At 40.2% G+C, this 1016235-nt stretch overlaps 3 protein-coding genes, 1 long non-coding RNA gene, 2 other non-coding genes and 2 pseudogenes across 6 annotated transcripts; 5 read left to right on the forward strand and 3 right to left on the reverse strand.

Moving 5' to 3' along the window:
- Window positions 1–7183: 7183 nt before the first annotated feature.
- Window positions 7184–8597, forward strand: LOC125358013 (annotated as a pseudogene).
- A 16717-nt stretch (window positions 8598–25314) lies between these two features.
- Cacna2d3 (calcium voltage-gated channel auxiliary subunit alpha2delta 3) lies at window positions 25315–954695 on the reverse strand. The gene is made up of 37 exons (XM_048355814.1): window positions 954460–954695; window positions 953724–953805; window positions 720398–720514; window positions 646100–646159; window positions 566670–566832; window positions 522075–522206; window positions 516924–516984; window positions 516587–516737; window positions 497357–497431; window positions 458718–458807; window positions 453576–453689; window positions 340077–340155; window positions 327158–327291; window positions 255801–255872; window positions 254432–254512; window positions 247391–247465; window positions 222074–222157; window positions 214355–214426; window positions 214037–214098; window positions 212642–212709; window positions 208508–208553; window positions 208257–208354; window positions 205421–205514; window positions 202520–202615; window positions 200064–200185; window positions 197013–197093; window positions 118152–118213; window positions 116822–116866; window positions 107361–107423; window positions 104430–104500; window positions 90276–90351; window positions 87759–87811; window positions 86313–86368; window positions 75839–75950; window positions 28845–28957; window positions 28016–28098; window positions 25315–25727 (listed from the first exon to the last, which is right to left on the reverse strand). Exons 1-37 carry the CDS (start codon window positions 954579–954581, stop codon window positions 25635–25637), a joined length of 3258 nt encoding a protein of 1085 aa, XP_048211771.1. The 5' UTR covers window positions 954582–954695; the 3' UTR covers window positions 25315–25634.
- LOC125358573 lies at window positions 157943–158466 on the forward strand (annotated as a pseudogene).
- Lrtm1 (leucine rich repeats and transmembrane domains 1) lies at window positions 167782–178246 on the forward strand. Its single transcript, XM_048355813.1, has 3 exons — window positions 167782–168898; window positions 171744–172340; window positions 177686–178246. The coding sequence occupies exons 1-3, from the start codon at window positions 168868–168870 to the stop codon at window positions 178120–178122; spliced, it is 1065 nt and encodes a 354-aa protein (XP_048211770.1). The 5' UTR covers window positions 167782–168867; the 3' UTR covers window positions 178123–178246.
- LOC125358354 (ribosome biogenesis protein BRX1 homolog) lies at window positions 373249–400183 on the reverse strand. The gene is made up of 3 exons (XM_048355448.1): window positions 400158–400183; window positions 399653–399760; window positions 373249–374343 (listed from the first exon to the last, which is right to left on the reverse strand). Exons 1-3 carry the CDS (start codon window positions 400181–400183, stop codon window positions 373290–373292), a joined length of 1188 nt encoding a protein of 395 aa, XP_048211405.1. The 3' UTR covers window positions 373249–373289.
- LOC125358917 lies at window positions 779276–779382 on the forward strand. The gene has a single exon (XR_007212436.1). It is a non-coding gene; the product is annotated as a U6 spliceosomal RNA (small nuclear RNA).
- Window positions 781971–803886, forward strand: LOC125358576. The gene is made up of 3 exons (XR_007212334.1): window positions 781971–782223; window positions 783700–783702; window positions 803851–803886. It is a non-coding gene; the product is annotated as an uncharacterized LOC125358576 (long non-coding RNA).
- A 21771-nt stretch (window positions 954696–976466) lies between the features above and the next one.
- Window positions 976467–976573, reverse strand: LOC125358913. Its single transcript, XR_007212433.1, has one exon. It is a non-coding gene; the product is annotated as a U6 spliceosomal RNA (small nuclear RNA).
- Window positions 976574–1016235: the final 39662 nt, after the last annotated feature.

Raw genomic sequence — 1016235 nt, forward strand, 5'->3', positions numbered from 1 at the left:
GAAATTCAGAAAATAATAAGGGACTATTTTGCAAACCTTTATGCCAAAAAATTCGAGAACTTGGAAGACATAGATTATTTTCTAGAAAAAATTCATATCCCCAAACTCAACCATGAAGATTTAAACCTTCTAAACAGACCCATATCCAGTTTTGAAATAGAAACGGCAATAAATGATCTCCCATCCAAGAAAAGCCCAGGTCCAGACGGATTCACAGCAGAATTCTATAAGGCCTTCAAAACAGAACTCACACCAATATTTCTCAAATTCTTCAATGAAATTGAAAGAGAACATTCACTACCAGACACATTCTATGAAGCCAGTATAACCCTCATCCCAAAACCAGGCAGGGACTCATCATATAAAGAGGACTATAGACCGATTTCCCTGATGAACATAGACGCAAAAATTCTCAATAAAATTCTGGCCAATCGACTTCAACAGGTCATCAAAAAAATCATACACCATGATCAAACTGGATTCATCCCAGGGATGCAAAGGTGGTTTAATATACGCAAGTCAATTAACGTAATCCACCACATCAACCGGAGCAAGGTAAAGAACCACATGGTTTTATCTCTGGATGCGGAAAAAGCGTTCGATAAAATCCAGCACCCATTAAAGCTAAAAGCCCTGGAAAAACTGGGATTCCAGGGAACATTCCTGAATATAATCAAGGCAGTTTATGACCAACCAACAGCAAGCATAACTCTAAATGGTGAAAAACTGAAGCCATTCCCTTTAAAATCAGGAACCAGACACGGATGTCCATTCTCTCCCCCTCTCTTCAACATAGTACTAGAATTCCTAGCCAGAGCAATTAGGCAAGAAGAAAATATAAAGGGGCTCCAAATAGGAAAAGATGAAGTTAAACTTTTCCTCTTCTCAGATGACATGATCCTATACCTAAAGAACCCCATAGACTCTACCCTCAAGCTACTAGAGCTGATCCAAAACTTTGGCAAAGTTGCAGGATATAAAATAAACCCTCAAAAATCAATGGCCTTTCTCTATGCTAACGGCCCGAAGACCGAGGCTGAAATCAGGAAAGCAACTCCTTTTGCAATAGCCCCCCCAAAACATAAAAATACCTAGGAATAACCTTAATCAAAGAAGTGAAAGACCTCTTTGATGAGAACTTTAAAAGCTTGAAAAACAAAATTAAGTCAGAACTAAGGAAATGGAAAAACCTCCCAGGCTCCTGGATTGGGAGGATTAATATAATCAAAATGGCAATATTGCCATTGGCTATCTACATTGCCAAAGGCTAACTACAAATTCAATGCAATATCCATTAATATCCCAACACCATTTTCTAATGAAACAGAGGAAGCAATCCAGAAATTCATATGGAACAATAAAAGACCAAGAATAGCAAAAAAAAAAATCCTAAGCAGAAAGAACAGTGCTAGAGGAATTACAATACCCAACTTCAAGCTGCATTATAAAGCTATAGTAATAAAAACAGCTTGGTATTGGCACCGGAACAGGCCTGAAGACCAATGGAACAGAATTGAAGATCCAGAAATGAACCCACAGAACTACGCCTACTTAATCTTTGATAAAGGAGCTAAAACAATAGTCTGGAAGAAAGATAGCCTCTTTAACAAATGGTGCTGACAAAACTGGTTCAACACATGCAACAAACTAAAACTAAATCCTTATATATCACCCTGCAACAAAATCAATTCCAAATGGATTAAAGACCTCAAAATCAAAACAGACACCCTGAAAACACTAAAGGAAGGAGTAGGAGAAACACTTGGGCTCCTTGGTGCAGGACGGAACTTCCTTAACAAAGACCCAGAAAGACTACAAAGCAAAGAAAGGTTGGACAAATGGGACTGTATCAAACTGCAGAGCTTCTGCACAGCAAAGGACATAGCTCACAAGATAAACAGAAAGCCCACAAACTGGGAGAAGATCTTTACTGGTCATCAATGGACAAAGGCCTCATATCTAAAATATATGCAGAACTAAAAAAATTACCTTCCTCCAAAACAAAACCACAAAGAACCAATAGCCCCCTCATCAAGTGGGCTAAAGACTTAAAAAGAGACTTCTCTGATGAGGAAATGAGAATGGCCAAGAGACATATGAAAAAGTGCTCTACATCACTGACCATAAAAGAAATGCAAATCAACACAACATTGAGATTCCATCTCACCCCAGTAAGAATGTCATATATCAAGAAAACTAACAATAACAATTGTTGGAGGGGATGTGGCCAAAAGGGAACCCTACTTCATTGTTGGGGGGAATGTAAACTGGTTCAGCCACTCTGGCAAGCAGTATAGAGATTCCTCAGAAGGCTCAATATAGAACTCCCCTATGACCCAGCAGCCCCACTTTTGGGTATCTATCCAAAAAACCACAAAATCACAGTAAAACCACCAGCACAACAATGTTCATTGCAGCGCAATTTGTCATAGCTAGAATCTGGAACAAACCCAGATGCCCCTCAGCAGACAAATGGATCAGGAAAATGTGGTACATATACACAATGGAATTTTATGCCTCTATCAGAAAGAATGACATTGCCCCATTTGTAAGGAAATGGAAGGACTTGGAAAAACTTATACTAAGTGAAGTGAGGCAGATCCAAAGAAACATGGACTCTATGGTCTCTCTTATTGGGAATAATTAGCAAAGTGTTAGGCAAGTCACTGCGGAGGATCACAAGAGCCCAATAGCTATACCCTTATGATCACACAAGATGATGCTAAGTGAAATGAACTCCATGTTATGGAAAAGATTGTTATATCACAGTTGTAACTACTTTCAATGTCCCATGTGTATCTGTAGCTTCTACTATTGATGATGTTCTTGTATCACCTTCCTGTGGTTGTATCTACACTATCTTTGTAATCTTATCTGAGTATATTGGAAACCATGTATACTGGTATTAGAACTAGGAAATTGAAAGGGAATACCTAAATCGAGAGACACATGGTAAAAAAAAGACAAACAACTACAAAAGCAATACTTACAAAACTGTTTGGTGTAAGTGAACTGAACACTTCATGGGGGGAAATGGAAAGAGGGGAGGGAGGGAGGAATGAGGGACGATGTAACAAACAGTACAAGAAATGTATCCAATGCCTAATGTATGTAACTGTCACCTCTCTGTACATCAGTTTGATAATAAATATTTGAACAATAAAAGATGCTTTGTGTGATGTGTATAAGTACAGAGAAAACTCCAACTTCTATAAATTAATGGCAACTTGCAAACAAATGAGCCAAATTAATTTTAAACTAGCAATTTCAAATATTTACAAAAGTTTCCTTTCATTTTTGTCAAAGTGGAAAGCCATGTTCTGAAGGACTTGTTGAGTCATGCTTGCATAATGGACCCACATGTTAGGTTCCTGGTGAGTGGAAAGAACTCGAATTAACTTGAATCCCATATGCTTAAGAGTTTACAAACAAAGGTTGAATTTTAATCCTGGCAGGTTGAGGAGTTTTCTTCTAAAGGCATTGCTCTTTCAAGAATAATAGCACCCATCATTTCCCACACTAGCTGACTTCCTATCTTTAGATCTCAGAATAATTTCATTCTTTTTAAAATCAGAAGGGAGTCCTAGTTTCAAACTGAAATTCACTGGGCCAGTCACAGGCCCTGTGCCACATGCTTTCACCAAAATGGGTTTCATACGTGGCCATGGGGTAGTGGCCTGTGTTCACTTAAGATGCCAGCCTTGTGGTTGGCATCTTGAGATTTGGATGGAGCAGTGTGAGGCCTCATCCAGGAGCTCTATGCACTCGAGGCGTGGGCCCCAGGGGTGGGAAGCACAAAGCTTGGGTTTCCAGAGCTGGAGCACAAGTAGGGATCTCAGAGCTTCACTTGGTGGACACAGGAGCTGCGCAAGGGTTTGTTTCCTTTTGTGCTTCTATTTTTATTATCTTTAGTTGTAAAAAAGAGGTTTCAATTCATCATGTCTGTTTATGAGTTCATTGCATCTTGATCATTGCCACCCCTTTCATACTTCTACCCCATCTCGCTCAACCCCACCTGTCCCCTCAATTTCCCTAGTTTCATTTGCACATATATACTTTGAATATTATGATTGCATTCTCCCTTTTTCTCTTCATTCATCTACCCAGCTCCCCTTGACCATGACCTTGACTTCTGACTCCTTAAGTTGCAGTTTCCTGCTAATCATTCTATTCAACAGTAAGTTGTTCAAAGGAGTTATACCACTGGAGTACTCCCTGAATATACCATATTTTAATCTATTACTGTACTTTAATATTTGTGTATATCTTCATACAACCCTGTATGTGTTTATATATATATATATATATATAATTTATTTATAAATTAGTTCTAATGTCCACATTGGAGAGAAAAACATGTATCTGTTCTCTCTTTGAGTCTGATTTACTTCACTTAATGTGAATTTTTAGAGTTTTTTTCTGTATCCCTCTGTGTGTGTGTGTGTGTGTGTGCGTGTGTGTGTGCATGCGCATGTGTGTGCGCGAGCGCCCCCCTACTGGGTCTTGAACTCAGGGCCTCTTGCTTATTATGCTTTTTTTTTTTTGCTCAAGACTGGTGCTTTACCATTTGACCCACACCTTCACTTCTGGCCTTTTGCTGATTAATTGTAAGTCTGTCAGATTTGTCTGCCTTGTTGACTTTGAGCCACAATCCTCATATCTCAGCCTCCTGGTAGATAACAGGTATGAGCCACCAGCACCTGGCGGCATGAAGTTTTTAAAAAAAAAAAAAAAAGTGGACTCGTCAGTAAGACTGCTAGTACAATTTATTTATATTGACTAGGCTGTAACCCCAATATTGAATAGTGGGTGGTAACCACAAGTGCTTCCTGTAGACCAGGCCCATTCTTTACACTTGACCCTAATGATTTCAGTTTACTCTCTATAATTGCCTTGTATGCACATTGTCTACTCTCCCAGATGGGCCAAGGAAGTGATCCAAATCTATGTAACCAGTAAGCCACAAAACCTGGACTTGAATCCCACTGCACCCCCACAATACACATGCACACATGCACACACCTCAAAAGACATGTGTCTCTAGGTCTGACCTAGAGAGAATTTACTGGAGAGGCAAGTGAAGTCAAATGGGGGGAGTTGGAGCAGAGTGGGAGGGATAGGCCTGGGTGATTAACCAAAGAGGCTTGAGACATCTTCTGTTTCAACCACCCACCATGGAGAATATGAATCTATAACAGAGGCTCTTCCCTCTTATCCTGTCTTGTCTTTCTTTCCTCTTCAGTACAGTCAGGCAACATGGCATCATGTTTCCTGCAGGACTGGGAATGATGACAAAAGCCGGAAGGGCAGGTCAGAGCTTCGTTTGTGAGGCCAGTGTGGGAGATGTATAAGATAGAAGGTTTACTAATGGGGCTGGTGGATTCAAACCCTGCCCTGCAATTACATCAGTGATCATCATGAGCACTCAGCATGTTGGGAATTATCCTTGGTACTTTATAATCACATAGCAAATGTTGATTTCTGTTATTCTTATCCTCGTCACTGTCATTTCCTTTGTTTACCTTTGTTTTAATGCAGAGCTATCCTTGCAGGCTTTTAGAATCCCCACATCCTGAAGCTACCAGGAAGGAGACTCCATTTCAGACAAAACCTTGAAATAAGGAAGATGTTCTGGATATTTCTTTTTTATGAGCCTCATTGGTATGCACTGTGTAGATGAGCTAAAACAGGATAAAAGTTGTGTTTCTAAGAAGGAAGTAGACAGGCAAGGGCAAGGCCTGGGAGGGACAGGGAAGATAAAGCCAGGGGAGGAGGTAAGGATGGGACCGTGTGGCACGAGCTCCTCCTGTCGATGGTGGGCAAGGCAGGAGTGAGGGAGGAGGCATGGAAACCCAGGCTCTGGTGCTGCCTGATGGATTTTGAGCCTGACTGTGCCTCCATATGCCTTGTCTTTCTCTCCAGTAAAATGGGAATAAAACTAACCTCACCAAAGCTTTCTAAGGCTAAATTCAATGTTGGCAATGTTGGAATAATGCCTGGAATATAACCCATGTGTAACAAGTGAAAACTATTTTGAATGTGACTCCAGATCTGCTGGGGAGTGACATGGGAGACATCCTTGCTGTGGATGTTGATACTTTCTTCATAGTGGTGACGCTTGTGACAGTTACTCACAGACATTTAATTAGTACTGGGCCCCAGGGGTGAATAAGGCAAACCAAATTCCTGATGTGTGCGTGTATGTGTGAGGAGGGGGGTGGTGAGAGAGAGTGCATACATGGGTATGTGTACTCATCCTGAGGCTTGAACTCAAGGCCTGGCTGCTATTTCTGAGCTTCTTTTGTTCAAGGCTGACCATCTACTACTTGAACCATAGTTCTGCTTCCAGTTAATTGAAGATAAGAGTCTCATGGACTTTCCTGGCTGGGCTGGCTTTGAATTGTAATCCTCAGATCTCCACCAGTACATAGCAGTTTGTGTTTTTTTTTCTTGGTGGCAGTAAAACAACGAGGCATACAGGATGGCACAGGGAAGGGTAAGGGCTCTAATAAGAATGCAACAGAATCATATTCATTGGCAGCATTTAGACATCACACAAAGATGCCAGCTACAATAAAACTCTGAGAATATTCCAAGCAGAAGAAAAAAGCCAGCACCTAGGCCCTAGGGCAGAACAAGGCTTGGGTGTGCAGGATAGAAGGAAGTCCTTTGTGGGTGGAAGACATAGGTGCTGGTAGATTACTTAGCAAGGCAGAGGAATAATTTATAGATTTTATAGCCCAAGGAAAGAGACTTAGGTTTATTTCCTTATTACAGTGAGATTTACTTTGAAGCTTTTTTCTTAGCATCTTATTTTTAAAATGTTCAAATATACAAGAGGCAAAATTTATTTTACAGTTGAACCCCATACAGCTACCACCTAAATTCTCAGCAAATGTCCCACTGAATTTTATCATCGATCTAGTTATCTCTCCATCCACGATTTGTCCATCTTACATTTTCTGTGTGAGTCAGGGTAAACGGGCAGATGCAGTACAGCTCCACTGGCCAGGTGAGCGTGGCGATGCAGTGTGAGGAGGGTGGACACAAAGGTACCAGGGTTGCCAGTGAGCTATGGCAGAGACCCATGAACAAGTTGTTGAGTCTGGCCTGGGCGCGGAGCTCCGAGTGCGGGGGAGGCTGCGCGGGAGCCCTGGCTGGACTGGGCCCTGGGCAGATGTGAATGGAGCGGACCAAGATGGTGGTGCAGGTAGTGCAGGTGGTGCAGGTGGTTCATATCGCGTCTGATGCTTTCCTAGTGTGTATCAACCATGCTTTGAGCACAGAAAAGGAGGAGGTGATGGGTCTATGTATAGGGGAGTTGAATGATGACACAAGGAATGACTCCAAATTTCTATGTACTGGAACTGAAACACGCATAGTTTCTGAAAAGGTTGACGCCGTCCAAATTGTACATATTCATTCTGTCATCATCTTAGGACATTCTGATAAGAGGAAGGATCGAGGAGACATTTCTCCAGAGCAGCTGTCTGCAGCCTCACCAGAGGCAGAGAGGTTAGCTGAACTAACAGGTTGCCCCATGAGAGTTGTGGGCTAGTATCATTCCCATCCTCATATAACAGTTTGGCCTTCACATGTTGATGTTCATACACAAGCCATGTACCAGATGATGGATCAAGGCTTTGTAGGACTTATTTTTTCCTGTTTCATAGAGGATAAAAAGACAAAGACTGGCTGGGTACTCTACACTTGCTTCCAATCCATATAGGCCCAAAGGAGTTCTGAGTATGAGAGAATTGAAATTCCAATCCATATTGTACCTCATGTCACCACTGAGAAAGTGTGCCTCCAGTCAGCAGTAGAGCTACCCAAGATCCTGTGCCAGGAAGAGCAGGATGCATAGGAGGATTCACAGTCTTACACATCTGGACTCAGTAACCAAGATACATAACAGGCTCAGTGTTTACCAAGAACCTGTGTAGTCATGTCAGCAGTCAGTGGGCCTCTTCTGCAATGTTTGGAAGACAGACTGGAACAAAACCAACAGCATTTGCAGGAGTTGCAACAAGAAAAGAAAAAGATTATGGAAGAACTTTTTTTCCCCTAGAGTAAAGTAAAAGACAAAATGGGGGCAGGTGAAAATACTCAGAGAATAATTAAACTTAAATTAAGCTAAATTGATTTTGATGAACAAAAAGTTGGAGTGCTTACATTACCCAACTTCAAGACTTACTGTAAAGCTACAGTAATCCCAACAGTGTGATATTGGCAGAGGAGTAGACACATGGATCAGAAGAACAGAAGAAAGAACTCAGATAGGCCCAAGTAAGTCTGATCCAGTACAAAAGTGACTCAATGGAGAAAGGACAATCTTTTCAATAAGTCATGCTAAAGTAACTAAATACCTAAAAGCAAAAGAAAGAACTTCAATGTAACCTAATATCATCTATAAAATTTACGTCAAAATGTATTACAGATTTAAATGTAAAACTATACAAGTTTAGAAAAAAATACCATAGAATAAAAATCCTTAGGAGATAAATTCTTAGACCTCAAGTCAAAAGCATAATCCATAAAGAAGAAAAAAAGTTGTAACCCTGGATTTCATCAAAATTAATATCTTTTACTCAATATAAGAAGAAAGAGGATTGGGAATGTGGCTGAGCGGTAGAGTGCTTGCCTAGCATGCACGAAGCCCTGGGTTCAATTCCTCAGTACCACATAAACAGAAAGAGCCAGAAGTGGTGCTGTGGCTCAAGTGGTAGAGTGCTAGCCTTGGAGCAAAAAGCTCAAGGACAGCACCCAGGTCCTGAGTCCATCAAGCCCCAGTACTGGCAAAAAAGAAAAAGAAAAAGAAAGGACAAGCTACAAAATGAAAGGCATTATTAATATCTAATCAATGTGGGAGACAGTGTTCAAGACTCAACGATAAGTATATCTAAAAAATGAGTAAAAGACCTGCATAGACATTTCACCAAAATATGTGGTATGCAGATAGCAAGTCATGACATGAAAAGATTTTACAAGTACAGGAAATGCAAATTAATACCACAGTGAACGTACTTGCACTTACCAGAATGACACATTATTGAGAATACAAATTAATTGGTTTTTCCATCAATGATGGCAGGAATATAAAATAGCATATCCATGCTCGAGAAGACTTTGGAAATTTCTTATGAAGTTAAACACACATCACCTGTGACCCAGCAGTTGAATTGCTGGACATTTATACCAGAGAAATGGAAACTTGTATTTTCACAAAAGTTTTTTCAAACCTTTATTTGTATTAGCCAGAAATCAAAACAATCCAGATATCCTACAGTAGATAAACAATTAAACAAATCTCTACTATAGAATAATGCTCTTTAATGGAAAAAAAAACACAGGCTACTAACTGCATAGAATTTATATGAAAAAGCCAGTCTCAATAGGTCACATACTGTGTGATTGCACACATTACTGAAATGTCAACATTACAAGAATGAAGACCAGGTTAGTAGTTTCCCAGTACAGGGACTGAAAGGTATGGCATATGTATGATCTTATAGGAATACAAAGGTGATGTGGTGATGGAATAGTTTTGTATCGTGATTGTAGTGTTGAGTGTGTGAATATATACCTGTGTTAAAATTGTATGAAACTATACGTATACAAATAAATGCATGCAAAGTCTGGTGACAATTAATAGAGTCTGTAGTCTGCTTAGTATTATACCATGTACTATTTTTGCAACATTCTATAAGTCTACAATTACTACAAAATAAAAACTTGGAAGTTAAAAAAAACAACAAGCTGTTGTAGTTGTTCTGTCTTACCTTATACTGGGGCTGCTGGTGGAGATAGATAAAACAGAAAAATTCGGAAGTGTATTGGAGGGCTTGTCTGAAGGACTTTGGGGGAGGTTTCATGCGGGGTGGGAAGAGAAGGCTCAGGCGATTCACAGCCATTTGGCTTATGCTACTCAGTGATGACACTGTGGTTGGTGAGACTTTATTGAGACTGAAAAAATCAGGGGGGAAGCAGGACTGGAGGAGAAGATAGAGATCTGTTTGGGGCATGTTTTAACAATGAGATGTCTGAAATACATCCAAGTAAGTGTGGACACATCTGGGTCTGTGCACATGGAGTCCGTGGGATAGTCTGGGCAGAGAGGTGAGCCCAAGCATCATCAGCATCAAGTGGCTTTATGTGTGTATGCTAGTCCTGGGACTTGAACTCAGGACCTGGGCGCTGTCCCTACTACTTGAGCCATAGCTCTAGTTCTACCTTTGTGTAGTTAATAGATGAGAATCTCTCAGACTTTTCTTGCCTGAGCTGTCTTTGAACCTTGATCCTCAGATTTCAGCCTCTCGAGCAGCTAAGATGACAGTAGTGACTCACTGGCACCTGACACATAGTGAACTTTAGGGATAGGATTCTGGATGTGACATGCCAATAGGACAAGTGGGGCGAGGAGGAATGAACAGTTATAGGGAAAAGGGTGAAGAAGAGATAATTACAGGGAAGAAGGGTAGAGACAGGTGCCATGAAAGCCAAGTAAAGAAAATGTGTCAAGGACTCCTGGCTGAAGGACTGAATATGATGGGGATAGGAAAGTAGGTGGCAGCTCAAGCTGTCTCTCCTCAGAGAAGAATCTACTTTGGCGCATGTTGAGGACAACTGAGACAGGAAGCCCTGGTGCACAATTTGGGAGGTTTTACTGTTCAAGAGAGAAAAAGAAGCTGCTAAAGGTTGGAGGACATGCATCAGTGCGCATTTACAATGAAAGCATGAAGGACTGTGTGCAGAGATGATTCTTTAGGGAAGCAGGAATTCTAACTGTGTGCGAGAGGGAGCTGTACACCAGGAGCAACATCCTTGTGCAGGTAGGAGAGGATTAGAAGCAGTCATGTTGAGGAATGCCTTTGAAAGAACAGAGATAGTTCATGGTGGTATCCCAAGGGAGGAGAGGCAACAGAGACATAAATAAAGCATATATTGTGGGAATTGTGCAGATATGGGAAGACAGCAGCATCTCTGTTGATACTTCTCTTGTTCATGAGGAGAAAGAAGCTCATGAGCTGAAAAGGTGTGGGGGGGTGTGGGGGCTGTTTTGGAGATCAGGAAAGCTGAGGGTTAGTGGGAGGATAATGAGTTCATTATGTTGAGGGCGGTGATAGTCATATGGGTGGAGAACCTTTCTCCTGCCAAGGGCCATTTGTATATTTATAACTTCATACAAGCCCTAAAAAATTCTCAATATAAGCAGACTCTATAATTTTTGCTCACAAGAAGCATTGCAGTACATGTCAGTCTCTTCATGGACCAAATGAGTTTGGGGGTCTTATATATACATCCTGAGGGCCAAATACTCCCTACATCTTAAATTAGCATGTATAGTCATAAGCCAGGGGTGGTGGAATGTGCCTATAACCTCATCACTGGAGAGACAAAGGTAAGAGGAGCACAGTCTCAGGGAGCCTGGGCAAAAGTAGGAGATCTTATCTGAAAAACCAAAGCACAAGGACTGGTGGCATGGCAGAACACTTCCTGAGCAAGAATATGGCCGTGAGTTCAAATCTCTAATATCTCAAAAATGCTGTTTATAGATTCAAAGTATGACAAATGAACTGAATGAATGTTTTGTTTCAATCATGCCCAGCTGCAGAGTAAATAAAAATCTATATTGAAGCCAGAGTTCAAGCTGAATGAATAGGTGTGATTAAGGATGGAAAGAAAATGAAATGGCATTCTTTTTGGGTCAGGTACCCTAGATTCTGATTGACCCAGGTGCAGCCTTTGACTTCAGAAAACTTGCTTATCCTCTCTTTTGTCCCATGCTCCATGAAGTTGAGACGGTTGTGATGTCTATATCAGAGGCATGTGATGATTAGGCGTGTAAAGATTTAGCCCTGAATTTGGTTCTTACTATCCCTTCAGTAGTATTGTCTAGTTATAATTAGGACAGAAATGTTTCCCAAGGGCTCAAACATTGAAGGCTTAGTCCCTACGGTGGATCCAATCAGAAGTGAATGGCCCACCAGGGCTCTAACCTAACCAATGGATGAATCCATTTGGTAGATTCATCAGCCTATGGGCATCATTGAGGGGTGGTGGAGTCTGGCTGGAGGAAGCAGTCATTGAGTCATGCCTTGAAGTGACATATGACATATCTTGTCTCTCTGCTTTCTAGCAGCTATGGGGTAAATAGTTTTAACTTAGCACATGCTGTCTACCTGACATTCAGTCTCATCTCAGATTCAATGCAATAGGACTAGGTGGCTGTGAATTGACACTTGATACTTTATTTCTTTAGATTTTTTTCCCCTCAGATATTTGTCATAGTGACCAAAGAGTGACTAACACAAGCCCTCTTCCTCTTCAATGTCATCATCATCAATATAAGTTTGATCATTGTGGAATTATTAGTACCTTGATATAAAAATAACTCAGATACAAGTTCAAGCTGTGTTGCTGGTATTTCATATCTGTAATCCTAGCTACTTAGGTGGCTGAGACCTGAGGATTTCAGTTTGAAGCCAGCACAGGTAGAAAAGTCCATGAAACTATTATTTCAAATTAATCAGCAAAAAGCTAGAAGTGGAGCTGAGGTTAAAGTGGTAAAATGCTAGCCCTAAGCAAAAAAAAAAAAAAAGAAAAAAAGAAAAAAGAAAAGCTAAGACACAGCTTCCTGGTTCTAAGTTCAAGCCTTAGTATCAGTACCCATACACACACACACACACACACACACACACACACACACACACACACACACAAAATCGGTGCAATCATTAGATCCTTAGACACATGATTTGTATGAGAGGGCTAATCCTGCCAGTAGGATTTGGGAAGGTTTCTTTACATGCAGAGAGAAAAGCTGTAGATACAGAATGCTTGTAGTAAAAAATATTCTACACTGAATTTTTGTGTCTCCCTCCTTCATTGTTCATGTGTTGAATCTCTTATTCCCCATGAAACTTGCTATACATAGGGTCTTTGGGGAAGTGATTAAGATTAAATGAGGCCACAGGCCAGGGCTCTCACATGATAGAACTGACAACCTCACACAAGAGGAGTAAATACCAGAGACCACTGTCTTCCGCATGTGAGGACATGAGTGGCCATCTGCACAGCACCAGAGGGCCCTGCCACAAGTCCACACTGCTGGACTTCAGTCAGAAGCTCTCATCTTCCACAACTGGGAGGAAGGAATGTCTGTTGTTTTGGCAACCATCTGTAGTGCTTGGTTGCAGCTGCCCCAGTGGACTAAGAGGGACTCTAGAGCCTGGGCCAAGTACTGCTCAACTTTGCGGAAGTGGGTGACCAAATAAGGAAGCAACGCATGTGAGATGCTGGCATTGGAAAAGGACACTATTAAGACCATTAGTCCCTGACTGCCTTGATTTAGGTTTTGTTTACTTGCTTTACTGTATTCTGAAATACGGATCAGACCCTTTCTTTTTGTGATGTGTGTGTGTGTGTGTGTGTGTGTGTGTGTGTGTGTGTGTGTTAGTAGTGAAGCTCAGAACCTCATATTTTTGCTTGCCTTTTTTTACTCAAGGCTAGTGCTCTACCACTTGAGCCATAGCTCTGCCTCCAGCTTTTGGCTGATTAATTGGAGCTAAGAATCTCATAGAACTTTGTTGCCTAGGCTGGTTTCAAACCCCTATCCTTAGATCTCAACCTCCTGAGCAGCTGTGATTACAGATGTGATCCACCAGCACCCAGATCAATATAGCATGTTTCTAATACTACATCCCAACTTCAGTTCCTTACTCCTGGCCACCTGTCTTGCATTCCTCTTGCCATGTTTTAAGGTTACTTGAATGTGTGCTTTCTGTCATAGCTGCTTTAATTTGAATATCAGCATGATGATGTACTATTAAGTATGTCCTTTATGTCCTACAGATGATGAAGGGGCCATTGTGGCTTCGAACTCCCAACACATTGAACCTCTTAAGCCTCAGGGTTTTGTTGTTGCTGTTGTTAAGTCTGGCTGCCGCAGTTATGGCAGAGTTACAGTTCACTATGTGAACTCCTCTGATCACAGGTGCGGAAATCGAGTTGTGGTGAGCGTTAGCTGGTGGCTCTGTGTGGTCCTATGGCCACCTTTCTGGGAAGCACAGCCCCTTTATTTTTACAAACACTGTTTGGCCCAGTGCATTTGCACAAACACATTATTGTGATGTATACACCCTCGAATCAAGATGTAGCAAAGTTGAACTTGTATGTTAAACTGAAGATACTTTGATAAACGTATTATGTGCAAGTCAGTAGTTGATAAAGTAAGATGCAGAGATGATAAGTCTGGTTCCCCCTCTATCATGATTTAACTGAACATGTAAGTGCAAGTTTTTCCTTCCTTGCCTCCCCTGAGCTCTGCTTTCCTCTCTTCTCTCCTTGTCACCTCTTCCCCACTATACACTCTTGCTCTACGGAGACTATGTCTAAACCCTGGGATAGGTTTGATTTAGTAGCTCAGGACTGAGGCTTATAAACAAGTGTTATATCACTGTTGTAATTGCTTTCAACATGCCGTGTGAAATGGTAGCACTTTTTTTGTTGTTGATATTCTGCTTGTATCACCTTCCTATGGTTGTCCCGTGCTATCACTGTATCTCATCTGAGTACCCTGGATACTGTACATACTGGTATTAGAACTAAGGAAGGAAAAGAGAATATCAAAATTGAGAGATAAAGGATAAAAAGAAAAATGACTCCAAAAGCAATACTTACAAAACCATTTGGTATAAACCAACTGAACAACTCATAAGGGAAGAGGGAAAAGGGAAGGGGGAGGGGGAAATGAGGGAAGAGGGTGACAAATTGTACAAGAAATGTACCCACTGCCTTACGTGTGAAACTGTAACCCCTCTGTACATCACTTTGACAATAAATAATTTTAAGTAGAAAAAAATAAAAGGGTGTTTGTTTTTTCCTTATTTATTGTCAAAGTGATGTACAGAGAGGTTACAGTTCCATACGTTAGGTCTTGGGTACATTTCTTGTACTGTTTGTTACCTCCTCCCACATTCCCCCTCCCCCCTTGCCGTTTCCCTCTCCCCCTCCATGAGTTGTTCAGTTGGTTTACACCAAATGGTTTTGCAAGTATTGCTTTTGGAGTTGTTTGTCTTTTTATCCTTTGTCTCTCGATTTTGATATTCCCTTTCACTTTCCTAGTACTAATACAAGTACATACAGCTTCCAATGTACTCAGATCAGATACAGTAATAGTGCGGGTACAACTACAGGAAGGGGATACAAGAGGATCATCAACAATAGAAGCTATGGTTTCACAACGCCCGTTGAAAGTAATTACAACAGTGATAGAACAGCCATTTCCATAACATGGAGTTCATTTCACTTACCATTATCTTATGCATTCATAAGGGCATGGCTCTTAGGCTCTTGTGAACCTCTGCTGTGACTAGCCTAAACCTGTGCTAATTACTCCCTATGAGGGAGACCATAGAGTCCAAGTTTCTTTGGGTCTGGCTTACTTCACTTAGTATAATTTTTTCCAAGTCCTTCCATTTCCTTTAGAATGGGGCAATGTCATTCTTTCTGATAGAGGCATAAAATTCCATTGTGTATATGTACCACATTTTCCTGATCCATTCGTCTACTGAGGGGCATGTGGGTAGGTTCCATATTTTAGCTAGAATCTATGGAGAAAGATGAAAAAACAATACAAAATCAATCCAATTGACAAAACAGTTTACTCCAGGAGCTCCAAGATACAAACAGGAAGCCCAATTTAAGGCTAATAGATATTGAGGAAAACCTAGAGAAAGAAGTTAATGGAATAGGCAACCTATTTAACATAGTATTAGCCAACAACTTCCCAAATATCCAGAAGGATAGGCTTATCCAGATACAAGAAGCATTTAGAACCCCAAACTGACCAGACCAGAATAGGACATCCCACCAACACATTGTGATCAAAACAGGATCGATAGAGTCCAAGGAAAGAATCCTTAAAGTTGTTAGGGAAAAGAAAAGAATCATATATAAAGGAAAACCAATCAGAATTACCCCAGACTTCTCAGCAGAGACCATGAAAGCAAGGAGAGCCTGGAATGAGGTATACCAAACCCTAAATAAAAATAACTATCAACCAAGAATACTGTACCCAGCTAAACTCTCATTCATAGCCGAAGGTCAAATAAAAGTCTTCCACAGTAAGGAAAAACTGAAACAATGTATCTCCACCAAACCAGCTTTACAGAAAATTCTCAAAGATGTACTATCCAGGGAAAATAATCAAGATCACAATACAGCCAGAGAAATGAACCCTAAATAGAAAACCAGAATATTAGACCAAGAATTGGGAAGACACAGCTTTTAACAAGATAGCTATAATGAAAGGAACAAACAATCATCTCTCAATCCTAACTCTCAACATTAATGGACTTAATTCTCCAATCAAACAACATAGGCTCATAAGTTGGATCAAAAATCAAGATCCATCTTTCTGCTGCTGCCAAGAGACACATCTATCCAGCAAAGGCAAACATATTCTAAAAGTAAAAGGCTGGAATCATAGCTAAAAGGATGTTCTTAGAAGGCTGTCCCAATGTTCTTGAAGTACTGGAAATAGTGGCACAAAATACTCTGTAATTTATGTTTGTAGGTGTCATTATATTCTTCAACGGGTACTCGAACACTTGCTAAAAGCCACTTTCACCCTAACTTTACAACTGTGTTTACACCAGTAACCAGTGTCTAAATGGGAGAGCACAAAGTGCGGTGCTGGAGCATGGGGTTCAATTCCAGTTGAGTCATCCTAGGATGATATAGTGGCTCCATTATTAAAAATTGGCTTAGTGGTGGTATAAGATGTTATTTAATATTATCTCTATGTACTTGGTAGTGCTTGTATTTTATTGTTACTAGAATAATTATAAAGTACCAACATAATAGAAAAATACTGACCTCACTATATATAATATCCCCATACAATTAGGTTTATCACCCATGGAGATTTCTTTTTATTTCTTTCTCATATTTATTGTCAAAGTGATGTACAGAGAGGTTACAGTTTCGTACATTAGGCCTTGGGTACATTTCTTGTACTGTTTGTTACCTCCTCCCTCATTCCCCCCTCCCCTCATCCCTTTTCCCTTCCCCCCCCCCATGTGTTGTTCAGTTCATTTATACCAAATAGTTTTGCAAGTATTGCTTTTGGAGTCATTTGTCTTTTTTTACCCTGTGTCTCTCAATTTTGGTATTCCCTTTCTATTTTCTAGTTCTAATATCAGTATATACAGTTTCCAATGTACTCAGATCAGATACAGCAATAGTGCGGGTACAACCACAGGAAGGGGATACAAGAGGATCATCAACAATAGAAGCTACGGTTTCACAACGCCTGTTGAAAGTAATTACAACAGTGATAGAACAGTCGTTTCCATAACATGGAGTTCATTTCACTTAGCATCATCTTATGCATTCATAAGGGCATAGCTATTAGGCTCTTGTGATCCTCTGCTGTGACAGCCTAAACCTGTGCTAATTATTCCCAATAAGGGAGACCATAGAGTCCAAGTTTCTTTGGGTCTGGCTCACTTCACTTAGTATAATTTTTCCAAGTCCTTCCATTTCCTTTCGAATGGGGCAATGTCATTCTTTCTGATAGAGGCATAAAATTCCATTTTGTATATGTACCACATTTCCTGATCCATTCGTCTACTGAGAGGCATCTGGGTTGGTTCCATATTTTAGCTATAACAAATTGTGCTGCGATGAACATTGTTGTGCTGGTGGCTTTAGTGAGTTCTTGTTTATGGTCTTTTGGGTAGATGCCCAAAAGTGGGGCTGCTGGGTCATAGGGGAGCTCTATGTTTAGCCTTCTGAGGAATCCCGTGGAGATTTCTTGACTCATGTAGTGACCCAATGTGACAGGCTCAGTTATGAATGCCATCTTCCAAATGATCAAACTGAAGCTTGACACTCCGTGTGGTCATGACAAAGATGGGAGAAGAAATAATCTGGGGTACTCTGACATAGACCCATATAATCCGCATATGATCTGATCTCACAAACCCTTAGTTGTGTGGTATTCATTGTATTCCTTTTGGTGCTGTGAGAGTGGAAGGCTGTGTGTGGTATAGTTTATCATGGCAACACTAAGCAGAAAGTAAGTAATGAAAACTAAAATAATCATAAAAGTTAGGGCTAGTGCTTTGCTCTTATTGGTACAGATTAAGTAAACACTATACTTTAGCATATATTATCTGGGTAAAAATTAATACCAAATAATTACAATATAGCTCAACTGACTATAATTATGCCTATCCATTTGAAAGATATTTATTAATGGCATCATTATTGCTTATAAATCACATATATAAAACAGTATGTATTCTGTTCCCCTTGGTCAAAGAGGTTGTACATTATAGTGGAGTATTGTGTTTCTGCAAATAAGATAAATGATATATTTCAACATACCACCCTGCTCATGAATGCTACGTGTACACTATCTTTTGGCACTGTACCTATTATATTTGGTATTACCTATTATAGCAAAGAAAAATAACATGATGGCTAATTGGGGCAATATAATACATTGAAATAAATATTAGGACTGGTAATATGCATGTCAAGCAGAAAGCTGTTTTATTTCTATACTAAAGTAGAACTCAGGGTGATGTATGAGCTCAGTACACATTTCAGTGCTTTTTAAGACACCATGCTTAGTGGGGAAGCTAGTGGCTCTTTTTTTTTTTTTTTTGGCTAGTCATGGGGCTTGAGCTCTGGGCCTGAGTGCTGTCCCTGAGCTCTTCAGCTCAAGGCTAGCACTCTACCACTTGAGCCACAGCACCACTTCTGGTGTTCTGGTGGTTAACTGGTCTTATGGACTTTCCTGCCCTGGCTGGCTTTGAACTGTGATCCTCAGACCTCAGCCTCCTAAATAGCCACCAGTGCCCAGCAAAGCTAGTGGTTCTTACATGCAACTATTTTTGAAGTTTAGTGATGTAAAAATGAAGAGGCCATAGTCTCTAGTCCTGCTTTTGAGCAGTGATGTGTCTGTATTTTACTGTAAAGCTACAGATACAGATATATACTGTGGTGTAGACTGGTGGGCTCCATACTAGCACTTTTGTTGTTGTTACTAAAACTTTGGGTGACATTAGCATAGTAGCTATATTTCATGCCTAACTAGTGCTCTATATTGCACTCATAACTAGGGCTATGTCCACAGGAGAGTGGTGTGATTTTTCAAAAATGTTTATGAATTGGAATTCTGTTGCTACTGACATGGATGAGTGAGTAGCATTGGTGAGCCATGTTGCAGGTTAGCATTACTGCCAATCTCCATGAAAAGCTTATGAAGAAATACAGCAGAAGTAGCCCCCCTGCAGCAGGTTAGATGGCAAGGTAGAATGCAATATGCCCGAGCACAACCATTGTTGCTTGAATCTTTTGTAACAAGAAGAAAGCACAGATTTGTTAAAAGCTGACATGGTGGTGAACAGAACAGAACATATTATCTGGGATCCATTAAGTTGACTTCAAATTCTGGCTGTGTTCATCACTGTTCATACAACTCAACCAGCTGATACTGTCTCTCTAAAGCAAAGAGCTGTCATCTGCAATATGTGCCTTCTCCTGGGGAATTAAGGTGAAGAAATAATTGGCAAGGGCTTCGCAGCAGTCACTCAGTGAGTACCCCCTACCCCTGTTACCCCATGATGATTCCACAGCTTGAGGATTGTGGAGTAGCATAACTGTGTAGCTTTTTTGCGGCAATTGTCCCATCATGAATACAAGGACTGTGACATAATTCAGATCTCATTTGGATGCATCATGCCATAGAGGTAATAAGTTACTATTAGCACACCAATCATTTAATGTACTATGTCAATTTTTTTCTTTTTTCTTTCCTATGGTTTATCCCCTGTTGTTATTGTATTTGATTTTAGTACCTTGGGTATTATATATAACTCTATCTGAATTAGGGAAGGGAATAGGAACATCAACATGGTGAGACAAAGGATAAAGGGTGAACCAATCCAGTAGCAACACTCACAAGACAATATGTTGGAAATGAACTGTACAACTTGGGGGGAGCGGGGGAGGAGAGAAGGTAGGAGAAAAATGGGGGGTAACAAGTATGACAAGAAACATAATTACTACCTTACATATGTAATTGTAACCCCTCTGTACATAACCTTGACAATAAAATTATTTTTTAAATTCTCTTTTCTAGAGATAAGTACTTCTCACATAAATATACCAATCAAACATTTATCTTGGTTCACTAGTTTCTTGTAAAGATTGTGTGTGTATGTGTGTGTGTGTGCGTGCACATGTGTGCCAGTACTGGGGCTCAAACTAGGGCTCTATGCCATCACTTGGCTTTCCCACTCCAGTCTGAGCACTACCACTTAGAGCCACAGCTCCATTTGCAGCTTTTTGCTTGTTCATTGGAGAGAGAGTCTCATGGATAGTTTTTTTTCCTGGACTGGCTTTGAGCTGTGATCCTCAGATCTCAGCCTCCCAAGTAGGGGGTTGAGGCAGGATCTTTGTTAACAAGATTCTTGGCAGCCTAATGTAGTGGTATATGGCAGTAATAGGACATAAAGTATTATAATTTAGGGCCACACAGCACATAATAGGTTTCTGGTGGTCAGTACTGGCAGCAGAAATGTCATTTTATGCCTCAATTTATAATATATAATTTTGGGAAGAAAAATGATAACATATTGCACTGAACTGCATTATGTCAGCCTGCGTCCTGTGCCATACTATTCAAACAGCAGCAATGCCAACACAACATAGTGAATTAGGTTCTTTATATTTGTAGTTGCATGAGTATGAAGACATTACATTGCAATATGTACTTACAGTGCTTGAAATAATGCGTTTGCCTGGCGTGAGAGAAAAATGTGTGCAATCACACTGGTACTGTCATAGGTACACGTCTGCAGTGTGGCAAGGGTATAACCAATCCATCAGAGAGAGGGAGCTTGGAAAATTGGCAGCAGCAATGTTGTATTAGGGAGTCAACAGAAAACTACAGAATTCAGTTTCTGTAGTTGCCAGGCTTAGACCATTGCTTATATTTTTAAATGTTTGAAAACAACTCAGAGAAGAATAACATTTTTAAAAATCTTCAAATGGTTGTATTAAGGGGGTCTTGGTGGGGGGGCGGGGGGGTTGTCTGTGTAGATGTACTGGGGCTTGAACTCAAAGCCATATATATGTTCTAGCTTTACTTTTTCGTTAAAGACTGGCACTCTACCACTTGAGCCACAGCTGCACTTCCAGCTGTTCGCTGGTTAATTCAAATATGATTCATGGACTTTTCTACTTGAGCTAGGTTCAAGCCTTGATCCTCAGATCTCAGTAGCTGGGCTTATAGGTGTGGGTCACCAGTGCATGGTGGAATAACGGGTATTGAAATGTGAAATGTGTGCAATTAACATTCTGGTATACTTAGAAAAGTTTCATTGGAAAACAGCTGCTTCAATGGCAAGTTAAATAATTGCAGGGAATTATACAGAACACAAAAGCAAGCTACCTACTCCAGTCCTTCAAAGAATAAGTTCACTAATCTCTAGCTCAAACCCCTTGTACTAGCAATCATTAACCTTGATCTGTAGAAATAATATTGGGTGGTCTGAGTGGATGGTGGGTTTGGGAAATATAGGACAGAATAATGGAAAGAGTGACATTGAGAGAGATGTATTGCACTCATAAACTGAAATGTTGAAACCCCCCTTTTTGAATTGTTATTGTAAAGGTGATTTACAGAGGAGTTACAGTTATATAAGCCAGAGTACATTTCTTTTTGGACTATGTCACTCCATCCCTCATCCTCTCCCAGTGAAACACCATTTTTTACAACTACTTAAACCATAATAAAAATTATATATGAAAAATTAAAACTTTTAAACTGGCACCAATGGCTCATACCTGTAATCCTAGCTAAAAAGGATACTGAGACATAAGGATCATGTGTTAAATCCAGCTCAGACAGAAAAGTCCATGAAACTCTTATCTCTAATTAACCACCAATAGTGCCAGAAGTGGAGCTGTGGCTCAAGTGAAAAAGCATCATCCCTGATCAGAAAAACTAAGATATTTCCCAGGCCCTGAGTTCATGCCCCAGTACCAGCATCACAAAGAAATTTTAAATTTAGAATTCTAGCCCAGTATTATATATAAAACTGGTTATAGGATGACCTTCAAGTATTTTTAACTTGAATTATAATTTAATGTTTCTTTCAATGTTGAATTATATATGTTGCAGTATTACTACCAAGAGAAGCAGTGAAAAGTATACTACTTATGGGTTGAAAGAGAATTCTATGTCTATGCTTCCCAAGAAAATGTATTTGGAACTAGTGGAAACCATTTAAAGTTCTCTGTTAATGAGCCTAGCAGGCAGATGGATGAGTTTTGGATAACTTCTAATAGCTTATTGAATTACAGAGAAATTCTAGTTGTTAGAAGAGTGGATAGGAGAAAATTTATAGGGTATTATTGCTGACTTGCAGAAAAGACTTTTCTATTAATTCCAATAAAACAGACTAGTTTATAAATCAATATATTGTTTGTAATCATAGTAAACAGAATTTTCCAAGACAGTGGCTATTACTTTTCATGTGTCCAAACACTGCTGAGGTATAGCATCCTAAAACTAAAAAGTATTGTCGTGATTTACACCTCTCAGGTGTGTGCTTCAGGGAAGAACAATGGCCCCTGGCTGCATAAGGTAATAGGTGAGCAGGTATGAGTTAGGCCTTGTTTCTTACCACCTTTGGGATCTAACTTATTGAGCTTTAGTTTCTTTAGACACAATGTGAAAGTTAGGGATTTAGTTTCATTCTTCTATATGTGGATATCCAGTTTTCCCAGTGCCATTTCTTCAATATTTTCTCCAAAATATGTTTCAGTCTAGCATTTTATTGAAATATTCTTTTGCTGATGATCAGCAGTATGCTGATCTTACTAGGGTGGCAAACTGCTGATCTTCAAATTCCGCAATGTGACCTTGGGAACGTTAATATTCCTTCTTGCCTCCATTTCTCATTGTAAAATGGAGACAGTAATGACATTTGTCTTCTAGGTTGTAGTAAGGATGACTGGAATTATATACACTAAAGTGTTTCAAATGGCACCAGGCAGTCAGGTCTTATAAATAGCAGCTGCTAGCTTTGTCATTGGTGGTAGTGGTTTTAGTTTTATTATATGCATTGTTCTACAAACACCTTCCAACAGCTCAGAGAAGCCTGTTCTTGTGGAGTTGTGATACAGTAGGAAAAACTGACAATAAAATCCTTCCAATTATTCATGTGAAGCTAATATAAAACCAGAGTCATGGAGCTGTGGAGGAAGAGCTGCTTTCTCAGGATCTGGGTGGTGAAGATTGAAGTGGTTCCTAAACAGTGAGAAGAAACCAGCCTGGAGGCTTCCAGTCAGAAGGCAAAAGAAGGGCAAAGCCCTGATATCTTCAAGTGACAGAAATGTGGGCCATTGGATGGCAATGAGGGACAGCAGCCAGGGTAGGACTAGGAAAGGAGGCAGGGCCCTGACCACAGACCTTTCAGGGCCTGTAGGCCATTGACTCTCAGATTCTGCTTTGTGTAGAATGTCTAGGGAGGGGTGTGTGTGTGTGTGTGTGTGTGTGTGTGTGTGTGTGTAACTTGCTCCTAGTGTCAAGGTTTCTGAAAGCTCCCAGGACAATACTACTACAGAAAAATCTTCAAGAACCATCATTTTGGAGTCTGGAAAGGGATCGCTCTGGAAGCTGTTTTAATTGCACAGGGCAAGAGTATAACTCGATGTTTTAGTCCTAAATGTTTCTGGTTGTGGTGTGAAGAAAGGACTCTCAGGGGTGTGTGGTTGCACGTGGAATAGAGGAGACCAGTGAAGGGATAGAGTAGGCTGGCTCTAGTTGTTGACAAAGGCTTGATGGGGAATGGTGGGTGAAGGATATGGACAGGCAGGATTGGTGTGTGGAAGGCAAAGCTACTAAGATTCACCTAAGGATAATGCTTCTTATTAGAAGCACTAATAAGAGTAATTGGAGATGCTAAGGGAGTGGTAAGGAAGGAGCTTGGTAAATGGTGATAGAAAGTTGCACTCAGGATACATGAAGTTAGAAAAAAATCATTATCTGTCTAGAAAGATGGAATGACAAGTTGAGTTGTCATTGTAACAAAGAGTGTTATGAGTTACCTGGCAAGTGAACTACATGAACCTGGTGACTGTTATAATCTCCAAACATGGTGTGACTCAACTATGCCATCTATTTGTCATAGCATAGTATAAATGATGCCATGCTAGTAATAAGAAATAGGATAGGGAATCAAATTTTATGTCATGTATTTTGCATCATTACATTGTTAGATGGTCTGTTTTATAACATTCCTGCCTTACTGCTACCATTTCTTCAGAATTGTATTGTTTTTGCTAAGTCACATTATAATTGCTTATTGTAAATAGAATGCATGTTGTATTTTGTATGAGCAGAAAAGTCACAATTCTAAAATCACATGGTTGTAAAAGTTTTGACCTTTAAGCATGTACAAGTATGGTTTCATTGAGAATAGCTCTGGAGACATTGTAATTTTTTAAAAATATAACAATGTGGTGGTGGTATTCTCAACACTGGGATTATTTTAGTAATAAGTAATAAGTATCATTAAAGTAATAAGTATAGGTTTTTCTGAAATAACCACAGGATAATAAGTCCCATTTTGAGAGTTTTGGTGGCTTTCTCCAGATGACTTTTACAAAGTCATCTGTCTGTAAAGCAAGACATTCTTTACCTAGGCATGAAAGTTATTCTACTTTATTTGGTTACCAGGACCCAATGGAATCTGTTTTCATTGGTCCAGGATATAGTATTTTAGGAATGGTTACAGGTCAGGGTATTTTCACATTTTGTAATATTTGAGCTCTAATTTCACCTCATATTTATGGGGAGAGCCAAATGCTCAAGCAATAAGTTTAGGAGTTTTTCATAGCCATTTTCTCTTCCTGCCACATCTTTTCAGAATAAATGTTTAGGATTTATGACTTATTTCTATTCTTAAATAGTCCAGTGTTTAAATATTATGAGAGCTGTGTTCTTACCCAAATTATGATTTCTATTGAAGTTTAATTCAACAGAATTCAGGATCCCATGTAATAAACTCTTCCTATGTAGATGAGATTTTGATTTACTTCTGTAAATATTTTTACATTTGAGTGGGACATTTAAACAATTGTTAAATATTTGTCTAGAATCTGCTTTAGAACAAATTTTCTGCCAACAACCTTCCTTTACTGGTTTCTGGAATGGATGACTTTTCCCTCCCAACCATTTTTTTTAGACTCAGCCCATAAAATGATGATAGATTCCAAACAAGGAGATTGTGATTTTAATATACTTTATTTAAAAAGTACATAGTTAAATTGATTTCCATGGGTTTCAAGCAGAAGGGATGCTGCCTACCACTGGCAGTCCCATGTCTGATGAAGAATGAATATCATGTGGCAAACACATTGGCATGACTGGCAAAGTAAAAAGATAACTTGTTTTGTCAACATATCTTTAGGAGTTTATATCACGCACAGTTTAAAATCATGAGATGCTGATGGCTGGACTATATTTTTTTATATCTCCTATGTCGCACCATATTTGGGTTCACAGTTTATCCATGATTTAGCATGCCAAGAGAGTATCTCAGTCAGTGTCACCTTGAGAAGAGGATCAAAAGCAAAGGGAGCAGAAGAAGAGCCACTGGGGCTTGGAGAGTCGGCGCGTCCCCACACTCCCTTGCATTCTCCTGTGGGGAAACAGGCTGGTTAGAAAAAGACTAGCTCTACTCTGTCCTCAAGTTTGCAACTTCTGAATCATAGTGAATCCCCAGGCCTTTCTTCCCTTTCTAATCTAAGGACAAATTATTCTGGGACCTAAATGATATGATAGTATGTATCAATGAAAATCTCATAAAGTTAGAGATTAAAAAAAAAATCTCTGATTTCTCCCAACCAGGGTGGTTTATGCCTGTAATCCTCGCTCCTCAGGGGGCTGAGATCAGCCTGGGCAAAAAAGTCTGCGAGACTCTTACCTCCAATTAACCATCAGAAAATAGGAAGTAGTGGTGTGGCTCAGAGTGGTAGAGTACCATCCTTGAGCAAAGGAGCTCTGGGATAGCACCCAAGCCTCATACTGGGGAATTTTTTTTTAATCTCTGATTTCATTTGTCAACTCATGAAATTCCTCTTTTAAAACTATTAAGTAGAATACTCAAGAAAGAGGTAAAGGCCAGGTGGTAGAGATATCTGCTTTGATTATTGAAAAATACTGGTCCTCTATGTTTCAGTATAGAAAGATTATGAGGGCCTAATTGTTTCAGACCCTTGTCCATGTATGTATGTTTGTATGTATTTCCTTCTATCTTCTTTTTTGATGTGTGAGAAGACTCTGTTTTAAATAAAATGAAATTTTATTTCTTTCTTCAGATTGGTTCATATTCACTAACGGATGGACATTTCTATATTATTGAGCTATGCTGTTAGTGGGCATTCATTTTCTCATGTGTTCTTCATTGTTCTAAAGACTATTGGTAATAGGCCATTCTAGCCAGTGGTATTTCCCATTTCTCTACCTATGGCAAAGATACTAATCTCTAGAATCATTACCTAACTTCCTGATCTCTCAGTGACTTGTGCTTTTTCAGGTTCCATAAAACTAGCTAATGATGGTAATGTGCTTGTTTATAGTTACATTTTGTCCAGTTAAATTGATCTACTTCCTTCAATGGCTTTCTGGTCTTGGCTAGTGAGGTTTCCTCACTCCTGGAAACATACCCCTCATGATTCCACCATTTTAACATGTAAAACTAGTCTATGTGTTACATATACATTTTTATGCTGTTACACAGACCTCATCTCATGACTATAGAAACTTAAAAACTAGGCTTTTGTATGTTTAATTCTATCCAGTTACCTAAGCAAATTATCTTATTAACTCCAATAAAAACTACTCTAGGGAGCTGGGGATATGGCCTAGTGGCAAGAGTGCTTGCCTTGTATACATGAATCCCTGGGTTCAGTTCCCCAGCACCACATATATAGAAAACGGCCAGGAGGGGCACTGTGGCTCAGTGGCAGAGTGCTAGCCTTGACCAAAAAGAAGCCAGGGACAGTGCTCAGGCCCTGAGTCTAAGCCCCAGGACTGGCAAAAAAAAAAAAAAAAAAAAGAAAAAAAAGAAAAGAAAGGAAAAGAAAAAAAGAAAAAAGAAACTTACTTGTTTAAAAAAAAAAAAACTACTCTAGTTACTGGGGTCTTTAAGAATCTAGTTCCCGATTTTAACTGGAAGTTTTAGTGTTTGGGATTTTTATTTGTACCTATACTTTTTACACTTTCAATTTTGATCATTGTGGAGTTGATCATTGAATTTTCAGGCCATTTAGCATGTACTTGTATAGTATACTGATACTGAATTTACTTTTTGATTACAAAAGCAAATATAACCAACATTTAATAACTTGTATTTTCTTAAGTAACATTAAATTCATTTGCTTTTTAAAGGTAAGATTAACCAGCAATTGGCTGCAGTACCATTTTCAAGAGGTAAATATCCATTCACCATATGGTAATGGATCTGAGGGTAGAAATGGAGTTAATTTCTAGATTTTTATTTGTCTGGACTTAAAACCATTGTAAAGCACTACTGGTAGTATTCTTTCTCTGGATTGAATTTATTTTCCTCCAACCAATAGTTGTAAGTAGAATGTCTGTGTACTTCTGATTTCATGATGAGTAATATTTATATGAGTGAATTTCTTAACAAAAGGCTGCCTAAAAGTAAGCATAGAAAATTAATATTAACATGGAGAGAGCCACAGCCACATCACATATACCAACAGTCCTTTTCTGTCCTATGCCTATTCTAATATAGGGCTGAAATAAGAAAGCATTGAAGATCACCTTTCTGTATCTTCCTCTTTTTTTTTTTTTTTTTTGTTTCCTGATAGGGATTTTCTCATGAGTAAACTTCTCAGCTGTTATGAGATTGTCTTGCTAAATCCGATGAGAAAAGAGAATAGAATCAATTCTCACACTTACCTCAGGATGGAAGCCATGACATGATTCCGGACGCCTTCTGATCTTCTGAGCCTTTAAACGTTCACACTTAAGTGATTCATTATGTTGACTGTAGTTAAGGCGTGTTTCAAAGGATTACTTTTCCTACTCTGAATTTCAGAGGTCAAAGCCTGGTATTAAACTGCCTTGATAATTTCACTCTCTAATGAGTGAAAATGATAAAACGTTTTCCCTCAATACTTCTCCCACAGTATTCTTACTGTGGATCTAGTACTACAGGGACCAGATAGCCAGGCATGAGATATTCCAAGGGAGCAATTGCCTTGGGCTTATGACTAATGCACACCTTTCTGCAGGGGCATATTTTCATTCAAGTCCAGTGTGCACAGAAGCCACCAATGACCACCATATGACTTCCATCAGTAGCAGATGAAGAGATTAAAAACAAACATGTGACTTTACTCTCCTCATTGAGCAGGCATTTGCCATCCCACAAGGAGGCAACATGTGCACTCCTGTTCCCTGTAGAAGGAGTTAAGGTGTGGAGGGGGAGGGGAGGGCTTAAAACTTCATGCTAACTGATTTTCCATCTCTGTTGCCTGACAAAGGACTCAGAACAGTGACAATTTGGAACAATGGGACTTCTCTCTCCACTGCCTAACTCACATATCCAGGTGTTCTTTTGCCTTACTAAACATTTTTTGCTTTCCTCATCTTTCTGCCAGTGTTCTAACTTTAGTTACTAAAGAATGGAGGCCATTACAATGTCATGGACCACTGCCAACCAGCAGTAACACATCCCCCTTCCTGATGTTGGCACTAGCAGCTGGAGCTGCACACCAAAGGATATACCTGATTTCAATGGGCGCCATGGTGATGGGAGCCACGGACTCACACAGGCAGCTGCTGTCCACCACCACCATGAACAGATTGCTGCTTGGGATTTGCTGGATGACAAAGGACCTGTAGGAACAATGCAAGATTGAAAGGTCATTTCATGCCCCTCAAATGAAGGGTTACGGAAGAGGAAAAATTCCCCCATGCTTGGTGAAAACTATGTTTTATAAAACAAGTTTTGGCAACTGCTTTTACTATAAAGTTGCCTTGTTTGAAGGGGTAATTTACTTAACTATTGAGCTCTAATAAGAAGAGCTATAGCCATATGAAGTTAGTACAATATGTACAAAACAGAAATGTTAGATGTGTTGGCTAAGTCACCTCAGTTTTCAAGATCTGGCTTTTCTGCACCTGATTTCTTTGTCCCAGAGCCAAGATGTAATATCCCAGCCTGCATGTGATCCTCTAGTAGGTGGGGTTTTACCCCCTCATTCCTCAATGGGACGACATTATATGTGTGGCAAAAGATGTTATGAGTTTCTCAGAATTACACCTATATTACTTTGTACAATATCTGTCCCAAATAAAGGAAACATGTTGAATGAAGTTAAGGGAGGCTCAATTAGTATACAGCTAAGGTTGAACAGAAATCCTGGGTCCCTCAGTACAGCATTAGTGCTGGTGCCACATCAAGCTTTGAGAAGATCTCTATATTGAAGATCCCACAGTGTGCTTGAACCTACATGACTGGAACATACAGACTGTGGAAAGAAGAAATGTAGTAGGTTGAGAACCAAACTTCTTAGGCTGTTTAAGCCATTGAAGTTTTGTGTTGAACTGAACATTGTTGTGACTACTAGATAAGTTTCTTACAGTGTATCTCTAAGCTGAGCACATCTGTAGCCATCAACACTAAAGCTAAGAATGGCATAAGATAAGTTCTGAAATTTGCTTTACTGTGGAACATGCCATTCAGGGTAACCTGAATCTATGCCCCAAGCCACAGTCTCGCATATTTAACTCAACATAGACTATTTTTCTTATATCCTTTAAGTCAGAGCCATTTTACATCAATAATTTTGTGCTCAACCTTGAGGCCAGAGATGATTCACTTTCACAGACAATCGACTTCTGCAATTGGTAAATCTTTCCTGCACTTTGCTTCTTCCTTTCCTTTCATTTGTGCTGTTGTTTGGTTTTTTTTTTATATCACTTAGAAAGCATTCGTTGAGATTTTTGTTTGCTAGCCCTGTGACCTTTTCTCCTACCATCTATTACCTACATTTGCATTTTTGCTTTTCTCCCAAAAATTACAACCTTGCCCCAATTTTGGTATAGGAGTTCTCAGAGTGCCTAAATATAAGGAAGCCAAAGATAGATGCTCATTTGTTCTATCTGAAAAGACACAGCTAGGAAAATGAGCTGCATCTTACAGAGCTGCCACAAGTACTCCAGACCTGCAATGGCATCAATAGGGAAAGTCTGAAGATACTACACAGCTTTCCTGGGTCAGCAGAACTTTATTTGCTTATCCAGGAAAATACATTTGTAAAGGGTATATTTCATAAACTTCTGGGATAAACACAAGTCACAGAGGGAGGAACTGGCTTTGAGATTGTCATAACCAGCACCATACACTGACCCAAAATACAACACCTATGAGTTAGGCTGCAATTCTGGGGAGAAAAGAAGCCTCAGCTAAAGGGGAAACAAATTCAAGAAAGAAAGGTTGGCACTCCAAATTAGGGAAATTCAACTGGCCAGTATTCAGAAACATGGGGAAACGTGACTAAGAAAGACTTGGCTTTTTGTTTCCCTCAATGCAGGACATTTCATCTTCCTCAACTGGATTTCCTACATAGCAAACCAGAAGCCTTTGACCAGGAGAGAGAGGGAGATTCCTGTCTTGCTTGGCATTTTTATTATGGTCCTAAAATCTGGTTGTAGATACAGCTTCAGGTTAAAAACACCTACCTTTGACCACCCAGGATAGAACTTGGGCCCAGGGGAAATGTCATTCCAGTCCTCCCCTGCTGCCTACTGGGTTAAAGTAGCTAAAGTGGATGATTTTCCTTTGCAAGGTTGTTGCAGTGGTGGCTAGCCCTGCAATCTTCAGGATCAGAAGAAAGAGCTGGGCCTGTTGACAGTGCTGCCAATGTGATTAAAGTCCATCCAGGTAAACTGACACTGGCAGTCCCTAAAAATAGTTTCAGTGGGGGTTCCCAGTGCTGCTTTCCTCATGCTTGCCTGGGATTTCTCTTGTAATCTTTGAGGTCATAGTAGTACCATACAACCTTTCTTGGTCAGTTCACTTTTTCATTTTGTCACATAGTTCCATATTTTATTAGAGCTAACATGCCTAACTTAAATATGAATATCTTTATGCAATTCTTTCATTTATTTTTGACAATATTAGGATCTAAACTAAGAAATTCATGCATAACTAGGCAGATGTTCTACCACTAGAGACACCCTACCAACCCTTTTGGTTATCATTTAGATTTTAACCTGGAGTTGGGCCTATGCCTCCATATAGCTAGAATTATATGTATGAGCCACCACACCAGTTTACTGATTGGAATGGGGTATTACTAGCTTTTTCCTGGGCTGTCTTCCATTCATGATCCTTTTGATCTCTGCCTTCATATAACTAGAATAACCATTAGGACAAGTGTGTGTGTATGTGTGTGTGTGTGTGTGTGTGTGTGTGTGTGTGTATGTGTGTGTGTGTGTGTGTGTGTTGCCCCTGAGCGTTTTTGCTCAAGGCTAGTGCTCTACAACTTGAGTCATAGCTCTACTTCCAACTTTTTAAAGTACTATATTGGAGAAAAGAGCCTCACTGACTTTCCTGCCGAGTATGGCTTTGAACCACAATCCTCAGATCTCAGGTTCCTAAATAGCTAGGATTACAGACATGAGCCTGGTCTAACATTAGGGTCATTTTGAAATCGGTTATAAGGCTAGCATTTAAAAATGTTTCCTAGCTTTCTTGCTTAAAGGAATAAAAAGAACTAGCTGAAATGTAAACATCTATTGGGGATGAGGGAAAAAATTGGAAGAGAAGGGGTGACATTGTCCAAAAAGAAATACATTCTTTACCTGACTTATATAACTGTAACCTCTCTGTAGATCACCTTTATAATAACCATGTTTAATGTAAACATCTAGAAGTTAAGGCCTGGATTGAAATGAGAAGGAAAAGAGGAAAATGTCTTTAAATTCAAACAAAGGAGAGCCAAATTAAACAAGCTATCTGGGACCTGTTTCACCCCCCAACCAAACAATAACTTTTTCCATAGCCTATAAATGAAAGAAAAAGTTATGCACATAATTTATTTCAGAACCTGATAAAAATTCATGTTATCATATTTTGTGTCATTCATTTGTTAGAAAAATGAAGCTTTCTTCAAAACTTAGTATTTCCTCTTGCAGCAGTAACCAACGTACTTCAGCAAGTTCCTGGTTAGGAATAGTGCTCTGCCACCTAGACTGTGCTCTGTTCCTTGTCAGGGCACCATGATAATCTTCACTGATCCATGTGGAAGCTGTGGCTCCCCCTAGCTGTTGAGCTAGTCTTTTTTCACAGGTATCTTTCCTTTGCACCTTATTAGCACCTCTGGAGAACAAACCCAGGCTGAAATATACTGGCTAAAGTGACTCTTTCTCATGCTACAAATTTCAATTTTCCCCTTCTACAGGCACCAAATCCATTCAGAGTGGGAGTTTGTAATACTCCTGTGACCTTTTGTAAGTGGGCGTTCTTCTTCATGTTTGTCCCATCTAGACTGGACTCATATTTGGGAGGGATTTCTTAGAAACTCAGAGCACACATTGCTTTCTCTCAAGATTGGGTAGAATTTGTTCTTTCCAAAATGACTGGGAGGGCTGGGAATATGGCCTAGTGGCAGAGTGCTTGCCTTATATACATGAAGCCCTGGGTTTGATTCCTCAGCACCACATATATAGAAAAAGCCAGAAGTGACACTGTGGCTCAAGAGGCAGAGTGCTAGCCTTGAGCAAAAATTACTCAGGCCCCAAGTTCAAGCCCCAGGACCGGAAATAAAAAAAATTATACACACACACAGACACACACACACACACACACACACACACACACACACAAAATCACACACACACAAAATGCCTGGGAACCTGAGATTCTTGAAAGCAGGAAGGGAGAGAGGCCAGAAATCTCAAGGAAGCTTTCACAGGTTGCTTTGCAGGTTGGCTGGCTGTAGAAAACACTCTTTGCACTCTTGTTCAAGATTACATCTGATTAGAAAGCAAGGGAGATCTGAAAAACTTAAGTCCTTAGGTCTCCAAATTGTGGTCTCCCGACATTTTAGGTGGCTTTTTTAAAAATCTTTGTAAATGAAATTTACATTTAAAGGTGGTTCCCTCTGTTGACTAGCTTTAAGCTTGGAAAAAATCATATTAAGTGAGCCAGACCCAGAGAAACATAGATTCTACATTTCCCCTCATTGGTAATAATTAGTACATGTCTAGGATAGTCCTAGCTGAGGATCATAATAGCTCAATAGCTAGTACATAAGAACACATAAGATGATGCTAAGCTAAATGAACTCCAAGATATAGAAGTGAGGCTTTTCATTGTTGTTGTTATTTTAATGTACTATGTGAATTTATTTGTTTATTATTTCATTTTTATTTCCTATGGTTTATCCTCTGTTGTCACTCTATTTGATTTTTTTTTTTTTTTTTTTTTTTTTTTTTTTTTTTTGGCCAGTCCTGGGCCTTGGACTCAGGGCCTGAGCACCATCCCTGGCTTCTTCCCGCTCAAGGCTAGCACTCTGCCACCTGAGCCACAGCGCCCCTTCTGGCCATTTTCCATATATGTGGTGCTGAGGAATCGAACCAAGAGCTTCATGTGTAGGAGGCAAGCACTCTTGCCGCTATGCCATATTCCCAGCCCCACTCTATTTGATTTTGATACGCTGGGTATTGTATATACATTTATCTGAATCAGTGAAAGGAAGGGGAACATCAAAATGGTGAGACATTGACAAAGGGTGAACCAATGTAACAGCAATATTCACAAGACAATATGTTGAAAATTAACTGTACAACTTGGAGGGGAGGTTGGGGGGGAAGGAAAGTGGGAGAAAAATGAGAGCAGTAACAAGTTTGATGAGAAATGTACTATGTTATGTATGTAGCTGTAATCCCTCTATATATCACCTTGACAATAAAATAAAATTTTAAAAGGAGTAAGGGCTAGGTCAAAGGAGAAAGTTTCTTTTAATAGGGTTTAACTTTCTCTGTGGTTGAGATAGATGAATACTCTTACTTCATTTAAAAAGATATGATACTGCAGTGCAAATTTGGATTAAAGATTGCTTTAGTGATGAAAGAGATGACCAGCAGTATCATTAAAAATTTTTTGGAAACTGAAAAAGAATAAACTTTAAAATAGAGCTGGAGAATCTGCTTTCTGTATTTCTGTCTGTGTTTGTCTAATGATGCCAAAGTAACTGAGAAATAAATGTGTGTTCAAAAATTAAATAACAATATCCCAAACACTCTTCAAGGTTTATAGGACTTGGGAAAATCCTAAGTAGCTAAGACTTGTCTGATATTTAACTTAGAGTGCTTGCTTAGGTAGACTGCCTAACATTCACATGCTATTAAAAATGTTTAATGAGGGCTAACAAGCTTTGTATAATGCCTCAAAATTTCCATGAGTAATTTGGATAATTGTTAGTAATGGGTAGATTATGAAAAGGTAAATAGAACAAACATAAGTAAAATCCTCTGAACTTCAAAGTAATCTTCAGTAGAACTGTAAGGTCATGCCATAGTGCTAAGTAAAATTCAGTAGAGGCCTAGGTGACTTCTAAATAAAAATCGATGTCTATGACTCTGGCATTTTTATTTTATATAATATAAAGCTTAGAGGAGTCCTTGTTGGGACAAAGGCTGTAATCCTGGCACTTGGAGGCTGAGGCAGGAGGGTCTCAAGGCCCATCTAGGGTACACAGTCAGACCCTCTCTCAACAAAACAAAACCCTAAGTATATTTGGCTATGTTTTTTCCATTCTTAAAGCTTCATCGTGAATATATATTAGTATTAGTCTATGCAATTGCTAAGGGTTGATTATGAAAACTGAAAATAGGAGGAGAAACAGCTCTGTGAGGGAAATGAGACATGTCTTATAAAGAAAAATATAAAATAGAGTCTGTTGAAGAGAAACAAAGGTAAATGTTTGTTCTAAAAGTGACTAGTTCTGCTCAGCATGGTGACTCAAGACACCATCTGTGCCTACTCAGGAGGCAAAGATCGGGAGATAGCAGTTCGAGGCCAGCCTGGGCCTAAAAATTCATGACTATCTCAATTAATAGCTAGGCATAATTGGTGCACACCTATCATCCCAATAAACACACCCAAGAAGCACACATAGGAAGATCATAGACCAGCAGGACAAAAAGAGACTGTAGAAAATAACCAAGACAGTCTAAGAGCTGGTGACTCACACCTACAATCCTAGCTACTCAAAAGGCTAAGATTTCAGGATCACTATTCAAAGCTAGCTCAGTCAGACAATCTAAGAAAGACTTCATCCTCAATTAAACAGCAAAAAGCCAGACATGGAGGTATGGCTCAAATAATAGAAGACCAGCCTATCAGTCCAATCTCTAGTACTGCCAATAAAAGACTTGTTCTAGTACAAGTACTGTACATATAAGTCAATGAAAATGGTGAAGGTATTGTGAAAAGGTTTCACAAATGAACTTGTGGGAAAACTTACATGCGGTCAAGGTAACGAAATTATTTATAGGATTTTCTACAGGTTAAGCAGATATCAAAGGTATACTGATTGGTACAAGCTTTAAATCTAGGTTACAGAGTTGGCTGGTCCAAGAGCAACTTGTACTACAAAGAAGAAATTCACTTTGGACATCCCCCTTACTACTGTTCAGACTATGACAGAAGCCACTAATTCATGCCATATTGCTTTAAGAGACCAGAAGTCAAAAGCTTGACCATGTCAGAAGCCTTAGCCCAGAATGTACCTCACTGGGTAGAAGATAGTTGTTTGGCATGCTGCAATGTCAGGACCAACATCTGTCATAGCCACAGCCGAGTCCATCTATGTTTACCTTGTGGGAATTAGGAGAGGTCTCCACTTGTGCTTGTCCTCTGGGATGTGCAAAAGGCATCATCTGCCTCTGCCCCCCCCCCCGCATTTTGTGTTCCAAGATCTTTTATAGATGTTTTTTTACAGTTTTTTGTTCCATAGCTGAGGACTTGGCATCACTTCTGTGATTCCTGATATGGCAGAGCCTCAGTAGCATCGGTGCTTGCTTCTGTGGAGTCTGAGGACACGCAACTTTGGAAGCCTACATCCAGTGCCAAGTCACAAAACTACTTCCACGAGCCACTTCAGTCCAGACCATGGAGCCACTCACAGACAATGCTCACATCAATTAAAGCCAAAGAAGCAACAGAGACCATGCTTCCAATCTCCCATATAACCAAACCCAAAGCACCTATCCAACTGACACTTCATATCCCATTGAAAAAATCTTTCCCTACAAAAGCTGCTCCATTAAATGGGAATAAATAACACTGTGTTGATTTCTATGTGTCCTATTTAAGGACAGAGCATGAAATAAACATGATTCTTCCAAAGAAAAAGAATTCTTCAGGCACAGATCTCAATTTTAAGGAAATCTTTGAAATGCAAGAGAATAAAGATAAATTATATAAAGCAACATGGAAAAATAATTTATGATATGAAGCAACGTGGAAAAATAATTTATGATATGAATAAGAATGTCACCCAAGACAGAAATCATAAAGAATCTCTGAAATTAAAGATAAATCTTTTCATTTTTCAATTAATTTAGAGGAAAAGAAGCAAATGAATATTCATATTATGGGAATTCCAGAAGGTGATTCCAGGCATTGATAAGATATTCTATAAAACAACAATACCAAACTTTTCAGGTCACTGGAGGGATATGGAAACCCAGCTAGAAGTTCAAGGGCTTCCAGATAAATTCAGCCAAAGCAGAAGACCAAGGTATATAAAAAGCATAAGACAAACACAACATGTTAAAGACAGCAAGAGAAAAGTGCAAGTCATATGAAAGGGAATGTCCATTATTCTTTTATATTTTTCAGCAGAAACCAAACAGGCCAGAGGAGAATGGAGAAAAATCTGCCATCCAAGAATAGTATATTCAGCAATATTATCCATTAGAACTAGAGGAGAAATAAAGTCTGCTCTCAGGTATTCATGAGTATTTATCACCAGAGCATCATCACAAGAGAAAAGGGAATCAAACAGCATGACAGAAAACTACCATATCACAAAAATAAAAGAAGTGGAAGTTAATAAAATATGTATAAAAACAAAACAAGTCATAACCTAACAGTAACTGAGAAAAAATAAGAATCAACCAATGCAAGACTGTAAGAAATAATTTAAAGATCAAAGAACATATAAAATGAAAAATAAAAATAGATGATAAATTTTTCTTTAAGTAATAAGATTTGAACACATGCTTCCTAAACACTCTACCACTTGATCCATGAATCCACTATCTTTTTTTGCTTCAGTTATTTAGTTGAGGATGCAGAGAAAAAGGAAGTCTTATGCACTGTTGGTGGGAATCTAAACTATTATAGTCTTTATGGAAAAGAGTATGAATATTCAGATGAAGTACTGTTCATAACAGTAAGGTGGCTTAGACTTTTGAGATGAAGCCATTGCCTACAGAACACATGGCATCAACCTTAACGATGGGCCCCAGATTCTTTCCACAGAGAGTTCCTTGGATAAAGAGGACTGAATGAGGAAGAGTGAAAATCAAGTAATTTTGCCTACTGGAAGAGAGAGATATGCCTTCAAAGGTGCAGGTATGGGGAACCTTGTTTTCTGCTAAGGGCTATTTGGATATTTATAGCATCATTCACAGACCTAGATTTATTGGGTTTTGAGTCCCACTTGTAGTTGCCCAGGCAGGGTGAGACTAAAATGATTTCGTGGTTCTTACATGGCCTGCAGCCCACCTCTGTTATGAAACCAAGAATTTAGCCCAGGTATGATTAAACACCTTCTGTCCAACAAAACCTCAGGGGCTATAAATACTTGATTTTACCATTCTCCCCTTGTATGGGTTCTGATTCCTGATAATGTGTGTGTGTGTGTGTGTGTGTGTGTGTGTGTGTGTGTGTGTGTGTACCTAGAAAACAAAGGGTGATATTCATCTTCACTGTGCTGATAAATAAACTCACAAACTCCTCTAACAACTATTGTACTTGCACTTGTTTATTTAGAATGTATTTTTTTTTACAGTCTTACCTTCAGAGCATTTAAAAGACTTGGGATTTGCTTGTTATGTTGTCCCTTTCCTGCCTTAATTTTTTTGAGCTAGGGTATCCCTGTACTGCTTTGTACTGCTGATCTAGAACTCACCATGTAGCCCGGGTTGCCCTTTAAATTGTGATATGCACTTAGTACTTTCCTAGTGCTGAGATTACAGGCATATGCCATTATACCATACTTTTGTATGTTTTCTTAAATAATGAGGATAATGCTGAACTGGATTTTAAGTAAACTGAAAATGATGTTATTCCATTAACTGTGTCTTTGTTATGATTGTTTGCTTATTTATACCCTTGCCTTCCTTGGATACAGTCTTTATAATCGCCACAGAAAATTTTAAAAATTATACCAAATAGAGAATGAAGAAAAACTCCAGGTTCTAGACTGGTAAAGGCTCTTTAGAACCTAATAAAAATAAGTTTCTTTTGGGGATCCCTCTATTTCAGACCAAACTTCCATATCCAACACAACAGAATTATTTTTAGGGAAAAAGAAATAACATTAATTGGATCCAGCCAATTGGATTACTATGCTGTAGTTGATATTGGATATGACATTCCCAGATAAAAGTGTCAATTTGTTGCAGCAATCTGTGTTTCATGACAGCCATACACCTGGTAAGTAGGGATGGATACTCTATAGTATGAGGCCTGGCCATACCTGTCAGTCTTTTAAAAGTCTTTTAAAAGAAATTTATGTACTACAAAGAAAATGTATTAAGTTCTAGGTAAACTATACAGGATTATTCCTGTACTAGAATGTAGGAAAGAATGTACTTTGACTCAGCAGGGTTCTTGATATTGTTAATAGAGACAGAACCAAAAATGGCTATAGGATTTTAGAAAACAGTATTATAGAAAAAAGTTAATATTTCTATGGAAATACTATGGAGGACATCAGTTATGGAAAATAATAGATGGGACCTCTAGTTGGTACCTTTAAAGACCATTTTCCACCTACAGTCTTTGAGATGCACTGTAGTACAATTAACTGGCATCAGAACACTAAACCATACCTGTGGGGTTTCTGGAATTACATTTCCCTGTTCTGATTGTCAGCTTAGAAATAATGTCAGGATTTTATAGATTTTTAATAGGCATAACCAAATTTCCACAAATCTGGCCTTCTATCTCTACCACATTTGGTACAAGGGAAGGTCAAAATAACTACTTTTGCCTGACTTCAGTAATGTGACTGTTACTCAAACCAGAACCTGGTATAACATCAAAGTTGTAGGAAAAAAACAAGTATTAGCAACAAATAAGCAACAAATACATTTGACATTTAAGACCAATCTCTGTTAAAAGATTAGATTGAAAGGAAATAATAGATTAGATTGAAAGGCAATAATAGATTTCATCAAGCACTAAACATAGAGGAGGAAAACATATTGTCATTTTGATTAAAGAGCATGATAATAAATGTAAAGTTTTTATTTTTTGGTTGGTTGGGATATCTGCTTCATTCATCTGCTTTTTTTTTTTTTTTAGCATACTAAGTTCCTGATCATCACAACCAAGTACAATACTCTTTACATGGAAATGTTGTTTCAGATGAAAAGAATGGGAAAAGAAGGAAAATGAAAACTGGATCGTGACAGTCATAGTGTAACCCAGGCATGTCTTGAAAAGTCCATGGGGCAAGAGAACATTTGGTCTGTACATGCACACTGTGAGCGGCATTGCCAACAGGGGAGGTGGAGAACTCACGTTCTCTACAGATCTTGACTGACTAAAACATGGAGATTGAGCAAAAATGTCTTGGGCCCCTTCGTAGCCAACTTACATATCTGATCTAACATTCTGGGGATTGTTAGGTAAACTTCTTAAGATGTAGAGTTTAGATTTACAGAGCTCTACACCCCAGTGGCTATCTAGAACATTTGAAGCCTAAGGAAAAGATTTCCTTGCTTTTCTGTAGTCTACCCATCAGAAGCTCCCACCACCATAGTGATTTGTTCAGTGGCTATAACTGAACCCTTTCTATGGTGAACTATGTAATTCCAGGTAACTTGAATCCATGTTCAAGAGTGATGGTCACTCAGGTTTGGCTCAGAATGAACTGTTTCCTTTAAAGCAGGCTCATTACTTTATATTAGTGAAGTGGCATGGTGAGGCCATTGTAGAAATGATCTTTTATCAAGAGGCCTCTTGGAGGAAGAAACCAGAGATCAAACTCCCCTTTCTCCCTCACCACAGGCTCACAACCCATGTTTCATGATATTTCATTAAATTCATTTCTTTGGATAAAATATGGTTTAACATGACAAAAAACTCTTGGTTAATAGGGGAATACAGCTTCCTCCCAATCAATTTGTTGTGTTTGCTGGAGTTTATCATTATGGTGAACTAAATTTATGCAATGAAGAAGATTCTAAAAACTCCAAGATTCGATCCTTCAATATGTGGCTTCTCAGATAATTTACTATAAAACACAGATTCCCATACTAAAAGGAAGAGACTCACAAGACTTTACAAAAGTACTAGTATTATGCTGTTTGCCACAACATTCCTAAAACAGAATGATGTAGGAGGGAAAAGGTTCTATGAAAAAATGCTAACAACAAAAGAGAAAAGGCTATTTATTAATGTTAGTACACAAATAGTCACAGATTAAAGTATCATTAAAATGTAACAAAACAGTTCATACTAAGCCACTATCAAGATATGAGATGGATCTTTGTGCATGTAGTGATCACAGTAAATAAACTGAAATAGCAAAAAGGAATGGAGAAAAATTATCTATTAAAAATATGGAGTGGAAACTCAGACTAAACAAGATACAATATAAAACACTTTGAAACATGGGAAACTGCAGCACATTCCGAGGATCAGAAATCTTTGGTTACATGTTCTTCTCTAGTAGATACTTCTGGGAATCATAAAAATACATAACCCAGTAAAAATGTAAAAGTTAAAAAACATATTTCATCCACTCTTGAGAATTTTAGAGTGACTCAACCAAAAATTTTGCAGTATGTCCTTAAATATGGTAAGAAAACAAAAGGCTTACAAATCATTGAACTACATTTTTCAAATTAAGGAGCTGGGAAAATGAGAGCCTAGACACACACCTTTCCCCTCACTTTCTCCTCCCTGTCTGCCCTGGAGTACTGATGCTCCTCGTGTTGTCATGTATCCATGTCATGAAAAACAACTCTCTGTGGGTCTTCTAACGACTGCTTGATTCCCTATTCCCTGTAGTCTAAATCCTAAGCAGAATTATTTATCAGGTGCCAGTAGGTCGCAACTGTGATTCTGGCTACTTGGGAAACAGCAATCTAGAAAAGCCAGTTTCAAAGCTACCTTGGTAGAGAAATCCACGAGACCCGGTCTCCAATTATTTAAGGCTGCAGGCATGGCTCAAGGCCTAAATGTTATGGTGGCAGCCAAGCAAGCAAGCTAAGCCATGTGAGGCCCTGAATTCAAACTGTGTACTGCTAACATAAAACTATTTGTCTACATTTTCTGTCTTGCCTCTCCTCCTCCTCTGTCTGTCTTCCTCTTCCCTTATTTCCAGTGATGACAGCTATGCTGGAAACAGAGAAGGTTCCCAGGAAATATTTGTGGAATTAATGGCAGAATTTATAATAATAAAAGCAAAAGATTAAGGTACAAATAAAGCTGAATAAAAATGATCAAATCAAATTATGATTTAAGGAAGTACTATCATAAGTCAACTTTTGCCAATACTGATTAAGAAGGAAATCACAAAGTAACATCAAAACCCAAAAGATAATGAGGCATTTTAAACATTTTCAGTGACTCTTAGGCATATGGCTGTAAACAGTTTAAAAACTTAGAGTAGCCACACCTTGGAGGAATAAAACATAAATTATCTACCTTTGGCAAAGCTATAAACATGGGCAGACCAATTGCTATGAACAAAACTGAAATGCTTATTGAAAATCTACTCCCAGGTGAATACTACCACATCACCAAAGAACAGATATGGCTATGTTCTTAGAGAACCCACACAGTCCCACTGACGAGCTATCGGAACTAATGAAAGAACTCAGCAAGCTGACTAGTTACATAATCAGCATAGAAAGCCTGGCACTGGTAGTAACCAGTGGGAACCATTTATAGCATAAAGAACCATTGATCTGACCAGTCATCACCATACATGCCCAAGAGTAAATCTAAAAAAGCACATACTTCTGTAAAGATGAAACTTCACTGAAGAATATAAAATAAGACAACATTAGAGCAGGAGAAAAAGAGCACTCATTTTAAAGATGTCATTTCTACCTCAATTACTTTGTAATACAAAGCCATTGCATGCACAATCCAAATATGATTTGGGACAGCATTTGAGGTGATGATTCTAGGGTACTTTCAGTGTAAAGAGTTAAGGGGGTGGTCTTCATAAAAAGAGAAGGGAAGAGACTTAACTTTATTCAACATAAAAACCCACAAAGTTATTCATGGATGAGTAGACACAGAGGAGGGATAGATATATAAGAAGGGGTGGAGGTTGGGGGACTCGATCTCTAAAAATTATAGTAGTATGAATAAAGAATGCAAGATAACAGGCAGAGCATAAGTGGTAAGGCATGGCAAATATAAGGCCTCGAGTTTGATATTGATCACTGCAATTCAGTAAAATAAAATCTGTGGAAAAGTTGTTAGATCGATAGGGGGTTAGAGGGAGGAGAAAGAGGAGCAAGCTCTATTGGGAAGAAAATAAGTACTTTCGAGAGGGAGTTGGGCTAAGGAGAGTAAAAGACCATGAGTATAATTGGAATAGATTGTCAGCATGGACAAAAATAGAACAATGAAACTTGTTAAATTGTTTTGGCAAGTGGGGAAGGAAGAATGACAGAATACATTGCACACATGTATGGAAATATCACAGTGAAATACACCCCCTTCATATGCAAATTAAAAAAACAATTGCTGACAGTCAACTTGAACTTACTCTGTAACACCAATAAGAATCATCATAAGGATAAATGCATTCTTATCTTCTTTAAGTATTTACAAAGTGAAGTCTATGCAAGCAACTGTCTGATTATACTGATTGTCTTGGAGAAAACTGAAATTCACAGAGAATGAGTAAACTTATAGCAGTTGTATGCATAAGACCATATTATACCCATTTTAGAGACAGAGAAGCAAGGGGCTAAGTAGCTTCCCAGAGTAACCAGCACAGAACTAGAATTCAATCAAACCCAGAGCTGTGAACTTGCCTGGACCCAGGCAGCAGATTCTGTCATGCACTGGAATTACTAGAGCACAGATTCCCTAAGGCACAATCCATTGACATCACTCCATACAGGCTGCTTCATGACAACTAATGCAAGATACTGATGTTAACACACCTCACAGGAAGTCCACCAAAGCAAACGTCCCTGTTTCTTTTCCAAACCCTAGGAGATGAAAAGCCCTGCATGTGCCTGCCCTGAAGCCCAGGAAAACCACCCCTCACGAAGGATTTGCCAGCAGAAAGATTAACTGCTTTCCCATATTTTAAAGACGTACTGTCTGCTTATTAACATGGTGTTTCAGAGGCGCCTGGGCAATGTTAGCTGTTACGTGGACAGCATGTATTTATGGCCCAGGGTGCAGGGTTGAACTTCATAAAGCACACCTTCATCCAGCTGGACTCTGTAGCCAGGCTGACGTCATAGTGCAAGGAGCAGAGCCCGGTGGGTTTGCCTGCAGCAAAATAAAAAATCCAAACAGGGAAATGCTTCATAGAGCATTGCTGTGGCGGTTTCTAGGAAGAGATAGGTCAAAATGTGTGAAAGAAATTAGGTCCTCCAGGGAAAGGGAGTTGCAAAGAGGAAAGCAGTTTTGATGTGTACGGTGCCAGAATGGAAGTAACCCAGTCTTCCTTTTCCATCCACCACCAACTGAGCAAGGACGGACCAGGATATGTTGATGTGATCTCAAGGCAGCCTCCCAGGCCAGAGAGATGGTGTGCAACATGCTGTCTATATAAGGAGAGGTGCTTGGCTGGGCAAGCAGCAGATATGCTCCTGCTTCCCTATTCCCCAATCTTATGGGGGCCAAACACATAACATGGAGGGATCAAAGGGCTGGCTTCACAGAGACAGGGGAGAACACAGCTGGCTTGTCTTCATTGCATAGGTACACAACCCTGACCTTAAGAAAATAACCGGGTGGGATAAAACCTTCAGATGTTTTAAACCTAGACTCATTTACTCTTTGAGGATTTTCCCCTTTATAGATTTACCAGACTTTTCCTCCAAAGATAAGATGAGAAATGATGAGTCACAGGGAACTATTTGGATTTCTCTACTGCATTAACATCCACCTGAGTTGGGCCCATCCAATGGGTCTGGTAGAGGACTTTCTTCTCTTTGGAAGAAGGAAAGACACCCCCTACATCCCCTGCAAAAAAAGCATGCGCCAAAAGGCCCTGCACTTACCCAGGCCAGTAAGTTGTGGATTGCAACCACTGGGTGATGATTTAAATTTAAACTAAAATTTTTTTTTTTTTTTTTTTTTTTTGGCCAGTCCTGGGCCTTGGACTCAGGGCCCGAGCACCGTCCCTGGCTTCTTCCCGCTCAAGGCTAGCACTCTGCCACTTGAGCCACAGCGCCGCTTCTGGCCGTTTTCTGTATATGTGGTGCTGGGGAATCGAACCTAGGGCCTCGTGTATCCGAGGCAGGCACTCTTGCCACTAGGCTATATCCCCAGCCCTAAACTAAAATTTAAACACATGGTAGGCTCTGTCCTTCCTCTACCCCACACTACCAATGATGTTCAGGAAGGTAAACAAAGGGATGACCAGCTGTCCTGTTCAGCCCAAAGAAAGAACAAGACTGAGCAGCATGGCCTCACCTGCCCCTGGCCAATAAAGTGAGAGCCTAATAAATTTACAGGTTTTAACATGTCAGTGCATATACAGTTCTCAAATACCTAAACTGTTTCAGAGCACAGGGAAAGAAGAAAATACTACAATTTTTTTTTTTTTTTTTTTTGCCAGTCCTGGGGCTTGGACTCAGGGCCTGAGCACTGTCCTTGGCTTCTTTTTGCTCAAGGCTACTAGCACTCTGCCACTTGAGCCACAGCGCCACTTCTGGCTGTTTTCTGTATATATGTGGTGCGAACCCAGGGCCTCATGTATACGAGGCAAGCACTCTTGCCACTAGGCCATATCCCCAGCTACAAATTCTTTATATGAAGAATATGGATACCAAAGTGAATAATCTCTCTTCCTGATGACTGCTGCGCAATCAGAATGCTAATGAACAACCTTGCTGATTTGTTCCAGCTTAAAGAAATAGGAACATGAAGTATCTCTCAAGTCTTCTTCCAACTTTCCCTCTCTCCCTTCCTCCATTGCTCCCTTTCTTCCTCTATCATTTCTCCTTCCTTTTCTTCTTCTATTCGTCTCTACTTTTAAACTTTTGCTTTCTCATGTCTAATGATAGTTACATAGATCCTAAAACTTTCTGAATACTTCAGGTTTATAAATTTAGTGCGCTCTAGAATACTCTAATTTCAACTCAATTGCAAAGCTCTTTTCATTTTTTTTCCTCCAAGCTTCTAGATTCTACCTTTCTCCCATAGCTTGGAATCAGAAAAATAGCAAAGAGGTATTTCCACTGTCAAAACAAGTACCATTCTGTCCTACAGCTTTCGTTATGACAAAACTTGATTAGTTTAAGGTCTCTGCTTTGTGGCCCAGTACTCAAATGCAGGCTCTCTTGTGAGATTATTATGTAGCCCAACTTGACCATCTGTGTGCTTCTACTATCAGAAGTTACTCCATAGTCTGCTGTTGCCTGAAAACAGTCAATAATGATGGGTTTAGGCAAGAAGACTCAAGGTCAGCCATCTTCATTTTGTTTCCTAACCCCTGGTGAGCACATGCATCTTAGCCTGGCCCAACCACAGACTAGATTAGTGTTAACTCCTTTCCCAACCCTGATGTCCTGCTCAGAAAAGCACAAGAACACATTTTTGTAGCTAATGCCTAAAAATGTTCACTTGGGCTGGGCTTCCTTTCTTCAGATATCTCAAAGGAAGGGTCTTTGTGAGCATTTCCCCAACCCATTTGGCTCCCAGGAAACACACCCCTGTAAACAGTGTTCCTCTGTGTGCCTCCTGTAACTACTGATGCTCTCACGAGGGCCCCACCTCTCTTCCCACAGTCAACTGAAAGTACCCAAATAAACTTGAAGGTTTAAATTAGTGCCAGACAGATGGCTGCTCCACCTAGAACTTGTGGTGCTTAGTGTCATGGCATCGTCCTATAAATCTAGCCTACAAGAAAATCCCTACTTGACATCTAGTTCCCATCCTCCCAGTACCTCTGGTCTTATAAGACACCCTCCACAGAATTGGAAACTAGCCCGTGCTGTGGGATGAGTTCACTGGTATCTAAGAGACACTTGACCTAAATCTCATGCCTGAAAACAGTCTTTGAAAGAGCAGTAGGTAGACACATATAAATTAAATTTAACATCATATTTAAGCATAAAATACTCAAAGCAGGTTAATTAACTCAGAAGGAACCTCATACTCTGTCTGTATTATTCATCCCTATTCTGAAAGTGCCAGTCAGTGCAGTTAAAGCAGAGAAAAGAAGGATTAGGTGTTGGATCAAGTGAAGTATTTATTGTTACTTGAAACTTACTACTGCCCACTCCCCATAATTTTTTCTCCTGTACCCATGGGGAATATGGTAGGTCCCAAGCAGATCCCTGAAACCATGGAGAGTGCTGAACCATAGATCTGGTAAACCATAGATCTGGTAACAGAAGATGTTACATGATTGAGAGTTAGGAAATGGATACAATGTGGGTACCCTGGGCAAAGCAAGGCAGGATGGGATAGTATAAGATTTCGTCACACTACTCAGAATGCTGTCCAACGTATAACTCAGGAACTGCTTATTTCTAGAATTTTCCACTTAACATCTGGGGATTGCTGGTGATCACAGGTAACTGAAATTGCCACCAGTCAAGCCACAGATAAGGGGAGACTAATGTAAGCTTTAATGATGTCACCATCTATTCCAGTCACATAGGCCATAGGTATTCTCAAGCATGTTTATTTCAACATTGCTATGCCCTAATCTGACTGTGACCTTATACTCCTCTAACCTGTCTTCTGGTGCTGGTTTTAAGGGCATGTAGGACCAATACCAGGAAATGCTTCTCACTTAGGAGCTCACTAATGGTCACTCCTTGTAGTGTTGCCACAGAATTTATGTCAAACTCCAAATCCAAGGGACAGTGGAACACACAGAGGGTCAGAAGGAAGGCCAAGTGAGAAGGGAAATGCTAGTGTCTCATCCAAAGATTAGTCCTACTCACCAGCTTTCACTGCCCAGCCCCCTTCTGCCCTCTGCCTCACAGCTGAAGTCACCCTTTAACATTGGCAGGGCCTAGGCACAGATATGTAGTCCAGGCTTGGTGATGCCTGGAAGAACCATAGCATATCCAGGGGGATTTGCAAGGGCAAACCTCTCATCCACCTCAGTGTAAATCAAGGGATTTAAAACAAGGCTAAAATAAAAGCAAAGGCAGTTTTGGGGGGTATGCAATATATTTGTGAATCAGGAGACACAGGTCCAGAAACCGCATGAGTTCCACCAATCCAAGAAGGACGGGACCATTAAAGGGAAAGTGGGCAAGGATTTGAAGTAAAAGCGATTTGTTTTGAACCATTCTCTATTGGTCTTGTTAGTTGCACAGATTTAGATCACTGCTGAATATCTGGAATATCTGTCCATGTATTAATTAAATCCTCTCCCCAGGGGGCCATAAGTAATCACTAAATCTTTGGAGACAGTCAGCAAGTCATTAGATATCTGATGGCCAGAAACTCTTAATCTGGAATATGGCAAGCACTCCTTGGCCCCCCTACCTAACATTCTTCATTATCCACAAGTTTAAGGATTGAGGAACTTGTTTCTGTGAGGTAAACTGTAGCCTGGAAAATGTGATTTGGACACTCCCAGGAGAATTTTGCTGAAATTTGACTGAATTGAAGTCATCTTAATTTTTATGTTCCCAGCAGGTACTAAGTATTTCTTGGTGCAAAGGCTGAAATTCCCTTGGATTCAGGTATCCATCAAAAAAAAATAAGGCTATGAGACTTTTGGGAGATGGTGATTGGGTCTACTCTCCCAGCAAGGATGAGGCAACTCAACCCAGTGGCTAGACGGATAGTGATCCCAAGAGCTAGTGAGTCCAATATCCTGCTGACTGATGGGGTGAAGACCCTGAGAGACCAGTGAGATTCACTCTTCTGTAGTGAGTATCCAGTGTCCAAGGGAACAGAGTATTCAATAATGAATTGAAACATGATGAGAGGACAAGAGCGATTACAGAAAGAAGGAAATGGTACTATCCTTTAGCACCTCTAATGACATTTCTTTGCTGCTTTTTTTTGGTCAGTTCTGGGCCTTGGACTCAGGGCCTAAGCACCATCCCTGGCTTCTTCCTGCTCAAGGCTAGCACTCTGCCACCTGAGCCACAGCGCCCCTTCTGGCTGTTTTCCATATATGTGGTGCTGGGGAATGGAACCAAGAGCTTCATGTGTAGAAGGCAAGCACTCTTGCCACTAGGCCATACTCCCAGCCCTCTTTGCTGCTTTTTTGAGCACATAATTCATGTTTTCATTGCAATGAATCCAAGCAGACTATGTCACAGCTATCACTGCTGACCACCATCCTTTCTGGTGGACATTGTGGCTGGTCTTGCTTGGCCCATCTTGAGGTTGTGGAGAGATACCACAGTGAAGGCCAATCATGCATTTTATTCCTTTTTTATGCCTTTTTAAATCTCCTAACATCTATCTCGTGGTCTGATCTTAAGGAAGAACAGGAATGTAAGGTCCACCTGACCCCTCTCTCCAGCTCAATGCCTACAAATGCCCACCTCCTAAACTACTTTCCTGCCCAGCAGTCAGCTTTAGTCCGGCAACACCTCTCCCACAATTGCGGAGATTCTGTGTCGCTATTTACTAGCCTTTGCTGCTCCCTGAAATCACTGGGGGAGTTTTTGTTTCATGTTGCTGTCACCTGGGCCATCCCCAAAACAAACTATAATAAAATTACTGTGGGAAGTCCTAAGGGACCACATTTTTTTAAACCTTGTTGAGAGACCACAATGTACTGTTATGGCTGAGACCTGCAGATCTAGAATTGTGTTTCTCAAACCTCTACTTACAGGAACATTAGTAATGTCCATATTATGATGATAACGGCCCAGGAAGGTTCTAAAGCCACCTTACTCTCTCCTCTTGGAAAGGTCCAAGCATTTCTAAATCACCCACTAAATGTCACTGTCTCCATGAAGCTTTGTCATACAGAGGGTGCCCTCCTCATTCTCCCATGACATGACGAAACCTGTCACCCCTGTAAAGTACATATAGTTACAAGTGGGTGTAGAGTTCAGAGCTCACTTAAACTACACCCTCCTTGTACTTGGAAATTGTTGGAGGGGAGTGACAGTACATCTCTAGGCAGTCTGAAAACTTAGCTTACATGCCAAATGTTCTCTTGCTAACTCAGGGAAATATGTGACTAAGTAACTGAAAATGTGTTTCAGGCCACCAATAAAACAAAAAAGAAGACATCAAACTGCTCTTCCAATAGGAGCTCACATCAGTGGTCATCAGGGCAGATTTTCCCACTGGCCACCATGCTGCTCCTCCATGGGCTCTCCACTGTAGTAGAACTGATTTATCTCACAGCACAATAGTGGCTCAAACAATTAGTGCCTTTTCTCTTGCCACTTTTCTACAGATAAACAGCTATTTTGTTTTCAGTTTGGGTAATTTTGTCTCCTATTGGATTTCTAGGAGCACAGCATAGAGTTCCTATATCATTTTCATTTGTAATTTTTTGTGCTTGTCCTGGGGCTTAAATTCAGGGTCTGGGCACTGTTCTGGAGGTTTATTTTTGCTCCAGGCTAGTGCTCTACAACTTGAGCCGTATTTCCACTTCTGGTTTTTTTTGGTAGTTAATTGGAGATAAGTTAATCATGGACTTTTCTGCCAGGGCTGGCTTCAAACCATGATTCACATATCTCAGCCTCCTAAGTAGCTAGGATTACAAACTGGAGCCACTGGTGCCTAGCAAGTGCCTTATATTTATTTATTCAATTTTATATTTGCCATCTTGGGGCTGAAACTCGGGGCCTGAGCACTGTCCTTGGCTTCCTTTTGCTTCAGGCTAGCACTCTACCACATGGGCCACAGAGCTACTTCTGGCCTTTTCTGTTTATGTGGTGTTGAGGAATCGAACCCAGTGCTTCATGCATGCTAGGCAAGCACTCTACTGCTAAGCCACATTCTCAGCCCCACGTCCCTTTATTTTTGTTTTCTATGCATTAGCTTAGCACTAATGTCTACTTAATGACAATGGGGGGAAAAACTAAAGGTAAAAATACAATTCAAATTAGCACAAGCTCCCCAGAAAATGAGTTTTACAAGGGTTATGTAGCTTAACACTTTTTGCTACTCTCAGAACTCTTCAAGGTCAAGGATTTTTTTTTTTTTTTTGGCTTCTGGTTGACTTAAGAAAAAACAGGGCCCTGCCTAACCAACATTTATAGAAGTCCATAGTAGCTCCTTTTGATCTCTAACCTCCTTTCTTTGGGTACCAATATCCTCCTCTTTGTGCAGAAATCCACTCTTCCTCCAGGCAGCTCAGGTGCTGCTAGGAAGCAGATCTGTCTAGGCATGTCATCTGTGTTCGAGTGCTTGTGCATGATTCCTTCTCCAGGAGAAAGCATCGGAGCTCAGTGATTCCAGTCAGACTAAACCCAGAACTCATGTCTACTGCCTACATGAGAGAAGGGTTCAGCCTCAGGAGCCACTTGGCAGCTACCCTGTGCTCAGCAGTGGAAATGTCTATAGAAAACTAGGGCTTTGGCACTAATCCCTGAGAACCCAGAGTAAGCCAAACCTGAAACCTACTTCTCAACTTTTCCCCTAATTGCATTAGCTTATTGATTTGAGCTTTGATTATTTGTAAATGAAAAGACATTGGGTGATCGACTCCTAAATTCCACATGAAGGTCATTACACTGGCTGCTGATCATCTCACAACCGGAAAATTTAGGTCATAGAGATCCAATCCTTAGAAACCTTAAGCAGCAGTCCTAGCAGATATACTTTAGACAGTCTGCCAAGGACCACATTGGTACAGGCTTCTTCTTCATTTCACTAACATTGGAAATATGTCATATTTTCACAGTTAAGTGCTAAAATTAAATAGAACCAGTATATTGTTTTGTCTATAGTTATTTATTCAAAAATGCTTATAAAATGGACACATTATGGCATTTCCTTTGTGATTTGTGGGCAGGAGCAGCACACAAAAAACCTGAAATGATCCTTTGTCTGCAGGGCAGTGTCTTCTGGTGGTATTTTTTATACTGCAGACAGAAAGGATCAATAAAAACCATCATAATGACTCTCACTCATCCTCAGCACACTAAGGGCATGGTAAGATTTATGGTGCTGGCCCAGAGCTTGAAAACCACTTGGGCAGGAAGTTCTTTGGCACTGTCAGCCTGAGGCAGGTGGCAAGGAATAAGACTACGGTGGAGGCAAGGCACTAAATGAAAAAGAAAATGGGAATACAATTTTCTTATGTCAGAGATACGGAATTTTAAAAGTGCTGACAAGAAAAGATATGTTCAGAACTTGGCTATTATTTTAGCTTTGCAAAGTTTTCTTTTTCTTTTTATACTAGGGTCGTCAGTAAATCCTCTTAATTATGACATGAATCATTTTCTTTTAATCCCTTAAGAAGAGTCAGGAATTTGTTAAATATTTTCACTGGAACTATTAATGTCTTTTCATATAAATAATGACAATAACATTTATGGAGTATTTACCTAGTGCCAAGCAGTTTTACAAGCAATTCCCTTTTAACCATCACACCAACTCAATGAAACCTCATTATCTCCAGAATTTATAGATGGAAATATTTAAGTTTCAGAAGCTAAACAACTTTTCAAACTCCTAAAGACTATCCAGTGTCAAAATGTCAAAACTACAAAGCCAGGTTTGTTTGACAGGGGTTCTTGATTACAACCATCACACTCTGTACTAACTGGTCATCATCATGACCCCCACCATGGCCATCATCATCTACCACTCACCAAGTGCTTCCCACTTGAAGGCATGACTCGCTGTGAGACAGGGCAGGAGAACCCTAATTCTTTATCCACTAAGATTTCTCGATCCAATGCCAGCAATATTCAAAACTGTGCTTCCATCAATGACAGGGTTCAGAAGCTGCTGACTCCTTCCAGAGTTAGCCTCCCATCTTCCCTTACTTAGAATCCTCCAAATATGCAATAGGCCTGAACTTGATGGATATGTGACCCTCATGGAGTGGCAGTAGAAAAAGAAGGGAGGAGGTAACAAATTTGACAAGAAATGTATTATCTTATGTGTGTATTTCCCTACATGTGACATCTGAGTATGAGTGCATGTGTACAATTCCTTCTCTAGGAGAAAGCAATGGAACTCAGTGATTCCAGTCAGGCCAAACCCAGAACTCATGTCTACTGCACAGGAGACACTGTGCCTTGTAGACAAAGTATTTAAGCTTTTTGTGTGCTGCTCCTGCTCATAATCACAAATGAACTACCTGATACATGTATGTCACTGCCTTATGTATGTACTGGAACCCCTCTGAATGTCACCTTAACAATAAAATTAAACTAAAAAAATATAGACTGAAACATTAGGAAGCCTGAATATACTTAAAATGATGAAGAATTGACCATCAGGTCAAGCATCTCCTTTTAGGTCATCTAGCAAAATCAAATTCTGATCATCAGTACTTGCTTTCTAAAAGGCTATATAGCTTCTGGGATATGATTGTCCCAATACACTGTGCTAAAGGTAAGAAAATGATTGGAATAATAATGGGAATAGTTTGCATAGAGAAAAGATACAGGAAATATAGTAGCATTAAAATACAGCAGCTGGGCATTAGTGCCTAACACCTGTAATCCTAGCTACACAGAAATCTGAGATTTAAGGATTGCAGTTCAAAGCCAGCCCAAGCCAAAAAACAAAAACAAAAACAAAAACAATCTGAGAGACTTATTTCCAGTTAACCAGCAAAAAAACTGGAAATGGAGCTGTGACCTAAGTAGTACAGCACTAGCCTTGAGCAAAAAGTTAGTGGGGAATGCAGGTCCCTGAGTTCAAGCACTAGTATCAGCACATACACACACACACACACACACACACACACACACACACACACACACACATACACACTTGTAGCATCATCAATTTACAGATATTTGTCCAAAGCCACAGAACTAATATAGTGAGATGGACTTGAAATTCAAGGCTGTGTGGCTTCAGAGACTAAACCCACAACTTTTCTGCTCCTTAGCTCTGAGTGGTGAGATGATGTCTAATGTATACTTTGCTCTTCATACATTTTTCTACAATGAATTTTCTATAAGGAGTAAGCGTTATATGTTAGTAAGAACTAAGAAGCATGGAATAAAAACTTTCTATTTTGTATATAACATACATACAAATTTAGACATCTAAAACTCTGTGACTACCACTATACTTTATAGTTGCAGTTGCTAACCAATAGAAAAATGTGAAAAAGAACCAAGAGTTTTTAATATCATTAATGGAAAAGAACGAATAAGCATCTCATTAATGGTTTTACTATCTTCTTCAGTATGCACATTTTATATATCCTTGGAATGAGTACCTCTGAAGGAACCTACTCTGAGTCTTTCTGTAATAATAACAGCTTCAACACTTGTCTGCTGGAGCTTAATATACCTTTCCTGGCTCAAATAAAAACTGAATGTATGACTTTTGTGTTTGGATGTGTGTGTGTGTGTGCATATGCACATGCACATACACACAGTACTTCAGCTTAAACTCAGGGCCTCAAACCCTAACTTGTACTTTCCACTCAAGGCTGACACTCTACTCCGTAAGCCACATATCCACTTCTGGCTTCTGGTTTTCTTTTTTCTTCTTTTTTCCCCCAGTGATGGGGCTTGAACTCAGAGTCTGAGTGCTGTCCCTGAGCTTTTTTCACTCAAGGCTAGCACTCTACCACTTTGAGCCACAATGCCACTTCTGGTTTTCTAGTGGTTAATTGGAGATAAGAGTCTTATAGACTTTCCTGCCTGGGCTGGCTTTGAACTGTAGTACTTAGATCTCAGCCTCCTGAGTAGCTAGGATTACAAATGTGAGCCCCCAGCCCCCAGATCTGGTTTTAATTGAAGAGTTCCATGGCCTTTTTTGCCTGGTTGGTTCAAACCATGATTCTCAGATCTCAGCCTCCTGGGAAGCTAAGACTATAGATATGAGCCACCAGTGCCCAATTGAATGCATGACTTATTTTGACTTTCCCCCAAATTTCTAAATAATGTAGTTTGCAACTCTGAATTGATGGCCAAGGGAAAGAATAAGACAAATCATGTAGTTTTCTGTTTTAGGATCTGACTTCTGAAACTTTCCCTTCTCTTTATCAGAAAGACAACAGGATCATTCACTTGGACTATTAGAAATACTGAAGTAAAACTAGAATCTACAGAGATATTCCAAGTCATAAATAAAGATGCATCCTAGATATTGCATATGAAAGAAAATGTTGGAGATTTAAAATATTCTAGTTCTCACAGATTTTTTTTGAAAGATTGGAAACATAAACCAACACAATGAAATAACTCTCCTACAGCAAAAACCTGAGCTACTCTTATTCTCTGTGTACTTCACCACTTCAGAGAATATCAACATGGAATGAAGGGGAAGAATAAAATGAAGGAGGTGGGATATAAGAAGGGGAGGATCCCAGAAAACTGGCCAGTTCAGAAGTCATTGAAAATAAACCAAGCTCCCAGTGAGAAATTTATGGGCAAACCACCTTAAGAGGTGTCCCTCTGACCTCTCATCCCTAATTTTCCTATCTTAAAGTGATTTCTCCTGTCTCTTCCCAATGTGACAATCTAAATTATTTGTCTTTCACATCACTGCTTCCATCTCACAAAAAAAAATCTCAAATTTCTCCTTTTGTTCTGATAGCAGACTTAGATCATTTGTTACATTGCCTTCTCTTTCAATTCCTCTAGTGCCAACCCTCTTTGTCAGTTAGCATACATAATAATGTACAAGGGGGATTCATTATGATATTTCCATACATGTGTGCAATGTGTCCAAATCAATCTCACCCTTTCCTTGTCTCTCCTTCACCCGCTCATTGCCAATCCTTCTTAACCAGCATTTGTCTTATATGTGAGGATTGTTTCAGTTTTGAAAATTAAAATTCAAAAACTCATAAATGTTAAGTCATCTTACAGTAATACTTATACACTATGTCAAGCTGGTACAAAGAAACTATACACGATCAAGGAGAAAAGTTTTCAAGAGTAAATAGTTTATCCCAGGGCTAGGGGAAAATCTGAAACAGATTTGCCTTCTAAAGCCTAAAACCAAGCTTTCAAAGAATAAAGTAATCCTCTGATAATTGAAATGCATAGTACAATAAAAGTTAATGTTCTCTAGAGGAAAAAGCAAAATCCTGTGCATGTACAATGTACTAGCCACAACATTGAATGTATAAAATTTACTATTCATATGAAGAAAAAGTACAATGTGACAAAACAATTAAAAGAAAAGTCAGAAATAAAAGTAGATCAACCGCTGGGCACTAGCTACTCAGGAGGCTGAGAAGTACCAGATCTTTGTTTGAAGTCAGCCTGGCAGATAAGTCTGTTAAATCCCATCTCCAGTTAAACACCAAAATGCTAAACTGGAATGGTGCCTCAAGTAAAAGGACACAAGCATTAAGCAAGCAAACCAGACAATGGAACCCCCAAGTTAAAACCCTGTGTCCCTCAAAAAAATAGAGTAACGAATATCTAGGTATTAGAATTAGTAGCTAAAAAGATATTTAGTTTTATACTGTATATTTTAATGAGACTTAAAACATGGATATATTGGGCTAGATTTGTTGTCCAGATCAGCCATAGAATAAAAGTGAAGCCTCGTGGAAAAAATAAAATATAAAGCATTAGGACATGTACAAAATGGTAGAGTGCTCTCCTGGCATGTGCAAGACCGTGAATTCAAACTCCAGTGCTGCCAAAAATAGCCAATTAATAACTTCCAAAAATATAACAGTGTCTTTTCTGCAAAAGACACTTTTAAGAGAATGGAAAGAATAAAATATTCTTGTCACATATTTTTATTTAAACACATGCACTTAAAAATCAACAAAAATGTCTCATCTCTCTGAATAATCAAGAACTATTCAAATTCAAAATTTGGAGTTGTACAACGAAGCACAATGGCTCAAGCTACTGGAGAGGATTGAGGGATTAAGTCTTGACCAATGGCTAGGCTCAGTGACATGAGCCTATCATCTCAAAATATGGGAGAGGGGGAGAACAATGGTTGGGAGCAGTAGCATAAACCTGTCATCTCAGTGATGTGGGGGAAATATAAATAGGAGGATCACAGTCTAGGACAACCTGCAAATACAGAAAGAATCTATGTTAAAATAACCAACACATAGGGTGATAGAGTGCTTAGGTAGCAAATGCAAGGCTAAGCTCAAACCCCAGTACCACTGAAAGAAAAAAAATTAACTTATACATAAACATCCAACATGTTTATGGAGTACCTGTGATGTTTTGCAAACTACATAGCTCTTAAAAATTGACCAAATATTTGAACAGGAATTTGACTGAATAAGATTGTAGATGGCAAACAAGCACATAAAGGCAAACCTAAAATCATTGTTGATTGCAAAAGTGAAAACTATGAGATACCACTATTTTACTCTTAGAATGGTTAAAATAGAAATAAGTATATATAAAGAGGAAAACTAATAATGGGTGAAGGTGAGACACAACTGGAACTCTCCATGGTTGCTGACAAGAAGGGGAATGTTCCAGCTACTGTATAGTGGTTTGCTCCTACACATGAAGCTCTCGGTTCTATTCCCCAGCACCACATCTATGGAAAACGGCCAGCAGGGGTGCTGTGGCTCAGGTGGCAGAGTGCTAGCCTTGAGCGGGAAGAAGCCAGGGACAGTGCTCAGGCCCTGAGTCCAAGCCCCAGGACTGGCCAAAAAAAAAAAAAAAAAAAAAAAACGGGGCTGGGAATATGGCCTAGTGGCAAGAGTGCTCGTCTCCTGTATAGTGGTTTGGAGTTTCTCATATAGTATGTATGAGTACTGTATAGAAATTTTTGGTGTTTGTTTTTTTGTTTTTTGTTTTTTGGCCAGTCCTGGGCCTTGGACTCAGCCTGAGCCTTGTCCCTGGCTTCTGTTTTGCTCAAGGCTAGCACTCTGCCACTTGAGCCATAGCACCACTTCTAGCCATTTTCTATATATGTGGTGCTGGGGAATAGAACCCAGGGCTTCATGTATATGAGGCAAGCACTCTTGCCACTAGGCCATATTCCCAGCCCTGTATGGAGTTTCCTATAGCCCTACTTTCAGGTGCTATCCAAATGAAATGAGAACTTACAATTATACAAGCACCTGTCTGTGGATGTTTATAAGGTTTTACCCAAACCTTAATTTCCCCAAGAGACTCTCAGCTACAGGATGGACATACATCTATAAAATGGGATACTACTCAATAATAAAAAGGATAACTGGTAAAAAGCAATCACATAAATAAATCTCAAATGTATTATAAAAACAGTTACGTTAAAAGAGCTACATTCTGAATATTCCACCTAGATCACATCTAGATAAGGCCAAAGTGTAGGGTGAAAAACTGTATTAGTGTTTCATAGAAGCTATATTTAGGGACAGGGGTAGACAACAAAAGAATGCTTTCACAGGATTATCTAAGTCAATGTCTTGAGTATGGTAATGGATGTGCAACTATAAATATTTGCCAGAACTCACAGATGTCCACACTACAGTAAAATATACCCTAACAACAATACAACAAAAGGACAAGATCAAATGTATACTGTTTCAAGAGGTGCAAAGTAAAGAAATGGTAAAAGATGTACTATTAAATATGGGGCAGAATAAAGCTGATTTGGCTGTGTTCATTTCAAAGATAGAAAAGGTAACCAGACATAAAAATGGCCATAATGTAGTAAATATAGCACACCTAATTAAAAACTAATAAAAATTCTAATATGTGTGCATCTAATAATGCTCAAAATTAGGAAAAAGTAATTTGTAAACTGAAAGGAGACGTAAAGTTACATAAACCAGCAATCATCAAGAACAGTATTTGGTAAATAAAACAATTAGGCCATAAGTCAACTAGGCTTGCGAAGATTTCAAGAACACAATCAACACCTTGATGGAATTGACACAGGGAACAGTCAAGCAACTGCCAAATACATATGCTTTTGAAGTGCACATAGAATATTCCCCAGGAGAGAAAAAAAACAGAATAATGTGGCTTCATTTAAAAGGAATCAAATCATAGGAGGTAAGAACTCATGGTCTGTAACCACAAAAGAACTGAAAATAGGCACAAAACAGACACCTTTCAAATAGTGGGAAAATTAAGCAACATGCTTCAAAATAATAAATAAATTAGAAGGAAATCACAAGTCAGATTAGAAAATATTTGTAACTCATTAGCTGGGTGCATGCCTGTAATCCCGAGCTGTGTGGGAGGCTGAGATCAGAGGATTTTGGTTCTAGATCGACCAAAGAAGTCCACAAAACCATGTCTCCAGAAAGAAAAGATGGCTGCAGTGGTGTGCACCTGATGTCTCAACAGTGCAAGGAAGCAGATGACACCTTATCCTAAAAATACCCGGTGAAAATCAAGGATGGAAGTGTGAATTAGTAATAGCAATTTGACAATTGACCCCCAGTTTCAAATCCAAAGTAAAAATAAAATACTCATAACCAGAAGATAGTAAAAAGGCCACACTGACATATGAGAAACAAGTTTGTAAATTCTTTGTCAACTTTTCTTTGAAAGCAATTCAAGTTTTAAGGATTCAGTTGGGATGCAGAAGAATTCCATGTCCTTTGTTATAGAGAAATGAAGAGAGGAATGGGCCAGTTAGGAAATGGCTGGATCTGAGTATTAGCAGAACTAATGTCAGAGATTTATCACTAAGTGAAATGAGCATTCTGGAATACAGGCTTGCTCAGAGCTATGCTACTTTGTACACTCTGGGCACTTTATCCTGTTTTAATCAGGGTTTATTAATCTCAACCATTTTTCATGTTGCTTTAATTTCCCTGATTAGCTGTACTTACAGCTACACTCATATATTCAAAAATGTTTCTGAAGTTCATTTTTCTGGGACCCCTTCAACACGTCTGTATAATGTCATTTCAGTGTTGCTTATTATTAAGTTGAAATAATTAACTTGGCACCCTGCTAGAAGTCAAGACCTTTTGTTAGCACTGGATTTAAAAAAAATCACACAAGGAGGTTTATAAATAATTATCCATGAAAGCATTAAATGTGTCAACCTGTCACTACTGTATTCACCATTGTGCTTAATGTCTAAGGTGAAATTACAAACAGGCTTCGCCGCTCACCAGGTATGAGAATGAGGAGCCTACATCAGGCTGCACTCTAAGTGGGCAGTCAAGCTTTGCACAATAATTTCAACCAAATAATTGGATCTTTTTACAAGTTACCTCTTATTCTCCACATTGGCCAAGAGAGAAAGAAATCAAAAGAAAAGAATGGTTCTAAATTACTTCTCTTAAAAAATGATACTAGAAAGAATAGAATAGATACATAGGAAGATATTCATCTTTGGTGGCATTGCTATTTAAGAAAAAAAGTTTTAAACAGCCTAAATGGTATGCCTTAAGAAACTGTGTGTGTGTGTGTGTGTGTGTGTGTGTGTGTGTGTGTGTGCATGTACGTGCATTACACTACTGGGGCTTGAACTTGAGGTCTCATGCTTCCCTTGGCTTTTTCAATCAAGACTAGAACTCTACCACTTGAGCTACACCTCCACTTCCAGCTTTTTGCTGGTTAATTGGAAATGTAAGTCCCACAGGTTTTTCTGCCCAGGCTAGCTTTGAACAAATTTTCCCAGATCTTAGCTGCCTAAGTAGCTAGGGTTACAGGTGTTAGTCACCAAACCCACCTAAAGAAAAAGTGCATACTGTGTGGTTATTAAAAAAAACACAATTAGGTTGAGGAAATACAGGAAAGCAAGGAAACCGATGCACGCATCATGTTTTTAAGGCATATTCTTAAATGATTTTTGCAGTGTTTTGTTTCTGAAAAAAAGGCACAAACAGAAACTAATGTAACAAAATGTTATCAGTAGTTTTATTTCTGGATGATGAGACTGTAGATAATGCTCTTCCATTCCCAGGGCTTGTATAATGAGAAAATAATTGCTGTGTTTTTGATGTAGTACATAGGAATATGTAGTATATAAGCTCAATCAGAATCTAACACCTTCAAAGATTAACAAGTAAGTCTAACAAGTGAAAAGAAGAGATAAGGGCATAATTAGAATGAACATGGAAAGGGAAATATAAAGGAAATAAAAACTGATGGCGTGTATTCAACTTTGCTCATAAAAAGTAAAGCTAACATGGTACTCTATTTTTCACCTATCAGATTGGCAAAGGACAAAACATTTTGATAACACACAGTCTTACTAACAGGATAAGTAACATATATTCTCATAAGTTGATAGAAGTGCAAATTGATTGAAAGTCTCTGGAGTATACTTCTTTGGATCCCTTAAAATTACAAATATGCATGCCCTCTGACCTATCCATTCTTCTAGTAATTTATCATAGAGACAAATTACATATTATAGAAGGATATTGTTTCTCCTTGTTTCAAGCAGCCAATGTTTTGGAACAACCCCAAAGTACAATTTGGGATAAATGAAAATGTCCCCCCAAATGAAATTTCAGGAAATCTTCAAAGAAACAAACAAATCTATATAATGATGTGCTGATAGCTTCAGATCTAGAAAGTCAAAGACAAGTACAGTCTATATTGTACGTGTCATTCATGTAAAAAAAAAATACCCAGAGGGGCCGGCACTTGTACTAGACACCCAGGAGGGGCCCTCTGGGACCTGGAAGGAATGGCTATTTATTTCATCTTTTTTCTTTTTTTTTTTTTTTTTTTTGGCCAGTCTTGAGCCTTGGACTCAGGGCCTGAGCACTGTCCCTGGCTTCCTTTTGCTCACGGCCAGTACTCTGCCACTTGAGCCACAGCGACACTTCTGGCCATTTTCTGTATACGTGGTGCTGGGGAATCATGTATATATATGAGGCAAGCACTCTTGCTACTAGGCCATATCCCCAGCAGGAATGGCTATTTCTTTAGGAGAGAGAACACAGGGCTTATTGGTAGGACAGAATTCTATTGTTCATCCCTTATATACAACTTTAATTATTTACCTTGTTTGTGTTTCATACTTTTTATGAATTCAGTTAGATACTAGTTATTTAACATTGTAGTAATGGTGTGAAGAGATTCCCAAAGGATGGGTTGCAGAGTGGGCTTTTTCCCTTACAGCCTTCCCTTCCTTCCCTTCCCTTCCCTTGAGCATTCTTCTCTATTCATAGTGAAAATAAAGCTCCCTGTCAGCTTTTGGGAATCTGAACTTCTACTTGTTTTCAAAATAGACCCTTGTTTTAAAATATCATAAAATAGCAGGTGTCTCAGCTACTAGAATTTTATTCTACTTCACTCCACCTCTCTCTGCTCTCAGGTGCTTACACTGCATAAAGTTATTCTTATAGAAAATCTTAGCTCAACTAATAATTTTCTATTTTATACATGGGGTCCTATGCCAAATTCCAGACCTACAGGACTGTCCCTATCTTCAGTTAATTCAGTGTAAGAGCTCTCAACTATTAAACACTCAGTGGCCAGGCTACAGGCAGACCTTTCTGTAAGTGATTAACCTCCCGCACTTAAAGCTCTTCTGAGCTTCAGTTCCCTACTTGGTGAAATGTAAATGAAATAGAGAAAGTGGAAGGAAAAGGGGAAAGGTGGTAAAGGACACAAACCTTTTGGCAGAACAACAGGCATTGAGGGAACAACAACTATATATGAATTCTCACAGAGGCTGAGGTCTCTCAATGTGACACGCTTTCCACAGAAGGGGGCCATTCACGAATACAGACTCTGCCACCTAGACGTCAGTGTAGCAGTGTTCTGTTTGAGAAGCATCTTTGATCATTGTACCCCAGTAGCTTCTCCCCACCCCCAACTGTGACTATTCACCCTCCTGATGACTTTGAATCATGCTTGAGTCTGATTCTCATGAGAACCCTCTTCACCCATTTTTTCCTTCCATAAAAACTTAATCATTGGCCCATGGTGGTTGTGTTTATTTATTAAAGTCCTTGGACTTCATCTTTCCAGGCATGGAAAACGTATTGAACGGATACCTCATAAGAATGTTGAAAATGGTGGCACTGATCAAGATATACTGCATTCATAAATGGTTTTTTTAAATGACAACTCCATTGTACAACTAAAGAAAATTTTTAGAAAAGAAACTGATATCTCCCTAGAAAAGTTGATCATTAATAAAAAAAAAAAATGGATTCTCAGCCAAACAAGGGTGGTCCAGGCTTGTGATACTAGCTACTAAGAAAGTGGAAATTTGAGAATCATAGTTCAAAGCTAGCCTATGTGTAAGAGCCCATGAAACTCTTCTCTCAAGTTAACCAGCAAAGAGCCTGAAGTGGAGCTCTGGCTCAAGTGGTAGAGCACTGTACTTGAGTACAAAAGTTGAGACCCAAGCCCTGAGTTCAAGCCCCAGGACCAGCATATGTGTGTATGCACAAGCGGGTGCACGCACAAGTGGCACACACACAAACGGATTCTTTTCTTGAGTGTATAAAATGTCCCTTGAAAAAGTGGATTGTATCTAGAAATTATGTGACGATACCCAATGGGCTGCCTTTGGTCAGCATTGCTGCTTTGATCCCTGGATCTCCTTTAGTACTTCGCATGGGGCTTAATAGCCATAGGGATGTATAACCCTTCCCAAACTAAACAGAGGACAAACTGGAGAAATAATAAGCACACATCTGTAGGGTCTTGGTGACTTGCTAAGCCTCTTCAGGTACAGTACTAGGCAGAGCAAGGCAGGGAGCACAGACTGCTCTTTGACGTAGGGATGGTGGGGGTCACAGCACAAACCACCACTGAGAGGGGGACAATGCTCCGCACAAATGCAGTCTCCAAGCATGGATGGTGTGGATACAGCTCTGTGCTCCTCAGTCCACATGCAAATAAACATTCTAAAAATACGCCTTGGCTCTCCTGATATTCTAACCCTCCGGCATGGAAGAGGAAAGCCGCCCCATGTTGTGAGCTCAGCCAAACTTCCATACACTCCCACCTCTCTTTCCCACCCATTAAGAAATGGACAAACGGGAAATTGTTTGTGAGACTGATTCATGTCAGGTAGAGACCTGCCCAAATCGTTCTACATATGTGCCCCTTTTATTTTCCATCACAGAGTTGGAAGGGAAAACAGTAATTTACATTTCCTGGACTAAAACCTCTCCAAGCATGGCAAAGAACAAGATAGCAACACCTACACAACAACATCCACACTCTCTGCCATCTCCATGTTGTGATCGCCTGGAAATAGGGCCCCCCTTTTTTTTTTGGCCAGTCCTGGGCCTTGGACTCAGGGCCTGAGCACCATCCCTTCTTCCCGCTCAAGGCCAGCACTCTGCCACCTGAGCCACAGCGGCCCTTCTGGCCGTTTTTCCATATATGTGGTGCTGGGGAATCGAACCGAGAGCTTCATGTGTAGGAGGCAAGCACTCTTGCCACTAGGCCATATTCCCAGCCCCTCTTGTTTTTACTCTTGGAACATCTGAGGAAAGTCAGAGAAGCTCTAGCCGTAGCACAGGGCTCCCCTGAGCTGCTCTTTAAAAGGATCCACACAATCCTTGATGAGAAGCTTGAATCCCAGGTTCAGTGTACGTTTGAACCACATTTCCACCTTTTGGCAATACTTCACCAATCAAACTAAATTCCTAAGATAAGCAGGTTCCTTCTCTTCTCTCTTTTTTGAAAGTTTAAAGCCAAGACCTTTTTTTGTTAGTAACCACAAACATACAGCACTAATTAGGCTGTGCATTGTAGGAGCTCGTGTTGAACTTCCTCAATCTTGGCCTCAATTCCATCTTAGGAAAAAAAAAAGGGGCAGCCTTTTATTATGGGCTGAGTGGCCCAGCCTCAATATTATTTTACAAATTATTGAAAAAGTCTGCATTTGCTGAGTCTTTTTAGAGCATCTCTTAAGCTGGAAAGACACTTTTCTATGTAAAAGTCACCCCTGTCGAGCTTCTGAGATGCAGAGCATGAAGAATAGCAGGAAGACGCTGCAGGAGTAGCCTGCTGCACTTCCAGTGGCACGTGGGCAAGACAGGAAATCCCATAATGAACACACTGGCCTGACAGCACTGCCCATTAACACATGGCAAGGCAGAAGGGTGAAAATGATAGTAAGAGACAACTGGGGGAAAATGAAGAGATATATGGCCCTCTGTCTCTGAAGGGAAGAATCTAACCTTCAGTGCCTTTCATGGAATAGAAAGTTGACCATCCAGTGTTAAAGCTGATCCATTTGAAAAGGCCACTGGAAACACACACACACACACACACACACACACACACACACACACACACATAATTATGCACTAACATTTTTAAATTATATTATTCATAGCACTAGTGTTTTCCCATGGAAAAGTCTATATCCAATTTGAGTAACAAAGTATCTGATCACTAATGAATGTACATAACTTGGAATTCAGAATTCTAAAATTTTTCTGAACCTGGAGCTCTAGTAAACTGAGGAAGGGGCAAAAATTTAAGAGCTACTTAATCTATGACAGTCTTGTGGAAGCTAAACCTTCACCATCTTCTTTTCCAGAATGAAAATGAGTTTTGCCTGTGGACTAAGAAATCTAGGATAAGAGCTTGCCTGATGTTCTGTGGTTTTCCTGAATTCCAGAATAGATTGGTTGGTGGACTTTGTGCTGTAACCAATCTTTTCAATTTATAAAGCATTTCCGCTATGGTAGCGCTGTGCTCAGTATGGGGCTTGTACATATTGTTTTAGCCCATGCACAAATCTTAAGTAGAATTATTATTATTCCTATTGTAGAGATGAGAATACTGACACCATCCCTGAACATTTAGATAACTGGTTTGTATGGTGCCCAGGCTGACTTCCAGTGCCTGATGTGGGATGAATATAATTTACAGGTAGTTTCCAGAAGACTGCCTTTGAAGAAACACTTGCAGGGTGCTCACTGAGAGCAGGCTGAGGACTTGCTAAAGCACCCACCAAGCCTGAGACTTCCACAGGAAATTAGAGTCTTTAGTAAGAAAGTGGAAGCCCTGAACTATGGTTATCTGAACGATAGCCCAGGAAACACGTTAACACTGCTTTGTGAGCGATTGCTTTCATTCAGCCTGGTGGACAAATGAAAGGCGTGTGGAAAGAGTATGTCACTAGCAGTTTGGGGCTTCCAGGAAAAGTAGTGGAGCTGTGTACATATCCTGAAGAGAAATAGAGGGCAATGTCGTTTTTATGAAAAGTGATGAGTGATATTATCAAAAAGAAAAGCACACACTATAAACGAAAACAAAATGAAACAAAAAAATGAATTGGCCTTAGATATGAGCATCTTGCCAACATTGAAATGTGACAAGACTTTTAGAGCACTAGCCTAGAAAAGGTCATGTTCGTTTAAGATTTTGTTTTTGATTAGTTACTTTGAACTGGCTATAGGTATTAAACTTTGCAATGGATGCTTTTACCCAGGAAACCTTTGTGGATCTGAAAGTATATGAGTGCGGGGGGGGGGGGGGGGAGGAACGGGTGAAGAGGTGGTGTTAAGGGTCTGAGGTTATCAGGAGGTAAAGAACATACTGGAGGATCATAAAACATTACATTCTTCTTAGACATCCAGTTTTGTAAACTTGTTGACAGTCACAAATGCCCAGAAAATACGGGCTGAGTTGCTTTCGATTGCTGTTTGAATAGCAGATTAATTTAATAATCAGTGGAGTAGCGAATGACGAAAATTATTGGTTAAGTCAGCCAAACCACCAACCCTAATGACATTCTTATGTAAATTCTTATTTTCTTTTAGGCTCCTGCATTCTTAATAAACCCTATATTTTGAAAATCCTTTTTTAAACATTGCATACTATCCATCCATGCTATAATATATATCTGTCTGAACTATACAGATAAATGTCCACTTTGGGAGTTGCCAGTTTGAAGGTTTATATTTAGAGCAACTGAGTCACTTGTCTACATATTTTCCATTAAAAAAAGAAATCTAATGATGCTGGAAACTGCACACCGTGATAGGGTCAGGAAAAGACAGGCTTTGTTGAAGACCAAAATGACTTCTATATGCCTATATACCTGCCCTGGTATCCTGAGGTGAGCAGAATGTTCAGACACAAGGTTTGCCCAACCTCTCCTAAGAGATGAATAGATTGGGGATACCCATGAGAGTGCCAATAGTAGCTGAAGCATGTCCCTGAGGGAGGGGCATAATTTGGGGGGACTATTGCTCTATGACTTACCATTGCTTGTGGAAGAAAGTAATCGCTGCCTTGAGACTCATTTGTAATGGACACAGTGTTTTATGTTCCATTGCGGAAGGCGAGATGTTTTTCCATGAAAAAGATCTTAGTGCATAATTTCTAAAATACTATAATTTTCACTAAACTCAGTTTCCAGTTCACTACTAGCCAAATGTCATAGTGCTGTGTTATTTTTGAACGCCATTACTCCTGACCTGAAGTTACCTACAAAACTAGTCAATTAGTAAGTGTTTTAAAAAATTAGACCCAATAAAGCTCATTACTTCTGGGACAACATTGACAAATTCCCACAATAGATGCAATGCACATATGCAGATAAGGCCTTCTGACTGCCACCAATTGAGTAAGGCTGTTGTTCTGAATTCTCTTTAGGCCATTGGAGATAAAAGTCAAATAATATCCTTTTCCTCCTTAACATACTGCATCCCAAGAATGCAAAGCTTACACAAAATGTTAAGTGATATCTTCACTGGCACGTCTATGAAGACTCACATGCATAGCCCAGTAAATTACATAAGGGAGCAATGAAGAATATAAAGGGTTAGGCAAGACAGGTCTTAGAGGAATCAGTTCTTCAAAAACACCCAAAGAGACTATGGTATATCAGTCTAATTTTATATTGTATGTACAGTATACCATCATTTTATCACAAAAATTCACAATGAATTTTGGGTTAGAAGTGTAAGAACAAATCATCATGAATTGATTTCCCATTCCACTAGTTATGTAATCTACTGGATTCTAATCCTTCCCAAACAAGAGGAGAAGGGAGAGAAACAAATGAGTTTTTGCCTCTATTAGGATGAGTGTGTGTGTATGTGTGTATGTGTGTGTTTGTGTGTGTGTGCACTGTGGTTGTGAGGGACAGATATATGACAAATGGCTGGTACGAATGATTGAATGACTAGCTGATCTGTTTTAGGGACCCACCTTGTCACTGTGGTAGCTATGTTCTCTCCCATTATTTAGAATATGATCATTTTCTTCCCACTTGCAAGCCTTTTTGTTGTTCCATATCAATGTCAAGAAAGTATCTGAGGGGCTGGGGATATAGCCTAGTGGCAAGAGTGCCTGCCTCGGATACACGAGGCCCTAGGTTCGATTCCCCAGCACCACATATACAGAAAATGGCCAGAAGCGGCGCTGTGGCTCAAGTGGCAGAGTGCTAGCCTTGAGCGGGAAGAAGCCAGGGACAGTGCTCAGGCCCTGAGTCCAAGGCCCAGGACTGGCAAAAAAAAAAAAAAAAAAAAAAAAAAAAAAAAAAAAAAAAAAAAAAAAGAAAGTATCTGAGGGGCTGGGGATATAGCCTAGTGGCAAGAGTGCCTGCCTCGGATACACGAGGCCCTAGGTTCGATTCCCCAGCACCACATATACAGAAAACGGCCAGAAGTGGCGCTGTGGCTCAAGTGGCAGAGTGCTAGCCTTGAGTGGGAAGAAGCCAGGGACAGTGCTCAGGCCCTGAGTCCAAGGTCCAGGACTGGCCAAAAAAAAAAAAGAAAGTATCTGAGGTCCTTTGCAGACTGGTTCTTCTTAAGAAGATCAACAGGATGATACCATTCAGCCCTCTGCTTCCTTCCCTCCTCCCTCATCTCTCCCCGGCTTTCCTCACCTTCCCACAACTGAGGGTCTTTCCTCTGCCTGGATGTTTGCATATTTCCTCGTGTGCCCCCCACCCCATATAGTGCTCTTGCATAGGAACTATTTGTTCCAAGGAGCATTTTGCTTGTCTGCTTCAAACTAGCCTCCTGAGCTCCTGGGTTCCACTTAGTTCTACAAGCACTGTGCAGTGGAACTGCCAGGAGGCTCATCTACAAAGGCTATGGGGGCAGGAATGGCTTGTGCCTCCTTCTCAAAGTCTAGCCCAGGAAGCTATTTCTTTGACTTAAATTATTTAATTGAACTCCATCTTTGGTTTCTAAGTATGAGGTAATAAGGAATAATACTTCCTGTCTTAGTAATCCTCATTCTATTTTACTGGTTTTCTCAAGTGTAATGGAATAAGAATCCTCAATTATTCTTCCACATATAATTAGATTGTAGTTGTGATGACTCCAGTTAGAGTGTGATCCAAAAGCAGTTATAAAATTGGTGGAATCAACTTCACACAATCACAGTTTTCCTTTGTCTATGGGAAATATGGGTTAAATGTTGGTAGACTATGAAAAGGAAAATTCACATTTCAACAGAGTACTGTGGGATTAACATGTTGTAAGTATGTGTATATGTCATACGTCTCAGTCTACTTGGAATCCCTAACAACATACGTTAGATGGAGTAATCTTCTGACAACAGAACTACAGTGCTCCCAGTTCTGGAGGCAAGGGAGTTTCAAGATGAAGGCCCAGAACATTTAGTGTCTGGTGAGGGCTCCCTTTCAATGATGGCTCCCCCTAGCACTGTCCTTACAGAGCAGGAAACCCAAACAGACCCCCTGAGCTTTCTTCTCCAAAAGTGCTAATACCAGAAGTGGCAGTGTGGCTCAAGTGGTAGAGTGCTAGATTTAAGGGGGAAAAGCTAAGAGAGAGTGTGAGGCCCTGAGTGCAAACTCCACTATGAAGAGGAGAGAGAGGGGAGGGGAAGGGAGAAGTAAAGGAAAAGGAGAAGGAAGAGGGAAGAAGGAGGAGGAAAACGAAGAAGAAAGAGGAAGAGGGAGGAGGAAAAAGGAGGAGGCAGAAAGAAAAGGAAGAGGAGGAAGAGAAGAAAAATGAAAAAGGGAAGAGAAGAGAGAAAGGAAGAGGAAGAGCAGAAACACCAACATAAAATGGTCTGGAGCCATAGTTCAGTGGTAAAGCATCTGCCTAGTAACCACAAAGCCCTGAATTTAAACCCCATTACCATGAAAAAGAAAAAAAATTGCAAAACCCCCACAAAATATAGAAGTCCTAATCCCATTCATGTTATTAGTACCCTCATGACCTACTGTTCTGCAGAGGACTTGCCTATTAGCACCAGCACACTGAGGATTCCACTGTGACTTTGTAATTTAGTGGACATTCACATACCTACAACTATTCAGCCAATTGAATTATGCATGCAGCAAATGTGGCCATTAAGTTCTTACTCTGTTCCAGACATTGTTCTAAACTCACACACAACTTTTCTCTTTTAATTCTTGTGATAAGCCCAAGAAACACTACTATCATTTCTGCGATTAAAGGGAAAAGATGAGTTTTACAGAATTAAAACTTTTCTTGCCAAGGTTACACAGTAATTAATGAGTCAGGACTGACACTCTGATCTCTGTATCCCCTGTGCTGAGCCACCATCGTCCAGTGCTTTCCTGTGTGGCTCTAGCATATCCCCAGTGAGAAGAGTAAACTATGACATGGCAGACTGAGCAAATATGCAAGCCATGCACTGTGAAGGCACAGACACGCTGGATAGCACAGGAAACCCAAACAAACATGTTTAAATACAAGAGAACATACAAGGAAAAAAAAAACAACTCCTGAAAGCCAACTTGTACATTCATAGTTAAGTATAAAAAAGCTGATAATCTGCATCTGAACAGGAAAAGCAATACTGCCTGTGAGAAATCACTTTTAGCCTAAACTACACACTACTTAGGGAAAATATGTACTATAATTACATGGTACAGAGTCTCCTAAATAAAAAAAAACTTGCATAATAGTTATTCCTAGGTAGTCACTGCTAATAGGATGCACTAGAGATGTCCAAATGCAAATGTACTGTAAAAAGAAATGGAAGCTCTATGCTTTTTTCACAGAAATAATAATTAATAGGAAAGATCACTTCCTAGTAAAAAAGCAAAAAATTATACTAGCAAATAATCTGCCATAACAGTAAGTAGAAAGAAAGAAAAGATCATTATCCTTAAACTTAAACTACTTGAACCATCAAAAAAAGGCTGCTACAATTTAGTGCAGAGATCTAAGATGACTGAGTAAGAGAAATGCCTATTTTCAAACGAAGCAAATAAAACATTTAGGAAGTCATCTATACTGGAGAGTAATCAGATATTTTAAGCAGCAGACCAAAAGGAAACTAGCAAATTTCAATGTGAATTTAAACATATTATACAGAATAAAGCACATAAGCAAACAAATAAATGTGTATCTACAATCACATCAGTGAAACATCAGATTACAGAAAATGAACAGTATAAACCCATCAGTGAAGGGGAAAGCCAAGCTACAAAGTCAGTAGACAATGAAGGAATACCTTCAAAATATTCCAATTTAAATTCTGGCCAATGAAATCATTACTGCAGAGTACACGTGCAATTAAATAAGTCATTTTAGCTACAGAAGGAGGAAGTTTACCGCTCCCAAATAATTCCTGGTGAAGCTTCAAAAGTACTGTTTTTTAAAAATCATTTTTTGCAATGGTGATTAAACAACTGTGGCAACAGAGATAAACATGTAATTTACCATATTCAGCGGTAAGAGCAATGGATTACTTTTGGACTAACATGCTAAAATATCTGAATATAATGAAAATCAATTCAAGTTAGAGGACTCTAAGTTCTTGTTTGTTTTGGAGGAGAGAAGGGGCTCTACTAATAGAAACATGTTAAACTTTAAAAAGGTAGGAGGGCAGCTACTAAGAGGATTCAGGGATATTTTGCATAAATACAAGTAAAAAGAATAGAGAAAACACTACAAATTCAGATAGAAGGCAAAACACAACAAAAAGTCAATAAAATAGAAAAGAACAAGGAGCATAGAAAAAAAAATGGGAAACAAAAAGGCTATAAACTGATGGTAGAAAGCTGAACTTATCAGTAAATATAGGAAATTTTAAAAGATTAAAACTAGCATATAAAGGAGACAATCAAAATTTCAAAGCCAGCTATCTCTAGCAAAACCTTAATGTACAAACAATGAAAGAGAGGAAAAGGGAAAATATACCTAGGAAATATTTCCTGTGGAAGAGCTACTTTATCTGTGCAATTAGAAAACTGAATACATGTGTATGTAAAGAGGGTAATTAACACAGGGATGAAAGGAATTGTTAACTAGGAAGATTAATACTCTTTTAAAAGATGAACATGGTAACTCAAGTACAAAATATAGAAAGCAAGCAGAAGTGAATCTCCGGAAAAATCCATAGCTTGGGTAAAAGACTGATATCTAAACTGGAAACCTCTTCCACCACCAAAAAAGAAACAAAGAAAATAAGAAAAAGGAGAAAGGAAAGTTTGAACCGAATCAGCACAACTGGTCCAATAGATAAATATTGGTCCCTGTACCCCACTATTAGGGAGTGCAACTTGTTTTCAAAACCATGTGGACAAGTATTATAATACGAAGTAACTTTCCACATACAGTTAAAAACATGTAGCTATCAATAATAAAAAAGATAACTAGTGTATTAGGAAAATGAAAACACTACTTAAACCTTTACAGATCAAAAATGTTTTAAAGTTAGAAAATTTTTAGTACTGTTAATAGTGAAAGCTTATATATTAAGTTGATGGAGATAAACTAGAGTGCAGAAACACACACATACATAGGGAAGCTGAACATCAAACACAGAAATGTTCAAAAATGAAAACAGTAAACTCAAAGCATAGAAGACAAAACAAACATATTTCTGGCAATCTGGAAAGGAAGAGAGAATTGGCAGAGAGAGAAGCAGGAAGACAGAAAAAAAGGAGGATATAAAAGCTCACAAGTTTGAAAAAGGGCCATGTAGTATATATTTCATCAAACAAATTAGAAGAAAAAATTGTTAGTGTTTTCAACATAAAGAAAAGTTATAAGTTAGGGAGATAGACGTGTTTATCCTAGTTTGAATATTACACAGTTTATATCAGTATCAAAACATCATATGGCATCCCATAAATGTGTACAATTTTTGTATATCAGTAGAATTCTTTTGAAAGAAAAGGGGCCAAAATCACAAATATGGTATCATTTCAGTCAAAAAGGAATGCTAGTTATAAATGCATTCAATAAATCTGAAAAGTGAGATGAAATCAGCAACATTCCAAGAAATATAATAACTAGAATCATTTTCAAAAGAAATAAAAAATTTAGAGATATCTAGCCACAAAAGAATCTGACTCAATAATGGTAAATTACACACTCACAACTCTCAGCCCTTCGGAGTTGTATGGTCTCTACCATAGCTACAAGAAATATATAGTCTACCTTAAAATAAATGCTTCAGATATTACAGAATGAAAGTCTCCATGTGTTTTTTGTCACAAAAAAGAGATCTTAATAGAAAAGACAAGTGATAATATAATAGGAAACTTTTGATTTTGACCACAAATATAAAATTTATAACATATAACCAGCTAATTTATCAATATACTTTTGATTTTTGTTATATTGATAAGTTTCAGTCAGGGAAATCAAGTGTGTTTCATCTATCCAATACTGAAGGTCCTTAAGAGCATGCATATACTCACATAGTCATGCATTCTTAGTGACATTCTGAGATATTGTCATTTGGTGATTTCATCACTGAGCATCATTGAATACACGTAAAGTACATCACTAGGCAATATAATCTTATGTGGCCCTAAACATATGGGTGATATATCATCACTGACCAAAATGTCATTATGCAATGCATGATTATATATCTGTCTGAATGTAGTATCTATTTTAAATCGTGAAATGTACATATTTAATCATAAAATGTGTACATTTAATCAATGTAAGGACATATTTAAAAGAAATTATTTTTAAAATAGGTATACAAATATTTTTTCATAAAATTCAATATCAATTCCGGCTTGAAGTAATAACCATGCCAACAAAAACTCTTACAGAAGTTTACCTTAAGTGAATGAATGGCTAACAAAATTCCATGGCAATTTTAGAAATAAATAATAGAAACAGCAATGGCTGAAGTGGCAAATTTTACATTCTTTATATTTAGCTACAATTAAAGAAAATAAATGCATGCATAACATGATATTATTAGAACAATTATTAAAATCAAGAAATATTCATGGTGGACTACTCATTGCATCTATTCAGTAATGTATCATGTTGAGTGCAACAAAATAATTAAGTATGGAAATTAGAAAGGAAAATTATCATATATGCCATAACTGCTTATGCAAGAAGTCAAAAGTATTAGATCTAAAGTATTTATCCATTTGTTGGCTAGAAGATATTTAATATAGATAAACAGTAATTTTCTCACATACTTGTGTAACACATTAGAAAACTACATTTAAATTTATCCTTTCTCAAAAAGTGTAAGCTGTCCAGGTATAAATGTAATATAAATAAAATTATAAGGTGAGTGAGACACATGGAATTGTACATATAAATAAGGAGATATATTTATTTTATGAATGGGAAGGTCCAGTATTATAAAAAAAATTAAGTTATCTTCACATTAGTCTATAACTAATAAACACCATGGAATTTTAATGAAAACCTTAGCAGAATTCATGGATATTAACAAGCTGATTCAAAAATATGAAATAATATAGAGCCATAGATTACCAACCAATTTAGGAGAACAAAAAAATACGGTAAGGCTATGTTGTCTCCTATCAAGTCATATTATAAAACTCTAACAACTAACAATACATGATATGATATTGATGTACGTATTGACAAACCATAAAATCAGGAAACATATTTGCATAGAAATGGGCTATGAATGTCATTATAAAATGACTGGAAATTAAAACTATTCAATAAAAAGTACAGGTTAATAGGAGTGCTTGCCTAAAATATACAAGGCCCTAGGTGTGATCCCAAACACTACCCCTCTTCAAAAAAAGCACAGGCCAATTATTTCAAAAAGGACCACATCAGCATCCTAACTCATGCCACTCCCCTGACACAAAAGCAAATTCGAGAGATGATAGTTCTGAATATGAAGACAACCTATTAAAGTACTCAGAATAAAAGGAGTAACCTTGACCAAGATATAATGTATTTGTAAACTGCTTTGTTAATTGACAGTTCCTTCATACAACTATTTAAAGACAATTTTAAAAATTTAAGAATAGGGCTGGGGATATGGCCTAGTGGCAAGAGAGCTTGCCTCGTATACATGAGGCCCTGGGTTCAATTCCCCAGCACCACATATACAGAAAACGGCCAGAAGTGGTGCTGTGGCTCAAGTGGCAGAGTGCTAGCCTTGAGCAAAAGGAAGCCAGGGACAGTGCTCAGGCCCTGAGTCCAAGCCCCAGGACTGGCCAAAAAAAAAAAAAAAAAAAAAAAAATTTAAGAATATATATTACATATATATGTTACTAGAGAAGAGAATAATTTCTTAAACAAGAAACCAAATGCATGAATCACGGAATAAATTACACTACATTAAAAAATAAATGCATTAAAAACATACATAGAAAGTGAACAGATAAACCTAGGAACAGGAAAACACATATACAACACAATGAGTCTAATTATAAAGAAACACAGAACACCCAAATCAGCATGAATAGATCAAATTACTCCAACAGGGAACTACCCAATGGGAAGGAGGAAATCAGAAACTCCAAGATGATCAATAAAACTAATAAAATACACTCTATCACATGAGTAAACAGGGAAAAACACCTTAGATCACTGAAGAAACCATTTCCACTACAAGGGATTCAGCTGAATCTGAAACCTTGATACCTGAAATAAAGACACCTAAAGATATTGCTTTGCCAAGTATCACCTGGAAAAACACCAGTTAAGGCTTTCTCCAGACATCAACAACAACTGCAATCTATGTTCTGAGGTGTCTGTCATATGCTTTGAATGCTTCTGAACAAATCCTGGACACACCTTACAAGACCAGAGGATGCCTCCTCCAAGCTGCTAGAAACAAATGTCCATGTAGGAGGACAGCCATGTTTTGCTTGCTCAGTGTAACAGTGTGTCCTGTGGCTGCCCATCCAGAAAGTTTTTTTTTTTTTTTTGGCCAGTCCTGGGCCTTGGACTCAGGGCCTGAGCACTGTCCCTGGCTTCTTCCCGCTCAAGGCTAGCACTCTGCCACTTGAGCCACAGCGCCGCTTCTGGCCGTTTTTTCTGTATATGTGGTGCTGGGGAATCGAACCTAGGGCCTCGTGTATCCGAGGCAGGCACTCTTGCCACTAGGCTATATCCCCAGCCCCCCAGAAAGTTTTATACGAATCAGCAAGGGGTGTGTGGCAGGGAAGGGGAAGTGGAGCTGGGCATGGCTTACTTGGTGCAGTCTTCACAAGCAATGTTTCCAGTGGTCTCCTTGATTGTGCGCTCAGAGACAAAGGCAGGATACTCAGTATCACAGGGCTCCAGGGTCTGTTTCAGTTTCTGGGCTAGAGGAATAAAGGGGGACAACAAAAGAAAACAGATGAAGGATGCAATTCACAGGCTCAGTGTTGTGCCCAGCAGCCCACAGCAACTCAGAATGCAGTTCTGCTTCTGCTGCTCTGTGCTTTTTCTAGGCACAGCATAATGCATTATTTTCTAATTAGTCAAGTGATTTTGTCTGCCAAGCAACTCTATAAGCTATAATTCCTGAAGCAGTTGTGTTGGCTTGATCAGCTATCATTTATGCATCATAAGAATTCTATTTTCTGGAACTTCAGTCATGGGGTCTCTGGCGTCACTCACTCAGATTTAGCAGCCACACATATGCACATCTGAATAAATGTATAAAAGCTATGGTATATTATTTAAGGTGAGACAAAGGTCATGATACAATCACATCATTTTATTATAGAAAGAACATTGAGATTTGTAATAGTAAAACACATATTGTCTTTGAAGCACAGCCATGAACCAAATCTTACTATTTATGAATTCCTTGTCCAATAATAGCATGTCAATTTCAAAGCACTAAATAGCCCTGGCACATGGATGTGCACACAGTAGGTACACTGTAAAGACCTGGTGGTTAAATAAATTATGCTAAACAATTTACACCCAGTGAATCTGTTCCAAAAATGTCTGTTTTCTATTTGTAAACTATAAGATCATGAGGTCTTCTCTCAGAAGTTGATGTGAGGAGTGAAACACTATGTTTGGGGAATTTAGTATAGTACCTGGAACACAGTAAGTAAACTCAGATAATAATGAGAGCCATGACAGGAACAGCGTGAGCATTGGAATTCTGCCATCCTGAGTATGACGATAATGGATGCTACCTCAGAGTGGTTAAGGGTGAAGACAAGTTGGAAACAACTCTCACTGTGCTCCTTCTTGCTAGGCTTCAGTATTCTTACCTATAAAATGGGGATGCCACAGGTAACAGGTACACTTCACAGGAAGCCTGCTCACTAATATTTTCTCAGTAGAATGCTTGTCGGTCTCCAACATACAAACTTTGTACAAAGTTTATGGATGTCCACATAGAAATATATGGTTTGCAATTTAAAAATAAAAGGATTTTAACTAAGTGATGTGTGATTATAACTTCTAATTACATTCTGGATACCACTAGTTGAAGGTCAGAACCATGGTGAGCTGTCTATCCTGCATACTGCTTTGAGAGTGCTACCTATTGCCTAGAAATTAGATAATTGTTGGGTGATCACTGAAATACATTTGAAGTATTTATATACTAGCATGACTGTTTCTTATGGATAGGCTTTTTCTCTTAGCTTTCCTTATTTGGAGATAATTGTTTGTGGCTTGCATGTAATAGAATTTTTCTTAGTGTAGTTAGAGCATGAGACTTCAAGAAAGGGTCAGAGATCTTAAGGAGAGATGTTTATCATCACCTCAATTGGAATGGCATGCATGGACTAAAGCCTGTGCATCTCCTGACAGAGGAAAGCAGATATCCACACACATGCATGCACATATATACAGACTGCACAGAATGCCAGAGGCTGGGCTATGTAGTAACTAGGAGCATGCATTTTGTTACTGCTGTGTGATATTAGGTGAGTTGTTAACCTTTCTACCCACCAGTGTCCTCCTCTCCACCAAGTTCATGTGGTTGCATGAGAACCATTTGGAAGTCACAGGCACACTGGGAGTGCTGTTTAAGTATAGGCTATTGCTCCCCATGACTTTTATTGTTCCTCCTCTGGTCTTTTCCAGCCATTTCTTTTTTGGTAGTAATTTCAAGCAAATGGCTGTCTCTCTGCTTCCATTGGTTATAAGGACCTAGCAGTCAGTATTGTCCTTAGAGGCCCCAGGACCCAGCAGTGCTATTCTTTGAAGGCCTACCAAGCTAATGATGCTCCCAAATGGTACCTTACAAGTGAGTAAACAAAGATTGAGGAGCCTCAGTGCTGTGGCAAGTTACCTTCCTCTCGGGTGACCCAGGCGCATGTCACAACCCAGAGGGACATGTAGTGTGAACCTCATTCTCCCAGCTCTCAAACTATGCCTCTGTTTTGTGAGGAGGGAATTTTTACCACTTACTTTTTTATATGTTAGAGATAGCTTTTACTTTGAAGCAATGTCAAACTCATGGAAAAGCTCATAAAAGTTTTAGATTCATGAAATTATGAAAGAGTTCAGAATCCTGAGCCATTTGTTAAGTTGCCAACACGATGCCCCTAAATATTTTTTATTTCTTTTTCTTTTTGAATGAGTATACATCAGTGATGTGTTCAGTGTTCTATGAACAATTTCGCCCCCTCTATTGTGTCCCTTAGCTGCCATCCCTCCTTCCTTTTCAAAGTTGTTTCGTGGGATTCGTTACGCTGCTTTTATATGTATATGTGTACTTTGATCCTCTTCACTCCTCCATATCCTTTCTTTTCCCTTCTCCCTTCCAGCAAATTCCCTCCAGCAGTCCTTCTACCCGTAAGTCTCATCATTATCATCACCCCCATTACTTTAACTCTAGATTCCATACTTGAGTGATGCTTGACTTTTTGAACTCGGTATATCTTGTTCCACATGATGTCTAGTTCCATCCATTTTTGTGCAAATTGTATAACTGCATTTCTCATCATGGATAAGTTAATATTCCATGGTATACACCATGCTTTTTAAAAAATCCATTCATCTGTTGGGTACCTCAACTTCTTTATTTGCTTTTCTTTCTTTTTAACTTGGAGAGGTGAAATTAAAACCTCATTGGATCTGGCTACAACTTGATAACATTTCCTCAGTTTTTATTTTTATAATCTCATTGTATGGAGAGTAATTCTGATTTTGAAGTAAGAAGTTCTCTTTTATATTTAAAGAATTTCAAAAGAATGAATTGAAGTAAAGGTTAACCACACAAAGTCAGAGTATAAGTATATAGGCCACATGCAAATAGCATATAAAAATGTATACACAGTAGAAACTGTATTATGGAATTTCTGTGTGCCAGATGCTGTTCTGCTTTACATGTATTAATTTATTCAATAATAAAATATTATGATTAAAAATAAACTGAGGTAGGAACAATTTTGATCTCTGCCTGCAGATAGTTCAGTGGAGGAACAAGGAATGGAATAAACTGCCCAAATTTACCCAGGGACTATTATAGCAAAGAGAAAATTTAAACTGGAGCTATTTGTTTGTAGCACATATGTTTTGCTGCTTTATGGAGTTGGGCCAATGAAAGAAAGAAATAAGGAAAGGAAGGAAGGAAGGAAGGAAGGAAGAAGGAAGGAAGGAAGGAAGGAAGGAAGGAAAGGAAGGAAGGAAGGAAGGAAGGAAGGAAGGAAGGAAGGAAGGAAGGAAGGAAGGAAGGAAGAAGGAAGCAAGGAAGGAAAGAAGGAAAGAAGGAAAGAAGGAAGGAAGTGTCTTTGGGGCAGTGAGGCAGCACACACACATACACACATTCTCCTCTGTCTTTTTCTTTCTCTTTCTCTCTCTCTCTCTCTCTCTCTCTCTCACACACACACACACACACACACACACACACACACATACATGCACACACATGATTTAAATAAGCACAATAATTTCACCATCTCTAATTCTAATTGCCTGGGCCTCGTTTCAGTGGAATGAGTCCAATCCTTTCTATGGCAAAACTCATTTGGCCATGATGCTTTCTGGAAATGAATTTCTTTTTCCTTTGACAATTGTAGGGTACCCGTGCTGATGTGGTGATAAACATTGAGTTTATTTTCAGCATGACTACAGATTGGCTGGAACTTATTTGATGTGCTTTTGGGGAAATGTACAAATTATGTAAAACCATGGCCACACTGGATCTAAATAACATGGACCTTTCTTTATCAAGAATGCTACAGAAAACACCACCCTACACATTTTCCAGGCACAACTATTCTGATCATCTGTGGAACTTTAAACCAATAGCCAAATTTGCCACGAGCCTGTTGGGATTATTTAATTCTGGGCATTCAATAGTCACAGTCCTACAAAAGTACAGATACACAGTATGGTGCTCTAGTAGGCCAGTTCCTTCTGCTCCCAAAAAGAACTGAAAGTTAAAAGTCAGACTGTCCTAAGTCTCACAGAGAGTGGTACATCACGTACTTTTCTTTTGTTCTTCCAGTGCTGGGGATTGAACCTGGGATCTTATTCATGTACATGTGCTCTACTAAGCTATACCTCAGCCCACCACCCTCATTACTTGAGCAGTTGAAAACCAAAAACTTTATGGCCAATACTCTCTAAGCACTTGCTACACACTTAACACTGCACATTTGGAGGAATGAATCTTCATCACTACATGGTAAGTAAGATTCTGCTGTTCCATTTTACAGATAAAGAAACCAAAGCTTGGTGAAGTTAAGGTACTTTGCTCAAAGTCACTGTGAGTGGTCGAGTCCAGATGTGAGCCTGGGCAGTCACATCCAGAAGCCAACAGTCTTTACCATCACATCACTCTGTTTCCTTCCCTGATGATACTGGATAGCTAAAGCCAAGGTCATCATGACCTGCAACTCACTGTGAAGCATCCAATAGAGTATCCACACAATTGGATTTCTTTAATTTTCCCTTAGCAACAAATGTCTCTAATGAGAATCGCTGATGGGTTCACAGCAATTATGTGCAGACAATTGGGAATGAATAGATTTGCCATTTGAAAAGCCTTCCTCCTTTTTTGTCTCTGTGAATGTATCCTCATTCATGACTGGGTGCCAGCAAGCTCCCATTCCCTTTGTGCAACTGCACAAAATGATACCTTTGTGATAATCAGGCAGAAATGGGTTTCCACAGTTCCCTTCATTAAGGAAACAAAGCAGATAAACAGTGTAATTATGGATTCCATTTTTAGCTGAAACAAAGATGTATGTCTTCGTTCAGAGTTTTTATCTAGTGAGAGGTTTTTATCTAGATTTAGGATGAAGAGATCTTACAAGTGAATATGGAACTTTTTTTGAAACTTTTCCCACCCTACACTGGTTTATGATTTACTTTTCCTTCAAATAATACATCAGTGAAAGCAGGCCTGTGGCTAAGTTAACTTACCTCCACCTATCCTATCTGTCTGTTCTATTTCTGCCCAGTAGATGTCTGTGGGTCTGAATGACAATTTTTGTAGTAGAGCATCCAGCTCAACATCTAGGCTCAAAGAAAGTAATTTATGACTCTAATCAATATACAGGTGGAAGGCATGTTTTGGTGTAAGTCTGAGTTGCTATCCATCCACCTGCAGATACCATACATCTGTCATCTATGAAGCTGAGCATCCACCTATCTGCATAACTTAGAAATTATGACTAGCTCTCTCTGAAGTGCCTATTAGTGCCACTGCTCTGGTATGTTGAAGGGGGATTACCAGCTTTCTGGAAATGCTAAACCATTCTGTATTGCTGTGCCACATGACAGCAATGTAGTTATTGGTTAAGGGCATTTTGTAGTCTATGGGAAGAAGTTCTCACAGTATGGCAGTGGAGTAAGGTGTTTTGGAATTATCTGTTAGGAAGCTTAAACCCTTATGACAGAAAACAGAATTAAAGCATCACAATACCCCTTTTCAACAACTAAAATTTAGACAAGTGTTGGACTAGTAGTGGTGGGGTGAGAATCATGCAAAATGTAAAATGTGTCTAGAATTCATGCAAAGACTATACCTTTCTTATCTTTTGCCCTCTGCCCTGCTTAGTCCAGACAAGGGCTTCTCAACAGTATATGAAGACACCCGCACACACACACATGCTACTGATATTCTATTGTGGATTTCAGCATACTTAACAGAATGTGTGGCCTCCACTCACTAAATGCCAGTAGCAAGTTATAAAACAAAAATGTTTCCAGAATGTTTCCAGATATTCAGGGATTCTTGGTAGGCAGAACAGATAGCTCCCTGTTGAAAATCACTGGCCTAGGCAAAGGTCACAGTGACTATAACTCCACAAACACTCAAAAATAAGCACTGAGTTTATAAGATCAAAACAAGAGTGTCAGGAGATGTCTAAGGAGGCAAAAAGCCCACCTTAAATAAAACAAGTCAAAGTGAGTATTTTGTTCATACCCTAAGACTTTATTGGAGGCTGGAATTAAAGGTGATAAACTAGGAATGGAAAGTTGGGAGAGGAGGTGTGTGTGTGTGTGTGTGTGTGTGTGTGTGTGTGTGTGTGTGTGCCACACTTGTGGCATTTTGCTGTTTAGAAGTATGTATGAGTCTCTTGGATCGGCCTGCCTGGGCTGGCTTTGAACTTCAATCCTCAGATCTCAGCCTCCTGAATAGTTAAGATTACAAGCATAAGCCACCAGTGCCTGGCTGAAGTAAAAGTTTGAATATGAAATGTTTTCTGTAACACTATTAAGTAAAGTTGGTCATGATGATGTCTACCTGAAACTGCAATACCTAGGAGGATGAGATAACAAGCTATGAGGTTGAGACCTGTCTGCACAGGTGTACACAGCAGCCTGAACTGCATAGCAAGACCTTGTCTCAAAAAAGTATTTCATCTTAGAATTGGAAATGGTTACTGTTTTCTATGCTGAACTCTTTCAAAAGAAACATTTTCTCCATATCAACTTTATCAAACCATGATGATAGTCTTGTATGCCTTCAGCTGTGTAATTAGCAGGTGAAAATTAAAAACCTTGTGCTACCATGGTGAAAATGGCTTCTGAAAGTATAACTTCAGCACTGAAATTTATTGTTTATGAAAATGCCATGCCTCAAGCACAAATTCAATATGAATTCAATAAAAGCCAAAATACAAATAAAATTGAATGAAACATGAAAAAAAAAAAAGAAATGGCTGCTGTAGACTCATGTGTTAAATGCTTGGACCCAGCCTGGTGGCACTACTTTTGGAAGTGCTGGAAATTTTCAGATGTAGGTCTCAACAGGAGGAAATGGGTTACTGTGGGTGTCTCCTTGGGGGCTATACTTTGTCTCTGATCCTTTCTGTTCCTCTGTCATAAGGTGAAAGTCTCCTCCACACATGTTCTTGCTACCTGGCTGTCTTCACCTCAGAGCTAATGTCATGGTGCCAAATAACTATGGAGTAAAACCTGTGAATATGAGAAAAACAAATCATTCCTTCTTTTAAATTGTTTCTCTCAAGTACTGGGTCACCATAACAAAAAGACTGACCAGCACAGCACTGAAGACAACCAGCTTATTGCTCCTCAGCCCTGAGTGCACTAAGAAATAGCCAGGTGTTTTAGTCAAAAACCACCACTGTCCACCCTAAATGGGTGCACCCATCACTACACCCAGAGGACTAATCCATTTTATCTCACAAGCACATTATGTCTATTGTTATCCCCACTGACAAATGAGGAAAATAAAGTCCACAGAGACAAGTGATCATGCCCAGGACTTCCACTTAGCAAAGAGTAGAAGAGGGCTGCCTTACTTCAAAGCCAGAACATTCAGTCATAGGCAGAACAGCCATCCTGGCTTCTGAGTGATCACAGTGGTATTTGGAAGGAGTGGAGATTTATCCCCAGGTCACTGGTAATCTAGACAGGGCTGTCGTAACCAATATATAACCCATTCCCTTGACCCACTATTAATTTATTTCTTCCTGTAATCTCATTTGCCTTTAAAAATTTAGCCTGTTCAAGTAAAATTGTGGGAAAGTTAGTCCAATAAAAAAGAAAAGATAACAAGTACCTATGTAATAGATTCTTTCTCAAACTATGTGCAATTTTGAATCAAACTAAGCTTATATTACAGTAAAATTTCTTTTCATGATAGTCTTCCTACATCTTCCTTTGATCTCTGTCTACTGGGCCTCTGTTCACCCAACTGATTGAGAATCTTACTTAGCTCCACATTTTTCTTCTCCCTCCTCCCATTAGAGGGAGTCATGGTGCATTGTGCAGTCTTATATATTAGGTTTCATTACCTGATTTGGCGGGGGGAGGCTAGGGGGTGAGCTAGCATTATGTACCCCAGGCTGGCCTCAAACATCTAGGCTTATGCTTCAGCCTTCCAGTTAGCAGGTGCCGGGCTCGGTCGTCTCCCCTGGCACGGGGGTTTCAGGCTCTACTCTAATCGCTCCCTTTCTCACCCTCTCCCCTGGTCACCCGACCCACAGGTAAGGCCAGAGTGGAGTGGGGGGCTCAGGAAAGACCTCAGGTGCACGTGGCCGTAGGAGATCCCTTGTCCTCCCTCCTTACCCACGAAGGAAGCCAGGCGCAGACAGATCTCGGAGACGCTTCAAGAGCAAACCTGATTTAATAAGGGAGTGGCTAACAGTTGATATAGTAGGGGTGACGAGAAAAGGGGTGATTGACCAAGAGCTGGTGATAGACTGGCAAGCTTGTTGTAAGACCCCCTCATGAGCTAACGTCACCTGGATAGCACCACCCCATGGGCAAAGCCCACGAAGATGGGGAGCACATGGGCTGGTGAGAAAGTTGGGGGGCTGGTCGCAAAGCCAGTTCTTCTGGTTCCGGACCCAGAGAATTGTGGCCTGCTTCCGCATTCCCCCAGGGTTGGGGGAAGGGCAGCCTCTCGGGAGCGCTCTCCTCTGCCCTTCCCCCTCAAGGCCAAAGCTGAACCCCAACAAGCAGGGACTATAGATACATGCCACTTCACTCAGCTACAAGAGAAATGTTTTCAATGTCATTAAAAAGTCTGCAGAGACAGGAGTTAAGTGTATACCTACAACTGGTTTCTAGAGCAGGAGGGTCAAGAGTTCAAGACCATACTGGGATAAAGTGTTCTAAGTCAGCCTGCGGTAAATAGCATGATCCTATCTGGAACAAAAAAACAAACAAACCATAAAATCCCTTGCACAAATAACATAGTATGCCTTCTATGGATGGGCTGTAATTTTAAGATAGCCTATTGGTAGACATTTAGAATCACCATTATTTGCAATCATAAATTCCCTAATGACAATTATCATAGAAAGTTTTGTTGTCACTCAGCCAATTCCTTTAAGCTAAATTTCTGAAATTGGGATTCTGAGTACTCACTGTCATTCAAAATAGATACTGACCCAGCAAGGAGAGGCAAGAGACAATAGTGGTCATGTGTGACCCAAGAATGACTTGTTTGCACATTGAAGAAGTACCAATTAAGTAAGTGCTGTAACATTTTTATAATGAAATTCCAGTTTCATGTAAAACAAGTAAACAGTCAATCACTATAATGCTAAGAAACATCTGGGATCATGGGGAAGAAGATGGAGGGAAGAGCAAGAAGGAAGTGTTGTGTGTGTTTCCTGGGTTATTGCTAGAATTCTTGAACCTGGGATCAAAAGCAGGAAAGGAAATTCTAGGATATACCTAGCATACCCTGGTCCTGGGTGAATGCTGATACACTACTTATTTATTTATTTTTTTTGGCCAGTCCTGGGCCTTGGACTCAGGGCCTGAGCACTGTTCCTGGCTTCTTCCCGCTCAAGGCTAGCACTCTGCCACTTGAGCCACAGCGCCGCTTCTGGCCGTTTTCTGTATATGTGGTGCTGGGGAATCGAACCTAGGGCCTCGTGTATCCGAGGCAGGCACTCTTGCCACTAGGCTATATCCCTAGCCCCGATACACTACTTATTGATCTCAATTTTTTAAAAAATGTCACGCTACTAAACTGTAAATCTCAAGCATCTCAGGTTACATAAAAAGAACATGAATGGGTACACACACAAAGGAAAGAAAGAAACCAAGTGTATTTTTTTATAAATAGCAGTTGACTGAGCAAGTGTGGGAAAGACCATTGGGAGAAAATGCTTATTATGAGTGCATTGGTTTCAAAGGTAATCATCATTGTCAGAGTTGTCTCTGTCATCACCATTATCAGGAATTAACTACAGCTGACATTTAATGTGCCATTTTCTGTGGTGAGCCTATAACACAATGTATCCTCTCATTGCACACACATACACTCCCTAAGGGATGTGCTTCTTCCCACCATGAGGAAACTAAACTGAGGAAAGACACTGAAAGTCCATCCTCTAAGCCAGACTCAAATGCATACTGACCTAACTCCATAATTTACGCATCTAAGAAGTCCCTACTAACTACTGCTTAAATTATTGGGGGCTTTTTAGCAGGGAAAATAATATAATCCTATTCATGTTTTCATGAGAGTTGTGAGAACAGGAAAAGTGGTCATTTATTCATTCAGGATTGCTCCCCAGCTTTCTGAAGAATTTACCTGGGCCCTATATTGGGCCCCGAAGACTTAGTTAAGAAAAACAGGACAAGGTATACACTCAATAGGGCAGACTGGATGGCATAGCACTCAGCACAATGGACAGATTTTTGCTGACAGAGCTTAAAAGTCATCAAGTTGTCCAGCGTGGTTTTCTGCAAGCCAGCACATCCCTGATGAAAAGTAGGCAGTGAACCCTGGGTTTATCACTCTGGGGAAAGAGACACCAGTCTCTGCTTACCTTTAGTTGTCATATCAGAGTGCCACCAACTGCAGAGGTTAAATTCCACCAGGAACCTAAACAGATGGTGCAAAAACCCCATGTTACTTGGTCATCCACCTCCTGGCTGGAACAGTGACATTCTCTGTTGTCTGGTGCTGCTCACCTCATTTGCAAAAATAACATCATACTTTGGAGACTGCAACATGGCTGGTGTGTTTCCACTGAGATTCCACCAGACGTTATCTTACTGAGTGAAAGGCTGTTTAACCATCAATGCCAGCCTAAACCCCAAGTCAAGCTCATCTAGACTCAAGGACTCCTAGTTGAGAAATATCCTGTGGTGTGTATAAAACCATTTTCTAGTTGCTATTAACTTCTCATTTGCTCTTAATACCATCAAGTATGATTTTTACGATAAACAAGGACATTTCTAAAGGAATTTGTCCTGCCTCAGTTCAGAAATACAGATGGAATGTTCTTTTCTCCCTAGACCACAGTCTGTAATAACGAAGGATGTTTACAAAATTCATGCTGCAAGTTGAACTTGACAAAGCCTTGTGTGTAAGAGGAGGGGGAGACAAACTTCTTTTTATGAAGTGGTAATGCAGTCTGATTTCAGGAAAATCAAAATTTATTAATTTGCTACTAAAAGATACAAAATAATATAAAACATCCTTCAGATGGATAAACATAGGCCCAATTTCATTCATTTGTTTTTCAGGTTCAGGTAAACTTGGTTAAACTAACATAAGTTACATTAAATGGCAATAATGTGCCTTAAATTCAAAGAATTGGTGTCTTGGAGGGGAATGGAAGGAGAGAGTTTTGTGCAATTTAATCAGTCTAGTCCACATGCTTGTCCACTGGAAATCTCTGCTTTGCCATTACCAGTTTTGTTGTAATATGTCCAGTATCTGCTCTGGAAGTCAAGTCTTTCATCTTTGTGACACTTCAAGTCTGACCTAAGTCACAGAAGCATCCAACATCTTCCAAAGAGGACCAGAATTTGACAAGGTAAACAATTAAATCACACCTGGGAAAAGTCCCTGGTGCTCTCTGGCTCCCTTGTGAGCAAGCCCCCTCCCCCACTCCTACACAGAGCAGAGGCACCCCAAGTAGCTGTGGACAGCCACGGCAGTGTGTTCTGACCACAGCCCACCCAAGCTGCATTAAAAACATCCAGACATCCATGTTAAATTTAACAGTAACCACAATAAATAAATTCGGATTGTGTATTGCAAGCTGTTAGTCTGCTAAACAGTGACATAAGGGCATAGGATTGATCCTGAATAACAACAAAAGATAATTTTTTGGCCTTCATTATTTGAGATGTTCAGTGAGACTTACTTCAGAGTATTATAAAATCTAATGGTTATTGAAAGTATGAAACAAATCACCCAATTCACATTAGAATACAAAAAGAAAATACTACATCAAAATCAAAACCCAGAGGACTATACTTACAAGACAAGTTCTGTCATTATCCACTTCACTGCAGAAAGGAAGGCATTATAAGGCTGGAGGGAAGAATTCAATCCATTACAAACAATGTATCACACACAAACTTTGCAGTCTGACTTAAGGCTTTACATAAAGACAATGTTATTCTTCTAGAGAGATTGATATCAGGTTAAAAAACAGAGACTCTCTAGCTAAAGGAAGAAAATGGTTGGATACTGTATCCCAAAACTAACAGTTTAAAACTTTGAACTCTCCTGTAGTGAGATGTGATTTACTAGTAAAATAAACATGCTCTAATACAAGGGTTATCACTGGGAGGAAAAAGGAAGTTCAACAAACAATGCTTAAACCTTTACCCTCTGGGGGCTAATATTTCGCAGCCTAATGCTGAGGGGCTGGAATCAAATAACTAATTTCAAATGATAATTCACAGAGCTCCCTTTTGGAAAGGTGATTCTGTGTTCTCTATCACTGTATGTCATTCATAGAAATAAGCACAAATACCATATATTTGATTTTTAATGCCTCCTATGAATTATGGAGGATTTGAGCTAGTTTTTCTTGCACTTACATATTGGACTTAAAAAATGATAACCATATAAACATGTGATTTTTCTCCTTGCAGAAAATCTATAAAAGAAGGCATTGACAGCTTAATCTTTATTTCAGAATATTTTAATTAAAAAAAGCAGTCAGATTGTTTACTCTGTGACATTTCCTATGTGGATAATTCAATTTCCTGAATTCTGGAAAATTCCAAGTCTCCCCTTCAGTTGGCTCTTTGTACCTAGGTATGCCAGATATGTAACTGGTGGGTGGACTGGAGAGACAGGCAAAGATATTGGCAAACTCTGGGCTCCCGATGTCAGTGCCAGAAAAATCTCAGAACCTTTTGTGGCTGTGTTTAGGTATCACGAAATTGAAAAGCATGCCAAACTCTGGTTTCTGAGGCAATGCTACTTAAGCCTATTCTCTGGACATTTTAATTGTAAGAACTAGAACTGGGAAGAGGGGGACTTTTAAATAAAACAAGAACAATCTTAGATTGCCTAGCCATTCTTGAAGTTTTCTTATTTGGGGCCAGAAAGTAAATGAGCAGGAATAACAACAACAACAACAACAAAAATCTGAGGCTAGTCCCCATTAGCCCACCCAGATTTCTGACATCAAGTATCTCTCACTCTGATTTCACTATTTCAATATCTTTCTCTGAGTCAGAGGGCTCTTGGGCCCTGAGAATTAGGGTCAAATAAGCATGTGAACTTTTAACTATTTTTTAAATAAATGCATTCTTGCAGAACCATGGTTTTGCCATTATAACTTAAAAAAAAATCATATTTTCTTTCAAGAACACCCAGGTGGTCAGACCACAGGACCATGTCCCTTTAGGTCCATAGCCTGGGGCAGATCTAAGAGGATAAGAGGACAAACAAAGGAGGAAAGAAGCTATAGAGGCTTGGCATAGGAGCAGTTCATCCTGGGGCCAGGGAGAAAAGATGCCCTCCGGAAGGCCTTAGCTAAATACATGCTAAACAAAGAAATTATAGGAATATGAGATAGGAGATTAAACATTTAGATGTACATTTGCCACTCAAAAGAATAAAGCCATTGAGCTTTATAAGTTGAATGGTGAAACTTAGCTTGGGAATATTTTAAAGTCTGAAAGCATTACTGCTAAGGTTAGAGAAAGACACCATCGTAGTAAAAACTGGTATTTTTCAAAATATCCAAATCTGCATTGCCTCAGAAAATTTCCAGCTCTGAACTTCTCTTGCTCTCTCAGAATAGAAAAATCACATTAAAAACTTGCTTTCTAAAGCACCTCCTTCTATGGCCTTTCAGAAGACAAAGGTGTATATATTTGGAAACTAAAAATGGTTTTTGAATCTTGTTTTTAAGCTAAATTTTCAGATAAGTTTTGGCATTTATAAAGTCTAAACACTGCGGGTGTTATATTTATACATACATGTGGATTATATGAAAGTGTATCATTTTTTTCTTTCTGTGTTTTAGGTAATTGGTAGTCAAAGTGACACTGTCAGCACTTTGTAAATGGCATTTTAAAATGTGGGAGTAAATTGTATCAATGAACTTTTGGCAGTTTCTAGCGATACAATACTTGGTTTTTTGATCAGAAATCATAGCATCATCAACAGACCCAGATCCAAGAACATGCTAAAAATCATAGCTTTATCAAGGAAGAATGTTTGTCATCAAAATATGAATTCATTTATGGGCTAACAGTTCCATTATAAACCAAAAGGGAAGATTTCTGCTGAACAAAAGAAAAAACTTAACAAAGCAGCAAGTTGGAAAAAATATCCCCTTTTCTTCTCCATCGATATTGGGTTATTGCATTAGCAATCAAAGCCTTCAGGTTGGGCTTAAACAGAAGCAGCTTTTCTTAATTAAATATCTTTAAATACTCATGGTCTTGAAAACTTGACTCATTTAAAGAGGGAGCTATGGTCTCACAGAGGGAAAGACCAAGGCACAGCTGGGTGCCAGCACTATACTTACATCCAGGAGCCCATGGGCACTGTCACTGCTCTCCTTGTTGGCTCTGCACATGGCTTGGTAGTCATAAAGGGTAATTCTAGAGCAAAGAATGGAAAGGGTTCACAAAATAAGAAAACACAGGCCAAAGATAGTGCTATGTGTCAGCCTGGGGAGCTGTCAGGAGCACCAGGTACCACAGTCATGAGTGCAGTGTACCCTGGGGAAGAAGGAGGATGGAAGACTCGTGTGACCATCTAGGATGTGAAAGGAGGTTCTTGGGAAAGGTAGAGAGATGAGAAACCTCACAACTCCATAGCCGTTTTGGTCAACTTGATAGTCAAGGCTGATATGCTGGAAGCAATGTAGTCCAAAGGAAATATGGGTTCTAAACTGGACATGGGTCCTGATCTCCATGGTGGATGATCCCCAGGGAAGAGACTGGGCTAAGAAATAGCAGAATCTTTAACTTTCTCAAGGACTAGGAAACAGCTGACTATTCTAGCTGGTTCCTCACTGGCCTACTGTGCCACTGTCCCCAGTCTTGTCCTACAGGTCTCCCTCCACAGTGCAATTTCTTGGCAAGAACTGGCATTGACTTCTGTATTTCCTTCTGTTTATTGTTTGTGCCAGAGTCAGGTGAGAGGACACAGGGCTGAGAGCAGCACCTGTGGCTAGAAGATGGTAGCTACTAAGGCAGGATGCACTTGATTTTAGAAGTTAGTGCTTTTACATAATATATACAGTGTTTGATCTTAAATTGCTTATCATCTTGCCGTGTGTGTGTGTGTGTGTGTGTGTGTGTGTGTGTGTGTGTGTGTGTGTGTGTGTGTGTGTGTGTGTGCTGGTGCTGGTCCTGGTTCTACAGGCCTGGGCCTAGGTGCTATCTCTTAGCCTTCTTGCTCTAAGCTAGCACTCTACTACTTGAGCCATGGCTCCACTTTACAGCTTTTCGGCAGGTTATTGCAGATATCAGTTTCATGGACTTTGCTGCCTGGGTTGGCTTTGAACCATGGTCCTCAGATATCAGCTTCCTGAGCAGCTAGGATTACAGCATCTAGCTTCATGCTTCATTTTTTCATATGTCAAATGACATATGAGATGCTCAGACAGCCAAATAACTAGTAGTATAGGGTCACCATTCAACATAATGGCCTTGTTAAGATCTTTATAACAGAAAGCTTGATTTTGTGCTTTTGAGTTTAGGCTCTTAAAGTTATATTGTCCCCAAAGGAACAGCAGTGGGACATTATCACTGGAATTGGAACTGATACCAGAGGTCAAACCCTAACTCGTTCATTTACAATGTTTATTCTTTTCCTTTTATTTTAACGTTTGAAACCTCCATTTTATATTGTGAAATGGTGAAAATGATGGCTTCTTTGAAGGGTGCTCCTCAGGGTTAAAGATGGTAGCCTGTGTTGAATCTAGTATATATAGTACTTGGTGCACAGGAGACATTCAGCAGAAGGCGGAGCTGCACCTGCATCTATTCAGATATTTTCATTGCCACTGTTAATTAACGGGATGGTGTTTAGAGCAAAGGGAAGAAACTCAGGTTTTACCCAGATGCCTGGAGGATGGCCAAGCCTGTTTCCTCAGCTCATTGGCATGTGCACTATAGAGGAAAACTCCCACTTTGCTATGGTAGCCACAGGTGCACTCCGGAACTGTGAGAAGTTACTCCTGCAACTTCTACACATGGGCATTTTAGCCAAGGACCATAATGACAATATCTGATGCCTGCTGAATTCTGCAGAGTAAACTTAAGCAAAGGATTTGTCTTAGTACATCCTTAACAAGATAGATTCTGATCATCTTGATTTTCCAGAGAGGTAATCCAAGTGCTATCTAGTGCAAATATTATGCCTAAGTTCCCCTAGCAAACCAGTGGACGAGCCAGAATGAGTTGGGGCCAACTTGGATCAACTTTAGCCTGCTTTCTGCTCAGAAATACAATGAGATTCGCAGAGATGCTTTGAAGTAAGACCTGTGCCCCAGCCCATTGTCTCATTGGAAGGTCACAGCAGTGTTGCCCAAGATGAGGTCTCATAACCAGAATCAACTCACAGCTCAAGAAGAAAGACCGTAGGGAAAGTCCCCAGCCATGCTGAGCCAGCTGGCTGGCAAAACCAGCTGGTTAGGCTTGTGAGGGGCTTTTGCCATGGTAACCATCCAGGCACAGATGGCAGAGAGCTCAGGATTTTCATTTCCCAAAGGCTTTTGCTTTTAAGCTGAGGCTAAATTAAATTGCTCCAGGCAGCTCCCAGGCTAAGGCTCCTGTTTTTCATTGCAAAAGGGGGGCTTTATGATACCTCTGTTGCTGAGGAGGTTACAAAATGAACCTTCCTTGTCTTCCCCACATATAGATACCCTTAACTAGATGTTGCAGAAAGAGAAATTTCCAGATTATTACCCTTTTTGAAGTGATGTTGTTACTGTTTTAAATAACTCCATTTTGTGGCTACCTGTATCCTGTTCAGCTGATTATAGAGAACATGATAATTGCTTGCTTTCATTGGGCTCTAAAATAGGCACCAAGAATCATGCCCAACCCAACAGTGGTGTAGAACTCAGTGGCCCTCAGCTGTAGGAATTTATTCTCATTATAGATAACATGCCTCAACCCCCATGGCATCAACCCAGCCACTTTAACCATGTTTGGTCAAAAGCCGGAAGCTTGAGACCATACGATTAGCAGCACTGTGCTTCCTCCATGAAACTCTTTGAAACTTTGACACAGGCAAGCCCAGGCTATGAAGGAACAGCTCAAAGTAAGGCAAACAAAGTATGGAGACTTCTTTACAATCAATTCACTGATGCTTTTCTTAGCTAGACAAAAATTTCAAAAATATTTTGCTAAGAACTAGAAAAGATTACATTTAATATTACTTACAATTTAAATTTATAAAGGTATAAGCTCAGCTCATAGACTGGTTAGCAACTGTAGAGACCAGCATTATTAATCACTATGTAAACATCTCCATATTTGTAAATACAGCCCTACAAGGAGGAACAGGGAGACATTTGACATAAAAACCCATCACAGAACATAATTGAGCAACTTGGAATCTGATTTTGAAAGCAAAATGACTCACTGAAGTAGCATGGAAAAATATGGGCTCCTTGTTGACCTATTAAATATACTCTCTGGGGGCAATATGAATGTGCAAGGACATGAAGCAGAAACCAGGGAGCTTCTTAACAAAGAGACTGTCACAGTGGGAAGTCCCAGCTCATACATCCAGAAAAGTTGGGCTTGGCGAAAGCAGGAAGTGCTCAACTATAGAAAGGCCCCTTGATCCTGCTGTGTCGTCAAGACCTCAGCCCACAGTCACTTCTCAGCACAGCATAGCACAACATCTCTCACACTGCCCATGGCAGTGAGCTTCTATCACTCTAACCAGAAATCACTAAGAATAAGTGGAGTTGATGAGCATTAATCATCAGCAGAGAATTGGCTTTCACATGACTATATCGGCCAGGAGCCCAGCACTTGGTGGCTGTGCAGAACACCTAAAAGAGAACCAGGAGAAGGCTTCACTGGTTTGCTAGATTAGGCAGAGGGCTCTATCAGCAGCTAATCAACACCTTTCTCAGTCAGGTACTAACAATATAAACATTTTAAAGAAGAAAGGAAACACTTATCACATCAGTACCTGGTCTAGGTAATAAGAGCAAAAACATTAACGTTTGCTTTCTGTTTGAAACAGTTATTACTATTATATCTAATAGGATAGGAAACTAAGGCTCAGAATGGTCAAGTCATATGTTAGGATATTACTCTATATGTTGCACAGATTCTGGTCACTGTAACAAATTACCCGAGACAAAGAATTAAGGAGGGGGAGCCTGTTATTTTGCCTCCTAGTGTCATAGGTTTCAGTCCACAATTGGCGGTTCTATTACTTTCAGGCCCCTGTTGAGGCAGAAATACCATGTGGAAGGAATAAGCAGAAAAGCTGTTTACCCAGTAGCAGCCAGGAAGCAGAGTGGAGTAGCAGGAAGGGGTCAGTCCCCACTCCCAAGAGGCCCCACTTGTCACAGTCTATCACCTCCCAAAAGTCTATTTAAATTGTGAATCTGCTGGGCACTGTTGATTCACACGTAATGTCCTAGATACTTGGGAGGCTGAGATCTGAGGATCAAGGCTTGAAGCCAACACGGGCAGTAAAGTTGTGAGACTCTTATCTCCAAGCAACCACTAAAAAGCCAGAAGTAGAGGTATCACTGGGTAGCAGAGTGACTGTTTTGAGCAAACAAGCCAATTGAGAGTAAGAAGCCCTGAGTTCAAGCCCCAGTAGCAGCACACAAACAAACAAACAAACACAGATATTGAATCCATCAAGGTAATGAAAATAACTTCCTGTTATTCTGAACTTGATTGAGAGAAGCCCTGACTTGACAAATAAGATGAACATCCTCAGGACCAAGAGAAAGTCTTCTGAGGGAATGTGGTCCTAAGTGCAGAAACCTCCAGCATTGCAGATGTTTGCCTCCACTCACAACAGAGTGTTGCTCTGCCAGCCATATCTGCTTCACTGAGGATCAAATTCACAGAAACTGTCAGCTTGTTTGCTCATTCACCTGGTCCATCCACAAAAGTTACCTTTCCTTGGCTTAAGTGGTAGACTGTCTGCCTAGCAAGGGCAAGCTTGAGTTGAAAGTCTAGTATCACTACCTACTCCCTAGCCAGAGATGCAGGGGATCACATTTTGTGGTCAGCCTGGCAAAATGAAAATATGAAATTTTCTTTGCCTCTTTGAGAAACATCTGAATTCTGCTTTGGGAATGAGTTAACAGAAATGCACCTGAGTGGAGAAACTCGTAGGCTGGGGTAGCATTCTTAGGCTCTGTTGTGCTCAGAGGTCATGTCTGTTCCTAGGAACTGCATCATAATAATGCCTGTGATGTGTGGAGCACAGGCACTGCAGAACTGCTGAGATTGCTGATGGCATTAGTAGTAGTAGTAGTAGTAGTAGTAATAAAACCCAGCAGCTATTAGAATGTTCTTATACCTTCCTTGTCTGGGCCAGGCAGGCACACAGCCCAGTGGCTACATCTTCTGTGGCCATGTGTGCTCAGATGGCATTGTCACATGGCGTGCTGGGGACCTCAGGAGTTGGGAACATAGCCCAGCTCCTGTGTTGCTGACATGGATATTGAAGGAAAAGGTCAATATTCAGAAGATCTTCACTGTTGGAAGCAAATTGTGGTGTACTGGAAGTGGTAGAGACTTTCAGTTGTCTTCTCATACTTAGTTTTCTCTTCTGACAAGCATAAACCTGACTTTTCTTTTTCTTTAGTATTGGGGGTTTGAACTCAAGGCCTCTTACTTGCTGGGCTGCTGTGGTATCAGTGAGCAACATCTCTAGCTTGCTTTTCAATGGTTACTTTTAGAAAAGGATTTTGCTGTCTACACTCAAGCTTCAATTCCACAATCCACTTACTTTTAGGTTTCCTGTCATCTTTGGGTTCATAGGCTCATGCCACCGTGTTCAGCTTCCCTCTATGGAGTCGGAGTCTCATGAAATTTCTACCATGGCTGGCCTAGCCCTAAGATCATCTGATCTCAGCCTTGCATGTAGTTGGGGTTGGAGAAGGGATCTCACAAACTTTTGTTTCAGGGTTGGACTTGAACCACAATCTTCTTGCCTCAGTCTTCCAAGTAGGTAGCTTTACAGGCATGAGCCACTGCACCTGGCTCTGACATTTTAATACTACTTTTTAGTAGCATTTCATCAGTGAAATGGCATTTATAACAGAAATAGTATTTCATTAGGCTACTTACTATGTTTATTAATTGCAATTAGTTTATTAAAGTGACCTTTGTACAGAATTTGAGATTTGACATTTTGGATCTTCATGAATCCTTCTGCCATCCTAAACTATATTATACCTGGAACTCAGTAACTATTTTATACCATTAACCTTGAGTTTAAAAATCAACTTGTAGAGAGGTAGTTAAAAAAGAAATACTTAAGCATAGTGGTTCATGCATATAACTTCAAGTACTTTAGGCAGAGAGAGAAAATCACAGTTTGAGGCCAGTCTGGACAAAAAGTTAGTGATATCTCATCTCACCACACAAGCCAAGTGTAGTGGTTCAAGTCTGTCATTCCTATCTGTGCAGGAGGCATCAGTGGGGCAATTGTGGTCTGAGATCAAGCCTGTACATAAACAAAAGACCCTCTCTAAAACTTAGCTTAAAGAAGAAAGGGCAGGGGGTATGGCTCAACTGATAGAGCACTTGCCCAGCAAGTATAAGCCCTGAGATAAAACCCCAAGTATGTCAAAAAATAAAACAAAAACAAAACAAAAGCTGTATTGTTGGATACATGATGACTAACATGAAGCATTCAAGTCATTATTTTACAAAGGTAAGATAAGCATAAATGTAAAACAAATACTGAAAATGTTTTAGCCTGCTCCAACCATAGAAAAAGACTAATTGAGATGATCAAGAAAGCAAAATCTAGAGTCTGAAAGACATGAATTCAAGTTCTATCCCCCTGATTATTACCTTGGATGAATTTAACAAGTCACTGAGATGCTCTGACTTCCATGTTGATTCCACTTTGTCTAATGAAATAATAACTAGATACTTCATGGATGTAAGCTTATAGAATGCCCCAGCCCAGACATAAGGGCAGAATGACATTGCCAAGGGCAGATCTTATCAGAGGGGCAGGTAGGGTACCTCCCACCCTAGCCACATGAGGGTATAAAGGTCCTCCTGGGAGACAGTTTTGGCGCCATTTTCCTTACTCCTTTATGGGAACTTGGCCTTGCTGGCTCTGCTGGCAATAAACTTCTGCTCTACTGTGACTTTGTCAGTGGTCTGTGGTCTTCTGGGATAATTTCCTTTCAATGGACTTGTCATGGGAATTAACTAAGGTAATTAATGTCAACTCCTTGGAATACATCTCACCTATAATTGGTATTCAATAAGTAAGGTACCACCAGAGTGAAGATGACGGCAGAATTATTGTTACTGTAGTTGAGATTATCTGTCTAGCAGTAGCTTCAGGGTTTTGCAGAGTAGTTCAATGCAATCTCCATGTCTGTGCATTGCAGAATGCTTGGCCCAGAAACTCACTTGTCCAGGCCAATCTGTCTCCTTGCTCTCTTGTTCCCTTCAATGCCACCTCTGACAAAGCATACTTCTGTGGAAATGGCCAGGCCCACAGGAAGCCAAGAAGCCATTACATTCATTACACGAGTTGTTGAGTATTAGACTTCGGTAGGGCAGTCAGCATTAAAGGAGAGCAGCCATCCAAACATAACAGACTTCTCCTTTCACACTCTAGACTCCAAGGCCAGGGCATTTGCTGAAATGTAATGTGATTACCAAAGACAGGGGGAGGGGCGCAAGCTCCCCCCTCCACTATCCAGGCAGGGTAGACAGAGTCCAAGTATGGACTTCTAGCTGGAGATACCACTTTTTAGAAAGGTGATTTCAACAGAAAAACATCTGCCACAGGGAATTCCACACAAAGAAACCACACTTTAATGAGTGTGTGGAGTGAGGTGATGAGTATGTTTGCCAGGCCCCATGGGAAAAATACCATTGACCTTGGACAGAGGAAAGCCCAGGGATCTTACACTAGGCACAGCATAAAACCAAGCCAAAACAGAAAAGCCACACATACACACAACCACATTGGCACAAACAACAATGAAAAAGAAATAGAAAAGACAATGGCTGAGAATGATAACTACTATTGGTAACTCTAAGCCAAAACCAACTCCATTAACCATCTACTTCCCTGCAAGCTACGTGTACTCCATTGCCTTTTCTGTCCTGAATCATAGTTAGATATGCAGCAACAAAAGGAAGGCTAGGCATAGCGGCTCACATCTGTAATACCAGCTACTTGGGAGGCAGAGATTGAAAGGATTGCAGCAGTTTGAAGTCAGCCTTGGCACACTTTGTGAGACCTCAGCTCAGCCATGCTGTCATCTCAACTCTGCAGGATGTGTAATTAGGATGATTTTGGTTAAGCGCAGACTAAGCAAAGAGTGAGATCCCCTGTTGAAAAATAACTTAGGTACCAAAAAGATTGGGGGTCTGTCTCAAGCAGAAGACTGCCTATTACTCTATCAAGCATGAGGCCTTCAATTCAAACCCCAGGATAACGAAAAAAAAAAAAAATAAAAACAAAAACAAAAGACCCTTTGACCTCCTGAGAAACCACAAAAATATTTTTGGCAAGAACAAAAAGCCCAGAGAAAACTCTCAAGTTCTGTGTACTTGATAAAAAGCAATAGCTTAGCCAGATGTGGGTGGCTCATGCCTGAATTCCTAGCAACTTGGGAGGCTGAGATCTGAGGATCACAGTTCAAAGCCAGCCAGACAGAAAAGTCCTCATGAGACTATTACTTACAATTAACCATTCAAAATCCGGAAGTGGAGGAGCTGTGGCTCAAAATGGTAGAGCACAGGCCTTGAGGAAAATTGCTCAGGAACAACACGCAGGCCCTGAGTTCAAGCCCCACAACGCAAACACAGACACAGACACAGAGACACACAGACACACACACACACAGATACAGACACACAGACACACAGACATACACACACACACACACACACACACACACAGCGCAACAGCTCTCTTTAAGCCTTCAGTGAGGGTTTATTTCATTATCTGTTTTTGTTTTTAGCACTGGGATTTGAATCTCATTTGAATCTCTGTCCTCGCCAGCAGAACTGCAGTCCTCAGCATCCAACATAGGTTGAGATGACAGGCATCTACCACTCCATCCAGCTATGGGTTAAAAAAGGGTCTCACAAACTTCTTTTAGTCAGGCCTCAAAACACAATCCTACTCTCAGTCTCCCAAGTAGCTAGACTTACAGGTACTAGCCACCAGCATCTGGCTCTTTATATGATTTGGGGGGCATATTGAACATTTATTTGGCTCCATATTGAGCTCTCTTCAATGTTCAATGTTCACAATATTGCCTTCCCTCTTCCTGGCTCAAAAATTGTAAACAATTGTAACAATTGTAACAATGTCAGGCTTATCCCACTTGTATAATCACTGGAGGGGGGATGAGGTGGGAAGAGGTCTGTCAGGATTTGGCCACAGTAGGCTTCCCTTCCTGATGTGAAGTCTGATGCTTGTTCTTGCTGTCTCTGAGTACAGTGGTCCCCTCAGTATGGACGGGTGGCAAATAATGTCCCTGGGAACTCTAGGAGAGTAAATCACCAGAAGCAGGAGAGGTCCATCTCCCCACAGCACAGCCTAAGGCAAGGATACAGGTACTGGAAGATAATCTAAGAAATAGATCCAGAAAGATGGGCATGGGGCTCTTCTGTCTAGAAAGGTATCAATTCAGACAATATGTTTGTGTGCAAGTCTGAAAGGAGGAAGAGGGACAGAGGAAATGGAAGAAGGCAAAGCATGGTTCAGAGAGCTGTCATGCACAAGCCTCCATTTTTGTGATGTGATCCATATACTGGCTGATTGCACCCTGTGGGGATTCTCTCCTGCCGTCACCACTGGCAATGTCCAAGCAGGAGACTGCCACATACTCAGGACAGGCTGTAACGTGTGCAAAATGGTAACCCCGTAGTTACTCATGCATTATGCCAGTTACTCCCTACTTTCAGGCTTATACATATTTCTTTCAGTCCTCTTTTGCTGTTGAGAAACACTAAAATTTAGTAAGTGAAAGTTGCCAAAACTCAAGCAACTCTAAGGCAAGCAGCAGCTAGCCTGGTACCCAGGTGCTGTTAAGTTGGTATTTCATGACCCTGTCTGCCCAGGAGAACCACATGAAAGCATTTAAGAGCACTGATGCCTGAGCTTGCTTCCCTGCTTTCCTATGAACCTCTTGGGGCACAGGTGTGAGGTATGTTTTCAATGCCCCCGCAAGAAGATGCTATGAAACAGCGAAGCCTGATGCTCTGCTGTGAAGGGAACATCTGTATGGTAGTCACCTTTGGGGGAGAGGGGTTGTCCTTTGATGACAAAACAGGAGAAAAGTAATGAAAAAGATCCCAGGCATTTGGAACTCTCACTCAAAGGTTAATTTGACCACATAGCAATACCACTGCAGTTTGAAAATCGTTTCCAAGTATTTTAGTTAATTCTCAGTTTCCAGCAAGGTCCCCCTTGTGGTGATAAAGTAGCTGATGTAGGCTCAGAGAAGCTGAGAAAACATTCCAAAACACACAGTTGCAGACCTGATGCTCTATCTGAAGTCTTATTTCAAAGCCAGAGTGTCGCAGAGGTTCAGTGGCTGCCTCAAACTCTCTCCTATGACTGACTCTACTTTTTCTCACTTCTCCCTAGATATTTGACAACTGAATTTGTATCTTTGAGAGTAAAATGGCAAAGAGGGAAGATAATAATTATTATTATAATTATAATATTATTATAATTATAATTATTATTATGAAAGAGTTTCTCTTCAGTGGGGACAATGTCATAGCCGATGACAATAAACAGAGAGTGCCAGTTCTGAGAACTAAAGGTACTAATCTTTCACTAGACATGAACATGAGTGAAAAAGATGAATAGCTAGAGCAAGAAAGCCAAACGAGTCACTACTCAGTCACTACTTTCAGCAATAAGAACAAAGAAGAATTTGAAGTTCTGTGTTTGAAAAACAAAAAGCCAACTCAGCACCTGCTATCATGTAAGAAAAGAAGAGCAGCCTGGGGACTTAGCAGGATCTTTGTCAACTATAACTACCAGAAATTTGGCCCATCTTATTGCTCAGCTAGCTTCCTACTGGGAGTTACACCATCCAGATAAGACACTGCTGAGCTAGCGCCTTTCTCAGCTGCCTGTCATCTCTCACTGGACTGGGGAAGCTCTGAGTACAGCAAGGTACAATTTGACGATGAGCAGGTGAAGGGCAGAGGTAGTAAATTCCCTGTGTTCATTCATACTCCAGGATAATCGAATCTAACTTGGCTACACAGACATAGGGGCAGCTCTTAACCACTCTCCACCTTACAATTTTCATCCAGAAGATGAGAATGGGATATGTTTATACTCAAGACTGGTCTCACAGGCCTAAGGACTGGTATCAACACATACCCCTGAACTTGAAAAGGTCCATTTCTGATCTGATATTATGCCTTCAGTGTTTAAAAATTCTTGAGACATGTGAATAAAATATCCCCTATTTACAGTTTGCACGGAGTCCTGCTATTGTACAACTGGCCCTGATTTCTACCTGTCTCACAGAGTTGTTAGAGGTCTGTAGAAGGTCTGATCTGTCATGCCACCCAGCCTGGCTTGTGGCAGTTGCTTAGGGAAAATGCATACTATTATTTCCACACTGCTAAAGGTTCAGCTCTGATATCTGGCCTGTGGGTTATAGGTCAGCAAAGGGGAACAGATTCAATTAAACTGACCAATGCTAGCTTCAATAGTTTTACACTTTGCCACAGGATTTTCTGAGAACTTTCCAGAGTTGTTCATTTGTTCACAGGAATTAGTCATTTTCTTCCCACAGGGTACTGCTGCTCCAGATCCGCACATTCTTTCTGTTCCTTGGCAATGGCTGGTAGAAGTAGTATTGAGTCACCAAGTGAGTGGCCAGAACACTGATGCTGAGGCAAACACAGCTGTCACTTCCTCAGACCCAAGGAGGCTGGCTTCCTGAGGGAAGGAGATGGGGATCTCCTGAGAAGCTCTTTATTTGAGGTGGTTTCAAGGGCTCTTGCATAAGATCACTTCCTTTGCACAACATATGTAAACTGATGAAATCAATAAGCCTTGTCAGCCAGCACCATCCAAGGTGCTGAGAGGTCATTTCATGAACTGATCCAATTTACCTGGGCTGATCATATCTTCAAAGTGGCCTAGCCCCCAGGGTTCTGACTTACTCTGGCATCTTGGGGTCATAGCTTAATGGTGCATGATTTCTGTCCTTAAAGACTGGCAGTTACTTTCACAGGTACCTTGTTTCAATGTTTCTGCGATGCACATCTTCTCTGAGTAAAGGACTGTCAGCTTTATGTTCTCCATAGCAGGACATGTAGAAATGACCACTTGAGTCTGATACAAGGACTGTGGCGCTTCCTGCCATAGTTTCATCACCAGGTGTCATGGGTATGTGAACATCATCTGGTGCCCGCAGTAAGCAAAGCCAAGACCGAGCCAAGATCCACAACAAAAATCACAGTGGCAGCTGGCAATTACTGAGCCCTTAATATATGCCAAGTACTATGCTAAGAACTTTATGCTTATATTATCTCCTTAGCTCTGACAGTAACCCTCAGAAGTGATTTATTATCATCATCATCATCATCATCATCATCATCATCACCTCCGTTTTCCTGGTAAGAACTAGTGCTTGGAGAAGTAACTTGATTTGCTCTAAGTCACGCAGCTAGTAAACATCAGAGGCTGGATTTGACTTAGTCTGACTCTAAAATTCAAACTTAAATTGCTCTCTTTGTTCCAAGGAGCTCACGAGGTTCATCCAGCTCTTGATGTCAACAATTAATGCCATAACTCCCAGATCTGCCTTTTTCTCAAATTGGTTAGTCTTATAGTAAAAGCAAGTTCTAGATTTACCCACATTAAGGAGACCAGAAATTCAAAATTCTATTACAACCTTTCTCTTTCTTCCACCAAACAGTTTGAATGCACCATCCAAGAAGGAAGGGGGAAATAAGTTTGTTAAACCGTTGAAATATATACTTTCAGATTAGAAACATATGTACTATTTTTCTTCGTCTTTTGTCTCATCTGCCCAATGGAGCTGAAAACAAACTGACATGATACACATCTACAGAAAGGTAGGAAAAGCTAGGCTAGTCTTGGATGGTGGGCAACCTAGGAGCTGCTGTGCCAAACTTGAACAAATCCTGGAAAATCTGCTAGCAGCCCAAAGTCAGGTCCAAGTAGTTTTCATGCCTGAATACAATGACTGCTAGAGAAGAAGTCTGGACTTGAATAGCTGAAAAGGAGTTGGGAAGGGGTGAATATCTGCTACAGGCAGGCCCGAGAAGGAGTATGTAAGAGATCGCAGAAGTGCTGGCCTCCTGCCAGATTTTTATATCATTTCTTTTCTCCCTCCCTTCTGGCATAAACAAGTTCTGGAATTTTAAAAACTAGGTCATCATTTTTTTAATTCCCTGCTTTTAGTGCAGAGCTCAGTTAGTCTTGTTGACTGGCTTAAAAGTCTGATTTCCTGAGTGAACATTTCTTAGCCATTCAGCTTTAGGGGAGTAATGAACCCACTGTGCCTTTCTTCCTGGCAGCAGATACACAGTGAATCCCACCATCGAGCTAGAGGACCATCCTTTGCATGCCTGCCATTATATATTTAAATAGCAGCATTAATATACCTATTAAAGCTTCACTTCAAAGACAGCAGTTCTTCCCTGGAGGTAAGGTCAGAGGATGGCACTGAGCTCCTGAGCTCCAGGGGACCTTCTGATACTCTAATCTCAAGAAATGATGATTGGCAATAGGGAAAGTGGGAGAAGAATGAGCGAGGGGGGAACAAGTTTGACAAGAAAGGTACTCCCTACCTTACATATGTAATTGTAACCCTCTGTACATCACCTTGACAATAAAATTAAATTTAAAAAAATGATAATTTTCAATAGGCTTTGGTGTTCCTAAGATCAAGACTGGCCTTGCTTGGAGGGAGAAGGAGCCAGGAGGGAGCTACCTAATCTGTGCTCAAGTTTACCATGGGTTCTCACAACTACCTAGAAAATTGGGCCTCCTCTGGGTTTTCTTCCAGCCGTGGCCTCAATTTATCTCTACTGGGAGAAAATCTTAGGTTTCCCTCGGTTTTCTGAAGAAATATCAGTGACTTTCTAAATTTCTCCTTCCATTCTTGAGTTCCAGATTCCCAGGAAGCTTGCCTGATATTTGGGATAGACAAAAATATATTCCTCCTTTCTGACCAGGTCAGAACTTCTCCTACTCCTTCCCAGTCGCTTCAACCTCTCAGTGACTACTCCCACTTCATATTGGCCTCCAAACTCCATGCTAGGCGAACAGGAAGCTCATTGTGAGTTGAGTTTCTAAGACTCATTTGTGAGGCATCAGATTTCAGTGAGATTTTTCTGGAGTGTGAACAGAAGTAGGAACCACCTATGAAGTCAAATCTGGGCTTGCTTTATTTAACCTTGGTTTGTTTCACCTTATTTAGGTAAACTTTGGAGGGACTCAGGGGCCATAAAATTCTTACCTTTTAAAGGAGCCCATAGTTAACAATTTGTTCATCACAGCTCCTTCCACCTCACCAAAAAAGTCTCCAGTCTGTAGGGAAGAAAAGAAGACACATGAAGAAGCATAGATAAACAATGAACCAAATAGCAGAGTAGAAACATAAACAGTCTGGGTCCTGGAGTTGGCAAGGTCAAAGGCAGAGTTTTTGGCTTTCTGTTATAGAAAAGCAGAAAGGGCACCGATGATCAAGAGAAGCCTAGGAATTTTAGGGAAAACTGTTGAACAGATGGGACTGTCCCCAAAACACATGGGGTTTGCTGAATACTGAAACTGAAACACACACACACACACACACACACACACACACACACACACACACATTATCTTTGGAGGGAGTCAGCATTAATCTGCACTTAATCCCTTGTGATTAAAATGCTACTCCAAACAGTCAGAATAAGGCTGTGAAGGGGCTTCCTAAGCAGTAACAAAAACAATTGTTTATAATTCCTGGATGACCTGTTTAGGAAAATAAAGCACTCCACTTCCCCAGTCCTATAAATTTCCAGCAGTTGAGAACCCATCCTTTCTCAAAATCACTTTCTGATAAACAGTCTCAAATAAGGGTGCTCGTATATTGATAAACCCTTGACCAAGCATGAGATTATCCAGGGAGACAGCGTGGCTGCTTGGTCTTGCAATGGCCTAGCCCTGCATCCAGGGCTGTCTTCAGTTCATTGCCAGGTAGAAGCTGTGGTGAGTCCACTTTTTGCTGCTGGATAGAATTTGCAAACCTTGAATGCTCTCCAGATAGCCTGGACCACTGCGAGGGGGGTGTCCTCACACCCTGCAGGAGAGCACAGCTCCTCCATATTACTATGATAATCACCTTCTGCTAGCACCCTGAGCCTGTGCAGAGCAAAAAAGAGCCCATTTCTCCTCTGAGTAGAAAGCTATGAACATTCATAACATGTATGTGAGTAGGAAGAAGGTGTGACAATATCTAATGTCCAATATACATTAGACATTGTATTAACTAAACCTTAGTTGATTGATACTAAATGAATGGATAACCTCGATCACACTAACAAAAAATTCTCAGCTGTGAGGCAAATTAACAGACTTCATCAATAAGTTAGGAAGGAGGAAACATTTCTTTGAATATCAGATACTTCCTTTGTGATGAGAGAAACATTAGCAAACTGTGGGTGTGTGCTGCAGCTAGGAGCAAGAAGGACATTTGTGTTTTGTGTGGGTAAATATGCCGGTGTCAATGGAACTGGTTGTTAGATGAAGAAGAATTAACCTAATTGGGGGGCAGAAAGCCAAACATTAAACAAGTCCAGGCTGAGCAGGCTGGCAGCCCTCTTGCCTAATGTTGCAGAGGAGAGGGAAAGAGGGAGAGAGAGGGAGAGAGAGGGGGAGGGACAGAGAGGGGGAGGGAGAGAGAGGGAGAGGGAGAGAGAAAGAGAGAGAGAGAGAGAGAGAGAGCGCGAGAGAGAGAACACGCAGGGTGCTTGTGGTGGCTTTGTGTGGCTTTGAAAGAATGGGTATTTCCTGTTTCCGTGGTCTGTTGGCTGGTCCAGGGCTCAGCATAGGAAGACATTAACTCCAACTTCCTGTGTCCCAGGACCTGGCCCTCTCTCAGCTTTCAGTGGCTTTGGCAGAAGGACAGAACTCCTCTCAGGTGATGTGTTTGGGATCTTGCTGCACAGATCCCTTCATTTCTCAGGGTACACACATGACCACAAACTGATGGACTTGTCTGTTGCCGCAGAGCCTGGTTTTCATCCTACCTCAGGTCCACCAACTGTACAATTCCCAGTGATGTTCAGTATTTGCGGTGACTGCATGCACATTTTGAGTTTTGAAGGCAAATTTACATCCAATTCTACCGTATTCCCATGGATAAGAGGAGAAATAGAAGCACATATCTTGTTTCTTGAAGTCACTGTTTATAAATCAACAAACCATTGAGCTCAGAACTGAAAGATCCACTCTTAAAGACAATTAACTAACTTATTAAGCATTAATGGGCCTATCATACTGTTGACTTTTAGGGAATTTACATACATTTCAGAAAGCATTCATTATAGAATTCTAGTATTCTCAAATATTAGAAATCTCCCATAGTCAACTACCCTTGTTTTCCAAAGTCTGTCCTGAGGCTGGACAGAAAACATCTGCCTCTCCTGTTAATATTACTTTAGTATACTAAGCTGCAAGACGTGTATTTTTTTTCTTATTTTAATATGCCAGTTGAATTTTGAGTTGAAGTTGGTTGCCTTTCTCATTTTGACTTTGGAATAGTAGAAATTCCTGTGTGCAGACTCACAACTTGCTAGCTTTCTTCTCTCCCTTTCACTGTACACAGTCCAAGCAAATGGAGAAAATTCTTCTCCTGTCTCTGGACACCAGTCCCTCAGTGTTGTGAGCTCAAGTTAATCCTTCAACTTAGATGCTTGATTTTTAAACAGCAAGAACTACAATGAAAACTGAAAACAGTAATTCAGTAAAAGTGTGTGTGTGTGTGTGTGTGTGTGTGTGTGTGTGCATATGTGTGTAGAAAGGTAAAATATCAGAAGGAAAAAGCTCCTTAAAGTTATCCAAACACTAAGGTACCTCCACCCTTCAGGCAAAAATCCCTCATGTAACACAGGCAATTCTGAAACAAAGTTCTATATCATGAGCATTTTATGGGTATGAGAACAGACCATGGGCTCTGGCGCCTCTCCACCTGCCCCCTCCCTTCTGGGACGTAAACACTCTTTGGGGCCTGCTGAGAAGTCTGCTGTGACAGTCTTGGAGGGATAGAAATAAGGCTTATAATCAGCCTCCTGCCTTTTCCCTTTAGATCATTGTCTCCAGGTTGTCTTCAGCACCGTAATTAGCCTTACCTGATCCAAGCTCATTCCAAGCAACCTTACTTGGAGCTGAGGGATTTTCCACTCACCTGCATGTAGTCTTCAGACACCAGAATAAACCCATTATTGTCTATGAGGTAACAGTTCACAGTCTAGAAAACAAAAACCACAGTTTCAACTTCAGATCCTCGGACTGATTTTACATGCAATGATGTACTTCTGGCCTCAGAGAAGCCCATTTTGGGGGTAGAGAAGTTGAATTCAGGAGATTGAAAAGGCTTGCTGGCTCTGTAAATTTAGGCCATGGTTAAGCTAACCCTAGAGTTGACTCTGCAAGATAAACCAAGATGGAATTCCAAATAAGACTTAACCCAGATTGGGATAAAATGAATATGCATTACAAATGACAATTATAGTTTGTCTTCTTTTTTTTTTTCTTTTGTAGGGCCTGAATATTTCCTAGGAGCTAAGTGTCCAGAAGCCCTTGACCTTGTACTTTTGGTGGGTGAAGTGCATGCAGCTTGGAGAGTAAATCTCCCGCACAATGCCATTACTCTAATGATGTATTAATGAAAACACCTTGTCAGCTTGCAGGACCATCAGGGGACCAGGTAATATTTTTTAATTTGTACATAGACTGAGACAGGGGGAAGGGGTAACCTTCTGCAAAAAGGGGCCCCTCAGGCCTCCAGAGGTTTTCAAACTGTTTTTAATTGGAGCTGGACTTGGGGGGCAGGACTGTTAGCTTTGGTAACTTAGACTTATAAATTGTGGAAAGCAAGGTGAGTCTGAACATCACTTCCCCCATATTCCTTTAATCTAAGTGAATGGTTTGCTACAGGCTAAATTTTAATTATAGTGCTGTAGAGTTTAAACTTAAGGCTTAATTCTGTCCTTGATGTAACTCAGTTTCTATTTATTGCAGCTTTACATACCTATTGCAACATTTAATTTGTAACATATCTTTACCCTGAGTTAAATTCCTGCCAGCTCCAGGCCACCACAGGGTTGGGGTTTTCTGGAACATTGGCCTATGCACAGGGTTGGCTTGAATCAAGGACAAAAGGACAATAGTGAGTAGGTTGGAAAGGTCTGGCCTTTATTTCTAGATAGTGACTGCGTTGGATGGACAGAAAATTAAAAGCCTTGCTAGCACCTTTATATAGAGGGTCTGGCTGCTTTGGAGAACAGAGCTTAGCTTGTTTATAAAACAGGGTCAGATGAATGACTTCAGTAACCTTGTCATACTCTGGCTGTTTCCAAAAACCCCTGGCTTCGGGAACCCTAATTTGGTCCTGGAATCTTGATAAACTACTTTTATTCTCAAGAAACAGCATAATGGCAGCAGTCCATACAGCAGTGCTTCTACAGAGGGTGTTACTATCCTTACAGAAATTTACATTTAATTTTAATGTTAACTTGATTAAATTTGGAAACAACTAACACTTCCATTCTTAAACCTAGGATGACTCGTATTTCAGGTATTCCACATCTAACCCTACTAGTGACTACACTTTTAGACATGTCGATACTTGCACAAAGTAATTTTGTTGTCCAAGACAGCAATGTCTTTGATTACACTAGGAGCTGAACACATGTTATACCAGGCTACACTGGATTGCATTTCATAAATCCATATGCTTGTTGACTTGAATGCCACGATGTTTACTTTGGAGATACAAATACCAGCAAAACACCCCATAAATGCAAGTTGAATACAAAAGTAGACGCTATTTCCAGATATTGATTATCTAACTCCTCACAGCTGCACAGAGTCAAAAGTTATCAGGAGTCCTCTCCCCAAATTCCAAGTTATAAAATAAGTTCTTACGAAAACATCTGTAACTGATTAATAATCATGTAGTAAATCCTATATCATTGGTTACTATCTCTCTACTGTAAATATTGGGTAAGAAACAAGGCAAACTGGTATCACAAACACTGCAAATCTTAAGAAAGAGGCAAGACGTCATACACAGTCCATGATGATGAGAACATCTTCTGTCTTAAAGGAAGCTATTGACACATAGGATTAATCAGAATTTAGAAAAACTCACAAGACATGAGAAGTACTTCCAAAGAGAATGATTTCTAAAGCAAGTAATCAAGGAAGGTCAGGGAAGATTCATCAGGTCCTTTACTGTAGTTGACCCTTTATGGGGTCACTCTGAGAAAATTAGTTATCAGGATCTCTATAGTTGGCCATTTAATAATTTTATTAGAAACATTAAAAGTCTCTCCCCACCCTTTGGGAAATACAATACAATACAACTACAACTAGACACTGAATTGGTTAAATAAACATTCACAATTCCTACTTTAGAACAATATTCAATAATGAAACTTTTCATTATTAGTTGTGAACATTTGGCTCTTCTCAGACCTCCCTTCTTGGATGTGAGGAGCCTCTGACACTGGCCAGTGCAGAGTGGAAGGGAAGTCAGACTTGTCATTAGGGGTTCCCCTGGCTTTCCCCTCTCTTCTGTCAGAAACAACAGAAAGTGTGAAGCCTGTGTCAACACGAAACCTAGAAAACCAAGCTGGAAAAATGGATGGGTGGCAAGCCTGGGAGATCACCAGATGACAACTACCACACAAAGAAATTTTGTGTAAAACTTTGTTGTCACGAAGGAAAAAGAGCAGTAGGGGTAGGGGCTGAGGAGAAGGAGGGAAAGGCTGAGGAGGAGGAGGAAGAGCAATTATAGGAGGACATTGGCCCAAGCAAGGCTTACTTTTCAGAAGTCAATGGTTATCCTCTTGGACACTGGGGAAGAATGAGGCCCAGAAATATATCTTCTCCAATGTCACACAGTTAAGCAAAGTGGAAACCCAGGGCCACATGACCCCAAAGACCATACTGAACTACTGGCTGTCTCCTCTACCCTCCGGAAGACACAGGACATACTATGAGCTTAGGGACCTGCCTCCTTAAAGAAAGTCCTCTTTAGAAGAGCAATCCCTTAGCCTACAGCTTGCTAAGGGTGGATCTTTCTGCTACTGCTTATCACAAGATACTACTACAGGTGGCAGAAAAGTCAGCCCAAAAATGCATGCACCAAATGCTTCGAGTGCTATTTTTATGGTTGAATGTAAGAGTAACAACAAAAGTGGCTGTGTTTAGGTTAGTTTGCTCAGGTGGTTGTGACCATAATTACAGGTTCCTGAGTTCCCTCAGCACAGCAATTCTTAAGCTAATATCTGAGACCAAAAGACTAAATCAGACATAATTTAGCAGGGTTCTGTATATATCTACCACTTGTTAAAGAAGAATTAATGAAAGAAAACAAGCCTAGGATAGGCTAATACCTAAATTACACTTGAAGACCCAGTCACGTGGCCAAATTAGCTTACATCCTACAAGATAACGCAGGGGAAAGGGAGAAAAGAAAGTCTTGCCATGGTCTATAAGGATACAGTGCTGCTACCACTTCTTCAAAGGTGCCTCAGGTTGTGTCTGCAGGTGGGCATGCACTGCTGGAAACAGGCTGGGAAGCCTTGGCTTTTCCTACGCTTGTACAAATGCATGAGAACACTGGCATTTCTTCCTAGGACTGTTTGTAGTTAATGTTCTTAAAATGTACCCCCCCCCCCACACACACACACTTCCATTAGAATTTCAGGACAAGAAGTAGCAGCAGAGAGATAGATGTCTTTCTGGACTTGCTTATGGAAATGTTTCTATTTCAACTGAATAATGCTGAACTTTAAAAAAATCTGGTCAGCTTTTTAAGCAAAAAGCTAGAACTGACTGACAAGTCACTAAGAGGATCATGTCAAAGTCTGTGTGCTAAGTCACTGATGCAGATCTGGGCCACTGAATCTGAAAGGTATCATTACAAGCAACACTCTGGTGTCTACCTGTAAACACTGAGATATAAATTAAGTGACTAGATGACTACTTAAACAGATCTCCTGTCAACAACCACTAGAATTAACTTATTACTGAGAAGTGTGGTAAGTGGAGTCAGCCCACAGAGTTAGGGGACAGATGCTTGGAGAACAACTCAGCAAGTACAAAATTGGTCACTTTATGAAAACTATTTAATTGCCTTTTCTCTACTCTCATTCCATAACAGGAAATGCAGGAGATATTTATTCTACTTTCCTTCATTATGCCTTAAACCTACCTTCTCAACCCCAACTCCTTGTGACAGGGGCCTATCCATCACTGAATCCCAGAGGACCACTAACAGATTGATGGGCTGGGAGAAATCAGAGCTTCCAAAACAAAGACTCTTATTTCTGATTATCCAGCAAAAGCTAGAAGTAAAGGTGTGGCTCAATTGGTAGAGCACTAGCCTTCAGGGACAAATTGAGCTAGAACATGCCCTGAGTTCAAGCCCTAGTACTGGCATTAGAGAAAGTAAAGGAAGGAGGGAGGGAGGAATGGAGGAAAAGAAGGAAGAAAGGAAGGAAGGAAGGAAACAAAGAAACAAAAGAAAGAAAGAAAGAAAGAAAGAAAGAAAGAAAGAAAGAAAGAAAGAAAGAAAGAAAGAAAGAAAGAAAGACAGAAAGAAAGAAAGAGTCAGTATTACTTAGGGAAGACATTTTAGTTCACAAACGCAGATGTCTTGACGTTAAATCCTAAAACCTAAATCCTTGTGTGAGAACTATGCAATCACAGACTGGGAGGCAAAAGATTCTAGGGAATGAAAAACCCACAGAGCTGATTCTGGTGTTAACTGGAAGAACAATATCAACTGAGGCTAAGGCAGGCTTTAGAACCAGAAGCTCTAGCAGTTGGTATCAGTGTTACCTTGAGCCAAGTCTTTGAACCCTAGAAGTCTCAATGTTCTTTTGTGGACATAAAAAGTAGATAGCAAGTACTCCCCAACTGGGTGACTGAGAAGGTGCAGTGGGAGGTGCATGGTAATGCTGGGAACAGTTAAGTCTTCAAGAACATGTGCTCAGGGGCTGGGGATATAGCCTAGTGGCAAGAGTGCCTGCCTCGGATACACGAGGCCCTAGGTTCGATTCCCCAGCACCACATATACAGAAAACGGCCAGAAGCGGCGCTGTGGCTCAAGTAGCAGAGTGCTAGCCTTGAGCGGGAAGAAGCCAGGGACAGTGCTCAGGCCCTGAGTCCAAGGCCCAGGACTGGCCAAAAAAAAAAAAAAAAAAAAAAAGAATATGTGCTCACATCCCTTGGCCAACGGTTATTGGCCATCTGTCACATGTCCAGTTCTACAATTCTAACATTTCTCAGGCAGAGAAGTGGTTAAAATCAAAACAAGGGGGCTAGGAATATGGCCTAGTGGTAAAGTGCATGCCTCGTATACATAAAGCCCTGGGTTCGATTCCTCAGCACCAAATATATAGAAAAAGCCGGAAGTGGCGCTGTGGCTCAAGTGGCCGAATGCTAGCCTTGAGCAAAAAGAAGCCAGGGACAGTGCGCGGGCCCTGAGTTCAAGCCCCAGGACTGGCAGCAAAAACAAAGCCAAACAAAATAAAAACAACAGGCCCTTGCTGGGCACTGGAGGCTCAGGCCTATAAGCCTAGCTACCCAGGAGATCTCTGAAGATCAAGTTTCAAAGCCAGCCAGGGCAGGAAAGTGAGTGGCACTGTTTTTCTCCAATTAAAGCCAGAGAAGTAGAGGTGTGGCTCATGTGGCAGAACACTACACTTGAGTGAGAAAGCTCAATGTCCCAAGTTCAGGTCCACAGGTTTGGTGATTTTTTTTTCTTGGTTTAGGGAGATGTCTTTGTTTATATTGAGGTGGGGTGGGGGTTGGTTCTTTCACCTAAAATTGAAGCTAGAGTCAGTATGTCTCATCCCAAAACAAAATAGTGCAACTGCTTAGTACTCTTCTTCAGGTCTCCTAACCTCATCTCTAATATGTCTGTTTTAGGATACCTTGACCCTTTGTTCTCACCACTTGCTTTCTCATTTCATTATAGGTCAACTATAATATCAAAATATCATCTATATGAAATAATTTTATTGCAAAGTAACCACTTTGGAAAGATATACTTGGTAGCAGGGACCTGTGTACCCATGAAAGATATTCAAAGCCACTCCCATGGACTCTCTGGCCAGGTGGGGTAGCTCCAGATACAGAGATCCCACCTATGCAGATGTAGCTCTGCTCCAAGGGCTGTAACAAGTCAAGGTGTCTCCTATATGACAGTGGAGTGCCTAAGGACTCTCAAAGGCTTAGAGATGGTAGATACTATTAATCTGTAGTTCTCTAGAAAAAGAAAGAAAAGAACAGAATGTATTAGGAAGGTTTTGGCCCCCTCATCCTCCTCCAAATGTCTTAGTTAGAGGACAGCCCTCTCACCTTCCACCGTCTTTGCAGAGTACTGCTTCTCTCAACAGGAGTTGGAGGTTGGTGATAGGTAATTGAGAAAAGAGAGTGGATGCAGTGAGGAAATGCTAGCTGGGTCAGGCTGAGATGGGAGGCAGACATGGCTTTCCTCCTTCCTTTATGTCCTCAATGCCAACCAGGTTTGCTTTGTTTCCTGACAATGCTACAGACTGAACCAGGGCTTTGTGCATGCTGGGCTAGTGCTCAACCACTATCCCACCTCCATGCCTTACAGGGCTATTCTCTACCTAGGAAGTTCTTCTCATGCATCATACATCATCATCAATGTCCCTTCCTTTCTTGTCTGCCAGTGGCTTGTGTGTCACCTCTTTAAAGTAGCCTCTGCTACCAATGAGTGTTGGTCACTCTGTAGCACTTACCTAGGACAGTGATTAGATGTACTTGCCTCCCCTGCCACCCAGTAAGCTCTAGGAGTGCAGGGGTCTTTTCTAAATTAGTTTCACACTGTATCTTTCATGGTCAACCAGGCATTCGTCCCTCAGAAGGGCCCAATAACATCTTTGAAGGAGTGAGCATTTGAGACTTCCTCTAATGGGCTCATAAGCTAACATTTGCCCCATGTGCAATAGAGAGCTTTTTAAAACTTCAGTCAGCACTATGGCCAGATCCTCCAAGTCACATGGTTTGGGCTCTGCCTGGACAACTAAAGATTCACACTAGGCCACACTGACCCCACCCACAAGCCTCTCACACTCCTGCTGAGGCCCAAGGAGAGTGCTGGTGGGGAGACACTGGGGCTGGAGGGACTCTAAGGCAGGCAAAGCATGTCTAACCAGTCTGAGGGAGTGAGGCAGGTCTTCAGTGCTGTGGATAAGCCAGAAGCATATGAATTAGTGAACTCCTGCAGCTGTTTAATGGGCCTCTGATTGATTACACGAGGGCAGCTAGGGATTGGAAAGACATGGTCTCATAGACCTATTTAGGTAATACTGAAAAGAGAAAAATACCTGGAAAGAATCTCCTGGGAAAATTGAATTGGGTCTGGGTGAGAAGGAAGGTTGGCATTTCCATTAAAACAATGACAATTACTTGCCTGGAGCCAAATTGTAAGGGTCAAAGAGGAAAATAGATGATAGTTTCAAAGTGCAAACTGAAGACATTTGAGCATCAGATCAAGTTAAAAAAATCAGGAAAATGCAGGGCTTAATTTTCTCCCTCTCTGCCTTCCTTCTTTGTCTATGGTTGTTAGGTGATCTACGACTTGAGTCAGCACTGTTTGCTTTATTTTTTTTCAAATTTTTATTATCAAAAGCACTGTTTGCTTTAGTTATTTTTCAGATACAGTCTCATACTTATGTACAGGTTCAGCTTTAGACTTTGATCCTTTTTACTTCTGCCTCCATGTCCCTGAGATCATAGGCGTGGACCTTCATCCTAGGTTGCTTTTTGTGACAATCTTGCTACCTTCCTTACCAACACTGGCATTGAATTTCAATTCCCCCATCTCTGTCTTCCATATATCTGGGATTATAGACACATACCACCACATCAAGTTTAATTTTCAAAGTATGTGAACCTTTAAATGACAGTTGCCTGGGTTTCTCTCAAGGCTGCTGAAAAGAGATCATTAGTGATAAAGAGAATATCACCAGCCTGTACTTACTGTGCCACAATATATGTGCCATTATTGTCTAAGGCTTCAGATACAGGTGAATCATTACTCAAACCTATTAGGCTTAGAGCTAACATTCAATGTTTGCCATTTGCCAGGAGCTCTGCTAAGCATTTTTAAAAAATATTTTCCCCCCTCATTCTTCATCATTACTCTCTATGTGCATATTTCAATCTCTATCACTGTGTAGTTGAGAAAACTGGGTCATAAAGAGGCTCAGAGAATTGTCCAAGGTCACAAAGCTTATTATTTGTTGTCAAAATCACAGCTCATCAGTCTAATTGTATGACCTGTATTTACTCATCATTCTTCATCACCTGTAATACCAGTCACTCAACAACAAATGATCAACAAATTGGAGACCTATTTCCAGTTGCTCTTTACGTAGATGTACTGAGCTGGTTCCATCTACCAACCACCCACTTACCCACCCAACCAATGAACCAACTAATCAACCACCCAGCTACCCAAACTGCCATCCATCCCACCACCAACTAAACAAACTTGATTTGGTTATTATAAATTTGGGTTAGTAATTGTTCCCACTGAGCAAAGTGAAGAGCTTAACACCGGGCCATATTGACATTGGCTAATTGCACTCTTTCTCTAGTCCTTGTGCTGATCATTGCAATAAGATATTACATGTGAAAGAGAGAGGGAGTTCTGAGGCCCACTTGAATATCCTAGGGAATTGTCCCTGAACTTAACAAAGAACTCCATCCTTTTATAGATATGAGATTGTTTCTCTTTTGCCTGCTTTATTTTGAAATCAACTTCTAATCTGTTGAAATTTGTTTGACTAGGGTTTCTTATAACTTAATGTAACAAAAACTGTAAATATGTAATTATTTATAAAGTTTAGTTTGGGAACCTACTGATGTTTAAATAAGACAGAGAGGAAAAGCTACTTAAACTGGAGTGAAAAGTCCACTATGATTCTTTTACTTGTACTTAAGTAGAGGGGACACTGGATTTCATGTTATAAAATCCTGTTTGATGGGCAGACTTAGGGCCCATATTTTTAATTCTACCAATGATGTTTGGGATTCAAATTCCTTTAACCACACAGAGGAAGAAGGAGAAGAAGAGACGGAAGAGTTCCAAGAGGAAAACACTAGAATGGAATGAAAATTCTTGAATTTCAGAGCTTTCACCTCTAGATTTTCTGAATATTTATGAAATGAAATTAACCAAACCACTCAATTTCTCTCATCTTCTATTTTCTTATCTGATGAATGGGCCAAAAATTCCTACCAGTTTCACTGGATGGCCATAAGGCTGGAAAAAAGGTAAAGCTTTAAGAATTGCATGGCTTTCAAAGGGTAACAATGTCTATTACTTCCTAGAAACAAATGTCCACATTCCGATAGTGCTATCCATGAGATATTAAACACATTTCTCTAGCTCTTATAATCGAACTGTCTTATTAGAAGGGGGGGAGGAAAGAAAAAGAAAAAGAAGCAAATGTCCTTGTCTTTATTTCTTTGATTTTGTTTTTTTTTTTTTGGACGTTGGCCCAGAGTGATGTGTCAGATTTGGTGCTCTGTTCACAGCTGGATTCTCTCCTTCTGAAAGCATGTCTGTCTGTCACCTCCCCTCAGCCATCTTACCTCATCATCACAGCTGATGGAGCACTTGCCATCCAGAGAGGCACACTGTGGGGAATGGGGGAGAAGCAAGGAAAGCCTGTGAGATTCTCATCTCCAGTTAAGAACCAAAAAGCCAGAAGTAGAAGGGTGGCTCAAATGGTAGAGCACTAGTTTTGAGTGAAAAAACTAAGAGACAGTGTCCAGGCCCTAAATTCAAGCCTCGATGTGGCGTGTATGTGCGCATACACACACACACGCATGCACACACACACACACACACACCACCACCACCACCACCACCACCACCACCACCACCTCCACCACCACCACTACCACCACCACCACCACCAGCAGCACCACATACACACACAGAAAAAGATGGAAAAGAGCCAGTCCTCCCCAAAGTTTGAATTGAGAGGCCTCAGATCTCAGCCTCCATTTGGCTTTCTTCCATTTATTTTAATTTATGTTGTCATTCAATGTTGATAATATCTTTTAAAGACTTTACATCTTTTGGTAACAAGAGACATAATTATGTAATTATTTAATTTAAAATTATTTCACAGTGACCTAAAACAAAAAACAAACTCTTATCTATGTTCTTAGTTTACAGCTTCCTAAAGTGTTATTAAGAAATGATAAATCAGCCCTATTTCCTCCCTTCATCCTTGATAGGCACTTGGGTTGCTTCCATATCTTAACTGTTTTGAACAGTGCCCAGTAAATCTGGGAATGCAGGTATCTATCTCTTTGTTATTCTGATTTCATTTTCTTTGAATAAATACATCCAACATTTAGAACACAAATGAAAGCAATGCATGACTTGCTATTTCTGGTGAATTACTGAACAGATACCATGGTTGCCCCGTAGAATAAATAGCATAGTAAAGGGCAAGCATTTTCCCAGATTCTCCAAGTGGAAACAGCCAGAGAAACCCTTTGGAGAGGAGGGGGGCAGAGGGGAAAGAGCAGATACCCCCTTTGATAAATCTCATCATCTGAAGGCCTTCTAAATTGCAATGAACAGATTTATAAGTAAATGGCCGGGCATCACAATATTAGGAGAAAGCCACTATAAAATCAGAAAAGGCTCCAATACAAAAGCAAAACCTTCTTTTGGAGATAAATATCTTGACCTTATAATTCAAATTGTTCCTGGGAGTAAATGCCCTGCTCTACCCAGCATGTGGTGTCTTATGTGCTGACAGACCTTTATTTTTCAGTGGAATGAACTGTAATCTGAGCAGCTGGCAGTTCATCAGAGACCTGGCACTTTTCAGATCCGGGTACCCAGATGAGAACACCTGTATAATAGTAAGGCTGCTGCTTCGCGTCGCTGATTCCGCCTCACCTGTCTGCTGGCAGTCCAGAACTTCCTTTGGAAAAATTCAAGTTTCATCTGAATGCCTACAGCTGGGAAAAATGATAAATAAAACAAAACATCAGAGATCCCTTTACACAATTATTTAAGATTAACATCGACAATAATCCATCACAGTGAGAAGCCAATATAAGCATAGCAGAAAAAAAATTTATAGTGAAACATACAACTAAGACCTTTATTAAACTTTATGGTAAGGAATTCTTGAGGTTCTCTTTATAGAAGTCTTAAAATAAAGCAAGCTGTATGCAGGGCAGATAGAACTTTGGAGATATATCACTTTAATTATTTGAAAATCCATATACTTGCAGTAATATCCCCCTAACATGAGCTAAAAATAAGAAAGAAATACATGGGAAATATTAGTATTTCTTCAGGTCCTGATTCAGCTATTACTATATGAATTTCAATGTCTAAAAGGTATATTCTGCTTGTGTTTTTGAAATCTATCACTTGAAAAGCACTTTGAGACTGCTGTTTTGAAGAGAGTCACTTTGCTCTGACATTGCTTCACAGGCCCCCTAGTGTCCACAGCTCAATTCTTTTCTTTCCCCAGGAACTGTGTTAAGACTATGACAGCTCTGTCTGTGCAAAGCTTTCTAAAGCAACAGCTAATGTTGGCTCCACTACTAGACACTGAAGAGGAAGAGGTTATAAAAGTGACCGGAAGCTTTGGGAAGTAGAATTTGGTAGAACCTCAGAACCAGAACATGAACAAGCTCTTCATACTTCTCTCCATGGTGCCAGTTCAACATAGCTCAGAACCAGGCAGAAATCTCATCAGATGATTTTTGAACAGTTCAGAAGAATGACACCGCTGGACTCATCAGAGGAGGCAATTTACTCTGGTATACTCTAGCAAAACCTGTCCCACCAGCACTACCATTTATCTTTCCATATTTCTTTCTTTTACTTAAAACCCTATGATAATTTCAAAGTAAGTACTAACATCTATCAAAAAAAATAGACAGTTACAAGAGAAAAGTACCCTTATCTACTCCTGGAGTTTTGCATCATACCATGTGAGACATTCGACTTGGATAATCATTGCTGTGTTGGCTTCATGAACTATAGGAGACTTAAGGACGTCTTTGGTTATTGCCTTCATATGATTAGCTGCATATCTTTTTTATTTTATTTTTATTGTCAAGGTGATGTACAGAAGGCTTACAGTTACATATGTGAGGCAGTGAGTACATTTCTTGTCATTCTTGTGACCTCCTCCCTCATTTTTCTCCCATCTTCCCTCCTCTCCACCTCCCCCCAAGTTGTACAGTTTGTTTACAACATATAGTCTTGTAAGTATTGCTGTTGCATTTACTCTTAGTTTCACCATTTTGATGTTCCCTTTCCCTCCCCTGATTCAGACAAACATGTATACAATAACCAGGGTACCAAAATCAAATACAGTGACAACAGGGGCTAAATCATAGGGAAGGTAATTCCAAACAAAATTATTTCAGCAATGCCTGAGAGCAAATGTTAACTGGGTTTGCACATTTGGAAAGGCTTGGTTATCAGTCATTGGGGTTAGGTTTTCAGTTCTCAGGTGGGATTGGATGCAAGCAGTGCTGTAGTGTGCAGATGGGGTCCATCTCTGCACTGGTCTTTTTAATGCATAGTGCTCATCTCATTCTGCCCTAAATTGTGTCCTCTGCGTTTGGGACTTAACCTCCCCAATAACAAAGGTCCTGTCCTTCCTCCCTGTTGGACCTCTGTCAGCCCCCTCCCCCCCCAACAAGGTACCAAGTACATAGATGATCCATCAAAAGTAAATGAATCATTTAAAATAAAAAATCCAACATGTAGTTAGCATTTACAGAGAAGGATGGAAGAATAATCAAATGACAATAAGGGGTCTTCAGTGGATAGTTCCCAACACATTAGAACCACCTTTGGAACTTTAAGAAAAAGTAATGACATCTGGGTGACATCCCAATTCCATTTAAACCAGAATTTCTGTGGGTGCTGGGTAGGCACAAGTGGTTTTTAATGAGCATTAGGTAATTCTAAGATATAGCTAGGGTTGAGGATGAATGTAGTTCTTTAGGAAATTTAACTTCTGTAGAATATACTGTGTAGAATATGGGCTACTTGGTGAGTCTCTATGACTCAGCTTCTCTTCCTAGATTTGAAGAAAATTGCAGAGAACATCTGAAGGAAGGTGGAACCCAAGAGTTATTTGTAGTATTTCAAATGGAGTTCATTGAGCAAAATGTTCTATAATTCAGCATGCAGGGTGCCCAGCAGAAGCCCACTAGGGTTGACTCTGCTGCACTGGCAACAGGGAGGAGGGATGGAAATTTCATGAAGAGGGCTTGGGATAGTTATCTCTGGTTTTACCAAAGGCAAGTAGGGGAAGATAGCAAACTGACTTCAAAAAAGAGAGCCTCAACATTTCCATAACAGCTAGTAACTCATATTCAAGAAAAGGAAAGTGGGTTTCTCTGTTGTCTTTGTGGGTCTCTCGTCATAGCTTCTCTTTGGCATTGCTCTCCAGCCACCTACCCCAGGCTAGCAGTCAAAATGATTTTATTATTCATGTCTCATGGCCAAAGTCAACAGCCGGGCAAGCTTTGGGTGCCCTGCAGGATGAAAACATGAGCATTGCTTGAGAGAGTTGCCCCATGGCAATGTTTTTATGATGTTTCTCCTTCAAATAGTCAGCTTCCCTGCCCCTCATCACCTCTTTAGTTTCACCATCAGCTCCATGTAACCTTCTTGAATACTTCCCATGCCCTTTCTGAGCACATCCCATTGTCTGGTGGGGCCCCATTTTCACCTCCCTAACGAAGCTGGCTGTTTCCTCCAGGGTGTTTATGCATTTCACATACTTGGAGCCTGCTATCATCTGCCTCTGTCCATCCTATATCCCAGCTCTGCAGGGCGCTTTCATCTTTCCTGGTGAGTCAGTCCCTCTGTCCCATTAATCATGTGGGCTGCTTTTCTCTGATCTCCCTCCAATGGGCTGTACCCTCTCCCTGGTCCCAGTGCCCTAACCTAGACACTGTTTCCCTCACTCCTCACTCTCTGTCTGGGTTCACAGGGCAACTGTAATTGGTCTGCTTGGTTTCAACCCAGCTATGTTCCTGCTTGCTGATCCCTGTGCCTCCTCCAGAAACTTGGGCTTCCCATTCACATCTGGGCTCACTCCCAGTATTCTCATCTGTAAGTTTGCTTATTTCTTTATGATTATGAGATTCACAAACCCATTGTTAAATCAAAATCGTAATTATTTGGTTTTTTTTCTGTAGCCTTCTCTATACTAAACTCTAGCTAAGTATTTATAGGAAAAAGAGTATAACACCTCCTTCAGTGACTACTTGAGAAGCAGCTAGAAGGTAAATGCTACACTAGAGCAATAAACAAAGAGCTGTGGGGTACAGGGTTGTTCTAGGAGAATTTTCAAGAGCTTTGTGTACGAGAAGGCACAGAGATCTGATTCATAGCAAAGAAAGAATCATGAGAAGATGGAGACCAAAATGGAGGGAGTAACGGGCAAAACATCATGCATTTAGAGTTCACCTTATGTTTGGAGGCTTCAGAAGAATGGGCATGGGGACCGGGGTATACAGGCCAAAGTTAAATGAAAAAAGGTATTGAGTGACATCTAAAAGATATTCTGTAGGACAGGGCTCACCTTTGGGTGAGGGTCTAATCTGTTTGTAAATAAAGTTTTACTGGAACCCAACCATGTTCACTTGTTAGATGTGATTATAATGACAGAACCAAGGAGTTGCAACAGAGACAGAATGGTCCACAAAGTCTAAAACATTTATTATCTGGTCCTTTACAGAAAAAAAGATTCATATATTCTCAGGTGTCATTAAAAATCTTTATAGAAGTGATAGGAATAGATTTGTATTTTAGAAGGTCCATTCTGAAAGCTAGCAAGGGAAGTGCTAGGCAGAGAGCCCAGGTAGTGGGACACAAGCAAATGAAATAGATTAGCCACTGGTACATTGAGATCATTATTTGCTGGCATGAAAATAATTTAAAGCACAAAACACTAACAAGCAAAATAAAACACCAAAAACCCACCACAAACATTACTGTTTTCCTGTTTTGTTCCACATTTTTCCTTTTCAACTTTTATCAGAGAAAACATTTTTACTTCAGCAACTCCACTCCTTTTCCATCCCCCACAATCTACATGGAACCTGAGATCTTTGTCATGCCCGTCTGTTTTGTTCTTTCATCAACATTTCAGGCTATAATAGTATATTCTGCTTCAAGTCAGTCTTGCTAATTTAATAAGGAGGAAAAAAAGACAGAAAATGCTCTAGTGAAACTCAAGTCCCAAGGAGAGTGCAGAAAATAAAAACACCATTCCTGGGGTTTGAAATTTTTTAGACAGTCCAGAAAATCATCAACATATTTTCCCTGGTGTGGTACTCCTCACTTCCAGGGCTCCCTGCTAGGAACCTCTATCCTTTGTATGTTGTTGATATCTTGTTCACCTCACAGGAGCTGAATAGATCCAAGTAACATTACTCCCTCTCTATATCATCTCTATTTATCTATCTATCTATCTATCTATCTATCTATCTATCTATCTATCTACTATCTATCTGATCAATATAGAGTGAGCCTCCAGGACAGGAGCACAGCAAAACAACAAAATTATTGTTAAGAAAATTGTTACTCCAGGCCCCTTCACATGGAATATTTATGTATTCCAAGCATGAGCATCTCTTTGGGCTTGAATTATCCATGAGAGACTGTTCTTCAAACTCATCTCAATGCAGTATGAAGACCTGGGTACATCTATTCAGCTTAGAAATACAGAACACAGGCCTTCAATGGAGTGTCTCCATCTATACCTCTTCTTTTTCCAATCTTCTGACTTTCTATCCTACTTTCCCCTCTCTTATTCCTTCTTCCCATGTTTGTCAGAAACCCTTTGTGCTCCATGGCAGGTGTGTTGTATTCAAGACATACCATAAGAGCCAAGCATTGCAAACTGGGAAGGACACTCAATTATCTGAAGATGTGCACTGAAGTATTTCAGAGGGCTTCAACAGAGCACCAGAATGATAGGCCATTTGACTTACAAAATGTCTGTGATCGATTCATTCAAATCTAGGGGCAGGCAACTGACCTCCAATCTTCTGAGTCTGTGTTGTCCAAACCAGTAACCATTAAAATGATTAAGTTCATAGCTTCATTCTTTAGTTACCCTAGTCACATTTCAAGAGCTCAATAGCCACACATACTGAGGCCACTGCACTGGTCTATGCCCACCTAAACAATTTCCACATTGCACAGTTTTATTAGACAGTGGGCAGTACTCCCAGAAGGGATCACAGAGAACTGGTTACCAGCACTCCTTAGGGAACAAAGGTAGAGTTCCCTATAGACTTGCTCATGTTTCTACCCCTCAGAGGCGAACGAAATGAGGATGAGTTGGCGGGGGGGGGGGGGGGGGTGGAGGGTTGAGATGAGATTAGATAGGACTGCCAGCATGAGAAACTTGGATCAGCAATGGGAAGTTGGTAATTAGCTTAAGAGAACCCTGAAGAAATCAATGCAATATGCTCAACGTGGCTACCACCCCCCAAGATTTATTTATTTTGCTTTATAAATTTGAGAATACAAATTACATTTCCAGTGCTATTATATTCAAAATGCATTCAAGATGAAATCATGCATGCATCTCATATCACGTTAATAGACATGCATTCAAGTGTAATCCAAAACTCACGAAGTAACAATGTTACATGTAAAATTAGAAATAAAATAACTTTTTCATATTGTATTCATTTAGAAATAATTTTCTGTGGGCTTGGCCTCAACTTGCAACATACCCTTAGGAGCACAAATCCGGTTTATAAAATAGTGCTCACCATGCCTGGCACAAAAGTTCACAAAAACGCCCCTGCTTCCAAACATGCCCAGTCCTCCAGCCATAAGATACACCCACATACACCCCGAACACATCCAGGAGACAGAAAAGCACTGCTGCCATCAATAGTGAATTACAACCAGAAATGTTTTCCTGGGAAACAGGCTGTGAACATTGTCTCTAGAACTACTCTGTGCACCCCAAGAATATCAATTGACCTCCATCTCCATAGGAGAGTCACACTGGCTCTAGTTCCTGGCCAAATTTTCCTGGAATGACTCTGAAACAAGGGTAAACAAGATTACATTATATGAAGTGTATCTGAACACACATAGGTTGCTAGTTTTGTCAACATTCATGCTATGATTTGCTTCTAGAGCTTTTGTTCTCCTACTTCAGGGCCAATATGCCAGGGATGCCAATATGTGGAGACTGGGCAGAAATTTTGCCCACCAAAAATACCAACTGTTCTTTAGGGTGTAATATTGGTAAGTAAATCTTTTCCAAAATCATCTCAGCTAAGAAATCTCTTACAATGGATTGTTTCCCTGTGGGATCAATGCAAGTGGGCTTTCCCATTCCAGTGCTGCTGCTTGCCTCTTCTGAAATTGTGATCACCTACGTTTACTCAAAACACGCGAAACAGGGCAGGTACAGAATCAGACAATGCTACTGTCCCTGACACTGTGGTGCCAGCTCCTGTGCTCACCTGCCAGGTGCTTGGTCACAAAGCTTTTCAATGGCTTGGCCATTCTTTCTGATGCACAGGCATAGTCAGACCCTAAAACTAGCCTGCCCCAAACAAGGGATGTTTCTTCGAGTAGATTCCAATTGATGGCTAGAAATCTACAGTTTAAAAAATCTGCCTCTTGGGCTGGGAATATGGCCTAGTGGCAAGAGTGCTTGCCTCATATACATGAGGCCCTGGGTTCAATTCCCCAGCACCACATATACAGAAAATGGCCAGAAGTGGTGCTGTGGCTCAAGTGGCAGAGTGCTAGCCTTGAGCAAAAAGAAGCCAGGGACAGTGCTCAGGCCCTGAGTCCAAGCCCCAGGACTGCCCCTCCCCCCCCAAAAAAATCTGCCTCTTTATGAGGGACAGTAAAACCAAAGTGTGTTAATAATAAGTACTTCATGCCAATGATGTTCCATATATCTCCTCCCTTAGGGGTAACCTTTCCTCTAGACCCAGGCTCTGTGAACTAATGCCCATTCAAGTTTTCTCCCCAGAAAATTAGCTCCCTTGCTGGTTATACTTCTCAAGCAGGGTAGTGGCTATTTTTACATGGCTGGGTTAATATCTCCCAGCCAGTCTTAGCCCCCTTTGAGAGTGCCCCTGGATTTTTATTGCTTTGTACACAAGATTGCTAGCAGTGAGGGTAACAAGGCCTGGCACATTTGGATCCCAACTTGCCTTCATTAACAGTCAACCATAATAGCTGTTAGCCAAGCCACATTTGTTTAAATGTTTTCTTCTGTTTGTTTTCAAAATAGTTAATTGCAAGTAGAACTAACAACAAATCTGAATGTCACTTCTTTGGAATATTTCATGATTAACCCCAAGTTTGGAATCAGGCCACTGTATTGAGTGTTGAAGGAAAGAACTCTGACCTTCCTTACATCAAATGTGGGCCTATTCCAGGGGTCTGCTAATGTCCAGGAGAAATGACTTACCACATGAATAACAATTTAAAATCGTAATGTGAATTATGTCATAACTCATCTGTTAAATATTTCATGTGAAGATTTTAATGAATTGCATGATGGAATGTTGGACAAAAAAGACAACTGAAATCCTGGGACTAATTTGGGTGAAATTGAAAACTGAGAGTACCCTCATGAAGATGTGGGGGGAGAAAAGGCAGCTGCTCCCCTGTCCCTTCAGCGTTGGGCCGGCAAACCCCAATCTTTTCTTAAAAGATTATAAACTAGGGAGAATGAGCAGCAATAACCTTTAGGAAAAATGTTTGGATCAAAGCAAAATGCATTTGTTATAATCTCTGCAAAGCTTGAACATTAATCTCCAAGGTATGGTATTATTTCAGAAATTAGGAGTGTGTAGGGACGGAAATCTTATAGCTGTAGACACACCTCATATTTTAGCTGATGCCAAGTAAAGAAATAGAATGATAAAGGGAAAAAAGATATTTTGAATATGACCCAAACAGATTGCATATTTCTTTCCTGAAGTATTCCCTATGGTGTATGGGGTGATCTTTCTTATATGTACATGCTTTTAAATAACAAAGAGCCACATGATGTATGTCTGTGGTGAGAGGAGGGAGGAGAAACAGGGCTCACATTATCCCTAGATTGACAAGGTGATAGCAGAAGATTTCCTTTGAAGAGTCATGGCTGTAGAGCCCTATTTAATCTGGAAGTATTCTTGCCTGCTGACTAAGCCTGGCAACTGTGGATAGGTAGGTGTAGGAAGACCTAATGTCTTTCTTCAATGATCACATTGTGTTTGTCTCATCACAGATTTTTGAGAATAGTCTCCTTTCGTAGAAATGTAATAAATGGAAATTATTCATATTTCCTCCATTTGGGTTTTAATGACTTGTTGAAAAGGATTAGTAGGGCTGTGGAGTAAAATAATATTCCTCTCACCCCTGAGGTAATCTGGAAGTCCATTTCCAGAATTCGTCTAAAGAAAGCTGTATTTCCTCAGCTTTCTAAGGTCACTGTGAGCTGGCATTGAATACTTTATACTCACAAAATTCTGAATAATATTATTTCAATAAAGATTTTAAGTCAATACATTTTTAGATTCAATTTCCATCCTTTTCATCCTTTCAGAATAAAACATTTAAGCCTCAGGCTTCATTGTATTTTAATCAGGGCTGCAAAATCAATATCCACTAAGAAAATTATAAGCTCCCAAATTATAGCTCTCCAGTTAATCATTTCTTATTAGGTAACCACTTACTAATGTTTACAAAGACATTATAACAAAATAAAGGGTCTAATTTCTAAGCATTCCAAATCCATAATAGAATGTCCACCTCTAGTTGCCCAATACCTCTGAGCTGAATGTCTGTCATCTCATTTAATACAAAGCAGCAGTAAAATATTCTCATGGGCTACTCACAGAGCTAGAGATGCCTCCAAGTCCTCTGACACTCAGGGCACCTAGAGGGAAAGGGATTTGTCCATGCACATCTGGCTCACTGGAGGGACCCTGAGCCCATTGCAAAACTCCTGAACTCAACTTCCCTCAAGAGCTGGGTGAAAACCGTAGTGACTCCAGGACTACCCCATGCCCAGTATAAAGGGAGCTACAGGACTTATCAACTTCCAGTTATCTAATGCTAGAGTATAAGCCTAAAATGAAGTAGGATTTCCAGATAAAAACATTTTTCATTTGCTCAATCTGGCAACCCTAGGTGGGGCAGGGTCACATGGCACAATCCCCAGGCAATGCCACAGTGACCTCTGTTACACACTGAAGACTGGAAGGGCTGGGACAATCTGTGTCAACAGTTAAGCCAGCTGCATTCTTCTTCACAGCATTTATCTACAATTGCTCTTTCATCCCTTTCCACATGGGGAGAGAAAAAGTAAGCTCCTGGAGGACAGCAGCTCTTTGCTTTGCTTGTGTTGCCTGTGTCTGGAAAAGGACCCAGCTCAGGCAGGCCCTTCCAAAGCCACATGGAGGAAGCAACTGTATGACTGGATGCTATGCTGACTGCCATGTCTGTTCTTCTCAGTTTTTCTCTCAGGAGACCACATGTTTCCGTGCAGGTGGTTTGAATTCTGTCCAAAGGGTAATAGAAAGCTACAAAAATGTTTTCAACAGGAGAGGGAAAGATGTGAACAGATCTGTGCTTTGGAAATGGTAGGTAAAGGTGGTAAGCCATCGGGTGTGTGGAAGGGGAGATGCGGAGGAGTAAAGATCATTCATCCAGGCAGGTGTGAGATGACGCAAGGACTTGATCTTGTTTCTGATCCTTCATGAGGGGTGAAGACAGGAACCCCTAGTTTTGCCAAATGGTCATGTCCCTTGGACCTGATATAGTCTCCTCCTGACCCTCCCCAACACACACACATGAAACTTGAAGGCTTCATCATTTTAGTGTGATAAATTCCAACATGCTTTTACTTTCAAAGAAATCAATTAATGAAACATCTTTCTCTGATTACCAGACCTGTCTCCAAATAATATTACATATTCCACAATAAAAATGATTTTATGAGTTAGATAGTACAAGTGCTTATACCTAATAGTAGTAGTAAGAGTAGTATTAATACCACTTGTGAAGACCCCTACTATATGCCACTTGCTTGCTAAGGGCTTTTGATACTGTATTGCCAATCCTCAGGACAGCGTGGGGAGTTTTATTCCCAGTGACACTTCATGTCACAGAGGACCAAGGATAATAGAAAGGAGGCCCAGGCTGAAGGTCTTCTAGTAAGACTTGTGTTTTCATCCTTGATTCTAATACCTATAGCAGTCACGAGGTTTCCTGAACTGTGAGTTCTAGCATGCTTTCAGTATTTTGTTTTTACTGTCAGACAAAATGCATGCTGGTGCTATCAGGATAAGTCCTGGTTATTCTCTAAGTAAGAAATCAAGAATATTTGTACCAATTATCTAAATATTCATTGGGGCTCTGTTTATTTCACTTGATAAGTGATTGGCCTGGGTGACTGAGACATTACTTTAAAATTACTATGTGAACGACCAATCCAATCTGGATCCAATCTGGAAGTAGGATCCAGAAACTTTACTAAAGAGGTCTGATGTGTTGGAATTCATAAGGATCCAGTGACCCAGAAGAAGGCGAGTGGATAGAGCTCTTTAGGCCAAGCTGGCAAAGCATTTAGACACTGAGAGCTTGATGACCATCTATCTATATGGCTGATGCAAGTAAGAAGGCGAATGTCTCAAGCTTTTACAAGCACCAGGACTCAACAAAAGAGTGCAAACAAAGCTGGTGCTTATTCGGGAGACAGATGTCACAGAAAAATTGCCCTCTTCATGGCTGGGTCAAGACCATCACTTTCTAGCTTTATCCAGAACTTCTGCTCCATTTACCATGGATGGAAAGGATGACTACAGCAGAAAAAGCCAAGGGAAGACATGGCCTTAATGAACTAGGCCTGGTTCCCTCTGGCCATCCAAATATTCACTCCAGAGTTAAACACCTGGGTGGCAGATGTGTCCAGCAGCAGCAGTCTCTTCCAGAACAGCTGTACACAAGGCGATTGTGAGTAGGGAGGGCGGAGGGAACGGGGACCCATTAGCAAAAGGGGCAAAGGAACACTCTGGAGTAATCAAACACATTGTTTTCTCCAACCTCCTGGAATCTCAAGACTTTGCAATATTTGGGAATCAGCCTTGGAGTGAAGGATACCAGTTTTGTCTCATAGTTTAATCAGGCAGATGTGGAGGCTGGAAAAGCCATCTTCTGTCATTAAATGATTGCTCTCACACACATGTTTGGCAACACCTGAGACTGTCATCTGGGTTCCCAAACAGTCTGGCTGGTCAAGTCTCCTGGGGGTGGAATGTAGGGCGGGGCCTTTCTGATTTGGCAGGCAACTCTAAACCCTTCTCAGCAGGGTCTACACCTAAGAGCCAGTTCTCAGCCTCACTGGCTCAGAGGCCTCACTGGTGAGGTCTCAGTGTTCCTCAACTCAGACCTTCCTCTGTTCCACAATGAACTCTCAGGCACAGCTGGACCCCAAGAGACATTGCATAAAAACTAAATGATGAAGAATTGAGCAAACACACTGTATTCCAGACACTAGGGAGTTAATCAGCGGCCTCTCAGCTTCCTTTGGGGCATAAGAGTTTGAAACACAGTTGTAACCAACATTCTTCCTCCCAGGGTTTCCTGGCACCCCCTGGCTCCTCTCCATTTGCTCAGCTAAAGCATTCCAGGCTCACAGCCTCAGGGAAGGGAGGACAGGAGGAACTCTGAGAACAAAGGAGCCAAAGCTGGATTTTTGAGTCTCTAAAGTTGAGGCCCTCAGGAATCTCTAGGCAGGAAAGAAACCCCCGGAACTGCTGGAGCCAGTGCCTTTGCCTCCACCATCTCTCCTTCTCTGTTACTTTTGAGACCACTGAGAGAAGGGTCCAGAAACATGGACTGGAAAGGGAAGAGGTATCTGTTAGGTCCTCTCCCTGAGGGCTCCATGCAGATGCCCCCACCTCATTAAGCCTCCACCCAGTTACCTGGGTAACCAGCAGACCTGGAGGCAGTTACCTCCCCTTTCCCTGAGGTCACCTCCTAATCCACCTGGCCACACCCCTTGCCCCTGCCCTAAATAAAGCAGGGCTGGGTGGGGGTCTCTCTCTCTCTCTCTCTCTCTCCCTTCTCTCCGGCCATGGATCATCTTGACCACAGGCCAGCAGTTCGGTAATAAACTTTCTTTCCTGCCTGAATACCGCGTGGCGTTCTCTTTTACCGGCTACCTACTTTAAAAACCTAACAATATCAAGGGAAGCCTAGGTACTGAAAGCTTGTGCTAAAGACAGGAGCTGGCCATGATGTGCATACCACCTACTTACTCTAGGTCTAATCCTGAGTTCAAGGTGGGGATATTCCTAACCTATACTGTCCTTCGAGTGCTAGAAGGCTGGAGGAACCCAGGTTTCCCTTTGCCCAACTATGCTGCTCATTTTAAAGGAGACAATCTTCCAAAAGCCACAAGCAGACAAGCTAGCACAAGGAAGTTCCTTGCCCAGCAAACATGTCAGGATGAGGCCTAGGAGCTGCCCACTGACTCCAAGGTGACCTTCCTTTGGAATGAGGAGGCATGGCATTGATCTGTACATGGACTGATGACAGAGGACCAGATGGGCCTGGGTGCCTCAGGAAATGCCTGCATGATTGGATGATTAAGTGTCTCCCACTCCCCTCAGCTTTAGGTAAGCCTTAGGAAGAAAGTGAAAAGAGATTTCAATTCACCAAAAGTTCACAACAATCTAGACAATGAAGGCTTCTGCTAGAAATGAAGCTGAGATCAAATAAAACTGCACTGATTAAATAACTGAAAAGTGAGAAGTTAAAATTGTGGCCAATATTTGCTCAAAACCCAAGAACATAAACAATGGAGCACTTAACTAAAATTGGTGATCTCGGGAGTAGACACAAACACTGGGCTCTAGGCTTTTTCTCACAGCAACTCAGGACCAATCTTGGTAGACATCCCTGGGCTCAATCATTGAGTTCAAGCTACCACTGCACTGTGATTAAAATGGACTGTTATGGTCTTATGGATAGATCTCAGGGGCTGGCCCACAGGCAAGGGAAAAACAGTTACAGCTTCATCTGTGCCCACTTTCCCTGCAGCTTTTATGGAAACTGGACCCATGGACAGGAACAACTCTTCAAAACATAAAGGAATATAAATGCCTAAGCATCCAAGAGAAAATGGAGGCTTCTCAGGATCCCATTGCAAAGACTAATAGTTTCCCTCTACATTCAGGAGGGGATATCTGACCACAGCATGCTGGGACCTTAGCGGTATCCCATGACTTTGTTTCAATCTTGAATGTCCTAGGGGTACAGGATTTCAGAAGTCCCAACCATACAGGCAAGAAACCTCTCAACAATGTTAGCACTTTCTTAGTAACCTTCTGGACTTGTTTACTTATACTTGTGTCCAGATTGCAAAATGACAAAGAAGCTTGGGTTCTAGCCGTGTCCACTTCATGCCTTTCTCATATGCAAGCCATGTGCCTTCACAGTTGATTTTCCTCTGCACAATGGGAATAGGACTAGTGCATACCTTATAGGTTTGGTTGTGAGCCTTCAATAAGTTAATGCATGACAGGGACTTAGCAGAGTGCCAGACACATAGTACATATTCAATAAATAACACATGTACATATTGACAGCGATGTACATTAAACCCATACATTATTTAATTCAATCCAAGTCCTATTTCCTATCCTTAACTGAGTTGCTGAGCCTAGAAAACTGCCAATGCTTACTAATCCATCTTGCAGAGAGTTAAGGTCCCCCTAACCAGAGACATTGTGTTAGTTTTCCATCACTATACAAGATACCTGAGAAAATCAACTTTCAAGGAGAAAAGGTTTATTTTGGCTTGTAGCTTCAGAGGTTTCAGTTCACAGTCAGTTATTTCTATTGCTTTGGGACCTGTAGAGCCCCATGATGGGGAGAAAAGTTGTTCACTTCATGGCATCCAGAAAGCAAAGAGAAAACTAGGAAATAACCAGGGTCCCAATAACCCATTGAAGGGCATATTCTGGAGGCTTAACTCCCTTTCACTAGGTTTTGCCTCCTAGTGATTCTACCACTTTCCATCAGCAGCAGAAGCTGGGGACCAAGCCTTAAAGCATATGAGCCTTGAAGAACATTTAAGATACAAACCATAACCACCCCCAGATTCTTTGCCTCTGGTACCCTGGACCTCAAGTTCTCTCTGAACCTAATTTGGTCACACTTATAGATAGAAGATGACTGACCTGAGCCAGTTATCATCTCAACTACTCTCAACAGCTCCAACTCTGTTGAGAATATAAAGCTAAAGAGCCACTGGAGTCTCCACAGGTAGACATTCCTCTCATCTCGTGTTTTACAACTGAGGACACAGAGTTGTCCTGAGGGCCTGTGCTGGAGGGTGGGAAATGACATCTCCCATCTGGAAGCTTGGGAGGGATGCTAAGGATGTCAGAATTTGAAACCAACCCTTTCTAACTTCAAAGCAAGAGAAAACAACTATATAACATGAACGAGCCAGAGGGAATCATCTAAAATTACTTTAAAAGAATGCACATTTAATGAATGTAGCCCCATACAAAAGACTGACACTCATCTGCTTCATAGGAGACTGGTGAACCCACATTTTTCTCACAACAGTTTGCTTTTTGTTTTATTTTCCTCTCAGCATCTGTGAACTGACTTGTTTTCTGGAGGCATCAATAACTCCTGAGATGTTTTCCTTCATGTTTTCTTCCTCAATTTGAAAAAAGAAAACAGGGTCTGGATATGGTGGTATAGACCAATAGTATCAGCAACAAGGGAAGTAGAGGTAGGAGGATCATAGGCTGAGAGTAGCCCAGTATGAAAAATTACCTGAAAGCACAAAGAGAAGAGGTTGTTGCTAAAGCGCCTAACTAGCAAGCACCAGGTCCAAACTCCAGTACCATTAAAAAAAATGTATGCCAGTGCTGGGGCTTGAACTCCTAGCCTTGAGCTCTCCCTTACTTTTGCACTCAAAGCTAGCACTCTACCACTTGAGCCACATCTTCACTTCTGGCTTCTGTTTGGTTAATTGGAGACAAAAGTCTCATGGGCTTTCCTGCCTGGATTGAATCATGATCCTCAGATCTCAGGAATACAGTGTAAGCCACTCAAATTTTTTAGCTTAGTTCAAAAAATATTTTAATGAAAATACGTAAAGAAAAAAGCCAAAAGAAGATTCTTGGGAAAGCAAGCAGTTCCTAAAAGAGATTCAACAACCCATGCAGTGAGGGAATTACCATGCTCATAGCAAGTTCTAGAGGGAGAAGTAGCTCAAGGCACATGAATACCAGAAGCAGTTTACAAGCTGATGACCTAGCAGAGAGCATTAATTGAGGACCCACTGGGTCCTGCATTATTCCTTTTAACCATTCTGTCCTCCTTAAGGAGAAGATGTTTTCTCCATTTTGCAGAAAAGCTTCACAATAGTGAAGGAACTCCCTGGACTTGGTGGAGCTGGGATTTTGAGTTGCAAGCCTGACTCTTTTCTCTCCCATTGTATGGTTCTCTGGAGCGGCATCACCCCCTAGGGAGATGTTTTGGAAGTTTGCAATGATGTTCTGATTGTCACAATAACTGGATGTCCTACAATTCGCAGGCTGGCCCCTGACAATAAATTGATTCCATGTGCCTTGTGGCTTCGAGCACTCTTCCTGGGATTGATGTGCTTGGAAACAAATCTGGCCCTTAAACCCAACTCTGCTTCACATCTATATTCACAGAGTCTTGCACATGAGATTCTCTAGAGATGCAACTACAGCCTTGTGAGTGAGTGAGATTGAGTCTATTTTACCTGCAGCTTTGCTGTCAAAGTAGTTGCATCAATGGGTACAAGGAGAATTCTGGTATCACTGACTTAGAGACCCTACTGCAAAGTGGGATATGAGTTTCCAGCCCCTTGCAGTTATCCCAAGACATTTACATATTAAGACATCTATTATCCTCTTATGAATTATTCTCCTTTTATGTCTTGTTATTATAGTTGGAATGTTGTATAGATTTTCTTTTTGGCAGCATGTTAGGAAATAGGTTAATATTTTCCAGGAATTTCATTTTGAGATAGTAAAGAAGATATTACAAATTACTATTTTTTTTTAAAAAGTGCCTTAGGCAGGATAGAAATGAGAACTGTCTTAGTTTCACTGTCCCCTCTGTCACTTAGTCCAGTGAGTGTTGTCCCTTTCCAACTCCAGGCCCACTTCTGTCTGTAGTTTCCCTGTGTTCTACTTCTTTTACCTTGAAATAAAGATTTAGCTTAGCCAAACCTTCTGTGTAACCATGGCTTCCTTTGTGCTTCCCTTCCCATTTGTTTTGGCTCTGATCAAGGTGCAAGACACCAATATCTGAGGCTCAGCTCCACTGATGGATTTCCCATCTCAGAGCCAAGCAGTCAAATTGTGGATCATTCTGTGCTTAAAGAAGCCAGGTCTAGGTAAGGAGCTGCATCTCTGAGGTCACATTGCAACAAGAAACTATGGGATTGTCTTGCTGGGAGGATTTTCTTCTGTTAGGCAGCTTTGTCTCTGGATTGTAAACAGGCTCGGAAAGGTTATGGATGAAATCTTGAAAAGTGCTCTTTTCTTGCACAAAGCATCTTAATTATAATTATTGTCAGCACTTATGTGGTCGCCTTGGGAGACAAGGCGGGAAGGAGAGAATACCTTACATTTGCACTGCATAAGCCAGCTCCCTGCAATGAGCGGGAGGTTAGCAGAGAGGAAAAGAGCAAGGAATAAAGCCCTCAGTAGATTAAAAGGGGCCTTTGTAGTGGCTGCATCTGTACATTAAAATAAATCTCCCCTAGCACTAAAATAACATCTACATTCATTTGGGCCAGTGCCACATTCAGCATTTAAGAAATTTCACAAAACTTTGCTTGAGCATGTTGAAGTTTGCCAGCTCACAACAAAACAAAAAAGCGGCACGGAAATACTTCTCCTCGATCCCCAATTTTACTACTGACTCCCATTTTCCGGCTGCACTTGAAAGAAAAAAAAGACTTTGCTCTCTTTTCAGGTGCCAACCACTTAGCATGACCCTGAAATGGGCAGCCAATTGCCCTTGGAGGTGGTAGACTTCAAGAAGAATCTTTTTCTTTTCCCCTAAAGGAAACTGCTAGAGACTCTGTGCCTGATAAACATTATTTGAGGTGGCCCTCAGGTAGACAACACAGAAATAATGCCTCATAAAAATAATTACTTCTAAGTGGTGCTGTGGCTTAGCTAGTAGAGCACTAGTTTTGAGCTGAAGAGCTCAGGGACAGCACCCAGGCCCAGAGTGCAAGCCCCACAACCACCACCACCAACAACAAAATAACTACTTCTAGCCAGAGCTTATCAATTGATAAACTAATTGGGGGGCCATATTTCTCAGAGAACTGAGGGAAAATGGAATCTTCCATCAAGGAACCCAATTCAATGGAGCTATCTGTGGCAGGGCTTATGCTCACTTCTGTGGAGTATATACCATCCAAAGCAGTTATAGAATTATGTGACCTTGAACAACAATGTTAAGAGGTTTGATGTTTTGCTGAAGACTTTAGCCAATCCACTTGTTGTGAATGTTTACAATGAACCCTAATTCTAGGGTAGTCCAGTTGTCATGGCACAGCTGTGTACAAGTTGAGAGCTAGGATGGTGGAGTGGATCACTGACCACAGATGACTTAGCTGTTAGGCCAATAAGCAGAAAGCCACAGGGCTTACAAACTTGCCTCCATGATTAAGAGACACCCTTGGCTAATTCTTACTCTAGCTGGGTGGCAAGAAGAGATGACATTCCTTTGGCAAGCTGGACATGCATATCACCTTTTCCGGGGCAGTAGAGCCCTTCCTCTCCTATCCACATCCCACATTCTTTAGAGAACTGTACTATCTATTGAGCTGAAACTTTCAGGAAACAGAAGGTTTCATTCCACTGAGTTTCCAAAGCTGACCATAGGAGTTATAAGAACACTAGTTGGAGAATATTGGCCTGAGAACAGGACTGACAAAAGAAAAGAAAAACCAGACCTTGTTGACTTCAGCTGCCCTAGGTTCAACTATATTGGAAATCAGATGTTATTTTGGACATTTCAGTTACATGGGACAATTCTTCATAAGTCAAATAATTAGTCCCTTTTAATTTACAGATTTTGCTGAAGTCAATTTAAGTTTAGTTTTTGTTGCTTGTAATAGGTGGCATTCTGACAGGTACAACTGCTATCTAGCTTAACAGCTTCACTTTATACAAAGTGGATATTTACTTCACATACAGAGATCCATCATGTAAGCACCTAAACTCAGTCAGTATGATGTGGTTGACAGCACCAGCATGGAAGGTATGTTACCTGGTATGCATGGCTGCCTTGCCTACTTCATGGCAAGTGTCACTCATGAGTCCTGGTGCTTCTTCCTAAAGAGACTGGGCATCGTCCCAATACAGTGCTCTAGAGGACCTGGCTATCATTCTTGGTACCATGCATGGTGAAGCATGTTCAAGAACATGGTACCTTTGCCCATATTGATCATTAAGCACACACAGGATCTTTAACCATTGCTCTTAAGTAACTGAGTTCTGAACAATTCACAGGAAGAACCTGGCTTCTGATGTTGGGGGAGGAATTCCATGCCCCTCCCCCCAGTGACAGATCAGGAATATGGCAGTTTTTACTGAGTTATGAGTGAGAAGGTACTGTGAGTGACCACTGGGGTTAATGAGCTCTTGAGAGGACATTTTCTAATAGACCTCAGGTTCATATCATACCTAAACTTTACCACAAATAAAGTTTCCAGGTTTATTTTTTAGTCAAGAAAATTAAGGGCAAATGGACTGGGTGGCTAGAGGTCATAGGAAAGTCTAGAGTACTGGGTTGTATTGAACTGGGCTATGCCACCTGCTCCAGAGGCAGTCTGCTTTGCAATGAAGACAAGAGGGCAGACCTGTGTTTCCCAGAATCATATGCATGTGTGGTTCCAGATTACAGCTTGCCAAAAAATTTAGAAGGCAGCTGAGACAGAGGCCCTGTTGCTCTGCAGGCAGTAACAGATAGATGTGTGGGCAGATGTTTGGCTTGAAGGTTTGAAACAACTCTCATGTCCATTCCTGAGAACCATCTGCATAGATGGTTTCTAACCCAACTCCCCTCCAGTTTCAATTATTATAAAAGCTCTTAGTTCTCTGTGTTTGCGACTTACATACTTAGATATACACAATGTAGCCTGTGTTTTCAAGACCTAGTCCTGACTATTGGTCATGCCCTACAACTAAAGCAAAGGTTTCCTTTGCATGCTACTAACATTCAGCTATTTCCACACTGTGAGTCACCCTGTTCCTTGCACAGGCCTGGAACCCAGATGAGGACCCATAGCAATCAAGATGCTGCTGATCTGGTGGTGCTAATCCATAGTCATGGGATTATATTTCTTCCTGCAGGCTTTAGGATTTTCATTGACTCCTGCAAAGAAGCCCCCTGTAGTTGTGTTCTAGTCACATTTAGAGGGCCTATATCACCCCTACAATGTAAATTCTAGCTCTAGCTCACTGTGTTTCTTCCTTTCTCTTAGATTTGTATTAGCACTACTTGAAGCATTATTCCATTCCTCTTTTGTTTCTTACTCTATTGCAAAAGCTGAGGAACAGAGAGAACAATGGTGGGTTCAGGATTAGAACCCAGATTCCCACTTATCAGTCATGGAAGGAATTCAGACATTATTTAATCTCTCCTAGTTTGTTTTAAGGCTTTGATAATGTTAGATCAAGCAGTGTCTGGCACACAATGAAAGCTCAGTAATGGTTATCTGTGGTATGATAGCATTTTCCTAAATGGAAGATCACTTTACTTATGAGGTTCCAGAAAAGATTAATGAGGACCCGTTTGCTGGCCAGAATCAGTCATTTTCTTTTACTCACCCCAGTGCCATGTTCTCAGAGCCACAGAGTTTTCTTAGAGCTAGATCTCACTGGCTTATATCACTATCTCGCTCCAAATACTCCTGTAACAAGTCCTTTTAAGTCTCCCTTAAGTTGTTGTTGCTTAAAGTAGTCAACAGCACAGAGCTGCCATTCTCTGCCTAAGGTTCTCTAAGCAACTCTACTCATCTTAAATGCACTATGGCCATGGAACAATTAATCTTTTGACAATGTTTTCCTAATTTTATTCATATGGTAGTATGATTGCAGATACAGATAACAGGTGCTAGAGCTCTCTACCATAAGAATAATACCATGTCATGTAATCCCAGCTACTCAGGAGGCTGTGATCTGAGGATTGTGGTTTGAAACCAACCTGGGCATGAAAGTCTATGAAATTCTTACCTCTAATTATTCATCAAAAACAAGTGGAGATGTAGCTTAAGAGGTAGAGTGCTAGCCTTGAGCAAAAGCTAAGGAACAGCATACAGGCCCTCAGTTCAAGCACCAGTGTGCACGCACTCTCTCTCTCTCTCTCTCTCTCTCTCTCTCTCTCTCTCTCTCTTTTCTCCTTCCCTCCCTCCACCCTTTTCTCTCTCCACCCCCCCCCCCCCGCACACACAAACACAATCTTAGTTGGGACTAAATGGTTCAAGGGATAGTTGTTTATTTCTTGTACTGGGGCTTGAATTTAGGGCCTCATGCTTTCACTTGGATTTTCCACTAGTACTTTACCATTTGAGCCACCTGCAATTCAGGTTTTTAGGTGGTTAATTGGAGATAAATATCTTATGAACTCTTCTGTCTACTTTGGTTTCCAACCTTGATCCTTAGATCTCAACCTCCTAAATTAGTTAGCATTATAGTTGTGAGCAACTGGTGCCTGGCTCAATGTTGTATTTCTTATTTTACATTTCTTTCTTAATTTCACATGTTTAAGAAAGACTGGATTCTTTTCTTCCAGTGGAGAAGCGAGTAAATCAGTGAGCTTCTCCAGTGCAGGACAAACACTTGCCCTTCTTCTCTAGGCCCCAAATGAGAATAGTTGGTATAGAGTCAAGTATATGGTTCTCTGTCATTATTGGGGATTCTAGAACAAGCCACTGGTTGTAAGTGACTCCATTTTTCTTCTCTGTTAAAGCAATCTTTTAGTTTTCGCTACGTAGTGCAAGTGTTATTACTAAGAGGCTTCATCTTCTCTTTTGCTTTGCATGGTTCCCCACAACGCCTCATCTTTTTCATCCATCCCTCTCCAAATTCCCTCCAACAAATAGGAATCCTCTGAGCTGGGGATTCAGTGAAGAGTGTGTTAGCTCATGTAATCCAGACATTCCTTAAAATCTCTTATGGCATAGAAATAGTATGCAATCAGTGATCTCTGAGTGGAAAAGAACATACATTTAGGATGGTCATGGAAGGATAACCCCAACACATTCCTTGTAACCAGCAGGGAAGTCTTCCTAATGTTGAAAAGAATGAAGGGGTGCTTGTGTCTCCTACAAATACCCCCTCTACTGGTCATGACATCCCCAGCTTGCAAAGCTCCACCATGGAAAGTCTGGGTGAAAACCACCTCCCAAACTTCCTAGACTACCAGGAAGTCAGGAAAGTTGGTAGAGAGTGAAAAGCCCACAGCTAGTCCACTAAAAAACTCTGCTACACCGAAACTGGCTGTTCTAAGAGCCCCCAAAAGGAAAGCACCATTGCCATCCATGCTTCCCTTGCCACTGCTGCTGCCACTGCCAGTACCATGGGGTCTCAATGAGGTTCCCCCCCCCCGCCCCCGCCGATAAACTTCCTTGCATGGAAGTCCAGAAAGACTTGGACATTTGATTTTTTGTTTTCAGTCATGGGACTTAACTCAGGGTCTGGGCCCCATCCCTGAGTTTTTCTGCTCAAGCTTAGCACTCTACCACTTTGAGCTACAATGCCACTTCTGGTTTTCTGGTGGTTAATTGGAGATAAGAGTCTCACAAACTTTCCTGTGATCCTTAGATCTCAGCCTCCTGATTAGCAAGGATTACAGGTGTGAGCCACTGACAACCAGCAAACTTGGGAATTTGAGAGAACACTGTTTTGTGAGAGGAAACTCTGTAAGACAGAGCCTTGGAGGGTCGCACAGAGGCAGCGACACATGGCAGTGAAACCAACACTGTTGCTTCTGTTCACCCATCTGTTGCAAGGACTGGTTGCTTGCTCTCCCTGTCTATCTGAACATCAAAGATGCCAGCTCTTCCCAACACCACTAATGTGGAAGAGCAGGATGCTAGGGCTGATGTCCTATCAGCACCCTCATCCAACACTGACACCTAAAATCCCTAGTTCCCTTTTGGTTCCCATTCCAGACCCTCTTCCTTCCTGTAACCCTTCCTCTAATTTGGGGGTTCTACAAGATGAGAATGAAGACCTTACTCATTTACTGAATACTTTGACCCCTCCTACCTTTCTCTTTCCCAAACCTCCTACTCCTGAACATTTGCCTATCTTCTGAACAAGGGAATCCTCCACTCCTACGTGTCTAGATTTCCTTCCTCCTCTTTCTTTCTCTTCCCCTCTTCCTCTTTCTTTCCATATTTCTCTTGTAGTTCCACTGACCAGGAACAATGTGAACAGTGGCACTACCATTGTATTTGTTAGGCTTGCCCCCAGGGTATGCTTTCATGTGATACACAGTCAGCTACAGATGATAATGTTGATATAGATACCACAGCACTTTCTGAGGTGGTCATTCCAGGTCGCCAGCACTGACCCCTTTGTGGATCCTGTAACCTCCAACAAAGACACATGCTGAATGGGCCAGTACCTACCAATCTACCTGTATCCATTTCCCCAGGGGGTCTGTGGCCTGCACCAAGAGTAGTGATGGGCCCAGTCTCCACCAACACCCCTACACCCTACTTTTAACCATTTCTATGGTTACTCTGTGGCCTGCACCAGGGGCAACTTGGGATTGGACCAGCATCCACCAACCCACCTCCACCCAGGGTCCCTAGTTTTTAATCAAACCTTGGTTCTTCAAACCAGTACTTGTCATGCAACAGCACAGTGTAGTCATCCCGTGTGTGCTTTCAGTTCTTCCCAATATGGGTCCAGCTATTTCCCCCATTCTCAGAAGCAGTGCCTCCCTACCATCTAAACCATCCATGGACAATGATAGTTCTATGGATACAACACCACCTTCAGAGGCACTAATATTTTGATCTATGCTGATCTTGATAAATAATCACTCTGTTGAACCAAGTGCCTCTTATTTCTGAACACCTGCCTCATAATTTCCACCATGCAGGATGCCAACTATAGTTGTTGTTTGTTTGTTTTTTTACAGTTCCAGTCCACCTAGCACTGGCTATATATCCAGTACAAAAGCCCTTCCTCATCCCATATTAGGGGTCTTCAATGGGCAATATGATAACAGTTTGTCTCTGAGACTTCCAGAAGCCATAGAAACACCAGCTGTTGGCCTAACTGCTTCTCCAATGTAATCACTTAGTGCCACCATCATGCAGTTGAGACATAAGGTTATAATATTGCCCTTGTCTAGAGTGAACCCAGCTGGTCCTCTCCAGTAGGACCGTTGAAGGGACTCACACAGTGTTTTGAACATTGCCACACCTCCAACACTTGGCATAAAAAGCTCTGGGTTGGGGCTGGGAATGTGCCCTAGAGGTAGAGTATTTGCCTAGTATACATAAAGGTCTGAGTTCGATTCCTTAGCACCACATATACAGAAAAAGACAGAAGTTTGTGCTGTAGCTCAAGTGGTAGAGTGCTAGCCTTGAACAAAAAAAAAAGCCAAGGACAGTGCTCAGGCCCTGAGTCCAAGCCCCCAGACTGGCCAAAAAAGAAAAACTCTGGGTTAACAGGCTCTGGTGACACTAATTCATCAATGAACCAAGATACTCCTGCATTGTCAACCATAATGGGAAATGGAGTTCGGCCAAATGTAAGAGATTTGGAGTCTGGAATATCCACCAAACACTCATGTTCTAAACCTAGAACATCATGTCCACCAAAGGATCATTTTTCAAATGTCAAAAAACCAATTTTCTAACAGGATTTAGAGGATCTGTCAGCATGATTTCTCCTTTTCTTCCTACTTAAACAAACTTGGTCTCATCTACAGCATGATTGCTATACAAGGGCTGCATGTGACTCATCAGTCACCTTCCCTGGATTAAGGACCAGTTTGACTCAGCCAAGAACTGGTCTAGTTTTCTGAGGCCCTACATCTGGCAAGGTGACAAGATACTTCCTTGAAGGTATTGTTCCTGTTTATTTTAACATCCATCTCTTTCTCCAGTTCAACACATAAAACCCCAGTCCTTGTTAAAAAATGTTAGACACTAGGCTGAAAATGAACTATATAACTTGTGGGTGGGGATAGGAGGGAAAACCTGAGAGAGAATGAAGGAAGGGGTGAAATTGTCCAAAAAGAAATGTACTCATTACCTGACTTAGGAAACTTTAACCTTGATCATAACCTTTATAATAACAATAAAAAATAAAAACTCCCTGGAAAAGTACAGAGACATACATGAATGTGTACATTTTGTAGAATGCCAAATCTGCCTCTGTGAAATTTACATTGCAACCTGGTTATGTGATATGCACTTATATACTACCTCAAAAGTTGTTTTAAATAAAAGTTAAAGTCAACTGGAAAAAATAAAAGTTACAATGACTTTGGTAAAATTAAATGATTTGTCAATCTCTTCTTCCAGGGATTGTATCTGAGTGTGAATCAGAGAGAATGATGAAGGGTCTACACAAATAGCAGTTTGGAGTGAATGGAAGTAGGAGTAGAATCAGAACTCTAGAGTGAATACAAAAAAGTACATTGAATAAAACTATGAGGATCCCTGAATCTCCTCAAGCCTATTTTTTTTGGAATTTCTTCCCTAGATCTACAAACATCCATGTGTATACTTTCGAATGTTTTAGGGATTACGTTTTCTGGCATAAGTCAGAACATGGCACACATTGTAAGGAAGAAAGTAATGCCAGCAAAATAATGCAGATTTTTAAAGAACTTTTTGAATAGGGAAATGTGGGTGCTTTAGGAAAGACTTGTTGAGGTTTGAAGATCAGCTTGGGAAAGGGAGTATAAGAAAAATAAAAATATTTCATGGCATTCCAACAGAAACAAAAAGATTCTGCATAAAGATAGAAGTATTTACAAAATCTTTTGGGATTTTGGATCCCTAAAGAAAAAGATGTTATTGGCTCTGAGTTTCCTTTTTGTTTTTGTGGAGTCAGGGATTTGGAAACACATGGGATCCCCACAAGGTCTACTTCCTTCCCTCCAAATTTCATGAACTACTTCTTTGGTGAATCTAGCAAGCCCTCCTGCTGGCAGGGATCTGTGAGCATCTGAGATACCTCTGGCTCCCAGATCTTGTGGTACGAGGCATGGGGCTCAGTTGCCTGGAGAAGACCTCACTCAGTGACAAAATACTAGAGGCAATCAGAGAATCTTGAGTGTCTAGAAACAGACAAAAAGCTAAATCCATTGAAGGCTCATAGTGTTGTACTTTAAAATTAGAATAACTAAATGAGGTGCAAATAGGTTTTAAAATTCTGGAGGCTGAAGATCAGAATGGGCTCAGGTAGTCAGTCATGCTGACTCAACTGGAGGATTGTGGTTCAAGGCCAAGCTGGGCATGAAAGTACATAAGACTCCATCTCAACAATGGCTGTGTGTGGTGGCACATGCCTGTTATCTCAGGCTATGGGGAAAGCACAATAGGTGGGCACAGTGGCATTTGCCTGCCAGCCTAGTGACAAAAGGAAGCACAAATAAGAGGATCACAGTCCAGGCCAGTTACAATTGAGAAATTATCTCTAAACCAACCACTTTAAACCAGGAAGGAGAAATGTGTTCAGGGGACAGGAGGGAAAAAATGAGTTTCATGAATGGAATGAGAAAAGGTGAATTTTCTTTTTTTCAAAAAGGACAACATCTGGATGGCAGTGTCTCACATGTCTCACACCTATAACCTTACCTACTCTGGAGGCTGAGATATGAGCATAGTAGTTCAAAACAATACTGGCCAAGAAAGTCCATGAGACTTATCTCCAATGAATTTCCAAAAAGTCAGAAGTGGAGCTATGGCTCAGGTGATAGTATTAGCCTTATCACAAGGCTCAAGAACAGTGCTCTGGCTCTAAGTTCAAATTCAAAGAATTGCACATACATACACACACAAAAATTGTAACCCATCTACAAGGTGCAGGACACATAGCTCAAGTGGTACTTGCCTAGCAAGTGTGAGGTCTGAGCTGAATCTCCAATACTAGAAAGGAGAGAGAGAGAGAGAGAGAGAGAGAGAGAGAGAGAGAGAGAGAGAGAGAGAGAATCAGAGATGGAGAAAGAAAGAGGAGGCAGAAGAAGCAGAATAAACAGAAGAACAAGAAATAAAAACAGAAGAAAGAACAGAATAAGAAAAGAAGGAAGAGGAGGAGGAGGAAGATACACACACACACACACACACACAATCTTAGGGAAGGTAATTGTACCTTCAGGCTTTTCTTTTTTTTTTTTTTTTTTTTGGAGTCCCCGAGAAAGCCTCTGGGGCGTTCTGGTTTATTCAAATGAGCCAAGAGATATACCCCCAAAGGCGGGCACAGGAGAGGGGCCACTGGTTGGCTACAAGGACTGTTCCTCAAGTGATGTCACGGGACTTCCTCTCCTTCAGGCTTTTCAACCACCATCACTAAATTTCAGTGAGTTTATGGACAGTTCTCATCTGTTATTGTTGTTAAGCATTAGTGGATGGATCTAGTGTCTCTGTGTTTCACTTAGTCTACTGTCAGTTTCTAGTCACCCCAATTATTTGAAATATGATTGACAACCTTCCAAAATTCCTATGGCTGCTGGATGTCAAACTGTTGTCAAACTGTTGTCAGATTGTTCATTGAAAACCCCTAATATGGGGTGAGAAATGCTCCTGTACCGGATGTATGGCCAGTGCTGGTGCTTGGTCCCTACACGGACTGCAACTGTAAAAAACATGAGTTGGGGTCCTGCATGGTAGAAATAATGCCACTATGAGGCAGGTATTCAGAAGAAGGAGACATTTGGTTCAACAGAGTGATTGTTTATCAAGACTAGGGTAGAGTGAATGATTTATGCCTCTGATTCCCAGGGGTCAACGAAGATGGTAGTGAGTGAAACACCTACAGCGAGTACACTAGCAAGCCCTGCTCACACCGTCTGGCAGCTCACAGAGCCCCCAAAAGGAAAGCAACCTTGCCATCGCTGCTTCCTTTGCCACTGCCAGTGCCAATGCCATGGGGTCGCAGTGAACTTCTCCCACCTCCTAAACTTCTATGTATGGACACTGAGAAAGACTTGACCCCACTACTCCCCTTGCACCCTAGGTATAACCATTTCCCCAGGTGCCCTGCAGCTTGCAACAGGGACAAATTCTGAATGGCCATAGTGCACCTATACCCCACCCATATCCACTTGCCTAGGTTGTGCGCAGCATGCATCAGAGGCAGTTAATGATGGGCCCAGACCCCACTGTCCCTCACCCTACTCCTACCCAGTTCTGCTTGTACCAAGGACAACTTAGGATGTGGCCAGCCCCCATCAACCCACTTCCAACCAGGGTGTTTTGTCCTTCTCAACCCTGGGTCTCTGAAAATGATCCTCAGACAACCAATGTCATCCCTGTTGCACAGAAGCAGCCCAATGCATAAGTTCCCACATGTGCTGCTCCTTCAGTCCTTCCCAACACAGGCCTGGCCATTGTCTCCATTCCTGGAAGTGGTGCCTCCATGCAAACTAAGCCATTCATGGATGATAATACAATGGATACAATACCACCTTCAGAGGCATCAACCTTTCCATCTATTCCAATCTTGACAAACAACTGCTTTGCATTGAACCAGGCCTCTCTTGCTTCTGACCATATGTGACATAGTGGCATTTCCAGCATGCAAGATTCCAACTGTTGGGGATTCAGCTTGGCCTTGAGGGGGGAAGGGCAATGAGAGTGCTCCCGAGATGCTGCCCTTCCCCCAGCCCTGGGGCAGTGTGGAAGTGAGCCACACCTATCTCCTTCTGGGCCTGGAACCAGAAGGGTTAGCTTTGAGACCATCCCCCACCTTGCGCCAACGAGCCAACGAGCACATGTGCTCCCTTTTCGAGGGCTTTGCCCAGAGGGTGGTACTATGGGAAGTGAAGTTAGCCCATGAGGGAGGTCCTTGGGAGCTGCTCTTGGACGGACAAGCTCGCCAGGCTATCGCCAGCTCCTGCTCAATCCTCATCATCTTCACTATATTACTGTAAGCCCCTCCTGAATAAACCAGATTGCTCTCCGAAGCATCTCCGAGATCCATGTGCACCTGGCTTCCTTGGTGGGTAAGGAGGGAGGAAAAGGGGATCTCGTTCGACCATGTGCACTGTTAGGTCCTCTCCCTGAGGGCTACATGCAGATGCCCCCACCTCATTAAGTCTCCACCCAGTTACCTGGGTAACCAGCAGACCTGGAGGCAGTTACCTCCCCTTTCCCTGAGGTCACCTCCTAATCCACCTGGCCACACCCCTTGCCCCTGCCCTAAATAAAGCAGGGCTGGGTGGGGGTCGCTGGATCATCTTGGCCACAGGCCAGCAGTTCGGTAATAAACTTTCTTTCCTGCCTGAATACCGCGTGGCGTTCTCCTTTACCGGCTACCTACTTTAAAAACCTAACATGCACCTTAGGCTTGCCCGTGTCTCTTCGCTCCACCTTGGCTGCTCGCGGGTCGGGCGCCCAGGGGAGAGGGTGAAAAGGGGAGCACTGATAAGGGAGTAAGCTTAGCATTCCTGCACCAGGGGAGGTGAATCTAGCCCGGCATCCAACAATCAGTTTTAACAGTCCCAGCCCATTCAGGGACTAAGCCCCAGTACTGGCTCTGTGTCCAGAACAGGGGCCCTTCCTAGCCCCACATTCTTCAATAGACAATTGGAAAACAACTCCTCTCTGAGCTATTCAGCATCCCTACCAATACCAGCTATTGGCCTAACTGCTCCTCCAGTGCAGTGGAGGTGACACCTGGTGACACCTTGCAATCAGGACATATGACAATGACAACGCCCTTATCTGCTGTGAACCTACCCAGGATGCCCAATTCTTCCCAACCCTTGGTCCCCCAAAATGATCCCTAGACCACCAATGTCATCCTTGTTGTGCAGCAGCAACACAGCACTGATCCTTTGGTTCTTACCAACACAGGCCTGGCCATTGCCCACAATTTCTGAAAGTGGCCTCCATACAAACTAAGCCATCTGTGGACGATGATAATACGATGGATACACCACCACCTTCAGAGGCATCAATCTTTCCATCTACTCTGGTCTTAACAACCCCTCTGCAGTGAACCAAGCCCCTCCTGCTTCTGAATATGTGCCACACAGTGCCACTATTTCCAGCATGCAAGGCCCCAACAATATTCACAGCCCTAGCCCATGCAGGGACTAAGCCCCAATGCTGGCCATCTGTCCAGTACAGTGGCCCTTCCTCACACCACATTACGGGTCTTCAATGAACAATCAGAAAACAATTTGTCTCTGTGCCATCCAGCGCCCCACCAACATCAGCTGTTGGCCTAACTTCTCCTCCTATGCAACTACCTAGTGCCACCATCATGGGCATGGGCATCACCATGACAACACCCTTGTCTGCAGTGAACCTCACCATCATTACCCAGCAGGCCTCTTGTAACAACTCACACAGTGGTTTGAACACTGCCACACCTAAAACACCTAGCATGAAACTCTCTAGGCCAATAGGCTCTGGTGACTTTATCTCCTCATGAACCTAGCCACTCCTGCAATGTCAGCCACAATGGGAAGTGAAAACACATCAAATGCAGGCCACTTGGGATTTGAAACATCCACCAAACATTCACACTCCAAAATCTAAAACATCCAAGGGCTGCTGAAGGCAGCAATTTGAAGTGTAGATGATTCAGCTTTCTGACAGGATTTAGGACACAGGTCCAGCTTTCTAACAGGGCTTAGAGGGTCTGCTGTTTTCTCTTATTTAAATCAGGACTTCTCTACACACAGCATGACTGCAATAGCAGGAGTTCCAGTTGAGAGTACAAGAGGGGTGGCTGTGACTCACCAGTCACAGTCCCTGGTGTGAGGACCAGCTTGACTCAACCAAGAGCTGGGCCAGTTTCCTGAAGTCCTACATCTTACAAGATGACAAGATACTACCTTACAGGTGCTACTTGTTGTTCCACTGTTTATTTTTAATATCCATGTCTTTCCCAGTTCAATACATAAAAGCCCGGTCCTTGTTAATAAATAAAATTTAAAGTGAGTTTGGTAAAATTAAATGATTTGTCCATGTCTTCCTTTGGGGAGCTTCTACAAGAACATAAACAATATGTTTGAGTGTGAATCAGAAAAAAATTATGAAGGGTCTATGAGAGCAAGCAGTTTGGAGAGAATGTAAATAGCCATATAGTCAGAGCTATAAGGTAAATATAAAAGAGGACAAACCAAATTTTTAAGGAGGTACAAGCTAATTCCCATAGTTACATATTTTTGTTTGTTTAACTTAAAATACCAAGGTTTGTATTCAGGGGCCTTGTGCTTGCTATGCTTGATTGCTTGGCTAGTGCTCTACCACTTGAGCCATGTCTCCTGTCCACATTTTTGCAGGAGTTAGAATGTTTTGGACTTATTTGCTAGGATGACCTTGAATTGTGATTTTCTGGATCTTAGTTTCTGGAATAGGTAAGATTGTCAACACAAACACCCTGTACCCTGTTTCTAGAAATTCCTTAGATGTTCCCCATTCTGTCTTCACTTTTTAAAAATGACATTGTTTCAGAGCCTAAAAACATTTGCATTTCTCACTCAGTACCAACATATGCACAAAAAATATTGGATCTAAGCTAGACTATCTCAAGTTTGTATTTCTTGAACTAAACCAGAGAAAAGACAATATTTAGGAAGGAAATATTTGTAAATGGCATGAGCAATCTATCCTGTCAACTGCTCCGTATTATGTTTTATGCCAGGCACCCTGAAAAAAAAAATAAAATGATATGTCTTATAGAAGAAAATAATGCCAAAAAATAATGCAGGTTTTAAAGGGGAAGTTAGTGAATAAGGAAACATGGGTGTTATAGGAGAGAGAACTTTTGGAGGGTTAAGTATCAGCTTGGGGACAGGAGTGTATGTATGGCAATATAGATGTCTTAGTTTATAAGATGAATAGAAACATCTCATGGCATTCAAACAGAAAAAAAGATTCAACCTAAAGATTGAGGTATTTGCAAAATCTTTTGGGATTTGGACTATTAAAGAGAAAGCTGTTATTGGCTCTGAGTTTTCTGCTTCCTTTTGTGGAGTCAGAGAGTTGGAAAAACATGGAATCCCCAGTAAGTCTACTTCCTTTCCTCCAAATTCCATGAAGTATTTCTTTGATGGAATCCAGGAAACCTCTTTGTTAGCAGGATGCTGTGAGTATCTGAGATACCTCCGGCTCCCAGTCCCTACAATGGGAGACATGGAGCTGAGTCGCCTACAGAAGATAACCACTCAGTGACAGAATGCAAAGAGCTACATAGAACCAGGGCATTTTGAGTTCCTAGAAACATGGACAGAAAGCTAAATCCATGCAAGGCCCATGGTATTATATTTTAAAATTAGAATAACTAAATGAAATTAGAGGCACAAGTAGGCATTACAATTCTTGAACCTCACAGTTGGCTCAGGCAGCCAGATATGGTGGCTCAAGTCTAATACTAGCTACATGTGAGGCAGAGATTAAAAGATTGTAATTCAAGGCCAGTCTGAGCATAAAAGTACATAAGACTCTGTCTCAATGATGGATAGCACATGTCTGCTATCCCCAAGCTATGGGGAAAGCACAGTAGCTGGGCACAGGGGCATTTGCTTGTCATCCAGTAACAAAAGGAAGCGCCAGGAAGAAGAACAACAAAAAGAAGGAGTAAAAAAGAAGAAACAAAAGGAATGAAAAGTAAAGAACAGAAATTTAAAAAATGGGCTTAGGATAGATTAGAATTAAGGATATTTAGAATGGATATCATTCTGGGAATGGGAGAAGGGAGCAAAAGGAAGCAAAAGGGGAACAGGACAGAGAAGTCAGTCAGAGGGAAAGAAGGAGGAGGAGAAAATGGAGGAAAAGTAGAAGACAGAAGGAAGGGAGGCAGGGAGGGAGGGAGGGAATACAGGCAGGCCAGCAGTCTCCTTTTAAATGCTATAAAATGCCAGAAGCCAATGGTTCATGCCTTTAATCCTAATATCACTGTTCAAAGCCGGCTCATGCAGGAAATTTCATGGAACTTTTTTCTCTAATTAACCACCAAAACCTGGAAGTGGAGCTGTGACTCAAGTTGTAGAGCATTAGCTTTGAGAAAAGAAAAGAAAAGAAAAAGCTCAGGGACAGTGCCCAGGCCCAGCACAAAAAGACAAAATCAATCAAACAAACAAAAATGCTATAAGAAATGGAACTTTAGAGTTCCTTGAAGGGAATACCATGAGACAAGGTTAAAATACTCAGACCTACTATAACAAAGTTATCTCTAAGATTAGCACAATGTTTTAGCCCAGCTAGCCTAGCATTTTACTTTCTATGCAAAGAAATTTTAAGTGGAGTTTCTTCTGTTTAACCACAATTACAATAAACGCAGGCAGTAAAAAATAGCTGATTTCCTTTGACTTTGAGATTCTTCAGACATTCTAAAGGCTGAAAATGTTCTGAAAAAGGAGCCATTTTCCCACTGTGTCTCAATGGAAGCTTTCTCAGGAGCACATAACGCTGTGTACTGCAAACTGTATTGAATAAGACAAAAGGATTCTCATGAAACTACTTTGATGGTTTATCTTGAGAACAGAGAAGTGCTTCTCTATACTTCATCCTCTGGAAATGTTGAGAATCTAAAACTTTCATATAACAGCTTAACTAAGGAAGAACTGTTTCCACTGTTGCCATTTTGCTTGAAGAGAAATGAGCTATTTGTTTGCTCTGATCTCTTTAGTGAGACTATCAGAGCTGCATTAGGAGGTTTTGAGGGGTGGAAGTCACACAGTTTTAGCAGTCTATGGCTTTGAGCTTGACTATGAAAATGAATTTCAGCCAAGTAGTGGTTAAAAACAAACAAAAAAAAAAAACAAGAAAAGAACCCATAAATCAGAACTCAAAAGAACTGGGGCAAGTTATATATATTGTCTCAGGCAAGTTAAATTGTACCTTTACTTTTCTTTCCAACTTAGAAAGTAACAGCATGCATCCTACCATCATTCTACATTTCTGTGAGTTTATAGACACCTTTCATTTTTTGTTGAGTGTGAACCTGGCGTCTCTGAGCTTTGTTAGTCAGTTTCTAGTCACCTATTGGTTTGAAATGTGACTGCAAACCTTCCCAGACTCACCTTGGGGTCCCACACAGAAACTGAAGGTTGGGAGCAGCCATGAAGAAACAGTGGCACCACAAACAGATTTTGCATCAGTCTTGTTGTGCCAGGATTTCAGCTCACACTCTCTCTCACCTCGTGTTTGGCCCTCTACCACTTGAGCCACTCACATAGTGTGGCTTTTAGCTGGTAAATGGGAGGTGAACATTTACAGGCTTTTCTGTCTGGGCAGCTTTTGAACTGTGATTCTCCAGATTCTCCTGAGCAGCTGGGATGGCAAGCAAGAGCCACTGCTGCCTGGCTTGTCCTGTATTTTCAGCCCTGCAGCGCACTTGTGGCTGAAGGAACAGTTTCAGATTTTGACCATGGTTCTTCTAAGGTCTATGGCCTCAGAATAAGTAATGTCCCATAACTAAGTGCTAGAAGAACCACTTTTGTTCTCTTTCCCAGGAAGATGAAAGATATAATCCACTCCAGGTACAAACCATACTTAGACTTTTCTTTTAGAAATATTTTCATATCACTAATTTATTTTAAGACAGTATTTTGATACTACTTCTATGGAATTATACTTCAGAGTTTTAGAAAAATATTTGTAACTTTATATTGTGATTTTTTAGTCACTTGTTAGACTGTAATTGTTTCACAGAATGATGAGGACAATACAAACAGAATGCACTCAGCCTGTCACTATTAAAAACAACACTAGTGCATTTGGTTGATAATTCTCAAACCTATCAGATTCCTATTCCCCTGAAGTTGCCTAGGTAGTTAGTTAAACTGACCTAAAATCTTTAATTGCTTGCTTGAGTGACTGTTTTTAATAGGCATAAGGTTTAAAATGAATTCTTAATTCTTTAATTCTTATAGCATATGCTTGTGGAAAACTTTTTGGGTGAAGCATTATAGTAGGAAAAGTAAAAATGAAGAAAAAATAGAAAGTAATTAGATGAAGATGATGGGTTTCCTTTCCATAATGATGCAATGAAGTGATATTTTGAAAGAGAAGGTATGTATGTCCAAGGATGTAAGTTATCATGCAGTGAGGAAAGTGCTTGGGGGAACAGTGCTTTCATTTAGCTGACAAGACTCCCATTTTACCAACTGTAAGTTCAATACACACCATTAGTAGTTATATTCTTCATCTTCTCCTCTATCAATCCTTTTTAAGTGTACCTGCTTGGCCCAGTACTTTGAAAGGAATGTTTGATTGTTTTAGATCTAATATTAAACTCTAGGCCACAAAACAATTATTGACTTACATTTTTCTCTTTAAGTCTTCATAGCCTGCCAGTCTAAATATATTCAATTCCATCTTAATGATTACTTTCTGGAGTGGTGGTAAGTGGCCATACTATACTAACATAAAGAAAAGAATACTTAAAAATTTTGTAAATTAAAAAAACTGAACTTTCCTCAATCTGGGTAGTCATTAAGAGGAAAAAAAAGTGTTGTGAAGCATGCCTGTAATCAGAAATGCCTGGAAGCAGAAAGGAGAGAATGGTGGTTTAAAGTCAGTCTGGACAAAAGAGTCAGAGAGATCTTATCTTAAAGCACAAGCCAGGCATGATTGTTCATGTCTATAATCCTCACTCTCTGGAGGTAAAGTGGAAGTATGGTAGCTCAAGGCTGGCTTAAGAAGAAACTGTGAACTTGTACATGAATATTAATTAAAGCAAAAATGGCTTCATTTGTGGCTTAAATGGTTGAGCACCTGCCTAAAAGCACAAGGCCATTATTTCTAACTTTAGGATACACAGAGAGAAAGAGACAGAGAAATTTGAGCATCAGTGGAAGAAGCAAACATGAACCAAATTCTCTTCCTTTGTCTGACATATGTTCACTCTTCATCTATTGTTATAGCTGAAAAAAAATCCCTCAATCTTCTAACCCCTACACTTCTGAAATTTCCTTTGAATTAAACTATTTGAAAAGGACAAATACAATGTCCTTATATGCTCTCCCCTCCCCCCCCAGCAAAGAGAAATCATGTGTACAAAGTATGTACAGTATAGCTGAAGAGAAAAAGCACAACAGGGAGGATTCCACATCACAATGAGAGTGGTGGAAATACCTTCCTTTTACACAACACAAATAGGCACTTGAGATACTGAAGAAACCTAGGGATGACAACTTCTTAATTAATAGAAGAAAAACTAGGCCAATGAAAGGCTTAAGAGGGGGCTTCATTCCAGGGGAAATGTAATTTAAAAAAGGAAATACATGATAACATATTATTTAACACAGTAGGAAATACATGTAGAATATGCTAATGATATAATCACTGTCTAATTAAGTGTTAATTAATAGTATTAGTACACTAGAGAAGCCAATGAGAAACAAGATGCTTTATCTACTTATTTGTGTGATTAAGTCAGAAAGAGAGGCATTGAGAGGGAAAAATGATCACAGATTTAAGCTCTTGGCACCAAGATTCAGACTTGAAGCTATGTCTCTTTTTACTTGTTATTCTGTTTCTACATCAGCAGGCAGACATGGAGGGTATACAGTTGTGGAGAGGGGCAGGAGAATCTAAGAGACGTGGAGGGTACAACCACTGTGGGAAGGGGCAGGAGAATCTTAAACGGTTTCAGTCCCTACTCCTAGGGTCAGAATCTGAATTTTGCATGTTTACTCTACCTATGGATGTCAGCCACAATGGGAAGTATGAAATCACTAATACACTTATGCAAGTGTGTTGTCCTTCTATAGACACTGTAAGCTGTTGGAAATAAAGTGTAAATGATTCCCTGGTTCTTATAAATAATCATTTGGTACAGGTTATTGGAATTTTTTACCTGACTGAAGAGACATTTGTGAATGTGTGCTGGCACTGGGGCTTGAACTCAAACCTGTGCACTGACCGTTAGCTTTTTAACTCAAGGCTGGCACTCTACCACTTGAGCTACAGCTCCACTTCCAGGTTTTTGGAGGTTATTGGAGATAGTGTCTCAAACTTTCCTGCCCAGGCTGGCTTTGAACTGAGACCCTTAGATCTTAGCCTCCTAAGTAACTAAGATTATGAAAATACATTTTTGCAAAAGGAAATTGATCCTGTGAATACTACCTGTGGTCATAGATGGTTTGAACAATTTTCAGGTAAATCCAGCAGTTGTGCTCAAAGATCTCTTTCTTTCCCGCTCACCATGTTGTGTTTTCTCCCATGGTAGACACTTCCCACCTTTACTACAGCCTAATAGTTGCAAGCTGAGTAACACAACTGTGTGGTAGGGAGGAGGGAGGGGCCAGACACCCATTTGGAAGCTTCTGCCCCAGGTCTAAGAGACCTTCATGCTGGCCCTTGACTTATTGTCATTTTACTCTAGAGGTCAAAGGCATTCGTGTGAAAACTCATGGTTGGAATTCTATCATTCCCATTAGCAGGAAGAAATTATTACCTTAGTAAAACGTAATCTTATCATGTCCCACAAACCATTAAATATTGTCATGGGTTAACTTCTGTTGTCACAAAGCACAATGGAAACAATATGGAGTGTTATGTGGGGATCAATGCTAGATATTGAAAAACCTAAATGTCATCTATTTTATTTGCTGCTTGCCTACATAATCCTAGCATTATAAAAATGAAGAACAATGCATGATGGGGGCGAGCAAAGACAGACAAAACTGGAGTCTTAAAGCTCCATGCCTATGCCAGTAAGTAGTTTGAAAATAGTGTCTGCCAGGATCCATATGTTTTCTGCATGTGTAAGAATACTCTTACACAGGGGGCTTACTTCATAACTGAGATTCTTTTTCATTTAATTCAGTCATATTAGATTATGGGGCTGATTATGATCATATCCACAAATCAGTATTTTAACAGAGTTTCCATGGAAACACTATATGCCCCTGTTTTTTAACTTTTTGGACAAGGCTTTGCCTGTTTAACAACTTGAACAAGTTTGACGAGGACAACATGTTTTGTTTAAGTTACATTAACTGGGGCCAATATTTCCTAATTGCATTACCAGGAGAAACATTCACAGCATTACTCGTACCATGGAAAACCTCCCCAAGTCCAGTGTTCGATTTGCTTTAATCAGTGGAGAACAGGAAACATACGAGGACTGCCTTGTCTTATCAAGTTTTAAATGTGTTAACTGGTTTTAAATCTGTAGAATAATCTCCGTTATTAAATGACAAAGTTAGTCTTGTTAAGAGGATCGGCATTTATGGCTGTATCCATTTATTTCTAAAATGCAAACACACAGATACCTTGGGCTCCTGCTAGAGGTGGATTCATGGTACATGAACGTGTATGCCCATATGGTTTCAGAAAAATTCCACTGAAAGAAAGCCTCTTCTTTCAATAAAAACCACCAATAATAATCCTCTCAAAACAAAACAAAACAAATCAATAATATTAAGGGAAAAAACATCAACTGTGAAGTCCAGGGAACGAGGACTTTACCATAAAACAACATTTTGTTTGTTTAAGGTTTCTAAGCATTTCAACAAAAGATATTATTTCTAGTACTGGACAGTTTGAGAGCAGCCTGAAGTATGATTTTGAAAATTCTGTAATATATATATATAAATATGTGGGGGAGGTGGTTTACAGACTGATGTCAGAGTTCACTCTGACAGCTTATAAAACATATGGCCCAAGGTTCTGTGAGATGTCTGTATTTGAAATACTGTTGGAGCTTAATAAAATATCAGTGAGGAATAGTTTAATTTTACAGCATTAGGCATTGAGGCAGTAATTTGAGTGGGGTGAGCTGTATTTTAATACATCAAAGTATACTATACTACAGGGAAGCTGAACATATATATGTATATATATATGTATATATGTATATATGTGTATATATATATATGCTCCATATTCAGAGTTACTTGAGTTAAAACCTTCTTTGCTGAAAGAAGGTAAGTAGAAAACAGTTCCACTCTTCCAGAGCTACCTGTCTTATTTTTTAAACTACGGCATGCCCCAAATCTTGGCTAACCTGTTTCCAGGCAACAGCTTTCCTGAGGATGCAAGGCCGTGGATGGAGCCTGGGAACCTAGCTGGTTTGTGGGTGGTTCCCTCCTGGCTTTAGAAGTCCATACCATTCTATGCAATGGCTGTAGGGTCATCCCTGTCACCCGCATCTCCTGGTGCCCTTTCTGAAGGTCTGCTTGATTAGAATCCCAGCACTCTTCCCTGTGCACGCAGACCTAGAATTCCTCCAAATGAAAGGCTTAGCCACTCCACTTCCATGTCTTCCAGAAGAGTCTGGATGCTCTAAATCAAACGTGGCAAGGGATTTTACTCTTGCAGTTGTCCAATCAATCATCTGGAGGGGTAGGTCCAGGGGATGCTTTGCTTTTCCTACAACTGCTCTACAAATCAACAGGATTCTCTCCTTCCTGCCCAGGGATGAAGAGAGGGTAGCCTACAGAGGCAGCTTTTGAAGAGGGTAGTCACCATGCAAAACATACCTGATATCTGATTAATGGCACTGTTGTGGAGAATGATCAAACCAATGTGCTTTCCGTGCACTAACCTGCCCTGCTTTCCTCTCCTACCCTCATCCAGCTGGTGGCTGCAGGAGATGAACAGCAGCTCTCCTGGTGGTGTGGTGGCCCCCACAAGCATTGTGAAAGTCTTATGGGGAAAAGGGGTCATCTTCCTAGATGGCTGGATTATTCCCACCAATTCTGCTTCATCTGTGAGAACTTTCTTTTGCTTTCCCTCAGATGCAAAAGGAAGAGTAAGCTGAGATAAAAGAATACAGTAGCTCAAAGGTTTTGAAGTCAAGCAGATGTGGGTTCAAGTTCTAGGCTCTACCACATACAAGTCTCTGATCATGGGCAAGGGAACCAATCTCACTAAATCTGCTTCTGCTTTTGGTTTTGTAGAATACAGAAGGTAATAGCTACTTCCAGGCATTGCAGAGGAGTGAGTTGATGACTTCCAGGTAGAGCGTCCTGTGTCTGAGAGCTTTTGAGTGTTCTATGAGCTTTAGATACCATTCAACCCTGAGAATTTGGGGACTCACTGTGTCAGTGAGAGCAACTTGAGTTTCTAGACAAAGAAGCAAAGAAAGGGTAATCTATACGGACATTTTCCCACCACCTCAAGTGGGGAGCTGGCTCTCAGCTTCCTGTTGGTGTCAGTTCCCTGTCTGACATTTGCTACTCTCTGGGATCACCTTCCTTTGCTTTGGCCAAACCATTTCTGGCTTGACATGGCACACGTGAGGCCCAAGGGCTGACCTGCCTCTGTAGATGATCCCTGGCAGTCACAGTGAACATTCACATGCCCAAATTAAAAAACAGACTGCCAGAGGGGCTACACCCAGACTTTTCTGGAATCATGTATCTAGCACAAGCCCTTGATTTCCTGTATGAATGCATGGACCACAACTTCTTTTTCACAGGTCCAAAAACTTTCTCATTTGAAAATCATTAAAGACTAGGCCCTGCGGTCGATCATGGCGCTGCGAGTGGCCTGGAGCCTGGGGTCCACGGCCGGCGGCCTGCACACGTCCCTGGCGCCCGCGGTGCCCTGCCCGCTGCGGCCCTGGCGGCCGAGAACGGACGCCGTCTGGACGCTGCGCACGGGACCTGCTCTGCTCTTGGTGCATAAATTCACAGAGAAACATGAATGGATAATGACAGAAAATGGAACTGGAACTGTCGGAATCAGCAATTTTGCACAGGAAGCTTTGGGAGATGTTGTTTACTGTACTCTGCCTGAAGTTTGGACAAAATTGAAAAGCAAGATGAGTTTGGTGCTTTGGAAAGTGTGAAAGCTGCCAGTGAACTCTACTCTCCTGTGTCAGGAGAAGTAACTGCAGTTAATGAAGTGCTTGCCGAAAATCCAGGACTTGTCAATAAATCTTGTTATGAAGACGGTTGGCTGATAAAGATGACACTGAGTAATCCTTCAGAACTAGATGAACTACTGAGTGAAGAAGCATATGAGAAATACATAAAATCTATTGAGGAGTGAAAATGGAACCATGAATAAATTAGACTGAAGTAACTTACTGCAGCATAGTTGTCTATATTATTGGTGGATGAAAATTTTAACATTTTGCAGCAATTCAACACTTTATGGTAGGAAAAGCAACGACAACACTACTATGAGAGAAAATACCCTTCACTTTCCAATGATTGCAGACAAACATATGTTCTTTTTTACAATAATGAGTTTTAGACTAAACTCTAGGATTTGGTATTCAGAATATGTTGCCCAGGGTAAAATCTATAATTATGTATCTCAAGGATAATACTGTTATCATACTTCCTGTTGTAACTTTAAATCCACTTCTGTATTTGGATTGACCCAATGACCTTGCCATTTGAAGTAACTGGGAATGGAGGAAAGTGCTTGTTGGACAACCTCAGATGAAGAATTCTAGCTCCATTTTATAATGCACTGCATTTGCTGGTGCTATTTTTATACAATGAAGCAACAGGTTTGCAGAAAGTAAGAAAATAAATAAAACATTAAACCTCTTTAAGAATAACTACTTGAACTTTTTGTTAGCACTACAAAAACTGACCAGGCTCATGAGAATAAAGCGAAGGCACTAGGCATACATGGGATTTGAAAATGGAGTGAAAAGCAAGCTCAGCCAGATGCTTCCTGAGCCCATTATATGATGCTTGCTTCTGGATTATAGATTGTAAAGGCATTTAGGTTAAGTCAAGTTTGCAAGTTGTAAGAGTAGAGTTCAGGAATGAACACTGAGGCCATGTTAGCATGATACATGGGGATATCTAATGCTGTCTGCCTCAAGTGTTACAATGGAAAGAATTCTGAGGCCTGTTTGGCCCCATAGGAATGATGAGTGAGGCCACAACACACCTCAACGGTTGCTTCTGTTGGGTATCAAATCCACATTAGCATATGCAGTTTTCATGGGAGGGAAAGTTCTACTCCGCTGGCACCATCTCTGCCAATTGGGGCTGTCTGTTCTTCGGCCCACACTAAACTCAAGCACTAGTATACCAGAGAGGATAGCTCCCTGTTCAGCTGTGGAAGTACACCAACGGTATGGAATGCTCAAGTCTGATAGATTTGTAATGAGGTTCTGTAAGGTTTGCCAAATCACCATCTCTCCCTCCTCCACAAACTATCCAGACAGCAGTATCCCTGTAGTTATACAGTGTCAGTCATATGTACCTCTCAAGGTACTGGCAACATTCTTGTGAGTGAAGCAAAGTTTTCTTTTGTATCTTTTCTTTCTTTTTTCTGCTAGCCTTGGGATTTGGACTTAGGGCCAGGGCACTGTCCTTGAGCTTTATATTTCAAGGCTAGCACTCTACCACTTGATCCATAGGTCCACTTCCAGATTTTTGGAAGCCTAATGCCATATCTTTCTCTGGCATGACATTGTTCTTTCCCCTCCCTACAGTAAATTCTAGCTCATTCTTCAGAGTTCAGCTTGAGTATTACATCCAAAGGGATGACTACTCTAAATGTCCATCTAAGATTTCCTGATTATGTATTATTACAGTTCCATGGACCTCTCTTCTTGGTACATTTTATGGCTATAAATTTTCATATATTTATGGTTCTACAATGACTATTATTTCTATATTGTTGAGATAATCTGGACTATTAATTTGTTTTGCTGTGTCTTGTTCTGAAGCCCATATATTCCTAAAGATGGAACTTAGCAGGTCAGAAACACTCAGGAGATGCTCTTTCAACAAAGAAACAATCTACAATATGGAAATCCACAATGAAAATCCAGCTGATTTTCATATAAGGATGCTTTCACCTTCCAGACACATATAGAACACAGGTAAGTACAGAGATCAATTACTAGGAAGTATCAACATTGTTCATGCTCAGGAATGTCTTAGTGGGGGGCTGGGGATATGGCCTAGTGGCAAGAGTGCTTGCCTCATATACATGAGGCCCTGGGTTCGATTCCCCAGCACCACATATACAGAAAATGGCCAGAAGTGGCGCTGTGGCTCAAGTGGCAGAGTGCTAACCTTGAGCAAAAAGAAGCCAGGGACAGTGCTCAGGATCTGAGTCCAAGCCCCAGGACTGGCAAAAAAAAAAAAAAAAAAAGGAATGTCTTAGTGGATCTAATAATATCTCATCTTTTCAACATACACACACACACACACACACACACACACACACCACCACCACCACCACCACCACCACCAACAGCAACAACAACAACAACTGTATTTGAAATGCCTTGCTGGTAGGAGCAACTAGAGGCCATGGGCAGAAACTTATAAACATCAGCTGTAGTGGGGAGGGCATACATGAGTTTATTTTCTCCTGGGAGACCTCATTAGAATCACAAATGAAATGTTGACAACACTTGAAGGAGCCTGCTTGTTGAACACAAATGTTTCCACTCCTATCAACCTCCAAGCTCCGATAGTCATGCTTCATGATGAAAGCTAAACAGCCCTGGGGAGATGACTACATGCTCTCTCTAATTATATGGGGGATGGGGAAGAGGGCCTCCTACCAACCAAGGACCTGACTGGGGAGAGATCAAGATCAGCAGAGAAACCTTAACAAATAACAGCAGGAGCTTAGAGTAGGTGGTCCAGTATGGAATTCTAGAATTAAAGGAAAGGCAAGAACTCTGCTAGTGAATGCATGAGAATGAGAAGCTGACCTTCCTGAACCTGGGTAGAAGCAGGGCCTTTATTTGCCTACAAAGGTCTCAAAGGAAAGTTTTATTTGCATGACACTAACATCAGCCCTTCTTTGTTTGTAGAGCTACTTTGATGACAGGCAGAACTTGGTAGAGCACAAACTAGGGAGATTTGCAACTGCTTCTAGGCAATCACACTTCACTGAGTGAGCTTTGTCTGCAGGCAAAATGTTCCTTTGCTTTGAATTTTCTCTTATCCAAGAACATCCATGCAAGTAGACAAATAGATCCTAAAGCTTTACTTAGTATGCCATACGGACACAATAGAGAAGACTCTAGCTAATGTACATTGCTACATGCAAAGGTATGCTTTTTTGGATTTTTTAAATAATCGTTTAACCTTTCCCACAAATCTGCAAGTTGGGTCCAGATGATGAGATTGGAGACCAGAGATGTTAGATAACTCATTCACTGTCACACAGGCAGCATTAGAGCCTAGATGATTTTATTCAGGGTTCCAGGGATTTAATAAAGGTACTGTTCTGAAATGGAGCTGTAAGGGAGATGAAACTGAAATAGCAAAAGTTCAAGATGTGTAATTGTTATGTTGCAAGGTATAATCTTCGGGACAACTGTTTTATTCCAGAACATTTTCAACTATGTGTATCTAAAAGCTAAGGGACAGTAAATCTTAAAAAGAAAAAAGACATAGATTTATTATTATATCACAATGTGCATATGCTAAGCTATAACTTAACAATGTGAAACATACATTGTAATCTATTACAGAAATGAGACTATCATATTGTAATAAAAGTTAAAAAAAAGCCAATAAAAATTCATCAAGAAGAACATAAAGCACTCATTTTATGTGTAACATGAGTAAACAATCAAATATGAACACAAATTTGATTCCAATTTATATGCTTGGGGCAGGGACAAAAGTAGCCGATCAGAAGATCTAAGTAAAACAACGTGTCAATGTGAGGCCCGGGCCAGGCCTTTCCATGCTGCCATGTTTCTTAAACCTTTTGTTTCTTTCATTAACTTGATGTCCACAGCATCTGCCTATGTTTACTGCACCAGCCACATGAGCCCACTAATTACCTTTAATCAGACTTATCTGAACTGCATCTTTCCTTCCACAGACATCTTGTGTACAGGAAAAGTGATGGGAGACTGTGGCTGGAGGGGCAGTGGAGGAAACATGTGTTTTCTCTGACCCTGACAGTGCACAGAGGATGTCTCCCCCCCCCCCCCAAAAAAATTTTTTTTTAATCTGGTTTGGCCTCTGCTGCCTTTGGAAGGACCACAGCAGGACTTCCTGAGAACTGGTTCCTTTAAGAACTGGATAGGGTTAGAGAAGTCCACTTCATTCAAATATGGCATGTAGGCTTTATATGGGAAGCAGGTTCAAGGGGATGGGAAGATCAGCATCAACCATGATGTAATAAATAAGTGCAACTAGCACCCTATAAACCCATTAGATCTTCGAAGGTCAAGAGCCAGCATGCTAAAACATAGCATTCTGGTTCCTAGTTCCTAACATCCTAGTTCCTGCAGCACCTAGTTCGGGCCTAGGCTCTGTAGATAAGCAGTTGTTTAAAAGCAATTACAAATAACCTGACCACTGCCTTCCTTAGCTTTAAGGAAGATGGTGGCATGTGTTTCTTACCCATCACACTCCCCTGATTTTATTTTGGTCCCCCAAGTCCACTATTTTATCAAATGACTTACAACTTGCTAAAAGGAGTTTAAATTACATTTTTACCCATATTTTCACCTTATTAAAAGAGCAAGAAAAGGCAAGGGACTGCATATGTGCTTCCTACCTTTTCATTAGGCAAAACATATGGCACTCTTGAGTCTACAATGAATGACCCAAAAGTGACTGGCTCCTCATTTCCTAAGTAAGAATTTGCAGATAATTAAACGCAGCTTATTGGCAAAAGAAGTGTCGTGTGTGTGCATGTACGTGTGTATGTACACATATATGTATATATAAGTATAATATAAATAAATATATACATATAAGTATAAAGACCTTAAGGGGCTGAGTGTGGTAGTGCACACCTGTAATGCTCAGCAGACGTAGGGGATCACTGTACAAGGCTAGGCCAAAGTTCAAGACCTTGTCTGAAAAATAAGCTAAATACAAAAGGATCTAATGTGTGGCTCAAGCAGTAAATTACTTGCCTATCAAGCATGAGACACTTAGTTCAATCCCCAGCACTGCCACAAAAAAAAAGACCTTAATGCATGTAAGTAAAACTATATAGGTTCTCTGATACTGTGCAAAACATAGGTACTCACAATCCATGCTTTAACCATGCTGAAGACCTGAGACAAGTGACTTAACTTCTGTGTCTCATTTTTGTGATCCATACCAAAAGTAAGAATAGCACTCTCATTCATTCAACACTTAAATAATGAATCTACTGTGTGCATATTGTAGAAAAATGGCACCAGAATTTTAGAAACTTGTCACTGTCAAGTGAAATATCGCAAATAAAATGCAGAGCCAGACTGCTATTGATCTCTGATACTGATGTGTCCTTTTTTCCCAAAGAACATAAATAAATTATGGTTCCCAGTCTCCTTTGCAGCTAGTCATGTGATTCCTTCTGGCCAATGGCATATAATAGGAAATTTTGCCAGGAGTGGCTCATGTCTCATTTTTATTTTTCTTTCCTCCTCAGCCAACTGACAGCAGTGGCCTGTGAGAACCATGAAGCACTGGAAGGAAGAAGCCCAAGTCTCTGAATGACTTCGTGGAGCCCACTCCTCCACCAACCTGAAATTTCACTTGACAGCACCATGGATCAGCTGTTGTTGTGTTAGGCCACTGAGATTTGTGGGTTTATTACACTAGCTAGCAAAATTTTAAGCAATACGAATCTATAGCAAGGTCTGGGCCATCGTATGTCCTACATAAATGGTTGAAATTTTAAAATGTAATATGAATTCTCTGGCTTTTTCATAGAGTAAGGCAAGGGGTTGGGATGAGGGTGAGGAGAAGCTGAAAACAGAGGAGAGTGTAAGGTTGGGTCAAAAGGAGACTGCCACTGGATCCTGCAGGAGGGAGTTATACTAGAGTTATCTGAACTGCCAGGCCACACAAGTATAGCTATGTAGAGACTACTTAGGGAGGCTGGAATTCAGGTAGGGAGAGGCAGGGAGGAGGCATGGCCAGGGCTGATGGGATGTGGACTTGACCTCAGAGCAGGGGCAACCTCTGAAGGAGCTGTGATAGCCTGATACCCCTGCCCCCAGGTCTACGATATGACCTCAGAGGGAGGGAAGTGACTTCCACACCTGGGGGAATTTCCCACTGATCCCAGGTGTGCCAGTCACCTGGATTAGGCAGGTGCTGGAGGAAGACTTCTAGGGAAGGACATGCTACGTGGGGACCATCATGGAAAACAATGGGGGTGGGAGGGTCTTTGTGCAGCATCACTTGAAGAGAAGGAACCATTTTCCCAGGTGGACCTACAGAGGGAAAGAGGATGAAGAGGGAGATAAAGAGGAAAAGGGGAGAGAACAGGGAGGAAGGAGGAAAAAAGGAAGGAAGGGAGAAAACAATATTGAAGCCTTTTACATAGTTTGTATACACTTTATAACTAGATACATTTAGCCAACCACAAAACCCAGTGAAATATTTTCACCATTATCAACATGGTTCCAAATGCTAAACTTTTTTTCATAGCCAGATAAAATTGCTGCATAGATCTGTGATGCTCAGGGCAAACCCCGCCCCTTCTCCACCCCCCACCCCTGACACACACACACACACACACACACACACACACACACACACACACACGGCTGTCACTAGGCCTGGCCGCCTTCCTTCAGTTTCAAATCAACCCAGCACAAGCTCTGGATGGGCACCCAGGGACAGGAATAGAGAAGTTCTTTGTCATGATTTTACTGAAGCAGATATTAAACCTGGAAGAAAAGCCCACATTTGTTATAGGTCTTATGGCATGCAGAGACAAACAAATGCAGACAAACAAATGCTAGTTCTGGAGATAATCCGCTTAGAGTGAGCAGAGGAGAACTCTAGGCATGCTATATTTTCACAAAACTCAGCCACTGGAGGAGAAGCTATTTCAATAATCCAATGGGTGATAGATGATTCTCTCTGCACTTAACAAAAGGCAGTTCTTACCCTTCATACATTTTTAAATTACAGATATAAAATGTGTTGGTTGTGGCAAGTTAAACATATGCAGAGGTACAAGTAGAAAAGTTAATAATCAGCTCTTTGAGCTCAGTGACTTCCCTCTTCATTTACCGCATCTTTAGACAAACAAAAACACATTGGTAAGGTTAATTCCTCCACATTTAACTTTTTTTGGAGGCAAAACAAATAGGATTATATAATATATGTTCCTGTTCAAATTGGTTTGTTTCACCTAATAATTTATTATAAATCTCCTCCCAGTTGAATACATTCAATACTACTTTAGTTTTCTTAAATAAATGGGTAACACTGCCCAGAAGAAAGAGCTGTTATCTGTTGGGCTTCAAAACATTACAATTTTAAGAGTTAATAATGGTTGTTGATTACTTTCAGTGGAAAGTTACATGGTAAGTATACCAATGTATACTATTTTAAATGGGCAAGGGAATGTCTTGTTAGGTAGGGAGTGTTTCAAAACTTGGTGTGACAAGAAGCAGGATATTTCTCTGAGGTGAACCTGAAGTTAGCTCCTCTTGGAGAAACTTTGGGAACTCTTGTCTTGTGCCAGAAGCCCCTCACTGGGCAAGCCTCCTACTAGGGAGAGGATTTTCCCTAAGCAGACATTCAGCATCCGCCCTGGGCTGCTCTTGGCATGCACAGTTGTCCTGCCACCTCTTGGACCTGGCTCCTCTGACAGAAAAAGGAAGGCACAGCCAGCATTAGCATGCGGGTCACGCACTCTCCCTTTGTTCTCTTGGCTGGGGTCAGATGGAATAAATCAATCAGCCTCAGCATCCAGAGTCCTTCTATGTGCCCCCGGGCCTCCCAGTCCACGTGTGCTCTGCCCATCTTTTAACTGCTTCTTTTAGAGTCAGCAGGAACAAATAAAACTGAAAATAGCCCCTTGGGGTAGTAAGCAGCTGCTCCCAGGAACCATCCATTGTAAGAGTTCTATTTGTGTTCCTGAAGAGTTCATGTTTTAGGTGGGAGAAGCTAGCTCAGATTCTTTGGGGTCTAAGAATGCACACTGCTAATATGAACTATCACTTTTAGTCATTTGCTCTACCAGACCAGACACACTGAACACATAGCACTTTGTTCTCCCTGCAGTCTACTGATTGGAAGCCAGGCTCAGAGAGCCAGTGATTTGCCCATGACCACCAAGCATTAAGGTACAAGCATCTAAAAGAGTTATCTTCTAATTAGTCACATCTGCTGGCTGTATCTGAAGGTATCCTTGATCCCCTACAGTTCCCTGCATGTATCCTGGCTTCCCATACTCAAGTGTGTTGTCAATGAATATATTTCTATTTTTCAAATCTCGAGTCCAACAGATAGACTCTAGATGGGTCTTGCAAAATACAGCTAAAATACGTTCACTGTAATTCAAAGAAACTCTCAGGGTTCCTGTCTGCCCAAGCTCCCTAAATTGGTATGCATGGTACTTTTTAGGCTGCCTCATGATATTTCACTAGAATGACCAGACAGTGGATTTATCTGACGGAGAGGTGGGAGTTGGAGGCAGGTGACAGGCAGCATAATGGAACAGCGACAGCTTCCTAGATGGTGGGGTTCACAGGGATTGCAAACTGTAGCCTGTGGGCAGATCTAGCCCTCTGTCTGTTCTTGTCAATAAAGTTCTAGTGTAGCACAGGGATACACATTCATGCACAATATCTCTGGCTGTTTTTATACATCAGCACAGTTGAATAGTTATAACAGAGACCAAATGGTTCTCAGTGTCTGAAGTACTAACTGACCCTCTACAAAAAATGTTTATTGAACACTGGGAAAGAGAGAAACATAGAGACAGAGGTAGATATGTAATTTTCTAGTTCTTAGAGGAACTAAATTCACAGGTTTTGTAATGTCACAAGGTAATACTGACTGGATGATGCATAATATAGACATATATCAAGAATGATTGCTATTATTAAATTATGTGTACCTGAAACAGCTAAGTAGAAGGGCAAGAAGGGACCGTTTAGCTGTTAGTACAATTTAACTTTTTTTTTTTTTTTTTTGCCAGTCCTGGAGCTTGAACTTAGGTCCTGAGCACTGTCCCTGGCTTCTTTTTGCTCAAGGCTAGCACTCTGTCACTTGAGCCACAGTGCCACTTCAGGCCTTTTCTATATATGTGGTGCTGAGGAATTGAACCTAGGGCTTCATGTATACAAGGCAAGCACTCTTCTTACTAGGCCATATTCCCAGCTGTTAGTACAATTTAAATGGTTCTTTATCACCTGACCTACTTTGTTACCTGCACCTAGCTTTCCCTTGTTTATCTGTGATGTTCAAGTCTTGGAAGCATTCTCATTGGGAAATGTGAACATCCATAAAGACAGTAGGGGTCATGGCAAGTATTTCTTTATTTAATCATGGATACCATCTTATAAAAGAAGAACTGCCATTATCCACATATGTGATATGAGGCTCCATGTACGCAAGTGGAATTCAAAACCCATACTTGACCAGCTGCCCAGTCATACTTCCTGGACCTGCCATGTGCTTGCCAAGGATGTGGGACATGCTGGAGTATTGTAGAAAGGCCACTTTAGGTACTGAAACCTCATTTCAGTAAAGGACGGGGGATTTGCATGTTCAAAGAGATGGTTCCAGTCTCTGGTGGGAAAATTTCTAGCAACTTCAATTAGAGCATAGTCACAGTTCATTGGTGCCCAGTGCTCACAGTGGAGAGGGTTGGAAGGAGAAGCTTTATTGTTTTATAGTGAAAAATGAGTCAAGGAGTCTGAACCTGAGCATTGGGAAAATGATGCTAGATTGAGAAGTATTCCGTAGTCATATTCACCTAAAGATCAATTTGACTAGGGAATAGAGGGAGGGATGAGCAAGCAAGCAGCTGAGAAGTATCTGTGGCACCAGGGAGAAGGGGTTGTGATGTTCACTAAAAGAAACCATGGCTATGGATTTCAAGGCATCAAGACCCTGTCAACACAGCTAATCCCCACGGATGTTGGCTGAATAAGCCCTGGATGACCAAAGACGTGCACTGTGGAAACCGTGTCAGCCTCCAGCAGGCCAATTTGTCCTCATATTACACACTCTGTTGGCTCTGTTGCTAGACCCCCAGACTGAGGAGCTGTGTTGCGCGTCCCCCACCCAGTGAGGGTTGACAGAGCACGGTTAATAAGTCAACAGAATGCAGAAGGCACGACCGGATTAAGAAGGCTGTTTTATTTTGGTGCCCTGGACTTCAAGCAGATTAAATAATCAAAAAGGCCGAGCCATCGGGGTCATGTTTGAATGCTACAGCTGTTCCCCAAGGTCTGACAAACATTCTTTATGTGGTTTGCTGTCTGAATGGGAAAGGCAGGAATGATCTCAGGGAGGCTGACACTCTAAGAAAGAAGCGAGACACAATCAAAAGATCTTCTTATGGAAACTGACCCAAGCCAGATGGAGACGAGGGGACCGGCTGCTTAAATAAGTGGTCTACTAAAATCCACAACTGTTTTCTGCATCAAAGGAAAGGCCAAGCAAGATTCACAGAAAGCAAATGAAAAGTTTGCCATGTCCTCAGTTTGTTGATCTGCGAATTTAATAAGGGTGGGCTACGTGTTCAACCAAGATGCTTGCTTGTGGAAAATCAGCCATGAAAGGTGAGCAGGGATGAATTCTCTCTCTCCTTACTGAAGTTGCTCACAAAAGAGAGGGAGGGACTCCCTCAGAGGTATCCCTGGGAAATCTATTTTCAAGCTGTTTTTCTGAAAAGCTCAGACAAATGTAAAAAATATTTCTGGATGGGAAGGTTTACGTGTTCCATGCTGGGTGCAGTGGAAGGAGCTGGAGACAGATGTATGTAGCCCTGATGTGAATATGTGGCATCACAGGCCGTTTCGTAGATATGGTATTTGGAGCTGGAGTTTATATACTATTGCCCTTGGGTTAGGGAAGAAAGCAAAGAAAGCATGAGAAAAGGAGCTCAAATCTCAGATAGGTTTGTTGTTACTAGATTAGAGAGGAGTCTATGGAGGACACATTGTCTGGTATAAGAATTGATTTCCTCCAACTAATAGATGTGTGAGCACCATGTCTAAAGTAAAGGGGGGACAGTTCATTTTGAATGGGAAGATGTTTTGGGGTTGAAGGAGTCATTTAGATATTTGTGAAATAAATAGGGGAAAAATGAGGACTGTCCTCTTCTATTTCAGAAAGAAGGAGAGGACTGTGCTGTCCTTGAGCTAAATTAAATTGAGGAGCATCTCATTGGGAAGGCTTCGCTTACGTCTGTCTCCTGGCCCAATGGCACCATCAACTAGAAGTCCAGGAATAAGGGCAGAATGAGATCCAGGGCAGTCTATATAGATTCCTCCAAACAACTGCCCTCAAAACTTCTTCATGAGTAAATTGCTATTTTGAGTTTTGAATATCACTACTTGGTCTTGTGATTTTTCTACCAATCTAACAAAATGTCCTTGACAGATGTTTACATGTTTTGACATTCAAGCTCAAGTAAAAAGAAAGGAGAGAAAAGCAACTTTGTAAGGGTGTTTTGGCAGTATCTAGGATATCTCCATCTAAGACTTACAAGAAGACCACATTCAATTGCAAGAACTTTCTCCAACTCAGCCAAGGAGCTTGTACAAAAATATTTTTAGCTCTATCCTATGTAGTGAAGAAGAAAAAACACAGTAGCTCAAATGTAAGATAAATAAATATCAGTTTGACATGGTATCACCATGCAATAGTCTAGTAGTTCAAAGGGAAAATGAATTTTCTTGTGGCTGTGTAGATAAATGAGTTTTAATAAGACACACTGAGAATGAGACATGATGATTATACTTATTAAGATTTTTCCAAAAATCTCTAGGCAAATCTGTATGTATGTGTGTGCATATGTGTGTGTATGTGTACTTATGGCTCTGGAAGCACACTGTGGGGATTCAAATCCTGGCTGTACTATTTATGTAACACAGGTAAGTAATTTAGTTTCTCTGTGCCTTACTTTCCTCTCCTCTAAGATGAAAATATAACTATGTTTATACAGTTCTGAGGATGTGTGTACATGTATATATATGTGTGTATGTAGATGTATGTGTACATATATATAGTATGTGTACATATATATGAGAACACATGCTACATGAGTATTATTTATTGCTGTCTTATAACTATTGTTCTTAGCATGTCTGGAGAGATAAATCACAAGTACAGAGGTAAGGGGATTTATGGTGAAATAAAAGGGGGGAGGCCAGAGGGGGACTAATCAAAGAGAGTTGAGCTGAATCACAAATACATTGGCCTTTTATTGAAAAGAAAAATGAAGGGAGTATGATATCACGTGGATGGCTGGAACACTGTTTTAAGAATGTGAAAGTTTATTATCTTTTTAAAATGTTGTAGATATTATTTGAATTGTTTTTAGAAAAGAAGTAAAAAATACCTAAACTTTCTTTTTACAAGGAGTTTTTATAAAAGGAAAGTAGTTTGTTTGTCCAAAACAATTTCACAAACAGCATAATTCTTCTTATCTCCTCATATCTGTGCAAAGAGGCAGAACATTAATGTATTTAGAACTTTTGATTGAAAACTTAACATTTATATTGGCATAAAACATTAATACTGTCAATCATGCATGAAAATTCCAAATTATCAGAAACCCAGACTGCTATTCAGGCAATGTGTGAGTTAGTGTAAGAAAAAGAAACAATTCTATCAAACATGCTTTAGCAGAATATTAGAAATATAGATTTAAGCTTTGTTCTTCATGTTATTATCTTATTCTTAATATTTTTCTGTACTTTTAAACTGTCCTGAGTTGAAAGGAATAGAATCATCATTCATAGCATAGACATCAATTATATAGCTAGGTCAGACACTAGTTTATAACACTTGTCCTATAGCCAATGCAATAACCTGTAGCCACATGTGGACATTTAAATGTACATTAATTTAACTCAGTCCCCTGTTTGTAGCTGTCACATTTCAGGAGTTGGTAGCTAGTCATGGCTAGGACTCTCATATTAGACAGCAGATAGAAGAACATTCCTACCATCACAGAAAACTCTAATGAGCCATGGTCTCTGGAAAATATTTGATGAAAATGTAAATACCTAAAATCTCTGCCATTCTCCTACATGTTAGGATCCACATAATTCAGCTGTACCCTACAAAGAGCTTCTGAAAGACCTTTTATTGTCCTTTTAGCTGATATTGTTAAGCCTTCCACTATCTGATTACTGAGACACCATGGGAGGATCCTTTCCAAGGCTGCTGACAGCAGCTAGCACAGAATTTTATAACAGTTACTGGAACAGATATACTCTCTCAGTCCATTCTGTTTTTTCTTTAAAAAGATAAATAAAGCAGGTGGAAAAAGGTATTACCTGCTCAGAATTAGCTTGCCTATGAATTCAAAGGGTTTGGGGGGCGGTGGGGGGGGAGGAAGGAAAAAGATATTGATGTCTCCTCAATATATCAGCTCCTTAAACCTCTCTGTCCTAGGTTTGCTGCTGCTATTTTCCAGCATGACTTTCCTGCTCCAGGGAGTAGATAACTGCCCAGAGAAGTGCTTCTGTCACCCATCCTCAAACTCTGTGGACTGTAGCCACCAAGGACTAGCTGAAATCCCTCCTAATCTGCCTCCTCAGACACTAATCCTGCACTTACAGGATAACCAGATCCACCAGCTTCCAGCTCTTGCATTTACGTCAGTATCACAACTCAGAATCCTAGATTTGTCCAACAATTCCCTTTCAAGTCTGGCCCCTGAAGCTTTCAGTGGCCTTCATCACTTGCAAGTTTTAAACCTAACTCAGAACTCCTTGCTTTCTCTGGAAAACAGACTTTTCCAAGCACTCCCTCAGTTGAGGGAGCTGGATTTGTCATTCAACAACATAAGCCATCTTCCTGTATCCCTGGGCAAGCCCTGGGAGAACCTAACCATGCTTGCAGTGCAACAAAACCAGCTTCAACATTTGGATCGGGAGCTCCTGGAATTCATGCCTAGAGTGAAGCAGTTACTTCTCAAGGACAACACCTGGAAATGCAATTGCCACTTGCTGGGTCTGAAACTCTGGCTGGAGAAATTTATCTATGAAGGTCAGTACCAGCCTAGCATGGCCCTCTTTTGTTCTCTGCACCAAGAAGCACAGCAAGCAGAAGGAAAGGGAAGTTTTAAGCTTTCTCTCAACCATGCCATTTTGTGGGGCAGCCAAAGAGGTGAATGTGCCATGCAGGTGTTGGGGATCCATTTTTTTTCCTGCCGAAGGCCATTTGTATATTTATAACATAATTCATAGGCCATATAAAATGATCAATACAGGCACATGGTTATGGGCAGGCTGTCTACGTCTACAAATCTGGTGCATAGAGACATAGCTTGCTGCAGGAACAGAACATGAAGTCAGTTATCTAGGGAACTGTGTCCTTAAGAAGAAGGAATTTCAGTTGCTCACGGAGTAAAAAGCCTAACTCCAAAGCCTAACTTCCAGTCAGGGACATGACTATAATTTCTCCTTTTGTCTGCTTCTACTCATTTCACAGCTAGAAATCTTCCTTGAGATATTCCCTTTTGTATGGCAAATGCTGATGTTATTAAAATTGGGTAGCGTAGTTACTATTTCTTTCACAAGAAAAACAAGAGTGTCCGAATATTAAAAATGCAAGACTCTGGGTATCATCCATGGTCTAGAAAACTTGAGCACTAGGCCAAATCCAGACACTGTTTTGTAAAAATTATTTTATAAAAAGGTATAGCTATATCACAGCCATGCCTATTCATTAAAAACTAAGTGGCTGTGGCTGGGGATATGGCCTAGTGGCGAGAGAGCTTGCCTCGTATACATGAGGCCCTGGGTTCGATTCCCCAGCACCACATATACAGAAAACGGCCAGAAGTGGCGCTGTGGCTCAAGTGGCAGAGTGCTAGCCTTGAGCAAAAAGGAAGCCAGGGACAGTGCTCAGGCCCTGAGTCCAAGGCCCAGGACTGGCCAAAAAAAACTCTATAATGTTTGAATAGTTGTGATAGAGATCTACAGGTTATTATATTTACTATGTGGCCCTTTAGAGAAAAGTTTGGTAACCCCAGGTTTGAATGTGAAATGTTGGCCCAATATATTCATGACTTGCTCAAGATCACACAATAGAAACACAGATGACAATAGAAAGCATGGCTTTTGGGCCTTGGCCCAATGTTCTTCAGGAACAACATTGTACTACTCTGAGCATCATTCATTTATTCATCAAAGAGAGTGCCTTTGATATGCCAGGTACTATTCCTAGTGTTGAGAAAAGTGTGGTCAATAAGAAAATCCTTCTTGTAATGAAGGTTGCCTTGGAGTTCTAGCAATAACTGTTAAATATGGAAATAAAGATATGTCTTCAGACAGCAGAGCTATGAAAACAATGAGAATATACCGAAGTATAGAGAATGAGATGAAAAAAAAGGCCCTGTTTTAGAATGGATGATCTCTCCTAGGAGGTGACATTAGTGAGCATAGTCAGAGAAATAAGGAGAAATGATCCAAGAGATAACTGAGGAAAAATGACAGCAAGTTCTAAGGTCCTAGTGAATAAAGTAGCTTGGCTTGGTAAAGGACAAGAGACATTGCATCAGAGGAACGCAGTGAGGGAGTGGTCACAGATCAGACAACCCAAGTAGTCAGGGATAAGACCACATGGCAGGTACAGAGCAGGTACAGGTATCTGGGTTGTACTCTAAATGAGATGAGGAACAGTATGACATGATTACAATAAGAGGTCAATGGGGTAACTGCTAGGAAAGCAAATCAGAATTGTAGGATAAGAGACAGAATGTTGGAGAAGGTCATTTTAGTCAGCTAAGGATGAGTTGATGATGGCGTACACTGGGGTGGTGAGAAGTGATCGACTTTGGGAAATATTTGGAAAATTAAGCTGACAGAAAAGGCTAATGGGCTGGAATGAGGAATTCCATTTTATTTAGTCTTTCAGGGATATGGAATAAACGGTGATACCTTTATCAGACAGAGTATGTGGGGGAAGCACTCACAAATTCAGTATGGGGGCACATTGGAGTTACCATTAGGTAGCCTGGGAGAGATGCATTGGTTGTTGTATATTTGAGCTCTGGAAGACATGAGAGCTGCAGACATGAACAGAGCTTCTCAACAACATAATAGCAAATAATGTTTCACTAACCAGCCAACGATGTGCAAGTTAACCAACAACAGCAGCAATGTCTTTCTGATAGGAGGTTGTGAATAAAACCAATTGCATCTGGAGGTGAAGCAGCTTCAGATATTATGTTCTGGATTAAATTTTAGTCATAAACCAGACCAACACAGAAAGAGACTTTTCAAAGAACATTTCTTGATGTTAAAAAAAAAATCATTCCCAGGCCCAGGACATTAGAAGCTATGTGGGATAGGACACCATTCTCCTGTTCAGCCACAAACTTGCCAGTGGTCTTTGGCCAAATTAATGCCTTTCACTAACATTCAATGTCACTGGATGGAGACTGACAGTATTAAGACCCATCCTGATCCTGGGACTGGGTGCTGCAGATCACCCTCTCCTCATGGCAGAACTGCCAGAGCACAGATAATAGCTGCTTGTCAGGGGAAAATGAAATCAATTTGGGAGTAACAGGATCTGGATGTCATACAATAACTTGAAAAAAATATCCTCAAATAGATGCTAAACCTGAAGACAGGCTGTCTGATTATGGATGTATTGCATAAAATAAAGGAGCAGATGCTAGTCAATAACTTGATAAACCAATGCAAACATTAAAGGTATTAGGGCAGGCTGATTTAATACACCAGATGATACTGGATCTCAGTCATACATGTAGCAAAAGTCAAGAGTCCAAGGGCTTTGGAGAGAAGGTTTGCATTCTTTGAAATCATTCAGACTGAAGTTCCTTCTAGCTTGTAATACTACCCACTTTTCCATGTGGCCCATTAGGTCACTACCAAAAGAGAACACAGTACACAGAAGATTTCCAGCCCTCCAAGTTTTGCTTCCAACCCTATGGCCGCAGTTCCTGCAAAGAATTGGAAATTCTAGTCTTTTTGTGGGTCTAGGACACAAATATGTGCTTTAGTTTTTACACAGTAACGTTTCCTCTACAAAAACAGGAACTCTCATGACTCTTCCTCTTTATGCAAATGTAAACACATCATCTTCATGTTCATGGTTAAGTATGAAACACTTAGCTTAGGCTTGGTATTGTTCTAAATGTTTGATACACTTTACCCACTTGAGTCCCCAAGGCAATTTTTGGGAGTGAATTTTATTAGTGTCTCCTCTCCCACTTCACAGGAATATTGTGGTTAAGGATCTTTTCCAGGATTGTGCAAAATAATATGCACAATCAAATTCAAATCTAGTTTTTTTCTGAAAGAGTTTAAAAGGTCAAGTGGTTCAGTGCTAGAGTGTCCCAACCACCAATCTGTGAATTTCTTTTGTGAAGAAGGCTATGGGTCCTAAGGTTGTGGATCTTAGCCTAATGCTGAAAAGCCAGAAATGTGGGGCTGGAGAATTGCAATGCTGTACCTGAAGTGGTTTAGCAAACCACCCCACTTCAAGAATAAGTCAGCTGTTGGAACTGCCTGGCCCCTGGCAGGCAGATTTTGTCCTCTGGTGGGAGTCTCCTGGCTTGGTTAATTAATGCACTTACTACACAGAGCTTTATTTTGGTCTCTCTAGCCTTCCTCCTTGCAATAAACTTCCCAGGTACAGAGGACTGCAAGGATCTGGAAAGTTAAGAGTTCTTAATGTCAGCACAGCAGGATGGTACCTTGGGCTCACCTTGGAGCAGCCACCTTGTACCTCTTGCTTTATTGAAAACACTGGCTCAGGAAAGTTTTTAATTTTTTTAATCTCTTGCTCTTGAGTTGGGACTCTTACCTCAAAGGAAGCCAAAAGGAACTCAAGAGATGCTGGTAGTGGGTGACTAAGCTTTAAATAGTAGAAGTCCAAAGGGCACAGGGTTGAATTTTGCCACTCCCACCAGCCTGGGAGTGTGTGGGCCATGTGATTGCACTGGCACTGCAGGATAATGCTATCTATTTACAGTCCACTTGGGACTTGACTTGAGAGGGCTAGACAGAATGGGTGTGTGAGAGTATCCTCTGAACTCTGAAGTTCTACATAAAAGCAGGTGTCACTACTCAAGTGATGACCTTTGCATTTAGCTTTCTGGTACAATCTCTCAATTTACTTCCTGTGTGTGTCCACTATGACTTGGTTGGGTGGTGGAGTGTGTGTGTGTATAATTCTGCCTAAATGTTCTAAGGAAGATGTTCATGGCAGCCCAGGAGAACTGAGCCTGAGCCACAGGTCATGGGGGTACAGGGGCCTGCCCAGTCTAAGAGCTTTATGAAGGCTTTCTCATCACTCTCCGGTCCTAGGACTTTCTAGGGGAAAAAGGGGGGTGGTTGAGAGAGGGAGAGAGAGGGAGAGAGAGAGAGAGAGAGAGAGAGAGAGAGAGAGAGAGAGAGAGAGAGAGAGAGAGAGAGAGAGAGAGAGAGAGAGAGAGAGAATGTGATGGGAAATATTCGGACTGAGGGAGGGAGGGCTAGGATTGGGTCTGGATTTGTTCATTCATGAATTATATGAATTTGTAAAAATAAATTACCTGTTTTAGTAGAGTGAGAGGATTTAGCTAACAGTCTTTAGTGAACTGTCAAGTCAGATACAAATATGAATTTTTTATGGCAGAAAATTTAGTAAGAGGTATTTATTTTCCTGAAGTGTAGGTAAAGAATGTGAATCCAGTGCTCTTTCTAGAAGGGATACTGAGTACCTAAATTCCCAAGGAAAACTGAAGTCCATGCACTTGAGTAAATAAATCACCTTGTAGGGAAAGGAAACTGCATTTACTAACCCATGAGAAGATTTGATCCAAAGTAGCAAATGTTTTGAGACTTAAGGAAACCTGAGAAAACATATTAGTTATACTTAATCTCATCAACTAAACAAACAGCATTGTCAAATCCTCAGATACATGCACAAAACATTCAAAAGGCCTCTCCATTTTTTATCAATGAAGTATTGGTCTTACACATTGGGTCTTTGTAATGAATGCATAACACTCCACAACAGACAGTTGTTTTATGCTTTCTTAGATGTCCAATGAAAATTGAAACAAAAGAGTTCTTGTCTAAGATTCATACAGTACCCTCAGTAGTAGCCCCCAACACTCTTTCCTGTTAGCTGTTACATTGTTTTCTCCTTACATTTATATAATGTAAATGAGTTCTTGGTCATAACCAATTTCTACTTTAGCATGTGGCATTTTTTAGGATTTAGCCAATTTAGAAATCTTGAAATCATAAAATATGGTGGTTAAATTCTGTGACTTCAGAGGAAGAAAAAGGTACTTTATAAATTCCATCTGCTTAAGATTTTGCATTCCATCGTATCAAAGGTCTGTTATCCTTTGTTTTTGTCTTTTGAAGGAGGAGTAACAGATGGTGTCATCTGTGGGTCACCTGACACCTGGAAAGGAAAGGATCTTCTTATAATCCCCCATGAGCTGTACCAGCCCTGCGCGCTTCCTTCTCCAGACCTGACGTACTCACAGAATCAGCAGCCTATCTCTGCTTATGGAGGAGAAGTCACAAAGCCTCCTGACAACCACAGCTTGAGACATCAAGTTCCCTTGGAGTGTGAGGCCAAACCCAAGCCCAGGCCAGCCAACCTGCGTCATGCTGTGGCTACTGTTGTCATCACGGGGGTTATATGTGGAATCGTGTGTCTCATGATGTTGGTGGCAGCCATCTATGGCTGCACATATGCAGCAATTACAGCCCAATATTATGGTGGATCCTTGGCCCAAACCAGTGAGTCTGAGAAGACAGGAGGAAAGGAGCTGCTTGACAGCTCACCAGCCTGAGAGCTTTCATCTCAAAGAGATCAGTGTAGGCCAGAAGAAATATCTGAGTGGGACTGATATATTTGCCATTACTATTTCATTTTGCTTCTTTCCAAAAGAAGGAAGAAAAATTAATATATGTCTGTGAAAAAGTAATCCCAGGAAGAAAATTTTTTGTTGTTTTTGTTTTTTTTTTTGTTTTTTTTTTTGGGGGGGGGGCAGTCCTGGGGCTTGGACTCAGGGACTGAGCATTGTCCCTGGCTTCTTTTTGCTCAAGGCTAGCACTCTGCCATTTGAGCCACAGCGCCACTTCTGGCCGTTTTCTGTATATGTGGTGCTGGGGAATTGAACCCAGGGCCTCATGTATACGAGGCAAGCACTCTTGCTACTAGGCCATATCCCCAGCTCCCCAGGAAGAAATTTTTGTTGAAGTTTTTAAAATACCATAGATGAAGTATAAATAATACTTATACCCTGTGCCTGAGTAGTTATGTCAATGATTCTGCATAAGGTGGCCATGCACAGAGTGAGGGAAGATATCATGTCATCCAGGTACTCTTCCCTGGATAAAGTTACCTTTGCAATGCAATAAGAATTCTAGTGTGCATGCCAACAGGCATTCCTACAAGCTTTAGGACCCACTGGAAAACTGCCTGAGTTTGAGTGTATGGGAAGAGACGGGCACCGAGTTCATGCTAGATCGTTAGATGTTGGGTATGTTACATATTTAATGGGAGCATCTGTTAGTTGGGAATTTCATAGCTTGCCACAAGAGTCAGGTTACATTTAATTTTCTAAATCAGAAAACCATTGGGGGCTTTTTAGAATACAGAGGAAGAGAAGAGTTCCATGTATGGATAATGGAAATCAGGCCTGGATTTGGGGGAAGCTTTTTGATGCAAAGGTAAAGAACATATAAGCAAACACTTAAGAAGATGGGGAACTGAAAGTGAGGGCAGATATTACCAAAAGGCCAAGTCCAGTAAGTGACTAGAACCTTCTATTCATAATGATCAGAGCAAGAATGAATGTAGGTTAGGCTACAAGCAAGGTACATAATTACTTTTGTGTCTCTGCATCTGCATTCATAGTACATGGACTTCTACTACCACACCCACATATAAACATGCTCAGAGCAATCAGTTCCCACTAATGAAATGCAGTCTTGTCAGAGTGGGAGCCAGCAGCTGTTGATCACCACCCAGACTGTCTACTCAACACTCCAGGAGAGGAAGTAAAGAGGGAATTCTGAAGAGAATGGGAATTACCAAGAGACAAGAGATACGTGGTGGCAGCCATCCTGAATATGACCGAGGTGTGGCTTAAAACAAAAAAAAATCAGGTGTGGTTTGCTTAGTACACAGACATGGTTCTGAAGAGTTGCATGCAGAGTGAATTTTTGTAAATTGAATCATCGTTTTAATGCAGTAGGGGAGCTCGCTATTTAAAGGAACCTTTCATGGAGTCTTTCTGTAATGGAAATAATTGACTCCAGATTTGTAGATTTTGCAAATTTGCATTTTCTCATGCTAGGTTTACTTAAAGTGGAACATACCTGTTCTCTCTCAGCTTATTCTTATAGTCACCTTTTAGAATTAAATTTATTTTACACAGGAAGAGAACACAGAGGAGTTAAGGACATGTTAAAAACAGAAGATGGCAAATACTGGGCAAGCTATCCTTCAGAGGCCATAACAGACATTGCTAATCAATCCCAGCATTCCTCCCAATGGAGCCCCAATGCACCACATATGGTTTCTTAAGACAGCACTGTAGGCAACCAGAACAAATCAATTGGAATTGGTTCAAAGGATAAAGCACATTTATGATTCAGGGTACGGGTTCTACATTTACCCCTTAAGGCTGTGTAAAAAATTGGTTTGGATCCTAAGTTAGTAGTCCTCTCCCTGACTGGAATGTAGATGAAAGTTTTGCATGTATATAGGATGGACAGAGTAGCCTAGCCTTGTTCAATAGTGTAAAGAAGCTATAGGGAAAGAGATGGAGAAAACTACCCTCCTTACCATGCAGGATTCACACCAGTGCATCTCTAATCCTCTCACAGGCAATCTACACCTGCCCAAGGTATATTGTAACTTAGGTGCCCCCTATGTAACAACCCTACACTAAAGATGAGCCAACTTTTAAAGCAGCAATTTTGCTAGATAATTTTTTTTTCTGGTGGAAAATCTTAAACATGGACAACAAAGATTTTTTTCCCCTGCATGTTGAAATAAACCTGGACACATTAAAGATCAAAGCGCATACTCTATGCATGTGTGGAAATGTGACCGTGAAACCCATTAATATGTACAATTATTATGCATTAGTAGTTATAACTTTAGAAAGAGTAGATCAACATGAGGCTCTGGGAAGCCCTGGTGGCTGCATGGACTGCATCCCAGGCCATGGTGCTCTTCTCCACCCGGCCATGGTAGCCATTGCAAGGCATGCACAGCTGAGCCCCCACTCTAAATATGTAGCAACTACTTTCCAGCTTAAAAAATAAGAGTTCCAAGACAATAATGCAATATGATAGGGTAAGGGAGAAATTGAAGACCTTTTCTCCTCTCAATTTCACCAAATGTTTTCTGAGCTTACATTGTGTACCAGGCATGGTGCGAGGTGTTCTTGTGAGCATTCTGCGTGCATCCTGACACCCACATGTGAGATGCCTGAATTGCTCTCATGTAAGCTGAGAACAACCAAAGCCAACAGCACATGCTTCCTGTAGCTACAGTGATTTAGTGCTCTGCCACCCCATCCCTACAGAGATACAATGGGCAAGCTCGTGGTATCACAGAACCCCTTGTCAACACTCACATTCTATTAGATTTCCCTGAACACATGAAAACGCCAGCAAGCTGATACTCAGCTTTATGGCCAGTCTTGAAGGCCAATGATTAAAATGATGCTGATTTACATTCAGATTTCTATCATTTATGTAGTTATAGGCAAACAGAAGTTGGAAATGAAATACCAACAGTTTCTCAGCACAGAAAAATAAAATCAAACTGTTTATAGGAACAAATGTAGAGTTATAGTTTGTTCAGAAATGAAATGTACTAACTGTAAAAACAGAACAACAACAACAAAAACACTGCATATTTAAAGACCCAATTTGCAGGATATTCTGTAAGAACCACAGAAGTATCTTAATCACCACAGCACATAGGGGTAATTTGCAAATGCCTCATATATTATTCTTAGCTGTTTATTGCTGCTGTCATATTCATAGATTCCCCTATAAAATGGCCTTCCATCAGAGCCATGCTGAGTATTCACCAAGGACAAAAAATGTTTAGTGTTATTTCTGAGAAAATTACATAAAATATTTTTTCTCATCAGATTTAGTATACCTGGCATAACCATAGAGGGAATATTTGCACGGTCAGAGATCACAAATTTATAAATAGACTCTAACTGTGAAGGATTTAAAGAAGGCACAAGAGGAATACACACTGCTTTAGAGGAAAAAAGATAACAGTATTAAACCCACACCTAAAGAGCTTTTCCAACTAAGGCAAATATCCCTGTTATTCTTGTGCTTAAAATTCTACCTAAGTATTTTATTTTTCCTTAGAAGATGGGAAGACTAGGTGATTCACACATGACTTTTATAAGGTTCACCAGAATTGAAACCTGCCACATGGTTCAGGCAGAAAGGAGTTTATTGGGGGAAAAGCAAACTGCCAGCCCACACAAGATGGAGGTGTGGGGAGACAGAGGAGAAGGAAGAAGGGAAAAAGAGAGAAAAGAGCAAGAGAGTAAGAGAGAAAAGCAAAGAGCAGGGACTGTGTTGAGCTGGAATATGTAGGAAAGGGTGGGAGGTATGGCCAGGTAGGTTGGATGTGACTTCGGAGGAGGAGGTAACTGCCTCCAGGTGTGCCAGGTGTGCTAGGTAACTCAGGGCCTGGGCGCAGACTAACAGGTAGGGGAGCATCTGCATGGAGCCCTCCCGGGGGTGGACCTTACATTCCAGCCTTTTAATAATTATGAAAAAGGGCAACGAGTCTCTCTGGCTACTTCCTTCTGGCAAAGGGTGTCGACATTGGGGGTAATAGGTGGAGATGTGACCCCTCTGGGAGAAGGCAAGCAACAGCTGTCCCTTGGTGGTAGATGCCAGTCCTTGAATGAAGCCTGGAAGAAGTCTCATGAGGCAGGGGCTGTAACTTATTAGGAACTGACCACAAATACTTGTCAGAGTTCTCTAAAACTGCCTGCTTTCTCTTTTGGCTTGTGAAATGGCTAGCCTTTGAGAGGGAACCTAGACAGGGTTCCCTGGAGCCAAGCCCGTGTCGCACTCTCAAGGGCACAAGCCAAAAGGTTGGCCTATTGAGACCAATTTTGTAGCTCATGAGGTGTTTTGACTTCATGGAGTAGTCTGATGAGAACAAAGGAGTCTATGGGAAGTAGATGGGGGTCCACAAGGACATAGACGGGGTCCACAAGGATGTAGAGTCAAATTCTCGATTCAGACATCCCTGAAATCAGAACAAACTGGCCAAAAAGGCATTTGGAGTCCCTCTGGCATGGTCAGAGGAGCTGTAGACAGGAGTCACTCACCAGACGTAGGGGAGATGGTGTGGTGGATGTGTAGTCTCATAAAGAAGAGAAGTCCATAAAGAAAAAAGAAAAAGAAAAGAAAGAAGAGAAGTCCAAGGTGAGTTTCCTCTGGCTTTTGGCAGTTTGGTCCAAGGAGGGGCCATCAAGGAGGCAGATCAACCCTCAAAAGAGCCGAGGGAGGAGGGAATCCAGCTACTCCTGACTCTATCCCCTCCCAAGTCATGGCTCCAGATTTAAGGTTCACCAGAAACTAGAGGAAAGCTGCCACATGGTTCAGGCAGAAAGGAGTTTATTGGGGGGGGGGGGTGAGGGAAGGAAGCAAACTGCCAGCCCACACAAGGTGGAGGCTGGGGAGACAGAGGGGAAGGAAGAAGGGAAAAAGAAAGAAAAGATCAAAACAGAGTAAGACAGAAAAGGAAAGAGCGGGGACTGTGTCGGACCAGATTATATAGGAAAAGGAGGGAGGTATGGCCAGGTGAATTGGATGTGACCTCAGAGAAGGAGGAGGTAACTGCCTTCAGGTGTGCCAGTTACCTAGGTAATTCAGGTACTGGGCGCAGATTTAAACAGGTGCAGGGTATCTGCATGGAGCCCTCCGGGGGGGTGGACCTTACAACTTCCTTGATGATTCATGAAGGTTCAAGAAAATCAAATCTTGTTACTCAAAGTAACCAAATACTCCTGAAAACGGGCCTTTCTCTTAGACCATAAATATCAAAAGAAATGGCTAAATCAATTTCCAAAATACTCACATTCATATAATTACATAACACATTCATACAATTATATTGCTGCAAGAGACCTGTAACTTTCTGTTCAGGTTAGGAAATTACTTATTGTAAAGACCCATCCGTTCATCCACTGAATCATGTTGCAATCCTATGGGGCATCACTGGGTTGTACTCAGAATGCAAAACATCCCAGAACCATTGTGTTGATGAGAATATTTTGTTTTTTAGTGCAAAAATTGCAACAAGGCCTGGAAGAAACCTTTATCCCACTCAGAAGCTGTTTTGTAATCCAGACCCTCCTTTTAGATTCTCTTTTTTAAGTATTATTTTTGGGTTGACATACATTTGCAATCTAGGGGGTTTCACTATGATATTTCCATACATGCACACAGTGCTCTTTGAACAAATTCATCTCCTCTATCATATTCTGAATCTTCCCCTCATTCTACCTTTCTTTTTAAAAAGTATTTTGTGGGTTTCTTTATGTTATATTCATATGCATATGCACATTATATACTGTAATGACTTTCAATCCCCTAAACCCTTAGTACCCCCTCCCTCTTCTATTAGATTCTTGAGCAGACATTTATACCCACTCACTCAACAATCATCTGATACACAGGATGTCTCCCCGCCACAGAGGTCCAAAAAAAGAATCAAAGGACTGAAGCATCAGGAAAGGCCTTGAAGAGCATTTAATCTAGGCCTGGAAAGTTTTAGAATAGCTGCCACCAGCCGCCTTAGCCAGTATGGATACTGCAAGGCCTCAGAATACTGTGAAATCTCTTTTCCAGGTACCCACAGTGAAATCAACTAGAGTTGACATAAGAGATTAAACCTACTTTCTGTCCTGATTTCATTTAATTCCCTCATTTTGCAGACAGAAAATAGAAGCATGGAAAAGGAAAGGAATATTCCAAATGTCACACACACATCATTAATTACATCACTGATAAATGCAGCCACAGAAGCACTAGGTTAACAAGCATATAAGTGGACCCTAACTGTCCTGTCATTCTGCAGTGATCCTCAATGCCGAGGCTGTGACATTATTATAGTAATTATCTAGATAAAGACAATTATAACATCACCATCACTGTCACTAATTGAGTACCCCATTTTGTATAGATGTTTTAATATCATTTATTTTCTAAAAGCTTTATTTTCACCAAAACATGTAGATATTTTACTTTGATATATCAATGAGACATGATCAGCGGGCCTAGGCCCAGAAAGCAAATGGCCCTGAGGGCACACCACCAGTTAACAGTAGAGTAGAAACTTGGAGGCAAATCTTTCCAAGGCCCAAAGCTAGGCACTTTACAAAATGTGACAGATTTGAAGGGATCAGAGATAGGACACTTTTCTGGTACCACCACTTACCCTACACCTGTCAGGGAAGAGGAATCCAACCAATAATTAGTATGTCACTATCAGATCTCTGGCCACACCAAGAATAGGAGGACAGCCAAGGGAGCCAAGGCATATCTCAGACTGATATTTCTACCTATGTTTCCCATGTAGTTGGGATGAGAGATGCAAACTACCATACTTAGCTTATTGGGGTGTCAATGTGCCTGAACTATGATCCACCTATTTTATGTTTCCTATAATGGCTGGAATGACACATACAAGCCACCATGCCCAGTTTCTTCCTTTGAGATGGGAGTCTTACAGACTTTTCTGAAATCTACAGGGACAGAAATGATCATAAAATAATAATGAATAAAACTAGCAAAAAAAAGTACATAATAAATAAGTGAGGAATAAAATAAAAATTACCAGTCATCATCAAGGGTATAAAAGTACTGCAACATAGTGGCACAGCAAGTATCCTGGAGAGCTCACTCCCAGATGACTGAAGGAAATAAAAATGCAAAACAAATTCAAAACAATGGGAAGGAATAGACATGAATGAGTTAAAGACTCAGTACATAGATAACCTGATTTCCTAATACACAGATTAACATATCAAACAAACATCAGATTTTTAAATCTAAGAAGCGATCTTTCTAGACTTAAAAAAAAATAAATCCAAGTTTTGTAGGTCAGCAAAGTCTTTATTATAAGATAGACTAATGAAAAAAAATCAAAAGCTAGCCTAGATCAGTACCTGACACATGAAAAAATTAGAGGAGTGCAAATAAATGAAATAGATCCATGTACAATTTTCAAATTAAGAAAAAATATCTATGATTTGGAAACGAAACAAATAAAAACAAAATAAAACTTCAGTTTTCAGATGTTCAAGGGCTCATAGAATGCTACATATACATTCCTTGAAGAAAAGCAATTTATCACACAAAATGGTCAAACAATAACTTAGAAAAAGCAAAAGGAACTGGGTGCTAGTGGCTCATACCTGTAATTCTAGCTACTCAGGAGGTTGAGATCTGAGGATCACAGTTTTAAGGCAGCCTAGGCAGAAAAAAAATCCAGGAGACTCTAATCTCCAATTAAACTATCAAAAAACTGAAAGGAGGGGCTGGGGATATGGCCTAGTGGAAAGAGTGCCTGCCTCATATACATGAGGCCCTGGGTTCGATTCCCCAGTACCACATATACAGAAAATGGCCAGAAGTGGCGCTGTGGCTCAAGTGGCAGAGTGCTAGCCTTGAGCAAAAAAAGAAGCCAGGGACAGTGCTCAGGCCCTGAGTCTAAGCCCCAGGACTGGCCAAAAACAAAAACAAAAACAAAAAAAACCTGAAAGGAGAGTTGTGGCTTAAGTGGTAGAGCAACTAGCCTTGAACACAAAAGCTCTGGGATAGCACTCAGGCCCTGAGGTCAAGCCCCAGGAGTGGCATAAAAACAAAACAAAAAGAGGAAGACAACAGGGGGAAGGGAGTAAGAATGGACTGGAAAGGCCCGTGAGAAGCCATAAAAGTCAGTAAAGTCTGTATGATTTTGCTAATATGGTTATAAAACAATGTAAAGTCACTTTGGTTATGAAACAATGTGAAAACACTATTTGGCAAGTTTCCAAGCAGTAGCTGCAATTTCCCAAGTATCAAGGATAAAGGAATTAATAATTGCTATTGTAGGAAGCAACATCTAGCACAGAAAGAAAACAGACAATTAAAAATATGTTAGTGATTAACCAGGCTCCAGTGGCTCACACTTCTAATCCTAGATACTAAGGAGGCTGAGATCTGAGAAAGTCCATGAGACTCTAGTCTCCAATTAATCACCCAACAAGCTTGGAATGGAGATGTGGCTCAAGAAGTAGAGCATTACCCTTGAACAACAAAGCTGAGGGATAGTGCCCCGGCCCTGAGTTCAAACTTCAGGACCAGCATACACACACACACACACACACACACACACACACACACACACACATTTATATTATTACTATATAATATACATTATATAATATTACATTATATATGGTGGTGAATATGTGCATATATATACGCGTAATATGTATATATGAGTGGTGATATATTGGATTGGGGTGGTAAAGGACTGATGGACAGAGAATACCAAGGGTGGAAGGAAGAAGAGTTTTGGTGATGGGAAGCCTCTGAGAACATAATTGAACAAAGATCTTTGAGAAATTATGGCAGCAGTGGTAAAAGTATCTGGTGGGCCTGTAGATCTGTTCTGTCATCTATGAACATAGCTGGAGTCATAGGAGACACATGGAGTCACAGATAGAAGGATTACGGTCTGAAGTTGGTCTTGGGCAAAAATACTAAGTTGGGGGTTAGCTCAAAGCACTTGCCTAGTAAGTAAAAGGCCATGAGTTTAAACCCCAACACTGCAAAAAAGCAAAACAAAAACAAACAAAAAAAACCCACAAAACACAGAATACTAAACACAACAAAATGGTACAATGATCAAGATTTGATTTAAAATAATATAGGGATGGAGAGAATGATGAAAGGGTGACACTGATGAAGAGGCATTGTACTCGTAAATTGACAGGATGAATTGAAATCTCTTTGGCTACTGAGGTCAGTAGAAGACATAGAGAAAGCAGTTACCTTTTTCTATCTTTGGGGGTATATTCAGTATTTTCCATAATGAAATACTGAGGAAAATACTACCAACTTTTGGAATAAATAATGGGATAATGAGAATGCCTGAGTTGCATTCACCTAGGTCAGAAGATGGTGTGTGTGTATGTCTGTGTGTGTTTGCATGTGTATGTGTGTGTATAAATGTGTAAGAACATAATCAGCAGCACTTTATCCCACAACATGAATGTGACAGGACTACTTGAGGAAGAGTGAAGCTGCTGAACTATTCAGGGAGAGCCAAATGATACAGGGATGGCTTGGGAGTCACCAGGAGATGGAGCGGGTTTGAAGCCTTGAATAGAGAGGACACAAGGGGAGACCACAAGGGAATGCCAGCATTTACAAGTCAGAGAGATAGTGAGTCAGAGAGGAAGGTGCCCAGAGCAGGTGGGCAGCCACGGAGGCCAAGAACCAGGAAAGCCGTCAACATCGCCAAAAGCTGCTGGCAGAACAAGAAACATCAACATTTGAAGTTTGACTTTGGACTCAGTAATGTGGAACTTATTGGTAATCTGGATTAGAAATATTTCCCTGTTGTAGGTTCCAGAGAGAATGAAGGAGAGGATGGGAGAGGAGCATAAAGGGATTAGAGGATTTACAAGATGGGGAGGTGTGTCCCAGTGGTGGAGCATCTATCAGGCAAGGACAAAGCTTGGAGTTCAACCCTCAGTCCTACTTAAAAAAAAATAAAAACATTAAGAGAATAAAGCATAAAAATTAGTAGAAAATAATATAAATAATGTAACTGAAAAGTAATTTTGACTTGAAGACCTAAGTAACTAGATAAGCTAAAATTTGAAAGGTGATAGAAGGAGACTAGTGGAGGAAAAGCAGATAAAATGTCCATACATTACACTTCCATTCTGAAAGTTCCTGATATTTAGAGCGGACTACATAGACCCATCTTCCCCAGCTTCCCCATTACACAGGTTGACCTTGAAGTGGGGCTGGCATTCAGACACTGATTCTGACCTCATTTGGTTCTATTGACTCAGATGAGGTGCCAGGAGCTCTTGGTGAGTGTAGACTTCGGGAGGTGATGGCGACAGTATAGTGCTACTCCCATCTTAGACGGACTCAAGCCTGTACTATGAGTAACACAAGTGCCAACACGTGTACACAGGCTCCTGCCATACGCCCTACTCGCATCTGCTGCTCTCATTCCAGGGAGGGGAAGTGCATGTCAGCTCCTTTATCCTTTACAAGCCCTTTAGTGTGAGTCATATATATTGTCATCTTAACTGAGATCAAAATCCCAACAAGGTCACTAGGAGATTTGCTGGGATAAAGGCAGTTAAATAAATCCCCAAATCTCTCATGAGCCATGCTAGAAAAAAAAAAATCCCATAAACTGTTTTCCACCAAATCAGGTGAGGCATTTCCAAAGCTGAACCAAGCTTTGCGCCGATTACACTTTCAGAGCTTCATAAGCTACAGTGGAGATTAGCTAAATCACTGTCTTGACTGACAACAAGAACATATATTTTTAGAGAGTTTAGGATCTTTGATTGGGATTTCTGTGGAACCACATGTACAAAAATGGTAGGCACAACTATGTCCAACTTTGGGTACTCAAAGCTTGGTCCTCAACACTCACACAAACTCTGACTTAAACATCCACTTCATTGTCATACAAGTAGATGAGTTTGGTATGTGAACAAATCAGTATCTCTTTCTGTTTTAAATAGACTACATGATATACTTAATAAAACATGGGATTCAGTGAGTCCTTTCCATGACAATCCAGGAAGTACTTTTGTACTGCAGTCCATTCGGTTTATATCTGCCTACTCAGCCCTTTCATTTTAGCCAGGTATTGCCTACAGATGGTGTGGGTATTGCTGCTGTTCAGCACAGTGTCATTTACAATAATAGGTAACAGATAGCTGACCAGAATACCTAAATAGCTCAACAGTAACACAAATAACCTGATTTAAATATGAGAAGAGGATCTGAATAAATATTTCTCTAGAGAAGACATATGAATAGCAAGTAAGCACATGAAAAGATTCACAGCATATGTCAGTGAAATACCAATCGGTTCATACTTACCAAGGTGGCTGAAATTTACAAAGACAGGTAATAATAAATATTGGCTAGAATGTAGAAAATTATAGTTCTCATACTTTGCTGGTGGGCTTGTAAGATGGCACAGCCATATTAGCAAACAGTTTTGCAATTCTTATAAAGATACCATTACCATATGGCAAAAACATTCAACTCCTAGTTATCTACCTATGGGAAAAGAAAACATATGGACACAACTTGTCAACATATTAACATTATTAATAGCTACAAATGTGTATAACCCAACCATCTATTAAGTTATGAGTGGCTGAATAAAATGTGTATTCTTAAAATAGAATATTATTTGGCAACCAAAAACAATTCCAATTCATGCTACATACATTATATTAAATGAAAGAAGACAGTCACAAAAGGTTGCATATTATATGATCTGAAATTTCTCAAAATAGCAAAAAGGGCAGGAGGGTTCATGCGAAGTTCTGTTGGGGATGTTGAAATAGATCTTTCTAAAGTCAGATTGTAGTGACAGTTGCACATTCTACCATATATTAAGAACAAATAAACTGTAGATTTATTTATTTATTTATTTATTTATTTATTTATTTATTTATTGCCAGTCCTGGGCCTTGGACTCAGGGCCTGAGCACTGTCCCTGGCTTCCTTTATTTGCTCAAGGCTAGCATTCTGCCACTTGAGCCACAGTGCCACTTCTGGCTGTTTGCTATATATGTGGTACTGGGGAATCCAACTCAGGGCTTCATGTATATGAGGCAAGCACTCTTGCCACTGGGCCATATTCCCAGCCCTAAACTGTAGATTTATAACAGGTAATTTTTATTATACACGATATGGATCAATAATACAATGGAAAACCAAAACAGCAAACAGATGGCAGACTATATCTGACTCTATGGCTTATAGTTTCCCAACCAGTGCTCTAGAGCATTGGTTCAAGTTGTTTTTTGTTTTTTGTTTTTTTTTTTGCCAGTCCTGGGCCTTGGACTCAGGGCCTGAGCACTGTCCCTGGCTTCCTCCCGCTCAAGGCTAGCACTCTGCCACTTGAGCCACAGCGCCGCCTCTGGCCGTTTTCTGTATATGTGGTGCTGGGGAATCGAACCTAGGGCCTCGTGTATCCGAGGCAGGCACTCTTGCCGCTAGGCTATATCCCCAGCCCTGGTTCAAGTTTTAATATAAAACATATCAAGATACTATCCAGTGGTTGTACCTACACTATCTCTATAATCTTATCTGAGTATATTAGAAACCGTGTATACTGGTATTAGAAGTAGGAAATTGAAAGGGAATACCAAAATTGAGAGACAAAGGGTAAAAAAAGACAAAAAACTACAAAATCAATACTTGCAAAACTGTTTGGTGAAAGTGAACTGAACACCTCAGGGGAGGAAAGGGAAAGGGGAGGAGGGAGGGGGGTATGAGGGACAAGGTAACAAACAGTACAAGAAATGTATCCAATGCCTAATGTATGAAACTAACCTCTCTGTACATCAGTTTGATAATAAAAATTTGGAAAAAAAAAGATACTACCATATTACCCTCACACACAAGGATTCACAGAGAATGATGTATGGCATAAAGCACTAGCTAGTGAGTGGTAGTGGGCTTAGCAAATAGCAGTCATTCATAACAATGAATGTGACAGCAATAGTCATTTGAGAGCTAAAGATTGGCAAGCACTTATATGTAAGTATTTGCTTTCTCTCTCTATTTATATATTATATATTATATTTATATATTTATATATGAGGTTGATATCTCTCTAAATCTCTATTACTTATTGAGAGTAGGAATCAGAGGATTCTCCAAGACAAATGCTCAGTTCATGTTGACCTTACTTCTAATCTACCATGACCCCAAACAGAGTACTTTGCCATTTCAGAACACAAATCTGTGAGGCATGAGAACCTATTTACCCAGAATTCTACTGCTGAGGTTCCAGTGGAGGATGTGCTGGGACCCTGACTATTGGGAGTGAGTGCCTTGAACAGTTAGTGTGGTGGATCCAGTTTCTCAGGACTTGGGCTATTTGTATTCCTAGAACAATAATCCTCAGTGTGCCCTTGTCATTGGCTACCGTGCCTTTCTGAACAGCTGCTCTAACCCTGAAATTCTGTTGTAGACGGCAAATATAGCACAATTCTATAACTACATTAGTATTCCATTTCCATGAAATTTTCCATTATCAAGTTTTACTAACTTAGACTTACTTCCTTTTGTCTCTGAATTGTGCACAGGAACAGTGGCACTATGTTGAAAATGAGCACACACTGCATTACCCATCAGCCTATGTACTGCCTTCTGTACCTGTTCACAGCTGCAGCCTCAGCGCTAGGTACACAGTAGGTATGAAATACACATATTTATTGAATGGTTTTAATCATGATGGATGATTATTTTGAAAACTAGTCTATATGAGAATATACTAAATTGTAAAATACCAGGAGTTGAAGTTTGCCTGTGACTTGAACCTAGAGTTTCTTGAACTCTCCATGACTGACATTTTGAACCAGACCATTCCTTGTCACGTGCTTCACAAAATGTTTGGTACCATTCCTGAACCTTCTCCCAGGAGATGCCAGCAGCAGCCTCCAACCAGTAATGAAAATAAAACGTGGCTCTAGACAGTGACAAAAGTCCCTTAGGGAAGACCAACCCCTGTGTAGAAAAACTACTTGTTTAATCAGTAAGTACTAACTTTCGTGAAGATAAAACAATGTATTTGCCCACATTTCACAAATTAGACAGTTGTGAAACTTGATACATAAGTCCTGACATGCTAGTTAATGCACATATCTCAAATATGTGAAATCCCACCAAAAATATTTTGCAATATTATTCACTCAACTCTAAAGAAGACTCACATTAAACACTACATTTAGTTTAACTGGCACATACCTAACAATTGCTAATGGTCAACAATGTTAACCCATCACTTTCTTAACCAACCAATAAAAATTAAGGCTTCACCTTCATTATACTGATTTGAATTAAGCAAATGATACCACATAACCCACATTTTCAAATTTTCTCCATGAATGGATATAACACAATCTGTGTTCCTTATGAAGGAACAAGCTAATGGATCAGGACCATCCCCAATATTACAAAAATATCACTCAAATCTGTAATTTAAAAGAATAAAATTGGGGTATGTAAATCACCTCTCAATAAATCTATCTTAAAGGAGCTGTTTCTTTACAAAATCTGTTGATAATCAACTGTTATTCTAAGCTTTATGTCCAATGCCCAGAGCTTAGATAACACTACATACTGATGCAAAGATAACTGCTGGTTCTACAGAGTTGACATTACAATGAGATCCCAAACAATTTTTCTGTTTCTTGAATATATTGTATTGAATGTATTGTACTGTGGTGTAGATTAAAATTCAGCAGCTGAGAATGTCAGAGTATTAGTTTGGTACAGTATCTGTATTGTCTCAATAGTGAATTCTGTCAGCTTTTGTAACTACATATACAAATGACAACAAAGGTCAGTTTCCTTAAATCATTTATCCTGACAATATTTCTCACCCATCTACTATGTGGCAACAACTTGGCACTGACAATAGAAAAGATAATTGGAGAGTCCTTGCCCTAGAGATTTTGTAATTATTTAAGAAATCAAAATGGAATATTATTAAGAGTGAGTTTAGATTTTGATATGTAAAAATGTGCACTTTAAGGCAAATAATTCAGAAATCATGATGTATTACTTTAAAAGTTGCTTAATAGAAGTTGAGATTGGGCATTTTCCATAGAGACTCTAGAAGATGAGCAGGGAGGCCAGAAGGGAGGTGAGTTGAGACAATGAAAAAGCTTCCTGCCTAGCTACAGCTTCTACCCTAGCTCAGACTTCCCTTCCCCCAACACATTTTAGAACCTTCTCTCCATTAGGATAGAAGCCTAGAGGGCTTACAGCCTCTCATTAAGAGGACAGTAGAGAATTACTACTATGATCTGGGCAATTTGTGGAACTCAAGTCAACATTAAGGAAGATGGGTTTGTATGAGTGCCATTCAGTTTATAAAATTTTTACTGAGGTCAAACTACCAGTGTCCAAATACCCACATTAGGCTATGCTTTGAGGGTCAAAGTTTTAAAAGAGGGGCTGGGAATACGGCCTAGTGGCAGGAGTGCTTGCCTCATATACATGAAGCCCTGGATTCGATTCCTCAGCACTACATATATAGAAAAGGCCAGAAGCGGTGCTGTGTCTCAAGTAGCAGAGTGCTGGCCTTGAGCAAAAAGAAGCCAGGGACAGTGCTCAGGCCCTGAGTCCAAGCCCCAGGACTGGCAAAAAAAAAAAAAGGTTAAAAAAGAACAAACCTCTAGGACCTTTCAGATAGTCATTACATTGTTTAGTTTACTAACTTTTATTAGACATGGCTTTTACTTATCTACTAATTTATAGACCTGTGCGGGAGGGGTATCAGTTACAGAGCCTGGTTATCATTCATTGATACAGTGACCAGCAAAAACTGGAGCTCAGGACATATTTACAGAATGAGTGAGCAAATGAATAAATATGAACTGAAGATAAAAATTGCTTATCTCTAACATTTTTTATATACCCTCATCTCCAAGTATTTTCTTATTTATGCTTTCATTTTATCCTCAAATTCACACAGAGTAACTCAAAGAAGCATCTATTTTCATGCATTTGTAAAGAAAAGATCACACATTTAGTAACTTACAGAGCAAGTGGCAAATCCATGTGGACTACATAGTCTAAGGTTTCAACAATATTAGAAAAATAGATTAGTGGCCTAGCATCTATGGAAAGTTTCAGGGCTCTGAAGAAACTGAGGAGGCCAAAAGGAAGGTACTGCCACTTCTCTGTAGTGGGAAAGCAATTAAGAAATTAAAGCACTCTTGTGACAGCTGGAGCGTTGGCAAGGTCCTCCAGAGGAGGACAGAAGCAATTCCATAGGCTGAGAGGATGGATGGGATTCGTTCGTGCACCAAGGCTGACTCACAAATGGAATCCTGCCCAGTTAGACTAGCCTTTCATCAAAGGTGTTGCTAACAGATGAGCATCTAAATGTTTTTGTTTCAAAAAGCAACAAGGAAAATAAAGGGGAAAAGAAAAAAAAAGAAGGAAGGAAATAAGGGAAGAGGAAGGAAAGAAGAGAGGAAGAAGGAAGAGCTGAACTTTCTTTGTATTCCCAACAGGCATATACAGCAATGAACAGTGAATACCAGCTTGAGCTGGGGAGTCTGGCAGGCCTTTCATAAGAGTCCTTGAGAATTATTTGCAAAATTGTACACCTTTTCTTTCAGGTAAGTTTCAACCGAACACAAGGATTTAATTGGAAACTCCAAATTCCTGCCAGTCAGCTGTTAGCCCATCTGTTGTGAGGGGTATGCTATGGGAGAAGCCTGTTCACACATTCATTTTCATCTGCCAAACAAGGAGTTCCCCAATTAAAATGGTCCTTTCTGTTATAGGGAAATTTGAGGGAAGTACACGGAGGAATGCTGTATAACCTAATCACACAGGAGCATGATGGGAAAGTCAGTGAAGCACGGGATATGCAGGAGAGGCTGCCCTACTTTGGGGGGGGTGGGTGGAAAGGTCCACCTAAAGTCACTGCCTTCACAGGAGCTGCATCCATGGAAGCCTTCAAGATCAAAACTAAGCAATGCGGTTTTATCTCCTGTCTACCAAACAATTGGGAAAAGAAGGTTAATAACCACTAGTTTTAAAAGGTTCAAAATATATACATTTTCTCAGATGTCTTCTTGGTCTTTCTCTGTAATTATCTTCTAAACATGGGGACCAGTTGAAGCACACTTAGCATGGACAAATAGAAGGATGCCTCTCCAACACACTCAAGGTGAGCCAAACTCTGTCTTGTGACTTGTCTGTGGTCTGTGGCCAGCTATGTAACCCAATAACAATGCAGCAAGCCGTTTGTAAAATTCATGTTCTCCACTAGCCTGGATACACAGTGCCCTGGCTGGGTTCACATATCACTCAAGCTCATCCAAATAGGTATTTATTAAAAAGAAGGTATTTGGTAACAGTGGAGAATAGTTTGTAAACTTGAACAGAAGTAGCTGGAGTAAGCATTGTGACTTTAGGATATAATCAGAGCATCTTTAATCACTGAATAAGAAACCCACAAAAAGAGTTTTAAAGAGAAATTATGAACCAGATAGACAGCTATGGCCCAACCACATCTTTGACAGTTGTTGCTTAGGGCTCCAGCCCCTGGGAGATAACACGCCTCTAGAATTAGCTGGCTGGGACAGCCTGGAGGTAAGCAAGTCTGACCTTCGTTAAGCAAAAATAAATCTTGCTGAGTAAAATGATCCTGTCTCCTTCTTTCCTCAAGGAACATGAAGCATTAAGTGACAAAATTTGAAGACAGCAGTCATGAATCCTCAGAGCCCATATCTCCTGCCTGATTAATGATAGGTCTGCCTAGTTCAAGATAAGCTCCAGGTCAGATATATAAGACTGTCTTCCTTGTCATGCCCAATAACCAAAGAAAAACCAGGGTGACTATCCCCAGATCTTTCAATCCCTATTAATATAATTATGATGCACAAGCTAAGTCAGGAAGAGAGTGGAGGAAAAAGCAGCATTTTCAAGCCAGAAAACAACCACTTCAAACAGGTCTGCTCCTCTGCTCCATTCAAATTCCTTTCCACAAGTTATCATGATATGCAAAGACACAGGCGTTGATGTTCAAAGTCATGCTAAAGAACAACTTAATGAGGGAGGCTACCCAGAAACTAATGCCTCCCTTAGGTGAACCTAGCCCACATGAGGAGAATGCTTGGAGCGCCCCACTCATCCATCAACCAGTGAATCCAAAAATTATATATCAGAAAGAGACTGTGTGCCAGACAGGCTCTTAGGCTTTGTTTTTGTCAACAGCTGTCCTCAAAGGAGGGCTTGTGGCAGTTTTCAGCCCTCTAGGCCAAAAACCACTAATGAAACTCTCCAGCCAGCAATAGATGTCTGCTGACACTCATGGGAGATGAGAGAAATAGGAAAAGCCAGAAAAAGGGCTGTTCTTCTCTCACAATTCAAGACTCTCATTTGCAAAATGTTTTGGCTTTCCACTGTTCACAAATCTAGCACCTGCAGACACATCTAACTCTAATTCCCCAGGGAGAATTCTTGGTTTCTCTGAGAAGGGCATATTTCAGCTAATTTGTGCCTACAACAAACTTGGAACATCCTTATGTGTCCATTGTCAGTCTAATGATGCAGAAGTTGAAGATCTGCTGTTCATTTAAAGAGCATTACCTACTGTCAAGAAACTCTTTAGGTGCATAGTCCAACTCTTTCCTATAGGGTCCAAGTTTAACAGAAACCCTGGGGGAAAATTCTGCTTTTATTTCAAACACAGCAATTCTTCACAGCTTTGGACTGGAGAGGTGATACCACAGTGAGTAAAAAAGTAATTAAAAAAAATTTTCCCCTTTTGAAACTGGCTGTTGGGAGAATAAACATGTTGCATAGAAGCAATTGACTGGATAGGTGAATGGAGACTGGGCTTAAGTTCTACTCACTGAGAGCCATTGTTTACCTGCTACCACAGGAGATTTCCGTTCATCCAGGAGCTGGATAGAGGTACTTGCTGTCACCACATTGCTTTTGTTGACTGTTCCTATAAAAAGAGAAACCATCACAACAAAAATGGAGATGCATATAGTCTACCCCTAATAATAGTAATCCTAGCAATTCTGCAAATAGATCTGGAGTTCCATTCCCCAAGTCCAGAGTAATCTGGGCTAGGGACATTCTGCTTATTTGATCAGGCCCATATTCGTACTAGAAGAAATGTTCCAAGTTCCAGCCACCAGCACTGAGCAAGATCCAGCTCTTCACGTTAAAATCTTTGACCTTCCAGGGAGAACACAGTTTTCTGACATCTAGGCTTACTAATTGCAATGGTTACTATGTCAATGGTGCTACAGATATCAACTCTCTAAACACAGCCACGGAGAGCTATATGAAATAGAATTTTGAAGTTATTACAATAATTTGGCAACTGACTCATAGGGTAAATCTTAATTGATCAATTACAGTCAATTTTCAAACCTAGCTTTCCTGAGCAAAACCATTCTAAGCACAAACAGAGCTGGAATGAAATCTTTATTCCAAATTCTTTTTAATGCTGAGAATATAGTATTAGTGTCAAGAGATTTCTTATTATTCGCAATGGTTACAATATTAATGAGTTCAAACATGCTGAGCACAAATTCTAAAGGTCCACAGTCAATCCTCATTAGCCCAATGCCTACATCAGAAAAAAAGAAAAAAACAAACAAACAACCCTCCAAGATTGTGGGTTGAATGGAATCCAATTGAATTGTAAAGCAGAGAAGGCAAACCTGAGTTTGAATATAATTATGACCATATTAATTGGGAATTTTCTCACTGACCAGGCAATAATAAAAGCTTCTTTTCCAAATATAGGTATTCACAGGGTCATATATCATAGCCATGTTGGCTAAAGTATGGTATATACAGAGGAGGATTATAATGGTATAACACCTCTGATGGTATAACAGTGAACTTGAAGATGAATACCAGGATGCTAAAATACATTAGGAGAGGGCTGAAGGGGTGATAAAGGCAGACAAGTGAAGAGAGGTAGGGTGAACAAATGCAGTCAGAATATTCAATGAACATATGTGAAAATGGAATGAAGTAACTTGAGGGTATGAATGGGGTTGAGTGAGACAGGGTAGAATGATAAAGTGGTGACATTGATCAAGACACATTGTACTTCTAAATTGATTTATTGAATGATAACTCCATTGTACAACTACTTAATGATAATAAAATATAATTTTTAAAAGATGCATTGCTTTTATAAACTGACATGTTGAATTGAAACGCCTTTGTGCAATTACTTAAATAAAAACCATACAGGTAAAAAAAAAAAATACAAAAGAAATCAAAAGCAGGGGCTGGGGATATGGCCTAGTGGCAAGAGTGCCTGCCTTGGATACACGAGGCCCTAGGTTCGATTCCCCAGCACCACATATACAGAAAAACGGCCAGAAGCGGCGCTGTGGCTCAAGTGGCAGAGTGCTAGCCTTGAGCGGGAAGAAGCCAGGAACAGTGCTCAGGCCCTGAGTCCAAGGCCCAGGACTGGCCAAAAAAAAAAAAAAAAGAAATCAAAAGCAAAACAAATATAGATATGCAACATAAAGGAGAGAGATCTTTTACCACAACAACTTGTACTTAGTGACTTTCAGGATCTCTAGGAGCCATGAAACATTCTAAGATGTTACATTATTTATAACTTTAATATAAACAAGGTAAGTTTCTCTGATGACACAATTAAATTATGAGTTTCATGAAAATCTCAGTTCTCCAAAACAAATATAACAAAAATTTTAATGAATTAGTATTTGTTTTTCTCAGTGTCTTAGTTGTTATTTCCAGCTATAGTGTGATGCAGATGAACATTTACAAAGGGCTCAGACTACTGGGCGGGAGCATCTGTGCCCAGGGGCCTATCAGCACTTTGATCACACTCAAAGACTCAAACTGGAAAGGACCTCAGTAGATGATCTAATCTCAAATTGCACCCAGCAAGAGAAATTTACCTGTGATGTTCAGCTTTCCCTTGCATATCTCCATTAATGAGGGATTATTTTCCTAATAAGCCCATTCCACTAACTCTTGTCAACATGGCTTTTATGGATTTCAAAAGCATTCTTTCTGAAACATTTCCATTCATGGAAATGAGAAAACACCATGATGAAGAGAGTAGGTAGTTGATACTAAGCACTGGCAAGCTTTCATTAGGGCTACATTAGGGATGCATAGAAGAGATTAACATAAAGAATCCTAATACAAAAATTCAACTATACATTGAACTTTTCAAAGTTTATAGAACTAGATATCATTCATATCTGAAATTTCTAATGCCCAGTAGAGAATGTTACACAGGATAAACAGAAAAAAAATAAAAAGCCAACTACAGGAGAGACAAAGTGAAAACTGTAAAGCAGTTTCACTGTGACTTGATTCTTATACTAACTAGTTGGAATAAGATAGCACTCATCTTCTTTAATGGGGAGATGACTTTTTTCATGATATCATAACATTTAAAGAATGTAAAAATCATCAGCTACATAGCTTTCATTGGTTGCTGCAGCCCTCAGTCAAGAAAGCAGATTGTGCACTTAAAAATCTCTGGTCTTCTGCATAACAGTTTAGATCAGATAGGGAACTATGAACCTTTGAAGTGATGAAAGTGACTGACAGTTCTGGCAAACAATGTCTAAACTTTCTCTTACATGGGGCCAAACAGCATTAAAAACAAATCAACTAAGAAGATTGCACTCAAATTCCACAGGGTTGCAAAATACCAGCCCTGCTTACTGAATGCCCTTCGCAAAATTTGGTAAAGTACAACTTTATTTAGAGATGGGACTATCATACTGATGGAATGGGTCACCAGTATGGAGCTGCCTTGGTATTCAGCACTGGCTCTGGAGGTTGATCTTGGCTCCTCCAGGCATTTCAGCACCATCCCCCCTCCCCCTGACCCCCCGTACAATGCCCAGGTACTGCTGAGTACCAAACAGACACTCTTGTCTCCCAGAAGGACACGCACCTGTACTGAAAGGGATTGAGTAGACGAAGCTCCCCGGGATCTGCTCAGCAGCCCTTCGGTACCAGAGAGGGAAATGGTCTGCATTAAAAATATTTTCTTTGTCTCCAGCTTTGAGGAAGTCCCTGGAAATGAATAAGCAGAGCACTATATTAATCAAGGTCAAAGTGGACATAGGACATCTAACAATCTTTGTCAGGATAAAGCAGGGCTGGCTTTTAGAAACCCAATGTCTCTTTTTCAGCACTGAGGGGACCTGAGTCAACATTGAACATCCAATGTTACTCCAAAGCATGTTGGGAGAGCTCTTGCAGACAGTCTCTGAGGGGAAAAACGATCTGCCCCAGTGTACCTAGCTAACTAATTGGAACAAGCATAAATGTAGCAAAGCAGGCCATGACAAAGTGCCTCCGTATGAACCAGTAATGTGAGTTTCCAGGAGACAGATGACATATTCATCCACTCAGTCAGTCAGTGAGCACATGTTATGGATTGCAGCAATGCGACAGGGAAAGAACTCAGTTGTAGGGAATTTTCCTCACATGGTGTTCCTGTCTTAATTATTTGAGCTTCACATAAACCAAAGAATATGGTGACCCTCATTTTGCAGGTGTTAGAGAGGGCATATAAATGTATATCCTAGCAGCCTCATGTGCAGTCCTGTTATCTTTTAAATTCATAACAATAATGCAGATATTAGACTCAAAAAAGCCATGTTTTGTTGTTGCTTGCCTGTTCTTATTTGCTTGTTGTAACCTCAATATTAGCAACAACCTTCCCCTTGGACATGTGAAGATCCATTGTTTGGATCCTAACAGGAGAAGGCATCCTGCACCTCAGTACTTCTAGACCTTCCTATGAACTTGCTCTCTGGAGAAAGGCTTTTGTGGGGGTAAAAGGCTAAAAAGGGCTTTAAAATTCAAGTTGCAGGGGCTGGGGATGTGGCTTAGTGGTAGAGTGCTTGCCTAGCATGCATGAAGCCCTGGGTTTGATTCCTCAGCCCCACATATACAGAAAAAGCTGGAAGTATTGCTGTGGTTCAAGTAGTAGAGTGCTAGCCTTGAGCAAAAGGAGGCCAGGGACAATCAATGCTCAGGCCCTGAGTTCAAGCTCCAGGACTGGAAAAAAAAAATCAACTTGCAACAGCAGTGAATTTCATTCAGAACAAATGTGAGATACTCAGAGAAGAAAAAGAATTGCGAATTCAAAGACAGTGTCTAAAGCCACTTTAAAAATCTATCTGTCAGGGCTGGGAGTGTGACTTAGTGGTAGAGTGTTGGCCTAGCATGCACAAAGCCCTGGGTTCTATTCCTCAGCATCACATAAACAGAAAAAACTGGAAGTAGCACTGTGGCTCAAGTGGTAGAGTGCTAGCCTTGAGCAAAAAGAAGCCAGGGGCAGTGCTCAAGCCCTGAGTCCAAGTCCCAGGACTGGCAAAAAAAAAAAAAAAAAAGTCTATCCATTTGTCATCTACCAGACTTGGTTTAGGGAGGTTCTCTGGTTAGCATAAGGGCTTCATCTAACAGGCCAGTAACATCATTAAATTGGGACTTGAAGGGAGGTTACACCTCCTCTTTGGACATTCCCTTAGATCAACCCTTTTTAAGTTGGCAGCCAGCTTGTGTATTGGTTATTCACTTCTGGTATCCTGAAGTCAGGAAACATGATGTTTCCTGATAAACTTTAAAGTCACACACTCAGTTGCAAATACACATTTCAAAATCTTAGACTCCATTTGTCTTTGACCTAATAATGCCTGTGTGTCAAGGGAAAAAAAGGGAGAAAATTTATTAATGGGCTCAGAAAATACTTGATACTATGAACAGCTCTGCTGAAACACCTATCCGATGAGTAAAGGGCCTGTGGCTTCTTGAAGATTCAAGGCTGAGCAGTGATGGCATAAGCAGGCAGGTGCTGGACTCAGTCACTCTTAGCCCCTGTTGCTCAGGGATCCTTGCCAACCACTCCACCTCCAGACAGCCCTCCCCTCTATGATTGGGGTCCTGCAGTCCCTCAAGCTAAGCACAGAGGCACAGAGGTTTATTAAAATGTAAACAAACAAATAAACAGCAATTCTGAGACCCAGGCAGGAATTCCTGGGCACAGCTGCAGAACAGCTGAAAGCCCAGAGCCCTGGGTTGGGAGCCCAGAGCTTCCTCCCTCTGGCGGCCCCCACCCCAACAGCCCCATCATCTCCCAGGCTCTGAAATGACTCACCAGGCAGGAGAGGCCTCCAGGATGGTGGACAGAAGCCAACAAGTGTGAGTAACAAAGGGTTGTGAATGGGCCAGCAGGCAGGTGAGTGCATGTGTTGGGGCCCCCATGGTAGAACAGAGGAAAAATCTCAGCAGGTTTAGGGTGGCCTGAATTTTGTTTCTGCCAGTGGTAAAATAAGCTTCCCTTTGAATTTTCCATGTCAGGAGCTCACTGGGCCCCTAAAGAGGAGAGCTCCTACTTACTGGTTGGTGAGCTGCTCAGCGCCAACGAACAGATTGATTCTTGAAAGACCGGTGCGAGTACCGAGGAAAGCGACCTCTACGCCCTTGTCAGAATTCCTGAAATAGAACAGCAGACAAGAGGGAGATGCTGCAAGATGGTAAGCAGATAATGGATTTTGCATTTCAAGACTCACAGAATGTTTTACAAAACAGTAGCTTTGAAGCTTGAACTTTAAAAGAAATTGTAAACTGACACACACATACATGTACACGCACACTCAACACACACACAGAACACATAGGCACACATATAACATTCAGGCATGCACATGCACACCAAGCTCAGCAAGCAACCTTCCTCTTCTCCCTGGACAATAAGTTCCATGGTGATACTTGGAGGAAAACATGAAGAACATCTTGCCAACAAAAGCATCATGAGAAAACTTTACTTTCAATACATGCATTTTATCTCAAGGATCTGCAAGCAAATTCAGAAACAGTAGGCTGAGGATGAAGGACTTTGAGAAAAGATAGGAGTCCATAGAGATAACTTTACTTCTCAATTCCACCAAGTATACTCTAGGCCTTGAGACTGTAAGTAGACACTGCGGTGAGGGGAAAATCCTCTAAACCAAGTTTGCAGCATCCAGCAGCCTGGAGTTCTACACAGCTGGAACAGGATCTGACTTCCACACAGTTGTGGGGAGACTAACATAAATACTGCCAAAACACAAGCTTCATTTTCACCTTATTTAAAGAATAATTCCTTGGGGGCAACCCTGTAGAGTGCCATGTACAGGAACTCTAAGGATAGCCTTCACAAGGAAAATGCTTTTAAAACTTACTAACATAATGTTGTTTTAATTTTCAAGGCAATTCTGTATTTGAACATGTTCTTTAGAAGATTTTTCTCCCATGTATAGAGCAAATGAGTTTCTCCACAAACACAATTTTATCTTACACTGAAGTATGAAGAGAATGCCCATTTTTGTGCTTACTTCTCTATCCTTGATGTTAATAGCAATTTGATCTGAAGCACTATCCATGTCATCCTCAAAATAAAATGGTTTGGTTATTGGCCTTTGGCAGTACTCACAGTGGTCAATATGACCTTTAAGTATGTGAAGGTGAATAAAAAACAACAGGATGCATTTGGCTCTGCTTATAGCCTACATCAAATTGGAAAGTCAACTGTCCGATCTGTTACAGATGTGGACTACAAAGCAAGCCACCATTTTAGAAATCTCAAGCATGTGTTAGGGATGAATTGGCAATCTTGCTCAAGATATTGAGTTTCATGAGAGCCTAAAAGAACTATATTCATATTCATGAGAGAAAGAAATCCCAGGAAATGCTTTGATGATCCCCAGTCTCCCAGGGGAGAAGGTCCATGTAGGTAAAAAGGATTTTTAAAAATATAATGAACATGCAGTCTCCCTTTGGCACTCCAGACCACGATAAACTGCCCACAAGACGTCTCCACTGGGCAAACCTGCAGTCATCATAGGCTTCGGTCTCTACAAGGGACTGTGGCCATGCCCAGTCCCAACCTTGCTTTTCTTTGTGTCTCCTATTCTAGGAGAGGATACCATTTTCCCTGGTGCTTGATATGCAAATGTGAACATGAACCTGAAAGTTCAGCCCCTCTGTCCTTATACCACAAACTCATCAACAGGTCTCAGAGTCTTACCTTCAAAGCAGGCCACATGTGAACCTCTTGGTCCAAGTGGAAAATCCCTTGGAATGTACTAGAAGCCTCTACTGCTATTCTTAACCAATTATACTCTTCTTCATACAGAAGTTAGAAAGAATTTTTTTTAGCAAATGTGGTTATATTCCTTCCTGTTCCACAAATGTCATCTTCAGTTGTCTAAGTATACAACATAAATTAACTGGACTCCTGAGGTTCTGAGCCACCTGACATCTCTTTTGCACCCTCATCTTCTGACATTATTTAGCCTGACTTCAATCTTTCAACTAAGTTGACAGTCTTTAAATGTCAATGTGAGCTTTCTCCATTCAGGGTTTTTGCATGTGCTATTCCGTCTTCCTAGAATGTATGACAACATTAGATGTTGTAATAGTTTTATATGCTTTCAATTTTCCTTCAGAGTAGTTATCAACATTTTTAATAATACAGTACACTGCATACCACAGGTACTGGATAGCAAGTCCTCCATCTGAACTCTATTTCATCAGCATGCAATTCAGTGCACATAACAAGTGAATGAGTAAATGAATACAGAGAAGAAAGAATACAAGAACAGAATGATTCATAGACAAGAAGAAAGGAAGATAAGACAAATCACATAACTAATGAAGAATAGTAGAAAGAATTAGATATTGTACCATTTAAGGTATAAAGTAAAAAATGATTTTCCTCCTATTTTTAAAAGCCTACTCACATTAATAGTAAAATTAATTTTAAAAAAATAAGCTGCTAGTCTCTGACATCAACTACAACTGACTTCCCCCTCTCTTATCATCCACTTAAGAAATAAAAGCACAAGACTGTATCTGACACTGCTGAGATACCTCACATCAGGGTCCTACTCACAATTTCACCTGGCTCCATCCCAAGTTCTCTCCAGTCTGTAATGTCTGTAAGGCCAAGGGAGCAGTGGCAAGGCAGGAAACGGAATGCTGCTTCCGCCTCCCTCCCTCTCTCGGAAGTGTCACCCTACCTCCACATACTGAATTTCATGTAATGTTAAAACTCAAGCAAATTACATGTCAAGCCCAGGAGCCTGCCATTCAAGCCCGCACCACTAATCTGCTCTAGCTCTTGTGGTTTGGAGCTTAGGGGAAAATTAAAGAACTTTAACACCAGGCTCCTAAAACAGTTTAGTTCTTTAAACCATAACCATATTTTGGAGCCTTGGTGCGGAAATGGCCATGAAGGGGACACGTGCAACCACTTACTCAGATTTGTTGAGGGCGAGGCTGGTCCAATACGCTTCGATGGGGGCACTCACCACAGCATCAAAAAGGACTTCTTGGATCAATTCCTTGTCACCTGTTGGGAAGGATAGAAGACAAGCTGCTTTGGCCTGCCCCCAAAAAGGAGCTTGAGAGGCACTCTCCAGGCTTAGTTTGCAGTATCTGCAGGATACTTTCTCATACTGTGTGTTGCTTTATGAGTTAACCTCCCACTGGCCAAAAATATAAAACAGTCTGACATCTGATATGCCGGTAATACCAGGGCCCTCAGCATTTGGACTAGACAGAAGTAAATGGAGAGACTCAGGCCTCTTACTCTCACACTTTGCTTCCCTGCTGTCTCTCCCCATCTCATAGCTTATACCAAGCACTAGTATGCTGATGCCAGAGCTGGAGAGCGGAAGCCAATACTCTATTGGGAAATTGGCTCTGGTAATGATCATTGCTGTCCTCTTTGAAAACCTGCACTTCTCCAGCACTCTGTTCTCAGTGAAATTACAATATGGTTGATGACTGTGGGGACTTTCAGCCTGTGATTCCTTCCATTTATTTTTCATTTTAAGGGAGGTATCTGTCCCTATTTAAAAGAATGGTGGGTAGAGCTTTGTAGAAGAGGCCAAGAAATGAGCAGAAGATCATGAATCTGGGAGAAGTTTTAAGGGCCCTCCAGTGGGCACCTCGTCATAACCTGGGGCAGGCCAGCCCTCACTTTTGGCCAAGGACAAAAATAACAAAAGAGTGGTCTTGAAAAGCAAAAACTAGAAGTGTCTTCATTTATATCAAAGAGACAATGGGTAAGTTAAGGTACGGTTAAAGAATGGAATTCTATGTAGTAATGCAAACAAATAAATGGACCTAAGGGATTAACATGGGTTGTATGTGTTATCACACGTAGTGATTCATATAACATACAATATATTATATATACAGATTGAACATACCTTATCTAAGATGATTAGGACCTGAAGTATTTCAGAACCTAGAGTTTCAGGGCATGGGAATGTTTGCCTATATAAAATGAGATATCTTGAGGATATGACACATGTATAAACAAAATTCATTTGGAAAATACACATGAATACCATACACATAGCCCAAAAGTAAATTTATGTAATATTATTATTAACTAATTTTGTTCGTGAAACAAGGTTTCATGATATGGAATTTTCCACCAATCAAAATGTTTTAGATTTGGAGTATTTCGGATTTTTGAATTAGGGATGTTCAATGTGTATATAAAGTTACCATATAAAATAATGAAAGTAATGGTACATAGTTTTATGTATTATACTAAAAGTGCATGAGAATGATAAATGGACACAGGCTGGTCATTCTCTATGGGAGGAAAGTGAAACAGGACAAGGATTTCAATATTCCCTATAAGTTTTGGCTCCTTAAAGAGTGCTTGAGCCAGCCCTATAATCCTAGCTACTCATGATAATGAGATATGAGGTTTGAAGTTCAAAGCCAGCAGAGGCAGGAAAGTCCACGAGGCTCTTATCTCCAGTTAACCACCAAAGAACCAGAAGTGGAGTTGTGTGTTCAAGTGGTAGAGTGCTAGCCTTGAGCAAAAGAGCTCAGGGACAATTCCCAGGAACTGAGTTTAAGCCCTAGCACCAGCACTCTCCCCACCACCCCCCAAAAAAGGACCTAAAGCAAATCTGGCAAAATATTACAAAGCCAAATGTTAACTAAAGGAAGTTGAATGATAACATAAAAATTGCTTCTCATATTATCTCCATAATTGAGATAATCTGTTCCTTAAAATACATCATGAAAATTTCAAAGACAAAGAACAATTGGACTCAGAGGATGAACATCTGATCTTTTCCCTACCAGTGCATATCTGCAAAGTAAATCCATACATGAAGCTGTCAGTTAGCAGCTGGGTAATCTCCTTACACTTTCCTTGAGATGGCTGCGATTACTCCATAAGATAACACATGTCAAGCACTTTGCCCATCATCGAGAAGTGATGCTCATTAGTAGGAGAAGCAGGTGCTGTGATTATTTTTGATGAATTTCTCTTTCTTAAATTGAAGCTACTGGAACCATCTCTTGATATGAGAGGATTTCCTCCTTCTTTAGGGAGAATCCAGACCAGCTGGAACTACCTCTAGCTTAGACATTAGTCAACTTATTCACTGAATGCTTTCAGATAATGCCTGGTAGAAGAGGCAGAATATAAGCTACCATGAGAAATGACTCCTCTCTCAGAGAATTAGAAAACCTAGGTTTATGGACTTGCATGAAATAGTTCCTTTCCCACTCTACACTATTTTTCTGGTGATAATGGGACTTGATCATGGAGCATCACACTTGATAGGCAAGTAAGTCCTCTACCATTTGATCCATGTCCTCAGTCCAGCTTTGTTTTAGTTTATTTTTTGATTCGGTCTTATCCTCTAGTCCAAGATGTGCCTCAGACAACAATCTTCTTATCTCCACTTCTTGAGTAGCTGATATTGCAGTCACGAATCAACATGCTGACCCTGAGAAAATCCTTTTTCCAGTTTCAGTTTCTCATTTGTAAAATAAGGGAGCTGGATAAGCAAATATCTGCGGTCTCTCCCCAGTTGTTACACCCTATTTAGCTGCTTAAGTAGATGGCTTAGTAGAAAAACAAATCCAATGTAATGGGTTAAAATGGTGATTGGGAATTCTGGGTTTGGTGACTCACATTTGTCTCCAAAAATCAGATGGTTGACTGGGGTTAGCCTCAGCCAAACAAAGCTTCTCTTGATAACAAAGGCACAAACATAAAGTTTGGAGTTGACCTTCCCCACCATGCAAAGCATGCCTCTGAGAGGGCACTTACATTGCAGTAGAGGCTCTTTGCCCTTGAGGTAGAGCTTAATAGCTTCTAGTTGAGACAGGTGACGGTGCTCAGGGTGCAGGTCAGTGTTGCAGTAAGACCTAGCCCATGGGAAAAAAGCATATAAATAGATGTATTTTCTTCTTTTGCATTTGAACCAGGAAAACAAGCAAATAGGGTACAAGAACACAAGCAATGAGAAACCAAAGTTGGCTACAGATATTGCTGGCCATGTTGGCCTGGTCAGTTCTTACCATTCATCTGCCAACGACACATCAGGGTGCTCTAAGTCATGCAGGCCTGGAGATTAAGGAGAAGAGGTCCATGAATAACCACTTCCTCGCCCACCTTTGTTTCAAGTATTTTAGGGTAGAACTGTGGGGTGAGTTCACAGTATATATCAACCCCAAAAGAACTTGCCTGGGGATCAGGAACTTCAGAAGAATGGAGCAAATCCTTTGTCTAGTTGTCTCTGCCCTCATCTTCACTCACTACAATGGCACTACCACCACCTTCCTGGCTATATATCCCAGACAGAAATTCTAACTCCATGGGGCTAAGAAACACGTTAGTACTGAAGCAGACAGCTCAACAGGACAGTTAGAAAAACTGGCTCTGGATCCCTGTGTAGTCCTAGCACTGGACTAGGCCACAAAACTCCATGCAATGTTACCAGGTTACTTTACTTCTCTAAATATTGGTTGCTTCCTGTGCAAAACAGAAATGATAATAGTCCCTAAGTGATGGATAGTTGTGAGGTGAAATTATAGGTTGAATGATACAAAATTGTCAATACTCAACTGTTTCTGACCAGCAAAAATTGCTAGTTCTTACAGGTTCCTAAGTAAGTAAATCATCAGTCTAGTCTAGGAAGGTAACAAGGGGAGCTGGAGTTTTGGGGGAATTAGGAAGTTTTTAACAGAATGCTCCAGACTGTCTTAACTCTGTGATATGGTTTGTTCTTCAAAGGCGCCTGTGCTGGAAGCTTAGTTCTCATGTAATGATATTTAAAATAAATGGATCTTTAAGGTGTGGGGCTTAGTGGAAGGTGATGAGATCGTTTAGCACCAGATACAGAAGGGATTCACATACTTCTCACAGAACTGGGTTAGTTTCTACTAACCCATGCTAGTATGTTGTCATAAAAGAATCAGCCTAGCTGGGCACTGCTGGCTTATACCTGTAATCCTGGCTATCCAAGAAGCTGAGATCTGAGGATCATGGTTCGAAGCCAACCAGGCATGAAAGTTCATCAGACTCTTACCTCCAATTAATCACCAGAAAAGCCCAAAAGTGGAGCAGTGGCTCAAAGTGGTAGAGTGCTAGTCTTGAGAAAAAAGCTCAGGGACAGTGCTCAGGGCCTAAGTTCAAGCCCTATGACTGGCAAAAATAAAATCAGCCTGGCTCTTCCCTGCTCTCTTGCTTCTTCACTTGTACAGATACCCCTACTGTGTATGGCTATTTCCCTTCTGATGTCTCTATCATGTTGGGAAGCAGGCAGAAGAACCTGGCCAGAGGCCAAATAAGTGGGCCAACCAACCTTGGACTTTTGGCCTCTCAAACTAAGAGCTAAATAAAACTCTTTATAAGATTCCTAGCCTCCCATATTCTATTACACAACACAAAACTGGATAGGACACACAGTGAAGCCACTCCCTCTCTTTCCTTGACTCTTCATGTGCCTTAATCAATGGGTTTTAGAGCAGACATGCACTTCTGAATGATGCCTTCATGAACTCTGATGATGATACAACTCATTTTAAAAGTCTTCTCCGAAACGACCAGTAGTATTTCACTGCACACAGGACTCCAATTTCCTCTTCAAATACGGATGTATAAAGCAAATACAGAAATATTGGATCTATCACATCTTTCTTGATTTTACATAGTCAAGTAGGGAATAAATTAGATTGAACATCAAGTTATTGCATCTGCTAGTTGAATGACCTTAGGAATGAACTGAAGTTATATCAACCATGTGAAACAGAAAAAAAATTGTATATCTACTAGTTAGATATGACTATAATCAGCCTTAAAACAATCTAGCTATCCATGTATCCTTTCTGCCTTTTCTCTTCCTCCTTCCCTCCTGTTCTCCACTTTTATCTTCCTTCCTCCCTCCCTCTCTCCCTTCCTTCCTTCCTTCCTTCCTTCCTTCCTTCCTTCCTTCCTTCCTTCCTTCCTTCCTTCCTTCCTTCCTTCCTTCCTTCCTTCCTTCCTTCCTTCTCTCAGTATTTTTGCCAAGCATATGCTATGTGCCAGGTATTCTATGCCAAAGAATTTGGCAGTGAACAAAACATAAACCCCTGTTTTGGTGATGTTTAATTTTTGGTGACTGAAAAGAGAGCAGCAGATCAGCTTGAAACTGAAATATATAGCATATCACTCAGTGGTGAGGGCTGTGACAGAAAAGAGGGCAGAGAATGAGGAAAGCGTAATAGATTTCATCAGTTTCATTTCACCGAGAAAGTGACTTTTCACCAAAAACTTAAAAGAGGCAAGGGAAAGTCATGCAGGTGGCAAAGAGAGTGCTCAATATAGAAGTAGTAAGTGCAAAGGCCCAGGTGTGGGCCTCCCCATAATACTGAGTCAAGGATGCCAATTATATTTAATTTTCTACATTCAGTTCAGTCAACTTTTATCCACAAAGCCCTCTCAGGAAAAATGTTACAGGAAATACAGATGAGTTCCTAAGGGTAGAGCTTTCTTTAAAAAAATGTTTCTATGAGTTTCTTGGCACCAAAAGCACTTAATTGTGCTCTCTTTTGCCTCTGGTTTTGATTCTTTGGACAAAATTCGAATCTACTGATGACTGACACTACTTATAAAACCTCTAACAGGTTTTGTGTACAGTACATATAAAAGATACAAAGGAGAGTCAGAAGAGACACAGCCACAGTAATGACTTCTTATGCTTTGGAGCAGTCTACCTATTCACCATCTTGACAGTATCTGGCATTGGCAAAGCACTTGGAAAATCCCCACATTTTGCAGGGGTGCATTCCTTACCATAAAACCTATACAAGTGTTGCTGCAATCCCCAAAGAACTCTTTCCTTCTCCAAGAACATAGAAGAAAAAGAAGCATGCTGTGGCTCTTAGAGACGGCAAGACCCTGAACCAGTTAGCCTAAGGGGATGCAGCTTTTCTGGACTCTATTACTCAGTGAAGTTGGCAAGATTGTAAGTCCTTTTATTTGCAGAAGACCAACAGAGAGAGGAAGATCTGACCTCATTTGTGTGGATAACCAGACATTTTCCCCCTTGCTGAGGATTTAACTAATTTCTTACATGGTGATTATAGTTAGCTCTGAAATTCTCTATGACTGTTTTGCCTAACAGCTGGAGAACATACAGGGAGAAGATAGTAACCAAAAAATACCCAAAAGACAATGCAAAACAACTGTGTGGAGAGATTAGAAGGGGAGACAGAGAGGAATAGGTCTATGTTTTGCAATCAAGTGAAAGGAACAGACATATGAGATATAGGGGTCCATTAATCCATCTATTGTTCTGACCCTGAGTCTTTCTCCACTTGATTTTCGATGGCTTAGGAAATAATTTTCTTGTATTAAGGGCTCTGAAATTCATAGAGGCCCAGAAAATTTTAGGAGTTAAAGCATGATCTCTGAGAACACTTCCTATAGAGTATCTTCTTTAAGTCACAAGTTTCCTGCATTCTCTCATGACAGAAAAGAGAGAGCACATGATTGGCTCTTGGGTAGGCATAGGGAAAGTTTTACCCCATTCACATCTCTTTTTCTCTCTCAGTCTCTTGGAAGACAAAACCCACACCTCTGAGACAGGGGAGAGACAGTCAGCCATTCATGGAACATGGAATCTCAGGAGCCATAGTTCTCATGATTGGAGGGAGCCATGAGTAGTCCACTTTGGGAAGTTTACTACATTCATTGGCAAACAGATCTAACCAACTAAAACTTGGCTTATAATTAACTTCTTTTTCTTCATTATCCCTGTCTGTGACAGCTAGAAATAGTCCTAATCTGGTCTAACTCCTTCTCTGTGAAGATGGAAAGCCTAGAGGCTGAGCTGGACTGCCTTAAGGTCACTCTGGGAGTAGATGCCCTCCAAGACCAAGGCCATCCCTCCAGGTGTGCTTATGACACTGAGAAAGACTGAAATAGTGAACTGCAGGGATGAAAAAGATAGTATGAGTGAGACCATTTCCTCTTTCTGACCTGTGCCTCAACAACTCTGTGGATAAATCCAGGATATAAATAAATCAGAACAATGGCTACAAGAAAAGGTAACAGCAAGTGGTCAGTTGATGGAGTCAGGTGCCCAAGGCTCTAGCTAGAGGGTCTTCAGAGCTGGTTCCAGAACTTCATCTCAATGATAAAAGATGAGTGGAGCCATGGCCACACCTTACCTTCTTCAATGGTCACGTTCCCTCGGAAGAAATATTTCCCATGGCCTCTGGAGAGCGCCACACCTAAACTGTGCAGAGAAACAAAGCAGATCTTGAAGTCCATGGCATTGACAGGAATAGACTGGTGGGTTAACATTTTTATTTTCCATTTTCACATTTCCATTTCATGTTCTGTAAACAATTTTTCCAACAGTTTACTTTTAAAACCTCACTGATTATAGTGGGTGTTGGTTTCTCTTAGGTTCAAGCAGCAGCTTCAAAGTCAGTTCTGATTGGAAATGCCAGCAGCAATTGGCTGCTCTTGTGTTTTCAAGACTTGTGGCAAACAGCTTGGTCCTTCAGTGTGCCCTTCCCTTGGATGCCTTCCCAGGGGCCACACACCCCTCTCCTTGCTACTGCCTTACACACCTCTGCCCTGCTAGCTAGAGATGGGTCTTTTCAGACCCCAAAGATTGAGATGAGGGAAAATGGACCAGTTCCTCAAAGGCAAAAATAACAACTTCTACTCAAGTGCAGCCACAGTACTCTGTGGTGGGCTGAGATTAAGATTTCTCCCAAGTCTTAATCAGTCTCCCACACGCACTGGCATGATGTAAGCTCCTGTCTGCTTTGGCCTGAGAAAGAGACTAGACTTTAAAGGCAGGCTCTTCATTTGGCAAACCCACTTACTAGTGTTTCATGTGTGTGCCTTAATTGTTCTCAGTTCCAAATGTACTCTGCCCATGATCCCAGGCAGTGTGTATGACAGAGATACTAGACTTTATTTTTTCAGTTAAATCTATACTTAGGAAACTCTCTCCTTAGTTCTGGGAAATACCAGTTCAGAAACATGAAGCAGCCCTGCTGAAGTCCTTTTTAACAAATAATAGCAGCCAAATTTAGAACACTACATACACATTTGAAAGCAAGCAATTGAGGCAAAACCATTGTTTAGGACTATAACAAAGAGACAATAGGATTCAGAGGGAGACAAGTACAGGACAGCTCAGAGAGGTAGAAACAGAGTAACATGTGGATATGAAATGCTGCCTCCAAGTTTGAAGGATTGTGTTCTGGTCATGAAATAAAAAGGTGAAATGGATCTTGGGGGACAGTAAGTTAGATGGTTAAGGACCCTACAAACCCACCTTTGGTGGGAACCCCTTAGCTTTTTAGTTGGTAATGAGATGCAAAGCTATGACAAATTGAGGGAGTTCCCCTAGGTGGGCCTGAACCATCTTCCCCCTTCTAGAAAACAGACAAAGGCAGCCTGGAAAAAGCCCCTTCCTCACTCTTTCCAGCCTTTTGGCAGGGTGTTTGTTATCTTCAGATGACGAGCTCTGAGAGCCTCAGCAGCTTTTGTACAAACACACTGATGGGTCGGATGGAATGTCCATGTATTATGGTCAGCTCTACCTGAAAGGAGTACCCTTGATGTCTGTATAATAGTAGTCATTTGTCATCACCAAAACCCGTTTCTAGATTGAAAACAAAAAGTCATAGAGAAAAGAAAACATGGTTAGTCTGCTAGGTGACGTTTTCAGAAATCAATAAAAATAAATGGACACACTGTGATCAGGTTAACAGCACTACATGAATCTTGCTTGAGATAAGTACAGACAAGAGAAAAATGATCTCAGCGAAAGATATTTATTCCAGATAGAGCTTTCGAAGCTAATTTTTCACAGTGGTTTGTTTTAAATTAAGCGGCAAGAATGTTTGAGAAAAATATACCCCTTTGTCCACTGTCTTCTTCACCTCCATGGAAAACTTCCCTGTCTTTCTATTCACCATGGCGTTTCTTAACTGAAACGAGAAAAGGAAATGTGGGTGTTAGTTTATCTCTGCATGACAATGCTATCTGGGCACCTTGCATCTCTACATGGGAGCATGTTTGGTGGCCTGTGCAAAAGCAAGAGGCCCTCGGAACCTGAGTGCTTTGGCAAGGGAGGAAGCATGGCACAGAACTGTACAAATAGCTGCCACAGAATGAATGCTTGCTCTTTAAATAAAGAATACGGTTATTCTTGTTTTATAAGAATACACTCCCCTTCTCTGACAAGAGGATAGAGGTAAACAACTATACAGAAATGACTTTTGCATTTGACTGGAGGTGCTTGTACAAACCTCAGTACAACAACAAAAATGCCTGTACCATGTTGAGGAATCTTTTTTTTTTTTTTTTTTTTTTTTGCCAGTCCTGGGCCTTGGACTCAGGGCCTGAGCACTGTCCCTCGCTTCCTTTTGCTCAAGGCTAGCACTCTGCCACTTTGAGCCACAGCGCCACTTCTGGCCGTTTTCTGTATATGTGGTGCTGGGGAATTGAACCCAGGGCCTCATGTATACGAGGCAAGCTCTCTTGCCACTAGGCCATATCCCCAGCCCATGTTGAGGAATCTTGAGATTCAAAAAAGTGTTCCTAGATATCCACTAAGATACTCAAGAATCAAGAACGTGTCCAGGAAAAAGTAACATTTTCATAAGGGTACTTTTGATTCATCATGAAGAAATCATTTTCTTTTTACAAGATCAAGTTAAAGATCTTTCCCCACACAGTAGTGTTAGTTGTTTTTGTGTGTGTGTGTGTGTTTTTTTTTTAAGAGGCCAACTGTTTGGGTGACTGAGATTCGCTTGCTTTGTGTAGCATGAATCATCTTCAAACACTCAATGGGAAATCTCAAGCCAACTAATGGCCTTGTTGACAAGACATTGAACAGGGGCGACCCTGTCTCTCAATTTTGGAAGTCCCATCTAGGCCTAGTGAGGCCAGCTCTCCTCCCCAGCCCTGGCTGACCTCGATTCATTATGTGTGGCCTCTGCAAATGCTGAAGAGGACAGCAGATGTGGCGATGAAGGACATGCTATCCTGGATACTAAGGACACAACAGGAAGGCGATTTAGCAGAGCAGGAGCCAATGCTCACATGCCACAACTTGTCAGGAAAGGCTCTGTCCTGGACCAGGCCTTGGCTTGTTAAATCCATTCCACTCTTTGCTCTTTTGAGGTGTATGAGCAATCTTGGGCCATAGAAAACTGCAGTGATTGCAAGCAACCTAAATTTGATTCAGGGCTGCCTAGATTTGGGTTCACATTCCCATCTTTTGCAAAAGAGTAAGAACATAATTTTTTAGCTGGAGGCATGTATAAAATAAAACATATATTTTACTTTAGATATTTTCTAACAACACATAATGGGCATTTCTGGAAATATTTTCCTATTTTAACTTTTGTGGTTTTGGATGGGGAGAGCTGGCCCTAATTAAGTCTACTTTCTAACTTTTAAGAATGGCTCGATTTGTCTGTAACATGGTTTTCATTTTTCCTTTTTCTGGTGCCTGCCTAAAGCCATTTGAGACTTTCCCCTCTCACATTCCCCAGGCAAGTTGGAGATTAGGTCAGCTTCTCCTTGCCTCTCTGTAACCCCACTCTGCTTGTAGTAGCACAGCACAATCTGCACAGGCACATGAGGGCCCACGACTAGGGCCCTTGACACTTTCTGGAGGAAAAAAGCTAAGATAGTTAAAGCAGTCTTGCCCTTTTGAAAAATAATAATAAAAATAAATTTTACTTACTGAGTACCTAGCCGTGAGGCACGCTAGTAAACTTTAATGTAGAAATAAACTCTGAAAGCCAGAACTTTATGATCTTTGACAAATTTATTTGCCTTTTCTGAGTCTCAGTTTCTTTTTCTGCAAAATGATACTACTAATAATGTCCATCTCATAAAATTGCCATGAGGACTAAGTGGGTCAATGTTTAGTAAAATGCCTAGTATGTGCTAAGCAATCAACATGTGCTAGCCTTCCACCATGATCATCACTCCCATCAACATCACCACAATCACCATAAACATCTTTCTCTTCTTCCTCTTCATCATCATTCTCATAATTTTCATTTATTATCAAACACCTTTCAACAGCTTCAGGAATCAGGTTTCCAGGTCCAGATTCTTTGCACAGACCCAATGTTTTTCAAGGTTTTTGGACTATAAGCCACATGAGAAATGTATCTTACATGGAGAATGCCCCCAGCATCTCCTATCTCAGTAGATTCCATTGCTTTTCTCTGCTACTAAGGAACTACCAACTGGCTTTGGTGATTTCTTTCCTGGTTGAAAAGTTCTCTTCAGCAACTGTGACTTGGCACAGACTGAGAAGCTGGCAGCCAGGTAGGAATACTAATCCAGGCTCAAGCTTGCAAACTGACACATACCAGCTTCCTTTGACTTTCTTCTGTCCCTTTGTTTCCTCTCTCAATCTGACTGAAGATCCCAGGAACCTTGTCAGATGTGGTAAAACACCATGCTCATAAAATTCTTATGAAACTCACATTATTGATAGATATTAGTGACTGAGCTCTTACTATAATATGTATTAGTTACCAGTTGTAAACCTCAAAATTTCACTACCAGCCCTGTTTAAAAAGTGGAGAAACTGAATTTAAAAAACTTAAGAAAGATAACATAGTCTCTTTCTCAATCTCTCTCTCTCTCCTTCTGTCTCCCTTTTTCTCTCTCTGTCTCTCTCATGAGGCCAAGCTCTTAACCTCTATTTCCCAGTCCAGAAGAAAAAGTATGTGGGTTAAATTAAATATTTTAGCATTTATGTAAAACAATAGGTATTATTATGCCTTGGCATTTTAAAAATTAAAGTATGTTTTTTAATTGACCACTTTTATTTTTAGTGTATATTTATGATTATTTTCAAATAACTAAAAAAGAGGGCTTACAATTTGACATGCCCATGTATGTTTAAGATGCATCTTGATTACAGCCAGCCCTTGCATTGTCCCCTCCCTATACTATCTATACCTTTCCTACCAGTCTTATCAAGTTTCTTAGTTAGAATTTAATCACTTTTAATATGGTCTATAGTTCACTTCCTAGTAGTTTTTTTCCTTCAGCTACAAGTACTGGGATCTGGTGCCCATGGTTCTGTCTGTTACCAAAAAAGAGCAGATTTGGTCATTGTTTTCATAGGCCAGAACACTCTTGAAATATTCCTTTCTATGTTAAGAGATTGAGGCTCTAGAAGTGGATCAATATGCTCAGTCACATGACCAGGAGTAACACTGTCAGGTCTCTACTCAGAGGTCAGGAAAGTAAGATGGAAGGGGCTGCTCTGAATAGCCTTTAAACAGTACAAGAAATGTATCCAATGCCCAACGTATGATACTGTAACCTCTCTGTACATCAGTTTGATAATAAAAATTTGAGAAAAAAAAAAAAGACATGGTCTCAACAGAGGAAAAAAAAACATTTGGAAAATAAAAATAGTCTTGCAGAGAAGACTTCCAAACTCTTTTTGGTGTGCCCATGTGTTAACATATTATATAGACATTAACAATCACAGGCACAGATATTCAACTTGACACATATTCAAAGAAAGGCAAATAAGTGCACCAAGGACACATACATGATACCTTTCTTCTGCCCATAAGATGCCAAGCATCTACAAGTGTGATCTTACAACAGCTCTCACCACAATGTACATAAAAGGTAAAACATCTTCAAGGTGAAATAATCTCAATGCAGCAATCAGCCTCCCTGGTCTCTGGGAATTGCTCTGTGGGTTTAGTTCATATTTCCTTTAAGGAGACTCTGGGCCTTAATGACCAATCAAAGTACCTACCTTCCTAGCACCACAGCTGCAGGTAGGTGCTCTCTGTGAGCCTGCTGCTTTTACCTTCTGGGCACAAAACAGTAGAGGAGCCTCCCCCAGAGATCCAGTGACCAGCTTTGGGTATGTATGGAATTACATAATGAAAGCCCATTCTTTGAATGGTTGCTTTCTGTCCACATGAGAACAGTAGATTCATCCTCCCAATGTTGAGGCAGCTTGAATGTCCAAGCCCCTAGTGACATGCCATCAAGCCAAGCCCACAAAATAAAAGGGATGCAGTAAACAATTTGATCCACCATGAACACAGAACAGACACAAGGCACCTCCACTACATGTCCCCCCTTATGCATCTGCTTGGACTCTTAGGGTGAGCTATTCTTGCTTTGAGAGCCTAGGGCTCATGCATGCATAAGGTTCAGAGAAATGGGAGAGGATATAAAGGAGAAGAAAATACATGGTTGAAGGACTCAGAAATATGCTTCAGGCAAGACGCCATAAGGCTTGTGAAAGAAAGGGCTTTAGGGTAACTTTCTATGAGCGTCATTGTGGTAAGATGAAATGTGGACTGACTGGGGGCAGTAGGAAAAAAAAGCTTAGAATGTACTAGAAACAATTCTAGTTGGATTCAGTATAGATATGGGGCGGGGCAGAATTTATAGTACTGTGTGAACAAATACTCATTTAGTAGCTACTATGTGCAAGGTACTTCCAATGTCCTGTGTTCCTCAGAGAGAGATAACTTATGTGCCATGAGACACTTAAGTAGTCTTCAAGGACTCCTGGACTCCAGGTCTTTTTCCATGACACAGAGAGTGTCAAGAGCATGACTTTGCAGGAATCCACGTTGTATGCCTTTGGACCATTATTGCAGTTCTTTGCCTCAGTTTCCTTATTTGTAAAACATGAAAAACAATAACCCCACTTTATAGGATTTCTCTCTATGAGTCAGTTCACACAGAACACTCAGCTCAGTATAGACACAGAGCAAGGGTTCCATATATGGTAGTTATTCTTACTTATGATATGAGTTTTTTCTATATATAGAAATAATCATGTTCATGTGGACTAAATCATAATAGGAACAAAACAAACAAAAAATCATGCCTAATTCATTTAGCCATCTTCGAGAATTTCTAACCAAAGAATAAGCACTGTTTTTAAATGTAAATTTTCTTTTCCAGAGTTGATCCAGACTGGTATTCCTTACTGGATCTTGTGTGTCCCAGGTCCCTTGATGACATATGGGTCTCCCAGAGATCTGTCCTATTTGGTGCCTAACTCATCCCATGGACTGGGACAGAAGTCCTCCCCATCCTCGAGGGTCTGCCTTACTCTTTTCATTATTTCCATTTTAGTCAGTCTATCTTAATAGTAAATATAATCTTCCATCACTCTTGGATGTATACTAGGGTCTATGGTATAAATGTGGTCCTTAAATTCAACAAGAACCTAACTGTCTGTGAGAAGTAAGATTATCCTTCCAAGTTCTCTAAAGCTGAGTGGACTCAGTTACTTCTTCTCAGTGGCTTTGCTCACAGTCTTTCCCACCCCTTGATCTAAACCCTGACCTTTGCTACTATGGGCAAACCACTATAGACAGCCTATGAACAACCTTCCTGTGGATTCCAGAATCTACAGGAGAGAAATGATCTTCCTAAGTTAAACATGATAGTGAAGGAGTTTACATTTCAAAGCACTGGCTTGCAAGAGGACTAGACAAGAGACCCAAACAATGAGATAATCAGAGAATTTGTGTATGATGAGAACATTGGACTGGCTTGAGAAGTGGGAACTCTGAGGACAGACAGCCAGAAACCAGTCCAGTGGGTCAGATGAAACTGATGACCATACTCATGAGGCTTGAAATTTGATCCTGCACCTCTGATGAAAAAGCAAACTGGGATGAGGATATTCAAAGCATTTCCAAACCACGATCAATGAATCTCAGATCATTGAAAACTAGCAGGGACACAGAGGATGACTAGAATAATCATGGTAATTAATCGCTTTCAAGTAGAACTAGAAGGAGAAATGAGTGTGTCAGCAGTGTTGAACAGTGGTGGGTACACCAGCTCCTGGTGATGGGGACTCTGAAGTAAGTGTGAACATAACCAAATGTGGCTTTCAAGCTGATTAAAATGGAAAAGGCAGTGGAAAACTCCTCTGGGAAGGAAAACAAAACAAAAAATCCAGTGAGATGGAAAAAGTGAAGATAGAAGAGAAAAAGAACAATGGCAAAGACCTGAGATAAGCTAGCAACAGTAAAATACACTGGACACGTTTGGTGTTTTTTTTTTTTTCATGAGAAGGTTAATTGAGAACCAATAGCAATGATAAGCATACTGAAAATGTTTACTTGGAGAATGTCCATGTGCCCACAAATTGAGGAAATACTTGTATAACTTCCAATATATTAATCCATCAAATTCTTATAACAGCTCTTTTTGGTTTCAAGGTGGCTATTTCACCATCATCTCATGTTATTGGGGAAATAAAACCACAAAGACCATGAGCAATTGTGAAGTACAGAGGTCACAGCTGTTCCCTGGAGAAAAATTGCCAGCAGCACCAGCAAGATTCGAACTCCTCATAACAGTGTGGGGCTGTACTGTCCTCAGTGCCTAGCAGGATCCTGGTAACCACATTTAACAAATAAGAAGATACCAAATCCTACCCAGTCACTGAACTGGCCTGATGTCAGACCACTGGCATGTGGGTGAAGGGACTAGATAAGGAAGTCATTTTTATCACACAGCAAAATTATTTTGTGTGAACTTGGGTTTAATTAGACTTGGTACAGATGAAGAAGGGAAAGGGGTTAAATTTCGAAAGCAGATATAACTCACATTATACAAGGCAGGAAGAAAATCCAAGATTTATGCTTGCCAAGACATCCAGGGAGCAAAGAGGTAAAAACAAACAAAAAAGCCATAGCAAGGGAGCCGTGATGCGGGCCCCATTTCTGAAAGGTACTAGAACCGAGGCTGGGATTACAAATAGTTCTCTTTAACACCCCTTTGCAAAGCAGAACAGAATGTGAGCTAGAAACACTGCTAACACAATGACAAAAGTTAAGAAATGATCCTAGACAGTGGTGAGAAGGCAGGGCAGAGAAACAAGACTATAACATAAAGATACCATAAGAAAACATGAAGAGAAATGCCTCAGATGACTCTACCTGGGAAATCACGCTTTAATTAAAGAAGTCTGCCTGGATTCACAAAAGGAAGCTATGTCTAACAAATCTGATTTATTGAGGAAGTAAGAAGACTTGGTTGAGTTAAGTCACAGGCATAAGAAAACCTTTTGATATAGTCTCAAAGGCTGAATTTGAGGGGGTGCAAAGGATCCTGTACTCACAGAAGCATAGAGCCACAGGAAAGAGTGGCCAACCACACAGGAAAGTAGGCAAACATAAGCCCTAGGTTTCTCTTTAGAAACAAGAGTAGGCTCACAGGGTCCTGACAGGTAAATTCTGGCTGCCCAGGAGCCTGCCTATTTGTCCTGCAGGTGCCTGATTGCAACAGGCTTCCCTGAGGGTGGCATGTCGCAACAACTGCACTGCAGAGGAGACTAGACCATGAAGTTACACAGGGGACCAGAGTCTTCAGAGTTGTTTTAGCAGACTGCTCAAGCAGGTGGGATGGTGGTTGGTCTGCAACTGATCTGAGCGACTGGCAGGGGACTAACAAAATTCCCACTGTGGTAAAAAGGATCCATTGTCTCCACATCTCTCCAGTAGCCAGGGGTCCCTCTGGTGGCCTTTTGGCCAGCTCCTAGCTTCAAGTCAATGGAGTGCTCTCCTCAGAAGACTTGAAAACGAGTCACTTACCACATCATCCCGGTCTTCCCACTCCACTTCTGAGAGGTCAACGCTACTGTAGTTGGGTTTCCTTCGCTTTTTTCCTTCTTCATACTAGCATTGTGAAGAAGGGGAAGAGAAAGAAAACAAATGTCCATGACAACTTCTAGCCACGTCAACCTTTATCCTTTCAAGTCCTGTTTCATGGATGAGGACTGTGAGTGCACAATAACACAGAACAGCCTGGAGGGGGATTGAAATCCTTGATCCCAAGGACGTTGACAGGCATACCAAGGCCAGATGACTTCAAAAATTTGGTCTGAGCTGAAGAATATACAAGCCAACTCTTTGCTTGATAGGAATTTGCCTAGTATACTCCTTGGTTTCAAAATGCAAGGTACAAAGGGAAGTCCGCCATGACATAGATGAGAAGATTCCATTTACTCCCAAACCGAAATCACCCCTCAGAATAAGAAGGGGCTTCTTAAACACATTTACCAAAATCTCATGCTTTATAAACTGTGTTTCAAGCTTAACCTTGTGCTTCTTGGGTGAGAAACAAAACTACTGATCTGTAGGCTTTTGATTTGGGCTCAATTCCTGGAAACACTTTATAAACAGAATCTTCTGTTTGCTATCATGCAGGCCATAGCAGTAGTAAACTAAGCATAGCTACTTTACTGAGACTAGATAAGGGTACTGGGAATCATTGCCAAGTTTAATATCTGTTAGGATATTTCTATGGAAAAGCTGATAAGGGTATTAATACGTTAGGAAGTGCTTCTAGTTTCTTTCCCCAAATCACTGGTGTTAGCCTACTATTTTATCAACTAGACATTCTTATATCTGGATGTTCCTGCATCTTGATGTCTTTAATATTGATTGTTGGGCTGTTTATAAGATAGGAAAGTCTGCCCTCTACTGCAGGCTAGGAATAAGCAATCTCTTTATAAGTTCAGAATGTAGGAATGGTAGCATACTGGAAAACATATAAAGTGTGTGTGTGTGTGTGTGTGTGTGTGTGTGTGTGTGTGTCTGTGTGTGTGTGTACTTTCTTTGAAATCTGTCTCTTCATCCATTATCTCTTGGTTGGATGGTAATGTTCTAAGAGAGATGTCAAGTGAGTCAAGTGCTTTTAGACCCCTCAAATTACAGATTGCCATTTTGGACACTGACTATTATAGACATCAAGGCACGTTGGACACAAAGGAGAAACAAATACAAAATACAAAATACAAATACAAATACAAAAGCAAACAAGTCTACATTGGAATGTAGGGGACAGAAGCCAAAAGTACAGATCTTATGTCATTGTGACACCAAACAGGACCAAGTGTGTTTCCTCTACTTTTTTCTTCCCTGTCAACTATATTTCGGGAACTCTCTGCCATCTCAGCACTCTTCTCCTTGCCACTAAGGGGCAATGGGCCTCGACCACCCTGTCAACCATGCTTCCACTTCCTCCTTTGAGGTTTCCAATTAACAGACATTCATGGCCCCTTTTATAACATCAGATCCACTCCAGATGAAGAGGAAGGGAAGAGGTTCCCTCAGAAGCTGCTGTAAATGATAGCAGACTAGCAGTTGGATCGTGTTATGGAAAGTTCCTGTGTGTATGGGCCTCAGAGCGCCAGGCTGCTCAGAGCAGGAGGAACTGTGGAAGGTCAGTGTAAGGTGTCATCATAGGCAAGAGCAATGGGGGGTAAAGGGGCAGCAGATGCTAAAATTCAGGACTATCCAACTGGGGACCTGGAGTCAGACAGCCATTATAGAGCTGGGCTACAAGTGCCAGTGGCCCCAAGTTCTGTTTTGGAAAGAACCATTCCTGACAGCTGTTAGGCACCTCAGATTCATATAGCTCAGATCTGGAACTTCAAAGGCAGACTTCCACAGTTCCTTGGGTAGCCCACCTTGGGATGTAAACTGTTTATTTTGTTTGAGGAGAATTTTTTGGGGGGTGGGGGAAAGTGTTTCCTTTGATGATTTCAAAGTAGTCTTTTACTCCTTTATTCAATACATATTTACTGGAGACCTACAGAGAACAAAACACTTAAACAAAGAAAGTTTTTCACTCTCAATTCCCATGGATTTACTTATAGTTTATCACCTTTAATTCTGTCTGCTATCATCCATCTGGCAATGGAAAAATGAACTCTAACAGGTAAAGTAACAACTTAACCAGGAAGTTAAAGAAGATAATTTAGGAGAAGGATGTCTAACCTACCACTAGCCCCTGCCCCAGTTTTTATGTCTAGGCCTCATGTTATTTGTGAAAAAATAATGTAAAGCCCACCAAATGTGTCTTCATATTCAGAAAAAAAAATCCATATGTTTTTGTGAGAAGATCATGGTAGCTCTGCCAATGCCCACCTCCTGCTGACCATGAGACCTGAAGCCAGGTGTCAAGCTACTCCAGACATTCTTACTCAGTTCCCAAAGTGGAGCAGTGAGAATACATGCACAGGAAAGGCAGGATGAGAAGACAGATTGAGGTATCCAATACAAAATGGCACCCAGCTGCCAAGGACATTCTTTTTTTTTTTTTTTTTGGTCCTTTCTTTTTTGGTACTGGAGATCGAATTCAGGATGTTGCACTTGCTAGGCAAGCACTTTGCCACTGAGCTACATCCCAGTCCCCAAGGACATTCTTAATTTCTGGGTAACAGGATTGCAGAGAATCATCGTGCTCTTCCTGGGAAGACAGGGGCTTCTTGCATGGAGTTTGTTACTTTCTATGGAAGGTGACATAATTTGATGCTGCAGCCTACCACCAGGCAGAAAATGTCTGTCAAGGATGATGGTGTTAGACCGTTGTAATCATCGGTCTCCTCCTCATGTGTATATTACAACTTGAGACTTAAGGCTGTTCTGGCAGAGAATCATTCAAGAAATGCAGATCATTGCACCCAAAAGCTATGAAGAAACTTGGTAAGACTAGGGAATGAAGGAATAAAGATTTCTCAGCATCTGGCCCACAAGCTACCATATTGCAGAAAGCCTCTATACATTAATTTCACTCAGGGAAATTGGAGCCAGTGGCAGGGGGCACACTCCCTAGAAAACTTCCTTTTAGGAATGCTCCTCCACAATGTCTGCTTAGCTAGGATTATGTAACAGATCTGAACCACTTTAAGCTGGATCTTGATTAACAGGTGAACTCCTTTAGGATATAAACATTAGTGTAACTGATGGATTAATTTGATTGAGAAAAGAAAATGTCCATGGACTGTTACATAGAAAGCAGGCCCAGGGCTTTAGCAAACTACTGCACTGACCCTCAACTTGCTTTTCCCTGTTTCCATTTGGAAGGTATATAAGAAGGCGAGAGCCTGGAGCTGCATTTGCAAGATACTTGTGGCTTCCAGTGCCATTTCACTTTCCAGGCTCAGCACCTTGGTTTCCCCACAGCCTCATTCTCAGTGAACATGGCACTAGCAGGGACTGACACGTTGCCTGTGAGGAAGGCTCACAGAACTCCAGAACACAAGGATTGGTTCAGAGGTGGGCACATAATCCAGGCCAATCCAAAAGAGACTCCAGAGATTCATTGAGGCTGGCATCCCTGGGAGAAGAAGCTCTATAGCCACCGGCATTGCTAAGGTGGTAGAATGTGAGCCTCTGGGCCATTTTATCAGTACTTGGACAGTATCTATTTTGAGAATGAAGCCACAGCAGAGAAAATAAGGGAAAGATATGAAGAAAGTCATGAAGACATATGTGCAAATCTGAATTAAACCGTGCTGAAAATCTTTCTGTATTTGAATGTGTCAATATTTCCTCCTTTTATAACTTTCTTTACAGATTATTTTTAGCAGCCTGGAGTTTCAATCACTAAGTCCACAGAGTTCTAACTGGAATGTATTTAATGCTGGTTTTCTCTTTCAAAAGAACTACTTTTTATAGCATATTTTACATAAAATATTTGTAAACTGTGGTACTTCAATGATTATCCAGTGACATGTGCTTTATAAAATCCTTTACTGTTCAGAAGGATACCCTGCTATATTTGAGCAGAGCTAGTCTCCACTTGATTTACTAACACCTCCCAAGTAATGGAAAAAGAACTAAGCTCTTGCATCTCCAGTTCCCAGGCCAGCTCCCTTCCTGGAGTAGCCCAAGCATGGGACAAACCCCAGGTCCCCCAGCTCCAAAACTTCTTCCTCTTCTCCTGCGTAAGGAGCTTGTTATGGGGCTCAAGCCATATACATTGTGTATGGCAATTGTTAGTATATCTATAATCTGTAACTTCCTTTGAAAATGTGATTAACGAATTGCAAACTATTTCCAAAGGTTTATAAACAGATTTTGAGAGCCACAGGTAGGTTTGTAGCTTTGGGTGCCTGCTTTATGAGAAAAATATGTACAGGAGAATTTAATAAGGAAAGATATTCTGTGCTATGAAATACTTTGAGGTGAGGTTCCAAATGAAGGCCAGATGTGGTGAACACAGACACAAGCCTGGGGGCCAGGAGGAGGGTAGGACAAGAAGGCACCCATCCCAGGAGCAAGCCACAACCAGCTGAGGGCTTTCCTGAAGGACCAGACATTCTTAACAGTATTGAGTATTGAATATTCTGGATATAGGTACTCTTCTGTGTCACCTGCAGACTTTGGAAGCATCATGGGTGGACCAAGGTAATGGTCATGCTGAGTTATAAAAGACAACAATGACATTACCTCTGCATTCTTCTAGGAAAGGCCTGAGGGGGAGGAGATCACACGCACACATCCAGAGAGGGACCCAGAGTGCTGTGTCCCACTAATGGGCCAACAAGACATGGAGGGCCTTGTGACCAAGAGGAAGGGAGGAAGGAGGAGAGGGTAGGGATTCCTGACTGGAGGGGAAGAAACTTTGCCCTTGGCAATGGCATCTGCAGGAAGAGCGTAGCTGAGGTTCACAGCCAGGCATAGTCTGCTAAGTTATTTCTCTCCAGGGGAAGCCACAATCTCTGTGATTGAAGGCCATTATCACCTCCTCTGAGGCCCTGGTCTCCTCTCCTCTGAGAGGCTAAAGCTACTACTACAGAAAGGATATGAGCCAGGAGCTAGTGGCTTGCACCTGTAATCCCAGCTACTCAGGAGGCTGAGATCTGAGGATCACAGTTTGAAACCGGCCCTGATAGGAAAGTTCATGAGACTCTTTATCTCCAATTAACCACTAGAAAACTGAAAGTAGCGCTATGGCTCAAGGTGGTAGAGTGCTAGACTTGGGTGAAAGAGCTCAGGGACAGTGCCCAGGCCCCGAGTTCAAGCCCCACAACCCTCCAAAAGGAAAAAAAAAAAAAAAAGGAGGGATATGAGCAAGCAGATATCCTTCTTTCTTGCAAATGGCTCCTGGCACTTTATTCTTTCACTCACTTACCATTAATCCAGTTCACTATGCATCCCCAAGTAAGTATCTAATATTTCCCACACCCTGTGCCAGGCACAGCAAGTCGGGAAGTCCTGGAGAAGCTTCCCAGAATGATAAGCTCCTGTCTTCAAGTCTGTAATAATCACTCACAACCGGTGGATCAGATAGGTCAAGGGAGGCTTTTGGAGAAAGTGGTTAAAAGCTGGAATCCTAGAGTCAAACCCAGATTCCACCCCAGTCTACATGTCCTGTGTTCCAAGGGCCAGCTGTGCACTTCTCTGAGCCCTCAGTGAGATGGAGGTGGCAGCACAGAAGCAAATAAGCATGGCAAACTATACACACAGCCCAGCACTTGGTCTGTCATAATACATACAGCCTGTAAAGGTCTCCATTCCACCAGTGCTGAGCCCACTGTGTCATTACTGATCAGATTTGGCAGCCCTGATTTCACAGAGCTCTCTAGTAGAGAATGAGGGTGATCATGCCATACATTGGTTCTTAGTAAAATCACTGCAATAGTAGCTTTCAATTTAATTGCATTACGGTATTTATTTATTTATTTATTTATTTATTTATCTATCTATCTATCTATTTATTTATTTATTTATTTATTTATTTGGTGCTGGTGCTCTAACTTGAGCTCAGTGCTCTGAGCTCCTGCTTGGTTTTTCTGCTCTAGGCTGGCACTGGACCACTTGAATCACACACCTCTAGTTCCATGCAGTCTTCTTTTTTGAAAGAGATCTTTCATCCTGGCTTGGTGGCCCATGCTTCTCAAGGTCAAGGTGAAGACCCATTGCTGCCTCTTCCCCTACAATCTGATAGATGGATTCCATCTTGCCCTTTACAAATCAAGGTCTCTTTCTGTGACATACCCAGAGGTGGTGGTCCTGAAAGAGAAGGGGGCCCATGCTCACTTTGGCCCTTTTTGTTCCCTTAAGGATCAGATGTGTTACAATCCCCATCGCTTGAGGGCTTCTGTTTTGCATGCAATAACTGCTCCTTGTCAAAAATTTATAAAAGGAAAGAGGGGAAAAAAAAACAAATAAAAGCAATACTAGCTATTCTCACTACCTCAATCCAAGAATCACCACCTGCCACAGCTGCTGCCTTTCTCAAAGACTACTTTGAAGCAGTTCCTGCCTTCAGTCTTCAAAGTTCATTGTTTCCTCACCAAGAATTTATAAAATGCAGCAACCAGTCTGTTCTGCTTACCAAATGACTGCCTTTAAAGGGGGTGGGGGTTGGGGGGACGCCTTTTCTCTTCTGCCAGCCAGCTTTGCCCCATCTCCAACCATTCTTCATAAAGTGTCAATGTGTCTCGTGCCAAGCACTGTGCTGCATGCTGAGTGTTTCTTGATTAGTTCACATAACTTCCACTTGAGGGTGCAGGAAGCTGAGAGTGTGTGACCAGCTTGGTCTCCTTCTGAGTCTCCCTTCAGTGGTCTGCTGCTGACTTCGCCCTGGCTGCCGTCCTGCACACAGTGGGCCCATCCACAGTCACAAAACTATGTTGGAGGCCAAATCCCAGAAGCCAGTTGTATGTCTGTTAAGAGCCAACTCATTAGGGCAGTTTGGGAACTGGCTCTAATGGGTAGGGATAAAACGGTCCATTTTAGATGAAGGACATCTAAAAAGGGCCAGGTGTTACCCTCCATTGCCAAAGTGACAGTATCTTACTTGATTTCATAGTAGCCCTCACACCCTTTCAGACTTGAGGATATCAGTTAGCTGTGATTCCCACCAATACGCTACTGCCCCTTTGGTTGTATGACTCCACAATAGCCAAGACTTCCTCAGAGAAGCTGCAAGCCTGGATGAGACAGACATGACAACAAGACAGAAATTCCCATGAGTCTGTCTTACAGATGAAATCCTCCTTGTCATGGGAAGATGAGAAGCCCAGATGTAGTGCAGGAAAACAGGGCCATGAAGGTGTGTTCAAAACCAGCACGAATATGGGAGAGAGGCAACAGGGCATGTCCAAACAACCAGCCTTTTCCTTTTTGTAAAAGGTACCATGTTCTTATTAATTAATATTTTAAGTGTCTACAAGATAAAAAGTAATATGTGCTCTCTGAGCATGATTACAAAATCCTTTTGATCACTGTAAAAGTAAAACACCTTGGTTATCTTTAAAACAACAACAACAACAAATTAACAAGCTGCTTTGAAAAATCCAAATAACCTTAATGAGTGTCCTCCACGTAGCTGCTGAGTAGTCTTGAGTCACACACAGCCTGTGTAGACAGAGGCAGTGGCCTTGTGCCACCACTGATTTGTAGGTCAAATGTGGCTTACTACACTAAAGCTGGATTCAAATTCAATTGTCAAGATGCCAGTCTGTCTTGTAATAGCAAGCTAGTCATAGAAATTAAAATCATGCTGAGTGGCTAGAACAGTAAGTAGGAAGCTTTTTGTGCTCACAAAGGGAGAGAGAGAACCGGGACTCTGAAGGCTGGGAGGAAGGAGATAGTAAAGCCAGGCCTACTGATCCAGGCAGAGGGCAACACTGAGGAGCAAATCCTACTCAAAGAGAATAAGGGGGACAAATGGAGTGGCATCCAAAATAAAGCTGCACATGAGTGCCTAGGGATATCTGTTGTAATAAATTTTAACACATTGAGACAAAACCCTCTCTGAAGTTAGAGGTAAACAAGCTTTCAGAATAAATTTCAAAGTTTCAAACAGAGTTGAACTGAGTTCTTTTTAAGTATTTAATGTGCATTATTTCTTTTTTGTATATTTCATTATTTTAAGTAGCTAAACAAAGAACTGTCATTCAACACAGCAGTTTATGAATACAATGAATGTCAAGGTTACCCCTTTCAACATTCTCAGCCACCTCTCTCATTCCACCCCCCTCACTTTTCATAATTTTTAGGATATGTATTGAATTTTTTGCCACTTAACAGGCAATTTATGTATACAATGCATCTTGATCTGCACTAACTTCTTAAGTGTGGGCATATGCTTTATTCCAAAGCCAGTTTCAGGGGCTGGGGATATAGCCTAGTGGCAAGAGTGCCTGCCTCGGATACACGAGGCCCTAGGTTCGATTCCCCAGCACCACATATACAGAAAACGGCCAGAAGCGGCGCTGTGGCTTAAGTGGCAGAGTGCTAGCCTTGAGCGGGAAGAAGCCAGGGACAGTGCTCAGGCCCTGAGTCCAAGGCCCAGGACTGGCCAAAAAAAAAAAAAAAAGCCAGTTTCATACAAAATTTCAGATACCACCATGTCATTAGGAGATAATATCTAGGAAAAAGATAGCCTGTATAATTTGGAAGTTTATCTGTGATATCTGGCAAGTAACTTCTCTTTTAATTTAGATAATTTCAGTTAGCATTATCCCATTGCACAGTTATCTATATCACAAGGCGTTTGGGTATAAGCAACCATCAGACCATTTTAACCAGGGGGTACAATCAGGCTTAGCAAATTGATTTTAGTGTTGCAACCACAATGAATTTTTCCTATTCACGCAAGTCAAATCAGAAAATACTATCAATCAACAATGCAACAAAACATGCCTTTTTTCAGGGGTCTATGGTTGGTCAGTGAGTTTTCTTTGTGGCTGGGCCTCCTGTGGTCAGATCCTTACACCCACATTCCCAATGTCTTTCCCTAGCACAGTTACTAAAAACAAGACTCTAGTCTCACCATCTCCCCTTGGGAGGATGGCTGTCAGACACAAAAAGCTCTCACTGCACACGTTTTTATGTTAAACCCAGCAATGGCTGCAGGAGGGCAGTGAACTGTAAATGAAGTAATATAGGGATGTTGAAAAGATAGCATAAGAAGGGAGAGGAATCTTCCTTCCAAACCTACTGTTATAACCTGATTGGTGCTGAAATAGCAACAACTTACTTGAAAATGGGGAGCCTTTGTCTGATGTATATGTATGAGTGTGTGTGTGTGTGTGTGTGTGTGTGTGTGTGTGTGTGTGTGATTTTATTTAGGGAAGATGATAGCTTTCTTTTTATCTACAGCTAAAAGAATTAGAGGTACATGTCCAGGAAGAGGAAACATGAAATGGCAAATGACTCATCCTTCTGTCCTCATGAAGATCTCTTCCTTAAAGTTTTCTGGATCCTGGCAAATAAAAACTCTTTCCTTCCTTACCTGGAATAGCCCCGGGGGCATGAGTTAGCAGCATAAATGTGCATGTGACTACCTTGTCACACACACACACACACACACACACACACACACGTCTGTCTGTCTTCCAGATGAAATCCTCCCTTGTCATGGGATATGAGAAGCCCAGACACAGTGCAAGAAAACAGGGCTGTGAAGGTGTGTTCAAATCCAGCAGGAATATAGGAGAGAAGCAACAGAGTATGTCCAAACAACCACATATATATATATATGTGTGTGTGTGTGTGTATACACATATATACACATATATGTATACACACACATATATATACATAAATATATACATATGTACATACATACATAAACACCATAGCCACATCCTGACCACCAGTCTGCTGGTGCGTACGTGTGTGTGTGTGTGTGTGTTAATTAGAGTGATGCATCTTTTAAGAAATGTTTCTGGATTCATAGTGGTCTGAATAAACCCAAGAGAGATTTCTGATGTGATTCATGACCCACAGGAAAACCAAAGATCCCCTGCAAAGTTAGCTGAGTTCTCTCAGTCTTGTATTTGTCTATGACCATGGAAATGTGGACAGAGGAAGGAATGGGTGAAGATAATCATAGGAAGGGCCAGTAGGACAGCAAAGCAACCAGGGCCCATCAAAGCAGCATATCCACAGATTGCTTCTAAGTGTCTTGCAGTTGAATCACATCGGGCCTGCCCCAGCTTAGTGGTAGCCACCAATATGATACCTCCCTGGCTGAGGGCAAGTGTCTCCAAAGTCTCCCTGCCTGGAATCTAGTTCTCCATCGCATTCCCACTGGAAATATTTTTCTGCAATCCAAATCAGATCATATCACAGCTTGGGCTAGAGTCTACCAAGTTCTTCATGAACTCATGATACAGATGGTCATCCAAACTCCAGAATTCCTCAAGTCCCATCTTGTTTCCTATACTTGCTGTTCAGACTTCTTTCTCACCATTTTCTGCCTCTTACTGCACTCCTGAGCTACATAAAGCAGGCTACTAAACATGTTATCATTCTTGCCTTTAGGACTCTACATATGCCATTCCGTCTGCTCCTAACACTGTTTTAACCCCATTCAGAGCCAGGTGGTTCCCTCTGGACGTAGTGGAAACATCTGTCAAGTCTGTGCTGACCTGTCCGGATTGGGTCAAGCCTGAGTCAGTTCAGGCCCTTCCTCTATTCTCCTCAGTCTTTCACAGTAGTCCCATCTCCACACTGTACTGACTTAGGTGCCTTCTTGCTCATCATCAGATGTTTATCTCCCCATGAAGAGGAGACAGGTGTATGAGCAAAGTGAGTAAACAAATTAGTACACGTCTCATTTCATAAGCACAGGTGTAACACTAGGTGCCTGGTCAAGGTACTTTCTAAGCATTTATTCACTTATCCTAATCACAATCTCCAGGTAATGTCAGTCCACATTTTTCAGTGGCAGAAGCAGAGACCAAGTTCACACAGCTTACACAGCTGATACAACCTCAGAAATGTTATTTGGAGAAACACATCCCAGGGAGCTCCCTATACTGGAACTGAGACTGCCATCCAGTGCCTGGGAGAAGGGATACAGGAAGAGGATAATGACTGGCTCACTCCTGGCCATCAGCCAGGTCCCTAGGGTTGAGCAGAACTTAGTTCAAAATGATCAACTCACAATAAATTTTCCCTGGGCAATGACACCTAAGTGACAGTGGGCTTCATCTAAGGGACTCCAAGCTATTTTAATACAAAACGTGTTGCAATATAGGAATTAGTGCTATAATTCCTCCCTATTACTTCCAAATGCTCTTTTTGGAGTGTAGTTGGAAATGCAGCCTATAGGAAAATCTTCTGGGAGAATCAGAATACTTTAATTGACTTTGATATTCAGGATACATTTGTTTCTGAAATCCCTACATTTCTTCACTGGGGAGAGGTAATAATACTTGGTGGTGTCTTGAAGTGCCAAATAAATACCTTGCTCTGATTTCTCTCTCTTTCATGTGTTTATACTTCCTCTCCCTGAGGAATTAAGCTTAACTCACTGAGCAATCCTCTCTGCTTGGGCACAGTTCTGCCAAGCCAGGTCCTGCCTCAATTTAAATCTGCCTTGAGCATTCCTGAGCAGATGGGCCTTGGGCTTTTGATGTACTTTGGAATGTGTGTGTGTGTGTGTGTGTGTGTGTGTGTGTGTGTGTGTGTGTGTGTGTGTCTGCCTCCTAGCTGATGTTCTTGATTTGTCTCATGAGGAGGAGTTGTGTTTAGGCTTGGCCTGGTATGAATTGTGTGCCTTCATCAGGTACACTTACTTCAGTTTTACCATTCATCAGGTACACTTCGGTTTTACCATCACTGGATCCATGTTGTGGTTTGGATATGAAATGTCTCCCACAGGTGAAGACTTGTAGCGAGTGTCTATTTGGGAAGATTCTGTACATTTTAGGCCTAGCTAGAGGAAGTAGGTCACTGGAGTGAGTTCTTCGGAAGGGCAATATTTTGTTCCTGGCCCTTGTAGCTCTTCTTTACTGCTTTGAGACCACTAAGAGGAGAGTGCTTTTGCCCGTCCATACCCTACTGCCATGACATTCAGCCTCAACTAACAGAAACAATGGAGCCAGTCAGACTGAAACCTCTCAAACTATGAGCCAAAAGATATCCTTCCTCCCTTCAGTTATTCCTGTCCAGTATTTTGTCACTATGACAAAAGGCCAGATAACATTGTTCAAATGGGAGGGGTCATGTGGCTTTGCTAAATGTCCCCTGACCCTTCCAGAGGGCTACAGACACAGGAAACACTGGAGCCTCCCTGCTTGTAGCTGGCAGATCAGTTCACCTGCAGCTTCTTTCCCTGTGACAGATGGTGTGCAGGTACAATCAATCCAAGAAAATCATCAGCCACACAAAGAAATGTCACCAGGTACAATTCTATTATGCCACATAATGGACGGAGCTGGTGACTCTAAGGACAGTCATTGTGAGGAAAAAAGAGCACATGTGGCTAAGAATTTTTGTGTGAAAGCCAAACTACTTATTTTCCTGCCTCACTAATGTGAATGTTTGAATGTTTCCTTTTCCCAACAAACACCCAAGGAGAACAAAGTAATGGTTCTTGGGAGTTATATCTTTGGAGATACACTTGCCTCCCATGTGATTAATGGAAGTGGAGCGCAAGGTTTAAGCATGCTCCACCATGAAGAGCAACAGTCAGCTCCATGGTGTGATGAGGATTAAATTAATGTGCCAAAAAGTCCATGGTTGCAACATTTTTATTTGCATTCTTTGGGTCTTATCATTTAGGATTATGTAAAAATGACAGCTGCTTATAATTATTTGGGGGTTTGAGCTGCAATAATTAAAAACATCTGCCTTTATCTTACTGCTACCAGACTTAACCCTGTGAGGTTGGGTCTACTGAACTTCAAAGAGAGAAGCAAGAAATAAAAAGAAAACTCCACAGATTACTAACAAATTTCTAGTGATTCATTTAAATGTGTAACCAGTTATTCCAACAGCCTTCAAACCCTTCATTATCTTTTAAATGTATATAATTTGGGACTGCTAATTAGATATCAATTTAATGCTCTCATGGGGATTCAGATGCAAGGTCTTTCTAATGCTTAAACTCCAAGGAATCATCATTGGCATTCAAATGACGAAATCCTTCAGTTATTCAAATGAATGTGGGCATTCACACAGAGGGATCCTTGGAATTTTCTGCTGTCTCACCTAGCTGTTGAGTTTTATAGGCCCTTCAATTCTGGAGAAGCAGGACTGGATTTTCTCCTAGTCTACTCTAGCTCGATGGAGAAAGCCTGGTTGGTTTCCTTGGGAAAGCCTAGCATCCCTTGGTCTCCTCTCAGAGGCGATGGCTCTGGTTCCTCTGTGAAAGAACAGTAAACTTTCCTGGAATCTGTAGTTATGAAAGCCTTAATACTTGTTGTGCAGGCTTTCTCTGCACTAGTCTGCTTGCCATTGTCTGGGCTAACATCTTAATTAATAACTCTCTCTCTCCATCAGGCTGCTACAGATGGAGGAGGGAAAAGCTTCATTCTGCCTTGAGCTTTAACTTCCTGTGTATTCCTACCCCCTTGGAGATAGTCCCTTAAATCATATAAAGATGTGCACTCCACAGAGCAAAGTAATTGATCAAGGAGATGACACTGGGCAATGATGGAAGCCAGCACTCACATGTCAGCCTCACAGTATGGTCAGACTTTGCATTCCTGAGCTGGGCCAGTAGCTAGCAGCTGAGGCTCATTTCCCCCACAAGGGGAAGGAGGTGCAGACAAATCTATAGGAATTTTTAAGAGATCATTACTCAACACATTGCCTGTAATTGCATTTTGATGAGCTTTTTATTGCTAATTCATCATCCAAGATGGGGCATTCTAGATATGAAATTAATCTACTAAAACAAAGGTCAGAGTGTGTCCAGCAAAAAGAAAAGAGCCTTTTCCTCATCAATTCCTTTCACCAAAAAAGCAAAGCAGTAAAGACTCCTACCTCTAATCCAAATTTCCTTTCAGTGCCTGATCTTTTTATTAAAAACATGGAAGTCAATGTTCACTAGTAGTCCTAAATACAAATGTAGATAATTCCAGAAGATTGTTTCGATGGAAACACACACACTGAAATAGAATGAAAAGTGGCCTGTTGCCTTTGTGTTAAGCCATGTCTATGTAGGAGTACTTTAAACCATAGGAATCTCTAATGTAGAGCAAAGCAGTTTTCTCAGAGAAATCTCAATGCAGTTCTTTTAGGAGCAGAGCCCAAGACAGGACCTCAGTGCAGTGTTTGCCTCTGAGAAGGATTTCTGAGAGATACCGACAAGGACATGGCAAAATAATTCAGCATCACGGAGTGCACCATCATCATTTGTGTCACCATAGCCAGCAACTTACACCCCATCACAGAGCTCTGAAGCCTGAAGAACACACACCTGGGAGACATCCTACCTGAGACAGTACACATTGGCCTGTGGTAGAAGGATGGTAGTCTCACATCTGGCCTGCTGCCTGCTAGAAAGAGTTGACATTAGAAGTGAGAGCACATCTTTACCCAGGAGTTAGGCAGCTGTGGGCCAGGCTGCACTGATTGCTAAGAGGAATGTGGAATGGTAAGGTAAGGGTGGAAAAGCAGGCCTCATTGATCACTATGAGCTTGCAGTACAAGTAGAAATCTGTCGATAAAATTTCTCCTTTGAAAATCTGTTGCAAATCTATGTACAGATTCCAGCATGGCATACAGGACAGCTCCATGCCTCGCGCTCTTCACTCACATCATTCCCTTGTCCTGGTCCAGTCTGTATAATCTGTGCAAGAAACTTTATTTCTCACTTAAAATGTCATGCCTAAAGAAGCTCTCCCTGAATAGTCAAATAAGGCAGATCTACTCTTTATTCTCTCAGATACTTGTTTGCTTTGGGGAGCTTTATCCGACATGTATAATGCTTCTTACTTAGTCATTAATTTATGAGCTTAAGGATATCTTCTCCATGAGATTGTAGACACCATCATCAGTGGTTGCTCAGTATCTAGTGGAGGGCCTTGTGTTCCATGAATATATGTGATACAAAGGAGGAAAAAGAGGCCCTGAAGGAGAGAAGTGGCAACAGGGGAAGACAGGGAAAAGGAGGGAAGAAAGAGGAAGGATGTAGAAAGAGTTCCAGTGGTGCAGGGGTAAGCAAGCATTCACTCAGTATTGCAAAGGGCTTCTACTGCTCCCAACTAGGCACAACTAGAGCAAAAACCATGGTTTCAAGCACAGGTGGCAAATCAGTTCCTTGCAGTTTTCCATAGCTACAAACCAAATACATTGGTAAATCCTGCTTATCAGTCCTCCTACCCATAGAGCCTAATAAAACGCTGTTATATTGTGTGCTCGATTTCCCTATATGCAGGTCTTCCCTCACCATTTATTTATTATTCTACCTCCTCTGCCAGGCCCATTGCCCAGCTCTTGGATATGCAGGGGTAAACAGAACGCTATTTGATTGGTCTGCAGGTGACCTGCAGCACAGTGAGGGGCAGGGAGAGGTGTCCAGATGATTCTGCAATGCAGTTGGGAGCCTAAATGTAATGGTCCATTGAGAAGACTTGTGGGATGAGGGGACACTGCTTTGGGGCAGGTGGGGTGGGGAGTCAGGATGTGAACTCCTTGAGAGCCAGGGTAAGAGCTATGTCCAATAGTCGGTGCCAGAATTTAGGGTTTCATTGCTATGTCAGCCAGGCTGCTTTGATTTTAAATAACAGATGCCGATGCTTAATTACTTGAGGTAAAGGGAAAATTATTGGAAAGGTATGTGGAACTTTTCCACTCCTACTAAAATGAGAGATGAAGAAATAAATCAAAATGATAGTAAAAGAATAAATAAGGGAAACCACAGGTCTCTCAATTATTCTTTCTTTCCTCCCTCTTTTTTCCTTTCCTTCTTTCTTCTTTCTCTTTTTCTTTCCTGATATGACATAAAAACATAAACCTCCCATCTTCTTCTACTTTTGTATTAGTCATGGTTCCAGTAGGGAGCATAGGGCATAATTAAGCTGGTTAATTTAGGATTTAATAAAGAAACTATTGTAAAGATGTGTGTAGGGTGTAGGGAACTATAGAAATGGCTTCAAAGCTAGAAACAAAAGGGATATAGGGAGAAACAGCTGCAGGAGCAAGAGCACAAGAGCCACAGAGCAAGGCAGGCTTGTGGACTTTAGATTAGGTGCAGCCAGTTGTGGTGGACAAAGGAATAAATACCTGAGCATGCCCCCCTCCTCCACAGCTTTCCTCTCTCCAGTTTTTGGTGGGTATACCCACAAACCCTACCCATAGCTGGAAGCAAAGAGCCACGTTTGTGTTCCATGCTTGTTGATATCCAAGAGCCAAGGAAGTGTGTCAGAGAGGCCAAGGGGCTCTCTAAGCCAGCAGGCATGTAAAAGAACCTGAGAGTACAGCTCCTGACTTGAGGGAATTTCCTTCAGTTGAACGAGTTGTGAACGAGTTGAACGAGTTATAGCAATCCATACTGTGCACAGCCAGTTTTGTTTTTGTGAAGACTGGCACAAATTTACTTTCTGATGGATGGGCATATTCCTTAGCTTAAGTAACAGAGACTATCTTTTGTGGGTGTTTTCTTTTCCTTTTGATGATTCTTGACTTCATTTAATTTTTCAAACATTTTTTGGTATATGGAAAATTGGTAGGTAGCCTCTCTCTGATAAGGAACAGCAGGCAGGGTATTATGGGAATGTAAGAAGACAAGAGAGTGGTCAACAGAGCCCCTAAAGCCCCAAGATAGAGTTGCATTGTCATTTCAGGTCCCCTGTGCATCACTCTGCCAACCACCCAGAAGATGTTAGTAAGGCCCACTGAGCACACTCAAAACCTACCTACAACACTTATTCCTTCCTGCACATGAATTCCTTAGAATTGGGGTCCAAGCTCATACCTAGTCCCAGCACATCGGGCCCTGGCTGCTGAGTTTCATAGAGCTGAGCACCACTTCACCTCACAGGCATCCATCCACTGATCTCCTTAGTCCCCAGATCATGAAGTGTAAAGGGAGGCTCCACCTCAGTGTCCAGACGAGGCAGTTCCCACAGTGTCCTCAGACTTCAGTAAAAGAAAGCATGCAAGACGCTTGTTTTTCCTTTGCCAAATGATTTGTTTCAACTCGAACAGGCTCACTCTCTTGGGGGTCTCAAAATCTTGTTTATTTTTTCTCAAAGAACGTACTCTTTCTGAGCAGATGCACTTACTAAGCATCACTTAATTCTTTCTTTTAAACTAAAGAAGAAAATTCGGAGAAGGCTTAAGCAGGGTTGCCTGGACTTTGTTCTGAAGTTGGGCACTGGCAGGCTCGGCTGTGGGGAAGGCTCACAGCAGTGCCCGGGCGCCACCTACTGGGAAGTTTCTTTTAGTCAGCAGCAGCCTGAGAGCAGAGGGTTAGGGTGAAGCAGATGGAAGGGACTGGTGCATTTGCTCACCCCCAGGTTTTCGAATGATGCCAGACCTTATAGTTCCCGGCAGTCTTCACCCACAGAACACATGGTCTTCAAATCAGAAGGAAAATGTGTCTGGCCTCATTTAGGAAAGTGGTTCTAAGGAGAGTGGTAGGTCACTTAGCCCAGAGCAGGGCTGTAGAAGCAGTCTTCCTCCACTCCCCTGGAGAGGACCACCAACATCGCAGAGCACCTTTCACTAGGAAGAAGGACACTTCCTCTGAAAGCCTGTTGCTGTGTTTTTGGCCCCTTGTGCTATGGGGACCAGTTTGTGGGATGAGCTTCTCCTGAGCAGAGACATCCTTCTACTTGCCTTGGTGTCTCTAGAGCTAACAGCACATTGAATGCAAAGAACTCTGATGAACATTTATACGCTAGGAAGGCAGAGGAGTTGGGAATGTGGCTTAGTGGTAGAGTGCTTGCCTAGCATGCATGAAGTCCTAGGTTTGATTCCTCAGTACCACATGAACAGAAAAAGGAGGTAGTGGTGCTATGGCTCAAGTGGTAGAGTGCTAGCCTGCAGCCAAAGAAGCTCAGGGATGGTGTCCAGGCAAGAATAAAGAAGGAGGAGGAGGAGAAGGAGGAGGTGAGGAGGAGGAGAAGGGGAGGAAGAGGAGGAAGAGGAAGAAGAAAGAAGAGGAGGAGGAGGAGGAGGAGGAGGAAGAGGAGGAAGAGGAGGAGGAGGAGGAGGAGGAGGAGGAGGAGGAGGAGGAGGAGGAGGAGGAGGAGGAGGAGGAGGAGGAGGAGAAGGAGCAGAGGGATGAGCAAAAAGACAAGAGCATTTATCCAACCATACCTGTACTTTATATAGAACGGACTGAATGTGTGATGAAAAGATGTGTGGAGCCTGAATGGCTCATTTGTTGTAGGAACTTGGTACTTAGATTCCACTCATCAGCATGATCCAACATCATCAAAGTCAAACTCTACTGACAAAATCCCACAAAGAACAACAGGGAAAAGTTAAACACACAGACACTTTCTAGGAGTAGTAAGTAACCCAAGGAAAGCAAAGCAAGGGATATGCTGGAGAATGATGAGGAAGAGCCTGGCTCCTCTGAGGCAACAACTGAGCTGGGAAATGGGAGCATGAGTAAAAGCCAGTCATGGAGTATCTGTGACCAGTTTCCAGGTTTAATGGGAGCAAGCACAAGCATTCAGAACAGAAAGGCTCTTAGGCTTTCTGAGGGAGAGTCAACAGAGGTACTGAGAATATGCAAAACTACATTAAATCCTCATGTAAACTGCATATCTAAATATTTTGGAATTATACACATTCTGGTCACATGGCTAATTGCTCAAACTAAGTCAGATGAATTTAGGCAAGAATTTTAACATGTCTCTAACTTTCAAACTCCTATTTCAGTTAGTTTAGACATATAATCTCTAATTATATATATTATATTTCATATACACATAACATATAATAAAATATACATTATAAATCACATGTAATTTATATCTATATGGGAGTGTCTACCTCATTTTATATGAGAAGACTAAAAGAGGAGAACATTTACGTTTATGCACACATCCAATGCCACTCCATGTTCTCAATGTGCAAACAGGGCACAGAAAAACATGAACTGCTTGGAGTGGGAAGGGGGCAGTCAACAAAAACCACAGGGAAGGGCTGGTGCTGTGAGAACCTGTGGCTGGGAAAACTGTATGGAATTCCAGAGGGGGGAGGATGCTTCAAGGATTGGAGAAAGATGTTGCCAATTATCTCAAAATCTAGCCTTGTTAGAGAATTGGCCTAAGTTTTCCAGAACAGCAGAAAAGGTTTTGATGTCTAAATATCCATATGTAAATAACCTGACTGCTCCAGCAGACATGCCTCCACCCCACCCCACCCGCTGGTTTCTGTGCCACAATCTGGCTTAGAAAGTCAATGTGGTTTAGGAGCAAACCCACAAGGCTGAAATAGCCAAAGCTCCAAGCCAGACGAGGGAGCCCATCTGCCCTGGACAGGGAGCTGACTTCTCCGGAATTGTGGGCATCCCTGACGTCCAACCCCAGAGCCTGCAGAGGACACAGTCTGGAGTGGAGGTGAAGAGGCGGAAGTTGACTGACCACTGACGCAAAGAACAGGGAGAGCTGAGACTGCCATCTACATTAAATCAGAGTGGCTCCTAACATCCATTTTGTGTAGAGAGGTGTAAAACGCGTCATCACATTTTATACTTGTGTTCTGCCCACAGTCACATAGGACCTTTCAGAACCTGAAATACTACACAAAGTTGATCTGTACTCTAAGTGTACAAGATATAGCAGCCTTTACAGGACTGTGTGAAAAGAATGCAAAATATCAGATTTAAAATTTTTATGATTATATATGGAAGCATCATATTTGGGGTAAATGAAATATATGAAATATATTCTTAAACTGAATTTTACCTGCTTCTTTATTTTTTCTTTTGGTTGTGGCTAGTAGGAAATTTTAAATTATAATGTGCCTCATGTCTGTGGCTCACATTATTCTGTTACAGGACAGTGCTAAGTCTAGACAGATTCTAACTATAACCATCAATGGGCTGCAGAGACCAGGCATCTTAGCCACTCCCACCCTTCCCAACCACTTCGTTTCCCATTTCCTGAAGAGTCAATGCAGCTAGCTGAACTTAGTACATATAAAGTGATCTGGGCTATGGTTCCAGGTTCCAGCACTTCCCAGCTATTTGATTTGGGGGGGAATCACTTCTTACTTGGAGACTTGGCTTTCTATCTGTAACATAATGACCTCCTTTACAGAGCACCCCAGCTTGTCAGCCTACTGGTCACCACAGTCCAGGATACCTTCTAGATTTAAGTCTTGTGCAGACCTTCCCTTCCTTCATCTTCTAAACCGTTAGCCCTTTCTAAGGTATCTGTGTCCAAGGTTGGCTATTTCACTCATTACTAATCAAAAGCACTACCACAGGAGAAACAGAGCAGTTTATGTCCCATAAAGAGGAATCAGGAGCATAAGAAAAGCAAGGGCAACAAAAACAAACAAAAGATGCAACTTTCCTAGTGTCTGTAGCTCCTTATTCTCCCATTTTCTCCTCCTAAGTAGATTTTTATGTCTTTGAGGCAAGGCATATATCTCAGTAACATCGCCAAGGCCAACATAATGACTGTTGAAGGAATGAATGTAAATTTCTCACCCTTATTCTTACCTCCCACTTCCTTGCACAGTGGCCCTAGAACAGAATCCCACTAGCAGTTTTCACTATCCTGGGCCTGTGGATACAGAGCAGACAACTTTGGGCAGATTTTGACGTGGGCTTTGTGGAAATGAGCCCCAGGCTTTGCCTGTCCAAGGCTCTTAATGAAACCCTGTCATGGTTGTGGGAAGGAAACCTACTTTATTCTCTTGGAGATTTGACCACCTGATCACATTGCAGGCCTTCCTGGGGGAAGGCGATAATCAACTTAAATGTCTCTTTGTTGTCCTGCAAGGGAGAAGGAGATGGATCACCAAAATCTCACCAAAAATATAGGTCATGCTAAAGATAGCCTCTTCTTGGTCCTCCCTTTCTCCTGTTGGGTAAATAAGAAACATTTAAGAAACAAAGGAAAAATAAAAAGAAGGAAAATGAAATTTAGGCAGTACTCTTTGAAATATTTTTAACCTGACCATTAAAGAGTGGTGAAGAATGAGAAAAAATTTCCACTAATTACATTAACTATGCAAGAAACATTTCTCAGGGTCTAATGTTAATGTGGTTTGCTGTGTGGGGGTTTTATCTACAAACCACCCAGACAATAGGTGCTGGTCCCCATCATGGAAGGCCCCTAGCTAAATACCCTTCAGGCGAGTGCAGGCCCTGAACACCAGGAACTCAGCAAGGGTTTGTCACAGGGACCTCAGTGAATCTATCAGGAAGTCACAAGCTGGCAGCATGAAGGCAGTGGTTGAGAAACATGAAGCAGGACAACGCAGAGCCCAATTATCACAGGAAAGTATTACTTTGGCTACACTGCCAATTAGACCTAAGTGAGTCTGCTGAGTAAGGCTCCTAATTCTGAGCTGTTTTTGGAGGCCTTTCATGATTCACACCCAAATCATACAAGATGAAAGAAAAAATACTGGATAAAATCAAGCCAAACACTAAGTTCAGAAAAAGATTTTATTAGACAAATTAGAAAAATATTGGTATTGTGCTTCAGAGAAACCTACTTCCTTCATCTAGCTTCAGGGGCAGTGACAGCCACAGTGGCAGCTGGAGAGGAAACATGAGTTGTTTAAAGTAAGCTTGCTCCATCCTCCCCATGCTAGCCACAACCCATGCTGACACCCACTGTGCTAATCTGGTAGCTTTGGCCAGAGTGAAGGGCAGTGTCCATTTATATAAAGCATTCATTGTATGGCTGGGCTTGGGAGGAGGTTAAGTGGGGCTTGAATGAGAATTCTCTGCCTAAGTAGATGGGGAAGTTGCTAGCAGCTGGCTGGCTGCTCCTAGCTGTGCTCTTGAGTGTGGCCAAGATAGATCAATGCCTAAAACAGAAAGTGGATTACTAGAGGAAGTATACAAATCACTAGATCCTCCAGAAGGTCTCAAAGTAAGTGGCAATGAAAACAGTGTGTATGAGTGTCCCTCCATTCATTCATATTCTTTTTTTAACCTTCCGGGGCGGGGGGCAACTACGGTTGGAAATCAGGGCCCATGCTTGCTATGCAAGTGCTTTACCACTTGAGCCAAACTTCTAGCCAGCTGTTTGTTGGTTTGTTTTTGCACTGGTTACTTTGAGACCAGGTCTCACATTTTTTTTGCCAGTTCGTGCATATGCCTGGATCACAACTCACCTATTTTATGTTTTCTGCCAGGACATTTCTGCCCAGGCCAGCCGGAACTCTGGTCCTCCCAATTGCAGCTTCCTACCTAGCTGGATGACAAGCACATGCCAACCACACCTATTGACTGAGAGGGGCTGTCATATGACATAAGTGCTCAGGCTATCTTCTAACTCATTTGCCCAATCTCAGCCTTCCAAGTAGTTAGGATTAGACAGAATCACCAGGACCCAGTTCATTCATTCACTTGTGAGTCCCTACTATGTGCTAATCAGACTGGTGGTGAGGGAGAAGGGAAAAATACAAATATGTGTGATCACACAGTAATAAACCATCAACAGCCTTTATACATTATCTACAAAGGCTGACTTTTAACTATCTTGCTTCAGTTTCTGTGGCTTCTAGTATTGTTATTGTTGCTACCTAGAAACAAACAAAAACCTTTGGCTTCCGCACACAACAGGGTTTACGTGTCGCCTCACACTATATTCTGGACAAGACAGGTCAAGATTGTTATGGAACAAAAATGAAAATAGCTGAGTGTGTGTATACGTGAAACGTCAGACCTGTACTCAGTCCTTCGCGAAGGCTTATCATAGCAAGTTGAACCAACTAAATAATCAGAATGTGTCCTTTAGCTGTCTTTAAGCATCCAACATCAACAAGTACACCCAACGCTTATAACAGTTGAGCACAGATCCACAGATCCATGAAAGGACAAACAAGATGCAAGGAGAACCAGCACTGCCCCCAAAATGCCAGGGGCAGATTTTTCCCTTATATGACCCCACTTCCTCTAGGGACTAAGCTGTGACATGACACTAAAGTGATGGGAGAATGATCAGGACAGAGAGGCTGCATGGCTTGTCCAAAGCCACAGAGCCAGGATGAAGCAGGACTAGAAGTTAAAGACAACCGCTGGGACGCTGAAGGTGAATCCATTTCGTTTTGCAGTTGTCTTTTGCTCAGAAGGAAAGCACAAAACTCAAAGTGGAGTCCATGTACATTTATTGATCACCTTCAAGTGGGTTAACTCATGTAAATCCCAGTGGTGACATCCCCTAAAATAGCTCCTAAGAATCTGATGGTCTCAGAGTCAAAGCCAGATGACTGGAACATTTAGATGGCTCTTAGGCCCTGCCATTCTTTATGGCCTTGTCATGGTTTCCATTCTAGTAAGTAAGATGTAAGGTGTTTTCTTGGGCCCCTCCACATATAGAAACTTGACTGGGGCTATGACTTTTGGTGAAGTCATTCAGCCAAATGTATGAGCAGTAATAAGAATAGAAATTTCTTGAATCTATAAGCATTCATACTATCAGGAGATGGACTGTCAGCTGTGTTGATCTGCTTTTCCAGAGGCCTTTTGGCAGCCTCTCTGTGGTCAAAGCTCTGGGAAATGCACTGAATAGCTCTCGTATTTGCAAACTGACCATTTGCACCGTGATGCGGAGATGTAAAGGACCGGAAGGACACCGTGTGAGTGGACTGTGGAGGACTGCTAAGTATTTCCATGTCTGCACAGACAGGAAAGCCATCGTGATGACTTCTGACATCCTTCATTCTTTAAAAGCTGATAAACAGGACATAAATTCACTAGCAGAGATTTGGGCTTAATTGTTTTGTTGACTCTGTCCTTTCCAGTTGGGAATAAATAATCCCTGGGAGCCGGTACTCAGCAACAACCAACACCAGAATCCCTACTGTGTCCTGCAAGCAATACCCTGGGACCACCCCAAGGTGGCTCATGCTCTAAGCTTTTGAGACTCAACTGTCTATTTAGACTTATATGTCCTTAAAAAGTCAATGGTCTTTTCAATTATACATTTCAATAATTTAGAGTCACATTTGGAATGAGCTAATTCCATCCTTTACTGATAAAAAAAGACTATTACAATCAAATATTACCATGTCTCATCTGAAAGCATGCATATGGGGCCCACATGATGTGGTCATGACTCCATTAATACCAGGGCGATTAGAGCAAAGTTGGATGATGATGGCTCCTTCACATGAAATGTTTTTAAACAATGATGCAAGCGAGAAAGGAACTGAACCCCAAGACAGTTTGCCAGCAAGCATTTGCACAACATGCTCTGTTGCTATTTTCTAATTCTGATGAAAGGAATCAAGACTTTGGGGGTGTGGGGATGAGCCCACATGCATTTATACGCATGCATGTGTGTGCATCTGTGTGTTGTGTGCGAGGATGACATACATATCATCAATTTAGAAGGCCATGTTCACTCTGTTACCCTAAGTATGTTGTTTTCTTTAACATTACCTAAATATATGTAAGACCAGAAGGCTGCCTTTTGCAACAAAATGTAACCCAGGGTGGCAAGTCGGTGGCACGCCTGCTGCCACTAACTGCGCCTGCAGTGGGTAAGGTCCCCTCCAAGGAAGCTAGCTGCTCTTTCGGAGTCCTCACTGTCTGTCCTCAACACAGCACTCAAAGCAGTCTCTACCTGGGAATCAGGCTTGATGCAATCTGTCCTGGAGAACCCTAACCCACTCTCAGAGAAAGTGGAAAAGAAGCTGAGAGAAGCGAAGAGCTTTAACATCCTCTCTGTACTACTGGGTGTGGCTTAGGTAGGAAATGGAGACTGACTTCCCTTGTTTGAAATTCAATGAAAAGGGTGTTTCATAAGCATTGGGCTTCTGTAATGTAATTTGAAGGCAACTCCCACTGTGATGAATTTTCCGGAGTCTCACGTCTAATTCCTATTATCAGGTATGACTTGTGGAAGTAGGTTGAGGGTCAGAGCATGTGAGTCCACACACTTGTTATATAAAAGTATCCTTTATAGAGAATTTAAGTTGTCGAGAGTTAAATATTTTCCACACACATGGATATTTTATCCATACTGCTAGCTATTTACTAAAATGCATTTAAATACATGGTTTTACACATGAACACATAGAGGAAAATATATACCTATCCTAAATTATTGATATTCAGTCAAAATACTAGTTATGTGCCATTAAAACAATCTTTACAATACTATGAATTGAATGATTTTCAATATAAAAACGGCTCAAAGTACTGCTACTATATGACTGAAGAAAATCTTTTAACATTCATAAAAGGAGAAATGCAAGAATGAACATTTCTCTTACCAGCGGCCTGAGTTCCGGGTGTGTCAGGATATATCCATTATTTGTGATTGCAAAGGCATAACCATGAATCCCTAACTGTTAGAGAAAGCAGGAAAGAAACCTTCATTAGTTTTCTCCCTGGTGAATTCACAAAGCATAAAGCAGCCCAACATTTAGTAATTTACAGCTTAAACTTGGCATTCATAACCCTTATCAGTACAATATTTCATTAAAATGAATGAAAGGCACTGATCCTTGACATTTGGTAGAAATGAAGACCTGTCACAGATAAGCTCAGCAAATAGCACAATTTAAAATGTCACATCCCCATGTTGGCATCCATGGGCTTTATTTTTACTTACATAAGACAAAAATAAACTCAATTATTTTCTTTAACAATAAGTTGACTAATGCTTGTGGAAAGGCTGTCCGTCTAAGTGAGCAGAATGTTTTCAATCAGACTGTCTCCTTCCGACCAGGAATAAGGAAATGGGACCCTCACTCTGCCCCCGTGTCCTTCAGTCCGACACCCACAGGCATCATGTCAAACATACTCTCTCCTGGCCTGTCATTTTCCATAATTTCCAAGGATAAAAGTGTCCCCAGCAGCCTATAGACGAGCCAGACAACCCCTTTATATCCTCTTGTCTTTAAATTGTGTGACTGCCAAGCTTTTCCATACAGGCTTCCTCCAACACAAAGCCTGGGTAATTTTCTATGAGAAGCTTCACTTCATTTATGTTTTCTGACTACATGGGACTATGGGAAATAGTTTGCGAGCAATGAAATGTTTTATTAGCTTTAAAAAGTATGTAATCAAATTTAACACTGCACTTATTTAAATAATAATCCCAGCTTTTTGACAATATTTCTATTACACAGTTGACTGCACCCATTGGCTACAATAAATTTACCTACAAATCATTCATGTATTAAAATGGCCCCCGGCATAAAACCCATACTGATCTCTTTCTCTAAAGAAAGAAAATGTAACCTACTTTTGCTAGATCGGTAGAAAGGGAGAGGAAGAAAATTTCCTCTTTTTTTTTTTTTCCTGAAGAGTTATTTAACACTTCTGAACCCTCACTGTTATTTTTCTTTAAATTCTCTGCCACTCACATTCTTGAATATGATACTATTAAATGATCCAGACAAGAGAGTTTACAAACCAGGAGTGACCCTGTCTGCTTGTTAGCTTAACGTCAAGGTGATGTGAAGTTAACTTCAGAGAATTTAACACCAGCAATTAAAAGTTTCCGTTGCATTACATAAAGCAAATATGCACATGGTAGTCAAGGGCAACAGACATTTCTCCCCAAGTTACCTTGCCCAGCAAGTCTTAATAAGATTTTACTTGTCTCTAACGATAAAAGTATATTTCATTATGCTGTGAAAGATAAACCAGAGATTTCCTATCCTTTGAGATGTATATCATCTCTTTCATCTTGTCTCTTAGAAAAATGTCAGACATAGTCAACATTGCATTAATTAACATTATTAAGTCCCAGTTTAATATGGGCTGGAGGGGTCAAAAAGGATTTTGAGAGTTTGACTTATTCCATTAAAGGCAAAAGTAGGATTTGATTGAAATTTCAAACTTCACAGCAGACCAAACAAATGATATTTTATAGTTAGCTAATGTAGTCAGTGTCTTGTTTCTCTTTTTATTTTTTATTAACATACATTAATTGGTCTGTTCTAATGTATATGACTTTGGTTCTTGTTTGGCTTGCAGGTTTCACAAGAAGGTAAGACTCTTTTTAAAGCCCTGTATTTTTCTTCTTATAGTATTTATCAAAATAAAAATAACTACATCATGTTGGTTATTAGTAGTCAAGATATCAGACAATGTGTTTCGTAATTTAATGCCTGACTATGACCACCAGAAAATAAGTTCCATGGCAGGCAATTTCATATCATATGCAAGGGTGTTGGGACAAAGGAAGGTAGAGAAGGGGAGGGAGAAAAAAGAGAAAGAAGACACAGGAATAAGAAAAGACATGGAATTTAGCATAGGTTCTATAAAACTAAGTCTACTGTTTCCTTTTCTGGAATGCAGGAGAGCTAATCTTCATTCACTGTCCATTTTCCCACTCTGCTTCCTTACTGTCTATAGTCTCTCTTGCCTCGTCCACAGAACTCTGCCTCTAGCCTTCCACCACTCCCACGATGTTACCTTAACTCCGGTCCCCACAGTGCCAGTGGCCTGTTTTAATTGCCTATTCCTAGAGTGTTCGCTCTTGAGTGCTCCTGGTTTTATTAGCTGACTGTTGCTCCTCCTGACCCTGTTACCTCAGCCTCCAGGCCCCATCCTCCTGAGCTTCCCCCTTTACCCTACACCATTCCTCAGTTACTTACTTTTCCACAGATCTATCCCAGAGGCCCTGGTCTGCCTTAACTTTCCTATTTCTGGATAAACTAGCAGCCACCATCATTTCCAGAGTTCTGACCCAGTCTGACCCCCTCAGTGGAAGTTCATATATTCAGTGGGATGCTGGTCCTTTCTTTCTGGCCATATGTCAGGCTCACCCAGAAGAATGGATGCTATGCCCCTTCCTACTCTTCTTCCTTCTTAACTCTCAGTAAGTGACACCATGCCATGCCCACCCCCCAAGCTAGAGTTAGTAACTAGAGCATCTTCTTAGTCTCTTGATTTCATCTACTACCCTTTAACTCAAGAAATCACAAAATCATGCTAATTTTCTCAGACATTTCTCAGACTCAACTCTGCCTCCTCATCTTACTACTACTATTTTAATTCAATAGATTTCTGCAGTGGTACTAAGTGCTCTTCCAGGCTCAGACCGATCAAAGTCAAAAGTAACTCTGACCACGAACAGGCCCTGGGTAAGACCAACAAAAGGCCCCTTTGTGTATGAGGCAATTTCTGAAGCTGGTCCTTCCCTGAGTCCACATACTACCTTTCTCCATCCATTGCTTCTCAGGGCATGGAACAGCAACAAGGCCTCCATTGTTGCTTCACCCCTGCTAACTTACAAGTGAATTCTCATCCCTGCTATAAACCCAGACTCAGGATCATTGGCTGTGAAGTGTTCCTGTGAGCTACTTTGGAGGCAGGGATCATGGTTCAAAGGCTAACTCAGAAAAAAAAAAGTTTGTGAGACTCCTTCTGAATTAATGGCTGGGCACAGAGGTACATGCCTGCCATTTCCAGTTAAACAAGGAAGCATATGTAGAAGGATTGCAGCCCAGGCTGACCTGGCCATAAAGCAAGACCCTACTTCAAAAATAAATGATTCAAAGAAAGGGCTGAAGGTATGGCTCAAGTGGCAGAGTGACTGCCTAGCAAGCATTAAACATGAGCCAAAAGGGCCAGGTATAGGGGCTGATGCCTGTAAACCCAGCTAATTGGGAGTTAGAGACCAGGAGGATCATGATTCAGAGAAAGTGTGGGCAAGTAGTTAGGAGTAGGGATGCACATCTGTAATCTTAGCTGCATGGGAAGTACAAGTAGAAAGACTATAGAAAAAAATGAGACCCCTTGAGGGAGGAAATGTGAGACCCTATCTGAAAAATAATCTAATAACCAAAAGGTCTGGAAAATGGTTCAAACAGTAGAATGCTTGTCTAGTGAGCACAAAGCCTTGAATTCAAATTTCAGTATAACCCTCTCCCCCCCATGTCCAAAATAAGCTGACTCCTCTAGAACATGCATAACCACACCTTACCTTCTTAACCCTCTACCTGACATTCAGAAGCCATGGAGTTAAAATCTTTCTCATAAGAATATTCTGGAAAAATGACATCAGATTGTTATATGTGTTGGTGGGTGATTCTTTATATCACCTTAGAAAGGTATAGGAGGAGAGTATGCGCAAACACCTAAATACATCCCATGGATGAATTTAAGAATCAAACCTTAAAATGACAATGACCAACATTTGGTTTTGGCCACAAATTAATACGCTGATGAAATCCCTAACTCTTGTTTCATCGGAAATGGAGCCAGTCTTCCTGTCCATCGCATGTGCAGCCCCGTGAAGTAATAGAGAACAGATTGGACACAAGGCCCTCCAGCATATAGTGATGGGCTGCCAAATGGGCCCTGAACCTGAAGCTCACTCCCCTGGAGGCCGGGAGCTGTGCGGGGGCCCCAGTCTGGAGAAGAGCACTTCCCTTCCAAGTGGAGAGCCTTCAGGCTAGCAAAGTGAGCCCAATTATACAATGGCTCGTTATGGTAACAGAGGCCATGGTGTCTGGAAATTATTGTTGGGGTGTCTGGAATTCTTAATAAAAATTACAGGAAGTCTGATCGCTTGTGGGAAAATCTATGAAGCTAAGGGAGAAAGAAAGAATAATATCTTCTGGGAAAACCCCAAGAGCCAAGAGCTGACTCATCTATACAAGGTGTTAATGAGGAGGGCAAGGTGTGACCAGGACTCTTCCCCCGAGCTCTCTTCTCCTTTATTTTTGGCCATTGCAATCCCTGGCAGACATGCACATCTTTCTCAAGGATCTTTATGGGGCAAGAGGAGGGGGAGATGTCTTAGGTCAATGTACCACATATTAGTGTCTCTGGTTCCCATCCTGGCACTTGGAAAAGCATAAAATCACAAGTACCTGTACTTGGAACTTTGCTAGTTACTTTCCCAAAGCTGATCTACATCTATTCTGTCATCACACTTTGTTTCATTCATCTCTTGCTCTTTGAGTGATGTTGAGTCATCTTAAACATTCTCAAACAAATGGGGCAAATGGGGCCCACTTCATGGGAGTGTAGTAAGGATTCAGTGAAATAATGCATGTAAACTACTTTAGACAACACTGACCACCCAGTGACAAGCTAATTATGTATCTCATCATATTGTAATTACTACAAATGGCTTTATTTTAACATTGTAACTATTGTTTAAATTCTCACTAATATTATTGTCACAGTTCTTATTGTTCCTAGTGATCTTGGGGCTAGGGAAGCTAAAATTATGGTTTCCCCATTTGCAAACAGAGAAGTATAGAAAGATGCTTAAGCTTTCTGTGCCTCCAATTTTTAGTTGTAAAATGGAGTAAAATATGTCTACCTATTCTTTTTTTTTTTTTTTCCAGTCCTGGGGCTTGGACTCAGGGCCTGAGCACTGTCCCTGGCTTCTTTGCTCAAGGCTATCACTCTACCACTTGAGCCAGTTTTTTCTATATATGTGGTGCTGAGGAATTGAACCCAGGGCTTCATGAATGCTAGGCATGCACTCTACCACTGGGCCACATTCCCAGCCTCTACCTATTCTTAATAGATAATGTAATAAAGAACTCACTGCCTCATCTTGTGGGAAACTTTAAGGAACTAACCCATAGAATAACTTATTATTTTATTTTATATCCATTCTTTTTATTTATTGGACATATATCAAGGAGTATTCTGTTATTTGTGTTTCACATCTCCTTGTGAAATAAGAAAAAGGCAATGAATATTTGGAAATATTCTCTGTAGCTAGATATCTTAAACAGTGGGATATCCGTTCTGGAGCTTCAGGAAATGTGAAATCTAATATCATTAGAGGCCATAAAGCCTCCCTCCTCTCCAACTTTGGTTTTCTTTGCTTTTCTTTGTTTCCTGGTGCAGGTGCTCAAGGACTTGGGCTTTGCCTTGGCTTTTTCACTCAACAACTGGCATTCTACTTATAGCATTTTGCTAGTCAATTGGAAATAAGAGGCCCAAGGACTTGTCTGCCTGGGCTGATTCTCATATCTTAGCCTCCTGAATAACTAGAATTATAAACGTGAGCACCAGCACCAGGTATCATCCTTGGCTTTTCTTTTCTGAGGACCTACCATTCCCAATACTTAATTATGCAAGTAAGGACCAAGTAGGAGACCTGTCGTCCTGCTATGTCTCTGGAAGTTTAACTCTAATTAGTGGGTGAGGCTTTCTATATATCCACAAAATAGAGCCTTAGAATTTGAGGTACTTGTATCTATTAGCTTAACAATGGGGTTGGGAACTTCCAAGGTTGAACTCTAGAACCACTGTCTTCCTCTAGCTGAGGCCAAGCAAGGCTGATGGGTGACTGAAACATCAGCAGGTCAAGTATCTGGACCTCAGCACAAAAGGGAAGGTAACTTAGGAAGGAGTCTCCAGCATCCAGAAATACCAGATTCCTAGCCTCCCTCTTCATGGAGGCAGATAGAGCTCACATCAGTCTGAGTAGGCCTAACTGGGGGGCATGCTATCCAGGCTTGAATGAAATGGTCAACCCCTGTGTAGTTAGTACAGATCTTTTTAGCCCATGGATCATCATAACCTGGAACAGAGGCTACACTGTAACCCCTCTCACACCCCCACACTCAAAGCGGCCTGGGAGAGTTCTGTGTGTCTCTATCGGTTCTTCAGGGTCCTTTCCTACTTATTGATTTGCTTCCTTCTCCACCAGGGAGCAAGAGGGAGTTTTCTGCAAGGATTCAAGGACTCTCCATTTTTATTATTTATTTACTTATTTGGTTGTATTGGGGCTTGAACTCAGAGCCTTGTGTTTACTAGGCAGGCACTGGAGTGACATACCCAAGCCCTTTTTTTACTTATGTAATTTTTCTGACTAGGGGCTTGTGTTTATATTGAGTGTGCCTGGACTGTGATCTTATTTACGCTTCCCGAGTCACTGGGATGACAGGCAAGGAGTGCCACACTCAGCTTTCTATTTGTAGGGATGGATTTCATGAACTTTTTGCCTGGGTTAGCCTTGAACTATGATTTTCCTGCTCTTTGCCTTCCGAGTTGTTAATATTCACATGTTTGAGCCACCATGCTTACTTTGGGGCAAACCAGTCATGTCAACACCTGTATATGCCTCTAAAATAAAATAATCACATAAAAACTCAAACTTCTACGTGAATCTGTAAACTGAGGTTAGTGTAGCTAGTAAAGAAAAATAGTGTCAATTTAAATTTTAAAAATACTTTCAAAAGAACTGCAGGTAGCACAAAGAGAGGTTTTGGTGGAGACAGGAAGAACTCTGCTGTAAAGGCTGGTAGAGCTTGGGACCTGACATCTGGGGAAGTGATGTTCCTGGTCTCTACTAATCTGACTGTGCTAGTAAGGTAGTGCCTTACCTTGTATTTGGGAATGGTCTTCAGAAGTTCCTTCACTGGAACATCAGTGCCAACCACACCTAGAAGAATGCCCTTCGATCTCTGTTGAGAACAAACATTGAATAGAAAAAACAGGAAGTTAATTGAGCCAGATACAGGAATTCATGAAAAGTCACTTGCCATACATCACTGATCAATGCCTCAGCTAGGCCAACAGAGCTTGAGATTGAGGATTTACCCATGTCTCCAAGAAAGACTTCTATCCTCTACCCACCACCCAATATATTACTAGCCAAGATGGGTAGTGTGTCAGATCAAACACTAAAACATCCACAACACCAACTGTGATGCCTTATTTTTCTCCTACCTAAAAATTTAAAAAAAGATGGAAAGGAACATAACAGATACAGCAGTTGACGGACTATGATCATATGCCAGTTTCTTTTAGACATGTTTTCTACAGAAAAGATAGCATGGTAATTTCTTTCTCTGTTTATGCTGCCTAGTAATTTCACCACTGAGTTGGAACCAAGGATCAAGATGAAGGAACAAGCCTCCAGGATCCTAATTTCTCAGGCAGAGACCACTATGGTTTGCTGTAATTTCCAGTGTCAGAAAGGCCATCTGAAAGAACACACAGATTGCTTCTCTTGGTTATTTCTTTAAGGCTAGTCAAGTTTGACTAGTGTCTCAGTAAATCCCTGTTTACTCAGAACCTCTGAATGAAAAGTGATGTGGAAATAACTAAGATGAAATAACTAAGGATTGTAAGTTGAAATTGCCCTGGGTTTAGGGTAGTACCTAAATTAATAACTAGCCTCCTCACAAGAGAAAACCTACAGAGACATGAGAGAAGAAGCCATGTGCAAACAGAAGCAGACACGGGAGGGAGGCTGCCACAAGCCAAGGGTGGCATGCAGTCCCAGAGCCTGGAAAATGCAGGAAAGCGTTCTGCCTCGGAGCCCTAGGAGGGGATGCAGCCCTGCCGACACGTTGACTTCAGACTTCCGGCCTCTACAACTGTCAGGGAAGACATTTCTAATTTTCAGTTTACCCCAACTAGAAAAGTATACAACTTTGGGAAATTAATACAAAGGAGATAACTATAAACCAGAGAGGTCAGTCTACTATGATCAAGCATTCTTGAGTTGCTTCTTTGATCACGTAACATTTGTAGTTGGAAAGGGCCTAAAACAGCTAAGAACTCTAAAATGATGCCACTGGAAATTCCTTTCATTTCTGATCTGATTATTCTTCTAGTAGGATAAAACAGTAAGAAAAGATTCTCTTCAGTCTATGCTGGGGGAATAGAAGTGGGTAGAGCCTGACTGAGAAGGAGTCTGAGAACAAAGCCTCTGTGTTGAGCAGAAAGCACAGCCCTCATACTCACGGTTTCGTTCTGCTTACTAAACACGGGCATGGCCACGGTGGTCATCAGGACGAGGCCCTGATCATCAGCAAGCTGGATGGAGAAAGAAAAGATAATGACTAATGATTCTGTAGACCTTCGGGGTAGGGGAGGTCTCTGCCCGCCATGTCCTCTCTGTTCCGAGGCTGTGGAGGAAAGCTAGCACTCACAGGAGCCTTTAGTGGGGAAGAGAAAGGTGCCTTTTGCCTCATATTTCAGATAATAGACCTGATTTGCAGCAGGGGCTGGAGAACAGCTTCCATTAGTCAAAAAAGCTGATCTGTTCTCCACTTTGAGCTGCCTCTAATAAAGCTTTGTTTCTATCTTAGTGATTTGTCTTATTAGTACAGACTGATTTTACTGTTTTACTTCCCAGACATTTATGTTTAATATGTGCACTAATAATATTTCCTTTTAATCTGAAATGAAAGATCAAAAAGGGTGAACATTTGCCAGGCACCGGTGACTCATACCTTAGTTACTAAGAAGACTGAGATCTGAAGATTGTGGTTCAAAGCCAGCCTGGGCAGGAAAAGCCCAAGAGACTCTTAACTCCAATTAACCATATACGTATGCACATGTCCACATATGCACATGTGTGCATGCATGTGTGCACATGTGTACACACACACACAGAGGCAAAAGTGGAGTGGTGGCTCAGGTGGTAGAGCATTAGCCTTGAGAAAAAAGGATCCTAGGGACAGCACCCTGGCCCTGAACAATAAATAAATAAGTAAATGCATACATACATTAGTTATTAATTAATGGTAGGCATCAGGAGGTCTTGTGAGATACCCCTGTAGGAAATTGCAGAATTCAGGAGCTCATTTTCCCCAAGGTAGGCAAGTCACGGCCTTTTCATGTCTACAGATTGTTGTACACTAGTCCCAGATGGAAGCAAAACAAACAAAAATGATATAAACCTGAAAATCATAATTAATCATTTTTACTGAATAATGACCATTGAAAATGGTACACGGTACATGTTTGAAATCCTTTGGATCACATACTCTAACATCCGTGCTTTTATCTACATTGGGAGGGAGATAAGCAAGAGAAGTAAGTAGACTTGGGTCCATCCACACAAACGTGGTTTTAATTTTCAGCTCTGAATCTTTGTAACAACGCCAGCTAAGCCTTCATGTTCTTCGATTAAATAATGCCAACTCTTCTCCAACTTCATCATGAAGATGAGATATGATACCACCCCACATGGTATCTGGAATATGGAGGTACTAAAAGGATGAAGAGCTTCTGAATTTGCTTTGAAGGTCACACAGTAATGCAACAGAGGTCACACCATGCAAAATAGAATGAGACAGCAACCTATGGTTCTTAAGGATCAGGAAGTCATAGTGTAGCCTTGGCTAGATTAGATTATATGTCCACATCAATCTCTAATCTAGATGGTTTCTGAGAAGGTATACTTTAGATGCAATTTAGATTTAAGTCAGTACACTTCCAGGAACGCAGATTACACTGCATAACATGGGTGAGTCTCATTTAATCAGTTGAAAGTCCTAAGAAAAAACACAGGTCCTGCAAGGAAGAAGGAATTCTGCCTTCAATTTGCCTTCAAATTCAAGACTGTAAAATCAGCACTGGCTGGAATTTCCCACTTACCAGCCTTCCTTCCAAATTCAGATTCATCAGACTGTACAGTCATGTAAGACAACTCTTTGACATAGCTCTCTTTCTTGCTCATTGTATATACCTCCATGCATATCCAGATACCCAGAGGTATTCTCTATATTTACATACATATGCATGTATCATCTCTACATATACATCTATGTGTAGGGATATGTGTGTGGTGAGCTTTCTCTATATAAGCTCTTCTATTGGTTCAATTTATTTGGAGAACACTATGTATCCTATTAAGTACTTGAACAAGCACTTTTATTTTATCAATATTAACAAGTAGCAATAAGACTATTTAGACAATTACTTTTGCCAGGAACTAAGTCAGCCAGTTTGTGCTGTATATAAGAATGGGTGGCAACACAATTCTAATGTTTTGCTAACAATATTTAAAGTATACTATGGTTGCCACTGAAGGTTAGTAAGGTCATTTCAAAAGCAGAACCAACCCACAGTCAACACTGTCTTAGAATCAGAACTCTTCCCATATTCCAACTCCTTGATTAATCCTTAATACTATACAGAAAACTGATTTGAGCTGATCCATAAACCTGTATAACTTAAACTTTGCAACCCAAATCAAAATTTCAAGCAATGCCAAAATGTACCATGGATGAAATAAAAACATAGCATTGACAGTAATGAGAAATGAAGCTTTTTTTTCCTGCAACCAGGAAAAATCAGTCATAAATCACTAGTAATTGTCCTGGCAAATACGAGATCATAGGGAATGGGCTTCCAAATAGTAAGCCGGAATATAGTATCAACTTCACTCAGGGGCTAATTCCAAATGTAATGAACGCATCATTACTCTAAAAAATTCCCTATCCTATTGCATTTGTACTGAACCACTCCCTTATCTGTAACAGCCCCAGGCAAACAAAAGGAAATGCAGCAAATCCAAGCTGGCAGCATTCATGTGCAGGACTACTATATCATGTATTCCTTTCCTAAGGACAGTTCTTGCCCAAATTCCGACTGGAATGACTAGAACCATGTATACCATGCTAACTCTCAGGCCACAAGGACTCATAAGAGCCCTAAACAGTACTTGTACAACATCAAGACCTCATCTGGCTGATATCTGGTAGATCACAGCTGTATCCTGATCAGAAGACTGAGATCTAAGGATCACAGTTCAAAGTCAGCCCATGTAGATAAATCTGAGAAATTCTTATCCTAATTAGCCAGTAGAAACCCTGGCCTATAATGTGGGTCTGGACCCTGTGAGTTTTAAACACTTTATGGAGAAGAATAGCAACAACAGTTCCTTGGCATGGCCAGCATGTTATGATCAAAAGGCATTCTGTACTCTTGCTTAGGAAATAGCAACCAGTGGCAAGCTTTTTTCCTCCCAGACCACCAAGCAGAAGTTATGTAGTCAACTAGGGACAGAAACCCTCTGTCCCTCCTACTCACTAGGGGGTCCCTTCTCTTCTGTGGCCCCCCAACCTGAGGTTGCTGCTGAGGTAAGAGTATAGCTTCAAATTCATACACATGGCTTCCAAGAAAAATGCAGATGTAAGACAATGCTCATTTTTCAAGGGGTAGGAACAGGAGATGAGGGTCACTATCGTCCATCTGGGCAAAATCCCATTAACTTAAGTCCAAGTGGGAATCTTCAAATGAAACTACTGTTCAATTGCACTTACCCGGGCTTTAAACAGGCCTCCAGAATGCTTGGTTGTGGTGCTCTGTTGTATAATAAGTGTATATTATTCCATATCCTTCATTTCCTATTCTACATAATGGAGACTGTTCTGGTATCAAAGGAAATGATGAATAATAATACTGAACATCTGGTTTATAAAACACAAACTTGCTCAACGGATTGACTGCTTCCTGTCAGCTTCCCAAGTTAATCATGCATGTGGGCTCATATGAATATGCATTCGGACTTATGTGCGAGGTCTGTGCAGCCAGGCCAGGCCTCTGCTCTCAATGCCTGATGAGTTTCCCATGGATGGCACCAGTCAAGAATGTGGCCAGCCCTCGGGTGTGGCCCCAGCTAGCATAACACCACCAGATTTGCGGTCTCTCCACTTTGCTGCCGGCTCGTCATTACTATTCATTGATTTCCTTACTGAACTTCCCTTAAGCCTTGGCTATGTGCCAAGTTTCATGTCATGAGTTGCAAAGACAATTAGGAATAAGACCTGGGTCTCATTCCCAAGGAATTTGAAGCCCACTTGGGGTGATAGCACAGCTAGTGAGGAGAAGAGCTGGTAGGGGTTGGCATACTGGTTCTCATATTCTTCAAGTCTAACTTGAACTAAAGTCAACATTTCTGGTATTTATTGATATCTGTCAAGGTTCATATGACACATTCAGAATGCTTTTCAGAAGCAGATTAAACAGTAGGGAAAAATTCCATGTCATTTCATTCTTCGTATACTAGTGGTATTTATAAATGAAATGATGTAAGATAGTCATGATGAAATTACTCACACCTTTTTCTGAAGGCATCACCCTCCTTTAGAGAAATCCTCTTGAACCCCTCCAATCACATTATTTCTATGGCAGTTAACCTTCCTTACCCTGGACGGGTAGCTACATGCCCAACCCAGCTGCTCCATCCAGCGCAGTATGTGTGTGTGTGTGTGTGTGTGTGTGTATGCACATATATGCATGCATGTATGTGTGCACACATACAACTACACCATCCAGGCGACACAGGTTGGCTTAGTAATTAGATTTATGAGTCAAGCCAAGTTCTTTGGGATTTCTTTTCGTTTCCTTTGTTTTCTATCTAGAGCTAATGGCAAAGATTCTCTACTCAGTTTTTTGGGTGCCTCTAGAAATATAAGTCTAAGCTGAGAGTGGAGGTTCATGCCTGTAATCCTAGCTAGTCAGGAAGCTAAGGCTGGAAGTATTGTGGTTCAAGACTAGCCTGGGAAGATACCACCAATACAATACGAATTGCGGATACAAATCTCAGTACAGTGGTGCATGTCTGTCATCCAGATATTTGGGAAAAAAAAAATAAAAGGATCAGAGTTCAGGCTGATTTGGGCAAAAAGTAAAACCCTATTTGAAAAAATAACAAAAGCAAAAAGGGCAGGAGATATGGCCCAAGTGGTGGAGCACCTGCCGAGCAATCATGACACCTCTGAGTTCAAACCCCAGTCCCATCAAGTCAGATAAGGAATATAAACTGCATACTCATGTATACTCACCAGAGAGGGAAAAACTGAAAAAAAGTTAACACCCACAGAGAAGAAGAGGTATATGTTTGTGTGTGTGTGTGTGTGTGTGTGTGTGTGTGAGAGAGAGAGAGAGAGAGAGAGAGAGATAAAGGGAGAAAAGAGAATATAAAGGATGGAGAAAGGAGAATATAAAGGATGGAGAAAGGGATCTCCAGCTGGCTTATGGTCATTGACATCCATGCCTTTCTGTTATTGGGTTTCTTTACGTTTTTAGCCAGAAGAGTCTCGAATCTCACAGGTGGCAGTTGGTTTCATAAATGACCCACTGAGGTTGTCTTTGTTCCATATACAAGCTACACATGAGACCAGAAAGGCTAGAAGGAAAACAGTCCTAACATTTTTGCAGTACATCTTTCCCCACAAGAGAAGAAATTGAGCTACTCTCAAAGCAGCAAAATACTACTAGGTAGCTTATGGGGAAATTTTATGTGATGGTATTTAAAAATAAACAACTCATTGTCATTAGTGTTTATGAAAATTCTTGATAATGAGTAAAACGTTGGCGCTTTGGTGAAAAGTTGCAAAACTAGAGACTGTTCTCTCTCTCTCTCTCTCTCTTTTTTTTTTTTTTGGCCAGTCCTGGGGCTTGGACTCAGGGCCTGAGCACTGTCCCTGGCTTCTTTTTGCTCAAAGCTAGCACTCTGCCACTTGAGCCACAGCACCACTTCTGGCCGTTTTCTGTATATGTGGTGCTGGAGAATCAAACCCAGGGCCTCATATATACGAGGCAAGCACTCTTGCCTCTAGGCCACATCCCCAGCTCCAAGACTGTTCTCTACTCATACCCAGGTAGAGACATAAAAGCCTGTAGGGAGGACTGGAGGCAGACTGGAATGCCTGTGCGGTGCTCATTGGGCCCCTGGCACTGGGAGCACTGGTGGCTACTGGGCTGCCCAGGGAGCTTTGAAGAACACCTGTTTTCTTTGCCTTCTTCAATCTCCCTTCAGAGGAAGATTGCCAGGGCTAAAGAGGACCTGTGTTTCTTCTGCAGCTGGAAGTCTCTGGGGAGATGCCAGCTCTCAGTGAGGACTGGGGCTGGGCCTGGCCCAGCAAAGCCATTCAAGCGAGTTAAGGGCCGCATGCTTGGCAGCCCATTTGGGAGCTGCCAGGTGGTTTTCAGAAGAGCCTTCTGCCAGATCTGCTCAGCTTTGGCAGCTGGGACTTGATGGGGAAGGTTGCTCACAAATGGTGGAGGCAAGATTGCTTCTAAGCCAAGAAGAGCAAAAGCTAATTCACTGTCCTTAAATTGCTTTTGTAACTTCCTCTTTTTATGTTTGTATGTTTTTCTTATTAAAGTTGAATACCACATGGATGCTAACAGGGAATATAACATAAATACCTGCATATAATATTTTCATGCATATTTTGTATAGATGTATATTATATAACTACACTGCTGTGTTTCTATTGTTTCCAATATCTGCAAATGAGAATCGACTTGCATTCCATAAAAAGGCACTATCACCATCTAGTGGCAGTACTGTGAATTGCAGGCATACTGCAAGGCCATTTTCTATGTATGTGATTTTTTCATGAAAACAAATTTAAGAAGAGGGAGAGAATGCAGCCAAAACTTCAATGTTTATCCTACTAAATTAGGAAAAATTATGTGGACAGGACGGGAGAAATGGGTAAGAATGATGAAAGTGGTGACACTGGTCAAGACACATTGTATTCATAAATTGCTTTTTTGTTGTTGTTGTGGATCCTGGGCTACAGTCCCTGAGCTCTTTTGCTCAAGGCTAGTATTGTACTACTTTGAACCACAGTGCCTATTTCCATTTTGGAGTGATTAATTGGAGATAACAGTCTCACAGAGGGACTTTTCTGCTTGGGCTGGCTTTGAGCTGTGATCCTCAGATCTAGGCCTCCTGAGGAGGATTACAGACCTAAGCCACCAGCCATAAACTGCTTTTTTGAATGGAAACTCTTTTGCATAACTACTTAAAGATAATAAAATATTTAAAAACAAAAAAACAAAATTAAATAGAAGACAGTGCCACTTAGATATCTTTCCAACTGAAGCACAGGCTACGCCAACTACTCATTTTGTCAGTAACCCACACCTTGACAGCGAATAGTGCTAAGAAGTAGTATTTCTTTTATGAAGCATTTGGACAGGCAACTCTTTGAAGCATTCAGCCTCTGAGAATGTTACTAAGATATTCAGCAATGGATGAGTCCTTTCAGAACCACTTTCCCAAATGCAGCTTGAGCAGAAGAGAAGCTAATTCCTTGCCCACAGAGTGTATCAATGCTCCTGGGTTCCCCAAGGCCAGCCTCTGAATGACACATAATAGGAGCTATGAAAATATGTGCTATGCATAACCTCCATTTTTATACTCCAGAGCCTGAGGAGCACAGCATGGTTGAAATACACTGAAATAACCTTCTCTACAAATTAATTAGAGAAAAGGGAAACATAGACCAAGGAAAAGAAAACATATGCAAAATATATAGGCAAAGATTCTTTTCCACTAAGATTCTTTCTCTCTTACCATCCCTATCCCTTTTTATGGCCACCTCTCACCACATCTCACCCTCCTATCATCAAAACTTCATTATCCCCAATACCAAACAAAATAGAGTGGCTGAGGGAAAGAATTGGGTAAAGATTAGCTGAGTATGCACAGTATGGTATTTTGGTAAGGATACAGAGCCCCAGTACAGACATGGTGGTAAACCCTATCACATCCCCTGCTTGCCTGCTGTTAATGGTATCTGACACAGGCTATTTCATTTTTCTTCTCATATTCTTTGATATCCACTACTGTTATGGATAAACATGACATTTGCTGGCTGCTATAAAAGTGGACAAAATTTTTGATATGCTTTACCCAAAAGTGAAAGTTTAACAATCTATTTACTCTGAGGTCTAAAAGCCACTTTGGAATGATAAGAGAAAGAAAGAATAGCCTGTTTCATTGGCAGGACCAAAAACACTTGTGTAGCTGGTGGCCATATGGATGTGTATATATACACATGTATACCATTAATGAACTAAAAGAGTAATTTGCCAGGATTTTTTTTCTGAGAATTTTTATCCTAATTGTGGAATCTCAAAGTCCATATGCGATCTTTCTTATAACCAAAATAACTAAATCTTCACAAGGCAACCTGGATAAATCTCAACAGTTGGAAAATAGAGAAAGTTGTGGAAGGATACATGTATACATAAAATATTTTATATACAAATTTAAACAGAAAAAATGATTTTTTTTTACCTTCTATGCATAGTTACATGTATTTGATGCAAAATAGAATTGACCTTACCAGGTAGAATGCAAACCCTAGCTATCAGGTCTAGAACAACTCACAAAGCACAATCCAAGAAGATGGTCTAAGGACTGTTTCATAAAGGGCTCAGTTGCAAAGCCATAGGTAAATACAGGGAACCTCCAAGGAATGGCCCTGTGTCTTGGTGCTAGAAACACCCAGGAGCCCTACCAGACCAAAAAACAGGAGTAGCCAGGGACAAGAAGCAGTCTCTGGAAGCCAAGGCAGAAGCTATGCTTGGAACGCTACTTGACCAGTGCTCTAATCTTTCAGGAATGAACAACCAGCCCATGGCAACCCCACCAATGACTGCAGTGCATCATTCCATCAAAAAAAAAAAAAATCAGAAACTCTTAAGTAAAGATAATAAAAAACATTTTGTTTTAAAATCTAGTTTGTGGACACATGTATGTTTTTCTTATCTCTTTTTGTACAGTAGAAATTTTTAATTAGAATAGCCCCTATCAATTTTATCCATAGAAAGCATTTTATGAATAAAACCAGATAAATAGAATGTGCTTATGTTGATTAGTGCCTAAAAGTAAGTAAAATAATGATAAATATGAAATCCTATTTAAAAGATGCTTTCTACACAAATATCAAATAGTCTTTTAGACAAATCATGGCAACACTTTGAAATTGAAAATATGATCAGAATAAGTTTTTATGGTCTAGGTTAAACATATTGTATGACTATTAGCACTTGAATGCTATTTATAGGGAGGGATGTAAAAGGGGCAGGCATCATTTTTTAATTGAAAAGCCGATCCTTTCAAAGTAAGCAATATGAATGATCTTTTATGATATGCTTTCCTCAAAAATTGAGACAAGAACAACAATTATTTAGATCTATATTATGTACTGAGTATTTGTGAGATACCTGCATCCCAAATTAGAAGAGCTAAGAAATACATGAACATGGGCTGGGAATGTGGCTTAGTGGTAGAGTGCTCACCTAGCATGCTTCATGATGCCCTGGGTTCAATTCCTTAGCACCACATAAACAAAAAAGCCGGAAGTGGCGCTGTGGCTCAAGTGGTAGAGTGCTAGCCTTGAGCAAAAAGAAGCCAGGGACAGTGCCTAGGCCCTGACTTCAAGCCCCAGGACTGGCAAGAAAAAAAAAGAAATATGTCAACATTTAAAGGAACACTTCTTTTTGTTTTCCCTTGATTGTCTTGGTAAAGTGAAGTTACTTAGCAGTGAGAATATTCCATAAATGTTATTTGGTTTCTGTCTAATACATTTTCTCTCTTCTTACTGCATCATTATTACTTGTATCTGAGATTTGGAGATTTTAAATTCTCATGAGATACCGCTGTATTTTAAGTCATTTAAATGTAAGAGGAAACAGACTTCCCTCTTTGAACTTTAACTGCATCTTGAATGAACTGGATTACTTAATTTGTTTTCTCTCTCTCTTTTAAACAAGTAGAAAGCAATTTTGTGAATGGCGATGCCAGATAATGCTGGAACATCTATAGGAAAGTATAGAAACAGCTTTCTAAAATAAAATATTTGAGAAAATGTTGAGTGGAGCTTCCCTCTTTCCCAGTGATTCTGAGATGTTTTCTGAGGACAGGCTGGCCGATGAGTAAACATCTTGTTAAAGAGATCATGCTGTCCTTGAACAGGGACACAAATGTAAATAAAGCCATGGTCAAGAGAATATTAACTGATTAACATATCCGAAAGCTGTCTTGGAAACTGCTTTGTTTGTTTATTAGGCTATAACCTGCTTATTTCAAGAATGCCCTGTAATAATGACAACGAGAATTATCATAATGCATTGGATTATGGCCAATATTCATGATGAGCTGACACATAATTGACCCCCTGTTGTGGCCAAACATTTGTATTTTCACAAACGTGGTTTAGACACCTCCCAAAGAGATGCCTAAAAATGCAGCCAACTGCCGGAGCTTTGGGGCCCTGGGATAAAAACCTTCTCCTTGTTTAAAGACCCCCTGAAACGCTGCTTCCTCCATAAACCCTTCCCTAACTACGTGGAAATGAGAACCAGATGTTCTCAAACTTCACTACAAAGATAATCATATTTATTCTAAAACCAAAGATACCATCTAGGACCATATTTGTGCAAACTGTTAATACAGCAAAGTCTCCAATCACTGTGACTGGGTAGGACCTGTGAGCTCCCAGAGCAGAAACTAGGAACGAGTCTTCCCTTCACCCACGGTATTAAACAGAGAGCCTGGTACACAAGAGGTGCTTGGAAAATGATCCTTGAGTTAATTCCAACATTGTCTTTTTACTTATTTTATAGAAGAGGCCTAGAGAGGAAAGGATTCACAGAGAACTGGCACTGGAATTCAGACAAGATGTGGAGACTTTGTCAAGTAATAGCTTTGTGGATTGTGTCTCCATCAATGTGGACAGTGGGACTGTAAGGAATTCTGAGGAAATTGTGCCTCCATGTTGCTGACAGGGGCAAAGGCTCATGATATCCAGCCAGTGTCACAGTGAGAATGGAAATAGGGACTTCATTTTTTAAAGTTCAGCTGAGCATGATAACTTCAAGTAAAGAATTAACTGAATTAACATCCTCAAGCAGGTTACTCAAATTTTAGTCACTTTTAGTTATTTTTGTTTATCCATCCTTCTGTTCCTCCCCCACACATCTACTACATCTACCTATGCATATCCATTGTCAGGGCTGGTTGCCACTCAGCTTTGCTGGAAATGGTTCACATTTATGTAGCCTTATATCTAACCCTGACATAGATCTTGGAAATTGTGTCCATGAAACAGGTAAAGGAATTAAAGGTTAAAAAGGTCACAGATAAACGGAAACTTGAGCCTTAGCCTACCTGTTGCCACAGCCCATGTACAAATAATTCTGCCCCCAACCTCCTATTTTGGAATGCAATAACACATGCTATATGTTGGAACTTAAAATACAATAAAAGAGGCAACAATAAAGCATCCTTAAAATAGGCATAGAAGCCAGGAACTGATGGCTCCCATTTGTAATCCCAGCTCTTCAGGAGGCTGAGAACTATAAGGATCGAGGCTTGAAGCTAGCTCAGACAAGGAAGTCTGTGAAACTCTTACCTCCAATTAACTACCAAAAAAAGCTGGATGTGGAGCTCTGGTTCAAGTGGTAGAATACTAGCCTTGAGCACAAAAGATCATGAACAGATGGATAGCACCTAAGTCCCCAGTTCAAGTCCCAGGACTGGAACAACAAAAGGTCTAGTCCTTGAAGAGTTCTAGGAAAGACTCCACAGAATTATCAGCAAAGCACCTAACTTACTGCTTTACACACCTGCTCATAAGGGGAGAGAAGTTTGTATGCTTCTTTGAAATCTATTCTTCACTACCGAATTTGAATTTTGTCAATCTTTCCATGTGAGACAGATGAAAAATACAATAGTTAATGGCAATGTTATCTATTCAAAGGAGGTTAGGATAAAGGGAAGAGTGGGGCTAGAAGGGGGTCAGCAAAAGTCACAGATGCATTACAATGCCACCTAATGTGTCCTAGGCCTGGGCAAATTAGGGATGAAGCCAATCTAAGCACACAGAGCTCATGATTCAGCAAGTGATTTGATTCTGTGAGTCATTTCTAGAAAAAGAAAAAGCCCAGACCATGGCATTAGTCCTTTGCTTGACATTTTTTCTAACTCATGAGACTTGGTTGGATTTTCTAAAATCCTTCAAGTCAATTCAAAGGGATAACATCTAACTTTCTGTCTTTGAACTCATTTCTACCACTGCCATATGTGATTGTGCACTTGCTTTAGTTTACCCCCGAGGGTCATTTCAGTTGGGTTCTTTGGCAAGAGATGTCTGGCAGCTGTTAGGGGGCCATCCCTTCAGTTCTAGTGGAAGTGGGCTACATGTAGATTAGCAATGATTATAGATCCATTAATTGGAGCATTTGACAAATGAATAGCAGGACTGGAAAAAGTTTCAGGGAGTTGACCAAGAAAATGTGAGTCCTCTTAGTAATAAAAACTGGAAGGTGACTACATCATTAGAATGATTAAGATCCAGTTTTAATGATCAGAACCAATACACAGATAGATAAGTCCTGTCAATAAAACTTAGATTTATTTTGTAAAAACAAAATGCCAGGAAAAGCAAAGGAGGTTGTGTGTGTAAGTCAACAGAAATGGATGTTTAATCCTGAGTCACTCTCAGCATTGAGGTTATTTCTCATAAAGGAAATGCCCTCTGATGAGGACTAGTAAGATTAAAATCAATTGTGCTGATTGGACATTGATTTGATATTGATTGGATTTATATCCATATTTTGACAGAGCTTTGATTTTTCAAACCAGCCACTGAATTGTACTGATTTTGATTTGTCCTTGCACTGAATGATGTTCTTTTATATGTTCTCTTTCTAGTACCATCAGGAGGAAATCTACATCTGACTCAAGTCTACTTGAAGAATTTACTGTTTAATCATTTCATTCAGGAATCCCATGCAAAGTGTAGATTCATAAACCATTTTTCAAAAAAACACATCTAGTGTATTAAGTGATGGACACTGAGTGTACCATGATATGCAGAAAAAAAATGGCAACCCAACTCTTGAAATTCAAGATTTCCTTTGGACCAATAAGAACAACCTATAGAATTGTATCCTGAAGGAAGGAAATCAGAATTCCGAACATTCAGACATGTTCCTTTCAAACCTGCTCCAGGTTCAATGGTGGGGATGCTGACATTAATGCCTGGATGTCCCAATCCACTGAGCCTTTTGATGTAAGGTCCCTCAGTTTTCTGTCTTCCTTTTCATGTAGGAGAAGAGGCATGATTATATTCCTTTGAGGATATAATAAAAATTTAGATAAAACTATCTTAAAATTTCTATTGCTTCTTTTAGTTTGATGTTCCTTTGACTTTAAAGAAGAAAAGCAGTTTGCCTTTGGCAATGTTATAAGTAGAACCCTATTATCTCAGTACCTCAAGAGAATAGTATTTTATGATTGATTATGCTTGATTAAAAATAATATACCTTAAAAACTTATTTTATTGTAAAGGTTATGTATGGAGGGGTTACAGTTACATAAGTAAGGTAATGAGTACAGTTCTTTTTGCACAGTGTTACCTTTCCCTGGTTTTCTCCTATTTTCCCACACCAGTCAGTATAGCACTCTCCAAGAAGCAAACTGCAAAAACACCATCCGTACCCAGCTTTCAACCCACCCCTAAGCCAAGGCAGACTTTTCCTCCCATCCAGAAATGTAAGACAGTGCAGGATGCTCAGATGCCAACCACACACGGGTAGTGATTGTGGATTGTCCCATGCAGGCTAAGCTACTGTTTTCACAAGCATTCAGCTTTCCAAGTATGGTTGTCTATACAATCAATGCAATTGTATACTCATTTCCACAACTGAGTTTGGGGTTCCCACTTTGTTGTTTATTTCTGAGAAAATATAGGCTTACAAACAGTTGTTAGTTTAACCCTTAGCAACCTATCGCGTTTCATGTATTTAATTTAGTAATACAATTAGTTCATGGATAAACACATATAATGCTTCCTTATAAAAATAATGTGTTCACTGAGTTCATCACAGATTTGAAAACATGGAAATGTATTTAAAAAAAAACTAAATAGCTTCTTTCAGCCATTAAGAAATACCTAATTACCTAATTAAACATATCACTTCATTTATTTGCAACACTGTGTTGTGATACCTATTTGTTTATGCACATTCTCAGAGGGTCAAGGACATAAAACATAGCAATTTGATTTTTTCAGTGCCTCTGCCTGTACCTTGACTTGAACTAGTAGCTTTGAAGTCTTGGGCAGATTTCTTGTTCATAGCTGGTGCTCAATCACTTGAGCCACACTTGTAGGTCAGCTTTTTGCTAGTTAATTTGAGATAGAATCTTTTGGACTTTCTTCCCAGGCTGGCTTCAAATCTTGAACCTTAAATCTCAGCCTTCTAAGTAGCTAGGATTATAGGCATGAGCCATTAGTGCTCACATACACTCTGTTATTAAACCTAATTTATTTTTTTACATGAAATTGACCCATAAAAATGTAATGTTTTCCTAATGGTCGATCATTTGGGAGGTCATTGACTTCTGCAGTTTTTTCTGTTTCTAAGTATTTTGGGTCTTCTTTCCCTTTGTTATAAATAAAATTGCAAATTATTGACTCATTTACATTAAATTCTGCAAAGGAGAATACTAGGTCACAGAATGCAAGTACAAAAGTTTTTAATATGCACTGACAATGCATTCTTGAAGGCTTTTTACCAATATCTACATATAATCCTGTAGATGCTATTTTTTAAATTCATAATTAAATTGAATCTCGTTTTTACCTTGCTTATATCTTGAGTCTAAAAATAGTTTACAAATACTTCAAAGGTTCACATAAATATGAAAATAGAAAAAACATTTTTAAAAAGAAAAAAATGAAATGGTGTATAGCCACAAGTCAGGATATACTATGAGATTGTTGAATTTCAGCAATTGTTTCATTTTAAAAAGAAATGCATACATCATAATATAATAAAATTTCAAACATATACATTCAAATACAATAAAAAAATAAGTAGTACTCTGCTTTCAAACAGAGGTTAGTCCCCTGTAGATCAGCATGAGGCTTTAGCTGGAATGTCTGTGAGCTTTTCTGTGGGGTGTCCCACCATCAGCAAGCCATGCTTTGAATCATTTACTTTAGGTTCAAGCGGAGGGCTGGGCAGAGCTACAGCAAAGGGGTCAGCTAAGACTCACAAACTGCATCTTCTTCCTCAGCAGCAGTGTAGCCTTCCTGGACTGCCCCAAATAGGCTCACTACAGGATGAGAGTGAAGAACAAACTACTTGGTTAAGTGGCCATCACGGTGGTTAGGGAATCCAACACTGCTCAGATAATCTTGGAGTCCCTCACACTGGCTACCAGAAGAGCTTAAGTAACTGGGCCTGTTCTGCTTTCTATTTATCTTGCCTTACTCACAAACTAGATTTAATAATTTAAATTCAGCTGCTCTCATCTTTCATCCTGCAAGTCTATTAGTCTTAATAGCCTCAGCTTAGAAATACATATAAAAGGTGCCTGTATGTTCCTGTAAGATAGTAAATGATAAAGAAAAAAAGCACATTTATCAAAATAAGAAATAATAGTTTATATGCAAAGCAATACAGGTAAAAAAATTGAACTAGTCCTAAACCAAAAGCAAACATAAATCACCACTCACTTTGCGTTAATTTAGCTGGTTATATCAATACAATGAAACACTAAAATCACTAGGTCTGCAGTTCTATGAAGGCAGCAGCTTCACAAATGTTCAATGTTCTATTTTCAATGACAGATAATTCAATTGCTCAATGTATGAAAGGTAAATGAGGCCAACAATGAGAAATGTCCCATAATTGCTGAAACTGATAAGTGGCAAGCCAAATAACTTTGTATATAAAGAGATGATGTGAGATGATAGAAAGTAAGAAAAGGGAAGGAAAGAAAGGTGGAAGGTAGGGAGAGTAGGAGACTGGAGAGAGAGACAGAAAGGGAGGGGGAGGCAGAAAGCTTTAGATAAATGAATGCTTCCCTTTATTTCCCCAAAATACAATGTAAGAAAGGAAACAAAGAAAATGCAAATGGATTTAGCCTCCCATTTACACTGGGGGAGGGGGGGATTAATAAAACAGTTTATCCTGAAAGACCAAAAACTTCAACTTTCATTTAAGAATTTAATTTATGCAGCCCCAGCCCTCATACAAGTAAAAGCAGCACAGAATATCCCAGCAGGCGTAGAACAACAGATCTTGAACCCTGCTGTGTTTGTTCAAGAAGGCAAGTTAAGCTATTCCTAACAGGAAACAAAACACGCGGTCAGGCTATTAAACAGAGATCATTTTGCTGTACAGTGCAGCCTTTGAATGCATCAACTGCCATTCCAAACAGGATTAGAGAGATGTGGTTTGCTTTAACTATGGTTTTGAGAGGGAAAAATTGTTTATGCCTTCTTAGAATCTTTAGGCTGATATTAATCAACACAGAGTCATGCAAGACAGACAGCACCAAGGAAAGTGTCAAGAAATTGTCTTTGGCAAACTCCAAAGTGGTGAGAATATAGCAGAAAATGAAGGTGTGGGGTACTATTGTCCACACAGGTAGCTCATCAGGTCAGCTACATTGTGAATTGCTAAAAGGGTATTCCTGAGTAAGTATCCAAGGCCTGCTCCACACGAACCAAATCTACTTTGATAAAATTAATCACACGATTATCAACTAATACATAGGCCAAGCCTACTTGAATGAAAATGCAGTTGCAAAATGTTTTGTTAGTCTGACTATTGAACATACATTTATAAATCGCTTTGGGTGGTTCTGCTATGTTGTTTAAAAAAAATCTCTTCTTTTCACAGAAGTCAACAGCTAGCACAAAAAAGAAAAGGAAAGGAAAAGAATGAAAAGAAAAGAAAGAGCAAAAAGAAGAGAAAAGGGAAACCTTGTTCACACACAGATCTCTCTTTGTGGAATTCAAAGATAATCTAGTGGGAAAACTGGCTTGATTTCCACCCAAAAGAATACATTTGTGAGGATCAAAAGCATAAGACCTAAATTTCCACATTTTTTTAGTCAAAACTTCAAACACGACCTCTACAGTTGGTGAAAGTATTGAACATTCATCAGGAGCACTGTGGCTAGTACCACCCCAAGGCTGTAACAAGGGTTGAAACTTACCGGACCTACCAATTCTCTTAGAGGTGTTTAATGACTACAAGGCATTTTACTGCAAACGATTGTTCTAGAAAACTGCCATTATTATGATTGAGGCATTCTCCACCACTCAAGATAGCTATGGAGCCCCTCACTGGCTACAGGTAGAACTGAAGTGACTGGACTTGCTCCATTTCCATTTTGTTTGCCTTTGTCACAAACTAGGTTTAATAATGTAAATTCTGTTACTCTCATCTGAGAAGTTTTGGAAGACCCTCAAAATAATAGAATCATGAAAACTATCACCTATAGAAAATAATCAGTAATGTCTGCCACACATTAGGCACCAAAATGGGACATTTTTAGTTGTAGATCAGCATAGAGATTAAAATAAGCATGTTTACAGAGACATAGCTATTTGAAATATTTATAGAGAAAACAGTTACAGATGATACAAAGATACATTCCAATAAAAACATAGCAAAAATGCAGACAGCAGATGGTCCAATGTATATGCTCATGACCTCATATGAAAAGTGGGCCAAAGACAGAGCGTCTGGGATGTCTCCCTTTTCCCCAGAGAATAACAAGCTTTGGGGGTTAGAAGGAACTCATTATAATCCTATCTATGAATGGCTGAAATAAATGGGTAATGTCTGAAACACTGGGGGAAAAAAAAATCTCTCAACTGGCTTTACCCTGGAAGTTTTTGCTTTGTTGGGGTTTGAAGTTCATTCTTTATTTGTTTCTGACTCGATATAGCAGGCACAGCTGGTTAATACAGCATTTCTAATGAAATAGGAGGAGTATCACATATCTTTTGGGCCCCATCATTTCTTCATAACTGGTTAGTTTGAGTTAGGTCCATGAAACATTGTACGGAGGTCCCTGACTGCCCCTTACCACATAGCTGCTCTGTTGATTTGTTCTGGGGCATCAAGACTAGACCAAACTTGGAACTTCACATTTTGGGTGTATCTACTATGTCAGACTCTGTAGAAGGCACAGAGAGAGAATGGTCCTCATCCTAAAATTGGAAAAGTACTGTATCACTCTTATTAAATAGCTATGAGCCACAGGGTTAGAGAGGCTAAATGTAATGACCACAACCATGGCTGGCAAAACCAACACATTCCTTCATTGGTCAAGCAGGAAACATGATATCTGAGAGAAAATGATGTTTGTAGGGACTTAGGTCATCTAGAAAAGCCTCTACACATGTTATTGAGGCAATACTGAAGAGGGGGACAAGAGGAAAAGAGGTTAAGAGGTATGCCAAGCCATTTCATCACCAGGCAGAGTCCTGCAGTCCTGAGCAGGATGCCTTTCATCCATGAGGTACTCTTCCCAATGTCCTGTGCCCCCCAACTGGACTCCTGGAGTTTATATACAAAATCCTTCTCCAGCATCCTGAGAATACCCACCAGATGGTTTTAAGACAATTCACAGAGCATTCTTAATAAACACACACACACACACACACACACACACACACACACACACACACCAGTTGTAAGGATTGAACTGAGGACCTGAGCACTGTCCCTGGCTTCTTTTTGCTCAAGGCTAGCATTTTACATCTTGAGCCAAAGAGCCACTTCCAGCTTTTTCTGTGAATGTGGTGGTGAGGAATCAAACTCAAGGCTTCATGTATGCTAGGCAAGCACTCTACCACTAAGCCACATTCTCAGCCCTCGGTTCTTAATATTTTAAAAAGATAAACCTTCTCTTTTTGAGTAGAGAACAAGACCTATTAGTAGGTATGATAGGAACAGGAGGCAGAACTATTCCTTCTTAGAGAGAGCTATAGAACAAGTTGCTTAGATTGACTGCCTCTTCTGGGGACAGAGAAAGAATTAGGAAAGCAATTGAGAAATCTTCCTTGATTCTGAACTTTATACGACCATGGTAACATGCTCCACTCTACATGGATTGTGATTTGAGTCAACATATGACAGAAAAAATGAATACGCTATGTGCTATGGAAAAATCATATAACCCAGCAATGTTTATTCGTACCATCTTCTATCCTGGTTTGTTTGGACTTTGTTTTTACACATGGGTGATAGCACCTCCAATTCATGAGGAAACTTCTACAACAGGAATACTCTTGTTTATGAATCAGTAGCACTGTGATATGTAAATGCTAGTAAGTAAAGGAGGTCAATTTTTGAGTACTGGGTTTGTTAAGTCTTTTTACAGAAAAGAAAATTAGGCAATGTAGGCAATTAAGAAAGCACATTCCATCAAAGACAGCAAGTCTTCCAAACAATATGGAATTCAGACCACTTAATTACCCTAGAAGCTGTTGCTATCCTTGAATACTTTGACTTTTAATGAAGTTTTCAGTCCTTTTGTAATGGCTTTCAAGTGTAATCAAACATCAACAAAAGCCCGTCACACACTAGCATGTCTCGCCTTGTTTAGATATCTTAAATATGTTTGAGTAATTGTGTCATGATTTCTAGGCCTCTGGTTGTCCATGTGGCCATTCTGGCCAGACTGTATTTTGCACAGTAGTTATGCTCCATCTCCATGGTGAGGAATCTAACCATTCTTGCTCCAAAATGGGAATCTCGAGAGATGCTGCTTAAATTTCAAAGTGGTACCATACCTTAACTCTTGAAGTAAAATCAACCCACATCTGGTCCCCAGAAATTTCTATTGTTTCCAGAAGTCTTGCTTATGGTTGTGAGATACACAGAAATAATGCAGCAAATATGGTGCGACAATTTTTCTTTCTCTCTTTCCTTCTTTTTAAAAAAATCATAACTATTTCTAGGATACAATAACATGCCATGGAGACGACACAGTAAAGCCATCACTGAAACAAGATGGAGTCTTTCTGGATAGAGGACATTCTAGATGGCAGAACCAGATCATCTCTGACAGACAATGACAACCAGTGAAAGGGTCTTGTCATTGGCAAGAGCTCTGCTCTAGCACTCTCTGGGTGTCACAGGCAATGAGACAAACAAAGTGATAGACTGGTAACAAATGAAACCCATGAGAGTTTTCAGAGACTTGCCTTAGGAACCTAGAATTTAAACTTGGTCATTAGACCTTACATTATCTGCCTCCATGGGAGAGTATTCCAAAGAAGGTCTGGAATGCTATGTTTGACAAAATGTGCCAAATGTACTCCTGACCTAAGAATTTTAAGAGAAATTGAACATAATGGATTCATCCCTGAGCCACTGGCCATGACTGTGTCTTCCAGTGGGATGAGCATGGCAAGAGCGGTGGACAGAGCCCACTGTGTCCCTGTAAACTTCAGGTTTCTGAGACCATAACAGAAAAACCATTTCACTGGTCATGAACAGTGCCAAATGCACAACACCATGGACACATGCATGACTTGTGAGTTTTGAGAATGACTAGGATGTGACAAAGAGGACTTTACCTTTTGAGCCTGAGGGAGCTGAAAAATGGGAGGGGGGACAAAAAAAAGAAAAGAAAAAGATTCATTATATTAGAAGTTGAAGTTAATTGTAAAACTTTATCTTGCATCCATGGGTGATTACAAAAATCAAAATGAGGAGAAAAAGAGTGCTATACTATGAAACCTAACGTATTTTCAATATAAAGCAATGCTGATGACTAATTTGTGCTATCAACAGATACTTGGACTTCTGTAGGACATGTTTAGGAATCACCATGCCCAAATCACTTGGTAGATGTCTACAGAGTTGGCCCTGAGCTTCTTCTGATCACCAGCCCAACAGCACAACTGCATGACCCAGCTTCTTCCTGAATGCCAACAGTCTCAACTGGATGAGGGCTGCCTGGAGGTAGTTGGGGTCATCATAACTGGGAGGGCAGAAGGAAGGGAGAGAGAGCTATTTGCCTCTGATGGTAGAGGTGAGGGTGCTGCAAACACATCCTACAATTTGTGGCATAGACCTTACAACAAAGAATTATTCAGTCCACGTGTTAACAGTGCCAGAGTTAAGAAATCCTGCTGTACATAAAGATACATGGTTAGGAGAACATTGTACTTTTTTGAAAGTCAGATTTCCTTGCTTATATTAGCGATTCCCCTTATGGATGGTTAAGAAGCATGTACACAAACTGGTGCATTGAAACTAAAGCTAAGAGTCTAGAAATAAAAACACCATCAAGACAAGACAGCTTTCTCAATGACACAAACCAAAAGCTGTTTCCCAAAACAGCTTTTCCAACAGCGTTTCAGCACGGAGACTGAAATTAATGGGAAAAGATGAACATTTATGAGATCTACATGTCTGTTTTTCTACCTGTTGGTTGGGATGATTAGGCTATGGGTTTTTTTTTGTGGCCAGTCCTGGGGCTTGGACTCAGGGCCTGAGCACTGTCCCTGGCTTCTTTTTGCTCAAGGCTAGTACTCTGCCACTTGAGCCACAGCACCACTTCTGGCCATTTTCTGTATATGTGGTGCTGGGGAATCGAACCCAGGGCCTCATGTATATGAGGCAGGCACTCTTGCCACTAGGCCATATCCCCAGCCCTAGGCTATGGTTTGACATCAAGGTATTGGGATTGCCATATCTGTAAGCTTTGAAAATTATTTTTTTCTATTAACATTATCCATGTGTTAAATACTTAGGAACAATATCATTATGAAGCCTAAATTCTCCTTTTCATCATAGAGACTGACATTCAGTGAATATGAACTTGTCCAGCATTGTATTGAAGTCCTTTATATTATCCCACGAAATCACAGCAACCTAGTGTTAGACACTTTCATTTTACAGATGGAAAAAATGGAACTTAGAGCATATGTAATTATACAATGTCTTTAGTGTGTATATGTATGTATGTGCTACCATCAGAGCTTAAACTCAGGGCTTAGTTTTCTTGATCACAGATGGTGCTCTACCTCTGGAGCCATGCCTCCAGTGTGGCCTTTAGCTGATAACTGGAGATGGAGTCTAGCAGACTTTTCTGACCAAACATTGAAATGAGATCCTCTAATCTCAGCCTCTTGAATATCTAAGATTAGAGACAGATATGTGACCCACAGATTCCAAATTTATATAAGTTGTGTGTATATGCCTGTATGTGTACCAGATTTATACAACTTGTGCATGTGCACACGTGCATGCACACACAACAGTCCTGAGACTTAAACCCAGGGCCTACCTGGGCACTATCCTTGAGATTTTTTGCTGAAGGCTAGCAGTCTATCACTTGAGCCACAACTCCACTTCTAACTTTTTTCATAGTTAATTGGAGGTAATGGTCTCAGACTTTCCTCTTCCAGCAGACTTCAGACCATGGTCCTTAGATCTCAGCCTCCTGAATTTGCTAGGATTACAGGTGTGACACTTGGCTTTCTACAGTATTTCATATATATATGTATATGTATATACATATACATATATATATTAGTGATGGGCTTCTTGAATATAGACGGAATATGCACGGATTAAATTCAACTCACAATGAACAAAGCCCCAAACACTTCAGAATTTTGGCTACAGACATTCTCCCTATCTGTCTGGACTTTATAAATTCAAAAGTGCTCTAAGATGGGGCTGGGATTATGGCCTAGTGGCAAGAGCGCTTGCCTCTACTACACATGAAGCTCTCAGTTCGATTCCCCAGCACCACATATATGGAAAACGGCCAGAAGGGGCGCTGTGCCTCAGGTGGCAGAGTGCTAGCCTTGAGCGGGAAGAAGCCAGGGATGGTGCTCAGGCCCTGGGTCCAAGGCCCAGGACTGGCAAAAAAAAAAAAAAAAAAAAAAAAAAAAGTGCTCTAAGATATAAGATAACTAAATTGTGACTAGGCCCAGTGGGTTATACCTGTAATCCTGGCTACTTAAGAGTTGGAAAGAAAGAAATCATGATTCAAGGCTAGCTGGGTAAACGTTAACAAGATCTGATCCCCAGAACAAGTAGGCATGGTTTTAGAACATGACTGGAATCCCAGCTGCAAAAGAGATATAGATAGGGGGAGGCCACACAGTCAGAAGCCAACCTAGAAAAAAGCACAGAGCCCTATGGGAAAAACAAACTAAAGAGCCAAGGGCTTGATACAGCTCAAGTGGCAGAACACTTGTCTAACAAGTGTAAGGCCATGAATGCAATACCAGCACTACTAAAAAAAGAAGACAACTAAATCAGATATTTCAGAGTGTCCATTTGAATTTTCTGCATTTATCCATTCTTTTAATATTGGGAAGAGCACGCTCTTTTATTTGTACTAAAACCAAGGCATCCATAAATCTAATCTTATCCCTTGCCCCAGTAGATGGAACCCAGTAAAGGTTAGAGGGGGAAAGGGTAGAAGAAATGTCTCCTATTTCAGAGATGTCCCTAAAATAGCATTAGACTCTCCATGATCTCTTCAGCACTCCATTTCCAACATTCTTACCCCAAACAATTCTATTTTACAAAGAAAGGAACATAAGCATGTTTTTAGATTCTTTCTTCTGAGTTAGGAATAAAACTATTCAGAAAGGAAGTTTGCAAGTCCCTCTAGTGTTTCTCAAGAGCTCATAAAAGTGCATGAAGAGGTGAAAAGTTGAGCCTAAAATGAGGGATCACTTAGCAAAAAGTTTCTGAAATCTTAAACATCTTTTCATGAAATGAAAAAGAAACTTTGGACACATGAACATTGCAGAGTAGTAACAAATCCATGTTGAGGAATGCATTGGTGTTAGATCACAACCTATGTCCCTATGTCATATGAAATGCACAGGGGGCTTTGAGAAATACAAGTGTTTGATGAACTGTAAAATAAATACTAAAGTGAAACCCTGCACAAGCGTCTAGATTTTACAGGCCTCTTTGACAGACGAATTGTCCTTTCTCTCCCTCTCTCTTTCTTGAAATTTTATCTTGGTTGAACAGGAAACAAGACTCAGAACGACTCATCAATTTAAGTACATGAGAAGAAATGCTGGAAAGGAAAATAAAAGACTAGGCCTTTGTGGTAATGTCCTCAGTTTAAGACTGGCCTCAAACTCTCCACAAAACATGTACTTTCCTCATGAAATAACTCATGAGAACAAAGAGCAGCCTTTCTACTGGAGCTCTGAAATAATGTAAATTATAGCTTGCAATGCCCTAACCAGGTTGGTCCCCCAAAACGAGCTTTAGAATAGAATATAACAAATTTAGATCAGATCATCCACAGCCACAAATACTACTGCTTGTGAGTCAAGTCTAAATTCCTTCAGCCAACACTTATGAATGGTGTGCAGAGCCTGGAAATGGAAGCCATACCAGTCAGATCCTGAGTCCATAGCATGGGAGTCCTCAGGCTGAGACTCTCCAGCCTTGGAGTAGTATGTTGGGAATGAGCCAGGTCTTGGATGGCCAATAGGTTTAGATTCCAGGACAACTTTGTGTGACTAGTTATGGCTGTCTTTAGTCAGTGTTGAGAAGGACTCTGAGTTTAACTGGGAAAAATTATAACCAACTACCAATATTTGCTGTAGGCTAAGAGTGAAGAAATGACAGAAGATAGACATGGAGGTTTGGCTTAATTGGTAAAGCACCACTCTTGAGTGAAAAATCCAATCCAAGTAATAATATGAAGCCCTGAATTCAAGCCCTAATACCAGCACACACACACACACACACACACACACACACACACACACACACACACACACACACACACAAATGAGGGAAGGGAGGGAGGGAGTGAGAGGGAGGGCAAGCAATCTCTCAAGAGTTCTGAGCAATTGCCAGGTAGTTTACTTGTTTAAGATCCCTCTTCACTTCTGGGTCACAATCTTCATGACAGCATTTTCCCTGAACATATTTCTAACATTCTCATACCTGTGATTAGTTTCTTCCTTATTAAGTAGAGTGTTCCATTACTGGAAGATATGCACAGCTTCTACCAAGGAAAGAAACATTAGGTAATAGCCTTGACTCTACATCTCCACACCATGCTAATGCCTTTAGCATTAATTAATGACATATATTTCTACTAGCACCAAAATAAACTTTTATAGCCCCTATACCATGCCAGGAATAGATTTTTATGCATAGATCTTCAGAAACCAACTTGGAAACTGCTCACCATCACAGGACCCCAGTGGGGGCAGTGGGGGGGGGACTTCTTTCCACATGATGGGGACCTTTTCCACTTTGTTAGTCAAAATCAACCAGGCCCCACCAGGCCATTTCCTCACCTACTACATGAAGGTCTGGATAGGCAGCCTCAGATGATAGGATCCTATGTACAGCTCTACACAGACATTTTCAAGTTATTTTATGTATATTTAATTGTACATGTATACATGAATATACTGTACTCCACCCATATTTACCCTTAAACTTTCCCAGTAGTTCTCACTCAACTTTCATGTCATTTAAAAGATATCTAGATTCCTTAATCAACAAAAGTGTAACATTTGTCTTAATCTGGCTTATTTTGGTTAACATGGTGATCTCCCTCCAGTTCTATCCATTTTCCTACAAAGGCATAATTTTACATTCTTTTTTTGTCTTTTACTATTTCTTTTTTTTGGTTTTTCCTTTATTGTCAAAGTGAAGAACAAAGGTGTTACAGTTTCATTTGTAAGGCAGTGAGTACATTTCTTGTTCAACTTGTTATCTCCTCCCTCATTCCCCCCTCCCCCTTTTCCTCTCCTTCCCATGAGTTGTACAATTGGTTTACACCAAATGGTTTTATAAGTATTGCTTTACTCCATTGTGTAAATATCTCATAATTTTTATCCATTCACCTATTGAGTTACATTCTATGATTTAGCTATTATGAATAGTCCTGCAACAAACATGGGTGCCCAGATATCTCTGTTGTATGCTGACTTTTATTCCTTTGGGTATATACTCAGGAGCAGTATAGCAGTGTTATATGGGATTTCCATTTTCAATATTTTTGAGGAAACTCCATAATGATTTCCATAGTGGCTCGACTAAGTTTTATTCCTACCAACAGTGCATAAGGATTCATTTCCTCAAAGACCATGTTGTTGTTTTTTATCTTGATGATAGCCATTCTGACTGGGGTCAGATGAAATCTTAATGTAGTGTAGATGTGCATGTCTTTCACAAGTAAGGATGTTGAATGTTGTTTCATATAGTTATTGGCTATATGTACTTCTTTTGAGAAATTCAGTTCAATTCACTTGCCCATTTATTAATTTGTTCTCACGGTGTTTAAATGTTTGAGGTATTATGTATTGTGAATATTAAATCTTTGTCAAATAAATAGTTGGCAAGTATTTTCTCTTATTCTATATACTGCCTCTTTGATGTAATTATTTCCTTTGGTAGTAGAAATTTTTAATGTAATGTAATCTCATTTATCAAGTCCTGCTATAATTTTCTGAACTATTTGAGCTTTTTCTGAAAGTCATTTTCTTTTCTTTTTTTTTTTTTACATTTTTAACATAATTTACTCAAAATGACCATAGGTTAATAAAAGGCAAAATATTCAAACCATCAAAGATTACATAAGATCAACTTTTAGTGACCCTGGTTTTGGTGTTGAGTTTTTAATACCCTAATGGCATCATCTGTCAAAAAATTGATAATCTGATCTTTATTACAGTAAAATCTTCACACCAGGCACTGGTGGCTCATGCCTATAGTCCTGGCTTCTCAGGAGTTTGAAATTTGAGAATCTAGGTTCAAAGCCAGACAGGCCAGGAAAGTCTATGAGACTCATGCCCAATTAGCCACCAAAAATAAGCTGCACGTGGAAGTGTGGCACAAATGATAGAGCCCTAACCTTAAGCATAAAGGGAGTGGGGAAGCTCAGGGGCAGTGCCCAGGCCCTGAGTTCAAGTTCAAGGCCCATAACCAGCACAAAATAAAATAAAATAAAAAATTCTGCTCTTAAAACACAATTTGTTAGAGATTATGAAGATAAATCACAGATGCAGAAAAATTATTGGCTAAACACATATCTGATAAAGGACTTGTGTCCAAAATATAGAAAGATCTTTTAACAATAAGAATACAAACAACCCAGCTGACAACAGAGCAAACAATCTGGACAGAAGATACACAGCTATCAAATAAGTACACAGGGCTGAGCTGTAGCTCAGTGGAAAAGTACTTGCCCAGCAAGTGTGGAGATCTCATGCTCCTCAATTCATGTGAGCAACATTTTCTGATCTATTTCTGTTCTCTAAAATTGTACTTTATCTACATTCAATCATTGTGTTAAAAAACATATTTGCCTTTGCTAACTAGATTTTGAGGCGTCAGAGAACTGTTCCACTGCTACAAATATTCATGTGCAGGTTTTAGTATAGATGTAAGTTTTCAATTGGAGACATTCTTCGGCTTTGTAAAACCTGCCATATTGTCTCCCAAAGCATGCCTACCATCTTGCATCCCCACCATAAGGTTCTATGTCTTCATTGTCAACGTTTTAGAATTTCAGCATTTCTACCATGTGTTTAGAAAGGCTAGAGAAGGCACAGTGTTATTGTAATCTGCATTTCTCTGATGGCATATGATGTCTGTCATCTTTTTCTGAAAGTCATTTTCTATGCTTATATTTTGAAGTCTTCTTTATGTTTTTCTGAGATAGTTTCAAAATTTCCTGATAGTAAGACTTTTGATCTAATTGTATAAATGGATGTTTCTGTTTAGTTATGATAGAAGGGTCTAGTTTCAGTCTTCTGCACGAAGATATCCATTCAGTGTTTCCTTCACCATTTGCTAAATAGGCTTTGTTTTCTCCAATGCATTGCATCTTTGTTGAAAATTAGATCATTGTTGTTATGTGGCTTCATTTCTGGGTCCTATCTTTCTGTGCCATTGGCATACAAGTCTGTTTTCATGCCAGTTCTAAGCTTGTTTATTTCTATGATTCTGTATAATTTGAAATCAGATATTATGATGCCTCTAGCATTACTCCTTTTACTCAGGATACCTTTGGCTATTCAAAGTCTTTTGTATTTCCAAAGAAATTATATAATATTTTTTCTATCTGTAAAGAATGTCATTGGAATTTTGATAGGGATGGCATTGAATCTGTATTTTTTTTGTAATTTAACCATTTTCATGATATTAATTCTGCCATTCCATGAACATGAGAAGTCTTCCCATATTATATTATCTTCCTTACTTGCTTTCTTTAGTGGTTGCCACTTCCTTGGTTAGGTTTATTTTTGGTACCTACCTGTCATGTCTATTCTTCTATCTGTCTATCTATGTATCTTGAGGCTACTGTGAATAGGATTGTTTTCCTAGTTTCTTTCTCACCATATTCAATGTTGGTACATAACGGGCTAATGCTTTTGGGGTAAATTTATATCCTATTACTGTGCTAAAAGAGTTTACCCGATTTAAGAGATTTTTCAGTGGAGTTTTTAAAGAGTAGAATTATACTGGTTAATTTTAGTTCTTCCCCTCCTATTTGTATCCCTTTTATTTTCCTTCATTTTTCCTATTTCTCTGGTAAAAAATTCAAGTGCTGGGCTGGGAATGTGGCTTAGCGGTAGAGTGCTTGCCTAATGTGCATGAAGCCCTGGGTTGGATTCCTCAGTACCACATAAACCTGAAAGTGATGTTGTGGCTCAAGAGGCAGAGTGCTAGCCTTGTGCAAAAAGAAGCCAGAGACAATGCTCAGGCCCTGAGTACAAGCCCCAGGACTGGCAAAATAAAAAATTCAAGTGCTGTATTGAATAAGTGTGAAGAGAGAAAAACACCTTTTCCTCATTTTTTTTTAATTTTAGAGGATATGCTTTCAGTTTTTCTCTACTCCATATAATGTTGACTGTTGTCTCATTGTATGTTTTGCCTATATTTTGTTGTGTATGTTCTTTCTATTCCAGGTTTCTTCAGGACTTTTATCATGGAAGCGTGTTACATTTTTGTCAGATGTCTTTCTGTATCCATTGGAATGACATGTGCTTCTTGTCCCCACTTCATTTACTGATTTGAGATGTTGAACCACGAACCACCCTTGCATTCCTGGAATGAAATCAACATGATCATGATGTTTTTTGTTAGTGAATATTGATTGTGCAAAGATGTTTCACCGTGACATTTCCTTACATAAATATAGACCATTTTGATCAAATGAAGCCCTCTGTTACACCCTTTTACTGCTCTATTCTTTTTAAAAATAGTTTTATGTATTTCATCATTTTATTTTCACATATGTATATGAAATATTTCAAATGCATTATATTTTAATGTGTTGCTGAGTTCATTTTTCAGTATTTTATTGGGAACTTTTGTGTTTACGTTCATTAAGAAATTTGATCTGCACTTTTTGGGGTTGCATCCACATCCAGTTAGGATGTCAGGATAATACTGGCTTTGTAGGATCTGCTTATTAGCATTCTTCCCCTTTTTATTTTAGGGAAGAGTATGAGGAGTGATGAGGTTGTTTTACAATTGCACTCCTGAGCTTTCCCTGATAACCACTTCTCCCTGAAGTCACACATCTAATGTTTTGTTTCAGATTCATGGGGTACAGGCAAGTGCTAGCATCTCTCATATACTACTTTCCATTCCTGCTGGAAGTCATTGTTCATCTAGAGAAAGGGGAAAGACAAAGCAGTGGTTTGCAATTGGCTTGTAGATTCTTAGAGAGAAGCTGAATGCAGGATGCACATGTGGGACATTGCATCTGAATACAGGAAGACTAAGATTGTACACTCAAAAGAGTCTGAAGAAAATGACACAGCAATGAGAGGCATATAATAGTTAGGACATGTTTTCCACCACTTTAAGTGCTTTATCTATGTTAACTTACTGAAAACTCACAGCAGTCTTATTAGGCTAGCTGTATTACTGCCCCAGTATTGAAGATAAAGAGACATAGCAAAAGAGCATGTCACATGTCACATAGCAAAAGAGCATCAAAGACAGGTTTTGAGAAGGAGGGCTAGTGAGGAGGGTACTGAGTGATCTAGACAGGAGCTGATGGAGCAACAGACTAGGTGTTGATGGTAGTGGTGGCAGGGAGTGTTCTTGGCCTATATAGATTTGAGAATAGAGATTAGTGATAGTATGAGGGGTGAGGCACAAAGCCTGTGCCTGAGAGTTTTTGCCTAGATAAATGTAAAATTGGAGCTGCAGTTTACTGAGAGATGGGGAATATGGGAACAACCTATCTGAGGAGATATCCAGAGTTCAGATATCGTTTATTCTTAAGTTTAAGATGGCTCTTGCACTTGTAGGCAGAGGTGAACATAGGGAGTTAGAGCCCAGGAATAAGCCTGTGATTAGTCACTGTCAACACATGGAAGCATTCCCTGAGGGGCAAATGCAGACAGAGGAGCAGTGCAGTCTCAGGACTAAGTTGTGCAGTCAATCAGTGGGAAGCTCGTGTGCTGAGAAAGAGTTGGTGAAAGGAGGAGTAAGGGTGAGGTGGAAGGAAGTTTGGATGCACTGGACCCTGATGTTATAATAATCAAAGTGTTTGAAAATGAGGCTGCTTCTATAAGAGGATGGGAGTGTTTTAGGCTTAACTACTGTCATTTACTTCATTTGTATCTCAGTGTTTGACACAGAGCCACAGGAGTAACCAAGGGCATATTCACTGGCCTCCTTCAACGATGTTTTAGACCCGAGTGGGATCTTTTTCAGAAATAAAACTCCAATGAAAGATCTATTGATCAAAACATCACATTTCACTATGAACTATGTAAAGACCAAGTGGGAAACAAAGCATTTTTCTGCCAAATGTGTAAAGCACAAAAAAAGCCTGGCCTGCATATGCTGATTCCATTCACAAAACTGGCCCTTTGCCTCAGGCCTTATGAATGAGCAATAAATCCCTGCTTTCTACAAAAGGTCTTTGTGTTCATTTTCTGATCCTTGTGGATGCTTACATTTATAATCTTCCATTATTCTTCATTAAGCAATGTGGATAAAGATCCCAACTCATCTCCATGGCAGAGGAGGCTCTGTGGATTGGCTCAGACTCCAAATCCATGGTAAAGAGAGGAAGATCTCCAAGGACCGAAGACTTAGTTATGTGAACTCCATCTCATTCCCCACATTTACTTCTGTTGCCCATGCTAAGGCACCAAGGCTATGTATCTGGTTTCTCAGTTGCACTCTGGCCCCAAATCATGTGCCCCAGTTCTATGCATTGCATCCATAATGGTCTAAAATATAAGCATAGTAATTGCCAGCCTATTGTTCAAGCCTCCCTGGCCTTAGCCTTTTTTTTTTTTTTTTTGTGATTCTTTCCTCTGCTTAGCTGATGCTTATACTCCACCCCATATCAACCACCCAATCTTCTCACTGAACCCCACACATCATACAAATAGCAGATCTAACAGTGCTTTTCTGATAGGAGTCACTACATTCACCCAAGTGTCTTTCTACGACATCAGTTTTCTTACCCTTTCTTAGCATGGGTTGCATTCTACAATATTCCTGCTCTCTTACTTACTTTCTTCTTACTTCTGCACATAAAGTTTCAAGATCCAGCCAGGGGCCAGGTCTGTTGGACTGTGTTGTTTCAAGGTGTTGATTTGTATCAGACATGTGATGGTAACTCAAAGTGCACTGTCAGATGGTAGGAGGGAAAAAGGAAAGGAAGGAAGAGATACAGGGAAGGAAGAAAGGAAAGAAGGAGGAAGGAAAGAGGACTTAAGGAAAAGAGGGAAGAAGAAAGAAGAAGAAACATGGAGGAAAAATAAAGGTATGGATATGGGAGACAAATGAAGTGAGAATGGGAGGAATATGAAAGAAGAAAAGGAAGAAGCAATGAAAGAAGGAGAGAAGGATTAGAATTTGGTACAGTGGGTTTCAAATGTAATCTCTTCCACTTATTAGACATTAGAAGCAGGACAACAATATGTCATTTCTGAGCTCTGCATAGCTCTATAATCTGTAAGATTATAATAATAATACTATTATGTGGGATTAATGTGAGGAGGAAATAAGATGATACATACGAAGCCCCTACAAAAGTAAACCTTGTCCTTGTAACCCTCAACATTTCAGGGTTGGCATTAGCTTGACGGTATATGAGAAGTCTGAGTAATAAATCACTTTCTCAGATGCTTCCATGGCATATCAGGCTCTCAAGCTATCACTTATCAGCCATCACTTCTGGGTTATATAAGGAAATGATAATGCTAGAATAAGGTATCTTGAAATATGGATACTGGTTCTAAGTGGCACCACCTTGGCATCTAGGTGGATGATAAATACTTTCTGAAAACTTGAGGTGAAATTCCACTTCCCCACCCCCACCCTGGCAAATTTCTAGAAGCAGATGGGGTGGGGTCTTGGATAATAGGTTCCTGGACCTGCCATACCTGTACCATGAACTCAGGAGACTCTGAACTCTCAAGTTCCCTGTGACTCTGTCCCCTTACCATGACCCTATTTAGGTCCCTTCACCCCTGCTGCCACTGCACCATTGCTTGTATCTCCTGACTCTCCTCAGGTCACCATGGCCTTCCTCTTCAACTCTCCATTAAAGTTGATCTGGTTTGATGAGATTGTTTTTTGCTCTTTCTTTACTACCCTCATGGTTCAGTTTCCTAACAGTATTAAGTGCATTAGAGGCTTAGCTTCTAGAGGCTTCATCTTAGTATGGGTCACTGGAGCATGCCAAGTGAACTGAGCTTTTGTCATAAAAGACCATGGCTAGATTTTATTTGTATAAATGAAAGGATTCATCAATATATTTCCATTAACTCATCATTCCATTTCAAAAATCCTCAGAAATAATTACCTCAAAACATTTCCAATTCTATTCATGATTTTTTTTTACAAACACTCAGGGATATCTCATTTCTCCAAAGTCTATATATTCTTGCCTTCCTAATAATATTAGAGAAATCAGCATTCAAAAGGGTCTCTCTAAACATTCTTTCCTGAAGCTCCTCTTTCTCTCTCACACTGGATTTCACACAACAAAGAGTCAGTTAACTATTCTTTCTGTTCCATACTTCTCCCTAATTGAGTTGCCATCCCTCAGTCTCAGGGCCCCAATTATCCCTTTGTCATGCAGGTGATAGTAAATAGAAAGAAAAGAAAGCAAATATAATTAACTTTTCTACTTTAAGATTATTCCAATAGAGCACTTTCCTAAGGAATGTGGGGACCTGAATTTAGTCCCCAGAAATGGAAAAAAACAAAATCAAAACCACACTACTATAGTTTCTAGTTTCTATTGCCATCCTTTCATTTTTATCAGTACTACAGTTTGAACTCAGGGCCTCATACTTGCTAGGCAGATGCTCTTCCAGTGAGCCATGCCCCCAGTCCTTTTTACACTGTTTATTTTTTGAGTTACAGTCTTGTTTCCTAGGTGCATATCTGGGTCATAACCCATCTATTGTAGGCTAACTGTAATAGCCAGGGCAACAGGTACATGCCACTACACCTAGCTTCTTCCACTGACATGAAGTCTCATGAAATTTTCTGCCTGGACTTACCTGGTATCATGATCCTCCCAATTTGAGCTCCCCATGCAGGTCAGATAACAAGTGATTGCCACTGTGCCTCAGCCATAGGTTGAGAAGGGATTTTGTAAACTTTCTCTCTAGACTGGCCTTTACTTCTGATCCTCTCACTGTCGGCCTCCTAAATTACAGGTGTGAACCACCAGCATTGCCTTCCATCCCAATTATCAACATACATCAGTAAGTTCTTCTGTCACTGTTGAAAGACTCATGGGGAAAACTGATACAATCCAAATAGTCTTGCTTTTGAATTTGAGTATTACCTTGTCATATAAAACATAATTTAAGAGTAATTTACCAACATCTAGTTTATGATCTAGTTTACAGCTAAAATTTCTACTTCTTTTTCTGACAGTAAATTTAAATGTAATAAAAAAAAGCTGCAAAGAACTATGCAACACATATATTTTAAAGGGTTTCTAAGAATCAAATAAGTAATGTAAGTTCCTTGCATAAAATTACATATGAAAGATAAGCAAAATAAGATATTAGCTAGGCACTGGTGGCTCATGCCTGTAATCCTTGCTACTCAGGGGGCTGAGTATCAGAGTTCAAAGCCAGCTCAGGCAGGAAAGTCCATGAGACACTTATCTCCAAGTAACCACTATAAAACTGGAAGTGGAGCTGTGGCTCAAAACAATATAACAGTAGCTATAAGAAAATGTGGTCAGGGACAGTGCCCTGACCCAGAGTTCAGGACCTATAACTGACAAAATAAGACACTAAAGCTATCTGTGATGCTAATATCCACTTTCATCTCAATTAATAGCATGTTAACTAACTCCATGGTATTTATATTATTTGAATTTGTAATTAATTACTTATTGAGCACCTTACCATTACCTACCCATGCTTTTGCATCTTCTCACTAAGATGACTGACACTGTAGTAAACATTCATATAGTCAAACAGATATACAGATTTGTATCTCTATAAACCTCTCAAAATGTTGTATTATTTGTTAAAATGTATTGCATATTTCAGCCTGAATGCACTCAAGAAATGTTATCTACCTCTTACACTCTCACAAAATCCTCTCTGATATCTATTTCACTACAATTATGCCCAAACTACATGTCATCTTTAAAAATCTTCCAGTAATTTTTAAATACAGATGTGATGGATGAGACTTTCTCATGGTCCCAATGAGGTAAGACAGAGTATTAAATCTCAAAATTCCTGAAGGGCCAACTGGTCAAGCTCAGCTGTTGGTTGACAGAAAATATCACACTGTCCATTCCAAATGAGCAGCACCAGGGTAGTTACTAGAAAAGAAGCGGGCTGATAAAGGCCAGATTTTTCAAACAAATTTCAGATGGAAAGATTTGGGGTTTTGTACTATCCATGGAGCCTTCTCTAGATGAAAGGCAAGCCTGCATAAATTATTCATTTGATGTCAGACATTCTTTGGGACATTGGAAAATGTGGATTATTAATGGGCAGATCAGAACAATTCTCACATTACATATCGCTAGGTCTATCGGCAGGGGAGGGGCAAAAGCCCTAGACATTTTGCTCACTACAACATTCTGAAAATTCTCACAATAAGAAGTCATTTCTCATCAGGCTTGAACTCAGCATTGTATCAGGAAAATAAGGTTCCAATTAAAATTGTCATTCTTCAGCTTATTTTGGGTGGTCATCCTGTTGAAAAGTGATCTGAATTGCAGTCTGGCAATGTGGGGGAGCCCACCGGCCTGCCAGTTCTCTGAGAGAAAATGGGTTGGTAGAACCAAATAGAAATTTGGCAGAGTCCAGTTAAACTGACCATGATGCATTTGTGTTTTCCGCTTTTAACTCATGGTGGCCCACATTGCAGTATAGGGGCTGGCCAGATAACATTGGAGGCCAGCAGTGTAGCTAAAGGAAGGTCCAATGGGGAAGGCAACTCTTTTCTGCAGCTTTCATGTGGGAAAAATCCAGACAGGATGCAAACCCACCCAGACCTTCTCCTTAACTCCCACCCTACCAGTGTCACTTTTCAACATTGTGACTGCTTCCAGTTGAATGCTCTAAAGTGCTGGTTTTAATTAAAACTTAATTTGCAAAAATGTTTCATAATTTATGCATGTCATGTAATTCCTCTGAGATGATGAATTTGGAGCCAACTCAGGGCCTTATAAGGAGAAACTTTGAGAAGGTTAGGGGAGGAATGGCAGAAAGGAAGAGCCAAGAGGAGTGCACAACAGAGGAAGGCACTGATAGATTCTTTCAGCCCCCAGCACGGGGATCTGAAGCCATATGGAAGAGACATGGATGTGGTTTGTTGGAAGCAGAAGAATCTGTTTGGCAGATCATATACATGGAGAACCAGAAGAATCAGGAATAGCTGAAATGGTCCTCTAAGGAAAATCTCCCAGGGGAGAGAAGAGCCAGAGAACTTGAAACTCTGAAACAGATGAATGGGCTTCCACTCATCCCACCAAAGGAGACATGAAGGTCCTCAGGAGTCTTACTGAGCTCAATGTATGTCTTCAAGGGAGACTCTATAGGGGTATTCCAAACTCTGGAACCACAGAGAAATTGGTGCAGCAATGACTGGAAATACTGGGCCCCAAAGAAAGGTGACTAGAAAGACACTTTTAGGCTCAACTCACAAACTTTGTTACTTGTAAAATGAACAAATCTCCAGTCACCCTTCCTAGTGCATTGGGAAGAGCATGTAGCCAGTATTTGTCATGAAGAGGATGTAAGGGACCAGCAATAAAGTAAAAACAAACTCTATTTACAAAGAATGAGGGTTAAACACCAGTGCTATATTTTTTTTCTAGCATACAACCTGTTATGTTATACATTGCATAGTCTCGAATATAAAAACAAGCTAAGAGCCATAATTGAGTATAATCACAAGCATTTCTGCTATGATATGATGCATATTTCCATAAAATTGTATGCTAGCAATAACAGAACTCATAGGAAAAACAGGATTTGTAACAGAAAACCCGCTGGCAACTTCACAACCATAGCACTACACAAGTCCCATAACAACCTTAATGAACTATTGGTGTAGTAATATGCATGTGTTAAACTCCTGATAACAAAACTGAAGTATATTATATGAAAAAGAAAGAAAAGGAGACGACAATACAAAAACAGGAGGTGTGAAGAAGGGTAGAGGTTGTTGATCAATGGAGACAAGAGTAAAATGTTTGTGGGGTGAGCTAGGTAAGAAATAATTCCAAAACTGAACATTAAGCCTAAAGCTCAGAGGACTGGCTCTGAGTGGGCATTTCCCTGTGCTGTTCTGAGCCCTCCAGGCTGCTGCTCTCTACACTGTCAGCACTGTGCTCCCACCACCTTGTTCTTAGAGGTGTAAAACTACTGGCCCAGGGAAAATGCCATAGAAGTCAATGAAATTATGTAGAAGCTATGAATTGCAGAAATGCATGCCTTTGTGGTTGATTCAATATTCTTGTTAAATTCTGACCCACATTTTCATCGAGACACTATTAAAAGCATAAGATAACATACCTTTAACATTAGTGATAGCCATAAAGGGTTAAAGAGGTTGCATTTTTTAGTGAAAATAATTTGAGGTTCAAAAGGAAGCTAAGTTACATATTTTCTGAAGCAGGTAACACTTAATGACTTTATAATATTGTAGCTGAAGTGAGCTATATTTCATAGGATTTTCAACTTCTAGGATAAAATATGATCATACACAGCAGATATTCCAGAGTTTTCAACATTCAGGAGTCATGTTTGCATCATGGGTTACTTATTTTTATTAACAATATTGGAGCTTTACCTATATATAATGATGTTTTACTTCCAGAAGCAAGAGCACATTGCTATCATAAGATTTCTGAGAGCTGTTTGTTTGTTTGAGGTGCAAGGGATGAATTTAAAGCCTCCTGGATGCCAGACAAGTACTTTATCATTGAGCTATATCTACAGCTCAAACTTGTTTTTTGTGTTTTTGTTTTTGTTTTCCTGGTTCTGGGGCTTGAACTCAGGGCCTGGACACTGTAGCACTCTACCACTTGAGCCACAGTTATACTTTTGGCTTTTTGGTGGTTAATTGAAGATAAGAATCTCAAAGACTTTCCTATCTTGGCTGGCTTTGAAAGGCAATCCTCAGAGTTTTTATCTCCTAAGTAGTGAAGACTACAGGCTTGCACTTTGTTTTTAATAGATTGAGGTAATGATTTTTTTTTTTTTAAAAAGGTGTCTACAACTTCTGTAACTCACCTTTAGGAAAATTGAAAATTTAAGAAGTCATAAAATAAGTAAGATGATTTTTTTTGTTTTTTTTTTTTGTTTTTTTTTTTTTTTTTGGCCAGTCCTGGGCCTTGGACTCAGGGCCTGAGCACTGTTCCCTGGCTTCTTCTTGCTCAAGGCTAGCACTCTACCTCTTGAGACACAGCGCCACTTCTGGCCGTTTTCTGTATATGTGGTGCTGGGGAATCGAACCCAGGGCCTCATGTATATGAGGCAGGCACTCTTGCCACTAGGCCATATCCCCAGCCCCATTTTTTTGTATTTTTATCATTATAGTTTATTCTTTGCTATACTACAAAGTCAAAAGTTCAAAAACAAAAACAAACCTGTCTGAGTAAAATGGCTCCCAAAGCCATTTGCATTGTTGTATGTTGCAACAACTTTGAATCCTGCACTTAGATTTAATGCCTATGTCTGTTTCTAGGACTAGAGAGGCTCTCCTGAAGACAGCCAATCACAGCAGAAGGGCCCTAGCAGCCCCTGGAATCACACCCTGGAAGCCAGCCATAGCAGACCAGCACTGTTCACCTTTGTGGTCTTCTATCTCCTGCACAATACTATTGGAGCATTCCTGAACACAAGAAGTTATAATTTTGTGAAGCAATCCCAGGACGGAGAAGAAAAAATCTCTTTGTCTCCTATTTGATCTAGAACTTACTCTCTAAATAAAACACATAAAGCACATTAGTTCACTTCAGTACAGACTACACCAATGGCTGCCCTCAAGATGCTTCCAATAATGCTGTTATGTTGTTTAGTTGGGGGGCACATGGCAGTAGTTTGTCTCTTACTGTCATCTGAAAGATAACTATCAAGAATCATGATAGGGCCAGGTCATTGTGATATTCACACCAGTAATACAAGCTACTTGGGAGGTAGAGACAAGAATCGTGGTCTGACACTAACCTGAACAAAGTAAAAGAACAAAACCATCTAGAAGCAAAATGATTAAGAGTATGACTCCAGTGATAGACTGTAAGCATAAGCTCCCGAGTTCAATTACACAGACAAAAAAAGAATTGCACAATTAAAGGCTGACTGATATGGCTTAGGGGTAAATTCAGAAGAGGGTTCCAAAGAGGGAGTTCCAGAACAATGACTTCTTGCTGCTCTGGGAGAAATAAAATCATTAAATGATTCTTTCCCTGAGCTTCGTGAGAGATAATGAACACTGTATTTAGCTCTAGCTCCATCTATCTGTACCCCAGGCATCACATACAACTTCCATGTGGTCCTGCCATTTCCTACATTCCATGAAAAATGTAGTAAGATATTAAATAAAAACAAATGACCAATGTAGTTCTTGTATCCTTCAAGCTTGTATCTCCCATAGATGAAAATATTAACCATAAAATATTAGTAGAATGTGAGCTCTGGGTGACATATTGCCCTATGTTCTTTATTAGGAAATCTTTCAGACAACTTCCAAATTCATGATTCTAGTCTGAAAAATCTGTCATTCTACTACATGAAAAGTACTTTACTATAAAAAATAGTATGACATTTCCTTTTCTTTCATACTGTTTTTAACTTGGCCCATCAGTGAATACATTTTATGTTTACCTGGTCAGAGGAAAAACTACCAAAGGCATCATTTGTCAGATGTCAGTTTTCTTAGGATCTTCCTAAGTCAAGACTATGTGCTAGTGACTAACCAGGAGAGCTCACAAATGCTCAATGTTTATTCTGAGGCAAGCCAGGGGCTCCTTAGCCCCTGATAAGCTTTGAGGAAGTCCTTCGCCCTACCCAACTCCAGGGTTTGAATGTGATCATCTGTATTAATCGTATAACAAAACTCAGATTGAGTCCAAAAATCTAATAGTCCAAACAAGTCAAATAATCCAGTTATTCTCCCATGATTTTAAATTTGCTAATTAATGAATGATAGAAGGAATAAAAATAAAAATGAAATAATCTCCTTGTCCACAGACTTGAGGACACCTCTGTTTTCCAGTCCAAACTACTAACATTCCTGACTGTCATACCATTTTGGAGCATGTCTGGAAAGGAGAAGGTCCTATTAATATGATGCTACTGCTAAGCCTCTTAGACTGCATTGTTCCCTGTCCCCTAGGGCTGAGAGATTTGCAGACCTTAAGCATTCTTTGCCAAACACATGTTCCAATAATTTTGAAACCTGTGGGTGTTTTTTCTCATGGTCTTAATTAATTTATAGTTAAATCATGAAATACTATTACCAAATATCTAACTGAAATATTCTATTACCCTTTCTGCTATTTTGCAGGATTTCTTTTCATCTTAAGCCATGTCTTAGCAGTTTGCTTGGGCCTGAACCCCTAAGAGGGATTTAGATTTGCATCTGATGTTCACATTTAAGAACTAGAAGGCTTGGTGCTGGTGGCTCATGCCTGTAATCCTAGATAAAAAAAAATGAAGAAGAACTAGAAGAATGTAAATGTCAAAGATTGCTCTCATTAAAAACAACAACAGATACCTTGTTAATCTAACGTGGAATCAAATAATAAAATTAATCTCTGATAAATCTCTAATGAAATAAACCTATAATAAAAGCTCTAACAAAATTAATCAGTAACCAAATGTTTTTCTCCCTTAACTATGAATGAATAAATGGAGCAAGTTAATTAAATCATCTTTAAGGTAAAACAAACCATAATAATGGTCTGTTATCTTTAGACTTCTGCTTATGACCACAGTGAAGTTAGAACTAGATTAGCTCTCCTAATATAAACAGCTAGAACTAAGTGTAATACAAAATTCAAATGTTTATTGATGAAAAGGTGATTTCCCCCAAAGCAGGCAAATGTGTAAAGTGAACTTCATAGTCATTCTAAGGCTCTACCTGGAGATATATACAATTCCACAGAGAATAAAGGATGAGCCCACATGGAACCTGGCAGTTGTATTGACCCGAAGAGGAATTAATTAGAGATCATATGAACTTAGGTGGCTGGAATTTGTAAAGTAGGGTACTGGAGAAAGAATGTTACATGGACAAAGAGCTCTAGAAACCAAGAAAGGTTGTCTTAAGTCTTTGATTTAATACACAAGTTTGTATAGAATGAGACTTGATAGGGCAAAACACGATTATAGAAGAGGAGGGAATTTCAGTGAAACTGTAAGCTGGGAAGAAAAAAAACCCACCTAAAACAAAAACAATAACCTGTGAACCTGGTTTTGGATTTATTTATAAGTTTCAACCAAATTAGAACACTTCACTACTCACCTGCAATAGCCCACAGAAAACTGGGAAAGGCTATGCCTTGGTTTGAAAGTAAATAGTTCCTATAATGAAAGATATACCAAACCATCCCAATAAAAGCTTCAAAACAAGCTTTTATGTAACTGGATTGACAGGCTATCAGAACAAACTCAATACTCTTTAAGGGAAGATAATATAATCAACACTTTCAAAAACCCAATGCCATTATTATACCATTTTGCCTACAGCTTAGTAATAATTACTAGATACAGAAATAGGAAAATATGGCCTCTAAGAGGGAAAACAATCAACAGATGAAAACATACGCAGAAGTGATACTGAGAAGTATTCTCAGAAATCAGTAAGTATAAGTAAACTCAGAAATGGTTAAATACACTTAGAAAATGATGAGTTTAGCAAACATGAAATTTAAAATAGCTATACAAATACGGTACAATATTTGAAGAAAACATGAACACAATGAAGAAGGAAATAAAAGCTAAAACCAAAAACCAATAAAAATCAAGTGAGACGTCTAGAATAAAAGACAAACAAACCACAATATTTAAAGCATCTGAGAGTCATTGTAGGACACTAAAAAAGAAATGATCAGTGAATCTGAAGACATAACAATAAAAGAAATACAAACTGAAGAGGAAAAATCTGGAAGAAAACGTCAATCATTTGTAGGATAATAGAAAGGACATGAAATTGTGTGCAACTGAAAGTCTAGAACACCTCAAAGCAAAGGAGATATTGAAAAAATATCTGAAGAAATGATGGATAAATAATTTAACTTGGTTAAAATTATAAACATATCAATAGGAATTTTAATGAACCTCAAGCAAAATAGGAAAAAAGAACACAATCCAAAACAGGTTACAGTAATATTGCAGAAAACCAATACTAACAACAAAATTGTAAAGGCAGTCAATGAAATAAAGACACATAGATGGCCATGGATAAGAATAGTCACTGACTGCTGATCAGAAACAATGCAACAACTTTTTTAAAGAAGTGTAAGAAAAAAATATAAGCCTAGAATTCTATATTCAGTGGAGCTGTCTCTCAAGAAAGCAAAATTAAAATGTTTTCAGATAAAAAAAACAAAAACACCTAAGACAACTTGATGCCAGCAGAGGTGCACTGCAAGAAAGAATAAAGGAAGTTCTTCATGTTGAAGAAAAATGATTCCAGATGGAAGCTTGAATCTATACAAGAGAATAAATAGCACCAGAAGTGGAAAATACGTGGGTAAACTTTTTCTCGTTTTTTTAAGTTTTTTGGTTTTGTTTTTTTTTCGTTCTTGTTTGCACCAGGAACTAGGCACTATCTATAAGTAATTTTGCTCAAGGCGAATTTTATCTAGAGTTTGATCCATAGCTCCACTTCCAGTTTTTTTGGTGGTTAATTGGAGGAAAGTGTTTCACGGACTTTCCTGCCCAGCTATCGTTGAACTGTAACCCTCAGATCTCAGCCTCCTGAGTAGCTAGGATTATAAGCATGAGCTATTGGTACCTGGTCAAGTTAACTGAAGTAATATATGAACAATGTATTGCAGGTTGGTAACATATGTGAAAGTGACACTTATGACAGCAGTGTCTCATAGGACGTTAGAGAGTGAGGCAATTATATGGTGTAATTTCCTTCCATTGTAAGAAGGTGCACTGTGATAAGTTAAAGATAAAAACAGTTAACAATACAGCAACTATGCAAAAGAAACAATAGAGATATAGCTAATACACCAATAGTGGAGACAAAATGCAATAGAAAAACACTCAATTCTTGGAAAGGGTTGACATCCAATATGCATTGTATTCATAAACTGCTCTGTTGAATGGCAATTCCTCTGGACAACTACTTAAGGATAATAAAATTATAATTAAACTGCTAATAATTAAACACTCAATTCTAAAGAAGACAAAATACTATTAAAAAGATTATTTATATATAATCTATTCTTTATGTATGTTACTTATATAGGTACCTATATTATACAGTCTTTTATAGCATTATGGTAAATTTAAGAAAGTAAGAGTAGAATAAACTATATGTATGTACATGTAATCATTATACAATTATATATAATCAGAGTATGATACATATGCTCAATTTTATATGGTTACATATATTACTTGTATCTGTATGTGTGAGTATAACATTAGGACAAACAAGAAGTAAAATAATAGAACACATATATGGTATATAATGTATGTGCTTATATTATATATTATATAATATGGGGTGTATGTATTATATAATATATATTATATATGAAAACTGTTCGACTTAAAACCAAGTAATATAAGTGCATTAAATGTAGATTCATTTAATCAAAACTAATCTATATTCTACTAAAAAAGAGAATGTTCTAAGTAAAAAGTTATGTATGGGTTTGGGAGGTATGGTTCAAGTGGAATAGCTCCTGCTTAGCAAGTATGAGGCCCTGAGTTCAATCACCAGTACAACCAAAAGACTAGTTATGTAGATTAAAAACAAAATAATAGAAAATATATAGTATTGAACAGTAATCATAAGTAAATTGGGGTGACTATATCAATGTCAAATAAAATAGACTTCCTGACTAGAAATATTATCAGAGATAAACAGTAATATTTCATAATAGTAAAACAGTCACTTCTCAAAAGTACATAATAATTTCCAATATTACATGCTCCTTAAAGATTCAAACTATATGATACAAAAAAATTGGCAAAATAAAAAAATAAAACCAGATGAATTTAGAATTGTAGCTGGTGCTGTCAGTCCTCTTGGGAAATCAGTGAAGATATGAAAGACCTGGGTACTCTACTAAACAGGTGTCCGTCACTGACATTTATAGACTCATATTCACGATAACTACATGAAACATATTCAAGTACAAAAGAAATACTCCCACAAAGTCCATATACTGGGTCATAAAACCATACTCTACAAGTAAAAAGTGACCAAAATCATACAAGGCATATTCTCTGATTACCAAAGAACCAAATTAGAAGTCAGTAACAGGGCTGGGAATATGGCCTAGTGGCAAGAGTGCTTGCCTCCTACACATGAAGCTCTAGGTTCGATTCCCCAGCACCACATATATGGAAAACGGCCAGAAGGGGCGCTGTGGCTCAGTTGGCAGAGTGCTAGCCTTGAGTTGGAAGAAGCCAGGGATGGTATGCTCAGGCCCTGAGTCCAAGGCCCAGGACTGGCCAAAAAAAAAAAAAAAAAAAAAAAAAGTCAGTAACAGTAATGTCTAGTAAAATCTGCCAATATTAGAAAAAAAAAAGGACATATTTGTAAATAACTTGTGAGTTACAAAATCCACAAATCACAGGAGCATTGGAAATAATCTGAGATAAATGAAAATGAAACCATCAAAACTTGTCAGGTATAGCAGGAAGTGCTTAGAGAGAAAAATATGGCTTTAAATGCTCATCACAAAAAAGAAGAAAGATTTTGAATCATTGTTGAAAGTTTCATTTTCTTTTTTGCTGTTGTCCATGGGCCTTGATCTCCAGGCCTGGGCACTGTCCCTGAGCTCTTCAGTTCAAGTGAGCGTACTACCACATGAGCCACAGTGCCACTTCTGGTTTTCTTGTGGTTAATTTGGAGATAAGAATCTCACAAACTTTCCTGCCTGGGCTGGCTTTGAACCACAATCCTCAGATCTCAGCTTCCTGAATAGCTGGGTGAGCGCTCAGCACCCAGTGAAAACTTCATTTTAAGAGGCTAGAGAAAGAACCAAATTAATCACAGTATATGCATAGGAAAATAAAAAATAAGAAGGAAAAACATGCAATGGAAAATGGTCAACTAAAAGAGTAAATAAAGTTTATAAAATCAAACTCGGGCTCCTTGAAAACATCAACAAAATTGAGGAAACTAAAACCTAGCACAAATTGCCAATATAAGGAAGAAAAGAAGAGGCTATCACCATAGAGATTTTAAGAAAACATTAAAAGGATAATAGGAAACATTATGAGCATGTTTATCCTGATAAATCCAGCAACTTAGACAAAATGGACAAATTCTTTAAAACACAAATCAGCAAAAATGATAGAAGAAACACAAATTTTAAAAAGCTCTATATCTATAAAAGAAAATGAATCTGGAATTAGAAACTTTCCCATGAAGACAGCTCCGGGCTCAATGATTTCACTAGTGAATTCTAATAAATATTAAAAAAGATAAACGGCAATCTTGCAAAAACATTTTTTTAGAAAATAAAGAAATTCATTTTACTAGAAAGCATTATCAAACCCAAACAAATCACAAGAAACAAAAACTAGAATCTGATTTAAAAAAATGTCAGCGAACAGAATCTAGGAATACACAAAAAGAAAAATACATCATTGTTAAACTCTATTTTAGGAATGTAGAATTAATATAATGCCTTTATACTCAGTATCAGTTGGTATAATTGGCCACATATGACAGGGTGCACAGTTGGCCATAACTCCCATATCATGTTGTTTTGCAGTGTAATGCTGGTATTTCACTTATCCGGTATTGGGGTTCTATGACCCCTGCATAATACTGGAAATACCATTGTGGTTGCCTTGATCTGGAAAGCATGAGAAACAATGCCATGTGGTTTCCAGGGGTAGATCCTAAAAACACCATGGTGTTCTGCCTGGCTCTGGCCACTCACCTGCTAAGCTATGAGGAAACTGAAAGTGGCCCATACAGTCACCACACAGAAAGAAAATCCAGGTATGGCTGATGTAGCTGTTCAGTTGATCACTGACTTAATTAGCATCCAGTATCAAACACCTGATATGTGAGTAAAGCTGTCCTCACTTGATACCAGTGCATAACGTAAAAGTTAGGTATGCTCATGAGCCCCCAAATTCTTACCACAGAACTTGTGAATGTCACAGCAACCAGTAGGTAGGTTTAGTCATGTTAGTAATCACTAGGCAGAGATAGGGACCAAAGTTAGGTATGATCACTGTTCTACAGGTGGAGCACAGTGTATTCCATGGGGATGACTTGTGTGAATAGGGTAGGGGGAAACGCACCAGATTTACCTACAAAGCCAATGCACAACAACGACCTAGAGATAGAGTAGGTTCTGCATATGGTACCACTGGGTTTCCTAGCAATCTAGCTCAGGGCAATAAGAAGGACTACTAGGAGTATCCAAGGCCAAATCAAATCTCCATCCTGTTCCATGAGATTTTTTTCTAGTCGGGAGGAGCTGATGGTGGAAATCCTGACTGTCAGTACCAGGATATTGCCTACAAGCATGAGGAAAGAATATATTTTTTCTAGGATAAGGGATGCTACTGGAAGGGTATAAATCTAGAGCTGTTGATGATAATCTGTGTGTGTGTGTGTGTGTGTGTGTGTGTGTGTGTGTGTGTGTGTGTGTGTGTGGTTTATTGGAGATAAAAGTCTCATGGATTTGTCTGCCCAAGTTGGATTCCAACTGAGATCCTCAGATCTCAGCCTCTGAGTAGCTAGGACTATAGGCATGAGCCACTTGCCTGGGTTTGTGGTGAACTAACCAATAACAAAACTCAATAGCCTCCCATGAATAGCCTGGGGCTCACCAGAGGAGCCTCTTTGTCATGGTGAGTAGAGTCACCTGCAGAAGTGCTACCATCCTGTTTGCCTAGGTGTGGGACTCAAGTAGAAGTCCAGGCATTTGCCAGGGAATAAATTTATTTCTGTACTGACTGCCTGTCATAGTGAAGGGTCAGAACTTCTTTTCAGTGCTCTAAAATAGTGGTTTGATTTCTGAAAAGGCTTTTGAAATCTATCATGTTTAAAATTTAAAATTAAAAAAGCAAAATCTGGTTACTTTTGAGACAAGTTAATTAAGTCCCATCTGTCTCAATGTGGCTGCCCTCTATTTGAAGTGGAAAAAAAGAAAGAGGATCCAAACTGGCAATAATGTCCTTTTAATTGAATAAACCAACAGTTTTCTCATTCTAATGAGCATAAACTGTTTACAGAAGAGATTTTATTTAAATTACCCAGAGTGATTACTTTAAATGCAGAGTCTGGTTAAAAGCTACAGTCATAAATAATTAATTTTTCTTTTTAAAAGAATTATGTAAATTTAAGCCACAAGGCTAAAAATGAAAAGTGTCTAATCACATATGAACTGAGCTTGCATTTCTCTTCCTTGCTAGTTCATCTCCATATTTCTATCTTTGCACCTGTTGAATACAAACCACATTACCCTCTTAACTTATTATGATCCACTCTGGGGGTGGTGTTCCCTCTGCCAGTTCTTCATATTCCCACTGAACATGGGGTGAGAATGAGAAATAGGTGTAAGTAGCCTTATGCCAGCCTCCAAATAGTGCTGGCAGCATGTATTGCTAGTGAACCCGTGAGGACGGACAGAATCTGTGGATCAGAACATATTTCCTAAGCATCTATAATGGGCTAACCTTCTGTGCTCAGAGAAATAAGTTTCTTTTGAGTTATCCACAATAGACAATGAGGTCAAAGTACAAGGAAGGTAATAATGGCTGCCCGGGAATATCTCCAGGTACACCTAGGTCAATGGCTGGTTATCGGTGCAGGAGACACCAAAGGAGCTTGAATTTCTCATCATGTGATGGAGGCTCTTCAGGATAGCCCCACTGAAGACTCCATGATCATTCTCTTTGGTTGACATTCCTAGCAATAAAGACCCCTCTGAGCACAGCTATGAAGAAGCTCCTAGACAATGAGATGCTGCCACAGGACTTAAGAACACAGAGGCCATGGCCCAGGAAGCACAAGGTCTGAGGTATGAGTGTCAGTGAACTTGAAGAGTAAGCTCTAAGTATCAACAATGAGAGGTGTTCTGTGGATGCCTGAGCTGCTGGAGCTCATGATCACAGGAAGAGAGGTATCCAGGGCTTTAACACTTTAAGAAAGATCGAAGTAAATTCAGATGGCAAAAGAAGGGACTGGGAAAAAAGCTGTGAGTGACACAATCAGGCATAAGGAATTCCCAGCTTCAGCAGACTTTCATATGGCCATGAGGTATGCATGAGGTGTACTATGCATTTCTCTGTAGCCCTCCTACCTCAGAACCCAGCCTTATCTGCATGCTGACTTTTTTCAGCCTGGTTCCTGCCAAACTTTTCATTCTGACATGGATGATGAGCAACAGGTGGGGGCTGGACTGTCACCTTGTATTAGCAGCAGACAACCCCATTGTGGCTGGCACAGAATCAACAGTTGATAGGGGATAAGGCATGTCCCAGGGGAAAAGACACTATCAGTCATCCTGACCAAAAAAAAAACCCAGCTAGAGTATCCACCATGATTCTTATTTTATACATAATGAGACAAGGCACAAAACATTAAAAAAAAAAAAAAAACAGTCCCAGATCACAGTTTATAGGTGGCAAAGTGAACACTCAAACCTTGGCTGTTGGGCTCCACAGTCTGTTCTTTGCTATCATGAAGCACTCCTGACACCTCCATAAATGACACAAATACCAGTGTAGGAAGGAAAGTGAAATCACTTTCACTATTCAGAAAAGCTATCTAATTCTTTCTGCAAGGACTGCATATTGCAGTTGTTTGGGTGATCACAATGGGTGGGTCTCAAGACACAGCGGAATGGCTCTGACCCCTGAGGTGCCTCAACTTATTTGGCCCAGTTTGGAGCACCTATAAGCCTCAGCTCAATGCAGATGCTTCAAACTGGCCTCACAAAACTCTATCATGATCCATGTCTGCTTCAGGGGAGATTTGGAGAAAGCTTTGATGGCTCAGAAACCTGGAACTGGTAAGCTGTTTAATGAGTCATGAGCAAGTGAATCAGAGACAAAGATTAAATTCCCATCAATTTATTTCTAAATGACCACAGAGTTCATGATTAAGCAAGGAGAGAACAAGCTTAGCCACAACCACCTGGATTTTCCTAGTCTACTTACAGGATATAAAATAACTCATTGGTCTTTTCTTAAAATATGTATATATGTATATACAGGAGGAACAGGTCCTTAGTTTGTGTTCTAAGCAATACTTTATCTTGCATGGTTGAGAGCTTATTTAACTATAGTTTAATTTTGTCATGGAAAATAGGGATAATCGTTGCATCTATCTTGTAAAACTGGTTGTGTGTGTGTGTGTGTGTGTGTGTGTGTGTGTGTGTGTGTATGCATTTTTTTTCATACTGAGGTTTGAACTCAGGGCCTCATGATAGGCAAATGTTCTACTACTTGAGCCACATTCCCAGTCCTTTATTTTGGTTCTGGTTATTTTTCAAATAGTGTCTTGCCTTTTTGCTTGTACTACCTCCTCCTACTTAGACTTCCTGAAAGGTTGGCATGAAAGTTGCACATCACAGTGCCCAGCTTTGTGATATGATCTCACTAATTTTGTGCCAAGGCTGACCATCAACCATTCTCCCAAGTTCTACATTCCAGTACCTAGGATTACAGATGTGGAGCAACCACACCAAGGAATGTTATGTGTTTATATCTAATCATAAATTACTAATGAATCTAATTACAATGTTAATCTCACATTTATTTATAATTGCATTTGACATATAACTCTTTGAACTGGCCCTATATAACAGTGAGTCCTGAGTAAATGTAGTTGTAATTACGACCATTATTTTGAGGTGTCCAGTTAGCAGTGTACAGACTTAGGGAAAGTTTCTTCACCAAATAAAATCGATTAAGTATCTTCTACATACAAGACTATGAGGATTTATGGAGAAAACTTTTAGAGTTAAATGCCTAACTACTTCCTGTGGGCAAATCCAATTTTTACAATGAGTCATTTCTCCTATGGTTACCTTAATATGGCTATTCTTAATATTCATAATATATTCGCTTATGTTGCATATTATCATTCATATATCATCTGGCCTGAGGAGACAGGGAAACTTGAGGCCCAGAAAAGGACATACTATATAAGAGGTGAGGGTGCAGTTTCACTGAGTAAGAATAGAGTTGAAACTTGATCCTGAAATCCGCCCCAACCCCCCTTTCCAGGAGTCAGTTCTCAGGCTTCTTCATGTGTGAGAAGCATTTTAGGAAGCACAAAAGTGTCAATTCCTAAACAACCTGAGGATTCCCACTTATCATCACCTGGAACACTTAAAAGTGATTCTGGAGACTTTTGACTGGCTTCTTGAATGGATCCAAAGACAATGGTAGTATACCACCAAAGACTTCAGGAGCACCAAAGGCACTAAGGTGGATAAGTGCCTGACAGATCTGTCCCAAACTCAGCCGCTGAACACATGAGCAGTGTGGGACTTGCCTGAACAACCATTTATAAAACCATTTGGGAAAATCAACCAAATGTGCTCACCTCAACAGGGCAAAGACAAGTATGAGACAATAAATCACTCTATTGATATAAAAAAAATTTCCCACCATCACCAATGACCAACACTTGTACAAAAAAAAAACAAAACAAAACGATTTTTCAACAACCTTAACACCAACCACTCTATCATGACTGACAGATGAGATGAGATGGTTCAAAAAAAATACAAGTCACAGAACACAGCAAGATACCCAGTAGTGAGGAAATGTATGTAAAAATCATTGTTAGTAAATTTTATACTGGAAATATAAAATGGCAGAAGCCAAGTGTATAGCTAGGTGTTAGTTCATGATTGAGGTTCATGATTGAAATATTGGCTACTGAGGAGGATGAGATTTGGAGGATAACAGTTTGAAGACAGCCCATGTAGAAATAGGTTCATGAGACCCCCCTTTCAACCAATAGGGGGAAGTGGTGGTATGTGCCATTATCCTAGACTAAAAGCAGGTATCTCATGGTCCATGCTCTTAGGAAACAAGATCTAAAATTAAAAAAAAATCATTAAAGACAAGGGCTTGGATTGTAATTTGATTATAGGTCACTTGCCTAGCAAGAATAATCTCTGTGTTGCGTTGATTTGCATTTCTTTTATGGCCAATGACAAGTTGGAGGGGATGTGGCCAAAAGGGAACCCTACTTCATTGTTGGTGGGAATATAAGCTGGTTTAGCCACTCTGGAAAGCAGTATGGGGATTCCTCAGAAGGCTAAGCTCCCCTATGACCCAGCAGCCCCACTTTTGGGCATCTACCCAAAAGACCACAAACAAGAACACACTAAAGCCACCAGCACAACAATGCTCATCAAAGCACAATTTGTCATAGCTAAAATATAGAACCAACCCAGAGGCCCCTCAGTAAATGAATGGATCAGAAAAATGTGGTACATATACACAATGGAATTTTATGCCTCTATCAGAAAGACTGACATTGCCCCATTCGTACAGAAAGGGAAGAACTTGGAAAAAAATTATACTAAGTGAAGTGAGCCAGAACCAAAGAAACATGGACTCTATGGTTTCCCTCATAGGGAATAATTAACACAGGTTTAGGCTAGTCACAGCAGAGCATCAAAAGAGCTATGCCCCTATGAACGCATAAGATGATGCTAAGTGAAATGAACTCCGTTATGGAAATGAGTGTTATATCACTGTTGTAATTACTTTCAACATGCCATGTAAAACCATAGCTTCTTTTGTTTTTGTCTTGTTTTTGTAATTATTTTAATTTTTTTATTGTCCAACTGATGTACAGAGAGGTTACAGTTTCGAACGTTAGGCATTGGATACATTTCTTGTACTGTTCTTTACCTCCTCCCTCATTCCCCCCTCCCCCTTCCGCCTTTCCTTCTCCCTCCATGAGTTGTTCAGTTGGTTTACACCAAACAGTTTTGCAAGTATTACTTTTGTAGTCATTTGTCTTTTTATCCTGTGTCTCTCGATTTTGGTATTCCCTTTCACTTTCCTAGTTCTAATTCCAGTATACACAGTTTCCAATGTACTCAGATGAGATACAGTGATAGTGTAGGTACAGCCACAGGAAGGGGATACAAGAGGATCATCAACAATAGAAGCTACAGTTTCACATGGGATGTTGAAAGTAATTACAGCAGTGATATAACAGTCGTTTCCATAACATGGAGTTCATTTCACTTAGCATCATCTTATGTGTTCATAAGGGCATAGCTATTGGGCCCTTGTGATCCTCTGCTGTGACTAGCCTAAACCTTTTGTATCCCCTTCCTGTGGTTGTACCCATGCTATCACTGATTTCATCTGAGTACACTGGACACTGTATATACTGGTATTAGAACTAGGGAAGTGAAAGGGAATATCAAAATCGAGAGACAAAGGATAAAAACACTAACCACTCCAAAAGCAATACTTGCAAAACCATTTGGTCTTTTTTTGAGGTTATTTTTCTTCTTTTTTTATTACTAACTGAAAACAGTGAGCAATGGCCCATCAAATTCTTTCAAAGTAACAATGATTTCCATATCTGCATGTAGGAAAATTTGAGAAAATCTAGCATAATAAAAGATCACAAGTTTAAGGCACACATTCATGAACTCATACACTCAATCACACAATGAGTATAAATACTGGGTGTGCTGGCCATATGCAAAGACAAATAAGATACAGGCTGGGTGAGGTGTCGCTGCATATGTTTCCAGTTTCAATAATCTAGATGTAAAATTTGTTTTGTCTTTTTTTTACAGTATGGTTGGATCAGATGGATGTGAATTTATATACTGTCAAGTGGGTAATAACTGAGTGACTCATGACATTCACAATTTTTTTAGCTTAAACCTGTCAGAATGAATAACAATGTTTTGCTTCCATCTCACTGTCACTTAGTACTCATTCAGGAAACTTCCCCATCCCCTGTCCCTCCTACTCCCCCCAGTACCTGCTAATCATCATTTCACTGGAAAGTTCAATGAGATTTTAAGTTTTTGAGATTCTACATACAAGTGATATCATGTAGTACTTGTATTTTTGTGCTGGCTTATTTCACAAAACATAATGATCTTCAACCATATTGTCAATGTTATCTATACTGCTGTGAATGGCAGGACTATTTTATAGTACATGGCAGAAATACACACACACACACACACACACACACACACACTGTATTTTCTTGATCAATTTATCAAGTGATATTTGAGTTGTTTCTCTCTTTTAGCTATTGTGAACAGTGCTTCAATGGATACAGGAGGGTAGCTATCTCTTCAACATACTGTTCTTATTTCCTTTGGATATACATCCAGTAGTGGGATGGTTGTTCTAGTTTTAATTATTTTGTGTGAAATCACCATATTGTTTTCCATAATGGCTGTAGTAATTTATATTCTGACATGTTGCATGGAAGTTCCTTTTTCTCTACATCACAACACTTGTTATCTTTCCTCTGTTTTTATAGTAGCCATTCTAACTAGTCTTGAATGCTATTTCATTGAGTTTTTGATTTGTATTTCCTTGAAGATTAGTCATGTCAAGCATTTCATCACATAGCTGTTGTCTATGTATATGTCTTCTTTTGAGAAACATCTATTTAGGTCTATTGTGGACTTTAAATACTGGACTATTTGGGGTTTCTTTTACTTATTTATTTTGTCAGTGCTGGGGCTTGAACTCAGGGCCTAAGCACTGTCCCTGGCTTCTTTTTGCTCAAGGCTAGCACTCTACCACTTGAGCCACAGCGCCACTTCTGGCTTTTTCTATATATGTGGTACTGAGGAATTGAACCCAAGGGCTTCATGTATTTGAGGCACGCACTCTACCACTAGGCCATATTCCCAGCCCCTTGGACTATTTGTGTTGTTTTTTTTAAGTCAAAGTTCTATCTCTCTATCCTGGCCTGTCTTCAGGTCATACTACCTTGTTCAACTAAGTATCTGAAGTTTTGATCTCCTTATTAGCCTACTGCATAACTTTCCTGACTACTCATGAAGGAAGCCAGACTTCCTCTGTGAAATCATTACAAACTCCCTCAAGGAATTTGGTTCAGGACACTCAATTTCCATCAGGAAAGAAGCTGTATATATAACATGTGATTTCAGATATAGTGACAACAGTTGGAGTTATACAAATTATAGGATATGATTACAGTGCTTTCTGTGATAACACCATCAAAATCCTTTTGTGATGTATAACATATTCAAAATGCAAATTCCAAGTTATTTAAAAGCCCATCAACTAGGATTGTTATGGCTGGAGATTTAAACCCAGGAATGCTGTGGTTTCTTTTACAAGTGTGATGAGCTGAGTTTTCCTTCTGTTATTTAATACAGCACAGAGAATTCTCCATGTAAGAGATACATGTTGCAAAATTTAAAGTTTCCTATCTTGGGTTGCCAAGGCTATGGGGAACACAATCTAGGACAAGTCAGGCTTCAGTGTCTTCATCTCATAAAACTGCCACTGCAGGAACTTTACAAAATTCAATACAAATGCTGTAACTCAGTCCTTTGGGAAAAACATTTCTCACTCCCCATCCGTCATTTTCAGACTTTGGTAACTTCAGAAAGCAGTCCATTGAATTTGTTCCCGAACAGAACACATACATGCATGGGGGATCTGACTGTGTATAACATCACATCTGAGAGCAGAGTCTTACTACCCAGGTGACCGGGAGCTGAATACCAGTTTTTAACCCCATCTCCTTAGGTGAAGTCTTCAATCTTCCTTAACCTCAGCTGTGTCCTGTGGAAATGGAGCAGAGCTGCCCCATGATGGCAGCTTTGAGCATCTAGTTATCCCTGGTTCAGATGAGAGCTGCCTGGCTGGGCTGATGGGAAGGATGCTCCTGAAGTGCACCACCAATTGCCACAGTTGGCCTTCCCTTTCTTGCTTCTTGGCCCACTATGAGCCATTGCCTTAAGTTTAGAGCTGAACAGATTCCAGCATTGTAATGCCATCTTAGTCTAATTGTTTCTAAATGCTAGAGCTATAAAGATGTCCCAGACAAAGGGCAGTGGCATTAAATGGACTTTGATCCTTTCCAAGGAATGGCACAGAACTTCCTGGCTGGACATGGTAGACCAGCAAGAGCAGGGAAGCCTTGAATGCAAAGAGGGTAGGTGACTCCAGAAAGGAAAGTGCATGCATAAACTAATCCTTTTCTCATTCTTTTGGAGACTGTTCCTATTTGACAAGTCCAAAACAAGAGGAAGGAAGCATTATTTCCAGAAGACAGTGCATGGAACAATAGTAATGTTATTTGTATTTATCAATCATTTGCTATGTACTTGGAATGGTGCTAAGCAATACTGTATTTTTTGATATTCACAAGAAAATGGGATCAGAATGATCACTGCTATTTCATTAAAAAAGAACAACAAAAACAAATCAAGAAAATGTGGTATATATACACAATGGAATTCTATGCTTCCATCAGAAAGAATGACATTGCCATACTCATAAGAAAATGGAAAGACTTGGAAAAAATCATATTAAGTGAGGTAAGCAGGACCCAAAGAAACAAAGGCTCCATGGTTTCCCTCATTTGTAATAATTAATATATGTCTTGGATAGTGCTAGCAGAAGTTCACAATAGCCCAATAGTGATGTATATATAATGATATAAAATGACTTTGTGATTTGTTTGTTAATCGCTAACATAGTATAAACCTAACGTTGATAATTATTTTTTTTCAAACTGGCTGGATTTTATATTATTTCACTAAAATCTGCTTAAAGATAAAGTAAAAAAATGATGCTAATTGAAATGAACTCCAAGATATGGAAACAAGAGGGTTTTTGTTGTTGTTTATTGTACTGTATGAAGTTATTTGCTTTTTCTTTCTTTTTTTTCCCCTTTGGCTTATCCCCTGTTGTCACTATTTTTTATTTTGATAACCTGTGTCTTGTGTATATGCTTCCTGATTTGGTGAAAGGAAAAGGAATAACAAAATGGGGAGACAAAGGACAAAGGACAATGCAACAGCAACATTCACAAGACACTGTGTTGGAGATGAACTTTACAATTTAGGGGAAGGGGAGTCAGGAGGGTGGGAAAGTGGGAGAAAAGGAGGGAAGGGGTAACAATGTTTGACAAGAAATGTACTCATTACCTTACTTACATAACTGGAACCACTCTGTACATCACCTTTCCAATAAAATAAAATAAGCAAAACCAACCTTAGCCATGTGCCAGTGGCTCACATCTGTAACCCTAGCTACTCAGGAGTCTGAGGTCTGAGGATCACAGTTTGATCCTTCCAAGTAGGAAGGTCCATGAGACCTATCTTCAATTAACCAGCAGAAAACTGGAAGTAGCACTGTGGCTCAAAGTGGCAGAGTGTTAGCCTTGAACAAAAGAACTCAGGGACTTCACCAAGGCCCTGAGTTCAATACCCACAACAACAACAAAAAATAAACAAACAAAAAAGAATACAAAGAATAAAAACCTTGAGTGTGCAAAACAGTACTGTTGTATCATATGTAGAATGTTCCAATGTGGATGGTGATATAAGTGTGCATGCTAATTTTAATCTATCACTCAAGAATACATTCTTGCTAGAATTTAAGGAAAAGTCTATACGTGATACAGACATTTGTCTCTAACACCAGAGGTATCGTCAATGACTATACTGGATATTAGACGTGAATTCTTTTTTTTTTTTCTAAATTTAATTTGATTGTCAAGGTGATATACAGAGGGGTTACAGTTACATACATAAGGCAATGAGTAGATTTCTTGTCAAGCTTGTTATTCCTTCCCTCATTTTACTCCTACTTTCCTTCCCCTAACAATCTAACCGCCCCCACCCCACCCCACCCCAAGTTGTATCTTTCCAATAAAATCAGAGGCATCTGCTCTGGGACCATTCAATATATTACAGAGGCTGTGAAATGTATTAGGAATTTATGCAATTTCTCTGCATGAACCCACATAAAGACTTTGAGGGTTCTAACTTTAGCAACAGTACCCTGGGCATGATTTTTAAATAGTCTTGCCTTCAGCTGCAACTCAGTTCCTTCACTTGAGTCTAAATAAAAGAAACTCCTACAAATAGCACATTTACTCTGATGCAAGGTACTGTGCTGTCTGAACACCAGAAAGGATAAAGAACTGGGACTTGCTTGAGCTTTCAGAACAGGTGGCTTTTGCTTACTAATAAATATTTACACAGATGGCAGAAACTTGTCTGTAGGACAATGCAATGATGAGATTGTAAGGAGAGGACTTATTCTCATTGCTCAATGTTGGGGGTACCAATAACTATCCAAACTAATTTAACAGTTACAATTTGCCTAACTGGCTTAGATTGTTGACTGCAGGAGCTTCAACTATATTTTCTAAAGACTGAAACTATGATAGCCTCATGCCCAGTATAGGGATTGATTCTTACTTAGCTTAGTAAGTGTCCGCTTAATAAACTAGTTAATCCTATATCTGGATCCACATGTGTCATTGAGAAAGTGATGCCCAAAAGTGGTCCCAGCTGTTTGCTGACTAGCTACAGAGAAGGGATCATCTAGCTCATTAAGCCAGTCATTAAGCCAGTACATTCTAAAAGCTTCTAACTCAGTCTTATGTTGAATTATCATTCCAAGAGAAATGGGAAATTGACACATTTGATCTAGAATCCATGAAGTCTGGGAAAGTCACTAGACCTTACAAAAATGCATAGCTCTGCCAATAAAGCACGGGCTGCTGTCAGTGTGTGCATTGTGGACACCAAGCAGCACTTACTGACCCTTTTCTGCATTCTCAGCCACTAACGTTATTTTCCAAGTCTGCTCTTGCTTGCCTTCAGTTGTATGTGGTTGAAAAATCTGTTTTTAATAGTATTAATAGTTAAAATTAAGATTATCTTAACCTTTCAGTAATATATGTTTAACCAAACCACAGTACTTTCTGAGTTTTAGAAAAAGAACCCACACCTCTTAATAAGAAAACACTAATCTTACTTTGAAAGCACAAGTTTTGAACAAAATAGTTGTTTCATATGGACTGTCATGCAGTGATCAATATTTCTAGAAAATTCTATGCTTTTACATAACAGAAAACTAAATAAGAAGCAGATTGTCAAGTGCTGTGATAGTAAACAGCTGCCAAGAATCTATTATTTCATCCCTTGCTCCTTATTCCCTTAGTGTTCTGTTGCAAAAGTCAAGATGCTAATTAATTAAGGATTTCTTAGCATCTTCTTCAGGAAACATACTACCATTATATCATGGTATCAGACTTTCTGGGAATTTTCCTTTCTAGCCTGGCCCAAAGTCATTAGCTTGGCCTGAATAAGAACAGTAATTAAAAGCAGATAACATTTATATTTTGATGGAGAATTGAGTGCTGATGCTAAAGAAGCTTTAAAAACATAAATATTTTTTCTGGCCTCTCCCAATATCAAGTTTCATTGGAGTCCACCTAAATTATGATGATGCCCTACCAAAAAAAATCACATTCCACACTTTATCCGAAAACCATATCTTTAGTAGTAAACCACTGTTAGGAACTTTTCCATCAGAACCAAGTACCTTAAGCAATCAACTCTTTCCCCAACAGACTGCAGTTAACAACATGCATAGTAAAGGAACATTATAGATATCTAGTTCACTCTGATTTTCCCAGTCCTTCCATCCAAAAATCAGTGAATTTGGTATTTATACAAACCAGTTGCTCCAGGCCTGAACTTGACTATTTATCCTGGTTTTCAAAAGGAAAGGCCAACGTGACAAATGAGTTTGAGAGACAATCATTTGAACAGCATTCTCTGTACCAGAACCTACATTTTAGCCATCTTTATGATTTCTCTAATGTTAGGCTTTTCATTATATAATTGTAGGAAAAGCATGATACAGAGTGAGAGAAATAAACTATAGGGAGTAGTTAATAGAGACAGTTGGTGTGATGAACAAGTCTGGCACCAGATTCCAAGCATTCGCTCCTACCCATTTCTTGTGTATTCTACTATCCATGGGCTTGACTAATGTGTTTCTATCATATGACCCTTCTGAGGATATAGTTGATTGGATGAGAAGTAGACTTCTGACCTCAGTGGAACTACAAGGCTACAGTGAGTTATGCAATTTGCTTAAAAAAATGAAATCTCAGATACACAAGCACTGTTTTCTGTTGGGTTTGAACTAGAATCTCATATAAAGCTAGGGCCCAGAAAAGACGAGGTTTTCCCTGTGGTTGAGGGTGGGGGCAAGAGAAATGGTCTATAAGGAATATAAGAAAATCAGACATTCAAGGGGAAAAGCACAGGAACAACAACAAGAAAAAGACTGCAAGCAAGCGAGTGAACAAGCAAGCAAGCAAGCAAACAAGAAAGAAAGAAAGATTGAAAGGAAGAAAGAAAGGAAGAAAGAAAGAGAGAAAGAAAGAAAGAAAGAAAGAAAGAAAGAAAGAAAGAAAGAAAGAAAGAAAGAAAGAAAGAAAGAAAGAAAGAAAGGAAGGAAGGAAGGGAGGAAGGAAGGAAGGAAGGAAGGAAGGAAGGAAGGAAGGAAGGAAGGAGGGAGGGAGGGAGGGAGGGAAGGAAGGAAGAAAGGAAGGAGAGAGAGGAAGGAAGGAAGGAAGGAAGGAAGAAAGGAAGGGAGAGAGAGAGGAAAAGGCAAAAAGAAAGAAGAGAGGCTGTCTGCTCTTGTTATTCTATTACTACTACTTGGTGGTCCTTGTCCCCAACTTAGATGCCTCTAAACCATCCAATAACTCTCCTCGAACAGATAAGAGTCAGGGTGGGGGGGGGGAGGGGATGAAATGGGGTGCTTTGTGGAACCTCCTTTGATAATTAATGCATGCTAACTAAAAGTCTTGATTTGGGGCTGGGCACAGGTGGCTCAGGCCTGTAATCCTAACTACTCAGGAGGCTGAGATCTGAGGATCACAGTTTGAAGCCAGCCCAGGCAGGAAAGGCTGTAAGACTTTTTAATAAACTACTCAGAAAAAAAAAAACAAAAAACAAAACCAAACCCATCCAATAATCCTCCAGGAACTTCAGTGGATTCAGTAGATACTCTGGCCCAGAACCAATTTTTTTCTAAGAGACGATAAAAAAAAAGTATGTCACTTTTGATTATCTGATGTAGTAAAGAGAACTAAGACAGACTTACTATAAAAAGTTGATATCACTATTTGAGTAACCTTTTCAACTTGGTTTTATGATACACTCATAAATACAACCTCTTCATCCCCATGACCATCATTCCTAGTGGAATGAACCTAGTACCTTGTTGTAAATATGAGGGTATAGTAGATAATCTAGGGCAGAGAATCCCACACTGTCACTATCAGCGGTTGATATGTGATTACTCAGATCCTCATCTAGGTTCTATATGCTAGGATGGAGCAAAAAGCTGCTTCATACTTTCCTTTAGCACTCAGGAAGTAGTCAAGCAACTTGGACCCCATGTCTCCACTTCCCAATCTCTACTAGAATAGTTCTGTTTCTATATGTTTTATATCTCAAGCGTCTAAGAGGATTTGACAAAATAAATATGCTACCACAATAAATACCATACTAGTATGACACATGACCTTGGGCATGGATAAGTTTTGGCTTTGCAGACAAGCTCTGTTCAGTTCAGAACTCTAAAATCTCTCAGTCATCTCATCATCAATTCATTTGAGATTTATCTCCCACTTAGTGAGATTCAGGTCATTAGTAGCCCCATCTCACCCCTCAGTGTGGGGTTGTGGGTTAAGTAGGTTCATCTATCATAGGCTTGCTATAGATGCTAGAATGTTATGAACATAATGAAAGACAGTGGACTGTGAATACTACCATTATCAATATGGAAAGAGAGCCTGCCTCAGAATTAAAACAGGAGAAGCCAAATGAAAAGTCAAAATAATTTTTCATTGATCCTTGAGTCATATTGAACTAAGGAGACTGGATCTAAGTAACATCACCTTGTTCTCACAGCCATCCTGGTACCTAGCTGGGTGATGAGGCTTTTCACCAGCTACAAAAGCCTGGAGATGAGACAAGCTTAGCCACGTGGTAGATGATAGGGGTATTGGGCTTAACTGGTACCATCTTGTCTTCATGACAGAAGCAGGGAAGTTCCACCTCCCAGGTGATGGATGTGCCTGAATTCCTAGATGCAGGGGCTTTGGCAATAGGTTACTAGACCTACCAGTCTTGGGTCATGACTTCTCAAGCTCCCTGTGACCCTGCGCCCTGATCTGACCGTATTTATGCCTGGACCAGCTGTAGCACCATTACACCATGTCTCATGTTTCCTGTCTCCTGGCTCTTCTCTGGTCACCATGGCATCCCACTTCAGCTCTCCATTGGAGTTGATCTGGTTGGTATTGTTTTTCTGCTCTTTCTTTGCTCTCCTGCTGTCATGGCTCAGTTTTCTAACAGTGTTAAGTGTATCCGAGGGGCAGGTCTTTGTTACAAGAGTCCACTTGCTTTCTAATGAAGACTGTCAATTTGGCCTCTCTGTGGCTTCTCTCTTTCTCATGACAACCATATGATCAGATTCAAGACTCTTTTCAAGACAGAAATACATAGACATCCTGGTTCTAGGAGTCAACAGATAGTCTTTCGGGGGTTTGCTTTTTAGTCTTTTGTTCTTTTTAGTTTTTGGTCTTTCATTATAGACAAATACAAACCAAGGAGCCATAAAGGTAGAGACAACAACGAATACCTTAAATCTAAAACTCTCTTACATATTCAGCTCTAAGCTTTTCTACTAGCTGATGACAGTTGTCTGAATAGAGTGCTAGAAAATTTTTCTAAAGATAATTTTATACCATAGTTCCATAACATAAACATTAAGAAATAAAGGAGTTTAAACTCAGGAAAGAAACAAAAACACTAAAGCTATTTAATAGGGAAATGTATCAGTGTATGGAAGAGGGTAATATTTAGATGGATGTAAGTGGTACCCCAAATCAGGAATGCACTCATACTTTGCCATCAGCATCTCCAGGCAAAAAAAATAATTATAATAGTAATCTGTTTCAATGGAAATAAAGTACTGTAATATTTATAGTCTGTGCCAGTGTTATAATGACTGTGGGGCCAGAAGCGAAGTGTCACAGCATGCTCCACATGTTTTTAACACGGTTTCTAAAGGCTCTGGAGGCCATTAAATTTAATGAACCCATCTGCTATGAAATAGAGGTCCCAATGTAATCTGTTTCCTCCATGCCAAGTAATGCAGATGGCAGTTTCTGTTCCACAACCCAGCAGGACAGTTTATGTTTCTCTTTACGTGTGTCTTTTTGTTTTGATGATAGGAACTTCTTTGATATGCAGCACTGTCTTGGGAAAATACTGTAAATTCAGTTACTAAGCTTCAACAACTTCCTTACAATGCCTTACCTCTCTGAATAATTGTTTCTAGGCACTACGAGGTTGTAACTTAAAGCAATCAACCAAAGGACTCCTAAATGCCCTAGGTGCCATTCCTACATGGGAAAGTGAAACAAAATGTGCAACCTATCAAATGCAAAGTATTTTCTCCAAGTTGGACTTAGTAGGGGGTGGGAGGAGGGATATATGTCCAATTTGCAAACACAACTAAATTGGTTTGAAAGTTCCTACAAATTGCCCACTGAACTGCATTACCACCAAATGGGAGGGGTAGGAGGGCTTGGTAATGAATTCACATTATTTTAAATGGTCACATTCCCACTGTTTCTAGGAGATTTCTTTGCTTCCCTTCTGTGTGTCACCTGTGGTCTGTGCAAACTCCCCTGATGAGACTGATCAGGATTGCTGATGCTTTCTAAGTTTGACACTGCTTCTACCCTACACAGAGAACTGGGTAGCATTCCTAAACTGATTAAGACTCAACTACAAAGCACAAGTCATTTGCTTACAAATGGAACAAATTCCAATGTTAATGATTTTTTGCTCTGTACCTAAGAGATAATGACTATGCATGACCTCTATTCAAATGAGAAGTCTATGACTGTTAGAATTCTGGTTTTGCTATTTTGCCAATTAATACATGAGATCTTATTAGATTAAATGTAATTAATGTTGTTAACATTAATTAGTTTGTTTGTTCTTCACCAGGAAAGCAAATTGAATAAAAGAGCCAAGCCAGAAATAGAATATGTAATCAGAGTGGTAGTAACACATTGGGAGAAAGGGTCTTGAAAGGAAGTTATGTCTTTCTCTTCTTCGAACCAGGCTTGGTTAAATGCAGCCTTTGGCAATCATGTGCAAGAATCCAATCTCAGCTCCTGTTCACAACTTTTACCTTGAACTTGACCAGACCCACAATGGTATGATTCAAAGTACTATATTCAAAGGTCATTTTAAAGCTACTCATTTAAGCATTAAATCAATCATATAATTACATTTGCTGCTGCTGGGTCTTCAGCCATAAAACTGCTGAGTCAAGCAAGCAGAGATTCCTCTGGCCTTAACTACCCAGATAATTAAGGAGAGAGAAGACTTCAGACCATATTAAGCAAGCATAGGATTAACTGTCCAGATTTGAAAGATAACCAGCAAATGCCTATTTCCTTAGTATCTGGTATAAATCATACAAATCAGCCCGGTCACAGGTCTTGTGATAGCATCAAAGTTACTTTCAGAGCAGGCTCTGGAAACTTATTTTGAAGAACATACACAGCTGCCCTAAAACAGCCTCTATCCAGAGAGCTTGACTTTATTTTCTGGTTTTATTTTCTCACTCAGACATGGAGTGGGTGGACAGAGGCTGCTGTGGTAGCCAGCATTATAACAATGGCTCGCAATATTATTGCTCCCACTCTCCAGGCATAGTGACCTACACCTGCAAGCCCAGGTATTTGGGCAGCAGAGGCAGGAGAATCTCCAGTTTAAGGCCAGTCCAGTCAAAACTAAGGAGACTATCTCAGAAACTAAATAAAAGCAAAAAGAGTTGGGGGACATGGCTCCAGTGATAAAGTGCTTTCTCAATAAGCATGAGAACCTGAATTTAATCCCCAGAATTGAAAAAAAACAAAAATTCTGCCACAACAAATACATCCCTACTAAACCCTTTCATCTTCAGTTTGACTATAATGAGCTACCACATGATTTGATTAACAATCAACTGTCCTTGAATTAATCAAAAGAGAAACTTACCTGGTGGGCCTGATCTAATTGGAGAAAACTCCAGAAGGAAAAAACCAAAAATAAAAATCCAGTAATACGCTCTGAAAGTAAATAGATAGCATTGTGTGCTGTATATTCTGGCCACATGGTAAGGAATTACAGGAGAACTTGGAGTATGGTCTCCAGAGGATAAGAAGATTGGACGGCCATCCTCTAAGAAACTGAGTTGTGTACAAACTGAATGAATTGGGAAGAGGACCCTGAGTTGCAGATGGAACTGTGAGCTAGGAGCTGAGGACCCCGCTAACCTGTGCTAAGACTCTTGACCCATGGAAACCTTGAGGTAATTCTCTGTCTGTTTTAAGACACTGTGTGTGGATTTGTTATCCAGAGCAGAAAATGAACACAACTGCCTAGATGATTCAGAAAGAAGAAAGGAATAGGAAGAAAGAGGGAGGCATTAAGAGTCAGAAGAAGAAAGGAGGGGAGGAGGCTATTAATTTTAAGTAACAATTTCCTCTGAATAGAAGAAAGGTAGTTTTTATTCTCTATTCGTTTTATGACTGATCTGTCTGTATTTAACATATTTCTAGCAATATTTCCTAAGGTTCTTGCCAAGTCATTCTCTTATCTTTGTTTATGCTCATAATCCCTTGGTTAAGATAATAATTAACTAATTTACACAATTGTGATAAAATCAAAACTTGTGTCAATAGGTGTGGGAATGACAATAGCTGAGTTGCCTTGAGATTGCAACTCAGGGTAGAAAGAGACCTATGTCCTGTGTACCAGAACAGCCTTCAACGCAAGCTTCCAGTGTGCTGAGAGCAAGTAGGCCCAGTTCCAGAGCAAAGAGAGGACACCAAGTCAGTGATGTAATAATTAGAAGGGCTGCTGTTATGTTTCTCTTTCATTGAACATGATAGAAAGTGCCCTTCCTCAGCCTTGCTGATGTAATCACAGCCCCTAGTCTTGCCTAAGTACCCCAACCCAAGTATTAGCACTAGACATTACTGCCTAGCTCACAACATATAATTATACCGAAATGAATTCCAAGCCACAAAAGCAAACCTCTCGATGATGCACAGTGCTTACATGCTACTCATCTTATTTAAATACAAATTTCTATTATCAAACAGGTGTGAGCAACATTCTAATTCCCAAAGAAAGAAATGTATTTTTTCAAAGACTTCCTACAGTCAAGGAAACGAATTCACATTGGATTTCCTGAGACTGGACAATGATGATAGGTAGCATTTACTGAGTTCATGGACATTTAATGCTTAGAAACAACCCTGGAATGTAGGTTCATTCTCACTATAAGTTAGGAAAGCAGCAGTTATGGAGGCTAGCAAACCTGCAGCAGAACTGGTTTGAAATATATATATATATGTATATGTATATATGTATGTATGTATATGTATATATACATATGTATGTATGTGTATGTATATATACATATATATATATACACACATATGTCAAAGCTAAACTGCTTTTAAAAAATGCTGAATAGAGTTCTTAGCTCATAATCTAAAATTCTAAGGTGGAATATCGATACATACTTCCTCCAGAAAGAACCAAGGCCCTTCCATAATGCCACCAGCTCTCAATAGTCTATTCAAAGTTTTTAATGTATCAGTAGATTAATCTCCTAAAGCTTTCTCAACCCAGTCAAGATTAACCATTACAGCAGTTATAAACTCAAAATTGTTGCTCTTATATTTTATGCTCTTAGTGGTTCCAAAGTCAGTGATCTCATCTCAGAATGTAAGACTCTATGGGTAAATTCAGTATCTAAATTCTATTTTTTTTGCCAGTCCTAGGACTTGAATTCAGGGCCTGGGCACCGTCCCTGAGCTTCTTTTGCTCAAGGCTAGTGCTTTACTACTTGAGCCACAGTGTCAGTTCTGGTTTTATCCAAGTAGTTTGTTGGAGATAAGTATATATCTAGGTTTCCAGGTCCCAGTGGCTCATGCCTATAATCCTAGCTACTCAGGAGACTGAGATCTGAGGATCGCATTTCAAAGCCAGCCCTGGCAGGAAAGGCTGTGAGACCCTTAGCTCCAATTAACCACCAGGAAACCAGAAGTGGCACTGTGGCTCAAAGTGGTAGATTGCTAGCCTTGAGCAAAGAGCTCAGGGACAGCGCCCAGGCCCAGAGTTCAAGCCTCATGACCAACCAAAAAAAAAAGTATATATCTAGGATAATCCTAGCAGAGGATCACAATAGTTCAATAGCTATGTACATATGACCATATAAAATGATACTAATCGAAATGAACTTTAAGATATACAAACAAGAGGGTTTTTTTATGTGCTATGTAAAGGTATTTTTTTCCTTTCATTTGTTGCCCCCTTTGGTTTATCCCCTGTTGCCAATGTTTTTGTATTTTGGTACCATGTGTCATATGTGTGTGTGTGTGTGTTTATCTGATTTGTGGAAGAGAAAGGGAATAACAAAATGGTAAGACAAAAGACAAAGGGTGAACCAATGCAATAGCGATATTCACAAGATACTATGTTGGAAATGAACTTTACAACTTGGGGTTAGGGAAAGGGAGAAAACCAGAGAGGTGGTAACAATGATGAGAAATGTACTCATTGTCTTACTTATGTAACTGTAACCCCTCTGACATAAAATAAAATAAAAGTTTCATGGACTTTTCTACACTACCCAGCTTCAAACCTTAATCCTCAGATCTCAGCCTCCTGAGTAGCTAGAATTATAGGTGTTAGCCACCAGTGCTATTTTTTTTTAATTTTAAAAGTATTTTTCTTCTCATTATTATCTATAGGTAGTTGTTAAAAGGAGTTGCCATTTAACAAAACAGTTTACAAATATCCAAATTCTATTTTGACCCTACATAAATGGGTCATGTTATAAGTACCTGTTGGGGAGTCAGCAGCTCTCTCTTCACCCATAGGGCTAGAAAAGACAAAGAGGGATTCGCCAACATTGCCCTGATACACTTCTCAACACCATCAAGATGCCAAGGATCCTCAGAATATTCTATGCAGGAGTTGGTAAATTTTTCAACTTTTCAATTTGAAAATATAAGCAACAGAAGGTTGGGAAGCACAGCAACCTTACTGAGCTATCATTTCAGGGGTAACCAGACCCTGGCCTGGCATTATGTGCCTCAGAGAACTCCAAAAAAGGCAACATGAATCCTCTTCTCATAGTGCTGCACCATGTTTACTCAATAGTAAGCTATTTACATTAGTTAATTTAAATCAAATTAAGATGGTTATAGCACAATAAATTTATTCATTTCATTGAAATCATGAGTTTTTGCAGGCATTTCTTCTGAAACTGCACATCCAAGTTTATCCCTAGACTACCAGCCATCAAGGATTTTGTAGTGAAAAGCTTGTGTACAGGTGGGTTCTGCCTCCTCTGTCTCTCTCTCAAAGTTCCCCCATACCAAAAAATATTTGTGTGTATGTAATTAGTAAGTTTAATACAATAACTGATTTAAATAATTAACATTATTTCTAGCAAGATATTTAATTAATGCAAAGCTTTATCCTCTTCACAAACTTGTGTCAGCTTGTGTCTCTCCAATACGAACATTCCATATGTGTGGTATCTCCTTCCCCACAGACACCTGTCCATTTGCTTCTCATATTGATGATAGTTTTGATGTCCTGCTCAAGATGTTACTGAGAAGCTCTTACTAGAAAGAACACAAGATGATGTATTCAACCTCCCTCTCTATGTGTTTTTTTTGCCCTCACAACCAATTAAAAAAACTTCAGAAGCACCTTAAGACAATAAAAATATCCTGCTTATCAGCAAACATCCCTAGATTTATAATTCACTAATGACCTTTCTAAGCTACTTTTTAGTTATCCTAAACTAAAATGGGCCATTTTCTATCTCTGTTATTTCCCTCTACACTTGTCACTTAGAATGACATACAGTGAATTTCACGGTCCACTCATTACTTCTTTTACTTTATTCTATCCATCTGAGAGTTGTTAATTTATCAGTAATGACAGGTGGATTTTGCTGTATTTACAAGCTCATATTCCATTATTGTCACTCTTTATTTTGAAGTCCCAATTGTCACAGATTTGATTACTGAAACACTAATGCTGAGTCTTTGTGTCCTTTTGACATGAGCACAGGATTCTTTATAGTACTTCCTTAATTCCCAGTACAAAATACCCCAGGAATTTTGGGAAAGTGAATATTTTAATGTATTCCACACTTGGGATCAGTGGTCTCTTTAATCCTAACTCCTTTCATTAGAGAAGGATCCGGATCTTGGATGGCTTCATTGCTATATGGGGCTATTGCTTCTGACCTCTTTCAATGGGCAGATTTGAAATTTCATTCTGATACCTTTGTTCTATTCCAATCCCACATATATCTTCTCTTGACCTATTTATACATGTAATCAATCCATGGGCACAAAGTGCATTCAGAACTGCTTTATCCATATTATTAAAAATCAGGCCAAATAAAATTTAAATTTATTTGAAGCTGTTTATTCTCTATAGATTGAGGGGTATACGATAGAAGTATTGTGTTCAAAATTTAATACTAAATCAAAGATGAGTTAAAAAATGGACTTTTGTATTCTCAGTTTCTGAAGAATTTTGTTATTTAATTGAAATGTAGTTGAATTTGTTTGGTCCTATTTAGATTTACTTTTAGATTTTCCTCCATTTTTGTTGGCCTAATTTGCTGTTTGAATACATAGAACACATACTTTTAAAAGTCAAAACTATGCAAAAAATGTATATTCAGAGACTTGTCCCATCTATTCTCTTCTGTACTCCCTCCTGCCTCAACCAATTCCATTAGCTCCTAACCCATTATGTTCTTGTTTTCTTTTTTTCTGTAAAAATGGCAACACATAAACATTATTTATTCTTTTTCACACAAATGGTAACCTGTTATATTTACTTTTGCATTTTGCTCATTTTACTGAGTACATCCTAGAAATCATTCCATGTTAATTAAGAGATACCACCCTCATTCTTGATGTTCACATTGATTCAATTAGATGTACATTCCATAAACTAATCCATCTTTTATGTTTGGGCACCTAGATTACTTCCAATATTTTGAAATTATATGTATCACTGGGTCCTGGTGGCTCATGCCTATAATCCTAGCTATTCAGGTGGCTGGGATCTGAAGACTAAGATTTGAAGCTAGCTGGAACAAAAAAGTTTATGAGACTTTTTAATCTCCAATTAACGAGCAAAAAGCTAGAGATGGAGGTGTGGCTCAAGTGATAAAGTAGAAGTCTTGAGTGAAAATGCCAAGTGAAAGGTGGCACACACACAAAAAGGCAGAAAGAAAAATACAAAGAGAGGAAAGAAGGAAGGAAAGAAGGAAGGAAGGAGTTATACATATTTCTGCAATGAACAAATTGTGCACTTGTATTTTTGTGTTCTTGGAGGTACATCTTCAAGGTTAATAATTCTTGAGGGAATTGACACCATTTGTTTTCAACTGTACTTCAATTATCTAAAGAAGAAATAATCAAGGAATTTTTATAGAAAGGCAGAGAGAGGGAAGGAGGGGGAGAGGGCGAGGGAGGGGGAGAGGGTGAGGGAGGGGGAGAGGGAGGGGGAGGGGGGAAGGAGAGGGAGAGGGAGAAGAGAGGGAGAGGGAGAGGGAGAGGGAGAGGGAGAGGGAGAGGGAGAGGGAGAGGGAGAGGGAGAGGGAGAGGGAGAGGGAGAGGGAGAGGGAGAGGGAGAGGGAGAGGGAGAAAGAGAGAAAGATTAACTCTTTAAAATTCCAAATAGGATTGCTGGGGCAAAGGGTAAATGCAAATATCCTTTCCCCCTAGAGATAACTCCACTCTGCATTCATCAGCTCCAGCAGAGCTTCCCTTTCCTACAGCTTCACCAACACAGTAGTGCATGGTTAAGCTTTTAATTTCCACCACAGTGAGGAAGGCAAAATACCTTGCATTTTTCTATGAGTGAAGCTGTATTTTTTCCACATGCTCAAAAAACACTTTTGGTATTTTGTGAATTATCTGTTCATATATTTTAATTACTTTTTTAAATAAAAATTTTGGAAGTTTCTCCTCAATTTTAAAAGGTTTTGATATATTAGGATGATTAACTCTAATGTACTATATGTTGTAAATGTTTTCTCCCTTTTGACTTTGCTTATGGTGTTTAGTGTTTGTGTTTGCTTTATGTTTGTTCTTATTTTAATTATAACTAATCTTTCTCTTTTCTGGATCTAGATTTTGATGTTAGAAAGCATTTTTGAACTTACCTAGGTTTTTTTTCCTAGTGCCTATATTTCCTTTTCAATAGTTTAGGTCTTTGATACACGTGGATTTCTTTCTCAGATATGTTGTGAACAGTGGGACTGATTATATATTTCTCTAAGTGGTCACTTGTTTCTTACAAGAGCCTTTATAGCAAAGCCCATCCAAGCCCAACTGATGTAAGATATCACCTTCTCACATATTAAATCACCATACACGTATTTGAGCTCTGGTTTAAAGCTTTTATTCTACTGATACATTCAACCAAGTTCTAGTATAATACTTTCAGACTGTTCATTGCTATTTTCTTCATATTGATGAAATTTGAAAAATGTCTTTTCAAACTTGTTACTTGTGGTTTGTATACCAAACCATTGAGTAGTTTAGTTACTTCAGCATAGCCAGCCAGCAATATTCTCGGCTTCACTCCCAGTTTTGTTTGCCTGGGTGAACCACACATTAGAAGAGATGGAGCTGCCTGTGATAGCACACCTATAGCTCCACCTACTTGGGAGGTGGAGGAAAGAGAATTGAGGTCTGAATTCAGCCAACCTTATCAAAAGCACAAGACTATCTGAGAAAAGCAAAAAGGGCTGGGGCAGGGCTCAAGCTGTAGCAAACTTGCCTAGCAATAGCTACTGCAAGCCCATGGGTTTATTCACTAGCACTAGAGAGGAGAGACAAAGACAGAAAGAGATAGTCATAGTAATAGTCATTACTATTAATACACTAATATAAAACCGACAGGGATGGGATCACACTCTAAGTGTGATACAAGTTCATACCTGCTGGTATTTTGGTAACTTCCTGGGTAGGTACATCCTTTCTGGACCAGGAGCCTACTAGCAAGCTACTCTGTGGCGTGGCTTGTATCAAGATGTCTCCTAGCCTGGGTTCCCATGTTGTTCCACATTTTCAGCATGTGCCTACAGCTGCCAGAAATGCAGTAGTAACAGGAGAGCCTGGAGAGATGAAAGCTGGCCCTCCATAGCCATCACGAGCACTCTGGAGCACAGCTGTGTCTGGGCTACAGTGATTAATGTGATGTGAATCCCAACAAAAGTGACAGCAGAGAGTTCCTGAGAGAACATTTATAATCAATAAATGAAACACACTACTCCCATCAGACTCATTATCACCACGAAAAATCATCCTGAAATTACACAAAAAAATGCAGCCATGGAGCCATTACTGGATGATTGTGAAAGCCTCTCCTTTTAGGCTCTTTCAGCATCACAGCCTGAAATCTAGCTTTGAATGGACCCATGACTGGAGTTCACACAACAGTACCTATAGAATCTCCACCCAAGCGTGCTGTCACATATCAGGGAGAAGAAGGCACTATCACAGACTCTGTGGTGGTTCCAATTTGTTATTAGAGCTGAGTGGTAGTCACATCTTGAATTGAGACCTAAGATTCATCACCAGGACTGGACCACCATGGTGGCTAAGGCTGAATCTAGGAACATGTTTATTACATCACTGAAGGAATATGAACATGTGTGGGAAGAGGAGTTATCACCCGAGCAGACACAAGCAAACAAGGAGTTTTCTTTGCTGACCAGACACCTTTCAGAAGCACACATCATTCTCAGATACATTTTAGTAACCTGGCTCGATAACTCTACATATACCTAAGTTTTATTATAAACAAGAGGTATTGAACTCTAATATTGATGAATGATATAATTACTTGTCTCTTGAAAACCTGCACTGTAGAATGGGGGGAAACCCAGCCTTCCCCAGGGGCCCTGTGGACTCACGGTGCTGTCGATGTATGCTTCAGTCCACACAACATCATGCTCTTGGTCGATGACTTTGGGACGGCTGAGAACATGGAGATATTCCATGACATTTTCTTGCACATCAGCCAACGTAGAAATCTGGGTGAAAAATCCTGCCAAAAGCCAGGAGAGGGCTCATTATCATGACATAAAGGAGCCTCTGCAAAGGAGAACATGCATATGCCAGGCCTTCTTACCCTCTAGCTAAAGTCTTCCTTATTTAATTTTCCAAGTGTTAGATCTCCTCCTTACCATCACTCACTCTATGGTTAGTATGTTCATGTGAGGAAAGAGTTAAGCAAAAGGGGTAAATTTTAAATTAACCAGAAACAACCCATTCCAACCCCCCAAGGAAATCTGTTAACCCTTTAGAGGAGAGCCTCCTAGTCTTTATGAACACAAATGAGAGTTCTTTCTCCATGGCAGTTTTTAATCTCTTTTTTCATATTAGAGAGATTATTTCAAAATTATAAGCCACACAAACAAAAGGCAATCTCATTTTTACAGTGCTAACAATATTAATTATGACTAATGTTTGAGTGTTTACTAAGTGCCACACATTTGCTAAATCCTTGAAAATTTTGTTTCATTTACTACAAAGTAATATGGGTTGGGGGTGTTGTATGTTAAAGACATGGGGCGGCAGATGGAGACCCAGGTTTTCCCTGGCCTTTGGTAGGAAACCTAGAAAGAAAACACAGGCTATGAGTCTCTTCTGTACCTGAAAAAATAACTTTAAGTAGTTGTACAATGGAGCTGCCTTTTAACAAGGTAGTTTATGAATACAGTGCATCTTGATCAATATCCCCCTTTCAACATTCTCACCCAGCCTATCCCTTCCCTCACTTTTCTTAATTTTGTTGGATGCACACTGAATTCTGGACTGTACCAATGCCTCTCCTCTTCATTCTTCTAACTCTTTCCTCGTGACCCCATCCCATCTCCTTTTCTGTTGAACTTTAACTTTAGCCCAGATGCCCCTCAGTGGACAAAGGGGTCAAGAAAATGTGGTATAAATACATATTAGAATTTTACTCATCCATTAGAGAATATGGTAACTGTAACCCCTCTGTACATCACCTTGACAATAAAAATTAAATTTAAAAAGAAAATATATGTATAATCTGTAAAGAAATGGAAAGATTGGAAAAAGCACAGTAAGTAAAGTAATTCAGGCCAGAGGAACAAAGAAGGCATGGTTTCCCATATCTGAAAGCTAGAATTAGCTTATAAGTAAATACGTTGGGTGGAATACAAGAATATATGAATATATTAACTGAAATATGAGAAATTCAAGATCTCAAAGAGTGTAGATTCTTCTGCAGCTTTTGTTTCTGTCATCCCCCAATCCCACCCCCGAATTTTTGAAGGCAGAAATTCCAGCTCAAACCTTCACAGTACTATCAGAATTGTCTTTTGCACATGTTGGGTATATGTGCTTTTTCAGTAACAGTAGAAGCTCTAAGCACACTACTATCCTGCAGAAGAGAATGTCAGTTTGATCTGAAGTCCAGGGCACTGATGTATTGTCTAATGTGGAGTCTATGGGCTTTGTTGTAGGTTAGAAGATGTAGAAAGGAAGGCAGGCTCCCTTGGTGCCCAGCATAGAAGGATCAAGATGTAACAAGATGAAGAAGGCCCTGCAAAGTAGGTCCTGGAAGACAGGAGTGAGCAGCCACCAAACAGCACAATCCACAGTATTAAATTCGAGAACACTACAAGGTAGTCAAAAGAACACATGGATACCCTGAGCCAAGTGTTGCTGAGAGCTGGGAGATGAACACAGTTGGGTAGCAGAGGAGGTACCAAGGAACTTGTTTGGCAAAATAAGGGGTATATAATGAGGCCCAAGGTAAGAGAAGATCAGGCCCCTTCTGGGAAATGCACACAGCTCATAACGGCTAGTGTAAAGGAGTAGGACAAAGGACAGGTGTGTCAGAGTTTATCCATTTTTATCATGGGAGAATGTTAAGGAGTGAAACACCTGATGGACACAGTATAACATTTTCTATGTCACTAAGTAAAGACCATGAGTTCATACCTGTTCCTATGTGCAAGCACACATTCACACTCTCACACACACAATTCAAGAGTACCTCTAAAGTCAGATCTGTCACAATACTGCACATTGTTTATAGAAAAATTTTCATGTCTAAACTAAGGCTCAGGGTATGGAAATAGCAGCCCTTTGTCCATGAAGGGTCAGGACCCTCCCAGAGCATTTCTAAACAAAGGCCAGCTGGTTTGAATTTGGTGTGCCATCCCCAAAACAGGTTGGGGCCATGTGGCTTCTGGGCTCCTGAAGACGGCTCTGCACAGTGCTAATTAGCATGCATTATCACTCTTGCCTGTCCCACCCTCCTGGTCAGGGCCAGAGCCAGGACCATTCTAGGGAACTAAGCCCCAAGCCAGAGTGTCTGCCTGTTCTATTAGAGAATTGGGGTAGGACCTGCGAGTAGCTCCCTGGGAGGTCTGGCCCCACAGTTAGTTAGAATAATACACTGATCTCTTAGTGCTCCTGGGAAGTCTCTCTTAGAAGCATGATAAAGTTTTAGGGGCGACAGACAAACATACCATGCCCCATGGGCATTATCTTCCCTGCACGGTGGCTGAATAAGACAATATTTCCGTTACCAAAAGTTTAGTCCTGGAGTCAATTTACAAATAAGAACAAGGTTTTAAGGAAATTTGAGAGTTTTGAAAATTAATTTGCCAGGTGAATGAGGGAGACAGTGAAATCCAGTCTAAAAGCCTGCCATCATACTCCTGAAAGAAAATGTCTGGTTTTTAAGAGAATATTCAGGGGCTGGGGATATAGCCTAGTGGCAAGAGTGCCTGCCTCGGATACACGAGGCCCTAGGTTCAATTCCCCAGCACCACATATACAGAAAACGGCCAGAAGCGGCGCTGTGGCTCAAGTGGCAGAGTGCTAGCCTTGAGCAAAAAGAAGCCAGGGACAGTGCTCAGGCCCTGAGTCCAAGGCCCAGGACTGGCAAAAAAAAAAAGAAAAGAAAAGAGAATATTCAGAAGTTGAACTCTAAGGATGTGACAGAGGGATGGCATGACCAGATGGTGGCCTTGGTACTTTATCTTGTCTGATACCTCATCTTTGAAGTTGTATGTCTTGAGAGAGGCTTATTCATTCCTGTGGTCAGAGAGAAATAAAATGTGCACGATTGCTTGGTTTAGTTCAGTGTCTTAATCTTCAGCTTCCGGCATGGAGAGAGAAAGTAGAAAATACTAGTTGAATCTTGGATAAGCAGCATAGCACGCTGACTACAAATAATTTTTTTTCTGTATTCTCCATTACATTTCCTCTCTACTTTAGTAGGTAAACCTTGGGTTTTAAGAGGAGAGTTCTGGAGCAGATGACAAGCTGAGTGAGGTACTACCACGCTGAGAGAAGAAGGAGATTGTCTGCTGGCTGGCCATGCAGGAGTATCACTGAGCATCTCTGATCACTGGGAAATGGAGCCAAGCATGCTGCAAAGCCAGAGCTTCAGAAAAGCTTTCCTTGATTGTCTCTATTTTTACATCTAATCCTTAAAGCCAAAAAAAATCTCTGATTTTGCTTTCCTAATGCAGGGCCAAGTAAAGAAAGGGGATGAGCATAAGTAGGAGGATGGGAAGACAAACTATTAGCATAGAGAGGAAATCAGGAGGACAAACAATCACATATTTGGAAGGAGACTGAGCTAATAAATTATCCTCATTTGGCCTGTGTATCAAAGTTATAGTCCTGAAAGTTACAACCATACCAACTTCCCATGGCTACAGACCCAAACCTAGTTGGATACAGGATACCTCTGCTGGTTAAGCCAACAGGAATCTCATATTAAACTAACCAAAGCTAGCTCCTGACTTCCTAACCAGACCCATTTCTCTCCATTACTCTTCCCCACCTTTGGAACAATATCACTGTCCAGTTAGGCCCCAAACATAACAATTATCCCCGGAACTCATCATTGCTTATCCTGCCCCAAGGCTAACTCATCAGCAGGTTTTTAGCACAGTCTCTAAAACACATCAAAACTCACTTCCCTCTGTCCAGAGCCTTTATTACTCCAAGATTTTGTCACATTTCAGTCAGAGGACAGCTCCCTACAAATCTCACATTGTCTAGGATCCTCACAGTAGAGCAGGAAGTAGAGTGTGAACATTATTCTCTGGCTAAAATCCTGCAACTCAATCCTATGTTGAGTTAGAATAAAATCCAGTTGTCTTACATTGACTGACCTTCAAAATCCTCCCTCACCTGGCCTCTACAAACCAGGTTGGGCTCCTTGACTCCTCTTCTCTCCCATGCACTGCTTCAGCTTGTCAGCCTTCTTTCTCCTGTTTGCAAAGGCTAAGCTCTTCCTCCTTTTTACTTTGGGCTTGCTGCACTGTCTCCCTAGAACACTCATATCTAGCTTTCCAAGTATGGTGTCTTTAAATCAGTGAGGATTTGATTCAGAGAGACTCCCCTAACACTCCTGACAGAACCCATTCCTGCTTCCATGTCTTCAGAACACTCACGCATCTGTCAATGCATCCTGACTTGCTTGCTTGCTTACTTGTCTGCTAACTGGAATGTTAGCCCTGTGCTGGGAACAGTCTTGTCAGAGAGGGGAGCACAGGCATGCTCACCATTCATAATGCCGAAGCTTTCCGCCTGGAAAATTCACCTTGCCTACTACCCTTGGAACACATGAAATGACAGCCAAACGTATGTGACCACTGTAGAGGGAAGGAAAGAGAAACTCTGAAAGTTAGTGACTGATTCTGTCCAGATTCATTGAGCTCCTAAACTTTTGCTCCCAACCCCAAGAGCCACTGCCTCTTCTCAGGATGGAAAGGATAGTGGGTCCTCAGAGCCCCTCCTCCAGGGGAGGCTTTAAATGAGTGATTTGTGTATGGCAGCTGGAATGGTTGAAGATGGGGACAGGAAACATACCATTGATTTTGGAGGCTCTTGGAAATGTGCTATAATTTGCACCAAGGGTTTACTCCAAATCTAAGACATAGTTTCAACTTATGTTTCAATATGGAGATGAAGTATGCACATATATAAAAGGTAAAAAAACTGAAATTATTTAAAAAGTAATATTAATAAGATATGCTATGAAGTTACATAAATTTGATCCTTACTCCTTAAATAAATTTTAAAACTTTCTTGGGCCTTTTTTGCTTTTAGGTGTTTTCATATAAACTTTAGTTAATGATTGCATAGATTAACTTAACAAATGATGGATAATAGGAAATTGCTAAAGGCTGGAATCTTTGCCATAACCATAGTCATGCCTTTTGTTTTCCCTCTGTATTCTTTGAGCTAGCCTGCCCTTTGGCCCATTCTCCTACTTCCCGCACCCCTGTTAAATTCTAGTTCTTGAGTGTTTATTCTCTTCTTTAATGTGCCTTTTTAGACTTCATATATCATGTAAGAGGACAGGATCAGCAATCATTCAGTAATTACCAAGAAGTAATTAATACTGAAATTAGCCATCTATTACAAATGGTCTGCTCATTTTTCTACATAACATCAATTTATTTATCTTATTCCATTTCAGAGTTCACTCTGGGTTACTCCTACTCAGTATAATAAGCCATGTGTACCCTGGTGCTTTGTATTCCTAAGGTTTTACCACCATGACTTTGGCATATCTTGGAGGCCCTTGTCTAAAAGCTGCTTTGGCTTGAGATGCTCTGTTGACACACTGTTCAACACTCCTCCTTGCAATGATAGCACATCTGAGGCCTCCTGAAGGCTGTCTTTGGTGAGTAGTCCCTTCTGTCTACCTCATAGGGTAAAGTCCATGTTCTACCTTTGGTGTAGTATGTATAGCTCTTGAAAATCCTTCCAAAGATTATTCCTTTTCATAAGTAAGGCAGGCTGAAAACAAGAGGGCTTGTGTCCAGAGGTTAGCTATGTTGGGGCCCTAAGCAGTGAATGACACGTACGGGGTAGGAAAGCCAGTGGTGACACTGTGCTGTGTGCATGCCCCGTGGAAGAACAGTGTAATTGGAAGATCCCTCCAAGGGTTTTTTACACCTTCTCCTCCATCAGAATCACACACAACCATACACTTATACCACACCACACACCATACACACAACTGGAAGTCATGGAACAATCTTGATAATTTGCTGATAAGGGGCTTTCTGCTAAAGTTCATAAACAAGAAAAAGGTCTGTTATGACATGAACATTTAAGGAGACATGCTCCTGGGGCAGGAAAGAGCCAACAAGAGGAAAAGTGACAACCAGGGCAGAACATCTTGCAGTCCTAGGGTGAGAAAGACTGGAACTTCTGAGGGAAGCCAGCAGAGCAAATGTAGAATTGGGAACCAATCTTTTCCTTTGCAAATACTAGTGTGTTTTAATTTATAATTCCATATTAGAAACAAAATAAACAGAAGAAACCTTACTTATATAACTATAACCCCCTGTTCACCACCTTGACAATAAATATGAAAGAACCAAATGCATGTAAAGGCACACGATGGAGAGCTAGTAGTAAAGAATTGTTCTTGCAAGCTCTGTGCTCATGTCCCCACCACATCCTACTAAGGCCTCATTCTCCATTAGCGCTTTAGTGTCCCTAGTCATCAAGTGTCCAGAACTGGACTACATAGCCCTGCAGGTGGAGATGGTATCAACTCCAGAACACAAAGGTTGGGGATAAACCCTAGCTCCAGTTTTTCTTACTCGGGCAAACCCTTAGTTAAGTACTTTCTCACCCCTTAGTTTTCCTTTCCTATATTATCTAAAATGTCTAAATACATCTAAAAGTATGCAAAGACATACCTTTCTTCTCCCCAAATACAAGAAACCATGTATCTGGTGAAAAGTTCAGGCTTTGGGACACCTGGGCCTGAATCCTAATTCTGACACCTGCTGGTTGGTAACATCGAGTGTGGCACTGGCCTTTCAATGCCTCAGCTTCCTCCTCTTGAAATAAAGATGATTAGAATGTGATTCATAGAACTTTCATGAGGATCTACAAGACTTTAAAGAGATATAGCACAAAATTATTTTGTATGGCTGTCGGGCACTTAGTAAGCAGTCCTGTGGCTGCTGTTAACAACAGAAAGGGACTCGGTGTTTTCATCTTTATTATATTGAAATCCTCCTGATCTAAGAAATTTAACTAAAGAACTACATAAAGGCATCTTAACAATTGCCATGGAGATTTTTTTCTCTTTGTCCTAAAATAGCAACTTCTTTTCAATGTTGGAGTTCAAACAAACCAAGGGCATTGTGTGTGCTTAGACAAACTCTCTAACTCTGAGTTACATGCCTATTCCTTGAATTTCTGAGACAAAGTCTTTCTATGTAGCCCAGACTGGCCTGGAGCTGGCAATTCTCCTGTCTCCACCTCTCAAGTGTCATGATTACAGATGTACACCACCATAGCTAGCTTAGCGAAGTATTTTGACTGCCATGTTTCTTCAACCCCTACCTATAACCATTCTGCTCATATAAATCTGAAGCCATTTGTAGGTGAGGGGGTGTGTAACACTTGAAAAGGTATACTGAAATAAGAACTTTCTGTTGTCAAAAGTTGAAGGCCTAGATACTCAAAGAGCTAGGCCATCAGTTCTCTTTCAAATAATGGATGAATGACCTTTAATGCCCTGAAAAGGGATAAGTGAAGGAGACAACATGAGGCAATTCCATTGAACCTAATAATAATGACTGATTGGATAAGAAGCCTTCTTTATTTGCACAGCTGGAAAACACTCCATTAACCATGACTCTTAAATGAGAATCAGCCACTGCTTATTTAAAATCTTGGCACATTGAATACTAGAGAAGGTCATCTTGACTTTTTGGGATACCTGGGTGTGTCAGTCCCTCTTTTCTGTTTTCCCAGTTCACTTGTTTATGCAATCTTGTACTTTACATTCTACTAGCTATTCTATAGTGGCAAGGATTGTTTGATATATTTAAAATGGCATATGCTTTGCCTCATTTGAACTGGTTCTCTCATGATAGAACCTATTTATGCACAAACTGAAACCAACCCATAAGTTCCAAGCCTCTGTGGATTTTACTAATAGATTGAAGAAAGCAGAGAACTACTTGAACCTGGCTAGGCACCTGTGGCTCACATCTGTAATCACAGCTACTCAGCAGGATGAAATCTGAGAATCAAGGATCAAACCCAGCCTGGGCAAGGAAGTCACTGAGAATGTATTGCAAATTAACGAGCAAAAAGCTGAGAGTAGAGCTGTCTTTCAATTGGTAGAGTGCGACCCTTGAGCAAAAAAGCTCAGGAACAGCACCCTGGCCCTGAGTTCAAACCCTAGGACCAGTATCAAAAAGTAAATAAATAAAAAGAACTTGTTTCTATGGTCACTAGCCTTGCAAGAGAGATAATGTGGGGCCCTTGACCTTTGACCAGGGATGACATGATGGCTTTTACATTTTTGATCCTTGCTCAAGTAATCAGGCTGCCCAATTAGCTAATGTGCTTTTTCTTGGCATCTCCCTGTGTCTGCTCCAGTCCCAGAATGCTGATGGTTAATTTCAGTGAATAAGTTCTCTGAGTCAGAGTGAAAATATGTAAGAGGGTGGGATTTTGGACCTCATGTCACTTGAGATGAAAAATGTTGTGCTGCCTCTATACTATACACAATGATTTAATTAATGACCATAGACGTATACTTGCTCACCAATGCTACGTGGATAAAAACCCTATGACTGATGCAATATGAAGCCAGTGTTTACGTGGGCACATATGAGTTGAACCTAACATTTTGATGGAAAGTGCTACTTTGAAGAGAAGAAAACAATGACATTTAATTCCCAAGCTTTCCAGAAGAAAAGCAGACTCAGGAAGAAGAATCCATCCATCAGGAGAGACTGATTGTGGTGGGGAAGGCAATAACTGATTTGGACGGGAAGAAGAGCCACACTGTGGAATCAGCCCATCATCTAGCGGGGCAGCTACTATTACCTCCTTGGATTTTCCAAGTCGTTGTACTCAGAGTGTAGAAATCTTAAAGGTTACATTCTATAGCCAGACCTTGAGTTGACTAAATTGTCTTCCAAAGGATGCTTCAAAGATTCTTATAAACAATGACTAAAACTACATTATGGTGCAATATTAGTTGATTAAGACAAGACTTCAATTTGAGTAATTTTCATCAGTTGGTAAAAACAGTAACCCACAACTAAATGCACACTAGCTGATGGGAAGAACAACATTCTGGTGTGGCTGGAATAATAACAATTTTTTTTTAGTTTAAAAAATGGAAATTAACTTTTTTTCCTAAGACCACAGAATAAAAGAAAGAAACTGGGAAAATGTAGCTCACTCAAATTTTCAAATGCCAGCAAAGTTCCAAACTATACGCAGGACCTAAAACTCAGAGGAAATTTGGGATCTAATTCAATCTCCCTTACCCATGCCTATGTTCCTCCTGAAATGAAGCCAAACACTTTACCCCAAAGTGAGCAGAATTACTGGTCCCTTCTCATGAGGTAAACCAGCCAATGAAGTAAAATAATTGTAGAATGTGTTACTTTAGAGCTTCAAGGCAATGTTAAAGACCTTCTATGCAGCTCTTCATTTTTTGACAATAAAAACATAAGATTTTAATATGGAAAAGTATCACCCATATTACATTACTAAAGTTAAGGCATATATTCTCTGATATATCAGTCAACAATCACAAGTCCGTGTATTATCACTAAGATCTGAAACCATTTAATTCTGATCAGTGAACTGTTTTCTTGTCAAGCCAATATATGTTTACGAGTTTCTCAGTGTTTGCAGGTCTGAAAAAAAAATTGTGACAAGAACTGTAAAAGGGACTTAAATATTAGTTTTGCACTCACATAAAGACACGTAGCTCTTCATTTTTGAGATGAAGAAATTAAATCTCGCTTAAAAGGTTTTTCTAAAAACAGTGACAAGAGGGGGAAAACAAGAGAAAAGAAGCACAAAAAGTAAAATAAAACACCTAGTTTCCATTTCTTGGAGCATCATTTTATATGATCATATGTGCCCTACTGAGCCCTTATGATCCTCTCCTAAGACTATTTTCCTTTGGTCTCACTGTGTGAATGTTTACAGTTCTGTTTAATTTATCATGTCCAAGTGTAATTTTTTGCCTTTTACTATCCAAAGTATGGTTTACCATACCTTTTGTCTTATATGGAATTTTATCTGATCTGAGGAGGGGAAGGGGAAAGACAGAAATGGTGGGACAAGGGGTGTACTAATTCAGTATATACACAAGATACTATGTTGGAAATGAACTATACAACTTGGGGGGAGGAGTGGGTTCAGGGAGGGGGTTTTCAGGGAAAAAACTGGGAGAGAATGAGGGAGGGGGAGACACTGTCCAAAAAAATATGTACTCATTACCTGAATCATGTAACTGTAACCCCTTTGTATATCACCTTTACAATAATTTTTAAAAGCTTATTCTAAATAGAAGAAAATTAAAATGCAAAGCCCTGAGTTTAAACCTTAGTACTGAAAGACAGAAAGGAAGAGTGACAGGGAGGGAGGAAAATAACAACAATAACAAGGATGCTATGGGCAAATACAGAAAACCCAAGAATAAGCCAAGTGTCAGTGGTATATGCCTATAATCCTAGTTACCCAGGAGGCTGAGATCTGAGGACTGAAGTCTGAAGCCAGCCTTGGTAGAAAAGTCCCTTATATTTTTATCTCTACTTAGCTACAAAAAGCCAGAACTGGAGCTATGGCTTAAGTGTAGAGCAATAGCCTTGAGCCAAAAGCTCAGAGACAGTGCCGGGGCCCAGAGTTCAAGCCCCAAGACTAGCAAAAAGAAAACCCAAGAATGAAAAGAAAAAGAAAAATACTCAGTCTTTCAAGAGACTCAAGCTTCCTTTCCCTCTTTGGATTCTGAGTCACTTTCTTTCCAAAACATTTTTTTTTAACTTTCAGGGAGCAACTTTAATTATATACAACTAAAATAACTTTTTCAGCAGCCTCCAAAACTGCAGCAAAGACTTACAAATCTTTCATTGATTCCTCTTTCTTCCAAACACTAAAAGTTTTATGAAGGCTGGCTTAGGAGACCAATAAATGAATCCATCAACACTAACTACTATATGACATGACATACTCTCCTTTGTTAGTATTAATAGTTAACTTATTTTTCAAGCATTAAAGGAAATCTATACTTTGAGTAATGTTCAAAGCTGGGCTCTGTTGGAGCAGCCAAGACAAAGTCAGAGGGCAAAGCTGCTCTTGGGGAGCCTGTGGTGTAGAGGCAGATTCACTGATCACTTGACCCTTGTTTGCTAGGGTAAACTACTGGCTTTATTTTCATGGCCTCATTCCGTGCCTATAATGTGTATGGGGGCAGGCATTGTCATTGCTCGTCTGTTAGACATACGGAGGTCCATCCAGATAGTTTGGGTAAATTTTGATGGATGGTGGAGGCTGGGTTTGAAATCTGGGGAGTTGGGAATCTACTGCTTTGCCATGCTTTCTCTTTCTGGCCCTGAAGTAAAATGAAAAGAAGTTCTCAGTAAACAGGAAAGCCTGTGGCTTCTCTTCCTATTCTGTCTCAACATTGTGCAACATTGTCACACTAGTTACCAACACTTTATCATATATCTAAAAATTCTAAGTGTTCTCATTACAAACAAATGGTAAATATATGAGGCAATGTATATTTAACTACCTTAGTTTGGCCAGCCCACCATGTATGTGTGTGTATATATAGATACATGTCTATCTCTCTCTCTCTCTCTCTCTCTCTCTCTCTCTCTCTCTCTCTCTCTATCTATCTATCTATCTTGTACAACATGTTTGTCAATTACAAAAGAAAAAATCAAAAGAAGAACTATTATTACCACCCCCACTGGTGATATTAGAATACTGGTTAGATTAAATTTAACTTAATTAGTCAGTGGGAACAGGTCAGGAATTTCAGTGGCTTACCACCCATAGTTATCACAGTCACATAACACACTGTTTAGCCTGGGGCAGGGGGTGGGGGGAGGGCCCGCATCTGTCCCATGATCACTCAGGTACTTAGGTGGGGAATGTTATTGCATCCTTTGACTATTTCATTGGAAATACGGAGCTTCTGTATTCCCAAGATCAGAAGAGAGTATGAATGTTTCGGACCAGCTTCTAAATGTCTTAGTCCAGAAATGCTTCAGGCTAAGTTCCCTCAGAGTGTAGCACCCAGAATGAGTCTCAACATCCTGCCTTCTCAAAAGAGGGCTGGGTATGGTGAGAAAACATTTATAGTTAGTGTCTCTGTCATAGAAATTCTCCCAAGACAACACCACCACTAAACAGCAGAGTGAGGAGACTTAATCACTCCACTTGATTGTGTCATCCAAATTTATGTACACATTTTGGGAGGAACAGTTATACAACTATTAATAATCAACTAGAAACGTTATTAGAGTCCATAGCCTTCTCACATATTATCTTTCATATGAAGAAGCTAAAAAAGATGATCTCATTTTAAATAGAGAATAGAATAATAGTTATTAGAGGCTGAGAAAGGCAGAGGCTGGGTAACAGGTATAAACATATAGCTAAGTAGGAGAATTAAGTTCAAGAATTCTACAGCACATCAGAGTACAGTTAATTTAATGTATATTTCAAAATAGTTGGGAGAGATTTTGAAAATGAAAACCCTCAACATAAAAATTGATAAATGTTTGTGGTGATAGAACCACTATTTATCTAATAATGTCTGCAGTGATAGATACACTATTTAATCTAATTTGACCATTGTGCATTGTGAAACTGTGTCAAAATATCACTCTGTACTCCAAGAATATGTACAATTCCTGTTTTTCAAAAAAAATGTTGTAGCCTTCTCTTACAGCTCTCATATTTTTAATATCTTTTCCTAATTCTACACAAGCAAGAGCAGTGATCAGAATAGAGGATGTCAAGGAGACCCACCTTTGTTGGCACAGGCCATCCATTTGAGGTTGTCTGCAAAAGCAGCCTCTCGTCCAATGAGGTACGTGAAGATGCGAACCTGAAAGGAAGGCAGACACAGGGTGAGAACTGTTCTGCCCAGACTACGTGCATGCCTCACACACATGTGTTTAACCTCTTTAATGCCCCAAGCTTCCCATCTGCAGGAACATATTTAAGACATTTGAAGTACAGTAGGCTAGAAATATATTCAGAACTGGGCCTTTGATCTTTGAAGCCATATGGCACTGGTGGTAGTTGTTTTTCGGTGTGCAGCTCACGACAGAGGAGGATGACTTGAAACGGGACACTGGCAGCATCACATGCCTAAGTTTTCTCCACATATGGACGAGATCATCCAGGTCTGAACTGAATCTCCAACTATTTTTGTCTTCTTACAGGAAAGCCAGTGTGCTCTTATTGAGAGTGAGAATGCCAATGAAAACCCTGGACATTTTCTCCACTGCAGTACACAGGCTGAAGGCACTTTCTTACCATCTGCAGGGGCTGGTGCAACTTTAGGAGGTGATCAACTGGAAGGGAGCTGCACAGCCTGTAGTCAGGAGACTAATGGGTACTCTCTCTAGTTGAGCTAAGATGTTGGTTCCCAAATAGCTATGAACACATGTGACATCCTGGCTCTCTCACCTTCTACTGCTTTCCCAACTCTCACTTGTCCAGAGCTCTGCCCACCTCCCCAAGCATTTAATCGTTAGATGGAAGAAAGACAAAGTATTAAAATAGCAATAGAGGGAATGAATAGGATCAAAGTACATTGTAGGTATATATTACATTAAATATTCATTATATACTACATATTGCAATAAGTCCCATTTCATTAAATTTAAAATGATACATGGGTCAACACAAGGCAGTTCAAACCAATCTCCTGAGAGGCAAGTGTTGTGCTTGGTCACCTCTTTGTGACTGAGCTCAACAAAGATGTGGCACTGAAACATCAAAGGCTTGACCAGTCTCAACTAATATCCTCTGAATTCAACCAGTCAGTGGGGAAAGACACCACTGCTGTTCTTCCAGGTCCTCACTACAATTTTGGCTAATTGGTAGCTGGTGGAATTAGGTATGGGAGGCTGATTTCCTCCACCAGACTGCTCTTTTGTGAAGAGATACAAAGAGCCATGTCTCTTTCACATATATCTTCCAAGAACATGGGATTTGGGACATCACAACTCAACACACAAATGAATGAAAATATACAATGTCTTACAGCAGGCTGTATAATGAAGAGTTTGCTTTAATCTGAGTATCACCTAACTTGGATATCATAACTGGTAGGCTTCTGGTGATTGTCTTACTTCCAAGCTGAAGAGATATTTAAATGCACACGTTGATGAAGCAGCCTCAGTCTGTCCCTATCTGTATTAGAGAAGGAATCATTCCATTTTCTGCAGCTCCAGCCCAGGGGCTTCCTGGGTGCACAGGAGGTGATGGATACACTATTGCGCTAATTTGACCATTGTGCATTGTGTACGTGGATCAAATTTGCATCCCATACCCCAAGAATATGTGCAATTACTGTTTGTCAATTAAAACATTGTAGTTTTCTCTAAAAGCTCTCATTTTCATATTTTTTCCGAATTCTACACATGCAAGGGCATGTGTAGACATGCTAGAAAAATGCCTTGGATTGTCTTTGCTCCCTAGGTGATTTCTACATCATTCCTGTGAGAGTCCATTTGGGAGCAGGAATATAATCCTTAAACAGAGGGAGATTCTACTCTCCCTTAGGGGAAAAAAAAGAAAGCAAGTATACAACCTCATACACATAGAACTGGTTACCATTGGCATTAGCCTCCAATATATACACAAAGAAATCTGCCTTTCCTTTGAATTGTCTCTGACTGGCTACTGTCTGTATATAGCTGGGCATCCCTGATTTAGGGAAAACGAAGGTCCAGTTAAGTAAAGTTTCATCAAGGGCGGACCCCACAGAAGAGGTCTTCTGAGGTCTCAGGATGGCCTTGAGGTCACCTCTCATACTCCTGGAGAGGCTAATTCTGCCAATACAGTTTATCTCACCTGCTCTAAAGTACACTTAATTTATCACCTATCGGAACTAGAACGAAAGTTCAGCCTCTTAAAATAATATTACATGCTTGTTCATAAACCTTTGTCTTTAATTTCAAATATAAGCCCTCTAAAAAGGAAAACACAAGACTGGTTAAATTATATCCCTATTGTCTCTGAGCTAAACAAGAAAGCATAAGTGATAACTCTGAGGATCTAAAGCCAGGAGTCTATCTTTGGAGGTAAAGTCCCATGACAAAGCATCTCGAAGGCAGCTGTGTGCCAGCCTGCTCTGCTGTCCAGATGAAGAAGCTTAGTATAAAGCAGTCCTCTCTTGGAGACATAGTTAAAGCCAAGAACAATGTACTGAATCACTGGAGAAACTTCTACAGTTCCTTATATAAAAGATGGCAACTGACTTGGAAAACCAGTAAGAGAGCATCGAGCTTCAGATCAGACACGATTGCTCAAAAATTGTGCTAACAACAGCCACAATAATGAAAACCAGCACCATTACCCCCATGCCATCACCCCTCCATACCTCGCTTCACAAGGAAAGATTAGAATCTTGTCTAATATTTGCATATAAGTGCAATCCTTGGCTTCTACTAGACTGATCTTTTTATCTGAAACAGTTCATAAATGATTTGTTACATCTTAGCCTATAAATAAGCATCATCAAATAAAAATTGGTTTATGATCTATATTTTCCACAATAATGTCTTCCAATTGATCACAAAAGGAAAGTGATTTTACTTAAAGTGCAAAACATTTTAGAGAACAATTATACAATAACTATGGCATTTTATACTTGGAATTTTTGACTGAATAATTCCCTATCTGTATATTTATCTTATTGCCAGTATTACAGACAAAATTCCCATGGAGATGAACAATTAACTGTGATGGCATGAAGTGGCAGAGCATTGAAGAGGATATGTCTTCCAGGAGCCCAAAAATTCACACTAAATATTTTTATAAATACACAGTGATAAAAGGAAAAACGTATTCAATCTCATTACTATAATGGTCAAAAATGAAACTTGAACTTTTCTTGATGGTTGATTGGCTAAAGAAATTAAAGTATGTTCAGGTAGTAGGATATCATGCAGAAATTTATTTATCCATTAAGATTTGGTAAAGGGAAAAAAGCAACTTGTAGGCTATTTTGTTGTGAAAATTACTATTTTCTTCCCAAAGAAGACACATTTTTTTACATATAAACTTTTACATCATTAAATGATAGGGTGGTTTTACAAAGAACCAAGTATTGGGCTGGGAATGTGGCCTAGTGATAGAGTGCTCGCCTCGTTTACATGAAGCCCTGGGTTTGATTCCCCAGCACCACATATATAGAAAAAGCCGGAAGTGGTGCTGTGGCTCAAGTGGTAGAGTGCTAGCCTTGAGCAAAAAAGAAGCCAGGGACAGTGCTCAGGCCCTGAGTTCAAGCCCCAGGACTGGCAAAAAACAAAACAAAGAACCAAGATTGCTTTAATAATTAAAGCTCATTTTAAATGAGAAGAAAGTAATGACACTGAGTTTGTTTGTTTTTTTTTAACAATTCTATGTGGAATATAAAGGATAAATGGGTCAAATATCAGAACAGATGACACTGAGACAACATGAAGTCCTGCTATGTTTTAGCTAAGTAACACAAATTCCCTCCTTAACAGATTCTGTAACTTGATGAATTATATTTCAATTGTTAGAGGTTTCTTCCTTAAAAAGTGAAACTATACTACTTTCACTGGTTGTCCTTTAGCCCAAAGGCTTTTCTGATGTGTTAAGGAGCCTTAGGAGGGCCAGATCTGGGGTAGTCCTGAAAGTCAAGGGCACAAGACAGTTACTTGTGGGCAAGAGCCACAACAGCTCAGTGTAGGCCAAGCCAGTTGTCAGGATATACCAAGCACCCATTCTCATGTCCAGAAAGCATAGCCTTCACTGGCAGGAAGACAGGCATAAAAAAAAGTCTGCATCAATCTTTTAGTTCAGTTTGTCTCCTATTGTTGGGGATTCTCACTGCCCTTCAACCAGCCCTGGGGCAGTGTGGGAGGGAGCCCCTCCCACCTTCCAGCCTCAACCAGAAGAGAAGCAAGCCCGGCTTGGCCTCCCGGCTAGGCCACAAGTCTAATGGTGGGGGCCTGGCCCATGGGGTGGGGGGCTGTAGTCCCCACCCACAGAGGAAGGTTCATGCCATCACCTGATGGGCAGCCCAGCTCATCCAATCAGTTAATCACCCCAAGTCCCTCCCCTTCTGCCTTTGTCACTGCAATAAATTCTTCTGCCCGCCCCCTGGGCTGGCGAGACCCATTCAACCATCAAGCTGTCTCCCCAAGATTCTCTTCCTGCATCAGACACGTGAGGGGGGCTGGTGGGGAAGGGGATTTCTGCATTTCTCCTCAACTTAGCAAAGTCCACAAAGATACGCCTTATTCCTTCTGCCGGTGGGAGGGATAGGGCTGAGTCTCTTTCATAGTTTTGGGGTTCAGGCATTTTCCCCGGGAGGTAGGGGAAAAGGGGTCCTCAGAGGCCTGACATATGGTGCCCAAACATGGGGCGGGAACGCATGGCCGAGAATTTCAGGGTCCAGTGACCCCCACAGACTCGCTGAGTAAGTGGGTTTCAGAGGAGAAAGCGCCCACCCAGAGAGGGAGCAAATGCATAGAGAGAAGGCAGGCATAGGCTCGTGGGGCTTTGCGAGTCCCGCGACGCGGCTTCACGCCGAGCAAGGGGGAGCGGGGCGCGTGTCCCGCGGAGATGAGGCAGGGGAGCGCAGGTGGCCGGGGAGCCCGGAGTGGATGTCGCCATCTTGGCCGGGAGCCCCCGCCCACCTGGCGTTTCCAGGTCCCGATCTGCGAATGAGTGGCGGGGCGTGTGCGGAGTTTGGTCTCACGCGGCCACAGGCCAGGGGCTGGGGGGAGGGGTAGGTCGCTCAGGTTCACAGGCGGCGGCATGCACTGGGGCGAGTAGCCTCGGGCAGCGCTGGGCGCCTAGTGCGGAAATCTTTGGGCCGCCGAGCGTGGCGGGTGGCGTTGGCGGGAGTGCAAAGGCGGCGGCCTTGGGCTAGGGTCAGTCCTGCTCCGCGCGCCCTGGGTTGAGCGCCCCCACTAGGGTTCACAAGCAGCGGCGGCTACACGCTTGGGAGCCCGGGCAGACGGCTCGGGCTCCGCAGCTGTGCTTGGGAGATGGTGGGTGGTAGTCGGGGGAGGTGGGCACAGGCGGCAGCGGTGGTGGCTCTGGGACGAAAACTGCTTTTGGGCCGAACCACCGGCTTCACAGCAGCTGGGCAGGGCTACTCCCTGCTGTGTTTGCCTGCACGCTTTCCCGGGGTTAAACTCGCAGCTATAGGCTGAGTGAGAGAACAAGAAAAAAGCCCCAGGCTTCCAACTAAAAACAAAGTAATTGGAGATATTTTTAAAAGGCAAACAATAGTTTTGATACAGCAATAAGTAATTGGGTTGGATTTCCTATAATTACCAGTTCAAAGATACCAAAAACTGGAGGAGTTTTTCTGGATGGATGAAGAAGTTTGCTTGTCTAGTGTGATTTGAAAAATCGTCATGTTGGGAGTCACAGATTTGTCTTGGGATTGGGTGACCATTTGCCACTGGAATTCCAGGAAACTTAAATGGCAAATCAGAAAAGCAATCTTAAGACCGCTCAGGGTTCATATATGTGTATGTGTGTCTGTATGTCTGTCTGTTGGTAAGATTTAAAAAATAGGTTTTCAGGGCTGGGGATATAGCCTAGTGGCAAGAGTGCCTACCTCGGATACACGAGGCCCTAGGTTCGATTCCCCAGCACCACATATACAGAAAATGGCCAGAAGCGGCGCTGTGGCTCAAGTGGCGGAGTGCTAGCCTTGAGCGGGAAGAAGCCAGGGACAGTGCTCAGGCCCTGAGTCCAAGGCCCAGGACTGGCCAAAAAAAAAAAAAAAAAAATAGGTTTTCAGCCCAAAGTTAGGATGCAAGCAAAGGTGTCTATGAGAAACTCCAAATAGGTTCAAATAATACAGCATGTGGTATAAGTACAATGATATAAAAGTAGTATGTTATTCTTTATATTCAGTGTGTTAAAAGTCAAGTGTACACCTAGTCCTGACAATTCTTTGGCATAAATTAAGATTTTACCTTCCCATTTTTATCTCCTGTATTCTCATAAACTTGCAAGATCAAGAAATTGGAATCGTTTCATACAAATGTGACTATTAATCTAAATTTTCCTGACCCAAAATTGACATTTTGCTTCCTAGGATACAGGTCCAATGCATGTGCTAGTTGTCTGTTCCCAAACTGCCTGATTTCACTAGTAACGATCCCTTGGTCTCTCTCTCTTGCATTGGAAGCTGCTCGAATGATTTATGAGCCTTGTGAGGATGTGAATAGTCCTATCCTAACAGTTACTCCAGGTTAAATCACCATGGTTATGTTAGTGGCCACAGAGCTAGCCATGTGGATTGGGTGATTAAGAAAATCCTTTTACCCTGCTTAAACCAGAAGGGCATCAGCCTACAAAAGCCAGGAATGCTGGAGGGATTTTAAATATCAACCAGTCTGTGTAGAAATCTTGCAGGTAACCCAGGACAAGATGTGACAGTCTATCCAGAGATGCCACTACAGCCTTGCCCAGATCTATCCATCACATGGCATGGAACCTGCCAATTTGGGATGAGGGACGCAGCCACTGCTGGGACTGAGGATTCCACACTGCTTTAACCCTTTGCCCTTGGTTGTCATTTATCTGTGTTCTCTCTCTCTCTTGCCAGTAAGATTAAATGGCGTGATTCAGGTTGATGGCGCATAGGTCTCATGTTCTCTAAGTGTTACAGCAAAACCTTAACAAGCAGTTTTTGGTCAGTTCTCAACAAGTTATAAATGGATTATCTCTGTTGTTTTCCTTGTTGCTCAATTGGAGATAAAAAGGGCTTGTATGACTAAGACTCCCTGGATACAGTTCAAAGCCAGCCCAGGCAAAAGAAAACTCTCTCTAAAATTCCACCTCCCAGTTAACCAGCAAAGAGCCAGATTGAGAGGTTGGCTCAAGAGAACCAGCAAAATGCTGAAAGCAGCACTGTGGCTCAAGTGGCTTAGCACTAGCCTCAAACAGAAGTGCTCAGGGACAGTGCTCAGGCCCCGAGTTCAAAACCCATAAATGTGGATGGGAAAATGCCATTCCAGCAACAAACGCTGGAAGTCCTGGGACTTAGCCAGTCCAGGAGATGGAATGTGGAGTGGAGTGAGAGGAGAATGATGTCATATCCTAAATGGAGCTGCCTTGTCTCGCCCTTTCAAAACGGATCAGAACCGGGAAATTGAGAGAGGTAATACCTGTCCATTTTCCTTTTTTCTGCCAGTTGTATATATGTATATGTATGTATGTATGTATGTATGTATGTATGTATGTATGTATTTATTTATTTATTTATTTATTTATTTATTTATTTATTTTTGCCTCTGACTGGCTTCGCCAAACCGGTTTTCTATCACTAAACACTTCTTTCAGTCATTTCTCCTTACCTGTTCATTTTACAATTGAGTTTATGCTCCAAATGGAACTTTTCTGGCTTATGCCCAGGGTGTGTTCTACGTCATTCATGCCAACCAGCTCTGAGAACTTGTCAATACTTTGCCTGACCTTTTCAAAAGCTTCTTTTAACAGAATAAAATCTCTTGCTGAGATCACCACCTGGGAATTTGCCGTTCATAGCCGTCACCCTAACACAGACCTGAACCCTGGAGGCCCCAGCATTGGAAACTTCTGGGTATGCCCAAGATGCAGGAATGGGCCAGAGGAGACCATAGCACTCTGTGGCCCTAGTGACCATTCTCGTGGTAATGATGGGAACTTTTGCCAGCCAAACTGGACGGTGCCAGGCTGACCAGATTTCGTCGCCCCTTTCAGCAGGAAGTAGCTACAGAAGAGACCTCCACCCATACTCCCTGCCTGGTGCCTGCCGGTGTCATAATTTTAAAAAACAAAAGGGGGGAGTAGCCCCCAGGATTAAGGATAGTTATGCTTATGTTAAATATCAAAAAATTTTAAATCATCCCGAATTAGTGTTGGATGGAGTACTGTATATGTGTTTTGCCAGACTGGAAAACTAAACCCAGAGCACCCGCTCTGGAGAAATGTCTCTTCTTGTTCTCTTCAGGAAAACAAGGAACACACTGGATTTCTCCTGCTCTTCTAAGAGAATACAGAAAACCTGCCTGCATGCAACAGTGGTAGCGGTAAAAAGGCAGTCAGCTTCCCTTCCCTGTTTGTTTGCTTTCTAGATTCTTTCTTGAGCATCTCATGGCACAATGTTTTGCCATGGCGATACTGCCCACAGTGTCACACAAGACTAAAGAAATTTTGCACCATGTTTCTTCCTTTCCTCTCCCCCTGCTGCTAGACTTGGGGAGTCCCGTTGGAAAGAAAATCAGAGCTGAAGGTTCTGACACCTTGTCTTAATATTTGTGATAATGTTTACAAAATAGGAGCTGAGGGTTTTGACACTCAACCCCAATGTTTCATGATAGAAATGTTTTGAAAAAAGTAAGCACAAAGGTCTTGCACCTTCGCTTCAATGTTTATAAAGAAAAAGAAATGTTTTTCTAATCACTTAAGTTTAAGTTATCAGCTACTATGAACTACCAGAGATGCCAGAGCTCCAGCCTACTTCTATTTCACCACCAAAAGAGGGTTGATGTCTGCACTTGGCGCAGAAACAGACTAAAGACTCCAACTTTTCTGGACTTGGACTGCCTTATATGTGCTATAAGTTTACAGCACCCCCTGCTAATTAAAAAAAAAAAAAAAAGGGGGCAGATGTTGGAGATTCTCACTGCCCTTCAACCAGCCCTGGGGCAGTGTGGGAGGGAGCCCCTCCCACCTTCCAGCCTCAACCAGAAGAGAAGCAAGCCCCGCTTGGCCTCCCGGCTAGGCCACATGTCTAATGGCGGGAGCCCGGCCCACGGGGGGGGGGGGGGCTGTAGTCCCCACCCACAGAGGAAGGTTCATGCCATCACCTGATGAGCAGCCCAGCTCATCCAATCAGTTAATCACCCCAAGTCCCTCCCCTTCCGCCTTTGTCACTGTAATAAATTCTTCTGCCCGCCCCCTGGGCTGGCGAGACCCGTTCAACCATCAAGCTGTCTCCCTGAGATTCTCTTCCTGCGTCAGACACGTGAGGGGGGCTGGCGGGGAAGGGGATTTCTGCATTTCTCTTCAACTCAGCAAAGTCCACAAAGATACGCCTTATTCCTTCTGCCGGTGGGAGGGGTAGGGCTGAGTCTCTTTCATAGTTTTGGGGTTCGGGCATTTTCCCCGGGAGGTAGGGGAAAAGGGGTCCTCAGAGGCCCCGACATCCTATTTAAGTTAGGATGCTTTTTCAATGTTCTACAAACCCAGTTAAATTTAATAAAATATTTGGATATAGATTTTCAAAGTTCCAAGTCACTTTCTTTAATCTACTTAGTATAAAATTTCACAAAGAAAAAACCCCAAAAATTTCAATACATTTCCCTCACCCCCACCCCAAAAGCAGATTATACTTCTTATTCATGTAAATGAATTCCATGAGAAACAGGCATCATTCCTCTGAACCTTAATGAACATAGATGAAATGAACTTGCTAAGTTGACATAACTGTTATTTTCATTATTACACCCACTCAAGTAGGGGAAGGGAAGTGACTGCCAAGGAGATGCTAATGGCAATGGCATCAAGGTAGAGTAGAGGCTGCTACTTGTGCAGCTACCCACAATAACCAAGGGGTAGGAGCAGATCATCCTCACCTGTTTGTCACCTGTCACTTCTGAGTGCATACCATAAGCCAAGGACTATTCCCATGAATACAAGGTGAACTATCCTGCATATGTTACATTCTTCTGAGGGTAAAAGAGTCATAATTCAAAAATTCATACATAAATTTTATTTACTGAATCAAAGGCTTGTGAAGGAAACAAAGCAGGAAGGTAAAGTGAGAGAGAGTGATAGGAGCTGCTATTTTAGAAAAGAGGGAAGGAAATGAAAGAAGGATTTGGACAGAAATGGAGAAGAGAAGACCTGCCATTTACCTTTTAAGAAGAATGAGCCATGTGCAGGTAACAAATGCCACATAGTTACTGAGGTAGGGATGCTGAAGTAATGTCAAAGAGGCCACGCTGAAAAGAGGGCAGTCACCCAAGAGAAGCATTAAAGACTCAACTGGAAAAGCAGTGAGCCTCAGACCTCATGGACCTTGAAGGCCACCATTAAGAGCATAGGCTTTTGTAAGCAAGAGCAGAACTACAGACGCTATCAAGGTGAGCATGGGGTGACACAGGACATAAAAGGGTGATTCCTGACTGCAGCATGAGCCACAGACCAGCAACTGTGCTCAATCTAGTTGCCCACTAGATCTTCCTCATGTTCTTACAATTCAGACCAACCATGCCCTAACCAAGAACAGTTCAATCAGATCATCTAGAATTCTAGTGAAACGAAGTTTAAGAAACTATGGCTTTAGAGGTATAAGGATATAAACAGAAGTACTACATAGGAAGCCACTTTGAGTTTCCAGATAAGAGGGAACTGTGGCTCTGGATAGGGTCATTAGAGTTCTCAGATGTCATTCAGCATTGGAACTACCAGGGCCTTGGAGCATATGCTAAAGATGGAGCCCTGGCACCTGCCCTCCAAAAATTTAGGTTAAGGGTGCCAGAGTACCTTTTTTAGGTCTCCAAGGGAGATCTGACACAGGTGGTTGAAGGCCAAAGCATGGAAGAGTTACCACCAAGAGCATGGAGCCTGAGTGAAGAAACGTGGACCTAGGAATTCAGAAATTAGCAGAGGCATTTCCAGAAAGCTGTTCGTACAGACTTCTTAAGGTAAAACTTAAGGAACTTTACTCTAGTCGGTGGCTAAAAATACTGCATATATAAAGATGGCATATATAAAGAATTTTGCGTCATCAAAAGAAGGTCTGAACATCAGACGGCAGCCAGACTTAGCAAGTAGGGCCAGCTGACTGCATTTTCTTCTTTTCCAAAGAAAGGGCAGGTTTGTGCCTGGCTCTCTGAACCTGCCATGCTGGACCTTCACACCATAGATGCTCCTAAAAAATATATTAATCCTTCATGCTCCCAGATGTAGCAGAAGTAGCTAAAGGACAGAGCGCTTACAAGCTTTCAAGTAACTGCAATCTGTGTCTTTTTATAAAAATGAGAGAAATTTTTAATTTTAAAATATAATCTAACTACAAATCTAATATTTTCACCCTAAAAACATGTAGTTTGCATGGGCTATATGTGTAAATGACACTTGCTATATGAATTGTGATTAACTGTGGGCACTGCTCACATTCATGGCTTGTAAATTTTAATTCAGTGAACTGGCAGCTTCCAATTGGATAGTTAGGTGGAAACCTCTTCATGAATTTTCATTTGTGTAGGTCTCATTCCATTTGTGTAGATGTTTTATTCCCTAAATTATCTCCAGAGTGTCTCAAAATGATAACCCATTTCAGCTTTAAAACCAATTCTCCTGATACTTTTACATTTTAAAGTTAATTTGATGCTACTGAAACATTTTTCATAAAAAAGTTCCTAACACACTTCTATTGTTACTTGTAGGCTTCTAAGAATAAAGAAACACATTTCTGTAAGCAGAATCTGTAAGCAGAAAATGAGAACTAGAACTGGATTACTCACAAAAATGCTTCATCAATCACTGCAAATATTTATCTTCATAAAAATGCTATGAGAGTAGAGGTGGGCCCAGAGAAGGGTAACTCCACAGGAAATAGTTATATTGAGCAAGCTGCTTAAACCTAGAAACCATTGTGCTCATAATGAAAGGAGAGACATCCTTATCCAGAAGGATGAGAGAGGCAACTTAGGTAGTACGACCCAGAGAAGCAATGAAATGGGATAAATTGAATTAGATTACAAAAGTAATAAAGTTTCAACAAATGAATATCATAGACCTTTATGAAAAATGAGCTGTCATTTTGGCAATGCTCTAAGAGTCTGTGTAAGCTCTTTTCTCCCAAGCACAAATGACCAATACTTCATGTGTGGTATTGAAAACATCCCAATTCTGAAAGAATGGTCATTTGAAATTTTCTGCCTGGGATGGAGAAATTTGCATTCCTTGGCTACATGCTTTGTCAAGGTGAAGAGAACTAAGCAGAGTTCAACCCTATGGTTGGGAAAAAAAATTACTCACTATCTGATGGAACAGTAATAGTCTAATTACAAGCATACTCAAAGTGGGTGACTCAATTAGGCAGTGCAGGTCAGCTGAACTAATTTAGGAAGAACAGCCAATGTGTTGGTATTGTTTTGCTATTCTCTGTATTTTAATATTCAGCCATCTGGGGCCTCGCTAACCTTGAAGGGTCTCTGTCTCCTCAGAAAAAAGTGCCTGGAAATACATCATCCATATGCATAATCCAATCCACAGCTCACAGACCCCACTAATCTTTTCATCTGGGATATTACAGGATTCCTCTCACATTCCAGGCCATTACCAGTGCCAGGCACCAGTCAGCGAGGGACAGCTCTGTACACTAGTGATTGTTGCAGCAATTCCCACTATTCGATTTTAAAGGTGCCTGCCCTGCTACACCTCTTTCCTTGGAAACCTCAAGAAAGGCTTTATCTCTCTGGTTCTTTCCACTCCACTCATTGCTCTTGCCTCTGTGTTTCCTTGTGTGTCCCTTTTACTATATGGCATGCTGCCTGGGTCTTGAAAACTACAAATAGAATGAAACTCTTCCTTCATGACAGTCATTATAGTGTCTGTGTGCTTTACTGACACACAAATTTTCAGACCCTCTGGAACAACCAGAAATCAGGAGACCACAGTTCCATCTGTGTCCATCTTCACACCTTCTGGCTTAGTGATCTTTATCAAGCTGAAGAATAACTTGGAGCTGAGCTTTCACCACCTCTATCATGTGAGTCACTCACCCCTGTCTTGTGATCAACAGTAAGTGAGCTGATACCAGGAGAAAGGACAGCAGTGAACTCCAGGAGCAAGAGTAGCATTCTACTTGTGTTCCAGACAATGTGCTAGACAAAAAGGTCATCTATCCATAAACATTTCCTTCACTGTGCCTTAAGATTTAGTTGAGGAGTAAAGAGATTTCTCCTAAAAGAGGTGCTTGACAAGCCAGTGCTGATATTTGCCATTACCAAGGAGAATGGGAATTATATTTCCTAAAGCAGAGTAACACTAAACAGTAGAATGATTACATTCTATTAACCTTTTAGAGAGTCCCAAAAGCCAATGAAAAATTTGCAGGAGCTACATATTTTCTCCTTTCCTACGAATTCCCAGTGCCACATATTCACAATTTTAATGAAGATTTGTGAGAGTTGGGCTATCTTCTCTACCAAATCCCAGCCTGAAATGGACTCTCCTGATCCCAGGTTAAGAACCCTTATCTAATATATATCACATAATCAGCACTGTAAATTCCTCAACAACAAATTGTCTTTGTATAATCAAAATAGGTTCTTTGAAGGAAAGTGCTTACCAAATTGAGAGATAAGTTTATGTACACGTTCATTTTTTGATGATTTGGAAAACACATGATATTGACTATCCACAATCAGACCCAGAAAAGTCACATGTGGAAGGAGTTCTCACATGGAGGTACAAGAGAAGAATGGAGCCCTGGAAGAGACTAGACATCACTTTAGAGCTTGGGTTTTTATTATGCCCATCATGTATGTCACAAAGACTTTGTATCCCAAATTTAAAGACGCAAGAATGGGAAGATTCCTAGGGAACTCAGTTTTAAATACACAGAATCAGCACAATGCTTGGCACAGAACCAGTACTCAAATACTTGTTCATAGACCAATAAATATCCACGTCTGTTTACACAAACCCATCTCCTAGAACCATGGTGCTGGCCATAGGCACAGTCTAGGATTTACATAGCTGAGGAGCCCTTCTTTATTTCTCTTATCCTCCCAGACATCAGAAGATGAAGTACAGGTATGTCCTTTATTCCGGAGTCAACATGAACAAAAAGTCAATTTTACACATACTAAAATGATCAAACTAAGCAAAACAGATGAGAAAATACACTTATGTAAAAAGTAAGCTATTGGTTCAACAAACTCCTATGTCTTCCCATTGCATCTTCAGTACTCTACATTCTAGCCACCTCACCACAGCTGAGATGCCCAGAGACTCAGAAACCCAACGAACTTGCTTTAAGGCTTTCCATTCACTTTCCCCACAACCTGGGATAACTAGCACAGAAATGATAACATCTGGGAGCTGGGGATGTGGTTTAGTGTTAAGATGCTTGCCTAGCATGCATGAAGCCCTGGTTCCTCAGCACCACATAAATAGAAAAAGCTAAAAGTAGCTCTGTGGCTCAAGTGGCAGAGTGCTAACCTTAAGCAAAAAGAAGCTCAGGGACAAGCTTAAGCCCTGCGTTCAAGGCCCAGGACTGGCAGAAAAAAAAAAATCACACCTTAAAGTTAGTGATACTTGCTCCCCAAAGAAACTGTTAATAAAAGTCTCTTCTCTGCTTCTACACTCAGTGACAGCAGATGGATGATATTTTTTAGTGGGAAATGGGGTCAGAGAGGCGCACAATTTAGCAGAATACATGGTTACAAAACAGGGTTGAGAGAGCTGGGGATATGGCCTAGTGGCAAGAGTGCTTGCCTTGTATACATGAAGCCCTGGGTTCAATTCCCCAGCACCACATATACAGAAAATGGCCAGAAGTGGCACTGTGGCTCAAGTAGCAGAGTGCTAGTAGCCTTGAGCAAAAAGAAGCCAGGGACAGTGCTTAGGCCCTGAGTCCAAGGCCCAGGACTGGCAAAAAAAAAAAAAAAAAAACCACACACACACACAAAAAAACAAAAACCAGGTGTGTAAATTAGATACACCTATTTCCAAAACGTGGGACTTCCTCAAATGAGTTAGAAGTACTTGGGAGATGATTTGAACTCTCTTACTTGTAAAAAGGTAAACTTCATAGAACTCAAATGCAAGGAAAGTTGCTAAACATCTGAATAAAGTAAAATGCTGCAAAAAGGAAATCTTTCTAAAAGGAGAGTTCATCTTGAAGCTCCTTGTGACTGGACCCAAAAGAGAGAAGTCTATAAGTCCTAGAGGTGTGATGCTTGAAGACTTGGCTGGGTCACTTCAGAGGCAGGTTTTTTTCAAATGTTCTCCTCCTGAGTTTGTCCCCCTTTACCTCCAAGGTTGAAGTATAAGATCAAAATTGTTTTGGCCTTGGGCTCAAATGGAGTCCATGTGAATGTGTGTGTGTGTGTGTGTGTGTGTGTGTGTGTGTGTGTGTGTGTGTGTGTGTGTGTGTGTGTGTGTGTGTGCTGGTACTAGACCTTGAACTGAAGTCCTTGAGTTCTTGCTTGGTTTCTCTGCTCAAAGCTGGCTCTCTACTACTTGAGCGACAAATCCACTTCTGCCCTTCTGGTGCTTAACTGGGAATTATTATCTCTCAGATTTGTCTGCTTGAGCCAGTTTTGAATTATGGTCCTCCTATCTCAAAGGATCCTGAGTAGCTAGGATTACAGTCATGGGCCACCAGTACCTGGCTCCTCTTGATGACTTACTGGTTGTAGAGCAAAGGCCCAGTAAGCAGTAAGCCTTGGATAGAGAGCCCCTCTGTGGACTACCTGGTGATCAGCACAGCAGCAGGTTGTAGGTCAAGGATTCTGGAGTTGGGAATTTTGCCCAAGTCATTCTCAAGCTCACTAAAAAGCAACAGCTGTTGTGGAGTCTAAGATAGCATAGTTGCTTCCTTCCAAGGTTCCTGTCATTTCTACTTCCCCAACCATTCCTTCTTGCCACTAAGAATTAGTCCAAAATAGTAAAATAGCAGTTTGTGCTTTTACTTCATCTACTACCTTCTGGGACTTAATGTTTTGAGAAAAGTCCAAGGACTCAGCACACAACTGCAAGGATACCACTGGAGAAGTGTTCACTCTGCTGTACCTGTCACACACTAAAAGGGCAGGTAGGTAGCAACAGGGCTCCTTGAAGAGAGGGCAAGGATAATTTGAACATCAGAGTTGCCTGGGCAGTTTTGACAGTTTACCTGCCTGCCTTCACACTTGCCCTTCCACCAAAAATTTACCAGATTCCTGCTCTCTACTAAAAAAATCCCTCTTAGAAACTGTAGACACAATAGGGCAAAAAAAAAAAAAAAACCCTTCCATGGTCTCTTCCCTCATGAAAATGATACATTCTTGAAATATGTTTTATGGAATGAGGAAAGCAAAGAACTATAATGCCCTAAAGATATATACATATGAAAAACGTTATTGGCCAGTCTTGACTTCTTAAAAGTCACAGGCTAGGCAGTGCACAATGGCTCACACTTGTAAAACCCAGCTACAAATAAGGCAGAGGAAGAAGCATTGCAGTATGAGGTCAGCTCTGGCCAAAAGCACAAGAACCTAACTAAAAACAAAATAACTAAAACAAAACAAAAAAAGTCAGTGACATGGTTCAAGTTGTAGAGTGATTATCTAGTAAGCATAAGGTCCTAAATTCACACCCTAGTACTAAAAAAGGCAATTAGTTAAAGATTCTACTCACTTTTTGGTACTGCTTCTGTCCTCATTTTGTTGCATGTTTTAGAGCATGCACCTGCTTCTCTCTCTGGTCAAGGGGCCTGGGTTAGAGTCTCCAGCATCATCTTCCAGAACTGCACCCATGCTTGTGCCGAATGTCTTAGATTCCTGAATATGACATATGCAATCTTTATCTCCAAAGCCCCAGCTCCAGTTGATAAGGAGTTTTGTAAGTGCTAAGTGGGTCTTCCCCAAGATTCCCAAAATGGTGAGGACATTTGACAGAAGAATCCTTCCTAACTTTTTAATAGAATTTTTCCCCTAACTCTTTGCCCTTTCAAAATGACCATTCCAAGGACTCTCACCTCCCTTACCCCAAGTCTTACATATAAAAGTACAAATATGAAGTCATACTTGTAATAGAAGTAAGTTGGTAGAAGAGGCATAGTAAAAGAGAAAGATGGAAGAAGGCAAGGTCCCATGGGATAACCTCTTCCTGACATCTTGGAGCCTGCCCTCCATGGAGTGGAGAGGCTAAGAACGGATATGACATGCACAGAGGTGAAGGTGAGGGATAGGATATGGGGGAAGTGAAAACCTAGAAGAGCTATGCATTGTGACTGCAAAGTGTAGACTTGAAAAGTCCAGTCTGAAGATGGTTTCCCAAGATTTTACTGCACATCAGAAGGAAAAAAATAATCAAAATCTGAGTCCCTGGTGGCCATTCAAAGCTTGCAATTTCCCATTTAAACACTATCTCTGGGTGACTGGAACATTCCATGGAGAAGTAAGATTAAGCACTTGTTTCTGCTAACCTTTAGCACTGGAACAAGGGGCCAGAATATCTATCACAGCCTGAAAACATACTCTTGTGGAGGACTGAGAGATTTCTGACAACTGCCAGTGCTAAAGGTAATCCTACTTCGTGGGGTAGAATGGAGAAAATATAATCGATTTGGAAACTTCTGCTAAATACAATTATGGTGATATTCATGTGCTTTAAATGTCCTCGCTCAAGCCACTAACACCTCTTACCTAGAGGAGCACCTGGGGTGCTTATCTGAGCATTTTCATTACTGTCTTGTCCCAGAAACCCAAAGAGTCACCCAGAATACTTCACTGAAAGCTCTGTGTGCCCTTTCCCTCTTTTGATACTGAAAACCACACTCAGGTCCCACATTACAGCTCTGATTCTTGGCCTGTTCTTTAATCCTCCTCAGGTTATCCTCCCCCATGCTGAACAACAAATTCCCATCCACATCCTTCCTTCCCTACAGAGCCTTAATTCCTGTTAACACCTGCCACAAGGCCTATGCACATCCTGCACTGAAACATACTGAAATGGCTATGTCATTCCCATCTTTTAGGCTTCATCATCAAACTTTTCTCCTACGAAGCTCCTTCATACTCATCTTACTTGTGACACGTTCCCTTTTTATTCTCTGCCTCTGTTGATATTATTTCCTACACAGTGATGAGTATAATTTATACTTATTTTGTCAGCTGCATTGTTTTTTTCTTTTCTCTCAACAGAAATGTAGCTTCATGGTGAAGTTACATCAATTTTGTTCACTGTTTCTCCAACTTCTAATCCACTATCTGGCTCATAGCAGTTATCTCCAAATATTTCTCAGAGAAATGAATTAATGTGGTTATTTCAGACAAAAGCCTGAGAATAATCAGCATTCTGTATGAAGTAAGAACGTGACTAATGAACAGAGGGATTCAATGAGCACCAGAGTATGAACGGTAAAGGTGTTGAGCACTGGTATTTACCAGGCTTCCCATGTAATGTGAGTGCCTTGAGTCGAGCAAGCTGAGGTTGCTGGGGTGGAACTTGTACATGATCTCACATCAGGTGAGGGACAGCTGCTGGCTTCTTTTAAGGCATGTGGTATTCAAATTGAAGTTTTGAATTGCTACACAAGTAAAGGTGAATACCACAGTGGGACACAGGACTTTGACCAGCAGATGACAGATGAAACACCCAGGGTAACAAAAACAAACAAAACACAGAGACCAAAATGTTCAATATAGCTTTCAAGCATAAATATAAAGAAGAGTTGTGGGCATTTTTTGTTTGCTTTTTATTGTCAAATTTAAAATGGTTTGTTAAGGGGAAAAAAAGGTATGGGAAAATTGCCTCTTTGCTAGCCAGAACATAAATTGGCAGAGATTTTCTGAAAATAACTTAGCCACATCTTTCAAATATTTAAAATGTGCTATGCCACTTCCAGGAAATGAACCCAATGAAACAAATACATTGTGAAATAAGGGTTTACTACAAAGTCCTTTCATATTAGGCAAAAATCACTAAATACATAGTAGAAAAAAGATGACATTTTCATGCAGCTTCAATAAACTTTTAGTGAGCCACTGCAAATAATGGCAAAGCTGATACTTAGAAAGAGTTTGATATATACACTAAATAAGTTCCAAAATAATAAACATTCCAATCCAAGTTACTAAAATATATGTATGAAAAATGATAACTATGTGCTAAGGTAATTAGTGCCATAATTTCTGTGTATTAGCTTAATTTTTTCCTAGGATACACTTAAAAAAACAAATTTTCTATAATTAATATATGAAACTTTCAGGGCCACAGTGCTTTTTCTGAGCTTTTTGTTGTTCTTTTTAGTGTTCTACCACTTGAGCCTAGATCTACTTCTGGCATTTTTTTTTTTTGGTGGTTAATTAGAAATAAGAGTCTCAGGGACTTTTCTGCTCGGGCTTTAGTGTTCAAATCTTAGCCTTCTGAGTAATGAGGAATACAAGCATAAGCCACCAGTGCCTGGCCTATAAAACTTTTTAATAAAAAAAATAGTCTTTAAGAAAAAGACAGATCTCTCCATTTAATTTCATTCAACAAACATTTGTAGGCCATCTACTGTGTGTGAGGCTCTATACCGTTACTAGGGATGTAATTGTGACCAATCCCTTATTCCACACACAGGGGATGAGGGTATAATATTCACCACTTACTGATAAGTACAGGTATGTAGGAACAGAAGCACAGGTTGTATAGATGCTATACTATGAAACAAGATTAAGAAATGTTCTACTGAAAATTAATTAGAAACAAGACCATCCCATAGTTCCTCAACAATGGGTTAAGCCAATAGCTATATGAAGGATCATCCAGAACTCTTGAAAACAAACTGGCAACTCCTCATTAAATCATGAAGATGAATTAGTTTCATGGAATTTCAGCTGCATTTCTATCTTTTGCAAAACTTCTGGCCTGAAGGATATCTTTAGCCCAACATGAAGTGTCAGCCCTAAAAGTAAATGTGGGTTTTTGAGATACTGCTGTAGAGCTTCAACAGGTGAGGTCTCTGGAAGGCTCAATGTCCATCTCTACTTTCTTAAAGGAATTATAGAACAAAATATGTTGTAGACTACAAAAAGTGCTGAAGGGAACCAGCAAATTCTATGCCTATAGAAGACTGGCTAAGACAGGTTGAGAAAATATTAAACTAACAACAACAATAATAATATACTTTGCAGTTCACTCTGGTTAATACAGTATATTTTGATCTTTTGGGGATCAAAAAAAAGAGAGAAGAATGCTAGAATGTACTCCCTGTTGGTCTTGATGCTAAGACCTTGAGAAGGACTGCACATGGCAGCTTGGGGGCTACAATTCAAGCCTTACAGCTACAGGCCCTAAGCCAGTCTCTTGTCTCAGCAGATAATGAGTTTGGCAATCTCTGATAGTCTTTTCTGGATGCTAATCCCCATCGCAGAAATTCCATAATGCATGATATAATTTAATACACCTGGCAGACTCACTATGCGTTCCCTCTTTTGTTATATAATAGCCCAAAGTGAAGCTGAGGGTGGTTAATATTCCAACAACCAGCTATTATCCCCCATAGCAAGCATTTTCCAGGGACTAATACCATCAGAAACCATTTTGTAATAACTGGCAACTGGATGCCAGTGTCACAAAGTTCTGTGGTGGCAGAGTTGCCGTTTTGTTTGCACAGATCTGCGGAGGCTTTCAGCACCAAGTGAAAACACCTGAGCAGTGATGGGTCTCATGAGCCAAGAGAATAATATGTGAAAGGTTCATGCCTCAGGATCAGCCCTTGGAATATTTCTACATAGATATGACTCTTCATCTTTTGCCCCATCTTTTCCCTTTCATATTATTCTGGCTTCTAAGTGCTTGCCTCCAGGGAAGATACAGTAGCACCGGGGGTGTTTCTGCATGCAGTGTTTGCTGTAGAATGCTCTCTCTTCTGTGGGTGAGGAGGGAAGTAAGGAGAGCCATCAGGAGATTGACCCTAGAGAATATCTTTTTTGATATGCATGTCCTGGCTTAACTGAATCCCACTCCAGGAAGTAAGTTGAGTTGGATATGACAAGAGAAGAATGACTTTCTGTCCTCAGCACACAAGGGTCTTGGGTAAAGGCAGACTTTATTTAACACAATGCTACCCTATTACTAAGTTGGCTTATCTTTACCTTGCAGGAGATTTCCTCTTGGGGAACAGTTTTGCCCAACACAAATCCTCTTTTATATATATATAAAAAAATTAGCCCACAAATGAGATATCTCCTTAGGATAGTTCTCAGAAATGCATTCCTATCATCTAAACTCAAACTTCAGATTCTGAAACATCAAGAAGGTAGGATTTTTTTTTATGTCACTGCTATGATAAAAATCACAGAGTTCTTTGTACTTTACACAGATTCCATAAATCCCAACTGTTTGAACTTGGGCAACAGTGTTCACTGATGAAATTAAATCGACATCATCTCCCTTTATCTTGACAGTTCAGATGACTGGAGGCAAATACAGCCCTGGCTGTCAGGTTAGGACAGTCAGTATGAAAATTATTATACTGCCTTTAAGTTTATCTTTGATTAAAAATTAAATTTAACTTCCCTTTATCATTTTCCATACTCCAACAACATGCATGTGTTCTCCCAGTTAAATCAAGATGAGCTAAATATTTAATACCCTGTTCTAATTAGCTACAACTGTTACCTGATTTCTCTCTGTAAATGAATGTGAAAGGTCCTGGGAGGCCTAACGTTAACCTTCATCCACTCTCGTTATAGGAGAGAAATTACGGGCTCTAATTAGGTGCTTTAAATTGCAAAGAAATAGAATTTTCATAACCAGCTTATTAAAATCCTAGGGCCCCTTTGGGATCGGGCAAATTGCTTATACGCTGAGCTGCTTATCCTAGTACAACAGTATACAGAAGACTCGTGTTGTCTGCCTTATGAAGCTCATATTTCTCCCAAATTAATAAGTACGCAAATTATTCCAGCTGCCCTCTTGGCACAAGGAAAAATTGAAAATCTATGACTGCCAAGTGACGTGGGAAATTCAGCTGCTAAATAAAATTCGCTTAAGGGGACACAGCTGCCGAAATGCCTATTTACATTAAAATTACTAAATCCATGAGCACAGAACAAATGTCCTAGGATAGTTAAACAGTGTTCAACACTTGGGCCCTCATTGTGCAAGGGTTTCCCACAGTGAATCAGAAACATAGATTTGTTTTTTTGTTTATCTGTTTTTTCACCAAATGGCTTTTCTTTCCTGGCTTGGATCTCTAGGTATCACCAGGCAAGACCCAATAGGGGCAGTCCCCAGTGAGTTCTCAGTCTAGGGAGCTCTGGTCACTTTTCCTTATACTGATGTCTGAGTATAAGTCAGTCAAGATTTCATTTTTACTGAGATTTAAATCTAACATTTCAAGATTCTTTCCTCTGGGCTCTGACCACTTCCACAAGGATTCACATAAAATGCTGACCACTACGATGTAATGGTTAAGGAAATGACTCAGCCGTGTGGTGGGCTCTGAATAATCTACTGATACTGAGAAAAGGAGAAATATTGAAGTTGAGAACAAAGATGGAGGGGCTCCAAGCATATATTTATTCTTTTTTTTTCTTTTTTTTATTATTAATTGAACATAAATTTTTTTACAAGGTGTTGTGCAAAGAGGGTGCCGTTACATAGTAGGGCAGTGTGTACATTTCTTGTGATATCTTACAACCTGTTTTTCCATCCCTTGTCTAGGTCAGGTAGACCCATATGCAATATACAATGTATCAAGCACATATACAGTGTTCACAGACTTGGTCTCTACTGTCTCTCCGTCTCCCTTTGTTAACAGTCATATATCAGGGAGATCATGCCCCTTTGTTTTCTGTGTTCTAGGCTTGTCTCACTCAACATTATTTGTTCGAGTTCTGACCATTTCCCTGCGAATAACAATATTTCACCATTCCTGATAGCTATGTAGTATTCCATCGTGTATAAGTACCATATTTTTTGGATCCATTCGTCTGTGGAGGGGCATCTGGGTTGTTTCCAAATTTTGGCTATTGTGAATTGTGCCGCGATAAACATGGAAGTACAAATGTCCTTTTGATATCTTGGGGTTTGCTGTTTAGGATAGATGCCTAGGAGTGGTATGGCTGGGTCATAGGGTAGGTCTATATTGAGCTTTTTGAGAAACCTCCATACTGTTCTCCAAAGTGGTTGTACTAATTTGCACTCCCACCAACAATGGAGAAGGGTTCCTCTTTCCCCACAGCCCCTCCAGCATTTGTTGTTTCCTGAGTTCAGAGTATAGGCCATTCTAACTGGGGTGAGGTGGTATCTCAGGGTTGTTTTTATTTGCATTTCCTTTACTAGCAGGGATGTTGAGCATTTCCTCATATGTTTCTTTGCCATTTTTATATCTTCTCTTGTGAAGTCTCTCTTTAGCTCTTTTGCCCATTTCCTAATAGGTTTATTGGGCTTGGAGGGGCTTAGTTTTTTGAGTTCTCTGTAGATGACAGATATCAGGCCTTTGTCTGTTGCTGTGCTGGTAAATATCCTTTCCCATGTGGTTGGCTGTCTTTCTATTTTGGTGGCTATGACCTTAGCTGTGCAGAAACTTTTTAATTTGTAGTAGTCCCATTTGTTGAGTCTTTCCCCTATTTGTTGTGCCCCTGGGACTCTATTCAGGAAGTTCCTTCCTGTGCCTATAAGTTCTAGTGTCTTTCCTACTCTGTCCTTCAGTAGTTTCAAGGATTCAGGTCTGATATTGAGGTCCTTGATCCATTTTGAGTTGATCTTGGTGCATGGTGATAGGTTTGGGTCTACTTTGAGTTTTCTGCATATGGCTGCCCAGTTCTCCCAGCACCAGTAGTTGAAGAGGCTATGTTTATTCCATTGTATGTCTTTAGCTCCTTTGTCGAATATCAGTTGGCTGTAAGAGTGCGGTTTTATTTGTGGGTCTTCAATTCTAATCCACTGGTCTTCCGATCTGTTTTTATACCAATACCATGCTGTTTTTGTTATGATGGCCTTGTAGTAGAGCTTGAAGTCTGGTATGGTGATACCTCCTGCACTATTTTTTTTTGCCTAGAATTGCTTTGGCTATTCTAGGTTTTTTGCTGTTCCATATGAATTTATGGATTGGTTTCTCTATTTCAGTGAAGAATGTGGCTGGGATTTTGATAGGTATTGCATTGAATTTGTATAACAATTTGGGCAATATGGCCATTTTCACTATATTGATTCTGCCTACCCATGAGCATGGGAGGTCTTTCCATCTCCTTGTGTCTTCTTTGATTTCCCTTATTAGATTTTTGTAGTTTTCATTGAATAGGTCCCTCACGTCCTTGGTTAAGTTGATCCCTAGGTACTTTATTCTTTTTTTTGGCTACTGTAAATGGAATCGTTTCCATAATTTCGTTTGCTGTTTGTCTATTGCTGGTGTACAGAAAAGCTGCTGACTTTTGTGGATTGATTTTGTATCCTGCTACTTTGCCAAATTGGTTTATTAGGTGTAGGAGTTTGGGTACTGAGTTTTTTGGGTCCTTCAGATATAAGATCATGTCGTCTGCGAATAGGGATAACTTGATTTCTTCCTTGCCGACGTGGATCCCTTTGATGTCCTCCTCTTGCCTTATTGCTATGGCTAGGGATTCCAGCACTATGTTGAACAGAAGTGGGGAGAGTGGGCATCCTTGTCTTGTTCCTGAGTTTAGGGGGAATGATTTAAGTTTCTCTCCATTTAATATGATATTAGCAGTTGGTCTGTTGTATATGGCTTTTATTGTTTTGAGGAATGTTCCATCTATTCCTGTTCTCTCCAAAGCTTTTAATAGGTATGGATGTTGTATTTTGTCAAAGGCTTTTTGGGCATCGACTGAGATAACAATGTGATTCTTGATTTTAGTTCTGTTTATGTGGTGAATTACGTTGATTGATTGACGGATATTGAACCATCCTTGTGACTGAGGGATGAAACCTACTTGGTCATGATGTATGATATTCTTGATCAGTTTCTGGATCCTGTTAGCTAATATTTTATTGAGGAGCTTTGCATCTGTGTTCATTAGTGATATTGGTCTGTAGTTCTCTTTTTTTGTTGGATCTTTGCCAGGTTTGGGAATGAGTATGATATTAGCTTCGTAGAATGAGTTTGGGATTTCTCCCTCCGTTTCTATTTCGCGGAAGAGTTTGAGGAGTATTGGAATTAGCTCCTCACTAAACGTTTTGTAGAATCGTTGGTGAATCCAACTGGGCCTGGGCTTTTCTTAGTAGGGAGGTTCTTGATTACCTCCTGTATCTCACCGTAAGTTATTGGTTTATTTAATTGATTTCTTTCTTCTTGGTTCAGTTTGGGCAGTTTGTACTTCTCTAAGAATTGATCCATTTCTGTAAAATTATTGTTTTTTGCTGAGTAGAGGTTTTGGTGAATATCGTGTGTACTTGTTGTAATTTTTCCTGTGGAGTCCCTGATTTTATGAATATGAGTCTCTTCTCTTCTTTTTTTTTGTGAGTCTTGCAAGGGGTCTGTCAATTTTGTTTATTTTCTCAAAGAACCAGCTTTTAGTCTTATTTATTTGTTGAATGGTCTTTCTATTTTCAATCAGATTTATCTCTTCTTTAATCTTTGTGATCTCTCCCCTCCTAGTCGTTTTAGATTCTGTCATTTCTTGTTTCTCCAGTTGTTTTAGTTTCATCGTGAGGGTATTCACCTGCTCTGCTTCCATTCTTTTAATGTGGGTGCTGAGTGCAATGATCTTGCCCCTCAGTACTGCCTTAGCTGTGTCCCATAGGTTCCTTTTTGATGTGTTTTCTTTGTCATTGTGGCTTATGAATTCGTTGATTTCATCTTTAATTTGATCTGTGGCCCAAGTGTTGGATAGCAGCGTGGGGTTTAGCCTCCAAGAGTGTGTATAGGCTCTGTGGTATCCTTTGTTGTTGAGGGTTACCTTTAATCCACTGTGATCAGATATAATACATGGGATGATGTCAATACTTTTGTATTTGCTGAGGTTTTTTGTGTGGGCTATGACGTGGTCTATTTTGGAATATGATCCATGGGCTGCTGAAAAGAAGGTGTATTAGGTCTCTGTAGGGTGAAAGGTTCTATATAGGTCTGTTAGATCCATTTGGGAAATGGTGTTATTTAGGTCCTCAGCTCCCTTACTAATCCTCTGGGTGTTGGATCTGTCTCTTGGAGAGAGAGGAGTATTAAAGTCACCCACTATGATTGTGTTTGCGTCTATCTTGCTCTGTAATTCTGTGAGAATTTGCTTCACATATGTAGGGCCTCTTTTGTTCGGTGAGTATACATTTATCACCGTGATGTCTTGATTCTGGATTTTTCCTTGTATTAATATGTAGTGTCCTTCTTTGTCTTTTTTTTTTTTTTTTTTTTTTTTTGGCCAGTCCTGGGCCTTGGACTCAGGGCCTGAGCACTGTCCCTGGCTTCTTTTTGCTCAAGGCTAGTACTCCGCCACTTGAGCCACAGCGCCGCTTCTGGCCGTTTTCTGTATATGTGGTGCTGGGGAATCGAACCTAGGGCCTCGTGTATCCGAGGCAGGCACTCTTGCCACTAGGCTATATCCCCAGCCCCCTTCTTTGTCTTTTTGAGTGGACTTTAAAGAGAAGTCCAGCTTGTCTGAGATCAGAATGGCTACACCTGCCGTTTTGGTGGGTGCATTTGCTTGGTAGATCTTGCTCCATCCTTTCATTCGAAGCCTGTTTTTGTCCCTTGCTGTAAGGTGGGTCTCTTGTAGACAGCAGATGTCAACTTTTTGTTTGCGGATCCATTCTGCCAGTCTGCTCCTCTTAATTGGGGAGGTTAAGCCATTTATATTTAAAGAGATCAAGGATAAGGGTGTTTTTTCTCCTTCCATTTTCTTGTTGGGCTGTTTTTTCCTGTTTTTTTTTCCTTCTTGTCTTTAGTGAGCTGGTGTTTCTGCTGGACTTTGGCTATTGAAGTTTCTTTCTGATTCTGTCTGTGTGTCTTTTACGATCTCTGTTGGGTGGGGTTCCCCTCTTAATATTCGCTGTAGGGCTGGTTTTTTATTCACATACTCCTTTAGCTCCTCTTTGGTATGGAAAGATCTGGTTCTCCCTTCGAATGTGAACTCCAATTTCGCTGGATATTTGATCCGAGGTTGTAAATTGTTATTCTGAAGTACTTGGATGGTGTTCTTCCACTCACTTCGAGCTTGGTAAGTTTGTGTGGATAAGTCGGATGTTATTCGAATCCTCTTCCCATTGAAAAAAGTTTCCTTCTTCGCTTTGGCTGAATTCAGAATTTGCTCTTTAATCTTGAGGTCTGTAGTCTTGAATATTATGTGCCTTGGGGTGGTTTTCCTGGGGTCTGGCCTGCCAGGTGTCCTATAGGCTTCGGTTACCTGGATGGGGTCCCCTGTGAGATTGGGGAAGTTTTCTGCAATAACTTTATTGAGAACATGATTAAGCCCTCTGTTCTGATATTCGGCTCCCTCTTCTATTCCAATTATGCACAGATTATATCTCTTGTCTTTGTCCATTAGTTCCTGGATTAATCTTCCCTGAAGCTTCACCTTTTCTTGGAGTGTGGTCATTTTCTGGTTGTTGTCAGCTGCTTCATTGTCCAGGCGAGAGATTCTGGATTCTATATGGTCCACTCTTTGTGTTATGGTTTCAATTGCGGAGTTTATGGATGTCAGAGAGCTATTCATGGTTGTCATATCAGCTCTGATCGTGGAAATTTCTTCCTTTAAAGAGTTGTAGTTTAAATCTATTTTTTCATGCATTTCAGTTCTCAGGATGTGGAGATTTTCTTTAAAGGCGGCTTGCATTGTATCCATTTTTGCTTCCATTTCTTTAAACGAGGCTTGCATTGTATCCATTTTTGCTTCCATTTCTTTCTTGGCTTCCTGGGTGTCCTTCCAGATTTCCGCTCTAAACTCCTGGAATTGTTTTCTGATTTCATTTCTGACGCTTTCGATCATTCCTGTTAACATGGCCTCATTTGCTTTTTTAGTCTCCATCTCCTCTTCAGTCGTGCTGCTTTTTGGAGCTGGCGAGTTGGCTTGTCCTTTGATGAACTGAGTTATGTTTCTTTGTGATTTGCGCATCTGGAGGTCTGTGTAAGTCTTCCCTCCCTTCTGTGTAGGTGTGTCTACGGCAGCAGGTGCTGTGGCTGTGGCCCCGCCCACCAGTGCAGGGCACGCCTACCAGAGCGAGCACTTTCGCCGGGGGCCCCGCCCTCCTGTGCACTGTGAGTCCTCTACAACAGGCACTTTAGCGGGATATGCCTCCCAGAGCGAGCCCTGGGTTGTTGGGTTGTGCTTGCGCCCTCCTGCGAGCCCGTTGCGGGAGGCAGTATGTGTGGGGCCCAGTGGGATCGAATGTCTGGGTGTGGCTTGGCACCCTCAGACCTCGCCTCCGCTGCGAGGAGGGGGGACGTGATCAGGCTCAGGTGACCCTGCTGGGCTGGTATTGCCCACCAGCGCCTGTGATTTTAGTTGTAAGAGTCCGCAAGGTCCAGACGCCTCGGGTGGGGCTTGCCCTGCCAGCCGTCCCCCGGCCCCTGTTGGGAAGGGGACGGGGCCGGTTCTGCCAGTTCAGGAACCTTTGGGGGCTTGGGGCTGTTCCACCCTTCCCCTGCTAAACTGGCTTCCCAGCGCCTGATGGGAGCTTCCCGCCTGATTTGGGGGTTCTTTGTTCCCTCAGGTGTGGGAAGGGGGAGGGAGGAAGATCTAGCTTCTTTTCTGGCTTGGGTCTCCCGTTGGGGGAAGGGATTATGGGGGACTCACTTTTGCTGCTTTGTGTGTGTGTCCCGCGCAGCCGTTGGCCCTTCAGGGGTTGGCGAAGTGTCGTGGTGGCTTCCCCCGTTCCCTCTTTCTGCCGCACTGGGTTCCCTTGTCTGAACCCGGTGTGGACCCGACCTTCTCGTCACTGCTGGTGTCTTGGTCTGCACCCTGCCTTGTGTCCGTGGGGTCTCCCACTATATGAATTCTGCGCTCCTGGCAGCCTGTCTGCCGATCGCCGGGTTCCCCTTTCCCAGCCTGGCCATGTTTGGGCCAGGGTCGGCTGGTTGGGGGAGGGTGTCCTGGTGAATCTCTGGCTCCGTGTAGGTTTTTGGTTTTTTTTGCTCCTTTTTGTTTTCCTGCGTTTCTCCACTGCTTCTGGATGTTGGTTTTGCTGGGTTCTTGATGGGGTGTTGGGTGTTGGAGTTCCCAGCTTGCTATTCAGTTGGTGCGAGTCGGGGTGCCTCCCTATTCTTTCGGCACCATCTTTCTCCTCCCATATTTATGCTTTTAACACTCATTCAAATGAAGCTAACATAACTTTCCATATTCCAAATTTAAGACACAAAGAGATTTTATTCAAAAATCTCCAAAATCCCTAAATATTATCAATGACCTGATCCTGATAAATAATTTTAAGCCTAAACTCAAAGGCTAAGCTTCATTCAGACCTATGTGTCAATTGCACACATGCCCTTCAAACAGCTCTCAAAGTAATTCTTGGGTCACCAGAGAAAATATCAGCCATGATTATCCTCTCTTGATGAATTTCTAAATAGAGATTAAAAAAAAAGAATCACAAACTTATAGCCTTGGTACTTACTGGCTAATTAGAAAATACTGTTTTGTTCACTGTCCTGAACATTCTCCCCTGAGTGCTTAGCATTGTCCAACTCATGCACGATTATGGGATGAGGTCATCAAATAGATCAGGCTCTGGGGAAACAGATGAGGATTCTATAAACACTTTTCACCCTTGAATACACAGCCTAAACAGAATGTTTCCTCTCCCCATAGGAGAAAACTGGCACCAAATGAGATTTTAAAAACAATAGGACATGTGAACATCAACCCACAAACATTTGAAGATGATTAAGGAAACACAGACATAAATAAAGATAAGAGGGGAAATGATGCTTTTTAGGATGAAGAAAAAGCCCTCCCCACAGAACAAACCCAAGACAGAGTCAGTTTCAATTACATGGTGATGCTGTTGATCTACACCATGGCCCTGCACATTTTGCTTATGTTCATGTTTATCCAAATACCTGAGCAATTCCATATAACGTATTGCTTGCCTTTGAACAGCTGCTTCACTTAGTATCTGAGAACTCGAACATTTTAACACACAGTCCTAGAATTCTGGGTGCTCCTGAAAACCCAAAATTTTGGCAAAGTGAAGTTTGTAGTATTTCCAAGAGTAGTATCACTCTGTGTCAATAAAGACAAATTCTCCAAAATCCTTACAGCTTTCTTCATCAGGACACTTCTGACTCTTTGAGGGCCTTATGATCTCTAGAAAGGTTCCCAGTCAAATGCAAAGTAAGTATGGTTTTGATATGTAGATCAGGAGAACTTTGAATGAAAAGGATATGGATATAGAATCAAGTACTAATGGTCTTTACCTACTAATAATAGCAATAGTCTCACAGTCTGCATAAAAATGCCAAACATTTCTCTTATCGATTTCAGAAGGCAACATGAATATTTTTGTGATGATGCATCTATCCTAATTATTAGGAAGAACTGTGAATCTGGCAATGTGAAAAAGTATATAGGAACAGATTTATATATACCAGTATAGACAGTCAGCTTCATAATCACACAAAAGCACATGACAGGTTTTTGTGCAATCAGTGACTAACTTCTAAGATATTTTATCATATTGATTCTCATAGGACAATGACCATCCCATCTCTGTATGGCAGATCAAATGCATTAACTGTCTTTAAAAATATAACCTTCTTATCTTTCTTCCTAAGGACACTTTTACTTGCTCTCTTGGCAGTTTTAATTTAGAAAATCAACCAAAAATATGTGTTTAAGGAGAATTTCAATTAATTTTGTTTCAGTAATGCAGTGATGCTTGTAGAAAGGTGTGACAATGCATAGCCAGGAGTCAGCTTTACTGTGGTTCATGAATATTTGCTTTTAATCTAATTAATTCCCAGGTGAAGGAAAACATCCAAAATGATCACTCCCATTAGGCATATTCTTATGTCTCCAAGCTCTCAGTGCCTTTTGAGCAGTCAGAGAACACTGAAAACAGAGGCCAGTCCCAGGAGTTCCAGACAGGAGCTCAATGTTTCACAGACACATTTTCTGAGCATTGCCATGGCTTCTACTAATTCAAACTCAGTGTTCAAGTTAGGTGCTCCAATGGATGTTTCCTGTCTTCATCCAGAACTGCAAAGTTGAACATATTAGTGTGGAAAGATCTGGTCTAAACAATTAACATTGGATTAATGTGGGGTAGACTGAGACTTTCTAATATTCCCAAACATATTTAGTAAATAAATACATAAAAATCCTCTCTGAGCATTAAGAGAACTGCATAGTCTGCATAGAAATATTTCATAACCATACTGAGATGAGGCAATCCTGCCACTGCTAGTTTGTGGATGGAAGAAAGCTGGCACTTTTCTGCAAAGTAGTCCATTAACAAAATCCTCACTACCTGATGGCTGTACATAGGCAGCCATGACAGGCAAAGTTCAACTTCCAGTGCCAAGAAAGTTTTTCAACTGAATTAAAAAGAGTAAAATGGAGATATTGTGGATTCTTAGAACTTTCTATTATTTCCCACTACCTATTAAGGCTTGAGGACCAACCCCCTCCCCCCCATACACACATTGCCAGAGAACAAGCAGCAAACAGGACGTAAGGCAGCAAAGTCTAAAGTGAAGATAATTCTGAGGCACAAAACCCTACATACATCCTATACCGTTTCTACCATCATGGTGTTTGCCAATTCATGAGCCAAGACATGAAAATCAAATAGAAATCAGCAATCTAGAATTAAGAGTTAGCCTTAGTAAAACAGGGAGACAAAAATTTGGCTGGCGAACTAGAAAAGTAGTAAAAATTTGTAAAGAACGGAAAACTCCAGAAAAGTACTTGATTGTGAAGGCAATTTCCTCTCAAAGCCATTTAATAATTCTGAATTCTATTTGTGTACAAGCAGAAATTGTCTGCTGAGAGAGTGAAATGTTAAGGAAATCTGATAGGCACACAATGCTGGGAAGTCAAAATTTAAAGTTAAAAAGCCTCTCCAGAAAGGAGGGGCCATAGATAGGAAGAAAAGACTTTGTTGAAACCTCTGAAACAGCTGGGCCGTAGCAGTGAACACAAATTATAAACAAACAAGTTGTAATTGGATCAAGATATTCTGCATGTATTCTGTCTGCCTGTCATGAAATTTATTTCTTTCAAGAGGGAGGTAAGAACATCCTAAGCCTCAACAAATTTTCATTTCATTGTCAGGCAAGCAATCAAAAGCAGGCATGCCCAAGCAGTCAGATAATCAAAATCAAGACAAAAAAGATCAAAGTAATAACACATTTGCAGGTGATCCAGATATGAAAGTAATCAGGCATAAACTTTAAAGTAACTATGATTGTAATACTAAAGAAAATAAATGAAAATATGAAGTATTAAATGTAATTGAAAGGCATTTCAAGGTTTAAAAACAGTAAGTTAATGATTCAGTGTATAAATTTAATAGAAGATTAAACACCACAGAAGAAAATATTAATGATCTGGAAATAATACTCAGATTGAACTTGAGAGAAAAAATAATAAGAAACTAAAACAAAGCAACAAATAAGACATAATTGTATAAAATTCCTAAGGGAATTAAGGGAAAGAACAGGGTCAGGAACAATAATAAATAAGCCAAAATTTTCACACTGATAACAATCACGCAGAGGTTAAAGAAGATAAATACTTCAAGTAAAGAAATGTAAAAGAAAAATATGTCTATAATATCATCATAAAAATTCTACAAACAAAACACCTTAATATCAGTGTAGCAAAACATAATGCCTACTAATGAGCAAAAATAAGAGTAACAAACTTATCAATAGAAATAATAGAAGGTAGGGAATAACAGAACACTTTTGTACATTAGTATTGAGGACTGAACTCGGGCCCTTGCACTCTCACTTGTTGTCTTTTTCTCTCAAGGCTGGCACTCTACCACTTGAGCTACATACACATCCACTCCTGATACTTTGGTGGTTAATTGGAGACAAGAGTCTCATGGCTTTACTACCCATGGTGGTATTGAATCAGGATCTTCAGGTCTCAGTCCCTTGAGTAAAGCTACCAGCACCTGGCCAGAACACATTTTTGAAAGACTAAGAGCACATAAATCTTGAAGCACAATTTTTTTTTGAATTCTGGAGATATTTTATTTAGAAACAGACAAGATATCACTGAATTTAAGATTTAAAATTTTCATTTAAATGGCACACTAATTAGATATAAAGTGGTCCTGGAAAATAAAGTATTTATTTAAACACAAAATACAAATATACAATAACTGAAAAACTAGACATCCATTGATTCATTTTGCATTCCCTCTATTCATCTTCTGTTGAATTTTCCTTTGCCTTTTGTAAGCCCTTTTCTTTCTTGCTTTCAAATCTACTTTGGGCTCTGGTTTTACCCACTGTATTTCTATTGTTTTTTCCTCAGCTGGTACAGCAAAAACATATTCAGTAGGATCATGTGGAAGAACAGTCTTTGGCTCTTTGTTTTTCAGTTTCTGAACATCCTTCACTTGTTTCTCTTTGTATTTTGCAGCTGTGATGGATCTTATGATACGTCGATGCATATTTGGTGACTGGTAGTGAGGATTTTCATATAAAGTTGGTCCTCCAAAACTTCCCTGGAAAATCTTTATGAGATTTAAGACAAAACGAGGTCCTATTTCTACAAGAGCAGCATCTTCTTCTATTATCTGAAAGTTCCGAAACCATATCCTATTATCCAAAATGGTGAAAGTAAAAACATGGTCCACAAATGGTTGGCTTTTGGGATGATACCGAGGTGTACTAAATATCTGAATTAAGAGTTCTTTTAACAAAGCATAATGTGGTAATTCATCAAAGGCAGGGTCAAAAGACAAAAGGGGCCTAGCACCTTTCAAGCAGTTGCCAGTCATCTTCAGTTCGGCTAGGGTATGAATATTCTGAACAAGGAATTTGGCAGATGGCCCATGAGGTGAATTTGAAAGCCACATATAGAGATCCTGCTTTTTCTTAGCTTCAAAATAGATATACTTATTGCAGTTTTTCATTTCACAGACCTCATTAATCACAAATAATTTATCTTTACGATCCATTTTAGTATCTGCTTTAGAATGAGGCATCAACATTCTCAGATCCTGCATTAAATGTCTTGTTCTAAAATTTATTCCTCTGGAAGAAAAGATGAGAACCCGTTCCTTATTTTTCCACTTGCCCTTGCAAACGGGGCCTGGGATACAATATCTATCCTCTTCCTCCACTTCTGCCTTGCCCGACGGCATATCGGGCTTCCCAGCATCTTTGCCGTCTCTTTTTGGCTTCTTCGCTTTGATCAGCAAGCCTCCACGCCCTTTCCTCTTGGTTGCCGCCCTTGCAGCACAATTTTATACCCAGTAAAACAACCCTTCAACCAGCAGTAATTTTTTTTAATAAAAATACAAACAAAAGAAAAAAACCAAAATATTTTCAGGCAGTCATTACCATCAGAATTTTTAAAGAATACAGTAGAGAGTCAGAAGGATTTCAGAACACAGAAAAAGGCAATAAGGGGGCTGGGGATATAGCCTAGTGGCAAGAGTGCCTGCCTCGGATACACGAGGCCCTAGGTTCGATTCCCCAGCACCACATATACAGAAAACGGCCAGAAGCGGCGCTGTGGCTCAAGTGGCAGAGTGCTAGCCTTGAGCGGGAAGAAGCCAGGGACAGTGCTCAGGCCCTGAGTCCAAGGACCAGGACTGGCCAAAAAAAAAAAAAAAAAGAAAAAGGCAATAAGTACATTATGAGTAAATCAAACTAAATAGTATCTGTTTAAAATGGTGATCATAACAACTTGAGAACTGAACTAGCACCAAAAGTAGGGTTATATAAAGTTGGTGCACTACTTATAGAGTGGTTGTAAAAATAATTATTTCAGGTAGATTGTAATAAATTGAAGAAAAGTAGTTATAATATCTACAGTAACCACTATAGTAAATAATAAAATAATGAATTAGTAAAAGCTAATAGAGGGGCTGGGGATATAGCCTAGTGGCAAGAGTGCCTGCCTCGGTATACCCGAGGCCCTAGGTTCGATTCCCCAGCACCACATATACAGAAAACGGCCAGAAGCGGCGCTGTGGCTCAAGTGGCAGAGTGCTAGCCTTGAGCGGGAAGAAGCCAGGGACAGTGCTTAGGCCCTGAGTCCAAGGCCCAGGACTGGCCAAAAAAAAAAAAGCTAATAGAGGAGAAAAATGAATAGTAAATACCCTTTCCTTCCTTCAGATTGATCAAGTAAGGGAAAAGATGAATGAGAAAAGAGGCAAGATAATAGGTAACTCATAAAACATAATTACATTGAATACCAATTATATCAATATATTTCCCATGTTTTTACTTTCAAATAATATAAGTACAATATAATTGTAAATATCATGATTTGTATATATATATATATATATATATATATATAATATGACAACCCAAAGTTTATATATTAATACTAACAGGATCAAAACAAGATATGAGAGATAAACAGAGAAAGAAATACAAAAGCCGAGTAAAAGATTTTGAAACCTCCCTCCAACTGATAGAATAAGAAAATAATGCACTGAGTAGAGACACAGACCAGATGTTATAATTAGCCAACTAGGTCCCATGGCACAAACAGTACACGAGACTCATCACAGCTCTTACTGGATGACCAACTAAAACTTGGCATGTTCTCATTTATAAAGCAAGGAGCATGGAAATGTATTCAATATCCCAGTGGAAGAAACAAAAAGATCACAGAATATTTAACTATAAAATCTGTCAAAATTAAATCATAGACCTTAAACACTCATGGGACAAAAAGTTCACAAAGAAAACTAAAATAATTGGGAAACAATGCTAATATAATATCATACCGAAAGTGAGAACACTACAACAACTATTGTACTTTAAAAATCAATGACTAGAGGTTGCTTTTGTACATGCTAGACAATATCAAGCTTAACTCAAAAAGGGAGAAGGGAGAAAATAAAAAATAAGAACTGGAATTAATGACACACAAAACAGACCTAAAATGCTAAAAGATACTTCTGGAAAAAAACGTGAGTTGGTAAGTGTTTATGAAGCAAGATACATTTAGAAAAAATGAGGATAAGCACAAATTAACCATAATAAGAATGAAAAAGAGAACAATTGTACAAACTTTTATATGTGAAAAAGGAGACTTCAAAAACAATTTTAGGTCAGTAAGAATGAGAATTTATGGGAAGTAGGCACATTCCTCAAAGAGCACAACTTACCAAAACTGACTCAAGATGAAATGTCAAAGTCAGAATGGCCTTCCATCTATTACAGTAATTGGATCTGTAACGTAAACTCTTCTCCTAAAGTAAACTACAGTCTCCTGTGGCCTCGCTATTGAAATTTTCCATACAATTAAGGAAGAAATAACAATTTTACACAAATCCTCAGAGACAATATAAAAATTTAAGAAAATGTAACACAACTCATTTTGAGGCAAGCATATCCTAATCAAAAACATTAAGAAAAAGAAGAAGCTAGATAGGACAGGAATAGTAGCTAATAATTTAGGTATTTGGGATTGAGATTTGAGGTCAGCTTAAGTAAAAGTTAGGGCCATTCCATCTCAACTCATAAGACAGGTGTGGTGACTCATACCTGTAATTCCAGATGTCAATGGCATTGGTAAAATAATTGTGATTCAAGGCTGACCTGGGCAGAAAGTGGTGAGACCTTGCCTGAAAAATAACAAAAGAAAAAGGGCTGGAGACATGGCTCAAGTAGTGGAGTGCCTGCCTGGAGAGCACCCTGAATTCATATGTCAGCATCACAAAGTAAAGAAAGAAGGGAGGAAGGGAGGGAGGAAAGAGGGAAAGAGGGAAGGAGGGAAGGAAGGAAGGAAGGAAAGAAGGAAGGAAGGAAGGAAGGAAGAAAGGAAGGAAGGAAGGAAGGAAGGAAGGAAGGAAGGAAGGAAGGAAGGAAGGAAGGAAGGAATTGTCTGTCATGGTGATAGATGGTTATAATCCCAGTTCTCAGGAAAACTGAGGCAGGAGGATTACAAGTTTGAAATCACACAGCTCTGGGTCAGCTTAGGCTACATAGCAAGGCACTGTCTTAACTAAGTCATCAAACAAAGAAGCAATAAATCTACAAAAGCATTAATTACAATAAAGATATTTTATTTGGTATTGCAGGAAACAAAATATAGTGCTCCAGAAAGGTTAAAATATTATGAAAAAGTGGAATTTGTTTCATTAGTGTAAAGCTATTTGAAATTCCTGGCATTAGAAAAGAAAAAAATATTATGAGAATAATAATAAAGGCATAAGCATTTGATAAAATTTCACATTCACAGGCTGGGGATATGGCCTAGTGGCGAGAGAGCTTGCCTTGTATACATGAGGCCCTGGGTTCAATTCCCCAGCACCACATATACAGAAAACGGCCAGAAGTGGGGCTGTGGCTCAAGTGGCAGAGTGCTAGCCTTGAGCAAAAAGGAAGCCAGGGACAGTGCTCAGGCCCTGAGTCCAAGGCCCAGGACTGGCCAAAAAAAAAAAAAAAAAAAAAATTTCACATTCAGTTAAAATCCTTGCCATCCCAGGAATACAGTAGCACTTCTTTAGTCTGAAAAAAAAAAAAAAATCAGCCGGCACTGGTGGCTCACACTTGTAATCATAGCTACTCAGGAGGCTAAGGTCTGAGGATTGTGACTCAAAGCCAACTGAGCAGGAAGGTCTGTGAGAATTTATTTCTAACTAATCACCAGAAAACTGGAAATGACACTTGCTCAAAGTGGTAGAGGACTATCCTTAAGCAAAAAGAGCTCAAGGACAGAGCCCAGACCCTGAGTTCAAGTCCTATGACCAACAAAATGATGATGGTGATGATGATGGTGGTGGTGATAAGATGGGGAAGATAATACACTCCTATAATTCTAGCTACCTGAGAGGTGGACATCAGGAGAATTGTAGCTCAAGACCAGCCTGGAAAAAAGTTTTATTAGATTCCTTTCAGCTAATAAAAAGCTGGGCTTGCTGGCTTGCTGAGAAGAAATGCAAGCCCTATTTGGAAAAGGTAGCACAAGTCAAAAGGTCTAGGGGCATGGCTCAATTAAGTAGAGTATCTTCTTAGCATGCATGAGGTCCTGAGTAACTCCAGTCTCACACACACGGGGGGGGGGGGGCAGAGGTTAAGGGAAATTAATACAATGCTTAACAGTAAACACAGTGAGAACATTCATCCTGAGACCCTGAAAATTAGGCTAAAATAAGAATACCTGCTGGTTTTATTTGTGAAAAACAGAAGAATGTCTGCTGATCCTGCTCCATACAGTGTGGGCCTAGTTGTACACCAAGACACAAAAGACCGGAAGAGAATAAAATCCACAAAAGTTGTGAAAAAGAAACAAAGCTGCCACCACTATCTGTACAGGAAAATTCAAAAGGTGTGTACATTAGGAGCAAGGATCAATATATGAGCTTAGTGAAATTGCAAATATAAAAATATATAAATATATATGGTATCTGTATAAGACATGAATGACAATGCAAAGAAAACATCTGTTGTGGCTTGTATAACTGTAATCCCACTGTACATCATCTTTTCCATAATCATTAAAGTGCATTTTAAAAGTCTATTATATTAGCAAACAAAAAGTAGAAATTTTATGACTTACAACTGTAGCAAAATCAGTCAAATACCCAGAAATAAACTTAATAGTATCAATAGGCTCAATATTATAAAGATGTGCCAGTTCTCTCCTCTAGTCAATTTTTGCATCCAACTCAATCCCAAAGCTCCAGTGGATTATTTTGTTGAAATAAACAAACGGATTTTGTAGCAATGCAAAGGACTGAGGAGAGCAAAGATAATTTTGAGGAACAAAGTCACACCAGAGGACACCCGCAAGCAGACATCACACATAACATTCAGGTAATCCTAACAGAATGAAACCAGCATCTGTGCTGAAAACTAGAGCAATCATGGGACATCAGTGTATCCATGAAGACCTAACTTTGAAAAAACACTCTTTAAAGGGCAGATTTTTCATAAGTGCATCCACTGACTATCCCCATAGAGAGAAATGCCATATTAATTCCAGAAAGGTCTGAACAACAAAGCTTAATGAAGTGAAGCTTAATCATGGACTACTGAAGAGACAACACTGGGGAACATCACCCATCAGGGATGGGAAATATTTAGCTGTGTATAAACAAGCACTATCCCAGGGGAAAAGATCAGCACACTGAGCTTTATCAAAATCAACAACCTTTCATTTACCAAGAGATAGTATTAAAAGAGAAGCAAAACAATCTAGTAGAAGATATTTTCCATATATATACATATAAATGTATATACATATACATACATATACACATACATATATACATAACATATATGTGTGTATATATATATGGACTTGATCTAGAATATATAAAGAACTATTATGAATCAATAGGAAAAAACTAACCACCAAAGCATTTAAATAGGCAAAAAACTTAACAGATACTTCACAGAAGAGGAAGTTATCACACACACACACACACACACACACACACACACACACACTGATCAACACTACTAGTCATCATAGAAGTGCAAATTAAAATGACACACACATACAATAGCTAATTAGGAGCACTGAGGATTCATGTGTTGGCTAAGCAATACTAGAACGTCCATTGTTGTGACCACTAAAAAGCTCTTTGGTAGTATCTATTAATGTCAAACTTATGATAGGATGGTAGTGTCAAGGGGAGAAGGGGAGAATGAAGAGGTTAAGTGAGGAACATGCAGGCAAGAATTCACTGTATATACCCCAGAATTGAGAAAAATAAGGGAAGGGGTGGGTTGAAGGGGAGTGAAGATGTTGAAAGGTAAAATAGTTCACGACACATTATATACATAAACTGCTTATTAAATGGCAAAAATTTCAATTCATAGCCTAAAAATTAGAAAAGTTAGGAAAGGAGTGGTTTGGGAGTGGTGGGTAAGAATGTTGAAAGGAGTGACTATAATCAAAATGCACTTTATTCATAAACTGCTTTGTTGAATGGAAACTCTTGTATAACTAAAGATAATAAAAAATATTCGAAAAATATGAGCTGGTAATTACCTGCTTTGGTATAGCTTCAACAGAAACTCACAAATATAGTCACTAAAACACACACAGAAGACTCGTATTGCTATGTAATTTGAAATAGCCCAAACTGGAGAGAACCATCTACAGTAAATACAAAATAAATGGGGCTGGGGATATAGCCTAGTGGCAAGAGCGCTTGCCTCGTATACATGAAGCCCTGGGTTCGATTCCCCAGCACCACATATACAGAAAATGGCCAGAAGTGGCGCTGTGGCTCAGGTGGCAGAGTGCTAGCCTTGAGCAAAAAGAAGCCAGGGACAGTGCTCAGGCCCTGAGTCCAAGGCCCAGGACTGGCAAAAAATAATAATAATAATAAATAAAAATAAATGGTGTACCTCCATCCCACAGAGTTCACAGCAGTGACCAAAGCAAATCCCAGCACATCCAAGAGCCTAGCTGAATCTCAGATATCACATTGGACAAAACTGGCTAGATGCAGAAGCATGTCTGTAGTATGGCTCTGTTCACACAATGTTTCAGTAACCGAAAACACTAAACCATAGAGATGGGTGAGAGCAAGACAAAAGAAGCATAATGAAAAGAGATCTAGAGGGGCTGCCAGCTTCTGACTTGCTCATTGTGGGGTTGGCATGAGATGGGAAACCTGGTAAGGATTCAAAAGTCATGCACTTAGTTTTACATGCCTTATCACGTGTTTTTGAAGCTTTCAATAGAAGAGGCCTTTAAAAGTTAACCGTAATCCCACCTTCTTCATAGATTACACATAAAATAATAAGTTAAAAAATAATAGTTAAAATGACAAATAATAGATTTTTAAAATAGATAAAATCAAAAGAAATTTTAGAAACTAATTAAATTCTTTTTTTCCAAATTTTTATTATCAAACTGATGTACAGAGAGGTTACAGTTTCATACATTAGGCACTGGATACATTTCTTGTACTGTTTGTTACCTCATCCCTCATACCCCCCTTCCTCCTCCCCCTCTCCACAAATTAAATTCTTGTGTGTGCATTACACAACCCAGTTGATGCTGACAAATCAGTTCTGAGTTATCATCAGTTGAGTGTAATTTGCTGAGTGTTTTCTTGCTCTTATTTTGTGAAAGCTTGCCTCCCTCAAAGCAAATAGGGCCCCCAAAGTATAGTAAGCATGAATGTGCTTAGTGTGTATGATAAAGTGAAAATATGAGATCTACTGAAAGGCATCCTGTCTTTAGCAAAAGTTGGACAGTGTTACAGGGAAAATGAAACAGGTATATGCAGTTTGGCATTGAACTCTACATATTCTGAGCATTTGTAGTTTCTTCTCAGTGGTCTCCTTGGAAGTATATACCGGTGGATGCTAAGGGTCTACTATAATAATGTATCACTATGGGAAGATGGGTAAGAGTACATGGAAACACTTTCGTGTTTATTGAGAGTCCAAAATTATTTCAAAATAACATTTATTTTTATTTAAAATATTTAATTGAGAAAGATTAACTATATTCAAGTTGCATAGATTGAGGAATGAAAAGTTGCATACATCATATAAGTACCACAATCAAGTTAGTATATCCCTTATTACCCATGTTATACATTTACTCCCCATATCATAAACATTTGATCACTAAAAAGTTTGTAGCCTTTGATCAATATGCTGTCATTTTGCCTATATGTAGTCTTATGTAACAACATTTTACCTTTTGCTTCTATTAGTTCAATGATTTTATATTCCATATGTAAGTGAGATCAGACAGTATTTTTCTGTGCCTGACCCAGCATAATGTCCAATTTTCTCCTCCCTTCATGAATGAATAATAGTCTAGTTCATAAACAGATATGCAGACATAAATACAACACCTCCTTTATTCACCAACCCATTTATAGACAGGTAGTTTTCGCACCTTGACTACTACAAATGATGCTGCAATATATATAGGAGTAAAGGTAGTTCTTCAAAATATTGATTTCATGTTGCTGTTGAAATGTTGTGTTGTCCTTGACACCAAAAAAATTCCAGCATCCTCTACCAAGAACATTCAGAAGCTATAATCAGACATAGAACATTCTTATTGAAATTCACCCACCTTTCTGAGCTCCACTTTCCAAGGGATTGTTCTAATCAATAAGAAGCAAATGAGTCACGGGATATCTCAAGTCTATAAAGGAATTTTGAGAATGCCTATGATGCAGAACAAGATTAATTCTTAGGCCTGGTCTCTGGGAAAACTATCCCATTCTACTGGTTCTGAAGGATGCATTGACCCTAGCATAGAACACCATCCAAGGAGGAAAGAGCTTCACTTTTCATGATTGTTCTTTTGAACTGTAATCTTGAATATATTACTGCCATTGCTAATCTCCCCTAAATGAACAAAGGCTGGCTACAAATAATAGTACCCTGTTTACAGGCTCAGTGCAATGAAAATATCATCTCTCTTTCATCATTTTTGCCTTTATCATCAGTTACTACTGACGTGCGGTAAAAATGGCTCAGACATCTTATTGCAACTGCTAAGTCCAAGATCTGAGACATCTTTCCTATCAAGAAATCACAGCTTTCTGCTCTCTGTTCTTTAGCCCACTCACCACAATATACTCTAACCAACAAACCCAGTATCTTCTTCACACTGAGGATTCAGAACTATTATCACTTATGTAAGACTTGATCAACAGCTACATTCTCCAGACATTTTCATCTCACAGTTACATATTGGGAGGGGGGTTGTCGCTAAACATTCACTCAAAGATTTAACTGCATGAGAGTAGGATTTCGAAAATAATGTTAAGAATCCTTGCACTCTGGGGACCCCAACCAGTAAGAGAATGGTTCTCTTAATTATTTTTCAATGAACTTCTCAGGGGGTACAGAATACGCCATAGCCATCTCAGGTCTAGAACTTGCTGCCAGGCCCTAACATTGCCAGGTACTTCATCTGTGTTAGCCCATGCCATAGTCATCAAACTTTGACTTAGGCACTATTTTAGCCACATCTGATTGATTGTAAGCTTCTCCGGAATGGAAACCTGCCACATGGTTCAGGCAGAAAGGAGTTTATTGAGGGGAAAGCACACTGCCAGCCCAAGATGGAGGCGTAGGGAGACAGAGAGGAAGGAAGAAGGGAAAAAGACAGAAATGAGCAAGAGAGAGTAAGAGAGAAAAGGAAAGAGACAGGCACTCTATTGGGCCAGATTATATAGCAAAAGGTGGGCGATATGGCCTGGTGGATTGGATGTGACCTCAGAGAAGGAAATGGTAACTGCCGCCAGGTGTGCCAGTTACCTAGGTAACTCAGGTACTGGGTGCAGAATTAAACAGGTTGGGGTGGGGCATCTTCATGGAGCCCTTCTGGGGGTGGGCCTTACATTCTGGCCTTTTAATAATTATGAAAAAGGGCACCGACTCCCCTTGGCTACTTCCTGTTGGCAAGGGGTATTGACATTTGGGGTAAAAGGTGGAGGAGCTGTGGCCCCTTCAGAAGAAGGCAAACATCAGCTGTCCCTTGGTGGTCCTTGAATGAAGCCTGGAAAAGGTATCATGAGGCAGGGCTGTAACTTATTAGGAATTGACCACAAATATTTGTCAGAGTTATTTCTCTAAAACTGCCTGCATTTTCCTTGTGTGTGTGGAATCAGGTGATCTTAGAATTGCTTCAAGATAAATTAACTGTGACTTCATCCACCATGTGGCCAAGATGGTGAATTTCTGAACAAGTATCAGTGCTAAGAATACTTAGGTCAGTGATTGCAATTATTTTGTTTTTAGATCAAACCCAGAATGGCTAGCCTTTGAGAGGGAACCTGGGGGGGGGGAGGGGTTTCCCTGGAACTGAGCCCATGTCACACTCTTGAGGGCACAAGCCAAAGGCCATTGAGAGTTATTTTCTAGCCAATGAGGCATTTAGACTTTGTGGAGTAGTCTAATGAGGACATAGGAGTCTATAAAGACATAGATGGGGGTCCACAAAGATGTAGAGTCAAATTCTTGATTCAGGCATCCCTGAAATTAGAACAGACTGGCCAAAAAGGCATAAGGGGTCCCTCTGGTATGATCAGACAAATGAGGACTTGTAGATAGGAGTCACTCACCAGTCTCAGAGAGGAGATGGTGTGGAGGATGCAAAGCCAGCAATGGTAAAGGCAAGAAGTCTGAAGTGAGTTTCCTCTAGCTTTTGGCAGTTTGGTTGGAGGAGAAGCTATCAAGGAGGAGGATTAACCCTCAGAAGAGCAGAGGGAGGATGAGATCCAGTGACTCCTGACTGTCCCCATGCGAGTCACTTCACCAAATGTGAGGTTCACCAGAAAAGAAACCCGCAACATGGTTCAGGCAGAAAGGAGTTTATTGGGGGGAAAGCACACTGCCAGCCCACACAAGTTGGAGGCATGAGGAGACAGAGAGGAAGGAAGAAGGGAAAAAGAGAGAAGAGAGTAAGAGAGAAAAGGACAGAGAAGGGGACTGTGTTGAGCCAAAATACATAGGAAAAGGTGGGAGATATGGCCTGGTGGATTGGATGTGACCTCAGAGAAGGAGGAGGTAACTGCCTCCAGGTGTGCCAGTTACCTAGGTAACTGAGGTACTGGGCACAGACTTAAACAGGTAGTGGGGGGCAACTGCATGGAGCCCTTCCAGGTGTGGACCTTATACCAATAAATGGGGAAACTAAGGTTTAAGGTCATCCAACTAAGTAAAGGAAAAGAGATTCCAAGTCTAGGGCCCATTACCTTAACTATGCTCCACACAGCTAATGAAATTGGTTCAGAGAGTGATAGATTCTAACTCCTTTCTATTAGTCACTGTTTTGTGAAGATAATGTTATCTTCTTAGATCCTGTCCCCTTTTCATTTTTATTACTCATACAGGGGACTCAGTACAAACCACATGTTTTCTATAAAAGATCAAGTAATTCCAAAGGCATCTCAGACCTTAAGCTTTGGCTTTATAAATAAAGAACTAATTGGCTCTGACTTATCTAGATTCTCTTATCATCACTTCTAGCAGTGAGAAAGGTAGCATCAGAATCTTCCTCAATACAGAAATGCCAATAACTTATCCCTTATAAAACAAATTTGTGAAATGGCAAGATATAATGAGGTCATAGTGGACAACTGTTGAGTATTTGTTTATGACTTGCAGATTTCTAAAGCAGAATAAGAATTATTTCAATTAGCCATTACACCATTCACACAGAGTAGTATAAAGGAATGCAAAATAATGCACTCTACCTCTAGCCCCTGTGATGTCTATGGCTTTATAATCATGTGGTACATTACAAAGAGGAATTGAGATTGCAGATGAATTGAGATTGCTAATCGATGGATCTTAAAAATAATCTTGCTGGACTGAGGAAGCCACAGACAGTGTAAGAAGAAGAGGGTGTGAGTCAGAGTGGTACATGAGAGAACTACCCAGCCAGCCAGGGATTGCTCTGCTAGTAGTAAGGAGCCTTTAAAGCTGCAATCGACAAGAAAGCAAATTCTCCTATAGAGTATCCAGAAACGAATACCATCCAGCCCACACCTTCATCCTAATCCACTGAGGTCTGTCTATATTAGATTACTGTCTTACTGAGTTGTAAGATAATAGTCTGAACTAATTTAAGCCACTGCACTTGTGCTAATTTTGTGATAGCAGCAATAGGAAACTAATACAAGAAAGTTTTATTATAGCCAGAATCTCCATTTTACAGGTAAAGAAACTAAAGCACCAAGAATTTTGGAATGTTACCTGAGGTCACCTAATTGGTAACTGGTAGAGCCAAAATTTCAATGGGTTGTCAGTCTTCCTTGTTATTATATTACACCTTCCTTGCAAGTCAGTTCCTATTACTCCTCAAAATAAATCAATCTGTATTATTTGTTTCAGAATCAATGGTATTGGCAGGTAGGAACTTCCTGAATATAGTCCCAGGGGCACAACAGTTAGGGGAGAGTCTTGATAAATGGGACTACTACAAAATAAAAAGTTTCTGCACAGCTAAAGACATAGCCACCAAACTAGAAAGACAGCCAACCATATGGGAAAGGATCTTCACCAGCACAGCAACAAAGGCCTAAAATCTGTCATCTACAGAGAACTCAAAAAACTAACCCCCTCCAAACCCAGTAAACCAATTATTAAATGGGCAAAGGAGCTAAAGAGAGATTTCACAGGAAAAGAGATTAAAAAAATGTCAAAGAAACATATGAGGAAATGTTCAACATCCCTGGAAGTAAAGGAAATGTAAATAAAAACAACCCTGAGATATCACCTCACTCTAGTTAGAATGGCCTATACTCTGAACTCAGGCAACAACAAATGCTGGAGGGGATGCGGGGGAAGAGGAACCCTTCTCCACTGTTGATGGGAGTGCAAATTAGTACAATCACTTTGGAGAACAGTATGGAGGTTCCTCAAAAAGCTCAGCATAGACATACCCTATGACCCAGCCATGCCACTCCTAGGCATCTATCCTGAACAACAGGTCTCAGGATATCAAAAAGACATCTGCACATCCATATTTATTGCTGCACAATTCACAATAGCATGGATCCAAAAAATGTGGTACCTATATACAATGGAATACTACATAGCAAACAGAAATGATAAAATATTGGTATATGCAGAATCAATGATGTTGGGTTGTAAATACACTATGTAATACTGAAAAGGGAGAGAGAAAAGTGAAGCAATCTCTTTTCCTTTACTTAGTTGGATGATCTCAAACCTTAATTTCTCCATTTATCAGTATAAGGTCACTTTATATTCATCTGCTTACATCTATGAGGGAGTTACACCAAGTGCCAACCTGTCATCAGAGCTCAGGTGGACTGGCACTAGAAGGTGAAAAGAGTCAGCCTTCTGACTCTGCAAATACAGTTTGTTTCCTTCAAATAGTCACCTTCCCTGTGTTCGGAGATGATGCCTCCTTTCAACTCCCAGTGAGGAATCATGATTGGGCTAAATTAAACAGGGTATGTCTATTTCTTTTGCCAGTGATTTGTTCTAGCATGAGCATGTGTTCATGGTTCTTTTGCTGGCCAAAGGGATCTACAGAGGTGCTGGCTTGGGGATGAGAAAGGTATCCTTTTAAATAAGACAGAATTAGAAAATGTCTGCTGGTTGCTCTTCAGAATACTGCTGCCACCTAAGATTCTGATGCTGTTACTGTTTTTAAGGTAAAAATGATAGAAAACAAAAGCAATAAAAATAGCTTTGAGCCATGGGGCAGGCCAGCTTCAGAACAGAACTGTTCTGTTTCCAGATACCAAGCTTTTCAAGTTGGCTAAAACAATAGATCCTCTTTGTTCTTCACTAGCTGTTATTTAGACAATGTGTTGTATCCAGGCACAATACTATGCACCCAGTACCCAGTGAATAATGATTATTACCCTTCTTTTTCACATGAGAGGAATTTGACTCCAAACGGTTAGTTTGAGAAAATTCCCTTATTTAATGTCAGATCTGAATAGAATTCAGTCCCATAGATGCTGAGTCTCCAGCTTGGGCTCTGCCCACCAATCTCACATATTTGATTTTACTTTGTTTTGTGAAGTTTTTTAACAGAATAGTCCTAGATGCTGTTACAAAAGCAAGCCGTGCCCTGCAGGTGAACCTGCTGTCAGAATGACAGTGCTTCCTGTTCGAGAAAAAATAAAACTAAGAATCACTTTTTCTCAGTTATTTTTCTAACTCTGTATTTACTGCCTTCTCTCCCCACCCTAAGACCACTCTCAAAGAAAAGAAATACTTACAAAATGCAGGAGTTTGCATTTCTTTTTTGTAAATTAATTTACTTTATTGTTATCACAGAGGTGATGTACAGATGGATTGCAATGACATGAGTCAGGTAATGAGTACATTTCCATCATAAGGTGTCTTCTGTTCCCTCACTCTCTCCCGGTCCCTCCCTCCCATCTCCACCTATGCACTGTATAGCTCACTTTCACCAGTGTCCAGTGAGCTCCACAGCTGTGCTTTTGCACCTTTTCCCTCAAGTTCTGTGCCTTCCCCCACAACCTCTAGAAGATGAACATTTTATGTATGGTGTTCTCTGTATGTTATTTTATGGCAAGAGTTTTACTTTTTATCAACCTATGTTACACAGCTATGGAAGAATGAAAAATTAGTTAAGAAAGTTGTTCAGTTTTCCCAGATTCCAAATCAATTACCTCCTCAGATGTTCTTCTAGCTTTTAAACATTTCCAATCATAGGTAAGGAGATTTAGTAATAACCTCCCAAGTCAGAGCCAATCTGTCTTACCAGCTCTAAGGTCTCCAAACATATTTAAAGTATAATGCACTCCCATTGCACTCTTAATGTAGCTAACAATTAATATTCTAATTACTGCTTAAAAATCATTCCTGAAAAGAGTTCCTCCTGGACTTCAGGTCTAAATGAGGTCTTTCATTATAATCAAGACTTTCACCAGTTGTTTCCTCTTCCATATACTCTCAAGGCTGTTTCCCAGATTCATTCACGTGACATAAAGGTCATGCGGCCATGTGTGGCCATCAGAATGAGAAGATATAATATGACATGTTTCAGTCCTTCTCTCTCCCCTGACACAATATTGAAGATCATATTTTGATGCCAATGATATTTAGGAACTAGAACTCTACCTCCTGTGAGAACTATCCAGCCTGTATTACATCAGGATGTGAGAAGAAATAAATCTCTGGTTTTTAATATAAATGTATTATTTATTATTATTACTGTCACTACAACATATTTCAGCCTAGCCCCATTAGAACCAATTTTTCTTCATGACATTACTTTCCTTCATGACATTTAAACACTCTGCTATTAAATATTTAATTTGAAGTTGACTTGTTTACTTTCTGACTCCCCAATTATTACTGTCCAGCTGTGCATCCATCAGCATCAGTTCAGTGAAAAACAGGTGTTCCACAGAGAGTTGTCCAATGAGTAAATAAATGGATATTTAGCTTATGAAGGAATCCATTCCACGAGTTTTGTCTGCTTATGTTTTATGAAAGCCAGAAGTGTCTTTGCTTTTAGAATAATGATAACCCTACCAGGTATGTCAGATTTTAGGGTTGATGAATGGATGTAACTAAAAGTTACTTAAAATTGGTCATATCTCCGCATACCAGAATTAGTGAAAAGCAAAAAAAAAAAAATGCCTTTCTTATTGATGAAATTTAAAGGAAAGAAAGAAAAACAACAAAATTAAGACCTAAGACTGAAGTTAAACCAAACTGGGCTAATAGAAAATAAGCATGAAAAGGGAGGCACAGAAACAGCGACCAAAGTGTAAACTAATTCAGCAGTGATACTGGACACTATGTTGGAAATAAGCCATACAATGTGGTGTAGGGGTGGGAAGGAGGCTGAGAGGGAAAATACAAGGAGAAAATGATGGAGAGGGTGACACTATTCAAGAAGAAATATACTCAATACCTGACTTACATAATTGTAACCTTTCTGTTTATTACCTTTACAATAAAAATTTAAATAAATAAATAAATAAAAAGAAAAGAAGCATGTATCTAGAAATCCTTGTCTAAGCTTGCTAGGGTCTAATCCCCTACCTACAAACTTTAGTGCAAGGATGGAAAATTTCTAGGCCTCTTAGGATTTGGGCATTTAAATTACAGCTTAACTCATAAATGTGCAATGAGAGCATTCTTCTATAAAAGACCCGGTTATCTGTCTCTTTTCCTCTTATATCCTCGGGCCAAAGCTGGGGTGTTCTGTGCTATGATTCCACCTTTCATGCAACTCTCCTCAATCAGCACACCCTATTATAAACAACCCAAAGTCTAGCTTGGCTCTAGTCCCAAAGTCTCTAATCAAAAGGATCTTGTTCACTTCCATTCCTTCACAGGGTGTTTATTTGGGTTACTTTTCTATCACTTCGTCTCTAGTATCTTTACAGAGTAGGTCAAGATGCTAGAAATCTATAACTTAAAACTTATCTCACAAGATTAGAACATCCATGTTTTATTAGCACATTCAAACCAAAGTGTGGTGGCCTGACATCATATTAGGTAACAGCTCTGTGTATATAACATGATACCATCCAGCTACTTCTTCTCAGACATTAAAGATCAGTAAACTAGAATGGAATATGCATTCAGTTGCAAATTCAGAAAAAGTTTCAGTGGATATTTTTATGTATACTGCACTTAACTCAAAGCCAAAGATATAAGATGAATTTTGGTTTAAATAATAAATTGCCTTGTCAGACCCTGACCCTTCCTAATGTTCAGATATACCTCAAATCTTTAGACAATGTACATCTATAGACTCTTTTGGGATACAGGTGGGCTAAAAGTCAGATACATAAGTCTTGATTATTATAGTTACAATCCAACTCTCACAGGTAAAGAAAGGAGTGAAAACAGGATGGGGAGGAACATTTCTACAAATAAACAGTTTCTCCAGCAGACAAATGGAATATGCCACCCTCCTTGCTCACTCCCCTGCTCAAGCCAGCAAACGTCCCCTGGAACCTGTCCTCCTCCTCCTCCAGCTACCTACACAGGGAAATTCTGGGGAAAGTGGGCCATGGTCTATTCAACAGTCAGCCTACATTACTCAAGGACTTTCTCTCAGTACGAGTTCTGGGTATGCTTTAGTACATCAGCCACACCTGGTCATAGGACTTCAAAGAAGAGTCCACAGAGGAAAGACAGACTCAGAGTCCTTTATATCCAACTATCACACAGTGTCATTTTTTACTTGGACCCTGCATTGCTCTGTGAATGCTTTGCATACAAGGGTATAGTTATTTTTACATGGATGCATTAAACTGACAGATGATGAGGCATAATTGACCAATTTATCTGACCACTGTCCAGGAATTAAAGGCAATGAACACATTCAATGAATGCAATGGACAAACTTCAATATAACGGAATTACACATGACAAACTTCAAATCAAATCTCTTCTCTGACCTTGAAAACAATGAGAATGCCCCCCCACACTGGACTGGACCATGGCCAATTAGGTCTGAATTCATTACATATGTTTTGGAGGATGGGGTTTTTGCCTGCACTCACCCTAATGTTCAGCCTTCATTGAAAGTGCTATAATGACAATAATTTTCTGGAAGTTGCTGGTTCTTGCTTTCTTTCATTTGCTAGCCCTTGATACACCTTCTATGCATTACTTAAAGAGTTTGTAAAGGAGGCCTTTGTAAGAGAAATAGCTCAGGCAACAGTGCAGCAGAGCATGAAATCCCAATCTGGATGGTTGGCTGCTTTGTAAAATTCATCCAGGAATCAATCGGAAGCCAAAAACAGAGGTAGGGAACAGAGTGGTGGAGTTCACAGTAGCTGATGGAAAGTTTCCCAACCATATCATGACAGTTGGCCTATGCAGGACTCCAAACGAAATCCATTATATTGCCTATGGAGCATGGGATTCTGGCAGAGTCAGTGCAAAACTGTTTCCCTCTGTGAGCTTTAAAAGTTATCAAGCTGCTTCCTACTGCTCCTTGTTCTGAGGCTGAGAACTGGGAGCTGGAAAGAGCATCACTTCCCACAATAGCCCTTATAAGATCAGTTTGGGAGAGAGTTGAACACAAAGTACTTTGGCAAAAGCATAATGCATTCTAGGAGAGCTGATTTCAATGGCACCATACTACTAATGAAAGTCCAAGAACCAAAGTGTGGAAATATGTGTTAAAATAAATAAACACGGATCTCAGCCATACTATTATAATGTCACCCTGCCCTCTTGCATCCCATACCACTTTCCTGAATCAAAGAGAAAGGGTGACATGGTCATTCTTGGTGACCAGTGGCATGATGACTTAATACATTGCTTCATTCATAGTTGGCAGCATCACTGAGAACTTCCTCTACTTTGGGAAGAAAAGTTCCTGGTCAGGAACAAATCACCCACTATCAGTGTTTGATAAAATATGAGTCTACTTGAACATGACAAAACAGTATGCCTAGCAAGCCTCCCTGGTGATGCTTCTAGTCAAAGGAATTCTGGATCTGGGGAGGTACTGCACCTAGGTGTGGCAATAATCCACTATTTGATTTGCTCTCATAGTGTGGGAATAAGATAGTTCTTATAACAGATGAGTTAGCCATGTTGTCACAAAGAAGGCAGAGAAACCAGGAACAAATTATCCTTTTGTGATTATTCTTTCATGAGAACTATAAGAAGAAAAAGGCATCTATAAATATCACCTTCAGAACTGTATTATGAGATATAATCTTGTATCACTGACATCTTGTTGAGCACAAAGTTCAATTGCAGGTATGATCCAGACCCTGGGCTGGAGACACTTAGCTTTGTGCCACATCAAAACCCGTGAAGTTAGCATCAGCAAGGTACGTGAGGCAATTTGTATTCAAACCAGAGAAGGTGTTCTGTTATTTTGTAATCATATGAGATCATGAAAATGGGGTTAATTCAAAAGTTTTCTTTTTTTTTTTTTGGCCAGTCCTGGGCCTTAGACTCAGGGCCTGAGCACTGTCCCTGGCTTCTTCCCGCTCAAGGCTAGCACTCTGCCACTTGAGCCACAGCGCCGCTTCTGGCCGTTTTCTATATATGTGGTGCTGGGGAATCGAACCTAGGGCCTCGGGTATACCGAGGCAGGCACTCTTGCCACTAGGCTATATCCCCAGCCCTCAAAAGTTTTTGTTATAGAAAGATTAGGAGGCTTGGGCTAGTGAGTTAAAAAAAATCTCATGTTAAAACATTCATAAAAAATACTGGTAACCAATTAAAAGAATGTTACATTGTTGCCTACAACTCTTGAGTTATGTTCTACTATGAAGTCATCAGTCACTCAAGATAAATAATAACATCAATAAACACTTCAGAACCAAGAGTAGCACTTGCCATGTTACTAAGGGTTGGGGACAGCAGCCTAGAAAATGTCAAGTGGGTATCCTCCAAGTTCAGTAATATCATTCCTACACCACGATGCCAACAGTACCATTTGGCAGCACCAGAAGCTAACTCTACCTGGGAAAGCAAGCCAGACAATATCAGGAAAAGAAGATGGCAATAAAGCCTGAAAACATGGCAAAATATAAATATTGGCTAACCCAGGTAGCAGGTATTTAGTATACTTGAAATGTCCAAAATGTTTCAAAACCTGCACACACTGCGCTGTATCTTTTAGAGATTGAGCCATTTTTGGAAACAATCAGGAGAGAAATCCTGTGTGCAGGACAATGTAGGGCTGTGTGAGCATCCCTTCTGGAATCCATGTGGCCCTGTGCCTAGGAAGCTCAGGGAAGACAGGAAGTCACAAGAAATGTCCAACATTGCTTTCACTCCAGCCCACAATTCATTCTTACAGAGATATTCTCCTTTGAAAAAAGAATCATTTGGGTTAAAGAAGAAAAAGTGTCCAGAGCTTGAGTTTGAGGAGCAAGGGAATTGCATTGGACATGAATACCTGAGTTTGTATCATGTCATTGGAAAGGTAATGAAGCTGTGGGCTGAAGCCCCAGTACCCCTTCCCCTGAAAAGTAAGTTAAGCAAGACACTGTATACAATGGAATATGCTTCCAACATCTGGGACAACTGCCTTTGGTTAGATGTGTGTGTGTGTGTGTGTGTGTGTGTGTGTGTGTGTACGCACGCGCACGTGCTTGGCCAAAATGATACTCGTTAAAGACTTTCCACTCCAGACAGGACCACATGCTATTTCTGATCTTCTCCATTGGAGTGATGAGGAAAACTATTCTCCCACCATGTCAAAGAAGAAAATAACTAGCTCAATGAGTTTTTATCAAGTCCCTGAGCCTACAGCCACCAACATACAGCAAAGGCAAAAATCCATTTGTCAAGTATCAATAATAGAGAAAAAGTAAGAAATGGAAACTCTGTGTGGACTGGAGATTCAGGGTCCTCCCCCCAACAGAAGATATTAGGTGTCCTTAGAAAAGTCAGTTAAAAATGTTTAAGGAACATACTTGAACTGCAGCATTTCTAATGCGGCTGTCACACTACATTTAATGCAGAAAAGATGTATTTCCAAATGATCCGGTTACTCCGAGGGCTTTGGCTTATAAAAGCCTTTTTTATTGAGATTCTAAATTCCAGTCTGAATAACCTTTCAATTTGTTCCAGTAATTTTTCCCCTCCTGCATTTGCATTGGCAATACAGCTGGAGTCATTTCAAAGCCCGAGCCCTGAGCACTGAGCCTTTTGTACCAAGTCTGCCCCTTCAGCACAGTCTGTGGGTGCCAGATTTGACATTTCTATGAAGCTGTTTGCACAAGAAAAACCACTTGCTTTTCAGAGATCAAGATTAAAGCAAGATTCATAAAAGAAAGAGAGCATGTAGCATTTTTCATCACTCTTGTGATTACCTGGGAGTTGAGGTAGGGGTTTCAACTGAGAATTAAGTTGTTTCAAGATTCCTGTAGAAGTTAAAAGTGTTGCAAACCAATGTTGCTCTCTGCTAATATCTGCCTACATCCCAATTGCCTGTTTCATTATCTGCCCATCACTTTTCTTTGTGTTCCATTGTGAGGTCTCTGAATATGTTTTCCAACTTGGCACTCTGGTGACATTCACAACAGAGCCTATTTCAAAGAGGGGCAATGTGTAGACTCTACTGCTCTTCATGTGACTATGGCTCTTTCTCCCTAAATACTCGCAGGGAACAAAGGATTTTGCCCAGATGTGAGGATTGTGAATGGTTTCCAGGTCATTCCAGAATTGGAAGGTTTATTAGGTCTCCACTATATGCCTAGCACAGAACAATGTGCTTCAGGAAATTTTTATCCAAAGAGACCACTGAGTAACAAAAGATGCCACTATTTCAATTGTGAGGACATCAGTTATTCTGAAGAAAATGTAATGCCTCCCAAGAATTTAAAACTACTTTTACATTTAGTTTATTGAGATAGGATGAGGCTTGCAAAACCATTCATTTTTAAATTTTATTTTTGCTTTTGAGATGGGAGGGTGGTCTCATAATGTTGTCTGGGCTAGTCCCAAATTCATGAGTTCAAGTAATCTTCCCACCACAACCTCCCCTACCCCAGCTAGAGGTATAGTCACAAGCCACTACACCCAGCCAGGTCTGTGTAATTTTTAAACATAAATTCAAGCCTTAATTGGATATAATGAATGCCAAAGAGATTAATAAGGAATGCCTCATGCCACTCTATTCAAACTAAACTTTTAAATGACCTTTAATAGGGAATGAACATTTGTACCATGTATTTTACATCTTTTAGTTTTTGTTTATGAGCAGAAGCTAGGAATACCAAGTATGGAAATAATAATTGGTAGCATTTTTGAAAATCCTTACAAACAGCAGTTATGCTTCCTACACATAACACATTTTATTTTCAATGCCCTGATAATACAATCTGAGTTCTCCTCGGGTTAGTTTTAAAACCATTTTGAAACATTAAGTGTTTGATGGTTGATAATATGTAAAATGTTGGTTGGTAAAATGTTTACTGTTGGTAATAAGCATACATTTTAGGTCTTAAAAATTAAGACAACCTGTAGACAAGGAATGATTTTTGAAAGCCTACAAGGAAATTCCAGCTGGTAACTAAATGGGTTTGTCTTGGGAATTGTGCTTGTTAGGCGCAATTGTCAAGCACAGAACCTTACTTCTTTCACCTAGTTTCCTTTATCTTTACAACAACGTATTGTATTGCCTCTGCTTTTGGACTGATTACTGATAGCTAATCCTCTGGTGTAACACAATTGTGTTTTGAGGGAAGCAGTGGAATGACTGAGGGCGATAGCTGTAAAGACTAACACACTGATGCTAGGGCTTTGCTTCTTTATTGAACAGTTCTGAGCTTTGTACCATGACTGCATATAATGCATATCCGGATACTGGTAAACCACACGGCCACACACAGCTTAAAGTCAACTAAGTAAACAATCTTTTCATAGTAAACCCACTTGTTACTCTTCTACCAAATGACCCTTTATTTAAAATCTCATACATACAAAGCATGAAGGATTTTTTGTTGTTGTTGTTGTTGTTGTTTGGCCAGTCCTGGGCCGTCAACTCAGGGCCTGAGCACTGTCCCTGGCTTCTTTGTTGCTCAAGGCTAGCACTCTGCCACTTGAGCCACAGCGCCACTTCTGGCCATTTTCTGTATATGTGGTGCTGAGGAATCGAACCCAGGGCCTCATGTATACAAGGCAAGCACTCTTGCCACTAGGCCATATTCCCAACCCAAGCATGAAGGATTTTAACCAAAGAACTAAAAATCTTAACTTGCTTGAAGCATTTTCTGGAGTAGCATTGTCAACAGGACTAATCAAAATGATGAGACTAGGTTTGTGCCATAAATGTATTGTTTGATTGTCACAAGCCGAATGGAACTATGCAAGACTTAATGAGTGGCCAGAGCAACAGGATTGAATTCCGAATTTCAGATAATTTTAATTAACTTAAATGTGAATGTAAATGGCCACATGTGTCTCGTGGCCACCACACTGCACAGCACAGTGAATCCTGGGAGTGAAAGGAAAACAGACCGAAGAACATAAAAGTAAATAAAGACATGAATGTTAACAGGGAAAGTCACATGTGGAGGAGAAAATTACTTAGCCCTTTCTCAGCAAGTACTTGAAACATCAAATGGGGTTTTGAAGTAGAGGTGGAGTTGACCACCAATTGGCCTTGAGTTCAAATTCAGGATCCATCACTCTGAACTGGGTAAGTCTGGGTAATCCACTTACTTCTCTGAGTTTTTGTGGCTCCTGGATGTAGTTGGGGGGTCCAGGTGAATATTAAAGGGGAGGATGGTTGTCTGCTTCCTAAGAAAACCCTGCATATAACTGTGTCATGTGCATAAACAACCACACAATCCCACAATTTAAATTCCTGGTGTACATGGACTTGGGTGGGTGTATTTTGTCATTTACCCAGCAGATATATTCACTGTTAAGTACCATGTGCTGGGATTTGAAAGGACAGAGGAGCTAAATTAACATTACTAAGCACATACTAAGTACTTTTCACACGTCCTGACCCTCCTGGCAGCCTAGGGCTAGATCAATATTATGGAGGTGACACACCACTTGTAGAGAGATTAAACATCTCATCCAAAGAAAATCAGCAGCGACAGAACCCAAATTCAGTACAGTAAAGTTCCAGATGAGAAGAAACACTGCTGAGAAATACAATTGGCAATAGAGATGATTGATAGGGAAGATAAGACACACGCACAAGACATCATGACACAAGTGAAACATCATTTTATAAGAGAGAAGTGCCCAAAAGGAAATGCTGGCTTCTGAGAAAGATTTTAGCAGCTAGATAGGCAAGTAGGTTTTCCAAAGGAGAAAAAGATTTTGGTTAATTATGACAAAAGTGAGCCAGGTGTAGTGACACATAACTTGCTAACTGGAAAACTTGATACAGAAGGCTATTTTTACCCCCAAGAGTCTGAGGCAAGCCTGGATAAAATAGTGAGACCACATCACAATAACAAATTTATTTTCAAAATGTCAAAAGTGAAGCCTGGTGCCAGTGGCTCATGCCTCTAATCCTAGTGACTCAGGCAGCTGAGCTCACAGCTCAAAGCCAGCCATCGCAGAAAGGCACACAACATTCTTATCTCCAATTGACCACAAAAAGACATAAGTGGAGCTGTGGCTCAAGTTGAGCCACAGGTAGAGCACTAGCCTTTAGCACAAAATCTCAGGGACAGTGACCAGGCCTAGAGTTCAAGCCCCTGGACCAGCAGGAAAAAGGATCAAAAAGGAAAAGAAAAGAAAAGAGAAGAGTGAACACTCCTCTACCCCACTTATTGAAGAGCTCACAAACCCTCACCTGGCTGAAAGTAATGAAGTGAGCCAAGAGTATGCTGGGATCACAAGCTCTCCTATTTCAAGGATCTTGCCCATTTCTATTCTTCCCTCTAATCTTCTGCCTCTACTCCTCCCAAGCATCCTATCAGGTGTTAGCTGGCATGGGCTTAAAGGAAAGAACTGTTCTTAACACTGGAAAACAAATGCCACCAAGTATCTGACTTCTGTGAGTTATGTTTTTATTCCTATGAATTCTGTCATGCCTGGACGCTTTTGCCTTATTTTCATTGGAAGCGTTTTAGGCAGTCTCAGAATCTTCTTTTATGTTTCCAATGAAACATACTGTCAGCACTCAGTAGTCACAAAATAATAACAGTAATTACACCCTTCTTACCTTAATGCCTCCTATGGTTTCAATAATCTTCGATTCCAGTTAAAACCCTTGCTGAGCTGCCTGCATTTGGGTGGTCATTAGTGATTCGTACAAGCTTTTGCTTACTTTCCAGACATCCTTGTACTCTATAAATTGTTCTATTTGGGGGGCCACACAAGGAAGGATAGAAATATATATGCAGGCCATTACCTGGGCATCAATTTGTAAAATGCATCCTGAGAGATGCATTTATAATTTCTATGCCATTTCCATCTCTCTGGGTCACATTGCATCTCCTTCTGCAAATGTTCTAGTCATGTTTTATTCTGACTGTACAAATTCTGCTTACTTGAACATTCTCATCTCTTCAAAGGCAAATCCCAGGCAGGAGGCATTCAGTTTTAATCCTCTACTTGCCCTCCCGAATGTAAAGTATTTAGGTTTAGCATTTTCAAAATCAGTAGGGACCAGAAACATATCAAAATGAATATCAGATTGTTCAGAGAAGAATATTAAACATGTCTTATGTTTTTCTAAGGCGAGTTTAAAAACAGGACTGGCAACAAAGCAAGTTGAAAGTTTATGAAAACAGACAACTCTAGCTGTATTCTATTTCCCTTTGTCTGGAAGCCAGTTCTTTTTGAAAGAGTTCAAAGGAGAACTGAATTGTGGCTCCTCTTCTAAACAAACAACATCCTCCTTGCGTGTCAATAAGTTTACCCCTCCTCTTGTCTCCCCAGCTCCTGATGGCCAAACTCACTCCCCACAACTTGCCATCCACATTCCTGAGACTCCTCCTGGGTTACAAATCTGCTATGGATGCTACTTAATTCTGCATCCACAGGCAGTTTCCTGTGAAGCAACCGTAAGTAATCAATTCTTGCAAGAATCTGACAATAGCTTGGAAATATTGTGTTTTTGGATTGTGTGCAGTTGATTATTTTAAATGAAAGTAAGACGAGAGAACAGAAAAAATGACAACACAGAGTTCCAAAAAGGGACAGTAAACATCATTTTCTGTTTGTGGAAAGTGTTGCTAAGATAACATATTGTGTATAATTTAAAAAATAATGAATGGCAGGCCAACAATGCAGATTACCATGCCCACAGGCAAAATGAGTCTCTGGAAGAAGAAAAAGGCTGGCTAAGGGAAAATGGAATTAAGTGCTCATCTTAAAGATATTTAACAAAGATCCCCCCAACACACACATACACACCCATCCACTCCCCCCCCCCCACACTTCCCTGCAGTGGCTTTGGCATCCATTAAAATGAAGAATTCGAGTGCACAGAAGGTAGTTATGGGAGAACTAGAAGTATCTTGCCTACAATGCTCCTGCTCCAAGTCCCTCTCTCTGGAATGCATGCAAAATAAGTTAAGTGTGCATACAGTTTCATTGCCTTCCAGGCCACAGAATGAGGGGCACCTTGTAGCCAGAGGGAGGAAAGAGAGGGGACCAAGAAAGAGCAGGAAAGAGAAGGGGCCAAGAAAAGGTACTGAGCATGTATTACTGTGAGAAGTTTCCCTCAGAATGATAGGCAGGGGCTCTCCCCACAAGCTGGCAATCACTGCTCACCCTGGAAAAAGAGGAGGAGCTGACAACAGTGCCCCCCAAGAACCTAGAAAGAGAGGAGACATCAAGTGTGGAAGAAAATTCAATTGAGGGCAAGAGCTTCCTAGAAGCAGAATGATTTCATATTTCTCTTGGAGTTTCAGGCAGGATTCACAAACAATTCCAAGGCAATCCCCATGGAATATACTTCATCATTTGTTAAAAACCACTTGTGCCATCACTTTGCAATGTCCTGAGGCCAGAGCGGATCCAAATGGAACAATTAAGAGATGATGTGTACTGGTCAATCAGTCTAACCATTTAGTGAGGGGAACTGGGCCCTAAGTGCTTTCCACACATAGCAAATGCTCTAAAGAAGCACGAAGGAAGAGCACTAAGGTCTCAAAGTACTCTGCTGCCCATCTATACTTCTCTGATGAGCTCCCACTTCCCCAGACACGCACCAGCCAAGGTATCGCATGTTATCCATCTTTTCCAAGAGGGCTTTGCTGTGTGGGAAACAGATCCCAGAGTGAGTAAGCCCTGTGGTTGAATGGGTTTTGGGGAGAATCCGGGCTTTGTAGTTGGGGAGACTCTGTCCTTTCTACACAGTCATCAACTGAGGTGATGAAAACCACCCTCTGGAGATGATCTCTTGTTGTCTAAGCTGTGATCTCAAACTGTTGTGTGGATCAGAATCACAGAAATGATGTAAATGGGACAGGAATCTAAAGAGAGCTCCAGGAGATTCTCAAACCAGGGCATTACAGATACCGCTTCTCACTACGGGCCATCAACACACATAAGAATTCTGCTCATGCTCATAGATCTGTAGGAAACAGCCAAGAAACACAGGTACTAAGAAATTTCAACATATTATTTCTGGTTAATTTAAGAAATGACTTCCATTTGAGCATCCTTTAAAATGTTCTCTGGAAATGAAATTGGTGGCTCATGCCTGTAATTACAGCATTTTGAAAACTGAAACAAGTGGATCACATTTGAGGTCAACTTGTGTCAAAAGGGAAAAAAAATCCAATAAGGCTAAGTGGGGCAAGACAAAGGGGTGCAGCTTAGTGGTAGAGAATTTTCCTGGAGTGCACAGACTGTGTTCATTACATAGCACTATAAAAATAAAATATCCTGGAGAGTTTAGTGCAGAGGCAGAAAATACAGTTTGATGAAATAGAGCCAGAGGAATGACCATGCTATGTGATGTGGTAATAATAGGTGATTATGAAGCTACTAGCTATGAGCAGAAAAGATCCATTAGTTCAAGAGGAAGCTCTACTCTTCCTTCAGTGGGCTTGGCACTCATGATTCCCTGACATACCTCTCTGATGATGATGCCCTAGAGAAGTGCCCACTAGGTGAGCTCTAAGGAAACCCAAGCTCTTTCCAAGGAAACATCCATGGCCAAAAAAAGTGACCAGCATGAATTATAGCATCAGATGGTGAAGGCATCTTTGGTGAAGACCAAAGCTGTTTCTATCCACCACAAATAGCACTGGGCCTCATGGGCATTTTAAACTAGTTTCTTAATATCAGTTGCTGCAGGCAGCAGACTTCTCCCCAAGACCTGAAAATGCCCCTGCTCCTGGATGGGTCTTGCTACCAACCATCTTGAGATGAAATGTGAAAGCTGCAGAAACCCTCCCAAACTGCTGACCAAGGGAGGCACTGGTCCAAAACACAGAGAACATCAATAATTATTTGTGAAGTTATAGCTGTCAACAGCTATAATTGAAGCTACTAAGATTTTTATCCGGCTATAATGATGGAGTTACTTCAATGCCAGACAGGAACATATACCACTTCTTGATCTCATTCAGCCTCCCAAACTCTTTCTAGTCTCTTGGCTCATGGTGAGAACAGAAGTGAAGAGAAAAACCAGAAAAAGGTGTGGGAGGAGAAAATTGGGGACCAGAGGTCTTTTCAGGAACACTAGCAAAAAGGCAGAAAGAAGACGGTGAATCATCTAAATTCACAAAATTTTAAAACCTTAAAAACGTTATAGATTTGTATTGTTATTATAAAAGTGATGTACACAGGGGTGACCAATCCATACGTCAGGTAATGAGTACATTTCTTTTTGGACAATGTTGCCTCTTCCTTTGAAAACTTAAATTTTGAAATGAAAAAATGCTACCATAAAAATTAGACGACAAACAGAACACTGAGAAAAATGGTTGTAAAGAATGACAAAAGTATCTCTACATAAAAAAGACCTCTTTCAAATCATGAAAGAAAAAAATGTATTCCTTGAGTTAATAGTCATTGATGGAAAAAGGAACAAGGAAACAAGAATAAGGTTAAACCCTTAAGAGGAAAGAAAACTTTCAAATGACAGGAGGATGGATGCCCATGTATAATCAGCAATCATAAAGCCTAAAGATTTGTTGAAGCTCATCTCTAGCAACAGCTGACAGATACACAGAAAGCAATCCCAGTACAATACCTAGAAACAACTTGTGACCTGAACACAGGTTATGAAGAAGGAAAAGAAGGGAGAGAGAGGGGGAGAGGGAGGAGAAGTAAGAAGAGAAGGAGGAGGAGCCTAACAAAATACTCACTAACTCTTTGATGTCCCCGTAAATACAAGTACTGAATCCAGCAGTGAGGCAGGACCAGGCAAAGGAGATGTGTAAAGTAGCAATGCCCTCCTTGTCAAAAGAGGAACTCTCTCAGAAGGGGAGAGAGAAAACCAAATCTGAAGATGGAATCACTGGCAATAGATACAGTATTCTCATTACTTGAACTGTTTGTTAGCTTCTTGTGATGGATGGCACTATGGCAACTTGTAGGCTGTTCATAACTGAAATTTTGAAGATAAAGAAAGATTAATGGAGAGCGCTACTGTATTTTTTACCCCTGAAACTGCTCTTGAGGCAAGAAAAACCACACAATTTTGCAAATATGAACATCTTGCTAAGCATACAGTAAATAAATTTAAAACTCTGTCCTACAAAAAATGGAGCAATTTATTCCCAAAAGCAGAAGCCACTGAGCTGTGCGCCCACACCCCTCCACTGGCATCTGAAGAAATTCAGCTTTTGCTCATTTTCATGTTAATAAAGGAAGGACTTGGGGTTACAGATCACTATGGTTACTTTTCTATTGAAAATATACTTCCAGCACCTTCTCTGGTGTTCTGATAACCTCCCCCCACAAGCAATCTAAACAGGGCCAGGATTCCCACACAACCTCCTTGTCTCTTTCTCACTGATTTCAGTGTTGCGGTAAAGTATGACTGGAAGCTATCAAGTGTTGGTTCTATCATGGGGATTTTTGTAAGGAGTCTGAGATTCACTGGGAGTCACCTGGTAGTAAAGTAAGCATCTGTTACCAAAATTTAGTCAGAACACAGCAGGGAGGGAGAAATGTGGGTCTATAGTTCATGTGCAACACATGCAAAGAAGGAGACTACTGCTATCTCCTGACATTTCCTCCCTCATGAGTTTTTCATATATGTAGATAAAATATCCAGGTCAACACAATTTAAAACAATTCCAAAAAGTTTCATTTTCTATTTCCACACATGCATATGAAGTAATTCAGCCTTATTCACTCTCATTAGTTCTCCTCCCCAGACTCTTCCACACAGTCTACATCTTTTAGGTAGAAATTCCACAAATGAGTGAAAATGTGATATTTGGCTAATCTAGCTTGGCTTATCTTGAGCTCAACATTATCACCAGTTGCACTCATGTTTCAAAGGTACTTATGGCTCTGTGATACAACTTCAATTTCTTTCATTCAGAGCTCAGCTATCACAGCAGTAGAAGACTTTGGCTGATTGGAACTTAGGAATTTTTTCCTAAGAGAAGATGAAATTTAACCCCATGAAAATAGAGAGCTAAGATCTTAGTGAAGTCATTTTCAAACACACACACAGGAAAGAATAAAAGAAGGGAGCAAGGGAGGGAGGGAAAGAAGGAAGGAAGGGAATGAGGGGAAAGGAATATGTCATCCGAATGTTTGTCTCTCAAAGGCCTGTATGTTAAAGATTTAGTCCTCAAGGTGGTGCTGTTGGGAGGTAGCAAAATCTTTAGAGGTGACCTAGAAGATCCTGAGGTGATAGGGAGTGTGCCAATCACCTAATGATTGTGTATCCCCAGCCTTTTCTTTTCTGTCTTTTACATTCTGGCTATGAGGTAAGCACTTTTCTCCACCATATGCTTCCTGGCACTTCATAAAAGGCCAACAGCAATGTGTTTTCCCAATCTTGGGTGAAACTTCCCAAACCATAAATTGATATAAGTATTTTCTCTTTATAAGTTAATTACCTTGAGTATTTCATAATACTGACAGAGGACAAAATATAAAGGAAGAGAGATTATTTCTCAACTGACAAATTTTATACATTCTTGCAATTGGAAAGACATACAGCACCATAAAACAGAACACTAATGATAGGGTAAGAAGGAAGGACAACGTAGCAACCAAGCAGGGCTTGGCTGCATCATCTCTGAGAGGGAACCTCCACTTCAGTCTTTCCAGAATCAGTTCAAGACTTTTCCCCTCTTATTCTAGACACTCTGAAAGTTACAAGGGAAAGCAAAACAAATGAAACAAAGTCAATTCCCTATACCCTGACAAATTAATTGCATTGATAAAGCAACATTTCCCCCAAAGAACATGCTTCCTATTTTTTTCTTCAGCTAGATATAATTCTGACTTCCCAAAGAAAGAAGCTACTTAGTTTAATTAACTATCTTTAAAGCCATGCCAATTTACTATTAATACAACCAGCTCAACAACTTATTTTGTGGAATGTAACCCAACTGAGCTACTCACACAGTAAAATAATAGAAGTGCTGCTGCTGCTTCACACAACAGATATTTACCGAACATTTGACATGTGAGCATTTTATCCGTGTGGGACTAAAGATCTATGGGAGATGATCAAAGAGGAAACATTGAAAATACATACATAGATACAGCACACGTGCACACACACACACACACACACACACACACAGATATGCATGCATTATGTGCATAGTGCATGAGAAAGTATTAGGTTAAAAAGCCATGAAAGATAGTAAGTAGAAGAAATGGAAAGCACTGGGAGTTTCCCAACTAATGTTAGGAGGGAGATGAAATTTTACAGAGGTGTTCCTGATAGCCCTCATGGAGAAGTCATATTTGGGCAAAAACTGAAGGGAGGTTAAAAAGTTTGCTGTGTTGTTATCTGGAAAAAGTGTCCTAGAAGAAGGCACAGCCAATACAATGCTCCTGGCACGGCAGAGTGTCTGGCTCATCTCAGGAGTGGTAAAGAGGTCAGACAGGCTAGACACACGTGAATGAAAGAAAGGATAAGGGCAGTTAGAGAAACAAAAGGTAGATGGGTAGAACAAGGCAAATAAAAATGACAGCTCTTTCTAAAGAATTTGCTTCCACTAGGGAGAAAATAGGAGCCAGCAGACTCCCCTTTGTGAACAGAGGGGAAACTTGGACCAACTCACTCTTCAAAAGAATCACCTAGCTACTGTGTTAAGAGAAAATTACGTGAAAAGAGCTGTCAAAGAGGGCTGGGGATTTGGCCTAGTGGCAAAGAGTGCTTGCCTCGTATACATGAAGCCCTAGGTTCAATTCCCCAGCACCACATATACAAAAAATGGCTAGAAGTGGCACTGTGGCTCAAGTGGCAGAGTGCTAGTCTTGAGCAAAAAGAAGCCAGGGACAGTGCTCAGGCCATGAGTCCAAGTACAGTGACTAGATAGACTACTAGGTCCAGGTGAATGGCCTATGCTGGACGTTGTGAGGCAGAGTGTGCATACCTCCTGGTTGGAATAGCTGAAAGTACAGCCCACCAGATGACTGGATGGTATGAAGTACAGAGAGGTACTAAGTATAATAATCTGTGACCTGCATCACTAGAGATTGGTTCTACCATCAAACACAATGGTAGAGGTGGAGGCGGCATAAGTTGGAAGATAGATGAGGCCTAGAATTCTGGGAGTAGAAGTCTGAGATGCTAATTAAACATCCAGGTGGATATACAATATCTGAAGTTCTAGAACAAGGTTCATCCTAGAGATAAGTAGACACTAGACACTTTCAAGGTACAGAATGAGCCTGGGTCAGATCACTGGCCATGGAGGGACTGCAGGAAGAGAAGACAGCATGACACTTGGAGCATGTGAAGTCAAAAGAATGAGAGCACCTGGGGCGGGGGGGTACTGAAAAGAATCTAGTAAGAGAAAGAAGACAGAGACAGAAAAGTCCTGGCAACCAAGAGAGGAAAATTCCTCAGAGGAAGGAGGAATGAATGGGCCAACTGCTGTTGTTAAGGAAAGATAGAGAAAGGCTGTGAATCTCATACAATATTTTACTGTGTGAGTACCTCAGTTGGGTTATTGATGATGGCATCATCATCAATAGTGTAGTAAGAGCAGTGGTAGCTTCTGTTCTCTTCTCTGTGTTCAAAATTATGACAGGTACTTTATGTATATTACTTCACTCATTTTCTACAACCAGCCTTAGCATCCGTTTTATTGTCACTTGAAAGCTGAAGTGGAAATTGATATTTGGAGAAATACAATGTACTTAGCTAGAGCAAGGAGGGAGAGAAAACTGTCAACTGCCTCGAGTCCAATGTGTCTGCCCTGGACAACTGTACACTGGCCTTTCTTTTTTTTCTTTCCTACTTTCCTTCCCTCCATTCTGTACTTCTATGAGACTCATAGTAAAGAGGCAGAAGGAAAGGAGAAAATAAAAGAGGTAACAAAAAAATGAGTACTGAGAAGAGGAACAATTGAAGGAAATAAATTAAGGCTCCTTATGGATACAAATGGCTTCTGTTTGGGCTATCATCAGCAAGCAATTTGGGAGACACAGGGTATTTGTATGAAACTTCTAAGAAATTAATACAATCAAGAATAAGAATTTGGAGTTCAGAGAAGGTGGCAGAAAGATAACAAGGAACCAACTAAGCTCTATCCGAAGAAGCACAGAGTTAGGGACACACCAGGCTTTCCATGTCTGCAGTGTTATGCAAAGTACGCTGTAATTATACAGAGATTTGTACAAAAGAAGAAAATTATAAACTGCCTTCATAAGAAGCCAGTACTAAGCACCCAATGTCAGCAGAGGCTACAACAGCAGTGGCCGGGCCTGCAGAAAATGGGAGCCCATAGCCAGTTGGCCACACTGAGAGAGAGACAACTTGTCACATTGCAGATGGTCTGAAATACCAAGGGAAAGTGTGAGTACCCCACAAAAGACATCCTCCCTCCCAGAAAACAGCATCTGGAGGGGGGACCCCTACCCCTAGCCCCAGAAGAATGCCATTTTTGAAAGTGGTAAAGACCCTGCCAGAGCACCTGGCCAGAAACAGTTGCCAGAGAAGCAGTGCCATTTTTGAAAAGGGCAAAGGAACCTGATATGCTTGTACTACCCGTCTGTGGTGGAAAACTGTGGTCTGCTCAGGGGGAGGCAGCCGAGTCCGTCCACATCAAGCAAAGACAAGCTTAGCATTCCAGACACATTGCAGTTCTGCTCATGGCCAGCCAAGCACCTTGGAATTACAAAACCAAAGTCTCTAAAATCACATTGGGAAAAAAACCTGAACAGGTCATAAAAGCTGAGAGTAGGTTCAGGCTGGGCTAAGAAGAGTGTCTCAGGACCTAGCAACCCTGCCCCCCCCCAAGACCACTGATGCCAGGCATGCCACAATACTGCCCATACCCAAGTTCATGGCAGATAACAGCCACCTCCTGCCTGTCCTATCACACAAAGCAACTCTCAGTTGCCACTTCAGCCTTAGTTAGACTGGGAAGAGGCCTAAAAAGACACCAAGATTATAAGGCAGAATTTTATTCTGACCATTCAAAGAAACTGATTATAGAGAATTCATCTACTCACTTTGAGTTATAAGGTTCGTATAGGCCTGAGTGAAGGAGTCTAGGTATCAGCCTCACTCCATATCAAGAAGGCTTCTGAATCCAACTGTGTCTCAATTTCATATATAAGCAGTGCAGATCCCAACCTACAAACACCACAGGGGCTTCCTACCTGTGAACTAAGGAACTTTACCCCTGCCTTTGCCCCCTCCCCAGTGCCAACCAGACCTTGGCCACAAGGAAATCAAAGACTCCACTAAGAAACTGCCTAACAGGCACTGGGAGACAGAAGGTCCCCCAAACAAACTGGAGAACCTTCTCCACTTACGTATTTTTCTTCTTCTTCTTTTCATTGCTATTATGTTTAGTCTTAGATATACATTCTATGGTGATTATTAGGCCTGTTTCTTAGTTGTGTGCATACTTAATTCTGATTCTATTTTTGTTTACTTAATTTTCTATTTTAAATTATTTTAATTTTTATTATACACACATAATTTTGGGGGGGGGTTATGTTTTAGTTTTCCTCCTTCTGTTCCTTTTCTCTATTCCTCTATCCTTATTTTCTCCTCCCCTTTTTTACATTATATCTCTTCATATTTCTTTAATTGCACTTTACATTGTTTTCCTTTATTTCTGGTCCTTCTCTCCTTCTTTCATTTCTTTAGTCTATTGATCCCTAGTTATCTGTCTGGAAGCTAGACTGTATTTGTTTCCATTTTGAATCTGTCTAATTGGCTCATCCTGTTATCCCTTCCATTAGGGTTGTTTTATCACTAACAACAGATTTGCCTACTGGCTACAACTATATACAATCTTTCCTAAACAACAATTCCCTTCCCCAAATAAAAGTGAAGGAGTATTTGCATAGGAGAATACCTATCTATGATTTTGAAACTCTAAAGGCTGTGCAATTATAGGACACTTGGTTGGCTTTTGACTTAAATTTCTGTTCTATAGTGGTATTGGATTTACTTTCATTTCCAAATAGGCAGAAAAAAACAGAAACACAAGAAAAACAACAATCAATGAACTTTAACTCACACACAAAATAACCAGGCAATAGAGCAATCAATGAAAGATCTACAAAATAGTTCCAAAAATGATTTAAAACACTGCTGATAAAAATGATGAATGAAGAAACAGAAAGCCTACACAAGGCTATGCTTGAGCATGTTAAGACCAATCAAAGATTATTAGAAGAGTTAATGGAATCTACAGAGAGACAACTAAATTAATTCCAAGAGAAGAAAAGGGATTCCACTGAAAAAATAGCCACTCAGCTAAAGGATATGAGAGTAGACATTGAAAATAAAATCAAGGACCTAAAGAAATGCATACAAGACCTAAAACAAATCTCCAATAAAGAAGTTGAAGACATCAAACATGATCAATTAGAAGGAAAAGAAAAATCTAACGTAGAAATCTTGACAGTGGATTAGATGGCATAGAAGACAGAATCTCTGGAATCAAATGAAGATAAACTAGATATTATGGAGAAAGAACAGAGAATTATTGAGAATAAATGTAAGAAACAATAAAAGTTATTACAAGAGCTATAGGATCAATCAGAAGTCCTAATTTAAGACTAATGGGTAGTGAGGAGGGGTAAGAGAAGGAAGCTAAAGGGATAGAAAATATATTTAGCAGAAATCTAGCAGAGAACTTCCCAAACATCCAAAACGATGGGCCCATTCAGATACAAGAAGCCTTTAGAATTCCAAACAGAGCAGATCAGAATGGAACATTCTCCAAACACATTGCAATCCACAAGGATTAATAGAAACCAAGGAAATGATCCTTAGAGCTTTCCGGGAGAAAAGATTAATTATGTATAAAGGAAAAGCAATCAGAATAACTACAGTTTTCTCAGCCAAGATTATGAAAGCAAGGAAAGCCTGAAAAGAGGTATGCCATACATTAAAGGCAAACAACTACCAAACAAAAATAGCGTCAAAGCTCTCCTTCATAACTGATGGAAAAATAAAAACTTTCCACAAGGAAAAATTGAAACAACTTATCTACACTAAGCCAGCATTACAGAACATCATTAAAGATATACTACATATAGAAAACCAACAAGAACACAATATTGGAAGAGAAACAGCCCCTTACCAAAAAAAAAACAGGTAAATTTAGTAAGAAGTGATGAGGCATAGCTCCTAAGAAGGTGGATAACATGGCGGGAACTATCAAACACACCTCAGTCCTAACTCTCAATATTAATGGATTTAACTTTCCAATTAAACGGCATAGACTACTAGTTGGATCAAGATGCATGATTCATCCATCTTCTGTCTTCAAGAGACACATCTTGCCCACAAAAACAAATATATTCTGAAAGTGAGAGGCTGGAAAAAGATCTATTAAACAAATAGCCCCATAAGCAGGCCAGAGTTGCAGTACTAATATCAGATAAAATAGTCTTCAAATTTAAATTAGTGAGAAGAGACAAAAAATGGTTATTACAGACAAATAAAGGGATTTCTCCTACAGAAGGATGGAACAGTTCTAAATATCTACACACCAAAGTATGAAGAACCCAATTTCATCAAACAATTACTACTTAATCTGAAAACACACACAGACCAAAACATATTAATTGTTGGTGGATTTAACACATCACTGCTATCTCTGGATAGAAAACTCCACAAAAAGTCAACAAAGAAACCTAAGAACTAAACAACTTCATTGACCAACTACACTTAACAGATATCTACAGAATATTTCATCCATCAGCAATAAAATATACATTTTTCTCAGCAGCACATGGAATATTTTCCAAAATACATCATATTTTAGACCACAAAGCAAATCTGTACAAGTTCAAAAATATTGAAACTGTTCCTTGAATGCTGTCAGATCACAATGTAATAAAATTAGAGCTCACTATCAAAAGCCACCATAGAAAATTCTTTAAATCATGGAACCTGAACAACATATTGTTGAATGACCAGTGGGACATTGAAGAGATTAGAACAGAAAATCAAATGTTTCTAGAATTCAATAAAAACAACATGCCAAATATCAGCTCTACCGGGACACAGAAAATGCAATACCCAGAGGAAAATTTATAGTTCTGAGTGGCTAGGTCAACAAATTGGAGAAATCTCAAATCAACAATTTAACAATGCACCTTAAGTTGCTTAAAAATGAAGGACAAGCCAAACCCCAAACCAGTAGACAGAATCAAGATTAATCAGAAATAATGAAATAGAGACCATTAAAAAAATAGCAAGAATCAACAAAACAAAAAGTTGCTTCTCTGAAAAAATTAATAAAATTGACACACTAAGCAACTCTGACCAAAAAAAAAAAAAGTGAATACATCCAAATAAATAAAATTAGAGTTGAGAATGGCAAACAAGCAAAATCCAGAACATTATAAGGAAATACTTTGCAATGTTTTATGTTAACGAATTTGAGAATTTGGAACAAATGGAAGAATTCCTAGCAAATATTGATATACCCAAACTAAACCAAAAAGATTTCTCCCAACAAAATTGACACATAACTAGTAATGAAATAGAAATGGCAATAAAAGACTCCCCCACCCCCAAAAGCCCAGGAACAGATGGATTCACAGCCAAATTATATAAAGCTTTCAAAGGAGAATTCACTCCAATACTCTTCAAACTCTTCAATGAAATTGAAAGTGATAAATCACTAACAAACTCATTCCATGAAGCCAGTATAACCCTCATCCTCAAACCAGATAGAGTCTCATCCAAGAAAGAGAACTATAGACACATCTCTTGGATGAACATCGATGTAAGACTTCTCAATAAAATTCTGGCCAATTGAGTTCAACAACTAACCCCAAAAATCATACATTATGATCAAATGGGATTCATTCCAGCGATGCAAATCTGGTCCAATATAAGCAAGTCAATTAATGAAATTCAACACATCAACAGGAGTAAGGACAAGAACCATATGATGATCTCAATAGATACAGAAACGTTATTTGACAAGATCCAACTCCCCTTTATGATGAAAGCTCTGGAGAAGCTTGGAATCCATGGAACATTCCTCAATATAAAAAAGGCCATATATGACAATCCTAAAGCTAGCATTATAGTTCATGGTGAAAAGTCAGAACCATTTACTGTAAAATCAGGAACAAGACAAGGATATCTGCTCTCTCCACTCTTCAATATAGTATTAGAATTTCTAACTAGAGCAATAAGGCAAAAGACAAACATAAAGGGGATCCAAATAGGGAAAGATGAGGAAGTAAAACTCTCTCCCTTTGCAGATGACATGATCCTTTACTTAAAGAACCCCACAGACTCCTCTCCCAAGTTACTTAGGCTGATCTGAAGCTTTGGTAAAGTAGCAGGAAATAAAATTAACCCACAGAAATCAGTAGCTTTTCTGTATGTCAACAATGGGAAGAGCAAGGCTGAAATCTGGAAAGTGAATCTATTTGTAATAGCTTTAAAAAAAAATACCTAGGATTAACCAAAGAGGTGAAGGACCTCTATGATGAAAACTTTAAAACCTGAAAAAGGAAATTAAAGCAGATTTAAGGAAGTGGAAAAACCTCCCATGTTCCTGGATTGAAAAGATTAACATCATGAAAATGGCAATACTTGTATTGCCCAAAGCTATCCTCAAATTCAGTGCACACCTATCAAAATCCCAACAACATTCCTCAATGATATAGAAAAGGCAATCCAAAAATTCACATGGAATAGTAGAATATTTAGCAGAAAGAACAGTGCTGGAGAAATACCAATAACAAGCTTCAAAGTCTATTATAAAGTTGTACTAATAAAAACAGCTTGGTACTGGCACAAGAATAGGCCTGAGGACCAATGGAATAGAATCGAAGATTCAGAAATTAACCCGCAGACCTAATATTTGATAAAGGAGCCAAAAATACAGGATGGAAATAAGACAGCCTCTTCAACAAATGGCAGAATTGGCTATACAAGTGCAGAAATCTGAAGTTAGATTCTTACATATCACCATGCACGAGAAGCAATTCCAAATGGATCAAAGACCTCAACATAAGACCAGATACAGGATATTACTGGAAAGCTTAGGGGAAACACTAGGACAATTCTAAGCACCATAGTAAAAAATTAGTCCCATAACAGCTGAGTAATTCAGTAAGCACTTGCAGACCAGTACTTGGGTATTGAAATGAAGCATATAGACAAAGGGCAGTCATTATCCTCCACTACTCCATGGTCATCATGAAAGCACAGGTATACATCAAGTATTGCTGTTTGGAAGTACGAGAGAGACTCAAGATTTTCACCTGCTGAGCTGAGGAAAGAATCTGATGACCACACTGAAAATACCCACAAATCACACAATGGCCAAGGGTGCCCTTTTTAGGAGCAGGAAGTCTTTCTGCAGTTGTCTAAAATGCTTGTTCTTTAGTAGTGACCCTGAGTCAAACACCTGGTAAGCACTGTCTATGTTTCATATTATCATCTCAGATGAGAAACTAGGCTATGAGTACATTATTACTAAGTAGCAGAAGCAAGATTCTAAGTCAGATATTCTTTTTTCCAGAATCTGGCCCTTTTGTCACTGAACAATTCAGCTTCTAGAAAAATGAAGGATCAGGAGGAAAATAATGAAATTGACTGATCTAGTCACTAGAGGTTATTAAACTATGTTCCAGGAGCCAAAGCTTGTCCTTCTGTTTTTGCAAATAAAGTTTTATCAGGATACTGCCATGTCCTCTGCTTACATATGGTCTATGGCTGTTGTTATGCTACAGGAAGATAGTACCTGAGACAGCACCTGCCACGGTCTTGAAAGCCTAAGACATTTGCTGTGGAACACTTTTGAGAATCCCAGATTCATTCATTCAATTCAAAGATTTGCTGCTACTCTTTGCTTTTTTGGTTGGGTTTTCTGTCCTTTTTCAGAGTTACTCCACAAGTTCCTGACCTCACATCACTGCAGTCTTGGCTCCCAAGTGGTCCTCTGAGACACACAAATAGGCGTTTGTTTTCTGTATCATTGTTATTTTCTACATTTGACCCTGACTGCCAAGATGCATATGCAGGCACTGATAGATTATAAGGTGATATTTAATCAGAGTTGCTAAGACTCGCTGAATCTAAAGGTAAACAGATAGCTTTGCAGAGTGAGGTGACTGCAGTGACTCCTCATATTTGGCCAATATTCACAGCAGCCCACTAGCACTCATCCTTAACCAACAGGGCTGCTTCCACCAATACAATGAATAACAGAGCTTCCCAACACAGGGGAGATTTTTCTGAACATGACAAGCATTTAATAATAGTTTTCAATTTTTTAGGTTGTCTTCTGGGCCTCACAGGAAATGAAAAGGTAAGAGTATCTCTTGCCATTTGATCAGATCACAAAATGTTTTGAGGGAAAACAAGACAGAAGAAGGTCAATGAGGTAATCACAAAGCAAATGTTAGTACTGTTTGCAAAGTCCACTTAGGGTTGTAGAAAACACACATCGGCTGACAGAGCAGGTGATCTTCCACATTACCTAATTCAAGATGAGGCCAAGGCTCCAGCCTTCTTAAAATAAAGATGAGGCTCCTCAGTCTTATGACATGACACTGGGTGTTAGCATTTCCCCTGCCTCAGGTCCTCAGCTCCTCCCATTAGCCCCCAGATCCACCCATACCTAATGGGCCACTCCTACTCACTATTAAGACCTACCTACTTCCTTCCCCTTTAGCCCCAGGAGAGAAGCTGCCACCTGGATAAGGTGTAGACACTATGCTGCTCCCTCTCCCCTGAGAGATATGGCCCCACTAATAAACCTCCTCATGAGCCTTCGTCTCCTATCAATGATTATCTCTTCATGGTCCCCTGGGATGGCCGGGACATATCCTTTCATTGGTGCCGAACCCGGGACAGGTTCCTCAGTGGATTTGCTCCCCCATTTCTGGGGGATCCAAGCTGCCCCTGGGACCTATTCTGCTGTCCTAAGCCCACCAAAAGGACCACCAAGGTAACTCTCTTCTGACCGAGTGCTCTACTTCCATCCACCACAACGACGGATTTGAACTTCCAACCATTAGCCAGGGGCTCGGATCAAATTTTTCATAAGGCCACAGGGTTGCTGCACTGTCTGAAATCTTGGTGTCAAGTTCCAAGCCCCACTCCCAGGGAATGCCACTGGGCCTCCAACCTTAAGCCACTGGGCTAGGTCAAGGGCTATTGCGGGTGACAGCTCCAATTAGCTGTTTATTCCCTCACAGTCAACTCTATTTTGGAGTCAACTGAACAGAGCCCCACTGGGACGCTGGTGGGCATCTCTAGTTCAGCTCTGCTGGTCACTCATCAAGAGTGGGGGACAGTCTAAAATGCTTCAGGAAAGCTGCTCAAGTTTGAGCCCAATCTTAAGCCTCATGCAAACAAATTTGACCGCAAATTTGGAACTCCATGTGGTCCCTTCATGGGACACTGGACCCCTGATAACTTCTGTGAGTGCTTGGGCAGATGGATTTCTTTCTCTCTCTCTCTCTCTCTCTCTCTCTCTCTCTCTCTCTCTCTCTCTCTCTCTCTCTCTCTCTCTCTCTCTGCCTCTCTCTAAACTCTGCCTGCCTTCCTGCCTGTGATATAGGATGAGCTGCTACCAGCTTCCAAAGGTACCAATGTTTGTTTAACATTTGCTTTGAAAGACACAAAGGAAGGCTTTCTGTTCTTTTTATTGATGTTTGTTAAGCTTGGAGATTCTGTTAAATTCTGCTTGTTGTTGGCTAAATCCTAAGTTTTCTCTAGCACTGACCACATGGTGGACAATAGAATTGGTTTTAAAAAGCGCCATCTTGGTTCCATCAAGATTCCAAAACTCTTGGAGGTAGAGTCCCCCCACCAGGTAATGGGTGTGCCAAATTCTTAGGAGCAGGGCGGGGATGTGGAAACTCAAGCTCCCTGTAACCCTGCCCCCTGAACTCTGTAACTGCCACCTTCCAATTCAAATACTCAAAGGTAAAGCCGTCTTGTGGTGGCCCTGTTAAGGCTCTGACCAGCTCTGCCACCATTATGCCATGCCATGTGTTTGTGTTCTGTTTGCCTCCTGTCTCCTGTCTCCTGGACATTCTCTGGTCATAGCATCCTACTTCACCTCCCCATTGGAGCTGAACTGGTTTCTCAAAATGCGATTTCTCCGTTTCCTCACTGTATAATCTGTGAAAATTTTTGTTTGCTGGAAAAGTATTTTTTGTTTTCTAACTGACTACTTGGTTCTAAAATATGGGCAAAATAATGTCATTTTGCCACTGGAATTCCAGAAAACTTACATGGCCAATTAAAAAAAAAATCTAAGCACACCTGAAAGCTCGTGCACAAGTATCTGTCTGTCTGCCCGTGTGTAAAATATGTAAAAACTGGCATCATGGTTTCAAAATTACTTGCTTTTGACTACTATTTTAACTTACTTTAAGTCCTGTGTTAAACTGATCCTTGCAGCCTGTGGGTGGAGTCACAGTGAACAGCCTGGAGGCAATCCTGACTCCAATCACCTGACAACAAGCCAAAAGGAAAAATACCCAGGTTTTAAACCCAAACTGATAATGTTTGGGTGCAAACAAATGTGTCTAAGAAAAACTCCAAAAGGTTCAAATATGCAGCCTGTGGTATAAGTACATTGATGTAAAACCAGTGTGCTATTCTTTATGTCCATCTATACTAAAAGTGAAGTGTACATCTGATCCTGACAATTCCTTGGTGTAGACTAAGATTTTACTTCTCCATTTTCTTTTTTCTTTTTTCTTTTTTTTTTTGGCCAGTCCTGGGCCTTGAACTCAGGGGCCTGAGCACTGTCCCTGGCTTCCTTTTGCTCAAGGCTAGCACTCTGCCACTTGAGCCACAGCACCACCTCTGGCCATTTTCTATGTATGTGGTGCTGAGAAATCGAACCTAGGGCTTCATGTATACGAGGCAAGCACTCTTGCCACTAGGCCATATTCCCAGCCCTACTTCTCCATTTTCTTTCCTGTGCTCTCATAAACTCTTTAAGATCCAGGGAATAGAGTCATTTTGGAATGAGTGTGCAAATGTGGCTGCTGACCTTGTTTTTTCTGACTCAGGATTGATATTTTGCTTTATAGGATGGAGTTAGTACAGGTGTGCTAGCAGTGTGGACTGTGGTGGTCCATGGCTACAGGAAGCTGCCACCATAATCTGTTCTCAAACTGCCTGGTTTCACTACTAGTGATTCCTTATTCTGTCTCTCTTGCATGGGAGACTGCTCAGAGAATCTAGGAATCACTAGTGTGGTGTTCCTGTGAAGATTTTGACAGGCCTAGAGCACTCCTTCCCTGGCTCTGCCTGCCCCAAGTAGCTCAGTTCTTGAAGACTCAAAACTGTGTATACTTCCAAGATTAGAGTTGGGTTTATAGCAGGCCTGTCATGACAGAGTTGCAACTGAGACTTCAAGCGTACAGTAAGTTAAGACACATGTCTGTGACTCTTACCCCCAGGTTAAAAGCATCAGAGTTGTGTTTGGTGGCCACAGGTTTGCATTGGGGTAGCATTGGTGTCTTCCCCCTCCATGTTTCAGAAACTGTCATGGTTGCTGCAGAGAGCAAACTTGGTTGGCCTTTGGTCTGTGTGAATTTTGTGACTATGAAGACAGTGAAAGGCCCAAGCCTTCTAAAATCTTTTTAAAGTTGTTATCCTGCTTAAACCAGTATGGCACCAGCCTGCAAAAGCCAGAGTACTCCGTGTAAGCAACCAGGGAATACTGGAGATTTCAAATGTCTTTAACCAGTCTGTGTAGAAATTTGCAGGCAACCAGCAGGAGGTGTGACAATATATCCAAGGGATACTGAGAGATGCCACTACAGCCTCACCCAGATCCAACCCATCTCTCCTGCCTGCCTCCATCACACATGACTAACAAAGCCTGCTGATTCGAGATGGAAAACACAGCCACTTTGGATCCACTGAAGCTGAGACTTCTACATTGTCCTAACCCTTTGCCCTCTTGATTATTATTCATTTGTGTTCTCTTCCACTTGCTGGTAATGTTAAATGATATAATTTGGGTTTTATGCTATTTTGCAGTTAGATGCATTTTGGTAAATAGCAAAAATGGTGCCAAGTTTGGCACAATGCTAGTGGTTAAATAGCCCAAGGAACTCTAAAGTGCTAATCAGTTGTTGTTTGAAGACTCCTATCACATCTACTGAGTTTTGTCATTGCAGAACTCTGGAAAGTATTTGTTGGTCAATTCTCAACAAGTTACAGGTAAGCTCTACTCCCATTGTTCTCCTGTTGCTTTAACTGGAAATAAAAAGGGCTTTTGTGCCTAAGACTCCTTTGATTTCAGTTCAAAGCCAGCCCCGGCAGAAAAAACAAAAAGTCTCTCTAAAACTCCAACTCCCAACTAACCAGCAAAGAGCCAGACTGGAAGCTTGGCTCAAGAGACTCATAATGATGGAAGCGGCACTGTGGCTCAAGTGGTAGAGTACTAGCCTCAAGCAGAAGTGCTCAGGGACAGTGCCCAGGCCTTGAGTTCAAACCCCATGAATGCCAACTGGGACAAGCTATCCAAGCAATGAGCACCTAGACCTTCAGGACGAGGTCAATCCTGACAATGAGGAACCGTGGAGAGGAATAAGAGGAGATGAAGTCTCATCTTGAATGGAGTCAACTTATACTTGCCCTTTCAAAATTAAACAGAGCCGGGAGATCAAGAGGAATAGTTGCTTGCACACCTAATATTCATACCTGTCCACTTTCCTTGTGGACAGGAACTTGCATTCTTGCCTTTGTTACTTGCTGTGTGTGTGTGTGTGTGTGTGTGTGTGTGTGTGTGTGTGTATCAGCCCTCTGACTTGTTACTCCCAACCAGTCCACTATCCCTAAACACTCCCTTCTTGCCCCCAATCCAGTTATTCCTCCTTCCTTGAAATGGGCCACAGTTGGGTTTATGTCCCAAATGGAACTTTTCTGGCTTGTGACCAGGGTGTATTCTCCTATGTCATTCATGTTAACTGGTCCTGTGAACTTGTCAGCCTTTTGCCTGATCTTTTCAAAAGGCTCTTTTAACAGGAACATCCTTCCCCCAGGATGACAGCTGGGAACTTGTGGTTCAAGGCCATCCTGCTACTACAGGCAACTGGAGGCTTCACTTACACTGCTCTGCCCAGCGCAGATCTGGATCCTGAAGACCCCACCCCCAGTGACTCCTTGATGTGCCTAAGCTGCAGGGGGTAGCCAGAGGAGACCATGATACCCATTGGCCCTGATAACCATTCTCATGGAAATGAAGAGGACTTTTACTAACCAAACTGTCAAGCAAACACTTGTTGGATGGTACCAGGCCAAATGACAAATCAGGGACTCCTGACTACTTTGCCCCTTTGCAGCAGGAAGTAGCTCTAGAAGAAACAACCTCCGCCCATACTCCTGGCCTGGTACCCCTCCCCAGTTATTAATAAACAACAAATGGGGGAATGTTAGCATTTCCCCTGCCTCAGGCCCTCAGCTACTCCCATTAGCCCCCAGATCCACCCATACCTAATGGGCCACTCCTACTCACTATTAAGACCTACCTACTTCCTTCCCCTTTAGCCCCAAGAGAGAAGCTGCCACCTGGATAAGGTGCAGACACCATGCTGCTCCCTCTCCCCTGGGAGATATGGCCCCACTAATAAGCCTCCTTATGAACCTTCTTCTCCTGCCCGTGACTATCTGCATGGTCCCCTTGGATGGCCAGGACATATCCTTTCACTGAGCATCTCACTTCAAGATTGAGTTTCCAGTTCTGCTCTTTTCTTTCATACTCAGGTCACTGAGAGTGGTTGTGGAGGAGGATGATATAATCTGTCTGGTGTGTTTATAAGACCTTTTATCTTTTTGCCTGCACAAGTTAACAAGAATTCAATTTCTGCTTTTCACAGTTTTATTGCATTGCTTTTGTCATATAATTTAATCAACTCAGGAGCCAAAATTAATAGTTTAGCTCCAACGATATCATCAGAGCGGAACCAGCTTGGAGAAGGCAGTGGGCTTTCTTGGGATGGTGAGAGCACAGTCTCACCTTTACCTCTCTAAGCAGCGCTTGGCCTAAGCCTGATGGTGGAAGGCCAAATCACCACCGATGATCTTCTGGATAGATTAAGTCTGCATTTTCAGATTTCCCAGACTTATTTGTGAAGGAAGGTATACTGAAAGGCCATTCTGAAAGCATTACTTACACTTAATTTTTAAACTTTCAATTCTTGAATTCCTTTCCTCCTTGCTTTGATCACCAATGTTGTAATAGTATAAAACACAGAACGACTTCAAGTCCACACATGATTATGCTTCTCCATTTCATTCATATATTATATTTAAATATTTTACTTTGTTATCACATTATTGATGTGTATATTATATTTTGATGTTTTAGTTTTGTATAAAATGGACACAGCAGGAGGCAGTCTGGCAAAAATAGAAACAACAATCTCTAATTATGATAGCTTTGAATTCAAATTCCAAATCTCCTACCTATTGGTTCTTGAGCAAGTCACTTATTTTTCTCGGAGCCTAAATTGTTTCCATTTCGAGTAGAGCATATAGACATCTCATTTTTCTAGCTGTTATAATTTGGATCTGGATTATTTCTCAGTAACTCTTGTGTTGATTGCTTTGTTCCTCTGTTGATGGCACTATAGAAAGGTGTTAGAAGCTTGAGGTGAGGCCACTGGATAAGTCACTTGGGGAAAGTTCTTCAAGAGTATAATAGGTCTCTGGCACCTATCTCTTCTACTGTTTCTCCTTTCTAGTTGCACAAGATGGGCAGTTTTCCTTATATAGTTCCTTCCACATATGCTTGTCCCCTTACTCAAAGCTCAGAAACAATGCTAAATGACCATGAACTGAAACCTCTGGAAACACAAGGAAAAATATACCATTGCTCCTTGTTAATTGTTTCTCTCAGAGATTTTGTCAGTTATGAAAAGATAACTGGCATAGCAGCCAATCCAACCTTTTACCTTCTGCATATCATTGTGTTTGTCTCTTTGCAATACTTTGACCATGCTTTCTATCCATATACATAATGACTTGGTATCATATGTTTAACAGGTTGGTCACAAGTTGGAGTTTTGTCTCCTCTGTCCACAGCCCATATGTCTAGACAGCTTATCATGCAAAACTGCTCAGAAAAAGTGTCAAAATAGGAACTTCATAAAGCTATACAATTTAAAAAATGTGTGCCATTAGGTAATAATCAAACACACTAATAAGACATGTCCTTTTTCTTAACACCAGAGCAGTCATACATAGAAGCTATATTCCAAAGATCAATTCTACGTCTTTTTTCCTACCACCCTGGGGCCAGCCCCACCTTCAGCACACAGACTGAATTCTCACCACACGTTGGGAAATGAGTGGTGAAGGAAGGACTCTCTTTCCTCTATCTTCTATTTTTTTTTTTTTTTTTGGCCAGTCCTGGGCCTTGGACTCAGGGCCTGAGCACTGTCCCTGGCTTCTTTTTGCTCAAGGCTAGCACTCTGCCACTTGAGCCACAGCGCCACTTATGGCCATTTTCTGTATATGTGGTGCTGGGTAATTGAACCCAGGGCCTCATGTATACGAGGCAAGCACTCTTGCCACTAGGCCATATCCCCAGCCCTCCTCTATCCACTATTAATTATAGCTCTATTTCTAAATGTTAACAAAAGAACTGTAACTCTAGAAAACCTCCTAAGTGTCCAAAGGCACTATGTGCAACTTAGAAGTGGTCAGTCTTCTTTATAGGTGCATGGTGAAATCGCTCATAGAGCACCTCCTCTGCTTATCTATTCTTGCCATGGGAGGAAATAACTATCAATAGTGAGTTCAGTGTTTTGTGGTCTTACTGCTAAGTTGGCAAATGCCATTTTTCCCTTTTGATATATTTTAAGTACAGTAGCAAATGGAAGTACAATTTGGGGAAATCTGAGGGTGCGGAGACAGTAGAACAAGTCTTAGACAAGATGCAGGCTGGGGATGGGGCAAGTTAAGATCTGTAAGCACATTTTTACTATCTGAGAGCTACATATAAATTCAATAAAAACTCCATTCATCAGCACAGCCTCAGAAACTTGCAAACATATAAACACACATGGAAAAATTAAAAACATCTGTGTAGCCAGCAGAACAAAAACCTTAAAATAAAAAGGAAGTATTGAGCTGGGCAAGATTATCAGCTTCTCCGTTCCACAATGTTGTGAATGTATATCTTTGGAAATATCAATATTTTTGGTCCAGAGACATAGTTGGTGATATTTTTTCCTAGTAAACAATTTTTTTGCTCCTAAATGTATTTGGAGGTATTTTAAATTCCAACCTTTTCCACCATCCCCTACAACCCCCTCTTAGAATAGTTCTTTGCATGAAGGAAACATCTTTTGTTCCTGAGTGAAAGATGCAAAACTAAAAGTGTCTCTTTGTTATTCATTTTTAAAAAGTTAAATTTTCCAATAATCAAATGTAATCATTATAGTCATATATGTTATGTGAAAAATGAACTATGTAATTCAAGTGTAAGGACAGGACGGGAAAAGTAGGGGAGAATAAAGGAAGAGGTTATGTTGACCAACAAGCATTGTACTCATAACCTGACTTACAGAATTATAACCCCTTTATACAAGTACTTAATAATAATAGCATGATAATGATAATAATAAAGTATAGGTTTTTGAAGTTAAACTAACAACAAAAATTGCATTCATATTTATCATACTAGACCAATATGAAATTGGATTCTGCATTTTAAAAAGTTTCACAATCTAAACTAATTCAAAAGTTTGTTAGTTTCCATAAAAGTAACTTTATTTATTATAGAGAATATTTACAGGAGGTCTGCTATTGTATTTTAAAATGTAAAACAATTTTTCAGTAGATCCTGTTCATTAACTTAATGATGATCTGATCTGATCTGATCTGATCTCATATTGTGTTGACCTTGAACCCATGATGAAGCACATTTTCAAATACTGGACTGCCAGGATGCCCCAATCTCTTTCCTAAGGAAGCAACTGCTAGAGAAAAATGAATTTGATAAAGCAATCAAAGGGATCAACCTAGGCAGAGGGTATGGTATTAAACAAAGACATGAAGGCACAGCATATGTGAAACTACAGGAACCTGAGCACATAGGAACTCTAGTACCCCAGCGCCCTAGGGACCCATGCACCATGGGGATGTTCTTTCTGAGGGAGGAGCCCTTGGTCTCTGCCTCAGGGTTCTTGAGCTGCTTCCCATTCATTTATCCTCTCTCTCCCATCTGTCCAAGGCAGTATAAGAAAGGGTACTCTATGTAGATTTGGGAAGAGACTGAGCCTCTCTACATATGATAACTCTGAAGAATATGAAAGGCCAGCCTAGTCTTGGAAGCCTGAAAGTTCTGAGCCTGAACCCAAGACCTCATGCTTAAGGGCTCAACCACTTTAGCCTTGCTCCCACCCTTTTGTTTCCTTATTTTGTTTTTGAAATAAGGTCTCCCTAGCTTTTTCCATACTGGCATCTAACTCACAATTCACCTGTCTCTGCTCCCTGACTGAGATGACAAGTGTGTATCAACATGCCAGTCTAGCACATTACTTCTAAAAGTATGAAGTTTATCTGAAGAGAATTTAAATACAGTTGTCTTAAAATGGAGGACAAGTATTTTGATTGTTGAGTACCATTTGTAAGCTAAGGTAATGAAAGTTAATTCTTTTCTTTTTTCAAGTAACAATTCAGTTTTGCCATTTTCTTAGGCCATGAAAAAAAGAAAGGAAGTAAGAAAGAAAAGTTGGGAGCTGTGCACTGGTGGCTCACTCCTGTAATCCTAGATACTCAAGAGGCTGAACTCTGAGGCTCATAGTTTGGAGCCAGCCCAGGTACACAAATCCTCAATTCAGGCAAAAAGCCAGAAGTAAAGACATAACTTTAGTAAGCAGAGTTCCAGCTATGATCAGACAAAGCTGAGTTAGAGTGAGAAGCCCTGAGTTTAAACCCAAGTACTGGAACAAGAAAGAAAAAAGGAGAAGACAGGATTGAAGTGGAGGGGAAAAGAAGAAGGAGAAATTATATTGAAACATCATATATATGCACAAATCTACCTTTTCTTTGTGTTTTTCTTCTTCTGTAAATTAAGTCTTCTGCAAAATTAAGTCTTCCTTGTATAAAATAAGTCACCTGAGTTTATCTTCTGGTATACTATGACTCTGAAGATTGGTAAGTCATAAGGTGATGGAACCAAGTATTTTCATTGCTTCCCTTTCAAGAACACCCAACATTATAATCATTTTAAGCTTTGGATATAAAATTGTATACTGTAGGGCAGGAAGACAGACAAGAAGGCAGGCAGGGAGGGAGGGAAGGAAAGAAGAAGGGTCTGTGAACTAAATTAGGTATGTTTTGTTCCTGAGATCTATTTATTTAACAGCAGTACTGTGCTCAAGGTCACATATGTAATGATTCTTTCTTGACTCTCAAATACCACATGCAATTTGGTAAAGCAGGGAAAATGCTTTAACTAATTGCCAACTCCCTAAATGTGCTGAACCAGACCTAAAGCAATACTGATGCCTAACTCCTTATCTATGACCAAAATAATCCCTTTATCTTAATCAGTTTACGGTTAAAGTTAGACTCAAGGAAAATGGTTTCCAAACGCTGAGCCCTGGTCTGTCTACCTTCCCTCTACTTACAAAGGCAATTCCAATCAGGGGTTTGTTTTTAGGTTTAATGAATCCTCTTCTCCCATTCTTTGGTGGGCAGCTGGCAGCGCTCCTTTGACCTTTCTTGGCTCACAACATCACTGGTACTTTCTTCTTAGAGAAAGTGGGTTGGCTCTATGTTCACTGGGATTCCTGCCAGCCCACTAGGAAGGGCAATCCTGATGACCTAGATCACCAGATACAGCAGAAGGGAGGTTTTCTAAATTCTACACATCTGTCTCCTCTATCAAAACCCCTTTATCTTGACCACAGCCCAGCACAGTGTACCCACCCACGCCCACCCCTGCCCAACAATACCCCCCAACATATACCCTGAATGGCCCAACAGTGACCATACATAGTCAGGATCGACTAGAGAACTGTTAAAACTCAGGCACTGCAATGAGTGTTGGAAAGATGTAACATTATGTGCAAACACAAGCTGGAAATGAAAACAATGCATCCATACTCCAAATCCCCATTTGCTATCCCTTCATTCAGCTCTACTAGTGCAAAAACTATGGTTCCTTCAACAGATGGAGTTTGCAACTTTAGTTTCAATGTCCAACTTCCATGGGACTCCTAGGGAAAAAAGAAAAAAAACTAATATGTATTGAAGTCCTGCACATGTTTTAATGCACAATTCTCACAGTCACCTGGTAGCTGATGCTCATGGAAGTAAGGTCACAGGGAACTGAAACCTAATACTTCTAGAAGTATGTCCCGGAGAATCTGAGTCTACAGAATATCAATAGGATTCGAAGGAAAGAAGTAAAAATGATCCAAAGCCTATGCTACAACCAGGCAAGTAGGTGACTGTAGTGGGACTGAGAACACCATAATTGGGAATAAAAGTGTTAAGGAAGTGAGAAGCCAGGTTTGGAAATGCAGAAGTAAACAACGCTGCATGAGTATGCCAACAGGGGACACGGAGACTTTGTCAATTGCCCCAGAGGCACCCTAGAGACAGCAGGCTGCCACACTTCCTTGACTGTTGACTGTTTACTCATAGTTTGTTCCAAGTAGGATCTGGAACTACACTGCTGTAGGGGCTACATTTGGACTGCTGCTATTGAGTGGTATCCAAGAATGTGCAACATGATGACTTTGATCCCCACCGCCCAAGGCCTCCTGCCTCGGCCTCAGCACTATCCTCAGCAGAATTTAATCAGACCCACAGAATCCCAGCTCATATGTGCTCACAACCTAGGCCACGAACTTCAAGAAGAGATAATTCCCTACTAGAGGCCACATTATTGTTCTCCTTCACTGCCAGGAAAGGCCCAGAACATAGACAGGACTATCCTGATCACCCAAATCCTCACCTCCAGAGTTTCCTTGATCCATCCCTTGCCCTGGACACATCTACCACTCTTGGTTGGCCCAAAGCTCTTGTCGGCACCTCATGCAATTCCAGGTTCAGCATCAGCAAAATTCACCTTATACTCAACCTCTTCTCTCAGCATCACCTCAACCTTTGTATTCTATCTGGCTGTCCAATCTGGTTGTTTCTGGCAAACTCTGCCTCTTTCTATCCTATCAAACAATGGCTCTAAATCTCCCACATTCTGCCTATCATAGAGCCTATAAGTTGCATAGGGTATCTTTCCAGCTACTTACAAGTTTTAAAAGTCTTCCTTTTCTTTTTTTTTTTTTAGATCTTTTTTTTTTTGGCCAATCCTGGGCCTTGGACTCAGGGCCTGAGCACTGTCCCTGGCTTCTTCCCGCTCAAGGCTAGCACTCTGCCACCTGAGCCACAGCGCCCCTTCTGGCCGTTTTCCATATATGTGGTGCTGGGGAATCGAACCCAGGGCCTCATGTATACAAGGCAAGCACTCTTGCCACTAGGCCATATCCCCAGCCCCAAAAGTCTTCCTTTTCAAGAAAAAGTCCATAGCATATGATTTGCTTTCCTGACCTGATCACTCATGAATAACTTACCACTGGGTTCACTTCCCCTCTCTCCCATATCTTCCAGTTGTCATTCTTGGTGGCATTAATATGGTGGCCCCTGAATTCCTTAACAATATCTTTCAAAATGGCAGTGTCCTCTCTTCTATTTCACCTACCCATTCCCACGGTGATACCGTACATCTTGCCACTGTCATTACTGAATTCCCTCCAAACCTTATTTTCCTCAATTCAGCTAATCAGCTCATAGTCACCAGAACCAAGAAACACCAGTTCACTTCCTTTCATTGTCTTCAAAATATTGATCCTCTGGAGTCTATCACTTCCTTCTATTCCTCCCTTCCCTCACCCTAGATTTCTAGGTACAATCCCTTTGAATCCACTCTCAATTCTCTTGACTTTACTTTCATCTATCTTGTGTCCAAACTCCAAACTCTAAGCAAATTAACTTCTCACTTCCTCTGTAGGACAACTATGCTAACCAATCTCACTTTAGACTTGTAACTAAAATTTGCAAGTGTTCATCCTCATTGCTGGACATCCTTCAACTTTTCCTTAGTCAATTCTCTGCCTAACCTTCTATGAACAACAGTTACACTCAATTATTTTCTCAAACTTCTGTTATCCTTCCTCTTCTCTTAATCTTCAAAGCTTCCTTCTCTCTTTTAACTCACTGGAGGAAACAAATGAATTAATGATATCAGGGCCCTATGGGACCCTTTTGGATTAAAAAGTGTGCCGTTGTCATTCAGCCAAAGAGAAGGTACTGAGGACCATGTGTTACAAGCATATTTGAGCTTTTTATGATTAAAAGAGAACCAAGTTATTGTAGGACAGTATTCCTAACAAAACAATTGTTTCAACAATCCTCAGAGGTGACTAATCACAAGTGAAAAACCAACACAAACTTGAAGATTTCCAGTTTCATCCTGGCTGTTTCTCTCACCCTTCCTCACCAGCCACCAATGCTGGCAGTACCCATGCAAAGAAAAATGTGAGCAAGCTTCAGCAGCTAAAGAGGTGCAAAGTCTAAAGTGAGAGGAGACATTCAAAGATCTTTTTACCTCCCCAGTTCTTTCATGTAAACCATCCCAGAGCAAGGTCAAACTCTGCCCAAAGGGTGAGCCAAACAATCAAAATGATTTACAATTGAAGCTGAAACTCTGCAAAAAGAATTTATATAAATGTTAAGGAATACTGTAGTGTTTTAGCAAATATCTTCGATAGTTTTCAAAAAATTGTTCCAAACAAAGAAAAAAGCATCATTTCAATGTGACCTATAGGCTGTTTCATTTCTTATTATATGTGAAAAGTTCATGGTAAAGAATTGGTATTCATTAAATCAACTAAGTTTTTGAGATTCAGATTTTGAGAATTTGGAGATAAAAAAATGAACATTAGGAATTGGCTAATTTTTCAAAGTCCATATTGTGTAAATTAGTTTCACAAGTTACTACTTGAAAAATAAACAATTTGGTACATTTGAGAAGAATAACACATTCGTCTTGGTATTTTCAAGCATGTTAAAGGTACTGAGAAGTCCCACAATAAAGAACCTGCCCTGATTTGTTAAGTTATACAGAGCATTTATGAATATCCAAGTAATCTTTTCTATTTACACCCTTAAACAGATTCAAACATTCAACTGAATTCTCCTGAAAAGAATGAGTCTGGTCCAACTTGCCATTTTTTTGCACTTATAGTATTAGGCTTGAAGATACGTGGATTTATCTTAAATAACACAGCTGTGTAGAATAGAAGGGAAATCTTAAAGTGATGGCAAATGCATGGTGCCTATTCTATTGCTCTTAGTTCTGTATCCAAAGTCTCTCTCTGAGCCCAAGTGAAGTCTCAGAAGCTTGCTCTCATTAAAATCACTATCAGTAAAAGTTGGCATTGTGGGATTACTAAACCACCTTTTCAATCTTTGACTTTCCAAAGACAAAATGTCCTTATCACAGCTGTTGTCTAGTTGGTATTCAACTGTGCCAGGTGCAGGGCTGTGAGTTTCCATGCATGTTGCTTTAACCCCTGCAATAACAAGAAAAAGCCCACATGATCTTCTCTATTGTATACACAGGGCAGCCTCATGCATCTTGCCTAAGGATTATCCAGTATGAAAGTATTTTAGCTGACATATTGACAAAGGGCAAACATGTCATCCCAGGTTATCTCTCCTCCTAAGTAATGACCAAACCAGAAGTGTGATACTGAGTTAAACAGCCAGCATTTTCAGGCCTGAGATATCCCAGATGATTCCCAACAAATTCATTTTGTCTAGCTTTTATTCTGTAAATGATCCATAAGATTGAAACCAGACAAGCCAAAGCAAATGCAACAGCAATACTTACAAAACTGTATGGTGTAAACCAACTGTACAACTCACTGGGGGGGGGGAGGGAATTGGGGAGAGGGTAGATGGATGGGGGGAGGGAGGAGGTAACAAGTTGGATAAGAAATGTACTGCCTTACATATGAAACTGTAACCCTTCTGTACATCACTTTGACAATAAAGGGGAAAAAAAAGATTGACGTCAGAAACTCTATTGATACATTTTAGAGAGGAGAAATGTGGATGTAAGTACAAGGTTAAGTATAGTCTACTCCAATCTCAGAAGAAGAAAAAGGCCTAAGTAGTGTTAGAACTTGCACAGTAGTGGTATGGTTAGAATACACACTGGGTGGGGAGTGGGGAGGACTGGGAGCCTTGGGCTGTTTTCTCAGCTGGCTTCTTGTCTCTGGGGACACAAGGCAACCCTTGCTTCTCCACAGACTCCATCCCCCTTTGATGAAGTAACTCCAACCAATAAAAGCACAACTGGTCCCAAGAGCAAAGGTGCTAATTACCTGCTGTGGCTCAGCCAGTTTCAAATGGAAACCTTAAAAAAGCAGTCATGTGTTCAACATCCTGTACCAAATGAGGTCTCCTGATACTCACTTGCTCTGCCCTACAGCAAAAGTCCTAAGCAGGGCAGGTGCCTCATTTGGTTCTAGAATTCCAGTATGCAGGACAATGGGAAAACGGAGCAAGTTTACTTATGAAATCCCTTTGAAAGGTAGTCTCATGTATTTTCCCCTTGGCAGGACACACTCATCTCAGTGAACATATTACTACCCTTCAGTGACCCCATCATGTCTCACTGACTTTTCCCATTACAGCAGAGGTAGGTGGGGCAGACCCATTTTTTGTCAATTTCTAGCTCTTTTAGGGTTTTACTTTCTCCCCTAGTCTTGGGTGCTGTGTATTGGCAACTCTCAATTTGCAAACAGCAGTTGCTTCTGGTCTCTGTTTAGAGAACTGCTTTAGTCAGGGGTTGACTTTGCTCCCACCTCCGCAGCTATTGCCTAAATCTGCTGGGAGATACCTATAGATCCCCCATGCCTGCCAAAGCAGCTACATTTCCTCTCAGAGTCCATAATCCTCACCTGGTCAGCTGCCGGAGGAAAACACTGGAAGGAAAGGTGTTATGTAAATAGGAGGGTAGCTGAGGGCTGATGGAGGAGCTCTGTTCTCCTTGTCACTTCTGATAAATCATGCCTTCCCTCACTTGCTCTCTCTGCTGACTTTCCAACAGCAAAGTGATTACAGAGGAGGAACCAACCAAGCCTGCACGGAATAGAAACAGGTCTGGCTGAATGCATTCCACACTCCAAAGGTTCACCAAAGCCCGTGTATGCAAACAAAGAGCAGCCCCCCTGCCTCTGAAGCCCCCTCCTCACCCTAACCTTGCCAAGGGCAGGAGCACGGATGAGTCACCCTGAAAAAAGAGAAACATAGAAGAGAGCTTCTTTGCACTTGTAAAATGTTATCCAATGGATAGCATATCCATTGGATATCCCAGCTACTATATACAAAGGAAATGGCTAGTATTTACTGATTTCCAAAATGAGCTTGGACACTGTTATGAAAATGTATAAGGCACACAAAATGAAATTCCTTTGCTTATTTCTAGGTGCTATTTTAATATGATTTGTGCTCCTCCTCCTTTAACCTTTATTTTTCTTTTACAACTAGTAAGCCTCCACTAGAGACAAGTTGATTTCCCAGCCAAAAACAATCTATTTCTGTCCATCATCACATCATTAGTAATTTCCATATTCACTTGGCTTTCATCACACTTCTCTTTGCACTAGAGAGAGAAGTCAGGGAGAGAGAGTGACCTGGGGTGGCTGGGGCAGAACTGTCCTCACTATACCAGGCCACCATTCCAATTGAGCCCAAAGCACACCTCATCAGGCAATGGAACAAAGCGTATATCCAAGTAAGAGATCTACATACCAGGCTGAGGTGTGTGTCTAATGCTCGGCTTGCCAGGCAGCAAACAGGTCTGAAAATTAAATGTGAAAAATCACAGAAGATCATGGCCCATCTCAGGAAGGGAGAACAGGCCCCTGACAGTCTAGCTAATGCCTATAATTACAGTGATAAAGGCTCCTAACCAGCTTCATTCCACCTTGTCACTCACAGCTCTAGTATCCACCCCTCACTCCTATTACCTACAGTGACCTTTGTGATGCTTGAGAAAGCAGCTTCCCGCTGTGAGTTCTCTCATAGAGCAGCCAGATGGGGCGGTTTTGCTCCATTATTTGCGTCTGTAAAAGGAAAATGCCAACAGAAAGATTCATGCCCATCCATCCCATCTCTGCAAAGCTTTCCTGATTTATTAGGGCATAAACTGCTGTACAGGCTGTAATGAGACATAAATGTTCTGCAAGGCCTATGACCTCCAGGAAGAAATGCCTCACCATCACACTTCTGTGCACCTAATTTATTAACAGCGTATGCCAGCACAGCCTGGAGAAGCCTGCCATCTTCACAGTCCACAGCAGTCACCTTTGGGATGGGTAGGGGAAAATCGAAAAATGTGTCCAACATAAACAAGTGATGGAAAACCTATGTGCAAGCTGCATAAAACCAGAAGGCTTGCAATTCCCTAAGCACTCCATGGCAGTCGCATGCCCGTGTTGACTGGTGGGGAGAGTAACGTTTCCCCAGCTATGAAATGGGCAGATCCAACAAGACATTTTGCTGTCTCAGTGTTTCCTTGGCCCTGAACAACTAAGAGAGAGAGAAAGAGTTTATATTTATTTCAGAAGAGCCCCAGTTACTGTCCTAACTTCCTGTATCATTTGAAGTATATTTTCTCCAATCCCATGCTTGCTCCAGCTCTTACAATATACTTTGCAAGAAAATCAACATTTTTTTTTTTTGCTTTCTAACCATTGGTCTCTTAGTGCTAAGTAAGAACAGATCAGTCCATTTTTATACTTCCTAGAGTTAACAATAATCTATTTCCCTTAGATCATAATATGTAGGTCTCTAAGTTTGGTTGATTTGTCACGCTCTATGAAATAAGTGAGGTTAAGTACTGAGTCACCAGGAAAATATAGAACACCCAGACTTGATATTAGGTATTAGCCTTCCTGCTTCATGCACTAATAGAAAAAGTTCCTTGGTCACTGAAACATTCATTTCCACAATAGTTCTTGAGCACATACCATATGTTGGAGACTTAGCAGGAACAGACATGGCCACATTCTGGAACCAGCTGCATGATTTGAAAAGCCCAGTAAAAAATGAAATCATGAAAGGCACTTCGGATTTTAGCTTTGTTTGGGTATAGTAGCTCACACTTAAAATCAGGGAAGTGGTGAAGTCAACTCAGAAAACAGCAAAACCCCAGTTAAACCAATAAATATGTTGGGTGTGGTGATCCAAGCTATACTTGAAGTATAAATAGGAGGATCAGGGTCTAGGTAGGCCCAGGAATCAAACAGAGAGCCTATTTGACAAGTAAAGCAAAAAGAACTGGGAGTATGGTTCAGGCATCTGCCTAGTAAGCCCAAGGCCCTGAGTTAGAACCCTAGTGGCAACAAAAAACAAAAGAGGGAAAGAAAGAAAGGGGGGGAGGGAGGGAGGGAGGGAGGAAAGGAAGGAGGAAGGGAAGAAGGAAAGAAGGAAAGAAAGAGAAGGAAAGAAGGAAAGAAAGAGAAAGAAAGAAAGAAAGAAAGAAAGAAAGAAAGAAAGAAAGAAAGAAAGAAAGAAAGAAAGAAAGAAAGAAAGAAAGAAAGAGGCCCAGTGTAGGGCCCCGCTGAGTGTGGAGCACTGTGAGATGTCACAGTAACACAGTGGTATTCCTGTGACTCTAGTCTTGACTCTAGCCCCTACTCCAACCTGTGCAATTGCAGTTAAAGGAAGGAGCCAATCAACAAGATTAATGAAAATGAAAGTAGCAGGTATGAATGCTCAGAAGGAAAGAAATACTGTCTACATGAACATATGATAAAGGAATTATGACTGTGGCTGGAGCACTAGAAGTAGTGAAGACATGCCCATTGAAACCCTCAAGATGTCTTGTTTTCGCTAGAAGAAAAGGAGCTTTGTAGGAGTTGCAGGGGGTTATGCAAAGTACCTCCTGGGGAGAGGGACCCACCTGTGCTTTGGTGCAAAAAAATCCTAGGTTTAAGGTGAAGCCTGAGGGAGACTCAATGCCATACCTCTGAAAGCCTTATAGGAGATCTGGGGACTACAGTCTGGAGGCAATGTTTGTAGGAAGCACAGAATTGAGGGTTTCTCTGTCTGTGGTTCCTTGTTACTAAGAAAATGTACATAAACCCTGCATCTTCTCTCTGTCCTGTAGCTATCTTAAAAATGACTAAAAGAGAATGAAAGGACTTGGCATCTCTGATTTTCCTTTTGCAACCTTAAACAAATTCTATTCAGTCTTGCCTTTAGACAAGTCCATTGCCTGCTACAGCAGGTCTTCTGCCCTCTGCATTTCCAGCAGCCATCAGCTTAAACACATACAGTCCTCCAATGCCTAACCTACCTCTGTTATTAAGCAGCTGACATCCTCCAGGCAAGAAGAGGACTACTCATTAGTTATACCAGAAAATCAAAAGCTTGTTCTCCCTTTGGTCAAAGAGCAACTCGGTCTACTCTGGTCTGTGGAGACTCCCTTCTTCTTGCTTTTGGTAGCCAACGCCCACACTGAAGTCTAGCCTATAGGCCCACACATGTGGCTCAGTCTTATTTCTATTTCATCTGAGCCCAAAGACACCAAATCTCTGGAACAGTTGTCTTCTATTGCTTGCATCAAGCATCACCACTACAACCATCCCTGTAGGCTGGTGAAGATATTTACATTTCTAATACCAGAAGTTGCAGAATGAATTTGCTTACTAATTTAAAACAATAAGAACTCCCGTTGCTGCAAAGCAAATGCCAAGAGTGAGCTCAGAGTATATTCTACACCTGAGCAATAAGCCTGTGTCAACCCTGACTGAAATTCAGTCAACAGAATTAACATGGCTAAAGGCCGATGGTGCTTCTTACACAGTGGTGGATGGGGCATACCCACACACTAACTGTGGTATTCTTGGCCCCCAGTGCATTGTATCCATTGTCTTAGCTGCAGTTTTAGTGGCTGAATCTGGCTCTCTGGATTCTGCCAGCTGGTTTGCATTTGATGAAATGTTATTGGGCAAATTCAGAATGAAGCCTAGGTAGGGACCTGTTAGTACTAATGACTACATGGAAAAATCAGAGAAACTCAAAGCACTACATGTTTAATTGATCCATTTTAAAATTATACCTAATTTATTACTAATATTTAAGGCCTTATCTCCCATGTTAACAGGATTTGTTTTTCTGAATCTTGTTTCCTGAGGTCTAATAGTGATATTTGCTCTTAAGATAGTTTTTCTTAAAACACAGCAAACATATTAAAATGTAGTCGTCAACATTTCTGAATAAAAAAATTCTCTTTTCATGTCAAATATACTATTTTGCATCTGAATTGATTCAAAATTCAATTCCAAAATGTCTACTTTGGCTATTTTAATATATGGTCTAAATATTTATCACTTTTCAACAAACCACACTGTATCTCTCCTTTAAGTCAGCAGAAAGTGTTCTATGTGTTGACAGCCAATACATCAATTTTCAGGATTCAGTACCCTGGAGTGATGGGAGGGAGGCATTTGGGAAGGCGCAGACATAAAAGGAAACATATACATCTCACCAAGCAAGCAGATGCACCTACTGGGCGGGCATCTGACCACCTCACTGCACCCTCAGGCTTCTGCTTTGTGTGCTGGTTTATTATCCAACTAGCACAACCAAACTGACCTGCAGATGTCATAATCCAGTCTTAAAAACCAACTCATATCTTTCAGTCTTTTAAAAAGGACATTCAAATTCTCAACTTTGTGTTGGAAAAAATAGTTCAAGGATCTTTTTTATTTGTCAGTATCCATTGCATTTACAAGGGATTTTTTTGAGGCAGTGCCCACACAATAATCACACTGCTAGGAAGAGTGCAAGTGAGAAACTTACATGAGAGGAGATTTAAGATAGAGTAGGGTATTTAAGCTAAAAACATGAATGAATGAACTTTTTAGGCAACAGAATGAATGTATAAACCTTTTTCTTTTTGTCAGTCATGGTGCTTGAACTAGGAGTTTGGACACTGTCCCTGAGTTCTTTTGCTCAAGGCTAGCATTCTACCACTTTGAGCCACAGCACCACTTCCAATTTTCTAGTAGTTATTTGGAGATAAGAGACTTATGCACTTTCCTCACAAGGCTGGCTTTGAACCATGATCTTCAGATCTCAGCTTCCTGAGTAGCTAGGATTAAAGGCCACCAATGCCTGGCTTCATGTATAAATCTTTTGATGGGAGGAAATTCCACCACAAAAGCCAGAGAACTACCCACAATCCAGGAGCCAGTGGCTCAAGCTCATCATCCTAACTACTCAGAACTACCCAAGAGGTTGAGATGTGAGGATCAAGGTCAGAAGCTAGCCTGAGCAATAAAGTCCCTGAGACTCTTATCTCCAATTAAGTACCAAAAAAAAAAAAAAAAAAAAAAAAAAGGCTAGAAGTGGAGCTGTGGCCCATATAGTATGATATAGTATGGTAGAGTGCTAGCTTTGAGTAACAAAGCTCAGGGACAGTGCCCAGGTCCTGAATTCAAGCCTAAGACTAGCACAAAAGATGTCCCACTGGACTTCAGCTACCAACCACATGGGCAGGTTCTTGTAAAGATTCTTCTGCCCCAGTAAATGGTGAGCTAAAAGGTGTTTGATGGCACCATGTTGTTCCAACCGAGTTGGAACTCCAGATCTTCTTTATACCAACAGGCAAACCTCAAGGCATTTTAATCATGTGACAATAAGCAACTCTGTCCTTTTGCATTAGGAAAAGTTGGCTTAATATCTTTCTAGGGTTTTGTGTATATATTTCAAGGGGAAAATTTGGACATAAAGTGACTTCATAGCAAAAAATGCAGTTAGTACCTGTAGTCATTGTAAGATATTTGTGAATCCTTATACCAGAGGAGGAGAATGAGCTGGCACCCTGATGCCTATCTTTATTGCTATTTCAGCAAATGAGCAATGTGAGCAATGCAGGAAGAGCGCTCTTGATTTTGTAGAATCTGCTTTGATGGATACAGAAATGGAGATTGAAGCAATTTTCTCTAAATTTCAATATGAACATCTCCTTTTGGAGTCAGGTCATTCACTCATATAATATGGAACCATCTATTTAAGGGAAAATTAGAGTACAATTTCATTTATCAATCAAGGGTATATTTTGCTAGTACCTGGGCTTCAACTCAGGGGCTTATGCCCTGACTTAGCTTTCTTGATCATGGCTGGTGCTTTTAGAATGTCTCTTTTCTGGCATTTTGCTGGTTAATTGGAAATGGAGCTTTGAAGACTTCTGCTTGGCTGACTTCAAACTGTGATCCTCAAGGTCTCTGCCTTCTGAGTAGATAGGATTTACAGGCATGAGCCACTGACACATGGGTAAAACTATATTCTATGCTACTAGAATATAAGGTTCAATCTTACTTCGTTTTTCTCTAAGGCATTTCCTCTAAGCCAACTTTCCCTATATCACTTGTGTTACTTTTCAAAGCTATCTATTGAGAAGTTAAAAGAATATTGAGGTTCCCTTTTTACAAGTAATGTGTTATGAAAAGAAAATGAAACACCCTCCTTTCTCCTGTTAACTTATGTAGTTATAGAATACAGAAAAATGTATCCAAAAGGAGATTTTGAGATAGAGCTCTTCCATCTATACTTTTTCCTAACTGAACAGTCATCTGTCCATTCAAACACCATCCTCCCTCCCATTCCAAGTATCCATTCACTCACCCATATACTCTTCTATCCGTATGCCCACCCTGCTACCCAGCTCTCTGTAAGTGCCAATGTCACAGTTTATAAAATCTAAGGACAAAGTACTCATTGTCTTTGGCTTCTGCCATTATTCTGTGCCTATCTCTGGAAGATTATTTTGTGTTATTATGAGTCTTACTACTGCATTTGTATGATTTGGGAATGGTAAAGCTACCTTATACTTGGCCATTTACTCAGATCTGAAGCTATGGGAAACTGAATTTCTTAGAGGGAATAAAAAAGAAGTACATCATAAAATAACTTTGTATTTCATTTCCAAGTTCTGTGGCTGTAAATAAAGCTTTGCTCTCTGAGCTAGAAGGCAAGCCCTGGAGGACTGAGAGCTCAATGCTAAGTGACAGACGGAGCACCAGAGAAATGAATGCATTTCATTACCTTCAGCTTATTCCGTAGGCATAATTAGAACTCCTTTGAGAAGTCAACTAATTATGTAATATCCAGCAAAGTATGTGAGGATTTCATTTTGGCATTAGACCGAACCTATCAAGCTCCCTTTTAATTTATGATTTTGTATTTGAAGGAGACCAAACAGGACAAGTTGTTTCCACAGCAATGGTTTCTGATTAGCACCACTGGCTCACATAAAGGTAGAATATATATCTTCCCCTTGGGGCATTGCTGCAGAAAAGGCAGCTTAGATCAGCCTGATATATTATCAGATGTCCCCATTGTCCTACAGAATCACAGCTGCAAGTACGTTATTTCTGGCTGGAACAATGGTAACACAAGGGACCAGCAGAGGCAAGCACCAAGTGAACAACCTTTATTAGCTGGCTGTTTTCCCTTCCTGACATTGCCTGAATGGAGCAGGGCCATCTGGTCCCAGTATCAGAGGATACAGCTGAATGTTCAGGTGTCTAAGCCCAGAGCCTTCACTTTCACCTCCAGCCACCGGTTGCCCCAGGTTTCTCCTTCCTTCTCAACCTTTCACACAGTCTAAGAGCTCCTTCCATCTTGCTGTTCTCCTAGAGAAAGGGATAGTCTTTGGACCCTCCAACTCTTCCTTTTCTTACTCCAGGAAGACTCATTTCCCAGTCCTGGACCAAGAAATGACCTTGGCATTTTTCAAAGACAAGAGGAACAAAGGAAATTTTTAACCATATGAAAATTAAAGGCACAACAAAGCAGCTTCACATGCAGCCAACTTAGAAAAATGAAATTGACAAACCCCAAGTTGCTCCTGAATAGATTAAATTCAGACAATGCTTTTAAAAATGGTGAGGAAGAAAGGTGTCTGGATAGTTGGCAGTAGCCTAAGAGTCAAAAGATAGTTCTAAAGATTTTTGATAATTTCAAGTGTCAGGCTATGTTGGAACAATTACACATGGATTTCTGAGTTCAAAAAGGCAAAGCTGGAAACCACAGGAAAGATAATGGCTAACTCTTGACACCAGGACCACCACAGACCTTCCTGGACTTGGGAGACACTGCCCTACCCCTGGTCCATTTCCCAGTCATGTTAGTCCCCAAAAGCCTTCCCAATGTAATGCTTCAATGAGCCATCTTGTATGCCTGAAGCTGGTCCTTGGCCTGGAACCTCTTCACTGTCTTAGAATCTGCATACCTCAGCTGGAGTTAATGAAAGTGTCCATTTAGTGTTCTACTCTCTCATTTGCTTGCAGGGATGCTGGGAGAACTGGCTAGCTCCATGCACTTTTAAGGAATGGAAAAATCTAACTCCACACACACATGAAAGCCAGCACCAAAAGGAATGCTGGAAACAAACCAAGGAAAGGCTGACCATGACTGCACCATCAGCTGTAGAAAAGCAGTACAGACCCCAGGAGGAAAGGATACATGAGGCACCATCTTCTTAGCTGCATAGACAGCCCCTCACTCTCACATCCAGATCCCATCCTCAGGGTAGCAGTTCAGGGCTGGTGTGCACATGGTAAGGAAGGGGCTCAGTCTATCCCTACACATCTCACAGATGTGTCAGCTGCTATGAGTTATCTAGCAGTGACCATATTTTGGGGAGAAATCACCATTGATTTATCACAGGGGCATAAATCATAAATGCATTTAGTTGTCTTCATCGCCTTTCTTGTCATCTTGCCCCTCTGAAGTGAAATTAAGAGGCAGATGTCTTATCTGGGATCAGTTCCAGACCCCATTTGTGTTTAAAAGAAGAAAACCAGGAGGGGTTTCACACAAACTTTCTGCCACAAGTTGATCAAAGTCTTGGGGCGCTGAAGGCCAAGTCTCCAGGCAGATACCTCTGAGAGGCCCTGGGACATGAAGGGTGGACACATCAGCTCACACTGTCCCCTTAAGTCCCAGGTAAGACTGAGTATAACAACAAGTTCTATATTATCTCTAAAATAAACCACCCCCTCTGTGGCTTGCAGATACCAAAGCCCACAGTGCTTTATGTACATGTAGGCAGGTCCTAAAGGCCATGTGAGAACAAAGGCTAATCAGCTATGACTGCATGTTTTCAAATTTAAAATCAACCACTGCAAGGACAAAGGAGGACCCTTCCATCTAGGTCCTGAGAGCTCCTCTCAAAGACTATCACTTTCTCAGGCTTTAAGTTCCATCAAGTTGTTTTTGTAAAGCGGACTCATTCACGCTTTCCCTTGCTTTAAGTTTTCTTGTCACATTTTGCTTTCTGGTCTCAAGAATTATTCTTGCAACAAATCTGGGAAGGAGTAATTTTAACAAGGATATTTCATAAGCCAGAATCCTTGACTGAGTCCATTATTTGAGATCACATGTGTCAAAGCTATATTGGACATCAAAATGGGCTTTTCCTGGGTTTCAAATACAAGCCTAATTTGCAGTTACTCTTTCTAGGTACACTTTTCTAAGTTAGCAATGATAAATTATTTTCCTTTCCTGTTTCTTCTAAGCACAATTAGGCATCTTACCAATGGCAGTAGCATGCAGGCTTGACTAGTACTGGACTCACTTAGAAGAGAAGCTCAGACAGCAAGTGCCTCACCTGAGACCAGGAGGCCAGACCCACAGGCCTGAGACCAAGAGAGCAATCAGGGAGCTCTTCACTTAAGGACGAAGTACAGAGAGTACTATGAACCCCTCAGTACCTCTTGGCTCTTTATATCTAAGGGGACTTCCTAAATCCTTCCCAACATTCAGAGTTATTTACTTTGTGCCTAAACCCTGCTGCTACATGTATAGAATTTAGTTTATTAGGATGCTCATTCTTTGTTCTGGTCACCTGGACTCCCAAGGATCACAAGTAAACCAGCAGAAAGGATGTCAGGTCTCACATGTAAAGGGTTCCTGCATCATTTCAACACCATAAGTTTATGTTTTGCTGTTTAGTCCTCAGTGACATAGAAGCTTGAGGAACTATCTCTTTCCTCATTCTCCATCATTTCTCATCCACACCCCCTACTCACCATCTACACACACACACACACACACACACACACACACACACACACCCTTACCTCACATTAAGAAGGTATTGCCTGTAAATTCTTGGTATACATTGGTGATTAAAGGACAAAGGTTATGGAGTTTATCATGAATGCAGTTAATACTGAGGTAGACCTCAGATTAATATCTGATGTTAACCATAAGTGATGGCGTCATTAAGGAACATAGCATATACAATGAAAATCTGTCACAGGAAGAGAAGTGGTAGTCAGAGGATGCTTTGCTGAGATGAAGACCTACATATTTTTTATCATATATATTCAAAACACATGGCTCAGAGGTCAGCATTCTGATCTGTAAGATATCAGTGTATGCTAACCAGCTGATCCGCTGGGAATGCATTCAAGGCCTGCAGTGCCCCCTGTGTCAGTTCTTGGCCTCCACTTGTAAAGCCATAACAGGAAACATCTTGTTTGCTTTAAGCATCCTGCATACAGAAGGCAGAAGCAAAGACCTGAACCCCAGTGTCTGTATCCTAACCCTTCTTCATCGAGTCAGAAAACTGTCAAACCCTGGCTGAAGACAACTCAGATTTCTTCCTTTGTTTGAGGGAACCTGGTATTTTGTTTAATGAGAAGAGATCGTAAGAGGCCTTTCCTACATTGAGAGGAAAGGAGAAGCCTAGTGCTTTAGGAAGGCTATCGCACGGAATCTGTGGAGAGACGCACATTTCATTAAGTATCACTTTGGCTTACACAGACATCCTTCTGTTTGGAGTTCTGATCCAGAACAGTCACCTTTGAAATTCTAAATCCATCACTTTCTGTGTCTGTCCCACTGAGGTACAAAACAAATCATGTGAAAGCAAAATCGAGGTAATCTAAATTTTAAAAGCCTTAAAGCTGCCATGGTTCTAAGGGTCAGACTCATAGAAGGAGGAGTTAAGTGTGCCAGAAATCCAGGCTTCTCATCCCCAAAGCTCTAAATGCCTAACTCCAGCCAAGTGAACCCTCCCCAAATCAGAGGACACCTGGGACATCCCCTCCATGGCTCAGGAGGCTTTGTGGCCATTTAGCTAATCCTCCCTTGACATCTCACTTTCGGTTCACATTCCAGCACCAATTTCCACATGGGCCTCTTCACTTTCCAACAAGGCACATCAGGCAGCAGGCAGCAAATTTATGCCTGACAGTTAGCACACAGCTCATACAAGTACCCCCAAAGAGGCCCATTAGTCACTATTCTCAGCTGTTTTCTTTTCTCAGTATGAATCTCCAAGGAGCAAAGAGAATAGAACAAAAATCTACTTTAATGTTATGGAAGAGCAAACAATGAGCCAAACTCAAGGAGAATATGCAGATCCCAGGAAGGACCATAAATGCTCTTGTGGGAAGCTAAGAGAAAGATCTAAGCAATGCCAATCCTGAGAAGCTGTGCTGCAGAGCTGTAATACACTCACTAAGCCCCAATGACTCTCTTCTCCTCCTATTCTTTATAGAAATGTAAATGTAAGGGTATCTGGGTGGACAATATAGGTTCACAGCCAAAATCATCTAGCTTTGGGAGCCTTAGGCTTTATCCCTGGATGTATAAAAAGCAATGCAAGAGCCAGCTTATAGACGATATCATACTTCCCAACATCTACTGGAAGAATGAGTCTCATTTATGAGGCATATGGGTGATCTTTCTCCCAAAACAGTTTGCTAAGAAAGCTAAAGTTTTCTCCGTGAGGAAAACCTTGCAATGTGGAAAAAGCATTTAGAATCAGAAGGTACAAGCTCACAGTCAAGCTTTGGGATTAGGAATCCTTCCTGTTTTACTGTTGGGATCAAGTTCAAAAGGTAAATCATTCTTCCTCATGTGTGTACAGCATCAACAAGTGAGGTAGCTGAGGATCTGGTGGGGGGGGATGCTGAAGCCTTGCCTTGACCTAGCTCTCCTTGTTTGTTTTCTTCTACATGTGCTTAACGTTCCCAGTGTCTACTATGCACTAGGAACTGTATTGGGTATAAGCTTAGGGGGGAGAACAAACAGGAACTAATTTTTGCTATTTGCTAAGATAGCAATGCCAGTGACCAGTCCTCATTGCACTCCATGCTTTGTAGATGCTCAGGGAGCTGGGAAATCCCTGTCCTGGAAGACTTTCCTGTGCAAGGCCATTCCCTGAAACCCAGACACTTGTCCTGAAAGAAGGTCCATCCCTTTGGAACTCAGAAGAATGGCTGGGCACCATTGAGAAGGTGGCATCTGTGTCAGGACATAAAAGAAGTGAGGAGTGAATTCATGTAGACAACTGGTGGCCAAGCTACATGTACATCCCTGAGTATATGCAAGAGCAGTGGGCTGAGCAGAGGGAATGAGGGGGTAGCAACAAAGTGAGGACCGGAATGAAACATGCCCATCAGACCAGGCTGTAGGAATAAAGTCAACTTTGGCTTACCATTTGCATAGTATGGGCCAGTGGAAGTTTGGGCTAGGATCTACAGAATCATTTGCTTTGAGTTTCCAAAGGCTCTCACCCCTGCTCCACATCTGCCTTGTCTGCTTCCTTTAGTATACAGATGCTTTGTTTGATGTAGTCCTACTCAACTGTTTTTGTTGAGTGCCATATCCAAGAAAATGCAAGACACATATAAAATATAACCAATAATGGTTTTATTTCCAGAGAATATAAGTAATTCCTAAAATTCAATAATAAAACTATACATATGTATAATATATATGTAAAAGATATATATGTATATATGTAATACATACATATTGCATACACATGTAATATATATATATATATATATATATCCTGATTAAGAAGTGGGCTAATGGCTCAGCTATTTCTACAGGGAAGACATACAGGTGGCCAATAGATATATGAAAGTGTAATAATTTTGCTAAGTTTCAGGAAAATGTGACTAGAAAGGACAATAAGAAATCACCTAATTGTTAGGATAGCTAGTCAAAATAACAACAGATAACAAGTGTTGATGAGATTGTAAGCTGATAGATTCATTATGAAAAACAATATGAAAGATCCTCAAAATATTTAATCCCAGAATTTCCATATCACCAGGAAATCAGGATTTCTAAGAGATATATACACTCCCATATTTGTGACAGCATTACACACAATCGCTAAGACACAGAAATAACTCATACTATGTACAAGTATGACGTTTTCATTTGTCTTTCTTCCCCATGGTTCTACTCCTGATGCCACTGTAACTGATTTTGGTACCCTGGTTATTGTATATATGTTCATTGTAACTAGGGAAGGGAAGGGGAACATCAAAATGGAGAGACAAAGGATGAACCAATGCAACAGCAATACTTACAAAACTATAAGGTGTAAACTAACTGTACAATTCATGGGGGGGATGGGGCGGGGGAAAGGTGGGAGAAAAATGAGGGAGGAGGTAACAAGCTGGGTAAGAAATGTACTTACTGCCTTACATATGAAACTTTAACCCTTCTGACATCACTTTGACAATAAAGAATTTTTTTAAAAAAAGAAAAAAAAATTAGTGCTCTGAAACTTACCTCGTTGACCATACTCATGCCCTAAGCAACATGCCAAATCTGGATCCTCCTTTGCCTTCCAGGAAACATGGTTTGCCTGAGGAAGCTAACTCAGATATATCTGTTGAATTTAGTCCAGAATCCTTCAGACCATAGCCCTCTTCTTAAAGGACCTGCTCATGAGCCCTGACCCCCACAAGAACCCGGTGGGAGACTCCATCTGTAATGTGGTTCTTGTTTCACTCCTATTTTCTAAATGAAGAAAGTTCAACATAAAGAAATCAAATCACTTGTCCAAAGACACCCAGATCAGAAACAGTAAAGCCTGGACATCAATGGGGGTGTGTGTGGGGGTGTCTAAACCTTGAGTACTGCTATGGAAAAGGAAACATTATCTAAACGAAATACTACTTTTCAAATCTTTTTACATTTCACTAGCACAGACAAATTCACCTTCCCTGAAGCTCTCCTAAATAAATCAACATCAGTTACTACTGATCACTAACTGTTAATACCAAAATGGTCAAATAAAGCTGGGATGTAGCTTAGTGGCAAAGCACTTGCCTAGCAAGTGCAATGTCCTGGGTTTGATCCCCAGTACCAAAAAAGAAAAGACAAAAAAAATAGAGTTTTATAAAAAAAAACAACCAAAACGGTCAAATATTTCTCAGTATAGTTGGATAAGTGCCAAAAGTTTATATAGAAAAGATAATGCTTATATTTTAATTCATTAAACAGGTAAAAGGAAAAGCCAAGAAATGTTTTCAACATATTGCTAAATACTTGAATTTTCTTGTGAGTCAACCAATACATCACATAAAACAGCTCTTCCTATTTCAACCAGTGTAACTAAACTATCTTGAATTCACTTGGTATAACTATTTTTAACCATAACAGAGAGTTTTAACGATGCAAGGGCCTGAAAATCATGGTGACAATGATGGCACAGGCACTATGCACTCTACTCACTGTACTACACATTGAGCTTGGTAGCACACTACCTTATTTAAGTTTTAACTCTGCAAGATGTGTGTAAGTAGTACCATTCTCTAGATGGAGGAACAGATTTGGCAGTGTCCCCAAACCACTCTATAGTAGACAGCCATTTCTTGATCCCACCCAATACTACTCTATCCTCACCAAAAAACAAAACAAAAAAAAAACCCACTAAGTAGTCTAAATAAAATAAAACCCTGGGACATAAGAACTTGACATATCATTGGCTTGCTAAGTATGTTGAAATTACTCATAAACCTAGCCCAGTTATCATCAAGGGTGCCAGTTAATAAACTAATGTGCTTCAACATCCAACCAGCAAGCTTTATAAGGCTGGGGTTCACTTAGAAGATCATGATTCTGCTTTGCCAGCTGCTCCTGGCTAGGGTCTGCTTAAAGGTCTGGTTAAAGAGGGAGGCTACATCGAGAGGAGAGGGAGAGGAAGTTGCTTTCTCACTGCTGCTTATTCCCAGGGCCTTCCCTGCAGCAAGCCTGCTTCACTTGGGTGAAGCTGGGTGACTATTAGTTTTTCCAACACTCACAGAACTGGTCTTATTGCATACCCTTCAGAGACGCCCATCTCCCCTTCCCAAGAGTCTGGGTCCTGGTCTGGTCTCACAGGACCATCCTTTGAGATCGGAGACTTCAGACTTGTTGGTGACCATGTCCTCCTGAGAGGTGTGGGGGCCATCCCAATGGGCCCTCTTCTTCCAAATTCCAAATGTCATCATTAATGTCTTTTTCCTCTCGTCTTTCACTTGTGAGGGCCAGGAACATCTTCCTAACTGAAGAGACAGTTTAGGAGCTAACAGCATTCCCTTCTAGAATTTTATCTTCCAGGAACAGAACCCTAGGAACATTTCTAGCAAGTTTCTCCATGTTGGCACACCACGGCGTGAGGATAAAGCATGCGGACAGAGTTTGACAGGGTTGGCAAAGATTCAGTAACTCCTGGTCCCATGCCTGTTCTGTGGCAAGTTCTCTCACATGTACAATGAGAGTAGCAATCAGTATGCTGCCCAAAACAAGGAGCTAAGCATTCAGCCATGAGATCAAGCAAGTGGAGTGCTGGACTCCTTTCCTAGCACTGGGAGTTGGAGAGGCCAGCCTGAACAGCAGCTACCTGAGCAATCATTTGCCAAAAAAATGGTGGGATTCACCTACTGGGAATGCATACTCCCCTGCCCTTTGCCTCCCACTTTCTGAAGACAAGGTTCTGAGATGGAGACCAAGGTCAGGAAGAGAAATAGGGGGGAAAGGGAACAAGATGCTGAGCAGCTGTCTGGGGCTGTGGACTTGAACTGATATTTCATTGGCTGGCAGCAACCATGCATCAGTGGGCCTTGTATCTAATGTGTCTTGTCATGTTCTTCTTGCTGTAGTCACTCTCTGTCTAATACCACCAGAAGTAATTAAAAATAAAGTGGGAGACAACAAACCATTTCGACTTTGCCTTTAGCTGTAAGAAAGGCCTGCATGAGCTCTCACCACAGTGACAGAAAATGCGTTTCCTGTCACATCCTTGACTGACCACGAGAAATAAATGTTCCAGTGCATTTTCTAAGACAGATTTAGGATTTATCGCCCTTGAGAAAATGCAGCAATAACACAAACTCACCCAAAACTTTCAGAACAGAATGTCACTTCAGTCAGGGAGAATGAGTGAGTAGAGAATACCAGAAAACTGCAACATTTCTTGTCTGAGGGAGCGGGAATTAAGAGGAGAGAGGCAGACAAATGGAAAGAGGAATGGTGAGTAAATATAGTCACAATACTCAACATACATAGAAGAATATGGAACCAGGTTGAGGGGAGGGGAGGAGGGGAGGGGATGATGGAAAGAGTGATCAAGATGTGTTGTACTCTTAAATTGACTTGTTAAATTGAAATCCTTTTTTTTGTTTAGCACTAATGGTAATTTTAAAGATTAAAGAGAGTGAACTGGAAAATATCAGAAAGGAAGTGAGTGGACCTAAGGAAGAGAAGAGGAGGAGAGAGAAGTACCAACTCAACGAAGCCCTGAAGTGAAACAGCAGCAAATAGGAGATGCACGGGAAGCAAGTCTCCCACCTAGACCCATCTTCCCAATTCCCTGAAATTGATGAGGAGGAGGATTAAGCCCCAAGTTACATACTTGGCCTTAGTCTTTGTTTCCAATTTTGTCCATTTCTGGTTAGCAGTTCTTAATGTTCAGCTCTCTATGTCCAAATAACTGGTAAATGTCTGGCTCTAATTGGGGATATAATTGTTTCAAGTATTGTTTTGAGCTGTCCACAGCTTCTTGTGGTACCCACTACCTTTGGTTAAGCAAGGATACCAGTTCCTTACTTTATTACAGAGATGATATCCCCCACTGATCCAGCCAGCCTTCCCCCAAGTGGTTCCTTTTCCTGACCCATTTTCCCCTTACAGAGACCACTGCTCCACTGTCTGTCTCCAACACATATTATGTTGTTTAGAAGATGTATCATTTTTTCTAATAAACAGGTCTTTCCCTTTCTTTGTTACTTGTGATCTAGTATTCCCCTCTGCGGTTTCTTTGGAGGTATCACATCAATCTCATACCCCCAGGCTCTTGTATAATGACCTGGGACACAGTGTGCCCCCACTAAATACATGTTGTTGAAATGAATGTCCCAGTAACTATTCTCTTCCCACTATTTCCTCTGCCAATAACTCCCACTATCCTCCAGCTTCTATATTAATTAGGTTCTGTGAGATGAAGAATGACACAGCCAATGTTGAGGGTGTATGGGTCGAGTATTTTGAGACCCCTACAGACATAGTATAGACTTCTTCCCACACTGCCCATTGTCTTGGGCAAATCCCTCTATATTCTGTCTGCTCAAAGGAAGGCAAAGAAAATGCTCTGAAAAGGTATTTGAAAATCATGGAGAATAATATTGTTTAAGGAAAAAAGCAAAAAGAAAGAACACAAAAACACTTTCCAATTGTTCAAGATTATTGAAGGATTAGATACATTCTTCAAAGGATAAACCCTGACCCTATTTGGATACTTAACTCCCCAGGATGGATGCCTGAGCTTTGCAAAACCATTCCAGAGGCCCAAGGGGCAGCATTGTGGCACCTTGAAGGTAACTGAGACTAGGTGGTCTTGAGAGGATTTGTCTTGCAGATTATGCCAACAGAAGAAGGTCTGCTTAGGGCAAACTCCCTGCATCCCCTCTTGCAGATACCAGCTCAGAGCGCAAGGATTTCCAGTAAGGTTTCTAGCAGTGCTGCAAAGTCATGTCCTTTTTAAAGTGCCATAAACCTTTCTATCAAAACAATTTCTTTATTCCCACACCAAGAGTTGCTTTGTCCCATATCCTTAGCCTTATAGTCCACACCAGGCCCCCCAAATTTTCTAAGGATCCTATCCTTGGGCATATCTGTGAAGGATTTCTGGGCTCATTCTCCCTGTTGTTCTTGAGATTAAGGATAATAAAACACAGTACATATGACTAAAATATCAGTTACTTTTGAAGTTCCTCCATCCTTTAAAAATGGAAAGTCATTTAATCAAACCCAGATGGCCTTGGCATGACTCTAAATAATTTGTTCTCCTCTTGTTCTGGGTGTACAGCTCTGGTAGGTTCTGCGATCACAAAATCCCTGTCATTTTGCAGATTCTTCTGCCTTGAGGGCAGGAAGGCTAAGGAAGTAAATGTGTTGTCCTGATGATGATGTGCACAATATGCCAGCTCTTCCTCTAACTTATTTTATTTTTGCTTTACCCTCAAGATGCCTACACTGAGGTTAAGGATCAGGCAGGCTCGTTATTTGTCTGCCTTGATCAATTTGACCAAATATTCATTGTGGAACCTGAATCACATATGAAATGTCTTGGTGCCTCAGTTTTCTTTTCAATGAAAAGGGAATAATAATATTCCCATCTCCCATGGTTTCTATGAGAAGTCAATGCTCACAAAACATTTATAGTTACACTTGATACTTAGATTTCAATAGAATCAGCCATCAGTTCTGTTTTATACGTTGAGGTACAAGAGATAAGGTTAATGCATTATTTATTGAAGGAGACTTGAGGAAATATAGAGAGAGCATTCTAGTACCATGACTATTGTTCATCACAGAGACACAGGAAAGATGAATTGCAACAAGTAGTCATGATCTATCAGGCTCACCCAGGCAGTGTGTCCCCATCCTAAGGGCAGTAGGAGCAAGTTTAATATGTGATCTATTACTTGACAGTTACGGGACAAATCTTAACACCTACTGAGTAACACAAATGAAAACAAAGTTCACCAACTCATGAGGAGGTTTATCCTGCCCCACAGTAACAGGGATTAGAGAGATTCCACCTTATTTGTATTCAGGGAGTATAATGAACTCCCCAGAATTCATATGTTGAAATCATAGTGTGACAGTGATTTGGGCCTTTGGGAGGTGACAGGATTAGATGTAGTCAGAAGGAAGAATTCTCACCGATGGGATTTTAGTGACCTTATAAGAGTCTTATAAGTGTCATGGGAGAGTTTGCTTCCCCATTCTTCTCTCTACCATGTGAGAAATCAGCAGCCTATAAAATGGAAACAGACCTTCAACAAAACATGCTGTCTCTCCAAGCTCTTATTTCCAGCCTCTAGAAACACCAGAACGCAAATTTCTGTTGTTAGTGAATAAACTCAGTCTGGTGCTTTTTTTTTTTTTTTTTCCTGGCCTTTGTAACTAATGATGGAAATCTCTAGTTTCCTAGTTCTGTGCAAAGAGGAAAACTGATTCTCTCCAGGGTGTCCCCTCTGCCACTCCAGTGACCTGAAAGCTGTGACCTCTGCCATGTGCTCATGGCACCACCCAAACCGAGATCAAGGAACACCATGTATTACATTTCTAAAGATCCTGCATCCTGGGCCTTGGGTTCTGGCTCAAGACTCATTGTGGAAAAGTGCAAGGGTCACTAAGCATTTAGGGAAGCAATTCCACAGTATGAAGAGAAATGCTTACCATCAAGCCTCCCTCTCCCTCCCTCTACCATTTACTCTGTGGCTCATACAATTCATTCAAGTAGAAAAGAAGCACTGCAAGGGAGGCAGATCTCACCACTGCTATCTTCTGTGGCACCACGATGAAACATGAAATCCTGAGGACGTCTCAATGACCTGTAACAACACACTAGTTGCTCTACTTTCTTCTTTAAAGACCTCTTTAGATTGGGAGTTTGTAAAGGTATTCTCAAAGATCCAGATTGTAAATTACTTCTGGCTTTGCAGACTAGTCAGTCTCTATCAGTAAACCCTGCATTAACTACAGACAAGATGAAAACCAATGTGTATTCCTGTGTTAAAATAACACATTGAAATGTGAACTTTACGTAATTATTTTGGGTCATGAAATATTCTCCAAATTTTTTTTCCATTTAAAAATGTGCAAGTCGTTTCTATCACATTAGGCCCATGGACCATCTTTTACCAGTCTCTTCATTACATCATTAACTAATCTTTCACCTGTTTATCCAGCCAGTGATTGTCTATCATGCATACATGGGAGAGGGTAATGAATAATGGTAAATAATTTCATGACTTCATTTTTGAGTTAGAAGAGAGAGTAGCTGATAGCAGGCCTAGCACTTTTCCTAATTTAAACAGGGACAGCTTAGTTCTTCACAAATCACAAGGTGAGCACCTTTTGTGTTAAAGAGTTCATATTTTATTTTAAATGTACAAGAGCTACTGTTAAGCCACTAACCAATGAATATTAAGCAAAAGTAAATGGCTTCCTATAAATAAATAAAGAGGTCCTTACTTCAGCTCTTAGGAATAAACTATTGGCAAGGGACACATTGTGAAGGCAATCACAACTCTGCCTTGATGGACTCATGGCTACATTAGCAGTAATGAATCCCTCTTTCCAGCTTACTCTAAAATGTCTTATAAACAGTTGCTTTGTGCAAGGCACTGGTTAGGTGCTAGGTCACTTTGAAGAATGGCACTCATGTAGGTGTTCCCTGGTACTGATGCCTCACTTCTTTCTTTCCCTTTCTTGGAACTGACTGCCCCTCTGCACAGAAGTCCAATCTGCTGTACCTGAGGAGGAGACACACTTCTCAGCAGAGCCAGTTCGTAGTGTAGGGACATGCAATTGCTCAGAATAGGAAACCTGTGTTTATAGACTCAGTACACAATGAAGCTAAAGAACAGGCTCAGAACCAGTTAAAGTACTGGACATGAAGCTATGCATCCCTTAAGACAATTTTTAGGGAGTCTAGAATTCAGGGTTCAGGCAAGGATAATGATGGCTTCTGGCTAGAAAAGAAGGCCCAGGACAAATCTAAGAGGAGTGGGGAAATCCCTGGTGCTGGGAACCACAAGCTCTGCCTAAGGAACCGTATGGAGCTGCCCCTCTCAAGATTCCATACCAATCTATACAGGTAAGGCACAGAGAGGTGTAGACTGAGAGCAATGATGTGTGAGGATCAGAAGCACAGAGAACATGTGCTGTCTAAGAGGGCAGATTTTTTCAGGCCCTTGCTGATACAGGGAACAGTGGCCTTAAAGTGGCAGGTGTGCCCATTATGCAAAACTAAAACTTAGGCACCAGTGGCTTACATCTATAATTCAAGTTATTCAGGAGGCTGAGATCTACGGATCAGGGTTCAGAGTCAGCTGGGACACACAAATCTGAGAGATTCTTATCTTCTATTAACCAGCAAATAAACTAGAACTAGAGGTGTGCCTCAAGTGTTACAGCATCAGCCTCAGTGAGTGAAAACCCTGAAGGAAAGTTCAAGGCCCAGCTCCCCTTCACCCACACAAAAGAATCAAAATGTTATATACTATCTCTAGCTTTGTAAATGTTGGACAGAAAATAAGTTTATGAAATAGAGTATGAGTCAAGAAATAAACATCTGCATGCTAGATAGTCCCAGGAAAAAAATCCTTTCAATGGTTAAAAAAAAAAAAAAAGGAAAGGATTGGCAAAGCCCATGTAGAACCAAACCTTATGTCTTGCTCTGCTTCTACGGCAGTGTTTCTCATGTGTGGGCCCCACAACAGCATCTACTTTACCTAGGGACTTCTAGGAACATACACGTTCAGATCCACACACACCACTCGGTCAGAAGCTCTGGAGTGGGCCAACCTGCTATATGGGAACAAGCCCTCTAAGCAATGCTGCACTTGTCCAAGTTTGAGAACCACGGTTTTACAAGAATTATGTTCCACTCTTAGGACCATCTTGCTCTTTCCTGAGCCCATTTCCTATTTTGGCAATCTTAAAGATTGCCAATTTCAACATGATAGATGCAACCCTGTACTAAAGAGCTAATGTTCAAAATAATGGAGAATGATGACTGCTTAGACATTCCATATCATCTCTCTTTATCTCAGTGCTAAATCAGAATTGGGTTTTATGCAAATTTATTACCTGCACCCTCATGAAGAAGTCCATAAAAAAAAGGACACAGTATATTTATCCAAATGTTGTAGAGCTCTATAGAATGAGACAGAAGGGAAGGTAACTAGTATTGGTTTCTAATAAAAATGTTCTCAAAAGATCTTCTACTGCTGCTTGATGATACTTTATAAATAAGACCTGATTCAATTAATCTAAGAATACATCTGGTATAAAATCAATATTTTTCCTTTGTCAAGGCAAACTAATATTTAAATTTTATCTGAAGGTTTGGAACTTTGCATTCATCATCCCATATCTCTTTCTACTAGTAGTGGCAGAATATTTCAATAACAATATTCCTAGGAGGCTGCTATTGACACAGCATCATCAAATAGGAATGATTCATGAAATACAACACCTAAGATGCAGGTGAGAACACATTTGCTATGATTAAAAGGACCATGACTTTGTGTGTGTGTGTGTGTTTTAACTTTTTTCAAAAAAACCAAGTGGTCCTAAGCACACCATGCATTGAGTTGTTAATGTTGTTTATTGGTCATGGGTCTTGAACTCAGGGTCTGGGTGCAATCCCTGAGCTTTTTCACTCAAGACTAGCACTCTACTATTTTGAGCCACAGTTCCACTTCTGTTTTTGTGGTGGTTAATTGGAGAAAAGAATTTCATGGACTTTCCTGCCCAGCTGACTTCAAACAATGATCCTCAGCTCTCAACCTCCTGAGTATCTAGGATTACAGATGTGAGTCACTGGCACCCAGCTTGCATTCAGGTTTTGAACCACCCCTTGCCTGACACTGAGCCCTGTATTATAGAGGTACAAGTGGGACCTTCTCCCTTCAATTAACTATGGCTTCCACTTGTCCCTGGAAATGATCACCAATTTACTGCTGGTAAGTTTTAAAGGAAAAATATCTCCCATCTATTTGGGAACCATGCTGTACAAGGTGTATATAACTTTAATCATCAGCACCCTTAGAGGGTGATGCCCTGTGTCAGCAGACATGTGTAATTTTAGAATGATGAAGGGAACATGGAACAACATCTTTTTCCTATCTCATTTTCCCACATGGGAAAATATGGATATGGTAAGGGCGCCCTTCACATCTGTCTTGTTTCTTAGGACACATATGCACTGTTTGTTCAGTGCCCAGAAATTAAACATACAATCTAGACAAAGGAGAAAGGACTGGGTTTGGACGATCTTATGTATCTAGAGGGCTGTCAGGGGAACACCTTTGGCAATGGAACAGGACAATGCTCACTGAAATCCCATCTCACCTCTTTCCTTGCTAAAATTCCACCACTTGCAAGAGACAGTGACCACAATTACCAACACACTGGCCTGTGCTATTGTGTGGATCTTTTCGCAAACATGCATTATAGGGCTACATCCACAGAGATGTTATAGATGTGGTATACAGTCTAGGATCCATAATTTTAATCTTCCCAATGACTTCAGACTGGCTAACATCTTGAGAAATCTTTGAATTAGAGCATTTTAAAATATTAACATTAGTCACAAATAACTTAGTGTATGGGTTTATAAAATAAAAGTAATGTCCACTTGGAAACCAAAGGAGTATAAGAGAGAACAGGCAAGTTTTGATAAATGTGGGGACAGGACTGAGGAACAGAATGTTCTAGATAGTCCATGGAGAACTACAGATAAAAGTAGAAGAAGATGGCTGTTAAGGACACAGTGGTTGACTTCACCCTTCTTGAGATTCAGGGCCCACAGAGCAGCTCTGGCTCAAAGGCAAACAAAAATGAAGAGAAGTTATGCTCAATATGGATGAAGTATTTTGACAATGGATCTTTTCACAGAATGCATTAAACATGTCTTTATGGGTTTTTTTCTCTCCAAAACAGTTTCATTTTGAAAACAACAAAAGCCAAAGTATTCAATTTTGGTCAATCAAAAAACACAAGGCAGGAAAACCATAGGTCATTATAAGATTAAGTCTGCCAAAGACACTTATCTGAGGAGATCTGAAGGTCATGATAAAGGCTGTCCAATGACTCCACTGCATAGATGGTGTCAGAATCAACTCACCTTTCGGTCAGGCCAGTTGTATTTTGCAAAGATGGTGTCATAGGTGTCCACTGCTCCGTCAGTGATCAGCATGATGGCCTGGCTGCAAATGCTTCCTTGTCCCGTGTGGTTGAACTGTGCAAAGAAATAAATGCAAAATAAAAATCAACATCAGAGACCTATGTATTCACAAGACCTCAGGGACATATGGTCTGGGCTTAGCAAGTTTCTAGATTCAAGAGCTCATTGGCACCACTAAACAGAACCCACCAGACAAGCTTTTCTGAGTGGGCTGCCACATGTGTCCTGACAAATGGGAGCTGAATGCCTAAGTTCTCCTACCAGTGAGCATGAACTTTGTTTCTGAAAATAAATCCTGAGTTGGCATAAGGACCTTTGGGGCACATTATGTAAGGCAGCGACATCTCTTTCAAAATCTGAATGAACCTAGTCTGTATGGATGTTTTAAATAATGAAGTAAACAACAACAAAGAAAGTTCACATTAAAATGCTAAGCTCTCTTTTTGTGTATTAAGTATATTTTCTGGTGTGTGTTGCATGCTAAATTTCCAAGACTATATTTGCTGCTATTCAAATCCCTAAACCTTATCTTCCAGTTATACAACTGTTTTCATATCTCCCAGGATTTATGAGTACTATCTTCAGTGAGCAAATACAGCTACCAGATCAGTGTGTCTCTACCTTTGGGTCTGAAGTAAAAATTCCCTTAATGTATGCTACTAATGATGCAACCCAAAGTAACACCAATTCCTCTAACAACCCCACTGTTACCAACAAGGCACGAGAAACAGTCTTCTAATTGTCAGTGTTTAAAAAAAAACATAAAACCTCCCTCTATTACAATCTGTAAAGTTTATTTGCTGAAGTGCCCAGATAATGCTGGGGTTAAAACATACACACATCTGTTTCCTTTAGCAGCTTTGTATTCTCTTTGGGAAGGCAGACAAAAACAAGGTAAATATGTAAATTATATTGCCAGTCTAATGCTGATGATGCTAAGGGAGAAAGAAAGAGAAAGCAAAGATGGGAAACAGGAAAGAGTCCATTTTAGAGAAACCAGTCAGGGAGACCTGCACTGAGAAAATGATACTGGACTATCTGAAGGGAAGAGGAGACATTTCAGCACCAAGCAGGACTGTGTTTAATGTGTTCAATTAACTGACCACCAATTCAACTGTAATATTAGGTCTTACTGGATCCTGATCAATCCTCCTCCATCCCCTCCATATTGAGAGATTCGCCTCCTATCAGATTGCAGCTGCAATAAATATCCGATTCTTTGTCTTTTCTACTCTGAGATGCTACTAAGGTGTCTAATGCTTTTCTCTTACAGTAAGTAACCAAAATAGCATTATATCTTGGTCATTTCAACAGGTTGTTTGGGAGGCTGAATGCCCACAGCCTTTACCACACTGAAAAAAATCTACAGCAAGTTGCAAAATAAGAATATATGCTTCAGCTCACGGAGGCTTCAGAGGAAGGAAAATGAGGATGTCCTTGGATGGGTTGTTATTGCAACTGATTTTAAAACATCATAGAAAAGCTTTCCCAAACAAAAGAAAAGAAAGAGAGAAATGAAGAGATTTGAATAACGTAGACTACATGGAGCTGCCAGGAGCTATTTACTTGAAAAGATTACTTTCCCTTCTGGCTGGGCCTTGGGTATTCTCTGCTGCAATCTGTATTTGAAGGATTCTGAAGAATGCAATTAAATTCAAATGCTTTGATGAGTAATATCTCTTCTCTTCATATTTGTCTAGAACTTTTTTATTGAATAGCGAGAGTGATGAAAGTGTTTTCCATAATAATAACAATGACAAGGGCCTGATGATGAACTACAATTAGCTCAGTGATTCATCAGTTAGCAGTGAAATTTTCAATGCATCCTGACATTTAGAGCATTTGGTTGTGATTAACAGTCTTTGAAATGTCACCGAATTTTATTTAATTGGCTAAGAAAAATTTTTAAAGGTAATCACTGCAAAGATCACATTCATTGCCAAAAGAGATAATTGCAGTTGTCACATGACAAGGTAGATGCTAACTACTGTAGCAAACTGGCTCTGTGTTCTTACAGCATCTAATGAATGCAGTGAAGATCAATAGCTAGAGGGGGCTTAGAAGTCTATGTGATTGCTCCTTTCAAAGCCATTGGTCTCAACAACTGCAGTCTTTAAGGCATCTGAGAAAATACCAAAACTAAAATATAAGTAATTGTAAGGCAAAATAAAACTCTAATTATCATAACCTATGAGCCATTCTAAACTCAATCTAAGCTGGTGACAACCACAATCTTAGTTCTCTCTCTCTTTGTGTGTGTGTGTGTGTGCGTGTGTGTGTGTGTATAGAGTGAATATGTGTGGTGTGTATGTATATAGTATGTGTATGTGATACGTGTGGTGAAGACTGTATCTGCTGTGTGTGCAAGTGTGACATGTGTATGGCATACATGTGGTGTGGCAGAGGGATGTATCTAGGGGTGCTGTGTGCATGTGTGATGTGTGTGTGGTATACATGTGGTGTGTGGCAGAGGGATGTATCTATGGGGTGCGGTGTGCATGTGTGATGTCTGTGTGGTATACATGTGGTGTGTGTTAGAGGGCTATATCTGTGGAGTGTGTGTTTATGTGCATGATGTATGTGTGACAGGAGGTGTTTCTGTGGTATCTGTGTGTGTGCCTGAACACACATTTGGAAACAGCTTATATTGTTTCTTGTTGGGTTGCCAAAACAGACATAGTACACAGGAAGAGAATTATGTCATTTAAAGTCATATTGATGAAGTGGAAACTAGATAAAGCTTCATTTTCATAGGGGATTAACCAATATTACTGTCTGTCAAAAAATCTAGATACTTCAAAGCCAAATGGCAAGAGATAGGATGGAAATATTTCTCTCTGGATGAAATGTACACTCAGAAAAGTATGGTACTGACAGTCAACTTATCTCAAGCAGGGACATTTAGTAACCTTTATTAGTGTTTTGGTGTCCTGCTGTCCTAGACTGATGACTGCCCCAAAGACACAGATTTTACATGTGAAGACAGGGCAAGAGTAAGTGTCCCACTCACAAACACTTCCCTCACAGGACTCAACAACAACAAATCCATCCATGTTGGTGGTTTCTCTCAGTCTATGTGGTCTCCGTGGTAATGTGAACCTAATATCTGGAGGCTACAGGGATGTTGTACACAAAAATATGTTCTGTGACCTGTGACTTCTCCTGGACCTGAATGCTGAGTTTATGAAATGATATAACACATGGCTGGGCCAGCACAGAATAAACATTTTTGAAAGGTTCTGTTTCTTATGGGATTTCTCAAGACCTTTACTATGATCTGGTTGCTTTGCAAATCTCAAGAGGAAGAATGTGGCTTCCCAACTTTCCCATGGCTCCTATATTAGAGGTCATGCTTGATCAATAGTCATTGGGACTTAGCATGACAAGGAAAAACAGAGTGGACGAGGGAAGGAAGCAGACGTTTCTGAGCACCTGGGCAAGGAGTAAGGCCAAAGCCTCAGAGTGGAGCTATCTAGAGCCCATGAGAGCTGAAACTTCTCAGTGTTTTAGGAGTCATGTGAGAGGCTCTTCCACCTGCCCAACACTGCTGAAAGGAGTCTGCTACCGCTTCATTAGGCTGAAATCACAAAGTCATGAGGAAGGATCTCCCAGGACAGCCTCACCACATGGGAAGGACACAGCGCCACAGGGCCCCACCCAAAAAGGATCCACACTTAGAATAACTTTCTGCTGTGCCTTTCTTAAAACTTTTAACAACCAGAGAATACAAGACCCTGTGTTTTCATTTGATACTAGGTTTCATGATTTGTGAGGCCAGTCTATTTCTATCCCCATTTTACAGAGGAGAATAATTAGGTGGTGATTAAGAATAATTTCCTCAAACAACAAGTTGTAGACAATCACTTAAACATCTCACTTTCTCTCCTCCTCACCGAGGCCAGAAGATGGGGCAACAGGAACTTACAGTACAAATTTGCTTTCCATAAAGGATTCAAGGATTCTCTAGTTGAGAGTTATTTATTCCTACTGCAGCCACTAGGTTTTGTTTGTATGTGTGAGTGTGTGTATGATTTTGTTGTTGTTGTTTATTTTTGTGCTGGTCCTAGGCCTGGTGCTGTCTCTGAGCTTCCTTTTTATAGCTGAAGGCTAGCAATCTACCACTTGAGACACAGCTCCACTTCTGCTTTTTTGGTAGTTTATTGTAGATAAGAGTTTCATGGCTTTTTCCTGCCTGGGCTGGCTTTGAACCACAATGTTCAGATCTTAGCCTTCTAAGTAGGTAGGATTACAGTCATGAGATACCAGCGCCCAGCATGTCACCAGGTTGTTGAGATAAAAATTTCAAAATGTCACAGTCTTCTCAATATTACTATTGGAAAATTTCTGCTGAGATTCAGTGCTGCATGCCCACAGGAAAGAGATCTGCTGAGGTTCAAACTAGAATTTAATGGAGAAGCCTAGCCCTAAACTATCATGCACTGTTAGCAGAGATGTGCTGTCCAAATCATGAAACCTAACATAAACATTAATCACCTGTAACCAACAGCCTTATGTTTATATTGAGGAAGCTGAGTTCAATACCTTCTTTCCTGATTTTTCTTTGTTCCTCTGTACTCATGACACAAGCTCATGACTAAGCTGAATGGCTTCCTTTGTGTTAATCCATGTCACTGATAAAAGAGACCCTAGAAATTAGAGCCAACCCTCAACTTGAGAGGACAATGTAGATGAGTATGAAAATATCTGTCTGGTCTGGAGATGTATCTCAGTGGTAAAGCATTTACCTCTCACATGTAAGACCCTCGGTTCAAGTCCAATGATAGAAAAAAGAAAAGAAAAAGGATGAAAGAGCTAGAAAAAATCAAAGGCTAAGAGTCAGACTAATTACTCCCAGTGTCCAAACTGTGGGCTGCTGAGTGAGTGACTCACCCACTTCATGCTGGTACATCAGCAAAAATAACAACAGTCACCCCGCACTGTTGCCTGGGAAATTCTCACTGGTTCTCCCATTTATCTCTTGACACTCAAGATAGACAGGATGGACAGTATCACTGACAGGTAATTCCAAAAGTCCCATCTACTCTCTTAAGGACAAGAAAGGCAAAGCATAGAGGATCTTACATCACTGAGAATGTTGAAGGCCTCGTTCAGAGATATATCCAGCATTCCAATTCCTTTAGCAAAAAGTTTGTCGAGATGCTCCCTGAAGTGCTGAAATGACAAGGCAGAAAATCCATTAGTGTCCATGCTGTTGTGTGAAAAGCCAGCCTTGAAGTGGACTGGCACATGATGCTGAAACACCAATGACAGCCCCCAACAGCCAGCATTTAATCCTTCCTTCTATATAAAAGGAAATATATTTCCTTATATAACATTTATTATACATTCTTATATATAAGAAATACATTCCTTCAACATAAAATTTACCTCTAATATCCATCTTTTTAGCTTTGGCTACAGCTTAGGAAAAAAAGTTAATCTGGTCAAAACACTTAATTCATCTCATTTTCCTTCTCTCCTTCCCAAAACTCTTCCTGAAACTCTTGCTTTCCTCCCCTCCTCTCCTACTCCTGACCATGCTAAGCCACTGAAATGCTCCTCCTCCATGTAAAACCCATAAACCCAGCCCCTGTCACACTAGGTCCCCTTTCTTCTGGGGTCTCAATGAGGCTATCACACCCTCCATGGCCCAGAAGACCTTCCCTGGCCACTTGCCTCTGAGACTATCTTAAAATGTGTTCTGTGTGACTCCATGCTGCCACCCACACTCAGATCCACTGTGCACTTAGCAGTCCAAGTGCCACTGTCTAATTACAACTCTGCCTCTGCTTGACACTATAATGTTCTTAAGATGGAGTAAAGATGAAGTTCTTCCAGGTCTACCAAACAGCTATATATATATAGGACATGTTTAGTAGATGTCTCTGGAGAGCAAGGACAAAGAGTAGATATCAGCATCAAAATGAAGACTGTAAAGAAAGCAAGACAGGATAAAAATGTAAACAAACTTTAAGGAACAGATGAAAAGGGAATGAGCCTCTTTGGGAACACCCTCAAACCCCTCTGGCTCCTTTCTACACAAGCCCAGCCTCGGAGACAGTAATGTGACATCCCACATGGAGCATAGCACATGATGAGCTGTCTGTCCATCATACAGCTTTCCAAGAGGCTGGTCCTTAATTCACTCCAGGTCCACATCACTGTAACCAAGGCTCTGCTTTACAGCCTGTTCTCTTCATCTGATATCACCTCCATCAACTACCATTAATTGTGCTTACTCACAAAAGTTTACACAATATTTTTTAACAACATAGCAACCCCATTTAATTTTTCTTTAAATCCATGTGTAGCTGTGTCATGTGCCGATTTAGGCAATGGCCAATTATTGTTGGACACTTTGAGTCAAGTGGAACAATATGTCATGGAGTTCCTCATAATTTTCTTTTATAACAAGACCAGTTAATGTGTTTACTTCCTGCCACAAATCTGGTCCAAATATTAGGTGGAAAAATAGTCCCTCAAGTTGGCTTCTGATTTATGGAAAATAGTGTTTGTTTGATTTTCTTTTCTCCTTCATGTCCAAGCTCCCTTCAGTCCTACCCTTAACTCAAACCAAAACAACTGCCTTAGGTTTCAGGCTGCAGTTAACTCTCTGATTGACTCTTTTACATAAAACTAGGCCTTCTAGGCAACTATTTTCCATGATGTGCTTTCCCGGAAGAGTTTTTCTATCCAATACAATAGCCAGGAGCCACCTACAGCTATTTACATTTCATCTTAAACATTACAAATTTTGTTTCTCAATAGCACTAGCCACCTTTCAGGTGCTCATTAACAACATGTAACTAGCAGTTACTCTACTGAGCAATACAGATGCTAGAACATTGCTCCAAGTTCTCACACTGCTAACTTAAAAATTCAAGTCTCAGGCTAGTTATTCCAGCAGACATGCTCACTGACTAATGATGAATCGGAGGAAGGGCAAGGGCCAGAGCCAAGTGGATATATGTAATTTTTTCCTGTCCAACAGCTATTCCTCATCTTCTTGTTTTCCTTCTCTACTACTACCTCATGACTTGTATGGTTTGGATTGGATTTCCATCTCTTTCACACTCCCAGATCAAGTCATGGGTCCATTTGTCAGGCCTGTGCCTGATGTGTGGATTCTGTCTCCCTGGCTATAATTATGTAGGACATTGCCCAGTCCCTTGACTTCTGTGGGGACATGAGAAGGGACTCCCCTTCCAGGAGTACTGCTGATAGCTCAGGAGTTAGCCTGGGTACCAGGTGCCACTGCACAGGAATATCTCACACTTGGATAAAGATAATAGCCAAAAAGAGCAGAGGGGCCATCAGATCATGCTCTTTATTCGAGTAACTGAATCACTGCATTTGTTGTTTAACCAGTTTTAGTGATCTAGACCTCTAAACTGAAAGGATTCCTATGATTACTACTATCATCACCAAAATCCTGACAGCTGAGATGATGCTCTGGGAAAGCCACCCTTGTGGTGTGACTCCACCTCACCAGCCCCGTGTGCTTACTTCCTTCACTGTGTTGTACTGTTCCCCATGGCCTCGGTCAGACAGTGTAAGAAACTTTTTGCAAAGCAGGCTCTTGGTCCTTATGGGCTTACTAGTCATTATTTTGGTGCAGGGAAAGAAATAATTTGTGATTGTGCTGATCAACCTGAAGGCTAGTGTCTGGAAGAAAAATGAAAGTGCCTGGATGAATGCCATGTATCTCCCTCCTCGCTTCAGATTTCTCTTTTCCTGCTCCCTATTATGATCACTTTAAAATTCAGAAATTTCTTTCTTTTGCCAGTCCTGGGGCTTGGCTTGGACTCAGGGCCTGAGCACTGTCCCTGGCTTCTTTTTGCTCAAGGCTGGCATTCTACCTCTTGAACCACAGCGTCACTTGCAGCTTTTCTTTTTAATTCAGAAATTTCTATATTTCATGTCATACAATTATTATTACAGAAATAAGTAACTGATATACAGAACCTATTGATTCTGAAAGACAGGGAAAAAAATGAAGTAGGCCTCAAGAAACTGAGTTCTAATCCTGGTCACACCATTTAGCAGGTAAGTCCCCGAAGCAGATGGCTTTAGTTTCCTGGCTTCAGATTTGCCCTGTGATGGGCACACAAACTCCCTGAGCCATTGTGGGACAAGACACCTCAGAGAAGCAAGCAAGAGTTTGTTCCAATTCCCATTCTGCTTTTTCCTTAAACTTAGATAAGACATTTCCCTTCTCTGAGCCCCGATTTCCCTCTGGGCAAGCAAAAGGAGAAATCTGAGAGAACAGTAAAAGGAAAGCATGGGGCATCTTCATTTCACAGTCACTGAAAGGAAAGATTGTCTTCTGTCACTCTTAGAAGGAAAGGAAAGCCACACTGAAGTGCACTGAGCTGTCATCATTGAGAAAATGAGGCTATCTATCTGTGCACACATGCAAGACTGAGAAAATGAGGCTATCTACCTGTGCACACCTGCAGGACTGATTGAGAAAGTGAGGCTATCTCCCTGTGCACACATGCAGGACTGAGAGCCCCAGTGAAGGCCTGAGCCAAGTATGGTCTGAGGCAAAGATGATTTGGAGGGGACTAGCGCTCTGCCAAGGTAAGGTTACCTTGCTGCTAACCCATTCCCATACTATCTAGCTCTCCTCTCGACCCATATCACTGCCTTTGAGCACCTTATCTACATACATTGTTGTACCATGTAAGCATATATCCAAGCTCGTTAAAAACAAATTCAAGGCCTCTGCACAAAGAAAGGAAGAGAAAGGTAAAAGGGAGGAAAGGAGAGATGATTGTCAGCATTTGAAATACTTAACTCAGGCATCAGTGGCTCAAGTTTGTCATCATAACAATGTGGGAAGCTGAAAATGGGAGAACTACAATTTGAGGCCAACTCAGACAGAAAGGTTTATAAGACCCTGTTTCAACCCACTGGCTCAGTGGCACACATGTAAGTTACACAGGAGGCTAAAATTAGGAGACCAGCACAGGCAGAAAAGACTGAGAGATTCTATTTCAATGGAGAGAAGCTGGATGAGGTGCTTTGTGCAGGTCATTCCAGCAAGTATAGGAACCCTGAAATAGGTGGATCGAGGTCTAGACATACTTCTAGAAAGGAAATGAGACCCTGTCTTAAAACTCATCAGTGAAAAAAGAGCTAGAATCTTGGTGCAGTGGTAGAGCACCTGTCTCAGAAGTTTAAGGCTCTGGATTCAAACCTTGCATGGAAAAAAACACAAAAACTTTGTAGTATATATAGAAAGCTCTATACTTTAAACATCTGTGCTGGATTTCTAGTTTTCAACCTTATTACCTATTTGGGAAATAACTTACTTTGCCCTTCAAGATCTAGGTTGTATTAAAAGGATAGAAATGTGACTAATTTCACTAACCCCAAAGTCCAATGGTCCTCAGAAGCCCAGGAGCTTAGCTACCAAAGAACAAAGACCAGTGGGAAGGCTGCTGCTCAACAATGTTGGACCAGAAGGTCTATAGTTTTCCTTATTTTTCTACGTTAAAACAAACTATTTATTAGGAATGGTCAGAGTTCCATTTTATTATTAAACATCAATAAAGGGGAAGGGAAGTTTTTTTTTGTTTTGTTTTCTCTTTGCTTCAGGCAACTCATTCAGTACATGCTACTGCCCAGGAAAAGGCCTTGCTTCCAAAACAATTAGTACAGCTCAATGCCTGGGGAGATAGACCTGCCTGTGTCACAGCTTCCTGTGCCCTGATGCCAGCGGATGCCTCCAAGCTTGCTTATCTCTGTTTAACAGTCACTACATCCCAGCCAGTAGAGGGTCCTTCTGCAGCAGCCTCTTCCTGCACCGGCATTAGATTTGGTTGGAACATCCTGATAAATGTCTGTGACAATAGCTCTCCTGTGTCTCCCTGTCCCTGTAATTATAATTCTTTACATCCTCCAAAAAAGCACAGGTTATTCAAATGAAAAGTAGATAGCAAAAGACAAAATAATTCTTTATCCCCAGAGAACCTACAGGGACCTGAGATTGACAGTATTTTCACAGGTAGGCCAGGAGCTATGCCTACTTATCAGCTCACTTGAGTTCTACAAACCTGAATCTCATATTCATTCTCTGTGGACCAAAGTTGGTGTAACAACTTAGCCATGTGACAGTCTCAGTAACTACCTCCCAAGTCATCTAATAATGACCATCCCTGGCAGAAGGACACTATGTACCATGCACTTTCTATACATTATCTCACTTGATCTTCCTACCACCCTCAAAAGAAATATATGATTATCCTCCTACTTTACATTATGCAGCAGCTCAATTTAATGAAATAATCTGCCCAAGATAGTACAGTAATTACAGCAGGGTGGGTTACAGAATGTCATGACTCATGTCTGGACCCCTGTGCCATAGGAACCCACTACACACACAGGGTATGGCTCCCCATGCCCTGATAAAGCACAGCATGCAGCAGACTACTTTCTTTAGGCTACTGAGTAAAATGGTAATTGCATCAAGAATGCTTCTAGGGGCTGGGGATATGGCCTAGTGGCAAGAGTGCTTGCCTCGTATACATGAGGCCCTCCCTGGGTTCAATTCCCCAGCACCACATATACAGAAAATGGCCAGAAGTGGCGCTGTGGCTCAAGTGGCAGAGTGCTAGCCTTGAGCAAAAAGAAGCCAGGGACAGTGTTCAGGCCCTGAGTCCAAGCCCCAGGACTGGCCAAAAAAAAAAAAGAATGCTTCTCTTGAGTATGGTTCCTTCCATAGTGACCCAGAGCATTGGGTTCAGAAAGACCTTGGGTTCAATGCTTAGTTAAATGCTTTAGGAATTTAATCATTGGTAAGCTGTGATTTGTTAGGTGAAGTCCAATAGAACTATAGAGCATGTTTCATCAATGGACATGCATATGCCATGGGTTCCTGCTGTCATCACTGTCTCATTCATACATAGCACTCACAATGTCCTGGAGCAAAGACTTCTCATGGTTACCAAGGCATGTATTCCTCAAAGGTTCTTGACTCTAGTAGATTACCTTTAAGTGGCTCCAGGAACACAGTTTTAAAATAAACTAAAGTTCAGGCACTCTAAGCAGAAGGATTTCCAGTTTTCATTCCTTTCTCCTAATGGATCTGCCTTTCTTCATTCAAGTGAGGCAGAATAGACAAACAGGTATTGGTCTCATTCTGATGGCAAACTCATCAGTGAGCTCTGTGGCCCAAACCTAACCTCAAAAGTCCATCTGTCAGAGACCCACATCGTGCCCACATGTCTCCAGACACAGATGCTATGTCATAAGACTGTGTAATGTAAATGTGGACTTCTTATCCTAATGAAGTCACTGCTGATAACACATACCCCCACATACAACCACAACCCTAATCCTGGATGATTTACCCATGCTCCCTTTCAGTTTGAGAAATACCCTGGATGAATTTTATAGCCTTTTCTGGGCAAATGCCAAAGAGATATAGGAAGGGCAATCAGTACATTTCACAATAGCAAAGACACATCCTGAGACAGGACTGCCTCAGAACCAAGCCTCCAGTAAATCATATTGCTATTTTATCCCAGTGGGTAAAATGGGAAGGTGATGTTTGTCAAGGATGAAAATAGAAGGGCTCAAAAAATACTGGTAGGAAAGAGGAAGCCCAGCTGTTTGCAATTTGGGGGAGAAAGCTCAGATAGGGATAGAAGTGTGCCTGAACCATTCACAGTTCTCTTTCCACTGTCTGTAACATATGCAAGTATCTGAGTTGCAGCAGTTGATGCTAGCACCAAATGAGAGACAAACTATAACTCCTGGATGAGAACAATGCATGCTATTTCATATCAGGTATATAGATTAGCACAATCTTCCTTTCCATGGCAAAATCACGAATTATGCTATGTACAATGATGGTGGTGAGCTCAGAATTATAAATTCTCTTCAACTAGGAAGTATCTGAAGTGGAACTGCACCTTCCAATAAAGCAGTCCACATCTCCAAGCAACTGCTTAGACGGCTGTGCTTACTGCTATGCCAGGAGCAAGATGGGGTCCAAGAGGAAGCTCCAAGAGGAAAGGAAGGTCAAAGCTGAGAGCAGCACCTGTTTTGTGTCATAGAACAGTGAGGTGGGGGATATATAAAGAACAGGCCCCACTCTTCACATTGTTCTGACATATCTGAAGGTCTGAGTTTAGTCTTCATAAACTTTATGAGGACCTTGATTGGATTCAAATGTGTTTGTTGGAAGAAGAAGGTTTTCATCGGCTGTGGTGGGTGTGCAAGAGCAGACAGAAGCCAGCTTTTTTTATTCCAAACATGGTGCCAAGTTTTGTGGATGCCTCAACTCTGAAGAAATGTTTGTTTACAGTTGGTGTCCGGGAGAGAATGCAAAGCAGACATGATGCTCACCTCACAATCATGTGGCCAGCCGTCCCCACACAAACTCGAAGCTGTGACCCCACATGGAAGGCTGGCGGACAGTGAGACACAGAGAGAGAGAGAGTCGTGTCTGCCAGTTCCATGGTGGCAGAATTCATTTCTGGGGCAGCTTGGCAAGGCCATGTGACCCCTAAGAGACAATTAAATTAAAACCTTTTCAATTTGATCATTTGGAAGCTCTGTGTAGTTTTATAAAACATATTCAATTAAAACATGCTTGTTATGATGATCACTACATTTTGCCAAACTTAATTATATATGAGTATTAAACTTAATTGTCTCCATTTCTTCCATCTGCATTGAAGTCTGTGAATAAGCACTGCTCCGTAGGGCACTATACTTTGTAAGGGTATATCAACACTTGACTCGTCCCTGAATGATGAAAATTAAAGTTTTCAGGATTATAAACACCTTTGTAGTGCATTACTGTTATAACTCCTATGGTTGGGTCAATAATTTCTTGTGTGTACCCTCTAGAGTTACTATGGATTTAATGAAGTAATTGAGGCCAAGTGCTTACTACAGAATTAGCACTTAATAAGTGTTCAGTAAACACAAAGAATTGTTAGACACCCATGGCTTGAAATACCTTCTGGCACTTTGTTTTGAGCCCTTTTTAGGACCAAAATTTCAATTCTAAAAATGAATAACAAAAGACTCCAACTCCACAAACAAGTTTTTCTCTGCCAACAGGCTTTAGCCCACACAGCTGCCCACATCACCAGTTTCACATTCTCCTAGTTTAGCCAGCCCATTTGAAAGAGTTCTTACAGAATAACCAATTAACTTTAAATCCCAGATAAACAATAAACAACATACTCCAAATTGACTGTTTATCTAAAATTCAAAGTTACCCATGCTTTGTTTGTTTTGCTAAATCTGGCAACTCCACATAAGATGAATATCAGCCATATTATGACCATAAAGTCACAGAAACATTCTTATTGACCATCAGAGGCTATGTATCTGGGGATGAGTCAATGTAGAACCAGACACTGGGGCTTTGGGTTTGTCTAAGCCTGGGTCATGGCACTTTTCAGGCCTAATGTAGTAGCAGTAATGAGGGGAAGTCTCACTTAAACTTCAGCAAATTGGTTTTCTATGGACAGAAAGATTCCATGGAGAAGCAGAGAGAGAAGTTTCCAGGCATATGAATACATTCAATTTAGCAGAAGCTCTTTATTGGAACAGTCCACATTTTCAGAGAAACATGGCTTGTGCAGGCCAGAAAAGCAAAGCCATGATCCACATTTAAGCCTCTACGCTGAGCAAGTACTTTCCTATGTAGCAGGCCATAGTGGAGAGAGGCACATAATAAGAGGAAAGGTTAAGAAATAAATAGTATTAGTACAGGGTGACAGGGATCTAGTTTTAGTTTTCCATATGTAGATATCTAGTTTTCCCAATATCATTTGTTGAATAGGCTGTCTTTTTTCTCATCCTATGTTTTTGTCTCCTTATTAAATATTAGATGGACTGTAGGTCTGTGGGTTTACTTCTGGATCTTTTATTCTGTTCCATTGTTCCTTGGGCCTGTTTTGTGCAAGAATCAACCTGTTTTCATTACAAAAAGTTCTGTAGTAGAGTTTGAAGTCTGTTACCCTATGCTAATTTGTCAATTCAAAATGAATCAACAACCTCAGTATAAGACCTGAAACAATAAACTACTACAGGAAGAAGTAAAGGAAGCATTAGAACTTCTCTACACATGCAAGAACTTTCTGAGTAAAATCCCAGGGGCTCAGAAATTTAAAGAACTGACAAATGAAATTATATCAGGTTAAGAAGTTTCTGGGGGCTGGGGATATAGCCTGGTGGCAAGAGTGCCTGCCTTGGATACACGAGGCCCTAGGTTGTATTCCCCAGCACCACATATACAGAAAACGGCCAGAAGCGGTGCTGTGGCTCAAGTGGCAGAGTGCTAGCCTTGAGCAAAAAGAAGCCAGGGACAGTGCTCAGTCCCTGAGTCCAAGCCCCAGGACTGGCCAAAAAAAAAAAAAAAAAAAAGAAGAAGTTTCTGCCTGGCAAAGTAAATAGTTAACACAGTAAAGAAAGATTTTCCAGAAAACAGGTGGTACTAGAATGGTTTGAGGATTACTAGAAAGAGAGTATCTAAGGCCAAAAAATAAAGAACATAATATTGCCACTAACTAATATTTAGTAGTTCTCTGTACACTGGCCTTTGCTTTAAGCTGTCATGAGCTGTATCTTCTTCAAGCACTACCCTAATCCTAAGGGATAAGACAGGCACTTTTGCAATCCTCCTTTCATAAACAAGGACACAGTCACATTACAACTAATAAATGGCTGAAATTTCATTTGTCTCTAAAAGGTAAACTTTCTTTTTTAAAATAAAAATTATAATTAGAAAATCAATTCATGACAAAGTTTGTTTTACTGAGACCCTACCATTATCTTCTTCCACTTCCCTTGAGGACAGTGACTTTTCCTGCTATTTAAATGCTTGCCGAGAGTCTTCTCACATTGCACTATGGCAGGTCTCTTGGTCAAAGAGAGTACAGCATGCTACTTGTAAGGTTAGGCTGTACCTCTAGGACTTCCATCCTGGTAACTCTTATGATCTCTGCTAGACATTACTCTAGGACAAACTACTTTGTTGGAGAGAGCACTATGAAGGTCCCAACCAACAACTATCAGGAAGACCAAATCTCCTGATAGTTTTCACATGAATGAATTTACACATGAATTTTCTATTCTAGTCCATCTTCAGAAAATTGTAGATCTAGCCACGATACTGAATGCAACCTCATAGAATTAAGCCAGAACAAGCCAATGAAAATATTCACAGACTCTTGACCTGAAACCATATGAACTCATATATGGTAACTATTTTAAGAATTAAATTTAAGGATGTTTTACAACAATAGATAACAAATACAGTACACCTCATCTAGATTATTTTAAAGAATATCATCAAGCATGGTACTGTTTTATCTGTAAAATATTTAATATAATATGAGTCTCTGAGAGAAAAGTCATCAAAGACAAAACCAAAGTACACATTTCACTTCAAGTCAGTCACATGGTTTCAATCAGGGTCCTAAGGAGGTCTATACATTGTGATTGGCTGAGAGGTCTCTTGGGTCTCTTGCTCTAGTGTTCCCCTCTCTATTAGTTTTCTTACAAATTTGTATTGGCATCAAGTTGGTCATGAGGGGCATTTCAAAATCTCCATTTACTGACTGCATTCCTGAGGCATCATTTTAGTTCCATCTATTTAGTAAATTGATGGTTGTATTAAGTGTCTCAATCAGATTCCAGTTTGAGTGCATGCTTATTTATATACTTGGTTTTTACTTCATTCACCAAGTATCTGGTGGTCTGTCTGTGATGGGGGTACCCTCTATTACTTAAAGTAAAAATTCATTAATTCAATAGGGACTGTGATATACTAATATCTTAATTATATCACATCTCATCATTAGGTAATTTTTTCCTAGAACAAAACTTCACTTCTTGCACTAGTCAGTTATCTATCACATAGAGAAAAATTGGATGTATGCTATTTATTCTTTATTCTTACAATAAAGATTGGCCCAATGACCAATGAGTGGTTTCTGAACCTCTCCCTTTTGTGGTGACATGAACTTGTTTCTCCTGCATCAAGTTTTACTGTCAGCCCTAGGCTTTGCTCTGCTGGGGTTTCTGCTTTGAGGCTTTGTCCTGTGTTTAGCCAATGGGAAGCTCTTCTGGTCAGGGTTGCTTCCTAGGTATCTCCTAGCAGTTAGCAGCTTTTGCTGTCGCAGGGAGCAAGATGCTCCAGGTATATCTTGTGCATCTTTTGCACTATCCTGGAATCAACCCTTTTACTAAGAAGCCCAGTAAATCTACCAATCAGACTCATTTACACTCGATGTCTTCTATTCTCAGGGGTACACTCATGAGTAGCAAGGAAGAGGAACAGGAAAAGAGAACAGTAAAGGTCAGCATAAGGGCAGAGGGAACATAGTAGCTCAGTAGTCACAACAGCTTAGGAAGGACACAAAATGTGGTGTAAAATCTTTTGTTGTTGTTTTGGTGCTGGTACCAGGGGCCTTAATTCAGGGCCTGTGCACTGTCCTTTAGCATTTTCTTGCTTAAGAGTGACACTCTATCACTTGAACCACTTCTGGCTTTTTGGTGGCAAATTGGAGATAAGAATCTCAAAGACTTTCCTGCTTGGGCTGTCTTTGGGCCCCAATCCCCTGTTCTTAGCCTCCTGAGTAACCAGGGTTACAAATGTGAGCTATTGGCCCTGAATTGTAGTATGAATCATATTTCAGCATTATCATGGACAAAGTGACAAGGAAATAAATGAGGAACCACTTCCTGGACCCCAAGCAGAAATTTACTCTGAGAAGAGAAAATATGATGATAATAATAATAATAATAATAAAAAGAAAGGCCTGGAGTTGGAGGAACAGCTTGATGAACCAGGCAGAGGTGCTGAGCTTTACTGAGACAGAATGAGACCTCAGCTAGCATCAGAGATAAAATCCCAATTCCTTCCTCAGAACAGAATGGGGCCAGTGCATTCGGCTAATTACATCTGTTCTATGTGAAGTAACATCTCATTATGATAACCTCTTAATGTTTTCCTACCATAGATTCTTCTTCCTTTTCCAATGGAATACCTTTTATCTCAATATCCTTGCTTGGTACTGATTCACCATATCCATTCACTGAGTCACCAAATGTATGCACATACATATATACATGTATATGCTATATTTACATATGTATGTATTTATTTATGGTGTTGGGATCAAATTCAATGTCTCATGCTAAGCACTGAACTACATTTTATCCTCAACAAATGTTTATTAAGAATCCATCAAAGGCTACATACATACTGAACTTGACCAGGTGACCTTATTATATCCCACAGAATTTATATACTAGTGTAGAGAGATAGCTCTCAATAGCTGCATGTCAGAGTAACAAGTACCATCAAGGACAGGCCCATGGTAATTTGTTCATGTATAACAAAGGCACCAAGGAGAGCCCCACGGGTAATGAGGGAAAGACAGAGATGCTAGCCCATGAGGGCTGTAGGAAGAGGAATAAAATGTGCTGGTAACATACATTACTGCAATGCACAGAAAGGGCAGAAGAACATGGTGCACCATAAGGGCAGGGATGCAGGAAGAAAGAGATTAAGTAGGAGCTCAGACATTCAGAGTGCTTATTCAATAAACGATTTACCAAAATGAATAGTTTCTTAAGGACCAAGAAGCCTTCAGACTCAGTTAAGATGGAATGCCAGGCTGTGGGACAGAAAGCTCTCATTAGGAATCCTCAGCCCAGCTGCAGATAAGCCATACATGTAAACAGAAACAAGGACCTCAAAGAACAGGCAGCAGAGAGGATGGGGGGGCATTCACATGCTGTAACATCAAGCATCAGAAATTCACAAGACATGGAAGCATGGATTCTCAACCATAGCACATGAAATCAACAGAGAGTTTTATAGACAACTTGCATGCTTCCCTTCTAGAAAATTTAAGATTCCGTTACTGGCAAGGGAACCAGCAGAAATACCTCCAAAAGGAATTTTATGACACATCAATAAAAAAAAAGAATTTTTTTCTTTTTTACCTTCACTGTTAAAAGATGAAAAATGCAGCTCTTTTAAATATTCAGGGCATCATTTTTTTCTAAAGCAAAACTACCCTGGACAACTATGCAGTTTACCTGACAGGGAGAATGATAAGCTCATAAAAGTGTTTATTTCCCAAGAGGCCTTGTGGCCCAAAGTCACAGGTCAGTTAGCACTGGCTTGTGCCGAGTTCTGGTGCTTTGGTCCACTCTGCAAAGACAATCTTGGAATGTTTCCTCTTTGCAACCACCAATGAGAACAGCTCATGTAGTTCTTCCATGTGCTTTCCAGGGAGGAGTCCTTTAGTGAGTTCCCGCCCTGTGTCTCAATCCTAGTGGACACAGGGCCACTCCTCTGCACACAGGCCACCTATCCCAGAAATGGAAGCCTGTGGGAACATGGGAGGGTCCAGTCTTGCCTGCCAATGTGGAATGAACTATTTCAGCTGAGAAGCCAAAATCTCAAATGATAATTAGTTAGTAGATATCTTCAGACATCTTCAGAATGATTATCAGACCTCTTCTTTTCCCTGAGCCTGCTCTTCCCACAAAGTTTAAGAATCGTCTCTGGGGCCTAGAGGGCATCTGCTTTCTAGTGTGGAAGGAAACACGTTTCAGGTGTTTAATGCAGCCATCTCTGCAAGAAGAGCCCATGAGAGAGTTTCATCACTAAATCTGGAGGAGATGGCCCACAACTGATCAAGGCCAAAGACATCTAACTAGGAAACATCCCTTCCACTTAAGCAAAAGAAAAAAGACATCCTTTTCCAGCAGAGGGTGCTGTGTGGAACCCATCTTTGAGTCCAGCCGGCTTCCCAGTGGTCAGTCCTCACCTGCTCCCCAAGAGGGGCTGAAGAAAACAGGAGGGAAAGCCAACTGACAGAGTGAGCAGAGCTGGTGGGGGTCAACCCCGGGGATGGCTAACAAGCAATGAGCACACGAGGATGCTTTTAACCTTCCTCCTTTCAATACGGTCCTGAGAATGTGCGAATGAAGAACAGTAAGATGACATGTGATCTTTTAAAAATGATAAATACCACTTTAACATAATGTGCGCTGAACTGATTGATTTAAAAACAAAATACCATGTGTTCTAATACTCTGCACACTGAGAAAATCAGAATATAATGTTCAAGGTGTTAAATGCTACCCTCCCCAAGATGGTCACTCTCCTCTCAGTTTGAAAAGGTTCTTCTCTGTCCTCCATCCCCTTGATGGTGTCAAGTTAGAGAAAAGACTAGAAGGCCCTATGCCTTATGTTTCAAATTTATGAAAACTCCTCATTTGAGCAAGGCAAATCCACCAAATTAACCAAGTCCCTTCTAGTCAGCATTGGAAAGGAAAAATGTTCCCCATAACTCAGTGATTCTCGCTGGCAACTCTAGAACCTTGAGTACAAATACAAAAGACCACCTGGCTAGGGGTGCCAGCATATTTGCAGGGAAACTCATTGGCATCTGGATCTTAGGAAGTGGGGTTCAATTTAAAATTCTGATAATTGGTATTAGAGTTGTGGCAGAGCACTTGCCTATTAAGCTGGAGGCCCTAGGTTTGGTTCCATGGGCTATAAAAATGAATAAGTAAAATACTTTTTAATACAGAGAACTGAGAATAATTTGAAAGTTATGAAGATCTTTTGAAATATAGTCCAAGACCTTTTGAAATAGTCAAAGAAATGACTGACAGAAAGAACTATCATGTGACTGAAAAATCCAGCTCTCTGCCTGCTCCAACATGGCACTTCATGCACAAATAGCACTTTGCACATGGACTTCAGCCATCTGCTGCATTTACACTTTGCCCAGACTATGTTATGAGACTCAGGAAAAACTCTCAAAAGTTTCTTGCTGCCGTGATTGCTCAGTTAGGACCAACCTTTAGATACAACCTTGCCTTATGCATGCTCTTCCCTGGGCTCTGAGATGCAGCCAGGACTTGTATGCCTACTGCATCCTCACAAAGAAAGCAGTGCTATTTTTTGATTAGGGAAGAGGCATTTGAAAAGAAGGCACAAAATACAGAAAGCCATGGCATAGAGAAGCCAGTTATAGTCACAGTTTTCAAACCAATCTGTTTTAACATCTATCACCCAGGCCCCACAGGATGCATGTTGGGGGCCGAAACAGGCTTCTTTGAAAACAGATTATATGTGATGATTTTGCTGAACATTATTGATTAAAATCCTCTGCTTTGATGAATGTAAAATTAAAACAAGTAGCTTATCCTAGATGAAACAAACATGGAAGGCGACAAAGTAAGATTTTAAAGCATTTATTACCAAAAATACTGATATCAAGAATTATGAGTTAAAGTGTGTCCACAGAATATATTTTATGTCCTAAAGTCCCATATCTTAGAATGTTGTTTTACTTTGGAATAAGGCCACAATGATTACTTAAATTCATCTGATGTCATTAAATTCATCAGATGACCCTTAATCCAGTGGCCCAAGAGTCACAAGAGGGCACATGAAGGCAGAGATTGGAGTCAAAGGGAGGCAAGATTACCACAGCCATACCAGACACCAGAAGAGGTAGGGAGACTTCTCTCCATAAACTGCCAAAGGAGCGCCATCTGCTAACACTTGATTTCCAGCGTCCGTCAGAATATGACATGAGAATTTTCTACAGTTTTTAGCCAATCAGATTGCCATACTTTTCTATTGCACTTCAAGAAACTAACACAAATGCATTTCCTGAAATTGTCATCTACGAAACTTACTTGATTAAATAGCATACTTAGGAAAAGGGTTGGAAATTCTGCCAAATGAACTGTTAGAGAATCACCACATGTGGGGCACACCTGCCCAGATGCCTTGCATCATTAAGAGGCGGTTCTAGCTGGCCCCGCCTCTTTTCCCAACCTCAGATTGCATGTGAGCCAAGATGGCTGTGGGTGGTGAACCCCGAGGTGGTCCTGTGGGCCATGACATAGATGTAGGCCACCCCTTAGGGAGGTCCCTCGGAGCTCCACCCTGACGGACAGCTCAGGTGTCCATTCACAGCCCCTACATAGGTGTACGTACCCCTCCCCTTAAGCCGTCCTCCGACCCCTTTAAAAGAACAGCTCATTGCCGCCATTAAACGAGTCTTAGTGCTGACTGGCACCCGGACTGTCTGTGTGTCCTCTGTCGAGAGCGGGGCTGGATGGCATTCTGTCGGCCCTTTCCTCTTCTTGGCCTGTTCGGGTAAGGTGTATTTTCCTGTCTCTCCTGCAGGACAGGAGAGCCCGGGAGGCTAAAAACCTCCGACATTTTTGGCGCCCAATGTGGGGCTCGAAGCACGACAAGGTGAAACTGTCAGCGGGCCAGGCCAATCGGATTCTGAGGTGAGGGTACCCCAAAAAGATGGGGCAGGCACAAACTCAGCATGACAACCGAGAGCTCAAAGTGCTGAGCTTCATGCTACAAAACGTAGGTTTGGGGGTCTCGGACTCCCAGACCAGGAGGGTCTGGGAAGCATTGAAACACAGCGCACTCTGGCTGGCGGCTGCCGGCCTTTTCAGCCTGGCTGCTTGGGAGGGGGGCAGCCCTCCCACTGCCCAGGAGGAGAGGGGCTCAAAGCCTCATTCTGATGGGCCCTTAGACATGCCTTGGGCTCATCCCCTGGATCCCCGGCCAGGCACCTTGGCCTCGGAACACCCGCCACCTCCTCACCCCTCCTCCACCAGAGGCTTCCCGCCATCTTTTGCAGACCCGCCCTGGGGACAGTAGAGGCCCTTTTACTCTCACTCCTCCCGCTTCTGAGGCCTGGGAAGCATTTGCTGAAAAATGTCTTGAATGGGGGGGAAGACAGCCCCCTGGCTGCCCAAGAGGAAAAAGGCTTATTTACTTAATGTCTGTTGTTGGCTAATCTGCTTTGAGACAAAAAAAGGCTTTCGGTTCTTGTTGATGTTTGCTAAGTTGGAGATTCGGTTAAATTCTCCTTGTTTGGCTAAATCCTAAACATTGGTTGGAGGTGGAGCCCACCCATCCCCCAGGTGATGGGCGTGCCAAATTCCTCAAGGCTGGGCAGGGACTTGAAGGTGTCTTGCTGTGAGCCTGCTAAGGCTCTGACCAGCTCTGCCGCCATTAAGCCGTGCCACGTTGTTTGCGTCTTGTCTCCCATCTCCTGGACCTTCTCTGGTCATAGCATCCCACTTCAGCTCCCCACTGGAGCTGAACTGGTTTCTCAAAATGTGGCTTCTTCATTTCCTTGCCAGATAATCTGTGAAAATTTTTGTTTCCTAGGAAAAGTTTTGTTTTCTAACTGACCATGTGGTTCTAAAGTATGGGCAAAATAATATCATTTTGCCACTGGAATTCCAGAAGACTTACATGGCCAATTCAGAAAAAGAAAATTTTTTCTAAGTGCGCCCAAAGCATGTGCACAACTGTCTGTCTGTCTGTCTGTCTGTCTGTCTGTTTGTCTGTGGGTAAAACATGTAAAAACTAGCATCATGGTTTAAGAATCACCTGCCTTTTTAACTATTTTAACTTGCTTAAGTTTTATGTTAAACGGATCCTTGCAGCCTGTAGGTGGAGGCACAGTAAACAGCCTGGAGGCAATCCTGACTCTTATCACCAGACTCCAAGCCAAAAAAAAAAAAAACCAAAAAACAAAACCCAGGTTTTAAACCCAAACTGATTACGTTTGGGTGCAAGCAAATGTGTCTAACAAAAACTCCAAAAGATTCAAATATGCAGCATGTGGTATACAATGATGTAAAATCAGTGTGTTATTTTTTATGTCTATGTATGCTAAAAGTCAAATGTACATCTGATCTTGATAATTCTTTGGTATAGACTAAGATTTTGCTTTTCCATTTTTCTCTCCTGTGCTCTCATAAACTCTTTAAGATCAAGGGATCAGAGTCATTTTAAACACATGTGACTACTAACCTAGATTTTCCTGACTCAAAATTAATATTTTGCTTCATAGGATACAGGTCAACATGTGTGCTAGCTGTGTGGACTGTGGCCGCCATTAAGCGAGTCTTAGCGCTGACTGGCTCCCGGACTGTCTGTGTGTCCTCTGTTGAGAGTGGGGCTAGGTGCATTCTGTCAGCCCTTTCCTCTTCTTGGCCCGTCCGGGTGGGGCGTGTTTTCCCGTCTCTCCTGCAGGACAGGAGAGCCCAGGAGGCTAAAAACCCCGACAACCACAGATATCTGCTTTTTAAAGGTTCTGGGAGTCCTGAAGCAAAGAAGCTTGTTAAAACTATGTGATCTCTCATTCCGAGATTTTGGCTACAGAACTTCCATTTCCCTAGTTCCTACCAGCTCAACTATCAACATTTCATCATAGAACTGCCATTTCCATCAAACACCTTTTAGGGAAAACACCAATGTGGTCTTCCTAGGAACCAGAGTTGGATGCCAGATTTCCACAGCCAACTGTGTCACATACATAACTTGAGAGTTCTAACACCCTTGGATCCTATCTGAAGCATTATCCATGCTAGTCAGCTAGGGCTGCCATAGTTAAAACCACTGATGACTAGGTGACGAACTCCAGAATCACATCTCACAGTTCTGAAGGTTAGATGATCAAGATGTTGTCAGGTTTTGTTTCCTCTAAGGCTTCTCTTCTTGGCTTTGAGATGCTCCCTACATCCTTGAACAGCTTTCTCTCTGTGTATATTTGTAAATGTTTATGTGTATGTGTATCTCTGAGCTCTTCCTCCTCTTAAAGGACCATGGTCCTATTGAAACAGGCCTTTTCCTTTGTGACCTTAACTCTCACTTTAAAGGCCCTATCTCCAAATGCAGTCATATTAGAGAAAGGATTAAACTAGAATGGGGGGGGGTCACCATTCAGGCCCCAACACCTTCCTCCTAATCTGAAGTCAGGAGTATAAGTTCTTGTTTTTCAGGTAGGAAAGCAGACCAAAAGGGATTCAAGAATTTTCTTGAGGTCATTTGCATGAATGTCATGTTGAAATGACCTAAATGTCACAGGTCTCATGCATTGTTTAGATCCCACTCTCAGCATGCTTCTTCTACATCAAAGGGCTTTCTAAGAACATGTTTTTATTATACATTTTCATGCATCTTTTTTCAGCATACTCATATTACTTTTCTGTGATATGAATCACAGAATTTTCAAATCACAAAAGCCTCATTCATGACAGCAAACAGACAGGACAAGAGTCACATCTTTCAGCAATACCATGAGATCTCCAGCATGTGGCCTATGCATGAAGTCTTCTATGCTAGTCTTTGTATCTCAGAGTTTGGTAAGAGAAGCAGAAGATTATAGGAGTAGACACAAATTCTAGAGCTAGGCCACCTACCTTCTAACCAACTCTGCAATTTTTTACTGTGTGTGATTTAGGTAAAGTTTCCTCAACCATAAGATAGTTGAAAACCATGTACCAGACAAAGCTGGTAAAAAATTTAAATGAGATAACAGATGTTTATATGGTATGAGAAAAGGCCTGAAACTTGCAAATATTTAGATATTATTAAAGACTGTTAGGATAGTCCTAGCAGAAGATGACAATAGCTCAATAGCTATGTACACACATGATGCTAAGCAAAATGAACTACAAGTAGAAATAAGTGGTTTACCACTGTCATTATTTTCAATGTACCATCTGAAATTATGCTACTTTCTTTTGTCTTTTTTCCCTAGGGTTTTAGCCCTGATGTCATTGTTACTGATTTCATTACCCTGGGTATTGTACATATGTTTACTGGAACTAAGAAAGGGAAGGAGAACATCAAAGTGGAGAGACAAAGGGTAAAAGGTGAATCAATGCAATAGCAATATTTATAAAACTATATGTAATCCAACTGTACAACTTATGGGGGGCAGGGCTTAGGGAGGAAAGAAGTAGGGAGAAAAATGAGGGAGGAGGTAACAAGTTTGATAAGAAATGTACTCACTGCCTTACGTATGAAACTGTAATCCCTCTGTACATCATTTTGACAATAAAGAAATAAACACATAAATAGAAATACAAAAATAAAAAACTGTAAACTCATAAAAAGTAAGCAAAATGTCCTTCCCCTAGCTTCCACCAATGATAATATCTTTATCAAAGGAGACGTCAAAATCAGAAAATTGAAAATGGCTGGAAGTGGAACTGTGGCTCAATGTGCTAGAGCACTAGCCTTGAGCAAAAAGTTCTTAGGGACAGTGCCTGGGACCTGAGTTCTAGACCCACGACCACCACAACTACCATGACCACCACCACCAATAACCACCAAAAACAACAGAAAATGGCATAGTACTGTTAACTACAGACCTGTTTGAGATGTAGTTAGCTTTTATACTCTATTTACTGTATGTTTTTATTAAATTTCACCATGGAAATAGATTCATATACATACCACTGCATTATGATACAAAACTGTTCTGCTACCATAAAGAAATGACTTATGCTGCTCCTAACTCCTGGCAATAGCTGATCATGTGGTAATCTGGTTGTCTTATTTTAGGAATGCCACACAAACTACTTTGTGTGATCTTAGGTCTATATCTCAATGACCAGAGATTATCTATCTATATGTCTGTCTATCTATCTATCTATCCTGTAATAACAGTTCCTTCCTTTTGCTTTGCTGCATGGATAAAAGGTTTGTTCATTCATTCACCTACCTATAACACAGAGGTTATTTTCAGTTTGGGTGATTACAATTTGAATTGTTACAGACATGCAAGTGTAGGTTTTTGTCTAGATTTAAGTTTAATTTATCTAAGATAAATGACTAGAGATTGCTGGGCATATATATGGTTTCATGGAAAGTATGTTTCCATTTATAAGAAGTTAGCAAATTGCTTCCTACAGTGACTGCACCATTCCACATTCCTACCAACTACCTCAGAGAAACCCAGTTGTTCTGCATCCTCACCAGCACTTGACATGATCACCAGTTTTTGATTTTTGGCCATTCTTTATAGTAGCATTATGGGAATTGTAAACAATTTACAGAGCATTTCTGGGTGACGTGTAGGAAAACATGATGCTGGGAGTTGGAAAAAAAATAGTTCATGACAGGAGCCATTTGTGAATGAGAGCCTGAAATGCAACCCATTCAGGAATAGTTGATTTGCACTCTGATGAGCTTAGAGGTGAGGCAGGATGACCAGAGGATTTCTACAGTGGAGTTCGCCCACAGAGGAAATGATGCATTCCATTAGTGTAAAAACCTTCTAGTTCAATTTTTGTCAGCTTCCTGTTCCTCTGGCTCCAACAACTACACATGAGAACTATTTTCAAGTTCACTCCCAAGGCAAAGCTAAAAATACTCTTTCCATGAAATGAAGAGGGTCTGAATAGTAGGAGAGCAATATGCAAGCATGCATGATGCTGGTTTGCACATGTGTAGCTAGGTGTATGTTGCTTGATAGCAGGTGGACATCAAGCCACTAGGTTAATTTAGCCTTTTATGTTCACAGTGGATACAGAGACTGAAGATGGGATGAGAAGACATATTTGGGCCAGGTCTTCCTCTAGCCCAGGGCCCAGGCATTGAGTCCTTGGTTAGTGTTGCAAAGGGCTATGTGTGCAGGGCTGCAGCATTGCATGAGGTGCTGGGGTGGGGCCAGGAGCCTCTGACCTCAGCCCTCCTCACAGGCCTTATATACCTCCTCTAGATCTTATAGACCTCCTCTATCCACCAACCTGTTTGTATCAGACTAACGCCTTTACCCTTAAGAACAGGGCTTTCTGGCTCCTCAAGGACAAAGAGGAATGCACTAGTTATTATGAGGCCAATGATCAGGAAAACAGATAACCCAAAGAATTTCAGAGAAGAAAATTGCATTATATGGTAAAAATCAGAATAGCCACTGATCTTTAGACAACTTGAAAAATCACTTGTGATTCATGCTGTTGTTCTGTACAACAATGAGGATAAGGAGAAGGTAACCTGGACTGCAGATGTGGACCAGACCCAGTTTTCAACTCAAAGTAAAAATGCACTTGATTCTGCTCGCATTCTGTGTGTTTAAATTCGAAGGCATCATGATTTGTCTGAAACAAACAACAACAACAACAACAACAACAAAAAAGAACTTGAGGGATCTGAAACAAACTCTCATGAAACGGTTTCTCCCGTAGAGTAGAAACTGCCAGCTAGTTCCTTTCTAAAGTTAGCGACAATTTGCTCCTCGAACTCTGAAATGGTCAGGAATTCACAGCCATGTTCACCAAAGGGCTGTACACACTGTCCAGGGTCTTCAAAAGTATTTTAGTGAGCTTCTATTATTGGCACTTGGAGACTCAGATAAGATGTCTGTGGTCTGACAGAATGAGAAAAGGGTTGTGGATGCAGGAGAGGGGCACAACAGGAAATAAACTGTAACATGTGCAAGTTGAAATAGTTTGTCACAAGTGTTTTATGAAAAAGAATGAAGTAGAGCGCTTGGAAATCATGGGTTAGGTGCTTTTTTTTCTCTTTTTTTTCTTGTCTGTTTGTTTGATTGGTTTGTTTAGTTTTGTTTCTCTTGTATTCCCTTCCTGTGGTTGTTTACTCGCTACCACTGTATCTCATCTGAGTACCCCAGATACTGTTTATACAAGTATTAGAACTGGGGAAGGGAGAGGGAATACCAAAATTGAGAGACAAAGAACAAAAAGACAAACCATTCAAAAAGCAACACTTGAAAAACCATTTGGTGTAAACCAACTGCACAACTCTTTGGGGGAGAAGGGAAGGGCTAGGGGAGAGGTGGGTAGGGGGAATGAGGGATGAGGTAACAAGTAGAACAAGAAATGTACTCACTGCCTCTCATATGAATCTGTAACCCCTCTGTACCACACTTTGACAATAAAGAAAAAAACACAAAAAATAACCACAAAAGAGCAAGTCCTAGGGCTGAAATGACCATGGTACATCTAAAAAGTATCCCACATCACTCTAGTATAAACTAGAGAAACTGGCTCAAAACAGGGTTAGGAGTGTGAGTCCAGAATGTGACAAGGGGTACATCATGCATAGTGAGGAGCTTAAAGTTCCTTATAAACATTATTAGCATGTAAATCTTAAACTGTGACCCTGGAAAAATGATATATTGAGGTTCTAACCCTTGAAATCTCATTGTAACCTTATTTGGAAGGACCACTGCAGACACAATTTAAGTTTGATGAAGCCATACTGAAAAGGCTGAACCCCAGTCCAGTATGATGTATACTTATCAGAAGACAACCAGGTGAAGGTGGCTTCATATTCTTATAAGAAAACAACTGAAGAGACCACAGAGAGCTAGAGAGACACAGCTGCAAGTCAAGGAACAGTGAAGACACTGACATGCTACCAGAGGATAGGAGGTGACAAGGCAAGTTCACCCTACAAGTTTCAAGGGAACATGACCCTTGATTTTGAGACATACACCCTCCAATTCTGGCTTTTTGGTAGGTAATTGTCTGCCAGGCTAGGTTCAAACCATGATTCTCCTGAGTACTTGGGTATGAGCCACCTCTATCCAACTCAAGAAGATTTTCCCACAGAATGTGAACTCTTCAAAATGGTCAAGCAATGCCATTTGCTCACTTCTGACCAGGCCCATCACAAGGGAACCTTGCTCATTTCAAAGAGGTCTTTCCTCATAGTCAACCCATCCCCACCAAGTTGCTGTCTGCCACTCTACTCTGCTTTATTTCTCCATGTCCCTTAGCTTTTGATTCCAGGGGTGATTGATTCATTCAACAGGTATTTACAGAGTATCATTTGAGCCAGGCCCTCCTGAAACTAAAACTGTACTATATTAAAGAGGTAATAAATGACAAAGTACAAGACATATTCCAGGGCAATAGCACCATGGATGAATACCATGGAATTAAAAAGGGATAATGAACCTATTCTTTCCAACAGCAAAGTCATTCATTCAATCAACACCAAAGCAGTGAGGGGACCTGGCCATGGGAATATCAGGAGAAGAAACCCCAAGCAGAAGCAGAGGCCAAAACTTCAGAGTGGAGAAAAGCCCAAAGGACTTCAAGAAACAGTGTGGCTGGAGGCAGAGATGCAGGAGGTAATGAGGAGGGGGAGCTCAGGGTGGCCAGGAACTCAGAACCTCACTGGGTACTTAAATGGTTTGGGTTTTACTCTAAAAAAGACCCTGAGCCAACACAGAATGAATACAGGAGTGGAATATAAATTTTAAACTTTATTTTAAATAGGCAGCATCATTCTTCTTCCTGAGTGGGAGAACAGACTTGATGCTGGGCGAAGGAAGGGAAGATGGAGAAGGGCAGATGCAGGAGACCAGTTAGGAGACTACTGTCTTAATTCAGGGATAGAGGAAGGTGGCTTCACCAAGGAAAGAGTGGCTAAATTGGTGAGGCATGGCAGTAGTCTGATTCTCTTGGAGGCAGAGGTGAGAGGCCTCAGTGGCTAGTAGAGGATGGATTCCCAGGAAGGAGAAAAGACAAGTGCAATGCAGGAATTGCCATTTGCTGAGATGAGGAAGGTGGGAGTGGTGTAGTTTATAGACACAATTCGGCCTTTGATCTTACATGCAATAAACATGGTATTCCTGATTGATACTCCAAAGTATCCTGAGATAGGGAGAAGTGAGATCAGAACTGGAGGTGTTAAGTGTTGGCATCACTGAGGTCAAGTTCAGAGCCTAATAATCGCTTGGCTATTATCAGTCTCCACCCACCAAAATATAACTTGTCTACAGAAAAAGGCCTTCGCCTGTTTTATCCATCACTACATTCCCAAAGCCCTAGTAGGGCCCAACCCCAATGAAGACACTTCAATGTTTGTTAATTTAATTTTAAAAAGCAATATGTATATAAAGATTTACATGTGTGCACAAATTAAATATTATACTTGGGCCAATTTCAATCCTGTAAATTTATCCGAAGGAATTAGTCAAGTAAATGTCCAGATATTTATATAAACATGTTCATCACAGCACTGTTTATAACAGCAAAATCAAATAATTGAAAGCATGCTATATTTTCAACAGTAAGGAAGTTGGAATGTTATGTAATAATCTAAAATACTACAGAATATTTTAGGTCTATAGGAGTCAACATGATTTAGGAATAATTTTAAGAGATACCTAAATAAGTGTAAATTTTCTTCTTAAAAACATACATGTCAGGTATTGATGGAATTCAGGTAAATAAAAAATACTATAATTGGTTGTGTTTGATAATAGGATTACATGAAACTTATAATTCTCTTCCTTTTCATTATTCAAATTATTGATCATTTATGCAATAAAGAAAAAATTGGATCTGGGCACAGGAGAGTCAATGGTTAGAAACCAGCCTAAACAAAATGTTAGCCAAACTCTTAGGGGCAGTGACAGTGTGTACATATAATCCCAGCTATGTAGAAGGCCACAAGTAGGAGGATCGTGGTCCAAGGCTGGCCCTGGGCAAATATGTAAAATCATATCTAGAAAATAACTTAGAAGCAAAAGGGATGGAAGTATAGTTCAAATACTAGAATGACTGAGAGCATAGAGCCCTGGGTTCTAATCCTTGTACTGACTTTAAGTGTTTGGGTTTTGTTAATGGATACATATCACAACATAGACAATGCCTCATGGTGATGGAGCACCCTCTGTGCTTAGCAAGCCGGTATTTGTTGAAATGGTCCATGTTTTAGAACCTTTGCCTCAAATCTACCTTTCAATGTGCCAACTATGTCATCTCAGACTGGTGGACTGACTTGCTAGAGTGCTGGATGACCACCTCTGGACAGCAAGTAGTAGAGACAGGAGAGCAAGAGATCATCCCACCTTCCAGGACGCCAGATGGATGCTGAGGAAACAGCCATGGACAGAGGAAGTTGAGCCAGGAATATCTCCCAGGATCTCTCAGAGGAACTGGGATGGATGGGTGAATAAATAGAGCATGCTGGGTAGGAGGAACTCCAGGAAAACACAGGAACGATAAAGAGTAGGAGGACAAGGCTTACTCAGGAGAAAGCAAGAACTTCTCCCCTAGAGCCACTCAAAATGAGTCTGACCCAGGCAGGCAGAAGGGCCAGCACTATCACCTAGCCTGGCTCCCAAATGATTTTATTTGTGCTGCAAATTCAGTGTCACCAGCCCAGTCAGAGCTCATTGAAGCATGTCTGAATCCCCAGCTAGTTTCTTCTTTCCACACACCACACACCTATTGCTAGTGACATGGAACAGAGAGGAACACCTACAAAATCTTTTTTTTTTTTTTTTTTTTTGCCAGTCATGGGCCTTGGACTCAAGGCCTGAGCACTGTCCCTGGCTTCCTTTTGCTCAAGGGTAGCACTCTGCCACTTGAGCCACAGCGCCACCTCTGGCTGTTTTCTATATATGTGGTGCTGGGGAATCAAACCCAGGGCTTCATGTACACAAGGCAAGCTCTCTTGCCACTAGGCCATATTCCCAGCCCCCACCTACAAAATCTTCCACTTCAGACAATGGGGGCCTCTAAACAATAGCAGACCCTTAACAGCTTCAGCTCCAGTTGGGAATCTCAAGTTGTGGGGCAGGTGTTTGATAGAAGATCCTGCTCCAAGCCCCATGTGGGGTGTGAGTAAAGGAGAAGCTTCCTCTCCTAGTGGCAGATTAACTTGGACATCATCACCAGTGAAGTGGGAGCAAACTGAACAATGGCTTTAAAAATCATAATAAAGGCACTCTAAAATCAGCTTGGAAAACTGATCTTGGAAAATTTCTACCATAATTCAGGACTCTTTCATAAATACTCTTTGAAAGGCTCCTTATAAATGGATGGCAAAAAGGACTATTATCAGAACAAAAAATAAGAGAAATTCAAGATTGGCTCCACTGGTCATGAAATCCATATACTCTGTACTCGGAAGGACCCCACTTTTTATGTAATGATCTATTATCGCCATCATCAAGTTCTTAACACTGTTTTAACAAGAAGTCCTGCATTTTTATTCTATTCTGGGCTATTTTCTTAATCCTTTCTTGTCACTAACAAAATATATACAGCTGGGAAAATTTTTAAAGGGAAAAGGCTTGTTTGGGCTCACTGTTCCGGAAGTCCAAAAACATGCACTGGACTCTTTTTGGTGAGATGTGGAAGGGTTCATATTGCTTCACCCATGGCAGAAACCTGAAAAAGTAGGTGGGATGTGCAGGAGAGGCTTCTATGGGACAGCAAGGTAAGTGTCAGCTCCTACCTTCTCAAGAACAAATCTGTTCCCTGTGAATTAATAGACTCTTGCTCAGAAAGAAAGTGAAAACTCTTCAAGACCTTACCCCCTCTCAAAACCATTATATTGGCTACCAGGCCCCAAGATGAGCTTTGGTGGAAGCGAACCATATTCAGCCACAGCAGTCCTGAGGATTACATGGCCAATCCTTATAGCAATGGGGGCTTTGGAGACAAACACAGGAACAGAAACTGGGCATGGCAGAAGAAGCCTGTCTCCATTTCAGAGATTTTTTTCAATCTCTGTAAAATGTCTACCAATAATCACTGATGCCTGTTTTTATTTCCCAGTATCCTGAAAGGCTAAAAAGAAAAAGCAGTCTTTCTCTCTAAGTAATAACGGGAGAAGAATTTTGGTGAACATTTAGCATGATATGATAGCTAGGGTCATATATCGGGAGAAAATAATATATTTCAAAGACAACTCTTAACCATGGAAGTATTATTATTTTGATTCCTCAGTTAAGTAAGACATTGAAGTCTGACTTGCAAAGTTTTGACTGGCAGCAATAAAGAGAGATGATTCAGAGGACACATTACTTGAGCTTTGGCTTTCACTCAATTCCGAGTAGAGCCGTTTGAGTTTCTTTCAGGATGATCTGAGCATACAATCTGGAGTTCCATTGGATCCCACAGGTGTTCAATAGTATGCTAGCAGACAGACTGACATAGAATTCCCTAGAAGCTAAAAAGAAAAATCTAAAAAAACCTGAGAACTCTAGGATGAAAGGTTCTGATTGCACAGATTTCCAGTAAAGCCAGAAATCTATACTTCTTAAAATATTATTCATGGAATTCCTAGATCAAGGAAATTTTGGTTACCTACCACTGTAGTGACCAAAAGAGAATTAAGAGAGTATTTTAAAATCAGACTGAGTACAATCAAATGTGAGCAGGTCATATCTGACAAGGTACGTTCCATTAAAAAAAAAATGTGGCAAGTATGTAGTCTCAGCCACTTGAGATCACACAGTTCAGTGTGCAAGAATTTGGTTGGGCACATGATCTGAATATCATGTACACATCATAAGACACCAAACAAAACATTAGATTTCAACAAGTAAAAGTGAACTCTGGTAGAGTGATCAAGTGCATGACACTCCAGGCAAAGGGCCCAAGCTGTGCTTGTGAACTGCTCCTTCTAAGACCTCCACTTCCACCTATGGCTCATTAGACTCCCTCATGCTGGAGCTACTGTAGGAGGCTTGTCACAACTGGTGAGGAAGAAAAGCCAAAACAGAATACAGCAGGGGACTAGATTTTTAAGTCAGCTCCTTCAGCGCCTCACAGCACATTACATTATCTTGGTTACCAGGAAGTCTGCAGATTCTGAGGAGCTGGTCCTTGAGGGAAAACCAAGCAATAGGCTTTGGAACCCCCAGTGGAGTGGTAATGAAAAACCAGCTCCAGTCAGGGCATGCTGTTCTGCCTGATGTACCCATCAGGCCCCAGCTGGTTGTTAAATGAGGTCAATTCAGCTCCACCCAGGGAGAGTTTGAAGCAAATACCCAAGAATATGGTTAGATTCCAGGCAAATCTTTTAAGTACTAGCAACAGGAGAGCATCTTCTTTCACTAAAGATGAAATGGAGGCAGCTACACAACATGTGGAAATAGCTTCTGCTTTGAGCAGAGTAGTATATTTAATGGAGAAAATTTTGAATTAATAGAAAGGAGTTCAGGGTGGCTTAGGAGGGAGTGGGAGAGGGAGGGAGGGAAGAAGGAAAGAAGGAAGAAAGGAAGGAAAAAAGGGAGCAAAGTGAAAGGAGATTCCCTTCTGTAATTGTTCAGGCCCCTACCATTTTGTCTTCCTTACCAAATCCCACCCTATCAAGTGACAGGCTGCATCACACACTGTAGAACTGACATCTCTGTGGCTATTTCCTAGAAATGTCTTCACACCAATCTCCAAGCCTAATGTGGTATGACCAACTAAATAGCTGACCATTTGGGGCTGTACACAGCCTATGCCAGCTGGCTGATGCCACCAGAGCTCTTGGCCAGCAGAACACAGGGAGTCTGGGCCTGGCATCTAGGCCTTCCCCAGACACAGTGATCACAGCTGAGGCAGAGATCCTGGCTGTCCCTCTGCTCCGCCCATGAGGCTCTGCCATGTGATTGGCAGTCAGACTCAGACCTAAGGGAAAGCACAGAGTGAAATCACAGGGCACTAAAAGCTTCAGTAATTTCTCATAGCTCATTTTAACCAGGTTTGGCAGCAAGTTTAATCCTGCAGAAATAATTAAAACTAGAGGGCAGCCCAAAAGGCAGCTTTCCAGCCCTGATGGGGCAATCTGCATATGAAAGTCCATTGTTTTGGCTGCCAGGCCCTTTCTCTTTTTAATCACTAATTAGTTAATTTATTTATTTACTCAAAGCACCAGGAAGGAAAACCAGAGACCATAAAATACTTATGTACAGGCTCCTATTGATGAACTGTGTAATATAATATAATTAAACTGAACATATACAGGTTTTGGGGTTACACCTTAAGTTACCTCCTTCTAAAGAGAGTGAATAGGGCAGCATCTAATTCCAACACTGAGCTATCAGATTGCATTGACCTGAAAGAGCTGACTATTGACTAGTCTCAGATTTACAAAAACAGCAACTTAATATAGTGTCGTCTAATAGCATTTTATTCTGAGCAAGTAATCCTGGATTCATTTTGTCCAATATAAAATGTGAGATCCAAGGGTTTGATTTCCTGCCTCTAAGTCTTGTGATGAGCAAATGAAAGGGAAGATCAGATAAGCTCTATAAAAATAATTTATTTAAGATACTTCTATGAATTTCAAAACCAGAAAACTAATTAATTTTTTTTGGTAGCAAAAGTATTTGAGGTTTAGTGGAAAAACATTCTAACAATGCGGAAATATGTCATGTGTACTTCTGGAATCTCCCTTTCCTTCCAATCTTCCCTTCCCTCCTCCTCTGTTTCCATTCTCTCCTCTACCCTTCCCTTCCCTTTTGTTTTATCTTGCAGCTAGCAAAATAGAAACCATGAAGAATAATATTTTGTAATTTCCTGTTGTTAAACTTTCTATACATCATTGCCATAGCTATATATACAACTACACATAAACATATGCCTATTTTATCCTTGTTTTAAGCTGCATTATGTTGAATTATACTGGATTTAGAATTTATTTACATTTAGGTTGTTCCTAATTTTTCTGTAGGTAAGTTATCTTCAATAAACTCCTGAGTAAAGGCATTGTAAAATCAATGCAACTCTCACTACCTTTTGCTACTTTTGAATTGAATGAGAGTTAGGCTTTATAAACTCTGTCTCCTCTAGTGTAGGCAGGGAATATTAATCCATTTGCAGAAGGCTTACTTTCTCTAACAATTCACAATATGTTCTCCATCCCCAAATTGTTGACAGTGTGTTCAGTCCATGTCCCTAAGGCCACTGGCAGCAGGAGATTTAGCATCTAGGCTGCCTCCTTTGACCAAGCTCAGGGGGCACCAGCCGTGAAGAAACAAGCAAGCCACTCTGATGTTCACTTCTGCTTCAGAGTATTCTTCTCATCTCAGAGGAAAAGATCAAAACTGCCAAGAAAGATGAAAGTCATGCAGGTCTCTAAGACTGGTCAATTTTGCAACAACCAGTTCACAAATGAATCTTAAACAGAGCCATGAAATCAGTGGATTTCAGGACATGTTCATTATAAAACCAGAGAAAAACTGTATCACTCTCTTTCCTCCCACCTTCCCTCTCTACTTCCCACAGAGACCACAGGAGGTTCATTTTAAGGTCTGAGGAGTGGTTCAGAAGGCCTGAAGTAGATTACAGTGAGGGTTTACTCTTTTGAATTCTATATTTGAACTCCAGGCTCACCCAATTTGCCATGGTTTCTTTATCCTTAAAGTGAAAACCAGTCAGTTATTTGGTATATCAAACAGCAAAACAAAATGTTCTCCAGACAGTAAACAATACCTTTAAAATACAAAAACTTAACAGAACCCGCGGTCTCCTTGCCCAGAGATAATGTGCCCTTGGGTATTTCTAGCAAAATCATGAGGAACCTGTCACTGGATCTACAAGTTTACCAAAGCCAATACCCCCTCCCCCGACACACACACACTTAAAATGAACCGAGCTCCTCTCACTTTCCTCTCCAGTGCTTTACAGAATTTTGTCAAATGTTTTAAATGACCTAGTACTGATTTTTCAGAAAATTTTCAGACATCATTTAAAATGCTCTGAAGCCAGAGTCAGCTGTCTGTCAGTGGATAAAGCGTGACATATGTCACCTTCTACAAGTCTTCATATCCTTTAACTCACTGGAACTAACAGGACAGTGGCCACCAAGAAAGATTCATTAGATGAAAAGTGTGGATAGAAAAGATCTCAGATCTTCATCCATCACTAGAATTTGTAAGGTACCAGTGAATATTTTCATTAAACATTGAAGCCTCCTGGAGGAGTTAGCTCAAAGGACAGAAGGTAGTGCTCATGATCACACTACTTCTACTGAAGTTCACATGTACTTCATGGCACAAAGAATGTAGAAAAGCAGCCTGAAAGCTGGCCAGAAATGGACATGATAGGAATGTCAAGCAAGAAACAAGATTGTTTGATTCACAATTTTATACAGATTGTTCTACTCCTATTAAAGTGAAATCAATTTCATTTTTTCATTGTTTTTTGGATCTCCCATTCAGATGGGTTTTATTTTTTCAAACAGAATCCTGTCCCAGGTGGCTTATCCAGTTATCTGTCCATTTTACTTTAGGGACCTCACAGGCACTGGGATGGGTTCAGTCTTTTCCTTCTGGGAAGCCAGGCAAGTGTGCCTATTGTAGGCCATTCTCTCTGATACAGCTATGCACAGCTGGAAGGCTGCTGACAGGCTTCCCTCCCCAGTAATGGGCTCCTGAGCTATCAGAACCACTTGGAGTTCCTGCAAGGCTTAGTGAATACACAGCTGGGAAAGGGGCCAATTCTTGACATCAGGTTTGAGGATTTGGGTAAACCTATAATTAGGTGAACTTATGTAAATGTCTATGAATTTTTTTTTATGGATTTAGTCTCTGGTACATCATTTTGGTTTTTTATGGATTTAGTCTCTGTCACATACACTGAGTGCTGCATGTACTCAGCCTGTCACAGAACTGAAGATAAAAATGGAAATTGCTTCAAATTAACCAACAGAGCTTACTTTTATGTTTAGAATATCCCAGGATACTACTGAATAATGAATATTTTGTCTTCTGAGATTTCCTCCAAAATAAGAAGTTTTGTGCCATTGGAAAATAAAACTATGTTCTTACTATAATTGAATTAACCTAACACACTTTATACAACTGTTCACCATAACTTGATATGAATTCCTAATAGAGTGCAGATTATTTTCAGTCATGCTTTTTACTTTGAGATAGTTATAGATCTACATGCAGTTGGAAGAAGTAATAAATAAAAAGTCATATAGACTTTACCAGGTACATTCTAACGACTCCAAATGTTTCAAATAATAGTACTGCATCACAGCCCGGGTGCTGGCATTGATGTGGTCAAGAGCATTGTATCAACACAAGGCTCCCACATGTTGCCCATGATAGCCACAATGGCCTCTCATATGCTTCCTCCAACTCAATCACTGTTCTTTACTGTTAGAACATTTTTCATTTAGAGAGAACTATATGAATAGAATCATACAAAGCATAACTTGGGGTGAAGGATTCTTTGTTCACTCTTCTAACTCCCCAAAGTATTTTATTCTTTTCATTTTATCCTAGCTAACCAATCAGATAAGGTATAGTGATATTTCATTGTGGTTTTAATCTGTATTTTCTCCTGCCTCATTGAATATGTTGTCATGTACTTATTTTCCATTTTCATATCCTTTATATGGCCTTTGCCCAATTTCTAATTTAGTTGTTTTTTTTACTCAGTTTTGAAACGTATTTATATATTATTCTTTGCATGACATGTGGTTTGTAAATATATCACCATGGTCTGAGACTTGTCTTTCCATCGTTTATTACCATCTTTGACATAGCAAAAGTTTTGCTTTGTTTTAATTTTTTTAATGTTACCAAATTTTCTTTTCTTAGTGATTTTGGGAAGAGGCCTACTTTTCTAGTCCTAGATCCTAAAGACGTTTTTCTTCAGCATGTCATGCTATACATTTTTCACCTAAGTCTTTAATCTATTTGAGTTGAATTTTATTTATGTTGTAAGGTTTATTAGGTTGAAGTTAAATTTTTATTTTGTTTCAGTTTTTAAATCTATAGATATTCAATTGCTCTGCTGCCACTTGTTGCAATATATTATGTTTCCTTTGTTGAATCATTTTTGTATCTTTGTCAAAAATCAGTTGGACATGACTGTGTGAGTGCTATATCTGTGTTCTCTATTCCATTACATTGATTCACATTTTAGCACCACTGTTATACTCTCTAGATTACTGTTACTACATTTGATAGCACTGGGTAGTCTAATTATTTTTACTTTATTCTTCATTTGAAGTTTTTTTTTGTTTGTTTTTGTTTTTTATCCTAGAGCCTGTGCCTTTCTATGTAAATTATAGAATAGGGTTATCTCTTCTACAGACACTTTTAGGATTTTGACTGCATGGATCCTCAGGTGAACTTTAAGTGAACTGACATCTTTATAATGCTGTCATCCATGAACATGGTAATTCTTTACAATTATTTAGATCTTGGGTTTTTATTGTTTGGTTATGGGTTTTTTGTTTGTTTGTTTGTCTTTTTGCCAGTCCTGGGGCTTGAATTCAGGGCCTGAGCACTGTCCCTGGCTTCTTTTTGTTCAAGGCTAGCACTCTACCACTTGAGCCACAGCACCACTTCCAGCTTGTGTGGTGCTGAGGAATTGAAACCAGGGCTTCATCTAAGCCATATTCCCAGCCCCAGACCTTGGGTTTAAAAAAAAATAGCAATTTGTATTTTTTAACACACAGAGCCTATACATGATTATTTATTTAGAAGAGTTGTAAATGGTATTCTCTTTTTAATTTTGGCTTGCATATGTTCATTACTAGTACAAGTTGAGTTTCCCAAATTCAAAAATCAGAAAAATGAAATGCTGCATAATTGGAACCCTCCTGGAAGTCTGATTTTGTAGCATTTAGGATTTCAGGCTTTTAGCTTAAAGATGATCAACCAATAGATTTTACAAATATTCTAAAATTCAAAAACCCCAAGATATGAAATATTTCTGTATCCAAGCATTTCTTTTAAGGGATACTCAATCTGAATATAGAAATATGAGTACACTTTATGTTGATCTTGCATGTAATGTCTTCCTGAGCTCATTTGTCAGTTCTAGGGATAGAGGCTTTGTAATTTTCACTAAGGTTGATGGTAGTTGTAGGTTTCTGTAAATAGTTCTCATAAATTGAAGAAGTTATTATCTATTCCTAGTTTGCTGAATTTTTTGTTAAGCATGAATACATGTTACTAAAGATTTACTAGTTTTATTAATACTGTTTTTGAGAAGCCAGCTTTTGGTATCATTTTTTTTTCTGTGGTTTTCTTCTTGAATTTAGCTGATTCCTGGGTTTTTTCCCTTGATTTCATAATTTCTTGGCATAGAAACTTAGATTATTAATTTGGGAACCTTTACATTTGAGGAGCAACTAATGTTTGAACTCAAGGGTCTTGTACTACCAGGCAAACACTCTGCCACTTGCATTTTTGCTTTATTTTTTAAAAATAGAGTCTCGTGTTTATGCCTGTTCCAGTCAGTAATTTTGACCCTCCTATTTATACTTCCCATGTAGATGCGATGACAGGAAAATTGCACAATGCCCAGCTTTTATTGGTTGAGATGTAGTCTTACAACTTTTTGTATAGGCTGTCTTCAAGACTCAATTTCCCTGGAATCTGCCTCTAGAGGATCTAAAATTCATGAGGTGGCATGAGCCACCACCTTTAATTATAAAACCTTGTTCTTTTAATGTAAGCATTTAGTACTATAACTCCCTCAGCCCTACTATAGTTTTGTCCAAAGTATTTTGAGATGTTGTTTTATTGTTGTGTGCTTGCTAAACTTCCTTTTAAACTTCTCTTTTAACACATGGTTACTTAGTGTGTTTCTTCAATTTTTAAGGATTTAGAGGTTTTAATGCAGTTTCTGCTATTGATTAAAAAGTTCATTCTATTACCATCAGAAAAAGTATCCAATATGATTGCAGATCTTCAGATTTTTTGAGGTTTTATATTATGATCTAGCATATGCTATCTTGGTTAAGTTTCCATGAGTGCTTGGGAAGAATGTGCATTCTGCTGCTGCTGGAAAGTCTTCTAATATGTCAGCTATATCTTATGGGTTGGAAGTGTGGTTCAATTCTTCCATAAACTACATTACACTAGATTTTTTGGTCAACTGACCTATGCCATTTTGGTTTCAGATGTGTTTTCGTGTAGTTGACATAGGATTGGATCATGTTTGTTTGCTTGTCTTTTTTAAAGCTAGTCAAGCAAGTTGTGTCTTTTACTTGGGTTAGATCATTCACATTTAAGATAATTAATTATATTAAGGTATAGGTTTGGCCATTTTCGCTTTTTATCCTGTTTGTTTAATCCTGTATCTCTCTTTTACCTTCCTATATTACTCTTTAAGTGTACCTCTTGGCATTGTTTTTATACTGATTATTCTAGGTTATTACAATATAAATATGTCATTTGTCAAAGTATTGTAGTGACATTTACCACTTCCAGTGACATGTAATAACCTTAGTTCTACTTTGGTCTTTTTACTTATATCTTTTAAAATACAACTGTTTTATGAATTCTTTCAACAAAGATGAGTCATCACATCAGGTGGAATTACACTTTTTGCTTTTAGTGTCAAATATGCCTTAAAAATCTGAGAATGAAGATACACTACTGCACTTACCCTTCCAAAGAAGTCCCAAATCTTCCTCCTGTTTTCCTCTCTGTTAAGGAACTCATTTCAAAGATGTTGTAAGTATAGGTTTTCAGTCAAAAAATTCTCATAGTATTCCTTTATTTGAAAATGTCTTTATTTCCCTTTCATTCCTAAATAATATTTCACTGGATACAGAATATTAGGCTGATAATTCTTTTATCTTAGTACTTGAAAAATGCTGTGTTATGTATTTTGGTCTTCATGATTTCTTGTGAGAAATCTGCCATTCAAATGTGTGTTTCATATAAGCAATATGTCCTTTCTCTATGGCTGCTCTTATGATATTTTGTCTTATATATATGGTGTAACTTGGAATAAATTTACTTGGACTTATCCTCCTTGGAGTTGGTTCAGCCTCTTGACTATGTATGTTTATGTCAACTTATCTTTAAATACTTAGTCCCATTATTTTCTCTCCTAGAACTCTGATATTATGAATGATAGCACTTTTATTATTGTCTCACATGTCTATGGGACTGTTTATTCTGAAACAGTTCATTTTGTCTCTGTTATTCAGATTAGGTAATTTCCATTGATCTTTCCTAAAGTCTATTGATTCTACTCTCATCTTCACTCTACTACTGAGCTGGTCCAGTGAGATCATCATATTGGTGATTATACTTTTCAGTTCTATAATTTTATTTTGGCCCTATTTTATTGCTTCTGTTCTTTAGTTTAAGAGACTCCCTAATTGTTTGTTGAAGCTATTTTATAATTCCAACAATGGAATCCTATCAATATAGGCTTTTCTTTTCTCATTTTTATATTGCATTCTGGGCATTATTAATTTTATGTTATGGGAATCTGATCCTATTTAATCTTTTTTTCTTAGCAGTCATCTTCTATAGCATAAAAACAGTGGGACAGACCAACTTCCTGTTTGGTCCCACAGAATCACTGAGTTGGTCTATAATGGGTCCTTATCCCACTTTCTTTTACTTTTTCTTTTGGTATATGTGCCAGTCCTGGGACTTGAACTCAGGGCCTGGGTGCTCTCGTGAGCTTTTGAACTCAAAGCTTGTGTTCTACCACTTGACCCACAGCTTCACTTCTGGCTCTTTTGATGGCAAATTGGAGATAAAGAGTCCTACAGACTTTCCTGCCTACCTGACTTGAACTTCAATACTCAGATCTCAGCCTCCTGAGAATCTGGGATTGATTACAAGTATAAATCACCTGCATCCTGCTTCATTTGTTGTTGTTATTGCTTTTGTGAGGACTTTGTACCTCCAAATACCACACTGTCCTTTTTTCTTTGGGGAAAATACCAGGCTTTGATCATTTAAGCACTTTTTTCTGCTTAACTTTAAAAATATGCCAATAGACAGCTATCTGAGACTAATTCTAACTAGTGGAAAGAAAGTAGAGTCATCCAGGCAACAAAGGAAAAGTCCCTTGAGAATCTGGTTATAGGTCTAAGTCATTTTTTCCTACTTTAGTTTAGAAAATAACCACAAGTGAACACTTCTAGAATACATTTATTCTTTGAGTGACTATTTCTTTGTTTCTTCCTCCTAAAAATGAAACTTGTCATAGTGTCTAACTCACCCTCTAAGTGAAGCTCAGATATTCACTCTTACCCCTGACCCAACTGGCATGAGTTTCTCCCAACATTCTTTTGTTCTCTCCTACAGTTACCCAAATTAGAGCTTCTTCAGCTGGCCACTACCATAACAAAATGCTAGTCCTCATCTGGTCAGGGATTCCCAAGAGCACATACCCAATGGTCATAGTACAATTACATCATTTCCCTTAGCATATACAGGGTCTCATAGTGAATCTGTTCTCCAAAAAAAGAGAAGTTCCATGTGGTAGGTCTGGTAAAACAACATGGTCTTCCCATGAGGTGGGCAAGAGTCACAGCCATAGCTATACCACCTGTCTAAACCATTCATTGGCTACAGATATGGAATAGTAGAGTCATAGTAGCTAGATTTATACATTTAGTGTTGCCCAAAGAGAAGCAAGATATATCTTCATAGAAGTTCTACTGTAAGAATTTCCTTGGACTCACCATTAACAGATCTTCCTTTTATTTCACATTACTTATTAAACAGGCAGTTCTTTGAATATTTAGGACATAATAAGCACGTCAACCCTCTCCTTCTGTATCTTACTTTCTGATGGAGAAAAATTATCCCAACATCTACTCCGGTGATTATTTAATCAGTTATAACAAGTACAATCAAGGAAATTGGAAAATTTGATTTTCTTTGAAGTTTCAGCAAGAATTATATTCTTGAAATGGCATGAACAGAGGTATGAGGCATACATAGATATGCTCAAGGAAAGAAGGAAAAAGTTGACACATTTGCAATGTAGTTGTAGTGTCATGATCTTATCTATGCTTCCACGCCCTGGAGCTACAAGAACACATGAGATTTATTTATTTATTTATTTATTTATTTATTTAAATTTTTTTTTTTTGGCCAGTCCTGGGCCTTGGACTCAAGGCCTGAGCACCATCCCTGGCTTCTTCCCGCTCAAGGCTAGCACTCTGCCACCTGAGCCACAGCGCCCCTTCTGGCCGTTTTCCATATATGTGGTGCTGGGGAATCGAACCAAGAGCTTCATGTGTAGGAGGCAAGCACTCTTGCCACTAGGCCATATTCCCAGCCCCAACACATGAGATTTAATACATTAAGGTAGACCTATTATAGTACAGTCTTGACGGAGACAGGGTTACCATGTCTATGATACTCCTGCCCGGCCGCAGCCCTTACCTCCTTGTTTGTCCTGTCAGCTTGCACCAAAGTCCCATTCAGACATGGTTCAACGTAGTGAAGCTCTTCATTATACTGCAATGGAAAAACAAAACCAAGAGAAAACATTTAATAGAATACACAAAGGGTACTTGTTAGTAATTGAAGGTTCACAAATACATAAATATCAGTACTATTACAGGTTTAACTTAGTCACATGACATTTGCCCATGGATCCCCCTACCAACAATTGTCATTAAGTACCGAAGACAAACTTTTTATCTTGTTTGAGGACAGTATGGCAGGGCTAGAGTATGGCAGGGCTCACTATTAGTCAACCATCCTTCATAAGTAGCTATTCAGAAAACAGCCGTTCCATGGCTGACAGGCCATGGAGTAGGTAGCAACTGATGTGCATTACAGACGTGGATAAATACAGCTCCAGATATCTTTGGGACACATGGTGTGGACCACACATAAGTTGGGACAAAATGGAGAAAAGGAGAGGTCTTGCTATTTTCCCATCCATCTGAAACAATATGGGAGATGTTGGTCACACAATGCTACTTTGCCCTTCCCAGTGCTTGCCTTATCATCACTTTTGATTCCTGACTACCCAGAATATGATTATATTTTTTTCAGTGCTCACAACCAGGAAAAAAAATGTATGAGAGTTCCTATCTTCATTTCTCTTTTTTTATTTCTCTCATCAAGCTTGATTTTCTGCACTGTAACTAAGTCTATCCAGAACACAAAGTTGTTCATGTCACTTCTTGCTTCCCATTCCTCTGTTGATGATCCTTCTCAGGGCTTCCTAGGGGTTCAGCACCCAGCCCTGGTGACAACTCCCATACCTCCACTAATTTGTCTTACCTCCATTATGCTCTGTTGAGGCCTATTTTTTTTTCCTTCCTATTTTCTGACATGTCCCACCTTTTCCTTCATACCTTCCCCATCGGGCCACAGGCCTAGAGCCCTGGCTTTGACCTCTCCACACTGGCTATCTCCTGATCATCATCAAGCTTAGTTCATTTCCACCTCTATTAGGAAGACGCTTCTGGTGAAGGGTAACCACTGGGTTAGGCTGCTCTCCTGTACACTAAATTCTACTATATCAACCACCACAAGAAAAAAAAAACCTGTTTTTAGGATCCACGCCTGGATATCTGTGGATCCCACAGTGATCGATCATAGACCATTTTCTCAATGAAGGCATCTCTGTTGGCTAAAGGAGCCCAGAAATATGGCTGAAAGAAATGAGGACTCTCTTACATCCACTTTTGGGTGAAGACTGGATAAGGAGTTTGGTCTTTCAGATTACTGTCAGCAAGGACTGAAGTTGTCAACAGGGGAATAAGAATAAAGAATAAGTTTGGGACAACCACCGTGAAAAACAAACTAGATGATGCTATAGTAGTGACTGAGATGCATAGGACATCATGTGCAGAATGTTTCCCAAGTGAGCAGGCATACAGATCATCACTATTACTAATCAGTCTTGCTGAACATTCACTACATCTAGTCACAGTCTAAACTTCATTTGCCTGCTAGTTCAGCCTCGTACGACAGGTAATTCTAAACACTGGCCCTTCATACTGAAACGGGCATAATCAAGTTGCTGAAAGGCACAAAGGAGTAAGAAAGAAGTGACGTCCAGGCTCATGTACAGGCAGTATGAGATGACTTCTACTCACCAAAATCTCTAACAAACAAAATCTCCTCCCCAGCCACTAAGCTTTCATATTTCCTCATTTAGCTGAATTTTCCCCTTCTTTTATATCTGCTTTCTAGTCAGACAGAAGCATTTGAAGATTTTTATTTAAGTCTTAGAGATTAAATATCCCCTGATGAACTAAAAAGAAAAAGTATCACTTATGTTATTCCAAAGTTAACCAACAAAAAATGGGAGTATGTCAAAATAATAAAGGTTATATATGACAAACCAAGAGCAAACACCATACTACACAGTGAAAAACTGATATTATTTCCTCTAAAATCAAGAACAAAACAAGAATGTCCACTCTCTCCACTCCTTTTTAGTACAATTCTGAAACTCTTAGCCATAGAAATTAGGTAAGAGAAAAACATAAAATGGATACACTTAAGGGAAGAAGTTAAACTATCCTTATTTGCAGATGATATGCTTATATACCGAAAGGACTACAGTGACTCCATCCCTAAGCTCTTCGAGCTGCTCAATAACAGAGGCAAAGTAGCAGGATACAAAACAAACACATGAAAATCATCAGCCCCTTTGTATACCAACAATTTATAAGCAAAGAGGGAAATCAAGAAAACAATTTCATTTGCAATAATGTAAAAAAATTAGGAATAAACTTAACCAAGAAATCAAAAGACCTCTATAGTGAAAACTATAAAAATCTGAAGAAATAAATTGAAGACAACATCAGGAAATGGAAAGACCTCCCATGTTCATGAATATTGTGACAGTGGCCAAATACCAAAGTTCATCTACAAATTTAGCACCATCAAAATTTCAATGACATTCTTTACCAAGATAGAAAAAGCAATCCAAAAATTAATAAGGAACAACAAAATATCTCAACTAGCCAAAAAAATTTTAGGCAAAAACCAATCCTTGTGATATCACAATCCCAGGCCTCAAGGTCCACTCAGAGCTCTAATAACAAAAACAGCTTTGTACTGGAATAAAAACAGGCCTGAAGATTAATTAAACAGAGTAGAAGACCTAGATAAAACCATACACTTACAGTTATCTGAAATTTGGCAAGAGAGCCAAAACTATATGGTAAAAAAAAAAAAAAAAATAGCCTCTCCCTGAAATCAGGAAAGCAACTCCTTTTTCAATAGCTTCAAAAAACATAAAATACCTAGGAATAACCTTAACCAAAGAAGTGAAAGACCTCTATGATGAGAACTTTAAAAACCTGAAAAATGAAATTAAGGCAGAACTAAGGAAATGGAAAAACCTCCCATGCTCCTGGATTGGGAGGATTAATATAATCAAAATGGCAATATTGCCAAAGGCTATCTACAAATTCAATGCAATACCCATTAATATCCCAACACCATTTTTTAATGAAATAGAGGAAGCAATCCAGAAATTTATATGGAACATTAAAAGACCCAGAATAGCAAAAACAATCCTAAGCAGAAAGAACAGTGCTGGAGGAATTATAATACCCAACTTCAAGCTGTATTATAAAGCTATAGTAATAAAAACAGCTTGGTATTAGCACCGGAACAGGCCTGAAGACCAATGGAACGGAATTGAAGACCCAGAAATGAACCCACAGAACTATGCCTACTTAATCTTTGATAAAGGAGCTAAAAAAATAGTCTGGAAGGAAGATAGCCTCTTTAACAAATGGTGCTGGCAAAACTGGTTCAACACATGCAACAAACTAAAACTAGATCCTTATATATCACCCTGCACCAAAATCAATTCCAAATGGATCAAAGACCTCCAAATCAAAACAGATAACCTGAAAACACTAAAGGAAGGAGTAGGAGAAACACTTGGGCTCCTTGGCACAGGACGGAACTTCCTTAACAAAGACCCAGAAATGCTACAAATCAAAGAAAGGATGGACAAATGGGACTGCATCAAACTGCAGAGCTTCTGCAGGGCAAAGGACATAGCTCGCAAGATAAACAGAAAGCCCACAGATTGGGAAAAGATCTTTACCAGCCATTCAACAGACAAAGGCCTCATATCTAAAATATATGCAGAACAAAAAAAACTAAATTCCTCCAAAACAAAACTGCAAAGAACCAATAGTCCTCTCAACAAGTGGTCTAAAGACTTAAAAAGAGACTTGTCTGATGAGGAAATGAGAATGGCCAAGAGACATATGAAAAAGTGCTCTACATCACTGGCCATAAAAGAAATGCAAATCAAAACAACATTGAGATTCCACCTCACCCCAGTAAGAATGTCCTATATCAAGAAAACTAACAATAACAAATGTTGGAGGGGATGCGGCCAAAAGGGAACCCTACTTCATTGTTGCTGGGAATGTAAACTGGTTCAGCCACTCTGGCAAGCAGTATGGAGAGTCCTCAGAAGGCTAAACACAGAGCTCCCCTATGACCCAGTAGCCCCACTTTTGGGCATCTACCCAAAAGACCACAAACAAGAACACATGAAAGCCACCAGCACAACAATGTTCATCACAGCACAATTTGTCATAGCTAGAATATGGAACCAACCCAGATAGCCCTCAGTAGATGAATGGATCAGGAAAATGTGGTACAGATACACAATGGAATTTTATGCCTCTATCAGAAAGAATGACATTGCCCCATTTGTAAGGAAATGGAAGGACTTGGAAAAAATTATACTAAGTGAAGTGAGCCAGACCCAAAGAAACATGGACTCTATGGTCTCCCTCATAGGGAATAATTAGCACAGGTTTTCGGCTAGTCACAGCAGAGGATCACAAGAGTTCAATAGCTGTACCCTTATGAACAGAGAAGATGATGTTAAGTGAAATAAACTCCATGTTATGGAAACAACTGTTATATCACTGTTGTAATTACTTTCAATATGTGATGTGAAACCCTAGCTTCTATTATTGATGACTCTCTTGTATCCCCTTCCTGTGGTTGTACCTGCACTATCTCTGTATCTTATCTGAGTACATTGGGAACCGTGTATACTGGTATTAGAACTAGGAAACTGAAAGGGAATACCAAAATCGAAAGACACAGGGTAAAAAGACAAATGACTACAAAAGCAATACTTGCAAAACTGGTGTAAATCGACTGAACAACTCATGGGGGGAAAGCGAAAGGGGGAGGGGGAAGGGGGAATGAGGAAGGAGGTAACAAACAGTACAAGAAATGTATACAATGCCTAACGTATAAAACTGTAACCTCTCCGAACATCAGTTTGACAATAAAAAATGTTTTTAAAAAAGCCTCTCCAATAATTGGTTTTGGGAAAACTGGGCATCCATATGTAGAACACTAAAAGCAGATGACTGTTTCTCATCAGGTACTAACTTCAACTCAAAATGGATCAAAAATCTCAATGTCAAACCTGAAACTTTGAAATTACTGTAAGAGGGAGTAGGAGAAACATTAGAACTCATAGGCACAAGCAAAAACTCATTGAAAAGAGATCCAGTAGATAGGAGCGAGACTTGAAAAATGGGATTACATCAAAATAAAAAGTTTCTGCACAACAAAGGACATAGTTACTAAACTAGAAATACAGTCAACAGACTAGGAGATCTTAACCAGCAATATATCTAACAAAGGCTTAATATACAAAATGTACAAAAAGCTCAGTCCTTCCCCAAGCTAATAAACTGATCTTTAAATGCGCAAAGAAGCTAAAGAGGGACTTTGCAGAGGAAGTAAAATTAATAAAGAAACACATGAGGAAATGCTTGACATCCTTGACCATAAAGGTACTACATATCAAAACAACTCTGAGATTCCATTTTACCCCAGTTACACTGGTCAACATGGAGGATTTGAGCAACAATAAATTTTGGGAATGTGCAGTAAAAGGATCCTGATTGCACTATTGGTGGGAATGGAAACTAGTACAATTTCTCTGGAAGGAGGTTTAGAGGCTCCTCAAAAATATAAACCTATGACCCAGCAATGTCACTCTTGAGTATCTACCCAGTTGAGTATCTATAAGTCAGAACATAGTAAAGACACCTGCACATCCATGTTCATTGCTGCACTATTCACAACTGCCAAGCTAAGGAAACAGCTCAGATGTCCTACAATGGGTACGTGGATCAAAAAAATTTGGTGCTTAAACACAATGGAATTTTATTTGTCCATTAGAAAAAATAACATTTTGTCATTTGCAAGGACTTAAAACAAATCATGTTAAGTGAGGTAAGCCAAGCTCAGAGAAACAAATGTGGAAACTAGACCTAAAACGCACTGACTAGGGGCATGATAAGCAGGACTCTGGCATACAAACAGTGAAACTAAAGGAAGATACTCTTAGGGTAGGAACGCAAAGGCATAATGTCTTTGAACATTTAAAATACCATTTATTAAAATGAATTCCAGGAAATGGAAACATATATCATTTCTGTTGATGGTAGTGGTAATATTTTTGCTTTGTTTGTTCTTTTTTCTGTTTTTTTTGGGAGGCAAGTGGGTGCAAAAATGGAAGAAGGAGTAAAAAAATGCAGGCATTGGGCTGGGGATATAGCCTAGTGGCAAGAGTGCCTGCCTCAGATACACGAGGCCCTAGGTTCGATTCCCCAGCCACCACATATACAGAAAACGGCCAGAAGCGGCGCTGTGGCTCAAGTGGCAGAGTGCTAGCCTTGAGCAGGAAGAAGCCAGGGACAGTGCTCAGGCCAAGGCCCAGGACTGGCCAAAAAAAAAAAAAACAAAAAAAAAAAACAAAAAAAAAACAAAAAATGCAGGCATGGTAGACAGTAGATACTATGTGGAAAGTGAACTATGAAACTCTTGGTCAGGGGCAGGAGCAGGTAATTAGGGAAAAGTGAGGGAAGGCGTGATATTGTCCAAAAATAAACGTACTCATTACTTGACTTATGAAATGGTAACCCCTCTATACAAAACCTCAATAACAATAAGATTATACTTAAAGAAAAGAAATGAAAGTGTGAATTTTGTTCCACAAATAGTATGTCACCTCAGGATCCAGGAAGCATATACACAATTCAACATGAAACAGGAGTTTGCCAAAGTCTTATCCACATTGAATAGAGACTGGGAATTGCTAAGGAAACAGTCACTTCCCTCTCTTGCACCTCTGTGGCTGATTGGTGTAATTTGGGATGACAATAGGCCATTTCCCACAGCCTGATGACAAATCATAATCAGTATCAGCCAATCACAGCTATCAGTTCCCCTCTGCTGGATACTTGCCTTCACAGCTTATCTTGCAGAGACAGGTGGTCAGGTAACCCATCCCCAACCAGTGAGACATAAGAAAAAGTTTTCTGGCAGTTTCATTTTTCTGCCATTGAAAGAAAACTATTATATCTGTTCCTTTTTTCTTCCTTGGGATGCTAATGTGGAGTTTCAGTGGCCATTGTTGCACTCATGAGACAAACAAACAAAAAAAAAAAGGAAGATAGAGTAAGAAGCAGGAGCAGCATGAGGTCTTTGATGAGAGCACAGAAGGGGGTTGGGATTGCAGTGGCCTTTTCAGATTCCTTGGAGATAGTTAATGCCTCTATGCTAAAGCTACCTGCATTCAGCTGTCCAGTATCTTGAAGCCCTAAATTTCCTCCCTAAAACTCCTATCTTGGTTTTTCCTTCTTATTCCTCTATTTTCCAGGTCAATTTTTTTTTTATTTCACCAAAATTGTGCCTAATTTATGCTGTTGGAATTGATTGAACTGAAAGGATTCCAGATTCCTATGTCAATTCAGCTTCAGTTTGCTCTCCAGGAGGTCCAAGAAGAATCCAGGAAGGGAATAGATCTGAAAGTTCTTTGCAGCTGCAGAAGCCTATAGTTTTAAGGGGCAGCAGAAGATGAAGATCAAGAAACTTGTGCCCTCATCAGGGACATACGTATGTAGCAATAATTAGAACCATACTCACTGTCACTGTGCATGTATAGACACAGTAGAGGAATCTGTTCTTCTGAACCTCAGCCAGCATGTTAGTGGCATCATCCAAGCTTGCACTTCACTAATTTAACTTGACTATGTCAGGATCAAGCTATGCTGAGCAATCTGGTCTGTATCTCTGAGGGGAGTAAGGATTGGCCATACGTGGAAGGCGGGAATGGTGTACACCCAGCATCTATACAAAGGAGTCTGCCAGCTGCACATGCTCATTGCACCTCTGAAACAATACCAAGGATGCCCTGCCATGGACCTGTCTCTAGACCACCTCGTAGCTTCCTGTTCAAATAGCTTTCAGCTGGTGAATTTTTGCGGATATTATCTAGATTTCTTTTCTGTGAAACTAATGATGATGGATGACCACATAAGTTTCCAATTGAAGATGTGGCCCGCTCTAGCCTTACAATAAGACTGCCTTACAAGTAGCTTTTCTTTGCCCTTCGTCAAGCTAATTCAGCAGTCTAAGGAGGAAGATGGAGCAAGGCTTATCATTGCTGCTAGAGGCAGTGTCCTCTGTAATTTGACTTATCTTCTCCCACCCTGGTGTAGAGTTGAGACCTGTCTCAACTCAACAAAAGCATTCAACCTTTTCCCTTCCTGTCAAAGTGGTGAATCTTTCCTGAAAATTCCCAGGGCATGGAGAGGGTCTCTTGGAAGGACAAGAGTGGGCCAAGCAACCTTGGAAAAGGTGAAGACCAGCTGGCTACTGACATACTGAGGTAATAGAAAAAGGAGTTTAGGGCATCAAGGTGGTACTGCATCAGGACTTGCCACATGATGCCAGGACTTAGTTACTACAGCTTCCTGATCCCCCTTTCCTCCTAGTGGGTTTCCTCTGGCTCACACAAGGGTGGCAGCACTGGCAGTCTACCATAGACTCACTGGATGACATGGTACCTGTAAGGAAGTCCACTGCATATGCATGCATATAGTTCACAAGAGCGGAAGGAGGTGGATCTGTGTGTGTAATATGTATAAACAGAACAAGATCTATAGATGACAGAGCTAGGGAAGAAGGGGATGGTGTGGGTGATGGCAAGCAACTCCTCTTGGGAACAGATCACATGTCCAAGGCCTCCTCTGGAGGACACAGAGGTCACTTTCATTAAAGGCAAGGTGCTGTGCGACTAGGCACAAGAAAACACTTAAGTGCCCCAAAGAGGGGACTTGGTCCCTGGAGCACACTGTCCACTCCAAGTCACAATGGAGTTGTCTCAGGGCCCAAGATCTCAGGTGGGCTGGGGACCAGGACAGTGGAGCCAGTTGCTGCCAACTTTCTTCACAGGAAGCATTTGCCACGGAATTCTTCATTACTTTATCTGCTCACTGAATATTAGGTACTCCCCATCCCTGCTTATCCTCATCCCATGGGCTCCAGACACAATGAACTTTTTCCTGAGGGGCAGGGTCCAGGGTTCATACAATCTGCATATAACATACTCCCCCCATAAATTGTTCATTTTATCTTCCTTCTCTCCCTGGCAATATCTTCCTACATATGACTAATGTCCATTTATCTGCATGTGTCCATTTCATATCACTTCTTCCAAGAAATGATCACTGGGTCTGACTGTGTGCCTTCCTCCAGACTCCTACCAAGACCACAATGGACACACTGTATTGTGATACCTGTCTCTTAGTATCCTTGCCTTAGGGCAGTCAATCCTTCTACTGAGGCAGCCCCTGCACTTAACACTGAGCACTCAATAATGTTTGTTGAATGGATCAATCAGAACAAAGAAACAAAAAAAAAAATCAAAACTGTAGAGAAGATACTAATGGAAAAAACTAGGAACAAAGCCAGAAAAGAAAAGTTTGGCATAGACTCAAAAAATAAGATGAAAATCTCTAACCCTTTCAGAAACAGATAAATAAACCAAAAGTAGAGGAAGTAAGTGGGTATATTTTAGAGAATCCAAAGTTCCACATAAAAAAACCATATTATTAAAATGCTGGCAGGCTCATGTAATGTAAGAAACTGATGCAAAATTGCTGAGACTCCATTAAATATTTTATGGTTTTATTGGTGTACTTTTGATTAAATAACCTTTTGAATGAAAATGTGTAGGGATTAGGTAATGAAGCAGATGAAGCCACAATATTTTCACCAAAACAAGGAATCCCAGGGATCTTTTGCATTACAAAAACTTCTTATGTAATTTGAAACTAAACTGGACATAATTAGTAGTACAGAACAAGTGAACACTGAAAGAAAATACTGTCTTCATACTTTTAATGCGGAATCCATTACTTTCAAAAGCAAATCCATGGCAGGAAAAGCAATAGAGAAACAATTCTAAAGAAAATGCTGCAAATTAAAACCAGGGCACCAGGAAGTTCTGAGATGAGCTTGCGAAAGATGCTCTCCTCTATTCCATTTTGCACAAACATGGGCTGTGGGAGGCATTTTAAATTGACTTTACAATACCAACCCAGTTACTATTGTGTTCATGCAATGCATGGCTTATGCTTCTGTAAAATCATTTTTCAAGTTTCAGCATTGGACAGAATTAGCACCCTCATTTTTATGATAATATTGTTCATTTAATGCATGACTTGGAGTTAGACTTCAAAGAAAATCAGAAAAATATGCCTTTTCTCTTCTTAGAGACATCTCTCTTCATGCATCAGTGGTTTGACCTTAAATTTTAACTCTGACTGCACAAAACCACTCTCATATTTCACCTTTTCTTCCATAATTCAATCAGTTAGCTCATTAATTTTAGATAGATTTAGCAACACCTTACCTGTCAAAACTAAACCAATTTTTAATATTACCCTTTTATATTTATTCTATGGAAAGATCTGGATAAGAAGTTTTTGGTATAATATATGATACACTTCACAATGAACTTCAGAAAACATGTGAAGCTGACAAAGGTAGCCAAGCAAAGTCTTTTCCAACTATTTAAATCCCTTTCCTATTGTCCATCATGACAATGAAAATCAAATGTAAATGACAAATTACATGTATACAAACAAAAACCTATATTGCATGATGGCTCCCAACACTGAAAATAAAGATTATATGTTTTATGTTCTTCTAAAAGTTTGAAATATCTCCTGAAACATCTGCTCAGCAAGCAAGAGGAAGTTGGCAGTATAATGAGGAGAGGAGTGGTTAATATTCTCTCCCCCAAAGAGGTGCACAATAATGATACACTCAAACCGATTTTCAAGGCATTATGGGTGGAGATGTTAACATTCCATCCCCTGGCACTTGTAGCAACCTGCTCTTGGATGGCCATCTGGACAGGAGATGAGTGAGTTCTTTAAGCAGATACAAAACACACACCATAATATTAGAGCAAATATGCATGATGGAGGAAAATGATAGTTCAACAAGGTAAAACCAGTGAGACACGGCAAGGGTCAGAAGACATAATTCAAGGGAGTGCAAATGAAGACTGAACATAAAGCTACTGTTATTTAGTGCCTTCCTGCTGTTTTAGGTATATAAAGAAAACCTGACACCTTGCTTGGTGAACATTGTAGGAGGATTTACATGTATATAAGCTTTGGTGCAGTCACTTCACTTTCTAGATGTTATTCATTAAAGAAGCACACTCAACCATGCAAAAACATATGCATGTCCTTCAGTGCATTTGGCTCAGGGATGAGTCCATTTTTGATGCATTCCAAGTAGAAAGCAAATCCACATAATGACCATACAGTGAGGGACTGACTACACATCTGATGTCACCAAATGTAGTGAGATATTCAAATACATTTAACTACAATAAAAAATAGAACCAAGTTTCTGAATATTTTGTATAGTATGACTGGATTTTGCATAAAATTCATGGGGTCTCATAGTTACAGAAAAAGGAGGAAGAATATCTGCCAAAATGAGAGGTCATGAAAACATCTCTGACTTGCTTAAAATTTTAGCATATGTTGTCTACATCATAAAAGTAAAATCAACATGAAAAGTTACTGTTAATTAATGGTTCTTTTATAACCCTGGCCTTCTAATCTAAATTCACTAATAAATCTGGTCTATTCCCTTCCACATTAGGAGAATAAAGTTCATGATTCTATGATAAAAGCTTCAAATAAAAAGTTCAGAGTTTCTTCGTAATTGTCACAATAATTCTGTAAATAATCTTGAAGCTGATCACTTGTGTTGAAAACCAACAGACACAGGGTAAGGGGTTAATGAGAGCTCCAATGGGTTTCTTTCTACATGGGAACAATTTGGGAAAGAGGAAAATACTTATTTTTACTGAACTGCTCCATAATAACTAGCATATCTACTTTTAATTATCTTAATCACCTTCTCTTCGTTATTGAGCTGACAATGTTTATATATCTTAATGGACTTACATAGATTATTTAAATCGATTGGTTTTGTTAACTCAACAATGAATTCTGACTGATAAAGGATGTATGATATAATTAGTCAGTTCTTCTTTTTACATGAATTTCTGATACTTCTGTAGTGAGTAATTAAAGATTAATAAGGAAGATAGTCTCAGATTAGCTGCTTCTTATCTATAAATGCCTTAGGATCAAAACACATTTGCACAGTCAGATAGGGGTTGGCAAATTGAGAAACTTCTGATTAGAAAACATAATGGTCTCACTATCTATCTGAAGGTCTCCACAGTAAGCTGTGGGCCGGACAAGCTACCTTGTCTTTACTTGTGTAGAAGAGGCGACACATGATGAACCTGAATTTGTCTGAGGCTTCACAGTGACACTTCTTCTGGCCATGTGAGCTCCACAAAGTCACTTGTCTCATGCTGTATGGTCAGAGCTAGGGTAAAGACATGGTGAGATAAACTACAGAGACCCTGTCTTCACTCAGTGGTTGCTCTACCAAAGGCAGGCGCTATGGTTCAGTTCACAGGTACATAAGCATCTGCTGAATGTCAAACATTGTCCTAAAGGTCTGTGCGCCTAAGAATATGATGTTCCATTTCTTTTCCCTTTCCTCTTTAGGGCCATGTAAAACAAGAAGCTGTAAGTCCTGTTGCCTCAGGGTTATGTCCTTTTATCTGAATCTCATCAGAACACATAGACAGCATTCAAGTGATCCCTCTATCATCTTAACATCACTTAAACTGCAGAAGTCTTCCATAATGTAGGGCTCCATAAGGACACATTCTGCTCATAATCTGGGAAGTTGTGAAGACAGCAGCAACAATACTGCTGGAGCAGCCTTTCCTTTTCTGACATGCCTGTGCATCCTGTGCACCAGCCTGGCACCAATTAATGACCAGAAAACAGGAAGTGGCGCTGTGGCTCAAGTGGGAGAGCACTAGCCTTGAGCTGAAGAGCTCAGGGATAGTGCCAGGCCCAGAGTTCAAGCCCCACAACCAACCAAACAAACAAACAAAAAAAGGGGCTGGTGGCAAGAGTGCCTGCCTCGGATACACGAGGCCCTAGGTTCGATTCCCCAGCCACCACATATACAGAAAACGGCCAGAAGCGGCACTGTGGCTCAAGTGGCAGAGTGCTAGCCTTGAGCGGGAAGAAGCCAGGGACAGTGCTCAGGCCCTGAGTCCAAGGCCCAGGACTGGCAAAAAAAAAAAGTACTGAGAGAACAAAAAAGACCTGGAAATGGAAATTGAGTAAGTGCCCCTTTGCAAATCATGTGTCATTGCCTGGCATCTGGTTGGTCTCTGGATTTCCCCCTTCTAGTCCTGGGAGTTTGGACAAGGTATTATCACGTTATCTCTCTATCTTCATTTAAGAATATGCCTGAGCCAGCCTGTACCTCCTGAAGATGCTGTGAGGAGGGAAGATAAAAAAAAATATGAAGAGTAAGACACATAACAGCTACTTAGCCAATGCTGTCTTGTTTCAGAAGCTGAGATAAAGCAGGAGGGAGTTGTCAGCTGCTCTTCCCCCTGTCAGTCACTCCATCATCCTGATTATGGTCATGGTGATCAAACTAAAAAGATCATTTCCACATTACATACAGGAGATCCTGTAGCTTAAGAAAGAGCTTTCTAGGTCTAGTTACCACAGTCCTAAAGTAACTGGCTCCTACATATGAAAAAGTGCTCTACATCACTGGCCATAAAAGAAATGCAAATCAAAACAACATTGAGATTCCATCTCACCCCAGTAAGAATGTCATATATCAAGAAAACTAACAATAACAATTGTTGGAGGGATGTGGCCAAAAGGGAACCCTACTTCATTGTTGGTGGGAATGTAAACTGGTTCAGCCACTCTGGCAGCTGCCCAGGGGTGGACATGGGGCCAGCCCAAGCAACCCTCAGGTGGCAGGGAGTGACCCCACCATGCAGCGCTGTCGTCTCTGTGTTGTTTGTAAGTCTGACAGTCCCTTTTGTGACAAACCTGCATAGCTCATTGGAAAGATGTACAGGCAATGGTTCACAATCAGAGTGTGAGTGTCCACAAAAAGAACTCTGAGGGACCCCCCACTCAGCCTTCTTAAGCAGAAAATTATTTGGTGTGCTAAAATGTTTTACTAAGACTAAAACTGTTTTACTAAGACTATCAAGCCCTGGAAAATGAGGCTGGAGAATGCTAAAATCATTTGTTAAAGGTTTTGTCTTAAAATTTGGGTGTTGCAGGAGTAAGATAGACAAAAATACCTCTTGCACTGGAAAATGTATGGCCAATGCTTATTTTGCATGCTTTAAGATCTTTTGAATACGTGTGTGTGCATGTGTGAGTGTGAACATGTTCAAGACTGTAGTATGATGCAAAATTAAGTTTAATGGTCAATGGTTTAATGGTTTAAGTTTAAAGTTCAAATGGTCATCAAGTCTGGGCATTACCAAATGTTTTAAAGGATTATTGTATTGTTTTAAAGAGGAACTATAGTTAAAAAATGTTTAATTAAAAAATCAAAGCTAAGTATCAGAAATTTGGATGTAAAGGTTTATTACTGTTAAAAAAAAATGCTTTGGTTTCTCAGTTCAAAAACCAATAGGAAAGGACAGGAAAAACCTGGGATGGGCCTGTGTGCCTATCCACAGGAGTGAGGGGTGATCTGGCAAAGGTGCAGCTTAGCCAGTCCACGTGGTGGCACAGGCCCTGGAGGGAATCCACATGGTGGGACAGCCATAAGAGGGTGTCCATTCATGGTGGAAGAGGACAAGCCGGCACCAAGACAGTTCATCAAGCTCTGAGAAATAGGATGGAGATAGGCCATTCGGTAGGACAGGCCAATAGAGGGCTTTCTTTCATCTTTGTTTTCAGGTGAACATTGGAAACCTTGGGGTAAAAATGAATGATTTGACTGGAATTTCTAAAACTGCCCCTTGAGAGGTACTAAGAATTGGAAAAGTTTTTTAAATGGTTGAAAAGTTTATTTATCTGATGTGATCTGATTCCAGTGCTATTTTTGTAATTTGGATTTTAAAGGATATATATTAAACTAATGGGGATAGGAGTAAACTCTCATTAACTCTATGTATGTAGGAAGAAATGGCAAAATGGGCCAATGTTTCTCACTAATTTATTGGAAAGCTGAATGGATAAGTATTTCTAATTCTGTAATTGTAATTCTTGCATTAAGGAAAAATTGTCATTTGAGTTCAAAGGTCTTCATGCCATGCGGTAACTGGGACTGAAGAAAGAAAAAAAAGAAAAAAGGCTCTTTTAAAACAAGCAGCCCGGAGGCAAAGGGTGGCACCTGGTTTCAAAATGCCTGTAAGCTTCAGAGTTTTTCCAATGCAGATAAAAGCCAAAGTGTTAGTGTTAAAGCAGAGGTTAGTAAAAAGGCTTTGGAAATCAAGAATACATTTCTAGATAAGAAATTTGGAAGTAAAATTGTCCTAAATGATTATTGCAAAGTGAGAAAAGGAGAATTATGGCTACCAAAGTGTTTAATTGCCATTCCAGTTTCTTTGTGGGTTTTTTGTAACAGTTTCCAGCAGGCCCACAGAGAAGGACAGGTGATTCCTACAAGTTTGTCAAGATGCAACATTGGCCCTTAAGTTCCAGGTAAGAGCATGCTTAAAAACTACTTCTGTGTGGACCACCTTGTTGCTTTTAATTGGAGTAAAGTGGCCTCTTGTAAGACTCACTGATCTGAAATCTGCAGTTCAAAGCCAGCCCGGGCAAAGAAAGGTCCCTGTGAGAGTCTTCATCTCTAATCAGCTAGCAGAGTGCTGGGAACAGAGTCGTGAGTCGCTTTGAGGCTCAAAGTGGTAGGGTGCTAGTCTTGAGCTGGAGAGCTGAGGAACAGCGCTCAGGCCCTGAGCCCAAGTCCAGTGAAAAGTCACTCCTGGGACAAAAGTGATGGAGCATCCAGAGGCAGTAAGCCACTGCTTGCATGGCAGAGATGGTGTCAGATCCTAGAGTCACTCCTGTTTGGCTTTTCCAAAGTTAATCAAAGCCAGGAAGTCCTAGAAGAATAGTTCATAAGCATGCCTTTCTAATGCCCATGTCTGTCTACTGGACAGGAACTTGCCAGTCATCTGTGATAGTGAGTAGTAAGGGTAAGTTTGTCAAATGAGAGGATAGTTTAAAATCCCAACCCCCCGCATCTACTCAAAGCAGTGAGAATTTTAAGCTGATACATCCATTCAGGAAAGAAAGCTTGTAGACCTGAGATTGTGTCCTTATTGAGATCTGTTAAAGGCCTGCAAAGGTAATGTAGGCATTTTTTTAGGTCATCAGAGATCAGTTCCCCAGCCAGTCAGGACAAAGCTTTTACAAACTAGAATGTTAAAAGGCTACACTGTGGGGCTGGGGATATAGCCTAGTGGCAAGAGTGCCTGCCTCGGATACACGAGGCCCTAGGTTCGATTCCCCAGCACCACATATACAGAAAACGGCCAGAAGCGGCGCTGTGGCTCAAGTGGCAGAGTGCTAGCCTTGAGCGGGAAGAAACCAGGGACAGTGCTCAGGCCCTGAGTCCAAGGCCCAGGACTGGCCAAAAAAAAAAAAAAAAGGCTACACTGCAGTAGCCCAAAAAGAAGTCTGTATAGTTGAAAGTTAAAATGTTGAATGTAATTTCCAGTTTGGAGTAAAGCTCCTCCTTGGTAAAGTAGACTAAGGTTATAGGTTCCTGACTAGGTAAGGCCAACGCCCCTGAGTCAGTCTGAAGAAGTTATAGAAGATGGATGATCTTCGCCCATCAGCCCCCCTTTTAGGACCAAGGGACCAGAGTTGTTTTTGGAAAGATGAGGCAGGATAAACTAGAGGCATGGAAAACAAGGGTAACAGTATACAGAGACTGCACTTGTGAAAAATGGTTACAGGCCAAGCCTTCTATGTTGGCTTAAAAAAAACAATTCCTAGCCTTATTGGAAATATCTGATTTAAACTTATTGCCCTGGCAAAATGACCCAAGGGCCATTGATTACCTAAAGCTGTCTTGACATTTAGTGATGTGCCAGCCTACAAAAGCTAGTGTGCTTAAGAAGGAATCAGAAGAATACTAGGAAATTTGACTAAAGTTAGGCTTTAGGTTAACTTAGGTTAAGCTTCTCTAACCAGTCTATGGAGAAAGTTGCAGGTAACCCAGCAGAAGGTGTGACATTCTACTGTAACCACTGGTAGCCACTGCTGCCTGACACCACCATGGCCCCTGCCCATTGAGTGAGGATCAAGGAGAGTCTAACAGTCATCTGGAAGAATCTACATCTTCAGATGGGACTCTTATCACACGCAGCTGGTTTTTGCTGGAAAGTACTTTGGATATGCTAAAACTTAAATTTTGGGGGGGACATTCTTGAGTTAACTGGAGTTAACTAGCTGTATTAAGAAAATTGGATATTGTAAGAAATTTTCAAGCAGACTGGCCTGCTGCTAAATTCAAAGCATGTATGACAGGCTGGAGAGTCACTTCCAGGCAATGCCTGGGTTGGGAGGGGTGTCCAAGAGTATTAAAATGTGTCCAGATGGATTAGGGTGTGACCTCAGAGAAGAGAGGGAGGTAACTGCCATCAGGTGTGCCAGGTACCAAGGTAACTGGACAGATTTAAACTGCTGGGGGCATCTTCATGGAGCCCTCCTGGGGGTGGATGTTACAGATGCCACTGGCCAACCTTAGGCACTTAGAGGAACTGGAGAAATCCACTTTAAAATAGTAACTCATGATAGTTGGCTCTGGTCTGGTTTCTTAAGGAGCAGCATTCCCATCGGACTGACCCTTGCCCCACCTTTGTTTTCCCCAACAGCCTGTGGGTGGAGTCACAGTAAATTGCCTTGATGTAGTTGAGATAAACCGGATTCTACAAACCAGAGGAAAAGAAAATGTAGACAGTTTAAAACTCTAGCAGCAAAGAAGCCCCAGGAAATGTAAAGAGGAAAGTTAGTATAGAAAGCCTTAGAGAAAGGGATAGAGAAAATGGTTTCCTCTGGATAAGAAAGGGATTTAAAAAGTCAATTATCACAGAATGTTCCAGTAAGTCGCTGATGGCGTGAGGAAGTAGAAGATGGTGTGAGTGGAGATATGTTAAATTTTATAAGACACAGATTATAAAACTGTATAAGGAAAGACTTTAGAGAGAGAATTGGGGAAACAAAAATGTTTCCTTTAGATTAAAAGGTTTTGGCATGTTAAAAGTGAGAAAGACAATCCCTAGAAAGTTTGAGTATGTAACAAATGGTATCAGTATGTCTTAAAATTAGAGCATATGAGTAAAGTTGGTATGTAATCAAATTAGCTGTAATATAAATAGGGTCAGAATTGGGGCTTTGGTGTAAAACTATGTTTATCTGTACCTGTATCTGCAGGGCTAAGGGACTTGTGTGATGTCAACTAAATGTTATTCCTAACTTGCAATCACATTTGTTATGAGCTTTTATCCCCCCTCAAGCAAGCCCTATAGCAAGTCCACCAAGAGATCTGGCTCAAGCTAAAGGCCCTTTATGAGACTGGACCTCCTCCTGAGCCACACCCGCTACCAACTGAGTAAAGCACTACCAACAACTTATGGAATACCAATCTATCCCTACTGATTCTCAGTCAGAATCAAACTAATAAGCAAGGAGAACCATGATAGGTTCTCAAGTTACCTATCAGAAGGGGGGAATGAAGGGGAGAATGAAGAGTTAAAGTAAACGCCATTTTCAGGCAGCCCCCGTTTTGTCTGTTTAAACTATGAGCAAACCCAGGGCAAGCTTATTAGGGCCCAGCCGGTCAAGAACTCTAACCGCCTGGGAATGCTTAACTCTAACCGCCCCTAGAATGCCTCGAGCCCCGAGCCAATCAGATTTGTACCCGTGTCCTAATCTTGCTTGCTTGAACACCTGATTGCTATAACTTTGTTTTTTTTTCTTGCTTGAACACCTGATGGCTGTAACTTTGGTTTTGGCCTTTATAAGCCCTGTGCAATCGCAGCTCGGGGCTTCCTCCTAACCTCCGCTGTGTCGGTGGGTAGGACGAGGCCCGAGTTGCAGCTCGCCTGAATAAAGCCTTGCCTTGCTTTTGCATTTCGGAACATCTGAGTCTCGGTGGTCTTCTTGGTGGTCGTTTCGAGACTTGGCGTAACACTAGGACCATCAAAACCGGTGCTGGTTTTTTTTGTTTTGTTTTGTTTTGTTTTTTTTCCGAAGGAAGGAGCTACATGCTGGGTGGGAGAGGAAATATGCTTAGCTTCATTTTCAGTCCCTGGAAGCCCCCTCCACAGTCCAGGATTTAGCGAATAAACATGGCCTCATCCTCTGGCCTCCTAACACTGTAGATACCATACCAGTAACAATGCAAACATCCCAAAGTGCAAAGAAAGCACAAAATGGGTGCACTCACCGCAATTATGTTAAAGAAGTCATCATCCCCCAGAGTATCCAAAATAGAGGAGACTGTTTGCTTTGCAATAGTCAGACGTAGTCCTTTCATGCTACCACTGACATCAACTAAAATCACCACATCTTTTGGAGACGTCGCTGCCTGGATGTACCTAGGTCAGGGAAAAAATAAGTAAAAATGAACGCAGGCCTCTCTTCAAGTTTTCCTAACTAAGAGGAACTAAAGATGTACCTCAGTGGTATAATGCTAGCCTGGAATGTGCAAGGGCCTGGGTTCTACCACAAGAAAACAACAATAACAACAATAAATAAATCACCAAGGTTTGATCACTGCCTACCATTTTCGGTTCCTGCAGTCAAAGGCAATGACTCCGTTCTCATCTGGTTCCCATTTAATCCCTGGAAAAGAAATGGGGTTAGATGAAACCCAGAAACTTCAAATATTTATTTGTAGCATTTCAGAGCTGCTCTGCTTTGCTGATGGAATAGACAGGGTGAAAAATCACATGCAAAGACCAACCCTGCAGCTGTTCACATGCCCATGACCAGCTCTGGAAAGACAGCTTCAGGACATAGCCCTACAGTAAACACAGCCTTCATCCAGTTGCTCTGAACTGCTGCTTGCATGTAGTACCATGCTGTTCCTCAAGAGAGGATACAACTTCAGCTCCTGCCATTAGCTAATGTGCCAGACAGCCGAGGTCATTTCTCATAGTCTAGCAAGCTGCTGGAAGTTGCTGGCATCATTCACAGGTCTCTAGGCAGAGTATTCCTCCTATCCCTGTACTTAGGTAAGGTAAGGTAATGTCTATACCATGAAAGGAGGAAGGGTAGAGTGGAATGAATCTGGAGGGATCATATGATAAAATGTTTCCAACTCAGAATATACATAGAGTTGTTCCCTCTTTATTCTTGTTTTTAAAATCAGACATTGGGCCTGCCTTTCTACACTGAAGTGAAATAAAATGACCCAAATTATGCTGCAAAATGGAGTTTGAATTTCAGGCCTGTGTCCTAAGGAGTTTCCTCTGGTGAAAAAGGCGGCCCAGCATCCTTAGTCCTGTGGTTTACCAACTGCTCAGGATATATCCATGGTGACATTCTCTATGTACAACTTATTTGTGAAGGATAAAAGTCCATTGAAAAAGGTGATATTTGCTTCTTAAAAATAAATAGGAAATCATTGTTTTCAGCCATTGGTTCTGTTCAAGACAGAGGATTTGAAATATAGACTTTGGTAAGGAAAGACAAACAGAAATGTTATGTTACAGGAGAAAAATCCTGACTCAGAGTATGGCACTGAGTATCTCCTTTCCAGTCATCAATGTTCACCTTTGTGGACAAGACTGAATAATAACACAAAAGAGCTTAAGAGAGCCTTTTCATTGTCCTACACTCTACAGCAATACTTCAGTCTTTGTACTTCATTTTCCACCTGGACATGAGCCTATTTTAAAGAGTTTTGCCGAAGAAGTTAGAAAGCAGAAATATAAGGTAGTACCAATTGAAGGTCATTAAGTAATACAGATGAAACGTATCTGACAAGATACTTGGTGCTAAGGAATATGGTTGCAGTTAAGTTGAAGCATATCAGACACATTGTTAGTATGAAGACAAGCACAGTGAGGATGGGGCTGATCAGGTAATGTTTTGATTTCTAATTCCATAAAGAAGTGATTTGCATACAATGAAAGAATAGTTTTGACCTATGACAGGTGCTCAGTGGCTGTTTCTTAAGTTGATTGTGTGAGTGTTCATGGGGCATGCTCATGCCTATATGTACTACCCACCATCCACCACTGAACTCTGGCCTTGTTATCATTCCTTGACTCCCAGCCCAGCTGCTGTGTGTTCTCTGCCCCAACACTAGGGCCCATATAAGGCCTAGAAGGAGAAATTGATGTCACTAAACTTAGTTTCTTTGCATCTGAGCTAACAAAAAATTTCCCCAGGTACTGCTGAAAGCTGGTGCTCTTATAAACATTGGTGTAAAATTAATCTGCTGGGCAAATCAATAAGGGAAATAATTCCAGCACAAATGTGGATCAAATGATATCCAAGACTGCTTGTCACAATGTTCACCAAACTGGCAAACACTGTGCTAGTCCATAGACATGCAGAAGTGACCGAGAATATCAGGTGTGGAGGAAGCCATGCACATCCCGCAGTCAGCAGATAGTAGATAAGAAATCATAGGTACGAGCGACACCACAGGCAGAAACACCCGGTGCTACATCAGTGTGTACAAGGTGAGTATAACCCCTCATGTGAGAGGAGAGTCTCTGAGCTGAGAGAGAAATGATGGTGCATTGCTTTGTTAGATCAGCTGTTAACAAAGTACGATGAGCTGGGTCACTTAACAGAAATGTTTCCTCTCACAGTTCTGGATAGAATGGAATATCCAAGTCAGGAAGAACAATGTGTGCAAAGGTCCTGAGGCTGAATAGAGCATGATTTTTCAAGGAAAAGCAGAAATGTTGGTATCCCTGTGCGTAGAGATGGTCTGAGTCAGAGGAGAGGAACAGGGGCCACAGCAGAAACCATGAAGCAAAGCCACATGAGATTTGCATTAAGTGTGGATGAAGACAGTTCCAGACACACAGCACTGAATGTAGCAATAAACATCATGCTTTAACTCAAAGTCAGGGCCAGATATACATTGGGGTGTCATCTTGCCTAAACTCAACATTTGGGTCAAGATCATCAGACTTTCCTGAGATGTCTAGTTATTGCTAAGACCTGCTCCTCCGTCCTCATGCTCTTTCTGGTGCAGACATTTATTTCACTGGTGTTCCGTGAGATGGTCTACAGGATACTGTATTATCCTGAGTTAGGGGAATAAGAACATCCAAGTGCCTTCCCTCCTGCCCAAGTACACTGTAGATCCCTCTGACAGGGACATTAGAGGCAAGGTACACAAACCTTGTCATCATCTTGTAAAATTCTTTTGGACAGCACAGTGATTGTCACATGACCATGACATAGATGAACCTATGGAGGCCTGTGTATGGATCTGTATGTGCATTATCATCCCAGGTGTATTTCTAGGCTAGTGCTCTCTGGAATCGCATCTTGAGGATCTCTTTTGTCCCAATCACAGCCAGTACAGTAACACCTCAGTGATTCCCTCACACCATTTATTCCGCACATTTTAGCATAAAACACACGGTGCCATACCAATGTATCTCTCTGTCTGCCTCCCCTTGGGGGACATTAATGTCCTTACATAGAGGATTCACTCCAAACAGGGCCACAATGGTTTCAGCTGGCTGAGTTTACCTACTACCCAGTGACCTTGGCTTTAGTAATATAGGCCTATATCAGGTCAAGCCAAACTACCAGAACACATGCCTTCTCCTCCCCTGGGGGTCTCAAGGAGAAAGCCTGAAGCCAAAGCCTGAAATCCTGAAGTCAATGTTCCCATCATGAATGGATCACTGCCAGTGAAACAAGGTCAGGATCATGGACAGTGGAAATAGATGGAAGAAAATATCCAAAGGCCTTAGTGACAGTGATGCAAAATAGCACATAAGATTTCAAGTTATAGGCCCCAATAATGTGTTTCTTGATGGAGCTAGATTTGAGTAGGTTTCTGTCACTTGTAACCTCAAACTCTGATATACTTGTTTCCCACAAGAAAACTTCCCAAGAACAGGACTTGGACATCATTATTCTATTTACAGGTCTTCACACAGTATCGGAACCAAGCCAGAACTTGGTATATACTTACATAAGAGTGACAATAGTTCAATTTTTCTAGGGTCAGGCACACCTGAAACTGATTCATACTGCTGCACTACTCTATAAATAGAAAGAAGCATCTTGACACAAAATATATCCCAGCAAAAGTGCCCAGGATTACTCTTCTAATCATGTGAGGGCCAAGAGGCAAGAGGTATGCTCTGTGTTTAGAACCAAGTACAAAATGGCCACCTGACACCAGTAAAATGAAGTAATTTTGCAAGACTGTGCTCCATGTCTTTATGAGCACAGCAAAGTAAAAGACATTTTACAAAGTCAAAATCCAGCCAAAATATCATGAAAGAACTGCAAACATTTGACCCAACTACTATGATTGATAAAAATATTGTACATAAATAAATAAATCTCCCAATTACAGAAACCCTTTATAAAGACTCCTTTTGTTTTCCAGTGACCTGGTGACTGAAGCAAAAGGACTTCTTATGGTTTAGACGGGTGATTTGTGGTTTCTACTTATCTGTTCAGCCTACACCAGATGCCCTATGGCTGGATGGGTAGGTACCCAGTGGTTTGCTAGGCTAGCCCGCCTTCCTTCTGTGCTCCAATGTCAGCAACATCTGCCTCAAATATTCTCTCTGCTGAGTGTATCAAGGCAGACAATTCAGTGATGTTGGAACTTTCATAGTCCACTGTCAACTATAATGATTTCTTTAATACCCTGCTTATCGCTTAAATGCTCCAGGAGGAAGCTTGGATGCCCTGCTGAACAAAGCCCTTAGGAAACACTGACTAATCTGACAATGAAGATACCCCGGCAGGCACATGGCGGGGCACAGATGCCGAGCACTGGGCACACAGCTCCTCAAGGGAGAAGCTGATTATTTCTGCATCTCCAAGTGGGAAGACATCAGGTGCCTCATCTTACTTAATGAAAACATAAAAGACTCCACTTAATTGCTCCAAGATTATGCAGATTGTTTTTTTCCTTCTTATAGGTTGAGCTTGTTAATTTCTACAGCTGTGATGTTGGCGCAATTGCAGCCCCGAGTCCTATTTTCACAACTTGTAAGCAAAATTAAAACTTCCCTTTTTAATTAAAATTCAAACCAAGCCAGAATTTAAATCCTATTGCAAAGCACAGGCCTGGGAAAGCCCCAGAAAGAACACCTGTTCCATAGACATGATGGACAAGTGCTGACAAATGCATCGCCTTGAGGCGCTTTGGGGGGAAGGGGACCCTACAGAGGAGCTACTGCCATCTGCCCTGCTTTTGGACATTTTAACCTCTGCTTCCAAAGTGAGGCAGTTCTGAAGTTCCTATCTCTACTTGTTATGCCCTAAATATAGTCAGAATTTAACTCTGTCCATATATGGCTACTCTTTCCCCCAGCAATAATTTCTTTTAACAACTGTGGGAACAATAGGAAGAAAACCTAACTTCTGCCCAGGAGAATTAAGTATGGAATACTCCACAGAAAGTTCATCCGTATTTGTGGCAGCCCTATGAACTCTATTGAAATAGATGCTAAAGCCGTGCACAGGTTCAGAGAATAGTTCTCCGACCAATGCTGTGTGTGTATTTACGAGCACAAATGTGTGTAAACAGTTCCACTTTATTGTGCCTTGTGCCCTGAACTTCTTGTTTCATCTTTTTTCTAAGAGAAAGTAGAAAATTTTTAACCCTGAGTCTAAGGAAAATATTACAGAATCATGTATCTGAAACATTCCAGGCACTCTATCCTGCGCAGGCAAGAGGAGAATTGCAACTGTCAGTGCAGGGTACTCACCCGGGTATTGCCTAAAAAATCCCTTTGCACTTCCAAAGTACTGCCATATGAGTGATGGGTCACGATCAAAGTTATCTACAAAAACTTTGTTTAGGGATTCAGACCAGTAAACACCATTGACGATTGCAGGATCTAAAAAACAGAAGAGAAGAAAGCCATGAAGTAAAGCTCTAGCATTCCACATATCTTGTAGCTGTAAAACGGAATCACACTAAGTGAAGTGAGCCAGACTCAAAGAAACATAAACTCTATGGTCTCCCTTATTGGTAATAATTAGTATAAGTCTGGGATAGTCCTAGCAGAAGATCACAATAGCTCAACATATGATCACATAAAATGACGCTAAGAGAAATGACCTCTAAAATATAGAAGCAAGTGGTTTATCATTGAGGTTATTTTCAACGTAATATGTGAAATTATTTCTTTTTTCCTCTATTCATCTTCCCTATGATATAGCCCCTGTTGTCACTGTATTTGGTTCTGGTACCCTGGGTATTTTATATATGTCTGTCTGATTTAGGGAAGGGAAGGGAAGAGAAGGGAGACAAAAGGTAAAAGGCAAAGCAATGCAACAGCAATACTTACAAGACAATATGGTGTAAACTGTACAACGGGGTGCGGGGGGGGGGGGTAAGGGAGGAGGGAAGGTGGGAGAAAAATGAAGGAAGGGCTATCAAGTTCAACAAGAAATGTACTCACTGCCTAATGTACGTAACTGAAAGCCTTCTGTACTTCACCTTGACAATAACAAAATAAATAAATTTAAAAAAAAAAACCTGTTCAAAAGAAATTAAAGCAGAACTAAGGAAATGGAAAAACCTCCCATGCTCCTGGATTGGGAGGATTAACATTGTGAAAATGGCAATATTGCTAAAGGCTATCTACAAATTCAATGCAATAACCATCAATATCCCAACACCATTCTTTAATGAAATAGAGGAAACAATCCAGAAATTCATATGGAAGAATAAAAGCCCCCAAACAGCAAAAAAAAAAAAAAATCCTAAGCAGAAAGAACAGTGCTAGAGGAATTTCAATACCAAAATTCAATCTGTATTACAAAGCTATAGTAATAAAAACAGCTTGGTATTGGCACAAGAACAGACCTGAGGACCAATGGAATAGAACTGAAGACCCAGAAATGAATCCACACATCTATGGCTACTTAATCTTTGCTAAAGGAGCCAATAAATAGGATGGAAGAAAGACAGCCTCTTCAACAAATGGTGCTGGCAAAACTGGTTCAACATCTGTAACAAACTAAAACTAGATCCTTATATATCACCCTGCACCACAATCAATTCCAATGGATCAAAGACCTGGAAGTACAATCAGATTCCCTGAAAACATTGCAAGAAGGAATAGGAGAACACTTGGGCTCCTTGGCACAGGACAAACCTTTCTTAATAAAGGCCCAGAAACACAACAAATCAACGAAAGGTTGGATGTGATTGCATCAAACTGCAGAGCTTCTGCATGGCAAAGGACATAGCTTGCAAGATAAATAGAAAGCCCACAGGTTGGGAGAAGAGCTTTATCGGCCATAAACACACAAACGCCTCATATCTAAAATATACAAAGAAATAAAAAAATTAAGTTCCTCCAAAACCAAATCATTAAAGAACCAACTGCCCCCTTGACAAATGGGCTAAAGACCTAAAAAGAGACTTCTCTGAAGAGGACATGAGAATGGCCAAGAATGGACATGAGAAGTGCCCTACATCACTGGCCATAAAAGAAATGCAAAACAACACTGAGATTCCACCTCACCCCAGTAAGAATGGCCATTATCAAGAAAACTAATAATAACAGATGCTGGTGGGGATGTGGCCAAAAGGGAACTTGTTCACTCACTCTGGAAAGCAGTATGGAGGTTCCTCAAAAGGCTAAACATGGAGCTCCCCTATGACCCAGTAGCCCCAGTTTGAGTCACCGGCCCCAAGGATTACAAGCAAGACCACACCAAAGCTACCATCACAACTATATTCGGCGCAGCAAAATTTTTCATAGCTAAAATATGGAACCAACCCAGATGTCCCTCAGTAGATGAGTGGATCAAGAAAATGTGGTACATATACACAATGGAATCCTATGCCTTTATCAGAAAGGATGGCATTGCCTCATTCATAAGGAAATTGAGGGATTTAGAAAATATCATACTAAGTGAAGTGAGCCAGACCCAGAGAAACATAGACCATGGTTTCCCTCATTGGTAATAATTAGTACATGTCTAGGATAGTCCTAGCAGAAGATCACAGTAGCTCAATAGCTACGTCCATAGGAACACATAAGATGATGCTAAGTGAAATGAACTTCAACTATGGAAACAAGTGGCATATCATTGTTGTTGTTATTTTCAACATACTATGTGAAATTATGCCCTTTCTCTTTTGTCTTTCTTTCCCGTGGTTTTACCCCTGATATCACTGTAACAGATTTTAGTACCCTGGATATTGTATATACGTGTATTGGAACCAGGGAAGGGAAAGGAAATACCAAAATCAAGAGACAAAGGATAAAAAGACAAACCAATGCAACAGCAATACATAAAAACTATATGGTGTAAACCAACTGTACAACTCATGGTGGGGAGTGGGGAGGAGGAGGCGGGGAAAAATGAGGGAGGAGGTAACAAGTTAGATAAGAAATGTACTCACTGCCTTACGTATGAAACTCTATATATCACTTTAACAATAAAGAAATAAAAAAAAACTTGTTCATCTTGCAGGCAGTTTAGGTGAAGGTCCTTGAATGCTGAAGACTTGTGGATTACAGGCCCTGAAGCTACCCCATCCTGTTCCAGCCCTCTGAGCCACCCAAGAGCCTTTACTCATGACTTTTTACTTCAACCACCTACCCCGAAATTGGTAACTTTAATTTTGACATAAACTATGGTTATTAAAAGAGCAAAGAGACTTCCTTAGTGATATTTTCCTACTTTCTCCTCCAGTGAGCCAGAACTCAGCCTTATAAATAGGAAAAAACAATGTGTTTTCTCTTACTGTAATCTCCTCAGCCAGCACAGTCCTATTCCAATTCCCTACATCCCTGACTTAGACTTTTACTATAAAAATGAATACGCAAATGGGAATTACTTCACAAAATCCCTCCTCTTCTCTTTAGCAGAGTGGGACTCCATGAGGGCAAAGACCTTTGGACTAGAACATGGTTAGATGATGAGATGGATCGGTGAGAGAAGGATGGATGGACGGATGGGTGGATGCAATGAAATTGTCCAGAAACCAGATCTTAACTCATTTTTATGCCCTACGATCTCATTAACATACCACTTTTCCTCACCACTGGTCATCCCAAAACTCTTTGCTGTTTTTAGAAAAAAAATGTTATTTTCAAGGTGATGTGCTTTTTGTTCATGGAGTAAATATAAAGGTAAATAAAAAGAAAGTGAAGTATTTCCCACATGCTAGCTAAAGTAAGGTAGATCACATGGATGCTCCCAGCCAGTCTACCTTCTATTGATTTTTTAAACCTCTGAAGCACCTGTTTCAAAATGATAGCACATTTAGCAACCTGCTGTTCAAGAGGACAGAGAGTTGTCACATCTGGCACTAGGAGGGTGAGGACTGCAACATGATAAAACACATTCATCAACAGGAAAAGTAAAGGGAGCATTCATTGGTTCCTTTTTCCTCCAGGAAGCACTGTGTTAACCTTTCTCTTAGTCACAATAGCTCCCCAGCTGTCTATGACCAGACATTGATTGGATAGAGGTAGCCCTGTAGCACAGGGGGTGACATGTGTTCTTAAGAGTACTCAGCTACCAAGCAGCAAAGCCTCTGCCATGTGGTTTTCCTATGTGTAAAAGGGAGATAGTAAGACTCATCCTAGAGGACTGTTGAGAAAGTTAAACAATTCACAAGGAGACAGCTAACAGCAAAAGGGGACTCTGAGTCTCAGAAATCCACAGTGGCCTGCTTATTCCAGGTACTCTCTATAATATACAGGCAGGCTGGATGAGAACAGATTTATTCATATCTGTCCTGAAATTTCTGATCAACCCATTGTGAAAATGCTCATAAAAATCAGGAAGGCTTATAAAAATACTGACAAGAGAGGACTGGAACATGTCTCCTTTTCTACCTCTACTTTGCTTTCTGCACATGCCTGCCTTTCTGCACCTGCCTGTCTTTCCACATCTGGCAGCCCTCATGATGCTATCTGAAGAGCAGAGCCCACACATAGTATCCAACCCAGCTGGTGGGCCTTGGTCATTTCTGACTGCCTTACCTCTATCCTGTCTTATTCTTTCAGATAAGTTAGGTGACTGGGATCCTGACTTTCATCTCAAGGGTCAATGCTCTAACTCCTCTTAACTGTAATCACCATATTATATCTTGGGAAAATGAAAATGGTCAATCCAACTTTGTACCACAGAATAATTTTGAGGAAGGCTTTATCCTCACAATTCTAGAAAATGGAGCTTTCATTATTCCTGTCCAAGCTTGATAATCATTGCTATGACTCACTCCTGGTTTCAAATGCCACTTAAATTAGCCCACAACGATGCAAATACGATAATGACTCCCTAAAACCCATGGTGTTTGCTTCCACTGATAGCCATAATTATGTCAGTATCATCTAAAACCTGACACAATTAGAAGCAAAAATCCAATTTTACTAATTCATTGTCCTTTTGTTAACGAGTCCAACACTTTTCAGTGACATAATCTTTGTGAGTGTGATAACTAGGAGTAGTTGTATAGTTCGAGTTCCCTTCCAGGGAAGAAGAGCTGCCATCCTCCAGGTGGTCTTCTGACACCTAAGGAACTCTGATAACCTTCAGAAACACCCATTTCACCTGAATACTGAATCTTGCAATGAAACTGTGCCCCTTCAAGAAAAGGGAGCTTTGATTTTTCCCAGAACAAGGTGAGCCAGGCAAAGTAGAACCACTAAACAATATGATCTACTTAAAATGGGGCAGTGTTACACACACCCATTTGATCAGATATCTGGAATAACATCATTCCTAGGCTTGAAAGATAATCATAGGGTATTGATTTCACAAGCTTGCCTCAAGCAATTTTAATAGAAGGGAAAAATTTTGAATGGATGCCCATTGTTACTGAGATTTAGAAGTCAGAAATGAATAAGAATAAATGAAGTATTCAGGTAAAAAAGTTTATCAAGTTAAAAATTATTTTATCACTATAACTGACAGAGGATGGAAGCCAAGTAACCCAGAGGTCAGTTAATTACCCCACTTACCAAGATACCTGCTCTTCTACCATCCAACGAAGAGGAGCAGGCAAATATCACAGGGAAAAGTCAATTTCCCCACTTACCAAGATACCAGCTCCTCGACCATCCAATGAGGAGCTGACAAATATCAGACCAGTACATCAGTCCGGTCTCCAGCTGTGATAGGTAAGGAGATTAAGTGCCAAGGATCACTTGGAAAAAATGACCCATCATTCCAAATAGCAGGCTTAGCCTTTTCTTGTTTATTTTTGTTTCCTGATTTGTTTAAAAGCTCCACTTTGCTTCATTAGGGCATCTTCTATCTCCCTTTTGAATCTTTAGGGTCTAGTATACTGTATCCACTAACTGTGGCTATTGAAACTAGTGGCCACAAACTGGGTGGCCTAGACAACAGAAATTCATTCTCTCATAATTTTAAAGCCAGAAATCCAAATTCAAGATGTGGGCAGGCTGATTTCTTTTGGAAGCTCGATGGGACTCTCACCACATGTCATTCCTGGCCTCTTCAGCAATCCTTCGCTTGCAGACTCAATACTCTCTGCCTCCACCTAGCCATTCTTCTGTGTGTTTATGCCATATCTCCCTTTGTTCTCTCATGAGAACACCCATCACCACATTTCTGTGCCACTCTAAATTCCAACTCTTATTTCCAAATAAAATCACATTTGTAAGTAGTAGATGTTAAGGCCTGGACATATTTTTTGGACACTGTTATTTAACACAGTACACTTTCTTTTCTGAATTAATCTACACAGTACACTCATTTCGTGCTTTTTATTTATTTATTTTTTAATCTGAGTTTAGTAAGTGCAGAACTTTTCCTTTTCTTTCTATTTTTTTTTAAGGTCAGAGACTGGAACTTGAAATCAGTAACTGACACTCCAGCTCACTGACTGGTGCTCTACCAACTGAAACATACCTCCAATCCCAGAACTTTTCCCTGAGGAAGGAGGTTTATATATCCTTAACCTTTTCTTCTTTATGGGAACAATTCAGATTCTCATTACTACCTGTATTTCCAGGACCTTTATCAACATGCAATACACTAAAATCTTTTTTCTTTAATATCTAGTGTATGCATCGAGACTGGCATTATTTGCTTGGTGAAGTGAGTTCCAGGATGGCACGGTCATTTTTCACACAGTTCCTATCCAATCTACGAGAGCTGACTGTGCATATTAGCCAATATGAAGTTCAATATTCGCAGCAGTTGTGCTTCTTCTACCTTTGAGATGCTGATGCATCCTTGGTAGCAGCCAAGAAACTTATTAGATACTCAGCTCTTATCATAACATACCACTGGCATCACCTATCACTATCACTATCACCTTTGTAGTAAATTCAATTTGTATCTGAAAAACATCTTACTCATCCCTGGTCTATCTTCATAATGTATCAGAGATCCAAACACCAAGCCGTTTTTGTAGCTTCAGTCATTTATTCCTATGCAAATAACCATTTCCTTGGTTTTCCCCCAGGACTGCTTCTGTTACATCAGTCCCTGTGTTGCTAACATTCTCTGCTCTGTACCACTATACAGTCCCACACACTTTCTCATTTTTCCTGCATATCTGGATGAATCATGAGTTTCACCCTCCTGAGTCCCTCCTGACATGGTCAGCCTTCTTGAGACCAAGCAAATGAATGGGCACAAAGCACTTAGCTTTGCAATTGGCATATATAAACTGCATCGTCAATTATGGCTGTGCTTTACTCTGGGAAAGTACATAAATAAGGCCCAAGAAGAGATGTCAATGTTCACCCCAGTTCTTTATGTTGAGTGTTGCTGGGCAGCACCTTCATACAGCAGTGTAGTAATCTAGAACTTGGGCTCTGGAGCCCCGGGCTTAAAACCTCACATTTGCAATTACTCATTACTGGCCTTTGGCTTGTGACTTAACTTCCCCAAGCTCTGGTATCTTCCTCTATAGGAACAATGAGAGTAGCCCTTCCTGAAAGGCTGCCGAGACCAGGCATATACAGGGCTCTGCAGTGGAAGAACTATACTTGTTACTTGGTCTATTACTAGTCTCCGTGCTGGGGTGAGTCCCAAGATCCCATCCACAAAAGTTCAGCTGTTCTTAGACTATCTAGACAAAACTTTTTCAAAGCTTCTTCCTTCCTGTCCTAGGTCATCAGGGCAAAACACTAGTAACTCTCATCCATTTCTCTATTCAACAAATATTTATTGAACACCTACTAAGCCAAACATTCAACAATGAATCAGAAATTCCATTCTGAAGAGAGTAATGATGGGCAAATAAATGAGACTTTCAAGTAGGTATGTGTTATGAAATGAGACGGATCTGAAAGCTACTTTGTGTGGGAAGAGGGAGGAGAGGTACTGCCATTGTGTGGTCAGGGGACCTCCCAGGAGTGAGACCTTAATGCTGACAAGTCCTCCAAACATGGAGGCCAGCATAAGCTTTGTAGAAGGGGAAGCAAGAAGTTTAAAAATCCTGAGCAAAGGAAGAACATGGCTGGTGCCCAGCTTGGAGGAAGAGGCTGGAGAGGTGGGCAGACCCTACGAAGGATTCAGCAAGGTCAGGCATATTGTACCAGTTTACATTTTGTAAAAGACAGGGCCTAGTTCTACTCATGTTAAGTAAGGCATATCTTGACTTTATTCGTGATTTTAGAATCCAGTTTCTTTTCTGAAATCTATGCTGAATCTTTGTGGCTATCTTAGTGCTTGAGTTTCCACTCCAGACCTCAGAGCCATCTGATGAATATTCATTTCCATGTAAACATGAACAATTATTAGCTAATATAAACAACACTCTGTGGCGCACACCTGTAATTCTACCTATAATTCTAGCTATTTGAGAGTCTGAGATCATAAGGTTCTTAGATTGAGATCAGACCAGGAAAAATAGTCACAAGCCCTCTTTTCAAGCAGTAGTTGGATAAGGTGGTCTACAACTGCCAGCCTGGCTTGGAAGTTGAGGTACCACCACCAAAAACAACAACAACAACAAATCTAAGATAGAGTTTCAGACAAAATGCTATTTCCAAAAAAAATTTTTTTGAAGGGAAAGGCTTGAATTCCTATTTAGCAGTCTTTTTTTTTTTTTTTTTTTTTTTTAAAGTGTGGCACTGTTAAGGGAATTTCACTGAACCCAGGAAGCCAGGGACCAAAGCCCAAGCACACTTCACTTCAACACCACATACTGGACTCATGTCAACAGAATGGCTGAAGAGTTTTATTTCAGTAAATGAAATGACATCTCTCCAGTTCATTCTTAAAAGAGCACAGATAAAATGATGAATTGTTCTGGTACTAGATATCAAGCATATCAAGTACATCTCCTGGACAAATAGGATTATTTGCCAAACCTTACCCTCTCTCCAAACTTCATGTTATTCTGGGTATTAAATGTAGGTTACTTTTCACAAAGCTAAGCCTATTTTGGCAGTCCTGGGAGGATTTGTGACCCAATGCTGAACCACCCTGGCTTGGCAAATCCCTGACAATGGTCTAGATTTTCCTAGCCTCAATGTGGTAGGCATCAGGGACAATTCTCTAATGAGCTTTCATTTTAATGATTAGCCTTTTTTCTTTATCCCTGAACATATTTTAATCTTTGTGGAGAAACTTATATTTCTTCTTCTTTACTATCCTGGAATAAGCTCTTCATAAATCTGTTAGAGATATTAAGAAGAAAATTATATGTTGGAAATCTGATGATGATAAGGTTGGGTTGTTAGCAGCAACACATACTAGCATTTATGGAGAACTTACAATGTGCCACACAAGATGCATAACCCTTAGCAGGCACTTATAGACTACTCTTTTTCATCTCCTTTGCATATGAGGAACCTGATCCTTAAAGCTTCTAAGCCTATTGCCTCAGTACATCTCATCACTCAATGCAAAAATTACCAAAGTTCATTCCAAAATAGATAGAGAGAATAGGCATTGAGGAGGTGTGGGATGCAGAGTAGTCAGTCCTCTCAAAGGAAAAAGCAGGTTTCAACCAAGATAAAAGGGAGGCTGGAGTGAGAAAAAGATATAGCAAGGGCATCACACAGGGACCCAAGTAGGGCTTGATAGTCTCTGGTTTGCAGTCTGTGCTCCTCTTAAGAGTAACAGAGACCACTGGAGGGTTTGGGGTATACTTTGATCTTTGTAACAAGGCACAGGCAGATAGGTACGGGGGAGGTGTTAAGGCTCTTGAAATGATTCCAGGACCATTGACAATACCTATAAGATAGTAGCAGAATGAAAGTTTCCAGTGGCATTTAGAAAGGATGAATTTGGTCAGGTTTTAATTCTGAAGACAGTATGTGCCAGAAATTAAAGCCCTCTTCTGCTGTATCCTGAATCCAAACAAGGAGTGGCCAATAGTAGGAAGCTTGCCATAGTCCTGCCAACAGTGCTCTCTAGCGTAGCTACAACCAGGAAGAGAGTAGCCAGATGGCTGACATGCTTCTTAGGTCATATGAGAACGGGAAATCCATCCCACTGTTTACAAGAGGAGTCACTTTATCACTAAACAGCTGAAATGTTGTAAAATTTCAGATCCACGCAGATTTTTCTATTGTGATAGTCCTAGGAATGGAAGTCCACCGTAGCCACTCATTCAGGTGTCTCAGATGGGTAGAAGTTAATCACAAGCAACATGAAAGAATGGGAATAAGAACAAGAAATCCCTGACCACCTACTTTGGGTGCTGGAAACCTACATGCAGATTCTCAGACAGGTCCTGCCTGCTCATGTGCTGTCTGTCACTCTACACTCTTGCCCCCCATCAAGTCACAGATTCTGGGAAGGGAATTATACTTCCTCACAATGAGGGAACCAAGGCCATGAAGAACATATATTTTTGTTTCTCCCTTAAGGAGAAGAGAGCATATCTGGGATATATGATCAGGTGGGGCCTTGGCCCATTTAGCGCTTGGCTTCTGTCTTATCCTGTCTTCCCAGTGAAAAGTCTTTCAATCAACAAGCCCTTTAAAAAATTATGCCCCTCAGTAGACGAATGGATCACGAAAATGTGGTACATATACACAATGGAATTTTATGCCTCTATCAGAAAGAATGACATTGCCCCATTTGTAAGAAAATGGAAGGACTTAGAAAAAATTATACTAAGTGAAGTGAGCCAGACCCAAAGACACATGAACTCTATGGTCTCCCTTATTGGAAATAATTAGCACAGGTTTAGGCAAGTCACAGCAGAGGATCACAAGAGCCCAATAGCTATACCCTTATGAACAGAGAAGATGATGCTAAGTGAAATGAACTCCATGTTATGGAAATGATTGTTATATCACAGTTGTAACTACTTTCAACGTCCCATGTGTATCTGTAGCTTCTACTATTGATGATGTTCTTGTATCCCCTTCCTGTGGTTGTATCTACACTATCTCTGTAATCTTATCTGAGTGTATTGGAAACCGTGTTTACTGGTATTAGAACTAGGAAATTGAAAGGGAATACCAAAATCGAGAGACACAGGGTAAAAAAAGACAAACAACTACAAAAGCAATACTTGCAAAACTGTTTGGTGTAAGAAACTGAACACCTCATGGGGGGAAAGGGAAAGGGGGAGGAGGGAGGGGGGAATGAGGGACGAGGTAACAAACAGTACAAGAAATCCAATGCCTAATGTATGAAACTGTAACCTCTCTGTACATCAGTTTGATAATAACAATTTGAAAAAAATTATGATATTTAAAGCCTTGCCCATTTCTTGGGAAGGAACACAAAAGGATCAATTGTCAGAGAGCTGATATTCTGACAACTCTCACACAGTGAGGACAACACCCAGTTGGAACATTTAGCAGTTATCATTCAGTAAAACTCCATTCCTCATATTCAATCAGAAAGTCCCCTCTCATTTTCTTCAGCCATTCCGAAGAGGAAACTAAATTCAAATCTTCTTTCCTTTCATCTTCCAGACAGACCTGGCTCTCAGGAAAATGTGATTTTCTGAGTTAGCCACACAGACTGATGCTATCAGCTTTTTATTGATATTTAATATAAACATAGCTCTGAGGCTAGCATGTACCCTGACAAGGTCTGAATTATAATTGCCAGGGAATTGTACAAATCATGTAGCAATTAAAAAGCTGTCAGGGATATTGCTGGTGCAAAGACACAGAGCTGCAGGCTGGACAGAGGCAGTTGTCATGAGTCTGGGAAGTAGAGAACTGTGGGAGGGGACAGAGAGATGGAACCACATGGAAGTCCAAGCTTAGGAGGGCCTAGACATCTTAAGCAGGGATATAAGTGGATAATGGACATTTACAAAAGGCACTGGGGCCAAGTTTAAGTTTGCTGTTTATTTTCAACACCCAAAGATCAAGAGCTGACTCTCCTGCCTCCAATTGACATTTATATTGCAGGGAAAACATACAGCTTCAAGTCTGGATTTTATGAGAGGTTGGGATAAGGAACACAAGGACAGGGAGGGGAAAGGTTCCCTGTTTTGTTTGTTCACTTGTTTTAAAACTTTTATAGGTGTAATGGGACTTTGCACTGTGCACTGCTTTAAACAATTGACACAATGGCACTAGCCTAAATGTCAGAAAAGATGAATTAACTATATAAGGTGGGCCAAAAGTGGATGAAATCCTGAGTGTGGTCCAAGAATGCCTGCAACAGAGGAAATACAGCTCCAACATCACAAACATCTCTCAAAGTGAACCTCCTTAGAAATTCCACACAATGTACATACCAGTGTACAAAACTGGGTGGGATGCAGGTGACATATAAATATACATTCAAGTGTTCCTATTCTGCAAAGTACTGACACTGAAAAGCAAGAGGAGGATGCAACCATGTAGCTCTCCAGGTTTGTAGTTATATCCCTGTAGGAGCACGCAAAGAGATAAGTAGATGTCTGGCCAAATTCAGAAAGATGCTCCAAGAAGTGGGTGCCACCTTGTGTGAGTAGATCTCAAGAAAGATGTGCCCCTCACAGCCCTGGGAAGGAAGCCAATTTCATGCTGAGGTGATTTTATACACTTAGTGCCAGGGGTCTAGGCTAACAAGGTTACAACATTACAAGTATTTGCCTCTGATGTGGATTTCATGTGAGGACCTACAGCCTGTAAACCTCCTGAACTGCACCACAGGAAGTGCAAACTGCTGCCAAAGACTGTGATCCACATGGGTAGGGATGCCAACCTCAGTAATGTGGGCCAAGAACTATTAACAAGGAAACGCTCATGTCTTTCCACTGGACCTCATTCACCTATACAATCTTTTATCAATTCTTTCCTTGGCTTGCTAAACAACTGCTGTGGACCCAAATTAAATGAAACTGAATAATTCTGCTTATGAACCTTCCGTATCAAGTGTATACTAACACCTAACTCCTAAGAGACACAGATGCCTGAAGGTCTCCTTTTTGTATCCTATAAATGCAGCAGGAAAAGCCAAAAGAGATTTTAATTCTATTAAATGATTTATGACCAGGTGACAATATAATGTATGATCAAAACTGGATCACAGAGAAAAAAAGAGGCATATTTATTAGCATATAGAAACAACTAGTCTAAATTCAGTCTATCTTATCTAGGCACATGCAGATAACATGTACCTCATTTTATAACCCACTTCATTGCACAAAGAATGGCAATGGCTGACAATTTGTGTGTGTGTGTGTGTGTGTGTGCATGTGTGTGCAATGCATGCATGTGTGCAGGTGTACCTCTGTGATGATTTTTAAATAATTCATTAAACACCTTCTTAATATCTTTTTTTCTTAGTATCGTTCTAATCTCCACAGATAAGATTATGGTCTTTTGATTTCATGAGGAAGTATATTAGCTGTAGTATGCAACATACTCTAGATACAAGCTACAGCGTTTTGCTAAAGAGAGAATTAATATTAACATAGAAAGGTGCTTACCTGGAAGCTACATAAGAAGTTTCTCTTGTGACTATATCAATGTACTCTCTACTTCAAGTTAGGTGAGAAGGGGAGGGGAGAGAAAGGGAAGAGACAAGCGGGGAGGACAGCAGAGGATGAAAAGGATGGGAAAGGGATGAAATTCAGAATAACAAAAGAGGGTGAGGAAGGTAAAGGTGCAAACCATAAGCTACCCCCAACCCCCAATATGTAGTATGATCACGAATATTCAGAGTCATCTCAGAAGCCACAAAATCCAGATAACCTAACCCAGGACATCACCATGCCACTGATTCAGTTAAAGCATTTAAATCTGCCCAGATCATTTCCCCAAGTGAAGCAATTCCATGTAATGTTAATGTACAAGAAAATTACTGAGCATTCTAAAATTGCAGATAAAAGGGGCTTTATCAATCTTTTGAAAGTAAAGGTTTAATACAAAGCATAAAATTCCTAGCATAAAAAGACAAAAATCAAATAAGAGTGGAAAGAAATGTTTAGCAGGAAATAATGCTGCAAGTTTAGCAGATGACATGCTACAAATAATGAAAAAGGAGAAAATGTTATTGCTACGAACTGAGCCATACATATTTAACAGAAACCACACCACAAGGGGATGAAATCAGCTACTACAAAAAAAAAGTTTGACAAAAGCAGACTTTCCAAAATGGAAGTTGGGCACCAACAATCTTTCCAAGATCAGAGCTACTTGCTAAGTCTTGTTGAGTTTAGCTGTCATTGTTTGTATAGACACATGCTATAAAGTTAAGATTTGGTAGTAGTTTCTTAGCATTTTGAATAGTTCAAACTTTTTTATTTTTATTTTTTGTGCCAGTCCTGGGACTTGAACTAAAGGCCTGCACACTGTGCCAGTGCTTTTTTTGTTTTTGTTTTTGTTTTCTAAAGGGGAGCACTCTACCATTAAGGCCAAGCCTCCAATTCAAGCTTTCTGGTGGTTAACTAAAGATAACAGTCTCAAGGACTTTCTTGCCTGGGCTGCCTTCAAATCTTAGTCCTCAGTCTCAGATCTCAGCCTCTTGAGTAGCTAGAATTACAGGTGTGAGCTACCAGCACCAGGTTCATTATTTTTATACCTGTAGACATAAACTGATTCAAAAAGATCTTTGACCAACAGCCAGAACATCTAAATCATGATGTTGGTCTACATAATCAATTTGATGAATTTGAACACATTTAAAGTATAAAACATATGGTAATATTTTGGAGCCCTAATATATCTTATGAATGTTTTATCATAACACCTAACTGAAAATAAAATAAGACATCTATGTAGCCAGTATCCAATGCAGCTTTTTAATTTAATCCAGGATTTTGTACTTTGGTCTCTTTGATTATTTTTAAATAGATTGGTTTTATTTTATGTGTTAATTAAAGGATATGTAATTTAAAGTTACTGCTTTAAACTTGGATTTTATCTACATGATTAGAATATAATGAACTCTGGAGCTAGGATATAGCTCTGTGGTACTGTGTATGCTTAGCATCCCAAACACGTGAAAAGAAAAAGAGAAAAGGAGAGAGGAGAAGGAGCTAGAGAGGGGGGGGGAAAGGAAGGGAGGGAGGGAGGGAGGGAGGAAGGGAGGGAGGGAGGGAAGGAAGGAGGGAGGGAAGGAGGAAGAAAGTGAATATAATGACTTTTTGTAATAATTGAAAGCTATATTTCTCAAAGAACTTCTTAAAGTAAGAATCATCCATGAGGCCAAGTCAAAGGTTAAGGTCAAACTAAAGAGGGTTAGCTGTTGCAAAAGCCTAAGGTGAAAGAGATAAACAACAAATAATGATAAAATAGGAAAAGACTCTTAAAACAGATATTAATTTTTAAGTTGTTCAATATTCGTTTCCAAAAATGCAATGTACATTTACCAATACATAGAAACAGCTTTTCTCATACAACTGAATAATGAATGGGTTAATTGCCATATGGGATTCATATAACTCGTAGGAAAGCATCATCCCAATCTTCTGGAGTAACTCAAAGCTGTTTAGAAAGCAAAGGGAAAGGGAAGGACAGACAAATAAATGGAGCCCTTTGTCTTGAAAGCAGCTGACTCCAAGGAAGCATACAAAAAACTGGTTACTTTCTAGGTTCTTAACTTCCTCCAGATAACCTTTAAAATTGAGGGGAAAAAAGGTTCGAATGTTTAAAATCTACACAAAACCATTAGGAAAAACAATGTGGAGATATATAACAGATGTACAAAGGCATCGTGAGATGAATATATTAAAGACCTTTAAGAATTCTCAAATCTATTTAATTGCCACACACACACACACACACAGAATTATTTTTGGGGGGGATAAGAGGGACACACAAATGGAAGGAGAAAGGGTGAACAAATGCAATCATAGTATTCAATACACAAAAAACTTTCAATAAACAAAATGCAGTGTTTCAAAAAAAAACTTCTTAAGGTCTTTAGCTAAGACCTGATGCTGCTAGCTACTTCAGTCTGACTAGCCCACCAAACACAGGCAATGCTGACAAACTGGCCATCTTTGAGAACAGCCACAGAGGTCAAACTTCAGCCTGAAGAGGAGGGAAAGGGGAATGTTAAAAGGATTCTGCAGGAAGTTTCCTCGTGGGAGACTTGGAAGAGGGGAAGAAAAGAATGAGGGAAGGTAGAGAGGGAGGGGGAAAGGAAGGGAGGGAGGGAGGGAGGTAAGGAGGGAGGAAGGAAAGAAGGAAGGAAGGAAGGAAGGAAGGAAGGAAGGAAGGAAGGAAAGAAGGAAGGAAGGAAGGAAGGAAGGAAGGAAGGAAGGAAGGAAGGAAGGAAGGAAGGAAGGAAGGAAGGAAGGAAGGAAGGAAGGAAGGACAATCAATCATGGGGCTTGAACTCAGGGCTTGGGCACTATCCCTGAGCTTTTCTGATCAAGGCTAGTTAGCTTTACCACTTTGGGCCACAGCTCAATCTCTGGGGCTTTATAAATTAAAACAAAAATAGATCTTACTGGGTGCAGAGTAAGAAGTAGAAATGTCTCCTAAAATTTATTTTTTATTCTTACCTTTACAAATTACCTTATTTCATTAACAAAAATATTCTATTAAAAATAAGCAGGACATAGATAGCTCATGCCTGTAATTCTAACTACTCAGGATGCTGAGATCTGAGGATCATGGTTCAAAGCCAGCCAGGTCAAGAAAGTCCATGAGCTTCTTATCTCTGATTGAGCACTAAGAAATTCCAAACTTGGAGTTGTGGCCAAGTGGTGGAGTGCTAGCCTTGAGCAAAAATGAGTTCAAGGCTCAGGAATAGCATGAAAACAACAACAAAAATCAAGCCAGTTGCAAATGGCTCATGCATATAATTCTAGCTACACATAAGAATGAGATCTGAGGATGGTTGTTCAAAGCCAGCCTAAGAAGAAAAGTCCAAGACTCTTATTTCCTATTAACTAGCAAATAGCTGGAAGTGGTGGTATGGCTCAAATGCACCAGCCTTGAGTACAAAAGCTAAGAGAGAGCACCCAGGCCCTAAGTTCAAGTTCCAGTACTATCACCAAAAAAAAAAATTAAAATATTAGAGAGGGGGTAGAAATGTGGCTTAGTGGTAGAGTGCTTGCCTAGCATGCATAAAGTCCTGGGCTCAACTCCATAACACCACATAAACGGAAAAAGCCAGAAGTGGCACTGTGGCTCAAGCACAAAGAAGCCAGGAACAGGGTTGAGGCCCTGAGTTCAAGTCCCAGGATTGGCTATGTATATATGATATATACAAATATAATATATCTGATATACCATATATATCTGATATATATCAGAGAGAAAATCAGACAATCTGATTCATCCTAATATAATTGAGACATACAGTTAATATTTTGATGTAAAATTGTCCACTCTCTCCTCTATCTGTGGAAGTCATGGAGTTAGTACTCATGTAGACTGATCAGTAGATAATCTAATTTTCAACCTAAGCCCTTCCCTTGTTTTATGAATCAATTTCCAAGCTACATATATATCTCTTATATCCATTCTAGTCAAAGGGAAGGCCATTTCTAAGTGGGAGAAGTAAAAGAGTCTCTTTTCATGAGTAAGGTTTTTAGCATAAATATATAAAACATCCTCAAAAGTGTTAGGTGAAGAAGGCTGGTAAAATGAAAGACAAAGCCTTTGTCTTCACTAAAAAATAGACATATGGCGGGGACTGAAATGTATAATCTCAGCTACTCAGGAGGCTGAAATTTGAAGATCATGATTCTAAGCCAGCCTGGGGAAAAACTCAGTGTGTGTGTGTGTGTGTGTGTGTGTGTGTGTGTTTGTGTGTGTGTGTGTGTGCACGCAGATACTGGGGCTTAATCTCTAATTAACCACAAAAAAGCCAGAAGTGGAAGTTTGGTTGAAGTAAGAGATTGCCAGCCTTAAGCAAAAAGCCAAGGGAGAACTTGAGGACCTGAGTTTAAGCTCCAGTACCCCCACCCCCCTACACACATACATATGCACATGCACACACAAGGTCATATGAGTCAGCCATTCCTTATGTATCCAAGGTAATCCCCCAAACCTCATTCCAGTTTTTCCAAAAAAACTTTCATTAGCATTAATGAGCTATACAAGATGAGTTCATTTTAATGCATCCATATATGTATATTGTGCATCTTAGTCAGAATCACCTCCTTTGTCATTCTACCTCCTGTCAACATCACTGTTTTAAATTTTCATTATGAAATAATTTCAGACTTCAAAAAAGTTACAAAAGTTGTAAAGTCAAAAAGTCACACATATCCTTCAATACACTTCCCTAAATTTAAGCAAGAGGTCAACACTGTCACTTAATAATCTACAGACCTTATTTAAACTTCATCAGCGGCTGCTCTGAGCCCTTGCCCTGGACCTGGACACAACCCAGGATCGCACAGGACATTGGTGGCCTTGTCCCTTCAGAAAGCTGTAACTCAGAAAAGTTCATCGATGCTTATCAGGATCTTTGCTGCTTTGTGCTCCCTCATACAGCTCCCTATCTGGTAATTTTAGAAGATTCCTGCTGAGTTATTTTACACAATGTTCATTTGTTTCCTAGAGGTGCTGGAACAAACTACCACCAACTATGTGGCTTAAAACAACAGACATTTTCTCTCTCACAGTTCAAGTGGAAGAAATGTGGTTTCTTCTGGAGACTGTGAAGAAAGAAGCCCACCTAGGCTTCTCTTCCACCCTCTGGTGAGTGTCTTAGTCCAACACCTGCCTCCATCTTCAGGAAGAGCCTGGGATGAGGCTCTATGCATCTTTCTTTCATATCAGGATACCAGTCATTATGAATAGGACCCACCCTAAACCCAAGATCCTCAAATAACTGCATCAGCAAAGACCTTATTCAAAATAAGATAACTGCTATGGAATGATTGTATGCTTTCTCCTGAAAATCACATTCTCAGATCTTAATCCCCAAATGGTAGTCCTTGGAGCTGAGGCCTGTAGGATGGAATCAGATTTATGTCTAGTTTTCATGATGGGATTAGTCCCTTTATCAAAAAAGACTGGAGAGAGCTTTCTTCTTTCCTAAGTTCCCTGCCATCTGAGGTCACAGTAATGAAGTCATATACAAATCACACGCACACACACACACACACACACACCATTCCTTCCTAGACTCTATGACTGATCTTTGGCTTTCCTCCAAAACTGTGAGAAACAACATTTTGATGTCACCCAAGCACTAGGATTTTTATTAAAGCAGCACAAGCAGACCAAGACAGCCAGCCTGAGGTTCTGAGGTCATGAAAATTTTCACGGAACATTATTCAGCTCACTACAATGCCTTTAATTTGGTTATTTAAAATGCATATTACTGGACAATGGCTAGGTTATGAGTTATGTTAGGTACTTTCTTTGGAGAAAAAGGAACAGGTGCTTGAATGTGAACTCAGGGCACTGTGCCTGCTCAGCTGACACTACCAATTGAACCATACTTCCAGCTTGTCTTTTGCTGGTTAATTGGAAATGAAATCCCAGAGACATTTGTGTTTAGGGTGGCCTCAAACTGAGCTCCTCCTGATATCATCCTCCTGAGTAGATAGGATAACAGTAGTAGCAATCGAAACCCAGATAAATTAGGCAATTACTTACCTTAACTTAATAATTGAGACAACACAGCAGGTGGAAATGATCACTTTATATCTGAAAATAACATTAACTCCCTTAAGAAGATAATGGCAATGTATATTTAGCTTTACATTTAGTATTTCAATTATCAAAAAATATTTTCAAGAGTGTTACAAATGACTCCTAGTTTTTATTCTATTAAAGTTTTTATTCAATCTGTTGACCAGAGAAGAAATACTTTTACCCAAAGAAGCAGCATAATTTTTGGCTGCTTTTGAATCTGATGTTTTTAATAAGATGTGATTATTTCTAAGAACTGCCAAGACTCTAGTTCTGCCTCACAGGCCAAGTGAAAAGGACAATTGGAACAATCATCATGTTCAATAGCCTGGCCACCACTTGATTAAAGGAGATGAGGTTTTCTTGTCAGGGTTTGTTCATAGCAGAAATTCATCAAGAAAGAAACAGCAGCTCATCCATTCCCAGGCAACTGCAAACCAACATGGTGATCATTTCAGTCTTTTCTCCTTCTGGGTCAAATGGATGGCACTTCTTTTCTTCTAGTACTCACAAACTTGCAAAATTGGTCCTAAGATGCCTAGCTACAAAAATGGCTGATTCTAAGAAAATCCTTGGAGGCATGTCTCAGTGGGTTTAACATATTTCTTTGCAATTTTACTTATTCAGTCAGAAAAGCTCCCCACACTCACAATTTATAAGCTATCTGTGTACCCTAGCATTTTCCAATTTTGAAAAGATAAAATTTTAAAGAAACGTTACACACACACACACACTCACACACACACACACTTAAGCCATATAAGCACTATCATAGGTATGGTCCACAAAGAAAATAACTTGGACTGAAATGTCTTGAATCAAAAAGGGTAAGCCAGACAAAAGAGATGCAGGTCTTCAGATGGAAATAAGGGTATATACTGCACGAATGAAATGAAAGGAACCATTTATCAATGGCATACCCATATCCTCAAAATGCAATGGAATATAAGCAACATTGAGGGTTCTCTGAAAGACTTGTTCATCTTCCAACAACAGCCAAGGAAAATGAAAACCAAGCAGTGTAGGAGGACAGTAAATTCCTCAGGGCACTGTCTGAGTCTGTGAGGATAAAAATGGTGTTCTCGTGAGGTAGCAGTAACAAATGCCCCAAAACACACCATCCTCTCTCCCTGCCACCCTCACTCCTTCCCTTCGTGCTGTCAGAAAGGAATTATAGCAAGGGCAAAGGAAGAGGAGGCGAAGAGCTGGTCAACTTCCCTATGTGTACAGCAGTGCCCTAGTAGTAGTAGTGACAGTAGTACTGTCAATAATAATAACAACAACAACAGAAGAGTCTTGAGCTAGTGTATCAGAGTGAGAGTAGAGACTGAGAAATAGAGAAAAGGTCCCACATACAGATACCCAAGCCCTATCCCACCCTGTTCTATACCTTCCAGTCATGGCCCTGATATAGCCAACGTACTGGCCATTAACTTGAAGCTGGCTCAGCGACAGGAGCAAAATAAGTCATGGAAATTAGAGTGACGTCAGGATGTCTCACTCTGAAGTGGATATGTTCCCTCATTACAGACTGGGCAAAGCCATTTTCTGGAGAACTTTCCATCTGAGGAACATGCATAATCTCTTATGAGTGGTTACTCATTGTCCACGTCACCAGTTCCGTCTGGACATCTCTCCAGACAGACACAAACATAAAGTAGCCCAAGCTAAGCATTCATTCCAAACACATCCACAAGTCATTTGGGAGGGGCTACAAGAGGTGATGAGCAGTACTGGGATTTCAACCCAGTACTTGTTGATAGGTATTTTACAACTAGACTGTATATCCATCCTTTTTGTTGTTGTTTATGTTTTGAAGAGGATTTCGCTTTTGTCTGAACCCTCCAGGACCACAATCCTCCTATTCTTCCTGCATAGCTAGAATATCATGTATGCAACAAAATGGCCATCTTTCCATAGGGCTGAGAAGGAGTTCTTATGAACCTTTTCGCAAGCTGGCCTCAACCATGATTCTTTTGATCTCAGCTCCCTGTGTAGCTAGGATGATGGACAGGAGCCAATGGGTCCAGGCCACAGATGTTTTTTAAATAGTCACAGCAGAAAATTCAAAGTACAAAGGACAGAAAAAAATCCATAACTAATAAATTTTAATACCAATATACCTGTTTATTCTACCAGCCCAATACCTACCACACATCACCACTTCTGTGCTTTATGCAACATACTAAAATCAGACTGGAAACATTCACAAGCTTTACCCTGCAGGACTGGAAGTTGAAGCTGAGTCCTAGGTGTTTTTAATATTTTTCCCTGCTCTAAGGTGATTCAAGTAGAAATCTCATATTTTTATAGGAATACATAATGTACGATCCAAAATACTCAAGTATAAATAGCTCTCAGCAGAGTAATCTTCAAGAGATCTTGAGTTGAAACAATGAGTAGACAACAATGAATCCAAGGCTGACACTGACAATTGACCAGCAGAGAGTCTGTTCACACCATACATCACTCGGCATCCTGACAGGTGACCTGTCCACCATGAAGCTTCTGCTTCTAGCTGGGCAGTGGGACTTATGTGAAGACCAGTTTGGGCTAGTCCACCAGCACAGGACCAAGAAGCCATCATATATTTTTTTCAATACACATTCAGCAGCACAAAATGATATGTCTTCAGTTATTCATAATTTGGAATTATTATTGTCTGTTTCCCCAGTAATAGCTACTATCAGAAATGCAAACAAAAGGACACATAGCTTATTGCCCACATAAGACAAAGGAAGTGGCAGAGGCAGAGAGAATAAATATAGGTCATATGTAACCATGAATCCTCAGGAAGTCCAAAGTGACTGCATCTATTAATATACTGTCAAGACTTTCTGTCATCTTTGGGTTGGAGGAGAATGAATGGATGAATGGAGAGAGGGAGCCACACAATCCCAGAGGGTGGGGGGAGAGAAATCCCAGCAAAGGCAGCATCTCCTGGGCCACAGCTTGTGGTTATGAGCTGAAGTATTCACAAGCAGAAGACATGGTTCTGAGTAGAGCAGAGAGTATGGGAGGAATGATTCTGAGTAGAGCAGAGAACAGGGGAGGAGATGATTATGAGAAGCCAGGCAGGTTGCAATGCTTTTCTGCCAGAAGACCAAGGTTTCAATCAGAGAAGTGGTGGGAGCTGATTCATTCTACAGAGGCATTCTACAGAGAAAGTGGATATACATCCCCTGGGATGGTATGTGATGTGAGGGGAAGAGAGAACTCAGGAACAAATATGGAGCTTAATCAACATGTTTCTGTTGAAATAGAATATTTTGTTTGAAACATTTTTGAACCTATAGAAAGGGTACCAAAAAAAAATCCCCAAAAACCAGGACCGTCTACATACCTTCTCCTTAATTCTTCCATTTTTACACCTTAGCAAAATTGTTTTTTAAAAAAATATTTTTATTGTCAGTGTGATGTACAGAGGGGTTACAGTTTCATACATAAGGCAGTGGGTACATTTTTTGTATAACTTGTTACCTCTTCCCTTGCTTTAACATGCACACACACACACACACACACACACACACACACACACACACACACCCCTCTTCATTGTAAGCCACATGGCCATACTCCTTACATACCTCAGAACCACAATAATTCCAGCATGGTATATTCTGTTTGATTTGTACAGCATCTCATTTTAGGGGTCATGTTGCTGGCACAATGGAAAACACAATGTCAGCCCATGGTATGACTTAGCTAAGAAACAGCACACCAGAAACAATGTAAAAAAGTCAATTAAACATGAAATGAATTATGCTCCCACTATGCTCAGCAGAAATCACAAAAAGCAGCTCCCAGTATTATTTATATTCCCAGCAACTGGGGGCTGAAGCAAGAGGACTGAGTTTGAAACTAGTTTGGACTACATGGTGACTTTGAGACAAGTTTGGTGAGATTATGTCCTAAAAATAAAAAGGAAATAAGTGATATATCAGAAAGTAAGAAAAGGATTTGAGGTATTTTCAAGAATGTGGCCGAAAAAAAAAATCAGAGCTTAGGTTTGGTGGCTTCTCAGGAGGACAGAAGATAGACAGGTAGGAGAAAGGATGAGTTCCCAGCAGGTGGGAAAGCAAGCCCACAGAAACCTTGAGGAGAAAATGACTATGGCATGACATGCAGAAGGCTGACTTGTACTGGCGAGAACTTGGTGGCTGAGGTACTAAATGACGTTCATTCAGGATGAGGAGAGCAGAGGGCTACAGAACTGGCTGTCAGGAAACTGGCAAAACAGGGACTAAGAAAGGGGCTACTCAGATCTGATAGCTTTGGGCACATTGGTTACCTATGGAGGGAATTATGCGGTTTGAACAGGAAAATGGCAACAGTAAGGCAAATGAATGGAAAAGAATTCCAGTATGGCACATTTCTATCTCAATGTCTCCATGGCTGGGGTGCCATGAATGTAACAAGCCAATTCTCAGACTTTGAAAAATGACATGTGATATTCCTAACTTGGATGCCACAGAAACATGTAACAATTCTGAATTCTATGGCACAGGAGGAGATTTTTCCCTCATCAGAATGACATTTCCATGGGTAGGCTTTCAGACAGCATATTCTCTGAACATTGAGGAAGGGAACGGGGTAATCAAAAGTTCTGCTTCACAGGGGGAAACCTTCTGAGGGTACAGAGGCAGCTCAAAGAGAGATTGAAATGTGATGAACCACAGCTACTTTTGATTAAGTCAGATTTTTCAATTTGCCACTTAATGGGAACTGTGAATATCCTCCTGTCATGCATCCTACCAACTGTACCCAAGAGACATTTGGGCCAAAAGTACCTGTAATTTCAGAAGCCTGGAAGTTTCAGCCCAAGATTCTTGAGAAGGATTCTTAGGGTATGCTGAGATGCTAATCTAAGGAGCAGGGGTTTTAAAGTCCTCTTTCTAAGGTGGGTCAGGCAGGAGAGAGAACAACACCAGCTAGTCAAACATGCCATAACATGTAGATTACTGAATCTACAGAGTTTCACTCTCAAGTCATGTACTCCCTCTCAAGTTTGTTTGAAAGTACTTTCAAAAAGAACCCAACACAGAACAAGCTACTACATCAGGAAAGCCATGGCAAGTGTCAGTCTGGGGCTGAGGCTATGTCCAGGGTCAGTACAGCAGGTGTAAGAAGAGATTGCCTTCTTCCACAACACTCGGTCTACCCTGGACAAAGCACACTAAAATGACTAGGATCCTTACTGCTTTTTCCTGACTAACAAGGTAAAAGATCCACACTAGGAAATGCAAGCCTAGACTTGAAGCATCTCCTAAACTGTCCATTCAACACCTAAATGTCAAGTGCCACTTACAGCAATATGGGAGGTTCCTCATGAAACTAAACATAGAGCTAGCCTATGATTCAGCAATTTCACTCCTGAGCATTTATGCAATAGAGTATAAACAAGGCCAGACTAAATCTACCAGCACAACTTTGCTCATTGCAGCATTATTTACCACAGCCAAGATATGGAAACAGCCCAGATGCCCCTCAGTGGGTGAGTGGATTAGGAAAATGTAGTATATATACACAATGGAATCCTACTCATCTATCAGAAAGAATGATGTACCATTACTAAGGAAATGGAGAAAGACTTGGAAAAAATTACATTAAGAGAAGTATGCTAGATCCACAGAAGCATAGGTTGCATGTTTTCCCTCATTTGCGCTAGCTAGAATGTGCCTATAAATCTACAAGTAAACATACTAGATGTTAAGCAAGGGGTGACAAAGGAATTAACTGAAGTGTAAAAGACTATGGAGAAGAAAAATAGTGTAATTATTTAAAAAGACTAAGTCAAAGCCCAACAAAGTAAGTATCAGGAAATGGGTACTGGAAAGAGGGTAATGTGTGGGGCCAAGGAGAAAGTGGTAGAAGAATGAAAAGGTAAAGTGGGGAGAATGAAGGCAAGAATTCACTGTATATACCCCAGAATTGAGAAATATAAGGGAAAGGGTGGAGTAAAGGTGGGTGAAGATGTTGAAGCAATGACACATAAATTGCTTTCTTAAATGGCAAAAAAGTCAATACATAACCTAAAATTAAGAACAGTAAGAGAAGGGATGGGTTGGGAGGGATGGTTGAGAAGGTCAAAAGGGGTAACATTGATCAAGATGCACTCTATTCATAAACTGCTTTAGTGAATGGAAACTCCTTTGTACAAGTATTCAAAGATAATAAAAAATATTCAAAAAGAAAAGGAAAGAAGAGTGCTATTGTTCCTGCCTCCAGCTCCAAAATAGTAGCGCTAAGATTAGTCTCAGGAACATATGAGAGAAATACATCACAGAGGTCAAATTTTTTACCAAAGAAACTGATTTCATCTGCAACCAAGTAGGAGGAAAATCAAGTCTAAGAACACTACAGAGTTAGGACAAGTTGGAAGAGACTGACCAACACAGCCAACCCCAAACTGAAAGGTAGTTAAGTTTGTTGGAGAAAACTATCAAAAGACACAACTGGAGAGCACAAATGATCTTTGGAAATATCCCTTCAAAAGAGCTAGAATTTGATGGAATCAGCTTATACCCTGGCACATTATATCAATCAGATAGCAATTACAGGAGACTAAGAGCTAGTGTAACCAAAGCCCAGGATAGACAGCCACTGAACATCCTTCCAAATCAGTGATGTGTCATAGTGACTACAGGCATAGCCATGGTATCACCATCGTGAAGAAAAGCACCAGGGACTTCAGACTGAGTGGGCAAGGAGAAAGAAAATAAACTTCACTTAAAAGGAAATAACAAGCTCCAAAGAAGAGACCCAGTATGTAGAGTTGCTACAATATATTTATTATGTCAGATTTCAAACAATAATACAAGACATGCAAAGAAATTGGAAAATGTGATGTGTGTAGATGTGTGTGATTTTTAAAAAAGGAGATAATAGAAAATGTTATGTGAGTCTACACAGATCTTTGTTTAACAAAAACTTCCAAATAGCTGTCCTAATATGTTCAAAACACTAAAGAAAACCGTAACTAAAAAGTAAAAGAAGTAATAATAACAATGTCATGTCAAATACACAATAATAATAGAGACATATATTTTATTGAAAGAACTAAATGGAAATGTTGGACTTGAAAACATAAAAACCAAATGAAAACTTAACTAGATAGACTTAATGGTATATCCGAACTGCAGAAGAATAATTAGCAAACTTTAAGAACTACTGACAGAGATTAAATAATCCTAGTTCCTAGAGCATAAAGAGTGAAGAGAAATGAACAGTACCTCAGTAAATCTGAGTCACCGTACACTAAACAAACAAATATACATTTAAGAGAAATATCAGAAAGAAGAAAAAGAGCTGAAAATACAAAGGATGAAAACTACTGAAAGTTTTTGAAAGACAACAATCTTACACACCTGGAAAATTCATCAAAATTCAAATAGTATAAATACAAAGACATGCACAAGAAGTATCACACTAAGAAAGCAATACCTGAGAGCCAAAAACAAGGAAAACCATTGAAATTTTAAAAGAGAAAAGAAAAAAAAGACTTATCACTTAAAAAGGAAATATAAAACAAGTGACATAACATTAAACACTGACCAACTTCTTTTAGAAATGCTGGGGGGAATAAGGCAGTGAAATGACATATTCAAAGTGGCCACCAAACAAAGCTGTCTATCATATGTCCTATATCAAAGATTATTGTCCTATATCAAGATTATTGAGAAATAAAGATAAAACAGCTATTAATATATACACAAAAACAGAGAATTCTGGGCTACTAGCCAACCTACAAGAAATGCTAAATCTACTATAAAACTAGAAGAACTAATAAATTCAGCAAGGTTGTATAATATAAGATCAGTACGTAAAAATAAATTGTAGACAGGCGCTGGTGACTCATAATATCTGAGGATCACTGTTGAAGGCCAGCCTGGGCAGAAAACTATGTGTCTCTTTTATCTCTAATTAAACAGTAAAAAGCTGAAAGTGGAGGAACACTAGCCTTGAGCCAAAAAGCCAAACAAAAGCACAAGGCCCCAAGTTCAAACCCAGTACTAGCGCGCGCGCGCGCACACACACACACACACACACACACACACACATACATATTAATTATTCATTTATATGCCTGTACTAGAACTTGAACTCAGGGATTTGCACTCCCACTCAGCTTTCTTACTCTCAGCTGGTACTCTACTACTTAAGCCACATCTTCAGTCTGGCATTTTTTTTTTACTGATTAATCAGAGGTAGATTCTCATAGACTTTTATTCCTGGGCTGTTTTCAAAACACAGTCCTCTCCTGATTAGCTAGGATTATATGCATGAGCCACCAACCCCTGGGTAAAAATTAATTATACTTCTATACTTGTAATAAACAACATGAAAACTAAATAATTTCATTTATAATAGTATTTAAAATAATAAATACTTGAACAAAGTACAAAAGCTGTATTACTCTGAAATTACCAGATGTTGCTTAAAGAAATTAAAGGTCCTAGTAAATGAATGGAAAAGGATTTCATATACATGGATTTGAAGGCTTAATCTTGGAAAGACAGCAATGTAATTCACAGACTCAGTACAATCCATCACAGCCCCAAACTGACCTCTTTGCAGAAACGACAACCTGATTCCCAAGTCCATTAAGAATTGCAGAGGATGCAGAAAAGTCAAAATGATCTTGAAGAATAAGAACAAAGTTAAAAGTTACTTTGACTTGCTAACTTCAAAACTTGCTCCAAAGCATTAGGAATGAGAACTGACATAAGAATAGGAAGGGAATGTAATGCAGTACAATAGAGAGTCCAGAAATAAGCCCATGTGACTATGCTGAACTGATTTTCAACAATGGTATCATGACAGTTCAATGTAGAAAAGAACAGTCTTTTCAACAAACTGCGCTCAAAAAGCGAGATGGGACAGTCAAGAATGAAATTGCACTCTTGCTTAATACCAGCTACAAAAATAAACTTGAAACAGACTTTTAAAATGTAAAAAGCTAAAGCTTTAAAACTATTAGAAGACAACATAGGACTAAATCTTAGTGACCTTGGATTTGGCAATGAGTGTTCATATGTGACCTCAAAATTATGAGCAACAACAAAGGAAATAGATTAACTGGACTTCATCAAAATTTAAACCTTTTACTCTTCAAAGGATATCATGAAGGAAATAAAAAAAAACCCACAGAATGGGAGGACGTATTTGCAAATCAAATTATCTGATCAAATGACTTTAGGATATACAAAAACTCTTTCAGATCAATATAGAAAGATAAAAAGACAACCCAATTAAAGATGGTCAAAGGGTCTAAATAGATAGTTCTCAAGAAAACCATACATGAATGGTCAATAAACACACTAAAAGCTGTTTGAAATTATTAGTCATCAGGGAACCATAAACCAAAACCACAATAAGATACCCCTTCTCAGATCTCTGATTAAAAGATAATAAGAAGAGGGAGAAAAATGTAGAAAAAAATCAGAATTCTCATATATGATAATGGGAATGGAAAGTGGTCCTGCCATTTCAGAAAATACAAGTTCCTCAAATGGTAAAAACAAAGATATGCAAGATAAATATTAAAAGTCTTGAATGTTCATAGAGGCATTATTTGTAATAGTCAAAATATGGAAGAAACTCAGTCTCCATAAACTGACAAATGGGTAAACAAAATGTATAAAGAATGTATAAAGAAAATAGTCACTGTGCTATGAAAAGGAATGTATACTGAGTCTTGAAAACATGTGGTGAAGAGAAAGAAGCCACTCACAACACCCATGTCTTATATGGTTCCTTTGATAATTCCATCTAGGAAAGGCTGATCTATAGAGACAGAAAGGCGATTAGTGGTTACTTAGGGCTGCAGGAAGGGACACTGGAGGCTGATAATAGTCAAGAAGTATAAGGTTATTTTCTGAGATGATGAAAATGTTGTATAATTGAATGTGGTGATGGTGATGCACATCTTCATTCTTTCTTTTTAAAATTTATTTATTGTCAAAGTGATATACAGAGGGGTTACAGTTTCCATAATGCAATGAGTACATTTCTTATCAAACTTGTTACCTCCTCCCATCTTCCCCCCTCTCCAATTACCTCCACCCCACCCCACCCTGAGTTGTACAGTTGGTTTATAGCATATTGTCTTGTAAGTATTGCTGTTGCATTGGTTCACCTTTTACCCTATGTCTCTCCATTTTGATGTGTCCCTTCCCTTCCCTCGTTCTAATAAACATATATACAATACCCAGAGTACCAACATAAATTACAGAGATATCAGAGGTAAAAACCATAGGGAAGAAAAACAAGAGAAAAAGGCACAATTTCACACAGTATGTTGAAAATAACAGCAACAACGATAAATCACTTGGAGTTCATTTCACTTAGCATCATCTTATGTGTTCATATGGACATAGCTATGAAGCTATTGTGATCTTCTGCTAGGACTATCCTAGACATGTACTAATTATTACCAATGAGGGAAACCATAGCATCTGTGTTTCTTTGGGTCTGGCTCACTTCACTTAATAAGACTTTTTCCAAGTCTTTCCATTTGCATATCTTTAAGAAAATGGAATCATGCACTTTAAATAGGAAAGTCATATAATATATGCATGACATCTCAATAAAATTGGTAGAAAATGAAGAAGCTGCCCAAGTGATTAGGATCAGTAAGTGAATTGACATGAATCAGGGGCCTCCTCTAGGGCTTTGTATTTCAGGCTAGCTCTCTAAAAAGCATAACTAGTTATGTTTTCGGGATATTGGCTATAGACTGAGTCAGGTCTAGGTTTTATGAAGTGCCAATGCACTTGGGACAAAAATATTAACCAATTGTGTGACAGCTCAAATTCATCTGCTCCTCAGATTGAACACTGAGGTTAACCTGATGCTGCTGGGCAGACGCTGATCCCTTAGCCCTCAGGATGGGAGATGGTCCAGCACAAAACTTCGGCTGTGTTACATGTTTTTGATCTCCAAGCGTGTTGTAAACTTTACCTGTTAATACACATAATAAACTATGGTTTTCTAAATGCCCAGAGGGGCTCAGGATCATGAATTTAACTTGTCCTAGATTAAAACCAGCTTCCTCATAGCCAACCATTTCAGTGTCCCCCATCCTTCTATCTGCTTTTTGTGTTTTTATTTTTAATTCCAACACACCAAGACATAATAGAGGGATTAAAACCCTTTGCTTTACTTTTGGCAAACATTGCCCTGGCCCTAATGACCTTGACTTAATTTGTTCAGGGCTAGCATAGAGTTGAACTTCTCATCAACCAAGTTAACAGTCACTAGCCACTTAAAATATGATGGGTTTTTTGTTTGTTTTTTTTTTGGCCAGTTCTGAGCCTTGGACTCAGGGCCTGAGCACCATCCCTGGCTTCTTCCCGCTCAAGGCTAGCACTCTGCCACCTGAGCCACAGCGCCCCTTCTGGCTGTTTTCCATATATGTGGTGCTGGGGAATCGAACCTAGAGCTTCATGTGTAGGAGGCAAGCACTCTTGCCACTAGGCCATATTCCCAGCCCTTAAAATATGATCTTGATCTCCATCCTGTGTCACCAGGGTAAAACTTAGACTTCTGTCACTTGTGCTCCAGAGACTCAGTATCTCTGAAAAAATTCTCCTAACTTGGCCAGTCATGATACAGAACTCTATGCCACAGGCTGGAAAGAAAAGATAAGGCTCTCCCTGGCACAAGCTGAAAGTGTATTGCTACTAAGATATTTGCTAGGAAAAGAGGCTGCTTAAAATGCAAAAAGCATATTGCCATTATGGCTGCATTGTCTGAAAGAGGGCAGTGCTGGAAACAGAATCTTTCCCTCTGCTCAAAGGTCTAACCAGCTCTCAAATATCCTGGGGTGGGTCTGTAGTCCTATACGCTGATTCGCTGCCTTTAGAAAATGATGATATTGCCACATGCACCATAAGCGCGTAGACAGTACACAGGAGTGTCTCCCAGGCTGCACAGGACTGGAAAGTGACCTAAGACAGGTCTTATCCTTAGGAGTCCTACCTCACTCCCCTTCCCTCCCTTCCTTCTTCCCTCCTTCCCTCCCTCCCTCCCTCTCTCCCTCCCTTCCTTGGCAAGAGTCACCATGGTTAGCATCAGGAGACTGACCTTTAAGCTTACAGACCTCTTCTTGGAGAGCCCTTTCTCAGCAGTGAGTAGTAGGTGAGTAGCACGTGTGTGTTACCTGATAATGAATGTTCTTATTTACATAGAAGCCCTCACAGAAAGATAGAGTGATTCAATCTTCCAAGTGCAGGTGGCACGCTGGATCACCACACTAAAAGGGGTCACCACACAAAATTCTTAAGATTCGGCCCCAAAGTCTTTTTTTGCTGAAGTGACAATATAAATTTTTACCATTAGATAATGTCATTTTATGCAGAATCTACATTTACAGGACAAAAATGACTTTTCCTATAAAAGTAAAAATAACCATTAACCCCTTAGTATTCTCTGCTTTATTTACTTGACTAAGATGGAAAGGGAAAAAAAGAAAAAAATGAAAAGTGTCAAGATATTTCATATATTGGCAAGTGAAAAAACTTCTGATATTTCTTTAGCAAATTCCTCAATATGAGCCAAGAGGAAACAAAATCCAAAACTCTAGAAGGGAATGTGTTAGAATAAGCAGAAACCATTTCCGGATTCATTGCATCTATAACATCAGCTTCAAAACTCACTAGCTGAGTCATTGAGGCAGGTGTGAGTGAAAATAAGACTGGCCCCCAGCATTTAGTCCTAGTCTCCCACATGCCAAACTCATAAAAAAAGATTCCAGGCCTCATGTGACCATCAGAATTGTGCACCCCCCTAAGTCCTTGCCCCCTGCAAGTCCTATGCTTTGCACTTACTAGGCAGGCACTCTACCACTGAGTCACACCACTAGCTTTCTGTGCTTTTGTTATTTCTGAGATAGGGTCTCACTTTTTGCCCAGGATAGCCAGGACCACTGTGCTATGTGAGAAGACCACCAGGAAGGTGTACCCCAGAATAACAACTCCAAACCCCTAGGATCCTAAAGGCCACAAAGTTGGGGTGTAGATGGTCAACCCTCAGGCAAAAATACCAAGGACAATCCCAGACTCATTCCTTAGCCAAGAAATGGTAAGCCACTCCATTTTGTGTGAACATTAAGCAAACAGATTTACCATACTCTTGGGTTCCCATTCCTATGGACAATGCCCCAAACTAATTCCTTCATTGGCCTACTCAGGCATTCCACTAGTCCTGAGCCTAGAGCCTCAACTAAAATCCTTTATCACCTCTTCATCTGGGTTCCTAGAGCTTTGATTTGCTAGGTCCCCTCAGGTTTTGACAGAAAGGTGTGGAGAATGTGGACATTCATTCTAGGAAATCTCAGAAGGTCCGATGTGGCCCCACATCCCTAAAGCTATCCTTGATCCCTGAATACAGCAGACACAAGTGAAGACATGACCACATAGGAACCACTGCTGATGCTCTGACTGAAAACAGTCCTGATAAACCACAGATCTGAAGCCAAGATTCAGCATGTGTCTAAGTAGCACCATGTGAAAGTTACTTGCCTTCAGTGTCTTCCGACCATTTTTTAATCTCTAAAATGTGGGTCATTGCCAAAAGATAAAGTAAGAGCATGCAACATCTTTATGCATGGTGGATATGGAAATATCTACATGTATGGACATGAAACACAACAGCAGAGTCATTGGAGTAAAAACTACTCAGTAGCTGTCATACAGCAGAAAGAAAAGAGAACAAGATCAGCAATTACAGAAACCATTCTGCTGAAGAACAGAGGAAGATTACAAAGTGAAGATGCCCACCTTGGGCAACATGCAATGTCACTGAGAAATAAGGAAGGCCACTGAAACTTGTATACTATAAACCCACCCAAATTATCTAATACACTTTTTAAGTATCGTAATGAAGAGCTAGTATTCCTAAGCACAGAATATACCCAAGTAGACATGGCTAACCTAGAACTTACCTATGCTGCTTCAGATAGGGGTAAAGCAGAAGGGTCTGATTGGCACATATCCTTGGCCACATTAATCCTGGGCCTCCACTAGACATCCCCTTTACCCCAAGAAGGGTGCACAGAGACCCAGAACAGCTGTTTCAAAAATTTCTGTCGCATCACATCATCTTGATGTGATGTCACATGATAGCACAGAGCCCAAACTGCGTAGTCAACTCTTGAGATCACAAAACCACACTTCAAATCTCAGTGTTGGTTTCCAGGGTGACTCTTAGAATTCCTGGTAACTTTTTTTTTCAAATGCAAAACACGCTGCATAATTGAGGCACAGTATCCTCATGTCTGGGATACTGGGCAGCAGAAGTATCATTTATTTACTTACTTACTTGTTTTGCCAGTCCTGGGGCTTGGACTCAGGGCCTGAGCACTGTCCATGGCTTCTTTGTGCTCAAGATTAACATTCTACCTCTTGAGCCACATTGCCACTTCTGGCTTTTTCTATGTATGTGGTACTGAGGAATCAAACCCTGGGCTTTGTGCATGGTAGCCAAGCACTTCACCTCTAAGATACATTCCCAGCCTGATATAATTATTTAATGGGGAACCATTTCTCTTTTCTGAGGCAAGTGTCATTCATCTTGAAATAACTGTTAGCATAAGGACACAGTATGACACTTCATACAGTCTCTGGCAAAGGAAGTAACAACACTCACTTGCCATCAACAACTTCCTTGATAGTTCTCCTACCTCCATGTAAACAGTTACCAAGCAAGCATGCTCACCACAAAGCCAAGAGAACTAGCAACAAAGACTGTTCACAACTTACAAACAAGTGAATTCCTTATTTGGAGACATGAGTCCTCTGAAAACTTGTAGATAAGTAGTTTTTTTGTAAGTATAATTTCCTTTACTCCTTTTTAATATTAAAAAACACATGCTTATGGTAAAACATTCAAACTAAAACTCAGGGCAAAAATGAAATGTAAGCACTATTAATTCCCTCCAGAAATGATCTGCACATTCACTTACCTGCATGTGTGTGCACACGCGTGCGCACACATACACACAGATTTTACTGTTAGTTTTCTTCAGCACCTTTCTTTGTACATCTTTGTCACTGATGGGTAGATGTTTGGGACCTTTCTCATCTGATTTTTGGGACCTTTAGCTTACAAATGTCCTTGCCTCAAGAGTCATTTTTCCTTCTTGGAAGTCAATGATATGTCTTATAAAATCATGCCCTAATCACTTATGTGTGGAGAAAACTGAATCATACAATTCAGTGACATTCTCTGTGGTTAAAACTGGTGTTCCTTGGGTATCTCATATATACATTGGAACACCAACATGGATAGATTCTAATGAGATCCTCTTCATAGTAAAAGATACTTTTTCAAGGACTACATAGTCATACCTATCTCACCACTATTCTCCCCTACCTCTCACACTCACCCACCCCTTGTCTCCATTATGTCACACTCCCCATCCCCTTCTTCACCTAGGAGCTGAGCTTATCTTCCTTGGGAAAATATCCTCTTGAACATGGCCAACCCCACCTATAATTCATCCCAGGCTGTGTTACTCTGGGACACACCTTCACTCTAACTGGACCTCCATTGTTGCATATCTTTCTGGCTGTACCAGATACTTCCTGTGTGTTCACCTTCTGGCACTACCTCCTCTAGCCTACAAGCTCCATGGGAGCATGGGTAAAACCCAACCTTTCCTCATCCACCTCCTCAGGTGGGTGCAGCATCAAGCATACTACATACAGATTCCTATCTCTGAACCAGTTGCCAACACAGAGAGATTCACTCTTCCTAAACACACTGGTATGAACTTTCTGATAAGGCAAAGTGTTATTTTACATGATGAATCATTACCTTCTTTGTTCATCTTGTGCACATTTGCAGGTTTGCAGGATTAAATGTGTACTATGTCATCTAAGACAGAAATATCCCCAAGTGTAAGCAGTTGGTACCCATTGATATTCTAATTCAGAATTTGCTTTACATTTTTTTTTTTTTTTTTTTGGCCAGTCCTGGGCCTTGGACTCAGGGCCTGAGCACTGTCCCTGGCTTCCTTTTGCTCAAGGCTAGCACTCTGCCACTTGAGCCACAGCGCCACTTCTGGCCGTTTTCTGTATATGTGGTGCTGGGGAATTGAACCCAGGGCCTCATGTATACGAGGCAAGCTCTCTTGCCACTAGGCCATATCCCCAGCCCCTGCTTTACATTTTTGAAAGACTTTCTGCTGCAACATGATTTTGATGAAGGGAAGAGATTGGAAATATTTTTGTAAAAGAAGGCTAGTTTTTATTTACGATGGAAGAAAATAACACAATTTGACAAAAAAAAAAAAACACAAAACAGGGCCTTCTATTTGCTGCACATATGAAATGTGTATGGAGGGGCTGGGAATATGGCCTAGTGGCAAGAGTGCTTGTCTCCCATACATTAAGCCCTGGGTTCAATTCCCCAGCACCACATATACAGAAAACAGCCAGAAGTGGCGCTGTGGCTCAAGTGGCAGAGTGCTAGCCTTGAGCAAAAAGTAGCCAGGGACAGTGCTCAGGCCCTGAGTCCAAGCCCCAGGACTGGCAAAAAAAAAAAAAAAAAGAAAAAAAGAAAAAAAAAATATGCATGGAAACATGGAAAACACAGCCAGCTAGCCATGGACTTAACCACATCAAGGTGGCAAAAATCGTAGCTGGTAGGACTCAGTATGGAGTGGCTGTGTGCCCTAGGGGATCTGAAGTCACTGATTTGTCCCTGTTCTTGAGTGAATCTCAACAAGTCATTAAGCCTCAGTTTACTCATCTATACAATGAGAACAATGAATATTTTCAACTTCCCTGAGTTCTGTGGAGGATTGTACTGTATTAAATCATATTGTACGGCACACAGTAAATGCCACATAAGATTTACAAGAAAACAAGGAGCAACAAGTAGATGCTATGCTCTGGATAGAATTTTTCATCAGCTTGGAACTGGGAAGAACAACAGAGTATGCAAAGTGAAAAGAAAGAGTTCCTTCATGATCCTGCCAAAGAACACCAAACCACAGAGACCACCAGATGTGCAAGAATCAGGCTAAGGACACCTGAGAGGGGTTCATCAGCTTCCAATATGTAAAAGTATGACTACACCATGTCTTCTGCTTACTGAACATTTTAAAGAATAACTCAAGTTATTAGAGGATTTTATTAAAGAATGTCCCCTGCCTTGGTGTCACAGATATTCCTCAAGATAAGCCATGCAATTGTGAGCTTCAAGATCATCCTTCTTAGAAGACTGTTAGTAAGCTTTGAGCACATAGTCAAAGTGTGAAATGCTTAGCATGAATTATTTCATTTCTCTTCATGAGCCCCCCCCCCCACCAGCCAGGTGCTACATGCCTATTGTATAGATAGGTCAGTGAGCATTTTGTCTGAGCTCCCAGTAGAACAAGGTCAGGACTGAACCACATGGAATATCACACTAAGACCACATTCCCAGAGTAAGCCTCTGGCATTGCTCTCTGAGGGCTACCTTTGGGGTCACCTTTATTGCCACCTGAACAATATTACTGCTTCCACTGTGCTTCTTAAATCCTGGAGGCCCACCTGCATTTTTTTTTTGATAGGGAAGCAGTGGCCTATATGACTGGTTGAGTCAGTCAAGGAATAAGGAACCATAATCTCTGTGTGTATGTGTATGTGTTTGTGTTTGTGTTTGTGAGTGTGAGTGTGTTCATGTGCATATACATGTGTGCCTGTACCAGAACTTGACCTCAGTTCCTAAGCTCTTACTCAGCTTTCTTGCTCATGGCTGGCACTCTACCATTTGAGCCATGCCTAATTGACTAGAGATAAAATCTCTCAGACTTTTCTGCCCAGTCTGACTTCAAACTATGACCCTTTAGGGCTCAGCCTCTTCAATAGCTAAGATTATGAGCATAGCCACTGGCAGCTGGCTGAGAATGGTTTTTATCTCTTTCCCCATTGTGGGCACACCTGACTGTTGTTCCAGTCTACAGTACTCACTGCTAAAGGTAGTTCTACCTCTCTCCCATTCAAACACAGACCAGAAGGCAAGTGTCTGATAGTATGTTTAAACTGGAATATTTTGTACATAACTAAAAAAGGATAAAACATTACAAACTTGGCTCTCTTACTATTAGTGTGGTGTTTCAAAAATGTCAGGACACCAGAACGAAATAAAACATTGTTAGCAAGTGTTTCTGTTCTGCTACACTTTCCTGCCCCAGGCCCCTCTTTTTAGAATTTCTCTAGCTTAGACTTGGCTCCCACCCAACTGCAAGTTTTCATCTTGATTTCCATTCTTCTAAAAATGATAGATTAAAACTAAAAACCCAAAGTCCTGAAAACAGTATTACCACATTAGGCATACATCTAAAATTACTATCTTCTGAAACAGGAAAACAAACAAAAGGAAAACCTAAAGACAGATAAGCTGAAACAAACAACAAACAGACACAACCACCACCCACTTGTGATGAGTCTTAGTAAGAGGATTTAGTTCAATCTAACATCTCTGGCGGAGCATTGCCTTCAAGGTCCTCTCTTAAGTCTCAGAGTTCAAAGGGGAAATATTCCCTGCCCCTATAAGCTAAAAGAGCCCAATGAAAAAGAAACTTCCACAATGTGATCAATATTGTAATAGAGCTAGAGTCAAAATCCTGGGGGAGAGGGATAATTGAAGGGAAAGGAATTACAGGAGCCAGAAAGAAAGATAAGATGTGTCTGAAGCTGGGCTGAAAAGAATAGGTCTGGCCAGGGTAAATGAAATGGAAAGAGCACAGGATGGAAGTCAGAACCAAATGGAAGTCTATTCTGAAAGTCTGGAGTTATGGGATCTATCTGGACCAGGAAGAAGAGAGGTGAAATATCCCAGAAAAGAGGGCAGTAAACTGCAATCAGTACTTTAAACCTACACAAGGCACCTGTACTTCATCCTTTACATAGTGCTGAAGGGATAGGGTGGGAGAATCTATGCTTGACATGAGCATGCCCTGAAGGTTGGACATGGCCACAGGGGACGTTGTAGTTCTACAGTCATAGAAGCAGGTTTGTACAGGGAGACAGCACAGATCAAGAGCCTCTGTGTGCCAGGCACTGTCCTGGGTACTGTACCTCTAATTCCTTAATGCTTAACATGACACTTCATACATTTCAGGGGCTCCAAATGTTAAATGGTTTTCCCAGTCCTCCAAGGTGGTACTCACATAACAGAAGGCTTGCTGTTCTTCCAAGACTCACTGATGGTTCTGGAAAATAGTCTCACAATAGTCTAAGATAGCAATGACAAAGTGTACGCAGGCAGTGGCCAGTATGAGAGAGGATGAGAGGCAGGAATGGTTTTTTTGAGAGACTTTCCCTTCCCACTGACCTACTGGGAATAAATAACTGGCTGCTAAAATGATACCTTCGAGTTTTGCCCCATTTCCCTGGATCCAACATTAAAATAGGAGTTATGGAACATTTGAGATACCAAAAGGCGTGGCTCATGTATTATATTACTGACCGAAACCTTTGGGATATAGGCACAAAGAGGCTGCATGGCTTCCATGCATCCAACCAGCCATTCATCTGTCCATTCATTCCAGTATGACTTCTAGGCAAAATACAAGCCAAAGTATAGTACTAAGGGGAAGGAAAGACCATGTGATACCCATCTTCCCCATGTACCACTTCTGAAAATGCAAACACAAACATATGCATACACACACACACACACACACACTATGTATACCACATTTGTGCTGTACATGTGGACATACATAGAAAGGAGATGAAATTATCAATAAAACTGGAACACAGCCACTCGGAGTGTTTTATCAGCAGAGGTAGTTACTGTGTGACGTAAATAGACTCTCCAAATGAGAAGAGACTGATCATGAATACTTCAGAGTGACAACTGAGGCATTCATTAATAGCACTACCTGGTGTGTGTGCGTGTGTGTCTGTGTGTCTGTGTATCTGTGTGTGTGTGTGTTTGTGTTGTCACACACCTTAGAGTGCTGCACTCACTCTGATGAAGTAAGAGGTCCTGAAATGCGAAATGACATATGACAGCTTGGCGAAACACACAAAACCTTGGAGAAGTTTGTGATCATCAATAAGCCATGGGATGAAGATCTTGGTTGTGTTCCTTTATACTCAAAGTACTATACTCTGGCCCAAGTTCCTTGATATTTTTTCTTCTTTCTTTTTTTAAATTGTAATACTGCAGTTTAAACTTAAGATTTTGTTAAATAAGTTCTCCACTACTGAGTCATGCCTCTACCAATTCTGCTTTAGTAGTGTTTCTAACAGAGCTTTGTGTTTGTGCCTGGGCCAGCCCACATTATGATTTTCTACTTAAGCTTCCTGCCTTGATGGGGTGAGAGGTAAATATCACTGTACCCAGTTTTCATTGGGTTGACCTGAGGCCTCAAATATTTTTGTCCTGGCTGACCCACTGTGCTCTTCCTGACATGAATTACAGATAGGAGCCACTGTGACCGGCCTGAGGCCCCTGATCTTGACTTCCAATTCCAACTCGGGGCCATATCCCTTTACATTCAGTTAGTGCTGAGAGACAAACAGGAACAAAGACTCAAGCCTACAGATGCTTCAGCTCAGAATCCCAAGGCAAAAACAGAGCATTTAGAGTTGAAATTTGTTTCTGACATCGTGGGGTCAGAACAGTTACTCTCCTTCCCTCATACACACATGCAAAAAAAAAAAAAAAAAGAGAAACAAATATTTCAAACAGCTTTTAAAAAGCTTTGTGAGGCTTCTTGCACATCAAATGGCTCTTAGAAAACAACATTTTAATGATTTCTGCGTAAACAAATCAGAAACATATGGATTAAATTTCCCTTAAAATATACACATGCAATTAAGGGGAAAAGTGCTTGGCAAAACCATTTTTGCTTTTTATCAAACTCAACGTTTGAAAAATAGGTTGAGACATGTGACAAATCCAAACCCAGCAATCCTGCCATCCTACAGCATCATGTGTACTCAGCCCCTAAGCAGGGCCCCAATTCTACCTCAGCACACCTTTGCTCTGTTCCTGGGCTTTCCAAAAGAACTTATTAGACTGTGACAGGCAGATGAGTTCCTCAGCTTCTTCGACAATGGTTACGGATCTTCCTTTTTCTGAAGCTGTTTTCATTTATAGGGGCTGGGGCCCCAAGCACAGCACAGGCTTACAGCCCATTGTTCCTCTGACTGGGCATTCTGCTTAGATAAAGGAATGGCCTAGTCTATGCCCTGCAATTCATACCTCTCCTTCACCTCCGCTGGAGCAGTCCACTCCTCCCTGATGCCCTTTGTTGCTAAGCAACAGGAAGAATAAGACTGGGTCACTTTCTGTGTCATTTCTTTATCTATGCAAGAATAGAGTGAAAAGATGGCTTGAATAGTAAGCTGCATTATTTGTTCATCTAAGTTTGTACTGTGCATCTACCATGTCACAGATATCATGCTGGGGATCCATCTCTAAATGTTAACATACTCACTGGCACTGGCTCTCCAGGGCCCCAGATCCTAGGGTTCCCATCAACAGTCCTAAGCCAGATACACTCCTTTCCATTGGGTTTTCCCCAGATGAGATCTGGGCCTCCTCCTCTTTCTCTCTCTTCTTCAGTGAGGGTAGGCCCCAGGTCTCTGCAGCAGATTTCTTCCTAACAAAGCTCATGGCTGTGTTGTCCCCTTCCTCATGGCCTCTATCAACTTTCCAATGGTCCTCACATCTGGACAGCTTCTCACTACCTGGACAGCATTCCCAGGTGCCATGGCTGCCTCTTTGGCTTCTGGCAGAGGACTGCCTGTGCCTGCAGCTTGTGAGGACCCAACCTATCCTACAGGCTTCACAGCCTCCTCTGAGCATACATTCAAGCACCTGAGTTCCACTGTCTTCTAATATTATCTCCCTATGATCAGGTGTCAACAATATGAAATCTGAGGGTTGTATATATATAGTCAAACCATAGGGACCCCCATGTGCCTGGCTCCATTTATGTATTCAGTTTTTAATATAGTGACCTCTACAGGTCTCTACACTTAAAAACTCCAATATATAGTTGTGAAAATGAGGTACTGATGTTTTATTTCATTACAGATGTGCTGGTGGGGCAAACAATGGTGCTATGAGTCGCTCCTTAGCTGGTCTGGTCCCCAGCCTCTGTCCCTACTTTCTAAGCATTTTTCTTTCTTAGAGAGTATATGAGCTACCCAATATATTTTCAAAAACTTAGTTTTGCATTTCAATCAGTGTGGGAGTATTTCTGTTGCTTGCTAGCACCATGGGAACACTACAGTGCTGGTTGGTTTTTCATGTCCTGGAGGCACAGACATCTGTGGAAAACCCATTATGTAAAGAGTGGGGGCTTAGGACAAAGGGGCACACTAGGCTGACTCAGCAGCTCCCAGTCCTCAGAGAACTCCATGTGAAGAAGGAAGGATTGAAAGCAATGCACTCCTAAGACAGGCTAGAGCTGGAACAAAGGCAGAGACCAAAGCCACTTACATAACCAAAGGCTGGAGGAAGGAAGGAGAGTGGACTTGCTGCTTTATAAAATCAGGCCTGTGGATAAGTATGCAGTGGGAAAGGCAGTGGAAACCATGGACATGACAGAAAGAAGGAAGACATTCTCCCTGAGCAGAAGTGGTGGGGGCCAAGGGAGAGGAAGCAGAAGAGGAAAATGGAAATAAAATAATTGATTTAAGAGTAGCATTTTAAAATTTTTTCTGGTTCAGGGGTTTTTATTTTATGCATCCACACACATACAAAAATACACATACACAGATATACACAATCATATAATACAGTATGATAGATATATGGGTACAGATGCAGCTATAGGTGTGGGTGTGTATGTGTGTGTGTGTGTGTGTGTGTGTGTAAATTTCATATTTAGCTTTGTTTCTGAATCCTCTGTCAGTGGCGGTGACAGAAAGCTCCCAGACAACCTTGTTCTGTGTTCCTTTGTTCCTAGAAGATCTGCCCTGAAAACAGCAAAGCCAGTGACCAAGATTTGAGCATATGTTTGGAGTACATGTCATCAATAACTAGATCTGAGCTGGAGGGCCTTCTAAACATGAAATGTATTTTTGCAGCTTGAAAAGAAAGAAAGACTATTTGGGCCTGGTTTGAATTAGATAGAGTGGAGACAGGAATTTTCCTAAAGTCCCCTCTCCCTTCCCTTGGGCAGCTACTCACAGCCTGGCTGACCCTGGTCTATGTGCTGCAGACTGGGGGGAACAATGGCTGAGTCTGGGTAGGTGATGACAAGCAGGTCTCAGGAGGACAACCAAGGGTGACTTTAAATATTATTACCTCCCATCGCTCAAGTGATGGCCCTGGCTATTAGGATTCTGCTGAAAGGTAGCTTGGATCACTTATGCATTGCTACTATTGAAAGGTGCAATTATGTCTTTAAAGCTCAAGGTGCAATTAAATCTTTATAATGGTGTTAATGGTTCAAGCAACCTTGGAATAGCTGTCATATTTTAAAGGATCATTCTGAATTATTTTATACTGAATTATTCTGTAAAAGGTTGTTAATTTTTCATCTCCTGATAAGAATGTATTCAACGTTGAAAAGATAGCTTTCTTCCAGCAGTTTCATTCAAGTCTTCATCAGCTAACAAGATCATCCTGGCACAATAAACCCCACTGAATATTGCTGGGTACAACCCTCTAAGGCTTAGCTCTATTTATTCCCTAAGCAAGAATCCAAAGTACAGTTCATGTCCAAGGACATGGCCTGTGCCTGCCCAATGTCCTCTAAAGGTAGTTCTAACTGATACCACTTCTCTAAAGAAGAGAAGCCGAAAAGATCTATTTGTGGTGCTGACCACATGAGCAAGTGGCAGGTCCATCCCTGGGCATTTCCCCTGTCTCCTGGGTTTCAATAATAGTGGCTGTAATATGACATCTGGTATTCTAATTATCTCATTACCTGTCTGTTCCACACTAAGCTGTGTATTCCCTGAAAGAAGGGCTATGTTTGGTTTACTATGAGACGCAAAAACTGTTAGGAAAAATAAGGAACAGAGGCTGACTTTGAAAGGTAGGTGACAGGCAAACCAGAAAAGGAAAATACTGGGCATCCAGTCACAAAGAACAGACACAAGAAAATTATTTCAGAGACAGTGAGTTGGAATCACTTTCATCACTGAAAGAATAACTTAAACAGTGACCTAGGACAATCCAATAAATATTTGTGATATTTTCTAATAGTAACACAGACATCTCCAAGTTTACAGAGTATTTTTTATGTGCAACTGCTGTGGCAAAGGTTTCTCACATATTATCCCATACCCTTTTATTAGCCTTGAAAAGAGGAAGGTATTCTTATGCCTATTTTATACAGAGGAAAAGGAAGGCTCAAGAAAAGGAAGGCTCTTCCCTCTTGGGGAAGAGCAAAGAAGAGCAAGACCCACAGCTTTGGCTCATGACTATTGCACATCTACAAATAATTTAGAAATGGAATGCTACAATGCAAATTGGCCCCTGGTATCTTTGCTAATTTGATGACAGATATTGTGGTGGAGTCTTACTATAAATACATGATGATTTTCTAACTCACTTATCTCAAAGGATGGCTTTGTGTTTAGTAGCCTTCCAGGACTTACTTTACAAAAATGTATTGCAAATCATCAATGATGGGAGTGAAAAAAGCTTGGAATAACTTAACACACTCTCCTACCAAGTTCTGATAGCCATGCCAGTCAGACTTGAATATTCTTCCCATCCTAATCAGGGAAGGAGAGGTGATGCTCTTTGGATCACAGCTAAAAACAGGCGAAGATGAGGATCTAGCCAGAGACCATCAGTGCCAGAGCCCAGGTCTTAAACAGTGAAATACTAACTCCTTTGTGCAGATGGGAATTTGGGGAAAAGAACTCCAAGTGTTTACATTAAAGCTGGATTTGAAGGATGCATGCCTGGAAACAGAGCTATGTTGGAGTTCCTGCTTTGTACTCAGAGTAAAGACCACAGTTGCTGCTTTTGCAATTCCAGGAACTTCCTCACCCTTAAAAAAAATCATAAAAGAGCCTGCAAGTTGAATCCAGCCATCTCTTTGTAGATAAAGTGCAACTAGAACACAGTCATGGTTACTGATTTGCATGGTCTATGGCTTGGGTTTTTTTTTTGTTTGTTTGTTTGTTTTTTGTTTTGCAACAGAGAATGCATGGCAGTCGGAACCTGAGATACTATTTGACCCTTGGCAGAAAGTTTGCTGGCTTCTGTAGTACATGCTAGAGGGCTCAGTGCAAACAACAAGCATAGAAACATCAGCTCAGTCTCCAAGCAGAACAGGTATTGCTTCACCCATCTAGGTGGCAAACTCAGCTTTCTCAAAACAGTGAAGAATACTACACTGCAAACCAACCAGTTCTTGTCCACAAGCGCTTGGACTTATCACCCTCTAAAAGGATCAGTAGCTGGGTATCTTACCTTTATTGTACATGTTGGTTGGTACTTGGACATCACTCAGACTGATGTTCACAGGCAAATTATTAAAATGGTCATTTGGAGCTAAGATGAATTCCTTTCCCAGCTCCAAAAAATTTCCATCTTTGTCCCTTTCATTTATCAGCACAGCATTGAAGTATTCATACTGGAAGAGAAAGTCAGAAAAGGTTACAATGGCTTAGGCTTAGGGAGGAAGGCTGGGAACTCAGAAAGACTTGGACAAGTGCCATGTGCTGCCCCCCCCCCACTCTAATGGAGGCTGATCTATTCAAGTATTCTCTTTATGACTTTATGCTATCTATAGATACATCTGCACAGATGTGACATTATAAAACTATTTGTCAATGTCATTCAGTATTCTTGAAAAGCCACCAATGAACCTCCTTATCTGAATATGGAGAAAACTGCCCTAAAACACTTTAAAATTCCTTATATTTTGAAAACAGTACCTTCCCACATGCAGCTCCCATTTAAATGGAAGAATGATGAAAATCACCAAAAATAATAAGTACCTATACCTAATCATTATCTCATGTAAATAGAAAATTTACTTTATTCTAGAAATTATTCTAAGCTTTTCATATGATAATCCACTTGATTTTACAAATAATCTCATTAAGTAATATTATTATGAGAGTTCCAACTTCACAAATTAAGAAACTAAGGTACAGAGAATGTGTGTATCCTGCCAAGGATCAGACAAGGCAAGCAGAGTGAGATTCAGACACACCATTTCCAGTATCTGTGCCCTCATAAAACTGTGATATGGCAATATAGCCAATGACAGGTATATCTGGAATGAACTAGGACATTAGAAGAACTATAGTTTTTTTTCTCTATTGTATTGCTTGCAGTTCTTTTTTTCCCCCTCTTTGGTGTATTCCCTTTTGTCCCTGGTTGTTGTTGTTTATTATTTCTGTACCCTTTGTCTTGTATATAAGTTTATCTGATTTGAGGAGGGGAAGAGAAGTACAGAAAAAGTGGAACAAAGGGTGAACCAATTCAACAGTGATATTCACTAGACACTATATTGGAAATGAACTATACAACTTGGGGGAGAGTCAAGAGGAGAAAAACTGGGATAAAATGAGGGGGGTTGATACTTCAAAAACAAATGTACTCATTATCTGACTTACGTAACTGTAACCTCTCTGTACATCATCCCTACAACAATTATTTAAAGGGAACCATATTTACTATGATAAGGATTGTTTTAAAGCTTGGGGGAGGGAAATCTTCCCTATAGAAAAGTAGGAACCAGTATTAAATCAGAGTCCTCTTCAGAAACTAAAGCAAAAAGAGAAAGAATGAACTGTTCAAAGTACTAACCTAATGGGGAAAAATAGGCTAAGATTTTTTTAGTTTGATTCAGGGAAGGGGTCACAGTAGTGGGACTTTAACTCAGGAACTCATGCTCTTGCTTGGCTTTTTCTCTCAAGACCAGTCCTGTACCACATGAACCATCCATTTCCAGCTTTTTGCTAGTTAATTGGAAGTGAAAGTCTCATGACTTTTCTGCTCACCCAATTCTCAGATCTCAGCCTCCTGAGTCATTAGGATTACAGACATGAGCCAGCAGCATCTGGCCAGTTTTAAATTTTGTATTCAGAAGATAAAATAGCAACTTCTCTTATTCTTAATTAACCGAACATATAACACTTGCTCAAAATAAGTGCAACACATTACTGGGTGATTACAAACCATATTCACAAACTATAGAGGGCATTAGAGTGAAGAATTGGAAATACTCTAGTCATGGCTTGAAGGTGTTTCTTTCAGAACTGAGGTGTGGCCAATGGATAGCATTAAGAGATGGAGCCATTACAAGGTATGAGGAGGGCTCCTTCCTCAGTTGAGGCTCAAGTATAAAAGGGCTTGACAGAGGGAATCTGCCCCTTTTGCTTTCTACCTTCCACCAGTAATCAGAAGATACAGCATCAAGGCACCATCTTTAAAAAAGAGAAGTTCCCACTAAACATCCAACTTGTTGACACCTTTATCTTTAAGCCTCCCAATGTTTGAGAAAACAAATTTCTGTTCTTTATAAATTATTCAGTGTCAGGTATTCTGTCATAGCAGCACAAATAGGCTATGACACTTAAAAGATACCTTCACTATTTATGAAGTGATTCAGTGAATTTGCAAGTGACGTTATTGGTCTCAAAAGTAAACTTGAGGGGCTGGGGATATGGCCTAGTGGCAAGAGTGCTTGCCTCGTATACATGAGGCCCTGGGTTCGATTCCCCAGCACCACATATACACAAAATGGTCAGAAGGGACGCTGTGGCTCAAGTGGCAGAGTGCTAGCCTTGAGCAAGAAGAAGCCAGGGACAGTGCTCAGGCCCTGAGTCCAAGCCCCAGGACTGGCCAAAAAAAAAAAAAAAAAGTAAACTTGAGATGGAAGCTCAATGTTGTTTTGATTTGCATTTCTTTTATGGCCAGTGATGTAGAGCACTTTTTCATATGTCTCTTGGCCATTCTCATTTCCTCATCAGACAAGTCTCTTGTTAAGTCTTTAGCCCATTTGTTGGTTGTGGGGGTTATTGGTTCTTTGTGGTTTTGTTTTGGAGGAATGTAATTTTTTTAGTTCTGCATATATTTTAGATATGAGGCCTTTGTCCGTTGTATGGCCGGTAAAGATCTTTTCCCAATCTGTGTGCTTTCTGTTTATCTTATGAGCTATGTTCTTTGCCATGCAGAAGCTCTGCAGTTTGATGCAGTCCCGTTTGTCCATCTTTTCTTTGGTTTGTAGCATTTCTGGGTCGTTGTTAAGGAAGTTCTGTCCTGTGCCAAGGAGCCCAAGTGTTTCTTCTACTCCTTCCTTTAGTGTTTTCAGGGTATCTGTTTTGATTTGGAGGTCTTTGATCCATTTGGAATTGATTTTTGTGCAGGGTGATATATAAGGATCTAGTTTTAGTTTGTTGCATGTGTTGAATCAGTTTTGCCAGCACCATTTGTTAAAGAGGCTATCTTTCTTTCTTTTTTTTTTTTAATTGTTTTTTTTAATTTATTTTATTTTATTTTCTCAAATTTTTATTATCAAACTGACGTACAGAGAGGTTACAGTATCATACGTTGGGCATTGGATACATTTCTTGTACTGTTTGTTGCCATCTTTCTTATGTCCTATATCAAGAAAACTAACAATAACAAATGTTGGAGGGGATGTAGCCAAAAGAGAACCCTACTTCATTGTTGGTGGGAATGTAAACTGGTTCAGCCACTCTGGAAAGTGGTATGGAGATTCCTCAGAAGGTTAAACATAGAGCTACCAGCAGCCCCACTTTTGGGCATCTACCCAAAAGATCACAAACAAGAACACACGAAAGCCACCAGCACAACAATGTTCATTGCAGCACAATTTGTCATAGCTTGAATATGGAACCAACCCAGATGCCCCTCATTAGAAGAATGGATCAGGAAAATGTGGTACATATACACATGGAATTTTATGCCTCTATCAGAAAGAATGACATTGCCCCATTCGTAAGGAAATGGAAGGACTTGGAAAAATTATACTAAGTGAAGTGAGCCAGACCCAAAGAAACATGGACTCTATGGTCTCCCTCATAGGAAATAATTAGCACAGGTTTAGGCAAGTCACAGCAGAGGATCACAAGAGTCCTATAGCTATACCCTTATGAACAGAGAAGATGATGCTAAGTGAAATGAACTCCATGTTATGGAAACGATTGTTATATCATTGTTGTAACTACTTCCAACGTACTATGTGTAGCCGTAGCGTCTATTATTGATAATCTTCTTGTATCCCCTACCTGTGGTTGTACCTGCACTATCTCTGTATCTTATCTGAGTACATTGGAAACCGAGTATACTGGTATTAGAACTAGGAAACGGAAAGGGAATACCAAAATTGAGAGACACAGGGTAAAAAAGACAAATGACTACAAAAGCCATACTTGCAAAACTGTTTGGTGTAAATGAACTGAACAACTCATGGGGGGGAAGGGAAAAGAGGAGGGGAAGGGGGGAATGAGGGAGGAAGTAACAAACACTACAAGAAAAGTATCCATTGCCTAACGTATGAAACTGTATCCTCTCTGTACATCAGTTTGACAATAAAAATTTTTAAAAAGTGAACTTGAAGACTGCAAAAGTATACTGCAAATTTGAGAAAAACAAAATAATTTTAAAAGGAAGCATAGATTATATACTGAGAATAAAGAAAATTAAGTTTTATAAGGTACACAAATCCTTAGGAGACCCAGAGTAAAGAGAAAAAAGTGCAAGGGAAATAAGCAGAAAAGAGTAAACCCTGTCTCAAAAACAAAAGAGCTGATGGCATAAACTAAGTGGTAGAGTGCTTGCTTAGCATGTGTGAAGCCTTAGGTTCAATCCTTCATACTAAAAGGAAATTAAATTTGATCTTAAACATAAAGGCATATGTAGTATGTACACATAGCAAAGGGAAGAGAAAGATATGCAATGCTAACACAAATCTAAGAAACCTGGAGTAGCTATATTAATTTCAGACAAAGAAAACTTATCAGGGAAATTACTCAATCAGGGTATTACTCAATCAAAGAAGATAAAGTTTCCATGAAGATATAACAACACTCAATGTGTACAAAACTAACAAAAGATTATTAATATATATGAAGTAAAGACCAACAGAACTGCAAGGAGAAACAGATAAACCCATTGTTACATTGTAGATTTCAATACTTTTTCATTAGTTATTAACAGACTTAGTAGGTAAAAATTTGATAGGAATATAGTTTAACTGAATTAGTTGATATTTATAGAATATAATATCCAATAAGAGAAAAGATATTCTGTTTTTCTCAACCTTGTGAAGATGCTTGCATGGAACAGTCACCAAAACATACCACAAATTGGGGCCATAAGGCAGAATAACATAAACCATAAACAAATTAAATTAGAAGTCAATACCACAAAAACAGTTGAGAGATCCCCAAATATTAGGAGATTAAACAATATACTTCTAAACAATAACTGGATCAAAGGAAGTCTCCTGGGAACTTTTAAATGAAAATATAACTGATGAAAATTTGTGGTCTGAAGTAAAAGCAATGCTTCAAGGGAAATCCATAGCCTTAAATAAATGTCATACTAAAGAAAAAAAGAGTTAGAATCTATCATCTAAGCTTTGCTTGAGAAAACTAAAACATAAGCATATTAAATGCAAAATAAGCAGAAAAAGTGAAATAACATTTCTTTTGATTTGGAAAGCAAAAACCAATGAATTGAAAATGGGAAACCAATAATATAATGGACTATCAAAAAGGTTTCAATAAATACATGATGTCTAAATATGCCTAAAATGTTCTCTGATAATAATAAGTCAATAAATGATAGTGAAATCATCAATGAGGGGTGGGTATAATGGCCCATTCCTATAATTGTAGCTACTTGGAGTCAGGACTGGGGAGAAATCACAGGCCAAGGCTAGCCTGGGTAAAAAGTTAACAGACATAGACATGGTGGCATACATATGCCATCCCAACAGGAGGCATACAGTAGAAGAACTGTAGTCCAGGCCAGCCTTGGAGGAGAAAAACAAACAACAAAACCAAATGAAAAAACACACACACACAAAACCATAACTGAAAAAAATAACCAATGCAAGCGGACTGGGTTATAGTTTAAGTGATAGAGCTCTTTCTTAGTAAGCACAAGATATTAAGTTCAAATCCTAGTACTAAAAAATGTCAAAGATAGCTAGATACCTATTAAAATATGAAATCTAGCAAAGTCCTAAGAAGTTGAAGATTGAATATATATTTCTTAGTATTTCATGTGTTAAAGAACAAAATTATGTAGAAAAACTGGGGAACATTTTAAAACTAATCACAGTAAAAACTATCAATTTTTCTGAAATGCAGCTAAAGCACAACCCATGGAAAATTTTAGAATCAATTGGTTAGAATAGAAAAGAAGAAAAATTCAAGATGAATGGTCTTCCTTAAACTCTAAGCTGTTTAAGGAAATGTATCAGACTTTTTTAAAACTAATTAATCAAAATTTAAAACTCCAGATAGTCTGATCCTCTGGCTTGAAAATGTTCACCCAAAGCCCACATGCTAAAAGACTTTATCACCAGCCTATGGTGCTATAGAGAGATAGCACACATTTAAGAGTTAGGGCCTATTGGGAGGAAATTAGATTTCTGAAGTTGTGCCCTTGACGGAGTTGCTAATCCCTAATCTCTAAGCCCAAATCCCTAATGGCTTCTCTGCCTCCATTAGTTAAACACTTCTCCACCATCACATCCTCCTACCACAGGCCCAAAACAACAGGTCTGTATGACCATCTACTAACATTTTTTTTTTTTTTTTTTTTTGCCAGTCCTGGGCCTTGGACTCGGGGCCTGAGCACTGTCCCTGGCTTCTTTTTGCTCAAGGCTAGCACTCTGCCACTTGAGCCACAGCACCACTTCTGGCCATTTTCTGTATATGTGGTGCTGGGGAATCGAACCCAGGGCCTCATGTATACGAGGCAAGCACTCTTGCCACTAGGCCATATCCCCAGCCCCAACTAACATTTTTGAAACCATGAACCAAAATATCACTTCTTCCCAATGATATAACTAAACAAACTCCTTAAAAAATAGAAATGACCAAAAGTACACAAGAAAAAAATGCCAAACATGACCAGCCATACATATACAAAAGAAACTGATTTCACAATTAATATTCATGCTAAAACAAGAACTCTAGGTTGAGAGGCCTACGTTATTGAATTATACCAAATATATGAGGATGAAATACAAATAATCTTACATAGAGTTCCAGAAAATTCGAGGATAGAATATTTCTTAACTTTTTTAATGAGCGAATGATAAACCTGACACTGATAACAAATGAGAACATTTTAAAAATTACATCCCAATATTTTTCATGAGCACAGATGCATCAAATCAAACTACTGAATCAAATCCACCTATAATTAAAAGGACAATACATCATGACTAGGTTATATTTATCCTAGAAACTGAAGGTCAGCTTTCCTTTGAAAAATTATTGACGATAACTCACTACATTAACAGAACAAAGAAAAACATCCTATTACCAAATCAAGACAGAGAAATATTTGACAGAATTCAATTTGTCTCACCATAAAAATTCTTGGGAAGTTAGAAATGGGAGAAATATTATTAACATGATAAAATGCATTTAGAAAATATTCCCAGCTAACTCTTACATAGTTGACTATCCATACTCATGAATTTGACATCCATGGATTCAACCAACCAGAGCTGAAAATATTTAGAAAAAAAGATGTCACTTGTACCAATCATGTATAGAATCTGTATGTATGTGTGTGTCTGTGCATCTGTGTGTCTGTGCGTGTGCTAGTCCTGGAGCTGGAACTCAGCTAAGCACTGTTCCTGAGCCTTTATTTTTAATCCCCTCAAGGCTAATGCTCTACCACTTGAGCCACAGCTCCACTCCCAGCTTTTCAGTTCTAGACTAACATGCACATTATAAAACAAACTATAAAAGTGATACTCCACATGACTAGAAATCACAACCATCATAAGCCATGGGGCAACCATTGCTTATTTTTGCAGTCTCAAGTATAGTCCTTCTCAGTTGAATCCCATAACAAAATGTTCATGTATAATATGTGAGACGTAAGTCACCCCACAGGACACTGAAAAAGAAACATTTCTGAGATGAACCAAGCTTAAGATATAGGAAGCAAAGAAAAAGCCAACAAGTTTCTTCATTTCAGGACATCTCAGAGATTTCCGTTTATTCTAAAGACAAATGAGATTGGAGGTATTAAAAGCAACAGTTCCCAAATTTAGCTGTGAAGTTGCCATCCATCTAAGGATACATGGGAGTTTCATTACATGTCTTAGTTAACTATTTTATCTATACACAAGGAATGGTTCACTCACCATTGCATCCCCTGCACAATATCTAAAAAGGACTTGTTATTGAGCTGCTTGGTGAATAAGCCTCTTCCAGGACCTGTTGCTCCACAGGCCTGTCTGTAGCCAGAACGAGTCACTCATTGTGTGGGAAGAGCACATCATCATGACTCTCATGAGACTGGACAGAGAAAGCAAGCAGACATACTGCTCTGTGGGCTCTATCACAATTGTGGACTAAGAAGTGCATCCAAAGCATGGAGTAAAGGTTACTCAAGAAGTGCACAAAATGGATGGTCTGTGCCATCAGTGTAAGATGAAGAGAACCATGCTGGAGTTCAGTGACATCCTGCAGCTTCCCCAGAGGCCAGTTGGGTGTCCCATTGACCTGTGTAGTCCCTATTCCCCACCCCCCCCCGGCCCTCGCACTCCCATCACACCACTGTCACAAAAAGTCCTAATTTTCAGTTCTGACAGGGATGCCACAGTATCCAGCTTCAGGCCCAACAGGACATATCACTAGATGGTGAGAAGAGTCTGTGTGCCCTCAGTAACCCATGGATAGTGAGACCTGTAAGTGTTGAGAAAGCTTCTGAGGCAGTATCTCCACCAGAGGAAATGAATCCATTCTCTTAATTGTGACCCAGCCTCTCCCACACCACCCACGTCCTTAAAACTCATCACTCTTCAGTTCAAGGGTTGGCAAACTTTTTCTGTAAAGAGACAAATAGTGAATATTTTAGGATTTTCAAGCCAGACAGACTATGTTGTTACATTCAATTTAGCTTTTTTAGTGAAAGTAGCCAAGTATAATACATAAACAAATGGGTGTGCCTATGTTCCAAAAAAACTTTATTTACAAAAGAGGCCACTGGCAGGAGATAGCCTGCAAGCTCTGGTTTTCCTAAACCCTGTCCTTCATTCCCTCTTTTACTCTTTCCATGTGAGAGCTACCTAATCTGCTCTACTACGATGTCTGGAAACTGCGCTTCTCATCTCTGGCAAAACCTTAGCACAATTAAATCTAAATCCCTGGGCAGGGCCCAAGTATAAGGATTCATTTCCAATGTTCAGTCTAGGCTGAGACACAGGGTCTACAAGAGTGGCCTCCCCTTCTGCTTGATGCTGTGTACATACTGTTCCTGCCTCCCAGTAAGTTTCATAAGGTAATCTCCAGGCAGCACTGCAAATTATCTGGCTTCATAGATAGGGAATAGATACTCAACTCATTGTGGCTTAGAAATCTAATTCTGCCTTGAGAGGCCTCTATTTCTGATACCTTGGTGAAGAGACAGCCAATGTACCATGAACTGAGAGGTCAGTCTGCACTTCTCCCCACACCAGCTTGCCCCTGAACTTGACAGACACAACTTACAAAACCCAGTCTGAGGGGCTGGGAATATGGCCTAGTGGTAAAAGTGCTCGCCTCATATACATGAATCTCTGGGTTCAATTCCTCAGCACCACATATATAGAAAATGGCCAGAAGTGGCCCTGTGGCTCAAGTGGTAGAGTGCTAGCCTTGAGCAAAAAGAAGCCAGGGATAGTGCTCAGGCCTGAGTCCAAGCCCCAGGACTGGCCAAAAAAAACCCCAACAAAACAAAACAAAACCCAGTCTGAGGGCTGGATCCAGAACACATGGTCAGAAACCAACCCAGTGCCCACTCTAAATGATAGCATTAGTTACAATTCTCCAGAGAAGGAAAAGAGATCATCAGATTAGTAGGATATTCAAATATAGGATAACTGGGTCTTTACACGTTTTTTATGCATGCCTCAATCTCATCTGTAGGCTTGAGTAACAGTGAACCCCTTCATCACTGTCCGCTAAGCTCCTACCACAGCATAAACAGGACTCCAGGGTAATGGGCTCCATCCCACCTACAAGTCATAGACTCTTCCACTCCATATAGCTTTCCTCTTTCCTAGTGATAACGTGGTATTCACTGCACTGGGAATCCTTAGAGGATTTGTTTTGGGGGGTAAGATCCTATGGGCATCTTGGGCTCATAGAGCATCTGCTCTTCTCAGTGACACCAGGCCATTTATATCTCCACCTTTCTGCTACCAAGCCCAATGCCTAGAGGCAGCCAAAAGTGGTAGGGGACAGGAGTAGACTAACACTTCTTGTCTTTGCTATGTAGGGAAGCATTTTCACATTCCACCACCAACTGGAAGGACTCCTCACACCCCACCCAAGTGAGTCCCCAGCCAGGGAAGGAATTTGGATGGCCCCTGACTCCAGTGACAGCCTCCTTGTGCTTGCATTTCACCTTGTGGCTCTACTCATGTAGCTAGATCCTGGCACAGTCTGGACATGAGAACAATGACTGGGGAACTGGGTACACAAAGGTGACCCTACTCTTACTTCTTAAAGCACCCTAAAGAGCTTTTTCTCTCAGTCTGGTGCTCTATAAGTAGGCATGGTGACACCTCCCTCCGTGGGTCTTCCTGACAACAGACTAGGATAAAATGTACAAAAGCCAGCTGCACATAGCAGGCTCTTGATGTGTTTGAGTTCTCTCTTCTCTAGCTTATTTTTCCCTTTCCTACTCTGGGATGATGGCCAGTTTTTTTTTTTTTACAACTTAGATTAGAAAATAAAAATTAATAGGAATATTAGTCCCAAATGAGCCAAGCAAATATCTAGCTCTCTGTGCATGTGCATCCTGTGTGGAAGTGATAGATATTGCTACTCAGCCATGCCCCTCACCAAAGGCCTAGTGTCATCTGGTTACTGCTCAATAATCTCATTTTCTTTTCATATACGAAAATTGATTTTTAAATGATCTGTTCCAGACTATTTCTAGGCATTAATGTGACATTAACTCACTTATAATTTCCCAAGTGTCAAAGTTCTCTTAAAAAGCAGATAATGATTATCTCTCTCCTAGCCATCTGGAGTGTGCCCCATCTGAGAGCACTCTGCTCTAAGCATCAACAGCCTCCTTGACAAGCTGCTTATATAGGCCTTGGAGTGTTGCCTACTACAGTCTAGCTAGCCATTGCATTTGTCTCAACAGTCTTGGAGTGAAGGGTTTAACTCCAGATTCATGAGTTCAATTCGCAGTCCTGCTTCTGGACCATAACTTCTGAAAATTCATCCATAAGATGGGCTCACAGCCACCCATACTACAGTGGAGTTGTCTTAAAGAGTACATGCATAAAGGGTATTCAGTTCAGTTGTAAATCAAAACAAAACAAAAAGCATCTGCCATTTTGTGGGCTAAGCATGGTTGTCTTTTGGCAGTTTTACATCATTCCATTTAGTCTGTCAACAAGTTGCAGCAATCACCATTGTGGTGATCATCAGGCAGAGGACAAAGGGACATGGTAGAGAAGGTAAGTGAGGATAGCACCATTACCCCTATGCCCCAGCACTGACTTTTGGTTTCTTACCCTTTCTTCTTATAGAAAAGTAAACTTCCAGAAATACTGAGTGAGCAGGCCACTCCATTCATGCAATCCTCCAGGGCTTTTTTTCACTGCTTCTAAAGCCAAAGACATAATTCTCGATTATGTCAGATCTGCCCTCTGCCCTACTAGATTGGAATTTCCAATCCCATCTTTCTCTGTTCTCTCTACTCAGCTTCCCTGGTCTCTGCGCGTCCTCATTGGTATGAGATCTTCTGTCTACATACTGTTCCTGCCTCCCAGAACACTTACTTCTTCTTAACACAGTCCTCATTCTCCCTAAACCCAGCTCTATTATCATTTCCCTGGGGAAGCCACTTCTACTCTCTGACTGGGGATCCCTGCTGGGGGCTCTTGAAATATCACAACCTGTTCTGGGTAGCACTCACCCCATGAGTCACTGTCCACTTATATGGGTGGCTTTTGATTGACATTGCCTCCATTCTAAGGAAGCTATTTTTCATGGATCATGTCTGATTCTTCCTGCACCACTGGAATCTCAGTATTTAATGCATCCTGAACAGGCACTTAGAAGAAATTACTGAAGTATGAAGGGAGAGGGGTCTTCAACACCTGTGCCCTGCAGCAGTCTTCAGGGCATGACAGGGGCTTAGGGGGCTAAGGAAAGCCAACAACAAACCAATCTCTGACATAAAGAGATAGGAAAGGTTGTTGAGGAAACTACAGAGATTGACAGCCTGGACTTCACAGGGCTAGTTGAGTTTCTATTTAGTTTAACACTCTGATGGGGAAAGGACTTCACAGACAGCCAAAAAACTCCTCTATGAGGCTCCACTGGGTCCCCAAAGGTCCTATTCAGAACACATCAGAGCCGGGTGTCAGTGACTGAGGCCTGTAATCCTAGCTACTCAGGAGGTTGAGAGTGGAGAATCATGGTTCAAATCCAGCCCGGGCAGGAAAGTCTGGGAAATTCTTATCTCCAATTAACCATGACACTGTGGCTCAAGTGGTGGAGTGCTAGCCTTGAGCTAAAGAGCTCAAGGACAGCACCCACAGCAAACGGAGGAGGAGGAGGAGGAGGAGGAGGAGGAGGAGGAGGAGGAGGAGGAGGAGGAGGAGGAGGAGGAATGCTACTACACCAAACATATCTGCTACTGTGTGTATCCAGTTACTGCTAAATCCAGAACTATCCAACAAATCTTCAAGTGGTATTGGTCATGTTCTACACCCACAATGCCCATCATAGGAACCACAGCCACCATGGATACTGAGCATATGTAATGTCACGGGTGGGACTAAAGACCTGATTTTTAAATTTTGTTCCCTCTTAATTCATTTTAATTCAGCTTTAAAATGCCATAAATGAGCCAGCCACCAGTGGTTCACACATAATTCTAGCTACTCAAGAAGCTGAGATATGAGACCCTGTTCAAAGCCAGCCCAGGCAGAAATATCCTAGTGACTCTTAGCTCCAATTAACCAGCAAATGGCCAGAACTGAAGGCATGACTCAAGTGGTAGAGTGCCAGCTATGAGTATAAAAACCAAGAAAAAGTACCAGAGGAAGAAAAAATGCCACAAATGTCTCATGACTACCATATTGGGCAACAATAGGCCCTCTATAAAGTTTCATTTTCTTTGTTCTTTTCAATATCTGAATTTTTTCTTCGTATTGTTTCATAACTGTACTACTTTCCACATGAGAAACTTCAACTCCACATAGATACAGAAACTTTTTTAAAATTTTATTTTATTGTAAGGGTGATGTATGGAGAGGTTACAGTTATATAAGTAAGGTAATGAGTACATTTCATATCAAACATTGTTAGCCCTCCCTCATTTTCTCATATTTCCCCTCCCCCCGCAAGTTGTAAAGTTCATTTCCAATATAGTGTCTTGTGAATGTCACTGTTGCATTGGTTCCCCCTTATTCTTTGTCTCACCATTATGTGATTCCCCTTCCCTTCCCCAAATTCAGATAAATATATATACAAGACACAGAGCACTAAAATAAAAAAACAGTGACAACAGGGGATAAAACACGAAGAAAAGAAAATTTAAAAAACGAAGAAGAAATAACTTCACACAGTACATTAAAACAACAAAACCCTCTTGTTTCCCTATCTTAGAGTTCATTTTGATTAGCATCATAGTATATAGTCATATATACAGCTTCTTCAACAAATGATAGAATTGATTATACACATGGAGAAAACTAAAGTTAGATCCTTATATATCACCCTGCACCAGAATAAACTCCAAGTGGATCAAAGACCTCAAGGTAAGAGCAGATACCCTGAAAATATTACAGGAAGGGATAGGGGATACACTAGGGCTACTTGGCACATGTCAAAACTTCCTAAATAAAGATCCAGAAACCCAATAAATCAAAAAGAAAGGCTGGATGATTAGGAGTGCACTAAGCTGTAGAGCTTCTGCATGGAAAAGGGCATAGTAGCAAGATAAACAAAGCCCACAGAGTGGGAGAAGATCTTCACTAGTGTTTTCAGCCTAGGCATAGTTAGCATGAGATCCTATGTGAAAAACAAATTGAAAACGAAAGCACTGGGGACATGGCACAAATTGTAGGATATGTGCCTAGCAAGTATAAGACCCTGAATTAAATATCCTATACTGCAAAAGTTTAAAAAAATAGAATGAAAAATAGAAAGGAAATTTTAGGGAAAGATAGGAGTACTGAGTGGAGATGAATGAGGAACAATGGAGTCAAGTCTAATGAACATGATCATTGGGGCTCACTCTCATTAATGAAGGAGCAACTGTGGGTATCATTGTTAGTCTCACAGCAACCTCAAAACATGTAAAATACTTTCATAGGGACTTTGTGAGCTAAAATATCACATGTGAAATCATCAGTAAGAATAAAATGCTGCATGACTCACACTCTGTACTCCTAAGCTGAATCTAAACATGAACTATGTGATACAAGTCAAAAATTCTCCTAAGACAAATGGCCCCCATAAGCAGGCTGGCACTGCAATCCTAGTATCAGATAAAATTGACTTCAAATTAAAAATAGTAAGAAGAGACAAAGAAGGTCACTGCATACTAATAAAGGGATCTCTCCTACAGGAGGATATAACCATCCTAAATATCTACACACAAAATACAGGAGCACCCAACTTCATCAAACAAACACTACTGACTCTAAAAACACTCATAGACCCAAACACATTGATAGTTGGGGACTTTAACACTCCACTATCACCTCTGGACAGATCAACACGCCAAAAACTGAACAAAGAAATCACAGAACTAAATAATTGTTTAGACCAACTAGACTTAACCAACATCTACAGACTATTCCACCCAGCAACAACAGAAAACACATTCTTCTCCGCAGCACATGAAACATTCTCCAAAATAGATCACATCTTAGGGCACAAAAAATCTGTACAAATTCAGACGTATCAAAACCATTCCCTGCATTCTCTCAGACCACAATGGAATAAAATTAGAGCTCAACTCAAACAGCCACCACAGAAAATCGTACAATTCATGGAGACTAAACAACACACTGCTGAACCATCAGTGGGTCATTGAAGAAATTAGAACAGAAATTCAAATGTTTATTAAATTCAAACAAGATGAGTACACAAAGTACCAGCTACTTAGGGACACAGCAAAGGCAGTACTCAGAGGGAAATTTATATCTCTGAGTGCCTTCACCAACAAACTGGAGAAACAGAAACTCAACAACTTAAGGAAGCACCTTAACCTCCTTGAAAGAGAACAACAAGCCAAACCCCAAGTCAATGGATGGAAGCAAATAATTAAAATCAAATCAGAATTAAATGAATTAGAGACACAAAAAAAACCATCGAAAGAATCAACAAAACAAAGAGTTGGTTCTTTGAAAAAATCAACAAGATAGACAGACCCCTACCAAACCTGACCAAAAAACGAAGGCAGCACACCCAAATAAATAAGATCAGAGATGAAACAGGTAACACCACCACAGAAACAACCAAAATTCAGAACACAATAAGGAACTATTTTGCAAACCTTTATGCCAACAAATTCGAGAACCTGGAAGAAATGGATGATTTCCTAGAAAAAAAGTGATATCCCCAAACTCAACCATGAAGATTTACACCTTCTAAATAGACCCATATCCAGCATTGAAATAGAAATGGCAATAAATGATCTCCCATCCAAGAAAAGCTCAGGTCCAGATGTCTTCACAGGAGAATTCTACAAGGCCTTCAGAAGAGAACACACACCAATATTTCTCAAACTCTTCAATAAAACTGAAAAAGAACGTTCACTACCAGACACATTCTATGAAGCCAGTATAACCCTCATCCCAAAACCAGGCAAGAACTCATCACATAAAGAGAACTATAGACCGATTTCCCTGATGAACATAGATGCAAAAGTTCTCAACAAAATTCTGGCCAATTGACTTCAAAAAGTCATCAAAAAAATCATACACCATGATCAAACTGGATTCATCCCAGGGATGCAAAGTTGGTTCAATATACGCAAGTCAATTAATGTAATCCACCACATCAACCAGAGCAAGGTAAAGAATCACATGGCTATATCTCTGGATGCAGAAAAGGTGTTCAATAAAATCCAGCCACCCATTTATGGTAAAAGCCCTGGAAAAGCTGGGATTCCAGGGAACACTCCTGAATATAATAAAGGCAGTTTATGACAAACCAACAACAAGCATAATTCTAAATGGTGAAAAACTAAAGCCATTCCCTTTAAAATCAGCAGCAAGACGTGGATGTCTGCTCTCTCCCCTTCTCTTCAACATAGTACTAGAATTCCTAGCCAGAGCAATTAAGGAAGAAGAAAATATAAAGGGGATCCAAATAGGAAAAGATGAAGTTAAACCTTCTCTCTTCGCAGATGACATGATCCTATACCTAAAGAACCCCATAGACTCTACTCACAAGCTACTAGAGCTGATCCAAAACGTTGGCAAAGTTGCAGGATATAAAATAAACCCTCAAAAACCAATGGCCTTTTTTTTTTTTACCCTGTGTCTCTCAATTTTGCTATTCCCTTTCAATTTCCTACTTCTAATACCAGTATACAAAGTTTCCAATATACGCAGATAAGACAAACAATATACTCAAAGACAAACAACTACAACAGCAATATTTGCAAAACTGTTTGGTATAAGTGAACTAAACACCTGGGGAGGGGGAAGGGAAAAGGGGAGGAGGGATGGGGGGTATGAGGGACAAGGTAACAAACAGTACAAGAAATGTATCCAATGCCTAACGTATGAAACTGTAACCTCTCTGTACATCAGTTTGATAATAAAAATTTTTTAAAAAATCAATGGCCTTTCTATATGCTAATGACCTGAACACCCAGGCTGAAATCAGGAAAGCAACTCCTTTTGCAATAGCCTCAAAAACATGAAATACCTAGGCATAACCTTATCCAAAGAAGTGAAAGACCTCTATGAGGAGAATTTTAAAAACCTTATCCAAAAAAGTGAAAGACCTCTATGATGAGAACTTTAAAAACATGAAAAATAAAATTAAGGCAGAACTAAGGAAATGGAAAAACCTCCCATGCTCCTGGATTGGGAGCATTAATATAATCAAAATGGCAATATTGCCAAAGGCTATCTACACATTCAATGCAATACCCATTAATATCCCAACACCATTTTTTAATGAAAGAGAGGAAGCAATCCAGAAATTCATATAGAACAATAAAAGACCCAGAATAGCAAAAACAATCCTAAGCAGAAAGAACAGTGCTGGAGGAATTACAATACCCAACTTCAAGCTGTATTATAAAGCTATAGTAATAAAAACAGCTTGGTATTAGCACCGGAACAGGCCTGAAGACCAATGGAACGGAATTGAAGACCCAGAAATGAACCTACAGAACTATGCCTACTTAATCTTTGATAAAGGAGCTAAAAAAATAGTATGGAAGAAAGATAGCTTCTTTAACAAATGGTGCTGGCAAAACTGGTTCAACACATGCAACAAACTAAAACTAGATCCTTATATATCACCCTGCACAAAAATCAATTCCAAATGGACCAAAGACCTCCAAATCAAAACAGATAACCTTAAAACACTAAAGGAAGGAGTAGGAGAAACACTTGGGCTCCTTGGGCACAGGACGGAACTTCCTTAACAAAGACCCAGAAATGCTACAAATCAAAGAAAGGTTGGACAAATGGGACTGCATCAAACTGCAGAGCTTCTGCAGGGCAAAGGACATAGCTCGCAAGATAAACAGAAAGCACACAGATTGGGAAAAGATCTTTACCTGCCATACACGGACAAAGGCCTCATATCTAAAATATATGCAGTACTAAAAAAATTACATTCCTCCAAAACAAAACTGCAAAGAACCAATAGTCCTCTCAACAAGTGGTCTAAAGACTTTAAAAGAGACTTGTCTGATGAGGAAATGAGAATGGCCAAGAGACATATGAAAAAGTGCTCTACATCACTGGCCATAAAAGAAATGCAAATCAAAACAACATTGAGATTCCATCTCACCCCAGTAAGAATGTCCTATATCAAGAAAACTAACAATAACAAATGCTGGAGGGGATGTGGCCAAAAGGGAACCCTACTTCATTGTTGCTGGGAATGTAAACTGGTTCAGCCACTCTGGCAAGCAGTATGGAGATTCCTCAGAAGGCTAAACATAGAGCTCCCCTATGACCCAGCAGCCCCACTTTTGGGCATCTACCCAAAAGATCACAAACAAGGACACATGAAAGCCACCAGCACAACAATGTTCATCGCAACACAATTTGTTATAGCTAGAATATGGAACCAACCCAGATGCCCCTCAGTAGAAGAATGGATCAGGAAAATGTGGCACATATACGCAATGGAATTTTATACCTCTATCAGAAAGAATGGCATTGCCCCATTTGTAAGGAAATGGAAGGACTTGGAAAAAATTATACTAAGTGAAGTGAGCCAGACCCAAAGAAACATGGACTCTATGGTCTCCCTCATAGGAAATAATTAGCACAGGTTTTCGGCTAGTCACAGCAGAGGATCACAAGAGCCCAATAGCTATACCCTTATGAACACATAAGATGATGCTAAGTGAAATGAACTCCATGTTATGGAAACGACTGTTGCATCACTGTTGTAATTACTTTCAACATGCGATGTGAAACCGTAGCTTCTATTATTGATGATCCTCTTGTATCCCCTTCCTGTAGTTGTACCTGCACTATCTCTGTATCTTATCTTAGAACATTGGAAACTGAGTATACTGGTATTAGAACTAGGAAACTGAAAGGGAATACCAAAATCGAGGGACACAGGGTAAAAAGACAAACGCCTCCAAAAGCAATACTTGCAAAACTCTTTCGTGTAAATCAACTGAACAACTCACGGGGGGAAAGGGAAAGGGGGAGGGGGAGGGGGGATGAAGGAGGAGGTAACAAACAGTTCAAGAAATGTATCCAATGCCTAACATATGAAACTGTAACCTCTCTGTACATCAGTTTGACAATAAAAATTAAAAAAAAATTCTCCTATGAATCTGAATGTGATTGACTCAATTACTACATGGCAAGTTTGTTTGTGGTTTTATATGTTAATATTCGTAACCTCAATTTGAAATTATCTACATACATTGTTTTCTTTAAAGAAACTTGTTAGACCTGGTAAGTATTCCTGTAATCCCAGCTACAGGAGATGGGAGTAGGTAGATCACTGTGTGAAGCCAGCACACTGAAAGGTACAAAAAAAACCAAAAAAACCAAAACAAAAAAAAAACAAAAAGCAAAAGGACTAAGGGCATGACTCAAGCAGTATAGCACTTGTCTAGTAAGCCCAATACTGTGGGTTCAATCTCCAATACCTCAAATAGAAAAAAAGAAAAGAATCTCAAAATGCCCAACAGAGCAAAACACATTACTTCAAAAAGTAAAAATAAGAAATAAATCAATCCCTGGTTTCTGCATAATAAAACCTTTGCCATTCCCACTCAGAGAAGTAGCAATTAAGAGATAGATACAAAATATGTGGCCTCATTATCATGATGTTTACTACAATTTAGAATGTTATAAATTGTCATAATAGAATGTTCTAGCACTTAATATTGTAGTAGTCCAGATGTTAATTAGGGATAGAGAAAACCAAGGATACTGAATATACATCACCAAAAGACAGGATGTCCACTCCTAGTTGCCAAGGTAACAAATTATGCTAATGTCTTTTCTATTACTACATAACAACTTAAATATAGACCTGATTTTTAAAAAGTAACCCCTATTATCTCAAGAAACATCAACACTACTGGTATGGTGGTAAATTTTTCAACAGGCTATAATTGACAGAGTTTGGGTAGAGGTGTGAAAATTGAATAGGAAGAAATCATAAGTTTTCTAGGCATAACTAGATGCTATAGTTTGGGTAAGTGCCTTCCAAAGGCCCAGCTTGTAGAAGGTGATAGAACTTCTGAACAGTAGGTCTAGTAGGAGGAAGATAGGTTATTGGGAACATAGCATTAAAGAGGTAGTGAGATTCCATCTCTTTACATTGCTTTGTTTCCTGAAAGCCAGGAGGGGAATTACCTCTGCTACATGTTTCAGCCATGATGCTCTGCCTCATCATAGACTTAAAACCTTTCGTATTTTTATTCAGTTTATTAGCTTAAGTATTTTGTTGCATTAGCAAAAAAGATAACACACTAGAACAGCTCGACTTTTGCCAAAGCTACATTATTGCACATACAAGACACCTAATGTCCAACAAACACACTTCTTTGCCATTTCAAACACTGCGAGTGTTACTTAAAGTTACAGCGAGGGTGATATGCTGGGGCATTATACTATAACATTATTTGAATGTCTCTACATACACTAGCCCATGAGGAAACTATATCTCAGAAACACTGAGTGTATGAAAATCCTCTAGCTAGGAGGTGGCACAATCTATATTTCAACCTGATTTGAACAATTCCAATGCTTAGTCCAGTTTAGTGGCTCTTTCCAGATTGGCAATTTAACAATCTGAAAAGTAGTCATCAATTGTTTTGAGGGAATTAACCTATTATTTAAATTACAATAATGGTATTATCTGAATTATAAAATAGAGACAAGAGCACATGAGTCAAGAAAAATATCAGAAATCACAGCACAGTGATGCAATCTATAACAATTCAGAAATAAGGTGAACAGTTATGAGATATATTTCCCCCCTCTGCCTTCCCTATTTATTTTAGTGGCTGTTGTTTAAATTTCACAAGGCAGTAAATAGGTGGGATAAAAAATTCAAACATTAAAAAAAATTCAAACATTAAAATGCAAAATAGTATAAGAAAGTAAATCCATTGAATACCTTGACATCTAATTTGAGGTAATGCTCTGGGAGAAATAGATGAACTGCTCTGTACTGACAATGTAGATCAGGGTACTTCTCTGTAGAGAGAGCAAATGACTGCAATTTTATCTTTTCTGTGGAGGTTAACATTCTGTATAATTTTAACAAGGTCTCTCTCGTCTACACTCTGTGAGGCTCTCAGAAATACCTCTACCCAACACACTGCAACGTACTATTTCCTTTGGAATCCTTTAAGGTCAGAAAACAGAAGCTTTTCGGTTCTATATGTCAAGACTGAAAAAACCTTAAGCCAACAACAGGCTCAGTAACTATGTCAATGAGATCAATTTAAGACTCTGCCAGCTATTTTCAATCCTTCCTCTATGCATTTAAAATAACAACAGCATGCTCTGAATACCAGGCTTTTCAGAAAGGATTTGGTGTTTATTCATTCACTTTGTGTTAGCATTTGCTGGCACATTGTTATGTTGGGGAGTTGGAAGCAGTAGTGTTTATGTGGGTCCCACACACCCACCTACATTTCCCACCATCCCTTGTGCTTGGTATGGGTCATGTGCCTGACTGGCTTGGCCAATAAATTCTTATTAAAATATTTAAAAGCTGCCATGAGACCCTGCACTGGCAGCAATTCCATAAGCTCTAATTTCAAGCTGGAAAGGCCAGAGAATGGAAGATACTCAAGTCCCTGAGTCACTATGGGAAGGGTACGGCCAGGGTTAGCCCTGGGAGCTACAGTGCCTTTAAATGAATGAAAAGGAAACCTGTAGGTATTCATCCTCTGAAAGTTCAGAGCTATCTTTTATTAAGGCAATTAAGAACTGGGAGAGATATGTGAAAAGAAGACAGTCTGAATCTGGGCTTGATTTACTTAAATCAAAGAAAACTGAACATAAATATGTTATGAGTATTAGTCTTTTGTAAAAATGTTTTCTGAAATTGGTTAAAAGTACTTCAATTCACATTAAATGTTCCCTGCTTACTGGTAATGAAGGTGTTCTATTCAGTTAAAGGCCTTCCATTAATTTAAAAGCTCCAATTGTTTAATCATCAAGTCATAAGGGTGTAATAAAAAACAAAATAATTGTTATGTAAGCAGAAGCTATAGTCATATTAGCATTCATGAATTTGCTCACCATAGTTCCATTCATAATTATTTAGAAATAAAAATTTCAATTTACAAAGAAGACAAATATTTCTCATTCTAACCAACACTCCCCCTATCCCCGCCCCAAATAGACAACCCTGGAGTATCAACTTCATTCATGACATCTCAATTCTGTTATAATTATCACAGGAAGAAACACTGTTAGAAAATTATCAAATTAGCAGTACAATTAGTTGAGAATTTAGGTTGTTATTTAAGTACTTCCTGATACATATTTCTTCCAAGTGTTATCTTGTAATGTATATTTATTACCAGTTCAATTCACTCCAAGAGACATAAACTGCTTTATTCAAGAAAAAAACTTACTTTAAAAATCACTATACAAGGGTGACATGATCAAGATGCATTGTACTCATAAATTGCTGTGTTGAATTGAAACCCCTTCATATATCTACTTAATAATGATAAAGAAATAATTTGAAATACATATATTGTTTAATGAAAATTTTGTGTAACTAATAGTACCAATAAAATAATGTGGTATATGAGTATGTACGTACTCATAAAGACACATTTCTATAAGCTAATATAGACATCACTTATTCCTCAAAATATATTTCTCCTTAGAAAGTTGTACATTAATTCAAATATATTCATTCTGTAAGCAAATGGAATTCACAGAGCTCATCTAGAGAGCACTGCCTGTTGTTGGAGGTGGAATAAAATGAGAATGTCTACTAGCTTTTCAACTATACTAGAGAATCAATGCCATGTACAATTTTTCAGAAAATGTGTTAGGGCTGGGTTTGTGAGAATGAACTGCCATGTTAGCACCCATCACAGAACCAATCATATCACAGCTTTGTGCTGCTTCCAAGTCTTTGCTCTCTCCTGGAATGGCCAGAAAAGCCAGGTCACCAATAAGCTGCTTGACTTTCACCTTGGAACACCAGCCTCAGGCCTTGCAGGAATCCTAGTAACACAGTACAAACACAGCTCCGCTTTGTCTGTGCTAGTGGAACATCAGAGGGAAGTGAACATGGGGGCAGCCAGTGAGGGCACCAATGCTCTGGAAGCCAAATGTGTATCTGGCTTCATAGCAAACATCCTTCCTTTTTCACTGCCCAGAGTTAGCTTACCCAGAGGCTGCCCTGTCATTTTTGACCCCTGACCTCCCTCCAAGAAAAGTGACGCAGAAGTGTTGTCCACCTCTAGGGAACTGAGTCCAGGAGGCAATCAAGAAGTGAGCATCTCTAGGCTTTGCATGGTCTCCCCAACAGACAGAGCCATACAGAACCAGAAAGAGTCTACACAGGGACCCCTGTGCATATTACACAGAGGGGTGATTTCAGGTCTATGAACTGGAAGGAGTGGATTGGGTTTTTGTCATTGTTCTTATTGTTATTTCCATGACTATTTTTTTGGTGCTCTTAGGGTTTGAATGCAAGGGCTCACACTTCCTAGGCAGGTGCTCTATCACTCAAGCCACATCTATGGCCCTTTTTGCTGTTTCAAATGTATTTATTTTTCAAATAAGATCTTACGTTTCCATCTGGAGCAGTGATCCTCCTACACATGCCTCCTGTGCACCTGGGAACGTAAGTATGCACTGCCATATCCAGCTTATTTGTTGAGATGAGGTTTTGCTAAATTCTTGCTCTGGCTGGTCTCAGACTGATTCTTCAGATCTTTACCTCCCAATTAACCAGGATTACAGATGTGAGACAGTGCCTGGCCCACTGTTTCTTCCACTTGGGCAAGTCTTCAATTTTGTAGGGTCCAGTTTGTTCATCTATCAATGAAGCATTTGTAGCAGTGGATTCAAAGGTTTCCAAGGTTATATATATTTCAGAAAACCTAAAGTACTCAGACTCTTCAGGAATTTAACATCATCCGAGCACAAGCCTATATTTTTCACCAAAACTATCTTGCATGTAGAAGTAATTAAAGTATGTCCAGAACTCAAGAAACTATACAAGTTGGCCAGCCATATTCATTAAATTACTGAAAAGTTCATGCTTTGATTTAAAACTTTCATGCACATTTTATATTCTTGGGCCAACTTATTTGTGATTCCCACTTTCATGCTTTTTCCTATTGAAAACAACCTCTCATTTCAGCAACTGCCACTTAGGGACTTGAGATCAGGCAGGCAGTGGCTAAGTCAGTGAAATGCAGCTGCAAAGCAGAACAAAGAGGTGCTCTAAGAAGTAGAGAAGCATTTGACTGTGAAGTACAGACTTTCCTACTCTCCACAAGCACAATCTCAGAAAAGGCATATTCTCTTCAAAATCCTAAAAGGAAGAATGCTAGACAATCAAAGAGACACATTGAAAGGTCAGACAACTCAGTGTGATTAGCCCAGGAGGAAGGTTTGTGCCATGCCTGTGGGGCTTAGGGGGAAGTTTTAAGGCCTGTTACAGACTAAATTTGCATGCACCTCTGTGTGTGTGTGTGTGTGTGTGTGTGTGTGTGTGTGTGTGTGTGTACAAACACAATGGGGATACACAATGTTCTATCATTCTCATATGCAGGCTAATGATTGAGGTCAGAAGAAATTCTCCTGCATTTTCATAAAATTAACCCCAAATGGATACAACATTATGCTAACTTGTGTTAGGCTTCCTAGCCTCTGAAGATGATAAGTAATTTAATGGGATAGATAACTATAAAAGACCTGACAATGCCCTACTGAGTATGCTTTACTATCAGATATTTAAGTGTGTCATTCAATCATTTGTTTAGTGTCTGATCACTTGTTAAAAAAATAACAGTACTCACACAATCTCCTATCAATGAAACTAGTAAAATGCTGTCATCAATGGCATCTCTATGACTACAGAACATGGAGATTCATACTTATCTTTCCTATTTGGTTCCCATGTCTCTGAAAAGAGAGGGAGACAACATAAGATTCTCTACACAGCTTAGAATTTCATTGTATTCAAGAGGCAATTTAAAGTCAAACAGCAGTGGCTCAGGCCTGTAATCCTAGCTACTCAGGAGCTTGAGATATGAGGGCAGTGGTTTGAAGCCAGATAGGAAGGAAAGTTTGCAAGAATCTTATCTCCAATTAATCACAGAAAAAGCCAAGTGTGGCTCACGTGGTAGAAGGCTAACTTTGAGCAAAAGGAGTTGGCAGAGAGAACCCAGGCCCAGAGTTCCAGTCTCAGGATCAGCCAAAAAAAAAAAAAAAAAAGGTGTGTGTATGTGTGTGTGTGTGTGTGTGTGAAAGAGAGAGAGAGAGAGAGAAAGAGAGAGAGAGAGAATCAACTTACAACAGAGGAAGTAAAGATTCTACAAAGACTTATCACTTGGACTTTTCCAAACTCTACTTTTTCTTGTACATGAGCCAGTTCTGTTTCTCTAGATTATATGCCCAGTCATTTTACCATGTTTTTATTGTAAAATGTCTATTGAAAGAGAACTATGTATCACCACTAGAAATGGAAAGGTATTATGAGCCATCAGATAGAAACAAATCATTAAAATACAATAAAAATAAAGATATTAAATTCAGACTAACCACAGCGGCTTGTTCTGTCTCCATTAAAAATGGAGACATGCAAGAATTAGAAATATGATGAGGTGGGGGCTGGGAATATGGTCTAGTGGTAAAGTGCTCGCCTTGTATACATAAAACCCTGGGTTCGATTCCTCAGCACCACATATATAGAAAAAAGCCAGAATTGGCTCTGTGGCTCAAGAGGTAGAGTGCTAGCCTTGAGCAGAAAGAAGCCAGGGTCAGTGCTCAGGCCCTGAGTTCATGCCCCAGGATTGGAAAAAAAAATGATGAGGCTATTTAAATACTAAATAGAGTCTTCCTGATTCTCTCAGGGTGACTGTTGAAACAAGACAGCTCTTTCTTCCTAGAGTATTTGTACAAAATGCAAAGTATCCATCTAGTCAACATATGAGCTATGCCATGAATATAGACGCTTATAGTACTTGATAATATTTTCTGGTCAACAAACATCCCTATAATGACTAACATAAGCAAGGCCTGGTCTCTGCTGGCCATCATTCACAAATTCCAGCCTCCCTTCTACGCCTGCTGATTAGGGTACTCAGACACTCAGCTACCATGGTATCCACTGACTATTCACAATCAGATTTGAAAATAATGTCCATGGTCCTATTGAACAATTCACTTAGATCTTAAAGTGGAAAAGAACTATTGAAGTTTTAAAAAAGAGTTATAAGGCTGCTAGGCACCCGTGACTCAAGCCTATAATCCTAGCTACTCAGGAGGCTGGGTTCTGAGATTGCAATTCAAAACCAGCCCACGCAGCAAAGTCCAAGAAATTCATATCTCTAATTAACCAACAAAAACTGAAGGTGGAAGCATGGTAGAGTACCAGTTTTGAATAGAAAAACTAAGGGACAACACTCAAGCCCTGAGTTCAAGTCCCCCAATCATCCCCTCCAATCTTTATAAAGCTGCCTTCAGATGTAGGTGAAGCTACTTATAAACCATATCCAATAAGGAGTTAATATCAAAAAGTACATGAAGGGTTCATAATAGTCAATAGCAAGGAAATAACCTGATACAAAAATGCCTAAAGGAAAATATACAATTTTCCAATGAAAATGTGCCAATAAACAGGTATATGAAAAGACTTTCAACATCACTTATTATAAGGGCAATGGAAATCAAAACTACAATGAAATATCAGTTTATACATTTTAGGATGACTATTATCAAGGATTTGAAAGATAATCAGGGCACTATTGGTGAGAATGTAAATTAGTAGAGACACTATGAGAAACAATATGGAGATTCGTTTTTAAAAAAAGGCCAGGAGATGGTGATGGCTTGTACCTGTTATCCTTCTTACTTAGGAGGCTGAAATTTGAGGATCTCAACTTGAAGTCAGCCAAGACAGGAAAGTCTTGAGACTCTTACCTCCAATTAACCATAAAAAAGTGTTAAGTAGAGCTGTGGCTGAAGTGGTAGAGTGCTATCCTTGAGAAAAACAAAAACAAAATAGCTCAGGCACAGCACCCAGGTCTTGTATTCAAGCCCCAAGACCAATACACACACACACACAAAAACCCCACAATAATACAAGATGATGGTGCAATACCACTTCTGAGCATATATCACTATGAAACAAAACCAGTGATCTAGAAGAGATGTCTGTAGCTGTGTTCATTGTATCATTGCTCACAATAATCAAGATATGCAAACACAGTATCCACTGGCAGGTGTAACAATAAAGAAAATGTGGCATATATACTCAATGGTGTGTTATTCAGCTTTAAGAAGCACATACTGATGTCTCTTCTAAGATAACACTAAAGAGCCTAAAGGGTGTTATGCTAAATGAAAAAAGCCAAGCACAGAAAGAAAGTAGTATGTGATCTCATATGTGGAACCAGAAATAATAAAGTCAAACAGAGAACAAAATGGTTGTTACCACAAGAAGAGACAGTAGGCAAAGAGCAGGGGTTGGTCAAACAAAGGCTACAAACTTCCAGTTACAAAACAAGTTCTGAAGATCTACTGAACTTCATAGGGACTGAGACAAAGGATAAAAAGACAAATGACTCCAAAATCAATACTTACAAAACCATTTGGTATAAATGAACTGAACAACTCATGGGGGGAGATAGAAAGGGGGGAATGAGGGAGGAGGTAACAAATTGTACAAGAAATGTACCCACTGCCTTACATATGACAGCATAACCCCTTTGTACATCACTTTGACAATAATAAGTAATTATTCAGAAAAAAAAGAAAATGTAAATAAATAAATAAATAAATAAATGAAAAATGCACCATTCATTTGGAAGTGATGGGGAGAAGATATTGAGTGTTCTCACAGCATACAAAAATGGCAAGTATGTGAGATGATGGACATGTTGGTTAGCTTAATTGTGGTAATCACATATTTATATATGTCAAAATATATTATATACAATTTTTATTTGTCAGTCATACATCAGTAAGGATGAAAGTAGAAAACAAATCTAGGCAAACAGTGTATAAATTAAAAAGACCATTTTTGCTTAGATGTGAGTCTAAATGTAGGTTACACTTGTGACTGAATTACAGATAGGGAGCAATATTAACCTCAGGGTGATGGGGGCTTCCCCTTTCCCAGCAACATATGGAAGACCCTATAGAAATCGGGGGACCCTAATAGGCATACATGCATCTTTCTGTCTTTAAAAGAGATTTTTGCATTGTTTCTAAATGGACGGAATTCAGTTCCAAAAACACAAGGCCAAGCAAAATAGTCCTTCATTCTTGTTTTTCCTTTTGCTGCAACTGAGAATTTCCAAGTCATTTGTGATTTTTACCCCAAGGAGATAATTCAATTATTTTCTTCGTCTAAAAGTACATTGCTAGCAAACCTTGGAGGATTTTTGCCCTGGATTAAATGCAGAGTCTCTGTTGCCTGCAGAGAACATTTCTTTCCTTTGTAGCTCCAAAACAGGGTGTCTGCCATGGTACAGAGATCGGGATTGAAGCTCAGCGCTAGGAAAAAAGCATCTTCTGTGTCCTCAGGCTTGGCTGGCCCAGGACAAACTTTGTCATCCTCAAACTGCACCACTGGGCAAGGTAATCTGTTACTTAGGTTTCAGTTCTACCTACTAGAGTTTATGCTATCAGAGTAAAAATGTGATGCTAGTATCTTTAGGGCAGACTAAATTTGAAAAAGAAAGTCTTGGCTATGTCAAAACTCCCTCAGCTCCACAAATATGGCCATTATATTATTTCCATTATAGACACATTCTGGAAACTATGCTTGGCTAGTCTCTTAAAGATTCTTTAAGAGGACAGAGGCACTTCACATTTCAAGGGGCACATGTAATAGTGGTCTTCACCTTGGAACTCAACCTCATTCATGAAATGAAAAAAATCAATTTGGGGTTATTCTTCTTCTAAGTGTATTTTAATCATAGTGACCTAGATTGCGCTCTTTCTTCCCTAGTCTCATATTCTTACTCCTCTTTCTTTCTCCTCTTGATTCTTTCTCTTAATGTTTCCTTCTTCCTTTTTATTTTTACTTATTTTTTATTGTCACTAGTAGCTGTTACAAAGGAGTTTCAATTTAACATGTTAATTTATAACTACAATGCATTATGATCAATGTTAGCCCATTCATCGTTCTTCCTCAGAGAAAGAGAGAGAGAGAGAGAGAGAGAGAGAGAGAGAGAGAGAGAGAGAGGGAGAGGGAGAGGGAGAGGGGGAGGGGGAGAGGGAGAAAGATGTATGTATGAATATATATATAATACATAACCAAAATTGGTGAAGTATTTGCATGCCAGATGCCCACCTATGTGGTTTTGTTGTTACTTTCTGCATTCTGAGGATGAAGAGGCTCAGAGAGATAGAAAAACTTTGTTCAGACTCTCACCATACTTTGCTCAAGTCTCAGTAAGCCAAGACTTGAAACCCAGTATGCCTGACTCCATAGGCATGACTCATCAACCACTGAACTCTCTTTTTTGCCTCTTCCTTCTCCCTTTCCAAAAGCCCAAATGGGTCCAGGATATATTAATACATTCCCAGGACTCAGTACACTATACAGTACATGGCCACGAAGCACCCACGTGAGCTGTCACAAACAACCTACATGGTTGGTGCCTCTTATGAGGCCTGGTGGGTTAGACCATTTGGACACTATTTGCTGCTTTGTTTTGAACTCTTTTTTTTTTCTGGAGACAAATCAACAATGGTCTATATCCTTTTGCCAACCAGGGCCCCAAATGTTTATTCAGTATGGAGAAAATCCTGCCCTGATCCTCTCACTCAAAGATGCACATGAAAAAATGTTTTTACATTTAAAAGTTAATTAAAGTGGATTAGCAATACTAAGAACTTTTTGGTTCTTCCAGAATAGGCTATAAGCCACAGTACAGAAGAACCCTATAAGGCTCCAAACCTTTCTTTGTAAGTGATGTTTTTCTCAACCCAAAGATAACACCACAAAATGATGATGAAAAGCTTTTCTACACTGGATTGACTACAAAACCCTAACTTGCTGTACTAAACTTTTGAAGAACACCCAATTTTCTAACTATATTTATAATTATACAGTGTTGAACAACTAACAAAACTCAGCACAGCTCAGAAATAACATTAAGTTGGGTCACATTTTTACAAGCATTTTCGATCAGTTATACTAACCTTCTTTTAAACTTTTCCACATGTTTAAATCTGTTTTTCTTTAAAAAAAAAGTAGATTTGTTGCCTAGGCCCCCAAAAGAAATAAACATTATCTGTGAATAATATTGGGAGTGTTATCCAGCAATGCTAAGCCAATGAGGATAAAATGTTAGCTCAGATCAGGAAATTTCACTTCCTTCCAAAAATTAAAAAATGGCAAAAACATCAACATGATAATCGTTTGTTAGCATGTGATTTTCTTTACAACAATTGTGGTAGGTACTGAAACAGGGATATATAGAGTTATGAAACTCAAAATTTTTGTTAAATATTGTTTTCCATTCTCTTCTTAGTTTGAAACAAACAAAAGTTTAAAAATACCTACTGTGTTAGAATTCTACAGAGGGTCCCACTTAAGATTCTTATTCCCTGATTATTAATTCAACTACTAATGCAATTATCTTGCAGATGGAAATAAAGTCTCAAGTTTGCTGACCTTAAAATATGGAGATCTGAACCTAAGTGTCATCTTTCTAAAAGGAGAGTATTTTGTCTAGCTTGCAACAGAAGGGAAAGTCAGAAAAATCCAAACACAAGAAAGACTTGACACACTATCAATAGATTTGAAGGTAGTGATAGTCACATGTGAAGGCCAAAGAGAACTAGAAAAACTGATGGTACCATTATATTAATGGTTTATTAATGAACTTGTCATATTAATGGAAGCTACTATTTATTTAGAGTGCGAGCTCAAAAAGAAGAGAAAAATTCTGTCACCTTACAGAATGCACACATCATCAATATAAACAGAATGTTGTTTAGAAATAAAAACATTAAAAGTATTTATGGTGAGAACTTAAAAAGTAGATTATAAATACTTTATTAAACACTGGAGAAAAAGACCCATATTATTGGGTACTGGAGAAAAATAGAAAGGGACACTGCAAGAAATATGTGGTAATATATTTATTTAGATACAATATGACATAAAATTGGCACTGAGATGATTACTTTCTCCATTATCCAATGGTTGAAAACATGGCTATATTATATTCTACTACTGGTAAGAGGTAGAAATGGTAAGAGACAAAGTTGGATATTTAGCAAAAGAGATTTTTAAGGCAAAGTGCAGAAGGTACAACCTAGCTTCTCCTTGATGCAGTAAAATACAACAGAAAAGAGGTAGAGTCTAGAATTATAAAGTAAAAAGTAACATGTTCTAGAAAGTGTGGAATGTCCTAAACCAAGCAGATAGCAAAAGAAAGAAAAAGGAAAGAAAAGAGGAGGAAAGAGGAGGAAGGAGGAGAAAGGAGGAGAGAGTGCTGTGGAGAAATACAATTGGGCATATAACCTTTAATCCTGTAAGCAGAATCAAGGACAAGATGAGAATTGTTCAGTAAGAATTTGTAAAGCATATTTAGGTTACCTTTATGTGTTAGCGTTCTGATTGTCCTGGAATAGCTTAAACTGAAGCAGTGACCCTTATATGGATATTTTTTAATTAGGTTTAATTTTCACTATTCTTTGGAAGAGATGAGATATTTGTGTAGATTATACAGTATCCCCATGAAACAGATGTTTATTTTGTATTAAAAATATAAATATAATTCTTTTATAACCATTTACATATATGTTGGGATAATAACACTAAACTTTAACATTGATGACTTAAAATCTTATCCTGTAACTAAAAAAAAATTCCACAGAGAACTTTTCTGTGTAATGACATGAAGATTGGCAAGGTTTAAAGGACTCTCATCAACAAATAAAAGTGATAGAAACAATAAAAAATAAATGAAGAATGACACTGAGGGTAGACCTGAGTGCTAAATAAGCTAAATAAGCAAAGATTAAAGAATAGGGTTGCCACCTGATACTAAGAAGGTAAAGCCTCAAGTCAAAATTATTATCAAGCCTGAAGCCTTACTGAAATTTCCTGTGAGGTTGTAAACTTGCTTGGTACCCAGGGCACTTTTGTTCCTTCTAATGTTTCCCTTTTGGATTAAGTACATCTATCCTATTCCTGTCTCACTATGGAATTCTGAAAGTAGATAGCTTGTTTCTAAGTTCCTCAAATGGAGAAGAAATCTGAAGGACACACGATGCTCTGAATTACACACAGAGCTGCTTAGAATATGATATTTGAGATCTCTCAAGATGACTATACTGGGATTAGATTTGGGAATGAGAGTTGATACTAAGGGATGTCAAGATGACAGTATATTTTGCATGGGAAGAACATTAATTGTAGAAGGTTGAGGGTAAATTATTATGGGCTAATTTCTGTCTCCTCCAAGGATATGTTGACATTTTAATTTTAAGTAATTGTGCATGCAATTTTTATTCTCCAGAACTATAAGATATCAAATTTGTGTTGTCTTAAGTTGCTGAATTTGTGAAAGTTCTAGGACACTAATATTTAAAGAGATCCATACACCTCTGTAAAGCAAATCAGTGTCAACTGCAAATTGTGAATCTGATTTGTAGATTGACTTAGATCATAGAGAAGAGAAAGGAGTTATACAGGTAAATATTTAAATATTTCTTCCATAAATAAGTGCTTCTAATTATTGCATTTATAGATAAAATCCCATGAGAGAGAGAAAGCAAACAGTGGAGCTTCTTAATAAATGTTTACTTAGATACGAAGTGACTTAAGAAAACTTCAAAATATCATATTAGCAAATGCTATTTACTGACAACATAAAGTGAACATGCTATGGTTTTTATATGTAGTGAATTTTCCTTTCCCTTAGTACTCTACTATTCATAGAGATGCTATTTCCTATAGTCAGCCAGTTCTTCAGTGTTTGTTAACCACAGCATTTCTTTTCCTTTTACACTGGTTATATCAAAAGAAGTCAAAGCATGTTCACCTTTCCTCTTCCTCTCCTTTTCTCTCTAGTGTTTTGTACTTCTTCCAATTCTGTAAGAAGTCTTAACTGAGTACAATTAATAAAATAACACATACTGGTACTTAAATTTATTTCTCTGCTCCTGCTATTCCAATCTAGCATGCACAACAAGAAGATACAAAACTTCAGTTTATAAAATATAATTTGCACCAGGGGCTGGTGGCTTACATCTGTAATCCTAGCTACTCAGGAGGCTGAGATCTGAGGACTGAGGTTCAAAGCCAGCCCAGGCAGGAAACTGTAAGACTCTTATCTCCAATTAACCACCAGAAAATCAGAACTGGACCTGTGGCTCAAAGTGGTAGAGCTCTAATCTTAAGCTCAGAGATAGTGGCTAGACCCTGAGTTCAAGCCTCATGACAACAAAATAAAATAAAACATAGTTTTATATTTCTTGTTTTTCTCTGAGGGGAGTGATTGCATGATATAATAACTCCAAAAGTAATAAATTCAAGATAAAGCCTCAGATGACTCCCAGGTACTCATTGTTTAATTTATTTTGAGTCACAACGTGATGTGAAGAGACACAAAACAGCCAAAGATAGGCCAGTCTCTGAACAAACAATTTATGACTCCTCTATCAAATGTTCTGAAGTGAAGCACCTGTCACAAGACCCAAGTTCTGGAAAACAATCATCTGAGTCAGCCTGGTTCACAAACACACCAGAGTCTTGGGAGGATTGAAGATGTGCAGAAAGATCACAGTGGAAGAACTTGCAGCTTGCTGCTGTTTTTCCTACTTGCTAGTTCACTGGCACTTTCCTAGAAGGGACATTGGTAGACCTGGGACTTCAGCATCCTCACTCTACCTCTTGTTTCATCTGTCAGTGTTTGGGTAGTTGTTTTCTTTCATCTGGAGAAGTGATAGGAGCATAACTCAACTCAAGGTAAAGACAATAACGGAAGAAGATGAAACAGTGTGAGCATGCTAAGGGCCTGATCCCATTGTCCAAATCTCTGGATCATACAGGATCTAAAGTACAGACATATGGGAGTTGCTTCTGCTGCTGCTGTAGCAGATGCCCTGCACCAGGTCTCAGCAACCCAGAGATTATCTCAGAGCTGGGTCTGTGACTGAAGCCAACTTTGCCAGTCAAGGCAAGGCAATGAGTCGTAGTTCTACAAACCTCATGTTGACCTGTCAAGAAACAAGCTGTCAAGCTGTTAGTCTGTGCCTGGGAAAATGTGTGGGGCTGCTGTACTGGCACCTTCGCATGCTTAAAAAGAGACAGTCAAGGAAGATGGGCCTGAAATACCTACCAGAGAAGTTGTTTTCACAGCCTCATCTGAGCCCCCACAGTCATCCTTGAATGCCACTAGATGTCACTTTAACCTTTTCATAAGTTACCTGTGGCTATGCAACTATGTTAAATTTTCTTTCACTCAGAACCAAACTGATATGATCATAAACAAGGCCTTTTCTACTGTTAAACTCAGTATGAGCTAATTCTTTCTGGAACCCTCCCACAAGAATCATGGAAAGACTTGAATCCATTATTAAGACTTCAAGGGCAAGATTAGAATTAACCATCTTGGAATGACCAGAAATGGAATCTAAAAAGAGCCAAACATTCGTTCCCATCAGTACATCTCATTATAAGGAAGATGAATCCTCAGAGCATTTTTCCACCACCACCAAAGCATCATTTTTCAAAAGAACAGGGAGGTTGGGTTTTCTGCCCTATATTTGCAGTGACATGCAACTGTGGCTTAGTATGTCTGGCCTGAGTGTCAGCAAGAGCAGTAGATGGTTGTCCTCCTGTCTTCATTTAGTAGCAAAAGAAGCTAAATAAGCAAAAGCTCTGTATAGCTCCCAGGCCTCTGAGGCCCCTCCACATTACATACGGCCACTTCTGTGGTCTGGCCGAAAGTCCTTATTATGTATACAAAACTTGACTGACACAACAACAAAATACTGAAAATAGTTCATTTTCTGGAAACTTCCTCTCACCACCATTTGAAGTTCTTCAACTTGAACCAGTCTTGAAATAGCATGAAACTATTGATGGTCTCTTTAGACAACTTACACTATTCCAAGATTTCATACTTTCCCAATAACATTGGCAAAGAGTTCATCATTAATACATTTATCAATTACAACAGAATTTCTTGCATTTTTATTCCATAAATATATATATATATATATATTTTTTTTTTAGGAAAGAAGAAAACCTACAGCTGAGATTTTTTTGGTGGTTTTCATCTATTTTGAACTGGAACAGATTAGTGCTAAGAACAGTTGTGTAACAGGATCAAAGGAGATTGAGCTCAGAATTCTTGGTTCACAGCATTTAAAAACAAGGATGGTAATATTGGCTGAAAATTTGCCTATTGTGTAAATAATAGAGATGCCAATGCCTAGTTTAAGTAGCATTCTTCCTAGGGTACCTTTATTCCAGGCCTCAGCTTGAAGGATTTGCAATATTGAAAACTCACTGTGGGCCCAAGAGTTTGAGATACTCAGCACCCCCATAGGCCAAATGCCCCTCCATCCATAAAGGGTCTAAGGAACATAGAACGTTCAGGTAGTGGGTGGAAAAGACATGTGAGAGTCACTATGTCAGCCCTTACACCCAGCAAGCACCCCCAACACTGGGGTAAAATGAGAAAGCCATCTCCAGACTAGATTCTGAGAGGGCTAAGATATCACTGATTGATAGTTCTTTAAATATTACCATTTAGGAATACTGGCATTAGAACTATATCCTAAATATGACCTGGTCATATATGCCCTTAAGGAAAGGACATAAAGAGATGCATAAAAAAACAACAGTGACCAGTGGTGAACACCCGTCAGTTCTTGTAAATGTTCTGTTATTTGCTATTATTTGTTAAACATTTCTGCCGAGAAGGAAACAATACAGTACAGGAAAAGCCTGACCTTGGGTTCTCACCTAATCTCTTCTCCTCACCACCAGAGGTACTAAGCAAGTACCTCTGGAAATCTTAAGAGTCTCATCTGTGCAGAATGAGGTAAATCTTTCTCTCCATGAAAGGTTTTGAGCAGACTGGGGACTAAGAACCTAACAGCTGAAATATTAGTTCTGACCAGGTGATGATCCTAAAGGAAGTCAGGCAGCAGATCCATCAGGAGACTCAAGGATGTCTTGAAGCTTCTTGTAAAGCCACAGATTAACCTAGATCTCTTCCTGCAGGGCAGAGAGATGTCTCTTACTCCATGAATTTGGGCGGTGGAATTCAGAGTGGAGGCAATTTTACAGCTAGCCAAGGCAGTGCACACTGCTCCCGGGACTCCTCATTGCCGCAGCTACTTCCATCCACCCACTTCATGTGTTCAGTGTGCTCAGAGCTTACCTCCAGTCACCCATGTGCTGGGGTAGCTTCAAAGGTAAGTACAAGTGATTCAACAAAATCTGATTTCAAAGAGTTATGAGAACACAGTTTTTGTAATATACCCCCATCAAACCAGGGAGGGTTGGGCAGGAACCCCACACAGAAGTACTGAGTACCCTCTCCTCTCATTTCAGTGGTATCCTTAATGATTTTTCTGACTGCTCAAACAAGACACCTTTGTAGCTAAAAACTTACATATTATAGAAATGAGACACAAATGGGAAGAAATTCAATGACTCCCCCTCCTCCCCTTTTTGATATAATCATTAGAAATTATGGGTTCTCAGTCCTACCGATGTATAATATGTACATATGTTTACAGCTACATTTCCACACATATACATAGTATCCTTCACACAATCACTGGATTATAATAATGCTGTTGCTCCATTTTCTCACTATGCATAACAATACATGGGGAGAGCAGTATGCCTATAACATGTATATGTGTGCATTTATGTATATATGCATACATATGTAAATATGCTAGCTATGTGCATTTATATATAAAAATGAGCATATATGAAATATGTATATTTACAGATATAAACATACATACATTTATTTCTGTGTACATACTCTTACAACTTTTTATTTTAAATTTTTATTTTATAACTAAGAGTATTACAAGTCAAAAATCCTTGAATTCCTAGTCTGAGATAAATGTGAAGTCATGTTTTGTTTAGTCTGAGATCTTCAGGTAAAGTGTTTTAGATTTTAATTAGCTGCCAACACCTTTTAATGTGATGATTCGTATCCAAATCTGGATTTCCAGCTCTGAACACAGTGGACCTATCTTTTCTACTACAGCAATGGTTACAGCAAAGCAAGGTAGCACCCGTTGGAGGCATGTGACACTTTTGCTTCAATCTCTTCCCCTACCATTACAGTCTCACCTGTTGACTCAGCTTGCATCTGCTACCTACCTGGCACAAGTAGGTTATAGAAAATTCTAGCACCTTTCAACCAGTAGACAAAGCCCTCTCTACTTAAGGAGGTAAAGAGAGAAAGGAATGAGGACAAGATGGCTGATGGGGAACACTGAATGTGAGCTGTACTTACTTGCAAAGGTACACTCTTCTGTAAGGAAGATATCTCTAAAGAAATAGTAAATGCAATGTGCTTATTTCTAATAAGGAAATCATATAACCATAGCACTGCATACTAAGTCAAGTTCTGAGTCCAGGACTCATTGGTTCCCATGGCTACCCTACTCAAAAACAGACAGCTCTAAAAGACTCAAATTTCAGGTAGTTAACTGAAAGTGACAAAAGCAAGAGCCCCATGCTCTTGCCATTTCTTGGCAAGAAAGCAATCAGCACTGAAGAAAAGCTCACTGCCTTAGCCAGGGTTATTTGGCTGAGAGCAAAAGATACTAAAGTAAGTTAAACCAAGAGGGGGTTAAAAGAAACAGGAGGGAAGGGATTGGGGGATGCAGGAAGTTGGAAGAAAAATGAGGAAGCAGGTAACAAATTTGGCAAGAAGTTTACTCACTACCTTATGTATGTAACTGTAACCCCTCTGTACATCACCTTGACAAAATTTTTTAAAAAGAAAACAAAAACATGCAGGGACCTCCCATAATCAACAAGATCACTGGCCCAAGAAAAGGCCCAAGAAGGAAGAAGATCCATCACGGACTTCTGAGTGGCAGAGATTATTCAATGTTGTGGTTAGGAAAATGCTAAAGAAATAGTGCTGGGCACATTGTATTCCAATTAGAGTCTTCAAGAAAGCCAGGCATTGATACCTTATGCCTGTAAGACCAGATCCTGGGAAGTTGAGATCTGAAGATCAGAGTTTGAGGCTAGCGTGGGCAGGAAAGTCTATGAGACTCTTATGTTTAATTAAATAGCCAGAAATGGAGTTGTGGATCAAGTGGTAAAGAACCATCCATGAGCACAAAAAGCTAAGGAACAGTGTCCAGAGGCTGAGTTTAATTAAGCCCAAGTACCAGAAAAACAATTTTTTTTGGTCATTCGTGGGGTTGAATTCTGGGCCTGGGTGCTGTCATTGAGCTCTTAAGCTGACAGGTCAGCTTTACTTCCTAGAATTAAGTAAAAGTTAGGCATCTTGGTTAGTATTTTCAATTAAGGAAATGTACAACACCATTGGCAAGTGTGCAAAGTAAGACAGAAATGGATAAGCAGAAAAACAGCACCCTCCTCATTGCCTTTGTGGCACTCTGTGATCCAGGTGTACATGCTGCTTGCCTTGATGGAATCGAGTAGACATCACCTGGTAGCATTAAGTCTGATGCTAGTGTTGACAAAAAGATGACAAAGTCAAGAAGTAAAGAGGTATGGAGAAAATGAAGGCAAGTCTTTCTCCTGCTCTTCTCCACAAAACAAAACAGCGGCATGTTGTACAATAGAATTCTAGCAAAGATTAATTTGTAGTCACTTTGTTCTGTGAAGCCACAGCTCAGATCAAAGGAAGAAATGGTTGGAAGTCATTCTATTCTATCTGCCTGGATCCAAGACAAGACATGGCAAGAGAAAAACATGAAAGCTGACTGCAATTCGGCTGACCTGAGGAAGGATACCAAATCCCCATGTCTGCAGACTGAGAGTACAGCACAGTGCCTGGAGGATCTGCCCAGGATCTGCCTGCCCCCCACCCCTCATGCAAACACTGGGCAGAGGTATCACCCTCCTTCAGGGCCTCTGGCCTCAGACCCCACCCATCCCCAACTACGCTTTCTGATTCTTCCTGGGAAAGAAGCCCTCAAGAATTAACTGCGATGGACTTTATATGGGCTTCCAAAACACAGAAACTGGATCCTGCTGGTCACACAGCAATCTCATGCACTGTCCCAATGAATGGGCCATCATTACTGTGGCTGCCCCCTCCCCAAACACCTACCCCACCACCTAGGCACACACCTTTCCCTCTCCCCCCCCACCTACCCACCCCCCCTACCCCATCCACATATACCTACCCACCACCCACATACATCTACCCCCTCCCCATACACCTACCCTACCACCCCCACCCACACCTACCCCCTCCCCACATACACCTACCCACCCCCCCACACTTACCCACACACCTACTCCCTACCCTCACAAACCTACCCACCACACACACACCTACCCCCTCCACACACCTACCCCCCTCCTCCACACACCTATCCACCACCCATACACCTACCCCTCTCCCCACACACCTACCCACCACCCATACACACCTACCCCCTCCGCACACACCTACCCCCTCCACACACACCTAACCCTCTCCCCACACACCTACCCTCATCCACACACACCTACCCATCACCCACACTCAGAGGCACACATTTTATGTGATAAACCAAGTGAGGAAAAGACAGCTGGCTGGCAGGATGGAAGAGTTCCTCTAGTCTGAATCTACAGGGCTCTGTTTCTGGTATATTCATTGTCCTTACCCTCTGTCTATATAAAATTAGAGGGCATTCAAGATTTTGTTCTCCCCTTGCCACTTTTCTTACATTTATTCACCACCTACTGTGCAACAGAAATTTCACATATATATTTAGATGTCCCTGAAACTCTTTTCTTAGGAAAGGAATTGATAGCCACATCTAGACATAAACTAAATCAGACAGGCCACTGCAATCAAGTTCCCAAGAAGAAACCAAATGGGGAAACAGGATTCACAAGTAAAAATCCTGGGTCTTTTACAACTTCTCTTCTCCACAGCAGCAGACCATAGGACAGACCAAACCAATTTCTCAGAAGACCTGGCCTGGTGCAACAATAGATGGGTAGGTAGGTAGGTAGGTAGGTAGGTAGGTAGGTAGATGCATGGGTAGCTGGGAGGGTAGATGGATGGATGGCTAGATAGAGCATATAGATGGTTGGTTGGATTAACTGAGGGTGGATGAATTGATGAGTAAATGGGACTTTGAAAGCAACTGAATTAAGTTCTATGAACCAAGCAGCATGAATTACCATTCAGCAGATGTTGCTGCATGAGTATTAGCCACAAGTATTGAGAAACAGAAAAGCCACCCAAAACTTCTTAGATAAGAGTTTTATTTTTCTTGTAAAAAAGTGGGATCCTGAGGGCCACTGAAGAGGACTAAGTGCTGCAATGATACCTCACTGAATTACTATCTCCTCCATTGCTTAGTTTACTAGCCTTAGTATAGGGCATTTATCTTCATGGTAGCAGAATGGCTGCCATATCTCCAGGTATAACATGTATGTTCCAGCAAATAAAGCATTTATATTTTAAAGTAATGAGAGAAGCCTTCTTTGGGAGCTTCTGCCAATGCCCCTTAGCAAAAACTTTCACATGGGCATTCAGAAATGCAAAGAAAGCAGAGACGTCAAGGGAACAAACCACAGAAGAACGGAGCTGAAACAGGCATTTGAATTGTACCAAATGCAAACTATTGTGGGTTCATTCCTTCAGTAAGGCCATGATAATAATTTCAGCATATTTGAGCAAAAAGAACAGATCTTTGTGGTTTTCTTTGTTCAAGAGCTAACATAAAACCATGCAGAGGGAGAGAGAAGAAAGCAAAAGTTTTTGTCTTTATCATGCTGATGAAATAGATCATCACTTATTATTTACAACACACAAACACACACATACTGCTTCATTGAATCAAAGGTAATCTTTATAACTAAGGATAACTGGCACATAAAAAGACACTCAGGAATATTTAAATTGTATCACATTTGTCTAATAATGAACCAGAAATATAATCCTGAAAGCCAAGGATGATGGATCTGAAAGAAATAGAAAGTATCATTCCTACCCTTAAGGAGTATACAATCCAGCAGGCAAACCAGGACAGCCAGTCATCTTCCAGAATAGTTACTCTCTAGACCAAGCTACTAAAGCAAAAGCAGTGTACAGACAGGACCCGCTGGGCAAGGCTGTGTTCCTGGGAGGGTGTCACTTGAGGCTACTTACCTTCCTCCCATTGGCGTCTCAACAGTACCAGCAACTTCAGCCTCACCAGAAAGCCTATGCTGGCTTTCCTACTCACCTCTTAGGGTGTGTGATCCTTCCCGTTTCTGTGAGCTGGATCTTTGTTCCTAGAGAGGAGGCAGATGGAGTGCACCTGCTTGAGAAGGAGCCCAGCAAAAGTGCAGGTCCAGTATTTTGGTAAGCCAAAGGTCAGGGCACAGACCAGACCCCCGGGGTACGGCATGGTCCACAGGAGTGAAAGCAAGGCCAGCAGACAAGGCAAGGAATACATGGGAAGGCCAGAAAGAGGTGTCAAGAGTACGCATTAGACCCAAGCTTATCAAAGGGAAAGTGGTATGCTGTGAATGCCATGTGTCAGAGAAGTAGGGAGAGATAAATGGGATAGAAGGAACACAGGAAGACCTTGTTTTGTCTTCCCACTGGGTCTTCCATGGAAGGAAAGAGTATATCTTGGAGGTAAATGGCCCATAGCCCTTAGGAAGTTAGTTGATCACCAGACTCCTCTGTCATTGCCTCCTTTGGGCACAATTTATGACACCAATTACTACTACCCTGACCATGGAGTATCAGATCAGAAGTGGGTACAGAATTTTCATACAGCACACATCCCCTGTTTCTCCTCCCTATGAATGTAAGATCCACATTTAAGGCCTCCAGGACATTAACTGCTAGTGGCAGACTTAGAAATGGCCCAGAGTCATGGCAAAGTAGAAAAACAGTACAGAGGTGGAAAGGAAAGCAACAGATGCTGAGGGTGAGAAGGAAAGACTGCATTCCTTGCTGGCTACTCTCTCTGTTTACTCCCTCCCCACTCAGGCCCTGGGGAGGCTTCCTGACACAGCTACCCTTGAGTTCCATGAGTTAATTCTTTATCCTGATACAAAGGATAAATTGCCTTTATATAAGGTTTCTTTTATCTGCAAGCACAGTAACTGCAAAGAAGACAAAGACACTTCAGAATAAAGCAGGAGGTGACCTGGGCTGTTACTTGTGATCTCCAGAATATGGGAGATGGCTACCCTAAATGCTGCAGAATCCAGATGGCAGGGTACTTGTGATCTTAAGACAATGGCAAGGAAGCCATGGAAGGTAGGAATTGGGTCTATCCAGCCACAGTGACCACTTCACACTGCTCAAATTCTTACAGATCCTGGGCAAAGTTACAGGCACAAAATGTAGGATTGGTCATTCATTCCAGCATTCTTAATAGAAATGAAAACAAACTGTAGAGTTTAACAAACTAAAAAATGGCAGATTAATCTTTTTGGTGTTATATAAAGTTTAGATCAAGTACATCGTTTGTAAAGATGATCACCAATCTATTACTGCCTCTCTTAATGATGGTTAAATTATCCTTTTAATGGATAATTAATGCACTTAATGTCTCTCACTATTATGATTACTTCTATGCAAATTTAGAATGATAATAGCTGACAAACACAATAGTCCCTTTATCATAATTTAGCCACCTAAATGTCCTTGCTACAAAAGACAGGTCACATTTCCTGCTTTTAATAATAATTCAATTCAGTCTTTCTTTTAAATAAAGAAATGTACATTAATTACATTTTAATTTCTCAGAGAGTTTTTCCATCCCTTAGGGCTTTTCTCTGAATACGAAATGAGAGGTCATCCTGATTTTTCGAGGTAACATTTCTTAGGGAAAATTATCAAACTTATAATTATTTGTAAAAAAAAAAAAAAAGGCTTCACCAAAGCCCCTTATATATCAGCATCCAAATTATTTACTATGTAATTAGAATTATTTTACATATTGTTTTAAAATTGATTACTATGTACTTAGGAAGAAACTCATAAGGAAGGTGGTTTGTTGTTGTTTTAAGGCTTCCTTAGAAACCAAAAAATATAAAGCATTATAGGAATATAGGGGTGACTCTTCCTCCTTACTATAACCCTTTCCATGCAATTAAGAAAGCCATTCTTTTTTGCAGGGAAATTTGACTTAGCCAGCCAATCATCACTCATTTATTATTTTAAAAATTATACCAATTCTACCTGAATCAAGTATTTTTCTTAAAACTCATATGTACACATTGTGGACCTATCTGCATCTACATGACATCTCTACCCCACCAGTGACCTTCTGAGCATCCATGCTCTCTGGCTTCTCTCTCTGTCAAGATGCTGGAGTACCACACTGAACATACCCTCAGTATTGGTATTTATGGCCATTGTTCACTCTGTTTTCTGACTAAGTATGCAGAAGCACCTTGGCTGGACAAAGAGGTATAAAAGAGTCCATATATACTACAAAGAATTAAGAAATAAAAAAATAAAGGAAGAAGGTAAGCAAGGTTTCTACTGGCCCTATGTATTCTTGAAACAACACACTGACAGATAATTAGAAATCTTTGACCTAATGAAAAAATTCCCAAGAATCCTTATTAAAGAAATTATTAAGGGCAGGGAATATGGCCTAATGGCAAGAGTGCTTGTCTTGTATACATGAAGCCCTGGGTTCGATTCCTCAGCACCACATATATAGAAAATGGCCAGAAGTGACGCTGTGGCTCAAGTGGCAGAGTGCTAGCCTTGAGCAAAAAAGAAGCCAGGGACAGTGCTCAGGCCTTGAGTCCAAGGCCCAGGACTGGCAAAATACAAAAAAAAAAAAAAAAAGAATATAAACAAAAAAAAAACAAACAAAGAAATTATTAGTAATGTCTCAATCTGTTGGGTGAAAGCCTTCCATGATGCAATAATACATCTGCTTTTCTTTGGGCTTGTACTTCCAGTACATCTTGCTAAATGAGGTCCACAAGAACCTAAGTTAACGAATGGACCAAAGGGGGAGGAGGAAATGAGGGGCAAGGTAACAAACAGTACAAGAAAAGTATCCAATGCCTAATGTATGAAACTATAACCTCTCTGTAATTCAGTTTGATAATATATATATATATATATATATATATATAAAACAAATGGGCCAAAGAAACAACACAGATGAAAATACCTAAAGAGTTTTATTTTAATTAGAAAATTCAAAAACAAACGCACATATATATTTCAGGAGACCCCAACAAGCATATCCATTATGCATTATCTATAGTGGCTGAACTCTGAGAAAGAAGACTCCCAGTACCTACACTATCTCTGTAATCTTATCTGAGTATATTGGAAACCGTGTTTACTGGTATTGGAAGTAGGAAATTCAAAGGGAATACCATATTCGAGAGACACAGGGTAAAAAAAGAGAAATAACTACAAAAGCAATACTTGCAAAACTCTTTGGCGTAAGTGAACTGAACACCTGGGGGGGGGGAGGGAAAGGGGGGAGGGAGGGGGCATGAGGGACAAGGCAACAAACAGTACAAGAAATGTATCCAATGCCCAACGTATGATACTGTAACCACTCTGTACGTCAGTTTGATAATAAAAATTTGAGAAAGAAAAAAAAAAAAAAAAGAAGACTCCCAGTAAAGAAACAGAAAGAGGTATACTCACATCTATCATGGGGAATATGAGGAATCAAATGTCCTCTACGGTATGTAACTGTCTGCACAATGCTCACAAGTTAACAGTGTGCATTTCATGGTATTCAGATGCAGTGGCTTACTTAGAAGATGGAAGGAAATTACTAGTTGAAAATAGTGGTTGCTGCAGAAATACACAATGTACCAGTCACTGGATCAGATGGTCTACTACTTCTGGTGAAGTACAGAGGTGCTATTATCACATGTACTCAGTCCACTTTTACAATATATTGTCTTCTCTCCCTATACATATGGTACACATTAGTAAGTTTCATAAGTTTTGCCTCAACCATCTAACATGATTCAATAAATCCATGAGAAAGATAATCCATTATATGAACTACTTATTTTCACCTATTCTGTTTTCTTTCTTTTTTTTTTTTTTTTTTTTTTTTGGCCAGTCCTGGGCCTTGGACTCAGGGCCTGAGCACTGTCCCTGGCTTCTTTTCCGCTCAAGGCTAGCACTCTGCCACTTGAGCCACAGCGCCACATCTGGCCATTTTCGGTATATGTGGTTCTGGGGAATTGAACCCAGGGCCTCATGTACACGGGGCAAGCACTCTTGCCACTAGGCCATATCCCCAGCTTTGTTTCCATTTTTTAACGTTCCAAACCTTTTTGTTATCAGAAATTTTTAGGGAATCTTTAAAGTTAGATTAGATACCAACATGTTCTCTTTATTGTCTTTATTTTCACATTGACACTACTTTTTCTCCCAACCTTTAAAAATGCTACACCACTTCCTCCAGCCTCCATGTTTTCAGAGGGCAAATCTTTAGTCATTCAAACAGGTATTCATCATATGTGAGCGATTCCTCTGTGGCTGTTTCTGAGGCATTTTTCTTTGCCTTTAGTTTTCAAAGCTTAATTTTGATGCACCTGCATATGAATTTCTTCAGACTTGTCCTGTTTAGTGTTCACTCTCTTTTTGAATCGATAGGCTTATGTTCTTCATAAAATTTTAAAAGTCACTATATTTAACTCACCTGAAAAAAAAATTTGAGACAGGACCTTGAAGTGTAATCCAGGCTGAGCCAGAACTTGAAATCTTCCTGCCTAAGCATCCCAAGTGCTGGGGATACAAGCATGCACATCACACTGGGCTCTCAGCTTTTTCAATTTCATTTTTTCCTGTCCTCTAGATATCTGAATGAATGTTCATTCATTTGTTGTAGTCCCACAATTCCCTGTTCTCGAGTTTCCTCTGGTGATATGAAGGTAAGTCCTTTGTTATTGTCCCACATATCCCTTAGGTTTGGGTTTCCTTTGTCTTAGATTTTTTCCCCCTCATTCAGTCTGTTTCTAACTGATTCTATGCTTTGTCACCTCTACTCTTACTACTGAATCCATACATTGAGTTTATTTAGTAAATCATATTCTTCAGTTCTGTATTTTTTACTTTTTCCAATAACATTCTACCACTTGAGCCACACTACTGGCCCAATTTGTTGATTAAGATTTTCTAATTTTCATTTGTTATTAGGGACTTTGTAATCTCTTGTTGATACATTTTTATAATAACTTCTTTAAGACAGTTCTGACAGATTAATTTTTGATTCATTGTTGGCTGCCTTTTCTCATTTATTGTTGTGGGTTCTTGATATGGTGAATGGTTTTCTTAATGTATCCTAGACATTCCAGAATATATTAAGAAATGTATCCTTTTTAGTCTTTTCACTTAATAGACATTTCCCCTGAAAAGGTGTATCAAGAGAGCCAGGTGTACGTATATGTTAGCTACATACTATCTCTGTCAGCACAGCCCTATCAAAATGCAGCACTAAGTCCCATTGCCATGTCGCATTCATTCAAATAGTATAGAAATACAACTCTCTCTCTCTTTGTTCTCCTTGTAGAAATAGGGAACTTTGGCCTGAAGAATATGGTTATCTCCCCATTAGATTCTACTGCCAGTGGTAGAGCCAGAGACTGGAGAAATAACATACTGCTTTGCTGTTGCAGAATCAACACGGAAGCCCCTGTTTCTGATAAAAGGCCTTTCTGGAAACAGAGGCCTAACTAGCTGCTTCCTGCCATCTTGTTCCACATCAGTGATGCCAGATAGAATGAAGGCTCAACTTCAGTTGGGCTGAGGCTGATGAGTCTAGAGTACAGATTAACCCCATGATGCACCACCTTGTAGCAGGCTTTAAGAGAAATACTATGGCTATAAGATTAACAATAGCCTTAAGGCCCACTCAAACATTTCACAGGGCCAACATTATGTGCTACACAGCAATATGATGCAACTGGACTGGGGATTTCCAACTCTGATCTAGTAATTACCAGGTCTTATAAACTGATTCAGCTTGAATGCAAGTATAAAAAGGGGGACGAATACCCTGAAATATATTCTGAAAATGGTCTCTAGGTAGAAACCTTCCCACTCAGGGGGTCATCTGACCCCAGCTATATCTGGCCCATGCCATCATCTGTGCATCTGCTGTGCATCTTATGAGAATACTGTCAGAATTAACCATCTAAACATCAGACAGTGCCTAGGACTCACTTTGGATGTTAATGGCACCACAGGAGAAGTATTACCCTGGTGTAGCTGGCCAACTAAGAACATCTTGCAAGAGTGATGAATGTGATGACACTGACCAGTCTCATGGGTATCAGACAGGTCCCTCCCTACTAGTGGGAGTTATGGGCAGGCAAAAAGCAGGCATGCCAAAGCTATTTCACATCTTTTTCAGTCTCATTGCTGCTAAGTAGACGTGGAGGCCCAGCTCCAACTGGGGTAGAAAACCAGTATGTGGACAACCCCCACTGACACTGCTATACTCAGTCTTGCTGCTGAGTGGATAAAAACACTAAGCTAGGGTATAAGACAAGGCAACACAGAAGAACCCCAACTTGCCCTGTCTTCCTCCATCTGGCTAATGCTGGTCAGGGTGATGGCTCACCTCATTACAGGATCCAATTGGCAGTATGATGGCAGGGGCAAAAGAGGCAGTGACTCCTCTCACCAAGCAGAAGATGGAAAGATCACATCCCTGCTTGGACACCAAAATGATCTACCTGGTGGGAAGATTCTAGTGTACTGCTCAGTCAGGCAGGGAATGCAAGACAAGAACCTTGCTCAGGTCTGCTCATACCATCTGGTGGGGGAAATTAAAGCACCAGAATTTCCTTCTACTGGTTAGGAGCAGGAAGCGGAGTATCAGCTCTCTACTTAGTCCTGTTGGCCCCCAAAGGTGGTTGGGGAGTTGGTTTTCTCATTAGTATTTTCTTGGCTGGTGTTGGGTAAATATTGCCCCAAACATTTTTACTTTGTCAAGGGAAACAGGTTTCTGTAGTCTGTATCTGTTTGAAGGCCAAGTGGGAGGCTTTGGAGTGTTTTGTTCATGATGTATGAGAAGTAATGAGGAAACTCCAGGGACCCATGGCCATGTTGTTCCTCATGTACAATGGGCCCTGGGCCATCTGTCTTCATCTCTACACTGTTCAAATGCTTCCTAAACCCATTTGTTATGTGATAGCTAAAGCTTTTTAATTTGAAGAGGGATAACCTAGGTGTAATGGGACTAACTTCGTCTTTTCTGGAAGTGGAACCATCAATAACATTCAAATGTTTCTTAAGAAAGGTAGGTTCAGTTATTAGGCTGTACAATTTATTTATAAAGCTGAATGTAATTATTTGATCAAAGGAAAACCTAACAAAAATATTTGACGATAAAAATTTTACAGAATCGTCTCAATTTATGTTAATTTATTGAACATATAATTAGTTGTAGGCACAGACTAGACCCTGGATATTCAACAGCAAAGAAGACAAGAAATGGGGCTAAGTGTGGCTCAGTGGCAGAGACCCTTCCTAGTAAGCCTAAGACCTTGAATTCAAACCCCAGTACTAAAAACAGTGATGAAAAGACTCTCTAATTCTCAAAAAAAAAGAAAGAAAAAAGATAACAATGAATGAGTATAATAAGACCCAATTAGTCACAGCTTCAATAAGCCATTGCCATGCCCTCAATAAGCCACTGTTTTGTTGCTCTTTTTCCTAAACTCCAATGTCAAACCAAGCTCAATGGAGGGTTACTTCACTGTTCATTTCACAAATGTATTAGTGTTTTGGGGTTTTGAGTTTTTTTTTTTTTGCTTTGAATCAAAACATCAGCTCTATAACATTATGATGTAAACATGTTAGTTTGCCTAAATACAGAAGAGTTAAAAAAAATCCCACCACTTCATTATTTTGACCCAAGCAAAGGGTATGATGTGAAAGGCCATGACATCAAGACTCAGTGAACTCTGGTCGTCCTGTAAACACCAGGAGACTGGCACTCAGAAAATACCATGCAGATTACACACCGGGGAAACTTCCCAAAGTGTCAGACTTAACTCCATTCTTATTTCATATTTCAATTTTAAAAATTGAATCCAGATAGCCTTTCCTAAAACAATTCCTAAAGTGATTTAGAAAAGAAAAACAATACATATATAGCCAGCATCAGCAATATGGACATGATGAAAGCTTCAATTCCTAATACATTTGGAGTATTTTGATAAAAAAAAAACCTCAATCATAAGACAGCCTGGTTGGGAAGAAACACATCAGATGGGTCTACTGGCAGTGAACATTTCAGAGAAGTGATGTCACCATTTCTGTTTTCAGGGTCAACCTCATACACAGCCAGGACAAGAGAACTTCTTTTTAGCATCTTGCTCCTTTAAAATGAATTGATTATATTGGATAATAACATCATATTCCAGAGTTTACTTCATTACAGAAATGTATCTGCTATATATGTATATATAATGTTATACATATTTATATATTTATATAACATATTATATACAGCATACATAATAGAATGTTATATACAACAATATATTATATTAGTAAATATAATATATAAGTATATTGTATATAAATATGTATAATGGATATAGACAGATAGATAGATAGATAGATAGATAGATAGATAGACAGATAGATAGATAAAATAGATAGATATACTTTTTTTTCCTGCCAGTCCTGGGTCTTGAACTCTGGACCTTGGCACTGTCCCTAAGCTCCTTTTGCTCAAGGCTAGCACTCTACCACATGAAACACAGTGCCACTTCTGGCTTTTGTGTGTGTGAGTAATTGGAGATAACAGTCTCACAGACTTTCCTGCCCAGGCTGGCTTTGAACCTCAGATCTCAGCCTCCTGAGTAACTAGAATTACAGATGTGATCCACAGGCACAAAGCTGCAATTTTTTCTTTCTTTCTTTCTCTTTCTTTCTTTCTTTCTTTCTTTCTTTCTTTCTTTCTTTCTTTCTAACTTTCTTTCTTGTCAGAGTTATATTTTGATCATAGTAGTTGAAACACAAAATGGGTTGCGTGAGCTGAAGAAATACAATCTATGTTCCAAAATGGAAAAGTGTTTTCCTATTAATTAATTAATTAATTAATTAATTTTTTTGGGGCCAGTCCTGGGGCTTGGACTCAGGGCCTGAGGACTGTCCCTGGCCTCTTTTTTGCTCAAGGCTAGCACTCTGCCACTTGAGCCACAGCGCCACTTCTGGCCATTTTCTGTATATGTGGTGCGGGGGAATTGAACCCAGGGCCTCATGTATAGGAAGCAAGCACTCTTGCCACTAGGCCATATCCCCAGCCCTCCTATTAATTTTTGAATACAAATACACATTCATCACAAAAGTTAAAAATCACAAAAGGATTATGACACACATTTTTAACAACAAAAGTATCATATGAATACAGAGAAATTTTCAGTTTTTATTTCATTTTGTTTTCCCTGAGAATGTAACATAGTTCTTTTTCCACATTAATGAATGTAGGTAGTTTTGCATTCATTTGCAGGTAGTATAGCTGTAGTTTTATCCAAGGAGCCTTTATGGATGGACGCTATGCTTAAGCAACAAACTCTATCAATGAGTTTTAAAGTCTGTATTTTGATAAACTTTCAGGTTAATAGTTTGATATAGTTTTACAAATTAAGCTATATTTTCAAAACTATGACTTAAAATACATATTCCTTATGAAAATATTAGGCACCAAAAAAATTCCTGTAACAATAATCAAGTAAACGCAGGTCTCCACAGAAATGAGACTAAATGTGTTGGTCTTGTCAAAGCCAATCATAGGTCTGGAGGGAACACAAGGGTACATGGAGCTACTTTTGGAACTTGCTATAGAATAGGCCCTGGAGATAGCTGAAAAACTGAATACTCAACTCCTATCAAGAAAATAAGCTATATCTAGGACAAAGTAAACTTCTGCATATGCTGAGTTGTAATCTTTAATCAAAAGTTTAAAAACATGGTTAGTTGTTGTTATAAATTCCAAATGTCACCTCTGGAAACACAGTCTGAAGTCACAAAACCAATAATTCACTGAGATTCTTAGTACTATCTACATGAAGAACTGTAAATGATTCCAACAATTCCATCAAAACTATATTATTGCTGGGCACTAATGGCTCATGCCTATAATCCTAGCTACTCAGGAGGCTGAGATCTGAGGATCAAGGTTCCAAGCCAGACTGGGCTGAAAGATCCATGAGACTCTTATCACCAATTAATCACAGAGAAGGCCAGAAGTGGCGCTGTGGCTCAAGTGGTAGAGCACTAGCCTTGAAAAAAAGGAGCTCAGGGACAACATCCAGGCCTAGAGTTCAAACCTCAGCACCAGAAAAGACAAAAAAAAACTATATTATTAATCCAACCCCAATACTTTTGACACTTTTCATTGAAAATGAAAATTTCAGTAGTTTTCCTGAAAGTTAAAAATAATAGCACTATAACAGTTTAGTAAATCTACAGAGGATATTTTGTATCAAAGAGATATCTAGCAAATAATCACAAATTCACATCAACAAATTCATTGGGTAGTTTGCTTGGGGCTTGGAAATGTTAAAACTCTCCCAGAATTTACACAGGAAGTTGTTATGTGGCAAGAACATAGTATTAAATATGATTAATTCATACTATGGGGGAAACTCAGGAAGCATTTTGTGTTTTCCTACCACATTGCAGCTTCTTTTTTCCAATCCCCATCCACAATATAGTCAACCAGACATTTACAAGCCAGTCATTCCTTGATATTCCAAACAGAATGCCAGATTATAACCAGGAAATTTGGGCCTTTTTTTCCTAGTGACTGGGGAATCTAGCCCTCTTGTGATTACATTATCTTTATTTCATGAATATTTAAATTTTACTGCAATATAATGAAATCCATAAACGACTGCTTGAAAATCATCTCCAGTAAATGCTGTACTAATATCCAGGAAAACACAATCACATTTTAAAGGTGTTATCCTACTGGGTGCCAGGAGTTAGGTATAGGAATTGAGCATAGCTTGGAAGTGTGCGGTTTGCCATACAGTTGACTGCACATCATCAGCATGCTAGAAGCTTTCGAGAACTCGTAGGCTCTCAAGTCTAACCGAAACCCTAGCAAGAAACTGGAGATCACTGTTAGACACCACACCGAGATGCAGGGTCGTCCTGCCAGGATAAGCTCTGGAGCCAAATTCCCCAGTGGAATAGACAGACTCCTCCCCACCCACAATTTCCCTCTGCCCTGCACTAATCAGGGGGCTCACTGTTTGAAAACTAGATGTCTTCACACACACACACACACACACACACACACACACACACACACACACAAATGAATGAATGAATGAAAAACTGCTTGCCATCATATTTACAAGAGAACATTCCATGGGTCTCAAGCTTTTCTGAAAATTAGTTTAATAATTTTTTTAGTTGATTAAAGCTAACCTTATTCCCTTTTAACATTCCTTTTTACAATTTGATGATTCCATCCCATATTAGCTATGCTCTGGGGGAAGAAAAAATGTAGCTCATTAGGGGTGGAAATCTATAGCAGCTGCCAGTCTTTCTGCTTTTGTTGCTGTTGCCCAGTGGAGATTTATTTTGTATATGACAGAGGACAGACTTTACAACCCAACACCAACTACCCCATCCTCCTGGGAGACCATCCCACCAGCTGTACTCCTTAAGCCAGAATGGTTTGGACTGCAATGAGGATCTATTCATTCCTATTGTTGGGGGGAAATCTGTTTAGGACATTTTTTTTCCTTTCTCAAAGTAAATGGAGCATAAATCTGTAAAAAAGAAAATCAACTTTACTGAATGTTAGAAATCTATACTAGATAAGTTAGCAAAGACTAAATTCATCAAGGAGATGAAGTTTGAGTTACACACACACACACACACACACACACACAGACGTTAGAAAAGTAGAAAGAAATCATCAAGAGGAGAAATGAGGCAAATTTGGATGGACACAAGATATTAAAGGGTAAGAGGTAAAAAGAAGAAGTATGTGGAAGTTCCAAATTTGTAAGGGGCCTGACATTTTTAAGGACTGGGGGGAAAAATGGTAAATGGGCTCCCAGTTGCACTGGTGTGAATCTTTAGCGACATCTAGTGGAAGAAAATGGTACGGTGTCGGGCTGCTCTTTAAATTTAATCAGCTCTTTAAATTTAATCACCTCAGTATGTCTTCCAATCTTAACATTTATTTCTTACACAGGAGAAGAACAAAGCACCCTAGGTGATCTCCATTTATTCTAACAAGTATGCCTAAGTTTAGTCTGAAGCTATGAATAGGGAAGACATTTTTAAGTTGCTTAGTCAACCGGACAAGGATCATGCTTACAAAAGACCTGAGAAAGTCTGTTGTAGGCTCTGAAACAGTGGTATATACAGTGCACTGTTGCTCAGATTGATTTAATTCTAGTGGAAGAAGAAAGGGCGGCACAGTAAACAAACACTAAGGTAGTAATTATGTGACTATAGCCAATGTTATTTCACTCCTGTCAAGCACATTATGTTTCAGACATTTTTCAAAATGACTTGACATTTTTTCGACGTGACATGTTTTGGGTTTGATACAGTAAAAACAGCTGGTTGCCTCATGTTGCCTGGAAAATCCAGCAGAATAGTAAGGCTAAGAAAACTTTGTTGCAGACCCTTTGGAAGTCCTGAACAAGAAGTTGCCTGCCACCACAGTTCTACTCAGGAGGCAGGAGGGTGAGTGGAGAGAGGACAAGGTCTTCCTGCCTGTGTTCTATCTACTTGACCTTGGCAATGTTGGTAATCTGGTAATTTTCCACTGTGAAGTGTGTAAGACACCATACTCCTTCCATGGCTGTGTGACTTGTGAAATACTCAACCTAATATTAGTTACCTGGCGTCCTTAGACTAAGCTTTGAGGTGGCAAGGGACATCCCATCTCCTGTGTTTATGACTACAATCGAATTGTTCAACTCAGCAACAGACCCAAGATGTGCAGTTACATTTCAATTCAAATTTAACTGATGATCTGGAGATTCTACTGTTTGATTAAAAGTCTTAGATATTGACCAAGAGTAATCATCAATATCTTCTCTTTCACTTTTATATTGATTTGAAAATAAAAATACCTTGAATCCTTTACTCAGAATCTCCACTGCACACAATGCCAAGCGCATCAGAGCTCTCTGGTATACATCTTAAATATCCAAATAAACAGCTATTTTCTGGATAAGATACTCAAGTGGAAGAGCATGTATCCATGTTCACTAACTAAAAAATGTGTTTTGTTAACATAGTTTGAAAATCTTCTCATTTTTGAAAATTTTTATTGGGTCACAGATACATATTGATAATCTAATCTATAGCCCCCCCCCCCAGCTTTCCCAGCACCCCACAATCCCACAGCACCATGCAGGAACAATTCCAAGGTCAGCCAGGGTAGAGTACAGTTTATCCACAAGTAAACAGTCTCCCCATTATGAATTTGGTAAAATTACCTAGAAAGGAGACACAAAGACAAGAAAGCAATCCAGAAAAACTAAGGAGAAAGGGAGAGAGAGGATGAAGACAAAGGAAAGCAGGAGCTAACGAAAATCACAGTCGGTATTACATAAGCAAATTGGAAGCTCTACACAGCAATACATCCTTGAATCTAGAGAGGATTCAGCAGAATAACTTAACAGAATGGAAGTAAATCAAAAGATAAAATGCACCAAAAGAAGATTTTGCAAATAGACTTGACCACCAACTGTGAATACAAATTATTTTTAATGGAAAAAGTATCAAAGTATGCATTTTTACACAAATAAAACTATTAAGAATCAGATTTGATAGTTAACAAACTCAATTGTTCCTCAAGCAAAGAAACAGTATCTATCCTATCTTTGAGGCACACACATTTTACTCCTCAGCCAATTCACTCTCTCACACTAATTGAGGATGATATTTATGATGGGTTAATGACAGAGCCAGTCAGGAAAGCTCAAAGACTATCATTAAAGGAAGAATGGCTCCGCAGAGAGGCTCATCCTAATTAATGTCACCTAAGAAATCATTTTCAATATTCAAAATATTTAAAGGAAGAACTGGTGGAACATTTAATGTAAGAAACAAAACCATTGTGCAATTGATCCCCAAACATCTCAGCCCAGTAAAGGGAGTGAAAGGCAAATATTGTGACAGATCCATAAAGTGCAGTTTATAACCAAGATAGCAAGATGAAAAATATCAAAACAATTTAAAGCTATAAAAACGATTTTCATTTCATGGCATGCTTTAAAAATTAAATATCTTTTAAGCATGTGTTTGATACCTGAATAAAATTTCATAACCATCTGTAATTTTAGAATACAAATCAAGATGTATCAACTCCCTCTCTCCAGTTAGAAAATGTATGATGTGCAGGTGCCCTTCACCTATTTTCTTGCCCACAATAATCCAGAAATGAGAATGTGTCTGAAAAGTTGTGCAACATATATACTCAGAAGTCAGACCTGGAAAAACAACACCTAAACCACCTGCCTTCCAGCGTACCTTGTAGGTGGCTGATGTTACAAGGCAGGGGACAGGGGCTGGGAGTGTGGCCTAGTGGTAGAGTGCTTGCTAGCATGCACAAAAAGCCAGAAGTGGTGCTGTGGCTCAAGAGGTAGACTGCTAGCCTTGAGCAAAAAGAAGCCAGGGACAGTTCTCAGGCCCTGAGTCCATGCCCCAGGACTGGAAACAAACAAAAATCAAGGCAGGAGACATGACACTTGTAACTGCTACTGAGACAGCACAGGGCATCTGCACACATCCCAGACAGGTGTGTGTGGCAGCTGCTTACACACTGAAGCTGCTCTCCTTGAAGCCAGATAGACTAGGTAAAAATGAAGTATGGTCAGCTTACAGCAAAAACCATGTGAAATTATGCCCTCTTTCTTTTGTCTTTCTTCCCCATGGTTTTACCCCTGATGTCACTGTAACAGATTTTGGTACCCTGGATATTGTATATATGTGTATTGGAGCTAGGAAAGGGAAGGGGAATATAAAAATTGAGAGATAAAGGATAAAAAGACAAACCAAATGCAACAGCAATACTTACGAAACTATATGGTATAAACAAACTGTACAACTCATGGGAGTAAAGGGAAATGAGCAGGGGGAAGGCAGGGGAAAATGAGGGAGGAGGTAACAAGTTGGGTAAGAAATGTACTCACTGCCTTACATATGAAACTGTAACCCCTCTGTACATCACTTTGACAATAAAGAAATGAATTTTTTAAAAAAAATAAAGGGACCAAAGTCATTTAGGGAAAAATAAAACAGGTAACTCAAGGAAACTAAGGCCTGGTGAAGGAACTCAGAAATATGGTATTTAGAAACATAGAAGTGCCATCTTTGCTTTAAAGAGAGACACCAGGATGCCTTCTTTCCTGAGGAATGCACGCCTCACCTCAAGAATTAACACTTGTCTGACAGGATGCACACCTTCCTGAGAAAAAATGTGTCCCCAGTTTAAGCCTCCTTATCTCCAGGAGATCTCCGCTTAAGGATAAGAAGATAAAAATAAGGGTGCATTCTTACCTGGAAACTCAGAAAGTAATACCAGGTGTGATTAGAGCAAAGACAAACCACCTATCTTTACACAACTTAAAAGCTGGATCCCCTGCCTTTACCCTATCAATACTCCAACAACCCAAGGAGCTGTGTGTGTGTGTGTGTGTGTGTGTGTGTGTGTGTGTGTGTGCCTCTGTCTCTATCTCCCTATGAAAGCATCCACACTCTGCTAGTGTGCCCCTGCCCTTCTGTTTGGCTGTTTGCTTTTTGTCTGTCTGCTTGCCGGCTTGTATACTTACTCAATAAAGCTCTGCCACGTTTTCTTACCATCTTGACTTGTCCAGAAATTCTTATTCTGCAATCCAAGTCAAGGACACTAAGTGAAGGGTTCCTACATTTAAAGGGAAATGTCACTAAACCTCATCTCTGTCCAGTGACATCCTGAAGGCTTCATACTATGGCTAACAAGGCTCCAGGCCCGGCGGCCCACCCCTCCCTCAGCAGCAGGACCTGATGGCTTCCCATTGTGAGTGAAGCTAAAAGAAATGGAAAGTGCATTATTTTATCTGCATTTCCGAATGAAACTTAAACCCATCCTGTCTAGGCCACTTCTAGGTATCCTCAGAGCTATTCTGATGGAGTTAGCACTGGGGTGGAATCATGCAAAGGGCTGACTGATTCAGTAGAAAATTCCATTTATCAGTACATAAGTAAACACTTCGGAGTGGTATGTACATACATATACACGAGATGTATTAACCAAAATATGGTCAATTCAGAGGAGAACCCAAACAAAATAATTGCTTAGCAAGGTCAACTCCAACAAAATAAACCCCAGGAATGGGGACTTGAGGGAGGAGAGTTAAGAGGACTGGGTTAGATGAATAAAGACAGGAAAGGAGGGCTGGGGATATAGCCTAGTGGCAAGAGTGCCTGCCTCGGATACATGAGGCCCTAGGTTCGATTCCCCAGCACCACATATACAGAAAACGGCCAGAAGCGGTGCTGTGGCTCAAGTGGCAGAGTGCTAGCCTTGAGCAGGAAGAAGCCAGGGACAGTGCTCAGGCCCTGAGTCCAAGGCCCACGACTGGCCAAAAAAAAAACAAAAACAAAAACAAAAAGACAGGAAAGGAGAAGAATGGAAAAAAATTCACTTCACATCTGACAAAATTAAGAAAACAGGGAAGGGGTGGAGTTGGAAGGGATGGGGGTTATGAAAGGGGTGACACTGATCAAGATGCACTGTATTCATACACTGCTTCATTGAATGGCAAGTCCTTCCTACCATTACTTAAGTTATTAAAAATATATTTTAAAAACAAAAGAGAAAGAGAGAAAATTCCAGAGGAGAACGGCAAAGTGGAAAGATGCATAAACAAATGTAAACCTTAACCTGTGGGTCAGAAGAGCTAAGTGTCTTGCCTAAGAACTTGCCTAGCTACTAATTGGCCACCAGAGTTTTAAAACTAGAACTTTCTTACTTCCAAATCCACAATCCTGCCTTAACTGAAGCTTTTCCAAGGAGAAAAAACAGCTATGGGCAATTCCTTTCCTTTCCTCTGTACCCCAAAGTAGATGGGGTACAAAGATTTGGTGTAGCAGGGATAAAGCAGCTGCTGGGGACCTGGAAGGGATACGTAGGGTGAGAGGATGTGGAGATGAGAGTGGTGTGAGGATACTGAGATGGGAGAGGTGCAGGGATATAAAGGTGTGGAGATTCCCAGATGTGATGGAGTATGGCACGGGAAGCAGAGGCAGTGCAGGGAAATTCAAATGCTATGAACCACAATAGCCAAGCAGCTGCTAGAGATGTGGTAGAAGCTGCCTCCTGGCTGGCCACTTGCTTCTTCCTCCCTTGGATGCAACGCCCACCACAGACACAGGCTCCTTTCCCCTGCAGCCTTCCTTCAAAGAGGCAGTTCATCGGGAAACGGGTTGGACTAAAACATAGCCTCAGCAGGATAAAGTGGTTATTGCCCTTAGGGCCCTACATACCAAAACATGAAAATCCAGGCTGTGCAGGAAAGCTCCTTTCGTCACTCCAACATCAGAGTGCTTTGATTTTCATGGAATCAGGAGCCCAAAGCTTTTCCAGTTGCCAGGCTCCAGGGCTCCTGGGCTCTCCTCACAGACTGCTCAAGGAGAGGCACCACAGGCCCTCCCACCAACATCAGTGGCATCAGTTTTCAGGAACCTGAAAACATAGCCCATCTACTCAATCATCATAAAAATCTCGAGATGGTGACAGAGCATGAAAACAAGTCTGGGTTTCCGAGTGCAGGGCCCACATACCCATGCAGGTCACTAATGCATGAGGCCACTCAGATTCTAATGCTCCAGCAGGCAGAGAAAAGGCGCCAGCTGGGAAGCTGTAGGAAGGCAAGCAGAGGCTTATTTAAAACTAGGATCGGAGTATAGAGTCCACTATCTAGAATCAGAAGCCTGGAGCATCTCTGACTATAACACAGATGGCAACCTAGTCAGTTTCATGCCTACAGCCCTTGGCACCAAGCACTACACACGATCTCCATGTGCAGTGCGAGTTCAGCACAGAGCTAGGGCTTGCTCTATGCCAGGATGAGACAGGGATCTCACTCTGTCTTCAGCGAAAGCCCTGAGGGTAGGGCCCCAGGCAGAAAAAGAGAATGAAAAGGAGCTGTTTCATGCCCTGCTTGACAGTGGTTCTGATCTCTGGCTTCCTTCTGAAGAGAATGTAAGCAGGTTGCAGAAACTAATGAATAATTACCCCCTAATTCGATTCTTCTTTTCCCCTTAATTTATCTTTTATAATTCAACTTGATTACTCTAAGTGATTTTCTTCTAGAAATCTAAGCATCCCAGATAAGACTCCTATTCTCTTAGGTCCCAGAATTAACCCCAGGCCTTCTCCAGGTGTTGCTGACAGATTTGTTTCTTTGTAATAACAAATACAGAGATACTCATGTAAAATCATTTTTCTTGCTAGCTTGCACTATATCACCTTTTACAAATGATTCTAAAATCTTACTTGTGAAAGTTGGTGATCTATTCTGGGCAGTGTCCTCACTGGTACCTATGGGTTCGCTTCATTCCTTTGGGATGCCTAGACTCTCATAGGGCTTTGCACCTTCTCTCCTGTTCCTTCCACACATGTTGACTTCCATTGCTTACCTTTGGCCAAATCAAGTAACGCTATGCCCTGGTGGCCAGGTGCTAACTTTTCTCCCACCTGACATCTGATATTATCATTATCAAAATTACTATATTGTCAACTGATGGGTAAAAGTGACATCTGGCTGCATTAATTTGTGTTTTCTAGATTACTAGTGTGACTGAGCATCAATTTTCTGTGCTGGAAGTACACCTATTTTTTTTTTTATTAATGTCTGCCTGTTTTCTTACTTCTCCCTACCCTGCCAGCAGGATTTGAATTCAGGACCCTAACCTTGCTAGGCTTGCTTGCTTGCCTGGTGCTCTATCACTTAAGTCCCACCTCCAGCCCAGCTTTTTTCTTCATTATTTTGAAGATAGAGTTTTGCAGACTTTCTGCCCAGGCTGGGTTGGAATCTCAATCTTCCAGATCTCAGCATACATTTAAAAGCCCATTTTTCTACTGCTCCTTTACAGTAGATTGATATTGATGAGTTTTTATTTTGTTATTTTTCTTATTCATATGGAAGGTGCTTTTCTGTATCAAAGATACTAGCCCTTTACTGCCTGTATTGCAAAAATACAATTCTTTAAAATTCCAAAATCGGAAGCATTCTCTTCAGAAGTTGCTAGCACCACAGACCAGCACAACTCAGAAAATGTTACTGACACTACCACAATTGGAGTCTGCAGCACAAGAACTCCAATTTGTTATCGTCTTTTCCCTTTGGAAAACTGTCATTGTCCCAGCACAATAGATGCAGCAAACCACCACAGGGATGATACATAGGGACCAGCATAGCCCCAGGGGATTGCTGACAATAATCATTACTAGGTTCAATTAACAGCTTTACAAAAGCTGGGCTCCCTCTCTCTAGCCAGTGAACCCTGCATACACACACACACACACACACACACACACACACACACACACACACACACTCAGAAGCAAAGAATAAAGAAAAGAAAGTCCTCACTGTGATGTGGACTAATGAGCACAGGGCAGGCCTCATTACATTTTTGTAAAGCTATAAGTGAATTACAGAAACAAAGACAATGGACAAAACTGAGAAGTGATTTCTAAGACCCTCAGGGGGGTGGTAGGGACCACTTCCCTGCAACTGAAAGCCCAGGGTAGGACAAAACTCTCATCCTAACACCTCCTGCACATGTTTCATCCACAATGCTCTAAAATTTGCTCCCTTAGATATCTCACTATGCAGAAATGGGAAGTGGCTAAGGGCTCTGTGCTGCTCAGTGGTTTGAATCTCCCCTTATCATACGTATTCATTACATCCTTATCGCCAATGTGCTCTGACTCCCAGACCTCAACAAGATAGCCATAACACTTGCTTCTCCCAGAAAAGCAAATAGGCCCACAACAGCTCCCTACCAGAACACAAGAAGAGCTGGTGACCTTTCAAATCTGGGGCAGTTTTCTACCAGGCTGGAAGGATACATACAAACAACTTAAATTCCAACAGCAGACACACCCAGGTGAGCCTTCAGATCCTCCTTACTCAAAAGACAGTGTCTCAGGCCTTTGCATGGACTTTCCACATAGTCTACTGATTTTTGGTGCCAATGCTGGGACTTGAATTTAGGGCCTGGAGCTCTCACTAGGTTGGCTTTTTCACTCAAGGCTGGCACACCTCCACTTACAGCTTTTTGCTGGTTAACTGGAGACAAGCATCTCTCTGATTTGTCTGTCCTCGCTTGCTTGAAACCTTGATCCTCAGATCTCAACCTGGTGAGTAGTTAGGATAACAGACATGAGCTTAACAGAGAAAGAGCAGATGAAGAAAACCAGAGAGCACAGGGTATTTGACTCATTGCCATGAGTACCTCCAGTGGTTACATGTTTAGTCTGTGATCATAAGTTCAAGAGAAATATCCTCTGGACTTTCCTTTGCAGGTAGATCCAAGTAAGCAATACACAAATAAAGATATTCACCTGCAGAAAAATTGGTCTTCTTACAGTATGAAACATTCAGGGCCTTTGGCATAGCAATACAATCCTTCACAGATTTGCTCCCACAACCTAAGAACAAGTTCACCACAACATCATCAGACCTTAGGTGTCTCTAGTTCCATCTAAACCACAGTACTATGGAAAGGGAGTCCTCCTTTGCAAAGGGTGGTTTCAGGAAATTATGAGAACAATAGCATCAACTACTGTAGGAGACAGCACTGTAGCCAGGAGACAATGCTGTAGCCCACAGAGCAAGCCAAAGAAAACATAATTTACCTGACTCTGGAATTCGACTTTCCATATCTCTGTGTCTTTGTTTTCCAATCATTTCATTCCAAGCCCACAACAAAGCCAGACCAAAGACTGACAAAGTAGAGGAATATCCATTTGTACACATAGGCTGTTTTCTGAAAAGCCAAGTCAATCACTGTTCCAGGAATGAAACCAAGTAATTTCTGACTGAGGTCTGTCATTTCCTTCCAGATAACTTTGAGCAAAACATTCAAATTCTCTGCTTGTCCATTTCATTCATAAAGCAGTACAACCTCCTCCATGGGTCTGTGGATTAAATGCAATAGTCATAGGTCCCCAAGGCCACTTTGACTGACAGTCTTATAGACACCTCAAATCTTCAGTCTGAGTCAAGACCTTGTAACTTTGCTCAAGGAATATGCAGAGAGCAGATGTGGATCTGCTAAACCCAAGGTCAATACTCAAAACTGTGTTTTGAGACCTGTGAAGTCCAGTATGGATGACTCCAAACCAGGGAGGATGTTTCTGATTTTAACCTGAGAGTTAATATTATCTTTGAAGACTGAGAAATTCAAGGTCCCACCTGCCAGATACATGGGGATATCTGCTGAAATATTTCTAGCAGAATGGAGGTGCTCCTGAAAATGTAAATGATAGAACATGCTCCCAGACCACCTGCCCGACAGCTAAATGCCACTTCTAATTATGAAGAACTCAAAATTTTTGGCACACACAGCTGGAAAGAAGTGTAGACCATAATAAATGGCTGGTATTTAATAATGAAGACAGAATACTTCAGGCAAATTATAAGAGAAATGTCCTTCAAAGGCATTAATGAAATTGGAAAAAGGAACATAAAGTGTGTCTTAGAAGTATCCTCTGGTTTATTTTTCTCCTCTGCTATATAAATGAACCTGTTTAAACTACAATCAAACAAACCTGAATAGCTCACTAATCTGCTTCCAAACTGGAGAACCCATTGAGGGGAATTGTTCCATGCTTGTTTGTGCTCTTGTACCTAGAGGAGGCCATCTAAACATACACACACACACACACACACACACACGAGAGCTCGACAGTCCTTCTGTGGATATGAGACTGAGGGATAGTCAGATCACCCTGGCTAGTTAGGTGCAGAAAAGTGACAACTGGAAACAACAAAATAACACAAAATATCTCGCTTGCTCCCGTCAAGCCTTTGGGATCCCACTCCAGCCCAGGTGTTGGGGGCAGGGGAATCAAGCAGAAGGAAACTTCAGGAAGGTCTTCTGCAGCACGTGGCCCCCGCTTAACCAATCAAAGTAATGATACATTCCCCCCAAGAGGGAGGGGAGAGGGCCCATATACCTGGCAGGCCCAGACAAAGGGAGTGCCTAAAACTCAGCTCTGGCTATTCCTTTTCTTGGGAAGTCTGTTTTGCCACTTTCCTTTGGCCTTTAAACTTACTCTGTTTACTTTATAAGCTTTCCTGTCTATTTTTTTCTTTTTGCGTGTGTATGCGTGTGTGCGTGTGCGCGCGCACTTATACTAGAACTTGAACTCAGGACTCAGTTCTCATCTCTTAGCTTTTTCTCTCAAGGCTGGCAGTCTACCATTTAAGCCACATCTCCAGGTCCCGCTTTTGACTGGTTAATGGGAGATAGGAATCACAACTTTCCTCTCTGAGCTGGCTTCAAACTCAGACTCCTGAGTAGCTAAGATTTTAGGCATGAACTTCCAGTGACCACCTTAATTCTTTAATTGGCAAGGGAAACAAAGTGGGTTTTAGACTATTAAGACACCCATCCTATAGCTCACTATGGCCCAAAGGAGCTTCAAGTAACTAGGTTCTGAACCCTGGATGACATAATGTGGAAGTTACTGCCAATTCTGCTAGCAACAGTATTGTTTCGATTTTTTTGTTGTTGTTGCTGTTCCTGGGTAATATGCTTTTAACTTTCTCCCTAACATGTAGCTTGCACTTAAAACAATCCTACATTTCTCCCTTCAATCATTCAGCCCTTCTTCAAATATGTATTGAGTGCCAGCTGTATGCCTGATGTGCTGTCTGTCTTCCAGAGATCCCAGACCACAAAGGAGGCAGGATGAAATACGCAATCACAAATATAATCAATGCCTTCGCATTTCAAAGGTCAAAATAATCATCACAATAATTAATCCTAATAACTACCCCAAACTAGGATCATCTACTGTACACAACAACATAGTAACTACTTCATGTAGGTTAATTAGCCCATAAAAACCTAACATCCTGTAAGGAGATGCCAAGAAACTATGCTATATTTCTTGAGCCTTACATTGGTTTAGAGGGAGTGGTAGGATAGTATCAGGGGAGAGATTATAACACAGATCCAAGTGTTCCTGCCTTACTATCTACCCTAGCCCAAATGTTAATCAGCAAATATAAACAGATATAGTGTATCTTCTTTTGTTTCCTTATCACCAAAGAAGCATTTAAATCAGAAAATAAACCATTGCTTATTGTTTTCCTTGACAGAAAATGTTGCTAAAGCTGTCACAAGATCCCATCAGAGAGACCCCTACATATCACCCCATCACAAGTGATCCAAGCTTTAAATTCTAGAGAAAAGTTTTTTTTCTTCATGTGGATTCTATTTTCTCAGCCACCTGGAACCTTGCAGGAGGATGGATAAATGATGGAGATACTTCTAAGCACATATAATAATTTCCAGCAAAGGTTAATTTGATTTTGAATGTCTTCAGTGATATAACAAACTAAGGTTTGGAATAGGAAAAATGGTTTCAGTTTCAAAGTTAAGTTCTTAAAATTATCCCCAAATGTTTTCATTTTTACATTTCTCGTAAGAATTATTTTAGATCTAAAATAACACTATATATAAAGAGCTGTGTATGTTATAATCAAGTAATGTTTCTTGGAAATTTCCCTGTTTTTCAATTTTAAAATGAAAAATGTGTCTGTTATAAGATTTAATTCTGAGACTGTTTCCTTTAGGACAATTCTATGTCTATAGCAGTTACTGAATTCCCTAAAAGAGTGACTGCTATTCTTTCCACATAAAACATTATAATTTCACAGACTTAATTGTAAATCAGGAAGGGAAATAAAGCCAGTCCCAAATCCTTGTTTACTGGGGGTAACATGAAGTATGAACTCTGAAGGGACACATTACTTGCCAAAGGTTATACAGTTGATTACAAAACCTCAGGGTCTCTGGCGGCTAATGCAAAGACACCATGGGAGAAAATTAATTTTCTCCCTTCATTAATGGCTACCAGCATGAGAACGGCTGTTTGTTCCATTCTCCCTTCACCTTCTTCCTATTTTTATTGTTGATTCATTTTGTTATGAAAAAGTAAAATGTCATATCTAGGAGCTTCTGTGACAGACTGACTCTGATGATTTTCAAAGGTGTATTACCCCATTAGAAATATGCTTTCAAGTAGACACAGAGGTACAAGACCTCAAAGCACACATTTTTATCCTGTGATGCTCACCCATCCCTGAGACTGGTTCTATCTCTGAAGGCAGTGTTAAAGAAACTGTTTGTGGGTGTGGTGCTGGTGAATTGCTGGCACTGGAGACCTAAATTATAATGGTATGCTTTCCTTCTAATTCTTTCCCTGTCTAATTTTAGAAAATGCTTTTCAGTGTAACTACATAACTATGTATACTAAAAACCTGATAAATATACAAATAATAGGATAATCACATAAATATAATAAATCCTGCTCAGAATTAGTATAGTTGTGTGTTGGGGTTCAGCTTTGGCCTTGAGGGGGAAGGGCAATGGAGAGCACTCCAGAGACGCCTCCCTTCCCCCCAGCCCTGGGGGAATGCAGAAGCAGGCCACAGTTCTCTGGGTCCGGAACCAGAAGAACTGGCTTTGTGAACAGCCCCCCAACTTTCTCGCCAGCCCATGTGCTCCCCAGTCTCATGGGCTTTTTGCCCCTGGGGTGGTGCTATCCAAGTGACGTTAGCTCATGAGGGGGTCCTATGACAAGCTCACCAGCCTATCGTCAGCTATCGGTGGATCACCCCTTTTCTCATCACCCCTACTATATCAACTGGTAGCCACTCCCTTATTAAATCAGATTTGCTCTTGAAGCATCTCTGAGATCCGCGTACGCCTGGCTTTCTTCATGGGTAAGGAGGGAGGTAAAGCGATCTCGTACGGCCGCGCGCACCTGAGGTCTTTCCTGAGCCCCCCACTCCACTCTGGCCTTACATGCGGGTCGGGTGACCAGGGGAGAGGGTGAGAAAGGGAGGGATTAGAGTAGAGTAGAGCCTGACCCCCGTGCCAAGGGAAGCGACCCGAGCCCGGCAGTTGTTATTTTTTAACTGTGTACAAAGTGACAAGTATAATTTAGGTGAGCAAAATTAATAGATTCATGAGCTATTACAAGTAACAATAAAGGCCAACTTTCATTAGAAAGATAGCATTAGGATATAAAAATGTGTTTGGACTTTAAAGCAATAATTGAGTTGAGCCTGATTAAACCATATTCATTTTCAGAAAGAATCAACGTTTTCTAAACTCAAACAGAAGGCAACTACACAAATTAACCATTACCAATTTTGGTGATACCCAATCAGCTGGGGGTGGCAATTAATTATAGCCAAAATTTTTGGTTATTCTGCCAGATAGCAGGTGCCTGCTCTCATGGAGCATATATTGTGCTGGAGAGAGAAAATAAACAACAACAACAAAAATTTCTACTTGGAGCTTGAGTCTGTGAAGAAGAAAATGTCAACACAACTATTCTAAAAGAATTCTTTTTGAATTATTTGATAGAGTAATTCAGGAAAATCTTCATCATAAACAAATCTCCTTGTAGATTGTATCCAGAGCAAATTAAGGTCAATATGTGGTCCGATGAAGCAACATAGCTTACTGATTTGCTTTGAAGCCAGACAGAACTGGGTATGAATTCTTGCTCATCCAACTATGATAGCTCATCAATTGGCTTTCATATTCAGTTTTTTCATAGTCAAACCAGATATACCACTACCTATCTTATAGGACTGCAGGGACAACACAAAATGAAAAATGCCTGTGAAGCATGTATGTCTCTGCCTATAATCAATATTTCTGTTAATCATGTCCATTACTTTTATAATTGCTATTACATAATATTTGCACTAACCAAAAAAGGAGACATCTCCTAAAGTGGCTAATATTAAAAAATGAAATTTCAATAAATTTGGATTACCATACTAAGGACAAATGCTTGGAGCTCTTATAATAGAGCAATGTATATTAAAACTGACCAGAGACAGGAAAGGTGACAGGCAATCCCTCTGTGCATAGGTGCTTGCTTTAATAGGATCTTCTGGGACTGGGATTTCTTCTATGTTGTCTGTCTTGTTTTCTGGATCACCACCAGGTTTGCTTTAAAAATTCAAAGGCAATTGGCAAATCCTTAGGAAACAAGATCCTTGGAGAAAAATCAGCAAACTAAGGACATTGCCAGAGAATAATTTCCAGGTAATTTCTGGGTGTTCCAATGACCTCTATAGTCAGACAGTTTAATGAAAGACGCACAGATTTTTGAAAATGTTCTGTCAGACTCTAAATTATGATTAGCAGAACCATGATGTTTTTATTTTCCATGATTACAGATATATATGACAAGGAATCTCTAGTGTCCCAAATGTCCCCTTTAAGAACTAGCTGATTAAAAAAAAAAAAAAAAAAAAAAAGAACTAGCTGATGCTGATGTACGAAACACCACAACCATCCTGTAAGTGTGGAAATAAAAAAAAATAAAGTTTAAAGTTTAAATTTGTTATGTGTTCTATGTTTTAAATGTCTTATTCAAATTAAATATGTTTAAATTTGATATTTATTTACATCAGGATATTTATTTACATCATATTTATTTACATTTCATTCTCAGGATTGAGAAGGCAAACAGAGAAAATCCAGGAGTTAAAAGGATTACAAAAGAACCAATGGCTTTGGTAGGAAAGAAGGTACATTTAAGGAAACAATGTTTATTTCTGTAAGTAATGTGACCCAGAAATAAAAGAATACATGGTCATAATAGATATCAAAGAATCATAACAAGAAAGATCAGATCAATGGAGTTTATCAGTTGTTTATTTTTGGTGCAATTAGAGATTTAAAAAAAGAACCAGAATTTCTAAGCATATATATAAATAGCAAAGATTTTTTTCTGTTGTGGAAACAAAATATGAGAAAGTAAACACTAATTCTCAAGGGAGCAAGCAATGCCCATCTTTCTATCTGAAATATAAAATAAAATGACTGCTCAAACAAAACAAGATCAAGGACTACTACTTTAAAGTTGCCCTTTCTATTTTTAAATTGTTAATGTTAGTACTTCCATCAAGATATAGCATAAGAGATGGTCATTAAACTTATACAATGAAGCTGTAGAAAATAAAGCTTTAGAAACACAATGTCTACATTTCTAGACTCTAAAACAATAGCTTCATTTTTCTCTTTCTGTTAGATGGGAGCTGGCCTTGGATAGTTCTCTTAGAACTCATACTCATTGGTTATATAATGTATTTGTAGAGGATCAGATCATGGGAGGCCACTCTGCTACATATCATTCTACTCTGCTATGTATGGTATATCATTCTCCCTTTCTAAATAACTACTTACCACAAATGTAATAGCCATTTCCTTGTATTTTAATTTATTCAATCCAGCCAGGAAGTTGATGAAAACAAGTTAAACATGTATGCAAAATGTCCAGAATATGAACAGAAAACTATTAGACATGTATGGAGAGGAGAAAAGTGAATTTAAAAAGAAGGAAAAAAATCCCACTACTATGTCCCAGATGGTGGAATTAGCAGAAAAATAAATAGCCATAGTAAAAATATTCGAAGATTTAAAAGCAAATATGGACATGATGAGTAAGTATGTGGAGAATTTCAGCAAAGAAATGAGAACTAAACCAAAAATCCTGATACTAAAAGCACAGTAAATAAAATAAAAAGTTTATCAAATAAGCTTAATAGTGGAGTAGAGAGTACTTAAGAGTTAACAGCAAGGATGACTTATAGATTGGAAAAAAAAATTTTAAAGCCATGATAATAATATTAAGAACCTCACGTATGTATTATTTAAATTCTAGAAGGAAATATAAATAAATATTCATAATTTTCTATATACAGTCAGAATATTCAACATTCTTAACAAACTCCAAGCAGAAGGAAATAAAAGGAAAATAGACTTAGAAGCATCTTTAGCCTATCACACACTGTTTAGTAGATTAAAAATCAAATCTTGTATGCTAAAGCAAAAAATGACTATTTACAGAGGAACAAAGATACAAAAGCTGGCCAGCATTTCATCACAATTATTAAGGATCAGAGAAAAATGGAAATATATTTTCAAAATGCAAAAAAGAAAAAATGCATCATCAATTCAAAGATTATTTTTTTGAAACACAAAAGCTAAGTTGTTGTTATCAGATTTGCAATGAGAAATGAAGCAATAAAGCAAAAAACAGGAAGGAAGGAAAGAAGAAAGAAAGGAAGGAAGGAAGGGAGTGAGGGAAGGAGGGAGGGAAGGAGGGAGGGAGGAAGCAAAAGAAGAAGGGAGGGAAGAAATGAAAGACAGGGAGGTGCTAAAATGTTATAAAAATGAGAGCAGATGGAAGCTAAATATGGCAAATAAATGGATGATACAATATTATCTTTACATTTATTTTTTTCAAAGACAGTTTAAAATTAAAACAAAAATATCATTTTTAATTGAGTTTGTGATACAGAGAAACAACATGTATTGATAATACAAGAAGTGATGGTGGTAGGTAGAATTATGCTATTGTAAAAATCTAGGTGAAGTGGTACTTCACATCAACTTTAGAAATACTACACACTTAAGAATGACGACTGTGATTCCTAAAGCAACAACAAAATTGTTTTTAAGGTAATTTAAAAAAAATAAAGAAATTAAATGATACACTAAAATAAATTCAAATACCCCTCCCCCCAAAAAAGAAAGAAATGAAACAAAAAATGCAGAGAAGTTTGGGAATGTATTTCAATGGTAGGGCACTTGCCTGGCATACATGAGGCGTGGGTTCAGACTTTAAAACCACCAACTAAAGGGGCTGTAGAAGGTGGAAGGGAGGCAAGGAGAGAGGATAAGTAACAGGACAAAGACAGTTACATCAACTATACATAAACAGTACAGAAATTAAACCACTCAGCTAAAAGGCAGAATTTATCAGACTGAAACAAAGAGTAAGACCCAATAGCTATCAGCCATGCTATAAAATGTAGCAAGAGAAGTTCAAAACACCCACATAAACAATGTAAGCCATGTAAAAAGCTGCAGTGCTATATAACCAATATTGACAGGAATAAGGATAATTCTTAGTGATAAAAGGTTTACTTCACCAGGAAGATAAAATAGTCCTGAGATGTATGACTTTAAAAGAGAGCTTCAAAATACATGAACAAGAATATTTGGACAAAAAAGCCACAGATGAAAGCAGCTTTCATTACAATGAACTTTTAGCTGGATATGGCAAGTGCATACCTTTAATCTTCACTACTCGGGAGCTCGCAGCAGGAAGATCAACAGTTCAAGACTAGGCTTGGAAAAGATAGAGATTCTACTCAAAAACAGGAGAGCTGGGAGCATGACCCAAGTGGTAATGTACTTGTCTAATAAGCATGAAGCCCTAAGTTCAATACCCAATATTTTTTAAATTTTTTTACTGCTATTATAAAGGTAATGTACAGATGGGTTACAGTTACATAAGTCAGGTAAAAAGTACATTTCTTTTTGTACAATGCCACTTCTTCCTCGCTTTCTCCCAGTTTTACCATCCATTCCTCCACAAGTTGTACAGTTCATTTTCCATATCATCTGGTGAGTACCACTGCTGAATTTTTCCACCCCTTGTCCCTCCATTTCTGTGTCCCCCCACCCATATCCTCCCAAAGACACATAAACAAAACACAAAGAAAAATACTCTTGTTTCAATTTCCTGGCCCAATTTTTTTAAGTGAAAATATTTTTAAACTAAGAGAAAATGAAAATTTAGGGCATAAAGTATAGTTGAAGAACAATTTGAAGAGAAATTTATATTATCCTAAACTTTATATTAAGAAAAAAAAAAGGAATTAATGCAGCAACTGACGTTGGGAGAAATCAAAGAATGAATAATTGTTAAAAAAAAAAAAAAAAAAAAAAAAACCCAGGGCTGGGGATATGGCCTAGTGGCAAGAGTGCCTGCCTCGGATACACAAGGCCCTAGGTTCGATTCCCCAGCACCACATATACAGAAAACGGCCAGAAGCGGTGCTGTGGCTCAAGCGGCAGAGTGCTAGCCTTGAGCGGGAAGAAGCCAGGGACAGTGCTCAGGCCCTGAGTCCAAGGCCCAGGACTGGCAAAAACAAAACAAAACAAAACAAAAAACCCAATCTTATCCTCACTGAATTCACATTGTATTTTATCTGGGGAGCTCCTTTTCATATTATATGATAGCCATTTGTAAATAAGCCTATAGGTGAGATAGGTCATTCCTTAATTTGTAGGAGTCCCATAATCTAAAACAGAATTTAATATAGGAGCTTTTAATCGAATGTCAAATTAAGCCTCAAAAGAACACTTAGGCAAATAAAATTAACAGGACAGGAATTGGTAAGCATTATTAAAGAGATAAAAATAAAGTGCCACTAGAGTTGTCAAAAGATAAAATTAAATAAAAAATTTAGTTACTAATCTAATTGGCTGTTATTTGCAAACCATGAAACCTCTACAAAATAAAATGAAAACTCCCATTGGGCAAGAGCAGAACAATTTTTTTTTTATAGTGAGAACCAGGAAATAAAATAACAGGGAAAAAGCTGATTGATTAAGATCAGATTATGTTTATGTAAGGGTTAAAAAAAAGGATATTTCTTATTATGCTAACAAGGGTAAACTAGAATCTTGTTTTCAGAAAACAATTGATGTGCTCTGGGACCTGTCAGCTGCCTTAAGGCTCCAGTTTAAGTACATTTTACATGAAGGTATCCCATTTTGCTTTGGTCTGGTCTGTTAGAGCCTACTGCCAAAGCTCAGTCCAAAAGAGTGGCCTTCCTTAACTCTTTTTCAAAATAGGTCAAAACCAAGAAAGAGTACTGTACGGAAAGCAAATTAAATAAATAGTTTTCCTTTGAAACCTAATAAAAAATAAAATAAGTAAATTCATGGAAATAGAGATATTATTAACAAGCTCTATGTGTTTGGAGTGATTTCTCCTAGTTATGGTAGAGCTAAACTTAGAAACTCAATCCAGCTTACTAACTTGTGGAGACTTATTTCAAGGTCTTCTAGACTCTCAAGCGACTTAGGTGAAGCCTTGTCCTATAGCTTGATAGAAGCCTGCACTTCTCTTTCACATCATTTGTCATGATTGAAATTTTATGTCATGAAGTCTTTAACAACATCTTTCTGGGCCCTTAGATCATGAGTTCTGAGAGAGAAAACACTGTCTGTTCAGCTCAAGGCAATATCCTCATTGTCATGCCTGATAGGCATCTACTCATCTAATGAATGAATCTCAGTACATGCAGCATGGATAAGATCGTAGCTATCATTCAGATAGCATAGGCACATTCTTTCTTCTATGAGCAAAGAAGTTACAGTAGCAAACTCTTGAGTACATAAATGTCCAGTTAGGATTGTAAATGCTAGAACCTACATGTCCAGACCCCCATGCCAAAGTTGTCTCCGTTAGATCAAATTGAAGTTCCAGAGTAGTCCCTTTCTCCAAAAGTCAGGACATGAGCATAACAAGTATCCACTAATTAACTGAATAATACACAGTTCGGAGTTATGACACTGGCCTCATTTCAATCTATAACATCTATAATATCTCACTCATACCAAGAGTTCAGGTTTGCATGGAGTTGGGGATTTAACAACTGAGAAATGATTTTGATATTGAAATATTCACACTTCAAGATTCCTTGGAAACTATTTACACATCAGTTGTACGAATAAATGATATTGGCATGGAGTGCTAACTAAAAAAGCAAAGCAAAACAAAACCTAGTGATCTCCTGCCAAAGTGACAAAAAGAAAAATACAAAGGGTATGTTTTCATCAGTTAGATGAGGAGAGAATAGCCTTAGTTGAATAGAGTGTGAAATTCCTTCTCCTTTCATTTATTTCTCCTATAGGTATAACCTCTTTCTTGTCACCACACAAAGCCAATTAGCTATTTCTGAGCAACACCATTTCTCTTGTGGGGCCTGGGTCTCCCTTGTTCCTCCTACCCATTGACATGTGAATGGAAAGCAATGAACCTGGTTTGGTGGAAGCAGAGGAAACCTGGCAAGGACAGCCCTGTCCTCCACACAGGAATGCTTCTGCTAACTCCTTCCTTTCCTCATGCTTATGATGGAGGCATTCTACAATTTTCCCTAGGGCAAGGGCCTCACTTCATAGCCAGGAAACTGCTGTCCAGTCTGGATGAAGTTGGGCTCTGTTCTGGTATTTGCCTTTTCATTGTCCCAATTCTTTGCTGCAGCTGCAGGTGGTGGTGGTACTGGGGTTTGAACTCAGGGACACAACAACTGCCAGGTAGATACTTTTCCACTTGAGCCACATACCCTAGCCTTTCTCCTCACACTTCCCTAGTATGAGAAGTTGCAAAGTGAAGGCTGAACTCCTCAGGCTTCCTGTCTCTCTCCCCCCCCCCCCGGCCCCCCCCCCCCCCCCCCCCCCCCGGTCTCCTTCATTCAAAGCTCCTCCAGCAGCAGCAGGGTGAGCAAGTCCAGAAGCTGTCCCAGGAACCAACAGTGGTCATCCCAGCTTAGAGCATTCTAGGCCATTGAAATTGCAAAACAGGCAGTGTAGTGAGGACAAGGAGGTCACACTCAGGACACTGCATTGTATCCTCAACCCGGTTCCCCACCACTCTATTGCTTGTTATCCCTCTGAATGCCACCAGACTTTTATTCTTTTTTATTACTTACAAAACAACAAAGAAAAATTATTATAGAAAACTTTGTAATGGAAAACCTTCTATAGTATACAAAATGCAAAACTATGTTTCTTTTTCTTTCTGTGCACCAAGCAATTGGCACTTATTTGAGACAGCTTTCAAAGAAAATACGTTTGCAGTTCAAAGATAAACAGGTTTTTAGTAAACTGTCACGAGGACTTCTTCTCTTTCACTGCCAGTGTGTGTTGGGGGGGGAGGGGGAGAACGAGGAAGTAGAAAGACATTTTGTCTGAGTCCACAAGATGTACAAATTTAGCTTCCTGCAATTTTACCCATAGGTATTCAAGGCCTGTGCCCTCCTCTCCTGTCCCCTGCATTTTTTTTTTATCACAAGGAAGATAAAACAGTAAGACAATCATGTGTGATAATGAAGGTATAGGTTGCTTTTTAAATAATACTGCTTTCATTATAATTAATAAGCTCATGTTACTTTACATTATAAAGTTCTGTAAAGGAAAGATGTTAGTTTAATAAAGTGTATGTACATCAACTATGAAAGAAAATTGTCCTAAAAGAGATATCAGTAAATAAAAACTAAGCAAAGATATGGCCAATCTCAAACCCCTGTGCCACCATAAACAGGGTCACACCAGAAGGCTGAACTTGGATCCACAAGATAGTTGTTCAGCCAATGAAGACGAGGCAGAGCTGATTTCTACAGAAGATTACATTTTGCTTTGTTCATACATGCTGCCTATCAGATACTGATGTCACCTCTTTTCCCAATATGATTTCAGTTAAGAACTAACAATCTAATGCCACATTTAAGGTCCTTACAGAGGACCATAAACCTTCAGGCCATGAGCTCACAAGTGAAAGTTAAACCTCTGGAACTACTATGAGAGCAAGCGAAGAGAAAAATAAAATGCTGGCAATAAAAAAAAAGGACATAACTTTTTTTGGGGGTAAATTTTGATGTCTGCCAATAAATGGAAAATTCTTTTTCATTCTTTTTGGTAGTACTGGATTTTACTCTGGGCTTTACGCTTGCCAGGCTGGTACTCTACCACTGAGACACAGCCTCAGCCCCTTTTTCGCACTAGGTATTTAGAGACAGGGTATCACTTTTTGCCTTGCTTCCACCTGGAATGTAACTTCCTATCTTATGCTCCCCATATGTGTCCACTGAGATGACAGGACCACACTCCTACACACAGTTTCTTCTATTGAGATGGAGCCTTGAGAACTTTTGAATTAGATGTGGCTGGCCTAGAACCTCAATCTCCTCCATCACAGACTCTCATATAGTTGCGATAACAGGGGCCCACCACTCCACTTTACTACTGGCTGAGAAGGGGTCTCATACACTGTTTTTGGTGAGACTGTCTCCCAGCCCCATTCCTCTGATCTGTTTTCCCCTAGCCAATCCCAGTAGCTAGGATTATAGGCATGAGCTACCACACTCAGCTCAGTCTTCGTTTTTTAAAGTACTTGAATGTCACAACAGTACGAAGACTTCCATCTAAAATGAGAGCAAGGCAATGATACCACCTTTTCTGTTTAGTGAACAAGGAATCTAAGACCTATGAAACTTGGAAATTTACAAAAACACTGCATTGTTTTTTTTTTTCCCAGTAGGAAAACAGATTCATCCTCTGTGCTCTTCTTACTCTAACAGTTCAGAGTCTTTCTCAGTATTACTGCACGATGAGCAGATGTTATCTGAGGCTTTTTTTTTTTTAATAAAAAAAATCCTCTGGCAGGGTTGTGAAGAGGTCAGTGGCACCCATATTAACAATTGATCAGCTCTAATGGACCATCAGAGCAATAAACTCAGAGCTAGTGCACAGACCTGCTACCTCTGTAATAGCAATGGGCTGACAACCCAGGCTATTAGAAGAGTTGCACTTAATAGCATTGGAGCTTCAACAGCTTTGAAACCTTCATCTAAGCGCAGATGGGTTCTTTGATGCACGTCCATTTTATCAAAGGTCTCTCTTTTATAGGTTTTTACCAAAGTGCACAGAGGTTTCTCTGACCACGAGATTTCACCAAGGTCTGAGCTCTGGAAAGTGAGTGGCATTCTATACTGCTGACAGTTTATTGCAACATCTCTTTTGTGTTCAGATGTCAATGGAACCCTCTGACAGTTTCCTGTTCACATACAGAGAAGGAGGTCATAATGGATTCCTTTCTTGTTCTCCAGAGAATCAACACTACAGACTTGTTTTCTCAGTGTCATTTTTTTTTTTCAAGACAGATCTCAACACTGCATTTGTGTTTATAGCTCCATATTGGACAAGAGGGAATCAATTGTGTAACACCAGGACTTTTTTCAGTAAAGCTTCAATAATAGGAAATGAGAATATTCTTGGAAGGTAATAGCTTCATATGGACAAAAAGCAAAACATAAAAAAGTATCTCTATATTAGTTGAGCTAAAACCCTGGATGTCCTTCCTCTACTGAAGGATACATCATCCTCTCCTATATCTCAGCTCACCTATGCTTAGTAGACAATATATCTCAAACTATGAATGCCAGAGACATAAGAACCAGATTGTCCAAGAAAGTCTAGATTTCAACAATTTTTCTTACTCCTGCAAATTCCTTCCAGCTTGACCAATGAAGCCAAATCTTGATCCAAGAAAAACCAAGAATAAAAGGACATTCTCTAACATAATCTCAGCATAGGGGTCAAAATCAGGTAACCCAACACTGATGTGATATTATTACCAATGTATTATTTATATTTAATCTCTCCTTCTAGCTCAAGACCCTAATTCAGAATCACACATTACATTTAATTGGCATGTTGCCTTAGTCTCTTAGTCTCTTTTAACTATAAAGTTGGTCTCAATCTCTCTCACTATTCTCTCCTCCCTCTCCCCCCTCCTCTCCTCTCCCCTCCCCTCCTCTAGTCTTATCTTGTCCTCTCTTCTCCTGACAGGGTTTAGCCCCAGGCTGGTATCAAATTCATGACCCTTCTACTCCTGCCTCAGTTTTCCCAGTGTTGAGATTACAGATGGGCACCACTGTGCCCAGCTAATTGTCTTTTTTTTTTTTTTTTTTTTGCCAGTCCTGGGGCTTGGACTCAGGGCCTGAGCACTGTCCCTGGCTTATTTTTGCTCAAGGCTAGCACTCTGCCACTTGAGCCACAGCGCCACTTCTGGCCATTTTCTGTATATGTGGTGCTGGGGAATTGAACCCAGGGCTTCATGTATAAGAGGCAAGCACTCTTGCCACTAGGCCATATCCCCAGCCCTAATTGTCTTTCTTGAACTTGACGTTTTAAAAGAAATTTCAGTATGTTCCTCAGCCTAAATTGGCTGATACTTTATTGTGATTATACTAGGGACACACGTTTCAGCCAAGAATTCTACCTAAAAGGCACTGTATACTTTCACATCATTGCATCCAGAGGAACTCGATGTCACTCATACTGGTCACAGTAAATTTGATTGCCAATTACAGGTGGTAACTGCCAGGCTTTTCCATTGTAAAGCTAATATTTTTTGCTTTATCATTAATAAGTTGTTTGTGGGCAAATATACTTGTCTTTTTTCTTTTCTTTTCTTTTTTTTTTTTTTTTTTTGGTACTGGGGATCGAACCCAGGACATTGTTCTTGCTAGGCAAGTGCTTTGCCACTAAGCTACATCCCAGCCCTGGGCAAATACACTTGGAAATTATAAATACCCTGCTCCTCATCAAATTTTGTCCACCAGTTTCAGTCCCATTGGTGACCCTTGCCTGAGGCAATGATTACCTAATTGTCTAACTCTATCATGTCTCCCATAGGTATTAGATGGCTTTTTACGGCAAAAGCATTCCCTCATCATTTAGTTATGTTGTTACCTATTTATCCAATTAGACTGATGGATTCTTATTTCATTCATTGTTACACTCTGATTTAAAATTAATTTGAATTGATTTTCTCTAAAATCATAATATTCCAAAAAGGATTCTAAATTCCTAAGGAAACTGAACCATTTCCTTAGCACTACATTGAAAAGGCTCAAGAGGCCCTCTTTACATTTACAAAAGTGCTTCCTGATGCTTCTATCAAATCATTAAATCTCTCTGAGCTGTTCTAGGAAGTTCAAGCCCCTGAAAACCAGGATTATTGGAGATAACTATGGCCAGTAAATGAAGCCACCAAGTAAGTATGAATCTAGAAAGACAAGGTTCTTGCTATATTGTGAGGTCTTTTTGCTGTCCTTTTCCCAGCCCAAATGTAGCCTCTCTTAAAGTTATCAACTGTCTCTAGTTCTGTATACCTCCTGGGATCTCTTATGCTTATCAATATTTCTATCTTTGTTCTTTCACAAGGTAGGTATTATACTTAAAAATCATCCTACACTCTGGGATTATTATTTTCTGTTAGCCACTCTGGACCCATCTTCCACCTTTACAACCAGCTCAAAGACCCAGGAGGCAGAACTATGTCAACTACACCAAGAGTTAGATGCTTCACTGGTGGACAAGAGGTAAGAAAGCAAGTTATTGGGGTCTCTTTCCTACTAATTCTGCCACTGCTTGCTTACTATGAATTATTGCACTCCTCTACCAAGTACCCTTTTTCTATAGCCATTTTCTCTTAATTCTGGCAACCCGGTCCTTCCCCTTACTTCCTCAGTCCTGGAAGTATTACTACATCTGGGTTACACCACCAACACATACTGGTCTCTCTTAACCCTGAGCACACATTGGCAAATATTCCCTTTATTAAGCTGTTGTCAATTACCCCATTTGAGTGTCCATTCTATTATCCACAAGGCAAAAACCACACATGGGAATGATTACAGGAGGCACACAGATAAAAGCTTTTCTGTATTATCATCATTGTTTTGTACTTAAAGACTTATGTCTGTTTTTATCTCTTCCAAATAAATGAAAGCATAGCAAAATAAACATTGTTCCCTAATGGTGAACACATGTCACTAAAAAAAAGAGTTATATCCAGCAAAATACAGGCTTAAAGATTAATGTTTGTTCCTTCTGTTTATCTAGCTGTGTAGAAAAGCCACAAAACTCAAAATGACAATGTTAGTAAGTTCTTTCAGAAAAAGTACAAATAAATATTCAAGTATTATTCCATGTACTCATTGCCTTTTGCTACAGTTTCTATACTCATCAACATCTAAATATTTCCTAATCAAACACACTCTGCCATGACCGGATAAAAAATGTACAGCAAGAAATTTATTAAGCAAGTGTTCAACTTAGATATAAAAATCATTTAACATTTAAGCATAATGATGTTAACTTTTAACATCAATTCAAGGATAAAGCCATCACAATCTTGCTTTCAAAATGCCACCTGAAGAGGATTTGGATATACTCTTCTATTTTACCTTTTTTGTTGTTGTTGTTTGTAGTGGGGCTTGACCTCAGAGCCTCACACTTTTGCTTGCTTTTTCAATCAAGGCTGTAGCTCTACCATTTGAATCACACCTATACTTCCAGATTTTTGCTTGTTAATTAAATATGAGTCACTCAGGTTTGGTTTCTCAGTCTGGTTTCAAAGAATGATCCTCAGATCTTAGCCTCCTGAGTAGCTAGCATTACAGATGTGAACCACTAGCACCTGAGTAGTTTATCATTTTATCACTGAAAGCTTTGGTGATTACTGGCAGCTGTTGATCTAATTCCCCAAACATTAGAGACATTTTCATTGAAATTTGGCTACACACATGTAAGTTCATGGCAATATCCATTCTAATTGTTAGAAAGGGGTTGAGGTTAACAGCTCTTCCTTTACTGGAAAGAGGCACATTTATTCCAGCTCAATACTATCATTACACAAGCCTTTCTCTTCCAATTACTGAAATACACAAAACAATGTAACTCAAATGATAGCCAGTTACCTGCAAGTCTGCATCAAATTCATGTTTCAGGTGTGCCTCTTCTGCAGCCTCCACAAGACGCTAAAAAGACAGAAGACAACATTAGAATTGCAGGCTAAGTCCCATCTGTACAACATGAAAAGACTGAAGTTTGTCCAATGTTTTGTCCAAAAAACCAAAATGTTTGTCCAAAAAAGGGCAAACTTTCTCCAGGTATATGCATGAAGACATGCTGCCTTTGTTCTCCTGAAATGGAAAGTAATCCCATCAGTGCCAAGATTAGTTCTGCCTTCATCATTCAACTATACCTCCACCAATAAATATTGTTATATGTGTAACTATAAACACACGTATGTTCTAGAGTTGTTTCATAATAATTCAATCTCTAGGGCTTAAAGCCCAATGCAGATTTAAAATATACCTAGGACAGGACTTTCCAGAGGCATAGAAGACCATTTGTCAACATTCTTTGAGTTGAATTGAGTACAGCTCTAAGTGGACGAATGTGCTTCCTCACTGTTTTGAAAAAGAATAGTTGTTTTAATTTCCTCAGTCATTCAAAATTAACTCTTGATGCACCCTGTTATAATATATCAAGAATAGTCATTTATAGTTTATGGTACATCCATGCCATGTTGGCCATCTTCAGTCCCATAAGGCAATTACTGAAATTAAATCAATATTCAGAATCCACAAGTACACAGTTCCTTTTACTATTCTCTCTTGCCAATCCAACAAACATATTCTTATTAAAAGAATTTCAAGATGTCTATAAAGAAAATTAATCCACTACCAAAATAATTTTACCTTAATCTGTCTATGTCAGCAAAAAAAGATATTGTCCACAATAAAAACACAGGCTATAGAAATAGCAGAAAACTTAGATGTTTCTCAAACCTCATGGAATTGAAAGTAAAACCTTTGGATCCAAGTGAAAATTCAGCCATTTCTATGTTCTCCATGACTTGTCACCTATGTTGTCTTTGAGTGGCTTTTCTTGGCAACTAGGAACCTAAGTTAAAGAGTCCATGTTTGAAAAGTGATGTTAATATTAATCTCTAAGTTGTCATAAATCAACGAATAAATCTCCTATGAGTAACTGGAAATAGACATGAAGTGTCTAAAAGATGTTTAGGCAATTTTAGGCAGTACAGAAAACCAAAGCCTGCTCTTTCTGTACAGCCAGCTGCCGATAGTGCTATATCCAGAGGAAGCTAGAGAGGCAGAAAATGAGTTTGCTATACTTTCTACAGTTGGTCAGCAGGTCAGGAGGGAGTCTTCTCCTCTGACTAATCAGGGGACAGAACCTCATCCTCACTCCAGACTAGATGCTAATCTGCTACAGCTGAGATATTAGGAACGCCCTTTCCTTGTTTGAACCTCCATTTTCTCATCCCAGACACGTGCACAGGTGACTGTATACTGGAGGGGTTCTCAAAATGTTGTCCTAGTCAGCCTGTACTACAGGGGAACTTGCTAAAAGTACCAACTCTCAGGCCCCACCCAGTCCTACTGAATTGAAGCTTTCAGTGTGGGCCCAGCAATGAATTTTAATGAGCACTCTTTCCAGGTACTTCCCATGCCAGAATCCCAGGATCAAAACAGTTCTCATTCATTCCACAGCTTGCTACACTCCTGACGTCTGACTAACGAGCCCCACCAAGCCTCCAAGGTGTCTCAACTTCTTTTTAAATCTGTATACACATACATCATCTCTTTGAGAATCCAAATTGTTTACAGAGGAGAGACACAAGAAGAGGGTAGTGAGAAACAGAAAACAAAAGGGGATAAGTGGCGCTGTTTATAGAGATTGGGTATATTGTTCCCAGATTTGGTTGGGTGACTGTTTTCTTGGAATCCTTCTAGACAATGAGGCTTCGCTGCCTCCCAGGATCATGTTGTTCAATTTGTGAATGTATTGGCATGAGTCCTAACAGATGAGTGACAGGGACTGGTAGGAGAAATCCATGAGTCTAAGAGCTTATTCTTTGAATGTTTGTCTATGTGTGTATCATTAAATCAGATATGTATTGAGTTCTATAGTGTATGCATAAATATTATGCATGTCTGAACACTTACATTATCAAAACAAGTTAGGTATTTTGAGTGCTTATTTAAACACCCAGAAAAGTTTTTAATTTGTCCAAGTACTCATCAAAAGATGGGAACAGAATAAAATTTCACTATGACCAAGATAGAGTGCATCGAAAACAGGAATTAGAGTGAAAAAAAGTAGTGCAGAACCCAAAAAATACAAAAACAAGGTACAAGTAATGCTTAAGTTTGTGTTACTGTGAAAGTGTATAGCATGAAATATATTGTATCTGTAACATTTGATTTGTACATGTATGAATGTAGGCATACCTAAATGTCTGTCATGCATACAATATGACATGTGTGGGATGTATTATATATATATATATACTATATTTTATTTATATATGAATGTATGATATAAAATGCATAACCTATAACATATTCCTATAAAAAATGACATGAAATCTACTTTAACCACACACAATGAAATACAGGAGACACACAGGGCACAGGAGACAACACAGAAGAAACAACCTGTTCTACAATAAGAACTGTGAACTGTGACTATCAACCCAAACACTGACTCCTTCACTGAGTACAGACAAGACTTGAGAATCAGAACCCTGCTGGTCAGCTTTTAGGTTCATTTTCAAGTTGAAATTTGCACAGCTCTTTTTAAAACATCAGTTGTTTCAAATATTCCTTTTCCTACAAAGATAGTTCCCCATTATTTCACCAAAGCTTTGGGAAAGATTATTGAAGAGCAAATAGTTAACTGGAAGCTACACATCACATTTCACTCATATTTGTGCAGCTAGGATAGGGCTCTTTGAAAGAACACCTTCTTCGAGGTGCCATCCACAATGTTATCCCTACTCACCTGGTGATGCCTCTGAAGGTAGGCTTAGATTTTCTAGGGAATGCCAAGGGGAAACTCCAGAACAGCTTCTGCTGTTGTGCACAGTCATGAAAATCGGTAGATCTAGACCCTATAAAACAACAAAGCCTATTGGTTGAACCTATGGGTTGACAGAGTGGCTTAGTTTAAAGCACCTGCTTAGAAAGTACAAGGCACTGAATACAACCCACCTCTTCTCTCTCTCTTTACACATACACACATATATAGAAGTATACACATATACTTATATACACATATATGCATGTACATATACATATGTGTATATATGTATAATTAAAGCATACATATACACACATACATAAGTATATATACATCTATACCTATATAGCATATCCTACATGTGCATATATACATCTATGTATATACATCTATTATATATGTATAGATGTATTGTGTATGTGTATATATATATGATGTGTGTATGCACATGTGTATGGACCATAGGCCTAATAAGTGGAGCAGAGATATAGTTGACTTTCTTTTTTTTTCTTTTTTTCTGAGTGTGAGTCCTGAAGCTTGAACTCAGTGCCTGGACTGTCCCTGAGCATTCATGCTTAAACCTATCATATGAGCCACAGCTCCACTTCCGACTTTTGTGAGTGTGTGTGTGTGTGTGTGTGTGTGTGTGTGTGTATGTGTGTGTGTTTAATTGGAAATAAGAGTCTTACAAACTTTCCCATGTGCTGGCTTTGAACCATGATCTTCAGATCCCAGCTTCTTGAGTAGCTAGGATTACAGGTATGAGCCACCAGAGCCCAACTCATAGGTGAATTTTTTTTAAGGAAATGTTATTTGAGAAAGAATATGTCATAAATTTACCTGAAATAGAATCTTGGGGACAGAAGTTTCTACTGTTAATAAACTGAATCTTCATCTAATAATGTCAAGACTTCAAAGAGTTCAAATTCTGATAGCTGCCAGTAGAAAATAGCAGCCTGTAACATCTCTTTCTTGGGAAAATTTCCTTATCACCTAAGTCAAATGAAGTATGTTTTAAAAAATAAGTTCATCATTCACTGGCAAGAAAATCCATTAAATTTGCTAATATTTTAGTTATTATGTAAGGAACCACCAGTGAGCCTGGGGAAGATGGTTTTTCTATTATATCCATTAGAAAGGCAGTGTATTTTTAATAATAATAAGTTAATTTTCTCTTATATGAATTCCCTTTTTGAATCTGCAGATGGGATTATAGAATTGAATGCAGTTTTTAATTAAAATTGAACACTGGAAATAAAAAAGGCTTTGAAGACTCCAATCTTCAGAACTGAGCTTTGAGGTAAGGGAAAAACAGCAGTTTGGGCCACGGATTTTTCCCCCTTTCTTTAATGTCCAAATAATTCCTGACTCAATAAAAATGATAAGAATATAACTGGAATATACATACTGCTTTTCAAACAAAGCACCCCCCCCCCACAGCTAAAAGGTTACAACTCGAGTTGATGCACATTTCATTGACTTTTTTTTATTGTCAAATTGATGTACAGAGAGGTTACAGTTTCATACGTTAGGCCTTGGGTACATATCTTGTACTGTTTGTTACCTCTTCCCTCATTCCCCCCTTTTTATATTTCTACATAACTGTTCTATTTTTCAGAGAGATGAATAAAAACAAGAGTTAGCTTATAAACAAGAGATATCAGGAGCCAAGGACCTGGACGATATGGATAGCTGTGTAAAGGCAAAGCTGCTGAGAGGAATGGTGGAGATATTAAAGCACTTCATTGGAAATCAGTCTTATTTCCTGTTACAATGACCCCAGGCATAGCTGCGCAACACTACAGAACAATGCACAGCCTCACATGTCCTCCCTAAACATTTAAGTCGAGACTTGGGTTGAAGACATTATAGAGGGTCAAGCTTTCCATCCTGGTCCAGACAGGAGAGAAATCACACACTAAGACAAAGAAAAAATTGGATCAGAAAATGAAAATGATTTGATTTTTATTTCTTTATTTTTTCTTTTTTATCATTTTAGTTTAACATGGAGGAGAAAAGAGAAAGAAATATACAGTGAAGATGGAGAAAGTAATGGAAAATGTGATTATGCACCCAAAAATACTTACTGCTGGACTCGTACTGATTCTGTCAGAATAAACAAATTGGGTACAAATGAAAATAAGAAAAGAAAACAAACAACACTCAAAAAATACTGAAAATGAAGAGAGGGATGATTATGGATTAAAATCCTTAAAGCAAAACAGTAAGATAAAAATCATATGAACAGCCAAGTTAAAACTCTTTCTTCATTTTCTCCTGTTAAAGCTAAAATGCTCCAGATTTCCAAAGTTGTTATAATGGGATATTTTAATTTAACAAAAATTTCAAAGCAGTATATTATGTTTATTGATTTTCATTTAAAATTTGCAACAGCACATGTAATATTCAGACCAACATTTTATTGCCATTTTTGGAGTTAACATATAATTCTTTCTCAAATAAATTTAAGTTCAACCAGGAAAATCTACAATTCTTATTAATTTTTTCTACATGGATGAGTAGTTTGGAGCCAGTTACTAGTAAGAAATTGTCTAACTCTTTCTTCATAAAAATAAGAGCTAAATATGTAGAAAAGTAACCAAAGAAATTGAAGAGTAGTAATTAGAATCACACTTGTACCCAGCTTAGTATGGTTCATCTTTTTTTTTTTTTAAACAGGTTTAGTAGCTTTTGCTTTGAAGAGTTGGTTTGAAGAAAACGAGTTACAGTCTTTGCCCCTCAGTGTGTGCCAAAAATTAACGATACTCAGCAACATGTTCCATGGTACAGTTGACCTAACCATCTAGAGTGAGCACAGATGAGATGGAGGTCCTGTACCCTGGTTTTCAAACTCAGGAGATTCCAGAAATAAAAAGAAACCTCTCCTCAGGGTCCCCCCTCCATCTGTGTGTGTGTGTGTGTGTGTGTGTGTGTGTGTGTGTGTGTGCGTGCACACACGCGCATGCTGAATATTGAACTCAGGAACTGGGTACTGTCCCTGAGATTTTTTTTTTTCAATTCAAGAATAGTACTATTATCATTTGAGCCACAGCTCTACTTCAGGCTTTTTGGTGGTTAATTGGAGTTAAGAGCCTCACAGACATTTCTACCCAGGCTGCTGTTGAATCTGGATCCTCAGATCTCAGCTTCTAGAATAGCTAGGTTTAGAGATGTGGGCCACACGCATATAATGGCCCACCCTTAGGCCCTTTTAGCACATGAAAAGATATCTCAGATACTGAGTGCTGGTGGCTCATGCCTGTAATCCTAGCTACTCAGGAGGCTGGGATCTGAGGATCGTGGTTCAAAGCCAGCCCGGACAGGGGACTTCGTGAGGCTCTTATCTCCAATTAACCATCAGAAAACCAGAAGGGGTACTGTGGCTCAAAGTGGTAGAGTGCTAGCCTTGAGCTGAAGAACTCAGAGACGGAGCCCAGGCCCAGAGTTCAAGCCCCATGACAAATAAGAAAGAAAAGATGTCTCAGGTGCAGAGGCTACTGCTATTTTGCACTAAGAGTCAGAAAGTATGCATTTATGATTACATTGAAAAAATAATGTAAGATGTTCACATTCATATTTCATTCCTGCTGATGTTGAAATCCATTCCCTTCTGTTCTTAGGATTGAGTTCTCATCCCTCAGTAACAATGTAGATTTATCTTTGCTGGTTTTGTAGTTAGAGTAATTTTTTTTTTAGTAATTTTTGTAGTTAGAGACTATTTTTCCAAGTATGGGACTGTCACTACGACCAATCTACAACACACTGGGGAGGTTTCCAGAGGAAAGAGGGACAATATACACACAAGGAAAATGGCTATTTCCATATAAAGAAAACAACACCGCCAGGAGACCAAGGAAGCTTCCCACAAGTGACATTTAACTTGAACTCTGTAGAAGTGTCCAAAAAAACAAAAATGTCTCAGCTAATGGGAACATTTCACACTAAGTTATAGGGTAAGAAAACAGTCTGGAAACAGTGATTAGAGAAATGTTCTGAAAACTACTAGCCCTAAGGAACCTATACAAAATCCATCTTCATGACTGAGTGAACATCAGGTCATGAGACAGGACAAAGGGAAGAACCTGGAGAGATGGACATAATAATTAGACAAGCAAGTCAAGCCATTGTTCTCTCCCTCCCTGCAATGTGGTAACCACAATTGGAGTCATAGCTAAGAGTCTAATGGTATTCAGTAATCCTTATTGATACAAATGTTTTTATTTTTCAGTTCCAATAGAAGTGGCCCAGGTAAATCACTAACTATCAAGATGATCGTTTCTTTTGAGAAAAATGGCTCTTAAGAAGCCTTCATTATTTCTTTGTTCCTGTAGAAGAAATAAGCATTGTTGCACACGAATGAACATTTTGTATAAAATGACCTTCTGCCTGAAAGCTGCAGAGATTGCTTCTGCTTTAAAGATGGCAAACATTTCAAAGTGGATTATAAAAGCTAATCTATACAGTTTCCAGAGAAAGCAGGTAACAGAACAATAGAGCAGACACATCTTTAGTAGGTAGGGAGCTTTCTTCTCTTCCCTCACTCCTCCTCTTCCCTCTCTCCTGCAGAGCGAGGAAGGCCACAGCAGTGGTTTAAAAGACAAAACAAGCCTGGAGTTTACATGGAAAGATACGATCAAATCAATAACAAATTATCTTTGTTTCCATAGTAGATGCCTGTTATCAATTTGAGGCTAATTAAATTAATACCTGTTACCAACGTGGATGGCCAATTTCCAAACTATAGCCACCTCATTCAACATATAGGCTGCATTTGCCAAAGTGTAGAATTTGCAAAGCTGTTGAGAATGTAAACAGCAAAACTTGGCTCAAAGGGCTGCCTAAGGGCCAAAACAGCTCAGAGGGAGGTATGAAGGAAAGGTAGTCTTATATTTCAATCCAAGCAAATTTTTCAAACAACCCAGCATTTTAAAGAATGGCTTTCTGCTTATATTGAGATCCTGGGAATGTTTTAGGATTGAATCTCAAAATCAAAGCTGTTTGACCACAAAATGTTAAACATTACGCCAGGATCCTTCAAGTAGATTTAACAAAGCCACTTCCTTTATGAATTATGGAGCTGTCTTCACCTTCCTAAAAGGATAGTCTAGGATAGCATTAGCTGATTTGAAAAGTGAATATTCGTTTTCCAAAATGAGAAGAAATAGCCTGTCCTAGAGGGCTCTGACTATGGTGAATAAAACTCTGTTCCAGCCATTACCAGAACCCTTCCTAGGCTTACCCAGAGGTGTCACCTAGACCCCACAATGACAGAGCAATGAAGATACTTTGCCCAACTATCAGAGATAGTTGGGTTGAGTTAGGTAAGTTAAGATAGTTAAGTCATAGCTAAATATCAAGGTGGTGGTGCTAAAGGAAGCCCCTTCAATAGATAGAGGCTCCTTTCCTGGCTGTAGCCCTTCTTGTTCATTATTTCCACTCAATTTAGTGTAACAAGTATTTGGGTGAATGTATTAGACAACCAGAAGATCACCAAGAACTGGTAGGACTCCAAGAAACACATGACTTGGCCTCAGATCCCAGATGGCTCTGGCGCGTTTTATGAAATCCTCAGGATCTAGGGACAGAGGTCTGAATCCAGGCCATCCTACATACTCACTGCTTGGCACTGGAAAATATCTCTGAGCCTTGGCTTACTTGTCTGATGACCTGAAACAATACTATCTTCAGTCTCTTCCTCAGTATGTGATCTCAATGTGACTGCATATACAGAAAGAACATTTTCTAAAGGACTCTGTTTAAGCATAAGGCATTATGAAGATGGGAAGCAGAGACAAGATTCCTTAACACAAAGCAGCTTGATTGGAACAAGGAGCCCTCACAGAGTCTCTGCCTCCCCAGTTGGCTCTCACATGAGGAGAACTTGGAGCAACTGCTCAAGTTCACAGTTACATGGAGGTTATGTGAAAGTTAATTCTGCTGCCAGGGAAAGGACTCCAAACCTCATGTTTGAAAACACAAGGCTGTGCACCTGCTCCTTAAGGCCTGCGTTTCAGACTCTACCAGTTTCTTTTTCAGCTTCACAGAAAAATCTGTGATCAGTGAGGCTGAAAATGGAATGAGGCAAAGGCATTTATTGAAAGGTTTGACTGATGTCCTCAGAATGGTACAAACACAGAAATTAAGCTGTTTGCCAGAGCAAGCTCCTTTGACAGATGGTACCTGTGACACACTGCATGGGCCAGTAAGCATTGCGGACAGCACCTAGCCCTAGGCCCTACCTGTAACCAAGGAAGAAACATGTCCTTTTTCCTTAAAAGTAAGAAAATTTAGAACAACACCAGGTCCATTTGACTTTACCATCTCAAGATAGGTGTTTATGAAAGTCTAATGCAGGGTAAAGCTGTTTTAATTTCCTTACTATTCTTCCCTTTCACCCATCCAACCACCAAATATTTACCAGGACAACTTCAGTTAGAGAGAGAATATATCATATTGGACCAGGGTACAGGCTGTGGGGTCAGACAAGCTGAATTTGAATCCTGGCTCCAGTAATTTCATGACAGCAGACTGAGCTTAAGTCTGAAAAACAATAAGCACTTATTTGTGTTCTTTTTGTGGTGGCTGCTCTGACATCAATGATGAAATATGTGAGAGCTATGCTAGGTGCTTAGGCTGTGAGGATGATGGCACATTCACAGTTCAAATGGGAGGAGAAGCAAATTGTCATTGTAATCTGAGCGCTGGTAGGAAGGCCATCCAGCCAACAATGGCTGAACTTCACATTTCCTATCCAATGTGCCAAATTATCCTAAGTGCTTCAGTGAATGGCTCTAGAGACTACTCATGAACACACTATAAAGGCCAGTGCTGAGACCATCCCAACTGTACACGCAAGGAAACCAAATGCAGAGAAGCTAAAGTGCTAGGCAAATCACAGCTGAGAGCTGATAATCCTTGAGTATGGCACACACGTGGGAATGTGTCACACTGAGCCAGACTTACCAGATGAGTGAAAGACAGGCAGGAAAATGGGTGACACACTAGGAAAGCAGCTGCCATAGATCCACAGTGGGAACCTCCGAAGGCTGCAGATTTGCAAGGTAGGAGTGAGGAAGAGAAGAAGCTGGAGAAGGATATGCAAAAAGCAGGCAACAGGGCTCACGTGAGCAAAGATGAGAGAGGCCAAGGGGTACATGGTCTATACACAGCAGTCAGTCTCACCAGGCATAAAAGCTGCCAGATCAAACCTAACCTTCACTTAATATTTAAAACTAAACTGAAATCAGAACACCTAGCAAGTGTCAAAAATCCCACAGTAAGATCAGTGGCAAGAAACTGTGTTGAATGCAAAATCAATCACACTTGCTCATTAGTGGTGTGTACTGGATTGTGGCCGCAGCACCTCCACACTGTCTCTGCTATGGTAGAACTGGAAGCCTGCAAACTTGATGTCCTCCCTCCACTCCCTTGCCAGCAGGGCTCCAGGATATATTCCCTGGAGACCTGCAAGCCAGAGATGGGAGAAACCAATATTCTCCTGATGAAGGGTTGGACAAATATGAAAGCACCTGTAAGTGGCCGGTGAGTGCCAGTGTCATTCAACCAAGTGCCCTTCCGATGGCAGGAAACCTGGTAGTGCAGCAGACAGCTAAGACTTCCATGGTGGCTCCTTCAGTATCCAGCCCTCTCTGAATCTATGTCTTCAGGCAGTGGTTTTTCTGAGTGCACCAGAGGAACATTTCAGAGCAGAGGTAGAGGTAGGGGAAAAGTACAGAAAGCTGCCGCAGTGCAAAGAATGCAAGTATGGCACAAGAAATCCAGGATCATATATCATGGAGATGAAGAAAGGAGGGAATGAAAGAGGAAGGTAGAGAGGAGGAACAGAAGGAAAGATAAAGAGAGATAAGTGAGAGTGACAGAGAAAGAAAGGAAGAAGGAACAAATAAAGGACATAAAGATGAGGCAAGAGAGGGAGGCATTTAGGTCCATATGAAGAAGAGACATAGGGTGAAGGAAAGCTTCAAGATGATATGTACATCCAGGCTCGGCAGCTCCCAGCTACTCAGAGACAGAGATCATGCTGTAAGACCAGCCCAGGGAATAAACTAGTAAGATCCTCTCTCAACAAAAAAGTTGAGTATGACAGCATATGGCTGTGATCCTAGCTATATGGGAGGAATAGGTAGAAAGATTGAAATCTAGGGCCAGCTCCAAGGAAATGGTACAAGACCTTACATGAAAAATAACTACAGAAAAAAGGACTGGGGGCAGCTGGGTGCTGATGGCTCACATGTGTAATCCTAGGGGACTGAGATCTGATAATCATGCTTGGAAGTTAGTCTAGGCAGGAGAATATCTGAGACTCTTATCCCCAATTAACCAACAAAGAAACAAGCTGGAAATAGAGCTGTGGCTCAAGTAGTGAGTACAAGTCTTCATAAGGACAGTACCCAAGCCATAGAACCTGCATACACACACACACACACACACACACACACACACACACACACACAAAAGGAAAGGAAAGTTCAAAAGGAAGAAGGAAGGAAGGAAAGAAGAAAGGAAAGAGAGGCTGGGGGCATGGCTCAAGTGATAGAATGTCTGCTTAGGAAGCAGGAGGCCTTAAGTTAAAACTCAGTATCACACACAAAAATTTTTTTTGAGATAAAACATTCTAATGGCAACTAAGGCAATAATAAGAAATGTCCTGGATAACTGCAAGGTCATTCCCAAGGTCAGAAAGCCATTTATAGACCTCAACATTTACCCCCTACAGATATCAGGTGGAGCAACAGCAGCAGCATGGGACTAGAAGGAAAGATGGTTTAAAACCACATCCCTTTCCTAGGCCACTTAGTAGGTAGGTAGGTAGGTAGATAGACTTTTTTGCCATATACTTTATTTTCTTTGGGAGAGTCCAATCATATTGTATAAACATTCATTGTTAAAAAGTATTCATTTGTTAAGTAAAAAAATCTAAATTTTCAAGTATTTTTTTCCATTTCTTCATTTCAGAATATACCAAGAGCCTTAAAATCCAAAAGGCCCAGATTGCTGATAATTTTGGAAGGGCCACAAGAAACAGCCAACCAGGCATGCACACTTACATAAAAAAAGAGACTAGTCTCATGACCTTGGTCACTGAATATGTTACACAATCACTTGCTTCCCTTAGTATCACACTGGTGACTTCAGCATCCTCACAACAAACCCTCATCCCCTAAAGTTGCTGAAAAATCCTGGAGTCAAGACTCCAAACCTTGCCGACATTATCAGGGAGAGATTTTGTGCTTTACTCTGAAAGGCAGGCCACCAGGGAACCAGAGCTGCTGGCCCATGAGACAGGTGTGAGCCTCTGAGTGCACAGGAACTGGAAAAAACAACCCAGGCTCTAAATAAAGAGTGTGTGCTGGGAACTCAATTTTTGTTATTTTTCCCTTCTAATTCTCATGTGTTCCTCTTGAAATGACATCTTTACCCTCTGGAACAAGACTTAGCCATTTTTAAATTTCTAAGGATAAGAAGGTAGCTTAAGGGATAAGCTGTCTCTCCCTCTTTTAATGCCTAGGTAATGAACTGAAATTAGAATGCCAGGCTGGGAGGTGTTTGAAGAGCATACGTAGGTGCTACTCTCTCTGCTTCAACTTCTCCTGTGTCAGCTGTTGATTATAATCTTATTTCAAAATAGCAAAGACATAAGAACATGTTTGAATACATATTGATGGTAAAATATTTAAAGATTTTTTTTCTTTAATGAAGAAATGGCAAAGCAAGGGCAGGAAGACTAGGTCCATTTTATGTGAATGTAAAAGACCAGAAACTTAATTTCCCTCAGATGTCTATGCAATGATTCATGTATATAACACATCTGCTCAGACCATGGCTCTTAGGGCTGGTGTATCCCTCTTCTCATCCCTCACACTCTGCTTTTCAGACTCTATTGTAAGTTCCCAGTCCTCTGACAGGAAAAATAAGAATGAAGTCTTCATTTCAGCACATCATTCTGCCCTTAGCTTCCTGCTACCCACTACTCTTACTCTAAAATAGACACTGAAAAATACTAAATTCAAACCTCTTGCTTGGTGAGTTTAAACCTGCTAAACATTGCAGATTATGACTTAATTCATGAAACACATTTAGATTTCAGTGGTTCTTACATATCTGCAACATTCCAGAGGGATTCAAGCACACTAAGAATCCTGGGAGGACACAGAGGATAAGTATATTTTCAAGGCCTTCCTCTACGCTTAGCACTTTATGGACATCTGTCTGCCTAAGCTTTCCATTGGGTCTTGGAATAGCTACCACATTCCCAGGGCACAGGTGATAAACAGGTCTCATGGAAGGGCCTATCCCAAAGTAACCAGGAGAAAGTGAGCAGTGGGATCAAGAATGGAATTTGGGTACAATCACTTGTTAAACTGTTGGAAATTTTTGAGCATTCCAGTGTGGACACCCAGGGCTGCAGAGCTAAGTTACTAACAGCTGACCAGTAAACAAAGATACATAAAGACACACAAGTCTCACAAGCAGGATGTCGCAATGAGAGCTCTGCTGTCATGAACACTATGTTTTTGAGAACAGAAGAGAAAGAGAGCTGCACTTTAGGAAATTTTATATAATCCTACTTAGTGCAGTAGGTAAGCAAGTTTTTCTGCCAGTTGTCTAACAAAAGGGAAGAAAACAGCCTGCTGATCTAAGCACAGCTTGCTTCTTAGCTGAAGAACACAGATTAAAACCAATCTTTGGGAGAAAAGAAAACAATCATGGCTTATTCCTGTAATTCTAGCCACTCTTAGGAGGCTGAGATATGAGAATTAAGGTTGAAGCCAGTCTGGACAGTAAAGTTCATGAGACTCTTATCTCCAGTTAACTACCAGAAAACCAGAAGTGGGACTGTAGCTCAAGTGGTAGAGTGCTAGCCTTGATCACATAAGCTCAGGGACAGAACTCTGGCCTGAGTTCTAGCCCCAAGACCAACTAACTAAATAAATAGAGGCTTTATTGTCCGTTATTTCCCACTACTGACCTATTCTTCCTCTTGGACTTGTGACAACTTAGAGAGATTCCTCTTTACCTAGTAAAAGTGTTCTTAGTAATTTATAATTGGAAAATTGCCCCAAATCTCCAACAAAGTTATCATATGACCCATTGATTTTACCTCATAGTGATAGGAATTAGGTGTAAGTCAAGATGAAACGTCTTGGGTTTGATGTGCTGGAAGAAATCTGGTAGAAACTGCTCTGTAGCAGCATTCTGGAGGTCAAAGTCAGGTGAATCTCCACATGGGAGCCAAGCAGAGTCAGCTCAGCAGCTTGGGAAGAGTGAGCATGGGCAGATGGCAACAGCCAGGAGACATGGTCCTCATTCTACCCTGATCTATGCCAGGGGAGCAGCTCCTCAGCCTGAAGCACCACCACCCATGCCTACCTAGAGCTCAGATAGAAAGAGACATAGGCCACAAGCAAGGGCGAAAATGCATTAGGTCACATCAGGTAAGAATAAGTACCATGAGTACTACAAAGTAAGATGATATAAAAATGAATGACAAGAATAAATTTTCTAGGTGGTGAGAAAGGGGCTTCCTGAAAAGCCAGTGCCTGAATATGAAACAGCTTACCCTATCTTTAGAAGGAACTTTCTAGAAAGATGAATAGCAGGGGCAAAGGTGCAGAACTTCTGGCTCTTAAAACACAGGTCCACATCCCTTGGGACTGGGAATGCTACCCCACTTCAGTTGTTAGGATGTTATGAAAACAAAAAGATACATATATCACACACTTACTCCAATCCATCTCCTGGGATTTTTGGAGGCAGCACATATTAATCAGTTCCTGTTCCTATAGTAGATATGTGATGATTAATATTAGATAAAGTAAATGTTAGGTACATCCAAGTGTCAGTATAGGCCAGGTTTATTTCCCCTAAATAAGTTCAATGAAAACTCAAGTTTTTGAGTGTTCTGGGTGTCAAAATTGAAGATACAGGATTCTGAGCCTCCTGAGACTTAAAACACGATGCAAGTTTTTCATTTTTGTTTTGGCTGACACAAAGTTTTCTCAGTTCTTTGGCACAGCTACCAGTTAGGATTAAAACAAAAAAAAAATCACAAAGTTAAACAGGTGGGGATAGACCAAGAGCATGACCATGAGAGGAAGTGAGAACTTAATTGGAAAATGTACATATGTGATGTGTATCCACTGCCATCTTAAGATTACACACGTACAACTTCAAAATTTTATTAAAATAATTGGAGTGTGTCTTAAAATAAAGAGATTATGTTAAATTATATCTCAATAAATTTGGGGAAATTTCTATGGGAGAAACTCAGAAATGTAACTTGATGTAATAGTTTTCAAATAAATATAGAAACCACCTTATGTATAATGTGTTCCTATGCTCTCATTGTAAAAGCATTCCTAGGAATGTAAAATTACACTTTGAAAAGCCCCTCAAAAAAGTAAGAAAGAAAAGAAATAAACAATTCTTTGGGGTTGGAGGTGTGGCTCAATTGGTAGAGCCAATGAGCAAAAGCATCAGGTACCAAATTTGAGTCGTAGTCTTGGACCAAGAAAAGAAAAGAAAGAGACTGGGATTGGACTGTGGCTTAGTGATAGTGTGCTTGCCTAGCATACATGAAGCCCTGGGTTCGATTCCTCAGCATGACAGAAACAGAAAAAGTTGGAAGTGGCACTGTGGCTGAAGAGGTAGAGTGCTGGCCTTGAGCAAAAGGAAGCCAGGGACAGTGCTCAGGCCCTGAATTCAAACCCCAGGACTGGCAAAAAAAAAAAAAAAAAAAAAAAAAAAAAAGGAAGGAAGGAAGGAGAGACAGAGACAGAGACAGACAGACAGACAGACAGAGAGAGAGAGAGAAGAAAAGCTCCTCAAAATGTTGGACATAGTTGCCATGTGACCCAACAATTAATCTACAAGGTATAAAAGCAACAAAAATGAACGCTTTTGTCCATACAAAAAACTTATGCTTGAATGTTCAAAGTAACATCAATCATTACAAGCACAAAAGGAAGCAATCTAAATGCCTATCAAATTATAAATGGATAAATAAAATGTTGTATATCAATATAATGGGATATTACTTGGCAATAAAAAAGAATTAAGTACTTATATATGCTACAACATGGATAAACCTTGAAAATAGAATGCTAAAAGCAATCCTTAGCAGGAAAAACACTGCTGGAGGAATATCAATACCAAACTTCAAACTCTATAAAAACAACTTGGGGGCTGGGAATATGGCCTAGTGGCAAGAATGCTTGCCTTTTATACCTGAAGCTCAGGGTTCGATTCCCCAGCACCACATATATAGAAAAATGACCAGAAGTGGCGCTGTGGCTCAAGTGGCAGAGTGCTAGCCTTGAGCAAGGAGAAGCCAGGGACAGTGCTCAGGCCCTGAGTCCAAGCACCAGAACTGGCAAAAAAAAAAAACAAAAAAAAACCCCACAAAACTTGGTACTGGCACAAGAACAGGCCTGAGGACCAATGGAATAGAATTGAGAACCTAGAAATGTTCCCACAGACCTAAGGCCACCTAATCTTTGATAGGTGCTAAAATCATCAGAGGAAAGAAAGACAGCCTCTTCAACAAATGGTTCTAGCACAATTGGCTTTACATGTGTAGAAAACTGAAGTTAGATCTTTATTTATCACTCTGCACCAAAATCAACTCCAAATGGATCAAAGAACCTAAGGTAAGAGCAGATACCTTGAAAATATTACAGGAAGAGATAGGGAATACACTAGGGCTTCTCGACACAGGTAGAAATGGCCTAAATAAAGATCCAGAAACACAACAAGTCAACAAAAAGCTGGATAAACGGGATTGCATAAAACTACAAAGTTTCTGCATGGCAAAGGACATCGCTAACAAGATAAATACAAAGCTCACTGATTGGGAGACGATCTTTACTAGCTATACAATAGTCAAGGGCCTCATAGCAAAATTATACCTAGAGCACAAAAAATTAAACCCTTTTTTTTTTTTTGGCCAGTCCTGGGACTTGGACTCAGGGCCTGAGCACTGTCCCTGGCTTCTTCCCGCTCAAGGCTAGCACCCTGCCACTTGAGCCACAGCGCCGCTTCTGGCCGTTTTCTGTATATGTGGTGCTGGGGAATCAAACCTAGGGCCTCGTGTATCCGAGGCAGGCACTCTTGCCACTAGGCTATATCCCCAGCCCAAAATTAAACCCTTTTATATCAATTCCTCAAAGAAATAAAAAGAAACAACCACCCCATGACTAAGTGAGCTAAAGAATTAAAAAGTGACTTCTCAGGAGAGGAAATAAGAATGGCCAAAAGACACATGAAGAAATGCTCAACATCTCTGGTCATAAAAGAAATGAAAATAAAAAGTACATTGACATTTCACCTTACCCCAGTTAGAATGGCCATTATCAAGAAAACAAATAATAACAGATGCTGGCAGGGATGTGGCCAAAAGGGAACAAGAAAATGTGATATGTATACACAATGGAATTTTGTGCTTCCACCAGAAAGAATGATATCACCCCATTTGTAAGAAAATGGAAAGACTTGGGGGAAAATCATATTAAGTGAGGTAAGCAAGATCCAAAGAACTATAAGCTCCACGGTTTCCCTCATTGTAATAATTAGTATATGTCTAGCATAATGCTGAGAGTCACAAAAGCTCAATAGCTATACACAAATGACCATATAAAATTATGCTAATCAAAATGAACTCCAAGATATATAAACAAGAGATTTTGTTTTTTAGCTATTTTGTTTTTGTTTAACATACTGTGTGAAGTTATTTCTTTTTTTTCTTTCTTATTTTCCTCTTTGGTTTATCCCTTGTTATCACTGTTTTTTTTTTTTTTTTTTTTTTACCCTATGTCTTGTATATATGTTTATCTGATTTGGGGAAGGGAAGAGGAATAACAAAATGGTGAGACTGAGAACAAAGGGTGAATCAATGCAACAGTGATACTCATAAGACACTATGTTGGAGATGAACTTTACAAATGGAGGAGGAGGGAGGGAGCCAGAGGAGATAAAGTGTGAGAAAATGATGGAGGAGGTAACAATGTTCAACAAAAAATGTACTCATTACCTTATTTATATAACTGTAACCCATCTGTACATCACTTTTACAATAAAATAAAATTTTAAAAAGAAAGCTACAAAACACATGAAGTCCATTCTGTATAACCAAATGTGGAATTAAGCAGTTTAACAGTTAAACAAAAAGAAAGTATAATGCTAAAAGGCTAGGCACAAAATAAATACCATGTTACATTATTTTATTTATAATAATATCTGAAAATGAAAATCCATAATAACATAAGGTAGGTTATTAATTGATTAGAGCTAGGGGTAATGGTTAGCTGGAGAAAGAATAGTTAAATGGTACTGGGGCTTCCTTAAAGGGTGATAAGAATGTCCTGCAATCAACTAAGTTGATGTTTGTATAATTGTGAACATACTAAAAGCCACCAAATTTTATACTCTAAACAGGTTGTTAACTATATGTGAATTGTATTTCAATGAAATTGTTAACAAAGAAAAGTGTTTGTAAGACTAACAATGGAAGCTCATGCCTGCCATCCCAGCTACTGGGGAAGCAGACATTGAGAGGATTATAGTTCAAGGCCAGTCTGGGCAAAAAGATACCAAAACTGTATCTCACTCATTAAGCTGGACATGATGCACATGCCTGTGATCCCACATATGCAGGAAATTGAAGTGGGAGAATTGCAGTCTAAGGCTGACCCTGGACAAAAGCTCAAGACAATATGTTAAAAATAATTAAAGCAGGGGCTGGGGATATAGCCTAGTGGCAAGAGTGCCTGCCTCGGATACACGAGGCCCTAGGTTCAATTCCCCAGCACCACATATACAGAAAACGGCCAGAAGCGGCGCTGTGGCTCAAGCGGCAGAGTGCTAGCCTTGAGCGGGAAGAAGCCAGGGACAGTGCTCAGGCCCTGAGTCCAAGGCCCAGGACTGGCAAAAATAAATAAATAAATAAATAAATAAAAATAATAATTAAAGCAAAAAAGGGCTGGGGATGTTCCTGAAGATACACACACACACACACACACACACACACACACACAACACACACACGCGGTAGATAGACAGACAGATAGATAGATAGATAGATAGATAGATAGATAGATAGATAGATAGATAGATAGATCTAGAAAGCACAAAGCCCTGAGTTTATACACCAGGACAACAACAAGAACACAGTATGATTTTGATACAGCTGTCCCTTCATATATGAGCAGAGAAATTAGTCCAAGAACCCCTCATACAGATACCAAAATCTACAACTGCTCAGGTACCTTATATAAAATTGCATAGTCAACAATGAGAAGAGTGTTGCTAAAATCAGGGAAGCAACTCCATTTGTAATAGCTTAAAAAAAAACTTAGGAATTAACCAAAGACTCAAAGGACCTCTATTGTGAAAACTAAACCTCTGAAGAAAGAACTGAAGCTGACCTAAGGAAATGCCAAAAGATCCCATGCTCTTGATTGGGAAGAATTAGCGTAGTGAAAATGATCGTTCTTCCTAGAGCAGTATACAAGTTCAGTGAAAACAAAATCCCAACAAGTTTCTTCAAAGAAATAGATAAATCAATCCCAAAATTCATATGGAAAAATGAAAGACCCAGAATAGCAAAAAACAATTCTTAGCAGAAAGAACAATGCTGGAAGACTATCAATACCAACTGTCGAGCTTTATTACAAAGCCATAGTAATAAAAACAGCTTGGTACTGGCACAAAAATAGGCCTGAGGATCAATGGATCAGAATAGAAGACCCAGAAATAAGCCAACAAACATATGGCCATTTAATATTTGATAAGGAAGGCCAAAACACAAGTTGGAAGAAAGAGCCTCTTCAACAAATGGTTCTGACAAAATTGGCTATCCACATACAGAAAAGCGAAGCTAGACACCCAAATATCACCTTGTGCCAGAATCAACTCTAAATGAATGAAAGACCTCATTATAAGACTAGATAGTGTGAAAATATTACAGGAAAAGCTAGGAGAAACCCTAAGTCCCCTAGGCACGGGAGAAACTTCCTACACAAAGAAATCAAAGAAAGGCTAGGTGCATGGGATTATATCAAACTGAAAGCTTCTAACTAGCAAAGGATATAGCTAGCAAAATACACAGAAAGCCTACAGAATGGGAGACAATCTTCACTAGCTATACATTAGACAAGGGCTCATACCTAAAATATAATTAGAGCTCAAAAAATTAAACCCCTCAAAACAAATCCTCAAAAACTCAACAACCTAATCAATAGATAGACAAAGAATTAAAAAGAGACTTCTCAGAGGAAGAAGTAAAAATAGCCAATAGACACATGAAGAAGTGTTTAATATCTCTGGCCATAAAAGAAATGCAAATCGAAACAACACTGGGATTCTACCTCATTCCAGTTAGAATGACCATTATCAGGAAAACTAACAATAACAAAAGCTGGATGTGGCCAAAGGGAGCCGTATTCCACTGTTGGTGGGAATGTAAACTGTTCAACCATTCTGGAAAGCAGGATGGAGATTCCTCAAAAGACTATACAAAGAGCTTCCCTATGACCCAGCAATTCTACTATATCAAACAGACCACGAGCCAGGCCAAACGAAAGCCACTAGCACAACCATGTTTATTGCAGCATTGGTAAGTATTACCATCGCCAAAATATAGAAACAACGTAGATGTCCTATATCCCTCAGGGGACAAATAAATCAAGAAAATGTGGCATATGTGTATGTGTATGTGTGTGTGTGTGCATGCACACAATTACTCATCCATCAGAAAGAATGATATTATGCCATTTGTGAAGAAATGGAAAGAACTGGAAAATATTATATTAAGTGAAGTAAGGCCAGAACCAAAGAAACATAGGCTTCATGTTTTCCCTCATTTGTGGTAACTAGAATGTGCTTATAAATCTACAAGTAAATGCACTGAATAACCAAAACAAATAAATGAAACTGAGACATCATATAGGACTCTACTCATTAATATGCAGAGGCCAAAGGAGGCTAAGCATTGGAGTAGTGGGCAAAGGCTCAGTACGTATGGACAGATGATCATATAAAATAATATTCTATGAAATGAACTCCAAAAGAAAGGAAACAAGGGATACTCTTTAGTTGCCCTTGATGCTGTTTTTGTTCTCTTTTCCTTTTGCATTGTTTGTTATATTGTTCATATTGGGAGGGCCTGGGAAGGCACAGAAAAGGTGGAATAAGGATGAATAGGTACAACAGCAATACTCACTAGACACTATGTAAAAAATGAACTGGATATCTTATGGGTGGGAACGGGAAGGAAAGATGGGGAAAGAGTGACAGAAGGGAAAATGGTTCAAAAAGAATTGTACTAATTCAACCTGATTCATGTAACTGTAACCCCTCTGAATATCAACTACACAGAAACAATTTCAAAAATTTAAAGAAAGAAAAAAATGATGTGGTATTTGCATAGAACCTATCCACATCCTGTATATACTTTAAATAGCCTCTAAGTTACTTATAACATAATGCAAATGCTATGTAAATAGTTGCAGCGTAGTGTACAGGAAATAATGCAAGGAACATCTGTACATGCCCAATGCAGATATAATTATTTTTAAACTGCATATTTGAATCCATGGCTGCAGAACCTGCACAGATGGTGGCAGGGTTGCTGGTATAATAGCATGGAATTTAATATGTATTTTGTTCTGGTATTCCTTTTGCCAGTAAGTACTCTTGACCTTTGAAATGGTGACTGCTGATCACAATCAAAAGAGGAAACATTATTTTCCACCCACTGTGAAAGTAAGTCTATAGAGAGTTTATTTAAAGGCATAATTATTTGATTCCTAATTAAGATCTCCCCCCAATCCCAATGAAGGATAGGGGATTTAACCCTGCATGCTAGGCAACTGCTCTACCACCTGAACCACACCCTTTACCTTTCTGTTTTTTGTATTTTTATTTATGTATGTATGTATGAATGAAGGCATGCATGCATGTATTTACTGAGTTCAGGATTTGGGTGCTATTCCTGAGCTTTTGTACTCAAAGCTAGCACCTCTACCACTTGATCCACAGCTCCACATCCAGCTTTTTGATGATTAATTGGAGATGAGTTTCACAGACTTTTTTGATCAGGATGGCTTTGAACCTCGATCCTCAGATTTTAGCCTCCTGAGTCAGCCATGAGCCAGTAGTACACAGCTATCTTTAATTTTTGAGACAGGATGTCACTGCTACCTTTGCTGGGCTGGCCACAGACTTGCAAACCTCCTATCTCTACCCATCCCCACCAAGTGTCTGGATAACAGGTATGGGTCATCATGCCTAATTCTAATTAGGATCTTTTATGCATTTTTAGTATAATAATAATACATTTACTTCAAATAAATTGGTGGAATTGATGTCATTTGCAGTAACGGTGACATGAAATACTAAGGTATTATTGAAAGTAAAAGATATATTTAAATGATCTTTAGAAGTGTGTTATTTTGTGACGGTGCACCTACTAGAGTAGTGTCCAGTAGAATTCTAGGCCAACCCAGAGTATGATACAGACTGTTAATTGAAAATGTTCTTGATTCTTGGGTAACTAGACTTCAAATGAAGAGAAATATCATCAATTTGCAATACCTACTACAGAAAGTTCACAATAACATATTATTATTTATTTATACCCCAGATCATTACTGTAAGGTTTTTCCACTGCTCAAATACTACACCAAGAACAAAACAATAAATTTAATGAAGAACATCTGATATTAAAAGGCATGAAGCTAGTCAACAAATTCTTTTTAAGTATACAATATATAGAAGCATAGCTATGTCCTGAAGGGAATTACAAAATAATTAACATTTTCCCTCAGAATTTGCAGTTTCATGTATATATAATAAATAATCATAGCTAAAGCTCTTGCCAGATTTCCAATAATGGATCCCACTAAAAAATGGTTATAGGGGTTGAATAAGGAGTAAGATTTCTCTCTACCAAGGGAGGTAATTTCACAAAGGGGAAATTTCAACTTTCAAAGGTGCCTAGAATTTAGGAGAGTTCAGAGGAAGGATGCACAACCTGGGAGGGAAAGCTCATTAGTCTCACCTGTCTGCACAGTGAACCCCATAAAACCATAGAGAAGAGCTGAGGCAAACCTAGGACAAGAGCCTGTATTATACCTATGACTGAATTGCAACCTTAATAAGTTTGATGAGGTGCTAGATGAAATGTGATCCAGATTGGTAAGAGGTAGAGGCCACCAGACTTAGTGCCTGGAAAAAGAGATTAGGAAAAAGTAAAGGGCTCCAACTTTCTGTTTCCTAAGTCCAAAGCCAGCCATGTGAGGTGTTGCTGGATACTAGGTGTGTTCCTCAGTACTCCTAGGGTGCCTGGTCTTTGTGAAGTTTAATCACATCTGCCTAGAGAATGAACTTATTCCTGTTCTAGACTACTGTCAAAATTGATGCTAATAGGGGCTTGGAGTATGGCCTAGTGGCAAGAGTGCTTGCCTTATATACATGAAGCCCTGGGTTCGATTCCCCAGCACCACATATATAGAAAACGGCCAGAAGTAGCACTGTGGCTCAAGTGGCAGAGTGCTAGCCTTGAGCAAAAAGAAGCCAGGGACAGTGCTCAGGCCCTGAGTCCAAGCCCAGGACTGGCAAAAAAAAAAATTGATGCTAATAAAAATGTGGTGGAAAGCTCAGCCATCATTTATTAAGCCAAGGCAAATAAGACATAATCCCATCCCTAAAAAGATTGCACAAAATAGTGAAGGTGTTAAGCATATGCTCAAATAAGTAGTATTTGATCAGATGTATGTTATAGGTTATTCAGACATGGTAACAGCATTAAAAAAAACAACTGCTGATAAGTCAACATAAGAACATCAGTCTGTGATTATATATCCTATCAAATAATACTTCTGATTCTTATAAAATAACCTTAATTTCTAATACTTTGCTATAAAAAACCCACCTAATTTATACTCTTTAATAAGTCAAAACTTATTCAATGTAAACCAGAAATGCTGCATCCTACTTGCAGATAATTAGCAATACAAACAACAGGCAGACAGTGGATAGTTAATCACCAGTCAGAACACTACTAGAATTCAACTCAGGCAAGCACCTCAGTTATGAAAGCCAAGTCAGGGACCAGAAAAGAGCAAATGAGTATCAGAAAGCCCAAAGGGGCTAGTGGGAACACAGCCCAGGGATGCTGAGAAACAATGCTGAGGCAAAGTCCTGGCCCAAACAAGTTACTGCTGTAGGAAGGCAGGCTTGAAAAAAAAAAGACTACCCAAAACCTTGGGTGCGCTCTGCTGGGTACCAGGTTGAGCAGTCTTGCTGTGTCCAGGCCTCTTCAAAGTCACCTAAGCCTATGCTTCTCTTTCATAGCAATGCCTACTGCTGTTGTCCCCTCACTCTAATAAACTGCACACACACTGCACCCTCCCCAATGGAACAGTACTCCTCTTTTTTTTTTTCCAATTTTTATTATCAAACTGATGTACAGAGAGGTTACAGTTTCATACGTTAGGCATTGGATACATTTCTTGTACTGTTTATTACCTTATCCCTCATACCCCCCTCCCCCCTCCCCCTTACCCTTTCCCCCCCCTGAGGTGTTCAGTTCACTTACACCAAACAGTTTTGCAAGTATTGCTTTTGTAGTTGTTTGTCTTTTTTTACCCTGTGTCTCTCAATTTTGGTATTCCCTTTCAATTGACCTAGGGACATTTGACAACTGTTTCTTCTGATTAAAGGATGGATGGTCAAAAACAGATCCCTGTCACAGGGAGGCCATTTGGAATATTGAACAGCAGCCCAACAGACAGTATATGTGTGCAGGAGGGGCTGAGTACTGATGGCCAGGCATCCCAGTACTCACAAAGAAGTTGAGGATAGAGCTGTCACTGTGACTTAATCAATTTTAACCAAAAAAATCTTCACCGAGGGTGGACAAAAATAAGTAAATCCACCAAGAAATTTTCAGATTTTAGTGCACATAAACATTTGTTAATCCTGTAGGAAACCAACAACAACAATAGGACCAATTCAAAGCAATATGACTGGACAGCTGTTGGAATAGAAAATTATTAGAAAAGGTAAGTTGGTACTAAGAGAATTCAACTTGGCAGTTTATCAAAATGTGAGCAGGTGAGGATGGATGAATTCTAAGTCAATAATCATTTTATCACGCCTAACAACTTCCACCTGGCAGATGCTTGGATTCCTGCCACAACATTTAGTTGCAAAATATGTTTTCTTCCTCTCCTCTGCTTTTGTTGCTCTCTGCTTTGGATCTAGAGCACCCTTCTCCTTTGAGATGGTTCCTCTCTTTAGAAAAATGTTGAGAACATTTCTAAGATCATCTGTGACAACACAAATATGCACAGAGATAAACACACAATTGTCATTTCCTTGTCAAGGGGCATCTGGGAAAGAGAAAAAGAAGGAAAGTAAAGAAAAAATCTTAATGAAAAGAAAAATCTGATTCCTAAGTTGAGGAACAATTTCCATTGAATATGTAAGCTAATGGTTTCCAAGGTGAAATGCATAGGACTTTCTAAAAAAGATAGCTCTCCCAGCTTTTCAGTTGTATGAAGAAACTTTTCTATGGGCAAAGAAAGTGCCTGCCCTGCTGCAAAGCAATAATCCAATACATATGGGGAAACTGGCATATGTTCTACAAACCCAATCTAAGCCCCTAATCTTTGCAACTAATGGATTTAAACATTTTTTTCCAGCCAGGGGGAAAATGTATTTTATATTTGCTTTCCAAGTTTCAGAGCAAATTATTTTCTAGCTACAAGGTTATTAAGTCTCAATAAGAAACACTAACTCCTCTTTCATTTCACCCAAAATGTTTTCTAGATGGAGTGTAGACTAATGGGAAAAGTGAGTCTCCACCATCACTGGTGAACAATCCTTAGTCATACAAATCAACAAGCAAGTACCTCTTTTCCATAGGTGGTGAATTTATCTTGCCCAGCAAGCTACTCTTCCACCCTCAACAACTTAAATGTGCCCTTTTCTCTGACACTTGTTGAATACTCCAAGGCAGAATAAATGCCTTGAGGTCCTAGACCCTTTTCACTGTAACAGCCAACATATCTGTCTTGAGCTGACAGATGCATTCATCTGTACTAGTGGGAAATGTCCACTACAGAGCTACTCCTGTACCTTGATATGTTAGAGTTAGGTGAGAACCCTCTATTATATTGGTGTTTAACCACAAATTCCCCTTCCCATCTTCACCTTTGTCCTAGTAGCCTAAAGTCTAAGATGACAGGTTGCCTCATTTATCATATCACAAATTTGTAATCTCAGACATACAGCGATTACTCAGGTAAGCATAAGCTTACCAAATGAGAAGGGAAGGAAGAGAGGGGAAGAGATGGGAACAGAGAGGAGAGGAGGGAGATAGAAGGGAGTAGAAGGAAGAGGAGGAGAGTGGAAAAAGAAAAAGCAAGGCAAGGAAAATGAAAAATGTGAGTTGATCCAAGATTAAGAAATGCAAGTTTTACCATCCAACTCCCAATCACAAAACCCAGCAATTTCTTACAATCATTTCATGTCTTCATTTCTCACTCCTATCAGACAGAAATAAAATTTATCTTTAGTCTCTTATAAAAAAGGGAAAATGCATGACATAGTATATATGAAAAAAATCCAAGTTTCTCTGACAAGAGGAATTCAATGTTATTAGTCATAAACAATGCTCAGAAAAGCCAACTATCATAATTAAATGAAAATGCTACTTTCATTCACCTTTCTCACCCCATGTTCACACACTTATTTTTAATTTAGAATGGGTGCTATTTGTAAGTTATGGTCTATATTCTAATAAACAGCAAAAGTCACTACAAACAACTGAGAAGTAATCAGTGTTAGAAAATGTAATGGCCATGCTTTAAAAGTCTGAGTGATGTATAATTGTCTTTTTTTCTATTTGCCATACTTTTTCCACTTTTTTAAGTCTTAAGGAGTAACTTGACCCACATAGGTTAAGAGGAGAAAAAAAATCACTTAAGTAGCAGCAAATGAGATATTATTATCACAGCTCAACATAAAATCACTGTCCATCATTTAAACAGTTTGATCTGTGACAGGGACAGGAAATTTCTGCAGGCATTCTTAAAGACTATAAAGCATTTTTAAGTTATCAAATTAAGAATCACAGTAATAATAAGATGTTGCTGGAAGTCTTTTTATTCTGAAGGGAGAGATTTTTCAAGAAGATAAAATTGCATGTTCCTGTTGTTTTGATATTTTGTCTTAATGAAAACAAGACCATGTTTCAGGCAATGATTGAGCTACAGAATGTCAAAAAGGTCCTCACTAATGATTTTTTTAGGAAGCTAATCAACATGCCCTGCCATGTAGAGAATGCTAATGTGTCCTCTTGAGATCTACACACAGGTTGGGTTGTTTGATATCCCAGAGCATCTGCCTGGCCTACATGTCCCACCCCACCCCCCTCTGAGAGCTGGCTGAAAGCCCCAGGATGAGCCCAGACACCATAGTGCCCCAACCAGTGGTGTTGGGGAGAATGGGTCTGACCAAACTGGGATTTTTAGAAACTATTCCATGAGGATTTGGAATTGGAGACATTTGCCATTCTCTCCAGGACATTCTGTTAAGGATATATGAGCCTTGGAGAGGAGGGACAGCTGTGATCCATAATGAGCCAGATAGGCCAGGAGAAGAAAACCATGCCGAGAAGAGGAAAAAAAAATCATGCCAAGAAGATAATCCAGTAGGCAGAATATCAGAGGTGCTGCACTAAAAGCCACTTCCTCTAACCCAACTTTACTCCCTTAAGCTCCTTACATACCTCTGCAGCTCCACAACAAGCTCTCATTTTCATAATACTGATTCCTATAGACGTTGGCCACTCGTCACCCAAAGACCTTTGAGACAATTTTGTCAACCAACTTTGACCACCTGGAAGACTACCGAAACAGTTTCTTTATAAACTCTAAAAGCAACACAGGAGCATCTATTGGGGCTTCAAAATATTCTGATTCACAAGGCATCCAAAAGCTTGGGAAATTGGTTACAGTGTTTTAGGCTTGGACTAGCAAGAAAGAGTATACCTTCACCTCACCAGAAATAGCTGTCAAAGACATCAGCTAAAATTAAACCTGGGGGCCAATGAGAGCATGTCCCCCACATAGATTCTACACTCAGCTCTATAGTATGAGGCGCCATCTGAGAACACCAGTCCTCACCAATTTATTCTACATTAGACTCAAAAGAAAGTGGGCTTGGGTTTTTTTTGTGTGTGTATTTGTGTGTCTTGGGTTTGCTTTGGTTTGCTTCTGTGGCAAGTATGGCTTTCTAATCCACTAGAGTCCAATACTTTTATAAAGTACAAGAGTATAGTGTACTGATGTCACAGCAATGTTATAGTGTTATAAAAATTTTGCACATGTACTCTTACTTTCTGTTATTTTTCTATCATAGCTCTGACTATAACAATGATCAGTTCTGAAATGACACATGTCCGTGAGAAACACCTGGGGGAGCTCTGGTATTTGCTACAGTCACCTTAATACTTGATACACATGGCTGATGAGTTGTCACTACCCACTGTTTTCTTAAAGGTATGTGACAGCCCAGCAGTGCAAATGAAGGTGTGTCATGCCTGGGATTGATCAAATCCCTCTTTCACGTGTTCTGGCTATGACTTCAGTTTATAAATGCCAACTCCCTAACAGTTCACTCCAACCTGTAGAATTAGTTCCATAATAGGCATGGTCTCCCAAGATACTCATACTTGAATATACTGGGCCTAATCTCCTATCTTAGAGTGTGGGTAGGGCCTGTGAAAATAATTCAGTAGTTACACTACTGATAAGGTGGTAAATAAGCCAAATGAGAATGATTGGGTTCCTGTTGGCTTTAATGATGTAAGCTCTCATGAGAAACGGTACTACAGAGGTTGATAACCCAAGGTGATTTTTAAGAGCCAACAATCATCATGAAAACAGGGACCTTAGTTCTAAACCCACAGGGATTAAGTCTGCCAATAATCTGAATGAGCAAGAAAGCAAGCTTTTAACAAACTTTTCACTTCTCCCAACATTTGGTTTCTGTCTAGTGAGACGCTGAATGGGAAACTCAGGTTTTGCTGTTCCTGGACCTCTAACCTATTGATGATAATAAATGGGTGCTGTTTAATGATACTAAATTTGTGTCAAACTGTTATGCAACAATAGGCAATTAATACAGGATGCTGCCCCTACTAGTTGTGGGTTGGTTCCAAAAATTGAAAATCATTTATGGAAAGTAATGACATTCTCGTAATACATCATAATCCCTCAGCTCACGTAGCTTTTATGTTCTTGGTGATGATTAATTTTCACAGCCCTCATACATCTATTTGCACGGTAAATAAAGTGTATATATGTACAAACACAAATGCTTGAATACATAAAATTCAACATTACGTGAGCCCTCCTATGAAGAGAAAACTATTATCATTTTCAGAAACTAGCTACCTTACATTCCTCTATTCTTTCTTTTTCTTGATAACTGTAGTCTAAGAGATGGGTAACAGCAAACAGTACAATTTCCATTATTCAGAGAAAAACAATGTTTAAATCCCAATAAAAATCACAGAATCAGCTGATTCATAGAAAAACTACTAGCCTACTTTCCTAGGGTGTTTGTTGGTTTGCTTTGTGATAGTACTGGGGCTTGAACTTGTGACCTTGGTGTTATTCCTTAGCTTTTTCTGCTCAAAGCAGGCTCACTACCACTTGAGGACAGCTCCCTCCATTTCCTGCTTTTTGGTGATTAATTCAAGATAAGAGTCTCGCAAACTTTTCTGCCTGGGCTTCCTTCAAATAGTGATCCTCAGATCTTTGCCTCCTGAGTAGCTAGGATAACCAGAAAGAATAGCCTAATTTCTTTTTCTAAACTATCTTACTTTTAAATATGAAGCTTTCTTTAGCTACTTCATACAGTTTCACAAAATAAGTATTATAACCACCACAGATATCACTGATTGCAGTGCAAGTCATCCCTGTTCATCCTGAAATCATTGGTATTTTCTTGTTCTCAAATGAAAAATTAAAGTGTACATTCCCATACACAAAAGCTTAGAAGTTAAATCAGACCCACAGTTCATGATTCTCAGATATTCTCTTTTGTAATGTAAATTCTAGAACAAGCTGACCAGCTTGAGGGCCTCAAGACACAATGTGCACTACTAGCTAAACATGTTCTGTTTGACCTGGGCACACTCTTCAGGAATTCTAGTGAGGTCGATTGTTTTCATCTCATCCACCAAGCTCTGAAGCAACTTTCACATGTCATTTGAGACCCATCTATTTTATTAGCTGTGGTATTCTTTGCTGGTACCTAACTTTGCGTAAAATAAATACTCAGATCATGATTGGCTGGTGAACATTTTCACAGGCATGTTTCACAGCTAAGAACCACTAGTTTTTTATGTTTATGTGAAGCTACCTAAAAATATGGAGTTTTTTTCTACAGTTGCTAGCACAAATAAAGTGACAAATACTAGCAATTTCTATAGGGTTTTTTAAAAAAAACCTACAAACTAAATGTCTTAGACTTTCAAATACATCTATGTCAATGCATTAGTAGATTTTATTTTGGATGCTATATGGTTGAGACAGAGGAAAAATAAATAAAACACAACTGGGGCAAGGCAGCCCAAGCCTTCAGTAGACCACATCAAGACATCTTCTGAGAGTAATGGAGTTGAATGACCATCTTTGCCTCATAAGGCAGCCACATACCTTACCACCATAAGATTTTACATTATGAATGGTATATAAATACATGTCCCCTAAGAACATATATGGAAAATGTTACTCACCAAGGTAGAGAACACAAAATGCCTGCCAGTATCAACAATTTAGAGGAACTAAGCTTAAAGGAATCAGGAATCCTGGATCCCTATAGATTTTGACACAGACTGAGGGTATACCAAGGCAATGACTGATAGCTTATGGGGTTCAATGCTCTAGACAAAAGGCTTCATGCTTCCCTCTGATGTTCTACTATGGAACTCAAAGAGGTGCCTAAAACATCCCACCAGGAATAAAGATAGAACTTAATTTTCTGAACATTCCGAGCTGAAAAAAGCAAGTAGCAACCTAGCCTGTCACTTTTATTAAAAATTCTAGGGGCTGATTTCTAGAATTGAATTGCTAATATGGGATTCTGTTTATTTATAAGTATATTCAATCATCTATTTGAAGAAACTGAAGGAACAGAAAAAAAAACAAAAAACAAGTATTTTTCTTATCCTACTATATCAAAGCCAGTCCAACCAACCAGCTAGGCCAAGGACAAATAATGTTTAAAAAAAATACCACCTGGGCTGGGAATATGGCCTAGTGGCAAGAGTGCTTGCCTCTTATACATGAAGCCCTGGGTTCAATTCCCCAGCACCACATATATAGAAAATGGCCAGAAGTGGCGCTGTGGCTCAAGTGGTAGAGTGCTAGCCTTGAGCAAAAAGAAGTCAGGGACAGTGCTCAGGCCCTGAGTCCAAGGCCCAGAACTGGCAAAAAAAAAAAAAAAAGTACCACCTGATAAGTACTTTTGGCTTTGCTGGCTATGGACTCTGTTGCAATCAATTAACTCCTCTGTGTCAACACTCAGATAATATATGAAGGAACCAATAAAGTTGGATGCCAAAAAAAGTTTTCTTTATCATAAAATAAGCTAGGCACTAGTAGCTTAAGTCTGTTATCTTAGCTACTCAGAAAACTAAGATCTGAGGATTACAGTTCAAAGCCAGACAGGAAGGAAAGCCTGTAGAGAATCTTATCTCCAATTAACCACACACAAAAAAGCCAGAAATGGAGCTGTGGTCTAAGTGGTAGAGTGCCAGCCTTAAGTGAAAAAGCTCAAGAACAGCACCCAGTCCCTTCAAGCCCCAGGACCAGCATCAAAACAACAACAAAAAAATCATACATAATCCACTTCTGACTTGTAGTCATAATTTGTTTGCTCCTGACCTCAGCCTGAAAATATATATAATGACAAACCACCTTTTGATTCTTACAATGCCATCCTAATACTTGTTCTTCTTGATGCCATCTTCTACAGGAGTGTTCTGAAATGTACCCTTCTTGTCAAACCTGGTTTGGCCTGGAGAAGTGTCCCAAATTTAGGGAAGTTTGTCACCTCAGACAATTGTAGGTGATTTATAGGGAAAAAATATTATCACCAAATACCATGCATTTAGGAAATCCTAGCTCAAATGCCAAGTTTGGAAAATTAAGCAAATTTTCTTAACTGCAGAACATCTGAGGGCTGTATACTCTTAGTCATCAGGCAGCTATAAAGAGGGAACAAAAATCACTCCCCTAACATGTCTGATTATGGAACCCTTGATTTCCACAGAGAATCAATCATAAGTTGGATGACAGATAAATGTCTTGGGGAATTCTCATCCATAACACCTTTCTCATCAAACATGAATTACCCCTTTACTGGAAGCCCATCTATGGTTCCCAGCTTCATCTTAGTCTACCCACTGCTTCACTAACTTGAGCTGTATACCATGTCACAAACATGCCAGAGACTTTCCAATGACAAAAACTAGTACTTTGCCCTCCACCTTGCTTGACAAAATCATTCTGGGGGACTCAAGTAACATATAAGTAGCCACTCTCAAAAGTTTATCTTCAGGGCTTTTGTGTTCAGAAGATATTTGAGATATTAATTCAACTTGACTGTATGGTTTAATTTATTCCTAGTTTGATGCTAAGAAACATAATCCTGGGAGAACCATTTGAACATGATAGACTTAACGAGATGACAAACCTTGAATCCATTTCCTCATCTAAGACAGTGCAAAACACTGTTTCGTAAGAAATGATTTACTCCATAATGTACATGTTGTGAACTACCTCATCTCTACCCCCACCTATATTACTTACTGGGGACATCTGAGATTAGATGAAGAGATGGATGAATAGAAGGAGGGGTGTTTATGGAAATACGAGGAATGTTTATGGAAAGAAGTAAAGATGGGCAAGAAAAAAAGAAATTACCCAGAATACAAACAAAAATACCGAGCATAAAGTAATTATCTAAGCAAAAGCAGGAAGACTTGCAAGTCAATGCCAGTCTGGGATACATAGTTCCAAATTAATCTGGGTTACCAAGTGAGTGAGATGATGTTTAAAAAAAAAGGAAAGAAAGAAAGAAAGAAAGAAAGAAGAGAGAGAGAGAAGGAAAGAAAGAAAGAAAGACAGCATTGGAGTTTGACACCTATAATCCTAGCTACACAGAAGGCTGAGATCTGAAGAACACGGATCAAAGCCAGCCCTGGAAAGGAAAGTCTGTGAGATTCTTCCTAGCCTTGAGCCAAGGAAGCTCAGGGACAGTGCTTGGGCCCTGAGTTCCAGGCCCAGGACTGGCAAAAAAAAAAAGAAGAGAAACGAGAGAGAGACAGACAGACAGACAGACAGAGACAGAGACAGAGACAGAGAGGAAGAGAGAGAGAGAGAGAGAGAGAGAGAGAGAGAGAGAGAATTAAAAAGAAATTTTAAAAATCTTATTTGCTTCCCAGACTTTTCCCTTTTAACTTTTAACAACTAAATATTGCTTCTGGTTGATATCCAATTTGCTGTGTTGTTGATTCATAGGCAATTTCACACACTAAGCACCAGAACAGGAATTGGAGAACACCAGGGCTGGAGGGAGCAACATGATCATTTTTCAGATAAGGCACCATGGGCCAGCAGCTGCCCCCGAGGATGCCTCACATTTCAGGAGATTGTTCAAGGGCTGTGAGATGCCCTCTAATCCTTCCAGGGCCTCTGATTGTAAGTATCCTCAGGCATTATTATCCTCATTTTACAGATGATGAAACCAGGACATGGAGAAATTGAGTAGCCTGTCTAAGAGACTCACTCGAACTCTGAATGCTAATGCCAGATGTCACAACCACTTCTCCGTGGAGTCAGAGGGAGAATATTTCCTTTACTTAAGTAAAACCACAATGAAACAACTTAACGAGTTGGATGTAAATAATACATTTTGGATTATTTAAAACTTAATGGGTTAGATGTAAATAATACTTTTTTGGTAACTATAATAGCACAAGGTCAGTCTCTTCAATGAATCTCCTCTATTTCTATAACACTTTGCTTTTTTATTGGCTCTTATTTCTTTGAGCAATTTTAACAGAAAAACGCATCCCATATCCTACCTCATCCCCCACTTATACTTCCCCCATGCAGTTTCCATTATTAACAGCTTGCATTCGTATCAGCCATATGTTAGGCTTGAAGACCATATGTCACTATTAACTCAAATTCATGGCTCTTGATGTTATATTTTCTCTGGGTTTTGGTAGGTATATAATATGCATCTAGAATAATTTCACTATCTTCCTCTCCAATCCTCCTCTACCCATTTACCTCTCCTTCCCAATTCCCTGGGCAAGACATCTTTTTACTGTCTCTGTGCTTTTGCATTATCCAGAACAGCATATAATTAGATTCTCCCAAACAGTGGTAACCTTTGGTTTGCTTCTTTCACATAGTAATATGCAATTAAGTTTACCTCACGACTTTTCATGGTTTCACAGCTTGTTTCTTTTTATCACTGAACAATATTCTGTCGTGTGGATGGGACACCATTTATCCATTCATCCTGGTTACTTCAAGTTTTGGCAATTGGGAATGAAGCTGCTATAAACATTTCTGCATAGATTTTGACCATAAATTATCAGTATAGTTGGGTAAATATCAAGAAGCATAATTTATGAGTCATATGGAAAGAATATGTATCACTTTTATAAAGTATAATTTTATTATTATTGAGGTGATGAACAGAGGGGTGACTATTTCATAAGTCAGGTAATGAGTACATTTCTTTTTGAACAATGTCACACCTTCCTTCACTTTCCTCAAGATTTCTCCTCCCATCTCTACTCACAAGTTGCATGGTTGATTTTCCATATAGAGTCTACTGAATACCATGACAGCATTTGTTCATCCTTCCTCTATTTCTGTACGTCTTCTTTGTTCCTCCAAAAGACAAAAGGCAACAACAACATAAAAAAACCAAAGCGAAAACAAATGACGCCTTCACCACCACCACCACCAACAACAACAACAGAACCATGTTTCCATTTCCTGAAATCATTTCTATAAATCATATTTTAAGTAATTCTGTTGGGCTATCTCTAAAAGTAGCTAAATCGCTGTGCATCCCCCACCAAAAACTGAATAACAGACATGACCAGAGATTTCCCACCTCAATTTATAACAGCTTTTATGGAATATACCTAGAGCATCCCAAGGGGTAAGATCTGACTTCCAATCTATTTAAATCCACATTATAACAAATGTGTTTATTCTAAGTTTATGTAAGGTAAATTTCACTAATTGATGTTCATTAAGCCAATCCTCTGCCCTGTAGAATACATTGGCCATAGAGATGGCTACCCAGCACTCATAGAGCACCCTGAGTGACAAGAACCAGGAGATCTGCACACTTGGTAACATCACAACAAGAAGAACCAAATGTAGGGGAAGAGTCAAGTGTGGCTGTGGTAACCATGCACACTGAGCCCCTGATGATGGTATCCCACAGAGAAATAGCCCTATACCCATATCAGTTTGATAATAATGAAGGTGCTTAACTTTCTACAATTGTGTTTTCACCAAGTTTCCAAGAAGAATTTTCCCTGCCAGCATACTCAGGGAGGAAAGAATCACAGAAGCTAGGACAGAATGTGCTGGAAGAGGCTTGGGATCAAGAATGTTTCACATCCCCGAAAGTGCCTTTAACAAACATTAATGATGCAGAATACATACTTTTTAAATATCACTGTTAAGACTTCATAGATTCAACTGACCAATTTTCAATAAACTGCACCAGCAAAAATTGTTCAATATTTTTAGTGTGGACTCAAAAAAATTTAACTCATCACAAAAATTTGATTCATCAACATTTAACTCTAAATACTCCTCATAATTTAAGGCTACCATTGTATCTACGCTTCATTCCTCTAAACTGCTTCTAGACCAGCTGTGCTGGAAGCACCTCTGAGCAGCCCACATTGTTTACAAAGAACTTCACAGACAGGAATGCTGGCCTGGGAGTCTCTGCCAAGGCATCACTCACCAGGCTATGTCAAGGTTAGACCTCAATGCCAATAAAGACTCATTAGGTACAAAAACCTGAATCAGCAGTGTCTTTGCAGTAACCCAAGCCCTCATGTTGGCATAGAGTCTGAATGTTCTCAGCAAAGAGAAAAGTGAAGGTAAGAGACAGCTCCTCATTCATATACAATACAGCAAAGATAAATAATGGCAGTCTATAAAAATGTGAATAGCCAGAAAGGGAAACTAGGGTAGATGGATTTTTAAAACACAAGGTTGGGTTCAGGTGGCTCCCAACTAGAATCCTAGATTCTAGAAACCAGGAGGCTGGGGTTCAAGGCCAATTCAAGCAATAAGTGGTCACAAGACCCTATCTCAACAAATAGTTGAGCATGATGACACATGCTTGTCATCCCAGCTATGAAGGGAATGGTAAACAGAAGAATTGTGGTACAGGCCAGCCCAGAAAAACCTGATACCTTATATGAAAACACCTAAATCAAAAAGGTTGTGGAGAGCCTGCTTAATAAGCACAATGTCCTGAGTTCAAATTTCACTGAAAGAAGAGAGGGAGAAAGGGAGGGAGGGAGGGGAGGGGAGAAGAGAGGACAAAAAAAGTAAATAAGAAATACCAATTGTCAGTTGCTTCCTTTCATATGTTCTCTTTGGGGAATGATAACTGGCTTGCATTATTGACTGGCCTGCATCATAAAAAATAATATTATCTAGATCCAACTGGTACTAATGCCCCCTAGATCTGAACTCTGGCGAATAGTCATGAAAGAGCATATTAACATAGATATCTACAACTTGAAAATAACTCAAACTACACTATGGTTCATGTAACCAGTCCTCAGAGACCCCCAAATCAACAAAGAACTTAGCAATTCTATGGCCACTGTCCCCAACTTTTAGAGTAGTCAATGAGACCAGAGCATGAAAACTTTGACTGTGTGTATTTGCACCTTGGGTTTCCAGACTATTGCGAGAAGATGATGGGAAAAGGGTATTTAGTCCAATTGGACTCTTTTTTTTCCTTCTTCCCTGTCTGTAGTTTCTCCCCAATTATATGACTTAATAATTCACCACTTTTATGCTAGTCCTGCCAACTCTCCATCTCTTACCTTAACTCCTTCCCAGGGCTTAATCCTCACACAGAGCCAAAGGCCAGCATAAAACTGGAGATTGTAAAGCAAGGTATAGAAATTGTCATTTACTTGCCACACACTAACACACACACACTCCCTGATGGCCAATCTATGAGAAATTCCTGACAACCTGGCCATACCTCTGTCCATCTCCACTAATAAAACCCCATTACATGATTTCTTCAAGAATAAATGTTGAAGCCCTTTCTCAATGGCCCTCATTCCCACTATTACCTCTCTGGTCTAGTCCCCACATATCAACCACAAAGACAACAGCAAAACCAGATTCCATCTTTTACTACATGAAACACTCTGGGTTTTTTTTAATTTATTTTTTAATTAAATTTTATTGACAAGGTGTTGTACAAAGGGTGTACAGTTACATAATAAGGCAGTGAATTCATTTCTTGTGATATCTTACACTCTCATTTTTCTTTCCCTTCCCTATATCAGGTAGGCATATATACAATATCCAGTGTACCAAAATCATATAGAGTAACCACGTAGGGTACATCACAAGAAATTCACCTAGAACTTTAAAGATAACGTCAACAGTAGAATCCTCCTCTGTCCTTCTCTTGGAGTTGTTTTTGCTTGTTCTCGTCTTATATAATCGTGTGTATATAGCTGTTGAGCTATTGTGACTATGGTTTTGTTTGGAGTATAATATATATTCTCAAGCTTATGCTTACAGCTTTTTTTTTATTGTCAAGGTGATGTACAAAGAGGTTACAGTTACCTACATAATAAGGTAGTGAGTACATTTCTTATTACACTTGTTACCTCCTTCCTCATTTTTCTCCCACCCTCCCTCCTCTCCAATCCCTCCCTCTGAGTTATACAGTTGGTTTACAACATACTGTCTTATAAGTATTGCTATTGAATTGGTTTTCCTTTTACCCTTTGTCTCACCATTTTGATGTTCCCCTTCCCTTCCCTGATTCAAACAAACATGTATACAATACCCAAGGTACCAAAATCAAATACAGTGACAACAGGGGCTAAACCACAGGGAAGAGAAACAAAAGAAAAAAATGAGTAATTTCACATAGTGTGTTAAAAATAACAATGATAAACCACTTGTTTCTGCACCTCAGTAGATGAATGGATCAAGAAATTGTGGTAGATATACACAATGGAATTCTATGCTTCCACCAGAAAGAATGACATTGCCCATTCATAAGGAAATGGAAAGATGTGAGGGGAAAAATCACACTAAGTGAAGTGAGCCAGACCCAAAGAAACACAGACTTTATGGTTTTACTCATTGGTAATAATTAGTATATGTCTAGGAGAGTCCTAGCAGATGATCACAATTGCTCAATATGGATGCACATATAATCACATAAGATGATGCCAAGCAAAATACACTCCTTACAGCTTTTTATAATGTAAGCCCCTGTATATTCTTCAATGTCATATTTCTGGTCATTCACATTCTACCTTCATAGAGTCACAACTTTAGAGAAACTGTCAAGAGAAACCCTCCAATCAAAAGAGACCACAACCCAATTACTCCCATATGTTGTTATTCTTATTCTCTTATGTACACACACACACCACACACACACAAGTATATACTACTATGTACTTTGTTTATTATGATATCTACAGTGCCCAAGTATCCACAGTATATATAGGACCAAGAAGGTCCTCAATGAATATTTTGTTAAAGGAATAAAAATTGATAAACCATCACTCAATAGATCCAGCACATTTATTTTCCCCTCTGGTGTTACAAATAATTTTTTTATTGGCCAGTCCTGGGCCTTGAACTCAGGAACTGAGCACTGTCCCTGGCTTCTTTTTGCTCAAGGCTAGCACTCTACCACTTGAGCCACAGCGCCCCTTCTGGCCATTTTCTATATATGTGGTGCTGAGGAATCGAACCCAGGGCTTCATGCATTCGAGGCAAGCACTCTTGCCACTAGGGCATATTCCCAGCTGCAAATAATTTTTTTGTTTTTGTCACTGCTTAACAAAAGAAGAAGCAGTGAAAACCAAGCTGTACAAGAGATGTGTTGGTAAATACTGGGAATGTGTCCATTCAGACTCTGGGAGAGGCATACAAGAACCAGGTAGCACATGGAATGCAGCAAACCCAATTCATAGACTGCACACTCCAGACACTGAGTTGAATATTGAATAAAATTCAATATCTAAATTGTTTTGTCTTTGTTTCCTTTTGATTGGTTTTGCATTATCTGAATGGGTTTTGCTGAGAAGTAAAAGCATTGCCAGAAAACTTTGAATGTACAATAACGAGAGTCAAACATATACATGAGGGGCACACAGCTAAAAACTTCTGGAACCCCATTTGACTTGCAGCTCACCACAGTATTGTCATTTCTTATTATACTTTCTTTTTTTATTTTCTCTTTTTATTTTTCCTCATACTTTATAAGCTTTAAAGTAAATGGAAACACTAGTCATTGTTGACTTTTGCCCATGCCTCAAATTCAATTTTGAAGAGATATCATCGGGCGGGGGGGGGGGGGGGGGCTAAAAGGCTCTGGGCCATACTTAAAACAATAGGAAACTGAATCGTGTCTCCTTAATTCCCTGTGTGAGTGTGTCTGTGGCAGACTCATAAAGAGCACACTGATGCCAATAATTCTACGGAGGAAAATTCCTCTGCTTCCCAGGTCTGATCCAAAGCAAACACTGCACAGCACATATGGGTAGGTGTTGAGGGGCTGCAAGACTGAGATTTATGAGTAAAGATTTAAAGACTTTGAATGTGTATAGCTTGGCTAAGAGACATGATAACTGCCCTTAAATATTTCACAGAGTAAACACCAAAGGGGAAAGAAAATAACAGCCAAAGCTTCACAAAGAAGGCAATTAGGGGTAATGGGAATCTTGGGCAAACATGATGAAAAGCCATCCTGGCTGGAAGACCTTGAGATGGAAGAATAGGCTCTTTGGTCCAGAACCCACTATTACCCTGGGGCCTTTCCCAAGGCCCCTTCCCCTCCCCCCCACACCTCGCCTTGCCTGCCATAACTCTGCTTGCTCTGACTTTCACACTAGGACAGGATGGCAAGCAGCCCACGTCTGTGGGGAGCTGGCTTGACCAAATGTACTGGCATCTCATTTTCCCACTTGACGGGCCTCCCTACAGCCAGCCAGGGAAGAAGGAAAATGTTTCCACGAGGTCACCTCAGGATTCAAAGCTGGAGTCAAGCTGCGGAAGGGAGGTTGGGGAGAGTGCCAGGTTACCCACCAAAATGCCATGTATTTCATCCATGTTGATTCATAGCTAGGGGTCCCAAACTTCAGTGACCATCAAACCACTCAGACAATGGAGAGAGTGGTCACTTTATCAAAATCCTATATCTAGACCATCACATGGCCACACCTGATGAACCAAGGCCACACAGCTGGCTCTGGCAGAGGTGAGATCCAAATCTGTGTCACTCTGGCTCAGAGACTTTATATTGAGAGGTAGTTACAGGCTAAGTGGTGTTACCAGCCTTTCCCACTTACCTCAAACTGCAATCTCTGTATTTCTTTCAGAGCTGCATAGATTTCTGACTTTGAGGAAGTAGCTCTATTAATAAGTTGGCTGCATGACTTAACACCTGAAAAACCACCAAATATATGGGGCGGAAATGATCAGGATTTACTACCACAGCGTCTGTATCCCAAAATTTCTCTAAGGAATGGCTTTGAACATTTGTGAGGTTTTTCTCTAGAATAAAGTAAGTACAGCTGCCTTTCTACTGACACACTTGGAGGTGACATGCTGAATCACTGAAAGGACTTCATATTGCTAGACCTGTGTTCCTCTGTTGCTCCAGACACCAGGAGTTATCTGATCCAGTTGGGAGGAGCCTTTAACCCCAGCTACTTAGATGGAGATGAGGAGGAATGCAGATCAAGGACAACCTGAGCAAAAAGTTTGAGATACATGCCCCCCAAAGCAGCTGCTTATATGTGGTGACAAGTGCCTGTCATCCCACCTATAGAGGGAATATAACTAGGACGATCATGGTGTATGCCAACCCCAGGGAAAAACACAAGACCCTATCCCAAAAATAACCAAAGCAAAAATGGGCTAGAGATGGTTTAAGTGCCTATCTAGCAAGTGCAAGCTTCTCAGTTCAAAGTCCAGTACCACCACCAGCAATAATAACTCCTAGAAGTCACTGCTTATTTTGTTTGTGCCTTTCCACATGCCTGTTTGATGGCTTATTCACTGGCAATCCATAAATTACTACTGACTTTCCCCAGATTTATTTATGTCTACGATTGTCATAGACCAATTTGTTTAGAACCCAATCACTTTAAAAAAATATTTACACCTTAAAAAATATTGTGTAATAGGCATACTACTACTAGAAATGAAAACTGTAATACAACTATGGACAACATGCCACTGCCATATTTTTAAAATATATTTTTATATTCCTTAGGTAGTTGTACAAAGGAGTTGCCATTCAATAAAGCTGTTTATGAATCCAGTGCTGCCACTGCCTTTAATTATAGCAGACCCTATGATTATCTTTACAACAATCCTGTGATATAGGTACAACTCCCAATACAACTTTACAAATGACTCAGTAGAGGCTCATAGAATAAAGTATTTTGCACAATAAAGACCAGAGGAAAGAGGCAGAACTTGAAATCAGGAATACTTGCTCTTCTCTCATTTTTTGCTTCCTGACTATTCCACTGTGCCAAGTTCAAGCAGATTACATGAATAAGTAGGAATGTCATGGTTCTCAAGGGACCTGTCATCACCGAGGGCAATGAGACAAGCACATGTAGCCATGTATTAATGCAATACATGTCACTAAATGCAATGCCCTAAGAACCATGGCAGCCAAGAGGAAGACACATTTGTAGGGTCAGAGGAAGTATGGCAAAAGGTAAAATACACAACAAACAGGAAGTATTCAGCATGAATTAAGATGTAGATTGAGCTTCTGGGCTTAATTCCTAAGACAGACAGAAGCTGATCTGGGGACCATATACCTTGGATGTACTATAGAAAAATTGCCTGGAAGAAGAACAGAGCCTTAAATATGATGATGACAGAGAGAGGGTGGAGGTAGGCAGAGAGGCCTTGAGAGGTCCTAAGAACTGTCTTATAGTTTTTTTGGGTTTTTTTCCTGATCTGAGTACCGAACTTGGGGCTTTGGGCTCGGCAGGCAGGCGCTCTTCCGCTGAACCAGATCCCCAGCCCCTAAGAACTGTCTTAATAAAGAATAGTACTGGATTGTTGGAAGAGCTTCTCACTTTGTGATAGAAGACAGACCTATGCCAACTCTGCAGACTCATCACTCTCTAAAGTGATTGCCCTGTGACTGCCCTTGGCTATCTAGAACTCCAAACATGGAGTCAAAGCTGACAGTCAAAGACCTCTGTGCAGGTAACATGGGTGTAGTAATGCCTTTGACCTGTTAACAGGACGCTAACCATCTTATTTATATACTTTCCCAAGTCACAACACATTTATAATCAGTAATTTAAAAAAAAAGGCTGCCACATTCTTCACTGAAATAGAGAAACCAATCCATAAATTCATATGGAACAGCAAAAAACCTAGAATAGCCAAAGCAATTCTAGGCAAAAAACATAGTGCAGGAGTTATCACCATACCAGACTTCAAGCTCTACTACAAGGCCATCATAACAAAAACAGCATGGTATTGGTATAAAAACAGATCGGAAGACCAGTGGATTAGAATTGAAGACCCACAAATAAAACCGCACTCTTACAGCCAACTGATATTCGACAAAGGAGCTAAAGACATACAATGGAATAAACATAGCCTCTTCAACTACTGGTGCTGGGAGAACTGGGCAGCCATATGCAGAAAACTCAAAGTAGACCCAAGCCTATCACCATGCACCAAGATCAACTCAAAATGGATCAAGGACCTCAACATCAGACCTGAATCCTTGAAACTACTGAAGGACAGAGTAGGAAAGACACTAGAACTTATAGGCACAGGAAGGAACTTCCTGAATAGAGTCCCAGGGGCACAACAAATAGGGGAAAGACTCAACAAATGGGACTACTACAAATTAAAAAGTTTCTGCACAGCTAAGGTCATAGCCACCAAAATAGAAAGACAGCCAACGATATGGGAAAGGATATTTACCAGCACAGCAACAGACAAAGGCCTGCTATCTGTCATCTACAGAGAACTCAAAAAACTAAGCCCCTCCAAGCCCAATAAACCTATTAGGAAATGGGCAAAAGAGCTAAAGAGAGACTTCACAAGAGAAGATATAAAAATGGCAAAGAAACACATGAGGAAATGCTCAACATCCCTGCTAGTAAAGGAAATGCAAATAAAAACAACCCTGAGATACCACCTCACCCCAGTTAGAATGGCCTATACTCTGAACTCAGGAAACAACAAATGCTGGAGGGGCTGTGGGGAAAGAGGAACCCTTCTCCATTGTTGGTGGGAGTGCAAATTAGTACAACCACTTTGGAGAACAGTATGGAGGTTTCTCAAAAAGCTCAATATAGACCTACCCTATGACCCAGCCATACCACTCCTAGGCATCTATCCTAAACAGCAAAACCCAAGATATCAAAAAGACATTTGTACTTCCATGTTTATCGCGGCACAATTCACAATAGCCAAAATTTGGAAACAACCCAGATGCCCCTCCACAGATGAATGGATCCAAAAAATATGGTACTTATACACAATGGAATACTACATAGCGATTAGGAATGGTGAAATATTGTTATTCGCAGGGAAATGGTCAGAACTCGAACAAATAATGTTGAGTGAGACAAGCCTAGAACACAGAAAACAAAGGGGCATGATCTCCCTGATATATGACTGTTAACAAAGGGAAATGGAGAGACAGTAGAGACCAAGTCTGTGAACACTGTATATGTGCTTGATACATTGTATATTGCATATGGGTCTACCTGACCTAGACAAGGGATGGAAAAACAGGTTGTAAGATATCACAAGAAATGTACACACTGCCCTACTATGTAACTGCACCCTCTTTGCACAACACCTTGTAAAAAAAATTTTATGTTCAATTAATAATAAAAAAAATTAAAAAAACAAAGGCTGCCAACAGCAGCAAGAATCTACCAATGGCTACTTGATGAGAAAAATAGAAACTGAAAGCAAAATAATTAAAAATCAGAATCAAAGACTCAAAAAAATCCACTCAAGAAATATTTGAGTCAGAAGCAAAGAACCTCTGCCTGTACTTATTAAATAACTGATAACTATGATGAGACAGCACCACAAAGGAAATGTGAAACTATAATAGCATTCATGTAGCAGATAGAGATAGATGGAAAACCTAGGTCCTAAAAATTTCATAGCATTTTACAAGACTGATGCTTCAAATATCTGGAAAGCTCACTCCTAGGAAGTGTTTACCTGATACTGTGAATGGGAGGGTGAAATATGCTAGTGTTGGTGATAGAACTTCTGGTCTCATCATCCTGGAATGTCATTCTGAGTATGCACCAGTAAAGCACATACAAAGTATGACTGCCTGAGATACCTTGCAGTTTACTGAGAAGAACCTAAAATAGCATCCATTTGTGCAGCAGGACCTCTGAATGATATTTCTGCCACCACCAGTGTTCCCTCCATGTCTCCTGGCACCTATATCTTCAGCTCATTGAGGGTCTCAGGGCCTGTCACAGAACCAAAAGTATGTGATGTTTAATAAAGATATGACTAATAAAACATAAATGTAAAAGTTATAATCCTCAACTAGGAAAACGCTATCCTGCTTAAAATATCTATTCAAGCCAGGTATGATGGCAGATACCTCTCATCCTAGCCACTTGGGAGGTAGAGATAAGAGGATTATGAGTTTAGGGCCAGTCAGGCAAGGTTATGAGATTCTGGGTCAAAAACAAAACATAAACGAAAAGCCTGGGGATGTGACTAAAGTGTTACAGCACTTTGCCTAACATGTGAGAAACTTTGGCTTCAGTCTCCAGTACCACCAAACAAAAACTATAGAGAGAGAAGCAAATACAGTAAGAAACTAAAGTCACACTGTGCAACTGGAAACGTAGCTACAGATTTTTAGCAAGACTATAGTTATTCAGGATGAAGGTTTCATTCCCTGGTGAAGATTATTGCCTTTACCTTTATGTTTTCACAATACAAGTTTTGAAGGACACACAATGGACTGAAGGGGAAGGAGTATTACCCTCCTTAGATCAGCCTAAGTGTGTCCTGATAAGCAGCCATTGTTGAAGTTATAACTGAAAGTAGCTACTGGGGTCATAAAATGTCAAAGAAGCACTGATAACCAAAATTCAAGATGGCTGCTTGGGCAACCACAGGGCTCTTCATCCTAGCAACATTTTCAAGGGATTTACATCCTGTTAGGGAGCATTCCCATGCATGGTGACAGAAGGCAAATGACTACTCTACACAGTGGGATCAAGAGCAGACACCTGGCAAGTCCAGCCAGGAAAGAGTGCTGAGGTAAGACACTACAGAGAAACTCTAAAGAAGTCATGAATGGACAAAGCAGGCCACTCCCTGAGAAAGCCAAGGTCCAGTGGGCTGCATCACAAATGATCGCTAGAGAGGCATGATTTTTCAGGAAGCCTTGTGGACAAAAGCAGCTTAAACCTAATTTTTAAAAATAACGTATTAAAAGTGTTTTCTGGGGGCTGGGAATATAGCCTAGTGGCAAGAGTGCCTGCCTCGTATACACGAGGCCCTAGGTTCAATTCCCCAGCACCACATATACAGAAAACGGCCAGAAGCGGCGCTGTGGCTCAAGTGGCAGAGTGCTAGCCTTGAGCGGGAAGAAGCCAGGGACAGTGCTCAGGCCCTGAGTCCAAGGCCCAGGAATGGCCAAAAAAAAAGTGTTTTCTGTATATATGGTGCTGGGGAATTGAACCCAGGGCCTCATGTATACGAAGCAAGCACTTTTGCCACTAGGCCATATCCCCAGCCCCATATATACAGAAAATGGCCAGTCCTGGGCCTTGGACTCAGGGCCTGAGCACTGTCCCTGGCTTCTTTTTGCTCAAGGCTAGCATTCCGCCATTTGAGCCACAGCGCCACTTCTGGCCATTTTTTATATATGTGGTGCTGGGGAATTGAACCCAGGGCTTCATGTATGGGAGGCAAGCACTCTTGCCACTAGGCCATATCCCCAGCCCTACATATACAGAAAACGGCCAGAAGTGGCACTGTGGCTCAAGTGGCACGTGTCCGTGTCTTTCTTGGGCTGGTGGGCATAGGGTCTCACGACCACACGCGAACTAAGGCTACTTGGGTCCCCGTTCCTGCGATTAATCCCTACTGGCCAGGGGACGTGAGAGAGTGAGAAAGGATCACACACGGAAGAGGCAGAGAAGCCCAGGACCACCCCCCCCACGTGGATGGGGGGGCGTAGAGCGAAGCCCGGCAAATGGCGCCATGCCGGGCTAGGTTTGCCTCCCCTGGCACAGGGATGCTAGGCTTACTCTCTTATCTGTGCTCCCTTTCTCACCCTCTCCCCTGGCTGCCTGACCAGCAGGCAGGCCAGGGTGGAGTGGGGGAGTTAGGGTAGGCCTCAGGTGCACGTAGCCGAACGAGATCCTCTTTTCCTCCCTCCTTACCCACGAAGGAAGCCAGGTGTACACGGAATCTCAGAGAAAGCTTCAAGAGCAATCTGGTTTAATAAAGGGAGGGGCTAACAACTTATACCGGGAGAGATGAGGAGGAAAGGGGTGATAGACCAGGAGCTGGTGATAGGCTGACGAGCTTGTCAGTCCAAGGGCGACTCCCCAGGACCGCCCCCCCATGGGCTAACGTCACTCCCATAGTACCGCCCTCCAGGCGAAGCCCACAAAAAGGGGAGCACACGTGCTAGCTGGTGAGAAGTTGGGGGGCTGGTCACAAAGCCACCCCTTCTGGTTCTGGACCCAGAGAGGTGTGGCTTGCTTCCACACTGCCCCAGGGCAGTGTCTCAGGATAGCTCTCCTTGCCCTTCCCCCTCAAGGTCAAAGCTGAATCCCCAACATCTGCCCCTTTTATTTTTATTTTTATTTTTTTCTTTGAATAGCAAGAGGCGCCTTACTTGAGGGCGCACCATGTCTTAGGTTGCCCCCCTCCATGGGGGGGTTGTACCTGTCCTGGGCTAATGCATTTGCACTTCAGGCTAACCTGCCTGCTGGGCTGGCCAGCCCGATGAGAGGATTTGGGGAGAGTGGATTGGCACTTGAAAGAAAGCCCTGTTAATTTTTTCTCTCAAGCCAGCAGAACTCAGTGAGCAGCAGGTCTTAATGGGCGTGTGACGAACCTCATGGGGTTCTTTTTTTTTTTTTTTTCTTGCCAGTCCTGGGCCTTGGACTCAGGGCCTAAGCACTGTCCCTGGCTTCTTCCCACTCAAGGCTAGCACTCTGCCACCTGAGACACAGCACCGCTTCAGGCCGTTTTCAGTATATGTGGTGCTGGGGAATCGAACCTAGGGCCTCGGGTATACCGAGGCAGGCACTCTTGCCACTAGGCTATATCCCCAGCCCCTTCATGGGGTTCTTAGATGGCTAAGCCAAAGGCCACTTGTTGTCTGGACAGCTCTGGCTTATCGCTTACAATATAAGAGACCAATGTGTCTAGCACAGAGCAATGTAAACATAATGCAAATGGGAGCATAAAGCAGACATGAGCATAAGCAATCGTAACACAGGGTAAATGTAAACAATAGCAACTGTAACACATGAGCAATTATAACACAGGCACAAAGCAATGGAGGGTCTCTTATCTGGCTCAGTCCATAGGAAATAGAGGAGTCCTGGTCCATTTTGGTGTCACTCAAGGCAGTGCAGATGGCTCTCCCTTTCCTCGATGGTGAGGTAGAGGCAGGTTCAGGTCCTGGCGTGCAAGTGTGTTAGCCCAGGACGGGTATGACCCCCATGGGGGGGCAACCTAAGAATGGCGCGCCCTCAAGTAAGGCGCCTCCTGCTGTTCAAAGAAAGGAAAAAAAATAAAATAAAAGGGGCAGATGTTGGGGATTCAGCTTTGGCCTTGAGTGGGGAAGGGCAAGGAGAGCTATCCTGAGACGCTGACCTTCCCCCAGCCCTGGGGCAGTGTGGAAGCAAGCCACACCTCTCTGGGTCCAGAACCAGAAGGGGTGGCTTTGTGACCAGCCCCCCAACTTCTCGCCAGCTAGCACGTGTGCTCCCCTTTTTGTGAGCTTCGCCTGGAGGGCGGTACTATGGGAGTGACATTAGCCCATGGGGGGGGGGGGTGTCCTGGGGAGTCGCCCTTGGACTGACAAGCTCGTCAGCCTATCACCAGCTCCTGGTCTATCACCCCTTTCCTCCTCATCTCTCCTGGTATAAGTTGTGAGCCCCTCCCTTTATTAAACCAAATTGCTCTTGAAGCTTTCTCTGAGATTCCGTGTACACCTGGCTTCCTTCGTGGGTAAGGAGGGAGGAAAAGAGGATCTCGTTCGGCTACGTGCACCTGAGGCCTACCCTAACTCCCCCACTCCACCCTGGCCTGCCTGCTGGTCAGGCAGCCAGGGGAGAGGGTGAGAAAGGGAGTAAGCTTAGCATCCTCGCGCCAGGGGAGATAAATCTAGCCTGGCAAAACCTAATTTTTAAAAATAACATAATAAAAGCTCATCAGTGGTTTTATAGATAAGGAAGCAAATAATGAAAGTTAGGCAGACAAAAATCAAAGAAGCAAAAGAAGCATAGTGAAATAGAGATAAACACTGCAATGCTCTAACAGGATGAGACACAAACAGCTTGGCAAGGAGTCAGGGGAGACATTAGGGCCGAAGCGAGGAGTGACAGATGGGGCTGGTGCTGTAGATGGGCTCCATGAAGTCTTCGCTTCTGAATTCCTAAAAGGAGCTGCCTGGTAGGAACAGTTCCTAATGAGAGTTTTCTAATGAGAAAGCTCAACATTGAGAAGGAATGGTTGTGGAGGGCCAGGCTGGGCTGATTCAATCCACAGTCTCAACAGGCTCAGCACATGTGGGTGCCTCTAGCTCTGCTTTCTGCACTCTTCCCAGTCCCTCTTCTGAAGCCTCTGGTGCAGTTGTTTTGCTGTGATATGCAACTGCAAGCATAGTTCAGAAACTTGGCATCTTTGTTCCAAAAATGTCTCTCTTTGGGGGTTCTCCACCAACCTTACCACCAACAGGATCCACTCCCTCGCTGCCCTCAGGACAGAGCCAGGAGTTTCTTACTCTCTGCTGCAGGATACTGACTAAAAGAAACAATTAGGAATGTTTTCTATCAAAAGAGCCTCTTCTTAACAGGAAAAAACAAGCAAATAATTTAGTGCTATTTGCAATAATCCCCCAAGTGAGAAAACTTCAGAGCCCAGAGATCTGTCTTGAATGGACCACTACTAAACTCCTGTGTGCATGTGCAGTAGACCCCAGGCAAGGAGGGGCCAATTCCACTGGGAGGGGGCGAGGAGGGGCCTTCAGGAATCCTACTAGACTTAGGACACCTGATATATGGGCCTTGAAGAGCCCACTATAAGGAAAAGGCCTGCAATTTTTTTGAAAGGCAGTCAAAATTAGTTATTTTTGGTCCTAACACAGCATAACCTCATTCTTTCCTCTGTGTTCTCCAATTTTCTGCTATTCAATATAGGAACCAGAAGCCTCCGTGTTTGGGGTGTTTATTATAGGGCATTTGTCAAATATGAGATGAACACCAGCAGAAAAGCTCAGGTATCAGCTTAGTCACCATCAAAAAACTAGGAAAGGAAGGGGAAAGATCTCCACCTCAGTTGTTTGCAAAACACCTAGTACATACTTTACTGCCCACAAAGAGCATGAAAATAACTTCTTTAGTTTCCCATGGCAGCCAGAAAGTACACTGGAGAAGGGAGGCTGTTTTGTAGCTGGGCTAATAGAGTTTGACCCCTACTTTGCCATTCACAGGCTCAGCCATGGCCTACCTGGGTATTCTTCCCTGTGTAATGACTTATGTCTGTTAGTGTGAGCACAAGAACCTAACCTGGTCCTGCATATAACATCTTTATAATACAGTGCCTACCAGTGGCCAGAGCTCCATCAACACTGCAAAATAGCTGGCCAGACTCCTGGCTTTGCCATTTTCTCCAACATTTACTCCACTCTAAATCTGATTTAAAATGCACAAGAATTTGAAAATATACACTTAAAATAGATAGAATGATCTTTCTTTTCTTTTCTTTTTATGCCAGACCTGGGACTCAAACTTAGGGCCTAGGTGCTGTCCCTGAACTTGTTTACTCAAGGCTAATACCCTACCACTTGGGACACAGCTCCACTTCTGGCTTTTTCTTGTAGTTAACTGAAGGTAAGAATCTCACAGACTTTCCTGTCTGGGCTGGCATTAGACTGTGATACTCAAATCTCAGTTTCCTGAGTACAGGTGTGAGACACCAGCACTCAGCTAGAATGATCATTTTGTGTTATGTATCTTCTACTCCAATTAGAGGAAAGAACAAAAATACAGAGAAAGTAAACGGGACTGTGGTTGACAGTAGCAGAGAAGATTTTAAAGCAGTGAATTATTCTGTAGGCACTGTTATGAAGGAGGCAGGATACCACATCAGATCCATAAAACTATGCAACATAAGGAGCAAATGATCATTGTTGTGCCAAGTTGCAAGAGCACCACCAAGAAGACCACTGAGACTCAGACATTCCGAAATGCAAAAGCAAGGCAAGGCTTTATTTAGGCGAGCTGCAACTCGGGCCTCGTCCTACCCACTGACACAGCGGAGGTTAGGAGGGAGCCCTGAGCTGTGATTACACAGGGCTTATAAAGGCAAAGAACAAGGTTACAACAATCAGGTGTTCAAGCAAGCAAGATTAGGGCACAGGTACAAATCTGATTGGCTCAGGGTTCGATTCTTAAATGGGGTTCACGTGGTAAAATGGAGTTCACATGGTAAAATGGGGCCTGACTTCAAAGTCTGGCACTTCAATCATAAATATAGCTTTTAGGTAAAAAAAAACAATGTACCAATAGTCATTCATCTATCACAGGAAATGTACTACACTAATGCAAGATGTAAGAGTAGTTGAAACTGGATATAGTAAAGCAAGAGGTATATATACAGAATGTTCTATTTTCTGTTCAGTTTTTCTGTAAACCCCAAATTGCTTATCTGAAAAAGTTTATTAATTTAAGAAAACAAATAGGATATCATGTAACAATTATTCTATACCAAAAATTCACTATGATCCCAAGTACAATTGACATCTAATGTCAGGTTTGGAATCAGCCCAAATGCCCCTCAATGGATAAATGGATCAAGAAAATGTAGTATACATACATAATGGAATTTTAACTCATCCACTAGAAAGAACAATATTGAATCATTAGTAAAGAAATGGAAGGACCTGGAAAAATTATGTTAAATGAAATAAATCAAGCCCAGAGAGACAATGAATGTATGTTTTCTCTGATGTGTGGAAGTAATACGTAAACATATACTTCAGGATAATATCCAAGTGTTCACATGTGAACAAAAAAAGTGTTCACATGTGAACCAAAATCTGGTAGATTCAGGGGAGAACTCAAATGACATAATTCCCTAGAAAGGCTAACTCACAGACCAACAAAGCAAACACCAGGAAATGGGTACATGAAAGAGAAGAAGATACACAAATGACAAAAGGAAGCAGGGGTGGAAAGAAGTCATAAAATTCAATGCATATTCTACAAAATTAAGAAAATGGAGGGGATAGGTGAGGTTGAGAGGGATGATAAAAGGAATGACACTGATCAAAATTCATTATATACTCCTTTGTATAACTAAAGATGAAAATAAAGTTTAAAAAAAAGAAAGATAAAATTATGGCAGAAACTCCAGTATTCTAAGGCAGAGATGCAGTTCTCTGACTGTAAAGGTCCCTCCAGGCCATGTCTTCCCTGGGTTGAGTTGCCCCAGACACCTGAGGAGGCAAGGAGACGGATTACAATAGGGAAGACTCCTGAATCCTGCTAATTCTCTGCCCACTTCCATGTTCACCTCAAAGTGATACTAACAAATGGATCAGAGTTAATCAGGCCACAGCTGAGCTTCTTAGCTCCAACGCAGGGAACCAGGACATACACCTTTTTTGAGGATGGGAGCTTTCTTTTAACCTTTACTCAGTTCCACCCCTCCAGTCATGGCTCAAAGCAGGAAGTATACACAACCCAGAGATATGGAGGCAGGATTTTATAAATCTTAGCATTAGGCTGGGAGTGGTGACTTACATCTATAGTCCAGCTAGGAATTATAGACCTACATGGGAAGAATCATAGTTTGAGGCCAGTCTGAGCATAGTTAGACCCCATTATAACAAATAAGCCAGATTTAATTATTCATATCTATAACCTAGCTAGGCAGAAGGTGTTGGGTAGAAGGATTTCCAGACAATCATGTGATAGCATACTTGAAAAATAGCTAAAGCCATAAAGGGGTGGGGTTATTGCCCAAGTAGCAAAGTGCCTAGAAAGTACAAGGCCCTGAATTCAAACCAAACAAAAATCTTGGCATGAGAGAACAGATGTCAGAAGTGGCATCTTTCAGGGGAAATGAGGGAGGAGGTAACAAATTGTACAAGAAATGTACCCACTGCCTTACGTATGAAACTGTAATCCCTCTGCACATCACTTTTACAATAAATAATTATGCAGAAAAAAAAAAGAAGTGGCATCTTTCTCTATACCCATGTATCATGAAAACAGCTTTAAGAGGCACCTGATTTTCTTCACAGCCATGACGCAAGTACAATTGGGAGAAAGGGAGGGCATCAACAAGAGAAGGTCTGAGGTCTGTCATGGTAGAATACAGTTGAATGTGAATGGCACAGGCTTCAAGGGACTCAGGGGAGTGGCCGTCACTAAACACTCCATTAAACAACTAACCCTTGTAGAAAAAAAGAAAAAGTTGCTCTATTCCAGTTCCCCTTCAAGCTTCTTAGCTGAAAAAGGGAAAGAGGAAAGCTGCAACCTTCTAGACCCAGCTCCTCTTCTCTCCTTACCACAGCCCTGCTCAGAGCCTCTCATACAACATCAGAACTAGAACTGAGCAGGGCTGATGGGCTGGCTCCCCTTAGGTGTGCCTTTAAAGACCAGCTGACTTACCTTCAACCTAGTGCTTTTTTTTTTCTTATTATTTATTGTCAAAGTGATGTACAGAGAGGATACAGTTTCATACGTTAGGACTTTGGTACATTTCTTGTACTGTTTGTTACTTCCTCCCTCATTCCCTCTTCTCCCCCTTTCCCTCTCCCCTCATGAGTTGTTCAGTTGGTTTACACCAGACAGTTTTGCAAGTATTGCTTTTGTAGTTTGTCTTTTTATCCTTTGTCTCTCCATTTTGGTATTCCCTTTCACTTTCCTTGTTCTAATACTAGTATATACAGTTTCCAATGTACTCAGATAACAACCTAGTGCTTTTTTTTTTTTGGCTAGTCCTGCGCCTTGGACTCAGGGCCTGAGCACTGTCCCTGGCTTCTTCCCGCTCAAGGCTAGCACTCTGCTACTTGAGCCACAGCGCCGCTTCTGGCCGTTTTCTGTATATGTGGTGCTGGGGAATCGAACCCAGGGCCTCGTGTATCCGAGGCAGGCACTCTTGCCACTAGGCCATATCCCCAGCCCAACCTAGTGCTTTTAAAACCCATTTTTAAAATAAATGTGAGCATGAAGGAAGCCAATGTCAAGGAAAACCAAGACAAAGATTAGAAGAAACACTTGGAATAGCTGGAGTTTGGGGTCCCTTCCTCTCACTTATTTTACTGTAGAGGAAAGGGAGGACTCCACAGAGGGGAAACAATTATTACAGGAAGGTCAAAGCAGTATGGATCCCATAAGTCTGTGCCCTCCCAATGAGAAGTTACCTGAGGAAGAAAACCCTCCCTGCCAGAGGGTATATTGAACAGAAAAGAGGTATAGACCTAAATAATTCATCTGGGCCAAGACACAACTTGTTGTTTATAGTCCCCTGCATGCCAAGGGTAGAAAGCTATGGACAGTAGACAGGACGGAAAGAAGGTCACCCAGCCCTTCTTTTCTCCCTGCCCCTCTCATTCAGTTACCAAGCACTTGGGAAGGTCAGGGGGCAACACAGGTATGGCTTGATGACAATGGCCCTGCCTTTGAGGAATTTGCCATCTCATCTGATATCTGGTGATAGCTGTGACATCAAGGAGAGAGGCCAACATTGCTTGCATCCAGAGCCATTGTTTTTGGTTTTGTTTTTTTGGGTTTTTGTTTTTGGTTTTATTTTTTGTTCAGTCCTGGGCCTTGGACTCAGGGCCTGAGAACTGTCCCTGGCTTCCTTTTGCTCAAGGCTAGCACACTGCCACTTGAGCCACAGCGCCACTTCTGGCCGTTTTCCATATATGTGGTACTGGGGAATTGAACCCAGGGCTTCATGTATACGAAGCAGGCTCTCTTGCCACTAGGCCATATTCCCAGCCCGCATCCAGAGCCATTGAAGAGCTGGGTGTGCCACAACTCAGTAGCACCCCTTAACAATAATGCTTGGCTGTCACTAGTAATAATTAAAGTGTAATATTCTTCTGAGGCTTATACTAATTGCTTGTGACAAAGTAAGCTTTACCTATTTCAGCAGACAAACCCTAAAAGCTTTCTTTAAACTTCTTTAAAAACATATATTCCTATCTGAAAAAAGGAAGCATGTGTCTGCAAATCAGTACATTTACACATGAATCATTATTACAAGCATGATCATGACACACCATTACCTTACTACATACATCATAAAGTATAAACAAAACTGATATACATTGAGAAGAGGCATTCCAATGTGTTTTGTCTCTACTGAAAAGGGCATCCTATGTACTCTCCTTAGGAAGCGATAGCCTGGCCCAAGGCTTTTCAAAAAGGGTAGAGCTGGAATGGGCCTGAGCAGGAGTGAGAGCTTAAAATAGCTCCACCATCCTGTGAGTTTGTGGAATCACCTATCTGGGGCAAGGCCTGTGAATCTGCATTTAAGGATCTTCTCAAGGGTACCTTAAATTCACTAAAGACCTTGAATCTTTTCTCTGAATTAAACTTCCCCAAGAGAGGGAAAAAAGGTTTGAGAACTTCTTTAATGCAATAAATGGCTTCAACTGCTCAGTATCCAAAAGAAAACACCTGAGTAGCCAGGAGGATAACCTGTCTTAGTAAGGGGGAGGGATGCTGTCAATGTATAAGTCTGGGGTGTCCTTTGCCATGGCCAAACAGCTACCGTGATAAGTTTCTACCCTCCTACACTGGGCTTGGCTCAGCACCTCTGAACTCTTCAGGCAGTAAATTACATGCCTACGAGCTTCAACTTCAAAGGGGTTCTGGCCCACACCTTATACACTCTTTTCATCTGGATCCTAGCTTCAGTCAATGATTCTAATCAACGATCTATCATCTGATCTGTTGGTCTGGAGAAAACACATGGGTCCAAGTTGCTCTAAAGCATCTATTACAGGAGGATAGAGAGAGGTGTCCTGTTTCATGTCCCTGGTCACATTCTTTCTGAAATCACATTCCCCTCCCAGGATTCTTCAGCTAGCCTATGGCGGCTGTCACCTCTTCACAGAGCCAACCCTGCACTCAGACCAGCATCGATCATCATCCCTGCACATTTCATCAGAATTTCATGTCTCTCCAATAGCACTCAGTCCCATGGCCTCAAAGGACTGCTTTGTGTGTAGCTTTCACCACTAGTGAAGAGGATAGTGTCTCTGAGTCTATAGCTGTCTGCTTCATCTCTAAATGTCCCTAACACCTTCCGTGTAGCCAGGAGTAGTTCTGTGAAGATTTGGGAGATAAGCAGCCCAGGATAATTTAATTATGATAGTCCAGAGTACACATTCTAGTGTATTTGTACATGACTCCCTAACATGATGCTACTGTTATTTTTATATATTACTAAAATAAATACTACATACATGATGATAGACTCAAATCCAAGCTTACCTACTTGCCAACTGCATGATCTCTAGCAAGTAACTTAGCTCTGTGAGTTAATTTCCTCTTCTATAAAATAGAGAAATAGTAATATCTACCTCTAAATACACCTGTGTAGGTTAAATAAACTTAACAGAGTTAGAACTACATTTGGCCACTGAAAATCCTTAACAAATGTAATTTATTGTACTACTGATTAACTAATGATTGACTAGCATTATTGACTCAGTAAATACCTAGAATGCAAAATACTAAACTAAAGCCACTCTAGCTTGAGAGTGAGTGGGAATGCATTTAACTATATATGGTAAGACTGTGAGTATACCTAACACAAGACATATGGCTGAACAGAAAAGATTCTCTAGACTTAGTAGCTATCAATCACTAGAGATATTGCTAACTTTGGCCAGCCTCTTGGTGCTTTGAGCATCTAGAGAAAGGGATGATGGCTGTACTAATGCTAACCTCCCATTCTCAGGCTCTAAGACCTGTGTATATAATGCTACCCCACTTGTGTGTGCCAGATGGTAGGATGAACCAACTTCTTTGGCTCCTATGGGTACCACCAATGTGAGTGATGGGGTACTTGTATTTACTTGTATTAGAACTGTGAGTTGGTCTCTGTGTCTGCAGTACACTTCCACCTATGACTCACACTTCCTGGGCATAGCCTTCTACTAAATCTCCACCAAGTTGTACAGGTGGATTAGATAGAAACAACAGCTTGAAACCTGCATAATAGGTCATGGAAACTACATTGAGATCCCTGCCATTGCCCATCAGCCCCTGGTACAGCCAGAGTGCTGGGAAACTCAGAGGGCAGACAAGACACACTCGGAAAGCAACTTGAACAAATGTTAATGTTTTCATTGGATTTCTTTGGTTGTAAGAAACAGAAAAAGAACTCAAAGATGCAACATAAGGAATGTGCTAGCTCATCAGGCTAGGGCCAGAGAGACACAGATGCTAACTTAGGAAAGCATCTTTGAGAATTAGCAGTTAAATGGACAGAATAAAGTACAAGGCAAGTTGCACGCCTGCCTGAAGAACAAGCACATGAAATCAGGAGACAGTAAATACAAAGGCTCAAAGAGAAGGACAAAGAAAAAAATGAGTAAATTAGAAGACAGAAAAAGTTAAGGTTGGTAAGAGGGCCTGAAAAGCTTAGGCTTTTAGTTTCATGATAAGGACTCTGGGAACTTACTGGCTAGACTGCTCATACCTGGTATCTGCCCCTCCACATCTTATGGAGAAAGGGTCAGAAGGGGCAGATCCTAATGGAAAATCAGGAAGTAGAGTGAGCCTTAGGTGCTCAAAAGCATTGGTGCCAGGCAACCATGATCCAAAGCTGGCAAAATTCTGGTCCAAAATTGCCATTTGTTTCTTCAGTATTTGATACAGTAACTGAAAGCTGACTAGCATAAAATGTAATAGTAGGTGCTGAAGAATTCCTTGAGGAAAAGGCATAAACAGGACAACATGAGAGAAAATGACAAGGCAATAATGGTGGTATTTGGGGGTAAGATAGGAGGGGATCTCTCTTAAGCAAGGTGGCTAGGGAAGATTATCCCAAAGAAGAGAACCCACACTGAACCATGAATTCCAAAGAGAGATCAGATATTGGCAAAGGTGATTTCACTCATGCAAGAGAATGAGAGAGAGAGAGAGAGAAGAGCTTATGCATTCAAGAACCAGAGGACAGTCTGCATGGGAACTCAGCAGAGAGGATGGGAAAGGGAAGAGAACCAGAACCATGCTGTACCATGGACTGGATTGTGGATTTCATCCTAAGTGAAATGAGAAATGAGAAAGAATATTAAATGCCCTGCAATAGCACACTGAACTTCCAGAGGCAGCACTATTCACTTTAACAGGTAAATTGCAAAGCTGAAAAATAATGCCCAGGTCAGTGAAAGTAAACATGACTCTGGAGATGCTGGGATACCTGCACTGGTGCTGTTAACAGTTGCTTTGGTGCATGATGGTAGTCAAGAGCAACATACATAAGCACCTAGTCGGTGCCTAGAAATGAGTCATGTATTTTGGATCATTTATTCCTCATATGCCATGAGTCAGGTTAGTCAGCTTCGTTGTATAGTTGACCTTCCTGAGTCTCCAAGAGAAATATGACCCTCTCTTAGCCATACAACTCTGAAGAGGCAGAATCGGGACTTGAATTTGGATCCAGGGGCTCTAAAGCCCATCAAGTGGCCACCATAAATAAGGCCTTTGGAATGTACAATGGGGAACTACAGAAAGATAGTGTCTGTACACTGGTAATTGCTAAAGACAAGTGTTTTCTGGTTCATGTCCTTGCTCATCCCAGCACAGGTATACAGACAGACAGACAGACAGACACACACACACACACACACACACACACACACACACATTGGTGGGAATAGTAATGGGAGGAGAGAAAAATAAAGAAAGAAACAAGAGTGGAAGTTATCTTCAACTTTTATCATCTTTTCCTGGGGCAACAAGCTGCTTAGTTTATTAAAAAAAAAAAAAAAGGCAATGCACATCACAGGAACTACAGTTCATGTTTTCTTTTCTGGCTGAAGGTAAACAAGGCAAGGTGTTTTATTCCTGTAGGCCTATCACCTAAGCCCTAGGAGATAAACATTGTCCCCAAATGTTTTCTTACAGCAGTGCCTTTGTGCACCAGTGATTGCTGTAATTTAACCTCCAAAATAAAACAGAATCATCACTGGGTGACAATTCATAGTGCAGTTTCAGAATTCTTTATTTCTTCCCCTCGAACTCCATTGTGATGATTTACTGGTGTTGTCTACCTTTAGGGAGTCATGGAGCACTGCCACTGTCCTGTCACCAGCCTCGGGCCAGACAAGGCACTTGTCTAGGGCACCCAAAGATTTTGTCTGCAGGTGGGCAGTCTATAAACTCCTTCATAATGACTAGGAAGGGATCTATGGCTTAATTTTCTGAGGTGGACAATGAAAGAGTCTAAAAAGCCTCTCAGTAGTTCAGCCAAGCCCATGTTTTCCGGGTAAATCATTCTAATGAAGCCCACAGAAGCCCAATTTATATAATACTTCACTATAAGAGGCAAACTGGAGCTGCTGTCTGTAATGAGCCTATATGAATCGCTGGCTTATTAAGGGACCAAAGGAGAGAAATGGCACTGGGGTAACATTGCAAAAGGAAGAAGGAAAAACAATACATGGACTTAGAGACAAATAATCAGGTATCAGGAGTGGCAAAATGGCTGCATCAACAACCTTTCTAGTTGTCCTAGTACTGATCAAATACACATGACTGTTTCTTTTGTTACAAAGCTGACTGAGTAGCCCTGAGCTCCCTAATGATGTACTTCAGTGCACTGAAGGGGGGCCAGATGTAGTTTACAGTGGACTCCATCTTATGCTGAGCTAAAAGACCAAGCCAATGAAGTCATATTTTCAATCCAGTTTCCTTCTCTAATTATTCTGTTTCCAACTCTGCCTTCTCTGAGACAAGTAAGGAATTCAATGGGAGGACCTGTGAGAAATATAGCCAAGAAGCATATTGAGGCTCTGAGAAAATACTGTTGAGCAGGACCATTCCACATTGACTATTTGTCCATCATCCTCTGGGGTCCCTGCCTGCTGCTGGGTTATGGGGAAGCAGCTTCTGTGGCCCTGCAAACAGGGAAGGCACAATCCATAGTTAACCACACTACACACAAGCCTCCTGGATTTCTGAGGGGGACAAGTTTCTTCTAATTAACTCCCTAAAATAGTATTTGTCATAGTACTGAATTATTATTATTATTATTTTTTTTTTGGCCAATCCTGGGCCTTGGACTCAGGGCCTGAGCACTGTCCCTGGCTTCTTCCCGCTCAAGGCTAGCACTCTGCCACTTGAGCCACAGCGCCGCTTCTGGCCGTTTTCTGTATATGTGGTGCTGGGGAATCGAACCTAGGGCCTCATGTATCCGAGGCAGGCACTCTTGCCACTAGGCTATATCCCCAGCCCCCATAGTACTGAATTATTAAATCCCCTTTGTATTAAGATGCAATAAGTGCACATGTAAAATAGGCTCCGTGTCATAGGTTACCGCGTGTACAATATGCATTGACCCTATCAGGGCAATTGTCATCCTGTCCCTATCCTTTATGTTTGCAGTCTTCAGTCTCCTTCCTCTCCCAGAACTTCTTAAAACAGATTACAGATGTGTGTGTGAGAGAGAGGGAGGGAGGGATGGAGAGGGAGAGAGAGATAGCGCTATAGCCATCCCACAACTGATTTTTTAAACTTCCTCAAGTGTTTCTATTAAGTATTCTATCATATTTATACTTGCCTTCTGATTATGATCATAATTAGAGCAAGAATTAAGCAACTAGTCTTGATGAAGAATTATGTGCCAGGCCCTTTATATACATTTTTTTTCATTTGACCTTCAAAATGGCTATGTTCGGTAAGTATTATAATTATCACTTCATAGTTAAGAATACAAAAGTTTAGGGAGTTCAAACAAATTGGAAGAGATTATTTAGCTATTAGGAGATGGTAATGTGTGGTGCAAGACCTAGAGCTTACTTCTGGTCTGATAAGCTACAACCTGACATATACAAATAAAAACAAGTACTACTTACCAAGTTCTCATAGGTTCCACATAGTGAGATAATGCTGTGACTGTGCCTTCTCATTTGCTCCCAACATTGATTCAGAGCTCAACTGCATGACTGCTTCCAACACAAGGAGGGAGCTACAGCTTTGTGGCTTAGGGCCAGGTCTGATGAAGCCCACCTCACACCCTAGCCTATCCAAGGAATCATAGTGCTTGCTCCATATTATGATGTCCAATTTACCAGTGGTAAAATAAAGACTGGAGCTTGGGTTACATAGCCAGAAATGATGACTAACATCAGGTCTCCAAAGCCAGTCACATGTACTTCCTTCCAAAGAAGAAATGAACCAGCTTCCCAACAGTTTATTGGATATGTCTATTCATCTACCCAAAAGCCAAAAAAGATGGTAGGAGCAGAAGCCCCATGATCTCACTTCTCCAATAAAAAGATGGTCACCACCGCTGGCCTCTATGAAGAAGAGGGACCACCTAGATAGTCTATGGGTGCCCATAGCTCACACCTGTAATCCTGGCTATTCAGGAGACTGAGATTGGAGGACCAAGGTTCAAAGCCAGATCTGGCAGACAAATCTGAGAGACTCTTATCTGTGGTTTACCAGCAAGAATGCCAGAAGTAAAACTATGGCACCAACCTTGAGAGAAAAAGCTGATAAATGAAAGTGAGGCCCTGAGTTCAAGCCTCAGATTGATCCAGCACACACGCATACGCTCACATGCACACACACACACACACACACACACACAGAGTCACCAACCCCACAATGTCTCCTCAGCTGCCTTCAGAGAGCTGGAAGCCAATGGGAAACAATGAAAGCTCTAGAATGAACACAGGACTGTCTATCTTGGGCTGGCTTCTAGTAGGTGGCCTCCAATTGCTAAAGTAGAGGAGCAGACTCCCACAAAGAAAGCAATCCCAAACTGGTCCATCTGTTAAATGTAGCTGAAAACAAGGTGAGGCTTTGCTTCCAATGCAAGTGTTTCTCAGGGCACCACCCAGCACAGTAGTGGCACTGCACCTGAGCAGCATCCTTTCAAGCACTGTCCCTAGGCTCCATAGGCTCTGTTCTCTCCTAAGCAACGTGCACTCAGTTGAAGGAGAAGGTCACAAAAGAGCCAAGTTTCATACTGAGATGTGGAGGAGCCATCTAACAGTACCTTTTCAGGGGAGACTGGGTGAATATAAACCAGATACCCAGAGAAAAGCAGAGAGCAAGGTAGCATATCACTGGACCCAGGAGAAAAGGAAGAGACTAGAGAATGGCACAGGGACAGAGATTCAGATGATGCTCAAATTTAACCATCAACACCTACTGCTCACCAAGCCTAGCGTGTGAAGTGTCAAGGGCAACACGGGGAGTTAAAAGCACAGAACCGCTACCCTGGCAGATGGTGATGAAAGCACTGAAACAAATGCACAAATGAACCATCTTTTATTCCATGAGCCCCTGTCTCGCATATTACAAGAGCCCCCTTCTCTTGTTAGGGGCTAACCCAACTCCTGCTTTCTCACACTGCAAACACCTTGTACCACTATCTTCTCCAGCCTCAATCATTCTTCTATATGCCTGGTCCAGGCAGGTATTCATCTTCACTCTATAGTCCTCCTGGGTGGACGCCCTCCCCTCTTCACAGCCTTCGTACCCCTCTAAGCTCTGGTCCAGCATATTCCCAGGATCCTATAAGCTCCATGTGGGGCAGAGCCAGGTTTCTTCCTGATGGCTGCCAATCTCATTAACCTTAGTCAGTCTGAGACCCTAGGCTGACACTGCTCACAACACTGCTCATACTGACAAGATTAAGGAAAGGCAAGACTAGTGAGGTGAGCATCTGCCCCAAACACATGCAGGCATTGGATGCATCACTGACCGTAGCTCAGGACAGAAAAAGAAGATAAGTAAATTGAACCTCTACACTCAAGCTTTGATTTTTCTCCTCCTTGAAATGACAGGATTTCTTGCACTTTATCAAACAAGCATTAGTTCAAGGCTCTCGTAGCCCACTTGATTTTCAGCTGTGGATAACAGATAAATCAGACATGTACTTGATTTACTTATCTGCATGTGTTTCAAAGTGGCCTAAAAGTAGACACATGTGCATGACCATGTGTCTTATATGTGTGTATGAATTACATCTCAACTAAGACAGTTTAAAAGATCCCAAGAAAAACCCAGTATTGTATTTTCAGGATTAGTCCAATGATTAGATAACTGCTTGTTAAATGCTAACAACTCAGTTATTAAGACAAGTTACACACATGACAAACATCAGAGAGGAGATGAGAGAGTCTAATTTAAAGTCATTGACTATGCAAATATGAAATCCAAAATATGTAAATGTACCACACTCTGATAAGAAGGAAGGATACATGGGGCTAATTTCTTCCTGTTAATTCTGCTAAAATAACTCCTTATTGTTCTGCTCCTACCATGGTGAGCTCTCTGTGCAGTTGTTGATGAAGGCTTAATGCTCTTGTTTTCTAGGATGAAGTTTGATGAATTACCTTTTTTTTATAAGGTGCCTGCACAGAGAGATAAGTGCCACGTATTCAAATGTGGTCACACTGAGCATTTTCCAACCCTTTTTTGGGTATACAATCACACATTTATTATATGTCCCAAATCTCACTGACACATGACACTCACAGCTCAACCTGACCCTAATGCCATCCCTTCCTCTACATGAGTGATATGGCTTCACATCATCATTCTAGTAGGAAAGTGTGCTGAGGAAGGAAGAGGAATTGCTTGGGCTTTTGTTCCCTGCTTCTATGAATGAGACAAGATTGGAAAATATTTACCTAGATCAGGAATTCTTGAAGAAGGGAACAAAAATGCACAACAAAACAATGAGCTTAACACAAGGGCAATTCTAATAATGATAATAATAATAATAAACAATGAGGAAGAGGAGGAAGAAAAGGAGAAGGAGAAGGAGGAGGAGAAGGAGGAAGAGGAAGTTGTTGTTAAAAGTAAAGAAACTCTCAGAATTAAGTTCTATCTGGTGATTCACAAAATTAGAGTGAGAGAGAGAGAGCGAGAGAGAGAGAGAGATTTATTGGGCACTAGTAACCCATGCCTATAATCCTAGATACTCAGATGATTGATATTGGAGGATCAAGATTCAAAGCCGGCCCAGGCAGGAAAGTTCATGAGACTCCACCTTTAATTGGCCAGCAGAATGCTGAACTAATGTTTGCTCAAGTGGTAAAATGCCTACCATGAGTAAGAAAGCTGAAGAAGAGTGAGGCCAAGAGTTCAAAGAAAAGAGAAATCTTATGTTCCTTTATAATGCTTTCTTATCCTAAGTATTGTGAATAATTTTATCTTGTCCCACCCAACAATGTTTAAATCTAACTTCACAAAGTTATATCATTAAATGATACAATGACTTGGCAAGTGAGGATCACTTAGTGGGAAAATGAGGAGGAATATGGCTAAGACCAGAGCAATGACAAGGGCAATGCCTTCTGCTTGTTTTTGTAGAGGGAATTACAAAGTTCTAAGTGCCCTGCACACAACTTTCAAAGTTCACGTACTCAGAGACTCTTGTAGGTTCCCCCAAATAGTTTTAGCCCTGATCTAAGACAATGGTGACAAACCCAGTGCTCTTTGGGGACAGAGTGGCCACATCAATGTGTACAGAGTTTCATGGACATCAATGAATTGAGCAGTTCATGTTGACTATTTCTATGTGGGGGACAAGGGTCCCTGATGACTAGAACACTCTATTTCTCAAGCTTTAAATTGGGATATTATTATATCACATCTTTTAACTCTGATACCTCCTGTGGACCACAAATCTTAGGTTCTGTCCTCAGACCATGGCTATGGTGATTATAAAGCTATGCCGAGCCACTGAGGGAAGAGACCTGCTGCTCTTCTGTGGAAGACCTCTCAGAGGCAGGCTGTCCACCTGGTTCCACAGCATCCTAACAAAGGCCACGGGCCAGCTGGCTGAAGGGCTGCCTGCTTGTTTGGCTCTCCCAATCTGGTATGCTCCTGCCTTGGGCTGCTGCCTCTGATTTTCTGCAGCTGCTCCTCATCCACTCACTTCTTGGTGAAAATGCCAAGAATCGGTAGCTTGCTCTAACGGAAGTTTGTAAGAGAAACACCTGCTTGAGGCAAGAAGATTCTTCCCCATTAGGTGGCATGAGGATATCCACCAGCAACTCCCACTGTGATCTGCAGTAGGAATCTGCTTCCTGACATTGCCTGCTGGCTTCCAGAGGCTCCTCAAAGGAGCCTGGTGAAACGCTCTGGAGTCACTCTCTAAATGTATCCCCCCGCAAGGACCTAACTTCCCTCCCTAGCTGACACAGAAAAAAACTCAGGAGCTCCCAAGAAGAAAAACCCAACATTTCTGGGATAGTACAAAGCATGGCATGTTGTCTATTCAATAGCTAGCAAGCCAGGGAGGTACAGTAATGACATCCCAGCTGATTTTTAACAAAGACTCTGATTACTTGCAAGGGCTGTCATCTCTCTACTGAATGCAGGGTAAATGAAACACCAATGAATTCCTAACTACCTTTTCATTTTCCCCCCATAACCTAATTTAGAAAATGTAAATAATTTCACTATTTGCAGGCCCAGCTGCTCCTCACCTCCATGTGGAAAACTGAGTAAAGACCACAAAGCTATTAACTGAGCCATCACCACATCCTCTGTTGCAAATACTAAATAAGCATTCAAAACATTTCTGTGAACTGTTAATTTGTTGTTAGTAATTCATACAATTATAGTCAGTGGTATTTTATTATTGTCATTATTATGATTTTATTCTAGCATTTGGATCTACTGATAGTGACATGTCAGGGATTCACTATGATTTCCTCCCACCCACAAATCCTTCAAGATTTCATTCACCTTGCCTAAATATAAATCAGGTGGCATTATTTTCTGTTAAGCATAGTGTTAAAACAGGACCAGAATACTTTGCAAAACCATAACTAAAACAAGCACCACTCAATGCCTCCTTTCACTCCTCTCCTCCCCCACAGACTCAGAAGAGGCGCCATGCAAGCACTCCACCTGCAGATCAGTGCCTGGCTCTTCTGGTTCCAGCAGGCCAGGCAGCCAGAGAGCACCATGGGGTCAGTCTGTTATCTTCACATGAGCTTAATTACTATGGGGGCTCATGGTAGTAGCCTGGGCTGTAATTGCACACGAGCACTATGGCTATGAGCCTGTCTTTTCCAGGCGTCTTGGTCCACTTGGTCTTGATCAAAGCCACAGGAAATGGTTGGAAACCGTATTTTGTAAATGAAGAGCAAAAACAGGTAAGGAAAAGTAGTAAATGTGATTCTAAATGACATTTCATTTTAATTGCAAGAGGAAATTGTTTTTTCTCTCACTACCCCACAGAAATCAAATCTAAATTTCACTTGTAACTCACAGAGGTAGTGGACGATTTGATGAGGAGGAGGAACAGGGTGGGCACCAACATGCAAGAATGCCAGCAAGGGAGTGCTGTCCTCCCCAGGATGGGTACTCACCCTATGACATCATCATGACCCATGTGGCAAAACACTCCCTCAGCACCTGCCTAGGTTTAGGGGACAGAGGGAACACAGCATCAAAGTTTCTGTTCCCATGACATTGCCATTCTAGTAACCCAGCAAGCAATGGGCATGGAGCTAGAGCATGTGTAAATCACTAGACATTTTATGAAGGAATTAAGCAAGATGGCACAGGAGATCATGGCAGGGGTAGGCAAGGGCCTGGGACAGAAGCTTCAGGTGATATTCTGCCCTACCATTCTACACCTAGGAAGCACAGAGCCTGGACGGTTAGTATGTTCCACAAATACCCTCAGCAGCTCTGAAAACCTCTCCTTCTGACATCACAAGAGGAGAGTCCCTCACGAGTTTATGTAAATTCTCTTGAACATACTCAGTATATTGGCTTGTTTCCCTTCTCAAGGATGTGTGCCTCCTATGTCACCTGGGGAGAAACATCTGGCATGTCCACATGCCTGAGTCCCAGCCCCTGTGTCCAGCTCATGGTGATGACCAAAAGATGCCTCATCCAGACATAGGGAGAGACACCAGGGGCACACACAGGTGCTCCTTCTGAGTGAAGAAGAGCCAACTTCTTCTGCCTTCCTTTCACCAAGAATAGCACTTATCCCAGGGTGAAAGTGAGGAACAAAAGTCTCCTACTATCATTGTAATGGGGGTCTTTCTGTGTTTTTAAGTTCACTATTATTTGTTTAATAAAGTGAAGTGCACTAAAATTTGTACATGTACACTAACAATTGTTATACCCTCTTGATGGATCATTCCTTTTATTAGTAATAAATGACCACTGTCCAATTTTTATTTGAAGTCTACTGTATCAAATATGAGCATAGGCACTCTTGTTTTCAAGGTCTATTTGCTTGGAAGATCTTTTCTACCCTTTCATCCTACCCCAGTGTTTGTTTTTGTCTATAAGATGTGTTTCTTATATAGAACAGAGGGTTAAGTCTTGCTTGATTGAACTTGCTAGTCTGTTTTATGAATGAATAATTTCATCACTTGTAGAAATACAATTTTTTAAAAAAGTTTTAAGCCAGGCATTGAGCTCACGCCTATCACCCTAGCTATTCAGGAGGCTAAGATCTGAGGATCACAGTTTAAAGGCAGTACACACAGGCAAATCCTAGAGATTTTTAGCTACAACTAACCACTAAAAAGCCAGAAGTGGAGCTGTGGCTCAAGTGGCAGAGCTCCAATCTTGAGAAAGGTATCTCAGGAACACCACCTAGACACTGAGTTCAAGCCCCAGACCAGTGTGCGCGCGCACACACACACACACACACACACACACACATACACACACGTTTTAAATAAATTCATTTTTCCTAAAAAAGTAATGAGAAGAAGAGAAAGATTAAAAAAGAGAGAGAAAAGAGGGGTGGATATAAGATGGAGAAGAAGAGGAGGGAGGGGAAGAACAAGGAAAAAGAGAAGGAAAGGGAAAGCAGATGGGAGAGGGAAGTAGAAGAGAGACAGAGAGATGTTTATTTGGCGTCCTCAACAGAAATCATTAGCCACTGAGCAGTCAGTCTGATTCCTGTCCATTTCAACTCTTCCATTCAGTTATTTTGAAGGGAGGACCCCATGGGAGGGACTAGGTGAACTGAGAGCTGGCCACAGCTTGATGTGCAGCATGCAGATGATTCGCTTAGAGCAGACCATAAAATGTTCTGGAAGGCCCTGAATTCAAATCCCAGTACCAGCATTGAAACACCTCCCTTCTCTTCATCTGTGACTCAAATCATACTTTATTTTTACTATTCTCTCAAGAAACATGACATTTTGAGATGAGATTAGAAATGAAAAGGATATAGCTCTGTGGTAGAGTATGTGCTTGGCAAGCACAAGGAAAATCCTGGGTTCAATCCTCAGCACAAAGGGATAGTAACAGAACATCTACAAATCAAAAACCTGTTAGATAGTCTCAGCTACATACCTTGCTTGAGGACTAGCACTGATTCTAGCAGTACTTTGCTACATTCAGTTCCTGACAAGTGCTATAGCTCGTTTTGAATTTAATATCTAAAAGAAAGGACTAATCATCTTCAAGAACATTCCCTCTTAGAAATTCATACAGAAAATTGTTATTACCATTTCCAATTAACTGGCTAGCCTTTAAAGAGTAATCATTGTCAAAATTTCTCATATCTACGGAGATCAGTGAGTTCCAAAACCTAGTCCTATAGCTATTAATCCTTCATCTAGCTCCTATTTCTGATAGTCTACTTTACTCTTGATGTCTCAGCTTCAGTGTATATATTTACATAGGAACATAGATGTGTTTTGTAGTCTACATATGTGGACATACACCTGTCCAAAAATAAATAAAAACAGCTAAAGAAAGTTGCTTTAATAGCACCCCCTGGCTTTTTTGAAGAGTGGCATAAATTTCTTTTGTAAGGGAAAAAAATCCATTTCCTAGAAGGTAAATGTTTATTAAATGCAAATACTGATATTTGTTACCTAGGAAAAAACGACTTGCTGCATGTGGAATTTCTCGATAAAAAGCTTTCAAGTCCCAGGTTTCTCCAGATAAGCCCCTATCGGTGAAGTGACGCGTGAATGCACTGAAATTGAATTACTGTACAACAGCAATTACTTTCCTCAGTACAGCTATAATGGGAATCAGTTCCACAATGAACAGCAGGTAGTAAAGGAAAGGGGAAAAAATTAATGCAAAACCTAGTTTCCCTTAGCTCTCTACAAGAAAGAAGAGTTTATATTTTTAAGCAAAGCACTTTTTTGAAGTACCTGATTTATCATTTTATCAATGTAAATCTGAAAATAAGTGAGACAGGATTAAGCTTATTTACAGGTATGAGCTTTCAAATGTTTGGAGGAATTTCTTAAATTGTCTAAGGTTTGAAACAACAAACTCTTTGTATATTAAGTGTAGCTACACTTCCTTTTTAAATTTATCTTTCAAGTTCTCAGTGACATCTGACATTCATTCTATTAGACACTTCTACTTAATTTGGTTTTGGAGTGAGGGGACAAATTTCAACAGTAAGATACTCAATGTTTTGTTTGATATGCTACCAAAACAGGTACTATCTTCTATTATCTAGCAGCCTTCTCTCTCCCTAAGACATGTTAAAGTTTTTGGACGTCTGAACTCTGTATGGCCCACCATTTAAAGTCATGTGGATCAATGTCTGGTGCTGAAACTGGAAGAATTGTGGGGAGGGCAGGGAAATGGTGACAGATCTGTCAGTGCCCCAAGAGCAGTTCCATGTAACTCGGGGCAGAAACCACTGTGAACAATTCACCTTTTAAAAATATCCTGGAGAACTTTTGGGCATCTACCTAAAAGATTACAAACAAGACCACACTAAAGCCACTGCACAACAATGTTAAGCACAGAACAATTTGTCATTGCTAAAATATGGAACCAACCCAGATGCCCCTCAGTAGACAAATGGATCAGGAAAATGTGGCACATATACACAATGGAATTTTATGCCTCTATCAGAAAGAATGGCATTGCCCCATTCGTAAGGAAATGGAAAGACTTGGAAAAAATTATACTAAGTGAAGTGAGCCAGACCCAAAGAAACATGGATTCTATGGTCTCCCTCACAGGGAATAATTAGCACAGATTTAGGCAAGTCACAGCAGAGGGTCACAAGAGCCCAATAGCTATACCCTAATGAACATGATCATGCTAAGTGAAATGAACTCTATGTTATGGAAATGAGTGTTATATCACTGTTTTAATTGCTTCCAACACACCATGTGAAACCATAGCTTCTTTTGTTGATGATCCTCTTGTATCCCCTTCCTGTGGTTGTCCCCGTGGGATCACTGTATCTCATCTGAGTACCCTGGATCCTGTATATACTGGTATTAGAACTAGGTAAGTGAAAGGGAATATCAAAATTGAGAAGACAATGGATAAAAAGACAAACGACTCCAAAACAATATTTGCAAAACTATTTGGCGTAAACCAACTGAACAACTCAGTGAGGGAGAAGGAAAGGGGAAGGGGGAGGGGGAATGAGGAAAGAGGTAACAAATAGTAAAAGAAATGTACCCACAGCCTTACATATGAAACTGTAACCTCTCTGTATATCACTTTGACAAAAAATAAGTAATTATTTTAAAAAAGAAATAAAATAAGAGACCAAAATGAAAAAAATAACAGACAGATCATTAAAAAAAAATCCTGGAGAATACTACAATATAATTAGAACTCTAAGTTACATGGATCATACTGGAACATGACTGGACCACTCTTTCTCTGGCAGAGTTGGAGTTTGTCCTAAAAATGTATTTCCTATAATCCAAGATGCTTTGGTTATTCAGTCATTTCTAAAAGCTGCTCCTCCAACCTCACACCCTTAGCTCTACCATCCTGGGAGTTCCCTGGAGCCATAGCTGATGCTTTTGGATGATTGAAAGCTCAGGCTACTCCTAGTAGAGGGCTGGATCATAAAGACAAAGGAAAGATGGAAGGCTGCCTGTCTATATAACCGAGGTGATGAAACATGTATCCTTTGGCTTCTTCCTCTCAACATCAGCAACTCAGGAAAAGGAGAGCTGTGTCAAATTTGCCCTCTGTCAATACTCCAGATGAGCTCTGACTTCTGTAACAGACAGAAGGTGCCACTTAGGAATGGTCCAGTGGGAGGCTAGTGTTGGCAGAAGACTGGAGCATTTCATTTCTTCCACATCCAGCATGTAAGAGAACTCCCATGAAACACTAATAAAGTAAAAGCAAATTGTTTCCATTTCTTTTCCATTCAAAGGTGTGAGAAACTTGCTAAACTGTTCAGCAACTTTAATTGAGAGAATGGTAGCACTGAGTGTGTTTGCACAAAAACGTTGGGAGATGGTGCCTTCAGCACAATTTCAATACACAAAAGCAAATGGTAGCATTAGTGTTTCAAACAACCTAGAGCTGGCCTCCTAGTAGATCTGCAAAAATTATTTAAACCACTCATTGCATTAAAGAGTGCTAGAAAATGTAAAGAAATGCTGCAATAACGATGGCACCATTATGTTAATGGAAATTATGGAAACTAAGGTTATTTATAATTTGCTAGTCTGAAAAAGTTATATGTAGTCCATTACCAACCCAATGACAGGGGTTAGGTAATGGCTGGGGCACTTTAAGGTTTCACATTTACCTCAGACATCTGACAGGGAAAAAAATAGGACTTTCTGTGATAGGATAATTACATGGTGGAGAGTAATTCAAACAGGGATGAACATGATAAAATCACTCTGATTCAACTAATCACTGAGGGAAAATGATGGAGAAAAATGATGAAATCAAGCTAGGAAAGACAAGAGGAAATATCGGCATTGTTTAACAGCAGGCTTTGTTAAAGAGCTGGGCTAGGGCAGTCCTTCATTTCCCCAACACTACCTCAACTTACCTGAATAGACCACCCTGCTAGCATTAGAGCTTTCTAAATTGTCACCAACAGTCTCAGACATGTTATACACATCTGTGAGGATTGTAATAGTTCATGTTGTTTTTGACCCACATTTTTCCTTGAATATGTTCATGAATCACAGTGATAAACCACAAAGGAATGATAAAAGCTTGGCATCAGGAAGGATGAGCAAAGATCCCAAGACCTCTGATCTGATGAGAAATGCTGCAGGACTTGGAAATGAAAGATTCCTAGAACAGGTGCACCCACTGTGACAAACTTAAAATTCTGCTCTGCTCCAAGGCCCTCTGGCCATCCAGTGGGCATCATGGGAAAGGAGCTCACCCTGTTTCATAATGGTGCATTCTGGTGCCATAGTACAAGTCATGGGCAAATCTGGATTTGGGTCTTTGTTCTTTCAGATCTCAGAGGAATACAGTAACCTTTCCTGCTGCAGAAGTAGGTGCCAATGTAATATAAAAAGAGTCACAGTCCCTACTCCTCCAGCTTCAACATTTACCAACATTTCATTCCAAAGGACACATGGCTCCTGACTGCTGGCCATGGAGCTGCATGGCTGACAAAGGACCACGCTCATCTCAATTCTCTCCAGACAAAATCCCAACTTGATATACAAATACTCTTTAAAGACTAGGATAAGACAAGCTGCACACATAGCACTGTAATGGTATCAGGCATGCTTACAAAGGGCCTATATGTCTATTTTAAAATACATAAAATACACATTACAAAGAATCTGAGCTGCTTTTATTCTGGGAACATTTCAATTCAAACAGAGAAATTTCTTTTTCTTCTCAAAGGAACCACAACAACCATATCAAATAGTCTAAAGAGGAAAAAAAGTTCACGAATTTAAAGAAAAAAGGTCTCAAAATTAGGTAATACAAAGAGAATGAACCCAGTTCATGTTCCCTCTTGTCATTACCCAGGTGTTTCCTGCAGCTGCAAGACTCCTTCACTATTACACGCTCACAATATGGAAAAACCCTTAGCCAGAAGTAATGGCCAATGTTCACTCGGCTTTGTCTGGTTGCCAGGCTTTGTGCCGAACACTGCACAGACACAAACTGAAGCACTGCATTCTCGCTGTCAGGATGCCAACGCAAACTCTGCTGTTCCTTTCTCATATAACTTGGGCAAATGGCTTCATCCTGTCCAGTGCGCTGGCTCAGCTCTAAGACCACGATAACAACTCCTAGGATTGATGCTAGAATTAAATATCATGACCTATGTGTCACTGTGTCTTTTTCTCAAATGGCTGCATATTGTTCCGGTATGTGAGTATGTCATAACTGATGCTGCTGCTTCCATGACTTTGGACATTAAATTGTTTAAAAATTCAACAACAAATATTTCTACAGTGAGTCTCTTATGTACAAACAATAAATGAAGCAAGCAATATATTCTAATAAGTTTTACCAAGGTGTCCATTTTATGAACAAAAATGTAATTGATGGTTATTATCTACATTCCCAGGTTCTGCTTCTGAGATGTGAATAAATGGCTACCACCCTGCCGAGGCAGTAACACAGAAGATGCCAGAGGCCACAATGCCGCTTCCAGGGCTGGCTGTCAGCACACTATTTTTGTGATAGATAAAAGTGCTTTCACTCTTCCAAGCCACTTCAGAGCTTCCACTGAGAGGCAATGTCTTATTTAAACAGTAAGCACAGGCCTAGCAGCAGCTCTTATTCCCTAAGTGATGTTTACTTGCAGGACCTATGCTATGTGGCTCAAAATCATGACTCAGATCTTCCCTGGGTGAGTTTTTCCCATTGTACAGATAAAGAAATTAAGGATCATGAAGGCTATTTTTCTGAGACTCAAAGCATAATGAGTGACCAACACAGGCAATTAAACCCAGGTCAAACTCTTGCTCTTGCTTAATAAGATAACATCTCACCATCCTTAAGTAGGAAAAGTGCAACAAACAAGCAAACAAGCAAAGATGGGGGATTATGTAGTTTAAGGTAGAAATAACTTACATAAATTTAGAAAAGCCAAAGTAGCAAGTTATCCTTTATAATAAAATGATTCCAGAGAAAATTATTAAAGCTGAAAGTCAAGCGAGTACACATTAGAATTAAATGACTTTTCAGCTTGCATTTTTAGCCATAATTCTGTGCCAATATAGAATTGATGCTAGATACTGCAACATTTACATATCCTAAATTTAAAATGTAAGATATCCTGTTTGGCTGGCAGTAAGGAATGAAATTGGAAACCATCTTGGAAACCCAAAATGCCCATGTGTACTACAGTTCCATTTGTCCAGCAAATACTGTGACATTTCAGGACGCTATTACTGGTCAACGCAAACATTGTAAGACATGTTCCAACAAAGTTAAAAATCACTTGCAACTTCTTCATTTGTCCCACTGAGATTTTCAGTTCCATATTTTCATCATCATTATTTACATTTTTAATAGCTACTTAGTTGAAACTCAAGTCCCCTTAAATAACATTGGGAAATAAACAAGCATGTCATGCAGTTGGGGGACATCTTGCTATGAATGTTTAATTAGTGCCCCTCCACTGAAGGCTTAAAATCTAACAGGAAAACTGGCACTACAACTCTATGCATAATAGAGGCAATTGCGCTCCACTCACTACTTCTGGTTTACCAAACTGAAGAGATAGTTGAAATAATGGTCAACTTTCATATCTGAGAATTGGGCTCATCAGTGTTTGTCCCTGAAGCTCCTTTTGTGCTTTCAGGCAACACAAAGCAGAAGTAGGAGTACTTACCCGCACTGCCTCAGACTTCTTGTGAAACATCTCTTCCATGTTCTTTGCCAGCTTTTTCACTAGTTGAAGTCCATCGATTTCTTCTATGGCAACATCTTTTTCATACTCTTTGTATTTCTGTAAAAGGGAGGGGAACCATTAAAGGCATATGACACTAAAACACCACACCAGTGATTTCCTACAAGGACTAAGTAAAAATAAAATGACTTCTCTATTTGAATTGGGGGTGTTGTGATATATTCTGCAAGTATTTAGCCAACTGAGGAGAAATGTGGAAACTGAATCCAGCATCCCTTTGAAGTTTAACCAGCACCTAGAAAAAGAATAACCTTCAGCTCATTGAATGTTTTCCCATTTATTAAATTTGACTCGCAGTTCTCTCACATTCACAAACACAATCTTTCATTTAAAACACAACATATACTCTGATAACTGATCTGTTTAAACTAGCAGTTCAAATGGACCCCCAAACTCCTAAGAGTCCTGCCATCCCCATCAGGAGGCCACTACAACAGCTTATAGACATATATCTCTTTTCTTCATGGATTTTGACCAATGACTGTTTGACTCAGTGCAGAAGCAGACACATTTTACCTCTTAAGCTAATGTGAAAGGGAAAATGTACCCTTCTAATTTTTCTTATTTCGGAAAATATGGTTGGTTTCTTATAATATGTTATTTACCTAATAGATTTGACTTTTTGAGTTTTACTTTTTAAATTTTTTAAATTTCTTTTTAAATTTTACTTTTAATTTCCAACATGACAAACAGCAATTGAGGCAACCCATAAAAACAGAAGCTGTTAGTGATCGTTCAAGTTTTGTAAAAGAGTAAAGGAGTCCTAAGACAAAAGTTGATTTAATTAATTTTTTCATTTTTCTCTCCCTGGAAAGAATATTAATAGAAATCCTCCAAATGGAGTCCAAATAATTTTCATGTCTCCATGAATCCATTAGTTCATATAGTTATTGAAGTACTGGAAAACTAAAATAAGTGGGAGCTATGTACTTATTCCACTTTCAGGAAAAACTCTGAATTAGAGTTATTTACCCCCAGTTCCCACTTTGGAAAAACAGGAGTTCACAACACATCTTGGTTCTATGTTATCAAGAAAATTGTTTTTAAATGAAAAATGCAAGAAAATTTTTGAAATACTAATTTATATTTCTCCCCATCCCCCTACTCTTTATCTTCAACATTAGAAACTACAAGGCTAGGACGAGCTTATGCGTGTATGTGTCATTCAAAACACACTACATCGGGCTGGGAATATGGCCTAGTGGCAAGAGCGCTTGCCTCCTACACATGAAGCTCTAGGTTCAATTCCCCAGCACCACATATATGGAAAACGGCCAGAAGGGGCGCTGTGGCTCAGGTGACAGAGTGCTAGCCTCTAGTGGGAAGAAGCCAGGGACAGTGCTCAGGCCCTGAGTCCAAGGCCCAGAGTCCAAGGCCCAGGACTGGCCAAAAAAAAAAAAAAAAAAACAAAAAAAAACAAAAAACACACTACATCCAAGTCAAAAATCCTGTCCTCTTAGACAATTATAATTCAACATAATGCAAGCAACATGCAGCTATTCTCAAAGGAAGGTTTGGGGAATGGAGACAGATTGCAAGGAAAGGAATGAATGTAATTAGAGAATCCCTCTAATCCCTAAGAATATAAAGAAATCCCTAAAACCTGGATGTGAAGCTGGGGGAATCTAGCCTTGGGGTGGAAAGATCCTGTGCTCACTCCTACAAGCAGGTAGAACCATAGAATTGGAGTTCCCAGCACCCACCACCAGACACTGGTAGAACAGGAACACAAAATAGGACCCTTAAATTGGACACTGGGGCTTACGAACTAGGAGTTCCTCAAATTTAAGTTGATCCTAAGACAATAAAGGTAGGTAGCTAGATAGGTCGGTAAGTAGGGAGGTAGGGAGATTGGGGATGGGTGGGTGGATGGGTTGGTGCATGAATGGATGGGTGGATGGATGGATGGATGAAGGGATGAAAGGATAGGTGGATGGGTCGGTGGATGGGTGGGTGGCCAGGGGCCAGGCTGATTCACTATCAGGAATTCAAAAGAAAAACAAATTAATGTTGACTTCATATTTATGGAGCTAGTGAAATGAATCTATCCTAAGCGATTCTGTGAATTCAAATAATCAGACAGAAGCTTAAAAGAAAGTAAAATAAGATGAATTTCACTGTGACCACCTAAACCTTTTGGTGTTTATATTGGGCCTTGATATTCTGATAGTATCTATTATTTATTTAACTCTGACTTTCTCCCAAGTTTTCAATGAGATTTTCCTGTGTAGCTCATCTCCTGAACCTGCTCTGTGTAAAAGAGCCACTGACCTCATGGAGGGTTGTTAGTATCCTGGCAGGACTGGTAGACACAGTATCTAATCACAGTCCAAAACTCTCTGCCAAGCCAGTAAAGGATCCAGATCTTGGACAAACCCAACAGCTAACTAGCCCCATCCTTCCTCTAGCCTGAGTTCTGCAACTTTAGCACTTGTGTCAACAGGTCTTTGGTGCTAATGGGCCAAATATATATTACTTTCTTACCACCCTGGGAAAGTTAGACCATGTATAGAAAATACTGTGCCTTCGCAAGCTGTGTTAATGCCTGCTGAAACGAGTTCAGAACTACATGGTACCTTATTCTGAAGAGGAAATGTTTCTCTTTATTGGAATCAAAAGATTTCAAAGAACAAGGAATGTAACCCAATGACATTCATTTATAAACCAAAGCCTTTGGTGACCTAGAATGATAATGCATATCAAAACCATTAAAAATATATGTATAGGAGGAAAACAAGCAATTTGACCTGCAGCAACTAAGTAGAGTGATCTATAATAGTACAACAGAATTCATATAACCAGCTCTAACTGTGCAAAGTAATGTAGGAAACAAGAAGGTATATTATAAAACATTATAGATAGTAATCTTACTATACTATACTACTACTATAGATAATAATCTTACTTATTTTGCTTTCAATCTGCACATATGTACACACACGCATGCACACACAGACAGCACTAAGAGGAATGTGCCAATTACAACAGGCTGTATAGTTACAAATTATTTTTTTCTTTCTTCTTTTTGCTCAACTATACTTTCTCATTTTATAATATTCTATTATTGTAAAAATTAGAAAATATGAAAATTGTAGTTTTATTTAGTGTAAAATATAGGTTCCTACTAAAGAAATTTCTTTAGGAGAATATATTCCAAATCAGAATCTATGCAATTAAGCAATTTGCCTTCCTTACCAGAGCCTAAGGAAGTCAGTAAAATCAGTCCTGAGCACACCACCAGCCAGCACAGTGCTGGGAGCTTTACACATATCAATCTGTCTGGTCTTCCTTGCTATCCTGAGAGTTGGTAGCATCACAGTGTATGGTTGGGAGCTGAGACCCGCCTAGGTTTAGGTGGCCACTGAAAGTCAAGCAGTTCCTGGAAGGTTTTAAGCTTGCACCTGACCTCTAATTGCTCAGACTTTTGAACTTGGGAGCAGAGGTGTAGATGATTGACAGTCCAAACTTTGAGAACTTGTTTTAAAGAGCCCATTTCCCTGCCATCAAAATCACTATCCCATGGATTTTGTAGCCAGTAGCAACTTAGACTGCAAGCCAAATACCAAGAACTAAAGATGTCACCAGTGAACAAGGGCTATGCAGCTGACAAGGCACCTCCAAGAAGGCAAAAGCCATGTGGTCTGATCATAAGTGAGGTCCCAGCAGTCACTTCTGCCCTCCACAGGGCCTCAGATGGAAAACTAGAAAGTAGGCCACGAAGGAGGATATACCACTCTGAACAGTACAAATGGAGAGAAACAAATACTTTGAATGTGTCCCTGGAAACTCCATGAGATGGAATCACTCCACTGCTGCATGTGGCTACAACCTGGCCCATTTCTCCAAGGCACCAAGAAAGGCCTGGAAGGCTGGGGATATGGCCTAGTGGCAAGAGTGCTTGCCTCGTATACATGAGGCCCTGGGTTCAACTCCCCAGCACTACATATACAGAAAACGGCCAGAAGTGGCACTGTGGCTCAAGTGGCAGACTGCTAGCCTTGAACAAAAAGAAGCCAGGGACAGTGCTCAGGCCCTGAGTCCAAGCCCCAGGACTGGCCAAAAAAAAAAAGAAAGAAAAAAAGGCCTGGAAGACAAGCTGCTCACTCCTCCTTCTGGGGCGAGGGAGCGTGGGCCTCCCCACATAATTATGCAGGCAACAGAGGATCTTTCTCTCTATTGCTTAAAGTCTACACCAGTTATTACTTCTGTTTCAGATATGCTGGCTACCCCTCAGCCATAACAGAGTTGGGTAAATGTGAGGTCCTGTAATGGCACATAAGTGGGAGACACAAGTAGAAGAGATCATTGTGCACCCAGAAGAGACTGAGTGGATCTGGTTGGACTGAATGTTCCATTTGCTTGTCCTACAAACTGTTTGGAGTCTCTGATATGTCAAGCTGGCTACTGGAAACCATGCATGTGATGACAGGTAGGGTCAAGTCTAGGGAAGCCTCTGTTCCCTGGTTAGCATGCCCTGAAGAGATTAATGAGCAAAATGCTCAACCTGACTAGGGTGAGCAAGGCAGTGGCTACCATTCTAACAGAGTCTTGAAGATTGATGAGGCTGGGAAAGTTGGAGACACCGTTGAGGATGAGTATTTCAGGTAGAGAAAGTAGCAGGTAGGAATATGCAAAGATGAAAGGCTGCTTGGTGCTGGAAAAAACTTCAGTGGCATAGACACAGCTAAGGAGAAGCAAGTCATGAGAGATGAGGCAGTGAAATGCTATGATTATAGATGAGACCTTATCCATGTTTGGGTAAATGGGAGAGTGATGTAGAGATAATGAACTTCTGGAGCCATTGAAGGGGAGCTTATAGTGAGAAGGGACTGGTGATTAGATGCTTTGAGAAAGCTCAGAATATGAATAGAGTCCACAGAGACAGCCTGGATGGAGTTTCTACAGTTCAGGGCAATGAGACCAAAGGATGAGAAGTAGGCTTCCAAGAGACTTCAAGAGGATTGATGTTCACCCACAGCAGCAGTGTGCGCTGGCTGGTTGACACTTCAAGGAAGTCTTTTAACCTCCTGAGCCTCAAGATCCTCACTCTGAATGCCAGGCACATGGATGTCCACCTTCCAGTGCTGCTCTGCAGTCTCTTTGGGATTGCTATTATGTGTGTTCTCAGCATACGGGCCACCGAAATCCTAGTGCTCCCTTATTCTTCTTTCTTGCTGCATCTGCTTCAAAGGATTCTAGTGAGTTCTGTGTAACCAGCCATGCCTTCTGACAGGGTGGTAGATACTGCCAATATTCCTCCCTCTGCCTTCCTTAGCTCAGAGCAATAGCTAGAAATGACTGATCAAGGCAGCCTGTGGCTTTAGCCAAGGGTCTAAGCAGAATACAGCTCCAGCAAATTACCTGGTAGCATTCATGACACAGAAAGAAGGCAAGCCTGACAAACTTTGTATTCCCTGTCACAAGAGAACATCTGAGGCTCCCATTCCTTCTGTTAGCAGAATCAGCGTTTGGCAAGAAATCCTGTGATGAGCTAAGAACATTTATCACTTGAGAAGGGAGACACAGAAAAGCATTATTTCTGCAGCATCTATTTTGCCAGATCATTTCCCACAAACACCAGGAAGAGAAAAGCACTGCTTCACTGTCAGGACACTAATGCTGCTTATACATTTGGTTTCTTTTATTTTTCCTACATGATAACTGCACATCTACAATTGAGTTACCTGGAATTGTCCAAGAGAGGGAACTAGAGTCAGAAGACTTCTGACCAACCACAAGTAATTGGCATAAGAGCTCTGGAGATTGTTAAGATTGCTCAGTACCAATAAAGAACAAAAGGAACAAATGCAGAAAGTCCCACTAGCCAAGGCACAGGTGCATTTTAATATGCTCTCTTGATGAAATTCTCTCAACAAACCAACAATCAACTTTAAAATCAAATCAAAATAAAATCTTTGGAATGGGCATCACTAAACCACAAAGCAAGAACTATGCAGAAGGTTCCAGGGAAGTTACATTAACACAAAGATCTGTCTACTCCCAAGTGACAGTCTTGAGAGCATCCTTCAACGCTGAAGACTCCAGAGAACAATAGGACTGCTTCTCCAGCTCTCTCCCATCTTCAGGTTTGGAGTCCCTTGAAATCCCCAATCCTAGAGCCCTGATTAATCCTGATCCTGGGAAGCCCAGTGGTTTATTATACAGAAATTGAAGAGCCCCATTTCCATGTTAAGATTCAATCTTCTCAATTAGCATCATTTTATATGGTCATGATCTATTGCCATCCTCTGCTAGGACTATCCTAGACATATATTAATTATTACAAATGAGGGAAAATATGGAGTCTGTATTACTTTGGGTTACGCTTACTTCACTTAATAGGATTTTTTTTTCTTTTTTTGGCCAGTCCTAGGCTGTGAACTCAGGGCCTGAGCACTGTCCCTGGCTTCTTTTTTGCTCAAGGCTAGCACTCTGCCACTTGAGCCACAGCGCCACTTCTGGCCATTTTCTGTATATGTGGTGCTGAGGAATCGAACCCAGGGCCTCATGTATACGAGGCAAGCACTCTTGCCACTAGGCCATATTCTCAGCCCTTAATATGATTTTTTCCCAAGTCTTTCTATTTCCTTACAAATGGGCCAATGTCATTCTTTCTGATGGAAGCATATAATTCCATTATGTATATGTACCACATTTTCTTGATCCATTCATCTACTGAGGGACATCTGGGTTGCTCGCATATCTTGGCTATGATAACTAATGCTGCAATTAACATAGTTGTGCTAGAACACAGTAATGTGGCCTTGTTTGTGATCATTTGGGTAAATGCCCAGGAGTGGAATTACTGGATTATAGAGGAGGTCTATGTTCAGTCTTTTGAGGAACCTCCATACTGCTTTCCAGAGTGGTTGAACAAGATTACATTCCCGCCAATAGTGCAGTAGTGTTCCCTTTTGGCCACATCCGTGCCAGGATCTGTTATTATTTGTTTTCTTGAAAATGGCCATTCAAACTGGGGTAAAATGGAATCTCAATGTAGTTTTGATTTTCATTTCTTTTATGGACAGAGATGTTGAACAATAGCTATGTATATATGACCACATAAAATGATACTAATTGAAATGAATTCCAAGATATGGAAACAAGAGGGTTTTTTATTTTTGTTTTTTGTTCTTAATGTACTGTGCATAGTTATTTCTTTATTTCTTTCATTTTTTCCTTTGGTTTTCCCCTGTTTTCACTGTTTTTTATTTTAGTACCCTGTGTCTTGTATGTGCATTTATCTGATTTGGGGAAGGAAAGGGGTTTAACAAAATGGTGAGATAAAGGGTGAATCAATGCAACAGCAATACTCTCAAGACATTATGTTGGAAATGAACTTTATAACTGGGGGAGAGGAGCCAGAGGAAGGAAAGTGGGAGAAAAATGAGGGAGAAGGTAACAATATCCTACAAGAAATGTACTCATTACATATTAAACTGTAACCTCTCTATACATTACTTGTACAATAAAATACAATAAAAAATTTTTAAGATTCAATTTTCTATCTTATTCTCATTCTTTTAGCTTTAAAACAGCTCCAGTGCAAAAAATAAATACATTAAATTAATCCTTTAACTAAGGTTTCTGCTTACAAGAACCAAAACAAGAAATTTAGATCAGAATTATTGCTACTTTTGTTCATTAAGCCAATATTTTTAAGTTTCCAGGCTTCAGGATGTGGGCATGGAGAGTTGGGGTGTGATATATTGGCAAATATATATAGTTCTCTTGGGGTACAAAGACAGTATTGATTGGTTTTATTTACTGAGTAATAAGGAGTAGATGAGTGGATCATGGACAAATGCAGTAATAATATTCAATGTACACATAGGAAAACAGAACCAAGTAAACTGAGGGGAAGGATGAAGTTGAGAGAGATCAGGGAGAATAATAAGAGGGGTGACATTGATGAAGGTGCACTGTACTCATAAACTGACATGGTAAACTGAAGCCCCTTTGTACAGATACTTAAAAATAATTTTTAAAAGAATAAATAAGTAATAAATAAGTTAAACTAGAACTTCATGGATCATCCAAATGTAAGTGTGAACTCTTACCAATTCTGTGTGGCATGCAGGTATGTCACTTCTGCCAGATGTAAGACTGTTGCTGTTCCACCCCAGCAATGACTGGTCATCACAGAGTCTAAGAGAGGGTCTGAAAATGAGAGGCTAGCTAAACTTCCAGGAAAAGGGGTCATTATACACCATCTGTAATTGTGTACATGAAGGATCCCGGTAGTCTATGAAAGGACACTATTATTGTCATGAGACAGTTGCACGCCACCATAAAGCAGCTAAAGTAACCAGAGGCAGGATATGCTGTCTTTAGGTGGCATATGAACTATAAACTTTATGCCTCTCCAGCAGAGTGAAGTGGCGCTCCTCTGCCCCTGTCCCCCATGTATGATTCCTAGTGAAGACAGCTGACTATGACAGGTTAATAAGAAAGAATGCATGGCAGTTGTGATACAATGTAACTTATTGATTTGGAGCCTGACAACTGAACCCTGCTTAGCTTTCAATAATTTTATAGGACTCAAATTAGAGAAGGATCACCAATATGCACCTGCTAGGCAGTTTGGCATGAAACTAAGACTAAGGACTCTCCAGCCAGATTATGAAGTGAAAACCCTGTTTCCTTGCTTCCATCTGCCTTCCATTTCTGGTGAAGTGGGAAGGACCAGCTTCCTCTCTATTCTTGGAACAACTAAATTGGGTAAAATATGTGACAGGCCCAGCAGGTTGCTAAATAGAGTAAAGTACTCAAAACATGGTAGCAGGTTATGGCAGAAACTCTCATTCAACACTCACAACCTCCCATCCAACTAGCTCCAAAGATTACTCTAGGCAGTGGCATTTTTCACATGCATTCACAGAGCTCCAACTGGTTCTCAGCAGTAAATTTTAGGGATGGCTCTCTTCTAGTAGAATCTAGTTATTCTAAGTCTACATTTGTATAGAGAAGGTGTGACAGTTTAGAGATACATTACTGAAGCTGTTGCAGACTAATCATGTATAATTTGTGGGTCTCTCTTTATAGGCAGTGTCATTTTCTTATTATGACATAAATGTGCTTAGTATTCTTCTCACCTCAATTATTGCATACATAAGTGTCACTTCAATATACAATACTTCAGAGCAATTATGTTTTCGAGTAAATACAATTCCAAATCTTTTAAGCCGATGTTCAGAACATTTCTTAACAGTAACAACAAAACTAATTCACTTCATGGGATCCAGAAGGATGTTTGCTCCCAAACATGATGCATGCCATATTGGGTGAACAATTCTATTCCATACAGGTATGCTACTCAAGTGTTGTCAAAGTCAGAACACCCACTGCTCATGTCCTCTTGCACATTAAGTGAACTCTGAGGAAAGTAATTGCACTTTGTCAAAGTCACAAGAACAAGAGGCAGTGTACATCAGAGAAGCAGAGACTGTTTAGGAATGAGGGAGAGAGATGAGGAGAAGGCACAGGATAACAACCCAAACAACAAGTAGAGAGGAAGCTGGGAACAAATCAGCACTTAATTGTTCTGGGTGGAGGCCATGAAATATTCCTTATAAGAAGTGACTGCTCTGCAGGGTGAGCAGCATAAAAACAGACCAGCAGTGAATGAAGGTGAGTTCCCATGTCATGTTTCCTAGCTAGGTAAAAGAATGCATGGTCTCAATGACATCTCAAGGTGCTTCCAGGCATGTGCCACAGAGCACATGATCATCATAAGACTCATGTGAATTCTCAGCCCAAGGCCCCTGGACTGTGCATTACCAGCTGGCTGACTAGAGCTACCAAATCACAGTGCTCAAGGAAGGCTGCCCCTCAGGGCTGCAGGCTTTGCACTGGGTGGTCTTTGACAGATGTGTATGACTTCCAGATTGGCAGCTCTTGAATTAAAAGATGGCTATCTCTTCTCTCCCTGTTCTTCAGTATATACTTGCCTTTTTTTCATGGTGATAAGTCTCATAAGCTTTTACTGTTCAACACAGTCAACTGGACAGAAACTACTGATGAATTTTAGCTCTGTGGTGATAAAATAAGTGAGAATACTGCATAATATCCCTGTTTTATATAAAGCAAGTGGCTAGACCAGCAGTGGATAGAACCATCTTTGCCCTAGTGTGACCTCCTAACATGGTACTTCAAAATGGAATTCATCTGTCACTGACAAAACAGAAAGTCCCAATGCTTATTAGACAAGCCAAGTGAAACTCCTCCAATTACTGAGCATTTTCTGGATTGTTGTATAGGAACCCAAGGCTCTGAAATGAGAATATCTAATGGCCACACACCACAACACCACAAGCCAAAGCCATGATCACAGGCCCATGTATGGTAGAAAACAATCTCATTGTGACACTGACAAGGGTCTTTCCTGTCCACCAACAAATTTAAGTACAGCCAAAATGCAAACCATACATGTTACTTCACATAGCCTGTACCACAGGGTACAGGGTATAGCCTATTTCTTTCAAATACATTTCTGTGAAGTCCCAATTGCACACAATTCCTCCTTTCTCCTCCCTGAAGAACAGAAAGAGAAACAGCAATAATTTATCACTAATAAGAGCAGCTGGGAGTCACCAAGCAATTGCTTTGGGCATAGTAGGTATTAATTCCCATATTTAAAACTGAGAGACTTGAGACACAGAGAAATCAAGTCCCTTACCCAAAGCCACACAACGAGCAAGAGTTTTATTAGATAAGGAAACATTAGCTACCATAACACAAAATGTTCCAGCATATTAATGGCTTAACAAAACAGAGGTATATTTCTTGTTCACCTAACTGTCCCATGGCAGGTGGATTTCTGATGATCGGACTAGCTCCCACATCACAACTGAGCAGTCCATCATGAGGCTATGCTCTATGCTCAGGTCGGCAAATATGAGAAGAGGGGGCTGAGAGGACATGCCTGCTTCTTGAACTACTTATCCTAAGGTAACACACATTAATTCTGTCCCTGTACTCTGGTAAAAGTAGCCACACAACCCAAGGGGACAGGACAGGGAACACAAACCACCAGAGGAGCCATGATTTGAAATCGAACAGCATGGCCCCAGAGCCTAGGCCCCACAGCTCAGTTTAAATATCTGACAAACTGTAGCTCAATGGAACCTCAGGTTAAAACCTGTCTGGGAACAGTTTTCCCAATGTATACTTGAGCTGGTGCAATCAGGTCACAAGCTACAGAAAGGATAATATGAATCAATCACTTGTATGTGTAATTATGGTCTGATTCAGAGGTTAAAGGCTAACGTGTTGCAACACAGAAAGGAACACATTAAAAACAATTCTTAGACCTTTTGCCTGATTTCCTTAATTCCAGCACAAATAAAACTGCTAACATCAATGACCTTCTCTAGCACAAGGTATTAGTTGCCCGGGCACCACAAACATTAATTGGCTTAACTAAAGTCTTTTTAATTCTATATTCACGTGTCCTGGAAAATCGAAGGCAATCAATGAATGAGTCTGCAAGATCCATAACAAGCTTACAGCCAATACTATTTGCAGCTGTTCAAACGGTTTCTGTAGTTACAGTGCCAAAAGCTGGAATGAGTGTTAGGACCTTGCATCTGAATGAATTTTTAACTCTGTCAACTCCAAAATGAATACAGAGGCAAGAATGTGCAGCAAAGCTCCCCAGCTCCTTACTGTGCATGTGAAGAGACACAGAGAGATGGTGCTTGGCAAACTCTTATTAACCCACCTTCCCTCTACTGAAAAGCAGAGGTGAGTCTCCCTTCTCCTAGTGCAAAGCTTCCTCAATGAAAAGATTGGAAAGATTTTGATCCAGAATTACTTTTTAAAATTTATTTTTAAATAATTTTTATTTTAATAATTTTTATTTTTATTTAAAAATATTTATTGTCAAAGTGATGTACAGAGGGGTTACAGTTTCATATGTAAGGCAGTGGGTACATTTCTTGTACAATTTGTTACCTTCTCCCTCGTTTTCCCCCTCCCCCTTCCTCTTTCCCCTTGCCTCCTCCCCCCGTGAGTTGTTCAGTTGGTTTACACCAAATGGTTTTGTAAGTATTTGCTTTTGGGGTCTTTTTATCTTTATCTCTTGATTTTGATATTCTCTTTCCCTTCCCTAGTTCTAATACCAGTATATGCAGTATTACCTTTTGTCTTCAAAGGCTTTGAAAAATAGCCTCCTTTATTCAAACACCCACTTGCTCCACATTACTCACAGGGGCCCCATGTTCTCTGTGAGTTTGCATCAGGAAACTCTCCAATTCCATGCTCATGAAGAGCCCCTAGAATTCAAGCATCACATTAGGACTGCCTCACCCTATATACTAAGATGCAAAAATAGCTTTTGGAAACCTAAAATAGTAGGTGTCACCAACTTCAGAATGAAATGGGTTTTTTTGACAGTTCACCAAGCCCACTACAAACGTTGTTTTCCTAATACCTTTGCAATTGTGGTGGTAGAATAAAAAAAGGAATTTAGAAGTAGGGCACTACAGAACTGCTAACTCCAATGCCTACAAGCACAGTCCTATCAGGTGAGAGAACTGAGCTAGCCTGGGGTCTGCAGCAGACTGGAGAGTTTCTGTCCCATCTTAAGAAATTGATCACTTTTTGGCTTCTGATCTTTATGTTGGGGTAGGGGCAAGGAGCACACCATGGTTTCCTGATCATTTGTTCATTTGTTAAGAAAAGCCAGAGATCTGAGAGCTCTATGTGAAAACCTCCCACTGAGTCCATTTCTTTGAAGCCACTGGGGCTCAGATACAAAATGTCTCTAAATACCTTTCTCCTCATTCATCATTATGTGAGGACATCAAGATATAAGACAGAGGCTAACACATGTTCATGTCTCCCAGAAGCCTGTGATATGCTAAGCAGTTCTTCTGGGCATCTACATGCAAACCCTTCAACCAGGCACAGCTCTGGCCTCCATAAAAGGATGGGTTGATGAAACAGCAATGATTTCAAGCCAGTAAGTCTCTCCAAGATCCCAGCCACTGTGAGGACAGCCCGATGCAACACCACCTGAAGTTCACTGGCCAGTGGAGAAATGGCTCATGTGGTAGAGCGCCAGCCTTGAGTGAAAAAGCCAAGCAAGAGTGAAAGACCCTGAGTTCAAGGCCCAATACTAGCACAAAGAAGAAGAAGGAGGAAGAGGAGAAGGAGGGTAGGAAAAAGACGAGGAAGATATAACTAAGATGAAAATGAAGATTAAGAAGAAGAAAGGGGGTGGGGGAAGAAGCAGCTCACTGGCCATTCAGGAGCCCAGAACTCGAGATTGCCTCTCTTTACAGAACCTAGGGAATGACCAGAACAGTAAATTCCTCACATATCTGGGATCCTGAAAGATAATGAATCAAGGTGAGTTCAGAAAAGTCCACACACCACTCTCTAGATAAGGATTTTTCTGCAACAGTTTGGAGAATCAGAGTACATAACTAAGTCCTTTTCTGACATGCACACACATAACATTACCACAGTACCAATATATTTTGCTCCTAGAGTGCATTTAGAAAACTACAAGGAAGTCTACCCATTCATCCACATATTTTTTTAGTTGAGGGGCTTGAACTCAACTCTGGGCACTTTCCCTAAGCTCTTTTTGCTCAAGGCTAGCACTCTACCGCTCTGAGGCACAGCACCATTTCCAGTTTTTCTGGTGGTTAACTGAAGATAAGTTTTACAGACTTACCTACCCGGGCTGGCTTTGAATTGTGATTTTCAGATCTCAGCCTCCTAAGTAGCTAGGATTACAGGCATGAGCCTCCAGCACTTGCCTTCATCAGTAGTCTTATTATTGTACTGCTATGTTATGCTATGCTATGCCTTCAACACAGGGATTTGCTGGAGATGGTGTAACACTGGCTTCTCTGGTATCTAGTAAAGCACATGGATGATTTTTTTTTATTTTATTCTTTTTTTTTCAAATTTTTATTATCAAACTGATGTACAGAGAGGTTACAGTTTCATACGTTAGGCATTGGATACATTTCTTGTACTCTTTGTTACCTTGTCCCTCATACCCCCCTCCCCCCTCCCCCTTGCCCTTTCCCCCCTGAGGTGTTCAGTTCACTTACACCAAACAGTTTTGCAAGTATTGCTTTTGTAGTTGTTTGTCTTTTTTTTACCCAGTGTCTCTCAATTTTTGTATTCCCTTTCAATTTCCTAGTTCCAATACCAGTGAATGAAAAAATTAAAACATATAAGAAGTAAACCAATAACACTAAAACGGAGTGTTTCAAATGTTTAAAATTTAAATTTGGGGGTAAAAATGTGAGTATTTTTTCAGTAGTGCACTAAATGACCAAACCTACTGGTAAGTGCTACCATGAGCAAAAGTCCTGATAAACAATAGCACAGACACACTTGTATCAACCAGGATGGGATGAGGGTACAAAAGTGTCAGCTGCAATGCCAGTAGTGTCAAGGGATTCACACTGATTCATTAGGATTCAAAATACTCATCAAAATTGCTAGCCAATATCTATAGATCATGTGTAATGTCTGATCATTCATATATAGTTATGGTAGGATTTAAAGTTTTAAGACAGTAAGCACATAAATCAGACCTGGGGCATGTCCCAAAACAAGGGATTCTACTTCTATGTAGTTTTGCTTTGTTAGTGTACATTATAACATAATTTTTTGAGTGTTCTGCCAATAAATGCTGGTTTCTCTAATCAATAAAGGGTAAACACTAAACTTAAAACATTTTATTTAAGTCCAGGGCCATAAAATATAATTAATTAATTAACGAAACTATTTTCCCCTCTTTATGTATACTCATTACTGGAATTCTCCACAATTAATTAGAATTCTACATAAAGAACACACATTCATCTATTATTTCTGTGGTTAAAAATACATAAAGTGTCAAGTTCAAAGAAATTTACCAATCTCTGATATAAAATGTCTCACAATGTGCTAAAAGGAAGTTGATTGGCTTGGGTTTTTACTAGAGACATCAATTAAACAGCCCATCAACAGCTGTAGCCTTTGTCTACAGCTACCATAGTACTGTGTTGAAAACTGTCTCAGCCAATGTCTATACAACTGTGTAATGTCACAGAAAACTGACCATGAAATAATGCCAAGTAAGGCTGTATATTATATAAGCACATTGTTTATAATTAGAGCCCTCAATAAAGGGAAAACACAGATGCTTGGAAAGACCACAACAAAATTCCAAACATCAGGCAGGGTATAGTAGCAGAATTTTGTATAAATTTTCTCATTTCTCTAACAGTTAATGATTGCTTTTTAAATGGAAAAATTAAAGCCTAGGATAGAGATAAACAGAAAGGTAGGGGCAGGACTCAAATATAGGCAGGCTGGTTCTAGAACCCATGTCCTAACCTTCCCCAATAATACTCCTAAAATATTTGACAGGAAATATGTATTTTTCTTATAATATAAGCAAACATGTCCTCACTGTAGAGAGACTGCCAGATGGCAGATATAAACAAATAGAATACAAAAATGTCACACCTTGCTCCTATATCATCACTTTGAACTTCAGTTTATGTTCTTATATATCTTTTTAACTGTAGTATCATAAATATACTTCATTTTTCCCAACATGAGAGATCATCTGATATAAGGATTTTAAGCTTCCCAAAGAAGCTTAAGAACAAAACAGCTGTTTCAGACCACCAAAATGAGGAAGGCAACTATATCTAAGGTAGGACATCTCTAGAGCCACCCCACAAACACACAGAGACTCAGGGGTCCCCCATAGTAAGGCAGTAGAATGCAGGTTTCTCTGGAAGAGGGGAGACATATTCAAGAGTAACCTTTCTCAAAAACTGAGCAAAGAAACCTCAGAACTAAACAACTGCATAGACCATCTAGACTTAACCGACATCTATAGAATATTCCATCCAACTACACCAGAATGTACATTCTTCTTAGCAGCACATGGAACATTCTCCAAAATAGATCACAAGTTAGGGCACAAAGCAAACCTGTACAAATTCGGAAACATTGAAATCACCCCTTGCATTCTCTCAGACTACAACAGAATAAAACTAGAGCTCAACGCCAAAGGCCACCAAAGAAAACTCCACAACTCATGGAGATTCAACAATACATTGCTGAACAAGCAATGGATCATCGAGGAAATCAGAACAGAATTTCAAATATTTATGGAACTAAACCAAAATGAACACATGAATTACCAGCTCCTCTAGGACACAGCAAAGGCAGTACTCAGAGGAAAATTTATAGCCCTGAGTGCCCACATCAACAAATTGGAGAAATCTCAATTCAACAACTTAACAAAGCAACTCAAACTCCTTGAAAGAGAGCAACAAGCTTAACCCCAAGCCAATAGACGGAAGCAAATAATTAAAATCAGAGAAGAATTAAATGACTTGGAATCCAGAAAAACCATAGAAAGAATCAACAAAACAAAGAGTTGGTTCTTTGAAAAAACTAACAATACAGACAAACCCCTAGCAAACCTGACCAATAACCAAACAACATAGACAATACAACCAAATAAACAAGATCAGAGATGAAACAGGTAACGTCACCACAGAAACAACAAAGATCCAGAATATAATAAGGGACTACTTTGCAAACCTATATGCCAACAAATTTGAGAACCTGGAAAAAATGGGCAAATTCTTAACAAAAATTGACATGCCCAAACTTAACCAAGAGGGCATAAATCTACTGAACAGACCCATATCCAGCAATGAAATTGAAACTGCAATAAGTGATCTACCTTCCAAGAAAAGCCCAGGTCCAGATGGATTCGCAGCGGAATTCTACAAAGCTTTCAAAACAGATCTCACACCAACACTCCTCAAACTCTTCAATGAAATAGAGAGTAAAATCTCACTACCAAACACATTCTACGATGCTAGCATAACACTAATCCCAAAATCAGATAGGGACACCTTAAGGAAAGAGAACTATAGACCCACCCCCCTGATGAACATCGATGCAAAGCTCCTCAACAAAATTCTGGCCAACCGACTTCAACAAGTCATCAAAAAAAATCATACACCATAATCAAACTGGATTCATCCCAGGGATGCAAAGTTGATTCAATATATGCAAGTCAATTAAAGTAATCCACCACATCAACTGGAGCAAGGTAAAGAATCACATGGTTATATCCCTAAATGCAGAAAGGGCATTTGATAAAATCCAGCACCCATTTATGATAAAAGCCCTGGAAAAACTGGGATTCCAGGAAACATTCCTGAATGTAATAAAGGCAGTCTATGACAAACCAAGAGCAAGCATAATTCTAAATGGTGAAAAGCTAAAGGCATTCCCTTTAAAATGAGGACCAAGACAAGGATGTCTACTCTCTCCTCTCCTCTTCAACATAGTACTAGAATTCCTATCCAGAGCAATTAGGCAAGAAGAAAAAATAAAGGGGATCCAAATAGGAAAAGATGAAGTTAAACTTTCTCTCTTCACAGATGACATGATCCTATACCTAAAGAACCTCATAGACTCTATTCCCAACTACTAGAGCTGATCCAAAACTTTGGCTAAGTAGCAGGATATAAAATAAATCCTCAAAAATCAATGCCTTTTATTTATGCTAACAACCTGAACAGCAAGGCTGAAATCAGGAAAGCAACACCTTTTGCAATAGCCTCAAATAACATAAAATACCTAGGAATAAACTTAACCAAAGAAGTGAAAGAGCTCTATGATGAGAACTTTAAAAACTTAAAAAGGAAATTAAGGCAGAACTAAGGAAACGGAAAAACCTCCCATGCTCCTGGATTGGGAGGATTAACATTGTAAAAATGGCAATATTACCAAAAGCTATCTACAAATTCAATGCAATACCCATCAATATCACAACATCATTCTTCAATGAAATAGAGGAAGCAATTCAGAAATTCATATGGAATAATAAAAAGTCCCGAATAGCAAAAACAATCCTAAGTAGAAAGAACAGTGGAGGAGGAATATCAATACCAAACTTTAAATTGTACTACAAAGCTATAGTAATAAAAACATCTTGGTACTGGCACAAGAACAGGCCTGAGGACCAATGGAACAGAACTGGAGACCCAGAAATGAATCCGCAGACCTACAGCTACCTAATCTTTGACAAAGAAGCTAAAAATATAGGTTGGAACAAAGACAGCCTCTTCAACAAATGGTGCTGGCAAAACTGTGTCAACACCTGTAACAAACTAAAACTAGACCCCTATCTATCACCCTGCACCAAAATCAACTCCAAATGGATCAAAGACCTGGAAATAAAATCAGACACCCTGAAAACTCTACAAGAAGAAATAGGAGAAACTCTAGGACTCCTTGGCACTGGAAGAAACTTCCTCAACAAAGGCCTAGAAATCCAACAAATCAAAGAAAGGTTAGACAAGTGGGATTGTATCCAACTGCGCAGCTTCTGCAGGGCAAAGGATATAGCTTCCAAGATAAAAAGAAAGCCCACAGATTGGGAAAAGATCTTCACCACCCATACAATGGACAAAGGCCTGATATCTAAAATATACACAGAACTCAAGAAGTTAAATTCCTCCAAAACAAACAATCAAAGAACCAAAAGCCCTCTCAACAAATGGGCTAGAGATCTAAAAAGAGACTTCTCTGAAGAGGAAATGAGAATGGCCAAGAGTCACTTGAAAAAGTGCTCTACATCACTGGCCATAAAAGAAATCCAAATCAAAACAACACTGAGATTCCACCTCACCCCAGTAAGAATGTCTATTATCAGGAAATCTAATAATAACAAATGCTGGAGAGGATGTGGTCAAAAGGGAAGCCTACTACATTGTTGGTGGGAATGCAAACTTGTTCAACCCCTCTGGAAAGCAGTGTGGAGGTTCCTAAGAAGGCTAAACATAGAGCTCCCCTACAACCCAGCAGCCCCACTTTTGGGCATCTACCCAAAAGACTACAAGCAAGACCACACTAAAGCCACCAGCACAACTATGTTCATCACAGCACAACTTGTCAATGCTAAAACATGGAACCAACCTAGATGCCTCTCAGTAGACGAGTGGATCAGGAAAATGTAGTACATATACACAATGGAATTCTATGCCTCCATCAGAAGGAATGACACCCCCCCCCCATTCATAAGGAAATGGAAGCACTTGGAAAAAAAAAATCATACTAAGTGAAGTGACCCAGACCCAAAGAAACATAAACCCTATGGTGTCTCTCATAGGGAATAGCTAGTACAGGAATAAGCTAGTCATGGTAGAAGATCAAAATACCCCAATAGCTACACCCATATGACCACATAAGAAGATGCCAAGTGAAATGAACTCCACGTTACAGAAACAAGAGTTATACCAGTGTTGTAATTATTCTCAACATGCCATGTGAACTCGTACTACTTTTTTTCTCTTTTTCCTTGTCTGTTTGTTTGACTGAGTGGTTTGTCTAGTTTTGTTTCTCTTGCAGTCCCTTCCTGTGGCTGTACCCTCGCTACCACCGTATTACATCCAAGTACCCTGGATATTGTCTATATGGGTAATAGAACTGGGGAAAGGAGAGGGAATAACAAAATCAAGAGACAAAGAACAAAAAGACAAATCATTCAAAAAGCAACACTTAGAAACCATTTGGTGTAAACCAACTGCACAACTCTTGTGGGGAGAGGGGAAGGAGAGGGGGAAGGAAGGGGAAATGAGGGAGGAGGTAACAAGTAGAACAAGAAATGTACTAACTGCCTTTCGTATGAATCTGTAACCCCTTTGTATCACTTTGACAATAAAAAAAGAGCAACCTTTCTCAAGCAAGGACCATTCTGTGCTACAGAGACACGTGGCAGCATTCAGAAGCATTTTGGATTTTCCTGTGCTGAACAGAGGAACCCACTATTAGTCTACTGTGAAGAGGTCGGAGATACTGCTAAACATTCTATAAAGTTCAGGTCAGCCTCTCACAACAAAACTCAAGTCAAGTAATAAACTGTTCAGGAGTTAAGAAACCACAAGATAGAGAATCATTTGTGATAATGACTGCATGCAACCCAAATTCTGGTCATGTTTGAGCCCAGTATTCCTCCAAAAGCAGAAGTTCTGTCTAAGGCAACTCAAAAAAGAGAGCCCTGGATTCTTCCAGTGAGAAGCACTTGCAGCCCCACAAGGGGACCCCTGTTACTGCTGGGTCCTGCTGAGCATGGGAAACATTCTCACTGGAACTCCCTCTACCTTGCTATAACAGCTTCAGATACAGGATGAAAGTCATCTGGCACAGAGCATAGGGCACAGGTAACTAACTATATGGGTCTTCAACCATGGCTCTCCATGGAGCCTTGGAGAAGCTGTCAGCCCCAATTTCTTCATTTGAAATATGGGAGTAATAATTGCAACTCTTTTATGGTGTTGCTATGAAGATTTTATGAGTTCCTATATATAAAGTGATTATTGAGGTACCCGGCACCACCTGCCATCAGGGTCCCCTGTCTGAGGCCATGGGCCTTCATACCACATGAGCTTTAGGCCCCTTTCCCTACCTTCTTCTCCCTCTCCTAAAATCCCTACTTGCCCTTCTTCTGCTCAATGCCTGACAAAAGACCTCCAACATGACTTGATCACTAAGAGGCTCAATGCAGTTGCTGTCTCCTCAGCCCCCAGCATGAATGCCCACCAGTTATCCCCAGGACGACATTCATTCTTGGATAGCTGTTAGTCCTGCCACAGAGCTGGCCACATTCCTTTATAGACAGATAGAGCACATCAGGAAATAGGGGAGATAGTATGGGGAAGGATTCAATCAAACTCCAAAGGCAGTTCAGTTGTTAGGTCAAGGCTTCCTAGAGAAAACAACCTTTTTAGAATGCCTTTGTTTGTTTTCTTTGTTTTTATTTTGTTTTGTTTTTGTTTTTTGCAGTGAGACTGATGATAGCCGAAAAAGAAGAATGCTTCTGGAGCAGAAAACATGAAGTCACGGAACAGGAGCACCAAATCAATTACCTAATCAATCATGATAACAGCTAATAATAGCTGTGCATGTCCTGGGAGCCCAGTCTCCTGCTAAGTGTTTTTTTACACCACTGCCTTTTCAAGCCAACACTAGAGATTAAGACCAAGCCTCACAGAAGTAAGAACTTGAGTTTGAGTGTTATGCTTTGAAATTTCAGAAGGGCCAAACTGTAGACTCCAGCAATACATCTACTAGTACAGTGCTGTAAAAATAAAGTTTTCAAAGATAGCCACAGAAAAAGATTACATTCGTCACTCAGAATGCTTCCAGAGATAAATGCTCTTTTAGACGGGTGTGCACTCAGTAGGACAAGTAACTGTATTAAATTAATTTATTCTCAGTAAATAAACCAACACAACATCCATTCACAATTAAAAGAAAAAAAAGAGACTGTTTTTTAATATTTTGCTGTTTTTGTTTTCTTTTCTTTTTGTCTTGTTTGTTTGTCTTTGGGAGTTTAAGGGAGGCACAGAAATAGAGGGACAAAGGGTAAACAAATGTAGCAATAGTAGTCACCAGACACTATGTTGAAAATGAACTATACAACTTGTGATTGGGATAGGAAAGAAAAAGTGGGAGAGAAAGAGGAAAGGGGTGATATCATCCAAAGGGAAATGTACCCTTTGTTTTTGGCATTTTCAAATAAAAATGATTTAAAAAGAAAATCATCACTTTCAACAAGACCCTCTTATCACCAGTAGAAGCTATAGAATTGAATCAGTCACTGACTCAATAAGTATTAAATAGCTATTGTATACTAAGTACTTGCTGAGTAATGGGGCTATACCACAAAGCATAAACAATATACTCTCCACTTATAAAGAATTAGAACCTACAGGGGAGTAATTAACCAAATAAAAGCACCGAACATATCATTATACACATGTCAAGTAGCACCAAAGTTTATAACATCAACAAGGAAGTCCTCTGCCCTCTGTGAGGGACTGCTTCTACAACAGACTCAAGGATGAAAAGAGAGATGATGGCAAGACAGAGGGACAAACCTGCATACCACAGGTAGGATGTGTGTCAAAACCATATAACAGGGGCTGGGGATCTGGCCTAGTGGCAAGAGTGCCTGCCTCATATACATGAATCCCTGGGTTCGATTCCCCAGCACCAGATATACAGAAAATGGCCAGAAGTGGTGCTGTGGCTCAAGTGGCAGAGTGCCTTGAGCAAAAAGAAGCCAGGGACAATGCTCAAGCCCCAGGACTGGCCAAAAAAAAAAAAAAAAAAAACATATAACAAGGAGCGTTGTGAGAAACAGCATAGAAGTGAATGAGTTCAGCCACAACATCAGAGAGCAAGAGGCAAAAGGAAAAAGAGAGAGCAGAAGAAGAAAAAATAAGCCAAAGGACTAAGTCTATGAACAAATGAGTGGAGAGAAAATAAAGAAGGAAAGAAATGGTGAAATTGGCCACTGGAAGAGAGGGAAGTCATAAAGATCAGCCTGAAAATTCAACCCATCCTAAGCTCACTGGGAGGTGGGCACAGTTGTCCCATATCTAATCAGACTTTGTGTAAAGTAGTCTCATTGGAGTATTTCAAATGACTCCCAGGCAATTAGATGGCAGTATAGGCATGCTCAGCTGCAGGGAGGCTTTTGGCCAATAGCCCAGACAAAACAAACACAGAGCAAGAACTAGAAGGTCCACTAAATACTCTTTCCATTTTGTACCTAGGGGACTTTTGTATTATACCATGGAAGTTTAGTAATGTGCTGAGAAATGCACTCGAATGAAAAACACCACATTCAAATACCTAAAAACAAGGTGGAAAGTCTCCATAAACAAAAGATGGTTTCAAAGCAAATTCCTGAGCCATACAAACCATTTCCCAACCTTGCATCCTTTGCTCTCACAAAAAGATGAAACACCCAAGGCCTCACATCAAATTTACTGCATCTGAGAGATGCTAGGATCATTTCCAGCAGAGAAATTAGAAGGCTAAGAGCCTTAGCTGAAAGATTTGACCAGTAGGAAGAGAATGTGTTTTTCAGTTGCCTACCTTTCACATAAAATTAAAGAAAACACTAAGGTGATGGGCTTGGTGCTTATGATAAGAAGCCCTTACTAACAAAGGGAGAATCCAAAAATGTGACAGCATGAGACAAGAACTATTTAACATTGCCTGTGTAGTTATATTTTTGTACAGTTCATTTTCAGAGAAGTGTTTGTTTTTTCTTCCCTTAAATTACATATTCTATAATATGTCTCAAATCCACATAAGGAATCTGAAACAATGATCATGTAGGAGACATAAGTCTGCTTAAGCCATGGTTCTTCTTTTCTACAAGCAACATAGCTCCCAGGTAATCACTCTCTTTCTTTCCCACCATCAAAGAAGTCCTGAGTATGTGCATGTGTCTCTGTGTGTCTGTGTGTCCATCTGCCCATTTGTGTGTTTATGACTTGCTTCATGGGTTCCATGAAATAAATTTTAAAAAATAGAATAAGCACAGGAAATTAAAGACTATTTCAATTGGTTAAGTCATCAAATTTTATTGAAAAATCTTTAATCATACTCTTGCAATTTTAAATAATTTTCTATTGAAATTATTATGTATATTTGTCTAATGTATTTTCTTTTCTCACTTTCTTATCTCTGACTGTAAATGATTACAAATTTATTTTAAAGATGCTCATGTACCCAATGGACCACCAAAAAAAGAACTGTTGACAATGACAAACCTGTTCCTGAAAACAGCATAGGCAAAGAAAAAAAACAAATCTATAATAAGATATCCATCTACTTTATGAGTGGAATAAAACCAAGGAAGCACAATTTGTCATAGCTAGAATCTGGAACCAACGCAGATGCCCCTCAGTAGATGAATGGATCAGGAAAATGTGGTACATATACACAATGGAATTTTATGCCTCTATCAGAAAGAATGGCATTGCCCCATTTGTAAGGAAATGAAAGGACTTGGAAAAAGTTATTCTAAGTAAAGTGAGCCAGACCCAAAGAAACATGGACTCTATGGTCTCCCTTATAGGGAATAATTAGCTCAGATTTAGGCAAGTCACAGCAGAGGATCACAAGAGCCCAACAGCTATACCCTTATGAACACATAAGATGATGCTGAGTGAAATGAACTCCATGTTATGGAAGCTATTGTTATATCACAGTTGTAACAACTTTCAACGTGCCATGTGTAACTGCAGCTTCTATTATTGATGATCTTCTTGTATCACCTTCCTGTGGTTGTACCTACACTATCTCTGTATCTTATCTGAGTATATTGGAAACCGCATATACTGGTATTAGAACTAGGAAATTGAAAGGGAAATAGAGAGACACAGGGTAAAAACAAAGACAAACAACTATAAAAGCAATACTTGCCAAACTGTTTGGTGTAAATGAACTGAACAAGTCATGGGGGGGAGGGGAGAAGGGAAAGGGGGAAGGGGGAGGGGGAATGAGGGACGAAATAACAAACAGTACAAGAAATGTATCCAATGCCTAATATATGAAACTGTAACCTCTCTGTAATTCAGTTTGATAATAAAAACTTGAAAAAATAATAGTGGGATTTATTAGTTAAGTCTGGGTTAACAATCTCTGTCCTCTCCCAGCTCTGCTCAGCAGCACAGGCTGTATCCTCAAGGCAAGGAAACTATAGAGATCATCTGAAAATCAATAAACCTTTGTCAATTAATGAGTCCAGTAATCCAACCCAACACCCTCTGGAAGAGTCATATATGAGAATCCCAGTGAGGCCATTTCAGAGAATGGATGGCATGGCAGAGATTGCATGTGGCATTTCCTGCTTCAAGTGCATCACCTGGTGACAGTTATCATATCCTATAACACGTCCATCAGGCAAAGCACCATGCTCTGCTGTGAACAGACAAAATGAGTCCCAGAACACTTATGCAATGCAGGTGAAGTGCAGAAAAGTAAATCTAATATAGGGCTTGTATTTTTTATTATCTTTAAGAATTTGTACATTTGTTGCCTTTGACAAATCAGCTTATAAATACAATATATCTTGATCAATGTCACTCTTTCAACGCTCTGTTTCCTCTGTTTAATAGAAATGATGTTAACTTTCAGTTCAAACTATTCTGATTAAGTTTTAAACCAACCTCTTTGATTAGAGGAAAAATCCTTCGAATTACTAAAGCAATACAAAATGCATTTGAGCATTCAATGTGGAAAAAGAAGTCCAGCAGCCAGGCCAGGTTCTGGCTATAAGACTCTCACTGTTCTAGCAGAGCTTCATGGGGGGAGGGAGGGGGGGTTGAGAACAGCCACAAAACACTTACAGGTTTCAATTACCAAATATTTATCTTCCAAATAAATCTGGTGTCTTGTAACCCTTACAGAAAATCGATTTGTTAATTCACTTCTATTGCATTCTATAATGTCTCCTTTTGTTAATCCTCTTTCCCTGGGCAACTCTTTTCAAATCTTGTCACTAATCCTTTACTGAAAAAGTTCTCTTTTCTGAATTCAAGGTGAATTGTACTTAATAAACAAGCCTGGATTTATCTGCCTTTTCTTGCATTCATTTTGCATTCCGTAGGCGCTCTCATTAATTGGATGCTTCTTTAGCTTTTCCAATTCCTTGTAATCACCACACTCCCTTTAATCCATTCATCTTTCATTAAACACAGTGGTGGGCTACAAAAGGTTAGACAAGGGAAAAAGGAACGCTAAAAGAAAAAATTAAAATATCAACCCCAAACTGGACTTGGAAATGAGCTTTGGAAATGTGATGCACAGAGCATGTTTGTGGGAACGCACTTGAGCAGACACAGTCTTTGCACAGGAAAGAGTTGGATGGAGGCACAGATCCCAGGGTGTAGGGCTTGGAAACCCAGGGTGTTGGCGTGGTGCTGCTGCTGTCTGCTCCTGGGCCAGGAGAATGGTATGGCCTGGGCTCTCCACCCCAGAACTGTTACCCTTCAGTTCTGCTGCAAAGCATTGACTTTTAAAACTGTGTAACTACATATCTGAATGTTAAGAAACATAAGTTTCTTGATTTTCATTGTAAATCAAATTTTCACCACAAGCCAGTAAAGTATCAAAAATTACATGTCAATGAAGAATTGTTCAGCATCCATAATCATAAAGGATGTGAAAACCAAACAACACTGAGATTCTCACCCCAGCCAGGATGACTCATTTTCTGTATGAATGCTGGATTCAGAAAATTATAAAAACACCAAATTGATAAAAAGGCATGTCAAATTATTTTTCTGACATTGCTCTTGAACACTAATTATTTCTTCTAGAAATCCTTCACTCTATTTTCCTCCTTCTGCTTCCCCAGCTGAAGTCTACTCTTAAGTCAATGCTCAGATCAAAGGTTACTGCTTGTGGAAAATCCAGCCCTTCTCTGAGGTTAAATTCTGGTCTACATAGTGGTATTTATTTTTTGGCAATTGGTCCATCTTACCAGGTATAGTGCCAGTACATGTGCTTGAACTCAGGGGCCTATGCTTTCAACTCAACTTTTTTCACTCAAGCCTGGCACTCTGCCCCGTGAGTCATGCCTCTACTTCTGGCTTTTTGCTAATTATTTAGAGATAAGACTCTCAGGGGTTTGTCTGTCTGGGCTGAATAGGTAAGATTACAGGCATGAGGCACCTGTATCTAGCTACTTTTGCATTTCTAACTAATTCTCAGGTAACTGGAAGATGTGAGGAAGAAAGAAAGCTCACTGAGGAGATAAAGAGTATTCATTCCTGCCCGGTAGGGTAAGGAAACCGTGGATGTATTGCCATTTATCTACTTAAAAAATGAATCCAACGTAAAAATCCAAAGCACCTGATCTGAAAACTCAAAACGGGGTATGAACCAAAGCCTCAGACTAAAGTCAAAGGAAATCACCACCATACCCAACAATTCAGCAGACTCAAACTGTAAAACCATCTTCAGAATCTCAAAGAGCTCAGAAGTTGGAAACACCAGGTGAGAAAACACAATGTTCTGGGGAAAAATAAATGAGTCTGTCAACATTCTTTGTAATGTATAGCTCCAACAAGCCAACTGGCTTCCCTTAACTATGGCTGGGTTATGAAATTACAACTCTGCATCTGTCCCAAGTTCTCCACTAGGACTCTCATCCAGGGACCAATAATATGAAAACAATAATGTCCGCACTGCCGCAGCTGTGCTTAACTGAACACTCACTCTGTCCCATGTTCCAAGTGTTTCCAATAAAGCAAAGTAGTTTAATTCCACAACAATCCTGTAAAATAGCCACAATTATCACCTCCATTTTACCAAAGGAGAGCATGGGGCTATATGGAATCCTAAGGTCACAGAGATGGCTCACCGCAGGGTAGGATTTGAACCCAGGCTATGTGACCCCTTAAGTGTGTGTGTGCTAATAGATATGCTACCGAAGTCATTTCGAGGTAGAATAAAGAAGAGATGGCCCTAAAGACAAATTCTAGCTGGAGAAAATGGAAGAGGATCTGCAGAAAGGGTTTATGACCTCCAGAGATGGTAAATTAATTCCAGAAATGAGCCTAGCTCTACCTAGGTCAGCTACATCATTCAGGCATCCACCCATCTCCCATTCTTCTCATTTGTCCTGCCTTTTCATAGGCCACATTCCTCCCTTCTTTTCCCTATAATACAATTTCTCTGTCTCTCTCTCTCTCTCTCTCCCTCTCTCTCTGTCTCTCCACCCCCGCCCCTCTCAGTTGGCTTTTTAGTTAAAAACAAGAGAGATGAAGCTTGAAACCTAATTAAGGAAATGGTCCGTGTACAAAGAAAACAGCCAGGGATCATTATTCAAACGGCAGCCTCTCTTTTTATTTTTGAGGGAAAGCTAATGACTACTCTGCAGCCCAGTGGCCTCTATATCATATCGAGTACACATCCTATTATTAGAGGATAATGTAAGCAATTGGAAAACACAGAGAATGAAAGCATGCATGGGTTCCTGTTCTCGCTTAAATGCTGTGTTGATGATTTGAAATAAAGACAAATGTCCTGGCAAATGCAGAACCCTCTATAGCCAGGCCCATTCATCTTTAGTTAGTAAGTTGCCCTCCGCATCAAACCTGGGGCTCTGTGACTGACAGAGGGCGAGGGCAAGAAAGCAGACAGCAGCAAACTCAACTGGACCTTCCTGTGAAAATGCTGCTTAACAAAGAGAGAAAGAAGAGTAAGAAGGGAAGAAAGAAAAAACTAAGCCTTGGGACAATCTCTGACTTGTTCCTACTTCCTAGATTCCAGTGAAATCTGTACCCACTACCTATTCCAACTGCCAGGCTCAATTCATACCCTTACTCCAGTCCCAGGCCCCTTTTCAACCTTCCACTGGCACTGCCACTCCCAGCCCTGGCTCCACATAGCTACAGGCATGTGCCCCTCCAGCGCATGCCCTGTCAAAGCTATGGGGTGGGAGAAAGAGCTCTTCGTGTTGCACCTGTCCCTGTCCTGCATTATGCTCAGCACATCTTCCTGCTTATGCCCCACCCCAATCTCTTCCCTTTCCTTCAAAGCCCAGTCATTTAATGAACTCAGAAGGAGGGAGGCCTTCCAGAAGAATCCATGGTGGCATGAAAGCTCTCCACAGGCTCTCATACCCACCTGTTTGCTGCAGAGGAAGACTGCCCGGTCCTTCCCAACCTCTCCTTAACTCACTGCCTAGAGAACATCCTCTACCACTGTGCACCTGATAACCTCAATTCTTCCCATCTTACCCCTTGCCACCCTTCTAGGATCATTAAGGCTTTCCTTTAGATTTCTAGGTTAGAATTAGGTTGTGATTCATTCTCCTTCAAGATCATGTACCTTCAAGTAGGTACAAAATGTACTTACTAAGGGACTAAATGGATAAGAATGGATAGAACAACAAAAAAGTGGAAGCAAGACTATGACCTGGTGTCCTCAGGAGAGGTAGGAATCAAAAGTCCCACATTTCAAACTGCAAATTTCTGTCATCAAGAGAAGACATGCATCAGGTCTACCACAGTAGACCTGCTGCCCAGCAGCCATCAGCTTTAGCCACTGGCTGGATTGGCTTTTTCCCAAAAGTATGAATGCCCTACTCAGCAAATTGCCACAAGTTGATCTGGAGCAGAGGAAACAAGACATCAGACAAAAGTCTCAAGTGACTGCAGCCTAGATTTTCCTACTGGTGATATTTTTTCTAGCTTTGATATCAAGTCATAGAACAAAGCTATGCACAAAGTTAAGGGTTCTTCTCCAGGCACCTGTCCCTGCCTTCTAGGTGCTCTCTCCTCTCACATCGGCTGTGTCAGAGAGAAAACCAAAAATGAGCATGGATCCAAAGAGGGACAAGCAGAGGACAAAGCAGTCACTGTGTTATTAAGGCAAGACCCAAACTGTTATCCCAACTACCAGGTCACATAGCTGCATAAGGCTTCTTAGGAAGAGTCTAGAAACACTGCCACTGAAGTGTGGGTGATACAAAGGTCCAATCTGGCCCCACCATGAAAGCAAAGTGGCCGAGATTATCCAGGTTTTATTGTCAATTTTCAAGCTCTATTCACCACAACCCCAAATTCCTTCAAGATGTCTTTTTGTGCTCATCCGCTTCCTAATACTAACTTCTAGCAAGCACAGATTATATTCTGTCTCTACATATTTGACTGTTTCAAGATACTATCTAAGTAAAATGATACATATTGCCCTTTTTGTAGCTCCATTTTGCAGTCCCACCAGCAATATATGACAGTCCCATTTGTTCAGCTTCGTCACTAACATTTGGTATTTTCAGATTTGGGGTTTTGCTTACTTATTGAGGGAGCAAGAGAATAGCAGGTATTTTCATAAATGTGTGGCAATGTCTTACAATCCTAATAATTCATATTTGCCAAGTAACTGGTGACAATACCTTTTCATATGATTATCTGTGATTCACATATCTTCTTTGGTAAAATATCTGTTCAAAGCATGCCAAATTTTTTGGATTGTTTTCTTATTTTTATATTTTGAAAGTTCTTTATACTATGTTTCCCCACCTCTTACAATAGAATTAATATCACCCTTCTGTATTTCATACCATTTTAATTATAGAACTTTCCACATTCTCCTTTAAAAACTCAAGTCAAATCTTGTCACTCTTGGCCCACCCATTGTGTTCTTTGCTCAACTATTTTGTGGCCTGTATACCATGATTGTTCCTGATAAAAATGAATTTTCATCATCCAATAAAAAAAGAAAGTTCTTTATATATACTATATACAAGTCCTGGCTGGGAATATGGCCTAGTGGCAAGAGTGCTTGCCTCCTATACATGAAGCCCTGGGTTCGATTCCCCAGCACCACATGCACAGAAAATGGCCAGAAGTGATGCTGTGGCTCAAGTGGCAGAGAGCTAGCCTTGAGCAAAAAAGAATCTGCATGAATTATAGGGGGATTATGCTCAGAAGAAAAAAAGACAATCTCTAAACTCATGTTATATGAGTTCATTTCCATAACATCCTCAGAATGGCAGACCTATAATGCTGAAGAGAACTAAGGATAAGAGCTGAATTTGCCTATCGAAGAGATATGACACAAGAGAGTTTTGAAGTGATGACACATTGGTGAGCTTTGACTATGGTGAAGAAGATTATACAAATTTTCACATGTGATAAAAACGTGTATTGCTTCTAAAAAGTAGTAAAGGAAGAATAATAGAAATGTCATTATTATTAAAGTACATTGAATACATCTTTGGAAGTATCACTATGAAAAAAAAAAAAAAGAAGAAGCCAGAGACAGTGCTCAGGCCCTGAGTCCAAGCCCCAGGACTGGCAAAAAAAAAAAAAAGTCCTCTGCCATAGATATACCACAAAAAGGTTTATCTTTATCTTTTTATATTTTTAAAGCATCTTTCATAGAGAAAAAGATTTAAAAACCTTTTTAAATTTAATTTTATTGTCAAGGTGATGTACAAAGGGGTTACAGTTATATACATAAGGAAGTGAGTATATTTCTTGTCGAACATTTTTACCCCCTCCAAACTTTGGATACATTCTAATTTACATTTTTAAAAAATGGTATCCTGTTTGAGTGTCATGTCTAATACCTTTGTACCTAATCTGGGGTCATGAAGACTTTTTCTTACATTAGCTTCTAAGATTTTTACAGCTTTATATTTTTTAAAATCTAGGTTGGTGACACTTCTTTATTTGTTTATTGAATTACTGGAGTTTGAAACTGGGGTCTTATGTTTGCCAAGCAAGCTTTCTACCACATGAACCACTGGTATCACTGGGCATTTGCTATTTTCAAAATAGGGTCTTACTTTCATATCCAAGATAGACAGGACCATGATTTTTGCTTCTTTCTATCACTGGAATGACATCTGTTTTGATGGAGTCTTGAAAACATTTTGCCTTCCAATTCCCTTGGATTGTAGACTTGAGTCACTGGCCTGGAAGTGATCCATTTTTTGATCCATTTTGTAAAAGATGCAATGGTTGAGGTTCATGTATTTTGCACATAATTTGAATTTTGCCAGTCCTATTTATTGCAAGCTAATAGATTTGGAAATGGAAGGAGCTTTAAAATTTTTTAACATTTATACAATAATGTTAGCAGTTCAGTTTTGGTTAGAAAATAAAAATTATTGTCAATAGATTAAACATTTTAAGTAAAATGAGAATCTGTAAAAAATTTGTCTTGAGAAAGACAAATGTCCTCATGTGTTACTTTTTGTAAAGAAAGAAAAATCCTCTTGTTTCCATTTCCTGGAGTACATTTCGATAAATATTATTTTATATGAGCAGAGGCGTGTAGGAATTGAGCCTTTTTGTTCCTCTCCCAAGAATATCCTCCTTTAGTCTCAATGTAGGTGAATGCCTAGAGTCCCGTATCATTTATCATGTCCTACTGCCTCATGCATTACTTTTTACTGTGGTAAAGCATGTACAGCATAAATTTTCTATTTTAGCCCTTTAAGCATAACATCCCATTGAGTACACACAACAACACTGTAGCATCACATTGCCACTACTTCCAGAAAGTTTTCATTGTCCTGACACTTCATGGCCATTCAACAACAATGTTCATCTCCCTTTGCCAAGCACTGTCTACGTTCTGTTTATGAACTTGCCCATACCAGATAAGTGGAATCATACAGTATAAGTGAAATCATACAGTATTGTCCTCTGCTTTATTTCACTTCACATAATGTTTCAAGTTCCATCTGTCTATGGAAATTTTATTCTTTTTAAAAGTAGACTAGACTGGGAGAGAGCAAGGGAAGGGGTGATATGTCCAAAAATAAAAAACCATACTCTTTATCTGACTTATATAAGTAACCCCTCTGTACCTAACCTTTTTATATGAATATTCTTTATTAACACACAGTTACGAGGCTATTGGCATAAGAATCTTTTGAAACATTGAACTAAAAGTAATTGATGAAGATGCTATGGAGATAGTCATCATTTTGTCTTCTGAAGAGGCTCAAGAACAATTGGTAAAAAGCATTAGAACATCAATAGTCGCTGGTTCAGCCACAACAGTATTTTTTTCAGGAACGTAGCCAAAGGTTTTATTTTGTCTTGTTTTTGACAGTGCTGGAGAAGGAACTCAGGGCCGCCTGCTTGCTACAAGCACTCTACCACTTGAGCTAAATCCTTAGTTCATTTGTGTTTCATTTGGAAGAATTGGTGCATACTCTTTGTAGGATCTTTTACCCAAAGATGTCCCTAAATTTAAAGAAGCTGCAATTACAGGCATGGGCCACCTCACCTGGCCTATCCTGGCATACTTTAAACTTATTAGCCACACAGTCCTGTGAGTTTTATCTCTCAAAGTCATTTCTTATCCTCAAAATGAAGTTTTCCATTTCCTTTCACAGTGACAGTTGCCATAATTTTCTAACTGGCTTGCCAGTTGAGTGGCCAGCTATCCTGGTTAATCTATGATGAGAACCTTTGGTATTACAATTAGGAAGATCCCAGAAAAAAAAAATACATGACTTGGTTGTCTACTTCCTGGCCCCTGGTAATTATTTACTTCCTTTTTAATGATTGAAGCTCAGATTAGTTTGTGGAGCTGTTTATCACCAGAAGCATATAGGCATACAGTTTTCTGTTTAAGTATAGGACTTTTAGAGATGTTCTGAATCTAATGGTCATGATTTCACAAGTTTGAGAGAGTCCAATTTGAGAGTTTCGATTCCTGGCAGTGCTAGTATTTCAATTCAGGTCCTCACACTTGTTAGGCAGATACTGAACAACTGAACCATGACTCCAGTCTTTTGTTTCAATGGTTATTTTTTGAGATAGTGTCTGTCTCACTTCTTGAGCAGTCTCATGCTTGGATCCTGACTCACTTATTTTAGACGGCTGACGTGACAACTTATTTTTTTTCTTATTTATTGTCAAGTGTTGTACAGAGGGGTTACAGTTTCATATGTTAGGCCTTGGGTATATTTCGTGTACTGTTTGTTACCTCCTACCTCATTCCTTTATAATAGTAAAAATGGCTTTAAAAATTAAACAGTATTCCATTGTGTGTATACCACATTTTTCTTATCTGTTTATCTGTTTATGGATATTTGGGTTGTTCCCACATTTTGGTTACTATGAACACTGTTGTATCCGAACTACTTGACTTTCTTCTTTGAATTCTCTGGAATATACACCTGGAGTGGACCTGCTGTGTCACCTGATAATGCTATCTATGACTGATTGTTTTCCACTGCAGTGTCACAATTTTACATTTCAACCAGCAATGTACAAATGTGCTGACTCTTTCCCCATTTTTGCCAACACTTACCATCTGACTTTGTGGTTTTAATCATACTGGAGAGTAATGAAATGAGATCTCATTGTGATTTTGATTTGTATTTCCCTGAATTTAGATTATTTCAAGAATCTCTTCATGGTTTTATTAGCCATTTGTATATCTCACTCAAGGAAATACTTATCCAGACACCTGTCTATTTTAATTGTCTTTTTACCTGTCTATTTTAATTGTCTTTTTACTATGGAGCTATAAGTTTTTAAAATATATTCTACATGAAATTCTTTTAGCACATATGATTGGTAATATTTTTAATCTTGTGGGTTCTTTTTGCTTTGACCATGGCCTTTGAGGTGCTGAAAGTTTTCATTTTGATGAAGACTAATGTATTCTTTTGCCTAGTTGCTTGTGCTCTTACTCCTATATCCAAGAATTCATTGCTAAATATAAGCTTATGAAGATTTATTTATGTTTCTTTCTACAAGTTTTATACTACTGGCTTTCCCATCTAGGCATTTGATCTCACATTTTGTTTAGAGTGGCTCTCCAACATTTTCTAGTACCATTTGTTGAAAAATAATTTTCTCCTCATTGAATGATGCCAATACCTTTGTTGCAAATCAATTGATCATATATATGGGTTTACTTGTGCCCTTTCCACTAAACTAACATGTTTATAAGTCAAGAAGTATCTTCCACCATTAATTATCCATATTTTAAATCCCTTCCTGGATTGTATAATATTCTACAATTTCTAACACAATGTCCTGTATATAACAGGAACTTAGCAACTGAGTGAATGAAGAAACGAATAAATGTGCGAATGAATACCAATATACCTTCCATAGACATTATCAAAAAATCTGTGTAGCAGTCTCATTCCCTTGGATAATTATCTCTGTCAATCTGGAAAAGTACCAGAGTTCCATGGAACTATATGTTGGGCTGGCTTCAAATTGTGATCCTCCCACAATCACAATGCTCTCATGACTTTTCAGATCTAGCTTCCTGAATAGTGAGGATTACAAAGTATGAGATAGTGACACTCAGATGCTCTTCTAAAACATTATTTTCTTGTATAAAAAATGACAGGGCTGGGAATATGGCCTAGTGGCAAGAGTGCTTGCCTCGTATAGATGAAGCCCTGGGTTCGATTCCTCAGCACCACATATACAGAAAAAGCCAGAAATGGCACTGTGACTCAAGTGGTAGAGTGCTAACCTTAAGCAAAAAGAAGCCAGGGACAGTGCTCAGGCCCTGAGTTCAAGCTCCAGGACTGGCAAAAAAATGTTGCAATAAACATTCTCCTGACTATTTTTACTAGCAAGTACTGGTACTAATTAAGCTTTCTTCCAACCAAATTGTCTTTTCACACCTTATTCTCACTCTCAAGTTGTTCATCAAGGTAAAGACGTTAGAGGCATACACAGTGGCTCATGCCTGTAATCCTACATACTCAGGATATTCAGAAGATTGAAGTTCAAGGCCAGCCTTGGCAGGGCACTTGTGTGTGACCCATCTCATCAGATTAATTGGGTGAGGTGATGTGTACATGTCATCTCCACTGTGCAAATGGAAATGAAAAAGGCTCTTGGTCAGAGGCTGGCCCTAGCAAGATGCAAAAGTGAGGTCCTAACTGAACATTAATCAGAAGCAAGAAAGGACTGGGTATATGGCTTCTGTGGGCTCCTGCTAAGCAAGTTACAAGGCCCCAGGTTTAAAATTCAGTACTGTAAAAATAAATGAAAACAACAAAGGAGATGTTTCCCATCGGTGATGTTCTTAGGTATCACCTTTAAAGATTAACATGTTTTACTGACATGGTACATGTTAACTACCTTTGTACAACTATTTAAAGATAGTAAAGGTATAATTTTTAAGATTTTTTTTGGGGGGGGGCAGTCCTGGTGCTTAAACTCAGGGCCTGAGCACTGTCCCTGGCTTCTTTTTGCTTAAGGCTAGCACTCTGCCAACTTGAGCCACAGCACCACTTCTGGCCTTTTCTGTGGTGCTGAGGAATCAAACCCAGGGCTTCATATATATGAGGCAAGCACTCTTGCCACCAGGCCATATTCCCAGCCCCAATTTTTAAGTAGTTTTTTCCTCTAGATGATCTGTTATGAAATAGTTCTAGCTGTGCAGAAACAAGGCAAAGGAGTTCTTATATACCCTTTACCTTCATACCCAACTTACCCTAAGGCATAATGTCTGATGTTACAATGCACAGTTGTCAAAGGTATAAAATTAACATTGGCACACAACATCATGAAGAATTTAACAATTCAAGAGAGAAAAGGGGAAAATGTTTTCATATAGAAGACATCTATGTAGATACATATGAAGAGTAGAATTTTAAAATATCATCCACCTTTTCTTTTGGGTATATAGCTCCATATAGAAACTCTCCAGTGTAAGAAAGTGAAGAACAATGCAAACATTATTGGCTTGTGCACAATAAAAAGGGATTCATCAGAGTCCTACCTTCTGACTAGCTGGTGGAACCAGTCTCAGAGGCTACACTTAGCATCTGATAAAGCTGATTAAATTGTATTCAGAACATCACTTCACACAATGAAGGTGAGCTATATAACTATTAATACTTCCTAAAGAACTGATGTTCCTGATGCTTGTAACTAATCTCAAAACATTTATCAATTCAGTATAATGTTTGCTCACTTAATATTCAGAAAAAACAGTCCAGAAACCTAACTTAAACCTTCTATTGTGTTTAAAACAGAGAAGCCTCAGTGGGTACTAGTGGGGTATAGGATATTCACATGTAGCTCTAAGTAGACATTCTGACCTGGGAGAAGAGGGGTTTTACCTCTGGGCAGTGAGCAGCTGGTTTCCCTGTCAGGCTTAGAATGGGACTCAGTACAACTAAATGAGCATCTTTTCTACAACATCACTCCGCCTTCCCTATTAGTTTTCTTTGGACAAGATTATTTCTTACTGAAACGCTACAATTTGTATCCTATAATTATAATCACATTTCAAAGTCCTGCTAGCTCAAAGCCCAAATCAATCTCTTTCTTTCTTTTTGTTAAGGTAAAAATTACTTCAATGCCATGTCATGCCACATTCTTCAGCACAGAGCTGCTTATGGCGAGGTAAATTTACCCTCAGAAATAAAGATCTTTTTTCTCATTTAGATTGCTTTTTGGTATCTGTTTGATAATAGACTTTAATCTACAATCACAAACAATGCTAACTACCATGATAAGGTTTGCAATCCAAGTTATAATGACTCTATTGGATAACCAATCAAAAGAAAAGAACGAAGCCGAGCTACTGATTTGAAGTCATCTTAGAGACAGCTAATTCTTAGACAAAGTGATGCCTTTCATTCTTCCACATTGCACCCTGTTGGATTTTTTCCATGATACTTTGCACATTTTGTAATGGACTTACGTATGAATTTGTACGATGATTTATTTCTCTCATTACACTGTGCATTCACTGGGGCATAAATGGCCTCTGCATGGGGTGGAACACACCGACAAGGGACTTCCAAACCACAAGGTCACCAATGCCCCTCAGCATTCTTCTCCCAGATCACTCTGGAAATTAAGATATGTATATAATACTATCATGAAGATGCCCAGACTTCCATCTCTCTACCCTATAAGCTTGCATAACAACTTATTATAAGGACCTTAGAACCCCAGAATCCCACAACAAGTACTCTGTATCTATGTTGGCACTTACATCCTTCACATCTAATGACTTCCTGTTTAACTAATGCCTACTATCCAGAGGGACTATTAGCATGTCAACATAATCTTCTAAGCTAACGCTGGGAGCCTGTATTTACTAGTCTCTGTATCTTAGTTTATTACAAAATTAATGCAGGTTCATTGAAAAACATACACCTATTCAACCAGAAAAATTCAGTAATAATCCCAATACACTACTCCAGAACAACAAAATCAACTTACAATTGAAGTATGCAGTCTTTATTTTTTTCTCAAAGATGAAGGTATTGGTTAACAAATTGGAACTATACTATGTATGGCATTTTATGTGGTGCTTTTTACAAGCCATATGATAAAAAGCTGTCTATGTGAATAAATGTTTTGCTGTCACCATTTGCTTTGGTTAGCTGTGCTTTGATGCACTGAGGCCACCATGGTCGTAATCCCTCTCTTCGGAATATTACAGAAGTTAAGAGAGAGCACATGTCATTTGCTATGTGCTGCATGGAGCTATCTCTCACCAGGACAGCATGGTACCCAGCCCCTGATCAACAGTCTCCTAAAGCCCAGAAGGACTGAACATTCACTCCCTATTGCCAGGAAGTACTGATTCCCACTAGTTCCCCTAACAGGCTAAATTAACACACCACATAAGTCCCTCATTTCCCATTTTCATTCTTCACAACACACCATGATCTATTCCCACCAAAAATCTGTGCAGGAGGGCAGCCATCAATAAAACACTGGCAGTGCCCCAACTTGGCCTTTCATGAGTCCTCTAAGATGTACCAGGCTCCTGTACAGCTGCCACAGGCACACATTTGTGCATGCTAGTCTCACTCAGCAGTGTGAGGAATGAAGAATCACCTCATTACAGAGCTTCCACATTTGAGTGCATTCTGGGATCTGCCTTCACACCTCAGAGACTGGCCACCCCTTCCCTCATTGTAACAATAGCAGTAGAGGGTGAGGAATCCCAGGCTTCCCACAAACCCACTTGCTCCAACCCAGGTCAGAAGCCTTGTGGTTTTTTTCACTACCTGGATATATAATAGGACAGATTTTGAATCACAAAATTGTGTCAATCTACATAAACATACAGCAATACCTGCTAGTTGGATGACCTGTGGCTTGTAACCATCGACAGGAAGGATATAGTTATCGATACCATGTTTTTCTTTGTTTCCTCTACCTTGTGAACAGATTATCCACATATACTTTCATGTGGCCTGGAGAGGTAACATCTAGTGCCTGTTCATATGCATGCCCCTTTAATCAATACTGACCCAGTGTACCACACTCTGTGATGGAAGCTAGTAGACACAGAGGAATGATCAAGAGAGCCATAACCCTTGCCTGTGGGAATTCAGAGTCTTAAAAGGAAGAAGACAAGAAAGTAGTGAGTTCAGCTCCATAATAATGGAATCAGAGAGTATATGGGCAGTTTCTGCAAATGCCACTAATCCTAAGCCTGAAGGTTCCAAAGTGCTTCCCAGAAAAAAGAGGCTGAGCTTCCCAGCAAGAGGTGAGGATGACAGGCAATGAGAGAACAATGCACATGAAACAGGATACAAAGATCAAAGGCAAGAGATGGATGGAGGGAAGAGGAGAAAGGAGCTCTAGGGGCCTTATCTGTCAGACAGGTGTGCTATAGTCTACAGTTGGAATTAGCCTAGCTTCTATGACACCTCTGTAAATCCTGCCTTGACTATCCTCAACTCTTTGTCATTGCAAGGTTGACTAGCATTTCAGCCTTTGTAATCATCCATTTACTCCTAGTTCCCACCTACTACACTGGAACTGTCATGAACAGAGAAATCTTTATGCATTTTTTTCCCCACTGACTACCAGCAATGAGGCTGGATCCCACCTACACAGGTGTTCACCAACCATACCAAATATACATTAATTGAGTAAACTAGTCATCTTTGTTGGTTTCACTTAGACCTAACTATTGAGTTAAAAATCATTCTTGAGATTCTACACAGGTCAACTGTCTCTATAGTTTAGGGAACTTTTGCTTCATGTAAAAATGTAAAGCAACTTGTCACAGTCAACTGGCCATGAGAAGCCGTGACTCAGTGTGAGCTGCCAAGCCAAGATCCTCATTTCTCATTCTGAGGACTGAGGCAGCTCCACGTACAAGTTGCCAGGACTCAAGAGATTATATTGTGAAGACTGAGCCAGGGATTCAAATCTCATGCATGTACATATAGAGTTACTCACTACCCACGGCTCTCTTGTGGTAGATGAAGAAAGTTTTTGACAAGCTAACCTTGTGCCACAAGCACAGCAGACTTACATGTGAAAGTACACATGCAAAGTGAAAACTAAGTGCTGTCTCAGCACAGCCAAGGTCATCTGTGGACAGGGCATAGGACCAGAGAGAGCGAGCATTTAGAATTCCAGTACTTAATAAGCCCTCTGTCCCTGGGGGAATCACTCAGCCCTACTAGGGTATGCATAGAACTCAGGCCATCCTGTTTGGTCCAAACTCACATACACACAGTGAAGGTCATCACTACCCACCTCCCTGCTGCCACACTGGCAGACAGGTGTCACTGAAATAATTGTGTATTGTAGCTCATTAGAATCCACACCTTACCCTTGGGCTTGGGCATTCTAGTCGTGAGTCTGGGAAGTAAATGAGTCATCAAAATGACACAGCCAATCTCTTCATCACTAGAGCCTTGCAAAGGAGAGGCAGAGCTTTGGGGAATGAAGAAACAAGTCCATTTATAACACAGAATTAGATATCTTTGCAGGATCCGTGCACATTTAAGAATACTAATTTGATTCTTGTCAGTTTGGTGACTGGGCAGTCAATACAAAGACAGAAGTTTTTCAAAATGGCAGCAACACAGTGGATACCCCTCACAAATCAAGACATTTAGGGCACTGTGTGAGGACAAGATGGCACACACCATATTTTTTATTTTTTGTGTCATTTCTGTGTTATGGATCAAAGAGCAGGTAAACAGTATCAATAGAATAATTAAATGTCATGTGCTAGTGGCTCATGTCTGTAATCCTAGCCATTCAGGAGGCTGAATCATGGTTGGAAATCAGCCCAGGCAGACAAATCCTTGAGACTCTTATTTTCAATTAACCAGTAAAAAAGAAAAAAACTAGAACTGGATATGTGACTCTTGTGGTAGAGCAGCCATGAGCAAAAAGCCCAACGAGAATGTGATGCCCTGAGTTCAAGCCCCAGTACCAGATACACCTCTGCTTAAAATACAAAAGAAACAGACCCAAATTTGAGAGTGATCTGTCTGCACAACAGCAAGTAGGCCTGAAGGCTATAGTTCATCTACACTCAGTCCCCATAAATAACCAAAGCACAGAGTTATCAGTGAGAAAGCTAATCAAGCCAATCAAACCCCTCATCTGGCTCTAGTCTATGGACAGTTGTAAAGACCCATAGCTGTTTAGCCACAAAATGAGAAAAGCGCAATCTTTATGTCAATCTGAGACAGATATGCAGAGGAAAAACTTCTTTAACATCCTCTTTCCCCATCTCTCTCAGACACAAGCCCTGAAGTTTGGCTTCTGCCATCTCAATCACTTCTTTCCATAACCCATGATACAGAAGTCATGCTGCATATTTTACATGAACTCTCTGGCTCTGCTTTTCTTCATTTTGTTTGTCATGCCACTCTTTCTTTTCTCTAGGTCATCCTCAACCTTCGAGTATGAGCCATGCTGGTCACACTGCCCCAGGAGGTCAGATAGGGGCCCTCACATCTGAGGGGGCAGTGGGAGACCCAGAGGACAGTACCACGGATGAAGGCCACAGAAACAGCTCCCCACACACACTGTAGGCAAAGCTTCAGATTGGAACTTGATTTTCACTAAAATCTTATCATCTGAATTTAGTATTCCCTTGAATTTTGAAAGGAAATAAATACACGGGTAGTATTAGAAGAACCTTCAAGTTTGTGTGACATGTGAAATTAAGTATATATGCATATATATAAAATATATATGTATACATGTGTATATAGATATTTGTACATGCAGGTATATCTGTATCCATATGTATACATGTATGTATATGTATATATGTATGTGTGCATATATGTCATCATAAACTTAAGGTTTTTAATATTTCATCATCTGCATTTCATTATGATTGGATTTCTATATATTCATGTGTGTTTTGTATCATTGAAAATATTTTTCTTAAGAAATCTATAAATTTTAGATGTCAAAGTAGATGGCAGCATTAGAGAGGTTAACAATAATCCCCACCACCACCCCCCAGACACACACCCAAGGAGAAGTCCACACAGGTAAGGCTTGAAGAAATGAATGGAATTATCCAGAAAAGGTACAGAGGTGTCTAAGAGTGGATGCCACTAAGAAGAGGGTACATGGTAGGAAAGCCCAGACAGGGAACATCACACAGGTTTCTGGTCACCTCACAGTTTGAGGTACCTTACCTGACTCAAGTGCAGAAGGCAGAATGTAGAAATGGGTCAGGAAAAGCTCTGTCTCAGATGCCAACAGAATCCAGGCCAGGGTGTTACCCGGCTTACAAGTAAGCTTGTCTGTAACTGGCATCATCTAGTAGGTCCTCAAAGGCCCCTGGTCCCCTGGGGCCCTCAGACTTATGTATAACCCTGTTCCTGTGACTTCTTCCTAGTGAACAGCATGACAAAGGTGAGACAAATTCACTTCTAAGACTAGATTGCAAAAGAGCACTGGTTTCTGTCTCACTCTATGACATTCTCTGATGCAAGCCAGCTGACATGTTGGGAGATGCTTCATGGAGAATCACACATGGTAGTGTCTAACAGATCCAGTATGGAACTAAAGACCTCAGTCCAACAGCGAGAAGCAGATGCTCCACTAGGCCAGCACTGGTGTGACAGCAGCCCTACTGACACATTGGCTGAATTCTGTGAGAGAAACTGCACCAAAAACCCAGTTTAGATGTAGTTCTATACACCAACTGTCTGTTTTAAGCCACTGAATTCTGAAATATTTTGTGATATAGCAACAGATACAAGAGCACACAAAGATGAGCAAAAGACAGCAACATTCTGAAAGTGCTGAGGAAGACACAATCTCTCCCATCTGGGATTATCTAAGCAAACAGTAAACAGACCTAAAGGACAAGGGTACCAAGCAAACAGATTCATCAAAATAAGAGGGAAGAAGGGAAGGAAGGAAGAAGGAAAAGAAGAGAAATACAATGTGCAACCTACTGCATCAAAGCAGTTTACACATACTGACATACTGCATTATATAAATGGAGTTTCATTTTTGTTTTTAAGAATAGAATAGAATTTAGACTTAGGGTCAAACATGAAAATCATTTCCAGCCAGGCAGTGGTGGTTCACACCTATAATCCTAATTACTCAGCCCTAGTATTCTCTCTGTGTCTCTTTGTTTGTCTGTCTCTGTGTCTGTGTCTCAGTGTCTCTGAATCTCTGTGTCTGTCTGTCTGTCCATCTCTCTCTCTCTCTCTCTCTCTCTCTCTCTCTCTCTCTCTCTCTCTTAAACACACACAGACACACACAGTACTTAATGTAAAACATATCATGGCTATAAGGTTAATGATGACCATAAGGTTCACTCAAACATTTTACAAGGCTGATACTATGTGTATATCACTTCCTGAAACATCCTGGATCTTAAGTGTACTTCTAAATATCCATGTAAAGGTTTGGTTTCCAACATGGTGCTATTTAAAGGTCATGGAAACTTTAAGAAGTAAGTACTATTGAGAGATCTTCTGGTCATTAATGGTTCACACTTAAAAGCTATTAAAGGAAATGGAGCTGTGGTAGAGTGCTAGTCTTGAACACAAAAACTTACATATAGTAACCAGGCCCAAGTTCAAGCCCCAGGACAGAAAGGAGGAAAAGGAAAAGAGAGAGAGAGAAAGAAATGGGAGAGAGGGAGGAGGAAGAAGAGAGGAAGGAGGAGAGGGAGGAAGAGAGAGAGGAGGGGAAGGAGGGGAAGGAAGGGAAGGAGGGGAGAGAGAAGAGGAAGGAAGGAAGGAAGGAAGGAAGGAAGGAAGGAAGGAAGGAAGGAAGGAAGGAAGGAAGGAAGGAAGGAAGGAAGGAAGGAAGGGAAGGATTTCCAGTCCCGAATCTCCAGCCCTTCCTTCTTCCCTTTCTTTCATCTCATGCTCCCCACTATCTCATCCTGATATGCGGGCAATGGTCACATATTCCTACCATGATGTTCTGCCTTGCCACAGCCCCAAAAACAATGCAGTCAACTAATTATGGAATCAAACCTCCTTTTCTTTTTATAGCTTGATCATCTCGGGTATTTTTTATAGCAACAGAAAGCTTACTGACATAGGAAATTAGTAACAACAAGTAAGGCAATTGCTGCTATATCTAAGATGATGTAAAGAAGTCTTTGAAATTGATTTTATAGGATGTATTTGTGGAAGATTACAAAAGTAGGCTAGAGAAAGAGCCTAATGTTGCGAGCAGACCTTCACAGGAGATTATGGTAGGGACTCAGAAAGCCAGAAATCTGATAGAAATGGAGACAGGCTAGGCTACTAAGGTTTCAGATAAAATGGAAGAATATTGGAATGAACTAGAGACCACTATCTTTATGCCACATCAAAAAATCTGAATGCATTTTCTTTATGTTCTGAGGCTTTGTGGAAGGCTAAGCTCAATGGCAAATGGGCTAGTTTATGTGGTGAAAGACAATTCATGGTAGCAAAGCATTTACCTGTGCATGGATATTACTGGCTGCTTTTAGCCAGATTTGTGGTTCAAATTGGGAGCAAAAAGGATCAGAGTGAGAAATACTTGAAAACGTTAGTTTGGTAATAAAAAAATGAATAAATGAGTGAAGGAAGGAAGGAAGAAATAAGTAAATAAGAGCATGTTTGAGGCGCTACCAAGGAGAGTACAGCCGAAGAGGATGCTATGATTAGCACTCATAAAATGAAGTTAAGTACTTTGAATTGAGACAAAGAAAGGATGCTTCTAGAACACTTCAGAAAACTGAAAATGTGTGTGTGTGTGTGTGTGTGTTCGTGTGTGTGTGTGCACACACACACATTACAGGCTCAAAAGTATTACATTGTAAATGTTTCACAAATTTCCTAGGGGTAAGACTTTTGAGCAAAGAACCCCAAAGTTCCTTGCTTGCACAGGGCCAGCTAGGTAGCCATTGGAGTAAGGCACTATGTGGGTGCTACAACCATGCTTGAAGCAGGCCCAGGCTCACCTACTACTGCTAGTCAACCTTGGCATCATCTACGTGATGCTGGTTTTTGAGACATACAGAATGCCAGAGTTATGGGGTCATGTAGGCTTCCACCTAGATTTCAAATGAAATCTTGGGGGGCCAGGCAGCATTAAGGAGGCAAGAGTCCCAGCATGTGGCCCCCAATAGAAGATAAAAGAGTGAAGTCAAAGCTGTAATGTAGAATCCAAGAAGGAAGAAATGCCAGAAAGTTAGAATGCTTGCTCCTAACAAGAGAAGCTTTAGGCAGTGTGCAAAATCTGCCCAAGTGACAGGCCATGTAGCCTTTAGCCATTAAGTTTCTAAGAGCAAAGATGATCAAGAACTTAAAAGCCCACATTCTGCCACACTGTGCCTCAGATGCTGGACATGGAGCTAAAAGATTTAATGTTTGCTTGATCTGGTGCCTTGTTATGGTTGTTTCTTCCTTTTGGAATAGGAATGTTTACTCCATATCACCATTGTATCTTGGGAACATATAACTTTTTATTTGATGTTTTACACGGGGCTCACAGCCGTGTTTTTCTTGAGTCTTAGAGGAGAACTCAGATTTGGACCTATGAGCAATGCTGAAATAGTCAAGATTTTGTGGATGCCAGGACAGACTGAATGCATCCCACATTGTGATGGGTAGGAACCTCTAATTCCCAGGGCCAGAATGTTATTTCAGTCCTCCTAGGGGGATCATATGATAAAGGCTCAATCCCCAGCAGGGCACTTCTGGGAGGTGATGGAAATGTTAATAAGTACTACCTAGGGCAAGGTCTTTAGTCTTTGGGGTATGCCCTTGAAGGAGATTGTGAGCCCTTACTCCTTTCCCACACTTCTATCTTTTTCACTATGTAGTGGGAAGTTTCATTCTGCCACACACTCCTGTGGTGATGCACCTGTTACATATCTGCAAACAGCAGGGCTAAACCAATAATGTTTGATTGTCTATGAAATTATGAACCAAAATAAACTTTTTCTCTCATGAGTTGATAACCATAGGCATTTGCTACAGTAACAGGAAGGTGACTATCATCAATATGATGCAACCTTGGCTGGGAATTGCCAAATCTGGTCTGGCATTACTCTCTGTAGGACCACAGAACTAACTCTGGTTGCCCTACAAACAACTTTACAAATATACAACTTTCCTGAACATGAAAACAAAAGTTACCCTGACAAGACCCACTTCAACTCCTTTTGTAAAAGAGAAACCTGGTAGATGGTTCTTATACAAGTATAAGAAACATGGAAGAATTCCCCAATACTTAGTGGTCGTCAGACAGTGGCCCCAGAAAACAACAGTCATCTGGCCCCTGGCTCATGCCAACAGCCAGTTCCTGCTCTGTGTGTGTGTGTGTGTGTGTGTGTGTGTGAGAGAGAGAGAGAGAGAGAGAGAGAGAGAGAGAGAGAGAGAGAGAGAGAGGGCTTGAACTGTGGGCTGGGCACCGTTCCTGAACAATTCAGCTCAAGACTAGCACTCTACCACTTGAAACACAGTGCCACTTCCCCTGCTGTCCATTTGTAAGAGTAATGCCTATGGGAGAAAACTTTCTAACCAATAGATGATGTCCAGGACACACTTTTGGTGAGATTCCAAGGGGGCTAAAAAAGGAAAGTGGCTCCTTAGGAATCTTAGCTAAGACTAATGGTGATCACAGAACACAACACAGCATAAAATAAATGAAAAAAACTGTTTATCTAGATGGTTGCTAGGTTTAAAGAAAGCAATGGAAACAAAATAGGGAAGCAGGACTGGGTAGAGGGGCATATATGAGAGAGACAGCATGGAGACAGAAAGGGTGGGAAGATGGAAAGACACCAAGAGAGCAAGAGAATAGGAAAATTTCCCTTTCCTAGTTTTGAACAACTGAGAAAGAAGAAATATTCAGCAGCCAAGGGTAATGAAACAAATCCAAGCCCTTGTTTCTAGCCAATAAGCACAGTTGGATGAAGACTGAAGTCTTCACAACTCCACAACAAATTTCTTTACCAAATGATATCCTTGTGTTGGGTGTGTAGAACCACAAAAATCTGCTTTCCCATTTCAAGTGACATGTTTATCATGAGTGAGACAGTATAAGGACTGGAAATATAAATGAAGCCAAGAAACAACCGAATTGATTCACCATGAGAAGTAGTTTGCTGCCCGTCCCTCCCCGCCCCATCCCCAGCTCACAGTAGGACCCAGAACAACATGGTCCAAGGCTTGGCTGTTAAATTCGTTAAGTGTAAGGCTCAGAGTATAAACAAAGCTTGAGATATACAGGGTCAGAGGAGTCTTGAGATATACAGAGTCTGAGGGTCAGAGCCTCCCCTCTCCACTCACCCTGTTCCCCAGGACCCTTATGAGAATAATTAGTCCAATTAGACTAGATATACTGAGGAATTCTCTGGAGACATGAGATGTTCTGGGAATGACAGGAAGTGGAACCTATCTGAAGGAAGCAGGTCACAGGTAGCAGATTCTTGGATGTGCCTTGTCCCTGCTCCTATCTGCAATAAAGTGATGAAGCTGCTCCATCACATGTAGCCACCATCATCAATTACACTCTGCCAAAAACACATGAGGCCAAGCAACCAGGGACAGAACCCTCTGTGAACCAAAATAAGTCCTTGTACCTTGAATTTGTGGGGTATTTTGTTGTAATTTAAAAGGTAACTAATATACAGCTCCACGTGTGTCCCAAACAAGGGCCAAAATTCATGCTGAAACTTAATCCCTACTATGATAGGTAAGATAGGTGGTCTTTGAGAAGCAATCAAGTCATGAGGGCTCTGCATTCATGAATGGGATTTGCACCCTTAGAAAAAGTCTGGAGGTTGAATGGAATGCTCTCTTGATCTTCGACCTTCTTTCATGTGAGCACCAAATAAGGCACTATCCTGAAAGCAAAGCCAAGCCTACAAAAGATATCAAGATCAGTACCTCAGTCTGGGACTTTCCAGCCTCTTCAGCTATAAGAAATCAATTTCTGTTCTTTAAAATTACTGGTGTTGGATATTTTGTCAGAGTAGCACAGACAGATTAAGAGAAAAGAGAAAGATGTGGTAGAGCTGAGACTGAGACCAAAAGACAGCCTCATAGCTTCCTCAAATCCTGAGCAGTATAGAAAGGATAGCTGTTCTCTTCATTGACTGGAAGGAAGCATCACGAGCTAAGCACAGAAAGACAGAAAACCTGTTCAAGCCTGGAAGGTAGGATTCAAAATGATCTAGTAACTCTGGCAGTGACTGGTCATGTTCATCTAAGTTTCCTCGAAATGTCACCTACGACACATACATTTCACACTTCATGTGGTTTTATGGAGACATGTTCATCTATGATCCATGGCTACAGGAAGGCATGTGCTCTATCTCAAGTACTTATGAGCTATCAAATGACCTTGTAGATCTCTCCTCCATACCGGCATGACCCAAGGCTTCATGCTGGAGCCAGAGGAAAAGAGCAAACTTCCTGATCACGGTATGGAGGAACGACATCAGGAGAATTACCCAACTCTAAGCCTAATCAAGAAAATAAGTATGTGCTACAGAGCTTTGGGATGGATGAATTGTATGAAATAGCCTAACTTCTCTTTCATAAAAACAAAGACATCTGAGAGGAAGAACATTGCCACAGATACCATCACAAATAGGTGACAGCAGAACGTTAGGGATCTCTCACAACTGTGACTTGACTGTGTGGGGTCTTGGAACTTAGATCAACACCAGGAACAGCCAGAAGAAGCAACACAAACTGACTGCCTTTGTGACAAACCAACTTGATGGCCAGGCATATTCAATTAGAGGGGGGAGGGGAAGTGGCTTCTCTGCATACTACAGTTTGTGGCTTGAAAACCAAACCGACTCCCCAGATGTCTGTATGACAAACAAAGGCCAACTGGCTCTTCTCTAGCTGTCAGCAATCTGGCCTAGGGAGGTGATAATTTCTCATTTGAGAGAATTGGGGCATTTGGGGATGAAATGAGACCTCCAAGTGCAGGGATGACCACAAACTTCATCTCCAGTGCCAACTCCAGTGGGTTGGTGGTGACATCCTGGAGGGCCTTCTCAAAAGAATTCTAGGACTAGATCCAGGCACAGTGGGAAAGAGTAGATGGTTGATTGGCAGGGTCTTCCAGAGGAGGGCAGAATGAGAGTATAAAAGCAAGAGGAATGAGGTTAAAATAACAAGAAATAAAACAAACTGACCCAACTGCACAAGGATCTCATTTCATAGGTGTTGAACGCAAAGTCCAGGGATGTTCCTAAAGATCCCCAGACCTGTGGTCCCAGAGTAAGGATTTGAACCTTTGCCTGTCAAGTCCAAATCACTGTCATTCTTTTACCACTAATTGTCACTTAGACATAATTGCTTTTAGGCAGGACACCAATAGCTCATGCTTATAATCCTAGCTACTCAAGAGGCTGAGATCTGAAGACTGTGGTTCAAAACTAGCCCAGGAAGGAAAGTCTGGGCGACTCTCATTATGAATCAAGCAACAGAAAACTGTTTTGGAAATGGCACTGTAGTTCTAAGTGGTAGAGTACTAGCCTTGGGTGAAAAGTTAAGGATAAGCAAAAACAACTCCAAGAGAAGGACACAGGAGGATTCTACTGTTGACGTTATCTTTAAAGTTCTAGGTGAATTTCCTGTGGCATACCCTACATGGTTACTGTATATGATTTTGGTACACTGGATATTGTATATATGCCTACCTGATCTAGGGAAGGGAAAGAAAAATGAGGGTGTAGATATCACAAGAAATGTATTCACTGCCTTATTATGTAACTGTACCCCCTTTGCACAATACCTTGACAATAAAATTTAATAAAAAAAATAATTCAAGGACAAAGCCCAGGCCCTGAATTCAAGCCCCATGACAAAAAAGAAAATTGCTCTACAAATGCAAATGACATTATCCTCCTGCTTCTCTCCAGTGTCTTTTGGTAGCTTGATAATTCTAATTTTATATGAAAACAACATAAAACTAATCTCTTAGAAGCAAATGACTTTCTCTAACTGGTAACAAAAAGAAAAGTCAGACATTTGAAGCTTGAAAAGGACTTGATGTGCTACTGCTAGCTTTGAAGAAGAAGAGTATGTGAGAAGGAAAGGGGACAGCCTTAAGGCAATGAGACAACCCTTCACTGAGAGACAATAAAAAATATAAATACAAGCAATATAAATACAAGCAACGGAGTCCAGTCAAACTGAATGAGCATGAAATAACATTCTTGCCCAGAGCCTCCAGGTAAGACCTAACCTAGAAGACATCTTAACGTCAATCTGTTCACTGAGTCTAGCAAAGACTGATTGGATTTCTGAGATAATACAAAAGTCTTTTTATTTTACTTAATTTTATTGTAAAGGTGTGGGTCATCAGAGGGGTTACAGTTATATACATAAGGTAATAAGCACATTTCTTGTTGAAAAGTCTTTTTAAGACACTAGATTTCTGGTAGACTGTTAAGCAGAAGTAGAAAGCCAGTGCAGTTATAAGAAATGGCATCCTCCGATGACTGACAAAACCATGTTTAGGAAGGATGACTATCATCATCATGTTAGGTGGACTAGCTCAAGAAGAGTGTGGAATGCATAAATGGGCCAGTTCCATTAATTCCTGAAATTCACTATATAAAATTTCCATTCTCTATTTAAATCAAGCGAGGTTCCTATGGTTAGAACAATGAAAACTAAATAATCTCCAAAATGAAGATCATTCGTTTTGTCTGTTAAACAAAACAAAGAACCTCTTTTTCTTATTCATATATGCAAACTCAGCACACAGATAAGTTTGCTGTAGGCTGCTATAAACCATTTAAGAATAGAGAAAGATGCTAGAAGAACTTCAAAGCAACTTCAAAAAGGCTTTCAAGCCCAAGCTATCCAATATAGGAATTAAATGGCATTTTCTTTTTCTCTGTCCATTGTTCACATCAGACCTGCTGCTGTGGGTTTGGCTTCACCGCCCACCCACCCACCCACCCCTATAATGGCCAAAAATCTAACAAATATCACCATCATCATCACTACCATCATCATCATTCAATAACATAATAAAAATTATGTATTAAGGGCTGGGAATATGGCCTAGTGGTAGAGTGCTTGCTTCACATACATGAAGCCCTGGGTTTAATTCCTCAGCACTACACATATAGGAAAAGCCAGAAGTGGCACTGTGGCTCAAGTGGTAGAATGGTAGCTCTTGAGCAAAAAGAAGCTAGGGAGAGTGCTCAGGCCTTGAGTCCAAGGCCCAGGACTGGCAAAAAAAAATGTGTGTATATGTGTGTATATATATATATATATGTATGTGTATATATATATATGTATGTGTGTATATATATATATATATATATATATATATACACACATATATATTTAGGTCTTTCCCCACATTGCTAAGTACTATTCTAAGTACTGAATATAGTTTTAGGTATAGTTCATCAATTATATTCATGAAACAAACCAAAATAAAGCTAAAAATCTACTTCTAGCTTTAATTTCCCATCAAAAATGAATATCTTCAAGTAACATGCCAGCCTCCCTTTCTAGCTCAGTATTTCCTGCTCAACTCTGGGGTGTGGTACAAACAGCACCTTGTGTCCCACAACTTCCCTAGCCACTTTCTTCATTCCCACCTAGTCTGGCTCACTCTGCCAGTTTTCCTTTTAGAAAAACTTTGTACCAACATGGTAGTTGGTCCCTACTATCATGACATACCTTCCAATGATGTGTAGATACCTCTATCACCCTTTCCAGAAAATGAAATCACACAGGTGGGGCCCCAGTAATGAATGAACCTTGGCATCTCTAGCTCCTAGAGGGTAACACAGAGATTTGTTCTTTTTCGTTAACTTGTTCATAACACATAATACAAGCCAGGTACCAGTGGCTGACCCTTGTATCTTAGCTACTCAGAAGGATGAAATCTGAGGATCATATGTTGAAGCCAGCCTGGATAAGAAAGTCTATGAGACTCCTATCTCCAATTAACCACAAAAAACACTGGAAGTAGAGCTGTAGTTCAAGTGGTAATATGTTATCTTTGGGCCAAAAAGCTCAGAGACAGCTCCCAAACCCTGAGTTCAAGCCCTAGGACTGGCCCAAAAGAGAAAGGAGGAGGAAGAGGAGGAGAGGAGAAGAAGAGGAGGAGAGGAGGTGAAGAAGAGGAAAAGAGGAGGAGGAGGTGGAGGAGGAGGGGTAGAGGAAGAAGAAGAAGAGCAGGAGTGGGGAGAGGAAGAGGGGATGAGGAGGAGAAGGAAAAGGAAGAAGAAAAAGAGGAGGAGGGGAGAGAGGAAGAGGGGGAGGAGAAGGACAAGAAAGAAGAGGAAGAGGGGGAAGAGAAGGAGAAGGAGGAAGAAAGAAAGTGGAAGTAGAGAAAAGAAACATGAACTAAGGAAATTATTTTAAAAACTGCAATCAGTGGAGAAAGCTAATTACAAAAGAGCCCTGCATACAGAGAGCACAGAGACCCAGCAATGTCTCTTCCTCTGACAGAACTACAATATGTAACAGTGTCCCTGAAATGAGGAATAGTTTCCTTTAGGCCCCTCTGTTGTCTTTTCTAGACCTGTTATTTTCTCTCTAAAATGGTGATGGTAATTGTAAGGCTTAAATTTGAAATGTCTACTGAATGCTGGTTTGTTCAAGACTAGGTTGCCAGCTGACGGGGCTTTGAAGAAGTGACTGGATCATGAATGCTCTGACTTCACCAATGGATCAATCCACTGATGGATTCATAAGCTGATGGCATCACTGGCAGATAAGGCTTGGTTGAAGGAAGTGGGTTACTGGGGACATGACTTTGAAGGGCATTATCTTGTCCCAGGCACCTTCACCTTCCATTTGCTGTCTGTTATGAGGTGAACAACTTTGTTCCACTACCTGCTCCCTAGTATGATGCTCTGAGTCCCCATACACAGGCCCAAAAGGAACAGAGCCATGCAACTGTGGACTGAAACCTTAAAATATGAGCCAAACTAATCTTTCTGGAGGAGGAAACATCCACGCAGGACAGTATTCAAGCTGGAGCATTGATATGTCTAGCTGCTTTTAGCCAGATTCATAATGAGATCATGAGCAAAAGGTAAAGTTTTTGAAAGATAAAAACTTTTAGCTTGTCATAAAAAATGAGCTCATGTAAAGTTGGGGCCAAGAAAGTATGCTAATGTCTTTAACACCATTAAAAACCTGAGTACTTTTCCCTGGAATAATAGGAAAGAGACATCTCAGGAATTAGACAGACCCTACCTATCACAGACTCAAGGGTGTGAAGGTATTTCACTTTGAGAAGAAAGCTCCAGGGCACCCTGTTCACACAAGATTGTCCAAGAAAATACTTCCTCCTGTTCAGCCCTCCAGGCACGCAAAGGCCACTACATTGTCCAAGTTGTTCGGCTATTTCTTAAGCTGACAGGAGACCTCGACATCATCCACATGATGCTACTTTTCCAGGCATTCAGAACACAAAAATTACAGGGTCATGGAGGCTTCCATCCAGACTTCAAAGGAAAGCCTAGGAGGCCAGGCAGTATATCACAAGGTTAGAGTCTCTGCAAACAGCCCTTAAGAAGGCGATAAATGGGCTGGGGATATGGCCTAGTGGCGAGAGAGCTTGCCTCGTATACATGAGGCCCTGGGTTCGATTCCCCAGCACCATATATACAGAAAATGGCCAGAAGTGGCGCTGTGGCTCAAGTGGCAGAGTGCTAGCCTTGAGCAAAAAGAAGCCAGGGACAGTGCTCAGGCCCTGAGTCCAAGGCCCAGGACTGGCCAAAAAAAAAAAAAAAAAGAAGGCGATAAATGAATCTGTAAAAGTAAAGTCAAAAATGCAATGGAGGTCTCAGTAGGTCAGAAGTGCCAGGGACATAAAACATCTGCTGAGGAAAGCCACAGGGAGAGAGAACATCCAGATCAGGAGAGTGGCCATGTGGGTGAGAGGCAGGAAGGCCTTAGGGCAAGGCATGGACCTTTGCCCATGGGAGCCATTGCTAAAATATTAGGCTTTACATATAAAATGTGACCATAAGTCTAATGTATTGACAGTTTGGTCTACAGCGGGTGATGCTACTGAGAGATGACTGGATCTTGAGGTACTAACTTTATCAATGGATTTACCCTCTGATGTGTTCGTAGTTGAAATGGGCTATTAGAAGAGTAAGACCTAATGAAGGAAGTAGGTCACAAGAAATTATACCTTATCCTTGCTCCCTCCCTCTTTCCCTATTTACTGTCTAGGATAGGGTGAGCAGCTCTGCTCCATGATGCCCCTCTCTCATTATAGGCCCAATAAACAATGCACTCAGTTGACCAGGGATGGTAATCTTTGAATCAGTGAGCCAAACTAAATTCCTTCCTTTTAAAATTGCTCATCTCAGGTAGTCTGTCATGGTGACAGGAAGCTAATACAGTAAATACCCCTAATTCACAGAGTTATGGTGAGGGCAAAATGAGATCAGGTATATATTTAAGTGCAGAGGCCAGAAAGTGAGAACAGCTCAGCAGCAGGAGCTGTTGATCATGATATCAGCAAACTGCAATGAATCCCTGAATGGTCACTAACTAATGCCCACAGTGCCCAGAAGAGACAAACAGAAGACCTAACATATGGATAGAAGTTTCTTTTTCCATTAAAAGTTTGTTATATGAGCCTTTCCTTTAAATCTCTTTTTAAAAGCTCCATGCCATAGCCCAGAATATTAATATTTCCCTATTGTCAAAGCCAACAAACACAGTGTTCTGATTCTGAATATAAACACATACTAAGCCAAAGTTTCAGACCATCAACTTCTTTCCTTTTTCCATCGTTTTATTTTATCATTTCTAACTTGGAGCAACCAAAGGGATTTATATTTTAACCATTACAAAAACATCTCCAAAACATCCCTTGCTCCCAGGCTGAAATCTTTTTGTACCATTAGCTTAAACCCAAAAATCGTTACATGGATGAATTGCAAACCCCTGAAAATTATGTGTTTAAGATGGAAAAAATAACTCACAGCAGTGGGATCGGGAAGAAAAAGATCACTCACAATACTCTGTCCCGGTGCAACCAAACATTAAAGATAACTCATTTTCTGTTTCACTTACAAAATATTTGATTCCAGTTACATACTGTCCAAGCAAAATATACACTAGCCAAGGCCTAGGCACACTTTTGCCTTAGCATCAGCCTTTAAGAAAACGTATCGGGGCTGGGAATATGGCCTAGTGGTAAGAGTGCTTGCCTGGTATACATGAAGCCCTAGGTTAGATTCTTCAGCACCACATATATGGAAAACAGCCAGATGTGGCGCTGTGGCTCAAGTGGCAGAGTGCTAGCCTTGAGCAAAAGGAAGCCAGGGACAGTGCTCAGGCCATGAGTTCAAGACCCAGGACTGGCAAAAAAAGAAAAAAAGAAAAGAAAAAGTATCAAATTATTTTGAACTGACATTCAATCTTTACTTTCTGAAAAACAGTGGCTAAGTTCTGTCTGATTGAAAAAAGATGCCATTAACTGCTGAAAAAGAAAAGATAAAGTATGGTAATATACTATGGGCTGACTATGAATCTGAAATATGATGACCTTTCCTGCTAGAAACTAAGAGAAAGAATGTATCCTGGCCATGCAATGGTGAAGCAGGTATGCTTTAGAACAAGGTATGTTTTAAAAGCATGCATTTAAATTGAAATAAGTAACTTAGAACAAGATATTGTGGTTGGCCATCTAGGCTCCTCTGAAACTTCAGCAAATCTTTATTATTAAAGAATAATCATGAAGTAGCCCATAAGAAGGCTAAGCCATTTATTCCATGCCTAAAATAGTACCTTGAAACATGCTATTTCCAACCTGGAAACTATAAAAGGTGAAAACAATCTGAGAATGCTAGAGTGAGTATGAAAAAGTAGTGATTTCCAAACTTCTGTTATTTGAGTGGTAATGTCCCATTAGGATATCTGGACAGAAACCACAATGTGTGTCTCTTGATGAACTAGCATTTTCTTCCCACTGACCTCATTCTTAACCCTAGTGACTAAATTACCATGGTAGTGAAGTTATATTTGCCCCAAATTCCGTGTAAATGTATGTACCAACTACTGAGATTAAAGTATCTGTTGTCCTTGCTTAGGATAAACCTGAGAATTAGCACTAAAAACAAGATGTTTCTAGCTTCTCCACTCTCCTATAAAGCCTGCTATCATGTAAGTGTGTCCACAGTTGTTCTGATTGGGATGCTGAGTACCAAAGGTCACCGAAGTGACCCTGCAGTAAGCTTGTCATAGATCTAGGGTAACTGAAACATAGTGAAGGCTTACCTAGACTGAATGCCACCCTGTGCCATCACCTTCCTTTACCCTAATTATATTCTCTCCCAACTATAATCTAAAGTAAAGAACTGTGGGCCCTGACTGCCAACATCACTCTCTCTAACCTTGAATTTTGTCCCTTAATATGGTCTCGTCAACTACTGCCATCATTCATTTTGCTTTGTTTGGCCCTCCAGGTTTCTGAAGATAGGGCAATGCAATAAGGAATTTCTCTGTTCTCCATAACTATAAACCCCACTTTTGGACACCTCATTCTCTCTCCAGATGGCAAAGGTAACTACAGACAGACAAGATTAAACTCCAAACTACATAAATGCAGTAAATCTACCCTCTTAAAAGACTTCAAAGAACTCTGATAATCCCTCTCATTTCTCTTAATCTTATTTTCCATTTCAGTTATCTGAAAAAATGGCAGAAAGATACCTGTAAATGTATAGTTGACAGCAGCTAGCACATCATCCAATTTCACTTACTAGACACTTCTTGAAAATCTCATGCTCCAAAATCTGTCTGGTTAATTCCATTCACCATGGTAAAAGCATGGTAAGAGGACTCTTCTCTTTTACAGAGCTCAGGCCAAATCAGACAATTTTCTGAGTTTGGGAAGAACCAAAAACATGCAAATCACTGATGGAAGTCTCAATTCCTGGGACCTAAGTACTTTTTCCTACTGCTTTTAAATATGACTGTACATGAAGAAAAATTAGCCCATATTTTTTCTAATTCCTCTGTCCTTCATTTATCAAATGCTTTCTTTGAGAGCTATTTGATATCCAAGGAAGCTTTTGAGTATTTTGTAAGTCTTTAGATTTTCCTCCCACTTTGAATGAGGAAGCTGCTTTTTTGCTAACAGCACACTAAAGTTAAAACTCAAAAGACATTAGGTCAGTCTGAAAATTTAAACTCCTCAAAGTACAACTGGGTTCTAACCTATGAGAGGGAAAAAGATAAGCTTTCTACATATCTACATCTATATGTATTTCTTTTTCTTCTTATATGTATCAAAAGGAAAAGACATTTTCTTAAAAGGGTAGTATCTCTGTTAAAATGTAGTATTTATGCTGTGAGAGCCTGGTAATTTGGGGCTCAACTAACTAAAACATAAAGGTTAAAATGAATTTACCCAGGTGTCCATAAATAAATATCCAGGTGCTGTAACTCTAGCTACTTAGGGGGCTGAGGTATGAGGATCAATGTTCAAAGCCATCTGGGGCAGAAAAGTCTCTGTGATTCTCATCTCTAATTAACCAGCAAAAAGCAGAAATGGAGGTGTGGCTCAGGGGTAAAGCACTAGCTTTGAGTAGAAAAAGCCAAGCAAGAGTGTGAGGCCATGAGTTCAAATCCCAATACTGGCACAAAGATAGACAGCTAGCTAGACAGACAGACAACCATTACAACAACGTATATGCCACCACTAGCCATGCTGAACTCCATGGATTCTCTTTAGACTACATGGCTGATACACTGGGTTGCGGTGTCATTTTTAAGAGAAAAAGATAAAACATTAACCCTTTATTCATCCTATGAGCAGATTACTGTAGTGCCAAAAAAGGAGAAGAGCTAAGCACACCCTTCATCTAAGTTACTGGTTTGGATAACTAACAAATCTTAAGAGTTCAAAGCCAAGTGATTTATTGTCCTTAACTGTTCTGATTTTCAAAGAAAAATTTCCGCGGACACCGTGATTATCTTTCATCATTGTACAAGATATATTAAATAAAAGAACCTTTCCATTGGCTCTTTCTTAACACTTGAGCTGAAAAATCAAGCCATAGAAGTGATATGAGGACAGGAAGTAAGAGCAGCTTCCTGAAATGCTGGTCTGTAATCTTCGTAATCAGCAGAGGACACCACCCGCCACATCTGGGTGGGCACCAGAGCCCATTATGCTAATGATGATTGAGCTGGATGAATAGCAAATCTGCCATATTGTGGCTGGGCAGTGAGTACGGATAAAACACCAGCATTCAGGACATACTGCTGGGAGGCTTCCTTCTGTCTCTACAGACACAACACAGACAGCAGGCAACACTGTCACTAGAGAAGGGAATATTCTTTCTGACTCTGCCAATGGATCCATGTGAAAACTGGCTGCAGTTTAACAAATGCCATCTGATACGCAAGAAAAAGAAAGAAACAAAATTCCGGTCCTAGCAGGTACAGATATCATACCTTACAGAGGTGCTTACTCAGTGTTACCTTCTATCACTGTGAACTTCATGAGGTAAAAAGGAAGGCCATGTGGCTAACTCAGTGCTATGTTGCTGGGGACCAGCAGAAGAAAACTTGGCACACCAGAGTGCTCAACAGGTGTTTGCCAAATCACTGAAATGATGAATACACAAACTAGTCTCCCAACTGCTTAAGAGAATCATCCAATCACCCGCTGCCTCATAGGCTGTATTCAGCATCTAAAGTCCCAGAAACCATAGGTAAGAAAGGCAAGGGATCATGGGCTCTGTGGTGCACTATCAAATTTCAAATCTCACATAACTCCATCCCTGCGTGACCTTAGGCAAATTACCTAATTTCTCAGTGCCTTAGATTCCCTCAGCTGTGAAACGATGATTAAAACAGTGTTCCCCACTGTGGTATTCTCAAGATTACAGGACAATCCATGTGAGACTTACATAGTGACTGGTTAGCAATAAGCTCTCCACATATGTAAACTGTTCCCAGCCACTATTTTTCCTATGCCATGTCCGTAGACAGCCACCAACTTACAAGATTCCAAAGAGGATTATCAGTAACTATAAATTTCACTAGTCTCAACAGGAATTAATACAAAAATGTACTACAGCATAAAATAAGTTGACATAATCACAGATACAGTATGTGTTCCATTTCTGTCCACATACCACAAAACATGTGTTTTTGATGTACACACACATCTATAGAATGAGCCTCTTCAAAATTATGTTACAAGTCTGTCAGAGTGGTGACCCATAATTGAGGGAAGTGAGAGGACTCAAAAAACAAGTTTCGTGCTCGCTTCAGCAGTACATATACTAAAATTGTAACGATACAGAGAAGATTAGCATGGCCCCTGCTCAAGGATGACACGCAAATTCGTGAAGCGTTCCATATTTTTTGTTTAAATCCAAAATAAAACCTAATTCAAATTAGAAAAAAAACAAACAAAAAAAACTTAAGTTTCATCTGTAATGTTCTCATTATAGAGCAAATGTATTCTTGAATCCTTTAAATTAAAATTTTTAAATTATTTCTAAGTTTTTATTGTTATTAAGATAATGTCGGGGCTGGGGATATGGCCTAGTGGCAAGAGTGCTTGCCTAGTATACATGAGGCCCTGGGTTCAATTTCCCAGCACCACATATACAGAAAACGGCCAGAAGTGGCGCTGTGGCTCAAGTGGCAGAGTGCTAGCCTTGAGCAAAAAGAAGCCAGTGCTCAGGCCCTGAGTCCAAGCCCCAGGACTGGCCAAAAAAAAAAAAAAAAAAAAAAGATAATGTCCAAAAGAGTTACCATTTTGTAAGTCAAGTAATAAGCACATCTCTTTTTGGGCAATGATGTCACCCCTTTCTTTGCTCTCTCCAAATTTCCCCCCTCCCATCCTCACCCACAAGTTATATAATTGATTTTCAACACAGTGTGGACTGAGTACCACTGATACATTTGTTCACCCTTTGTCCCTCCATTTCTATGCTCCCTTACCCCCTCCAAGGCAGATAAACAAATAAGACAAAAAAAAAAAGAAAGTACAAAAGCCAAAAAACAAACAAACAAAAACTCTTCACCAACAACAGCAGAAAATAAACAAATAAACCTCTGTTTCCACTTCCTGAGATGCATTTTGATAAATATTATTTTACATGTTCAGAAATATATAGGCATCTTGCCTATATGTTCCTCTCCTAAGTGTATCCTCTGTTTAGTCTCACTGTGTAAGAATGTCTAGAGTATTGCATAATTTATCATGTCCCAGTGTATTTTACATATACCTTTCACATATGAGAGAAAATACCTGTTTCTTGTCTCTCTGAGCTTATTTTACCTCACTCAACATGATTTGTTCAGGTCCATCCATTTTCTTCTGCTTCTGAGAAGTCTTTTAAATTTATATTTATGACTTAAATTTCAATTATAATGTAAATATTAATCTTAAATTATATTTGAAATTTTAAATTATGATTTAATGTATTGATTTAAAATTAACTGATTTTAATTTTGATTTATTTTAGTTATTATTTTATTATTATTGTAAAGGTAATGTACAGAGAGGTTACAGTTCCATAAGTCAGGTAATAAGTACATTTCTATTTGAACAGTGTCACCTCTTCCCTCCTTTTCTGCCAGTTTTTCCCTCCTGACTCCCATCCCCAAGTTGTATAGTTCATTTTCAACATAGTGTCTAGTGAGTATCATTGCTGCATTTCTTAACCCTTTGTCCCACCATTTCTGTGCTCCTGCTTACCCGCCCCAAACAGATAAACTTACACACAAGACAAAAGGTACAGAAATCAAAAACAGCAAAAAAAAAAAAAAAAAGGAGAAACAAAAAACAAAAGGCAAAATACAAAAAAAAAACCCTCTTGTTCCCATTTCTTGGAGTTCATTTCGATAAACATTTTGTATGATCATATGGACATACCTACTGAGCCTTTGTGATCCCCTCCTGAGAATATCCTCCTTTGTTCTCACTGGTGAATGTCTAGAGTCCTGTATAATTTATCATGTCAAAGTGTACTTTGTCTTTTTTTTTTTTTTTTTTTTTTTTTTTTTTTTTTTTTTGGCCAGTCCTGGGGTTTGGGACTCAGGGTCTGAGCACTGTCCCTGGCTTCTTTTTGCTCAAGGTTATCACTCTAGCTCTTAAGCCACAATGCCACTTCTGGCTTTTTCTATATACGTGGTGCCGGGAAATCAAACCCAGGGTTTGTATGCAAGGCAAGCACTCTACCACTAAGCCATATTCCTCGCCTGTATTTTTTTGTCTTTTATCATCCAGTGTGTTTACTTGGAGATTTATAGGCACATTCTAGTTACACAAGGGGTCTGGCTTACTTCACTTCATATAACTTTTTCCAAGTCATTCCATTTCCTTACAAATGGCACAATATCATCCTTTCTGATGGAAGCATAGAATTCTAACATATATGTATGCATGTGTGTGTGTGTGTGTGTATATATATATATACATATATATGGATCAAGAAAATGTGATAGAGCTATTTAGATCCATTCATCTGCTAAGGGGCATCTGGGTTGATTCCATGTCTTGGCTATACTAAACAGTTCTGTAATGAACATGATTGTGCTGATAGCTTAAGTGTGGCCTTACTTGTGATCAATTAGATAAATGCCCAGCAGCCAAATTACTCTGTTTAGTCTTTTTATGAACCTCTAGACTGCTTTCCAGAGTTGTTGAACAAGTTTACATTCCCACCAACAAACAGTATAGTAACATTCCCTTTTGGCAACATCCCCACCAGCATCTGTTATTAGTTTTCTTGATAATAGCGATTCTAACTGGGGTGAGGTGGAATCTCGATATTGTTTTGATTTGCACTTCTTTTATGGCCAGAGATGTTGAACATTTCTTCATGTGTCTATCGCCTATTCTTATTTCTTCTTTGGAGAAGTCTCTCTTTAAGTCTTTAGCCCATTCATTGATTGGGTTGTTGTTTCTTTTAGGGTTTTGTTTGAGAAAGCTTTAATATTTTAGGCTCTAAGTATATTTTACTTATGAGGCCCTTGCTTATGTATAGCTAGTAAAATCTTCTCCCCATCTGTAGGCTTTCTATGTATCTTGCTAGCTATGTTCTTTGCCATACAGAAACTCTTCAGTTTGATGCCATCCCATTTATCATGTCTTTCTTTGATTTGTTGTGATTCTGGATCTTTACTTAGGAAGTTTTGACCCATGCCTAAGAGCCCTAGTGTTTCCCCAACCCCTTCTTGTAATATTGTCATGGTATCTGGCTCTACATTGAGTTCTTCAGTCCATTTAGAATTGATTCTGGTGCAGGGAGATATATAAGGATCTAGATTCAGCTTTGCACAGGTGTATAGCCAGTTCTTTCAGAGCCATTTGTTGAAGAGGCTGTCTTTCTTCCATCCCGTGTTGTTGGCTTCCTAATGAATTAATAGGTATGAAGGTTTCGTTCTGGATCTTCTATTCTGCTCCATTGGCCCTCAAGCATAGTCATGTGCCAGTACCAAACTTTTTTTTTTTTATTACTATGGCTTTGCAATAGAGTTTGAAGTTTGGTTTTGATATTCCTCCAACACTGTTCTTCCTGATAATTGTTTTTATTATTCAAAGTCTTTTGTCATTCCATATGAATTTTTGAATTACTTTCTCTATATCATTGAAAAATGTTGTTGGGATTTTGATGGGTATCGCAATGATTTGTAAATAGCTCTGGACAGTATTGCCATTTTCATGACATTAATCCTTCCAATCCAGGAGCATGGAAGGTTTTTTCCATTTTCTTAAGTCTGCTTTAATTTCTTTTTTCAGATTTCTAAAGTTTTTATAATAGAGATCCTTCACATCTTTAACTCCTAGGTTTTGGGGTTTTTTTGTTTGTTTATTTGAGGTTATAACAAAAGTAGTTTGTTTGAGGCTATAACAAAAGTAGTTGCTTTCCTGATTTCAGTCTCAAACTTCTCATTGTTGGCATACAGAAAAGCTACTGATTTTCTGGGTTAATTTTATCTCCTGCTACTTTTCCAAAGTTTTGGATTATCTCAAGTAACCTAGGGAGAAATATATCGGGTTCTTTAAATATAGGATCATGTAATCTACAAAGAGGGATAGTTTTACTTCCTCCTTCCCTGTTTACATCCTCTTTATGTTTTTCTTGCCTTATTGCTCCTGGTAGGAATTCCAGTGCTATATTGGAAAGGAGTGGAGAGAGTGAACATCTTTGTCTCATTTCTGATTTTAAAGGAAATGGTTTTAACTTGTCACCATTAAGTATAATGGTGGCTGGAGGTTTCTCATATGCAGCCTTTATCATATTGAGGAATGCTCCATGTTCATAATTTAATTTAAATATTAACTGATCCTATATTCAATTTAATTTAAATAGTAATTAAATTTATTAAGTTATATTTTAATTCTAAAATAACCTAGTGGTCACTTTAAATATTAATTGATTTAAATTTAATTAATTCAAATTATAGTTGTATGATTTTATTTGTTAAGTTATAATTTAAAATTTTTAACTTATAAGTTAAATTTTCAGTATACATTTTTACAATTTTTACAAAACTACACAATTTTAGTATGTCTTTGCAAATGTATACAATTTTTCAGCATACATGTTTTAAAATATATATTGAAAATAGAAACAAAAAAAGGAGATGAAAAAGTTAAATCATCTTTGTTATCAGTTCTGGAAGGAAACAATGTGGCCGGCTGAGGAGGGAACAGTAATTGCAGAACGTCTGCAGCCTACAATGGCTCCACTTTACAGTGTGCAAATGCAATGTGCCTTCAGTGGAACACTTTAAATGGTTAGTTTTTATGTTTTCATGGGCAGCCATATGTAATATGATACTCTCTCAAGTGATGCTTGGTAGCTAAAACAATCTCAGGCCCTAGACAGCCAAGAGAAACACGGTATTCTCTATAGCATGCAGTGTTGCTAGCCTAGGATGTCCAGGTTAGGTGTAGCAAATGAATGTGCAGCTTACATTGTGTACAATAATGTGTTTATCAGGATGTGACCCTAGTGTAAATCTAGGAGCATCTATAATTGTACAAGGGCTTCTTCTTGTCAAGACATAGGTTCACCTGGCAAGAAAATTGCCTGCCTTTTCCTACTCCTTTGTGCCTGCCACCATCACAGTACTTGTTTCTGTGGGCTCAGCAGATACCTGTACAGAATGTTAGATTTAAAGGGAAACAATCTAAAATCCTTAAGGTATTTGATAAGGACCCTTCTTTTCTCAGTATCTCTTTTGAGAAATTCTTAACCTTATGAGGAAAGACTTCTGATCAATCAGGATTTTAACTAGTTTGTTTACATTATAGATGCTTGTGACTACAAAGAGGAACAAATGTCTGCTTTTCAGCCTTCCTGCCATGGGCCTACCGTGGTTCTTTATCCCCCACTTTCCCTATTTGAGGGAACTCTGTTTAAATAGTGCTCCTTTCACTACAATTCCTCCATTTCTCATCATGACCTTGGAGATACAATAGCTTTCTGTCCTGGTCCTACCACAGCCAGAGCCTGTGATGTGATATGCAGACATGCACTTGCAAGACTGGTCTTGCAGCCAAAGCAATCACGTCAGCAAAATCTACCCATCGTTGCTATAGATTTATGTTGGTCCAGCAATTATGCAACCTGTCATGGGTTCTGGGAATAAGCTAAAGTGAAATATGGAATTCCTTAGAGAAGAGAAGCAAAAAATCAAAAGGGATGCTTCCTCCTCCCAGCCTCAGAATGTCAAATGCTTTCACAACCCCCTCCCCCACCTGCCTTAACCGGATTAGTAAGCATCACCAAGGGAATGTGTGCCATTCCTGTCAGGGAAATAGAAAGACCATATACCCCACATTCTAAGAATTCCAGCATGGCACCTCACTAAGGGACATTCCTATTTGTTGGACTAAACCCCTAGGCGCACGGAAATATTTCCCCCTTTTATACACCTAGGGTAGTATCAGGTAGAATCTAAGACTTGGTATTGCTAAATACACAAAAGACCCTACATTTTCTTTACTTTGGCTGCCTATACTGAAGGAATGACTGAATCTGTGTCTTTCACCCATTGTAAAAAGAACATCTGAAGAAGGAATTGTAATGTCTTTCCACCCATAACAAAGCACTCATTCATTCAGAGAGATTCTAAAGTTGCAAAACTATCCCATGCAGGTAAAATAAGTACAACCAAAAGCCTCCTGTGTCCATTATGCCCTTATTATTATCGACACAATGCACTTGCTAGGATGAAGCATTCAGCAATGAATAAATTAGTCCTGGCACCAAGCTCAAGCCCCCCATGATACAGACAACTGAAGGAACCTGGAGGCCCAAAAATGAAAATAAACTCCAAACATAAAGAAAAAAATGGGCTTGAATATTATTGATAAAACAACTTTTTACATGGATTAAATCAGAATCAAAGCATCCACTTTAAAGCCTAGCACTGGTGGCCTTGCTACTCAGGAGGCTGATCTGAGGATCACGGTTCAAAGCCAGCCTGGGCAGTAAAGTCCATGAGACTTTTATCTCCAATTAACCACCAAAATCCAGAAGTGGAGCTGTGGCTCAAAGTGGTAGAGTGCTAGCCTTGAGCAAAAGAGCTCAGGGACAGTACCTAGGCCTTGAATTCAAGCCCCCTTACCAACTAACAAACAAAACACACATCTGCTTTCATGTGAATATCCCATTCCATAACACTCCATAACAAAGAAATTGACTCACTTGAATGAGGTCACTGTTCAGAGGAAAAGGTAGGCTATTTAGCTATTCTTACTAGAAATTCTCACTGAGCATTTATAAGCCAGGACCCAGGGAATAAGGCAGACAATGCCCTAATTCTCCTTATCTTCTAGAGGGAAGAAAGGTAAACAGATGAGTTCAATTTTCATATGAAGCCATTCACACAAAGCAGTGTTTCATGATATAAAGTTACTGGGCAGGAGATTTGCATTGCCTTGTAGGTACCAGCAAATCTAAGGAGATGACATTAGCTTGGACTTAAATAGTGAGCCTGGAGTATAAGAGATTAGGAGAAGAGCATCAAAGGCAGGAGAAATGTGATTGTCAGTGTCCTAAGCAGAGAGGGTGGCATGTCTAAGGAAGAAAAAGGACCAATATGGCTGCAGACCTGTTGAGCACTAAGGAGAAAGATAGAAGATAAAGGAGGAGGAGAAACATCCAGAGGGGCAAAAAAGACAAGGTATAAATGTGAGGCATTCAACTAAGGGATTTGGCCCCCAGGGAAAAAAATGAGACCAATAAGACAAGTTGTAAAAACATCACTGTACCATATAATATATCACTGTACCATATAAAGTATCTGCTTAGAAAGTAAGCCAGGTGTTGGCAGCTAATGCCTGTAATCCTAGCTACTTAGTCAGTCAGCTAAGAATGGGAAGATTATGGTTTGAGGCCAGCCCAGGCAGGAAAGTTTATGACATCTACTTCATAAACCACAACTGGGTATAGTCAAACATGCCTATCATTCTAAAATACTTGGGAGACTAAGATTGGGAGGATCACGGTTCTAGGTCTGCCCAGACAAAAAGGTCTACAAGAGTCTATCTCAATAGAGAAAACTTGGATTGCATGATACATGACTATAATCCTACATTGAAGAGATACCTAAAAGAAGCAGATTGCAGTGCAGGTGCAAGCCCAAATAGAAAGTGAGACTCTATCTCAATTTATGTAGTACTGTTGTTGTTTTTTCACATAATAAATGGTCCAAGTAGGTAACCAAAGAGCTGATTCCACATTTGCAAATACCAAACATTACTAGCTTCAGCAACTAGAGGAAGCTGAAAATCCTGGATTCCCAAGGAAGAGAGATAAAACATGTTTATTCAAGACTCCTCTGTCCATATATTACCAAAGTTTAGCAGAGCAGCTGGTCTCTAAACACAACAAAATTCCTGAGCATTGCAAAAGCTGAGTGGCTAGAATTCAGGGATTTGCTTCAACAGCTGCTGATTTGTCCTTCTCAGAAGTCCCCATTTTGCAGCTACACAAACATACTGGCAGGCTTCTTTTCTAACTAAATGGACTTTTCATTTGTATGTTTCCTTCACATACAGCCTTTGTGATGTATACTTAGGATGCTGTAATCATAAAAGTTACTTTAACAGACTCTTCCAAAGAACAGGTGGCTGGGATCCAACTCAGTACTTGGTCCCTGAAGAGTTCTTTTCCTTTCTACTATACAGTGAAAGCACATCTTCGTGGCCCTCAACAGAAATGAAATTTCCTCCATTAAGGGAAGTGAACTTTGACTTTTTTATTATTATTCATTTATTTTTGGCCAGTACTTGGGCTTTAACTCAGGGTATTCTGCTGTCACGTAGCTTGTTTGGTAAAGGCTGGAGCTCTACCAATTGAGCCATCTCTCCACTTACAAGTTTTTGCTGGTTAATTGGAGATATGAATCTCTCATATGTGTTGGTTCAGGGGTAGATCTGAACTGTAATTCTCAGATCTTAGCCTCCTGAGTAGCTAGTATTATAGGTCTTAGCTACTGGTAACTAGTCAATTTTTCTTTTCTTCTCTCTTTTTTGTTTTTTCTTTGGTCAGTTGTGGGACTTGAGCACTGGACCTGGGCGCTGTCCAGTTCAAGGCTAGCATTTGACCATTTGAGCCACAGTGCCACTTCTGGTTTTCTGGTGGTTAATTGGAGATAAGAGTCTCACGGACATTCCTGCGGGGGTTGACTTTGAACCACAATCCTCAGATCTCAGCCTTCTGAGTAGCTTGAATTATAGGCATGAACCACTGACACCCAAACAATTTTTCATTTTTAGACGGTAAGTTTGTACTAACTGTGTATAATGTAGACAAGGCAACCTAAAAACAATCACAAACTCCTAATTGTTGGCCAGATCTTCATTTCTCCATCACAACTCTCAGGTCTTCCTGTCTTCCTGTCTTCCAGTCAAAAGAAGGCTATCCAGATACCAGATAGGTCCATGTCACAATACTTCCTGGACAGGCAAAGTATCTTCCTACAAGCTCCTAGAAATAAGTCCAGGGAAGGCTTCTGTTGGTTTACACCAAGTCATTGGCCATTTAGAAGCCACCTCTGTGTCCAGGGGGATGTGAGACCTTGGTCAGCCTACCTTAGATGCTTCTTCACACTATGGCAAGAGCTCCTCACAAACCAGAAGGAGAGGGACCCTCCCAAAGAACTCAAAAAGTAGGAGAAAGAAAAGTATGATGCTCTAGCTAATACATTAGCTGTTCTCCATGACAGACATGTGAGTTAATGAGGCTCTATGCTGTGAAAGAGTGATGTGGAATCCTTCTCCCTAGACCTTATGGTCTGGGGCTCTGAGATTTTCTGGTTCTTGCTATTGTCGGTTATTTATTATTAATCATTTCTGATCCCTTCAGGTGTTATGAAAGTGTTCAATCAATACTTTCAAACACTTACATGACTGAGATGAAATAGAATCACTTACTTCTAAAATCTTCCCCAACCTTCCCAGCCTTCCCTGCTGAATGCTGATAGCATGAAATCTCCTCTGTTGAAAGTGTAGAAGAAATAAATGTGCTGCTACTGGAACATCGGGACATCTCAAAGACAAATTAAGTTTATTGGTGAAGGTGGTTTCAGGCCCACAAGCTATGCTTGAGTCAATCTTATTTACTCTTCCTTGGCCTTCATTGTCTAGTGTCATCCACAGCTGCTGCCCCCTGCCTCAGCCATTCTTTTACATATTTGTCTACACAATCATTATCTTTATATTCTTCTGGAGCCCAGAGCCTCATTTACTTGGGTCACTGCAGAGCTTAAGCATTGTTTACAACAGCATATGCTAAATACTGGTAGACTATAGAGTTAATTATCTATAGAATTCCTTTTTCTGTTACCAATTCTCAGAGAATCAACTTGGAAATGCTACAGTAAACATCCATTAAGTTAAAAAGTATTGATATGCCTAGTAATACCAGTATCAATTTCTAAAACACAGAAAGCCCCTGAGGTCATAAAGGTTACTATACATTGACCTATATTTTTAACTTCCTCTACCACTTATGAACTTGTACAGTTGACTTTCTAATAAAGCCATTTAACAAAAAATTCTCTCAAGTTCTACCAGCTATTGGCTTTCCCCAACATAATGGTCAGGTTGCTGTGAGGACTAAATGACCAGCAACTGCTGAGACTATGCCCCCTTCAGAATTCCTTAGTTGTCTTTGACTTCCTCCCTTCTTGACTTCCATCAGTGTTGTTTTCCCAAAAATAGGCCTCTGAAGGCCACTGTGTTCAGAAGATACTCAACAAGATACTTTTAGAGTTGGCCTAGTGCAGCCACGGAAATATACTAGGCCCACTAACATCTGCCAAATAACCCTTTGCATTCATTGAAGTCTCCTTGCTTTTCTGTTGGCTAACAAGTATTTTAGATAAGAAGCTTACTCCAACTAAAATAAATATTTCTAAAAGAAAGCATTCAGATTCCTGACATGAGAAGAACTACTAAAACACAACAACAGGAACGGCAACTAAACAACACTGCTGACACCCAGAAGAGTAGGGAAAGAAATAGCTGGTGGGGGGAAAAAAATAGGTCCATAAACACAGTAGGGGCAAAGTTCCCCCAGCTCTCATACTACACACAGCAACCAATTATTCTCTCAAAAGAAGAATGCAGGTCTTACATGAAGTGGAACAATTAATTTCACGCTTGTCATCCTGCCCTCAATAGTAAGTTGATTTGAATCAGATATTTGCGGTACATTACAGCTTGCAGGGGACAGTTCTGGAGCCTTCTGAGCTGACGGACTGCCGAGATGGCTACCATTGTAAAACAATCCATCAATAAGAGTAATTATGGTATTGATCAAAGCAGTTGGCTGCTTCAGATTGGAATCAATTCTCAGGAGTTGCTGGAAACAGAAATGTCTAATGGACTATTCCATCACTAGTCACTGCAGCAACTAAAACAGCTAATATTCTGGAAAACTCTTAATAATTACTCATTGGATCTGCATTCTTGTTTCAGTGGTCATAACCAGACCTTGCTTTCTGTAGCCTGAAAGTCAGTCCAGGAGGATAAAGGAAGAAGCTGGCAGATCTATCAAGTGCCAGCATTAGTTACAAGAAGTAGAACAAATATTGTAGAAAACTACATTCAATAATTTTATTGTTAATCTGTTTTTCCAGACTGAAATAGAGACCAGGAATAAGACAGCATATTCTATGAGGTCAGCTCTTACAGAGAGAAGAACATTGTTTCAGAGTCAGCCACATCAACAAGAAAAATCCCACTGCCAATAAATTCTCATGTATGGGTCTGTCACCATTATTCCAGTACATACAAAAAATCTGGACTTTCTCAATAATAGTACAAACTTAGAGAGACCTGCAACATAGCACCTAAGTTTAATAAACATGCTTTCTTTTCCCTTACTCAATGCATGCTAACTTATACTCAGGCTAAGCATCTATGAGACACAAGAAGATCCATGAAGTTACCACATCATTTATCAGATGTTGCCTTGCTCAGTACAGTCAGAATGACCGTTCCATTTCTAGTCATGACAACCATTGACATAGTGATTTGAGCCATGCCACATACCTTGGTGACAAGATCGCAAGTCTACAGAGGAGGTAGAGTTGATCTCAAATCCCTTTTCAAACCTCAATGTGCACAGCTTTCTTTCAAGATATAATCCAAAGCTGAATCTTCACACACATATTTTTTTGTGCCTAAATTTGGCAACAATAGTCTAGATTTACAGATATTTTTTGCTTCATGATTTCCTTGCCCATCCACTATGAGACTTGATAAAAGTATAAATATCCCCCTGCCTCCAGGAATCCATTTTCACCTCAATAACCAAGGGTTAAATGATTGATCTGGGGATAAGCTGTTAGAAAAGGCTTTACTGTAAGACACATAGAATGACCCAAGAGATTTCCAAAGCACCTAGCTATGTTGTGGGGAAGGAGCATAATGAAAGACCCAGGAATATGATAGGAACATGATCAGTCAGCACATAAAGGGTTGGAGAAGAGGCTTCCAAAGAATATTGGGAAGCACACAGGAAGGGCCTTGAAGACAAAGCTCCAAGAACTATACATTCCCTTGCAGGCAACAAGAGGATTGTGTTAGGTTCCTAAGTGAAGTTGAAATCTGACAGGAACACTGTTTTAAGAAAGGTTGACATAGGTCATGGACAGTCTGAAAAACCAAGAGAACATTTGAGTACTCCATAAAAGACATCCTCACACCTTCTCACAGAAGGGATTCTGGAAAGCAGCCCTTCCACCACACCTAAGAAGGTCATCTATGATACTAGCATAGACCCTGCCAGAGCAGCAAGCAGATAACTCAGGCCAGAGAAGCAGCAACTGTACCATCACGTTTTAACAGGGCAAAGGAATCTGACCAGTGAGAGTCGGCTCTGCCCAAGGGAAGGTTGCCCCACCAGGAGGAGGAAGCTCCTCCCAGGCAAGAACAACTTTACCAGGGTAGACACAGATAAAGGCAGCCCCTCCCCTCTGTAGGGAACAAAGACATTCCAGTCATATAGCAGCTCAACCTGCAGCTTGGCTGGCTCCAAGAATTAAAAAGCCAAAAGTCTGTAAAAATCTCAGAGGAGGGAGCTGGGGGGGAGGGGGACTGGATAGGCCTTAAAAGTCAAGAGTAGCTCCAGGCTGGGCCAAAAGAGTGTCTCAGGAGCTAGCCCCTCTGGCTTAAAGCCACTGATTCCAGACACCCCACAACCCCACCCACACTCAAATTCCCTTGCAGACTCCAACCTACAGAAACCATCCTCCTGCATTACACACAAAGCTGACACCCCCCCACACACCCCCACTAAGGAGAGACATGAAGACACCAAGTTTGAAAGGCAGAACTTTTCTCTGCCCACTCTAACTGATTTGAGAAACTAGCTATGCCACAAGAAAACCTGACTACCCCAAGGAAATCAAAGGCACAATCAGGACACTGGATAGCAGACATAAGGGAGACAAAGATCTCCCAAATAAATTGAAGAGTTCTTTTTTCTAAGTTTAATTTTTTCTAGTTTTTTTCTTTCTTTTTTCCCATTTTTTTCTTGCTCACTGCTGTTGTGTATCTTCCTAGATACATAGCCTACAGAGATTACTAGGCTTCATCCTTAACTGTGTGCATTACTTAAATCTTACTATTTTTTATTACTCAATTTTCTGCTCTTAACCTTAGTATTTTTAATTTTAGTATTATTACTTTATACACATGTTTTTATTTTTAAGTTTTTTCTTGTTTTTTTCTTTATTTGAATTTAATTCTGTTTTCTTCCTTCTGTTCCTTTCCTTCTGTACATTTATCTATTCTTACTATCTCCTTCTGTTGTTCATTATATCTCTTAATCCTTCTAATTTTCATCTTAACCAGTCTTCCTTTATTTCTGGTTCTTCACTGCTTCTTGCTTTTCTGTAGTCCATTGATATCAAGTTTTTTGTTCTTGAGCTAAACTGTATCTGTATGCTTTTTTTTTGCCAGTCCTGGGGCTTGGACTCAGGGACTGAGCACTGTCCCTGGCTTCTTTTTTGCTCAAGGCTAGCACTCTGCCACTTGAGCCACAGTGCCTCTTCTAGCCATTTTCTGTATATGTGGTGCTGGGGAATCGAACCCAGGGCCTCATGTATATGAGGCAGGCACTCTTGCCACTAGGCCATATCCCCAGCCCCATCTGTATGCTTTCTGACTATGTCAAAGTGGCTCATTGTGTTATCCTTTCAGATAAGATTGCTTTAAAGCTCATGACATATGTCTTCACAGATTGCAAGTATAAATAATCCTCACTCCTGAAGCACAATACCCCTTCCCTAACAAAGAAAAGGAGATACAGATAGGGGACTACCAATCTATGATTTTGAACCTCTAAAATTTGTGCAGTTACAGGGTTAAAACCATTTCCTCTAAAATAAAGAATGAGACAAGGATGTCCATTATCTCCTCTCCAATACACTATAAGAATTCCTAAGCAGAGCTGTAAGGCAAGAGACAAACATCAAGGGGATCCAAATAGGGAAAGAAGAAGTAAAATTCTCCCTCTTTGCAGATGACATGATCCTGCATGTACAGAACCCCATAGATTCCTCTCCCAAGTTACCTGAGCAGATATGAAACTTTGGCAATGTAGCAGGGTATAAAACTAACCTGCAAAAAATCAGTAGTTTTTCTGTATTACAACAAGAAGAGCAAGGCTAAAATCAGAAAAGCAACTCCCTTTATAATAGCATCAAAAAATACCTAGGAAATACCTTAACTCAACTATGATGAAAACTATAATGATCTGAAAAAAGAAATTAAAGCAGATTTAAGTACATAGAAAAACCTCCCATGTTACTGGATTGAGAAGATTAACATTATGGAAATGGCAACTCTGCCCAAAGCTATCTACAGATCCAATGCAATACTCATCAATGTGCCAACAACATTCTTTAATGAAATAGAAGAAGCAATTAAAAACTTCATATGGAATAATACAAGACCCCCAGTAGCAAAAAAAGTCCTTAGCAGGAAAAGTAGTGCTGGAAGAATATCAACACCAACTCTCAAACTCTATTGTAGAGCCATAGTTATAAAAACAGCTCGGTGCTAACACACAAACAGGCCTGAGGACCAATGGAATAGAATTGAAAACCTAGATGTTATCCCACAGACCTATGGCCACTTGAACTTTGATAATGGAGCCAAAATCATCAGATGGAAAAAACCCTCTTCAACAAATGATGCTGGCAGAATTGGCTACACTTATATAGAAAATTGAAGTAAGATCCCTAGATATCACTCTGCACCAGAAACAACTCGAAATAGATCAAAGGCTTCGAGGTAAGAGTAGATACCCTGAAAATATTACAAGAAGGGATAGGGGATACACTAGGGCTCCTTGGCACAGATCAAAACTTCCTAAATAAAGATCCAGAAACACAACAAATCAAAGAAAGGCTGGATAAATAGGATTACACTAAAGTGCAGCACTTCTGCATGGAAGAGGACATAGCTAGCAAGATAAATAGAAAGCCCATGGATTAGGAGAAGATCTTCACTAGCTATACAACAGGCCTCATATCCAAAATATACCTAGAGTTAAAAAACTTAAATCCCCACGAACAAATCCTCAAAGAAATAATCACCCCATTACTAAGTGGGCTAAATAATTAAAAAGAGACTTCTCTGGAGAGGAAATAAGAATAGCCAATAGACACATGCAGAAATGTTCAATATCTCTGGCCATAAAAGAAATGCAAATCAAAAATTACATTAAGATTGTACTCACCCCAGTGAGAATGGTTATTATCAAGAAAACAAATAATAACAGATGCTAGCAGGGATGTAGCTAAAAGGAAATGCTACTACACTGTTGTTGAGAATGTAAGCTGATTCAACCAATCTGGAAAGCAATATGGAGGTTCCTCAAAAGACTAAACATAGAGTTCCCCTATGACCCAGCAATCCCACTCCTGGACATTTACCCAAACAATCACAAACAAGGCCACACTAAAGCTACCAGAAAACTATGTTCATTGCAGCCTTAGTTACCATAACTAAAATAAGGAACAAACCCAGATGTCCCTCAGTAGATGAATGGATCAAGAAAATGTGGTATACATACATAATGGAATTCTATGCTTCAATCAGAAAGAATGACATTGCCCACTCGTAAAGAAATGGAAAGACTTGGAAATTTTTTTTTTCTTTTATTGCTAGCCCTGGGGCTTGAACTCAGGCCTGAGCATTGACCCTGGCTTCTTTTTGTTCAAGGCTACCACTCTATTCTTGAGCCACTGTGCCACTTGCAGCCTTTTTTGTTTATGTGCTGCTGAGGACTCAAACCCAGGGCTTCATGCATACAAGGCAAGCACTCTACTGCTAAGCCATATTCCCAGCCTAGAAAAAATTCATATTAAGTGAAGTGAACCAGACCCAAAGAACCACAGGTTCCATGGTTTCCCATATTTGTAACAATTAGTTATATCTCTAGGATAGTCCTAGCTGAGGATCACAATATTTCAACAGCCATGTACATATGATCATATAAGATGATGCTAATCAAAATGAATTCCAAGTTATAGAAACAAGAGGGGTTGTTTTTATAGCTTCCCGCCAACTAGAACTGAGGACCAAACTCAGGGCCTTGAACTTGCCAGGCAAGTGCACTTCCACTGAGCTAAATCTCCAACCCCCTTGTTTATTGATGTACTTGTGAATTTTTTTTCTTTTTTTCCCTTTGGTTTATCCCCTTTAGTTATTATTAATATTTTGGTACCCTATATTTTGTATATATGTTTATCTGATTTGGGGAAAGGAAGGTGAATAAGAAAATGGTGAGACAAAGGACAAAGTGTGAACCAATGCAACAGTGATAAATACAAGACACTGTGGTTGGAAATGAACTTTACATCTAAGAGGGAGATGGGGAAGAGGAATCTGGATTGGGAACGGGAAGTGGGAGACAATGAGGGAGGGGGTAACAATGTTGGACAAGAAATGAACTCATTACCTCACCTTTACAATAAAATAAAATAAAAAGAAAGGTGGCCCAAGAATTATTGTGTGAGATGGACTATCTAGGAAGTTATCACAAACATTCAGAGGTGAGTTCATACTAAAATGCTCAAAATTTTCAAAAGAAAATTTCCTGTAGTTAGGACATTATTTCCAATAGCAAGTAAATACTCATGTGGACATTTGCTAGTGCAAGTCCTAGTGTTGAATTCTGTTCTATTATTTGCAAGCTACAAAAGTGACTGCAGCATTATGAGGAATTTGAGGATTGTTAGCTATCCTCACAGCTTTATAATCACCCCAGTGAATGTGAAAATCAGTGTGGACAGTTTGAAGGTAACAACAATATATTTATTTAAAGGTTTAGCAAGTTTCAACACCAGAATAACTCTTAACTCTTCTTGGCCCTATAAACCCTATTAAATCATACATGATTCCACTTTTTAAAGGAGGGAATTGGGTTTAGACATTTTTTAATCTGAGAGAAAAATTTGTGCAATAGAGCCCCAAATGTCCATTGCACATGGGAAACATTCTAGATGCTTGTCTTCCCTCCACAACCAAATATTCATTTCACTGATAGTGAGATAAAGGAAGCTAACAATTGTCAACAGATATTACTCTAGTGCTTTTATCTGCATTTGGCAGCCCCTTTGAGTTAGGTCTAGAGGACAGTCCTATTAAAGCTCTTCATGGGAAACTCCATTGATAAAGACTCCACAATGCAGATAACAGCTGCCTTCATACCAGAAATTGCATGGAGCCTCTTAGTGCATGCAACCTGCTGTATACAGCATTTCCCCCTATCTTTCTTGCTGATTCCTGTGAATTTCTGACAAGGAGGATTTCTGACAAGGAAGCTGTAAGAAATTTACTTTATTCAAATAAGTTAGTAATAATAGCAAAGACAACAATAACACTAATAGGAACTAACGCATGAAGCACTTACATCTGACTGCTATTTTTGGTGCTTAGCATTTAATTCTTATGATTTTATGTATTGCTCACTATTCTCATCTCTGTTTTCATATAGGGAAGCTAAAGCTTAGAAGCATAACCCTATCTTCACAGATTAGCATAGATAGGTGCATGCACATAACCACAAAGAAATAATCAGAAGTTTGTATTTGGTGATTACATCATTGTACTCCTATAGAGTTAAAGTATTGCATTGTTCTAAATCAGCAATAGTTTTCTAGAGGTTACCAACTGAGTTCCCGTTGGTTCCTGGGCCACTTCCCACTCAAAGTGGAAACGCAAAAGTAAGGAGGAAGCCTTACATTGTGAAATAATAGAGCTCTTTCCCACATGCTGCTCTCTCTGTATCACATATTCTAGGGAAACCCAAACCTGCCATTTGAAAGAAGAGCAACCCTCTTTAGACCAGGGCTTCTCAAGAAGTCTAGGGTACAGGGATATCCTTATTTCTGAGCTCATCCCAGCCCTAATCTTCATGTTGGTGTGACTTGCTTCAGGTGATTATAATAAATCATATTTTAAAAAATATCTTTTAGAGATTTTAGAATGAATCCTTGGATTAGAAGCATTAGTCTCTAACACTGATAAAGCCTCCATCTAATCTAATCTTGCCACTCTTGGAGTCTTCCTAAGGGCACCATGTGCATACAAACCCACAAATACTTCCTTCAAATCAAAACATGTAGAGCAAGAATAGAGACCCAGTCACAGCCTCTTGTTCTGAAAAGAATTAACACACCAAAGCTCATTGAGCTGAGCAAACAAACACCTTAGAAACAGTGTTATTACAGTTATTTCAAAATGTCACGCCAACATGAAGATGCGATGGGCCGACAGAGCCTGAAAGAACTGGTCACATGAGGAGACTTTGAATCATAAGTACTAAAGGTTCAATTTCAGAGCCGTACATAGCCAGATTAGCACAGAATGATTCTGTGATAATGAAAATCAAATCCTGACCATGAAAGACAAAGTGTGAAAGAGTACACAAGTTTGTGAGGACAGGATAGGTTGTAAAATGAGAAGGAAGATGCGCAGTAAGGATGGCTATTTTCTTGGGACCTGGTCTTCCCACATGCTCTTTTTACCCTGATTCCTTCAGACTGTCAGTCTCAACACTTCCCTTAAAGTGCCCTCGGTCAACAGCAGGCTCCAGGATAGCAGAAGCATGGGAAGTAGGCTGTGGATTAATTTAGATGTCTGGCACAAGCTCCCTGGTTAGAGGAAGAGGAAGAGGAAGAAACATAGGGGGCCAAGGATGAGTCTCTGGTTCATAGTGAGAACTAAAGCAGCCCTTCCTCCTTGGCCAGGTGCACAGTCTGCAGGGACAAGATGTTCCTCCTGTGGAGGAACAACAGAACACCATCAAAACATGGTGGCCATGAGACACCTAGAATACCAGCCAGCTGTCCTCAACCACAGAAATGATACACACCTGGCTCTAAGCTATCACATCACCATAATTAGTACAGTCAGATAATGCTTGTCCACAGTAAAATTAAGTTGTCCTCAATTTCTGGTGTGAAACCCAGTTCAAGAAGGCCAGATTAATCTTCTGACGATATCATCATCAGACATTCCTATAAAGGATAGAAATAGAGCTTTCCTCTTCAGGGAAACTACCTATCTCTTAAAATACATGCATAAAGTGAATATGACAGAGCGAGTGAGAGAGAGAGAGAATGAGAGAAAGAATGAGAGATTATGATGGCTAAAAGGTAGCTGTAGAAAGAAAAATGAGATACCTGGGATCCAGGTATTTTCCACAGTGGTATCTTGGGAGCTCAATAAAGGAGAAATTCTAAAGAGATTACTGTATATATATTTTTAAAATTAGATCAATACTAGAACCAAGCAGGTTTCAACAGGAAGGCTAGAACAGTAAAACACCAGGGCCTCACTATGACCCAGCAGGTCTTCAAATTTCACATTGCTGTTCTGTCTTGTAAATGAAATCATTTTAAAACAATATCATTTTGAGATTTACCAAACTACCCCCTAGAATCAGGTTACTTGATACTAATTCTGCTCTCTATCAGTCTGTATTCAGGTTCCAGTGTAACTAAACCCACTTATATTCAAGAAAGGAGACACAGATTTCAAGGGCCAGAGCAGATGTAAGGCAAACATCACTTAGGAAAGAAGGAAGTAACTCCACCTCAAACATTACTCTAAGAGCTGGGTGAGATGTGATTGGATTGCTGTGCAGGGGAAAGCTGAGAACCTTTTCAATCAATACAGGATGGATGATGGATTTGAGGACCCTACTCATTCTCACTCACTCCAATGTTGTTGTCTGCAGATTCTCAATAAACAGGGGCAGATGACAGTAAAAATGTCTCCACAGAGTGCTGACATTGCTAGTTTTTTCTGTCCTAAATAATCAATGGTTTCAAATTAAGGTGGTTGTCTAGATGTATTTTGTGCCACCTAACTTCAAAATGTACACAAAGAGCTAGGAACCTATATCAAAAGCTGACTCCACTTCAGCCTCAAAGGAAAAGTATGTATGGCCTAACTCCCTTCACCTCAAAGAAGCTTAACTGCTCTCCTTAGACTTCCTGTACCCAAAAGCCAACCCACTCTCCTTCCCAAAACACTAAGACAAGATTAGTGCCATGTAGGCACAAAATGCTGCTGGAAATGCTCCTTGGTCATGTCTTGAACATGTCTACTAACCCATGAAACCCCAGATAACTACCCCTGCACAACACAATCAATCTATGGCTCCAATGATCTGTGCCCATAGTCTGCAAGCTGGTATTGGCTCTGGGCCTTCCTACGTACTTAGAAGGGTTTCTTTCCTAGAGGGCTCTTTCCTAGGATCATCACTTCTCTTGGTCACTAGATTAAATGCCTTCATTGAAGATTAAATCCAACCTTCCCAAGCTAGTGAAACCCAGTCACTAACTACCTGCTATCTGGCATATTGCCTGTTCTGCCAAGTTCTAGCCATAGTCTATTTTTCTCTTCATTTACTTCCTGTCTTCTCCTCTTCTAGACTATAAGCCCCCTGTAAGCCTTGGTAAATAAAATGGATTCAAAGTTCTTTTTTTTAAGTTTAGTTTAATTGACAGATAAAATTGCATGTTTATGTTACATAGTATAATATTTTGATATGTGTATACACTGTGGAATCAAGAGACTTAATATGCATTATCTCACATGCTCATCATTGCATGTGTTAAGAACACTTGAAATCTACCCCATTGGTAATGTTCACTAGACAATATGCTTTTGAGTTTATAATTCTGCTGTCACTTATCTACCATTGACCATAAAAATAAGGATTTCACCCAGGTACTCCAATATGTAAAATAGAACCAAGTCACCCAGTCATGGCGACAAAGAGAAAAAACAGTGGGTAGGGTAATAACGATGCTCAGTGGTCACAGTGGCCGCCACCAACCTTGTGTCTTCACAGGCACAATGTATCAAGTGTACATTGTGATCCTGAGAAGCCCTACCAAGTGCCATGAGCCCTCTGCAATTTCAGTCCTAACTGTTCTTCTACTAAGGGGAGCTCAGGGGACTCTGATCTCAAAAGCTTCATCATAGCATGTTTATTGTCTTTAGGTATTTGTAATCGTTGTGAATTGCCTTAATATTATTGAGATAAAAGGAAGGATAGTCCCACCATTCACTTCCCCCCAAAGTCAACAGTTTGGGAATACAATGCTAAGTGCTTTTTAGTAGCTAGAGTTTTCCAGAGAAAAAGACCTATGTGTCTCTGTGTGTGTGTGTGTGTGTGTGTGTGTGTGTGTGTGTGTGTGTGTGTGTGTCAGAGAGAGAACAAGAAAGAGGCAGACAGAGGGGCAGGGGAGAGAAAGATTTAAAGAAGAGGAGAAAAGAGGCAGAGAGACACAGAAAGAGTTAAGAAGAAATAGTTTCTTCGAAGTACAACAAGTTCAAATGTGACTGGCACTTGGAGACCCAGAAGAGCCAGTGGTGCTGATAAAGTCTGAAGGCAGTCTGTGGGAAACTTCACTCTCATCCTGGGAGGCCGGTGGCTTTAGTGAGGCCTTTAACACATTGGATACAGCCTACCCATATTATGGAGAAAAAGCTATGTATTTAAAGTTCACCAATTTAAATATACTCATTCCAAGCCACACTTCAAAGTGATACACACAATTAACCATCACGTATCTTTTTCAATTGGACACTCATATGCATCTCCTTAAGCCATGCTTAGTCTTCAAACAAAAACAGCAGCACAATCATAACTCTGATTAACATAATAAGACTACTATGTGTACAACTAAATAAAAAATAAAAACCTTTTCCCCCCAAAGTATTTGAATGACATTCAGTTATCTCCTTGATGTCTCATAACTCAACTTCTATAACAAAGTTAAGAATACTTAAATATTGTAAAGCTAACACATCTTGTGTTACATTATAAGGAATAACAAAAGAAAGAAAACAAAAACATTTGTGTGTGTGTGTATATATATATATATATATATATATATATGTATCTGTATGTGTATGTGAGAGCGAGAGAAAAAGAGAGGGAGAGGACAGAGGGAATATTCATAACAATTACATCTCTCCTTTGTGTAAATGCTCACATAATGGCAGCGAAGATTCATAACCATTTCTTCTACCCATGGTGTATTGATTCCTCTTGCCCACAGAAAGAAACTCTCACTTGCTCAGGGTTCTTCACTTGGTGAGGTGGCCAAACCTTAAGATTTATTTGATTCAGCTAAGGTTTCAAAAACAAAATACCATGTATTGACTGAAGTCATAATGGTGTCCTTATAAAGCACTGCCTGTCCCTTGTGTATTAAAGCAAAGCAGTTGAAACAAAATGACAGGAAGTAAAACATGTTTTTCAATACTGAATGTTAATGGTTCTCCAATGGTAAAAGGATAGAAGATCGTCTAAGCAAATGGAATCCAAAACAGGCACAAGTAAACATCATAATGTCTAATAAAATATACTTAAAACTAAAATCAGCCAACAGGGATAAAAAACATCACTTCATATTAATAAAGAAAATCACGAGGAAATTATGAAATTACAGATGTTAATGTATATGCATACCAAATAGCAGTATACTCAGGTTCATTAAACAAACACTTCTAGATCTGATAGACCCCAAAATAGTAACCATGGGATTCTTCAATACCCCACACATACCAAACAAACCATCAACAAAGAAACCCCAGAAAAAGAACGGACAAATAGGATTATGTTAATAAGTTTCTGTGCAGCAAAATAAGCAAGTATGTAAACCAACAGACAACCTACACAATGGGAGAAAATCTGCCAGCTATTCAATAGGTAAAAGATCAATAAATGTCAAGAATATCACCCAAAAATTAAACAACAAAAGAACAAATAATCCAATTAATAAATGGTCTAGTGAACCGATAATTCTCAGAAGAAATAGAATTGGCCGATAGATACATGAAGACCATTTCAAAACCTCCCTTAGTTACAGAGGAAATGCAAATCAAAACTTCACTTAAGATTCTGTATCATAACAATCAGAATGTCAACCCTCAAGAAAACCATAGCAAATGCTAAGAGGATATGAGCAGAAAGGAATCTTCATTCACTGTTGATGAGAATGTAACTAGGTATAACCAGGCTAAAAAGCAGTTAGGAAATAAAAAAATTTAAAGTAGACTCATCATACCACTATTTAACATATCTCTGAAAGAACGTAAATCAATATGCAAGAAAAATACCTGCATACTCATGACTATTGTAGCACCATTCAAAATACTCAAACTGTGGAATCTGCCAAGGTTCCCAACAACAGATCAGTGGATATAAAAACATATGTGTCCATAGAGTCCATGTTTCTTTGGGTCTGGCTCACTTCACTTAGTATAATTTTTCCAAGTCCTTCCATTTCCTTACGAATGGGGCAATGTCATTATTTCTAATAGACGCATAAAATTCCATTATGTATATGTACCACATTTTCCTCATCCATTCGTCTACTGAGGGGCATCTGGGTTGGTTCCAGATTCTAGCTATGACAAATTGTGCTGTGATGTCTCATAGGGAATAATTAGCACAGGTTTAGGCTAGTCACAGCAGAGGATCACAACAGCCCAATAGGCCTTATGAACACATAAGATGATGCTAAGTGAAATGAACTCCATGTTATGGAAACGACTGTCATATCACTGTTGTAATTACTATCAACATGCAACGTGAAAGCTTCTATTATTGATGATCCTCTTGTATCACCTTCCTGTGGTTATACCTGCACTATCTCTGTATCTTCTCTGAGTACATTGTAAACTGTGTATACTGGTATTAGAAGTAGGAAAATGAAAGGGAATACCAAAATTGAGAGAAATAGGGTAAAAAGACAACTACAAATGCAATACTTGCAAAACTGTTTGGTGTAAGTGAACTGAACAACTCATGGGGGGAAAGGGAAAGGGGAAGGAGAGAGAGGGGAATGAGGGAGGAGGTAACAAACAGTACAAGAAATGTATCCAATGCCTAATGTATGAAAGTGTAACCTCTCTGTACCTCAGTTTGACAATAAAAATTTAACAAAAAAAAAACCAAATACACACACATCATACAATATTACGGAGCAATAACTTAAAATGAAGTAAAAATATCATGGATTGATGACCTAAACTACAGAAATTCTTTTTTTCATGGTTCAGTGTCAAAGTGATGGCAGGACTAGCATCCAGGTGCTGGCATGGTTGGCTTGTAGTGAGGCTTCTCTCCTTAGCTTGCAAAAGACTACCTTCTTGCTGTCATCACATGACTTTCCCTGTATGCCTCCAAGAAACATCCCTTTGGTCTGACCCCTGGTGGATTAGGGCCATCATTTTACCTTAATTACCTTTTTTTTTCTTTCTTTATTGTCAAAGTGTGATACAGAGGGGTTACAGATTCATATGAAAGGCAATGAGAGAAGTCTCTTTTTAAGTCTTTAGCCCACTTGTTGAGGGGGCTATTGGTTCTTTGTGGTTTTTGTTTTGGAGGAATGTAATTTTTTTAGTTCTGCATATATTTTAGATATGAGCCCTTGGTCAGTTGTATGGCCAGTAAAGATCTTTTCCCAAAAAGGCCAGAAGTGGAGCTGTGGCTCAAGTGGTCGAGTGCTAGCCTTGAGCAAAAAGAAGCCAGGGACAGTGGCTCAGGCCCTGAGTCCAAGCCCAACGACTGGCAAAAAAAAAAAAAAAAAAAATCTTTTCCCAATCTGTGGGCTTTCTGTTTATCTTATGAGCTATGTCCTTTGCCATGCAGAAGCTCTGCAGTTTGATGCAGTCCCATTTGTCCATCCTTTCTTTGATTTGTAGCATTTCTGGGTCTTTGTTAAGGAAGTTCTGTCCTGTGCCAAGGAGCCCAAGTGTTTCTCCTACTCCTTCTTTTCGAGTTTTCAGAGTATCTGTTTTAATTTCGAGGTCTTTGATCCATTTGGAATTGATTTTGGTGCAGGGTGATATATAAGGATCTAGTTTTAGTTTGTTGCATGTGTTGAACCAGCTTTGCCAGCACCATTTGTTAAAGAGGCTATCTTTCTTCCATCCTATTTTTTTAGCTGCTTTATCAAAGATTAAGTAGGCATAGTTCTGTGGGTTCATTTCTGGGTCTTCAATTCTGTTCTATTGGTCTTCAGGTCTGTTCCGGTGTTTTTATTACTATAGCTTTACAGTACAGCTTGAAGTTGGGTATTGTAATTCCTCTAGCACTATTCTTTCTGCTTAGGATTGTTTTTGCTATTCTGGGTCTTTTATTTTTCCATATGAATTTCTGGATTGCTTCCTCTACTTCATTGAAAAATGGTGTGCAGATATTAATGGGTATTGCATTGAATTTGTAGATAACCTTTGGCAATATTGCCATTTTGATTATATTAATCCTCCCAATCCAGGAGCATGGGAGGCTTTTCCATTTCCTTAGTTCTGCCTTAATTTCATTTTTCATGTTTTTAAAGTTCTCATCATAGAGGTCTTTCACTTCTTTGGCTAAGGTTATTCCTAGGTATTTTATATTTTTTGAGGCTATTGCTACATCACTAGCCATAAAAGAAATGCAAATCAAAACAACATTGAGATTCCATCTCACCCCAGTAAGAATGTCCTATATCAAGAAAACTAACAATAATAAATGTTGGAGGGGATGTGGCCAAAAGGGAACCCTACTTCATTGTTGGTGGGAATGTAAACTGGTTCAGCCACTCTGGAAAGCAGTATGGAGATTCCTCAGAAGGCTAAACATAGAGCTACCCTATGACCCAGCAGCCCCACTTTTGGGCATCTACCCAAAAGGCCACAAACAAGAACACACTAAAGCCACCAGCACAACAATGTTCATTGCAGCACAATTTGTCATAGCTAAAACATGGAACCAACCCAGATGCCCCTCAGTAGATGAATGGATCAGAAAAATGTGATACATATACACAATGGAATTTTATGCCTCTATCAGAAATAATGACATTGCCCCATTCGTAAGGAAATGAAAGGACTTGGAAAAAATTATACTAAGTGAAGTGAGCCAGACCCAAAGAAACATGGGCTCTACGGTCTCCCTCACAGGGAATAATTAGCACAGGCTAAGTGAAATGAAGTCCATGTTATGGAAACGACTGTTATATCACTGTTGTAATTACTTTCAACATGCAATGTGAAACTGTAGCTTCTATTGTTGATCCCTTGTGTCCCTTGTATCTTGTATCCCCTTCCTGTGGTTGTCCCTGCACTAACAATGTATCTTATCTGAGTACATTGGAAACCGTGTATACTGGTATTAGAACTAGGAAAGTGAAAGGGAATACCAAAATCGAGAGACGCAGGATAAAAAGACAAACGAGTACAAAAGCAATACTTGCAAAACTGTTTGGTGTAAACCAACTGAACAACTCATGGCGGGGGAGAGGGGGAGGGGGAAGGGGGAGGGGCGAATGAGGGAGGAGGTAACAAACAATGTAAGAAATGTATCCAATGCCTAACATATGAAACTGTAAACACTCTGTACATCAGTTTGACAATAAAAACAAAAAGAAAGGCAATGAGTACTTTTCTTGTTCTACTTATTACCTCCTCCCTCATTTTCCCCCTCCCTTTTCCCCTCTTTTCCCAAGAGTTGTGCAGTTGGTTTACACCAAATGGTTTTTAAGTGTTGCTTTTTGAATGGTTTGTCTTAATTACCTTCTTAAAGGTCTTTTCTCTAAATACAGCCACAATTTTAAGGAAGAGATACAGTTCACTCCATGATAATTAATTTATAACATTCTGGGGTAATATAGAGCAAGTAATAATTAAGGAAAGAAAACAAGTTGATTACATTTTCTAGGTATTTTTGACAATCTTTTATTTATTCAACAAACATGAAAACATCTGGCCAACAGTTTGCATAACGCCCATCACCAAGCCCAGTATGAAGTACAGTGACTGGTTGATTTAACATCACAGTATCTTGGGTATTGGTCACTGTGAATCAATGTACTCAATATGAAGGCTCAGTATGGAATTTCAAAATCCTTTCATTTCAGGCAACTTTCTTGAATTAAACATTTAGAATTAGTTCTGTTCCTAACTTAGGTTTTCTTTCTCAGGATTTCTATTAACTATGTATTAAAATCTCCTGCCTGTCTTTAATATTCTGTCCAATTTTTTGTTCAATTTTTTACATTTAAAATGTTTCTAATTTACACTTTGTATTTTATTTAGGTTGTTATCTGCTGTGTTTCCTTGGTCTTATTTTCTTCTAAGTTAGATTATTTTTTTTTCTTCTTGGCATGTACTAGTGGCTCATGCCTGTAACCCTAGCTACTTGGGAAGCTGAAAAAAACAATTATGGTTTGAGGCCAGCTTCTCAAACAATACCTGGAGGTGGTAGCACACACCTGTCATCCCAGCTTTGTGGGGAGCATAAATAGGTGACTGCAGTCTAGACACATGCCTAAGCTGGAGGCAAGTTCCTATCTCAAAAATAATCAGTGCAACAAAGGAGAAGTATGATTTAAGAGTCTCATGCTTGCTAAGCATAAAATCTATGAGTTCAAACCTAAGTACTGACAAAATAATAATAAAGTATTTAATTTAATTTTATTTTTAATACTTCTATCACTTTGTGATATTTTTCTATTTTAGTGTATGTCATGGTCATATTTTGAATTACTTAATAAATTTTCAAGCTCATTTTGACAAAGTAACAGGAGACTGTCCTTTCAATCTGTTTTATGGGTATATCTGTGTTTTGGGTTTGGTATGCTATCTTTGTAAGGAACGGAGTACCTTACATATTTACATGGGATTTTACCTTCATTCTAGGGGACCTGATTTTAAATGAAATTCATTTTGCTAAAGTTTATGGAGGAAGCATGGTTCACAGCAAGGTTTCTAACTTCAGAGCTCCCTCTCCTGTTGTTTTCATGTACTGGTAAAGAAAAGTAACAGTTGCTTTCTAATAGCTTGACTCCCTTTCTACTCCCATGTCCACTTCTCTGACTAAACATTACAGTGAAGGAGAAATCTGAGCATCTGGGTAAAAAGAGCAAGTGACTTACAAAGGACATTTAAGGCAATTTATGCAGAAATAAAATAGAACAGCCTATCTAAGGTTCTAAAAATAACATGAGACGTCAAAGAGGAGAAGAAGGAGGGAAAAACAGAAAGAAAAAAAAGAATTTTTAATTTCTCTTGAGCCTGAAGGATCTAGGCAACATAAAAGAATGAAGGGACTGTTGTCCCCTTGAGCCCTCTTTGAGAAATACCACTAGAGAATAATGTTCACACACTCAAAATAGTTAAAGAACAGAGATTAAAACTGGTGGTCATTAACACATGTATTGTTATTTATATAATTAAGACCACATGAATATTATATGGGAGAATAGTATGTAATTGCAAATGCACTTAAAATGTAGGTAGAGTACAAAAAAGTAAACTTAAAGTTTTGTGTCTTCTGAGTAATCACCTTCATAGTCCCAGCACTATTCTGAGGTGTTTTATAAATAGAATAAAACCTAAGAAATGAGATATGCTATTATCCTGTGTTCTTAAAACAAAGTTTCTGTATATGATTATGTATAAGCATGGAAGGAAAATGTTTTAATACATAAACTATTAAACAAAAACCATGTGATTCCATATTTGAATTGGAAGTATTGTGTGAAATAATAAACAATTGTGTGTATATTTATATACAAATCATAACAGCAAAAGGACAACTAAAGAAGAGAGGGCATTTCTTCTGCCTTGAGCTTACAGTCCAATAGGCAAAGGCCCATATAAAAATAAAATTTTCAACCAGGCACCATTTGGGGACTCTAGTGATAAGGCTTTTTCTTTTTTCCCTTCTTGCCTGGGCAGCAACATCAAAAACAACCATCTGTACCATTGAACTTGCCATATTCTAGGCTCTGAGTAAAGTTATTTTGTTCTTTTTTATTTAAACATCACTACATGCCTATTTTGTGTGCATTCTTATCATAATCATATATTGGAAAAAAAAAAAAAAGGAAGCTTCAGAAGTTGAAGTTGTAAGGTTCACCAGAAAGGAAAGGAAAGCCACCACATGATTCAGGCAGAAAGGAGTTTATTAGGGGGAGAGCAAACTGCTGGTCTGCACACACAAGATGGAAGTGTGGGGAGACAGAGGGGAAGGAACAAGAGAAAAAGAAAGACAGCAATTAGAAATGATAAAATAACGGCATTCACAGGGAAATGGTCAGATCTTGAACAAATAATGTTGAGCAAGACAAACCAGAACACAGAGAACAAAGGCGCATGGTCTCCCTGATATATGGATGTTGGCGGGGGGGGGGGGGGGTGAGAACAGTAGAGATCATGTCTGTAAAATAACAAACTTCTTTTCAAATGGTATTTCCACATGTTTTGGTCAGCGACCTTACATCATGTCTCTAAAACCAAATAATTACAAAAATAACATAAAAATGTCTAGGATAGACATATCAGAGGATCACAATAGCTCAACAGCTATGGACATATGATTATATAAGATGAGGCTAAGCAAAATGAACTCCAAGAGATGGAAACAGGAGGATTTTATTGTTGTTATATTGAATGTACTTGGTGAATTTCCTATGGTGCACCCCCTGTGGTCATTGTATACAATTTTGGTACACTGGATAATGTTTATATGTTTATCTGAGCTAGGGTGGGGAAAGAGAAGTGAGGGAGGGTGAAACAAATATGACAAGAAATGTACTGACTGCCTTATTATGTAACTTTAATCCCTCTGTACATCACCTTGACAATATTTTTTTTAAGACAGCAAGAAAGAAAAGAGAACAAGGACTGTGTTGAGCCAGACTATATGGGAAAAGGTGGGAGATATGGCCAGGTGGATTGGATGTGACCTCAGAGGAGGGGGGAGGTAACTGCCTCCAGTTATGCCATTACCTAGGTAACTCAGGTACTGGGCACAGACTTAAACAGTTGGGGGGCATCTGCCTGGAGCCCTCCTGGGGTGGACTTTACAGAAGTAATTGTCCTAGTGACAGAGAAAGCAAGAGTTGGAAATTATTCCCCTGTGACCACCACCAATACAATCAGCATTTGAAGCTGGCTGCACTGACACTAAAGCCCAAGCTGTTAATCATTGCTCAACTCTAGTACCTCTCAGTAATACAAGGAAGCTCCCTGCATTATCAGCCCAGCATTCCTGCCACCTTTCAACCCCATATGACAAGAGCCACGGGAACCAGCTTGTAAGTCCATCTTCGTCTCCATAAGGCCTAGTTTGCCCAGATTCTGCTAGATAGCCCACATCTTCATCTCAACAGTTCATGAGAGTTCCCGTGCTCCCAAGGTTCTTAGACTAGATTCTGAAGATGAACACTGTAGCTCATTGTGGCTCCAGGCGATACACTTAGTCTTACAATGCTAGTTTTACCTCCAACACAGGCTCTCATGATAGTGGTAATGCATAATTTTCAGTACAACATGAGAACAATGTACATACAGGTCTGTTTGGAAATGGTTTCATCAGTGCCAAGCAGATGAAAGCCCTCAATCTCAGTTTTGGTTATCTCATCAATAGCCATGGGCAGGTCAACACTAAGACTAAGATTATATGGATTAGTGGTTAGACTTCTCTCAAAAACTGAATATTTGACAGAAGATAAAAGCAAAGGTGAGATTATTCCCAAAGGGCAGGGAGGTGGTAGCATATGGTGATCGAGTACTTTGCAACTGAATTCAAATTTCCTTTTTTAGGTTACCCAAGAGAAAGAAAAAGTTAGACAAAACAATAAGGACTCCAACTATTCATAGTTTGGGGGGACTTTCCCAGGGACTTGGATAATTTATTTTATTTGATCTGCTGGATTGGGCCCTCAGGTCCTTGATTCTTGTACTAAAATATTTCCCAGTGGGACATCACTTTCAATGTCTCTAAGTGAAATGCTGCCTTCACTTTCAAACATTAAAAAAAAAAACCAGCAGATAAAAAGAGCCGAAATCAATTTTAAGAATCACATAATGAACCATGAAAGAGGAAGTCCAGTTCTGCTCCTCCTTCCTTTCTCCTTTCTCCTCATCACTAGATTCTAGAGGGAAATGCTGATCCACTTTCCCTTTCCTTCATCCAATTAGCATTCTGAGTGGGTGCCTCTCAACAAAAATCAGCCAGTAACTTCTGTCATTCTGATTATGCTGAAGCAGCATAGGATTTTCAGTAACCGCCTTTGACAAGCATTATTATATCTGGTAATTACTGTTCTCTTGGGCAGGTTGGAACAAAACAGACTTGCTTATCATTGTTGATCTTTCACCCCCAAAATACTAGGTTTTTGACCTCCAACAACCAACCAACAGGATCTGCTAGCCACTTTTGTGGTCCCTGTCTGGGTTCATTTACATTAAATGAAAAAAGGAAATCCATCAAAACCAATGGAATATTTCAAATTCTCTCTTGCTTAGAGAGCCTTTTTAATATCTTGGACCACCCCAGGTAATGCTGACATAAATGCCAAAGCATGTTTCACACTTTAAAATTAGACCTAATTTTTAATAACTTAATGTTCTTATTCTGTTTCTATTCCCTACACTGCAAACACTTTATTCCTGACCCCAAATAAGATACTCTAGGAATTATTTACAGGGTTCATTACAGCAGCTGGTATTAAATGACACTTTAGCAAGTGTCTAGCCTGGTGTACAGTCCCTAACTTTAAAAGAGGCATCTGGGTTTTTTTTCAGAGTATATTCTTTTATTTATTCTATTGTCAAGGTGATATACAGAGGGGTTACAATTACATATGTAAGATAGTGAGTACATTTCTTGTCAAACGTGTTATCCCTTTCTTCATTTTCCTCCCTCTTTCTCTCTCACATCTGCCCCCCACCAATTTGTTCAGTTCATTTCTAACATTTTTTCTTGTAACTACCCCTGTTGCACTGGTTCACTCTTTGTCCTCTGTCTCACCAGTTTGTTGTCCCCTTTCTGCTCCCTAATTCAGATAAATATATATACAATACCCAGGGTACCAAAATCAAATACAGTGACAATGGGATAAGCCATAAGAAAAAAGAAACTAAAGAAAAAAGAAGTACCTTCACACAGTACATTTAAAAAAAACAAAACAGCAAGAAAAAACTCGTGTTTCTATATCTTGGAGTTCATTTTCTTTAGCATCATCTTATATGATCATATGAACATAGCTTTTACATAGCTTTTTTTTTTTTTTTTTTTTTGGCCACTCCTGGGCCTTGGACTCAGGGCCTGAGCACTGTCCATGGCTTCTTTTTGCTCAAGGCTAGCACTCTGCCACTTGAGCCACAGCGCCACTTCTGGCCATTTTCTGTATATGTGGTGTGGGGAATTGAACCCAGGGCCTCATGTATACGAGGCAGGCACTCTTGCCACTAGGCCATATCCCCAGCCCCTGAACATAGCTTTTCAGCCTTTGTGACCCTCTGCTAAGACTATATTAGACATATACTAATTACGACGAATGAGGGAAAGTATGGAATCTATACTTCTTTGGGTCTGGCTTACTTCACTTAATATGAGTTTTGAATTCTATGCTTCCATCAGAAAGAATGACATCACCCTGTTCATAAGGAAATGGAAAGACCTGGAAAAAATACTATTAAGAGGCACATGTTTATATTCATAAAACCAAAGTGGTGGCTGGTGTGCTTTTATCTGTGCCTGTTTTAATAAGTCAAGGGGGATTACAGACTGAGACAACTTGCCCCAAATAATATCTAATGTAACTTGAAGCTGTGATATTTAGCCATGATATTACCTCTCCTGCCAGTATTTTGAACAAGATAGAGACTGTCTGCTTTTCAAGTAGTCAGATCAGAACTTGCCCCGTGACAGTCAGTAGAGCCTCATCTTCCTCACAACTCTTCAGCAAACAACCATATACAATCTTCTGACCAAGCTCTTTGGGCCTGGACCTCTCATTCAGCAAAAGAAATCACAAATAATGTGTTTTTCAGATGCATTTATAAAATCCATCCAAAGCACTCCTTGATTCTTAAATTGTCATGAACTTTGTTCATGAGCTTTATCTCATCTCCCCTGAATTATAAAATTTCTAACCACTAGGAGAGTTAGGCTCATTGCTCTATAGCTTTTCTCAGGGATACTGGTTACCTTATAAATATTTTCTGATTTCAGCATTTAGTCAATACAAGAACTACATTCTTGATTGTAAGCTTAAAAGCAAAATAACCTAAAAAATTCAATTCCTGATGTAAGAGGTCTTAATCATACTCTAATCCAAGTACTACCCCATCCCTACAGATTAGGTGGCTCAATAAGTACTGTTCAGGGCTGTTTTGTGTCCATAGGACCAGGAACCCATATCTTTTTATATATAAAATACTAATATTTTGACAAGCATAAGGAAAAGTGACTGGTAACTAATTTATGAACACCATATCCTCAGTATGTTTATACTTTAGAACAATAAACACATCTGTTAGTTTATAAGTTGCTAAAAAAATAAAATATGTGAAGCTAACCAAAGACCTCAAGTTAATTCATTAGTGCTGTGGTTTGTGTTTTTGGTAAAGGCTGCTTTTTGAAGGCATGATCAAGTTCATATCCTTGAGCCACAGGAGGGGAGAGTTGATGTGACTCACTGTACCTTGCCTGGCTGGCCCCCACAGAGGGCCTACTAGAGATGTCTAGTGACATCACAGAGGCTTCATATGCAGAGATCTCAGCAGCATTTGAAAAATACATTTTATTATTATTTAGATTTAAGTTGGAAATGACTTCTGTGTCACTTTTCCTTTTCTCAGGACAAACAGGAAACATTCTTAACTATATCCACTTCTCTGCAGGTACCAGGTACCATGGCCTATGGAAACTGACCTGGTAAAACAGGAAGGGCTTGTGATTTCATGCTGTACCTTCAGTAGGGAGTAGTTCTATGGTGACAGAAGGAAAATATCTTAGAAAAACTCAAAATACGAATGCACTTGCTATTAAAACAAATCCACATAGTGGGACTACAATAAGAAAGCAATTACAGGACACAAATTGGACTTTTTGCTTAATCATTTGAGGTGATTTACTCTACCTCTGAGTTCAGCTGCAATTTGCTTCTTCCTCCTTAATATGCATAGTTGATTGACAACCCACTAATAACTCAGTGCCAATACAGGAGATTAGAGGACTGAAATAAACCCAAGGTTCTGCAAAGATTCAACTTTGCTGTTAGAATATTACAAAAATAAATTGCAGGAGGAGGAATGAAATGGAGGAAAAAAAGTAATAACATGCAAATGAAAGGTGAAGACACTTGGTGTACAAGAGAAAGGCAGGTCTGATGAAAGCACACAAATTAGAAATAGGTACAGAAAAGGATATTCCAAATATGATCAGAATATTGCCTCAGAATCAGCCTCCAGAGCTGATGCAACAGGACAGGTTCCATGAGGGTTTGGAGGTGAGCCAAACACACCCACTCTCAAGGAGACTCAATGTGCATCCATAAAAATCAAAGATCTGAAAAATCCTGCAGTAAAAAAATCCTACTTAATTTACCCTACATATTTCTGCATTTCCTAAACATATTTACTCATAGAAAGATTTTTCCTACTTCACATTTAGTAAAACTTGGATTCATATACTTTGGGGAAGATAGTACACTTGAAAGGGGGAAATTGGGAAAACGTAAGTAAATTGGAATTGAGTCAATATGCTTGCTAGCTGCATTACAAGCTAACAATCAAATACTTTAATTTTCAATTGTAGTGAATGATACCAGTACAGATAGGGAAAGAGCAATAGAAAGACTGAACAAACTAAATGAATTCTTGGTGAGTCATCTGGTGTTCCTTTTTATACAAGTCAAACTCCAGAGGTTCAGCTGCTCAAATGATGATTGATGTCACCACATAAATCTATATGAATTATTTGGCCTATATTTCATTTGTGCAAGTAAACCCAATCCAAGTACCTATGGATATTTACACTAGCAAATATATTTCTTAATACCAACTTTTCTTAAACCGCAACAGGGCCATCCCTAGGTAGATGTAGGCATACTAAGGAGGCAAGCAAGTTGCCTATTATCACTCTACTGAACTCCTTTCTCCCTCTCTGAGCCTCTGCTCTTAACCCTCCCTAACACAAGATTAACCTGACCTACACATTTCTACTCTCTGTCTCACCATTTCAGGCCTAAAAATACCTACAAACATCATGGCCCCAAACTCAAGGCCATAAAAGGGTGAAACTTCAGTGTGGTACTGAAGATCTCCATCTATTCCCAGAAAAAAAAAAGTGTAAATATAAACTCCCCTTAATTAGCCTCTCCTTTCATCCCTCCATCTCTCCTCACAACCCTTTATCTCATGTTGACTCAGCATCCTTCTTTCTCCTCAAAAGTGAAATAATTCTATTGTCCCTTTCTATTAGCCTGGTATGCTGCAACTAATGAACTAATATAGATGCATTATTATTACAAAATCACTACTCAATTCAATTCCTTAGCCTATGTCTGCTGTCTTTTTTCTATCCTAATCTACAACATCATGTTGCATTTGCATTTAATCATCATGTCTCCTTCTTGTGTTCCTCTTGTCTGTGACAGTTTCTATTATACTTTCCTTATTTTGATGAGTACAGTTCGAAGGAATACTGATCATGTATTTTGCAGATGGTTGCTCAGATGGGATTTACCGGATCTCCTGTTCATGTTAGACTGGGCTTATGGGTTTGGGGAGAAAGAGAACAGAAGAAATGGCATTCCCATCTCATCTTACTGAGGGGTGCCTATGTTAACATGATGTACCACTGCCATGGTTGACTTGGCTCACCTGACTGAGGTGATGCTTGTCAGGTTTTGTCACAGGCAAAGCTGCTCTTTTTCCCTTCCTATCTATACTGTGCTCTTTAAGGGAGGGAAGTGACCATGTACCACCCCACACTTCAGTAAAAATGATATTCCTTGGTGAGGAAAGGATAGCTACACAAATTATTTGGAATTCTTCTGTGTGTGGATTTGTCTATTCTGTCCCATTTATATATACTGTGGATATTTACTTTATACTTTGAGTTATGATCTATTACTTTTTTGTTGTTCATATTGTTCTAGCTTTAGCCATTGGGAGCTCTCCCAGTTGATGCCTATGTCTCTGGCATACACTCATAGATTCTTTATTGTTTGTTTGTTAAGCACTTCCTTACTTTATTACTTCACAAAGGCTCTAAGCTCATCTTATAAACCACCTACCCCAGAACTAGAATCAGCCATTTCTTCATGTAGCCCTGGTCAGCTTTGTTGTAAAATGGTAGAGAGTGAGTAATTTTCAAATGCTCATGAATTCTTACTTGGTTTCATTTTCCTACTAGGCACCCATCCTTTGTCTTCTAGATAGAATCAATTCTTCCTAATGCAGCTCTACAAAACAACTTCATGATGAGCAATGAGACCTTAAATCCTTCACACTCAATGACTCCAACTTCTCTTTGAACTGAAAAGGATTCATATATCATGCTTGAAAACAATTCCTTCTTGGATTAAATTGTCCAGTATTCTACCATGTCCAGATTGCTCATTTTCCCTGTGAGTAACGTGAGGCAAAGTTGTGCATACCACACTCCCTGCTAGTTCAGAGGCTAAGGCAAGAAGCTAGGAAATTTGAGTTCAGTCTTCCCTACCTAAGCAAGATCGCTCCCCTCCTTCCAAAAAACGAATTATATCACAAAGAATGAATACATCTGTACTTCTCTATAAAATGGATCAGAACCACTGTAATGCTTTATCTATGAAATATCATTGAATATATCTCAAAAATGTAGACATCTACAGAAGCCAAAATAGCCTTTTAAAATATGTGCTCAAGATAGGTCCACTCATGGTATCTCGAGACTCTGTGCCTTGGATGGGCTATACTTGTGGCATACATCACCCTTGGCACCCTGTATGTGATAGTCATACTTGCCTAGACAGGAACCTGATAGGCAGTTCACAGTGTATGAGGAATTGTTTTGTGCCTCTCAGTTAATGGTACTGTCTATCATTCATTTGTTCTATATTATGTTAGGGATATAAAACTGGATGGCAACAAATTAAGTTTCTGTTCTCACAGAGTTGATATTTCTGTAGGTGGAGTTTTGTGGGTTTTTTTTTAAGCACATGCTAGTAAGTTCTAAGAAGAAAAGTACAGTGAAGGAGGAAAGAAATCCTCAGTCTGGAGTTTCCTGATTATAAGTATTGCCCTGCCCAGCACTAGTGGCTCATGCCTGTAACCCTAGCTATGTAGGAGGCTAAGATCTGAGGATTGTAGTTTGAAGGTAGTCCAAATAGAAAAGTCCACTAAACCCCATCTCCAAAATAACAAGCAAAAAGCCAGGCTGTAGTGTTAGAGTACCAGCAAAGTAGGAAGCTGAGAAATCAAGAGGTCCTGAGTTCAATCCCCAATGCTGAGAAGAAAAGAAGTGGGAAGGGGAAGAAGAAAAATGGTGAAAAAGAAAGGGGAAGAACAGAGAAGGAGGAAGAAGAAGAGGAGAAGGAGGAGAACAACAAGGAGGATGAGGGGATGAAAAAGGGAAGGAGGGGAAGAAGGAAGGAAGGAAGGAAGGAAGGAAGGAAGGAAGGAAGGAAGGAAGGAAGGAAGGAAGGAAGGAAGGAAGGAAGGGAAGGAGGGAGGGAGGGAGGGAAGGAAGGAATGGGGGAATGAGGAAGGGAGAGAGGGAGGGAGGGAGGGAGGGAGGGAGGGAGGGAAGGAGGGAAGGAGGGAAGGAGGGAAGGAGGAAGGAAGGAAGGAAGGAAGGAAGGAAGGAAGGAAGGAAGGAAGGAAGGAAGGAAGGAGAAGGGGGAAAGGGGAAGAAGGGAGAAAGAGAGGAAGGAAGGGAGGGAGGGAGGGAGGGAGGGAGGAAGGAAGGAAGGAAGGAAGGAAGGAAGGAAGGAATTAAGGAAGGAAGGAAGGAAGGAAGGAAGGAAGGAAGGAAGGAAGGAAGGAAGGAAGGAAGGAAGGAAGGGACTGCCTTGAGCACATCCCACCATTATCCATACCACTGGCTCACTATATTTGTTGGTTCAGCACTATCAGAACATTCACTGTGTTAAACAAATGGGGTAGTACGCAAGTGTACAAGAAAAGTATTAAGTATATTATATGCATGGAAGAATTCAAATGATGTAATTCCTTTGAAAAACAAACTTACAGTCCAACAAAATGAATGCCAGGAAGCTGGCATGTGAAATGTGAGGGAGGAGGTCAAAGGGAGGGGTAGGCAAGTGAAGAGAGGAACGAGTGGGAGAATGCAGTCATAACAGTCAAGGTATATCCTATGAAACTAGGAAAGGTGAAGAGAGGGGTTGAGTTGGGAGGGACAGGAAGAATGATGGAAGGGACGATATAGATCATGATGTATTGTGCTTATAAACTGATTTGATGAATGGTAACTCTTTTGTACAACTACTCAAAGACAACCAACAATTGTCTTTTTAAAATATAATTTAAAGAAAGAACATTCAGCTAGGGTCAATGGTTCATACCTGCAATTCTAGCTACTCAGGAGATCTGAGGATGGTGGTTCAAAGTCAGCCTAGGCAGGAAAGTCTAAGAATCTCCAATTAAACATCATAAAGCTAAAAGTGAAACTATAGCTCAAGTAGTTGAGCACTAGTCTTGAGCACAAATGCTCAAGGTTAGTCCCGAGGCCCTGAATTCAAGCCTCAGGACCACCCCCACACATACATATACACATAAAAAAGAGTATAACTATCTCTGCCTTCCCTTCTAGACACAATTCCTTGCAAGTAGGAGTGGGTTAGATTTATCTTGCCAGGATATCATTTTATAGTGAAGATCAAACTCCAAGGCAATTGACTAGCATGGGATTCTGAAGACAGTAGTGGCATGGTTTGCAACATGGCTTTGTACTCTAATGATATAAAGTTTATGATTTTGTTACAGCCTCTTCTGCTGCCATAAATAAAAATGTCTATGTGCTCTATACCTGAAAGTAAAGGGATAAACTACCCAGTTTTAGTGAAGGACTTATGAAGGGACACAGAAGGGGAAAACTTAGCTAAGAAACAGAGGAACAAGGAAGCTAGAAATGTGATGATTTCAGCAAATATCTTCAAAGTCATGGAGGGAGGGGTGTCAGAAAATTCCAATCCAAACAAAGGACCCAAAACAAATTAGCAAAATCCCTCACCATTCACCATTTGTGACATGCTTCCTTTGCGTTTAAAACCTCCCTTCCTAGTACTATTGAGAAAATTAAGTACGATTATGCATATGAGGTTCTTAACCCAGGACCTAGCTCTTAGCTCATAAGTGGCATTAGTGTAGAGCAGTGACAACGAACATTCACACTGTCACAAAAACTGACACCAATTCCACTGTAAATCCTTGTGGATACTAACACATTAATGCTCATAATAACCCTGTGAGCTAGGTGTTATCACCTCCCTATAGCTGAAAACCCCAAGCTTCCACAGATTCAGTGACTAATCCAACAGCAGGAAGCCAGCAAGTGGCGGATCCAAGAACAGACCCTCAATCTGTTTCATTTTATAGCTGAGATATTCATATCAAACAGGCTCACACAAAACACACCTGAGCATTCCATACGTAATATACACATGCACATGTGTTTACACACAGGCCATTCCTAAGGCTACACAAGAAGCCACTCAGGTGAAACCTGCCTCTGTTTGGATAATGAGAAAATGGGACCAAAGGATGGGGACTGAGCCACCCCACAAGGAGCAAGAAACACCAGGAATGGCAAGTACAACAGCCTTGGCACTGTGCTTCAAGAGTCCTTGTGAATACCCAGCCAGCCCAGGGCCACCCCTTCCACTCAATGTTTCGCCTATGCCTCCATGGAAAAGAATGTAACCAACATGTCTCCACAACCACCAAGCCCATAATCTCAACCTCAGGCCCAACCTCAACAAGACCATATATTACTAATTATAACATCTGTGAACTATTCACTCATTCACCAAATCATTATAAGGCCACCTTGTACACACCAGGTACCAGAAATACATTAGTAAACAAACTGGGCAAAAATTCCTTTCAGCTCCAAGGCTAACAGTATCTTAACACGTTTTCTCAGAATGACTAAACATAACTGACATATCCAGATGCCCCTCCACCAATGATTGTGTGCATGCTGTGTCCAGATATATCCATCACAAAACTGTCCTTAACCTACCACACATCCAAGCTTAGCCACATCACACTGTTCTTTCCCTTTATTGGCAGGTGGCTCCCTGAATGCTGTGCTTGTTGCCACTGTCTGGCATCACCAGAGAGCATACTAACACACATCATTAGCCCAGAAAGAGCTCAAAATCCAAAACCTGAAGTCCAATTTATCCGAATGCCTACATTTACACACCATTATAATGCTGAAAACTCTGAAGTTAACAAGGCTCTTTGAGTTTACCTTTGCAAGATAGAAACAAGTAGCACTGCCTTTATTTGCAGATGGTAGATGGAGCTATGGCTCCATGAGGGTAGGTGGCAGAGTAAAAACTAGGAAGTGGGCTTCCCAACTCCCATGTAAGACTGTCTTCTACCAAAGCAAGGTACAGCACCAGGCTCCACAAAACAGAAATTATCTACACACCCAGATATTTGGCAGCTATGACAGTGAAGCCCCTGCATTATGAGAGACCCCAGCCCAGCCCCTGAGCACAGACTGTCCTCCCACACAGAGGCATCCTAAAAGCCAATACTTGTTTTCACAGAAGAGTTTGATCTTTAGGGAGGCCAGTTGCTTCTTCACATTTTTGTGTCTTGGACACCACCAGGTCCCTGTGTGGCTCCCCCCAGGTCAGAGCTCTGGCTAAAATGCTAGCAAAGTGACTTCTTTTTCTTTTTTGTAAGCCACAGCCTGTGACCAATGCATTCAGGCAGAACCCAAAAATGGAGTCCATCCAAGTCACCATGTGTGCCCATCACCATCCATCATGTTTACCAAGTACTGCATATCTTTTGGCAACAGATCCAACTTACGCAATTAAAAAGAAGCTTGGAAATTTTGGTTCACTTAATTAATCTTTATGTATTTTCTTCTATTAAGTGAGAGAATGTTTACAGCTCAATTGCATGAATTAGCATTTATAATTCTTTCCATTGGCAAAGAGACTTATCTACAGCTATCTATATAAAATACTGTTGAAATAAAAATGTCAAATCTAGATTCCTTGGCAAGAAAGGAGAAATTTTATAAGACTGTAGAGATGACATGTGGCCTGAATAATCTCTGATACAAATGGATTGAGTTTCTCAAGCTGTAAGTATGACATACCTAATGAAACGCAACATTAGCAACCTGTCTCCCACCGAGTCCCACAGAGCTTGCCCTTAGAATCCCCTGTACCCAGCTCTGCCCCAGAAACTATTTCCATGCTAACAGGAACCTTTTGTTCATAGATCATAGTCAATGCTCTTCAATTTTATCTATAAAAATTATGTCCTCTCAGAAATTAATGACCCTAACAACTTACCAATTTAAACATATACTGCCTGAAATATTTCATATGAAATTTGGAATCAAAAAATTACTTCTTGGATAAGAGGAAGGCAAAATGAGAAAGAGAATTTCACACTCTCGGATCTTAATCTTTTTGAGAAGCCCAAAGAAGAAGCCAAGAAATAAATACCAAGACTGAAGAAAATAAAAATGAAACCTAGCAAAATTTTCTATGCTAAAGCTGGATGAACTTTTCAGTTCATGACTATCTTTAGGGCCAGGTTAGGAACATGAGTAGCTTTAAGATACATATGCCATGTGAGGGGAAGGGGGACAAACACAGGCCAAATGGTCGTTGGCATTGTAACTAAGTTGAATTTCTGCTTTCTTTGGTTTTTGCTTAAAATTAAATTTACCTTTATCAAGGTTTTCTACTTGCATATTTTTGATATAACTAATTCTTCTACTGTAAGTTATTTAAAAGCTTCATACATTAAGGAGTGTGGGGAAGATGACAAGTAACGATAAGATGATAAAGGAAGAGATTCCTCTCTAATCTGCAGGCATCCAAATGATTTAAATTTGTCTTTCTGCTCTGAACAAGATATAATAAAGTGGGGCCCAGTACAGTAAATTTGGGACATTAAATAAAGAGCTTGCCAAGGCAACTGATCCACAGGGGAAAACCAGCATTTTTATAACTAACTGCTGTATGAGCAAAATGACATAAGAAGAAAAAGAGTAGGAATGAACAGAAAACTCTGTAATGTCTCAAGGTTCCTTAACTTTCCAAACGCTTTCAAATTCTGCATAGATATCACTAGCCCTTCCAGCCTCACAACGATCATACAAAGTAGAATCAATTGTCCTGGAGTAAAATACCCAAACAAGACAGAGAATTAACTATCCCCAGAATGGATGCCATGGCCTTGCTGCTTTAAGAAATGTCTGTGTTCCTTCTGCTGTTTCATTCAACACAGCACAACGGCAGCTCTGACCCAGTAGGAGCCATCTACGGCCCTGGAGGTGTCCAAGGCACATAGTATGCAGGTGCAATTGGCTTCCAAGAAGATCTCCGTCTTCTGTGAAAACAATCTGAGATTCTAATGGTGAGAATAAAGCAGGGAACTATATGCCAAGTCCACACACTACTGGCAGGTCTGCTGCCAGCCTGAAAACCCAGTCTCCACACAGGCTAGCACATCTAGGAGGCAACATCTCTGTGCTTCCTGTTTAAAACAGTGATTCTGTCATCTCACAGTTCAGACTGCCAGGGGATTGCACAGCTAACCTCAGCAAACACCTTGGTGAAGATCAGCTTAACATGGGACAAAATAAAACCACAGGAAATGTAGGTCACACATCCTTATTCTAGGAGTTCCGCCTCCAAGGTCTGAATTTATGGTGTGAAATCAAAGGACTTGAACTAAAAACACTAGAATCCCTATGAATTACTAAAGTGATCACTGCTAGACTAGGGCCATCTCACAGACAAGGTCTGTATTTTCACCATGGAATCTGTCAATTTAGTGGTTCCAGAGCTGGGTAGTTTACAAGTGTTCTGTCTGATTATCAGTAGAGTAGGCATTATTCCCATTATAAGTGGATGAAATGAAAATGTGAGAGGTTGAATCCCCCAGGGACAAGAACACTCCCAGCTAGTTAAGTGACAGAGTTGAGACTTGAACCCAGATCTCTGCTGGACCATTCTGCTAAAGAAATCAAACTGGGGATCTATTCAGGATCAAGATGTACATCTTATAGAAAAAGTGGCCTTAGCTTTTATAATCTATAAAATCAGGAGAATGAATCAAATCTCTTTGCATCCTGGCAGTTCTGAAAATCCGTGTTCTACTGATCCTGATATTTGAGCCATCGGGCAGAAATTTGCTCTTCACACAATATCTCTTAACCCAAAAATGTTACTTATTTGTCTATTTTTGGTGCTGGGGAATGAGCCTGAGAACTCATGCTGGCTAATATGCTCTACTACTAAGCTACCCTTCCCCCACCCTGCAGGTGACTTTTAAAATGAAATAAAGATCTACTAAGACTTCCTGGAACAAATCCAGGGAGCTTAGGTGACTCAGAAAAGCAACTGTGGAGCTTATTCACAGGAGGGAGAGGGGAGATGTCTGAGTCCAATAATCAAGTGTTTGGCTTTGTCTTGTCCCTTTATAGACCTCTACTCTCCAAGAACTAAAATATACAATAGATCTATTATCTTTTTTAAAAAAATTATTGTAAAGGCAATGTAGAGAGGAGTTACAGTTACATGAGTCAGGAAATGAGTACATTTCCTTTTGAACAGTGTCACCCTCTCCCTCATTCTCTCCAAGTTTTCCCCCTCCTGACTTCCCTACCTCCAAAGCTGTTAATGAAGTACACATAGTTAAAGTACACATAGTGTCCTGTGGGTTTCACTGCTGAATTGGTTCACCCTTTGTTACTGATTTGGGAGAAAAAGGAAAGAAAAGGCAAGTACTTTAAAACAACTTTTAATGTAAACTACTTTATGTTAATAAAAATAAGATAAAAAATAATAAGGAGACCATAAAGTAACTTTATTATGGTCAAAGGAAGCAACTGAAAGCTAGGAAAACTTACAGTTAGTTACTAAATATAAGTTCATCTCCAGGAAGAGTTTTTTTTCCCCCAGGAATCACAAAGAGTGAAACCTACTCTGTAAATTCCCAGTGTCAAACACTAAAACCTTCAAGATAAGAAAGGACATGGTGAAGAATTACAATTACAGGAGGAAGATGCCAGAGGAGCAACAGTGCCTTAGCTGAGCTCCCTCCAACAACGCAGTTTTCCCACCCCAGAGAAACTTTTACCACTAGATAGACAGCTCAAATAAGTTCTAACAGTACAGGGATTTCGGTCAGGAAGGAAAAATCAACATAGCTGGTCTGAAAACACAGATTCAAGCTCTGGGCAGAGTCCCAAAGCCACACCAGTGCGGGCGCCAGCACCGCACCGCACACCCCGCGCAGCTCAACAGAGACCAGGGATAAATTATCCAGACGGCAGCAAACATACAGAACGCAGGCTGAGCACAAACGGGCTGAAATCGCAGAGACAGCGTGAGTACTCCCACGAAAGACATTCTCACTCGCGCCCACAAGCAACTCCTTCCCCAACCGCCAGAGCAAAGCGCCATCTTTGACACTGGCAAAGGGTCAGACCAGACAGGAGCTAAAGCCTGCCTGGGGAAAGCAAGGACAAAGCGGCCATCTTTGAGAAGGGCAAGAGGGACCAATTAGCGAAAGCCAGCTCCGCCCAGGGGAACGCCCCCTGCCCAGGTAGGAGGCGTGTCCTGGGCCTTCTCCAGGCTAGAGGTGCCTGCCCTGTCTGCTGGAATTCCTAAATTAAAAAGCGAAAGCAGCGAGCAGCTATTGGTGGCACGGAACTGCCAAATGGGAGAACAAACCTCCCGAGACAGATAAACGGTTCCATTTAGAAGCCCATTTCCCAGCCCGAAACAGAGCTGAATTCCATACCCAGCTCTGCCCAGAAGGCCGCCCCACCCAGGAGGGTGGAACCGCCCCAAAGCAAGTGACTCAGACCAGTAAAACAGGCCAGAATCATCCTGCCCTACTGAGTCCACAGCCTATTCAAAGGCAGGTGTTAAAGACAGCGGCCCCACAGCAGGCAGGAGGTGCCACAGCTCCCGAGACCACTAGTGTCCCCACCTACACAGGACACCCAAGGCCTACCTGCAAGCTGTGGGAACCACAGGGAAGGAGAGTCAGAACAGACCCACCCCTGCAAACTGAAGGCACGTCAAACCAGCCAAGTGGTAGAATAGACTGCAGACCATCGCAAGGAAACCAGAGACCGTAGAAAGCCCATCCAAACAAGGAAGACTTTTGTTTTGTTTTGTCTCTAAAGTTTTTTAAGCTTTCATTTTTATTTTTATTTTTTCTCATATTTTCATTTCTGAAACATAATTGGTTTGTTTTTGTTTCCCATTTTCACATGTTGGTTCTATCACTTTTTTTGTTTGTTTTTTTTTTTTTGTTTGTATTTTTGTGGTCGTTGTAGTTGACCATTTTTTTTCTTTTTTCTTTTTCTGTTCTTTTTTGTATTTCCTTTTTATTACTCTTTTTTAAATAACTCTTCTCAGTTATGTGCATCTGTGTTCCAATATTCTCTCTTTAGTTCTCTCTATGTATTCTCTTTCTTTAAAAATTACGTTCCTATGAATAACATCTCCACTCTTTACGGCTAACTCTCCACTGTCTATCATTTTAACCTTGTTGTTTCTACCGATTCTACTCTCCTCCACATTTCCACGTCACTGAAACTAAACCAAAATCACCACCCCCCATACATTTTACTCTAGTTTCCTTGTTACTTCTAACTTACCCTCCTGACTTACTACTAGGTCGTCCAGATCCCATTGACCCCTGGTTATTGGATAGAGGGTTTCCCCGCTTAATTCGAGTGAAACAAAGGGGTTCATAGAGAAAGACAGTCCAAAAGGAACTTAATATAAGAACAAGAATTGCTCATAGAGCTGTAACAGTAAATAAGTAACTACTGAATACAGGGCTCAGGATTGGTTGTTATATTGAAACTGTTTTCTTTAGGAACAGCAAATCTAATTTTATACACAGGTATAAAAGATATGTGTATTTAATTGTGAACTTCTAAGATTTACACAACAGTGCTTGGTAAGGGCTGCTTTTCATCTTAAACGGTGTTCACAGTTGCTGGTAGACTGGCAGAAGGAACACAAGAAAGACAGCAAACAATGAAGTCTTATCCCCCACTCAAAACAAGCAGGAGGGCTGGGGATATAGCCTAGTGGCAAGAGTGCCTGCCTCGGATACACAAGGCCCTAGGTTCGATTCCCCAGCACCACATATACAGAAAATGGCCAGAAGCGGCGCTGTGGCTCAAGTGGCAGAGTGCTAGCCTTGAGCGGGAAGAAGCCAGGGACAGTGCTCAGGCCCTGAGTCCAAGGCCCAGGACTGGCCAAAAAAAAAAAAAAAAACAAGCAGGAAGCAGAGCAGGCAATCAAAGACATAGAAGAGAACCCTCAAAATGCTCTACAAAGTCTACTGATAAACATGATAAATGAAAAGTTCGTATCTCTTCAGTCAATTATTCTAGAGCGTGAGGAGGCAAAGCAAAAAGTAATGGAGAATTTCATGGCATCCACAAATAGAAAGATAAATGAACTTCAAGAGTCAAATGAAAAGATAGCTACTCAGCTTAAAGATTTGAGAGACAATGCTCAAAACCAAATTAATGAAGTTAATGAAGTAAAGAAGTCCATACAAGACCTAAGAAATGACATGGAAATTATCAGGAAAGATCAGTCAGAAGGAAAAGAGATTCGAAATCAAGTAGCTAGCCTACAGTCCTGACTAACTGAAGCAGAGGATCGAATCTCAGGAGCTGAAGATTCCTTAGAATCTATGGAGAAAGATCAAAAATCAATACAAATCCAGTCCAATCAACAAAACAGATCACTACAGGAGATTCAAGACACAATCAGGAAGCACAATTTAAGAATAATAGGTATTGAGGAAAACTTGGAGAAAAAAGTTAATGGGACAGGCAACCTATTTAACTGAATATTAGCTGAGAACTTCCCAAATATCCAGAAGGAAAGGCCTATACAAATACACAAGAAATGTATCCAATGCCCAACGTATGACACTGTAACCTCTCTGTACGTCAGTTTGATAATAAAAATTTGAGAAAAAAAAAAAAAAAAAAAGAAGCATTTAGAACCCCAAACCGACCAGACCAGAATAGGACATCCCACCCACACATAGTGATCAAAACAGGATCAGTAGAGTCCAAGGAAAAAATACTCAAAGCTGTTAGGGAGAAGAAAACAATCACATATAAAGGAAAAGCAATCAGAATTACCCCAGACTTCTCAGCAGAGACCATGAAAGCAAGGAGAGCCTGGAATGAGGTATACCAAACACTAAATAAAAATAACTACCAACCAAGAATTCTGTACCCAGCCAAACTCTCATTCATAGCCAAAGGTCAAATAAAAGTCTTCCATAGTAAGGAAAAACTGAAACAATATATCTCTACCAAACCAGCTTTTCAAAAAAACCTTAAAGATGTACTATACAGGGAAAATAATCAAGAGCCCAATACAGACAGAGAAAAGAACCCTAAGTAGTAAACATCAGATCAAGAAATTGGAAGAAGCAGCTTTTAACAAGATAGTGACAATGAAAGGAACAAACGATCATCTCTCAATTCTAACTCAACATTAATGGACTTAATTCTCCAATCAAACGACATAGGCTCATTAGTTGGATCAAAAATCAAGATCCATCTTTCTGCTGCCTCCAAGAGACACATCTATCCAGTAAAGTAAACATCTTCTAAAAGTGAAAGGCTGGAATCAAATCTATCAAGCAAATGGCCCCAGTAAGCAAGCTGGAGTTGCAATCCTAGTATCAGACAAAATTGACTTCAAATTAAAAAAGGTAAGAAGAGACAAAGAAGGTTACTATATACTAGTAAAGGGATCTCTCCTACAGGAATATATAACCATTCTAAATATCTACACCCCAAATGCAGGAGCACCCAACTTGATCAAACAAACACTACTGACTCTAAAAACACTCATAAACCCAAACACATTGATAGTTGGGGACTTTAACACTCCACTATCACCTCTGGACAGATCAACACGCCAAAAACTGAACAAAGAAACCACAGAACTAAATAATTGCATAGACCAACTAGACTTAACTGACATCTACAGAATATTCCACCCAGCAACAACAGAATACACATTCTTCTCCGCAGCACAAGGAACATTCTCCAAAATAGATCACAGCTTAGGACACAAAGAAAATCTGTACAAATTCAGAAGTATCAAAACCATTCCCTGCATACTCTCAGACCACAATGGAATAAAATTAGAGCTCAACTCAAACAGACACCACAGAAAATCCCACAATTCATGGAGACTAAATAACACACTGCTGAACCATCAGTGGGCCATTGAAGAAATTAAAACGGAAATTCAAATGTTTATGGAATTCAACCAAGATGAGGACACAAAGTACCAGCTCCTTTGGGACACAGCAAAGGCAGTACTCAGAGGAAAATTTGTATCTCTGAGTGCTTACACCAACAAACTGGAGAAACAGCAACTCAATAATTTAAGGAAGAACCTTAATCTCCTTGAAAGAGAACAACAAGCCAAACCTCAAGTCAATAGACGGAAGCAAATAATTAAAATCAAATCAGAATTAAATCAATTAGAGATGAAAAAACTATCAAAAGAATCAACAAAACAAAGAGTTGGTTCTTTTAAAAAATCAACAAGATAGACAGACCCCTGGAAAACCTGACCAAAAAACGAAGGCAGCACACTCAAACAAGATAAAAGACGAAACAGGTAATATCACCACAGAAATAACCGAAATTCAGAAAATAATAAGGGACTATTTTGCAAACCTTTATGCCAACAAATTCGAGAACTTGGAAGAAATGGATGATTTCCTAGAAAAAAATCATATCCCCAAACTCAACCATGAAGATTTAAACCTAAACAGACCCATATCCAGTATTGAAATAGAAAGGGCAATAAATGATCTCCCATCCAAGAAAAGCCCAGGTCCAGATGGATTCACTGCAGAATTCTACAAGGCCTTCAAAACAGAACTCACACCAATATTTCTCAAACTCTTCAATGAAATTGAAAGAGAACATTCACTACCAGACACATTCTATGAAGCCAGCATAACCCTCATCCCAAAACCAGGCAGGGACTCATCACGTAAAGAGAACTATAGACCGATTTCCCTGATGAACATAGACGCAAAAATTCTCAACAAAATTCTGGCCAATCGACTTCAACAGGTCATCAAAAAAATCATACACCATGATCAAACTGGATTCATCCCAGGGATGCAAAGTTGGTTTAATATACGCAAGTCAATTAATGTAATCCACCATATCAACCGGAGCAAGCTAAAGAACCACATGGTTTTATCTCTGGATGCAGAAAAAGCATTCGACAAAATCCAGCACCCATTTATGCTAAAAACTGGGATTCCAGGGAACATTCTTGAATATAATCAAGGCAGTTTATGACAAACCAATAGCAAGTATAACTCTAAATGGTGAAAAATTAAAGCCATTCCTTTTAAAATCAGGAACACGGCAGGGATGTCCACTCTCTCCCCTGATCTTCATCATGGTACTAGAATTCCTAGCCAGAGCAATTAGGCAAGAAGAAAATATAAAGGGGATCCAAATAGGAAAATATGTAGTTAAACTTTCTCTCTTCGCAGATGACATGATCCTATACCTAAAGAATCCCATAGAGGCTGGGGATATGGCCTAGTGGCAAGAGTGACTGCTTCATATACATGAGGCCCTGGGTTCGATTCCCCAGCACCACATATACAGAAAATGGCCAGGAGTGGCGCTGTGGCTCAAGTGGCAGAGTGCTAGCCTTGAGCAAAAGAAGCCAGGGACAGTGCTCAGGCCCTGAATCCAAGCCCCAGGACTGGCCAAAAAAAAAAAAAAGAATCCCATAGACTCTACCCCCAAGCTACTAGAGCTGATCCAAAACTTTGGCAAAGTTGCAGGATATAAAATAAACCCTCAAAAATCAACAGCCTTTCTCTATGCTAATGACCCGAAGACCGAGGTGGAAATCAGGAAAGCAACTCCTTTTGCAATAGCCCCCCAAAACATAAAATACCTAGGAATAACCTTAACCAAAGAAGTGAAAGACGTCTTTGATGAGAACTTTAAAAGCTTGAGAAATGAAATTAAGTCAGAACTAAGGAAATGGAAAAACCTCCCATGCTCCTGGATTGGGAGAATTAATATAATCAAAATGGCAATATTGCCAAAGGCTATCTACAAGTTCAATGCAATACCCATTACTATCCCAACGCCATTTTTTTAATGAAATAGAGGAAGCAATCCAGAAATTCATATGGAACAATAAAAGACCTAGAATAGCAAAAACAATCCTAAGCAGAAAGAACAGTGCTGGAGGAATTACAATACCCAACTTCATAAAGCTTTAGTAATAAAGCTATAGTAATGAAAACAGCCTGGTATTGGCACCGGAACTGACCTGAAGACCAATGGAACAGAATTGAAGACCCAGAAATGAACCCACAGAACTATGCCTACTTAATCTTTGATAAAGGAGATAAAACAATAGCTTGGAAGAAAGATAGCCTCTTTAACAAATGGTGCTGGAAAGCTGGTTCAACACATGCAACAAACTAAAACTAGATCCTTATATATCAACTTGCACCAAAATCAATTCCAAATGGATCAAAGAACTCGAAATCAAAACAGACACCCTGAAAACACTAAAGGAAGGAGTAGGAGAAACACTTGGGCTCCTTGGCGCCGGACGGAACTTCCTTAACAAAGACCCAGAAAGGCTACAAATCAAAGAAAGGATGGACAAATGGGACTGCATCAAACTGCAGAGCTTCTGCATGGCAAGGGACATAGCTCGCAAGATAAACAGAAAGCCCACAGACTGGGAGAAGATCTTTACCGGCCATTCAATGGACAAAGGCCTCATATCTAAAATATATACAGAACTAAAAAAATTACCTTCCTTCAAAACAAAACCGCAAAGAACCAATAGCCCCCTCATGAAGTGGGCTAAAGACATACAAAGAGACTTCTCTGATGAGGAAATGAGAATGGCCAAAAGACATTTGAAAAAGTGCTCTACATCACTGGCCATAAAGGAAATGCAAATCAAAACAACATTGAGATTCCATCTTACCCTGGTAAGAATGTCATATATCAAGAAAACTAACAATAACAATTGTTGGAGGGGATGTGGCCAAAAGGGAACCCTACTTCATTGTTGGTGGGAATGTAAACTGGTTCAGCCACTCTGGCAAGCAGTATGGAGATTCCTCAGAAGGCTAAATATAGAACTATGACCCAGCAGCCCCACTTTTGCGTATCTATCCAAAAGATCACAACCAAATTCACAGTAAAGCCACCAGCACAACAATGTTCATCGCAGTGCAATTTGTCATAGCTAGAATCTGGAACCAACCCAGATGCCCTTCCGTAAATGAATGGATCAGGAAAATGTGGTACATATACACAATGGAATTTTATGCCTCTATAAGAAAGAATGACATTGCCCCATTTGTAAGGAAATGGAAGGACTTGGAAAAAATTATACTAAGTGAAGTGAACCAGACCCAAAGAAACATGGACTCTATGGTCTCCCTTATTGGGAGTAAGTAGTACAGGTTTAGGCAAGTTACAGCAGAGGATCACAAGAGCCCATTAGCTATATCCTTATGAACACATAAGATGATCCTAAGTGTAATGAACTCCATGTTATGGAAACGATTGTAATATCACAGTTGTAATTACTTTCAACGTACCATGTGTATCTGTAGCATCTATTATAGATGATGTTCTTGTATCACCTTCCTGTGGTTGTACCTACACTATCTCTGTAACATTATCTGAGTATATTGGAAACCATGTATACTGGTATTAGAACTAGGAAATTGAAAGGGAATACCAAAATTGAGAGACTCAGGGTAAAAAAGAAAAACAACTACAAAAGCAATACTTGCAAAACTGTTTGGTGTAAGTGAATGGAACACCTCATGGGGGGAAAGGGAAAGAAAGCGGGTGGGAGGAGGGGGGTATGAGGGACGAGGTAACAAACAGTACAAGTAATGTATCCAATGCCTAATGTATGAAACTGTAACCTCTCTGTACATCAGTTTGATAATAAAAATTTGAAAAAAAAAAAAAGGACATAGTGTATTTACATATTGTGTCCTGAAGTCTGCACAATAATCCTACAGCTATGCCACAGCAAAGGATATTTTTTTCCTTGCAATGATGAAGTAGGTTATAGTAGACAAAACCCCTGCTGAGAAAAATTGGAAAAGCTAGATCAAGTACAAATAACATTTATTTGGAAAATTAAAGATTTACCAAAGCAGTCAGAAGTTGTAAGGCCAAATTTCTAGGAAGAACAGAAACTCCCTGAAGGTCTAAGAATTGAGATGTTTTCTGTCAAAGTGGTTGCTCGACATAAATATGACCATTTCAGAAGCATCTGCCATCTCCTAAAATGTTATGCAACCTTAAGGTTCCTGAAAAAAAAAGCCACAGATGTCTAAATCCCATTTGGAATAAAAAGTTATTTTCATTGAGGCACATCCACAAAGTTGTTTTTCTGACAAATTTTGTTTTTGGCCAGATGGCTTGGTCCTGTGCTTGATTGTTCAGATAAAACTTTTGACCCTCTTCAAACTGGCCTATCAGGTAAGATTGTGAACCCAATTTATGACAATCATGCAAATTAGGGATAAAACCTGAATGGACTTCCCACTTAGTGAATACTTGGTCTCGTGTCAGTAGCAGGCCCTTCTGCAGAAGTAAACGTTGCCTTGCAACGTTCCTTTATAAGTTAGTGTCCTTATTCCTATACAACACCCCAATATTCTGAAACATTTCCATCAAAGGTGAACTCAACATTTTACACTACCCTCCCACCAGAGACAGCAGATAAGTCAAAAGATGAAAACAGCTTTTAGCATTACTGTAGGATTACTGGGCATAGGGAGGTGAAAACTGGAGTTCAAAGCTATGAAAGGAGCCAGGTGCCAAGAGCTTACAGGAAAGGAACTGCAAGGAAGATAACATGACAGTCTGAGCTATCTCTGTCTTCCTGTTTTAAAACCTACCTGAGTAAGTATCATAAGTGGTAAACAGGAAAAGTGAATAGAAAAAAAGTATCAAGAGAAAATATATTGTTGTGCCAAGTCGCGAGACCACCACCAAGATGACCACCAAGACTCAGACATTCTGAAATGCAATAGCAAGGCAAGACTTTATTCAAGCGAGCCTCGGTTCAGGGCCTTGTCCTACCCACCGACACAGCGGAGGTTAGGAGCCAGCCCCGAGCTGTGATTACACAGGGCTTATAAAGGCAAAAAACAAAGTTACAACAATCAGGTGTTCAAGCAAGCATGATTAGGACACAGGTACAAATCTGATTGGCTCAGGGCTCGAGGCATTCTGGGGGCAGTTAGAGTTAAGAATTCCCAGTGGTTAGAGTTCTTTACCTACTTGGCCCTAATAAGCTTGTCCTGGGTTTGCTCACAGGGCCTGCTTATCTCAGGTTCACGTGGTAAAGTGGGGTTCGCGTGGTAAAGTGGGGCCTGACTTCAAAGTCTGGCACTTCAATATGTGTGTATTTATGAAGAGACAGAAATGCTTGTATGCCTCCATAGTAGAATGCCTCTCTAGCAAACATGAAGTAAGTCCTGGGTTGATCCTCAGCACTGAAAATATTAAAACATAAAAATAGCAGAAAAGCTAAGTAGTATTGTTATTGTAAGGTCCATCCCCAGGAGGGCTCCATGCAGATGCCCCCCAACTGTTTAAGTCTGTGCCCAGTACCTGTTACCTAGGTAATGGCATACCTGGAGGCAGTTACCTCCTCCTTTTTTGAGGCCACATCCAATCCACCTGGCCATACCTCCCACCTTTTCCTATATAATCTGGCTCAACACAGTTCCTGCTCTCTTTCCTTTTCTCTCTTACTCTCTCATTCTTTTCTCTCTTTTTCTCTTCTTCCTTCCCCTGTTTCCCCACAGCTCCATCTTGTGTGTGCAGGCCAGCACTTTGCTCTCCCAACAATAAACTCCTTTCTTCCTAAACCATGTGGCAGGTTTCCTTTCTTTTCTGGTGAACTTTACATCTTAATTGTGACCTTTTAATAATTATGAAAAAGGGCACCAACTCTCTCTAGCTACTTCCTGCTGGTAAGGGTAATCGACATTAGGGGTAAAATGCAGAGATGTGGCCCCTCTGGGAGAAGACAAGCAGTAGCTGTCCCTTGGTAGTAGATACCAATCCTTGAATGAAGCCTAGAAAAAGTTTCATGAGGCAGGGGCTGTAACTTATTAGGAATCGACCATAAATATTGTCAGTTATTTCTCTAAAACTGCCCTCTTGTTCCTTTGGCTTGTAGAGTAGATAAAACCCAGAATGGCTAGCTTTTGAGATGGAACCTAGATGCGGGTCCCTGGAACCCAGCATGCATAGTGTTCTCGAGGACACAAGACAAAAGGTTGGGCCATTGAGACTTATTTTCTAGCCTGTAAGGTATTCTGAATTTATGGAGTAGTCTGGTGAGGACATAGGAGTCTATAAGGACATAGATGGGAGTCTATAGGACATAGACATGGGTCTACAAGGACATAGTCAAATTCTCAATTCAGGCATCCCTGAAAAGAGACCAGACTATCCAAAAGGCATAAGGGGTGCTTCTGGCATGGTCAGACAAACAGAGGACCTGTGGACGAGAGTCACTCAACAGACATAGAGAGGAGATGGTGTGGTGGATGCGTAGCCAGCAATGGCAAAGGTGAGAAGTCCTCCAGCTTTTGGCACTTTGGTCTGAGGAAGGACAGTCAAGGAGGCAGATCAACCCTCAAAAGAGCAGAAGGAGGAGGGGATCTGGGGACTCCAGACTTTGTCCCCTCTGGAGTCATGGCACCATATTTAAGGTTCACCAGAAAGGAAAGGAAAGCCACCACATGGTTCAGGCAGAAAGGAGTTTATTAGGGGGAGAGCAAACTGCTGGTCTGCACACACAAGATGGAGGTGTGGGGAGACAGAGGGGAAGGAACAAGAGAAAAAGAAAGACAGCAATTAGAAATGATAAAATAACGGCATTCACAGGGAAATGGTCAGATCTTGAACAAATAATGTTGAGCAAGACAAGCCAGAACACAGAGAACAAAGGCGCATGGTCTCCCTGATATATGGATGTTGGGGGGGGCGGCGAGAACAGTAGAGATCATGTCTGTAAAATAACAAACTTCTTTTCAAATGGTATTTCCACATGTTTTGGTCAGCGACCTTACATCATGTCTCTAAAACCAAATAATTACAAAAATAACATAAAAATGTCTAGGATAGACATATCAGAGGATCACAATAGCTCAACAGCTATGGACATATGATTATATAAGATGAGGCTAAGCAAAATGAACTCCAAGAGATGGAAACAGGAGGATTTTATTGTTGTTATATTGAATGTACTTGGTGAATTTCCTATGGTGCACCCCCTGTGGTCATTGTATACAATTTTGGTACACTGGATAATGTATATATGTTTATCTGAGCTAGGGTGGGGAAAGAGAAGTGAGGGAGGGTGAAACAAATATGACAAGAAATGTACTGACTGCCTTATTATGTAACTTTAATCCCTCTGTACATCACCTTGACAATATTTTTTTTTAAAGACAGCAAGAAAGAAAAGAGAACAAGGACTGTGTTGAGCCAGACTATATGGGAAAAGGTGGGAGATATGGCCAGGTGGATTGGATGTGACCTCAGAGGAGGGGGGAGGTAACTGCCTCCAGGTATGCCATTACCTAGGTAACTCAGGTACTGGGCACAGACTTAAACAGTTGGGGGGCATCTGCATGGAGCCCTCCCAGGGGTGGACCTTACAGTTATCAGTCTCACTGTATTACAGAGATAAACCTTTCTATTTAGATCAGTCAAAAATAACTACCTAGGATTAAGGATCATCAGAGATAGGCCCACCATACAGAAATTGACACCAAGCTTCTATCAGAACAATCCCAGTCCTAGTAAAGGTGGGATATTCCTACTCTAAGTGCTTTTCTGAATCTAGGGAAAGGTTTTCACTGAAATAAAATATATAAATGCAGGAGCCCTGGCCCCTACAAACTTTCAAACACAATGTCAGCAGTTCAATCTGAAATTGCTAAGCATACAGAACCAAGAGAAACAAACATAACAGAAGTATACTCCAATAATACAGATTTGAAGTAGTCAGATATAGACCTCAAAATTGTTACAATAGCTGGATACCAGTGTCTCATGCCTATAATCCTAGCTACTCAGGAGGCTGAGGTCTGATGATCTTGGTTCAAAGCCATCCCAGGCAGGAAAGTCTGTGAGATTCTTATCTTCAATTAACAACCAAGAAGCCAGAAGTGGAGCTGTGGCTCAAGTAAGAGTGTTAGCTTTGAGCAGAAAGGCTGAGGGATAGTGCTCAGTCCTGTGTTTAAGCACACACAAAAAATAATAACTGCAATTAGTTTGTTAAAGTAATACAAGATTGTAAGTTTCACCAGAGAATTGTTTTCACACACACACACACACAAAATGACCAGGCACTGATAGCTCCTGCCTGTAATTCTAGCTACTTAGGAGACTGAGATCTGGGAACTGAGGTTCCAAGTCAGTCAGGCCTTGAAGGTCCATGAGACTCATATCCAATTAACTACCATAACGCCTGAAGTAAAGCTGTGGCTCAAGTGGTAGAGTGCTAGCCTTGAGCAAAAATTTCAAGGGCAGCACCCAGGCCAAGTTCAAGCCCAGGACAGGCAGGACAGGGCAGTGGAGGGGAGGGAAGGGCAGGGAAAGGAAGGGCAGGAGAGGGAAGGAAAGGGAGAAATGAGAAATAAATGTCAAAATCAACAATATAATAAATGTGTTCCATAACTGACTAAATTCATTTACAGAAGAACCAACATGGAAAGAATTCATTATAATTAGAAATTTACTGAAACAATAGTAAAGCTTTTCCAGACACATGAAAACATCCCATATAGAAATGTGAAATACAGGAAAAAGTAAAGAGCAACAAAAAGGTACATGTGTACATGAATCTAAAGACACAATGGTTATATAAAACAACAACAACAATAATAATTTTAGTGTAATTTGTTATTTTATTGTATTAAAATAATTAATAGATAATTTCATATACAAACTTGATTGGACTATAAGGTGCTAAGTATTTCTGATGGTGTCTGGATGGAATAAACATTTTAGTCAACAGACTGAGCAAAGAAGAATGCTTCCATATCATGAGTATGTCTCATCAGCCTAAAAGAATAAAAATAGAGTTAAAAAAAAAAACTCCTCTGCCTAAGTACCTTAAGCTGAAACATTGTTTTAGTCTTGCCTTCACACCAGAAATGTCAGCTCTTCCTGGCTGTTAAGTCTGTTAGTATTAGGCTAGAAATATACCCTTTGGCTCTCCAGAGTCTCAGACTTTCAGACTCAGACTGCAACTATACCATCAGCTTTCCTGTCTCTCAACTCTTTCTATCCAGGTCCCTCTAAGGCTTCTAGATTAGTAGCAGGAAAAACAGAAAGAAGCTGAATTACTCAGCCAATCAAGTGCCCTCCATGAATCTGCTATGGGTCAATGTTGATAATGTTGACCTCAGGGCAACAGCACCACTGAGTAGGGCTACCCTAGGACCCCTGCCAAGTGAGGAGAAGACATAGGAGAGGTGGCAGACAAAGATGCTGCAGCTGTAACTACAGGTAAAGAAGTCACCAGGCTTGGAGGTCAAGGTAGGATCCCTAGAATGGAGCCCTTGGGAAGCTGAGACAAGAAGTCAGAAGAAGTTCCTCCTGTTAAGAAAGTGGTGCGTGTGGAACTGGTGAATCACCAGCTTCTCAGCCTGGAACATGTTATGGGAATGTGGGAAGAACACTGGGTTTTGTCCTAAAAGATGACTCTTTTGGACCCAGTTGTGATGTCCAAGGGTAGCTTTTTATTTTACAAATTGATCATTGGTCATTTTTTTGTAATAGTAGGATTTGAACTCAGACTCCTGCTTGCTAAACAGGCACTCCTATCATTTGAGTTATACTGCTAACCATTTTTTGTATCAGGGCTTTATGCTAGAGTCATTTGGGGCTGTGGTTTTCCTGTCTGTGTTTCCCAGAGTAGCTGGGATGACAGCACACACCACCCACACACCCACTGGGCTTTCCCTGGGATAACAAGCACCGGCCACCCATCCAGCCACTGGTAAATAGAGTCTTTCACATTGCCTTTTCCCAGACTGGCATCAAACTATTATCCCTTGATGACTGCGTGTGTGTGTGTGTGTGTGTGTGTGTGTGTGTGTGTGTGTGTGTGTGTGTGATTCTTTAGGTGCTTCCTGAGTGACTTCTGTAAATTCAGCCATGGTTTGGTCTATCTTTATTTTTTTAAACTTAGTTTAAAACTTTTTCTATCCAGAGAATATTAGTAACCCCATATCTAATTAATAAACCTGATGAAAGAAAGTTATGTCTAAGAGATGCTTGTGTTCTCTACAGTATCAGAGCAGATGAGCTGAAAAAAGCTAGAAGACATTAAGAAGCAACTAACCATTTAATGACATGAAGGTAAGCCCACGTTTATCTTATTTTAGATAGCCCATTGTATGGAAGCTCTTGATCAAAACTTGAAATTTCATTAACGAAAGAACAAATAAAAATCTCAGAGATTCAAAAGACACATCATAATAAATGCCAAATGCAAAAAAAAATCTTGAATAATAGAATGCATATTCTATAAAACTTTTTCAGTTAAAAAGGAAAAGTAGTTCTTTTACTAAGAAAAATTCTTAACTAAATCCTATCATCTTTTTGGCATATTTCTAAATGTATACCATTCTACCAAATCCTAAGGTGCATTACTGAACATATTCACCAAGCTTTCCGCTGGACTGCAGTAGCCAGATAAGCCTATAACTAATGTCTATCGATACTGAAATATCAACAGTGACGCTGAGCATCCTCTAACATTGGAACACATAGGAAATAAGCACAATAACTTAGGGAAGTCATTGATTATTTGTTTGAAGCCAGTAAATAGTAAAGGTCTTATTTGCACTTGAAAAGGTTGCCTATAATGCCAGATAGGAATAAGCAAAAGTCCCCCATCATCCTTTGAAGGAAGGGAAATCCTAAAGTTATATGGTTCATTATCCAAAGCTATGAAGTTCAAATGGATGTTAGTAGTGGTCTCCATACTAAGTCATCTGTAACACTTTGAAGACATCTGTAACCATCTCTCCAAATGTGAGATGACAGTCCCTAGACAAGAGAGGATGTCCCAAAAGATGGGAATTTCAACAAAAAATAAACATACAGAAATCCAGCTCTTCAAGCACAAAGAAGAGAGGCTGGGAAGGAGTATTTGTTGATTTTCATGGTGGAAATACTCTTACCCTGGCCAATTTCAAGATCCCAAAATTCACTGAACAAGGCAGTGTAAAAAAGATAAGCACAAGCAGCTCCCCAGAGCTGCTAAGAGCCAGCACAATCACAAAGGGGGTGGCAGGAAGTAAAGCAACAAATGCAGCAGTTGGAGATGTATACTAGGGAGTCACTAACTATGGAAGGCTTTACAAGGCTCACCCCCAACATGTCTTCATTCTAACCCCCAGAGTCTGTGAATATGGCATCTCATGTGGAAAGAAACTTCACAAATATTAAGAAAAGGTTTTGTGTGAATACAAAACCAGCCTTACAGTGAATTCTAAGAGGGGAACCCCACCCAACAGAAATCGTACAGGACACACAGACAGAAACAGAAAGAAGCTACAATAGCCAGAGCCCAACAGAAAGAGCAGCTCATTAAAGACAAGATTTTAAAAAAAGGAGAGGAAAAACAGCCTAACAGGAAAATGGAAGGGGAAAAAACACTTATCCTTGATCTCTTTGAATATAAACAGTATAAACTCTCTGATAAAGAGGAGCAGACTGACAGAGTGGATCCATAAACAAAAAGTTGCCATCTGTTGTCTTCAAGAGACCCATCTTACAGCAAGGGATAAAAACAGGCTCTGAAAGGATGGAGCAAGATCTTCCAAGCAAATGCACCTACCAAAACAGCAGGAGTAGCTTGTCTGATCTCAGACAAGCTGGACTTCTCTTTAAAGTCCACTCAAAAAGACAAAGAAGGACACTACATTTTAATACAAGGAAAAGTCCAGAATCAAGACATCACAGTGATAAATGTATACTCACGGAACAAAAGAGGCCCTACATATGTCAAGCAAATTATCACAGAACTACAGAACAAGATAGACCCAAACACAATCATAGTGGGTGACTTTAATACCCCACTCTCTCCAAGAGACAGATCCAACACTCAGAGGATTAGCAAGGGAGTTGAGGACCTAAGAAACTCCATATCCCAAATGGATCTGATAGATCTGTACAGAGTCTTTCACCCTACAGAGACCCAATACACCTTCTCAGCAGCCCATGGATCATACTCCAAAATAGACCATGTCATAGCCCACACAAAGAACCTCAGCAAATACAAAAGTATTGACAGCATCCCATGTATTATATCTGACCACAGTGGAATAAAGGTAACCCTCAATAACAATGGTTACCACAGAGGCTATACACACTCTTGGAGGCTAAACTCCTCACTGTTATCTAACACTGGGGCCACAGACCAAATTAAGGATGAAATCAACGAATTCATAAGCCACAATGACAATGAAAATACATCACAAAGAACCCTATGGGATACAGCTAAGGCAGTACTGAGGGGCAAGATCATTGCCCTCAGCACTCGCATTAAAAGAATGGAAGCAGAGCAGGTGAATAACCTCACGATGAAACTAAAACAACTGGAGAAACAAGAAATGATCGACTCTAAAATGACTAGGAGGAGAGAAATCACAAAGATTAAAGAAGAGATAAATCTGACTGAAAATAGAAAGACCATTCAACAAAAAAATAAGACTAAAAGCTGGTTCTTTGAGAAAATAAATAAAATTGACAGACCCCTCGCAAGACTTACAAAAAAAAGAAGAGAATCATATACGTAAAATCAGGGACTCCAATGGAAAAATTACAACAAATACACACACTATTCAAACAATCATAAGGAACTATTTCCAGAACCTCTACTCACTAAAAAACAATAATTTTACAGAAATGGATCAATTCTTAGAGAAGTATAAGCTGCCCAAACTGAACCAAGAAGAAATAAATCAACTAAATAAACCAATAACTTACAGCGAGATAAAGGGGGTAATCAAGAGCCTCCCAACAAAGAAAAGCCCAGGCCCAGATGGATTCACCAACAAATTCTATAAAACCTTTAGTGAGGAGCTAATACCAATACTCCTCAAACTCTTCCATGAAATAGAACAGAGGGAGAAATCCCAAACTCATTCTATGAAGCTAATATTATACTCATCCCCAAACCAGGCAAAGACACAACAAAAAAAGAGAACTAAGGGCCAATATCACTAATGAACACAGACGCAAAGCTCCTCAATAAAATATTAGCTAACAGGATCCAGAAACTGATCAAGAAAATTATACATCATGACCAAGTAGGCTTCATCCCACAGACACAAGGATGGTTCAACATCCATACATCAATCAATGTACTTTACCACATCAACAGAACTAAAATCAAGAATCACATTGTTATCTCAGTCGATGCCCAAAAAGCCTTTGACAAAATACAACATCCATACTTATTAAAAGCTCGGGAGAGAACAGGAATAGATGGAACATTCCTAAAAAAAATAAAAGCCATATACAACAGACCAACTGCTAATATTGTATTAAATGGGGAGAAACTAAAATCATTCCCCCTAAACTCAGGAACAAGACAAGGATGCCCACTCTCCCCACTTCTTTTCAACATAGTCCTGGAATTCCTAGCCATAGCAATAAGGCAAGAGGAGGACATCAAAGGGATCCACATCGGCAAGGAAGAAATCAAGCTATCCCTATTCACAGATGACATGATCTTATATCTGAAGGACCCAAAAAACTCAGTCCCCAAACTCCTACACCTAATAAACCATTTTGGCAAAGTAGCAGGATACAAAACCAATCCACATTCCTATAAAAATTACTTTCCTATAAATAACACCTACACCCTTTTCTGCTAACTCTCCAGTGTCTGTCATTTTATGAATGTTCTTTCTACTGATTCTACTCTTCTCCACATTTCCACGTCACTGAAACTAAACCAAAATCACCACCACCACCCCCAATACACTTTACTCTATTCTCTTTACTACCTCCAACTTACCCTCCGGTCTTACTGCCTGGACCTCCAGGTTCCATTGACACCTGGTTATTGGATAGAGGATATCCCAGCTTAATACGAGTGAATCAAAGGGGTTCATAGAGAAAGCCAGTCCTAAAAGAACTTAATATAAAAACAAGAATTGCGTATAAGGTTGTAACAGTAAATAAGTAACTACTGAATACAGGGCCCAGGATCAGATGTTATATTGAAATTGTATTCTTTTGGAACACCAAATCTAACTTTATAGACAGGTATACAAGTTATCTGTTTATAATTGTGAAATTGTAAGATTTACACAACAGTGCTTGGTAAGGGCTGCTTTGGGTCTTAAACAGTGCTCACAGGTGCTGGTAGACTGGCATTCCCAATTCAAATGGGAAGAAGAAACACAAGAAAGATGGCAAATAATGAAGTCTTATCCCCCACCCAAAACAAGCAGGAAACAGAGCAGTCAATCAAAAACATAGAAGAAAACCCCCAAAATGCTCTACAAAGTTTACTGATAAACATGATAAATGAAAAGTTTGAATCTCTTCAGTCAATTATGTTAGAGCATGAGGAGGCAAAGCAAAAATTAATGGAGAATTTCATGGCATCCACAAATAGAAAGATAAGTGAGCTTCAAGAGTCAAATGAAAAGATAGCTACCCAACTTAAAGATTTGAGAGACAACACTCAAAACCAAAGTAATGAAGTTAATGAAGTAAAGAAGTCCATACAGGACCTAAGAAATGACATGGAAAACATCAGGAAAGACCAGTCAGAAGGAAAAGAGATTCGAAATCAAGTAGTTAGCCTACAGTCCCGACTAACTGAAGCAGAGGATCGAATCTCAGGAGCTGAAGATTCCTTAGATTCTATGGAGAAAGATCAAAAATCAATACAAATCCAGTCCAAGCAACAAAACAGATCGCTACAGGAGATTCAAGACACAATCAGGAAGCCCAATTTAAGGATAATAGGTATTGAGGAAAACTTGGAGAAAGAGGTTAATGGGATAGGCAACCTATTTAACAGAATATTAGCTGAGAACTTCCCAAATATCCAGAAGGAAAGGCCTATAGAGATACAAGAAGCATTTAGAACCCCAAATCGACCAGACCAGAATAGGACTTCCCACCGACACATTGTGATCAAGACAGCTTCAGCAGAGTGCAAGGAAAAAATACTCAAAGCTGTTAGGGCAAAGAAAACAATCACATATAAAGGAAAAGCAATCAGAATTACCCCAGACTTCTCAGCAGAGACCATGAAAGCAAGGAGAGCCTGGAATGAAGTATACCAAACTCTAAATAAAAATAACTACCAACCAAGAATTCTGTACCCCGCCAAACTCTCCTTCATAGCCGAAGGTCAAATAAAAGTCTTCCACAATAAGGAAAAACTGAAACAATATATCTCCACCAAACCAGCTTTACACAAAATCCTTAAAGATGTACTATACAGGGAAAATAATCAAGATCCCAACACAGACAGAGAAATGAACCCTAATTAGTAAATACTAGATCAAGAAATGGGAAGACACAGCTTTAAACAAGACAGTGATAATGAAAGGAACAAACGATCACCTCTCAATCCTAACTGTCAACATTAATGGACTTAATTCTCCAATCAAACGACATAGGCTCATAAGTTGGATCAAAAATCAAGATCCATCTTTCTGCTGCCTCCAAGAGACACATCTATCCAGCAAAAGTAAACATCTTCTAAAAGTGAAAGGCTGGAAACAAATCTATCAAGCAAATGGCCCCCATAAGCAGGCTGGAGTTGCAATCCTAGTATCAGACAAAATTGACTTCAAATTAAAAAAGGTAAGAAGAGACAAAGAAGGTTACTACATACTAGTAAAAGGATCTCTCCAACAGGAAGAAATAACCATCCTAAATATCTACACGCCAAATGCAGGAGCACCCAACTTCATCAAACAAACACTACTGGCTCTAAAAACATTCATAGACCCAAACACAATGATAGTGGGGGACTTTAACACTCCACTATCACCTCTGGACAGATCAACACGCCAAAAACTGAACAAAGAAACCACAGAACTAAACAATTGCATAGACCAACTAGACTTAATCGACATGTACAGAATATTCCACCCAGCAAGGACAGAATACACATTCTTTTCGGCAGCACACGGAACATTCTCCAAAATAGATCACATCTTAGGACACAAAGAAAATCTGTACAAATTCAGAAGTATCAAAATCATTCCCTGCATTCTTTCAGATCACAATGGAATAAAATTAGAGCTCAACTCATTCAGCCACCACAGAAAATCCCACAATTCATGGAGACTAAAGAACACACTGCTGAACCATCAGTGGATCATTGAAGAAATTAAAATAGAAATTCAAAGGTTTATGGACTTCAACCAAGTTGAGGGCACAAAGTACCAGCTCCTTTGGGACACAGCAAAGGCAGTACTCAGAGGAAAATTTATATCTCTGAGTACATACATCAACAAACTGGAGAAACAGCAACTCAGTAATTTAAGGAAGCACCTTAATTTTCTGGAGAGAGAACAGCAAGCCAAACCCCAAGTCAATAGACGGAAGCAAATAATTAAAATCAAATCAGAATTAAATCAATTAGAGACGAAAAAAACCATCGAAAGAATCAACAAAACAAAGAGTTGGTTCTTTGAAAAAATCAACAAGATAGACAGACCCCTGGCAAACCTGACCAAAGAACGAAGGCAGCACACTCAAATAAACAAGATAAGAGATGAAACAGGTAGCATCACCACAGAAATAACCGAAATTCAGAAAATAATAAGGGACTATTTTGCAAACCTTTATGCCAACAAATTCGAGAACTTGGAAGAAATGGATGATTTCCTAGAAAACATTGATACCCCCAAACTCAACTATGAAGACTTAAACCTTCGAAACAGACCCATATCCAGTATTGAAATAGAAAGGGCAATAAATGATCTCCCATCCAAGAAAAGCCCAGGTCCAGATGGATTCACCGCAGAATTCTACAAGGCCTTCAAAACAGAACTCACTCCAATATTTCTCAAACTCTTCAATGAAATTGAAAGAGAACGTTCACTGCCAGACTCATTTTATGAAGCCAGTATAACCCTCATCCCCAAACCAGGCAGAGACTCATCACGGAAAGAGGACTACAGACCAATCTCCCTGATGAACATAGATGCAAAAATTCTCAACAAAGTTCTGGCCAATCGACTTCAACAGGTCATCAAAAAAATCATACACCACGATCAAACTGGATTCATCCCAGGGATGCAAAGCTGGTTTAATATACGCAAGTCAATTAATGTAATCCACCACATCAACCGGAGCAAGGTAAAGAACCACATGGTTTTATCGCTGGATGCGGAAAAAGCGTTCGATAAAATCCAGCACCCATTTATGCTAAAAGCCCTGGAAAAACTGGGATTCCAGGGAACATTCCTGAATATAATCAAGGCAGTTTATGACAAACCAACAGCAAGCATAACTCTAAATGGTGAAAAACTAAAGCCATTCCCTTTAAAATCAGGAACAAGGCAGGGATGTCCACTCTCTCCCCTGCTCTTCAACATAGTACTAGAATTCCTAGCCAGAGCAATTAGGCAAGAAGAGAATATAAAGGGGATCCAAATAGGAAAAGATGAAGTTAAACTTTCTCTCTTCGCAGATGACATGATCCTATACCTAAAGAATCCCATAGACTCTACCCCCAAGCTACTAGAGCTGATACAAAACTTTGGCAAAGTTGCAGGATATAAAATAAACCTTCAAAAATCAACGGCCTTTCTCTATGCTAACAACCCGAAGACCGAGGCTGAAATCAGGAAAGCAACTCCTTTTGCAATAGCCCCCAAAAACATAAAATACCTAGGAATAACCTTAACCAAAGAAGTGAAAGACCTCTTTGAAGAGAACTTTAAAAGCTTGAAAAATGAAATTAAGTCAGAACTAAGAAAATGGAAAAACCTCCCATGCTCCTGGATTGGGAGGATTAATATAATCAAAATGGCAATATTGCCAAAGGCTATCTACAAATTCAATGCAATACCCATTAATATCCCAACACCATTCTTTAATGAAATAGAGGAAGCAATCCAGAAATTCATATGGAACAATAAAAGACCTAGAATAGCAAAAACACTCCTAAGCAGAAAGAACAGTGCTGGAGGAATTACAATACCCAACTTCAAGCTGTATTATAAAGCTATAGTAATAAAAACAGCTTGGTATTGGCACCGGAACAGGCCTGAAGACCAATGGAACAGAATTGAAGACCCAGAATTAAACCCACAGAACTATGCCTACTTAATCTTTGATAAAGGAGCTAAAACAATAGTATGGAAGAAAGATAGCCTCTTTAACAAGTGGTGCTGGCAAAACTGGCTCAACACATGCAACAAACTAAAACTAGATCCTTATATATCACCCTGCACCAAAATCAATTCCAAATGGATTAAAGACCTTGAAATCAAAACAGGCACCCTGAAGACACTAAAGGAAGGAGTAGGAGAAACACTTGGGCTCCTTGGCACAGGACAGAACTTCCTTAACAAAGACCCTGAAAGGCTACAAATCAAAGAAAGGTTGGACAAATGGGATTGCATCAAACTCCAGAGCTTCTGCACGGCAAAGGACATAGCTCTCAAGATAAACAGAAAGCCCACAGACTGGGAGAAAATCTTTACCGGACATTCAACAGACAAAGGCCTCATCTCTAAAATATATGCAGAACTAAAAAAATTACCTTCTTCCAAAACAAAACTGCAAAGAACCAATAGCCCCCTCATCAAGTGGGCTAAAGGCTTACAAAGAAACTTCTCTGATGAGGAAATGAGAATGGCCAATAGACATATGAAAAAATGCTCTACATCACTGGCCATAAAGGAAATGCAAATCAAAACAACATTGAGATTCCATCTCACCCCAGTAAGAATGTCATATATCAAGAAAACTAACAATAACAATTGTTGGAGGGGATGTGGCCAAAAGGGAACCCTACTTCATTGTTGGTGGGAATGTAAACTGGTTCAGCCACTCTGGCAAGCAGTATGGAGATTCCTCAGAAGGCTCAATATAGAACTCCCCTATGACCCAGCAGCCCCACTGTTGGGTATCTATCCAAAAGCCCACAAACAAAATCACAGTAATGCCACCAGCACAACAATGTTCATCGCAGCACAATTTGTCATAGCGAGAAGCTGGAACCAACCCAGATGCCCCTCCGTAGATGAATGGATCAGGAAAATGTGGTACATTTACACAATGGAATTTTATGCCTCTATCAGAAAGAATGACATTGTTCCATTTGTAAGGAAATGGAAGGACTTGGAAATAGTTATACTAAGTGAAGTGAGCCAGACCCAAAGAAACATGGACTCTATGGCCTCCCTTATTGGGAATAAATAGTACAGGTTTAGGCAAGCCATAGCAGAGCATCACAAGGCCCAATAGCTATACCCTTAGAAACACATAAGATGATGCTAAATGAAATGAACTCCATGATATGGAAACAAGTGATATATCACAGTTATAACTACTTTCAACGTCTTATGTGTATGTGTAGTTTCTATTATTGATGATGTTTTGTATGACCTTCCTATGTTTGCACCTACACTATCTCTGTAATCTTATCTGAGTATATTGGAAACCGTGTTTACTGGTATTGGAAGTAGGAAATTCAAGGGGAATACCAAATTCGAGAGACACAGGGTAAAAAAAGAGAAATAACTACAAAAGCAATACTTGCAAAACTGTTTGGTGTAAGTGAACTGAACAACTGGGAGGGGGGAGGGAAAGGGGGGGAGGGAGGGGGGCATGAGGGACAAGGCAACAAACAGTACAAGAAATGTATCCAATGCCCAACGTATGATACTGTAACCTCTCTGTACGTCAGTTTGATAATAAAAATTTGAGAAAAAAAAAAATTTTAAAAAAAAAAATTTAAAAAAAAAAAAAAAACCAATCCACAAAAGTCAGCAGCTTTTCTGTACACCAGCAATGTACAAGCAGAAAAGGAAATTATGGAACGAATACCATTTACAAAATATACATTACAAAAATACCATTACAAAAAAGAATAAAGTACCTAGGGATCAACCTAACCAAAGACATGAAGGACCTATTTAATGAGAACTATAAAAATCTAAAAAGGGAAATCAAAGAAGACACAAGGAGAGGGAATGACCTCCCATACTCATGGGTAGGCAGAATCAGTATAATGAAAATGGCCATATTGCCCAAATTGTTATACAAATTCAATGCAATCCCCATCAAAATGCCAACTACATTCTTCACTGAAATAGAGAAAGCAACCCACAAATTCATATGGAACAGCAAAAGACCTAGAATAGCCAAAGCAATTCTAGGCAAAAAAAGCAGTGCAGGAGGTATCACAATACCAGACTTCAAGCTCTACTATAGAGCCATCATAACAAAAACAGCCTAGTATTGGTATAAAAACAGACCTGAAGACCAATGGAATAGAATTGAAGACCCAGAAATAAAACCGCACTCTTACAGTCAGCTGATAGTCAACAAAGGAGCTAAAGACATACAATGGACAAAACAGAGCTTCTTCAACTACTGGTGCTGGGAAAACTGGGCAGCCATATGCAGAAAACTCAAAGTAGACCCTAGCCTATCACCATGCACCAAGAACAACTCAAAATGGATCAAGGACCTCAACATCAGACCTGAATCCTTGAAACTACTGAAGGACAGAGTAGGAAAGATGCTAGAACTTATAGGCACAGGAAGGAACTTCCTGAATAGAGTCCCAGGGGCACAACAGATAGGGGAGAGACTCGACAAATGGGACTACTACAAATTAAAAAGTTTCTGCACAGCTAAGGACATAGCCACCAAACTAGAAAGACAGCCAACCATATGGGAAAGGATCTTTACCAGCACAGCAACAGACAAAGGCCTAATATCTGTCATGTACAGAGAACTCAAAAAACTAAGCCCCTCCAAGCCCAGTAAACCAATTAGGAAATGGGCAAAGGCGCTAAAGAGAGACTTCACAGGAGAAGAGATAAAAATGGCAAAGAAACATATGAGGAAATGTTCAACATCCCTGGCAGTAAAGGAAATGAAAATAAAAACAACCCTGAGATACCACCTCACTCCAGTTAGAATGGCCTATACTTTGAACTCAGGCAACAATAAATTCTGGAGGGGGTGTGGGGAAAGAGGAACCCTTCTCCATTGTTGGTGGGAGTGCAAATTAGTACAACCACTTTGGAGAACAGTATGGAGGTTCCTCAAAAAGCTCAACATAGACCTACCTTATGACCCAGCCATACTACTCCTAGGCATCTATCCTGAACAACAGGCCTCAAGATATCAAAAAGACATCTGTACTTCCATGTTTATCACTGCGCAATTCACAATAGCCAAAATATGGAAACAACCCAGATACCCCTCCACAGATGAATGGATCCAAAAAATATGGTACCTATACACAATGGAATACTACATAGCGATTAGAAATGGTGAAATATTGGTATTCGCAGGGAAAAGGTCAGAACTTGAACAAATAATGTTGAGTGAGACAAGCCTAGAACACAGAAAACAAAGGGGCATGATCTCCTTGATATATGACTGTTAAGGTGGAGGGAGGGGGAGACAGTAGAGACCAAGTCTGTGAAACCAAAAACTTCTTGTCAAATGGTATTGCCCACAGGTTTGGGTCAGCGACCCTACATTGTGTAACTAAAACCAAACAAATACTCAACATATAAAGGTCAAAAATAGACCTCTCCGTGTATCACAATAGCTCAAAAGCTATGTATGTATGTTCATATAAGACAAGGATAAGCAAACCCTATTGCCGACATTACATTTAAAGCCCTAGGCGAATTTCCTTTGGCATAGGCCATGTGGCTACTGTATATGTTTTTGGTACACTGTGTATTGTATATATGCCTACCTGACCTAGGGAAGGGAAAGAAAAACAGGGTGTAAGATATCACAAGAAATGTACACACTGCCCTACTATGTAACTGTACCCCTTTTACAACACCTTGTCAAAAAATCTGTTTAATTAATAAATAAATTATAAAAAACAAAAAGAAAAGGTTTTGAGATGGAGAGAATGCCCTTGATGATCTAAGTGGTCCAGAGTAGTGACAAAGGTTCTTATGAGAGGAGAGGCAAGACAGCTGAGAGGAGGTCTAAGAAGAACATGGAGTGGTACTATTGTTGGAAAGGAGCCTCAAGCCAAGGAAATTCCCAAGAGCTTTAAAAAAAAGTTAGATTCTCCCCAAGGTTCCCAGAAGGAATGCAAGTTTATATAAAATCTTTACATTAAAAAATTGGAGAACTTCTTACCTACAGAGCTATAAAACAATAAATTCATATTATCTAAAGCCACTTGGTTTGAGGAATTTGTTACAGCTAATTAAAATTTTATCACAATCCTAGAAAGGATGAGTGTAGTTACAGTGGGAAGTTCTAACTGGAGGACATATGAAGCTCATGGTCTAGGCATGCACCCGGCAGTAAGCAAGATCCTATTTAAAAAGTAACCACTGCAGTCAGACACCAGTGGTAACCCTAGTTTCTTGGAAGGTTATAAAACTAGCTCCTTATGAGGTACGAATTGGAGGATTGTAGTTTAAATCTATTCCAGGCTAAAAAGTTCACAAAATGTCTTCTTAACTCATATCTGAGAGCCTGTGATTCCAAAATATGCAGGAGGCTGAGCTTGGGAGTACTGTGGTACCAGGCCAATCTGAGAAGAGAGGACCACATGACTATCTCCATAGAAGGGAAGCAGTGCACATGCCTGTCATCCTGGAGGTGATGGAAATTTAAAAGCAGGCAGTTTGTGACTAAGGTGTGCACCAGGGTAGGAAGTAAGACCCTATATTAAAAATAACCGGTGGAAACAGGGCTGGAGGTAGGTATTAGCACGATTACACCAGCCTAGCACACCTGAGACCTTGAGTTCAAACCCTAATTTCAAAAATAAAACAGAACAAAAAAGTACAAAACAAGGGCTAGAGGTAGGGCTGTAGAGTGCCTGCCTAGCAAGTATGAAGTCCTGAGTTCAAACCTCAGTAAAACAAAAAAATTAAAGAATGAATGTACAGATTACTATGCGAACATCTGGGACAAATAAAACTGCAGCACCTGATCCCACAAACCTCATCCCTTGGGGCAGTATCAGCTGAACAGACACACATCTGCCAGCTCATGTGCCAGTCTGAGTTGATAAATTTCTCCTGCCCGCAGTCTCTATCCACAAGAAATGGCCAATCTATCCCTGGAGGTATGAGATGGGAAGGCTCTACTAGAGCTGAGATTAGTGGTGCACAGGGTGGTTGATGTGAACAGACAGTCCTACAAAATAGTTGGGGGTTATCCCCGCATCCTCAACTTTCCCTTTCCTTCCATCACCACCCCCAAGCTCAGGAGGGAAGGGGAGAAAGAAACACATTTCCCTACCCCTCCCTTTCTCTCCAGGGCTTATATTAGTTTCTTGTGGCTGCTCTCACAAATTACCATAAGTCAGTGACTTAAAACAATATAAATTGATTTTCTCACAACTCTGGAAGCCAGAAGTCTAAAATCCAGGTGTCAGTCTGGTTTTTCTCCTTGTACAGGTTCTCTCCCAAGGACAACCCATCTTTTTCAGCACCTGGTGGGTGCTGGCATCCTTGTTCCTCCTTGTCTGATAGTCACATCACTACCAGCTCTGCCCCGTCTTCAAATCCTCTCTCTTAGAAGGATATTTTTGTTTGCATGCAGAGTAAATTTTTAACTTAAATTACACCTGCATCTCCTAAAATAGGTAATAGTTACAAATTCCAGGAGTTAGGACTTGGTATGTCCCCGTAGATGCCTACGACAATGTCTAAGATGTCTCCAGTCCAGAGTACAGTACAAGGCAACTCAGCCAGGGCATATGGGAGGGGATGCTACCACTGGTTGAGGCTGTGGAGTGGAAAAGAGTATCTGTGCTCTGGGACCCTATCTACCCTCTTAGCCACTGCTCTGCTGAAAACTCTTGGAGGACTGCTTGATCCTCCATCACACAGCCTCTGGCCTTGTCTTGCTCTCTGAAGAAAAGGTTGCTTCTTCCTTCCCTTCTGTTCAGAAGGGCCCTCTGCTATGTGCAAGGCTTTCCTCTACACCATAGCTAATGGCACCCCTGACTTTATTTTATTATCTCCAGGGCACTGGTCACTACTTGGAATTATGCACTTTGTTATGCTTACTTAGTTCTCATTTATCTCCCCCACCAAACAGAAGCTCCTAGAAACAGAGATAGAGACCCTTGCCAGGCTTGTCCCTACCACATCCTCAAAGCACACAAAAGTTGGTGGCTGAAAATGTGCCAGCTAAGTGGATGGCTCCCTGTTGTCTCACTACTGTGATGATTTGGAAGGCCTGGCTAGCTACCTTTGGCTTCCACCTGGCCTTATTTTTGACAAAAACAAAATAGTTAATGCATTATTCCTTCTTTCCTTCAAATGTATTCAGTTAAATCACTGATGTTAAAAAGCTTTTCTAACCAGACAATTATGTTAGGCTGCCTTGCAGCTGGAGTGCAAGAAGCCATTATCCTTTCTTTGAAATGATTTTCCTTTACCTAATTAGTTTAAAATGTTGATATTAATCCAGAAGTTCGATGTAGGTCTAACTCTTTAGTGTGCACAGCTCATCCCTCACACTCTTGGGGGACCAACTGGCTCACAACTTATCCATGCAAATTTTAAAGGAAAACAGGCAATTTTGACAATCATACAAATATTGACTTTGTTTAGTATTATATAAAGTGAACACATATAGACTATTCATCAAAACATGAATTTTTAATAATCATTGAAATGTGAAAAAGCATGTTATTGCTATGAAAAGTGATATTAAACACCTAGCTGTTCTGAATATAAAGACTTCATCTCTAAAAGCCTCTACTTGCTCATTTAGTAAAATATCATCAGGCCTTGTCTCTGCTTTATTTCCCACCTCTGCCATCCACACTCATAGCCAAGGTCACAGGTAAGTGGGTATGGATGGTCCCATGAGTATAGAGGGGTGAAGACAATTGGCTGTTGAGATTCTTATTTAACCAAGGACATTAAAGAGCTAATGTATCCATGCACACACATACACAGTGAACACTGATTACTGCTTCATAAAAGGAAGGATACTGTAAATCAACAGCAAAAAGGTGAGCCACTAAGTAGGATACATGTACATGAATGAATTCTTCCCTGCATTATTCTTATTTTTCATTGGTCAAATGAAAAAACAAATTTCACACCAGAAGGCCCAAGGGCAAGGTTGTGAGCCAGTGGTTATGAAAATGACATGAAAACCCAGTGATAAGCACCGAGGCTGAAGTGCAGATGAGAAAGTAAAGGTTGTGCTGCCCCTCTCCCATCCTCCAGGTAACACATGGCAAAAATAAACAACAAAGACAAGTTAAAGATTGGCTTTTCAAATCAGAAAACCAAGCTACATGTACATAAGATTTTTTTTTTGGCAGTACTAGAGTTTGAGCTCAGAGCCTCACACTTGCTCAGCTTGGTTTTTTTGTTGGCCATTTTTTGCAGATGGGGTCTAGTGAACTTTTCTGCCTAGGCTGGTACCTCAATCCTCCAGACTTCGTGCCTTCTGAGAAACTGGGATTGCAGCATAAGCCTCTACTTCCCTTCTGTATTAAAGTATTTTAGGAGGGCAGGGTGGTTAGTAGAAGTTGGTTGGAAGGTATGGTTTCAGTTAGGATGAAGTCCTGGAGTTCTCTACAGCACAATGACTATAGTTATTAAAACTACATTGTATACTTGAAAACTGCTGAGAATAGATCTTAAATGTTCTCCAAAATATTAGGAAGCAATAGATATGTGAATTAGCCTGGCTGAATAATTTCACAACATATACATGTCAATCAAACCATCATACAGCATAAATGTACACTGTTTTTTATTAACTGTCCCTTAATCTGGGAAGAAATGAAGACTGGAGTGGAGGTGAGATGGCTCTCGGTTCCTGTGGCTGCTCTACTGAGTAGTGAGCATCAGCAGTGAGAGAGGACAGGAAGGGTGGCAGATGAGCAAGGGCAGTCAGCAGGTGGGCCAAGGCAGGCCGCAACCACGTCTTAGCTGAATGACGCTTCGCAATCATTCCTCTAGAAGACAAGTTCTGTGTCCCTCACCTGAAATGCTTGCCATCAAAAGGGTTTGGGATTTTGAAATTTTTCATGTTTGGGTAATATCTACAGATACCTAACAAGATGTCTTGAGGACATCTACAAACACAAGATTCATTTATGTTTCATATATAGCTTACTCGCATAGATTGAAGGTAATTTTTGTCATGTTTTAATAATTTTCTACATGAAACAAAGTTTAATGACATGAGATTTTCTACTTAGGGTGTCCTGTCTACAAGCAAACTTTTGGGTTTTGGAACATTGTAGATTTGGGGTTTTCAGATTAGAAATACGCAGCCTGTGTTGTGTCTGATTTTGTGCTTGAATCAGGACTGATTCCCTCATCAGGTTTGTCAGGATGACTCTAGCCAAATTCTGCTACCAGGGTCTGAGCACTATATAGTGAGGACCCTGGTGACAAGTTTTCACTTTGTGACTTAACATCAATAATTCACTACTGCATGACACAAAACACCAGAGTTGCCATTTTGATCTGACACTGTCACCTCCAGACATATCAAAATGTATAGAGGCTGGAGAACAGATGTATTACAGCTGCTTCTTTGCAGAATTGTCCACCTGTTCACAGCCTAGCATGTTGCACCAATACATAATGTGGTCTGTTAAAGTCCTCAGGAGCCCCAACCACACACTTCTCCCAGTTCTAAAGCCAGTACCACATGCAGCTCAGGTAGAACCTAAGGCTGACTCACCCACGATGAGGAGCCATAGCAGAGAAACCCATTCAACTCTCCTACTTGCCTCTGCTGACCACCCACTGCATGCTAATAGGTCCTGCCCTGGTTAACAAAGGGGAAAATCTGGAACCAAAATCTGGTTCCAGGGTAAAAAAGGCCTTCACTTGCCTCCCTTGATGCCTGTGAGTCAAAGGTCAGTTTTACAGCTCTGTACTTCCAGTCAAGAGAAAACTCTGGAAAATATTAGTGAAGTAGTACATGAAAATACTTGAGACTAACAAAAGGCAAGAGTTAGATATGTGAGGTAAGTAGTGGGTCTAACAATTCATTACCTCAGTCAGAGTCTTCTAGAATATGGAAATTTTCCCATAAGAATAAGTAAATACTGGCTTTGTACCATAGGAGGTATTTTAAATCTTTATGCAGCATTCTGAGATGCTTCAAGGCTTCATCTCCAGTGCCTTCATCCTAGTATTTCCACTTAAAATGCTGATGTGGTTTGGATGAAGTTTCTCCTGCAAGCATCCAATGTTGGAAGTACCATCCTCAATGGGAAGATGGAGAAGCTCTAGGATCTCACAGAACTTTTAAGAGCTGGAGCCTAGTAGGAGATCCTTAGGCTACCAAGGGCCTTTGGTAGTTCTCAGAGAGGGTTGTAACAAAACCTGAGCTGTGGCCCTATCCAGCTCCTTGATTTCATGGTTAAGAGTGTGAGCAGTCATAGTCACAAGCACCTGACATTCTAATATGGCATGGGATAATACAATCAAATAGGGCAAGGGAGGCATGCTACAGCCTACAGTATACCATTTGGACTTTAAGCCTCCAAAACCATAGGCAAAATAGAGCTCCTTGTTTAAATCATTTTATTATAGTAATAAAAACTGAAATCACAAAAATGCCAAACAAGACCCAGAATGCAGGATTGGTCTGATGGTGGACCGGTAACAATTCCTAGGGTCTTTTCTCTGAGCATTACCTACTGAATAGGATCAGCAACAGGTTCTGGAGAAGGACCCAAGTGTGAGCATCTAAGGTTTCTTCCCCCTACCCCTTCCCAGAGATCCAAGCAGATACTAAAGTAAGTAAAATCTCCTCATTCATTTCCATTTTGACTTCTGTCCTACTGTTTATATATAGTTTGTCCCATTATTGGGGGAAAAAGACAATTGTATGTTATTATGTAGACTGGTAATTCAAGATCCTATCCCTGAATTGGGCAAACTGAAGATAGCAGGTCACAAAGGAATTTCCTAATCCAGCCAGAACTCCTAAAGCATCATCCTGAAGGTTATGCTATTATCTTCCTCAGACAGATGCTACTGGAGTCATCCATGAAAGGCAACCACAGAACAAGACCAAGGAGCACTTCTCTTGTACTAACATTCTGGAAGGTTGGGGAGGTCTTTAATGACCTAACCCATACTGTAGGAAAATTGCCCCATGTTATTGGCATGTATTAATTAATACAAACATGTAATGTCCAAAGAAAAGACATTTTATTATATCTATTTAAATTAGCCCGTTAATAACCTTTCAAATGGGTTAGCAACAACAACAAAAATCACTCTAAGTTTTTAAGGAAGCCAATGACCTGGGAATTTTTCTAAAGAAAGCAAGTTAGCAAGTTTGACCCAGTTTTGCTGACCAGGAGCCATGTGTAGAAGCATTTGTTAGCTCTAGGCACTGTTCCCAACCACTGAGGTGGAATAAACAATTGAGAGTGGATATCCTGACCTTGGTTCACCATCACAAGATACGGTACCACATCACACACTGTGTGCACAGAGAAGAGGCAATCCATAAAGAACCATGAATAGCTAAAAGCTCACATACAAGATAGGTAACTGGGAGCCCTAGCTGGAATCTCAAGCACAGGGGCTACATACATGAAATGCCTTCCTTGTGGAGCATCCTGTGAGGTCAATGCTGTGTCCCCACTTCACAGTGAAGAAAGTGACTGAGTTCGCCCTTCCCTCCATGACCACCTCATCCAGGATAGACAGCTGAGCCAAGACTCATCTCTAGCCAGCCTGTGTTTGGTGAAGATTTTTGTTCCCACTCCCTGATCCTTTATTATAAAATACTCCAAGAGACTAGGGTTTCTTTGCCCATTGAGAAAAGAATGAAGTTAGTACTTTTGTGGCCTTTTCTACAAACTTATCTATTAAATAAGCTCGTATTTTATTTGAGCCTTTGCCTTCCAGGTGTTGTTGTTTTTTAAATAAATTCAATATAAAAACCCTAAAATGTAAAAATCTAGGAGAAATGTAAAATAAATTCATTCTATAAATACTTTTTAATAAAACAACTCCCCCCAAGTATCTTTAAATAAGTTTCCTTTTAGCTAATTAGACACTAATTCATAGATGACTTTCTACTTTGGTAAAAAAGGTAATGACAGGGAAAATTAAAACTATTGAGTCACCATCAACTAAGACAGCAATTAAGAATAGCTGGAAAAGCTGGGCACCAGTGGCTCAGACCTGTAATCCTTAGCTACTCAGGAGGCTGAGATCAGGGGATTGTGGTTCAAAAGCAGCCAAGCAGGAAAGTCCATGACACTCTTATCTCCAATGAACCACCAGAAAACTGGAAGAGGCTCTGTGGCTCAAAGTGGTAGAACACTAACCCTGAGCTGAAGAGCTCCAGGACAGCATCCAACCCCAGAGTTCAAGCGCCATGACCAAAAAAAAAATTTTTTTTAGAGAATAGCTAGACAGTAGGAAGAAAGTATTCAGATGACAAAAACTGCACAGGTATGAGTTCCACAGACAAATATGAGGATCTGAAGACCAGGGTAAAGTCCTGAAGGATGAGGATCCTAGTCTTCTCAGAGGACAGTGTACTATACTGGAAGACAGTGGGAACCTATGCTATCATTCATGGATGTTAGAGAAGGAATTGCTGCAACCCTCCAATGGGTCAATTTTATACCAACATTTCCATTTCTGGGAACAGCCCTGAAATTGAAGTGCCACATACAAGGTGAAGTATGTGAAGGCACTACTGTGAGTAACAGCAAACCACAGGTCTCTGAAAGGAAGCCAGCCACACGTAGAATGACCATTCTTTGTAAGATGCCCCACTGTGCAGCTATGAATGTGTCCAGGAAAGTATTTTTGTTCTGAGAGGAAGGCACACAAAAAGTGTTTGCTATTGTCTGGAAGTATTCCCCAAAGGCCCAGCATTGAAGGCTTAGACCCCAGCCCATGGTGCTAGCATGAGGTGATGGAATCTTTAAGAGGTGGGGTCTTAGTGGAAGAAGTTTAGATCACTACAGTGAATTAGATCATTATATGCATGAATATATATCTAGAGGGACATATTAATCCCTGTCTGGGCAAGAAATGGAAGCTGAACAAATAGATGGTAGTGGTTAAAAAATAAACTTGCTGTTATTCTTTCCATATTTTTTGAAGCCTGAGTCAGAGGTGTGTATGACCATGTTACAATTATGACACTCAGGGCAACCCCTTTCTATAACTAGCTCTGTTACCACATCTCTCCATTAAAACAGGAGGTGCAAAACTGACCCACAGAACCTTCCTCCAAGCTAGTTCACATCTGCATTTTGGTTTTTCATGTCCATTGTCTCATTTATACCACTAACACCCAGTACCAGACATGAAGAGACTCAGTTGGTAGAAGTCCAGAATCCTTACCACCAAGTTGACATAAACACCAGATTTAAAACAAAGAAAAAATTACTTTTGCTTTGTTCTTTTTTGGCTTATATGAATTGAATTACATCACCAAATACTTATACAGTGTAGTTTTTTTAATTTTCTTACAAAGAAGTATACTAGGTAGTCTTTTCGCTAAAAAAATAAGGAAAAGGTCAATTAAAACAAACAGAAAGCCACATCATTGTTCTAAACCTGAGATTCAGGACTGGAGATATAGCTCAGTGGTGGAACACTGGTCATGGTTTCAATCCCTAGAGCCACCAATAAAACAAAACATCTTGGAAATCCATATATCAATATCCACATTTGACATAATGGAAAAATGCAGAGCTGACCAGCTGGGCTGTAGATGCTACTTCTCAGTAGAACATTTCTATCTCCCTACCTCTATCACCAGTTGTAGCCTCACCTTCTAACAAACTTCATTTTTCTTATTATTTTTTTTCAAATTTTTATTATCAAACTGATGTACAGAGAGGTTACAGTTTCATACGTTAGGCGTTGGATACATTTCTTGTACTGTTTGTTACCTTGTCCCTCGTACCCCCCTCCCCATTTTTCTTATTATTATGCTTACCTTTTGTGTCTATTTCCTCCCCACTAGACTGTTACACCTCCATGGATCTTCTCTCCTATTCATTGAGAGACCTTAACATGGTCTGCATCTGCTCATTACATATAGAAGCTGCTCAATAAATGCATTTCAAATCCAGTTACTAAAAATCTTCCCAGAAGTGGTGCTGTGGCTCAAGTGGTAGAGCACTAGCCCTGAGCTCAAGAGTTCAGGGACAGCACCCAGGCCCCAAGTTCAAGCCCCACAACTGACAAAAAAAAAATCTTCCCAAATGGAAAAACTTGAAAAAATAATATGCGAATTAAGCCAGACCCAGAGAAACATAGGTTGAACAATTTCCTTCATCTATGGTAGCTGGATTGCGCCTAGAAATCTGAAAGTAAACACACTGGGTAGTAAGCAAGGGATTACAAATGAATTAACTGAAGTATAATAGACAATATGGAGAGCACAAAAAATGTAACTCTTTAAAAAGGGTAAATTGAAGCTGACAAAATAAGTACTAGGAAAGAAGTACTTGCAAGAGGGGAGGGTGGAGCCAAAGGGAGATAGGTAAAAGAATGAAGTGGTTGGGGGGCAGTTTGTAGGCAAGCATCCATTGCATATACCACAGACAGAGTTGAGAAATATAAGGGAAGGGGTATGTCAAAGTGGAATCAAGATGTTGAAGGGATGACACAGATCCAGATGCATTGTACACCTAAATTTCATTCTTAAATGGCAAAAACATAAGATAAGTAAGGGAAGGGGTATATTGGGAGGGGTGGGTGAGAACATTGAAAGGGGTGATATTGATCAAGATGTACTGTATTCATAAACTGTTTTGGTGAACGGCAACTCCTCTGCACAATGACTTAAGGATAGTAAAAACATTCAATTTTTTAATCTTCCTAAAATAAAAGACATCCACATGCAACATTCACCTCTTACAGGCATTTTGGTTTTATTAAACAAACTGCTTAGATATTAAGATTATGTGATAGAAGCATAAGAGAGAAGGAAAAAGAGAGGGCATGCATCAAAAATTCACACAAGAGAATGATAAAAAGTTTAATATCAAAGATGCTTAGAAAGAGTTAGCATGCTTCAGAACCCACTAGATGGGTCTATTACAGTTTCATTCCATTAATACAACCCAAAGGAATGGTGTGAATCCAGATTTTTTAAAAAAATCTTTGTTCTTGGAGCAGAAGACAAGATGAGAGAATCTACCATTACTGACAAGGCTCCTGTCTTTCTTTTATCAGTTAAAAGCCTTTCACATTATGCTGTCTTTAAATAAAGTTGTAAAGAGCATATGTTAGAACAGAAACATAATTTAATGGGCGAGCTCCTTTCAGCCTCACTTGGTACAAAACAGATATGATTTTGACCTCTATTTCCATTTGTTCAAAGTTCTATGGAAGGTTCTCTCATATCCCAGAAGAGAACTCCAGTCAGAAATTTTGTCTCTCAAGGGATAAGAGATTAACTAACTGACCTTACCTAATGACTCTCTCTTCAACAGGGCCAAATTATCTCCTGGTCTAGTCTTCTAATGACCTCAAGGATCTCCAACTATTTTCAGCACAGAACTTGAAATCCTCTAAATATTATGATCCCAGGTATATGATGGTAAGTTTAACTTACACTCAAACTTCCCACCTTACCTCATCTTCCAAGACAAATATATTAGCACAGTTGAAAAATAGTTACCACCTACACAGTGATTTTCTAAAATCAGAAAGGAAGCCAGGTGCCATGGCTCATAATCATAATACAAACTACTTGGGAGGCCAAGCTGTAGAAGATTGCAATTCAAGATCACTCCAGGTAAAACTTAGTGAGACCCATCTCAACTAACAAGTATGGTGCTAATATGGCTCAGGGGTAAAACTACAAGAGCCTACCTAAAAAACTAATTAAAACAAAAATGTCTGTAAGTATGGCTCAGGCACTAGAGTGCCTGACTAGCAAGCCACACAGGAACTAGGCCCAGACACTAGTGGAGGGAGTGAGGTGAGGAGAAAAGAGGTGTTTCCCAGGTACCCAAACCAAAGCATATCCATCCAAAAGCTGACACTTCTCTACCACCTACCACCACAGCCTCCCAAAACTAGGGCTTACTGGAAAAATCAGCTCCTCTGGGGAGGGGGAGTCACTAAGAAAGACCTACATATTAAAAGGCAGTTGGTAAACAAGATTAACTAAAGAAACATCAGAAACAACTTACTACCCAGATTGTTCAGTAAAAAGATATGTATCATGAAATCAAGTCAATAACACTGAATAACCGCAACTTTCACAGGGGCTGTGAATCATGAGGCTCAGGTGACAGGGAACAGGAATATAAGAGACAGGATTCACATTTCCAGATAATGGATAAGTGTCATGAGAACAGATGCACCAGGGACAGCTAATCTAAAGACACTGTGTGGAAATGCTTTCTGTCAAGCATCACTCACTCACAGCTCCCTGTGATGAAGGCACTTCCTCTCGTGCCATCAGCAATACCTCACTCCAGTGACTGCATTCTGTGGCTCATACTACACAGGATGAAACATGCACAGAGATTCCTGAGGTAACTCAGAGAAATGCATGCTTATCCTCTCTGCTGCCCTAGAAGACTGCCACTTACTTAGGCAAGTGAATGACAGGTTTGTGGCCAGTGAGAGAAACACATTGTTCAAAGCTTCAGACACTATCAGAATGGGCCACTATAACACTATAACAGATTTTCATCCTGACTAAAATCTACCTATGGTGCTCTTTCTTTTTAAATAAATTATTAAGATACAAGGGAAGACCACTCAGGACACAGTGGTTCCAGATTATGTGCAAGGTCAATTTTACCACTTGCTGGCATTAGCCAGTGAGGTGATCTCTGAGCATCATTTCTCTGGTGAGGAAAGTGGAAACCCTAGCATAGGTCTTCCAAGATTAATGACACTAGACATCCAAATATGCATGCATATGCTAAGTACTAGGTACATATTAGTTCTTGTGACTGGCACTGCCTGAAGGCTTATTCCCCTAGAAGACTATTTTTCCTCCAGCACTCTCAACAAGACTACAAACCTTTGTGGCAAAGTTGGGTCCATGTGACTGTGAGTCCACAGTCTAGAAAAGGCAATATTAGTTATACCAAGTGAAGTAGGCAAAAAGAGGTGAATTTATCCTTTCTCTAACTTCTCTTGTATTCAAGACGTCAAAGGACTGAATGATGCTCACCTTAATTGAGGCCTGGATTCCCATACGTCTTCTACTGCTACTCTCATACAAAATCACATTCACAGGCATACTCAGAAATAACTTAATCTGGACACCTTGTGTCAGGTCAGATTGACACAGAATTCACCACCAAACACCCAAAGTGGATGAGAACGTATCACTGTTATCCCTATCTCTAGTTTCCCCAGAGCACATAGTTTTCTGAAGAGAATACCCCTCACACAACCGTCCAAGTATGCTCATCGGCTGCACTTCACATATCCCTCCATAGGATAATTGCCTATCCAAGCAGAGATTCCTTGGAGAGTCAGGCTGTGGGGAGGGGCAAGACATCATAATATAATTATGAGCAAATAACTACCAGGGCATCAGGCTTAAACTGGGACTCACCTGGAACAGTCTTCTTCCCAATGCTCTACTTTCCTGCTTCCATCAAGAACCAAGAAATCAAAAGAACTGTCACTTAGTGAACAGATGAATGAAGAGGAGAAGGGTGGAGAATGTAGTCAAGAATTCTATGTATATCCTACAAAATTAAAAAAGTAAGGGAAGGGGTGGTAGGGGATGGATGGGTGACTTGATCAAAATGCATTGTATTCATAAACCACTTTGTTAAGTGGCAACTCCCTTGATCAACTACTTAAAGATAATAAAAACTAATAATATAAAAAGAACCATGTGTTAAGTAGATAAAATATGTGTCCTGATTAAGATGGCCTTCCTAGTCATTATAGTAAACAGACTACACACAGTCCTCTGCTCCTGAAAAAACAGTAAAAGACAATGACGTGGGTAAATAAATCCACAGTATACGGGCTAGGGAAGAAACTATTTTAAGAAAAACAAAACAGATTAATGCTTGTTAGAGGAAAGAATAGAGAAGATGGGAAATGGGACTAAGGCCTGTATTTTCCTGGTCTGTTCCCTAATTGCAGCATGATGAAGACAGAAAATCTTGCAGAATACTGGACAGACATGGGACCAGAGACGTCCCATACACCAGGAGCCAGCAGTAAGGCACAAGGCTCAAAGGGGTCACCTGGTTGAAAGCCTATTTACAAGGCAGTGAAACTGCAGGTCCTTCCCCACCAGTGCCTATTACAAGACTGCTCAACTCCTCCACCTTCCTCCTCCTTCTGTACAATACAGCTGGGATTCCCAGCCCTGGAGTTGCCAAGAAAACCCTGGATGCCCAGTTATATTTTAATTTTAGATAAACAACAATTTTAGTAAGCATAATGCATGGCATATGCTTATACTAAAAATTATTTTTTGTTTATGTGAAGTTCAAATTTAACTGGGTGTCCCATAGTTTAATTTGTTAAATTTGGCAGCCCTGCTAATGAACAGAAGACTGGCAGGAATGAGCCCATTTGAATTCACAGCATTCTGAAATGCATTAAATGTCATTTTTCTAAAGCCTTATTCCTTGGAGAAGTCAGACATAGGTGAAGCAAGTTCCTTTTTTATATCTGGCTTTAACTTTTAATACTATCAAATGTCTTTTAAGGAATAAAACCTGATTTCCCTGCTGTCAATTCATTTTTCCCACAATTTCTTCTACCACCTTTATTCTGGAGATCAAGTATGTATTTGACTCGTTGATATCATAGTTCTTTTCAACTGTTTTATTGCTCACATTTATTTTCTAAAACTGTCTGAAACTTACTGTGGGTTACAATATAAAACAAGGTTTAAACTCAAATTTTACTGCCAAATAACTTATAGTCTACTAAGTAATCTGCTATTTTCAAGTGATAAGGTCAACTTTACATCTACTGAACACAAATGCTAAGGGTTTAGCATTTATATTTCTTCCATTAAGCTTTGGTTCTTAGCCAGTAAGATATTCCTTCTGTTACTTCTGTAACTTCAAACATTTTTATATGATATGTATGTATATATAATACAGATGTATATAATAATATAGATATAATACAACTGCAACAGGAATGGACACTGAAATAAAAAATATCACAAGTATGTGCTAAGGACAGTCTGCAATTTGCCTTCTTCTCAGCTGGATATCCAGCAGAGAAGCTAGAGATGGAATTGATATCACACAGTAAAATCAGCTTAATATTGTGTTAGGAGACTCATTCTATTCTACTTGGTTCTTCACAAATATCTTTCTTCTTAAAAACATACTTTTCTTTTTTTTTCAAATTTTTATTACCAAACTGATGTACAGAGAGGTTACAGTTTCATACGTTAGGCATTGGATACATTTCTTGTACTGTTTGTTACCTTGTCCCTCATTCCCCCCCTCTCCCCCCTTTCCTTTTCCCCCCATGAGGTGTTCAGTTCACTTACACCAAACAGTTTTGCAAGTATTGCTTTTGATGCTAAGTGAAATGAACTCCATGTTATGGAAACGATTGTTATATCACAGTTGTAACTACTTTCAACATCCCATGTGTATCTGTAGCTTCTACTATTGATTATGTTCTTGTATCACCTTCCTGTGGTTGTATCTACACTATCTCTGTAATCTTATCTGAGTATATTGGAAACCATCTATACTGGTATTAGAACTAGGAAACTGAAAGGGAATACCAAAATCGAGAGACACAGGGTAAAAAAAAAATTACTTTTCTTAATAGAAAATGCAATAAAGAGATCAACAGAAATTTAATATGGAGAATTTTGTGTGAAATTACTGAGAGCTGCAAATTAGTTCTGTTGTGAAACAACTATCCAGCATTAGTTCTAAACCCAACTTAAATGCTTAACAATGCCAGCACAAAACCAAGGCATGATATTATGGTGAGAAAAGTCCAGGGGTAGGAGCAGGGAGGAATGAGGCTACAAAGCCAACCACCTATCCCAGCCTGTCCACAGGCTGAGGGGTGAGGGACAATTTGTACCATCTCCTGCTCTCAGCCACATTATCTCCAAACATCCAGTTAGGTCTGACTAGAACCTTCCAAACTACATCCTGCCATGATATTTGTTCCATCCACGTACCTCATACAGTTCAGCTTAGCAAACATCTTCCTATAAAGAACCAGAAGATAAACCATTACAACTTTGTAGGCCAATCTCTGTCCTCAACTCTGCCACTATGGCACAAAAGCAGCCAAGACAATCGTAAACAAACAGAGACTGGGCTCAAATAAAGTGTTTTTACAAGAAAAGAGGCCAGGGTCCAGATTTGACTCACAACTTATATTTTTCTGACCCCATCTTATGCTTATATTTATGTAATAGTTTAATTCATTGTGTTTGCTGTTAGTATAAGTGAAAACAGTTGTCATAATAAAATATATTGTTTCAGAAAAACAGATAAAAAATGTTCTTACCTATTGCATGCTATCTCAGTCACTTTGTGTAACTCTAGGAAATGCTGCTTCAGCCAGGGGCTTCTGCCTGAAATTCTAGCCACTTGGGAAGTGAGGAGAAGGAGGCTTATGATTTGAAACCAGCCACAGGTCACCCCATCTCAATCAGTATCTGGACAAGATGGTACATGCCTATCATTCTAGCTATACAGGGAGAATATATAGGTGGATCTTAGCCCAGAGGCACTCAGATATACACTCTCAAGATCCTCCTTAAAGTAATGAAGGCAAAAAGGTCTAGAAGCGTGATTCAAGTAGTGGAGTTCCTGCCTAGCAAGTGCTAGTTCAACCCCAGTACCAAAAGAAAAAAAGTACTGCTACAAATGACCATTGAAGACTTAAGATTATAGAATATTCCTTCTTGAGATTCATCCTGTTTTACTCTTTGAAAAAAGGGTCCATCTCTATTGATATGCACACTGAAATATTGAGAAATAACATGAAATGATGCCAGCAAGCAAGGTATAGGGACAGAGAAGTTACAGATGAAACCAGATATGGTCACAAGATGACAATTATTGAACTCCAGTAATTTTTCTATATGTTTAAGACACCTGTACCTGAAAAATTAACAACAACAACAACAAAAACCCGGCACTATGTCAAATTAAGACATAAGCATTAGGTTTAGGATGATGAGAGTCAAGGAGAAAGAAAAGATGAAAAACTAAGCAAGTCCATAAACAAGGGAATGAAAAAGGGAAAGGGAGGAAATCAAAGATAGGGAAATAGGAATAAGAGAAACAGAATAAATCCAACTGCTGCTGTTCTATCACAATGTAAGGAACATGACACTTAAGAACTCCTGGAAGCAACCACAGCTCAGTACAGGAAAATCAACCAAAGAACAAAGGCTGGTGATTATTAATGCCAGCCACTCACTTAAAATCTAGCTGCAGGGAGGCCTGGCCAAGGCCTGAGGCTGCACATGATGCCACGAGGCACGCCCCAAGAGCCATCACCACCCACCAGCCTGATGGGCAGCAGGGCAGCCTTGAACTGACAGATAGGAAACCATGAATTTTTCTATGCTCTCAAGCTGAGCGTCTTCCTTTTAAACAATCCTGCATGAGGCACAGTGCCAAAGCAAAAGAACAAAGCCATTTAATGTGCTAGAAATGGGCCAGTTTAATTTTGTTGTCCAAATGTATTGGAACTGAAGCATAAAAAGTAGGCAAATGGCATAAATTAACAAATAGAGCCCCACTGTGTGGCTGGCAACCAGCCCTCCATTGAGGTGGCCTGGCTAGAAACCTCCAGCTGGTTTACAGAAATGCTCGAGGTCACAAGAAGGCAGAGGCTCAGTTCCTTGTCCCCAGTTGGCTTCTATGAAAAGGATTCAAGACACATTCAAACACCTTTGGGAAGGCAAAGCTAGCAAACAAGGGTCAAGTCTTCTAAGCACAGTGGGTCACTGTGCCAGTCTCTTATCCTCAGATTGGCAGAGCCACAAAGAGCCTGTCGGGATGAGAGCTCTTTTGGGTATTACAAAGACAGTGGTTTTCTCCCTTCCTTGTTACTACAGGTAAAGAACAGAAGCAGCCTCTTAGATCTTTTAGTTTAAATAGTGGGGGTAAAAGAGAGAGAGAGACAGAGAGACAGAGAGAGAGATCTGATCAGAAAGCCAGTTTGGCCTCTGACTCTTTTCCTGAGACTTCATGCCTCCTGTTTTGTCTTCCATCCTGTCTGTATCCAAAGATACACCAGTTTCCTTGATCAAAGCCAAGCCAAACACTGCTTGCCTCATAGGGAAAACACAAGGCTCTCTAACCTCTAAAGACTGGAAACTTTAACTGAATGTTGGAGAGAGGAAATAGGAAAGACAGAATTTCAGATATAGTTCATCAGAGAATATGAAGAAAACTAAGAAATGGAAGAATAGATATGGAAGGATAAACTCGGTGACCTGCTACTGTCCTTCCTGGTTCCTGTAACCACTCCCAAAGACAGAGGCTTTTTGCAGCCTAAGAGTCATGGCTGCCAAAAACAGAACCAGTTCTGAAACCAACACAAGATGTTGTCATGAGGACTAGCCAGGAAAAACCAATGAACATGGCTCAGGGGATGAACATGGCATCCTAGAGCAGTTTCCTGCTTCCGTCAAGACAGGGAAAGAGCGAGGGAGGGATGGAGGAGGCAGGGAGGGAGGGGGAGGGAGGGATGGAGGGAGGCAGGGAGGGAGGGAGAGAAGGAGGGAAGAAAGGAGGGAGGGAGAGAGGGAGAGAGGGAAGGAGGGAGGGAGGAAAGGAGGGAAGAAAGAAGGGAGGGAAGGAGGGAGGGAGGAAAGGAGGGAAGAAAGAAGGGAGGGAGGGAGGGAGGGAGGGAGGGAGGAAGGAAGGAAGGAAGGAAGGAAGGAAGGAAGGAAGGAAGGAAGGAAGGAGAAAGGAAGGAAAGAGATACATTATTAGTCAAAATTTTAAAAATCGAAACACACTTCTAATTAGTTAAAATTGCTAAAGATGGACTCCTAGTCAGGGCTTACATATTTTCCTAGAAACCTAAAAGGGATGAGGACATATGTGTAAGACATTTTATCCTGTATGTGCATAAGGAATCATGGCCAGGAGCAGCAGCAGAGCCATCCCGACTCAACTTCTCCATGCCTTCCACAGGCCCACTGACATTCATCCCAGAACATCTTCAAGAGATCCACTTTTCTGCCTTCAGAATTCAAGCAGGGAGAAAGCCTAGAGTTTGATTCTTTTTTTAAATCTTTATTGTAAAGGTGATGAACAAGGGGGTTACAGTTATATAAGTAAGGTAATGAGTACATTTCTTTTTAAACATTGCTACCTCCTCCCTCATTCCGCCCCCAGTTGTAAAGTTCACTCCCAACGGTGTCTAGTGAGTCTCATTGTTACATTAGTTCATCCTTTGTGCTGCTGTTTCTATGATTCCCTTTCCTTCCCATGGATCAGATAAACGTATAAACAAAACAAAGGGTACAGAAACCTAAAACAGAAACAAATAGAAATAACTACACACAGGACATAATAAGAAGCTCTTGTTTCCAATTCTTGGAGTTCATTTTGACATGCTTCATTATATATGATCATGTGAACTTAGCAATTGGGCTATTGTGACCCCTGCTAGGAATATCATAGACATATTCTAGTTATTACAAATGAGGAAAACCATGCAACCTACATTTCTTTGGGCCTGGCTTGCTTTGCTTAATATAGTTTTTTCCATGTCTTTCCATTTTCTTATGAATGGGGCAATGTTTTTCTTTCTGATGGAAGCATAGAACTCCATTGTATATATATTAAAGCCCTAAAGAGAAACTTCTCTGAAGAGGAAATAAGAATGGCCAATAGACACATGAAAAAATGTTCAACACCTCTGGGCGTAAGAGAAATGAAAATCAAAACTACATTGAGATTTTACCTTACCCCAGTTAGAATGGCCATTAGCAAGAAAACTAATAATAACAGATGCTGGTGGGAATGTGGCCAAAAGGGAACATTACTGTTGATGGGAGTGTAAACCTGTTCAACCACTCTGGAAAGCAGTATGGAGGTTCCTCAAAAGATTAAACATATAGCTTCCCTACAACCCAGCAATCCCACTCCTGGGCATTCACACAAATGACCACAAACAAGGCCACACTAAAGCTACCAGTACAACCATGTTCATTTACTGCAGTATTATTTACCATACCCAGATGACCCTCAGTAGATGAATGGATCAAGAAGATGTGTTATATATATGATTCTTTTTTAAAACCAAGTCCTTTGTTTAATAAATTTCAAAATTGTTTACCCACAGGCCCCATTACCACTTTTACACAAACATTAGTGAGAAAAAGAGAAACACACTTTAAATCTCATAAATAATGCAAAAGGTCTAATTTACCATAATCATGTCTGACCTTTATCTCCAGTCAATAATGTATTGGGCATATTCACTGTTTTATATAGAAGCTATTGCAGGGCAGCTGGATCTTGTCTGTGATTGGAATTCGGCAAATTCTGATGCCCCCTGAACCAATGTGCAAAAACTGCCATCTCCAAAGACATTCACCTAGCCAAAGGATGGAAATGTCATTATTTCTAAGGGAAATTAAGTGGGAAATTACAGAGAATGCAATTTAAATGAGGAATTTTTCTGAGACATAAATATTCATAACTTGCAAACTGACAAAGCCTTGTAGATACCATAGGAACCACTTTATAAAGAAGAGCTGATTCTTCCAGATTCTGTTTGTCAGTGACAAGATAATTTTCATAGCAACAAATTAACATCTCAAAGAGAACTAAAGAGGGTTGTAATATGTGGGCAGGAGGCAAGCTGGGGTCTAGCAAAGGCATTCCAAGCTCAAGTTTTAAATTCACAACTTCCCCAGGAAAATCCGGGGAGATGTCCCTCCTGAGAACTTAGTGCTCTTCTATCCCTTTCAAATTTTGTATAGCATTCTTAATCAAATGAGACAGATCACTTTTCTAAGGCACCATTTTCTGAAATCATCACCCTTCTAAAATGAAACTCAGATAATATTAACACATCATAGTTTTAAAAGTCATTTATAAGCCTCATCAAAAACATAAAAGAGATTCAGAAGCAAGTAGTCTATGATAAAGTAAAATGCATTTCAGTAGGCAAATAAATGCTCAGACACACTGAAGAGGACAGTAAAGCAGTCAGAGGCTTGTTCCTCTACACCACAGAATCATACATCACGTTACTTATGTAACTATAGGCCCCCCCCCATCATCACCTTTACAGTTAATTAAAAAACAAAACAAAAACAGAATCAGAATTAAGTAGCTACTAATGCAGACAGATACATGTGTGTCTTAATGACTATTAGTGTTGTTCTCGGTGATCCAACTTCTCAAAAACATTCAGTAACTTAATGATGTATAGCCAACCCGCCCTATTCATTAAAACCATGAAATAAAAACATGTGTACTTAGATTCAGTTCTAAGCACAAATGATTTTGAACAGATTTTTCATGTGCACAAATGTCCAACAGGCTATCTGCAATTCTCGAGGGGACAGAACTACTCCAAAGCAGACCTGACAGACACACTGAAGGACACCTTCATACCTGAGTCCAAAATATTAGTGCCCAACAGTATCCACTAGTCATGTGACAACTCAAGGCAGCACCACACAAATCCAAGGGAAGACACCACTGTTCCACCTTCTCCCTGACGACAAGATCTATATCAGACTACCTGAGCAGCTCCTCTGCTCACTAGCCCCAGTACCTAGGGCAAGTTCTTCAACTTCCCTGTACTCCAACTTTCACATCTATAAAAGTAGGACAATGATGGTACTAACTTTTCAGGGTTATGAGCAGTAAAGACCCTAATGCTTATAAAAACTGTGAATAGCTGGTAAAAGCTGTAAGTGATTATCATACAATATGCATTAGTCAATCATTGAATTCACACCCGTAGCTAAATACTAACACAGAGAAGCCAATGAAAGGGAAAGTATGGATCGGACTGATAAACTCAGGACAGAGCTAGCAGTCTAGAAATGGCAGGGACAGAAATAAGCCAGGCTGGGAAAGCATGTTTAAGAACTTGGACTTGATCCTCATGGTTCAGTGTTTACCTCAGATCCATGCATCAGAAGGGTCTGAGCAATAGCCAGGCAGTTGATTCCTGGACCTAAACCACGCCTACCTTTTTGCAGCTCTGGGGCTGGGTCTCCAGAACATGTATAGCAGTCAACTTTTCCAAATGACTTGTGATGCCAGCCAAGGTTAAAGAAGAGCTGGCAGTAATTGCCAAAGTGTCATCACTTTAACAGGAGGGTGTCCAGGTCAGAAGGGTTTTGCTGGTGTATCAACCTAGTGGCCACATGGATCAGAAGAGGTAGAACTAGTGAAAGAAAGGCCTGGAAGGAGGTCTATTCAGCAAGACTTGGGAACTGATATAGTCTGAGTATGTTCCCTGAAATCCATGTGCTAAAACTTAATCATCAAGGTGATAATACTGAGAGGTAGGGCCTTTAAGAGGTAATTCAGACATGAATGGGGAGCTGTCAGGATGGGATCAAGCCCTTAAAATTGAGCCTGAGGGGAGTGGTGTTTCTCTCTCACTTTTCTGTCAAGTGAGGATATCTAGACTGTACCACCTATGAGGAATTGATTTTATCAGACCCCCAAACCTGATAGCATCTTGGCCTTGGACCTCTCAGCCTTCAGAACTGGGCTAGTTTTTCATAAATTAGCCAGTCTCCAGGATTCTATTATAGCAGCACAAAGGGCCAAACACAGGCTCACCCACACAGTAATGACATGAAAAGTACCCAGGAGGAATCGTTTGGGGGACATACAAGAAAGATATGAAAGTCAGAGAGAATCTTGGTATGGTTTTCTGACTTTGAAGATTGGTAATGGTCCCAACTGTGAATTTAATGAAAACTGTGAATTAAATTGGAGCTACCTGTGAGGTCTCAATAGCTTACTGAGCTAAGTACCATCTCTCCACTTTACAAGTAAGGAAAACAAAGCCCAGAGAAGCAATCACTTGCCCATTGCCACATGGTCCATATATGGAGAACTCAAACTAGAACCTAGGCCTTTGAGTAAAATCTCAGCAGTGCAGTTTAATTCAGGCTTGAAGAACAGTAGTATTCAAGCTTTTCCAGCTTGAAGCCCCTCCTGAGAGAAGCAGTCTAGCAGTCATTGAGGGAAATTCTGAAACAAACAGTCCAGGTTGGGCAGCCACTCACTTAATCCCAGATAGCAGGCTAGGGGCTCTGTTTCTGGAAAATGGGAACAGTCATAGTACCTGCTTGATAGAGTTGTTACAAAGATTAAGTGAGATAATATCTGAAAATGTTTTCGACAAATACCTAGCAAGAAGGGATCAAGTGTTTCCTATCCTTATGCTGTCTAAAACTACAAAACCCTGGTTAATTCCAGACCCTGGTAAAGGAACTGGCTACTGGTAATGTACAGAAAGGTGTGTTAAAAGTCCTCTGCCTGCTTTCTCTCACTGTAACTAGGCACAGCATGACTATTTCAGCCACTTCAAGCAGTCTCAAACACTCCACAGCCAATGCCATGGACACGGACAAAGGATAAGGGAAACAAAGTCTTCCTCCCAGGGCAGAACTGGGCTCTGATTCACCACATGACTGGGAGTGTCACTTTACCACTCAGAACCTCACACCTTTCCCTGGGAAAGGAGTTTAATAAGAAAAGTTCCTTCCTTCCACAAATTATTTTTGTAAGGAATCAATGTGACTCATTTAGAACCTCCTCATCGTGAATAGACATTAACTATACTTGTGAAGAACCTCCTCATGGTGAATAGCTCCTTCATCTAGTCACTGGGGAAATGTCAACTGACTGATATTTAGTCCAGTAAAGCTATAATTGATACTGTTTCACTGCTTGTCATTCTTAGGCTCCTCCTCTTCCTCCTTCTTTCCTCAGGGTGAGCCTGGAACAATGTGGTTCTCTGAAGGCTGAGTAGCTCTGATGGCTTCTCAAATAAAGGTAACTTAACATCTCATCAGCTGCAGTAACCCCAGTGCACATGGCAGACCTCTGTTTCATTACTTGGAGGACAGCATCAAATGTTCTCAGGGAACACACACACACACACACACACACACACACACACACACACACACACACACCTAGGAATAGGGAAAGCATCTGAGAGCTGAAGCCACTTCAGTGTCTCTCCTGCTTATCCCCCATTTGATAAGGATCCTTCTCCCAAGACTCTTAGAAGCATGGGAATCTGAAGCTCCAGTAGTCAAAGAGTGCCCACTGTGAATGCTTCCTTTAAAGCTCTGATTTTTAAACACTTAGGACTATGTTTGGGCATCGCTGTGACACAATGTCCGTAGCACACTACTCCTGCCTCATTCACAAATTGCTGTCCTCATGTTGCATATGTCAACATCATATTTGCAGGAGGAGAAAACAAGTACCATAAGTAACAACAAGGATTTTGCCTTTAGCAAAATCTCACCTCAGAGATCTATTACTGTCAAAATACATCATTTATGTAAAAAAAAAATTTAAAAGCTTTCCTTGCACTACCAAGCTGCCTTTTAAAGAACTTTCTGGAAGTGGGAAGAAGGACTGATTGACAGAGAACTTCCTGGGGGGGAGTATACTTCACCCCATGTTTGTCATCATCCATGAAATAAAATATTGGGGATGGGTGAGCTGCAGCACAATCATGATAGAGATAGAAGTCAGCAAGCCTGTATCATATATATCAAATAAATCTGAACCTCCTGAAAATAACCCATCTCCTTAACACCAGTTCACCCTAGAATCTTCTGCTTCCAAGTTCAAACAGACACAGCAGATTAGGTGTCACTGTGCACTATTATCAGCAAAGCCCAAGCTAACATCATGAAGCTCCTTGTTGCCTGTCAGGCCTGAGTTCCACACGGTCCCCTCTTGGAGCCCCAAGGACATAGGTATCTCTCTCTCTTTCTACCCACATACTAGAGAAGTTATGTAACTTTTCCTGCTGTATCATCCTAACACCCAAACCCTAACTGCGTTCTTGAAGCCCTGCCTGAAGGCTGCAAGCATCACCCCTATGCTGACACTAGCCGCAAGCATGAGCAGCTAGCAAATCTCCAAACTCTATGTCCTGGGTCAGTTCAATGTGAAACCACAAAGAATGGCCCAACTCCTTCCAAGGCATTCCCTGTGCACCCAAGTACATGGCCAATTGAACAGTTTGGACAGCTCTGCATGCTTATAAACAGAAAAGAAAAGTGCGATGGTGGTGATGATGATGATGATGATGATGATGATGATGATGATGATGATAATGATGATGATGATGATGATGATGATGATATATTTTTAAAGGCCTGAGAACATTAAGTACGGCCAGAAGGCAGAAAAATGCTCATTTTTAAATCATTAATCTGATGCAATCTCACATCACAGAAAGACATTGAAGGTTACATGCCCCAGAACATTGTCCTTGCATGTTGATGCTGCTCAAATCCCACGACCTTCTAGTAGGAGAAAAAGGCTGCTGTGTAGAAGACAGGTTGATAGAGGCATTTCGCAGACCATGGATGTGTTTTGGCCCTACAGGGGTTCTTCAGAACTTTCCCAGTGTGGGTTCACTATGACTAAGCATACCTAACTCAATAAAGGACAACATTTTTTTCAGTTTCTCCCAGCACTGATCCAGCCACATCTCAACATCAAGATAGGATGCTAGACTCCATCCCACTCAATCTCTGGCACACTTCTCAAAGGGTTTTATTTATTTATTTTTGTTTCTAGGATTTGATCCTCATTTTACAAATGAGAAAAATAATAATTCCCCAAAGGGTAGAGTTTTTTGTTGTTGTTGTTTTTGTGTCCAAGGTTATAATGGTCATCAGGGACAAAGTTGGGATTACTACAGCTCCTATACTGTGTTTAAAGGACTTCAATGCTTTTGTAGATGCAATAAAAGCTATCCAAATGTGTCTAGAATGTTACTCATCATGACATAAGGAGAGTTTGAAGTCACTTTCCCTGGAAGCAAGAAGGTAGGATTGGGAGGGAGATGAGAAACTGAACCAGGAAAAGCAAGATGAAACTCTCAGTCAAAGGTCTATGCTGACAAGAACTCTGATGGTGACAAGCTCAAAGATTCAAGAAGAAGGTAAGGATCTAAACATTTCTAATAATGGGGTAGGGTGTTATCCAACTAGAGCACAACCTACAAGCCACCATCACTATGTTCCAAAACTTACATTTTTCTACTACCTCTTTACACACTGTGCAGGACAAATGTCTTAAGAAACACTCATCCTCTCTCAATGCCTCACCTTCCATGCCACTTTGCAGGTAACTGAATGTTTGTAAACAAACAAACAAACAAACACCAGGTCTAATAAGAATATTGGGGCTGTCATTTGAATGTGTGTGTCTCCCTAAAAATTATATACTAAAATCCTAACCCTAAGGTGATGGGATGAGGAAGTTGGACCTTGGAAAGTTTTACCAGATAATGGAGGCAGAACTCTCATGGATTAAATTAATATCCTTTGTAACTAGAGACCTCAGGCTAGTTGTTCCCTTCCACTGTGTGAAGCCACCTCCAGAGGACTCCATCTACACACTAGAAAGGGGGCCTTTGTAGACACATCTGTCAACACCTTGACCCTGGGATTCACAGCCTCCAGAACTGAGAAGTAAATTTCTGATGTTTATAAGCTGGTACTTTGTTAAAGCACCCCAAACAGACTAAGACAGTCAAACAAAAAGTATTCATAAAACAGAGTATTGCACATGAAAATTAAAAACTGAAAACTACATGAGTTCATTAGTTTAAATTACATAAGAATAAAAAAATTCCCTTTGTAAATACTGTAAAGTGAAGGCATAGAGGGTCTGTTGGGAAGTCATGGCTGCTACCAGGGTCTGACCGCTGGGACAAGGCCTTGGGCTAACTGTGCCTAAGGAAGGGCTTCCAGCAGGCTTCTCCAAACCACTGCAGTTCCAGACAACTTCCTCCTGAAGCTAGACAAGAAACATTTCTCATTTAAATAATTTCAACCCTATTCTCAGAGGCAGTTTGTCCAACCTCACACAGGACATTTCCTTGTACTATACAGTATGGACATGACCCTTTCTTGTTTTCTTTTGGTATCTAGATAGAGGATGGGCTAGGGAGATAGGACAAAAGAAGAAATAAAACCAGAAGACCACCACCTATTGCCTTTGTGTTTGGCTTTAGTTTTACTCCTAATGAGCCATGTGGTAAAACTGTCAAGAATAGAGTAAATGTCAGGCACCAATGACTCATGCCTGTTATCCCAGCTACTCAAGAGACTGAGATCTGACTTCGCCAACCCCTGAAGGGCCAACGGCTGCGCGGGACACACACACAAAGCAGCAAAAGTGAGTCCCCCATAATCCCTTCCCCCAACGGGAGACCCAAGCCCCAAAAGAAGCTAGATCTCCCTCCCTCCCCCTCCCCACTCCCTAGGGAACAAAGAACCCCCAAATCAGGCGGGAAGCTCCCATCAGGCGCTGGGAAGCCAGTTTAGCAGGGGAAGGGCAGAACAGCCCCAAGCCCCCACAGGTTCCTGAACTGGCAGAACCGGCCCCGTCCCCTTCCCAACAGGGGCCGGGGGACGGCCAGCAGGGCAAGCCCCACCCGAGGCGCCTGGACTTTGCGGACTCTTACAACTAAAATCACAGGCGCTGGTGGGCAATACCAGCCCAGCAGGGTCACCTGAGCCTGATCACGTCCCCTCCCTCACAGCGGAGGCGAGGTCTGAGGGTGCCAAGCCACACCCGGACAGTCGATCCCACTGGGCCCCACACATACCGCCCCCCCCAACGGACTCGCGGGAGGGCGCAAGCACAACCCAACAACCCAGGACTCGCTCTGGGAGGCATATCCCGCTAAAGTGCATGTTGTAGTGGACAACAGCGCACAGGAGGGCGGGGCCCCCGGCGACAGCGCCCGCTCTGGTAGGCGTGTACCCTGCACTGGTGGGCGGGGCCACAGCGGCAGCACCTGCTGCCGGAGATACGCCTACACAGGAGGGAGGAAAGAGCTACAAAACAAACCTGAGAAGCCACCCAGATTTCCAGATGCGCAAATCACAAAGAAACATAACTCAGTTCATCAAAGGACAAGCCAACTCGCCAGCTCCAAAAAGCAGCACGACTGAAGAGGAGATGGAGACTAAAAAAGCAAATGAGGCCATGTTAACAGGAATGATCGAAAGCGTCAGAAATGAAATCAGAAAACAATTCCAGGAGTTTAGAGCGGAAATCTGGAAGGACACCCAGGAAGCCAAGAAAGAAATGGAAGCAAAAATGGATACAATGCAAGCCTCGTTTAAAGAAATGGAAGCAAAAATGGATACAATGCAAGCTGCCTTTAAAGAAAATCTCCACATCCTGAGAATTGAAATGCATGAAAAAATAGATTTAAAATACAACTCTTTAAAGGAAGAAATTTCCACGATCAGAGCTGATATGACAACCATGAATAGCTCTCTGACATCCATAAACTCCGCAATTGAAACCATAACACAAAGAGTAGACCATATAGAATCCAGAATCTCTCGCCTGGACGATGAAGCAGCTGACAACAACCAGAAAATGACCACACTCCAAGAAAAGGTGAAGCTTCAGGGAAGATTAATCCAGGAACTAATGGACAAAGACAAGAGATATAATCTGCGCATAATTGGAATAGAAGAAGGAGCCGAATATCAGAACAGAGGGCTTAATCATGTTCTCAATAAAGTTATTGCAGCAAACTTCCCCAATCTCACAGGGGACCCCATCCAGGTAACCGAAGCCTATAGGACACCTGGCAGGCCAGACCCCAGGAAAACCACCCCAAGGCACATAATATTCAAGACTACAGACCTCAAGATTAAAGAGCAAATTCTGAATTCAGCCAAAGCGAAGAAGGAAACTTTTTTCAATGGGAAGAGGATTCAAATAACATCCGACTTTCCACACAAACTTACCAAGCTCGAAGTGAGTGGAAGAACACCATCCAAGTACTCCAGAATAACAATTTACAACCTCGGATCAAATATCCAGCGAAATTGGAGTTCACATTCGAAGGGAGAACCAGATCTTTCCACACCAAAGAGGAGCTAAAGGAGTATGTGAATAAAAAAACCAGCCCTACAGCGAATATTAAGAGGGGAACCCCACCCAACAGAGATCGTAAAAGACACACAGACAGAATCAGAAAGAAACTTCAATAGCCAAAGTCCAGCAGAAAGACCAGCTCACTAAAGACAAGAAGAAAAAAAAAAAAGAGGAAAAAACAGCCCAACAAGAAAATGGAAGGAGAAAAAACACCCTTATCCCTGATCTCTTTAAATATAAATGGCTTAAACTCCCTGATTAAGAGGAGCAGACTGGCAGAATGGATTCGCAAACAAAAAGTTGACATCTGCTGTCTACAAGAGACCCACCTTACAGCAAGGGACAAAAACAGGCTTAGAATGAAAGGATGGAGCAAGATCTACCAAGCAAATGCACCCACCAAAACGGCAGGTGTAGCCATTCTGATCTCAGACAAGCTGGACTTCTCTTTAAAGTCCACTCAAAAAGACAAAGAAGGACACTACATATTAATACAAGGAAAAATCCAGAATCAAGACATCACGGTGATAAATGTATACTCACCGAACAAAAGAGGCCCGACATATGTCAAGCAAATTCTCACAGAATTACAGAGCAAGATAGACGCAAACACAATCATAGTGGGTGACTTTAATATTCCTCTCTCTCCAAGAGACAGATCCAACACTCAGAGGATTAGTAAGGGAGCTGAGGACCTAAATAACACCATTTCCCAAATGGATCTAACAGACCTATATAGAACCTTTCACCCTACAGAGACCCAATACGCCTTCTTTTCAGCAGCCCATGGATCATATTCCAAAATAGACCATGTCATAGCCCACACAAAGAACCTCAGCAAATACAAAAGTATTGACATCATCCTATGTATTATATCTGATCACAGTGGATTAAAGGTAACCCTCAACAACAAAGGAAACCACAGACACTATACACACTCTTGGAGGCTAAACCACATGCTGCTATCCAACACTTGGGCCACAGACCAAATTAAAGATGAAATCAACGAATTCATAAGCCACAATGACAAAGAAAACACATCACAAAGAAACCTATGGGACACAGCTAAGGCAGTACTGAGGGGCAAGATCATTGCACTCAGCACTCACATTAAAAGAATGGAAGCAGCGCAGGTGAATACCCTCACGATGAAACAAAAACAACTGGAGAAACAAGAAATGACAGAATCTAAAACGACTAGGAGGGGAGAGATCACAAAGATTAAAGAAGAGATAAATCTGATTGAAAATAGAAAGACCATTCAACAAATAAATAAGACTAAAAGCTGGTTCTTTGAGAAAATAAACAAAATTGACAGACCCCTTGCAAGACTCACAAAAAAAAAGAAGAGAAGAGACTCATATACGTAAAATCAGGGACTCCACTGGAAAAATTACAACAAGTACACACGATATTCAAACAATCATAAGGAGCTATTTCCAAAACCTCTACTCAGCAAAAAACAATAATTTTACAGAAATGGATCAATTCTTACAGAAGTATAAACTGCCCAAACTGAACCAAGAAGAAATAAATCAACTAAATAAACCAATAACTTATGGTGAGATACAGGAGGCAATCAAGAACCTCCCTACTAAGAAAAGCCCAGGCCCAGATGGATTCACCAACGAATTCTACAAAACCTTTAGTGAGGAGCTAATACCAATACTCCTCAAACTCTTCTGCGAAATAGAAACAGAGGGAGAAATCCCAAACTCATTCTATGAAGCTAATATCATACTCATTCCCAAACCAGGCAAAGACCCAACAAAAAAAGAGAACTACAGACCAATATCACTAATGAACACAGACGCAAAGCTCCTCAATAAAATATTAGCTAACAGGATCCAGAAACTGATCAAGAAAATCATACATCATGACCAAGTAGGCTTCATCCCTCAGTCACAAGGATGGTTCAACATCCGTAAATCAATCAACGTAATTCACCACATAAACAGATCTAAAATTAAGAATTACATTGTTATCTCAGTCGATGCCCAAAAAGCCTTTGACAAAATACAACATCCATACCTATTAAAAGCTTTGGAGAGAACAGGAATAGATGGAATATTCCTCAAAACAATAAAAGCCATATACAACAGACCAACTGCTAATATCATATTAAATGGAGAGAAACTTAAATCATTCCCCCTAAACTCAGGAACAAGACAAGGATGCCCACTCTCCCCACTTCTGTTCAACATAGTGCTGGAATCCCTAGCCATAGCAATAAGGCAAGAGGAGGACATCAAAGGGATCCACATCGGCAAGGAAGAAATCAAGTTATCCCTATTCGCAGACGACATGATCTTATATCTGAAGGACCCAAAAAACTCAGTACCCAAACTCCTACACCTAATAAACCAATTTGGCAAAGTAGCAGGATACAAAATCAATCCACAAAAGTCAGCAGCTTTTCTGTACACCAGCAATAGACAAACAGAAAAGGAAATTATGGAAACAATTCCATTTACAGTAGCCAAAAAAAGAATAAAGTACCTAGGGATCAACTTAACCAAGGACGTGAGGGACCTATTCAATGAAAACTACAAAAATATAATAAGGGAAATCAAAGAAGACACAAGGAGATGGAAAGATCTCCCATGCTCATGGGTAGGCAGAATCAATATAGTGAAAATGGCCATATTGCCCAAATTGTTATACAAATTCAATGCAATACCTATCAAAATCCCTGCCACATTCTTCACTGAAATAGAGAAACCAATCCATAAATTCATATGGAACAGCAAAAAACCTAGAATAGCCAAAGCAATTCTAGGCAAAAAAAATAGTGCAGGAGGTATCACCATACCAGACTTCAAGCTCTACTACAAGGCCATCATAACCAAAACAGCATGGTATTGGTATAAAAACAGATTGGAAGACCAGTGGATTAGAATTGAAGACCCAGAAATAAAACCGCACTCTTACAGCCAACTGATATTCGACAAAGGAGCTAAAGACATACAATGGAATAAACATAGCCTCTTCAACTACTGGTGCTGGGAGAACTGGGCAGCCATATGCAGAAAACTCAAAGTAGACCCAAGCCTATCACCATGCACCAAGATCAACTCAAAATGGATCAAGGACCTCAATATCAGACCTGAATCCTTGAAACTACTGAAGGACAGAGTAGGAAAGACACTAGAACTTATAGGCACAGGAAGGAACTTCCTGAATAGAGTCCCAGGGGCACAACAAATAGGGGAAAGACTCAACAAATGGGACTACTACAAATTAAAAAGTTTCTGCACAGCTAAGGTCATAGCCACCAAAATAGAAAGACAGCCAACGATATGGGAAAGGATATTTACCAGCACAGCAACAGACAAAGTCCTGCTATCTGTCATCTACAGAGAACTCAAAAAACTAAGCCCCTCCAAGCCCAATAAACCTATTAGGAAATGGGCAAAAGAGCTAAAGAGAGACTTCACAAGAGAAGATATAAAAATGGCAAAGAAACACATGAGGTAATGCTCAACATCCCTGCTAGTAAAGGAAATGCAAATAAAAACAACCCTGAGATACCACCTCACCCCAGTTAGAATGGCCTATACTCTGAACTCAGGAAACAACAAATGCTGGAGGGGCTGTGGGGAAAGAGGAACCCTTCTCCATTGTTGGTGGGAGTGCAAATTAGTACAACCACTTTGGAGAACAGTATGGAGGTTTCTCAAAAAGCTCAATATAGACCTACCCTATGACCCAGCCATACCACTCCTAGGCATCTATCCTAAACAGCAAAACCCAAGATATCAAAAAGACATTTGTACTTCCATGTTTATCGCGGCACAATTCACAATAGCCAAAATATGGAAACGACCCAGATGCCCCTCCACAGACGAATGGATCAAAAAAATATGGTACTTATACACAATGGAATACTACATAGCGATTAGGAATGGTGAAATATTGTTATTCGCAGGGAAATGGTCAGAACTCGAACAAATAATGTTGAGTGAGACAAGCCTAGAACACAGAAAACAAAGGGGCATGATCTCCCTGATATATGACTGTTAACAAAGGGAGACGGAGAGACAGTAGAGACCAAGTCTGTGAACACTGTATATGTGCTTGATACATTGTATATTGCATATGTGTCTACCTGACCTAGACAAGGGATGGAAAAGCAGGCTGTAAGATATCACAAGAAATGTACACACTACCCTACTATGTAACTGCACCCTCTTTGCACAACACCTTGTAAAAAAAATTTATGTTCAATTAATAAAAAAAAAATTAAAAAAAAACACTAAAGAATCTAAAAAAAAAAAAAAGAGACTGAGATCTTAGGATCACAGTTCAAAGTGAACCTAGGTAGGAAAGTCCATGAGACTCTTATCTCCAATTAACCAACAAAAGGCCAGAAGTAATGCTGTGGCTCAAGCACTAGCCTTGAGCAAAAATCTCAGGGATAATATCCAGTCACTGAGTTCAGGCCCCAGAACTGGCATATGAGCACACACGCACGCACACATGTACGTGCACATGTGCATGCACTCACACACACAAAGTTATGTCATCTTAATTAATGGTCAGGCATCTATTAAAAAACATTGCAAGCTGGGCACCAGTGGCTCCCTCCTGTAATCCTTGCTACTCGGGAAGCTGAGATCTGAGGATCATAGTTTGAAGCCAGCTGAGGAAGAAAAGTCCCTTTGAGACTCTTATCTCCAATTAACCACTCAAAAACTGAAAGTGACACTGTAGCTCAAGTGGCAGAGCACTAGCCTTGAGCTCAAAGAGGCTCAGGGACAGTGCCTAGGCCCTGAGTTTAAGACCCACAATCAACCAAAAACAACCCCAAAAACATTGTACCCCTTATGGACTCAGAGCCCTCAAATCTCTACAAGGTCCCTGTATTCTAGTTAGTATTGACTTTATATGTAGATTATTCCCAAGATTGGCTACAGAACTGAACACAATGTGAAGATTGGGGTCAACTCAGAAATGGCTAAATTTTCAAGATGACAACAGCAGAGCACTAATGTAAATATAGTAGCTCTGTGTAAATGCACAGGTCACATGCCCATGAAGCTAGCCTTGATTATGCCAAAATCACCAATTACCCACAAAGGTCCATAAGCATAATTTAGTCTAGTGAATGTTTTAAAATATTCATGTGAATTTTTTAATGCCCACATCATTTCAGAACTACATAATGAATTGGAACTCTGACTTCAACCAGTTAGTTGTAACTACACAAATAAGAATGATTGGTCCCCTTGGGGCACAAAGTCCACACACAAAGGAGAACCATTTAGCACCCTTGCTTTGAGTGAAAGGTAAGATCTGGATTCATAATCCCCCAATCCATACTATAGTCTATGGTCAGACTAAAGGAAATGGGAAGTCATGCTTGCTAGACTGTTAGATAATTGCCAAGGTATTATTTTCTATATTTTTTATGTATCAGAGATTTTGGTGCATTTTCTGGCTCATAGGTAATGAGTACAGGACCCCTTCTGTGACAGACCCCAAAACCCCAAGCTTCCAGACTGGCTAGTTTTACCTTATCATTAAGAGTGGTGTTAGTGATGAGATTAGCTGCCAAATTCTGTAGATTACAGAATGTTACTCTTTCAGTAGTTGGCAAGCTATTCTAATAACATTTTCAGTAATTGTCCTCTAGCAACTTAAGATAATGTATTTGGCCTTCCACTGACTTAATTAAGTTGATAGAATTTTCTCCAACTCACCCATGATGTAGTCAGCCTCAATCAGAAGTGAAGTGATGGTGTCTGAGCCTTGGGTAGGATTCTGATTTTTTTTTTTTGCATATATGAGATAAAGTATTTCCTGCTCTAATGGAAATGAGACTTCACATTTATTGAAGGAATTCTTGCATTTGTGTCTCTAGTCAAAGGAGTACTATACTCTAACAGCATTCAGTCAAGCATGGTTAGATGCAACCCTGAAGTTTTGGAGAACATGGAGTCTGTTGTTCAGAATGTGATTCCTTAGATATTTAACACTCGAGTCATCATCAAAACGTTTAGAAGGTTCTGGAGACAGCAGGCTGAGTGTTGCTGTCCTTGGTGCTGAACCTAACTGTCAGCCTCAGCCCTTTTGTTGCTTCAAGTTAATTCTTGGACAGTGATCCCATGTATTTACTTCTTAGTTCATCTTTTCTGGCTTTACAAAAGTGAGTGTGGCAAAAGGAGAAATGGAATGAGCATATAAGGACCTATTTTTAGCAACTTATACCATGAATTTTATTTGAACATCATCTACAGCTAGTGGAGCAGGTCATTGTAAAGCACCCTGGTTCATCATGGTCTCATCTGGAGAGCCCTACCTAACTACCTAGTTCAGACAGACAACTGGTTATGCCTTCCTACTTGTCCTCCATCCTATGTCATAGTTCTGTAGTTCAGGGTATGTTGAGATATGAAGTTTTGAAGAAACTGTGTGTTTTAACAAAATTAAGAGCACAAATGTGCTTTTCACTTATTTCAATTTCAGAGTATCAAGTTCCTACAAAAGTAAAGTGAGAGACAGGTATAGTGGTATTTAATATTCAACTGAGTAAGTGATATTTCAATTGCTGACAACTAAGACAACCCAGAGGGCCAATCAATCTCTCCGACACAGATGGAGTCATCAAGAGGCTAGAGGCCAAGATGTCAGGTAATTTTCCCAAGGTCGCCACATCCATCAGTAAAGCATGGAGATAGTATCTGCTTACCATGCTAGGACTCTGTAAGCTACTGGGCACTAAAGTGCTCCAAGGGACAGCAAAGGGCAAAAGGCACAAAAGAGGATCAAATTGGTGACTTACTCAGCAGATTCAGATAAGGTCACTGTAATATCTTTTTTAGATAAATTCAGTTGAGACCTTATGGTAGATCCAGCTAGCCTTCCTTTTTCTGTCATGAGGCCAATGCAGGGGACACGCTCGGTGATCAGAGAGGCTACTCACTATGGAAATAGGTAGGACCCGGTTCATCCTAGCCTCGGGTATGAGGGCAGCTGTAAGTGAGCATTTGGGCTTGATGTGAGATTTTAAAGGTTTATTCCCTTCTAATTACCCTATTTTACTTTAATAGTAACTCAGTTAATCTTTGAAGGAATGGAGAGGTATCATAAATCCAGATACATGAATACACATTAAAAATGCAGTTCTATTATCTTAAAACTGGAGTTGTAATTACAGCAGTCATGTAATATGAAGAGAAATTACCAGAAAAAAATATTTTAATGGCCTGAGTGGAAAAAAGGTCTATATCATTTAATCTCCAATACATAAAAAAGGGGGAAAGATGCCTTCAGATCTTTAAAATACTTCCCCACTGCCCCCTAAATTATCATTTCCACTCAGCATTTCTGTTCCATATGAATAATTTAACACAGTGCACAGTTGCCAAATTTCTTCCTTTCTTCACCAAAGAAGCATATATCCTGGGAGAATATAGAATTTACCTCTTGATCCACACAAACCACCCAAGTCTTTTGAGATACTTGTAATTATACGTGAAAAGAATATTTTCTCCTGCTATACTTACTATTAGTTCTGATTAATTTACCAAAATAATAAGCAACCACAAAACAGTATTAAGTGACCAGAACATCACTGATACTGACTGTGGAATTAGCATTAGTGTTCTTCAATCTCTACCTGACCTTCCTCTATCATTCTTCCTCCTCCACTCCTTCCAGAATGAGGACTCAGGATAGTACTAATGTCAAGAGGTTCGAGTTCAGGTAGAGACTTGGAGGAAATGAATGGTAGAAGCCCAGTTGCTTAGAGTGATGACAATATAATACAGAGAGCTACAGTAAACAGTCTAGCATGATCCCAAGGGGTTGTAGGAATCAAATCTGGCTTCTGAGAGGGTATGCTAGATGCAAGTTTGGGAGGCAAAGTAGAAGTTACTAGATTAAGGGAGGAGGTGAATGTTACAGTAAAAGGGAACAGCATGGGATATTCAGAAGAAGTGCCAGACCACGATTGTATCACAGGATTTTCCAACTAGAGAATGAAGGACAAGTCCAATCTGCTACCAATCACAACTATGTTCATTGTGTATGCATGCTACAGTGGCAGGACTAAGTGATCACAAAGGCCAAAAGTTTGCTTTCTGTTTTGTTTTATTTTGGTTTGGTTTGGTTTATGGCACTTATCTTTTGAAGTCATTGACCTGAACACATCTAAACCCCATTTCTAGAAGTGTTGCAGGAAGATTAAAATTTTTGAACCTAACTAACTCTGGGAAATGTCATAGCAAAATTAAATAGATTTCTTTCTCAGGCCTTTTCAGAGCCTCTAATATACAAACACACAACTTACAAGGAAACAAAGTAGAATTTCCCAAGTGTATTTATTCCCTAAATGCTTTTTTGTAAGAGCTCCTCTTCTTCAGGAAAAACATCTACATCTAATACATTTCTTTTTGTACATTAAAGAGCTGATATCTCAGGATAATATAGAGCTTGGATGTTGAGCCATTTAAAAAGAACTATAATAAGTTTATTTCTTCTCTGTATATAACCTTGGCAATAAAATTAAAAAAAAACTGTAACCTGAAAAGTACAATAGTCACAACCATTTGCTACTGAAGTGGGTTTTCCCACTACCTCATCTTCCAAAGCAATGGGCTTTCTGTTTCTGTGTCAACAGAAGAATTCCATTATCTATGGAAAGAACCTTCAGGAAACATCCACAAACCCCTCCTTCTTCAAGGCAGCAGAATTCTGCTGTAGGCCTTGTGGTAGCAGCACGAGACAATGAGTTCTGTCCATTTCAGATTTCTCTGCCCAACAAGGCATCAGTAATTCAGAAGTCCTCCCTCTCACCAGAACTGGAAATGGTTGAGATTCTTCCCCCCCACCTCCAAATATTGTTGACAGAGACTTGGTATAACTCTGGAATTCCAGTTTCATAGAAAACTTCTCTCATTTCATTGCACATTCATGAACCAAAGGAAAAACAGAAAGAAATGTGAGCCGTAAAATAATAAGAACTTGAGAAGCTTGTCTTCCAGAATGGACCCAATGCCACCAGGTCCAATAATAGCCTATGTAAACCATGAAGTGCTTCTGTATAAGATGGCTCATTTCATGAGTATCAACCATACAGGCAGAGGAAGGTGAAGCTGGTTTGTGCTAACACCTACTGGTTCTCGTCAATAAAACAAAGATCTTGCTCTCTGACAGCCAATGCTGGCCACAGTGTGGGTTCAAATGCAGACTTAAGGACTACAGGTTCATGATCTTGGAAAAATGACCAAGGTTATCTAGATCTCACTGTGTTTCTAAAACTAGGGAGGAAGAATGTGAGGCATTAGAACAGACCCTGGAACACAGAGAACAAGAGGAAGTAGCTGGTGTTCACTTGAGTAGGTAGCAAAAATCCTACCATAGCATGTGGATGTGGCAACAACAAAGGCAAAGAATTTGGCAGAACAAAGGTTCCACTCCAGCTCTCCCCTCAACCAGCCTGTAATGCTGAGTATTCCTTCCCCAGCTCTATAGGAGCATTTGTTTCTTTCTCCTCAAAGAGACTGTCAGGACATGTGTTAACTGCTCAAACAATAACTCTTCCTTCAAGCTTGATCTCTTGACAGTGGCTCAAATCCATAAAGACCATTGCAAGTGTGCAAGAAGAGATGCCCTGACAAACGCAGGTAATTCTACCATCAAGGTAATTCCACGTTCCTGAAATTGAAAGGAAGTAAGTCCAAGGAGAGGGAACTGCTGCCATCAATCACCACTGAAGTCCCAGTTGAAAGGTCATTTATTTTACAGCTCTTCTTAAACTCAAGCAAATGCAAAGCTAGAAATTGAAAGAACACAATGCACTGATTTCTTTTAGATAAATAAATAAATCTCCAAGCTTCCTGAAAGGAAAGTTTTGGAGAGGAAAAGGGCTATGGTGGCAAATAGATCCAGAGTATATAGGTCTGGATGCAGACCTAGCTTTTCCACCAAGCAGCCATGTTGATGTGACATTGAACAGGTGACCTCTTCACAGGCTCTAGTCTCCTCTCAACCCATAAGGAGATGGCCACCAAAAACTGCATCTGCCTTTGACACTCTCAGACACCAACAGTGCACCACACACCAGAAACAGGAGCAAACTGCTATACATAATAGTATCCCTGGATTATTTCCAATGTCTTTTCTGAGTAGTAAAATAATGACTTTTTTGTTTGTCCTGATTCCCCCAAACTCAATTCTACTCACTTACCTGCTGGTAATTGTGATGGTTTTATTCCAATTTTGGTGAGTTCAAACAAACTATATCTCATAGTATTAAAAAATGTGCTTTGGGGGGTATGAAGTCAGTGTGAGAGGGAAAAAAATAGATTAAATCTTTGTCTCTGATTATTTCCCATGAGGATATGTAGATTGTATCTTTTCAATGGAGATGAATTGTAATTTAAAGAAATGTTGTCATAATGTGCTGTGAAATAAACTCAGAAATGGGCTTCCCATCCAATGTCTGACAGATTAGTTCCTCTGCTTGTTAACTGAACTTGGGACTCAGCTTCTATTCACTGCTCTGGTTGTTATTTTCAAATTGTCATGAGCTATATGGTACTTCTAAGATTTATTTTCCTTCCCACACCACGATAAGAACTTTCTGCCATCTCAATAGAAACTCACAGTGAAGCAGTGACTGCCAAGGGCCCACTTTCCCAGTACTCCTGTGGGGCACTCAACTACAACAAAGTAATGCCCAATGTGGATGAATCCATAAGGTTATCTAATGCTGTCTCTTTAAATCAAATAAGGTAGTAACATTGTTTCAGTTTCTCTCCACTGAACAAACATTAGACCTGAAAATGAAACCCATTTCTCCAAATCTACAATCAATAACCTCTTCCATTTTGCCTAGTAAAAAGGAATGCATTTATTTATGCCAATGATAACTAGATTCTAGCAACTTGTTTTATTTATTACAATATTTCATTGCAGAAAACCATTTGTTATCTCTCCTTTACACTTAAAATAAAGGGTGACAATATTTATCAAAAAACTCATTATTATGTGAGACAAAAGCTAAAATTGGATTTTCAAAATAAAAATAACAATCAAGCAAAATCTCATCTAAAACAAATAGCTGTTTCCACTCTGACAGGGCCATTGAATGCTGATGAGTTCTCAGTGGTACAGGACAAGGTTGTACTGCTAAGTGGATTATCAAAAGGAGCGCCCTTATTTTTCATTAGTCTTGGCATGACAATACAAGTATTTGCATTAAAATTACTTTATAACTTCAGTTTGGGGGCAATCTAAAACCTAACTTTGATAAATATCATTGCTAATAAGTACATCGCCAAAAGGGTATATTTACTGACATTTCAAACCCACCAGATTATTAAAGATGTGAATACCAGCTTTCAAATTTAGATACTTCTTTTATGCCATTAAAAATACGATTTTTAAAATGGTTCATGTGCTCTGACAGACTAATAAATTCCTAGGACATCCCTGGTTCCATTTCTATCTTGGAGTTATGTCATGATAGGCTCCTATCACAAGAAAATTGGAGCTAATCAAGATCCAACTCCAAAGTCCATGTTAGCAGATAACATATTACTTCAATAAGATGCATGTATGATTCAGGCCAACTCTCAGAACTGATCAGCGAGTAAATGGAGTATCTGAGGCCAAATCACTTTTTTAAAGATATATATACATATATATATATATATATATATATATATATATATATAATGGATCTAAATCCCGATTCCACCTCTATCAAAAGTAATACTGGAACTAATCTTACAACTCTTGAAATAAAGAATTCATTAAATTTTTAATGGAGGTTTAGATTAAGACAGATTTTAACAGGTGTATAAATTTTAAACATAATAATTAGCAATATTTCCTTATGTTAGAATGACCAAATGAAACTATTATTTGGCTATTGTCCAAATAATAGAGTGATTATCCCAGCTTCTTTTTTTTAATTTAATTTTATTTCATTGTAAAGATTATGTACAGAGGGGTTCCAGTTACATAAGTAAGGTAATGAGTACATTTATCTTCAGTGTTACCCTCTCCCTCATGTACTCCCACTCTCTTTCCCTCCAAGTTGTGAAGTTCATTTCCAACATAGTCTCTTGTGAGTATTGCTGTTGCATTGATTCACCTTTTGTCCTTTGTCTCACCTTTTGTTATTCCCCAAATCAGATAAACCTATATACAAGACATAGGGTACAAAAATCAAAAATAGTGGCAACAGGGGATAAACCAAAGGAAAAGAAAACAAAATAAAAAGGAAACAAACTTCACACACTACATTAATTTTTTTAAAAACCTGTTGTTTCCATATCTTGGAGTTCATGATTAGCATAATTTGATATGGTCATACATACATAACTATTGAAATATTGTGATATTCAGCTAGGACTCTCCTAGACATATACTAATTGTTACAAATGAGGGAAACCATTGGGCCTATGTTTCATTGGGTCTGCCTTATTTCACATAAAACTATTTTTTCCAAGACTTTCTATGTCCATATGAAAGGGCCAACATCATTCTTTCTGATGGAAGCATAGAATTCCATTGTGACTATATACTACATTTTCTTGATCCATTCCTCTACTGAGGGGCATCTGGGTTGGTTGCATATCTTAGCTATGGTAACTAATGCTGCAGTGAACATAGTTGTGCTGGTAGCTTTAGTGTAGCCATGTTTGTGATCGTTTGGGTAAATATCCAGGAGTGGGTTCCTGGGTCATAGCTCTATGTTGTTTTTTGAGGAACTTTTATCCTGCTTTCCAGAGTCATTGAACAAGTCTACATTCCTACCAACAGTGTAATAGTGTTCCCTTTTGGCCACATCTCTGCCAGCATTCATTATTATTTGTTTTCTTGATAATGGCCATTCTAACTGAGGTGAGTACAATCTCAATGAGTTTTGATTTGCATTTCTTTTATGGCCGGAGATATTGAACATTTCTTCATGTGCCTATTGGCTATTCTGATTTCCTCTCTGGAACAGTCTCTTTTTAATTCTTATTTCTTTTTCTAATTTTATTTTATTGTAAAGATGATGTACAGGGGCTGGGAATATGGCCTAGTGGCAAGAGTGCTTGCCTCGTATACATGAAGCCCTGGGTTCGATTCCTCAGCACCACATATGTAGAAAAGGCCAGAAGAGGCTGGGGAGATAGCCTAGTGGCAAGAGTGCCTGCCTCGGATACACGAGGCCCTAGGTTCGATTCCCCAGCACCACATATACAGAAAAACGGCCAGAAGCGGCGCTGTGGCTCAAGTGGCGGAGTGCTAGCCTTGAGCGGGAAGAAGCCAGGGACAGTGCTCAGGCCCTGAGTCCAAGGCCCAGGACTGGCCAAAAAAAAAAAAAAGAATTAAAAAAAAAAAAAAGAAAGAAAAGGCCAGAAGAGGCACTGTGGCTCAAGGGGCAGAGTGCTAGCCTTGAGCAAAAAGAAACCAGGGATAATGCTTAGGCCCTGAGTCCAAGTGCCAGGACTGGCAAAAAAAAAAAAAAAAAATGTAAAGATGATGTACAGAGAGGCTACAGTTACATAAGTAATGAATTCATTTCGCATCCAGTATTGTTAACCCTCCTTCATTTTTCTCTCACTTCCCTTCCCTTCAGCCCCCCACCCCAAGTTGTAAAGTTCATTTCCAACACAGTGTCTAGTTAATGTGACTGTTGCATTGGTTCACCCTTTGTCCTCTTTAGCCCACTTATTAATGGAGTGGTTGTTTCTTTGAGGATTTGTTCTTGGGAGTTTAGTTTTTTGATCTCTGGGTATATGTTTGATGTGAGGACCTTGTCATTGTATAGCTAGTGAAGATCTCCCAGTCTATGGGCTATTTATCTTGCTAGTTATGTACTTTTCTATGCAGAAGCTCTGCAGTTTAATGCAATCCCATTATCCAGCCTTTCTTTAATTTGTTGTGTTTCGGATCTTTAGAAAGTTTTGACCTGACCAAGGAGCCCTAGTGTATCCCCTATCCCTTCCTGTATTATTTTCTGAATATCTGCTCTTACCCTAGAGGACGTTGATGCATTTGAAGTTGATTCTGGTGCATGGTAATACATAAGGATTTAACCAGTTTGCTACATGTGTATAGCCAATTCTGCCAGCAATATTTGTTGAAGAGGCTATCTTTCTTCCATTTGATGATTATGGCTCCCTTATCAAAGATTAGGTGGCTATAGGTCTGTTTATCCCAGCTTCTTGGGAAGCATATGTAGGACTGCTGTTGAAGGTGGGCCCCAGGTTGAAAATTTCAGACCCAATCTGAAAAATAACTAACAGAAAAGGCTAGAGGTATGGCTTAAGTTGCAAAGTGATTGCATAGCAAGGACAAAACACTGAGTTCAACATACAGTTTCACAAAAAAAAAATGTAGGTTGTTAATGATTTTAAAAACAGTGTAATTGTAAATGACTGATATTCTTAATGGCAAGTTAATCATTGAAGGCTACAACTCATATTTGGGGAAATTTACTTACTTGCACAATCTTATGTACTATATTGTGGCTCATTTGTTGCAGCTTTACTGTATTGAAGGTTTTAAAAACATATACATCTAAATCTGTATCGTGGAGTTTTTGCTATATCATGAGATTTTGTGGTGTATAAGTATTTATATAATATTTATTATTTTAATTATTTTTGCCTTAAAATCTTTAAATATAAAATGTGAATGTAAAAATATTAAAAAAATATTAAATCAAAATAAAACAATATATTTCACCAAGAGACAAATACCATACTGTACACAGTGGAAATGCAGTATGCCACTACCACTCGCACAAGTTTGACAATGCAAGATTATACACAGTACACTATTGGCTGATGAAATGGAAGGCAATCAACCACAGCACTGTGTTCTGTATCCTGGGAGTTGATTGGCTAAGAAACCGTAGCATCCGTCTGTTTGCTTTCCTGTACTGTGCCCATACATTCAGCATCTCTCCTTGTCCACTTCACATCAACATCTGAACACTGTGCATAATGTTGGTCTGTGGTGTTATGTTTCTGTGAAATTTTTGTAAAAGTTTGAATTTATTTCAAACTCTACAATGCTACCCAAACTTTCTGTGCCTTCTAAGACTTCTGGAAGTGAACTCAAGTGCCAGAGGAAAGGGCTTACCATCAAAGAAAGGTGGAAGTTCTTGACATGTTAAAGGAGGGCACAAGCTACATAGCTGTAGGCCGCCATTACAGGATCAACAAATCTACTGTTCCCTACATAAAGAAAGATGAAAAGAATATTAGGTCTATGGAAACAATGACTTTTAACAAGACTGCAAAGAGGGTGGTCACTTCCTGCAATAAGGCCATTGTGAGGATGGAATCTGTGGATAAATGACTGCAGGAAGAGTATGTAACTGGATACCAACACCATCTGGATAAGGAAAAGAAACTTTATGATAGTTTTGTGGAAAGCACAGATGTTCACAATGATGAGGATGAAGATGAGGATGATGCCACAGAAGCAGGACCATCAAGTGTTTCTCCCACAAGACCAACTCTATTCAGTGCCATCAAGGGCTGGTTTGACAAGTTTTGAAGATGATTTAGACTTAAGAGCATTTCTCTGCATGGAGAAGCTGTGTCTGCGGGTAAAGCTGGAGCTGAGAAGTATGTGAATGGATGATATGTTCAAATCCATCATCAAGGAAGGGAGTCATAAGCCTGAACAAGTTTTTTTAACATGGATAAGACAAAGTCAGCAAGTGAAGAAGAGGAGGAGGAACAAGATGAACTATGGGTTGCAGAAGAGGAGATTGGTCGAACACTTGATCATCTGGCAACCATGGTCAGAATGGCCAAAGAACTTCAGCAAGTCGCTGAAGATTGGGACACCCAGATGCTGTGTTCATTGCACTTCATAGATACAATTAAGAGTGGCATGTAAGTCCATAAAAACCTCACTCAGAAGAAAAAAGTAGCACCAGCAACTCCCCATAACTATGTTCATCATTTAGATGGAGAGATCACTTATACTTATGCCTTTAGTGGGAATAGAAGTTACAGCACAGGGCAAAGATACTACACCACCTGATGAGGCCCCTGCTGAAGTGGCGTCTTCCTTCAGTAGAGCTGAAATGCTCTTCTTGGATGCGCAGTACATTCATCTCACCGTCATCACCTTGAGTCATGACCATGAGTACTACACAGCTACATAACTCATGATCTTCATCATTCAAGCTGTAGTTTACTTCACTGATGAGTACCCATGCAGAATTTTTCATGTTGTTTAAATTACGTAGGTGTAAGAGTATAGAGTGTTTAAGAGCATATGAAATGTTTATAAGAGTGTAGGAAAGGTTAATAAGAGAGTGGGAAAGGTTTATAGGAGAGTGGGAAGGGCTTAAAAAGCTTTAAAATACATATAAATAATAAAATAAATATGCCACTGTTACTTCATGGACTTTCACCTATCACAGGGGTCTCTGGAATGTAACTCCTCCAATAGGTGAGGGATCACTGTGGTATCTATTATTGCTAACATGAATATATCTGCAGGAAATAGTAATATCAAGGCTAATAACTGCAACACAATTGGTGTCCTATATCTACTCATTACCATGGGTAAATTTCTTTATAAAGTACCTCCTTATATAATAAGACCTTCATGTTCTATCTGACAGCTTGATTAACAACCCTACAACCAAACCCCTTTCACAGGAAGTGAAAGGTGAGTACTGTGCCAGCTGTTCTATTTCCTCTCAAACTATAAACAACCAAAGAAGGGGAAAGGCTTGCTGTTGTGATGAGGTTCTTGTCCTAAAAAGCTTTGGTATTCATAGCTGCCAGGGGTAGTCATGGGGGTTGGGCAACTCAGGAACATCAATAAAAAGTTAGCATCCATTGGGTACCCTCTTTCCAGTGATGTTTACTGAGTACCTGCTAGGAATAATGGGAGTTGCAGCCTTGTACTTGAGGGCCTCCCAGGTTGAGTGGGTGAGAAGACAATGTTAGGCTTCATATAAGCAGTATTCAAGACAAGCACAACCTTGGATGTCAGCAAGAGAGAAGCCAGAACTGCCAGGGCAGGAAACAGACAAGGTTCTTAAAAGACTCCACAGAAGGAGGTACATATCAGATGGCAAGAAGAATTACCAGACAGTAACTACACATCTAGCTACTAAATGACCAGGGCTGGAGGCTACAGACTCAGCTGGAAAACAGTGGAGAATGTCTTAGTTCTTAATGCTATAAACTGGTGAATGGTTTAAGCAACAGACATTTGTTTCTCACAATTCTAGAGGCTAGAATTCCATCAAGGTGCTGGTTCATTCTTTCCTTAGAAAACAACTCTTTCTGGCTTACATGTGCCCTCACAAATCTTATAAGGGCATTAATCTCCTTAACCTAATTATTTCCCAAAGGACTCACCTCCAAATCCTATCATACTGGATAGGGCTTCAACATATGAATTGAGGGGTGGGTATGCACACATTCAGTCTATACCAGAGAACCCAAGCAAAATCTCTCCAATGCAAGTTTCTTCTATCACTGGGCAAGGTTAGAAAAGTATAGTCCGTTGCCTCAGAATGTCACAACCAAACACTCTGTAGACTCGAAAATATGATTGGATCAGGAGAGAAATACAAAGGACAGATGCCTAGAGTAGCAACAAGATTCACACAGGAGGGATCTCAGAGGGCAAGATTTCTCAAAGGCCCAGCTTTCCTGATTTTACTGCCTGTCAGCAATCTACAGGTAAGTACTACCAGTTCTGGCTTCTCTCTTGCTTGAAGACAATATGGTTACATTCCTACCTTGGATTTAACAGATTAGCTCTCAGTAGATAGTATGGCTCTTTATTCCTCTTATAGAATTAAAAAAAATGTTCAGGGCCTCTGCAGATAGTCAAAGGACTGTCTCAGGATGGTCTGGACAGCCTCTCGAGGTGCAAAGTGAGGCAGAACTATCTTTGCCCTTCCAAAAAGAAATAGAATATTTGAAGGCAGTGCTGAATCCCATCAGGAACCAAGCAATAAATAATGTAAATTTTAAGAAACTTCTCACCATGCAAATAAAGCCTTAGTACTTTTACCTGAAGTACCTTCAGAATAGGCTACCTAGACATTCTGGAAACCTAGGGCCTCACCTGTGAGTACCCCAGACAATCTTTAGCCTAGATCTAAAAGACTTGGGTTGAAAAGAGGAAAATCTCATTCAATCACCCCACTTTATTCTCACTTACTTAAAAACACTTTCTTCAAAAGGCATTGTTTTTTATTTTGACAGATTATTTCTGGTACTGATATCAGTTGGCTTCTGACCAACTATTCTGTTAAAGATGTAGGCTGATTGAACTTAAGTAAAGCATGAAGCCAGTTTCATCATTTCCAGGCAAACAACCAACACGCCCCTAGGAATTAGCAAAGCACATTTCTGTTGGTAACAATGCCACTCAATCTGGCCTTTTGTTGTATGTCTGCTTACTAAAACAGATAGAAAATTTGAAAGCCTCTCCTGGTGCATAGCCTCAGGGAGGCTGAACTCTCCCTGACAAACAAAAGCCCCCTTCTCTTTTCCTGCCTACTTTGGGAGACCATCAACCACAATTATTCAATCAATACCTGATTATCTTGACAGCTTTGGAGACAATTCTTGGAAGATGCCAGGGCAGGTATCGAGGAGTGCTGAAGCTGTTATAAAGCAGATTCTAGCAAAGACCTGTGGAAAGCAGCACCCCTTTCATCTTAAATTGAGAACCCCTTTCTGGGTATTTTTCACCCTGAGTTCCCAGCAAGTCTTGTATCATCAAGAGTTCATGATCAAACTGACCACTCATTAACTCCTAGAGAAGTGGCTGAACTGGCTGGCCACAAGGCAGCTCTCTCGTGTACACTCTCTGGCCTCCTTCTACCCAGTGCTACCTCCATCTCCAAGGAACCTGGAGTGAGAATCAGAAGTCAGTTTTGAAAATGATCATCAGAAAACATCTCCTAATCCTATTTCCATGGAAACAGATAAAAGATCACTGGAAATAAGGTAATATTTTTGAGTGAGGTAATCCTTTTAAAAAAAAATCTTTTACCCTTTTTTCATTCAGCTGGAATATGAATATACATTGCTCATAAATACAAAAGCAGCAACATTCTCTAGGTATTACAGGATAGAAAAATGTAAGACTCGAACCACAAAGGAAATCAGTGAAATTAGGCAATGTTGTCTCAGTAGCAATCACAACATACTGAGGTAGAGCATTCCATACTCAAAGCATTTCTCTTTAGACACCAACATTTTATTAGCCTTGCCATCATATTATGATGGTTTTCACTGCAGAGATGCATAGAAAGGACCTGAGGCTCACAGTCATCCAGTCAGGAACCAGGGACTATACTAGAACTGAGGCCATTCTGATTGCTGACTAAGCTTCCCAGACCCTCACATGGCTGCCCGAAATAGTCACCACCAACATTTCCTGAAAACTGGATGCCATCCACAAAAGAAAGCCAAACTTCTCAGGGGTACGTGAAGCAAAAGTCCACAGAAATTACTGGAGGGACATGTGTTACCCACAGAAAGTGCCAGGCAAAAAAAGTACCTTGGATAAAGAATAAATTACATTGACAAGAAGTAATTTTTAAAGAGAAATAGTTATATACAGACAAAGCAAAGTCTACTTTTTCATATTTAAAAAAACCCACAAAATCAAGGTTTGGAATTTGGGGGGTGGGAGGGAATAGTACTGAGGATTGAACTCAGGACCTCATATTTAAGTTACAAAACAGATACTACCACTTGACCTATTTCTCCAGCTTCTCTTGGGGTTGGTTATTTTTGAAGTGGGGTCTTGCTGTATGTATACGCCCTGCTGGCCTATACAACCATCCTCCTGCTTGTGCTTCCCTATGTGACAGAGGAGGGCAGGTGCGTACCAATGCACCCAAACATCACCTGAGAGAGAGTCTCTTGAACTAAAGCCCAGATTGGCCTCCAACCACAATCATCTGATCTCTACCACCCAACTAGCTAAGATTAAAGTCTTTATTTTCAAATTAACAACAGTCAAGAATGGGAGGCTTTCAATCACCTTATAATGAAAGTGTGGAGAGCAATTTGGGAAACAGCTATAAATATGTCAAAAGAGTCAACCCCTCTGGAAAGCAATTAGTTCCTCAACAAATGAAACATAGGCCAGGTGGCGGTAGTTCCTGCCTGTAATCCTAGCTACTCAGGAGGCTGAGATCTGAGGATCATGGTTCAAAGCCAGCCTGGGCAGGAAAGTCTGTGAGATTCTTACCTCTAATTAACCACTAGAAAACTAGAGTAGCACTGACTCAAAGTGGTAGAGTACTAGCCTTGAGCAAAAAAAGCTCATGCCCCGAGTTCAAGCCCCACGACCGACAACAACAACAAAAACCCTAAACATAGAACTACTCTATAATCCAGCAATTCTGCTTATCCAAAAGACTACTAACCAAGATACAATAAAACCACTAGCACTATTCACCATAGCCAATGTATGGAATCAGCCCAGATGTTCCTCAGTGGATGAATGGGCCAAGAAAATGTGGTATAGATGCACAATGGAATTTTACTCATCCATTAGAAAGAATGATATTGTACCATTTGCAAAGAAATGGACAGACTTGGAAAAAATTAAGTTAACTGAAATAAATCAGGCCAGAAAGGCAAAGTTTGCATGTTTTCCCTCATATGTGGAAGCTAGAATTAGCTTACAAACTCATAAGTAGATATATTAGGTGGTATGAAAGTATATATAAATATATTAACTGAAATATGGTAGATTCAAGAGAGAACTCAAATAGCATAATTCCTTAGGAAGGCAAAGTTCAGTTCAACAAAATGAAGCCAAGAAATGAGTTCTTTTAATCTTTTTAAATTTTTGTGTCAAGATGAAGTACAGAGGGATTACAGTTACATATATTTGGTAGTGAGTACATATCTTGTCCAACTTGTTATCCTCTCCCTCATTTTTACCACCTTCCCTCCTCCCCAATTCTCCCTGTCTTCTAAGTACTACTGTTGCATTGGTTTGCCTTGGGGCCATGATGAAAGGGGAAGACCAATGAAGAGGAGAAGGTGAGGAGAATGCAGTCAAGAATTCAATGTATATCATACAAAAAAGTGAGAGAAGGGGTGAGTATGGAAGGAATGAGTGAAAATGTTGTAAGAATTAACACTGATCAAAATGCATTGTATTCATAAACTGCTTTGTGAAATGCCAACTCCTTTGTACAACTACTTAAAGAAAATAAAATATTGATAAAGTAAATAAGATTCAAATACAAAATAGGAAGAAAATGCTCATAATTTGAAAACAGTGAGATAACAGTAATATCACAAAGTTCCACAATCTACCTGTACCACAATATAGACTCAAACCACTTTAAGGCTGAACTAAAGAAGACAAGTCAGGTGTTTATGACACTATGTGTCCAGCAAACACACTGCAGTAGAAAAATAACTGGATTAAAACATTACAAAATGCACAAATTGTCCGGCATCATTATCCCTTCAAAAGAAATCAGAAAATTAGATAATAGCAGGGAACTGTTGTGACACAAAAAGAAAAGCTTCAAGGACATGAACAGAAAGATGTTCTGAAGGCAGCATTAATAAGGGTGTACATGGCTGTGGTCCAGGGCAACTGTCTTCCTTAAACACACAAAAAGAAAATTGGAAACTAAGCAAATCATTTGGAAAGAAAAATGTTGGAATAAGAGGCACAGAAAAATCTCATAATTTTGGCTGGATGTATACCATAGTTGGTGTGATATAACAAGACATGTAAGAACTCATTCTCTGACCCTTACCACAAGCACTTACACAATGTGTCTCCTTTGACATCAAAAACACTGAAAGCAATGAAAAACTAGTGATGAAAAAGGAAGCATGATCTATGCTATAGTGGTATTTGAAAAAGGCAAGGAAAATTCAAGTCACTGAATCTATGCAGACTACTAAAGAAGAGTTTCTATGCCTATGAAGTCAGAATACAGGTCTAATACCAGTGAGGATGGTAGTGAGTCTGGCTAACTCCAAAGACCAAGTTCAAGTTGGTTAACAGTGGTCTATAATCCTAGGCCTATAGCTAGGCCTATAATCCTAGCTATTCAGGTTGAGACCAGAGGATCTTGATTCAAAGTCAGCCCAGGAATGTCTGTGAGATTCTTTTTTCTTTCTTATTTATTGTCAATGTGATGTACAGAGAGGTTAGAGTTTCATATGTTAGGCCTTGGGTACATTCCTTGTACTATTTGCTACCTCCTCCCTCAATTCCCCCCTGTGAGATTCTTATCTCCAATTACCCAGAGAGAGAGAAATGCCAGAAGCGCAGTTGTGGCTCTCTTAGCAAGCACCAGCCTTGAGAGAAATAGCTAAAGGACAGTGTCTAGACCCTGACTTCAAGCCCCAGTACCAGCACATAAAAAAGAAAAATTTAAATAATTTTTAAAAGATCAAGCACAAGATACATGGCAGGAACAACAACAACCAAAAGCCCAAAGCATCATGAATGGCAGGAAAAAAGGAAACACACACACACACACACACACACACACACACACACACACACAAAATCCACTAACTGGCAAATCAATATCCTCACTACTGCCATCACCTTCATCTCTATGTTCAAACGAAAGAATAAAGTTCATCATCATTGATATTATAACCCAAAACAAGGGACATAACAGGCAAAAAAATACCAAACAAATTCAAATTTGAATTTCCTGTCAAGCAGGAGAATGGTTTGCCCATCAAATCACTGGAAACTTTATTCTCTGCCCAGCAAAGGCATCTGCCTTTTGTGCCTATCTTCAGGAAGGTCTACAGAGAGTAGCTAGCTGTGGATTGATTTTTTTAGCACAAATGATTTTGAAAGCAGATGTCTCATTACCATAACCCAAAACATATATAGGTACACTATAACTTGAGGATGAAATGCCTCGGTTTTCATTCATTTGTATGTAAATAAAGTTTCATTGGAATATAAGCATGTCCATCCTTCAGATACTGTCTGAAGCTATCAGTATTGTCAAATACTGTCTCAAACTGTTTTCATGCTACTAAGATAGTTGTACAAAATCAAACTATATACTATCTGATCCATTATAGAAACAACTTACATACACATAAACTGGAGCAAGGGTTAACTCTAAGTAACTAACATTAAAGTCATCCAGACAGCTTGTTCAAAAAAATCAAAGTCCAGGGATTGAGACTGTAGCTAGTGGTAGAGTGCTTGCCTAGCACGCATGGAGCCCTGGGTTCCATTTCTCAGTACCTCATAAACAGAAAAGGCCAGAAGTGGCTCTGTGGCTCAAGTGGTAGAGTGCTAGCCTTGAGCAAAAAGAAGCCAGGGACAGTGCTCAGGCCATGAGTTCAAACCCTAGGACTGGAAAAAATAAAGTCCAGCAGGTTGTGGTTATACTGTGTTTGCCTAGCATGCGCATGGTCTTCATTCAATTTGATTCCCAGAACCATGAAAAAGAAAAGGAGCAGAGAGAGGGAAGGGAGAGGAGGAAACAAGAGGGGAGGGGAAGGAAGGGAGTCAAAGTCAAAGATTTTGACTCAGTAGGACTAGAGAGGAACCCAGGAATCCAAATGGCAACAGGTTCTCATGGGTTTACAGGGCACTCTCAGAGACTCCACGGGCTTCAGAGATACCTTTAAATTTTAAATTAGCCAATTACCATGGTATGAAAAGACAACTTTCTTTTTTTTAAATAATGAAAGACTCAAAGCCTCAGATTTCTGCAGATGGAAATTTTCTGGGGCTGAAAAGTGCAAAGGCCAAGAAACACCTGTTCAGTCTTCAAGGCTTACCTGTGCTTTGAAGAGATTAATCATTACGACTAAAGTTTGCTCAACCATGCTTCCTAATTATTAGCCAGACACTATTCTCAGAAGGGGAAGACCATTTCTGTTTCCATAACAACTTGGTTCAGCCTTCAATGAAAAAAAAAAAAGAAAGAAAGAAAAGAAGTGCTCTTGCAAAAAAGCGATGAGCAGCCAGCCTGGTTCTGTGTGTGTGTGTGTGTGTGTGTGTGTGTGTGTGTGTGTGTGTGTGTGAGAGAGAGAGAGAGAGAGAGAGAGAGAGAGAGAGAGAGAGAGAGAGAGAGAGAGAGAGAGAGCCAGGAACAAAAAGAAAAAAAAAAAGGTTCACAGTAACTCATGACCCTCTACTATACATTAGCAACCCCTCTGAAAAACCTTTTAATCCCCAAATTGCATTATTATTAAACTTTCTTGTGATGGGCTATTTCAATACTAATTGTTGCCTGAATTATGGATGAAACTAATAATATAAAGTAATAATGTGCACTTTAGGGAAGCAAAGGATGCAATTTTTCACCAAAGGACAAAGAGAGGGGAACTCAAATATGTTCTCAGGATGTTCAGCACAAAGAGTTCCAAGGTCAAACAAGTAAGAGAAATTCTGGTTAAACAAATTGAAGAGCTTTCTCCACTGTGACTTCACAGAGCTTTTATCTTAATTGTGAGCTTCTTGCCTCTTCCAGGATGGAGGACTGCCAGCCCTAAAGAACTTTAGCCACAGAGCTGTTATCTTTGCACAGAGCAGTAACTGGCCTCTGTGCCCTATGGTGAACTGGTCCTATTTTTTCCCAGAATTCTCCACGTCAAAACTAGGACAGTCCTAGGTGACAATGTAGGCCAGGCTGTTACCTGACTCTGCCCTCAGCACTCTCTGAGAGGCTTTCTTGGAGCATCTGACATTCACATTGGAGTTGATTGGGTCTTGTTCCTCCTAGTTGGGGGAAAGAAAAAAAAAAGAAATCTTTCTTTCTCTTTGTAGCCCAAACCAAAATGCTGAGCACAGGAAACAGGTTCAACAAGTAGATCCTGCATAAACAAATCAATGAGATAAAGAGTAGAGGGGAATTTTACACAAAGACCCATTCATCCTTCTAGCTTCTCACTACTACTAGGCTAAACTATATCAAATTCCTAGGCTGAAAATGGACAGATAATAAAAATTTCAGATTTCAATTTCATTCACATATATTGATTTTAGAACTGATGTTTTACTGTGCAAAATACATTATATAAAGTATGCAAATACCTTCTCCACATACATACTCACCATCAGGTACTATACTATGCCCATGCTTGGTACCAAAACCTTTACCTGATTCCGTTAACATCATCCCACCTCCATTTAATGGGCCATTCAGAAGGTGAAAGCTATCCCTTAAATGGACAAAGGAAGGAGAGGGAGCTTTGATAGTTCCAAAAAGAATCTCTCTTCCCCCACTCTGTCATATCCAAGCAGCTGGTGGGAGTGATGTGCACAGTGACCAGTGCTTGCAAAAGCTCAACAGAAAACAAGCACAGTGGTCCAACATGAATAACATGTTTTCTGCCAAATCAAGCAAACATCTTTCATGAGAGCCCAGGGAGCATCGACAGCATTGTGGATTTTGGAAAGGAAGAGTGGAAGCTGTGGATGCCTGAAAAGAGGCCCTTGAAGGGCAGATTGCAACACATCACCAAGGATCTCAGCCGTACAAATTAGGTCGGCAATGAGACAGGATGATGGACTAGCAGGGTTTTCATGGAAACCAGAGAGCTTGTACACTGACCATTTAAAGGAGACATCCAGAGGCCTCAAGACAGGAAAATACAGAGCAGAGTCTTCTTAGGACTCCAGTGAGTAAGGAAGGACTCCCACAGACAGAAGCGAAGATTGAGATTAGACAGACAGAAGGAAGAATGGAGGAGAGGAAGAAATAGAAAATGAAGAACACACAAACACAACACACACAGAGGAAGAGACATAGACCAAAGATTTCAAGTTCAAGTAATTCAAAGTCAATGAAAGATGCCATATACCGTCAAGCCAGCTCAACATCCAGACCTGAAGAAGGAGAACTCTGTCCCCCAAACTGACCGGTAGCTCTCAAGTTGTCAGCCTAGGAGTTGCTTGTAAATGCCACTAGACCTGGTTGTCTATGTTTCTGAATCTCAAAGATAGCCCAGTTTCATCAGACTTCATTGTTCACTAACATTTCTTCAATAGTTTTGAACAGAAAACATTTCAGATCTGGAATCCGGGGACTTATAAACAATATGCCTTCCTCTAGGACAGTGACTTGCTTTCACACCAGGATGGCTTCTGACAGCTCTCAATGCATCCCCAAGTGAACCCTGCAACCAAGAAACAGCAACTACAAAGTATAGAGCCTATGACCATGTACCCAGAGTACCCAGAACATCCAGTATAGAGCCACAAAAGCCCTTTTATGATCTTCTCTCACAGTAAAGGACCAAGACCATATTGGCAACGCAAATTAATCATGTAGTGACAGATATCAAAGCAAATGTTTAATGCAGTTACAACAGGCAGACATAGCCTCCTTAATAAGCTTCCCTGGTTTGCTAACTGTTAATAAGAAAGCATTACCGTCTTTAAAATTTAAACAAAAGGCTCACAAACAGTCCCACCAAAGAGCTTAAAATAGAGACTCCTGGAAAGTTCCAGATATGTAAGATCTACAACCCTAGCCCTCCTTGAGTCAAGACTATCATATCAGATCATAGGTGAGGTTTTCTCCATCAAAACATAAGGACTCTGTTCATTCAATCTAATGTTTCTATTTTTTTAAACAGGTTCCATCCATATTTTTAGTTCAAATCCTCTAACAAAGCCTAAAGAAAGACTGGAATTTATATATATATATATATATATATATATATTTTTTTTTTTTGGCCAGTCCTGGGGCTTGGACTCAGGGCCTGAGCACTGTCCCTGGCTTCTTTTTGCTCAAGGCTAGCACTCTGCCACTTGAGTCACAGCGCCACTTCTGGCCATTTTCTATATATGTGGTGCTGGGGAATTGAACCCAGGGCCTCATGTATAGGGGGCAAGCACTCTTGCCACTAGGTCATATCCCCAGCCCCAAGACTGGAATTTATTGACATTAAAAATTATAAAATCTACTCATCTTTCCAGCTGACTCTCAAGTTTGATAAAAAAAAATTTGGTTTCTTACATAGAAATAGAAGCTTTAAAATGCACACTTGCTGAACTTCACATAAAAAGCTTTTACTGGATGAAACTGGTTTTAATACAAGACTTGATCTACCCTTGGCTGATACTGCTGCACAGGGAAGGAAGGAGGGAGAGAGAAAGGGAGGGAGAGAAAAGGAGGGAGGGACAGAGAAAGGACAGAGGATTTCTTAACCTTCTTGAGTCAAATTATCACTACAGAAGAGTTCCATAGCAGCAAGAGCTTACAATTCAAAATTGAGTCTGAATGGCTCAAAATTTGTTCATTAAGACATCTGAATACAGAATATTTTAATAAGATACATTGTTTACTTTTCATTTGTGCTTTAAATTTTGCTCACTAATGTATTTTACAGTAGAAATTAGAAAACTTCTCTTACTTGGTCTAATATGAAAATATCTTACCTCACGATATCCTGGGGCACCCTCTACTTGTGACAAAACTAACCCAGTGCCTCTCCCCGGACTGGCCTAATCTTGGCCACTCATCTCTTGCTCCTCATTCAGATCTTGAAACTGCTTCTCCTCAGAGAGCAGTCTTCCCTTCCTACCCTACTAACACCAAAACACACACACACACACACACACACACACACACACACACACACCCCTACCTATCCCCAGAACCACTTCTTTCATTGAATTTGTCACCATTAAAAGAATATTTAATGATTTTTTATCTTTCTCACTAGATTACAAGCTCCATGAGGGCAAGTATATGGCAGAGAAGAATTGCAATAGTAATCTTCACAAATAAATGCATGAAACAGAACAAAAATGGGAATCCATGGCCCACCTCAGCTCCTCCTATCTTCCCCCTGGAAGATGTAGTCTTTCCTTGAGGCGATGTAGTTCAAGTCCAGAACAAAACTCTCCCTCCTGTGAAATCAAGCCCTTTTGCTGATGATGGGCAGATCTGTGGCCCTGGCTTATAAGAGAAACTGGGCTCTGGAGAAACTAGGAGTCCATGGAATATTCCTCAGTATAATAAAGATTATATATGACAAACCTAGAGCTAGCATTATACAATGGCAAAAAGTTAAAATCATTTCCTCTAAAATCAGAATTGAGACAAGGAAGTCCACTCTCTCCACTCCTCTTCAATATACTATCAGAATTCCTAAGCATAGCAATAGGCAAGAAACAAACATAAAGGGGATCCAAATAGGGAAACAAGAAGTAAAACTCTTCCTTTTACAGATGACACGATCCTGTATTTACAGAACCCCATAGACTCCTCTCCCAAGTTACTTGAGCTGATCCAAAACTTTGGCAAAGTAGCAGGGTATAAAATTTAACCATCAAAAATCAATGGCTTTTCTGTATGCCAACAACAAGAAGAGCAAGGCTGAAATCAGAAAAGCAACTCCTTTTGTAATAGCCTCTAAAAAAACATACTTAGGAATTAACTTAACAGAAGAGGTGATGGACCTCTATAATGCAAACTTTAAAAACATGAAAAAGGAAATTAAAGCAGATTTAAGGAAGGGAAAAAACCTCCCATGTTCTTGGGTTGGGAGGACTAACATTGTGAAAATGGCAATATTACCAAAACCTATGTACAAATTCAATGCAATACCCATTAATAGGCCAACAACATTCTTTAATGAATAGAAAAAGCATTTCAGAAATTCATGTGGAATAACAGAAGATACTGAATAGCAAAAACAATCCTGAGCAAGAAAAACACTGCTGGAGGAATATCAATTCCAAACTTCCAATTCTATTACAAAGCTGTAGTTACAAAAAAACCCACTTGCTACTGGCACAAGAATAGGCCTGAGGACCAATGGAAAAGAATTGGAGACCCAGAAATGATCCCACAGAAATATGGCTATCTAATCTTTAATAAGGGAGCCAAAATCATCAGATGGAAGAAAGATAGCGTCTTCAACAAATGTTGCTTGAAGATCTGGATTTACATGTGTATTAAACTGAAGTCAGTTCCTTATATATCACTCTGCACCAACATCAATTCCTAATGGATCAAAGACCTTGAGGTCAGAGCAGATAGATACTCTGAAAATGTTACAGAACGGAATGGGGGATACACTAGGGCTCCTTGGCACAGGTAGAAAAGTCTTAAAGGTCCAGAAACACAACAAATCAAATAAAGACTGCCCTGTTGGTGGGAATGTAAACTGGCTCAACCAATCTGGAAAGCAAGACTAAAAATAGAGCTCCCCTATGATCCAGCAAGCCCACTCCTGGGCATTTACCCAAACAATCACAAACAAGGCCACAGTAAAGCTACCAACACAACTATGTTCATAGCACTAAACTGCAGCACTTCTGCATGGAAGAGGATATACCTAGCAAGATAAATAGAAAGCATACGGATTAGAAGATCTTCACTAGCTATACAATAGGCCTCATATCCAAAATATACCTAGAGTTCAAAAACTTAAATCCCCAAGAACAAATCCTCAAAGAAATCAACACCACATTAACAAGTGGGCTAAAGAATTAAAAAGAGACTTCTCTGAAGAAGAAATGTTCAACATCTCTAGCCATAAAAGAAATGAAAATCAAAACTACATTGAAATTCTAATTCACCCCACTTACAATGGCCATTATTAAGAAAGCAAATAATAATGGAATCTGGTGGAGATGTAGCCAGAAGGGAATGTTACTGCCCTGTTGGTGGGAATGTAAACTGGCTCAACCAATCTGGAAAGCAAGACTAAAAACAGAGAGCTCCCCTATGATCCAGCAAGCCCACTCCTGGGCATTTACCCAAACAATCACAAACAAGGCCACAGTAAAGCTACCAACATAACTATGTTCATTGCAATATTAGTTATCATAGCTAAGATATGTAACCAACCCAGATACCCCTCAGTAGATGAATGAAGAAAATGTGGTATATATACACAATAGAATTCTATGCTTCCATCAGACAGAATGACATCACCCCATTCATAAGGAAATAGACTTGGGAAAAACAGTATTAAGTGAAACAAGCCAGACCTAAAGAAACATAAGCTCCATGGTTTCCTTCATTTATAATAATTAGTATATGTCTAGGATAGTCCTACCTGAGTTATCACAATAGCTCAATAGCTACATACGAATGACCTTATAAAATGATGCTAATCAAAATGAATCCCAAGATATGGAAACAAGAGGGTTATTTTTATTTAATGCACGGTGTGAGGTTATTTCCTTTTCTTTTTTTTCCCTTAGTTTATCCTGCTGTCAGTTTTTTTTTTAATTTTGTACCCTGTGTCTTGTATATACATTTATCTGATTTGGGGAAGGGAAAGGGAATAACAAAATGGTGATACAAAGGACAAAGGGTGAACCAATGCAATGGCTATACTTACTAGACACTATGTTGGAAATGAACTTTACAACTTTGGGGGGAGTGGTATTAGGGGAGGGAAAGTGTAAGTAAGCAATAGGGTAACCCCTCCTTACAATAAAATTAAAAAAAAAACAACAGGGCTGGGAATATGGCTTAGCAGTAGGTACTTAACTAGCATGTGTGAAGCTCTGGGTTTGATTCCTCAGCACTACATAAACAGAAAAGGCCTGAAGTGGGGCTGTGACTCAAGTGGTAGAGTGATAGCCTTGAGCAAAAGGAAGCCAGGGATAGTGCTCAGGCACTGAGTTCAATCCCAGAACTGGCAAACACACACACACACACACACACACACACACACACACACACACACACACACACACACTGCCCTGCCTTACACAGGCTATCATTTTTCTTTACAAATTCTAGAATATATAGACACTGGTTCTATTTCAGTCTCGACACTTTTGCAAAAATGTGAAGAAGTGCTATTTTGTTTTTCTGTTAATTTTTTGAGTTTTATATTTATAAGTTCAATGGCCCCAGGGGCTTCCTTGTCCTAACACTCCAAAGCTTATGGGACTCCTATAATAAGCAATACCCCTGGATGGGAGCAAGGAAACAGTCCTTGCCATTAGGCCTCACTGGCCTAGGCCCAATGAGGACTTTCTTCATCACAGGACTTTTGTGATCACAGTGTGAGCTAAATTTCAGTTTCCTATGATGGATGGCTCCCCAGAGGCACTAATCAGCAATAGCCCTATCTTTCTCCAACAGCCTCACCTCATCTTTCCCCTCTGTTATCCCCTTAAACTTACCTGAAGTCTGTGGTTCTCCCACTCCCTCCCCATCTCTCTTTCCTACCAAGACCCTGTTATGTTTTTCTCTAATAAAGCCTGACTGTTGTCAAGATCTGGTTTACCTCTGACTCACATTCTTTGCTCTAACCTTCAGCACTTCCCTTACACATCTGATGATTCTGACAACAATTTCATCCTCCTGATCATCCTGAAATGGGCAGTTCAATCTTCCCATGCTTGACATCATACAATACATACTAAGAGGAATGAATAACCAAGAATGATAAAACAGGACAGCTTAGAGAATCCCAAGCCAGGACACAGAGGAGCTTCTTGGCAGGACAGTAGAGCTCACAATCAAACACTTGGGATGTAGCACTCACACATCATCTTTCCTGGCATGGAAAGGTGAAGGTCGGTGAAGCCCAGCAAGCCTGCTCTGATGAGCTTTGGACTTCTGATTCAGTGGAGCAAAGCTCTAGTCCAGACCACCTGAGGAGGCCTTCCAGTAATCTCTCATTTGCATCAATCTGTGAACTCATTTGCATAAGCAAACTCCTCCAATTTAGCAATCCTGCTCTAAAAGTATAGCCTGCCTGGCTGTGGGCTCCTGGGCCAGCCACAGAAGCATACAGGGAGGCATGCTGAGCAGGCTGTAGACCTTGGCAAATACTCCTAGAATCTCATTTGGATGGTAAATAGAATTAAGCCAAGCTTTGTAGGTAGCTCTTCAGCACCTCGGCATCATGTGAGGTGAGCACAATTGCTCTCCAAAGCTAAGCTCTCTGTTTAAAACAAAGAACAAGCCATCCATTACATCACCCACCTCATTCAACATCACTGCCAGATTGGTCACTCATCTGTGTAATTTAAAATATAAACACCTCAATCAGGAAGAAAATTCAAAGGATATTTTCTGTATAAACTGCAATCAGCAAAACACAAATATGAAATAATGTTAGCACAAGTGAATGGAAGTTATAAGTTCCTTCATTCTACAAGTTATTATAGGAAACCTACAGTGTTCCAGAGTCTGTTCAGGATGCTCCCATTGACTTCATTGTCTTCCCCTTAGCAAACCATGGCTTGGCTTTTGATCCCAAGGAATAAAATACAATAGTCTCATTTATTCAATTTAAGGGTTCACCAACAAGCAAAAATATAGAAAGGGAGAGAAAGGGAAATAAAAATTAAAAACCAGAGATGAAAGAAAGGCTTAGATATTATCACTTTAACCTACAGAATTTTCTAAGGTTAAAAATTAATGTAGTAAGCCTGGCACTAGTGGCTCATGTAACCATAGGTACTCGGGAGGCTGAGATATGAGGATCACAGTTTGAAGCCAGCCCAGGCAGGAAAGGCTCTGAGACTCTTATCTCCAATTAATCACCAAAAAGGCCAGAAATGGAGCTGTGGCTCATGTGGTAGAGAGCTAGTTTTGAGCACAAAAGCTCAGAGATAGCCCCAGACCCTAAGTTTAAGCCCCAGGACCAGCACAGAAAGAAGGAAAAAAAAGGCTTAGAAGAAAAAAATGGAAGAGACAAAAAAATGTAACTACGGTTTACAAAACAGAAAAGCAAAAGCAAAGACTCAGTATACATAGTACTCACCCCCAAAGTAGGCAAGACTTGAGCAAGATGCTCACCATCTAAAGGGGACCTCTGAAGTACCCTGGCACAAATCCCCAGACTACCTTGATAAGAAGCCTCCTACAACAGCCACAACAAATGAGCTTCACTTCCTTTTTGTCTGAGCCTCTGAGAGTAAGAAGACCTCACACTCCTGTCAGTGTAGCTCTGTCCACCTTAACTGTACTGTGTGTCCATTCCTACCCAAGGAATGAAGAAAGCAAGCAAGACCTGTGGGCCATCTAAGATTTGGTTCCCCACTAAGCCAGAGAACAAAGCTGAATGAGATCCTCCTCAACTCATCAAAGCTCCTCTGAAGTCAGCCAATTGGATGCCACTGTCTCCCCAAAGCCTGAGCTTAGTCAATGAACACCCCTATAGACACTGCGGGTATGATAATGACAAATGGCACAGGGATGTAAGGAATCCACTGAAAGATGATGTCTTGAGGACAGGACAGCAAAGACTGGAGATGCATTGATCAGAGTTGAGGAGATCCGGTCCAGTCAGAGACTTTCCTAGGCCCAGAAAATGGTGTGTTATTCCACTTAACACAGCTTTACCAAGAACAATCTACCACAGGCCTGTTCCGGGGACCCCTAAACATATTAGGAGAGCTTACAACGTTATGGAAAACACAGCTGCCTTAGTAATTTGATGAAATAATTCAATAACTCAATAAGAATACAAGAGTATGAGGAAGTAGTACATACTACATAAGCAGAAAATACTCATTCTGTGAATAAGAGAAATTCACCCTAACTCTGCATCACAATCTTTTTCTCCCATTAGACATTTTTCTTTTCAAGAAAAGTTTAATCCAGGTGCTATTACAGCTTTAGTTTAGGTAATATTATAGCTCATAAAATCTTTCCTCAATATATGAAGTTTTATCAGAATATCTTTGAGAGAAGAAATGACCTAAAATCTACCATGAGTCACATGTTAAGATGTCATAATTTTTTTAGATCATGAAGTCAGCAATCTCCATCTCTGCACTAAAAAAAATGCATATAAAATTGTCATGGAAAGGCCAATAAAACTTGCTTAAAATACTCCAAAATAATTATCTGATAAATGCAAGAAATTCTTCAAAATTCATCTTCTATAAATTAAGCACCACAGAGACAATGTCATCATTAACAACTTTTGAACTAAGGTTCCTGTGCTAAAGGAACAGGGGAAAAAAACAAACTTCCATCAAATTCCAAATTTAAATAATTTAACTAAATGAACATCCAGGGGTAAACTAAAAATAAAAGTGGAAATAAACTCCCCCCAAGTGAATGACATTCTTCTGTATTCTTCTACCACATATTCAATTAATAAAGGGCTCTGGGCAGTAGAGTAATTTTCTTGTCTATTCACAAGATTTCAAGGTGAGCAGCTAATAACTTGCAGTATGTGGCTTGCTTAAGATTAATAGCATGCAACAAGCCACATTATAATTTAGAGCTGTTGACCTCAGGAGAATAAATGGGCAGAGGGATGTGGCCGATTTTGTCTGTAGAGGTTCACAGGACCAGAGTGCCAATCTAGGGAAGAAAAGTCCATCACAGGGAAATTCCCAGCCTTAGATCTCCCATCTGAAATGCTGAGACTGTCTGAAAGGAAAGGCATCCAGGATCCACAGCATATTTTCAGGGACTTCAATGAAGCCCCTCTCTAGCTACTGGTTCTGAATAGTGAAGAGTTCAGCTGAAGTCATTCTGGATCCAATTTTCCAGTGTGCATAGTGCTTACTCTCCTCCCCCACCTTTGTGACTCCTATTTCCCTCTTCTGGGTCACACACTTCGAGTCACACTACTGGAGGTTACATGTATTTTTGGTAATCATATGGCCACCTTTCCACCACCCCAGGAAGGTATCATCTATCATTTGCCAAGAACATGACCAGGGACAGAGGGATCCTGGACACAAAATCACCTTTGTTTCTTCATATGTTGGAAGCTTCTTCCTTCTCAATTAATATATGCTGCCAAGAACCACCTAAGCTGCAGAATGAAGCTGTCTTCCTACCACACACACAGAACTGCTTCTAAGCCTGCTTCCCAGCTGAGTCTTCTTCACCTACCCTTGTACCACACAGGAACAGAAGTTAGGGCCAGGAACAGTACCAGCACTAACTCACAAGGAGTCGACATGTATCATGGGCATTCACACACAAAAAGTGAATTTCCCCAAACAACATTAGAAACCCCATTTAAAGAGGAGCTCATTCATGAGATTCAGAGAGTTGAACATTTACCTAGCTGCTTAGGAAGCAGAATTGAGACAAGCCCCAGATTTTTTGGCTTCCTCTCTCTCTATCACCACAAGAATAAAAGCAGCAAAAAGAGAGATGAGCAATATGGTTTCTTAAGCCCTTACTGTGCTCCATCCCTGTGGAAGTCTTTGCAATACTTTATCACACTGGATCCACACAGGGACTCTGAGAGGGATTTAAGTCAGAAAACATTTTTGTTGGAGGCTGCTGGAAATGGCAGGCCTCGAGCTCTCAATGAGGTTTGTCTTGCTCAGGAAGAAGTTCTGTGTATACTTCACAGAGAAATGGTAGAGTGAGGAAGGGCAGGTAAGGATACACCAAGCCAGTCCTCCATCCTCCTTTGTCACAAAATATTAGGTGGGCTTGACAGTGCACATTTACAGTTTCAGAAACTCAGAGGCTAAAGCAGGAAGATAGTTTGTGGCCACAAGTTTAGGTTCAGTCTTCGCATCATAAGAGACTCCAGTTTTAATAACTACACCAAAGTGCCCACTTTCCAAGGCATGTGAAAACGGTGACCTGTGTCTCACCTGAGAGCCTCTGTAAATGCACATGCCTCTGCCAGGGTTATCTTTCCTGTCTCCTCAGCATCTTTTCTTAGGCTGTCTCACTCGAGGGGCCATCACCTTGCTGACTGTTTTAGGCACCTTCTATGTGCTCTCCAGCCCCTGGGCTGAGCCCTTCCTAAAACCCAACCAAACTGAAACCAACTCTTCTTCAGGCTGGTCTCTAATATGAATTGTATGTCTGTATGAGCAGAAGTCACGCTTATTTGTAGCACTGACATTGCATTTAATATGCTGGAGGCAAGGTTGTACCAATACCTCCTCATCCTGGAGGTCCCTGCTTGTTTACCAATCAGGAAACCCCAGCCATGGACCTCTCCTTCCTGCTGTAGTGTTGCATTTATTTCTCAAAGAGAACTCCTGTAAAAGCAAATTAGATCATGTAATTTCCCATTAAAATTTCTCCACTAGCTCTTGGGTAGAGTATATTGCTTGTTCACGACTGTTGAGGTATTATTACTCAGAGCCAAATGACATAAAGCTTAGCCAGATGACACATTTGCCCAATGAAATGTGAGAAGTAAGGTGTGCTTCTCAACTATAGCTTTACAAGCCAACATGGATTGCACCACAGCTTCTTCTGACACCAAGATGCTGACTGCTTAAAGAGGAGGAGGAGCCCTCAGCTCCGACTCTGGTGTAGAAGGCATATGGAGAGAATAGGTAATTCAAGAGCCTGGCACTAGTGGCTCATACCTGTAATCCTAGCTACTCAAGAAGGCTGAAATCTGAGGATCATGGTTCAAAGCCAGCACAGGCAGGAATGTCTATGAGACCCTTATCTCCAATTAACCACCAAAGAACCAGAACTGATGCTGTGGCTTAAAGTGGAAGAATGCTAGCCTTAAGCAAAAGAACTCAAGGACAGCATCCAGGCCCTGAGTTCAAGCCCTACAACTGACTTAAAAAAAAATTCATGAAAGTCACACAACTACATAAGTTTGGGCTCAGATGTTTGAAATGGAGCCATTCCATGAGATTTTGCTTCACACTACTTGTCACAATTACTGTATAGCTCATATTTGATCATTACTACAGCATAACCTAGCAAAAGCTGCCTATAACATGCATTCCATATAAAATACAAGGTCATCACTACAAGATGTTGCATGTCCCTACATCATCTGACTCCTTGCTGCTCCTTGAACTTCATTTTCAACCGCTTTTAATTCTGTTCCAGTTGTACTGACTTTCTAACCACTTCCTAAACATTCCATGAGTATTTCTTGCTCTCCTATGATGTCACAAAAGTTAGGGCTGTTTGCCAAGATCTTTGGGCTGAAACTTTGTCATCAGTGATTCGTTCATTCCTGCTTACACCTTGATTTTGCCAACACATAAAATTCAGTTAGACATTCATGTGCGAAAGCCAAAGTGGGTGCCTCACTTGTATGAGTCCTTCCCAAGGATACATAGCATGTGTTCATATGGCATGTGTTTTTGGAAACATTAAGAAAAGATGCTTTATCTTAATTGGTTAAGATGGCAATTGCACTCCAACCTGCCATCTGTCACCACCTGCTCTCAGCAGGTGGCACTCATATGGTCATAGACATTGTAGAGACCTAGCACAGAGAGAGTTAAATTGTGGATCTGTTCTGTTTGGTAGAGAGGGCCACAGGAATGCATACATACTTTTAGAAATTATTTAGAAATACTAGAATTCACAAAACCTTTGCATGCAACTGAAGGGAATAACCTTAATACTGCATGATGTTTTCTTCTAGGTGTTTGCTGATCCATTGACAGCAGGTTATTCATCCTCTGGTGTTCACAATGTGGTACTTCCCCACCTACACAGCTTCCCTTTATACTGACATCTCCCCAGCAGTGCCCCCCCTCCACAAACACTGCTTTCAGTCCACACCAGACTTGCTCACTAGGCTTCACCTGGGTTTTTGTTTTCATGCTGTTCTTATGGCAAAATGACTTTACTCATTGTCATTTCCTCTGGCCAGTTAATTTCTTTTCCTTTTAATGAAGAACACTGATCTCAATGAAAAATAGCATAAATGCCTGGTAAAGAGGATACCAATTACAAATTGGTTAATGAGTATCTTCAAAGGAAATTAGTTACTCCAGAGAAACTTGAAGTGCCCAAAAGTCTCATCGTTCTCACATAAAAGAACTTTGGCAACATGCCTAAAAATGTTTATAGCAATCCTAGTAGTGAAAGTGGAAGGAACTTCCTTCTTGAAGTCATCAATAATAATCAAATTCCCAGCATCTATTCAAGAGCTGTGGTTCTCACCAATGCCTCTACATAGTCCCAGCAATTCTGACTCAGCTGGCCTAGGGAGCATATGAGCATGAACATTCTCAATGTTCCCAAATATTCTACTGGGCAAACCAAGTGGGAAAACACTGCCAGAAAGGAGTGACTCATCTTTCCGTTTTCTTCATAGAAAACAATATTACAAAATCCTCACATGAAAAGCAGATCAACAAGCATTCAGCTAAAAACTGAAGGAAAGAAGCAAGATTATAGAGCATTCAAGGCAGGTAAGTAAACCAATTTTTAAATAATAAGTGTAATAATCTCATGTTTATTTTCTGGCTTGTGTAGTATCTGTGGCATGTTTCTTATATAAATGGTATTTTAAACTTTTTGGGTTAAATATTGTGTTCCCTCTTCTCTACTCATATTTTTGTGTTGTTTTTCATGAAGTTTATTTTCCCCAAATTGTAGAAGTTGAGTTCTCTCCAGGGAAAAGAGCAATTTTTGCATGTGTGTATTGTTTTTTAAAACATAGATTCCATTAGACTAATAAGATTTGAAAAATAAAATACGGGCAATAAATCCAAACTAGTCCCAAGAGGATAGACATAGAATCAATATTTAGCAGTGTCAAGGCCATGGGAATTAGACAGTTCTATCATATTTGCCTCTAACTCTTATGGAGGCAGTGCAGACCTGTTCAATGGATTTTCTTCATTTAATTCCCTTCCCTACTTCTAGAAATATTTGATCATGAAGAATATAAGCTTTAAACAATGGACTTTTATATTATTATTTAAATTTAAAAGTGACAGTTATGAAGACTGTGTCAACACCATGAACAATATAATGTTCATGAGATGAGACTTAAAATTGCACACACCAAGTAATTACAACCAAACTAAAACAAAATCTCCACCAAGAAAACAAAAAAAACTCTAAAAAAAATCATTTCATGTTAACAGTAATGTTTAGGTATAGAACTATAGGCATTCTTTTCTCTTTTTTTCTACAATTCCCTATTTTTTAAATTATCTCAAATGACCAGACAGTTTGACAATGACAAAATCAATCAGAATCCCAACAGGAAATAACTGATACAAGCAAATAAGGATAATTTGAAGACAGTCCCAGTCAAAGGGATGTTTTCAGCTGGAGGTGGGCAAGGAGCTTGAAACACCACGATACAGCATAGCGTGATCAGTCCAAGGACTCATAGAGGCTTCCTCCCAGGAATGACACACATTTCCTCCACCCATATTCCACTGACCACAGCAAGTGACAGAGCCACCCTCAACCTCAACAGGATGGCAAACATAATTTAATGTGCCTAGTGGTAGGAGAAACGAAATGTGTAGAAACACTGATGACAGGGAAGCCTGTTCCTTGTGCATGTCTACAAATGGGTCTGACAGAAAAGCTCCAAGCAGCTTGAGTCAAAAAGTGCTTGCTGGTGGAACAAGTGAAAACTATTTCCTCCAGAGGAAGCTTTCTCCTACCCCTCAGGGAACCTGGGGCAAGGTCATTTGACCTAACCATGGAATAAACAACGGCAACTCTGGAAAGCCTAGGGCTACCATCTGGTTCTGAGAAGTCAGTTCTGTATCTACACTACTTTTGGTATGTAGAGATGAAATTCTTGTATAAATAGGAAAAGTTAGTTTTTCAGGAAAAGAAGATACTGTGGTGATTCTGATTGGGGCAGGCTGGATGCAGAAGCCTGCCATAGCCTGCTCAAAGTAGGTTCCTTTTGTCTTACCTCTTTTCAGACAAGAGGTGAACTTCCATCTGTTGTTCAGAGAAAATCAATAGGAAAAATATTTTCAAGTCAGTCTGGAATAAAATTTCCACAGAAGGCACCTGAAATGAAATAGCTCACAAAAGGAGCTAAATGAACAGGTACAGGGGATCTGATGGCATCCAGGGTAACCCCAGAACTGCTGCGGGAAAACACATACCCCCTACAGAGGTCCAATAAAAGGCCACTGAAACACAGAGCCAAAGGGCTCCTAATACCACCATAAAGAATCACAAAGGTCTGAGTAGCCAGACAGCAGGAATGGAGGCCAGAGATTACAGACAACACAGGAGAGGAGCAATCTTCAAAGCTTCTAGCACCAGGAAGCTGCTAGCCCTCCCATCATGAGCAGCAATTTCCTTCTGAAACAGTGCAGTGCCTTCTAAAATTATATGTTGCTTCTCTTCCCTCCCTAAGAATGTCTGAATGTAATGATTACAAGAAAGCTATTCTTTGGGAGAAAAAAATCACTAAGAATTTCTTTCCTTTTCTTCTTTCTGTTCACACCAAAAGCACACCTTTGTTCAGTATATCATCCCTCACTTGAAGAAAAAAGAGGCTGATGACCTCTGCTAACACAAAATATCCAATGTTGTAGGCTGAATTATGTCTTCCCTATCCCCTAAATTAGTGTGTTGAAGCCCTAGTCCCCAGTATGATAATATTGGAAGTGGGGCCTTTAGGGAGGTAGTTAAGATTAAGTAAATTCCTAAGAGCAAAGCCCTAATCCAATAGTACTGATATCTTAGTTAAGAAGAAACAGAGGAAGTGGAGGAGCTATGGCTCAAAGTGGTAGAGTGCTAACCTTGAGCCCAAAAGCTCGGTGACAGCATCCAGTCCCTGAGTTCAAGCCCCATGACTGACAGAAAGAAGGAAGGAAGGAAGGAAGGAAGGAAGGAAGGAAGGACAAAGAGCTCTTTCTACAAACACAATGAAAAGCCTATTGAGGTCACAGTAAGAAAATGGCTACCTACAAACAAAGGAGTGAGCCATCATCAGAAATTACAATAAGGGTGCCTTATTTTAGATGTATAGATTCAAGGAATTTAAGAAAATATTGTTCTAGTTGATTGAGCCATCTAGTCTATGATACTTATTGTAGGAGTTCAAACAAACTAATACAGTGAATGTATTAGTTACCAATTTCTATAAAACAAGTCACCCCCAAAACTTACTGGCTTAAACTAATAATGATTATTGCTTACCTCACCTAGTTTATGTGTACCAAAAATTGAAGAAGGGCTCAGCTGAGCAGGTCTCAAGTGGTGCCTCTCATTCAGTTGCCATCAGATACCAGCTGGGGTGCTTTCCCTACAGGCTAGCCACAGTTGGAAGACACACTTCCAAAGGGGCTAGCAAGTTTGTGCTGGTGTTATCCAAAGGCTTCAGCTCCTCTCCACATTGTGGCTGGCTCACCCAGTGCAAGGGACTCAGCAGACCAAAGGGAAGACAAGTCTAGAATTCATACCCAATCACTTCTGCCAGGAAGGGCCACTGTAATTCAAAGTGGAAGAGGCTAATATACAACATTGAAGACCAGGAGGTGCTGGGCCCATCTTGGTGTCTAGTGGCCAGGAAGTCAACGAGGTTGCCTATCAGGCACTAATGGTATGTAAGATAGGAGTCACACATCACTCTACACCTACTCAACTTTCAGCTAGGTTGGGTGCTGGGGAACAGGAACATCATTCAGCCAATGACTAGTAAGCATTACTGTGTAACTACCCCAGCTCCTTTGCCCCTAGGTAAGAAAATTCCATCGTATGTGATACAGCTTTCCTCAGGAAATTATACTCGTTTTCCCCAAGGTAAGTGGATTACTGACTCACTCTTTATCAGCTGCCTCCCAGTTCCTGTTTTACCACTGGTATTTATGAGATTCACCTTGTAAATAAACTAAACGCAGACCATCAACTGGGTGTCTGCAGCTACAGAGCCAACAAGGGCAACACAAGAACAAATTTCCTGTGTGCAATGGACTGTTAGCCAAGAAGATTTAACAATGGATGCCCATAACCCAATCTGCACAGTCTTAAAAAGCAAAATATAAACAAATCTTATGTTATTAAGCACAGCACTTGTGTTAGCAAAACCTCAGTGGGCAAGGACAGGACCATATGAAAAATTTAAGATTCATCAGGTAACAATGAAGTTCTATGTGTTTTTAAACTGAATTAAGGAAAAATTTTCAAGCAATTTGTTTACAAAACAAAGAAATTTGCTCCACAAAGTTTCTCTGCATCTAAATGACCTCAGTAACCCTTTAGTCATTCTATGGGTGCTAGGACTGCTACGGAGAGTGTCCTACAAACGGGACATGAAAGATGATGGTAACAGAATTACACACCCAATATTAAATCGCATACATACTTACAACACACGTTTAATTATTTTGCTCATGTAAAGGAAAACAAAAATCAATGTAGTACTTAAGGTTATCTTTATCCAAATAAATACATCTTCAACTTTATTTCCAAGCCTTTTTTGCTGTTAGATTGAGGCCATGAACTAGTTCCAGTTAAGATATGTGTGTTCCTTCCAAGCCATAGCAGATAAGAGTCAGGGTGCATTTTCAACCTTGTCTTCCAGCATCAACCACAAGGGCCATGTGACATGATGGGAAAGCTAGCTTGAGAGCAGAAACAGATTGAACGTTGCCCAGGAGTTTTACTTGTGAAGTCTCAGCAGGCTTTGTGAGAGTCACAGGTTAAACTGTGAGGTGTCAACGCAGCCTAATCTGACCAATAGAACTACCTCTCAGACATCCCTTCAAAGGTAAAGAGGCAGACCTCCAGCAAAGGGCCGTTAGCAAGCCAAAAAAACAGGTAGAACTTAACACTTGTTGTCTTAGCAGTTACTTCTACAATGGCAGGTGACAAAGGCTTGTTTTACTGATGCAAGCTTTCCATTTAAATAATCTCATTGAAGCTAAATAAAAACGTACATCAACATACAGAAAAATAGTAAATACCAGGTGATGCCATGAAAGTAAATCCAAATGACTGAAATGTGGGAAATAGCACTGACCTCACAGAGGAGGGTAAACGTCTTCTGGCTGGACTCTGTAGAGCACACTGTTCAATATGCCCCTGAGGCAGACAGAACAGAGGTGCTTAGACAAGGATGGCCATACTTAGAATAGACTTCCTGTAAGGGGTAAAGATGACACCAGTAGATTGCCTGTAGAAGGGGAAATTACCATTTGAGGGAAAGAGAGTAAGGGAATTTAAGAGTACAAAATCTATGTCTTAACCTACATAGAGCAAATCACACAACATAAAAATCCCTACACCAAACAGCCGCATGACTCCATCATCACTTGAGTTGATCACATTATTTACTTTCCACAAGCCTTGGTTCCTGGTTGTAAGACAAGGAGAATAATAGTATTAAATGAGTTATTACATCTAAATACTTTAGATTAGTACCCTCCATTTTTATTGTTATGCTATTAATGTGCATATAACAGGAGCTCAGCAAAAGTTGTTTGAATTTAAATGGGAGCAAATAACATTTTGACTGAGAAATAGCATTCAAATTAACTAAATAGATCCAGAGTCATTCTATCAGTGTGTGTGTGTGTGTATTAGAAATTGTACATTGATACAAACATACATAGTTTGCATCTAAAAAGCCAAAGAATTCACTAGATTTCAGTATTTGAAGTCTACCATATTACTTAGTCTTTAGTTCTGTACTGGCTGAATGCCCATGCTGCCCTAAATGGAGACTCAAAAAAGATTTTTGTATTGCATTTCACTTTATTGAGAGAAGTATACCAGTGAAGACTCTGAAGAAAAGGTTAAGTGTTGTTCTACAGAAAATTTTCAGATTGCAATGGCAATATAATATTAGCCAATAAGTTCATTCAGTGGGTTGGAACTTCAATGTTTAATAAAAATATCACTGCAATGCAAATATTAGGAAAAATAATTGATATGTGCATGCACATATACATGCACACACACAAACACACCATAGATTGCTATGAAAATATATTTCTTAGTGTGTGTGTTAAAAAGTTTACAACAGACTACAACTTTCATTACGGTTTCTCTTCATTAATCATTATATATCTGTTTCTTTAGAAGCATCCAGTCTCCTCCCCTAAATTCCTTGAAACCATATTTGTCCTGATCATCATTCGTAAGCAGTGCAAAGAAAGTGCCTGACACATGACAGATACTCAATAAATGCTAATCAAATAAATGGGATTGAGTTATTCCATCAGCCCCACCAACCCGGAGACCATGTATGTATTCACTTAACATATTTATCTTGAATACAAAAATAAATATTCATGCATTTTTGCTTGCCTATTTCACTACTTCAACTGCAAGATTTGGGCTGGCTGCTAACCCTGACCTGTTGCTCTGTCAAGTATTGTCAGGGCTTTCACGTGCCATCCTACTCTGCCCAGCAGGAAAAGAACCATCCTCTTAATACAGAGGTAGACTATCAACCCCATAGAGTGACTAAACTTGCCCAGGGCCACACAGCTGTTTTTATGACTTGAAAGTACCTGTCTTTCACAGTCTACAGGTCTGGTCTGCATTTTCTTCCATGTATTCCATACAATGAACTCATAAGGAAAGCCAGTATGGTATAATGCTCAAGGTCCTATATACCTGTCTGTATCACTAGTGTCATTTATCCAGGTCCAACTTTTCAGAGGACCTCTCTTTTAGTAATTCACAAAGCCAGAGGGACAACCTTTTGGAAATCTGGACACAATAATTAAGCACTGGCTTATACAACTATACTATTTTTTATATTTAGATAATTCTTCTGGTATTAAAAAGATTAATCATAGCTTATGCTTTAAAGTATCTTTAAAGAATCCTTAAAAATATTTCCTCCATATGTTTTTGTCCCATAAACACTATTAATGTTGAAGAAGGAAAGCCAGAACACAGAAACTGAATTTCTGTTCTGATGCAGTTGGCTACCTCTCTAGGGCCTTGAATGACTCATGTCTTGGCCAATTTGTTCATTTCTTCCCATAGCTCTTTGGGACATCATGTGGACAAAAGAACAATTTCTGGGAAAAATCCATTAATTCTTAAAGGTAGTCACAGAACCTACTATGCACCAGATTATGTAGGGCTTGGGCTTACATACATTTAAGAAGAGGTCCAAAGGGTACATAACCAAACACAAACTGCACTTGAATCAATACTCTGAGGAGTCAGGATGGTGCTAACAAGCCTTCAGGGTCACAGTAAAATAAACACATCTCTAATTCCAACCAGTGGCCCTACAAAGGCTTCAGAGCAAAGGTGTAAACAGGACCTGAAAATATGCTAAGAAAGTAATCAGGGAACTATGGGCAACAACAAGGAGGAAAAGTGTATGACCTTGGCAAAAACAAATTTTCCTCCAGGGGTGGGGGAAGGTAAAGGCAAAGGGATGAAGACAGTTCAGAAACGAAGGCAGTAGCACCATGTAGCACTCTAGCTACATTGGAATGGCTGAAGGAGCTGGTGTCTGGCCACAAAAGAATAAGACTTCTTGGAGTGAGTGATGAGCATGGCCCTTCCTGGTCCATGGATAAGCCATTCTCTTAGAACTGACCCAAGAAAACACTCTTTTTTATAGGCCTTACACTGCCCCAGGTGAGTGATCACTGATGCAGAAAAGCAAGAGGACATAGGGACTTGGCCAAGAGAACAGAACACCTGCCCAGGAAAGTGGCCAAAATTTCAAGACCCCTGAATTGGAAAACACAAAATTGTTTGGAGCACCTATTTATGCTCAGAAATTCATTTACTCATTCAATATCCTTTCTTTCTTCCATCCATCCATCCATCCATACATCCACTTTCCTGGTCATCCATTCATTCACCATTCATCCATCCATCTACCTATTCATTCATCCAAATATCCATCTATCCACCCATCCTTCCATCTATTCACTCATCCATCCATTCACTCATCCATTTAGCTATCCAATCATTCACCCATCCATCCACATACACATTCATCTATTCATCCACCCATTCATCTGTCTGCCCATCTATCCATCATGTATTAAACATCAATTTTGCATCAGTATGAGTTATCTCATTTTAGAATATTTCCCAATCTACCTGGCTGAAATATAATTAACACTTTATTCCTCTACAGTATTTTATTTTAATATATCTTATATATTAAGTATAGAAGACATTTAATATATGTCTCCCAGGGGATATTCCATATAAAGGAATTATGTTGTAGTGACTAGAACAATCAAAATAGTAACCAATGGTAAGTAACATTTATTGAGATTATTTTTAAAATGTCCCAAGGTTATTTGCTGAGCCTTCTTAAAGCTTTCAGGGACCCAGGTATCTTCCCAAGCTTAGACCACCTGGACACTGTACTAGGAAAAGCAAGGCAGGATTGGGGTGCCCAAGGAGAAGAGAAAGGGCCACTAAGAGGCACCTGAATTCCATTCATTCTTCTTGCTCTCTAGAATAAAAGGACCCTTATTTACCTTTCCTTTTCTTTGTACATCTCCTTCCAAATCCTCAAAGCATCTCCCAAAAGCTTAGACCTTTATAATCAAATGGGAAACCAAAAAGAAGAAAACAGAAAACTTACAAATTTGGCTTCCAGTAAAGAAACTACATCCTAATTCACCAGTTCTAAGGGGATTTTCATGCTTTTGTTTTCAGTTTTTCTTCCCAGAAATGACTAGATTTTTTTAAAATTCAATTTTATTGTCAAGGTGGTGTACAAAGAATTATAGTTACAATGTAAGGTAGTGAGTACATTTCTTGCCAAACTTGTTACCCTCTACCTCATTTTTCTCCCACCTTCACATCTCTCCCAATCCCCTCCCCCCCAGTTGTAGAGTTGTACAGTTAATTTCCAACATATTGTCTTGTGAGTATTGCTGTTGCAGTTTGCCTTTTATCCTTTGTTTCACTATTTTGATATTATCTTTCCCTTCCCTAATTCAGATAAACATATATATAGTACCCAGGGTACCAAAATCAAATACAGTAATGATGGGGGATAAACCAGGAAAGAAAAATAAAAAATAATTCCACATAGTACATTAAAAATAACAACAATGAAAAACCTCTTGTTTCCATATCTTGGAGTTCATTTTGATTGGCATCATCTTATATGATCATATGTACATTGTCAGTGAGCTATTGTGATCCTCTGCTAGTACTATCCTAGATATATACTAATTATTACCCATGAGGGAAACCATGGAGTCTATGCTTCTTTGGGTCTGGCTCACTTCACTTTATATGATTTTTTTTGTCTTTCCATTTCCTTATGAATGGGGCGATGTTATTCTTTCTGATGGAAGCATAGAATTCCATTGTGTATATATACCACATCTTCTTGATCCATCGAAATGACTAGATTTTCTATTTTGTTGTTGTTTGTTTGTTTGTTTTCCCCCTGGTTTCCCTTTTCTCCCCTAGGGAGGGTAGCAGAACAGATCTTCCACAAAGAAAGGGAAATCTACTTCTCTGTTTTTTTGGGGGTTTTTTGTTTTTTTGGTTTTTTGTGGGGTTTTTTTTGGCCAGTCCTGGGGCTTGGACTCAGGGCCTGAGCACTGTCCCTGGCCTCTTATTGCTCAAGGCTAGCACTCTGCCACTTGAGCCACAGCACCATTTCTGGCCATTTTCTGTATATGTGGTGCTGGGGAATTGAATCCAGGGCCTCATGTATACGAGGCAAGCACTCTTGCCACTAGGCCATATCCCCAGCCCTACTTCTCTGTTTTTATGTGTCTTCATATAAGAAGGAGAAGAAAGTGGGAGGGAGGGGGAGAAAGACGGAGATTTCCTCAGGAAATCTCTCTCTGTTTCTAAAATAATATGAAGTCCAATAACAATTCGAGAGCCAGATACCATCCATCTTCCTCTTAACCAGAATTCTGTTAAGCCCTGTACACCAGGAAGTATGCTCAGCTATCCCATAGGAACCAGAATCTCAGCAAGTTGGGACTGAGCTCACAGTGTTCACCCCCAAAGCCACTCCTCTCCCTAGGATGATTGTTTGGCTTATGAACTACTCAGCCACTGTAGACCCTTCCCTGAGCCCCAGATACCAGAGGTTCCTTCCCCTGTCGTCCTGTCAGAGGGGAGCGGAGTGGGTACCCAACCAGGGCCCACTATCTTCCTCTCCTACACCTCATAACAGGTACCTAGGACCCTAAAATCCCCTGCCCAAATGCAGTGAACTGAGCTGGCCTTTTCCTCAAGTGGCCCTCCAGAGGGCAGGTGACATCTGCCAGCCAGTGCAGCCATATAGATGATATGGAGGCCGTATAGATGAGCAGGTGACATGAAACATCTTGCTATGCACATTGCAACTAGGAAGATGAACAGAAAATGAGTCAGGCCACCTCAGGGAGAGCAAAGGAACATGGTAATCTATCTTTGCTCATTCTCTAATCCCACAAACACTGGAGAGAAACCTAGACTCTACCACTGAAACATCTCCTGTGTGCCCATTCTCCATTCCTTATCACCTGGTATGAAACCTTCATTAAAATATTTCCTGTGCTGCCCAGCCTCCACCACTCCCAGAACCCCGTCGTTCTTCCTGTGACTTGCCCTTGTTGCTGAGTTGTCTCTTTAAAACACAAAACTGGCCATAAACCACTGGCACCCTCCACTCAACCCATGCTGAAAGCTTCTTATGTAGCTCTACCTGTTACCTACTGGCTCAGGAGCTCTCCCACCACCACTGTCTCCATGCCTTTGCCCTGCTTGCCCTGCCTCAGCCTGGTAGGTACCTCCACTGGGTAGCCCATCCAAGCTGCTGCCAGATTCCAATTCCAATGTCACCTTGTTTTTGAGGTCTCCTGCACGTCGGGGCCTCCTAGGAAAACTTGAATAGGTGGCTCCTCTCTTTGCACCCATGATATATAGAGAGACTTCCTGCCTTAAAGCCTAATTCTGTGTCTATCTGCCCCCATACTATGAGCCCTTCAGGGTAAAGACAACATCTTAATATTTGTGTTTCAGCACCATGTATGGCTCAAGGAAGGCCAGCAACAATGAAAGGATATCTGAGCCTGAGAACCCTGGGCATTCAAGGACTATCTCTAGCCCATCAATGAAGCAATGAAGAAAAGATCCTTCTCATTATAGCTATTGCTCTGACCTTTAGAAAGCTTGTCTTGCTCTCAAGCAGAGTTGGGTAGGACAACAAAAGCATATGCAGACTGCATACACTCTAGGTGCAGGTTTTACTCACACAGGTTGGACATCGATAATACAAAAGCATCAGCCCATCATGTTTCAAAATCAGAAACTTTTTGAGCACAAAAAGGAGCCTCAAAAGTTTGAATTTCATAGCATTTCAGATTTGCCAATAAGGGTTATTCAATTCATAACATCTGTGCAATTTTTTTAGAACTCCAATAATGTTATAATTGTCTCCATCTTACAGATGAAGAAATAAAGGCACAGAGAGGTTACGATTCTTGCCCAATGTCACACAGTATGGGAGAGTGAAGACCCAGTGAGGCAATTTGGCTCAAAAGCCTTTTCTACTCTGGGTAGCACTGGCAATAACAAGAAGGATAAATAAGGAAGGGGTCTATTTCGTCCCTTTATTCCAAGAGGTTACTGGGAAATTATTCACATTAGGGCTCCTCAGATTTCCTTGCTTACCAAATGCCAATGTGTAAAGAATCAGTAGAGCTCATGGTTCCTCTATGCTGAGCTACTGGCTGGAAGTACTTGAGTTCCATACTTCTCATAACAGCCTATGACACAGACACACAGTCTTCCCACTTTACAGATAGGAATACAAAGGCCCAGAAGGGCAAAGCCACACACCCAAATGACAGTGTTCTGGGGCTATAGATTCTGAGATGCACCCTCTTCCCCATGTCTACCTCTGGCATTTATTTTTTGTAGCCTTGCACCATTTCTCTGGGAAAGGTATGTATTTTGATGCAGTAGGGTAATGAGAAATTAATGCACACTATAGCATTATTCACTAAATGGGGAAGTTTTTCCTTTTCCTTGAACCTGCAGTGCAGATAAGAAAAGGTCGTGTGACACACTGAGCTGAGCGTCAGCTATGGCCTTGCTCAGAACATCTCCAGCCACAGGAGGGGCAAGGCAGGAACAACCTTGCTATGTCCACAGCTATGGCACAGCTGAGCTGCAGTCTGACTCATGCTGCCACCCTGTGACAAGCCTCAGCAATCGCAGGCAGGAAACACTGGGCAGAGGAGCAGGTGGGGGACAGGCCCCTGGTGAAATCGCCTCCAAGAATTCCTCAGGGTCTCTCCCCAACACTTTCTGAGCATGACAGCCCAGAGTGCTCACATGACGAGATGTAGTCATAGTCCTTGGAGAAGCGCATCCTCACCATAGTGTGGGAAAGCCAGGTGGCCAGCTGGGTGTTGGGACAGGAATATGAGAGGGCAGCAGGAAGAATGAAGCTCCTGAAACACCACAAAGGGCACCTTGCCTGGCCAGGATACTCAGGCTCATGTGCTCTCTCAGTGAAAAGCCCCCAGACTCCCAAGCAGACTTCTAGATGCCCAGGTAGGCACTGTCATGGAGACTTCAGTGACATAGCATTAATGCTGGCAGCTCAGCCCTGTCCATAGCCCCAGCAGAAGAGCAGCAGCAAAGAATGCCCTCCATACCACACTTCCCATCAGCTTGGTCTCCTGCTGCAGTCTTTCTTCAACCTTGTCGGGAGTAGGAGATACTCAAACTTCATTTCTTTGGAGCCCGAGGGGGACGCTGAGCACATTTACTGCCTGGGATAGGTCCTACATGTTAACCAAGCTCAGAACAGCAAGAGGTTGAATAAAGTTCTTAGGTCTGAGCAGTTCCTACACTAACTCACTCCCTGGCTTCCTAGCTCTGTCTGTGACTGAGCTGCCAGCTGCCCTCTCTCACGTGGTTTCTGATCTAAATAACAGGAATGATCCAGAAACTATCACACCTGTCCCCGCATACCACCCTTGTGGTCCTAGAGTGGATTAAATGTGATAAGAAATGGACAGACAGCATGTGCTATCATCATAATTGCTGGGCCTGCTCACATTTCAGGTTAAAGCTATTCAAGCTACTCTCTCACCACTTTCTTCTCTTCAGGACTCACTCACTGATAAACCTTGAGCAGGTTATTAAGCTCTCAGTTTCTCCATATATAAGGCTGTTAAAATAGAAGCATATTATTTTAGAAGGCTGCGGTGTGACTTAATTTTTTTTTTAAATCTAAGTTAAAAGCAGGGCTCACTTTTATTTGAGAGGGGGAAAAACTCTCAGGATGTTAACAGATGGAGAGTGGAGACCTCTGGAATGCAGGGTGTACACAGGAGGCTGTAGTAGGGGACACACAGGGAGACTACCTCAGGCCAGGCTTCCTTAATGTGCTTCATAAGAATTCCTCTGCAGAGAAAATAGGGCTTTAGTTTCTTCTCTACTCCAAAGGGGTTCCCACCCACTGAACAACAGGATCCTCAATTTGTCCTTAGCAGGAGAAAGGAGAATCTCCCTGCTAGGCAAAAAAAAAAAAAAATTGTCTAAATGGATGTTTCCTTTGAGAAGAACAGAATAACAGAACCTCAGTAGCAGGACAGACTAGTCAAACACTGAGCCAGTAAGTCTTAGGTATCTGTCACTTAGAAGTGACCAAGAGCCAGGGCTCAAGGTAAGAGTCCTAACTGGCTTTCAGAAAATCGGTTGCCTACTCTCTGGATTCCTTCTGTTTGATCCATGGAAGTGTGTGAAAACTAGCTAAGTACCACTATCCAGCTCGCAGAAAAAGCAAGGCAACTAAGCATAGTCTCCAGGGTCTGGGTGCCATCTCCACAGCAGGGTGGCTGCACGGGTTCCTATGAGGCAGTGGGCTGCAGAGTCTGCAGATTTAAGCCCTTCTCCTCCCCCTGCAAGCTTACAGAGGGTCTTCATGCCACTTCATCCTCACAAAAATCTCTTCCAGGCAAGGACACAAGCCAACACTGCTTCCCTGACACTCATCCTATATGGACCAGGGGACAAGACTGAGAAGACAGAAATACTCACCTATATCTGAGCACTTAGCCCTAGTGAAATTTGAGAGAGTAGAAGCATTATTCCCGAGAGACCTACCTTTAATCACATGACCTCTGAGCTCTTCATCAGGCCTTCAGCTCAAGAATGAAAACCCAAGGACATCTACAGTGTAGTGGGGGACAGAGACTAAAAGAAAACAAACCAACAAATCTATGACAAAGTTATATATGCTATCAAAGATGTCCCATGGCACACCGTGCTGGATAAAGGGCTCAGGACTGGAATTTTAACAAGGGCAAGAGTCAATACTGAAGGCTGAGAATGGCAGGGAAAAGAGATGTTCTGCCCCGAGCCAAGGATCAGGAAAAGCAATATAAATTTAAACAATAATAACAACAATAATAGAAACTCTTTATTTTATTGCTTTAGGGGTTGAGGGGTTGAACTCAGGGCCTTTTGGGATTGCTTGCTCATGGCTGATGTTCTACCACTTGAGCCATGTCTTCCAGCCCTGCTTTTTGCTGATTAATTAGGGATAAAGTCTCATGGTCTTTTCTTCTCAGGGCTAACTTCAAACCTCAGTCCTTCAGATCTCAGCCTTCAAAGTAGCTAGAATCATAGATTTAAACTACTAGCACTTGGCTCAATAACAGAAATTAAAGAATAAAAATGTAAGTGGGAATTTTTTTAATGGAAACAAGTTATGTTGGAGCAAGCTGAAGAGAAAAATGGATAAAAATGAAGACAAGTTGATTTAAAAGAAGAACTCTCAAAATACAATGCAGAAAGAAAAGGAGAAGGAGACATTAAGTGACATGAGGGTTGAAATAAGAAATTACAATATGTATCTGGAAGGAGACATAATATGGAATAAGGAGCAATACCGAAAGAGAAAAAAGTGGAGATTCTTCCATAATTGAAAGCAAGCAGAGGTTTTCTTATAGTAGAGTTGGCTATTAGTCCTTTTCACCCAACTGGCCTCAGGCAGTCACCTTCTACTGTGCCCTTCATTGAACAGTGAGGATGCAGCCAGACCTAGCCAGCCTCTGCCTGCAGAACCTCATCTCGGAGGCCAGAGCTCCAATCCTTGACCTCCCTGCAGACATGGCACTATGCAATGCTGGACAAGTTTCTGCTGTTTGCAACCACCTTAGCATTCAGAATGCATCTGAACATGATCCTCCTCTTTCTCATATACTTTCTTCAAAAGATAAAACGCAACTCTTTACAGTTTTTACAGCCTTCATTTAAAAATGAGCAGTAACAGCTTTTAGATTGGCATCCACTAGTCTCCCAAAGACCAAGTATAAAATCAGGGTGCTTTTATTATCAGAATGCAACAGCCTGAAATTCACATCTGCAAATATCCCAATTTACCCTAGAGTTTAGCATAGCATGATTGGCAATTTACCTTATTTTAATTAGCTGTTCCTAATTCCTGTTATTACTGTTATCCTTAATTTATTTGACTGCTAAATGAGTGCATTTGGGAGCTAAGAAGGAAGCTTGCTCTTAGATTACGGTCTATCTTTTCAATTTAAAGCCAGTCTTTTAGGATATGAACCAACCTAATATCTAAACTATAACGACCCCATAGGCAGATACTTAAGATGAAGCCTAACACCATAAGACCTCTTTCAAACCACGTATAGTAGCTAAAAGGAACATACAACCAATCTCTAGAACATCATACGTTCTTATCTGTGTAAGCAGTAATTTCTTTTTTTTTTTTTTTTTTTTTTTTTTTGCCAGTCCTGGGCCTTGGACTCAGGGCCTGAGCACTGTCCCTGGCTTCTTCCCGCTCAAGGCTAGCACTCCGCCACTTGAGCCACAGCGCCGCTTCTGGCCGTTTTCTGTATATGTGGTGCTGGGGAATCGAACCTAGGGCCTCGTGTATCCGAGGCAGGCACTCTTGCCACTAGGCTATACCCCCAGCCCATAGTAGTTTCTTAAATAAACCAAATTCCTATAGTCCTAAGCCCTGGAGTTTGGAATACACAGTAAAAATAATTTAAATAACATTTGTCATTATTAAGCCTTTACTATTCAATCCTAAGTGCCTAGCATGCACTATTTAACTTAATCCTCACAGTAACTCCAATAAATGCATATTTTATTTTTTCCTTAGCAAAGTAAACCTCAGAAAAACCTCCTCAAATCCACCCAGTAGGTAAGCAGCAAAACCAGTGTTAGAACCCAGCTATACCTGTTTCCAGGGCCTGGGTTTGAGCCCCACATTGACTGTCTCACAAACATAAGGAAAAGAGGCTTGCTCCCTGGATTGTTGTGAGGATTAAGTGAGTTACTATGTATTGGGTGTTTTGAATGCTATCTGGCTTGTGGTAAATATCAAATGAGTCATAGTATGTTATCATCAGTTTCACTCGGTTGTGCTAGGAAACCACAGGGAGAAAGAAATGAGAAGGACAAAGTGATGGAGCTGTGGGAAAGACCTAAGTATAGTCCAACAATAACCAGAATCCAAAGTCTACTATGGTGACCACAGTGAGGTACAAAGTCCAGAGAAGATGGTACCCAGAAATGCAGTAGCCAGAAGGATCAGCCTGGAGGCCCTGGCACGAGAGACTCGAGAATTTGGCTGAGAGCTAGGCACTGTGGCTCACACCTGTAATCTCAGCTTCTCAGAAGGTTGAGATATGGAAAATCACAATTCAAACTAAGGCTGGACAGAAAGGTTCACAAGACTTCATTTTCAAAATAACACACTAAAAAAGCAGGGCTGTAGGTATGGATGGCTCAAGCAGTAGAGCAACAGCTAACAAGGCCTGAGTTCAGATACTAGTACTAAAAGAAAAAGATTAAAAAAAAAAAAAAAAGCAAGCTGTGAACCCTGAGAATCCAAAAACTTGGACCAGCATGGAGACTGAGAATTTGGACCAGGGTTGGGGGAGGTGAGGGGAGAAGAGAAAAGACAAGACCAAGAAGAAAGTTCAGAGTAAGGTACTGGGAGTACACATGCTGTGAACTACAGAAGATGAGGCTGATCCATATTGGGTGAGGAAGTACTGCAAATGGTCCAGAGTTCCCTCAACCACCTCTTTGCCATTTAATTCCCATCATTCCTTAGATATCAGTGAAAGCCCATCGCCTTGGTCAGGCCTCCTTTGACTCTAGGTCAGAGCAGATCCTCAAGTCCCCTGCTGTCAACATTCCTTCCTGGAAATACAGAGTGATATATGTGTATTGGTCTAACTACATGAGACACGATTCCTGAACTACACTTAAGTTTCATGGTGATTTCACATGAGGTTGCCACCTTCAACTCATGTAATTCATTCTTTTTTTTTTTTTTTTTTTTTGGCCTAAGCACTGTCCCTGGCTTCTTCCCGCTCAAGGCTAGCACTCTGCCACTTGAGCCACGGCGCCCCTTCTGGCCGTTTTCTGTATATGTGGTGCTGGGGAATCGAACCTAGGGCCTCGTGTATCCGAGGCAGGCACTCTTGCCACTAGGCTATATCCCCAGCCCATGTAATCCATTATTATAACCACAAAGCCAGTAAAGATACTTCAGACAAAGAAGATACAAACATTTTTGTTGGCCCAGCTACTTGATAGGTGGAGATCAGAGGACCACAGTTCAAAGTCATCTGGGCAAAATGTTAGCAAGATCTTACTCATCCAACAAACTTGGTTTGTTAGTAGTAGTTCAAGCCTGTAATCCCAACCACAGGAGAGACAAGCGAAGGATGGAGTCCGAGAAAGGACTCTGGGACAAACACAAAACCTAATCCAAAAGATGACTAGGGGAATACAGTCAAAATACCCAATGTACATATGTAAAAATGGAACTAGGAAACTTAAGGGGATGGATGGGGGGGGTCGGAACAAATGTGGGAGTGGGGGGAGAATGGTGGCAGGAGTGACACTAATTAAGATGCATTGTAATCATAAATTGGCATGTTGAATTCCACCCTTTTGTACAACACCTTAAAGAGAATAAAAATAAACTTTCTTAATTTTAAAAGGAAAAATAATATAAACAAACAAATAAGCAAAAACAGAGATGGTGAATATGTAAGCTCCCAGTGCAAAGCTTCTGCCTAGCAAGCATAAGGCCCTGAGTTCAAGCCTCAGTGCTCTTCTCCCTCCCCCCACAAAAAACAAGATTTATTGAATGATCAATGAATTTTAAAAAATTATTTTCTTGCTCTTGCCAAGGAGCATCCATGATTCAAGGAGGCAAAGTTCTCTCCAGAAATACCCTCTGCCTTTGCCCCACATGTGAAAAGGAGAAATGGAGAAAGAATGTGTTATTAATGTATTTTGACATCCTGGACTAAAAGCTGCTACACAAGCAGCAAAGCACTAATAGCCATCATTTCTTAAATTGATACTGCACTATTCAAGGGCTAAATTCAAGGACGTTTAAAGAGAACAGGACATGCTACTCTTGACACTTCTGCCCTTGCCCTTCCTCCCCCTGCTCTTACCCACAGTCTGGCCTACCACACTGCATCTGAGCAAGAAAGACAAACCATATATTGTCACAATGCATTGCAAGGAGATGGTCTCAGAGATGTGGGTGGGAAAGTACAACTCACCGTTGCAGTACCATGCATGTCACCTCAATGATGCAAATACATATAGCTTTTGGGAAAGCACCTCAAATGTGGTGATTGGCTCTGGCTACTTCAAATTCCTATAGACACTGTATAGTGAAGTCAGAACCTAGGAGCTTTTTTCCCCAAAGAAATGGAATACTAGTATGTTATTTCACACAAGCAGGAAAACTTACCCAAGAAATAGTTTTTCAACAACCATGAGGCTACATCTAATGCAGTACATGCATGCATACATACTCATGCATATCTGCAGATCACAAGGGAAAAAGGGAATTTCTCTTAGGAATTCAGGTAAGCAGTCCCTACTAATTGAGAGTCAATACTGACCTGGTATGAGCTGTCTTCTCCTTTATGGTCATTTATACCTTTGTCAGCCTAAGTTTTCTCAGCTTTCAAAGTTCACTCACTCTTCACACTCATATATTCATTCCATAAATATTTACTGCCAGCAACTGTTCTGGAACCCAAAACTGGAGCAATGAAAAAGCCAGGTAAAGGTCTTTCTCTGAGGACTATACCCTCTCAGGACTGAGAACGCAGATGTATGATTCAAGAACAATAAGAATTCAAAGAATGGGTGACATGACATCATTTGTTGGATTCCTACAACAGCCAGCCCTTGAGGTAAACTTTATATTCATGATCTTCCCAACAGTTCAGTGAGACAGGGATCATCTACAGATGAGGAAATGGGAAACAGACAAGAAGCTACTCAAGACCATATTCTACTCACAAGTGGATCTAGGGTTGGAGCCCACATGCAGCCTCACCTCTCAGCTCCAAGGCTTATGTCTGCCCTAAGCATCTGTTGCTGGGATGTGCCTGTCCCTTCTTCCGAGTGTCTCGGCTTACATTTCTGCCTTCCCTCCCTGAGCAATTTCAGCTCTCTTTCCCAGGGCTGTGAACACAGCATACTTGTTGAATAAATGCTGGCTGCTTCTGCTTCCTCTTCTTCTTGTCTTCTTTTTTTCTAATTTGGCAGTTTAGAGCAATTAATGTCTTTTAGTCAAGCATGTTATTAAGTCAACATTCAAGGGAGGGTGAATCAGGGGAAATGAATATACCAGGTTACATAAATACCAATATATTCACCTTCTAAAATATCACAGAACTTCATCTGTCAAATATTCTAGTCCTTCTTATCTTTGCCTTTTACATTCAAAGATGAATCTACTCTCATGCACAACTGTAAGAATAGGTACAAGGATTCCTGGGGAGAACATCAGCAAAAATGTAAATGGCACATCTGCCTACTGACAGAAATGCCACTTTAACCATCTTCTGGCCACTCAATGCCTTCTTTTTCATCTGCAGTTTGCCCTGGTATGACTCTGCTGCTCCCCACCAGACTTCAAAGTGAGGAAGAGCCAACAGCATCTCTCTCTACTCTAGCAGATGCCCAGTGCAGACAAGGGCAAGGCAACAGATGTTAATAGTGCATAAGACAAAATGAGAAGAAGAACCAACACCAAGAACCACATGCCTGATGATGAGCAGACTGGGAAATGAGGTCATAGCTACTGTCCCCTGGCACCAAGCTGACTCTGCACAGAAGGACCTCTGAGTTCTATCAAGTGCAGACCCAAGGAGAAGAAAGGGGGTCTTGGGGCTCAGAAGCCCAGGCAAGGGCCCTGTCCTCTTCTACCCTGTAAGTCTCTCATTCAGCCCCATCATCTCCAAAGAACTAGAAGAAAAGCAAATTTAGGAAATTGAGATTCAAATGGCAAGAAGACAGATTCTAAGGTAAATTATAACAAACTTAATATTCAAATACAAAACTTAACATCACATTTGCACCTGGGTTGATTTTCTTCCAAGAACTCTGTCTATCACTAGCTTCAAGATTTGGGGCCCTGTTTCATCAAATACAGCATAAAGAATACAATTCATGAGCTACTTGTGAAAATCAATTGAAAGGACTTTTTCAGATTTGCCCGTTCACCCAAAGACATTGAAAAGGACAAGGCATTGTTTCTAGGCTGACTGCTGTCATGGGAAGAAATGTGAAAATAATTGTCCAGCAGGTATAATAACAAATCCCAGATCCAATGCTGATACCAATATAATCAATGAAAAACACTTTGCAAATTCTGTAAGTGCTAAACAAAATGCCAAATGTTCTTAAGACTACTGCTAAGCCTGTACTCCCAGACTTTCCTTTTCTGTTCTTCTCTCTTTCTCGCACATGTCCTACCCATCACTCATCACACCACCCCCACATTTCCTCTAATGGGGCCTTCCATATTGATGTGCCCAGCAGTGACCTTGGAGCCAACTAAGGTGATTGCTAGGAGAGACAAAAACAGTTGATAATGCAAATGCCCATAAGAACTTCATTGTAAGTTGCAAATATCCAATGTTCCAATGGAACATCATGGCTTAGCCACATAGTACACTGTATAGTACCAGTTACTTCTCATGGCTATATGGCTGACAGGGACTTACAACTCACAGGTACTGCCCAGAATCTGAAAAGAATACTGTACAACACATCACTAGCCCAGGAAAAAAATTAATTCAATATTTATAGCACAGTTTGTATTGAATGTATGATGCTTTCACATCATCACAAAAAAGTTGTGAGTCAAGTCATGATTAAGTTTAGGACCATCTTTACAAGCTTCTCTATTCAAACAGCTCTAGGTTCAAGGATAAATTATATCACTTATTAGATATACAATCTTGGGTAAGTCACATGACTTTTGTGAACTTAGTCTCCTCCTCTAGAAAATGGCACTCTCAGAGTACCTATCTTCATGGGATTCTTGAGAGGGTGAAATAAAATTTATACAGAGAATTTGGCATCAGAATTAGTAGACAGTGCTAGCAATCACACACACCTCATCACTATTATTGAAGAAAACACAGCTTTAGTCCCAAAGATCAATGCTGTACTTCCCGGAACAAAATTGAGCTAGCCTATAATTTTCCAGGTAACTTTTAGAGCACTATCCTTTAACATATTTATTAGGTTGTAAAATCAATGTATTGGTCAGAATCAGTCCTCCAAAATGAAAATAACAGAATAAGAGTACAACAGAATAGTGTAGACTCAAGCAGAACAGAATCAGACAGGATAAAATAGAATATGACTCAAAATATAAGACTGCAGCTGGTATCACTGTATATACCTCAAATCCAGCACTCAGGAGGCTGAAGCAGGAGGAACACAAGTTCTAGAACAGCCTCAATCACATAGTGATACCCTAACTCAAAAAAGGGGAGGGGCATGAAGAAAGACACCAGAATGCACTACAGAAATGAGGTTAAGAAATGTTTCATGAATAGTGTTTTTACCTATGAAATTGAGTGTAGTGAGCAGCAATGAAACACATATTTCTTACTGCAGGCCTTTTCAAAAAAAGTTTGAAAAGCACTGTCAGAAAAACATGCTGTTTTGAGCCCAACAGGCCCCTGGAGGAGCAATTCTTATACCAGGGAGATAAGGAGAGGTCTTTTATTGGAAGCAGATGGCCCCTTTCAGACAGATGCCCATCAATTTTCTATTAAGTGGCTGGAAACCACAGGTCTTCATAACCTACTTGGTAAGAAGAAATGCCATGGGAGATAGGTCAACAAATTTCTCTCCATCTTGCAAATTGGAGAGTGGCAACTTCAACTGTGCTTGGTGATTTCTAAATAAACTGCTTCAGTAATCAGATGTGCACCTAGATACCTCTGAACTTAAAAGATGAAATGTCTGTCCTGTTCCAAGCCCCTATTTCTATTGCAGAGAAAGCTTCTGTTCATATCATCCACACTGAGTTGGCTGGATCCCAAGCCAGCCCTGGTTTCAATCTTGGTTCAGGGATGAGACCAGGGCAATACAGACCCAGTACAACACAATACAGACTGTATGCACAAAGGTATGTAAGTAAATGCCATGAGATGTTCACAGGCTAGAAAGGAAGGAGAGGTATGATGAAATCTTTTTAAGGAAAGAAGGAAGACTTCACAGAGGTAAAATATGCACACCATGGACCAACAAATCAGAATCACCTGAGATGTTTGCTACATGCAACTTCATGGGTGGGTCCTGGCCAAGCTCACTAAGAATCTAGCTACTCTAGAGGTAGAGATCAGAGGATCCCAGAGAGACTTTGGGTCCATGAGACTCTTTTCTCCAATTAACAAGTGAAAAGCCAGAAGGAGAACTGTGGCTCAAATAGTAAAGTGCTAGCCTTGAGCAAAAAAGCTCAGGGACAGCACCCAGGCACTGAGTTCACACAACAACAACACACAAACACATACACACACTCACACACCTCTTTTGTGATAAGACCTTGAAATAAAAGCATTTTAACAGGATACACAGGTAACACCACTGTGTTCTAGCCTGACATCCTATAATCCTATAAAACTGAGGTGTGGAAGCTAGACAAGGGCAGCAGGGGCGGCATTGGGGGAGGGGGACTGGCACAGTCAAGCACAGCTGCCTGACACAGCTGACACGTTTGGGGAATATGAGCAGTGTACCGTCACTGAAGCATTCAGGGTGAAGATGTGAAAGGTGTCCACAGCAGCAAAGGGATTCTGGCACCCAACCCAGCTCTGCATGCCTCATTGAGTATTCAATGAATGTTTGTTGAAGCAGGAAGGAAGGAAGAAAACATTTCCAGCATTTGACCAAAAGCAAATGTATGCTTGAGAGTCTGTTATGCCAGCTATACGGATTTTTCCCAAACCATAATATTCAACCCAAAAGGAAGGATTGGATCATTTGAACTTCTGTGGTGGGCAATGAGAAGCCTGGAGGCCTCCGATTTCCAGATGGGCATTGGCACTAAATAAACATTTGGCCAATTACGCTGTCTTCCACCCACTTCATTTATATAGGTCATAAGGGGACTATTCCCTGATGATCCATTGAGATTAAATCCATTGGCTGCTAGAAAAAGATACATTGGGGGACCATACTTTATTGATGAAATTCAGCCTTAAATGTGATTATACTGAGAAGTTGCAAACACAACCTTTTACAAAGACAAGTAAAGCACTTTTCCAATGGAGGTCAGTCAAGGGGCTTGGAAGACCCCGTGGGGCAGAAAGCACACAGGTCTTGGGGCCACATCTCTGTGTCATCTAAGAGGATCACTGTGTGGCATGGCTGCTCTGACACCTGGGCAAGGGCCCAGGGCTGACAGCATTTTGGGTTTGGATCATTCTTGATTCCCTGTGAGGGTGAGGGCATGTCAAAGAACTCCTGCACATTCGTGGCTGAAGAGACTGATTCCTAACATCCGCTCCAACTCCAGAGTTCCTGCTCAGTAAGGGTCAGGCTCATCAGGAAGATGGAAGGCAGGTGTCAGATCCCAGCCATGGCAGAGTCACATGGAAGAGTCACACAAACGTTCTGCATACACAATGCTCTGCTGCATGGCTTCTACATAGGAGATCGGTGTCAAAGAGGAACTGGATGCAAGCCTCCTACAAAGGCCTCAACTGTTCCAATATGTAGCAGAAGTGGAAGCTGGAGTCAAAACTGCCTCCCATTATGTTTACATAATTGAAGTCCCATGTCCCAGCCAAAGGGTCTGCATTTAGTACGAGCTCTTGGAATATGCATGAACTGGTCCTGCAAAAGAAATGGACATTTGTACCAGCAAGATGCAAATGCCAACAAAAACAGCCCACATTTATATTAGGGGTGCTCCCCTGATCCCCCCCCCCACAAAGGAGGGCTCCCATTCCCCTGCATAAAGGTGCTAGCAGCAGCGCATACTGACTAGTCATGACCACTAGCCAGGACCTCATGCATGCTGCGGGCACGAACAGCAGCAGAAAAGATGCAGCTGTGGGAAGCCTGCAATATAGGACTGAGAAATCAAGTGCTGTTAATGTAAACAACAGATAAATAAACACACAAATCCAAGGAATCCCTGGATGAGAAGGCAAGATCATTGTGAAGCTGATGGGGCCTCAGAAAAAGCCAGGTGAAGTTCATTGTCCTGTGAAGGTGAAGGGTGGAGAAATTAAAATTTCTCTCTAATGTCACTGGGAATGTGGCATCTGAGCGCTTTATGGAATTAACTGCAGCAGCTTCCTAATTGCCTTTGCTGAGTCGCCTCCCCCAGGTTGATGGTGGCGGCTGCTGAGGCCCCATCAGTCTCGCTTGGTGCTCCTCGTGCACCCGCAGCACTGCGGTGCTCCCGCTGCAGCTGCTGGGCCCAGAGCCGCAGGGGAGCCAGGACATCGCAGCCAGAGTACATACATCTAAAGGAGACTGAGGGTACACCAGGCCTCCTTCCCACAGGGGCAAGGAGGGATGAGAAAACCCAATGGGTCTGCTGTCAGGTAGCCCCTGTTGGCACTGCCAGGGCAGAGGGTGAAGGACCTGCCTGCAGGGATTTAGAGCTGGATCATCCATATGGAAGATAGTCCCCAGTTCTTACGGTGCCCATGCTCTATGGAACGCATAAACCTGGCACTGGAAGGGAATAGAGAAGTGGGGGAAGAACTTCAGTCTTTGCATTCTCATCTGTAGGAGCAGTTTATGAGGACAAGGAAAAGCAGGACCGGCTATTCCTTCCTTTGTGTATCTGTCCATTCGTGCATGCCACAAGCAAACACTGAAAACCACTCCACAAACAGCTCTGTTTGCGTATCCCATCAGAAAGAGCAAGGTAACCCTCAAGGAACTTAAGGTCCAGCTTACCAACCTCTTGTTCATCCTATGCCCACCACCACCACCACAAGAAAAGAGATCCTCAAATATCACACATCCTCAGCCCTGCTAGACTAATTCTATACAAAATAAAACTGATCTTAGCCGGGAGGGGTAAAAGGGCAATGGCTTCTCAGCTATTTGTCAACTGTGCAGAAGAACAAATCTGTGGTTTCACTGAAAGGAAAAAGTCATAAATAAGCACCAACAAATATCCTGGAGAGAAAGACAAAAAATGAGAATAGTACTAACCAAATAGAAAAAAAATGACTAAATGCTTCCAGGGTATACAACTTTATGCTGATACACTGGTGCTTCTGTACCTAATCCTATTGTGCCCCCATTTTACAGGTGAGGAACCTCAGGTCTCAATACGAAGCTAAGAAGGTTCAAACTGGATTTCAAAGCCAGATCTGTGTGGTTCCAGGGCCTTGGAAGCCATGCTGGCTCTTCAACACTATCATCCATTACTTTAATGGGGAATACACAAAGGTAAACTTTACCAAATCCAATTAGATTCTCAGAAAGACTTCTCAGGAATCAGACCTAATGGGGGGAGGATTGACCCTCAGAGGAAACCAAAAGACAAGTGACATCATTTTATTGTAATAAAAGGAAGAACTACAGAAAGCTCCAGGGCTGACTTCCCCCAACCCCAGCCCTTGCCTCGCTTAAATTCTGTGTTATACAAGCAAATGGCAATGCACTCAGGCAACACACACACACACACACACACACACAAATCCCACTGGGAAAGGATTACTGGCAGGGAAGAAGTTACCACCAAATTCCTTGATGAGTCAATAACACACAAACCAAAGCAAGGGACAATGGCTTGTCCCTAGGAAATACCCAAATGCCTTTCCTCTGATCCCGGCACCTGAACCAGGCTGTACATGACCCAGGCTCAAAGCTTGCCTTTGCCACTTGGAACCCAAGAGACCTGTGCCAAGTTACTTTCTCTGTTTGATTCTGCATCTCTGAAGCAGAGATGACATAAATTAGCACAAAACACAGAGTACAAATGAACCACCTGCTTTGTCATTATCCTTACTTCCTAAAGGTCTAAGTCTTGAACAACCTTGTGAAGGTCTCCAAAAAGGCCTCCAATGCCCTAATGTTAGTTCTGCCGGCAGACAGACTGCTGTCTTTGGTAGCCAAGGCTTCCCAGTAAGTAAAAGCAACTCCTTGGGAATAATGATCACAACACAGCAGTAGTCCACCTTTTCCAAGTACTTTGAGATACTCATTGCTAAGCATAACTGCATACATCTTCTCATTTGTGCTTCCCACACAGTGGCTACTGCCATGATGTCCACTTGAACGAGAAGAACACAAAGGCTCAGAGATTGACCAGTCAGGGTCATATGAGTAATCAGCTGCAGCATCTAGTTTTAACTCAAATTGGCTTGATGTGGAGTTACACTCAACTATAAGTTTCCGAGCCCAACCATCTCTCTGAAAAGTACATTTTACAACCAACCTTCTGATTTCTAAGTCTTTATATATTTTGTATCAGTCTTGAGGCATTTGTTTCTAGAAAAAAAGAGAAAGAAAAAAACAAAAATCTTGCTACTCAAGTAGAAGAATCCAGCTATGGCTATATAATTCTAATATTCCTCTTCTAGGAAATGTGCTCAGTTTGTGTTTTTCATAATATTAGTGAGCTGTGAACATTCTCCTGAAATTATTACATCTTATTTCAGGGTGACCAGGTGAATCCTTATGTTCTCAAATACTCAAACGTTAAAAACTTTAGGTTTTAAAAAAATCAATTATCAATATGTTTTTAAAAAGGAAAATATCACATCTATGAAACACACACAACAACGCTCTGTTGGTTTCCTGTTAGTGATTAGCTCAGTGTATGCTATCTGAGTCAGTGTGCAAATTCTGTTATGAAAGCAATGCAAAATCACATTCCAATAGGGGCCAGGCCAAAGCTAAAGAGAAAGAATAGTCAAACTTCAGTATTACTGGGCTGGGAATATGGCCTAGAGGCAAGATCACTTGCTTTGTATACATGAAGCCATGAGTTTGATTCCCCAGCACCACATATACAGAGAATGGCCAGAAGTGGCGCTGTGGTTCAAGTGGCAGAATGCTAGCCTTGAGCAAAAAGAAGCCAGGGTTGGTGCTCAGGTCTTGAGTTCAAAGCCAAGGACTGGCAAAATAAATAAAAATAAAAAATAAAATTCTGTTGAAAAAAACAAAAACTTCAGTATTACCATCCAAGAAGTCAAGTGACTTATCATTTATATCCATAGGGCAAAAGTCTATGCCCATTGAGTTGTTTATACATGATAGGATCATATTATGCTAATAGACATTTCTCTAATAATGAAAACAGTAGGAGGCTGAGGATATGACTCTGGCTGAAAACTACCTACACCCAATAGTTTTACTGCCTCCCACATCTATTGTTCTTCCTTACAATGTTTTCCACCATAGTCTCAACAAAAAATGCAATGGAAAAGGCATTGTAGATGGTATAGGTACAAAGAACAAAATGCCTTCCCTCTAGGACTTTTATCTTGCTTTGAAAATTATTTTAACAATGTTACAGCAAGAATAAACTTCAATTTCATAACTATCCTATTGCACTGTGCCAGAGACAATGTTAGAAGGATTAGGAAAAGAAACAAACATCCTACCTCTCTGTTAACATAATAAATGCATTTTGTCATTATACCCTGTCACATAAAATGTGCATGACATATGTTGACTTAATTTTATGAAATCATCATGACGTTAAAGTGGCAATAATTCCAAGAGTGTCTCTTTTCTTCACTAGTAATGAGGCAGGACATTATTAGTGACAGAATGGCCAAAGAACCAAGACTTTCCTATACCAGTTACTATTCTAAGCTACTTCACAAATGTTATCATTTCATCCCACTAAAGCCCTATGATAAAGGTGTATATATTATTTGTTCCATCTTCTAATGAGCCCAGGGAGTAAGTAAGGCCCAGGGAGGTAAAGTTAGTGATTGGCAGGGTATAATTGAGCCCCAAAAGAAGTGCTCTTTAAAAAATATTTTCCCTTCATCTGTAACTAGCTCACTGTAAAAAAAAAAATATTCTGGGGGCTGGGGATATAGCCTAGTGGCAAGAGTGCCTGCCTCGGATACACGAGGCCCTAGGTTCGATTCCCCAGCACCACATATACAGAAAACGGCCAGAAGGGGCGCTGTGGCTCAAGTGGCAGAGTGCTAGCCTTGAGCGGGAAGAAGCCAGGGACAGTGCTCAGGCCCTGAGTCCAAGGCCCAGGACTGGCCAAAAAAAAAATAATAATAAAAAAAAAATATTCTGGATCATGCTAACCCCAAGTACTTTTCTCTGTCCTGGGAGGCAAGAGTTAGTAGCTGTCATAAAAAGAAAATTAAGAAAAAATGTAAGATCAAGTTTAGATAACAAAGAGAAAGGGAGAATCTAGATTTGGGGATTCTACAAACTAATTATTCCTTTCATTCCTTTTTTTAATGCCTATACTAGGGCTTGAACCTTGGGTCTGGGTGCTGGCCCCTAAGTTTGTTTGCTCAAGGCACTACCGCTTGAACCACAGTTCCACTTCTGACTTTTTGCTAGCTAATTGGAAATAAGAGTTTCACAGACTTTCCTGTTGGGGCTGGCTTCAAGCCACAATCCTCAGATCTCAGCCTCCTGAGTAGTTAGGATTGCATGGGTGAGTCACCGGTACCTGGATCCTTTATCTTTCCTTTGAAAGAACTCCATCAAAGTTTCTGGAAAATAAGTCATTAAGTGTACCAGGTACACACAGCACAATTAGAGATCTGAGCAAAGATGAACAGCAGGCTTGACTTTTTACAGAAAAAAAAATAGGGGAAATATTTCTGTTTTTTTGGAGATTAATTAAGACTTTAAATTGTAGCTTAGATTGGATCCTGGGCAGGAATTCCACTGGATCACTCTCTTCTGCAGCAGCTCCACTTCCAAAGTGAGACCCTCTGGTTGAGGTTTCCTGACAGCACCTTTGCCCTCACCAATCAGGCTCATCAGCCCTGCTGACACATTCCCCATGAGGAATCATTCCCATCCCACCTCAAGCATAAGACCACAATGGTGGGAGAGTTCTGCCTAATGTAACTGCAAGGTGAGTGGAGTTTCTCAACCACCATGGTCTTTGAAGTTCCACCTGAGGAGAATATTTAGGGGAAGAAAACACTAAGGGCATTGGAATCCCAACCCACCCAGCTCTTCCTAACATGAGCAAGTCCTGCAGATGGGACTCTAACCATGCTCAGATGGGATGGGCCACAAAAGTAGACCTGCTGCAAAGAAAAGGCAAGTTTAAAGATTAAAACAAATATACTGGTATTGAAACTAGGAAAGTGAAAGGGAATATCAAAATCGAGAGACAAAGGATAAAAAGACAAACGACTCCAAAAGCAATACTTGCAAAAACCATTTGGTGTAAACCAACTGAACAACTCATGTGGGGAGAGGGAAAGGGGGAGGGGAAGGGGGGAATGAGGGAAGAGGTAACAAAAAGTACAAGAAATGTACCCAAGGCCTAACGTATGAAACTGTAACCTCTCTTACATGACTTTGACAATAAATAAGAAAAATAAAATAAAATAAAGAAGCAAGAGTAATGGAGAAGCAGAAAACAAACAAACAAAAACCTGAGAGTCCTAGCCCCACCATAAAGCAAGCTGCTCCACCTGTGAGGCAACTAACACGGCCATACTCCCCCTCCCCCCGCCCCCCACGAACTAAGAATAAGATTAGATATCTTAAACTAGCTACTTCAATACAAGGAATGTTCTGTTCAAACAGTCAGAAGGGTGCAGAGGAAGTACATTTGCCTTCCCTTCCTACCCCAATCAACACTCTCTTGTTCACCTGAGCTGGTTATGACCTGCTGGATTTCTGCGAGCCCCTAAAGCAGTCAAATTCTGTATCTGTAACAGTCATGGAAACAAATGGCTCTTAAGTATGTTTCTAATGATTGACCCAAATGGAACCACCAAAACTCTTGCTGACTCTTTGCTGACTTACAGTGATGAATACAATAGCTTTATGAATAAGCAACTTTCAAAGCTATGTAGGTACTATAGCAAAAACACACCCCCATGATTAACCCCTTGATTTCATCTTGATGATGATCATGCTTACACAAAGAGGGGTGGCAAGTTTCACTCACTCATTCCTCTTCTTTAAGGTCATCTGCACAGGACTGCAGATGCTCAAGGCCAAAACACAACAAAGCTGCCAAAGAAGCTCTGGAGAGGATGGGACTGGAGAGAAGAGCCAAGGAACACAATGCCCTTGAGTGTCTCCTGTGGGTGGTGACAGATGGCCACACACGTACAATCCCCAAATATCACTTCACATCCCTGTCCCTTTCCCTAAGGAAGGATCATCATGCTCAGTGAGGAGCCTCATCCTCCTGTTGGTGTCCAGCACTACTCCCCAGAAAGCCCCTCAGAGAAGTATTGAGCTCTACAGCAAAGAGCATTCTCCCAGGAGGAAATGCCTGCCATGCTGTCCAAGAAGATACTTGGATTAAGAAGTGTGCACAATAGCTTTTGCATTAGCTCTACAGCAGGGCAAATGGCTAGGCACACTGAATCCCCTGTAACTTATGGGGCTCTCTGAGCTGTGGGGCACAAGCAGCAAGACACAAGAGCAAGGAATCAAGTCCTTGCTTGGCAAATTCCTGTGAGCAGTTTCTTTGCCCTAAGGGAAAAGAAAGTTGTCCCCACCATGTATGGTACACATCCTGACAGAAGCAGCAGCTGCTTTCCCCCTTCCACTGTCAGGTACTTGGTTCCCTGCCAGAGACCAGGTAGGGATCACCTTTCTACATGGCAATCTCTAGCCCTCGTTTACCCACCCACGCACACGCCTACTCACTGAGTCCACAGGTATGTGTGAAGTTAGGCCCGACAGGTACCTAGAAAAGGTTATCTGCAGCTTTGTGTATGGATGAGGCAGCTAATAATGGCCACATCTCTGATAGGAGCCAAACACTGTGCTAAATAATTTACATATTTTATTCCATGGACAATATTGGCCTCCTTTCACATTTAAAGTTACAGGTTCCAACCTATCACCACACCACAAGGTGACCCAGTTAGGAAACAGAAGAAACTTAAATCTAACTCCATATGACTCAGAGACCATGTCTTCTCAGTCATTATCCCAGACTTTGTTTCTGAAGTCATTTTCCAGATGTTATCTTATTTAATCCTCCCAAACACTCATGAGACAGGAAAAATTCAAATATTCTTCACATTTTCTTTTCCCCAAACAGGAACTGTGATTGGAAAAAGACCACATAAAATCAAGAGAACTTAGCATTATAGGTGACCAAGCCAGACTCTAGAATCTTCTGTCACCCTGAAGAGGTTAATATCTACAAGCCTCAGTTTCTAAACCTGTAAAAAGCAGTGAATAGTAGTCCTTGTCCCTATTATCAGGAGAAATTCAGTTTTTTTTTTGTTTTGTTTTGGGGTATGTGTGTGTGTGTGAGTGTGTGTGTGTGAGAATGAGAGAGAGAGAGAGAGAGAGAGGTTCTTACTGTGTAACCAAGCTAGCCTTGCACTTGCAATCCTTCTGCCTCAATTTTTGAGTCTTGAGATTACAGACTAGAGCAGCTACACCCTGCCTGTTGGGAGAATTTAAAGGGACATCTGTGAGTGCTTATTAGAGTAGCTGAAGTACAAAGACTACAGAATGAATGCTCCCTAATTTTACAATTAGACTAAATGATTGTTCAAGGCCACTCAGGAAATGTATACATACAGAAAAGCCAATAGAGCTCCTAGGCCACTCTTTCCTACACCAAGTTAGTATCTCCAAAGATGTACATCTCTGAAAATGCTCTAAGCCCTCAACCTATTTCTATGTAGTATTTCCTGAGAACAACAAAGGTATGGCAAAGGAAGCATACTAAGCTGAATGGAGGAAGAGAATCAGGCTACCTGGGAGGAAAAACAGAAAGCTAAATTGAAGACCGGCTACCCACAAGGAGCTTAGCCAACATCCGCTAGATCCCACTCTAACTTTAGTGCTCTATTGTCATTATCTTGACAATCTTGCTAATAATTTTTTTAACAAGAGAGTAAACAGTTTGCAATAGACCCTAGTCCTCTTCTCAGCAGATCCTCACCTTCCAGCTGGTTAAGAAGTCACACACTGCCCAAATCCATGCCTGCTGGGTTGTATGCCAACACCCCAATTCTGTCTCTCAGGCTAGTCTTTCTACCACTCAAGAGAACATGAATAGTATTCCCCATCAGCAGGAAGCATCTGGCATATTCTATAATGAGCACCATCCATTTAAGTTGCTGGCACAAGTATGTGTACACACGCAAACTTTGTTAAGTATATAATAGTAATGTCATGTGCCACCCCTAATGCTGACTAGTAGCTGCTTCCTCTAAAATAGGTAAACCACAGGTCTGTTGTGTGAACCCACATCATTCATGGCCCTGCCCAATTCATCGTTCCCGATCCTTTACATGGATAATAGCTCTTTTAACCTTGGAACTACCTTTTTCCAATAACAGGTGCCACGATATATACTCTGACATGCACAAAGAGAAGCCACAGACATCTATTCCTTGTCAAGAGATAATGATTTCCTTTTCAATATGGCCTTGAAATGCCCATTTATAGTTTGGCTTCTGAGTTGTTTGTTTTCATAATCCTTACTTGGGGTAATGGAGAAAGTATGCAGCACGCCTGACAAAATGTAAGGTACTTAAGCTGCCTGGAATGAACACCCATTGAGTGTTAAAGAAAATTAGATTTCAATGCTTATCATTTTCGAAACACACTAGATCCTTTTCAAAGTTTATTTACCTGATAACTTTCTTCTGGAAAGTAAGGAGAGCAGCTAGACACACAGACCTCCCTCACAACCTGCCAGCTACACAGAACCCCAACATGTGGAGGGCACCAAGCACAGGTAGATGGCTGTGATCCTAGCTTTAAACTTAGGAGCAACCATCTCAGATGCTATCTCTTGATCATTAAATACTTAGGGAAATCCCACAAAACAGATTCCCTCTCCTCTTCCTCACTGTAGCCCCTCCTTACCTTGAAGGAGAAGTTATACTCTAGCTAATGGACTGAAGAGGACAGCTGGAGGCTCTATCAGTGTCCCCAGAGCCTGACATCAGGAACTTCACTGGCTGAATGATGCTCAAAAGTTCACTGCAATCACTTGACATGAACCATTATGTTCCTTGTATAAAAATGACATGAAAAGGAGGTAAAAATCTCATATGTTAATTCACAGGCTAGTTCTTTATCACATCTATTTAATTTCCTTTCCAGGCTCAGCCAGGCAAAAATCCTCCAAGTCGGGTCATACTTTTAGGAAACTCACAGCTGCTAATTCACTCTGTCTATAACCTGGAAGTCTGGACCCCAAAGGCAGTTTAGATCAGCACTGTGTGGACAAAGGATAGTGAGACCCTGATGTTTATGCTCTGCCTTGCTGACAGTTGATGTATGCCTGGACTTAAAACAAAGTTAGCCCATTTTTTGGTTTCCCTGATGGCAAATCCAGATTGATGACAAACCTGAAACAAAGGATCCTGTTCTATGAGACTGTGTATTTTCTTAAGCATGTTCAGCTCTCCAAGTCATGTACTGATCACAATAAGTGGGGACACTAAACGTGAACTTAAAAGGCTAAAATCCTACAACTTGCACTTATGTGAATATGCAAGTCAAATATAAAAGGAAATGAAACACCTGCAATGGCCACAGGTACTAGGGGTATTGTTTCACATTTCTTTTACTTTTGTTTATCCTAACGCACAGCTATATCATTGCCCAAAAAATTGAAACATTTGTGCCAGTCTATGTGTGATACTTTAATCATTAGATGGTACAGCACTCACATATTTACCTAGAATCAAACTGGTATTAAAATTAAATAATTAATCAGCTAATTAAGATCAATAAGAGATGGATATACTAGTACACCAAAACAAATAACCATACTGGAATAAAATCTGAAGTCTTCCAACAAGAAAATCATGCCCATATTTTTATTTTCCTTAAGTTTGACTAGCATCTGTAAATTTCCTGAGTAACACAGGCTGCAGCAGTTCTTAATAGGGCAAAAAGTAAAGTAGAGTGTAGCTAACAGTAAAGATATTTTGTGTGTGTGTATGTATCAATCCTGGGGCTTAACTCAGGACCCGGGCTCTATCCTTGAGCTTCTTTTGCTCAAGATTAGTGCTCTACCACTTGAATCACAGCTCCACTTCTAACTGTTTTTTGGTAGTTAATTGGAGATAAGAGTCTTATAGGCTTTCCTGCCCTGACTCACTTCAAACCATGTCCTCAGATATCAGCTCTTAAGTAGCTAGGATTACAGGCATGAGCCACCAGTGCCAGGCAAGAAAAGAAATTTTAAGACAGAGGTATAAAAGTAAAAGAACAAAACAATGAGCTAAATAAGGTTCATAGAAAAAAATTACAAATGGCTGTGTAGAAATCTACAAGGGTAATGAGATATATTGCTAAAAGGTACATCCTAGAGATTGGGCTGATGAGACCAATAAACTATACCCTGAAAGATGGAAAACTATAATTTCAACACTTGAGAAAATAATCTTTCCAGGAAAGGTCTGGTAATTTGAAGTGAAGCTGTGAATTAAATCATCGGCAAAAGAGGCTGAATGTATTTATCTTTTGGTATGGGAAGTGACCGTGTATATTCAACAAAAGCATTTAACAGCATAGAGACTCCTTTAGAATGTCCAGCTTCCTAGCGGAAGCACAGAGCCAATACCCAATTCCTCATTTGAGAATACTCCTTTTTAATTATTTAAAAGCACATCGATTTCCATGTTGATGAAAAGTCATAATTATAAAAATGGCTCAAGGAATCAACCTTTTACTTTTCTGATTGTCCTGTGGAAAGAGACATGCAGTTTACATACTTATGTATTAAAGTCACTCTCAATAAACAGTTGATAAAACAAAAATACCTGGGTGTGCATTCCAAGAAGTGCATTACGTGCTTGGTAATTGCTACATGAGAAGTCCAAGGTAAATGTCAATTCTTTTCTTTAATGGCAAAGACACACACTGCCTGTATTTTTGCTGTGTGTTTATAATCACGATTCTGGAAAATGTAATTGGAGCCCTCATTCCCATGAACATTCATTCCCTGAATGCAGGCTAAACCGAATGAAAAACTCAGCCCCTATGGAAATTCCCCTAGGGAGGAGGAGATAAGGATCCTGCAGGTTTAATGCCTTTTATTGTGACTGCTAAAGGTGTGGAGCATTGGGTTTAACAGCCATGTTCAAAAATGCTTTTCACTGCATCCCCAAATAGAAAGATGATGGATCCTGTTTAACTACACCTCCCCAAAAGAACCCAAACAAAGCATTCTTTGAGGAAAATGAAGCAAGACATGGGCAGCTGAATACTAGTGTGGATTTATCAAATAGAAAATTAATTAAAAGTTGAAGTAAATGGAAACCCCTACAGCATCTGCCAGCTAAGAAGACAGGAGGCAGGCACAGGGCTCCATAGCCTCCTTCCAGAGCCCCAGTTCTCCAAGACTGAAATAAACCTCTCAAGATTCACTCAAATTCACCATACACCATCTCCCACTATGTACCTAAAAACAAAAAACTGTGAAAGCAGAGATTACTGAAATTTAAACTAAAAAATTATCATCTTTGTACAGAATTAATACTGCTATCACATGCTCAGCCAAGACAAAAAGAAGACAAATAGGACAAATCTGACATGAAATATCTACTACTATTATAAGCGAAAGTAGTAATAGCAGCAGTATCAAACCCAAAAACTATTGAGGAAATAATTCTGATGCTTATATTTATGTTGGTGACAGTAAAAATGCTGCTTCCTCAAAATATATTACCTAATAAAACCAACTTCCCCAAATCACAGTTTTCCTAGTCTCCAAACACCTTAAAGAAAATGGCCAATTCTTATTTAACTTACATTCACAATAACTATTTTTGTAAAGGTCTAGGCCTTAGTACAAAAAATTACAATCCCATTTAAAAAATGAACATACTACCTTGATTCACAACATGAAGTATCAATTAGAACACTACTAAAAATACATAAAATTATATAGTGGTATGCAGTATACCTTTCTTAAGTGAAAATCAAACTTTAATGTCCATACTCTTAAAAATACAACTGCAGTCTTTTATGCAACCTAGTATTGTCACCTTTGAGGTCCCTTAATTCAGCCTTAATGCATTTTCTAATCGAGTTTTCTACTCATTCTGAAAGCATCTTAATTGTTAAGGATGCTGTGAATGATGGATAGATGCATAGAGTTTTGATTTAGAGGAATAATTTCTCAAACCAATAGTGAGGAACCTGAAATTAGCAAAAGACATTATGTCTGCCACATTCAGAGCACCTGGGATCTTTTCCCATTCCTATTCTGAACTCTCTAAACCAATTTTCTTGTAAAAATACAATCATATTTGGGAAGGAATGATGTAAAGTTTGGGAGCAAAATGCTTCTAGAATCATCTACCATGCTCCATTCATGAAAGTCCTTGCCAAACAACCCCAAAGCACGGATATTTCAAGACTTCCATAGCAAGGAATGAAAATGCAAGTGCTAAAACAGATATCCACTCATCTAACTCAAAGTAACACCACACCTTCCCCTCTCTTCAGATTACAAAATGCTAGGCAGCAACAAGAAATGACAATAAAGCCGTAAACAGCTGGAAATAATTACACAATTGTCAAGCTGCAAACATGACAAAAGCAAAGCAAGGATAGTGAATTCAATATCATAAAGGATGTTGATGAGAAGGTAAGGGAAGCATTTTATCTGTTTCTAATTTGCTATTATAAAATAACCAATAATAGGGTTGATAGGATTTGGGGCAGTTGTGTGTCTGTATATTTCATGTGCTCCCGCCAAATGTGAGATAAAAGATATGTAAGTAAAACCAAAAATAAAATAAAATAATCATGCTCTGAAAGGATGCTTGTAGAGTTACTACAACTACAAAATGCAGATGAGAAATATTCCTTTAAAGTTATGCAAAATGTTCTCTTCTTTCAAAACACAGGGAAAATACACAGGCAATACCACAGTCCAGAGCTCTTCGCATAAAACATCTGACGAGTGGGCAAAAAGCCAAAGCAGAGTACAGACTGAGACTGGTCCAGATTAAAAGAAAACCAGGAAAACAAGTAATTCCTATAGGATTGGAGGGCACTGGTATGTAAATCATCATCTTCCATAAAGGCATGTCATTGCATCAAGTTTTTATCAAGTGACTATATATAATTCAATGAACTCTTCCCCAAGTTAGAATGAGCAATCTTCTCAATGGTTCCATGAAATCTGGCTGCTATTTCTAAACCAGCATACCTGTCATCCCATTGTGGAGGACACTTCATTACAATATTTGGATTGCATATTATAAGCTGTTACATATAATGTCCCCCAAAATGCTACTCTCTGAAATGGAATGCCATAAATAAGATATGTACTTGGTTACCAGGCAGCATGCACAACACATATGGTACATTGGCCCACAAAACACATTTTAAAATGCTTAAAGTTAACTTATCAGTTTAAGCTGTTTGTGCCCATTTCCAAAGAATTATCCCCAAAAGGCCAATCGTATCTTCTATTGTCAAGAGAATATTTGGATTAATCCTGTTGGTTTGCTACTTGAAATTCTCTTGGCCGCTCCCTTCTCTTTTCCCATGCTCATTCTTTTTCTTTATTTCTTGGAGAGGAGAAGGAAGGATCATATATCTCACAATGTAATTTTAAACATAATGTTGCCCATTTGAATTAAAATTGATGCAGCTTCTGATAAATGCCTAATAATCAATCCTCCGTTCTCATTACTCTCCAGCATTATATGGACGCAGACCAATTTCTTAAGTTTGTGGACTACTCTCATAGGTTATTACCCGGCAGTGCAGCTGAGTGGAAAGATAACCACATTCATTCTCCTTATCTGTAATGATGTAATGCATCCTAGCTCTGGGTCTAGATGATTGGGGAATAATGGGATTGTACAACTGCAGGGATGACAAACAATAGTGCAGCGTCTCTCTGATACACGGAACACCATGCCTCCAATGCGAGGTGAAAGGCATCATAAAACAGGCACTGATTCTGTCCCTTCGATGAAGTTGGCTTTTCTTTTTTCCTGGAGGAGCATCTGCTCTTATACTGAAACAGCAATACCGACACTGAGAGGAGAGCCATGCAGAAACACTGTTTCCAAGCCCCAGCCGGGACAGTGCGAGTGAGTATCCTGCTTTTCTTTGTGCTTAGAATCAAGTGTCATCTAAAAATAACCGTTTGGTAGGGAGAAGTCACTGCGCCGTACAATGCCAAGAAACGGATATCAGAGACTTCTCTGACAACTGATGCAGCTCGGGGCTCACGTATGTTTGCAAAAACTAAATCTGCCTCCATTTTCTGTGCTTGGGGGGGAAAAAATCATCGCTTCCTGTCACCACAGAAACCTTACCTTTTGAAGAAGCTGGGAGCCCGAGTACTTAGCAGCAATGGATTTTATCTCCCCACCAAAAGCAGAGGCCCACAGCTTCACCCTACAGGGAGAAAGGGCACAGGAAGAAATGTAACACTCGTGTCACGGTCCACACACGCGCACACGCGGAGCTGTGGCTAAAGGATCGAGCGGCACAACATTAAAGAAAGGGGAGGTAGGTAACACACAGCGGTGGAAACTATCAGCACCAAACTGCAGAGCGCGGCTTGGGAGGAGGTCCAGAGGGTCACAGAGTTCATTGGGCGCAAACTCTTCCGAAAGACCACCGGCTTGTATTTGAACAAATGCCTGAGGACCGGGCCACCCAAAATGGGCATAACCTGACCAATGCTATTCTGCAGAAACCCACCCCCCCCCAGCCCCCTCCCGAAAAAGAAGCGAGACGGCCAGGTAGCACCGATCGTTAACCGCGGCACGGCCCAAGGAAGTTGGAGCCCGGAACAGGGCTCTAAACTTGGTGCTGTCACTTGCGGTGAGCCTCTCCGGGTCTCACTCCTCCACGCCAGGGAAGGGGCGAGAGGAGCCCACCCTAGCCTCGCCCCCCCCCGACGGCGGTCCTAGAAGGCAGTGCGAGCGGCGAGCTCAGCGTCCGCCGCAGGTCTTGTCCAGCTGCACCTGCAGGTACCCAAACTTGGATTTAGTGGGTGGCGGGCGACAGGGTCCCCTTCCCAGCGGCGCCGCACCAGACACTTACACGGAAAGCGGGATCTGCTGCTCAGAGCGCACCACGGCCCCCAGCGCGGCGTAGAGAAGCGCGGCGGCCAGGAGCGCCGAGGCACCCCGGGACGCGCGGCGCGGCGAGCCCGGCCCGGCCATGCTGGGCTTCTCCCGACTCGCCGGCGGCGGCGGAGGCGACGGGAGCGGCCGTGGGGAGCTAAGCCGGGCGGGCGGTGGGCGAGCGCGCTGGGCTGCTGCTCCGCTCCGCGCCGCCCCGCCTGCCTCTCGCGCGCCAGGCTCACTTGGGGAGCAGAAAAAAGGAGCGGGGGTGAGGGGGAGGGCGGGTAGGAGGAGAGAGGAAGGCGGGTGCGGGAGGAGGGAGGGAGGGAGGGAAGGAGACGCGCCTCTCGCAGCGGCGGCCACCCGGCCCCGCCTCGGCGGCCCGGGGAGTCCGGCGGCCGCGCGGGGAGGGTGGGAGGCGCCTCGAGGGCGGGGACTCTCAAACTCCGGTGTCCTTGGTCGCAGTGGAGTGCGCCTGCCCCTCCCGGCCCATTGCGGCCGCTGAGTTCTTTACAACTCCGCAGTCGGCCCCGGGCGGCCCCCAGGCTCCGGTGCCCCGACTGGGGTGGGGGTGGGGGCTGGAGCGAGACCCAGGGCCCGGCGCCCCACACTTTGCCCGCCAGCGGCGGCTCGGAGCGGGTGGGGTCAGCCTCCGCGGCCAGGCTGGGTCGGAGGCTGCGGAGGGGACGCGCGACCCCCCACGCCGCAGTTTTCCCAGGAAACCGGCCGAAGTCTGAGGGCAGACGAGCTGTGGGCGGCGGACTGGGGTCGCTCGCGGGGCTGAGCGGGTGGGGAGGGGACTGAGGGCTTTGGGGTTCTGGCAAGGGCACCGTTGCGTGGCTGTCCACGGCTGCTCCTGGGCCACGGCGCCGGGCAGAGGCTGAGGAAGGTGCGGGCGGCGGTGCAGCCGCCGCGGCGCGGACGCACGAGCGCAGGCTCCGGTACCCGGCTGCCTTGCAGCTGCCCCCAGGACGCCCAACCCCAGGCCGGGGGGCTTCGAACAGCTCTCCCGGCGGCCAAGTGAGGTCCGGGGTCCGCACCGCAGCGCGGGTGCCAGCGACCAGGGTGCCGGGGCCGGGAGAGGAGCAAACGCAGCGCTCAGCCCACCCTGACCGGCGCGCCTCGTTCCCCCAGCCCGGGGCCCCGCGCCGACCCCAGCCCAGCCCCATGGCCCCAGGCAGCCGAACACTGGCGGACCGAGATGGGAGGGGTGAAGGGCGCTGCGAGCCCGGCTCCCTGGTCTCGGTGCCGCCGTCCCCCGCCCCGGAGCCTAGTTTTTGGAACCCCCCAGGTCCGCCTCCGAGGTCTGGGGTGTGACTAGGAACTTTGGGGAGCCCTCGCGCGGACTGGCGGTGGAGACGGAAGGAGGGAGGCTGAGTCATTCTCGGCCGGCCAAGCGCACCTCGGTGACCCAGGCGAGCCGCGCGCTCCTGACGCCGCCCAGCAGTTCTGCAGCCTGGGCATAGCCTTCTGCCCAGTCACCTGCCCTCGACCTCTGCACCCCCGGTTGGGGGCACCGAGTTTCCACTGAATGGTTTTGTGCTAAGATCCAGGCTTCCCTCCCCCCCCCACCGCCCTGTACTCCCTAGAAAAAGTTATCCCCGGATGTGCAGGTTGATCTCAGAATTGGTTTGGAGGGGCGCAGGACGGCGCAAGAGCTTCCCCCCACCCCCCGAGTGTTGGCAGACCCCGGACTCCTACGGGCTCCCACCTAAAGGAGCAGCGCTGGGAGCAGACCCCACCAGGGAAGCGCCAGGTGCACCCCGCCCACGGACAGTGTCTACAGTCTCTACGGATGACTAACCGGTTATAATGAATTCTCCGCTTCTGTGCACACCTCTCGCCTACGGGAACGTGCCTGTCCTGGCAAACTGAGCCAAGCGCGACCTGACCCTGTGCATGTGGTCCTAATGACTCCGAAGCTCAGACTGGGGGCTAGGAGAAAACATTTTCCTGTCAAAATGCAAGAACCTTCTTTCTAAATAATGCACGAGTGAATGAATGAATGAATGGATGCTGGCCCTTACTGGTGACTGCATCATCTTTCCCTCTCTGGTGTGTGTGTGTTATAACAGCTCTTCCTTGCACTCTTATTCATCAGTCAAGAATGACCAAATATTACATGATGAGCACAGTAGTACATTCTGGGGAGCCAGAGGTGAACAAATCAGGTGACCTGCCCTTGTAGGGTTTGGACTCCTGGGGCGAGACAGGGTTTTCTCCAAAAACCATGAGAAACGAATAATTACACACTTCCACAAGGGATCAGTCATAATGTGTATGAAGAAAAAGTGCCCCAGACACCCTCGCTTTGGTTATGCCTGTTAACTAATGGGGAAATGGAAGCACAGCAAAGTGATACTGCTCAGTCATATGTAAACAAATACCAGGATGCTGGACATTATTGGGGGCCACTGGGCACCAAGGGCAAGACAACATCTGATAATGAAATCATTGTGCTCAACTACACAGTTGTTTCAGGGCAACTATAACATAGATAGCATCAAGAGGACCCTGGGCACGGAGTCATAGCCCAGGAGAACAACATTTTGAACATTTTAAACTGTTACACACAGTATAAAGACCATATTAGGCAGAATATTGTGCACATTATTATTTATGATGGATTCCTTTAAATATTTCATACTATCTTACTTTTTATGGATAAACCTTGGGATATTATTATTCCTACTGTAAAATTCCTGTCTTTTTTCATACCATCTTAAAAATAAAAATAAGTTATCTGATACCAATAAAGGCAGAGTTCAATGTAACATAGATTTGAGGGGTCTCACTGCTTAAATACTTGGGTTTTCTTTATTTAAAAAAAATCAATGTGGAAAGGGATCACTCTGCTACCCCTGCCATTATTTAATAGTTAGGAAGATAATGAGACCCAGAAGGATCTCCTGACTTGTTCAAAGACACAACCACTTAAAAGACCTGGTTTCAAACCAGGGACTTCTACCAGCACAAACAGAGCTCCAGACATTAGATCTTGCTTGCTGTTTTCACCCAGTAGCAGATTATTCAACACCCAGCTTTCTGTTGAAGCACCAAATCCTGGCAAGTGACACTTCCAGTTGGCTGACTGCACACCGGCCTAGCCAGTTGTGGATGTTGTGCTGTATTCTGCCACAATGGGCTGGGGTCTGAACAGAAGTAAAAGATGGTGAAAGAAAAACAGAAGGGTGAAACTAGTCAAAGTACATTATACACAGGTATGGAAATATCCCAGTAAAATCCTTTGTGCAATTAATAAACACTAAGAAAAAAGGAAGATGTTGAGAAGTGAAAGATGATTTTAAAAAGCAGGTGCTACTAAGTCCATGGGATGGAGTCCCTGGAAAAACTCCACAGCAATATTTCTCTGGGAAAGACAGCATTGCCTCTGGGGCATTTTGAGCATTTGACACTACTGTTGGTACTGTTTTATCCATTTGGTAAAATCAATTTTACAAGAGCAAAAACATCCTTATAGCTCTGATCACTCACACCACTTACCTGTGGGGTGGTGGTCTGTATGTCTGTATGTATATCTTGTAGTTATTCTTTCATAACATTTTTATTTCTCTTCAATATTATCAGATGAAGCATCATATATCTCATTTTAAAATGCTGACTTAGAGTAGGTTGCATTGTGAATTTCCTATCAAGATAATCAAGTGAGGGAGTACAGTCTAAATGGGTGTCTATGTTGTAGATTAGAGAGCGACACCAGATTTTGTTAATGGGGATATAAACTACTTCATCCTGATGTATCAAAATAGCCAATGCTTTTGCCCCAGCAATTCTCCTGAGACTTTATCTTAGTGATTGAATAATATGAGAAAGACCTGAAATCGTTGATCTCTTCCAGAAGTGGTACTGAAACCCTCAAAGCTTCCAACTCAGGAAGCCAGACAGTATAATGCAGTGAAGTAGTCAATCAATGTTGCTCACTACTTGCACCTTGCGAACAGAGCAGGCCTTTCCACACATGAGTACAGCTCTGACTCGCATTCTACCTCATCTGCCAAAGTCATTGGACAGTAGGCCAAGGTTCAGCTCCCTGCTTGAGCAGGGACATGCCCACACTGTGCACACAAGGAAGCTATCCCTCTATCTCCACCACCACTGCCTCTACCAGTTCATCCCTAAGCTCCCGAAACTATCTCCACATAGTCACACCTTCTCTGCTTGCTGCTTTAAACACAGCTCTTCCCACGGAAGCCAACAACTATCTCTTTAAAAACAAAATTCACATCATTTACATTTCCTTGCTCAAAATTCTCAATGGTTTACATAGTGAATTAAAATTCAGGATCCTTATCAGGGCCCTCAAGATCCTTCAGGCTTTCTTTTCATCCTTCTTTGCCTTGCTCACTGTGCTCCAGCCAATGTCCTTGGAATTTCCCGGGGGGGGGGGGGGGGACCAGGCTTCTTCCCACTTGGGGCCATTATACATATGCTGTGCTCTCTACCTGCTACCTGAGCATTTTCCTCCAGATTGCCCCATGGCTGGCTCTCACACAATTGAAGTCTATGCCTATAAGTTCCCACTGTGGCGAGAACATTCCAAAAAAGCAGATAAAGCAGTAACACACATGTGTATACCTGAGCTCACAGCTAACTTGGTGCTCTTACCTGGCTTCATTTTTTTCATAGCCATTACTACTACTGGTATGTTAGTTTGTATACCCTGGGTCTCCCCCATTGGGTGTGATCTGCCCATCTCTTCCTCATGTGGCCATAATGGCTGCAGCAAGGCCTTTGGTGTTAAGGGGGCTTCGCACACATCAAGTGAAGAACTGGAATGGATATTGTGTCTTTCTATACTTCCCAAACTGTAGCATCCTCCTCACTCAAGACTTAGAAGCTTAAAACAGCACTCGACTTGCCAAGAATGCACAAACCAAAGAAACTGTCTCCCTGAAGAGAATTCTCAGTTACATCTCTGTGGGAGGATGCCCGTTGAAGGAAGAAAAAGAGAGAGAAGGAAGATGTCTTGAAGTTTTAAAACACCATAAAATGCCACATTTAATGCTGAATTTCAGTCTATTGAAGAAAAGATGGTTACTTGGCATCATCAAGATTCTCCTTGCTGTGCAACAGTGGTGTTATAGAAGATCTGTGTGCAGATAAATGCCAGGGAGACCACTGTGATGGCAGACTGCTTTTCTGCTCTCAAGAACAGTTTGGCTATGTCTGAAATGCAATCCTAAGACAACACCACCTGAAAACAGTGCAGGCACAGTGTGCTGGTGCTGCTTGCATAGAGTACTCAGGCAACTTCTATTGAATTTAACCAAGCAAGACATGACTACTTTAAAATTTTTGAGTCTGTCATTGAGCTTAAATTAAGCAACAGGCAACATATGATCATGTAGGCATTCTACCATCTGTGGCCCCTCTATATAGGAAAGGCACCTACTTTTAAAAGGCTGTCTTTGGGCAGGAGCATAGCCTCTATACTCCATAAGCAAGGAGCTGGAATGTTCAGTGGACGTGGAATAGCTTCTTCAGGCCAATGGATGTTGGTCTCAGGGTTAGAACCAGGTAGCAGCACTGGGGTTTCTCACCCTCACCTGTTCATCCCACCTCCTTGCTCAGAATGAGATCTAACACAGTGGCCTTTAGAAGAACAAATCATTATTGTATATCAGTCAGTGCATGTGGCACTAAGTGCAAACATATGAGAGCATGTAAATATGATGTGTTTTGTACATGTGTGATTGTGTGTATGCATGATAACAACACCATTGCAGTTTTATTAGCTGCAGAAGGCCACATGTCCTAGGGTAGGGCAGGCCTAAAGGTCAATTGAAGGGGTCCCATGACATCAACTTGACCTACCACCTTCATCTGGGGACAGTGGCTGCACAGCCACACTTCCCTGCCTAGCAAGGCAGCTCCTATTCAACTGTCCTTGGTCAAGAAGAAGTTTATGTGAAATGAGGAACCTTAAATGAACAGTCACAACATATGCTGATGCTGCTATTCTGGTTTTCTTTCACACTCGACACATCGAGCCAAAGAGAGAATGAGAAGGAAGTACTCCAGCATCACACACCTAATTGTCTGAATCAAAAAGTTGCCTGTTTTCATAAAGGCCAGGCTGCCTTCTGGAGGTGAGTGATGGAAGGACATACCTTTGTAAAATGAAAGTCATTTCTTTGAAAATATCATAAGGAATTACAATGATTCCAATTGTCTACTCAAATAGGTTAAATTAATTAGTTTATCACATGCTGATATTTCACACAGCCATTTCATGCAGTTCAGCATGGAAGTACACCCATATAATCTCTGCTATAACAGAGCCTAAGAAGAATCACAAGTTTAGGGACAATCTAGACAATTTAGACTTTGCCTCAAAATAAAATAAGGAAGGGCTGGAAATATGATGGCAATGTTAGCACATGAAGAAGGCTCGGGATTCAATCCCTAGTGTGACAAAAGTATTAGTTTATGAGTTAATTAATGATTAATCAACTGACTTATAAAATAAGGGGGAAAGCAGTTTCTCTGTACCAGTATGCTCATCTGGCAAACTAAAAGTGCTAAATAGAAAGAAATGCAAGTTGTAAATACTGTGTGTAGCATTATTAATTAAATATTAATACACATAATTAAATATGTGTAGAATTTGGGGTTATTTTTAAAGCAAGGTAGAGAAGTTAAGAGAGATGAGGGACAATAATAAAAGGTGACATTGGTCAAGATGCATTACACTCACAAACTGACATATTGAATTGAAACCCCTTTATACAACTACATAAGGATAATGAAAAAATTTAAACATGGTATGTGTGTTTTCTGGATTGACAAACATAAAACAAACTGGAAAATTACATGCTAAACCAGTAACACTAGTTACTGCCAGAAAAACAGAATGAAGAAATTAAACAGAAACTCTCCTGATTGGGCCAAGTGTGGTGGTAAATCCCTGTAATTCCATCACTATTCCAGGCTGCACCTGTTAAAAGTGCAAGAGATTGTCTGAAAAACAAATTAAAGGCAAGAGGACTGGGGGCGTAGCTCAAGCAGTAGAGCTCTTCCCTAGTAAGCACAGGGCCATGAAATGAAGTTACTCTTCACTTCTCAGTATTTTGGGATGATTTGAATCATTATAAGAAACATGCATAGTAGAGGAAGGAGATTACTGGATGCAAAGCATCCAAAGAACACAGATGTTCGGAGAGAAAGATACTGTGTGGAATATCATATTCCTAAAATCATGATGTAGTAGGAAAGAAAACCCACCAATACTCATGAGCCAGCAGGCAGAAAAGAGATCAATCCCCATGTCCTGTGAAGAGGAAGTGGCATATGTCTTCTGTTGACAAGCACAACCGTATTTTAGCAAGCCCAGATTACCAGTAGGCCTGAGCCAGAGTCCCCTGAGCTCCTGCAATTCACGTTCTTGCAGTGTTGCCTTCACTACCTGTTTTCACTTATGACAAGTATATTTTAAAGGCTGAATTTCAATACTGAAAACATATATTAGCCATGAAAACATTTTAATGGCTGGTCTGCAAAGTGTACAAAGCATACATTATTTAAGTTCAGGGATATAAGTAATCAAAAAAGTAAATTAGGGCTAGAGGCATTGTCCACATAGTAGAGCACCAGCAGACCAAGCAAGTCAAGCATGTACAGGACCTTGAGTTGAAAGCTCAATATTACCAAAATTTTTAAATATGGTTAATATAATCAAGTTTATATTAGACAAGTGCTGATGACTCAATCCTATAATCCTAGCTATTCAGGAGGCTGAAACCTGGAAGACCTCAGTTTGAAGCCAGCACATTCAGAAAAGTCCAAGAGATTCCTATCTCCAATAAACCACCAAAAACAGGGTTGGAGGCATGGTTCAAGTGGTAGTGTATAAGCCGAGTGAGCATGAGGCCCTGAGTTTGAGCCCCATTACCAACACACACACACACACACACACACACACACACGCACACACACACACAAAAATAAATTATTTCTCTGTTGTATTACTTATACAACCAATAAAATATTTAAATTTTATATAAAATAACCAAATTTAAGATATATGAAGGGTCTCTGTCGGATCATCTATCCACCCATTCACCCCTCAGGTCAGATTCTCCAAAGCCACACTTCAATTGGCTACATTTTAGAAATTAGATCATTGATAAATAATCTATTTTGGAAAGTATCATTGATAAATGACCCAGTAAACATACACAAACTTAATTTGCATAAGATTTAACACTGTTTTTATGTACTTGTTGAGAGTTCATTGGCCAGGCACTGGTGGCACATGCTTGCAATTCTAGTTACTCCAGAGACTGAGATCTGAGGATCATGATTCTTAACCAGCCTGGGCAGAAAAGTCTGTGAGCCTATTATCTCCAATTAACTACCAAAAAGCTGGAAGTGCAGCTGTGGCTCAGATGGTCAAACAAAAAGCCCAGGTATAGTGCCCAGACCCTGAGTTCAAGTCCCAGGATGGGTACAAAAACAAAAAAGAATTTTTTGTCTCTATCTCTTAGCATAGAGCTAGGGATGAGAACTGAGCATTACTTGCTGTGGTGAAGACAGGAACTCTAAGTTCCAGCTTATTCAGGGAACATATGGTCCTTCATCATGTGACCATACAATTCTGTGACCACTCTGTTTGAAGCCAGCCTGAGCAGAAAAGTCTGTGAGACTGTTGTCTCCAATTAACTTACCAAAAGCGGAAGTGCAGCTGTGGCTCAAGTGGTAGAGCAAAAAGCCCATTTTCTCCCGTTAACACATTTCCTGTTGTATGAGTGGTGAGAAGTCCACCCCTCGTTATACAGTTATTTAAATCTTTTAAGTGGTCAAATAAATATGACTTTTTCCTCTTCCTTCCTTTCTTTTCTTTTTCTTTCTTTCGTTTTTTTTTTTTGTTGTTGTTGTTGTTGTTGTTGTTTTTGTGCCGGCACTGCAGCTTGAACTCAGGGCCTTGTGTTCTTGCTTGGCATTTTTGCTCAAGGATGGTGTTCTACTTGAATCACACTTTCACTTCCAGCTTTATGCTGGTTAATTGTAGACAAGTCTTATGTTTGGGGTGGCTTCTAATCTTGGACTTCAGATCTCAGCCTCTTTAGTAGCTAAAACAACAAGCATGTTCTACCAGAGGCAGCTAACATGGATATGTTTTCTGTAGTACATATTTACTAATCACATATTTGTGGAGTAATGGTTGAAGTTAAGGAGTATGAAACCTAGTCCAAACTTACCTGGACAATTAATATTTATTTCACAAGCTTGTTTTATAACTGTGAGAATTAAAATGGAAATACCATTTAATAGAAAATTTGCAAACTTTTACTAATCCTAACTATAAGAATTTATCTTAGTGAAATAATCATGAGCACAAAAATATTCTGCTATAAAAACATTTATCATAATGTCATTTATAATCAAATAAGAAAACATTTAACTACCTTAAAATGGGATATTGGTAAAATTAATTATAGTTTACTCATGTAAAATTATGGTGCAATATAAAATGATGCTAATGTTATCTGCACAACAAAAATATCGCAAAGACCAAAATACTTCACTAATATATTTTAATAATCCAACATTTTAAAATGGTTATGATCAATGAATACATATAAACCATAAAAATATGTCAAATGTCTTTATTATCATGGAAGTTGATATGTTTTTCTCTGTGCATGTGTCTCTCTCTGTCTGGCAGTACTGAGGTTTGATCTTGCATTCAGGCAAGCCTCTACCATTTAAGCAACATCTGCAGCCTTTTGCTCTTATTTTACCAATGAGGGGCATCCCTTTACCCACACCAACTTGGACTACAATCCTCCTATTTATGATTCCTGCATAGCCTGGATATAAGGCATACATCATTACACCTACTTAAGGTCTCTTGAAGTTTGTCCCACAAAGTTCAAGCATGAACCACCATACCCCTCTTTGTCTCTCTTGTGTTCAAATATCTCTTCTAAATTAAAAAAGCAATGAATGCATGTAATGTTTTTTAAAGACTTCAATCAGTTCAAAAAAGTAAATGAGACATGAAATCACCTTTCTCTCCAATGGAATGACTGTTAACAATGTCTGTTTTCGTTATTTTGTGATTATCATTGTAACTAGAACAAAGATACTTGCATTTGTACTTTATATTCATCAACTTAGTCATTTTGTTTGGTTTTCTTTGTTTACTTTGCAGCCCTGGGGATCAAACCCACAGCTCTAGCGAAGCTACCGAAGTGTTCTACGCCTTGAACTAGATCCATTAAGAACTGAGGTCTTTATGATGCCCTTTCTGAGTGTCTGTGAAGGTATGAGTGTATGTGAGGCAGTCTTGCCTGGTGATTACTGCCCAGTGGGCTCATGAAGTCTATTCTCCCTTGCTGTGTTCACCAGTGTCGTTGGAGTTACCACAGTGAAAGAGGATCTTTACATTCCTCTCCTTATCCTCCTTCCTAAACTCTACTTCAAATAGGTATATTTGGTAAATCTATCATAATTTTTTACATTATCAAGGCTTATGTTTATATTTTATTTTTAAAAACAAAATAGAAGTCAATCTTCCAGTTTTTATCTACATATTAATTGTAAAATTTGAGACTACAGAGCTGGTTTTGTGGTAATAAACTATTATTTCTTAATATGAGCAGACTCTAAAGCTGTGAAGAGTGACAGGACCCACAGGGATCATATCCAAGCCTCTGGTATGACCAAGAATCTTTCCGATCAGTTTATTTTCCTTTTTTGCAGAGAATTTTTTAAAGTCACAATGATGTTTTATTTTCTTAAAAAATCCACACATTCCATTTTTAGAAAACTTGAGGGCAGACATAGTATGCAGACTACAAAATACAAGCAAGGACTGCCAGAGGAGCAGGCGATATAGAAGCTGCAGTGAGGTGGGGAGGGGTGGGGGCGAGATATGAATGATGGGCAGACAGCACTGAAGGCTCAGCATTTACAGACTCCAGAAATCACAGCTGCCTGGCAGCCTGGGCTGCTTCTTAAATCAGAGGCTCTCTCTACTGAGTGATGAATATGGGACTGACGTTAAGGAGGAGGAGTACGCAAGAACAGAACTAAGGAAAAGGAAGAAGGGAGTAGTGAGAGAAGGGAGTTAAGGAAAGAGATAAGAGGAGGAGGAGGAAGAGAAAGATAGTAAGAAAGGACAACTGGCTTCACATCAGGACAAGGGGTTGATCCTTAAAAATGTAAAAAGAATAGAAAATTATACCCGCATATAAAGAACATTCACCAATAAAGGCACTTCACTTTAGAGCAGATTAAAGACTAAAGCAATTCATTATGTCAATTATAAAAGCACAACAAGTAATCATCCTCACTGAGGAAAAAAAAAACAATGCAAGAAACTTGGGGAAGAGATTGTAAGGCTCTCAATGGAAGAAGATGAAACATAAGCTTGTAGAATTCCAGAGAGAATTAGAAGAAAACTACTAAAGACATAAAGATAAAATTGGAAGGCAGAAAGGGAATTAAATACTATAGAAAATGAAGTGACAGATATAGAAAATAAAAATTATAAAAGCAAACAAAGGAAAATTGAAATGAAAAGTTAAAATATTAGCTAGATATTGATGACAAAGGTGGTCCAGTTTTATGTATGAGTATAGTCTTCTTAGAGGAAGACCAAGACAATGGGAATTGAACAAATATTTTAAATACAATTGAAGAACACTTCAAGGAAATATAAACTTGAATCCACATATGGAAAGGATGCTCTACTGTACATTAGAGAAAAGTAATCCAGAATGGTTATCCCTGGGACACATTCTAAAAGAAAAACTGGAGTTTTTCTTTTTTTTTCTCTAGATGCTTGTTTAATTTGTGAGAATGATTATAATTTTTCACACATTTCTTTCTCTTAGTCCAGCTTTCTTAAAGGATGCCATGAATATTAATTTTAAAAAGTTAATTCCAGACTTAGAAGAACGTTTTCTAATGTTCTTGGATTTGGGTGTTAACAGTTTTACAGGATATGCTGTGGAATTGATGGATAAATATCATTCATGTCTTATAATCACCTACTACCATATTTTCAAGAAAAAAATGAGTTTGTAACTGTATATTATGTAGCAATACTGTAGGATCCTTCTGACAACAATGTGACATTCTTAATTTGCCATCCCAAAGCAACACATATATTTCTAGCCTTTTTTGTACTAGTCTTTTGTTACAAAATAAAGCCATACTAATTTGGATCAACATGGTGAATAGGTTTTAAAACTTATTTACAGACCTAATTTTTTTGGTCAATGGTCATTGGTAGGGTTGAACTTCAAAAAAGAGAAGGGACATCCTGAATTTTAAAAAAGAGAATAAAACATAAAAAGCCAGAATGCTTGAGTCAGAGCAAAGCTGCAAATACATAGATTGTGCCATTTAAAAATGTTTGTCAGTGAAGACCACTCCCCTGTACAACTAAAAGAAGCCAATAAAAATAAAGTTTGTTACTTGTCAGTATAGCTATTTAATTTCAGCATAAAAACCTTTTCTTCTGTTCTGAGAAAGAAATATAAACAAAAAGTTTACAGAAGTTATTCACATGCTGTAACTCAAATATGCCACCCCTTCTAAGTGGCTTAGATCAAATTGATCTTTTTGACCATCCTTCTCTTACTTTGTTTATCTAAGAAAGATTGAATGTGGTTTATACTCATTGTTTGTCACCACTTTTATGTAAAACCCTTCTGGGATCTGTTTTTGTCTCACTATCAGACATTGTGTGTGTGTGCATGTGTATATCAGAGCTTACATTTATTCCAAAATGTATGTTATTATTCCTAAATGTATTTTACCCAAATCCTGTGTGGTACCTGTTGTACCAAGCTTTCTGTTGGGCACTGAATTAACAATAGAAAATAAAATAGCCTCTTTGCTTCCAATATGTGTGGCTTTATCCATGTAAGATGTGTTTTGTAGAACTTGTACCAGATTTACCTTTTTTAAACTCCACGCACGTTATTTTCTAGAGCAGTTTTAGGTTTGCAGAAGAATTGAGTAAAAAATACAGAGAACTCCCATTTTCCTCCAGCTGGACCTCATACCTGGACTTGCCCTGGCTATTAACATCTTTTACAGAGAGATAGTTAGAGATAATTGATTAATGAACATTGATTTCTGGTTCATTTGGTAAGACTATTTAGCTCTGTGAGAAATAGTTAACCACTTTTCAGTTTTTTTTTATTAGCATTTCGCCAAGCAATGTATATTAGTTCCTGTTTATCCACATTTTTGTCAGCACTTTGTATTATCATCCTTTTGGATTTTAGCAATTCTAATGTGTGGGCTATTATTTTATTGTTTTAACTTGAAATTCCCCATGGATATATACTATTAAGCTTCCTTTTTTGTCATATATTGTTTTTTGTGAAGTACATGTTTTGTTTTTATTTTTAAATTGAGTTATTTAGTGGAAAAACTGGAGTTTTAAAGACAAAGAAAATATCCTTTGGGTATAAAAGCAACAGTATCAAGTTGTTTATTAAGGGGAATGATCATCAGGTCTTTCCACAGTTAATACTCATCATGGAAGTCAATGGAGTAGTTCCTTCAGAATTTTTAAGGGCAAAATGTGGCCAAGTACTTTATGTCCAGACAAACTGATTTTGTAGTCGAATGCAAAAAGTACATTTAAACAGCAGTAAACAAGGAAAATCTTAAAGGATGCTCTACATATGAAATCTTGTGAAAGCTACCAAACAGATTGCTGCTAAACAAGGGATACCTGGAGAAACCACGACAAAAGAACTCAAGGCAAATACTGAATAAATTTAACTGAACTAAGACTAAATAAATATAGGCTGTGACAATATAATAGAATGTAGAAGGAAGATAATGGAAATGTTGAAAGGCGAAGGGGAAAAGAAGGTAAGAGCAGAAGTTGTTCATTGTCACACTCAAAGCAGATCAGTGTCAAAAGATAACATTATGCTAAGTGTAGTGGCTCATGTCTGTAATGCCAGCTACTCAGGAAGTGGATATCAGGAAGTTTGTGGTTCAAGGCCAGCTCAGGCAAAAAATTTAATAATAGCTGGATATGTTAGTGTACACCTATCATCTCAACTACAAGACAAAGATGATCAGAGCCCAGGCCAGCCTGGGCACAACACCATGTATCAGAAATAACTAAAGATAAAGGGCCAAGGCCATGACTCAAGTGGTATCTTCCAAGCAAGTGCAAGACTTTCAGTCTAAATTCCAGTACTGCCAAAAAAAAGTGAAGATAATAATTAAAGCTAATAAACATTGGCTAGGCATGGAGAGGCACATCTAAAATACCAAGCACTCAGGAGACTAAGGTAGGAAGATCAGAATTTGAAGCCAGCTTAGGATACATGGCAAAACAGTGTCTCAAAAGTAAAAGGTAATAAATATTAACAAATATAGGCATGCTTAATAGTGCACTGAGACACCATGAAAGAAAATATTGTGACTTAAAGTTAGCTGTCAGATAGAAAAAAGGAAAAAAAAATATTCATTTTGTTACTGTTCAAAGAAATAGAGGACTAAGACACACACACACACACACACACACACACATTAATTGTCAAATCTGGGTACAGGTGGCTCATACTTATGCCCTAGTGCCTTGGGAGGATCATGGTTAAAGGTCAGCCTGCACATACATGTACAACCTCTTTCTCAATCAATAACCAGACATGGTGGTGCACTCCTGTTGTCCTAGCTACATGAGAGACTGAAACCAGGCAGATTGTGGTTATAGGCCAGCCCAAGAAAAAAAGTACAAGAGGCTGGAAATATGGCCTAGTGGCAAGAGCACTTGCCTTGTATACATGAAGCCCTGGGTTCGATTCCCCAGCACCACATATATAGAAAACGGCCAGAAGTGGCACTGTGGCTCAAGTGGCAGAGTGCTAGCCTTGAGCAAAAGGAAGCCAGGGACAGTGCTCAGGCCCTGAGTTCCAGGCCCAGGACTGGCCACAAAAAAAAAAAGAAAAAAAAGTACAATAAACTCTATCTCAATAGAAGTTGGGCATGATAGTGCATTTGTCATCATAGCATGCAGTTTACAGCAAGAATATAATATTTATGAATAAATATTCATCAAATTCCAAAGAACAAAAGGCAACAGGCCTAAAACAAAAATTAGAAGAAATGCACTAAGAGACATTGGCTTGCCATGATAAGTCTAATAGAACAGAAATATAAAAATGTAGACATTCTCTGGCCTGGTATGTTGGAATGTGGCTATAATCCCAGCACGTAGGAGGTTATAGCCGAAGGGTCATGACTTCCAGGCTAACCTGGGCTACTTAGCAAGATGCTCTCTTAAAGTACTACAACAGCAAAAACCATAAGAAATAGAAATAGAAGAATATGTAAGTTCTAAGTAACATAATTAATCAGATAGAGCTAGTTGATATATTTTTAATGTTCTACCCTAAAGACAGAAAGCATACCTCCATATCAAATGCTCATGTGACATTCACAAAAATTGAATATAAAAAAGACTTTAATAAAGCTCCAAAAATTAACACTGGGAATAATACTACCTAGTCATAGTGCATTAATTAGCACAGGTTTAAGCAAGTCACAGCAGAGGATCACAAGAGCCCAATAGTTATACCCTTATGATCACATAAGATGATGCTAAGTGAAATGAACTCCATGTTATGGAAACGATTGTTATATCACAGTTGTAACTACTTTCAACGTCCCATGTGTATCTGTAGCTTCTACTATTGATGATGTTCTTGTATCACCTTCCTGTGGTTGTATCTACACTATCTCTGTAATCTTATCTGAGTATATTGGAAACCATGTATACTGGTATTAGAACTAGGAAATTGAAAGGGAATACCAAAATCGAGAGACACAGGGTAAAAAAAGACAAACAACTACAAAAGCAATACTTGCAAAACAGTTTGGCGTAAGTGAACTGAACACCTCATGGGGGAAAGGGAAAGGAGGAGGATGGAGGGGGAATGAGGGACGAGGTAACAAACAGTACAAGAAATGTATCCAATGCCTAACGTATGAAACTGTAACCTCTCTGTACATCAGTTTGATAATAAAAATTTGAAAAAATAAAAAATGTAAAATCTAAGAGGCTCTTCTACATGAAAAATGTAAAGCTTTCCAACAACTCATCAGTAAAAGACTGAAAATAGTTTTAAAATGGGTTTAAGACCTGTGGAATGTAGCTAAGTTAGCACTAATGAAAATACTTTCATATTATTTATGTCAATTGAAATGACAATCAATACATATGCAGATGTCCTAAAATCATAGAAAACAGACAGCACAGAAAGTTGAATGAAGGACTGTAATAAAATTAAAGGCAAAAATGTATGACTAGAAATATTCTTAAGAATTACAAAGAAAGCAGGAAGCATGGGCACTTGTACATATTCATACACACATTACAGAAAAGAACAACAATCTGAGGACCAATTTCACTCATGAAAGGCAATAAAAATTACCAAGTAATAGATTAACTGACTTAATCAAGTCCTACATTAAAACAATTCATTTCAACTAAGTAATGTTTGTCTTAAAAAGTCAACAATGGCTCAGTAATAGATCTTTTAACACAATTTATCATAGTATTATTGGATTATTAAAGAAAAACTGGTAAGAGCTCCTTAAATATTGAAAAGACATTTTCAACCCAGCCTGGCCAGAAAATTCCATGAAGCTCTTTATTTTCAATGAACCAACACAAAGCCAGAAGTGACCCTATGCTCAAGTAGTAGAACCAAAAACCTAAGGGAGAGCTCCTTGTCCTTGAGTTCATCTCAATTCCTGCACACAAAATAAAACAAAACAAAACCCCCGAAAATACAGCATTCAAAAATATCTACTTAACACAATAGCATAAATGTATCTCAGCCTTAAATGCTTAACTAGGAAACATAAGAAACAAAATTGGCATGAGGCAAAGATGTCAACTAACTCATCACTCGACAGTACATGTAAAGTATACTTAACATAGTTTGGTAGCAAGGAAAGGCTGAGAAAACTGAAGTCATTAAAACTGGAAAAAAAGTGGTACAACTATTAATATTCGAAGACAGTATAATTGTGCATCTGAAAAATTACAATGAATCAAGTGAAAAATTAATATGAGAATCAAAATAATATTGGAGCACTGAATTAAGACATCGAAATTGCCTGAACATATATGACAGCTAGTCAGAAGACAGTGGAGAAAATATCTGATGTATCATAAAATAAGAAAAATAAAGTAAGGAAAATCAATGAATTTAAAAGTAGGGGGAAGAAGACTTTTAAATGCCATGAAAGGACATAAAGGAGTCTTTAAATGCAAAGGAAGTTGATGTGTTGGATAATATATAAATGAGATTTTATTTCTATAAATAAAATATAATGGTATCTCTAAATTAATTACATATTAATAAGATTTAATAAAACATCAATAAGATTATTTTAGAACACACACTCTAGAGCTAATATGGAAAAACAAATATTAGCAAATTCTGAAAAGGAAATATCATGAGGGAAGACGAGGCCAACTGCAGTCTCCTGTAGTTCCCCCAACTTCTGGGTCCTGAGGAAAAATCACAGGTGTAGTCAGACTGCTGTGTGAGCTTGTCAGCTGCAGGTGTTCCCTTTCAAGTTTGAACACCAACAGGGTCCCTGAACACTCCTGGACACTGGTAAAGCCGTTTAGATTGTTGTTTACAAACACTGAGAACTTAACCATTTTACTAAATATATAGAAAATGGCCCCACCCTGAACTACATTCTTTAAGCTTTCATATAAGCTGTGTGTCAGTGGCTACATGGGAGGCTACATTGGAAAGATGGAGATTTCAGTTTTGACAGAAAAGTCAAAGAAATGTCACCTCAACTGAATAAGCAAGGTGTAGTGGCACCTACCTGTCATCCCAGCTATAACAAGAAGCTTGCAATAGGCACAGAATGGTCCAGGCAAAAAGTGAAAACTATCTCAAAATAACCAGGGCAAAGTAGACTGGGGACATAGCTCAGCAATAAAGTGCACATAACACTCTGAATTCAAGTCCAAAGAACACAAAAATCCTCAGTAACACAAGGTCCCATAACCAGATCCCTGTGGCCAACACAACTAGGAAGAACATACAGGTCTCTCTGTGGAGTGGAAAGGTATGCTCTAGCTCCTTTATTAAGTTCCCTTAATGACTGTCACTCTGATTTTTAGTGTTTCTTTCTTCCAAATCCCAAGTGATCCCTTGAGCTGGCTTGAGGTAGCTCCCTGGGGAACCTCTCTGGTGCTACTTTTGGGGTGATTTCAGCTACAGGTTTTGCATGATAACATGCTTACTAAATGTTAAAATGTACTATAAAGCCACAATAATTAAACATTCTAATACTGAAAAATGAACTGGCCATTAGACCAAAAGAATAAAAACAACAACAAAAAGCACACATCACAGAAAATCCTAAAATAAGCCAAATAAATACTGTATTTACTCTAAATAAAGAAATATGTATATACCTTCAAATTTTAATCTTAGGTTATTTTACATTTTGAGGCAAAGTTAATTTGGATATAATATTTACACAAAGAGAAAGAAACATGCTGGCATGGTGGTTCATGCCTATAATCCTAGAAACTCAGGAGTTGGAGATTAAGAGGATTATAGTTCAGAGCTGTCTGAACAGGAATTTTACAAGGTCTATCTAAGCCAATAAGTCTGGGCCCAACAGCACATACCTATCATTGAAGCTTCTTAGGAAGCATAAATAGGAAGATTGTGGTACAGATCAGCCTGAGCATAAATGTGAGACTCTTAAAAAAAAATAACTACAGCACAAATAACTACCCTGGAGCATCTGACTAGCAAGTACACCCCCCCGCCCCACCCCCAGCCAAAAAAAAAAAAAGAGAGAAAAACAATTTCCTTTCCCTCTCCCTTCCACATGCCAAAAATGTCCCTAGGTAATCTGGGCAACATGGTAAAGCAGAGGCTTTTTCCATCAGATACTCTGTGACAAGAGAAGAGTGGGGGGGGGGGGCGGTAGGAAAGGCGATACTACATTCAGAGCATATAGTGAGGAAGAGTACTGAGAACTAGGAAAAAGGAATAGGACAACTGGAAAGGATGGTGAAATGGAAAGGCAACAGAAAGAAGAAAAAACACAAACTAAGAAACAACTTGCAGCTCCAGTTCCATCTCCTTTGGGGTGGGGAGGGGTAAGTGCCCCAAGGCAAGCCAGGTAACTCTGAGACAGACTAGAGCCAGCTGTGGGGAAATCCATGAGCCTCATGTAGGGATCAAAGGTCATGCTGGCCAGGGACTCCCCAGCATGATAAGCCAGCATCAGACAAAATAACCTTCTACTCCCCACATCTTGGCCAGCAGTTGGGAGGCCCCATTGGGGTGAGAACAGTTTCATCATCTGAGGGCCAGTCCAGGTAAAGCACCTAGCAAGTGTCCATTGGTAAAGAGCTCAGATGACAGGAGTAACCAGCATCCTCAGGTTCCTTTAGCTGCTTGCAAGTATCCTGAAGCCAGGCAAGTTCTAATACTGAGCTGTACCAGGGAAACTCAAGGTACAGTTACAAGCCTGGGATCCCTAGTCACTTTCACCAGACTCCACCAGAGATAGACACAGCAGAAGAGAGAGTCCGACTGAGACCTCAAGGTGGGAGCTCAGGAAGCAGTAAGAACCTCAAATATCAGTGGCTCCACTCTGCTTAATGACAGCAGTCTTGTTGCCTGAGGTCTATTTCCAGTAAAGCACCTAGCTTCAGCTGTTAGAGAGTGCAGATGACACATGTCACAGTGACTAGGCTGTTAGCTGCTTGTAAATTTCCCTGAAGATTTGGACACTGAATTTCACTTGAGGACTCAACACTCAAGAAACAATTGCAACCCAGGGAATTTCTACCATACTTTGAAAGAACTACTACCAATAACGCTACTAATACTAATACTCTCCAAAGTTGTCCAAAAAGTAGAAAGGGAAGGAATACAACCATTTTTTTTCTGTGAAGTCAGTATTATAGTTATTCTAAAACTGGACAGGGAGGAGTATAGAATTATTAAAGAGGATTACAGACCATTCTCTTTCGTGAACATAGATGTAAAAATTCTCAATAAAACACTTGCAAATCAAATTCAGTAACATATCAAAAAAATCTTACATGATGATCAAGTTGGTCTCATTCTAGGTATGCAAGGTTAGTTCAACATACATAAATCAATAAATGTAATATAACACATAAACAAAATCAAAGATAAGAATCACACAATCATCTCAATGATGCAAAATCCTTGACAAAATTCAATAATCTTTCATGATAAATTCTCTGAAGAAATGAGGAATACTATGTTGAGACATAATGAAGTATGTATATAACAGATCTATATCCAATATCACATTAATTGTCAAGGTAAGAGTGTCCACTTATCTCACTCTAACTCAATATAGGGCTGGGATTCCTAACCAGATCAATAAATTAGGAGAAAGAAATAGCAATGATTCAAATAAGGAAGAAAAAAATCAAATTATCTATTTGCAGATCACATAATCCTATACTTAAGACTTTGAAGAGTCTACCTATAAATTCCTAGATCTGATAAACACTTTTAGCAATGTAGCAGGATACAAAAATCAAAATACAAGAAGTAGATGGATGCAGTCAAAATTCAATGCATATCCTAAAAAATTAAGAGGGAAAGGGTAAGTTGGGAAAGAAGGATGAGAATGTTGAAAGGGGTAACATAGATCAAGATGCATTGTGCTCATAGACAGCTTTGTCTAAAGGCAATTCCTGTGTGCAACTACTTGAAGATAATAAAAAGTTTTAAAATAGTCAATAGCTTTTCTATATAGCAATAATAAATAGTCTGAGAAGGAATTTAGGAGGACAATTGCATTCAAGATTGTCTTGAAAAAAATATTCAGGAATAATCTTATCCAAGGAGGTGAGAGAACTCTATAACAAAAACTATAAAATTTTGAAGAAACTAAAAAAGAAACCAGAAAATGGAAAGACTTCCTATGTTCATAGGTTGGCAGAATTATATAATGAAACCGGCTATACTGCTAAAAGTGACCTACAGATTCATTTCAATACTCATCAAAATCCCAAAGCCATTCTTCACAGAAATAGAAAAGCCAATCCTTAATCCAGGTAGAAATAAAATAGTCAAAGTAATCCTATAGGAATCAGGGGGAAGGCAGCAATACTAGAGTGATCACAATACTGGATTTCAAATTATACTACAGATCCACAGTAACCAAAACAGATAACAAAGAACAAAATAGAAGACCCAGAAATAAATCATTGCAGCTACAACCATTTGATTTTTTTTTTTTACAAAGGAGCCCAACACATATGTTGGAGAAGATAGTCTCTCTAACAAATGGTGCTGGAAAACTGGATATTCACATACAGAAAGTAGGTACTGGTCTTTCACTCTGTACTAATGTCAATTGAAATAGAAGAAAGTCCTTAATATGGCACACACTTTGAAACTACTACAGGAAATGATAGGGAAAAGGCTAAAACATATTGGCATAGGAAGTCACTTGCTGAATAGATCTCTAATCTCTAAAAGAATAAGAATAAGATTTAACAAATGGGATTGCTTCAGACTTAAAGTCTTCTGCACAGTAAAGGAAAGAGTCACTAAAGAGAAAGGCTACAGATAATTTTTTTTAAATTTTTTATTATAAAACTGATGTACAGAGAGGTTACAGTTTCATACGTTAGGCATTGGATACATTTCTTGTACTGTTTGTTACCTTGTCCCTCATACCCCCCTCCCCCTCCCCCTTTCCCCCCCTGAGGTGTTCAGTTCGCTTACACCATACAGTTTTGCAAGTATTGCTTTTGTTGTTGTTTCTCTTAATTTACCCTTTGTCTCTCAATTTTGGTATTCCCTCTCAATTTCCTAATTCTAATACCAGTATACACGGTTTCCAATATACTCAGATAAGATTACAGAGATAGTGTAGGTAAAATCCAAGAAGGTGATACAAGAACATCATCAACAGTATAAACTACAGAAAAATATGGAACGCTTCACGAATTTGCGTGTCATCCTTGCGCAGGGGCCATGCTAATCTTCTCTGTATTGTTCCAATTTTAGTATATGTGCTGCTGAAGCGAGCACTACAGATAATCTTTGTCAGCTAAACATCTGAAAAGGGATTATAACCAGAATATAGAAAGAGCTCAGAAAACTAAACTCCCGAAGAATCAGCAACCCAATTAACAAATTGGAAGATGAATGGAACAGACATTTCTCAAAAGAAGATGCACAAATGTCCATTAAATATATGAAGTAATGCTCAACATCACTGGCTACAAAGAAAATGCAAGTCCAAATGACATTATTTCATCTCACTTTAGTCAAAACGGCAATCATCAAGAATACAAACAACAAATGTTAGTGATGAGAGGGAAAAGGAATCCTTATACAATGTTGGTTAAAATGTAAAATAGTGCAACCGACTATAAAAATCAGTTTGGAGGTTTCTCAAAAGGAAAAAAAACCCACAAAAACAAAAATAGGATTACCATGCAATCCAACGTTACCCCTCTTGGGGACAGATTAAAAGGATGTAAGTCAGAATACAACAGAGGCACCTGCACACTCACAGTCACTATTCACAACAGCCAAGCTATGGGATTCATTCAGATGTCCTACAACCAATGAATACATCAAGAAAATGTGGTACACATACACAATGGAGACTTGTTTAGCAATAAAAAATGAAATTATGCAAGGAAATAAATATCACTTGAGATAATCATGTTAAAAAAAGTAAGCCAGGACAAAAGGAACATGCCTTCATATGTGTGTGTGTATGTATATATATGTTAGGCTTAATAGATAAATATATACATACACACATACAGGATTATATATAATACCTATATATAATATAGTTTATAATTCTAGAAGATACTGTTTGAGGGGATCAGAGAGAGAGGAAACTACAAAGGAAATGTTAGAGGGTAAACAGTACTGAAATTCATTGCACCCGTGTGTGAAGATGGACTAAAGAAGTTCACTGAAAGCTATTGAGTAAAAGGAGGTGAAGGATGGGCAAAGTGACAGTGAGTGGAGGGGTTGATCTGATTAAAATATAGTATATGCATGTGAAATACTGTGGTGAAATCTCCTTGAAAAATAAACTCACATTAATAAAAAGTGAATGACAGAAATACAAATCAGGTCCTTTCTTGAGTATGGGCACTAGTGGAAGGAGAGAGGGTAAACAGAGTGAAGAAAGGTGAATATACTTTGTGTATATATGTAAAGAAGGAACAGTTTTGAGACTGGTCAGGAAGAGGGGAGTGGGGAAGAGTGACAAAGGGGGTTGAGTGTGATCAAGGTACATTGTATGCATATTTGGATAGGTTAAACTAACATTCCCTTTGAGGTATGGCTCAAGTAGTATAGTGCCAGATATGGGAGAAAATGAAAACTCCCTGATACAACTAACTGATGCTAAATTAAGGGTGTGGTTAAAAATACTACCAGAAAAAAAATCATAGGAGACTCCCTCTTTAAGTTTCATAGTAAACCTAAAAAAGAAAAATCAATGTCATAAAATAGAGACTAGAATAGTTGTCACAGAGGCTAGGACAGGTGGAAGAGGTCAGATAAATCAATGCAGTGATACTGTTGGAAATAAACTTTACAGCTTGGGGAGATGGGAGTTGGTGGGGAAGAGAAAGTGGGGAAAAAAATGAGAAGAAATGTGCTTATTACCTTACTTACCTAACTGTAACCCCCCTCTATACAACACTTTCACAAAAAACTTTTTAAAAAATAAAAATAACCTGACGCTAGTGGCTTGAGTCTGTAGTCCTAGCTACTTAGGAGGCTGAGTTCTGAGGATCATGGTTTGAAGCCAAGTCAGGCAGGAAAGTACATGAAACTGATCTCCAATTAATTGCAGAAAAAGCCAGAAGTGCCCTGTGGCTCAAGTGGTAGAGTGCTGGCCTTGAGCAGAAAGAATCCCAGCACTCTACCACTTAAGGTACAGTTCCACCTCTGGCTTTTTGGTGGTTAATTGGAGATAAGAGTCTCATGAACTTTTCTGCCCATCATCTTGAGATCTGAGCTTCCTGAGTAGCTAGGATTATAGGCAAGAGCCATTGGTCTAGAGACGTACAATTTTTTAAAAACCAAATAATTAATTTTGAATGGAAGATCTACCTATCTTAAAATCTAGAAGTTATGAAAGGTAAACTGGGCAGTGAAGGATGGCTCAAGCATGTCATTCTAGCTACTTAGGGGGTAGAGATTAGGAGGTAGGAGTTAGGGTCTGATGGACTAAAAAAATGTGGAGAGACTTCATCTTAATCAATGGCTCGGGGCATTGTTGTATATACCCTACCATGGGGAAAGCATAATAGCTAGGCACAATGGTATAAGTCTGTTATCCCTAGTGACATGAGGATGCACACGTGGGTGATAAAGGCCCAGGTTGACTAGGGGAATAAAATAAGGATTTACCTCAAAAAAAAAAATGACCAGTGCAAAAGGGAGCTTTGGTCATGGCTCAAGTCAGTGGTAGAATGCTTGCTTTGCAAGTATGAGGTCCTTAGTATTGCCCATCCTCCATCCCCCTCCCCCAAATTAAACTACTTAAGTAAGTTTACCTTACCTAGAACATAGTTAATAAAAGAAAACTCCAACCAAGGTCAAATAACAGATTTCTCTTTTTTATTCATATAACAGAAAGTTATAAACGACTGTCACTGTCACCTTAAGTGTGAGAACAAGTTGAGTAGATGTAACCTTTTTAATACAGGCAAAATAAAATTGACAAGTTAAGAATTTTTTCTGAAAAAGTTTAAGACTAGAAATAGAAGGGAATTTCTTCAACTTAATAAAGATCACCTACTCAAAACACCTACAGTTAACATCCTATTCACAGTGAAACATCAAAATGCTTTTCCCATGTAATTGGGTATAAAGAAACTTTCACAACTTCAGCTTAACACTGTACTGAGAATCTCAGCACATTTAACAAGGTGAGAAAAAGAAAGGTATAATTTTCATCATTTTCAGATAACATGGTATGTACCTAGAAAACCTCAGGGAATCTACAAAAGCATATATATATATATATATATATATATATATACATATATATATTATGAAAGTTAGTAGAATTAATTATTGCAATTAGCAAGGCCACACATACAAAGTCAATATATAAAAATCAGTTGGATTTTGTAATTAAAAACAAACAATTAAAAGACAAAATGATAAAGCAGTACATGGCCAACAAACATAAAACAGCTAAGAATAGATTCAAGGTGTGTAAAACTTGTACTAAACACACACACACAGCATCCTTGAGACAAATTAAAGAAGACCTAATCAATTAGAAATATACCATCAATATTAAGATGTACATTTCTCCCCAAATCAATGAACCTAATTTAACACAAGTTCAATCAAAATTCCAGAAAATATTTTTGTACAAGATTGATAAAACTGATTCCTAGAATTCATAAAAAATGAAAAGAAACTAAAACAGACTAAACGATCTTGAGAAAGAACAAAGTTTTAAAAACGTATTATAAAACTATAATAACTGAGACAGTCTTGTACTGATGCAAGCGTAGACACTAAAAGAATGAATAGTACTCACTGCCTTATGTATGAAACAGTAACCCCTCTGTACATCACTTTGACAATAAAGAAATGAAAAAAAGCATGAATAGAGAGCCAAGAAATAGACTCACATTTATATGGCCAATCAATTTTCTTTGAATAAGATTCCCAAGGTAGTATTCAATAGGGGAAATAATTGTCTTCGTACAACTGTATATCTTTAGTGAAAAGAATAAACCTAACCTTAACTTTTGTACACAAAAATTAACTGAAATGAATTATACATGAAAGCCTAAAAGCTAAAATTATAAAGCTTCAAAAACACGATAAAATGTTTATACTGCATTAGAAGCAAAGATTTCTTAGATACAATAAACACCAATCAAAAAAGAAGAGTCTGATAGTTGAGTTCACCAAAATTAAGATAGCTGCTCTCTGAAAGACATCTAAAGAAAATGAAAAAAAAAAACATGTTAAATGAAAGGTTTGTTCCTAGAACTTAAAGGAAATTTAATATTAAGAAGATAGGACAGTGTGCCAGTGGCTTACACCTGAGATCCACCTGTTCCAGAACAGCCTGTGCAAAAATGTGCATGAAACCCCATCTCAACAGGAAGAATCCAGACCTGGCGGTGTGCACCTGTGACCTTCTTGAAAGCAGGATGATTGCAGTACTGGTGTACATCCAGGCAGAAAGTGAGACTCTATCTCAAAACAACTAGCCTATAAAGAGGCTGGAAGCATGACTCAGAAGTAGAATGCCTATCCTGAAAGTACATGATCAAGTGATACAAACAGATATAAAATTTGAAAAAATCCTTCATAAATGAAGATTTATGGATGGTGTAAAGAGCACATGCAATGATTCTCATTATCATTAATAAAAAGACAAATGTAAAACCACAACAAGATGCCACTACACACACTAAGATAATTAAAATTAGAATGCTAGCCAAGCTAGGCATGGTATTGCACGCTTGTAATCCCAGAACACAGAAGGCTAAGGAAGGAGGATCTCAAGTTCAATGTCAGTCTGGGCTATATATATATATATATATATATATAAATGAATGAATGAATGAATGAATGCCCAGTCCAGTGGTCTAAATGTGTGATCCTAGCTACTAGCTATTAGCTACTAACTAGCTAGAGGTTTATCAGGCTGGAACAAAAAGAAATTTGAGGCTATCTCAACCAATGCTGAGTATAGTGGCACATGCCTGTTACCCAGACCCATGATAAGCACAACTACTTGAAGATTTATGTATTTTACAAAAGGCATTCGAAATTGAAGAAACAGCAGCAACAACAAAATAACCAAATACAAAAGGAGTCTGGAAGCATGTTGGCCCTGATTTCAATTCCTAGTACCACAAAAACAAGATAAATAAGCAAACAAACAAAAAATCCCAAGCCCCTAGATAACAGAAAGTGTTGATGGGGACATGAAACAACTAGAACTCTCATGTACTATTAAGTAAAATGGTATAACATTTTTGGGAAAACCTACATAAACGCTTTATACACAATGACCCACTCTGTAATCCTTAAATTCATAGATATTTACTCAGCAAAATGAGAACTATATGCCTAAAATTATTCAGAAATAATTGTAATTCTTAGTTTAAAACCACTTCACCTTTTAATGACAAGTGTGTGTAGACAATTAAACAGAATACTACTAAGTTAATGGAATGCTACTATGTACTAAAAAATGAACTGCTAATATACACAATAAGCAACATAGATTCATTAAAAATGTGCTTGAGCAAAAGAATTTGAATGAAAATATATATTCTGTAATGATTCCAAAACACATGATATGCAAAAGCTAATCTATAGTGACATGGGAGATCATGCCTACGCAATCAGGAGACCTGAAATAACTGACTATAAAGGGTACAGGGACATTTCTGGAGTGATACAAGTGCTGTGAGTTTCAAATGACATTTGTATAGGTGAATGCTATCACCAAACCACAATGAAACTAAACACTTAAGCACTTTCTTCTGTGTGACTTGGGCTTTGATTTTCAGAAGTTTATAGTTATTAGATCTCTTTGTAGGTTGTATCTAAGCCCAGCACCCAGCAAAAATAGTATTGTTTGCCACAGAGGTGGATGGAATATCTTGCTCTGTGATAATTGTTGTTTTTTGTTGTTGTTGTTTATGTTTTGCATATTTCAGTTTCAACTTAGGGCTTCACACTTGGAAAGAGAATAAGAAAGGATGGAGAACAAAAGACATATATACAAATGCTCAATGAAAGTACAGGGTAGAAATATACCAACATAGCGACAATGCTGTTTGAGATTATGGTAATGTTTGCTTTTAATGGATTGTCTTGGGTTTCTAGAATGAACATACATTGCAGCCTTCTCATTTATAGAAAATGCTATAATGCAAATGAGAACTATTTCTGGTGAACCTATTATACTTACAAAATACTTTAAATAATTTTCATGGAGTTCAATTTATGAGTCAAAATTTTATTCCTTCAACAGGCAATGGTTTTATTATTCATTTATCCCCACCCACAGAACATGGATGACTTAAGAGAGCCTCACACACTCTTATAAATGTTGCATAATTTTATATTTCAATAGCAGAAGAGATTTTAAAGCTCATTTAAATCTACCTAAGTTATATTTGGAGTTTTCTTCCATAGTTTTCATCAAAGATGGTGCCATATTGATTCTTAAAAATAGATGTAAAAAAGGAATCCACTCATAATTTCTTTGTCCTTTAAAAGAAAAAAATTGTATTATGTAAGTTTCAAATACCCATGAACATAAAGAATTACTTACCGAGCTCTGTATAACCTTTATCCAGACTGTGTGTGTGTGTGTGTGTGTGTGAGAGAGAGAGAGAGAGAGAGAGAGAGAGAGAGAGAGAGACAGAGGAAGAGAGATTTTACTGGGCTTGAACTCAAAGGTCTCAACTTAGTGTGTTTGCTCATGGCTGGCATTCTACCATTTGAACCACATCTCCAGCCCAGCTCTTTTGTTTGTTAATTGTTAATTGGAGTCTTACAGACTTTTTTGCCAGGGCTGGATTTGAATTTCATTCCTCCAGGTCTCAATCTCCGGAATAGTGAGTATTACAGCTATGCTCCACCAGTGCCCATCCACACTACTTATCTTGTCTCTCTCTCTTTTTTTTTCTTTTGCCAGTCCTGGGGCTTGAACTCAGGGCCTGAGCGCTGTCCCTGCTACCACTTGAGCCACAGCACTACTTCCAACTTTTCCTATATATGTGGTGCTAAGGAATTGAACCCAGGGCTTCATGTATACAAGGCCAGCATTTTACCACTAGGCCATTTTCTCAGCCCCACACACTTCCTATCTTGAAGAGATAAATTAGCACATGCCTGTAATCCTAGTATAGCATTCAGGAGCCTGAGGATTATAGATAAGAAACCAGCCCAAGGCTATGTAAAAAGACCCTACTGCAAAAAACAAACAACAAAGCAAATAAAAATTATGACATCTCATCTCTAAGTACATCAGCATGGCTTTCAAAAACAAATAAGGGCTGGGAATGTGGCTTAGTGGTATACTGCTTGCCTAGCATGCATGAAGTCCTGAGTTCAATTCCTCAGTACCACAAAAACAGAAAAAGCCAGAAGTAGGGCTGTGGCTATAGTAGTAGAGTGCTAGCCTTGAGCAAAAGAAGCTCAAGGACAGTTCCCAGGCCCTGAGTTCAAGCCCCAGGACTAGGAAAAAACAAACAAACAAATAAATAAGAACACTTATATAATCACAACACCATTTTTATACTTTAAAAAGCAATGATAGTTATGGAAATAAGTGGTTTATCATTGTAGTTGTTATGTTCAATGTACCATGTGAAATTATGCCTTTTTCTTTTGTATTTCTTCCCCATGGTTTTACCCCTGATGTCACTCTAGCTGATTTTGGTACCCTGGGTACTGTATATATGTTTATCAGAACTAGGAAAGGGAAAGGGAACATCAAAGTGAGAAGACAAAAGGTAAAAGGTGAACCAATGCAATAGCAATACTTAAAGACCATATGCTGTAAACCAACTGTATAGCTGGAGGGAATTGGGGAGGGGAGGAAAGTGGGAGAAAAATGATGGAGGAGGTATCAAGCTTGATAAGAAATATACTTACTGCCTTATGTATGAAACTGTAACCCCTTTGTACACCACTTTGACAACAAATAAATCAACATTTAAAAAAAAGCAATGATAATTTCTTAATATCTAATACTTATTCAATTTTCAAAATTTTTATTTTGTAGTTTTTTTTGTTTCAAAGAGGGTCCATGTAAGATATAAGATCCAAATGACTGTTTCATTTGAAACTCTAGTCTTTTGAAAATAGAACAGTTTCTATTATTGTCATCACCTGTACTTTCTGCCTCCCTCTTTTCCTCCTTCTTAACATTTTGACTTTAACATGGCTAGCAGTTTCATAAAGTGTTTCCAGGCAATTTAAAGAATAAATTTAAGAGCATTTAAAGAACTAAAAAGAGAAGCTAGCTCTAAAACATAGTATTCGAAAATAAAACATGTCAGATATTATTATTATTATATTATTATTATTATTATTATTGGCAGTATTGGGATTTAAACTTAGCAGCACTGAGATTTAAACTGAGCTTGTTAGACTCTACTTCATAGGGCACACTACAGCCCTGCTTTTGCTGGGTGGTTTTAAAGTGGAGTCTAGTGAATTTTTCTGTTCACACTAGTCTTGGACAGAAATACTCCAGGTCTCAGTCTCTTGCATAGCTAGGATTGCAGGTGGGCTTCAGATACATACTATGGCAAATGTTCATTATGAATATCAAGACTATAACATGGACGTGAGTGGTGCAGGTAAGAATATTAACAAAGTGCCATAAATCTGGCATGTAAGTAGACTGGTAAGTCTTATTGGGTTTTTTGCTATTAACAGCCCTGATTTTAAGAAAGATGCCTTGTCTTCGGATGCTCTCAACCTGGAAGAGACATCACACTTCTCCTTTTGGCCTAAAGGAACACAGCTTAATGGCTTGCAGGAAACCAGACATCAGCTAGCTTTATCATCCCCAAAAGGAGTTAAAATGTGAATGACAACACTTCTGTCTTTTCAGGAAACTCATTCCAACACAGAAAACAGGGGTCACAGAAACACCCTAAGCTAATGATGTCTACAGCTAAGCAGCTACGGTTAAAGCAATCCACTGGACTCCAGCTTGAAAGTCCCACTTCTTGTAAGATTCATTTATCTTAGAATGTTCAACTACCAAACATCTTCTCTGAGATTAAGCTAGACAATGAATTGTTCTCCCAGCTGATTAACTATCTTTAACCCCTCAGGCTGTTACAGTATTATGTGTGTGTTAATTCAAATGCATTACAAATTCTCAAACAGCAACAACAAAAGAGACAAATATTAAGTATAATGGAAGGGATGTTGCTAAGGAGATTTTTTTTTAATAACATGAAACCAAGAAAATCCACACAAAGAAGGAGGAATTCTTAAATCATCCAATATGCAGTTGAATGTCTACTCATAGAGTCAGCTGCTGATCCTTTTCTGAACTGATTATTGAGAGTCTAGGAAGGATGAGGCTTACCCTGCTAGGCCTGAGTAACACACACACACACACACACACACACACACATGCACGCACCCACACACCCAAGGGTCAAAGGTCAAGCAAGTTTTGTCTAAACCTTTGTCCTAAACTTTGGACACAGCATTCTCCAAAGAAACCTGAAATGAGCTACCAGAAAAAGGAGAGATGTAACAAAATCAAGAAATGAGCATCCATGGAACAAGGGCTAAGTGAACTCAGGGACCCACATCTAAGAGAAGGGCTTATAAGAGGTGTCTGTCCCCTCTTTCTGTCCAATGTTTGAGACTTCAATGATGGTTAACTTCTACCCTTGACCTTTATTTCAATAGTGTCCCACTCACTGAGATAGGAAAGTTTGTTGGTCTGTAGTACAATTTTCCTACGGTATCTCTCCCTGATCCCTCCTTCACCCAAATAAAACACATCTTTCTAATGTCCTTCATAGAATGGCCCTAGTGGAAAGAATCTTGGTTCCAATCCATAGAACCACATAATAGTTCAATTGTCTTGCCTGTAGAGTCCAGTCTTTTCCTCATTGGTTCCTGTAGATATTAGGAGGTAACTGAAGAAGCAGTTACTAGGGCTGGGAATGTGGTACTAATGCACCAGTCTAGTACAAAGCCTTGATTCAACCCCTGATACCACAAACTGAAAGCAGTTAATAAAAATTAAAAAACACTTGTTGGGGCTGGGGATATGGCCTAGTGGCAAGAGTGCCTGCCTCATATACATGGGGCCCTGGGTTCGATTCCCCAGCACCACATATACAGAAAATGGCCAGAAGTGGTGCTGTGGCTCAAGTGGCAGAGTGCTAGCCTTGAGCACAAAGAAGCCAGGGACAGTGCTCAGGCCCTGAGTCCAAGCCCCAGGACTGGCCAAAAAAAAAAAACAACAAAAAAAACCACTTGTTAATTTTTCTCAGTAAAAGATGAAATAGAGGCAAAGAATCTTGAAATCATTACACAAACTTTCCTTTGAAGAATAATAAACCCCTTTCTGAGCTTCCCTAGCCCAATGAATCTTCTCTGTCATAACTTGTGCTTCATATCTTCTCTTCCCAGCTCAGAAGCAAAGGGAAAACTCAAAAAACGGCACAAGACAATACCAAGTTTCTATGACCCTTCTAAAATTGCTGAGAATCTTCTAGCCACATGTGTGCTAAAAGATGCACAGCAAATGTTAAAGGGTAATAAATAAAATAAAAGGAAAATGAGTAATGTGTGCAAGTGAATTTATGTTTATACAAAATAGTTGTGAAAACATGCATTTTCCTTTTAGAGATTCTGCTAATCCATCACCATGACGCTAATGTTACAAGAAGCAAATCTGTCAGGCGGCAACCATTACTTTTTAATAGACCATTCCATTTTCAGCAATCACATCAGAGCAGCCCAGTCTGCTTGCAGGAAATGCAAACTTGCAAATGCTTCACAAATGCTCCCCTATGCATGGACCATGCTTGCTCACAGGTAGTCTAGAGGCACAGGAGGGGAATGTCAAGGGAACATCCCATATGCCCATGCTCCCAGAGCCAGGCCCACATCTGTGATGCCTGTTGTACAGGCATCACATTTGCTGTTGTTTTTCTGAAAGCTGTTCTCATTTACCCAGAAAGGCTCTGCTTGCCGGCTGGGTATATGGCCTTTGCTTTTAGATTATATAAGATGTTAAAACACATGGTCTGGATCACGTAGGCCAGTGTATGATTTAAAAACTGTTTATCAAAGGACACAAAGAGAGCTTTCTTAGAATCATTTTTCAACCTCTGATGACTATGTCTTTATATTCACAAGCACACCATTCATTCATTCACTCTTTTGACTAACACCTTCTAGATGATAGAAACTCTGTCTGTTGTTATAGAATACAATTGAACATGATAAAGATCAGGACTAGTGTGAAATAGAAGTGCAAACAAGGAAGCTATAGGAACATAAAAAATAAGTTCTTCAGAGGGAAAGAGAAGGAGGAAGAGGGAGAGAGGAGAGAAGAAAAGAGGAAGGGAGGAAGGGAAGAATAGAGGGATGGAAGGAGGAACAAAAATGATTTAGTGGCTTATAAAAATTCATGTGAAAAGAGAAAAATGAGGAAAATTGGTGGGGAGGATGTCCTCAACTTGAAGGATAACTACTATTATTATGGTTGTTTACTTTTGCTGCTTGAATTCAAAATCAATATATTTGTATTGTGAAAAATATACAGAAGTCCACCACTCAACTGAAACTACTATTGTTATCCCTATTTTTTCTAGGAACTTGAATGTTTCATGAAGTGCCTTCATAACTCATGATTGGATTGTAGTCTGCATATATGTACCTAGTGTTTAACCAAAGTTTTCTCAAGGGACACAACTAGAAGTACCAGAGAGCTAGCCACAGTGGGGAAAACCTCAAGTAATGAGCTGGCTGCTGGTGGCTCATGCCTGTAATTCCAGCTATTCAGGAAGCTGTGATCTGAGGATAGGTTCAAAGCCAGCTTGCAACCCAAACAGAAAAGTCTGTGAGACTCTTATCTCCTATTAACCACCAAATATCCAGAAATGAAGCTGTGTTTGAAGTGGTAGAATGCCAACTTTGAGCAAAAACGCAAATGGACAGCATCTAGGTACTGAGTTCATGCCTTGGTATTGGTACAGAACAACAACAAAGGGCTGGGGATTTGGCCTAGTGGCAAGAGTGCTTGACTTGTATACATGAAGCCCTAGGTTTGATTCCTCAGTACCACATACACAGAAAAAGCCAGAAGTGGGTGCTGTGGCTCAAGTTGGCAGAGTGCTAGCCTTGAGCAAAACGAAGCCAGTGACAGTGATCAGGCCCTGAGTTCAAGCCCCAGGACTGGCAAAAAAAAAAAAAACAAAAAAAAACAGAACAACAAAAACTTCAAGTAATGTAGGGAGTGGGAAATAATCAAATCTGATGGAACAAACATGTGAAAAAATCCTATTTTAATTTAAAGCTATGCAACTTCACAGGCAGCTTTTCTGATATAGGGCCTTTTCTTTAGGTATGGCACTGCTACAGGTGGGGGAACATTATGTATGTAATTACTCCTCTAAGATGTGTTTATAGGAACCAGTTCCATATTCTTTCACAGTGGAAGAATTGAGAAATACCTTCAGAGGCATTGGAATGCAAATATCTTCATCTTCCAGACCTCCACAATTCTGTTTTAGTGGTACTAGGATTTTGAACTAAAAAGCTTGAACTTAGCCACTTGAGCTATGACTCCAGCCCTTTTTGCTTAAGGTTTTTCTTTGTTGTTTTTTTTTCTTTTTTTTTTCAGGTAGGTTCTTTAGTTTTTACCTATGCTGGCCTCAAATGGAAATCCACCTACCTATGCCTTCTGTTAGCTAGGATTACACATGTGAGCCACCATACCTAACCCTATTTTTCTGGTTTTTCAATTTATCACCCACCTAATTCCAAAATCATTTTTCAGTGTCTACCATTTATCTAGTGTTTCAAAAGTATTTAACTCCATCTTTGCAGAAAGTTCAGCTCTTGCTAGACATGTGGCTCAAGCTTGCAATCCTAACTACTTTTTTTTTTTTGAGAGGCTTTATCTTAACCAATGGCCAATAAAGGTGGCATCCTTGTCCTCGAGAAAGCACATGGTAAGACTGCCTCAAAGACAGACAATGAAAAAACAAACACAAAACCAAGGCTAGAGGCATGTCTAAAGTGTTAGAGTCCCTGGTTAGCAAGTATGAAGTCCTGAATTCAACCCCACAGTACAGCCAAAAGTGGAAGGGAGATTTTTCAAATGTTCATTCTTTTGTCTCCTCTAGAACAAATACATATATGGGGCCCTCTGTGTAAGGTCTCACAAGATGTGGGTCAGCTTTTATCTGGAAGCTCTAGGGAACTATCTAGTTCCACACTCAGGTTGGTGGTGGAACCCTGTCTCTTCCTGTTGAAGGCCTGACATCATTGTTTTCTTCTGAGCTGTCACCTTGGGTCTACTCTCAGCTCCTAAAAGCTACCCTTATTCTGTAGTATGTGGCTTCTTTCATCCTCAGGCTAGTGTCATGGTCACTTTTCAAATCTATGAATTCCCCTTCTGCTACCAGAGAAGAAATTTCTTCTTTTAAAAGGGCCCACGTAGTGGGCTAGGCCTGCCCTTTATAAAATCAACTGTGTCATGTAACAGTGCACAGCCATGGGAGAGTAGCTTGTCATAATAATGGGTTCTCAGGATCCAATGGTGAACACTTGGGAGCCATTTCTAGATTCTGCCTACCTCACTCAGTAAAATGGGGTCAGAGGGAAAGAAGTTTGCAGAGTAATTGAAAAACATTAGTAAAGGCATACAGGAAAGACAGGACTTAATCAAAATTCTGGGGAACAGCAGTGTAGCCCCTTAGTCCCAGTTGTGACATCCTCGGCTCCTAACATCCAACTAAACCCAGATACACAAAAGTGAAGAAACATGAAAAATTAAATCATGCTAAGAAGTCTAAATATTTTTCTTTGAGCAGGGCATGGTGGCTTATCCTATAACCCTAACAACTAAGAGACTGAAATCCAGAAGTTCATAGTTTGAGGCCAACCCAGACAAAATGTTCTCAAAACCACATCTCAATCATTAAAAAGCCTGGCACCTGTCATTTCCGCTACATGGTAAATGGAAATTGAAAGGCTGTGGTCTGGGCTGGCTGGGACACATTCGATAAACAATGCAGGGCCAGGGGTGTGGTTCAAGTGGTAGAGCACCTGCCTAGCAAGTGCAAGGCCCTTCAAACCCCAGTGCCACAAAAATCATAATGATGACAATGATGATTATATTGCATCCTAATTGTTAGCTTTAGAATGATGAGGTAAGAATCTCAGTGAGTGACACCACATTCTTTCCCAAGCCAATAAGAACAAAGACTTGGAAATACCATCCAATTTTTATTTAGTTATACAATAAAAATTATAACTGCAACCAATAGTCACATAAATTTTCATATAAACATTCATAAATGAAAAATGGTTAGGAAAATTATGGTTTTGACATTCAATGGAATATAATGCAGATATTAACATGCTCATTGAGAGGAATATATTAGAATACTAAAAATATGTATGGCATCTTAAGCTTAAAAAGAAAATACACAAGCCAGATGCCAGTGGACGAGGCCTCTAAACCTATTTACTTGGAGGCTGACAATGAAAGAACTGGGATTTAAGGCAAGCCAGATTGCTTCTGAACCCGAGTGAAGCAGTGATACACACCTGTTATCCTGAATATACAAGAAGCTGAGATTGGAAGGATGATGATTCCAAACCACCTGGGGGCAAAAATGGCTGTGAAACTTCATTCCTGTGGAGGGAAACTAGCCACAGTGGAAGGTGTCTGTGATCTGAGCAGTCATCATCTAGGCACACAAGTAAGACTGGATCTCAAAAATAACCAGTAAAAAGCACAACAGTAGGCATGGCTCCATGGTAGAGTGCCAGCTTAGCAAGCACAAAGACCTGAGTTCAAATGCAAGTACCACTAAAATCATTATTAACCAGAAAAGCATTAAATACACAATCTTCTCTCTCAGTATAAATGTATAAAAATGAAGTTATGAATAAATAAGATTAGAGAGAGAACTTGAAAATAGAAGAATTTAATTAAGATTGTGGTTCAAATTCTTTCATTTTGATTTATATTTATATAAATCCAAGTGCTATAAGATTGTTTGTTCAATAAAGAGTAATGCTAGTAAGCTTTTAAAAAGTCCCATATGAATTCCTAGAGACTCTGACTACTGTGAATGTCACTTCACTCTCACTGGTTTTAAAAGTACCATGGACACTTAATCAAACAAAATATGGATTGCAGGTCAGAGGCAGCGTAAAATGAGTCCTCACCTCTAAGCTTGGCACTCAAAGCAGCCTGACAAAAGAGGATCACAACAGTTCCTCTCATGCCCTTTCGAAAGCACACAAGATGTGATTTGTGATATGGAAAATTCTATCTTCTGACATGCAAAACAATGAGCAAGGTGAGGAAGTAAAGAGAAGCAATACAATCCACAAGTCCTGAGGAGATGGGGAAATTGTGTTATTTGCAAAAGTGTGATGTAAGAGAGTTGTCCATCCAAAGTGACATCATTTGCTACTTGTCATATTAAAATATATCTTAAATGAATCCACAATCCTAATCTAAACTGGGAAGATATTTTATTCAACTTCTGGAAACTAATTAAAAAAAGTAAACAAACCAAAAATCACAGAGCTTAGCCAAAAGCTGACATGAACTTACCTGCCCTTCCTGTTATACAGATTTCATTATTGACAAATACACAAGAGCAGCTCCTGTTCTGTTCTCAGGTAAAAATTGTTTCACTCCGTCTTGCTGGTAATTGGTTATTTTTTGTAATGGGGTTTGTACTTCTGTGTCCTGAATATGGAATCCACCAGAAAACCTCCTCTGGCTGAAAGAGCACCACAGTCCCCAGGAAGGTGCACAATTGATCAGGCAGCATTGACCTGCCTTGCTTCTAATTCCCCGTGGCTTTGTTTTCATTAAAGAAGCAAACACTGTGAGAAAGTAGTTTTATTACTGTGTTTTAAATTCCTTCAGCGGTCAAAGGGACTCAGGAAAATTCATATCTCTCCAGCTCTGGGGGAATCCCTTGCAAATCCTTTAAATTGTCGTATCATCCTTTCATTTGCTTTTATTTTAACAAAGCAAATGATTAAAAATTAAACTTCCATTTAGGAGCCTACTTATTTTAAAGGATGTCAGGCCTTCCTGTTAAACAAATTTACATTGGCAAATAGATGGGGATTTGGAATTTCAATTGAAGAGTTAATGAAATAACCATAATTTAATTACGTGAATCAACCTACATCATTGCATTTAGCCAAACAGATTTCTCTCCTTATTTACTCAGTTGTCACATATGTAGTTGTGTTATTTATTCCTTCGGTAAATGTCTTAGTTGTGATTCATAGAAACATTTGTGTTTTAGTCAGGAAGAGGATTTTCTATATACATAAAAGTGAAAATTAATGTGATTTACCTCAAAGCAGATGAGAATGAGTAAGTCACAAAAAAGTAGTGATACTTGTTAGTACCTGAATTTCCAATACTTAACCAATTACTCTCTTCCAAATAACTCAGACAAACTAGTATAGTGCTATGAATTGAAAAATGTCAGTGGCTATCCCAGTGCCTGGAAAGCTCTAGGTTGAATGAATGTGTAGTCAAATGCACTGACTATGGCAGGCTCTTCTTATATGGCATCCAGTAATCCTTGACGCTCATATTCTGCGTAGTCCCTTCCCCCTGGATTTGGGCTGGTCTTAGTCCTTGCTCCTAAGGCACTGAATGTGGCAAAAGTGAAGGAGTGCTTCTTCTGAGACTAACTTCTAAAAGACTATCTTAGTCATATTCTGTTTCTTGCTGGTTCAGCTAAGCAAGCTGCCACATTTCGAGCTTCCCAACAAAGAGGTCCACGTGGAAAGAAACTGAGGATGTCCTCCATGCTACAACCAGTGAGGAACTCAGAATCTGTTTCATAGCCCACAAGAAAATCCATCCTTCAAAACACCCTTTGCCTCCACTTCACTCTTCAGATGACCGTAGATGGCCGAAGGCAGTCTGTAGGACTTCAAAGCAGAGGACCCACCCCTAATCTGTCTGGATTCCTGCCCTATAGGAACTCTGGGACAATGATTTTTCAATTGAATGGAACTCATTTTATACAGTAATAAATAATACAATAACCAATATATCCATGCATAGCAGATTATCTTATCTCTCCCATGGTCATATTGATATTGCAATGCATGAACTCTATCTGGAAACTAACTCAGAATTACTTCAGATGGTAGAGTCTACATGCTAACACACAGAAGCCAACTTGTCTGGAGAGTTAGTACCATGCTGATGGGTCCAGGAGCTGGCAAGGAAGGAACCATTATACTAGATTTCATTGGGGAAAGAGGTTTAAGGGAGTGATGATGAGCAAGCCTACCCCTCAACTCATGATCAGAGACAAAGAATATAAATGGAAGCCAATATACTGTATGTCGACATATTGAAAAGTTATAATCAAGCTAACACACACAAAAGCCTATGCTCTCACTGGGAATTTAACACTTCTTATCCACAAAGCCCTTTTCTAGAAGGCCAAAGGAGTCCATTCTGTGCTCCAGGGCCAACCTTTTATACTCTGAGCCTAAACGGGAGCACATTTATAGTAGACAGAGTAGGTGGAAGTCAGGTCGGCTCTCTGAGCTGGATTGAGGAGAGATGACCAGCAACCTCGTCTATCTCCCTAAGGAGCAGAGTCAGGCTAGTCAGCCAGCAGTAACTTCATGTCTGGTTTCAGGTTTCACAGAGTCCATGCCCACTAATACATAGGGGAATATATTGGATCCTGTCAATTGAGACATCTACACACACACACACACACACACACACACACACAGCATAGGAATTACGTCACTCTCCCCCCCTCCCCACATACACACAGTATAGGAATAGGAATGATGTCACTCCCATTCAAGAGACACTGAGTTCAGATAATGTAAACAAATTCCTCAAAGGAAAAATCTTAGGGAGGATGGGCTGGAGAAGCAACAAGCCCTGTGAGCTCTGTACATGACCATGGCTTCATCTTGACTTCCCTAGGCCTCAGTCTTTTGGCTCTGACATCCTGGAGTTTGTTTCCATGGCCTATGCAGAAGAGAGCTCAAATACCAGAGGAGCTCACCAGTCCTGAGCCTGAAGCTTAAAGGTGCTCAGGAACAATGGATCCAATATTTGGAGGAATCAATAACTGGCTTGCTAAAGCACCTCAGCCAGAGCCCCAACACAGGGCAATGGGGAACCTGCCAAGAAAGTCTCCCTGAAGGAATTCTGAGCTCTGAGCAATGCATCTCCCAGGCCATGGAGAGCTCTGGCCAGCCTTGACCATAGCCTGACCCTTAGCTTCTCAACACTTTGGATTCTGCTAGACTATAATGTTAAATTTCATAACTCCAGTCTCTCAACCAAATACAGAAGTGGTGCTGAGCAAGCTGGATGGTGCCCTTGTTGGAGGGATGAGATTTTTCTGACAAAGTCCCAGATGGTACACAAAGAAAACTCATTCTTAATCAAGAAATGAAGAAAATAGCAGGTCAGCATCAGGCTTATGATGCAAGAGGCCACTGAGGCAGCATCAGGGGGCTGCCTGGCACCCCAACATTCTGGGACCTTCCCCTTCTCTGGGAGTGTCCTAGGAGCCAAGCTGATCATGGATGCCCAGACTTCAGGCTGCAAAGAATAGCTTCCTCTCTATGCAGCAGGCCATGTGAGGTCACCTGTAAAACAGCCTATGGATAGTGTTCTTTTTTTTTTAAGAGATAAATAGGATTAGAGCCTGGTACCCAGATTTCCTCCCTCCCCTTTAAGTGTCTTTCTCATTGTAGTTTCCTTTACCCCCTGCCCCCACCTCTGCTCAGTGCATTTAGTTGAAGAAAATATTGACCCACAGGCATCTTCACATTGTGCCCAAGGTCTTTGAATTTCCTAATGGCCCTAGGAATTCTCTCCAGGCCCTGTTTCTGCTTCGAATAGCCAACTATTGAAAGTGGAAGAAGCTTTCCCACCCCACCAATTCTTTTTAAACTTTAACTCAGTTAGGGTAATTGTTAGAACTGTTTACTTCCCACATGTCCCTCTCACGACAGGGCCTCAACAACCCTAGCCAGAAGGGAGGATGGGGGACACCAACTGCCTCCAACCTTGCATTTATCTGCAAGGTTCTACAAAGCAATTTTGTACCTAGACATCACCATTAAACCCATTTTACAAAGAGAAAAAAATAAAGTACCCGGGATGAGGGACTTGACCAAGGCCTCTCATTGTGAGTTGTAGAGTTCAGTCCAGATTCTTAGTCTGTGAGTCTCAATTGTTCTTCTGCCTCTTTCCAGGGCCTATACAATTTTCTTTGGGCTGTTATCAATTTTAGTGTCAACTTCATTTCGTGAAATTAGCCAGAAAAGTGACAGTTACTTTCTGCCACTTGGCATGCTAATCATTCAGCCTTGGCAGGCTGCTCACAGGCAACTACAGTTGCTGGAGGATGTATTTTTTTTTAAAAAAAAGAACCTGTTTCAGGGCTGGAGGTGTGATTCAGCATTAAAGCACTTGCCTAGCAAATGTGTGGCCCTGTGTTCAAATCCCAGTACTGGACAGGTGCCAGTGGCTCATACCTAGAATCCTAGCTCCTCAGGAGGCTATGATTTGAGGGTTGCAGTTGGAAGCCAGCCCAGGAAGGAAAGTCCATGGGATGTTCATTTCCAATTAACTACCAAAAAGATAAAAGTAGAGCTGTGGCACAAGTAGTAGAGTGCTGGCCTTGAGGAGAAAAACTTGGAACAATGCCCAGGCCCTGAGTTCAAGCCCTAGGACTGGCATCAAAAACCAAAACAAAACAAAATCCCTAGAAATTAAAATAAAGAATGGGGGGGAGAAGGACAGGAGGAAAGGAGAGAGGGAGTAAGGGAAGAATGAAAGGGAGGAGGGAAGGAGAGAGGAAAGGAGGGAGGGAGGAAAGTTAAGCCCCTGTAGAGTCTTGGGCACCGATACATAGTCCTACAGGCTGAGAAATCTGGTATTCAAGCTAAATAACATGGACTGGTATCTGCCATGCTGACATCAGCACCACAGAAAGTTTGTTTTCTTGCTTACATTTTCTAGTGCAGAGCCTCCTGAAAGCCTGTTTTCTTGTTTATAGTTTCTAGTGCAGATTTTCCCCATTTGTGGGAAAAGCTTGAGTTTAAAGTTTTCATAGTAGTTTGATCTAAAATCACAATAACTATTCATATCTCTGTTTCAAATGTGAGAAAATAGAAAAGCCACACTGATAGATAAATTATTGATAAAGGAAGTCTGAGATTGCAAGCAATGTCTTTACCCGTTCACTAATTGTTTTCTCTAAAAGAAAATTTTTCCATTTCCTATACTAGAAAAGAAATATAACTATTCCTTTAGCAGCCTTTATCCTTTGTTTGGCCTTGTTGATGTGAGTAAAAACTGATAAAGAAGTATCGAGATATCATAGAGGCAAGAAAAAGAAAGACTAACAATCAAAGATTTAAAATCACATTAAAAATAAAAGCCGTAACTTCTAGACCATAAAAAATAAAGCCTTCCCCTCTCCAGTGTTTAATGACTATCTGGCACATTCCAGGCTCAATGCTGGGCACTGGTGAACAGAAGAGACCCTGTCCCTGCCTTCATGGGTACAGAGTACTGGGCAAAAGGAGGCCCCCAGCCACTTCTTATAAATTATTAATTAAGCCAATCAAGAAATTATTGGGGCATATAACAAGAGGAACCAACTGGGTCTGGGGGCAGGAAAGTTTCCCCAAAGAGGGAGAGTCTCAGTGGAGTTACCAAGGAGACAGACAGTGTTCCCAGATATGGATTGTAGGGCAGGAAGGGAATGTGGTCAGCAGGAGCTACATTCCAGAATGTCTAGAGAGTGAAGACAGGGAAGAGAACACAGTATGATGTGGTTATAGTGGTCCCGGATTATCAATGAGCATAACCTTTGCCATAGAAATGGACCCAAGTAGTATAGACACGAAGGGTGAGCTATATGAGAACAGGAGCCAAAGCTGCTGTGGCTTGCCAGACTAGCCATACTTGTGGGTCCAACCAGTGCTTTTGTGTAGAAGACACTTACTAAACTGAGGGCAGTTCTGTGTTACTTCCCCAAAGCTTTATGCATAATAACTGCCCTTCTCTGCAGTTCTGGCCCCCCCATAACTAAAGGTTGCTCTTGTTTCTCCCATTTTCTTCTTCTTGGTTTGATTCTACTTTTCATATTCTTCTCTGTTTTCTTCCCATTTTGCAAATAAAGTACTTGAATAATTTCTTGCAGTGTCAAACCGAAGAAAAAAATCCAGCCAGATCAAAAGGGGATTGGAAGACAACACAGAATGCCTTAAAATCTTGAATCTGCTCACTCTAGAGTGGCCCAAATTTGTCAAGTGCTGGTAATGTTTAAATAGCAAACTTGCAAAGCAAGTATGTTCTTTAAATGACAGGTAATTCATACCTACAAGGGCGTGGGGATGAGGGTGTTCTAATTCATGATTAAGCTCCTCTTCATTGATTTTGATGCCAAAGCTCAAGATGGCACAGTGAAAATGTTGTGTATCTCAAGTGCCAGATTGATCCCTCTGTGACTGGCAACACCTTTAGAAACCATGTTCAAGGCTAATGTGCGCAGCGTTTTGAATCATTAGAACTCTTTTGTTTACTATGGCAGAAATCAACAATAGTCTTAGACACACACACACACACACACACACACACACACACACACTGGCACTCTCTAGACATCCATATGCATATACGGTATTTTGCTTTGTTTTCATGTGATTTGGACTCTAGAAGAGCTTTCTAGAAACTTAAGAAGCAACTTGCCCTGAGGACATTTTAAAATTTGCTTACTTCTGAGTCACCCTGTGCTTTAATACCCAGCTAAAATAACTCATCATTACCTACCCTACAGGTTTTCCCACATGGTCAGAGACAAGCTTCTGTTTTCTCTTGCTCTAAATTCCTGCTATACTAAATCTCCAGTCCCTCATGAAACTGAATAAAGCCTCCCTTTATTTCCCAAGTATTCCCAAGCAGAAGCTTTGTGTACAACAGAACTTTGCAGAATGTGGAGAGAACAAAGGCACTTCTAGCATGGTGTAGGTGAAAACATTAAACTGAATGCTTGATGTTACAGCTACTGAAAACAGAGTTCCCACATCTCATTCAGTGTGTCTGTGGTGGCTCCAGTCCCCATGGGCCCTTGGGTCGCTGCCTCTGTTTCTCCCAAATCCCAATAATAGCCTTTCTCCCAGGCTCTTTTTATCCAAATACCATCTGGATTAAAAAAAAACCCACATGATGTCTCCTGTTCTCAAATAGCAATTTTTTCTTCTTTATTTCACCTTTCCTGGGACTCGTAAGAAGGGGAGCCCACCTTTAAAAGTCAAAACCTGAAAGTGTCTCAAAAAGTCTACAGCCCTTAACCTCAAAGTCTTCCTATTGCTTCATATCTCTCATTACTCAACAGTGGTATTTCAGACAGAGAGAAATGGCCCTAAAAATATCATCTTATGGGAACTTTCTAGGTACCAGATATTTAACAAGACTTATTTCACTTAACCTTTATAAATATCCAAGTGATTATTCTCTCAGTTTGACAGACGACATTCATCACAGCACTAATATTAGTTAAGTACCTACTATGCATCATGCTGTCATCCTTTCTGGGTTATCCCAACTCTGGAAAGATTAGAATACTACTCCTGACATTTCATAAATAAGGAAACTGACTCAAAGAGAAGAAACAATGGGTTAGCAACATCTAAACAAGAATGGAATCAAGGTCCCTAAGACTCCAGACCTAGGATTTTTCACTCCATGAAAGAGTTATAGCATGACTAAGATCCTGTAATTTCAGGAAAATCCCTTAGAAGATCATAAACAATAGTCTCAGGGAATGTCTCAGAGAAGACCCTCAGTAGTTAGTTGTCAGATGAATGAACAATATTGGTTCTGGATTCTTCTGCAGTGACTCCCATGGGGCATGCTCCTGGTCAAGATGGCTTATTTCTCACACAGAGTCTTTTGGTCATCATTCAGTATCCCTCGAGATGGTTCACTGAGGAGTGAAGTGCCCATCAATTACGGAAAGGCATCCTTGCTGAGGTGTGGCATGAAATTTTAATGGAGAGAAAAAATAGAAGACAGTAATTGTGGAAAGAATAAACTGGATTATTTTTTAACTAATAAGACTCCTTCAATTATCATCACCAATTCCCTTGAATTTCTGTATAGCATATTGGGCTGTGGGATAATAAGATGACTCTACTGTTATCAGAAGTATAGAGAGCTCTCATAGACCTCTCAGGTCAGCCAGAAGGACCACTTTTTTGATCCTCCCTCTGTTCCCACATTGTGTCAGGAACCTCCCATCCTGGCCACTCCTGGGACCACAAGAGGAAGGAGGCGAGTTTCCTGGAATAGGAGACAAGCAAAGTGGGGTTTCTGACTCCTCTAATCTTAAAAGATGGGTTCCTGTAGGAGCATCTGCTGATTTACTCAGATTCATATCTAGGAGAAAAGTGTTCTCATCAGAAGTTTCTCTGGGAAGAGGCCAGTAGAAATCATCTTGACCCTTCACCCAATATGCAAGTAAGTCTATACCTCTCCTTTCTTCAGGTAGTAAAAAAGAAAAACAATGACATCTAGTATTATGGAGTGTAAATTGAAAAGCTTTCCTGGGAAAGTCACTTGAACATATGGTCACATGCAAAGATGTTCAATGTCAGTAACCTGGCAGGCTGTCTTGCAGGCAGGAAACAGCAGCTCAAGGGCACTTTAAGCCTAGTTATATGGGGTTTGGGTGAGAATGAGAGCAGGAGATTTTGTTGTGGTGGGGCTAAGGTTTATGGCTGCAGCAGCTGCCTGTGTCACCAAATAAGATAAAGCCTGAGTCAACTAATTTTGGGGAAGGGCCTGGGTCATCAGATAGCAGAGTCGCTCCTATGGTAGAAGAGGTTAGGCAAACATAAATACCAGAAGTCAGAGTATGATTATTGGTTTTAAAAAAACATGAAGTTCATTTGGTGCAGCATTCTACATCTAGGAACATACCCAAAGGAAATAATTTCAAATGTGTAACATTTCAGTTGTAAGGATGGCTGTTCACAGCAATGGTTCACAATGGCTCCAACAGAATGCTGATTCCACTCACTGTGGCTTACCCTTCCACAGACTATTTGGCAGCCATTAAAACAATACTGTAGAGTTCTCTTTGTCCATATAGAAAGATAAGACATAGTGTTGAAGCGGATTAAATCAGAACAGCTTCATATGTGTCCCTGTGTGCATGTGTTTTAGCAATAGCTATTTCTTAGTGATAGGATTGTGAGTTTCTTTTTACTTTAATGTATTTTCTAAAAATTTAATAAGCCTACCTAGAAAAAAATATAATCAAGAAAAATCCATAATATCAATAATAATATTTCTATTGCTTCAAAAATAACTATTTTCTCAAGAAACCCAAGGAAAATGTAGGTCAATTATCCTAGCAAAGCCCCCCTTAACAAGTTGGATAGAATTCAGGTCACTGTTGAACACTTAGTTGGAAGTTTGCCGCTCATGTCTTTGACAGTAAAGCATCCTTCTTCTCCTAGCACAGGCTGTCTACCTGTTGGTTACAGGTTGGGATCTATGTCTTCCTACGTTTCTGCCTGTAGTTCTGGCTCAGGTATTTAGCTGTCCTGATCTTCAGTATCAAGCCCTTCACAAAGCCATTTATCCTTTCAGAGTTTACTGAGCACTCATCTTGCATCAGATAATCAAAAGCGGTCCCATGATCAAGAGATGCTTCCTGAATTCCTCCCTGGCAGTGAGCACTTCCTGGACTACTTTACTTTATGATCAATGTTTCCTAGCCACCTTCCTTTCCCACCTTGTCTTATCTTTGTCTTCAGTTTCAAAATCTCTTCCTATCAAAGAGGAAATTTCTTTTGATATTCAAAATCATTTTGAAATCCAAAATAAATTTTGGTGCAAGTGCTGGGGCTTGAACTCAAGCTGTTACACTTTTTTTTTTTTTTTGCCAGTCCTGGAGCTTGAACTCAGGGCCTGAGCACTGTCCCTGGCTTCTTTGTGCTCAAGGATAGCACTCTATCAACTTTAGCCACAGTGTCACTTCTGGCTTTTTCTATTTATGTGGTGCTGAGGAATGGAACCTAGCATGTATACAAGGCAAGCACTTTTGTCACTAGGCTATATTCCTAGCCCCCCAAAGTAAATTTTGGATTTCACAAATCTATATTTTATTTCAAAATATCCAGACTGGTCATCCTAATGGGAGAATTCAGATCCTGACATTTCCAGGGCTGTACCCTTATCTACACTAGAAATGTGGGGATTCTGTTCACCCAAAAATATTCAGCATGGTCCTATCAGAAGAGGAGACTATGAATTTGGGGGATAAAACACCTTGCCCAAGAGTATTGGGCTAAAGCTGTGATCATTCTCTTTAGGTATATAAACAGCTTAGTTTTTTTCCCCCTGCCTAAGCAGAAGTATTATGAGAACATACAAAGTCTACAACCCAAACCGCGTTGCTTTGGCCAGGTGCAGTCATGGATTTATGTTTGCATCTTGCAGAGCAATCACGGACTGTGGTGGTACACAAGGAAGATCTGGGAAGGAAAGGGTATGGGATAAGCAGTGCCTAGGAGTACCTCCTTCCTTTAAGTCAGGTGGTAAGGATAACTCACATACATGTCACTTCTGCTGTGAATCACAGGGCAGCAAAAGAAGGATGGTTTTGGTTTGTGCCAAGAGCATACAGGATCCTGACACTGATGAACCTAAGACAGTAGGCCAGCTAGCAGTCCCTGTACAGCTCACTCTCCTCTTTTATAAAATGGGAATGAGGGCTCTATTTTGCAGGGGTGATGCTGTGAGGATGAAAGGAGATAAACAGACAAAATTCTGACACTAGAAGATGCTGAGGAATTCTGAGATGCAGTTTCCAAACAAGATAGCCACAGGGCATCCATTACTCACAGGAGCAAAAGCAAACCTTGCTTTGTTCCCTAACTTGTTTTTCAAATGCCAGCAATGCATTCTATGTTTCACCAAAGAACAGCAGTGTGTCAGGATGCCTAATTTAAGAAATCCCTCTTAATCGTATCATAATGTGAAAGGATAGTTTTTTTAAGTTAGTAAAGTACAAGAACATGCATATGCAAATTAACCCTGCCAAAAATGGTAACCAAAGCCACTTGGTGTAGAGTGAATGTGAAGAATGGTGAGCCTGTTGGTCACTGAGGACCAAAAACTGTTTCAGAAACTTCAAAACATTTATTTTCTATATTGTTGACATTATATGAAAGGAAAGGTCACAGGTGAAATGCAAAGACATTTTTCTGTTTGAAATGGTTTCAAGAACAGCCTCCCTTTCGTTTAGGAATATCTAGAAGGGTTTAAATGTCACTAACAGTCTCAAAATTATTGCAGTGGATTTGCAGGGGAAAAAAAGGATATCAAGGGCCTTTTTCATTAAATATGTTCTTTGATTTTCAGTTGTAGCTTTGGCTGCCGCATTGCTGGCAAGGGAGTGATCGCAGGGAACATTGCTCAGAGGGTGGAGAGGGACCAAGGGGAGAAAGCGTTTGTGGCAGTTTATACATGAAAGGAATTTCCCCTCAAAGAGGAAGCTGGACTAGCCCCCTGAGCGCTCTTGTAGCCGCTGGGCTAATTTTTACAAGGAAGGCAGACTGAGAAAAATACAATGAAACATTCTCCCCTGCAAGGAAACTAGCTCAACAACATGGTGGGGGCCTATACTGGTGGTTCAAGCCTCCTCTAATCCTAGCTACTCAGGAGGCTGATCGGAGGATCATGTTTCAAAGCCAGTTTGGGCAGAAAAATTCCTTAAACTCTTATCTCAATGAACTAACAAATAACCTGAAGTTGAGGTGTAGCTCCAGAGGTAGCACTCCAGCCTTGAGAGAAGCTGAGGGAGTATGCCTTGGACTTGAACTCAAGCCCCAGTCCCAGTACAAAAACAAAAAACAATCAAACAAAAACTAATGCTGGTGGCTACTTCAGGCTTGCAGATTGCGCTGTTCTTATCTTCCCAGCCCACAAACCTAGGTTGGTACTATACCAGCCAGGCTTGGGCTGGACCTTCAAGGAACACAAAGTCTATGAATGTCCTACAAAGCCACAGAGCTGAGGGCCTGCAGCCCCTCGTGTACAAGGAGCACAAGGAACTCAGGAAACCCCAGGCTAGCCCTGGCACAGAACCACTCTCCGACATACAGTGAAGCAGCCTGGGGAAGATGGGGTCTCTTCTGCCAGCCTGATAGGGCTTGAGGTCTCACCTGTGATGTGGGAGCCTAAAAGGATTCCTTCTCTCTCTTTCACGTCAAGTCAGATGGACATTGTGATTGGAGTCTTTCCTGGGTGCTCCCATTCCTCTGTCTACTTTCTCTTGCACATTTATTCCCATCCCCAACATCCTTTTCTTGATGAACCTGGGCTAGCATTGGCCCCCACAGTCAAGAGACCCACAAGACAAACTGAAGGAAGCACACATGAGGAAGACTCCAGTGTGCTGGGGACTATTGACTGGTTAGCCCTGACCCCACAGTAGATGCCTGGCATCTTCTAAGACAGCTACTGCTGACATGTCTGTGGAATATAAGAGGCACAAGATATCCCAAGAAAGCAAATAACTGCTCACAGAGTAAGCAGGAACACTAAGCTCTGCTCCCAGCATTACTCAGTTACAGGGCCTTGTACTTAACCAGTTCACCATGGCAGAAACCCTCCAGATCTGCCTTGAAGCCACTCACCTCTCTACTGTATGCTGGAGAAGAGAAGATACAGCCCTCACTGATGTCCAGGAAGAAGAGTCAGGAAACAATAGCTGAGAGGCTAGTGGAAGGGTAAGATTCTTAGCCACAAGAAGCCAGAGTTATGCTGTGGGTTAAAAGCTAGTGTATAGGGCTGGGGATATAGCCTAGTGGCAAGAGTGCCTGCTTCGGATACATGAGGCCCTAGGTTCGATTCCCCAGCACCACATATACAGAAAATGGCCAGAAGCGGCGCTGTGGCTCAAGTGGCAGAGTGCTAGCCTTGAGCGGGAAGAAGCCAGGGACAGTGCTCAGGCCCTGAGTCCAAGGCCCAGGACTGGCAAAAAAAAAAAAGCTAGTGTATAGAAAGCCCAGGAAGCTCTGAGACTTGCTACAGGACAACCCTCCAGGAACTCCTAGCTCTTAAGACAACCCAGTAGATGCTGCTATAGTGCTTCAAGTTCCCTCAGGGAGCTTTCATCTTTCCTGTCATAAGCCATCTGCTTTGGATGGAGCTTAATCAACCTCTGAACAGGTAGACCAGACAACAAAATCCTTTGGGAGGAGAACTGGGCTTGGAACCTGATGAAGACAGAGATGTGCTGGGACCTTGTCCTACTATGGAGAGAAAATTAGGCTGTCCTTTCCCATTGGCCTTGAACCTGCCAAGGTACAACACTGCAGCCACCTTATCTAAGAGGGAAGCCAGCAGGGAGAATAGAACTGAAAAAAGTGATACTACATGAGTCTCTGGATCTAACTGAACCTGAAATCAGATGCCTAAAGATTTTTTTTCTGTTACCTTAGGCATGACAGCTCATTTTATGCTTCAGGTAGATTGAGGCGGGTTTGCTGGAACTTGTAATGGAAAACCTTATGGCTGTCCAAGTCTATCATTCTATGTCTGTCCTTCCATGCCTCATGTGCCATGTGCACACCCTGCCACTACGAGCCAGGGCTCTTCCACCGCAGTCTGTTTCACAAAGGTTCTTTCCTGCCAGACCTCATCCATAAACAAAAGATCCCAGAGTTCTCTAGGTCCTCCTAGAATTCTGCATGCTTGTGTGTAGGTAGCCAGAATCAGGACAAAGTAGCAGTACCTCCAGAACCAGCCTGCTGACCACCTTCCAGGAACTGCTACCCCTGGAGGCTCTGGCTGTTCTGCCAAAGGGCTTAGACTTGGCAATAAGTCCAGAAGTTCCTGTCAATACTAATGGCAGGAGTGCCCCTGATGAGAACTGGCCTCTCAGTGTTGTTTATAACAAAGACAGACCTAAAGTTACAAAACAGGGATGTGTGGACAGGCTGAAGGCCAGCATCATCCTGCCCTTAGGATGGTGTAGGTACATTTATAGAGCAAAAACCACATGCCAGGCCCTGGGCTGATCCCTGAGTTCACTAACACCTCATGATTTTGGTGTCATTAGAATACCACTTACTGATAAGATCATTAGAGGGAGGAAAATTTGTGAAGATGCTTGCTTGTTTTTTTCCTAATTCATTAAAATTCTGAGTATCATTGCTATTATTTTCACCTTTAAAATGGGTGATATTAAAAGAAGTGACACTGTGGCTCAAAGTGGTAGCCTTGAGCTGAAGAGCTCAGGGATAGCACCTAGGCCCAGTGCTCAATCCTGACAAGCGCAAAAAAAAAAAAAAAAAAAAAATTGGTAATATTAAAAAATGGGTGAGGGGCTGGGCTCCTAGGCATCTATCCTGAACAACAGGTCTCAGGATATCAAAAAGACATCTGCACATCCATGTTTATCACTACACAATTCACAATAGCCAAAATATGGAAACAACCCAAATGCCCTCTACAGATGAATGGATCCAAAAATGTGGTACCTAAACACAATGGAATACTACATAGCGATTAGAAATGATAAAATATTGGTATTCACAAGGAAATGGTCAGAACTTGAACAAATAATATTGAGTGAGACAAGCCTAGAACACAGAGAACAAAGGGGCATGGTCTCTTTGATATATGACTGTTAGTGGGGAGGGGAACAGTAGAGACCAGGTTTGCGAAACAAAAAACTTCTTTTCAAATGGTATTTCCACAGGTTTGAGTCAGCGACCTTACATTATGTATCTAAAACCAAACAACTACTAAATATAAAAAGGTCTCAAATAGACCTCTCAGTGGATCACAATAGCTCAACAGCTATAGATGATCAAGACAAGGATAAGCAAACTCTATTGTTGACGTTATATTAAAAGTTCTAGGTGAATTTCCTTTGGCGTACACCACGTGGCTACTGTATATGATTTTGGTACACTGGGTATTATATATATGCCTACCTGATCTAGGGAAGGGAAAGAAAAACGAGGATGTAAGATAACACAAGAAATGTACTCACTGCCCTATTATGTAACTGTACCCCTTTTGCACAACACCTTGTCAACAAAATTTAATTAATAAAAAAAATGGGTGAGGGCCTGGGAATGTGGCTTAGCGGTAGAGTGCTTGCCTAGCATGCATGAAGTCCTGGGTTCCATTCCTCAGCACCACATAAAGAGAAAAAGCTGGAAGTGGCTCTGTGGCTCAAGTGGTAGAGTGCTAGCCTTGAGGAAAAAAGAAGAATCCAGGGACAGTGCTCAGATCCTGAGTTCAAGCCCCAAGACTGGCAAAAAAGTGGGTGGGGGTGACATATAATAGGAACTAGTGGCCACTGGCTCATGCCTATAATCTTAACTACTTGGGAGGATGAGGTCACCAAGATTGTGGTTTGAAGCCAGCCAAGCAGAAAAGTTCTTGAGATTCCTTTTCAACCAGTAATTGGGCATGATCAAATATGCCTGTTGTCCTAACTATGCAGGAGGCTGAAATGAAATCAGGACGATCATGATTAAGGGCCATTCTTTGTAGAAAAGTCCAAAAGACTTTATCACAACAGAGGAAACTGGTAATAGAGGCATGCAGGTGCCATCCTATCTAGGGTGGGAAGGGAAAAACAGGAGGCTGTAATTCCATCTCAAGTGGCAAAGACCACTGTTAAAAAGCTCTAAGGTCCTATCTGAAAAACAAACTAGAGGTCTGAAATGTGGCTCAAGTGGTAGAGCATTTGCCTTCCAAGTGTGAGTCCTGAGTTCAATTTCCAGTACTACCAAAAAAAAAAGACAGAAAAATGTTATGCAAATTTGTAATTTTCAAGCAGTATGAAAGAACTCAGAGAGAAATGTCTTTTTCCAACCTCAATTTTTATTGTGTGGCAGATCCTCAGCTAAGCTTTTCACATTCTTCATCTAGTTTTCAAATGAGCCTATGTGACAAGTGTGATTATCATTACCCCCGATTTAAAACAAGGAAATTGAGATAGATAGTGAGGACAGAGCCGGTTTGCCAGTCCCAGCTGTCAGCCTCCCAAGCCGCGCCTCTTGTGCCATGTGCACACCCTGCCACTTTGAGCCAGGGCTCTTGCACTGCAGTCTGTTTCCCAAAGGTTCTCCCCAGACTCAGCAGCCCTATGCTTCTGTGAGTTTAATTCAGAAATAAATGTAAATTGCTTCTCACTGCACCAGAAACAACTCTGTGCTTCTCCTGCCACTCTCCCGTCTTTCATTCTGCCCATAACTATGCCCTTCCTCAGCCCAAGTCAATAGATCCAGCTCAGGGGCCACGGGGTGCAACGGCATTCTGCAGCTTCTCGGGTTCATTGCTCAGGGGGTAAAATGGACTGCTGTGATCACTGAGGTATTATTTTAAGGCTTCCAGGCCCTTTGCTGTCCCTGGCTGCTCTGGCAGCACAGGTGTATATGAGAGATTGGAATGAGTCAGCTAGTTAATATTCTCCATGACACTGAGGGTAATTCTATCCTATACCTCCTAGTTCGGAGGGCCAGCAGGTAAATGCCTGTCCTCCCTCTGGCTCACAGTTGAGAGACCAGAGAAGCCTTAGCACTGTCTTCTCAGTGGGGGTGAGAAGAAGTGTGGAATTGTTTGCTACAAAATTCACTTAGTCCATATGCTACCTGGGCTTCACAGCAAGTGGCCCAGGCATTGATAATTTCTCCAATTTCTCCCTAGACAGGGGCTTAGGCGAGGAGAGATGGCTGGGAGGAGGGGTATCCTGACTGGTGTGTATTAATTAATTGTTCAGAATCAAACAAGGTAGGTGTAGTGAGGGATGCTTGTAATTCCAGCACTCTAGGGCAGAAGAAAAAAGATGGAGAATTTGAGGCAAGCCTGGGCTACATAGTGAGATATACTCAATTCAAAAAAACAAACAAAAAACCCACCACAAACAACAAAAACATAAAAAAATGAAACAGGAATTTGAGAAGAATAATAGGCCTGTAAATGGTGATATAAAGAAGTATCAGCCCATCTGCTGTACTCAGTTTCTGTCCTACGCCTCCATCTCTTATTATATGTACCACAGTGAACCGTGATGTGTTTCCTATCTCTTCCTACTTTTTTTCCATTAATCCTCAGGGGTGGGACTTGGTTTCCCTTTCCCATGCATATCTATCTTCAGCTTCTAACTCCACACCTGACACAAAAAGGCCCTCAAGAATGACCGAGGAATGAGCTCATCCAGCTCCTATAAGTTTTACTATTGTTTTAATATCACAAGCTAAGAGTACAGAGAAAGATTGAGGTGCCAATTAATGATAATGATCATTAATATATATTGAGGACTTTCTGTTCACTAAATCTTTCCTGAGTCTTCCTCTTCGCCTTCCTCCTCCTCCTCCTCCTCTTCCTCCTCCTCCTCCTCTTCCTCCTTTCCTTCTCATGGCAGTACTGGTGCTTGAACTCAGGGTCAGGGCTCACATTTCTAGGCATGTGCTCTACCATCTGAGTCATGTTCCCAGCTCTTTTGGCAGGGGGAGGAACTATTTTTCAGATAGGGGCCCTCATTTTTGCTGCTGTTGGCCTGGGGCAAAAATAAGAAAACTTCATCCTCTGCTCGTGTCTCTCTCATAGCAATGATGACAGATAACCAACGCCATATCTGATCCATGGGTTAAGATGGGTTTTTTTTCCCCAAGATGGCCTTGAACCTCCATCTTCCTGATATCTGCTTCCCAAGTAGCTGAGGGTAGAGCCATGTGCCACTTTGCCTGGCTTCCTGGGCCTTTGTTATTATCTCATTTAAATTATACAGCAGGCTCTATCATCGCTCTCATTTTACCAATGAGATAACTGAAGTTGAGAGGTGAATGACTCTCCCAAGCTTGCATGGCTGGCTTAGCCCAATCTACCCCCAGTTCAAACCCCTGTGCTCTTACTAATAAAACTGAAATGTCAAAGTTAGCCATGTAAAGTACTGCCTTCAAGGACAGGGTGGGGCCCTAGAGGCTATGTGAGGGTTAGGTTAATGACAGTCAGATTTTAGGGATAGCTAGGAAGCAAAGGGCTGTTGTACCAAACCAGATGGCTCACAGTCACATTTTTGAGACAGAAAGAAACTGAGGAGCCAATTAAAGTTCAGGCACATCTCAAGTGCCTCCCTCCTCTGCGTCATTGTTTTTCTTTCTTTCCCCATCAGCTTTTCTACACTGGCCTCTTTCCTACCATCTTGCTCCACCAGGACACAGCAGGTGCTGAGGTGGGCTGAGTCCTGCTTCCTGTGCAGCACACCCTCCCAGGACTAGGCCTCTCAGCAATTCCACTGGCCATGTCTTTACTGAACCCATGATTCTTTTTTTTTAATTTTTATTATAAAACTGATGTACAGATAGGTTACAGTTTCATACGTTAGGCATTGGATACATTTCTTGTACTGTTTGTTACCTTGTCCCTCATACCCCCCTCCCCCTCCCCCTTTTCCCCCCTTAGGTGTTCATTTCACTTACACCAAACAGTTTTGAACCCATGATTCTGTGTCCCTTGGACTTCAACCTTGATCTGCGTAGCCATCCCATCTCCTCTCTGAATATCCATGCTCAATACCTTTGATAACAGCTCCCACACCTTTCTTTCTTTAGCTAAAATGGCCTCCTCTTTTCATGCCTAGGGTAGGAACTCAGGATTCCAATGGCCTCTCTCTTGTCCTCTTCAAATCCTTACCATTTAGTGATCTTTGTGATTTGATATAATGGTCATAATAAAGACATGACTGACCTTTTGTATAATAAAGTCACTCCAATTTTACTAATGTTGTAAGAGGAAAAAATACCCCCAGAGACATTTCTTAGCACAAAAACCATTTTTTTTCTGCATTTAAGAAATTTATCAGGTTCTGTGTCCTGAACTGAGCACTCCCAACCCGATGAGGCAGCAAAAGATTTGTTTTAAAACCCGATACTACTGCTTCCTAGTTGTGTGACCTTGCCTTTAAAGGAGAAAGCTTTTCTGTGCCGTTAGTTTCCCTCTCTGGAGAGTCTGGGCTGCTCTGAAGGGCAATGTGAGGGATCAAAACAATGCCTAGCACATGAGTTACCTAAGAAGAGCTGCTCTTGGCATATTCTTTTTCATTTGTTTTTATGCCAGTGAACTCAGGACCTTGGTTCTGCTCCTGAGCTTTTCTTCTCAAGGCTAGTGCTCTACCACTTCAGCCACAGCGCCACTTTTGGCTTTTGGGTGGTTAATTGGAGATAAAAGTCTCACAGACTCTCCTGCCTAGGCTGATTTTGAACCATGATGCTCAGATCTCAGCTTCCAGATTGCAGGTGTGAGCCACTAGTACCCAGCTGTCTTGGCATATTCTTATGCCTAGCAATTAAGGGGTTTTGCTGAGGGAACTGCTTCATGTTCATAAGACAACTGCACTGCCACTATTTTACCCAGACCACTGGAGTTCCACTGGAAAGTACAGAATATACTCTAGCATGCTTATGCAGAAAAGTATGTCTCAGGATCTTACAGAATCATTAGAAATTAGAAGGAAATAATTTGGCCTCAAATTTTCTAGAAATGCGGAATTGGAAAGGCTGGTTACTTTGCTATGACAAGAAAGCATTGACTGATCTAGAAATTGCCACGGCAGCTGTTGCCTCCATACTTGTGTAACTATTATCAGATAGCCACTTGGACAGGAAGCCTCCAAAATACCTGACATGGTCAGAAAGTCTCCAGAATACCTGACAAGATCCAACTTCACTGCCTGCCTCAATCTACAGCTCCAGAATGGATGCCTTGAAGACACACAGCTTTCTACTGCTTGTAAAGCCTTCCCCCAGGCACAGCTTTGTGACTAATGCTATCAGCTGAAGCTGTGGAGGCTAGCTCCCATCCCTCTCACACCTCCTGGGATGTATGTGAGCATATGTCTGGCTGGAGTTGGAGATCATCTGGAAGCTTCATCATCCACTTTTTAGCCACTGCAGTACATAAAATACACCATTCTGCCTAGGGAAGAATGGGTATTAAACACCCATCTTCTACTTCCACATCTTTACATGTGAGCATCTCCTATAATCACTTTTTCCCTGGTGGTAGTACAATCTGTTCTGGGGTAGAAGGAGCCCAGTTTAGGATGCTGCTTGTTTCTGAAGAAGGCTGATCTGCAAACCTCTCAGGTAGAGACTGCTTTATGTCCAAAGGTAGGACACATATCCTTGTGGCAACTCTGGATGTGTCTAGACCAGTTCCTCATCTTTCTCAAATCAGTCCTTGTAAAGCACACCATCCTCTCCTTCTTTACTGGTGTTTAAAAGACTGTTAGAGGTCCTTTTTAAAGATTTGAATATCTTGTTCACTAGCTTCTTCTCTACTTCTACTTTTGATCATACTCAGTGATCACTTAACATCCTACCATGAAGAATTAAGGACAATCTCCTTGCTTCCAATGATCTTTCCCTCCTCTCCTCAGACCATCTACTCAGTACATCCTCTACATTGTCATTTCCAACATTAGTACCACCTTAACATCTGTTTAATCCATCCAATTTTCTGGACATCACTTTTTGTGCTCTCAGTCCACTTACATTCAGATTATTCTAGTCTGTTGGAGCTTCAACCCATTGACCTTATTGGCTTTGTGTTCTTTCTGTCTTTACTACTCAGAAAATGTGGCCCATCACTGCCCTTATTCCTTTACTCTACTCCGAAATTCCCATCTCTCTATCACTTTTAGCAAATCACTTTATCAAAACTCTAGTCCACCCTCATCCCACTTACCTTAAATCCTGCCCCTGAGCAGCTGAATTTGGCTAAATTCAATGTCATCAAGGATGGCTCAAATATATGATTCCATCTGCACACTACCCCGTATTTCCCCAGTGAGTTGTTTTCAATCCCTTGAGATTGTTTTCAGAACTCCTTTCCTTTCAAAATAGGCCATATCTCTACCTTTCTCTCTGTCACCGTAGGACTATATTTAAAGGAGCAGGATCCTATCATTCACACCACACACACCTATACACCAAGCTTGTTAGCTGGACCTTGCACATGACTTTCTTCCTACATGAATGGCCTGAGCATTCTTATACTTGCAGGAACTATTTCCATTTCCCTGCATCCTTATTGCCCACTCCAATCAACATGAACTGTCAAAATCACCAATGGCCTCCATCTTCATAAATCCAATCATCCATCCACTGTACTTAATGGAATTCCTGACTCCAACCCTCACCTCAAAAGTCAATTCAAGGATGCAGCCCTTGTTACCTAACCTTAGGAAGGCCATTTTATCTGAAACAGCCATCAAACTAAACTGAAGACTAGCTTACAGGATGATTGATGAACACTAGCCCTTAGTGGAGTCCAGTCTCTTTTGGAGTGCCCTGTGGTAGGCATAGAAATTAGTGGAGGGTAATATGTCCCCACTCTGTGGGAGTCTTCCTACTAGGAGTGGACTGCCAAGCCATAGTCTCTCTTTTGGAACAGACATAAAACTACCCATAAAGGGGTTTAAGAAAGTGGAAATTTCAGTGACATCCAGGATGAGAAGACCATTCAATTTAGTCTTTTCATCTTGAAGAGAAAAAACATGAAGCTCTAAGATTAAAGGTCTTACCCAAGTTCATACAGACAAGGCAAGACAATGTTGCTTCACAGGGAAGGATGACTTCAGCAGTTCAATAAACATATTGAGAACTTGAGAGAACCATGATAAGAAAGTCTGTGTGGGGGAGTTATTTCAGGGGAAATCTGTGTGTCAAAGAGAGAACAGAAATTAAACAAGGATGTAGTTTAGGTGATGTCTAGCTATAGCCTTAATCTTGTAGGGAGCTCTAGAACATACACCGCATCATAGAACTGGAGCCAGCTCTCTTGTTTCAAGGTGGCTTCCACACCATCTGATTATTAGCTATGCATTGCTTCAGGATGGGGTCAGTTACAGTAACAGTAGTTACTCTTAGATGCTTCCAAGTAAAGTGGCTCCAGTCTTTTAAAGGCTATTAGCAATACTTCCAAAAAGGTGTTTCCCTGTGGTCTACAGCTTGAATAGTAAAAGGAGTCCCAGGAAATCCAGATGGGATAGCAATGTGTCTACTGCAATGGTTAAGAGAAAATTCTCAGGATCCCAGCTTAACAACTGGGGTTCAATGTCAGCTGTGTGGCCTTGACCAAATCACTTAACCTCTCAAAGACTCAAGTTTCCCAAGATGAAAATTAGAAAAATAATAACCTCAAAGCTAAGGGGAAATGCTTTTAGCAATGAATATATTCAATATTATTGTAATGATTACTAGCTATTATTAATAATATTACTATAATAGTTACTAGCAATTATAGTGATAATAAAAATTGACACCGCAAAAGGCAGAGCTATCTGAAATGTTTATTTGTCTCCTATCATCCAAGAAAATCAGATATGAACTATCTATGTCTCACCAATAAAGACAGGACCATCCAAAGAGTAGTAGTATTTTTATCCACAATGTGGATATAAATGTGTGCCTTTGGTGCTCCCAGCTCACCACTGAGATAATTAACCAGAAGCAATTACAGTGCACTTGGCAAATTGCAGCTTTGCCCTCCTTGTGAGAGACATGTTTTATTTATACTCCCTCCCTTGTGGCTTGTTGATTGATCACTTTCCAAGCCCAATAGTTAAAGGTGAGCTGCTGACATGGACTTCACCTGGGTTTCTCTCAGGAGTCTCACATTCTGGGGTCTGTACAAGAAATGTCCTTGTGTCTTTGCAAATGCAGTCATCTCTACATGCATTAATGTAGCTGAGCTTCACATCAGAGTTGACCACAGTGCCTGCATCCCAGGCACATCTGCAGAGGGCTCTTTCTTGAGTATCTCTGAGGTGTCAGTGCAGTATACTAAGCCAGACACTTTATCTCTTCTGCTTGTTCTCCAATTTCAGAACCATAATCAACTAACACACTATCAGAAGATGGAGTTAACTGAAAGCTTTGGAAATTGGACATCAGAGGTAGAGATCCCAATAGTTTTATGTATGAGAATCTGACTGGAGGACATAATCTGAAATGTGTTTATCTCCTGAGATTTGTGTGAGATGGGCATCTAAGCATAACTCTAACAGAAAGAGAGAAGGAAGATGTAAATTTCTTAATGATTTAAGGTTATATATGATGTGCCCAAACAGTAAGAATAGGTTACATATAATATATAGACATTCACATAATATAAAGACTGTCAACAAATGTTAATCAATGGTTTTTCTGTACAAATATATTTCTTGTGGCTCTCCCTTCACTATGACCATCTGAATTCATATTTTTGATAGAAGTACTCTAAAATCTAGTGAGATTTTAGCATTTTAATACATAATATTTTATAATACACAATACTCTACAGTAAATATTCAATATATTGGAGTTTTAAAATACATAAATTCTGAATTTCATACAAGAATGTCTATATTCTTTCATTAAGTAAAACAGAAAAATATTACCCATGAGAAACTCTATACATTGGCTATATTGTATTTTTTCATCATAATCCATCTCAATAGTTCCCCCTTTTTCCTGATGGAAAAAGGTGAGATTTACTTTCATCAGGTAACAAAATAAGGAAAAGAAAGTGAGCATCCAGATACCTTTTGATCCCATCCAGGGGTGGGGAATGTCCAGCCTGAGGGCTGTATCTGAGAATTACAAGCTCCAGAATCATTTTGGACATGACAGGTTCTCATATTCTCATTGGCTGCCGGGGGCCATCTGCCTGTATGGCTATTTTTGTATGGTCTGCAAATGTTGTTATAATATCCAAATGGCCCTTGGGGAAAAAAGAAAGGTCTCCCCACCCTATTTTCATGGCTTAAACAATCCTAAGAGAGCTGCCACAATAGTGTGTTCAGTTATCATTTATCCATATAGAGTCACAAACTCGCAATTGCCACACTCTCTCTTCCCTAGCCTCCAGATTCTGAATAGCTCCATTGGTAGTGTCAACAGTAAAACACAATTACTATAACCCTATAAAATTATACTTGACATAAATACAGATAAATGCTTGCTTTATGTTTTGAATGTTAAATTTCATCTTCATATGATAACTTGTGTTTAAGATAAGCCTCAGTCACTCATTTTTATTTGGAAGTCAGTTATTGATCTTGTTATGGTTTGATTGTGAAGTATTCTCTCCAAAAGGATCATGTCGTTAAGGCTTTGTCCTAAGTGCAGAGTGTGGGGCTTTGAGAAAGTAATTGAGTCACAAAAACTAGCCCTTCATCAATGGATGAATCCCTTGGTTGATTCATAATTGATACTGTTACTGAGAGGTGGTGGAAACTTTCAGAGATGATACTTAGTTGGAGAAATAAGACCACCAGGGTTACGTACCTGGGGGCTGTATTTTGCTAGCCCTTTTTTCTGTCCCTCTGCTTCCTGGCCACCATTAGGTGAACAGCCTTTCTCCTCTGTTCCCTTCTCCCATGATGTTCTGTATTACCACAGCCCAGAAACAGTGGAGCTGGTCATCCATGGATTCAAACCTCTGATACTGTAAGGCAAATAACTCTTTTCAGCTTTAAATTGTTTCTCTCAGGTATTTGTCACACTGACAAAAATTTTGTCTAATATATAGCACCTTACACATATAGGGAATTGATATAGAACCAGGAAATAAAATGGCAAGGTAATCTGTCCTAAAGGAGGATATGATTCATGAAGGGGGAAGTAACATTTGGGCTGGACAACAGTGACCAATGCCTGTAATTCTAGCTACTCAGGAGGGTGAGATCTGAGGATCTCAGTTCAAAGTCAGCCTAGGCAGGAAAGTTCATTAAGGCTCTGATCTCAATTAATCACCAAAACAAAACAGCCAAAAGTGGAACTGTGGCTCGAGTGGTAGAGTGCTAACCTTATGCAAAAAAAATAAAAACAAAAAACCTCAGAGACAGCACCCAGGCCCCTGAATT

The sequence above is a fragment of the Perognathus longimembris genome, chromosome 10 (genome assembly GCF_023159225.1).
Source record: "Perognathus longimembris pacificus isolate PPM17 chromosome 10, ASM2315922v1, whole genome shotgun sequence".
Classification (NCBI taxonomy): Eukaryota; Metazoa; Chordata; class Mammalia; order Rodentia; family Heteromyidae; genus Perognathus; species Perognathus longimembris.

Bases quoted from the DNA above. Each gene is read 5' to 3' on its own strand.
- Cacna2d3 (XM_048355814.1), bottom strand. From the start codon at position 954,581: ATGGCCGGGCCGGGCTCGCCGCGCCGCGCGTCCCGGGGTGCCTCGGCG. The intron at 516,738-516,923 runs GTAGGCAGTGAT...TCCCTGACCTAG, and splicing joins GACTGCAGGAACCGAAAATG to GTACATCCAGGCAGCGACGT. The intron at 254,513-255,800 runs GTGAGTATGAGG...TGTTCTCAACAG, and splicing joins TTAGTAAGCAGAACGAAACC to AGATCGAAGGGCATTCTTCT.
- Lrtm1 (XM_048355813.1), top strand. From the start codon at position 168,868: ATGCTTGCTTGTGGAAAATCAGCCATGAAAG. The intron at 168,899-171,743 runs GTGAGCAGGGAT...TCTCTGTCCTAG, and splicing joins TGGAAAATCAGCCATGAAAG to GTTTGCTGCTGCTATTTTCC. The intron at 172,341-177,685 runs GTCAGTACCAGC...TGTCTTTTGAAG, and splicing joins GGAGAAATTTATCTATGAAG to GAGGAGTAACAGATGGTGTC.
- LOC125358354 (XM_048355448.1), bottom strand. From the start codon at position 400,183: ATGGATAACATGCGATACCTTGGCTG. The intron at 399,761-400,157 runs GTGCGTGTCTGG...CTCTCTTTCTAG, and splicing joins AACATGCGATACCTTGGCTG to GTTCTTGGGGGGCACTGTTG. The intron at 374,344-399,652 runs GTAATACATGCT...TTGTGCTGCAAG, and splicing joins TCTGAGGGAAACTTCTCACA to GGCGGCAACCAAGAGGAAAG.